This window comes from Eurosta solidaginis, chromosome 4, assembly GCF_040869045.1.
Source record: "Eurosta solidaginis isolate ZX-2024a chromosome 4, ASM4086904v1, whole genome shotgun sequence".
Classification (NCBI taxonomy): domain Eukaryota; kingdom Metazoa; phylum Arthropoda; class Insecta; order Diptera; family Tephritidae; genus Eurosta; species Eurosta solidaginis.
In genome coordinates, this window is record NC_090322.1 from 158,391,440 (window position 1) to 159,544,872 (window position 1,153,433).

At 37.7% G+C, this 1,153,433-nt stretch overlaps 2 protein-coding genes and 2 long non-coding RNA genes across 4 annotated transcripts; 2 read left to right on the forward strand and 2 right to left on the reverse strand.

Moving 5' to 3' along the window:
* Positions 1–24,681: 24,681 nt before the first annotated feature.
* Positions 24,682–25,655, reverse strand: LOC137250543 (uncharacterized). The gene is made up of 2 exons (XR_010953004.1): positions 25,216–25,655; positions 24,682–24,910 (listed from the first exon to the last, which is right to left on the reverse strand). It is a non-coding gene; the product is annotated as an uncharacterized lncRNA (long non-coding RNA).
* A 57,477-nt stretch (positions 25,656–83,132) lies between these two features.
* LOC137250545 (small G protein signaling modulator 1-like) lies at positions 83,133–233,785 on the forward strand. The gene is made up of 15 exons (XM_067783529.1): positions 83,133–83,180; positions 194,693–195,077; positions 198,267–198,486; positions 198,551–198,778; positions 198,855–199,353; positions 199,415–199,551; positions 204,825–204,984; positions 205,067–205,226; positions 205,288–205,947; positions 205,987–206,060; positions 206,115–206,350; positions 206,417–206,541; positions 206,601–206,780; positions 232,665–232,942; positions 233,004–233,785. Exons 1-15 carry the CDS (start codon positions 83,159–83,161, stop codon positions 233,090–233,092), a joined length of 3,453 nt encoding a protein of 1,150 aa, XP_067639630.1. The 5' UTR covers positions 83,133–83,158; the 3' UTR covers positions 233,093–233,785.
* LOC137248278 (uncharacterized) lies at positions 132,218–133,961 on the reverse strand. Its single transcript, XR_010952144.1, has 2 exons — positions 132,737–133,961; positions 132,218–132,347 (listed from the first exon to the last, which is right to left on the reverse strand). It is a non-coding gene; the product is annotated as an uncharacterized lncRNA (long non-coding RNA).
* Positions 233,786–323,794: 90,009 nt separating the features above from the next.
* On the forward strand, positions 323,795–877,522 carry LOC137250546 (cholecystokinin receptor type A-like). Its single transcript, XM_067783530.1, has 5 exons — positions 323,795–324,575; positions 711,338–711,538; positions 797,371–797,898; positions 855,528–855,897; positions 877,007–877,522. The coding sequence occupies exons 1-5, from the start codon at positions 323,999–324,001 to the stop codon at positions 877,404–877,406; spliced, it is 2,076 nt and encodes a 691-aa protein (XP_067639631.1). The 5' UTR covers positions 323,795–323,998; the 3' UTR covers positions 877,407–877,522.
* The last annotated feature ends 275,911 nt before the right edge of the window (positions 877,523–1,153,433 follow it).

Consider the following 1,153,433-nt stretch of genomic DNA (forward strand, 5'->3'; position numbering starts at 1 on the left):
ACCTATATCTATAACAGTATTACGGCAGGTAACTCTATCCATACAGTTATACAAATGTCTCGCAGCACGCTTTGTAATTTTTCTCTTTGCTTTGCTTTTTTATTGGTATTCATTTTTATACACACTTTGGTAAATATGTACTCTATGTTTTTTATCCAAATTGTGGGGAATACTTTTTTGCGCGTTAAATAGAACTTGATAAATGACATTGAATTTTTATAGCAGTGCAATTAGCAACGTTTCCGCTCTTCACCGTTCTTATATTGCTTTTCAAAATGTTTCTCTCTTTCACTCCTTATTAAGAAAATCAGCATTATCTAACTTTTAGACCAAATTTGGGTTAGTCATATATGCAAAAAGTTAAGATTTAGGCTAAAACTTTTAACCGTGTACTATATGAAAAATAGTGGCAGTTAGAAACGAACTTCAAAGGAGCTAAACAGAGTTAAAGAAAGAACGTAAGGCATCACAAGTTTTCACATCTCAAAACTGTTTAAGGATATCGATCAATAGATACACAGGCGCAACTCAAAACTAATTTTTACTGTCGTTCTCTAATTGACTTTTTAATTTTTTGAGGGTTTCGTGCGTTAGAAAAACGTCGTAAGACTGGAGCCAATTAAATTCAACAAGCGAAATTTTTGTAAACTATTGTGGAAAATATTAGCATTTCGGTTCATCACAATGCTGCTACTAAATAAAAACAATAAAGCAAGCAGCCACACATATGTGCATGTAAATACCCAAGCATGCAGCCACATATGCATGTAAACAGCGATGCCAACAGCAAAGAGAATATTTCACATATGTATATACATGTAGGCCGCAGTTAAGGGTGAAGTTATTATTCACACATACACACGCATATAACTGGAAGACAAAAGGTAAATACCAGATACATATAGGACAAATAAATAAGCAGCTGTTCGCGAAAAGTTTGGAGTAATATGCCAACGAGGCAACAGAGTACAAAAGTAGCGCAAGCTGAGGAATAAGGAATCGGCTTGATTTAAACACGCTATTAGTGAAGCACGCGATAATTGTAATTGTGAAGTACTAAATAAAGACCGTATTGCCATACTGAATATTTGCAGTTTTTATTCGACAGTTCGGCGATTCGAAAGTTAAGAAAAGGCGCATAAATATCAGTGTAGGTGTTTATTTCAGCTGGATTTTCTTGTTTTACAAATTATAAATGTTTATTTAATTGTATGAAAATTTATTAAATATTTATTAATTAAATTATGATTAAATTTGAATATAAAGAAAACCTATTAAATGATTTATTTCAAGATATTTAGCTTCTCGCGCACGTCGTCGATGATGAGTTAAAAACTTTCAATTTGTCGTCTCAATTGTCTCGTATCAACTAACTGCTGTCATTCGTGTGTGATGATATGAGTTTGTTTGTATACTCGCTTGATTGACGGATTGCCATCCCACAACTTGGTCATCCAGATAAGCATTCGGCTCGAATGTGTCGTTGATTATGCCATTCTTTGGCCATGGCTTCATATACTCTGCGCACGTTGTCGTTTGTCTAGACCCTTCACCTTCACTTCGAGAAACATCGTATGTGTTATTAGACTTTACTTTACTTACGCAATAAGCACCCACAAATTTTGGTTTTAGCTTGAGCCCTCCACCGAACTGTGTTCGCTTGATTGCCACGAGATCACCATCTTTGTATCGGGTTGCTGGCTTTCGACGAAGATTTTACTACTTTCGCTTTTCATCTTGTACTTTAAGTATTTGCTCTTTTGTTTGCTTGCGCATTATTTCGCGGTCGTTGTTGAAACTATTAATGATTTCTTTGCGAACTAGCTGGTTTATACCTAAATCATCTTTATCACGCATTTTCATGCCTACTAATAATTCAAACAGTGTGCGACCTGTGCTTCTTGTATATGCCGAATTTACTGCCTTTTGCACGCGATATACGTATTTGTACCATTTCGTCGGATATTTGATGCAAAGTTGATAATCGTCGAGTTGAGCCTCTCCACTTGACCATTGGCGCTTGGCAAACCTGTCGTTACTTTGCAATGCACGATATTTTCTGTCTCACAGTATGTCTTAAAGTCTTCAGAAGTGAACGCTGTCCCACCATCTGATATTATTTGGAATGGGTTACCAAATACAGTGCCTTGAAGTTCTAACTGTGTAATTAGTTCTCTCGAACATTCGATTTGGTCGGGTACAGCCAAAAAAATTTAGTGAAAGCGTCGATTATACTGTTTACTCGTAGATGCTAATGGACCTAGAAAGTCGACGTCATATGTTTGTAACGGCTGTTCTCCTTTGTACAAAGGATGGAGTTCACCTTCTCGTTTACCATGTTTGCGGTTGCTTACAACGCACTGTACACAATTTGTAATGATATTACGGATTTTCGTTTCTAATTCTGGTATAAAATATTCTCTGCTGATTAATTCTTTCATTTTAACTCCAAAGTGTCCTCTCCCATGCGCTTGCGTAATAATAGCTTTTCGCATTTCTTGAGGTACTACTAATAACATAACGTCCTTTAACAACCTGTACAAAATTTCGCCTTTGGTAAAATAGTTATCGTATGAAGATTTATGCTGTAGTACTTCTCTTTCATTTCATTTCATTTATTTGGGAATTATTAGTACAATAAGACCATCTTCTGTCAGTTTTATTGTATTCAGTCTTTTATAGTACAAAACACTACATGAAATTTTTTATAAACATTTAAGTAAACAGGAATAATAGAATTTAAATCTTAATATTAACAGCCTTCAAAGAAGAAGAAGCACATAATATGATTATATCAGCAAATATAGATAAATCAATATTGCTCGAATCGTTTCGTCTTGCATTTGCACACGATGAGTTTTAGTTAGTGTGTTTTCGCTGTTTATCTTAAGCACGGCATATATGCTCAAAGCGTCAGCATGTCTCATTTAAAAAGAGTACCCACCTAGCTACCCTAGTGCATAACTATTTTTTATCTAACGTCTTAGTAAATTTCTTTAACGCTTCGATGGCTTCTAACACTTCTAATTCGTAGCTTTCTCTGCGCATCAGACGCCTTCTTGCTCATATAGTTTTCGGCATACCACTGTTTATCTTCGGGCAATCTTTGTAAAAGTATGGCACCAAAACCATCTACGGATGCATCTGTATGCACTTCTCTTTCATAAAGTTGATTAAATATGTTTAAAACTGGTTTCTCTTTCAATGTCTCGAACGATTCAATTTGCTCTTTTTCCATTACACATTTTCTATTTTGTTTTCGCAAATCACTGAGTGGTTTTGCTATCGTCGAAAAGTTTCTTATAAATTTTCTGAAGTAACTAGCTAACCCTAGAAAGCTTCCTAACAGCTTAAGAAGGAGTAATTTGTTGATTTTCGGTGGTATGTCCAAGGAATTATACCTTTTTTTTAAAAACTGACACTTTTAAAGTTTATTTTCAGTCCATAATCTTTACATACGCTTAGCACTTCTTCCAAATTTTTCAGAGCTTCTTTTTCATCACTAGCTGGTATTATGAAGTCATCTATGTACGACAACGCAATACCTCTTCGCATTAAATCACGAAAAATTGCATTTATATGTCTCTGAAAAACACTTGGGGAATTCGCAAGCCCAGGTGCCGACCTTTAAAAAATAATATTATCCATTGTGCGTAACAAACGATGTATATTTGCGACAAACTTTTACCACAGGGACATGGAGAAAGCCATTTTTCAAATCTATTGTGCCATAAACCTTCCTGTTTTGTAGCCTATTTAATTGACTTTCTCTAAGCGGAAATCTGTCTCTCACGATTACTTTGTTTAGCAGTCGGTAATCTATACACAGTCTAGATGTACCATCACGTTTTTTGACTAGAACAACCGGACTACTATAATCTGATTCCGATGCTTCTATTATACCCTCTCTCTACCATTGTTCAATTTGATCGTCTACAACACATCGCTCACTAAACGGCAATCTTCGCGGAGTACAACACATTTGTGTACCTTCTTTCAATATTATGTTCGTTTGCACGTTAGTCGATTTAGATTTATTGGGTTCATAGTTTTTCACCATATGAAGAATTTTTTGTTTCGCATGCATACCTGCATTTTCGCATATATTTATCAAATCTTTACCTGACTTTATTTCAATGTTAAAAACGGAAAACGCATCACATTCATTTTCATTATGTATTTTTTGTATATTGAGACCTGAAGGGTTAATTTTTATTTCAGCTAGAAAACAGAAATCAGCCCCGATAATGATATCTACTTCCAAATATTCAGTTGGCACTACTTGGAACAATATAGTGTAAAAGTCGTTGTCAATTTTAATTGTTTTTGTTAATTCGCCCACATGCTTATAATTGCATTTCTTACCAAACCCGGTCAATAGAATTTTTGAACTATACGGCATTGGTTCATTTAATTTTTTGTACCCATCGAATGCCATTATATTAATTTTACTACCAGTATCGAATAAAGCTTCACACTTTAAATCATTAATGCTTATTTACATTCGCATAATATCGTTCTTAGCACTCACTATGTTTACATTTTTTGACACTATGGCTTTTTTAACTGAACAATCTTTAGCTATGTGCCCAAACCTTTTTCTTTCTTGTCACAAACTACTGATTTGTGCCTTTTCGCACTACAATTGTAGCATACAAATTCACGTTTATTATTTTTAATTTAATCTTTCTTGTCATTGTATTTTTTGTCAAATTCGTTTTTCTGAATTATCTTTAGTTGTTTGTTTCTCTCGCGTATATGTTCGTAATCTTTAAGTTTTTCCTTAAACTCTTAAATTTTTCGCGCCGTAAAAAAATGTTTTGTTCATGTTGACATCTACTATTCCGTCAATAACGTATTGCATAAGTGTACGTTCTTCGATATTACCACGCGCAGCAATTTCCTTCATGTTAAAAAAATATTCTTGCTCACTTTCAGTTTCTTTCATTGTCTTGCTCACAAGAAATTTATGTAATTGTGCACTATTGGTTCCTTTTTTAAATTCATCAAACAGACTAGACTTTAATTTTGCCCACGAAGTTATACCTCTTTCACTTGATACAAACAATTTTGCCAGTCCCTTAAGCGACTTTTGTAAATACGAATTTCTGAAATTCGTCCCAATATGTACATAATTGAAGCAGTTACTTCAAATTCCTCAACCCACACCTCTATTGGTAATGTTTCAATGCCATCAAATGTTCTTACTGAATCTTCAATGTCTCTAAAATTTATAGCAACCCGTTACATTTGTGTAGTAATGTTTTTGCCACGTCTGTATTTACATTTGTTTCATTCTCGTTAGCCAATGACATAAAGCAATCGCCGTTTTCATATCTTCTTTTCTTACTATCGTAGAATTTGCTCTTATACGCTGTATTCGTTGATTTTCAACTTCGTCATTACTTTTTAAACTTGCAACTCCGCTAGCTTCGTCTCTGCTTGCGTCGCCGCCGGCTTCGCGGCCTTCGTCGTGTGCGTCGTTATCAACATCGCCGTAGTCGTGGTCGTCAACACTTGCTCACAACAAGCACCCTTTTGAAGATTTTCAAATATATGCAGCATTAAATTTTATGCTTGTAATTTATGCACAGAATATGGCATATTGAAGCAAGATCATTTTCACTGGGATTTTTCTCTACATATTCGGCTCTTTGTACGTATGCTCCGTCATTGATATCAAACAAGAAACCTTCGAATTCACGTAATCCTTTGTGGTTGCTTCGGTCACTGTCATGCTCGAACACGAATTTATGCAACGCCGTACCTAATAGCATCTTTTCTCCTACGCTTTAAATTTTCGCGAACATTCTCATATGCACCAAGCGCTGCCATTATACCGAAATATACGTACACGCACAAACACTTTATTCTTTTTGTTAAGGACGAGCCCCTAAAATGTAGGTTTTGCTTTTATTTCAGCTGGATTTTCTTGTTTTACAAGCTATGAATGTTTATTTAATTGTATGAAAATTGATTAAATATTTATTAATTAAATTATGATTAAATTTGAATATAAAGACAACGCATTAAATGATTTATTTCAAGATATTTTGCTTCTCGCGCACGTCGTCGGTGATGAGTTAAAAACTTTCAACTTGTCGTCTCAATTGCCTCGTTTCAACTAACTGCTGTCATTCGTGTGTGATGATATGAGTTTGTGGGTATACTCGCTCGATTGAATTATTGCCATCCCACATCAGGAATTTCCCAAAACTTGTTAAATTATTTATATTTGGCGCTTTCAGCGAACACTATTTTTGTTAATACATTGTTAACAATTTTCCGTCAGTTGCGCGATGAAAAGTATGTATGTTCTCGGAACGGCAAGCTTAGCCAACTTCCAAATGAAATATTTATCCATACATTTTAAGGAAGTGGACTTATTGAATTATTTTCCACACTTCACTATCATATTAAGAGAAAAAACGCTAAACAAACCCCATCTTGAACAACTTGTCAGTTTGAGTACAGAACAAGTGTGATATTTATTCGATAAACTGACAGGATGTTCAACATGATTTTTTAGCGTTTTGTCAGTGTTTTGATAGGACGTTCAATTTGGCAGTGAAAACGGCCTGCTAGAGATTTAGTATGAGACCACCATAGAATCGGGCGAATGTTATTTATGAAACTAGCAAATATTTTTGAAAAACAGGCAAATATATTTGAGAAATAGAAAAATGTATTTCAGAACAAATCAAAAACATGAAACAAATATTTTTCTCAAATATATTTAACCTTTTCCCAATTTCATTTTCCCACTTCCCAAATATATTTTCCGAAAATATATTCGCCCATTTTTCAACAATTCTTTCCCCGTTTCGCAAACATTTTTGCATCTTTCTTAAATAAGTTTGTACGCTTCTCAAATAAATTTGGAAAAGGTGTAGCTTTAGACCAGAGGTCTGCATTCCATAGCATAATAGTGCTCTCATTGCGTATGCAAAAGGGCGATCACTTTCAATTTTTCAAGATTTTTGTTTATGACTGTTATACTTCTCTTAAACTTTGTATTAATCAATTTTTCTTACGCTCAACCTTTTTTGAGTTAGAGCACACAAAGCATGAACTTGCAACAAAATTCTGCCTAATCCTAGTTGTAGACCTATCCGCACTCTCTCTCATCGTCGTATACTTGAAATTTCTGACTTAACAAAAAATAGAGCAATAGCCAGTTCTAAAACAGGCAATTGTGCTATCACTACTCAAAAAGAGCTTTGACCTGCGTCGAAAATACCACGAAATTCCTGTTTCTGTTTGTTTTTTTTTTGAGACCTTGATTTGCAGATCAACCAACCTTGCGATACTAAGGCCTAACTTTGCGAATATTGAAGCATGCATAGTACGAAAAGAGCAGGAAAAATAGCACTGCGCTTATTGCTTTAGTTTTGCCGCACACATTTTTGAGTTAGCCTGGAACGGTGTTCTAAATTAACTATGAAAGTGAGTCTTTTGTTTTTAAACTAAATTAAGGATGTGTACTTTGAGTTTTATTTAAATAAAAATATAGCAGAAATATTTTGTGTGCTATAAGTTGTTTGGGCAGACACTATCAAATTGTCACACATAAAAATAAAGTCTCTTCAGAAACAAAGAGAAAAAAAACTCAAAATCATTACTCAACAAATAGAGCAACTACGTTTAGAATTCATTGTACCAATATAAAACTAATTTGTACATACAAACAGATATATAGTACAATAATATATTATTTGAGTGAGAAAGTTCAAATGAAGGAATATTAAATGGAAAAAGAAACAAAAAAGAAAAAATGTTAAAGCAAATTAGCGAATTAAGGTTGTTGAACTTAAACGTGACGCTTACAAAAATATTATATATGTATGTCAAACGGCTGGGATTGTAGTCTTGCAAAAGTGGTTATGTTATAAAACCAAATCAATTTCACATAGTGGATGATAATCTAGCGACCTGAGTTCATGACAACAAAAAAAAAAAATATTAGAATATACTCAAATTAGCAAAATTGTGTAATGTTTATAAAGCTAAAATTACTGATTTATTTTTACATATTTATTTAGTTACATACTTAGCAGCTAATATATTTAATATGACAGCAATTTAGTACACTGAAAGAAATGGTGCTAGTAAAATCAACATATCTGTTCTGTTGTTCTTGACTTAACGGAGATTGTTCAATTACGAATCAACGATTTGTGCGCAGTTGATTCAACACCTTGTTGCGATGGATAAAAATTGACAGACATTTCGGTTGAATCGGGTCCATTTAGTTTGATTTTACCAGTCTTTTTCTTTCAGTGTAAGCAAAAACTATGTATTACATTATAAATACTATGAAAGTATAGGGAATGGCATGATTTTTTTTACTCTCCCTATCAAAGAGAGCAGCTAAATAAAATACATACATACATATTACAAAAAAAAAAAAAAAATTAATACATATTTGTAAGTAGCAATTATACACAAAAAAAAACTTTGTTGTACACTGCAAAAACACATAATTGCATACCAGCCCTATGAACACAAAAATAATACAGTTATACAAAATTAATGAAAAAAGATGTATTGAGTAGATAATATAATCATAATTTGACTATAGTGAATTTTATAAATACTGTGTATAACCAACTATAAATTGACAGGCTTTAATTACTTATATAAATTGCTTTTTATTTCAACATTCTCTTCATAGAATTGTTGGTTCAACATACGTTTAAATTAACATTGCAACATTCATGAACAGGGCTGTTCAGAAAATTTTATATTGAAGTGCAAATTCCAATACATATACAAAATTATATGAACACTGAAACTTTTTTAACTTACACATAAAAAAAAATATTTTAAATGTTTAAAGAAATTTGATGGTCCCTTAATGAATAAATTTTGAATTAAAGTTTTTCTCAGTGCTATAATATTCTTGAAAAATTTTTTGTTGTCAATTTGTTAGTGTAAATTTGAATATCATACAGAAGTACCTTGGCTTCATATGGAAGTGCTTTTTCTTTGCACTTTCATATGAAATTCAGGCAATTTCGTATGAATCGAATTTATATGTGAGGGCATATGGGAGTGCGATGCAATTTTTGTTTTATATTCAAAGTATGAATTTGTAACTGTGCCTATTTTTCCGGGCAAAACAGAAACACAAGTAATATAAATATATAGGGGTTGACCAGCTCTGCTCATAAATGTTTTTCTACAAAAAATTTTTATAAATAAATAAAAAGAAGATAAAAAATTGTTAACTACGTCGTTTACATAAATGGCCCAGAAAAAACGAAAAATGTATCTCTAAACAAAGACATAATATAATTTTGCTTTTATATTCAAATTTTAACATAACCACGAAAAAAGTATAAAGATGGAGCGCATATTGCCGGACTCGGGTAAATATTATTTCGAAAGTATATTTATTGCACTCCATTATATTTGTGTTCTTCATACAAATTTTTGCAGTGGTTATGTTAAAATTTGAAAATGTCCCATCTAGAAAACTTTTTTATTCTAAATACTACAATCTAGGAGAGCTCAAAGTTTCTGGTATCTGGGTTATCGGGAAGTTCCTTAAAACTCCAAAGCAAAATTTCCATGTGCGAACGATTTTTTTAATTTTCACGATCCCTGTTCATTGTGCATTGTCATTTGGGTTCTGAATTACATTCCTAGTCCCAAAGATCTATGTAGCTCTGCAGATAGTTACTGAAATAGCGGTTGCAAGACTCCATATGTTGTAAATAGACTTTATAAATACATATATCTTAATCTGTCCAATACAGAAAATCGTTTATCCTAAATATTATAAACTAATAACTGGAGTCCAATTTCTTTCAAAAGTTTAAGGTCTCTTGGACATCGGGAAGCTCCTTAAAACCCGAAAGTTAAATTTCCAGGTTCGGAAATTTTTTTGAATTTTCACGGTCCCTGGACCGCCTAGCGAAAACTTTTTCCTTCTTATTGCATTCTCATCTGGTTCTCAGTTTCAAGAATATTGCTCTCCGGGAAAATACTCAAAAATGGATTGGAAGATTCTCCAACATTTTATGGAAATTTGCGAAAAAACATCAAACGAAACTAATATAAAAAAGTGGAAAAGAATCCAGCAATGAGCCATACATTCGATCAGGACGGGTGTGAGAGCTGAACCATAATGTGAATTTACTTGTAAAGCTATTTTTATTTAACACTAGCCTTTTCGCACAGCTCCGTCGCATTAAGCAACTACAGCTTTCCATTTGGTTGGCCACGTCCTGGTTCCAGTTAAAACGGCTGAGCACCTAATCGATCTATACATACGGAGTAGAACTCCTCGAGAGCGATTATCGGAATCCCAACATATCTGTTGTACTGAAAAAGCCTTTCTTTCGGTTGTTAAACTGATGGAAGCGTCACTCGAGAGAAACGAGTTCGTTCTGGTTGCCTTTATTGGCATTGAAAAAGCTTTAATGTCCTGCTATCGAGAGCTCGTCAACAGACTTTTGTTCTATCTATCATCCTCAGGGTATTGGTCGTAAACGACAGAATTTAGAAGATTCAGGGTAGTGGACTTTGCTGAAGACCCAACAATAACCGGACAATCTTAGGGATCATTTTACAGATATACCTGGGTACAATGAGTAGGTGGCCTAAATATTGCATATTAGATATGAATATTAATAAAACTTAGCTATATAATAGGATTAAAGAAAGATCCGTGAATCCAGACCACCAGCTATTGGCGAAGTACTGTACTGTTTGAAATCGGAGAACAAAAATACTAACGTCTGTCTCCTCCTCCAATATACATCAACTATCCACCCTGTCGGGTAATCAACAAAACAAAAAGAATTTGAAGGGTATCTTATAGCGTTTTCTTTTCTGGCTATAGTGTTACGCTTTTTGTACGCCGCGCAAGGGTTGTTGTTCTATTCTAAAAAACAGGCAACGTCTTTACGGGGTATTTCGTTCTTTTGCGAAAATTGTTGCCTGCTCGCAACGCAAAAGCGTTACAATTTTACCCTGTATAAAATGGCGGTGTGGCAGTGCAACTCTGTGAAACTCTCAATTCGCTCTCGAGTTCCACATATACTCTGTTAATATGAGTGCACAGATCACCTACCAGATTGCGCATTCACGAGCAGTGTTGCCAGGTGATGAAAAAAAGAGGCTAGATTGGCAAAAAAAAAAGGTTAGAAAAAGCTAAATTTAGAAAAAAAAGAAGCTAAAAAAAGGTCAGAAATTTTTTTGGTTAATTCATAAATTTTTTTTTTATATTTTAGTTTACACATTTGTAAATAAAAACTTATAAACATAACTTAACCATAACTTCTTGTTTCAAAACATATCAGGCACATTTTCCTTGACTAGCACATGGAATTACTTTAAATGATTGCATATTACAAAAAAATATTACAAACTAATTATTTACATAAAATATTCCCCGTCTGAAAAATCAGAAGAGCTTAAGTCTGCGTATAAAGTTTGGCTATTTACCATAGATATGAGATCATCGGTAATTTCAAAATCAATACAACATTTAGATACGCGTTTTAACGAGCATCTAATATTAAGCAGCGCATTAAGCATTTTAATTTTTAGTTTGTTCCTTAATTTAGTTTTCAGAATTTTCATGCCACTAAAAATTCTTTTAACCTCCGCGTTACGGAGTGGTAATACTAAAAACCTAAATATGAATTCGACAAGTTCTAAAAAAGGTAGTTCGTTTAATTCATTTTTATGTTCTCGGACTTCCGACCAAAATTCCATGGTGGAGTGTACATTTTTCCATTGTATAGTTACAAGTTTTCGCCACTGCAGCTCCATTAATGCTATTTGACTTGAAGAATAACTATGCTTCTCTTTTTCAAAGTAGGAAAATACATCTGGCTTTGAAACTTTCAACGAATTTTCAGCACAAAAAGAATTAATCTTTTGTAGAGAACTCATATTATTAGATATTAGGTGTTCACAGGAACTATTGAAATTATTTTATTTTGAAAATTATTAAAAATACATTCGGATTAAAAAAGGCTAGAAAAAAGTCACGAAGCTAAACCCAAAATTTCGAGGCTAGAGGCAAAAACAAAAGGCTAAAACTAGCCTCGAAAAGGCTAACGTGGCAACACTGTTCACGAGTTCATAATTGCTTCGTTCTCCGCGTCTACGTCACAGTTGACTGTTTGAGCGAATGAAAGCAGGCATGCTTAACCAACGAACCGATATCATTTCGTTACGATAATTAACGTTAATAAACGAAACAAAGTCATTTCGTTTCGTTTATTAACGTTAAGAACGTCAAATTAACGAAATGATTTTGTTTCGTATTCTGCCCTATCAAAACGAAATCAAATCGTTTATGTTGATTATTAATTTCAAACTATGCTGGCAAATCTGATTGATGGCGGAGTCATTAAAGGTGAAAGCATTAGCCAAGCTGATTGCAACTTTTCTCATGAATTTTGACAGTACGAACATTTCTCAGAGTATTTTTGACATTACCACCAACGAATTACACAAACAAATTACATGGAGTTTGTGTGTGTATGTCCGCTCCCTGTTACCACCTCACGGCTTTACCATGGCTATAGCATTGCCAGCACAATTCAAACATAAAGTATCACGTTTTTGTTAACGTTTTTAACGTTAACGAAAGCTTTTCGTTTCGGTTAAAAACGAGATACAATTTATCTTGATAATTTCTTTATCGATAATATTTCGAAGTGTTTAAACAGAAACGGTGGAAATTTTTTGATAAACGATTAGCTTAACGTTAAGGTGCATCCCTGAATGAAAGAAAGAAAAAAAGAGCTAAAGGAAAATGACGTAAGAATTTCCCATAAAAAATAGATGATCTAATGTTTACATGCGCATAGCGCAATCTTCTTGTGTGATTTGTGTATGCACTATAAATGTTGACAATTTTCTGGGGTGGAGTAACACTATTAAGGCTTTATCATTTACTTAGGCAACAATTTATTTCAGAAAAGAAAACGCTATTAAAAGTAGCTTAGCTTTGTACTTGACTGCAGACAGAACAGACCTCGAAACGCCTCAGACATTTTATACTGTTATCGCAGAGCCATTGGCAAACGCTGGAGCTTATGGTACAATGGCTATATGGCTTTGTCATCAAGCCAATCCTCTTCTATGGGATGTGAGTCTCTACAGACTGCAACCAATTTTAAACGACTAGAAACTATGCAACAGATGGCCTAGATTGGCTGATAGGAATCAGTGGGCCCTTCGCAAAATACCAACTCTTCGCTGGACGCAATGTTAAATATACACCTGGTGAACATTCATTTTAAGGTGGTGGGGGTGGTGGGGGCAGCCGCCCCCGAAGGCCTTGGGGAGAGTTATCGCTGTTGATGGTCCTTTACCGGATGCAATTCCGGTACGTTCCAGTTATAAACAGCATTAAGGTACTAGCCCGACCATCTCGGCAACGATTTAGTATGACCATATGAAACCTTCAAGGCGATAACGCCCTCCCAGCCCCTACATCCATGAAGAACTTGCGATCGCCAGAGCCTTGGCTGTTAAAGAAACAGGATTCGTTGACAATTGACTTGGAGAAGCTATATAATGCGCTGGCAACCCCTTGAAAGGGTTGCGCTATACAAACCTTCGAATCCATTTGGTATTTTAGTCGCCTTTTACAACAGGCATACATACCGCGGGTATATTCTAAGCCCTTACCTGCTGGAGGTTCGATTTCATCCCTACCAGGACATATTACCCTGTGCCAGGTTTTTCTCTGGCTGTAAATATTATTACTTATATACCCTAAAGGGAACAGTAGGGTGGAAAACACATTTAGGGCCGATGTGTGGGGTGTTTTTTTACGGAAAAGTTGAAGTTCGATGGAAATTTAAGAGGGGCGTATAGTGTCAGGATGTTGGAGTCTAACGAAAGTTTAGGCTACCTTATCACTGAATCGTCTCATCACATCGTTATTTCTATAAGCATCTTTATCATAGATGCATTACATAATCGAGTATTATGTTCCACTTTTATCTTACCATTCCTTTGTATTTAATAGTTTTATTAAAGCCAAATTAGAACCGTTTTGTGTTCCCTTTCCCTTTATTATAATTTTTTTTCTAATTCATATCTGCGGATGTTAAAACGACTATTCCATTCGAATAGTTACATATAAACTTTTTCTAAGTCGTTCCATGTAGATTTATATAACACCGAAATTAAATACAAATATATAATAAACAGATTGAAAATAAAATGAAACTATATAAGTGATTAAAAATGTGAACGCATGTGGGTTATATACATACATACCTATATATGTAATGAACTATATCGAATAATGAAAATTAATATATTAAGGAGTAGTTGTTTTTTATGTTGTTTGTTGCAAAGCTTACGATAACAAAATATGTCAATTGTCATATATTAATATATAAACTTTGTTACATTTTATATGTATTTTTAAATACAAACATACGCAATGTTCAGTTGCTGAGTTAATTGTTTATGGGCGAATCCATATCAAATCGGACCAATCAATTTTTTTTAGGTTGACTCGTAAAAGATGACCGTGTGGTGTTGAAATTTGAAATCATTCATTGGATGTTGAATTTCAAACCTTTCCATGTATGTGTTTTTTAATTTTATTTTTAAAATTAACTCAACAAGAAAGCTGAGACCATGAAATTGTTGTAAAACAAACCAAACAGCTAAGGAAAGATCTGTTCGGCTGTGTCGAAGACGTCATACCTTTCATGAACGAAGCTGAGAAATAATCTTATCCCCATCGTATTATTCGAATAATCGGCTATATGTGATCATATCATGATGTGTAATATATAGAGTACTGATGTAGATAAGCGAAATTTTCGATAAATACATATTAAAAAATAGATCGGTAAATGACGAAAAGTTTCTTATCTCAACAATCAGTTGTATGGGATACATGCTATATATATTAGACGGGGTCACAACAAAAAGTTGCAAAATTCCGCCTCTAACTATGAAGCTTAAATTGTGCTGGCTTCACAAAAATTTAAAAACATAGTTTTGATGCTTTGAAATACAGTAAACACTGCTTTTTTTATTCGAATTTGGTTATTGATATTCGATTTTTGGAATTGATACGTCATAATTTTGGTCTTGAAGCTCTGCATATTTGCTTTTAATACTCTTTGTAGCTACATATGAAGTCGTTTTCTCATAATCGGTCAGCATTCCATCTAATTCAACATGTATGTGGTGCCTCTTATTTTAATGAATAAGAAACACTTATTTTAATTTGGGATGTTCAGCATTTATATTCGTTTCCAAAAATAATTAATACTAATTACAAAATTAACTGTTATTAAATTATTTGAATATTTAAGTCTGTATATGTCGATATTCGTTTTATAACTACACTTTTTCATATTTTTTCAAGAGTATGTTTCTGTGTTCAATCTGGAAACAGTAAAATACAGTAGAACGGATTAAAGTATTTAGTACCTTAACCCATTCCCACATTCGGCTATCCTGACAAAGCATTCGACCCGAATGCTGCGCTCCATTTTTTAATATTCTCAGCCACAACATAAGTCCTACGTGGGCCTTCAGTGTCCCCAACTTTCTCTACCGAATACATACCATGATTACACCTTTCAATTATTTTATAGTGTCACCGACAGTTTGCGTGTGAGAGCATTGAGGGGCATTCGCTGGTTGACTGTGAAGCAGAACGGTAGTCAGTTCGTGGTACAATCAATTTCCTTAACATTTGAATTATAATTTAACCTAAACCTTTTGTTAATTAAATAAACAAATACATGTATTACTCTTATAAACGTGGTGAGACTATTCATTTTAATCCTTTTGGACATTCCTGACATCTCAGAAGTGATATGAACATATTTTACATCCATTCCTACATACGAATTGAATTTTCAATCAACGATACAAGCGAGGGGAAATACCACAAGTAAGCGAATCAACGAATAAGTTTAAAAAGAAAAAGAGCAAACAAAATTGCTTCAAACGTCTCTTAACATATTTAAGAGATCATTTGCAACAGTTACATACGAAAAGTTACAACGGCAAGTGACTTTGCATACGTACAAAACAAAAGGTAAACGCAAACGAATCAACAATCGAAGTAGCGAATGTAAGAACACAAGCAGAAGGGCAGTTTGTGTGTTTGCAACGACTTCGATACAAATAAAACGACGAGAACGCAACAACAACAAAAAAAAAAAAAAAATAAAAAAAATAAGACAACAGCAAGAGTAGATTTGTTTTGTTTTGTGTTTTTGGCAACGGCTTAAGAGCAACGTAAAAGGGGCAGTGGTGTTTATAGCTGCAATATTAAAGAACGTTCTGGAATTCTATTGAGGAGAATTATTGTGAGCCATACGGGCTGAACAACGGCGAGACGTTCAAGAAAAACCAACGTGATTACAAGTGAATTTCTGCAGAACTGGAAAAAAAAAAAGATGCAAGACAATTTTTTTCATATTTGTGGATGACAATTGCATGCAGAAAAGTTAATTGCACTATAATATGGGAAAAATGATCAAATTAAACACTTTAAAGGTTGATCAAATCAACAAATTGCTACAAAACCAAGGTGCGACGGTAATGGGCAATAAAGCAACAAAAATTATTAAATTGACAGAAATGTACGGCGTTGATGAAGTTGATGCTGAAGAGTTGGAGGTAAGCAGCGAAGTTACAGCTATGCAGAAGCAAATGGAAGAAATGCGTGGCATTATTGCGGGGCTAGCTAAGTCTGTAAACGATTTGGTGACAGTACAGACAAGACAAACGTTAACACCGTCGAACGCCACAACGATTCCAGCAGAAGCAAGTTGCCACGACAACCATTCAACTGCCACAACAGAGGTTCACGCTGAAATACCAAGGAGTTCATCGGAACATGATTTTAATGGTACACCAATAGCAGTTCGTCCATTGTTAGTCCCAATGACGCAACGTGAATGGAAAATAAGCGCAGTACACGACATCATCGCAATATTACCGGATTTTGATCCATTAAAAGGGAGTTTAACATCGAAACAGTTTGTTGATAAAGTTATACAGCTACGAGAAGCATACGGATGGTCTGAGCAAGAAATTTTGTTAGCCGCTCAATCAAAGTTGAAAGGGGTGGCAAAAGAATGGCTCAATGCACAAACCGTATTTCAACGATGGTCAGCTTTTGTATCAGCATTTCAAACAGATTTTCCTTTCACAATTTGTACGGCAGAAGTGCACACGGAATTATCACGAAGAAAGAGGCGAACAAATGAAACTTATAGTCAATACTATTACGCTATGTTAAATATTGGTAGGCGAGGTAAGGTTGATGAAGAATCAATCAATACATATATTATTGGGGGGTTAAATGACAGTAATTTAACACGAACCCTTATGGCAATGAAATTATCAACATGTAACGATTTATTGCGATCTCTTCATAGTTTAGCAAATGTATATTGTGCGTTCAAAGGTACAGATAGTGGTAATAGAAATGTAAACGAGGTAACACGAAATGTTACTACAGAAAAAAAATATACAAAATGATTTAATTGCAACGAGTATGGACACATTGCAGCAAAATGTCCAAAGCCTGCAAGAAAGGAAAGATGCGCAAAATGTAACAAGGTGGGACACGATTCTAAGTCTTGCCGCTATGAAAAATCAACGGTTGCGAAGGTAGTTAGTGAAAATTTATATCCACCGTTAATGTCAAGGGTCTTGCTGAATGGTGACCAGTATTCGGCGTTTATCGATACTGGCAGCGACACATCAATCATATCCGAATCCAAAGTACCAACCAATGTGGAAAAGAAAGTATGTGTTAGAAAGTTAGAGGGTTTTGGGGGTGCAAGCGTTGAAAGCAAAGAAGAGATTGAAGTAGAATTAGTTATAGAAGGCAGCGCACTTAATACGAAATTGCATGTAGTACCCGACGAGTTTATGCCTTACGATCTGTTCATTGGACGAGATGTTTTGTGTCGAAAAGATTGTTCACTGGTTATACAGTCGGGAAATATGCAAATATAGAAAAATACGGCATGGGGTTTTAATTTTAATGTATCATTAAGCAAAGATGAAATGCATGAAGTACTTCATTTACTAGAAAAATACGATGATTGTTTTGCAGAAGATTTAGGAAAGCTTGGACGTTGTAAAACAACAACTATGGAAATCGTTGTCAGCACCGAGAAACCAATTACAGGTAGGCAGTACCAGGTACCTTTTATCCAAAGACCTGTACTTTCCACGATAATTGACGAATTGCTTAAGCACAATATAATTCGTCAGAGTTCATCACCTTACGCAGCTCCAGTTGTAATAGTGAAGAAGTCAAACGGGGAAGATAGAATGTGCGTTGACTTTAGGGCACTTAATGCGGTCACCATAAAAAAACAATTCCCAATGCCTATAGTAGAAGAGCAGTTGTCAAAGCTTGGGGGTAATACGTTTTTTACCACCCTTGATATGACTGCAGCATATTATCAAATTCCATTACATGAGGAGAGCAAGAAGTTCACAGCGTTTTGGACACCTGAGGGATTATATGAGTATAATGTAATGCCATTTGGACTGCGAAATGCACCAATGGCCTTTCAGGAGATGATTATTCAACTTGTACGTGGTTTGAGAAACCGAGATAAAATTATAAGCTACGTTGATGAGGTTATAATTGCAACAAAGAATGTTAGTGAAGGTATTGATGTCCTAGCCGAGTTTTTGGATGCAGTACGAAATGCTGGTCTCACGCTAAAGCCAAGTAAATGTACTTTTATGTCAAGAAATGTTAAATTCTTAGGCCATGTCGTCAGCCAAGATGGTATTAAGCCTGGTGAGGAGAAAACAAAATCAATTAAAGCTTTTCCTCAACCCACTAATGTAAGTGAAGTCCGTCGATTCCTTGGCTTAACAGGGTTTTCCAGGAAGTTTATACCAGATTATGGTAGTACCGCTATGCCGCTAACAACGTTACTAAAGAAAGCACAAACATTCGTGTGGACAGACGAACATGCCATAGCTTTTGAAAAATTAAAACATGCACTTTGCACTCAGCCGGTGTTAGTTTTGTTTGACATAACAAAGAGCCACGAAGTACACACCGACGCTAGTTCCATAGGGCTATCTGGAGTGTTGTTGCAGCTAGAAGGCGAGGATTGGAAGCCGGTACACTATTACAGCAGACGATGTAATGCAGCTGAGTCTACGTATCCATCACATGAATTAGAAGTATTGGCGATCGTAGAGACGCTTGAACGATTACGAGTTTATTTAGTCGGTACTCCATTTGTTGTACGAACGGACTGCAATGCAATTGCAACAACTAAGTCCACTACAGCATTGAAGCCGCGCATTGCCAGATGGTGGCTAAAACTACAAGAATTTGATTTTACATGTACATATCGACCTGGGTCTAAAATGCAGCACGCAGACTCACTTAGTCGAGCGCCTGTTGAAATATCGAAAGGTACAAACACTGTTGCAGAAAAGGTATTGAAACTTAACCGATGCAATACGATGGATGATTGGATTTACTCAATGCAACTCCAAGATGAAAATTTAAAACGAATAAGCGATATAATTACAGGGAAAGAAACGGCAGATGAAGCTACAATTAAGCAAATGAAAACCGATTATACGATGCATAACAGTCGATTATTTAGAAAAGCTAAGGGCGAAATGAAATTAGCAGTACCAAAGGCAGTAAGATGGCGAGTTGTTAAGTCATGTCATGATGACTCTGGACATTTTTCTTTAGAAAAAACATTACAGCGACTATGCAAATATTTTTGGTTTCCACGCATGAGGAGGTATGTCAAATCACACATAGCAGCTTGTGAAGAGTGTTGCTTAAATAAAATGACGGGAGGTAAACCGCAAAGCCAATTGCACGTAAGCGATGTGTTGCCGATCCCATTTAGGCACATTTTTATTGATCATGTGGGTCCATTCCAACGCAGCAAATCAGGGTTTTCGTACATATTAGTAGTTGTATGCGGATTCAGTAAGTACGTAATCCTAAAGGCAGTCAGAACTACGAAAACTGAACCAGTCGTAAAAGCACTAGAAGAAATCATGGCCATTTTTGGTCAACCACTTAAAATAACATCAGATCGAGGTACGGCGTTCACTTCGAGGCAATTTGAAGAATTCATTTCCAATCATGATATTCAACACAACAAAACTGCAGTACGAACACTGAGAGCTAACGGACAGGCCGAACGCGTAAATAAAACAGTTATCAACGCTTTGAAATGTATGAGCGAAACGGCCAAAACATGGGATAAAATGCTTCCAAACATTCAATGGACGATTAATTCCCAACGTAATGAGGTAACAAAATACATGCCTAATGAACTTGTGTTTTATTTCAATCCCAGAGATGTAACATACAACCGAATGATACAAGCTATAAACGATGATGATAAGGGTAATCCAGATATCGAGGTGAAACGTGATGAAGCAGCAAACAATATAATGGCAGAGAGACATAAGTGGAAAGAGCGTTATGACAAAAGACACCAAACTCCAAAAAAATATGATGTTGGCGACTTAGTGGTCATTGATCATGTTCCAAATGCAACAGGTCTCTCCCATAAGCTGGATACCGTATTTAAAGGACCATATATTGTTACGAAAGTACTTAACTACGACAGATATATTATCGAAGATCTACCAGACTCAACACATACACAAAGACGTTATTGCAACATATGTAGTGTGGATCACATAAAACCGTGGTGTGCATTGATTCCTGAACTTGATGGTATCGACGACGACGATGATTCGTCCATGCAGGACGAAATGTCAGGAAAGGCCGAGCTGTCACCGACAGTTTGCGTGTGAGAGCATTGAGGGGCATTCGCTGGTTGACTGTGAAGCAGAACGGTAGTCAGTTCGTGGTACAATCAATTTCCTTAACATTTGAATTATAATTTAACCTAAACCTTTTGTTAATTAAATAAACAAATACATGTATTACTTTTATAAACGTGGTGAGACTATTCATTTTAATCCTTTTGGACATTCCTGACAATAGGGACCTACAAATTTTGGCTTTAGTTTAAACCCCGTTCCAAACTGAATCCTTTTAATTGCTACCAACTCCCCTGGAAAGTAATTTGTTTCAGCAACTCTTCTTTTGTTGAAGAATTTCCTATTTTCTATTTGAATTTTCTCTATGTTATCCCTAGCTTCGTCTCTTATTTCATCGCGGTCTTTTGCTAATTCCTGCACCTTTTCTTCCCCAATTATTTTCCTTATGACCGGACTTTCGCTTATCCTCATTTCGATGCCTGTCAACAACTTAAAAGGAGAAAATTTTGTACTACGCTGAGGTGTGTTATTCATTGTTTGTTGAACTCGCTCAATATACTTATACCAACTTTTTGGGTTCTCAGAACACAGTTTTGCTAGCATTGGAACAATTATTTTATGTATCTGCTCTACCTGACCGTTTGCACGTGGAACTCCTGTTGCAATAAACATATGTTGGATCATTTTTCTCTTGCAATAATCCTCAAATACTTTTGCTGTAAATGCAGTGCTTCTGTCTCTTATTATTCTTTCAGGGTTGCCAAAAATACTAGCCTGCTTTTGCAATTCGTCTATAACCTCTACTGCCCCTACAATCTTCGTTGGATAAAGCCATACAAATTTCGAAAAACCATCTACTATTACCAAAGTATAATTATAATGTTTTGGGGTTTTATCTAAGGGTCCCACATGATCAATATGATATGTATGAAGTGATCTGTTCATTTTATCTATAGGATTAAGGAAACCTCCTTTCCTACCTGCTTTTGATTCAATGACAATACACTCAACACAAGCCTTTACTATTACTGCCACTTTTATATTTATATTTGGAATACAAAAGTACTTTTCAATTATTTCTTGCGTTTTCTTTATACCAAAGTGGCCCTGACGATGTGCAATTTTTATAATCTCCTCTTCCATAACTGCTGGTACTACCAAAAGTTCCTTGGCAGTATCTTTGTATAAAATATCATACTTAAAAAAAATCTTCATAACTATTGCTTTCTAATACTTTTCTGACAGCGCGTGTCCACTTATCTGCCAATTGAGCTTCCTTGATACGATATCGCAACGTATCCCCAACTACTAAACAAACTACCCAACTTAGCGCATCCACATGTTTCATCTTGGATCCCATCGATGCTCTATAGTATATGTGAATTCTTGCAGAAAAAGAGCCTAGCAACTCGCAACGGCACATCCTCTTTTCGCATTGTCATCGCAAAGGCATTGAAGTCTGTAATAATTTTAAAAGTAGTTCCTAAAAGGTAGACTCTCCACTTCTTCAAAGCTTCGATTATTGCAAGCACTTCTAATTCATAGGAATGGTAGTTCTGCTCTGCCATTGTCGTTTTCCTACTCATATATTGAATTGGATGAAGCTGCCCATCATCTTCGTCTTTTTGTAAAAGAACTGCTCCATAACCAAATTTACATGCATCTGTATGCACTTCAGTTGCTGCTGAAGGACTATATATATTTAACACAGGTGCACTGGTTAAAACATCCCTAACTGGTGTGTTGCTGCTACCTCTTCATCACCTATTACAAAAGTTGCATTTTCCTTCAACATATCTGGTAACGGTCTTGAAATTGTAGAATATTGCGGAATAAAACGCCGAAAATTAGAAGTAAGGACCCAGCCAACGCTGGAGTGACTTCTTATCTTTAGGTAACGGAAAATTCTTAAATGCCTTAGTCTTCTCACTGGAAATCCTAATCGTCGAATTTTCAATTATATATCCTAAAAAGTTCACTGTCTTTTTCAAAAAATTGACATTTTTTCCATTTAATCTAAATCCCATTAAGTTCTGCTACTCTTAACACTTTTTGAGCTTAAAGATTCCCTCGTTTTCGTCGTTTGATGGAATAATAATATCATCCATATATATTACTACTGTCCCGTCTTGCAAGAGTTCCCGAAATATTGCAAAAATGAATCTACAGAACACTGCAGGAGAATTTGAAATTCCGAACGGTATATAATTAGATTCATATTGCCCATTGTGCGTAATAAATGCAGTGTATTGCTTTGACCCTGGTTCTACCGGTACATGGAAAAATCAATCCTTCAAATCTAAAGTAGAAAAAATAGAGTGTTTCTCTAACAATTGTAAAACGTCATCTATTAGAACCATGGGAAAATTATCTCTCACAATCTTCTCATTTAACCTCCTATAATCGCAGCAAAGTCTTTTAGAACCATATTTTTTGCCCACAAGGACTACTGGTGAAGCATATTGAGATGAAATGTGTTGAATAATGCCTTGATCTAACCATTCTTCTACTTGTTTTTCAATTATTTTCTGATTTGTTATCGGTAATCTTCTTGGTCTACTATAAACTGGAATTTCATCCTTTAAAACTATTTTCATTTTAAAAGAACTCATAGTTATTGTTGCCCGGTAATTGTCAATCATATTTTCTAACTTCATTCTTAAATCCTCACTTAAATGCTCTAATTCAAACTCCTGCTTCTGAATAGATTCTTCTGCTACAGTGGACATACAGATTTGTTCAAACTCTTGTGTTAGCTCACGAATGCCCTCGTACATTCTATTTCTCGATTTATTTTCGTAAACCTCATCTTGATTACTATTTGTCTTATGCAATATTCTTTCTCGTTCGCATTGCTTTAGATTCGTCTTCTCTTCTTCCCTAATAAATATGTCAACTAATTTGAGAACATCATTTCCGATTACCGCATTGTATATAATATCATTTTCCTTACTTCATGGAAAGTTAATTGTAACTTTAATCCATCAACCTCTACTTCTTCTGTAAATTGACCTATTGTTACTATTTTCCCTTCACCAATACCAGTAAATTTCCTATTCTCCTTACACAAATCAATATCACCTAACATCATAAAAGTATCATATCGAATCATATTGATATCACTTCCAGTATCGATTATAGCCGAAAATATTAATTTATTTATTCGCACTTCTTTAAATATACGTGTATTTGTTTTAATGCAGGTCAAAATTTCATTCTCAGACGTCATATACAAAGCGTCCTTACTATTTTACGCCACTTCGTTTTTTGTCTCTTCCTTACTATTTCCAGTTAACTTGCACTCAAACGCTCGATGTCCTATCGCATTGCATTTAAAACATTTAAAACTTGTCGAAGTACAATTATTAGCAATGTGTCCTTTTAATCCACATTTATAACAGGAAAAATTATCCACACGCAGAAAACTTTTCATGTTGAATCAACACTTTTTTAACACTTTTTCAGGTTATTATTTTTCAACACTATCGCTCAGGTTGTTTTAACATGAATCTACTTTTTCACTGTTCCTACATGTCAGATCAACATGGAGGAACAGTGTGAATTTAACATGATCACAAACGTTTGAATCAACATGACTTCCTGTTAATACAACATTATTTGTCTCGTTAAATTAATACTATTTCATGTTACTCTAACATGATCTGACATGTTAAATTAGCACTATACTATGTTGAAATAACACGATATGTCATGTTAAACTAACATTTTAACAGTTTTTTATTGTTAAATTAACACGATCAATCATGTTATTTTAACAGGTTTTTACTGTTAAATTAACACCATCTATCATGTTATTTTAACAGTTTTTTATTGTTAAATTAACACGATTTGTCATGTTATTTTAACATGGTTTTTATTGTTAAATTAACATGCTAAAAATAAAACACCTCGTTTTTGGCTTTTTAAATTAATTTTATTTATTTATGACATTTTCAATTAAGGATTGTTTTTTTTTTATAGAAATATGGACAACTCGGTGTACGCGCTCTCGCATAGCAAAAAAATAAGGCGCCAGTGTGAAAGCCGCTCCCTGAATTTTATTCTTAGCGCAATCTCTGTCTTTGGGAAAATGTCTGCCAAGTCAGCATCGTTTAGAAGCATGTGTCTTCTAAGCCACAATCTGAAAATTAAACAAAAATCGTTTCATTAAAAACTTTCTAAATTGCCCAAGCAATTGTAAAACTGCTAAAATATGCCTAAAAATGTCGGAATAGGTATCAAACGACGCCATGCCCAGTATTTCTGCGCAGAACACTTTTTTGCCTAATGTGATTACAACAACCACATGAAAACTTGCAATTTTGATTGCAAATATCTCTTCACGGAGGAAACAAATACCAAACTCTGTTCTGCACATAAATACCATGGAAGCGCCTTCGGATTATTGATACCGAGATAACACGAAAAATTACACGAATTACTTACCCAAAACCCTTTGTAAAACTCGTTCATCAAATTGCATCCTACCTCAAATAATTCCTCTAAAGCTCCCACTGCTTTATTCGGAGAATAATGAACTAATATTTCTTCTGGGGTCTCAACAAATAACACATCCGACTCTTGGTCGAAATGAGGTATAAGAAAATCTATTTGTTCGCACATTTGGTTGGCACAATTTCACAAAATAAAGTTTTAGATAATTAAAAATTCACACAATTTTTCGCCACGTATGCACTTGCACATTAAAATCGGAATAATGCAAGAGGCAGCGCAACCACGGCGGAACAGTACAACGTGGCCGCGGCTCGACATACATACAAACGCTCCATGTGTTTTGTTTTTGTAATTCTCTGGTGTAATGTCAAAATCGTACTGCGCTAAAAATGTTATGTCAAATCTTATGAAAAAAACTAGCAATCAGATGCTTATCGACGCCACCTAGTTTTGATCCGCCATGTAGCGCAGCATAGAAAACGAACGAACAGTGTTGCCACAGAGAGATTTTTTATCCAAAATGTAAACTAAATGATAAAATGGCGTGTTTAACTAGTAAGTCAAGTAGTTCTAATGTCAAGCTAGTTTTTTCTATTTTTGCATATATGGCCAAATCGCACAGAAAAAATTAGATTTTTTCAAATTTTGTGTACTTTTGATTATTTTGCCAAAGAAACCTATGCTTGAAGACAACGCGCAACCTCTTGTTTTCCTCGAATAGTTTCTGTGGTGTTTCTTAAAGAACACAATTTTTAAAAATTGCATTATCTAACGAAAAGGTACGTCGCATTTCAGGAATATTATTTCTAACGCCCTAGTTCCCTTTTTCAGGCAGATTTAGGTTAATTGAAAGTAATTAGATAAAATATTTCGAGGTGACAAACGTTTTGGGTACTTTTGATCACAACGAATTCGATCGCATTTTTTCATGTAACGTAACAGTCCAAAATTCAAAATAGTTTTTTCGCGCAAAATCTAGCATGTCAACAAACCAGAAAAAATCAATTTCCTTCGAGCATTCCAAATCTATTTTTCATATAAACTATTATAGTAGAGTTTGTAGGTAAGACCTTAGAGCCCAAAGTTGTTTGAAACGTAACAGTCTTTACTTCAAACTTTTGTACGCCTATTTTTCAGTGTAATTTATTTTTCATTTATTACATATTTATTAAGCCTTTAATATTATATAATACATGTTTTTTTTTGGGGTTTGCACATTTTTTTGCGCATTACTTTTGATCGAATTGATATATATGATAATGTTTCTCTTTTTCGATAAGAGAACTTTGGTACTTTGGAACTTTTGGCCATTTTACTTTACCAATACTGGCAACACTGACCACGAATTAACTTCTGTTCTTTTGAGAACAAAATTCTGTTCACAACCTTTGATGGGGGACAGATGGCGGTCGAAAACAACACTTGTTCATGTTACATCAAACCGAATTTATGGTGAGGGACACACACTAATGTAATTCTAATGCAGAAATAGTTCATGTTATTTTAACCATACGATTCATGTTAAAATATTCGTGTTGATTTTTCGAAATTGTTTTTGCTTTACGTACTAGAACTGTTCATGTTAATTCAACATGATTCATGTTAACTGAAAATGTAAGAAATTTTTCTGTGTGCAAGTGCCTACTTGCCGAAACCTTTCCCCCCGCAGCAATACCTTGTTGATTTTCTTTCGAATAATTTAGCTGCGTTTTAGAAAATTAAATTTTTTTATATACCCTAAGTTCAGTTTTTAACTCTATCGTTTTTGCACGATATAAAATGGATTTATTTCGGCATGAATCAGGGATACCTTCAACAAAGTAATTTATAATACTTTCCTCATCAACGTTAACTTCATTTCCTATCTCTATAATACAATATAAATATTCACGCAAGCTTTCCATTGGCCTCTTTCGACGACTTTTTAACATTCTATGAATTTCAATAGAAGATAATTTCTTCCCAAACTCTTTGAACAACGCTGCCCTCAAGGAATACCAGTCGAAAATATTGGATTGACTTTTTATAAAGGCCTTTGCATCCCCTTTAATCAATTGTTTTGCGTATTTTTGCAGGTTATTCCAACTAAGCGTTAATGCGTTTTCCTCAAAATCTCTAACCCATTGTTTTACGTTAGGATATCCTACCCCTGCAAAATGTCCCAACAAATCCTCTATATCCCGCCAAGTAAAATATGAAGGCTGAGAATTTGGTAGATGGCGAGTTACACTGGCACCCACATCTTCATAAACAGAAGCGTTTTTTTCGGTATCGGATTCCCCGTTAGCATATAGACCCAAATGCTGAAGTAATCTATTTTGTAACTCATGTTTCCTTCCAGTTACATCTAACCCTAACTCTGATAATCTTGTTTTCAGTCCTTCGACTGTTAAAGTCAAAATATTCTGTGCATCCATAGAGGATATATAACTAAATAATTAAATATAAATATAATGTAATACAAGTATAAACAAATATTTTAAATAATTAGCGAAAATAATGAATTACAATAAATTCAACTTAATAAAGGCGTCAACATCTATTTCAAGAATGCATAGAGTTATTGTTATTAAAAATCTATTTTATATTAAACTCCTTTTATATTGCATTTAATTCAAATTATAGGCGTAAAACCCTGTCAGTATACAATTTATTAAACAATTTTATGTATTCCCCTTTTCTTCTGAAATAACGTGCTAAATTTCGCCTTTTTTCAATTTTTTCCCTCAATTGTTAAAATATTTTCTTTTCTTTCACACAACATACATACAACTTGTTTCTCTGAAGTCAACTTAATCCCTCTAATGGTATAAATACTGCAACTGTTTCATTCAACTCTCAAATCCGCGTTTACCTCGATTTTTGCTTCCTCTTTCCACTGCCATTTTCAAACTACTTTCACTCAATTCTTAAATCTGTATTTACTTTGATTCTTGCTTCCTCTTTCATTTGAATTCCCATTCCTTTTTCTTACATAAATTGTACCATGAACATATCCAACAATTTCATTCGTCTTCCACCAGATTCCTTTAAAGGTTTGATTCAAAATATATTTCTATTATTTTCAGCGCGTCTTCTCGCATATAAAATTGTTGCAATATGTTGATTGCAGGATTTTTTAAAATTGAAACAATCTCCACCAATTGTTTCTAAATTAAATTTTGGCTCATATGTGCAATTATTTAAAAAAAAAATCGCCGCGTAGCTGAACTATCCCGGTTGAGCCCCAATTGCTGTGCCTCTTATTTTAATGAATAAGAAACACTTATTTTAATTTGGGATGTTCAGCATTTATATTCGTTTCAAAGAATAATTAATACTAATTATAAAATTAACAATTATTAAATTATTTGAATATGTAAGTCTGTATATGTCGATACTCGATTTACAACTAAACTTTTTTCATATTTTTTATTACTTCAACATTTTATTACAAAAGAATATGTTTCTGTGTTCAATCTGGATACAGTAAAATACAGTAGAACGGATTAAAGTATTTAGTACCTTAACCAATTCCCATATGTATATATGTGACGCATAATTCAATGTGGTGAAAGTCCCATTCAAAGCAAACTTGCTTGTGCAGTTAATAGCGAACATACAAACGAAATGCATCTTCAATCCGTTAGAAAGAAAAAAGTAAAGTAAGTTAAAACTATAACTTCAAAATTTAATTTGGACCGATTCAAACTAGATTCGCCCTCACGAAATTGTTATTTGTTAAATAAAAGGAAAAAACAATAAAAATATAATACACTTAACAATCAGGTAGTTGTAAAGTTTTAACTCTTAAAATATTTTAATTACTTTCGAATGTGACACATTTCGTTTTGGTCTATTCTCCTGAGCCCGTATCGTGTTTTACGATCACGCATCGAAAGCTAACTTCACTCAAACGATAGATATTAATCTGTCAAATTATTTGTAAAAATGATAATGAAATCTGGATCTAATAAGCACTCGTAGCCACTATTTTACGTATTTTCTTTATTTGCTCTACTGTTTCAGTGCTATTGCGATTAAAAAAAAATTGAATTCGATCACGGATCGTAAAACATGACACTGCCTCTGCAAGTTTATGCTGAGCGCAAAAAATGCATTGCAAAATTTCAATTTTTTTTTTGCTGTTATACAAAATGCGAGATCCCTATAGATTAGACAAGGTTTCAAAGCTTATTTATATATGAAAAAAGCGTATTCATAAAAATTGTTGACTAAAGAATGGACTTTGTATACCATACAAGAAACTGATATTCATTTCGAATATCTTCTTGAATATTTCTGAGTAAGAGAATTGTAGAGTCAGAAGTTTCATAATTAAGACACCATGAATTAAATTCAGTCAGGCTATGTTTGATTCAAAACTTATTTTATTTGAATATGTTGTACGTTTTCTATTAACGACAGACTGAAATCGAAACTCAAATTCTTGTATGGTTTCCATTTTACTTAATTTACTATTTTACAGTCAATTTTATTAGAGTTTGGCTAGTTTTATGTGGAATAAGAATTAATAATAGCATTGTCCAAATCCCAGTGATCAATTTTAGTTTCGCTGTTTGCGCATCATGTTAAAAGTGAAATAAATAATTATAATTAATTACGTACAAATAAACCTTGTTGTTGACATTAAAACAATGCTTAAGTAAATAGGTAATATATTCACTCATATGTATATAACCATATTGTTATACAAATAGCAAATCTGTTATACTGTTATATATCCAATAAGTTTCATACATACATCTAAGAGCGCAAAAGTGGTGAAATTCCATAATAAAAATAGAGCGTATTTCGCTTCGGACAATCTTGGTCTACTTATTGTGCTATTTTATGCCCTGTATGTGAACAGCGAGAAATGGACTGCTTCATTATTGCATCGAAAAATTATAATAACGGTGTTTTTTTTAAATGCATATAGATCTGCACTTAAACTTTTTATGGACTGCTAAGTGCACAACTTTGTCCACAGTTATGAAATAAAATAGGTGTTTATAAAAGCAGTACTTCCAAGTTTCATTGTGTAGTTTTATCAACTTTTGAAATATTTTACCATCCCTAATTAAAAAACTAAATGTCAAGAGAGTCAATGTAAGTAATTTACTTCAACTGTTTTGATATTTGGGTGGCAGTGCTGCCAAATGTTTTATTGAGCTATATGCAGTTGTACATAAGCTTGTTTTTTAGTCGCAAATGTAGATATATATACATGCAAAAAAAAAACACGGCCAATATAAAGAAGTATTTGGCAACAAAACCATTATCAACATAAATTGTGGTTTACACTTCTTTTGTGTTGTTGACTTTATACAGAAGCAAGCACGAAAATAGCAGAGGCAATTTTTTTTGAAAATTGTTCATTCCCTTTTTTTAACTGAAATGTCTCAAGCAAATTTTAAAAGAGTTTTCGAAAAAAAATCGAAGTTTTCATTTAGAGTTTTCCAAATTTATTTGAGTATACATTTTTGTAATCAACTTTAGTCTAACAAAGTAAAATTCTCGCAAAATTGGCATTGATTTTTGAAAGTTTTTATTCCGATGACTGTTTCAGATTTTCTTTCTCATAAGAAATAAAGCTATGCGGAATTGTCGATGGCTTTTTTTCGTAAATGTAGGTTGACAACAGAACTATTATGAACATAAATTGTGGTTTACACTACTTTTGTGCCGTTGAATTTATAAAGCAGCGAACACGAAAATAGCATTCGTCAATTCTTCTTTTTTATATTCGACAATTTTGAAATTGCTATGAATTTTGTAACTCAAACGACTCAAGCAAATTTAAAAGCGTTTTCGAAAAACAATTGAAAATTCGAAAATTTCGAACCCTTCATTTAAAGTTTTCAATATTGTTTTGAGTACGCAGTTTTGTAATCAATTTTAGTCTAACAAAGGAAAGGTTTCTCAAATTCGCATCAATTTTCGAAATTTTTTATCCCGAAGACTTCGCAACTGTCGATTAATGTTTTTTTTCCTCGCAAATTTAGATGTATAAAAATGTAAAAAAAAAGCACGGCTAATATAAATAAGTATTTTGCAAGAGAAATTGTGTGTTACACTACTTTTGTGCCGCTAACCTTATACAGAAGCGAACACGAAAATAGCAGTGGCAATTCTTATTCATTCAAATATTTCGGAATTTATATGAATTTTGTAACTAAAACGAATAAAGCCAATTTCAAAAGCGTTTTCGAAAAAAACTGAAAATCCGAAAATTTCAAACCTTTCATTTAGTGTTTTCAAAATTTTTTTTGAGTATGCAGATTTGCAATCAATTTGAGACTAACCAAGTAAAAGGCTCTTAAAATTCGCATTGATTTTTTAATGTCTTTCTTCCAAAGACTTATACTGATCTTACTTTATAAAAAAAAAAAACTATTGGTCCTTCGTACGTAAGAAAATATTTAATACTTTTCGGAAAAAAGAATGCCAAAATCAATGCGAACGCGAAGAGATCCATAACATGTATTTAGTTACGCTAAAACTGATCGGCTTACAAGTTTTAGATTTTTTTTAAATGTTTTTGTGATTACCTTGCACAATTTTTCATTACAAAATTCATGACAGTTTTACCCAAATCGAAAAAAAAAAATTAATTGGCGACATTTGATAAAAGCCACCAGTGCTATTTTTGTGTTTGCTGCTATATATTGACGTACCACAATAAAAGAAACACTTTCAAATTTTTTACTTAGCATTTCTTCTGAAAAAATTTGAAGATTTTACTCTTCATGTGGTATATTGATATAAGATCATAAATTATTGACATTTTCAAGACATCCCAGCAGGAAAAAAATAGTTACGAGCTAAGTAGAAGCTTGTTGAAAAATAGTCAGACCTGGTTATTTCTGCCTTACTTGTCAACTAAATATTAATCAACAAATTACAGTATTAAAACAAACAAGCCTACTGCTAACTGTATACTTTTCAACCAGCTTGTAGCTAACTATTTGTAGCTAGCTAGTGGTAAACTACTCGCTGCAGCTCCGTAAAATAGTCAAACATCAGTTAGCTTTTTTTAACAATAAATAATTTTTCCCTGCAGGGATTTTATTGATTTTTGATTAAATTATTGTAAAGTCACTGTGAACTTAATATGTAATCAAAACATGTCAATAATTTTTTATCTTTTAAATATATATAAACTAGATAATATGAAAAGGAGTACATACATGTGAACTAAATGATACAAAACATAAATATATAGCATAAAAATATGAAAATATTAAAAAAAATGAAATATATACAACTACATAAAAAAACAACTTACAAAAATAAGTTAAAATATTTATACAAAATATGCATAAAAAAAAAAATAATAGTGAAATTATATACATACACCATATTATATTATTACAAAGTAGAAATTGAGATTATATGTATACATTAAATGTTTATATTGAAAGAAAATTAAAAGTTTTTTTACTTATAATAAGTACGAAAGTTAAGGTAAGTAAAATAAGTGGTTTGCTTGATATCATTTCAAAACAAGATATACTTACAGTGCCCATGGCTTCGCGCAAGTTGTACTGAAGAGGGTGAGAGGATTCCACCTTAGACGGCAATCCTCATGTTTTCTTTACTTCTTACTTTTCACACTTTATCCTCCCCCAATGTCAACCAGTTCTAAACATTGGCGCGCCTCGCAGGGTTTTTCTCCAATTATAAACGCATTAGCTGGCAATCAGATTTTTTAAAAACTTCTACATCCATTGTCTCATCCATTTCAATTTCTACTATCGCATTTTGAAACATCCATATATTGTGAACCACTTGACAGAAGCAAGAATGTGCATTTCCTTATACATATGTTAAGTAATATGTGTATCGAAGTCACCATTTATTATTCGATATTATATTTAAACCCCGAATACCATCCATAAAGGAAAACCATAAGAATTGATGTTATAAGAGCGCGAAAATTTTGGAATTTTTCGAATGTAAAAAACTTTAAAAGTTGATTTGTCAACATTTTGATTTTACGCAATCATTTTTCCTTCATTAACTTTTTGTCAGCCCACCATTAAATTATTGCATCGGTCTTTTGATACATGTGCAAGAGTTTCAATTTACCTTATGACATTTTTAAGTGTCGTAAGGTCAATTGATCTTAAGTCCGTTGGCCTTATGTCACTCCGACATTCAGTTATTGCATATCTTTGGTATTTGATAAATTTGTAAAGTTTCGATTAAACTTAATGTCATTTGAAGTGTTCATGATGTCCGTTGAATTTAAGTAACATCACCATCAAATTATTTGATTGGCATCGGTCCTTGATAGGTGTGCAATGTCAAAATTGACCTTATAGACATTTGAAGTGGTCATAAGGTTAATTGATCTTATATCCGTTGACATTATGTCACCCCACCATCAAATTATTGCACTGTCACCTGTCGTTGATAAGTTTACAAAGTTTGAATTAAATGAGTTCGTTTAAAGTGGACCAAAATCGAGTAAAAAGGAGTCGGTTACGTACAAATATTCCAGTGAAGCTAATATAAGGGTGTTAAAAACCGGTTTGGATACCAACTACTCTTGAAGTTCGGTGCGTAAAGATAAAGGTGAATATCTACAAAATTTATATTTTTAAGTTAATTAGAGCTAACCCATGAGGTGAAGTAAACCTAGCAGCTCTGCAACTGTATCAAAACAAATAATCTCTGGCTTTCTTAGAAGAGCTTCTCCAGTTTTTTTTTTATCGGTACCAGCCGATATTTATTTATTTATTTATTTATTATTTAAAGTCGAGGACAAACTTGAAATGGTCGACTGCATAATATAAAAGATATATAAATGTACAACTCAAAGCTTAGAATTTAATTGTTCCTTCTTAATGATACATGTTGATAAATGTCCCTCTATCCTTATACGAGATCGTGCCTGTTTTTTACGGAAGACATAAATCCCGGCATATTAAATTAGTTTGTATCTCTCAGATTAGATAGGCAAGTGTTGCATTACGCATAGTGGCAAAAGTACATTCAAGACTGATACAGCTATACAAGTCATTGTAGTGCGCGCACCAGAGAAGAAGAGGATTATTTTTAGCAAAGTTTCGACGACAAGGGGGTAAATAAAAAGGAACGTAGTGTCTGGATACTTGATGAGCTTATGCATGAACAATACCCCAAGTAATATTCTCCGATTTTCCAGAGTGGGTAAGTTAATAAGAGGAAGTCTATTTCTGTATGGAGGAAGGTGGAGACTTGAGTCCAATTAACGCTGCGCAATGCGAGAATCAAAAATTGCTTTTGAACTGACTCAAGACGCTTTATATGCTTTCGAGAAACAGGGCACCAAACGCATGAGCAATACTCGAGTATTGCACGAACCAGCGATGTGTAAATAACCTTAGTGAGGTACGGATCATCGAACGCCCATCTTTTAACAAATCCAAGTACACCCAACGCTTTGTTGGCAATAGATGGAATATCCATGATAAAATCTAGTTCCGATCATTTGCAATAGATATATGCTCCAAAGGCGTACCATCTATTACGTAAGGTTTCAATACTGGCTTCACTCGGTGAAATGTCATATGCCTACATTTAGAGCAATTTAAAGCTAGTAAATTTGTTGTGCACCAACATTGGAACGAGTCAAAGTCGGCCTGAAGAATATCCAAGAAACTCAAATCGGTAGGACAGTAAGTGTAGCAAAGCATACCTTATAGTATGGGGATATAATATTGTCTGTGGCAAGCAGTAATGAAAAAGGTAAAGAGCAAAGGGCCTAGATGACTTCCCTGGGGTATATCGGAGAAAACTGCGAACAGTTCCGACAGATTGCACTTGAACAGGACTTTTTGTGTCCGGTTAGAAAGATAGCTTTTCAGCCACATTAACAGGTGAAACGGAAAGCCCAGTAAATCAAGCCTATGAATAAGTAACTCATGGTTGACGGTACCAAATGCTTTGCTGAAGTCCGTGTAGATGACATCCGTTTGCTTGTTCGCTAAAAATCCTTCCATAACTATAGAGGTGAATACAAGTAGATTTGTAGTGATTGACCTTTGACGAATGAAACATTGTTGGCATGGAAATAAATGACTAGAACACTGATATTGGATTTGACTGATAACAATCTGTTCAAAGACTTTAGGAATGGCTAAAAGTTTAGCAATACCCTTGTTGTTTTCAACTTTTGACCTACTACCTTTTTTATGCAGGGGTATAATAAAAGACTGTTTCCAAAGTGGCAGGAATGACGCAGATCCCAGAGATAGCTCAAATATTTTAAAATAGGCTCATACATGTTTTCAGCGCAGTACTTAAGCACGCAACTAGGAACACCGTCTAATCCCGGAGAAAAGGTGGGCTTCAAAGATTGAAGACTCTGAAGAACAATATCACTATCAATAGCAGGATTCATAATGGAATTCGAGTTATCTAAGCGATACGGGTATTGACCGGAATGAAAACCGCTGGAGGAATAGGTGGACCTAAAGAGCCCTGAAAATAGTTCTGCAACATCGTCATCACTGTAAGCTTTTTTACATCCAAAGGTAAATGAGGAAGGATACCCAGAAGTTTTCCGCTTTGAATTTACGAAACTATAAAACTTTTTTGGATTTTTAAAAAATTGGGCTTTACAACAACTTAAGTAATTTTTACAACAAAGCTGATTAAGACGGTGAAAGTTAGAATGAGCTATTAGATATTTAAAGAGGTCTGCAGATGCTCAAGATTTCTTGAATCTCTTACTAAGCCTAGATTTAATGTTATTTAGTCTGGCAAGTTGCCTTGAAAAGCAAGGGGGCTTATTCGAACATAGGTTATAGCGACTAGGAATGCAGGTATCAAAGAAGCCATCAAGCGTATTGTAAAATATAGAGATTGTCGAATCGACATCAGTGCAAGCAAAGAGATCCGACCAATCATGGGAAGCCAACAGATCATTGAGCGTAATGAAATTCGCTTTGTAGAAGCATCTAGATCGTGGACGAGACTGTACTTGAATCCTACGGGGTAGGCTGAGATTAAATGATATCTCTAGCGTAGGGTGAAGAGGGTCTACTGGAAGCGATAAAGGTGGGATTTGCGAAGGGCAGTACCCACCGAGCCATCCACAAATACTAAATCCAGCATTTTAATTCCACTATTTGGAACACTGTTAATCTGTAAAAGAGATGAGTCTAACAGGCAATTGAGAAACTCATGTTGAGCAGTGGGAGTTAAAAAGTTTGAATCACTTATAACCCAACTAACTGTTGGCAAGTTAAAGTCCCCAACAACAACAAGTCGATCGTTATCTCCTAACTGCGAATGCAAATCGCAGATGGCCGGGCTATGACTAGCATAAACATCCATATCCGAACGAGGTGGTATGTACGAACAGCAAACAATTACGCTATAGCTACCGAATGAATTCGATATGAGAGATATTATCCAGCGAAATCAAGTCAGATGATATGTTAGAATCAACAGCAATAAGGACACCTTCCGCTCTAGAGATGCGGTCACGCCGATAAACAGCATATTTATTTGAAAAAACCTCACAATTGTAATTATCAGGCTTTAGCCAGGTCTCCGTAAAAGCTACAACTTGTGCAGAAAAGTTGAAAGAATTAAGGAAGAATGGAACAAGTTTTGATCGTAAACCACGAACATTTTGATATTTAATGAGAAGACGAGACAGATCAGCAATTACCTTTGTGTTGTTATTACTGTGTTCGTCATGCCGTTTTTTGAATGCAATAAAACAGGTTCGGCCGTCGACTTTCTTGTGAACAAGTGAACCACAGTATGCTTAGGCCAAAAAGAAGAATCAAGCACCTTATCGATATATGCATCTGAAAGAGATATTTTAAATGCGGAGATGTTTCTGTCATATTTAAAGTTAAATTTATACTCATTGATGTTACTAGTTGGTGTAACACCAAGTTTAGAGTAAACGTAATGAGCAATATCATTTTCGGTAAGCGAGGAGTGTAATCGTCAAGTTATTGTTTTTTTATTGGCTAATAATTGACAGCGAATTATAACCGCAGAATTATCGGTTTTTTTACGGCTCCTCACTTAGTTTATATTTTTTTATCGGCTTATTGCCGGTTTATAGACTTTATATTGAAGTTTTAACGATATCTGTTTCATAGCGATACTTAATCGATAACACGGCACTAACAAATTGAAAACACTCCGATAAATATCAATAGCCCATGTCGAACACTAAATCAATAACTTTTTGATAAAAATCAATAATATCTTAACGATAATAAATCGATAGGTTTTCAATAACATACAGATTTGTTTTTAATAACAAACCGGTAACTTGTTAACAATTTTTTGGTCACATATCGTTAAATAATCGATAACTTTTACATAACAAATCGCCAAATTTTCGATAACAAACAGATAACTCGCCTATAAAAAATCCGTAACTCATTGTTAGCTTTTGTTACCGATAGCCTCGAATGCCTCATCGACAATATATTGATTACTAACCGATAACTCGTCGATAAGAAACGGAAATGATTGAAGGTGTGCTATCAACGAAGTATAGGCGTGTTATTCATTTGTTGTCCAAGCGTTCTTTAAGAAACCGCTAGCACTTCGATAACAAATTGATAGCACGCCGCACAGTGTTTCGTGTAGAACAAGCTAGCTGGACAAAATTATTTTATGAGATTTTCCGTTTCATATGCAGTCATTTACTACAACTACGTCATTTTTTTCAGCCATATGTTCTTTTTTTTATTTTTTTCCAAAATTTTACTTCTGTAATAGACCGCATAGACAAACTCCGACTCGTGCGTACTGAGTTGGCCAACAATATACAAAACGCTTTTGAGAAATCAGCTCAACGCTACAACCTCCGAAGCAGAGTAAAACCATTTAGGTGAAAATGTATATCGGCGCAATTTCGTTCTGAGCGACAAAGCGAATAAGTTTAACGCCAAGCTAGCACCCGTTTTTGTTAAAGCTACAGTTCTCGCTACAAAAGGAAATTCCATGTATCAATTGCAAGACATACATGGTAAGATAGGGTGGTACCACGGAAAAGATATTAAGGAATGCAAGGGTTAAAATACAATTTACAGATAATGTCCTATAAAACAACTAAAAAAGGACAAATGTATATAAATATCGATCTCCATCCCTATTTAATTATCTCTGTTTCGCATCACGCCACCTTTTTGACTTGTTTTTCCGTGCCTATAAAAGCTTCGGATTTAGACATAGCGGTGTCTTTTGCTGGATAAAGTTTGCCTAAAATGTATATTCGCGCGATGAAGCTAATACCGGTCAAAAAGGTAAAAATCGTGCCGAATTAAATTCCGCAAGTAAAGCGGAAAGTTAAATGTGCGCTAACCCTCTCTAGAGGAACAATAATTCATTTTTTTCGGGAACTTAAACGCGCAAAACCGTCATTTAAATAAAACCATAAAAGTTTAAAAGGGAATCAATGTCCGGATTGGGAATCGCAATGACAAGGACTGGGGCTACATCATCATCAACTTCAGCATGGAAAACTCGTAGGCTCTGTTTCAGTGACGAAATGTGGAGTGTTAAAATAGTTTCATAAGTGCATTTTACTTAAAACCTTTTCAAGAACAAAAAAAAAAAAACATATACATAAGTAAATGCAGTCAAGAGTTAGGAGAAATAGAGGAATTCCAAGTTCCTCTTGACTTCCAGTATGCAACTAGTTTTGTCACGGTATAGTCGTAATAGTCTGACTAAAAATATATTCGAGGTGAAAAATCGAGGAAAAAAAAAACATATACAATAGAAAAATTTAAGTTAAACAAATTGCAGAATATAGGATGTTCAAAAACAGAAAAAACACGAAAAAAATGTTCAACATAAAAAAATTGTAAAAATTAAATCTTCCAATTAAAGTTGTAAATATGTGAATATGTATACTTCATTGAAATACATAACTTAAAGAAGCAAAGCATATACATACTAAATATGAAAGAGAGAGAAAAATATAGTGTAGGTGACATAATTTTATTAAATTAAATGTGTGCGAAAGTTTTCAATGATTTTCCTTTAAATTTAACAAAGAAAATTATAATATTTTTGGAATTTCATGGTTCATGATAATTAAAGTAAAATCAGAATAATAATATAGGTTATTATAATTAAATGTTCAAGTTAGAAAAGGAGAGAGTGATATTTTTTTAAGTGATTGGAGAGAGAGTTCCAGTGTCTTATTGTCGTTCCAATAAGAATAGGAAAACAAAAATATGATTGCAACTCGAAGCAATCGCAATATCAAATTCTAATTAGAAAATTTATATATGTGCTAAAGTACCATTTTACAGCAAAGCAGAAGCATCGTAGAAGGCCTTCGTCGAATTCCTGCAACATCAATGCACGTAAGTTTATAATAAAATTTTTATATTTTCATACTATTTGGTTTTTTTGTTTTGCATATGTACATATAACTTTTTTTTAACTACCGTGTTAATGATCATTAAGCATGACCAGTGAATCGTGAGAGAACGAGAAAATCGACGAAACGAGTTGGTATTAGAAATATCTTTAAATTGTTTTAGATTAATATTTACTAATACTGAATTCGTAACATACTTCAAAACCGCGGAAATTTCAATCAAATAACTTATATTTGATTTAATATGATTCGTTTCTCTGTGTTAATAATATTTCACCTGTTTAAATATCACACACTCTTTAGTAAGTTTGTAAGATTCCTTTTTGCTTATAGTGTCGATTCCATGCCGTTCCTATAGGTGTTCGGACTTAAGCCTAATAGTAAATACTTTTGCTTTAGTACTAAATTTAGTATGAAATCAAATTCTGATCTTTTTCTTTTTAGTTGATTAGTCTTATTATTAAATAAAACATGAATTGTTAAGTTTGTAATAATGGTCTGAAATTCGTTGTTGTTGTTGCTTTACTTTGGGACATCTCATTAACATCTGAGAAGTCATGGTTGGGTGGGTTAAGAGCGGTAAGTAATTGGTAGAAGAACCGCTAGGCAAAAGACAAAGTGTTGTGTCGCTTTCTAAAAAGGATAATCAACGATCATATTGAGTGATGAGGTAAGAAATTCCTTAACCCTTACGTGTTTTTCTTGTTAGGCCTTGGGTTTGTCGTAACTGGTGGTTTGGTCGGTCGTTTTGTCAACGAACCCACATAAGTGGCTGAAGCTCCGGTACAGCTAGACGCACACGGGCAGACGCCGATCATCTTCTTCGTGCCACCAGGTAAACTTGGTACAACTGCGAAACAATTGTCAACCCAGAGTAAGTATGCTTGTCAAAGGTCCCATAACAGAAAATGGCGCCCAACAGTGTGGGGCCCCAGCGTAGAAGAAAGCCAAAATAATTTTTAACTTTAATTAGGGGTTTCACAAACCATTGTCCTATACGAATTTTGTTTCTCTTCATTAATTTTTATTTTTGTAGTACCGGTTTCATGGCCATTGGTATTTGGAATTTAGTTTGAAACGATGAGATAAATTCACGTCGTACTAACCATACCAGTAGATTTCACCACATAATTGCAAATAAAACTGACGTATTTTACGTTATTTCTTTTTTCATCTTGGATTTATTTTGAATTTGGCTATATGCATATTCTAAATACCACTTGAATGTAGAATCTTGTTTTTGTATGTTTAAAGGATCAAGATTTAGTTCCATTAAACTTTTGTTGCAAGTTGGAATGCGTGTGTTGCACGTACTGCAACAACAAAAGTTCTCACACCACATGAAAGTGAAAAAGCACACAAATGTCTTAGGCCATATAACAACAAAACAAACAGCAACAATTGAAGAGTAAGACCATATTTGATTTGAGTTTGCTTTAACAAAAATTTTTTTTTGAATTTTTTTTCTGTATTTTGAATAAATACACAATCATATATATTTTTAATATCTTTTTTACATATATATATATATATATATATCTATATACCTTTTTGCAATTTTTTTAATATACGCACAATGCCGTTACGCCGCAGTGATGAGTATGCACCCCCGCCACTAACCCCAAGCCATTTGTGCACAATTTGCCGCGAAAACTTTACCTTGACTTCTGATGCTGTGTGTACTGCAATCACAAATTCCATCGGTCTTGTCTTTTGAATTGGCTAAGGAACAATACAACTTGTCCTCAGTGTAGAGCACAATGCAATCCCAATAACTTTCGAACAAATCCATACCCTCTTCGTTCACAAGCTAGATCGGTAACTAGTCCCACTGTTCAAGAGAGACAGTCTACCTCACAGGCCGCACAACAGCAGCAGCAACCGGCAGAAACTAGTGTTGAAACACAAGCTTCAGTTCAAGCAGCCGCAGGAAATTCGGGTCTCCAACAATCACAACAGTCACAACAATCACCAGCAAGAACCATGGAACAAAACAACAGTAACAACATATCCGTTACGCCACCGGAAGACACTAGAATCCGAAATATTGTCAGCGCCGTTATCTCCGCGCGACAAGCTAATTTATTACAAGATTTCGAAACACGATTTGCTCAATTGGAGCAGCGGTTAGATCAATCCGTTAATAATATTGTCTCTAGATTGCAAAACGTAAACTTGCAACCTCCACAAAATAATGATTTACCACCATTGGTTGATTGGCCACACGATCCACCGGATTGGCCACGTCAACATGGCGGCGCACCTTTAAATATGCATGTACAAGGAAATCCTTACAGGCCTTCTAATGTAGGTTTTCCGCGCAGTAGTGACATATCACACGTCACTAATTCTGGTAAAATTGCCAACCTTATTTCAAACTGGGACATCAAATTTGATGGCTCCAATCGTCTATCGGTAGAAAATTTTATTTATAGAGTCGAGTCACAGGTGATCGATACCCTCGGAGGAAATTTCACTTTGTTCTGCGAACATGTCCAAAGCGTGTTTACTAAGGAGGCCAAAGATTGGTACTGGCGTTACAGACGCTCAGTAGATCGTGTTGTTTGGCCTAATCTTTGTCAAGCTCTCCGTACCCATTTTACCGCACACCGTACTGATACGGATATTAAAGAGGCAATACGTATGCGCAAGCAAAATATGTCCGAAACCTTTGATGAATACCGCAATGCTATTTTTCAAATCGCAGAAAACTTGAGCATTCCTATCCCAGAGGCAGAACTTGTAGAAATACTACAGAGAGGGTTAAGACCTCGCTTGAGGCAACAACTTCTATACGTTTCCATTCCTTCGGTAGCTAAATTGCGCGAGTTATGCATTAAACACGAAAGCTTACTTCAAGAAATCGCTAGACAGTCGTCGTCAAGTAATACTGCTTTGTCCACCCCTTATCGAAATACGTCTGGTCGTAAGCAAATTAACGAAGTTGACGTTGTAAACGAAATAGAAGAAGATAGCGTCGAAGACGCTATCGAAGTTGACGAGGTGACACGGCGTAGGAGCAACAATCAGCTGATGTGCTGGAATTGCCGCAAAGAAGGGCATCGTTACTTCGACTGCTTGGCAGAGCGAACGATATTTTGCTATGGTTGTGGTAGTGTAGGCATGTACAAACCTACGTGTGTAAAGTGTAAGTCGGGAAACTTGCAAGCGAGCGAGGACTCGAAAACGGTTCCTCGCCAGAAGTAATTAATCCCAATCTTGAAACTAAGAATTTTTATAAACCAGAATTAAGACATTTAGTACGGTACCAAGATCGTTTGAAATTTTACCAAGAAAAACGAAAAGAAATTTTTTATAATATCGAAAAGGGCACACCACCTAAATCACGTTCGGCAATACGGGCAAGTAAATTTTGGAGAAAAGTTAAAGCAGGTAGAAAAGGGCTAACCAATTTAATATGTTCTTTGCAAAAGCATTCGTCAGACCTTCGACCATATGCCGAAATAGAGATTATTAACGAAACTCATCTAGCTTTGCTCGATAGTGGAGCGCAAATTTCTTGTGTAGGCAGCAACTTGGCTGAAAAGATCTGCGCGGATAAAAATATTAAAACCAACCATTGTTCATCGATATGAACTGCTGATGGCAATGACCAATTTGTATTTGGTACCTCTTTATTTGAAATTACCTATAAAGGCAAAACATCAAAACTACTTTTTTATATTGTCCCTAGCTTGAAGCAAAATTTGATTTTGGGCGTATATTTCTGGATCGCATTCCAAATAGCTCCCCATCTGATAAGCCAAATCGATTTTGTAAGCACCGATAATAATACTGATGTTTTAAATAATATGCACACCCTGACACCTGAGCAACAAAAACGTTTGCAAATTACAAAAGACTTATTTCCGTCATATGCTAAGGAAGGTCTGGGCAAAACCAACCTTATTGAGCACGTAATTGAGTTAGAGCCAAATGTCCGTCCGTTGAAACAACGATATTTTCCTATTTCACCTGCCATAGAAAAGTTAGTTCACAGGGAAATAGATGAAATGCTGAAGTTGGAAATAATTGAGGAGTCACCCAACAGTCCGTGGTCTAGTCCGGTTGTTTTAGTCCGTAAAGGTGAAAAAGTTCGTCTATGTTTAGATTCACGCAAAGTAAACAGCGTAACTATTAAAGATAAACACCCCTTACCCCACATAGATGGGATAATCAGTCGCTTGCCAAAAGCTGAGTTTATATCTTCGCTCGATTTAAGGCGAGCATTTTGGTAAATTCCATTATCGGAAAAATGCAGAGATTTGACTTGTTTTACGGTAACAAACCGTCCCTTGTATAGATACCGCGTAATGCCTTTTGGCCTATGCAATGTCCCTCAGGCAGTATGTAGATTAATGGATCGCGTGATTCCATCGAATTTAAGAGAGAGCGTATTCGTATATCTTGACGATTTACTCATCGTATCAGAAAGTTTTGATGCTCACATGAAGACGATGTCGGAAGTTGCATATCATTTAAGAAACGCGGGCTTAACAATCAATATTGAGAAAAGCAAATTTTGTCTGCGAGAAGTGAAATACCTAGGGTGTATTGTAGGAAATGGTACACTCCGTACTGACCCGGATAAGATATCTGCGGTTACACAATATCCCCAACCAATCACTATCAAGCAATTACGCCGATTTCTTGGCATGGCTGGTTGGTATAGACGATTTGTACCGAACTTCGCTGCAGTTACTGCACCAATGACAAATTTGCTGAAAAAGGCCAAAGTTTTTAAATGGACTGAAGATGCCCAAACCGCATTTGAGTTGCTTAAAACCCTGTTATCGTCAGCACCAATACTGGCTAATGCTAACTATAGTAAACCTTTTCTTATTCAATGTGACGCTAGCAAACTAGGTGTAGGAGCAGTTTTGGCCCAAGTTAATGACGATGGTATAGAAGTTCCCGTCGCGTATTTTTCGCAAAAACTAAATCGGGCACAAAGCAATTACAGCGTAACCGAGCTTGAGTGCCTAGCAGCTATTCTTAGCTTGAAAAAATTCCGTGCTTACGTCGAAGGCCAAGATTTCACGATAGTTACTGACCATGCCTGTTTGCAGTGGCTAATGAAGCAAAACGATTTAAGTGGTAGATTAGCACGCTGGTCACTCAAACTACAGGGTTATCAGTTTAAAATTGAGCACCGACGTGGTTCTCAGAATATCGTTCACGATGCGTTGTCGAGACAAAACTTTGATGAGCTTGGAGGAATTTCTGTCTGTCCAGCAGTCAATTTAGATTCGGAAGCTTTCAACTCAGACGAGTACAATAAATTAAAACAGAAAATTCAAGAAGCTCAGAGAAGTTTACCAGACCTGCTGGTCAAAGCCGATAAAGTGTATAAGCGAACAGAATACGCGAATGGAAATGAAGAAAGAGAAGTTTTATGTTGGATACTGTGGATTCCAAAGGAACTAGTCCAGGATACTATCGAAAAGGCCCATTGTCCTCAAACAAATGCCATGGTGGTATGGCAAAAACGTTACAACGCCTTCGTTTAAATTTCTACTAGCCATCGATGGTAAATGATGTTAAAAGTTTCATTTCTGGCTGTGATATCTGCCAGCAGAGTAAATCTACAAATATGATTCTTCGCCCAACTATGAAAGCAAACTTAAATTCTGTACGTCCATGCCAAAGGTTATACGTAGATCTTTTAGGTCCTTATCCGCACTCTAAGCAGGGTAATATTGGCATTTTTATAGTTCTCGACCATTTGACGAAATTTCCATTTATCGAAGCTGTCAAAAAGTTTACTGCCACTCCAATTTGCGACTTTTTTAAAAAACAAATTTTCCCAATTTTTTGTGCACCTGAATGCATTGTATCTGACAACGGCAGTCAGTTCAAGTCCGTCCAATTTAAAAATTGTTTATCTTCCAGGGGTATTAAATATTCGTTTACGGCCCTATATAGTCCCCAAGCTAACGCGAGCGAGAGGGTCAATCGCTCCGTTATCGCCGGTATCAGGTCATATCTCCAATCTGATCAAACCAATTGGGACAAAAATCTTCAAATGATGCTGAAGCACTTCGGTCTTCATTTCACCAAACTATTGGCTGCACGCCATACTATGCTATGTTCGGTCAACAGATGGTAAGTCATGCAGATGATTATAGTCTGCTGCGTACGCTCGAGTCTTTGGGAGGGGATGTTGTAATAGACCGCATAGACAAACTCCGACTCGTGCGTACTGAGTTAGCCAACAATATACAAAACGCTTTTGAGAAATCAGCTCAACGCTACAACCTCCGAAGCAGAGTAAAACCATTTAGTGTTGGTGAAAATGTATATCGGCGCAATTTCGTTCTGAGCGACAAAGCGAATAAGTTTAACGCCAAGCTAGCACCCGTTTTTGTTAAAGCTACAGTTCTCGCTACAAAAGGAAACTCCATGTATCAATTGGAAGACATACATGGTAAGATAGGGTGGTACCACGGAAAAGATATTAAGGAATGCAAGGGTTAAAATACAATTTACAGATAATGTCCTATAAAACAACTAAAAAAGGACAAATGTATATAAATATCGATCTCCATCCCTATTTAATTATATCTGTTTCGCATCACGCCACCTTTTTGACTTGTTTTTCCGTGCCTATAAAAGCTTCGGATTGAGACATAGCGGGGTCTTTTGCTGGATAAAGTTTGCCTTAAACGTATACTCGCGCGATGATCCTAGTATCGGCGAAAAGTTAAAAATCGTTCGGATCTAAGTTCCACAAGTAAAGCGGAAATTTAAATATTCGCTAATCCTTCTTAGAGAAAAATAATTCGGGTTTTCGAAAATCTAAACGCGTAACCCGCAAATTAAAGCTATAATATTTAAAAGATCCATCAATGTTCGGATTGGTACTCACAACGACACGGATTGGGGCTACATCATCATCAACTTCACCATGGAAAACTCGCAGGCTTGGTTGCAGTGACAAAATTTGGAGTGATAAAATAGTTGTATAAGTGTATTATATTTAAACCTTTGAAAAAAAAAATAATTCTTTTTGTTTAAAGAAAAAAAGGTATATACATACATAAGTATTTGCAGTCAAGAGTCGTGAAAAATCGAGAAATTTCAAGTTCCTGTTGACATCCAGTGAAAATCGAGAAAAAAAAACATATATAATAGAAAAATTTAAGTTAAACAAATTTCGGAGTATGGGATGTTCAAAAAAAGAAAGGGAAAAACCCGGAAACAATTTTTAACATAAAAAAATTTAAAAATTAAATCTTTCGAATAAAAGAAAAAATATACGAATATGTATACTTGCTTCTGGAATATAACTTAAAGACACAAGTATATACATACTTAGTATGAAAGAGAGAGAAAAATATAGAGTAGGTGACATAATTTTATTAAATTAAATGTGTGCGAAAGTTATCAATGAACTTCCTTTGAATTTAACAAAGAAAATTATAATCTCTTTTGAGTTTCATGGTTCATGAAAATTAAAGTAAAATTAGAAAAATAATATAGTTTATTATAATTAAATGTTCAAGTTAGAAAAGGAGAGAGTGATATTTTTTTAAGTGATTGGAGAGAGAGAGTTTCCAATGTCTTATTGGCGTTCCAATAAGAATAAGAAAACAAAAATCTGATTGCAACTCGAAGCAGTCGCAATATCAAATTCTAATTAGAAAATTTACATATGTGCTAAAGTACCATTTTGCAGCAAAGCAGAAGCATCGTAGAAGGCCTTCATCGAGTTCCTGCAACATCAGTGCACGTAAGTTTATAATAAAATTGTTTTATTTTCATACCATTTGGTTTTTTTGTTTAGCATATGTACATATAACTTTTTTTTAACTACCGTGTTAATGATCATTAAGCATGATCAGTGAATCGTGAGAGAACGAGAAAATCAACGAAACGAGTTGGTATTAGAAATATCTTTAAATTGTTTTAGATTAATATTTACTAATACTGAATTCGTAACATACTTCAAAACCGCGGAAATTTCAATGAAATAACTTATATTTGATTTAATATGATTCGTTTCTCTGTGTTAATAATATTTCACCTGTTTAAATATCACACACTCTTTAGTAAGTTTGTAAGATTCCTTTTTGCTTATAGTTTCGATTCAATGCCGTTCCTATAGGTGTTCGGTCTTAAGCCTAATAGTAAAAATTGGTACTTTTTTTTTGTTTTAGTACTAAATTTAGTATGAAATCAAATTCTGATCTTTTTTCTTTTTAGTTGATTAGTCTTATTATTAAATAAAACATGAATTGTTAAGTTTGTAATAATGGTCTGAAATTGTTGTTGTTGTTGCTCTACTTTGGGACATCTTATTAACATCTGAGAAGTCATGGTTGGGTGGGTTAAGAGCGGTAAGTAATTGGTAGAAGAACCGCTAGGCAAAAGACAAAGTGTTGTGTCGCTTTCTAAAAAGGATAATCAACGATCATATCGAGTGATGAGGTAAGAAATTCCTTAACCCTTACGTGTGCGTAAATTTTTTCTTGTTAGGCCTTGGGTTTGTCATAACTGGTGGTTTGGTCGGTCGTTTGGTCAACGAACCCACATAAGTGGCTGAAGCTCCGAGACAGCTAGACGCACACGGGCAGACGCCGATCATCTTCTTCGTGCCACCAGGTAAACTTGGTACAACTGCGAAACAATTGTCAACCCAGAGTAAGTATGCTTGTCAAAGGTTCCATAACACTTCATATGCATACATTTGCTTATTTCATATACAGTAACTCATGTGAATAAGTGACACAGATCCAAAAAAATTTAAAGGACTTAAGAATATTACTTTATTGTACTTAAATTGAATGGAATACAAATCTCAATACTCTAAAAAATTCTAAAAATTCGGAAAAAAAATTTTAATTTTTTATGAAAATTCGTCGAATTTTTTAAATATAATTTAGTTTTTGTTATAGATCGTGACAAATTTTCTTATGGGAAATTAGTTAAAATAAATTTGCGAAAGCGAAAATTGTAAGAATTATCCAAAAAGGGGTGTCTACTTATTTATGTGAGTGACTGTACATATGTACATACATATTTTGTATTTATTTGAGTATTTATCCTGGCACTACAATTTTTATATAATTATTTTATAGTACCAGTCAGGGATGTAAAAGTGAATTGCAATAATAATAATAACAATGTAAATAATTAAATACAGTAAATTTAAGACTTCTGAAGTCAGACTTTTAAATTTTTTCTTAGGTATCTCCCTAAAACTGTTAACTAAAGGATCCGATGTTATAAGCAACGTATTCATAAGATCTCTATTCGTGGCTTCACGCGACTGCTTTTGTGTGTTATCAGCCCTGAATCGTCTCAAATCTTTGTTACGGGCTTCCTGTGCTTCCTCGGAAAGTTGACCAATAGGTAAAATTGCTGATTTTATAATATCAGTACTATGCACTAAGAATTTATGAACTGTAACAGGCATATTAAACCATGGGTAGATATCTATGTATAGTTTTTTAGTCTCGACCGCAAATTTTTCAAATTTTTGGATATTTATATTGTACCCAGATGCTAATGCGTGAAGGAGAGTGTCGAATCTTTTGATGAGCGTTACATCCAATCCCGTAATCTCAGCACTAGCCTCAGCATTTTCGAAAAACCTACGAGCAGTGTTGCCGTCATTGGTATTGCCGAAACCTGGTTTTGGTTTATCTTCATCAATCCATTGTATGTACCTGTTTTTATGCCTTGGTGACTGGTGCGGTAGGTTGTGGCAGGTTGAAGTCAATGATCTTCGCCTTTTTGCTTTTGGTGTGATCTTGTTGATCTTGCGCGTTTATTTTTGTATTTTTTATGGCTACGTGTTTGTTCCCTGTACCAGGGAATTGGTTTTGCCGTTTGTAGATCAGCTTTAAAGGTTCAAATATCTCGTCGGAGCTGGTACGTACATACATCCTATTTGATATGTAGAGATAACTAAATCTACAAAAAAAAAAAACAATTTAAAATAGATGTGCAAAGAATTCGCAATGGTTTTTTCTTTCGACTATTAGAGAATACTTGCGACTATAACATATGTAAAATTTAGCCCGGATGTCGGCGGACGTATGTAACTTTTTTGTTCCTAAAGTTAAAAATATAGAGAAAAAATACCATTTCTTCTAAATAACGGAATGTTAAATATATTGAAAATACTCTAATTGCGAAAGAATTACTTTAAAAAATTTTACTTACCTTCGAGCTAAGAATCCATCAAAAAAATTATATAAAAGTGTTCACTTAAAAGAAATATGAAGCTTAATATTCAACAAGAATTTTGCAAATTAATCAATGCGTTTTCGGCCACTCCTGCTTTCTTACTTCAATTACTCAATATATATGAGAAAAAATATCAAAAAAAAGCAAAAATCCTGTTATTTTGTTTGTTTTCTTTTATTTCTCATTACACTTTTCTTGGAATAAGAACTTTGTTTTTGTCCAGCTAGCTTGTTCTACACGAAACACTGTGCGCCGTCCGATTTCGTTTGCGGCTTATGGTTTGATTTCTAATCTTCCCTTTCCTCCCCTATTCGCTTTCTTTTCTTTCCTTTCCTATCTTTTCATTTCCCTTTTTTGTTACCTTACTATTTTAGCTTCCTTACTTTTCCTTTTCTCTCCTTTTCTTACATTTTAAATTCCTTTCCATTCCCTTTCCTTTTCTTTCTCTTCCCTTGCTTCCTTTGGTTTGATTTTCTTTTCTTTCCTTTGTTTTCGTTTCTCTTCGTTTTCTTTGTTTATTTTTCTGAGTTCGTTAATTACTATTTTCCAAACATTATTCCCATATTAAGCTACCGTGCAGTGATTACCCCGAAACTTACATTCATAATCCCGTATATAGCATACAAGTTGTAGAGACTACACGTAATGTACGCAAAGATATTTACACATCAGAAACTCTGCCTTCTTAACAAAAAGGACACGTTTCTTAGCACCAAACCTACTTGCTCTTTCTAGATCAGAAAACTGTGTGAAAAACCTGCTGCGAACAATTTACAAAGTAAGGGGCTACCATGACGTATGAGGAACATATTAGAGTGCAATTCACAAAATTCATTGGCAGATGAGTTTTAAAGGTTACGTACAGAATAGGCAAACGAAATCTCCTAAAGAAATTCGTAGGAACTTGGCGGCTTCTATAGGGTTGGACCAAAGGATATCGATGTTGGAAACGTTGATTCCGCATTATAAATAAAAGATGACTAATTTTATGTGGAGACTTGTTGTATATGAGGCATACATTTCATATGTCGGAGTTGACTATGGATAGGTAGGATTTAACATGGTACAACGTCCACATTGGAGTTTTACCAGAGAGGCGATTGTGTATCCTTAGCAGATAAAGCATTACGTTGGTTCGGGAAGCTGCAATTGTGCAGGGGGCTGCGTCATTGCATATCTCTAGATATATCAACGAGCTCGTGCTGGTGGGAGTGAGGAACAGAAAGTTATATAAAAAAGGTAATTCTTCACTTTTTTAGCTCACAACTGCAAAACCCCTCAAAAAATATCGGGAGAAGTGTCAAAAGGCGCACTTTGGGCCCAGGACCACGAACCCGAAAGCGGAAACTGAAAACTCGGTCAAGAGATATTTGCAAAAGAAATTAATAATTTTCATGTAGTTGTTGTAATTTCGAAGATTTGTACCCACCAAAAAATTTGTGAAGAAACTTTTCTCTTTTGCGCGGATAAAGCGGTCCGGGGGCATTTGTCGGTTTTTTGGATATATCTTTCAAAACACAAATACAATTTCTCATTTCCGTTTTCGAATTGGTGGTCATGGGTCCGAATCGCGTCTTGACACCTCTTCCGATATTTTTGACTGGTTTTGGCAGTTGTGAGTTAACTAAGAAAAAAGTGTTTTTGATTACAAAAAAGTTTTTCTAAGCGGTGTCGCCCATCGGCAGTGATTTACAAACACTCCGAGTGTATTTTTGCCATGAAAAGCTTCACAGAGAAAACTTATTTGCCTTGCAGATGTCGTTCGGAGTCAGCATAAAAAGGAGCACAACGGTTTTTTTTTTATTAAGGACGTCTTCTTTCCGCTGGGTCCAAAATAACATTGAGTAAACAAAGTTTTAGGAAAAAAATTTAGTTGAAATTAAAATTTTTTGTTTAATTTTCATTAATTAATTTAAAATTTGTCAAAAGTTGTTTTTGAACATGACGCAATAAATCCAGAGAGGAGAAGTCAGTAGTTCATAGATAAAAATTTGACGGCCCTGATAATCCAGTCATGAACTGAAGGTAAAAAGAACAAGAGGAAGATGGAGAAGGAGAGCAAAAGTAAGAATAAGGGTAATAGCTTGAGACAAAGTAGTAAAAGAAGGGTGACAGGGAGATTAAAATAAGTATAAGATAAAGAGTAATGTTGAGAGTTAGACTTGAATAAGATCAAAAGCGGGAAGAGTGAGAGAAAAGCGGAAAGACTTACGGGAGAGTGAATGGGATTGGGAAATTGATAGAGCAGATTATGGTACACTAGATAATGCAAAAGGGAGAGGACGAGGGTTAGACAGAATAGAAGTAGGTGGGTAGATAAAGAAAGTCAGAAGTTGTGATAAGTAAAAGGTTCTTTTTGTCATTCAAAAGCTCTGATTTTTCAAGCATCGCTGCTGTTATGCCCCATATATTTTTACACCAGCCACCTCTTTCTGCTCAATGAGCCTACCTCAACGCTTGGTTAACATAGATAAATGTTAGGTCTTTGGCTGTAGAGCGAAAATTCCCTAGTTGTAGACAATTTGATATTCAGAAGGCCCAGCCATGCAGTTCCGTTGACAAAAACTTTGAATTTTCTCTCAAGAAAAGGAAATAAACCTTTCCACAAAGGGAAATACAAACCGCAGGCGCTATTGCCATATTTCAGAAAGGCATTGGTGTAATATTCTTTTACGATACTGAAAAAATCAATGCTGCTTATAAGTCAAGAAGCGAGTATTGTCAAATGCGACTCCATTTTGTAATATAGACTTCACCTATCTGGTTTATTGCATCATAAATTTAACAATATCTCATTTTCACAATAGCAAGGATTTATCAATTCTGATTGCCTTGGAATATTGATAATAGTTAAGTTTAGGTTAGGTAGTAGTGGCTGCCCCATGGGTACACATTGGCCAGTATCAGTTGGCCCGCTGTTGTACCACAGAAAGACACCATTAGCCCTCCTCTTCTAACCATTTCGAGGACTTGATAAAAGCTACCAAGTCCCTTGTATCATGCTCCCAGACCTGGCGGATCTCGCTCAGGAAGGGAGCTCCCAGACAGCGTTGTCTGGGGTCACTTAACGCCGGCCAGTTGAAGATGAGGTGCGTCACCGTTTCCTCTACCTCGTTTTCTTTACAACTTCTGTAGCATCGTCGGAAAGGCGCTCCTAGCCTTTCCGCATGTCTTCCGAATAGGCAGGGCCCAGTCAGAACTCCTACAAGTGAGGAGATGTTGTCCCTGCTTAGGGTATAGACGTGACGGGAACTCTTAGTATCCCATTTAAGGCAGGATTGCTTTGATATTCTACATCCCGGGGTTAGTAGCCATATTTCGTTGGCTTGTCTGAAGGTATATCTTTTAGCATTAGCTTGCAAGTGGCAAAAGGCATACCTAGGCGATCTTTGTCAGGAAGAATCTGTCTGGTCGTGCCCTGCCTAGCAAGTTCATCTGAAGCGCAGTTTTCCTCTATGTACCTGTGTCCCGGGACCCATGCGAGGTGTACACGGTTCTGTTGGCCCATCTACTGAAGAGATCGGCGACAGTTTAGTGTTAATTCGGAGTTGAATGAATTGGAACCAAGAGAGTTTATTGCCGCTTGGCTATCACTAAAAATAAAGATTTCCTTGCCGGTATTCTGTGTGCCTATTTGAGTCGCGGCTTCCATGAAAGCTGCTACTTCTGCTTGGAAGACGCTGAAATGATCAGGTAGTCTGAAAGAAAGTTGGAGATCTGGGTCCTCTGAAAAGACGCCCGCTCCAACCCTACCATCCAACTTAGAACCGTCGGTAAATATGGAAATGCTGCCTGTGTAATCCAGGAACCTTCCCGGCTCCACCCAATCTTCCTTGCTGGGAATTTTTAGCATGAAGTTGCTGTCTGCAACTGTTGTGTTCGCACACCAGTCTGAACTTCGAGGAAGGAAGTCGTAGTTACACAGTATGCTGCCGTGACCTGTAGGCTTAGTGTCCCAGCTGGACGATTCTCCCAACCGCAGTGCTGACGTTGCAGCTGCGCGGTATCCTGCTAGATCCAGAGGTAGGTTGTTAAGAATGATTTCAAGCGCAGCACTTGGCGTTGTTCTCAGAGCACCACTTATGCAGATCACACTAGATCCGTACACTTTTTCTAGTAAGTCTCGGTTTGACGCCTTATCCAAGGCTGTCCATCATACAACTACCCCGTATAGCAGTATGGGTCGGATAATCGATCGATGTAGATCCATCTGCAAATGTTGGGGGTAAGACCCCATTTGTTGCCTATGGCTCTTTTACACGTGTAAAAAGCGATACATGATTTTTTCTGGCGCTGGATAATATTATCTTTCCAGTTCAACATTTTTTCCAGAACGACGCCTAGGAATTTAGCCCTATCGGCCATATTAAGGCGCACTACATTTAGTTCCGGTAGGGTTAACGGTAGTATTTTGTACCGTTTAGTGTATAGTACAAGTTCGACCTTGTCTGAATTGACGCTGAGTCCGCATCGAAAGGGCCACGAAGAAACCTCCCGCAGTGCTACCTGCCTCAACTCACACAAAGTTTGGGGGAATTTGCCCCTATAAGCAATAGCTAGATCGTTCGCATATACCACAACCTTGCCGCAACCCCAACGTGTGTCTCGTAATAGCGAGTTCACCGTTAAGTTCCATAAAAGCGGGGAAAGAACCCCGCGCTGAGGCGTGCCTCTTGTGACATTGTGTATTATATCAGACTTCCCCATGGATGAACGTATTTTTATATTTAAGAATTCATGAGCTTAACACCGGCTTGAGTGTTGATCGATTAGTCCCACGAGGGACGTTGTTACGCCCAGATCCGTCAAGGCGTTATTGACGGCGTCTGGGCTTATATAGTTAAAGGCTCCTTCAATATCTAGGAAGGCTCCTATGCAGAAATACTTTTCGATCAAGGATGTTTCTATAGTAGAGACTAGGCTAGGCGCAGTATCAGTGGATTTGCCCTTGATGTAAGCATGTTGATAGCCAGATATGAGCTTGCTATCAATAGTGGTCGTGATGAAATCACTTATGATCCTCTCTAGGGCCTTTAGCACAAAGCAAGAGAGACTAATCGGTCTGTAGTCCTTTGGCTCGTAATGAGAGGCTTTACCAGCCTTAGAAATGAAGATGACCGTAGCGTTTCTCCACGCATGCGGAATATAATTTAAAGCCAAACAGGCAGAATAGATATGACATAGCCATCTGCCTGTTAACTCCAAGAAGTTAATAAGTTGTGCGGGAATGATCCCATCCGGTCCGGCAGCCTTGAACTGCCCACTTAACCCTATCCTCCCTTATGGGTATATTTACTGCCAGATTTGTTACAGGTACTTCTGGTGGTAGTTCTGGTTTCCAGGAAAATGTGTGTCCAGGAGCAGCTCTAGTGTCTCCCCTCCTGAGCTAGTCCAGGTACGGTCATGCCTCCGCAAAAAGCTCATTGGTGTTTGGGATTTTGAAAGTAAGCATCACAGCCTTGCTGCATCGTTAACGCTTTCTACTCCTGTGCAGAAATTTATCCACGAAGTTCTCTTCGCCTGTCTTAGGGCTTTTTTGTATGCCCTTAAATTTCCTTTGCATAATAGCCATTGTGGTTCATTGTCTAGGCTTTTTGTTTTTTGCCCTGTTATACTGTCTCCTGGATTTGCGAAGTAAGTCCAAGTCATGGGACCACCAGTGGGGTTTGCGCTTTCCGCGTGGTTTTGACTCTGGGCAAGCCTGTTCGAGGGCATTAGAGTGTGACGTTGTAAAGGTCGCTATCAGATCCTCCAGCCCCTCCGTTGAAGAGGGGCTTTGTGAGGGCAATTCCTGTAGGTCCCTAGATAGCAGATAATTGTGGCTTTCCCAGTTCGTATTGCGCGGATTGCGTTTTACGATGGGTTGTTCCACCAAAAAGTCTATCACCACATCGATGTAGCGGTGGTCTGAGAACGAGGGTTCCTCTAGAACACGCCATTTGTTTTACATATCCATACATACTTTCACTACAAATGGTATTTCTAGAAATAAAAGTTGGTTCGTTACCAATGTTGCAAACTACCAGGTTAGTTGTTAAAAGGTAATCAAAAAGTGACTCACCACGAGTGTTGATATCGGAACTCCCCCATTGGACGTGATGCACATTTGCGTCTGCTCCGATAATTAAGTAGCCTTTGCTGAAGTCGGCCACCAGTTCTTTCACCATCCTATGGGGAGGAGGTTCCTCAGCATCATACGGCATGTACACAGATGCCATCGTTATGTCAGTGTTTCCAACTGCCACGCTGACCGTAGTCATCTCGCCACTGCTATATTTAGGTAAAAGCAAAATGTTTAGCTCAGACTTTACCAGGATACAGATTCTCACATTACCTTCTGCTGAAGCTCGGATGAGCCTGAACCCACTGGCCCCCAAACCACAGATCCTCGAGTTATTTACCCAGGGTTCTTGGGTGAGGACCACGTCGAAGTCGCCTTTAGAACGGCGACTAATGAGAGCAACCGAGGCTGCTTTAGATTTGTGGGGGTTTATCTGAAAATAGTTAATAGTTAGAAATTTTCGTTTATTAGAACTGGCATTTAGAAGGGACTAACTCAAGGCCGATAGTTCAAACTGAGTATCTAATTTGTCTACCAAATAAAACTGGGGATATGGTGCTTGCTAAAGGCTGTGTGAGGCGTTTGGTTTCATATTGTGACAAATATTAATATCACTAAGCGATACTACCATCACTAAGCCGATACTAAGCAGTATGTACAAAAACAAATCAATCATCATCTACACACATGCATACAAGGCAACAGAGAGATACTCATAAATGCATGCCATCATCAGCCAAAGTAGTACTCACATATACACACGCATATGGATACAAATTACAAATATACATGTATGTATATAACTGGTAAACAAACATCAAGCTCGCGAAATTCTAAACCTTAGGAGAAATGGGTGAATGAGGAAACCGAAGAGTATAAAAACAGCACAAGCTGAGGCATGGCCAAGCAGTTTGATTTAAACACGCAATTAGTTGTGAATTAAGAGTTATTGTGAAGTACACTCAAAGTAGTCTAATAAATACCATTTTGCATTACTGAATATTGGAGTTATTTATTCGAAAATTTAGCGATTCGAACGTTAGTAGTAGGTTGCAAATAAGCAGAATTTCCTTAGATTCGTTACAATTGGTGTCAGAAGAGGAATTGTTGAATGAATTCCAGAGTTGCAGAGTACAAGAAGGATATGACAAAGTGGAGTGAATTGAAGATCCAGCAACTGAAGAAAGAGTTGGAGACCGGTGGATTGAATACAACCGGCAAAAAACTCGAACTTCAGGCACGACTACGAGAGGCAATGGAACCAGAAGGATTTAACGTGGAAGAGTATGTCTTTCATCTTGATGGCGATGAGACAACAAAAAAAAAAACTAAACATCGCAGACAGTTACCATCAGAGACTTGAACATGATATCGGCTGCAATATCTGCACAAACATCGGCAGTGTCATCTCAACTGCCAGAACAGAATACAAATGTATACCCCAACTGGAATCGCAGGAGACATGCATAACATCCAAGATTGAAGCCCAGTAAAGACAGATGTCATCTCAACTGGAAGAGCAGAAAACATATATGGCATCCCAAATTGAATCACAGGAGACATGCATAACATCTCAGATGGCTGATCAGTTTAAAGCACAAGAAGCCCACATAGCTTCGCAGCTGGAGGCACAGGAAGCAAGGGTTATATCAAATCTGGAAGTACAGGATGCAAAAATCGCTCAATTTCAGGCATAAGTCGATGATTTTAAAGGTGGTATGGAGCAGTTACAACTAAATCGCCCAGCTGTTCCAGCGAGTAATCCAAAGGTAAAAACACTTTCCTTTGACAATTCTGTGTCCGTTCCAGGGGTTTAAGACTCAGTTTGAGAAAACCGCGGCAGTGAATAACTGGAGTGCTGAAGGTATAGTTCCTGCACTATATGTGGCATTGAAAGGGCCTGCAGTTGAAATTTACAGACTATTCCAGAGTACGAACGGAACAGTTATGAAGCATTGATGGCCGCACTAGAGAGGCGATACGGAATCGAACATAGGAGACAGATATACAAAATGGAGTTACTGAAACGCTTCCAGAGGCCTGGTGAAACATTGTAAGAGTATGCGTCGGATGTTGGAAGGCTGGCACAAAAAAGGTAACATTTACTGAAAGGGTATCCCATGCACTGACCCAGGAAACGGTGTTACTTTTGAGTAAACCCGCATACAAAGCTCATCGCGTGGAAGTGGAAAGGCCAGATTGGGTAGACACAATTTCGGGAGCATTAAAAGGAACGCAGCAGAAAAACGAAGATGCCGTCAAATGCTTTAAAGCCAGGGCACATTGCACGTCATTGCAGCACCGGTCCTGGTAGTTCAAACTTGGCTGGCCGTAAACGCAAATCTGGAGGAGATACGCAAGAGCGAGTCAGATGTAAAGATCGAGAACATGCCCCAGTTATTGTATGTCCTGTGATATCTATCTCGCAAATTGGAAGAAAATCGAGCAGCCTTACCGTCAGAGGAAGCGTGGATGGCAAAGAACGTGTACTGACTGTAGATACGGGCGCATCTCATTCTTTAATCCCATCTGATTTGGTCAACAGGAGAGTAAAGCCATTACCTGGAGCAAGTTTGCGTACGGTTACTGGTGAGTAAAACCAAGTCCAAGGAGAGGTGGTATGTGAGGTTTTAATTGGAAAGGTCACGGTTCTACACAAATTCGTTGTGGCGGAGATCGTTGATGAAGTCTTATTGGGAGTGGACTTCTTAGTTGACCATGACTTTAGGATCGACATGCAAAGCAATAAAATGCGCTATAAGAACCAGGATATACCACTTAACTTCAGTTTGGAGAAAGGGTTCAGCAGTAGGCGAGTGCTGGGGGAAGAGATTCAACAGATACTACAAAGGTCAAAGAAAGTAAATCGGGAAAAGGTTGATGGAATGAATGGACCAAATAAATCAAACTCGAAGGTACCCGCGAGAAAAACACCGGCATTGAAAAACCCTAGTGGATGCACTAAAACGAACGAAAGAATTTCCCAGAAAGAATGCATGGGGTGGTTTCAAGCCAGAGCGCACTACTGTTGTGAAACGTCGGAACGATACTGATTATGCGAAGCCAATCCATCAAGCGCAAGCTCTACGAAATAGTTCATTGACCAAACAACAGATTGTCAGGGAACGGTCCAGGATAATGAGTAGTAGGATGAAACACGGGTACGACGAGAGCAATAATTTGAAAGGTTTCTCGGAGGGAGATTGGGTACTGCTATACAATCTTCACCGGCGGAAGGTGATCCATCCAAATTTTGGTACATTTGGGAAAGCCCATACAAAGTTGTAAAGAGGATAAGTGTTACCATCTACCGCATACAAACCATTGGGAAAGCAGGATATAGAAGGGTGGTTCATTTGGAGAGGCTAGCAGCATTTAGATCAAGAAATATCACTAAGCGATACTATCATAACTAAGCCGATACTAAGCAGTATGTACATAAACAAATCAATCATCTACACACATACATACAAGCCAACAGAGAGATACTCACAAATGCATGTCATCATCAGCCGAAGTAGTACTCACATATACACACGCATATGGATACAAATTACATATATACATGTATGTATATAGCTGGTAAACGAGCATCAAGCTCACGAAATTACTAGACCTTAGGATAAATGGGTGAACGAGGAAATCTAAGAGTATAAAAGCAGCGCAAGCTGCAGCATGACTAAGCAGTTTAACTTAAACACGCAATTAGTTGTGAAATAAGAGTTATTGTGAAGTACACTCAAAGTAGTCTAATAAGGATCATTTTGCACTACTGAATATTGGAGTTATTTATTCGACAATTTGGCGATTCGAACGTAAGTAAAAGGTTGCAAATATGCAGAAATTCCTTAAATTCGTTACAATATATATTCTTTGCAAGTTTTTGGAACGCTGATAAATTTTAAAAAGTCTCATTAAAAAATTATGTTAACAGCTTCGTTATTTATAGGGAACCAACTAATTAGATCTGAAAGGCAAAAAAAAAAAAAAAATGGCCTATACAACGAACTATACCTTTCTACCGCTTTACATTTCAGGGTGCTTGTTCCGAATTTTTAGGCAGATTTTCCAACGCTCACTCTAAGTTGCAGATAGTTGGAAAAAAGCATTAAGTGCAAAAATTGCGACCAAAATTTTTCTCTTAGCTCTTTTTCTATTTGCTACAGATCGTTGCTGTTCCATTTCGAATTGATCAAACGCTGCTCCAAGAAAAGGAAATGTGATGTTTATACATTTACAGATACATCTTCATTTACAATTTTCGGGATTACGTTTTCTTTTATCGAATAGCTACCGAACTACGCTTATGACAATGAAATGAGAAGCTAAGGTGTATAGAGAGTTATTTGAGTGAAATAGAAAATTCTTTACATTAAAAAATGTGAAAATTGCGGCTAGGTTATGAGTAATTATGCAAACGGAAAAATTGGAGTGATTTACATACATACATATACATAGAAGAAGAGAATAAATTGAGTTATATGCATAGATAAGTATTATGTTATTATGCATACTATTATGTACATATATTATTAAACCATCGAATAGAAGGGAGTAGAATTGTGTGTTGTAGCCCCTGATTACAACTCATAATAAAAGTGATAGGGACAGCAAATTGTCGTTTGTTTTGTAATATTTGCAGTGAAAGTGAATTGGGTGCTCTCTGTTGTCTGACCTATGAAAAAACTAAACTTTTGTACAAACCCTGGTGGAAAAAATATAGCTTATAAACTGGTTCATAATTATATAGTGCTTATTGTTTTGTTTAGGTTTATTTTTAGTTAACTGGTTACATTGAAAAAGCTGTAACTAATCCGAAAAGACTGTCTGTACTTACTTACGTATTGGCGCTTAACTGTTTAAACGGTTATGGCTATAGTGTTAACTACTTTGTACTCTTTACTTTAATTTTTAAAATAATTTTAATTGAGTTTTCGTGTTAACTTAAAATTTTGAATAACTTCAAAAAAAGAAAATTCTAATTAGTTAGAAAATATCTAAACTCAAAAATAAACAAAATATAAATATTTAAAAACAAAATCAAAATAAAAGATTTTTTTAAATATCAACTTGAATGTTGATATATTTATTATAGTATAAATTAAACTATATATTTTTTAAATTTTATTTATTATTTAAATTTTTATATTAATATTGATATTTAAAATTTATAAATATTCTAATTACTTTTCAACGAGATACTATATCTAAAATTTTAGATGTTATTAACCCACCTCCTCTTTTTAATAAATATGATACAATCAAAAAAGTTCTATGTGAAAGATTTTCTCTTAGCGAAGAAAAACGATTAGAACAATTATTTTCAAAAACTGAACTTGATGATCGTTCACCATCTGAATTATTCAGATTTATGAAATCACTTATAGGTTCTGCCTCCATAGTTAGCCAAGAATTACTCTTTAAATTGTGGATTCGTAAATTACCACAAGAAATACAAATTCATTTGACTTCCAATAATAATCAAAACAGAGATGAAATTATTATTTTAGCTGACAAACTTTTTGATTTAATCAATAAACCTCATTCTTCCAAATCTCCTGTAGTCTCAAGTATAAATAATAATATTTTAGAACAATGCGTTAAAAATTTAACTGAATTAACCACGGCTATTTTTCAAAATTTAAATAAAATTTCTAATGATATTAATCAATTACAAATCCGTTCAAGATCTAAAGATAGAAATAGATTTAAATCTCGAAATTTTTCAAAATCAAGAAATTTTTCAAACAATCGTAATTTTACTTCACAAACAAATATTTGTTGGTATCACAAAAAATTTAAGAATAACGCTCTTAAATGTATACCCCCATGCAATTTTAATCAAAATCACAATTCAAATTCCGAACAAAATTTAAACTGAAACGATCCATTATGACGGTGACGGATAATGGAACTATTATTAAACCTACTCGTCGCCTATTCATATTTGATAAATTCAATAAACTTAATTTTCTTATCGATACAGGTGCAGTTGTATCAGTTATTCCTTTTTCTAAATTTAAAATTTATAAAAGAAATTCGGATCTTACTTTGACCGCAGCAAACGGTTCTTCAATTGAAACTTTCGGTACAAAACTACTTAAAATTGATTTAGGTTTAAGAAGAGATTTTGAATTTCCATTCATTATTGCGAATATTGATACACCAATTTTAGGAGCAAACTTTTTAGAAAAATTCGGAATTATTGTCAATATTAAAAATAAAGAAATAATGGATTCTACTACAAAAATTAAAGTTACTGGATCTTCTGGATTTTCTGATATTTTCTCACTCAAAATTCCTATTGTCGAAAATAAGTTTTCAAAATTACTTAATGAATTTCCATCTATTACCTGTGAACCAGATTATACTAAAAAAGTTAAACACCATACAGTTCACAGGATAGAAACAAAAGGTATTTTTCCATTTTCGAAACCCAGACGTCTTGATCCAATCAAACTTAAAATTGCTAAAGCTGAATTTGAATTTTTAGTTAAAACTGGTATATGCAGACCCTCAAATTCTCCTATTGCATCTCCACTTCATCTCGTTCCTAAAAAAGAACCAAATGATTGGAGACCTTGCGGAGACTATCGAAGACTTAATTTTATTACTACACCAGATCGGTATCCTTTACCACATATTCACGATTTAACAATTGATTTAAAAAACAAACAATTTTTTTCCAAAATTGATCTTGTGCGTGCTTACCACCAAATTCCAATGGCAGAAGAAGACATTCATAAAACTGCAATAACTACCCCTTTTGGAATGTTTGAATTCGTAAGAATGCCTTTCGGTTTACGAAACAGTGCTCAAACTTTCCAACGCTTTATTAATGAAGTATTTTCTGATTTCGATTTTGTATTTACATACATTGATGACATTCTTATTGACAGTGATAATGAAGATCAACATATAAATCATTTAAAATCAGTTTTCAAAAGACTTGAAGAATATAATTTAAATATCAAACCTTCAAAATGTACTCTCGGTGTAAATAAATTAAATTTTTTAAGTTACGAAATTTCAGGCGAAGGTATTAAACCATCTTTCGATAGAATTGAAATCATAACAAATTTTGAAAAACCAATTTCTATAAATAAATTACAAAAATTTTTAGGTATGATAAATTACTATCACAGATATATTAAAATGTTAGCAACAGAACTTAGTGTTCTGCATGAAATGTTAACACATGCAATTAAGAACAAACTCAAACAATTAAATTGGACAAATGAAACCACAACAGCTTTCGAAAATGTTAAAAAACTTTTTGCTAAAAATACTTTACTTACACATTTCGACAAAAATGGTACTTTATCATTAGCAGTAGATGCATCAACTGTTGCTATTGGAGGAGTTCTTCAACAAACTAGCAACAATATACTAGAACCCTTAGCTTATTTTTCAAGAAAATTAACTACAACAGAAACTAAATATTCAACATTTGATCGTGAACTTTTGGCAATTTATAATTCAATTAAACATTTTAAACATTTTCTTGAAGGTAGAACTTTTACAATTTATACTGATCATAAACCTTTAATTCATGTTCTAAATTCTAAAGTAGATAGATCTCCTCGTCAACTACGTCATCTTGAATATATTGCTCAATTTACAAATGATATTCAATATACACGTGGAAAAGACAACATAGTTGCCGACACACTTTCCCGTATTCCAGAAATAAATGCAATTTCAACTCAAGATATAAATTTAGAAACTTTATATAAAGAACAGCAAACTGATACATTTTTACAAAAAACCATTTCTGATCCAAATTCTATAAATAATTTAAAAGAAATTCATATTCCAGTTATTAATTTAAACATATGGTGTGATGTTTCTCTACAACCTTTTCGACCTTATGTTCCACATTCTATGAGAAGAATTATATTTGACAAAATTCACTCATTATCTCATCCAAGTATAAGAACAACTAGAAAATTAATTCAAAATAAATATTATTGGCCTAACATGCGTACAGAGATTAACGATTGGACTTCATCTTGCATCAATTGTCAAAAATCCAAAATTTCAAGACATACTAAATCTCCTATCCAAAAAATTCAAATACCATCAGGCCGTTTTGAACATATTCATATGGATATTGTTGGACCTCTTCCAGTTTCAAATGGAAATTGTTATATTTTAACAATTATTGACAGATTTTCACGTTGGCCTGAAGCTTATCCGCTTAAAGATATTTCAACAAATACTATAGTAAAAACTTTTATTCAAAATTATATACCACGATTTGGTATACCATTAAATATTACAGTAGATCAAGGTTCACAATTCACCTCAAAATTTTTTACAGAATTAACTAAACTTTTAGGTTCTCATAAAATTCATACATCTCCTTACCATCCCCAAGCAAATGGCATGATAGAGAGATTTCATCGAACTTTAAAAGCAGCAATTATAGCATCAAACGACTCGGTTCATTGGTCTGACATTTTACCATTCATTCTACTTGGTTTACGAACTTCTATTAAAGAAGATTTAAAATGTTCATCTGCTGAACTTGTTTATGGCCAAACACTTAGAATACCTGGTGAATTAATTATTTCAAATAGTAATAAAGAACATGATTTTTCTAATGACGCTCTTCATAAAATAAGAGAATATTTTTCACTTGTTCGTTCTAAAGTTTTTCATCATAACAAAGAAAATGTTTTCGTTCCTAAACAATTAGAAAATTGTGAGTATGTTTTTGTTAAAGTTCTTCGTAAATCTAATTTAGAATCACCTTATGAAGGACCTTTTAAAGTTATATCTAAGAAACATAAAACATTTACAATTCAATACAATAATACTATTAAAAATATTTCAATTGATTTACTTAAACCAGCAAACATATTTATTAACACTAAGTTAAATACAAATACATTAAGCAACAAAAAACAAAAAAGGTTACATTTAATATTAATTAATAATTTGTTTGTTTCAAATTTTCTTGGAGGGGGAGTAAATATAGTGTTAACTACTTTGTACTCTTTACTTTAATTTTTAAAATAATTTTAATTGAGTTTTCGTGTTAACTTAAAATTTTGAATAACTTCAAAAAAAGAAAATTCTAATTAGTTAGAAAATATCTAAACTCAAAAATAAACAAAATATAAATTTTTAAAAACAAAATCAAAATAAAAGATTTTTTTAAATATCAACTTGAATGTTGATATAATGGCCTTCCAACAAGGCTCCGTCAACTGGCGCCAATTGGTAAAAGCAAGCGAGCGAGAGGACTTTACTTTTCAATTGCGTAGCTAATCCAAAGTAGCATTGATTGGCAAAAGTGGTTCTTCGCTGGATTTCAGAGCTGATGTTGTTGCTTGTGTTTATGCTGGTTCCCTAATAAACGAAGTATTTTATGTTTCGAAATTATGACTGTCAATAGTGCAGTGGCATAGTGAGGGGGGCGCCAAATGGTCCGAAAAGCAGAACTTCCTGGATAATTTGTCTTTTTATTATAACTGATTTCTGGAAAAAAATTTCTATACTAAACAAGTAGGGATGTTTAAGTTCGGGTGTAACCGAACATTACATACTCAGTTGAGAGCTATGGTGACAACATAAGGGAAAATAACCATGTAGGAAAATGAACCGAGGGAAACCGTGGAATGTGTATCAAATGAAAGGCATTAAAGAGTATTTTATGAGGGAGTGGGTCATAGTTCTATAGGTGGACGCCATTTAGGGATATAGCCATAAAGGTGGATCAGGGTTGACTCTAGAATGCGTTTGTACGATATGCGTATCAAATTAAAGGTATTAATGAGGGTTTTAAAAGGGCGTGGTGGTTGTGGTATAGGTGGTCGCATTTTCGAGATATCGCCATAAAGGTGGACCTGGGGTGACCCTAGAATTTGTTTGTATAATATGGGTATCAAAAGAAAGGTGTTAATGAGTATTTTAAGAGGGAGTGGGCCATAGTTCTACAGGTGGATGCCGTTTCGAAATATCGCCATAATGGTGGACCAGGGGTGACTCTAGAATGTGTTTGTACGATATGGGTATCAAATTAAAGGTATTAATGAGGGTTTTAAAAGGGAGTGGTGGTTGTTATATAGGTGGTCGCCTTTTCGAGATATCGCCATAAAGGTGGACCTGGGGTGACTCTAGAATTTGTTTGTAAAATATGGGCATCAAATGAAAGGTGTAAATGAGTATTTTAAAAGGGGGTAATCCTTAGTTCCATAGGTGGACGCCGTTTCGAGATATCGCCATAAAGGTGGACCAGGGGTGACCCTAGAATTTGTTTGTATAATATGGGTATCAAAAGAAAGGTGTTAATGAGTATTTTAAAAGGGAGTAATCCTTAGTTCCATAGGTGGACGCCGTTTCGAGATATCGCTATAAATGTGGACCTGGGGTGACCTTAGAATTTGTTTGTACAATATGGGTATCAAAAGAAAGGTGTTAATGAGTATTTTAAAAGGGAGTAATCCTTAGTTCCATAGGTGGACGCCGTTTCGAGATATCGCCATAAAGGTGGGCCAGGGGTGATTCTAGAATTTGTTTGTGCAATATGGGTATCAAAAGAAAGGTGCTAATGAGTATTTTAAAAGGGGGTAATCCTTAGATCCATAGGTGGACCCCGTTTCGAGATATCGCCATAAAGGTGGAGCAGGGGTGACCCTACAATTTGTTTGTACAATATGGGTACCAAAAGAAAGGTGTTAATGAGTATTTTAAAAGGGAGTAATCCTTAGTTCCATAGGTGGTCGCATTTTCGGGATACCGCCATAAAGGTGGACCAGGGGTGACCCTACAATTTGTTTGTACAATATGGGTATCAAAAGAAAGGTGTTAATGAGTATTTTAAAAGGGTGTGGGGCTTAGTCCTATAGGTGGACGCCTTTTCGAGATATAGCCTTAAAGGCGGCCCGGGGGTGACTCTAGACTTTGTTTGTACGATATGGGTATCAAATGAAAGGTGTTAATGAGTATTTTTAAAAGGGAGTGGGCCTTCGTTCTATAGGTGTTTGCCTTTTCGAGATATCGCCATAAAGGTGGACCAGGGGTGACTTTAGAATATGTTTGTACGATATGGGTATCAAATGAAAGGTGTTAATGAGTATTTTAAAAGGGCGTGGGGCTTAGTTCTATAGGTGGACGCCTTTTCGAGATATCGCCTTAAAGGCGGCCCGGGGGTGACTCTAGAATGAGTTTGTACGATATGGGTATCAAATTAAAGGTATTAATGAGATTTTTAAAAGGGAGTGGTGTGAAGGCGTTTTCCAGATATCGACCAAAATGTGGACCAGGGTGACCCAGAACATCATCTGTTGGATACCGCTAATTTATTTATATATGTAATACCTGCCAAGATTTTAAGGGTTTTTTATTTCGCCCTGCAGAACTTTTTCATTTTCTTCTACTTAATATGGTAGGGTTCACAACCATTTTATTAAGTTTTTTCTAAAGTTATATTTCGCGTCAATAAAACAATCCAATTGCCTTACCATGTTTCATTCCTTTTTTCGTATTTGGTATAGAATTATGTCATTTTTTCATTTTTCATAATTTTCGATATCGAAAAAGTGGGCGTGGTCATAGTCGGATTTCGTTCATTTTTCATACCAAGATAAAGTGAGTTCAAGTTAGCACGTGAACCAAGTTCATTAAAGATATGTCGATTTTTGCTCAAGTTATCGTGTTAACGGCCATGCGGAAGGACAGACGGACGACTGTGTATAAAAACTGGGCGTGGCATCAACCGATTTCGCCCATTTTCACAGAAAACAGTTAACGTCATAAAATTTATGCCCCTACCAAACTTCAAAAGATTGGTTAATTTTTGTTGGACTTATGGCGTTAAAAGTATCCTAGACAAATTAAATGAAAAAGGGCGGAGCCACGCCCATTTTGAAATTTTCTTTTATTTTTGCATTTTGTTGCACCATATCATTACTGGAGTTGAATGTGGACATAATTTACTTATATACTGTAAAGATATTAAATTTTTTGTTAAAATTTTACTTTAAAAAACATTTTCTTTTAAAAGTGGGCGTGGTCCTTCTCCGATTTCGCTAATTTTTATTAAGCGCACATATAGTAATAGGAGTAACGTTCCTGCCAAATTTCATCATGATATCTTCAACGACTGCCAAATGACAGCTTGAAAAATTGTTAAATTACCTTCTTTTAAAAGTGGGCGGTGCCACGCCCATTGTCCAAAATTTTACTAATTTTGTATTTTGCGTTATAAGTTCAACTCATCTACCAAGTTTCGTCGCTTTAGCTGTCTTTTGTAATGAATTATCGCACTTTTTCGGTTTTTCGAAATTTTCGATATCGAAAAAGTGGGCGTGGTTATAGTCCGATATCGTTCATTTTAAATAGCGATCTGAGATGAGTACTCAGGAACCTACATACCAAATTTCATCAAGATACCTCAAAATTTACTCAAGTTATCGTGTTAACGGACGGACGGACGGACATGGCTCAATCAAATTTTTTTCGATCCTGATTATTTTGATATATGGAAGTCTATATCTATCTCGATTCCTTTATATATGTACAACCAACCGTTATCCAATCAAACTTAATATAATCTGTGAGCTCTGCTCAACTGAGTATAAAAATGCATGCATATATCCGAAACATTTGCGACAGGTTGCGGAATAATTGAAAGCATATATCTTTTCTTTTCATGTTCAACGTTACACTGGGAATTATTAAAAAAAGCTTTAAAAAAACTGTGAAACGTGAATCGGAAACACGATGCAGCTCCAGATTACAAACGGTTAGCGTTATAGTCGATGGTCCAGAGAATTTAGTAGAATAGTTAGAACAATTAGCAGAGTACACCAGAAGCGAAACTACAGTTCTGTTGCAAAATATACTACAATTTATGGTATGAAATCTTAAGGAGGATTGACCTTGTGCAGCTCAGATTACAAGACCCGGGGATGAATTTTAGAGGAGTGTCATGATCTCAAATCATTAGGAACTGAATTATCCGAAATTCGAGACACTATCTTTGGAGAAGCGATAGAAAAACCGAAGTCTCTTTCTAAAAAATGGGATCTTGTAAGAAAGCGCCGCAAAATGCTCGGAGAATCGGCTAGAGATGTTGCTCTTTCCTTAGAATTTGAAATTTCTCACGTTATGAAATGTGTTTTAGATCATATCCAACAAGAAAAACGTACAAGATTTACACGACTAAATTACCCAAACTTTAGATTTGGATTTCTCTTAGACGTTGGAAATTTGTTAAACAAAATAAAGAAATTGTAGGAACTTGGGTGAATTTTATAATACAGATTTTGACGGAATAGAACTTTTTATCGAAACATGTGACTGCAAAATATTACTTCGCAGTAGAAAAGAAATTGAACCTAAAACTCCGTTAGAATTACTAACTTTATAATCTCGTATGGAGAAGATGGTTTTCCAAACTTTACGAGTAGCACTTACTACTCTTGACTTTCTCAGTATCTAATTGCCAGCTGCGAACATTCATTCAGCAAAATAAAACTGATTTTGACATATTTACGATCAAGGATAGGGCAAGGTCGCCTAACGAACCTAACATTATTAAGTACGAAAAAAAAAATAAAATTTGAAATGATAAGGAAAGGAAAATTTGCACATAAATATTAGTGTTACTAATATATTATAATCATATTATTATTAAATATGTATTTGAGTCTAGTTATAGATGATATATTCAGCTTATTGATTTATTAATTTATGAATATATAAAATTATATTAATTGGTAATATAAAGGGGGGGGGGGGAGGGGTTAGGCGGTAGTTGCCCTAATAAGGAGAGCTCACTTGGACAACATGAAAGTCCGTTGTGATAACACATACACAAAAATAACGGTGACGTAGATAAAGCTACCTAGAAAATCGTTAATTAGCAACGATAAAGCTCCGAATGATACCGATCTCAACTTTGGATAAATCCAAAAAGTGAGTTGCGACCGAAGTACTTTCACCTAGTTCTGGCAAAAGCTGGGCAATCAAGCATAAAGTGATTTGGTGATTCCGCTTCATCAATGCCCCGGTCAAAACCCCAAAGACCATTGATAGCTGAGCCTTAGTGAACCTAATTATTTCAGCATACCTCGTGCCATCCACTTTCGGCCAGAAAGATCTTGCTACCCTGCAAGACGTGGTGTCCGCCCAACATTTGCTGAGCTGACTCGAGGCCCAGCTATGGAGGAGCAATCCACAGGTGGCCAGCGGAATCCCGAAATCCCTACAGCCATCTTCATCCGATTAAGTTCTACCGATGAGGGCTAAGAGATCCGCTTGACAGTTACCCGGGATATCACTATGGCCCGGGACCCAGATAAGCTTAATTGCAAAATAATTCGATGCAATCGCAAGCGAGGTCAGGCACTCCCAGGCCACCCTCGATCGCGCTGTAGTTGAGCTCAAGGCCTTGATAGCCACTTGGCTATCAGAGTAGATGTTAAATTCCCTGACCGTTGTAGTACTGGATAGCATTTCATATACCGCATCCGTAATCGCAGCAAATTCCGCTTGGAATACACCGCAGTGATCCGCCAACTTAAACTTGCGGCTTACATTTGGCTCTTGAAAAAAGATCGCCGCCAACCTTTCCGTACAATTTCGACCCATCCCTGAACAAGTTAACCGGTCCCATGCCCCAGATAATTCCTCTTCCCCATTCTTCTCTCGGTGGAATGTTTGGGGTGAAGGTTGTATAGGGAGCAGTTAACGGCATACAATAGTCCGTCCTGCCCTGGATAAAGTCGAAACTGGTAAGAAGGCTAGAGTGTCCGAAGTCAAAAAGCCCATAGCCCATATCACGAAGCCTGACCAATGACCTTGCCGCCGCCGCCTTGCCCGCAATATCTACTGGATATATGTTCAGCATGACGGTCAGTGCCAAGGTAGGTGCTGTTCTGAGAGCGCCACTGATACCGATCAGGCCGTCCGTTACACTGGCACTAACAGTTTGGAGGTGCTCGCCGTGTCCAGTCTGGTGGAAAGCACCAGCACCCCATTAGAGCAGAATCGGTTTGACCATCATCTCATAAAGCCAGTGTACTACTCCTGGTGAGAATCCCCATCTCTTCCCGATAGCCCCTCTGCAGCAGTACAAGGCAACCGCGGCCTTCCTGGCCTTATCTTCCAAATTGGGCCTCCAGGACAGTTTCTTGTCGAAAACAATCCCCAAATAATTAACCCTATCAGAAAGTACCATCGGTACCCCTCCAATCGAGGGAGTTCTGAAATCGGGCCACTTCTATCTACTTGTAAAATAACCAATTCCGTATTTGCCAGGTTGACCGCCAGTACACATGATTCAGCCCACCTAGCCACAGTATCCAGGTAGCCGGGAAGAATATCGCGCAGAGTGCCCAGAAATTTTCCCATGACTAGGAAAAAATATTTGGCCTCGGGCCACTCCTCACTACGCCACTGAAATAATGGCGTAGTTGCCAAGGCGCATATGCGCTGACTCTTTGCTCGATGCCAGCAAGTACTTCGCTTTGTACTTATTCACCATCAATCCCATCTCTAAAGCTTCTTTTTCTAGTTTGGAGTAAGCAGATGATATCAGTGTCATCAGCTAGTATTATTTTCTCCAGCATTAAGTTAAAGAAATTGCACGATAGGGTGTCACCATGTCTGAAACCTCGTTTAGTTTTGAACGGCTCGGAGAGGTCCTTCCCTATTTTGGCTGAGCTGATATTGTTGCTCAACGTCGTTTTGCAATGCCATATAAGTTTTGCAGCGAAACCAAATTCAGACATAGCGGCACATAGACAACTCCTTTTCATGCTGTCGGATGCGGCTTTAAAATCGACAAAGAGGTCACGTGTGTCCATTCTTTTTTCGCGGGTTTTTCGATGACTTGGCTCACTGTGGAAATCTGGTCCATGGTAGATTTACTAGGTATGAAGCCAGACTGAAAAGGTTCAATCAGCCCATTCACGGTGGACTTCAATCTTTCACACAATATACTTGACAGGATCTTATATGCAATATCAAGAGTTAAGGTTGATTCCGCGATAGCTGGCGCAGCTTGCAGTATACCCTTCCTTGTGGACTGGGCAAAGAACACTTAGATACCAATCGTCGGGCATGTACTCAAACAAAAGTGCAATGTGCCAAGTGCAAAGAGCTGTTTCATCTCTGCTGAGCCTGTCTCCAAATGATATAGAATTGTTGTTTGATTCCAAAAAGCTATTCAAATAAAAATTTTGCTCTGCTGAGGTTCGTCCGTTTTCTATACTTTTGCTGTTTGAATAACTAACAAAAAATATTAATATTTTACGAAGCAAAGTTTGTGTTTTGCATAATGACAAAGAACAGCCACAGATAAATGTGTATTAATGTCAAGGCTTAGAAAGAAAATCGGTAACATTCGTCAATATAATGCTGAATTAAGACATTTTCGTTCCATCAAGACAGCTTCACACAATTTCGTAGGTAAGATTATACAACATCTTTCGAAAAAAAAAATTTTCAAAAATCAGTAAGAGTTTTGAGGGATCTACAACTTGTACTCTGTTACACTAAGGGCTTCATTCTGTATTGGAAGCGATAGCTCTGATGAACAATTCGCCTCCAAACGATTTCGTCTAGCAATGATATTCTCGATCATTTTCGTTCGGTCCTTACGTTTCTTATTTTATGTCAAACAGGAAGGCGAAAGCAATTGTCAAATGATATGTCTCCATCCTTAAACCTAGTGTAAATACATTAGCGATTAGTCTCTGAGGCGAAACGAACGTTCGTTTCATAATAGAAAACGAGGTCCTCAACTTGATTACAACAAATGATGAACAAATTTTTCAAAATTTTTCAAATTTTTTTGGAAAACGTTTTTGAGAATTGGAAAAATTTAAACAACGTGACATCAGGACGGACAAGGCGACAGCTGTTTCGATTATACCTTGTAAATCTCTTCAAAGCCTTTTCTCCCGGGAGTGGGAGTCGAACCCGCACTCCTACGATAGTTGAAATGGTTATAAACGCATTCAGCTACGTCATGCCTTAGTTGTTGTAAAGTTTTCCCCAATTGCCTTTTTTTCGCATATATTATCTTCCACACATCACATAATTCGTATGTAGTTATGTGTTGAAGGCAATTGGGAAAAACTTTACAACAACTAAGGCATGACGTAGCTGAATGCGTTTACAACCATTTCAACTACCGTAGGAGTGCGGGTTCGACCCCCACTCCCGGGGGAAAAGGCTTTGAAGAGATTTACAAGCTATACTCGAAACGGCTTGCGCCTTGTCCGTCCTGATGTCACGTTGTTTAAATTTTTCCCAAATTATTAAATAAATTATAAAATTAAAAATTGGTATTCTATATTATATTAAAGTCCAGAAAACTAAGAACAAAAGCAAGCCAGACGTTTTAACGGACTTTTCATAAACAGTAAGCCTTAAAACTGGATTTACAACATTTTATCTCTACACGACGATATGTAAATCAAAAACTGTACAGGATTTATGTGTTGTAATATATTTAGTGGCAGCTGCTTTATAGTAAAGCAAAGCGATTTATTAATATTCGATAAGAAATTTAGGGCTGTACTACTAATTCATACAAGCAGTGATTAAGACTCGGGTTTTCAGTAGCTGGTTAAGCTAAGCTTAAACTAAGTTTGCTTAAAGTCTAGTCAAATTTAAACTCCAGTTAAACTAATCAGCAGTTTTCAGTCACAGTTTAAGGCCACCTTTGGGGTGGTTTGCTTTTTTGTGCGGCAACATTGGTTTTTATTATCTAGATAATTTGTAGATATGGCAACAGTTGGATTTTGATTACCCAACAAACATGGAAAAAAAATTCTCCAGCCAAATATAATCACTACCAACCTTTGAGAAATTTTGTAAAATAAAGAGTTTTCGGGTTGATATCCAACGTCATTAATACTTTCCAATTATTATCCAACTCTGGAGAGATTTTAAGAAATGTACAGTTTTTAAATGAATGTTCAACACATTTCTACAGTTAATATCCTACATTGGATATCAAGTTGAGGTAGAGTTAAAAAAAATCTCAAAGGTGGTACCACAGCAAAGCAACAGCTGTTTATTGTGAGAAATAAACACCTGGTTGATAGCAGTCATAAAGCAGAATGAACCAAAAACAAAATATATATATTTTATTTTATTTTCGTGAAAATACGACAGTATGGAATTTTACATACATATGAGTCCAGTTAAAAACCACAAGTTTGGTAATTAAATTTTGTCAAGTTAAGTAATAGCATTTTTTGCTTTATAAAAAATTCCCCCTTTTTCCGAGTACGCTATGATTCTCGAGTTGAGACACTGTTTCGAAACAACTCTTGAGATTTTAGTAGTATGCCTAGTTATCAACATGAACTCTTAACTTTTTTTTTTAATTTTCTTGAAAATGTTCTGCGCGGTTTAACTTTGAGAAGTATATAAGTATTTCGAGAAGAAATAGAAGTGTAGGGAAAAGGAGACTAGAAAATTCTTTGTTACTCCACACAGCATGTCAATACCTCACACTACTCCTACATTCTTACGTTCTCTAGTTCTCCATACAGTATATGTGGGAATCGATAACCGCACAACCCGTAGTGGACAGACGTACTAGTACAGGATCGCACCTAACATACTTGCCAATACAACCCTGACGAATGACAACGAAAAAGACTAAGTGGAACGGACAATATAATTCGGCCGCTAAGCTAAGAATCGGACGTTTGACCAATTTTGACCGCGACTAAATAATTTATTGCTAATTAAAACTATTATATTACATGTTAACCGGTGTTGTTTTATTTACCAAATGGAGTAGAACCCACAAATTGGTGTCAGAAGCGGTGTGACTTCGCAGTGATTTATTTTTGCAGTAGTTATTTCATTAAAAAGAACACTTTGCAAAAGAAAAGTGCGTGCATATCCATACACATGCGAAGACGTGCATTTGAAAAAATTTAAAAGGCAATCGGCCAAACGAAAAAACATCAAAGTAAAAAATTTGAACTGCTCGAACATTAAATAGCAGAAATAAGTTATCGAAATAACAAAGTGCATAATTGGCGTAGAAATTAAAAAAGGTGCATTTCGCCATAAATCTACAAAAAACCGTAATCGAAAAAAAACGGTATTTTGAGGCCGAGGTATCAACAGTTCATTGGCAGAAGTACGACATTTGGGCGATCAAACAGCGCAAGTCATAGGAGCGCCAACATTTTAGAAACAGAGCAGCATAAAACGATCGCATATCGTACCAGCACGACATTACAGCCAAGCAAGTGGCGCGAGCAGAGGACACAGCACAACCGACGCAGGCGACAACGACACGCATGAAAAGCAAGCTTTCAGTATATTATTTTATTTTATTTATCGTGACAGCAGCGAAGTTCGGAAACGGCTGAGCAGTAGCAAGCAGCGGAGTTGAAGACATCACAGCTAAGTTTTTATGTCTTGTATGTATTCATTTTGTTCAGCTTTTTTTTTTTTTGCAATATTAAAACAGTTTGATAATTGCACACAGTAGTGGCGGCGAAAAAAGGACACTTAAAAAAAAAAAAACCAATTTCATACACTAATAGCTAATCAAAAATTTGCTTGAATATATATTGCTAGACATTGTCAAAGTACAATAATAAAATTTTGAATTGTTATTTAATTTCGTTTGATAATCAAATAGTGTCCGCCACTGAGTTTAGATATAAGCGTATATAATAATATTAATTCATATTTCATATACCATAATATTTTAAATAACCTTTTGTATCAAATCGTAAGACAATGAACCGCGAACAGATACTAGGCTTGACCGTAGACGGACTAAAAGAAACATTAGAAGAACTTGGGTTGGCGACTACTGGACGGAAGGCTACACTACAGGATAGGTTGTTGGAACACTTCGGCCTGAATGCTAACGAATATTATGATGTCGAATCCGATGACGCAGGTAGTAGACGCAGTGCCCATTTTCCTATTGCCGAGCGTTCAATATTTACTCTACGCGACGTTGAAGACTCTATGACGCAATTCAGCGGATCAGGGCACCCTAGTTTTGAGCAGTGGGTCCAGGATTTTGAAGAGAACGCAATAGCCGTACAATGGAGTGAGCTGCAAAAATACATCTATGCCAAGCAGTTACTAAAGGGAGCTGCGAAAATGTTCGTACGAAGCCAGACAGGTGTTAGCAATTGGGGCTCACTCAAGGCAGCGCTGAAAGAAGAGTTCGGAACTGCAGTGTCATCTATAGAGGTACACCGGGCCCTGAGAAATCGTCGTAAGCGTCATGGAGAAGACCTACGCGAATATTTGTATAGCTTGATGGAAATCGGGAAATGTATAAGATTGGATGACCACAGCCTAATACAGTATTTTATCGACGGCATACCGGATGCGAAATCAAACAAAATCAACTTGTATCAAGCGAAGTCCATAGATGATCTCAAGTATCAAATTAAAGTTTACGAAAAAGTTCAGCAAGGAAAACCTCAACCCTTTGCTCCCAGCTCGGTGCAGCCATCGTCATCAAACAAGGCAGTACCGAGTTACAGCTCCGGTGAGAGGAAATGTTTTCGATGCGGCGACAATTCGCATATCGCCAGAAATTGTAAGCGTAGCAAAGTAAAATGTTTTAAATGCGGTGAAGAGGGCCACCGTGCAGCGGAATGCAAACCAGATGTAAAAGTGAAGTCGGACAAGGATAGTGTTAACACGATGACAGGTATCAGGGGTGGTCTGATTTTTAAAGATTTGGTTTTCACGGCGCTGAATATGATGCCCCAAACTATGTCAGCGTTAATAGATACTGGTTCGGATTTGTGTCTAATGCGACATGATACGTTGGTGATGCTACGGTTGGACGTCGATCTAACTAAAGAAAAGCGGCGATTAGTAGGCATAGGCAACAGCGAGCTAGTAACCATAGGTAGTTTCACGCAACATATGATCATTGACGATATTCCCTTGCACATAACATTCCACGTAGCCAATGAGCGAGATCTGAGTTATGCTATTGTGGTTGGCAACGATGTTCTTAAACAAGTTGACTTGACCGTTACAGAAGAAGGCGTTGAGTTTCACAGGAAGGGGTCTAAGCAGGAGAAGTTAACGACGGAATTGGTTGCGCAGCCACAGGTATGCGCACATACATCGGGCGACTCACGCGAAGAGCAGACCGAAGGGGCAGTAGGAAGGCAGCAGCCGACCATATTGAAGCTCGCGAATGCAGTTGGTGAACTGCGTGGACACAACCAGATGCCGGCATGTGTTGCGAAGAAAGGCAACGTGGGCGCTAGGGTGCGCGCGAATGCAGTTAGTGAACTGCGTGGGCACAGTCGTGTGTCAGTAACTGCTGCAGAGAAGGGCAGCGTAAGCGCTATGGCGCGTATGAATGAAGTTGGTGAACTGCTTGGGCAGAAGCAGGTATCAGCATATGATTTGAAGAAGGGCGGCGTGAGCGCCGCGGAGCGCAGGTTTATTAAGTCAACAGTGACAGAGCGTCCTAGCGACGAGAAGGCCGAACCGATATCATCGTCATCAAACAAAGATATCGGGGCAGGCGAAGCAGTTGCGGAGGAAAATGGTAATACACGCGATCAGGGAGAAGATAAAAACAGGATTCCTGAGCTGATAAGGGAGTCTGGCGACATGTGCCTGACGGTAGATGCGAGCAAATTATCCGTAGCAGAATTATCTCACCTTAGTAGCAACCAAGCAAGCAAGGTCAGACAACTAATAGATGCATACAAGCCAATGCGCGGCGCTAAGGCGCCAGTTGACATGAAAATAATCATGAAGGACGATGAGCCGGTGTATGAGCGACCAAGGCGAATGTCTTATGCGGATCAGTGTTTGGTGCAGGAGAAGGTAACTCAGTGGTTAAAGGAGGGGGTCATTAAACCCAGTACCTCAGAATATGCCTCACCAATTGTCCTCGTACCCAAGAAAAATGGCGAAAAAAGACTCTGTTGCGATTACAGAAGATTGAATGCCAAAATCGTGCGAGATAATTTTCCGATGCCAGTTATGGATGACGTCCTCGAACGCTTGCAGGGAGCCAAGGTTTTCACGACGCTTGACCTGAAAAACGGTTTCTTCCATGTCCCTTTAAATACAGAGTCCCGCAAATACACCGCATTCGTCACTTGGAGTGGTCAATTTGAGTTTTTATACGCGCCGTTCGGCATCTGTAATTCGCCGGCTGCATTTTCAAGATTTATATTTGCCGTCCTGAGAGGTTTAATTACAGATGGAGTAGTCATAGCCTACATGGATGACTTAGTAATTCCCTCCAAGGATGAAACTGAAGGTATTCAAAAGTTGGAGTTGGTGTTGAAGACGGCTGCAGCAAATGGGTTGAAAATTCAGTGGAACAAGTGTCAATTTCTTTTACGTAGAGTTGAATTTCTGGGATACGTCATCGAGAACAATACGATTAAACCATCCGAGGTAAAAACGAACGCCATTAAGCATTTCCCTCTGCCTCGAGATCGCAAGTCTATGCAACGTTTTCTCGGCTTGACGTCCTATTTCAGAAGATTCATCGAAGGTTACGCAAACATAGCAAGGCCACTTTCAGATACGCTGAAGCAAGATGTAAGGTTCGCGTTGGGCGACGAACAGCTAGCTGCATTCCAGCAGCTCAAAGCCGCTCTAGTTAACGCACCAGTGCTAACATTGTACGACCCGAAAGCTGTGACTGAGGTGCACACAGACGCTTCCAAGCATGGATATGGTGCCGTGCTTTTGCAGAGAAACCCGGACGATCAACAGTTTCACCCTGTCCAATTTATGAGCAGGAAGACGAAACCGAGCGAGGAAACTTATCACTCTTACGAGCTAGAAGCGCTAGCCATCGTAGAAGCCCTAAAGAAATGGCGAGTGTACTTGATGGGCATCAAGTTCAAAATCATTACGGACTGCAATGCCTTTGCAATGACGATGAGAAAACGAGACGTACCAGTGAGAGTTTCTCGTTGGGCAATGTACTTACAAGATTTCGACTACGAAATCGAACACAGAAGTGGCACCAAGATGAGGCATGTAGACGCCTTGAGCAGAGTTTCCTGTTTGCTTATGGAAGACGCATTGCACCATCGGTTAAAGCAAGCCCAAGAAAAAGACGATTGGGTAAGAGCTGTGCGTAAGATCCTTGAAAAGGGCGAGTACGAAGATTTTTATATGAAGCATGGCGTGGTACACAAGGATCCCGTCAAGGAGTTGATTGTTGTCCCATCGCTCATGGAACAGGAGATAATCCGAACAGCACACAAGCAAGGTCATTTTTCCAGTAAAAGGACTCAAGAATTAGTTGAGAAATCGTTTTTTATTCCACAGCTAAAGTCAAAAGCAGCACGCGTTGTCGAAAGTTGTATTGAGTGCATCGTAACGGATAGTAAGATGGGGAAAAAGGAAGGGTTTCTTAAACCTATTAAAAAGGAAGACCGCCCTTTAAGTACATACCACATAGACCACGTCGGGCCCATGGAGCTGACAAACAAAGCGTACAACTACATATTGGTAGTCGTGGACGCTTTTTCTAAATTCGTTTGGCTCTACGCGACTAAAAATACAGGTGCAGATGCGGTCGTCGACAGGCTTAGAAAACAATCAGCAGTATTTGGGAACCCTAAGCGTATCATCACCGACAGAGGCGCAGCTTTCACATCGAATCTCTTCAAAGAATATTGTGAAGGCGAAAGTATCTAGCATCTAATGATTGCTACAGGCGTACCGAGAGGGAATGGCCAGGTGGAGCGCATGCACAAAATCGTAGTTCCTATGGTATCTAAACTCTGTAGTGAGAGTCCTGGTAGTTGGTATAAGCATTTAGATCGAGTACAACAAACGATTAACAACACTCCACCCCGCAGTACAAAAATATCACCATTCAAAATTCTTACTGGGTTAGATATGCGCGCAAACGGTATTCCAGAACTTCAAGAACTCTTAGAAGATGTTGCCATAGAAGAAATCAATTCGGATCGCGAGCAAAGCCGCCATCAAGCGAGAGAAAATATTGCTACGATCCAGGACGAAAACCGAAGAACATATAACGCCCGTCGCAAAGCTGAAGTAGAGTACAACGTAAACGAGCTGGTAGCGATTAAACGTACACAGTATGGTTCTGGTCTAAAATTGAAGCCGAAGTACCTCGGACCTTATAAAATATTGGAAAAACTTGAACATGGCAGATATGAGGTTGCGAAAGTCGGAGATCACGAGGGGCCTGGACGAACTACTACAGTCGCGGAATTCATGAAGAAATGGGACCCTTCATTCGGGTCGAATGAACGCGCAGGATGGCCGAATGTGGGAATCGATAACCGCACAACCCGTAGTGGACAGACGTACTAGTACAGGATCGCACCTAACATACTTGCCAATACAACCCTGACGAATGACAACGAAAAAGACTAAGTGGAACGGACAATATAATTCGGCCGCTAAGCTAAGAATCGGACGTTTGACCAATTTTGACCGCGACTAAATAATTTATTGCTAATTAAAACTATTATATTACATGTTAACCGGTGTTGTTTTATTTACCAAATGGAGTAGAACCCACATATATATACCATTTTTGCGGCCACCGTGGTGTGATGGTAGCATGCGCCGCCTACCACACCGTATGCCCTGGGTTAGCACCCCGGGCAAAGCAACATCACCATTTTTGAAATAAGGTTTTTCAATTAGAAGAAAATTTTTCTAAACGGGGTCGCCCCTCTGCAGTGTCTGGCAGGCGCTCCGGCTGTATTTCTGCCATGAAAAGCTCTCAGTGAAAATTCATCTGCCTTGCAAATGCCATTCGGTGTCGGCATAAAACATGTAGGTCCCGTCCGGCCAATTTGTAGGGAAAATCGAGGGGAACACGACGCAAGTTGGAAGAGAAGCTCGGCCTTAGATCTTTTCGGAGGTTATCGCGCCTTACATTTATACATTTTTTTTTTATTTATATATACCATTCTACATGTATCCCCATATAGTATAGCTCTTCAAAAAACTACGCGTTTGCTTACGCTTACACTTACGATTTACGTTTACATTCAGAATTACTCTACAGGGTGAGCAAAGATGTTTGCACATGAAAAACAGATAAGAGAAAGATGAGCCATAGGAACTTCTTGAATTTCTTTAGAAATAATGCAGGTTAACCAAAGTTCGTAAGGGATATCGTCTTCCGGGTGCTAGAATTTGTATACTACTCGTGGGATTGTGAAGCAGTAATTGCTAAGTTTCAGTCATATGTGAAAGCGCCGTTATGGTAACACTGCCTAGCCCCGATACATGCCGAAATAAAGCCAGTCAGGTTAAGTCAGTAGTACAGCAACAAAAATTTGACGGCCCTCATAATGCGGTCATAAACTTTATAGTACTAGAGAGGGACTATTTTGCTACTATTTTACTACCTTAGTAATGTAATGTGAGGAAAAAAGCCAAAGTCCATAAATCTTCACATTAGAAAACGGGGACATGAAGGAAAATAGAAGAGAGGCAAATCGGAAGAAAGAGGAAATCGGAAGAAAAATTAGAGGAAGCTGAAGGGAAGTCGGAAAAGTAAAGAGAACAAGAGAAATATTGAGAGTAAAAGCATAAGTAAGAATAAGGATAATGGCTTGAGACAAAGTAGTAAAAAAGGTTAACAGGAAGATTGCGAGTAAGGAGAGTAAAAGTGAGAGTTAGACTTGGATCAGAGCAAGATAGGGAAGAGTAAGAGGAAAAGCGAAAAGATTTACGGAATAATGAAAGGGATAGGGAAATGAAATGAATCTATTAAGTTAAACTTGAAAACACAAAGGGGGGGGGGGGGTTAATAAGAGAGGAAGAAAGTTAGATAGAGCAGCGGCAGGTTGATAGATAGAAAAAGTCAAACAAATTTCTGTCGGGTTTGATCTTACGACTGTGAGTATTTCAGGTTTGTATAAACATTTCCACCGTTAATCGGAGTTGTTTAAACTGACGTTCTGATAAGACAACATTGTTTTTCGCTAAAAGGGACATCTATAAGTACTGATTTGTTTAAGCATCGTTGTTGTTAAACCACTGTCGGGCTATATTTAAACAACACCTACATCTTACTGCACAATGAGTTTATTTTTAAACACTTGATTTACACAGGTAAATGTTGGATCTTGGAAGCATATACCGTTAGTGCCGAGTTTACGTATAATAATTCATGATATTTCTGCATATCGCCAATCACCTCAATGATGTCAGCAGTATGATTCAGTATTTCTTAGTTGTGGACAGTGTGATACTCCGAAGATCCAGTCATTCAGTTTCGGTGATTAAAACTTTTCCATTTGCTTACAGAAAAAGGAAATAAACATTCCTTCATATTTCAGAAATGCATTAATCTAGTATTTTTTACGATGCTGCAATTAGTCAAGAAGCAACACTTAAATCAATGGAGGCGAGTTATGTCAAATGTGACTCCATTTTGTAATATTGACTTTACCTGTCTGGTTTGTTGATTCATGCCCTGATCAAAAGAAATATCTTTGAAAATTGATGCATGGCAGAAGGAGTTTCTGTCAGCAAATCGGGTTTAGTGTCGTGCCGGTGAATGCTTGATATCACTCAACACAACTTAAGTACTTCGATTGACATTTGAAAATTGATTTTAGCAACATTTGAAAACCAAGAACGGAATAATCCAAAAATTTTGAGTTTAGTAGTTGTCCCAAAGCCAAATTTTTTAATATGTGAAAAATAAAAAGGTAAATAAAATCTTAAAAGAACGCTAAATTTGACCAGCTTTCTGCTTTTTCCTACAGGGTACCCTCATACATATCTCCATAGAAATTCCATCACAAGAGCAACAGTTTTTCACCACCACACTTGAACTTGTTTAACCATATTTTTATTGGAGGGTTGATAGCCGAGTCGAATATGGCTTGAGTGCATTCGAGCTCACTCGGTTGGGTGTATGCTTCAGGGATGTGTTTCGTTTGCTTGTAAAGAAATTTGAAGTTAGTTTTTCTTTTGAGTTTTCCTTGCTTGGACGTGCTTGCTCTGAATAAAATTGTATAAAAACAAAAAAATTTGACAAACCTCAACATATGTATTTATATCAATGTATATGTTTGCATCTGTATCATATGTACATTCATACATATGTGCGATTAAATATTCAATTTGTTGAATGATAAAAGTTGTGTTAAGTGCAGAATGTCTAATCAATAGAGCAATTTTATTAGTATTAGCAAAAGATTTTTTGAGAAGTGAATAACAATACGCTTTTGGTGAATTTATTTAATTTGAAGTTGATAGTGGAACAAATTTTGAACTCTGCTTCATAATTCTGCTGCTTTTGGTAAATGTAACTAGTTTGTGAATTTTTTTCTTGCATTGAAGATATTGAAATAAAAGTGACATTTGTGAAGATGGCACAAAGCAACAGTGTGGGTGAGTTTTTCAAAGTTGTATTATTTTAGTAGACTACTACGCTTTCGATTGCTATGAATTGAATTTAAATTATTTTTTCGAAACATATTGTCTATCCAGATTTAACAAAAAAAAAAAAACCAAAAACAATTTGTTTTCTAATTTTAAGAAAATCATTCAACCAATTTATTCAATTCGGGAAGTTATGCTCAATTAAACTGTTGAGAATTATTCAAACATTGTTGCTTATCAGCTATTAAATGCATGTATTTGTATTTATTCTTTGGTGGCTTACAATGTTATGTATACCATACGCCCACGTAAGCAAATTCCATTTTAAGCACCTAACTTCCCTTGTATAAAATATGTATGAGCCATTTCATCTCAAATCGGCCAATGATGAAATTCGACAAGTTCCGGATCCATTGAAATTTTATCAGAAAAAAGGAGTGTGAGTACCGAGTAACCATGAAATTCAATGCATAACCACCATTAATTAACCAGATCTCGCCATGGGGTTGAAGATAAACCACAGCCTTTCCCGCGCCCAACGCTTTTATTTGTTTGTCTGATCAACGCCCTAGATTGATGAGGAGTGTGATGACTACTACCTAGGACCTACCTAATTATTTTCTAGCTTTTAGTATTATTATTACTTTATGTAAATATTGTTTTCAATAAAAACGTTTATCTTAAAATTATTTAAAAATTGTTTTGTTTTCAAGTTTTTAGTTTTTATTTAATTGTCTATTATTTCTGATTCTGCTTAGTTCATTTAGTGCTTCATTATTGCAAGGACTCTTCCCTGACAATTTGTTACAATCTAACTTCTCAACTTAGCGCCACCTAGGCTTGTCCCTCCTCGAAAATTTTTGAGCTTAAATACACAGCTGCGGGGTTAACTGCGATGCCTTGCATTTTGTGGACAGTGTAAGCCCATGACGCCCATGAAGGCTAACATTCTCCTTTCCATGCCATCTCTTTCAAATCTGAGCTGACGGCACATCTGTTTGATAGATTTGTGTTAGACGAAGCGAGTACCGAAGAAGATTTGTTGATGAGCTGTACGAGCTATACGCAGACATCAACATAGTCCAGGGAATTAAAATGTACCGGCTGCGCTGGCTAGGCCATGTTTTGCGAATGAAAGATGATGCTCCGGCCAAGAAAGTGTTTCTATCGGAACCCGCCTATGGAAGCAGAGGTAGAGGGCGGCCCCCACTCTGTTGGAAGGACCAGGTGGAAAACGATTTAAACTCCCTTGGTGTGACCAATTGGCGCCGGTTGGCGGAGCGAAGGAGCGACTGGCGCACCTTGTTGGATGGCCATAACCGTTTGGACGGTTAAGCGCCAATTAAGTAAGTAAGTAAGTTAGACGAAGCTCAGATCAAACAATTTCAGTAATGCATCCGATTGCGTCGTTCACCAATTCTTTCGATACATCAATATTGGACTGCAACATAACTTTTGCTCCTACAAATATTTCAAGTTCAGCTGGTAAGCCTTCAATTGGACCATACATACGATTTTTTTGAATATCTCGATCTTTCCGCCACCTAGCGTTCACTTCATCGCTTTCTATTTCTGTATGGAATATGTGTTCCTAATATAAGCCAAATAGGACCAAAAATACGATTTTTTGAAATATATTGATCCATGCGCCACCTAGTGGAGTTTTTTTTACTTTTATTTGTACTTTCATCGGGTTTTGAACTATATTTCAAGTTTCAAGCTTGTAGCTTATTGGGAAGTTACTTAAATTTCAATTGCAAAATTCGTTCAAAACGGCCGGCCGGCCGGCCGCTCGCTACACAGAGTAAAGATAAATAAAACAAGTAAGGAAGGTTAAGTTCGGGTGTAACCGAACATTACATACTCAGCTGAGAGCTATGGTGACAACATAAGGAAAAATAACCATGTAGGAAAATGAATCGAGGGAAACCCTGGAATGTGTTTGTATGAAATGTGTATCAAATGAAAGGCATTAAAGAGTATTTTATGAGGGAGTGGGCCATAGTTCTATAGGTGGACGCCATTTATGGATATAGCCATAAAGGTGGATCAGGGTTGACTCTAGAATGCGTTTGTACGATATGGGTATTAAATGAAAGGTGTTAATGAGTATTTTCAAAGGGATTAATCCTTAGTTCCATACGTGGACGCCGTTTCGAGATATCGCCATAAAGGTGGACCAGGGGTGACCCTAGAATTTGTTTGTACAATATGGGTATCAAAAGAAAGTTGTTAATGAGTATTTTAAAAGGGAGTAATCCTTAGTTCCATAGGTGGACGCCGTTTCGAGATATTGCCATAAAGGTGGGCCAGGGGTGACTCTAGAATTCGTTTGTACAATATGGGTATCAAATTAAAGGTATTAATGAGGGTTTTAAAAGGGAGTGGTGGTTGTTGTATAGGTGGTCGCATTTTCGAGATATCGCCATAAAGGCGGACCAGGGGTGACCCTAGAATTTGTTTGTAGAATATGGGTATCAAAAGAAAGGTGTTAATGAGTATTTTAAAAGGGAGTAATCCTTAGTTCCATAGGTGGACGGCGTTTCGAGATATCGCCATAAAGGTGGACCAGGGGTGACTCTAGAATGTGTTTGTATGATATGGGTATCAAATTAGAGGTATTAATGAGGGCTTTAAAAGGGAGTGGTGGTTGTTGTATAGGTGGTCGCATTTTCGAGATATCGCCATAAAGGCGGACCAGGGGTGACCCTAGAATTTGTTTGTACAATATGGGTATCAAAAGAAAGGTGTTAATGAGTATTTTAAAAGGGAGTAATCCTTAGTTCCATAGGTGGACGCCGTTTCGAGATATCGCCATAAAGGTGGAGCAGGGGTGACCCTAGAATTTGTTTGTACAATATGGGTATCAAAAGAAAGGTGTTAATGAGTATTTTAAAAGGGAGTAATCCTTAGTTCCATAGGTGGACGCCGTTTCGAGATATCGCCATAAAGGTGGAGCAGGGGTGACCCTAGAATTTGTTTGTACAATATGGGTATCAAAAGAAAGGAGTTAATGAGTATTTTAAAAGGGAGTGGGCCTTAGTTCTATAGGTGGACGCCTTTTCGAGGTATCGCAATAAAGGTGGACCAGGGGTGACCCTAGAATTTGTTTGTACAATATGGGTATCAAAAGAAAGGTGTTAATGAGTATTTTAAAAGGGAGTAATCCTTAGTTCCATAGGTGGACGCCGTTTCGAGATATCGCCATAAAGGTGGAGCAGGGGTGACCCTAGAATTTGTTTGTACAATATGGGTATCAAAAGAAAGGTGTTAATGAGTATTTTAAAAGGGAGTAATCCTTAGTTCCATAGGTGGACGCCGTTTCGAGATATCGCCTTAAAGGTGGACCAGGGGTGACTCTAGAATGCGTTTGTACAATATGGGTATCAAACGAAAAGTGTTAATGAGTATTTTAAAAGGGAGTGGGCCTTAGTTCTATAGGTGGACGCCTTTTCGAGGTATCGCAATAAAGGTGGACCAGGGGTGACTCTAGACTTTGTTTGTACGATATGGATATCAAATGAAAGGTGTTAATGAGTATTTTAAAAGGGAGTGGGGCTTAGTTCTATAGGTGGACGCCTTTTCGAGATATCGCCATAAAGGTGGGCCAGGGGTGACTCTAGAATGAGTTTATACGATATGGGTATGAAAATAAAGGTACTAATGAGAGTTTTAAAAGCGAGTGGTGGTAGTTTTATATGTGAAGGCGTTTTCCAGATATGAGGACCAGGGTGACCCAGAACATCATCTGTTGGCCACCGCTAATTTATTTATATATGTAATACCTGCCAAGATTTTAAGGGCTTTTTATTTCGCCCTGCAGAACTTTTTCATTTTCTTCTACTTAATATGGTAGGTGTCACAACCATTTTATAAAGTTTTTTCTAAAGTTATATTTCGCGTCAATAAAACAATCCAATTACCTTACCATGTTTCATCCCTTTTTTCGTATTTGGTAGAGAATTATGGCATTTTTTTCATTTTTCGTAATTTTCGATATCGAAAAAGTGGGCGTCGTCATAGCCGCATTTCGTTCATTTTTCATACCAAGATAAAGTGAGTTCAAGTAAGCACGTGATCTAAGTTCATTAAAGATATGTCGATTTTTGCTCAAGTTATCGTGTTAACGGCCATGCGGAAGGACAGACGGACGACTGTGTATAAAACTGGGCGTGGCATCAGCCGATTTAGCCCATTTTCACAGAAAACAGTTAGCGTCACAAAATCTATGCCCCTACCAAATTTCAAAACGATTGGTTAATTTTTGTTCGACTTATGGCGTTAAAAGTATCCTAGACAAATTAAATGAAAGAGGGCGGAGCCACGCCCATTTTGAAATTTTCTTTTATTTTTGTATTTTGTTGCACCATATCATTACTGGAGTTGAATGTTGACATAATTTACTTATATACTGTAAAGATATTAAATTTTTTGTTAAAATTTTACTTTAAAAAAATTTTTTTTTAAAAGTGGGCGTGGTCCTTCTTCGATTTTGCAAATTTTTATTAAGCGTACATATAGTAATAGGAGTAACGTTCATGCCAAATTTCGTCATGATATCTTCAACGACTGCCAAATTACAGCTTGCAAAACTTTTAAATTACCTTCTTTTAAAAGTGGGCGGTGCCACGCTCGTTGTCCAAAATTTTACGAATTTTCTATTCTTCGTCATAAGTTCAACTCATCTACCAAGTTTCGTCGCTTTAACTGTCTTTTGTAATGAATTATCGCACTTTTTCTGTTTTTCGAAATTTTCGATATCGAAAAAGTGGGCGTGGTTATAGTCCGATATCGTTAATTTTAAATAGCGATCTGAGATGAGTGCTCATGAACCTACATACCAAATTTCATCAAGATACCTCAAAATTTACTCAAGTTATCGTGTTAACGGACGGACGGACGGACATGGCTCAACCAAATTTTTTTTCGATCCTGATTATTTTGATATATGGAAGTCTATATCTATCTCGATTCCTTTATATATGTACAACCAACCGTTATCCAATCAAACTTAATATACTCTGTGAGCTCTGCTCAACTGAGTATAAAAAGGGTCACGACGCAAATTGAAAGAGAAGTTCGGCCTTAATCTTCGTGAAGGTTAATAGCGCCAAGTATTTATTTGTATATTTTATCGCAGATTAATCGGCTTCTTATTGGTTTCTTTTCGTCTTGTTAACGAAAGGTTATAAATGTGCCTTCGATTTTATTTTAAAGTTTTATCGGTATCTGTTTCACAACAAATCGATGACTCCACGAAAAAAATCGATAGCAAGTCGAGAAGAAATGTCAATCACTTCGATAACAGTTCTAAAAATTTTCAATAACAAATCCATAACTTTGTGAATGCAATCCCCACGGAAGCAAAATGATAACTCGAAAAATCATAAATCGAAATCCTTTCCGTAGCAAAATGACAACTTTTTGATAACATTTTCACAGTAAGGCGAGAACTTTTCGGCTAATAACCGACAATTTTTCAATAAAAGACAGATAACTCATCATCATCTTTTTCTTTTATCGTTTTAATGTTTATAACACTTCGATAATAAGTCGATAAATTGCCTATACCTCGTCGACAACACACCGACAACAAATCGATGACTTGTCGATAATCTTTGTTATTGATATCAAGTTTATTACAAGGCTTCGATAACAAGTCTATTCAAGTCTAACTAGTCTAACTTGTCTATACCTCGTCGATAACACACCCATATTAAACCGATGACTCGTCGAAATGGTTAACAATTTCATATCCCTTTTATAATAAATCATTAATACTTAGTTTTAACCAATTCACTACCAAACCCCGTGGAAATAGAAATTAACAACAAATGTACAAAATGCAATTTACGCTCTGTTTGAAGAAGCAAGCGTCTCATTGGTTCTAATGAGTATTTTCCTTTCACGATAAGTTGTTTAGGCTAGTTCAATAAGCATAAACAATTTTAAGATTTTTTCTGACAACTAATGATATGCAATGTGATCTTTTACTTGAAAAGTGCGCCCATTACCAGGTGGAAGTAAACTTTTCTAAACCTAATTTGGCATAACATATCCCATCGATATGATAATGGACACAAAAATGGGACAAATTAACACATTAGTGTAAAAAAATAAGACAACAGTAATTACAAATATTTGAATATATGATGCCGATGGGCTAATGAGTGCCAGTCAACAGCAAAGAAAACCAGAGGGTCACATTATCACAGGACACAATTTGTTTGTGAAGGTTTTTTCAAAGTATTTTTTGGGTATTATAGCTATCTGGAAAAATGTGCCTAACATATGTCAGCCCGCTGTTGTATGGTAGTGCAAGGGTTAAATCTTGAATAGGGATGCCCTTCATCAGCAGTTAGCGGAAAGTGAGACTTACCTACGAAAGCGTAAGGCAGAATTTTATACTCTTTTGAATTGCATAATTTTTTTTTTTGACTACGAGATTGGGAAGACGCTTCCCTACTCAAAACTTCGTTTATCTAAATAATTTAAAGGAACTTCAGAGTGTTTGTATAACTTCCTTCTATTTCTTCATCTTTTCCCTCATTTCTGTACTCTCCATTATCATTCCATTTTATTTTATTACAATTTCTCTTTTCTCCTTTATCTCAGTCTATCTTAACTATTTTCTCGCCCTTTAATATTTTGCCCTCTCCTACTTTCCTCTCGGACTAAGAATAAGAATTATTTAACTGGTGGGCTACTACATGGCTTCCAGGTTATTCAAGACTTTATAAATGCTCATGTGACTTATTTTTGCCAATACTCATCCCAAGCCTTCCACTCAAGACCTTCAGTATAGTAGGCGAGTCCATTATCTCTACATCATCTCGGCTAAAAGCACTGTTTTACCCAAAATAAATCAAATCTAAAATGAAGCAAACTCATTGTTCGTTAATTAGTTATGGAACTACCCGTATATGTACATTTATTTGTAGTTTGTATGTATGTACGTTTGTTAACCGGAGTTAGGGAAGGTTGTCTTCATACCCTTTTAAACTGAAGCTGTTTACAAATTTTTCGTTTTCACTCTCATTTTGTACGCACTTCTTTTCCACTGCTAGCCGAAGTTAACCCTCGTAAAGTAACAGTTCAACTTCGTTTATTGAAATAAAGCAGTTATGTGTTAGCAGGTAATTTTATGTTACACTCACATAGAAATATATATATACATAATTACGGACAGTTTACGGTTTGATAGCTACAACAACAATCTGCTTTTCGAAAAATATAATACAGGGATTGCAAATATTTATTATTTGGTTAAAATTTAGACAAATAAAATGAATCAAGGCTTAGCCCTTATGTACTCGGATTGGTAAAATCATACCTATGTTTATTTTTCAAACACGTCTGTACTATTAAGGGACTAGCCAACATCTTCAGCATTTATGTTTTCCTTCTTTGTTGCTGATGCCAAAAGGAAATAATATGAGTGACTTGGTTTACATCTACCATAGTACAGTTAGTACGAATGTAGTCGTCACAGGTACCGTTAGGTGATTGCAAACGTTAAGTTAAATAGAGTTTCGTATCAAAACTTTTATTGTCAAAAATTTAATGAAGCAGAATTGATTTAAGCTTTGTGTTAATTTTTTGCAAGCAAATTGGAAATATGGTGGATGATATGGAAAAGCTTATTGCAGAATACCAGTCATGAGTCTACATTCCTCTCTTTTGATTGATAGCACAACTTTCCTGCTTGGTCGCGCTTGATCGATCATGTGCACCTGTCACATTCTCTTAATCTCGCCCAATCCAATTGGGCCGTCTACGAAGCACACTTCAAGGAATGCGCCCTTTTTAGTTAGTTCATCTGCTTTTTCATTCCCATCAATTCCCATATGACCAGACACCCAATATAGATGTATGCTTTTCCCGTCCCGATTCTTTCCAGGGATTGTTTACACTCTAACGCACATTTCAGGTTCAAAATCAGGTAGTCTGTTAGTCCTGTAATTGATGACGCTAAACTACTATGGCCGTATGATCGGAGGTCAAGCTGCCCCGAGGCCCTGAGGCTGGTTGCAGTTGCTAACGCTATGTTCTTTGCTACCAGGTCCACATTGAGGAGCTAAATCCATAAACAAATTTTGTCCGCAGAATTGTATAATCAACACCAAATAATCCTAAAGACATACTTCATTAGAAATGTTGATCAACATCGAAAGCAGTAGTTCGCTGGTCTGGGTATCGTGTGTTGCGATTCGTATCGAAATTAAGTTTCCACTCAAATATTAAATCAAAATAGCTTTGAAATCGGGAGTCCGAATAACGATATATATGAATCAGAGTCTTCGACTTTATAAGTTATCACAATTTGTATAAATAGTTTGACAGCATAATATTTATAAATTGGGTGAAGAATGGATTCCGATACGAATCGTAATACACGACACGAACCCTGTTTCTTTTATTATAATTTGATTGCCCTTGTGGGAAGACTTTGTTAGAACAAAATTATAAAGTTTCTAGTGAATAATTTTTTTAATTTTCTTAAAAAGATAAATAAATTTTAATTGCTATGGTCAAGGAAGTACTTGTGTAAAAAGCCTTAATTTCTACAATTCAAAAGTTTCTATGGTCTGGGTTGTGTTTTTCTGCTAGCAATGTTTAAACAAGTTGCTGTACCCAGAGATTGGTAGTAAAGTGTTTTTCATATCCGAAACATATTTCTATGAACACCTTTCTTTATTGGAAGTCGTATGTTGTTGAAGCGATGGAGACAAAATGGATTGTGAAGATCTGAGGAACCGAAGCCCTTTATAAAGATATTCTGGTTCCTTTGTGTTTTCAAGTAATCAATTACGCTATTGCCCAGCTGAACTAGAGAGACTTAGGTCGTAAACCATTTTATGTACTACAAAACTTTTTGACTTGCTGGGATTTAAGCATAGGCCATTCAAGGAAGCCCACTCTACAACACGATGAAGAGTTAAGGCTAGAAACGCATCAACTCACGCACTCGACTGAGCAACAAATATACAGATCGTCAGTATATACATGTACACTACTTTATGTCAAAACGTCTTGGAAATAGTTTATAAAGGTTCAAAGAGCTCAAGTTGCTTTTGAGAGCGTGGTGTGAGAAGTTAAACATTAATTTAAGGGGTATAGCGGAAGTGTGCCCCCAGATAGTAACCTATATCGAAGGGTATGTTTCAAAAACTAATCGACGAACAAACTCTATCCATACACTTCTCAGAGCCGGCTTGCCCTTTGACCTGGAGATATTACGCAATATATGCGTATAAGTAACTTTTTTTCAAAAAATTATATCTCGGAAACTAAAATTGCTAGAGGCGTAAAATCAACGCGAGGCTTCAGGTCATTTAACGAGGCATATTACGCATTTTTATACTCAGTTGAGCAGAGCTCACAGAGTATATTAAGTTTGATTGGACAACGGTTGGTTGTACATATATAAAGGAATCGAGATAGATATAGACTTCCATATATCAAAATAATCAGGATCGAAAAAAAATTTGATTGAGCCATGTCCGTCCGTCCGTCCGTCCGTCCGTTAACACGATAACTTGAGTAAATTTTGAGGTATCTTGATGAAATTTGGTATGCAGGTTCCTGAGTACACATCTCAGATCGCTATTTAAAATGAACGATATCGGACTATAACCACGCCTACTTTTTCGATATCGAAAATTTCGAAAAACCGAAAAAGTGCGATAATTCATTACAAAAGACAGCTAAAGCGACGAAACTAGGTAGATGAGTTGAGCTTATGACGCAGAATAGAAAATTAGTAAAATTTTGGACAATGGGTGTGGCACCGCCCACTTTTAAAAGAAGGTAATTTAAAAGTTTTGCAAGCTGTAATTTGGCAGTCGTTGAAGATATCTTGATGAAATTTGGCAGGAACGTTACTTCTATTACTATATGTACGCCTAATAAAAATTAGCAAAATCGGAGAAGGACCACGCCCACTTTAAAAAAAAAATTTTTTTAAAGTAAAATTTTAACAAAAAATTTAATATCTTTACAGTATATAAGTAAATTATGTCAACATTCAACTCCAGTAATGATATGGTGCAACAAAATACAAAAATAAAAGAAAATTTCAAAATGGGAGTGGCTCCGCCCTTTTTCATTTAATTTGTCTAGGATACTTTTAACGCCATAAGTCGAACAAAAATTAACCAATCCTTTTGAAATTTGGTAGGGGCATAGATTTTATGACACTAACTGTTTTCTGTTAAAATGGGCGAAATCGGTTGATGCCACGCCCAGTTTTTATACACAGGCGTCCGTCTGTCCTTCCGCATGGCCGTTAACACGATAACTTGGGCAAAAATCGACATATCTTTAATGAACTTAGTTCACGTGCTTACTTGAACTCACTTTATCTTGGTATGAAAAATGAACGAAATCCGACTATGACCACGCCCACTTTTTCGATATCGAAAATTACGAAAAATGAAAAAATGCCATAATTCTATACCAAATACGAAAAAAAGCATGAAACATGGTAAGGTAATTGGATTGTTTTATTGACGCGAAATATAACTTTAGAAAAAACTTTATAAAATGGTTGTGACACCTACCATATTAAGTAGAAGAAAATGAAAAAGTTCTACAGGGCGAAATAAAAAACCCTTAAAATCTTGGCAGGTATTACATATATAAATAAATTAGCTGTATCCAACAGATGATGTTCTGGGTCACCCTGGTCCACATTTTGGTCGATATCTGGAAAACGCCTTCACACCACTCCCTTTTAAAACTCTCATTAATACCTTTAATTTGATACCCATATCGTACAAACTCATTCTAGAGTCACCCCTGGTCCACCTTTATGGCGATATCTCGAAAAGGCGAACACCTATAGAACGAAGGCCCACTCCCTTTTAAAATACTCATTAACACCTTTCTTTTGATACCCATATTGTACAAACAAATTCTAGGGTCACCCCTGCTCCACCTTTATGGCGATATCTCGAAACGGCGTCCACATATGGAACTAAGGATTACTCCCTTTTAAAATACTCATAAACACCTTTCTTTTGATACCCATATTGTACAAACAAATTCTAGGGTTACCCCTGGTCCACCTTTATGGCGATATATCGAAACCGCGTCCACCTATGGAACTAAGGATTACTCCCTTTTAAAATACTCATTAGCACCTTTCATTTGATACCCATATCGTGCAAACGCGTTCTATAATCACCCTGGTCCACCTTTATGGCGATATCTCGAAAAGGCGACCACCTATGCAACAACCACCACTCCCTTTTAAAACCCTTATTAATACCTTTAATTTGATACCCATATCGTACAAACATATTCTAGAGTCACCCCTGGTCCACCTTTAGGGCGATATTTCGAAACGGCGTCCACCTATAGAACTAAGGCCCACTCCCTTTTAAAATACTCATTAACACCTTTCGTTTGATGCCCATATTGTACAAACAAATTCTAGGGTCACCCCTGGTCCACCTTATGGCGATATCTCGAAACGGCGCCCACCTATGGAACTAAGGACTACTCCCTTTTAAAATACTCATTAACACCTTTTTTTTGATACCCATATTGTACAAACAAATTCTAGGGTCACCCCTGGTCCACCTTTGTGGCGATATCTCGAAATGGCGTCCACCTATGGAACTAAGGATTACTCCCTTTTAAAATACTCATTAACACCTTTTATTTGAAACCCATATCGTACAAACACATTCTAGAGTCAACCCTGATCCACCTTTATGGCTATATCCCTAAATGGCATCCACCTATAGAACTATGGCCCACTCCCTCATAAAATACTCTTTAACGCCTTTCATTTGATACACATGCCAGGGTTTCCCTCGGTTCATTTTCCTACATGGTTATTTTCCCTTATGTTGTCACCATAGCTCTCAACTGAGTATGTAATGTTCGGTTACACCCGAACTTAACCTTCCTTACTTGTTTTATACTCAGTTGAGCAGAGCTCACAGAGTATATTAACTTTGATTGGATAACGGTTGGTTGTACAGGTATAAAGGAATCGAGATGGATATAGACTTCCATATATCAAAATCATCAGGATCGAAAAAAAAATTGATTGAGACATGTCCGTCCGTCTGTCCGTTAACACGATAACTTGAGTAACTTTTGAGGTATCTTGATGAAATTTGGAATGTAGATTCCTGAGCACTCATCTCAGATCGCTATTTAAAATGAACGATTTCGGACTATAACCACGCCCACTTTTTCGATATCGAAAATTTCGAAAAACCGAAAAACTGCGATAATTCATTACCAAAGACGGATAAAGCGATGAAACTTGGTAGGTGAGTTGAACTTATAACGCAAAATAGAATATTAGTAAAATTTTGGACAATGGGCGTGGCACCGCCCACTTTTAAAAGAAGGTAATTTAAAAGTTTTGCAAGCTGTAATTTGGCAGTCGTTGAAGATATCATGATGAAATTTGGCAGGAACGTTACTCTTATTACTATATGTGCGCTTAATAAAAATTAGCAAAATCGGAGAACGACTACGCCCACTTAAAAAAAAAAACATTTTTTTAAAGTAAAATTTTAACAAAAAATTTAATATCTTTACAATATATAAGTAAATTATGTCAACATTCAACTCCAGTAATGATATGGTGCAACAAAATACAAAAATAAAAGAAAATTTCAAAATGGGCATGGCTCCGCCCTTTTTCATTTAATTTGTCTAGGATACTTTTAATACCATAAGTCGAACAAAAATTTACCAATCCTTGTGAAATTTGGTAGGGGCTTAGTTTCTGGGACGATAACTTATTCCTGTGAAAAAGGGCGAAATCGGTTGAAGTCACGCCCAGTTTTTATACACAGTCGACCGTCTGTCCCTCCGCTCGGCCGTTAACAAGATAACTTGAGCAAAATTCGATATATCTTTACTAAAATCAGTTCACGTACTTATCCGAACTCACTTTGAATTGGTATAAGAAATGGCCGAAATCAGACTATGACCACGCATACTTTTTCGATATCGAAAATTACGAATAATGAAAAAATTGCCATAATTCTATACCAAATACGAAAAAAGGAATGAAATATGGTAATTGGATTGGTTTATTGACGCAAAATATAACCTTAGAAAAAAACTTTGTAAAATGTGTGTGACACCTACCATATTAAGTAGAAGAAAATGAAAAAGTTCTGCAGGGCGAAATAAAAAACCCTTGAAATCGTGGCAGGAATACTGTTCGTGGTATTACATATATAAATAAATTAGCGGTATCCAACAGATGAAGTTCTGGGTCATCCTGGTCCACATTTTGGTCGATATCTGGAAAACGCCTTCACATATACAACTACCAGAACTCCCTGTTAAAACCCTCATTAATACCTTTAATTTGATACCATATCATACAAACAAATTCTAGAGTCAACCCTGATCCACCTTTATGGCGATATCCCTAAATGGCGCCCACCCATAGAACTAAGGATCACTCCCTTTTAAAATACTCTTTAATACCTTCCATTTGATACCCATGTCATACAAACACATTCCAGGGTTACCCTAGGTTCATTTTCCTACATGGTGGTTTTCCCTCATTTTGTCTCCAAAGCTCTCAGCTGAGTATGTAATGTTCTGTTACACCCGAACTTAGCCTTCCTTACTTGTTTAATTTTAGGAATATATTTTTCATTAAAAATTTTTAAGGAAAAAATATAAAACTATTTTTTTCAGAATCCCTTTGAGTTACAATGACGAAAAAAATTTATGATAGTCGCCTTAATGTCCGCTCTTGCTCAAAGAAAGCACGCGAGGAAAAAATTGGTGTAACAGTTTGGAAAAAAAAAATTTAATTTTCCCGCAATAATTTTCCATTCTATTAAAGTAATTCTTTTCAAAACATTGGAAAATATTGTGGAGAGTGGAAATATGTATATTCATGGCGCGCCTAGTCTTTTGTAAGTAAAAATTGAGACTTCGTATTTTCGCTCACGTGCGTAATATAAAAACGCCAGTTAGTTTCTAATTTAACATATATTAGCTAGTAATGTCGGACAAATGCAAATATTGTAATAGGTCCACTCGTAAGATTTTTGTTATGTTGCAAATGTCGACTTCTGCCATGTTTGAATAAAACAGTATCTAATGCGAATTGTACATCACCTGTTGAATATTGTTCAAGCACGAAAGAAAACAATGTAAGTATGAGGATTTTGATTGATACCAGTGGTGAATATAAACACCAAAGTAATGATAACTATATTGAAATTCCCATTCAACGGGTTGCATCTACTCAAAAATGTTGCATAATATGTCAAAAACCACTGGTATTACGTTAATACTACGAACACTATATGTCCAAGGAGCAAGTAAAAGCTTTGACTGGGTCTTCTTGGGAAAGTGTATCAAACACAAGCTTGTGGCTTACGTCTGTGCGAAATGCAAGTACACATTCTGTAACCCAAGCTTTATTTATTTTTTTGTTAAAATTAAAGACCGTGAACTCTAACCAAACAATATCTAGTATTTATCCTGAATTTTCTTTGCTATAAACCTCACGGAGCCCGAGACTTTTCCAACGAATGCAAAACCGTGGAAATCGGTTCGTGCGTTCTGGAGTTATAGCGTCAGGAAGGAACACCCGACTTATTTTTATATTATAGATATAAAAAAAAATAATAAGTTTTATTCATTCTGGGAAGCCTTCTAGCTCAACAAATCTAACAATAAAAAAAAAAAAAAAACATCGGAATTCTTTGCTTATCTTACTAGGCTTATTTGTCTTATTTGTCGCTAGTAACTTTTTAGCACCATTGCCATACAACGCATAACGCTATAGTTTTAACCAATCTACTTATTGAATATTTCCACGAGCAGCTTTCATGTTGGGCAATTCTTCCAGATACTGACCAACTTCATGACATACGTCAGAAGTGTCAGTTGCCTCCTTGTTGTGAGTGTTACGGATATCGGCAGTTTTTTAATGCATTGAATCCGGTACGCTCCTGAATTGGCATCATCTCGTACTATCCAAAATTCTGTAACGGCGCGCTGCTATTATTTTCCTGTAGGTTATTCTTCATGGCCTCAAGGCATACGTCGATTAGAGGTGATTTGTGCCAAATATGTTTTTTGTATTTTTTCCAAGATTTGTCGAATAGTGAAAAGCTGGTCGATGGTAGATTTACCAGGTATGAAACCGCACTGATAAATCTCAAACCGCCGATTCATACTGGGGTTCAATCTTTCGCACAATACGATTGACAGCATATTATATGCGATACCAAGAACGCTGATTCCACGATATTTGACGCAGTTTGTAGAGTCCCTCTTCTTGAAGACTGAGATTTTAACCATCAGACATGCACTTCTGCGAACATATTTTGCACAAAAGTTGATGCATGTGGTTACCAGCTCCCCGCCGCGGTTTTTGAATAGCGCAGCAGCCAATCTGATTATTGCTGTTCTTGTTTCGTTACAGTCGGATTAAAGAATATCGATAAGAAGATTAATACCATAATAATCGATTCAGGACTCGAATTAATGGTCGTTCATGGGGTTTTCATAGCTGTCTCCATTCTGAACATCGGTTACCAGGTCGCTGTTTCTTTTCACACAGGTGTTAGCCCCGGACTGAAAAAAGTTTGCTAAATTTTTTTGTGAAATTTGCTATCGTTATTCCTAGTAGTTAGTTAGCTGCTCTCGCCCGCATGCCTTTCTGCCTCTGCTGCCTTCATCCTGTAAAGGACATTTGCTTCCCTTTTCAACTCGCGGTAGCGTTTAAACACTATATTTGTATTTATTTCACTGAAAAATGCGCATAAAACGCGCGTTCAGTTAGAGGCCAACATAGCCAATCTGCTATGTATGTATGTACATCGTTACAAAGTAAATTCTATCATTTATCAAAGCAAACCAACGTGTCTGGCATGTGACCGCATTGCGTGTGTAGGCGTTTGCTTATACTTTCATAAAGCTTTTGAAATATTTGTGTGAGTGTGTGATTGACAGGAATTTAGCAGTTTTAAAATACGTAGATATAAATGTATATAAGTGTGTATTTTCAATTTAGCAACGCTAAGCTTTCTTCCTGCTCGTATAACTTTGTAGGCGTGCGAAGAATTTAAGCGATTTTCTGGATTTTCCATTGCTTATTTCGCTAAGATTTAAAACAAATTTCCAGGTATTATTATAACCAGCTGTACTTGTACACAGGGTATTATAACTTTGATTGGATAGCGGTTGGTTGTACAGGTATAAAGGAATCGAGATATATATATGCCGTCTTCCAGTGAGTTTTACAGCTCCGGCTCACGCTAAATTCTAACGGGAATGCTCTGGATCATTGAGAGACTTGAGAAACAGATGTGAAATTTTCGCACACGTGAAATGTGATAGGCAGATGCCGCCGCTGTTTTTCATTTAACTCATATGGCGAAAGGCTAAGCAGCGACATCTATTTTTGAAAAAGTAGGTTTATTAAAGGCAGCGTTGCCAAACAAAAAGAAGTAATTAACAAGTTATCTGGCTCACAAATTGAACCAGACTTCTATCTGGATTTATCTAGCTCAAATCGTTATTGCTGCATTTACATGCAAAATTATTTATCTGGCTCAATAGACTTCCATATATCAAAATCATCAGTATCGAAAAAAATTTGATTGAGCCATGTTCATGTCCGATAACTTGAGTAAATATTGGTATTGAAAATGAGCGAAATTGAAACATTTTGGAAAACATAAAAAACCTAATTATTTAGTAAATAATACACCTATAATGTTGAAATTTGATGTGTGATATTTTGATCTCTTGATAAAAATTTGAAACATTTTTTTTTAATGGGCGTGGCACCACCCTCTTGCGATAAAATTAATTTTACAAATATTATTAATCATAAATCAAAAATCGTTAAACCTATCGTAACAAAATTCGGCAGAGAGGTTGCCTCTACTACCAGAAATAAATTAACGAAATCGGTTAAAGATCACGCCCACTTTTATATAAAAGATTTTTAAAAGGGCCGTGGGAGAATAAACTAAGCTACATCTTTGCAAAAAAGAGCTCTATATATCAGTGGTATTTCATTTCCCAAGTGGATTTATAACAACAAATACGAAAAACTTCAAATTAAAAAAAAAAAAAAAAAAAATGGGCGTAGCACCGCCCCTTTTATGACCAAGCAATTTTCTATGTTTCGGGAGCCATAACTCCAAGAAAAATTAACGGATCGTAATAAAATTGAGTACACAAATTTTCCCTATAGTAGAAAATATTTCTAGTAAAAATGGACGGGATCGATTAAATACCACGGCAACTTAGATATAAAACAAGTTTAAGAGGGTCGTAGACTAGAATAATAAGCTATAACTTAGCAAAAAATAGTTTGAATCAATGATATTTCACTTATGAAGTTTTATTGTAAGAGGAAATGGGGAGACATTTTTTTTGTAAACGGGCGGTGCCACGTGTTATGTAGAAAAGTAATTTATCTGAAATGAAATGTATAATTGTAGTTCACGCTGAGTATATAATGTTCGGTTACAACCGAACTTAGACACCATTACTTGTTTTTCTACTGAATTCTGCGCGCTGTTGTTTAAAGAATATTGTATTCTATTAAGCTTTTTATTTAACTTTAAGAGTGCTTTTATTTATGGGAAACATTTTTTAGTGTTAATAAAAATTTAAATTTTTGCTAATTTGATAATTCTTGGGATGGCATTTTCTTTCTTTCTTTTATTACTTGGATTTTCAAATTGTTATTGTAATTATTATTATTATTAGACCTGGAAGCACTGCGACCTTTGCGCATATCTATTGTGTATGTTCTTTCAGCCTAATTTTGTATGTGGAGGCTTTTAATGTATCTAAGTATCTCTTCAGGCTTTTTACTACATATCACATATGTAGGTATTAAGAGTAACACTATCTAGATGGGAAAGTCTCTGCCTTTCCAGAGCGATGCAGAGCCGACCATCTGAAGATGCTAAGAAAAGCGCAAAGTCACGAACAATTCTTAGGTGGCAAGAACGGTGGGAAGAATCGAGAAAAGGGCGCTGGAGCTTCATGTTAGTTCGGAATATAGCGGAATGGTATGAGCGAGCACACGGCGAACTAAATTACCACCTATCCTTTATCTCGTCAGGTGTTTCCGAAAGTCATTTAAAAGTCTATTTAAATACTTTCCTATGATCTTTGTATTTGGCTGGAAAAGTGCCTGTCAATGAAATGGTATATTAAGTTTGGTACAAATCACAAATTGTAAGTTCTCAAAGAAGAGAAAGGCCCTCCAATAAGCATACCGAAATGATCATGATGACGAGCTGAGTGCGTCTATCTGTGGGTTGCTGAAAATTTCGAAAGAGGAAACGGTAGAAAGAGAAATCGGGGAAAGGGTTGAAGATTGAGGGACAGAGTGGGCTTAAGAGGGAGCAATAGGAGAGATGGAGACAGAAAGCAGAAGGGAGAGATATACGAAGAGGGGGAAAGAGACTCTGGAAGAGAGGAAGGAGTGAAGAAAAAAGAGTGGTAAGAAGAGAAGAGGTGGTGTGAGAGGGAGCTTAAGAGGGACTAGAGATGAAGGGCAGTAATAGAAAAAAAACTGGTGTATATTGGAACGATTTACCATCAGCCCTTGTCAAATTTGATTTGAAGACCAACCGATTTCAGGGTTGCGCCATCATCAGTGTCATTTGTCTTCAAACCAAATTTGTCGAGGGATGACGGAAAATCGTTCCAATATATGTACATCAATTACCCACTCTGCCGGAAAAACAACACAACAAAACTAATCAGAAAAAAACCTCTTAGGCCCACTTGCAGAACGGCCAGTTACAGTTTTAGTTAAGAGTTAATTTGAAAAACTTGTCAAAAATGTATGTTTTTAACTCCTGATGCTAAGCTAACTCTGAGTTAAAAGTTGTGGAGCGAACACTTCTCATAATTGCCAGCCAACGAGGGAACTGTACTCGATACGCCATTCGTCGATGAAGGAAAGCACATTCTGTCACCCAATTGTGACGAAGTGAGAAGCGCAATATCCTAGCTAAAAATTCACAAGGCGCCCGGTAAAGACAAAATATCCACCGAGCTGTTCAAACATGGCGGCGAAGAGTTGGTAAAAGGCATGAATCAACTCCTATGCAAAATATGGTCGGATGAGTGCATGCCTCCAGATGTGAACTTAAGTCTATTCTCTCACAATAAGCATGATACAGAAAACCGCGCCGATCACCGCGGAATCAGCCTGCTTAATTTCGCGTATATGGTTCTATCTAGCGTACTATGCGAAAGACGCCAATAGTCAAGAGTGATTTCGCCTTATCAATGAGGCCTCAGACCTGGTAAATCTACTATTGACCAGATCCTTACGATACGCCAGACCCTGGAGAAGACTCGCGAGAAGGAAATCTACTCTCACTACCTTTTTTCGACTTCAAAGCAGAATTTTACAGCGCGATAAGGAACTGCCTACAAAGTTAATAAAGCTCTGCCAAACGACGTTCAGCAATACCATCATCTCCGTGAGGATTGGGAAGAACCTCTACGAGATATTTGAAACCACACAAGGCTTCACAAATCACATTTCCATTTCGTACGAGATCCTTAACATAATGCTCAAGAAGAAAGTTCTAGTAGCAGAAAAAAACCGTGATGGTAAAATTTATTGTAATAGCATACAATAACTGGCGTATGCTGCTGGCATTGATATTATTTGCCTTAACAAGCGCGTTGCCTTCTCTGTATAAAGACAAAGAAGCAAAACAAGAAGGTTTTGGGGTGAATGAGGACAAAAAGAAGTACCTGCTGTCACTCAAGAAAGAATGGCTACACTCGCGTTTTGGCAGCCACGTAAAGTCTTCTCTCGAAGAAAAAAAAAATCACGCTCTACAAGTCACTCATAATACCTGTTCTGATGTATGGCTCGGTATTATGGGCGGTGTCGAGAAAAGATGTCATGGCTCTTGGAGTGTTCGAGAAAAAAGTGATGCCGACGGCGAGTATCGAAAGAGGTACAAAGAGGGACTATATGAGCTCTACGCAGATAAGACGATAGTGCAACGAGTAAAAACCGAAGGGCTTCGCTAGCTAGGTCATGTTGTGGTAATGGATGAAGATGCTCCGGCCAAGAAAGCATTTCAGTGGCACGCAGCTTAGAAGCAGAGGAAGGGGAAGATCTAAACTGAGTTGGGAAAGGCAGGTGAAGGAAGACTTGACCTCACTTGGTAGTCTTAATTGGCTTCAGCTATGTCGAAACAGGGAGGGTGGAGCCGTGTGTAGAAGTCCACGAAAGTGGGGAAAGCTTCTGACCGCCATTCATTTTGCATGCGGTTCAAGCAGCTCACTACTGCCGGTCGCTTGCTGCCAAGTATCCTCTGGGTAGCCGCTAAACGGATGTTTAGCGGTGAGCTAATGTGAGAAGGCGACAACCTGGCTAGGCCACTCTGACATAATCGGTTTAAGGGCTAGCCGGCGGAGATCTCATCGGCAGCGTCTGTACACTTCTAGGTGCGGCTGCAAGCGGGCGTCTGTCTTGGAGCAAGCGGCTCGCTATATAAACGTGCAAGTAATAGTTTCACCCCACTAAACGGGTTGTACGCTGCGCTTGGGGCCCGCCACGTAAAACCATACTCCAATGAAATATAACAACAAGAATCCGATAAATACACTCTCTATTGATGACGACCGACCATGGCAAACGTTTGAAGGACAATGAATTGAGGGCATGCACCTGGAAGGTCCGCTCTCTGAATGGATTGGTGCAGATGCCCGGCTGGTTGATGTCGTCGTCAAAGCAAAATCTGACATCACCGCTATCCAAGAAATGCGTTGGACGAAGCAAGGAAGAAAGAAGATCAAAAATTGTGACATCTATTGGAGTGTCCATACGAATAAGCGTAGTTTCGGCGTCGGGTTCGTGGTGGGAGAGAGATTTTGTCGCGAAGTGCTGGCGTTCACGCTTGTGGACGAGCGTCTCGCCGCTATCCGAATAAAAGCAAAATTTTTTAATATATCATTCATCTGCGCCCATGCGCCAACAGAGGAGAAAGACGAATAAGTGAAAGACACTTTTTATGAACAATTAGAATGCACATACGAGCGCTGCCCCCGTCATGATATAAAAGTCGTGCTTGGCGACTTTAACGCCAGGGTTGGCAAAGAAGGTGTTTTTGGCCCTACAGTCGGAGAGTTCAGCCTACACAATGAAACTTCTCCTAACGGACTGAGGCTGATTGACTTTGCCGATGCTCGAAACATGGTCATATCCAGCACGAGGTTCATGCATAAAAAGATACATCAAGCTACTTGGCTGTCTCCTGATCGAAATACTCGCAATCAGATCGATCACGTTGTGATAGACGGACGGAATGCATCCAGTGTTTTAGATGTGCGCACGATCCGAGGACCTAACATCGACTCGGACCATTATCTCGTTGCAGCCAAAATACGCACCCGCCTCAACGCGGCTAAAACCAAGGAACAAAAAACACAAGGAAAGCTAGACGTCGGACAGCTTCAATCACAACAGACTGCTCTCTGAGAGCACAGCTCATCCTGAAGTAATACAGGAGCAGTGGGAGCATATCTCCAAAGCACTTCGTACTGCCACCGAGGAAAAAATTGGTTACCGGCGGCCACGAAAAAACAACTGGTACGATGAAGAATGCCGCGTTGCAACCGAAAGAAAAGACGCTGCCTACATGGCTACGTTAAAAGCGAGCGCGACAAGAGGAGTGTGTGAGCGCTATCGTGAGTTAAAAAGGGAAGCGAGACGCCTTTTCAGGAAGAAAAAAGTATAAGCAGAAAGGCGTGATTGCGAGGAGCTAGAGCTGCTAGCCACCAGGAATAACGCCCGAAAATTTTACCAAAATATACAGCGACAGACGGAAGGTCCCCCAGCGGGTAAGGGGGTCAGAATATACCCGCGGTAGGTATGCCTGTCGTAAGAGGCGACTAAAATACCAGATTCAAGGGGTGTGTAGCGCAACCCTTCAGGTTGCCAGCGCAATATATAGCTTCTCCAAACCCAATTGTCAACCTCACCTATCCGCGGCGAATCCTGTTTCACTAACAGACGAGGCTCTGGCGACCCCAAGCTCCTCATGGAACGTACCGGAGCGTACCGGATCTGTATCCGGCAAAGGACCATCACATCGATAACACTCCCCAAAGCCTTCGGGGAGCAACCTTATCGCTACAACAACAACAACAACAACAACAGACGGAAGGTTATAAGACCGGGGCAAACTCCTGTAGGAACGAAAACGGCGACCTTGTCAGCCTTCTTAATATCGCATATAAGGTCCTTTCAAGTGTATTGTGCGAAAGATTGAAGCCCACCGTGAACCGGCTGATTGGACCTTATCAGTGCGGCTTCAGACCTGGTAAATCTACCATCGACCAGATTTTCACAATGCGCCAAATCTTGGGAAAATCCCGTGAAAAGAGAATCGACACACATCACCTCTTCGTCGACTTTAAAGCCGCCTTCGACAGCACGAAAAGGAGCTGCCTATATGCCGCTATGTCTGAATTTGGTTTCCCCGCAAAACTGATACGGCTGTGCAAAATGACGTTGAGCAACACCATCAGCTCAGTCAGAATTGGGAAGGACCTCTCCGAGCCGTTCGAAACTAAACGAGGTTTCAGACAGGGTGACCACCTATCGTCCGATTTCTTTAATTTGATGCTGGAGAAAATTATACTAGCTGCAGAACTTAACCGCACTGGAACAATATACTATAAAAACGGGCAATTACTGGCATATGCTTATGACATTGATATCATCGGCCTAAACCCCCGCGCTGTTAGTTCTGCTTACTCCAAACTGGAAAAAGAAGCGGTAAAGATGGGTTTGATGGTGACTGAGGACAAAACGAAGTACCTGCTGTCATCGAGCAAAGAGTAAGCGCATACGCGCCTTGGCAACTACGCTACTGTTGGTAGCCATAATTTCGAAATAGTAAAATACTTCGTTTATTTGGGAACCAGCATCAACACTAGCAACAACATCAGCACTTAAATCCAGCGGAGAATCAATCTTGCCAATAAATGCTACTTTGGACTAGGTAGGCAAATGAAAAGTAAAGTCCTCTCTCGGCGAACGAAAATCATACTCTACAAGTCACTTATCGTACCCGTCCTGCTATATGGGGCAGAAGCATGAACCATGACAACAGCAGATGAAGCGGCTTTGGGAGTGTTCGAGAGAAAAGTTTTTCGAAAGATTTATGGACCTCTACGCGTTGGCGATGGCGAGTACCGAAGAAGATTTAATGATGAGCTGTACGAGCTATACGCAGAAATCAACATGGTCCAGCGAATTAAAACGCAGGGGCTGCGCTAGCTAGGCCATGTTACGCGAATGAAAGATGATGCTCCGGCCAAGAAAGTGTTTCTATCGGAACCCGCCTATGGAAGCAGAGGTAGAGGGCGGCCCCCACTCCGTTGGAAGGACCAGGTAGAAAACGATTTAAACTCCCTTGGTGTGACCAATTGGAGCCGGTTGACGGAGCGCGCCTTGTTGGACGGCCATAACCGTTTAGACGGTTAAGCGCCAATTAAGTAAGTAAGTAAGTAAGTATCGCGAAACAGGGATAGCTAGCATAAATTATTACGAAAGCAAAATCGCTGCCTAAGCGCCAATTAATGATGATGATGATGATGCTACATGATATTGACAAAAAGCCAGTTATAATACATATGTAAATTAAAAAATGAGATTTAATTTTAATTATAAAAAATTTTTCAATGCCCAAAATCCGGCTAGATGTAAGCAAGTAAATGCACAATGTATCCAAAACGGGCCATATAAGTAAAAAAAAATGACGATACTTTAAACTAAATATCCTTGTTAACTCATTTTTTGAAAAAAATTAAAAAAGCTTGCTATTTTTTTCATTATTTGTGCCATTCGTTTGTCATTGCAGCAAGTTTAAGGTCAAAGAATGTTAACACATTTAAGAAAATAATTTACATCAAATTGAAGCTGAGCATAAATAGTAAATATCTGTAGGTGTCGTGAATGAAATGCCATGTTATGCTTCAATTTTAGAAAGTTTAACGCAATTGCTATTTGTTTATAAAGGGCACCTTAAAATACAAATTTTTCACATTTTCACTTCGATAACGAGTTTGAAAACAACACAGATTTAGCAACTTTACTAAAATCACACTGATGAGTTTCAAAAGTTTTACAGTTAACTGTTATGTAGGGATGTTAGGTGAACAATTCTAAGCTTAAAGAAATAAAGCGGACATGAGTCCAAGGTACCATCAACCACAACTTTTTTGCACACATAAGGACAAACATTTAGATCGTGATGCGCGCTCGATGGTGTACGAAACCATGAAACGTTCACAGTTTTCGAGCTTTTTGATCCGTTCGGAACCCGTTGAGCCGATTCATCAGACAGTTTTTTGCTGACAAGCGTTTTATACATATGATAACTGCAACGTCGTCTGCGTAGGCCGTGAGTCTGACGTATCCTTCACCTCTTGTTTACTGATTTCACTCAATCATATAGCCCCCTTCAAAATTATCTTTCAAAAACATAACATGCAGCTCATACGTCTCGTCAAATCTGTATGGAATTCAATGAAATTTAGAGCATCATTAGATAATTGCACGCACTCAAATCATATCACATTTATACCTTTTTTCTGTCATAATATTCTATATTCTCTTTAATTAACAAGGTATGCGTTTCTTGTACTATCCTGCCACTTCCGATTTCGGTTATTATCCCGATTCCGATAAAATAGATATGTAATTTCCGATTCTGGTTCCCCTTCCAGTAAACTCATTTCCGTAACATCCTTAATGCACGTATATATTAATTGAGTTGTTTACTCACAAATAATGGAAAATACAATACATTTAACGTATCTATTATTAAATAATTAATGAAGCATGCTAAGCGTGTTGATTACTTTATTTACTTCGTCAAAAGAATCGTATGTATATGATTGAAAGGAATAACTTAGATAGATATACATATGTATATTCATGCAGAAAAATAATTAAATACCAAAACAAGTAAGGAAGGCTAAGTTCGGGTGTAACCGAACATTACATACTTAGCTGAGAGCTTTGGAGACAAAATAAGGGAAAATAACCATTTAGAAAAATGTACCTAGGGTAACCCTGGAATGTGTTTGTATGACACGGGTTTCAAATGGAAGGTATTAAAGAGTATTTTAAAATGGAGTGGGCCTTAGTTCTAAAGGTGGACGCCATTTCGGGATATCGCCATAAAGGTGAACCAGGGGTGACTGTAGAATGTGTGTTTGTACGATATGGGTATCAAATGAAAGGTTTTAATAAGTATTTTAAAAGGGAGTGGGCCTTAGTTCTATAGGTGGACGCCTTTTCGAGATATCGCCATAAAGGTGGACCAAGGGTGACAATAATGCGTTTGTACGATATGGGTATCACATTAAAGGTATTGATTAGGGTTTTAAAAAGGAGTGGCACTTAGTTGTATATGTGAAGGTGTTTTCGAGATATCGCACAAAATGTTGACCAGGGTTACCCAGAACATCACCTGTCGGGTACCGCTAATTTATTTATATATGTAATACCACGAACAGTATTCCTGCCAAGATTCCAAGGGCTTTTGATTTCGCCCTGCAGAACTTTTTCATTTCCTTCTACTTAATATGGTAGGTGTCACACCCATTTTACACAGTTTTTTCTAAAGTTATATTTTGCGTCAATAAACCAATCAAATTACCATGTTTCATCCCTTTTTTCGTATTTGGTATAGAATTATGGTGGTGGTTATAGTCGGATTTCGGCCATTTTTTATACCAAGATAAAGTGAGTTCAGATAAGTACGTGGACTAAGTTTAGTAAAGATATATCGAATTTTGCGCAAGTTATCGTGTTAACGGCAGAGCGGAAGGACAGCCGGTTGACTGTGTATAAAAACTGGACGCGGCCTCAACCGATTTGGCCCGTTTTCACAGAAAACAGTTATCGTCATAGAGTCTATGTCCCTGCCAAGTTTCAAAATGATTGGTAAATTTTTGTTCGACTTATGGCATTAAAAGTATCCTAGACAAATTAAATGAAAAGGGGCGGAGCCACGCCCATTTCGAAATTTTCTTTTATCTCTGTATTTCGTTGCACCATATCATTACTGCAGTCGAATGTTGACATAATTTACTTTTATACTGTAAAGATATTAAATTTTTTGTTAAAATTTGACTTAAAATTTTTTTTTTTTTTAAAGTGGGTGTGTTCGTCATCCAATTTGGCAAATTATTATTTAGCACACATATAGTAATAGGAGTAACGCGCTTACCAAATTTTATCAGGATATCTTCAACGACTGCCAAATTACAGCTTGCAAAACTTTTAAATTACCTTCTTTTAAAAGTGGGCGGTGCCAGGCCCATTGTCCAAAATTGTACTAATTTTCTATTTTGCGTGATAGTGTCAACGCGCCTACCAAGTTTCATCGCTTTATCCGTCTTTGGTAATTAATTATCGCACTTTTTCCGTTCGTCGAAATTTTCGATATCGGAAAAGCGATCTGAGTTGAGCGCCCAGGAACCTACATTCCAAATTTCACCAAGATACCTCAAAATTTACTCAAGTTATCGTGTTTACGGATGGACAGACGGATGGACGGACGGACATGGCTAAATGAATTTCTTTTTTCGTCCAGATAATTTTGATATATAGAAGTCTATATATATCTCGATTAGTTTATGCCGTTACGGATATTTGGAGAAATTTATTTTCTATTTAACAGTGAGCGGCATGCAGACCTGCTATCAATCGAAGCTATTTCTCTAGTATTCTAACACTCTCATTATCTTATATATTATTTCTAATTGCTGTTTTTATGTTCTGATTAGATATTTATCCATTGGGTTTATTATCCTATTTCGCTCTTATTTGAAATCCAAATCTATAAATAAAGTTTTGGTTGTAAAGATGGAGATTTGTGCCATTAGCGAGCTTCGTAGTGCTTTTGTTTAGCTCTATTTTATTAAAATAATATGTTGAAAATAAACGATTTTGAGCACACAAGTAAATCTTATTGTACTATTACACTATTGTGAACATTTGATTAGAACTAACAATGCATTATCGGCAGTTGCTAACATTCGCCAGATGGCAGAGCAAGCGCATGTGAGTTTATAGATGTTTGATTGATAGAACAGATGATTGCTGTTGATATTTAATATGAGACTTTTATATTTGTCTTATAACTTTAAACGTGCAATTCTTGTATATTCGTATGTTTGTATAGCCGAATGATCTCGGGAACGGCTCAACCGATGTGGGTATGGGTGTGGGTAGTTAGACGAAATAGTACTCTATTGATGGCATGTAGAACAAAGTATGTTATGCGGCATACTCGAAGATTGCCGAGCAAAGCTCGGTCGCCCAGGTACTTATTATTTTATTTTACACGTGTATTATATGTTCTACCATTTTCGCTCACTTGAGTTCTTACTTCAATTTCCATTCCTTTTCTTTCGAAGCACAGGCACCAGACTACGTAGTATGCTGTATTTAATGACGTTATATTGCTGAGGTCATATGCCCTATACTCAATCAGCCTGAAGGCCTTAAACCTAGTGGCAGTTGCAGCTGGGTTGTGCAGAATTACATGAAAGCTGCAGCTGATGTAGTCTTTCAGGCTCGCGTTATGCTTGGCATTGATAATCTAAATGGCCCCTCTAGTTTTGAAAGAACACAAGGACCTCATAGTAACCCTGCAGTCAAACCAACTAGTTGTATACAAGAAGAATACTAGTTTGTCAAAAATCCCAACTAGTTAGAGTTCTGTTCTTTTTGCCATATTAGCAATTGGTATTTTTAACATGGCGATATCCTACGAAATATCAGTTGCCAGTCTCTACATCAGCATCATACCTGTTGACAAACTAGTCATTATATGCACCAGAATCGTACCAAATGATATACTAGTCAGTATACTTAATCCACTAGTCAGCCTCTAGTTAGTTTAAGCAAGCAAGAATATATTGATAACAGCGTTCTTCGGGCGCACCTCGCGATGCTACTTCCAAACTTAGTGCGGATATCTTTATGTTAATCTGGTTTTACCGCCTGAGTTTATACTGTCATATCAAGAATTGATATATGGCTTCCCTGACAAAGCTTCGATTGGTAAATTGCAGCTCTTAATTAATAACGCCGCACGATATGTATACTCAAAGAAAAACTTTGATCACATTTCACAATTTTCAAATAATATTTTTGGTTGCAGCTTAGCCTAATTTTCTGATCGTCGTTATATTTTGTTTATGTTTAAATTAATCCACAGCCGATGTCCGAATTACCTTTATTCTAAACTAAAATTTGCACAATCAATCCATACCTGCAACATAATTTTACCATATTTTAAGTATTCTACAACGTCAAGAATGTTTTTCGTTAGAGCTGTACAGTTTTGGAATTCTTTACCCAATACCTTAAAAATGGAATCTAATCTCAAACACTTCAAATTGGCTGTTTTCTCTATATCTTTTCACCTGTTACTACGACAATTATCTCTAATCTCCTATGTGAGCATCTATTTATTTTATTTGACAAGTGATTTAAAAATATTTTTAATGTTATCCATTCATTATTAAATCAAAATTAATTAATGTTATCACTTTATATGTATAACACTATAAAAGACATAGTGTTACTTGTGTATAAATAATAAATTGAAATTGAAATTGAAGATGTCGTATCTCATCGTTGTGCTTACGGAGATTTTTCTTTATTCCTCTTGGAATAGTGCGCGGTGGTTTACTGTGTCAAAAGCTTTTGATGGAGTTTTGGTTGGTTTAGTTCGCAATAAATCCGGCTGTTAATGACGTTTGACGCGGTGGTAGTGATATGCCTTTTACGGATATTTGTCTTTAAATGAATGATATCGGTAGATACGACTCAGAAAATTTCCCAGCTTTGGTATCGGGATTATTCTTGTCATTGTTTATTATTTTGAAATAAAATAGGCTTAAATAAAAAGTGGAAAACATGCGTTAGATAGCTGATGCTCTTATGCCCAAGTTGTTTTAGCATCAGCATAGCTATTCCGTCTGGGCCTATCGATTTTAAAGGCTTGGCTCTTTTAATGGCTTCTTTCATCTGCAGAAGAAACGGTGAGTTGGTATGTGCGTGTGTTTGTGTATATGTGCCAGTTGATTTGCACGAAGTCCAGCCTTGTTAACTGAAGTATGTATTGAAAATTGCTGGCAGAAAGCATTAGCACATTTCATCGAGTTCGACAGACAAAATCCAAATGAATTACTTCTAGTAAGAATAGCGCCACAAAATTGTAGTCAATAAACTACTTAAAAATGTAATAGTATTGTAACGAATTTTCTGCAAATCCTCTTATTTCAAATCTTCTACCAAGGTTCGAATCACTAAACTGTTGAATAAATAACTCCAATAGTGAATAATGGAAAAATGGCCTTTATTAAAGTACTTCACAATAACACTTATACTTTGCAACTAGCTTGCTTAATAACCAAACTGACTGATAGCTTAAATGAAACTGATCTATTGCCCGACAGATAGCGTGCTTAACTGAAACTGCTTATAGCTCATCTACCGCTGGTGCTTTTATACTCTGTGATTTCCTCGTGGCATCTTCTAGGCGCTTCCAGAATTTACTTAGTTAGTTATAATTTTCTCAGCTACAACTACAGATGTATAATTTTTATAGATTCTCTCATACCCCATGCCCTTGTATGTGTGAGCGACACTTCCATAATCACAATTGCATACCTTTAGGAGTATTTCTCCGCCGCGTGCACGCGTATGTGTAGAGATAATGATTAAATTATTGATGTGAATTCACGTCACTGCTTACCATCGGCCTAGAGATGGCAGTACCCCTTAGTCCCGCCAACATTCGTAACACTGCCATCCCACCACCTAAGTCTGCTCGTCCCGATCAGATAAATCTCTCGATCTAAACGCTGCTAGCTTCTCCAAATGAACCACCCTTCTTCTTCGTAGTTTCCCAATTGTTTGTATGCAGTAGATGACATCACTGATCCTCTTCACAACTCTGTACGGGCCTTCCCAGCTGCACCGATATATGGATGGAACACCTTTCCGCTGGTGAGGGTTGTATAGCAGTACCAAATCTCCCTCCAAGAAACCTTCCGAATTAAAGATCTTGTCTTACCTGTATTTCATCTTACTTCTTATTACCCTGGGCCGTTCCCTCCCTCTTTGTTGCTTGGCCAATGAAGAACTACTTCGCAGAGCCTGATCTTGACGGATTGACTTTGCGTCATCAGTATCGTCTTGACGTTTCACAGAGTAGTGCGCGCTGTCTTGAAACCACCCTTGCATTCTTTCTGGAAAATTCTTTCAGTCGTTTTAGTGCATCCATTGGGTTTGTCAATGCCAGTGTTTTTCTCGCAGGTACCTTTGATTTCGCTTTATTTGGCCTATTCGATCCATCAACCTTTGCTCGATCTACTTTCCTTGACTTTCGTGGTCTCTGTCGAATCTCCTCCACCAGCACTCGCTTACTGCTGAACCCTTTTTCCAAACTGAAGTTAAGTGGCACATCTTGGTTCTCATAACGCATCACCCTTCTCTGCATATCGATCTTGATGTCATGGTCAACCAAGAAATCCACTTTCAATATAACTTCATCAACAATATCCGCCACAACGAATTTGTGTAAAACCGTGACCTTCCCAATTAAGAAATCACAGATCACTTCTCCCCGGACTTGGTTATACTCGCCAGAGACCGTACCCAACCTTGCTCCAGGTAATGATTTTACTCTCCTGTATACCAAATCAGATCGAATCAAAGAATGAGATGCGCCCGTATCTACAATCAGTACACGTTCTTTACCATCCCCATTCCCTCTGACGGTAAGACTGCTCAATTTGCTACCAATTTGCGACACAGATATCACAGGGCATTCAATAGCTGGATCTAGCTCTCGATCTCTACATCTTACTCGCTCTTACTCATCTCCTCCAGCTTTGCGTTTACGACCACCCACATTGTTGGAACTGTTAGGATTGTTGTTGCAATAACGCGCAATGTGCCCTGGCTTTCCACACTTAAAGCAATTGACTGCATCATTATTCTTCTGCTGCGTACCCTTCAATGCTTCCAAAATTGTGTCTACCCACCCTGGTCTTTCTACTTCCACACGATGAGCCTTATATGCTCGTTTACTCAATAGGGAGGCAGTTTCCTGAGTCAATGCATGTGATACCGTTTCAGCAAATGTCAGATTGGGTTTGCGTATGTAGCTCGCTTCGTTTCCATGTCCCGTATGCCATTTATAAAATTCTGGATTTTTTCCCTCTCAGTGTATTCCACGGGTGCGTCCGCATTTGCGAGATGAGCCAATCTTTCAACATCCACCACGGTGGCAATGATTGAATTATTGATGTGAATTCACGTCACTGCTTAGCATCGGCCTAGAGATGGCAGTACCCCTTAGTGCCGCCAACATTTGTAACAGTATGAATAACCTCGAAAAATTCTAGTTAATGAACTGTAACATTTGCTGGCTACTTTAGCTTTTGACTCTCCACATAATTCAAACCACACAAAAGCAATTTTCAACATTGGGCTTTGTGGATAAACAAATAAGCTAACTATAATAAGCTTTGAAGTTTTTATTAAACAAATATCAAATTGCCAAAATTTCGAAGAAAAAGTATTTACGTTTTTTTTATTCACACAACCCTTTTAATTTTTCTACTCAAAGTCGGTGGCGAAGTAAATGTTTTGACCATTTAATAAATTCCTTTTAACAACAAAATTTGATTTTACTGATTTCTTAACATTAGTTCTCCATTTGGCGCATTCATTTTAAAAACATATGTTAAGGTTTAGCTAAGTGCATATACAGGGTGAGATGTAATATGCTGTTGTTATAAGATCCACGCGTAAGCAAAAATAATGCGTACACATTGTCACTTTCGGGCCAGAAAATATCTTATAAACAAAATTCTCATATGTGTGGTTCAATTTCTTCGAAACTGCTCGATCGATTCCCCCGAAATTTTGTGAGCATTATGAGTATGTTTGAGAATCGGATATAATCTATCTTTGATATCATCAGCGTGCTCCGCCTACCGCACCGAGGATCCTGCGATCACGCCCCGGGAAAAGCAACGTAAAGCGGTGGTTCGGCAAGCACTCCGAGTGTATTTCTGCCATGAAAAGCTTCTCAGTGAAAACTCATTTGCCTTGCAGATGCTGTTCGGAGTGGGCACAGAACATGTTGGTCCTGTTCCGCCAAAATGTTGTAGAAAAACTAAAAAGGGAGCACGACGTAAATAGAAAGAGAAGCTCAACCTTAAATCTCTTCGGAGAAATGCACTCTGCATTTTTTTTAAATGGTAAGGGTAGTCCACACCTGGGATTGGAAATAAGGAATTGAGAAGAATAAGAACAATTAGGTGAAGAAAAACGAGGGAAAGAGACTGAGAAAGGGATAGAGTTTGATGAAAATAGAAAGGTAGAGGTTGATATAGCTGGGGAAAGAGAAGAACAAGGAGCTAGAGAGAAAAGAAAGGTGGGAGAAGTCGGAGCGAAAGAAGGAGAGAGAGAAAGAGACGTAAAGAGGGCAGTGAATAAAAGAATAAGGACAAACGCAAGAGGGAGAGAAATAGGTAAAACACTTCTTAAAACTTATGCAGATAGACCAAAGTAAGGGGAAAACAGCGTCTGGCGGGTCTTCTATTAAATATATATAAAATTAAAATAAAGGGAAATCAGGTCTTAACGTTGATAGTTTTGAGTAACAAATTATTTTACATTCACTTTAGTTAGACCGTGAAAAGGTGTGGTTTCCTGGTGTCTTTGTATTCGAGAATTCAGCGAAGGATACCTGTAATATAAACTGGCAATTGGCTCGACTGGAGATAGTGAAAACGCTGCTTAATGGCTAATAATGTGAACCCACTTACTCAAAACATACACATTGATGCTTCTGAAAAGGGGGCAATGATATATATTTTTCGAAGATAAATCAAAAAAATTCATTTAATGTAAGTTGTATTCATATTTTTTGACGGGTTAGCAATATAAATTGCGCACATGAGCCAAATCGGATAGCTTCCTTGAGTTTTATTTAACATTTCTGGTATCGAACTATATCAATAGGAAGCGGCAATCTAGCATTTAATAAAATATAATACCATTCCAGGCTATGCACCCTGTACTATGTTTTCACCCAAGTATAAACATACTGTACTGTCTGCCATATACGAGTATGTGAAATGAACATAAGTTTGATAAAATAGTAATTAATGTATATCAAATAATACACATAATAGTATGTACCTAAAATAACAGGAGTATGTTTTCTAATCGAGGTTAATTGCTATTATATTAACATTTACATTTACGTTTTAGGGTGTTTAGTCCCTGCTCGATGCCAGAAGGTTACCCAAAAACTCAACTTTTTAATTTCTCATTCTAATAGCAATAATAAGGGTTGCTAACAGATCTTAACGTTAAGTCAAATCAATTGATACAAATGCTTATCCAATGTTCTGAACTGGCGCTAGTTAAACAAATGTCCAGGAGTTAAGATATTTGTTTCATGATGTACATATATTGAGATCCCAAACAACTGGGCTGATTTTGATAAAATTGTGTGGGTGTGTGTTCAAGGTGGTGTGAGGATGCTTTAGATTTATAATTCGGTCCCTGTTTCTTCTTTTCTTTCGGGAAGTGAACCGGGACCTATTCTAAAACAAATAACAATGGTACGATTTCCATGAAATTTGGTGGAGAGCTCATTCCTTGAAAAGCTTATCATTTGAAAAAAATTTCCCATAAATTGCATTCAGTAGAGAAAGAAGGACCAAAGAAAGATTAGTGAAGAGCTGGCGAGGGAGGGAAAGGAAATTGACAGTGGGAAAGGCAGATAAAACTGCAGAAAGTGCGAGGTAAAGATATGAAGGAGAGGAAGCCATAGAATGGATGGAGATGAAGAAAATAAAGAGAGATTGGGAGAGGCCAAAGAAAGTGGAAGTAGAAGACAAAAAATTGGTAAAGCGAAAGGGGAAAGGCGGAAGGGGGCGGGGCGGGTGGGAAGAATACTCAAAATTTTTTTTTCGCAGAACCCTCAATAAGACAAATACCTCTGTTTACTTGGAAGGTAGATACTTCGCAGGGAGGAACATTTTTCTGCAGGAGAGCGTCTCGACTATATATATGCATCTTCTATATATATTAAAATGACTACCCGTTTGTGTGAGGCTTATAGAATCAAAAACTATCCGGTTGATTTTGTTCAAACTTTCACATAACTTGCGTATGCCTCACGCGGTGGTTCGCACATAGGATTGGTTGCGATAGACGAACAGGGTCTCGAGATATAGGCCAAAACGTGGACCCGGGTACCCCTAGAATGTGTTTATAGAATATGGATAACAAATGAAAGCTGTTGATGAGTACTTTAGTATAGATAATTTTCATACCCCTGGGTGACTAGGGTCTCGAGATATAGGCCAAAACGTGGGCCCGTGAACGCCTAGATAGTATTTTTACATTATGGGTATCAAATTGAAGCTGTTGATGTGTGCTTTAGTGCAGGGTAGTTTTCATATCTATTGGTGACTAGGGTCTCGAGATATAGGCCAAAACGTGGATCAGGATAACACTAGGATGTCTTTTTACATTATTGAAGCTGTTGATGTGTGCTTTAGTAAAGAGTAAGTTTTACATCTCTGGTGACTAGGGTCTCGAGATATAGGCCAAAACATGGACCCGGATACACCTGCAATGTGTTTTTACATTATGGGTATCAAATTGAAGCTGTTGATGTGTGCTTTTGTACAGAGTAAGATTTACACCGCTGGGTGACTAGGGTCTCGAGATATAGGCCAAAATATGGACCCGGATACCCCTAGAATATGTGTGTATTATGGATATAAAATGAAAGCTGTTGCTGAGAGCTTTAGAGTAATTTTCATTGTGATATTCTATTTAGTCGCATCAACCTGGCAAAACTGATAAATATGCATGCGAAGCCGAAATAAAGGCATGAATTTATAATACCCACATACCTGTTTACATACGTTCTATTCGATTTAGTATAACAATGCTTTACGATGTTTTTTTCCGGGAAGTAGACCAGAGACAGACTGGGACTGGGATTAGGACTAGGACTGGACTGGAACAAAACACATACCACCCTCTGGGACTGGCAACAAGAGATGAAGAAGAATGATAAAAACTTGATAGAAGAGAAAAGAGAGAAAAAGAAGGAGACTGATAAAGAGATAGAATGAGACGAAGGTGGAGATAGATGAAGCGAAAAATACGGAGGGAGGAGTGAATACAAAGATTAGAAAAAAGTGTAGAAGGGGAGGGCAGAGTTAGACGGAAAAAGCGTATTAAAATGTATGCAGATATACCAAATTTATGGCAGAGCATCATCTGTCGGGTCTGCTAGTATCTTATATATACAAATTATTGCAAATTTAAAAAATTGTACCTGCTACCTGCGTTAGTTTCATATAGTTTTATAGACGTTTATAAAAACAAGGAAATTGCAGTTGGTCGGTCAGGTGAAGCAGGTATTAAATGTATTGCATAGAGATTCCATATATGAGAGAGGTAGAAAAAGTGGGTGTAGAAGAGGGAGAAGTAATGGTGCTGGGAGTTTGAGAGGGAGCGGCAAATATTATTGGAGTGAAAATGGGAATGTTAAAGGAATAGGAGTGCAGGTGGAAGTGGGATTGTGATTGGGATTGGGAATGAGAGTGGCAGCGGTGGATATATAAACGGAATAAGAGATGGACAAGAAGAAAAATCGAAGTTAAAGTAGAAGTGAGGTCCTCTTTTTAAATGTGGATAAACCAATTTTAGGGCAGAATAAAGTTTGCAGGGTAGTTTAGTACACATATAAGAAACTCTTACTCATTACATTGAAATTAGGAAATGTTTTCCTCATTTTAGGTAACTGTTTTTTCTGAGTGTACATAAGTGTAAGTATAATCACTACACCGTAGTAAACGCGCAATCAAGCTGAATTTAAACGCGCTTGCGTGGCAAACCAAGGAAAGGAAAAACATAGAAAGAAAAGGAGCGAAAATATCTGTTATTGATATGTTATCGGCGGAATATAGTGGAGCTATAGAAATGTTATAAATTTATAACAAAGTACGGTTATCGATGTGTAATTAGTTTGTTATCATCGATTCATTAGTAGCAGTCAATTATTTGTAAAAATGTACAGCTACTTTATCAAAAAGTTATCAATTTGTTACCGAAAACTTGCGGGAGTGTTATGGTCTTAGTATCGGCGTGTTGTCAATTTCTTATCGCAAGGCACCAGTTCTTTTGCCAATTTGCTATAGGCGTGCTATCGTTTTTTTAACGACTCATTGGCTTGCTATAATATAAAACAGATACCGACAAAACTTTAACAAAAAATCGATAGCATATTTGTAGATCGTCGATAAAAAGCCGATACGAAATCAATAAGAAGCCGACGATTCGGCGATTACAAACCAAAAACTCGAATTATATAATTTGCTATCAATAATAAAAGTATAACTTGTCGCCTATCGATTATCGGTTTTCAACTCTCCTCAAAAAGCGTGAAATAATTTGTTTCTGTGGGAGCTTCTGCCCCTGGGCGATCACTAGTTTATTTAAAAATAATAGTTTACATACATGCGCACGTTTACGTATAGAACTTCTCGGTTACTCGATACTCACGGCCTGTTTTTTAAAAACCGAACTATTTCACTTATGCATATTCAAAAAGTAGACTTTACAGCAAAGAAATTAAAAAAAAGGTGCTTATTTGGAGCTCCTTCAAAAAAAAAAAAAAAAAAAAAAAAAAACAAGTAAAGATGTCTAATTTCGGGTGTAACCGAACATTATATACTCAGCGTGAGCCTCAATTGCACATTTCATTTCACACAAATTACTTTTATAAATAACACGTGGCACCGCCCGTTTAAAAAAAATGTCACCCCATTTCCTCTTACAATAAAACTTGATAAGTGAAATATCATTGCTATCTTTGCTAAGTTATAGCTTATTATTCTAGTCTACGACCCTTTTAAACTTGTTTTATATCTAAGTTCCCGTGTTATTTACTCGATCCCGTCCATTTTTCTAGAAATATTTTCTACTATAGGGAAAATTTGTGTACTCAATTTTATTACGATCCGTTAATTTTTCTTGGAGTTATGGCTCCCGAAACAAAGAAAATTGCCTAGTCATAAAAGGGGCGGTGCCACACCCATTTCTTAAAATTTGAAGTTTTTCCTATTTGTTGTTATAAATCCACTTAGGAAATGAAAGATGCAAAGATATAGCTTATTTCATTCGTCCAGAACCCTTCTAAAAATCTTTTATTTAAAAGTAGACGTGGTCCTTAACCGATTTTGTTAATTTTTCTTCAAAGCATTCCATATAGCAAAGGCAACCTCTCTGCCGAATTTTTTTACGATAGGTTTAACTATTTTTGATTTATGACTAATAATATTTGTAAAATTGATTTTATCACAAGTGCGCAGTGCGACGCACTTTTTAATTTTTATCAAGAGTCTCAATATCAGTCGACACGTCAAATTTCAACATTCTAGGTGTATTATTTACTAAATAATCAAGTTTTTTGTGTTTTCCAAAATGTTATATATAAAAAGTGGGCGTGGTTAACATCTGATTTCGCTCATTTTCAATACTAATCTATTCTGGGTCCAGATAAGCTGTGTACCAAATTTGGTGAAGATATATCAATATTTACTCAAGTTATCGTGTTAACGAACAGACTGACGGGCGGGCGGACGGACACGGCTCAATCAAATTTTTTTCGACACTAATGATTTTGATATATGGAAGTCTTTCCTTTATACCTGTACAACCAACCGTTATCTTATCAAAGTTAATATACTCTATGTGCAAAGCACGCTGAGTATAAAAAATTGGGTTGAATTTTAAGATATCGCATATTTTACTAACTCTATGCCACCGCCCTTTGCATAAGTACTAATTAAGACCTAACCAAGTTAGTGCTGTATGAATATATTAAAAATATTACTAAATGGTACTAGCATAAGTATGCACATCATAAAACTGTTAGTTTATGTGAGTCATTAAAGAAATTGATGCAACCTTAAAAGCATAAGCTTGTGTTAAACTCATCTATATGAAAAAGTGCTTATGTATCGGAGCTATTTGTAATATCTTTTACATGAAAAACATACTCAGTATGCATTTACGAATGTATTCACATCAATTTACACGCATGTTGAGATATTTACTGAGGCTTAGCGTCAGACGCAATTTCATGTCACACGTGATGTGGCATTGAACTCGGCAGACAATTACTGAAACAATTGGAGCCTGACACATCGCTCGTTCATTGCTCTCATGTTGTTGTTATGTAAATTATTGTGACAAAAAAATTAAAACAACAAGTAAGGAAGGCTAAGTTCGGGTGTAGCCGAACATTACATACTCAGGTGAAAGCTATGGAGACAAAATAAGGGAAAATCACCATGTAGGAAAATGAACCTAGGGTAACCCTGGAATGTGTTTATATGACATGTTTATCAAATGGAAGGTATTAAAGAGTATTTTAAGAGGGAGTGGGCCATAGTTCTATAGGTGGACGCCATTTAGGGATATCGTCATAAAGGTGGACCAGGGCTGACTCTAAAATTTGTTTGTACGATATGGGTATCAAATGAAAGGTGTTAATGAGTATCTTAAAAGGGCGTGGGCCTTAGTCCTATAGGTGGAAGCCTTTTCGAGATATCGTCGTAAAGGTGGACCAGGGGTGACTCTAGAATTTGTTTGTACGATATGGGTATCAAATGAAAGGTGTTAATGAGTATTTTAAATGGGTGTACGCCTTAGTTCTATAGGTGGACGCCTTTTCGAGATATCGTCATAAAGGTGGACCAGGGGTGACCCTAGAATTTGTTTGTACAATATGGGTACCAAATGAAAGGTGTTAATGAGAATTTTAAAAGGACGTGTGCCTTAGTTCTATAGGTGTCACGTACACGTACATTTGTGGATCCGCCCCTTTGCGCAATCAAGGTGGAATTGCCCCAGCTAGCTCAGTACATGGAGTCGCGGTTCTGAACCCTTTTTCCACCTTGATGCGGGGCGGATGTCACAATCACATTAATCATTTCCTCTCCCACCTCACCCCACAAGAAGCCCACCCTTCCTTGGACCGCTCGCTTCGCATCGCTCTGCAGGTCCCCTTATCTTACCTTTGCTCCATTCCGTTCCAAACCTCCTACCCTTTGTTCATCTTCCCCCTCCCCACTTTATTAATTTAGAACGCCATCTTAAATTTCTTTTTCACTTCAATATAACATTTTTAATTAGATAAAATATAGCTAAATACATACATCTACTGCTTACTCAAAATTGCAATAAAAATTGGCTTACGACAGGCGATTTGAACAATAAAAAAAAATTTAACTTTATGATGGACTCAACCACACATGATTATTTCAAAAAAAATTTTTTAAATACATATATCAGTAAAATATGGAATTTCTGGGAAATTTTTACTTTGCCTTATTCGGCTTACACGAAATCATTTTTTAAATTTATTAATTATTATTAATTCCGCAAATTACTTCGGGACTTCCCGCCAACGCTACCAAAAACCAAACATTAGAACCGCTCAATATGAGCACAAGATTTTATATTCCCTACCAGGGTCCTATCCTACCTAAAAGAGCTCTCTTTGGTGGTCAAGGGACTCCTAGGGGCTGGGCTTTCTCGCCGCTATCTACAAAAAAAATGGTATATTTGAATAAACGTTTGGGTTGACGCGTGGACGTCCGCCACGAATTAATATTCAAAAATTTAATATTTTGACACTATAATCAAATACAAATCTTATAACTAAACGAAATATACCTAAAACATATAAATTTACATGTAATCAAATGAGGTTCCAAATGTAGTTTGTTCGCTGGGTTTCCGGCACGCAATAGTTTTCTGGCAATGTTTCCTGAACGAATTATGGGTGAAAATTATAGCATGGTTTGGTGAATACTAGTGTGTCGGCTTGAAGAATTTCCCTGTGCTCGCCAGAGCTTTCGTTATGGGAGAAGGTATCCCAGCTAGCGGAACAAAAAGGTACAATTTACCATAAGGTACAATGGTGTGCCTGAGCGCCAAGTTGGCATTCACGCCTCATAGATTAGGTAGATTACATTGCTATAAAAGCAAATATATGTATGAATGCGACATCGAAATTTAAACCGAGAAATAATAAAACAAAAAAAAAATAAGGAAAACATTTTATAAAAAAAAAACAGGAAGAGAATCGAAATTTACTTTGCCTAGAAATCTGCACCTGTACACGCAATGCGCTGGGTCAGAATTTTTAGCAAAATTTGTTGACACAAATTTGAAAATTGGGTTGGCGTGAATCACCAAAGAGGCGCGAAGCCAAAAACAAAAAGTTGCAAAGGGCCTAAACAATGGGTTTTGGATCTTGATCGACTTACCACTTTCGCTCCGATGACTTATCACCATTTAACTTTAGATTTTGGTCTCCCCTCGATTTGCTCGTTGTCCTGAGCTTAAATTTCCAAATGGTATTAATGATTTTAATTTCGACTTGTACGACCGATTATTGTAGATTTATGGGCATCCTGCCCCACAGCACATACAGATTTTGAACACTACGGATTTGGTCCTTACTGGACTTTGCGCGCACAGGGAAAACAGTTTTATTTACCGTTCACGGACTATCACCAAAAAAAAAATTCACCGCGCACTCACGACGTGCATATGCCCACAGTTAAAATCTTTCTTTTCTTCTGCCACAGTTATGCCCTATATATACCAGCAGAAACAAACCGCAACGCCGGTTCTACATACCGTTTCCTATTGTCCTCATTTCCAATCTTAATAGCACTTTCTTTACTCTATATCCATCCTTTTCCTGGATTGATCCTATTTTCCTTCATCATCCCTTTCGCTGCGGTCCGGCAACCCTCACTGAAAAGCTTTTACAAATTTCTCCATATTGGGAATTTTGCTATTATCTTTAATTTGACGTTTCTCGTTTGTTTACCTTTTTGTATCGTGAGTGCATGTTAAATTCCGCGACCAAAAAAATAAATAAATTTCGCGTTTACATTAAATAATTTCAGTGCGCGCGTGTTATTTTTAAGAAAGAAGAGCAACGCGGCTCTTCAGTGCCATATAACCGGTTTAGGTTGCGGTGCCTGAAGTGGCTGAGCAAAGAACACTTCTTGCTTATGGTCCCCAGGCGCCCGGGCCTGGAATATAAAACAAAATTACAAGTTTGGAGCATTGGTGGACTGCTAATAGAGTTCAACAATTACCGAAAGCCTCAGGAATGATGATAAGAGGTAATAAATGTGAAAATTTTAATTAAGAATATTTATAGTGACGGTGGGCAATTTGCATTTGGTTGTTGTACTTTTGAGTGCTTGATTACCCAACAGAAAAAATGTGCACTTATATAAGTGATTTCGCTTTTTATGCCTAAACTAATTTAAATTAATTTCTTGTTCTTTTTGCTTTTTTTTTCAGTGCGGAAACTAGGAGGCTTAGGAGGCGAGGTGTTGGGACCCTGGAATGTTGAGTTTACGGGAAGTATACATACATAAATTACACGCTGCTTATAAGAACTTTTTACTTTAGGGTACTTTTCTTTTGTCTTTTTCAGGTGAATTTCGGTGACACTCTTGAGAGCGGCCTCCGGCTTTATGCCCTTTTATACCATCTAATATCCCTCGAGCGGGACAAGGTACGCCCAACGCGGGGAACACCCACCCCTGACAACGTCTCCTGCCTCGAGAGCTGAGCCGGGCATATGGTAATGGGATTTATTCGCCCTGCTATTACGTAAAAAAAAAAAAATTTGAATATGTATATAGAAACTATTTTCTTTTGTATTCATTCAAGGTAAACTTCGGACCGAGCGCTTTTTGGCGATGCCCTTCCCCGCCGACTTGACCCTCATCGACGGGGTGGTATTCACGCAAGTAATGGAATATCTTTGTGTAAAGTTAATTACATTTTGTGTTATTTTCAGGTCACCAAGCGGCAATATAGTATTAAGTTATTGAGTACAAAATTATGTAATTTTAAGTTATTCAACACTAAGTTATGTAATATCAATTCCTTAAGTATTAAGTTATTTACCATCGGGTTATTTAGTATTAGGTTATTGTTTAATGTCCTTCGCGTGCCATGCCCCTAGACTCTTTCCTGCCAGGGTTTCGAGTAGGTACATGTTATTACCCAAAGCCTTAGTAACGCGACATTTCGTAAATTTTCGACAGAATTTCGCGTTTATATTCTGTTTGAAATCGCTTAGGATAAAATTGCGTTTGTAGACTTCTTGCCCGGGGGAAAATCGTGTTTCGCGGACTCTGGTATTGTATCATGCCGCGTTCGTTTCATACGACTCGTGTAGGTTTTCTTTTATTTTCTCGCGCATTAGTCTCATTTTATCGCTAGGATCTAAAATGAACAATTCGTTGTCCGATAGGCAATCCAATTTCTTCGCCAATGCGTAGTCTGCACCATTGGTAAACATGTTCTGTCCGAACAGGGCAAAATATGGTGAAACTCCCGTGGCCGAATGTACAGCGCTACGCAGGGAGCACTCTATTTCAGTAAGGTACAAATCCCAGTCCCTATGATCATTTTCGAGATATGATCTAATGGCGGCTAGTACCGATTGATTCGCGCGTTCAGCAGCATTGGACTGCGGCGCATAATAGGCTGTCTTTAGATGTATGACACCATATGATTCTAACAGTTCCGAGAATTGTTTCGATACGAATTGTTTTCCGTTATCTGAATGTATGGTTTCCGGAACGCCAAATTTATGAAAAATCTCTTCGGTTATGAACTTAACCACGTTACCTGCGGTTGCTTCACGCATCGCTTTCAAAAAAATAAATTTAGAAAAATGATCGACTACGATAAAAATGAAACAATTTCCGCGCTTTGATCTAGGATACTTCCCCAAAAAATCTATATATATCTTCTGAAAAGGGCGGACAGTAACCACTTCTTTCCCAATCCCTGGTTTTAAAATCGCGTTAGATGGTTTCGATTCTTTGCACGTTTGACATTCCCTCACGAAGTTCCGAACCTGCACCACCATATTAGGCCAGTAATACAGCCTCCGTATGCGGTGTAGTGTTTTTGTCATCCCCCCATGTGCAGCTATCTCTGGACAGTGGGCGTTCTCTATGAGAGTTGAGGTCAGTGCTTCAGGGACCCAAAGCTTCCATTCGTTTTCCTCAAGTTCACTATCCTTTGAAAAAAATTTCTTAAAAACCATCCCATCCTCTACCTTCAAATCGGGAAGCCGCTCCTTATTGCTTTCGATTGTCTTAATTAGTTCTAAATACCCTTCTGATTCAAACTCAGTGGTGTCTATGTTAGCTATTGGTGAGTTAGTTATTTCCTCTATACAGCGTGATAGAGTATCGGCGACAATATTCTCCGAGCCTTAACGGTGCTCGATCTCAAAATCAAACGCTTGCAATTGTAGAGACCACCTAGCTAATCTGCCATTTAGATCTTTTAAAGACATCAACCATTTTAAACTGGCGTGGTCTGTCACCACTGTAAATGGCATCAGATCGATATAAGGCCGAAATTTCTTGACTGCCATTACTGCCGCAAGGCATTCCTTTTCTGTGGTGCTGTACTTTCGCTGACATTCATTGAATTTTTGAGAAAAATACGCGATTGGTTTTTCACCACCATCACATTCTTTCTGATATAAAACAGCACCTAGACCATAATCAGATGCATCACACTGTACCCAAAATCGTTTGGAAAAATCCGGATGTTTCAGAACCGGAGCGCTTGTGAGGGCTCTCTTTAAAGCATTGAATGCTTCCATTGCTTCGTCTGACATCTCAAATTTTCTTCCCTTTTTCAAAGAGTCGGTTAGCGGCGCTGCCATGGTGGCGAAATCTTTTATAAACCGCCTATACCATCCGGCAGTGCCTAGAAAACTACGGACTTCTTTGACTGTTTTGGGAACAGGGATATTTTGTATGGCCTTTATCTTTTCCGGGTCTGTTTTCAACATCCCTCCTCCTACTATGAAGCCAAGATAAGGTAACTCCTTAAAACAAAACTTAGACTTGCTCAATCCAATTGTTAAATTTGCGTCTTTTAAGCAAGTGACGACTTCTTTTAAGATTCGCAAATGCGAGTCGAAATCTGGCGCGATGATTAATAAATTATCCAAATAAATGAAAACATTCGATTTCAACTTTTGTGGTATAACCCGGTCCATGAGTCGGCATAACCTTTGGGCAGCGTTACATAACCCGAATGGCATAGTGACGAATTGGTAGAGAGGACGACCGGGCACTGTAAAGGCGGTATATGGCTTGCTACTGTCGTCTAACTCAATTTGCCAGAAGGCAAATTTTAAGTCGACACTGCTTATAAAGTGGGTGTCGTCGATACGGCTAATGATGCCCTCGATATTTTGTAAGGGGTACGCATCCTTCACGGTTACGGCGTTTAGTTTACAGACAGAGGATAATGCCGCTCTTTTACGGGTACCGCTTCATCAACCAGCTTAATTGTATGTTTCTCTAAATTGGTACGTCCTAACCCGTGTTTCTCAAAAGTTCTGAAACCGCTAACAACTTCTTCTAATCGCTGTTTCTGTTCCACTGTTAGGCTATGTAAAACGCGCCGTTCATTTTTGTCTTCCTCTGAAACCATTTCCTGTTCTAATTTATTTAAATCAATTTCGTCTACAGCCACCACATCCGGCGCTAACTGAAAAGTACGCCAAAAATCTATTCCTAGGTAGATATTTTGCTCTAGGTACGGGCATAAAAAGAATGTAACTTTTTGTTCTAATTGGTTAAATTTTACAAAAGTAGTAATTTTTCCTAAAACGTTGTGCCTCCGGCCGCCAGCTGTTTTGACGGAGGACACATATCTTTCTATCGGCACACCTATTTTGTCAACGAATTCCCTACACCCTCTTCCCAAAATACTGACTGATGCGCCAGTGTCCAGCAAGCCTCGTGTTTGAACGCCCATGATTTCTATATCCGCGTAGACACGCGGATCTGACTTACTAATTTTTTTGATGGAGGCCAATACTTTTTGTCGTAGAAGTTTTCGTTGACGAAATCGTTGCCTTGCTTTTTGTATTCTCCGTGAAACTCCTCTGCGACCCATCACTATGCTTTCTGCGAAGATTCTTTCTCGCTTTTCGAAGTACTTTCTATATCTCTCCTCATATGATGGTGTGCTCTCCCTTGCGGCCTTTGGTGGACTTCTAGTTTTCGTGTTATTTTTAAAAATGCAAATTTCCTTGTTGTATGTATTTTCGTCGTCTGTTGATGTGTTGGTCGACGCATCTACTTTGACGAGGTTTGTGTGGCACGCGATTCCCCCGTCACAATCGCGCTCCGGGATCCGTTTCCCGCTTTGTTACATAAGGGGCATTTCGGGGTTATCACGTCCAACTTCCCGCATTTGTAGCAAAAGATTCGCCGTTGGAGCGACATACACTCTGTGAAAAAGTGGCCATCTGCCCCACAGTTCCAACATGATACGTTTCTTCGGCTTATTACCTGTTTTGGAAAAGACTGCTGACGTATCTCCTCCACGGCGACTTGACCCTCATCACCGGGAGTGCACGCCTCTTTATATTCGAATTCGCAGATCTCATCGATTTGTGGACGTGGCATATAGTTATCGGCATGCGGCCGTTCGCGACGCGGGAAACACCTTTCGGCTTCTTTACAATCCATTCTCAACTGGTCCAATGAATATGTTGACATAGGGTATACCAACTTGGCCAAAGATTCGCGCAAGTTACCTTTTACTAAGCGCACAATTTCATATTCCGGAATTGGATTCCGCAGTCGCGAACGAAGCGTGCCAACAACATGGAAGTAGGCATCTATGCTTTCACCCGCCCTTTGCTTTCTCTCGGTTAACTCCCTTAAAATTTCAAAGTCTGTTTGTTGAGAGGCGAACTGTCGTCGAAGAGCCATCTGCAAACTTGGCCAGTCGACTCTTCCATGAGAACGGATATATAGCCAATACCACTCGCGGGCTTCGCCACTCAACAATTTGTGAAAATCGCGTATTATATCTGCCCATGAGCACCCGTACTGTTCCCTCAGGTACTCCAAACGAAACAGGAAGTCTTCAACCGACATTGCATCGCGATGTCCTTGGTAGTTAATCCCCCACTTTTCGACTTTGAGGTCTGATCCGCCATATTCCCTACTCTCTCGCTCCGATTGTCCACGATGTCTTCCCGAGATAGCTGCGGGTATGCCTCTCTCTGCACTTGGGGTTTGACGAATTGGTGGCTGATCGTTACGCGGCGGAAATGCATATGTTGCTGTATGGGGTAGGTTCACATTATTGTGTCTACTCATGGCAAAGCAGTGGGAATTTTCGTTAATTGTTAAATCGTTTTTAGAGCGCCTGGATTCGAGAGATTCAAGGCTGGAGTTGTGCCTTCTTCTTTTATTACGGTTTCGCGACCTACTGTTATTATTGTTACCCCCCGAAAACTCTAACCCCTCGCGCACCCCTCGGCCCGTTGCGCCTACTTCCGGTAAGGTATCGCTGATTTCTTTTAAGATGACATTTTTGGCTTCGGCCATCATCTCCCTTACCATGGGCACTATGTCGTTGCGCAGATCGTATGGTTTGTCTTTAGCTTGCCGGTTGGCATCACTATTATTAGATGCAATGGGTTTTTGAAAGGCTAAGGTAGATGGTGGGGCTGTCAAAGGCTGTGTAGATTGGGATTCTTTCGGGGGCTTTGGAATGGCACCCGTGTTGCTAGCTGGTTCTGCTGGTATAGTACTGGAATTTTCTTTTCTCATTTCCCCGCCCGATGCGCCCGCAGCTGCTGGGTTACCCCCTCCTATCTGACCCGAAAGATCAATAAAAGCAGGGTCGTTTTCGCTTGGATGCTTCGAGTAGGACACATTCATCGGAACCATGGTTTCTTGCCTGTTTCTAAAACGCGTATTATATGGGCTCGATCTACGGTTCGCACACTTTGTTCCTTTTAGGGACCCAATTTTTGGTTTGTTTTCAAAATCTCGGAATGTAAAAAAAAAATTTTTTTTTTTTGTATAATTTAATTAAATTCAGTATATAATTGTGGGGAGGTTCAGATTACCTTTCAGGCAGGCAAAAAAAAATTTGTACTGGTTAGGAATCGTTGGAGCAACTGTAAACGTTCCTGTGGTGGGGTGAGAATATATATATGAAAAATAAAAAAAAATAAAAAAAAATCTGACTAATTATGTCTAACAACTTATGCTACACACGCATTGCATAGAGGCTTTCTTGTGGCCATAAGTGCTATATTTTCAATAAGAAGCGTCTTATACGAATGTACTATAAGGACTTCTATTCATTGTAAATCAAAAAAAAATTTTCTTTTGTGTTGAAAAAAAAATCGAAATAGGTTTTAAAAACAATATAAACATTTATGTATGATGCTTATAGCCTAGCATAACTTGTTTGGCTATGCCATCCTCATATTACTGATGGAGACTGTCCTTATGATTCCAAACTCTACCATCGGTGCAATTGATTTTGGATCTAACACCATGGACAAGTCACCGGATAGGGGAGATGGTTACATAAGGACAGCTCCGTAACTGGTATTAAAAAAAATTAAAAAAAAATTAAGTTAGTTGAAAATTAAAAATTATTCAGATGCTTATAGCTTCCCATAAATTGTTTAGCTATGTCATCTTATGGGCTATTGATGGGATCTGTCCTTATGATCCCAACCTCCACTATCGGTGCAATTAACTTTTTGGATCTAACACCATAGACAAGGCACCGAATAGGAAAGATGGTCACATAAAGGCAGAACCGTTTGGTTTAATGACTGCAACTATTGGGCATTAGCTTTGGGTTGAAATATAATTTGTACAAAAAAATGAGCTTTGAACACTATTTCGCTGACTAGATCTCGGTAATCAGATTTACATTTTAACTCATGCGTGGGCGCCAATTTCAACCCGCGCTAATGTCATCACTAAAAGAAAAACTTTTTGTTCGGGCGCCATATTAATAGAATATGGCGGCCCCTCTGTATGTTTTTGTTTGGGCGCCATTATTAATTATGATTGTCACGTACACGTACATTTGTGGATCCGCCCCTTTGCGCAATCAAGGTGGAATTGCCCCAGCTAGCTCAGTACATGGAGTCGCGGTTCTGAACCCTTTTTCCACCTTGATGCGGGGCGGATGTCACAATCACATTAATCATTTCCTCTCCCACCTCACCCCACAAGAAGCCCACCCTTCCTTGGACCGCTCGCTTCGCATCGCTCTGCAGGTCCCCTTATCTTACCTTTGCTCCATTCCGTTCCAAACCTCCTACCCTTTGTTCATCTTCCCCCTCCCCACCTTATTAATTTAGAACGCCATCTTAAATTTCTTTTTCACTTCAATATAACATTTTTAATTAGATAAAATATAGCTAAATACATACATCTACTGCTTACTCAAAATTGCAATAAAAATTGGCTTACGACAGGCGATTTGAACAATAAAAAAAAAATTTAACTTTATGATGGACTCAACCACACATGATTATTTCAAAAAAAATTTTTTAAATACATATATCAGTAAAATATGGAATTTCTGGGAAATTTTTACTTTGCCTTATTCGGCTTACACGAAATCATTTTTTAAATTTATTAATTATTATTAATTCCGCAAATTACTTCGGGACTTCCCGCCAACGCTACCAAAAACCAAACATTAGAACCGCTCAATATGAGCACAAGATTTTATATTCCCTACCAGGGTCCTATCCTACCTAAAAGAGCTCTCTTTGGTGGTCAAGGGACTCCTAGGGGCTGGGCTTTCTCGCCGCTATCTACAAAAAAAATGGTATATTTGAATAAACGTTTGGGTTGACGCGTGGACGTCCGCCACGAATTAATATTCAAAAATTTAATATTTTGACACTATAATCAAATACAAATCTTATAACTAAACGAAATATACCTAAAACATATAAATTTACATGTAATCAAATGAGGTTCCAAATGTAGTTTGTTCGCTGGGTTTCCGGCACGCAATAGTTTTCTGGCAATGTTTCCTGAACGAATTATGGGTGAAAATTATAGCATGGTTTGGTGAATACTAGTGTGTCGGCTTGAAGAATTTCCCTGTGCTCGCCAGAGCTTTCGTTATGGGAGAAGGTATCCCAGCTAGCGGAACAAAAAGGTACAATTTACCATAAGGTACAATGGTGTGCCTGAGCGCCAAGTTGGCATTCACGCCTCATAGATTAGGTAGATTACATTGCTATAAAAGCAAATATATGTATGAATGCGACATGGAAATTTAAACCGAGAAATAATAAAACAAAAAAAAATAAGGAAAACATTTTATAAAAAAAAAACAGGAAGAGAATCGAAATTTACTTTGCCTAGAAATCTGCACCTGTACACGCAATGCGCTGGGTCAGAATTTTTAGCAAAATTTGTTGACACAAATTTGAAAATTGGGTTGGCGTGAATCACCAAAGAGGCGCGAAGCCAAAAACAAAAAGTTGCAAAGGGCCTAAACAATGGGTTTTGGATCTTGATCGACTTACCACTTTCGCTCCGATGACTTATCACCATTTAACTTTAGATTTTGGTCTCCCCTCGATTTGCTCGTTGTCCTGAGCTTAAATTTCCAAATGGTATTAATGATTTTAATTTCGACTTGTACGACCGATTATTGTAGATTTATGGGCATCCTGCCCCACAGCACATACAGATTTTGAACACTACGGATTTGGTCCTTACTGGACTTTGCGCGCACAGGGAAAACAGTTTTATTTACCGTTCACGGACTATCACCAAAAAAAAAATTCACCGCGCACTCACGACGTGCATATGCCCACAGTTAAAATCTTTCTTTTCTTCTGCCACAGTTATGCCCTATATATATACCAGCAGAAACAAACCGCAACGCCGGTTCTACATACCGTTTCCTATTGTCCTCATTTCCAATCTTAATAGCACTTTCTTTACTCTATATCCATCCTTTTCCTGGATTGATCCTATTTTCCTTCATCATCCCTTTCGCTGCGGTCCGGCAACCCTCACTGAAAAGCTTTTACAAATTTCTCCATATTGGGAATTTTGCTATTATCTTTAATTTGACGTTTCTCGTTTGTTTACCTTTTTGTATCGTGAGTGCATGTTAAATTCCGCGACCAAAAAAAAAAATAAATTTCGCGTTTACATTAAATAATTTCAGTGCGCGCGTGTTATTTTTAAGAAAGAAGAGCAACGCGGCTCTTCAGTGCCATATAACCGGTTTAGGTTGCGGTGCCTGAAGTGGCTGAGCAAAGAACACTTCTTGCTTATGGTCCCCAGGCGCCCGGGCCTGGAATATAAAACAAAATTACAAGTTTGGAGCATTGGTGGACTGCTAATAGAGTTCAACAATTACCGAAAGCCTCAGGAATGATGATAAGAGGTAATAAATGTGAAAATTTTAATTAAGAATATTTATAGTGACGGTGGGCAATTTGCATTTGGTTGTTGTACTTTTGAGTGCTTGATTACCCAACAGAAAAAATGTGCACTTATATAAGTGATTTCGCTTTTTATGCCTAAACTAATTTAAATTAATTTCTTGTTCTTTTTGCTTTTTTTTTCAGTGCGGAAACTAGGAGGCTTAGGAGGCGAGGTGTTGGGACCCTGGAATGTTGAGTTTACGGGAAGTATACATACATAAATTACACGCTGCTTATAAGAACTTTTTACTTTAGGGTACTTTTCTTTTGTCTTTTTCAGGTGAATTTCGGTGACACTCTTGAGAGCGGCCTCCGGCTTTATGCCCTTTTATACCACCTAATATCCCTCGAGCGGGACAAGGTACGCCCAACGCGGGGAACACCCACCCCTGACATAGGTGGACGCCTTTTTGAGATATCGCCATAAAAGTGGACCAGGGGTCACTCTAGAATTTGTTTGTACGATATGGGTATCAAATGAAAGGTGTTAATGAGTATTTTAAAAGGGAATGGACCTTAGTTCTATAGGTGGACGCCTTTTCGAGATATCGCCATATAGGTGGACCAGGGGTGACTCTAGAATTTGTTTGAACGATATGGGTATCAAATGAAAGGTGCTAATGAGTAATTTAAAAGGGAGTGGCCCTTAGTTGTATATGTGAAGGCGTTTTAGAGATATCGACCAAAATTTGAACCAGGGTGACCCAGAACATTATCTGTCGGTTACCGGTAATCTATTTATATATGTAATACCACGACGAACAGTATTGTTGCCAAGACTCCAAGGGCTTTTGATTTCGCCCTGCAGAACTTTTTCATTTTCTTCTACTTAATATGGTAGGTGTCACCCCAATTTTACAAAGTTTTTAAGCTATTGCATAGATTTTATCGCGGGCTTGGCGACTAAATCAAAAAAACCGTAATGGATATTTGTCAAAAAAGATCCGAAAAGGCTCGAAAAGGTTCGTAAAGGTTCGGTGTTAGCAACAGGCCAAATACATAATATTGGATCTATATCATAATCAGCGGTGGGCAGGTTACCAAATTGAGAATGTGGTAGTAAACACGAACGCGTAGCGAGCACGAAAGCAAAATCAATTATTTATTTAGTTTGATTTCAATGCTTGAACAGTGAACACGTGTCACACGCACTCTTTGGTACTCTGTTTTAAGCGCGCGTGCGACACTTCCTCACCGTACGACCATCGAAATCAAACTAAAAGAGCTGTCGTTGATTTTCACGAAGTAGCCATTGTGCTGTCGCTTATCGTATACATATATGGTCGCTTACAAGCCAACCTATTAAAACCGCACTGCGTTTTTTTAGCGCACGGAAACAACCGGCGTTTTTTGCCCTAACCCAAATAAACATACGTTGCGACAATGTAAAGCATGTGTGCAACCGTCAAATCTAAATGTCACGCAGAACAAAAATTTGAAATCGAGTTAGGTTTTCACGCAGCAAATTCAATTTGAGTTGCTCTCATACAAGTTGTAGGTGAATGAGACATTTTTGACAGAAAATTACTTGCGTGCGTTTATATTAGGTTGGCTTGTTAGCAGGTGCTAAGCTCACGCCCACCCCGGATCATAAAGTTAAAGTTAGAGTTAAAGTTAAAGTGAATGTTAAAGTTAAAGCGAAAGTTAAAGTTAAAGTTAAAAATAAAGTTAAAGTTAAAGTTAAAGTGAAAGTTAAAGTCAAAGTTAAAGTTAAGGTTAAATTTAAAGTTAAAGTTAAATTCGAAGTTAAAGTAAAAGTAAAAGTTAAAGTTAAAGTTAAAGTTAAAGTCAAAGTTAAAGTTAAAGTTAAAGTTAAAGTTAAAGTTAAAGTTAAAGTTAAGGTTAAAGTTAAAGTTAAAGTTAAAGTTAAATTAAAGTTAAAGTTAAAGTTAAAGTTAAAGTTAAAGTCAAAGTTAAAGTTAAAGTTAAAAATAAAGTTAAAGTTAAAAATAAAGTTTATATGAACTTTTCATTTATTCAATAAAAGTAAAAAATTTGTTTTCTTATCGGTCACCACGCTTAAAAAGGTTAACTTGAATTATTATCAAAGACAAAACTTGAATTAATATCAAAGAAAACAAAATGTTGCATAAATATTATAATTGCATAAGTTGATAATATGCAATAGCTTTACCGCGGCAGTCCCCGAGTGCCACACGTCCTTTTTTCTAAAGTTATATTTTGCGTCAAAAAACCAATCCAATTACCATGTTTGATCTCTTTTTTCATATTTGGTACAGAATTGTGGCATTTTTTTCATTGTTCGTAATTTTCGATATCGGAAAAGTGGGCGTGGTCATAGTCGGATTTCGGACATATTTTATACCAAGATAAAGTGACTTCAGATAAGTACGTGAACTTAGTTTAGTTATGATATATCGTTTTTTGCTAACTGAAATCGTGTTAACGGCCGCGCGGAAGGACAAACGGTCGACTGTGTATAAAAACTGGGCGTGGCTTCAACCGATTTCGCCCATTTTCTCAGAAAACAGTTATCGTCATAGGGCCTATGTCCCTACCAAATTTCACAAGGATTGGGAAATTTTTGTTCGACTTATGACATTAAAAGTATTCTAGACGAATTAAATGAAAAAGGGCGGAGTTACGCCCATTTTGAAATTTTCTTTTATCTTTGTGTTTTGTTGCACCATATCATTACTGCAGTCGAATGTTGAAATAATTTACTTTTATACTGTAAAAATATTAAATTTTTTGTTAAAATTTGGCTTAAAAAATTTTTTTTTAAAAGTGGGCGTGTTCGTCATCCGATTTCGCTAATTTTTATTTAGCACATATATAGTAATAGGAGAAACGTGCCCACCAAATTTCATCACGATATCTTTAACGACTATCAAATTACAGCTTGCAAAACTTTTAAATTACCTTCTTTTAAAAGTGGGCGGTGCCACGCCCATTGTCCAAAATTTTTCTAGTTTTCTATTTTACGTCATAAGCTCAATGCACCTACCAAGTTTCATCGCTTTATCCGTCTTTGGTAATGAATTATCGCACTTTTTCTGCTTTTCGAAATTTTCGATATCGAAAAAGTGGGCGTGGTTGTAGTCTGATTTCGTTCGTTTTCAAAAGCGATGTGAGATGAGCGCCCAGGAACCTACGTACCAAATTTCATCAAGATACCTCAAAAATTTACTCAAGTTATCGTGTTTACAGACGGACGGACGGACGGACCTGGCTAAATGAGTTTCTTTTCTCACGCCGAACATTTTGATATATAGAAGTCTATATCTATCTCGATTAGTTTATGCCGTTACGGATTACCGTTATGCGAACAAAGTTAATATACTCTGTGAGCTCTGCTCAGCTGAGTATAAAAAACAGAAAATAGGGGCAATCGCCTCATAAAAACTGTTATATATACATGCTTGTAAATATTTACACTCGAAATTCATTTGAATTGTCACCTGTAGTGCATTATACTTAATCGAATTATATGTGACAAGTTGAGGAGAATTGGAATAAGAAATTTAGTGCTATACATTCTTCTGAAAGGTTTTATTAAGCTTTATTTGCCACAATACTGTAGAACTGAGGCGTACGCCAAAACTTGTGTCTCGGAGGGAAGGATCAAATTTTTTTGGTGACGTCCACAAACCAAGGGCAATGAAGTGTAAAAAGTGAAATGATGGATATAGAAAGCACAAATTTTATGATTGTTTTAAATAAACAATTAGTTTGATTTTCTACACAATAAAAATTTAAGAATATTGCATAATTCTTTTCGTAGCCTGAAATAAGATGGTAACTTCCTTTATATCTTGTAAATATTACAAACTTACATAATTGGCGCTTAACCGTTTACACGGGTATACCGTTGGACAAGGCGCGCCAGTCGCAGCTTCATTCTGCTAACTAGCGCCTTTCCGTCACACCAAAGGAATTTAAATCGTTTTCCACCTGATACTTCCAGCAGAGTGGGACAGCCCTCTTTCTTTGCTTCCATAAGCGGGTTCAGATAAAAATACGTCCTCAGCCGTAGCGTCATCTTTCAATCACACAACATGGCCTAGCCAGTGTAGCCGCTGCGTTTCAATTCAATGGACTATGTTGATGGATGCGTAAATCTCGTGCATCTTCCTCAGTACTCGCCGTTGCCAACACGTAGAGGTCCGTATATATTTCGGAGAACTTTTTTCTCGAACACTCTCAGAGCCGCTTCACCTGATGTTGTCAAGGTCCATGCTTCTGCACCATATAGCAGAAGGGCTTTACTTTACTGTTGCTTACCTAAACCAATGTAGAATTTATTGATAAGAGTGATCCTTCGCTGGATTTCAAAGCTGATGTTGTTGTTTAATGCTGGTTTCTAAATAAATGAAGTCTTATCCCATTTCATAATTAGGACTGCCAACAGTAGCGTGGTTGCCAAAGCGCATATGCGCTGACTCTTTAATCGATTAGAGCAAGTACTTCTCTTTTTTCCTCAATCACCATCAAAACCATCTTTTCCTCTTCTCTTTCCAGTTTGAAGCAAGCAGAACTTACGGCGCAGGTGCTCGGTCCAATGATATCAATGTAATTAGCATACGCTAGTAATTGCACCCTTTAATGGAATATTGTTCCGGTGCGGTTAAGCACTGAAGCTAGTATAATTTTCTCCAGCATCAAATTAAAATGGTGTTGCTGAACGTACAGACATAGCTGCACATAGCCAGCTGTCGATGGTATACATATTTAATAGCTCTGAAGGTGCACTAATAAGGCCCAATCAGCAAATTCACGGTTGGCTTCAATATTTCGCAAAATACACTTGACAGGCCCTTATATGCGACATTAAGAAAGCTGGTTCTGTGATAATTTGCGCAGTTTGCAGTATCACCTTTTTTGTGGACTGGGAAAAAAACTTAGTTACCAGTCGTCGGGCATGCGCTCGTGCGAGATACACAGAAACATACTAAAGTCCCTAATAGATTCGGAAAATCCATTGCAAGACAAAATCGCTTAAGAACGAGTTACGTTTTCTACGGGAGAGGTGGCAGTTGCGTGTCTGTTTTGATGCAAACCATCTTTACCTAAGACCTAGCTTACATGTAACGATATTATCTTCATTCGTATTTAACTCCTCATCGTTAATGAAATAACCAGATTCCCCATATACATGTTTTCCTACGATATCGGTAATTTTGAATAAATTTTAGAGATGATGATTTTTTTCATAGAAAAACTACCACCTCTAGAGTGTACTTTCTAATTGGAAGCACGAAATATAAAAGAAGCGTGGACATTTTAAAAATAATAATCTAATTCCTAGGGATGGAGAAAACAAATTTCTGGTAAACCTACGGACTCAATCAGTCTATGTGAGGTCCTCATGGACCGGCCAGTTCAACCTACCTAGGGATGGAGCATATGTAAAAGCGTATGTTATCTATTTAGGACAGAATGTGAACTGTGCATGTGTAAACGTCTAAGGTGAAAAAACAAAAAAAAAAAAAAAAAAAGGCTTGCATTTTTAATTTCTTAATGGACAAGAAGATTGTTTCATTGGTTTCCGGCTCCCGAACACCAGACGGCAAAGAACCTATCTGGAGGCTATTAGCTGAAATTACTGATGCCCATAATTAGAGCCGCGATGAAGACAATTAACCTCCTTGAACTGAGAGGTATTAAATCTTTTTTCAACCGGTGTGTTTTAAATTATGAATAACGCAGCAAATGAGGGCTCCACTGCCTTGGGAATTACAGAAAGAAAAAACAGCAACAACAACATTGTTTGACTTGCCTTAGTTTTGCTGATATCAATAAACAATTTCACTGAACAAAATGGTTGTGGGCCTCAAGACCCTAGTGACTTAGAAGTTTAAAATGTAAGAACTTGATAGAAATTTCAAAGTTGCATGATTTATATAGGTATATGGTTGAATGGGTTCAGTGCGTCAAAACTAGCCCCCTATCATTTTTCTTACATACATATATTCAATATACGACACCTTAATTCGATTTAAATTTTGTTATATAAAGAAATGTGGAATGCCATCACAACAAAGTCTTTAATGTTTAATTTCAATCGAAATCAAATATGCTTACTCATATTTGTTTATTGTTTTATTCTAGACAATAGTAGGTAGGTTGAACTGGCCGGTCCATGAGGACCTCACATAGACTGATTGAGTCCGTAGTGTTACCAGAATTTTGTTTTAACGACCAAACTGAAAAACCCTATAAAAACCAGGACCTATGTTATAAAATAACTCCGTCCTCTTGGCAAATACTAGAAGCTTCCTAGGACTTAAGCCACTTGCTGCTTCTAGATCTGACAGCTGTATCACTCCTAATAGCTGGAGTCTTAGCCTGGCAAGTCCAGGGCACAAGCACAGAACGTGCTCGATCGTTTCCTCCTCCAACCCGCACTTCCTACATCTGCTATCACTGACCAAGCCTAGTTTAAAGGCATATGACGCCAGAAGGCAGTGTCCCGTTAGAATACCCGTCATGAGTCTACAGTCCTCTCTTTTTAATGAGAGGACCAACTGTGTTAGTCTAAGGTTGTAAGACCTACACATAATCTTCGACACTTTACAGCCCGCGCTTGAACGCACGCCTTTCCCGCTTGGTCGATCATGTGCACCTCTCGCCTTCGCTTAATCTCGCCCAATCTAATTGGGACATCTACGGAGCAAGCTTCAAGGGATGCGCCCTTTTTAGCTAGTTCGTCCGCTTTTTCATTCCCATCTATTCCCATATGCCCTGGGACCCAATATAGATGTATGCTTCTCCCTGTCCCGATTCTCTCCAGAGACAGCTTACACTCTAACACGCATTTAGATGCTGTGCTATGCGAGATTATTGCCTTAATTGCTGCTTTACTGTCAATATAAAAGTTAACATGGTTGCAACTTAAGCTATTCTCTTCCAGGGTTTCTACTGCTTTGATTACGGCTAATATTTCCGCTTGGAAAACGCTACAGTAATCCGGCAGCCTGTAGGATCTGCTTATTTCTGGATCAGCGCAGTATACCGCAGATCCTACTCCTTCCACTACTTTGGACCAATCGGTGTACACATGTATCGCCTCGTCCGCCATTTGCGCACCCGTGCGCCAACTGTCCACCTCTATAGTGGCCTTAAGATCTCCCTCGAAGCGTAGATAGGGAATCATGTAGTCCAGACAATAGTAACGTTCTCTTAAAAAGTTCTTACTTCTCTTTACTCAATCGCTGTAAAGGGTAAAATTTAATTAAGTACGAGCCAAATGAATGTATGTGAGTCGCTCTCGCCCATGAAAATATGCGCTCCCTTTCACATGAAAAGTAAAAATCTCAGCAAGAAAAAGATAAAATGTTATAACCTTTGAAAAAATTCTTAAACCAGTATGTGGAAAAAAATATAATTTTCCATTTATAGTTGAAATTTTTTTCCTCACTTTTTTCTTGTTGAACGATATCGCTTTATTTTGAATCATGTTAGCTTGGCTATTAGTGACGCAATGTGAAATTACAAAAAAAAAAATTAACTACTGGCATTGATTTTCTGGCTTTTATGCAACACGCGGAAATATTGTGAACCCGACCCATGACGACCTCAAACATGGTTGATGTACGTACATAGCCTTTTACTTTTTTTACTTTTCAAATAGTCTACGGGTAAAAGGTGAAAAAGGTTTAGCTCAAATATAAAATTGAGTGAGTAGGTTAGCTTATAAATAGAATAGTCAAGTGATGATGGAGAAGTTGAAAGGTAGATAGTTAAATGGACCATCCTAAGGCAGAAAAGCAAGAGAAAGCAATGTAAAAAATTTAGTAAACGAGTTCAGAATTTTGGGTATTTATAGAGATGGTAAAGGGGTAAATACCCGGTAAAAATGGGTAAATACCCAGATATATACCCAAAAGGAAGGTAAAAATAATCTTTTGAAAAATATGGGAAACAAACACAGAAATTCAATCCAAAATTTGCACGATTTGTGATGTATTGGTGGGTAGTTGTCCATTGCGCTATGAGTGGAATTAGTTTTAATCTGTAATCTAGCGATTTTATTAAATCTTTACCCGATTATGCACACAGTTGCCCAAATTTTAGTTAACCCAGCAAACATTATAAGTCAAAAAAGAGTGAGAAAAAAACCTAAATTGGAGCGTTTACAGTCGCTATGAGCTGGAAGGAAGGCGGAAACCAATGTATTTCCCTTCTTGCAACGGACGTCGTATATGAGCCTATGAACGTATATAATTTTAGCCTAAATAAAAGTACGACATGAGTCTTAAAAGGCTTTTAACCCTCCTATATATTGTGGCGTCTGGCCAGACGAGAAGGCTTTTATTTCGTGAATAACTCTACTGCTACCCACCCGATCATGAAAAGCTTTAGTGACTTTTTAAGCTTAGAGGCGGTCTTTATAATAATTCCGAAATCGATATTTCTTTCTTTTTATTTTATCTGGTTTTTTGCACCAAAGTTGATTATGCCACATTTTAGCGTTGTCGTCTTGCTAGAGGAACATAGCCTATAAGACCTCATAGTTTGAATTCAGTTCAAAATTTATCAATAAAAATTCAAACTTATTCTGGATAGTCACAGTGTGCGACGAGTTTCTTCAAAATTTTTGTAAAAATTCAAATATTTGTGGATTTTGTTTTATCTTTTTTTTGTACCAAATTTGATCATGCCACTTTTTAGCGTTGATTTCTGGCTAGACGAACATATTTTTAAGCCTATAAAACCACATAGACCGAATTCATTTAAAAATTTATAAATAATTATCCAAACTTATCACAGTGTGCGACGACTTTTCTTCAAAATTTAAATAAAAATTCAAATATTTCTGGATAAAGTTCAAAGTGTAAAATTTCGTCTGGCCAGACGACAACGCTAAGATGTATTGAATTTATTTACCGCTAATTGGAGGGTTAAACAGCTCATATTATACTCTACTGGAACTCTTTCCCGTGTCATTTTTAACTCTAATAAACTCTGATTATGTGACACCTATTTGGTCTTCTTATTAGGCATCATCAGCGCTCAATGGGGGACACACCAGGGTAGAGCGTGGCAGCTTTGCGGTCGCATGAGCAGAAAAACGTCGATGCTTATACAAAAAAAAAAAAAAAAAAAAAAGAAATAGCAAGGGTAACAATAACGTACAAGTGTAATTAATTTTGTATTAAAATGAAAAATTGTCAATATTTGTTCCAAACTCAATTTGACGAAAATAAATATTTGAAAAATGATAATTTTTGCATGCTAGGTTAGGAGCTTTTAGGTCGTTAAATAAAAGGCAAAAATCAAATTTTCTTTTACCCTTCTACTCGTTTCGACGCTTTTTTGATTCCTACATTGCCCACTTATTTTAGACTCGTTCCGGATTCTTAAATTATGAGCATGGTAAGCATGTTTGAGGGATAGCTTTATTTGTGTAAATATGTGTACCCTTTCTCGCGCTTACATCAAGAATTCAATATGGGTCCGAAATATGTGAAAAATATCAGCCTCAAATATCCTATCACCTAAGAGTCTTTTATGACTCCAATTTGATGATATTATTAACAAACTAAAAATATTAAAATTTGTAAATTAGGCAGCTCCGGAATAAAAACTCAAACATTTTTCTGCAATAATTTATTCTAAACAAGTAAGGAAGGTTAAGTTCGGGTGTAACCGAACATTACATACTCAGTTGAGAGCTATGGTGACAACATAAGGGAAATAACCATGTATGAAAATGAACCGAGGGAAACCCTGGAATGTGTTTGTATGACATGTGTATCAAATGAAAGGCATTAAAGAGTATTTTATGAGGGAGTAGGCCATATTTCTATAGGTGGACGCCATTTAGGGATATAGCCATAAAGGTGGATCAGGGTTGACTCTAGAATGCGTTTGTACGATATGGGTATCAAATGAAAGGTGTTAATGAGTATTTTAAAAGGGAGTAATCCTTAGTTCCATAGGTGGACGCCGTTTCGAGATATCGCCATAAAGGTGGACCAGGGGTGACCCTAGAATTTGTTTGTACAATATGGGCATCAAACGAAAGGTGTTAATGAGTATTTTAAAAGGGGGTGGGCCTTAGTTCTATAGGTGGACGCCGTTTCGAAATATCGCCACAAAGGTGGACGAGGGGTGACTCTAGAATGTGTTTGTATGATATGGGTATCAAATTAAAGGTATTAATGAGGGTTTTAAAAGGGAGTGGTGGTTGTTGTATAGGTGGTCGCATTTTCGAGATATCGCCATAAAGGTGGACCAGGGGTGACTCTAGAATGCGTTTGTACGATATGGGTATCAAATGAAAGGTGTTAATGAGTATTTTAAAAGGGAGTAATCCTTAGTTCCATAGGTGGACGCCGTTTCGAGATATCGCCATAAAGGTGGACCAGGGGTGACCCTAGAATTTGTTTGTACAATATGGGCATCAAACGAAAGGTGTTAATGAGTATTTTAAAAGGGGGTGGGCCTTAGTTCTATAGGTGGACGCCGTTTCGAAATATCGCCACAAAGGTGGACCAGGGGTGACTCTAGAATGTGTTTGTATGATATGGGTATCAAATTAAAGGTATTAATGAGGGTTTTAAAAGGGAGTGGTGGTTGTTGTATAGGTGGTCGCATTTTCGAGATATCGCCATAAAGGTGGACCAGGGGTGACTCTAGAATGCGTTTGTACGATATGGGTATCAAATGAAAGGTGTTAATGAGTATTTTAAAAGGGAGTAATCCTTAGTTCCATAGGTGGACGCCGTTTCGAGATATCGCCATAAAGGTGGACCAGGGGTGACCCTAGAATTTGTTTGTACAATATGGGCATCAAACGAAAGGTGTTAATGAGTATTTTAAAAGGGGGTGGGCCTTAGTTCTATAGGTGGAAGCCGTTTCGAAATATCGCCACAAAGGTGGACCAGGGGTGACTCTAGAATGTGTTTGTATGATATGGGTATCAAATTAAAGGTATTAATGAGGGTTTTAAAAGCGAGCGGTGGTTGTTGTATAGGTGGTCGCCTTTTCGAGATATCGCCATAAAGGTGGACCAGGGGTGACTCTAGAATGCGTTTGTACGATATGGGTATCAAATGAAAGGTGTTAATGAGTATTTTAAAAGGGAATAATCCTTAGTTCCATAGGTGGACGCCGTTTCGAGATATCGCCATAAAGGTGGACCAGGGGTGACCCTAGAATTTGTTTGTACAATATGGGCATCAAACGAATGGTGTTAATGAGTATTTTAAAAGGGAGTGGGCCTTAGTTCTATAGGTGGATGCCGTTTCGAAATATCGCCATAAAAGTGGACCAGGGGTGACTCTAGAATGTGATTGTACGATATGGGTATCAAATTAAAGGTATTAATGAGGGTTTTAAAAGGGAGTGGTGGTTGTTGTATAGGTGGTCACCTTTTCGAGATATAGCCATAAAGGTGGACCAGGGGTGACTCTAGAATGCGTTTGTACGATATGGGTATCAAATGAAAGGTGTTAATGAGTATTTTAAAAGGGAGTAATCCTTAGTTCCATAGGTGGACGCCGTTTCGAGATATCGCCATAAAGGTGGACCAGGGGTGACCCTAGAATTTATTTGTACAATATGGGTATCAAAAGAAAAGTGTTAATGAGTATTTTAAAAGGGAGTAATCCTTAGTTCCATAGGTGGACGCCGTTTCGAGATAGCGCCATAAAGGTGGACCAGGGGTGACCCAAGAATTTGTTTGTACAATATGGGCATCAAACGAAAGGTGTTAATGATTCTTTTAAAAGGGAGTGGGCCTTAGTTCTATAGGTGGACGCCGTTTCGAAATATCGGCATAAAGGTGGACCAGGGGTGACTCTAGAATGTGTTTGTACGATATGAGTATCAAATTAAAGGTATTAATGAGGGTTTTAAAAGGGCGCGGTGGTTGTTGTATAGGTGGTCGCATTTTCGAGATAGCGCCATAAAGGTGGACCAGGGGTGACCCTAGAATTTGTTTGTACAATATGCGTATCAAAAGAAAGGTGTTAATGGGTATTTTATAAGGGCGTGGGGCTTAGTTCTATAGGTGGACAACTTTTCGAGATATCGCCATAAAGGTGGACCAGGGGTGACTCTAGAATGAGTTTGTATGATATGGGTATCAAATTAAAGGTATTAATGAGAGTTTTAAAAGGGAGTGGTGGTAGTTGTATATGTGAAGGCGTTTTCCAGATATCGACCAAAATGTGGACCAGGGTGACCCCGAACATTATCTGTTGGATACCGCTAATTTATTTATATATGTAATACCTGCCAAGATTTTAAGGGTTTTTTATTTCGCCCTGCAGAACTTTTTCATTTTCTTCTACTTAATATGGTAGGTGTCACAACCATTTTATAAAGTTTTTTCTAAAGTTATATTTCGCGTCAATAAAACAATCCAATTACCTTACCATGTTTCATCCCTTTTTTCGTATTTGGTATAGAATCATGGTATATTTTTCATTTTTCGTAATTTTCGATATCGAAAAAGTGGGCGTGATCATAGTCGAATTTCGTTCATTTTTTATACCAAGATAAAGTGAGTTCAAGTAAGCACGTGAACTAAGTTCATTATGTCGATTTTTGCTCAAGTTATCGTGTTAATGGCCATGCGGAAGGACAGACGGACGACTGTGTATAAAAACTGGGCGTGGCATCAACCGATTCCGCCCATTTTCACAGAAAACAGTTAACGTCATAAAATCTATGCCCCTACTAAATTTCAAAAGGATTCGTTAATTTTTGTTCGACTTATGGCGTTAAAAGTATCCTAGACAAATTAAATGAAAAATGGCGGAGCCACGCCCATTTTGAAATTTTCTTTTATTTTTGTATTTTGTTGCACCACATCATTACTGGAGTTGAATGTTGAAATAATTTACTTATATACTGTAAAGATATTAAATTTTTTGTTAAAATTTTACTTTAAAAAATTTTTTTGGAAGTCTATATCTATCTCGATTCCTTTATATATGTACAACCAACCGTTATCCAATCAAACTTAATATACTCTGTGAGCTCTGCTCATGAGGGATTTATCACAACAATTTTCTCCCCTACGCTTACCGCTTTGGATATGTGACAAAACTTCTTCCTGAAAGCCCTGAAGTAGTGTCGTCAAATAACTCAAAATTAGCAGTATAAGGGGACAATAAGGGTCATATGTATATGTATGTATGTATGATATCGGAAGGAGGTCTTATAAGACTTATGTTAGAGGCAAAATTTGAGCGTGCTAGAAGTCATATAGCATTCACTTCAGGCTCCCAAATGAGTTCATAACGAGTGCAAACGATCCAAAGTTTGGACTCCTTTCAGATTAATTGTGGACTCCAAGTGTTTGCAGGGTTGTTTGTTTAAAATCAAAACGAAATTTTTTTAATTTCAAATGACGTAAATTTAACTGTTAAATTTAATTCCAAGCAGCTTCGATTCAAAGGATTTTTAAATATCCAAAAAAAAGATACAAAAACGGAATATTCCAGGTATTTCCCTGGTATTTATCCATACAAATGGTAAATACTCGGTACAATCCCATCTCTATGTATTTGATGTTGGAAACGTTGCTATAGCAAATAAAAGCTTTGAAAGCTTCGGATCGTGAACATTTTTTTCAATTTTAAGTTTTTTCTCTGCATGTTTTGACAGTTATTGATTTGTTATTCAAAATTTCAGAAAAAGTCTGTTTTTGATGTTGCGTATTTGCCATGACATAAAAAATGCATAGCTGTGTATTTATTTGGAGTATTTCATTTACCAAATATTTGTCGTCAATGTAATTCCACGATATTTCTCTCTCAAATACCTCAAGTGCCAGTGCCTTGTAGAGCTTGATTTTTGTTTGCGAAAAAGCGACTTAACTTACAGCGTTTTAAAATCAAACTGTTTTATTATTCCTCAGTTTGAGCTTCTTTTATACTGTCAGCTGCCTCGTTTGCCTATTTCTACTAAGGTCTAGACTTTTCGCGAACAGCCGCCTCGAAAACTTGCTTATTTATTTCTCATTTCTGTATCTCATAGCTGATTATTTTTTCTCGTTCCTGTCTTCTATGTGTTTGCGTGTATATGTGTGAGTAATAACTTATGCGCTTTCAGCTGCTCTTTACGCATATGTGTAATAACATCTGAGCTCTTATGCGCTCTCACTGTTGACTCCTATGCATATGTGTGTACATAGCTGAGTTTTATGCGCTGTTTATTGCTGTGTACATGTATGTGTCGCCGTTTTCTCTTTTAGCGGTATAGTGAAGTATCAACACTGCTATTATTCGCCCAATGCGAATTCAGTAGAGGTGTTGTTATCCCAACAGCTGATTGCTTCTTCTTGATAATTTTCCATACAACGCCTTGTACTGCAACATGTCAGTTAATCGAAATCAATGAAACTTTTCTTTTGACTTGACATTCTTCTGTACGGCGAATTGGTTGAACTTGCTTTGCCACCACCTGGTATGGATTCGCCTTGTTATTCGCCATAGTATTAAAAATTTGAGAAAATGACAGAAAGGCACGTAAAACAACAGATTCTCACTTCAAGTTTAATGACTATCTCCGAAATGATGTTAATCGGATTCAGATTGTTTTTCGTAGGAAAGTTGTAAGCAATGCGAGAGCCAGAGTTTGAATTAGTACCGTCTCTTAATGAGATAGTTCTGCGATAGTTCGGAACTAGTGCGATTTGTTGCCGGGCAGTTGACAGCGTCATGACGTGCTTTGCACACAGAGTATATTAACTTTGATTGGATAACGGTTGGTTGTACATGTATAAAGGAATCGAGATAGATATAGACTTCCATATAGCAAAATCATCAGTATCGAAAAAAAATTTGATGTCCGTCCGTCCGTCGGACCGTCTGTCCGTTAACGATAACTTGAGTAAATTTTTTAGGTATCTTGATGAAATTTGGTATATAGGTTCCTGGGCACTCATCTCAGATCGGTATTAAAAATGGACAATATCGGACTATAACCACGCCCACTTTTTCGATATCGAAAATTTTGTAAAACAGAAAAAATGCGATAATTCATTACCGAAGACAGATAAAGCGATGAGACTTGGTAGGTGGGTTGACTTTATGACGCAAAACAGAAAAGTAGTAAAATTTTGGACAATGGGCGGGGCACAGCCCACTTTTAAAAGAAGGTAATTTAAAAGTTTTGCAAGCTATAATTTGGCAGTCGTTTAAGTGATCATGATGAAATTTGGCGGGAACGTTACTACTATTACTATGTATGTGCTAAATAAAAATTATTATTTTATTAGAAATTGTTTAAAGTCAAATTTTAACAAAAAATGTAATATCTTTACAGTATTTAAGTAAATTATGTCAACATTCAACTCCAGTAATGATATGGTGCAACAAAATACAAATATACAATAAAATTTCAAAATGGGCGTGGCTCCGCCCTTTTTCATTTAATTTGTCTACGATACAAAAAATGCCATAAGTCGAACAAAAATTTACCAATCCTTGTGAAATTTGGTAGGGGCATAAATTCTATGACGGTAACTGTTTTCTGTGAAAATGGACGAAAAAGGTTAAAGCCACGCCCAGTTGTTATACACAGTCGACAGTCTGTCCTTCCGCTCGGCCGTTAACACGATAACTTGAGCAAAAATCGATATGTCTTTACTAAACTTAGTTAACGTACTTATCTGGACTCACTTTATCTTGGTATAAAAGTGAACGAAATCCGACCATGACTACGCCCACTTTTTCGATATCGAAAATTACGAAAAATTAAAAAAATACCATAATTCTACATCGAATACGAAAAAAGGTATGAAACATGGTAATTAGATTGGTTTATTGACGCAAAATATGACTTTAGAAAAAACTCTATAAAATGGGTGTGACAACTACCATATTAAGTAGAAGAAAATGAACAAGTAAAGAAGGCTAAGTTCGGGTGTAACCGAACATTACATACTCAGCTCAGAGCTTTGGAGACAAAATAAGGGAAAATCACAATGTAGGAAAATGAACCTAGGGTAAACCTGGAATGTGTTTGTATAACTTTGGTATCAAATAGAAGGTATTAAAGAGTATTTTAAAAGGGAGTGGGCCATAGTTCTATAGATGGAAACTATTTCGAGATATTGTCATAAAGGTGGACCAGGGGTGAATCTAGAATTTGTTTGTACGATATGGGTATCAAATGAGAGGTGTTAATGAGTATTTTAAAAGGGAGTGGGCCTTAGTTCTATAGGTGGAAGCCTTTTCGAGATATTGCCATAAAGGTGGATCAGGGGTGACTCTAGAATATGTTTGTACGATATGGGTATCAAATTAAAGGTATTAATGATGGTTTTAAAAGGGAGTGGTGGTAGTTGTATATGTGAAGGCGTTTTCCAGATATCGACCAAAATGTGGACCAGGGTGGCCCAGAACAAGAAATGCCACGAACAGTATTCCTGCCAAGAACTTCTTATACTCAGTTGAGCAGAGCTCACAGAGTATATTAACTTTGATTGTATAGCGGTTGGTTGTACAGGTATAAAGGAATCGAGGTAGATATAGACTTCCATATACCAAAATCATCAGGATTGAAAAAAAATTTGATTGAGCCATGTCCGTCCGTCCGTCCGTTAACACGATAACTTGAGTAAATTTTGAGGTATCTGGATGAAATTTCGTACGTAGGTTTCTGAGCACGCACCGCAGATCGCTGTTTAAAATGGACGATATCGGACTATAACCACGCCCACTTTTTCGATATCGAAAATTTCCAAAAACCGAAAAAGTGCGATAATTCATTACCAAAGCCGGATAGAGCCATGAAACTTAGTATGTGAGTTGAGCTCATGACGCAGAAAAATAATAGTAAAATTTTGGATAATGGGCGTGGCGCCGCCCACTTTTAAAAGAAGGTAATTTAAAAGTTTTGCAAGCTGTAATTTGGCAGTCGTTAAAGATATCATAATGAAATTTGGTAGGCGGGTTACTCCTATTACTGTATGTGTTCTGGATACAAATTAGCGAAATCCGATGACGAACACGCTCACTTTTAAAAAATTTTTTTTTTTTAAGTAAAATTTTAACAAAAAATTTAATATCTTTACAGTATAAAAGTAAATTATGTCAACATTCGACTGCATTTTTCATTTAATTTGTGTAGGATACTTTTAATGCCATAAGTCGAACAAAAATTTACCAATCCTTGTGAAATTTGGTAGGGGCTTAGATGCTAGGACGATAACTTATTTCTGTGAAAAAGGGCGAAATCGGTTGAAGCGACGCCCAGTTTTTATACACTGTCGGCCGTCTGTCCTTCCGCTCGGCAGTTTACACGATAACTTGAGCAAAAATCGATATATCATTACTAAAGTTAGTTCACGTACTTATCTGAACTCACTTAGTGTTGGTGTAAAAAAAGGCCGAAATCCGACTATGACCACGCCCACTTTTTCGAAAATGCTATAATTCTATACCAAATACGAAAAAGGGACGAAACATGGTATTTGTATTGGTTTATTGTAGAAAAATATAACTTTAGAAAAAAACTTTGTAAAATGGGTGTGACACCTACCATATTAAGTAGAAGAACATGAAAAAGTTCCGCAGGGCGAAATAAAAACCTTTGTAATCTTGGCAGGAATAATGTTCGTGGTATTACATATATAAATAAATTAGCGGTATCCAACAGATGATGTTCGCTTCCCAAGGCAGTCGGTTCTATGTACCGGAGTGACTCGGGATTTTTCCCGACCAAGGACTGTCATTTCAGTGTAACCCAATTTAATTTGTTGCGTTCCTCCCACAAATTGTCATCCTCCCAGCAGCTCCTTGCATCGGGACTGCTCCATATTCTCTTGCTTCGTGAAGGTATCGAATCCAATCCGGGTCCGTCTCCTGACCCTGGTCCTGAGAAATGGTTTTGCTGCATCTGCCGGAAAAGAATCTTTTTAGGACGGTCATATTCTGTTCAGTGTGTCTCGTGTAAGGGATGGTTGCATCGGACAGGTTGTTCTGGGCTTGACCCCAAAACCCGACGTCCACGTAACTTTTATGAATCTTTTGTGGCTCCTTGCTGTTCACGCGAGCGCTTTCTGCCGACAATGTATAATGCATTCTACGGTCGACAAAGATAGACGGAGGGCCAACAGACACGCACATAAACGCAAATTCAGCGCGTCACCAATCACCATCACCGCTAAAGAGGTTGAGAACACCATTGGTCAAGCTAAACCATCCAAAGCAGTGGGCCCAGACGGCATAGCCATGCCGATGCTTAAAAGCTTAGGGAAAGAGGGTTTCAAATATTTAGCGCATGTGTTCAACCTGTCTCTTTCCACTTTTGTCATACCCGAAAAATGGAAAATGGCCAAGGTGGTCCCGCTACTAAAGCCTGGGAAACCAGCTAACATAGGAGAGTCGTATCGTCCGATATCTCTCCTATCGCCAGTAGCAAATACGCTTGAAGCCATTTTGCTCCCCTATTTCCAAGCAAATTTGCAGCTAGCCTGTCACCAGCATGGCTTCAGAAAACTCCATAGCACTACCACCGCGCTAAATGCCATTATAACCCAGATAAATTGCGGTTTAAATCAAAACCCCACCATAGAAGAGTACTCGTAGCGCTAGACATATCAAAAGCTTTTGATACGGTCAACCATGGCCCGTTACTGCAAGACCTGGAAGGGTCTACCCTTCCCCCATGTCTTAAAAGGTGGACGCAAATTTTTTGGGTGGTCGTCAGGCATCGGTGCAATTTAGAAACGAAACCTCAAAACCAAGAAGAATTAAACAAGGCGTGCCACAGGGTGGTGTCCTGTCCCCCCTTTTGTTTAATTTCTACATATCTAAGCTACCTTCACCACCGGAAGAAGTCACAATCGTTTCCTACGCCGATGACTGCACAATAATGGCCACAGGCCCAGGCCCACAGATCGATGAGCTATGCAATAGAATAAACGGCCACCTCCCTGATCTCTCCAGTTTTTCCGCCTCGCGAAACCTGGCATTATCACTGACTAAATCTTCCGCGACCTTATTAACAACATGGACGTCCCAAATGTCGACCATTTTGAACATCCATGTCGATGGCACTACGATACCGACTGTCCTACACCCCAAAATCTTGGGTGTGACGTTTGATCGCGATCTACATTTTGGTGATCACGCACCGCAATTGTTCCGAGAATTCAGAGCCGTAACAAAATCCTCAAATCCCTTGCTGGCAGTACTTGGGAAAAAGATAAAGAAACGCTCATGACTACATACAAAGCAATTAGCCAACCGATTACGTGCTACGCGTCACACATATGGTCGCCAAGCCTAAAAATTACCCACTAGAAGAAGCTACAGCCCTGCCAAAATACTGCTCTCAGAATCGCCACGGGATGTATTCTTATGTCCCCAGAACACCATCTGCATAATGAGGCGAGAATATTCCCCATCAGGGAGAGAAATGAGATGCTGACCAAACAGTTCCTGTTGAATACCCAGAAACCTGAGCATCCCAACAGACATCTGATTGATGAGCAAGCACCGCCTAGGGGCTTAAGGAGTTATCTCCGTAAGCATTTTGAGGAAATACGGCACCTGACAACCCAGCCGTATGAAGCGAAAGAACACAAGCAGGTCCTTGGTGAACTCCACAAACAGGCGTCGGACCTTTATGCCGGGAGTTGCCCGGTGAATCCAGTACGCAAAGAAATGTATCCAAAACTCGCGGAAGAGGAACGCATACTCCCCAGAGAAACGCGTGTCACTCTTGCTCAACTTCGTTCTGGATACTGTAACAGGTTAAACACTTACCTATCCAAAATCAACCCCGACATACCAAATGTATGCCCCGCTTGCAATGTGTCCCCACATAACACCAACCATCTCTTTAATTTTAATGTGGAACCAACGCCTCTAACACCCCTTTCCTTATGGTCCACCCCTGTTGAAACAGCAAGTTTCCTTGGACTCCCATTAGAGGATATTGATGACAATTTGTGATCGGTCGTGGCTGTTAGGTGGGGCGAAGCACTGCTACAACAACAACAACAACAGATGATGTTCTGGGTCACCCTGGTCCACATTTCGGTCGATATATGGAAAACGCCATCACATATACAACTACCACCACTCCCTTTTAAAACCCTCATTAATACCTTTAATTTAATACCCATATCGTACAAACATATCCTAGAGTCACCCCAGGTCCACCTTTATGGCGATATCTCTAAAAGGCGTCCACCTACAGAACTAAGCCCCATGCCCTTTTAAAATACTCATTAACACTTTTCGTTTGATACCCATATTGTACAAACGCATTCTAGAGTCACCCCTGGTCCACCTTTAAGGCGATATCTCGAAAAGGCGTCCACCTATAGAACTAAGGCCCACTCCCTTTTAAAATACTCATTAATACCTTTAATTTAATACCCATATCGTAAAAAAAAATTCTAGAGTCATCCCTGGCCACCTTTATGGCGATATCCCTAAATGGCGTCCACCTATAGAACTATTGCCCACTCCCTCATAAAATACTCTCTAATACCTTTCATTTGATACACATGTCATAGAAACACATTCCAGGGTGCACTCGGTTCATTTTCCTACATGTTTATTTTCCCTTATGTTGTCACCATAGCTCTCAACTTAGTATGTAATGTTCGGTTACAGCCGAATTTAACCTTCCTTACTTTTTCATTTTCTTCTACTTAATATGGTAGGTGTCACACCCATTTTGCAAACTTTTTCTAAAGTTATATTTTGCGTCAATAAACCAATCCAATTACCATGTTTCATATCTTTTTTCATATTTGGTACAGAATTATGGCATTTTTTTCATTTTTCGTAATTTTCGATATCGCAAAAGTGGCCGTGGTCATAGTCGGATTTCAGTCATTTTTTACACCAATACAATGTAAGTTCAGATAAGTACGTGAACTAAGTTTAGTAAAGATATATCGATTTTTGCTTCAACCGATTTCATCCTTTTTCACAGAAAACAGTTATCGTCCTAGAATCTAAGCCCTTACCAAATGTCACAAGGATTGGTCAATTTTGGTTCGACTTATGGCATTAAAAGTATCCTAAACAAATTAAATGAAAAAGCGCGGAGCCACGCCCATTTTGAAATTTTCTTTTATTTTTGTAATTTGTTGCACCATATCATTACTGGAGTCGAATGTTGACATAATTTACTTATATACTGTAAAGATATTAAATTTTTTGTTAAAATTTAACTTAAAAAATTTTGTTTTTAAGTGGACGTTGTCGTTCTCCGATTTTGCAAATTTTTATTAAGCATACATATATAATAGGAGTAACGTGCCTGCAAAATTTCATTATGATATCTTCAACGACTGCCACGCCCATTGTCCAAAATTTTACTAATTTTCTATTCTGTGTCATAAGTTAAACTCACCTACCATCGCGTTTTCCGTCTTTGGTAATGAAATATCGCACTTTTTCTGTTTTTCGAAATTTTCGATATCGAAACAGTGGGCGTGGTTATAGTCCGATATCGTTCATTTTAAATAGCGATCTGAGATGAGTACCCAGGAACCTACATACCAAATTTCATCAAGATACCTAAAAATTCACTCAAGTTATCGTGTTAACGGGCAGACGGACGGACGGACATGGCTCAATCAAATTTTTTTTCGATCCTGATGATTTTGATATATGGAAGTCTATATCTATCTCGATTCCTTTATACCTGTAGAACCAACCGTTATCCAATCAAAGTTTATATACTCTGTGCGCTCTGCTCAACTGAGTATAAAAAGTTCTGCAGGGCGAAATCAAAAGCCCTTGGAATCTTGGCAGGAATAATGTTGGTGGTATTGCGTATATAAATAAATTAGCGGTACCCGACCCTGGTCCACATTTTGGTCGATATTCCGAAAACGTCTTCACATATACGACTAAGGGCCACTCCCTTTTAAAATGCTTATTAATACCTTTCATTTGATACCCAAATCGTACAAACAAATTCTAGAGCCACCCCTGGTCCACCTATATGGCGATATCTCGAAAAGGCGTCCACCTATAGAACTAAGGCCTACTCCCTTTTAAAATATTCACTAACACCTTTCATTTGATAACAATATCGTACAAACAAATTCTAGAGTCAGCCCTGGTCCACCTTTATGGCGATATCCCTAAATGGCGTCCACCAATAGAACTATGGGCCACTCCCTCACAAAATACTCTCTAATACCTTTCGTTTGATACATATGTCATACAAACACATTCCAGGGTTACCCTAGGTTCATTTTCCTACATGATGATTTTTCCTTATTTTGTCTATGAGTATGTAATGTTCGGTTACATCCGAACTTAGCCTTCCTTACTTGCTGTAAATGCAATTGCTCAAATATTCTAACCAAAAATAGCATAGCACTAATTGGTGGTAGTAAAATTCTATGAATTTTTACATGAGCGAACAGCATCAGAAAGACTGCATGGAAAATTTATGAATTCAAAATGTTGGGCTAATTACTCATCTAGAGCACTTTGATTTTATTAGTTAGTTTAGAAATGCTATTTAGACGTGTGTAATTAAGCGATTCTTCGCCGTTTGAATAATTGACTTTGGCTCGTTGGTTTCTCAACCAAGTCGCTCATTTGTGTTAAGGATACACGTGTCAAAGTTGAACATTTTTATTTATTTATTAAATTGTTATTTTATATGGAATCGCTGAATTGGCGGTAGATGTACCAATCCGTTTGGAAAAAATTAAAAGAAGACGGTAGTTGCATACGATCCATCAAGGATTAAAGTTGTGGACAGAAGTGTGGGACTGCAAATTGTGTAAGAACATGTGCCAATCCTACGATATAAGACACAAAAACGGCTCATATCTGAGAAGAGAGAAGACTTTAGCCTTACGATGGACATACTAACGGTACTCTGCCTTCTAGCCTGAAATTAGGCCCTCCTTAGTAACAGCAGATGTATAAAATGCGAACTGCGCAGGAACAAATGCTTGAGTATATTCTTTGTTCGTGTCATGCGCTTGCCAGTTCAAGGCCCCAGCTTTTAGGGGACAGAACTCGAGGAAATAACGAAGCTAGGGAAGAATACAGCGTTATTCCATAACACAAATCCTGGCGTCTAAGTGGGGTTTTTATGTTTGGTTCAAAAAAACTCTGGGCACATTCAGTCAATGTGAGGTCCTCATTGAGCAGCTAGTTCAACCTAACCTACAACTTCAAATTTTGTATAATAATTATATAAAAATTTTTTAATAAGTTCCAACTCAAAGACCTTTTGTATTTGTTATATTTTACACCCCAATGATACAAACTAGTCACATTTTTGTATCAGAAATCTATGTCGAATGCTTATTAGAACACATCCTTGTCAAGGTTAGACAGAAATGATAAGAATCAGCTGAAAGAAAAACCGAAATTTTATCGAAATTGTACCGATATTGTCTACAGCAAAATCAATTCAAAACAGTTCCGAAATAGTCCCGAAACAGCATCAGCATGGTCCCAATAGCAGTCCAAAAATTTTGCCAAAATTGTACAAAAATCGAAAGAAATCACAAAGCAATACAAAATATTACGAATATACATAGTAGTGAATGCTCCTAAAATATTAACGACCTGGTCACGAGACATACCCAAAGTAGGTCTGAAATGATTCCGTAGTAATCGCGTTTTTTGTTTGTTTGTTTATTCATTATTTTCTTATAATAATTAACAATTTTCATAAATATTACTGAAAATAATAACAATAAGAAAATAGTTAATGGCATTAAATGTTCATTTTAAGAACAGTGGAAATGTCATATCCTACATTTTGTATTACAGATGCTTGTGGGGCGCATAATGATATGTGATATATGAACATATGTATCTTAATATATAAAAAACACGTGCGACAACATTTTTGCCCGCTATGGACTCCTAAACTACTGAACCGACTTTGAATTTGTTTTGCACCCTGTGTGTAGTTTGATATAACTTGAGAGATAGGATAGGTTATATCTCAGTTTATAGTCGCAATATTATTTTATTAAACATTTTTTTATTTGTTTATACGTAATAATAAAATGTTACGTATACGCAGTGGCACATATATTTTCAGTTGGTGCGGATATACTTCCGTGTAATTGATTGGTGTTTAATTAAACAACCTGCTTATCAATAAAAAATATTATAGCGAATGATATCAAGTATAGCACATCACCAGGCCCGCCGAGAGGGTGGGGGGTTTCTGAGTAGGCCCGCGATTTAGAGGTATTATGACATTTTTTTTAATTCAGAGGGTAATTTTCATACCCCTGGGTGAATAGGGTCTCGAGATATAGGTCAAAACGTGGGCCAGTGAATGCCTAGACAGTGTTTATACAATATGGATATCAAATGAAAGCTGTTGATGAGTGCTTTAGTACAGAGTAATATATTATCCAGAGACGGACTGGGACTGGGATTAGGACTAGGACTGGGACTGAGACTCGGAGTGGGACTGGGACTGGAATAAAATACATACCACCCTCTGGGACAGGCAATAAGGGATGCAGAACAATGAGAAGAAATTGAGAGAAGAGAAAAGAGAGAAAGAGATTGAGAAAGAGATAGAATGAGAATGGAGATAGATGAAGCGAAAAAGGTGGAGGGAAGAGTGAATAAAAGGATTAGGAAAAAGTGAAGAGGGCGGAGGGCAGAATCAGACTAAAAAAGTGTATTAAAATGTATGCAGATAGGCCAAATTTAGGGCAGGACAACGTCTGCCGGGTCTTCTAGTATGTATAAAAAAAGAACAAAATCTTAAAAAGGGAAATATATTTAAGTGAACTTAATATATCTATTGAATATAAAAAAAAACTGGATAAGCAAAGTAAATACTTTCATATAATTAGTTATTACTATATTTTAAAGACAGCCAGAAATTACATTATCGGTCGCAGCAGAATTTCAATATCCTCATGATTGAAACCAAGAAGCCACAGCTTCACTTCCTTCAGGAAGACAGTTTGCCTTCTAATTGTTTGTAACTCTGCAGGTAGTTTATTAAATAATTTACATGATATTGTAGTGTAGAAGTTACGAAAAAGAGTCGTGCGAAAGCTAGGTACGATTATATGACGATTTGCTTCTTAGACCGTAGCGATTGTACATAGGGTTTTGGGTATACCCGCCTCTATTAAAGAAAATTTTTAAAAATTTAAAATAATATAAGTGATGCAAGGGAAGGATATTAGGTTTTCTGAAATGATCCATTGAGTGCGTTAGACGACCAGTGTTGCAAATTCTTCGAATAAGACACTTCTGAAGGACTAAGGATCTAGTATTAATGCTGTAGGCACCACCCCAACAACTGACCCCGTATTGCAATTTTGAGCGGATTAATCCATGATGCACCAATGTCAGTATTCTATTAGAGCATACCTTTTTTGAAAATATAGAAAGAACGTACGGCTGATAGCATATATTGTTTGACAGCAGAGATATGCGATGACAAACCTAGATTTTGATCTATTATAATACCCAGATATTTAAAATAAGAAACCAATTTCGATCTCGAAGCATTTCTTGTCGCATCTTGCTATCTGGTCAAAAATGACAGGAGAGTTCCTCTGAGAACAATTATTTGAGCACAACCTGTGACGCACGCAATCTGACGGATGAAAGATTATTTCGTATCTTGGTATTTCCTTACCGCAAAGACTAAAATACATTAACTTAATTTTGGTGCTTACCAAGAGTTTATGGCTTGCAAACCAAGATCTTAACAAATAAGCATCATAATTTATATCAGCAAAAAGGTTAAAAGAGTTATTAGACCCGTATGCGATGGCAAGGTCATCAGCAAAGGCTGTAACTTTACAAATAAATGGTAAAGAAAATATAGTGTTAATGTAGATTAAAAACAAAACTGGTCCAAGAACCGAGCCCTGGGATACTCCTAGTGTTATAGGCCTTGATTCACTTATATTTTTACCAACTCTTACTTTTTGAACTCTATTTGTAAGGTAGGATCAAACCAACTTAGGATGTTACCTCGAAAACCAGCGGAATTAAGTTTATAGATAAGAATATTGTGGTCCACCATATCAAATGCCTTTGTGATGGCCACAAAAAGCCTTGCACAACTTTTCTTATCATCAATTTCCTTAAAAATAAATGAACAAAACTCTAAGAGAGCATTTTCTGTAGAATGACCGGATCTAAAACCAAATTGTATTGAGCTGAAGTAATTTATTTGCTCTAGATATGCTAATATTCTGCTATTGACTGTCTTGACATATTTCTGAAATAGTCCCAAGAACAATCCTGAAATAATATCTAAGGCGATTAAGATATCCGAACTTGGTTGGCTGGTTGCTGTACTACCCGGTCAGCGGAAGCGGTTTCAAGTAGCGCTCTAGGCGCCATTTTGATGCAATTTCTCCTGGAATCAAGTAGTTGTCATGCATATTGACCCGTTATTCAGCGAGCTCTTTTTTACTCGAACCATTTTTTTAGTTCAATAAACCTGTTTACTTAAATCAGACAGTAAGAAATCGCCCAGAGTTCGGTGTCTGATGTTAGTCAGGGCTGGACACTCGCAGAAATGGGTGACGGTTTTCTTCCACTTATTTGAAGGTTAATACCATTCTTTCTGCGAATGGGCCAAATGACCAGCGCGTCAACCCCATGATTGTGGCTGTTATCCTAAATATATCTTTCCTAGACAATTTTAGTAAATCTGCGCTGAGCAGCTTTTTGTGATTGTAACTCGGCTGAATTCTTTACATTAGTCCGTAGAGTACCAATTTTGAATAGCGGTTTTCTTGAAATGTGTAAGAATATCAATTTTTATGAATATAAGCGGTCAATGTACCACGATGCTTCAGTGATGTCAACGCTTTTTCATTGCAGTCTATACGCCTATGACCCATGTGAAAGTAATGGTCGCTGAGTTTGCTGCTTTGCGTAGCGCCTCTTTTTTTCAAACTAATTTCGAAATGGTACACCATCATTATGAACAGTTGCCGAATTCGTAACATTATGGTGCCCGAATCCTTTCAGAATAATCACGTATTAATCTTTAAATAATGCGAAGTTATTTTAAAAAAGAGTCAACTTATCTCTAAAGGTTCTCGCGGCACTCTTAAAAGATCTTTATCGAATGCCGAACAATACCGGCAAATAATGCCGAAAACCTCTTGAAAATAGCCACATAATATTCCAATGAACTTTCTAATCTAACCACGCTAGAATTTTATAATGTTTTCTAAATGAAACTAAAACCATTGGCAGATATAAAGATTTTTACGATTTTGTTACTTACTATCCGCTGTAAACATTGCTCTGAGTGCTGAGTTACCCAGGTCTACTGCACGTGCAGAACATAAAAGCAATGTAAGTAGACTCTACTTAGTAGAGCACGCGAAGTGCGAAGATGTTAAATGTGGAAAGAGTAATGTTGAAATTATTTCAATGTATGTATGTTTTTGTGTAATGTACACAATATATTTGATATTTACTATTACGTATATTGCATAGCGAAAAACAAAGTTTCCAATGAATGCTGTTAGTTCTAGGAATAATTTGGAAATTCTCTCTATAAAGGGTGATTTATAAAAGTGAATACAAAAAGTAAACGTAATGAAGCTATCCTGAAATTGGTTCCGTCTTTGGTTTATGGAAATTCTTCGGCAGGTAATCTTATCTTTTATGTTATAAGCATATTCTTCCTAGGTATGCCAACATTTTATATCCAATATTTCATGAGTATGTTCTAGTGGTAAATAGAAACAAGCAAGGATGGTACTGTCCTCGGCTGTGACAAAGAATATATACGTCTCACGAATGGGGCTGAATAATAATCTTATCCCATATGTAATATCCGAATAATCGGCTGTATACGATATCTAATATATAGTGAGTAGACTTGCATACTTAAGCGACTTCTTAGATACATCTAAAAAAAAAACAATAGGGATATACTTTGTGCGAGGTTACAAAGTTTCACGTTTCTTGTGGTCTGCTTGAGCTAGCTATAGACATGAATCACTTATCTGAACAATATATGACTTATATGTAAGTGTTTGAGGAAATTTGAAGCTTATAACTTTTAAAACGGGACAGAAATTACGAAAGCACTTTATCTGAACAATCGGTTTGTATGGGGTATATCTATATATATCCAAATCAAATTATGTTTGTATGTATCTATGTAGGTACAGACCGAGTTGCGCCCTAAACGGATCGAACGATCACAACCAAATTTGCATAACCAACTAGAATCATTCCAAGGATGTTGATATGCTAAAAATAATATCGATATATAAAAGGGGCGTGGCACCTACCATACAAATGGAATGTTTGATACAGCAAATGGAATAGTTAATGAAGATTGGTAAGGAGCTATATGACGTTAAGTCCTAATAGCAACAGTAATATATGGAATTGAAAAATAAAAAAAAACAAGACAAATGGAACTTTCAGAACTCTGGCTGCCTGAAAACCTTAGGTTATTTCAACACGTAAAGTTTGATTGCAGAGTTGGGTTTGGCTGTTATTCCCTTAGTACTCTTTTATGTTATCTTTAGGGTTGGTCTTTTTGGATACACCGGAAAAAAACATTTCTGTTTAATTTGATATTAATTGATGTAAGAGCAAAAAGAGAAATCACTATGGCAGTTGCTTTCTCAGATACCGCGGATACCCTTTGTGTGGTGGACGTACAACTCCGCACTTAAATGACCACTGTCTGCAAACATCTGATCCACCGATGTACAACATAAGCAAGCGGTCAAATCAAAGTGAAGGGTGTGCGATGTGTGCATCATGACTCATAAACAGTCGCTGCAAATTTTAGACCGAACCCATAAGAATTTAAGATGTAGTTATCATGCCAAAGGTGGTGCTTTCCTGTTATTTGCTGGAACAGCCGCAGTTGAAGTAAGTGCGTGCTTTTTCGTCTATAGATGGCTTTATGTACAAAAATTTCCTCTCTTTAGAAATATGAGAGGGCATTTTGGCGGAAACACTTCAGCAGCAGCTTTTGCTAAACAACTTCTTGAAATTAATTATGGCAAAATTCCTATTTCCTTACTAACATATTTGATTTCTTTTCCTACAAGTTTTTGAGAAATTATGACATCACCTGAAGCTTTAATATTTAATGTTTCTTCCAAATATTGAACCTATTATTACTTACTTACTTACTTAATTGGCGCTTAACCGTCTAAACGTTTATGGCCGTCCAACAAGGCGCGCCAGTCGCTCCTTCGCTCCGCCAACCGGCGCCAATTGGTCACACCAAGGGAGTTTAAATCGTTTTCCACCTGGTCCTTCCAACGGAGTGGGGGCCGCCCTCTACCTCTGCTTCCATAGGCGGGTTCCGATAGAAACACTTTCTTGGCCGGAGCATCATCTTTCATTCGCATAATATGGCCTAGCCAGCGCAGCCGCTGCGTTTTAATTCGCTGGACTATGTTCATGTCTGCGTATAGCTCGTACAGCTCATCATTAAATCTTCTTCGGTACTCGCCATCGCCAACGCGTAGAGGTCCATAAATCTTTCGAAGAACTTTTCTCTCGAACACTCCCAAAGCCGCTTCATCTGCTGTTGTCATGGTCCATGCTTCTGCCCCATATAGCAGGACGGGTACGATAAGTGACTTCTAGAGTACGATTTTCGTTCGCCGAGAGAGGACTTTACTTTTCAATTGCCTACCTAGTCCAAAGTAGCATTTATTGGCAAGATTGATTCTTCGCTGGATTTCAGTGCTGATGTTGTTGCTAATGTTGATGCTGGTTCCCAAATAAACGAAGTCTTTTACTATTTCGAAATTATGGCTGCCAACAGTAGCGTGGTTGCCAAGGCGCATATGCGCTGACTCTTTGCTCGATGACAGCAGGTACTTCGTTTTGTCCTCATTCACCATCAAACCCATCTTTACCGCTTCTTTTTCCAGCTTGGAGTAAGCAGAACTAACAGCGCGGGTGTTTAGGCCGATGATATCAATGTCATCAGCATATGCCAGTAATTGCACGCTTTTATAGTATATTGTTCCAGTGCGGTTAAGTTCTGCAGCTGGTATAATTTTCTCCAGCATCAAATTAAAGAAATCGCACGATAGGGGGTCACCCTGTCTGAAACCTCGTTTAGTTTCGAACGGCTCGGAGAGGTCCTTCCCAATTCTGACTGAGCTGATGGTGTTGCTTAACGTCATTTTGCACAGCCGTATAAGTTTTGCGGGGAAACCAAATTCAGACATAGCGGCATATAGGCAGCTCCTTTTCGTGCTGTCGAAGACGGCTTTAAAGTCGACGAAGAGGTGATGTGTGTCGATTCTCTTTTCACGGGTTTTTTCCAAGATTTGGCGCATTGTGAAAATCTGGTCGATGGTAGATTTACCAGGTCTGAAGCCGCACTGATAAGGTCCAATCAGCCGGTTCACGGTGGGCTTCAATCTTTCGCACAATACACTTGAAAGGACCTTATATGCGATATTAAGAAGGCTGATTCCACGATAGTTGGTGCATTTTGCAGTATCCCCCTTCTTGTGGACTGGGCAAAGAACACTTAGATTCCAACCGTCTGGCATGCTTTCGTCCGCCCATATTTTGCTAAGAAGCTGCTGCATGCGCCTTACCAACCCCTCGCCGCCGAACTTGAATAGCTCCGCAGGCAATCCATCAGCGCCCACGGCCTTGTTGTTTTTCAATCTGGTTATTGCTATTCTAACTTCGTCATAATCGGGCGGGGGGACATATATTCCATCATCATCGATTGCGGGATCGGGTTCTTCATCTCTGCGCGGTGAATTGCTGCCTCCATTTAGGAGAGCAGAGAAGTGTTCCCTCCATAATCTAAGCACTCTCTGGACATCAGTTACAAGGTCGCCGTTTTCATTCCTACAGGAGTTTGCCCCGGTCTTAAAACCTTCCGTCTGTCGCCGTATTTTTTGGTAGAATTTTCGGGCGTTATTCCTGGTGGCTAGCAGCTCAAGCTCCTCGCACTCACGCCTTTCTGCTTCTGCTTTTTTCTTCCTGAAAAGGCGTCTCGCTTTCCTTTTCAACTCACGATAGCGTTCACACACTCCTCTTGTCGCGCTCGCTTTTAACGTAGCCCTGTAGGCAGCGTCTTTTCTTTCGGTTGCAACGCGGCATTCTTCATCATACCAGTTGTTTTTTCGTGGCCGCCGGTAACCAATTTTTTCCTCGGCGACAGTATGAAGTGCTTTGGAGATATTCTCCCACTGCTCCTGTGTTCCTTCAGGATGAGTTGTGCCCTCAGAGAGCAGGTGTGAGAGTCGAGTTGCGAAATCATTGGCAGTCTGTTGTAATTGAAGCTTTTCGACGTCTAGCTTTCCTTGTGTTTGTTGTTCCTTGTTTTTAGCCGCGTTAAGGCGGGTGCGTATTTTGGCTGCAACGAGATAATGGTCCGAATCGATGTTAGGTCCTCGGATCGTTCGCACATCTAAAACACTGGAGGCATGCCGTCCGTCTATCACAACGTGATCGATCTGATTGCGAGTATTTCGATCAGGAGACAGCCATGTAGCTTGATGTATCTTTTTATGCATGAACCTCGTGCTTGATATGACCATGTTTCGAGCACCGGCAAAGTCAATCAGCCTCAGTCCGTTAGGAGAAGTTTCATTGTGTAGGCTGAACTTTCCGACTGTAGGGCCAAAAACACCTTCTTTGCCCACCCTGGCGTTAAAGTCGCCAAGCACGACTTTTATATCATGACGGGGGCAGCGCTCGTATGTGCATTCTAATTGTTCATAAAAAGTGTCTTTCACCTCATCGTCTTTCTCCTCTGTCGGCGCATGGGCGCAGATGAATGATATATTAAAAAATTTTGCTTTTATTCGAATAGCGGCGAGACGCTCGTCCACAGGCGTGAACGCCAGCACTTGGCGACAAAGTCTCTCTCCCACCACGAATCCGACGCCGAAACTGCGCTTATTCGCATGGCCACTCCAATATATGTCACAATTTTTTGATCTTCTTTCTTCCTTGCTTCGTCCAACGCATTTATTGGATGGCGGTGATGTCAGATTTTGCTTTGACGAGGACATCAACCAGCCGGGCATCTGCACCAATCCCATTCAGGGAGCGGACGTTCCAGGTGCATGCCCTCAATTCATTGTCCTTCAAACGTTTGCCATGGTCGTCATCAATAGAGAGTGTATTTATCCGAGGCTTGTTGTTATATTTCATTGGAGTATGGTTTTACGTGGCGGGTCCCAAGCCCAGCGCACAACCCGCTCAGCGGGGTTGAAAATATTACTTGGCACGTTTATATAGCGAGCCGCTTGCTCCAAGACAGACGCCCGCTTGCAGCCGCACCTAGAGGTGTACAGACGCTGCCGATGAAATCTCCCCCGGCTAGCCCTTAAACCGATTATGTCAGAGTGGCCTAGCCAGGTTGTCGCCTTCTCACATTAGCTCACCGCTAAACGGGTGTTTAGCGGCTACCCAGAGGATACTCCTATTATTAGAAACTATAAATTGCTTTGAGAAAAAGCATTTTAGGCACCTTAAAATGAAGATGTTAATATCACTAGAACCAAGACAACTTATCACTCTATTAACAAAGTCGTGGAAGAGTCCCAAGCTGTGCATATCCGATTGAGTTTATTATCTTTTGAGCCATTAGAAATTTCTCCTCATTGATTGATCCTTAAAAAGGGCCTACAATATCATAATATTTATGCTTCGTTATTTCGATTCTCCACGCTTATGTAGTGGGATAAGGCTTTTCATCACATATCTTTAACGGATGTCATTGAAGCAAGTCATTTTATCGGAAAATTTCGAAAACAAAAAAGTTTAAAACCAAGGATTCCATTGATAGCGATAGATTTGTCCTTTAAATTTTAAATGCCTCAAATTTCCATATCGGATAAATGCTATGTATACGACTGATCTCTACCATTTTTTCAGACATCAATATGTGCCATATACGAAAGCATTTGGTGAAATTTGAAGCTTCTAACTGATCAATTGAGGAAGATTTTACAAAAAGCATCTTTTATAAAACATCGATTGTATGGGGTAAATGTGCTATAGTGTTCCGATCCGTTCGATTCCTACAAATTTCAAATTCAACACCAAAATATACCCACTGATAAAATTTAATCAAACATGGAGACCGATAGACGAACGGAAGGACAAACGGACATGGCTGAATCAACTCAGACCGTCATCCTGATAAATTCGGTTTACATGTTGGTGGGTCTATCTCTTAACTTTTAAATACTTACAATTTGGAGAATCGTGACAAACTTAATATACCATTTCATTTTTATGAAAGGTATAAACATTTTTTTTGTGGCATATTTAAGAATTTAAACACAAACAAATTTTTGTGTCAAAACCGCATTTTGTGTTATGGCTCTAAATATAAACTAAAATAGTGTGTCAGCTTAGAAGTCCAACGTAGAATGACTTTTGCCAATAAGTGAAGATGATATCGAGTATTTGAGAGAAAATTTCTCCCAAAGATTTATGGTCTTGTCCATGATGCCGAGTTCCAGTATCGAAGGTGGTACAATGGGGAGTTGTATGAGGTTAGCGCAGCCATGACGATATTGCGGCGAAAAAAAAAACGCAGAGGCTACGCTCTATAGGTCATGTTATGCGAATAGACATTTCGTCCAAGAAAGTGTTTCTGTCGATACCGCACTTTGGAAGCAGAAGAAGGATGCGACCTCCACTGAGTTGGGACAGTCAGGTAGAGGTATGCATGACCTCACTTGCTGCTCCCAATCGACGTCAGTTATCACATAACAGATAGCTGGTCAGACTTGTCGCGAAACGACCAACATTTTTTAGGCGGTTAAGCGAAAATTAATGGCCCAGTTAGGGATATACAGCATTCAGATCTAGAAGCAGCAAGCGGCATAGGTCCTAGAAAGTTTCTTGTACTTGCTAAGAGGACGAATTTATTTTTGATTTGTGGTAAAGATTTTCAGTTTGGTTGTTAAAAAGCTTCTCATAACACTATAGAACTCATTCAGTTTATGTGAGGTGCTTACGGGCCGGCCAGTCTAGCCGAACCCTAAAGGTAATGTAAATCTTAGAGTTTCCCTGCGAAATATCGTACGATTCATCACTAAGGAGAGCGGTTTGCGATTGATCTCTTTTGTCCATATTAGAGTTTAATTGATATCCATTTAATACTTAAGTACCCTACTGGTTCATATGTGTTAGTACTCGCTTTACTTGAATGCTTATAACTTTTGTATTAGTCCATCGATTTTGTTGAGTGAAAGCTTCATTTTTTTTGTAATAAATCAGATCTTAGAGAAAAAAAAAATCTGCAAAAAAATAAAATGTTTTCGAGGTCCTCTCTCGCAAAGTGCAAAAATTTAACAAAAACAAGTAAGGAAGGCTAAGTTCGGGTGTAACCGAACATTGTATACTCAGCTGAGAGCTTTGGATACAAAATAAGGGAAAATCACCATGTAGGAAAATAAACCTAGGGAAACCCTGGAATGTGTTGGTATGACATGGCTATCAAATGGAAGGTATTAAAGAATATTTTAAAAGGGAGTAGGCCATATTTATGTAGGTGGACGCCATTTCGGGATATCGCCAAAAAGGTGGACCAGGAGTGACTCTACAATGTGTTTGTACGATATGGGAATCAAATTAAAGCCCTTAGTTCTATAGGTGGATGCCTTTTCGAGATATCGCCATAAAGGTGGGCCAGGGTGACTCTAGAATATGCTTGTACGATATGGGTATCAAATGAAAGGTGTTAATGAGTATTTTAAAAAGGAGTGATCCTTAGTTCAATAGGTCGACGCCTTTTTGAGATATCGCCATAAAGGCGGACCAGGGGTGACTCTATAATATGTTTGTATGATATGGGTATCAAGTTAAAAGCAATAATTGGGGTTTTAAAAGGGAGTGGTCCTTAGTTGTATATGTGAAGACGTTTTCGAGATATCGACCAAAATGTGGACCATAGTGACCCAGAACATCATTTGTCGGGTACCACTAATTTATTTATATATGTAATACCACGAACAGTATTCCTGCAAAGATTCCAAGGGCTTTTGATTTCGCCCTGCAGAACTTTTTCATTTTCTTCTACTTAATATGGTAGGTGTCACACCCATTTTACAAAGTTTTTTCTAAAGTTATATTTTGCGTCAATAAACTAATCAAGTTACCATGTTCCATCCCTTTTTTCGTATTCGATATAGAATTATGCCATTTTTTTAATTTTTCGTAATTTTCGAAATCGAAAAAGTGGGCGTGGTTATAGTCAGATTTCGGCCATTTTTTATACCAAGATAAATTGAGTTTAGATAAGTACGTGGACTAAGTTTAGTAAAAATATATCGGTTTTTGTTCAAGTTATCGTGTTAACGGCCGAGCGGAAGGACAGACGGTCGACTGTGTGTAAAAACTGGGCGTGGCTTCAACCGATTTCACCCATTTTCACGTAAAACAGTTACCGTCATAGAGTCTATGCCCCTACCATATTTCAGAAGGATTGGTAAATCTTTGTTCGACTTATGACATTAAAAGTATTCTAGACAAACTAAATTAAAAAGGGGGAGCCACGCCCATTTTGAAATTTTCTTTTATTTTTGTATTTTGCTGTTGGAGTCGAATTTTGACATAATTTACTTTAATACTGTAAAGATTTTAAATTTTTTTTTTAAATTTGACTTAAAAAAAATTTTTTTTTAAAAGTGGGCGTGTTCGTCATCCGATTATGCTAATTTTTATTTGGCATACATATAGTGATAGCAGTAACGCGCCTGCCAAATTTCATCATGATATCTTCAACGACTGCCAAATTACAGATTGCAAAACTTGTAAATTACCTTCTTTTAAAAGTGGGCGGTGTCGCGCCCTTTGTCCAAAATTTTACTAATTTTCCATTTTGCGTCATAAGGTCAACCCCTATCAAGTTTCATCGCTTTATCCGTCTTTGGCAATGAATTATCGAATTTTTTCTGTTTTTCGAAATTTTCGATATCGAAAAAGTGGGCGTGGTTATAGTCCAATATCGTTCATTTTAAATAGCGATCTGAGATGAGTGCCCAGGAACCTACGTACCAAATTTCATCAAGATACCTCAAAATTTGCTAAAGTTATCGTGTTAACGGACAGACAGACGGACGGACAGGGCTCAATCAAATTTTTTTTCGATACTGATGATTTTGATATATGGAAGTCTATACCTACCTCGATTCCTTTATACCTGTACAACCAACCGTTATCCAATCAAAGTTAATATGCTCTGTGAGCTCTGCTCAACTGAGTATAAAAATTGAAAAAATCCGTAATAATTGTTCGTTATCTAGGCCTAGCAAAAAGTGTTGTAAGCAGAGTGTAAAGCAAATTTTATTCTATTTTATCGGCAAAAATAAAAAGTTTTCGAAATCCTTCCTCGCAAAGTACGCATTTTTTTATATTTTTACCTTTTAAAAGCTTTAAACCGTTTTGGCATTTCTCAATTCTCAATTCTCAGTTCTTGAGGTATATATGATTAAGTGTACCCAATTTATTTATTTTTTTTTGAAAAAACGAAAATTCGCAAATATCTCAAAAACATTACCATAGAATTAAAAATGCCCTAGATTTTCGGAATCAGGTGTTGATTTTCATAGGAATTTCATAATGGCGTCTCTGGTGCAGAAAAAAGTTGGAATTTATAATCCAGTGATTTTGATGGGACGGCAGCAAAATTTTAATTTATTTTTTCCCTGTAGAGCTATTGATACATATGTAACCCTGAGTGATAATAGGAAAATGGTTTGTTATTTGTAGGGCAATATTTACAGAAAATTGAAACATGTATGAAATTTTAGTTTAATTGGGGGCTTTAAAATATATTTGAGTACAGCTAATTAATTTACTAAATTCATTAACATCTACATGGTTTTAACAATGCATTCATCATCGTCATTATCAGCATCATAATCTCTGCCATTTTGGTTGTTGTGCAGAAAGTTATGCCAGGGATTACTCCTTACAATAACCGACACTACTACTACTAATAATGCTTTACCAAAGACCGATAAAGTGATGAGACTGCATGTGTGGGTTGCCTTTATGACCAAACATATTGGTAAATGTGTGTGGCACCGTTCGCACTAAGAAATAAAAAGGAGCATACAAATTTTAAGTACTTCTTTTACATAAATGTACCAAAAGAAAGGAAAAAAGACAGAACCTTGTTGAACTTTGATACTCAAATTTTAATGTAGGCAGGTAGGTTGACTGGCCGGTCCATGAGGACCTCACATAGACTGATTGAGTCCGTAGTGTTACCAGAAGTTTGTTTTAACGACCAAACTGAAAAACCCTATCAAAAGCCAGGACCTATGTTATAAAATAACTCCGTCCTCTTGGCAAATACTAGAAGCTTCCTAGGACTTAAGCCACTTGCTGCTTGTAGATCTGACAGCTGTATCACTTTTAATAGCTGGAGTCTTAGCCTGGCAAGTGCAGGGCACGAGCACAGAACATGCTCGATCGTTTCCTCCTCCAACCCGCACTTCCTACATCTGCTATCACTGACCAAGCATAATTTAAAGGCATGTGACGCCAGAAGGCAGTGTCCAGTCAGAATACCCATCGTGAGTCTACAGTCCTCTGTTTTTAATGATAGAAGCAACTGTGTTAGTCTAAGGTTGTAAGACCTACACATAATCTTCGACACTTTACAGCCCCGCGCTTGAACCCACGCCTTTCCCGCTTGGTCGATCATGTGCACCTCTCGCATTCGCTTAATCTCGCCCAATCTAATCGGGACATCTACGGAGCACGCTTTAAGGGGTGCGCCCTTTTTAGCTAGTTCGTCCGCTTTTTCATTCCCATCTATTCCCATATGCCCTGTGATCCAATATAGATGTATGCTTCTCCCTGTCCCGATTCTCTCCAGAGACTGCTTACACTCTAACACACATTTAGATGCTGTTCTATGCGAGATTATTGCCTTAATTGCTGCTTGACTGTCAATATAAAAGTTAACACGGTTGCAGCTTACGCTATTCTTTTCCAGGCTTCCTACTGCTTTGGTTACGGCTAATATTTCCGCTTGGAAAACGCTATAGTAATCCGGCAGCCTGTAGGATCTGCTTATTTCCGGATCAGCGCAGTATACCGCAGACCCTACTCCTTCCACTACCTTGGAACCATCGGTATACACATGTATCGCCTCGTCCGCCATTTGCGCACCCTTGCGCCAACCGTCCACCTCTATTGTGGCCTTAAGATCTCCCTCGAAGCGCAGATAGGGAATCATGTAGTCTGTTCGTCTTGTGATTGATGACGCAATGCTACTATGGCCATATGGTCGGCGCTTAAGCTGCCCCGAAGCACCGAGCCTGGTTGCGGTCGTTAACGCTTTGTTCTTTGCTACAAGGTCTACAGGTGGGATGTGCAGAATGTGCATCCGTCGGGGTTGTATTCAGGGCTCCCGTAATGCTAAGCGTCAAAAGTCTGCATACCCCCCCTAATTTTTTGAGGTATTTTTTTTTTTTGTGTGACTTTCCATCTAACAAGAACCCCATAGTATAGAATAGGGCTTACAATCGCTGTAAAAACCCAATGAGAAAGAGAGGGCGATAAGCCCCACATACACCCTAGCATTCTTTTACATGCATAAAGTGCCGTTGAGACCTTCCTCACCCTCTCCTCCACGTTGAGCTTCCATGAGAGCTTACTGTCTAGGATGATTCCTAGATATTTCGTACAAGGTTTCTCCTGTAAGGTCACCCTTCCTAACTTAGGCCTGGTCCAATTTGGGACCTTGTACCTCTTTGTAAACAAGACCAAATCCATCTTCTCCGCATTGACTTTCAACCCGACATTAATTGCCCAAGTATGAATATCCATAAGCGCCCGATCCATTAAAGAACTAATCGTTGGAAGGCACTTTCCACTTATGACAATTGCAACGTCATCTGCGTAAGCCGTAAGTTTTACGGGTCCCTCATCTAATTGCCTGAGCAGTTGGTTGGTGACCAGCGTCCTCAGCAGAGGTGATAGCACTCCACCCTGCGGCGTGCCCCTGTCCACTGATTTCGTGGCCTCGTACAATCCCCATTGTGATGTAACCTTTCTGCAATTTAACATGCAGCGGATCCATCTGATTAAGGCAAGATGTACTTTAATATAATTAAGGCCATCCATAATCGCCCATTTTGCAACATTATTGAAAGCCCTGGCAATGTTCAAGAATACTCCTAGAGCATACTCCTTATATTCCAGGGATTTCTCTATGCTAATTACCACCCTATGCAATGCGGTGTCTACCGACTTGCCTTTGGTGTACGCATGCTGTGTTGTAGAGAGCAGCTTTTCATCCACGTTGGACTTTATGTACACATCTATCAGCCTTTCGAAGGTTTTGAGAAGAAATGATGTTAAGCTAATGGGTCTATAGTCTTTGGGATACACGTGACCGATCTTCCCCGCCTTTGGTAGAAAAGCTACACGAGCAGTTCTCCAAGAGTGCGGTACATGATTCAGTCTTATGCACCCATCGAATATTATTTTAAGCCATTCCACGACCGCCCTATTTGAGACTTGTAGCATGGGCGGGAATATACCATCTGGGTCCGGCGATTTAAACATAGAAAACGTCTTCACCGCCCACTCGACCTTGGTATCGGTCACCAAGCCCGGCGCTACTAACTCCGTGATCGAGGTGTGAGTGATGTCTGCTGGCTCTTCTAAACCGTCTCCCGATGGGAAATGTGTATCGAGAAGCACCTCAAGGGATTCCTCACTATTACGTGACCATTCCCCGCTCTCTTTCTTTATTAGTCCCTGGACTATGTTTCCCTTTGCTAGGACTTTTTTCAACCGTGCTATTTCGCTGGAGCATTCTATGTCCGTAAAGAAACTTTTCCATGAGTTTCTCTTCGCCCTGGTAATTTCACGCTTGTAGATCCTCAGTAGATCCCTGTACTCGTCCCGTCACGCTTCGCTTTCCGTGGACTTTGCGAGCTTAAACATTTCTTTTACCTGTCTTCTTAGAAGACTCAGCTCATTGCTCCACTATGGCGGCTTTGCTTTTCCTCTGAATCTTCTTAGAGGGCAAGCTTTGTTATACGCAGTCATAAGCGTCCTTGTTAGAAATTCATTCGACTCCTCCAGTTCCTCTACATTAGCAACCTCTTTGGGTTGTCCCAGTTTTGTTTCTACATTTTTCTGGAATTTAGTCCAGTTCGTTGACCTAGGGTTTCTAAAGGTTCTTCCCTTCTCTACCCTCTTTAGGGGGATGCTGAAGCTGATATACGAATGGTCGGATAAGGATGGTCTATCAAGAACTATCCTATCATACCTTGATATATCACGCTCGGAGCTCAATGTAATATCCAGAACATTACTGGATGTTGGACCAATGTACATATGTAGGGACATTTCCCCTGTTGGCTATCTTCAAATTGGTTTGCAGGATGTAACAAAACAGAGATTCGCCTCTCTCTTCGTATCTGCTCCACCCCACGCATTGTGGTGCGCATTTGCGTCTGCGCCTATGACCAACCGCCCTTTGCGCCCTTCCTCTTGTACTAGCCTTTTGCACTCCATCGGTGGAACCTCCGCAGCATGGGCCATGTAGCAGGACGCCAGGATAAATGCCTGCTTATTCTTTTGCTCAACAGCCACCGCTACGAGATCCTCAGTGGTGTAATTAGGCAGCATATATGAATGCAGCTGTTTCCTTACATTATTACAGCTCGCAACCGTCCTTCTGTTTGCGCGTAGTAAACGCCAAACCCGCGCGCGCTAAGTCCAGAAACCTTTCCTCCCGACGAAAGCCACGGCTCCTGGATAAGCGCCACGTCAAACGAACCCTCCTCAAGGGTTAGGAGGAGTTCGCTCGACGCCACTTTACTGTGTTGGAGGTTTATCTGTAGGACTCGCAGCACCATTGGGCTGTCTGTCCCCCTCCAGCACCTTCGTCTTGACGTCGTCGTTCTCCCCTTGCCCTTTTGGTTTAGAGTATTCGAGGTCCCCTTCAGCCTCGCGTGACTGTTGTGCCGGGTGTTCCCCTGTGCGAGTCACAGCACCATTTAGCGGTTGGTCCTCTTCAAGCACGTTCGTGGTGACGTCGGGGACCTCCACCTGTCTTTTTCCCCTTAGGATTTTGAGGTCCTTTTCGACTTGGCCCACCTCTAGCGTGTTAGGGTTTTTATCCTCGGGACTTCTTTTCCTGAGTCGCATGTAAATTTTGCCAGTGCCAAAGGACATTTTGCCAAGCTGCGTGTACAAAATATCCTCGGCCTGCTTGTTTACTTGGAAGATGTATAACTGACCATCCTCGGTAGGCCGAGATACAGTAAGTACCTTCCAATCCTGTGTCGGTATGTTCGGATTCTGATTCTGCAGAAGTCGCAGTGTATCCTCCGATTTCATCACGCATGGTATCCATAACTTAACTTTTGGTACCGTGGGATTTGCGCTTTATCCACCACCTCAAACCGCTCGTTCGTGCCTTGCCTTTGGAGGTTTGGAACCACTTCCTCCAGCCACCGCAAGCTGGCGATGTTGTCGCACGCTATCATCTTCACACCATTATACCATACCCCCGAATCAAAGGTTGGAAGGGGCTTACTTGGTTGTTCCCGCATCATCTTAAGAATTAAGCTAATAAGCTCCCTTTCCACAGATCTCCACCTTTCAGTAGTAATTTGTCCGAAAGGACTGCTACGATCAACCAGCGCCACAGTCAGTGACTGCTTTGCCACATCACTCATCTTCTCGGGAAAAGCAGGAGCCTTAGTGTTATCTCCCTCTGGCACCTCCGAGAAAGCCGGAGCCTTAGCGTTATCTCCCTTCGGCTTACCTCCTACTTCCGTAATTGGAACTTCCCTCTGACTTGCAGCTTTCGAGGTAGTTGCTACCTCGCTATTAGAGCCCATCTGTCTTATAGCTTTGGGCCTACTTGTCTTGTCTATGCGACTGCCCTGCCTCACGGCTCTAGGACTGGGTCCTTTCTGCCTCTTGAAAGCAGGCTTCTCGCCTTTCGGCGAACATTGCCTCTTCATTCTGTCATTCGATGCTTCTTCCTCCTCGTACCGGTTGCGGAAACGAGGGTTTCTCGCAGAAAACCTTTTCAACTGCCTTTGACCTACTTCTACGGTTTCATTGGCCCATTCCAAGCGCTCGATCTCCACTTCTGTTGGGTCGACCACTGCTCCCAAGCATTGTACAATTCTTAGTGCTGCACGGTACTGCGAGAGAGCTCTTTTACTTCCTCTGTTCCGTACCCTTCTCCACTCTTCTACTCCGTTTTCATTTGTGTGCTTCTCCAACGCGGAATTCATTGAATCTGCACTACTCTCGCTCCTTGAGTCCGACGCATCGCTTAATTCGTATTTTTCATCCTTGAATTGCGACTCAGTCCTCCTCTTTACATCGTCCTAATTACAGTCAGGTAATGAGTCGTTCATCTTGGTCGTACGACCACCTGCCCGACAAGGTGGGTTGAGCGGTTCAGTATTATATACGGGGAAAGAACCGTCCGCCACAGCAGCGCCCCTTACTGTGGTAAGGCCATTAATACTTCCCGAGGTGGCCCGGTATCGGGAAGGCTCCGTTCGAATACAGCCGAATTTATCCCCTGGCTGCAAAATGTCCAACAGGCACGGTCCGCATAACTCCCTGGATTAGGGGGTTGGCAGTTCTTGGTCACCGACATCCCGCCGCCCTCCTATGAGGCGAAACGGCGTAGATGTCAGTCCTATTCAGCTCCGCCTCATAGTAGGGCGCTATGGAGTTCAGCTAAGCACTCACACCAACGACAAGGTTAATGTAGCCACTGTAAAAATTTTTATGAGGAACAAAAATTTGAAGGTGGAGTGCAATAAATAGACTTTGGATGAAATCTTTATCTAAGTAAGTAATTAATTTCTTCTTTTGGTGCATTGTCAAGCTGACCTGAACTATGTGTAAGGTGTAAAGTTTTAGATAAGTAACGTGAAATCGAGCGTAAGATTCAAGAATTCTAAATGAACTTTTTTAATACCTCTAAATATATCGATCCCTGCCTTAACTAAGAATCAAGCTTTTCTTTCCATAATATTGCAGCCTAATAGAGCCCATAGTTTCGTTCAAGATTTAAGGCTCTGGATTATCAGGAAGTTCCTTAAAACTTGAAGGCAAATTTTGACGATTTTTCTAATTTTAACGTTCCCTGTATCACCTAGCAAAAATTGTTTTCCCTGATGTTTTATTGGCACGGGGTTCTGAAGTATGCTCTTATCTTCAAGCATACAGGTCTACGGCAAGTGACTCAAATAGCGGTCGCCAAAATTCGCATGTTGTAAATCAAAAAAAAAAAAAAAAATAATAATAAATGTAAGGCGCGATAGCCTCCCAAGAGCGTCTCTCCCAATTTGCATGGTACAATTTGGCTGGACGGGACCTACTTGTTTTATGACTGAGAGCTTTTCATGGAATGAGTACACGAAACAACGTGTTTCTAATGGTGTTTTATTTTCTACACGAAAATGTCGCCACTTTCAGGAGCGAACATTTTTAAGATTCTCACTTCGCCCTGTGAAATTGTAGCTCAGTTAATATGTTCAGTGCCACCCTGCATGATTAGAAAAGAACAACAATTTTGCATGTTTTATCGGAGCTGCTTTGTCGTAGGTGATTTATGTTTGCTAGAAAGTGGCAGATAGTATACTGTGTTTATTTGTCAATGTAATTCATCAGCTGATTGACAGGGCTGTTCTCTGCACCATCAATGGCAGCGAGTGCAAGTAATGTTGCATTTTTGGCCATTTTTAGGGGCAGATTGTTGAGAAAAGATAATGATGCCCTCTATTGAGGCTTCTCTGATCTTACAACAGAACACAACTTTTTGAAGAGTTGGCGTGTAGGCGCCATTTTCGTGTAGAAAAGAAAACACCATACAATTTTGATGTTGTTTGCCCGGGGCGTCAACCCAGGATCTTCGGCATGGTAGGCGGAGTACTCTAGCATCACACCATGGCGGCCGCCAACATGTTGTAAATGGACTTTCTTAACATCTCCGAATTTCACAATCCCTGTCCCATCTAGAAAACTCTTTTATCACAAATATTATAAATTTCATAAAGCCATAAGCCTGGTTTGAAGTTTCGGTTATCAGGGTTATCGGGAAGTTCCTTGAAACTCAAAATCAAAATTCCAAGCCCGGATGATTTTTTTTGAATTTTCACGATCTCTGGACCAACTAGGGAACATTTTTTCCCTCATGTTGCATTGTCTACGAGAAATTACTCAAATAGCGGCCGCACAATTCTACATGTTGTAAGTGTACTTTTAAAATATCTCTTAATATCTCGATCTCTGTCTCATCGGGAAAACCTTTATATCCTAAATGTTAAAACATTTGGGTAGTCGGAAAGTTCCTTAAGATTCTAAAGCTAAAATACCATGTTCATTCTCTAAAGCAAAATTTCCATGTTTTTAGAATCTAGCAAATTTTTTTCTCTTTTTTTAAAATCATGAAAATTAACAAAACGGTTTACGTCCACGCCCACTTTAAAAACAATTTTTTCAAAGACAAATGATAACAAAAATTGCAATAACCTTGCTCAGTAATGATATGATGTAGAAAGGTAAGGAAAAAAAAATTATGAAAATGGGCATAGCCCGGCCGTTTTATAGGCAAATCATCAATAATCTGTTTACTTTAAACGAGTGAAAATTATTATTATTATTATATTCGGAACGATCTCGGAAACCGCTTAACTGATTTGAACGGAATTTGGCACATGCATAGCGTATCACATTCTAAGACTTTATACCTAGGCGTTACCACTGAGGGTGCTTTCACAAGGTAGCCGCTTATATAAAAAAAAAATCCAACGAGATATGCCAATATGGGTATCAAACGAAATGCATTTCACTCCGCATTCCAATAGAGATATTTTTAAGTTTGATTGCCACTTAGGGTTGCCTTCTCACCTAATTATATATATATATACTAGAAGACCCGGCAGACTTTGTCCTGCCTTAAATTGGGCCTATCTGCATACATTTTAATAAGCTTTTTCCGTTTGAATCTGCCCTCCCCCCTCTTCACTTTTTCCTAATCCTTTTATTCACTCCTTCCTCAGTCTTTTTCACTTCATCCATCTCCATCTTCGTCTAATTCTATCTCTTTCTCAATCACCTTCTCCTTATCTCTTTTCTCTTCTCTCAATTACTTCTTATTCTTCTGCATCCCTTATTGCCTGTCCCAGAGGGTGGTATTTATTTTATTCCAGTCCCAGTCCCAGTCCCACTCCGAGTCTAATTCCCAGTCCTATTCCTAATCCCAGTCCCAGTCCGTCTCGGGATAATATATTAATATATTACTCTGTACTAAAGCACTCATCAACAGCTTTCATTTGATATCCATATTTATACACACATTCCAGGGGTATCCAGGTCCACGTTTTGGCCTATATCTCGTCACCCAGCGGTATGAAAATTACCCTCTACTAAAGCACTCATCGACAGCTTTCATTTCATGTCCACATTCTATAAACACACTCTAGGGGTACACGGGTCCACGTTTTGGCCTATAGCTCGAGACCCTACTTACCCAGGGGTATGAAAATTACCCTCTACTAAAGCACTCATCAACAACTTTCATTTGATATCCAATATTCTATAAACACATTCTAGGGGTACCCGGGTCCACGTTTTTGCCTATATCTCGAGACCGTAGTCACCCAGGGGTATGAAAATTATCCTCTACTAAAGCACTCATCAACAGCTTTCATTTGATATCAATATTCTATAAACACATCCTAGGGGTACCCAGGTCCACGTTTTGGCCTATAGCTCGAGACCCTACTTACCCAGGGGTATGAAAATTACCCTCTACTAAAGCACACATCAACAGCTTTCATTTGATATCCATATTCTATAAACACACTCTAGGGGTACCCGGTTCCACGTTTTGGCCTATATTTCGAGACCCTATTCACCCAGTCATCTATCTTATATTTCAAGTTAGATCAAAATACACACGGGGTGCAAAACAAATTCAAAATCTGTTCAGTAGTTTAGGAGTCCATTGGCCTCAATTGTGTGACACGTGTTTTTTATATATTAAGATTATTCTTTACATCCACTGCTATTTCGGAAACGGATCAACCGATTCGGGTGAAATTTGGTACATCGATAGCGTGTTAGATTCTAACTCTTTTCAAGTAGGTGTTGTTACAGAGGATTGCGGCTTGATTCATTTGTGTAAAATTTCCCGGAAGAGTATGAGTTTCAGATGCGAAAAGTAATAGGCAAAGGTTTGGGTTTGTTTTGAGCTATTCAAAAATGAATGTTTGTGTTGCTGTTGGAGCGAGAGGGATACTCCCCGAATAATGCGATTATGCGACTAAGTTATTAAGGCATCAGGTACTACTATTAATGCAATAAATGGAATAGAAATCGAAGAATATAACATTATTTGGTAAAATGATCGTTTTTATGAAAAAATTTCATATTACGTTAATTTTTAAAGGTGTTTCAACGATAATTTGCTTTAAAATACTTCACTTCTATAGATGTATTCCTACATTCGTATGTGTTGTATGCATATTTCTTTGCATCGTGCTAAAGGCGCCTATCATTCCTTTTACTGAGATTGTCTACGTTTACCGTATCCTCATTAATGGCACATCAGCCCAATGCCGGCAAGGTACATTGTGCTACATTTATAATGGCGTCAACAATTGCATGTAAATGGCGGCAGACGAGCGTCTCCAGACACCAACAGCGTGATAAGTGGTATCATGGTGCTGAGAAGAGGCTCAAGTGAAATCACAGCAAATACAAGTGAAACGAATGTATCCCTTCAAGTAAAATATCGATTAATAGAAAGGTTGTTTCTTCTTTAGATGGCTTTAATAAATCCTAGCATGGGGACATCGGTATATATCTCTGTATGTAGTTTACTACATGCTACCGTTAACATAGGTTAATGTAGAGAATGTTATTCTCTTTTATGTGAATGTAAATATAAATGCTAGATGATGATGGCAGAACCATATTCTGAGATCTTCTTCTACTTATAGTAGTGCTTCTTCTAATATAATAGGTGCGATCACATACAAATTGTCATCGAAATCCTCATAACTCAGCTTATTGCATTATATAAATAGAAGTTGTCTGCTTTCCAGAACTGCGTGTTTTGGACATTGGACTCTGAGAAAGGGGCTTATAAGGCATTCATCATGTTTATGGTCATCTGGTTGATTTCTTGTGTGCAGGTTCTTTTCGTAGTGCTTGCGTAGTGTATTTCTTGCGTTGCTGGAAAGCGGAGCCTCTTCAATAAGGAGTCTGTAAGGATGGCTATGTTTATGAGTGTTTAACACAAACTGTTTGCTCATGTTTTGTTGATTATGCTCTGGCATCTCATGGCAGCACGGTGGTTTGACAGGTCTGCAGCTACCTCAGGTATAATACCTTTAAGTTTGGCGACCATATTGGAGACGCGTAGTACAAAAGCAGCTGGTCGATAGCTTAAAGGTAGTTATGAGCGTTTCTTTGTCTTTGCCGCAAGTGCCGCCAACGAGGGAATTTAGAATTGATATATATTGGAACGATTTTCCGTCATCCCTTGTCAAATTTGGTTTTGAGACAAACCGGTTTCGGCGTTGTGCCATCATCAGTGTCGATTTTCGTTCTCTAATTTAGAATTTTGTTACGACTTTGCACAATTGCGGCTGCGTGCTCGTCAAAATGTAGGTCTTAATGGACTGTCACAACCAATGTGTTATGGTGTCGGAAGTGGTAGCGTAATACCATCGACGTTGATATCCAATATTGCTGACATTTGGCATGTCCTTGTCGTAAATAAGGTCGCCGTATGTTACGCAAGGCGAAAAAACGGGAAGGACTTGGGAGGAAGTTGTTAATTTTACACAAATGGAAGGGTCAGGACCTTTTGCCATTATCGTGCAGCCATCGGCGTAAGAAACAAAGGCAAATTCTAATGGTGGTGAAGGCAGCTTCAATATAAAAAGTTAGACAAAAGTGGGGATAAGGCACTAACCTACGTCACGCCTTGTTGACTTCTTTTTAGCTTTCAGGTTACGTTCCTGATTTGGACCGATGCCTATTGACCACACAGATAATTTTCAATCCCTCCTTAGAGGCAAAGGTGGAATGGTAGATCCTTTCAAGTCTAGCAGTAACTTCAAAATCTCTTGATAAGCCTAGCGCTATGAGTACTGTTCTATGGGGGAGTTCTTGGTTCAATCAGCAATTTATTTTTGTGTATTTGTGGTGGTAGCGTGGTGACGGTGCTATATAATTGTCGGGAGCTATGGTTGTATTTGGCAAGTGCCAGGTTTTGCGGTGAAATAAGCGATCAGGTTGGCTTAAAGCATCCTGGCTACTGGCGATGAAAGAGATATTATACGATTCCGGGATATAAGGCGGCGCAATTTATTTTTACTTTCTAGAATATTTTTCTTTGATTCTCAAGCTTAGAAAATGTCTGGAAAGAAAAAGGGAAACTAGTATTTTGCCGAGTTATTTCCCAAATAGTAGATTGTGCTACCATTAGTTTGCTTCTTGCTCCTTTGACAACCCTTTCAAGTGCGATATCTCAGCGAAAAAAAAATTATACTTGAGCAAGCTCAACGCCATTTGAAAGAAGAAGGCTTATGTTTAAAGATTCCATCCTTTAATTTTGGTGAAAGAAAACATCTGCAAGGCTACATAACCTCAAGTATGGGCAAAAACCGTGTTTTTTGCACTTTTAGGTTAGGATATCTCGAAAACCAGAGCTGATATGATTCATCGCATCAAAATCCTTCGAATATAAGTTAAGTTATGATGCCTATTGCACATCTCTGCTAAGTCAACAATATGCCTAGCTTCTCTACGTAGCCTCAAACAACTAGTTAGCAACCAAGTCAAATGGCAAGGTCAATTGATGCAGAGCAAAACAAACCAACAAATGATCATCGCTTGCCTAACAACAATCCAACTCAAATGCCCATCGCTTGCCTAACAGAGCTTGCCCAACAACAGCGCAACTAATCGCACAAAAGCACTACGTGACGCTACCATAGTAACATCATGTGCAAGCCAACAGCATAACAACCCACTGCATACGATCACAGCATAGCAACATCATATGCACGGGCTTGGTATGCAACCCAACGGTAGAACAAGTAATCGCGCGTGGTTCTATCATAGCAACGGCAGGTTTAATATCCAGCCCAGCAACGCACTGCACAATGTCACTGCTTGCGCTTGCTTACCATAGGAACGTGATGGTCGTAGGCAGGCATAAAGAGAAGCGTTAAAACTGATCGCGCGACGTCGCTGCTTGCACTTACCTAGCAACTTGCACTTATCATAGCATCACATGCGCTAGCAACAACAACTGAATGTGCGACCGTTTTACATATGATAACAGCAGCAGCAGAATGGCATTAGGAAAGGTATTTAAGGAGGCATCATTGCCTTTCGAGGGCAATTCAGTTTAATCAGAGAAGTTGCACGGTCAACTAATTAGTCGCTAAATATTTAAAGTTGTTTTAAATAAAGTGTTAAAGTGTATTAAAATAAAGTGTTGTGTTGTGTTATTTATTTAAGAAAAGCAAGGACCATAAGGACCTGCATAACTGGCGCCCAACTATAGTGCAAACCCAAGAGTATAAAAAATACACATATCCTTTAAAGAAGGATTACAATAAAAAAAAAATTAAAATCAAATAAAATAAAAAACAGTGCGAGTGCTTTAAAAAAAAAAATTGATATATCCTTTAAATAAGGGTTATAATTAAAAACAAGACAGTGCAAGACATAAGTGTTTTTAAAAAAGCTATATCTTGTAAACAGGGATAAAAACTAAAGGAAAATACTTGTTTTATTCAAAAAAATTTCTTAAATATTTATCCTTATCAAAAAAGCAAGTGCTAAAAATAAGGACATAAAAACAGTGACCATTAAAATAAACCAGTGTTCGGAAAAACTTTAAATGAAGTAAATATCCTTGAAGGAAGTAAAAAAGTAAAGTCAAAGAAAAATTACTGAATAGTTAAAATATATTAATTTAAAAGCTATTTAAAAAAAATGTGTACAGAAAAAGGAAAATAAAATCATCCTTGTAAAATAAACCAATGTTTAAAAAACGTTATCTAAAATAAAAATCCTTGAAAAAGTATAAGTGAAAAAAAACAGTAAATTCAAATAAAATTTAGTGAAACAACTTTGAAATAAATACTTATCCTTAAAAATATAAGAAAAGAACAAGCATATTAATTTAAAGGCTATTTGGAAAGTAGACGGTGTAAAAAAAGCATATAAAAAGTGACAGAAAAGTAACCAAAAATATTCTAGAGAAGAGGAATATTAAATAGTTTTGAAAAAATGTCGTTTTGTCGGTAGATTTTGAATTATTTAAATAAAAGAAAGGTAAAAAAAACTGAATACAAATACAATACGCTAAAACAATAATTATCAAATGGTGCTAAACGTCTTCAAACAGACAAAAGATGTTGATTTAAAAACTAAAGGCACCCTCTAAATTTAAAAAAAAATTTGGAAGTGTCATCTGTAAATCGCAGGACGAAATACTTCATCAATCAACAGGATCTTCATTACCTACTTCGATATATTTGTACGTATGAAAAATTATTAGTTTTAAAAAATTGCATTAATAAATATCTATATTCTAATTAAATTATAAAAAAAATTTATAGTGTTACAACAAAAAATTTTTTAATTAAAAAATGGATAGAAATGCAGTGGCTAGTTTACTGGCGTCGACAGTAGAAGTGGTTGAAGAGAACTTTAGGGAACAATTAGCAGAGTTAAGACGAGATTTTCAGAGTATTTTACCTAGAAAAGTAGAAGTTTTCAGTCCCGTAACTATTGTTGCAGGCACGCAAAGTAGGCATACGGATCTTAATTTGATTAAGTCTCTACCAGAATTTAGGGGTAAAATATCTGAATATCCAGCATGGAGAGAAGCAGCTAGGTTCGCGATAAACTATTATACCGAGGGCTCGGAGCCATATTATATTGCCATGGGTATTTTGCGTAACAAAATAACGTCGGCAGCTAATGAAAATCTTAGCGCTTTTAACACTACGCTAAACTTTAAAGCCATTATTTCTAAGTTAGACCAATTATATGCAGATAAACGACCACTCCACATATTAGAAAATCAGCTCAATATATTGAGGCAGGGACAAATGTCTATTAGTGAATATTATGATGTAGTTGATAGGCAACTTACTTTGATTCTAAACAAAAATATTATGACATATAGCAGTAATGAGGAACTTTGCAATGCGTTTAATGTAAAGGCTAGGGAAAACGCTTTAAGGGTATTCATTTCCGGTCTCAGGCGGCCACTTTGCGATACCCTTTTCTCTGCGAACCCACCAGACTTACCCAGTGCACTAGCTGCAGCGCAAGAGTTGCAACATAATCGAGACAGATATAACTTCGCGCATACATATGCCTCGGGAAGATTGCCACAAGTACATAAAAGTACCCCATTTTCTAATACTCCTCCTCATCCAAATCGATCAAATCCAAGCAGTTCAGCACAATACCCCGTTCCAATGGAAATAGATCAGGGAACCTCTTGTTTCAGAAGGAATCCTCAAATCAGAAACAATCCTTTCGAACAGCGAAATCGCCAACAAACATTTCAACAGGGAAATAGTTCAAATCGACTAAATTCTCATCAACAGCGGACGCGGCAACAAGCCAAGAACTTTGCCCAACCTCAACAACAATTCAAGAGACCTTACAATAACACTACCTCCACTCAAGCACCCTTTAACAAACTGCAACGTATTAACGCTATGGAAAATAATTCATTTTCCACGGCAGTGGACGAGTACGAAGACCCTTTGTCGAATGAACCATACTACTCCGAAATGGAAGATAATCAGCCTCTAGATGAGATAAATTTTTTAGGCTAAGGTCGAACTTGCCCTTCATTACTCGAACTTTACCTAATGGGCAAGTTCTTAAAATTCTGATAGACACGGGAACCGCGAAAAATTACATAAAAAAATATGGTTTTTTGAAAGGAATAACCGCCACACAATATCCCTTTCAACTAAGATCTATAAATGGTGTAAATAAAATTTCTGAGAAATGTAAAGTCAATATTCTAGGAACGACTGCTACTTTTTATATATTACCCCAATTAGATACTTTTGATGGAATCATTGGATATGATTTGTTGAAAGATATCGAGGCAAATATTGACACAAAAGCTGGACTGATTTTCCATAAAAACGGAAAAGAGAATCCCAACTTTTTTCAATGTCAGGAAGTTAACATGGCTCATACTAAAAAAATTGAAACACCTTGTAGTATTGAAACACTTAAACAAAATAATTTTAACGCATTTGCGAACCCCAATAGAGCTCTTCCGTATAACACAAATGTAATAGCAAGTATAGACATGGTAACTGATAAGCCAATTTATTCAAGAAGCTATCCTTACCCAATATCAGTATCGAATTTTATTAACAACGAAATTGAGTCCCTACTTAAAGACGGCATAATAAGGAAATCATATTCACCCTACAACTCGCCTGTTCATGTAGTTTCAAAGAAAGGGTTAGATGATGACGGAAACCAAAAGTTGAGAATGGTCATCGACTTTCGGAAGCTAAATGAACATACTACATCTGACAAATATCCAATCCCAGATACTACAGTAATACTCTCAAATTTAGGTAAGTCCAAGTTATTTACGACACTCGATCTTAAGTCAGGGTTCCACCAGATTTGCCTTCGAGAGAAAGATAGGTGCAAAACAGCATTCAGCGTAAACAATGGCAAGTATGAGTTTTGCCGTTTGCCATTTGGCTTGAAAAATGCGCCAAGCATATTTCAAAGGGCAATAGATGACATTCTGCGTGAAGACATTGGGAAAATATGTCACGTTTACGTTGATGACATCATCATTTTCTCACCAGACGAAAGTTCCCATTATAGGCATGTCGATTCCATTCTAAAGAAAATCGAGCGAGCAGGAATGCGAGTGTCCTTAGAAAAATCTAAATTTTTTAGGAACGAAGTCGAATTTTTAGGTTTCACAGTCTCGCATAAAGGAATTCAAACATGTCCTAGTAAAGTAGATGCCATCCTAAATTACCAACAGCCGAAATCTTTAAGATCTCTACGGTCCGTTTTGGGTCTTTCGGGCTATTACCGTAGGTTTATAAAGGACTATGCGCATATTTCAAAACCACTTACGAAATACTTAAGAGGTGACAATGGCCACGTTACTAGCAGACAGTCCAAAAAGATTAATATCTCTTTAGATGAAGAAGCAATAAATGCCTTCAATAAACTTAAAACTATTTTGGCCTCAGAAGACGTCCTTCTCCAACACCCAGATTACTCTAAGCCGTTCGAGATAACAACCGATGCCTCATCCGTAGCACTAGGAGCTGTGCTTTCGCAATACGGCAAACCTATAACGATGATATCTCGTACACTGTCTAAGGCTGAGGAAAACTATGCCACGAATGAACGTGAACTGTTGGCAATAGTTTGGGCATTCCAAAAGTTAAGGCATTATCTGTATGGCATTAAAAACATACATATTTTCACAGACTATCAGCCGCTTACACTCGCCATGTCAGATAAAAACCCCAATTCGAAAATTAAAAGATGGACCGCATTTATAAATTCATTTGCTCCGAAATATTTTTATAAGCCCGGTAAAGACAACAAAGTAGCGGATGCACTTTCGCGTCAATATATTCACAATCTGGATGACTCAAGCGCTACAGCTCATAGTGAATTATCTCTTTCAGATACAATAAAAACCATAAAAAATTCCGTAAACCAATTTAGATCCCAGTTAGTGCTGACACCATCCGAGGTGAACAGCAAATCCACCAAAATTCTATTCCAAAAACTTGTTAGACATTCCATACACTTTAAAACTGCAGAATATCTTTTACAAACAATCCGGGAAAAGGTTAACCCAAATGTAGTAAACGGAGTTTGTTGTGATCTCGAAACCTTAGCCAGAGTTCAGTCGTTACTCTTGTCCAATTTCCCAGGAGTAAAGTTTATACATACGGAAAGGATTGTAATTGACTTAATAAAAAGAGAAGACCAAATCGAGGCTGCTACCACGGAGCACAACAGAGCCCATCGCTCAATTCAGGAGAACTACAAGCAGTTGATATCAGAATACTTTTTCCCAGATATAAAGAAATCCCTTACAACAATTACTAAAAATTGTAAAACTTGTTCGGAGAATAAATATAATAGACACCCATCAAAATTAGAAGTAGGAAAAACACCAATTCCAGAATATCCTGGCCAAATCCTCCATGTAGACATATTTTCGGTAGATAAATTTCATTTTTTTACCTGCATAGATAAATTTTCCAAATTTACAATTACGATTCCTATCGAATCCAGATCAACAACCGATGTTAAAACTGCTCTACTTTTAGTACTGAACAAGTTCAGAAAAACCAAAATAGTTGTTTCCGATAACGAGAAATCCCTTCATTCCAATACGATATCCAATTTATTGAAATATCATTTCGAAATTGAGCAGTTTTTCATACCAGCCTTACACAGTAAAAGTAACGGCCAAATAGAAAGAGTACATTCAACGCTAACAGAAATCGCAAAATGTATAAAAGCCGAACAAAATATAACAGATACCAATGAATTGATTTTACTTGCAACATATAAGTATAATAATTCAATACATTCTACTGTAAATGCGAAACCCATAGATGTAATTAATAATTTTCCCAAAGATCACCTAGACTCAATTAAAGTAGCGCTTACTGTTGCACAAGAAAATGTCGTTAAAAAATCTGTTAACAATCATAGAAAATTTAATGAAGGAGAAAAGGTATATGTTCGCCGCAATAAACGCCTAGGGAATAAATTAAGCAAGGTGTACGTGGAAAACATTGTACAAAAAGATTTAGGAACAACTGTGTTGATAAATGGCAAAAAAGTCCATAAGGATAACTTAAGATAAGGATTCAGCATATCAAGTATAAACGCAACTGGTTTGTCAAAAAAAAAAAAAAAACAAAAAATCTTTTAAATCAAAGGTATTAAGTCATCAATTCAACGACTTCTACTGATCACCCAATAAAAAACAACTAGCTTTAAATTTCATTCAAAACCATGAAACATAGTTTTTACGAAATATTGGATTCCTTAAATTTTGATGTAAAAAAAAAAAATTTTTTTTTCTATTTTTTGATATTGAATTTTGAAAATTATTATACAAAAAATCGTACATATGTATACGACAACTGTAGTTTTCTTATAATAATTTTCTTAAGATTCTCTACCAAACCAAAATCACATGATTATATAAAAAAAAAAAAAAATCTAACTACAAACATACCGAATGGAAGTAAAATTATTTAATAAAGTAAGTAATTTAGAAGAAAACGAAAAGCTAATAATTTTCATTTAAGGTTTTCCTAGCTTAACTCGAAATAAAATGTAAATAATACGGAAACAATAATTTTTCGATTAAATTGAGAATACTAACTTAGAAAATATGTATACAATTACCTTAAAACGCAAATTATAAAAGTCCGCATAAAATTGTTCTGAAATGTACATATATATATCTAATTTAGTGAAACAAAAAATTATGAATTTTTGCTATATTTTTCAAGAACTTATAAATAAAATGGAAGTAATATTTGAATTAAAAATGTACATATGTATACAGAAAAAAAATATTTTCAAAACCAAATAAATAAATAAACTATTATTATATTTAAAAATATTATAATTTTTTTCAAAACACTTCCTATAAAAGCTTACTTATTATTTTTCTGAATTGTAAATAGAGAATTGACATGGTTTAGTAAAAAATATCCAAACATTATAAATATATTTTAAGAGCTACAATAACTCAAGATTAAAATGGAAATAATAAGTATGAAAACAACGTACATATGTATACGAAACACACTATTTCAAAAATTAAATAAATAAATTATTATTATATTAAAAAAAATCTATAATTTTCTTTAAAACGGTTTTTATAAAAGCCAAATTCTAATTTTTTTTATGGTAAATATAGAAATATTTTTTATGGAAGCCCAACTTTACGAAGCTACAATAATTCAAAAATAAAATGAAAATAATAATTATATAAAAAAACGTACATATGTATACGGAAAACATTATTTACAACATTATAAATCATTGATTACCACTTAAAAAAAAAAAAAAAAAAACAAACATGTTATATCTTTTACAAAAAAGCTTATTGTAAAAGCCAATTTAAAATTTGTAAGAGAAGTAAATATGGAATTCCCGTAATTTAGTAAGAAATTAAAGAATTAAATATTTGCAGCTAATTAAAATTTCAAAAGATGTCAAATTATAACTCTTTAAAAAAAAGTCACACAAGATCATCGAAATCATTATTTCTTTACGAAGTCCGCAAAAGAAAAGGATATTTAGATTATAGAAAATATATCTTTTTATTTTTTAAAAATATGTATAGTTATAAGTTCGTCGGATCAGGGACGCTCCGAATTAAAGAGGGGGAGGAGTTAAGTTATGATGCCTATTGCACATCTCTGCTAAGTCAACAATATGCCTAGCTTCTCTACGTAGCCTCAAACAACTAGTTAGCAACCAAGTCAAATGGCAAGGTCAATTGATGCAGAGCAAAACAAACCAACAAATGATCATCGCTTGCCTAACAACAATCCAACTCAAATGCCCATCGCTTGCCTAACAGAGCTTGCCCAACAACAGCGCAACTAATCGCACAAAAGCACTACGTGACGCTACCATAGTAACATCATGTGCAAGCCAACAGCATAACAACCCACTGCATACGATCACAGCATAGCAACATCATATGCACGGGCTTGGTATGCAACCCAACGGTAGAACAAGTAATCGCGCGTCGTTCTATCATAGCAACGGCAGGTTTAATATCCAGCCCAGCAACGCACTGCACAATGTCACTGCTTGCGCTTGCTTACCATAGCAACGTGATGGTCGTAGGCAGGCATAAAGAGAAGCGTTAAAACTGATCGCGCGACGTCGCTGCTTGCACTTACCTAGCAACTTGCACTTATCATAGCATCACATGCGCTAGCAACAACAACTGAATGTGCGACCGTTTTACATATGATAACAGCAGCAGCAGAATGGCATTAGGAAAGGTATTTAAGGAGGCATCATTGCCTTTCGAGGGCAATTCAGTTTAATCAGAGAAGTTGCACGGTCAACTAATTAGTCGCTAAATATTTAAAGTTGTTTTAAATAAAGTGTTAAAGTGTATTAAAATAAAGTGTTGTGTTGTGTTATTTATTTAAGAAAAGCAAGGACCATAAGGACCTGCATAACTTATATATAGTCCGGTTTCTGGGTCTGCGATGCTGTCGGCCTATGTTATTTTAGCTAAAGCAAACTTCTTGGTAGCTTTGCTTTCTCTGGCCTACATGCTTATGTATTGCTGTTCACAAAAAAAAAACATGTTAGCGCATTTCCTTGCAAATAAAATGCTAATGTTTATTAGGGTCATGAACTTTTTGGCTGGGCACTTGTTGCTTGTACTATTGTTGTTAAAGTAAACATAAAAATTCTTACAAATGGGCATACTTATGAACATATATATGTATAAACAAAAATGCCTTGCAGTTAAGGCTTGCGGGGGGCTCGTCACGCTAAGCGAGTACTTGTTGCTTTTTGAATGTGTATGTGTGGCTTTTTGATAATTTACTATTTTCCTTAGCACTTAGTGACTTTGTTAATGGGAAAAAATTTCCAAATTGATATTTCTGCTTTACATCCTGATGCTCATAACGTTAATATTGTTAATGGTAAAGTTTAATATAATTCACTTAATTTATTATGTCTGCCCCAATTACTAAGGACACACATTATTAGGTCTCACTTATGCCTAGATTTCATTAGGTCAAAATACATGACATTAAAAATGGCCTCGAACTGACACGACGCGTTTCCATTAGGTCATAACTATAACTGACTTCAAATCGATAAAGAAGTGTGTGGCAAAACCTTACCTCAAATTTTGTGTTCATTTATTTATCAACCAGTTTCATTTTTACGAGTGGTTTCAACAGCTGTGGCATCTTATATTGAAAGGGCGCCAATTGAAAAACGATTAAAAAGATCCAGTATGGGGGAAAATGAATTTTTGATATCAAACTGTTCGTACCGTTGGGCAAATACCGTTTTAACATACTTGCCATTTTAACTGTCACTAGGCAAAACAACAACAAAAACGTCGAATGATAATATTTTTTATTGAAATGCCGTGAAATTTGGCATAGTGAAAACCAACATAATGCCGTTAATCCTAACAGCAGCGTTCGTTTGAGAGTGGGATCCATTGAGTCAGCGCTAAAATATCTGCCCTAAAGTAGCGACAGTACGCAAAGCAGAAGAGATTTGATATTCCCACTTGCCATCAGCGACCAAACCGAACAAGCGATTAAGGTGATCACAAGAGTTCAAGCGCATAAGAGCACATACAGTTACTTAGCGAATTGGTGCTCTGCCGTGGGACCGCCGTTAGGCATAACGCCAAGGGGGAGGAGGGGGGCGATTAGTCGCCACTACTTCGTCTGCGCACTTCTCTGCGCTCCCTTTCAGCATGCATTAATTTCGTTATAACTATCCATCTTGCTCACAGCAGTCCAACAATCTATTTGTCCGCACATTCGGAGAACTAAATTCTTAATGGAAGGCTCCTCTCCAAAAACAGAGAGTCTTTCGTAGTGAAAACGAGGACAGTGAAACATAATATGTTTTGAGCTTTCCAATTCGGAGGGACAGTGTGGGCAAAAAAGGATCCTCCCCTATCCCACGCTTATTTAGATATTCCTTGAAGCCGCCTGGCCCGCTCAAAATCTGTTTAGTTTGCCGTGTTTTCGTTCGCAATGTTCCGAACTAGCATGCAGGTCCAGCGCCCTTTTCACGATTCTTCCCACCGTTCTTGCCACTTTGTTATTGTTCGTGACCTTGCGCTATGCTTAGCATCTGCAGAAGGTCTGCTGATTCCAATGTCATACAGTTCGGCCATTTCACCTGAGCGTAGATCTACGGGGATTTCCCTGGATAAAACATCGATCGCGTTGTCGGACACCGTCCGATACGCACATGCTATTCGTATAGCAGTAAAACGTTAGTTTGCTAGTATACATTTTTCGAGGACCATTTTAGATCCGTGCCATACTGGTGCTGCATATAATATTATAGGGCTGATTACGTTGGATAATAGCTGACGGGTAGCTTCGTTTGGGCCGCCGATGTTGGGCATTATTCGCGTTAGGGCTCCACTAACTCTAGAAACTTTCTCCCCCACCAGCCTGAAGTGCTCCGTAAAAGTTAGTTCTGAGTCAATGTTTACTCCTAGATATTTCAAGAAAGGCTTCAAATTTATGTAATAATCTCCTATTGTTAGGACTAACCCTATCACAGTCTGCCTTGAGCTCACCAAACCCACTTCTGCCGTATTGCTAGCCATCTCCAGCCTCATGATCGTCAGTCATTCCATAATAAATTACATAATGCTTGGAGATTCTTGGCCACTGCTACTACGACAATAACATCTGCACAGCCGACAATTTCCATGCCTCCAGGAAAGTCGATTTGTTGCACACCATCATACATCGCATTGCATGGCGTTGACTATTAAGCTCTACGACTAACCTTCATATCGGTTGAGGGTTGCCAATTTATCATAAATCAGAAAAATATTTCTTTCGAATTATCATTAAAAAGATTGAATAGCCGAAAACCCTCAGTGCATTAGAAACTAACTATTATTCGGCTCCCACACTTTGTAAGAAAAGCTCTGGTACAGCTCCCTGGAATAGTAGTGTGGCCAAATAATGCGATTTTAATAGGATGTCTATTTGTTAGCAGCTAGCACAGCGAAGAAGCGACAGCCGAGCGTTCTTGGACGACCATAGCCATTTAAACGGTTAAGCTCCAATAAGGTAGTAAGTAAGCCTATCGGGGCTTCTTCTTCTTAGTGCGGTTGCAAAATTGTGGATTGCTCGCTGCAAAGTTTTCCTTAGTGAACCGTGTTCGATATTCTTCCTATATGAAACTAAATTCAGTCAATACCTTGCTCGCAAATTTGCTTATGCTGCGGGTGTTAGACCATCGTTTACTTACATGCGTCTGATAAGAAACTCGTACTCTTCACGCGGTTATGGGATAATTTCTTTGATTCAGGATACGCAGCTAATACTCCACATTCTGCTTTTCGGTTTCTATAGCTCCAGTCTCTGTGCGGGATTGCTGGTGGGCGAAGCCAGTTGTAATCTCAGACTGTGAAAGATACTTTTAATTGACCAGCAATAGGACTACAAATGAGAGAGTATGGCTTCGGATGGCAAGAAAATACTTTGTATGTGGTGTAGTGGATTATTGATAACGGATATGATTCGAATGAGTAGCGCTGTTCTTCTTTTTTTGTAGCAGTACTTCGCCCCATCCAATAGGTGCGAGTATTTGTACATTGTATTCAATGTCCTCTAAGGGAAGTCTAAGAAAAATCACAATCTCAATAGAGTTGGACCAAAGAGACATGGGTGTTAAAGGCGTTAGTTCCACATTGCAATTGAAGAGACTGGTGGTGTATTATGGATACCTAAAAAATGTTGAATATACATTGGGAAAGTCGGGGCTTCGTGGATGAGGCTGACAGCATGTTTATATTCATCGGGTTCAAATAGCTGAGTTGTTGTGTGCCGGATTTCTTAATAGTGCTTGAGAATATGACTCCTTATGTCCCTTGGAGAAGGGCCCTCTTCATACAGATGTCTGTAAGAACTCTCTCATTACTGAGAATTTGACAGAAACTGTTCGCACAGCATTGCGTTTCTCTCCTTTATAGCAAGTTTCCCCGCCTTACCGTGTAGATGATGTTCTAGCACTGTTCTAGCCCGACCTTCTCGCTGTAGCGTAGTGCAGCAGGAGTGTGTGAAAATGAAATTGATTCTTGATTCAATAGTTTATAATCAGGCCAAATAAAATGTACCTCCTGCTTTGGCATATTGCTAGTCCCCACATTTTTACACCACCATGACACCGCCCGGCTAAGACACCCCTTAAAGCAAAAACGTCTATAGAATTATCGAAACAAACAGAGCCTAGAAATCCACCTCCCTCCATGATACTATCTATCCTTTTTGTAAAGTACTAAATTAATTTCATTAAATGTTTCCTTTTTTTGCAGAACTCGATTCAAAAGCACGTCTCATTGCCACCGTGAAGAAGGAAGTGAAACAGCTTATGGAAGAAGCTGTTACCAAAAAATATATACATGAAGAAAGTAGTTCTGTGACACAGCTGTGTGCTGCCGTTGAAGCTTGCCTAAGTCAGGGGTTACGCAGACGCGCTTTGGGTTTATTTAAGACATCATCTACAACTGCATTGCTACATAAAATTGCTAAATCATGTGAAGACGCTGAGCTTATAAGTAAACGAGTATTAGAAATTGAAACAGTGGATCCAAACAAACGTTCATCATCAAGTAGTGACAGTGTTAATCGGCCGATCCTGAAGAAGGGCAATAGTACGACATCGGTGACAAGCACAATGAGTTTGGGTGGAACCATCAAGTGAGTATTACGCAATACAAGAAAATTGTTTCAATAAAAAGCATTAAATGGTAAAAAAATGCTACGACACATTAATGCCTTTGAAAAAAAGGCTCCAATAAAGAATTAAGTGCACATTATTTCCGTATTACGGATTACCGAGTTTTATTTTTTTCGACTGATTTGTTCGACATTCTGGCTGAGTAATCATATCAATCGCACTAGTGTTTAGCGGCAAAGGAAGGGGGAGAGGTCCAGTTGATTTTCAGGCAGAGGTGGAGGCCAAAAAACCTCGCCCAGGCGGTAGGTTATGTAAGAACCGTCTTACATGCAAATATTTTTTAATTCTCTCCCTAATTCTCGTTATGTAAGCACTCTGTATTAGGGTGACGTCCGGCGCTATAATTACTATATTTCAGAATAAGCGACATAGCTCCCATTGCTCTTGAGTCTTCTTACTAGGATAAGTTGGATCATATACAGTCCCAGCAAATATTATGCGAAGGCATGAAGTTGCTGTGAAAAATTTGGCATTGGAAGAGGCATTTTTTTCAAATCGCGTTATTCATGGCTATGAAAAAGCGAATAACCACTACATAAATTTAAGCAAAATTATAATTTGACTAGAAAGCAGGTTCGTAGTCAAATGAGACCATTCTGAAAGGCTGGTTAGAGACTTATGGAAACTTTCATCGCGCTTTAAAGTGAGATTCTACGAGTATAGGACACCTATTTCTACTACCTACTAAAGCCACGGACAATGCAGTTTTTTTTGCTTTTGGAAGCGCGTTTAGGATCACCTCCCTGGGGCTTCTACACTCACACTAGGAAGCCTCCTTCTAACATTCGATATTGAGTGAATTTAAGTCGGCCATCGCTCGCTGCGACCACCATTTTACATCTACTTGAAGTTTTGGGTTCGATCAACCACCCATCGTTTCAATATACACCGCCAGACCATTTACTCTCCACATTCGTGATCAACAAAACACTGGGTTATCATTCACCAGCTCCGCCGCTGTACATCCACTGGTAACTTTAATGCCGATAAACCACTTAACGCTTAACCACCGACCGACCAGCCCAAAATTCATTATTTCTATCTGTAATTTGGTACCTTTTACTGGTCTCTACCTCCTCAAAAGCAACATGTGACTTGTTTATCTACTTCTAATTTTCATAGAATTCTGCGCCATGTGCATTTATTGGTGAGGGAAGTGGATTGGTTAAGTGGTGCTTCGGCCTTCGAGAAAAAACATAGAGATTCGGTGGGTTGTGGGGCGCAACACTTTAAAGAGGTTGCCAGCACAATTCTCAACGCAGTTGTCCATCTTTTTAGAAGGGTAGGCTCCAGTGATCCCAAGCTCCTCACGGAAGAAGGAGTTGAAGACTCAGAAGGCTCAAAGCAACCATATTAAATCGGTCTCGAGATGGTTGACTAGTACCTTACTGGTACTATTTTCTGGAACATACATATGTACGTCATTTAGACTCCACATAGCTTTTGTGGTTTCTCCTTATCACCACAGAAAGAAGAAGAACGAAACTGACCGATCAAAAGTGCAGTTTGGTATTAAATGAACCAAATAGTACATTTTGTAATACTTTTCAATAAACCGCACCTTCATCGTCTCTTCATGAACGGAAATGGGTTAGGTCCCCTATGATAGTGCATTGAATATACACGGCCATAGTTAGGCGAATATTGCTAAATGGGGTGGCGATATGGTGGCCGGCCCTGAATTAATCCTCGACGGTTCTTGCTCTTTAAAAGGTGCAAAGATCTGCACTATTGTGCATAAGCGGGCCATCCGCACAACTCCAACGGAGGCTATGAATGTAATACTGAACCTACTACCCAGATATAGTAGGCATAAAATATGCAGCATGTGAAGTTATTAGGCTAAGGAAACTGACCACATGGTCTCATTGCAACCATATTGAGATTATCGACAGATTCTGCTTACCAAAATGAAAAGATCTGTGCAAACAAAATACCAACTTAACTACGAGATATTAACCCCAAAGAGGGAACAGTGGGTGAATAACCCAAATTGGCCCACTGACAACATTCAGATCTACACAGATGGATCTAAGCTTTACACCAGGATCACTTACAACATGGCGGGTGTCTATTCGGAACCAATGGACATGCAAAGATCGTTTCGCCTTCCGGATCACTGTAGCGTATTTCAGGCCGAGCTTGTGACCACACAAGACGTTGTGGATTGCCTAAGGCAGAGGGAAGTATCTCAGAGGCACATTTATATTTTATTAGACAGTCAAACAGCACTGAAAGCCCTTCGCCTCTGTGACAACTAATTTTGAAACTGTAGTAGGCTGTCGCAGATCACTTAACGGAATGGCTGAACAGTACTCTGCATATGTTATGGGCTCCGGGGCATAGGGGCATACTAGGTAATGCGATGGCGGATGAGCTTGAAAGAAAGGGTACCTCCTTTCCACTTTCGCTATCCTGGAAAAGGTTGGGCGTGCCGCTCTCCACCTACAAGCTCAAGATAAAGGAGGCTCTACTGATGAAAGTGGGAGCTAGGTGGAAGCATCATGATGGGTGCTACACGGCAAAACTCACATATAATGGAATGAGAACAGACCGCGTGAGCTTCTCACCCTCGGTAAGAGGGATCTTTCCTTAGTTATGGGTCTTCTGACTGGTCACATTTGTATTGGACCGCATGCGGAAAGAAGTGGCGTTCCATTTAATGATTTGTGTAGAAGCTGCGACAACGAAGAAGAGCTTGAAACTCTTAGGCATCTACTTTGCGAATGTCCAGCGCTCGGTAGAAGAAGGAGGCAAGATGTTTCTCGTAAATCTGACTGGTCAATACACGACGCTTAGTTAACTTCACAAACTCAACGAAGTGGTTTGATTAGGAGAGTAGGAATAAATCCGTGTGGTTTCACAATGAGCCTATAATGGCCTAGGTGTCCGCTCCAAGGCGGGCGGTAGCCACTTGAACCTAACCTAACCTATCGTCTCTTCATTCAAGCTGTAGAAGAAACAACTGCAAAGATTAAGAAAATACTGGTAAGGTTAAGAACATGTGAGGAGACGACTTCGGGCTGCGGCTTTCATCGAGCACACCTTCAATATTTTTGGTAAAACACAGAAAAACTGATTTATTGCTTCGCCTTATAGGTAATCTACTTCCAATGTTTCTAAATGAATTTATTTTGTGTTCTTTTAAGATATTTGTGGATCCGCTTGGCTTTATACGAGAAGAAATTAGCAAAGATAATTGAATATTTGGTAGCCAATGCCACAACATATTATGACAGAGATTCACTTGTGGCAGATGCGGATTACGGATCTATACTGAGCTCGCTTTTGGTAGGGCCTTGTGCATTGGAGTTTACGCGGGTCAAAACTGCAGATCATTATTGGACCGATCCGCATGCTGACGAATTGGTAAGCCAAGCATGGAGCATTAAATCGATAACTAAGTATTTTTTTTATGTTTTCTCCGTCTCAGGTTAAGCGTCATCGCATAAGTTCGGGTCGCCGTTCTTCCTCAACCTGCTCAAGAGCGCCAATATTAAATTTTAAACGTAGTCTTAATACCACTACAGATGAGGGCGCAACTGGTGCTGGTTTCAAATCAATAGCGTCAACAACTGTAGCTAAAGACTATGTAGAATCATTGCATCAGAATTCACGCGCCACTTTATTGTATGGTAAAAATAATGTGCTTGTTGTGCCGGTATGTGGTAATATTTTCCCATATATGATAAGACGAACATTCGATCTTTTATCGTTTCTTTTCTTAATACCAATAGAAAGACGTCAATGAAAAAATGCCTGGCTATTTAAGTTTACATCAGCATTTGCAAAGTTTAATTATAAAATGGACACCAAATCAACTCATGAATGGTTACAATGAGGAAGAAGAAGATGGTGCGGAAGACAAAGAATCATATTGGGCATATGCGCTCAATATAAATGTTGAAGATATTGTTTATGTGCATTGTCATCAGAATCGTGGTGAGGATAGTGGCGGGATTATTGTTTTAGTCGGACAAGATGGCGTACAGCGTCCTCCCATTCATTTCCCTGAAGGTGGACATATGCAACAATTCTTGAGTTGCTTAGAGACTGGCTTACTGCCACATGGGCAATTGGATCCACCACTCTGGTCACAGCGTGGTATTGGTAAAATATTTCCTTGGCCGAAAAGTGTACGCAGGCGTATTTTACCTTCGGTTATGGAATCGTTCGATGAAACTCCAATCGACTATGTGTTTCGTATTGTAAGCAAAAGTAAACATGAAGAGTTCGGTGAGTAATTGTAGTTTGATGACTAAACTATTTCCATTATTAACCGTATTTAAAATTTTAGCGGCAGCTCATTCTATTCTAGATTTTGTACGTAGTACACCCCGGCGCGCACAGCTTAGCAGCTGTTCGACAACCGGATCAAGCGATTGCTCAAGCAAAAGTATTTCTATTGATCAGCTTCCATTGGAATCTCCACTGGTAAGAAACTTTGCTACCCATTTTTTTATACTCCGGGAAAAACTCTAACTCATAATATAAAATTCAGGGTAATAAAAAATCATCATTTTTATGAGTGACCAATGCGGATCATATTTAAATTTAGAAGTATAGGCTTCGCCAAATAGCTGTGATATTTTTTTTAAATATATCAGTGATAAGGTCGAATAGAGTTCTGCACTGACATCAGCAACAATCAAGGATGAGGCAGTGGACTCCGGAGGGACTACTGGAGCCGTTGATGAAAAGTGCAAGTATAAGTTACGCAATCAACAGCAGATGCTCCAGAAAATAGGCGATCTAATGAGCCTGTGGTTGACGGGAGCCTACGAAGCAAATATCGCTCTTAGCCAAATGCTACAGAGCTAGTAGATGTCCGCCCCTCAGCAGTTTAGGGGGCTGCGGTTGGTATTTCTGTCGTAAGATAAGATTAAAATACCCAAATTATTTTATCCAACCCAATTTTCAACCTCACCTGCCCGTGGCGAGTCCTGTTTCTTTAGCTGCGACCCTATGTTGCTCATGGAACTAGGAGGTTGAGAGCGGAATGGTCTACAGGTTCAAAGTATTCGTATGAAATCATTCCCGAGATGGTCGGACTTGTACCTTAATGATGCTTGTTACCAGAATGTAGCGAATCCATATATGGCAAAGGACCATAGACATCGATAACAATCCTCAAAACCATTGGGAAGGGCCTTTATCGCTACAATAACAACCAAAAAAAAATTTCGATGTGTAAATAGGGTTGTTTCCGGGGAACATTGAGTAAAGTCGCTTTGTCTCCAAAGTCATCTGGAATAATTTAAGCGAAAAAAATTGGTATATAAATTGACGGTGCGTTGCTTAATTAGCCGATTAGATTCTCTAAGGTTGTCAGCGGCTGCAAGAAATGCTACACATTAAAAAGAGACTAGATCCTTCCAAGTATATGTAAAAGTTTTAATTTCAGAATTACTGCCACTATAACAAGGCCTTGGCATTGAATTAACACGCGGAGCGAATGGATATCCCTGCAAAGAGTGGTTCAGGAGTAGCCACCTTAAAAATAAATAAAATAAACGCTGGAGCAAGATCTGTTTTAGATAATCTAGGACGAATATTCGAAACATGGATTTCAAATAGTTTTTGCCACTTCGCTAAAAGCTCTGGTTCTAGTAAATCACTTTCATATTAGAAATTTTAAGAATTGCAGTGGGTATGTATAAGTCAGATCCAAGCAGCGGTTGTTAGCCCAAGATTGTAGGTAAGAACCAGAGGTCAATACTTACAGGGACTTTGGAACACCAATCGCTACTTGCAGTATACTGCCGGTAAGACATACCTGGGGATGGGTCGAAGAAGCAGTGGGCTGATGCACCTTCTTGCCCGTGGACGAGATGCTTCCGACGATTGTTGATGCCAAATTTTCAGCAGTGCTTCTGGGGTTCTCCAATGCACAGCTCTCAATATCCGATAGGAATCCAAGCGGTGGGGCTCAGTATTCTATACAACTCTAACTTGATAGCTGCATGGAGAATGGCGTGATGGAAAAGGCGTAAATATCTAGGGTATACGAGTTCTCGGAGAATATTTTGAGAATCGATATTTGAGCATCAGATTTACAGCAACCGAGATATATCGTTCCCATTGATGTAGAGGTAGAACCAGCTGCATACATGTATATATGACGAAGTACGGTTACTTGGCACATTTGTCTATGTAAAGAAATTTTTATCAATTTTGTAGAATGTAGGTCAGAGTATCTTAAATTCACAGAGAGTGATATACCCACGCTCACTCTCAGCACTCATACTAGCCCAAACCACTATTAATTCGTACAATTATTAATAGCTGCCATGACAGTATATTTGAAAAAATTGATAAACAAATAAAATAATTTAAAAAAAATTGTTTAAGTTAAACGGTTTTATTGAAAACAATACTTACATGAAGTAATAATAATACTAAAAGCTAGAAAATAATTAGGTACGTCCCAGGTACTAGTCATCACACTCCTCATCAATATAGGGCGTTGATCAGAAAATCAAATAAAAGCGTTGGGCACGCGAAATTTCCAAAAGTGTGAGGCCTAGAATAACCTTACTAAGGTTCAGTTGGTCTTATATATTACTATCAATACAAATTTGACGCGTGGGACGCTTTTATTTTATTGTCTGATCAACGCCCTATATTGATGAGAAGTGTGATGACTAGTACCTGGAACGTACCTAATTATTTTCTAGCTTTTAGTATCATTATTACTTCATTTAAATATTGTTTTCAATAAAACCGTTTAACTTAAAATTTTTTTTAATTATTTTATTTTAAAGTTGTTAGTCTTTATTTAATTGGCTATTATTTCTCATTCTATTTAGTTTAGGTCGCTGGTTCATATCCGGCTCGAAGGACCATGTACAATTGTGGTGTGTCGCAAACTCGGCAAAGGAGTGGAGGCACCACAATTGTGTTAGGATTAAAAATTAAAAGAAAAGAAAAGAAAAGAAAAGAAGGCGAGAGATATTTCTCGTTATAAATAATGCTTTATTTTAAAGTGGCAATAATTGCATGGAACAAAATAATTTACCTTGTATAATAAAAATGTGGCGGGGCTCCTCGGACGGTGTTAGCTCTGGTTCGCTCAACGATCGCTGGAAAAGTAGACGGTCGCCTTGTCGAGGACAACCGTTGAACCGCGGAAAAAGTCCCCGGTTTTATGGGGAAGCTTCCCCACACAGTTGTACCGGCATGCAAGTAAATGTGTACGGACAACATAACCCTACCTATGTACATATATACAGGCATGTGGGCGAACTAGTGGTCGATAAAGTGGTGCTATTAGGGTGGCGCGGGTTGATATGAATTTAGGCTTCGGGCCTAAACATAGTGACTCATTATTGCAAGGACTCTTTCCTGACTATTTGTTACAATCTAAGTCCTGAATACATAATCCTTCCAAAGACTACTCGACTCTGCACCACGTATGCTTTCTATTCTTGTATGTATTATGTGTTCCAAACATGAGCCAAATCGGATCACAAATGCGACTTTTGTGAATATCTCGTTCCTTGCTCCACCTAGCGGCGATTTTTTTGATAGGTCTCTTTTTATTCTTGTATGTATTATGTGTTCCAAACTTGAGCCAAATCGGACCACAAATATGATTTTTGTGAATATCTTGACCCTTGCGCCACCTAGCGGCGATTTTTTCATAGTTCGCTTCTTATTCTTGCATGTAATATGTGTTCCAAAGATGAGCCAAATCGGACCACAAATACGATTTTTGTGAATATCTCGATCCTTGCGCCACCTAGTGGCGATTGTTTTTCATAGGTCGCTTTCTATTCTTGTATGTATTATGTGTTCCAAACATGAGCCACATCGGATCACAAATACGATTTTTGTGTATATCGTGATCCTTGCGCCACCTAGCGGCGATTGTTTTTCATAGGTCGCTTTCTATTCTAGTATGTATTATGTGTTCCAAACATGAGCCAAATCGGACCACAAATACGATTTTTGTGAATATCTTGATTCTTGCGCCACCTAGCGGCGATTGTTTTTCATAGGTCGCTTTCTCTTCTAGTATGTATAATGTGTTCCAAACATCTGCCAAATCGGACTACAAATACGATTTTTGTGAATATCTTGATCCGTGCGCCACCTAGCGGCGATTGTTTTTCATAGGTCGCTTTCTATTCTTGTATGTATTATGTGTTCCAAACATGAGCCAAATCGGATTACAAATACGATTTTTGTGAATATCTTCATCCTTGCGTCACCTAGCGGCGATTGTTTTTCATAGGTCGCTTTCTATTCTTGTATATATTAAGTGTTCCAAATATGAGCCAAATCGGACCCCAAATACGATTTTTGTGAATATCTCGATCCTTGTGCCACCTAGCGGCACTTTTTTTTCTTATTATTGCATTGTCATCGGGTTCTGAACAATATTCCAAGTTTCAAACTTGTAGCTCATCGGGATGTTACTTAAATTTCAATTACAAAATTCGTTCACAACGGCCGTGCATGCGGCCGTACGGCCTGCCTGTCAAGTCAAGCTAAATAAAACCGTCTAAAAACCGTTGATCTTAAGTAAAGACTTGGTTCAAAAGGCAAAGCACGTGTTTTTTTTAATAAACTGTGTTAGTATACAGTATCCAACAATGGCTCGTGGTAAGCCGATATGTGCTGAAATTCGTAATTTAATAATAGAAAAGGTAAAATCTGAACAAAAGTTCTGCCAAAATATCATCAGATCTAAAGTTATCGAGATCTACTATACAAAGTATAGTACAAAATTACAAAAAAAGAGGGAGCTGTAACACTGCTCGCGATACTCGTGTGTTAGACAATATAATACAGCAAAAAAGTCGGAGTTCTTTAAAAAACATTGCGAAAGAATGGTCAGATCGGATTGGAAAAACTGTGGGACGGGAATGCGATGCAAGAAAAAGAGTTATTCGGAGGAAAACCGAGCATATCACCGGGACTGTTTAAGACGTACCACAAAGTTTCCGGCGAGCTTGATGGTTTAGGGATGCATATCAGCAAAAGGTGTAGGGCAACTTAAATTCATAAATGGAACAATTACCACAAATACATTGATATCCTGGAGGAAAATCTTATTCTTCTGTATCAAAAATTGTTAACTGTGGGGAATATATATTTCAAAATGATGGTGCTACTCCCCATTCTGCAAAAAAAACTAAAAAATGGTTTCAGCAAAATAATATTCAAACTGACTGACCATCATCCATCCCGGACTTTAATCCCATTGAAAGCTTGTGGACATTCATGAAAAGAAAGCTGCGAAACAACCCTTAAAGAACTATTGACGGATTAAGGTCCAAAATTCAGGAAATTTGGGACTCTATTATAACTTCCGAAGAATGCAAAAGCTTGGTTGGCACAATGCCCCAGCGGCTGCAAACCGTGTTAAAAAATGAAGGCGACGTTTCTCAATTCTAAAATATATAAAGATCACTGTACGAATTACTAATGGTCAAATTGTTTTCTCTTTTTTAAAGGTTTATTAAATTTGTTTTTGCTTTTGTTTTATCATGTTGTAATAAGCGCAATATTTTAATTTGGCATTAAAGAAAAATGCATAAGCTTTAATACGAGCATATTTTCTGGGTGTGGTATTTACCCTTTTAAGTGATATGCTGCTGTGAGAAAAGTTTCTTGATAAAAATGCTGGGTATACGAGTTAATAGTGGTTTGGGCTAGTACATATCTCAAACAGCTTCTCTTTCCTAACCTCTTTTACCCAGGTACAGTCCAAACAGAACACAAGTATTGAGATGGTTTGTTCGACAATGAGAAGACAAATAATATCGCGAGCATTCTATGGTTGGCTTGCCTATTGTAGACATTTATCGACAGTTCGCACACATCTCTCGGGGCTTGTGAATGGGCGTATAACACCGGAACGTAAGTTTAAGAATGAGAATAATTTAATAATGTCTTTTTTGTTCGCGCCTAAAGTTTTCAATAACTTTTTTTTAACCTTTAGTTAAGGCCGACGAAGAGGGTTTAACTAAAGAACGCTGGGAAGCATTAAATATGGATGGTGTGGTGGCAAATGATATAGATGTTTATCGGCTTGTATACTTTGGAGGTGTCTGCCCAGAATTACGAAAGCAGGTGTGGCCATATTTGCTCGGCCATTATAGGTGATTTTTGTTTTGCTGAAATTGTTGGAAGCAAATCAGAAATACTAAATTCTCTTTCTAGGTTTGGTTCTACAACTGAAGATCGCCAAAAGCAGGATGAGGCGTGCAAACATTATTATGAGACAACAATGAGCGAATGGCTGGCGGTTGATGCAATCGTACAACAGCGGGAAAAAGAGAAAACAGCATGCGCAGTAGCCAAACTCAGTTCGGGTAGTAATAGCGGTAACGATAAGACAGTGCGAGCAGTGGAAATCGATAATGCTGAATTGGAAAATGAAGTATTTGAGGAAATATCTGATATATCTGATCCGGGTGATCTAGAGTATGATGAAAATCAACAGCGGCAGGTGCAAGCCGAGGAAATAGATGGAAATACCAAAAATTATTTGACAGTTAAACCAACACCACGAGCTGCCAAGACTAGCACAGATTCTGGTAACGTGGATGAACTAATGGAAGAGGAAGAATGCCGCAGTGAAAGACAAGTTGAAATGAAGCAAAAAGAAAATGAATTAAAAACCGACCAACAGCAAATCATTGAGGCTGGCGTCAATGAAACAGCTTCGAACTCAAGCGCGAGTGAACAACTACCTGTGGAAAAGAATGAAGAAGGCACAACAGCAGCGCAAAGTGAAATGACGTCACTTTCATCTTCTAGTACCTACGAAACCGTAGGCGCCGGTATTGGTTATACGGATTTGAATTTGCATACCTCCGAGTCAGCTAATTTGAATTCAACTGAAGAGCGGGAGAAAAGTATTATGAGTCCAGAGTTCTTAAGTGCTGACGATTTACGCTCTGAAGCAGTTGATGAAGATACGCCTTCGGCGAGTGCGCAAGCGGATGTAGATGAACATAAAAAGTCACCAGAAGAATATAACTTAGCCAGTCGCCCTTCGGCAGTTATAATTACAAATGCTTCCATTGAGGTGGCGAATTGGTTTCCTGCTGATGAGAAGTCAGAAAGTGAGCGAATGTCAACGCTGATGGAACAATCATCAATTGAAGCAAATACTGAAGCATCTTTGGCGGGCGCTAGCGGTATGACCACAATGGACGCACTGCATGAACCTAAGTCGGCGTGTGTATCGCCTGCTAGCTCGAATGGTGGTGTTTATAGTGTAAGTTTTTAGAAAAGGAATTCAAGATTTGGATCTCGTAATGTAAAACAATTTTTTACTTTACAGAGCGAATTGCTGGAGCAATTTGGTTTGAACCTGCATCGCATCGAAAAGGATGTGCAGCGTTGTGATCGTAATTATTGGTATTTCGCTAATGAAAATTTGTATAAGCTCAGAAATGTAATATCGACGTAAGTCAAAAAATTTAACTTTTTTTTGGTTGCTGAATTTAACTGACCCATATTTCCAGATATGTTTGGGAGCATTTGGAAATAGGTTACATGCAGGGCATGTGCGACTTAGTTGCTCCATTGCTCGTCATATTTGATGACGAATCGCTTTGTTATAGTTGCTTTTGCAAGCTGATGGACCGCATGATTGAGAACTTTCCGAATGGTGGTGCTATGGATATGCATTTCGCAAATATGCGGTAAGTAAATAAAAAAGACATGTCAACTCGTAAGCCGCATACTAGGTCTAGGAAACGCACATAATTCAGGACTGTTTAGTTGTCTATTTAGACACCAAGTAATTTTACCCTCGTTGAGAGCGAGATATCTTTACCATTTAGTGAAGACAGTCGAAATATAGGCATCTTAGTTTTGGTTCGTATTGATACCAAGGCAGTTCGATGCAGCCCACTTATAACCTGCTAAGTGCAGTCAGCTGGTTTCACCTAACGCTGGAGGAAAACATCCCGAAACTGCCATAAAAACATTATCTGCATGATCCACTGCCCCTCAATCCCTTATTATCGAAGTCGAGTAGTACCTCGTTCAGTAGTGGGGAGAGACTGTAACCCCGGGGGTGTTTCTCTTCCCACGTTACGGGCCATTATTACGCAATCCATATTCATTTGTATAGTTTTGTTTTCATACACTGATTTAGTCTATCCGCAAATGTAGTTGTGAACTACATGTCCTTTGAAGGGATTTGGGAATAGCGATGGTTTCGTTGCGCCTCCTGTGTCTAGGAAAGCAGCTAGGGTAAAGTGTTTGTAGAGGAGTGATCTTTGTACAGTGAGCCCATGAAGGGCAGATTCCATTGATCATGATTATAAATTGAGGTCGCAATGTTAAATATACATTTATTTCAACACTTCTTAACCGATTATATCGAAATTTTAACAAAATATGGAGATATATGCAGTTGTTAGCTATGTAAAATTTCTTTGATATACGAGACCCGATTTTGTAGATATCGGTAAAAATATAAAACCGAATAACCGCCAAATATTTTTTACTGCAAAGTTTGCAACACATTTATTTTAACACCTTTATCCCGATTCTTTTGAAACTTTAAAAACATATAGATATGTGAACGAAGTACGTTTTTTACGTTTCGAAGTTCTGCAAAAACTTACTATCAACTTTCTTCATTTTTAAAATCATCAAATCGGATAGTAAAAAGGTCAAACTTAATGTTCTTGTACCTTTTTCTGGCCTTAAGTTTTTTGCCCGTACGTAAAACCCGAGTATCCAAAAAAGTAAAAGTTTTTGGGATTTGCCCATATGAGTAGCATATAATCCATCAAGCAGGAAAGGCGTGGACAGAAGCGCAAAATTCCTAATATCATGTGCAAATCCTACGATATTAGACTCAACAAGTAAGGAAGGTTAAGTTCGGGTGTAACCGAACATTACATACTCAGTTGAGAGCTATGGTAACAACCTAATGGAAAATAACCATGTAGGAAAATGAACGGAGGGTAACCCTGGAATATGTTTGTATGACATGTGTAAGTTTTACTGTTTCATGGTAATCCATTAAAAGTCATTTGCAGTTTAGAGTTTATTACAATAATACGTTTTATTCATTGTCATGCCAAAAACTAAATGAACTTACATTCTGAAGTGCCTACTTAAAAACCCTGCACCTTAGTCTTGAAGGCAGCCAAAGAGACACAGTCCTGGCTGAGCTCAGGCCAAGGGGGTCACTGCTGGCGGACAGTGAACGGCCTATTAATTAGGTTAGCTGCGAATATCAAATAAGCAGCCCTCGACCAAGAGCGGCTGGTGAGGAGGGTTTGGCTTAAAAGGCCTAACGCACCCTGAGAACCTCCAGTGACAGGGCGAGTAGATGCCGCCCTGAATTAAGCATCCACAGCCTAGTGCGGGGTTGCTTCGAGGGAATACCTACCCAAGATAGGGAGGCAACTATACGACGTGGGATACACACTCAGGAAGGTAAAGAGGTAAATTATTTGTAAATTTAAGGTGATTGTCACATTAAGACTGAGCCCAGTAAGGTCTTAATTAAGGTATACTGGAATCAACGACTCGGATATGTTTGTTAAGGGCTGGCGAATGTGGCATTCGGAAATCTCAGTACACGGCTTGACACACCGTCGAAATGACTTTCCGGTTAATGTCCCATTCGTCTCCGTCCCGTTAAAACCTTGGCAGGCCTTGGGGTACGTTCAAAGTCCGTCATCATTAAGTTGGTGGTGCAGGTTCGGTTGAGATCCTCCCGATTAATACTGATCTGGCTCTGAACGCAGTCTTCATGAGGGACTGCGTCAACCTTCACGTGGCCTCCCTGCCTTCGCATAGACAACCACGGGATCTATATAGGTAACTGCACACTCGGACCAAGATAGCGGCCTCAAGTGGGGACCCAATTAAATAAATGATGAGCAACAACAATACTAAAATAAAAAACCAAACACAGGAGAATGAAATGGCGTTCAATCCATTTGTAGGAAGGAAGCTAGCTCGCTCTCCAGAAGGGCGTGGCCCATCGGCTGGGGGCCTTAACATTTCGTCGCAAGTGGTAACGAAACCCAAAGGAGCGGAGGCCGAAAGCAAGCAAGGAGCGTTGTCGCCGGGTGCTACACCGAAGCTTTGCCAAAAGAACTCCGACAGCAAGGCTCAAACGGGCACACCATTATTAAGTGAGCTAATTAAGCAGGCGTCAGCTGCGTTAAATCAGCAAAACCCCCCTGGAGAGAAAAAGATTACCAAGCTAGGCAAGGCGATTGAGGACTTGATGCAGTTCTTCATAGGGCGTAATAATATACACGCGGAAATCAAGCGCTTGGCCTCCGTAATAAAAGTGCTGTACATCGAGTCGGCCCTAGAGGCAAAGAATTTAGAACATAAATTGCGTGCAAGCGAATGCGCAAAGGATAGAAGTCCATCACCCCCCGGAAAGCGACCGAGGAATAATTCGTACTCGACCAAGGAGAACAACGTGGTAAAACCCACTACTACTCTAAAAGATGTCTTACCAGGGCACGTGGGTGGACACAAACGACGGCAAGAAACGCAAGAGAAGACGGAGCGGAAAGAGGAAACTGCAGCCCAAAAGACGGGAGAGTGGCAGTTAGCCAAAAAGAAGAGCAAGAAAAAATCACTTAAGGCTAGACCGGATGCAATCATCATTTCCAAGGCGGGGGATGCGACGTACGCCGACATATTGCGTAAAGTGAGAAGATGCGACGAATTAAAATCCCTGGGTGATGACGTCAAAACGATTAGAAGAACGGCGAAAGGAGAGCTGTTACTAGAGCTGAAAAAATCGCAAGATGGGAAAACAAGCGCGTACCAAGCAGAAATTGAAGCGGTACTAAAGGACTCGGCTAAAGTTATAACAAAATCCCAAATGGTCACGCTACAGTGCAGAGATCTCGATGAGATTACTACGCCCGAGGAGATTTGCAACGCCCTCCACCAGCAATGCAACATCAAACTTCCAGATGTGGCTGCCATAAAAAGCATACGCACAGGGTACAGTGGCACGAAGTCGGCACTTATAAGCCTTACAGCGGATGATGCCAAGGCGGTTCTTAATACGCAAAGAATCCGGGTAGGATGGGTTTCCTGCCGAATTAGAGAGCTCAAGCAAGAAAAACGCTGTTATAGGTGCTGGGGCTACGGGCATATAGCTCAGAAATGTAAGGAGACTGTAGATAGGTCTAGCCTATGCAGGAAATGCGGCCAGGAAGGTCATAAGGCTGCAAATTGCGAAAATGCACCGAAATGCGCGCTATGTGGGGGACAACATTCAGCAGGCAGTTTTAAATGCCCACAACGAGAGGGCAGCAAAATGACTGTCTCATGAGGGTATTGCAGCTCAATTTAAACCATTGCGAGGCAACCCAAGAGCTATTATCCCAAACAGTCTATGAAGGAGGATATGACATAGTGGTACTCTCTGAACAATACAAAAATCGCCAGGAGCAGGGTTGGCTCTCAGTTTCAGCAGGGAAAGCCTCAATTTGGGCACCAGGGAAATTTCTCCCACAGGAAATTATGACGCCAACGGTAGCAGGATTCACGTGGGCAAAAATCAACGGTATATACGTCTTCAGTTGCTATGCCCCTCCGAGCATGACCATCGCCGAGTTCGAAGACATGATATACGGGATCACCATTGAAGCACGAGGTAAACACCCGCTTTTAGTGTGTGGAGACTTCAATGCATGGTCATCTGTGTGGGGAAGTAGACGAACCAACGAAAGAGGGAGAGTTCTCCTCGAAAGTCTTACTTCTTTGAGGCTAGAACTCCTAAATGAACCAGGGATATATACCTTCGATACAGGTACCAGACGATCCATTATAGATCTCACCTTCGCTAGCAGCGAAATAGCAAGATGAGCAAAATGGTCCATAAGCAACGTCTGCACACACAGCGACCATAAAGCTATTAGCGTAGAGCTGCTCGAAACTCCACGAACGGTAGCAGCAAGACATCGACAAAGTAGGAAATGGAAACAGCACCTTTTCGACCCATAAATATTTGACATTATCTGGAAGGACGCCATAGTACGAGAATCGCATGCGGAAGACCAGTCGGTTCAAATCACTAAGTTGCTATGTATGGCATGTGATGCTGCCATGCCCAGAAGTCGCGGAAAAGCACAGCGCACTCCGGTATATTGGTGGAATGACGAAATTGCGGAAGAGCGTAGAAAATGCCACAAAGCACGAAGAATAGCGCAGAGGGCACGCTCATCACCACAATATGCAGAGCTACACAGCACCTATGTCGCATAAAGAAAGGCACTTAAAAATGCCATAAAAAAGAGCAAGAAGTTATGCTTTAGGGAACTGCTGGATAATGTCGACCTAGATCCTTGGGGATCAGCCTACAGAACTGTGATGGCCAAAGTTAAAGGACCGATATCACAGCAACCTACGTGCCCGATACTGATGAATATTATTGTTGAAACACTTTTCCCGGCGCAAGATCGCTGGACTTATCCAAGCGAGGATCTAGAAAGTACGGAAATTCCGCAAATTACAGAGCAAGAGGTGCTGGACGCTGCAAAAAGAGTTGCTGATAACAAATCCCCAGGACCCGACGAAGTACCAAACATAGCCCTTAAAGCCGCGATTACAACTAGGGCTACATTATTTACTGATCTTTTTAATGCCTGTATGCAAGAAGGCGTGTTCCCTCGCCCGTGGAAACGACAAAGACTTGTCCTATTGCTGAAACGTGGTAAACGGCCGGACCAACAATCCTCATATAGGCCACTTTGTATGCTGGATTCCCTAGGGAAGATTTTCGAGCGTATAATTAGTGAGCGCCTACAGCTGACTCTAGAAAGACCAGGTGGCTTATCGAATAGTCAATATGGATTTCGCAAATCAAGATCCACCGTAGATGCAATACAAACAGTCGTCAATATAGCTAGAGAAGCTATCTCTGGAGGCCAAAATAAAAGGAAGTTCTGTGCACTGATTATGTTGGACATCAAGAATGCTTTTAACACTGCGAACTGGATGCAGATAATGGCAGCGCTGCAAAGCTTCGGCACTCCAGCTTACTTACGCAGAATTATAGGTAGCTATCTTAAAGACAGAGTACTTCTTTTTGACACGGATCAAGGAGCTAAAGAGTACAAAATCACAGGAGGCGTCCCACAGGGATCTGTTCTCGGTCCAACGCTTTGGAATGTAATGTATGACGGGGTGCTAAAGATTGATCTACCAGAAAACACGCAAATTGTGGGATATGCTGATGATATTGCAGTGGTAGTAGTGGCCAAGAAACTGGACCTGCTTCAAGCATTATGTAATGACGCCGTAGCAAGAATAAAGGAATGGCTGACCAATACAGGACTGGAGTTGGCTAGCCAAAAGACGGAAGTGTTATTAGTAAGCTCCAAACGGTCGGCGAACGAGTTAGTCTTAACTGTCGGGGATCATCAAATCACCTCAAAGGATTCCTTAAAATACTTAGGAGTGCACATTGACTCTAAGTTAACTTTCAAAGAGCACTTCAGAGCGGTGGGGGAGAAAATTACCAAAGTTAATGGATCACTTATGCGAATAAAGCCTAACATTGGTGGTCCGAGCGAAGCTATACGTCAGCTATTGTCCACAGTAACCAGCTCAATAATACTATACGCAGCACCAGTGTGGTATGGATCTAAACAGACCCATCAAAAATATATATTAGCAGCGTACCGACTTGCTTCTTTAAGAATAGCAAGTGCTTATCGGACGGTGTCCGACGACGCGATCCTGGTTCTAACCCGGAAAATCCCAGTGGACTTACTGGCAAGCGAAATGGCCGATCTGTATAACACTAATATCGAGCGACCATCTGAAGAAGACAAGAAAAGAGCAAGGACACAAACAATAGCTAAGTGGCAAGAACGGTGGGAGGCCTCGAGTAAAGGGCGTTGGACTTTCACACTAGTTTGGAACGTAGCTCAATGGAATGAGCGGAAGCACGGCGAACTGAACTACCATCTCACGCAAGTAATGAGTGGACATGGCGGTTTCAAAGAGTATTTATGGAAGCGTAGGATAGAGGAAGATCCTCATTGCCCAATGTGTACCACAGAGTTAGAAAACGCAGAACACGTCATGTTCTACTGCCCCCGTTTCCACGAAGAAAGACTCACCTTGCATGGAGTCTTTGGGGAGGAACCTACCACGAGAAATTTAGTTTCACATATGTGCAGCAGGAAAGAATGCTGGACTGCAGTGAGCAAAATGGCATTTATAGTAATGACACGCCTGATGGATGTTGAGAGGGAGCGCAGAGAAATGCGCATGCGAAGCAGTGGTGATTAAATGGACACTCAGAGCAAATAGCGGGAACCTGGACGCAGGGACAACAGTAGGCTCTTAAAAAATGAGAAATATGGAACGCCACCCTGAGGTAATGCGAAAGTGGTGCCGGGGTGGGCGACGGTTCCAGAACGGGGCTGTTTTTTAGTCTACGGACACACGGTTGCTGCGACGGCAGCAATTATGGTGCATTAGGCATTTTTCAGCCTCCCCGCAAAAAAAAAAAAAAAAAAAAAAAAGACACAGACGCTTGCGTTCTTAATCGCTGCCAGCGTTGAGCTGCACCTGCTAGCGTGAGAATGGATATTCGCTGACACAGGCCATGCGCGGACAGATTTATTGAGAAGCATTAGCTTGTGTTAACTCCTCCCCTTCTAAGTGAAGGCCGTCCACGGACTTCTTAAAGTTATCAATGACATGCTGAAGGTCTTGGCATTGGCGTATTTTTTCTTCTCCTCTGCCATATTTTAACTAGAGTGTTACAAACGATAATCAATATAATGCTAGCGAAGCCTGATATTGTTGGCCCCGTCATAGTTCTTGATTCAATTTTTGCGATAAAGCGCAGATTTTCCATACTTATCCTGTGAAGGTATGGAAGACTCAATACTTCTTGATGGTTGGTGATATTAAGGAGAACGGTCGCCGCTGGCCCTGATAATTTCTTTAACATGCCGTTTCGGTTTACAAAGTTAGATCCGTTAACGTAAACTTCATCGTCGAAGGAAAGTAAATAAGTTCCCCTTATTGTTTTTTTCGGAGTCTTCGCCAGTTTTGATCAAAGCGGTGTTATCGTTTATAATGATAATGCCATCGTTAACCACAGTAATAGGTTCAAGGTTGCTAGGGCAAATACTGCAGTGAGCAACATTATTCGAATACAGCTGTTGTGCGCATGTGGGATGCTGCAATCTTTTGCAAAAAGTTGTTGTGAGTGTTGTGTTGCAGTTCCCAATCGCCAAATTTTGATTCCCACAGTCGGCAACGTTCTTGTTGTTCCCAAGGTGCAGGATAGTTCCATTGTGTTGAACAGGGAAAATAATAATTTTCTTACAAACTAATGTAGGTTTAGGATACTTTATTATGAAATGCAGAAGGCTCCCATCTAAAAGGGCTTTGATATATGATACCTCCATTAGGTCAGTAATTGTTGTATTTGTAGAGCGAGCATCAAAAATATTTTTTACATCTTCCGAGTTTAGCATCAGGGGATTTATGATTCCTATCTTTACAAGGGTTATGGTTGAAATTAAAGTCTCGATTTCGGTTATAAGGATTCTATTTCGCACAAGCAGCGTTTCGTACAAATGATGAGTATCGATCTGTACAGCCTTTGCGTGTTTAATAATTTTGTTAACTGTTTCCGTTAGCTGGTTTAATTTTTCCTGTATCCTTGTGTTTATTTCTATCTGATGCCCTCTGATTCTATTAGCTCTTGCTGCCGAAATTTTAAGTTTTCAAAGTCTTCGAAGTCGGGTGTTCCTGCGATCACCTTTAGAGCAGTACCTAAAATGTTAATACTCCTAGCCTGTCTATGGTGAATGTCCAGTGTTGTTAAAAGAACTTTTATGTGTGAAATGTCTGAGTCGAGTAGCATTATCATATGGGATAAAGGGAAATGCGTTGTTAGTCCTTTCGTTTCTTCTGCTATTTCTTTATATACCGTAAGATTGGTAAGATAGCCGAAGTGTGTCCAAACTGTTACGTCGCCATCCTGGATCGGTATATAATCGGAAGTCGAGTAGTCCGTCAATTTTGCTATTGCCGTTTGGATGGAGAGCATCATAATGGGGATCCTGAAAGATGGGGGAAAATAACGTTATTTTAATTTACCTTATAATATTGAAAGATATTCCACGGTTTTCATCTCAGGTTGTCCTTATGGAGCACCCTCCCTTTTATGAGAACTGTGGTCCCTAGATCTGCCTCAACCCTTTCTTCGACATATAAAGGGGACAGTTTATTTCCCAGTCATCTATTCGTCTTTACTAATACGCGTTCCCCTACGTCGAACACCCTATTCTGTCTGGAAGGGTTATTTCTTTCCAATTGTGCCTGTTGTGCTTTCGTTATTTTCATGGTTATCTCATTTCTCATGTCGGTTGGTGTAGCGTGAACTATATCAATCGGTTTTTAATTGGTCACCGAATGAATCGTTCGGTTGTATTCAATTGTTGTCAGTAATATAAGGTCTGTCGTCTCGCAGATTTTTCTGTCCAATTTCAGACATCTGGCTATCTCCAAAAGTGTACTATGGAGGCGTTCAACCTGCCCATTCGAGATGCTATGAAGAGGTGGCGCGTTGACGATGTCAACATTGAAGCTATTTTTTAGTAACGAGGTTATCGTTTCAGAATTTAAAGAGGCCTCGTTATCACAATAAACAGTCTTTGTTCCTGGGAATATATTCATTAGTTGAATATTGGGTATTTTATATCTGAGATAGTTCGAGATGGTATAGGCTGTACCACAGCAAATTTCGAAAACTTGTCGAGACAGGTCAAAAAGTATTTTTTATCTGTTGAGAATATGTCAATGTGCAAAATTTCTCCGGTATATGATGGGACCGGTGTTACACCATACTCCTGCTTTCGTAGGTGCCTATCGTATTTGGCCTTACTGCAGATCTTACAATTCGCGACCACTTCGTTTGCCAGTTTGGTCATTTTTGGGAAGTAATAATCACGAAGAATTTGCTTGACATTCTCCTGGGCAGCTCTGTGAGCTCGATTATGTTCGGCAACAACAATCTCCCTCTGTTCGTCTTTATTTACAATGTCGGTCACCATATTTTTACAGTGCCAGAACTTTGTTGCCGGAAAGCACCTTATAAGTTCATGTTGTATGCTGGCCAGTATTGGCAAAGCGCAATGTATGGCGTTTACCACATTTGGGTTCACAGCTATTTTAATTTCTTCAATGAGATTATCTTTATTTATGAATTGAATAAAATGACGAGTTTTCTCGCCGAAATATATAAAATTCCGTTTTAGGTTCAAGTTGGCTTCCTCCAAAACAATTTGGTTTCGGAAACAATTTAGCGGTTTTTCGGATGCTTCCACCGTATAAGATTGCGATATTTCGCTATGAACTGTAGCTAAATCTGATTGACCTTCCTCTTCTAGAGTGTGGATGTTCTGTCGTGACAGCGCATCGGCAACATGGTTTTCTCTACCGGGTTTGTAAAAGATTTGAGCGTTGTGCTCGTCGGTAAACGCTTTCCATCGTTTTATTTTCGCATTTGGGTTTCGGTCTGAAACCGCAAATGTCAGTAGCTGACGATCTGTAAAAATATTTAAATTCTTTACGCCATAGAGATAATTTCTAAGACTTTTTAAGGCCCAGACTATCGCGAGTAGCTCGCGCTTGTATGTTGCGAAGTTTTGTTCACGATCTTTCAGAGTTCGCGAAATAAAGGTAATTGGCTTACCGTCCTGTGAGAGCACTGCCCCCAAACCCAAAGACGAGGCATCCGTCGTTAGATCCAATGGCCTCCTAAAATCTGGGTAGAGTAACATGACGTTCTCTGATGTAAGGACCTCTTTTAATTTATTAAAAGCTTGTGATTGTTTTTCGTCTAATTCCACTTTTATTTTTTTTGATTGGGGGGCACAAACCTTGCCATTGTCTCCTTTCAGCATATCCGTTAGTGGTTCCCTATTGAAGCAAAATCCTTTATAAAGCAACGGTAATAGCTTGCCACACCCAGAAATGGTCTAACGTTAAAGAGAGTGGAGGGTTTATCATATTTGTGAATATCATCTATCTTGCTAGGGCTTGTTTTAATGCTTCCTCTAGATACCACGAAGCCAAAGTATTCAACGTCCCCTTTAAAAAATTGCGATTTTTCGCGAGAAACCCTCATATTAGCCTCATGTAACCTTTTTAAGACCCACTCAATATGTTCGACATGCTCCTCTTCGGTTTCTGAAAATATAATAACGTCACTGACGTAAACGTAGCCGTATTTCCCTATTTGTTCCCTTAGTACGTCGTCGATCGCCATTTGAAAAATGCTGGGTGCATTCTTCAGACCGAAGGGAAGCCTGCAGAACACATATTTCCCATTACTTAATGAGAAAGCGGTCTTTTCCCTATCGGATTCCGCCAACGTTATTTGATGAAATCCTGATTTTAGGTCAAGCGTTGTAAAATACCTGGCCTTTCCTAGATTTGATAGTATAACCGTTACGTTCGGGAAGGGATATTTGTCGTCGATAGTTTTTTTGTTCAGTTTTCTTAAGTCTATGACAAGTCGTTTTTTTACATTTCCTTGTGCGTCCGTTCCTTTTTTATCAACAACCCAGATTGGGTTGTTATATGGTGACCGAGACGGTCTGATGATACCGTTCTTCAGTAAATCGCGAAATTCAGTATTCACGAATTCTGCTACGCCCATAGGATAGGGGTATAGCTTGGAATAAACCGGATCGTCACTCTCGGTGCGAATAGTGGCGACTATGTTTGTGTTAAATGGGAGTGCCTCGTTGGGGTCAGAGAAAACTTTCAATAGATTTTTTACCATTCTTTGAAATTTCACCCTCACAATTTCAGGAACCTCTATGTCCTCTACTCGTGTGAAATTTACATTAGCACACTTTAAAAATTTTATACCCTCTGAACCAACATTGGTTATTATTTTTTTTGACTTTAAATCTATAGTCGTGTCTGCCTGCGTAAGCAAATCCAGACCTATTATTCCGTCGAACGTTGAAAGAGAAGGAAGATTAAAGAAGGTACTATTTATGTAAAAAAGGTTGATCGCGCATTTTTCTTTAATGTTAGTAAAACCATGAATTGACTTTACCAAGAAAGACTTTTCGACCGGTGTAATGTGCCTAAGGAATTTTAAGGGTTTTATATAATTTTTAGGTGCACCCGTATCTATTAGTAATTTTATTTTCTTCCCTGCAACTATTCTTTCAATGAACGGTAGCAGGGAGTTCTGTCTAAAAAATTTATCTGGTCGGGATCGTTAAGGTCGCCCTCGATTGCTGATGTATCCGCGTTTGCCACATCACTATAGGTGGAATCTTCTTGATTCGAAGTGGAATTTCCGCTTGAAGGGCAGTTTATTCGTTGTTGCTTTGGTCCTGTAAATTTTCCAGAGCCATTGTTTGGCCTTTTCACTGCCTGCGGATATTTTTGATTTGGATTACTTTGGTATCGATAAGAGCCAGTGTTTTCCTGCCTTGCAGTAGGTTGACGGAAGCGTTGTGACGTGTCGACGTCCATCGGTTCTACCTTATCCAGTTTCTGGGGACTCTTGTTGTTGAAGTCCCGAGTTCTGTTAAAGTAAGGGTTTTTTGAGTGATACATATCGTTTGTTTGCTATCTTCCCTCTGTAACTTTCTCCCCAGAGTGTGGTTTTGAGTCTACCCTTTGTGTCTTATCTTCTAGGCTCCTGGCATAGGTGGTTGCGAATCGGTATCTCTCATGGTTCGATTCAACCTCCTGTGCCAGTGCTAAGGCCGAAAGCAGATCTTTAGGCCGGGCTGAGAATAGTACATCGCTAAGCGGTTTCTGGGTCCCTGATATAAATACGCGCAATGCGTCTAATCTGTATTTCTCATTAAGTGAAGCAGCTATTGACTTTTCGTAAGTCATTATGGTTTTGTTGGTCAGAAGCGTCAATTTCTTCTCTACTTCGTCGTAGTATTGGAGAAGAGATAAATTTCCCTGGCGGAGGGTTGACATTTCTTGCTCGATCAAGTAAATTGGTCGTTTGTAGCTAAAGTGAAGGCGGTTAATTATCGCTTTGAAGTTCAAAACGGTGTTAAATGAGGCCAAAACCATGTCGGCTGGACCCTTTACTTTATTCCTAATGATGGCGACAGCTTGGAAATGTTTGCTGCTGCCTTCGTATTCCTGAAAAACTTTGTAGGCGGTGTGTGCTGCCTGTCTCCATTATACGTAGTTTTCTTGTTTACCATCGAAATCTGGTAGAGATTTAACGATGTCAAGGGGTTCCTCACATTTGATACCTGGGACAATTTGTGCTTCAGAATATGTTTCTATTGTGGGTGCACTAATGCTAATGTCGTTTAGACTCTGGTTTATGGTCGCCAGTCTCTATTCGAAACTTTCTCTTTGCACTGAAAGTGCATGAGCCACTGCAGTGTCGACAAGAGCTTTCAACTGATCTGCTTCTATAGCAATTTTTCGTTCCTCAGTCGTTACCCTATTATTTGTCCACCAATTTTCCTGACCACTGTTACGCTGTCTTCTGTTTACCACTATGTTCTCAAATAGCCGATCTAATTCTTGGTCACTCATAGGCTTAGAGCACAACTGAAATAGGTTACCTGATTTTATTCCAATAAATTTGGTCCACAACACATCTAATTATACTCAACCCGTGCAAAGAGTTACAGATAACTTGATGCTTTAAAAGAAAATTTCGTCATTTTTTTTTTTTTTTTTTAGAGTGTCGTATAAAAAAAATTTTAATAAACACAAGTTCTTTGTTTATAAACATTGATAACACTTAATTGACACAGATTTCTTTGTTTGGCAACACTCTACTTACATCTGTTTCACAACTATTGATAATACTCTCTTCATCTTATGCTTGGTTTTGTTTTCTGCTCCACTTAACTTTAAAAATGCTGAAAATGTTTGTTGTCACTGCTGCTTGTTGTTATCCGTTTTTTCTCCCGTTGTTGAGCGCCAGTTTTACTGTTTCATGGTAATCCATTAAAAGTCATTTGCAGTTTAGAGTTTATTACAATAATACGTTTTATTCATTGTCATGCCAAAAACTAACTGAACTTACATTCTGAAGTGCCTACTTAAAAACCCTGCACCTTAGTCTTGAAGGCAGCCAAAGCGACACAGACGCTTGCGTTCTTAATCGCTGCCAGCGTTGAGCTGCACCTGCTAGCGTGAGAATGGATATTCGCTGACACAGGCCATGCGCGGACAGAATTATTGAGAAACATTAGCTTGTGTTAACTTGTGTCAAATGAAAGGTTTTAGTTCTATAGGTGGACGCCATTTAGGGATATCGCCATAAAGGTGAATGAGGGTTGACTCTAGAATGCGTTTGTACAATATGGGTATCTTGTTTTTTTTTTTTTTTGGCGGGTGGCTGAAAAATGCCTAATGCATTGCTGCCGTCGCAGCAACTGTGTGTCCGTAGATTAAAAAACAGCCCCGTTCTGGAACCGTCGCCCACCCCGGCACCACTTTCGCATCACTTCAGGGTGGCGTTCGATATTTCTCATTTTTTAAGAGCCTACTGTTGTCCCTGCGTCCAGGTTCCCGCTATTTGCTCTGAGTGTCCATTTAATCACCACTGCTTCGCATGCGCATTTCTCTGCGCTCCCTCTCAGCATCCATCAGACGTGTCATTACTATAAATGCCAATTTGCTCACTACAATCCAGCACTCTTTCCTGTTGCACATATGTGATACTAAATTTCTCGTGGTAGGTTCCTCCCCAAAGACTCCATGCAAGGTGAGTCTTTCTTCGTGGAAACGGGGGCAGTGGTACATGACGTGTTCTGCGTTTTCTAACTCCGTGGTACACATTGGGCAATGAGGATCTTCCTCTATCCTACGCTTCCATAAATACTCTTTGAAACCGCCATGTCCACTCATTACTTGCGTGAGATGGTAGTTCAATTCGCCGTGCTTCCGCTCATTTCATTGAGCTACGTTCCAAAATAGTGTGAAAGTCCAACGACCTTTACCCGAGGCCTCCCACTGTTCTTTCCACTTAGCTATTGTTTGTGTCCTTGCTCTTTTCTTGTCTTCTTCAGATGGTCGCTCGATATTAGTGTTATACAGATCGGCCATTTCGCTTGCCAGTAAGTCCACTGGGATTTTCCGGGTTAGAACCAGGATCGCGTCGTCGGACACCGTCCGATAAGCACTTGCTATTCTTAAAGAAGCAAGTCGGTACGCTGCTAATATATATTTTTGATGGGTCTGTTTAGATCCATACCACACTGGTGCTGCGTATAGTATTATTGAGCTGGTTACTGTGGACAATAGCTGACGTATAGCTTCGCTCGGACCACCAATGTTAGGCTTTATTCGCATAAGTGATCCATTAACTTTGGTAATTTTCTCCCCCACCGCTCTGAAGTGCTCTTTGAAAGTTAACTTAGAGTCAATGTGCACTCCTAAGTATTTTAAGGAATCCTTTGAGGTGATATGATGATCCCCGACAGTTAAGACTAACTCGTTCGCCGACCGTTTGGAGCTTACTACTACCACTTCCGTCTTTTGGCTAGCCAACTCCAGTCCCGTATTGGTCAGCCATTCCTTTATTCTTGCTACGGCATCATTATATAATGCTTGAATCAGGTCCAGTTTCCTGGCCACTACTACCACTGCAATATCATCAGCATATCCCACAATTTGCGTGTTTTCTGGTAGATCAATCTTTAGCACCCCGTCATACATTACATTCCAGAGCGTTGGACCGAGAACAGATCCCTGTGGGACGCCTCCTGTGATTTTGTACTCTTTTGCTCCTTGATCCGTGTCAAAAAGAAGTACTCTGTCTTAAAGATAGCTACCTATAATTCTGCGTAAGTAAGCTGGAGTGCCGAAGCTTTGTAGCGTTGCCATTATCTGCATCCAGTTCGCAGTGTTAAAAGCATTCTTGATGTCCAACATAATCAGTGCACAGAACTTCCTTTTATTTTGGCCTCCAGAGATAGCTTCTCTAGCTATATTGACGACTTTTTGTATTGCATCTACGGTGGATCTTGATTTGCGAAATCCATATTGACTATTCGATAAGCCACCTGGTCTTTCTAGAGTCAGCTGTAGGCGCTCACTAATTATACGCTCGAAAATCTTCCCTAGGGAATCCAGCATACAAAGTGGCCTATATGAGGATGGTTGGTCCGGCTGTTTACCACGTTTCAGCAATAGGACAAGTCTTTGTCATTTCCACGGGCGCGGGAACACGCCTTCTTGCATACAGGCATTAAAAAGATCAGTAAATGATGTAGCCCTAGTTGTGATCGCGGCTTTAAGCGCTATGTTTTGTTCTTCGTCGGGTCCTGGGGATTTGTTATCAGCAACTCTTTTTGCAGCGTCCAGCACCTCTTGCTCTGTAATTTGCGGAACTTCCGTACTTTCTAGATCCTCGCTTGGATAAGTCCAGCGATCTTGCGCCGAGGAAAGTGTTTCAACAATAATATTCATCAGTATCGGGCACGTAGGTTGCTGTGATATCGGTCCTTTAACTTTGGCCATCACAGTTCTGTAGGCTGATCCCCAAGGATCTAGGTCGACATTATCCAGCAGTTCCCTAAAGCATAAATTCTTGCTCTTTTTTATGGCATTTTTAAGTGCCTTTCTTTGCGCGACATAGGTGCTGTGTAGCTCCGCATATCGTGGTGATGAGCGTGCCCTCTGCGCTATTCTTCGTGCTTTGTGACATTTTCTACGCTCTTCCGCAATTTCGTTATTCCACCAATATACCGGAGTACGCTGTGCTTTTCCGCGACTTCTGGGCATGGCAGCATCACATGCCATACATAGCAACTTAGTGATTTGAACCGACTGATCTTCCGCATGCGATTCTCGTACTATGGCGTCTGCTGTTTCAATTTCCTACTTTGTCGATGTCTTGCTGCTACCGTTCGTGGAGTTTCGAGCAGCTCTACGCTAATAGCTTTATGGTCGCTGTGTGTGTAGACGTTGCTTATGGACCATTTTGCTCATCTTGCTATTTCGCTGCTAGCGAAGGTGAGATCTATAATGGATGGTCTGGTACCTGTATCGAAGGTATATATCCCTGGTTCATTTAGGAGTTCTAGCCTCAAAGAAGTAAGGCTTTCGAGGAGAACTCTCCCCCTTTCGTTGGTTCGTCTACTTCCCAACACAGATGACCATGCATTGAAGTCTCCATAAAATAAAAGCGGCTGTTTACCTCGTGCTTCAATGGTGATCCCATATATCATGTCTTCGAACCCGGCGATGGTCATGCTCGGAGGGGCATAGCAACTGAAGACGTATATACCGTTGATTTTTGCCCACGTGAATTCTGCTACCGTTGGCGTCATAATTTCCTGTGGGAGAAATTTCCCTGGTGCCCAAATTGAGGCTTTCCCTGCTGAATCTGAGAGCCAACCCTGGTCCTGGCGATTTTTGTATTGTTCAGAGAGTACCACTATGTCATATCCTCCTTCATAGACTGTTTGGGATAATAGCTCTTGGGCTGCCTCGCAATGGTTTAAATTGAGCTGCAATACCCTCATGAGACAGTCATTTCGCTGCCCTCTCGTTGTGGGCATCTAAAACTGCCTGCTGAATGTTGTCCCCCACATAGCTCGCATTTCGGTGCGTTTTCGCAACTTGCAGCCTTATGACCTTCTTGGCCGCATTTCCTGCATAGGCTAGACCTATCTACGTCTCCTTACATTTCTGAGCTATAACACCGTTTCTCGTGCTTGAGCTCTCTAATTCGGCAGGAAACCCATCCTAACCGGATTCTTTGCATATTAAGAACCGCCTTGGCATCATCCGCTGTAAGGCTTATAAGTACCGACTTCGTGCCACTGTACCCTGTGCGTATGCTTTTTATGGCAGCCATATCTGGAAGTTTGATGTTGCATTGCTGGTGGAGGGCGTTGAAAATCTCCTCGGGCGTAGTAATCTCATCGAGATCTCTGCACTGTAGCGTGACCATTTGGGACTTTGTTATAACTTTAGCCGAGTCCTTTAGTACCGCTTCAATTTCTGCTTGGTACGCGCTTGTTTTCCCATCTTGCGATTTTTTCAGCTCTAGTAACAACGCTCCTTTCGCCGTTCTTCTAATCGTTTTGACATCATCACCCAGGGATTTTAATTCGTCGCATCTTCTCACTTTACGCAATATGTCGGCATACGTCGCATCCCCCGCCTTGGAAATGATGATTGCATCCGGCCTAGCCTTAAGTGCTTTTTTCTTGCTCTTCTTTTTAGCTAACTGCCACTCTCCCGTCTTTTGGGCTGCAGTTTCCTCTTTCCGCTCCGTCTTCTCTTGCGTTTCTTGCCGTCGTTTGTGACCACCCACGTGCCCTGGCAAGACGTCGTTTAGTGTAGTACACGTTGTTCTCTTTGGTCGAGTACGAATTATTCCTCGATCGCTTTCCTGGGGGTGATGGACTTCTATCCTTGGCACATTCGCTTGCACGCAATTTATGTCTTAAATTCTTTACCTCTAGGGCCGACTCGATGTACAGCACTTTTATTACGGAGGCCAAGCGCTTGATTTCCGCGTGTATATTATTACGCCCTATGAAGAACTGCATCAATCCCTCAATCGCCTTGCCTAGCTTGGTCATCTTTTTTTCTCCAGGGGGGTTTTGCTGATTTAACGCAGCTGACGCCTGCTTAATTAGCTCACTTAATAATGGTGTGCCCGTTCGAGCCTTGCTGCCGGAGGTCTTTTTGCAAAGCTTCGGTGTAGCACCCGACGACAACGCTCCTTGCTTGCTTTCGGCCTCCGCTCCTTTGGGTTTCGTTACCACTTGCGACGAAATGTTAAGGCCCCCAGCCGATGGGCCACGCCCTTCTGGAGAGCGAGCTAGCTTCCTTCCTACAAATGGATTGAACGCCATTTCATTCTCCTGTGTTTGGTTTTTATACTCAGTTGAGCAGAGCTCACATAGTATATTAACTTTGATTGGATAACGGTTGGTTGTACAGGTATAAAGGAATCGAGATAGATATAGACTTCCATATATCAAAATCATCAGTATCGAAAAAAAATTCGATTGAGCCATGTCCGTCCGTCCGTCCGTCTGTCCGTTAACACGATAACTTGAGCAAATTTTGAGGTATCTTGATGAAATTTGGTATGTTGGTTCCTGGGCACTCATCTCAGATTTAAAATGAACGATATCGGACAATAACCACGCCCACTTTTTCGATATCGAAAATTTCGAAAAATCGAAAAAGTGCGATAATTCATTACCAAATACGGATTAAGCGATGGAACTCGGTAGGTGAGTTGAACTTATGACGCAGAATAAAAAAATAGTAAAATTTTGGACAATGGGCGTGGCACCGCCCACTTTTAAAAGAAGGTAATTTAGAAGTTTTGCAAGCTGTAATTTGGCAGTCGTTGAAGATATCATGATGAAATTTGGCAGGAACGTTATTCTTATTACTATATGTCTGCTTAATAAAAATTAGCAAAATGGGAGAACGAGCACGCCCACTTTTTAAAAAAAATTGTTTTTTAAATCAAATTTTAAAAGAAAAGTTAATATCTTTACAGTATATAAGTAAATTATGTCAAGATTCAACTCCAGTAATGACATGGTGCAACAAAATACAAAAATAAAAGAAAATTTCAAAATGGGCGTGGCTCCGCCCTTTTTCATTTAATTTGTCTAGGATACTTTTAATGCCATAAGTCGAACAAAAATTTACCAATCCTTGTGAAATTTGGTGGAGGCTTAGAATCTAGGACGATAACTCTTTTCTGTGAAAAAGGGCGAAATCGGTTGAAGCCACGCCCAGTTTTTATACACAGTCCACCGTCTGTCCTTCCGCTCTGCCGTTAACACGATAACTTGAGCAAAAATCGATATATCTTTACTAAACTAAGTTCACGTACTTATCTGAACTCACTTTATCTTGGTATAAAAAATGGCCGAAATCCGACTATAACCACGCCCACTTTTTGGATATCGAAAATTACGAAAAATGAAAAAAATGCCATAATTGTATGCCAAATACGAAAAAAGGGATGAAACATATTAATTGTATTGGTTTATTGACGCAAAATATAACTTTAGAAAAAAACTTGGTAAAATCGGTGTGACACCTACCATATTAAGTAGAAGAAAATGAAAAAGTTTTGCAGGGCGAAATCAAAAGCCCTTGGAATCTTGGAAGGAATACTGTTCGTGGTATTACATATTAAAATAAATTAGCGGTACCCGACAGATGATGTTCTGGATCACCCTGGTCCACATTTTGGTCGATATCTCGAAAACGCCTTCACATATACAACTAAGGGCGCCTCCCTTTTAAAACCCTCATTAATACCTTTAATTTGATACCCATATCGTACAAACACATTCTAGAGGCACCCCTGGTGCACCTTTATGGCGATATCTCGAAAAGGCGTCCACCTATAGAACTAAGGCCAACGCCCTTTTAAAATACTCATTAACACCTTTCATTTGATACCCATACCGTACAAACAAATTCTATAGTCACCCCTGGTCCGCCTATATGGCGATATCTCGAAAAGGCGTCCACCTATAGAACTAAGGCCCACGCCCTTTTAAAACCCTCATTAATACCTTTAATTTGATACCCATATCGTACAAACACATTCTAGAGGCACCCCTGGTCCACCTTTATGGCGATATCTCGAAAAGGCGTCCACCTTTAGAACTAAGGCCCACGCCCTTTTAAAATACTCATTAACACCTTTCATTTGATACCCATATCGTACCAACAAATTCTAGAGTCTCCCCTGGTCCACCTTTATGGCCATATCTCGAAAAGGCGTCCACCTATAGAACTAAGGCCCACGCCCTTTTAAAATACTCATTAACACCTTTCATTTGATACCCATATCGTACAAACAAATTCTAGAGTCGCCCCTGGTCCACCTTTATGGCGATATCTCGAAAAGGCGTCCACCTATAGAACTAAGGCCCACGCCCTTTTAAAATACTCATTAACACCTTTCATTTGATACTCATATCGTACAAACAAATTCTAGAGTCACCCCTGGTCCATCTTTATGGCGATATCTCGAAAAGGCGTCCACATATAGAACTAAGGCCCACTCCTTTTTATAACACTCATTAACACCTTTCATATGATACCCATATCGTACAAAAAAATTCTAGAGTCACACCTGGACCACCTTTATGGCGATATCTCGAAAAGGCGTCCACATATAGAACTAAGGCCCACTCCTTTTTAAAACACTCATTAACACCTTTCATATGATACCCATATCGTACAAAAAAATTCTAGAGTCACCCCTGGACCACCTTTATGGCGATATCTCGAAAAGGCGTCCATGTATAGAACTAAGGCCCACTCCTTTTTAAAACACTCATTACCACCTTTCATTTGATATCCATATAGTACAAACAAATTCTAGAGTCACCCCTGGTCCACCTTTATGACGATATCTCGAAAAGACGTCCACCTATAGAACTCAGGCCCAATCCCTTTTAAAATACTCAGTAACACCTTTCATTTGATACCCATATCGCACAAACAAATTCTAGAGTCACCCCTGGTCCACATTTATGGCCATATCTCAAAAAGGCGTCCACCTATAGAACTAAGGCCCACGCCCTTTTAAAAACTCATTAACACCTTTTATTTGATACCCATATCGTACAAACAAATTCTAGAGTCAGGTCTGGTCCACCTTTATGGCGATATTCCTAAATGGCGTCCATCTATAGATCTATGGCCCGCTTCCTCTTAAAATACTCTTTAATACCTTCCATTTGATACCCATGTCATACAAACACATTCCAGGGTTAGCCTAGGTTCTTTTTACAACATGGTGATTTTCCTTTACTTTGTCTCCGCAGCTCTCAACTGAGTATGTTTCGGTTACACCCGAACTTAGCCTTCCTTACTTGCTTATTTTAGTATTGTTGTTGCTCATCATTTATTTAATTGGGTCCACACTTGAGGCCGCTATCTTGGTCCGAGTGTGCAGTTACCTATATAGATCCCGTGGTTGTCTATGCGAAGGCAGGGAGGCCACGTGAAGGTTGACGCAGTCCCTCATGAAGACTGCGTTCAGAGCCAGATCTGTATTAATAGGGAGGATCTCAACCGAACCTGCACCACCAACTTAATGATGACGGACTTTGAACGTACCCCAAGGCCTGCCAAGGTTTTTAACGGGACGGAGATGAATGGGACATTAACCGCAAAGTCATTTCGACGGTGAGTCAAGCCGTGTACTAAGATTTCCGAATGCCACATTCGCCAGCCCTTAACAAACATATCCGAGTCGTTGATTCCAGTATACCTTAATTAAGACCTTACTGGGCTCAGCCTTAATGTGACAATCACCTTAAATTTACAAATAATTTACCTCTTTACCTTCCTGAGTGTGTATCCCACGTCGTATAGTTGCCTCCCTATCTTGGGTAGGTATTCCCACGAAGCAACCCCGTACTAGGCTGTGGATGCTTAATTCAGGGCGGCATCTATTCGCCCTGCCACTGGAGGTTCTCAGGGTGCTTTAGGCCTTTTAAGCCAAACCCTCCTCACCAGCCGCTCTTGGTCGAGGGCTGCTTATTTGATATTCGCAGCTAACCTAATTAATAGGCCGTTCACTGTCCGCCAGCAGTGACCCCCTTGGCCTGAGCTCAGCCAAACAATATGGGTATCAAACGAAAGATGTTAATGAGTATTTCAAAAGGGCGAGTTCTATAGGTGGACGCCTTTTCGAGATATCGCCATAAAGGTGGACCAGGGTTGACTCTAGAATGTGTTTGTACGATATGGGTATCAAATTAAAGGTATTAATGAGGGGTTTAAAAGGGAGTGGTGGTTGTTGTATAGGTGGTCGCCTTTTCGAGATATCGCCATAAAGGTGGACCAGGGGTGACTCTAGAATGCGTTTGTATGATATGGGTATCAAATGAAAGGTGTTAATGAGTATTTTAAAAGGGAGTGGGCCTTAGTTCTATAGGTGGATGCCGTTTCGAAATATCGCCATAAAAGTGGACCAGGGGTGACTCTAGAATGTGTTTGTACGATATGGGTATCAAATTAAAGGTATTAATGAGGGTTTTAAAAGGGAGTGGTGGTTGTTGTATAGGTGGTCGCCTTTTCGAGATATCGCCATAAAGGTGGACCAGGGGTGACTCTAGAATGCGTTTGTACGATATGGGTATCAAGTGAAAGGTGTTAATGAGTATTTTAAAAGGGAGTAATCCTTAGTTCCATAGGTGGACGCCGTTTCGAGATATCGCCATAAAGGTGGACCAGGGGTGATCCTAGAATTTGTTTGTACAATATGGGCATCAAACGAATGGTGTTAATGAGTATTTTAAAAGGGAGTGGGCCTTCGTTCTATAGGTGTTCGCCTTTTCGAGATATCGCCATAAAGGTGGACCAGGGGTGACCCTAGAATTTGTTTGTACAATATGGGCATCAAACGAAAGATATTAATGTGTATTTTAAAAGGGAGTGGGCCTTAGTTCTATAGGTGGATGCCGTTTCGAAATATCGCCATAAAAGTGGACCAGGGGTGACTCTAGAATGTGTTTGTACGATATGGGTATCAAATTAAAGGTATTAATGAGGGGTTTAAAAGGAAGTGGTGGTTGTTGTATAGGTGGTCGCCTTTTCGAGATATCGCCATAAAGGTGGACCAGGGGTGACTCTAGAATGCGTTTGTATGATATGGGTATCAAATGAAAGGTGTTAATGAGTATTTTAAAAGGGAGTGGGCCTTAGTTCTATAGGTGGATGCCGTTTCGAAATATCGCCATAAAAGTGGACCAGGGGTGACTCTAGAATGTGTTTGTACGATATGGGTATCAAATTAAAGGTATTAATGAGGGTTTTAAAAGGGAGTGGTGGTTGTTGTATAGGTGGTCGCCTTTTCGAGATATCGCCATAAAGGTGGACCAGGGGTGACTCTAGAATGCGTTTGTACGATATGGGTATCAAGTGAAAGGTGTTAATGAGTATTTTAAAAGGGAGTAATCCTTAGTTCCATAGGTGGATGCCGTTTCGAAATATCGCCATAAAAGTGGACCAGGGGTGACTCTAGAATGTGTTTGTACGATATGGGTATCAAATTAAAGGTATTAATGAGGGTTTTAAAAGGGAGTGGTGGTTGTTGTATAGGTGGCCGCCTTTTCGAGATATCGCCATAAAGGTGGACCTGGGGTGACTCTAGAATGCGTTTGTACGATATGGGTATCAAATGAAAGGTGTTAATGAGTATTTTAAAAGGGAGTAATCCTTAGTTCCATAGGTGGACGCCGTTTCGAGATATCGCCATAAAGGTGGACCAGGGGTGACCCTAGAATTTGTTTGTACAATATGGGCATCAAACGAAAGGTGTTAATGAGTATTTTAAAAGGGAGTGGGCCTTAGTTTTATAGGTGGACGCCGTTTCGAGATATGGCCATAAAGGTGGACCAGGGGTGACCCTAGAATTTGTTTGTACAATATGGGCATCAAACGAAAGGTGTTAATGAGTATTTTAAAAGGGAGTGGGCCTTCGTTCTATAGGTGTTCGCCTTTTCGAGATATCGCCATAAAGGTGGACCAGGGGTGACCCTAGAATTTGTTTGTACAATATGGGCATCAAACGAAAGATATTAATGTGTATTTTAAAAGGGAGTGGGCCTTAGTTCTATAGGTGGACGCCTTTTCGAGATATCGCCATAAAGGTGGAACAGGGGTGACTCTAGAATGAGTTTGTACGATATGGGTATCAAATTAAAGGTATTAATGTGATTTTTAAAAGGGAGTGGTGGTAGTTGTATATGTGAAGGCGTTTTCCAGATATCGACCAAAATGTGGACCAGGGTGACCCAGAACATTATCTGTTGGATACCGCTAATTTATTTATATATGTAATACCTGCCAAGATTTTAAGGGTTTTTTATTTCGCCCTGCAGAACTTTTTCATTTTCTTCTGCTTAATATGGTAGGTGTCACAACCATTTTATTAAGTTTTTTCTAAAGTTATATTTCGCGTCAATAAAACAATTCAATTACCTTATCATGTTTCAACCATTTTTTCGTATTTGGTATAGAATTATAGCATTTTTTTCATTTTTCGTAATTTTCGATATCGAAAAAGTGGGCGTGGTTATAGTCGGATTTCGTTCATTTTTCATACCAAGATAAAGTGAGTTCAAGTAAGCACGTGAACTAAGTTTATTAAAGATATGTCGATTTTTGCTGAAGTTATCGTGTTAATGGCCATGCGGAAGGACAGACGGACGACTGTGTATAAAAACTGGGTGTGGCATACACCGATTCCGCCCATTTTCACAGAAAACAGTTAACGTCATAAAATCTATGCCCCTACCAAATTTCAAAAGGATTGTTTAATTTTTGTTCGACTTATGGCGTTAAAAGTATCCTAGACAAATTAAATGAAAAAGGGCGGAGCCACGCCCATTTTGAAATTTTCTTTTATTTTTGTATTTTGTTGCACCACATCATTACTGGAGTTGAATGTTGACATAATTTACTTATATACTGTAAAGATATTAAATTTTTTGTTAAAATTTTACTTTAAAAAAAACTTTTTTTTAAAAGTGGGCGTGGTCCTTCTCCGATTTTGCTAATTTTTATTAAGCGTACATATAGTAATAGGAGTAACGTTCCTGCCAAATTTCATCATGATATCTTCAACGACTGCCAAATTACAGCTTGCAAAATTTTAAATTACCTTCTTTTAAAAGTGGGCGGTGCCACGCCCATTGTCCAAAATTTTACAATTTTCTTTTCTTCGTCATAAGTTCAACTCATCTACCAAGTTTCGTCGCTTTATCTGTCTTTTGTAATGAATTATCGCACTTTTTCGGTTTTTCGAAATTTTCGATATCGAAAAAGTGGGCGTGGTTATAGTCCGATATCGTTCATTTTAAATAGCGATCTGAGATGAGTACTCAGGAACCTACGTACCAAATTTCATCAAGATACCTCAAAATTTACTCAAGTTATCGTGTTAACGGACGGACGGACATGGCTCAATCAAATTTTTTTTCGATCCTGATTATTTTGATATATGGAAGTCTATATCTATCTCGATTCCTTTATATATGTACAACCAACCGTTATCCAATCAAACTTAATATACTCTGTGAGCTCTGCTCAACTGAGTATAATAAAAAGATGATAAAAAAAATTTTAAAGACTACCTTTATATAAATGGACCAAAAAATGGAAGGTAATTTTTCCTTTAATCCAGACATAGTCATGTTGAATTTTGACTAAAAAACTTAAATAATAGCTCTTGTAAAAGGGTTTTGAGATTTAAAATTATAAAGGTAGAGCGCGTGTTTAAATTTTAAATAATCAATTAGTTAATCCCAAGTACATGGTTTGCCTTAAATTGAAAGATTGCGCTCCACCTTTATAGCTTTAAATCTCAAGGTTCTTTTACAAGAGCTATTGTTAAAGTTTTTTAGTCAAAATTCAACAAGACTATGTCTGTATTAAAGGGAAAATTGCCTTCTATTTTTTGGTCCATTTATATAAAGGTAGTTGTTAAGTAAGTAAGTAAGTTTTTAAAAATTTTTTATAATCTTTTTATTTAAAGTTGCCTCACAATTAATTTTTCATCTATTTCTCCACAGTTCTCTCATACAAATACTAGATTCCGAAATGTATGATTTGATGGATACGAATGGTGATTATACACATTTTTATTTTTGCTATCGTTGGTTTCTACTGGATTTTAAACGTGAGCTAATTTACGATGACGTGTTTTCGACATGGGAGGTGATTTGGGCAGCAAAACATGTGGCTTCCAGTCATTTTGTGCTCTTCCTCGCATTAGCCCTACTAGAAACGTATCGTGACATAATATTATCAAATAGCATGGATTTTACTGATGTTATAAAGTTCTTCAATGGTAATTTTGTTCATCACGTTGTAATTTAATCATTTTTAACTGTTATTTATGATTTTTACAGAAATGGCTGAGCGGCATAATGCACAAGCTGTGTTACAATTGGCACGCAGTTTCGTCCTACAACTACAAATGATAATAGAAAATAAATAAATGATTTCCTATATAAAAAAATTTATATATAAATATGTAAAAGTTTTATATACATATATGGACATTTGGAATAACAACAGCGCCAATTGAACGAGGCTTCCAAGTGAAAGATAATAAAATATTTTGAATTAGGAAAAAAAAAAACAAAAAAAAAAGTAGATAAGGATAAAAAAATTTGAAACTATCTGCAAAGTATGCAAGCAAATTTAATTAGGCTTTAAATAAATATGTTAAAGATATGGTGGAAGATAAAGGTACAATCGGTGGTCAAATAAACGTTCGAATAAAATTTCAAAAAAGAAATAAAAAAATTTCAAATGAACCTGACCTAAAAGAAACGAAACAATAAAGAAAGAAAACTTATGTATGATAATCTCTTTAGTATAATAAGCAGCAAACTATAAAAAGGAATTTGAACAAGATGAAATCCAAAAACCACAACTAAAAAAAAGATGCTATGAAATGCATGTTATTTGCCGCATAATCAGACCACTGGGAGCTATAAATAAATTATATTTTTCTTGTATTAACATATATTTGACCATAGGATTTTGCAACGACGTTGTAAAGCTGCCCATAAAATTGAGTGAAATCCACCAAAATCCAATAGCAACCATTACAAACTAATTAAACTTTTTTTTTTGTTTTATCGGCCTATTGATAAAGGATTATCGAAACTTGAATCGAGCTCAAGGCCAGAAGAATAATTTTTATGATAATTATTTTTAATTTATTATTATTATTTTTATTTTTCTATAATTGAAAAATTTTATTTTTGGAATAGTAGGTAGAAAATTTTTCAGACAACCTGCCATATCTGATAGATCCCTTTCGAAGTATGCCAAGCCCTCATCATCAGTACGCTTTAGGCACGTTTTGGCTATACAGCGGTGCTTTCTTTGACTGATAAATTGTTACTTCTATACCTCTTTACCAACTATGTATGTATATCTAATCAGCGTTGTACCATCTGTTTGCAAATCGCTGATAATGTTGGATTTTTTGTTTATTCTCAATTATTTTGTATGACATTCCCATGTGCTCTTGGTTTATTAACAATTGGTTTTGTTTTATCGGCCTATTGATTCAAGGTTCGATTTGAGCTCAAGGTCAGGGCAATAAATTTTCTTTGATTCTTTTTATACCTTTCATGAACATGAAATGGTATATCAACTTTGATCCGATGTTTGTAGCGTTGAGAAATATAGAAGATAGGATCACCATTAAGTACACCGAATTGATCAGGGCGACGAACTGAGTTGATATAACCTTGTCCGTCTGTCCGTCGGTCTGTCTGTTTGAACGCAAACTAGTCCCTCAAATTTTGAGATATCTCAATAAAATTGAGCACAAGGATGTATTTTTGTATTATATTAGACATTTGTCGGATCCGGTAGGATCGGACCACTATAACATATATCCCATACAACCGATCGTTCAGATAAGACGATTTTGGTATTCCTGCCGATATTTAGAAAGTATAAACATGAAAATCGGCGATATATATTCTAATATATCATAGAAGATATCCTGAAAAAATCACTTTGATCGGAGCTATATATAGTTATATCTCATACAACCGATCGTTCAGATAGAAAGATTTTTGGCCATTTCTCCCTTAATTTAGAAAGTATAAACCTGAAACTCGGTGATATATATTTTAATATATCATAGAAGATTTTCTGAAAAAATCACTTTGATCGGAGCTATATATAGTATATATCCCATACAACCGATCGTTCAGATAGAAAGATTTTTGGCAATGTCTCCCTTAATTTCCAATATAAAACGTTAAACTTAGTGATATTTATTCTAATATATCATAGAAGATTTCATGACAAAATCCTTTCGATCGGAGCTATATATAATATATCTCCCATACAACCGATCGTTCAGATAAGACGACTTTGGTAATTCCTGCCGCAATTTAGAAAGTATAAACATGAAAATCGGTGATATATATTCTAATATATCATAGAAGATATCCTGAAAAAATCACTTTGATCGGAGCTATATATAGTTATATCTCATACAACCGATCGTTCAGATAGAACGATTTTTGGCCATTTCTCCATTAATTTAGAAAGTATAAACGTGAAACTCGGTTATATATATTTTAATATATCATAGAAGATTTTCTGAAAAAATCGCTTTGATCGGAGCTATATATAGTATATATCACATACAACCGATCGTTCAGATAGAAAGATTTTTGGCAATTTCTCCCCTAATTTCCAATATAAAAACGTTAAACTTGGTGATATTTATTCTAATATATCATAGAAGATTTCCTGTAAAAATTATTTCGATCGGAGCTATATATAATATATATCCCACACAACCGATCGTTCAGATAAGGGGTTTTTTTGCCATTTTTTTATATTTATCTAAAATCGTTTAGGTATGTACATCTGTTCACTATATATTTCTCATCTTATACAGCGCATTATTTGGAGACGAATGCGATAAGATTATTGTTCAGTCCCATTCATGAAAGGTATAATTGAAAAATTGTATTTCGTTTTGGAAAAGTAGGTAGAAAATTTTTAGATCGCTAGATCCATTTTGAAAGTTGCTAAGCCTTCAACTTTTGTTGACCGTGCTATATATACATACATCAATCATATCATTTCAATATATCATTTCAATAATAATAATAATTTGATTCGATAAACACATGTCTATGCCTACAGACCGCTGCCGATGGGTGATCCCGTCTTGCAGTGAAGGGCTGATTGGGGCATTGTCATAGTCAAAAAGAGCGTGAGTGTAAGTCTAGAAAACTAATGTATATATTACATTTTACTAGAGCTCACCCAGGGGCTGAAGATAAACCATATCAGAGGTAACTTTTGCAGAAACTATTAGTTTCGTGCTTTTTTAAATGAGCAGCGTCGGCTTCTTATCGGATACCGACAAATTATTGTTGTTTTATAGGCTTATTATCGACTTGTTATCAACTTTTTATTGGTTGCCTACCGACTTTTTATCGACGGGTTACACATGTGCTATCGCTTTTGTATTGCTGTTTTTGCGGTGTCTGTTTTATAACAAGCCGACAAGTTGTTAAGAAATCGTTAACACGCCGAATAAATCTCACGGCACTCCTATTAGAAGTCGCTAATAAATCGATAATATTTTTATAAAAGTCGATAACTTCTGGATAAAATAGGTCAGTAACACGCAAATAACAAATTTCTAATAAATTGATAACAAATTTATAATTTTTCTAAATTAAATATACAACTTGAATCTAATAAACCGACAACTTTCCTAAAATTTTCCAATAACTTTCTGATAACAAATAGCTGAGTTTTTCAAAAAAATCGAAATATTTCCAACAAAGATAACAACAATGATAACTTCTCGTTAGCGAATCCATCAATTTTTGATAACACGTTGATAATATTTTATGTGTTATCAATAATTATTCGATAACATATATATATAAGCTTACGATAACACAACGATAATACTTTCGATAAGTAATCGACAACTTTTTGATAATAAATAGCATCTGTTATCGATGGCAAGATTCTGACACTTCAAGCTCACCGGAATAAAGCAGTAAAAATAGACGAACGCATTAAAGATGCGCATGGTTACTTAGCTTAAAATGAAATAACTAATTAATAATATTTTATAGAACTACAACTTTTGTGTAAAACTAAAACGGAAGCAGCAAATTACATACAACTACGGGTTGTTGTTGTTCTTGGTAAGGACACTCCCCGACGACTCTGGGGAGTGTTATGGATGTGATTGGCCTTTGCCGTATGCAGATCCAGTAAGTTCCGGTAAAAAGCACTATTAAGGTATTATCCCGATCATCTCGGGAACAATTTGGTATGACCACAAGAAGCCCTCTGGGCCATCCCGTCCTCCCAGCCCCTAGATACATAAGGGACTTGGGGTCGCCAGAGCCTCGACTGTTAAAGAAACAGGATTCGCCAGGGTTAGGTAAGTTTGACAAATGGGTTGAAGAAGCTATATATTGCGCTGGCAATCCCTTGAAAGGATTGCGCTACACAACCCCTTGAATCACAACCATGCCTTGGGTGTTTGATAAAATGCTTTGCGCTGAACATTATCTACTACAATTCAACACTGTCCTTAAAGATAAATACTCTGAACTCGCAGAAAAGGAAATCATATTCCATAGGAGAACACGCGTCACTCTAGCTCAACTTCTATCTGAATACTGTAACACGTAAAACTCTTACCTATTCAGAATTAATCCCGACATACATATATAAGGCATGTCCTGCTTGCAATGTGTCCCCACATGGACCAACCATTTCCTTAGTTGGAACGTGGAACAATCGCCTCATATACGCCTCTCACTCTGGTCCATCCTGTTGAAAAAGCAAGTTTCCTTTGACTCCCGTTAGACGATATTGATGACAATTTGGGAGTGGTTGCACCTATTGGATGAGGGAAAGCACTATTAAAACAACAAAAACTAAGGATAGAAACTGAAGCTAAGTAACAAATATTATGCCATTAATAAACATTATTGATAAATGCGGGAAATATTGAACTACTGACGCGTCAATAAGAAAAGAAACACGCACATATTTCATTGTTAAGAAAGCGATAGCCCTTCGATAACACATTTATTACACACGGTTTCGGTTCCGGCTCTGTTTTCAATTAGGTTTTTACTTCTAACCTTTACTTTTCTGTTCTCTTTCTTAGTTTCTTTCCTTTCGTTTCGTTTCTTTTCCTTACTTTTCTTACCTTTTCTTTCCCTTCCTTTCGATTTTTCTTTTCTATATCATTTATTTGTTTTTAATTTTTTCTATTAACTGATTTGCTGTCTGGTTTCGCTCATATCAACTCTATCACGTGCATTGTTTCCAATTATGTTACAGTGTGGTGTCGCACTTAAGTTTACATTCTGTATTATCCCAAACAGCATACCTCTTCCAAGCTTGGGCTTACACCTAAGGTTACAGTCTGGTTTCCCCCATATAAGCAAGCAAAGATGTTTACACAACACAAAAATGTAGGTGCTAAAGTTAGTATCTGATTTGTTGACAGACACGAAATTATATCAAAAAGCATACGCTACGACTATGGCTCAGCCTCAAGTTTCGAACTCAAAAAAGGTTACGGATTATGATATCGGTATGGTAATGACGGTTAACGTCATTATACTAAGATTAGTAGAAAATAGTAGGTGCTCGGAAAAATTTAAACGATCAACCAACTGAAAATTTTTAAAATATTCAATGCATATAGTAGACATACATAGCTAAACAAAAAGAAAATCATTTTAAAAGAGACTACTGAAAATGCAAAATATCAATAAGTAAATGAACTGTAAACAATCAAAATAGAATTTAGCAAAACTTTATAAATCATTATAAATATAAAATAAAAGTTTACTTACACAAAAAAAAAAAAGCAAAAAAGTTATGGAAGGAAAAGGAGCACGAAATGAAATGCAAACATTGTGAAAGTTTTAGTAAAGATAAAAGAGTAATATAAGAAAATAAAAGCAAATACAAGATTTAAAACAAAAGCATAAGGACTGTTAAAAAAATTTTAAAAAATTAAAAAAATGCATGTAAATGGTAACAGTTATTTTGTTTGTACTTTTGTTTGTTTTTAGTATGGAAATACATATTTATACCCAGAGCTGCTCAACTTCTTTACACTTAAAGCACTTTTATTTTTGTTTTGCACAGACACTTTAAATATAAAACAATTTTCAAAGCACTCCCGTATGCCCTCACATACATATAAATCAGACATCGGCAAATAGTGGCACAATTGTGCGCACTCAATTCACATTCTCTTTAGTTTAGTAGTCGCTGAGCATTTGGCGCAGCAACATCGATTGTGTGCGTCACTCGCAATGTTGACGAATGTTGTTAGCAAGCAACAAGCAAAGATCGTTTGTTAGTTTCTTTCAATGCGCACAAGGAAAGATATTTTATTTTAACCAACTCATTTGCGCAAATGCAATGTATTTAATTGTATAAACCTTTTGCTTGCCATTGTGTGCATTAAAAATATAATAACAAACGATCTTGTCTTGTTGCTTCCTAATAAACGAATGAACTACGCAAACCGATGCATCAAGTGATGTGCGCGATTATCGCGCTCTCACTAACATCTGCATTTGGATTTTGCCGATGCCTGATATAAATAAAATTCATATGGAAGTTTTTGATATTCATCAAGGCGAATCCATACAGGTGGTGGCAAAGCGAATTCAATCAATTCGCTATGCACAAGAATGTCAAGTCAAAAGAAAATTTTCTTTTAATTAGATTAACTAACATGTTGTAGTACAAGGCGTTGTATCGAAAATAATCACGAAAAAGCAATCAGCTGTTGGGATAACAACACCCTCTGAATTCGCCTTGGTAAGAGCAAAGCAAAAGCATATTCATATAATGAACGAGCACTTCGGTATAAAAAACAAATTTACCTTAACAAATTGACAACTAAAAATTATTCAAAAATATTATAGCTCTAAAAAAATTTTTATTCAAAATTGATTCACAAAGAAAATTAAAATTACTTTAGCCCTTTAAGGGATCGACCTCGGAATTTAAAATAACGGAATTGCATACGTCTTTATATTGATATTATGTTTCTGGTTCTAAAAATCATGATAAGTCACATGTGCGTGTCTTGAGATGTTCGAGACCTGTGTCGTAAAATTTAGTACTTAGGAAATATCTCGCTTCCTATGTCTTATTCGAGTTTCACGCTCAGTTTGAAGTTGAACAACATGAAATCCTCCACAGGTCCAGCCTGAAGTACTTTTTCGTGGTTTGAACCATTTTTTAGTTAAGGCTCGAGCACTTGCTGAAACTTTGTATCGACTTAGATTAGATATTAATGAAGCAAAGTCGTTCAAATATTATATTTGGGTCGCCAGCAAAATCGATTCAAAACTAAAAAAAGGGCTTGGTTCCGCCTTTTTTAGACCAAATTTTCCGCCACGAAGGTGTAACACCGGTAATAATTCACGTATCGTAAAAAAATTGGTGGAGATTATCTGAATGCCATATCAATGAAAATAACGCTTGAAATAAATATCAACCGGAGCTGAGTGAAGTTGTGCTGGATTTTGAGAATTAAGTTTAATTGCTCTTGATGATATAGCGATTTATATACTGTTTCAACAAATCGATGTATTAAAACTTTTGAGGTTTTTGCCATAAAAAAATTTAATGTTCATTTTTTAAATAAAAGAAAAGATATCAGTGTATATAGAAATTGGTTTATGTATTGTGATTTGCACTTCAATATTAAATATTTTGAGCAGCGCTGTTTATATCTATGACATGTAAAGAAATCTTATGAATTTATTCTTTACTGTCCGTATGACCGAACTTTTCTGGAGATATCCGACATCAAGTGTTGTTCAACGGGTTTGTACACTTTTTGGCCCAAACTTTCAGTGCACGTAAAAGTTAACTAGACTTTAAACTTACTCTTTTGGTCCCTTTAACTATAGCGGAAATGTAAGATTGAGATGAGCTTTTGCTAACTTCAACACATAATATAGTATATTGTTATCTTCGAAACAATTTTGTGTGACACAGTCCAGAAAAACTATAAATGGAGTATAATGCCGACTATGACGGTTGCATAAAACTGAATAACGTCCCGTATCCTTGAGAATACAGTGGACCGCCAGAAATATGCCTTAGGTGTATTTCTGGACATTGACGGGGTTTTTAAAAATGTCTCAAAACGAGCAATCATGGAGAGTCTTAACTCTATTGAAGTACATCCGGCTTTAAAAAACTGGTTTGACTCCGCTATAAACTGCAGAATGATCACTCGCAGTGGGATTTAAGCGAGGTCACAAAATTTGTAAATAGAGGAACAACGCAGGACGGGGTATTATCACCAACGCTGCGGACACTGGTCATCAACCAACTGCTCAGGCGGTTGACAGCGGACCAGTTTAACTTAAAATAAATAAATGTAAGGCGCGATAACCTCCGAAGAGATCTAAGGCCTAGCTTCTCTTCCAATTTGCGTCGTGCTCCTCTTGATTTTCCCTACAAATCGGCCGGACGGGACCTACATGTTTTATGCCGACTCCAAACGGCATCTGCAAGGCAGATGAGTTTTCACTGAGAAATTTTCATGGCAGAAATATACCCGGAGCGCTTGCCAAACACTGCCGAGGGGCGACCCCGCTTAGGAAAATTTTCTTCTAAATGAAATTATTAAACCCATACTTTACATTTGGGTCCTTGTTTGGTGGACTGCTACGCAGAGAAGTACGTATATCAAAAACTAGAGGGGGTATGCAGATTATCAATGATTAGCATAACGGGATGCCTAAAACTACCCCGAAAGCAGCATTGCATGCCATTATACACATATCGCCCAAACCTAATGGACAAAAATATGGCTAAGGAGATCGGATAGATTGTTTGCAGGTCATATAGCCATAGCAGGACAGCGCCATCTAATATAGAAACTACGGAATACATTATCCCGTACCTGAAGTTCGAAGGACATCTTGAGGCCACAATAGAGTTGTAGGGTTGGCAAATTAGTGCAAAGGTGGGGAAATGTCCGAACACACCATGCACGAGTATACTGACACTTCCAAACAGGTTCCCTGTCCCAAATAAAAATAAGATCATGTGGAAATCCTACGACGTTAGACTGACAAAGCAGCTTATATCTCTAAAGAGAGAATACTTAAGGCTGACGATGGGCATATTAACTGGACATTGCCTTTGTGGCGCCACATTGTACGATTGAACACGTTCTGTGTTCCAGTCCTCGCTTGCCGGGTAAATGGTCTCTTTTAGGAAAAGGGTGAAAATAATGAACCGCTTTTCGGTTATATGAAGCTGAGGCTTGCGCGGGGAAAGGGGATGGAGAAGAACAAGTACAACTAGAGAAAAGAGGGAAGAAGGAAGAGACAGAGATAGAGTTAGACGAAGATAAAGAGGTATGGATAGAAGGAGCGGAAAAGAAGTGATGCAAAAGATGGATAGGGAGTAGAAGAACCAGAAAAAGAGAGGGACAGAGGTAAGAGTAAATGAAAAGATAACGAAAAGGGGTAGGGAGGGGAAGGGAGAGTAGGAGGTAAAAACTGCTTCCATTATACCAAAGCTTAGGCAGAGCAACGACTGTGGGTCTGCCAGTTTTAAATAAATCCCCGAGATTCTACCCTAAAAATTTCGTGAAGAAGCATATCTTCTCAATCTTTTTAAAGAGCTCATACATATATATACAAAAATGCATAATCTTATCCCACTTAAAGGATGTTGCCAAATATTAAATATCTCATGTACCTACAAACGTATATAATTTTAAGCTAACTACTTCCAACGTATGAAAATATATTTCTTATATGTATTTTATATAAATAACTGTTTTTATAGATATATTTTATAATGTACTAGAAACCAATTTTTATATAATGCACTTGTCGTTATGTGTAAAAAAATTCAAAAAAGTACCTTAAGTAAGTGTTACTTATTTTTTTCGTTAAAGAATATTACTGAAAATATTTTCTAAAACCAAAATAAGTATGAGGCACAGAAAAAAAAAAAGAAAAAAAAAAATACTATCAAAAGAGTGCATTTCTTAGGTGCTCAATTAAGCTAAGTGAAACTATACTCTATGTATACTAAAGAAGAATGTGTTAAATATATTGAAGTTATGTACTTAAAAGATTAAAAATTTATTCGAAATAAAGATGAAAATATTTTTCTCTCTCACATTTGACGCTTTTTTAAAGTCGAAATTATATTGCATATTATGAAAGGTGTAAGTATTACCAGATATAAATGTGAAAAAATGAGAGGAAACATCGAAAACTTTAAAGTCAGCGTGAGATGCTAACCGCATCAAATCTCTCCTTCCAACAAAAAATTTATCTCATGGTTAATGTGAAGTCTTCTTTCGGGTAGTGGTTTGAGCACTAGAATCAATGTCTGCTAAGATCATGTTGCTTGGTTCAGAAGCACAAAAAAAAGTGTAGACGTAAGAAATTTAGAACTTGTATATTTGAACGATTTTCCGTCATCCGTCATTGCTTGTAAATATACGACAAATGACAACAACAGATCAGAACGAAACTTTACACTGATGATGGCGCAACGCCGAAACCGATTTGTTTCCAAATAAAATTTGACAGAGGGTACTGGAAATTGGTTCCAATAAACTACATAAACTATCCACCCTGTTGGAAAATCAACAAATTCAAACGAATCAAATTAAATATATCTTTGTACACTGAAAGAAATGGTGCTAGTAAAATCAACAAATCGGTTCTGTTGTTTTTGACTTAACGGATATTCGGTGAAATTGATGGAATTATGGTTAATTCGACCGAGTTCTTTGTCAAACGAACAAATTGGTTTAGTAATTTCAACAGAAGGGAAATTGTCGCTCTTATGATAACAAAATTCTGTAGAATTGACAGATTCCTGGTCAATCTAACTTATTTTTCTGTTAACACAACTGATCTTACAGGATATTTCAACGGCGATCCACTCTCAATACATGAGCAAATTTCAAAGAGAATTTTACGCTCACTGCGCACTCCAGTTTGTACTTATGATGATGGTGCCACTTGCTAAAAAGAAAACACCAAAATAAGAAAACCATCAAACCGAAAAAACACACAAAATGGGAAAACAACAAAAAGCTAGTTTTTCAAACACGTCACACATTTATACTACAAGTTTTGTTCGAAACAATCAAGTGTGGCAACTACATGCGAGAGAAGAAATTGAGAATCAGCTGAGCTGCAACTGAAAGAATTGAGATTGAGTTTTGTGACTACTTTTCATTTCTATTTGCAAAGCGAAGTTGAAAACTATAAATTAAATAAATTATAAAATATAAAATTTGGTGCAAGTGCGTTTAATAAAACAAAATAATAAAATGTATAATGTTTAATGTGTGCCAGCATATTTTATGACGTTCGGTTAGTAAGTGCCACCGTGGTGTGATGGTAGCGTGCTCCGCCTGCCACAACGTATACCCTGGGTTCGCACTCTTGGCAAAGCAAAATCAAAATTTTAGAAATAAGGTTTTTCAATTAGAAGAAAATCTTTCTGAGCGGGGTCGCCCCTCGGCAGAGTGTACTTCTGCCATGAAAAGCTGTCAGTGAAAACTCATCTGCCTTGCAGATGCCGTTCGGATTCGGCATAAAACATGTAGGTGGTCCCGTCCGGCCAATTTGTAGGGAAAATCGAGAGGAGCACGACGCAAATTGGAAGAGAAGCTCGGCCTTAGATCTCTTCGGAGGTTATCTCGCCTTACATTTATTTATTTATGTATATGGCAACATAGGTACTTTCGTACAAAGATGTCGCAACAACTTTTCTTGTTCATTTGACTACCAAAACGGTCAATTACGAATCAGCGATTTGTGCGCAGTTGATTCAACATCTTGTTGCCATGGATAAAAATTAACAGAAATTTCGGTTGAATTGACCCGTATTTCGGTTGATTTTACCAGTCTTTTTCTTTCAGTGTATAATCGATTAAAATTCAATCTGTTTCATTTAAAACTCTTCTGTAATTTTCAAATTATTTTTAACTAGGAGGTCTCAAAGGGTTTTTAAGCGCAATTCCTAGCTTGCGCATCCCAATTTTCAACCTAACTCACGCGTAGCGAAACCTTTTACAAATTTGCAGTATCATACACATATTCAGCAGGCAATACGAAGTTCCTCAGAGAAGTAGGGGGTGTGGGGTGTGATAGCGTAAATTGATCAACATGAAAAAATAAAAATCGTTACCAAGATGGTCGACCTAGTACTTTAATGGTGCTTGTTACAGAAATGTAGCGGATCTATTTCCTGCAAAGGATGATCAACATCGATAACACTCCTCAAAACCTTCGTGGAGTGCGCTTGTTTCTATAACAACAACAATAACATGTTAAACTTAAAACCTCTTGTATCATAGCTGATTTACAACTGTCATCGGCAGTGCAAGCAAGCAAAATAACGGCATGCTTCCATGAGCATTGGCATATAAACATGCAAATTTCCCAAATTTAAATCTGTATCCCTAGGTACGTAAACCGGTGATGCTATCTTCAAACATGGCTACTCTGCATGTTGGCCAAGTGGAAAGGATTGTTGTTTCGATATATATAATGCTAACCGCTTGAACCCGGCTTTGCCCTAAGGATGCCTTTATTGGTAAGGGGACAGACCTGCCTTGAGCATATCCACTTCTCCCCCGAACCCATCTTTCACGGTAAGTGTTGGCGCGTTATTGCCGGCGTTGTATGAAAAAGTTGGCACGGTCCAACGATAGGTCCGGCATATTGAGTTCTTAGTAGGTGTTATCTTCGAGTATATCTGCTTCGCGGACAGGCCGAGTGCGAAGTTTTGTTGCTTCGGCATAACCATACGATGTATGTAGTGTGTAAAAAGAATAAAATATGCAAAGAAGGCAATTGGGAAAAACGTTACAACAACTAAGGTATTACTTGGCTGAATGCGTTTTTAACACTTCAACCATAGTAGGAGTGTGGCTTCAAATCCCAATCTCGGGAGAAAAGGCTTCGAAGAGATTTACAAGGTATAATCGAAACAGCTGTCGCCTTGTCCGTCCTGATGTCACGTTGTTTAAATTTTCCCCAAATTATTAAATAAATTATAAAATTAAATATTGCTTCAAATAAATGTTTTCATACATTTAAAGCAATACGGGCAATACCCTCTTGACTGATACAAATAGACAACATTGGGTAATTCGTTGTAGTTCTATAAATAGATCAAAAACAGCAACAATACCAAGTTTCTTTGAACACCGCCTTACTAACAAGCATTTCTTTGGCTACAGTGAAAAAGATAATTCTCAGATTTTTGAGACAAGATGCTTTGAGAATATGTTCCAGCTTAATAATGAATGTTATGTTTATCTTTTTGGTAATGGTATATATTGGAAACTCCACAATTAATCTCTACTTTGATTTTATTCGAGGCAGGTGCCAATAATAGCCTCCTGTGCGTATTTTACCATCTTCATTTCCTCAAGAAGGGAGGATAGACGATGGAGTCAACAGGACAGTGGACCAACTTACTGTCTTACGTTTAAGAAAAAAATGGTTCTCAAATACTTCTAAAATTAGAGAATTTAACATGTACGAAAGCCAATCGGTAATTATGACCTAAGTTTGTCTGAACTGGCGGCGATTGTTTTAATTTTGTTTAAGATTTGAACTATTTGGTCTTCGAGCCATGATAATATTCCGCACTGCTTGTTGAGCGGATCTCTTGGCCTCAATGGACAAAATTGAGTAGGACGTTGTCGACTGCAGAGTGTTGAGAGTTCCGATTACCAAGTCTGCTTTCGTACAGATGGATTTCGAAGCATTCAAGCAAACAATGTCTCTTGCAAAGTAGCGAAATATTACGGGAAGGAAGAGGATGGCTTAAAGTATAAGTACTAATTTTCTTTGTCTTCTTCTTTGTACGTTGTGTTCTTCTTGTACGTCTCGGGTTTGTTCTTGCAGGTTTCTGTCTAAAGGATGTCAATGCGTAGGTATCAGACTGCTGAAAGTTCCTTTCTGCAGCAGCTGCAAGGTGAATTTGGTGAAATTACCTTATCTCATAACGCTTAATTGTACAGATTTTACCAGTGCGAATAATTACTCGAATAATCGGAGGAATTTTCAGGGATCGAGATCAGTAATATTTCAAACAAGAAAGTTTCTACCTTTCTCTAAGTCAACGTTATTCCATGTGGTATTACAACGGACTTGCATGAATTTTTAGCGACCTTTAAATCTCACCTAACTTTATCCTCCTCTTTAATCGTACTACGTTATCAATTTCCAAACTGCGGCGTTGACTTCACTAAAGAACCATTACTCTTACGGGAATTTTTTTCTTCCAGAACTTCAAGAACCATGCTAAGATGGCATTGTTCATCACTCCCTGCCAGACGTCGGGACAGGAGGGACTAGCGTTATAAGTTGTAACTCATTTTCACCATCGTAGGATTTTGACAGTTCAATGTAGCACTTGTTCGCAAAAAACATTCTAAGCTGGAGCCGTACGTAGGTTAGGTGAACTGGCCAGTTCATGAGGACCTCACATAGACTGAATGAGTCCGTAGTGTTACCAGAAGTTTGTTTTAACCACCAAACATAAAACCCTATCAGAAACCAGGACCAATGTTATAAAATAACTCCGCCCTATTGGCAAATACTAAAAGCTTCCTAGGAACTAAGCCACTTGCTGCTTCTAGATCTGCCACATATGCTATCACTGACCAAGCCTGATTTTAAGGCATGCGATGCCAGAAAGCAGTGTCCAGTCAGAGTTGCCGTCAAGAGTCTGAAGTCCTATCTTTTTAAGGATAAAAGCAATTTTGTTAGTCTAAGGTTGTGATACCTACACATAATATTCGACACTTTACAGCCCCGCGCTTGAACCCACGCGTTTCCCGTTTGGTCCTTCGCTTAATCTCGCCCAGGCTAATTGGGACGTCTGCGGAGCAAGCTTCAAGGGATGCGCCCTTTTTAGCTAGTTCATCAGCTTTTTCATTCCCATCTATCTATATTTCGGCCAATAAGTATTCTTCCCTGTTTATCAAAAGTTTTGGAAAGGCTCTTATCGAACCAGATTAGGAAATATCTGACTGAAGAAAATTTGCTTTCGGAAAATCAATCAGGTTATCGCATTGGACAGAGTTGCTCAACCGCTATGCTCAAAGTTTTAGAAGACATACGACCAAAATTTGACAATGGCGAACTCACAATTTTTACGTTATTGGACTTCTCTAAGGTATTCGACACGGTCTGCAACAGAATTCTCCTGCATAAGCTAAAAAAATATTTTGGATTCAGTAGCGATCCTGTGAAGCTGCTTGAGAGCTATTTGACAAACAGTTACCAACGGGTAATATGTGGGGATCGTGGATCCAGGTTATTACCAGTAAAATCTGGGGTTCCACAGGGTTCTATTCTTGGTTCAATTTTATTTAGTTTGTACATTAATGACATAGAAAAATGCTGTCGTAAAGTATCCATTCATCTCTACGCGGATGATGCTCAGATATACCTTTCTGCCCCTCTTGGCTTAATAGAGGATTTAGTTTGCCGATTAAATGAAGATTTAGAAGCTATATTTCAATGGTCTAAAAAGAACAAGCTACACCTTAATGCATCCAAAACACAGGCGATCGCTATTTCACATTTTTCCTACAATCTGAATGGCATTTCTCCGATAGTTATAAATGGAAGTGTTGTGAAATATGAGAAGAATGTCAAAACTCTTGGATTTATCTTAAATAAGCACCTAACTTGTGTAGATCATGTGAATTCCTCAATTAGTAGGTTATATTATATGTTAAGGCATTTATGGAAAACGGCTTATTTTATTCGAGAAGATATAAAACTTAAACTTGTCAAAAGTCTATTAATACCAATAATATCTTACCATGAATTGATATATGGTTGCCTGGATAAAGCTTCCATGAACAAATGTCAACTACTGATTAATAATTGTGCCAGATATATCTATTTTAAACGGAAATATGATCATATTTCGAACTTCTCAAAAACTGTTCTTGAATGCAGTTTATCAGCATTCTTTGACCGTCGTTTACTAATATTTATACATAAGATTATCTTTTCTCGTACGCCGGAATGCCTTTTTGTAAAACTTACTTTCGCGCAATCATCCCGTACTTGCAATCTAATTGTACCGCATTTTAAGTATTCAGTAACATCGAGAATGTTTTTCGTTAGGGCTGTGCAGTTGTGGAATGCTTTGCCTAATAAAGTAAAGTTAGAATCAAATCCAAGCCCTTCAAATTAGCTGTACATCGCACCCTTTGTTCTTGAACATTCTTATGTGTTTTACTTTTTATACTCAGTTGAGCAGAGCTCACAGAGTATATTAAGTTTGATTGGATAACGGTTGGTTGTACATATATAAAGGAATCGAGATAGATATAGACTTCCATATATCAAAATAATCAGGATCGAAAAAAAATTTGATTGAGCCATGTCCGTCCGTCCGTCCGTCCGTTAACACGATAACTTGAGTAAATTTTGAGGTATCTTGATGAAATTTGGTATGTAGGTTCCTGAGCACTCATCTCAGATCGCTATTTAAAATGAATGATATCGGACTATAACCACGCCCACTTTTTCGATATCGAAAATTTCGAAAAACCGAAAAAGTGCGATAACTCATTACAAAAGACAGATAAAGCGACGAAACTTGGTAGATGGGTTGATGTTATGACGCAGAATAGAAAATTAGTAAGATTTTGGACAATGGGCGTGGCCCCGCCCACTTTTACAAGAAGGTAATTTAAAAGTTTTGCAAGCTGTAATTTGGCAGTCGTTGAAGATATCATGATGAAATTTGGCAGGAACGTTACTACTATTACTCTATATGTGCTAAATAAAAATTAGCAAAATTGGATTAAGAACACGCCCACTTTTTAAAAAAAAAATTTTTTTAATTCAAATTTTAACAAAAAATTTAATATCTTTACTGTATATAAGTAAATTAAGTCAAAATTCAACTCCAGTAATGATATGATGCAACAAAATACAAAAATAAAAGAAAATTTGAAAATGGGCGTGGCTCCGCCCATTTTCATTTAGTTTGTCTAGACTACTTTTATTGCCATAAGTCGAACAAAAATTTACCAATCCTTCTCAAATTTGGTAGGAGCATAGATTCTATGACGGTAACTGTTCTCTGTGAAAATGGGCGAAATCGGTGGAAGCCACGCCCAGTTTTTATACACAGTCCACCGTCTGTCCTTCCGCTCGGCCATTAACACAATAACTTGAGCAAAATCCGATATATCTTTACTAAACTTAGCCCACGTACTTACCTGAGCTCACTTTTTCTTGGTATAAAAAATGGGCGAAATCTGACCATAACCACGCCCACTTTATCGATATCGAAAATTACGAAAAATGAAAAAAATGCCATAATTCTATACCAAATACGAAAAAAGGGATGAAACATGGTAACTGGATTGGTTTGTTGACGCAAAATATAACTTTGGAAAAATCTTTGTAAAATGGGTGTGACACCTACCATATTAAGTAGAAGAAAATGAAAAAGTTCTACAAGGCGAAATCAACAGCCCTTGGAATCTTGGCAGGAATACTGTTAGTGGTATTGCATATATAAATAAATTAGCAGTACCCGACAGATGATTTTCTGGATCACCTGGTCCACATTTTGGTGGATATCACGAGAACGCCTTCACATATACATCTAAGGGCCACTCGCTTTTAAAACCCTCATTAATACCTTTAATTTGATATCCATATCGTACAAAAACATACCAGAGTCACCCCTGTCCCACCCTAATGGCGATATCTCGAAAAGGCGTCCACCTATAGAACTAATGCCCCCTCTCTCTTAAAATGCTCAGTAACACCTTTCGTTTGATACCCATATCGTACAAACATTCTAGAGTAACCCCTGGCCCACCCTAATGGCGATATCTCGAAAAGGCGTCCACCTATAGACCTAGTGTCCACTCCCTCTTAAAATGCTCAGTAACACCTTTCGTTTGATACCCATATCGTACAAACATTCTAGAGTCACCCCTGGCCCACCCTAATGGCAATATCTCGAAAAGGCGTCCACCTATAGACCTAATGCCCACTCCCTCTTAAAATGCTCAGTAACAGCTTTCGTTTGATACCCATATCGTACAAACATTCTAGAGTCACACCTGGCCCACCCTAATGGCGATATTTCGAAAAGGCGTCCACCTATAGAACTAAGGATTACTCCCTTTTAAAATACTCATTACCACCTTTCATTTGATACCCATATCGTACAAACACATTCTAGAGTCACCCTGGCCCACCCTAATGGCGATATCTCGAAAAGGCGTCCACCTATAGACCTAATGTCCACTCCCTCTTAAAATGCTCAGTAACACCTTTCGTTTGATACCCATATCGTACAAACATTCTAGAGTCACCCCTGGCCCACCCTAATGGCGATATCTCGAAAAGGCGTCCACCTATAGACCTAATGTACACTCCCTCTTAAAATGCTCAGTAACACCTTTCGTTTGATACCCATATCATACAAACATTCTAGAGTCACCCCTGTCCCACCCTAATAGCGATATCTCGAAAAGGCGTCCACCTATAGACCTAATGCCCACTCCCTCTTAAAATGCTCAGTAACACCTTTCGTTTGATACCCATATCGTACAAACATTCTAGAGTCACACCTGGCCCACCCTAATGGCGATATCTCGAAAAGGCGTCCACCTATAGAACTAAGGATTACTCCCTTTTAAAATACTCATTACCACCTTTCATTTGATACCCATATCGTACAAACACATTCTAGAGTCACCCTGGCCCACCCTAATGGCGATATCTCGAAAAGGCGTCCACCTATAGACCTAATGCCCACTCCCTCTTAAAATGCTCAGTAACACCTTTCGTTTGATACCCATACCGTACAAACATTCTAGAGTCACCCTTGGTCCAGCTTTATGGCGATATCTCGAAAAGGCGTCCACCTATAGAACTAAGGATTACTCCCTTTTAAAATACTCATTACCACCTTTCATTTGATACCCATATCGTACAAACACATTCTAGAGTCACCCTGGCCCACCCTAATGGCGATATCTCGAAAAGGCGTCCACCTATAGACCTAATGCCCACTCCCTCTTAAAATGCTCAGTAACACCTTTCGTTTGATACCCATATCGTACAAACATTCTAGAGTCACCCATGGTCCACCTTTATGGCGATATCTCGAAAAGGCGTCCACCTATAGAACTAAGGATTACTCCCTTTTAAAATACTCCTTACCACCTTTCATTTGATACCCATATCGTACAAACACATTCTAGAGTCACCCCTGGCCCACCCTAATGGCGATATCTCGAAAAGGCGTCCACCTATAGACCTAATGCCCACTCCCTCTTAAAATGCTCAGTAACGCCTTTCGTTTGATACCCATATCGTACAAACATTCTAGAGTCACCCCTGGCCCACCCTAATGGCGATATCTCGAAAGGGCGTCCACCTATAGACCTAATGCCCACTCCCTCTTAAAATGCTCAGTAACACCTTTCGTTTGATGCACATATCGTACAAACACATTCTAGAGTCACCGCTGGCCCACCCTAATGGCGATATCTCGAAAAGGCGCCCACCTATAGACCTAATGCCCACTCCCTCTTAAAATGCTCAGTAACACCTTTCGTTTGATACCCATACCGTACAAACATTCTAGAGTCACCCCTGGCCCACCCTAATGGCGATATCTCGAAAAGGCGTCCACCTATAGACCTAATGCCCACTCCCTCTTAAAATGCTCAGTAACACCTTTCATTTGATTCCCATATCGTACAAACACATTCTAGAGACACCCCTGGTCCACCTTTATGGCGATATCTCGAAACGGCGTCCACCTATGGAACTAAGGATCACTCCTTTTCAAAATACTCATTAACAGCTTTCATTTGATACCCATATCGTACAAACACATTATAGAATCACCCCTGGTCCACCTTAATGGGGACATCTCGAAAAGGCGTCCACCGATAGACCTAAGGCCCACTGCCTCTTAAAATGCTCAGTAACACCTTTTATTTGATACCCATATCGTACAAACAAATTCTAGAGTCAGCCCTGGTCTACCTTTATGGCGATATCCCTAAATGGCGTTCATCCATAGAACTATGGCCTATTCTCTCTTAAAATACTCTTTAATACCTTTCATTTGATACACATGTTATACAACCACATTCCAGGGTTACCCCAGATTGATTTTCCTTATTTTGTCTCCATAGCTCTCAACTGAGTATGTTATGTTCGGTTACACCCGAACTTAGCCTTCCTTACTTGTTCTTTTTCTTTTTTACTTACCTCCATGGAACATATGCTGTATGGTTTGAATGTTACTTCTATTTTTGTTTCTAGCTTTTAAACTTACTTTGTACTAGTAATAAGAATAATAACAAATATGGCACTGTAAAAGACTATGTCTTATATGTGTATTTTAAATAAATAAATAAATAAATAAATCTATTCCCATATGCCCTGGGACCAATATAGATGTATGCTTCTCCCAGTGCCGATTATCTCCAGAGACTGCTTACACTCTAACACGCATTTAGATGCTGTGCTATGCGAGATTTTTGCTTTAACCCTCCGATTATAAAAAACAAAATAAATGTAAGGCGCGATAACCTCCGAAGAGATCTAAGGCCGAGCTTCTCTTCCAATTTGCGTCGTGCTCCTCTTGATTTTCCCTACAAATTGGCCGGACGGGACCTACATGTTTTATGCCGACCCCGAACAGCATCTGCAATGCAGATAAGTTTTCACTGAGAGCTTTTTCATGGCAGAAATACACCCTGAACGCTTGCCAAACACTGCCGAAGGGCGACCCCGCTAGAAAATTTTTCTTCTAATTTAAAAACCTTATTTCTACAATTTTGATGTTGCTTTGCCCGGGGTGCCAACCCAGGGCATACGGTGTGGTAGGCGGGGCACGCTACCATCACACCACGGTGGCCGCCATTAGCGGTGAATAAATTCAACGCATCTTAGCGTTGTCGTCTGGCCTGACGAAATTTTACACTTTGAACTTTATCGACAAATATTTGAATTTTTATTTAAATTTTGAAGAAAACTCGTCGCACACTGTGATAAGTTTGAATTTTTGTTGATACATTTTGAAATGAACTCGATCTGTGAGGTTTTATAGGCTTTACAAGTATGGTATCTGTGAGAAGGAAGCAATTCCTTTCTCGTTCTAACACACTGCCGTGTGATACTTCGGTCAGTGTCAAACTATTGTGGAACTCAGTGGAACTGCGTGAAACATGCGTTTGGCACTGAACGAAGTGTCAAAATTACCGGGGTTGCTGTCATGGAAAGCGACGCAGGGAATCAAAAAAGGAGAGGAATATCAGATATGGATTTGTTTGAACAAATTTAATATGAAAATGTAGTGCACCTATATGGGTCCTACAGAAAATTATACAAAAGTCTTGAATTGGGGTACCTGACATAATCAACTTTGGCACAAAAAAACGGATAAAATAAAAAGAGAGAAATATCGATTTTGGAACTCTTATAAAGACCGCCTCTAAACTTAAAAAGTCACTAAAGCTTTTAATGATCGGGTGGGTATCAGTAAAGTTATTCACGAAAATAAAGCCTTCTCGTCTGGTCAGACGCCACAATCTATCGGAGGTTTAATTGCAGCTTGACTGTCAATATAAAAATTAACACAGTTGCAGCTTAATATTCTCTTCCGGGGTTTCTACTGCTTTGGTTGAGCTAATATTTCCGCTTGGAAAACGCTACAGTAATCTGGTAAGATGTAGGATCTGGTTATTTTCGGATCAGCACAGTATACCGCAGACCGTACTGCTTCCACTACTTTGAAACCATCTGTGTACAATTGTAGACTTAAAATCTCCCTCGAAGCGCAGATAGGGAATCAGGTAGTTTGTTCGTCTTGTGAATGATGACGCTATACTACTATGGCTGTATTGTCGGCGCTCAAGCTGCCTCGAGGCACCGAACCTGGTTGCAGTTAGTAACGTTATGTTCTTTGCTACCAGGTCTACAGGTGGTGTTTAAGCGACTTAAACTATGACTTTTTTTCTTTCGTTTGTTTCATTAGCCATTGAGTGTGCTTGTAATTCTCAACTTGTTAGTGAAATATTCTAAAGATATAGTTTTAGTTTTTAATTTAAAATTGAGGTTCTTCGAGTAGAAGATGGGGTGCCAATACCTCAGAGCCCAGTGCTCGCCTCCATATCACATTTTTTAAGGGTTCTTCAAATAGAAGATGAGGTGGCTCATTAGAGCGAAACCTCAGAGCCCCCAATGCTCGCCCCCAATGAATAAATACAAGGGGTTTTTCAAAGCAAAACAAGGTGGCTCATCCCGCAGCCAATACCTTGGAGCCCCCAGTGCTCGCCCCCAATGAATAAATACAAGGTGTAACAGGTGACCTCTCTATAAATAAATTTTAAAATAACAAACAAATACATTAAAATAAAGATATCATAAATAAGGTGTACCGATGCTTTGCATCGTCCCGTATTTTAAATACACCATAAACAAAGTAAAATAACATACAGTCCATTAAAATAGTAGTTTATAAAATAAAAAAGATAATAAATTTAAAAAATGCTTGCTTGCAGTGGGCTTTGAACCCGCAACCCCAAACGTGTGAGTCGGGTATGTCATCCACTGTGCCATGACTCATACGCCTACAAGCGCATCAAATTACTCCCTTATAACTTATATTAAACTGCTCGCCCTCAACTGCCCCACGCTTAGCTAAGTGGAATGCACAGAATGGTATAGAGTGCAGCCGTCGGGGTTGCTTTCAAGGCTCCTGTAATGCTAAGAATTGACAGTCTGCATACCCCCTCTAATTTATTTGGGGTAGGTTGTTGTTTGTGTGGCTTTCCACCAAACAAGAATTCCATAGTATAGAATAGGGCTTACAATCGCTGTAAAACCCCAATGACAAAGAGAAGTCGATAAGCCCCACGTACACCGCAGCATTCTTTTACATGCAAAAAGTGCTATTAAGGCCTTCTTCACCCACTCCTCCACGTTGAGCTTCCATGACAGCTTATTATCTAGGATGATTCCTAGATATTTTGTGCAATGTTTCTCCTGTCACCCCTCCTAACTTAGGCCTGGTCCAATTGGGGACATTGTACCTCTTTGTAAACAAGACCATATCCGTCTTCTCCGCATTGACTTTCAACTCGACATAAGATGCCCAAGTATGAATATCCGGAAGCGCCCGATCCATCAAAGAACTAATCGTTGGAAGGCACTTTCCAATTACGGCAATTGCAACGCCATCTGCGTAAACCGTAAGTTTTACGGGTCCCTCTTCGGATCGCCTGAGCAGTTGGTTAATGACCAGCGTCCACAGCAGATGTGATAACACCCCTCCCTACGGCGTGCCCCTGTCCACTGATTTCGTGGCCTCGACCAATCCGCATTGTGATGTTATCTTCCTGCAATTTAACATGCAGCCGATCCATCTGGTTAAGGCCAGATGTACCTTAGTGTACTTAAGACCATCCCTAATCGCCCATTTAGAAATATTATTGAAAGCCCGGTAATTTCTAAGAAGACTCCTAGAGCATATTCCTTATATTCCAGGGCTTTCTATACATATATATCAGCCTCTCAAAGGTGTTGAGCAGAAATGATGCTAAACTAATTGGTCTATAGTCTTTGGGATACACGTGACCGATCTTCCCCGCCTTTGGTAGGAAAGCTATATGAGAAGTTCTCCAAGAGTGTGGTATATGATTCAGTCTTATGCACCCATCGAATATTATTTCCATTCCACGACCGCTCTACTTGAAAATTGTAGCATGACCGGGAATATACCATCTGGGCCCGGCGATTTAAACTTAAAAAACATCTTCACTGCTCACTCGATCTTGGTATCGTTCACCAAGCCCGGCACTACCCGCTCCGTGAGCGAAGTGTAAGTGCTATCTGCTGACTCTTCTAAGCCGTCGCCCGATAGGAAATGTATTTCGAAGGGCACCTCAAGGGATTCCTCACTATTACGTGACCATTCCCCGTTATCTTTCTTTATTAGTCCCCTGGACTATGTTTGCCCTTGTTAGGACCTTTTTCAACCGTGCTGTTTCGCTGGAGGCACTCTGTGTCCACACAAAAACTTTTCCATGAGATTCTCTTCGCCCTGGAAATTTCAAACTTGTAGATTCTCAGTAGATCCCTGTACTAGTCCCAACACGCTTCCCTTTCCGCGGTCTTTGCTAGCATAAACATTTCTTTTACCTGTTTTCTTAGAAGACTCACCTCATTGCTCCACTATGGCGGCTTTGCTTCCCTCTGAATCTTCTTAGAGGGCAAGCTTTGTTATACGCCATTACACGTCATTAAACTCCTCCATTTCCTCCACATTGGCAACCTCTTTGGGTTGTACCAGTTTTGTTTCTACCTGTTTCTGGAATTTAGTCTAGTTCGTTGAGCTAGGGTTTCTAAACATTCCCCCCTTCTCTAACCTCTTTAAGGGGATGCTGAAGCTGATATACGCATGGCCGGAGAAGAATGGTCTAGCAAGAACCATCCAATCATACCCTGATATATCACGTTCGGAGCTCAATGTAATATCCAGAACAGTTGTAGGTAGAAGTTCTTTGTTTTGTTGATGCTCGTTTCCAGAGGGATTAATCCAGTTTCAACATAGTTTGGAGCAAGTACTTCGTCTTGGCCTAGATTATCGTAAAGCCAACTATTTTTCATCTTTATTTAGTGTTTTTTTTTAAAGCAAATGAAACCTAATTATTAGCCACAATTTGCAGACTCTCGTAATAGATGGTACTATAGCGGATAAATTCTGCAAATATAGGTTCAACATCTAGTAAAATAAAACGCACGATAGACAGTCCTGTTGTTCAGCTTGTGAAAGACCTCCATGGGGTTTTGTCCAAGACTGGGGTAACGCTCAGTCAGTATCGGCAAGACGGTTGAATGGTGGTCGGGAACGGACGGATTGGTACGGCGGTATAGAAGTGGCGGCGGGATCAACACGGCGGCTGAACGGTGGTAGGATAACGGAGGGTCAACGGTCGGCGTAGCAGCGGCTTAACGGCGGTAGGATATCGGACGGCCAACGGGTGTCGTAACAGCAGCGGGACGGAAGCAGCGGCTTAACGGCGGTAGGATGGCGGACGGCAAGCGGTCGGCGTAACACCAGCGGCACCAGATGGCGATGATCGGCGGGATCGTATGATCGGTAGTCGTCGTCGGTATCGGTAGTCGGCGGCAGGATCGGTAATCGGCGGGGTCGGTGAACTACGGAAGAGACTGCGAGGACTCGGGTTAGTGCTGGTTTCACCGCTGAGGTCGCTTGGTCGTTCGGCGTCGCGCCACTCGACACCTGGGTGGGTGACGGAGGGAGAAAGTCCGAAGACACCACTCTTGCCATCCAGCCCAGGTGAAGGGTGACCCGCGCCATACCAGCGCCCCCTTCCGCTCAGCCCGAACTTTTCGCATTGCGTACAGACCATTTATATCTCAATTTTCCGGCATATCTTCCTTTGACCATATTTTGCATAATAATTGGAGCCTGCTTTTTAGTAACTATAAGCATACGTAATTGAACAGTTCGGCCGGAGGTCTGTAATATCCGCCGTTTTGTTATTTTTTTTTTCGAAAGATGACCGTTCTCACATTGTCTAGATCAGATGGTGGAAAATTTCCTCCGCAGCTAAGGATTGCGGTGTTGGGCTAATTTGTTTGTCTTTTTCAGACGCGGCATCTATTTCGCTACCTAGATAGCTCTGAAGCCACCATCCTCTTGGAAAATATCAGACGTTTTCTAAAGCCTACTTTAATTACTGCCTCAGAAGGTGGTAACCTCCCGCTGTTAGAACTGCAGCCTTGACCCTGCAAGCGCAGAATACAAAAAACAGAATTATCCTCTCCGTGGTTTCCTGCAATCTGCTGTTACTGGCGAGGTCTTGCTTATATGAGTGTGATGTCAGAAGGTAGTATCCACTTATCATGAGCCTTAGGTATTCTCTCTTAGGTACCCTGCAGTCAAACCAACTAGTTGTATACTAGAAGAATACTAGTTTGCCAAAAATCCCAACTAGTATGTGTTCTGTCTTTTTTCCATATTAGCAACTGGTATTTTTAACACGGCGATTTCCTACGAAATATCAATTGCCAGCCTATGCATCAGCATCATACCAATCGACAAACTGGTCATTATATACACCAACATCATACGAGATGATATACTAGTCAGCATACCCATCAGACTCATACCAATTGACATACTAGTCAGTGTATTCAAAATCAACATACCAGTTGGCATGCTACTCAATCTTTGCATCATTGTAATAACAGTTGACATACTAGTCGATATTTGCATCAGCATCCTACTATTTAATATACTAGTCTCAGTTGGGTTGAAAAATTACTTGAAAATTGATAAATTAGCTCAAATTTATGTTATTCATTATATTTCATATATATAAAAGGTATGTATATATATACATATGTATATAACTTTAAAATTTATCACTTCAATACATTATATTTTGGAATAAATTTTAATAAAAATACGTACATATATATGAAAACTAAAAAGTAACGGAATAGCACAGGAATGTGACGCAATCTCAAGACGCAGGGCTAAGTTTATGGGTTCACCATGGCCAGAACATTCCCACATTTAATCCCTCAAGCCAATGCTAGGGTTCATCATGGAAGTCGGATGGGATGAGGTGGTGGCCAATGGTCGCAGTGAAATCCCCAGTAATTATCTATCTATCTAACGGAGAAGGAATGAACCAGTAGTGTTTGCTGTGTCAAAACAGGCTAAGTTGCACTAGCGCCATCCTGTTATGAGTGTTAATGGAGTTCAGAATGGTGGTAGTGATATGCACTTTACGGAAGTCATGCTGATGGCTGGATAGTCGAACAATTTCATTTAATTGAGAGATTCATAACGGCTTTAAACGTTTTCGTTACTGACTAAAGGGATAATATCGGTAGATACCGGCTGGGTTTCCGGTCTTTCTCTGTTATTCTGGAAAGGCATAGGATTTTAACGACAAGTAGAAAAAATTTCCTAGGCTACTGATGCCCTCATGGTCAAGGTGTTTTGGCATCGGTATAGGTCTTCCTTCTGGGACTGTTTATATGGAAGGCTTGGCCTTTTCAATAATTTCTTTAACCTCTGTTGAGATAACGGTGAGGGTTGACTCGTCATGCTTGTGTTTATGTGCCCACTGATTTGGACGATATGTAGCATTGTCAACTGAAGTATGCATAACAAATTGGCTACAGAAAGCAATCGCGCATTTCCTCGAGCCGACAGACGAAATTCTAGTCAAATAAATTATTTAAATTCTAACTAGTATGAATAATACCACAAAGTTATAGTCAATGAGCTATTCTAGAACTGACCAGTATGATGAACGCCACAAAATTCTAGTCAAATAACTACTCATACACTAACTTTCATACTACTAAACCCACAAAATTCTAGTCAATGAACTAGAATGTTTGCTGAATACTTTGGCTTTTGACTGCAGGGTATTTTTGAGTCCAATATCGCGGAGTGAAGGCAACGAAAAGGCCGAGGACTTGACAAGGAGGGTGCAGTATGCGCTGAATCAAAAAATCATGTCTAAAATTCAATTCAACAGAAACTGTGGCCACCATTGTAGGAAGTAAAAAATCTTAATATTAATGTTATTTGCATTATAGTAAACCAACTATAAAAACCTTCATTTGTATGTTTATGACAGAAAAAAAGAAGATAACCAAGAGCAAGATATAAGACAAAAATAAATATTTTTCAGGACACATGCAGCTTTCAAAGAAATTCACCACAGTGTGGTAAAAAGCTTTGTACACTTTCACTACTTTCACTAAATTCAACTGTTTCATTCATAAGATATTTGTCAATTGAATGCCGGCTCTACCATGCCAAAAGAAACAAAATAAAAAATATTCTCCGATAGAAAGTGGCACATGCATAATGCTGCTACATACTTTTTGATATTGTGAAAGATTTAAACCTGCAGGCATAGGCAACCGTAGTTCAGTCTTTAATGGCACGTCGGCGCGATTGTTTGTATTCACGCGCAACACGAAAATCAAAGTAAAAAAAATTGTTTACTAAGTAACAAAAAATAGTTGTGTTGAGTGTAGTTGTGTGTGTGTGTTGAGATTCAATTACGTGTTTATTTCAACCCTTGAGATTGTTAACCACATAATTACTAATAATTTTGTATTAAGTGATTGAAAGAGCGTTTAGTGGTTCTGATAAAAAAGCGGAAAAGAGAAGTGCACAAATAAATAGAATATGAAGGAAGCCGCTAATTAATTAAAGTGTGTGTGAGATGGTTTAAGCGAAAGTGGTTATAATATGCAATAAATATTTAATTTAGCTCACGTTATATGGTACATATATGGGCAAATTCCAAAAACTTTTTCTTTTTTGCATACTCGGGTTTTACACACGGGCAAAAAACTTAAGGCCAGAAAAAAGTACAAGGACATTAAGTTTGACCTTTTTACTATCCGATCAGATGATTTTAAAAATCAAGAAAGTTGATAGTATGTTTTTGCAGAACTTCAAAGCGTAAAAAACGTCGATTTTATACTTTTTCCAGCGATAACCTTGATTTTTTTTTGTTAATTTTTTCGATAAAATTTTGAGGCATCGCTGAAACGCTATGGGCTCATTCCATTTCAGGACACCCGATCCGCGTAGGACATGATTTTTGATTTCGATGAAATTTTAATATGTTGTTCTTTGGTCCAAATAATGAAACACGTGTATTTTTTTTGCCTCAAAAAAATTTCTTTTCGGATTTATCGGCAATTGAATTCCATAAAATGCAGTCGGTATTTTATTCACATATTTTTTCAACTGTCAATAACTTTGTCAAAAATTAACCGATTCTCATGATTTTTGCTTTGAAATGTTCATTAATATATTTACTTTAATATAACTTTATAAACAATAGCATATAGTTTAAAAATTTTTGTTTAGTATTTAGTAAAAATTTATAACTTTTTTCAAAAATTTATTTCTCAAAAAAGGTAATTTTTTTTTTTGTTTAAACTTCCCTTTTTGTTGTTTAAACCCAAGTTGAAATATAAACTGCTCACTCAATATAGAAAAAGTTTAAACAAAAAACAATAACCGTTTTTTTTGAAATATTAATTTTTGAAAAAAAAAAAGTCTTAACTTTTTACTAAATACTAAAAAAATAATTTAACTATATACAATTGTTCATAAAGTCTTATAAAAGTAAATATAATAACGAACATTTCAAAGAAAAAATCATGAGAATCGGTTAATTTTTGACAAAGTTATTGACAGTTGAAAAAATATGTGAATAAAATACCGACTGTATTTTATGGAATTAAATTGCCGATAAATCCGAAAAAATACACGTATTTCATTGTTTGGACCAAAGAACAACATATTAAAATTTCATCGAAATCAAAAATCATGTCCTGCGCGAACCGGGTGTCTTAAAATGGAATGAGCCTATGGAATTTAAACTGAATGTTGTTTTTGAGACGGAGATTCTAAAAGTCTGAGCACAATTAATGTGCCCCTCCAATACTCAAAACTATCATCAATCAAGGTAGCGATACTTTTTTTTGTCATTTTCAATATTGACAGTTTTTTGCTTATAGCTTTTTGAGGTAACTGAGTATTGAAATTTGGCACGCTAAAAGCCGATCAAGGACTAAAAATACCTAGGGCTTAAAACTCGATGTGCCCCTTTCTGTTTTGAAGGTAGAGGCAGAAAACTGGAAGCGCTTGGTTGTGTAAATTTTTTTCAGGAGCATGGTTGTTTGTGGGCAGAGCTACAATTTTACTTTTATCACTTCATACCCGTTTGCTAATTTTTTCTCTACCCCACAGTAGTATACCATCAGTTGCCTCATCTTGGAATATTCAGGCAAGGAAAGTTATTGGGGCAAATATACGAAATTTTCGACAAAAATTGGCAATCGTCAAAAAGTGTAGGAATTTTTTTTTTAACCAGGTTTTATTTAAAAGTACATGAAAGGAAACACAAATATGGTACAAATAATTAAAAAAAAAAACAAATCAATTAACTTTGCTCTGTGTACAATATTAATATTTTAATGAAGTTCTATGCTTACATTACTTTTTTCATGTAATAGCCTTAAGATGCATGAATATCGATATGACAACTACGGTTTTTGTTTGATATCCATATTGCAGGTAAAAACATATTTGACGGTTATCCGGTTTCATATTTTTGCCGATATCTCTAAAACCGGGTTTCGGGTATCAACAAAATTTTACCTATATATACCCCATACAGATATGTACATCCTGATAAAATTTCAACACAATCGGTTAAGAAGTGTTTAAATAAGTAAAAAAGTTAAGGTTTTCTGGGTTTATATTTTCATCAATATCTCCAAAACCGGATCTCGGGTATTAAAACTCTTTTACCTAAACATACTTCGTTCACATATCTATATGTTTTTAAAGTTTCAAAAGAATCGTTAGAAAGATGTTAAAATATATGTGTTGCAAACTTTGCAGTAAAAAATATTTGGCTGTTATTCGATTTTATTATTATTATTATTATTATTATTTTATTGAAAAGATTAAATCAATTAACCTAGACAATGTAGTATTTAGCTTTAGCAACATTGGCCATCAAGCTTATTATATGCAAAGTGTAGAAATTGCTTAACAAAACTATTAGGTAGTAAGAAAAGTAAAAATAAAATAAAAATTTATAAAATTACAATAATGTTAATCACACTTGGAAATATAAGTTGAGTTTACAAAGGAACTTAACAAACTTTTTTACGTTATCGTAACTGACATTGATTAAGACCTCCCTGAAATTGTTGGCGTGTATTTGCTGACGTAAGTTGTTTAAGTATGGACATGTTTCTATTATATGAGTTATAGTGAGGATGCTAGTAGGGTTGTTGCAGAATAAACAGGTGGGCGGCTGAGTGTTTTCTATGAGATGTTTTTGTGTTATTTTTGAGTGTCCGAGACGAAATCGTGTGTATTTTATAATGTGCCTTCTTGGCAGTCCACTAGGAAAGATAGGTGCTAGTCCACTGGGGTTTATATTTTTATAGAAATGTGAATAGTCGGCGTAGTTTTGGTTGGCTGATAACGAACAAAATTTGAGCACGAAGCATTTTATATCGTTTTTACTTAGGGTGTTTACCAGTTTAAGTGGAGATTTTGTAGCTAGCTTTGCTGTGGAATCAGCAAGGCAATTGCCTTGTATTCCTAAGTGACTGGGTACCCATAGAAGTTTGATTTTACTAGTATTTGCAATTACTAGGTCTCTTATTTCGCAAACAGTTTTGTCGCAATAGTTGATATTCTTAATAGCGTTTAGTGTAGATAGCGAGTCCGAGCAAATAATGTATTTCTGATGGCTGTGGATTGCGTTTTTGATTGCGTAAAGTATAGCAATTGCTTCTGCGGTGAATATAGAAGCTGCTGTTGGAAGTAAGGCTGATGTTAATGTGTGTTTGTCAGTGGTAACGCTAAATGCAACGGTGTGTTGCGATTTGGACCCATCTGTGTAGAGTATGTTCCAGTTGGGATAATTATCGAGAATACTTAGAAATTCCTGGAGGAATATGTCTGGCGGTGTGTCTTCTTTTTTGTATTTGGATAGAGCCAGTATAACCGTATTGTCTTTTAAGTGCCATGGCGGAGCTCGGGGTTTGTAAGGTTGTGTGGTGTTGATTGGTATGTCCATATTCTTTGCGAGTTCTATAACTTTTTGCAACGCTGGTGTGTTTTTAGTTCTACGTTTCCTTTTTAGCCTGTTTTTAAGTACCGAAAGTAGTGGGGATTCGGCCTTGTCGGTTAGCTTGGTGGTTAAGCAGCCAGTGATGTATGTTATTCTGTCTTTTATTTGTGGTAATCCGGTTTCAGTTAGAATGTTGATAATTGGTGTTGTGCGGAACGCCCCAATCGCTAAACGTGCTGCGGAGTGATATATAGAAGATATTTTTGAGATGTTTCTTTGCGATGTTGATCCGAATATAGGGAGGCCGTAATCAATTTTACTCAAAATTGTTGCTTTGATTATTTTTATAAGTGTATTTGTATTACTTTCTAACTTAACATTGCTGAGGCATTTTATAACATTAAATCTATTTTGCAGGGACTCGCACAAGTGGTTTGTGTGGTCATTCCAATTATATTTATTATTAAATATTACGCCTAAGATCTTAAGAGTATTTACATTTTGTACATGTTGATTGTTTATACTTAAGTCTATGCTATTACAGTTTCGTTTTTTGCATATATGTAAATGCTTTGATTTAGCTATGGAAATTTTTGTGCCACTGATTTTGCACCAATCTACTAGTTTATATAATAGCATGTTAGTTTCGGTGGTAAATTTATTAACGTTTGAGACCTTTACAAAAATGCAAAGGTCATCGGCATAAAGGAAATGGTTGAAGTACTTATGTTCCTGTATTATACGACTAAGTTTATCGTATGCAATCAAGAAGAGGGTTACCGAAAGTGGCGAACCTTGAGGGATACCATTTTCAAGAGCCAATTGGGCAGTTGTGAAGTTATAGGCTCTGACCCGCATTTTCCGGTTTTGTAGGTAGTTGCGAATAAAGTTTATCATTTTTTGTCCGACTCCCCAAGATGTTAGTTGGTCAATGATAGAGTGGAGACCGACACGGTCAAAGGCTTTTTCTATGTCAATGGAAAGAATGGAGACATGATTTTTCGCGGAGATAGCATTGGATATTTGTTCGTCTAGGACAAGGAGAGCATCGATGGTGCTGCAGCCTGTTTTGAAGGCTGTTTGCTGACTGGAAATAAGGTTTTTGCTTTGTATATACCACATTAGACGGCGCGCTATCATTTTCTCCATGACTTTTGAAATGCAGGGAATTAGTGATATGGGACGGTATCCATCTGGTTTGTCTTTAGGCTTACCTTGCTTGGGAATAGGGATTACAAGTGCTGTTTTCCATTGTTGTGGTATGGTGCTAGATGCGAATATTATGTTGTAGAGCTGCAGTAGTTTCTGCTTACCTATGGCAGGAAGATTTTGAAGAAGGGGGTAGGATACGTTATCGAGTCCAGGGGTTTAGCCTTTAAGAGTGGAAAGGCAAGAATTGAGTTCTTCGAGGCAAAGGGGGAGTTCGAGTTGACTGGATTTGTTATCTAACGTGTACGTGAGGTTAATTGAATTAAGGCTTGAACGCTTTTTTCTTATAAACACAGGTGAAAAATTATTATCTTTGGAGTAGTCCGACCACTGTTTAGCTAATACATTGCTAATTGCCTCTGGTGTAGAAGCAATGCAGCCGTCATCAGCTTGGAGGACATGAATATGTGACGAGGGGTGGTGGCCATAAAGTGCGTTTACCTTCTGCCAAAGAGCTTTTGCTGGTGTATTGCAGTTGATGTCTTTAGTAAAGCTTACGAAGGCGGCCCTCTTTGCAATTCTAATTTCACGCTTGAACTTTGCATTTGCTCTTTTATAAGCAACTATGTTATTGGTTGTTGGGGATCTCTTAGCGGTTTTCCAAAGATTCACTTTTTCGTCTCTTACAGCAGACACGGTGTCGTTCCACCAGTATACGGGATAGTTATGTATTCTGTGCTTGGCAATTGGTATTGTGAGATTGGCGCTATGGCGGATTTTTCTAAGCATAATTGCTGCGGTTTGGTTTATATTAACGTTTGGGTTGAGAATAAAATCATTCATACCATCCGCAATTGAATTTTGGAAAGATGGCCAGTCAGCTCGTTCTAATTTGTATCTTTTGGTTGGGTTGGGGTTTGTGTGGTTATTTTGACTAAAAAGGGAGAGAGATATAGGAAAGTGATCACTTCCATGTGGGCTATCTGCCGTTTCCCATGTAGCGGCTATATTCAGTGGTGGACTGCAAATGCTGAGGTCAATATGTGTTAGTGTCGAGTGGGTAGAGAAGTGGGTAGGGGATTTGTCGTTTAGAATTAAGAGGTTATTGTTCTGGATAAAGTTAGTGAGTATTCTGCCTCTTTTGTTAAAGTTAGGGGAACCCCACATGGGACTCCATGCATTGAAATCCCCGACTAAACATATTGGGTCATGGAAGTTTATTAGTAGTTGGTGAAGGTCGTTCTCAGATATATGTTCTGATGGAGAGATGTAAGTGCTAATTACTACAAATGGGATACTGGATTTTATTTTTACTGCGACGGATAATATTCTCGTGTTCAAAGCGATTTCGGATTGTTCCAAAGAGTTGTGCACTAAGAGTGACACTCCTCTTTTTTTTTTGGTGAGCGTTGCTCGATATCATTTTTGTTGTAAATGCAAAAGTTTTTTGGTATTGTGTATGTATTACAATTTAGATCAAGGTGAGTTTCTTGAAGTGCTATTATTTGATATTTTTTCTCTTTTATTAGTCATAAGAGTTGATTATAGTTATTTTGGTAACCATTAAGATTCCACTGAAGAATCTTAACTACCATAATCAAATAAAAAAGTTGTGATGAAAACATTGGAAGCTCTACGATCGAAAAAATTAATTTTCAATCGTAAGAGATTCCTCTGTTTCCATTGAGGGCAAGTTGAGGGAGTGTATAATGTCAGTTGTTGGGGAGTGTGGTGTGGAAAGATGGGTGTCGTTTATATTGTATTGAAAAACCTGTTTGTTTAGTAATTCGCTAAATAGATTTGAGTTCCTGTTTGAGTTGAAATTGGAATTGCTTGGAAAATTGGGTTTTAGTGAGTGATTTGCTGTTGACTTGGCTTCTAGATTATTTGCGTAGTTTAAATGTAGGGAACTTTGAGAGGTTTGAGGGTTATCGTGACTCGTGGTATTTAATAGTGAGGAAGAATCACTTTTGGGTGTTGTGGGGGAAGGGGTGGTGAGAGGGATTGTAGTATTATTACCGATGATGGTTGGTATTGTTTTTTGTACATTGGGTTTGCTTTTCTTGTTTAATATAGCTTCTTCTAATTTTTTGTGTAATGCTTTGTATTGAATATTTTTATTGTTTACTTCTTCGGTTGCTTCTCTGAAAGAGCATTTCTTAAGCGTTTTCAAGGTGATTATATCTTTTCTTTTTAGAAATGCAGGGCAATTTTTGTTGTCGGACCTATGCTGTTGTTTACAATTGATACATTCCACTTTCGTGCAGGGTAACGGTTCGTGCATACCAGAAGAACAGACATTGCATTTGGCATCAGACTTGCAGTGTATTGCTGTATGTCACATGGTGAAGCAGTTTTTACATTGCATGGGAGATGGGATGTATGGCTCTACTTTGACTTTTAGCCATCCGACGTTTACGTCTGTAGGAAGTTCGTAGCTTTCAAAAGAGATGATATGCAGAGGTGTGTTAACAGGTTTTCCGTCCTTAATTTTTGTGATTTTTTTGCACTCAGTGGCGCCTTGATCACGGAGACCCTCGACAATTTCTTTTTCACTTAAGTATGTAAGGGAACCGGAGTAAATTACACCTTTCACAGTATTCAAAGTTGGGTGCGGGGTAACAGATATATCACATAAGTTTGACAACTTAGTGGCTTTTTGGAATTTGGCGGTTTGCTGGCTATTTTTAGTAAGGATCAAGAGGTCTCCCTCTCGAGTAAAGGATATTGATAGGGGTTGGTCGGTGGTTATGGATTCTAGTGCTTTATTGATAAGAAAAATATTGAAGTCTTTTATCGGTTTGTTGTTTTTGGCCTTTATTATTAAGAATTTTGGGTACGACACTGACTTTGGGTTGGAATGTTGGCTTGGTTTTTTTAAGATAGGATAATCACGTGTATTATTGAGGTTGAAACTCTTACGCTTATTAGGCGGACCCTCACTAAGTATCGCGTAATAGTTTGTATCACCACCCCCCGGATCGGAGGCCATGGTTAAATTTGTTAAACACTACACTGCACGTGGATTCTATTTGCTTTGTAAAGATGATTTATTTATCACAAAAAAAACAAAGAACAAAAAAAAAAAAAAAAACAAAAAAAAAAAAAAAAACTCGGCACGTGTTCGGTGTTAATATATAACAATACAGTAGTGTCACTGACAATAACGAAAAAGAGTCACAAAGAAGAGACAGCAAGTACGTCTGAACTAGTTGACAGTCAATTACTCACTGATGATTTTATATTTGTACCGATATCTAAAAAACCGTGTTTTGTGTATCAAAAAAATTTTACATAGCTAACAGCTGCATATATCTATTTTTGTTAAAAGTGCGATATAATCGGTACAGAAGTGTTGAAATAAATGTATATTTAACATTGCGACCTCAATTTATACATATTTTGCTCGATCTTTTGACTATATCTTTTTGAGGAATTATGTAAGACAATTAACAGCGATGCACTATAGCTCCAATTTACCCCTCAATGTTCCTAACAAAAAGATATTTGCGTGTTACCATGTCTCCAAAAAAATTTTTTTCTCAAAAAAACCTAAGTTTGGCGGATTTCCCCATATAAGTGAATAGAAAGTTAAGAATATATTTTTGTATAAAAGTATTGGTAACTTTTATCAAATTTGGTAAATAATTTATTTTTTTTTCAAAATCTTATTAAGAATAACTTTGTTTCCAAATTATACAAAGCATTCTCAATGCCGCTCTTGAAAAAACTCGAGAATTCATGAATATTTTATGGAAATTTTAAAATTTGTTTTGATGAGTTTTCTGATATTTTTCAGGGCTCATGTCATAAGTTCAGTGAGCGAATCGACAATGGTATGGAAAAAATTTAATATTGGTATTTCGACGTGCGTTTACATCGTGTCGTGATTTTTGTAATTCTTATAAATAAAGTTTTACTTTTTTAAATATAAAGAATATTAAAAATGTTTGGTTAAGCTCTAAATTACTTTGACTTATTGAAATGGCTTAATTCCGCAGAAGCTGTTTGTGGTCAATCTCATTAGTGATTCCTATGTCCATCTGAGATAGCGACCTGTTAACAGTACCAGCAGCTTGATCGATAGTCGTTCTTGAGTGATTGAGGCGTCCAGTTTTGTTGTCATTAACGCTTAGCCAGTGGCGTCGATTGACCGCTATCTAGACGTTAAGTGATCCTTCTAGCTACATTGTACGCGTAACTCAGAAACTCCTAGGTTCGTTCACTCACGACAGCGTTTCCTAGCCAAAAAGCGTTGCCAGTTACCTCCTGGAAGAAAACGAGTTTGCACGGACTAACAATAGTTTTAAGCCCTACAAATCCTCAGGGTCTGATGGAATAATTCCTGTGCTATATGCAGCTGAATAACTCATTGTTTTCCAGGTCTTGTAACATAGGCATACTGAAGGCGAGAAGAGCTCTCGTGTCTCTGCCGAGGATTTAGAACATTGGGTGGTTAAACTGGCATAAAGGTCACTCTAGCAAAAAATTCACGCTTGGAAACTTTCTTGACATGAAGGGGGCATATATTAGTGCATTGCAGACTTTCGTAGAGCAGATTTTAACAAGCTTGGAAGTCGAATTGCCTTTAATACTATCAATCTAGTCTTTTGTGCTGCAGCTTAGGTTAGGTTAGGTTGAACTGGCCGGTCCATGAGGACCTTGCTTAACCTGATTGAGTCAGTAATGTTACCAGAAATTTGTTTTAACGACTAAACTGAAAGACCCTATCAAAAACCAGGACATATGTTATAAAATAACTCCGTCCTCTTGGCAAATACTAAAAGATTCTTAGGACTTAAGCCACTTGCTGCTTCTAGGTCTGACAGATGTATCACATAGCTGGAGTCTTAGCCTGGCAAGCGCAGGGCACGAGCACAAAGCGTGCTGGATCGTTTCTTCCTCCAGACCGCACTTCCTACATCTGCTATCATTGACCAAGCCTAATTTAAAGGCATGTGATGCCAGAAGGCAGTGACCAGTCAGAATACCCGTCATGAGTCTACAGTCCTCTCTTTGTTGTCTAAGGTTGTAAGATCTACACATAATCTTCGCAATTTAACAGCCCCGCGCTTGAAACCACGCCTTTCCTGCTTGGTCGATCATGTGCACCACTAGCCTTCGTTTAGTCTCGCACAGTCAAACTGGGACCTCTACGGAGCAAGGAATGCGCTCTTTTTAGCTAGTTCATCCACTTTTTCATTCCCATATGCCCTGGGACCCAATATAGATGTATCCTCCTCTCTGTCCCGATTCTCTCCAGGGATTGCTTATACACTAACACGCATTTATATGCTGTGCTATAAGAGATTTTTGCCTTAATTGCTGCTTGACTCTCAATATAAAAGTTAGCACGGTTGCAGCTTCCAGGGTTCCCACTGCTTTGCTTACGGCTAATATTTCCGGTTAAAAAATGCTACAGTACTCCTGCAGCCTGTAGGATCTGTTTATTTCAGGGTCAGCACAGTATACCGCAGACCCTACTCCTTCCACTATTTTGGAACCATCTGTGTACACATGTATAGGCTCGTCCGCCATTTGAGCACACTTGCGCCAACCGTCCACCTCTATTGTGCCCTTAAGATCTCTCTCGAAGAGCAGATAGGGAAACAAGTAGTCTTTTCGTCTCGGGATTGACTACTATGGCTTTATGGTTGGCGCTCCAACTACCCCAAGACACCGATCCTGGTTGCAGGTGTTAACTCTATGTTCTTTGCTACCAGGTATACAGGTGGAATGTGCAGGATGGCACACAGTGGGGCCATCGGGGTTTTTTCAAGGCTCACGTAATGCTAGGCGTTGATTGTCTGCATACCCCCTCTAATTTTTTGAGGTAGGTTGCTTTTTGTGTGGCTCACCAAACAAGAACTTCGTAGTATAGAATAGGGCTTACAATCGCTGTAAAACCCAATGATAAAGAGAGGGCGATACGATACGAGCTTCACGTATACCCTAGCTCTCTTTTACATGCATAAAGTGCCGTTGTAGCCTTCTTCACCCTCTCCTCCACGTTGAGCCTCCTTGAGAGGTTACTGTCTAGGATGATTCTTAGATACTTTGTGCAAGGTTTCTCCTGCAGGGTCACCCCTCCCCATTAAGCGCCTGAAAAGTTGGTTGATGACCAGCGTCCACAGCAGAGGTGTTAGCACGCCTACCTGCGGCGTGTCTCTGTCCACTGATTTCGTGGCCTCGTACAATCCCTATTGTGGTGTAATCTTCCTGCAATTTAACATGCAGCCGATCTATCTCGTTAAGGCTGGATGTACTTTAATGTAATTAAGGCCGTCCATAATGGCCCAATGTCTAAGAAGACTTCTAGAGCATATTCCTTATATTCCAGGGCTTTCTCTGTGCTTATTACCGCCCTATGCAATGCGGTGTCTACCGACTTGCCTTTGGGGTACGGATGTTGTGTTGTGCACAGCAGCTTTTCATCCACGTATTATTTTGAGCCATTCCACGACCACTCTATTTGAAACCTGTAGTATGGCCGGGAATATACCATCTGGGCCCGGCGATTTATACTTAGAAAACATCTTCACTGCCCATTCGATCTTGGTATCGGTCAACAAGCCCGGCAATACCCGCCCCGTGTTCGAGGTGTGAGTGCTAATTACTGTCTCTTCTAAACCATCTACCGATGGGAAATGTGTATCTAGAAACACCTCAAGGGATTCCTCACTATTACGTGACCATACCCCGTTCTCCCTGTTAGTCCCTGGACTATGTTTTCCTTTGCTAGGACTTTCTAAACAGTGCTGTTTCGCTGGAGCACTCTGTCTCTGTACAGAAACCTTTCCATGAGACTCTCTTCGCTCTAGAAATTTCACGCTTGTAGATCCTCGGTAGATCCCTGTATTCGTCCCGACACGCTTCGCTTTCCGCGGTCTTTGCTAGCTCCAACATTACTTTTACCTGTCTTCTTAGAAGACCTAGCTCATTGCTCCACCATGGCGGATTTGCTTTTCCTCTGAATCTTCTTAGAGGGCAAGTTTTGATATACGCAGTCATAAGCGTCCTTGTTAGGAATTCATTAGACTCTTCCAGTTCCTCCACATTGGCAACCTCTTTGGGTTGTCCCAGTTGTGTTTCTACCTGTTTCTGGAATTTAGTTCAGTTCGTTGACCTAGGGTTTCTAAAGATTCCTCCCTTCTCTACCCTCTTTGGGAGGACAATAAAGCTGATATACGCATGGTCCGAGAAGGATGGCCTATCAAGAACCATCTAATCATACCTTGAAATATCATGTTCGGAGCTCAATGTAATATCCAAAACATTGCTAGATGTTGGAACAATGTTATAATTAGAGATTCGCCACTCACCTTCGTATCTGCTCCTCCCCACGCATTGTGGTGCGCATTTGAATCCGCGCCTATGACCAACCGCCCTTTGCGCTCTTCCTCCTGTACTAGCCTATTGCACTCCATTGGTGGAACCTCCGCAGCATGGGGCCTGTAGCAGGATGCCCGGATAAATGCCTGCTTATTCCATTTCTCAACGACCACCACTACGAGGTCCTCAGTAGTGTAATTTTTCAGCATACACGAATGCAGCTGTTTCCTTACCATTACTCCAAGTCGCATCCGCCCTTCCGTTTGCGCACAGTAAACGCCAAATCCGCGCGCGCTAAGTGCAGAAATATTTCTTCCTGATGAGAACCACGAGTTAGGAGGAGTTCGCTCGACACCACTTTACTGTGTTGGAGGTTTATCTGTAGGACTCGCAGCTCCATTGGGCTGTTTGTTCCCCTCCAGCACCTTCCTGGTGACGTCATCGTCCTCCCTTGCCCTTTCGGTTTAGAGTGTTCGAGGACCTCTTCGGCCTCTCGTAACTGTTGTGCCGGGTATACCTTTGTACGGCTCGCAGCACCATTTGGCTGTTCGTCCTCTTCGTGGGACGTCGGCTACCTCCACCTGTCTTTTTTCTCTTAAGCTTTTGAGGTCCTTTTCGACCTCGCCTACTTCTAGTGTGTTAGGATTTTTATCCTCGGGACTTCTTTTCCTGAGTCGCATATAAATTTTGTCTATACCAAAGGACATTTTTCAAAGCTGCGTGTACAATATATCCTCCGCCTGCTTGTTTATTTGGAAGATGTAGAACTGACCTTCCTCCGTAGGCCGAGATACAGTAAGTATCATCTAATCCTGTGTCGGTATGTTCGGATTCTGATTCTGCAGAAGTCGCAGTGTATTCTCCGACTTCATCACATATGGTATCCATACCTTAACTTTTGGTACCGTGGGGATTTGCGCTTTATCCACCACCTCAAACCGGGCGGACGTGCCTTGCCGTGCAGTACTGCCTTAGTAATATTTTTTGGTTGTCGTACAGCCGTCAGAACTCTACTAAATGTCTTAAGTTTGTTAAAAAATTACAACAGATATCATAAAAAAGCAGCATTCCTGCAAAATAACGTCAACCCTAACGTGACATTTGTGATCTAAATTTCCAGCAAATATCAATTAAAATGTTGCTCATACGAACCGTCAACTTCACACAATAGTGTACATTATGAGATTGCTAAAGCGAATACAAATGGAAAAAGTATCAAATTTCAGAACTTCAGAAGCTTTTGACATGTTTGTTTTTAACTTTGAGGCACACATTGATAATTTCTTTTGAATGGATATTTAAGTTCACTTTTTGGTTGTAGCTTAGCAAACAACTCAGCGGTTTGAAAGAGTGCTTCCCACCGCAGGCGGTTGTACATAGTATGTAGCAGAACGTCAAGGGATTTTTCGGAAAAGAGGTTGTCATTTAAGGGTAGGTTAGGTTGAACTGGACGGTCCGTGAGAACCTCACAAAGACTGAATGAGTCCTTAGTGCTACCAGAAGTTTGTTTAACGACCAAACTGAAAAGCCTTATCAAAAACCAGGAACTGTGTTATGAAACGACTCAGAAGCGTGCTGCTTCGAGATATAACAGTTGTATCGCTCCTTATAGCTAGAGTCTGAGTCTGGCAAGCGCAGAGCACTAGCATAAAACGTGCTCGATGGTTTCCTCGTCCAAAGCTCACTTCCTACATCTGCTATCACTGCTAAAACCTAATTTAAAAGCATGTGACACCAAAAGGCAGTGTTCAGTTAAAATATCCGTCATGAGTCTACGTGCTCTCTTTTTTTTAATATCAGTAATTTTGTTAGTCTAAGGTTATAAGATCTACACATTATCTTCGACACTTTACAGCTCCGCGCTTGGGTTCACGGCTTTCCCGCTTTGGTCGATCATGTGCACTTTTCTCCGGATTAACACAGTATACTACAGACCCTACTCCTTTCACTACTTTGAGAAATCGGTGTGCACGTGCATTACCTCTTCTGCCATTTGGCATACTTGCGCTAACCATCCACCGCTTTGTGGCGCGCAGGACCTGTTTGAAGCTCAGATATCCTATAATTTATGGCATTGAGCTTCGTTGCAGTTGTTACCGCTATGTCCCTTGCCACCAGCTCTACAGGTGAATGTGCAGAATGGCATACAGTGCAGCTATCGGGACTATTTTTAGGGCTCCCATAATGCGAAGCATTGATAACCTGCTTACCCACTCTAACTTTTTGAAGTAAGTTTCCTTTTTGTGTGGCTGTCCACCAAACAAAGACTCCATATCAAATATAGACTTTAAAATCGCTGTTCGTACCCAATGAGAGAGAGAGGGGAATACACCCCAAATACACTCCAGCAATATATTACATGCAAAAAGTGCAGTCGAGGCCTTTTTAACTCGCTCCCCCACGTTAAGCTCTCACGACACGCATCCCTCTTAAAAATTCTTATCCTCGGAGCAGATCCTTGCTCCTTCTAAGATGTTTAATCTTATCCCGGACTAGAGAAGTGGGTTTGCTGTATTTTCCGGAAACGCGTTTATTTGGGAAGACAACGATCTTGTCAGTATGCTACTTGCAAAGGATGGTTCCTTAGCACAGGGTGGTCTGGGTAAGATCCAAGCATTCCTAATTTTTCAAAAAACTTTTGTGACATGTGCTCGCCCCGTCTTAGTCTTTCCGTAGTTTGAGAAGCAGTTAAAATGTTACGCGTTAACTGGAAACATCAATGAGATAGTTGACTTGCTGAAGCGGGACATCATCCGCTTAGCTGTGATACAAGAGACGAAGCTTACGGCTTCGCAGACTTGTCCGAGCTGCCACCTTCTCGGCATTGCCAGCAGGGAGAGTATTCTGGAGTGGCAAAAAATATCTCTCTGGCCGGGCAATGAAAATTTAGAAATAACTAACATGTATAGTGTAGGGGGGACTTGTTGGTCTAGTGGATATCGATTTGATACCACTCTTCTTGTCAATAGCGAAGATAATATTATTCTAACAGAACTTTACGGCAAGACCCTATCCTTAGTAGGTGAATCGTGAACTATCTTTGTTTTCGGCAGGTATTGGCCTAGTTCAGGAGCGTAACAACAAAATCCAAAAGATCAAGGTGTGTCGCGTTTTATCTTCACTTTTGTTTAACATTTACAGCATCCTTCCTCACCCTTAGAATTTACCATTTCCACCTACGCCACTGTCTAAACGATAATGGCGGCAGGCCCTCCCATGCTTTGCTGAAAAATCGACAACTATATCCTAAGTCTATTTTTTGAAATCAGGCGCAATCACCAACGAAGTATTAAGCGGCCATAATAACGACTTGGACGGCACATATTTCAGAAATATTGGACATTCTTGTCAATGGCATTACGCCACCCACTGCCCGATTGTGACCTGCATTTTGACGAGTGTGTAGTTGTACTTGTCAGTGACGTAACAAAATAATCAAGTCCAACGCTAGCATCATTTGGGGCAGAGGAAAATAAATGCCTTCAGCTATCTATAAAGAAATTGGCCGGCCGTCTAACGCGCAACGCGTCTCCAGTATATACACAGAGCTTAATAGAAACACATTGGACTAACTGCAGGCCTGTCAAATACAGCGTTCAGAGCCGCCACAAGTCGTCTTCTTGTGTCACCGGATCGCTGTCTACACTGTGAGACAGGAAAATACTGCCTCATAAATGAGAGATAAGAAATGCTGTACACACAGTTTCTTTAAATACCCAAAATTCTGGACATCCTAACGATATCTGATTGGAGAGACCTTGCTTCCCAGAGACATAAGAAGTAAACTACATAAGCACTATCAACAAATCTGGCTGTAAAGAATTCAGCCGTTTGAACTAGTAGAGAATAAAAAAGCCCTCAGAGCCATCCGCGAAAATTTACTTTGATTTCAATAATCACCTTTGTGCCAAGTAGCTTATATTGGTGCAAAGCTGTGTAGTTTCTTTCAATTATATAAATATCACCAACATGCGCCAGAAATTTGTTGCAGAATTTATCTTTTCAAACATAAAGATAAATTAACAGCACATAGTAGAAGCGCAATATCTGATGAACCGTTGCTGAGCATGAAGGTAAGCTGTTGGTGAATGTCTTTAATGACACTTAATTCACGAATATTAAATTTTGACAAAGCGGCGTACAAGCAATTAATTTCCACCTTAAGGGGTCCAGCTTTGAAGGTGACAAACAAGTGGTTGCCTTTTGGTGCTCCTAGTGTAAAGCAGTATTGTGAAAATCTGGCGGGTGGAATATTTCAAAGTTCTGAAGTTGCATTTTTAAGATACAACATGTTCACCTAGGCTAAACGTGTCCATGGTCTTACCAGAACTTGTCTGACGACCTAACGTATGAACCCCAATCAGGTGCCAGGACTTATGTTATAGAACAACTCCATCCCCTTGGCAAATACTAAAGTTTTTCTAGGACTAGCTTAATTGCTGGCTCGAGATATGGCAAATCTGCCGCAAACTTATAGCTGTAGCTTTGACCTGACGAGGGCAGGACACGAACGCAGTACGTGCATAACCCTTTCTTACTGCAGCTCGCACTTCCTACATCTGCTGTTACTGACGTGGCCCAACTTATAAGCATGTGACACCAGAAGCATTGTCCAGTTGATATGCCATCGTGAGCCTTAAGTCTTCTCTCTTCAGAGATATGAGCCACTTTGAGAGTCTTATATCGTAGGATTTGCAAATGATCTAAGACAGTTTGCAGAAATCTTGCACTCTCCTTTGCTAATTCGTCGGACTTTTCGTTACCTTCTATCCATGTATGGTCTGTAACCCAGAATATATGTTCTGTCCAGCCTGGGCGAAGTTTTATCAATATTTCTTTGCATTCCAGGATACTTCCTTAAGAAATACTGTGTGAGATTATTGCGTTGGCGCAACTGTAGCTTTAGCACGCTTCCTCCAGAATTGCTGCTGCTTTTCTCACTGCTATAATTTCCGCCTGAGAGACGATGCGGCTATCTGGTAGCCCGTAGGATCTATTTATGCTATGCCATTTCTGCACCTTAATGCCAACCCTCTCTTTCAAAGTTCAGGCACTGGACCAGATATACCGCTTGCCCGATATTAAATGGTGCTATACGGTATGGCCATATGGCGTGAACTCAAGATGTCCCGAGGCCTTAAGCCTTCTGGCAGTGGCTAACACGATATTTTTGGCCATTAGGTCTGTAGGCGGGATGTGTAGGATGGCATGCAACGCTGATGTAGGGGTTTTGGGGCTACCGTTATGATAACCATTGACAATCTGCATACCCTATGGTTGTCCACCAAATTAGGACCCCATAGCAAAGTGTGGGTTTGAGTGATAGACTTTACATGCATCCCAGCATCCTATTGTATGTATACAATACCCACGGAGGCTATGTTCACTCTCTCTTACATATGTAGGTTCCACGACAACTTACTAAATGTTTATTGTGGGGTTACCCCTTCAAGCTTCGGCCTAGCCCAAATTGGGACCTAATATTTCCTAGTAAATAATACTAGATCGGGTTTCTCTACATTGTCGGTTAACCCAACTCCAGAAACATCCATATTGTTACTAGAATTGGTTTAACTACCGAGCGGAAAATCTCTAGTCAGGAACATAGACTTATAAAAAAAAAAATTATGTAAGGCGCGATAAACTCCGAAGAGATCTAAGGCCGAGCTTCTATTCCAATTTGCGTCGTGCTACTCTTGATTTTCCCTACAAATTGGCCGGACGGGACCTACATGTTTTATGCCGACTCCGAATGGCATCTGCAAGGCAGATGAGTTTTCACTGAGAGCTTTTCATGGCAGAAATACAGCCGGAGCGCTTGCCAGACACTGCCGAGGGGCGACCCAGTTTAGAAAAATTGTCTTCTAATTGAAAAACCTTTTTTCTAAAATTTTGATGTTGCTTTGCCCGGGGTGTGAACCCAGGGCATACGGTGTGGCAGGCGGAGCACGCTACCTTCAGACCACGGCGGCCGCCAACCTAGACTTATGTTAAATAAAATAATTTTAGAAAAATTTTAAGTTAAACGGTTTTATTGAAAACAATACTTGCATGAAGTAAAAACAACACTAATAGCTATAAAGTAATTAGATAGGTCCTAGGTAGTAGTCAACACACTCCTCATCAATCTAGGGCGTTGATCAGAAAATTAAATAAAAGCGTTGGGCGCGTGAAATTAAAAAAAAAACCTTATTTTGGTTGAGTTGGTCTTACTTAGAGCTACAAAAGCGTCCAACACGTTTATTTAATTGTCTGATTATTTAATTGTCTCTAGATTGATGAGGAGTTTGATCACTAGTACCTAGCTAATTACTTTGTAGCTTTTAGTATTATTATTATTTCATGCGAGTATTGTGTTCAATAAAACTGTTGAACTTAAAAAAATTTTTTTTATTATTTTATTTTCAAGTTTTTAGTCTTTATTTAATTGCTTATTATTTCTGATTCTACTAAGTTCGTTTAGTGACTCATTATTACAAGGACTCTTTCCTGACAATTTGTTACAATCTATTTCTTCAAAACATAATCATTTCAAAGACTTTACTCGACTACGTGCCACGTATGATTGTCCCTCCTCCAACTCAGAGATATTTTGATGTCACTTCTACCGGACAGTATGTAATATTTGTTCCAAATATGAGCCAAATCGGACATAGGTCGCTTTCTATTCATGTATGTATTATATGTTTCAAATATGAACCAAATCGGACCACAAATACGATTTTTTGAAATACTGCGATCCATGCGCCACCTATCGGAGTTTTTTTCTTATTGTTTCATAGTCAACGGGTTCTAAACTATATTCCAAATTTCACGCTTGTAGTTTGTCGGGAAGTTACTTACATTTTCATTACAACATTCGTGCCGGGCATCCAGCCACCCTGTCAAGTCAAGCTAAATAAAACCATTTAAAAATATCCTTTTGGCAAATTTTGGTGGCTGCAATGGTATTTTCTTTCAAGTTCCGCGAAAAGCAACATTATAGATGAAAGTCTCTATTAATAAGACCGCGAGTTCGGGCCAAGCCCCTAACAATAATTTTTATCATTAGTATTGTCCTTATATGTTTTTTCTTAGTTGAAAAATGTTTGAATTCGAATAAACGAAACAAAAATTTAAGAAAACTCCCACAGATTGTTGTAAGGATCCATTTCGGGAGCTGCCAAAGTCTCTTCGGCAATATTTTGGCGCCACTGTTTTTACCATTCACCTATCACAGCAGTAATTTGTTAGTCTTAATAATTTCCATTTCTGTTCTGTTTTTTGCCAATTGATTTTCACAAAGTTGCGACATCTGTCGAAGTAACTTTGTGAATATTGGGCTTATATTTATGGCAATGTTGTGTTACATTTTTTCTTTCTTCTATTCTAACTTTTAAGTTTTATTGTTAAGGCCTTGTACTCGATTCGAATTCACGATCTTGCAAATCAATAGCTGACGAAACAACAACAGCACAATTATTTTTAATTAGAACAAGTTAGGAAGCCTAAGTTCGGGTGTAACCGAACATTACCTACTCAGCTGCCAAATTAGCTTGTAAAAACAACTGCCACGCCCATTGTTCAAAATTTTACTAATTTTTTCTTCTGCGTCATAAGGTCAACTCACCTACCAAGTGTCATTGCTTTATCCTTCTTTGGTAATGATTTATCGCACTTTTTCGAGTTTTCGGAATTTTCGATATCGAAAAATTGTGCATGTTTTAGCCCGATAACATTCATTTTAAACAGCGATCTGTAATGAGTGCTCAGGAATCTACGCACCAAATTTCATTAATATACCTAAAAATTTACTCAAGTTTTCGTATCTACGGGCAGACGGACTGACATAGCTAAATCAATTTCTTTTTTCGCTCAGATCATTTTGATATATAGAAGTCTATATCTATCTCGATTAGTTTATGGCGTTACGGAGTACCTCGACAGTATTTGGCGAACACTCCAAGCTTCTCAGATGAAATTCATCTACCTTGCATCTGCCGCATAAAACATGCACGTCCCGCCAAAGCTTAATTGCTGCATCGAGATCTGGCAACTCTGAAGCCCATAGTAGCTGAAGCCTTCACCTTGCGTGGGAATGACATGAGCACAGGACATGCTGAGTAATTTCTTTATGCAGCGCTCTCTTCTACTGACGATATTCTTTACCGAACTTGATGTTGGAATCATGATTTTGATATCATGTGTTTTTTAGTAGAACAAATCCTTATCTACGTTGACCTAATCATACAAAGAAGCATCGATGCTGATAAATGATTTATTGAACAATTTTTGTTTCAAGCGTGATGCGGAGAGGCAATCGTTCTAACTTATTTGTGTGTGATGCTCAGTTTTTCTTGCAGAATTTTTTTATGCTAATCACGATATCTTAAAACTATAAAGATTACTTCAGGATTAAACAGGATAAAAGCTGCAGCTACTCAGTTCGCCGTTCTGGTCATGTTGGCAAACATTTTATACCTTACGGTTTTCGTTATCGAAAGGAATATATTATACCATAAGATACTTTCGTCGACGTCCCTTGGTGCTTAACCGCCTAAGTGATTTTGGCCGTTTCGTAACAAGTCGCACCAGCTTTCCTTATTTCTCTATAACCGACGCCAATTGGGAGCACAAAGGGAGGCCAAGTCTTCACCCACCTGCCTCTCCTAACTCGTACGATACTCGCTGTCGGCATCGCGGACAGTACCAAAAATCTTCCGGAGAACTTTTCTTTCGAAATCTGCAAGAGATACTGTTCAAAAGTCTGAGCCATACATCGGGACAGATATGATAAGCGACTTCAAGAGCTTAATTTTCGTTCGTCGGAAGAAGTCTTTAAGAAGTAGTCTCTTTTCCCTTATGTAAAGTGTAGAGTACCATATCGAAGGCCATGATGTTGATTTTCAAGGCAGGCACTATCAAAAAAGGTAACAGCGGTTGCACGGATAGACGTTCAAACGGACGTGGTCTAATAAAAATATGTTTGGGCACAGCTAATATTGACAAACAAAAGCTTCTATCTATTTCGACCCTTATACTCCATTGCACCCCAACGTAATCCGATTTAAGGTATAGTAACTTCGTATAAGCATAGTTGGGTGTACAAATGTAAGCTGATAGAGGAAATTGCTGACAAAAAAAGAAATGTCACAGCTAATAGAGGAATTTTGAAAATGAGGATTAATAAAAGGTGAGTCCGAGATTATTTTACCATCTCAAACTCATTTTCGTTAAAACAGCTAATAGAGGGTAATGGTTTAGAGCAGTATTGCTCAAAATTTTTATACGGAAGTGCAAATCACAATGCATGTACAAAATTGTATGTGCACTGAAACTTTTTTTATATTAAAAAAAAATATATTTAATAAATTTTAATTCCTTGAGGTCGGTAAAATTTGAATACTTGATTTCGAGTTACAAAATGTTTGCTTAAAATATTACGGAAATAGTTATATAATCAACATACAAGAGCCAATAAATTTAATTCTGAAAGTAGCGAAAAATTACATTGACCTCTAGCCTCAGTTTTTGTAGGAACATCTTAATATATAAAAACACATGTAACCACATTTTCGGCCGCGATGGACTCCTAAACTACTGGACCGATTTTGAATTTGTTTTGCACCCCGTGTGTAGTTTGATATAACTTGAGACATAGGATAGGTTATATCTCAGTTTATAGTCGCAATATTATTTTATTGCAAATTTTTTCATTTGTTTATACGTAATAATAAAATGTTACGTATACGCTATGGCACTCATATTTTCAGGTGGTGCGGATATACTTCCGTGTAATTGCTTGGTGTTTAATTAAATAACCTGGTTATCAATAAAAAATATTATAGCGAATGATATCAAGTATAGCACATCACCAGGCCCGCCGAGAGGGTGGGGCGGTTTCTGAGGGGGCCCGCGATTTAGAGGTACTATGACATTTTGCTTATTCAGGAGAGTCTTTAGTTGTGTAGAAGGTAATTTTCATACCCCTGGGTGACTAGGGTCTCGAGATGTAGGCCAAACCGTGGGCCAGTGAATGCCTAGACAGTGTTTATACAATATGGATATCAAATGACAGCTATTGATTAGTGCTTTAGTACAGAGTAATATATTATCCAGAGACGGACTGGGACTGGGATTAGGATTAGGACTGGGACTGACACTCGGAGTGAGACTCGGAGTGGCACTGGACTGAGACTCGGAGTGGGACTGGGACTGGAATAAAATACATACCACCCTCTGGGACAGGCAATGAGGGGTGCAGAAGAATGAGAAGGAATTGAGAGAAGAGAAAAGAGAGAAGGAGAATGAGAAAGAGATTGAATGAGACGAAGATCGAGATAGATGAAGCGAAAAAGACGGAGGGAGGAGTGAAAAAAAGGATTAGGAAAAAATGAAGAGGGGGGGGGGGGGGAGGGGGGGAGGCAGATTCAGACGGAAAAAGTTTATTAAAATGTATGCAGATAGGCCAAATTTTGGGCAGGACAACGTATGCCTGGTCTTCTAGTATTCTATATATATCGCCGGAATTTGGTGTTCAATAAATTTACTAAAAGTGAATGTGGAGATTTCCGCGAACGTTGCATTTAAAAAAAAGTTTGAAAAGTTTCGAAACGCCTAATTAGAGGGTTCCGCGTGGTTGGTTTTAAATTTTTGTTTAAATTTACATATATTACCAACAGAGATTACTGAGGTGCTGAAATACAATTTGATTTTAATAGAATGTTTAACAAGTAAATGATAGACATGGTTAGTTAACGGTTCCCCCCACTTTCAGTCAAAAAATATCTCCTAACCAAGGAAAATAATAAACCGAATTTAAATTCAAAGTCACAGAAACTACCCCGTAATGAGAATCTCTAGTTCAAAACAAGTGCATTTCTACTGAATTCTGAACCACTAATAGTTCGCCATCTATCTCTTGTACATGCTTTCAACTGGCAAATTTAACATGGCGATGTCCTAGGCAGTGGAAATTGTCCCGCTGCATTAACTTTCACTAGTTCCTAACTATATACAAATTTCTTTATTGGCACTATTTCGATAGTTACGAACTCGTGGAATAGTGTTGAGAAAAAGGCATAGTCATACGCGGTCCCAGTTCGTTAAAGTTGGTAGCAGTTTTTTTGTAGTTGGCATATTTCCCAAATATATGTTAAATATGAAATATAAAAATTAAACTGTCGATTATAACTGATAATCTAGCTACTGACGAACTAGTACTTATTTGACACTCTAAGTATAGTTCCCAAACAGAATTTTGTATTACTAGTTACTGGCTTCCCTTGAGGGTAATTAAATAATATCATATGTATGAAGTTAGAATAGGCTCCTCTTCTTTTGGCACAGTTTTGCTTATATTATTTGGTCAATAATCTATTTTTATACTCAGCTGAGCAGAACTCACAGAGTATATTAATTTTGTTCGCATAACGGTAATCCGTAACGGCATAAAATAATCGAGATAGGTATAGACTTCTATATATCAAAATGATCTGGGCGAAAAGAGAAATTCATTTAGCCATGTCCGTCCGTCCGGAAACACGATAACTTGAGTAAATTTTGAGGTATCTTAATGAAATTTGGTATGTAAGTTCCTGGGCACTCATCTCAGATCACTTTTTAAAACGAACGAAATCGGACTATAACCACGCCCACTTTTTCGATATCGAAATTTTCGAAAAACTGAAAAAGTGCGATAATTCATTACCGAAGACGGATAAAGCGATGAAACTTGGTAGATGGGTTGTCCTTATGACGCAGAAGAGAAAATTCGTAAAATTTTGGAGAATAGGCGTGGCATCACCCACTTTTATATGAAGGTAATTTAAAAGTTTTGCAAGCAGTAATTTGGCAGTCGTTGAAGATATCGTAATGCAATTTGGCAGGAACGTTACTCCTATTACAATATGTGCGCTAAATAAAAATTAGCAAAATCGGAGAACGGACAAAAAATTGAATATCTTTACAGTATATAAGTAAATTATATCAACATTCAACTCCAGTAATGCTATGGTGAAACAAAATACAAAAATAAAAGAAAATTTCAAAATGGACGTGGCACCGCCCTTTTTCATTTAATTCGTCCAGAATACTTCTAATGCCATAAGTCGAACGAAAATTTACCAATCTATGTGAAATTTGGTATAGGCATAGATTGTATGACGATAACTCTTTTCTGTGAAAATGGGCGAAATCGGTTTGAAGTTACCCCAGTTTTTATACTTGAGCAAAAATCGATATATCTTTACTAAACCCAGTTCACGTGCTTATCTGAGCACACTTTATGTTGGTATAAAAAATAGGCGAAAACCGACTATGACCACGCCCACTTTTTCGAGATTGAAAATTTCGAAAAATGAAAGAAATGCCATAATTGTATACCAAATACGAAAAATGGGATGAAACATGGTGATTGGATTGGGTTTTTGACGCAAAATATAACTTTGGAAAAAACTTTGTATAATGGGTGTGACACCTACCATATTAAGTAGAAGAAAATGAAAAAGTTCTGGAGGGCGAAATCGAAAGCCCTTGGAATCATGGCAGGAATACTGTTTGCAGTATTGCATATATAAATAAATTAGTGTTACCCGACTGATGATGTTCTGGGTCACCCTGGTCCACATTTTGGTCGATATCTCGAAAACGGCTTAACATATACAACTAAGGACTTCCTTTTAAAACCCTCATTAATACCTTTAATTTGATATCCATATCGTACAATATAGAGTCACCTCTGGTCCAACTTTATGGCGATATCACGAAAAGGCGTCCACATATAGAGCTAAGGCTCAATCCCTTCTAAAATAATTTTTAATACCTTCCATTTGATACCCATGTCATTCAAACACATTCCAGGGTTACCGTAGATTGATTTTCCTACCTGGTGATTTTCCCTTATTGTGTCTCCAAAGCTTTCGGCTCAGTATGTAATGTTCGGTTACACCCGCACTTAGCCTTCCTTACTTGTTCTATTTAAATTTTTTTATGAATCAATTTTGGTTGCAAATTTTTTGAGTGCTATAATATTTTATATAATTTTTAGTTGTCAAATTGTTTGCTTAAGTTTTTTTATCATACGCAGGCAAAGAGTTTTTATTTGTTAAGAGCCGTCACTCGATAATTTTGCAACAACAAAGCAACCAATTCTTGCCGAATGTTTTCTCTAGGAAGTTTTGGTTATTTTCTTTAACTGCATCCTATATATTTATGCGGTGTAGTTATTTTGCGTAATTACGATTTTTTAAAAAGAGAGTTAATTAATTAATTTAACACAATCAATAAAATAAACACAAATACGCCACGGAAATGTATAGAAGGCATTTTTACAAACATATCTGGCAAAAAAAAAAAAAAAAAAAAACAGCGACTACCTTGAAAAAACATCGAGTAATTTGCCAAAGTAACGAGTGACGGCTACTAACAACAAAAACTCTTTGACGCAAGTGCCAGAGCTTCATACGGGAGTGCTTCTTCTTGGCACTTTCATAAGAATTTCGAGCATTTTCATATGATTCGAAATTATATGTCAGGGCATATGGTAGTGCGACAAATTTTTATACTCAGTTGAGCAGAGCTCACAGAGTATATTAAGTTTGATTGGATAACGGTTGGTTGTACATATATAAAGGAATCGAGATAGATATAGACTTCCATATATCAAAATAATCAGGATCGACAAAAAATTTGATTGAGCCATGTCCGTCCGTCCGTCCGTCCGTCCGTTAACACGATAACTTGAGTAAATTTTGAGGTATCTTGATGAAATTTGGTATGTAGGTTCCTGGGTACTCATCTCAGATCGCTATTTAAAATGAACGATATCGGACTATAACCACGCCCACTTTTTCGATATCGAAAATTTCGAAAAACCGAAAAAATGCGATAATTCATTGTCAAAGGCTGTTAAAGCGATGAAACTTGGCAGATGGGTTGAAGTTATGACGCAGAATAGAAAATTAGTAAGATTTTGGACAACGGGCGTGGCACCGCCCACTTTTACAAGAAGGTAATTTAAAAGTTTTGCAAGCTGTAATTTGGCAGTCGTTGAAGATATCATGATGAAATTTGGCAGGAACGCTACTACTATCACTATGTATGTGCTAGATAAAAATTAGCAAAATTGGATGAAGAACACGCCCACTTTTTTAAAAAAAATTTTTTTAAATTCAAATTTTAACAAAAAATTTAATATCTTTACTGCATATAAGTAAATTAAGTCATAATTCAACTCCTGTAATGATATGATGCAACAAAATACAAAAATAAAAGAAAATTTCAAAATGGGCGTGGCTCCGCCCATTTTCATTTAGTTTGTCTAGACTACTTTTAATGCCATAAGTCGAACAAAAATTTACCAATCCTTCTCAAATTTGGTAGTGACATAGATCCTATGACGATAACTGTTCTCTGTGAAAATGGGCGAAATCGGTGGAAGCCACGCCCAGTTTTTATACACAGTCCACCGTCTGTCCTTCCGCTCGGCCATTAACACAATAACTTGAGCAAAAACCGATATATCTTTACTAAACTTAGCCCACCTACTTACCTGAACTCACTTTATCTTGGTGTAAAAAATGGCCGAAATCCGACCATAACCACGCCCACTTTATCGATATCGAAAATTACGAAAAATGAAAAAAATGCCATAATTCTATACCAAATACGAAAAAAGGGATGAAACATGGTAACTGGATTGGTTTGTTGACGCAAAAATAACTTTGGAAAAAACTTTGTAAAATGGGTGTGACACCTACCATATTAAGTAGAAGAAAATGAAAAAGTTCTACAAGGCGAAATCAACAGCCCTTGGAATCTTGGCAGGAATACTGTTAGTGGTATTGCATATATAAATAAATTAGCAGTACCCGACAGATGATTTTCTGGATCACCTGGTCCACATTTTGGTCGATATCGCGAGAACACCTTCACATATACATCTAAGGGCCACTCGCTTTTAAAACCCTCATTAATACCTTTAATTTGATATCCATATCGTACAAACACATTCTAGAGTCACCCCTGGCCCACCCTAATGGTGATATCTCGAAAAGGCGTCCACCTATAGACCTAATGCCCACTCCCTCTTAAAATGCTCAGTAACACCTTTCGTTTGATACCCATATCGTACAAACATTCTAGAGTCTCCTCTGGCCCACCCTAATGGCGATATCTCGAAAAGGCGTCCACATATAGAACTAAGGATTACTCCCTTTTAAAATACTCATTACCACCTTTCATTTGATACCCATATCGTACAAACACATTCTAGAGTCACCCCTGGCCCACCCTAATGGCGACATTTCGAAAAGGCGTCCACCTATAGACCTATTGCCCACTCCCTCTTAAAATGCTCAGTAACACTTTTCGTTTGATACCCATATCGTACAAACATTCTAGAGTCACCCCTGGCCCACACTAATGGCGATATCTCGAAAAGACTTCCACTTATAGACCTAATGCCCACTCCCTCTTAAAATGCTCAGTAACACCTTTCGTTTGATACCCATATCGTACAAACACATTCTAGAGTCACCCCTGGCCCACCCTAATGACGATATTTCGAAAAGGCGTCCAATTATAGACCTAATGCCCACTCCCTCTTAAAATGCTCAGTAACACCTTTCGTTTGATACCCATATCGTACAAACATTCTAGAGTCACCCTTGGTCCACCTTTATGGCGATATCTCGAAAAAGCGTCCACCTATAGAACTAAGGATTACTCCCTTTTAAAATACTCATTACCATCTTTCATTTGATACCCATATCATACAAACACATTCTAGGGTCACCCCTGGCCCACCCTAATGGCGACATTTCGAAAAGGCGTCCACCTATAGACCTATTGCCTACTCCCTCTTAAAATGCTCAGTAACACTTTTCGTTTGATACCCATATAGTACAAACATTCTAGAGTCACCCCTGGCCCACCCTAATGGCAATATCTCGAAAAGGCGTCCACCTATAGACCTATTGCCCACTCCCTCTTAAAATGCTCAGTAACACTTTTCGTTTGATACCCATATCGTACAAACATTCTAGAGTCACCCCTGGTCCACCTTTATGGCGATATCTCGAAACGGCGTCCACCTATGGAACTAAGGATCACTCCTTTTCAAAATACTCATTACCACCTTTCATTTGATACCCATATCGTACAAACACATTCTAGAGTCACCCCTGGTCCACCTTAATGGCGATATCTCGAAAAGGCGTCCACCGATAGACCTAAGGCCCACTCCCTCTTAAAATGCTCAGTAACACCTTTCATTTGATACCCATATCGTACAAACAAATTCTAGAGTCAGCCCTGGTCCACCTTTATGGCGATATCACTAAATGGCGTCCATCCATAGAACTATGGCCTACTCTCTCTTAAAATACTCTTTAATATCTTCCATTTGATACACATGTCATACAACCACATTCCAGGGTTACCCTAGGTTCATTTTCCTACATGGTGATTTTCCTTATTTTGTCTCCATAGCTCTCAACTGAGTATGTAATGTTCGGTTACACCCGAACTTAGCCTTCCTTACTTGTTTTGTTTATATTTGAAGTGTGAATTTGTATCTGTGCCTACGATTAAGGGTAAAACAAAAACAAAAGGGCAACAAGTGTATAGGGGTTGCGCAGCCCTGGTTTAGAGTATGAGCAGACAATATACTTTTATGATTTGAATATGCATGTAAAATCAAGTCGCCAAAGAGCTGCTCGTATTTTGTGATTTTCCGGTCAATTTATTTATAACATTTACTAATGCTTACTTAGGCTCTTTTGACCATTAGCGTTTGGTGCCAATAAAAACAAACTTATTTCACCATTCCAACCCGACGTTTCGCTAGTCTCTCTAGCTTTTTCAATGGCGATCTGTGCATTTTAATAAAAATAAGCAATACATTAATATAAAAACAGAAAAGGCATAAGTGCGTAACATTTCAATATTAGTAATCACAGTATTACATACAAACAAATATGCTCGTATATTGTATAGAAATGCAAATCGTTACTCATACGCCCCGTACGGGTATAGTACATTTGTAACTCTGAATAGTTGATTTTGAAAAGCATGCAATAAGCACGTTTGATTTCATAAACCATAAGTTGGCGTTGAGGGGGTTACTTAATTTTCTTGGGGAACTAATTGCTTTCGTTAAAATGATTCAACAAAAATTTATGTTATTTTCTAACGCTTGGTATTTAATACCGACTTTGCTCATATTTACACACATAAAGATGATGATTCATTGTGTTCATGTCAATATCGTATTTTGTTGCTTTTTGATGATTTCAATTTAAACGTAACTTGTTTTAGCCTTTATTATAGCACACACCATTTAAAGCAATATGCCGGAAAGAAAAATGGGCGAAAGATGATGAGATGTGGTTATTATTTTCCTCTTGACTGGCAATGAATTTTCTATAGCAAGTAATTGCCATATCGTATAATCATCATCCTCTTGGCGCAAGCATGATTATACATTTTTTGCACTTATGAGCTCATTTGATCAGAAAATTAGGTGGTAGAATGGCGCTGCCTAAACAAATCGCTTGCTATTAAGAAGCAGGTTTGTTGCTATTAAACTTATCAGAAGTTATTGATGCTGAAATATATACATACTTAAATCAGCCAGAGTGGCTGATGTTGGCTTGAACACTGGAAATATTTACTTTACACAGCGATCTCGAATCTTCCAAGAAACCAAAAATGTTTTTTATTTTTACTATTATTGTAGTTCATTCACTTCGAATGTTCACCTTATACGAAATGTAACTTATAAAAGAATATTTGTATGTGTGTGTATAGTTAACGGGCGTACAAAATTTTCAATTAATACTTGAGAATTTCGGGTTATTCTGGTCAATTTTAATAAATTTTAATATTTTGTTGTTAGGCTATTTGACCTATTGTGGGTTCCAGTAGCAAATAAAAAGGTGGTGATTATTCCACTGTTGCAGCCCATCCTAGCTTCTTCAGGGGCGAAGTCTGTTTATTTTCAACAATAAAACATTAGAGATAATTACCTTAGTTTTGTCACAATTTTGAAATAATTTGCATTAACAACAATAAGGTGTAAACAAAAACAACAATTGTAGCTAAGCTAAGGTACATAAAAGACGCACATACAGACGTTCACGTAAACAAAAATTAACATGACTCACATAATATTTTTCCTTACTTACTTACTTATTTAATTGGCGCTTAACCGTCTAAATGGTTATGGCCGTCCAACAAGGCGCGCCAGTCGCTCCTTCGCTCCGCCAACCGGTGCAAATTGGTCACACCAAGGGAGTATAAATCGTGTTCCACCTTGTCCTTCCAACGGAGTGGGGGCCGCCCTCTACCTCTGCTTCCATAAGCGGGTTCCGATAGAAACACTTTCTTGGCCGGAGCATCATCTTTCATTCGCATAACATCGCCTAGCCAGCGCAGCCGCTGCGGTTTAATTCGCTGGACTATGTTGATATCTGTGTACAGCTCATCATTAAATCTTCTTCGGTACTCGCCATCGCCAACGCGTAGAGGTCCATAAATCTTTCGGAGAACTTTTCTCTCGAACACTCCCAAAGCCGTTTAATCTGCTGTTGTCATGGTCCATGCTTCTGCCTCATATAGTAGAACGGGTACGATAAGTGACTTGTAGTGTATGATTTTCGTTCGCCGAGAGAGGACTTTACTTTTCAATTGGCTACCTAGTCCAAAGTAGCATTTATTGGCGAGATTAATTATTCGATGGATTTCAGAGCTGATGTTGTTGCTAGTGTTGATGCTGGTTCCAAAATAAATGAAGTCTTTTACTATTTCGAAATTATGGCTGCCAACAGTAGCGTGGTTGCCAAGGTGCGTATGCGCTGACTCTTTGCTCGATGACAGCAGGTACTTCGTTTTGTCCTCATTCACCATCAAACCCATCTTTACCGCTTCTTTTTCCAGTTTGGAGTAAGCAGAACTAACAGCGCTGGTGTTTAGGCCGATGATATCAATGTCATCAGCATATGCCAGTAATTGCACGCTTTTATAGTATATTGTTCCAGTGCGGTTAAGTTCTGCAACTAGTATAATTTTCTCCAGCATCAAATTAAAGAAATCGCACGATAGGGTGTCACCCTGTCTGAAACCTCGCTTAGTTTCGAATGGCTCGGAGAGGTCCTTCCCAATTCTGACTGAGCTGATGGTGTTGCTCAGCGTCATTTTGCACAGCCGTATAAGTTTTGCGGGGAAACCAAATTCAGACATAGCGGCATATAGGCAGCTCCTTTTCGTGCTGTCGAAGGCGGCTTTAAAGTCGACGAACAGGTTATGTGTGTCGATTCTCTTTTCACGGGTTTTTTCCAAGATTTGGCGCATTGTGAAAATCTGGTCGATGGTAGATTTACCTGGTCTCAAGCCGCATTGATAAGGTCCAATCAGCCGGTTCACGGTGGGCTTCAATCTTTCGCACAATACACTTGAAAGGACCTTATATGTGATATTAAGAAGGCTGATTCCACGATAGTTGGTGCATTTTGCAGTATCCCCCTTCTTGTGGACTGGGCAAAGAACACTTAGATTCCAACCGTCGGGCATGCATTCTTCCGCCCATATTTTGCTAAGAAGCTGCTGCATGCGCCTTACCAACTCCTCGCCGCCGTACTTGAATAGCTCCGCAGGCAATCCATCAGCACCCATGGCCTTGTTGTTTTTCAATCTGGTTATTGCTATTCTAACTTCGTCATAATCGGGCGAGGGGACATATATTCCATCATCATCGATTGCGGGATCGGGTTCTTCATCTCTGCGCGGTGAATTGCTGCCTCTATTTAGGAGAGCAGAGAAGTGTTCCCTCCATAATCTAAGCACTCTCTGAACATCAGTTACAAGGTCGCCGTTTTCGTTCCTACAGGAGTTTGCCCCTGTCTTAAAACCTTCCGTCTGTCGGCGTATTTTTTGGTAAAATTTTCGGGCGTTATTCCTGGTGGCTAGCAGCTCAAGCTCCTCGCACTCACACCTTTCTGCTTCTGCTTTTTTCTTCCTGAAAAGGCGTCTCGCTTCCTTTTTCAACTCACGATAGCGTTCACACACTCCTCTTGTCGCGCTCGCTTTTAACGTAGCCCTGTATGCAGCGTCCTTTCTTTTGGTTGCAACGCGGCATTCTTTATCGTGTATATATATATATATATTTTTTTTTTTTCCTTAATTCTAAAAAATGTGTACCGCTTGCAATGGGTATCATAGTCATACTAAATAAAAATCGCTTCTGTATCCTCCTTCTTGTTTATCGTGATTTCCCTTTTTTGCATTATTCGGAGGCTCTCTAATGTGTATCGGGGTTTTGCTCTTTTGTTTTTGTCTATTATTATGGTATTCGCGAGATCAGCTGTATGTCCAGTTGTTCTTATGTGTTGTGATAACGCAGTGTTGTTCTTTTTCTTCTGTATGTCAGCTTCGTGTTCTGTTATTCGTACGCTCAGATTTCGTCTTGTGGTCCCAATATATACCCGGTTGCAATTTTCGTTGACTTTTTTATTTCCCATGCTACTGATTCCATACACAACATTATTTTGTTGTAGGGTCTCGATGGGGCTCTTTGTGTTTGTAAATATGCTGGATAGGGTGCAGTTGGATTTATGTGCTCTTGTAATGTTCAGCTTAATATTAATGCTTTTGCGAACAATTTCCGTAAATTTGGGGATATATATTACGCTACAGTATTGCTTGGTTGAATTTGTTGTTTCCGATGTGGGTGCTTTCGTATGTTTTGTTTCAGTTCTTAGTTTTTTTGCTGTATTAGATTTTGTATCATGTTATGTGGGTAGTTTCTTAATATTTGATATATTTTTCCGATATTGGCATTGTGAAATTGTTCGTGGCTTATAGACAGAACTTTGTTTGCGAAATTTCTCGCTGTGTTTAATTATATTTAAAGGGCTGCGATGAAAGGAAATTGATCATCCGTCCCGATGGAGAAGGTTTGATATACCAATCGAATAAAAGAGATCCATTATTTTTGTGGATCATGACGTCAAGAAAGGGGATGCTGTTGTTTTGTTCTACTTCCAGGGTGAATTTTAACATATTGTGGTAGATATTGAGCGTATTTAAAATTACTTCCAAATCGTTGCGCGTGACGATTGCCAATATGTCGTCTACATATTTGATCAGAAATACTATTTTCATATTGTGCTGTTGCTTTAATGTTGCGAAAGTGTTCTCGAGTAAATCATCCATAATTATATTTGTTATTGTTAGGGGGAGGGGGTTGCCCATGGGCGTTCCAAACTTTTGGGTGTATATTTTGCTGTTACACATGAAATAATTGTTGTCCATGAGACAAAAGTTTAGTATGTCGCGGAATTTGTTTTGGGTATGTTCGTTGTATTTTGTATTTTCTCCCATTTTTTTCATAATAATGTTGATAGCGAGATAATTTGGAATGTTAGTAAAAAGGGATATGACTCCAAAAGACACTAACACTTCGTCTTCGGCGACACTAATGCCATGAAGCCTCTTTTTTAAGTCAAACGGGTTCTTTATATTGTATTATGTTGCCTATATACCTTGATAGCTGATAGCACGGAACGTTTATGTAGGGTGCAATTGGACGGAGGGGGAAGTTAGGCTTATGGATTTTTGGTAATCCATAGAGTCTCGGCGCATTGGCTGCTGAGCATGAAAGTTGCTCTTTTTCTTTCGCAGTGATGTATTTTTTTTGTATAGATCGTTGACGATGTTATTGTTTTTCTTTTGTAGTGCGTGTGTTGGATTAATTATGGTTGCTCTGTATGTGTTTTTGTCTTGCAGTAAGTCGTTCATTTTCGCGTTATAGTGTTTTTTTGTAAACAACGACTATCTTGTTCCCTTTGTCTGTTTCTGTTATCACTATTTCGTTTCTATATTGCTTCAGGAAAGTTTTGTTTTTGTTGTACACCTCTGTTATGAACTTTTCTGCTGAGTAAATGAAGTATTCGATTACTTAGTCTGTTTCTCGCTACTACCTTCGTTCCCTCGTCGTCTAGATTCTGTATGATTTGCTCCATTTCCGGAATTAAGTGTACTGGGGTAAAATTCTTTTCGCTGTAGGAATTGTAAATTTTGTTCCAAGAGAGGGCAACCACTTGGTTATTCGGGGAAATGTATGTTTGTTTTGTTCACAAACCAGTCATTGTTTGTGTTGGTATCAAGTTGTTGTCGTTTTAAGTTTTGTATCTTCGATGTATGAGTATCCCGTGCCTCTTTTGCTATTCGCTGTCCTAAGAAGTGTTGAGTGCTTATGAATGTTCTGAGCTCTGTTTCGCTAAGATTTCCTTTAAGTGTCGCGTGATGTATTTAATCTTTCGTTATTTTTATTTTTATATTTGTTTGTGTAATCTCTGTGCTTAATATTTCGCGGATAAAATATTAGCTTTGTTTTGTGTAGTTGTTTTCTTACAATCTGTGAAGTTGAGTGGATGGTTATGATTTGACTGCGTTTGTTAGGAGGCTCGGTGTTAAATCATACTTTTTGCATTCCAAAAGAAATTTTAGTTGTTCCGTTCGTTTCGCTAATTTTTGTTTCTGCTTGCTGTAGTGTTGCATAGGCATACAGGTGTGCTCACCATGTTTGTATTTGATTTCTTGGTAAAAACCTTTCATCTTTGTATTATGTGAACTAATGTAATTTTTCCTAGCGTTTTTGTAGTCGGTAATTTGGAATTCGGCTGGTCTTCCGATGTTATAAGTATTTTGGGTTATTCCGGTCAATTTTAATAAATTTTAATATGTTGTTGTTAGGCTTTTTGACCTATTGTGGGTTCCAGTAATCAATCATTCATGTCCATATAGGCTATATAAGGTTTGTAAAACTGGATGCGGCGAAGCAATTAATAAACAATTATATATTCTAAGGTCGAATAAACCTACTCGAACCAAATAATTCGAAACAGCTAATCCAGTGCGCGATCTGGCACTTTAATGCTTTGATAGGCGCTTTTGTATGTCAGAAGATATTCAATTCTTTCACCACAATTGCCCTCGACAATACCTTATGTATTTATGGAGTGGGAGGGCGGTATGGTGTAGAAGGTTTCATGTATTCATAATAAATTTTTCCCGAGATGGGCGGGCTAGTACCTCTTAATGGTGCTTGCTACCGGAACTACATCCGGCAAAGGACCATAAACATCGATAACACTCCCCAAGGCCTTCGTCGAGTGTCCTTATCGCTACAACAATAACAACAACAACTAGACAATACCCCATTTGACACATCCTCGATCACGCCAACTCATATTTGCTATAGGTGGAAATTATGCCGCATATTGAACTAGCCCTCCAATAGACGAGTTAGTTTCTAATAGAATTAGTTAACTCCATACTCTTCTCTGGTTTCTTCTCCTCGCAAAACCCGCTATTATCGCGGACAAAATCCACGGCCGCAGTGCTAATGACGTGTAGTGAACAAATGACGTATACATTGGACGTCCATTGCCATGAGGGATATGGATTTATGCAGAGATCAACATAGTCCAGCGAATTATAAAAAAATACCACACTGGTCATATCATGCAACTGAAATTAGATGTTCCGATGATGATGCTAAAGTGGGGTGCATGACTTTCAAGCTTGCAATAAAAAAAATATGATTAATAGATTTTGGCACATTGTTTGGTAGATTCAAACCAATGCCAATTTGGAGGCATAATCGTAAAGACAGAGAAGTGGTCATGATTGCGATCTCCGTGCGCAATCTGACCTTCCAAAATATGGCACTTGCTTTCTTAAGGCATCGCTGTGGAAAAAAAGATGCTTTGTGGAACGCATGGAGCCTAATTCGAATACATTCTTATTGCATTTCTATACATTATTTTTCACCCTTAGATAGTGGCAGCCGCCTATGAAAGTATAGAATGGTAAAGACCCCACTTCATTAGAGAAACCATGTAAAACGATGTGAGCTCGCTTAGTGTTTCCGACTGATGCCGGGAAGGGCGATGAAAAAGTGGGGTAAATAGAAAAGGATGCTGCATATAGGACTACCAAAAATAGTTTTTGTAAAGTTTTTATAGACGCAGTCAGCTCTACACAGAGAAGCGGTGTGCCAAACTTGAAGAAAATTCCTTTATTTTCTATTGCATTATCGAAGAACTAGCTTTATGTGAAATACGAGACATAAAAAGTGGCGGGGTGGTATTCTAATTATGTCCTATTTTAGTGGGAATATTACTTGTAGTCCGAATAAGTTGTAAGTTAAATTTCTCTACGATATCTTTGCTTTGTGAGGCATAACTCCAGAGACCGCATTCTAATGATTCTAGAAGGTCAAAATATCGACAGGAGCCATCATGTTGGGCTTAAAAAACTAAAAAAAAAAAAAAAAAAAAAACTGGCGCGCCTGAGCATTTTTTGGAGGCTGATCGAAACAAAAAAAGTAAAAAATCGACGAATGGCGGAAATTTTAAAACCGATGTGCAGCATGTACTTAAGCTATGGAGGTAATTAGAGATGGTGAAGCCGTTTCGCCAATTCCATAGGAGGAAACGTACCGTGGAGAATGTGGGTTAAAAGTGTTCATTAATGCTTTTGCACAATATGCCCACACGATAGCCTGCCTGCTTTTTACTCCTTTTTTTTACGAGCACGCAAACAATCTTGCCAAAGATTGAAAGCCACAACACCTTTATCTACCAATACGATGTGGTACAAAGGAAAAATTAAGATTAATTTTCTATTGCCAAGGAAAAAAATATATATCGTATATAATAATTACTGACCAACGTAAAACTTAACGTAGACGCATGATGCAATAAAACTAGACTGGTGAAGTCATTATTGCAAAATTTAGTCGTATTTGACAATACTCGCCCTCATACATCTATGTTTTGCTTCTTGACTTTTCTGCAAGATTGATTTTTTCATTATTACAAAAAATACTACATTAATGCCTTTTTGATATACGAAGTAACGCGCAGTAGCAAAGCCTGCTGTCTATATTTCCTTTCGTGGGAGCGTTTGTTTTCTTTTTCTGAGTGGAAATGGAAAAGTTTTAGTCAACGCAACTGAATATCTGTATCTTCAGAGTATCCAATTGGCCACAACTAAGGAATCTATACTGAAATTAAAAAACGTAAGTGGGGTTGGATCGGTCACACTCTCCGCAGAGAAGATGACAACGTTGCCAAAATAGCCTTCCAATGGAACCCACAGGGAAGCCGGCGAAGGGGGTGCCCTCGACAAACTTGGATGCGTACGATTCTCAATGAGAGCTCTTCCACCGCCACCTGGAATGAAATAAGACGTTTAGCGACAGATAGAAGTCGCTGGAGAGCATTCGTCTCCGCCCTATGCTCCGACTAGGAGCGATAAGTTGTGCTTCTGGATGGCTATGTATTAGTTTTAACTTTTGCGATTGTCAACTAGATGTTCAATTCTATCTAGGAATACAACTAAGCAATATGGAAAATGACTTTTAACGTCAATGAAATGATTGACGATCTGGTCCAATGTCATGAAACCGCGAATAATTATCTGGGAGGCTTATAGTACGAAACCTAGGGATGGGCGGTACGTGGTCCCGGTACCCCAAAATTTATCTATGTAAACGAAGCATTAAAATCGGAGTTTATAGAAATTTATTGATGACAAAAAGAAAATCTGTGGTCTATCAAAACTCTTTTTTAAGCAGCTCTTTCTGACTCTGGAAACATTTAGACAAACTTGAAATAGCCTTATGGTCAAACCCGACAGACTTGGTTCCGACCTGTCCTCTGGCTAACCCTTTTCATCATCTCTTAATTCCATTCCACTCTGCATTTTCTAATTTACCTTAATGGCCCATTCGGCTTCCGTAAATATCTATTTCTCTTACCGCTCTTGCTCTTATCCAAGTCTAACTATCACTATTACTCTTTATCCTATCCTTATATTATTGTTATTCTTCCTGTGAACCCCTTTTTTTTTACTAATTTCGCTCAAACCATTACCCTTTAGAAGTTACTCTCAGTCACTTCCTCTTCTTTTTCTTCTCAATTCCTTTGCTTTTTCTTATATTTTATGTCTTCGTTTCCAATGTGGAAATTCATCCAGTTCAGCTTTTTTCCGCCAATAACATTGCATAGTCAGTAAAAAGTAGGAAAATAGTACCACAAATTTTCCCTTCCTGGTACCATAAAACTCAAGACCGGATTATGAGCGCCGCCAATTTTTTATTTCTTATTTCCTTTATATCAGGTCGGTTGAATGTTTGTCCGCATTTTAAACAAAAATCTTGCAATCGATTTTTAAGTAACTTCTCATTGAGCTACACACGTGAAACTTCACAGGTCAATGCAACAAAAGGGGAACAAAATCCGTTAGGTGGAGCACGGATGGAAATAGCTAGATGAGAACCTAAACCGGTTTTTAGGTAACTTCTGCATGAGCTAGAGACTTGAAATTTCAAACTTAGCTTAGAGGCCGATGACAGTATAAAACGCAAAAAAAGTTTCTCTAGTGGTGCATGGATCGAGATATTTTGAAACATCTTACGGATCGGCGGGAACATTGCGATCGATTTTTCTTCTCACTGAGCTACACACTTGAAACTTCGCAGATACATAGGTTAAGACGCCATGACAAAGGAAGAAAGGTAGAAACAAATTCCGTTAAGTGGCGCACGCTTCGAAATAATAAGATAGGTATTTGGAATTTTGAGATCGATTTTTAAGTAACTTCACGGTGAGCTAGAGACTTGAAATTTCAAACAGGGCGATGATTGTATAAAACATATTACAAAAATTTCGCTAGGGGGCGCACGGAAATTAATTAAATTTAATTAATTTTTTCGAAAGCGAAATAGGCTTAAAAGTTTTTGATTGTACATATATATATGAAATTTAGAAGATGCAAAGGAATTACCTAATTTGTGTTCACAGCTAGTGTTTCTTGAATTAGGAAACACCACCGGCAATTTGCGGCATTTAAAGTATAACAATAAAGTATAGTTACTTAACTATAGTGAGAAAATATTAAGTAAGCGTAAAAGGAATAAAGTGAGGTGAGAAACAATAATAGCTGTATTCTAATTACGCTTTCGGTTTCTGGCTGTTTAGTCATACTGTGATACAGAATTCCTCTGAAATTCGATACTCAATTTTGTTACTTTATAAACCGTATTTTAGAATAATATCATCAAAAGCTTGAATTCGCACTATAAATTGATCAATAAACATATACAATCTTGTCATAAGTAAAATATGCATCCAGCCGATTCCGTAAAAGCGATTAAGACATAAACTTGCAAATGAAAATATGAACCTTGTAGAAAATAGATTTTTCAAAAAGTTCACTATATATATGAGGCATGAGTGAAGTTAAGTAATATACATTTAAGCAATTTAATAGGACTTCTTTCACATTTGCATGCCTGACCTCAAATATTTAGGCAATGTTTTAAATTTACGACACGATTTAACATTACTGAATTTCGGGTTAAAAAAAAGTTTGGGCATATTAAAACCGAGTTGTATTGTTTATAAAACAACAACTAGAAAAGCAAACATTTGACCAATTCAAATCACGCAAATTTTGGCCTAGCGCTCAATTTGCAAAAGCTAAATCAATGTGTATATTTAGAATTTTGTTCAAAAATTTGGGGTAAAATCTGTTGATACATTTTGGTAAACGATACTTAGTTTTAGTTTAAATGACATTTGAAATAGCTGAGCAAAAAAAGAAACGTTTGTGGAGAAGACGGCGGGAAAAGCAGGACGAATATAGTACCAAGGGGTGTAAAGTAGCCGAAAGTTTAGGTAAGCTTTGTTAAACTATTGCGAAGAAAGTATTAGTCTCAAAATCAATTTTAGTGAAAAATATCAACGGAACAACTGCAGCGAAAAAGCAGGCATGCTTAACGAACGAAACGATATCATTTCGTTACGATAATCAACGCTAATAAACGAAACGAAGTCACTTCGTTTCGTTTATTAACGTTAAGAACGTCAAATTAACGTTAATTTGACGATCTTAACGTTAATAAACGAAACGAAGTGACTTCGTTTCGTTTATTAGCGTTGATTATCGTAACGAAATGATATCGTTTCGTTCGTTAAGCATGCCTGCGAAAAAGGCGTTTGATGAAAAGACGGCGGGAAGAGCAGGAGAGGTAGGAAGATTGTAATGCTAAGAGAAGTAAAGTAGCAGAAAGTTTTAGGTAAGAAAAAGGCTGTGTTAAAAAATTTAAAAGTAAAATACTTGCCTCAATACTAATTTTAGATAAAATTAGAAACGAAACAGGTACGCACAAAGTAAAAAGAAAAGAAAACAAATTTAATAATTTTCTTTATATAAATGGACAAAAATGACCGAAAAATGTGTCCTTTTATAAAGACATATTCTTGCTGAAATTTTTTTAATAATAACATACAACGGCTTCATACCCTCCAAAGCCAGCCTAACCGACGCGAGGGGCGCATCCGCATGACGCACGGATTTGGTTTTGACGAGTTGTTGATAGGCGGAGGTTTGTTAAGCGTTGAGATCTAAAACTGCTCAGCTACAGAAAAAAAATCATCAACTGAGTATAATACATAACAGTTAGAAATTATACATATAATACATTGTTAAATAAGTGGACATTTTATATAAAGATTTTTTTTATATATTTTGTTACGAGTTAAGATAGGATAGGACAGTTTTCTTTATAGAAAAAGTGAATCTGTTATATCAAATGAGCTCGAATGAGAGTTAAAATCATGACACAAACACCAAAAAGATTCATTAAATTCGAAATTAATTCTAAACTACCTCAAAAGAAGAGTTTTGTAATGTCTTAACAGTCGTGATGGGGCGTTAAAGTTTACTTCGTTCATGAGAATTGGGCTAGAAATAAATCCATTCTGTACTTTAGCCATAAATATTACGCCTAGCATTTCTCTACGACTTGCAAAAGTTGGAAGATTGATAAGCTTCAACCGACTAGTATACGGTGGAAGATTATACCCAGAGTCTCACTGAAAATTTCTTAAAGAGAAAAGTAGAAATTGCTTTTGTATTGATTCAAGTCTGTCTGAATGAACTCGATATTTTGTATTCCAGACTATCGATCCGTATTCTAGTATCGGTCTAACTAAAGTCGCGAAAAGTGCTTTAGTTACATAAGGGTCACTAAATTCTTTGGACCACCGTTTAACGAATGAAAGAGCACCTCTAGCCTTATTGACAGTACCATTAATATGAAGGTTGAAACTAAGTTCAGTATCTATCGTGACTCCCAAATCTAAAAAATAGTTTACTGAAAGAAGACAAAAATCATTAATTACGTAAGAGGCTACTGGCAAAGATCTTCGAGAGAGGCACATGAATTTGCATTTATTGAGGTTCAGCGGCATTGAATTTACGTTGCACCAAGTAACTAGGTAGTTAAATCCTTTTGAAGCAAGTGACGTTCTTCAATAGACGCATAAGAGCTAAAAAGTTTTACATCATCGGCATACATTAAGATTTAGGAATATTTTATAGTGGGAAGACAAAACAAACATCGATAGAATTTGAAAGAGTATTTTTAGAGATAACTTTTTCCGTTCGACCGCAAAGATACGACGAGATCCACTGGGCTAGACCAGTTTGGAAGCCAAGCCGATCCAGCTTGTAGATAAGTAAGGAGTGAGATACTTTGTCAAATCCTTTACTGAAATCAATATAAATAATATCGGTGTGAAGATTTTCTCTAAATCCATTAGAAACATGAGTTGTGAATTCAAGTAAATTAGTAATAGTTGATTTGCCTTTGGATTGGTTCGGTAGACACACGTTTTAGCTTAGGTACGTGTTTTTCCAAAATACGGTAAATGATGGTATACAAGTCAGAAACGTTTTTGTCAATATCTACACCGTATTTGGGACAAGTCACTGTAGATAAAGTTTGATTAAGTTTGCTAAAATTACGCAAAGTCAAATCTGAAACTAGAGTTGTATTTAGAAACAGCGCTACTCAGAGAATTTGTCTCGAATTCGTATGTTATTTCCAGGGAAGGATCGTAAGGGTATTCAGGTATAGTTAGAGGTACACCCGGGCTAAGAGTCCATTTTGATATATCGTCAACAAATACTAAATCAAAGTTCCTCCCGAACATATTAGCAATCATATTTATATGGTTGAAACCAAGTTCAGCCATAAAAAAAGGATAAAAATTCGTTGTTGGACAATTTTGAAGAAATATGTACAATAACCTCGTCAGATATGGTCCATAATATATGCGGGATATATAAGTCACGCAGAACTATCATCGAATCCATGGGCTTCAACATTGAATTAACAATTTTCAGCAGGGAAATATGATCCATATACACCGACGACAATACAGACACAACCCACTCCGAGGTTGATTCTAATGCATTTGAATTCTGTAGAATCGATAACGGGTAAATTAACCTCAAAAAGAGGTACAGAAGAATGTACCGCAAGTAAAATTCCACCTCCAATTCTGTTCAAGCGGCCATTTCTGTATATTTGGTAATCATTACAAAGAAACTCTGAGTTAAATACATGAGGTTCTACCCAATTGCAATTAAACTATTTCAAATACAATTCTATTAGTTTAGTGTTTAAACCTCTAACATTTTAATAAGACAAATTAAGGGCCGATTTAGCATTAAGTTTTTTGATGCAATATTGTTATGAGGAAGTAAAGCGAGATTTAGGTTATTGGTGTTACGCCTACGCTCGAATTCTGTTACAAAGGCACCAGACGGACAAAAAGGATTATTTTATATAGTTTCAAAATGTTGTGCGGATACATCAATCCTAAAAGACGAAATATCTCTAGGATAGTTTAAATTGAATTTTCGAAATGTCACGTTTTCAAATTTAAACTTATCGATGATGTACGACTTTAGGTCCTCTTCTGTAGTGTCTTTATCAAATCTTGACACAAAAATAGATTTTTTAATAGGGAAAAAAAAAAGATTTCTAGTCGGCGGTTCGGATTCCTTAGAAGGGTTTTGATCCTGAATACTTTTTGTAGAAGCTTTTATAGGTTTTATTAAAGAAACTTTGGATGATGATATCTGAGTTATTAAGGGACTTGGGGATGCCAGATATATTAATACAATAGTTGGGGTGAAATAACTACGGGTGCAGAAACTTCAGCAACGGCATCAAGTGTCGGGGCACTAGAGGAAGCACTGGTTGGATTACAGTTGCTATGTGGAATGTTCACGTTTGTTACATCATCTGGGATTTGAAAGACTTAAACACGTTCTCATATTGTATAAATTTGTAGGACTTCAGCTATCTCTCTACTTATTTCAGAGAACCCATCGCGAGCCCGTTTGAAGACTTTGAAAAGACCAATCTCAGTTGGTCTACAATTCAAACAGGCTCAACGAACTACCTTATCACTATCGTTGAGTGTGTCAACCACTCTTGCTGACAAACCGGTACACTTCATATGGGCGAGCCCATCGCAAAGCCAGCATGACACGAAGGGATGGGATTCACTTTTTATGAAAGAGTTTGCATATAGGCAAGACATTTTAATATAAATAAAGAGGTGAAAAAAAAGAAATTAGTAAAATAGAGGGAGTAAGTTGATTCATTGAAAAACAGCACCGCGGGTTATAAGAAAAAATAAAAACAGTTTGAAAATAGCTGTTGTATTGGGATACGCTTTGAGCAGTTTGAGATACACTGTGATAAAACTGAACAAACCGCGCATGGAGCAGTGACAATGAAGGCAGAGAAATGAAGTGTGCAAGAAAAATCAAAAATAACAAGTAAGGAAGGCCAAGTTTGGGTGTAACCGAACTTTACATACTCAGCAGAGAGCTTTGGAGACAAAATAAGGGAAAATCACTATGCAGGAAAGTGAACCTAGGGTTTCGAGATATAGTCATAAAGGTGGAACAGGGGTGACTTTAGAATTTGTTTGTTCGATATGGGTATCACACGAAAGGTGCTAATGAGTATTTTAAAAGGGGGTGGGCCTTAGTTCTATAGGTGGACACCTTTTCGGGATATCGCCATAAACGTGGACCAGGGGTGACTCTAGAATGTGTTTGTTTGATATGGGAATCAAATGAAAGAAGTCAATGAGTATTTTAAAAGGGAGGGCCTTAGTTCTATTGGTGGACGCCTTTTCGAGATATCGCCATAAAGGTGAACCAAGTGTGACTATAGAATTGGTTTGTACGATATGGGTATCAAATCAAAGGTATTAATGAGGGTTTTAAAAGGGAGTGGCCCTTAGGTTTATATGTAAAGGCGTTTTAGGGATATCGAACAAAATGTTGACCAGTGTGACCCAGAAAATCATCTGTCGGATACCGCTAATTTATTTATGTATGTAATACCACGAACAGTATTCCTGCCAAGATTCCAAGGGCTTTTGATTTCGGCCTACAGGACTTTTTCATTTTCTTCTACACACCCATTTTACGAAGTTTTTTCTAAAGTTATATTTTGCGTCAATAAACCAACCTAATTACCATGGTGCATCCCTTTTTTCATATTTGGTATAGAATTATGGCATTTTTTTCATTTTTTGTAATTTTCGATATCGAAAAAGTGGGCGTGGTCATAGTAGAATTCGGCAATTTCTTTTACCAAGATAAAGTGAGTTCAGATAAATACGTGAACTAAGTTTTAGTAAAGATATATCTATTTTTGCTCAAGTTATCGTGCTAAAAGTCAACAGATTTCGCCCATTTGCGCAGAAAATAGTTATCGTCCTAGAATCCAAGCCCCTACCAAATTTCACAAGAATTGGTAAATTTTTGTTCGACTTATGGCATTAAAAGTATCTTAGACAAATTAAATGAAAAAGGGCGGAGCCACGCCCATTTTGAAATTTTTTTTATTTTTGTATTTGGTTGCACCATATCATTACTGGAGTTGAATGTTGTCATAATTTACTTATATACTGTAAATATATTAACTTTTTTTTTTTTTAATTTGACTTTAAGAAATTTTTTTTTAAAGTGGGCGTGGTCGTTCTCCGAGTTTGCTAATTTTTATTATGCATACATATAGTAATAGGAGTAACGTTTATGCCAAATTTCATCATGATATCTTCAACGACTGCCAAATTACAGATTGCAAAACTTTTAAATTACCTTCTTTTAAAAGTGGGCAGTGCTACCGCCATTGTCCAAAATTTGACAACATTTCTATTGCGTCGTTAGATCAACCCACCTACCAAGTTTCATCGCTTTATCGGTCTTTGGTAATGAATTATCGTACTTTTTCGGGTTTTCAAAATTTTCGATATCGAAAAAGTGGGCGTGGTTATAGTCCGATTTCGTTTATTTTAAATGGCGGTATGAGATGAGTGCCCAGGAGTCTACATACCTAATTTCATCAAGATCCCTGAAAATTTGCTCAAGTTATTGTGTTAACGGTCAGACGGACGGACGGACGGGCGGACATGGCTCAATCAAATTTTTATACTCAGTTGAGCAGAGCTCATAGAGTATATTAACTTTGATTGGATAACGGTTGGTTGTACAGGTATAAAGGAATCGAGATAGATATAGACTTCCATATATCAAAATCATCAGTATCAAAAAAAAATTCGATTGAGCCATGTCCGTCCGTCCGTCCGTCCGTCTGCCCGTTAACACAATAACTTGAGTAAATTTTGAGGGATCTTGATGAAATTTGGTATGTAGACTCCCGGGCATTCATCTCAGACCGCCGTTTAAAATGAACGATATCGGACAATAACCACGCCCACTTTTTCGATATCGAAAATTTCGAAAAATCGAAAAAGTTCGATAATTCATTACCAAATACGGATTAAGCGATGAAACTTGGTAAGTTAGTTGAACTTATGATGCAGAATAGAAAAATAGTAAAATTTTGGACAACGGGCGTGGCACCGCCCACTTTTAAAAGAAGGTAATTTAGAAATTTTGCAAGCTTTTATTTGGCAGTCGTTGAAGATATCATGACGAAATTTGGCAGGAACGTTACTCTTATTACTATATGTCTGCTTACTAAAAATTAGCAAAATCGGAGAACGAAAACGCCCAATTTTAAAAAAAAAAATTTTAAATTCAAATTTTAAAAGAAAAGTTATTATCTTTACAGTATATAAGTAAATTATGCCACCATTCAACTCCAGTAATGATATGGTGCAACAAAATAGAAAAATAAAAGAAAATTTCAAAATGGGCGTGGCTCCGCCCTTTTTCATTTAATTTTTCTAGGATACTTTTAATGCCATAAGTCGAACAAAAATTTACCAATCCTTGTGAAATTTGGTAGAGGCTTAGATTCTAGGACGATAACTGTTTTCTGTGAAAAAGGGCGAAATCGGTTTAAGCCGCGCCCAGTTTTTATACACAGTCGACCGTCTGTCCTTCCGCCTGGCCTTTAACACGATAACTTGAGCAAAAATCGATATATCTTTACTAAACTCAGTTCTCGTACTTATCTGAACTCATTTGTGTTGGTGTAAAAAATGGCTGAAATCCGACTATGACCACGCCCACTTTTTCGATATCGAAAATTACGAAAAATGAAAAAAATGCCATAATTATATACCAAATACGAAAAAAGGGATGAAACATGGTAATTGTATTGGTCTATTGACGCATAATATAACTTTAGAAAAAAACTTGTTAAAATGGGTGTGACACCTACCATTTTAAGTAGAAGAAAATGAAAAAGTTTTGCAGGGCGAAATCAAAAGCCCTTGGAATCTTGGAAGGAATACTGTACGTGGTATTACATATATAAATAAATTAGCGGAACCCGAGATATGAGGTTCTGGATCACCCTGGTCCACATTTTGGTCGATATCTCGAAAACGCCTTCACATATACAACATAGGGCCACTCCCTTTTAAAACCCTCATTAATACCTTTAATTTGATACCCATATAATGTACCAACGCATTCTAGAGTCACCCCTGGTCCACATTTATGGCGATATCCCGAAAAGGCGTCCACCTATAGAACTAAGGCCCACTCCCTTTTAAAATACTCATTAACACCTTTCATTTGATACCCATATCGTACAAACAAATTCTAAAGTCAACCCTGATCCACCTTTATGGCGATATCCCTAAATGGCGTCCACCTATAGAACTATGGCCCACTCCCTCTTAAAATACTTTTTAATACCTTTCATTTGATACACATGTCATACAAACACATTCCAGGGTTACCCTCGGTTCATTTTCCTACATGGTTATTTTCCTTTATGTTGCCACCATAGCTCTCAACTGAGTATGTAATGTTCGGTTACACCCGAACTTAACCTTCCTTACTTGTTTTTCGACACTGATGATTTTGATATATGGAAGTCTATATCTATCTCGATTCCTTTATACCTGTACAAGCAACCGTTATCCACACAAAGTTAATAATGTGCAAAGCACGCTGAGTATAAAAACAATTACACTAAATGTGACCCGGCCTATGAAAAGGTGGCTTATGACTCAAAAAGAAATTGCGGGAAACAGCTGCTAAATATAAACAATGCATTTCTTCAGTTTCTTAGTAGTAGTATTTTTTTTACTGATGCCTATAAACAGCAACAACACAATGCAAAAACACTCGGCAATTCAACTGTATATAAATAGTTGTGTGTGTATACAAAATTGACGAAAATATTTAATTTTGTTATTAAAAATGGAACGAAAATAACTGATATTTAATTAAATTTCTTGAAGTAGCACATTCAGTGATTTCACTTCATTACTTATGTCAACAACAAAACTAATTTTAACAATATTAAATAATTAATTTATTAAAAAGACAATAGCACATATATAAATGAACTCTACAGCTTGACATTTACTTTCTAATCAATTTGATTTACAACTTTTGACATAGAAATTGTAGACATATTTATGAGAAATCTTATATATAACAAGTAAGGAAGGCTAAGTTCGGGTGTAACCGAACATTACATACTCAGCTGAGAGCTTTGGAGACAAAATAAGGGAAAATCACAATGTAGGAAAATGAACCTAGGGTAAACCTGGAATGTGTTTGTGTGAAATGTGTATCAAATGGAAGGCATTAAAGAGTATTTTAAAAGGGAGTGATCCTTAGTTCTACAGGTGGAATCCTTTTCAAGATATCACCATAAAGGTGGACCAAGTTATCGTGTTTACGGACGGACGGACGAACGGACGGACGGACATGGCTAAATAAATTTCTTTTTTCGCCCAGATCATTTTGATTTATAGAAGTCTATATCTATCTCGATTAGTGTATGCCGTTACGGATTGCCGTTATGCGAACAAATTTAATATACTCTGTGATCTCTGCTCAGCTGAGTGTAAAAAGAAAGGCAAAAATGTGTGTTAGTTTGTAGCCGGTGTTTGAAGAGTTCCGCCAGCCGATTTTCTTCAAGCTTTCACATAAGTTGCGTATACCTCACAATGTGCAATGTTTGTTGTTAGAATATTTTATTAGAATAATAATTTGCAATAATGTGTATTTAAGTTTATATCAGATCAAGTTGTAGCTTATATTTAAGTAGAAATGGGTTACAATAAAATTATTTAAATGAATTTAAATTTGAAATATTTAATGAAATTGGATTAGGAAGTAAAATTTTAAAGATAAAAAATTTGACTTCAGCCCTAAAATATGCACATATCTCCCCTCGCTCTTATTTTAAAATAAGATCAGTCGTAACATAGTAGATATATCGGAAGGTGTATCTAGAATGACTATTTAAAGCTTTACTTAATATATTTCATTTACATTGAAAAGATCAAATCAATATAAATTGAATTTAATATTTATTTATTTATGATATATTTATTAGTATTAATATTATACTGGTTTAATTTATATGTGGTTGCGATCGTTGCACAGGATCTCGAGATATACGCCAAAACCTGGGCCTCTGGGTACACCTTGAATGTCTTCATAGAATATGGATATCAAATGAAAGCTGTTGATATGTGGTTTAGTAGAGGGTAATTTCCATACCCTTGTGCGACTAGGGTCTCGATATATAGGTCAAAACGTGGATCCGGGTACCCCTAGGATGTGTTTAAAAATATGGATAACAAACGAAAGCTGTTGATGAGTGCTTTAGTAGAGGGTAATTTTCATACACCTGGGTAACTAGGGTCCAGAGATATTGACTAAAACGTGGGCCCGTGAACGCCTGATATTGCACTGAGTGGTGTATGGTAAACGCGAGGCCGCCTCTATTTCCGCTCTCGCGACCTTTTCTGTTGATATTATACCCAGAAGAGATATGCCTTGAGTTTAGTCTCTTGAATCTCAGCAATGCGGTTGTTGTGCCTCACACCCCCACGGAAACGCGAGTCACTCTAGCTCAACTTCGATCACGTTAAACTCTTACCTATCCAGAATCAACCCCGATATAAAAAATGTATGCCCTGCTTGCAATGTGCCCCCACATGACACTAACCATCTATTTAATTGGAATGTGGAACCCATGCCTCTAACACCCCTTTCATTATGGTTCACCCTTGTTGAAACAGCAAGTTTCCTTGGATTCCCGTTAGAGGATATTGATGACACTCTGTGATCGTTCGCACCTATTGGATGGGGGGAAACACTACTACAACAAAAACAAAAACAGGGTAGTTTTCATACCTATGGATGATTACGGTCTCGAGATATAGGCGAAAATGTGGATCAGGGTAACAATAGGATGTGTTTTTATATTACATACTTACTTACTTAATTGGCGCTTAACCGTCTAAACGGTTATGGCCGTCCGAAAAGGCGCGCCAGTCGCTCCTTCGCTCCGACAAACGGGGTAAATTGGTCAAACCAAGGGAGTTTAAATCGTTTTCCACCTGGTCCTTCCAACGGAGTGGGGGCCGCCCTCTACCTCTGCTTCCATAGGCGGGTTCCGATAGAAACACTTTCTTGACCGGAGCATCATTTTCATTCACATAACATGGCCTAGCCAGCGCAGCCGCTGCGTTTTAATTCGCTGGATTATGTTGATGTCTGCATATAGCTCGTACAGCTCATCATTAAATCTTCTTCGGTACTCGCCATCGCCAATGCGTAGAGGTCCATAAATCTTTCGAAGAACTTTTCTCTCGAACACTCCCAAAGACGCTTCATCTGCTGTTGTCATGGTCCATGCTTCTGCCCCATATAGCAGGACGGGTACGATAAGTGACTTGTAGAGTATGATTTTCGTTCGCCGAGAGAGGACTTTACTTTTCAATTGCCTACCTAGTCCAAAGTAGCATTTATTGGCAAGATTGATTCTTCGCTGGATTTCAGTGCTGATGTTGTTGTTAGTGTTGATGCTGGTTCCCAAATAAACGAAGTCTTTTACTATTTCGAAATTATGGCTGCCAACAATAACGTGGTTGCCAAGGCGCTTATGCGCTGACTCTTTGCTCGATGACAACAGGTACTTCGTTTTGTCCTCATTCGCCATCAAACCCATCTTTACCGCTTCTTTTTCCAGTTTGGAGTAAGCAGAACTAACAGCGCGGGTTTTTATGCCGATGATATCAATGTCATCAGCATATGCCAGTAATTGCACGCTTTTATAGTATATTGCCCCAGAGCGGTTTCGCAACTCGACTCTCACACCTGCTCTCTGAGGGCACAACTCATCCTGAAGGAATACAGGAGCAGTGGGAGCATATCTCCAAAGCACTTCATACTGCCGCCGAGGAAAAAATTGGTTACCGGCGGCCACGAAAAAACAACTGGTATGATGAAGAATGCCGCGTTGCAACCGAAACAAAAGACGCTGCCTACAGGGCTACGTTAAAAGCGAGCGCGACAAGAGGATTGTGTGAACGCTATAGTGAGTTGAAAAGGGAAGCGAGACGCCTTTTCAGGAAAAAAAAGCAGAAGCAGAAAGGCGTGAGTGAGAGGAGCTTGAGCTGCTAGCCACTAGGAATAACGCCCGAAAATTCTACCAAAAAATACGGCGACAGACGGAAGGTTTTAAGACCGGGGCAAACTCCTGTAAGAATGAAAACGGCGACCTTGTAACTGATGTCCAGAGAGTGCTTAGATTATGGAGGGAACACTTCTCTGCTCACTTAAATGGAGGCAGCAATTCACCGCGCAGAGATGAAGAACACGATCCCGCAATCGATGATGATGGAATATATGTCCCCCCGCCCGATTATGACGAAATTAGAATAGCAATAACCAGATTGAAAAACAACAAGGCCGTGGGCGCTGATGGATTGCCTGCGGAGCTATTCAAGTTCGGTGGCGAGGAGTTGGTAAGGCGCATGCAGCAGCTTCCTAGCAAAATATGGGCGGACGAAAGCATGCCCGACGGTTGGAATCTAAGTGTTCTTTGCCCAGTCCACAAGAAGGGGGATACTGCAAAATGCACCAACTATCGTGGAATCAGCCTTCTTAATATCGCATATAAGGTCCTTTCAAGTGTATTGTGCGAAAGATTGAAGCCCACCGTGAACCGGCTGATTGGACCTTATCAGTGCGGCTTCAGACCTGGTAAATCTACCATCGACCAGATTTTCACAATGCGCCAAATTTTGGAAAAAACCCGGGACGGGTACGACACACATCACCTCTTCGTCGACTTTAAGGCCGCCTTCGACAGCACGAAAAGGAGCTGCCTATATGCCGCTATGTCTGAATTTGGTTTCCCCGCAAAACTTATACGGCTGTGCAAAATGACGTTGAGCAACACCATCAGCTCAGTCAGAATTGGGAAGGACCTCTCCGAGCCGTTCGAAACTAAACGAGGTTTCAGACAGGGTGACCCCCTATCGTGCGATTTCTTTAATTTGATGCTGGAGAAAATTATACTAGCTGCAGAACTTAACCGCACTGGAACAATATACTATAAAAGCGTGCAATTACTGGCATATGCTGATGACATTGATATCATCGGCCTAAACACCCGCGCTGTTAGTTCTGCTTACTCCAAGCTGGAAAAAGAAGCGGTAAAGATGGGTTTGATGGTGAACGAGGACAAAACGAAGTACCTGCTGTCATCGAGAAAAGAGTCAGCGCATATGCGCCTTGGAAACCACGCTACTGTTGGCAGCCATAATTTCGAAATAGTAAAAGACTTCGTTTATTTGGGAACCAGCATCAACACTAGCAAGAACATCAGCACTGAAATCCAGCGAAGAATCAATCTTGCCAATAAATGCTACTTTGGACTAGGTAGGCAATTGAAAAGTAAAGTCCTCTCTCGGCGAACGAAAATCATACTCTACAAGTCACTTATCGTACCCGTCCTGCTATATGGGGCAGAAGCATGGACCATGACAACAGCAGATGAAGCGGCTTTGGGAGTGTTCGAGAGAAAAGTTCTTCGAAAGATTTATGGACCTCTACGCGTTGGCCATGGCGAGTACCGAAGAAGATTTAATGATGAGCTGTACGAGCTATACGCAGACATCAACATAGTCCAGCGAATTAAAACGCAGCGGCTGCGCTGGCTAGGCCATGTTATACGAATGAAAGATGATGCTCCGGCCAAGAAAGTGTTTCTATCGGAACCCGCCTATGGAAGCAGAGGTAGAGGGTGGCCCCCACTCCGTTGGAAGGACCAGGTGGAAAACGATTTAAACTCCCTTGTTGTGACCAATTGGCGCCGGTTGGCGGAGCGAAGGAGCGACTGGCGCGCCTTGTTGGACGGCCGTAACCGTTTAGACGGTTAAGCGCCAATTAAGTAAGTAAGTAAGTTCCGCAGCTAGTATAATTTTCTCCAGCATCAAATTAAAGAAATTTCACGATAGGGGGTCACCCTGTCTGAAACCTCGTTTAGTTTCGAACGGCTCAGAGAGGTCCTTCGCAATTCTGACTGAGCTGATAGTGTTGCTCAACGTCATTTTGCACAGCCATATAAGTTTTGCGGGGAAACCAAATTCAGACATAGCGACATATAGGCAGCTCCTGTTTGTGCTGTCGAAGGCGGCTTTAAAGTCGACGAAGAGGTGATGTGTGTCGATTCTCTTTTCACGAGTTTTTTCCAGGATTTGGCGCATTGTGAAAATCTGGTCGATGGTAGATTTACCAGGTCTGAAGCCGCACTGATAAGGTCCAATCAGCCGGTTCACGGTGGGCTTCAATCTTTCGCCCAATACACTTGAAAGGACCTTATATGCGATATTAAGAAGGCTGATTCCACGATAGTTGGTGCATTTTGCAGTATCCCCCTTCTTGTGGACTGGGCAAAGAACACTTAGATTCCAACCGTCGGGCATGCACTCGTCCGCCCATATTTTGCTAAGCTAGTTGCCTTACCAACTCCTCGCCGCCGTACTTGAATAGCTCCGCAGGCAATCCATCAGCGCCCACGGCCTTGTTGTTTTTCAATCTGGTTATTGCTATTCTAACTTCATCATAATCGGGCGGGGGACATATATTCCATCATCATCGATTGCGGGATCGGGTTCTTCATCTCTGCGCGGTGAATTGCTGCCTCCATTTAGGAGAGCAGAGAAGTATTCCCTCCATAATCTAAGCACCCTCTGGACATCAGTTACAAGGTCGCCGTTTTCATTCCTACAGGAGCTTGCTCTGGTCTTAAAACCTTCCGTCTGTCGCCGTATTTTTTGGTAGAATTTTCGGGCGTTATTCCTGGTGGCTAGCAGCTCAAGCTCCTCGCACTCACGCCTTTCTGCTTCTGCTTTTTTCTTTCTGAACAGGCATCTCGCTTCCCTTTTCAACTCACGATAGCGTTCACACACTCCTCTTGTCGCGCTCGCTTTTAACGTAGCCCTGTAGGCAGCGTCTTTCCTTTCGGTTGCAACGCGGCATTCTTCATCGTACCAGTTGTTTTTTCGTGGCCGCCGGTAACCAATTTTTTCCTCGGCGGCAGAACGAAGTGCTTTGGAGATATGCTCCCCCTGCTCCTGTATTCCTTCAGGATGAGTTGTGCTCTCAGAGAGCAGGTGTGAGAGTCGAGTTGCGAAATTATTGGCAGTTTGTTGTGATTGAAGCTTTTCGACGTCTAGCTTTCCTTGTGTTTTTTGTTCCTTGGTCTTAGCCGCGTTGAGGAGGGTGCGTATTTTGGCTGCAACGAGATAATGGTCCGAGTCGATGTTAGGTCTTTGGATCGTGCGCACACCTAAAATACTGGAGGCATGCCGTCCGTCTATAACAACGTGGTCGATTTGATTTCGAGTATTTCGATCAGGAGACAGCCATGTTGCTTGATGTATCTTTTTATGCATGAATCTCTGCTGGATATGATCATGTTTCGAGCACCGGCAAAGTCAATCAGCCTCAGTCCATTAGGAGAAGTTTCATTGTGTAGGCTGAACTTTCCGACTGTAGGGCCCAAAACATCTTCTTTGCCCACCCTGGCGTTAAAGTCGCCAAGCACGACTTTTATATCATGACGGCGCAGCGCTTGTATGTGCGTTCTAAGTGTCTTTCACCTTATCGTCTTGTTTTAATATTATGGGTATCAAATTGAAGGTATTGATGTGTGCTTTAGTACACAGTAGGCTTTACACAGCGTCTCGAAATATATATAGGCCAAAGCACGGACCCGGATACCCCTAGAATGTGTGTATTATGGATATCAAATGAAAGCTGTTGCTGTGAGCCTGGCAAAACTGAAATAAATAAAAAAATAAAAAAAATAAAATAAATGTTAGGCGCGATAACCTCCGAAGAGATCTAAGGCCGAGCTTCTCTTCCAATTTGCGTCGTGCTCCTCTTGATTTTTCCCTACAAATTGGCCGGACGGGACCTACATGTTTTATGCCGACTCCGAACGGCATCTGCAAGGCAGATGAGTTTTCACTGAGAGCTTTTCATGGCAGAAATACAATCGGAGCGCTTGCCAGACACTGCCGAGGGGCGACCCCGCTTAGAAAAATTTTCTTCTAATTGAAAAATCTTATTTCTAAAATTTTGATGTTGCTTTGCCCGGGAGTTGAACCCAGGGCATACGGTGTGATAGGCGGAGCACGTCATATTCGATTTGCCTGAAATTTGGTATATAAATTTGCCTATATTAGTATTTAGGATGCTTTTTTCCTGGAACAAAATACATTACTCCCTCCGGGACTGGCAATAAGGGATGAAGAAGAATAAGAAGAACTTGAGAGAAGAGAAAAGAGAGAAGGAGGTAGATGAAGCGAAAAAGACGAGGGGAGGAGTCAATAAAAGGATTAGGAAAAAGTGTAGAGGGGGAGGGCAGCGTTAGATGGAAAAAGCTTACTAAAATATATGCAGATAGATCAAATTTAGGGCAGAACAAGATCTGACGGGTCTGCTAGTAAAAATATAAAGGTGGAGCGCAAATAATTGACTATATATTGATAGGTTGACTCCTTTTCTGCTAACTTTCCAATCTAAGTAATATGCGCTCCACTTTTATAGTTTTGTTTCTCATAAATAGTTTTAAAATTTCTAAGTAAACATTTAAAAAAATAATTCAACAAGTTTATGTCTTTATATGTACACATTTTTCCCTGATTTTTGTCCATTTATATAAAGGAAATTTAAAAATTTTTTTATTTCATTTTTATACTCAGTTGAGCAGAGCTCACAGAGTATATTAAGTTTGATTGCATAACGGTTGGTTGTACAGGTATAAAGGAATCGAGATAGATATAGACTTCCATATATCAAAATCATCAGGATCGAAAAAAAATTTGATTGAGCCATGTCCGTCCGTCCGTTAACACGATAACTTGAGTAAATTTTGAGGTATCTTGATGAAATTTGGTACGTTGGTTCCTGAGCACTCATCTCAGATCGCTATTTAAAATGAACAATATCGGACTATAACCACGCCCACTTTTTCGATATCGAAAATTTCGAAAAACCGAAAAAGTGCAATAATTCATTACCAAAGACAGATAAAGCTATGAAATTTGGTAGATGAGTTGAGCTTATAACGCAGAATAGAAAATTAGTAAAATTTTGGACAATGGGCGTGGTACCGCCCACTTTTAAAAGAAGGTAATTTAAACTTTTGCAAGCTGTAATTTGGCAGTCGTTGAAGATATCATGATGAAATTTGGCAGGAAGGTTACTCCTATTACTATATGTACGCTTAATAAAAATTAGCAAAATCGGAGAAGGACCACGCCCACTTTAAAAAAAAATTTTTTTAAAGTAAAATTTTAACAAAAAATTTAATATCTTTACAGTGTATAAGTAAATTATGTCAACATTCAACTCCAGTAATGATATGGTGCAACAAAATACAAAAATTAAAGAAAATTTTCAAAATGGGCGTGGCCCTTTTTCATTTAATTTGTCTAGGATACTTTTAATGCCATAAGTCGTACAAAAATTTACCAATCCTTTTGAAATTTGGTAGGGGCATAGATTTTATGATGCTAACTGTTTTCTGTGAAAATGGGCGAAATTGGTTGAAGCCACACCCAGTATTTATACACGGTTGTCCGTCTGTCCCTCCGCATGGCCGTCAACACGATAACTACAGCAAAAGTCGACATATCTTTACTGAACATAGTTCACGTACTTATCTAAACGCACTTTATCTTGGTATAAAAAATGAGCGAAATCCGACTATGACCACGCCCACTTTTTCGATATCGAAAATTACGAAAAATGAAAAAAATGCCATAATTCTATAACAAATACGAAAAAAGGGATGAAACATGGTAATTGGATTGGTTTATTGAAGCGAAATATAACTTTGGAAAAAACTTTGTAAAATGGTTGTGACGCCTACCATATTAAGTAGAAGAAAATGAAAAAGTTATGCAGGGCGAAATAAAAAACCCTTGAAATCTTGGCAGGTATTATATATATAAATAAATTAGCGATATTCAACAGATGATATTCTGGGTCACCCTGGTCCAAATTTTGGTCGATATCTGGAAAACGCCTGCACATACACAACTACCACCACTCCCTTTTAAAACTCTCATTAATACCTTTAATTTGATACCAATATCGTACAAACACATTCTAGAGTCACCCCTGGTCCACCTTTATGGCGATATCTAGAAAAGGCGACCACCTATAGAAATAAGCCCACGCCCTTTTAAAATACTCATTAACACCTTTCATTTGATACCCATATCGTACAAACGTAATCTAGAGTCACCCCTGGTCCACCTTTATGGCGATATCTCGAAAAGGCGACCACCTATACAACTACCACCACTCCCTTTTAAAACCCTCATTAGTACCTTTAATTTGATACCCATATCGTACAAACACATTCTAGAGTCACCCCTGGTCCACCTTTATGGCGATATTTCGAAACGGCGTCCACCTATAGAACTAAGGCCCACTCCCTTTTAAAACACTCATTAGCACCTTTCGTTTGAGACCCATATCGTACAAACAACGTCTAAGTTGCGATACCCCGAAAAGGCGCCCACCTATGGAACTAAGGCCCACTCCCTTTTAAAATTTTCACTAACACCTTTCATTTGATACCCATATCGTACAAACATAATCTAGAGTCACCCCTGATCCACCTTTATGGCGATATCTCGAAAAAGCAACCACCTATAGAATGAAGACCCACTCCCTTTTAAAAATACTCATTAATACCTTTCATTTGATACCCATATCGTACAAACAAAGTCTAAGTTGCGATACCCCGAAAAGGCGTCATCCACCTATACAACTAAGGCCCACTCCATTTTAAAATACTCATTAACTCCTTTCGTTTGATACCCATATTGTACAAACGCATTCTAGAGTCACCCCTGGTCCACCTTTATGGCTATATCTCGAAAAAGCGACCACCTATACAACTACCACCACTCCCTTTTAAAACCCTCATTAATACCTTTAATTTTATACCCATATCGTACAAACAAATTCTAGGATCACCCCTGGTCCACCTTTATAGAGATATCTCGAAACGGCGTCCCCCTATTGAACTAATGCCCACTCCATTTTAAAATACTCATTAACACTTTTCATTTGATACCCATATCGTACAAACAAATACTAGAGTCACCTCTGGTCCACCTTTATGGCGATATCCCAAAATGGCGTCCACCCATAGAACTATGGCCTACTACCTCTCAAAATACTCTTTTATACCTTCCATTTGATACACATGTCATACAAACACATTCCAGGGTTTCCCTCGGTTCTTTTCCTACATTGTTATTTTCTCTTATGTTGTCACCATAGCTCTCAACTGAGTAAGTAATGTTCGGTTACACCCGAACTTAACCTTCCTTACTTGTTATTTTTGTTTTACTGTGCCTGGGTTTATTGCTGCATGACGTTGGCTGATAATTATTATCAAAAAAGAAAAAAAAAGAAAAAAAAAAATACTTTTGCTTTCGTTTGAAAATTATTACAAAGCAAAATTTTTGAAAAAATTTTGAAATAGAGCAACGTTTTCAATTTGAAAATTTTAAATAATAATTACGTGTGGTCTACGATATAAAGTATAGCTCAAACTTAATTTTTTTTGTGTGAAATTAATGCGTTTTTGATTGGTTAAATAGTTACGATTGTTTTATTATTAATTTGGAGCAGGCTATTGGCATTGCATTGAAGCATAAATAAACTACTTAACTACTTATGCGCCAAATAAACTCATTAAAATTGTTTGAGTTTGAATAAAGTATTCGCAACATATAAGTTCGCTGTTCTATGCATTATTAAAATAAGCTGCTGAACTTAGATGTACTATTTCACCTAAGTAAGTGCTTGTGTTAATTTGCACATGGCAACAAAGTTATTGCGGAATTGGAAAAGCTGCATCTGAAAAGTGGAAAAAGTTAAGAAATTGCAAAGATGTGTAGGTAAGTTGTCAAAAAAGAAGCGAAGAGTAGTAACGATGCGAAACTTATGGCTTTCTTCTAAATGTTCGCTGAAGTAAAAACACCCATAGAAGTAGAACAAATTATTAAGTGTGATGTTAGTATATGGATTGTGCGACGTGTGCTTAAAGATGTGGGTTGTTTCGCGTGCAAAAGAAAATTGAAAAGCCAAAGCTGTGAGCAAAAACAAAAAGTTTGCCTTATGGTGCTGTTGAATTTAGTTAAAGATTATTTTGGGCCTCTTTCGAGGTGAATTTGTGGTAATTTTGTGATGATTTTGAGGACTGTTTCACGGTTTTTCCATGGTAATTTATTTTCCACATAACACAGAAGCTACTTTATTAAATGGTTTTAAAATTTTACCATCACTAGTTATTTATTCCAACTTTCAGCATTTAAGGCTTCTTTGATAACATAATATAAGAGGTTGAAATTGTGTTGTTGGTGCAATACTGCATATCTACTTAAGCGCCTATGTTTGTTATTATTTAATGGTAGGCCAGAACTATTGCTTGAAATATTTAGGCATTGACTAAACTGAAGTTTTTCGAAATAGTTTGACAATTATTTGAAATAATGTCTAAATAAAAATCATAAATAATACCGAACAAGCCTTGTATTTAAACGACCTTACTATGTGATACCGAAAAATTCCAAAAATGTTCAATAATATCCTTGAAACTACCAAGAATGACACGGAAAGTAATTACGAAGGTAGCAGTGACATATCTCTTTAAAAAATGCATTGAACAAAAGAGGTTGACGAGTGCGGACGTTCCAATTTTTCGTTCTGGTAGAAGTAATATTTTTGTGGTTTTTTGGCGAAATTAAGTTGCATAGCAATATTGTTGGTTTCGTCGTAACGCCGGTGCATCTGGTTTTATTGGTTAAATTGTTTTAAGCAGACATATCTGTGCAATAATCAAAAGCGCGTCATACGCTCGTAATAAATTATAATTTTTCTTCTTTCTACACAAACAACTTGCGAGAAATGGCTACGCCCGCTGCCCCTCCATCACTCAAACGGCGTTCTAGCAGAGGCTCGCCCATAGCTAAAGCAGTGAAGTTGGACGAGAATGCAATTTTAAAAACTGTGCTTGATGCTCTTCGTGACTTGGAGACAAAAATGCAACAACAATCAGACAATATGCAACTCTATTTGATGACTTGTCTGGCAAGATAACAGCACTTGAAAATGAGTTAATAAAGAGAATCGATGATGAAGTGGGTGCTCTTAAAACCAAAGCTGCCGAAGCAGAGGCGCGTATATATTGCCTCGAAGTTGTTGTTAGTGAACACAAGAGTCAATTGAGCAACATTCAGAATCAACTAAAGAGTATGCAATCCGAGGAAGCGACTCCAGGTTTTACTGCTGATGCTGTCATATTTGGCGTGCCTTATGTGCAGGGAGAAAATTTAAAAAGTAGGTACAACCAAGTGTGTATGTCGATCGACTTCTTATCCCCGCAAGTAAGAGATATTTTTCGAATTGCACGCCCACTGAACAAAGCTGTCAGCGTCATAATCATTAAATTTCAGAATCCCTGTGATCGGAATCGGACTTTGCGTGCTTTCAGCGAACATCGCAAAAAAACAAAGGCAGATGTTTCTCTTAATGATATTGGTTTTTAGGGCAGTTTCAGAATTTATGAGAGCGTATCTCAAGGTACAAGAAAACTTCTTCATGAAGCAATTAAGCTTAGGCGTGACATCAAAATATTTTGTAATTAGAGGAGGGGCAAGCATACGTGGCGCAGAATCGAGTAAAGTCATTGGAAGGATTATGTATTGAGGACTTAGATTGTAACAAATTGTCAGGAAAGAGTCCTTGTAATAATGAGTCACTAAACGAACTAAGGGGAATGAGAAATAACAGGCTATTAAAGAAAGACTAAAAACTTGAAAATAAAATAATAAAAAAATTGTTTTTTAAGTTAAACGGTTTTTTTGAAAACAATACTTACACGAAATAATATTAATACTAAAAGCTAGAAAATAATTAGGTGGATCCTAGGTACTAGTCATCACACTCCTCATCAATCTAGGGCGTTATGTTAGGTTAGGTTAGGTTGAACTGGCCCGTCCATGAGGACCTCACATAGACTGAATAAGTCCGTAGTGTTACCAGAAGTTTGTTTTAACAACCAAACTGAAAAACAATATCAAAAACCAGGTCCGATGTTATAAAATAACTCCGTCCTCTTGGCAAATACTAGAAGCTTCCTAGGATTTAAGCAACTTGCTGCTTCTAGATCTGACATTGTATCACTCCTAATGGCTGGAGTCTTAGCCTGGCAAGCGCAGGGCAAGAGCACAGAACGTGCTCGATCGTTTCCTCCTGCAGCCTGCATTTCCTACATCTGCTATCACTTACCAAGCCTAATTTAAAGGCATGTGACGCCAGAAGACAGTGTCCAGTCAGAATACCCGTCATGAGTCTACAGTCCTCTCTTTTTAATGATAGAAGCAACTTTGTTAGTCTAAGGTTGTAAGACCTGCACATAATCTTCGACACTTTACAGCCCCACGTTTGAAGCCACGCCTTTCCTGCTTGGTCGATCATGTGCACCTCTCGCCTTCGCTTAATCTCGCCCAGTCTAATTAGGACGTCTACGGAGCAAGCTTCAAGGGATGCGCCCTTTTTAGCTAATTCATCGCCTTTTTCATTCCCATCTATTCCCATATGCTCTGGGACCCAATATAGATGTATGCTTCTCCCTGTTTTGATTCTCTCCAGGGACTACTTACACTCAAACATGCATTTAGATGCTGTGTTATTGGAGATTATTGCCTTAATTGCTGCTTGACTGTCAATATAAAAGTAAACACGATTGCAGCTTGGGCTACTTTCTTCCAGGGTTTCTACTGCTTTGGTGACGGCTATTATTTCCGCCCGGTAAACGCTACAATAATCCGGGAGCCTGTAGGATCTATTTGTTTCCGGATCAGCACACAATACCACAGACCCTACTACTTCCACAATTTTGGAACCATCTGTGTACACATGTATCGCCTCGTCAGCCATTTGAGCACTCTTGCGCTAATCGTCCACCTCTATTGTGGCCTTAAGATCGCCTTCGAAGCGCTGGTAGGCAATCAGGTAGTCTGTTCGTCTTGTGGTTTTTGACGCTATACTACTATGGCAGTATGGTCGGCGCTCAAGCTGCCCCGAAGGAACCTAGTCTGGTTGTAGTTGTTACCGCTATGTTCTTTGCTACCAGGTCTACAGGTGGAATGTGCAGAATGGCAGACAGTGCAGCTGTTGGAGTTGTTTTCAGGGCTTTCGTAATGCTAAGCATTGATAGTCTGCATACTCCCTCTAATTTTTTGAGGTAGGTTGCTTTTTGTGTGGCTTTCCACCAAACAAGAACTCCATAGTATAGGAAAGGGCTTACAACCGCTGTAAAAACCCAATGAGAAAGTGTGGGCGATAAGCCCCACGTACACCCCAGCATTCTTTTGCATGCACAAAGTGCCGTTGAAGCCTTCTTCACCCTCTGCTCCACGTTGAGCTTCCATGACAGCTTACTGTCTAAGATGATTCCTAGATACTTTCTGCAAAGTTTCTCCTGTAGGGTCACCCCTCCTAACTTAGGCCTGACCCAACTTGGGATCAGACAATTAAATAAAAGTGTTGGACGCGTCAAATTTCTATTGATAGTCATAAGTAAGACCAACTGAACCTTAATCTGCTTATGCTAAGCCTCACATTTTTGGAAATTTAACGCGCCCAACGCTTTTATTTAATTGTCTGATCAACGACGTAGATTGATGAGGAGTGTGGTGACTAGTACCTAGGATCTACCTAATTATTTTCCAGCTTTTAATATTATTATTACTTGCAAGTATTGTTTTCAATAAAATCGTTCAACTTAAAACATTTTATTTTTTATTTTTGTTTATGGTATGAACGTTTCATACGAAATCTATGTCTGATTTTGAAAATAGAATAATCATTGAAATGCAGTGATTAGAATAGTCTAAATAAATGCACTATTGAAATAGCGAAAAACGATTAATAAACGTACAAAAATCATATATCCGGATAGTCTCCAAACACAGTTTTCACTGAGAAACTTTCATGGGAAAAAAATATTCGGAGTGTTTGCCAAATCACTGCCGTTTAAAAAACGTTTTCTTAATTGAAAATCTTGTGGCGGGGGGGGGGGGGGGGGTAAGTGGGGCAAGTTTCTAATACACCAAGGCAGCCGCTATAGCAATATAATTTTTACTACTAATTTTATTAAAATTACATTTTTTTCTATACTAATCCTCTACGCAGGTAAACCTTATTTAACAACCCAAATACATACATATTTATTTACAGCAAATAAGTGAATTAAAAAAAAAATACTAAAAAATATACAACAATAAAATCATTCTAACAAAAATAAAGGAATACAAATACAAATCATATAGAAAAATCCACCTTGATTAAAAAAAATTGTCTTGTGTCAAAAGTGCTCAAAAGTTAATCAAGCCGTGAAATCCTCTATTTCATTGTTTCTAAATTGCAAAGGCTTATTTATGTACTTACATAATGTCAGTTCAAACGAATGAATATAAAGACTTGCTTACATTTATTGCCAACAATACTTCTCTTACTAACAATGTCATATCACTTGCATTAACCCAAATCAATGAAACGTTCACGCCGACAAACAATAAAACAACAAATTCATTGATGAGACTGGCTATAAATATGTATGCAACTATACATGACAATGACACAATGTCGTCAATTGTCACTCCTACAGTGGAAAAAATAAAGGAAGCCGATTTCAATAATATAAACAGTACAATAAAACCAAATGAAAACCGCACCGCTGAAATTGTGACAGTCGCTATGAAACCAAGAATTTCCACCGAAATGCCTATCTGGCTAATACCATGTTACAGTGTTATATTACTTATTGGCATAATTGGCAATTTGTTGGTTATATCGACATTAGTACAAAATCGTCGTATGCGCACCATAACGAATCTGTTTTTATTCAACTTGGCTATATCCGATTTGTTGTTGGGTGTGCTCTGTATGCCGGTAACGCTTGTGGGTACGTTGTTGCGACATTTCATATTTGGACAATTCTTTTGCAAACTTATACAATTTTCACAGGGTAAGTAAAAGCACTTCTGTACATTTGAGATTAATTATGTGAGAATACATTTTTATTTATATTAATGTAAGCTTTAAGCAAAATAATAGCATTACAAATATCAAAATTAAGTGCTTTTAATTGTACACAATATAAAAAGGCAAGTGGCTCTTTCCTTTCCGCAGACATTTTTTTTTTTTTGGCCGAAATCTGGATTAACAAAGAATAATTGCAAAAAGGATTCAAAAATGAAAAAAAAAAGATGCTCCCGGAGTAATAGGGACAGTCACTCAATTGTAGTCAGCATACGTGGTCAGCATCTGCAAGAGAGATGAATTTTTATTGAGCAGCTTTTCATGGCAGAAATACACTCAAAGTGTTTGCTAAATTACTGCCTAGGGGCGAAACCGCTAATTGAAAAAAAATGTTTGATATTGCTTTGCCCTGGACTTAAACTCATTATCTAAGGTTTGGTAGGCCGAGCACGATACCAACAAACCATGACGGCCGCTTGTATGTAGATCTGCTGAAATTTGCGCATCACTTCTACCACAATATAAAACAAGTACGGAAGGCTAAGTTCGGGTGTAACCGAACATTACATACACAGTTTAGAGCTATGCAGGTAAAATAAGGGAAAATCACCATGTAGGAAAATGAACCTAGGGTAACCCTGGAATGTGTTTGTATGACATGTGTATCAAATGGAAGGTATAAAAGAGTATTTTGAGAGGTAGTAGGCCATAGTTCTATGGGTGGACGCCATTTTGCGATATCGCCATAAAGGTGGACCAGAGGTGACTCTAGTATTTGTTTGTACGATATGGGTATCAAATGAAAGGTGTTAATGAGTATTTTAAAAGGGAGTGGGCCTTAGTTCTATAGGTGGACGCCTTTTCGGGATATCGTTATAAAGGCGGACCAGGGGTGACTCTAGAATGCGTTTGTACAATATGGGCATCATACGAAAGGTGATAATGAGTAATTTAAAAGGGAGTGGGCCTTAGTTCTATAGGTGGACGTCTTTCCGAGATATCGCCATAAAGGTGGACCAAGGGTGACTCTATAATGTGTTTGTACGATATGGGTATCACATTAGAGGTAGTAATGAGGGTTTTAAAAGGGAGTGGTAGTAGTTGTATATGTGAAGGCGTTTTCGAGATATCGACCAAAATGTGGACCAGGGTGATCCAGCACATCATCTGTCGGGTACCGCTAATTTATTTATATATGTAATACCACGAACAGTATTCCTGCCAAGATTCCAAGGGCTTTTGATTTCGCCCTGCAGAACTTTTTCATTTTCTTCTACTTAATATGGTAGTTGTCACACACATTTTACAAAGTTTTTTTCTAAGGTTATTTTTTGCGTCAATAAACCAATCCAATTACCATGATTCATCCCTTTTTTCGTATTTGGAATAGAATTGTGGCATTTTTTCATTTTTCGTAATTTTCGATATCGAAAAAATGAGTTCAGGTAAGTACGTGGACTGAGTTTAGTAAACATATATCGATTTTTGCTCAAGTTATCGTGTTAACGGCCGAGCGGAAGGACAGACGGTCGACTGTGTATAAAACTGGGCGTGGCTTCAACCGATTTCGCCCTTTTTCACAGAAAACAGTTATCGTCCTAGAATCTAAGCCTCTTCCAAATTTCACAAAGATTGGTAAATTTTTGTTCGAGTTATGGCGTTAAAAGTATCCTAGACCAATTAAATGAAAAGGGGCGGAGCCACGCCCATTTTGAAATTTTCTTTTATTTTTGTATATTGTTGCAACATATCATTACTGGAGTTGAATGTTGACATAATTTACTTATATACTGTAAAGATATTAACTTTTCTTTTAAAATTTGAGTTAAAAATTTTTTTTTTTAAAAAGTGGGCGTTCTCCGATTTTGCTAATTTTTATTAAGCAGACATATAGTAATAAGAGTACGTTCCTGCAAAATTTCATCATGATATCTTCAACGACTGCCAAATTACAGCTTACAAAACTTCTAAATTACCTTCTTTTAAAAGTGGGCGGTGCCACGCCCATTGTCCAAAATTTTACTAGTTTTCTGTTCTGCGTAATAAATTCAACTCACCTACCAAGTTTCATGGCTTAATCCGTATTTGGTAATGAATTATCGAACTTTTTCGATTTTTCGAAATTTTCCATATCAAAAAGTGGGCGTGGTTATTGTCCGATATCGTTCATTTTAACCAGCGCTCTGAGATGAGTGCCCAGGAACCTACGTACCAAATTTCATCAAGATACCTCAAAATTTACTCAAGTTATCGGGTTAACGGACGGACGGACGGACGGGCATGGCTCAATCAATTTTTTTTTTGATACTGATGATTTTGATTAATGGAAGTCTATATCTATCTCGATTCCTTTATACCTGTACAACCACCCGTTATCCAATCAGAGTTAATATACTCTATGAGCTCTGCTCAACTGAGTATAAACAAGTAAGGAAGGCTAAGTTCGGGTGTAACCGAACATTACATACTCAGTTGAGAGCTGTGGAGACAATGTAAGGGAAAATCACCATGTTGTAAAAAGAACCTAGGGTAACCCTGGAATGTGTTTGTATGACATGTGTATCAAATGGAAGGTATTAAAGAGTATTTTAAGAGGAAGTGGGCCATATTTCTATAGATTGACGCCATTTAGGCATATCGCCATAAAGGTGGCCAGGCCTGACTCTAGAATGCGTTTGTACGATATGGCTATCAAATGAAAGGTGCTAAAAGGGAGTGGGCCTTAGTTCTACAGGTGGACGCCTTTTCGAGATATCGCCATAAAGGTGGACTAGGGGTGACCCTAGAATTTATTTTGTACGATATGGGCATCAATTGAAAGGTGTTAATGAGTATTTTATAAGGGCGTGGGCCTTAGTTCTATAGGTGGACACCTTTTCGAGATATCGCCATAAAGGTGGACCAGGGGTGACTCTAGATTTTGTTTGTAAGATATGAGTATCAAATGAAACGTGTTAATGATAATTTTAAAAGGGAGTGGGCCTAAGTTCTATAGGTGGACACCTTTTCGAGATATCGCCATAAAGGTGGACCAGGGGTGACTCTAGAATTTATTTTGTACGATATGGGTATCAAATGAAAGGTATTAATGAGTATTTTAAAAGGGAGTGGGCCTAAGTTCTATAGGTGGACACCTTTTCGAGATATCGCCATAAATGTGGACCAGGGGTGACTCTAGAATTTGTTTGTACGATATGGGTATCAAATGAAAGTTGCTAAAAGGGCGTGGGCCTTAGTTCTATAGGTGGACACCTTTTCGAGATATCGCCATAAAGGTGGACCAGGGGTGACTCTAGATTTTGTTTGTAAGATATGAGTATCAAATGAAACGTGTTAATGATAATTTTAAAAGGGAGTGGGCCTAAGTTCTATAGGTGGACACCTTTTCGAGATATCGCCATAAAGGTGGACCAGGGGTGACTCTAGAATTTATTTTGTACGATATGGGTATCAAATGAAAGGTATTAATGAGCATTTTAAAAGGGAGTGGGCCTAAGTTCTATAGGTGGACACCTTTTCGAGATATCGCCATAAAGGTGGACCAGGGGTGACTCTAGAATTTATTTTGTACGATATGGGCATCAAATGAAAGGTGTTAATGAGTATTTTAAGAGGGCGTGGGTCTTAGTTCTATATGTGGACGCCTTTTCGAGATATCGCCATAAAGGTGGACCAGGGGTGACTCTAGAATTTGTTTGTATGATATGAGTATCAAATGAAAGGTGTTAGTGAGTATTTTAAGAGGGCGTGGGCCTTAGTTCTATATGTGGACGCCTTTTCGAGATATCGCCATAAAGGTGGACCAGGGGTGACTCTAGAATTTGTTTGTACGATATGAGTATCAAATGAAAGGTGTTAGTGAGTATTTTAAGAGGGCGTGGGCCTTAGTTCTATATGTGGACGCCTTTTCGAGATATCGCCATAAAGGTGGACCAGGGGTGACTATAGAATTTGTTTGTACGATATGGGCATTAAATGAAAGGTGTTAATGAGTATTTTAAGAGGGCGTGGGCCTTAGTTCTATATGTGGACGCCTTTTCGAGATATCGCCATAAAGGTGGACTAGGGGTGACTCTAGAATTTGTTTGTACGATATTAGTATCAAATGAAAGGTGTTAATGAGTATTTTAAGAGGGCGTGGGTCTTAGTTCTATATGTGGACGCCTTTTCGAGATATCGCCATAAAGGTGGACCAGGGGTGACTATAGAATTTGTTTGTACGATATGAGTATCAAATGAAAGGTGTTAGTGAGTATTTTAAGAGGGCGTGGGCCTTAGTTCTATATGTGGACGCCTTTTCGAGATATCGCCATAAAGGTGGACCAGGGGTGACTCTAGAATTTGTTTGTACGATATGAGTATCAAATGAAAGGTGTTAGTGAGTATTTTAAGAGGGCGTGGGCCTTAGTTCTATATGTGGACGCCTTTTCGAGATATCGCCATAAAGGTGGACCAGGGGTGACTATAGAATTTGTTTGTACGATATGGGCATTAAATGAAAGGTGTTAATGAGTATTTTAAGAGGTCGTGGGCCTTAGTTCTATATGTGGACGCCTTTTCGAGATATCGCCATAAAGGTGGACTAGGGGTGACTCTAGAATTTGTTTGTACGATATTAGTATCAAATGAAAGGCGTTAATGAGTATTTTAAGAGGGCGTGGGCCTTAGTTCTATATGTGGACGCCTTTTCGAGATATCGTCATAAATGTGGAACAGGGGTGACTCTAGAATTAGTTTGTACTATATGGGTATCAAATGAAAGGTGTTAATGAGTGTTTTAAAAGGGAGTGGGCCTTAGTTCTATGGGTGGACGCCTTTTCGGGATATCGCCATAAACGTGGACCAGGGGTGACTCTAGAATTTGTTTCGATATGAGTATCAAATGAAAGGCGTTAATGAGTATATTAAAAGTTAGTTCTATAGTTCTATAGGTGGACGCCTTTTCGAGATATCGCCCGATCAGGGGTGACTCTAGAATTTGTTTGTACGATATGGGTATCAAATGAAAGGTGTTAATGAGTATTTTAAAAAGGCGTGGGCCTTAGTTCTATAGGTGGACGCCTTTTCAAGATATCTCCATAAAGGCAGACCAGGGGTGACTCTAGAATTTGTTTGTACGATATGGGTATCAAATGAAAGGTGTTAATGAGTATTTTAAAAAGGAGTGCACCTTAGTTCTATATGTGGACGCCTTTTCGAGATATCGCCATAAACGTGGACCAGGCGTGTCTCTAGAATGTGCTTGTACGATATGGGTATCAAATTAAAGGTATTAATGAGGGTTTTAAAAGGGAGGGCCCTTAGTTGTATATGTGAAGGCGTTTTCGAGATATCGACCAAAATGTGGACCAGGGTGATCCAGAACACCATCTGTCGGGTACCGCTAATTTATTTATATATGTAATACCACGAACAGTATTCCTTTCAAGATTCCAAGGGCTTTTGATTTCGCCCTGCAAAACTTTTTCATTTTCTTCTACTTAACCCATTAGTGCATAAAGTTTATCCATATACTTATAATAAATTTCAGTGAAAATTACGGGTTGTGGAGATCACATTTATCAAGTAGTGAGAGCAAAGTTACACATTTGTCTGTAGTTTGTTGTAAACGAACCGTCCGATTTATCGAACGCTATGCACACCGGCACCTTAAGCTACCTCATGAGAAATAAAAAAGTGTTAAGGCTTCTAGCAAAATTTATTTAAAATATTACTGAAAATAAGGAAATATAAATACAATACTGTTATATAAACATATATTTGTTTATTGGGCGCTACATGATACCTCATGAGACACTTCGGATGGAGACCTACTTCATATTTGAGGCACTTGTATTTCAACTTCCCTTCACACTTATTTGCACGCCGGCGTTCTGAATCTATTGGAACAATTCAATAGTTCAGGCAATCAAAACGTGTATTGGATAATGGTGTAGCTGGTTTTCGTCCTTGATGTAGTGGAGTTCCGCGCGTCACAAGCAGAGTTCGAGCTACATGCCTCCTAAATGCAAACAAGGAGTCCGTGTCTTTATTGCCTCGGTAGCCTCGGTCTTCTCCTTTAAGCATTTTTACATATTTCAGAGGACAATTTTCTGTGCGATTAGCTCGTAAAGTACCAGTTGCATAAAATGCTATTTCTCGGAGGTGCTTCATCAAACTTAGAGATGTAAAGAAATTGTCAAAGTATATTTTTATCCCATTATCAGATGGTAACTTTACTTCTCAACACTTCTTCCTGTGTACAAATTAAGGCAACCATATATCCAGTGCTTGCACACAAAGCCCAATTTTCAAATCCAAATCTAATGGGATTTCCCCTTATAAATTGTTTAGCGTAGTGGTTTCCGTAATACGGAATAATGCTTTCATCGAATCTGTAATGTTCCTCTATGACGTGGGGCTTTTGGAAAGAATTCCCTAGGCTATCTAGTAATGGACGCAATTTATACAGTCTGTCAGAAGATGAGCCTATTTGGCTATTGTCATTGATGTGCAAGTTTTGGAGTATTGATTCGAACCTGTTATATCTTATATTTTCGGAAAGCCGTTTTGGAACATCGTTGTCTCTGGAAAAATGAAGTCGTTTATTTGGTAACTAGGCGTATCCTGATAGTAGCATTCCTCCCAAAATGACACAAAATTTCATCTTCAGTAATCATTAGCTGTTTATTCCTCTGCCCGGCGTAAATATTGGTTTGCTCCACAATTTGTTTGATCAAATCCTCTTCTTATGACGTTTGTGGGCTGAATTCTGTACAAGTAAAATTTGGAATATCTTTGTTCCATAAGTCAACCCTCCTTTTCTTGGCTGGCTGTAGCCATTTCTTCAAGGTCGAGAGTGGTTCATCATCCTCGCATTCGCTATACGAGGAGGCCTCGTGCAAACGCTGATCTTGATTAGATCTTTTATTTGTACGAAAAGGACGGAGTTCGCAATAATTTATGTCCTAAGTGGTTCAAATTACCGTTGTGCTCTTCATCCGATTTGTCACTGTCTTCATCTGTGGCTTGACCTTCAAGTTCGATTGGTGGCTCTACATAAATAATGTTTCCATTTTCAGAATTTCATCACCGCTCCAAAAGGCTCAAAATTTCGTCTACTGTCAATCTAAAAAAAGCAACAGACCAATAAACTTAGAGCTTGCCATGCATAACGTTCGATATATCGGACGTCACAACTAAATACTTCAGAAAATGTTTCCTAATAACGCAAACTTCGTAATTTTTCATGCTTTGCTTAGCAACACACCCATACACTAATAAAAACTTGTAACTAAAAAATTTTTCTGAAAATATACCAAAAAAATGTAACAAAATATTTTACCCTTTGCGTGAAAATTTCTGCTTGCAATCCGCTATACTGTAAAATGTAAAATAACGGAAACTTTTTATGACGGATCGATAAACGAAGGTTTGCCATTGTTAAAGAAATAATTTCCTTTCGACTACACCATTTAAGCCTCCACACATCACGAACTTGATGCATACAAATTTAATTTTATTAACGTCCGATATATCGAAAGTTATGCTGTAATGGGTTAATATGGTAGGTGTCAGACCCATTTTACCAAGTTTTTTTCTAAAGTTATATTTTGCGTCAATAGACCAATACAATTACCATGTTTCATCCCTTTTTTCGTATTTGTTATATAATTATGGCATTTTCTTCATTTTTCGTAATTTTCGATATCGAAATAGTGGGCGTGGTCATAGTCGGATTTCGGCCATTTTTTACACCAACACAAAGTGAGTTCAGGTAAGTACGTGGACTGAGTTTAGTAAAGATATATCGATTTTTGCTCAAGTTATCGTGTTAACGGCCGAGCGGAAGGACAGACGGTCGACTGTGTATAAAAACTGGGCGTGGCTTCAACCGATTTCGCCCTTTTTCACAGAAAACAGTTATCGTCCTAGAATCTAAGCCTCTACCAAATTTCACAAGGATTGGTAAATTTTTGTTCGACTTATGGCATTAAAATTATCCTAGACAAATTAAATGAAAAAGGGCGGAGCCACGCCCATTTTGAAATTTTCTTTTATTTTTGTATATTGTTGCAACATATCATTACTGGAGTTGAATGTTGACATAATTTACTTATATACTGTAAAGATATTAACTTTTCTTTTAAAATTTGAATTAAAAAATTTTTTTTTTAAAAAGTGGGCGTTCTCCGATTTTGCTAATTTTTATTATGCAGACATATAGTAATAAGAGTAACGTTCCTGCAAAATTTCATCATGATATCTTCAACGACTGCCAATTACAGCTTACAAAACTTCTAAATTACCTTCTTTTAAAAGTGGGCGGTGCCACGCCCATTGTCCAAAATTTTACTAGTTTTCTATTCTGCGTAATAAATTCAACTCACCTACCAAGTTTCATGGCTTAATCCGTATTTGGTAATGAATTATCGAACTTTTTCGATTTTTCGAAATTTTCCATATCGAAAAAGTGGGCGTGGTTATTATCCGATATCGTTCATTTTAAACAGCGATCTGAGATGAGTGCCCAGGAACCTACGTACCAAATTTCATCAAGATACCTCAAAATTTACTCAAGTTATCGGGTTAACGGGCGGACGGACGGACGGACATGGCTCAATCAAATTTTTTTTCGATACTGATGATTTTGATTAATGGAAGTCTATATCTATCTCGATTCCTTTATACCTGTACAACCACCCGTTATCCAATCAAATTTCATATACTCTATGAGCTCTGCTCAACTGAGTATAAACAAGTAGGGAAGGCTAAGTTCGGGTGTAACCGAACATTACATACTCAGTTGAGAGCTGTGGAGACAAAGTAAGGGTATGTATCAAATGGAAGGTATTAAAGAGTATTTTAAGAGGAAGTGGGCCATAGTTCTATAGATTGACGTCATTTAGGCATATCGCCATAAAGGTGGCCAAGCCTGACTCTAGAATGCGTTTGTACGACATGGGTATCAAATGAAAGTTGCTAAAAGGGAGTGGACCTTAGTTCTATAGGTGGACACCTTTTCGAGATATCGCCATAAAGGTGGACCAGGGGTGAATCTAGGATTTATTTTGTACGATATGGATAACAAATGAAAGGTATTAATGAGTATTTTAAAAGGGCGTGGGCCTTAGTTCTACAGGTGGACGCCTTTTCGAGATATCGCCATAAAGGTGGACCAGGGGTGACTCTAGAATTTATTTTGTACGATATGGGTATCAAATGAAAGGTATTAATGAGTATTTTATAAGGGCGTGGGCCTAAGTTCTATAGATGGACGCCTTTTCGAGATATCGCCATAAAGATGGACCAGGGGTGACTCTAGAATTTATTTTGTACGATATGGGCATCAAATGAAACGTGTTAATGATAATTTTAAAAGGGAGTGGGCTTAAGTTCTATAGGTGGACGCCTTTTCGAGATATCGCCATAAAGATGGACCAGGGTTGACTCTAGAATTTGTTTCAATATGAGTATCAAATGAAAGGCGTTAATGAGTATATTAAAAGTTAGTTCTATAGTTCTATATGTGGACGCCTTTTCGAGATATCGCCATAAAGGTGGACCAGGGGTGACTCTAGAATTTGTTTGTACGATATGAGTATCAAATGAAAGGTGTTAATGAGTATTTTAAGAGGGCGTGGGTCTTAGTTCTATATGTGGACGCGTTTTCGAGATATCGCCATAAAGGTGGACCAGGGGTGACTCTAGAATTTGTTTGTAAGATATGAGTATCAAATGAAACGTGTTAATGATAATTTTAAAACGGAGTGAGCCTAAGTTCTATAGGTGAACGCCTTTTCGAGATATCGCCATAAATGTGGACCAGGGGTGACTCTAGAATTTGTTTGTACGATATGGGTATCAAATGAAAGTTGCTAAAAGGGAGTGGGCCTAAGTTCTATAGGTGGACGCCTTTTCGAGATATCGCCATAAAGATGGACCAGGGGTGACTCTAGAATTTGTTTCAATATGAGTATCAAATGAAAGGCGTTAATGAGTATATTAAAAGTTAGTTCTATAGTTCTATATGTGGACGCCTTTTCGAGATATCGCCATAAAGGTGGACCAGGGGTGACTCTAGAATTTATTTTGTACGATATGGGTATCAAATGAAAGTTATTAATGAGTATTTTAAAAGGGCGTGGGCCTAAGTTCTATAGATGGACGCCTTTTCGAGATATCGCCATAAAGATGGACCAGGGGTGACTCTAGGAATTGTTTGTACGATATGAGTATCAAATGAAAGGTGTTAATGAGTATTTTAAGAGGGCGTGGGCCTTAGTTCTATATGTGGACGCCTTTTCGAGATATCGCCATAAATGTGGACCAGGGGTGACTCTAGAATTAGTTTGAACTATATGGGTATCAAATGAAAGGTGTTAATGAGTATTTTAAAAGCGAGTGGGCCTTAGTTCTATAGGTGGAATCTTGAAAACCCTTTTCGGAATATCGTTACAAAAGTGGACCAGGGCTGACTCTAGAATGCGTTTGTACAATATGGGTATCAAACGAAAGGTGTTAATAAGTGTTTTAAAAGGGAGTGGGCCTTAGTTCTATGGGTGGACGCCTTTTCGGGATATCGCCATAAACGTGGACCAGGGGTGACTCTAGAATTTGTTTCGATATGAGTATCAAATGAAAGGCGTTAATGAGTATATTAAAAGTTAGTTCTATAGTTCTATAGGTGGACGCCTTTTCGAGATATCGCCCGACCAGTGGTGACTCTAGAATTTGTTTGTACGATATGGGTATCAAATGAAAGGTGTTAATGAGTATTTTAAAAAGGCGTGGGCCTTAGTTCTATAGGTGGGCGCCTTTTCAAGATATCGCCATAAAGGTGGACCAGGGGTGACTCTAGAATTTGTTTGTACGATATGGATATCAAATAAAAGATGTTAATGAGTATTTTAAAAGGGCGTGGGCCTTAGTTCTATAGGTGGGTGCCTTTTCGAGATATCGCCATAAAGGTGGACCAGTGGTGCCTCTAGAATGTGGTTGTACGGTATGGGTATCAAATTAAAGGTAATAATGAGGGTTTTAAAAGGGAGTCGCCCTTAGTTGTATATGTGAAGGCGTTTTCGAGATCTCGACCAAAATGTGGACCAGGGTGATCCAGAACATCATCTGTCGAGTAAAGCTAATTTATTTATATATAATACCACGAACAGTATTCCTTTCAAGATTCCAAGGGCTTTTGATTTCGCAAAAGTTTTTTTTTAAAGTTATATTTTGCGTCAATAGACCAATACAATTACCATGTTTCATCCCTTTTTTCGTATTTGGTATATAATTATGGCATTTTCTTCATTTTTCGTAATTTTCGATATCGAAAAAGTGGGCGTGGTCATAGTCGGATTTCGGCCATTTTTTACACCAATACAAAGTGAGTTCAGATAAGTACGTCAACTGAGTTTAGTACAGATATATCGATTTTTGCTCAAGTTATCGTGTTAACGGCCGAGCGGAAGGACAGACGGTCGACTGTGTATAAAAACTGGGCGTGGCTTCAACCGATTTCGCCCTTTTTCACAGAAAACAGTTATCGTCCTAGAATCTAAGCCTCTACCAAATTTCACAAGGATTGGTAAATTTTTGTTCGACTTATGGCATTAAAAGTATCCTAGACAAATTAAATGAAAAAGGGCGGAGCCACGCCCATTTTGAAATTTCCTTTTATTTTTGTATTTTGTTGCAACATATCATTACTGGAGTTGAATGTTGACATAATTTACTTATATACTGTAAAGATATTAACTTTTCTTTTAAAATTTGAATTAGAAAATTTTTTTTTTAAAAAGTGGGCGTTCTCCGATTTTGCTAATTTTTATTAAGCAGACATATAGTAATAAGAGTAACGTTCCTGCCAAATTTCATCATGATATCTTCAACGACTGCCAAATTACAGTTTACAAAACTTCTAAATTACCTTCTTTTAAAAGTGGGCGGTGACACGCCCATTGTCCAAAATTTAACTAGTTTTCTATTCTGCGTAATAAATTCAACTCACCTACCAAGTTTCATGGCTTAATCCGTATTTGGTAATGAATTATCGCACTTTTTCGATTTTTCGAAATTTTCGATATCGAAAAAGTGGGCGTGGTTATTGTCCGATATCGTTCATTTTAAATAGCGATCTGAGATGAGTGCCCAGAAACCTACATACCAAATTTCATCAAGATACCTCAAAATTTACTCAAGTTATCGTGTTAACGGACAGACGGACGGACGGACGGACGGACATGGCTCAATCGAATTTTTTTCGATACTGATGATTTTGATATATGGAAGTCTATATCTATCTGGATTCCTTTATACCTGTACAACCAACCGTTATCCGATCAAAGTTAATATACTCTGTGAGCTCTGCTCAACTGAGTATAAAAATGTTACGTATACGCACTGGTATCCGCCTTTTTAATTGGTTCGGATACGTTCAGTGTTGCCAGAATTTTTTCAGAAAAATCGCTGGATTTACAAAAATTAAAGCCAAACAAGGCTAAATAAAATTTTTTAGGGCTAAGAAAAAAACTAAAAGTTTGAGGCAACTTTCTATGCCTTTTATTAATTTTTTTCATAAAAACATAACAGAATAAAAGTTTAAATTAATTTTGACTCTTATTTCATAAAAAATAAAAAAACTATTTATGTTTGTTTAATGTTATGTTCAATTTATACGTAATATTTAAAAATTCATGAGCTTAACACCGGCTTATAATAATTGAATATTCAATTATTATGTTTCTTTAAGAGAAACTGAAAAGAAAGAAACATTTACTGGCATATTGCGATGGTACCATTTCGATTGATTCGTGGTTCGAATCTCTGTGAAACATTTGAAAATATTATGAAACTGCCTGATGATGATCAGGCATCTGATAAGGGTTCTCGCGCTAGGTCTCCGAATATATTCTGATAACATAAACAGCTCAGTTGGTCTATGTGTGACCTGTATTGACCGGCCAGTTCAACCTAATCTAACCTGACTCCATATACCTCTGAAGAGATTAAGGTCGAGCTTCACTTTAAATTTGCGTTGTACTTATTTTTAGTTTGTCTCACTCTCTCGAGTCTTCGGTCTTCTAGATATCCCTCTGTTTGTGATATTTATTGACGCTATTGTCTTCGATTTTTCTAGTGTACCCTTACAAGTTTTGCAAAGTTTTCAATGACAATAAATTTATAGCGCTGCTTCCGCTATTCACAAATATATAATAATTTTTTTGGATGTATTTGATTAGCGAGACAGGCTCATATTGTAGATTTGTTAATTTTTCTTTTGTATCAACGACAAAAGAAAAATTGTGTTAGGCAAAAACTCTTATCAGGCGTTGCTTATAACGCAGTGCTACAAATCCAACGTCATTGTTCAAGTTCTGTTGAACAAGCTGAAATTTGAGATAAAAAATATAAAGCATATATTCTAAAGTGTATATCAAAGGAATAGCAACAAAAAGGCAAAAGCTGGAATAAAATTACAAATCATACATTAAGGCATTCAAATGACTAAATGAATAAAGGCATTTCTTAACACCAGTAATACTGCAGAGAGATAAGGGTTTTAGAGGCGTTGGTTGCACATTGCCATTGGAAAGATGGTTGGATCATTTGGGAACACTTTAAAAGTGGGATAAGTAGGAGTTTAACCCATAAATGTATCTAGATTGAAGTTCAGATTGGGTGACGTGCTCCTCCCTGGAGAGATTGCTTTCAAATGCGAGTTTATGGTATTTGTCTTCAAGGACGGGGTTCAAAAGGCAACGGATGTTTCTGAAGACCTTGTCATGGTCCTTTTTTTCAAACGGCTGGATTCTTACGTGCCAGATTTCTTCATAGTGCTTACGAAGATGACTTCTTGAGCTCATGGATGTGAGTCCTCATCAATCACATGCCTGTTGGAATGCCAGGTTTCTGGGTATTCCACAGCAAATGTTTGTTGAGCATTTCATTTCACTCCTGTATGGGGAGTATTCCCGCCACACTGTGTACGTGATTTTCTGGGGACATAAAAAGATATCCCGTGACAGTCCTGAGCGCTTTGTTTTTACAGGCTTGATATTTTCTCCAGTGCGTTTGTTTTAGGCTCGGCGACCATATTGGGAAGGTTTGGCATATTGCTTTTTAGGAGGTCATGAGCGTTTCTCTATCTTTACCTCCAGTGCGGCCGGAAAGAAATTTGAGGATTTTGTTGCGACTCTGGAGTTAAGGTCCAATTGTGGCTGCATGTTTGCCAAAGTATAGAACCTGATCAAACATCAAACCCAGTATTTTTGGTTATAGGGCAGTCGATAGCGTAATGCTATCGACGTGGATGTCCAATATGGTCGACATTTGCTTTGCGTATGCAGTAAATAAGTTCGCCGTGGATTTGGTCCTTAACAATGTCAAATTTCGCGAGGAGATTGGAAAGATAAGCAAGACAATTTTTGATTTTGTAGCATAGCTCATTGATGTATGGGACCTGTTGGCATAACCATTATCCTGCAGTCATCGGCGTAGGAAACGATGGTAGCTCCTTCTGGCGCGTAAACGAGTTTCAATGTGTAATTCTTATACATAAGTGAAGACAGAAAACCACTATGCGGCTCCCCTTGTTAAATTATTCTCGGTTAAGTTGTTACTTGCCTGCCGATCACAAATATTATGTGCAGTCCGAATTTTAAGACTGGGACGAAGTGTTGATGTTTCCAAATCTTGCAGTAACGTGCCGTGTTTGAATGTGTCGAAGGTTTTTGAAACGTTTGGTACTATAGGTACTGTTTTATGGTAAGGATGTTTATTCAGTCCACAATTTAAGTGTGTATTGATGGCGTTAAGCGTGGTGGTGGTACTATGTAATTTTTGGAAAACAAGCTGATGATTGGAAAGCCGTGGATTTGCAGTGAAATAAGAAGCTTTGCTACTGGCGATAGGAGAGCTATTGGTCGATAGGAGTCTCCTATTTTTGATGGTTTGCCAGGCTTTAATAGCGGTACCTCCCTAGCCGTGTGACATTTTTAGGGATGGCGAAAGTGGACATAAGGCAGGTTGAAAACGAACGCTATGGATTTAAATCCTTCTTGGCCGATATTTTTAACCGTCGGCTTGGGAATTCCGCCTGCTTTGGGTGGTTAAGTATGTTCGATGGCTTCTTCGACCTCTTTGGTTGTGATGGAAATAATGAACACACTGCGTGTGTATGTTTGTGTGCGCGTCTGTTGGACATCCGTCGAGATTTTTCAATCGTGGAGTAATTGAAAAGCGATGAATATTCGCTATTTTAATGATCGAAATACAGTCGGTGGCTTGCCAAACCTTTGCCGAGAAGCCACTCTGGTATCGAAAAATTTTCTAGATTTTTTCGATGGTCAGTTGAGTCGCGCAGCTTTGACAAGGTAGCGCATTGCCCTTATCTTCTACAATGGCTACTGCCTATTTTTAACTGTGCATATGTAACAATTTTATCCAATATAAATGCGTATTTTTGTTGAGTCATGGAAGCATTTTTTTGGCTTTATATTCATATGTACATTGCAACTTCACAATAAAATGCAATATTCAGAATGAAAAAAAGTTTGTTTGTATTGAAAGCAAATATTCAACTAAGATCAATATTTTTAAGTTTTAAGCTGCCAAGCAAACAATGCGCCATTTGTATACATACATATATAAGTATGTATATATATGTATCTTTATTAGAGAGTTTCAAAAAAAGTGTTTAGGCATAAAGAAATCGAGATGGATATAACTGTCGGTGCTGACCATTTTAATATGAGGAAGATTAAAATGGTCTGCACCGAAAAAGATTTTGATTCGCCTGTCCACACCTTAACAAGATAACTTGAGTGAAGATTAAGATATTTTTGTGAACTTGAATAAACATTGAGATATAATTATGAAATTTTGTATACCGGCTTACCTGGAAGCAGAGTAGGATGGTTTTGAAAACGGGCGCCCGCTTAACTATATCGAAAATTTCGAAGTACGAAAAAAGTGATAATAAGGTAATACCGAAGACCCATAAGTTGATAATAATTGGTGAGTGAGTTGACTTTATGACGCAAAATTGAAATTTTATAATTTTTGAAAATGGGCATGACACGACCTATATTAAAATGAAGAAAATTTAAGAGTTTTGAGAGTCGCAAATAAAAATCCCTCAAAGAAAGAATTGAAATTTGGCAAGGATGTTTTCATTTCTAATGTTTATTGACTAATTAAAAATTTTGCAAAACCGGTTGACTACCACGCCAACTCAAAATGTGTGTTTTTAAGTCTAATGCCAACAAACCGTTGTTGTCTACCAAAAATCAACTCTCTGATGAATCAGGCGGCCCGTGATATACAGGCCTGGGCATCTAGAATCGCGTTAACCGCCAAATATATAATATCTCTAATTGGACTAAGCCTTCACTTGGAGGGGTAGCCCTACTAGAAAAATACAGCAAAAAATATCTAGGAATTATTCTAGACAGTAAGTTGTCAGGAAGTGAGAGCAACCTCCGCGGCAATATATGCATGCAAGATGCTGCTAGGATACACGCAGAGACTATCACCCAAATTATCTCATTGGGTATTTACGGGAATTGTCAAGCCGGAGTTCTTGTTTGGTGGACAGCCATATAGAAATACGTTTACCAAAAAACTAGGGCGTAGTCGTACGGGAAACGCTAAAGTCTATCACGACAGACCTAATGACCAAACATATTACGTTTGCCGTTTGAAATTGGCCATAGTAGCATAGCTCCATCTGACATAGAGAGAAGGGACTATATGGTGGCGTACTTGAGCTTAGGAGGACATATGGGGACCCAAATAGAGCCAAAGTTCTAAGGTAAGTGTGCGGAAATGGCGGAACATACTATGCACATGCATACCGTTAGTTCCAAAGTAACGGAATTGGTCGGTCCTGCTGTTTACTGAATCGATCCAGAAATAAGTAGATCATACAGGCCGTCAGATCCCTTCAACGTCTTTCTGGTGGAAATTGTAGCCGTGAGGAAAGCAGAAAAAAATCTGAAGGAAATGTGTTTTACCTGCAGTCGCGTTAATATGGATATTGATAGTCAGGTGGCGATCAAAGCAATAATGTCTAATGTCATACAGTACCTCATCAAGAAATTGTCTGAATTGCAAATAAAGCAGTGAGAATTTGTTCCGGCCGGACCTCTTAAATTCCCAGCCATATAGGTATAGATGGGAAAGAAAAAGCCGATGAGCTGGCAAAGAAGGGTATAGCACTCGATGAGTCGTCGGTAGATTTCACAATCCATTTTGCGAGACATCGAAATACGATCCATGAAGCAGGAAAGACGTGGATAGAAGCAAAAGGCTGCAAAAATGTCTAAGATCATGTGCAAAGCCTATGTCGTTAAACTGACAAAGTTGCTCATATCTATAATGAAAGTGTACTTAAGGCTCATGATGGGCATATTAGCTGGACACTGCATTCCTGCGTCACATGCTTATAACAAAACCTCCCCAGTAACATCAAATGTAGGAAGTGCGAGCAGCAGAAAGAAACGGTTGGCATGTTCATGTGTGTTCATGTCCTGCGCTCGAGCTACTGAGAGCGGCGGAGTTTCCAGATCTCGAGTCAGCTTTTAAGCTAGATCCATGAAAACTTCTAGCATTTACAAAGCGGACGGATTTTTTTTTATAATATACTATGGACCCGAAACTCGATTTTAGACTTCATATTGAAACTTGCGTGAATAGTACTTTGGCCTTTGTTAAACGTTGGTCTAAAGAATTTAATGACCCATACGTTACAAAAACTCTTTTTACATCATTGGTCAAACCTACTTTGGAATATGCTTCAATAACTTGGAATCCGCGTTATCTGGTTCATTCTGACAAGCTGGAATCGGTCCAGAAACAATTTTTGCTTTTCGCTTTAAAATATTTACCATGGGACCCTTTTAAAAATCTTCCCCCCTATTGCAGCTGGTTAAAATTAATACAGCTGCCCACATTGCAGAGCCGCAGGGAGATGCTTGGCGTCTTATTTATTGTTAAATTAATAAGAGGGTCAATAAATAGTCCATTTTTGTTTGGCGAAATTAAGTTTAACGTTCCTATTAGGCCATCTAGACATTTTCAATCAATTTTTGTAGCTACATGCAGGTCGAATTATGAAATGCACGAACCACTTCACTGTTTATGTCGTGATTTTAATAAACACTGTAAAAATTTAGATGTCAGCGACTCGTTTCTTGGTATTAAAAAATACCTTTTAACTATATTAAATTTGTAATTCGAAATGAAGCAAAGAACGCTAAACCGTGATATACTGTTCAACCCTCTGTTTCAAATTTGAAGTACCAGTTACTTGAAATTTGTTTGCAAAATTGCGTAGTGATCATTATTTTTATATGTAATGAAATTCTGTATAAATTCTATTCTGTATATATTTTATCTACTATTAATTTTATTTATTGTCAATTTCAAAAATTATTATTTACTAGCTCCTTCATGAGTACATTTTAACCCATTTACAACATTTTATCTTTTGCTTACTTCTAAGTCTTTAAGTCTTTAATTGGAATTAATTTAAAATTGATGACTGATTATGTTGTTTGTATCATGTATTATATCTGAGATTTAGTGCCGGTATATTTGGTCTGTGTTGTTTAATTTGTAGACTGATAAATAAATAAATAAATAAATAGGTGCTGGTCCATAATTGGAGTTTTTAACGTTTGGTCGTCAAACAAGTTCTAGCAACACTATGGACAAATTCAGGCTATGTAAGTGAGGTCTTTATTAAGCGGCCAGTTAAACCTAACCTAAAATAGAATGGCTTCAAAATGGGTATGTCATAATTTATTTTTAGTTAATCCTTTTATGATACTTTTAATGCTATAAAGGAACAAAAGTCGAACGATCCTAACGAAATTTGGTAGGAGCATTGTCTTTTCTAAAAAAAATTTTTCTTGTAAAAATTGGCGAAATCGGTTGAAAATCACGCATACTTTTTATACCGTTCGTCTGTTAACATGATAGCTTGAATAAAAATTAAACTATTGTAACGAATATTAGCAGCACTAACGGATCTTATCATCTCTAAGCCGATGCTAAGCAGTGACTTGTTTGCACATCAATAATTCAATCATTATGTCTACACATATGTACGTACACGCAGCGGAGAAGCAACGCACAAACACATGCAGATATCTTATCTGAGATGCTCGCAAAAATATGCAATTATAATTGTGGAAGTGTCGCTCACAAATGCACGCGCAAATGAGAGCTATACACGTGCATCTGTAGTTATAATTATATGGCAGTAACTAAGTAAATTCTGGAAGAGCCTAGAACTATGCAAACGAGAAATCATAGAGTAAAAGAGGCCGCAACAGTAGAGGCACGACAATCAGATTCATTTAAGCAAGCTATTGTTTGTGAAGTATCAGTGTTATTGTGAAGTACTTTAATAAAGACCATTTTGCATTATTAAATATTGGAGCTATTTATTCAACAATTTAGCGATACGAACATTAGTAGAAGATTTCGAAGAAGCGGAATTTCAGTAAATTCGTTACAATATCTTCAATTTAGTGCACGAACTTATTTGAACTGGAAATATATTGATTTTTAGAAGGAAGAAATGAAATTATAGCCACGCCCACTTTTTTGATATCGAAAACTTCGTTGAATGAAGAAACTAGGAAAACTCATTAACAAATACTCAAAAACTGAAAAGGCATAAGGTAGAAGCAAATTTAAAATTCTTGAAATCGAATATGAAAAGCTTTTGGTATTGTTGCAACTAAGCAGAAGTATGTTAGGGTTGATGACCACGCCCACTCTTCAAAGTAAATTTTAAATGCAAATTCATTATGATACGTTACTGGATTAACTGTGATATGTTCGGGAAAAGTAAGGAATTTCTTTTTGTTTTTGTTTTCCCGCACTTGCCAGGATAAGACTATAAGGGGTGATGCAGCTGTCATATTTAGAAGTAGCAAGTACATAAGTCCTAGAAAGCTTCTAGTATTTGCCCAGAAGGCGGAGTTATTTTAGAACATAGGTCCTGGTTTTTGATGGGCTTTTTCAGTGTGGACGTTAAATAAACTGTTGATAGCACTACGAACTCATTAAGTCTATATGAGGTCATTGACCGGCCAGTTCAACCTAACCAAATCTTTCGTTATATAAAGCATTAAGTTAGTCCCCAGCCCACCTTTAATTTACTTATGCAAACTGAAGGAAGATGTTTGGTTTTAAATATCCTTAAAGGCATAACTATCGAACGAGCAAATTTACCTTGAAAAACATTCTAGTAGGCACACCTGGCGAAAAAACTTTTTTGTAAAGCTTTCAGTTCTCTACCAAAATACGTACAATGATTTATATCACACTAACCAGTACTGTTGCTGTCTTCCACAAAAGAGTCGACGCATTCACGCTTTGTCAGCTAAATCACAACTGATGGATATAAATTAGAGACTGTGAAGGATTTCTTCCCCAGAACACCATCTACCAATAAGGCGAGAGTACTCCCTTAAAGAAAGAGAAAGGAAATGCTGAAGAAACAGTTTCTGCTGAATATACATAAACCTGGGCATCCCAATAGATATCCTCAATGGACTCAAGGGGTTATCTCTGCAAGCATTATGTGGAAATGAGGCACATGAGAACGCAGCTATATGTAGAATAATAACAAAAACAGTTCCTTAGTGATATTCATAAAAATGTGTCGGACCTCTATGCCAGGAATTTCCTGGCGAGCCCCGTTCTTGAAGATAAGTACTTTGAACCCACAGACGAGGAAAGCAATCTTCAACTTCAATCTGGATGCTAAAATAGGACACACATCCCCCGTTAGGGGATATTTATAACAATTTATGAGTGATCGCACCTATTGGACGGGCCGCAGCAATTCTAAAACAACAACAACAACAACATCACCAAGTATTTTGTTTATTTGTGAGCAAGCATTAACAGCAAAAATAATGTCAGTTTAGAAATCAAACGTAGACCAACTCTTCTCAACAAGTGATGATTTGTACTGAGTAGGCAATTGAAAAGTTAAGTCCCCTCTCAAAGAACGAAAACCACGCTCTAAAAGTCCCGCATCATATCTATATTGATGTATGGCTTGGAATCATGAACGGTCTAGAGAAAAGATGAGATGGCCCTTGAAGTGTTCTACTTACATAAAGAAAAGTTCACCGGAAGAATTATGGCTCTGCCCGTGATACTGACGGCGAGCATCGACGGCGGCATGATGATAAGCTTCATGGGCTTTGCGCAAATATGAGAATAGTGCAGCGAATAGAAACACAAACTTCGAGAGCTAGGTCATGCTATGCGAATGGGCAAAGACGCTCCGGTCAATTGACACCGCAGTTTGGAAGCAGAAGAATTTGCGACAGGCTGGTGGAGGAAAATTTGACGCCCCTTGGTGCTCCCAAAAGGCGTCAGTTATCGTGAAACAGGGATAGCTGGCGTGACTTTCTATGACGGTTAAGCGTAAACTAATGATAATGAACTTGTGCGATAGTTTCGCATATCAGAAATTGTTAAATCAAATTTCACAATACAATTTTTCAGGGAAAACTAAAAGAAAGATGCCAACCTATTTAAGGCCTCATATTTTTAGAGACATGGCTTCAAACCCAAAAAATCTCTTGATCATTGTTCCAAGGAAAAAAAGAAATGTTTTTTTTACGCTCTAATATAATGTTTTCAGATCAAGATATTTACAATTTGACTTATTTGCGCATGTATGTGGATTCAAAAGTCAAACTATCATTAATTTTGCGAATACAAAAATAAAGCATGCATTTGCTAGGTGACTACCAGCTTGAGCAAGTTACTAGCTTCGTCGATTTCGGTGTCACAATGGACCCTAAACTAGACTTCAAATATAATACTGAAACTTGTGTGACTCGATCTAGAGGTGTGTTAGCTTTCATTAAGCGATGGTCAAAAGAATTTATGGAGCTTTACGTCACAAAAGCACTCTTTACTGCCTTAGTTCGACCGATACCAGAATACGCGTCAATTGTTTGGAACACACCGTATCAGATTTATCGTGACAAGCTGGAATCGGTTCAAAAACAGTTCCTACTTTTTGCTTTAAGTCACTTATTGTGGGATCCTACAAGGAATCTTCCATCCTATAATAGCCGGTTGAAGCTTATTAAACTTCCTTCCCTTGAGAGCCGCAGGGAAATGTTGGGTGTATTGTTCAAGGTGAAATTATTGGGAGGTATTGTGAATAGCCCATTTTTACTTAGTGAGATAAAGATTAATGTCCCTATGAGGCCATCAAGATATTTTCAACCACTCTTCCTGAGTACATGCAGATCTAAGTTTGAAATGCACGAAGCTTTTCGTTGTTTGTGTCTGGATTTCAGCAAGCACTACGTTAATTTCAATATCTCAGACTCGCCTTTCTTAATAAAGAAAAGTATACTATTTAACCTAAATTATAAAATCCTTATCTAATGCAAGCACAGGCAAATCAAAATACATGAAAGTGTAACAAGAGCATACGCCTAAAAAATACATTACAAAAACGTACTGGTCACTGCGTCATCTACAACATACATTACATTTCACGAGAGCTCCCTACTGGGCAAACAGCTCCCTCATGAGCATTTCGCGTTGGCTCCTTTATGAGCGCTTCACGTCGGCTCCCTAATGGGCACACAGCTCCTTTCTGAGCAATTTTCGTCCTTCAGAGATCCTCACGACGGCTGCCTGCTACCCCAGCGGGTTAGGGGTTCAGAATATTCCCGCGGCAGGTATGCCTGTCGTAAGAGGTGACTAAAATACCAGATTCAAGGGGCTGCGTAGCGCAACCTTTCAGGTTGCCAGCGCAATATATAGCTTCTCCAAACCCAATTGTCAACCTCAGCTATCCGCGGCGAATCCTGTTTTACTAACAGACGAAGCTCTGGCGACCCCAAGCTCCTCATCGAACCTAGGGGTGGGGATGGAGGGATGGCCTGAAGGTTTAATGTGGCCACATAAATCGTTCCCGAGATGGTCGGGCTAGCACCTTAATGGTGCTGTGGTACCGGAGCGTACCGGATCTGTATCCGGGAAAGGACCATTAAATCGGTAATACTCCCCAAAGCTTTCGGGGAGCAACCTTATCGCTACAACAACAACAACAACAGCTGCCTGCTTGGGCATACGTATAAAAATTGATGCACAACAATCTATCCTTCTTATAAATTTGTAGAATAAATATGTTCTTTATATCGCATATACTACATATTTTAATTAAATTGAACATTTTAGTTTGTATACATTTTTAAATTGTAGACTACAAATTTATAAATAAATAAATAAAATAAATAAATATATTAAAATCGCGGGTTCGAATCGAGCTCAAGGCCTAACAATAATTTTTTATCATTATTATTGTTATGATAAATTTTTTCTTAATTGAAAAAATTTTTAAATTAGAATAGAAGAAAGAAAAAATTTAGACAACTGCCAAAGCTCGTTGTATAGATCCATTTCGGGAACTGCTAAATTCCTTCATCGGCAACGTTTAGGCGCCGCTGCTATAACCATTCAGCCATCACAGCGGTTTTTTGTTTGTCTTCATTAATCCTACTTCTATTCTGGTTCGTGCCAATTGATGTGATGGCTGAATGGTTATAGCAGCGGCGCCTAAACGTTGCCGATGAAGGAATTTAGCAGTTCCCGAAATGGATCTATACAACGAGCTTTGGCAGTTGTCTAAATTTTTTCTTTCTTCTATTCTAATTTAAAAATTTTTTCAATTAAGAAAAAATTTATCATAACAATAATAATGATAAAAAATTATTGTTAGGCCTTGAGCTCGATTCGAACCCGCGATCTTAAAATCAGTAGGTCGATATAACAACAAAAATTGTTAAATATATTAAAGGTAAATTAACGACTTTGGTTTGAACTTGTAAGCATTTCCGTTTTATTGTTTTTATCACTGAAGGCACTATAACAAATATTTGTGTTTTTATAGGTGCAAATATAATTTTGGTAGAATTTAACATCATAGTGCTCGATCTTATATTTATGTGCACAAGAATTCCGTTTGTGTACACGTGTATGTATATTTTACTCCCCTTGTGTACTTTTCTGTTGTTATCGTCCACACGCGTATTCTGAATGTCAACACACTGCCGGAAATAAAAGTTGGCACAGTAAATTTCCTATCCAAAAATCGCTTGTAACACAACAACAAACTAAGTAACATTTTTGTTGTAATAATTGATGTATTTAGAGTGCATACCTTAGGAAAAACTACAATAATTTGTTTAACGTTTAAGGAGAATAGTTTAAAGAATTTAAAATGTTCCTTTTTATGGAGAAAAAAGTATTAGCACATTTATATCTTTGAGCTGTAAAACTAACTAAATGCAAGCTTTTAATACATTCTTGGCAACCCATTTCGTTTAATAACAGCACTAAGTCAGTTTGGCGTGTTATGTTCTAGTTTGTTCGTAATTTTTCCCCCACTACTGTTCCATTCTTCCAATAAGGCCACCTTAAATTCCGATTAATTGATAGATATTTTTATAATTTTAAACTTCCTTACAACGAGTAAAGGTTGAATTGTTGCTGAAAAAAAAAATATATTTCAATCACGAGGACGTTGAACCATAACTAAACACCACATACAACAGATAGTAGCAATTAATAATCTTACAACAAGACACATATTGGATGCAGCTTGATGGTTGTATTGGTGTATAACGGTATTGCCAGGTGCCGCTTACGTGCTCCACATAGATGTCCCGAGACCGACGGATGGTATCGCTTATCATGAGAGTAATAGCGCGGTGTTCAGAAGGTTTATGACTCGTTCGTTTGACGGGTCCCATCCGCCCAGTGCTCCAACTATAAACGCCTCCACTCTGACTTCGTAGCCAAGTGTCGTCAGCTGGACAGCAAGAGGCTGGTATTTCTGTGGCTTTTGCTGCCGAGCTCCTTGAAAGCATCGCCTCTATTTTCGAACGGAATAGCTATTTCCATCAGGTTGATGCGTCGGCTTACTTCGTCCCGTATGACGATGTCCGGCCTTAGGGTGGCAGCAGTACCGTAGAAGTCCTCTACTATTGTATTCACTTACGAGTCTGTCTTGGACGTCATTCTGGCGCCGCTGTCGTGCCGATGAATGGGGGGGGGGGGGGGGGTGCAGTGGTTACGTACATGGTTGCGACAGCGCTTATCTGCGTCTATAAGACACCTTTCTGCAGCGTTCAGTTGTAGGACATTAAGGCATGACCGGTGTAGAAAACGCCAGTCGTAAAAGCGTGTGAATTTTCCCGAGCGGAGAAAGTGGTTAGAAGGTGGTGTCTTTCCCGACACTTCGAAGACCTTGCCTTTTACTTATCAGACCTTTTTACTTATCAGCTTGGCTTCATAGTGCTGCGTCGCACACCTTTGCAATGTCGAAATTATGCATTGGGCATCCTCCGGCTCGACAAATGTGAAACCCGGATCAGTTGGTATTCCACACTGGATCCAAAACTCGGACTCTGGTGAGGACCATGTCTAGCATACTTTCACCTTGCTGCTAATTCTGGCTGTTGCCGTCCGCACCTTCGGCCAATAGTTCGCGATGCTGTTTGAACGTGGGATGGTACGTCGTAGCCTGTCTTAGCAATGGCACCGCTATATTACCCACGACATGGTCTTTTGAGCTTAGCATCTGGAATGCATGGGTCGCTGTGAGGAGATCCGTCAGGTCGTTATGCACCTTTATCTTAGCCCTTGTTCCAGCACATCCCAATAGATATTAGATCGGATAAATGTTGGGCGACCTTGGTGTTTTTTAAGTGAAGAAAGCATCGAGAGCTTCAAAATCAACAGACTGAAAGCTTCCTATGAGTATGAGTACTATTTACCACCTTACTAACGTTTGGTATTCGGTCGGGAGGTAGGTTGAGTACTAAAGTCTTCGTCTGTCGTGGTCACGTTGGTATACTATATACAGTCGAATGGCATAGTTTAAGCTGGGGCTGAAACCGGCCTGTGTATAAAATGAAAATAAAAACAAATGTAAGGCGCGATGATATTTATTTGATACTTATTTATTTGAACTTATTTGTACAAGTAAGACAATATCTTTTAGATAGTACATCAATCAGATCTTACAACTATAAATCTAATATATAAAATTCTTCTGTCACGGTTTTAGAGGCTGAACTCCTCCGAAACGGCTGAACCGATTCTCATGAAATTTTGTGAGCATATTGGGTAGGTCTGAGAATCGGCCAACGTCTACCTTTTTTTCGCTACGTGTCTAGGTCTTGAGATCAAAACGTGGACCTGGGTACCCCTAGAATGTGTTTATACAGTATGGATATCAAATGAAAGCTGTTGATGAGTGCTATAGTACAGGATACTTTTCATACCCCAGGGTGACTAGGGCCTCGAGATATAGCCCAAAACGTGGACCCGGGTACCCCCAGAATGTGTTTATACAATATGGATATCAAATTAAAGCTGTTGATGAGTGCTATAGTACAGGATAATTTTCATACACCTGGGAGGCTAGGGTCTCGAGATATAGCCCAAAACGTGGACCCGGGTATCCCTAGAATGTGTTTGCACATTATGGATATAAAATGAAAGCTGTTGATGAGTGCTATAGTACAGGATAATTTTCATACAACCGGGAGGCTAGGGTCTCGAGATATAGCCCAAAACGTGGACTCGGGTACCCCTAGAATGTGTTACACAATATGGATATCAAATTAAACCTGTTGATGAGTGCTATAGTACAGGATAATTTTCATACAACTGGGAGGCTAGGGTCTCGAGATATAGCCCAAAACATGGACCCGGGTACCCCTAGAATGTGTTTATACAATATGGATATCAAATGAAAGAGGTTGATGAGTGCTATAGTACAGGATAATTTTCATACAACTGGGTCTCGAGATATAGCCCAAAACGTGGATCGGGTACCCCTAGAATGTGTTTATACAATATGGATATCAAATGAAAAATGTTAATGAGCGCTATAGTACAGGATAATTTTCATACAACTGGGAGGATAGGGTCTCGAGATATAGCCCAAAACGTGGACCCAGGTACCCCTAGAATGTGTTTATACAATATGTATATCAAATGAAAACTGTTGATGAGTGCTATAGTACAGGATAATTTTTATACAACTGGGAGGCTAAGGTCTCGAGATATAGCCCAAAACGTGGACCCGGATACACGTAGAATGTGTTTTTACATTATGGGTATCAAATTGAAGCTGTTGATGTATGCTTTAGTACAGAGTAAGTTTTACACCGCTGGGTGACTACGGTCTCGAGATATAGGCCAAAACATGGACCCGGATACACCTAGAATGTGTTTTTGTATTATGGATATCAAATTGAAACTGTTGATGTGTGCTATAATACAGAGGAAGTTTTACACCGCTGAGTGACTAGGGCCTCGAGATATAGGCCAAAACATGGACCCGGATACCCCTAAAATGTGTGTATATTATGGATATCAAATGAAAGCTGTTGATGAGAGCTCTAAAGTTCATTGTGATATTCGATTTAGTCGCATCAACCTGGCAAAACTGATAAATACTCATGCGAAGCCGAAATAAAGACAAGAATTAATAATGCCCACCTATTTACATACGTCCTATTCGATTTGCCTGAAATTTCGTATATAAATTTGCCTATATTAGTATTTACGATGCTTTTTTCCGGAAAGTATACCAGAGACGGACTGGGACTGGGATTAGGACTAGGACTGGGACTGAGACTGAGACTCGTAGTGGGACTGGGACTGAGACTCGGAATGAGACTGGAACAAAATACATACCACCCTCTGGGACTGGCAGTAAGAGATGAAGAAGAAGGACAAAAACTTGAGAGAAGAGAAAATAGAGAAGAAGACTGAGAAAGAGATAGAATGAGTCGAAGATGGAGATGAAGCGAAAAAGACGGAGGGAGGAGTGAATAAAAAGATTGGGAAAAAGTGTAGAGGGGTAGGGCATTGTTAGACGGAAAACGTTTATTAAAATGTATGCAGATAGGCCAAATTTAGGGCAGAACAACGTCTGCCGGGTCTGCTAGTTACATATAAAAACGAGTTTTCTTGAAGAATAAAATGAAAAGAAAATAAGAAAAATTAAAAAGAAAATATATTAATTTTTATTTTACATTGCATGAAAGGAACATCTTTGGCCTATTGGTTGAATAATCAATGATAGAATTATATAGTTTAAAGTAAGTTGATAGAATTATATAATTTAAGGTAAGCTATGAATCATCGAAGGATATTACAGCTAGTTTGAAACATCTGGCTTTTCTGATTGCTTTCCTCTTGAACTCCGAAAAGATTTTAGGTCGAGCTTCACTTCCATTTTTGCGTCGCGCTTCTTTTAAATAATTCCTGCAAATTGGTGGAACGGGACCTACATGTTTCATGTCGACTTCTAATATCATCTGCAAGCCAAATGAGTTTTCATTGAAAAGCTTTTCATTGCAGAAACACCCTCGTAGTGCTTGTCAAATCACTACCGAGGGGCGACTCCGCTTAGAAAAACTTTCTTCTAATAGAAATACTTGTTTTTAAAATGTTTGATGTTGTTTTGACCGGGGGCTTGAGCGCTTTAGGCGGAGCACGCTACCGCCACATTCGCCTGCATATGTGCCGCTTCAATTCCGACTCTGCTTACTACATCAATACGTTGACACATACTACGTCTACGAATATTTGCATACATATCTATAACAATATACATAGGGTGATTGTTGTATGTTTGATCCAAGGGTTGTACCTAGGAATTTTTGTATTGCAGTTTTTTTTAATATTTCATGTTTTTATTTTTGTTTTTTTTGTTTTTGTATTTTTTATTAAATAATTTATTATTATTTTTTTTTTGGTTCTGTTGGTTGTAGAGATTTTTAAACTTTTTTTTTGGTATTTTTGTGTTTTTTGAATTTTTTGTTTAAAATTTTTTATTTCTATTTTTTTATGCCCACAATACTTATCGAAGGTGTTTAACTCCGCTGTGGTTACTTCCACCGGTTGAAGAGGCCTTATCTCCAATTCGTGTGTAAACCCTGACTCCATACGGAGCTACCGCGTCTACACCCCAACGTCGTTATTTCTATGGTTCCAATCCGTGCTTTATTCCTTCGCCTGAGGCCGCTTTGGAGCAGTTGCTGAGGCTTTGTCTTCACTCCGTCACCTGGTTTGTTAATATCTTTTCTTTATTGCAACTTTTTCCTATTTTATCATTCTGACGACAATACGTACTTAGCTCAATCCCCTACACCCGCAAAACTGTACTGTTTAATATGAGCTGCTACTTCGGAGCCTTTTCAGATTTCGTAGTCACTTCATTGTTTCCGCTATTACATCGCATGCCACGGACCAGTTTAAGTTGCATGCATCGAACAAATGCTTCAAGCGCGTAATCCTCTCCAAAAATGCTGCGTAATTTACATCTTGAGCAATAAAATCTAGGATATTCGAAAAAATAAATGATGAACATCGTCTATTGCATCGCCGCCACAGTAATCACATATGTCAGAACTTATAGGGCTCATTATTGAATCGATGCATATACTTCTTGAAGCATCCGTGGTTGAAATCTACCTCGTCGTGCTTTCTCGATATCCATATATTAACATCTGGTATACATCGGTGTGTCCAGCATCACTTTGTTGAGGTATTCCACCTGGGCTGCCTGTATTGCACGCTTATCTCTTGTGGTCCCTTTTGTGAGTTTTGATCCTGATTGATTGTCGCTGCTTCTTTTGCTAATAAGTTTAAACGACACAGTCCTGCCATGACTAATGCTGCGTCGTCAGAGGCAATTTGAAAGCTGCTATAGACGCGTAGCGCGCCGAGGCAGTAAGCTGACTTTACACAACGGGAGTATGATTTTTAGTCCGCGGCCTGGTACCAAACAGAAGCCCCGTAAGGTATTTGGCTCTGGTCGTCTTGCATTTATCATAATCCTTGGCATATTCTAAGTGAGTTTTAAATGAAATCCTCTTGTCTATCACAATCTCTAAGTATTTTATTGCTTGTAGCATGCCGTTGACATGGCGGCCGATTCTATTAGTGACCTGCTCCACCCTCTTCCTACTTAATATAAGTACATCCTCTGTTTTTTGTTCCTTCAGCTGCAGTCCATTTTACCGTAAGCCCCAATTGAACGATCGCTATGCTTATATTAGATTTGGCGCATATTTCACATACATAGGTACTTGGCCGCGATTACCAATACGACTGGGCTGTATGTCCGGGGTTGTTGTAGCTGTTGTTGTATCAGTGCTTCACGCTATCCAACAGGTGCGACCACTCACAAATTGTCATTTATATCCTCTAACGGGCGTCCAAGGAAACTTGCAATTTACACAAAGGTGGACCAGAGTGAGAGGAATGTTAGAGGTGTTGGTTCCACTTTGCAATTAAAGAAATGATTGGTGTCATGTGAGGACAAATTGCAAACAGGCCATACAATATGTATTTCGGGGTTTAGTCCGGATAGGTAAATGTTTAACCTTATACAGTATCCAGATGGAAGTTGAGCTTGAGAGTTGCGCTTCTCCCTAGGGGAATGCTTTCCTCTTCTGTAAGTTCAGGGTATTTATGTTTAAGTACGTGGCTCAACAGACAATTCCAGGCATACACGTCCGACTCTTTTGTGCTGATATCACTGATGACTTGTTTATGTTTTTCTTCTCCATGCGGCTTTGTTCTCAGGTGCCGTATTTTCTCATAATGCTTGCGGAGATGACTTCTTGAACACTTGGGAGGTAGGCCCCTTTCCATCAGATGGCTTTTGGGATGTACAGATTTCTGGCTTTTCAACAGAAACTCTTAATTCAGCATTTAATTTCTCTTCCTTATGGCGAGTATTCTCGCCTCACTGTTTAGGTGGTGTTCGCGGTACATAAAAATAAAGCACATAGCGATTCTTAGAGCAGTGTTTTGGCAGCCCTCTGTTTTCTTCTCTAGTGAGTATCATTTAGGATAGGCGACCACATCGGTGATGCATAGCATACAAGCGGCCGGCCAATTGCATTGCAAGTGGTAATGAGAGTATTTTTGTCTTACCTAACCTAACCCCATTTGGGGTCATTGTCGAGTTGGAAAGATGTACTCAAGATTAGGTTTTCAGCACTTTCTTTTTAAATTTCTTTTAAAATATTATGGTATATGTGCTTGTCCATTATTCAATCAATGAAGACTTACACCCACATATGCAGCGACCATACACATCACGCTTTCACCGCCGCGATTTACGGTGGTAGTAAGATTTTAGGGATCTTCGGCACACACTTAATTGTGCACCTTCTTTTTAATTTGGTAAACGGGAGATATTAATGGCTTACGTCTAGCAAATCCGGCCTCGTGAAGCAATTTCCATATGACATTGGGCTTAGCTTCATTCCCTTATTGCTGATTCAACTTTGCCCCATTAGAGTTCGTGCAATTTTTAGATCTTTTTTCACCATCCATAAGACTATGGGATGCTGATGCCCATTTACCGTGCGTGGTCAATCAATACGTTCACTATGTAGTTTTCAAATTTTCTGAGCAATAAATGACGCTCGGAATAGTGAAACATGCATGATTTTTCCTATTTCTGCATACAATTTGGCATTATTATGTAAATTAAGTATAATTTTGTGCATTTCGAATGCCTTGGTTAAAATAACAAATATTAGAAAAAATATAATTTTTATTATACAAAACCGGTTTTTGATCGTAAACCTAACTTTGTGTTATGAGCCAAAACTTGTTTCCGTTAGTGTACAAAGAAAGCGATTCCACCAAACCGTCTAATCCGTGAATTAATTGGGGTCAACAGTTGTGTGCACAGCCGTTGTCGCCTTAAACTCAAACACAAACACATTCGCTCTCACATATTTACCTTAACCCAACAAATTGTTATACGTTATCAATCTTGTTTATTGTTTCCCTAATTTTGTACAATGAATCAATGACAATAGCAATATAATTAATCTTATCAGGTGAACACTTAGTTGTCGCAATTATGGCTGGGGTTTTAAACTCAGTTTGGCTTAAATTTATATCTGTCTGCGTAAGAAGTATAGCACAGGCATAAAATTGACTTGGCTCATACCAAAGATATTGCTTGAAATTTTTTTGATACAACATACTTAGAGCACTTAAATTTTAATATTTTATATGGAAGTGGATGCATACGGATACGTGAAAAATTTGATTTGAATACGCTAAGTGAAGTACGCTCATAGAATAAAGTTTGAGATTCTACTAGCGTTATTGTGGTGAATAGAGTTGTTCTACAAATTCATCGTATGTTTATTTGCCAGACATTCAAATGATTACCGAAGGCAAATAAAATTTGATACTTATCAAGATTCGTTACAATTGAACAATTCACAAGGTCTCCAATTCACCGTACGTACTATGCTTGAATCAGATTTTATATTGGAAACCATTGATATAATTCACTTCTAAAAATTTTACGTCAATGCGACACTCTTTTGAATTGTTCAATATATTACAGATGCTAGCTGACGAAGAAGTAAAATTCAGAAACATTTCCTAGTAACCATCACCGTTTGTAAACTTTGTAATTTTTCTCTAACAATAGTAGCAAAAACAATTGTATAAAGCAATAAGAGCATGCCTCGCTAATTAAGCACAGATAATAATATTGATAAAATAGTGAACAGCGGATGTTACTAAGCTCTTGGAGTCCGCCTATGATTATTCCACACAATAAATACTAAGCCAATGCAATGACTATGCACTATAATGGATCAGCCATGCCCGCCCGTGCGTCCGTTTGTCAGTTTGTTAACATGATACTTACTTACTTACTTAATTGGCGCTTAACCGTCCAAACGGTTATGCCCGTCCAACAAGGCGCGCCAGTCGCTCCTTCGCTCCGTAAACTGGCGCCAATTGGTCACACCAAGGGAGTTTAAATCGGATTCCACCTGGTCCTTCCAATGGAGTGGGGACCGCCCTATACCTCTGCTTCCATAGGTGGGTTCCGATAGAAACACTTTCTTGGCCGGAGCATCATCTTTCATTCGCATAACATGGCCTAGCCAGCGCAGCCGCTGCGTTTTAATTCGCTGGACTATGTTGATGTCTGCGGCCACCGTGGTGTGATGGTAGCGTGCTCCGTCTATCACACCGTATGCCCTGGGTTCAACTCCCGGGCAAAGCAACATCAAAATTTTAGAAATACATTTTTCAATTAGAAGAAAATTTTTCTAAGCGGGGTCGCCCCTCGGCAGTGTCTGGCAAGCGCTCCGATTGTATTTCTGCCATGACAAGCTCAGTGAAAACTCATCTGCCTTGCAGATGCCGTTCGGAGTCGGCATTAAACATGTAGGTCCCGTCCGGCCAATTTGTAGGGAAAAATTAAGAGGAGCACGACGCAAATTGGAAGAGAAGCTCGGCCTTAGATCTCTTCGGAGGTTATCGCGCCTTACATTTATTATTTATTTATGTTGATGTCTGCGTACAGCTCGTACAGCTCATCATTAAATCTTCTTCGGTACTCGCCATCGCCAACGCGTAGAGAGCCATAAATCTTTGGAAAAACTTTTCTCTCGAACACTCCCAAAGTCGCTTCATCTGCTGTTGTCATGGTCCATGCTTCTGCCCCATATAGCAGGTCGGGTACGATAAGTCTCTTGTAGAGTATGATTTTCGTTCGCCAAGAGAGGACTTTACTTTGCAATTGCCTACCTAGTCCAAAGTAGTATTTATTGGCAAGATTAATTTTTCGCTGGATTTCAGTGCTAATGTTGTTGCTAGCGTTGATGCTGGTTCCCAAATAAACGAAGTCTTTTATTGTTTCGAAATTATGGCTCCCAACAGTAGCGTGGTTGCCAAGATGCGCATGCGCTGACTCTTTGCTCGATGACAGCAGGTACTTCGTTTTGTCCTCATTCACCATCAAACCCATCTTTACCGCTTCTTTTTCCAGTTTGGAGTAAGCAGAACTGACTGCGCGCTTGTTTAGGCCGATGATATCAATGTCATCAGCATATGCCAGTAATTGCACGCTTTTATAGTACATTGTTGTGCGGTTAAGTTCTGCAACTAGTATAATTTTTTCTAGCATCAAATTAAAGAAATCGCACGATAGGGGGTCACTCTGTCTGACACCTCGTTTAGTTTCGAACGGCTCGGAGAGGTCCTTCCCAATTCTGACTGAGCTGATGGTGTTGCTCGGCGTCATTTTGCACAGCCGTATAAGTTTTGCGGGGAAACCAAATTCAGACATAGCGGCATATAGGCAGCTCCTTTTCGTGCTGTCGAAGGCGGCTTTAAAGTCGACGAACAGGTTATGTGTGTCGATTCTCTTTTTACGGGTTTTTTCCAAGATTTGGCGCATTGTGAAAATCTGGTCGATGGTAGATTTACCTGGTCTGAAGCCGCACTGATAAGGTCCAATCAGCCGGTTCACGGTGGGCTTCAATCTTTCGCACAATACACTTGAAAGGACCTTATATGTGATATTAAGAAGGCTGATTCCACGATTGTTGGTGCATTTTGCAGTATCCCCCTTCTTGTGGACTGGGCAAAGAACACTTAGATTCCAACCGTCGGGCATGCATTCTTCCGCCCATATTTTGCTAAGAAGCTGCTGCATGCGCCTTACCAACTCCTCACCGCCGTACTTGAATAGCTCCGCAGGCAATCCATCAGCACCCACGGCCTTGTTGTTTTTCAATCTGGTTATTGCTATTCTAACTTCGTCATAATCGGGCGAGGGGACATATATTCCAGCATCAGCGATTGCGGTATCGGGTTCTTCATCTCTGCGCGGTGAATTGCTGCCTCTATTTAGGAGAGCAGAGGAGTGTTCCCTCCATAATCTAAGCACTCTCAGAACATCAGTTACAAGGTCGCCGTTTTCGTTCCTACAGGAGTTTGCCCCTGTCTTAAAACCTTCCGTCTGTCGGCGTATTTTTTGGTAAAATTTTCGGGCGTTATTCCTGGTGGCTAGCAGCTCAAGCTCCTCGCACTCACACCTTTCTGCTTCTGCTTTTTTCTTCCTGAAAAGGCGTCTCGCTTCCTTTTTCAACTCATGATAGCGTTCACACACTCCTCTTGTCGCGCTCGCTTTTAACGTAGCCCTGTAGGCAGCGTCCTTTCTTTCGGTTGCAACGCGGCATTCTTTATCGTATATATATATATATATATATATATATATATATATATTTCCTTAATTCTAAAAAATTTGTACCGCTTGCAATGGGTATCATAGTCATACTAAATATAAAATCGCTTCTGTATCCTCCTTCTTGTTTATCGTGATTTCCCTTTTTTGCATTATTCGTAGGCTCTCTAATGTGTATCGGACTTTTGCTCTTTTGTTTTTGTCTATTATTGTGGTATTCGCGAGATCAGCTGTATGTCCAGTTGTTCTTATGTGTTGTGATAACGCAGTGTTGTTCTTTTTCTTCTGTATGTCAGCTTCGTGTTCTGTTATTCGTACGCTCAGATTTCGTCTTGTGGTCCCAATATATACCCGGTTGCAATTTTCGTTGACTTTTTTATTTCCCATGCTACTGATTCCATACACAACATTATTTTGTTGTAGGGTCTCGATGGGGCTCTTTGTGTTTGTAAATATGCTGGATAGGGTGCAGTTGGATTTATGTGCTCTTGTAATGTTCAGCTTAATATTAATGCTTTTGCGAACAATTTCCGTAAATTTGGGGATATATATTACGCTGCAGTATTGCTTGGTTGAATTTGTTGTTTCCGATGTGGGTGCTTTCGTATGTTTTGTTTCAGTTCTTAGTGTTTTTGCTGTATTAGATTTTGTATCATGTTATGTGGGTAGTTGTTGTTTCTTAATATTTCATATATTTCTCCGATATTGGCATTGTAAAATTGTTCGTGGCTTATAGACAGAACTTTGTTTACGAAATTTCTCGATGTGTTTAATTATATTTAAAGGGCTGCGATGAAAGGAAATTGATCATCCGTCCCGATGAAGAAGGTTTGATATACCAATCGAATAAAAGAGATCCATTATTTTTGTGGATCATGACGTCAAGAAAGGGGATGCTGTTGTTTTGTTCTACTTCCAGTGTGAATGTTAACGTATTGTGGTAGCTATTGAGCGTATTTAAAATTACTTCCAAATCGTTGCGCGTGACGATTGCCAATATGTCGTCTACATATTTGATCAGGAATTTTATTTTCGTATTGTGCTGTTGCCTTAATTTTGCGAAAGTGTTCTCGAGTAAATCATCCATAATTATATTTGCTACTGTTGGGGGGAGGGGGTTGCCCATGGGCATTCCAAACTTTTGGGTATATATTTTGCTGTTACACATGAAATAATTGTTGTCCATGAGACAAAAGTTTAGTATGTCGCGAAATTTGTTTTGGGTATGTTCGTTGTATTTTGTATTTTCTCCCATTTTTTTCATAATAATGTTGATAGCGAGATAAGTGGGAATGTTAGTAAAAAGGGATATGACACCAAAAGACACTAATACTTCATCTTCGGCGACACTAATGCCACGAAGCCTCTTTTTTAAGTCAAACGCGTTCTTTATATTGTATTTTTCACATATTATATTGCCTATATACCTTGATAGATCATAGCACGGAACGTTTATGGAGGATGTAATTGGACGGAGGGGGAAGTTAGGCTTATGGATTTTTGGTAATCCATAGAGTCTCGGCACATGGCTGCTGAGCATGAAAGTTGCTGTTTTTCTTCCGCAGTGATGTATTTGTTTTTGTATAGATCGTTGACGATGTTATTGTTTTTCCTTTGTAGTGCGTGTGTTGGATCAATTCTGGTTGCTCTTTACGTGTTTTTGTCTTGCAGTAAGTCGTTCATTTTCGCGTTGTAGTACTTTTTTGTAAAGAACGACTATCTTGTTCCCTTTGTCTGCTTCTGTTATCACTATTTCGTTTCTGTATTGCTTCAAGAAAGTTGTGCTTTTGTTGTACACTTCTGTCATGAACTTTTCTGCTGAGTAAATTGAAGTATTCGATTACTAAGTCTGTTTCTCGCTACTTCCTTCGTTCGCTCGTCGTCTAGAGTCTGTATGATTTGCTCCATTTCTGGAATTATGTGTACTGGGGTAAAATTCGTTTTCGCCGTAGGAATTGTAAATTTTGTTCCAAGAGAGGGCAACCACTTGGTTTTTCGGGGAAATGTATGTTTGTTTTGTTCACAAACCAGTCATTGTTTGTGTTGATATCGAGGTTGCGTAGTTGTTGCCGTTTTAAGTTTTGTATCTTCGATGTATGAGTATCCCGTGCCTCTTTTGCTATTCGCTGTCCTAAGAAGTGTTGACTGCTTATGAATGTTCTGAGACTGCCTTTAAGTGTCTTTTCCGCGTGATGTATTTAATCTTTCGTTATTTTTATACTCAGTTGAGCAAAGCTCACAGAGTATATTAACTTTGATTGGATAACGGTTTGTTGTACAGGTATAAAGGAATCGAGATAGATATAGACTTCCATATATCAAAATCATCAGTATCGAAAAAAAATTTGATTGAGCCATGTCCGTCCGTCCGTTCGTCCGTCTGTCCGTTAACACAATAACTTGAGTAAATTTTGAGGTATCTTGATGAAATTTGGTATGGAGATTCCTGGGTACTCATCTCAGATCGCTATTTAAAATGAATGATATCGGGCTATAACCACGCCCACTTTTTCGATATCGAAAATTTCGAAAAACCGAAAAAATGCGATAATTCATTGCCAAAGGCGGATAAAGCGATGAAACTTGGTAGATGGGTTCACGTTATGACGCAGAATAGAAAATTAGTAAGATTTTGGACAATAGGCGTGGCACCGCCCACTTTTACAAGAAGGTAATTTTAAAGTTTTGCAAGCCGTAATTTGGCAGTCGTTGAAGATATCATGATGAAATTTGGCAGGAACGTTACTACTATTACTGTATATGTGCTAAATGAAAAATAGCAAAATTGGATGAAGAACACGCCCACTTTAAAAAAAAAAAATTTTTTAAATTCAAATTTTAACAAAAAATTTAATATATTTCCTGTATATAAGTAAATTAAGTCAAAATTCAACTCCAGTAATGATATGATGCAACAAAATACAAAATAAAAGAAAATTTCAAAATGGGCGTGGCTCCGCCCGTAGTCATTTAGTTTGTCTAGAATACTTTTAATGCCATAAGTCGAACAAAAATTTACCAATCCTTCTCAAATTTGGTAGGGGCATAGATTCTGTGACGGTAACTTTCTCTGTGAAAATGGGCGAAATCGGTGAAAGCAACGCCCAGTTTTTATACACAGTCCACCGTCTGTCCTTCCGCTCGGCCGTTAACACAATAAATTGAGCAAAAACCGATATATCTTTACTAAACTTAGTGCACGTACTTATCTGAACTCACTTTATCTTGGTATAAAAAATGGCCGAAATCCGACCATAACCACGCCCACTTTATCGATATCGAAAATTACGAAAAATGAAAAAAAATGCCATAATTCTATACCAAATACGAAAAAAGGGATGAAACGTGGTAACTGGATTGGTTTATTGACGCACAATATGACTTTGGAAAAACTGTGTAAAATGGGTGTGACACCTACCATATTAAGTATAAGAAAATGAAAAAGTGCTACAAGGCGAAATCAACAGCCCTTGGAATCTTGGCAGGAATACTGTTAGTGGTATTGCATATATGTATAAATAAATTAGCAGTACCCGACAGATGATTTTCTGGGTCACCTGGTCCACATTTTGGTCGATATCGCGAGAACGCCTTCACATATACATCTAAGGGCCACTCGCTTTTAAAACCCTCATTAATACCTTTAATTTGATATCCATATCGTACAAACACATTCTAGAGTCACCCCTGGTCCACCCTAATGGCGATATCTCGAAAATGCGTCCACCTATAGACCTAATGCCCACTCCCACTTAAAATGCTCAGTAACACCTTTCGTTTGGTACCCATATCGTACAAACATTCTAGAGTTACCCCTGGCCCACCCTAATGGCGATATCTCGAAAAGGCGTCCACCTATAGACCTAATGTCCACTCCCTCTTAAAATTCTCAGTAACACCTTTCGTTTGATACCCATATCGTACAAACATTCTAGAGTCACCCCTGGCCCACCCTAATGGCGATATCTCGAAAAGGCGTCCGTCCACCTATAGACCTAATGTCCACTCCCTCTTAAAATGCTCATTACCACCTTTCATTTCATACCCATATCGTACAAACACATTCTAGAGTCACCCCTGGCCCACCCTAATGGCGATATTTCAAAAAGGCGTCCACCTATAGACCTAATGCCCACTCCCTCTTAAAATGCTCAGTAACACTTTTCGTTTGATACCCATATCGTACAAACATTCTAGAGTCACCCCTGGCCCACCCTAATGGCGATATCTCGAAAAGGCGTCCACCTATAGACCTAATGCCCACTCCCTCTTAAAATGCTCAGTAACACCTTTCATTTGATTCCCATATCGTACAAACACATTCTATAGTCACCCCTGGTCCACCTTTATGGCGATATCTCGAAACGGCGTCCACCTATGGAACTAAGGATCACTCTTTTTCAAAATACTCATTAACACCTTTCATTTGATACCCATATCGTACAAACACATTCTAGAGTCACCCCTGGCCCACCTTAATGGCGATATCTCGAAAAGGCGTCCACCGATAGACCTAAGGCCCACTCCCTCTTAAAATGCTCAGTAACACCTTTCATTTGATACCCATATCGTAAAAACAAATTCTAGAGTCAGACCTGGTCCACCTTAATGGCGATATCCCTAAATGGCGTCCATCCATAGAACTATGACCTACTCTCTCTTAAAATATCTTTAGTACCTTCCATTTGATACACATGTCATACAACCACATTCCAGGGTTACCATAGGTTCATTTTCCTACATGGTGATTTTCCTTATTTTGTCTCCATAGCTCTCAACTGAGTATGTAATGTTCGGTTACACCCGAACTTAGCCTTCCTTACTTGTTATTTTTATATTTGTTTGTGTAATATCTATGTTTAATATTTCGCGGATAAAATATTAGCTTTGTTTTGTGTAGTTGTTGTCTTACAATCTGTGAAGTTGAGTGGATGGTTATGATTTGACTGCGCTTGTTAGGAGGCTCGGCGTTAAATCATACTTTTTGCATTCCAAAAGAAACGAACGATGCTTTGTACTCAGGTCTCACCACCTGTCCTGGGATGGCCCCCTTGTGGGAGCATCGCGGTGGCTGTGGTTTCAAATAGAGTTCACTTATGGCACACGCTCTGAGTAGACTTGTTTTCCCTTAGGGAGCTAAGACCCAAGGGAATTCGGTCTAATGCTTACTACTAGAGTCCTAATTTCATTGAGAAACTGACCCTGAGGGGCAGATGAAAGGTCGGCCACATCCCTTAATTGTGGCAACCGGAGAGCCGGTTATATATGCTGTAAAAAGAATGACGAAAGATGGTGAAGGAACGCATGTCTATCGTCAGCCGAAAAACAATCGATAATTGTACGAGTGGGCCGGTGCTCATCTCGTCTTTTGAGATGTTTGAGGCTGCTTTAGACTGCGTAAGCGAATAGGAGGCGTTCGCTGTGTGGATGGCCACATCCAAATATGTGGCAAGATTTGACGTTGTCAAATCACTGCAGTGTGGCGGACTGCAATGCAAGGATGTTGCTGGGGCAGGTACTCGGTCACTTACAGGTCTGTGAGCGGAAAAGGTTGGACACATCCATTAATTGTTGTAGGAGTTTATTTGGAGGTATAATGGAGCATAATTGTTGCGTAATTGAGTGAAAATTGGAGCGAAATTAGTAGCAAAAATCGAAGCCAATAGTAGCACAATATGGCACACAATGTCTGTCAACGTAGTGTGGCCTCAAGCGATGTCGAGGGGCATTGTTGAGGCGGGCACTCGGCACTCACAGGTCTGTGTGTGGAAAAGGTTGGTCACACCTCTTGACTTTAATTGTTATGGAGTTTTAAGACGGGGCATAATTTGATGCCAAGCTCACTCTGTTTGTCAACGTAGTGCGGCTCTTTAAGCAATATCTAAGCAAAACCAAGCTCCGTCGTTAACAATGTATTTATACATTGTTGTAATACTGCAGGACAGAAAAGGTTGGTCACATTCCCAAATTGCGACAAAAACACAATATTTCAATCTGGTTAACTTGTTAATCAGATATCGAGATATCAAAATCAATGAAAGAGGGATTCTGAGGCAAGCACGGAATTCGCGGTGGAGTTGCCGTGCAACCGGGTGCCATTACCCGAAAATGGAAGAGGAGGATGGATAGTCCTCCTCGGCCAAACCAAGGCTGGTTGACTTGAACACCCCAGCTCACCGACTGGTACCAACTTGTTGGGCCGAAGATCAACGGACATTGATCTGTTTTTTACACCGGAGGTAGGTCTACGAAGACAGGGACTCCTGTAAGCACGCATTGTCTGTCCTCAAAGAAGAAGGCTCAAATTTCTGGGCTCACGCTTCTTCGAGAGCTTGGCAGAGGTTGGAAAGGTGGACGTCTCGCTTCTTCTTGGGTTCTTCAGGGAAATCAAGTGGTTCGTTGAGAACCACTAGGAGGTAATGGGCCTAAACGAATTTTCCGCCACCCTGTAATTACTAAGGGCACTCACACTTGATTGAATGACGATTAGTTGTACAGTTATAAAGGAAACGAAATAGATATAGACTTCCATATATCAAAATCAGCAGTGTCGAAAAGAAATTGATTGAGAAATGTCCGTTCGTCCGTCCGTCTGTCCGTTAACACGATAGCTTGAGTAAATATTGAGATATCTTCACCAAATTTGGTACACGAGCTTATATGGACCCAGAATAGGTTGGTATTGAAAATGAGCGACATCGGATGATAACTACGCCCACTTTTTATATACGTAAAATTTTGGAAAACACAAAAAACCTGATAATTTAGTAAATAATACATCTAGAATGTTGAAATTTGATGTGTGGACTGATATTGAGACTCTTGAAAAAAATGGGTGTGGCACCGCCCACTTGTGGTAAAATCAATGTTACAAATCGGCCGAGATGTTGCCTTTACTAAAAGGCATTCTTTGGAGAAAATTAACGAATTCGGTTAAAGACCACGCCCACTTTTATATAAAAGATTTTTAAAAGGGTCGTGGACGAAGAAAATAAGCTATATCTTTGCAATCAAGAGCTTTGTCTCAATTTTATTTCATTTCCAAAGTGGATTTATAACATAAATAGGAAAAACTTCAAATTTTAAAAAATGGGCGTGGCGACCCCTTTTATGACTAAGCAATTTTCTATGTCTCCGGAGCCATAACTCGAAGAAAAATTAACGGATCGTAATAGAATTGGGTACACAGATTTTCCCTGTAACAGAAAATATTTCTAGAAAATATTGACGAGATCGGTTAGAGACCACGCCCACTTTTATATAAAAGAATTAAAGATTTTTAAAAGGGTTGTAGACGAAAGTAATAAGCTATAACTTAGCAAAAAATAGTTTTGAATCAATGATATTTCACTTATGAAGTTTTATTGTAAGAGGAAATGGCGAGACATTTTTTTTAAACGGGCGGTGCCACATGTTATGTAGAAAAGTAATTTATCTGAAATGAAATGTGCAATTGAAGCTCACACTGAGTATATAATGTTCGGTTACACCCGAACTTAGACACCTTTACTTGTTTTCCTTACAATTTGGTATGTGGTGTCCGAAATGCGTTTGTAAGGCAGATGAGTGTTCACTGAGAAGCTTTTCATGGCCGAAATACACTCGGGTTTTTTTTGCCAATTTACTTCCAAGAGGCGACCCCGTTTTGAAAATTTGTTTTCTAATTGGAAAAATTTGTCTATGCTTTTGATATACCTTTACCCGGGAGTTGCACCAAGGACCCTCAAAGTGATAGGAGAAGCACGCTACCACCGCACTATGGCGGCCACTGGTACAGCTGGGTATAACATTCATACATATATAACTTATCCTGCATGAATATGTGAAAGCTTTTTTTCGTAGTTCGTCTCACGCTTACTATCATGGCACTCATATCAAGCATGTCATATCAAAAAATTACGGATAAAATTTGAATTTTTAGTCAGCGTTTTTTTTTTGAGAAAACTAAAATATGTGTTAACGTTGACATAATATTTAATAAATACATATATACATGTGTATATATGCATGCACATTTAATTATTTAAATAAGAAGAAAATACACTAAAATAATTTTTCCTGTGGCATACTTAATATCTCGTATTACCAGCTGTTACTCCTTTTTACCACAATCTTATTTTTGCTTCCCTTAAAAAAGTCACATTTCCGCCAGTTTCCATATAAAATTGGAGAATCTTTCAATCCATGTTTGAGTTACTTCCCGGCGAGCAAGGGTCTTGAAACGTGGAAAACACATTTCACGTTTCAAGAAAACACATCGATGGCGATTTAACGCCCCAGCGGGTTAGGGTGTCAGAATATACCCGCGGTAGGTATGTCTGTCGTAAGAGGCGACTAAAATACTAGATACGAGGGGCTCTGTAGCGCAACCCATTCAGGTTGCCAGCGAAATATATAGCTTCTCAAAACCCAACTGTCAACCGCACCTATCCGCGGCGAATCCTGTTTCACTAACAGACGAGGTTCTGGCGACCCCAAGCTCCTCATGAAACTTGAGGGTGTGGAGGGAGGGATGGCCTGAAGGTTTAATGTGGCCACATAAATCGTTCCCGAGATGGTCGGGCTAGCACCTTAATGGTGCTGTGTTACCGGAGCGTACCGGATCTGTATCCCGCAAAGGACCATCACATCGATAATACTCCCCAAAGCCTTCGGGGAGAAAACTTATCGCTACAACAACAACAGAAACATGGCGATTTGACAAGAGGGAAACAACTTGCCAGAATCTTGAAAATTCTAAAAAACGTTCAAACATGGAAATTTTGCTATATAATTTTAGGGAACTTTCCGATAATCCAGTAACCTGAAACTTTGAGTGAAGATTAAGACTTTGTTGGGTTTAAAAATTAAGTATAAACGAGTTTTCTAGATTGGGCAGGTATCGAGATATTTAGAAAGCCTCTTTACAACATGTGGAATTTTACGACCGCTATTTGAGTAAGTTCCCGAAGATTCTTGAAACAAAGAACATACCTTAGACCCCAATGACAATGCACAATTAGGGAAAAAAATTTTGCTAAGTGGTCAAGGGATCGTGAAAATTCAAAATATCTGCCAAACTTGTAAAATGTGCCTTCGAGTTTTAAGAAACTTTCTGACAACTCAGATAACTAATACTTTGCATGAAACTTTGCGTTTAATTTGGACATAGTCCTAAGGATAAAAAAGTTTTTTGTATTAGACTGGGATCGAGATATTTAAAAAATCCATTTAGAACTTGTGGAATCTGGCGAGCGCTATTTGAACGACTTCCCACAGAGCTAGATGTCAATGCAACATCAGGGAAATTAATTTACGCCGGGCGGTCCAATGATCTTCAAAATTCAAAAATCCTCCGAACTTGAAAATTTTGCTTTCGAATTTTAAGGAACTTCCGGATCACTCAAAGACCCGAAACTTTGAAGTAAACAGTGCATTAAACTTTCATATGTAAAATGTTACCAAAAAAAGTATCGATAAATTATTTATTCGTTATCATAAATAATCAAAAAGCTTTTAATTATTATCAAAAGTTATCGATTTCTTTTTCAAAAACTATAAATATGTTCATAAAAAATTTACGAAAAGTTATCGATTCGTGCAAACGACTTGTTACAGAAAAGGTATCGATTTTTATCTAAAAATTAATGATAAACTATCGAACATTTATCGATATCTTATAGGAGTATTGGCAATTTATTTTGGGAATGTTATGGATATGTGCACGACGAAATTCAATGTAAAATCGATAGCTAATCTGTAACAGATAATTCGAAAATAGCAATTCGAAAGGGTTGGATGAGAGGTTCTCTGTCACAAGTTCGATGTTAGCCGCTAATTTGAGTCGTCCGCGTCTTTCAAGTGGAGGTAGTCGCAATTAACGATGTGGTGGATACAATGCTGACTAGTGCTACTACACGTAGAGAACTTAACATCCATTCCGATATCCAGGTGGCTGTTAGAGGCCTTAGTTTAACTGTGGTGCGATCGAGGGTGTGATGTGAATGCCTGACCTCGCTAGTTTAACAACTTTTACACATACTTCAAAGGGCGCATGCGTAAAACTGAATCGAATATGGATGGCTGTAGGAAATTCGAAATAGCACTGGGCACTGTGAACTGATTTTCTTTAGATGCGCTTCGAGTTAACTAACAAACGCTGGTCGGACACTACTTCTTGCATAGCACACTGGTCTGTCTTATATGGAGTTGGTGACCAAAAATACTTGCAGTAGAGATATCAACGTGAAACTTTGGTCACCGCTTTACATATATGTGAGAATTATTTTTTCATAAAATTGGTGCGGGTCCTACCTTCACACCGACCCACAACCATCCACTTTCATGCATACAAAAAGTAAGTAGACGTGGGAGAAAAAGTGGTAAGATGTGTCTATCGCAAATACAATGTTTAATAGGATTAAATAAAGTAATAAAAGTTATTAAAAGTTATTGCATACATAACAATAACAAAACAACAAACACATACAAAAGTTTACAATTGCATATCGTCGACAGGATAAAATAATGTGTCGTATGTTACATGTGAGCACATATAACATACGACAATAATTTATCAGGGTGACGCTATCAGAAAACTGTCGCAAAACATAATTAGTGGCAGAAGGTGGCAGCTGATATTAATACTTTAGAATCTTATAACTTTGACTAATAACAGGATATAAGTCCCAACGTGAGGATCGGTGAGGAACCCAACTAAAACTTTAGCTGAAATTGAAATATTTGTGCAAATAAACACTAATAAATGCACTTGTAAAATTCTAAATGTCAAAAAAAAAAAAAAAAACACAACAAGCTTAAAACACTAAAATTATTTCAAGATGAAGTAAATACCTTTGACTTCAATACTCATTTCTAGTGATTTCAATACAGTGATATTTTATGTATTTTTAAATAGCTTAAGCTTGCACTTTATTTTTAACTTGCTGCTTTTAACACTGCAAAAACCAACTAATACCATAGCCTCATATATGAAGCCATTCTTAAAGAGTACAGTTCGAATACACCAAAAAAAAAATATATCTTTTAAAAGGCTGTTCTAATAAGGGATACTAACGATAAATTTGGTGACAAACTTTTCACTTTCATTTTTTATTTTTGGCCTATGGAACCGACCACGGTGCATAGCGGTGAGATACCTTTGGCTGGAAGTGGATAGCAATCTATTTGCTTAAATTATTGTGTTTACCAAGACTCATCCACTAATGGTGATTAGGGTTTTGACATCCCTAGCAAACTGTTAAATATATGGAAAATCGATGAAGCGTTCATGCTTGGCTCTCTAGCATTTGGCAGAGCTACGCGAAATTATTCGGTCTTGGCTCACTAGGATCTCCCCCGTGTCGTGATCGGCATTAACTACACCGTTGCCACGCAATGGTTATTATAAATTTAGAGCTATGGATTGCGTCACAGTTATCTACTATTTTCGTTCGAAAGTTGACTAAACACACCGCTTATAAAACATAATTTCCATTATCCACGCTTACTGAAATATGATCGTTGCAATAAATCACTAGTCGGTTTTCTGCTAAATGCAGCCATTTTATGCATTCTGGAAAATTTGGCGATTTGCCATAACTGCCGGATTTCCTCCAACTCTTTTTCACAAATGTTAAATTTTTCAATTGAGTACATACATTCATACATAAATTGCACGTTTGGTACGTGACAAATCCTACATATTATTGCAGCGCTCGTCCTTAACTAAAGACCAAAAAAGTATTTTTTGCATAAATAATGTAAGTTAGATGAGCTAACATAAAAAGACATCTGGTTTTCAAATCCCCGTGCACGTGTGTGAAAAATTTTCAGGTATGTATGCATATGTGTGGGACAGCATCAGTAAACCAAAGTCTTTTATACATATTTGAATTAACATACAATTTTCTTAAGGCCTTGCTTCTTAGACTTAAAGAGGGCGTTTGAAACAATCGATCAAAATGAATTGCTGAAGTTAATGGATAAAATTGGGATCAAGGGAAAAGCTTTGGAATGGTTTCATAGTTACCTGAGTAGCAGAAAGCAGAGGACGGTAATTGGAGACGCAGTTTCATCAGTTGTTGATTTTAAAATTGGGCTGCCACAAGGCTCAGTACTTGCTCCGATATTGTTTATAATTTACATCAATGATATAAAAACTTGTTTGATAAATTGTAAAATAAGTCTTTTTGCGGATGATGCATTAGTTAGCATTAGTGACAAAAATGTAGATTGCGCTGTCATGAAAATACAAGAAGGCTTAAATAATTTATATAAGTGGCTGTGCAGCAGAAAGCTAAAACTTAATATTGATAAAACTAAGTAAATCACATTTCACAAGAACCATAATAACTTAACCCAATCTCGTCTGAAAATAAAAACCAATGCAATTGAAAGAGTAGATCAAATGAAATACCTAGGTGTAATAATTGATGAGAAACTAAGCTTCACAGAACATATGAATCATTTAGAGAAGAAAATTGCACAGAAAATAGGATTTATGTATCGAACATGTAAGCATATTAGCCAACATCACAAAATATTAGTATATAGATCAATTGTAGAACCACATTTTATTTACTGCCCAACAATACTACTAGTAGCAAATGATACGTTAATTAATAAGATCCAAATATAGCAAAACAAAGCAATGCGTTTGATACTAAAATGCTCTTATAGAACATCAAAAAGTATTATGCTTCCTATGTTAAATTGGCTTAGTATTAAACAATTAATTTGTTATTACTCTTTGTAGTTTATACATTACATAACACAGGGAATGTTACCAAATTATCTGAGTGAAAGGATACAGTACAATCATGAGATCCATAGCTATGGAACTAGGTGTAGCAGAAATTTAAGACTACCCAAAGTAAGAACCGAGTTCGCAAAAAAAGACCTTAGAATACGTAGGTTATAAAATGTATAATGAACTACCAGCAGAGATAAAAGACTGTGAAAATGTTGCTAAGATTAAAGAAAAAATATTTCTATATTGTAAAAATTTAAATATGTAATACTAGTTAAACAATGAATTTACTCATTTCTTTTTAATGAAATATTTTTAAGAAACAATTATGAATTTATGAATTGTACTATACAATGAATTAGGCTTTTTTGGCTGTAATAAATAAAAATAATAATAAATTAATTATGTATGTAATTCGATTCGAAAGAAATTTCTTTAGGATTTGAAAAAAATTATATGAGATTTGACAGCTTTTGAAAAGAATTTCTGTTAGATTGTTGATTATCTTCACTCAGTCTTTATAATTTGGCAAGAATAGTGTCTCTGCCAAATTTCAATGTAACAAATTTAACGGAATATGATTTACGGCCTGTTAAACTTCCGGATTTGCTTCTGCTAAAAGTGGGCGTTGCCACGCCCATGTTCCAAAATTTCATAAAACCAATCCAACTATAAACTTTTATTAGCTTAGTGGTACTCGTTTTTGAATTATCTCATTTTTACTATTTTTCAAAATTTTCGATATCGAAAAAGTGGGCGTAGCTATCTTCCAATTTCGCAAATTTTTAATACCAATTCTTTGGGTCCAGATAAGTCCATATACCGAAGATATCTCTATATTTTCTCTAGTTATCGTGTTAACGGACGGACAGACGGATATGGATTAATCATATTTTTTCCGATACTAATGATTTTGATATATTGAAGTCTATATCTTGATTTATTTGTTGTACAGGTAACAAGCGTTATGCAATCAAAGTTATGATACCCTGTGTAAGTACAGCGTACAATAAAATTTTCTATATGGGACATGCACGAAATCCAGTGCTCGATCAATCTTAAGGAAAATTATTACATTTCTGATCGTATGAGAGGCAGTATTGGAATTGGGGCATGCGCTCACTATCGTATTGCAATGTATTGAAGATTTGAAGTAGATTCAACACGGTGTAATGTTTGAGCCCAATTTTAAACTTTTTTTAGGCTACATATATGAGCGAACCAAATTTGGTTTCATATTAAGACTAGCGATACCCAGAAGACTTTGTAGCTGCCCGATATAAAAATAAATAAATGCGACGTTTTTCTGCCGAATAACAGTCCTGCGATGTACGTAACTACTTTCCCAGTGAACAGAGGCGTTTCCTTGGGATTTTCTCCATTTGACTTTCGTCATGTTTCCCTACTGTATTTCCACTTTCTTTCCTCAATCTCCCTCTATTTTCTTTATCTTGCCCCCTTCACTTGCTTCCATTCACTTCTCCTTATTTATTTCCTCCCCCTCACCCTCACCTACCCTCTATTAACTTCTTCTTCCCTTTCTCTTTCTCCCCCTCTCCAACACCCACCTCTATCTCTTATTTTCCGTTTTATCTTTTTCTACCTAAGACTTTTTGTATAATTCTCTTTTCTAACTCCCACGCTTTCTTAACCACCGCCACCTTCACTTCCACATCCATTTTTTTTACCCATATTAAAAAAATATATATAACCTTGGTCCATATTTTTGTCAATATCTAAGAAATTGGTTAACATATGGAACTGGAATCCACTTACAAACAATCTAAGAACTTGAGCTATAAAGTTTCTTACTGATTTAACATCGAAAACAAATTGCTTGAAACTTGGTCGCCTTGCTAGAAAGAAAAGGTCACAGATATGAACCTTGTCGCAGAAAATCTCCTGTACAAACGTTTTACAAAATCGCTCCACTATTAATAGTCCAGTTTTTGGTATAATTCCCGGGAACAAACGTTTTCCTAATAATAAGCTAGTAAAGGAAGTACGCCTGTACCATATTTTAAGCAAATCGCACCATAAATTATTATTTTTGAATGAGTCGGCCCTGGTTCTCTTCCCGGGAAAATAAGAAAGTGAAAGGATAAAATGTAAGCCCACACAAAATTTCATCAAAATCGGTCCAGCAGCCTAGGCGGGTTTCAGTCACAAACACACATACAGAAAAAATATATATATTAAGTTAAGTCGGCCCTTGGCCCAATTACGGCATTGAAAAGTTTTTCAAATATTATATTTGTTAAAGAGAATCGCACCATAAATATGATTTTTGGAATAGGTCGTCCCTGGTGCACATCCATAAGAAAAATAATGAGATGGTCGTGGTTTTATGGGAGTGCCACGAAATCCAAAAAAAAAAAATACCCAAACACATAATCCCCAAATTCAAAATCCCCAAAATCAAAATCAAAAACACAAAATCCCAGTGCTATGATAAACATCATGACCGTGTAAAAAATAGCAATATCTCGTTCCTCTTTCATTCATATTTATGTATGTATAACTATATATTCACGTTTTGGCAATACGTATTTTTACTTATCCATATATAGGACTGCTAGTCGCTCTAATTCGAACAAGCTAACAGAAGCGTGTACTACGCAGAAGGACATCACACCACACACCCGGACTTGGCATGGCGTAGCCCAGGGTTATTTTTCATAAGCGCGGCCGAAGGCCGCCTATGCAGAAAGTTGGTGTGGATTATTAGCCTTTTTTGGTCGCGGCGATTTTAAACCTAATTTGAATTTATTTCACACATAAAATGGGGATTTTGTGTTGGGGATTATGAGTTTGGGGATTTTGATTTTGGGGTTTTTGATTTTGGGGATTTGGATTTGGGGATTTTGTTTTGGGGATTTTGATTTTGGGGATAACGTGGTAGAACCTGGTTTTATTCCTACACCAAACTTCTAGCATACACATTATATTGTTTAGAATATCTCGGCCCTTGGTACACTTTGCGAAATTTGTTAGAAAAAAACATGCCTTTTACCGTTATGAGGGCAAAATATAAAACTCTATACATGTTCGCTTTATTCGGTGGTATGGTTTAGACGTTATGCTCCGACCCCGTACAGCATTTCACATCTATATGAAAGGATTTCATCATCATCATTTATTTAAGAGTTCGTTATTAGTACAGTAAGATAACATAACCTTTTATCGTACAACACAAAATTATTACAAGTCAAGTGAATCGTATTCATTTATAAATATACATACATATAATTAATTTAACAAATTTTAAACAGAATAAATAGCTTAAGTATAAAAGCATAGAAAAAGAAAGGTAAGAAGTCAGTAGAGCATTATGCTGATGGTTGGTTTATGTTTTATTAGAAAAAAAACTATAAAGAACACGTCTATAGTTGTTTTGGTTTGAAGAGTTTCTCACAGTAGACGGTATTGAGTTCCAGCGACGTATGGTGTTGACGAAGAACAGCCTAGCCGATGCCACATAATTAAAACTGGGTATATTCAGAGTACATGACCTGGTGGACCTATTAAACGCAAGTTTGTCATACAAGTATGGGGGAGACTTCGTTAAGATTAGTCTGAATAAAAATATGCAACTCCTTGCCCTTTGATACTCAGTTATGTGGCAACCTAATAGACGAGATCTCCATGCAGATACATGGTCAAATTTTTGCAAGCCATACACATACCGAGTGACGTGGTTGAAAGTAACCTCCATTTTATGGGCAGAGCTCGAGTCTAATGCATTGTATATCAACTCTGAGTATGTTATGATTGGCATAATGAGCTGTATGGCTAGCTTTCTCCTAATTTGAAAGGGAGTGTAGGGCGCAGACTGCCTCAGATTACGCAAAGTGCCATAAACTTTACCCATCACGGGGTTAATATGGTCGCTGCCATTAAGACTGGAATTAATCACTATACCAAGATTCTTTACTTTATTGACGGTCTTCACGTTAGAGTTGCCAATAATTACTGCAGGTATTTGAAGGCTCGATGTGTATTTCTTAGCAATAGGTAACATGTATGATTTTGAAACATTGAGACATAGGCCATTGTCATTCGCCCAACATAATATGGATGACAAATCCCTATTTACTCGACAACATACGTCACATATATCAGTAAACTCACTAGACAAATACAACTGAATATCGTCAGCGTACGCATGCACATTAAACACATCGTTTATAAAGAGAATAAATAGCAAAGGACCAAGTATAGACCCTTGAGGAACACCAGCTGTTAACTCCTTTGGCTGCGATACATCAGCACCGTTGCTCACGAATTGTGACCGGCCGAATAGGTAACTTTTTATCAAGTTGTGAGCGTTGTTACCGAATCTAAAGTATCGTTGCGACTTGTAACATAACAATGAGTGGTTAACAGAGTCGAATGCCTTGGAAAAGTCGAGTAAGCATAGAAGCGTTAATTGGCCTTTGTCAAAGGGCACACGTATGTCATCCAAAATTTTTATTAGGGCAGTTGAGCAGCTATGTCCAGCTCTGAATCCGGACTGACACGGAGATAATAAGTTAGGTTTAAGTATGTGTGTGCAATTTGCTCCGCTAGTAAACCTTCGAATGCTTTAGACAAAATTGGTAAAATGCTTATAGTTCTAAAGTCTCCCGGAGAGTTTGCCTTCCTATTTTTAGGATGAGGTAGAATCTTGGCCACTTTCCATACATCCGGAAAGCATGAGGTTGTAATAGACTGATTGATGATATGAGTTATTTATTATACCGGTTTGCCCGAACAAGTTTTCAAATCAAACAAGTGTATATAAAACACGTAAGGACTGGACTATCCTAACCCCCAGCGGATTAGGGGGCTTAGAATATATATATATAGGTATGTCTGTCGAAGAGGCGACTAAATTACCAAATTAATTCAAGGGGTTATGTAGCCTAGAAGGTTTCATGTGGTCATACCAAATCGTCCCCGAAATGACCGGGCTAGTACTTTAATTCTGCTTGTTGCCGGAACATACCGGATTTGCATCCCGCAAAGGACCATCAACATCGTTAGCACTCTCCAAGTCCTTTGGGGATTATCCTTATCGCTACAAGAATAATAACAACTGGACTGTCGTCGGCTGTGCCAACGATTTCACAACTTTCATGGATGTTACTAAGCAATAATTTCATCCCATCCATAATCGGATGTATAACAGATGTACATACTTAAACAGCATTTTGGATAAATATCAAATAAACAAAATATCGGTAATCCTCACACAAACTTTCACGTTTCTTGTTTTCAACATCCGATAGCTATGACAATAAATTAGTTAAATTTGAATCCTTAAGCTGTTAAAATGGAACTAAAACAAGTAAGGAAGGCTAAGTTCGGGTGTAACCGAACATTACATACTCAGTTCAGAGCTGTGGAGACAAAGTAAGGGAAAATCACCATGTTGTAAAAGGAACCTAGGGTAACCCTGGAATGTGTTTGTATGACACGTGTATCAAATGGAAGGTATTAAAGAGTATTTTAATAGGAAGTGGACCATAGATCTACAGATGGACGCCATTTAGGATATCGCCATAAAGGTGGACCAGGCCTGACTCGAGAATTTGTTTGTACGATATTGGTATCAAACGAAATGTGTTAATGATAATTTTAAAAGGGAGTGGGCCTAAGTTCTATAGGTGGACGTCTTTTCGAGATATCGCCATAAAGGTGGACCAGAGGTGACTCTAGAATTTATTTTGTACGATATGGATATCAAATAAAAGGTATTAATGAGTATTTTAAAAGAGCGTGGGCCTAAGTTCTATAGATGTACGCCTTTTCGAGATATCGCCATAAAGATGGACCAGGGGTGACTCTAGAATTTGTCTGTACGATATGAGTATCAAATGAAAGGTGTTAATGAGTATTTTAAGAGGGCGTGGGCCTTAGTTCTATATGTGGACGCCTTTTCGAGATATCGCCATAAACGTGGACAAGGGGTGACTCTAGAATTTGTTTGTACGATATGGGTATCAAATGAAAGGTGTTAATTAGTATTTTAAAAGGGAGTGGGCCTAAGTTCTATAGGTGGACGCATTTCAGAATATCGTTATAAAAGTGGACCTGGGTTGACTCTAGAATGCGTTTGTACAATATGGCTATCAAATGAAAGATGTTAATGAGTATTTTAAAAGGGTGTGGGCCTTAGTTCTATAGGTGGACGCCTTTTCTGGATATCGCCATAAACGTGGACCAGGGGTGACACTAGAATGCGTTTGTACAATATGGGTATCAAATGAAAGGTGCTAATGAGTATTTTAAAAGGGTGTGGGCCTTAGTTCTATAGGTGGACGCCTTTTCGAGATATCGCCATAAAGGTGGAGCACGGGTGACACTAGAATTTGTTTGTACGATATGGGTATCAAATGAAAGGAGTTAATTAGTATTTTAAAAGGGAGTGGGCCTAAGTTCTATAGGTGGACGCCTTTTCGAGATATCGCCATAAAGGTGGACTAGGGGTGACACTAGAATGCGTTTGTACAATATGGGTATCAAATGAAAGGTGCTAATGAGTATTTTAAAAGGGTGTGGGCCTAAGTTCTATAGGTGGACGCCTTTTCGAGATATCGCCATAAAGGTGGACTAGGGGTGACACTAGAATGCGTTTGTACAATATGGCTATCAAATGAAAGGTGTTAATTAGTATTTTAAAAGGGAGTGGGCTTAGGTTCTATAGGTGGACGCATTTCGGAATATCGTTATAAAAGTGGACCTGGGTTGACTCTAGAATGCGTTTGTACAATATGGGTATCAAATGAAAGATGTTAATGAGTATTTTAAAAGGGTGTGGGCCTTAGTTCTATAGGTGGACGCCTTTTCGAGATATCATCATAAAGGTGGATCAGGGGTGACTCTAGAATTTGTTTGTACGATATGGGTATCAAATGAAGGGTGTTAATGAGTATTTTAAAAAGACGTGGGCCTTAATTCTATAGGTGGACGCCTTTTCGAGATATCGACATAAAGGTGGACCGGGGGTGACTCTAGAATTTGTTTATACGATATGGGTATCAAATAAAAGGTGTTAGTTAGTATTTTAAAAGGGAGTGGGCCTAAGTTCTATAGGTGGACGCATTTCAGAATATCGTTATAAAAGTGGACCTGGGTTGACTCTAGAATGCGTTTGTACAATATGGGTATCAAATGAAAGGTGCTAATGAGTATTTTAAAAGGGTGTGGGCCTTAGTTCTATAGGTGGACGCCTTTTCGAGATATCGCCATAAAGGTGGACCAGGGGTGACACTAGAATTTGTTTGTACGATATGGGTATTAAATGAAAGGTGTTAATTAGTATTTTAAAAGGGAGTGGGCTTAAGTTCTATAGGTGGACGCATTTCGGAATATCGTTATAAAAGTGGACCTGGGTTGACTCTAGAATGCGTTTGTACAATATGGGTATCAAATGAAAGATGTTAATGAGTATTTTAAAAGGGTGTGGGCCTTAGTTCTATAGGTGGACGCCTTTTCGAGATATCGTCATAAAGGTGGACCAGGGGTGACTCTAGAATTTGTTTGTACGATATGGGTATCAAATGAAAGGTGTTAATGAGTATTTTAAAAGGGAGTGGGCCTTAGTTCTATATGTGGATGCCTTTTCGAGATATCGACATAAAGGTGGACCAGGGGTGACTCTAGAATTTGTTTATACGATATGGGTATCAAATGAAAGGTGTTAATGAGTATTTTAAAAGGGAGTGGGCCTTAGTTCTATAGGTGGATGCCTTTTCGAGATATCGCCATAAAGGTGGGCCAGGGGTGACTATGGAATTTTTTTGTACGATATGGGTATCAAATGAAAGGTGTTAATGAGTATTTTAAAAGGGAGTGGGCCTTAGTTCTATAGGTGGATGCCTTTTCGAGATATCGCCATAAAGGTGGGCCAGGGGTGACTCTGGAATTTGTTTATACGATATGGGTATCAAATGAAAGGTGTTAATGAGTATTTTAAAAGGGAGTGGGCCTTAGTTCTATAGGTGGATGCCTTTTCGAGATATCGCCATAAAGGTGGGCCAGGGGTGACTATGGAATTTTTTTGTACGATATGGGTATCAAATGAAAGGTGTTAATGAGTATTTTAAAAGGGAGTGGGCCTTAGTTCTATAGGTGGATGCCTTTTCGAGATATCGCCATAAAGGTGGGCCAGGGGTGACTCTGGAATTTGTTTATACGATATGGGTATCAAATGAAAGGTGTTAATGAGTATTTTAAAAGGGAGTGGGCCTTAGTTCTATAGGTGGATGCCTTTTCGAGATATCGCCATAAAGGTGGGCCAGGGGTGACTATGGAATTTTTTTGTACGATATGGGTATCAAATGAAAGGTGTTAATGAGTATTTTAAAAGGGAGTGGGCCTTAGTTCTATAGGTGGATGCCTTTTCGAGATATCGCCATAAAGGTGGGCCAGGGGTGACTCTGGAATTTTTTTGTACGATATGGGTATCAAATGAAGGGTGTTAATGAGTATTTTAAAAGGGCGTGGGCCTTAATTCTATAGGTGGACGCCTTTTCGAGATATCGACATAAAGGTGAACCAGGGGTGACTCTAGAATTTGTTTGTACGATGTGGGTATCAAATGAAAGGTGTTAATGAGTATTTTAAAAGGGAGTTGGCCTTAGTTCTATAGGTGGATGCCTTTTCGAGATATCGCCATAAAGGTGGGTCAGGGGTGACTCTGGAATTTGTTTATACGATATGGGTATCAAATGAAAGGTGTTAATGATTATTTTAAAAGGGAGTGGGCCTTAGTTCTATAGGTGGATGCCTTTTCGAGATATCGCCATAAAGGTGGGCCAGGGGTGACTCTGGAATTTTTTTGTACGATATGGGTATCAAATGAAGGGTGTTAATGAGTATTTTAAAAGGGCGTGGGCCTTAATTCTATAGGTGGATGCCTTTTCGAGATATCGACATGAAGGTGGACCAGGGGTGACTCTAGAATTTGTTTGTACGATGTGGGTATCAAATGAAAGGTGTTAATGAGTATTTTAAAAAGGAGTGGGCTTAGTTCTATATGTGCACGCTTTTTCGAGATATCACCATAAACGTGGACCAGGGGTGACTCTAGAATGTGTTTGTACGATATGGATATCAAATTAAAGGTATTAATGATGGTTTTAAAAGGGAGTGGCCCTTAGTTGTATATGTGAGAGATATCTCCCAAAATGTGGACCAGGGTGATCCAGAACATCATCTGTCGGGTACCGCTAATTTATTTATATATGTAATACCACGTACAGTATTCCTTCCAAGATTCCAAAGGCTTTTGATTTCGCCTTGCAAAACATTTTCATTTTCTTCTACTTTTCTAAAGTTATATTTTGCGTTAATAGACCAATACAATTACCATGTGTCATTCCTTTTTTCGTATTTGGTATATAATTATGGCATTTTTTTCATTTTTCGTAATTTTCGATAACGAAAAAGTGGGCGTGGTCATAGCCGGATTTCGGCCATTTTTTACACCAATACAAAGTGAGTTTAGATAAGTACGTGAACTGAGTTTAGTAAAGATATATCGATTTTTGCTCAAGTTATCGTGTTAACGGCCGAGCGGAAGGACAGACGGTTGACTGTGTATAAAAACTGGGCGTGGCTTCAACCGATTGCGCCCTTTTTCACAGAAAACAGTTACCGTCCTAGGAGCTACACCTCTACCAAATTTCACAAGGATTGGTTAATTTTTGTTCGACTTATGGCATTAAAAGCATCCTAGACAAATTAAGTGAAAAAGGGCGGAGCCACGCCCATTTTGAAATTTTCTTTTATTTTTGTATTTTGTTGCTCCATATCATTACTGGAGTTGAATGTTGGCATAATTTACTTATATGCTGTAAAGATATTAACTTTTCTTTTAAAATTTGAATTTAAAAAAAAAAAAAATTTTAAAAGTGGGCGTGGTCGTTCTTTGATTTTGCTAATTTTTATTAAGCAGATATAAAGTAATAAGGGTAACGTTCCTGCCAAATTTCATCATGATATCTTCAACGACTGCCAAATTACAGCTTGCAAAACTTCTAAATTACCTTCATTTAAAAGTGGGCGGTGCCACGCCTATTGTCCAAAATTTTACTAGTTTTCTCTTCTGTGTCATAAGCTTAACTTACCTACCAAGTTTCATCGCTTAATGCGTATTTGGTAATGAATTATCGCACTTTTTTGATTTTTCGAAATTTTCGATATCGAAAAAGTGGGCGTGGTTATTGTCCGATATCGTTCATTTTAAATAGCGATCTGAGATGAGTGCCCAGGAACCTACATACCAAATTTCATCAAGATACCTCAAAATTTACTCAAGTTATCGTGTTAAGGGACAGACGGACGGACGGACGGACGGACATGGCTCAATCGAATTTTTTTTCGATACTGATGATTTGATATATGGAAGTCTATATCTATCTCGATTCCTTTATACCTGTACAACCAACCGTTATGCAATCAAAGTTAATATACTCTGTGAGCTCTGCTCAACTGAGTATAATTACGAAAAGCTTCTTGTTTAAACAATCGGTTGTATGGAATTATGCTATATATACGACCCATCCCAACGATTTTACTTCCTTTATATTAGGTCGATTGAATGTTTTAAGTAACTTCTGGTTGAGCTACAAACGTGAAACTTTACACATAGGTTAGAACACCGATACAACGCAACAAAAGGAAAAAAATTCGTTAGGTGTTGCACGGGTCGAAATAATTATATAAGAATTTGAAAGTATTCAAACCAGCTTTTAAGTAACTTTTCGATGAGCTAGAGGCTTGAAATTTCAAACCTAATTCAGTTCGATTACAGACGATGACACAATACAAAAAGTTTCGCTAGGGACCGCACGAAATGAGATATTTAGAAAAATCGTACGAAACGGAGGGAATTTTGGGATTGATTTTTATGTAAGTTCACATTAAGCTACAAGCGTAAAACTTAACAGATACGTTACAACAGCGAGAAAATGTATGAAAAGGAGAAAAAGAAAAAAAGAAAAAAAAGATTTTAAGCACTTCCTTTATAGAAATGGGTAAAAATGAGCGAAAAATGTCTTCTTATATAAAAACATATTTTTGCTAAACTTTGATTTTTAAATTTTGACATAGAAATTGCAAAAATATTTATGACTCAAAATAAGTGTTAAATGCTATAACTTTTTCAAAAATTGACCGTTTGAGATCATTTTTTTTTAAATATGTTTTTAAATGTAATTTTCGGAAAAATACAAAAAAAAATTTTAAGTTTTTTTTTCAATTAAACAAAAAAAAAAAAATTCTCGGTCCACTCCGGGATAGTGGAGATGATTGCAGAATTGTTTGAAGTTTTTTATGAGAAAAAAAAGAGCGAAATTCGAAAAATTTCGAAAAACTGAAAAATTACAAAAAAAACTAAAATTTTTTTTGAATTTTTTCCGAAAGGTACATTTAAAAACAAATTTAAAAAAAAAAAAGATCCCAAACGGTCAATTTTTGAAAAAGTTATAGCATTTTGAAAACAAAAACGGTGTTTTTTTTTAAATTCATAACTTTTTTTGAGTTGGATGAAAAAATTTGAAAAACTTCTGAAAAACGTCTTTCGTAAGCTAGAAAAAGAAGAAAAACTTTCAGCTAATTCTAAAGGGGTCGGGTTCAAAATTGGTCGAAATGGGATGGAATACCCCAAACATATCCCACATGTTTCAGTAGACAAATGTCTACTCGGTGACCAAAATATACCCGCCTACCGAATATCATCAAAGATATCTCAAAAATTGAGGTACTAGTTTGCGCTCAAACATACACACCAACAGACGAAAAAGGCCAAATCAACTCAGCTCGTCATCCTGATCATTTTGGTTCCCTTGTTGGTGGGTCTGTCTTTTCTTCAACTTTGAGATTCATGACAACCTTAATGCACCATTTCATGCTCATGAAAGCTATAAAAATAAAAACAGACAAAAAATTCTTATTATTAAGAATTTACGAGCTTAACACCGGTGATATTCAATTATTATGTTTTTCTAAAAGAAACTGAAAAGAAAGAAAGAAACATTTACTGGCATATTGCGATGGTATTATTTCGAAAACCGCCACGTAATCATCATCAGGTAATTTCGTGACGTTATCAAAGGTTTCCCCGAGATTCGAAACGCGAATCTCACGGTGAAACTTCAGTTGCCTTAACCACTAGGCTATTTTGCTTGTGTTTGTTTCCTTGCTTAATTCAGTTTATCTCATTTCTACACTAACAACACAATTGAGACATTCTGTCTCTATTAATTTACGTGTTATGTAGATTTGCTTTATGCTTATGCGAGCTGTATCGGTAGGTAACGTTCTCATGTTGGGTTTGCAGCTGCGACCGGCCGGAATAAAGCGTGCCGATGCTAAAGCGATGTTGGAGGGTGGGGTAGGTATTTTAACGCATATTCGTATAAACTTATCTAGTATGTAATTATTACATTTTCCACGTATGTACCAATCATAATATCTATTTGTGACTTTAACCAAATGACACAATTCCCAGTATAAGCGTAATCCAGGCAAGCATGAAATTGGTGATTATATCAACATTAGAGCATGATAATGAAATGTGATTTATAAAACGTGGCATTGTATTGAGTGACTTATTGCTGTAGGAGCATGCTGAGAGTCAAACATACATAAGCCCATATTCATCAACTTAATTTGAAGCTATGTTCTTGGCGACTAGATCTCCAGTCGATATGCAGAAAGGCAATTAATGAAATTAGTTTGTTAAAGTTGTAGCTGTGACAGGGGAAAGAAACCTTCAGGTAGGTTGTGCAATCCTTATATAAAGAAACCTTGCACAAGATATCACCATTTTACAAGCTAACACCCAGTGGATTATTTTCATTTCATTTCATTTATTTAACAAATTTGTACAACTAAGAACTTAAAGTCTTTTATATGTACACCAACTTTCATTAAAAACTTATGCTAATACATTTTATGTAAAATTATATAATTATATAAATTATTATATAAAATTTAAGGAAAATTTAAATTTACGTACTGACATAAAAGTATGCGTTTTATATATGCATTTCCTTAAACTAATCTTATAACTATCACAAATTAATCTAGATACATGAATAGTGAAGGAACAGAAAACAATGAAAGGAGAAACAAGGAAATTAGAAGACAGAAAGATTATTTTAGAAATAGTATTTTAGTCAAAATATAGAAGAGATATCAACATTAGTGAAGTATTTCAATATAATGCTTTTGAAGTTGCTATTATTCATCCCTACTTTAATTGATTCAGGAATTGAGTTCCAAAATCCAAAAGCGCTAATAAAAACCAATCTGCTAGGCGTTAAGTATTTCAACATTGGAACCACCAATCTACGGTTTCTTTGAGAGCTGTTAAAATGCAGTTTGTCATAAAGATATTTGGGGACCTTACGTTCTAACAGTTTAAATATGAACATGCAGTTTCTGGCAGCTAAATAATTAAGGATGTTGTATCCCAGATTTTATCCCTCGAGGGTGATATGTGATCGTATTGATCTACTCCAAACTCGTACCTAGTAACATTATTGAAGTATTACATTATTGATCTTGTGTCCGAGTCAAGTTTAGTATACACATGTTCAAAGTATGTAAAGTGGGGTACATTAGCTGCATTGCAAGCTTGCGACGAGTTTCCTGTGGTGTGAACGGTGCCGATATACATAAGGTCCGCAGTATTACATAAACATTACTGACTACTTTATTAACATGGTCGAAAGAAGTTAATTTGTTATTTAATACAAAAGCCTAAATTTAACTTTTATAATTTTTGGGCCAATTGTTGAAATTTAAATATTTTAATTTTCATAGCTTTAAGGCCGTTTGTGAAACCTCTGACCTCTGACCTTTTGTTCCCTACCTTGGAGGTAACTAGCCATGACTTCAATGGAACTATCAGAAAAAGTGACGGAGTTTCCAGCACAATAGCTCGTGGTTGACTAAATTGAATGCCAGTCATTTCAGAGATATTTAAACAAGTGATTTTGATCACGTATCGAATAGCACGATAGGGGTCCTGGCATTCTTCCATTTTATATGCTTTACGAAGAACTGGAGTATTCACTAAGTATTTTTTTGTAATAAACTCCAAGTATTTTCACAATAAATTTATTAATGTTTACTAAAATTTTCGAGAAAATATACAAAACCCAACAAGGCTTTATAGAAACGAATGAAATGATCTTTCAAAAGTTTGCAATGCTCGCATGTCAGCCCATTTATTTGGATAATGGTTCCGATAACCTAGAATTACTTCCTTTCAGAAAATCGTAAGGAAATTAGGTCATCCATGTATGATTTGCAGGGGCTCTATGGCTATGCATTTTATCAAGAACCGAAGCCCTCAGCTACCGGTGGTTGCCATATAATAGTAATAAATTTACTTTGTTTTCAAAATATTTTTAGATAAACACTTTTGTTAAGTTCAATTTAATTTAAATAAAAATTGTTTGCAAAAATACTCACAAAAATTAAAAAATTGGTTTTTCTTGGAATATCTAGGAAGTTACTGGAAAACTCGTTACTCGTTATAAACAAGTAAATTAACGGAATATAAAGTCACATTTTAGTACTAACTTTCTGGGAAAAACCAGTAATTTACACTTTAGTTTAAGGAAAATTTACAAAAAAGCTACAGAGTAATTCATTGAAAAATACTACCGGAATTTGTAGCCATACCTTTGTGTTTGTTACATTAGGGTGGTTACAAGGTATATGGTGAATTTAAATTTTTGTTCTATATTTCGAGGCACCCTCCTAAAATATGCTAATAGATCAGAAAATGATTATTGCATAGTTTCAGGCCAATCTGATAATGTTTAAAGGTGCCTCATTGAGGTCAAAGTTAGGAAAAACGGCGTTGTTTCAGAAAAAAAATTGTGTGTTCCGTCAGTAAAAGTGAAAAAATTTATGTCAGGAACTTGACTCGTATACCATTGAATATTGTAATATCCATAGACGTTTGCATGGAAATTCAAAATTAGGGATATCCACTATGACCTGATTTGATAAATGTTAAATACTGCTAAAAATAACCGTTTTATAAAAATATTATTAAGATCAAAATCAATACAAATAAAATTACCTATCGAATGGTATACGATTCAAGTTCCTAGCATAAAGGGTTTCACTGACGAAACACAAACATTTTTTTCTGAAAAATCGCTGTTTTTCCTAATTTTTACCTCTACGTGTTGACATTGTCTGATTGGTCTGAAACTTTGTACGTATCATTCTCTAATCTATAGGCATATTTTATGGGGTGGCCCAGCGCAAAATCTAAAACTGATTTCTTGTGGCCGCCCTAATGTTACATGTACCTAACACATTAAGTAGCGGTATCTTTTAATGTAGGCTAGCAAAACCCTAAACCATAAATAAATAAGCATTGTATATGGTATTATGTCTTCCAGTTTTACTATTAGATATTGAAATTAAAAATAAATAAGGACGGGACTTTATTCGGCTTTGCCGAAGACCTCATGACTTTCATGAATGGGGCTTAACAAAAATTTTATCCTGTTCGTAATATCCAAATAATCGGCTGTATAAGATATGGAATATATAGTGAACAGACGCACACACCTAAGCGATTTTTAAAATAAATATAAAATAAATAAAATAATTTAAAAAAAATTTAAGTTAAACGGTTTTATTGAAAACAATATTTACATGAAGTAATAATAATATTAAAAGCTAGAAAATAATTAGGTAGGTCCTAGGTCCTAGGGCGTTGATCAGACAATTAAATAAAAGCGTTGGGCGCATGAAATTTCCAAAAATGTGAGGCGTAACATAAACTAATTAAGGTTCAGTTGGTCATATATATGAATAGCAATAGAAATTATTCATCCTGATCATTTCCGTATACTTATTGCTGGGTCTATATCGTCTTCTTTAAGGACTTACAATTTTGAGATTCGTGACAAACTTGATATACCATTTGATTTTCATGAAATTTATAAAAATCATAAACACATGAAGTATATAGGGTAATTCTATTCCAAGGTTAGTTTTGTTTAAGTGAAGAACTACTGGTAAATTATTTGATAATTACTGAATAGCTACCAGTAGTATGCTTGTTTCTCTATGTTTATAATCACCTTATGTAGTGCAGTGTCTACCGACTTGCGTTTGTGCACGCACGTTGTGTTGGGAAGAGCAGTTTTTAATCCACTTTGCGCTTTATGTACAGCATACATGTCTATCAGCCTCTAAAAAGGGTTTCAGCAGAAATTATGTTAAGCTTATTGGCCTGTAATCATTGAGATACATATGAGACCTTCGGAGCCTTTAATAGGAAATCTATACGAGCAATTCCGTAAGAGTGCGGATCATGATTCAGTCTTATGCACCTATCGAATATTATTTTAAGCCATTCCAAGAACGCTCTACTTGAACATAGTCAGGTGCTATGGAGTTCAGCTAAACCCTTACACCAACGGAAACGTGCCTACACTGGTGAGGGAGGAATAACCCTAAAGATAAAATCAAAAATTTCAGAAGCACAGGTAATGATCGTAAGTAATTTCTACATACATGGAAGTGCACATTAGGCACTTGGCGAAGTCTCGTGCAAACAGGGCGAGCTAGCTCAGAATGAAAGCCAGTTGCGATTAGATTTTATTTTGATGTGAAGCATCAATATCGGGATTATGTTTTTATCCTAATAGCTACATACATATGTATAACATCTGAAACAAGGCTAACTTTTTTTTGAAATTGAAATTACTTGACTAGTAATTAATCGACAAGTAATGCAGAAATAATCACCACTGACTTTTTTTTGGCCATTTTCGTATAAAAAGGTTTGTAATTATGTTTTAACTGGCTTGAGGTCCTTACTTACTTAATTGGCGCCTAACCGTTTAAACGGTTATGACCGTTCAACAAATCGCGTTAGTCGCTCCTTATCTCTACCAAGCGGCGCCAATTGGTCACACCAAGGGAGTTTAAATCATCTTCCACCTGGTCCTTCCAACGGAGTGGGAGCCGCCCTCTATCTCTGCTTCCATAGGCGGGTTCCGATAGAAACACTTTCTTGGCCGGAGCGTCATCTTTCATTCGCATAACATGGCCTAGCTAACGTAGCCGCTGCGTTTTAATTCCCTGGACTATGTTGATGGCTGCGTAAAGTTTGTACAGCTCATCGTTAAATCCTCTTCGGTACTCGCCATCGCCAACGCGTAGAGGTCCATAAATGTTTCGAAGAACTTTTCTATCGAACACACCCAGAGCCGCTACACCTGCTTTTGCCATGGTGCATGCTTCTGCACCATATAGCAGGACGGGTACGATACGTGAATTTTAGAGTATGATTTTGGTTTGTCGAGAGAGGACTTTCCTTTTCAATTGCCTACCTACTCCAAAGTAGCATTTATTGGCAAGAGTGATTCTTCGTTGGATTTCAGAGCTGATGTTGTTGCTAGTGTTGATGCTGGTTCCCAAATAAACAAAGTCTTTTACTGTTTCGAAATTATGGCTACCAAAAGTAGCGTGGTTGCCAAGGCGCGTATGCGCTCACTCTTTGCTCGATGGGAGCAGGTACTTCGTTTTGTCCTCATTCACCATCAAACCCATCTTTACTGCTTGTTTTTCCAATTAGGAGTAAGCAGATCTAACGGCGCGGGTGTTTAGGCCGATGATAACAATGTTATCAGCATACGCCAGTAATTACACGCTGTGTGATGTGTGTCGATTCTTTTTTCGCGGGTTTTTTCCAAGATTTAGCGCATTGTGAAAATCTGGTCGATGGTAGATTTACCAGGTCTGAAGCCGCACTGATAAGGTCCAATATGTTGATTCACGGTGGGCTTCAATCTTTCGCACAATTCACTTGACAGGACCTTATATGCGATATTAAGAAAGCTGATTCTGCGATAGTTGGTGCTGTTTGCAGTATCAACCTTCTTGTGGACTGAGCAAAGAACACTTAGATTCCAATCGTCGGGCATGCACTCGTCCGCCCATAGTTTGTGAAGAAGCACATGTATCAGCCTTACCAACTCGTTGCCGCCGTATTTGAATAGCTCCGGAGGCAATCCATCAGCGCCCGCGGCTTGTTGTTTGTTGTCAATCAGGTTATTGGTATTCTGAATTCATCATAAACGGGTGGGGGGATATTTATTCCATCAGCATTGATTGGGGGATCGGGTTGGTCATCTCTGTGCGGTAAATCGTTGTCTCCATTTATGAGAGCAGAGCAGTGATCCCTCCATAATCTAAGTACTCTCTGGACATTAGTTACAAGGTCGCTGTTTTCGTTCTTACACGAGTTTGCCCCGGTCTTAAAACCTTCCTTCTGTCACCGAATTTTTTGGTAAAATTTTCGGGCGTTATTCCTGGTGGCTAGCAGCTCAAGCTCGTCGCACTCATGCCTTTCTGCACTCACACTTTTCCTTCCTGAAAAGGCATCTCGCTTTCCTTTTTAACTCGCTGTAGCGTTCACACACGCCTCTTGTTCCGCTCGCTGTTAACGTAGCTCTGTAGGCAGCGTCTTTTCTTTCGGTTGCAAAGCGGCATTCTTCATCGTACCAGTTGTTATTTTCGTGGCCGCCGGTAACAAATTTTTTCCTCGGCGGCAGTACGAAGTGCTTTGGAGATATGCTCCCACTGCTCTTGTATTCCTTCAGGCTGGGTTGTGCTCTCAAAGAGGTTTGAGAATCGAGTCGAGTCCGAGGCTTGAAGTCCGTGCATGATAATATAAAATGCAAGTTTTATTTATTTTATACCAAATATATATCGATTACACGTCTTCACTGCTGACGTGGAGGTTATCACAATGAAGACGTGATAACTATTTCCTTTGAAGACGATTACCGTGTGTAATCGAAATATATTGGGAATAAATTATATTAGGTGGGTTTTGTCTAAGGCTGGGGTAACGCTCAGTCAATTCAGAGTCGAGTAAAGGTCCAACAAACCCCTATTGAATAAGAACACAATATTTATATGTTACGAGCACACGCACACACGGCTGGAGATATTAGGCGGGCAGCAGCTTTCCGTCGCAAGATGGTGAGGGGGGCGGAGAGGCGGCTAACGGTCGTCGGAGCAGAGGAGGTTCGGCAGGACGGTTGAACGGACGAGTAATGGACCGATTGGTACGGAGGTATGGAAGCATCGGCGGGATAGATGCAGCGGCTTAACGGCGGTAGGATGGCGGACGGCCAACGGTCGTCGTAGCAGCGGCGGCGTAAAGGCGGTAGGATGGCGAACGGCCAGTGGTTGGTGTAGCAGCGGCGGCACCAGCACGGCGGGATCGGCACGGCGGTAGTATTACAGACGGCCAACGGTTGGCGTAGCACCGGCGTGGTGGAAGCAGCGGCGGCACCAGAGGAGAGACGATGCGACGGCAGCGGCGGTGGCCTAAGGAGCGCGTACCAGGGCCGTGGTGAGAGGGGAAGTAGGCTGGCGATGGAGTCCGATGGCGGTATCGGCGGGATCGGATTGATCGGTAGTCTTCGGCAGGATCGATAGTCGGCAGGGTCGGTCACCTAAGGAAGAGACTGCGAGGACTCGTTAGTGCTGGCTTCACCGCTGTACACCCCCGCCTCCCTACTTACACACTAGACAGAAGGTGCTTAAGGAGGGCGGGGCTGTACCAGCCGGGACACCGTGGATCGATCCGTGGGCGAAGGAGAAGTACACCTTAACGGCACAGCGGTAGCCCTTTGTGCACACGCATCGGTTCACGGCCGAAGCCAGAACTGAAGGGAAAGGGTCGAATGGTCATGAAGGCGACGGGCCACTCAACACTAGGAGGGCGCGGGGGAAAAGTAGGGTGACCCGCGCTATGACGGCGCCCCTTCCACTCAGCTGGTTAGCAGGAGGGAAAAGTATGTTTTTAAAAAGACATCCACTCCCGCTGTCTCACCTGCGAGGACTGAATTGCAAAATGCAAATTTGCATTTTTTATACGGGTTGTGCTGCAAGCTGCTTGAGAAATAAATACACCACTATTGTGATTGTCACGTGTGGTGATTTTGCTGACGAAACACACCATTGGCCTGCCATGAGCTGTTGGTCGCGTATGGCCGTTTACCATATATTGGTATTGTTGCCGCCCGCCATCTGTAGTTGGATTTTTGGCTATGCTATAAAAAGAAGTACAGGCTCAGGTGGGCTCAGGCGTAGGGTGAAAGAAGAAGTACAGGGGGGTTATGCTATTGCAACGCTACGCGCTACGTTACAAATAAATAAAAGTTCCGTTTTAATTTACCATCCACCTCAAGCCAGTTTAAAACATATTTACAAAGTAAAAGGTCGCAAAACAAGGTTTGTTAAAAAAAAAAAAAAAAAAGTAGTACACCCACTATAATTTGAAACTAACTTATAGTTAACATTTTTTCTGAACTGAAAAAAGAAAAATGCTAAGGAAAACCTTTCTAGCGCAATTAGCCCAAAGGAACCCACTTGTAACCGTCATTGGCATCCCTTAGTAATCGCATCCGCACATCACTGTATCAAAGTAAAGCAGTTTTCTTTGAAATGTTTTTTTAAATGCATACTTTAAATAAAATTGCCTTAAAAATATTTTCAATCAAAATCTCTTTTTGTTAAGCTATAGAAAACAATTTAATTTACATATTTAAAAATATCTATTTAAACTCAATATTTTAAAATAAACCTTAGCCATTCGACCCTTACTTATTGCCAATTACTTGATACATTTATATGCATATTCAATTAAAATTTATGTGTACCAAATTCAAAATGAACGACTCATATATCGTTGGTGAAATGGTTTAGGATGATTATTATTCTGCATTTTCAAGTCATATAATTTGTTTTTGATTTTTATATAAATTTAATGGATGCTACGTGATAAAATTAAGTGGGTAAATGTCGGATCCTCTAATATGTTTGTATGCAAATTGATTCACTTCATTCAGTTCAAACAGTGGAATTTAAAAATATGAAAATAATTCGATTAATCGAGTATTCGATTTTAGATGTTTGTACCATTAGACAACATAATGGAAACCTCATACGTATATCTTATGATAAAAGGAGCCTGAGGGCTACAAGTGAGAAGAATTAAGTAATTTAGATAAAATGTTTAAGCGCTTTGAGAAAGCAACTGCTGTACGATTTGGGGATAAATGACCACGGAAGTACCCTGAAATAGTCCTCAAATTGAGTCCGAAATGACCATGTAAGGTCCCCAATATAGTCTCCAAAACTGTGCCGAAATTTTGGCGAAAATTACTATGGAAGTACCCTGATATAGTCCTCTAGATCAACAAGAATTATCATAAATTGACCCCGCAGTTGCTTCGGAAGAACGACGAAATACTTCTCAAATGATTCCGACAGTCTTTACAACCATCCCTATATAACGCCGAATGGCTCGAAAACCATCCTCAAATTACAACGAAATAGTACTAAAACTTTCTGTGAGTAATCGAAATGAAGAGACGAATGAGAATATTGTTCGTAGTTATTGTTTTGCTCCTTACGCGCTCTGACACAAGATGTAGCTCATATAACTGCTAGACGATTACTATCACTTCTTATGCAATTGCCGTAGTCTATAATCTTTTCATATTCAGAGCCAAAACAGTAACAGAACATATTTTTCCTTGCTACTGCAGTTCTGGAGTAGCAAATAAAAATATTGGTTTAAAATTAAAAATATTGAGTATTTATACTTCAAGTTTACCTATGTACATTTCAAAATTCGAATAATCGTTCAGCAGCGATTATTCGAATAATCGACAACGAAAAGCTATTCATATAATGCACAATGTTCGATAATTCGATTTTAATCGAATTCGGAAAATCGAGTGTTAAAACATTCGAGTATTCGATTAATAGAAAATTACTAGCTCTACCTTTTATTAGAACACATCTATATACACTTACAAATACGACTTCTTGCAATTTGATTATTTTTTCAGAATGTTGTTTAAATGCAAGAGCATAAACATCAGCAAAAAAAAAACTTAAAAGCCAAATGAAACAACCGAATGAACAAACACTTTAATGCGCTGCCTTTGAGTATTACTTTCCCCTTCTGTATACAGAGCTCTCCTTCGAAAAAGGTTGAGTGGCTGAGGTTTATGCAATTCCTTAAACTCCTTTGTTCAGTTAATACAAACTACGAAAGACAATAAGCGTAACAGTGTACCTGAGTGCTTATAACATGCATACAATGCCCTGTCGGGAAAAGAGGCAGTCCGAAAAACATCTTTTGAAACAAGTGTCGTCAGATTTTCTCTAGACGCATGGCATATAGGACAATTTTGACATCGACGTATTAAGGAAGTTCAGAATTTTGTGCATTTGACGTTGGAAATGTTGCCATAGCAAATATATATTACCGATCGTGAGCAACTTTTTCATTAAAATTTTTTTTTTACACTTTTTATTTTGTTTTGACGGTTGATGATTTGCTATTCAATATTGGAAAAATAAATTACGGGTTTTGATGTGTTTTTTTTGCAATGACGTAGCAATTGTATAGACGTGTAGTTTGTTAGTGTACTGTAAAAATATGCTACGGAAGTTTGCAATGCAATTATGCTACACCATTTGCACAGAATCCTGAACTCCCTTATTGTAGTAATCTTCTAAGTTGATATGCTGACTTGTTTGTTGGCCACATTCCTTACGGCAAGTACATATTTGACTTTTGCATAGTTTTAGCGTTTACGTTGCGCCAACAGCTGAATTCGAATACATACGTCCTAGGCGTATGCAATACAACAACAAGGCCAAAGCAAAACAATAAGGATTTTAAAATTTAGTTTTAGTTTCATTCCTATTATCATCCCGTTTTTTCGTTAACCACACATCTAACATTGAGTAATTTTCGAAATAGCTAAGACAACTAACTGAAAAACTTGCGTACTGCATGCAAAAAATGTAGATATGTAATACATGAAACCATGAAGGTAATTAATTTATTCAAAGTGACTTCTACCCCGCTTTTAACGATTTCTTGTGAGAGAGTGACATAAAAATCGAGTTTCAGGAAAAGTATAGTTACGTGGTTAAAGAATGAATGGAACGATATTTGCTATACAATTTTAAAATTTCGTTTCTTTTCCAATGTGTGATTATGCTGTTGTTGTTGTAGCATTAAGGACACTTCCCGAAGGTTTTGACGAGTATTAGTGATGTTGATGAATCTTTGCCGGATATAGATTCGGCACGTTGTGGTAATAAGCACCATTTAAATACAAGCCCGACCATCTTCAAAATCGATATGACCACATTGAATGTGTAGGCAATCCCGCCCCCTACCGCCGCCGCGGCTATATCTTAAGCCCTCTAATCCGCTGGGGATGATTTATAAACAGCGTATGCATACCCTATGTGAATACAGGAAAAGCAGGGAAAGGCTATCGATAGCTAATGTTAACGACTCGATATAAATTTTTATCGATATCCTATTAAATTGTTATCGAAAAGCTATTCATTTATTAGCCATTATGTATCATAGAGTTACCGATCTGTTATGAAAAAAAAATATTACCAAATTGTTGTCGGCTTTTTGTTATCGAAAAGATAACGATTTCTTAATCGAAAAGTAATCAATTTTTTTCGAAAAATTATCGATTTTAATGATAAGTTATCGATTGTTTATCAAAATGTTATTAATTCATAATCAGAAAATGATCGGTATGTTATGTTAAATTATAATTTTTTTATAAAAAAGTAAACGGTATGTTAGCGTAAAGATAGGAAATATAAACACAAGGCGCGATATACCTCCGAGGAGTTTTGGGCCGACCTTATCTTCCAATTTGTTTAGTGTACTTCTTTTTTATTTGTCCTACAAATTGCAAAGACGGGACCTGCATGTTGTATGTCGATTCCGAATAGCATCTGCAAGCAGGTGAACTTTGCTGTGAAGCTTTTCATGGCAAAAAAAAAAACAGTTGAGGTGCTTGTAAACATAAAAAATGTGTTTCTAACTGAACAACTTTTTTCTAAATATTTTCATCTCGTGTAGATAACACAGTTCGGTTTAGCACCGCTTAAAGAAAGGACTGATTAAGTGAAAGTCTTTTCTTGTTGGAGCCTCTTTTCTAGCTCTAGGTGAAGCTGTTAAGTTTCAAATATTAAACCCTGATACTATGGCTTAAAGCTGGCTACTTTATATAGTCAGTCCTATGGAAGAATAGTACAGTCAGTTGCTCGAATGGAAAACTAACACGTTTCAGCTTCTCACGTGGAAGACTAACATATTTCAGCTTCTTACGTGGAAGACAATAATATGTGCAATATACGAAAGCATATGGTGAAGTTTGAAGCTTCACCCAGATAAATTGGGGAATATATGACAAAAATCATATTTCTTGAATAAACAGTTATATGGGGGATATATGCTATTGTGGTCCGATCCACCCGGTTCCGACAAATGTCTAATCGGACACCTAAATATACACTCTCACCAAATTTTATCAAGATATCTCAAAAATTAAGGGACTAGTTTGCATACAAACAGACAGACGGAAATGGCTAAACCAATTCAGCTCTTCATCCTATTAATTTGGGTATACTTAATGGTGGGTCTATCTATTTTCCTTTAAGGACTTCCAATTTTGAGAATCTGGACGAAGTTAATATACCATTTCATTTTCATGAAAAGTATAAAAAGACGATCTGCCTAATACTTCGTTTGGTTTGGAATGGCACGCAGAGGTCTGTTCTTATTCCTACAGGGCTGGTGGTGTTTCTCAATGTCAGTTGGAAAATCATTGTTAGCTTTGCAGAAAACTAAAATTTAGACAAAGTAGCATAGGTTTGAAATAGAAATAAAATAATTTAAAAACATTTTTAAGTTAAACGGTTATATTGAAAACAATATTTACATGAAATAATAATAACACTAGAATCTAGAAAATAATTTGGTAGGTCCTAGGTACTAATCATCACACTCGTCATCGATCTAGGGCGTTGATCATACAATTAAATAAAAGCGTTGGTCATAGGTCGCCTTCTATTCTTGTATGTATTATGTGTACCAAATACGAGCCAAATCGGACCACAAATACGATTTTTGTGAATATCTCCACCATTGCGCCACTTAGCGGCGATTTTTTTCTTAAGTCGCTTTCTATTCTTGTATGTATTATGTGTTCAAATACTTATGAGACAAATCGGGCCAAATATAGGTTTTTTGTTAATATCTCGATCCATGCGCCACCTAGCGGCGATTGTTATTCTTGTATGTATTATGTGTTCCAAATATGAGCCAAATCAGACCACAAATACGATTTTTGTGACTATCTCGATCCTTGCGTCACCTAGCGGCGATTTTTTTCATAGGTCGCTTTCTATTCTTGTATGTATTATAAGTTCCAAACATGAGCCAATTCGGACCACAAATACGATTTTTGTGAATATCTCTATCCTTGCGCCACCTAGTGACGATTTTTTTTTCGTATTATTGCATCGTCATCGGATTCTGAACTATATTTCAAGTTTCAAGCTTGTAGCTTATCGCGAAGTTACTTAAATTTTAATTACAAAATTCGTTCACAACGGCCATGCATGCGGCCTTGCGGCCTGCCTGTCAAGTCAACCTAAATAAAACCGTTTAAAAATGATGTAGAAGTGTCGTCGTACTCCATTGGTTGCCTCCAATTTATCTGCAAAGTTTTTATAGAAGTAGCGGATAACGCGCAAAACGCCATCTAAATAGTATCTAACTACTCATTTAAATAAAACGTATAAAATTACTTTTCAAGCAAACTTAATACTGAAAGTATAGGTTATTCATTTTTCTGAGCTTGGGACACCTTAATTGCACTATAAGTATATACAAATATATTGAGCAGACAAAGTGAAACACCTACACAAAATCAGTGGTATTTAAAGTTTATCGCAAATCTCAGCTGCTTAAGTTGTTACATAAATAAAATTTAATTGTATTTCCTACCTCAATACAGCAAAGAATTTATGGCCCCTTATTTGCTGTAGATGAGTTTAAAATTTTACGACACAAAACCGTCATTGAAGGAAAAAAGTAGACATCAAGAGGTCGAAATAAATGTTGGTTTCAACAATCTAATGAAAAAGTGTGCAATTTTTTTCAATAAAAAGAAAAATTGCAAATGAAAAGCCACGAAAGTGAAAAAAGCTATACCAGTATCTTTTTCAGTTTAAATTAAATCTTACAATTGAAAAAGGTAACGACATACATTTTCACCTAATCTCTGTAATCTTGACATGACTTGATTACCAATTGCTGAAAGGTAGAACTATGTATTTTGTCTTGAGATATTCGATTATTGGAATTATTCGGATGGTTTAATATTCGATTTTTAGGATTCGATTTGCTGAATTCGAATGGTCGTGAATCGTGTAATAATCAAATAGGTGCTCGTTGCCGACTATTCGAATAATCGCTGCCGAACAAAGGGTGGAATGTATAGAAGCATTAGACAAACTTTGCTCAGGCTGGACCATATATCTTTGCTGGGTTCCGGGTCATAAAGGGATAAAAGATAACGAAGAGGCCGACAAGTTGGCAAAGGAGGGTGCAGCATTTGCTGAATCGACGGTACACCTCCCTATCTGTTTCGAAGAAATCAAGGCGAGACAGGAGTTGCATATGATCTGTCAAGCCAGAAAGGTATGTACAAAACGGCGGCGTTTCAAATTTCTTAGATCATTTGCAAATCTTATGATAGTGGTTAGTTTTTCTATAGAGACAATACCTAAGACATACGATTGGCATAGTAACTGAACATTGGGGTCACATGCTTATAAGTTAGGCTTCGTCAATAACAGCAGATATGGGAAGTGCGAGCAGCAGGAAGAAACGGTTGCCTGCACTATTTGTGGTGCTATTTTAAGTTTTCGCAACCCCAGGTCCTCGCTTATTAACCACTTGCGACTAGTTCGATTACTCGAATATCACAAGCTTTAGTACAATGAGATCTAAAGTGACATTTAAATAATTTGTTCACGTGTTGCTGGAGCGAGGAAGAACAAAATTATAAGATATTTATTTTTAAGTTTTATACAACGTTCTCGATAAATCGGTGTTCAAAGATCTCATGTCCACCGTCACTGTTTATATATTGTGCCACTTTCAGGAGCACTTTTCATCGCAGAAAGTTCAGATATGATACAAGAAAAAAAAATTTACTTCTAAAACTAAAGATATTTACGATGACCACAAATAGATAACCGAAATTGTAAAAATTTTGATTTTTGACCAGTTTTTTACATTCCTTTCAAAAAAGTTACTTTTCTCGAAAGCTTTGTATGTTTACTTATGCTTTTCTCACCAGAATTGGAAAGTTCGGAAAATTTTACTTTGGATAGCATTTTTGAGACATACCATTCCAAGGTTTCAATATCTAGTAATCGATTAACCTAGCAAAGATGCAACGAACAGCACACATGTGGTACATACATGGCGTATACGTAATTTTTTGGTATGAACATTATGAAATTAAAAGTTCGATTTGGCGATTTTTCGAATAATCTAAATTAATCAACTATTCGAATAGCGAAATTTGCTTAATAAACGTCCAAAATTTTATAATAGAATATTCAATCAATCAATTTTTTCGAATACTTTTAAGAGCACTACTGTAAATGTAGAATATTCGCTTTTTGTGGCGGTATTTTATAACTTTAAATGAGTAATTTTTATACCCAGCTGTACTTGTACACAGGGTATTATAACGTTGATTGGATAACGGTTGGTAGTACAGATATAAAGGAATCGAGGTAGATATAGACTTGCATATATCAAAATCATTAGTATCGAAAAAAAATTCGATTCAGCCATGTCCGTCCGTTCGTTAACTTGAGTAAATATTGAGATATTTTCACCAAATTTGGTACACGAGCTTACCGGGACCCAGAATAGATTGGTGTTGAAAATGAGCAAAATCGGATAATAACCACGCCCACTTTTTATATATAACTACGCCCATTTTTTATAAATATAACATTTTGGAAAACACCAAAAACCTAATTTTTTAGTAAATAATACACCTAGAATGTTAAAATTTGACGTTTGAACAGATATTGAGACTCTTGATAAAGCTTGAAAAAATTGTTTATAATGGGCGGGCATCACCCACTTGTGATAAAATCAATTTTACACATATTATTAATCACAAATCAAAAATCGTTAAACCTATCGTAAGAAAATTTGGCAGAGAGGTTTCCTTTACTATAAGGAATGCTTTGAAGAAAAATTAACGAAATCGATTAAGGACCATGCCTACTTTTATATACAAGATTTTTAAAAGCGTCGTGGAAGAATAAAATAAGCTATATCTTTGCAAACAATAGCTTTATATCAATGGTATTTCGTTTCCCAAGTGGATTTATAACAAGAAATAGGAAAAATATCAAATTAAAAAAACGGGCGTATCACCGCCCATTTTATAACTAAGAATTCTATGTTTCGGGAGCCATAACTCGAAGAAGAATTAGCTCAGAATAGAACCATATATATATGTATTATTCCGCAGCCTTGTAATACTACTAGCACACAAAACAAACAACAACAGCATTTCAAGTATACAGCTGGGTATGTAATGTTCGGTTTCACTCGAACTTAGACTTCCTTAGTTGTTTATATTTGATGTATATTGGAACGATTTTCCGTCATCCCTTGTCAAATTTGGTTTTGAGACAAACCGGTTTCGGCGTTGTGCCATCATCAGTGTCGATTTTCGTTCGTTTTCGAGAACGAATGATGGCATAAATGATGGAGTTTTCGAAAACGAAAATCGACACTGATGATGGCACAACGCCGAAACCGGTTTGTCTCAAAACCAAATTTGACAAGGGATGACGGAAAATCGTTCCAATATACATCATTTATCCACCCTGTCGGAAAATCAACGAAACAAGATAAGTTGTTTATATTTGCTTATCTAGCACTGTCTCCGATTTGATGAAATCTGAAACATGAGCCATGGCTATTCCATGGCATATTGCTCACAGAAACCTTCTACATTAACGTGGACTTTCATACACGGCTTCATCTTTCTACTTGCAAGTCTGATAGAGTTATCTATCTTAGCGAAATTTGTGTTAAGGCTGACTAAAGAATAGAGCGAGAAGAGTTGCTAAAACATAAAGATAGAAAACTATACAAATTATTTCTAATGGAAAACTGTAAAACTTGTCAGATTGCTAGAAACATTATATGCTTTTAAAATGTAAGAAAATAAAAATTGCTTGGCACTTAGCTAATAGCAAGCACTCTGTCGCTGCAGTGTCAATGATAATGTTGAAAATATTATTCAATTTCTCATTGCACATAAGATCGAAACTAGCAGCAAAAAGTTTTTTCAAAACTTAATACAAATTTCTATGATTTTTGCACTTTGCTGCACTCGTTGATTAAAGTGGATTTGAATGGGTGAGAATAAAATCATGAGAACAAATGACAATAAAATTTGCGTTTCTCTTTCAAATCATATTCACCTTCCATCTAAGTTAATTTAAACAAGTAAGGAAGGTTAAGTTCGGGTGTAACCGAACATTACATACTCAGTTGAGAGCTATGGTGACAACATAAGGGAAAATAACCATGTAGGAAAATGAACCGAGGGTAACCCTGGAATGTGTTTGTATGACATGTGTATCAAATGAAAGGCATTAAAGAGTATTTTATGAGGGAGTGGGCCATAGTTTTATAGGTGGACGCCATTTAGGGATATATCCATTAAGGTGGATCAGGGTTGACTCTAGAATGCGTTTGTACGATATGGGTATCAAATGAAAGGTGTTAATGAGTATTTTAAAAGGGAGTGGACCTTAGTTCTATAGGTGGACGCCGTTTCGAAATATCGCCATAAAGGTGGACCAGGGGTGACTCTAGAATGTGTTTGTACGATATGGGTATCAAATTAATGGTATTAATGCGGGTTTTAAAAGGGAGTGGTGGTTGTTGTATAGGTGGTCGCATTTTCGAGATATCGCCATAAAGGTGGACCAGGGGTGACCTAGAATTTGTTTGTACAATATGGGTATCAAAAGAAAGGTGCTAATGAGTATTTTAAAAGGGAGTAATCCTTAGTTCCATAGGTGGACGCCGTTTCGAGATATCGCCATAACGGTGGAGCTGGGGTGACCCTAGAATGCTTTTGTGCAATATGGGTATCAAATGAAAGGTGTTAATGAGTATTTCTAAAATGCAGTGGGCCTTCGTTCTATAGGTGTTCGCCTTTTCGAGATATCGCCATAAAGGTGGACCAGGGGTGACTTTAGAATATGTTTGTACGATATGGGTATCAAATAAAAGGTGTTGATGAGTATTTTGAAAGGGCGTGGGGCTTAGTTCTATAGGTGGACGCCTTTTCGAGATATCGCCACAAAGGTGGACCAGGGGTGACTCTAGAATGAGTTTGTACGATATGGGTATCAAATTAAAGGTATTAATGAGAGTTTTAAAAGGGAGTGGTGGTAGTTGTATATGTGAAGGAGTTTTACAGATATCGACCAAAATGTGGACCAGGGTGGCCCAGAACATCATCTGTTGAATACCGCTAATTTATTTATATATGTAGTACCTGCCAAGATTTTAAGGGTTTTTTATTTCGCCCTGCAGAACTTTTTCATTTTCTTCTACTTAATATGGTAGGTGTCACAACCATTTTATAAAGTTTTTTCTAAAGTTATATTTCGCGTCAATAAAACAATCCAATTACCTTACCATGTTGCATCCCTTTTTTCGTATTTGGTATAGAATTATGGCATTTTTTTAATTTTTCGTAATTTTCGATATCGAAAAAGTGGGCGTGGTCATAGTCGGATTTCGTTCATTTTTCATACCGAGATAAAGTGAGTTCAAGTAAGCACGTGAACTAAGTTCATTAAAGATATGTCGATTTTTGCTCAAGTTATCGTGTTAACGGCCATGCAGAAGGACAGACGGACGACTGTGTATTAAAACTGGGCGTGGCATCAACCGATTTCGCCCATTTTCACAGAAAACAGTTAACGTCATAAAATCTATGCCCCTACCAAATTTCAAAAGGATTGGTTAATTTTTGTTCGACTTATGGCGTTAAAATTATCCTAGAGAAATTAAATGAAAAAGGGCGGAGCCACGCCCATTTTGAAATTTTCTTTTATTTTTGTATTTTGTTGCACCATATCATTACTAGCGTTGAATGTTGACATAATTTACTTATATACTGTAAAGATATTAAATTTTTTGTTAAAATTTTACTTTAAAAATTATTATTATTATTTTTATTAAGCGTACATATAGTAATAAGAGTAACGTTCCTGCCAAATTTCATCATGATATCTTCAACGACTGCCAAATTACAGCTTGCAAAAGTTTTAATTTACCTTCTTTTAAAAGTGGGCGGTGCCACGCCCATTGTCCAAAATTTTACTAATTTTCTATTCTGCGTCATAAGGTCAACTCACCTACCAAGTTTCGTCGCTTTATCTGTCTTTTGTAATGAATTATCGCACTTTTTCGATTTTTCGAAATTTTCGATATCGAAAAAGTGGGCGTGGTTATAGTCCGATATCGTTCATTACTCCTTCGAGTGCACGAAGCACTGCAAAAATGATTATTACATTCTCTATCAAGTCCTTTGAACAACACTTTGCTTAGTTCATGTATAGAGTATATTTTGAAATTTTGAGATTGAATTTACTTTTTTTTTGCCTAATATATAAATTTGAAAAAAAAAGAATGAATTTGAATGTTATTATTGTTTTGGTATGGTAAAGAATTGTTTATTTCAATATAAAAAGGAAAAATGCTATTACAAAATCCATCCACCTGTTCTCATTGGACCAAGGGCTATAATATATATATTTTCTCCGCCCCTGACGAATTATGGGTATGCAAATTGCTCAGGCCAAGTACATTTTCACGTTTTGCTGGTGCCACAAATTCTTTTCACGAATATAAACCCAATGCACTTCGTGTGCACTATGTCACATTCACGTTTAAAAACATTATGGCTGCGTGTGGATATGTGAATACGCGGCCCAAACGAGTACTCAGGTGGTGCGCACTGGTTCCACACATGCCGCTAAATGTGCTAAACACCATCTATCACTTTTATAGCGTTTTCTTTTCTCAAGTAAATTGTTGCCTAAGTAAATGGTAAAGCCTTAATAGAGTTACTCCTACCCCAGAAAATTTTGAACATTTATAGTGCATGCCAAGAACTAGAGCTGTGAACTGCATCCGGATTTTTCAACTATCCGAATAACCAGATAGCTAAGCAAAAAGTTTTGCTCTCAAGATATCCGGATTCACAAATGGGAAATCCGGATATCCGCTTTTCCGCTATCCGAATACGTAAACGGAAAATCCGGATATCCGTGTGTCCGGATACTGTAATATAAAAGTTGAATATCTGCATATCAGAATTGAATGAAGCAAACATCGAAAAATTATTCACAAAATATGTTTGTAGATTATTAAATTAACGTCAAAAATTAAAAGGCTACAATTTTACAAACAAGTGAAAATAAGAACAGTGCCATTTGTTTATATTGTGAAAAAACGATGTTAATTGATTTAAATGCCCATTTATTGTTATTAATGTTAAATAAACATATATGGTACATCAATTTATTTCTTTCACTGGATATCCAAAAATATGGTTATTAACCGGATCTTCATAAATCCGGATATCCGGATAGTTTCACAAACGAATATTAACCGGATATCCATCCCGTCCGGAATTTATCCGTGTCAACGGATATCCGTATGGATATCCGGATATTCGAATATGCGGATAGTCCCAGCCCTACAAAGAACATAAATGGCTACCCCGTGTATAAGCTGATTTTCACAAACGCGCTGTCAATGATAATAAAAATTCATTAGCAATTATTTCCTTCATTTCAATTTTGTTCGCCTAAAAATATGTGAAGTTACGAAAATAAATTGTCAACAATTTTCACAAAAGAACGAAATATCCCGTAAAGGCGTTACCTGCTTTTTAGAACAGAACAAAATATATTTACAACCCTTACGCGACGTACAAAAAGCGTAACACTTTTGCCAGAAAAGGAAACGCCATTAGTGTGCATTAGTCATTTACAAGCAGAGCATGAACAAGCATAGCGCGCATTTAGGCGCCAAAGCGAGAGCAGCCTTCCATCGTAACTTTGTGTTCTTGTAAAACAATTATATAAACATGTCGAACAAAATTAGGCAACATGAAAATTTTGTTAACAAAAGCCACATAACAAAATGGGATTATACAATTAGAGGACTAGTCAAAAGCCGGCATATAATTTGGCATAGACTCATGTTATTGAGTCTATTAAATTTTATCTGCAATCCATTAATTCTAGGCTCAATGATTGTGTTAGATAATATTAAAAATAACAAGTAAGGAAGGTTAAGTTCGGGTGTAACCGAACATTACATACTCAGTTGAGAGCTATGGTGACAACATAAGGGAAAATAACCATGTAGGAAAATGAACCGAGGGTAACCCTGGAATGTGTTTGTATGACATGTGTATCAAATGAAGGGCATTAAAGAGTATTTTATGAGGGAGTGGGCCATAGTTCTATAGGTGGACGCCATTTAGGGATATAGCCATAAAGGTGGATCAGGGTTGACTTTAGAATGCGTTTGTACGATATGGGTATCAAATGAAAGGTATTAATGCGTATTTTAAAAGGGCGTGGACCTAAGTTCTATAGAAGGACGCCTTTTCGAGATATCGCCGTAAAGATGGACCAGGGGTGACTCTAGAATGCGTTTGTACGATATGGGTATCAAATGAAAGGTGTTAATGAGTATTTTAAAAGGGAGTAATCCTTAGTTCCATAGGTGGACGCCGTTTCGAGATATCGCCATAAAGGTGGACCAGGGGTGACCCTAGAATTCGTTTGTGCAATATGGGTATCAAACGAAATGAGTTAATGAGTATTTTAAAAGGGACCAGGGGTGACTCTAGACTTTGTTTGTACGATATGGGTATCAAATGAAAGGTGTTAATGGCATGAAACGAAAGGTGTTAATGAGTATTTTAAGAGGGAGTGGGCCTTAGTTCTATAGGTGGACGCCGTTTCGAGATATCGCCATAAAGGTGGGCCAGGGGTGACTCTAGAATTCGTTTGTGCAATATGGGTATCAAACGAAAGGAATTAATGAGTATTTTAAGAGGGAGTGGGCCTTAGTTCTATCGGTGGACGCCTTTTCGAGATATCGCCATAAAGATGGACCAGGTGTGACTCTAGAATGCGTTTGTACGATATGGGTATCAAATGAAAGGTGTTAATGAGTATTTTAAAAGGGAGTAATCCTTAGTTCCATAGGTGGACGCCGTTTCGAGATATCGCCATAAAGGTGGACCAGGGGCGACCCTAGATTTCGTTTGTGCAATATGGGTATCAAACGAAAGGAGTTAATGAGTATTTTAAAAGGGAGTGGGCCTTTCTGGACCAGGGGTGACTCTAGACTTTGTTTGTACGATATGGGTATCAAATGAAAGGTGTTAATGAGTATTTTTAAAAGGGAGTGGGCCTTCGTTCTATAGGTGTTCGCCTTTTCGAAATATCGCCATAAAGGTGGACCAGGGGTGACTCTAGAATGAGTTTGTACGATATGGGTATCAAATTAAAGGTATTAATGAGAGTTTTAAAAGGGAGTGGTGGTAGTTGTATATGTGAAGGCGTTTTCCAGATATCGACCAAAATGTGGACCAGGGTGACCCAGAACATCATCTGTTGGATACCGCTAATTTATTTATATATCTAATACCTGCCAAGATTTTAAGGGTATTTTATTTCGCCCTGCAGAACTTTTTCATTTTCTTCTACTTAATATGGTAGGTGTCACAACCATTTTATAAAGTTTTTTCTAAAGTTATATTTCGCGTCAATAAAACAATCCAATTACCTTACCATATTTCATCCCTTTTTTCGTATTTGGTATAGAATTATGGCATTTTTTTCATTTTTCCTAATTTTCGATATGGAAAAAGTGGGCGTGGTCATAGTCGGATTTCGTTCATTTTTCATACCAAGATAAAGTGAGTTCAGATAAGTACGTGAACTGAGTTTAGTAAAGATATATCGATTTTTGCTCAAGTTATCGTGTTAACGGCCATGCGGAAGGACAGACGGACGACTGTGTATAAAAACTGGGCGTGGCATCAACCGATTTCGCCCATTTTCACAGAAAACAGTTAGCGACATAAAGTCTATGCCCCTACCAAATTTCAAAAGGATTGGTTAATTTTTGTTCGACTTATGGCGTTAAAAGTATCCTAGACAAATTAAATGAAAAAGGGCGGAGCCACGCCCATTTTTAAATTTTCTTTTATTTTTGTATTTTGTTCCACCATATCATTACTAGAGTTGAATCTTGACATAATTTACTTATATACTGTAAAGATATTAAATTTTTTGTTAAAATTTTACTTTTAAAAAATTTTTTTTTTAAAAGTGGGCGTGGTCCTTCTCCGATTTTGCTAATTTTTATTAAGCGTACATATAGTAATAAGAGTAACGTTCCTGCCAAATTTCATCATGATATCTTCAACGACTGCCAAATTACAGCTTGTAAAATTTTTAAATTACCTTCTTTTAAAAGTGGGCGGTGCCACGCCCATTGTCCAAAATTTTACTAATTTTCTATTTTGCGTCATAAGTTCAACTCATCTACCAAGCTTTGTCGCTTTATCTGTCTTTTGTAATGAATTATCGCACTTTTTCGGTTTTTCGAAATTTTCGATATCGAAAAAGTGGGCGTGGTTATAGTCCGATATCGTTCATTTTAAATAGCGATCTGAGATGAGTGCTCAGGAACCTACATACCAAATTTCACAAGATACCTCAAAATTTACTCAAGTTATCGTGTTAACGGACGGACGGACGGACGGACATGGCTCAATCAAATTTTTTTTCGATCCTGATTATTTTGATATATGGAAGTCTATATCTATCTCGATTCCTTTATATATGTACAACCAACCGTTATCCAATCAAACTTAATATACTCTGTGAGCTCTGCTCAACTGAGTATAAAACCCCATTAGAATAGTGGTTTGCAGCTAATTGAAATGGCAGACAGCAAGATTCACGTACTCCCAGGGTTCCAAGGTAATTGAAAACTAGAGATAGAGAGAAAACTACATAATAATGGGATGTATGGGGGTTGCATGAAACTGAACCAGGTTCCGCAATCATGGAGAACGGCTCGAATGGTCTTCATACGAATTGCGGGAAAAACCAGTCATCTGCAGACGGAAGACTACATTTCTAGTAGTTACAAAGTAGGTGTCTCAACTAATTTTGGCGAGTTAGAAAGAAAGCATTTTAAAATGATGATAGGAGCAGGAAAGGCATCGACAACTCGCTGGTTTTAAAGTCTTGCGATATTACATGAACAATGTAACTCATGCCACTAAAAATAGTTGACTGTACACCTATGTAAGATGTTCTCATAAGATACTGCGTTTTGGTACTATAATTTATGAATTGGGTCTCATAAGTGGTGGAAGATTTTAAAATCGCTGATATGTAATGTAAGGTTTCAAATCACAAAAACACACTCACATTTTAAATTGGCCCGTAGTATCTTATCTTGAAGCCTCTCTCAACTCAGTGGAGGTGTCCCCCTTCCTTTGCTTCCAATTTTCTGGGTCGATATAAATACTTCCTTGACCGGAGCGTCTTTGCCCATTCGTATAAAATGACCTAGCCAGCGAAGCCTTTGTGTTTTATTCACTACACTATTGTCATATCTGCGTAAAGCTGCGGTTGCTCATCATTATAACTCCTCGATATTTGCCGTCGGCATTACGGACAGTAGCATAAATCTTCCGGAAAACTTTTCTCTCGAACACTCCAAAAGCCATCTCTTGTTCTCTCGACACCATCCATAATTTTGAGCCATACATCTGTACAGGTATGATGAGCGACTTTTAGAGCATGATTTCTGTTTGTCGAGAAATTACTTTATTTTTGCTATTAATCCCGGTTTACAAATAGACGAAATCCTTCACAGCATCGAGCTTATATCCATCAGTAGTGATACAGCTGCTAAGGCGTGAAAGCGCCGATTCTTTGTTGAATGACTGCAAGTGCTGCACATTGTTATCATTTACCACAAGATCCAGTTTTGTTTGTTTCTTTATCAAGTGTAGAGAAGGCAAAATTCACAGCGCTTTTTTTGAGGTCAATAATAACAATATCTTATGACACATCAATAGATTGTGCCATCACAGTTTAGCTCTGCTGCTAGTATTATCTTCTCCAGCATTATGTTAGAGAAACTGTATGGAAGGGAGTCGCTTTGTCAGAAGTCTCGTTTGGTTCCGAATCGCTCGGGGAGGTCCTTTCCAATCTTTTCTTATTGTGAATGAAAGTCTGAAACCGCACTGATAATGACCAATCAGTTTGTTGACGAAAGGCTTCAGTCTTGCGCACATTACGCTAGATAGAACTTTACACCCGATATGATTCCAAGAGAACTTGTCCGGTTTGCGGGATCGCCTTTTTTGTGGATTGGGCGCAGAGCAGACTTAAGTTCCAATCTGAAGGCACTCGTTCATGCGATCCCATTTTTGAACAGTTCGCCGGGTATTCCGTTAAGACCTCTCGTTTTTTGCATTTTTTGGTGAAAGGAAGATCATACTTTAAGGGACTACAACTGACTTGGAAGAAAAACTATAAGAAAACGACTTCGGAGCTCAAAAGGTCATTAAAAGAAAAAAAAAAAGAGATTAACAAGGCAAAAATTATGACAAACCATATTTAATAGTCAGATATAAATAGCCCAGCTACAAAAAAATAAAATTTATTTGGGCTGTACTTACAAGGTTTAAAAATTTTTATTTTTATTTTTCTGACATCCTCTTAATATAAACTCCAAATTTAGGGGCGGACCATGGTGGAATCACCAGGCAAAGTAAACAAAAAACAAGTGAGGAAGGCTAAGTTGGGTTGTAACCGAATATTACATACTCATTTGAGAGATATGGAGACAAAATAAGGGAAAATCGCCATGAAGGAAAATGAATCTAGGGTAACCCTGGAATATGTTTGTATGACATGTGTATCAAATGGAAGGTATTAAAGAGTATTTAAGAGGCAGTGGGCCATAGTTCTATAGGTGGACGCCATTTAGGGATATCGCCATAAATGTGGACCAGGGCTGACTCTAGAATTTGTTTGTACAATATGGGTATCAAATTAAAGATTAATGATGATTTTAAAAGGGAGTGGTGGTGGTTGTATGTGTGAAGGCGTTTTCGAGATATCGAACAAAAATGAGACCAGGGTGACCCAGAACATTATCTGTTGGGTACCGCTAATTTATTTATATATGTAATACCACGAAAAGTATTCCTGCCAAGATTCCAAGGGCTTTTAATTTCGCCCTGTAGAACTTTTTCATTTTCTTCTACTTAATATTGTAGGTGTCACACCCATCTTACAACGTTTTTTTCTAAAGTTCAATTTTGCGTCAATAAACCAATCCAATTACCATGTTTCATCCCTTTTTTCGTATTTGGTATAGAATTATGGCATTTTTTCATTTTTGGTAACATTCGATATTGAAAAAGGGGGCGTGGTCATAGTCGGATTTAGGCCATTTTTATACCAATACAAAGTGAGTTCAGATAAGTACGTGAACTGAGTTTAGTAAAGATATATCGATTTTTGCTCAAGTTATCGTGTTAGCGGCCATGCGGAAGGACAGACGGACGACTGTGTATAAAAACTGGGCGTGGCATCAACCGATTTCGCCCATTTTCACAGAAAACAGTTAACGCCATAAAGTCTATGCCCATACCAAATTTCAAAAGGATTGGTTAATTTTTGTTCGAATTATGGCGTTAAAAGTGTCCTAGACAAATTAAATGAAAAAGGGCGGAGCCACGCCCATTTTTAAATTTTCTTTTATTTTTGTATTTTGTTGCACCATATCATTACTGGAGTTGAATCTTGACATAATTTACTTATATACTGTAAAGATATTAAATTTTTTGTTAAAATTTGACTTTAAAAAAATTTTTTTTAAAAGTGGGCGTGGTCCTTCTCCGCTTTTGCTAATTTTTACTAAGCGCACATACAGTAATAAGGGTAACGTTCCTGCCAAATTTCATCATGATATCTTCAACGACTGCCAAATTACAGCTTGCAAAAGTTTAGAATTACCTTCTTTTAAAAGTGGGCGGTGCCACTCCCATTCTCCAAAATTTTACTAATTTTCTATTTTGCGTCATAAGTTCAACTCAGCTACCAAGTTTCGTCGCTTTATCGGTCTTTTGTAATGAATTATCGCACTTTTTCGGTTTTTCGAAATTTTCGATATCGAAAAAGTGGGCGTGGTTATAGTCCGATATCGTTCATTTTAAATAGCGATCTGAGATGAGTGCTCAGGAACCTACATACCAAATTTCATCAAGATACCTCAAAATTTACTCAAGTTATCGTGTTAACGGACGAACGGACGGACATGGCTTAATCAAATTTTTTTTCGATACTGATGATTTTGATATATGGAAGTCTATATCTATCTCGATTCCTTTATACCTGTACAACCAACCGTTATCCAATCAAAGTTAATATACTCTGAGTATAAAAAACAGCAGATGTACACTATCTGACACGGTAGGAATGTATTTTAAACAGTCAGGAGAGGGTAAATTTTTCACCCGCTTTGAAAAAATAGGAGTATAAAAATAAATATCTTGCTATGAAACCCATTACAAAAACTGTTTTTTTTTTTTCAGAATATCAATGCCACCTAGCACTAACGCCAAAGGGGATACATATGACCACTACAAGCTTAAATTACTTTTAGCATCGAATAAAAATAAAAAATACAATTTGGCCACATAAACTATGTGTGAAAACCCGGACATAAAAGGGAGAGATGTTATCTATTATTTAGTTGAACTTTACAGACTTTGCGGCACTTACATGGGTTTCGAGGTCGGTGAAAAATTTTAGAGTCACGCAGAAGTGATCGTAATACTTTTAAAAGTGTCTCCATCCCTAAAAATCAATTGTTACTTCAATCAAACTTTATCAGAAAATCCTTCAAAAACTTGACAGTTGAGCTCTTGATGTATTACTAACGTTACCGAGGTATTATTTACTAAAATACGTCAGGGGATATACTAGTCCCTCTGCAGACAGCCTATAACCAGAAAATGCTGATTCGAAGCGAGCCTGATTCATCTATTCTAAATTACTATCCATAACTGTAAAATTTCCCTTATTTTAGTGGTCTGACCTTTTGGGCAAAACAACAACTGTGAACTACAATTTTTTGTAACTATATTTAGAATACCATTGTTTTAGCGAATTTTTTTACATAAGTAAGGTATAGTATGACAGTTTTGGTGTTCTTGTTATAGGAATGACAAGAACATTCCTCAAAGTCTTCAGTAGCGCTGCACAGGGGAAAATCCTTAATTGGATATGACGTGAATACAAATAGTTTGTTTTAGCAAAGACTTATTTCAATTTTTTTTGGGAACAAATGAAACTTACATATAAAATGGAAACATCAAAAATATGGACGTAATAGTTTAGTACGGCTTTAATTATGGAAGCCAACAACAAAGATACTCAAATGATGATAATTTGTAATTACATCCAGTAATGGTCTGTCGATATTCACATATTATATTATGTGAAAAAAGTTCTAAAAGTGGCATAATTATCCCAAAAACGCAAAAAACAACACTTTTTCGGAGACAACATTTTTCAAAATTTTTCAGATAGCGGAATGACAGAACAAAGAAGAATTTACAGCGAGATTATTGACGGCTTACTTCACCTGGATATTTCACCATGTCGACCCAGTTCGATAACAGAGTAAACACCTTACAAATTCTGGTGGTTACCTGATAGGCTGAAGCGCCAAACAAAGGACGTGGCAAAGACGCGCGTATTGTAGCATTGGCCCTGAAACCAATAATAAGTTGTTGTTCACTGGTTGTGGATTTGCTCAAGCCAATTGCTTGTGTAAATAAACCTTTGTATTTATATCATTCATTTCGGCATTGCATTTCAGGTCAGGCAATGCAAACCATGTTATTTACTCGTATAGGACATGCTCAGGTGAGCGCAGCCTTTAAAGTTTGCGTGAGCATCGTTGAAGGGCACCTCACTCGTTTTGCGTGTTGTCGAGTTTATTTCTGATATTTACATAGCGGGCTCACAGTTCTATTTGCTGCGCACTATTACAGCTATACGCATAGTACCAATGTCTGGTTTAAATCGATCCAATTTAAAGTAGTATTTAAAAACAGTATACATAATAACGTATGGTTTATTGTGTTTAAAATACTAAAAAATACGATTAAATGGAAAATTGGTGTAGTACACCACTCAGCAAGCAAAAGCGATGCTGAACTTATAAACCATATGGGTGAGGTGCCAAAAGATATTTTAGTGAAATGAAAATAATATTGTGATATGCGATTTTAACATAAATGTACATTCCATTTACACAAACCAGCCGAATCACACATTCGCGATAGCATCACTGCACCAACTAATTAAGTATAATACAAGGATAATAGAATGCTACAAACAAAAATAGACCTTCTTTATAGTAATAATGATAAAATAGAAATAAAAAATCTAGAAAACCATAGAATATCAGACCATGAAACGAACTGTTTCAAAATGCCAGTTCAAGAAAGACACAAAATGAGAATATATGAAAATCGCGTATAAAAAATAAAAAATGTAAGGTGCGATAACCTCCGAAGAGATTTAAGGCCGAGCTTCTCTTGCAATTTGCGTCGTGAACCTCTTGATTTTCCCTACAAATTGGCCGGACGGGACCTACATGTTTTATGCCGACTCCGAACGGTAGATGAGTTTTCACTAAGAGCTTTTCATGGCAGAAATCGCTTGATAAACACTGCCGAGGGGCGACCCCGCTTAAAAAATTTTCTTCTAATTGAAAAACCTTATTTCTAAAATTTTGATGTTGGTTTGCCCGGGGTGTGAACCCAGGGCAAACGGTGTGGTAGGAGGAGCACGCTACCAGCACACCACGGTGGCTAAAATCGCGTATGCTGGGAAAATTATACAAAAGGAAAGTCTGTTTGCTTTCCTTAGGAGTTACAATATATCGGAATTGAATAAATATGACATAGGAGTTAAAGTTCAAACTATTAATACTATTTTAGGGAATATAATGGCAACACTTACCTTCTCATACAAGTGCAAATTAATTTAGTAAATAAATGGTATGGCCGAGAGATTACGGAGTCAAACACATTAAAATATGATCTTTACAAGATAGCAATGAGTACAAATGAGTGGGATAGTTATAGTCATACAAAACGTAAATATAAAAAACTTATAAAAATAAAAATGAAGCCATACATTGAAAATAAAATAGCAGTTAAATGTAACAATCAAAGACTTATGTGGAAACGTCTTAAAGATGCCATTAATTTGAGTAACGACACAGCCCAAGTAAAGCGTATAGTAATTAATAGTACAGCCATTGAATGAGACCACGAAATCCCGGCCCAATTGAATAAGTTATTTTTCGAGAGCATCACAACAATATGTAATACCATCGAACAAACTACAATAGATGAAGCCACAGAGGATATTAGGAGAAGTGTTTTTGAACTGAAGCAAATAAATGTGGAAGAGCTCATGCGAATGTGGAACAGCTCATGCGGAAAGCTCATGTGGAAAACCCAAAAAGCTGATTATTTAGTAAATAATACACCTAGAATTTTGAAATTTGACGTGTGGACTGATATCGGGGCTATTGATATAAATTTGAAAAAATTGTTTAAATGGGCGTGGCACCGCCTAATTTTAATAAAATCAAATTTACAAATATTATTAATCATAAATCAAAAATCGTTAGACCTATCGTAACAAAATTCGGCAGAGAGTTTGCCCATACTAATATCAATAAGGAATGCTTTGAATTAACGAAATCTGTTAAGGACCACGCCCACTTTTAACGATTTTTAAAAGGGTCGTGGACTAATAAAATAAGAAATATATTTGCAAAAAAGAGCTTTATATCAATGGTATTTCATTTCCTAAGTGGATTTATAACAATAAAATGGGCGTGACACCGCCCCTTTTACGACTAAGCAATTTTATATGTTTCGGGAGCGATAACTCGAAGAAAAAATAATTGTTCAGAATAGATCAATATGTATATGTATTATTACGCAGCCTTGTAAAACTATTAAACACACAAAACAAACAACAGCATTTCAAGTGTACAACTGATTATGTAATGTTCCGTTTCACCCGAACTTAGACTACCTTACTTGCTTAAACTATATTTGTATTATTCTTGTATAGTGATAATGTTTATAACAATACTTTGCGAAATTTGTATGTGAATGGGCAAAGCGAAATAAACTTCAGTTGCCAAGTCTGCAGTTCCTTCATATTTAAAAACGCGCCATCTTGCGTGATTGTAGCGTGGTTACTGTCATACATAAGATTGTGTTGAACGCTTCTATATGAAAAAGCAAATTTTCTGATTGTGGTTCGGCCATTAGTGCACGTCTGGTGCATTTCACCGTTGCGATATTTGACTGACAATAAAATAAGCTTAGTTATTTTATGGTTGTCATGACGAACAAAATGTGAAAGGGAAAAAATTCAAACGATATCATGTTTTATGAGATGTAGTGAAAGGTGAAAAAAAAAAAATTGGTTTTCATTTTGAACGTTTTGACCGTTCTCCGTCAAACGGCAATTCTAAAATCAAACATATAACTCTTTTAAAAATTTAAGTTTAAATTTCTATTCATTTATCGAGTTAAACATTTTTTTAAAATTGATATTAAACAATGCAAGACGCGATAACCTCAAAAAAGGTTTATCTCAGCTTTGCAGAATGCCTATCGTAAAGGCAGATGAACAAGAGCGGCTCTCCATTCGATTGTGAAGCAAATCGAAGAGTCCCTGCAGAGAGCTTGCTCTGGGTGTTTTCTTAGACATCGATGGTGCACTTAACAACTTGGGCCATCGAAAGATCCTGATCCAAACAAGTTTCTACTGGTGTTGGAAGCTAATGGTTGTAGGGTGTTTGCATATGCAGATGTCCTGGCTATCCAAGTCAGGGTCAATTTTCTGGGCACTCTGCGCGATGTTCTGCAGGGATAGCTGGGCGCTATGGCTAGGTGGGCTTAATCAAGTGGACTGGCGATCAACCCGGGAAAAACGAAAATTGTTCTTTTTACAAGGAGAAATAAGATGCCCGCATTTACCCATTGGTACTTTCTTATAGGGACTATTTATTTATTTATTTACTCATCTTGAAATTGTTACATTTCTTACAGACTAATGACATATATAAAGACTTAACCACTAATTTAGTATTTGGTTAAGTAACAATTTAAAAGTATTTTCAGAGTAGGAAAAGTCCAAAATTGACGAATTTGAGGACAAGTTAAACTCTTTAAGAGCTCTGGAAAGAGGAGCATTTGCAGCATAATTAGTTCTTGCCAATCCCACAAAAAAATATGCATTATTTCTTAGGCATATATGTGGAATAGCAAGGAAAATGCGTTCTAACAGGTACGGACAATCAACAGCCCCACGGATTAAATTAAAAACAAATATTAAAGAGAGAAAAGTTCTCCTGCAGTTCAAGGTCTTAAGATTGATAAGCAAACATCTGGATTCATATGAAGGAAAAGGAGGATCAAAATGAAGGGGACGTAGAGCGTACTTAATAAATACTTTTTGAATTTTTTCAAGACGATAAATTTGACAAGCATAAAACGGCCGCCAAATGAATACGGCATATTCCAATTTCGAACGTACGAAAGTAGTATATAGTGATTTTAAAGTATATAAGTCAGTGAAATCAGAACTGAATCGTTGAATAAAAGCCAACATCGGGTAAGCCTTAGCTATTGTAAAGTTTAAATGACTATGAAAAGAAAACTTAGAATCAAAGACCACCTCAAGATCAGTGACCTCGGACACAGTGCTTAGTGCGCGCCCCCAATGTGGTAGGAAGTAGGAATAAGTAAACGGGATTTATAATAAGGGACATGAAAGCATTTTTTAATATTTAACGCAAGTTTATTATTTTTGCACCAAGTAACTACATTATCTAGGCCCTTCTGAAGTTTAAATGAATCGGAGAGGCAAGTAATCTTGTTGAAAATCTTCATACCATCTGCGTATAGCAGGAATTGCGAAGATTCAAAACAGCTGGCAATATCATTAATCAAAATCACGAAAAGAATAGGGCCCAGTATGCTTCCTTGAGGAACGCCTTAAGAAGCTATGAAGGGATATGAGGTCATACCATCAACTACCACGGTACAACTACGGTTGGAGAGATATGATTTAATCCATTTCAAAAAAACAGAATGAAAACCAAAAGAATGTAATTTCGATAGTAGAATACTATGATTAACTTTATAGAAGACTTTTGAAAAGTCGGTATACACGGTATCTACTTGGGTTCGATTAGTAAAAGCGTCGATGCAGTATTCCGAAAACACTGCCAAGTTAGACGTGGTTGATCTTCCCGACACGAAACCATGCTGATCTACAGAGATTAGACGACTTATTGAGAAAATAATTTTTTCTTTTACAATACATTCGAAAATTTTTGAGACAGTAGATAATTTAGAGATCGGTCTGTAATTAACAATATTGTTTTTATTGCCAGTTTTGAAAATGGGAGTGATAAACGTAATTTTCCATGCATCAATGAACTCCCCTTGCGCGAGGGATTTATTAAAAAGCAGCCATAGAGGGTAGGCGATAGCAGAACTGGTTTTGAAAAGGAGAGACGACAATCCATCAACATCAGTCTGTGATGACAATTTTACTTGTTGAATCCCCCTTTCAACATCGTCTAAAGTGAGCTCGAGACCACCAAAATTTAACATAGAATCAGCAGGAGGAAGCCAGTTATTACTCACGGCCGAGTCTGGGTCAAAATTTGAACTAAAGAAATCAGCGAAAAGATTCGCAGCATCAGGTGAAGAGTCTGCTTGATTATCAGTGAAGAACACAACGGAGGGAATAATTGAACAGGATTTTATAGACTTAACATAACGACAGAAAGCCTTGGGATTCAATTTTATATCTGCCTCAAAGTTACACACATATTTCTTCTTCAAATCCTTGCTCAATGACTTAAACTCTTTTGAGTACTGCAAATACTTTTCTTTATGAGAAGGAAAGTTTGATATTTTAAATTTTTTATAAAACTTGTTCCTTAAATTCTTAAGTTTTTTCAACTCCTTAGTAAACCAAGGAATTTTATAAGCCCTTTTATTGGCTCTCGGGATGTTGTAACTACAGATAGTGCTTAAATTATTCTTAAATATATCAAACCAACCTGAGACTTTAACCCCAGTAAATAGCATATCCCAGTCAATAGAATCAATTGCCGTATTGACAACATCGACATCGTAATTTTTAAAGCAAAATTTTGAAAAAGAGTCCTCAAAATAAGTATTAAATTCATAAAATTCCAAACGAAGAACAAGCGGTACATGATGCAAACCAGGAGTAGACAAAGGGTCGAGGAACTCTTGGATAGAAAAATTTATATCGCTTAAAAAGATAAGGTCCAAAGTTTTATGAAAAGTATTATAAAAACTGTTTACTTGACTAAGGTCACATTTTGAAAAATTATCAATCAAGTATGTTTCAGCAAAAGTATTAATAGATTTTGGGTAGAGCCCAAAGCCACCCTTTATATTAGACCATTCTAATTTGCTAAGGTTGCAATCTCCGATTACGCAAACGTTTTCGTGATCAGATGCTAAGGCTACAATATTATCAACATGATATTTGTAAAGCAAATCCCCACTAGTTGGCGGTATATAAGAAGCACAGATTAATAGTTTGGAAGATCCATGTACTGTAATGCACAGCTGATACAAGAGAGTATCTTGAGAGTATTTTGAACAAGAAACTCGCCTGGAGACCCAATGTGGAAGATAGGGACAGAAAGGCCACAGCTGATTTGTACTGCTACAGGGGGTCTATAGGCACGATATATAAGTTCTCGCCAAGAGGAGTACACTGGCTTTATGTGATGATAGACACACCGCTTCTGCTCTATGGGGTGCTGGTCTGGTGGAATGCCAAATATTAGTGTCAATAAAACGGACGGCACTGGTTGGTATCAGCGACGCTATTAGAACAACACTTAGCTTGACATTGAATGTCATACTGATCGTGTATCCTTTGCAGGCATTGTGGTATGAGCTATAGGCTTTTTAAAATCTGTTACTCTAACCTTTTTACCAGGCTCTACTTTATTCCTGACAAAATGGATATTGTGTTCCAAAACCTGCTACCTGTGCAACTTTCAACTCAGTCATTTCCCCGCGAGATTGGGATGGGGAAGGGCATTCATCTGGGACAGGGGATGAGTTAACTTGTTAACGGATGAGTCAAAGTTGGACGGAAAGTTCGGTGGATATTTTGTTAAGAAATGTAGCCTAAAAGTTTAAGTTGGCAGAAATTTCTAAAAAAAAAAAACAACATATTTTCTAACAAAATTAGAGAGGCTCGAAATTCGTTTCAGACCTATGGTCCCATGGGCAATATTACTCAGTATGAACCACAGATTCAGAAACTGGATGTGCCTTTTCAACAACAAATTTGATCCACCCTACTACACATGCAGTAATAGGATGAAATATCAAGCACACATATTTTCATAAAGGTGTATAGTACGAAATTTATGCAGTTCGTGTTCCATGGAGCCTGCAGTTTGCCATCCGAACACACAGATAAACCTGCTTGACTTTGAGAAGGATAAATAAAATTGTATGTATTACTTTAATTTAAGCTTTGTCCTAAACTGTCATTACCAAGTTAGGTTTGAACATGTCTGTGGTACGAAAAAGTTTAAACTTTAGGGACAAAGTTATTTCCGAAGCTCCTTGCTCTCACACCTTTCGGTGTTATGTTTCTTTCTTCTATTTAGGCCCTACCTTCCCTCTTTGCCCCTATTTGCTTCGTGATACCACGTCACCATAACGTCCACAGCAGTACGTAGTAAGTGAGACATGCCCTCCCACTGATAGGATATATCGTTGGGTTGTTAATTGTCCCTACTTAAAAGAAGTTGCAAGCGCAAAGTGGAAAGAAAGTCACTTTTTACAGCCAAATTTCCCTCAGGGGTGGCTTGGATGCTACAAGATAAGGGGTAAGCCTCTTTACACGAAAGTAGTGCTTTGACTTCTGTCTATTACGATATAACAGATTTAGTCTCGTTTTGTTTCGTAGGTATGGCTGCCGTAAGAAACGAATAAAGTCCAAAGATCCGAAAGTTTAAGAGGTAAAAATTATTCCAGATGGAATCGGGTGAGTACCAGAAGGAGGTAATGCAGGAGTACAATGAGAGCAACAATTTAAACCACTTCCCTGCTCATCCTGGCATTAAGTCATCAAGAAATATATTTATGTCAGAGAGGTGGAATCAATCTTATGCCTTTTGCTGGGTTTTTCAATAAAATGAGAATTTTTGCTCGCTTCGGTATGGGAAACATGTTGGAAATATTCCTTTTTCTTAAGCATCCCTCATACTGTCTAATCCCATCATCGTGCATCTTATGGAAGAAGACACCAATACCGTCGGACGTTGGTACCTTCCTTTGAAAATGTCACGGGTAACAAGGGCTGCTAACCTCGATGAGCTCTTAAGCAGAGTATACCGGAGTGCCCTCTTTCAATGTTTTCTCCCTTTTTGCACAAACATAAAATGTAGGAAGGGTTTTTTTTTAATGCATCTCACATCAACACTGATCAGGAAAGAGGCTGTAAGAGGCAGGAATGTGTTTGTATGGATTTATTCAATAATGAACTCCAATCCCAAAATTAATATAAAATACTTGGGAGATGAGATGTGTTCAATATTATGCATTTAAAGCTGTTTGTTACAGGAGTTGTCATATCTAAGCAGTTCCTGCATTTCATAAATTTTTGTTTAACGGTTGGACGAGCTTAAAAGTACTCAAATTGATATGAAGGAGCCTAAATAAACACAAAAATAATTATTTTTAACCAATGGCGAAAATTTGTTCTGCATTTAATAGCCAACGCAATAACAAAAAAAAAAAAAATAATAAAAATCTTTCATTAGCACTATTTCATGATGAGTCAGAAATGTTTTTGTTACACGCCATGACAAACAAAAACCATAACCTAGTCTTGTTTTGGTAGTTTTCTTGTTTTCCCAATCATCCTTTAAGTGTTGTTTCAAGGCTATGCATATATAACCCAATTAACAAAAAGTCTCTAGTAAAATTTTGTATTTTCTTCTGTTTATATACCCCTATTACGGTTTACAACTCAACTCTATTTCAATTGAAATTTTGCAATTTGGTATTACGAATTACAACTCAACTTGTCAAAAACAATATCGGATGAAGTTGCCTGGTCTAAAAACTTTTTGTGGCATTACCGTTTACAATTTTGTGTTGGCGTAGTTGTCGAAGACATCAAAATCTGGCAACTGATTGATAGCAGTTGTCTCAGAAAATTTTGCAGTTGTTTGGAAAAATGGGTAACGTTTTACAAGACGGTGTACTACTTAATTCTTATCAAATCTTATCAAAGGGTTATCAAAAGACGCGTTTCGACCTCCGTTTTTAGAGTCTGAAAGCGAAAATGAAAAATTTTACTTCTGTCAAAAGATATAAGCAAAAAATCGGTTAAAATTTGCATGTGGTTGTTGTATTTAACAGATGTGTTGGACACTCACACACTAATGCAGGATGGTGTTGGACCCACCAACGATATTTTTATAAATTGAGGCCGAAGGCCGCCACCGTCGAAAGGTGTTCTATGCAAATAAAACTATGGCCCCGGCCTCATATTTCGGACCCTCTCGGGGCCATTTTATGAGAAAAAAAAAAAAAGAAAAATTGTATTGCCCTCTAACCTTTTCTAAAAATTTTAACAAACTATAACAGCAATTTTGTAAATATTTATACATAGAAAAAACAAGGTTCAAGGAAGATGACATTGATAAACTGTTTGACCTTATGGGACGAAATCCCGCAGTTGGATGAGGCACGCCGTAGTTCGGATGCAGCCACAACAGGTGAAATTACGCGAACGTGAGTCCCATTAGTACTACCCATTATTTCTGGGAATCCTCTTTAGAGTAAAAATATTACTTGCTTATTGGTGCTTAGCCGTCCAAACGGTTATGACCGTTCAACAAGGCTACTTTAATAACTGCAGATGTTGTCCAGTCAAACACTAAAATCATTTCCACAGCATTTTTCATAGATGCCATCAGCAAGGAATCGAAGTGCAGCGCATAATTTTAAAAACCGTCCCTCGAACGGGTTTACGGAGGTGGTTCGTCATTTTATTTAGTAAGAAGCAAAATATTTCCTTACTTAACTGAAAATTACTTAAAAATCTGCAAAATAACTTCATTACAAGCTCATCATTTAGCTATTAATAAAAAAAAATCACTTTTTAAAATGGTTAAATTTCCGCTACAAATTGATCAGCCGTTCATTTATCTGTCAAATGATCACTCTTTTAGGTTGGCAACATCACTTCAACTTCAACTGAAATAAGTTGTAATTCGTAATAACAAACAGGAATTGATTTGTCTTAAAGTTGAGTTGTTTTAATTAGAATCCAACGAAGTTGAGTGGTGAACCGTAATAGGGGCAATATTTTTCGAGTTGTTCTTTATTTAACGAGCGTTTTAGATTTCAGGTTATTAAAGAGAAATCGATCGCGTCATGGCCGTCAATATATTATCTTTCAATGCGGCTCCTGCCGGAACTGGGTATTATTTAGTGTAAAACGCTTTACATCTTCAACTTTAAATAAGACATTGGTCAATTGTCAAGTAACTTCGGTTACATGAGAAAAATGTATTAAAACAATTTATTGACTAAAGATGCATATACGAAACTCTCTTTTATTCCAAAAAAATAAAATCAGTTACGTATACGCCACGGTATTTTCAAGTTATAAAATCAAAGAGGATAAATATTGTTACAAATATTAGCAACACTAAGGGGTACTGCCATCTCTGGGTACTGCCATCTCTAAGCCGATGCTAAACAGTGACATGAATGCACATCAATAATTCAATCATTATGTCTACACATATGTATATACGTACTGGCAGCAGAGAAGCAGCGCACAAACACATGCACATCTTATCTGAGATATGAGATTATAATTGTGGAAGTGTCGCTCACAAACACACGCGCATATGAGAGCTATACACGTATATATGTAGTTATAATTATAACAGATAACAAACTAGTAGATTCTGGAACAGAAGCGCCTAGAAGATGTAACGAGGAAATCAAAGAGTATAAAAGGCCTCAACCATAAAGGCGGTACAATCAGTTTCGATTAAGCACGCTATCTGTAGAGCAATAGCAGTCTTATTTTGAAAATCAGTTGTAGTGTTATTGTAAAGAACTTGAATAAAGGCCATATTGCATTATTAAATATTGGAGTTATTTATTCAACAGTTTAGTGATTCGAACTTAGCAGAAGGTTGCAAATAAGAGGATTTGCAGTAAATTCGTTACAATATAATAAGAGCCACCAGTCTGCTACGAGTGGCGACTAAATCGCTCGAAATCAAAAAACTGATGCCAAATGGTTTCTAAGACGAACATTTTATCTTTCATTTTTCGATGTGTTGCAGGTATCTTTTCTAGCTGTGAATTTTGGAAAGGGAATTAATTAATTTATTAAATACAGTCGGAGAAATAAACACAAATACGCTACGAAAATGTATAGATGACATTTTATGCCCATCTCGCCCACAAAAAAAAAAAAAACCAGAGACTACCTCTTAGAAAACATCGAGCAAATGGCAAAAGGAGATTGACGTTTGTTTTCATAACTTATCCTCTTTGATAAAACAACGTGCTTATCTGTATAATAATAATAATAATCTGTAAATCTTATAAAATAAAGTCGCAAAATGTCACTTCACACAGAATGTTACCTTTTAAAACGGTTTTCTATATTCAGCTGAGCAGAGCTCACAGAGTATATTAATTTTGTTCGCATAACGGTACCCCGTAAAGGCATAAACTAATCGAGATAGATATAGACTTCAATATATCGAAATGATTTGGGCGAAAAAAGAAATAAGTTTCAGATCTCTATTTAAAATGAACGAAATCGGACTATAACCACGCCCACTTTTTCGATATCGAAAATTTCGAAAAACCGAAAAATTGCGATAATTCATTACCAAAGGCGGATAACGCGATAAAACTTGATAGATGGGTTGACCTTATGACGCAGAATAGAAAATTGGTAAAAAATGGACAATAGGCGTGGCACCGCCCACTTTTAAAAGAAGGTAATTTAAAAGTTTTGCAAGTTGTAATTTGGCAGTCGGTGAAGATGTAGTGATGAAATTTGGCAGGAACGTTACTATATGTGTTCTGAATAAAAATTAGCAAAATCGAATGACGAATAGGCCCACTTAAAAAAAAAATTTTAAGTCAAATTTTAACTAAAAATTGAATATCTTTGCAGTTTATAAGTAAATTATGTCAACATTCAACTCCAGTTATTATACGGTGCAATAAAAAAAACCCAAAAACAGAATATTTTTAATGTCATAAGTCGAACAAAAGTCCTTGTGAAATTTGTTAAGGGTATAGCTTCTATGACGCTAACGGTTTTCTGTAAAAATGGGAGAATTCGGTTGAAGCCACTCCAAGATGTTATACACAGTCGACCGTCTGTCCTTCCGCTCGGCCGTTAACACTATAACTTAAATAAAATGGGCGAAATCCGACTATGACCACGCTCACTTTTTCGATATCGAAATTTTCGAAAAATGAAAAAATGCCACAATTCTATATCTAATACGAAAAAAGGATGAAATATGGTGATTGGATTGGTTTTTTGATGCAAAATATATCTTTAGAAAAAACTTTGTAAAATGGGTGTGACACCTACTATATTAAGTAGAAGCAAATGAAAAAGTTTTGTAGGGCGAAATGAAAAACCGGTGGAATCATGGCAGGATTACTATTCGGGGTATTATATATATAAACAAGTCAAGGTGTCTAAGTTCAGGTGCAACCGAACATTATATACTCAGCGTGAGCTTCAATTGTACATTTCATTTCAGATAAATTAATTTTCTACATAACACGTGGCACCGCTCGTTTAAAAGAAAAATGTCTCCCCATTTCCTCTTACAGTAAAACTCGATAAGTGAAATATCATTTATTCCAAACAATTTTTTGGTAAGTTATAGCTTATTATTCTAGTCTACGATTTTTTTAAACTTACTAGAAATATTTTCTGCTATAAGGAAAATATGTGTACGCAATTTTATTATATGTTAACTTTCCTTGCAGTTATGGCTCCCGAAACATAGAAAATTGCTTAGTCATAAAACGGGCGGTGCCACACCCATTTTCAAAAATTTTAGTGTTTTCCAATTTAATGTTATAATTCAATTTATAAAGTAAAATTCTATTGATACAAAGCTCTTTTTTGCTAAGATATAGCTTATTATTTATTTGGCGGCCACCGTGGTGTGATGGTAGCGTGCTCCGCCTACCACACCGTATGCCCCGGGTTCGCACCCCGGGCAAAGCAACATCAAAATTTTAGAAACAAGGTTTTTTAATTAGAAGGAAATTTTTCTAAGCGGGGTCGCAACTCGGCAGTGTTTGGCAAGCGCTCCGGGTGTATTTCTGCCATGAAAAGCTCTCAGTGAAAACTCATCTGCCTTGCAGATGCCGTTCGGAGTCGGCATAAAATATGTAGGTCCCGTCCGGCCAATTTGTAGAGAAAATCAAGAGGAGCACGACGCAAATTGGAAGAGAAGCTCGGCCTTAGATCTTTCGGAGGTTATCGCGCCTTACATTTATTTTTTATAGCTTATTATTTTCGTCCACGACCCTTTTAAAATTTTTTTATATAAAAGTGGGCGTGGTCTTTAACCGATTTCGTCCATTTTTCTAGAAATATTTCCTGCTGTAAGGAAAATATGTGTATTCATTTTGTTGCGATATGTAAATTTTTCTTCGAGTTATGGCTCCCGAAACATAGGTAATTGCTCAGTCTTAAAATGGGCGGTGCCACAAATATTTTTTAAAATTTGAATTTTTTCTTATTTATTGTTATAAATCCACTTGGGAAATGAAATACCATTGATATAAAGCTCTTTTTTGCAAAGCTATAGCTTATTTTATTTCTCCACGACCCTCTTAAAAATCTTTTATATAAAAGTGGGCATGGTCCTTAACCGATTTCATTAATTTTCCTTCAAAGCATTCCATATATAGTAGAGTCAACATCTCCGGGAATTTTGTTACGATAGGTATAACGATTTTTGATTTATGTTTAATAATATTTGTAAAAGTGATTTTATCACAAGTGGGCGGTGCCACGCCCATTTAAAAACATTTTTCCAAATTTTTATGAAGTCTCAATATCAGTACACACGTCAGATTTCAACATTCTAGGGGTACTGTTTTCAAAAATGTTATATATATAAAAAGTGGGCATGGTTGTCATCCGATTTCGCTCATTTTCAATACCAATCTATTCTGGGTCAAGTACCAAATCTGGTGAAGATATATCAATATTTACTCAAGTTATCGTGTTAACGGACAGACAGACAGACGGAAGGACGGACGGACATGGCTCAGTCAAATTTTTTTTCGATAGTGATGATTTTGATATATGGTTGTCTATATCTATATCGATTCCTTACCTGTACAACCAAGCGTTATCCAATCAAAGTAAATATACTCTGTGTGCAGAGAACGCTTAGTATAAAAAAATAGCGGTACTCGACAGATGATGTTCTGGGTCACCCTGGTCCACATTTTGGTCGGTATCCGAAAAACGCCTTCACATATGTAACTAAGGGCCACTCCCCTTTAAAACCCTCATTAATACCCTTAATTTGATGTCCACTATCGTACAAATACATTGTATAGTAAGGTCCACCTTTATGACGATATATCGAAAAGGCGTCCACCTATAGAACTAACACACACTCCCTTTTAAAATACTTATTAACACATATGTATATTTGCATTTTGCAAAAAATATTCGAATAAAACGAATTGGTAGCTGAAGAAAGATATTAAAGGCATGCTGCTCCAGTTTTTAGTATTACAATTTCTATTGTGACGAATTTTAGCATCACTAAGCTGTTAGTGGCGGCCACCGTGGTGTGATGGTAGCGTGCTCCGCCTGCCATGAAAAGCTCTCAGTGAAAACTCATATACCTTGCAGATGCCGTTCGGAGTCGGCATAAAACATGTAGGTCCCGTCCGGCCAATCTGTAGGGAAAATCAAGAGGAGCACGACACAAATCGGAAGAGAACCTCGGCCTTAGATCTCTTCGGAGGTTATCGCGCCTTACATTTATTTATTTATTTATAAGCTGTTAGTAATTAAAGGCACAACAACAAAAACATTAACTCTTACTCTATACTCCAAAAAAATATCGTACTTTTAAACGTACCAATCGTATGTATGAACGTCATTGGTTAATTTTCCCTAATGTAAAAAAACGCCTGTTGATTATAATTCAAGTTTGAAAACAATTATAATTTTTAATAAACATACAATTTATTGCTGAAAGAATATAATAAATAGTGTCAGTATTTATAGAACAATTATTGCATTTGATCGACAATTCCGAGTGATCCTTACAAATAAATATTTCACAACTGAGACATTTATTGCTGTATTTTGTGCTGGTTGATCGATTTGGGCACATGTGGCAATGCCTTCGTTAAAGATTTATCGATTGCAGATTTTTTTTGTAGTTTCGGCTCTATTTTGTAGATTGCGTACAACAGCTTTAGCTGTACTGCTACGAGGAGGTGTAGTCCTGAGCGATATTTCCTTAGAAACAAGTTCATTTCCTCACTCTTCTAGTAATATGCGACGTCTAAATTTCTTATTTATATTCCATTCAAGCTCTATTTCTCTGAAAATGATGTACCCTTGAGGCGTTTATATTCAGCATGTTGTAAAATAGAGCCTGAGGCCAAACAAACCGGTTATACGCTTGTAAGTGTATGTCCTGATTACTTAATCAAGTGTATCATCACCAGGCTTGGTTTTGTTGTAAAAATCTTTGATCTCAGGCTTTTTAGTGTTGTCATTGATTTCAGTATGTGCAATGCATTGAGCAAATATACTTCCCAATTTTTAGGCACATATCTTACGATTGAGGTTTTTTGTTGTTGTCAAAGAAGAAATATGCATAATTTTCTGGCTTCTTAATTTCTGTGATTCCTACAGGCAAGAATGCTTTGCTGTTTCGCACTGCTAGGTTAGCCTACACCTCAACTATTCAGTACCCAACTCGTGAAAACGTTGTCACACGTAACAATCCGGCATTGTATATTATTTACAATAACATTTTCTTTAGAATATTTGCCAGATCCTCTTACAACTGAACTATTTGACCACATATATTTACCATTCCTTGATGGAAAAAGTCCTGCTCTTGCTAATTGCCAGATATGTCGCCTTCTCTGGCTGTTACCTCAGATAAATTAGGGCCATAAAAGGATCCCACGTCCAACATTTCATCTTTCATCCTCTTTGTCATACAAATCAGAGTTTTCAGTTTCTTCCCTGTTCATGCTACCGTACTATAAAAAATCGTTTGACAAATTCGCAAATACTTGTATTATAAATCTATGTTATCGAGAACTTCTATTTATTATCTTTTACGCTACTACAAAAACCACAACCGCACAGCTCAAAATAATTTTACGAGTTAGTGAAAGGTTGACAGTTCCAGATAATTAAATACAAAAAATGTTACGGTATTCTACCGCAAACAAAAAAAAAAAAAAAAAACATGACGTAATCTATCCCGAAATTCGAACACATGCTCATTATCGTATTGGGCAATTTTGACCCACAAATACAGTATATGTAAGTTTTTTTGTCTAGGGTATCCCATGAAGTAGAAAATAACAAAATCAATGTTTTTGAACTTGAGTTTTATTATTACTTAAAATAAAAAAAATTTCCTAAGACAAATCGAAAGCTATGCAAAACTATTTAATGTTAAATATTATTTGGGCAATTATGACCAATGAATACAGGATAAGTGATAAAGCAGGTTATATATCCTCCTTCAAAACTCCAGCAAGAAAGTCGTCTTTCCATCAAGATGATGAAAATATAAGTTATTTTTTACGCCAACAGCTAACACTAATCTTATTGTAGATAACTTTGCTACAGGAGCAAATGTCTCATAAAAATCAACTCCTTCTTGTTGCATATATCCTTTTACTACAAGTCTCGCTTTATATCTCACTGGTACACGTTCATCGTGATAACTCTACTAATTTTCAAACTTTATTAATATTCGTAGAATTCAATTCATCCTCGACTGCTTTGACCCAAGGTTCTGTATCATCTCTGCCGAATATTTTAGAGTATTTCAATGGAATATTGCTGGAAGATGCACTTAAATTTGCATAGCCAAACATATTTAGGAAACTCTTTTGACGTAGACGTTCGCTTCTTCTTGGTTGAACTCTATTGTAAGATCCCGAAATTGGTTCTTCCACCACTTGTACATCGTCCTCCAGAACTTCACTTGAATCTTGAAAAATATCATCAGTCAATTCTTCTTCATGAGATTCCACAACTTTCTCGATTGATTCAATGCATGGTTTGACATCTTCATTTAGTTCCCCCTCTTGCTTGATACATCTTATTACATTTGTGTTTTGCTTATATTTGATATTTTCTATAAATGGACAATTATTTTCATCAAAAATCACATCTCGAGCTACTATTAATTTATAATTCTACAAGTCCCACTGATGATAACCATTCGGTGTATACCCAACAAATACACATTTAGTACTTCTATTGCTCAATTTACTTCCCTTTTTATACGGTACACAAGCAAACGCTACCCATACACAATATCCGCAGGTATAGTATCCTTCTTAAGTGATTTAGTTGGCAATCGATTGATGATATACAGTCCAGTCAACGCAGTAAAGAAGACTGTAAAAGCATACCCCTTATCTTTTCTGTAAGTTTTCGGTTAAACCTTTCAGCAACCCCATTTTGCTGAGGCGTATACGCTATGGCGGTTTCTACCTGAATTCCTTTCGAAACATAGAAATCTTTCTGATCTCTTGAAAAATAGTCTGTGCATTGTCAACAGTTAATCTTGATATTTTCGTTGAAAACATTGCTGACGTCATTGCTTCATACTCCTTAAATTTACCAAATACTTCCGACTTCTTTTTCAAAAGATACATAAATGCAAAATGACTAAAATCATTAATAAACGATAATGTGTGGCCTTTCTAAAACTTGTGTCTCTATGTCTTGTTGCACTAAAAGGAAATCTATTTTGCTCACTTTTCAAGCAAATTTCACATTTATCGATGCTATTAATATTCTTATCAAATTTCTGCTTATTAAATTCTTCAAATTTTATTTTCCTGTATGACCCAATCTTTTGTGCCAATTCACTAAATTACTTTCATAGCGAGTCATTACTAAATATTTCTCCTTTACTACAATCCACTTGGATATGAATTTGCAATAATCTTACCATCATTCTGAAAAAATGCTCCATTTGATTCAAATACGACATTTAATCCAGCTTTCGTCATTTTACTAACAGAAATCAGATTATCTCGCAACTACGGTACATATAACACATTTTTCATACTCACTGCAACTCCAAAAGACGTAAGTCCATTCAATTCTCCAACAAAGTTTTCCTCTAAGCATTGTGAATCTTTTGCCACATGAATCACGACAGGGGCATCCAGTTCAATTCAGAATCTTCCTCTACTCTGCTTCCCAGTTTGATCTCTTCCAAGAACAAACTATCTTTTACAACGTTGAAAAAAGAAAAGTAAGAAAAAACTGCGCCAGGATATCTTCTTCCTTCAAATCAGCTCCACTTCTTTCAGCTGCCCCACAAACTCAGCAAATGAGAAGCATCAGACTCATTTTCACCCACATTCAACGTAGGTAGCTTTTTGCGCACCGTTAGTTGATTAATCACCGATTTTCTTGCAAATACTGCCACATTCCCTGTGCAGTATCTTGGTCCCTTACATACGACAAGCAATCATTATGAATAAAGGTCACAAGGCGCTCCTTAGCCGTTTTATGCGTTTTCTTGTAGTCCTCATACTTTTCTTCATCTTCACAATCCAATTGTAATAAAATGGATCTTCATCCTAAATTCCCAATCGTCATATTCACAGCCGTTAAACTGTTTTATACCGTAAGAATTATCCTTGATATCGCCCATAACCTCTTGAATTCCTCTCAATGTATCTTATTAAAGTAAAAAGTTTTTTAAATTATAATTTTTGGCGACCTTTTTCTTTAACTAATAGCCTGTTCTGCTGGCTCGAGGTCCGTGTAGAAAAACAAGAATTATTCCTAAGTTTATAAGTAATTCCACAAAATGTAAGAAATTATTTGTATCTGACTCGGGCAGACACATGGACATAGATAAAATATTACACAGACATACGCAGCTTTACCTCATGAAAATCTTGAGCCTACTGATAAAACACAAACACAACATATTACAAAGATTAAATCAGCGAATGGATCAAACAACAAAAAAAAACTTAGAGAACAAAGGGGTGAGAACGACTTCAAAGAGCTAATGGAAAGGGAAAATAATCTCGCAAACAAAACAAAAACAAAACTCAAAAAGCGCCAATAGTTAAAATACAAGAAAATCCGAGCGAAACGCAAAGAAATACTTACTAGTAACAACAAGCACGATGAGTGGTTTATAAACAAAACGAAATTAGAATTTCCGAAAGAGGTGAAGGCGTTATTGGTAAAGGGAGCGAAGTTTGGTTTACCTGTGTATAACAAGAGTTTCCCGCTCTTTTAGTATATTGCGGATAGCGAAGAGTTAGTACAAACCATAAAAAATAAAGATCAGCAAGAAGAAGCTCGCACAAAACTTTCGTTGTTAATAACAAACCACACAACAACAAACAAGCTAAGTGCAATTGCAGATACGGTGGGGCACACCAAGAAATTTCTTAGGGAAAAAATAATATACGAATTTAAACGTCTGATAAAGGGAATAAAACGGTAGCAATGGAAGTCGATGATTACAATAAGAAAATTGAAGATATTTTAATGGATTTAACAACATGTAGGGTGCAAAAGCAAGATCCAACATCCCGAATACAGAACAAAAACAACTGCCTAGTAGAGAAACTATTAAAAATGGAATTAGTAACAAAAACGGATAGAAATAAACTTACAACAACCACAGAATTGCCACCCAGAATCTATGGCCTCCCGAAGATCCATAAAGAAGGAACTCCATTAGGCCCAAACTGTTCAGCCATTGGATCGCCCTCGTACGGACTTTGCAAATATATCGCGGAAATATTAAAAAACGTAACGGCAAGTTCGACATATAACGTAAAAAATACACTGCAGTTTAAGGAAAGGGTGGACAACACTTACGTATTTGACGACGAGAAACTTATTTCCTTCGACGTCGTATCACTCTTTCCGAGCATACCTATACAGCTGGCTCTTGACACAATACAAGAAAAATGGGAAATAATTAAAGAATATACCAAGATACCGAAACAGCTGTTCATGGAAATATTAAAATTTTGCATTCAAGAGAGCAGATATTTCAAGTCTAAGTATACCATATACATACAATTGAAAGGTATGCCTATGGGAGCACCAACATCTCCAATTATAGCGGATATTATTATGGAAAAACTTTTAGATAATAGTATTGAAAAATTACGCTACAAAGCAAGGATACTTACAAAATATGTCGACGACCTCTACGCCATAGTACGTGAGAATGAGGTACAAAATATACTGGACACACTTAACAATTTTTATAAGAGTATACAATTTACTTTAGAAATAGGAAATGATGGAACATTAACTTATCTGGACTCCGAAATAAATAGACGTGGAAATCAACTTAAATTAAAGTGGTATAACAAACCCACAGCTTCATGACGAATAATAAGTCTTAATTCAAAACATCCTAAATCTATTATTATTAATACAGCAGTGGGCTGTATACGTAGAACGCTGCACACCTCGGACGAAGTATACCACGATGAAAAAAAAAAAAACCATGAAATAAAGAAAGAAATATTCACAATATTAAGAAATAACGATTTTCCGAAATACACAATTTAAAAATTAATAAAAAAAGCTAAACTTCCAAAAAACATTCAAAACGCCGAGAAACCATTTATTTTTAAGTCGCTGGCTTATGTACCACAACTGTCAAAGCGTCTGGCTAAGTCTGACTGTTATAACAAAGAAAGGGTACGAATAGCACATAAGCCCTCTAACACATTAAAAAGTATTTTCAATAACACCAAATCGAATATATCAAATATGGACAAAAGCCACGTTGTATACAAAATTCCCTGTAAAGGCAATGTTGAGGAAACGCGCAATAACATTTATGTTGGTACAACCAAGTCAAAATTAAAAACAATATTATCACAACACAAATCTGATTTAAAACAATGCCATCAACTAAATAATCACAAAACTGCACTCATGGCCCACTGTGCAACTAGCGGCCACATACCTAACTTTGACGAGACCAAAATACTGCAACAAGAACAACACTATAATAAACGATTTACTCTTGAAATGTTATATATTATAAACGTACCGACAAACATACGACTCAACTATAAGGGTAATGTGGACCATTCCGCTCATATTTACAAACACCTGCTAACGAAATGCCAGTACCATACACACAGAGCAAACGTGTTAAGAAAAGTATGTAAATATATTAAATGTTTGATTTGTATATTTGTTAATTGTTGTTATTATGTTTTTATTAGCTCTGTAACCTTGAAGACGATTGCCGTAGAGCAATCGAAATATATCGGTTTTTTGAAAAAAGAAACAATTGTGTTTAATTTATAAAACACGGACCTCGAGCCAGCAAAACAGGATAATTAGTAAAGAGTTTATACAAAGATGAATAATTTAATATTTATTTCAAAACGTTTTTCTGACTGACTTACAATATTCTCCCTGATTGTCTTTTTTTATATGCTTTTATAAAAATAAAAGCATATTTGATTGATTACAAAACAGTATATAACAAGTTATATTTTCTTATCCAACAAAGGTTCTATTTTTTTGGTATGTTTGTGTGTATATTAACCTGGGTCGATTTGGATGGAAGAAGGTTAACCGATACCGCCATCGACTTTTTGATAGGATTTGGGCTCAGAAAAAAAAGTTCCACTACGCACCGATATCGCGCCATCGATTATTTGATAGGATTTGGGCTCAGGAAAAAAGTTCCATTACGCATACCCAAAAAAATATTTTTCGACCCTGCGAAAAAAAAATGGCGAAAGGGTAAACTTTTCGACCCAAAAACAATTTTTTTGTTATAAAAACGTTGTCGATAACAGCTTTTTGAAAAAAAAAAATATTTTTTGGGTTTTGGGGAGTGTTTTAGTCGAAAAGTTTACCCTTTCACCATTTTTTTTCGCAGGGTCGAAAATTATTTTTTTTTGGGTATGCATAGTGGAAATATTTTCCTGAGCCCAAATCCTATCAAAAAATCGATGGCGCCATATCGGTTAATAAATCGACCCAGTCTAATGTACATGCTTATGTTTGTGCACTATGGAGATCTAATCTATCTCTATACATAGAAGGAAGGATGTATGTTTGTATGCAGCTTATGGACTCCGAAAATTCTTCCCGATTTAGTTCATATTTGCAGGGCAGCTTCATCACAAACCGTGTTCCTGTGAAGTTGTTTCCCATAAAGTGGACCAGGACCGATCAATTTGAACAAATTCTATACACGGTTCGATTTGTTTGAAATTTAGCATATACATCGGTAGTCCTTTGCCTCAGATTATTTATATACGATAACCGAAGCCATTCTACACCCCTATTTCACAGAAAACCTGCGAATTGCGTGGCTTTTGAAAACTCCATAGATCAGCACACAGATAAATTGCGGATTGTGTCAAGAACCCCACCACAGAACAGTGCTCGAAACGCTAGATTTATCAAGAGCTTTTGAGACAATAAACGTCGATGGCATAATACTACCGGCTGGCTAGCATCCAAAAATACTGGGTGTGATAGTCGATCAGGATCTACATTTAGCGGAGCATGCATCCGAAATTGCACCTTAATTCCAGAGTCGTAACAAAATCGTCAAATCTCCAGCCGGCAGCACTTGAAGGTAAAGATTAAGAAACACTCATTTCTACATACAAAGCAAATGTCGGGCCCCTTGCCCTCACACACTGGAAGAAAGTACAGGTCTATCAAAACACCGCTCTCAGAACTGCTATGTGTTGTCTTCTTATTTTGCCAGAACACCATATACTCAGTGAGGCGAGTGTACCACCCATAAGTGATAGAAACTAAATACTGAAATACAGTTTCTAATGGATATTGCATACCAGAAAACTGGGCATCCCAATAGACATATAATAGAAGAATTCACATAGGTTGCCTGTCTTTCTCTACTCCTACAATAATCTATTTTTACCAACTAACAAAAAACGTTCGCTGCACCAGTTTCTTAACGTTTTTCCACCAGTTACCATAGTTAAACATATTCCATAGTTCTACGTACTTTATTTTCAACTATAGAACGGAAAAAAGTAAACATTCCTCGTACACGAGCAAGCCGTAGCCACCGCAAAGTCGAAAAGTGACAGCCCTACGAACAGGAGAGATTACCACACTTCTTTACTCGAGTGGGAGGGTGGGAGGCCAGCACATTGCATTTGAGTATGCTGAAGGCTTACGTGTTTCAAACTTGCTAGCTTTCGACGAAATTCGTTATAAATCGACGCCAATTACGAACTGTGGTAGTTTTCATGCGAATAAGGAAACGCTACGACCGTACGCTACGATTTATGCAAAAGAAACTTTTTGAGCTCAAAAAACACTCACAAAATAGTCACAAACTCGTCTTATTCACAATATATACTGCCAGGAATACGAGTTTTGATACTAACATGTAATTGTGCTTTGCACACAGAGTATATTAACTTTGATTGGATAACGGTTGATTGAACAGGTATTAAAAAAAATCGAAATAGATATAGACTTCCATATATCAAAATCATCAATATCGAAAAAAAATTTGATTGAGCCATGTCCGTCCATCCGTCTGTCCGTTAGCATGATAACTTGAGTAAATATTGAGATATCTTCACCAAATTTGGTACACGAGCTTAGATGGACCCAGAATATATTGGTATTGAAAATGAGTGAAATAGGATGTTAACCACGCCCACTGTTTATATATAAAACATTTTGGAAAACACAAAAAACCTGATTATTTAGTAAATAATACACCTAGAATGTTGAAATTTTACGTGTCGACTGATATTGAGACTCTTGATAAAAATTTGAAAAATTGTTTTGAAAAATCGTTAAACCTATCGTAACAAAATTCGGTAGAGAGGTTGCCTTTACTATAAGGAATAATTCAAGAAAAATTGACGAAATCGGATAAGGACCACCCCCACTTTTATATAAAAGATTTTTAAAAGGATCGCGGACGAATAAAATAAGCTATATCTTTGCAAAAAAGAGCTTTATATCAATGGTATTTCATTTCCCAAGTGGATTTATAACAATAAATAGGAAAAACTTCAAATTTTAAAAAATGGCCGTGGCACCGCGTCTTTTATGACTAAGCAATTTTCTATTTCTCGGGAGCCATAAAACGAACAAAAATTACCAGATCGTGTTAAAATTGGGTACATATATTTTCATTATAGCAGAAAATATTTTTAGTAAAAATGGACGGGATCGGTTAAAGACCACGCGAACTTAGATATAAAACAAGTTTTAAATGATCGTAGACTAGAATAATAAGCTATAACTTAGCAAAAAATTGTTTTGAATCAATGATATTTCACTTATCAAGTTTTACTGTAAGAGGAAATGGGGAGACATTTTTCTTTTAAATGGGCGGTGCCACGTGTTATGTAGAAAAGTAATTTATGTGAAATGAAATGTATAATTAAATTTCACGCTGAGTATATAATGCTCGGTTACACCCGGTTACTAATTCAGTAAGTATTATTTAATAGTAAGCCTCCCTCTAATCATAAATTCAGCATAAGATTGAAATCGGGTAGAAAGTGTCCTAAAGACACAAAAAAATATATAAATATTTTGCGCTATGAGCAAAAGTGTCCCTTTTTCTGTATCTAAACAAAATTTAATCTTAAAAGTTTAATTGCATTTGCTGTTTATTTTTGTTCGCCCTAATGCCTTACTTAGTATTAAAATAGGTTAACGCTCAAAATGTTCTATACAATAGCGTTACAAATGGTCGCGCTAAGATGACAGCCATTATGGGTAATATTTCATAAGTACTTTGGGCTTACAGCTTTCAACGGCGAGTTTTGTACAGCCCACCCCTAATCAAATATTACACTTGAAACAAATTTAAAATGGTAAAGCTAGGAGGGTGGATTGTGAACATAAATTTAAATTGCTAAATATGTCTTGGGAAAGGTCAGCTGTGATGATATTTGTTAAACCAGAAAACAATTTTTATGTTAATTATATTATTTTTGAGAAGAAAACCGGGTCAAAAAATGTTTCTAGGTTAAAGCTTATGGGAGGCCGGATATAGCCAAAGCATTTTCATGACGAATACTGCATTAATTCAATTCAATTCAATTCATTTCTTTAATGCATATATAAGCCATGGTTACAGTGTCATATTTTAAATATTTATTTAATACTAGTATAAATTTATTACTTATTTATATATTTAATATTAGTTACTAACAAAGCGAGATTCAAAAATTGAGATCAATTCAAAAAGTGAGATGAAGTAAGACAAAAAAAAAGCATAGATATTTTTCATAAGTTCATTAACAAAGGATATGGTGTATAGCTAACTTGAAGCCTTTAGGATTTAGTTCTGACTTTACTTTATAAGGCAACGCATTCCACAATTGCACAGCTCTAACGAAAAACATTCTGGATGTCACCTAGTACTTAAAGTGCGGTATAATAAGGTTGCAAGTACGAGTTGACCGCGCAAATGAAAGCTTTGAAAACAGATATTCTGGGGAACGCGAGTAAATAATTTTATGTATAAACAAGTAAGGAAAGCTAAGTTCGGGTGTAACCGAAAATTACATAATCAGCTGAGAGCTTTGGAGACAAAATAAGGGAATATCACCATTTAGCAAAATGAACCTAGGGTATCCCTGGAATGTGCTTGTATGACATGGGTTTCAAATGGAAGGTATTAAAGAGTTTTTTGAAAGGGAGTGGGTCATAGTTCTATATGTGGACGCCATTTCGGGATATCGCCATAAAGGTGGACCAGGGGTGACTCTAGAATATGTTTGTAAAATATGGGTATCAAATGAAAGGTGTTAATGGGTATTTTAAAAGGGAGTGGACCTTAGTTCTAGAGGTGGACGCCTTTTCGAGATATCGCCATAAAGGTGGACCAGGGGTGACTAGAATGCGTTTGTACAATATGGGTATCAAATGAAAGGTGTTAATGATTATTTAAAACGTAGTGGGCCTTAGTTCTATAGTTGGACGCCTTTTCGAGATATCGCAATAAGGGTGGACCAGGGATGACCCTAGAATGCATTTGTACGATATGGGTATCAAATTAAAGGTATTAATGAGGGCTTTAAAAGGGAGTAGCCCTTAGTTGTATATGTGAAGGCGTTTTCGAGATATCGACCAAAATGTGGACTACGGTGACCCAGAACATCATCTGTCGGGTACCGCTAATTTATTTATATATGTCATACCACGAACAGTATTCCTGCCAAGATTCCAAGGGCTTTTGATATCGCCCTGCAGAACTTTTTCATTTTCTTCTACATAATATGGTAGGTGTCACACCCATTTTAGAAAGTTTTTTATATTTTGCGTCAATAAACCAATCCAATTACCATGTTTCATCTCTTTTTTCATATTTGGTACAGAATTATGGCATTTTTATCATTTTTCATAATTTTCGATATCGGAAAAGTGGGCGTGGTCATAGTCGGATTTCGGCCATATTTTATACCAAGATAAACTGAGTTAAGATAAGTACGTGAACTAAGTTTAGTTAAGATATATCGATTTTTGTTCAAGTTATCGTGCTAACGGCCGTGCGGAAGGACAGATGGTCGACTGTGTATAAAAAATGGGCGTGGCTTCAACCGATTTCGCCCATTTTCACAGAAAACAGTTATCGTCATAGAGTCTATGTCCCTACTAAATTTCACAAGAATTGGTAAATTTTTGGTCGACTTATGGCTTTAAAAGTATTCTAGACAAATTAAATGAAAAAGGGCGTATTTTGTTGCACGATATCATTACTGGAGTTGAATGTTGGCATAATTTACTTATATACACTAAAGATATTAAATTTTTTGTTAAAATTTGACTTAGAAAAAATTTTTTTTAAATTGGGCGTGTTCGTCATCCGATTTTGCTAATTTTTATAGTAATAGGGGTAACGTGCCTGCCAAATTTCATCATGATATCTTCTACGACTGCCAAATTACAGCTTGCAAAACTTCTAAATTACCTTCTTTTAAATGTGGGCGGTGCCACGCCAATTGTCCAAAACTTTACTAATTTTATATTTTGCGGCATAATGTTAACGCACCTACCAAGTTTCATCGCTTTATCCGTCTTTGGTAATGAATTATCGCACTTTTTTCTTTTCGAAATTTTCGATATCGAAAAAGTGGGCGTGGTTGTAGTCCGACTTCGTTCATTTTAAATAGTGAACTGAGATGAGCGCCCACGAACCTACATACCAAATTTCACCAAGATACCTCAAAATTTACTCAAGTTATCGTGTTTACGGACAGACGGACATTCGGACGGACGGACGGACATGGCTAAATGAATTTCTTTCTTCACCCAGATCATTTTGAAATATAGAAGTCTATATCTATCTCGATTAGTTTATGCCGTTACGGATTACCGTTATGCAAACAAAGTTAATATACTCTGTGAGCTCTGCTCAGCTGAGTATAAAAATAGTATACGACGATCAAAGAACGAAGAAAAACTACATTCAAGAATCGTTTTTGAGAAGCGTATTTCCTTTTAAGAAAATTATATCTGGCGCAATTATTCATTATAATTTGATACTTCCTCATGGAAACTTTATCAGGGCAACCATATATCAGCTCATGGTACGATATTATTGGCAGTAATAGAGTTTTAACAAGTTTAAGTTTGGTATCTTAACTAATAAAATTGGCCTTTTTCCATAAATGTCTCAATATATAATATAACCTACTAATTGATGAATTCACATGATCAGCGCATGTAGGATGCTTATTTAGTATGAATCCAAGCGTTTTAACAGTCTTCTCAAATTTCACAACATTCCCATTAAGTATTATTGGAGAAACGTCATCCAAATTATAAGAATAATAAGAAATGGCAATCGCCAAGGCATCGTTTTATTTTTCGAGCTATTTTGAAAAAAATCCACCGTTTATTTTATGAGGCGAGAAATAAAAGTTAAGGCCGGTTTTTTATTTATGAATAAATACAAAATATGGCTCTATAACTATGGATCGGCTCATCCAAATGAAATGGATTTTTCATCAGTCGATTATCCTATATGTCTAGATTTGTAGCTTTTAATACAGTTCTTGAAAGTTTTTGTTACTAATACCTGAATTTTGTCGTCATAAAAAAACTTAAACCAAATTTCATAGTACTATACTCTTCCATAGTAAGCTTGCACCGGTTTTTTCACCATAGAGTTTGATCCAATTTAGATAAAGATTTGCAATTTTTTTGAGCACGGTTTGCTACTTAGCCAAGAAGGATTTTGTATGAAAAAATATCCTAACTATTCGGTGAGCTTTTCCATAGTTATAGGGTCGGACTTTTACTATGTCCTTATAAGTTAAAAGTACGGATTTCATAATATCTTTCATACTCAAAAAAAAAAAAGACCGAAAATATGTTGTTTTTAACGGAATTTCATTACAAAAGGAATAAAAATTTGGATCCCTGAGTTAAAACAGTATGGAGTGTGACTGTTAATGATAGGTTAGGTTAGGTTAGGTTCAAGTGGCTGCCGTCCACATTGGAGCGGCACACTTAGGCCTTTATAGGCCCATTGTGAAACCACACGGATTTGTTCCCACCATCCTAATCAAACCACTTCGTTGAGTTTATGAAGCTAACTAAGCATCGTGTATTGACCTCAGCTATATCAGTCAGATCTACGAGAAACATCTTGCTCATAAAACGTTTTTCTTCGTTGCCGCAGCTTTTACAATAATCATTAAATGGAGCGCAAATCCTTTCCGCATCCGGTCCAATACAAATATGACCCGTAAGAAGACCTACAACTAAGGAAACATACCTCATACGGAGGGTGAGAAGCTCTCGCGATCTCTTCTCATTCCATTCCGGCCGTGTGGCATCTGTCATGATGCCTACACCTGGCTCCTGCTTCCATTAGTAGAGCCTCCTTTATCTTGAGCTTGCAGGTGGAGAGTGGCATGCCCAACCTCTTCCAGGATGGCGAAAGTGGAAGGGAGGTACCCTTTCTTGCAAGCTCATCTGCCCTCTCATTACCTGGTATGCCCTTATGTCCCGGAACCCATACTATATGCAGAGTAAACTGTTCAGCCATCACGTTAAGTGATCTGCGACAGCCTACTACAGTTTCAGAATTAGTTGTGACAGAGTCAAGGGCTTTCAGTGCTGCTTGACTGTCTGAGAAAATGTAAGTATGTTTCTGAGAGACTGCCTTCTCCCTTCTGCAGTCCACAGCGTCTTGTATGGCCGCAAGCTCGGCCTGAAATACGCTACAGTGATCTGAAAGGCGAAACGATCTTGGTATCTCCAATCGTTCCGAATATACACCCCCTCCGACCCTGTTATCCAGTTTATATCCATCTGTGTAGATATGAATGCTGTTAGTGGGCCAATCAGGGTCATTCACCCACTGTTCCTTCTCAGGGAGTAATATCTCGTATCCCTTGTTAAAGTTGGTATGTGGTTTGCACAAATCTGTCCATTCTGGTATGCAGAATCTGTCGGCTGCATATTTAATGCCTAATATATCTATGGCAAGTAGGTTCAGTATTACATTCATAGCCTCCGTTGGCGTTGTGCGGATGGCTCCGCTTATGCATAGTAGTGTAGATCTTTGCACCTTTTGCAGAGCAAGAACCGTCGAGGATTTATTCAGGGCGGGCCACCATACCGCCACCCCGCATAGCAATATTGGCCTAACTATGGCCGTGTATATCCAATGTACTATCATAGGGGACATACCCCATTTCCGTCCAATTGTCCCTTTACATGTGTAGAGGACAAACATGGCCTTACGGACACGTTCCGTGGTGTTTTTTGTCCAGTTCAAATTCTTATCAAGTGTCAGCCCTAGATACTTGCCGGACTCACTTATCTTAAGCAATGTGTTTGCCAGCACTGGAGTTGAGAGACGTGGTATCTTATACCTCTTCGTAAAGAGCACCAGCTCCGTTTTATGTGGGTTCACGCCCAGACCATTATCAACGGCCCATGCTTCGACCCTTCTTAATTCTACCTGCATCATATCGCAGAGAGTTTGTGGAAACTTCCCACTTATCACCAAGGCAAGGTCGTCAGCATATGCTATAGCTTTACAGCCCCTCCCCTCCTCCATATCCCTTAGCAGCTGGTTCACCGCCAAGGCCCACAGCAGAGGGGAGAGGACTCCACCTTGGGGAGTTCCCCTACTGACGAACCTGCTCACCGATACCCCTGCAAGTTCTGCCTGTACTACCCTGCATAGCAGCAATTGGTGCACAAGACTCACCAGCTGAGATTCGATGCCCAGATCAGTCAGTACCTTAATGATTGAGTCGGGTTTAATGCTATTGAACGCTCCTTCTATGTCTAGGAAGACTGCCAAGCATGACCATACTGAAACTAACGAAAAACTAAAAAGTGTAAAATAAGAAAGGGCGGATCTGTATTCCCCTCGGCCGATGGTAGGAATCAATGGCAGTCGTACAAGGCATTGTTTTTCATAAATGTTTAATGAAATAATTTGAGACCTATGCAAAAGGAGTTGGAGATGAATTTTCATTAAATATTTGGTGCTTAACTTCCCCAGGGGATTCGTTGCCTCCAAAATTAGTCCAGTCATGCCTGCTACATAAGATCAACTTATCATAACCTCTCTTTGCCAAAGGAGTAGAGGTATCCACTGCTACCAAATACGGGCCTGGGTGGCGCCGAGCGGGTTAGGAGGTTTAGATACCCGCGGCAGGTATGCCTGTCGTAAGAGGGACTAAAATATCAAATTCAAATACCCCTTAAAGGGGTTCCCAACGCAATATGTAGCTTGTCAACCTCACCTACTCGTTGCGGATTCTGTTTTTTTTAACAGCCGAGGCTCTGGCGACCAGAAGATTTTCATAGATCAAGGCGGTGGGAAGGCGAGATAGCCTAGAAAATTTCATGTGGTCATACAAAATCTTTCCCGCGATGGTCGGGCTAGTGTCTTAATGGTGTTTGTTATCTGCATCCGGCAAGGACCATCAACATCGATAACGCTCTCCAAGGCTTTCGGGTGTTGTCCTTATAGATACAACAACAACAACAACAACAACGGGTCCGGATGTGTTTCAAGGGGCTCATTAGCGCAATGCAAAGCCTTATATCTCCAGAGCTTCCAAAACCCAATTTTCAACCTATCCTACGCGGGGAGAATCCTGTTACAAATATAAAAGTATCATACACATATTTAGCACGCGAGGATCTGGCCACCCAAAGTTCTCATGGAACTAGGAGTGCGAAGGCTGGATGGGCTCGAAAATTTAATGTGTTTATATTTATCGTTCCTTAGATGGTCGGGCTAGTATCTCAGTGGTTATTGTTACCGAAATATATCGGACCTATATCTGGCAAAGCACCAGCAACATCGGTAACACTTCCCAAAACCTTCGGGGAGTGTCCTTATTGTTAATATAAAAACGAACAAAACAGGTCCGGAGAGACTGATGAAAATTGCATTTTATCCTTACTCTGCAGACAAACCAACTTCTTGTATACTAGAAAAATAAAAGTTTGCGAAAAATCTTATTTAGTTAAAGTTCTGTAATTTCCCTTATAAGCAATTTACTGACTCCGTGTGGATTCGACTAAGGGCCTCCTTATGTTCATCCGGTCTAGTTGGTAGGCACTAGACCCCTGAATGAATGCACAAAAATATGCCAAAGAATGCATTCACACAAATTTTGTACAAGCGCTCATTCAATTCACTGGCACGAGAACTGATGTGTATGCGTACGAAAGGCTGTGAGTAGCAAAATATACAAGTACTTGCATGGTCTCGTCTCATACTACAACCAATGGCGTCAACGCATGTGTGTAGTACAACTTGTATATTCAGTAGTACAACTTGAATCGCAGGTATACTTGTGTATACAACTACAGTTTGGTGAATTTTAAGGAATTATAAAAATGTACACTGGTTGCCCGTTTGCCATTTTAGTATTTTATTTATTTTTCATATTAATGCGTTTTCTTATGTTAGATCTTAATATCTATTTAACTAAGTATATTTAACTTATACTATTTAAGCAAACAAGTTTTTTTTATATGATATGTTCTAAATATTTTGCATACTGATATATAAAAACATAATTTTTTCAACACATGTCGGGTTTAACCCTAGGAAACTATGCTTATCTTAAAGTAATTGCTTGGCCATTGAAAATACTCTTTCTGAAGTGGCACTACTAGCAGGAGTAGCAAATATTTTCGGCTTAGCTTGAATAACAGAGGATATTTAAGTTTAATAAACTCCCACCACTTTAGAACATCAAAATTGTTGTGCATGACCTTGGACATATTTTCATATAGCATCAATTCTTGTTGTACTCGGTCAATATTACTAGGGATGTTTTGAGGCTGGTGAAATCCGAAAAATAGGCATTCTTTTTCGTTTGAAAGAGAATTCTGCTGACAGTTTTCATTACTTATCAAAATGTCTTCATTTATTAGCTTTCCAAGCAAAGTTTTACAATGTTGTTTGACTTCATTTTCCTCAACAGCAGTAAACTGGGACAGATTGTTAGTCGGTGGGAACAGAAATAGGGCTATTTTATGAATCATTGTTAATTACTAAGTACAGTATCCTTAAGCCGTAGCTTTAAATCCTGTGTGCATTGTAACTCATCGTTGGTTGATTCACAATGCCGCATTAATTAGTAAACATGTACTATTACTAAATATAAGGTTGGATAAGGTTGGTTGTCGCCTTCTAGCTCTTTTGATGTTTCCTCAAATTTAGTCAGCACTTTAAGGGTATCTTTTAAAGTATTTAAGCTTATTCCACTAATACGGCTCAGTTGACGATTTTCCTCCAAAATATTTCACACAGCAACCCAGCTATTTTCGGGAGACTATAGCATGTAGCAAACCGTGTTCCATCTTGTCGGAGAAATACTTTTAAGGGTTGTTGTCAATTGTGCATTGGCTCCAGATTTTTTGAAATATTTGACGACATGTGAGCATTTTTATTTCATTTCGCTAATATTGGCTGACTCGTTAAGAGATTTTTCCACGACGTTGTGCAATAAATGGGTAATACAAAATATGTGGTTGTGATGGTGGAAAGCGGCTGTCATGTTGGTTCCTCTATTCGTAACAATAATGGCTTTATCCAAGGAGCAATCACATTCGTCCAGGGCTTCCGTCACTTTTTCCAGAATCCTTTGATCTATTGTGAAAAAGTTCGTGAAAAAACAATCAGGATATAAATCAGGGTATTGATATCGGCAATTCTTACTGGTACAAGGCTCGGAGTCCATGGCCTTAAAAGCAGCCAATTTTGTGACTAATTTTGCATTTGTAATAAAGTGCACCGTTAATGATAAGTAGGAATTCTTTGAAACAGTGTCTGTCCATAAATTCGAAGTAAGTTCCAGAAATCCGCCACTTAGTTCCTTTAGTTCTGTTCTTTTTTCATCGTACGAAATTTTGTAGAGCTTGTCTATGTTTCTGGAAACAGTGGTAGGGTGTGGTAATAATTTTTCGACGTCCACATTTGGCCCATATTTGGCTCCCATTGACAATATTAGCTCTGTGTATTCTTGCAGACCTTCAACATCAACAATTTGAACCAATTTACAACCAATCCTGTAACAGATCGGACAACGTCCTTTCTTGTTTCGTCATCAATATCTATTCGGGGCCTATTGTCAACCCAATCTGTAAAAGTTTTGTAACACTTGCAAACTTTGCTATTTCCGGCAAATAAAATGATTTTATAGTCTCCCTTGACTATTTTTTCTTTTATTTCGGCAAATTGGAGATTTTTTACGGATATCGGTGAATTGGCTCATGTTAATTGGTCCATGATATGTGTATACATTTGTGCACTAAACATTAAAAGGTTTCAGAAAATGTATTGTTGTTTAATTGGTGATACTTCAATGTCGTTATCCCTTGGTATGATATTTCTTCAGTTAGCTTCTCTATTTATACAGTTCTATTCCGCGCTTTATTCCAAAGCGTATGTATATGTATTCTATATACACTGAAGTGTGTTTAATTATATAAATAGTTAAAGAAATAAATAATGAAATTTTTCTACAATACAATATGTATATACATAAATATATCCTAACCCATTTGTTAAGGCCATATTCGATGGCCTTCAGGCAGGCAAGTGTTTATCATCATACAAGTGTGTGTATGGTGATTAGCTATGCACAACATACATGTTTCAGGATCGTTAATTATGGGAAATCTCCACATAAATTGAGAACGCCTACCATTGTTTTGTATCGCGGATTTTCATTGTCTAATGAAAATAGTTTAATGTATGTATGCATGTGAATTCATTTTAGGGAAATAACGTTTTACCAAATCAATGACTTTCAGCCTAGAATAATTCTATATATACATCATACAAGTTGATGGTGATTAGGGATAACGAAGCAATATATATTTCCAGGTCTTTTTAATTTTTGAAATTTTTGTATGAAAGGCGGGAAACATTGCAAATTTCTCCACCATGGCTGATTTGTAAACGTTTATTAGCTCTTAAGAAAAGATATTTAGTATTTTTATTTCTTACTATAAGACCCGGCAGACGTTGTCCTGCCCCTAAATTTGGCCTATCTACATAAATTTTAATAAGCTTTTTCCGTCTGTCCTAGTCCTAATCCCAGTCCCAGTCTGTCTCTGGATAATATATTACTCTGTAACAGAGCACTCATTAACAGCTTTCATTTGATATCCATATTGTATAAACACTGTCTAGGCATTCACTGGCCTACGTTTTGGCCTATATCTCGAGACCCTGTACCTGTAGTAACCACCGCGTGAGGCTTACGCAACTTGTGTGAAAGTTTGAACAAAATCGACCGACGCATCTCTTCAAACACTGGCGACCAACTAACACACATTTTAGCCTTTCTTTTTATACTCAGTTGAGCAGAGCTCACAGAGTATATTAAGTTTGATTGGATAACGGTTGGTTGTACATATATAAAGGAATCGAGATAGATATAGACTTCCATATATCAAAATAATCAGGATCGAAAAAAAATTTTATTGAGCCATGTCCGTCCGCCCGTTAACACGATAACTTGAGTAAATTTTAAGGTATCTTGATGAAATTTGGTATGTAGATTCCTGAGTACTCATCTCAGATCGCTATTTAAAATGAACGATATCGGACAATAACCACGCCCACTTTTTCGATATCGAAAATTTCGAAAAACCGAAAAAGTGCGATAATTCATTACAAAAGACAGATAAAGCGACGAAACTTGGTAGAGGAGTTGAACTTATGACGCAGAATATAAAATTAGTAAAATTTTGGACAATGGGCGTGGCACCGCCCAATTTTAAAAGAAGGTAATTTAGAAGTTTTGCAAGCTGAAATTTGGCAGCCGTTGAAGATATCTTGATGAACTTTGGCAGGAACGTTACTGCTATTACTATATGTACGCTCAATAAAAATTAGCAAAATCGGAGAAGGACCACGCCTACTTTTAAAAAAAAATTTTTTTTACAAAAAAAATTTTAACAATAAATTTAATATCTTTTCAGTATATAAGTAAATTATGTCAACATTCAACTCCAGTAATGATATGGTGCAACAAAATACAAAAATAAAAGAAAATTTCAAAATGTGCGTGGCTCCGCCCTTTTTCATTAAATTTGTCTAGGATACTTTTAACGCCATAAGTCGAACAAAAACTAACCAATCCTTTTGAAATTTGGTAGTGGCATAGATTTTATAACGTTAACTGTTTCCTGTGAAAATAGGCGAAATCGGTTGATGCCACGCCCAGTTTTTATACACAGTCGTCCGTCTGTCCTTCCGCATGGCGGTTAACACGATAACTTGAGCAAAAATCGGCATATCTTTAATGAACTTAGTTCACGTGCTTACTTGAACTCACTTTATCTTGGTATGAAAAATGAACGAAATCCGACTATGACCACGCCCACTTTTTCGATATCGAAAATTACGAAAAATGAAAAAAATGCCATAATTCTATACCAAATACGAAAAAAGGGATGAAACATGGTAAGGTAATTGGATTGTTTTATTGACGCGAAATATAACTTTAGAAAAAACTTTATAAAATGGTTGTGACACCTACCATATGAAGTAGAAGAAAATTAAAAAAGTTCTGCAGGGCGAAATAAAAAACCCTTAAAATCTTGGCAGGTACTACATATATAAATAAATTAGCGGTATCCAACAGATGATGTTCTGGGTCACCCTGGTCCACATTTTGGTCGATATCTGGAAAATGCCTTCACATATACAACTACCACCACTCACTTTTAAAACTCTCATTAATACCTTTAATTTGATACCCATATCGTACAAACTTATTCTAGTGTCACCCCTGGTCCACCTTTATGGCGATATCTCGAAAAGGCGAACACCTATAGAACGAAGGCCCACACCCTTTTAAAAATACTCATTAACACCTTTCATTTGATACCCATATCGTACAAACGCATTCTAGAGTCACCCCTGGTCCACCTTTATGGCGATATCTCGAAAAGGCGACCACCTATACAACAACCACCACTCCCTTTTAAAACCCTCATTAATACCTTTAATTTGATACCCATATGGTACAAACACATTCTAGAGTCACCCCTGGTCCACCTTTATGGCGATATTGAACAAAAAATTCTAGGGTCACCCCTGGTCCACCTTTATGGCGATATCTCGAAACGGCGTCCACCTATGGAACTAAGGATTACTCCCTTTTAAAATACTCATTAACACCTTTCATTTGATACCCATATCGTACAAACGCATTCTAGAGTCACCCCTGGTCCACCTTTATGGCGATATCTCGAAAAGGCGACCACCTATACAACAACCACCACTCCCTTTTAAAGCCCTCATTAATACCTATAATTTGATACCCATATCGTACAAACACATTCTAGAGTCACCCCTGGTCCACCTTTATGGCGATATTGAACAAACAAATTCTAGGGTCACCCCTGGTCCACCTTTATGGCGATATCTCGAAACGGCGTCCACCTATGGAACTAAGGATTACTCCCTTTTAAAATACTCATTAACACCTTTCATTTGATACCCATATCGTACAAACGCATTCTAGAGTCACCCCTGGTCCACCTTTGTGGCGATATCTCGAAACGGCATCCACCTATGGAACTAAGGATTACTCCCTTTTAAAATACTCATTAACACATTTCATTTGATACCCATATCGTACAAACGCATTCTAGAGTCAACCCTGATCCACCTTTATGGGTATATCCCTAAATGGCGTCCACCTATAGAACTATGGCCCACTCCCTCATAAAATACTCTTTAATGCCATTCATTTGATACACATGTCATACAAACATATTCCAGGTTTTCCCTCGGTTCATTTTCCTACACGGTTATTTCTCCTTATGTTGTCACCATAGCTCTCAACTGAGTATGTAATGTTCGGTTACACCCGAACTTAACCTTCCTTACTTGTTATATATATAGATTTTTATTTTTCACACTTCACTATGATATTAAAACGAAATGCAGATATTCGTTGCTTTTGAAATTGGGCTTAAAAATTGCACATGGAACAACAAAAGACTCTTCTGTATTAAAAAAAATGTCATAGTACCTCTAAATCGCTGGCCCCTTCAGAAACCCGCCTCTCGGCGGGCCTAGTGATGTGCTATACTTGATATCATTCGCTATAATATTTTTTATTGATAAACAGTTTGTTTAATTAAACACCAAGCAATTACACGGAAGTATATCCGCACCACCTGAAAATATGAGTGCCACTGTTCGGGGAGTAACTAATCGCTACAACAACAACAACAACAACAACATGAGTGCCACTGCGTATACGTAACATTTTAATATTACGTATAAACAAATAAGAAAAATTGCAATAAACTAATATAACTAACTGGGATATAACCTATCGCTATATTTCAAGTTGTATCAAACTACACACGGGGTGCAAAACAAATTCAAAATCGGTTCAGTAGTTTAGGAGTCCATTGGCCTCAAACCTGTGACACGTATTTTTTATATATTAAGATAAACAATTTTGCATTCGTCGCTTAAAAATACCCATATTTTTTGTTACGCTTTTCATAGTTTGAACGCAGACATTTAACTTTTAATAAATGTACACATCATTTAAGAGCGAAAGCAAGTAGGTACTTAGTACTCATAGTATATTCATTGATACAACTTGAACAACGTTTATCTCATTGTGCTTCTCGATGAGACATGTGTGTGTATGAATTTCTTTGGTAACGAATGCGGGTACATACAACTTCTCTTTGCATACCATTACTCATACAATACAAACTCATTGGCGTGTAGTACAATGGATACTGAGACAGTATCAGTATGTCTCATTGTACATTCACGTGTAATGCATTCATGCAGGACTCTAGTAGGCACCGTTTCTCATTGTATAGATAGGAATAGATCAAGCAGCTGTTTGCTGGGATGCACCGCTTTCTGATATATTGATAACAACTCAGTGTGTATGAGGCTTAGGGTCTCCTTATATTTATCTAGATCAGCCAGCTGAGTTGGTCGGTTCTGTGTCTCTTCGTAGTTTTTACAGAGATATTTCCTTATCCATCTGAGAAGCGTTGCTAGATCAAGCAGTTGTTTGATGGTATTAAGGCTTTGCACCTTAGATACAATTTCGGAGGCATGTGCATAAAGGTAAAATGCTGTGAATTATACCTAAGATATCTGGGTGACTGGCAATTGATAGCGTAGCTCCATCGACGTGAATGTCCAATATCCGCGTAATCTGTTCCTTGCACGTGCTAAACAAAATGAGGGAAGCAGAACAGTTAAATGGCTTTCCACTGGCTAAAGGAATGATATCGATAGATACAAGCCACTATCATAGGCTGGGTTTTCAGTATTTGGCAGTGTTACTATCCTTGCCGTTCTTCATTGTTCTGGAATGTCAAAGCCTAAAACGACATGTGAAAAATATGCGTTAGATAGCTGATGCTGTTGTTCTCTAGTTATTTTAGCATCGACATAGCTATTTCGCCTAGGCCTGTTGTTTAGAGGGCTTAATCTTTTTAACAAGGCTAGGTATGCTACACGTCAGCACTGACTCGGCTAAATCGGATTTAAAGGAATTTCAAGCGCAACGTATAGCTTTTCTAACCCGATTGTCAACTTTAACTACCCGTAGTGAATCCTGTTTATTTAGCAGGCTAGTCTCTGGCGATCCCAAGTTCCGCCCGAAAAAAGGGGTTTGAAGGACCTATGTAAAGTAGTCACCTTGAGTCTGCAAATGGTTCAGAGAATTCCTTTACTGCTTACCTCCTGCCTCAGTAGCTTTTCAGGAAATTTCAATTCAGACATAGTAGTTTATTAGCAACACCATTACGCAATGTCAAAATTGCTTGAGTTTTCTATATGATTTCGGGTATTAAGAAGATCTGGTCTACATTAGATTAGCTAGGTTTGAAGCCGCACAGTTAAGGTCCAAGCTGTTCGTTTATAAAATGTAATGACTTCGTGCGATATGCCTCCAAGAAGATTTAAACCTAGTTTCTCTTGAATGTGCTTTCAAATGTTTGGACTAGAAGCCAATTTTTTTGTTATCTTATCTGAATCTCCCTGCACTTACCCTATTCTACCTCACGTTTTTATAAACTTTTTCTTCCTTACTCGCGTTATAATACAACTCCAATATAAATTGCGTTGATGCACCCATATTCGAGTGGTGCTTCAAGAATCATCCTTTTTTCCTAAGCAGCTTAACATGACTCATTCCAACATTTGTTTTTGCTCGGTTACTTGTGACCTGGGGTGTCCGCTCCCATTGCTCCGGTACATCGTCAGGTCAGAGATAACTTTCAGTGAGCAGGTGTGACATTCCAGTGGAGTAATAATCTGTAGTCTGTTTCGGGAGCAGCTTCTCGATGGCAAGCTATGTATCACTGCGTGCAGTTTTCTGCCTACACAGAGGCGCTAAAAGTCTGAGACGATATTTGGAATTCGTGGAGCGCGAACATCCACGGCTCTATTGCTGTGCCTGCCGCCTATTACTATGTGGTCGATTTGGTTTCATATTCTTCGACAAGCCAACAGCCAAGTAGCTTGATTTATCTTTTTATGTTGGATCCTGAAAGTGCATGTCATCAAATTTCAAACCGCGATTAAATCAATTAGCCTCAAACCACTGGGAGATTCTTTATCGTGGTACTAAATTTTTCCACTGTAAGACAAAATGCACTTCCTTACCTTGGTGTTGAAGTCATTGAAGACTTTGATACTGTGGTGAGACAATTATCATGGGGCTTTTCAATGTTATTAAAGTACGAGTTCGTATCTTTTTCGTCAACATTGTCTATTGGAGCGTACGCGAAAATGAAGCCCTGTAGAACAAAGAGGAGACACTCAGTAAACGCCACAGTTTTGGAATATGGGTTTATGGAACAATTCTTAACTAGTTCGTATCAGACGCAGAGCGAGACAGTTGGTAGCCACATTTGTACCAACAGCGTTGAAGTCTGGCTGCATTTATTTCACAACCAACTAAAACTGAGCCAGTTAAGATATAGTAGGAAATAAAATGAGTAAAAAGAACTTACAAAAGTTTTTGCTCAGTTTCTGGAGAGCCTAATGTTTGGATGCTATCGTAAATTACTTTGCAGCTAGCCTGGCATCAGCATGGCTTTAGAAAACTCCATGGCACCACCACCGCGATAAATGCCATTAGCATCCAGATAAATTGTGGCTTAATCAGAAGCCACACCATAGAACAGTACTCGTTGCGCTAGACCTATCAAAAGCTTTTGATACGGTCAACCATGGCACGTTACTTCAAGACCTGGAAGGGTTTAACCTTCCCCCATGTCTTAAAAGGTGGACCGCAAATTATCAGGGTGGTCGGCAACATCTGTGCAAGTCAGAAACGAAACAGCAAAGCCAAGAAGAATTAAACAAGGAGTGCCACAGGGTGGTGTCCTATCCCCACATTTGTTTAATTTCTACATATCAAAACTACCTTCGTCACCGAAAGGAGTTGCTATCGTTTCTTACGCCGATGACTGCACATTAATGGCCAGCCCACAGATCGATGAGCTTTGCAACAGAATAAAGGGCTACCTCCCTGATCTCTCCAGTTTTTTCGCCTCGCGAAATCTGGCATTATCACCGACTAAATCATACGCGACCTTATTTACAACTTGGACGTCCCAAATGTCGACCATTTTGAACATCCACGTCGATGGCACTACGCTACTGACTGTCCTACACCCCAAAATCTTGGATGTGACGTTTGATGAGGACCTACATTTTGGCGCGCATGCAGCCGCAATTTTAGCGAAAATCCAGCGCCGTAATAAAATCCTCAAATCTCTTGCTGGCAGTACTTGGGGAAAAGATAAAGAAACGCTCATTACTACTTACAAAGCAACTGGCCAGCCGATTGAATGCTACGCGTTCCCTGTATGGTCGCCAAGCCTTAAAACTACTCACTGGAAGAAGCTATAGGCCTGCCAAAATACTGCTCTCAGAATCGCAACGGGCTGACTTCTTATGTCCCTTGAGCACCATCTACATAATGAGGCGCGAATACTCCCCATCAGGGAGAGAAATGAGATACTAACCAAACAGTTCCTGCTGCATACCCAGAACCCTGGGCATCCCAACAGGTGTCTGATTGATGAACCAACACCGCCTAGGGGCTTAAGCAGTCATCCCCGTAAGCATTATGAGGAAATACGTCACCTGAGAACTCAGCCGTATGAAGCCAAAAAACACAAGCAGGTCCTCAGTGAACTCCACAAACAGGCGTCGAACCTTTATGCCGGGAATTGCCCGGTGAATCCAGTACTCAAAGAACAGTACTCAAAATTGCGGAAGAGGAACGCACACTCCCCAGGGAAACACGAGTCACTCTAGCTCAACTTCGATCTGAATACTGTAACAGGTTAAACTCTTACCTGTCCAGAATCAACCCCGACATACAAAATGCATGCCCCGCTTGCAATGTGTCCCCACATGACACCAACCATATCTTTAATTGTAATGTGGAACCAACGCCTCTAACACCCCTCTCATTATGGTCCACCCCTGTTGAAACAGCAAGTTTCCTTGGACTCCCTTTAGAGGATATTGATAACAATTTGTGATCGGCCGCACCTATTGGATGGGGCGAAGCACTGCTACAACAACAACATCGTAGATTACTTTTTATATAAAATTGGGCAAATTGGAAAGACTTGCCATCTTGCTTCCGCGGAAAAGCTTATGCAACTGGTTCGCTCGCTTTCAAATGAAAGTGCATAGGGAATACTGTGAGAGGAGCGCTACTCAGATGTGCATTGTTCTTATATGGTAGCTGTTTTGTAAAATCTTTTATGTGGGTGGGATATGCAAGCCTGACAATCACACTCACGAAAGCTCACAGTTATAATAAATGTGAAAAGTTATACGAAAGTTGTAAATTATTTTAAAGTACATTTATGTTTTTCTTTTTGTTTAATAACTCATGTCAAACTAAGTTGAAAAGTTTGAAGAAGTAATTGTTTAAATAAAACATGAAATATAAATGTTTATTCAAACTGATTGGTAGAGCATAAAAGTTATATGAAATAAAAAATATGAGTTGCGATAAAAAGTTGTAATCCTGTAGGGAAATCAATTTTTAGTGATCGAAACTTTTGTTCGAAACTGACTATAGAGTCAATCAAATTAGAGGTAGCTCGATTGTGACTAGATCTCAACTGGTTGAGACAATGGAAGCTGTGTTATTGTTTTGAATTTTAGGAAGAGATGCTTAGAAACTAAGAAATTAAGAAAAAAATCATGGTTGCCAAACGTACTGCTAGGAAGAAGCGGAATTCATCGCTGTTTTCTGATGCTTGCAATAATAGTAATAATAATATTTATATTAATAACAGCTTTACTGGCTATTACAGATCTTTGTTCTTAGCGGCCAGTAAAGTTAAAAAAGAAAAGCAATATAAATATTTATGGTTTAGCAACTCCAGGATATCAATGAAAAAAAAAAAATGAAAATGGTAGTGCTGTGAAAATAAGAATGTTTAGTGATCTATCTGAAACTTAAATTTAATATTAGTAATAAAAGTTTTGTAAAAATACATAAAGTATGAATTCAAGATCCGTCTTACAAACAACAGCCCTACTATAAACATTATTAATAATTCTCATATTCTAGCATCAGAGGCCAGCACTTTTACTGTTGTGCACCAGAATGTAAGAAGTCTAAGGCGGAATTTTGACTCCCTAGTTTGCCATATAGCCTATTTCTATATACACTTACGAGTTACATAACCTTTTGCAGTCTTTCTTTTTTGCCGAAAAAATCCAGTCTATCTCGTAAGCATTGGGTTACTAATTCATTAATTAAAAGGATACAACTAAAGAATAAATTACGCAGAAAATGCTACAAACACTGAACTTCGGAATCGTAAACGTCGCTTATCTAATAAAATTAATAAAAGCATCCGTTCAAGGCGCGACAAATATTTCCAGGATTTAGTATTGTCAGCACAAGGTGACACTAGAAAAGAATGGGACGCTATTAATAGACTTATGAACAGGAAGTTGAAGTTGAGCTTGAATGGTGTGGACGCCTCGAAACCTCTGGAAGTTGCTGAAGTTTTCAATAACTTTTTTGTAAGTATTGGAACATCCTCTGCTACAACGAGTAACTTAATGCCTTGCATGTGTCATTCTGACCCAATGCTCTTAGGTTTCCCACCTCTCAGCAATAGCTTTTTTTTTGATCCGATTTCAGTTTCAGAAATATTTAGTATAATCAATTCATTGAAAAATTCCGGCTCAAGTGGTTGCGATAATATACCAAATTGAACGTTGAAAAGCATATTCCTTTACATTGTCGACATTTTAAAATATTTATTTAATTCAAGTATAGACTTTGGGGTTTTCCAGAAGACTTAAAATGTGCCACTGTAATACCGCACTTAAAAAAAGGAAATAAAAAAGACCAAAATAATTACAGGCCTATATCTCTACTATCTTCTATTTCAAAAGTGTTCGAGAAGGCAGTCAAAAGCAGAATATTAGCCTATCTAGAGAAAATAAATTAATTTAGCTCAATGCATTTTGGTTTTAGATCCGGTTTTTCTACAGAAAATGCTCTCTTAGAGTTTTGTTCATTTATTTATGAGGCAATTGATGATAGGAAAAGTTGTGCAAGTCTTTTTGTGGACATCAGAAAGGCACTTGATATGGTGGACCACAATATTCTAATCAAGAAGCTTAATAACGAGGACCCCAGAGCTCGGTTCTTGGACCAGTTTTGTTTTTAATCTACATTAACTCTATATTTTCGTTACCATTTATTGGTAAAGTTACAGCCTTTGCTGATGACCTTGCCATCGCATACGAGTCCAATAACTCTTTTAACCTTTTTGCTGATATAAATAATGATATTTATTTGTTAATATCTTGGTTTGCAAGCCATAAACTCGTGGTAAGCAGCAAAACTAAGTTAATGTGTTTTAGTCTTTGCGGTAAAGAAATACCAAGATCCGAAATAATCTTTCATGCGTCAGATTGCATGCGTCACAGGTTGTGCTCAACAAATTGTACTCAGCCGAACTCTTCTGTAATTTTTGAACAGATAACAAGATGCGACAAGAAATGCTTCGAGATCGAAATTGTTCCTAATTTTAAATATCTGGGTATTATAATAGATTAAAATCTAAGTTGGTCATCGCATATCTCTGCTGTCAAACAATATATGCTATCAGCCGTACGTTCTTTCTATACTTTAAGAAAAGTATGCTCTAATAAGTAGATTACTGACATTGGTGTATCATGGATTAATCCACTCAAAATTGCAATACGGGGCAGTTGATGGGCTGGTGCCTACCGCACTAAGATTAGATCTCTGTTAGTCCTTCAGAAGTGCCTTACTCGAAGAACTTGCCACACTGGTCGTCTAACGAACTCTATGGATCATTTCAGAAAACTTAATATTCTTACCTTACGTCACTTATTATACTCAGTTGAGCAGAGCTCACAGAGTATATTAAGTTTGATTGGATAACGGTTGGTTGAACATATATAAAGGAATCGAGATAGATATAGACTTCCATATATCAAAATAATCAGGATCGAAAAAAAAATTTGATTGAGCCATGTCCGTCCGTCCGTTAACACGATAACTTGAGTAAATTTTGAGGTATCTTGATGAAATTTGGTATGTAGGTTCCTGAGCACTCATCTCACATCGCTGTTTAAAATGAACGATATCGGACTATAACCACGCCCACTTTTTCGATATCGAAAATTTCGAAAAACCGAAAAAGTGCGATAATTCATTACAAATGACAGCTAAAGTGACGAAGCTTGGTAGGTGAGTTGAACTTATGGCGAAGAATAGAAAACTAGCAAAATTTTGGACAATGGGTGTGGCACCGCCCACTTTTAAAACAAGGTAATTTAAAACTTTGCAAGCTGTAATTTGGCAGTCGTTAAAGATATCATGATGAAATTTGGCAGAAACGTTACTCCTATTACTATATGTATGCTTAATAAAAATTAGCAAAATCGGAGAAGGACCACGCGCACTTTAAAAAAAAAAATTTTTTTTATGTAAAATTTTAACAAAAAATTTAATATTTTTACAGTATATAAGTAAATTATGTCAACATTCAACTCCAGTAATGATATGGTGCAACAAAATCCAAAAATAACAGAAATTTTCAAAATGGGCGTGGCTCCGCCCTTTTTCATTTAATTTGTCTAGGATACTTTTAACGCCATAAGTCGAACAAAAATTAACCAATCCTTTTGAAATTTGGTAGGGGCATAGATTTTATGACGCTAACTGTTTTCTGTGAAAACGGGCGAAATCGGTTGATGCCACGCCCAATTTTTATACACAGTCGTCCGTCTGTCCTTCCGCATGGCCTTTAACACGATAACTTGAGCAAAAATCGACATATCTTTAATGAACTTAGTTCACGTGCTTACTTGAACTCACTTTATCTTGGTATGAAAAATAAACGAAATCCGACTATGACCACGCCCACTTTTTCGATATCGAAAATTACGAAAAATGAAAAAATGCCATAATTCTATACCAAATATGAAAAAAGGGATGAAACATGGTAAGGTAATTGGATTGTTTTATTGACGCGAAATATAACTTTAGAAAAAACTTTATAAAATGGTTGTGACACCTACCATATTAAGTAGAAGAAAATGAAAAAGTTCTGCGGGGCGAAATAAAAAACCCTTCAAATCTTGGCAGGTATTACATATATAAATAAATTAGCGGTATCCAACAGATGATGTTCTGGGTCACCCTGGTCCACATTTTGGTCGATATCTGGAAAACGCCTTCACACCACTCCCTTTTAAAACTCTCATTAATACCTCTAATTTGATACCCATATCGTACAAACATATTCTAAAGTCACCCCTGGTCCACCTTTATGGCGATATCTCGAAAAGGCGAACACTTATAGAACAAAGGCCCACTCCCTTTTAAAAATACTCTTTAACACCTTTCATTTGATACCCATATCGTACAAACAAAGTCTAGAGTCACCCCTGGTCCACCTTTATTGCGATACCTCGAAAAGGCGTCCACCTATAGAACTGAGGCCCACTCCCTTTTAAAATACTCATTAACTCCTTTCGTTTGATACCCATATTGTACAAACAAATTCTAGGGTCACCCCTACTCCACCTTTATGGCGATATCTCGAAACGGCGTCCACCTATGGAACTAAGGATTACTCCCTTTTAAATACTCATTAACACCTTTCATTTGATACCCATATTGTACAAACAAATTCTAGGGTCACCCCTACTCCACCTTTATGGCGATATCTCGAAACGGCGTCCACCTATGGAACTAAGGATTACTTCCTTTTAAAATACTCATTAACACCTTTCATTTGATACCCATATCGTACAAACGCATTCTAGAGTCACCCCTGGTCCACCTTTATGGCGATATCTCGAAAAGGCGACCACCTATACAACAACCACCACTCCCTTTTAAAACCCTCATTAATACCTTTAATTTGATACCCATATCGTACAAACACATTCTAGAGTCACCTCTGGTCCACCTTTATGGCGATATTTCGAAACGGCATCCACCTATAGAACTAAGGCCCAATCCCTTTTAAAATACTCATTAACACCATTCGTTTGATGCCCATATTGCACAAACGAATTCTAGAGTCACCCGTGGCCCACCTTTATGGCGATATCTCGAAACGGCGTCCACCTATGGAAATAAGGAATACTCTCTTTTAAAATACTCATTAACACCTTTCTTTTGATACCCATATTGTACAAACAAATTCTAGGGTCACCCCTACTCCACCTTTATGGCGATATCTCGAAACGGCGTCCACCTATGGAACTAAGGATTACTTCCTTTTAAAATACTCATTAACACCTTTCATTTGATACCCATATCGTACAAACGCATTCTAGAGTCAACCCTGATCCACCTTTAAGGCTATATCCCTAAATGGCGTCCACCTATAGAACTATGGCCCACTCCCTCATAAAATACTTTTTAATTCCTTTCATTTGATACACATTCCAGGGTTTCTCTCGGTTCATTTTCCTACATGGTTATTTTCACTTATGTTGTCACCATAGCTCTCAACTGAGTATGTAATGTTCGGTTACACCCGAACTTAACCTTCCTTACTTGTTATTTTAAAGTTTTAAAAATTTTCTTTAATAGAGGCGGGTATACACAAAGCCCTATGTACAATCGCTACGGTCTAAGAAGCAAATCGTCTTCTCACATAACGATGCCTAGTTTTCGGACCACTCATTTTCGTAACTTCTACACCAAAATATCATGTAAATTATTTAATAAACTACCTACAGAGTTACAAACGACTAGAAGGCAAACTGTGTTCCTAATGGAAGTGAAGCAGTGGCTTCTTGGTTTCAAACATGAGGATATTGAAATTCTGCTGCGACCTATAATGTAATTTCTCGATGTCTTTAAAATATAGTAATAACTAATTATATGAAAGTATTTACTTTGCACCTCCAGTTTTTTTATATTCAGTAGTTATATTAAGCTCACTTAAAGATATTTCCCGTTTCTTTGCTTTTGTTCTTTTTTTGTATTATCAGTATGCGCCCCACAAGCATCTATAATAAAAAATGAAGGATATGACATTTCCACTGTTCTTAAAATGAACATTTAATGGTATTAACTATTTTCTTATTGGTATTATTTTAATAAGATTTTTATGAAAATTGTTAACTATTATAAGGAAATAACGAATAAACAAACAAACAAGATATTCTCGAACACCACTAAACGGATTGAGATACTACTTTCAAAAAAGCTTACATTTAGCTCTATAAGGATATGTACTTAAAATGATAATCAGTTCATTTATTTTTGATACATTTGATATTTAAGTATTCTAACTTTTTAAACTACGCACAGCATTGCTACTATAAAATGTTATGTTTATTATTCCATATTTATTAACTCAAAATAAACTTAAACTAAAACTAAAACTAAACAAGTAAGGAAGGTTAAGTTCGGGTGTAACCGAATATTACATATTCAGTTGAGAGCTATGGTGACAACATAAGGGAAAATAACCGTGTAGGAAAATGAACCGAGGGAAAACCTGGAATATGTTTGTATGACATGTGTATCAAATGAAAGGCATTAAAGAGTATTTTATGACGGAGTGGGCCATAGTTCTATAGGTGGACGCCATTTAGGGATATAGCCATAAAGGTGGACCAGTGGTGACTCTAGAATGGTATCAAACGAAAGGAGTTAATGAGTATTTTAAAAGGGAATGGGCGTTCGTTCTATTGGTGTTCGCATTTTCGATATATCGCCATAAAGGTGGACCAGAGGTGACTCTAGAATGAGTTTGTACGATATGGGTATCAAATTAAAGGTATTAATGAGAGTTTTAAAAGGGAGTGGTGGTAGTTGTATATGTGAAGGCGTTTTCCAGATATCGACCAAAATGTGGACCAGGGTGACCCAGAACATCATATGTTGGATACCGCTAATTTATTTATATATGTAATACCTGCCAAGATTTTAAGGGTTTTTTATTTCGCCCTGCAGAACTTTTTCATTTTCTTCTACTTAATATGGTAGGTGTCACAACCATTTTATAAAGTTTTTTCTAAAGTTATATTTCGCGTCAATAAAACAATCCAATTACCTTACCATGTTTCATCCCCTTTTTCGTATTTGGTATAGAATTATGGCATTTTTTCATTTTTCGTAATTTTCGATATTGAAAAAGTGGGCGTGGTCATAGTCGGATTTCGTTCATTTTTCATACCCAGATAAAGTGAGTTCAAGTAAGCACGGGAACTAAGTTCATTAAAGATATGTCGATTTTTGCTCAAATTATCGTGTTAACGGCCATGCGGAAGGACAGACGGACGACTGTGTATAAAAATTGGGCGTGGAATTAACCGATTTCGCCCATTTTCACAGAAAACAGTTAACGTCATAAAATCTATGCCCCTACCAAATATCAAAAGGATTGGTTAATTTTTGTGCGACTTATGGCGTTAAAAGTATCCTAGACAAATTGAATGAAAAAGGGCGGAGCCACGCCCATTTTGAAATTTTCTTTTATTTTTGTATTTTGTTGCACCATATCATTACTGGAGTTGAATGTTCACATAATTTACTTATATACAGTAAAGATAATAAATTTTTTGTTAAAATTTTACTTTAAAAAAAAATTTTTTAAAAGTGGGCGTGGTCCTTCTCCGATTTTGCTAATTTTTATTAAGCGTACATATAGTAATAGGAGTAACGTTCCTGCCAAATTTCATCATGATATCTTAAACGAATGCCAAATTACAGCTTGCAAAACTTTTAAATTACCTTCTTTTAAAAGTAGGCGGTGCCACGCCCATTGTCCAAAATTTTACTAATTTTCTATTCTGCGTCATAAGCCCAACATATCTACCAAGTTTCGTCGCTTTATCTGTCTTTTGTAATTAATTATCGCACTTTTTCGGTTTTTCGAAATTTTCGATATCGAAAAAGTGGGCGTGGTTATAGTCCGATATCGTTCATTTTAAATAGCGATCTGAGATGAGTGCTCAGGAACCTACATACCAAATTGCATCAAGATACCTAAAAATTTACTCAAGTTATCGTGTTAACGGGCGGACGGACGGACGGACGGACGGACGGACATGGCTCAATCAAATTTTTTTTCGATCCTGATTATTTTGATATATGGAAGTAGATATCTATCTCGATTCCTTTATATATGTACAACCAACCGTTATCCAATCAAACTTAATATACTCTGTGAGCTCTGCTCAACTGAGTATAAAAAGAACAATGTCGTATCTTAAAATGGAAAGTCCCAAATTATATTATGCGTTGAAATTCAAAGTATTACTAGACGTTGGCTGTAGTTGCTAAAACTCAGCTGTTCTATGATGTTGCCACATATTGCGGCAGGGTTCGATTTGGGTAGTCACTACACTACAAACGAGCGTCGTAGAGACAAGAAGTGTGATTGTGTGAATCATAAATATACTATGCTTAATATATTCGTGTAGTGAATTCTTTCATCGTGTATGTTGCTGAGTTCACTATATATTTTGCGCCTATTAGCTATTCGAGTAGATTTCTTTAGAAATACTACTTTCCTCAACTCCGAACTGGGTTCGACGGGCAATAGTTGTTTGATTATTCTCTATGTCTAATAAGTACAAATTTGAGCGTTATATCAATAGCGTTCCCACGAATATTCACGGAGCGCTGTTAATATAATCCGATAAAGCTAGAATATTTGAATAATTTAAGCCTCAGGAACCTGATCGTTTATGACTCTGATATGAAAAAAATTATGAGCCGCATGCCGAAAGTTTATATTCACCAAAGCAACCTTTTAACAAATATTCATATTTTATTATAAAATAGTTTAACCCTTCGATTAGCGGTGAATAATTTAAACACATCTTAGCGTTGTCGTCTGGCCAGACGAAATTTGTCACTTGGATTTTATCCACAAATATTTGAATTTTTATTTAAATTTCGAAGAAAACTCGTTGCACATTGTGATATAGGTTTGAATTTTTATTGATAAATTTTGAAATGAACACGCATTATGAGGTTTTATAAGCTTAAAAATATGTTCGCCTGGCCAGACGACAACACTAAAATGTGACATAATCAACTTTGGTGCAAAAAAAAAAAATAAATAAAATGAAGAAAAAATATCGATTTTCGAATTATTATAAAGTTCGCCTCTAAGCTTAAAAAGTCACTACAGCTTTTCATGATCAGGTGGGTAGGTGGGTAGGTGTAGTAAAGTTATTCACAAAATTAAAGCCTTCTCGTCTGGCCACAGGCTACAATCTATCGGCGGGTTAATTTAAAGCAATGCAACTTCAATTACAACAAGTAAGGAAGGCTAAGTTCGGGTGTAACCGAACATTACATACTCAGCTAAGAGCTTTGGAGACAAAATAAAGGAAAATCACCATTTAGCAAAATGAACCTAGGGTAACCCTGGAATGTGTTTGTATGACAAGGGTTTCAAATGGAAGGTATTAAAGAGTGATAGTTCTATAGGTGGACGCCATTTCGGGATATCGCCATAAAGGTGGACCAGGGGTGACCCTAGAATGTGTTTGTATGATATGGGTATCAAATTAAAAGTATTAATGAGGGTTCTAAAAGGGAGTGGTGGTGGTTGTATATGTGAAGGCGTTTTCGAGATATCGACCAAAATGTGTCATAGTCGGATTTCGGCCATATTTTATACCAAGATAAAGTGACTTCAGGTAAGTACGTGAACTAAGTTTAGTAAAAATATATCGATTTTTAGTTACCATGTTAACAGCCGAGCCGAAGGACAGAAGGCCGACTGTGTATAAAAACTGGGCGTGGCTTCAACCGATTTCGCCCATTTTCACAGAAAACAGTTATCGTCATAGAATCTATGCACCTTTTTGTTCGACTTATGGCATTAAAAGTATTCTAGATGAATTAAATGAAAAAGGGCGGAGCCACGCCCATTTTGAAAGTTTCTTTTATTTTTGTATTTTGTTGCACCATATCATTACTGGAGTTGAATGTTGACATAATTTACTTATATACTGTAAAGATATTAAATCTTTTGTTAAAATTTGACTTAAAAAAAATTTTTTTTTAAAATTGGGCGTGTTCGTCATCCCATTTTGCTAGTTTTTATTTAGCACACATATAGTAATAGGAGTAACGTGCCTGTCAAATTTCATCAAGATATCTTCAATGACAGCCAAATTACAACTTGCAAAACTTTTAAATTAACTTATTTTAAAAGTGGACGGTGCCACGCCCATTGTTCAAAATTTTACTAATTTTCTATTCTGCGTCATAAGGTCAACGCACCTACCAAGTTTCATCGCTTTATCCGTCTTTGGTAATGAATTATCGCACTTTTTCGGTTTTTCGAAATTTTCGATATCGAAAAAGTGGGCGTGGTTGTAGTCCGATTTCGTTCATTTTAACAGCACCCAGGAACCTACATATCAAATTTCATCAAGATACCTCAAAATTTACTGAAGTTATCGTGTTCACGGACAGGCGGACGGACGGACATGGCTAAATGAATTTCTTTTTTCGCCCAGATCATTTTGATATATGGAAGTCTATATCTATCTCGATTAGTTTATGCCGTTACGGATTACCCTTATGCGAACCAAGTTAATATACTCTGTGAGCTCTGCTCAGCTGAGTATAAAAAGCATTGCTTATGACTTTATTTGTGGTCGTGGTTAACATGGCATGGATGTTATTCTTTTTTTGTTGCTTAGTAAGGAGAATAAGTATTACCTACCTCCATAGCTTAAGTATATCGTGCACATTAGTCTTAAAATTTCCGTGATTCGCCGAATTATTTTTTTGCATTTTCGTTCATTGTCCCTATCAGCTTCCAAATAATGCTCAGGCGAGACATTTTTTTGAGTTCTTTATGTCCAAAATGTTGGTCCCTGTCGATATCTTGGATTTTTAGTATTAGTAAAATGCGGCCTCTGGAGTTATGCCTGAACAAGTAAATATATCGTAATGGATTTAGCATACAACTTATTCCGACTGCAAGTAATGTGCCCAGTAAAATGAGGCATAATTGGGATGTAACCCCGCTCATTTTTATGTCTCTAATATTTCGCATATAGGTTTTTCTTCGATATTTCAATAGCAAATAGAGGGATTCCCATTAAGTTTGGCACACAATTTCTGTGTGTAGAATTGACTGAATATATAAAAAATATCCCAATTATTATTTTTAAGTGGCAGGATTCTATTCTACTTTCGCCACTCTTTCATCGCCCTTACTGATACGAATGGGTAACACTAAGGGAGCTCACATTATTTTATATGACTCCTCCAACGAAATGCGGTCTCTATCATTCTATACTTTAACAGGCAGGTACCACTAAGTGGAAAAAATAATGTACAGAAATGCATGAATTTCAGGCTCCATGCATTCCACAATCTACCTTTTTTCTACAGCGATGCCTTAAGAAAGCAAAACATCGGTGTATAAATGCTAAAGATAGGAGATCATGTATCCATGATCTCATACTTTGGAAGGTCAGACTGTGAACGGAAATCGCTAGCCTAATATAAGCATAAAATCTGAAAAATGTAAGTATTTCGTTCATGGCCAAATCGATGTTCACCGCAGAATCGCCCCAATCGGAGGTCCTCCATTTGCAAATTGCTCGTTTAGTTACAAGGACTCCCTTTGAAATGCCTGTGGTGACCTCAACAGTAAAAATCGTTTCCAAAATTTTCTCCGACATGTTTCCCCTATTTTATTTCCCTCATTCCAATGCCTAAAAGGTGTCATATGGGAACAAAAAGCATTAAATGAGTTTTGTGAGAGTCATGAATAACACCAAAAACCTTGGCAAAGGAGTCATTTCGGAGCCCAAGAAGTGCTGAAAATAAGCTGTTTATGAATAAAATTGGTGTCATATATGACCCTTTTTTAAGCTTATATGACACATGAAAAAAAAGCCGACCATCGCAAGAAGTGAAATGCATTTATTTTAGACTCATAAAAGAGCTAATAAAGAGTGCGATTTTGGACTACTGCAAGTAAATTGGAACCTTGTCTTTTCGCGCAAGCGGTCGTTCGGGTCATCCTCTACTCAACGTTAATTTTCGGGCTTTTTGCGTTGAGTGAAAAATGAAATAGGCCACAAGGTTGGCTTCTGTGCTTCCCTCGGGCGTTTTGGCGGAGTTAGGAAATGCAGTGCCTCCCTGACCTGGAGTTAGGGCAGTTTTATGCACTCCTAATAGGAATCAGTGACATTGAAAAAATGGCGTGGTGCCAGGAAAAAACCTAACTTTAATATTATACATTTATGAACTATCAAGTAATATTTATAAAAGACAACGAGAACGAGAATCATTAACTTGCTACAACACTGTGGATGCAGTCAGCACACGACAGCGTATCCAGCTGTCATTCGTCGTCCACATTTTGTAAATGACAGCATCTAAAAACACAAGAATAACCTGGCGTTTGGAGTATCATATCTACTCTGCCATAATCAGCTGTTCTGACAGCTTTAGAGCCCAAAAAAAAAAAAAGTAAATTTAAATGGGCGCTTTTTCATTAATGGACGCTTCGCTTAATCATTTGTTTGTTATCCGCTTATTACCAATCTATGTAAGTATTTTGTACTGTTTTGATGGCAACAACTAATCGCCTCCCCGTTTGGAGTATCGAGCTTTCGTTTGCCTTCGACTAGCGCTGACGTCGGTATGCCCCACCTTTTATGGCTCCTATTAAGGCTCACAAACTGATTGAAATAATGCTCATAATGGACGACCATTGCAAGAAGGGAAATACACTCATTTCGGCCTCTTAAATGAGCTCATAATGAGTGTAAACTTTTTTGGAACTCCTAATTTTTGCTCGGTATAAGCAATTATGCGTTTGTATTCGATACTTTGCTGGCATCGTACACCACTGGCTAAAACAAATATTTTATTGGAAAAAATATACTGTCATTACTCCTTATCAAAAGAATTCATTGCATACTTTTTATAAGTACAAATTTTGCAAAACTCTTCAACTTCAAAGAAAAATATTTGGAGTACATAACAATATTACGGCGAATAGTGAAATGAAATGAATTATTGGGTCGCTGTTGAGATGCAGCCTTGGTGCTCCGCATTCGTAGGAAGATTTTAGTGTATAACCAACTGTTATTAAGATTGTTTTTGTGGTAAGAACAGCAAAATAGCTAGGATTGTTCGATATGAAAGACTGCTATTTTACTTAGTTCTTTTTTAATAATTGCTAGTAGAATGTGCCTGTAATGTGTGTTGAACTTATTATGAAAGGGATACAGCCTACATAAGTTTGAGTGATTATAGAAGTGTGCGTGCAACAAAGAAACATTCATTACATACTTACTTAATAGACGCTTCACCGTTTAAACGGTTATGGCCGTCCAAAAAGACGCTCCAGTCGTTCCTCTTCTTCGCTATCCGAAGACAATTGGTCACACCAAGGGAGTTTAATTTGTTTTCCACCTGGTCCTTCCAGCGGAGTGGGGGCCGCCCTCTACCTCTGCTTCCATAGGCGGGTTCCGATAGAGACACCTTCTTGGCCGGAGCGTCATCTTTCATTCGCATAACATGGCCTAGACAGCGCAGCCGCAGCGTTTTCATTCGCTGGATTATGTTGATGCCTGCGTAAAGCTCGTACAGCTCATCGTTAAATCTTATTCAGTACTCGCCATCGCCAACGCATAGAGGTCCATATATTTTTCGAAGAACTTGTCTCTCGAACACACCCAGAGCCGCTTCACCTGCTGTGGTCATGTTCCATGCTTCTGCACCATATAGCAGGATGGATACGATAAGTGACTTGTAGAGTATGATTTTCGTTTGCCTAGAGAGGACTTTACTTTTCAATTGTCTACGTAGTCCAAAGTAGCATTTACTGGCAAAAGTGATTCTTTACTCGATTTCAGAGTGATGTTTTTGCTAGTTTTGTTGATGGTTCCAAAATAAACGAAGTCTTTTACTATTTCGAAATTATGGCTGCCAACAGCAGAGTGGTTGCGAAGGCGCATATGCGCCGACTGTTTGCTCCATGACAGCAGGCACCTCGTTTTGTTCTCATTTACCATTTTGTTGTTGTTGTTGTAGCGACAAGGTTGCTCCTCGAAAGTTTAGGGAGTGTTGTGATGGTCCTTTGCCGGATACAGATCCGGTACGCTCCGGTACCACAGCACCATTAAGGTGCTAGCCCGACCACCTCGGGAACGATTTATGTGCCCACATTAAACCTTCAGGCTATCCCCTCCCTCCCCACCCCAAGTTCCGTGAGGAGTGGTGCGGGCGTTCATGGTGCGGGCGTTCATGGCGATAATATCAACGTCATCAGAATATGTCAATAATTGTACGATTGTATAGAATATTGTTCCAGAGTGGTTAAGTTCTGCAGCTAGTATAATTTTCTCCAGCATCAAATTAAAGAAATCGCACGATAGGGTGTCACCCTGTCTGAAACCTCGCTTAGTTTCGAACGGCTTGGAGGGGTCCTTCCCAATTCTGACTGAGCTGTTGGTGTTGCTCAGTGTCATTTTGCACAGCCGTATAAGTTTTGCGGGGAAACCAAATTCAGACATAGCGGAATATAGGCAGCTCCTTTTCGTGCTGTCGAAGGCGGCTTTGAAGTCGACGAAGAGGTGATGTGTGTCGATTCTCTTTTCACGGTTTTTTTCCAAGATTTGGCGCATTGTGAAGATCTGGTCGATGGTAGATTTACCAGGTCTGAAGTCATACAGATAAGGTCCAATCAGCCGGTTCACGGTGGGCTTCAATCTTTCACACAATACACTTGAAAGGACCTTATATGTGATATTAAGAAGGCTGATTCCACGATAGTTGGTGTATTTTGCAGTATCCTCCTTCTTGTGGACTGGGCAAAGAACACTTAGATTCCAAACGTCGGGCATGCACTCATCCGCCCATAGTTTGCGAAGAAGCGCATGTATCAGCCTTACCAACTTGTTGCAGCCGTACTTGAATAGCTCCGGGGGCAATCCGTCAGCGCCCGCAGCTTGTTGTTTGTTGTCAATCAAGTTATCGCTATTCTGACTTCGTCATAATTGGGTGGGGGACATTTATTCCATCAGCATCGATTGTGTGATCGGGTTCATCATCCCTATGCGGTAAATCGCCGTCTCCATTTCGGAGAGCAGAGAATTGTTCCCTCCTTAATATAAGCACTTTTTGGACATCAGTTACAAAGTCGCCGTTTTCGTTCATACAGGAATTTGCCCCGGTTTTAAAACGTTCCTTCTGTCGCCTTATTTTTTGCTAAAATTTTCGGGCGTTATTCCTGGTGGCTAGCAGCTGAAGCTCCTCGCACTCACGCCTTTCTGCTTCTGCTTTTTTCTTCCTGAAAAGGCATCTCGGTTCCCTTTTTAACTCGCGGTAGCGTTCACAGACTCCTCTTGTTGCACTCGATTTCAACGTAGCCCTGTAGGCAGCGGCTTTTCTTTCGGTTGCAACGCGGCGTTCTTCATCATACCAGTTGTTTTTCCGTTTTTTTCAGTTAAAGTAAAAAAGATTTTCTAAGCGAGATCGCCCTCGTCAGTGATTTGGCAAACACTATGAGTGTAAATGAAAAGCTTCTCAATGAAAGCTCATCCGCCTTGCAGATGCCGTTTTGAGTCAGCATTTAACATGTGGAACCTAATATTGTATGAAAAACTAAAAGGAGCACGACGCAAATTTGTTGTCTTAACTTTTCGCAAGAAACGCAGTTGCAATAAATAATCTACAAAATGACTGTACATAAATTGCTCTTTTTTGTATGTGTGGTTTTGTGGATTTATCCACAATGACAAATGGGAGTCATGACAATTTTAATTGCGTAAATGGTAAACGTTTTGCAAACTATTTTCATGAAAACAAAAGCTGTGTACGCTTGAGCTATGTACGCATTGTAGAAATGTGGGTGTATATACATATGTATGTGGTTACAATGCTTAGTGTTTCGAAATCCGTCACATAAACTGGTAATAAACATTCCACAAACAAAAGCGTTGTTTAATTGTAAATTACATATATTTTTCGTATGCGTTTTAAGGTGTGGCTGCCGTTTTAAATTGGGTACTTCTTTCAATTCCTTAATGAAATATGCCTCAGTATATTTCTCTTAAAAAATATCGTCGCTTTTTATAGCATATTTTATTATCACTATATAGAGCCCATATTTCTGCATATGCCGCTTTTTATATCTATTTTGGTTTAGAAGTGATCGGAAACAGCTATGTGCTCGAAGTACTAGAAGTACTCTGAAAAACGGTTATGTACTTACTTGCTTATAATTTTTTTTTAATCGCTAGCGAAAGTGCTTTGATTTCAATGTAAAAATAATTGCAAACCATCTCGTTTCCCAAGGTAGCCGGTTCTATAAACCGGAGCGACTCGGGATTTTTCCCGACCAAGGGCTACCATTTCAGTGTAACCCCATTTAATTTGATGCGTCATTCCCACAAATTTTCATCCTCCCAGCAGATCCTTGCAGCGGGACTGCGCCATATTCTCCTGCTCCAAGAAGGTATCGAATTCAATCCGGGACCTGTACCTGATCCCGGTCCAGAGAAATGGTTTTGCTGCGTTTGCCGGAAAATATTATTTTTAGGACGGTCACTTAATTGGTGATTTAATGAAACGGCAAAATATCCGCATTACAGCGATCCAAGAGACCAAACACACAGCGAGATCCATTCTACAGACCTGCTCTGGACATATAGTCCACAGAAAAGATCCCGACAGCGGAAATAGGGGCGGTCTCGCGTTTGTCACCCACCACTCAGTGCAATATAATCTATTTGTTCCATACGTTCACGTTATCGACTGCCTTACACCCTAAAATCTTGGGTGTGACGTTCAATGAGGCTCTACATTTTGGAGAGTTTGCAACCGCAATTGTATCGAAAATCCATAGCCGTAATAAAATCCTCAAATCTCTTGCCGGCAGCACTTGGGGTAAAGAGAAACAAATGCTCATAGCTACTTACAAAGCAATTGGCCGGCCGATTGCATGCTACGCGTCCCCGATATGGTTGCCAAGCCTAAAGGTTATACTATCTGGAAGAAAATACAGGCCTGCCAAATTCTGCCCTCAGAACCGCTACGGGCTGTCTTCTTATGTCCCCAGAACACCACGTACCCAATGAGGCGAGAGTAATCCCTATTAGGGAGAGAAATGAAATACTAAACAAACAGTTTCTGTTGAATACCCAGAAACCTGGGCACCCCAAAAGACATCTGACTGATGAAGCTACACCTCCCAGTGGCTTAAGGGGTCATCTCCGTAAGCATTATGAGGAAATACGGTAAAAATTTCATACATTTCCCTACCGCCAGAAGAAAATTTGAATCGTGTTTGAAAGCAGCTATGTGCTACAAAACGGCGCAAATATTTATCACGTCGTAATGGGTTAAAAAACACGTTTTTTTCCTTCACACATCAATAACATACTTTTCATAAAATATTTCAAAAATACGACATTTGCAAAATTTTGCAAATGGACACCAGAAATAAGTTTTTTTGATCTCCTGAAAAGTTACTGAAAAACACATAACTGTTTTTGTGAGCGCAGCGATGATATGATGTCGCTACTTGGAAGTTTCTGATCTGTAGGTTTCTATAATTTGTGGGAAAAATTAAAAACGGTAACACACCACAGATTTAAGGAGTAGATCTTTATAAGCCTTCTCGAAGTTACGGCAAACTTCGATGAGCATAGTCTTTTGAGTTTTGTCACCTCTCGAAATTTGGCACTCTTACCGACCATATCCTCGGAAAACTTATGTACATCGTGGACGCGGCAAATGTCGGCAATATCGGGCATCTACATCGATTATATTAGGCTACCAACCAAATCCGTAGCCAGGGGGGATTACGGGGGTTTGATGGAAAAAGCTTTACAATTTAAGTAAAATCTAGGGAAAACAATTTGATTGTTTTATTTATTCACTTGGTTCTATATTATCAATTATTAATCATTTTAAAATTTTCTTACTGGGGCGTTATTTTCAAGTTTTATTTTTATTTTAAATGCATGGCTACATGTATACCTATGAATTTTTGTTACCTTAATTGTAATAAATACTAACGAAAAACTAAGCAAAGCAGCGTGTTATTTTAATATTGTGTAACAATTTTTGCAGGAATAGAAATTGTGAGATAGGCAGCCTTCAACAAAAATCTCAGGTAACCGCTTTTAAACAAAAATTCTGAGATCCGACGTTTTTGAAAAGATAACCCAGATATAGTTATCTTCCACTTAGCCGGCGCAATAGTAACTTGAGCAAAGTTGTTCAATATGTAGTTTGAGGACATACCCCTCTTTTTGAACCAGAGCAACAAAAAGTACTATTTTGTAAAAAAAAAAATGTATGCTACCAACTGTCGTTCACCCAAAGTTACTTAAAGTGAAGTTAGATCAGAAACTTGATTCTGCCGAGCATGTAGCAATGTATCCAAAACTCCGATCCGTAACAAAAACCTCAAGTCCCTTGCCAGTAATACTCTTTGTAAAAGAAAAACTCATAGCCACATCAACTTCTTTAAAAAAAGGGGCAAAATTGCAAATTAATACTAACGAATTTCGATTTACGGCTTGCAGAACTTTAAAATTTTCTTGTTCAAAATTTGTGCAGTGCCATGCTTATTTTCCAAAAATAATACAACATTTAAATTTTTCTTCATTAAGCAAACTCACATAAGTATCAAGTTTCATCACTTATTATTGGTGAATTTTTCCGTGTACTTTTTTATATGTATATACATCTAAATGTGCGACTAAAAAAACGCTCTTCGACATATACGCATAATCAAATAAAACATTTGGCGGCACTTGCCTCGCTTGTCAAACCAATTTATATTACTTACATTTCCACACTGGAAATTTCGCTTTTGAATCAGCGAAGGTAAAATATTAAAAAAGTCGATAAAAACTACACAATAAAACTTGAATGTACTGATTTTATAAACACCTATTTCATAGTTCTGCATAACTTAAGAGTTGATACAAAGTTTAAGTGCAGATGTATATGCACGCAATAAAATCCACCTTTTTTATACTATAACGCTTTTTACTTTTTTAAAATTTCGATCATTTTCAAAGTGGTTGTGGTCGCCAATCGATTTTGTTAATTTAGCAAGGTGTATAACAGCAATTACAACCTCCATGCCAATTGAGGATTTGGCAAGGAGGCTTTTGAATTACGCCTTGTAAAATTTAAAATTTCCTTCCAATAAATCTTTGAAGTGCCACGCCCATTTTCCAAAATTTCATCAGGCTCCCATTTGATACTCCCAAATTTAAAAATTAGGGCTTGTTGCTTTTACGAAGGACAAAAACCCCCCTTCAGCCAAAATTGTGTTAGAAAACTACCTTTAGCAGTTTATTAGAAGTGATGCTAAATTTGTAAATAATGAAAGGTTTTGGGAAATTTAATTATAAAATATAAATATTTTGCGGAATTTTAAAGAGTTATATTCAATAGATCATTCTTTTAGAGTTTGTTTTCCACCCCGTATTTCAGAGTTTTATCTAAAAATACACTATCTCAAATTTGTTTCAAAAATCTGTATCTGGGAATTCATTCAATATTGTTACGAATATTAGCAAAACTAAGGGGTGCTGCTATCTCTAAGCCGATGGTAAACAGTGATATCATGCACATCCATAGATCAATCATTATGTATCTACATAAACGAAACAATAATTGCGTCTACACATATGTACGAGCAGCGGAGAGTCAATGCACAAACACATGCATATATCTGAGATACTCCTGAAAGTATGCAATGAGAGAAGCTATAAAATCGTGCAATTGTAGTTACAGCTGAGGAGTTTGAGAGCTGATGGCAAGCAGTAGATTCTGGAAGCGCCGCAAATGCAGAGGCGCTGGAATTCAGTTTGATTTGAGCTATCAAGCAGTTTCGATTAAGACGCTATCTAGCGAGCCATAGCAGCATTATTTTGAAAGTCAGTTTCGTTTAAGCTATCAGTTTGGTTATTAAGCCTGCTAGCTGCAAAGTATAAGTGTTATTGTGAAGTACTTTAATAAAGGCCATTTTTCCATTATTCAATATTGGAGTTATTTATTCAACAGTTTAGTGATACGAACTTAGCAAAAGGGCAAATAAGAGGATTTGCAAGTAAATTCGTTACAATTGGTGTCAGAAGAGGAATTGTTGAATAAATTCCAGAGGACAACAAGAACATGGCAAAGTTCAGTGAATTGAAGATCCAGCAACTGAAGAAGGAGTTGGAGAGCCGTGGATTGAATACAAGCGGCGTTAAACTTGAACTTCAGACACAGCTACGAGAGGCAATGGAAGCAGAAGGAATTTATTAGGAAGAGTACGACTTTCATCTTGATGGCGAGGAAATAACAAACATGGAAGAAACACCGCAGACAATGGCGAACACAGACCTAAACATGATATTGGCTGCAATATCGGCACAAATGTCCGAAATGTCATTACAAATATCTACCAACATGTCATCACAATAGGAATCGCAGGAGACACGCATAACATCCAAGATTGAAACACAACTGAAAGAATAAGAGGCACGCATAACAGTACAACTCGAAGAGCAAGAGGAGCGTATATCATCGAGACTCGAAGCGCGTATGGACGAGAAGATAACGCAGTTTGAGGAATTAATCGAAGCCGCGGTGGATGCTTTGAGAGGTCGTATACAAGAGTTGCAATTAAATCGCCCAGCTGTTTCAGCAAGCAATCCAAAGGTAAAAACACCATCCATCCACGGTTCTGTTCCTTTCCAGGTCTGTAAGCTACTGTTTGAGAAGACCGCAGCAGTGAACAACTGGAATGCTGAAGATAAAGTTGCTGCAATCTTCGTAGCATTGAAAGGAACAGCTGCCGAAATCTTACAGACTATTCCAGAGTACGAACGGAACAGCTATGAAGCACTGAAGGCCGCTGTAGAACGACGTTATGGAATAGAGCATAGAAAACAGATATTCCAAATTGAGTTGCAAAACCGTCACCAAAGAGCGAATGAGACTTTGCAGGAGTTTGCCTCGGATCTTGAAAGGTTGGCACTTTTGGCAAATGCAGACGCACCCGTGGAGTACACCGAGAGGGTAAAAATCCAGATTTTTATGAATGGCATACGGGACGTAGAAACGAAGCGAGCGACATATGCAAACCCAAAACCCACATTCGCAGAAATGGTATCCCATGCACTGACTCAAGAAACAGCATTGCTTCTGTGTAAACCAGTTTTCAAAGCACGCCGTGTGGAGGTGGAAAGGCCAGAGTGGGTAGATGCAATATTGGAGGCGCTGAAAGGATCGCAAAAGCGGAGTAAAAAGTTATAAAATGTTTCAAATGCGGGAAGACCGGTCACATTGCACGTCATTGCGATCTTGGTCCTGGTAGTTACAACTTGGGTGGCCGTAAACGCAAAGCTGGAGGAGATGAGCAAGAGCGTGCCAGATCGAAAAATCGAGAGCTAGCTCCAACTATTGAATGTCCTGTGATATCTGTGTCGCAAATTGGAAGAAAATCAAGCAGTCTTACCGTCAGAGGGAATGTGGATGGTAAGGAGCGTGTACTGACTGTAGATACGGGCGCATCTCATTCCTTGATTCGATCTGATTTAGTCAACAGGAGAGTAAAACCGTTACCTGGAGCAATTTTGCGTACGATCACAGGCGAGTATAACAAAGTCCAGGGAGAAGTGATATGTGAAGTCTTAATTGGGAAGGTCATGGTTCTACACAAATTTTTTGTGGTAGATATTGTTAATGAAGTCATATTGGGAATGAACTTCTTGGTTGACCATGACATCAAGATCGATATGCAGAGAAGGGTGATGCGTAATGAGAACCAGGCTGTGCCGCTTAACTTCAGTTTGGAAAAAGGGTTCAGCAGTAAGCGAGTGCTGGTGAAGGAGATTCGACAGAGATCACGAAAGTCAAGGAAAGTAGATCGAACAAATGGGCCAAACAAATCAAAACCGATGGTACCTGTGAGAGAAGCAATGGAATTGAAAAGCCCTAACGGACGCACTAAAACGAGAGAAAGAATTTCGCAGAAAGAATGCAAGGGTGGTTTCAAACGTCAAGACGATACTGATTATACAAAGTCAATCCGTCAAGATCAAGCTCTGCGAAGTAGTTCTCCATTGGCCAAACAACAGAGTGCGAGGGAACCATCAAGAATAATGAGTAGTAAAATGAAACGCGGGTGCAATAAGAACAAAAATTCGGAAGGTTTCTTGGAGGAAGATTAAACAGCCCTCACCGGCGGAAATGTGTTCCAGCCAAATTTCGGTGCAGTTGGGAAAGGCCGTACAAGGTTGTGAAGAAGATCAGTGATACCATCTACCGCATACAAAGCATTGAGAAACCACGAAGTATAAGAGTGGTACATTTGGAGATGCTAGCGACGTTTAGATCGCGAGATTTTTCGGGACGATCAGACTTAGGTGGAGGGCAGTGTTACGAATATTAGCAAAACTAAGGGGTGCTGCTATCTCTAAGCCGATGCTAAACAGTGATATCATGCACATCCATAGATAAATCATTATGTATCTAAATAAACGAAACAATAATTGCGTTTACACATATGTACGAGCAGCGGTGAGTCAATGCACAAACACATACATATATCTGAGATACTCCTGAAAGTATGCAATGAGAGAAGCTATAAAATCGTGCAATTGTAGTTACAGCTGAGAAGTTTGAGAGATGATGGCAACTAGTAGATTCTGGAAGCGCCTAGAAGATGCGAATGTTGAAATCAGAGAGTATAAAAGGCAGTAAATGTAGAGGCGCTGGAATTCAGTTTGATTTGAGCTATCAAGCAGTTTCGATTAAGACGCTATCTAGCGAGCCATAACAGTATTATTTGGAAAGTCAGTTTCATTTAAGCTATCAGTTTGGTTATTAAGCCAGCTAGCTGCAAAGTATAAGTGTTATTGTGAAGTACTTTAATAAAGGCCATTTTTCCATTATTCAATATTGGAGTTACTTATTCAACAGTTTAGTGATACCAACTTAGCAAAAGGTCAAATAAGAGGATTTGCAAGTAAATTCGTTGCAATATATTTTCACATAAAATAGATCGCTTTCGAGACAAGTCCTGAAATGAGGAATTTTTGAAATAAATGTTGGGATAGGGCGATTTCGAAACGGCAGCCCATTCAGCAGTCGAAATGAACTCACAAAAAAAAAAAATGGCTAGTTGTCTTTGAACTCTATATTCCGGCCATGTCTTGGACAGAAGGGTTTGTTTGTCCTGAAACTTCGAAAAGCACATTTCCTTTTTTAGCACTCACGATATCGTTAATTTGGAATATTCAGAAAACGTTCGTTTGATGTTACTTCACGAGGTCCAAAGATAAAAAAAGATTCCATAATAACTTATAAAAAGACAAATGTTCCGAACATCCGGAATGAATAAATTTATACGCTTAATGAGTTAAACATGTCGTTATGGAATTTCTAATATTTCTTATACTATTTTTAAAGTAGTCAATTTTCTAGTCGAGTTTGGTCGTTAAACAAGCTTCTGCAGACTCATTCAGTCTATGTGAGGACCGGCCAGTTCAACCTACCTTGACAAATTTTTGACATTTAAGAATGCATTTAAATTTCGATTTAGGTTTCGTATGCTTCTAGGTGTAGGGTTTTCATAAAAGTTTTCGTTATTCAGCTCCACGAATCCAGTAAATGTAATAAATTTTCTATAGAATCGAAAAAAGTAATGCTAAAGAATTATGCAGTGTAGTGCATACCAGGCAATTGTAAATTGTTTGCGTCCTATTTCTACTACTAAAATGTTTCTTACATTTGCTAAGAAACAACATCCATTCCTTTGCTGCAATTGTCCAAAAACGTGTCAACCGCGCATACCTCTTCTGATTGAATCATGGTTTGAAAATTTTGCAGTCTTTTTATTATAAAAATAAATTAATGAATAATACAATTTTGGAAATAAAAATAACTTGTCAAACTCACTCATTTTGGGGAAATATTGGTCTCGCTTTCTTCTGTGCGAAATTGTTTTTGAAATTTGAGGTTCCGATAACGTTTCGTCGATTTTTCAAGCTTGAAATTGTGTCATGTATGTTTACTATTTTTTTTTCTTTTTTTGGGTGGAAAAAGTTCGGGTCAGAAAATTGTCCTATATAAAATTTGATGAGTTCCCGGGAATTCCCATAGCATTTTAATGAAGAATCAAGCGTCCTTTTTTTTGGAAGTTTTTCAAAAAAATCCACCCATAAAATTAAATCCGAACATTTATTTTAATAGACCAAAAATAAAAATTAACTATGGAACGCCTTATCCCAATGAAACGAAGATTTGAAACTTATATGGTCATTTGAAAGTTTTTTTAGTACTACCGGAAATTTGTCACAGAAAAACTAAAACCAACCCTCAAAGAGTACTATACTAGTACTTTTCAATAGTAAACTTGCATCTGTTTTCTCGACGTAAAATTTGATACAGTTAAGATATTATTGAATGTTTTGTTTTGAGTGGTAAGTGACAACGTTCAATTATTTTATACTAAAAAAATATAAAAAACACACACCTTAATGTCACTTAAATAATTTAAGTGACATTAAGGTGTGTGTTTTTTATATTTTTTTAGTATAAAATAGTTAAGATATTGCTTTACAATTTTTTACACCGCTTTCAGTTGAAACAAGAACGATTCTGTATGGAAAAAATATCGTCTCATTTGGATAAGCCATCGCATAGTTATGGCACTGTATTTTTTTTCTGTCCTTAAAAAATAAATGTCCGGTTTTAATCATTTATTTCGGCCTAGAAAATTAAAAGTCCAAAAATAATTTTTTCTGAGGGACTTTTATTATGAAAGTAATTAAATTTTGGGTCCCTGGCTTAAATTAGGATCACAATTTCAACAAGGAATTTCCTCGCAATACAATCGTACGAAACCAATGTAGCAAATTTTTTTTAATAAGTTTTATTTGAAAAAGGTATGTACCATGCACCCATACGAGATTAAGATTTTCCTAGGAATATTTCAGAATTGCTTTCAGGTTGGATTGAGTGCTGTTACAAGATGGCTTCACATATGTTTTTCGGTTCAACTTGTAACTATTTAAAAATTATTTCGAGATGGTTTTAAGCATCAATTCGGCACTTTTTCTAATTACTTAAGGATTGTTTTCTTGACCGATTGGTGACAATTTCGTTAGCATTTTTAGAAACACTTTAATACTATTTCGTTATTGTATTCCTAACCCATTTGAGACTTTAGCTGTTTCGCATAAGGGTGGTTTTATTAGCGGCAAAATATCTAATAATTTCGGGACTGCCATAAATTTGTGTGGACATCACTCCACATATTTACTTCCCTCTAAGCGGTATCGTGCTGACTTGTCTAAAGCGACACAAAAATTTTGTTTTTACTATAATATGGAATATATCCTTCTATTAAAATACATTTTTGAAAACGATACCGAAATACTCCTGAAATGATTACGAAATTATTTTAAAATAGTGTCGAATATATGCCTATATATTGTCGAAGCCATCCCAAAATTGTCCTACAATGATCAAGAATCACACATATTTTTTTAATACCACTGGGTGCGTTTTCTAAATTTAGCGCATTTCTATCACTGAGTAATCATTAACTAAGAAACAAATTATTACTAATTTTGAATTTTATTTTTAAGTCTCTAAAATTTTTCCACTGTAAATTAGAAGTATACATTTATATTGGGATGGGAATGAAAAAGCGGACGAACTAGCTAAAAAGGGCGCATCCCTTGAAGCTTGCTCCGCAGACGTCCCAATTAGACTGGGTGAGATTAAGCGAAGGCGAGAGGTGCACTTGATCGACGGAGCGAGAAAGGCTTGTGTTCAACCGATGGGCTGTAAAATGTTGAAGATTATGTGTAGGTCTTACAACTTTAGACTAACAAAGTTGCTTCTATCATTACAAAGAGAGGACTGTAGACTCATGACGGGTATTCTGACTGGACATTACCTTCTGGCGTCACATGCATTTAAATTAGGTTTGGTCAGTGACAGCAGATGTAGCAACTGCGGGTTGGAGGAGGAAGTGATCGAGTACGTACTGTGCTAGCGCCCTGCGCTTGCCAGTCTAAGATTACAGCTGTCAGATCTAGAATCTGCAAGTAGCTTAAGTCCTAGGAAGCTTCTAGTATTTGCCAAGAGGACGGAGTAATTTTCTAATATAGGACATGGTTTTTGATAAAGGTTTTCAGTTTGTTCGTTAAAAAAAATTACTGGTAATACTACGAACTCATTCAGTCTATGTGAGGTCCTCATGGATCGGTCAGTTCAACCTAACCTAACCTAAATTAGAAAGCGGCAAATGTAAATGCGAAAGCGTCAAACGTAAATGAAAACAAGTAAGAAAGTCTAAGTTCTTTTGAAACCGAATATTATATACCCAGCTCTGTTGTGTTGTTGGTTGCGCAATAATACATATATATATGTTTTAAGTTTAAAACTGAATTCATTACTGAATTAGTAAATTTAAAATTTGCTATATGCGGTGCAACTCAACCCAACATTGTGGATAATAAAAGTGTCTTTCTAAACGTCAAAATTACAAATAGAACCGATCACTTGATATTTATTTTACTATCGTGGTCTCATTCTGTATCTCTTTCTTTCACCCGATGAAGATAGCCGGTCCTATGCGCCGCCATGTTGAAAATCCTTACCAAACGCTGTCAAAACGCTAAAAAGTAGCCATCTTGAACATCCTTTCAGACAGTTGACGAATAAGATATCACACTTGTTATATCCACAATGCCACCCAACTTTTTGATTTTCGTTGACTTTGATATGTTGTCACACTTTGCTTACAACTCAACTGAGCTGACTTAGCTTTCAAAATTCAACAACTGCTTTTCATCTCTTGTACTCATGTTGGCAAAGCAAAACTTCATTACTTAGAGAAAGTGCAAGGCAGTGTTGACAGACAACATTTTCATTGTTGACAGTGATCCATGCTTCTGCACCATATAGCAGAACGGAGACGAAAATTGACTTATAGAGCATAATTTTCGTTTGCCGTGAGAGAAAATTTACTTTTCAATTGCCTACCTAGTCCAAAGTATCATTTATTGGCATGAGTGATTCTTCGCTGGATTTCAGAGCTGATGTTTTTTGTTAGTGTTTATGCTGGTTCCCAAATAAACGTAGTCTTTTATTGTTTCGAAATTATGGCTGCCAACAGTAGCGTGGTTGCCAAGGCACTGAATGTGTATGTGTGGGTATATGCACTGAGTCTTTGCTCGATGACAGCAGGTACTTCGTTTTGTCCTCATTCGCCATCAGACCCCTATATTTCTCTTTTTTTCCAGTTTGGAATAACCAGAACTTACGGCGCTCGTGTTCAGGCCGATGATATCAATGTGATGAGCATACGCCAGTGATTCCACGGTTTCGCTTTGTCGCAGTTTGCAGTATCCCCTTTCTTGTGGACTGGGCAAAGAACACTTAGATTCCAATTCTCAGTCATGCTCTAATCCGACCATATTTTGGAAAGAAACTGATGCATGCGCCTTACCAAATCCTCCCTACCGTATTTGAATAGCTCCGCAAGCAATCGAAGCCTTTTTGTTTTTTAATCTGGTTATTTCTCTTCTGATTTGGTAATAATCGGATGGCGGGACATTAATTCCACCATCATCGATTGTGGAATCGAGTTCGTCAGCCCTGTGCGGTACATCGCGGTCTCAACTTAGGAGAGCAGAGAAGTGTTCCCTCTATAATCTAAGTACTCTCTCGTCGTAGGTTACAAAGTCACTGTTTTCGTTCTTGCAGGAGTTTGCCCCGGACTTGAAACCTTCCGTCTGTCGCGTAATTTTTTGGTACAATTTGAGGGTGTTATATTTGACGGCTAGTAGATCAAGCGCCTAGCACTAGCGCCTTTCTGCCTCTGTTTTTTTCTTCCTGAAAAGGCGTCTTGTTTCCATTTTCAACTCGCGGTAGCGTTCACATGCTGTTCTTGCTGCGTTCGCTTTTAACGTAACCCTGTAGGCAGCATCTTTTCTTTCGGTTGCAATGTGGCATTCTTCATCGTACCAGTTATTTTTACGTGGTCCGCCGTTAATCAATTTTTTCGCTACGGTGGTACGAAGTGCTTTAGATATATGCTCTCACTGCTCCAGCATTCCGTCGGGTTGACTTGTTCTCAAAAAGCAAGTGTGAGAGTCGAGTCGCGAAAGCATTGGCAGTCTGTTGCTGTTGCAGCTTTCCTTGACTCCTTTTTTTTCTTAGTTTAAGCCGCGCAGAGGCGATGCGTATTTAGACTGCGACGAGATAGTGGTCCGACTCATGCCGTCCGTCTATCACAACGTGGTCGATATGGTTGCGTGTATTTCGATCGGGGGACACCATGTGGCTTGATGTATATTTTTGTACATGAAGCTCATCCTGGATATGATCATGTTTCGAGCACCGGCAAAGTCAAGTTCATTACGAGAAGTTTCATTGTTTGAGCTGCACTTACCGCCTGTGGGACCAAAAAACCCTCTTTGCCCACTCTGGCATTAAAGTAGCCAAGCAGGACTTTTATATCATAGCGGGAGCAGCGTTCGAATGTGAGTTCTAAACGCTAATAGAAAGCGTCTCTCACCTCATCGTCTTTCTCCTCTGTCAGTGCACGGGCTTAATGAATGATGTATTGAAAATGTTTGCTTTTATTCGGTAGCATCGAGACGTTCGTCCACAGGCGAGAGCGCCGGTACTTTCTTGTATCAATAAATTGTTGTTGACTTGGGAGTCACAATGGATGCTAAACTTAGTTTCAACCTTCATATTATAACAACTGTCAATAAAGCTAGAGTTATTCTATCATACGTGAGGCGATGGTCTAAAAATTTAGTGACCCTTATGTAAGCGAAGCCCTTTTTACCACATTGGCTAGACCGATACTAGAATACGGATCAATAGTCTGGAATCCGCGACATCAATACAGAAGCTTCGTCGATTAGTTTAAGTCTAATCTTTACTACCGTTAACGTAATTTTTGGAATAATGTTCATATAAAATAAAAATGATGACTTCAATTCCACTAAAATATGTGCATATACATTTATTCAAGTACGTACATTTGTATTGCTCCTTCTACTTACTTTATTTAGAACTAAAGTCATCCGATAACCGTGCATTGCATATGCTTTTATCTTGACATTCTTGAAGCAGGTGCCCTCAAGTTTTGTATCTTGTGTGTATCGATGTGTAAGATGGAATGCGCACCGCTGCAGCTTTTGTGTTTGTACAAACTTTTCATCCCTAACCGAACAACATTTACGACACAACTAATATTTATAAGAATACTTATATACATTATACGGGTTAGAAAAAACTTTTTTATTTGTTCAAGTTTATTTCTTATGCAAAAATATCTACCGACGTAGAAAGTAACCTCGACATGCAGCGAAGTCTAAGTTATGGTTAAGACCATGACGCTATTAAACCAGACCGGTGAAGTCATTATTACAAAATGGTGTCGCATTTGAAAAAACTCGCCCTCATGAGTTTAAGTGTTGCTTCTTGACTAATCAGCAGCACTGATTTTTTCAATATCATAACAAAATACTACATTATTGCCTTTCTGAAGTACAGGGTGGATTAATTTCCTTTTCCTGGGAGGAAATGGAAAAGTTTTGGTCAAAGCAATTGAACGGCTGAATCTTTAGCGTATTACATTGTCCAAAAGTAACGAAAGATATGACTGACGTCAATACGATAACTGACGACCTGGCACAATATCATGAAGTTGGGGATGAGTACATGGGTGGTTTGTAATACGAAAACTTGGGACCGAAGGTATACTCCCGAACTTATCTATGTAAACCAGGCGTTGAAGTAGGCTCATTGAGCAGAAAAAGGTGGCTGGTGTAAATTATTTATAGCGGCAGACCAATTGCTTCATAGGTAGTTCTGCCGGCAAGCGACTTGGAGATTTTCTTGCGGCTTTGCTTTTTAGATACAATTTTGGAGGCAAATGTCTTAAAGGTAAAATTCCTGTCGAGCGTTTAATATATGATCTTTGGTTAACAACAACTAACAGTTAATGCCGTAACGCCATCGACGTGAGTGTGCAATATTTGCATCATCTCTTCCTTAGATACATGTCTTAAAAAGAATGGCCGTAAACTTGGTAGGATCACACGAGGTGAAAAAAATAGAAAGACTTGGTTGACTACGTCAAAAGCTTTTGACAGGTCAAGTGCCACGTGCACCGTGCTGTGATCAGAATGTCGGTAGATATCATTTCGGTAGATACGATTCACTATCGTTAGCTGGGTTGCCAGGTTTCGGTATCGAGATTATACTTGCCAATCTTCATTATTCTAGAATGTCATAGGCTAAAACAACGAGTGGAAATCATGCTTTAGATAGCAGATGCCCATATGCCCAAGGTGGTTTAGCATCAGCAGAGCTATTTTTTTTGGGCCCATTGATTAGAAGGCTTGGCATTTTCAATGGCTTCTTTATTCTGCAGAAGTAACAGTGAGCTGTTATGTGCTTGTATTTGTCTTTGTGCCTGTTGATTTGTATATGATATAATGCTAGATTGTATAACTTTACTCAATAAACCAGAATGTTTCCTAACTACTTTGGATTTTGACTGCAGGGTTGGAACAAAGAAAACTATTTTATTTCCTTTATATAAAGTCGGTTGAATGTTTTTCCGCATATTCAATACAAATCTTGCAATCTATTTTTACGTATGTTCTCATTGAGCTAACAAACGTAACACTTCACACATGGTTGTAGACACCGAGGCAATACAACAAGAGGGAAACAAATTTCGTTATGTGGCGCATGTATCGAAATGATCCATTGGCAATTGGACAATTTTGAATACTGATCCAATCCATTTTGAAATAACTTCACATTGAGCTACAAATGTGAAACTTCACAAATAGGTTAAGATACTGCGACAAAGGAACAAAAGGAAACAAAAAATCCGTTAGATGGATCAAAATAATTAGATGAGGATTTGGAAGTTTGAAACCGGCTTTTAAGTAACTTCTCGATGAGCTAGAGACTTGAAATTTCTAACGGAATTCAGAGGCCGATGACAGTATAAAACATAATACGTTAAGAATAATCGTACGGAACGGTGGAAATCTCGCGATAAATTTTTAAGAGAGCTACTATCTTCATACGTAATTGAGAAGTCGGTGACAATGCATAAAAGGGGGAAAAACTTCAATATATGGTGCGCCGGTCGCGATATTTAAAACCCGTTCGAATTTGGAAAATTTTGCCGTGGAGTTTTAAAAAGCTTCGATATGAGCTAGAGACCTGAAACTTTGAACAGAGCTTAGAACCCAATGAAGATTTAATATTTGCATTCAAATAGAGATAATTGGAGTGTTTAAAAAATACATACAGAACAAGGGGAAACTTCCAATCGATTTTCAAATTAACTTTAGTTTATGATAGACTGGCAATTATGAACCTAAACAAATTTGTGTTGAGTTACTGAGTTGATCCCGAGCCGACATATGTAATACAGTAATCGAAAGTTTCTTCTAGTACAGGTATTTTATGCATTCTGAACTAATACAAGTAAGTTTTCCACCTAGAAATAAGCAGTAGAAAATAAAAAGAAAAGAAAAGAAATTGTAAGCACTTCCTTTATATAAATGCACAAAAATTAGCGAAAAATATGTCCTTAACCAAAAAATATTCTTGCTGAACTTTGATTTTAAAATTGCGTCACAGAAATTGTTAAAATATTTATGAGAGATAAAAATACAAAGGCAGTTGACTATATATTGATAAGTTGACTCCTTTCCTGCCGACTTCCCAATCCACGTAATGTGCGCTCCACTTTTTCATTTTTATCTCTCATAAATATTTTAACAATTTATATGTCAAAATTTGTAAATCAAAGTTCAGCAGAAATACGTTTTTGTACAAGCATACATTTTTCGCAAATTTTCGTCCATTTATATAAAGGAAGTTGTTAAATTTTTTAAATTTTATTTTATGAAATGTTTTAATCTATATATATAAAAAGAAGTGTACATTTTGATTGTCACTCCATAACTCGAGAACGGCTCGACAGATTGCCATGAAATTTTTATGAAATATACAGGAAGGAGAGATGATGGTTAGTTGATTTTGAAATCCCAAATCGGTTTAGTCATTCTTGAGTTATGATTTTTTTTTTTAGAAAAATTTAATATATATTTTGGAAGCTCTTTTTTCTGGACCGCAAAGCTCGAGAACGGCTGAACCGATTGAGATGAAATTTTGAGCATAGATTTGGTGGTGGCTAGACATGGGTAAAGGGTAAAAAGATTGCAAAGATTAGAAACGTTTTAGATATATCGACCAAAATGTGGACCAGGGTAACCCTAAAATGCGGTCATGCGATATAGTTATCAAACGATAGGTATGGACGAGGGTTTTAATGTAGAGTTGATTTCATTTCAATATCCATCATAGTTTGCGAGATATTGACCAAAATGTGGACCAGGATAATTCTATAACATGCATATAAAAGAAAGTGGTATTACTTACATTATTTATAACACAAGGACGGTTGAACCGATTTAGATGAAAATATGTGGAAAGGTAGCTTAAAACCAGGAGACGGATATAGGATACTTCTTATCCCGTTCTGTGGACCTAGGTAATCCTGGGATGTGTTTGTACAATATGAGTATCAAATGGAAGCTATTTATGAGCACTTTAATATGGGGTATTTTTCGTACCCCTGTGTGACTAGGGTCTCGAGATATAGGCCAAAACGTGGGCCCTATCTGTGTGTGTGTGTGTGTATGTGTGTATTCGGTATGGAAACATATTTCCGACACTTCAATTTCGATCAACTATAATTTTTTAGGCTGAAAGTAATTTCGATATATATAAAAGGGGCGTGGCACCTCCCATACAAATGAAATCGTTGGTACTCATAACTCTGAATGTATACATGCCAGAACATAGAAATTCAGTAAGGAGTTATATGAAGTGAATCCCTAACACCACCAAGAGAATGTGGAATTAGGAAAAAGGGGGCGTGGCACCTCCCATACAAATGGAATATATTATACTGCATATCTCTGAATGTAGTAATGGTAGGATAATGAAAATTGGTAAGGAGCTCTATGAGGTTAAGTCCTAACACCTGAAGTAAAATATGGAATTGGGAAAAGAGGGGCGTGGCACCTTCCCTACAAATGAGGTTTTTCAGAACTATGGCTACCGTACAAACTTAGATTATTTTAACGCCTAAAGTTTGACTGCATTGTTGATTTTGGCTGTTATTCCTTTTGGAGCTTTAGTAATCTGCCGCCGTTAAAAAAATGTGTTAGCTTCAGTCTATCTACATCTATATATATCGAAATAAAATTCTGTGTATCTGTGTGTTACCTATGGAAACGTATTTCCCACTCTTCAATCATCACCAAATTTTGGCTGTAGGTTTCTTCGATCAAGACGAAGGTTTTTCATATTTCAGAATTAAGAATTTTAAATTGAAATTTTTTTTTGGCTATGCGAACGAGCAATCTTAGGTCCCAAAAATGATCATGTTAACAAAATCAATGATCGCATTTAAAACCAAATTCCTGGTGAAGTGACGAAATATAAATCTATCGACACAGTTACAGATGAAAATCAAATTGTGAATTATCCAATTGAATTTCTAAACTCTTTAGAACCACCAATCATGCTTCTTCGAAATTTAGACTCAACAAAATTGTGCAATGGCACCAGACTTTTCGCTAAGAAATTAATGCCGAATGTAATCGAAGCAACGAAGGACAATCGCTTACTGTTGCAGGATTACATTTACAGAGTCCGTGCTTTTCCCATGGCCACCAATCATGCTTAGGTTGCTTGCTCTAGAGTTGGAATGCCAAAAAATTTGTTTATCTTTGCACCGAACGAAAAAACCAAAAATATTGTGTACCCACTTACATTACAATAAGATGCAATAATAAAATGGTTTAAATGAAAATTTCACCAAATATGCGTACATAATTCGATTCAATTTACAGAACAATAAACTAAATTACCAACAAACAAAACAGAAAAAATTAAACAATATTCATTCGATCTCAGGCGTTAAAACGTACGCCGGATAAAGCTAGTTATTTAGTATGTTGAGATGTAATATTAACAAAAATATTATAGCAAGAGGGCGGGAGATTTTTTCCATAAAAATTAAACAATTCTTGTTTTGTCCGTCCTCCCTTTTACTGAAAAGCTTTAATTACATTTTTCGAAACGGTGTAATGCATTAATGTATGCAAACCGTTTAAAATTTCTGCGGCCAGTTTATTTAGGTTGTTAAAGTAATCGCACTTTGTTAGTATAACCTACAAGGATACAAATGTGTATGCTAAAACTTTTTAATGAGGAAAGTTTCATCGAAGGGGCTGAAATTTTGTTATTAAAGCTAATTAAATGATATACAACACGTACACAGCTGAGGTTAAGGTATTAATGCCAGTACTGCTTAAATAGTTAAGATTACGTATTATTAAAAAACAACTGGTGTATGTGCTTTTATAAAAAAACTAATCCTAATCCAGCGTGTTTGCTGGCGTACAAAAACGTATTCAATAAATTTATATTTATTTGAAAAATCCATTTGGTTAAGCTCTAACTTTTGACGAGGGTTTTCATTACTCACTCTTGCACACTCATTGCTCACCCTGCTCTCGTGGTTGTCTCTCTTCTACAAGAGAAAGGTTATTTTGCTTACTTTACTCCTGAACCTTCCTTTCTTCCATATTTTTCCTATTTTACTTTCTCCTCCCTTTCCTACGTTTTCCTTTATCTCTCTCCCATCCTTATAATTATTCCACTCCCTCTTCCCTTTTGCTCCCTGCCTCTGTTACTCTCACGACGCAAATTGGAAGATAAGTTCCATCTTAATCACCTCATAGGTATATCGAACATTTTAATTATTTTATTTACTGCATAAAAATGTTCATGAGTAGTGATAAGACTTCCCTTGACAGTTCGGAGTGCAGTGTTTTGGCGTGTGCTTAGCAGAAAACATTCCGACAATCTTCGCGCTATCGCAACTAAAAATTAGTCAGCTAAAAGCAAGCCAAGTTGCCTACAGAGATAAATGATAGACTGTGTTCACAAGTACAATCAACCTTCTCATGAAATATAAAAAAAAAATCTGGAAGCAAAAAAGCTAAACAGACTTTCAAATATACATTCTTGCTAAAACTTTGGTTTTTAAATTTTGACAACGCAATTGCAAAAATATTTATGAGAAGTAAAAATATAAAAGTGGAGCGCACATTACTTGGATTGGAAAGTTGTTAGGAAAGTGGACATTATCAGTCAGTCAATCGCGCTCCACCGTTCATAAATATTTTTGCAATTTCTATGTCAAAATTTAAAAATCAAAGTTTAGCAAGAATATGTCTTTATATAAGGAGACATTTTTCGTTGAGTTTTGTCCATTTTGTTGTATTGTCACGGTGTTCTAACCTATGTGTTAAGTTTGACGTTAGTAGCTTGATCAGAAGTTACTTAAAAATCGATTGCAAGGTTTGAATGAAAAGCAGACAAACATTAAACCGACCTTATGTAGAGGAAGTAAAAAGAGAAAGCCCGAATTTAGGCCAGCATGCATGCATACACAGTACAGTTTTTTATGGGTGGGGGGTTAAAAAAATGAATAATGAGCAATCATTTCTACCATTGCACAGTGTTTCGAAATTCAGGTGCTTTATCCAATTTGAATGAAATGAAAGCTTTTAAGGTTAAAAAGATTTGATATTAAATTTTTATTGCAAAGTGTAGGAAGTAAATTTATGAGGAGTGGAATATGGATTGGGAAACGAAGGAAGGTGGAATAAGAATATATGGAGAATGAGAGTACGTGAGTAGTGATTGATAGGAATTCAAGGAAAGCAAGGAGTGGGGAATAATAAGAAAATGCATGTTGCTATTTCTAAAATAATATATGCAATTAATGAGGTCTCATTTATAACTTTAATAAATAAATCCCGTACCGGCTTTCATGATTCAACATTCCTATTTTACATGAATATTTCCTTGTTCACGACTTGGGCCAAATAAATACAGCATTTTTCATATACAATAGAGGAAGTAACTGGCGATCGCAGTGATGTAGTGGTGGCGTGCTACGCCCACTACACCGAAGTTGATGCGTTCAAGTTCTAGGCAAAGCAATACTAAAAATATAAGTGTCTAAGATTTAATGATTCGGAGGGCGAATGGTTTTTTATAATTATATAATTTGTTACTGTTATTTTTGATGTTTATTTTATTTGCTTATTCTTGTAGAAGAAGAGAGGTCACTATACACCTGTTACACCTTTGTATGTATTCATTGGGGGCGAGCACTAATTTTACTTTGAAAAATCCGGCCTTGAGATAAAAAATTTTAGCTATGTATGTCTTTAGAATATTTCACTAAATAGTTGAGAATTACAAGCGAACTCAATGGTTAATGAAACAAACGAAAGAGAAATGTCCATATTTTAAGTCACTTAAACAACAAGACACATTTTTTTTTAATTTGAAAAACAAATTTCTCTCAGCAGTGGTGTTGCAACCACTCCGAGTGTATATTTCCAATGAGAAGCTTCTCAGTTAAAATTCATCTGTCTTGCAGTACAGAGCAGGTATAGAACCAGATCTGTTAAATAATGATAACTAATGTTAATGATTAGCAGTTCCATTTATTATTTTCTTTAAACGCCATATAATTATTACTTGCCATTATTTTTTATTTTTAATGATTACTTTTCAACTGATAAAAAAAAAATAAAAAAAGGAAAAAATTTTGATTTTTACCGATTATTGAAAAAAAAAAATCAAAAAAAAAAAAAAATTTATATAATAAAAGTACTTGATTATTTTTGATTTTTAAAAATTTTTTTTTTGATTATTTCCGCTTTGTTGAATGAAAAATTCTCGTTCTGCATAGAAGTACATTTTAGGATGCAATAGTAAATCGTAAGTGCATATCGAGGCGAATATGTATATACATGCAACATATAGGGCGAATAGTATATGAGCGTTGATTCAAACATATTCTCAGGTAAGTACAAACACAATTGTATTTGTTGCTACACTCATTATATAAGATAACTAGAAGACCCGGCAGACATTGTCCTACCCTAAATTTGGCCTATCTGCATACATTTTAATAAGCCGTTTCCGTCTGACTCTGCCCTCCCCCCCCCCCCCCCCCCCCTCTTCACTTTTTCCTAATCCTTTTATTCACTCCTCCCTCCGTCTTTTTCGCTTCATCTATCTCCATATTCGTCTCATTCTATCTCTTTCTCAATCTCCTTCTCTCTTTTCTCTTCTCTCAATCCCTTCTCATTCTTCTGCATCCCTTATTGCCTGTCCCAGAGAGTGGTATGTATTTTATTCCAGTCCCAGTCCCAGTCCCACTCCGAGTCTCAGTCCCAGTACCACTCCGAGTCTCAGTCCCATTCCTAGTCCTAATACCGTCTCTGGATAATATACTGCCCTCTACTAAAGCACTCATCAATAGCTTTCATTTGTTATCCATATTCTATAAACACATTCTAGGGGTACTCGGGTCCACGTTTCAGCCTATATCTCGAGATCCTGTACGTCGATCGCAACCAAACCTATGTAGTAAATACCGCGTGGGGTTTACGCAACTTGTGTGAAAGTTTGAACAAACACCGGCGACCAACTAACACACATTTTAGCCTTTCTTTTAATATATACAGATTTTTATTTTTCACAATTCACTATAATATTAAAACGAAATGCAGATTTTCGTTGCTTTTGAAATTCGGCTTAAAAATTGCACATTGAACAAGTAAAGACTCTCCTGAATTAAAAAAAATGTCATAGTACCTCTAAATCGCAGGCCTCCAAAAAAAAAAACGCGGGCCCCCTCTCGACGGCCCTGGTGATGTGATATATATATATATATATATATATATATATATATATCTAATATATAAAATTCTTCCGATTCTCATGAAATTTTGTGAGCATAATCGGTAAGTCTGAGAATCGGCCAACGTCTACCTTTTTTTCGCTACGTGCATAGGGTCTTGAGATCAAAACGTGGACCCGGGTACCCCTAGAATGTGTTTATACAATATGGATATCAAATGCAAACTGTTGATGAGTGTTATACTACAGGATAATTTTCATATCCCTGGGTGACTAGGGTCTCGAGATCTAGGCCAAAACGTGGATCCGGTTACCCCTAGAATGTGTTTATACCATATGGATAACAAATGAAAGCTATTGATGTGTGATTTAGTAGAGGATAATCTTCATACGCCTGGGTGACTAGGGTCTGGAGATATAGGCCAAACGTGGGCCCGTAAACACCTAGACAATGTTTTTACATTGTGGGTATCAAATTGAAGCTGTTATTGAGTGCTTTGGTACAGGGTAGTTTTCATACCTATTGGTGACTAGGGTCTCAAGATATAGGCCAAAACGTGGATCAGGGTAACACTAGGATCTGTTTTTACATTATGGGTATCAAATTGAAGCTGTTGATGTATGCTTTAGTACAGAGTAAGTTTTATACCGCTGGGTGACTAGGGTCTCGAGACGTAGGCCAAAACGTGGACCCGGATACACATAGAATGTATTTTTACATTATGGGTATCAAATTGAAGCTGTTGATGTATGCTTTAGTACAGAGTAAATTTTACACCGCTGGGTGACTACGGTCTCGAGATATAGGCCAAAAAATGGACCCGGATACACCTTGAATGTGTTTTTATATTATGGGTATCAAATTGAAACTGTTGATGTGTGCTATAATACAGAGTAAGTTTTACACCGCTGAGTGACTAGGATCTTGAGATATAGGCCAAAACATGGACCCGGATACCCCTAGAATGTGTGTGTATCATGGATATCAAATGAAAGCTGTTGCTGAGAGCTCTAAAGTTCATTGTGATATTCGATTTAGTCGCATCAACCTGGCAAAACTGATAAATATGAATGCGAAGCCGAAATAAAACAAGAATTAATAATACCCACATTCCTATTTACATAGGTCCTATTCGATTTGCCTGAAATTTCGAATATAAATTTGCCTATATTAGTATTTACGATGCTTTTTTCCGGGAAGTATACCAGAGATGGACTGGGACTGGGATTAGGACTAGGAGTGGGACTGAGACTGAGACTCGGAATGGGACTGGAACAAAATACATACCACCCTCTGGGACTGGCAATAAGAGATGAAGAAGAAGGAGAAAACTTGAGAGAAGAGAAAAGAGAGAACGAGACTGAGAAACAAATAGAATGAGATGAAGATGGAGATGAAGCTAAAAAGACGGAGGGAGGAGTGAATAAAAAGATCAGGAAAAAGTGTAGAGGGGTAGGGCAGAGTTAGACGGAAAAAGCTTATTAAAATATATGCAAATAGGCCAAATTTAGGGCAGAGCAACGTCTGCCAGGTCTGCTATATATATATATATATATATATATATAGTTATATAAAGTTAAATAAGCACGTGAACAAACATATCCTTACCAACTAAAAAGAGGTACACCAAAGCGTATACGTAACATTTTATTATTACGTATAAAGAAATAAAAAAATTTTCAATAAAATAATATTGCGACTATAAACTGAGACATAACCTATCCTATGTCTCAAGTTAGATCAAACTACACACGGGTTGCAAAACAAATTCAAAATCGGTTCAGTAGTTTGGGAGTTTATGGCGGCCGAAAATGTTGTGACACGTGTTTTTTATTATTTAGATTAAGATAATGGTTTCATCCTTAAGTCAAGCCAATTTTGTGTTGTATCCAAAATTAATATATCCGCTATTTTGGATTAAGTTATGGCTATGTACAGATGTTTTGTAATCAAAGTTTATCATATTGTTCGCTTTATTTTAGTAAAATTGTTTTCATATCATAGCCACTATGTGAGTGTTCTTCGTCCCATTTAGAGAGCTTGATCATAAATAAGCATTTTTTTCGTTAGTATATTTTGAAAGACACGTATTAGCAGTCGACAGTTGTTATATACCTTTACAATTGTATATATATATATATAAGTTAACACGCTGCGGCAGCCAATACATTCCCCCACTCTACCTGTACGCGTGCCGCTGTATCAGCATAATTGCAGTCATACCATTTTGCAACCCAACACCCTAATTCAAAGCCAATGATATTTTACCATATACACCTGTGGGAAACCAAGTTCATGATTAGTACCACGTACTAATGTTTACGCAATAAGAACCATTGCAACAGGGCCAGACAGTAGCGTCAGCAAATTATGTTTCACACGATTGTGAAATACTTGCACATCAACAAGAATCATACCAACAAGGCCAGACAGCAGCGTCAGCAAATTATGTTTCACACGATCAACAAGAATCATACCAACAGGGCCAGACAGTAGCGTCAGCAAATAATGTTTCACACGATTGTGAAATACTTGCACATGCCCTCAGTGCATGTCAACCGTGAAAACCAAGGTCTAAGCCAGCGTACCAAATACTGCGCACTCCAAGGCAGCAGAGCAACAATTCTATATAAGGAAGCAGCGCGCATCAAAGTGGCAGTTGCATCGTGGACTACTAACCCGCTTGTTCTATTTCAATAAATTACTGTAAATCTAACTTTTGTGTGTTTCATTTCAGGGCAAGTTGGCCGTTTAATTTTTTTATTGTTCAAAGACCCTCAGTCCTTTACTGGCGCCCGAGCAGGGACCAGTAGTGAAGCAAATTGGAGTGAAGTGAAAAAATTAGCTAAATTAAAGCTATATTATAAAAAAAGAATTAAAAGCCAATAGGTGAAAGAAAAAATTAGCTAAATTAAAGCTATATTTAAAAAAAAGGGAATTAAGTGAACAATTAAATGCTAATCCTGGTTACGTGAGTAATACTTATTTCTTCTCTTTCGTCTTCCAGGATGGATTCACTCCAGGTTACAGTTACAAATTTGACAGGTGCCGTGAATGCACGTATGGACCAAATAAATGGTTTGGAGAGGCGTGTATCGTGCTTGGACACTCTGCAAAGCAGAATCGCTTCGATAGAAGCTTCTACCCCGGTGCGAGAAACGGTAGAAGCTCCTGTTCAACCCCTAGCCCCAGCAACTGAGGCGGAATTAAAGGATATCTCGAGGCTTCCGGACTCCGTAAAAGAGTTACAAATTTTTAATGGTAATCCAGCGATGTTTGCGTCGTGGGTGCACGCTGTCGAAAGCATCCTTAAGGACTTCGAGCCAGTGAAGAATAAGCCCATCTATCGGGCAATTTTACAACACGTTCGCCAAAAGATACGAGGGCCCGCCGATACCGCCCTCGTTTCCTATAGTATTTTTGATACTGACTGGGCCGACATGAAAGAATGTCTATCACTCAATTATGCGGACAAACGTGACATCTGAACCTTGGAGTACCAACTACACCAACTCTCTCAAAAGGATTCACGGCTTGATGACTTCTTCGGAGCCGTGAATCACCAATTTGCTCTAATAATTAATAAACTTAAAACTGAGAAATATTATCCGGAGACAGCTCGGGTACTTATAGACACGTACAGGAACCGCGCGCTGGATGTGTTCATCCGCGGATTGAATGGCGATCTCTCAAAGATGCTCCTGATTCAGCGTCCAAAGACTCTACCCGAAGCATATTCCAGGTGCCTCGAATTACAAAATCAAACTTAAGAAATTACACGGTGCATACTACGCGATTCAATAATAGCATCATCGCACCAATGAACACCATGTCAGAACGCATGCATGGCCTAGAGCGCAACAAGGCACCTCCGATACCACATAGGATGAACTACCGTCCCCAGGAGCGTCGATATCCCTTCGAAAAATGAGGTGGATACACCGTACCAAAACGAGATCCTCCAACAACCTCTCAGCCACCCATCGAGAAAATGGACGTAGACGAATCCACCCAGTCCCGTAAGGTAAATTATATGAATATACCGAATCCTTTTAAACGAGGTGCAAAGTCAGACAATCTTCCGCGGAAACAGCAAAGGCTGTTCAATATAGAAACAGAAAGCACCAACGACGAACAGAATAACTACCTACAGAAGGCACAAGATGCACACAAGGGGAGAATTTTTTATCCGACGGCCATCTAGCGTACCTTACATAGAGTACGTACTCCCTGACGGCCGTATCCTAGATATTCTCATCGACACCGGTGCCAATAAAAATTTCATCAGCCGAACGGTCGTAAAGCAAGGTAATCCGGTCGAAAACCCTTTCTCCGTAAAATTAGCTGGCGGGAATATTCTTATAAAAGAAAAAATTAATTTAAAACTATTTAAAGACATAAGTAATGACTCTGAGACAACATTCTTTGTGCTCCCAGGATTGACGTCATTTGACGGGATAATAGGAGACGACACACTTAGGGATATAGGCGCTATAGTTGATAGGAAATCGAACATCCTGAAAGTAAACAAAATCAAAATTCCATTGAAAGCTCGCACATCTACGCAAGTGAATTATACGTTGTCTAAAGATCTCCCTCCTGAGACAGAAGGAAAATTGTGTAACCTTATTGATAAATTTAGCGATCTTTTCTTACCCCTTAACGGGACGGAATTAGTAGATACTTGCGTACGAGCCGAAATTAAGACAACAACCCCCGAACCCATTTACAGCAAAAGCTATCCCTATCCTTCTTGTATGAGGGAAGAGGTCGACCGACAAGTGTACGAGTTGTTAGAAGAAGGAGTTATCCGACCATCCAAGAGCCCATATAACTCTCCTATTTGGGTGGTTCCTAAGAAACCTAAGCCCGATGGGGAGAAACAGTACCGAATGGTGATAGATTACAAAAGGCTTAACGCTGTAACGATCCCTGACACCTACCCTATTCCGGATATAAACGCCACCTTGTGTAGTCTTGGCAACTCTCGCTACTTCACAACTATTTATTTGACTTCTGGGTTCCATCAAATCCCCATGAAGGAATCCGACATACCAAAAACTGCTTTCTCAACGATGAATGGAAAGTATGAGTTTTTGAGATTACCTTTCGGCCTTAAAAACGCACCGGCCATTTTTCAACGCATGATCGACGACGTATTGAAAGAATATATCGGGAAAATCTGCTATGTTTACATAGACGATATTATTGTGTTTGGTAAAGATGTTGATGATCATTTGCAGAATGTGGAAATGGTATTTTCCCAATTGCTACGATCCAATCTTAAAGTGAATTTGGAAAAAACACATTTCCTGCAGACTGAGGTTGAATTTTTAGGGTACCTCATCACTCCCGAAGGAGTTCGTCCCGATCCAAAAAAGGTGGAGGCCATGAACTCAATTTTGCCACCATGCAATTTGAAGGATCTAAAAAGTTTTTGGGAATGACCTCCTACTATCGGAAGTTCATTCGGGACTATGTCAAAATAGCTAAGCCATTAACAAACCTAACGCGTGGGCAAAATGCACAAATAAAGGTCAGTGCATCGAGGAATGTAGCAATACAACTTGACAGCGCTGCTTTGTAAGCTTTTACTGACCTGAAGCGTGTGCTGACCTCCGCCGATGTTCTGTCATTTCCTGATTTCGTCAAGCCTTTTAGCCTAACAACTGACGCAGCGAACTACGCGATTGGGGCAGTTCTATCACAGGGGGATATGGGTACGGATAAACCAATTGCATATATCTCTCGTTCCCTAAACCAAACTGAAGAAAACTACGCCACCAACGAAAACGAGATGTTGGCTATTGTATGGACATTTGACAATTTGCAATCGTATGTGTACGGTGCCAAAAAGATAAGGATATATACTGATCATCAACCTTTAACCTTCTCCTTAAGCTACCGTAATTATAATGCGAAATTAAAAAGGTGGAAGGCACGAATCGAGGAGTATAATTGCGAAATAATTTATAAGCCAGGGAAGGCTAATGTGGTTGCAGATGCTCTTTCACGTCTGAAGACCGAAGTAAACGCTTTAACGGATTCTGTGGTGGCTCAACCGTCAGGAAGCGAAATTGGAAATAATGATGAAGGTGCTGCATCGGAAGCAACGATGCACTCCGCTGAACAAGATAATTCCGATCTGGTACCGCATGTAGAGGTACCAATAAAAGTCTTTAGGAATCAGTTAATATTTAGGGTAGGTCAAGAATCTCGATGCCATGAGCAACCGCATCACGGTTACCGCAGATATTTTATTTCTTTACCAAACATCGATAGATCGAACCTCATTCCAATTCTTAAGGAATGCCTTAATCCTAATGTCATAAATATCATAAAAATCTATGAGGAATTCATCCTACTGTTGCAAAACGTGTATACGGATAATTTCCACAGGTACAAAATCAGGATAACTCAGCGCCTAGTGGAAGATGTAACTATCCCTGACAGAATTTTCAATATAATCCAGGAAGAGCATCGCAGAGCACACAGGAACCCGAAAGAAAATCGGGAACAGGTTTTAGAAAAATACTACTTCCCAGGTATGTCAAAACAAATTAGGGATTACGTTAAGCAGTGCGAAGTCTGTAGGCTTAACAAATATGACAGGCACCCGGCTAAGCCTCATCTCCAACCGACACCGATTCCCAGCCAACCATGTGAGATCATCCACATGGATATTTTTGAAATCGAAAAACAAAAGTTCCTTAGTTGTATAGACAAATTTTCGAAATTTGCCAAACTGTTCCCTATCAAGAATAAGTCGTCCATTTATATCCGAAAGAAACTTACCGATGTTTTGCATTATTTTTCCGTGCCAAAAACCTTGGTCATGGACAACGAGAGGGGATTCCTAACACCACTCGTTCTCAATTACATTAGGTCTCTCGGGATTGAAATCTACCAGACGCCTACACAACGGAGCGAGACCAATGGCCAGGTGGAAAGGCTACATTCAACCCTGATAGAAATTTATCGCTGTCTGTCTAAGGATCTTCCCAGAATGACTCCCAAGGAGAGGGTGGCGATTGTTGTAGATAGATACAATAATACTATCCACTCTATAACAAAAAGAGAACCGGTGGATGTATTCTTTAACAGAACGGCTAGAATAAACTATCAAGGCCTAAGGGACTTTAGGGACCAAACGCACGCAAATATCAAGGCTCTCTTATTCCACGAACAAGAGAGTAGAAATGCAAGGAAAAATATAACCCGCTCGCCCCCTCGGAACTTTAATAGTGGTGATGAATTATTAAACGCCAACAAACAAATAAAAGGGAAACAAAAGGCACTATATAAAAAAGAAGCCGTTGCCGAAAACAGAAATGTTACCATTACCACGGAAAGTGGAAAAAAATTCCACAAAGTGGATTTAAAGAACGTATAAGATAATATTGGTCAAGAGGTTAATGAGAAGCTTAAGATCATTAGAATCCGGAGGTCCGGACGCGAGCGTTAATGCGCCTGTAGCCGTTGAAGTTATAGTGGTTCAATTATTCCCTTTTTCTCACTGGTGTGGGATAACTGATGCGGAGGGGTTCAATTCCCCCAAAATGATCTTCTGCTTACTTGCGTGAAGTCATCCGTGCCATGAGTAGGTCGTTTGCAATTATAAACGCTTACGAATAAAAGGGATCAATGCGGATCTTCGATAGTCAAGTTAACACCTATGTTCCAATGCAAATGAAAAAATATGCGTCACAAAATACAAATTGCAAAACAAATGCAAGTATAAGCTACGAAAAAGGCGGCAAACATGCGTAAAAAGAAACGCCAAAATAAAAAAAAAAAAAATTTATGAAAAAAAATAATAAAATAAAAAGGAAAAAAATAAAGAAAAAATATAATAAAAAAATGAGAATGGAGATTCTCTCTCAAAAAAAGAAAAAAAGGAAAAGAAAAAATTCTTTTGCATGAAATTTACTAACAAATTAACAATTCTAAACTTTTCCATAACCAATAACACTAGTCGAATTAGAAACTTGCAACTAATATAACCAACTACTTCACTACTGGGTTCCCAACTAATAGAAATAGAAAAACCTTCCTAACATAATAGACTTCACCAACTTTTACTAATTCACCTTCCACTATGCAACTCGAATTAGGATAAGTTCCTAGAATATTCTTAAAAAATTTATTGTATGAAATTTCATAGACTAGCTTAGCAAAATAGACACTAAGATGATACAATTTTTACTAACATTACTATAATTCATAGTATCTGCCTCTGCGCAACGGCGCACTCTTATGAGATATTTAAAATAGACTCACCATTGGCTTCTATACGAGATGGGTACGGTTGGATCATCGATGGACACTTTAAGCTCATTCACATAATAGATCTGGAGCGCTATGACTTGGAAACGGCTCAACTGGAGCGTTTATTAATCAACCTCAATGAAACAACAACAACAACGGAGGTACTACTGTTCCAACTAAATGGAATTCACATGCACTTAAACGAGCTAAGAGGGCATAACCTTGCGAGATCGAAGCGATCCATTAATTGGATAGGGTCTGCCTGGAAATGGGTAGCTGGATCACGAGATGCCACCGACTGGGATAAGGTCCTCAGCAACCAGAACTCCCTTAATCAAAATAATAACAGACAATACAAGGTAAATAACGCAATCTTCAAGAAAACTAACGAATTATTGCAGAAGCTAAACACCATTGTGACGTCCTTGAGCGGAGAATCAGGGAAAGGCTCGAACAAGATGTTCAAAGTAAAATAACCATCCTGAAGGAAGATATAAACGAGCTGATACGCGCCTGCCAATTGGCCAAGGCTGGCATCGTCAACAGTAATCTTTTAAACAAGGAAGAAGTTAACCAGCTTGTTTGAAAGATCGACATCCTTCCCTACAGTAATGCCATCGAAGCCATCGAGTATAGTAAACCCTCGATCTACACTAACAACACGCTATTGCTGTATGTTTTATCTCTGCCTAAAGTCACAGAAGAAAGATTCAACCATCTTATCACACGAGCTAATATTCGGAGGGGCCACCGGATAGAATTGGCCTACAAAACTATTCTTACAAGCAAACGCGAGACGTATGGCATAAAGGGATTTTGCTTGCACCTATCCTCTGCAATGGTATGCGAAAGGAAATCCTTGGAATTATTACCGGAGGCCGGTTGTTTGGCGCGCCTTCTCAAGGGCGGAGAAACAACTTGCCCTTACCTAACAAGCAACGCATCCACCATCGAAATAATCAAAGAGGATACAATTTTCCTGGACAATTTCGTTGGAACCATAAGTTCAGGTAAAACCACTGCTAATCTTAACGGATCATATATTCTACAGGTAGACAATGAGACGGTAGTGATCAACAACCAGACATATTCAAGCATTACAACCTCAGGAGCTTAGGTGCTCCCACCAATCCTAACTAGTGTCACGAATCACACCATGGCTTTAAACCTCGATCTGGTACATGGAATGGCAATAGACAACTTGAAAATATTGAAACTCCTTAAGTCTGAGACGAATTGGTTCATGCTATCCGAGGGATCAGGACTACTACTACTTATGTCACTAATTTGGTTTATCTGGAGGAAACTCACAGCAAGGATCCACTTACCCGAAATGAAAATCGAGAACCGACTTAGTCCAAGGATCGAGAAACCTCCTTCGCCATCTAATCTGCGGGACGCAGATATTTAAAGGGGGAGGAGTTAACACGCTGCGGCACCCAACACATTCCATTCCCAAATTCTACCTGTACGCGTGCCGCTGTATCAGCATAATTGCAGTCATACCATTTTGCAACCCAACACCCTAATTCAAGGCCAATGATATTTCACCATATACACCTGTGGGAAACCAAGTTCATGATTAGTACCACGTACTAATGTTTACGCAATAAGAACCATTGCAACAGGGCCAGACAGTAGCGTCAGCAAATTATGTTTCACAAGATTGTGAAATACGTGCACATCAACAATAATCATACCAACAGGGCCAGACAGTAGCGTCAGCAAATAATGTTTCACACGATTGTGAAATACTTGCACATGCCCTCAGTGAATGTCAACCGTGAGAAGCTAGGGCCTAAGCCAGCGTACCAAATACTGCGCACCCCAAGGCAGCAGAGCAACAATTCTATATAAGGAAGCAGCGCGCATCAAAGTGGCAGTTGCATCGTGGACTACTAACCCGCTTGTTCTATTTCAATAAATTACTGTAAATCTAACTTTTATGTGTTTCATTTCAGGGCAAGTTGGCCCTTTAATTTTTTATTGTTCAAGGATATATATATATATATATAAATTGAATAGATGTAAATTGAAATTCCGGGACTATTAGATTGAAACTTCTTTTTATTTCCTTATGATTACGTCTAGGATATTTCCCATAAAATGTTAAGTTTTGCATAGTGTGCCATATATTTGTTACTAACAATGGAAATTCCAAACACATTTGTTTGCCTATCATACATTATTTTTTGGACATGGCAAACAAATGTGTTTGGAATTTCCATTGTTAGTAATAAAAATATGGCACTCTATGCAGAATTTAAAATTTTATAGGAAATATCCTAGACGTGATCATAAGGAAATAAAAAGAAGTTTCAATCTAATGTACATGGACATATGTTAATAAATTTATCTGGGATATAACAAACTTTGGTTAGACAAGTGATCATGATGATGAATGATAAGTTAGAGGATCGCTCCAGTTGGAAGTGAAGCTATCAACCTAAGTAGTATTACTCATACATATTGTTGGATCATATTGTTTTGTCGAAAAACAATACGCACTCCCCCTCAAAGTATTCGTCGGATACATCTATAGACACGATAATTTGTAGGTGGGTATGTATGTACCCATATGCCTAGATAAGCACTCACGATATACCGTTACATCCACCAATGTACTTGTATGTACAAAATGGTCAGGGCATAGCGATAGAGTAATCCAAAATAGTGAATATATTTATTTTGGATATAAAAAAATTGGCTAGATTTAAGGATGAAACCATAAAGGATCGTTGCTAAATGAAAGCTTTTGGACGCCAAACTTTGAATCCAACAGTTTTTTACATATTGTCTGCCCAAATAGAAAAACCGCCGTTTTCGATACCACATTATTTTATATAATGAGTTCAGTAAAATATGCACATGTGAGTATACTTACCGGTGAATATATTGAGATCAACGCTCATATACCATCCGCCCTATATGTTGCATGTATATATTTGCCTCGATATGCGCTTAAGATTTAATATTGCATCCTAAAATGTACTTGTATGTAGAAATTGTCCCATGCATGCAACAAATTTTTCTTTCAACAAAGCAGAAAAAAAATAATAAAAAAATTAAAAATAATCGAAAAAATCAAAAATAATTAAAAGTAATCATTTTTACTTTTGACTACTTTTGATTATTTTTGATTTTTTTTAATAATCGGAAAAAATCATAATTTTTTTTTTTGATTTTTTTCAATAATCGCAAAAAATCATGATTTTTTTTGATTTTTTTCTAATGGTAATCAATTAGTAATTGAAAACAATTGAAATAGTCATTGGAAATTAAAATAGGCATCTAATTAATTGATTACTAAAGCTAATTCAAATTTGTCTGGTCTGAATAGAACATACCTCGTCGTCAAATTTCATCAATATATCTTACGGCGGCCCCCGTGGTGTGGTGGTGACATGCTTATTCTACCAAACCGAAGATCCTGCGTTCGATAATCAGGCAAACCAATATCAAAGATTAACAAACGGATTTTTTCAACTAGGAATAAGTTTTTTTAAGCGGGGTTGGTTTCTCAGGAAAACATATCTGCCTTGCAAATGCTGTTCGGATTCGGTGTAAAAACATATAGGTCATGTCCCGCCAATTTGTAGGAAAAACTAAAAAAAAGCACGGCGTAAATTAAAAGTGAAGCTGGCCCTAAAATCTCTTCGAAGGTTATCGCGCCTTGTATTTTTTTTTATTAAGTTGCTAATATTAAGGTTACATAATTTGTGCAAAAATTTTATTTTCCTTTTTGTATGGAGATTCATGCAAAAACGATGCATTTGCTTACTGGTCACACCAAAATATTATATTTACATTGTGCATTTGATTATAATGGCTAAAGCGAGATTTTAATTTAAAATACAACTAACCACTTCGATTTTGCTTCTTAAGCAAAACATTTACATTATAAATAATCTAGGAAAAATTGGTGAAGTTTATTTCACCATTGATACTAAAAAAAGTTTGTTTAATGGAGTAATAAACAAAAAAATTTGTTTAGTGTCAATGGTTAAATAAACTATATAAATTTTTCCTAGAATACTTGAAACGTCTTAGAAAACTTAAAACTTCTCTGAAACCGCCTTACCAACGCATAACTTTACCATATGATGCCATACGGAGTATGGACTATGAACAAAGAAAATATGTAAAGAAGACAATTGGGATAAGGTTTACAACAACTAAGGCATGACCTGGCTGAATGCGTTTATAACACTTCAACCATCGTAGCAGTGCGGGTTCGAATCCCACTCCCGGGAGAAAAAGCTTTGAAGAGATTTAAAAAAGATATAATCGAAACAGCTGTTCCATCCTGATGTCACATTGTTTAAATTTTTCCCAAATTATTAAATAAAAAAAAAAAAACAACAGTTTATTCCACTTCGGCGACTTTTACAAAAAAAAAAAAAAAAACAATAAACATTTATTCACTTTAATTTTCATACATCTTTGCACTTGAAAAAATATGTTTTACTTAATTTTTTTTTTTTTTCAAATTCTTTTTAAAATTTTATCTTTTATTTCCTTTTAAATGTCACTTTAATCTAAAATATTTAATTAACGCTTAATGTGTACCATTCACCTTCGGAATATAGAGTTACAAAGTACACTACCCACCACGGTTGCCACATTGGTCCATTTGGACCAAAAATGGTCCCTTCCACGCCATTTGGTCCGCTGGTCCCTTTTTTTTAAATTCTGATCCTTTTCCGGTAGTACCCACAATTTTGTTACTTTACTTTTTTTATCACTGAAACAAAAATTCAAAATACTGCTCATAAAATTTGGCACAAATTCATATAATTTTCAATTTACTTCAATATAATTTTACCACGAAAAGTGCTCAGTCAATAAAATTTAGCAGAACAATGACATTTTACCTGGGAGATAATTTAGACGAAGCATTTAAAAGAGAAGTGTTGAATCTTTGGACAAACACATTATCATTAATTTTTGATGAAGCCATCGTATTTTAGTGGTTAGATATTTCGATTGGTTATCAAAAACTTTTCGTGATAGATTTTTGAGACTAGTCGAGGAAAAAAAAATTACCTCAAATCCACGTGAGTGTCTAAGAAATATGACAATGAACTGAAAACTAAGTAAAAGAATGAAACTAATTTGTGCCAAAAGAAAGTAATACCTTTACAATGTTTACTAAAAATGCTATGCAAAAATTTTCAAAGCGTTACTCTTCGTTTGGAATACCGATATTTAAGTTTTTCTCGCCCTGCTCAAAGCAGCTCAATGATTTAAAGGAATTCTAGGACTATTAGGGTGTAAAACCACGAAAGATACTTGAAAACTTAGCATATTTCCACAATAAATATTTTAACTAGAATAGATATACTTTTTGAAAGTGATAGCTTTATAAATGTGGAGCGAATTGCGGTTAAAAAATTTATTTTTATATTCAGCTTTTGAAGCAAATGCAAAAGAGATTTGATTCGGAAAGAAGTGTTTTGTGTAAAATTATTTCCTTAGGTGTTTACAGAACCCCATAAATTTCAACCTCTAAATTGTTAACTAGTTTCTCGTAACTAATTCGTGTTATCCGGTTCAGTTATTACACAGTTGAAACATTTAAGACGCTTGATTTTGAGTCTGAGTTCAAAACTCACATTTACTGAATCTAGGCACTGTTAAACTGTTAGGGAAAAAGTAGGCATCTATAAAAAAAGCATTAACACAATTGCTTAGTTCCTTTTACGATTTAATGATTTTGCAACAACGCTAATTTTTGAACCGTTCCTTACTAATACCTGAAGCGCTATAAGTTTTTCATTGCCATCAAGCAAAACTAGGTTCACAACTTTTGGTTGGTGAAAGACATAGACTAATCCCAGAAATGTGAAAATGTAATAACTAAAGGTGCACCTTAGTTTTGTTTGTGCAGTTTAAATGAAAGCCAAGTGTCTCCACGGAAACACCCTAAAGTTTTTACATTTTATAATGAATACGACAGTGAAGTAATTTGCCAAATTGTTTGTATACCAATAAAATAAAACTAAAATTTGGTCCTTTTTTCGATGAATTTTGGTCCCAAACGAAAACATGGTGTGGCATTTACTTACCTTTTGTTAAAATATGTAAAAACTTGCACAATTGTTACTTTTAAAAGCGCTTAGTATACGGAATTTATTTATTTTTGGCATTCATTTTGTGCTTTTCGCATTTTATAGGTTTCGTTAAGTTGTGCTGCCTTCTTTCTACTATTAAAAGGAAATATAAGTGTCATTTATTTCGAGTCGTTAAAACTAAGTTAGCGAATAGTACAATCGATAAGGCAAGCGACAAAATCGTTAATTAAAATCCCGACAAATCGCATCGTTATAAGTTAGTGAATTCCACTACTGGTCCACCCTTATTGCGATATCTCGAAAAGGCGTCCACCTATAAAACTAAGGCCCACTACGTTTTAAATAATCATTAACACCTTTCATTTGATACGCATGTCATACAAACACATTCCAGGGTTACCCTAGGTTCATTTTGCTAAATGGTGATTTTCCCACATTTTGTCTCCAAAGCTCTCAGCTGAGTATGTAATGTTCGGTTACACCCGAACTTGTGCTTCGTTACTTGTTTATATGAACTATTTCCTATTAATTGATCTATTCGATATTTCGATGGCTAATTGAGCTATTTTTTTCAAACTTGGCATGTAGGTGGGCTACATTAACATAAAAATTGAAAAAATGGGCATGGCAGCCCACTTATTAAAGAAGATTTTTATTTGCTTTAGCTGGCGATATCTTCAAGACAGTTAAAGTTAAAATTGCGAGATCCGGTGAGCAGATTCTCTATTTAAAGTTTATCTGTTCCAGCAAAAACTATAAAAATCCGACGATAATCACGCTTGTAAGCACACATGTAAAATAAAATGCAATAAAATTGTTCTATAAACCTAAGATTATTGAATACAATTTATAAATTTTGAAAACTACATCTGTAATTATAAAACTTTTAGCCGAAATACATAGAAAACACAGGGATGGGCATTTCGTGACCTTAATAGCACATGTGTAAGTTTTTCTTAAGGTAACAGAAGGGTTAGAAAGAATAAAAACCACTAAGCTTTCCATGATTGTGCTCAACTGAACGGTACTGAAGTAATGACATGCACAACATGTCCATATCAGTTTGAGTAGTTCATGCTGCCACAGAACTTGAAAAAAAAAATAATAATGTACGAAAGCAAAAAGTGCTTTTCTTGAAAAAGGTGAACAAAAGTTAATCAAATCTGATAAACAAAAATTCTACGAAAGTTTAAAATTAAATTTTTTTGCTTACTTTCTTTAATATTTAACGAGTTTAAATATGCTTGTTTCATCTGCAGGAAAATTGCAAGAAAAAACGTACACACAAGAAAAATTCAAGTGTGCACTTCTTTTTCGAAACAGTCCTTACTAATGCATGCACTCAAAAATATTTGATTTTGTTTGAATGCTTTTATGTAGGAAACCATTTAGCTTCCGGCTTTTTGTTGCAGTTGAAAAGAAGTATTTTCACTCATATATGTACACCAAACTGCGTCGATTTGTATGGACTAAAGTTAACCGATATCGTGCCATCGATTTTTCGATAGGATTTGGGCCCAGGAAAAAAAAATTTCACTACGCATACCCAAAAAAATAATTTTCGAGCCTGCGAAATTTCATTTTTTTTACTTTTTTTCGACTTTGATTTTTAAGGTTTTTCTCACGACCTACTAGAAAAATTTTCATTTCCGACCCACAAATGTCCGCTGAAAACGTTGGCGATAACAGTTTTTTGAAAAAGGTTTTTTCGTTGTAACTTGGTTATTTGACGTCCGATTTTTAAAATTGATATGTCATTATTTTGCCCTTGAGAAGCTTCACATTTCCGTTTAATGTCCTTTTAAGCTATGAAGTCGTTTTCACATGATTAGGCCAGCTAACAAAATTTTACCCTCCCCCCTAATGTATGTTTGTTTCCTTACCAAACGAAAGTACTTAAAAATTCAAGAAAATGTTGCTTTGAAACCATATTACTAAAATAATAAACAAAGAAGTTATAGCACTTTCAATATTTATTGCAACTCTTATTTTACTGTTTATTATACTTAGACCTGAAACTCATGATATTTTTGGAGGAAAAATTGCAGGGTTTGCATTGAAAAGTTAATAAAGATATGCCAAATATCATTTTGTTAGCTGACCTAATGTGAAAACGACTTCATAGCTTAAAAGACATTAAACGGGAATGTGAAGCTTCTCAAGGCCAAAATAATGACATATCAATTTTAAAAATCGGACGTCAAATAATCAAGTTACAACGAAAAAACCTTTTAGGTTGTATTTCGAAGGATCAAAAAAATTTTAAAAAAATTTACCGAAACCCTCTCAACATCATCTTCAAATTTAGGGCGGACATTAGCAATTTTTTTTTTTTGTATGGGGACCAACCCAGTCTATATACATGAAAAATTTACTATCAAATGAAAATCTTTTTAATAGGTCATGAAAAAAACCTTAAAAATCAAAGTCGAAAAAAATTCAAAAAAATTTAATTTCGCCGTCTCGACAATTATTTTTTTGGGTATGAGCCCAAATCCTATCGAAAAACCGACGGTGTGATATCGGTTATAAATCGACCCAGTTAATTTACACACTAGATTTTAACCGCGGCTTCGCACAATTTGCAGATATAAGCACAAAAGTTAACGAGAAATAAGTTATAATTTTTCATTTGGTACAAAAATAATTTTTTTGACTTTAATTTTCTCGAGCGTCTTCGTGTTTCCAAGATGACCTCCACTTGGGCCGTTATGTAGTTCACTAAGAACGTCGGGAATCCTTTTCCTTGGAACAATTATCAGTTTCCTCCTACTTTGACCATCCTCACTCTCACATAATCGATGCAGGCAACCAGATATCAATACTAAACTATTCCACTGTGCCCAATATGACTTCGCAATGGGACTCTCTGCTGACATCTCTTCTCTGTTAGGTCTTTCGTTTCGTTCGAGCCCTTGCATAGCACGTGACAGATCTGTATCTTCTAGCTGACACTTTCTTAACTGTTCCTTGTCCCATTCATCTGTACATGTTATAGTCATTAGCCGGACATCTATATTGTCTTCTTTAGCCTCGGCCTTTGAACAGTGCTTGCATTCCAAATTATATGGTCTTCGTGACATTGCATCAGCATTTCCATGGGTACTACCTTTTCGATGCTCAATGGAAAAGTCATAGCTTTGTAGTCGCTCGATCCACAGTGCCAATTGTCCTTCTGGATTACGGATTACGGTCAGGAATGCCAATGGGCTCACCAGTCTCTCCAGTCATAGCGGACATAGTTCTGGAAGAACTGCTAACGGAATTCGAGGAAGAGTCAACAGCCAAGCCACGCCTGTTGACCAAATATGTAGATGACCTATTTGCCATCGTCAAAACAGATGAAATAGAAACCATGCTTGCACGACTCAATAGGTATTACAAAAACATACAGTTTACTATGGAGGTGGAAAAAGACAACGAACTCCCCTATATGGACATATTCATCATTAGGAAAAATAATAAAATATATATTGATTGGTACAAAAAACCTACGGCTTCAGGGAGACTAATCAATTATAATTCAAAGCATGAACGTAAAACCATTATAAATACTGCGAAAAACTTTATTAAAAGGGTACTCACGATAAGTGATAAAATGTTTCATAGCAAAAATATTGCGATAATCACGAAAACTTTAGAAGAAAATGATTTTCCCATAAACTTAATTGACAAGCTGCTCCGGAATTATCATGCCAATAATAAAAAAGAACATTTGAAAAAGGAGAAAGATTGTAAAATATACAAGTCAATCACCTATGTTCCCGGAACCTCAGAGAGGATCAAGATGTCAAATATATATGACAAAGAAAAATATGAAATAGCCTTTACATACAATAACACACTGCAACAAGTTTTCAGCAAAACTAAGGACAAAATTTCAAAACTGGAGAAATCTAACGTTATTTACAGAATTCCTTGCAACGGCGACGGGTCCCATGTATGCGAGAAAGTATATGTGGGGACAACAAAATTAAACCTCAAGACAAGGATTTCCGCTCATAGATCTAACATTAAATTAAGGAATAATGCTTCAGACAACAAGACGGCTTTAACATCCCACTGCAAGGACACAGGGCACCTCCCCGACTTCGATAATGTAACTATACTGGACAATGGAAAACATTACAGCAAACGATACACTTTAGAAATGCTACATATTTTGAACACCCCCAATGAAACAAGTAAGGAAGGTTAAGTTCGGGTGTAACCGAACATTACATACTCAGTTGAGAGCTATGGTGACAACATAAGGGAAAATAACCATGTAGGAAAATGAACCGAGGGAAACCCTGGAATGTGTTTGTATGACATGTGTATCAAATGAAAGGCATTAAAGAGTATTTTATGAGGGAGTGGGCCATAGTTCTATAGGTGGACGCCATTTAGGGATATAGCCACAGAGGTGGATCAGGGTTGACTCTAGAATGCGTTTGTACGGTATGGGTATCAAATGAAAGGTGTTAATGAGTATTTTAAAAGGGAGTAATCCTTAGTTCCATAGGTGGACGCCGTTTCGAGATATCGCCACAAAGGTGGAACAGGGGTGACCCTAGAATTTGTTTGCACAATATGGGCATCAAACGAAAGGTGTTAATGAGTATTTTAAAAGGGAGTGGGCCTTAGTTCTATAGGTGGACGCCGTTTCGAGATATCGCCATAAAGGTGGGCCAGGGGTGACTCTAGAATTCGTTTGTGCAATATGGGTATCAAACGAAAGGAGTTAATGAGTATTTTAAGAGGGAGTGGGCCTTAGTTCTATAGGTGGACGCCTTTTCGAGATATCGCCATAAAGATGGGCCAGGTGTGACTCTAGAATGCGTTTGTACGATATGGGTATCAAATGAAAGGTGTTAATGAGTATTTTAAAAGGGAGTAATCCTTAGTTCCATAGGTGGACGCCGTTTCGAGATATCGCCATAAAGGTGGGCCAGGGGTGACTCTAGAATTCGTTTGTGCAATATGGGTATCAAAGGAAAGGAGTTAATGAGTATTTTAAGAGGGAGTAGGCCTTTCTGGACCTGGGGTGACTCTAGACTTTGTTTGTACGATATGGGTATCAAATGAAAGGTGTTAATGAGTATTTTTAAAAGGGAGTGGGCCTTCGTTCTATAGGTGTTCGCCTTTTCGAAATATCGCCATAAAGGTGGACCAGGTGTGACTCTAGAATGAGTTTGTACAATATGGGTATCAATTTAAAGGTATTAATGAGAGTTTTAAAAGGGAGTGGTGGTAGTTGTATATGTGAAGGCGTTTTCCAGATATCGACCAAAATGTGGACCAGGGTGACCCAGAACATCATCTGTTGGATACCGCTAATTTATTTATATATGTAATACCTGCCAGGATTTTAAGGGTTTTTTATTTCGCCCTGCAGAACTTTTTCATTTTCTTCTACTTAATATGGTAGGTGTCACAACCACTTTATAAAGTTTTTCTAAAGTTATATTTCGCGTCAATAAAACAATCAAATTACCTTACCATGTTTCATCCCTTTTTTCGTATTTGGTATAGAATTACCAAGATAAAGTGAGTTCAAGTAAGCACGTGAACTAAGTTCATTAAAGATATGCCGATTTTTGCTCAAGTTATCGTGTTAACGGCCATGCGGAAGTACAGACGGAGGACTGTGTATAAAAACTGGGCGTGGCATCAACCGATTTCGCCCATTTTCACAGAAAACAGTTAGTGTCATAAAATCTATGCCCCTACCAAATTTCAAAAGGATTGGTTAATTTTTGTTCGACTTATGGCGTTAAAAGTATCCTAGACAAATTAAATGAAAAAGGACGGAGCCACGCCCATTTTGAAATTTTCTTTTATTTTTGTATTTTGTTGCACCATATTATTGCTGGAGTTGAATGTTGACATAATTTACTTATATACTGTAAAGATATTAAATTTTTTGTTAAAACTTTACTTAAAAAAATATTTTTTCTTTAAAAGTGGGCGTGGTCCTTCTCCGATTTTGCTAATTTTTATTAAGCGGACATATAGTAATAGGAGTAACGTTCCTGCCAAATTTCATCATGATATCTTCAACGACTGCCAAATTACAGCTTGCAAAAGTTTTAAATTACCTTCTTTTAAAAGTGGGCGGTGCCACGCCCATTCTCCAAAATTTTACTAATTTTCTATTTTGCGTCATAAGTTCAACTTAGCTACCAAGTTTCGTCGCTTTATCGGTCTTTTGTAATGAATTATCGCACTTTTTCGGTTTTTCGAAATTTTCGATATCGAAATGTGGGCGTGGTTATAGTCCGATATCGTTCATTTTAAATAGCGATCTGAGATGAGTGCTCAGGAACCTACATACCAAATTTCATCAAGATACCTAAAATTTTATATCTATCTCGATTCCTTTATATATGTACAACCAACCGTTATCCAATCAAACTTAATATACTCTGTGAGCTCTGCTCAACTGAGTATAAAAAGAATGAACTTCAAAATGGACACAGACAATTGTGCGCAGTCTTACAGGAATTTAATTTTGAAGCAACAACACCACAAGGCGGTCATTTGAAATATTGTCAAATAGTTAAATGGGATGAAATATGTACATACATACGTACATATGTGTTAAGCTAAGTCTAGTTGTCATATCAATGTTGTTATTGTATACATGATTTTTGTTTACCCTTACTGTTTATGAAAATTGTTTATTTTTACGTGACTTTTCCAAATTGTTTATATTTTGGTTTCTTCTTTTGTTTTCCTCGACCTCTTTTTAATTTTTTGGTCATATTCCCAATCAGTCGACCATACATGTCCATATGTATAAGTCATATTTTGTTATTCATGTGTTCATATGTATGTTCTGTGTAATTAACTATTGTTATTGTTTTGTCTTCAGCCCTGATGATGACTTCAGATTGAAGTCAAAATATCGACCAAAATTAAAATTTATGAATATAAATCAAACCAAAAGGAAGTTTTATTCATTAACCGAGGCCTTTCAGCTCAACTAATCTAATAGCGTGCTTAAATCAAACTGATTGGTCATGCGTGTGTATATGTGAGTATTAATCTGCTGATGATTGCATACTTTTGTGAGTATTTCAGATATATACATATGTTTGTGCGTATCTCTCCGCTGCTTGTATGTACATATGAGTAGACATAATGATTGACTTGTTTATGTACATACACGTAACTGCTTAGTATCGGCTTACAGATGATAGTATCCCTTAGTGTTGCTAATATTCGTCACAATATATACCATTTTGGAAAACGCAAAAAACCTGATTATTTAGTAAATAATACACCTAGAATGTTGAAATTTGACGTGTGGACTGATATTGAGACTCTTGATAAAAATTTAAAAAAAAATGTTAAAACAGGCGTGGAGCCGGCCACTTGTGATAAAACCAATTTTACAAATATTATTAATCAAAAATCGGTAAACCTATCGTAAGAAAATTTGGCAGAGATTTATTATAAGGAATGCTCTGAAGAAAAATTAACGAAATCGGTTAGGGGGCACGCCCACTTTTATATAAAAGATTTTGAAAAGGGTCGTGGACGAATAAAATAAGATATTTCTTTGCAAAAAAGAACTTTATATCAATGGTATTACATTTGCCAAGTGGATTTATAACAATAAATAGGAAAAACTTCAAATTAAAAAAAAAATGGGCGTAGAACCGCCCCTTTTATGACTAAGCAATTTTCTATGTTTCGGGAGCCATAACTCGAAGAAAAATTAACATATCGGAACGAAATTGTGTACATATATTTTCCTTATAGCAGAAAATATTTCTAGTAAAAATGGGATCGGTTAAAGACCACAGCAACTTAGATATAAAACAAGTTTAAAATGGTCATAGACTAGAGTAATAACCTATAACTTGGCAAAAAATAGTATTGAATCAATGATATTTCACTTATCAAGTTTTATTGTAAGAGGAAATGGGGAGACGTTAAACGGGCGGTGCCACGTGTTATGTAGAAAAGTAATTTATCTGAAATGAAATGTACAATTGAAGCTCACGCTGAGTATATAATGCTCGGTTACACCCGAACTTAGACACCTTTACTTGTTTATTTGTTATGTTGATTAGAAACAACAAAACTAACCATGATATGATGCAAAAAATGTGTAAAAGCATTCAATCTGTGATCTTAAAAAATGCTTTGTCCGCTGTTCTGGACAAAAATAAAATTTTCTAAAATATTGATGTACGCTGATGAAATTATATGATTTTTTTGATCCTGTGTCAAGCGAAGAAAGGTCTTGTTTACAATCAGATCAGGATACATTGCTCAATTGGTGCACCATCAACTATGTGCCACTTAATCTTAAAAAATGGAAATTAATGTGCTTTTCTCGTAGTTTACTTCAGCCAGCTTTCTACACTCTTAAAAATTATAATCTTGAATAGGTATATAGTTTTATACACTTAATGGTTAATATGGACCGTAGACTTATCTGAAACCTTCATATTGCTGCAACCATTAATAGGGCTAGAGGTGTTCTGGCGTTTGTAAGGCGATGGTCTAAAAAATTTAGCGACCCTGCGTTACTGAATATGGTGCAATAATTTGGAACCCGAGCTACCAGGTTCATATTGATCGGCTAAGATCAGTTCAAAAATAATTCTTAGTTTTCTCCTTAAGAGATTTTCATTGGAACCCTACGTATAATCTGCGACTTTATACTATTCGCCTGAAACTTATTAATCTTCCCACCCTTGATAGTAGTATGGAAATATTTGGAATTGTATTTATGATTAAATTAATAAATGATTCATTCCCTAGCTCATTTCTGTTGAGCGAAGTTAACTTTATTGTCCCTTCGAGGCCTTCAAAGCATTTTAAAACTCTCTACCCAAAACATTGTAGAAAAAATATTGAATTGAATGAGTCCCTGCGGTGCTTGCGTCAGGAATACAACTCCCACTCCAGCACATTTGATGTTTCGGACTCGATTTTTTGCATAAAGGAGTCTGTTCTTTCCTCTCTTAATAGTACCTAAAATAAATAAATAAATGCAAGTCGCGATAACCTCCGAAGAGATTTTAGGCCGAGCTTCTCTTCCAATTTTCGTCGTGCTCCTTTTAATTTTTCACACAATTTGGCGGTACGGGACCTACATGTTTTATGCCGACTCCGAACGGCATATGCAAGGCAGATGAATTTTCACTGCAAAGATTTTCATGGCAGAAATACACTCGGAGTGTTTTTGCCAAATCACTGCCAAGAGACAACCCCGCTTAGAAAAACAATTATTCCCAATTTAAAGATTTTTGTTTCTAAATTGTCGATGTTGCTTTGACCAGGAGTTGAGCCCAAGATCTACGGCATGGTAGGCAGAGCACGCTACCACCACATCACATATTGAATTCAATTTCCACCCATTCTAGCCATTATATGTTTGTATATTAATTACTAATACGGCATTTATTTTACTTAGTTGATGAGGTTTCCTCTGTAGCTGAACAGTTTTAGATTTCGATGGTTGACAAACCCTAGCCTGGTTTCAATGGACTACTTGAGGACAGTGCGCTGTCACAACGTCCATTTAAAAAAAAGCAAATGGGAAATCCCCGCTTTGCAATCACAACCAACTATAATAGTTAGATGTTGTTGCTTTACACTAGTATAAGGTATGAATGTTGGAGATTTCGAGTTCAATACTCAACTCCCGAGAAACTAGCTGATGAAGAAGTGAAATTCAGACGCATGTCCTAGTAACCATCGCCGTTTGTATAATTCGTAATTTTTTTCTAATATCAATGGTTAAATTTTTCCTTTATTTCTAAACTTTTTTTGGCAAATGAATTTCTGAGATATGTAGAAATAGATCGATTTGAATCTTTCATTTTCTTAGTTACAATGGTTACCATGGAAACGCTGCATGACTGTATAACCAGTTTATAGCTGACTTTTTGTAATCAACTCAAAGTCGGGCATGCACTCGTTCGACCATATTTTACACAGAAGCTGATGCATTTATCTTACCCAATCCTCGCCATTGTATTTAATTAGGTCCGCAGGCAATCCATCAGTGACCTTTTTGTTTTTTAACCTTAATACCGCTATCCTTACTTCGTCGTAGGTGGCTTGTTCCATCATCATCGACTGCGGTTTCGGATTCATCATCTTTCTGGCTTTTTTATCATTATCACCATTTAGAGGCACAGAAAAGTTTCTACCCCCTTATAATTTAAGTACTCTATGGATGTTGTTTACCCTATCGCCATTTTCGCTTTTACACGAGTTTGACATGGGCTTAAATCCTTCTGTATGTCGGACTAATTTTTTTGTTAAATTTACGGGCGTTATTTCTGGTGTAGACCAGCCGTAAGGACCAACCTATGGCTATGCGCATGCCTTTTTCTCCATACATACCTATTTTGCTCACACTTTCCCACCAGAAGCAACATGTAAAGTTTCGGTTCGGTTCGAAGCGAACGAAATAGTACCGAGAAAAGAGCTAGATCTTAGTTGTAAGTTTTTGCACCAGTTCCTAGCTATCGAAAAAGTGCAAATAAGGAACTAGAAGCGCACTAGGTTTGAGCTAGGGATTTTCCATACTTCAAATTTCCATGTGATATCTTCAACGACTGCGACCGTCGTGGTATGGTGAAAGCGGGCTTCGCCTTCCACACCAAGGATCCTGGGTTCAACTCCCGGGCAAAGTAACATCAAAACTTAGAAAAAAATGTTTTCGATTACAAAAAAAAACAATTTTCAAATCGAGGACGTGCTTTGGCATACACTCCGAGTGGATTTCTGCCATGAGAAGCTTCTCAGTGAACACATACCTGCCTTACAGATGCCGTTTGAAGTCGGCGTAAAACATTTAGGTAACGTCCACCAATTTGTGGGAAAAATTTTAAAAGAGCACGGCGCCAATTGGAAGAGAAGTTCGGCCTAAAAGCTTCCCTGAGATTATCGCGCCTGGCATTTTTAATCTTTTTATCTTCAACGGATATTAATTTATGGCTTAAAGCTTTTAAAATTTCTTTCAAATGTGGGCGGTACCACGCCCATTTTATTACATTTTAAAAGATTTAATTTTTCGTCAAAAAGTCAACCTGTATGTCAAGTTTCGTTACTTTATCCAACTTCGATATTCATTTTTTTAGTGTTCGTAGTGTCTAACGGATTTAGTTATTTTTCTTTAAGTCAAATTTTAACATGATATCTGCAACTGTTTTTGACTTACGGCTTGAAAAGTATTCAACTTTCTCAATGTGGGCAGTGGCACGTACATTTAAAATTTTTTTATTTTTAATTTCCCTTTCTTGTTATAAAGTCAACTCACATATCAAGCTTAAGTTACTTTATCCGTCTTTGGTAAAGAATTATCGAATTTTTTGTAGTGTTCGAAATTTCCGATATCGAAAAATTGGGCATAGTTGTCGTTCGATTTCGCCCATTTACCCTTATTTTTTTTTTTTTTTCAACAATATATTTAGGTGATTCATGTCCCATCTAAAGGCTTGCAGTTCTGATTTGATGTCAGTAAGACGCGTGTCCGGAAAGTTTGTGCGAAGTTAAAGGTAAGGGATTCAAAATAGCCTATTGCTGTATACATTAGACTTGGGCTCAGGAAAAAAGGTTCCACTAAGCATACCCAAAAAAATAATTTTCGGGCCTGCAAAATTTGAGTTTTTTGGCTTTTTTCTTTGATTTTTAACGTTTTTTTCATGACTTATTTAAAAAAATTTCATTTGATTTTAAAATTTTCATGTATACCCTGCCCGATTCAAAATTGTCCGCTAAAAACTTTGGCGATAACAGTTTTTTGAAAAAAAAAAAATATTTTTTGGGTTTTGAGGAGTGTTTTGGTGAAAAAATTAATTTTTTCGCCATTTTCTTTAAGGGTTTTTTCAGAAACGTGCAAAAGTGTTGCCGATGAAAACGAATTTGTCTCATAGTTCCTATCCCACTTAAAATTATGCGATAAAAACGTTGGCATTAACAGTTTAAAAAAAATTTTTTTTTTGGTTTTTGAGACTTGTTTTGGTCGAAATCGAGTTTCTTCATTTTCAAGGCTCCAAATTATTTTGTATGTATATGTTTCCATTGGACCCACCAATAAGTATACCAAAATGATCAGGGGACGAGCTGAGTTGATTTAGCTATGTCCGTCTGTCCGTCCGTCCGTCCGTCTGGTATACTTATTGATGGGTCTAACGTAAACATATACATACAAAATGATTTGGTGCCTTGAAAATGAAAAAAAATTGATTTCGACAAAAACAAGTCCCAAAAACCAAAAAAAATTTTTTTTTTTTAAAACTGTTAACGTTTTTACCGCATAACTTTAAGTGGGATAGGAACTATGAGACAAATTCGTTTTCATCGGCAACACTTTTGCACGTTTCTGAAGAAACCCTTAAAAAAAATGGCGAAAAAATAAATCACCAAAACACTCCTCAAAACCCAAAAAATATTTTTTTTTTTTTCAAAAAACTATTATCGCCAAAGTTTTTAGCGGACAATTCTGAGTCGGGAACGGTATATATGAAATCTTAAAATCAAATGAAAATTTTTTAAGTAGCTAATGAAAAAACCTTAAAAATCAAAGAAAAAAAGGCAAAAAACTCAAATTTTGCAGGCCCGAAAATTATTTTTTTGGGTATGCTTAGTGGAACTTTTTTTCCTGAGCCCAAAACCTATCGGAAAATTGATGGCGCGATATGGGTTAACTTTTGTCCATGCAAATCAACCCAGCTTAATATACATACATTCCAACGTGTATGTTTGAATGTTATATGCCTTGAATCTCGAATTTGTAAATTTTTGTTTAGTTTTATTTCCAACGTAAAGACTACGCTAAACTTAATAAAATGAAAACTATAATCAGACTAACACAAGAAGATCTTCCTACAGATAATCCGCATGTGGCCATAACACCGACAGTGTGAATGAACCGCATAACCAGTGGAAAAGAAAACCACTAACCACGCTCCTTAGGAGAGTTTGTGTTGGAAAAATTTTAATTTATGTATATGCTCATCCAGCTGCCAAAAAATAGGAATTTAAGCAGACTTAACAAGCATATTGTGCTTTGGCTATTGCGATTCCCCTTTGAATAGTAGGAAAATAAAATGTAGACGTGCATATATTAGGGCCATCCTTATACATAAAATAAACGATTTTCTACGGTCTCACTCAACCCTTCGAAATGTAATGTGTAGGTCGAAAATATCGCATATACATTTTGGGCCAAACTGGGTGAAGTGTAGGAGGCAAAGTTGAGATTTCTCTATGTAGACACAAAAAATTTAAATCTTTATTTTTTTTGATTTTTAATACCCAATTTCGATATCACTATAGCTCACATTGCTCTGTATTAAAATTTGAACTTGAACTTCTTACTCTTAATCAGTTTTTATCGAGATCAAAATTTATATGATTTGGAAAATTATAATATTATCGACTTCGGGTATTGAAAATCAAAAAAAAAAAAAATATATAAATTTTTTGAATCTCCGTAAAGAAAAAAGTTGGCGGCCGCGGTAGTGTGGTGGTAGCGTCTCTTCGAAGATTATCCCTGCCTTATATAAATTTTGTTTTTTAAGAGAAAGCTGGCCCTGACCACTATCGGAAACCTCTAAACCGTCCTTATTCAGCACCAACATTTTTATGCCAGTTTTAGAAATTACCATCTGAAATGGCGATACTGGATAAAATTGTTTTTTCGATGTATAAGGATCTTCTTAATGTACATGCTATTTTTGGTAAAATTTGGATGTAGGAAAAATATTAGAAGGAAGAGGGAGGTGTACTTTATAATTTTTAAAATATGGTTATACTTAAACTGACTCTAACTCAATCCATATGAAGCTCGCTTGAAGACGTAAACCCAAACTACTAATACTATTCTTGTGCATATCCCAACAGCCGTTTGGTATCATCTGGTATGGGAAAACTGTTTATTTCCTATTCCCAAAGGCACTGGTGGTGCTATTAATCATCGGCAGTTGGGGTAAAGTATAATAGTGAATGAAATACGATACCGGGGAAGGGAAGAGGATGTGGATTGGAGGGCTTAGTCGAGGTAATGGGGGATAGTTTGAGGGGAGAGAGTTTGAAAAAAAAAATGTAGGTTGAGACAAAGAAGGGAAACGAGTTGTGAGAAAAGCGGTATAATTCTTGGCAGAATGCAGTTAAAAAGGAGAAAGGGGGAGGAGTAGGTAGTGAGATAGAGGCATAGAATTAGAATAGAAACTAAATGGGAAAGAAAAGAGCGAAAGCGGAATCGGTCAACAATTTTCAAATCTTCTGGTTTAATAGAATTATGTCGAACATTAGGCGTCTTAAACTCTGTCTGTACTATCTCTATCGTTAGTGCCAAATACTCGAAAAACAAACACAAAGTGTAAATATATGTCAAGAAAACTAATGTTTTTAAATAAACAAAAGCACGCCTAGGGGATGAAACCAAACCACAATGAAAGTTACTTTACAAGAAACAAATATACTTGGACTTTCTGAGCAATGCTTCGTCAGCTGAGAAATGCTTCGTCGGCTTTTTATACCGAGAAGTTGTTTTTTACTTACTGGATTTTTGCCGAAAACGAAATTATTATCAATTTTTTGATTTCCTATAGACTTATTCTTTTCGAGACATCGGCTTCTTAAATTGTTCCTTATCGGCTTGATATAGCCGAATTACAGATCAAGCCATTGATTAACAAATCGGTGAGTTGTCAGCAATAAATCGATAACACGCCATAACATATTTGAAATACTTTGATAACAAACAAATAACTTTTCAACAAAAAAAGATCGATAGCTTTTTGATCAAAATCAAATACTTTTCGGTAACATATCGATAGTTTTTGGACAGATATTCGACAACTTTACTATAATAAATCGGAAGATATTCTATCAAAAGTAGATAACTTTTCAAAACCAAATCTATAATTTTTTCTTAAGCAAGTCGATACAGTTTGAAAACCAGTAGATAGGAATTGATTACACCGCGCAAATACCATTGATAACATAGCGATGACTCGTCCAAAATACAGGGTTAGCAGTTCTTTTACAAATTGCTAACACGGTGGCCGCTTTGGTGCCGGCTTCGGTTTCGACTTCTAATTTTTCCTTCCCTCTTCCTCCCTTTTTTCATTTTATCACCCATCTTCCTTCCCTTTACTTATAACAGAAAGGCGATAACATTTGAAAGCAAATAGATAAGGTTTCGATGACACATTAATATATTTTTTTTAATATTCAAAAAGTATTAAATCGATTCAGCTGGCAATATGTCGTTAAAAAACGCTAAATTATTGATTGCCTTTATTGCCGATAGCGACTTTATAAAACCTCGCAAAAAATTGATAATTTGTCTTAACGTCTTCGATAACACACCGATAAGAACTTGAAAAATAGTCGAAAAGAGTTGAATAAATCCCTCATATCACATAGAAAACAAACCGATAACTCATCGATAACAAAGCGTTATAGCTTCTATAAAAAATTGATAACACGATGAACGGATTGATGCCAGCATCGATTTTAAATGTTTCTCTTATTCTTCCATACTTTTTTTTTCGTTTTACTACCCTTATGCTCCATTCCTTTGCCTTCTCTTCTTTTGCTTTCCTTGCCTTTCCTTACCTTATCTTCGTTATCGTGACGACAAACATAAGTATTGTTACGAATATTAGCAAAACTAAGGGGTGCTGCTATCTCTAAGCCGATGCTAAACAGTGATATCATGCACATCCATAGATCAATCATTATGTATCTACATAAACGAAACAATAATTGCGTCTACACATATGTACAATGTACGTATACGAGCAGCGGAGAATCAATGCACAAACACATGCATATATCTGAGATACTCCTGGAAGTATGCAATGAGAGATGCTATAAAATCGTGCAATTGTAGTTACAGCCGAGAAGTTTGAGAGCTGATGGCAACTAGTAGATTCTGGAAATGGAAGCGCCTAGAAGATGCGAACGTTGAAATCAGAGAGTATAAAAGGCAGCAAATGTAGAGGCGCTGGAACTCAGTTTGATTTGGGCTATCAAGCAGTTTCGATTAAGACGCTATCTAGCGAGCCATAGCAGTATTATTTTGAGAGTGAGTTTTATTTAAGCTATCAATCAGTTTGTTCATTAAGCAAGCTATTCGTTGCAAAGTATAAGTGTTATTGTGAAGTACTTTAATAAAGGCCATTTTTCCATTATTCAATATAGGAGTTATTTATTCAACAATTTAACTATACGAACGTTAGCAGAAGATTGCAAATAAGGGGAATTGCAGTAAATTCGTTACAGTATATTTATTATTATTCTCATGATAATCAAATCTTTATTTTCTTTCATTTCATATAATTAATTTTCTTTACATATATTACTTTTGCCTTGTCGTTTCACTTAAATTGTGGCTTTCACAATTCTACCAGTCATATATTCCCAAAATCAGGAAATCACGTCTACTTAATAATAACATAAAAGTTTGTGGCCGCCGTAGTGTGATGGTAGCGTGCCTCGCCATCCACACGGAATATCCTGGTTGCACGCCCCGGACAAAGCGACATCAAAATTTTAGGAACAAGTTTTTTCAATTTAAAGAAAATTTGTCTAAGCAAGGTCGGCCCTCAGCAATGTTTGGCAAGCACTCCGAGTGTATTTCTGTCATGTAAATATCTAAATGAAAACTCATCTGCCTTACATAGGTTGTTCGGAGTCGGACACAAATTAAAATGAGCATGACGCAAATTGGAAGAGAAGCTCGGCCTTAATTCCCTTCGGAGGTTGTCACGCCTTATATAATTTTTTTTCTACGTGTCCTTAACAAAATTTGGAAATTTTATTTATAGATAATATTACCAAAGAAGATAAATATAATAAGAGACGTCACCCGTTATTTTGCGTGATGTTTTTGGTTAGGGAAATCGCAGGATGTTTTTTTGGCGAGATGTGCATAAATGTCTTTATACCTTTTCGTGGGGTATTTGTGTTTATTTTTCCGACTGTATTTAATTAATTCTCTTTCCAAGAATTAGTTTGCATCAGGTGCCTACACGACATGGATAAATGCGAGACAATTGAAAATGTGCCTCATGGAAAACATTAGGCATCAATTTTTTTTTAATTTACAGCGAGTTACTCCCCACTCATAGCAGACTGGTGGCTCTTATTATATTTATCCTCTTTGATAATATATGTACAAACTCTTGCTATGAAAACGATGAGGATTCCAGCAACTTTAATCGACTTATTGCTTTGCCTTCCACATTCCACTAACGAGTGTAACTACTTAAGAGCAAAAACGATTCACACAAACCACTTGGGCGTTTTTACAGTTACTTCTCTGTCGTAATTTATAAGGACGATGAAAATATGTACATATATACTCAAGCTTTAGAAGAAACTTGTTTGCCCTTAAACAAGTGCCTATACGAAATCCTTACTACAGAAACAATGAATAATATAAAGTAATTTTTGCGCCAGCTGACTATTCCCAAATGAAATGTAGAACTTTATCGGAAAGTAAGCTGCCGCTTTGTTAATTGAACATCGGAAAGCTTTCGCACTATATTTACCACATATATGTGGTTACAGTTCAAATGAAATATTAAGGCAATAAAAAAAATATTTTTGGAAATTTACATCTCTTGTGTGTGAAAATAAAAGGTTTTTTTAGTTCTTATAATTGAGAAAAGTAACTTTGGCAACGCATACAAAGTCTAATGGGAGCGTGATACCAAGAGGAGAACTTGTGACAATTTCAGTGAAAATTTGTTTCCAATGCTCAAAACTTAGATTGGTTATTTTAAAAAAGTTTCTGACGTCCAAATAACTCGTTATAGTGGAAATGCTCTTCGCCTTCCGAATTTTGAACGAGGAAAAAATAATTAAACTTCCATCGTGCTAGGAGTGCTGAGATGAATATGAAAATCTGTTGAGGATCTAAAACTTTAAGTCAGCAGCTCTAAAGGTTTTAATAGGAAATTTCTGTGCCGCAATAGAATGGTCCAGCAAAACGGTGAGAATGAGAAAAACGCTTCCTAAGGAAAATGCAGTCCTGGGACTGTTTAAAAACCACTACAGGAAGCAGTCACACGTCAGGGAACTCTTCGTTATTCCTTAAGGGGCTACTTAAACACTTTTTATGAGGAAAAGATGCAGAAGATACAGAGCTCTTCAACACTAATCTTGCAGACGTAATGACCAAATACATATATATCGTTAACAACTGGAAAAAGGTTTAAGGGCTCGGAGCAGCTTGTGTGCATAGCAGTAAAGCACCATCCAACTAAGGGCGAACGCACTAAATGATACCTTTCCTGAGCTTCGAAAGACTTCTTGGGGTAACATTAGAGTCAGAGGAATAGGGCAATGATGTGGAAACGACAGCACAAGTGTATACCGATAGTTCCAAATTAACGATCCATAAATAAGTATATCATACAGGCAGCCAGATCACTGCAGTGTTTTTCAGGGGGACATTGTAGCCGGGCAAAAAGCTGCATAAATACTGGAATAGGCGTGATTAAGCTGCAGCCGCGTTAATATATATCTTTGTATATAAAAATCACGTGTCACAATGTTTGTCCGCGATGGACTCCTAAACCGCTGAACCGATTTTGAATTTGTTTTACACCCCGTATATAGTTTGATCTAACTTGAAATATATGAGAGGATATATCTCAGTTTATAGTCGCAATATTATTTTACTGTCATTTTTTTTAATGTTTATATGTATTAATAAAATGTTACGTATATGCACCGGCACTCATATTTTCAGGTGGTACTGCCGTGTAATTGGTTGGTGTTTAATTAAACAACGTGCTTATCAATAAAAAATATTATAGCGAATGATATCAAGTATAGCACATCACCAGGGGGGGGGGGAATTGGGAGATTACCCCGGGCCCGGGGTTTCTGAGGGGGCCCGCGGCTTAGAGGTCCAAGCCATTTTTTTTAATTCAGGAGAGTCTTTAGTTGTCCCATGTGCAATTTTTAAGCCCAATTTCAAAAGCAACGAATATCTGCATTTCGTTTTAATATTATAGTGAAGTGTGAAAAATAAAAATCTATATATATAAAAAGAAGGGCTAAAATGTGTGTTAGTTGGTCGCCGGTGTTTGCAGAGATGCATCGGTCGATTTTTTTCAAGCTTTCACACAAATTGCGTATACCTCAGCCGGTGGTTATTACATAGGTTTGGTTGCGATCGACATGCAGGGTCTCGAGATATAGGCCGAATAATGGACCCGGGTACCCCTAGAATGTGTGGGTAATATGGATATCAAATGAAAGCCGTTGCTGAGAGCTCTAAATTAATTTTCATTGTGATATTCGATTTAGTCGCATCAACCTGGCAAAACTGATAAATATGCATGCGAATCTGAAATAAGGACATGAATTAATAATACCCAAATACCTATTTACATATGTCCTATGCGATTTGCCTGAAATTTGGTATATAAATTTGACTATATTAATACTTATGACCCTTTTTTCCGGGAACTAGACCGGAAACGGACTGGGACTGAGACTCGGAGTGGGACTGGGACTGGGAATCGGAGGGGGACTGGAACTGGGCCTAGAACAAAATACATACCACCCTCTGGGACAGGCAATAAGGGATAAAGAAGAATGAGAAGAACTTGAGAGAAGAGAAAAGAGAGAAGGAGGAGACTGAGAAAGAGATAGAAGGGAGGAGTGAATAAAAGGATAAGGAAAAAGTGAAGAGGGGGGAGGGTAGAGTTAGACGGAAAAAGATTATTAAAATGTACGCATATAAGCCAAATTTAGAACAGAACAACGTCTGTCGGGTCTGCTAGTATATATATATATATATATATATATATATATATATATATATATATAAAAAAAAATTGATAGTGAGGCGGAGATCAAAGCAATGATCTCACACAGTAATCCATAAAGAAGTGTTGTGGAATACAAAGATGAAATGGAAAGTTTTTGCTCAGGCCGGACCATACGCGGTTATTGGGTTCCCGGTAAAAAAATGTTCAAGGGTAAAAAAGAGCAGATGAATTGGCAACAGAAGGCCCAGCACACAACGAATCGATGGTAGTCGTCCCCATCTTTCTGGAAGAAAGCAGATGGGAACAGCAGTTGCATATGATCCATCAAGCAAGAAATGCTTGGACAGAAGTGCGAGTCGGCTAAATTTCTAATATCATGTACAAATCTTATGGCGTTAAGCTCATAAAATTGATCATACCTAAAAAAAAAAAAAAACTTAAGGCGCACGATGGGCATACTAGCTCGACACTGCCTTCTGGCGACACATGCCCACATGGGGAGAGAGCACCAGAAAGAATCGGTTGAGTGTATTATATGTTGGTGTCATGCACTCGCGACGTCAAGGCCCAAGCTTCTAAGGACGGCAGAGTTGTCAAATCTCGAGGAAACTTACTAGCTAGGTCCTAGATGACTTCGAGTACTTGCCAAGAAAACGGAGTTGTACCGTAAGCTCTGGTTCCTAAAGGGGGCTATTCTGTTTGCTCGTCAAACAAATGTTGGTAACAATTTGGACTCATCAGTCTATGCAAGGTCTTTATTGATCGGGTGGTTTCAACCCCAGCGGGTTAGGGGGTCAGAATATACCAGCGGTAGGTATGCCTGTCGTAAGAGGCAACTAAAATAATAAATTCAAGGGGCTGTGTATCGCAACCCTTCAGGTTGCCAGCGCAATATATAGCTTCTCCGAACCCAATTGTCAACCTGACCTATCCGCGGCGAATCTTGTTTCACTAACAGATGAGGCTCTGGCGACCCTAAGCTCCTCATGGAACTTGGGGTTGGGAAGGGAGGGGATGGCCTGAAGGTTTAATGTGGCCACATAAATCGTTCCCGAGATGGTCGCGCTAGCACCTTAATGGTGCTGTGGTACCGGAGTGTGCCGGATCTGTAACTGGCAAAGGACAATCACATCGATAACACTCCCCAAAGCCCACGGGGAGCAACCTTATCGCTACAAAAACAACAACAACAACAATATCGGGTGGTTCAACCTTACTCCGCAAAGGTTCTCATAAGTGGTGCATATTTTGCATAGTTGAATCTTACAGGATCAATATCAAAAAAGGTCCGGAATTGCAGTATATTTTTTCCAAGAGATTAGGAAAATCGACGGAATGAACTACAAACACCGACATGTGTGGATGCAGGAAAATATAATTTTTATCTAATCCAGAAAATAATAATAACAAAACCCAACTGATTAACACCATCCAAAACTCGCCCAACCGACACGAGGGGCGTGAACGGACGAACGGATTTTGCTTTTGCCGAGTTGTTGATAGGCGGAGGTTTGTTAAACGTCGAGATCTAAAAATACTTGGCTACAGAATAAAAATCATCAGCCGAGTATTATACATAACAGCTGGAAATTATACATATACTGCATTTTTAAATAAGTGAACACTTTTATTATATACATTTTTTTTATTTTTTTACTAGTTAAGACAGTTTTGTTTATAGTAAAAAGTGAATTCGTTATATCAAATGAATTCGAATTAGAGCTAAAATCATGACACATACAGCGAAAGGTTTCACTTAATTCGAAATTAATTCTGCACTGCCTCAAAAGAAGAGATTTTTGGTGTCCTGACGCTCGTGGTGGGACATTGAAGTTTACATCGTTCAAAAGAAAGGAGCTAGAAATTAATCCATTCAGTAGTTTAGCCATAAATAATACGCCTAGCATTTCTCTACGACTTGATAGAGTTGGAAGATTGATAAACTTGAACCGACTAGTATAAAGTGGCAGATTATGCGCAGAGTCCCAAAGAAAATTCCTTAAAGAGAAAGGTAAAAATTGCTTCTGTATCGACTCTAGTCTATCAGCATGAAATTGATATCGTGGATTCCAGACTATTGATCCGTATTCAAATATCAGTCTAACGATGTCATAAAAAGGGCTTTAGTTACATGATAGATAGCGTCTAACCTTATTGACAGCAGTGTAGTATGATACAGTATGCCTTGTACGCCAATGCATTTTTACTGACTCAAATAGAGGCAATCAACAATTGCAACAATGCGATCCTACGATACTCATCAGCGTTCGGCTCTTAATCATTTTTGTTCAACTTTATTCTACATGGCGATCGTGCCAGTTTAGATTAGTATCGCAAAACTGCCAAAATAATGTAACTGACTAGAAATTCCGCCAAGCCTAAAAGTGAAAAAGTAAAATTCAGGATTACTTACCAGGATTCCTTACCAGGCAAAAAGGAAAAATTCTATTTACATAAACGCTCAAATTTAAGCGAGTATTCATACTGGTGGGCAAAGTCAGCCTTCGCAACAATCCAGGACATTTAAACAATATAAATGGTACTAATATTTGGCAACAGCAGAAATTGTAATTTCAACAAATGGAGCCTTTTCGTGCGAATTTTAAACAAATCTCAAGGTGAAGAAGATCAGCATTACCCACTGGCAACCAGCGGGCATAATTCAAGTGGAATAAAAAGGGGATATGTTACCAAATAAAGATCATCAGTAGAGGAACAACAAATAAAGAAACCTTTTATATAGCACAAGGACCAGCAGCAAGCGGAAAAAATTAATCTTTTATAAGTATATTTTTAAATTTCTAGAATAAATTGAGCGGCCTTGCGACGCTTAACCATTAACAAAAATTCCATTTTTGCTTAGGATTTTTTTTTAAATAGTAGGAGATTTTAGAATGAACAGAATTAATTAAATGTAAAAGAAAAATAAATTTAAATCCAAAATTTCAATTATAGAGTGATTGTTGAATTAAATAAGTAAATTGGAATGTCGGAAAAACCATTGTGGGGGAATAAAAAGTAATTTTAGACGCAGGAACAGTAGATTACGAAAAGGAATTAAAACGGTTAAAACCATTTTGGAAAAAGATAGGCATGAATAGGGAACCCACAATTGAGGATGTAAAAAATCCCATAACCAGGGAAGAAGAAACCGTGAGAATGATTCGAATGGTATTCACCGAGAGAGCTTAAAATTAAATTTTAATAGCGTTGAAACTTTTTTTTGACTATGAAAGAAAATAAACTATACTAAGCTTGTAGATTATAAAATTTTTTTTTGAAATGTTAAAATCCTTTTAACCTAAATAAAAATATTTTTAATTAAAAAATTTTAGACAACACTTTGTAAAGTAAAATCCAAAAAAATTTATTTCAATTTTAATAAAATGTCAAAACTATTAAAATTGAAAATATTTTTTTTTAAATTAAAATGCCCTATTGAAAAAAAAATTTTTAATGTTAAAATCTAAAAGAATTTTTTTGAAAAAAAGATATTAACGTTATCGACGAAAATGGCATAAAAATTAAAAATATTTTGTAAATCAAAGAAAAACTAAATTATATTAAAATGCCCAAAATTTTTTTAAAACAAATTTTTCCGTTATGATCAAACATTTTCTTAGACTTTAATAATGTTAACTAAACAAACAAGTAAAATTAGATAAAAGAAAATAAAAGTGTACTTAGCTATTAATTTGAAAAAAAAAAAAAAATAAAAATAAAATTAGAAATTTTTTTTAAGAAAAAATTTTAAATATCTAAATTAGAAATGAAAATACTAAAGTAAAACAAAAATTACAATTTTAGAAATAAATTGTTAAAATACCTATTAATTAAATAAGATTAATTTATTAAAAATTAATGAAGGTCAAGAGTAAAATGGAATGTTTGAATAAAGATTAAAATTAAAGCTTAAATTAGCAAATTTTTTTTCCCCCAAGGAATCAGCAATAAATTTTTATTTTCACTTGAATTTTCTCTTTCAATCGAAATGTCTTGGTGGACAAAAATAGCCCAAGGCATAATAATAGCGATAGCTGGCTATGAATTGTGTAAAGAAACCTCTGAAGAGGAAAAAGTTGACAACAAATTGATAAAATATGAGCCACAAGCCCAAGTGGACACAAAAACGACAGATATTTGGCTAGGTGCTTTAATATGCACGATAGGGCTATTAATCATAGCGATAACCGCTATAATTAAAAACTATATGAAATTTAAATATAGGCAATTGAATAACGTGCAACAGCGCGTCTAAAATTTTTTTTTCTCTCTGTCCAAATTTCCAAACTCAAAGTTGAGGAAGAGCAATAAACAAGTCAAGTAAAAGTAACCTTCAAATGTCGCAATTGACAGTAAAGTCAGCTTTATAAGCCACCCCTAAATTCAACGGAATTTGCATAATTCCTATGAATGCTCCTGATATCTTAAAAAACAAAGATAATCAGAAAGCAATAGCAAAAACTCACAGTAGTTCACATGGAAATACCAACCACGAAGGCAAGCACGGTAGAAAATTTATACCAAAAAGAATAATTCTTTCAAATTATACTTCAAAAAACAAAACTCCGTTCCAGTGGAGATATGCAAAAAAAAAAAAAATAAAAACTAAAACAACAAGCAAGAAGAAAAAGTCACAAAGAGAACATATATATATATATATATATATATAAGAGCTATATAAATTTGCAATAAAAGACTAGTAGCGCTCGTTTTCATCTTAGGATTGAAAAATGGTAGCGTAGAAAATTTTCAAGCAACCAGATTGTTGAGGAAGTTATTGACTTAGGTCAATATTCGACCAGGCTGAAATAAGCCGGAAATCCAGGACTTGAAATTTATAAGGAAAAACACAGTTGTCCTGAGGGACAAATTGGTGGTTAAGAATTGAATATTTACTGCAGTAGGCGAATTTATAAAATAATAATTGGTACCCAAGTTCTCAAAGATCAAATAATTGCACTAACCAAAGAGGTTGTGCATGTGACAATCCCGGTATAGAAATAAAAATAATTCTTCATAAAAGTCATGACGATTCTGTCTTGGTGGCCGCCGCAGAAATCGCATGACAAATAAGATCAAAGAAATTGCTGGAAAATAGGGAAATTATCGAAAATATAAAAAGAACATTTAAAGATACGAAACATTTTTGCACCCACTGTACCTTCCACTTATCCATTAATAGAACTACTACCAATACATAGCTACCCCGCTCTTCCGTCAGCAACCCATCTATTGGCTATGCAATTTATTACAGATTTACCTTACCTTATTATGAATGAAAAAATGTCAAAAAAAAAAATGTTTTTTTTTTTTAATAATATGCGGAATTAGTTTAAAAAAAAAAATAAGTACAAATATTTATTGCCTGTGTCTCAATAAAGAAAACCTCACAATCCAAGAGGTCATAATTTTACATATTAGGAAAAAATACTTTAATTAAACCCACACATATAATTCATAAGAATAGGTTTAAAACAGTATAGAACATTTGCTAGTAAACCCAAATAATTTGAAAAAAAAATCCAAAACAATCACACTGTAAATATTCCAATTTACTCATCAATAAAAATGTATAATATTATAATAATATAATAAATACAAACCCATATTGGCGTCAAGTGACTATTACCTCATAATAAATTTGTCGACACACTTAAAATTCTGATATGTTACAGCAAATGTCAATAACACTTGATGCAAAACATTATTCATATTCAGCACATTTAAAAACACAAAAAAAAACTATAAAAAAAAAATTGTTGGGTACAAATAATAACGAAAAGCAAAAAAAGGGATAATCAGCATAATGTGTACTTCGAAAAGCAATGTGAAGAAATAAAAACAAAGAACACATAAGCAAACAATTCATTACTTATAGCATCAAGGTACCACTATGGCATAAATTACAATTGAATGTAAAAAAAAAAAAAAAAAAAAACAGAATATGAAATTTGGTAACACCAAGCAAGTTGACTGAATCTTTAAAAGTAAAATGAAATAGCATGGCACACTTCTATGACAAGAGGATGGCCGTATGTAGTTAAGGGCTCAAATTATATACATACGTTCCTCACTTAAAAGCATATAAAAAGTGTGCACATGAGCAAAAGAAAAAAATACAACATGTTAGATAGAAAAATGTCAGCAAAAAATCACACATGTTAAGCAAATGCAAATAGAGGTAAGACTAGGTAAACAAACTCTTCAATCGCAATAAAATTACAATAGAGAAAAAAGGGAAATAAAATTTTATAAACTCAAACAAAGAGTCTTACGCAATTGTCCACACAATTATACAAGCCTCTTTTTCTAAGGCGGATGGTGTAGTATGATACAGTATGCCTTGTACGCCAATGCATTTTTACTGACTCAACTAACCACTTGAGTTCATTCGCATTGACCAAACCATTCAATATACCGATCAACCAACGTATGCATGAATCATATTAACGGTATGTAGGTCACTACACATTATGCTGAATAACCATTATTTATTATGAAACTATGTACACTGTAGTATGTAAGCATTAATGTAATTATGTATGTATAGGTTAAGAAATTGTGTATAAAAGAAAGAATTTCTTTAATAAAGATTCAATCGTCAATGACCAATCAAACTATCATCAAATTTATCGACTGGTGAACTAAGTCACATTTCGTTTTCATTTAACGTTTAATATTACAGCAGTCATAATATGAAGATTGAAACTAAGTTTAGCAGCCATCGTGACTTCCAAGTAAACAAAATAATTTACTGATACAGGACAAACATTATTAATTACGAAAGAGGCTGCTAGCTAAGATCTCCAAGAGAGGCTCGAGAATTTACGTTTATTGACATTCAGCGGCATTGAATTCGCGTTGCACCAAGCAACTAAGCAGTTTAAATCCAACTGAATTAAGGAAAGTTCTTCAATAGACGCATAGGAACTAAAAATTTTTACATCATCAGCATAAAATAAAATTTTGGAATATTTATTGTGGTACAAATATCATTAATAAATAGCAAGGACAGAACTGGACCGAGATGACTGCCCTTTGGGGTACCAGAGGAAACACTAACGACATTTGAAAGAGTATTTTTCAAAATTACTTGCTGTGTTCTAGAGATACGAAGATATCCCCTGGGTGAGACCAGGTTGGAAGCCAAGTCGGTCAAGCTTGTGGATAAGCAAGGAGTGGGAAACTTTATCAAATGCTTTACTGAAATCAGTATGTATAACATCGGTGTGAAGATTTTGTCTAAATCCATTAGAAACATGAGTTGTGAATTTAAGTAATGGTAGATTTGCTTTTAGTTATAGAACCCGAGCTGTGAATCTGTAATCAAGGTGGAAAATGTTAGCTGATTAGTAACAATGGCTTCAAATACCTTTGGAATGGCAGACAATTTTTCAATTCCTCGATAATTTTCTACACATGACTTATTGCCGTTTTTGTGGAGGGATATTAGAAGAGATTCCTTCCAAGCAGCAGGAAAACATCATGTTTTAGGGACATGTTGAATAAATCATTTAGGGGCTGATAAATGTGTTCAGCGAATTTTTAAGAAAACATGTGGAAATTAGGTCAGGACCGTATTTATAAGATTCCTTCAAAGACGTTAATTGCGTTAAATGGGTTAAGTTGAAACGGGTATTCATTAGACGAATGGCTCGGAGAAGTCCTTTCCAGTATTTACAAAACTGGTTGTGCTGCTCAACGTCATTCGGCGGAACCTTATTAATTTAGCAGGAAACAGTCACAGCAGCCTACAAACAACTTCTTTTCATGCTGTTAAAGGCTGCTTGAAGCCGAGAAAATTTGGTGAGTCTTCTTCAGGATCTGGCGCATCGTGAAGATATGATCAGTAATAGATTTATCAGGTTTTCCAGGGCTTGATTTTATATTTATTTTATATTTTCCGGTCTTAAGGCCTTAACAATTCCGTAGTTCGACCGTATTTGGCGGCATTCCGAGCTGTAAGCTTACAGCAGGAGTGAGATGAAATAAATAGCACGAATTTGTGCAAAACTTACATACACATACTCCATTCATTGCAGTGATCAGCTGAATTCGTGAATTCAACTTCAAAAAAGGAAAGTATCACAAATATACAGGAAGCACTGCCAGCCTTTCTGCTGCACTCTCAGTCCCGAATGATGTCCGTCAAGGGGAAGGTGATTTTGCAAAGTAATTGAAACTACGTGGAATGTTTTACTCATGCTGCTGCGAGGCAGCAAAACTCTGCGAACACAAAGTCAGGGCCTTTTGCCTGCGGATCAGAGAGTTTATGGATAGACAAAAGCGGGTGAAATATGCGGCACTTCTAAGGAACTGTTATCTCTCACCGATGTTGGTATGCTATGGTGAACCATATGTCCACTGAAATCTCAACTAAATACAACGACAAAACATCGATCTTCTTGACAATAAAGTGCTATCTAATGCAAATAAATACGCGAACGCTTTCTACTGGCCACACATTATGAATTCTTTGGTTGAAAAATCCAGATGGCAAGCCAATAGACGCGCATAAAAGCATAAATACAATGCTTCTCCTTACCACTGAAGTGGTGGAAAAAGGCATAAAACTTGCTAATCTATCTAAAGCAGAATACCCGACGGGATTGCTGATGGTTGGAAATCATGGCGATGAGGTTTCCAGTTACCTGGCGCGTGTCTTTGATCTTTCTTTCTTCATCTCTAGAAGATGCCAAAAAAGCCATAAACACGCAAATGAATTGCGGATTGAACCGAAAACTCGACCACAAAACTATCCTCACAGCTTTAGGCTTGTAAAAAGCTTTTGGCACATTCAATCACAGCAGATACTGAAATACTTGGAAATTTTACCCCTATGGCTAGCCTCAAAAGGTTGACCACAAAATCTCTGTGTAGTTGTCAGGCATCGGCACAGTTCAGGAAAGTATCATCAAAACAGGGCGAATAACACAATGAATGTCTCATTGTGGCCTATCTCAATTTTTGCTTTACTTTTATATGTCGAAACAAGCTATACTACTCAGTGGAAACTCATCTGCGCTCTTCCATTTAAGTATGCTAACTGATAAGCTGTTTACAAAAGCTATTATTAACATTAAAAAAAAAAAACAAAAACGTATCAGTATCAGTGGCTGATCGTGTGTTTGGGTGTGAGGGGGGGACGGGAGGGGGGGGAGGGGTGGCGGGGGGGAATGGTATCAAAAAGTTTCATAAATCTTGTTTTATTTCTATAAAAGCGGTATTCATGTATAAATTGCCATGCATCGTGAAATGCCAAAATTTTGTGCCTACTGCTATTTTGATGCTCAAGAAAATTCTTGCATTTCACGATGCATGGTAATTTGTACATGAATACCGCAGTTTCCATGAGTATAGCTTGTTTCGACATATAAAAGTAAAACAAAACTTGAGATAGCCCACAATGCGACATTCGTTGTGTTATTCACGCTGTTTTGATGATACTTTCTTGAACTGTGCCGATGCCTGACAACGACACAGACATTTTGCGGTCAACTTTTTGAGGCTAGCCATAAGCGTGAAAAATTCCGAGTATTTCAGTGTCTGCTGTGATTAAATGTGCCAAAAGCTTTTTACAAGCCTAACGCTACGAGGATAATTTTGTGGTCGAGTTTTCAGTTCAATCCATAATTCATTTGCGTGTTTATGGCTTTTTTGGCATCTCCTAGAGATGAAGAAAGAAAGGTCGAAGACACGCGCCAGGTAACTGGAAACCTCATCGCCATGATTTCCAACCATCAGCAATCCCGTCGGGTATTCTGCTTTAGATAGATTAGCAAGTTTTATGCTTTTTTCCACCACTTCAGTGGTGATGGTAAGGAGAAGCACTGTATTTATGCTTTTATGCGCGTCTATTGGCTTGCCATCTGGATTTGTCAACGAAAGAATTCATAATGTATGGCCGGTAGAAAGCGTTCGCATCAGATAGCACTTTACTGCCAAGAAGCTCGATATTTTGTCGTTGTATTTGGTTGAGATTTCAGTGGACTTACGGTTCACCATAGCATACCAACATCGGTGAGAGATAACAGTTCCTTAGAAGTGCCGCATATTTCACCCGTTTTTTTCTATCCATAAACTCTCTGATCCGCAGGCAAAAGGCCCTGACTTTATGTTCGCAGAGTTTTGCTGCCTCGCTGCAGCGTGAGTAAAACATTCGACTTAGTTTCAATTACCTTGCAAAAGCACTTTCCCCTTGACGGACATCATTCGGGACTGAAAGTGCAGCAAAAAGGCTGGCAGTGCTTCTTGTATATTCACGAATTCAGCTGATCGCTGCAATGAATAGAGTATGTGTATGTAGGTTTTGCGCAAATTCGTGCTATTTATTTCATTCACCATCATCTCATTCCTGCTGTAAGGTTACATCTCGGAATGCCGTCGAACACGGTGCGAACTACGGAATTGTTAAGTCCTTAAGACCGGAAAATATAAAATAAATATAAAATCAAGCCCTGGAAAACCTGATAAATCTATTATTGATCATATCTTCACGATGCGTCAGATCCTGAAGAAGACCCACCAAATTTTCTTGGCTTCAAACAGCCTTTAACAGCACGAAGAAAAGTTGATTGTATGCTGCTGTGACTGTTTCCAGATAAATTAATAAGGTTCCGCCAAATGACGTTGAGCAGCACAACCAGTTTTGTTAGTACTGGAAAGGACCTCTTCGAGCCCTTAGTCTAATGAATACCCGTTTAAACCTAACTCACTTAACGCAATTAATATTACATCAATATCTCCGTAGGAGGTGTTTACATATTTAATGTCTTTGAGGGAATCTTATAAATACGGTCCTGACCTAATTTCCACATGTTTTCTTAAAAAATGCGCTGAAAACATTTATCAGCCCCTAAATGATTTATTCAACATGTCCCTAAAACATGGTGTTTTCCTGCTGTTTGGAAGGGATCTTTTCTAATATCCCTCCACAAAAACAGCAGTAGGTCATGTGTAGAAAATTATCGAGGAATTGAAAAATTGTCTGCCATTCCATAGATATTTGAAGCCATTGTTACTAATCAGCTAACATTTTCCACGTTGGATTCACAGAACGGGTTCTATAACAAAAGACAAATCTACCATTACTTGAATTCACAACTCATGTTTCTAATGGATTTAGATAAAATCTTCACACCGTGAAATGCCAAAATTTTGTGCCTACTGCTATTTTGATGCAAAATTTTTCTTTAATGTTTGCTTTTCATCTTCGTACAGCGCTTAATAATACAAAATATAAGGTTTCCATTTCAAAGTATTTTCGAAAGTATGTATGTATTCTGTTTTTAAATACTTTTTGTATTCTTTATTTCGTACTTTTATCATCACTGGGTGTGTACTTTTCATACTTATATAATTTTAATAAAACAATGTAATAATAAAAATGTAAATAAATGTTATGTTTAATGACAAAGAGTGAAAATTTCTGAAATTGATCACCGAAAAACGTCATAATTTATTTTTGAGCAACAAAGATATATATCCAAAAAATACTGTATCCTTAATTATCACCACCAAAGAAAAATTTTAACTCGTTCAAAACATATTATACAAAAACAGAAAATGGCCCGCGGTCCCTCCGAAACCGGTGGTGGTGTCCATAGTATTTTTGCGCAGAACACCTTTCGGCATTGGCGACCTAGGGCCGCACTTATAAATAATTACCCTGGGTGGGTCCAACACCGGTTTTGAGACCAAAACTATATCCGCGCAAAACACTTATGTTTACAATTTTTTTGTGGGTACACGACATTACAACAGCCACATGAAAATAGCCAACTTAAACTGCAAATATCTCCCGTCAAAGATACAGATTTCCTTTTCCGCCTTCGGATTATTGTTGTCGAGGTCAATACGCGTCTTTTGACACCTCTCCCTCTCGATATTTTTGGTAGCGTATTAGCAGTCGACCCCTCAACAAGACTTTTACCGACAATTCAAACACCAATTTGCTTGTAATTAAATTAAAAAAATAAAATAAATTATTTCTGTGAAATAAATTTCTATGTTTAAAATTGTTGGAAAAGCCTGCAAAAAAATTGTTTTGCAGCACGCAAGGAAAACCACATATGCAAAATTTTACTCTCTGTGATATTCGTTGAGAACAAAAAAAAACGGCCCGCAGTATTGATGCTAGGTATTTTCATTTCCACACCTTGGACTTGAAGATTTTCAATTGAACATTTGAATATTTGTTTTCTTTGGATATTTAATTTTCTGTAAAGTATTTGAAAAATAAAATGTCTCGACCTTTAGGGGGGGGGGGGGGTGTGTGCCCTATTTCCCCCGTAGATCCACGCCTGATCAGTATTATGTCTCGTTTAAGGACAGTTCATGTGGGAGTATTTTGAAACTTCACCCACGGACCAGAAAAAGAATATCTTTGTTTGGGTTTGTCAATCGGACACTCTCCGACCGCAGTGGACTGAAGTGTTGGTGAAAGCTACATGCCGAGCGTGTTGATAAGTCACCACAATTTTGATGTTTATGTTTTATGTTGCGCTTGTAAATATGAAGGAACTTTAGACTTGGCAATTGAAGTTTATTATGCCTTGCCCATTCACATACAAAATTTCGCGAAGCACTGTTGTAAACATTCTCCGTATACAACAAAAATACTTGCTAACTTATTTTGTGTCGTGTTCGATTGTTATATTGCAGTTTTTAATTGTGAAAAATGTTAGAAAATTTACCAACCAGTGGGAAAAATAATTTCACTTGCAAAGTGTGCCAACACCCTTAGCCAAAGCAAATGTCAAATTCTTCTTCTTATGATTTGCTTGGAACAAAATTGGGGAGTTGGCTACTTTTCAATATCAGATGGCGCCAGCGTCGCTCATTCTACCATTCTCCATAAAAATACGTGCAATCTACTCATAATGCATAAGCTTGTGTTAAACTCATCTATATGAAAAACTGCTTATGTGTCGGAGCTGTCAATAACATCTTTATTGTATCGATTCACACTAGCCTATGGATTTTATTGCTTAAGTACGCTGCTTATCAGCAGAAATGAAATCAAGCCAACTTCCTCTACAAAATTGAGATTCTTAGAATTTTATATTTCAGTTTACTATTCTTGGCCAACTGTCGTCGACACACTTCAACGAAAATAGATGTGAGCAAGTAAGGAAGTCTAAGTTCGGTGAAGCCGAATATTATATACTCAAATGTGAACTTTTATCGTAGAGCCCAATTCGTTTATTTTTTAAAGCCAAGTATTATAAAAATATGGATTGTTTTTTGATTGATTTTTCTCACATTTGTTATAAATATTTTTCGCTATAAAAAAAAAAACAAGTTACCAAATTTTTCACGATAGTTTAAGTCTCATTCGAATCTTGACTCCTGAAGATTACAAATCTTTGACAAAAACTTATTCCTGTCATAAATACTGGCTATCATGTGCTTTTGGAATTATTTTTAAACTATTTTATAATAAAGTGGGCATGATCTCAACCAATTTTGATCATATTTTTGAAGTACATAACATTTCAAGAATAAATTGGTTGACGCGTTTTGTGATGATAACTTAAACGGTTATTGATTTATCACTAGTTTTAGTAGACATTCATCAACTAGATAAGTTCCTTGTGGTCCTCAAGGAACCATCTTCCTTCTATGGTGGACCTAAGTAGGAGTGAAAGATCCACGTTCCCAACGTCTGCTAGACTGTCGAAAACCACGATCCCAGAAATCTGAGTTATCTTGTTCGCAGTCCTGCATATAGGCGGAGAATATGATGCAGCCACGTTTCTTCCTCTAAATCCTGACGGGTTCTGCAGAGGGATCTTGTTGATATGCCCACCGTCGGAGCATTGGCGCAATAGCGCAATAACTTTAGATGACAGCCGTAAATAGTTCCTCTGCCAATTTTTTAGGTTGAGAAGGAAGAGGCTGCATTTCTGTCCAAACACGGCCCTAAGGATCAAGAGATATCCCAATCATGCAGATTGTTCCACAGCAAGTCCGTTGTTCTTATCTCATATTCTTCGATCATCGTCAGTAGTTAGCCCAGCATTGGTTGTATTGAACTATCCGCCTTGGCCATCATATCTGCAATTTAACATCGCTGTGCTCTGGAATCCAGCAAAAGGGAAACATTTAGGTGCACCAGGGATGCCAGCGATGCTCTACACCGCCGCCGGGAAGTTGGATTTGTATGCCTTTAAAATAAATTAAACAGATAAATATGAGGTTCAATATAGCTCCGAAAAAAATTTGTTCACTGAGAAGATTTTCATGGCAGAAATACATTCGGAGTGCTTGCCAAATCACTGCCGAGGGGCCACCCCACCTAGGAAAATTTTTCTAATTAAAAAAACTTACTCCTTCATTTTTGATGATGATTTGCCCGGGAGTCTGATGGGTGAATTATTCTATCACTACACCACGGTGGCCGATAATGCTTTTATTTGGCCTAACTGTCAACAAAGATAGTGACATTAATATCTGGGATCGTAAGGTCCCCGAAAAATCTGTATGCTATATCTATGGCTAAGATCTCCGTCTGGAGGACAAGGCATGTGTCACAGAAACAGTAAAATATATTTGCCTGCTTGTGTTTTGAGTACATTCAAGTTCCAGCACCCTTTACCCATTTAAGTCATCTGTGTAGTTTGTAATGTCCCTAGCACCATCTAGACTTGTCTCCTATTCCTGCCTTGAATGATGTCTTATGTTCCGCAAATGGAAGTGAAAAACCGCTTTTGTGGTCGGTGTTGAACGTAAAAATAGTTGTGATACACTTTAATCATCCTCATCTAATATCGTAGCATGGCGGTATTCGGTTGAAACCAACATGTTAGATTCCCATAATCGTAGAGCCCCTTTCTTGACATACCCAGGAATTCTAGCCTTTGCGTTTTCCCAACTCTATGTTAATTGCTATTTTTGTCGAGCGCCTTCTACCAGACAAGTGCTTCATTCATTCATTAGTATCGGTCGACTGTGTTGTACATGCCGTGGATGATATGCGGTGACGATCCCCAGTTCCCCCTGAAAGCCCTATTGCAGGTGTAATAAAATGTCAGAGATCTCTTTGAACTCACATCATACTTTCTCTTCCAGTTGAATTCGAGGAGAGTATCATGCCATGACATTTGGCTTTATATAGCAAAATTTTTATACACACAAGTCTACTTCGCACACAGAGTATATTAGGTTAGGTTAGGCTAGAGTGGCCACCGGTGCGAGCACTAGTGCACTTAGGCCAAAAAGGTTCCATTGTGATACCACGTGGATCTCTCCCCTACTCAAACCAACAGGTCAATTCAGCAAATGTCAGGAATTTCTTAGGTTTCAACTTAGCCAGATCGTCAAAGAAGGGAGATCCCAGAGATTCCTTCCTCCTGCGCCAGAGGCAGGACATTCGCAGAAAATGCTTGACTGTTTCTACCTCCTCTTCGTCTTTGCAGCTCCTGCAGTAATCATTATAAGAATCACCCAGCCGTTGCGCTTGCTTCCTGATTGCTATGTGGCCGGTTCTCAGTCCAACCACCAGAGATATGTCCCCCCCTTCTAAGAGAAGGAGACTTCTTGTACGTCTGGCATCCCACTCAGGCCACACGAGCTTAGTGTGGTAGCAGGATACGAGGTTGCTCCATCTTACACCCGCTTCCCTAAGGAAAATTCCTTTCAAAGTGAACTTACAGGTAGCGAGCGGCATGCTCAATCCCTTCCAGGACGACGAAAGCGGATCGGAGTTGAGGTGCAAATACCCCCTGCCCACCTTTTTATCCAGTTTGGAGCCGGTAGTATATATCTGCAGCCTATCGCTCAGTTCCGGCTGCTCCTTCGACCAATAATCCCTATCCGGGGTAACAACCTCTTACTTCATATCGAAAAATGCAGTCCGAGCGCAATAGTCCAACGAAGGTGAATCCAGATTCTAAAGGACGGCTGCATGGCCAGCCACATTATCGCTCCAGCCGGATTACTCCCGCGGCCGTAGAGCAGAAAAGGCCGCACATTGCTTGGCCATTAAATCTATTGGCAACACATTAAAAAGAGTATCCAACCCCTCCCTCAGGGGTGGTGTGTAGAGCGCCAGCCACGCAAACTAGAGCACTTCTTTGTACCATCTAGAATACCCGTAGGTTCGATTTTGTATCTAAGCTCTTCCACCAGACCAAAGCCCCGTATAGAAGAATTGGTCTAACCACAGCAGTGTAGAGCCACAGGGTAATATCCGGCGATAGTCCCCATCATCGTACAACAGCTCCCTTACAGGTGTACAGTGCCACCGTTGCTTTCCTCACACGCTCCTAAGCGTTCTCCCTCCAGGATAGTTTCCTATTCAAAATTACTCCTAGGTATTAGGCAGAGTACCTAAGCATCAGGGTACGACCCGCTAGCACCGACAGCTGCAACACAGGAATCTTATATTTCCTAGTAAACAAAACCAGTTCAGTTTTGGCTGAATTGACCGATAGACCTTTACTCCTGGTCCATTCCTCCACCAGTCTCAGCTCAGTTTGTATTAGATCGCATAGCGTCTGCGGAAACTTCCCCCTAACTAACAGCGCGAGGTCATCTGCATATGCGATTACCTTGCTGCATCCGTCCTTCTCAAGAAGAACCAAGAGCTCATTAATTGTGGCAACCCATAAAAGTGGCGCCCGGAAAGTACGCACTCAGGATCAGGCGTAGGATTCCCTCTGCCGAATCTGTCCATGTCCCATCAGATCCTTTCAGGCATCCAGGGACACTTTTTGGAGTACCAGAGAGCAACTTCCTGAGCCTGGATCCCTCAGACACCGTTTCCATTTCGCTACAAAACTTCCGCCAGGAGGTCCCCTTCGACGACCTTAGCAGCTCCTTATAATACTTACCACTACTTACAATACCACCATAGTGGTTTGGTTTTGCCCCTAGATTTCTTCCTAGGGTAGGCCCTATTAAGAGCCTCCCCGCAAGCCTTCATATACAAGTGAACCATATTATCCAGCTCTGCAGAGTTCTGGGGAATATGAACACTAGATCCTGAGAGCTTGTTTTGAAGCTCCTCACTACAGATACGCCAATTGGCGTTTTTTAGGTTTCCGTGCCAGCCAGTTCTGAGCGCCACTCCGCCAAGGTAGAAGCGAACAAGGTAGCGCTACCCGAGATCAGGCTGACTTCCAGAACTTCCTGTCTGCTCCTGGTAACAAACGTGGGTACCGATCCCCTATTGCAAATCTTAAAGTTATGATAAATAACAAAAGCTCGTTCGTGTCTCTGCTGCCCCACGCTTCGTGGTGCGCATTGACATCTCCCGTAGTAATAGTGGATCCTTCACCTACCGAGATATCTTGCAGACTAGCTCCGTCGGAGCCGACACCTCATGGGGGAAGTTAAAAGACATCAGTGTACCATCCGTACCACCGACCGTCAACATCAAAGTTCTAGCATCCTCGTTGCTAAACTGGGGAAGAAAAAGAAAATTTATATTAGATCTTACCAAGATGCAAGCTCTTGGGGTCCCACGTGTGGTACCACTTACCAACGTTAATCCTGCTGCTTTCAGACCGCATATCTTTCGCCCTACTACCCAAGGCTCCTGGATAAGGGCTATGTCAGCCACCCCACTGGAAAACTGGAGCAGCAGCCCAGCAGATGCTGCTTTATAGTGGTGGAGGTTTATTTGTAGTACTCGCACTAAGCCGAGCACCGATCACCTCCACCACTGTCGAATCGCTGTATTCATCATATATTGGCTCCTCTCCAGTGTAAACACTGAGTGTGTCCACATTTTGCTAGGAGAGCGAAGATGCGTCCCCGCCTAGCGTCCGTCGGACTGACCCTGTTAGGTTTTGCATCCTCTTCCTCTTCGCTCTCCGCTTTTTCGGGATCTATATCCAGCTCCGGATCATAGGCCGCCTTTAAATCATTGGAGAACACCTTGACCTTCACCGTGTCAAAACCAAATTTAATAGCGCCATCCCCGCGCTCCAAAAAAGGGAGTGACTCCTTGTTGAGCAGGAGTACTGCCTGAGGCGTCGCCTATGCTCCAGCTTAAGGACTCTCCAACCACACCAAGTAAGCTCTCGGTTGAAGGTCCTTATGACCTCAAACACTCTCTCTGGATCATACGGCTTCGATGGAATACAGACCCTAGCTCTCGGCATAGATGGGATGTCCATAAAGTCTACAGCCCTGAGCATCACACCAGGGTAGAACTCACTCAACCTAGCCACCGCCTTTTTGTATAAATCGGCTGACCTCTGGTCATCGCAGGCCACCAACTTAACTTGTCCCTGGTACCAACCCAACTCATTGCAAGTAGGTGGATGTCCAGGATTCTCCCTTAGCAAGGCGACTGCAAACCTGACCATTTCGGTCTTTATCCCGTCCCATTTGTCTTTAAAGACCTGCTCCTTCTCAGGATTAGATTAAAACAGCCCCACAAAGATGCTACTTTTAGCAAAATTCGCGAATGAGGGGCCTTTGATTCTAAACCTCTTGGGAGCGTTCTGCGCAGCCTCCATCGAACGATTGCTCTTACCGGAGGCTTGGTCCTTCACCGGAGCATGCTTCTTAAAATTGGGCAGAATATATTAACTTTGGTAACATTACGGCTGATCGTAACCGCATAAATTAATAGGGATAAATATAAACTTCTATATATAACAAGTGAGGAAGTCGAAGTTCAGGTGAAACCGAATATTGCATACCCAGCTGTACACTTGAAAAGCTGTTGTTGTTTATTTTATGTGCTTAATAGTGTTACAAGGCTGCGCAATAATACATCTATTCTGAACTAATTTTCGTTTAAAAGAAGCAAAAAGGATACAAATGCCAACACCAATGGCCTTGGGCGGATAATAATGCAGTTTTCCTTCAGATATGGGGATTTCCCTACTGTTTACTTTAAAATAAAGATATAACAGAACAATAAACATAAACACACATTTGCCATTGTACTAAAAATCGTTATTACAAAAAAAAGGGGCTGGGTTATTCACGAAATTTTCCAACTTTTACTAGAAATATTTTATATAAAAAAGGCGATTTAACCGACTTAATCCATTTTTACTGAAAATATTTCCTTTTAAAAACATACATGTGCACCAAATTTTTCGTCGAGTTATGGCTCCAGAAACATTGGAAAATGCATTGTAAGAAAGGAGCAGTGCCAGGCCCATTTTTCAAGATTTTAATTTTTTCCCATTGCTTCTTACAATGGCACAAAATACGATTGGTACAAAACTATTTTTCGCTAAAATTTAACCTATTGTTTTTGCCTACGACCCTTTTTAAAGTCATTTATATAAAAGTGGGCGTGGTCCTTAACCAATCTTATCCATTTTTAACAGAAATATTTGCTGCTATAAGGAAAATTTTGTTACGATATGCAAATTTTTCTTCCAGTTATGGCTCCCGAAATATTGAATATTGCTTAGGCAAATAAGGGGCGGTGCCACACTCATTTTCAAAAATTTTAGTGTTTACCAATTTAATGTTATAACTCAATTTAGAAAGTAAAATTCTATTGATACAAAGCTCTTTTTCGTTAAGATATAACTTAATATTTTCGTCTACGACCCTTTTAAAAATCTTTTATATAAAACTGGGCGTGGTCTTTAACCGATCTCATCCATTTTTTCTAGAAATATTTCTTGCTACAGGAAAATTTTTGGTCCCAATTTTATTATGATCCGTTAATTTTTCTTCGAGTTATGGCTCCCGAAACATAGAAAATTGCTTAGTCACAAAAGGGGTGGTGCCACTCCCATTTTTTTAAGTTTGAAGTTTTTCCTATTTATTGTTATAAATCCACTTGAAAAATGAAATACCATTGACATAAAGTTCTATTTTGCAAATAAATTGCTTATTTTATTTGTCCACGACCCTTTTAAAAATCTTTTATTTAAAAGTGGGCGTGGTCCTTAACCAATTTCGTTAATTTTTCTTCAAAGCATTTCTTATAGTAAAGGCAACTCTCTGCCGAATTTTGTTACGATAGGTTTAACGATTTTTCATTTATGATTAATAATATTTGTAAAATTGATTTTATCACAAGTGGGCGGTGCCACGCCAATTTTAAAATGTTTTTTTCAAGAGTCTTAATATCAGTAGACACGTCAAATTTCAACATTCTAGGTGTGCTATTTACTAGATAATCAGGTTTTTTGTGTTTTCCAAAATGTTATCTTAATATATAAAAAACACGTGTCACAACATTTTTTGCCGCCATGGACTCCTAAACTACTGAACCGATTTTGAATTTGTTTTGCACCCCGTGTGTAGTTTGATCTAACTTGAGAGATAGGATAGGTTATATCTCAGTTTATAGTCGCAATATTATTTTATTGCAAATTTTTGTATTTGTTTATACATAATCATAAAATGTTATGTATACGCAGTGGCACTTATATTTTCAGGTGGTGCGGATATACTTCCGTGTAATTGCTTGGTGTCTAATTAAACAACCTGCTTATCAATAAAAAATATTATAGTGAATGATATCAAGTATAGCACATCACCAGTCCCGCCGAGAGAGGGGGCGAGGGGTTTCTGAGGAGGTCCGCGATTTAGAGGTACTATGACATTTTTTTTAACTCAGGAGTGTCCTTAGTTGTGTAGAGGGTCATTTTCATACCCTTGGGTGACTAGGGTCTCGAGATACAGGCCAAACCGTGGACCAGTGAATGCCTAGACAGTGTTTATACAATATGGATATCAAAGGAAAGCTGTTGATGAGTGCTTTAGTACAGAGTAATATATTATCCAGAGACGGACTGGGACTGGGATTAGGACTAAGACTGGGAATGAGACTCGGAGTGGGACTGGGACTGAGAATCGGAGTGGGACTGGGAATGGGACTGGAATAGAATACACACCACCCTCTGGGGCAGGCAATAAGGGACGCAGAAGAATTAGAAGAAATAGAGAGAAGAGAAAAGAGAGAAGGAGATTGAGAAAGAGATATAATGAGACGAAGATGGAGATAGATGAACCGAAAAAGACGGTGGGAGGAGTGAATAAAAGGATTAGGAAAAAGTGAAGAGTGTGGGGGGGGGGGCAGAGTCAGACGGGAAAAGTTTATTAAAATGTATGCATATAGGCCAAATTTAAGGCAGGGCAACGTATGCCGGGTCTTCTAGTATAATATATATATTATATAAAAAGTGGGCGTGGTTATCATCCGATTTCGCTCATTTTCAATACCAAACTATTCTGGGTCCAGAATTCAAATTTGGCAGGAACGTTACTCTTATTCCTATATGTGTGCTAAATAAAAATTAGCAAAGTCGGATTAAGAACGCGCCCACTTAAAAAAAAAAAAGTTTTGAGTCAAATTTTAACATAAAATTGAATATATTTACAGTATATAAGTAAATTATGTCAACATTCAACTCCAGCGTGGCTCCACCCTTATTCATTTAATTCGTCTAGAATACTTTTAATGCCATAAGTCGAACAAAAATTTACCAATCCTTGTGAAATTTGGTAGGGGCATAAATTCTATGACGATAACTGTTTTCTGAGAAAATGGGCTGAAGCCACGCCTAGTTTTTATACACAGTCGACGGTCTGTCCTTCCGCTCAGTCTTTAACACGATAACTTGAGCAAGAATTGATATATCTTTACTAAACTTAGTTCACGTACATATCTGAGCTCACTTTATCTTGGTATAAAAAATGACCGAAATCCGACTAGGACCACACCCACTTTTTCGATATCAAAAATTACGAAAAATGAAAAAAATGCCATAATTTTACACCAAATATTAAAAAAGGGATAAAACATGGTTATTGCATTGGTTTATTGACGCAAAATATAACTTTAGGAAGAACTTTATAAAACGGGTGTGACAACTACCATATTAAGTAGAAGAAAATGAAAAAGTTCTGCTGGGCGAAATCAAAAGACCTTGGAATCTTGGCAGGAGTTATGTTCTTGGCAACAGATGATGTTCTGGGTCACCCTGTTCCACTCCCTTTTAAGATACTCTTTAATACCTTTGATTTGATACCCATATCGTACAAACACATTCTAGAGCCAGCCCTGGTCCACCTTTATGGCGATATCCCGAAATGGCGTCCACCCATAGAACTTTGGCCCCCTCCCTTTAAAAATATTCTTTAATACATTCCATTTGATACCCATGTCATACAAATGCATTCCAGGGTTACCGTAGGTTAATTTTCCCACATGGTGATTTTCCCTTATTTCGTCTCCAAAGCTCTCAGCTGAGTATGTAATGTTCGGTTTCACCCGAACTTAAACTACCCTGCTTGTTTCACGTAGATATATAGCATTTTGGAAAACACAAAAAACCGGATTATTTAGTAAGTAATACACCTAGAATGTTGAAATTTTATATGCGGACTGACATTGAGACTTCTGATAAAAATTCGAAAAAAAAGATAAAAGATTTTTAAAAGGGTCGTGGACGAATAGAGTAAGCTATATCCTTGCAAATAAGAGGTTTATATCAATGGTATTTCATTTTCCAAGTAGATTTATAACAAGAAGTAGGAAAACTTAAAATAAAATAAAAAACGGGCGCGACACCGCCCCTTTTATGACTATGCAATTTTCTATGTTTCGGGAGCCATAACTCGAAGAAAAATTAATGGATCGTAATAAAATTGTGGACAAAAATTTTTCCTATAGCAGGAAACATTTCTGGAAAAAATGGACGAGATCGGTTAAAGACTACGCCCACTTTTATATAAAAGATTTTTAAAAGGGTCGTACATGAAAGTAATAAGCTATATCTTAGCGAAAAAAGCTTTTTATCAATAGAGTTTTACTTTCTAAATTGAATTATAACATTAAAGTGGAAAACACTAAATTTTTTGAAAATGGGTGTAGAACCGCCCCTTTTATGACTAAGCAATTTTCTATGTTTCGGGAGCCATAGCTCGAAGAAAAATTAAAATATCGTAATGAAATTATGTGCACATAAAATACTTCTAGTAAGAATGGACGGGATCGTTTAAAGACCACGGCAACTTAGATTTAAAAACAAGTTCAAAAGGGTCTTAGACTAGAATAATAAGCTATAACTTAGCAAAAAATAGTTTTGAATCAATGAAATTTCACTTATCAAGTTTTATTGTAAGAGGAAATGGGGAGAAATTTTTTTTTTGAACGGGCGGTGCCACGTGTTATGTAGAAAAGTAGTTTATCTGAAATGAAGTGTACAATTGAAGCTCACGCTGAGTATATATTTTTCGGTTACACTCGAACTGAAACACCTTTACTTGGTCTCATTTTAAGTAGCAATGGGAGATGAGTTGCAAATAAGCTACAACTTAGATAACTTGAAATATTCCCAAGAAGAATGGGCTAATGAATTTTTCAACCTGATCATTTTGATTTATGAAAGTCCATATATATCTCGATTAGTTAGTGCGGTTAGAGATTACCGTTATGGGAACAAAATAAATATGCTTTGGGAGTTTTGCTCAATTTGCCAGCCTGTATCTGTGATTGTGTTTCAATAAGAAATTTTCTGTTATTGCGTTGGTATTGTAAGGAATTTAGTGCAGGTCTGCTTATTTGCAACCTTCTACTAACGTTCGAGTCACTAAACCCTTGAATAAATAACTCCAATATTCAATAATGCAAAATGGCCTTTATTAAAGTACTTTCAAAATAACTCTTCTATTGCTCGACAGATAGCGTGCTTAATTCAAACAGACTTGTCGTGCCTCAACCGTTGTCGCTTTTATACTGTCCGGTTTCCTCACCGATATATTTCTAGGCGCTTCTATTTCCAAAATTTACTAGTTAGTTATCAGCTATAAATTTCTCAGCTATAACTACAGATGTACGATTTTATAGCTTCTCTCATACCTCATGCGCATGTATATGTGATTGATACTTACACAAATGAATGCATACTTTTGGGAGTATCTCAGGTATATGCATGTGTTTGTGCGTTGCTCACCGCTGCTTGTATGGACACATGTGTAGACATGATTAACTTGGTTATGTGCATACAAGTCACTGCTCAGTATGGGCTTAGAGATGATAGCACCCCTTAGTGTTGCTAATATTCGTCACAGTATCTTTACGTTTTTTTAAAGTGAGAAACTAACAAATAAATGTGCTTGTCTGCTAATGCATTAAGAATAGGATCTGTTTATGTGCTTGAAATATTTTCTTGAGGAATAGGTTTTCATATAACTGATAGCCTAACTTGCATTTATTGTATTTTGCTGGTTTTTGTGGTTTGAATAGAGCATTGGTCGTGTTTGCCTTTATGGCTGCGGAAGACTATCTATCTCATATGTGGTTTTTATTGTATTCTTTTAGTTGATAACACTTAAGTGGCTTTCTCTTTAAAGCCTTACTCTAATAATAATTTCCGTGATTTCTTAATGTTCTTGTTTGCGTTATTCCCAAACAACAAAATTAAAATAACCAATTTATGACTGTGGTGTTCAAATAAAAGTTTTTGTGTTCTTTGGGATTGCCTTAGGCGCTTTGATGATGCTTTTTGTTTTCACGTTGAACTACTGATATATTTGTAGCTACATATACAACTTCCATTTTTTGAGCCTTAAAATGTTTTGAATTATATAAGTTCAATGGCACAAAATGGTTTCTGGCTGTAGCAAAGGCCATTTTGTGCAGCGTGGGGAGACTCGTTCCAGTACCACAACAATACACCATTACCACGACTCGGCGCAGATTAGATCTTTGTTTTACAACTCCAACAACAAAATAGAGCACTCCTAGCTTTTCTGAATGCCTTCTACTAAGGCAGTGTCAAGGTAGTATCTACTCCAAAAAGTCTGGAAATTTTATGCTTAACCTTATGCCTTTTTAGGGTGTTAACGTGATGGCATTTTAAATATCTCATTTGGTAAGAACTGCTTAGATGTTCGCCACTCTCCAGTTGTTAGTTCACTCGCTACTAGATTTAGCATTAAAATTCATACGAAAAAGGGTATACATGAGCGTCTTTTGTTTGTCTGCAATACAGTTTCCTTTAATATACTTGGGTCGGGTCTCGGAACATTTGTTAAGTGTGCGCTGTTCTGTTGGGCCATCCCCTGTCCCATGCTATCGGCGCCGGTTAAGTGTTGGTTCAGTATTTAAAGGATAAATGCCAAGACATTAGGGGGCTTACAATATACCGGCGGCAGGTTTGCCTGTCGAAAGAGGCGACTAAAATACCCAAATGATTCAAGGGGTTATGTAACGCAACCCTTGGAAAAGGTTGTGTATTATATCTTCCCCAATCCAATTTTCAGTCTCAACTATACGCGGTGAATGCTGCTTCTTAAGCAGCCGGGGCTCTGGCTACCCCAAGCTCGTCATGGAAGTAAGGAGTATTTTTATCCCTACAACAACAACAACAACTGCGGATTGTCGCCAAAAATAATAATCTCCATGCGGAAAGTGGCTTTTCGTAACGAAACCATGGCTTTCATGATAGCCGATACTTCTGCCAGAAAAACAAGACTATAAGTAAGTAGTCTGAAAGAGAGATGGTGCTCTTGGAACTTTGAGTAGATCCTTCATCCAACCCAATCATTGGTGTATATGGTCAGCAGCGCTTAATTGATCCGAATCCACTCAACCATTCCTGATGAAGTTACTTTCCGAAACTGTTGAAGGCGCTCACTAGCCTATGTTTCGAGAAAGAAAACTATGCGTGCTAGTTTGCTAAAGTTCATATGGACTTAGTTGGAGTACACTTAACGATTTTCTTAAACAAAATGTTGACCTTAAACTGGTCGGTATCGTGGATCTAGGGTTTTTACACATTTTTATAGCAATACGTGATTTCTTCTGACGCTGAATGACGCTACCTTTCCAGTTCATCTTTTTATGTAATACTTCTTCTGGGAATTGATGTACCTTACTAAGCTGAAGCAAGTCTAGAAATATTTTGTCACTTGAAAGTACCAAGAAGTTTTTTTTGCACAAGCATGATATATAAAAACGTCAGCAAAAGTGAAACGGGTGTATTACGGGCTTTGGGTTACAGGCATCTTTCTATTCTGTAAACAATTGTGAGCTGGATTTGTTTGGTCTTCACGGCCGGGCCTATAAAAACCTTACATGAGCTAAATGTGCCTAGAAGGTACCAATATTCTAAGCCTGAGAAACTTTGTCTTTAAAGCCATTCATTAAATTCACAAACGGTTTCCAAAACTTTATAATTTTCTCCTTCTTAAGGTGGGCGGTACCACGCCCACTTTACAAAATGTTTCAGTATTTCATCATCAAGGCAAGCCACATAATAAGTTTGATAAATCTATCAGTCTTTGGCAATTAATTGTCGCTTTTTTTATTTATTATACTAAAGGACACCACATAGAATGAATGTATCAATAGAATGCAATAGCAATCAGGTGCCAGGTATTATGTTTTAGAATATTTCCTTCTTCTTGGCAAATACTAGAAGATTTCTAGGATCTATCTGAATAGCTGCTTCGAGACTTTGCAACTCTGCTGCCCCTTATAGCTGGAACCTTGACCTGGCGAGCGCAGGACATGAACACAGAACGTGCTCAACCTTTTCTTCCTGCAGGTCGCACTTCCGACATTTTTTGTTAATGACGAGGGCTAACATATAAGCAAGTGACGCAAGAAGGCAGTGTGCAGTCAGTATGAATATTGTGAGCCTTAAGTTTGCTCTCTTCAGAGACATATGCCACTTTGTGAGTATAATATCGTAGGATTTGCGCATGATTTAGGCAGATCTGTTGTCCACGCCCATCTTGCTTGATTAATCATATTCAACTCCTATCTCCCTTTAATTTATCTCTAGAGGATTGGAACGTTTGCCGTTGATTCAGCAAGCGCTGCACCTATCTTTGCCAACTCATCGGAATTTTTGTTACCATATATCCCCTTATGACCACGAGCCCAGTTAAGATGTTTGCTTCGGTCTGAGCTAAAGTTTTTCTAATGCTTTTTGGCACTACAAGATAGTTCTTGATGAAGCACTGTGTGAGATTATTGCCTTAATAACAGTCTGTCTATATATACAGATTGACGCGAATGCAGCTTAAGCACGCATTTTCTAAAATTTCTGCTGCTTTCTTCACGGATATAATTTGCGTCTGGAAGACGCTACAATAATCTGTAAGCCTATAAGTTCTTTTCATTTGCGGAGCAACACAAAAAAGAGCAGACTCGTCCCCTTCAATTAATTTGGAACCATCCGTATGGGTTGTGTTTAGGGCTCCCGTTATGCTTATCATTGATAAAACTGCATCATAAATTCCAACTTTTGTTTTTCTGCACCAGAGACGCCATTACGAAATTCCTATGTAAAATCACCCCCTGATTCCGAAAATCAAGGTTATTTTTAATTCTATGATAACGGTTTTGAGATATCTACGTTTTAATGTTTTTCAAAAAAAAAATATATATATATATACTTGGGTCCACTTAATCATATATATCTCAAGAACGAATAGAGGAATTCCAAAGCTTTTAAAAGGTAATAAACTTTGCATACAACACTTTTTGCTAGACCCTGCAGATTCAAAGATAACGAACAATCATTACGGATTTTTTTTCAATTTTTTTTTAAATTATAAAAAAATGTGTACTTTGCGAGGAAGGATCTCGAAAACTTTTTATTTTTTTGCAGATTTTTTTCTTTCCCTCTAAGCACTGTTTTATTACAAAAAAATAAGCTTTCATTCAACAAAATCGATGTACTAATACAAAAGTTATAAGCATTCAAGTAAATATATCCATTTAATACTTAAGTACCCTACTGGCACATATTTGTTAGTATTCGTATATCAGTTATTTAGTTTTTGCAGATTTTTTTTCACTCTAATCCCGGTTTTATTACAAAAAAAAATAAGCTTTCGCTCAACAAAATCGATGGACTAATACAAAAGTTATAAGCATTCGAGTAAATGTATCCATTCAATACTTAAGTACCCTACTGGTACATATGTGTTAGCAACTCCCCTGTCCACATACAAAGCGCTTTGAGAATGCCCAATGCCCCCATGTTACGTATACGCAGCGGAATTCACATTTTCAGGTGGTGCGGATATACTTCCGTGTAATCGGTTGGTGTTTAATTAAACAACGTGCTTATCAATAAAAAATATTATAGCGAATGATATCAAGTATAGCACATCACCAGGCCCGCCGAGAAGGTGGGAGGAGGGGACTAGCCCCGGGCCCGGGGTTTCTGAAAGATTTTGATGAGAGTAGAGCGTAATTTTCTAGGATCTCGAGATATAGACCAAAACGTGGGCCAGTGAATGCCCAGACAGTGCTTATACAATATGGATATCAAATGAAAGCTGTTGATGAGTGCTTTAGTACAGAGTAATATATTATCCAGAAATGGACTTGGACTGGGATTAGGATTAGGACTGGGACTGAGATTCGGAGTGGGACTGGGACTGGGACTGGAATAAAATACATACCACCCTCTGGGACAGGAAATAAGGGATGCAGAAGAATGAGAAGAAATTGAGAGAAGAGAAAAGAGAGAAGGATTTTGAGAAAGAGATAGGATGAGACGAAGATGGAAATAGATGAAGCAAAAAGAAGAAAGGAGGAGTGAATAAAAGGATTAGGAAAAAGTGAAGAGGGGGCAGGGCAGAGTCAGACGGAAAAATTTTTATTAAAATGTATGCAGATAGGTCAAATTTAAGGCAGAACAACGTCTGCCTGGTCTTCTGGTATGAATATATATAATAAAATATTATTTTTATAAATGATTTGACATATATTTACCTTATTTTGGCTATTATATTTTGTTAGTCAAATGTGACTCCTGAACTTAGCAAAAACAATTTTGTTTACCACGTTCAATGAGTCACATGTGAACATATAGGACCATAAGAAATATTTTAAGTTTTCGAATCACAATAACGGTAAATTGATATATAAATGTCAAAGGCGTGTATTAGTGTGAAGAAAATGAGAAAAAGGTATCCGAAAAAAAATTTCGAAATTTTCTTTCATTTTCCTAAAGTTTAGGTCTTTTCATATACGCTCACATAGAATTTACAAATATATAACGACACGTTCATACCAAGAAAGCGTCGTAAGTTGTATAAAGAAATGAGTCACATGTGACTCATGAACTTATTTCAATACGCTCTTGTGAGTCACATATGACTGATTGGACAGGGAAGTTGTTAGTATTCGCTAACTAATTGATATACGTTCTTGAAATATATAAGTTAAGGAGCCCAAGGACTAGGGCTCCAAAAAGCTAAAGTTGGGGGCTGCCCCGCGGCCCCATTGCAACCTGAAAAGATCCACATAAAAATAGGTTTTTCCGCTTAACAATACTTACCATTTATTTCCGTTCAATGTGAAAAACAGACTGACTTTATCATTAACTTAAACTAAGCTCTAAGCTTCTAAATTAATCTAAGTGATTTCATAATTGCTGACACTGAACTTCCCACGGTTGGCCAAAATAATATTTTATCGCTTGCGTGGCGAATCACACGGCTTGCATTTTGTCCGCATATCATATCGCTTACGCTGCAGTTCCCATGGATTGCATTTTGTCTGCTTACGCAATATGATATCGGATCGTTGGCTTTGCTTGTGCTTGTTGAAGTGTGGTGTCAGCACATTCTTACAAGTAAGTGTGTCTGCCCCCTTGTTAAGTACCCCCCCTTTAAACATCTGCGTCCCGCAGATGAGCTCCTTTTTCAGAAGGATCCTTTGCATGGCTTGGCTGGTCCTGATCTGTGGTCTGATTTAGTCTAGGAAAGTTGATTGTAGTAGTAAGTAATCTCCAGATAATGTAGCATACGGCTGCTAGAACGGCCAAGGCAAGTGCGTCAAAAATTAGCGAAAAGTGAAATTTTGTTGCCAAGTTGTTTAAGCTGATTAATATTTTCCATGCTCAGGCCGTGAATGTAGTTAAGGTTCAATTTTAGTCCTTCGCTCGTGATGTTTACCAAGGGCGGTGGCAGGGCCTGCGCTGTTCGTACTGATCTGCTGGTGAATGTTTGATTTCCCACCGTGACTGCTTCGTTGTTCAAAATAATGACGTACGTTCCATTTATGGTTGTGGAGTAGTTCTTCCCTTGTAATAGGCCTTCAAAGTTTGTAACAAATATTGTTGAGTCTGTGATCATCTCGACGGTTTTGGTGTTGTCTGGTTCAAAGCGGTATTTGGCATCGCCACCTTTAACTAGCCTAGCTAGGCACCCGTTTTCCCGTAGTTTAGTCAGGGATTTGGGAGAGCAAATTGTTGTGTTGCTGATCGAAGGGCAATCCTCGGTCACCCCGAACGTTTCAACTTCGTTTATTAGCATTTTTTTATAGCTGAGGTCAACGTGTTGTCCATTTATAACAGCGGCCCATGTTATTAGGAGTCGGTAGCCATCTGGTTTTACCTTTGGCATTGAGAGTACGTACAAAAGTGTGCTACCGTTTGAATACACGGAGGCCGACCCGTACTCTATGGCTTCAATGGTGTTCTGATATGGTAGGGAATCTTCCTCCATTATGAGCCTTCCAATCTCGTCTCGATCAAGAAGATTTGTGTTGATTACGCCAGATTTCGCCATTTGGCACGCTTGGACGACTTCTGACACCTGTTCCTTCAAGATAAGGACTTTGCTTAGGTCAAGAAGTTCGATATTCTCCTCGCTAATGTTTTTGCTTATAGCGTTAATGTGGAGCATTGCTTCGTTTGCTTTCTCGATTGCCTCGCGGGTACCGTTGAATAGTTTTTCGTTGACCCGGTACTGGTGATTATTGTTTATTATCACGTCATTCATGCTTCGAAGAATATATTCCAATCCGCTGCATCTGGAGACCCAGCTATCCACTTCCATGCTGAACCAATCCAGTCAATGGAACGTACCCTTCGTGATTTGCTTATCTGTAGTTCGTTAAGACGCAGCTTAGTTTGATTTAGGTGGAATTGTAGCACAGTCCGCACAGCCCTGCTTGTAATATCGTGCTCTGTTGACTCCATCAATTTGACCAAAGCCGTGTTGAAGTAGTTTAGGTCGACCACATGGACTAAACTGAAGTGTCCGTTCAGGATCCAACCACGCCCGTGCTCAATAGTTACTAGTGGGGAGCCATAATTGTAGATATTGAGGCCGTACACGCCAGATATTAAAAATAAACTGTGTTCCATTATGGAGAGAAAAAAAAACTCATTAGTGTTGGTAAGATTAGTATTGACCATTTTTTGTTTTTAGGCACTTTTATTATTTATCCCAGGGACGGTGAACTAATAATAAATGGTTACATAATGTAAATCTTGTTTTCTTTTGTATTTTTCCTTTTATTATTATTATTTAAAGAATATTCTATTGTATAATAAAAAAATCTTTCCACACTAAGGGAAGAGTTAAAAAAATTAAATTTTTTGTGTGCTTTTTTGAATTTTATTATTTTATTTATGTGTTTTTTTTTGCGTTTAAATGTATTCCTATATCCTACCACCGTCCCCGGCTAACCATCGTGGTACTTGGAAGGTCCACAGGATCCGAGAGCATGGATATGAAAGGGAGGTAGTTTGTAATTCTTTACTTTAGTTTGAAAGGTAGCGTTAAAGGCTACTACCCTTGGATCCTGCCGCCTTACAAAAACTCGTGGTAAAGAAGCTGAGGAAAGAGGATAATATTTCTAAGAATTACTGAAATGTTTCCTCTTTACCCCCTTCTTTAAAGTTTTTTATGTTTTTTTTTTTTTATTTTTTTTTTATTTTTTCTTTTTTTCTATTTGTCTAATTTGCCTTTTTTAGTAAGCGCATAATTAGTTTTTTGTTGTGGGCAGATTTCTTCTTAAGAAAAAAATTTATTTTTTATTTTGCCTCTTTTATTAAGCGTGTAATTAATATTCTTGTGGGCAGATATTGCTTCATTAAAAATTTTTTAAACGAAAAATCGTTTCCTCTGTTTTTTTGTATTTTTTTGTTGTTTTTTTTTCCCTTTTGTTTTTTGCAATATTTTATGTTGCCTCTTTAATCGCTTATGTGGTTTGTTATAGAAAAGATCTTTGATCTTGAAATTGACGCCTTCTTGGCGTCGTCTGTGCTATAGAATTTCAAATCTTTGGGTCCCTTATTGGGACATCTTTTTGTTGTTGACTTCCCGTGGTGACCTTATTATCTTTTTTTTTTTTTTTTTCTTTTTTTTTTCCTTATGTTGGCGTATTTTTTATCTGCGCTTTATGAATCCTTTTGCCAGTGTCTGTGAGCAATGTCACTGTATTGTCTTTACCAACCGTTTCCTTTTTGTAAAGTGCCTTTTGTTTTGATTTTATCTGTTTATCCCTGACGTAAATCTCATCTCCTGGCCTAAATTCCTTAGCTCTTTTCCTTTTTTTATTCAATCGGAGATTTCTTAACTCCTGGTTTCTCTTGATTTGTTCCCTAATCTCCTTGTGGACCCTACTTTTGAAGCTGGTCAGGTCTTGGTAGTTAATTCTTTCGGTTCTGTTGAAAAATATGTCGCTAGGCTTCCTCTTCGTTACAGAGTGTATTGTTGTGTTGTAACGATCGACAGCAATATACACCAATTCCTTTGGTCTAGCGTTATTTATTTCTTTCCGGAGGCACCGATTAATCCCAATAATGGTAGAGTGGAATTTCTCGATCTGGCCGTTTACTTCACTTCTTTGAATTGGAGTCTGATATAGTTCGATTCCCAAACCTCTTATGTAGTTACATGCCAATGGAGTCATAAATCCCCTCTCATTGTCGGTGACTATCATTTTAGGAGTTGTGAAATAGTGTATTGCTTTGGCTAGCTTAGCGCGGAGAGTGACGGATGCTTTATTTTTAATGTGAAAAAGCTTGGCAAATTTTGAAAATTTGTCTATGCAAGATAAAAATTTCTCCCCTTGCATTTCAAAAATGTCCACATGCACTATTTCGCATGGATATTTCGGCACTGGAGTCTCTTTTATCGGTGGTACTGCCGGATGCCTATCGTACTTGTTAGCAAGGCAGGTTTCACAGTTAGAAGTGAAATTTTTTATCTTACTAGCCATTTTGGGAAAATAATACTTTTCCAAGATTTGTTCCCTATTTTCTTTTGAGTTTCTATGGGCCCTCCTATGTTCTGTCTCTATTATACCGCAAATCCTATCCTCGTTGGCCACATCCTCGACCACCCTCTGAGTTATCCTAATTTTGTATAAAAGGAAATGTTCTATATATACTTCTTGTAGGAGTTGCAAGTAACTTTCTGGAATCTTTATTCCATTTATGAATGCTGGGTTTAGGCGTTCCTTCAAGGCTTCGGTTAAGCTGGCCTTTTAAATTATATCTAGTCTCACATAATGACGAGTGAATCCTGGATGTGGGTTTTCAACACAAGTCATTGCATTTCCCTCCGTAAAAATTATTTGGTTTCGGAAAACGTTCTAAGGGGCTTCAACGTGTGGAATAAGGTCCGAAGAATCCTGTTCAGCACAGTGAGCTGTCCCCTCGTCACTTCTAGCTTCTGTTGGTGCATCATTGGGTTCCGACGGTGCTGTCAAATGGTTTGCCTGGCATGGAATTCTGGAGAGAGCATCCGCCACGACATTCGATTTACAAGGAGTGTAAATCAATTAGTGGTTATACTCTTCTATTCTAGCCTTCCACCTCTTCAACTTGGCGTTATAGTTTCGACTTCCTAACGCAAAAGTGAGAGGCTGGTGGTCAGTGAAAATTCTAACTTTTTTCGCCCCATAGAGGTAGGATCTGAAGTTGTCTAGAGCCCAAACTATAGCCAACATTTCCTTCTCGTTTGTGGCATAGTTTTCCTCTGTTCTGCTTAAAGATCTTGAGATGTAGGCGATAGGTCGATCTTTCCCTGTTTCTCCTTGGGATAGCACCCCACCAATGGCATAGTTTGAGGCGTCGGTGGTAAGGTTGAACGGTTTTTCGAAATCTGGAAATGCGAGAATATCTGAGGAAACGAGTAGTTTTTTTAGAGTATCGAAGGCCTGAAGGGCCTCGGAATTCATTTTGATACGCACTCTTCTAGATTGGTTTGCCTTGACCTGCGAATTCTCACCGCGTGTGAGATTGGTCAAGGGTTTAGCAACCTTAGCGTAATCTCGAATGAACTTTCGGTAATACGACGTCATTCCCAAAAAGCTTTTTAGTTCCTTAAGCGTTTCTGGGGGTGAGAGGTTCTCTATAGCTTGGACCTTTGAAGGATCTGCCTTCATCCCGTCGGATGTTATTACATATCCCAGAAATTCTACTTCCGTTCTCATAACCTTAGTTTTTTCCAAATTCACTCTCAAATTAGCATCCGCAAGGCGTTTAAACACTATCTCTAAATTTACTAAATGTTCGTCGGTACTTTTTCCAAAGACATTAAATGTCGTCGATATACACGTAGCATATCCTCCCTATATACTCTTTAAGAACGTCATCAATCATTCGCTGGAATATAGCCGGAGCGTTTTTTAACCCAAAAGGTAATCTCAGAAATTCGTACTTTCCATTCATTGTTGAAAACGCTGTTTTGGGTATATCTGTTTCTTTCATTGTGATTTGGTGAAAGCCTGAGGTCAGATCTATAGTTGTGAAATATTTTGCGTTCCCTAAACTGGCCAGCGTTGCATTAATATCTGGGATAGGATAGGCGTCTGGCACGGTGACTGCATTCAGACGTTTGAAGTCCACTACCATTCTATACTGCTTTTCACCAGAGGGTTTGGGTTTTTTCGGAACTACCCAAATAGGAGAATTGTACGGGCTTTTGGATGGTCGTATAATTCCTTCTTCAAGCAACTCAGTAATTTGTTTGCAGGATATGGGTAACTTTTCGTGTATATGGGCTCATTCGTGGTAGTCTTTGTCTCAGCTCGAACTGTGGTTTTAATATTTGATTTGATGTTAAGTGGACCGAACAAATGAGAATACTTTTCTATCATGGCTTTTAGGCTTGGGAGAATTGCGTCGGGTATATCGTCAGTTTCGAAAAAATTTAGGCTTCCTACGACTTTGTTTTTGAGCGGAATTCTTATATTGGGATCTATTGTAAGGACATGTTTTTTCCTGTCTATGACGTCACCCAGTTCTTTGAGGGTGTCATCGCCTATTATCCCATCAAACGAGCCTAAACCAGGAAGTGCGTAAAAGGTCACCATAGCTTCGTTACCAGCATTTTGGAAAAATCTCCCACTGATTTTTTTGTTTATTACTACAGGTCCTGCTACGGTGGTTACTGAGAAAGGTGGATTGACTGGGACTGTATTAGTTGCCAATTCAGGTCTTATAAAATTTTTATTTGCCCCTGTGTCAACTAAGAACTTTAGGGCTACTTTTTTTGGTGTCAAACAAGTGAGATAGGGTATACTGTATTGCGCGGGAGTCCTCATATGAAATAGGCTGGTGGACCGTCCGCCATAAAATTTACCTGCTGGAAGTTGTCTTCTGTCGATTCAGCATACGTCGAAGGTCCACTTTCTACATCTGCGCTGTTGGCTTCCATGTTGTAGAGCCTCTGCTGTTTGGGCATCTTTTCAATCGATGATGCAGGTCCCCTTTTGAAGGCGTTGTTATTCGTCGGTCGGTTCATGTAGTTCACCTGTCTGGTATGAATACTGTCGTCGACATCCATTCTTTCCGCAGGTTTTGGGCTGCGGGTCTAGCAGGAGGTGCGGTGTTCGTCCCTTGATTGCCTTGGAATCTGTTGTAGGATGACCGGCCATTCCCTTGAGTATTGTTCCGATTCGTCCAGTTGTATGTAGACCGTGATCGAGGAGGTAACGGTGGTCTCTGAGTAACTTGCGACAGGGTATTGGTGGGGACAACTACTCTATTTGGAGTGTTTGCATGGACTATTGTGTTCCTTAACGTTAGGTTCTGGATGTCAAGACAGGCCGTGTACCCTTCTGGCAGTGTTTTTGGCTTCTGCACTATAAGCATACGTGACAATTCTGGACTGAGGCCCCGTATGAAAACATCGAGTGCCCTGTTACGGTACGTTTCCACAAGGACCGACACGGTTTCCTGGCTATAGTCATCGCACTTGATTTTGTTCACTATTAGAGACAACTGATGATTGACCGTTGCGTAGAAATCATCTAGTTTTGAACCTCTCTGAGCTAGCTGATTCAGTTGGTGCTCTAAAGTCCTAATGTCCCTTTTGTCTGCATAATGCAGCGATAATACCCTTTTTTATTTCTACCCAATCGCTATCGAAAACATTATACGCTACCAGTGCTGCATCGGCAAAGCCACGGATTTTCTGCCTAATATGTTGCAGGATGGCACGATACAGGGGCCTTTCCTTGACGATATCGTAGTCCGACAGAATTCCTTCAACGCTGTGAACCCAAGAGATGTATTGAGAAGGGCTGCCTTCAAAAACTTGCAGCTCCTTCACGCAGTCGGGGAGTCTGCCAATATCCTTTAGGTCTTGCTCCGACAGTGGTGTTCGCACCGCTGCCAATACCCCCTGTGGCTGCGTTCTTACGCCACCCTGTTCTACTCTTCCCAATCGCTCATCAATTCTGGCAAGATTTTGTTCTAAACTCGCGTTATTGCATTCAATTTCCCCTAGCCTAGAGTTCAGAGCAACACCGTTGCTTTCTATACCCCCAAGGCGTGTCTCAAGCCGCCTAATCTGCTCGAGGAGAGCATTAATGCCCCCATTAAGTTCATTAACTTTCGTGGCTAAAGCGTCCATTTCAGATTAAAAAAAATTTAGTTTGAGATTAAAAAATATATTTTTAAATTTTAATTTGGCACACGGTGGCTCTTTAAAAATTGTTTTTTATTATTTTTTGTGTTACTTACTGGCGTTCGCGATCACCTGACGGGATAGTCCTTATAGCACAGACGATTTATTTGTTTTTTGTTTTAGTTTTAAGGTTGTCCTTACACTTTGACAGTTTCCTGCAAAGAAAAAAAGGACTTTAGTTACATTTGTGAAACTTTTACCGTGTTCTTATGGCAACGGCGACATGTACCAAGTTGGCGTTTCACAGTACATTAGTCTTTAAATAATTATGGTTTTGGTCAGGGGAGGCTGTGTCACTCCTTTTTAGTCGTCGACAATCAGATTGAAGGCAACCTACTAAGGCACAGTTGCTCCACAACGCCCTGGACATATTGCGAATCTTTAGCGTGTTCTTATGGGTACGCTGAAAGTATCGCAAGTAACGAGTGACCGTTTCCAGTGTGTGCTGATGTGTATCCTGGAAACTCCACAAAAGGATAAGCCGGCCCAAGTGTGTTCTTATGTGTACGCTCGGGTTAACTTTTAAAGCCGGCCCAAGTGTGTTCTTATGTGTACGCTCGGGTTAACTTTTTCAGAAGGAAATTTTTGCCGTATCCTGAAGGGAGCGGCAAGTTGCATATTGCAAAAAAAAAAAAAATTTTGTGTACATGACACGGTCACAGGAGTCGTTACCCATTTATCGGCCTTTGGTGTGGTGAGGTCCGTCCTAGAAGTATAGGTATACGGACTCACCCAGCCAGTGTGATTATACGTGCACTTGGAATAGCAATAGTGGGGCCGTAGGATAATTCACTTATAAAATGTTTCAATTTTCGTGTTGAATTTTATTCGCGCGCCAGAGGATCTTAGGGGTCACAGGCTCGCTTCTTTTAATATTATTCCTGTATAGCCCTCTGAGGGCTTTTAGGATTGGACGTAGTAATTTATTGCGTGTAGCATCACTTTTCACTCAACTTTTTGTTATTCACTTGTTTTTTTATTATTCGTTTTACCCCTCCTGGGGAGAGGAGCTTTTATACCCTGGAGGGTTCCGAAGGGAATAGCAGAGTTAAGCTATCGTTATAACCGGAGGGTCCTCTCGAAGGTGAATCTCGGTTTTGGTATTTTCGTTATTGGCTGTACAAGCCTTAAATTATCTAAGCTGAGGTCTTGCCTCTCTATATATTTTTTTATTCCTTTATCGGTAAAATTGCTATTATTATTTTTTTCTTAGCACTCCACTATCACTATCACTTTGTCACTAATCACTATGGACCTCACATTTAAGGAGGTCCTTTTTGAAGGACCCACTTGCCAGTGGGTCCCTGCTCGGGCGCCAGTTAAGGAGCCCAAGGACTAGGGCTCCAAAAAGTTAAAGTTGGGGGCTGCCCCGCGGCCCCATTGCAACCTGAAAAGATCCACATAAAAATAGGTTTTTCCGCTTTACAATACTTACCATTTATTTCCGTTCAATGTCAAAAACAGACTGACTTTATCATTAACTTAAACTAAGCTCTAAGCTTCTACATTAATCTAAGTGATTTCATAATTGCTGACACTGAACTTCCCACGGTTGGCCAAAATAATATTTTATCGCTTGCGTGGCGAATCACACGGCTTGCATTTTGTCCGCATATCATATCGCTTACGCTGCAGTTCCCATGGATTGCATTTTGTCTGCTTACGCAATATGATATCGGATCGTTGGCTTTGATTGTGTTTGTTGAAGTGTGGTGTCAGCACATTCTTACAAGTAAGTGTGTCTGCCCCCTTGTTAAGTTATATGATTAAGTGGACCCAATTTTTTTTATTTTTGAAAAACGGTAATTCGTAAATATCTCAAAAACGTTTCCATAGAATTAAAAATAACCTTAATTTTCGGAATCAGGGAGTGATTTTACGTAGGAATTTCGTAACGGCGTCCCTGGTGCATTTTGGCTGTAAACCAGTGTAATCAGCATACCCCCATATTGTTTGTTGGTTTATGCATTTTTTTGTGTGGTCATGGTTCAATTAAAACTTTTTTGATGCTGATAATTTTGTTATACGGAAGTCGATATCTGTTTGGACTCATTAGCGCAATTACCTTCATACAATCGTTATACAATCAAAATTAAGATACATTTGTTTGAAAGTACAAGTTGGGTATAAAATGGTGGCAGCAGCATATCTGCTCCATGTAAAAAAATGCCAACAAAAACACAACAACAATTAAATGCAGGCTTGTTGTACTACCACAAACATGTTAACATATATTAAGTTACTCTATATAATTAAGAACATTTACGTGTGAAAAGCTCATGATTCATAATTTTTTTCCGGTAATTCTTTTTTAAACGGTTTTATTTAAGTGGACTTGACAGGCTGCACGGCCGTTGTGAACGATTTTTGTAATTAACATCTAAGTTACTCCCCGTTAAGCTACAAGCTTGAAACTTGGAATATAGTTCAGAACCCGATGACAATGCAATAATAAGAAAGAAAACAAGTAAGGAAGGCTAAGTTCGGGTGTAACCGAACATTACATACTCAGTTGAGAGCTATGGAGACAAAATAAGGAAAATCACCATGTAGGAAAATGAACCTAGGGTAACCCTGGAATGTGGTTGTATGACATGTGTATCAAATGGAAGGTATTAAACAGTATTTTAAGAGTGGGCCATAGTTCTATAGGTGAACACCTTTTCAAGATATCGCCATAAAGGTGGACCAGGGGTGACTCTAGAATATGTTTGTACGATATGGGAATCAAATGAAAGGTGTTACTGAGCATTTTAAAAGGGAGCGGGCATTAGGTCTATAGGTGGACGCCTTTTCGAGATATCGCCATTAGGGTGGACCAGGGGTGACTCTAGAATGTTTGTACGATATGGGTATCAAACGAAAAGTGTTACTGAGCATTTTAAGAGGGAGTGGGCATGAGGTCTATAGGTGGACGCCTTTTCGAAAGGTCGCCATTAGGGTGGGCCAGGGGTGACTCTAGAATGTGTTTGTATGATATGGGTATCAAATGAAAGATGGTAATGAGTATTTTAAAAGGGAGTAATCCTTAGTTCTAAAGGTGGACGCCTTTTCGAGATATCGCCATAAAGGTGGACCAAGGGTGACTCTAGAATGTTTGTACGATATGGGTATCAAACGAAAGGTGTTATTGAGCATTTTAAGAGGGAGTGGGCATGAGGTCTATAGGTGGACGCCTTTTCGAGATATCGTCATTAAGGTGGGCCAGGGGTGACTCTAGAATGTGTTTGTACGATATGGGTATCAAACGAAAAGTGTTACTGAGCATTTTAAGAGGGAGTGGGCATTAGGGGTATAGGTGGACGCCTTTTCGAGATATCGCCACTAGGGTGGGCCAGGGGTGACTCTAGAATGTGTTTGTACGATATGGGTATCAAATGAAAGGTGGTAATGAGTATTTTAAAAGGGAGTAATCCTTAGTCCTATAGGTGGACGCCTTTTCGAGATATCGCCATAAAGGTGGACCAAGGGTTACTCTAGAATGTTTGTACGATATGGGTATCAAACGAAAGGTGTTACTGAGCATTTTAAGAGGGAGCGGGCATTAGATCTATGGGTGGACGCCTTTTCGAGATATCGCCATTAGGGTGGGCCAAGGGTGACTCTAGAATGTTTGTACGATATGGGTATCAAACGAAAGGTGTTACTGAGCATTTTAAGAGGGAGTGGGTATTAGGTCTATAGGTAGACGCCTTTTCGAGATATCGCCATTAGGGTGGGCCAGGGGTGACTCTAGAATGTGTTTGTACGATATGGGTATCAAATGAAAGGTGGTAATGAGTATTTTAAAAGGGAGTAATCCTTAGTTCCATAGGTGGATGCCTTTTCGAGATATCGCCATAAAGGTGGACCAAGGGTGACTCTAGAATGTTTGTACGATATGGGTATCAAACGAAAGGTGTTACTGAGCATTTTAAGAGGGAGCGGGCATTAGGTCTATGGGTGGACGCCTTTTCGAGATATCGCCATTAGGGTGGGCCAAGGGTGACTCTAGAATGTTTGTACGATATGGGTATCAAACGAAAGGTGTTACTGAGCATTTTAAGAGGGAGTGGGCATTAGGTCTATGGGTGGACGCCTTTTCGAGATATCGCCATTAGGGTGGGCCAAGTGTGACTCTAGAATGTTTGTACGATATGGGTATCAAACGAAAGGTGTTACTGAGCATTTTAAGAGGGAGTGGGCATTAGGTCTATAGGTAGACGCCTTTTCGAGATATCGCCATTAGGGTGGGCCAGGGGTGACTCTAGAATGTGTTTGTACGATATGGGTATCAAATGAAAGGTGGTAATGAGTATTTTAAAAGGGAGTAATCCTTAGTTCTATAGGTGGACGCCTTTTCGAGATATCGCCATAAAGGTGGACCAAGGGTGACTCTAGAATGTTTGTACGATATGGGTATCACACGAAAGGTGTTACTGAGCATTTTAAGAGGGAGTGGGCATTAGGTCTATAAGTGGACGCCTTTTCGAGATATCGCCATTAGGGTGGGCCAGGGTGACTCTAGAATGTGTTTGTACGATATGGGTATCAAATGAAAGGTAGTAATGATTATTTTAAAAGGGAGTAATCCTTAGTTCTATAGGTGGACGCCTTTTCGAGATATCGCCATAGAGGTGGACCAAGGGTGACTCTAGAATGTTTGTACGATATGGGTATCAAACGAAAGGTGTTACTGAACATTTTAAGAGGGAGTGGGCATTAGGTCTATAGGTGGACGCCTTTTCGAGATATCGCCATTAGGGTGGGCCAGGGGTGACTCTAGAATATTTGTACGATATGGGTATCAAACGAAAGGGGTTACTGAGCATTTTAAGAGGGAGTGGGCATTAGGTCTATAGGGGGACGCCTTTTCGAGATATCGCCATTAGGGTGGGCCAGGGGTGACTCTAGAATGTTTGTACGATATGGGTATCAAACGAAAGGTGTTACTGAGCATTTTAAGAGGGAGTGGACATTAGGTCTATAGGTGGACGCCTTTTCGAGATATCGCCATTAGGGTGGGCCAGGGGTGACTCTAGAATGTTTGTACGATATGGGTATCAAACGAAAGGTGTTACTGAGCATTTTAAGAGGGAGTGGGCATTAGGTCTATAGGTGGACGCCTTTTCGAGATATCGCCATTAGGGTGGGCTAGGGGTGACTCTAGAATGTGTTTGTACGATACGGATATCAAATTAAAGGTATTAATGAGGGTTTTAAAAGCGAGTGGCCATTAGATGTATATGTGAAGGCGTTCTCGCGATATCGACCAAAATGTGGCCCAGGTGATCCAGAAAATCATCTGTCGGGTACTGCTAATTTATTTATATATGCAATACCACTAACAGTATTCCTGCCAAGATTCCAAGGGCTGTTGATTTCGCCTTGTAGAACTTTTTCATTTTCTTCTACTTAATATGGTAGGTGTCACACCCATTTTACAAAGTTTTTTCCAAAGTTATATTTTGCGTCAATAAACCAATCCAGTTACCATGTTTTATCCCTTTTTTCGTATTTGGTATAGAATTATGGCATTTTTTTCATTTTTCGTAATTTTCTATTTCGATAAAGTGGGCGTGGTTATGGTCGGATTTCGGCCATTTTTTATACCAAGATAAAGTGAATTCAGATAAGTACGTGGGCTAAGTTTAGTAAAGACATATTTTTTTTTCTCAAGTTATTATGTTAACGGCCGAGCGGAAGGACAGACGGTGGACTGTGTATAAAAACTGGGCGTGACTTCCACCGATTTCGCCCATTTTCACAGAGAACAGTTACCGTCATATAATCTATGCCCCTACAAAATTTGAGAAGGATTGGTAAATTTTTGTTCGACTAATAGCATTAAAAGTATTCTAGACAAACTAAATGAAAATTGGCGGAGCCACGCCCATTTTGAAATTTTCTTTTATTTTTGTTTTTTTGTTACATCATATCATTACTGGAGTTGAATTTTGACTTAATTTACTTATATACAGTAAAGATATTAAATTTTTTGTTAAAATTTGAATTAAAAAAATTTTTTTTTTAAAAAGTGGGCGTGTTCTTCATCCAATTTTGTTAATTTTTATTTAGCACATATATAGTAATAGTAGTAACGTTCCTGCCAAATTTCATGATGATATCTTCAACGACTGCCAAATTACAGCTTGCAAAACTTTTAAATTACCTTCTTGTAAAAGTGGGCGGTGCCACGCCCATTGTCCAATATCTTACTAATTTTCTATTCTGCCTCATAACGTCAACCCATCTACCAAGCTTCATCGCTTTAACCGCCTTTGACAATGAATTATCGCATTTTTCGGTTTTTCGAAATTTTCGATATCGAAAAAGTGGGCGTGGTTATAGTCCGATATCGTTCATTTTAAATAGCGATCTGAGATGTGTGCCCAGGAATCTACATACCAAATTTCATCAAGATACCTAAAAATTTACTCAAGTTATCGTGTTAACGGACAGACGGACGGACGGACGGACATGGCTCAATCAAATTTTTTTTCGATACTGATGATTTTGATATATGGAAGTCTATATCTATCTCGATTCCTTTATACCTGTACAACCAACCGTTATCCAATCAAAGTTAATATACTCTGTGAGCTCTGCTCAACTGAGTATAAAAATCGACGCTAGGTGACGCAAGAATCGAGGTATTCACAAAAATCGTATTTTTGACCCGATTTGGCTCATATTTGGAACACATAATAATATATACATGAATTGAAAGCGACCTATGATGTCCGATTTGGCTCATATTTCGAACAAATATTACATACAGTCCTGTAGAAGTGACATCAAAATATTTTTGAGTTGGAGTAGGGACACATACGTGTTAAACATTTTTTTAATTATTTTATTTTCTTGAATAGTGCAGGTCATTAACAAAACTTCAAAAGAATTAAAGAAAGAAAGGAAGAAAGTTATCAATTTAAAAATCACACCATTTCAAATGCCAAGCACGTATTTGAACTTTGGCACACTGTTTACACGCACACTACGTGTGTTTGTTTTGCTTAATTTCATGTTATTGTGCTAAAAAGACCAACACAAAGAAATTGTGTTGTTACTCAGACTTAATAGTGCAAGCAAATGAGCGAAGAGTTTGTATTTAATTATTACGTTGAAGGTATAGTGCGATAATCAGTAAATACGACCAACTGTGCAATTCTCTTGCTAATATTCAAAGTGTTTACAAAAAAACGAGATTTTTCAAGTTGCATTTGCGTCGTGATAGAAATCGACAATGACAAGCCTATTGAAACACCTCTCCGTACCTCTAAATGGAGAGAGCGATGAAACGCCCAGGGAAGAGGCACATGCATCAATTTTTTGCAAAACATGATCGAACAAGTGCATGTCTGAGCATTGGGATATACGTGTTCTTTGCCCAGCCAACAAGAAGGGGGATTCTGCAAACTGCGCCAGCTACCGCGGAATCAGCCATCTTAGTATCGCATAAAAGGTCGTGTCAATCATATTGTGCGACGGATCTAAGCTCATCGTGGATCGGCTCATGGGATCCTTTCAGTGCGGATTCGGAACTGGTAATCATCGAGCAGATTTTCACTATGCGACAAATCTTAGAAAAAATCCGCAAAATAAGAATTTACACACATCACCACTTCGTCGATTTTAAAATCGCCCTTGAGAGCTCGAAACGGAGCTGTCTATATGCCGCTATGTCTGAAATGTCAACAAAACTTATATGGCTATGCAAAAAGACGTTGAGCAACACTATTAGCTCAGTCATGATCAACCCTCTCCGAAGCGTTCGAAACTAAACGAGGTATAAGAAAGGGTGACGCCTTATCATGCGATTTATTTGATTTGATGGGACCTTGGGCGATTATTGTTTACGACCACAGATATCACCTGCTGTTTGGAAACTAGAAAAAGAAACAGGCTTGATGGTGGATTAGAAAAATGCGAAGTACTTGCTGTCACTGAGCAGAGATTCAGAGCATGTGTGCCTTGGAAATCGTGTTACTGTTGGCAGCCATAACCTCGAAATTGTAAAGTACTTCGTTTATTTGGAAACCAGGTTTAACACAAACCACAGCAACAGCTCTGAAATCAAGCGCAAAATCACTCTTGCCAATAAGTGATACTTTGGGCTAGACGGGAAGTTGAAAATTAAAGTCCTCTCTCAGCAAACGAAAATCATGTTCTAAAAGTCATTTATCGTTCCCACCCTATGTAAAAGCATGGACCATTACAACATCAGATCAGGCGACTTTGAGAGTGTTCGAGAGAAATTTGTTTCGAAAGACTTATGGGCCTCTGCGCACCGGCGAAGTCAAGTATAAAAAGAGATTTAATGATGAGATGAACGAGCCTAATGAATACACCAACATAACTAAGTTATGCGAATGAAAGATGATGCTCCGGCCAAAAATGTTTTCTTATCTCCCTACGGAGGAAGAGGATGGCCCCCACTCCGCTGGAGGAATCAGGTGGAAAACGATTTAGATGTTCTTGTTATGACCAATTGGCGCCAGTTAACTCAAAGAAGAAGCGACTGGGGCACCTTGTTGAGTAACCATAACTTTTCAAATGGCTGGGTGCCAATTAAGTAAGTCAGTAAGGCTAGCCCATGTTTTTTCAATGTAAAGAAATGCAAAGAGGTAGGTAGGCCACCTCAATTTGCGGGATCAGATTAAACGGAATATGAGTTCTTTTGGAGTTTCAATTTGGCGATAGCTAGCGGAGGAAAAAGCGCATGGCGCACTTTGTTATTCAGAATTAATCGCGTTCTCCTTTCAATTTTTTCCTATCAAATTAGCGAGACTTGATCTACATGTTATACGCTTACTCCTAACGGCATTTGCAAGGCAGATGAGCTCTCTTTAAGAAGCTTTTCATGGCAGAAAATACTCGGATTGCTTGCCAAATCACTGCCGAGAGCGACCCCGCTTGGAAAAACTTTCTTTTAATTGAAGGAACTTGTACTTAAATGTTTGATGTTGCTTTGCCCGGGGCGTAAACCCACCACGGTAGTCACCGTATATAATAAAGTGTATGAGCTATTTAAAAGGAGGCCGCTAACCAGATTTGGCAATATTTAAAGAAGACGACGGCTGCATATGACCGACCAGAAAATATGGAGCCATCTGCACCTTGGATAAAAAAGTTTACCCTCTTCATTAAATATAGAGAACTGCGGTTTCCGATGGGTATTGTGGGTGGTCACTACCTTTCGCCGTCGCATGCTTTTAAATAAGGTTTCGTCAGTGATATCAGGTATGTATAGGACATGCAGATTGGAGGAGGAAATGATCAAGTACGTGTTGTGCTCATGCCCTGCTATCAGAAATCTAAGATTCCTGCTATAAAGAGTAGAACAGTTATCTTCTCTAATAGCAGGAAGGACTTAAATCTAAGAAAACTTCTGGTATTTGCCAAAAGGACGGTGTTGTTTTAGAACATATGACCTGAAGTTTGATAGATGTTTTCTGTGTGATCGCCGTGCAATGAATTCACGCAGTCCACGTTAAGTCTCTATCGGATCGACAAGGTGTTTTCCACTTTTGTATTATACTTTTTATGCAACAGAAGACTCGCATCAACTTTACATATGCATAATACATTTAAAAGCAGCTCCTCTTCACTGTTTCAAGTTTTTTGTTTGCAATCTTTTGTATCGTATCTTCCTAGCGTGAAATTGCTCATTCAAGAGTAGTGAGATTCACATAAATTTTGAAGAATCGCCTCTTCACTGCTTCTGTCATTTTGTATGGAAATTTTTATATTCTTAATTCCTTTGCGTAAAATTGCAGCCTTATTTTGTATAAACATTTATGAATGAAGCAAACAAATTAATTGACTTACTTAAAAGCTGTTTCTGAGTTGTAGGCATTTTTGTATGGCTATAAAGCCAATGTTTTTTTAACAATAATGGTTTTTAATAGAAACCCGTGCATATAAATGGGAGAGTCCCGAATAAGGTCCACCAATAGCCGATTATCTAAAATGGTTCAACTGTATTTCTATCACTTGAGATAAAAGTTCACATATGTGTATGATGTGGAAACTAAATAGTTTATTGTTCCCATTATCCTGGACAGTACACCATTTTTTCAAACATAGGCTTCATCGGGTTTGCGAATTTGTCTGTTTTATTAACAAAATATTTAATCCTTTCTTTTTATAGTTGCGCGGTTCAAAATATATCCTCATATTTGTTTCTTTTATTTATATTATTTTACGCTTTTATTTAGCACTAAATAAAAGTTTCAAAAACTTTCGAAAACGGAATTTTTTTGAATTGCGTCCATTCACCAAAGGAATACAATAAATTTTTCTTCTTCAGGAAACGAAATAGTAGAACATTTTAAAATGCATAATAAATAATAGATATGGACCATTTTCTTGCCTGGATATTTCAAAATATGTTGGCTTCTTTTCTCTTACTATACTCAGCTGAGCAGAGCTCACAGAGTATATTAATTTTGTTCGCATAACGGTACCCTGTACGGCATAAACTAATCGAGATAGATATAAAGTTGTATATATCAAAATTATCTGGGCGAAAAAAGAAATTCATTTAGCCATGTCCGTCCGTCTGTCCGCCCGTCGGTCCGTAAGCACGATAACTTGAGTAAATTTTTTAGGTATCTTGATGAAATTTGATATGTACGTTCTTGGGCACTCATCTCAGATAGCTATTTAAAATGAACGAAATCGGTCTATAACCACGCCCACTTTTCGATATCGAAAATATCGAAAAACCGAAAAACTGCGATAATTAATTACCAAGGACAGATAAGGCGATGAAACTTGTTAGGTGGATTGACCTTATCACGCAGAATAGGAAATTTGTAAAATTTTGGACAATGGGCGTGGCATCACCCACTTTTAAAAGAAGGTAATTTAAAATTTTTGCAAGCTGTAATTTGGCAGTTGTTGAAGATATCATGATGAAATTTGGCAGGAACGTTACTCCTATTACTATAGGTGTGTCAAATAAAAATTAGCAGAATCGGATAACGAACACGCCCACTTTTTAAAAAAAATAATTTTAAAAGTCAAATTTAAAAAAAAAATTGAATATCTTTATAGTATATAAGCAAATTATGTCAAGATTCAACTCCAGTAATGATATGGTGCAACAAAATACAAAAATAAAAGAAAATTTCAAAACAAATTTGTCCAGAATAACTTTAATGCCATAAGTCGAATAGAAATTCACCAATCCTTGTGGAATTTGGTATGGTCATAGCTTCTTTAACGATAACTGTTTTCTGTGAAAATGAGCGAAATCGGTTGAAGCTACGCCCAGTTTTTATACACATTCGACCGTCTTAGTTTACGTACTTATCTGAACTCACTTTATCTTGGTATTAAAAATGGACGAATGACCACGGCCACTTTTTGGATACCGAAAAATACGAAAATTGAAAAATATGCCATAAGTATATACCAAATATAAAAAAGGGATGAAACATGGTGATTGGATTGGTTTTTTGACGCAAAATATAACTTTAGAAAAAACTTTGTAAAACAGGTGTGACATATACCATATTAAGTAGAAGAAAATGAAAAAGTTCTGCATGGCGAAATCCAAAGCCCTTGGAATCATGACAGTAATTCTGTTCGTGGTATTACATATATAAATAAATTAGCGGTACCCGACAGATGATGTTTTGGGTCACCCTGGTCCGATATCTAGAAAACGTCTTCACCTATACAACTAAGGTTCACTCCCTTTTAAAACCCCCATTTATACCTTTAATTCGATACCCATATCGTACAAACATATTCTAGAGTCACCCTGGTCCAACTTTATGGCGATATCTCAAAAGTTCGTCCACCTATAGAAATAAGGCCCACTCTCTCTTAAAATACTCTTTAGCACCTTTCATTTGATACGCATATCGTACAAACATATTCTAGAGTCACCCTGGTCCAACTTTATGGCGATATCTCGAAAGTTCGTCCACCTATAGAAATAAGGCCCACTCTCTCTTAAAATACTCTTTAGCACCTTTCATTTGATACCCATATCGTACAAACATATTCTAGAATCACTCTGGTCCAACTTTATGGCGGTATCTCGAAAAGGAGTGGACCTATAGAACTAAGGCCCACTCCCTTTTAAAAACTAATTAACACCTTTCATTTGATACCCGTGTCGTACAAACACATTCTATAATCACCCCTGGTCCAACTCTATGGCGGTATCTCGAAAAGGCGTCCACCTATAGTACTTTGGCCCTTTCCCTTTTAAAATATTCTTTATTACCTTCCATTTGATACCAATGTCATACAAACACATTCCAGAGTTAACCTAGGTACATTTTACATTGTGATTTTCTCTTATTTTGCTCCAAAGCTCTCAGATGAGTATGTAATGTTCGGTTACACCCGAACTTAGCCTTCCTTACTTGTTTTATTTTTATTTATTTTTTTTTCAATTTAAAAAAAATAGTTCTTTTGAAAAATATTTTTCGTTTTTTTTTTACATAAATTAATTTTCTTACTTCAGACTATCACAACAAATTCTTCTTTTCCTTTTATTTTTTTTCACACATACAGTGAGATTGAAGCCGAACCTTTCTTGCAATTTGCGTCATGCTCCTTTTAATCTTGACTACAAACTGGCCGGACGGAACCTCCATGTTTAACGCCGACTCCAAACGGCATCTGCAAGGCAGATGCGTTTTCACTGATAAGCTTTTCATGGCATAAATACATTCGAAGTGTTTGCCAAATCACTGCAGAAGGGAGCCACGCATATAAAATTTAATTTTTTTTCTAATTGAAATAACTTGTTTCTAAATTTTTAATATTTCTGTGCCCGGGAATCGAATACGGATTCTTCAGTATGATAGTCAGAGTGCGCTACCACCACACCACAGAGATCGCATGGGCACCAATAGTTCTAGTAAAGGTACTACTGTGATTTTTCTGGTACCTCTTCGGTCTTTTCTCATAATTTTTTTTTGAAATTCTCAACCAAATATTAACTGATTTTATGGTTTAAGGCCATTTAATACAAACTTTTTTTTTTACCCACCCTAATGATGTACATACATAACCAACTATTGAAACTAAGTGCCACACTCACTGCCCTTGAACGAACGTTGGATTAGTCGCTTCAAAATATGTATGCGAATTTTTTTATATTTTTTATTTTTATACATTCCCACTGCACATATACGGGGTAATTTTTAGAAATTATCTTTCATTCAGTTGCAGTGTGTGTTGCATTAAAAACAAGATTTGATGAAGAATTTTTTCTTTTATTTTGTTGTACACCCAAACTATTTGCTCAGTCGCAGAATGTGAATAAAAAGCATAATTCAACATTTCCCTCATCTACTTTGTTTTGCGTTCATAAAAAAAATCTATGCCATGGCGTATGAGTAATTTTTTTTAGGTTGTTTGAAAGCAGTAAAGAAAGAAGAAAACAGTAAAATATTGCCTGTTTGTCATGGTTTAATTAAAGCAATTGTATAGACCGTTCACCAGGACCGTAAATTTTATTTTTATGACTTAGAGTAGTCTGAATTTTATCCAGGCCGTCATTAAATGGTGTAATCACGGCATACAGAACAATAGATGTTTTCAATGAGTAAAGTATGAATGGAAATCGCTCATCGGTATTGGAGTTAGATTGGGTTTTCCAGTACGAAAATGGCTTTATTCACAAAACGCGAGTAGCAAGATTTTGAATTAGGTCACACTTTTAATTATTAGCTTGGCTGCCATATTATTTTGACGTAAATATTTTTGAATGTGTATGATGAATGAAAGGAATGTGTAATGAATAGACCCTATAGCTCCAGCCTTTTACAACCAATATAAGATGTCTCTACTGCTCAGCTACATTACAAGAAAGAGGTTAGGTAGATAGATAATTAATTAAGGATCGAATTGGTCTATTGTGCACTCAGCTATTTCACGGCACCTCATCCAAGCTGGCATCTCTGATGAACCGTAGCAGTTAACCTGGCTTAAGGGATTTGATGTGAGAATGCTCTGGCCATGTTGAGCCCATAAACTTAGCCCTGCGTCTTGAGATTGCGTCACACTCCAGGATAATATGGTCCGCCGTCTTTGCTGATCGATCGCAAAATCGGCATGTGTTGTTCGATATTATACCCAGATTTTGCATGTGACTGTTCAGTAGGGTGGCCAAAAGAAATTAATTTTAGGTTTTCCGCTGGGGCACTCCCATAAAATATGCCAATAGATTAGAAAATGATACATACAAAGCTCCATGCCAATCCGATAATGTTAACACGTGCCTCGTTCAGGTCAAAGTTAGGAAAAACGGCGATTTTTCAGAAAAAATTGTTTGTGTTTCGTCAGTAAAAGTGAAACCCTTTATGCCAGGAACTTGACTCGTACACCATTCGATAGGTAATTTTATTTGTATTGATTTTGGTCTGAATAATATTTTTATAAAACGTTATTTTTAGCAGTATTTAGCATTTATCAGATCAGGTCATAGTGGATATCGCTAATTTTGAGTTTCCATGCAAACATTTGTGGACATTACAATATTCAATGGTATACGAGTCAAGTTCCTGGCATAAATTGTTTCACTTTTACTGACGAAACACTAAAATGTTTTCTGAAAAATCGTTGTTTTTCCTAATTTTGACCTCAATGAGGCACGTGTTAACAATACCGGATTGGCCTGAACCTTTGTATGTATCATTTTCTAATCTATTGGCATATTTTGCGACGGTGCCCCGAAAGATAGAACAAAAATTAAAATTCAACATATACCTTGTAACCACCCTACTGTTCAGTCTACAGTGTCCTGTAAGAATAGCTGTCGGGATTCTTAGGTTACCTTTCGAGAGGCCTATTAATGCCCTATATCGAGTTGTTCTGTAACCCCCTAACAGTAACTTACATTATCTCAGGTCTGGCATATTGCGCCAGTGTTCTTCCCTCTTTTACCTCTCTTCTACTAATATATGCCCCCTAATTTCCTATGGGCCTACTGGCAGGAACTGCTCGGGATCAATGGGTCGTGTTGTTGTTGCCTCTCTAGCCACGCTGTCCGCCTGCTCATTATCCTCAACTTCCCTGTGGCCAGGAACCAAAGCCAAGAGTAGTTCGTTGTGTGCTCCTACTTGATTTAGCTTTTCAACGCACCTAAGCAAGAAATAGGTTAAGGTATGGAAAATCATGGAAGCTCTAGCTACGATAGTTATGTCGACCAATTGGGTTGAGTTCGTTTCTCCTAAAGAATATGGAAGTCAACCTTTTTAGACTCTCTTTGTATAGTAATCAGTCGGGAAAGTATATGGAGTCGGTTGTTCATAGCCTCACGGATAAATTTGAAAATATAGCACTCTGCGCTTTAATTGATTTCTGACGGGCTTTCGATAACGTAATACATCAAACTATCGAACAAACAATGATTGTCGAACATATAAGCTCAACGAGTGATATCCATGCTAAAGAGAAGAAAAGCAGACTAGAGATGGAAAGGAAAACTGAGTCAAGTGTGGCCATTAGTGGATGTCCTCAAGTCATAAATGACCTCCTTCAGTTACTGATGTCCAGTAATTTTGCATCACAAGGATGCACGAGCAAACAATATCCGATCGCATGTGGATTGTTACTGCGTACCATGAAAAGGTATTGTCATACCAATGACTCTATTAATTCTAACAAAGATGGCTTCATGATTTTACCCCGAGAAGACACTATCCATGGCAGAACCATATCTGCATGCCAACAATATCCGATTTTCAAAAGAAGAAAAATACCTTATCTTAGACTAGACAAAAACCTTACTTGTAATATTCATCTTGACGCTACCTTAAACAAAGTAACAACAGTTTTTTCCTGTGCTCTCGAATCTGTAACAGATGGGCGCTATCTCCAAATATGGTATACTGGACATTTGATACTGCTGTGATGGTACTAGTCACTCATGTTTCCTTTGTTTGGTGGCCAAAGACAACGCGAAGAACACCAATAACAAAATTAAGCAAACTGCATCGAAAGTTTGTATTAGCGCAACGTTTGCAATGAAAATGTCTCTTCTGATATACTTAGCAACGTAGTGAGAATATATCCCTTTTCTTTTCTAATAGATAAAGAGCCAGCATTTGTTGCACTTGTCGGAAACCTTACAGTACATACAGGACATGTTTGCCATTTTGTTTTTCAGAGAGAAATCAATGTTTGTGATAGTGGCGACGGCCCAAAATGCATAAATATGATAGCGTATAACCAAGTATGCATATTCCCATCTGAAAGCATCATATATTCTATGTGCCTTATGCGCTGATATAAACCTCACACTCGAGCTCTTGCCAAAGCTTAACGTAGCCGAAAGGCGCACTTTTGTCATGTACACTTCGTGGAAACTGGATAGCATATCGCTATCACCATATCATCATCAATTCTTGCTAAACTTTGTGCATTTTTTTATCCTTTTGGTAAGCCTATGGCTATTAAAAGTACATATTTATGTGAAGGCGTAGTACTAGCTGGTTAAGGCTTACACTTTGCTCGTTTCTCTTAAACAACCTAAGTTCATTACATTTGCTTAGTTTTTTAAACGGGTTTATTTAGCTTGACTTGAATTTTCTAATTGAATTTAAGTAACTTCCCGACATTCTACAAGCTTGAAATATAGTTCAGAATCCGATGACAATTCAACTATAAGAAAAAAAAAACTCCGATAGGTGGAGCAATGATCGATATGTTCAAAAAAGATCGCATTTGTGGTCCGATTTGGCTCATATTTGGAACGTATAATACATACATGAATGGAAAGAGACCTATGAAAAAATCGCAGCTATGTGGCGCAGGTATCGAGATATTAAAAAAAATCGTATTTCTACTCCGATTAGGTTCATATTTGGAACACATATTACATACATGAATAGAAAGCGACATACGAAAAAAATCCCGCTAGGTGGCACTATGATCGAGATATTAAAAGTACTCGTATTTGTGGTCCGATTTGGCTCATATTTGGAACGGTAGATGTGACATCAAAATACTTTGGAGTTCGAGGAGGGACAAGCATACGTGGCGCTGATTCGACTAAAGTCTTTGGAATGATTATGTATTGAGCACATAGATTGTAACAAATTGTGACGTAAAATTTCTTGTAATAATGAGTTACTAAATGAACTAAATATAATGAGAACAAATAGGGAGCTAAATAAAGACTAAAAACTTGAAAATAAAATATATTTTACAAATTTTTATTGGCCTTTAATATTTAAATTTATTAAACTATTTTATAAGCTCGAGGCCTTATCCAAATAAAACAATTGAGTATGTTATACAGAGTGTGTTTAAGTTAAACGGTTTTATTGAAAACAATATTTACATTAAGTAATAATAATACCAAAAGCTAAAAATAATTAGGTAAGTACTAGTCATCGCACTCCTCATCAATTTAGGGAGTTGATCAGACAATTAAATAAAAGTGTTGAACGCGTTTCTATTGATAGTCATAAGTAAAACCAACTGAACCTTAATAAGGTTATGCTACGCCTCACAATTTTAGTAGTACCTAGTACCTACCTAATTATATTCTAGCTTTTAGTATTATTATTACTTAATGTAAGTATTATTTTCAATAAAATCGTTTAACTTAAAATTTTTTTAAATTTTTTTTTTCATTGTATGCATCTGTGAAGTCACGCAGTTTCAGATGTGGAATAAATACATTTCCTTCTATTAGCACATACATATTTGCATTTTATAAAATGGTTAGAAAAGTGCTAATAGAAATATGTTCTCACTCCTTTGAGTACAAAGGCTGTAAAATCCTTTCATCATTATTCACTCAGAAACTTGATTATTGCAATTAAAAACGGACATACAGTTTTGTTCACAAAAATATCAGTGGAGCTTCTACTTTGACCGAATTATTCATAGTGGCGCTTCAAATTGTTATTTTTCCGCACACTTTTTGTTTACCGTTCCTAAACCTTGTTTTAATCGTATGTAAAAAAAATCCAAGAAATTTCAAATCGTACCAAGAATTAGAAAAAGTTGAGTGATGCATATCAATAATAGTTGCGTAGGCTCCAAAATAAATTAAAAATCAGAAACGGTGGGCATAAATGAGTGCGAAAACTTTAAGTATTGACCGGAACATTTTTTAACTACCAAAACAAACCACTATCCTTAATTCCAGAGAAATTTGATTTTGATTTGAGCAGTCAACTATAAGAGGATTATTAGAAAGAAAATTGCCTGCCGGCACCATATATCACACTGCCTTTAAGATGGAGTTTGCCATAGCGTACACCGATTAATAGATACGAAAATAGCGCAATACTCTATCAATCGACGGAGGGAAAATTGTACTTTTCGGTTCTAGAAGACACCGCAAACTTGTCAGAAGGGCGATCAATACAGAATATGTTCCCAAGAACACTGTAAGCGTGCCTAAGCTGCAGTCGCGTCAGTATTTACATATATGTATATATATTGATAGTCAGGTGGCGTATAAGGCAATAACTTCACACAGTACTTCGCAAAATAGTGTCCTGGGATTCAAAAAAATATTGGAAAATCCTCGATTAGGCCGGACCATATATATAAACTGGGTTCCCGGTCATAAAGGTATAGAAGGTAACAAAAGGGCCGATGAGCTGACAAAAGAGGGTGTAGCACTCGTTTAAGCAACTTTAAATGCTCCAATCCATTTGCGAAAAATCAAAAAGAGGCAGGAGCTGCATACGACTCATCAAGAAAGGCGTAAACAGAAGCACGGGGCTTCGAAATTTCTATGATCATGTGCAAATCCAACGATATTAGACTCAAAAAGTGGCTCATATCTCTGAAGAGAGAAGATTTAAGGCTCAAGATGGACACACTAACTGGGCACTGCCTTCTGGCGTCACATGCTTATAAATTAGGCCTCATCAATAACAGATTGTGTGGGACATGAGGGATAAACGGTTGAGCACGTTCTATGTTCGTTTTCTACGTTCGACAAGTCAAAGTTCCAGTTAATAGGGGCGGCAGAGTTGGTAGCTCTCGAGGCAGCAATTAAGCTAGATATTAGAAAACTTCTAGTATTTGCCACGTGGATGGTTTTTTTCTAACTTAAGTATTGACATCTGATTGGATTTCTTACGTTTGATCGTTAAATGAATTCTTGTAAAACTATTAGCACGTTCAGTATATAAGAGGTCTTTATTAACCGTACTGTTCAACAAAACCCAACAATATTAAGACGGTGAAACATGGTGGGGATTTTTCATTATGGCCTCTATATAAATATCTTTAAGTGAACTGCGCTTCTAAAGGTTGAAGCCAACAAGCAGTTCAGATGAATACATCTGTAGGATAATATGGAAAAACAGACCAGAAAACGAGTGAAAACTCGATTCAGTGAAAAGAAAGTCCAAGTGATGGAGTGACCAGCACAATAACTTGACTTAAATTCAATGGAATATCTGTGAGGAATTGTAAGGAATGTGGTAAGAGCTGCTAGCCGTTGAAGAGATGAAGAACTTAGAAGAAAAAAATATGGCAAACTTAGTAACGCAGTAACCAAAAACGATAGCCATGCTACAAAGTGTTAACCCAATTACTTAAAAAATGGCCAAAATCTTTAATTGGTCACTTTTTTATTTATTTAGGCAGAGTGCTGCTATATTTTGCGGATATATTAAATTTCTTATTTAGCATGAAAGTTATGTTCAAAAGATAGAGTAAACAACCAGTATTGTGTAGTACTTACCATTTTCTAGCTGTATTATAATTATCAAAAAACTGTATTTAATTCATTTGAATTGCAAAAATTATTTAAGTTTAATTTCAAAGGAAATGAAGCGCTGCTATTTTTGTGAACATAATTGTATATACATTCGTAGAGTAATTGCGAGTATTGTGGTGTAGGCGGGTATGTGTGTGACACACCAGCATTTCGCAATAAATATAAATTTGAAAGAACCGAGATTAACTTAAATAGCTTGGCGCTCTCAGAATAATAATAATGTGTGATGCCATGTGCTTTGTGGGCGATGTTATTAGTTAGTTCTACTAAAAGTGCGTGGTGCTGTGATTGACTTTTTTGTCGAGCATACAAAACGATTTTTTTAAAGCAAAATCAAGAATTCAAAACTACATTTGTTAATCGGGAAGTAATCAGAAGGTATTACGAAAGTGATCTGTACATGCAATGTTTTGTATTAATTTGTGTATAATAAATTATTTTTAATTAAAATGTGTTAAAACTCTATGGCAGCTATTGTTATATAGGTTAAGGGAAGTAGAGTGGTATAGTAGACTGGGTCGAAAAAAAAGTAGCTAATGTCCGCCCCTACATTTAAAGATTATGTTGAGAGGGTTTCGGAAAAATTTTTTTTATGTTTTTTTTGATCCTTCGAAATACAACCGAAAATGTTTTTTCGTTGTAACTTGGTTATTTGACGACCGATATGTCATTACTTTGGCCTTGAGAAGAGCTATGATGTCGTTTTGACATGATTAGGTCAGCTAAGAAAGTTATACCCCCCTAAAGTATCATTTTTCCCTTACCAAACGAAAGTACCTAAAAATTCAAGAAAATGTTGCTTTGAAACCATATTACTAAAACAATAAACAAAGAAGTACGAAGGTGGCAATGTGTAAAAGATTAAAATATGCAAAAGAAGGCAATTGGGAAAAACTTTACAACAACTAAGGCATGACGTAGCTGAATGCGTTTGTATCCATTTCAACTATCGTAGGAGTGCGGGTTCGACTCCCACTCCCGGGAGAAAAGGCTTTGAAGAGATTTACAAGGTATAATCGAAACAGCTCTCGCCTTGTCCGTCCTGATGTCACGTTGTTTAAATTTTTTCCAAATTATTAAATAAACAAAGAAGTTATAGCATTTTCAACATTTATTGCAACTATTATTTTACCTGATTCTTATTATACTTAGACCTGAAACTCATGGTATTTTTGGGGGAAAAATTATTAGTAGGGTTTGCATTGGAAAGTTAATAAAGATATGACAAATATTATGAATAGGGGAAGTCAAAGTAAATAAGTGAGTCAAACCTGTTGTTTCGTATTTATAATAATAACACTATGCGACAAAATCAACTTTTTTTCTGGGTATTGGACAAACCCCACTTTTTTGTAGAGAATGAGGCTTAAGTAAACAAATTACTATACCCGTTTTTCGAAATTAGCGTCCAAAAATAGATATCGGCTTCCGAAGTTCGAAGTTCGAAATTCTACATTTCGAAATTAAATTTTTTTTGTTAACGCGTTCAGCAAATTGGAAAAGTAGAAAATTGGGCGTGGTCCGCTCTTCTTCCCTTATTTGAAGGGCTGAATTATTTTTTTGAGAAATTTAGTATAACAGCTGGGGTGAAAAGTCAGAAGTCAGAGTCTGACTGTAGTATAACAGTTGTTATACCAAGTTTCTCAAAAAAAGAGTTCAGTCCTGCAAATAAGGGAAAAGAGCGGATTACGACCACATTTTTACTTTTTCAATTTGCTGAACGCGTTAAAAAAAACAAAAAAAAAAATTTCGAAATGTAGAACTCCGTAAGCCGATATCTATTTTTTGGAGGCTAACTTCGAAAAACGGAGATAGTACTTTGCTTACTTAAACCTCAGTCTCTACAAAAAAGTGGGTTTTGTCCAATACCCAGAAAAAAAGTTGATTTTGTCGCATAGTGTTATTATTATAAATACGAAACAACAGGTTTGACTCACTTATTTACTTTGACTTCCCCTATTAATGATATTTGGCATATCTTTATTAACTTTTCAAGGCAAACCCTAATAATAATTTTTCCTCCAAAAATATAATGAATTTGAGGTCTTAGTATAATAAAAATCAGGTAAAATAACAGTTGTAATAGATATTGAAAGTGCTAAAACTTCTTTGTTTTTTATTTTAGTAATATGGTTTCAAAGCAACATTTTCTTGAATTTTTAAATACTTTCGTTTGGTAAGGAAAAAAGGATATTTGGGGGGGCAAATTTGTTACCTGATCTAATCATATGAAAATGACTTCTAGCTTAAAGGGACCTTAAAAGGAAATGTGAAGCTTCTCAAGGCCAAACTAATGATATATAAATATAAAAAATCGGACGTCAAATAACTAAGTTAAAACGAAAAAACCTTTTCGGCTGTATTTTAAAGGATCAAAAAAAAAAAAAATAAAAAAATAAAAAAAATTTCCGAAACCCTCTAAACATAATCTTTAAATTTAGGGGCGGACATTAGCAACTTTTTTTTGTATGGGGACCAATTAAGTCTATGGTATAGTATACCAAATAGCCTGACCGATCGAAAATATGTCGAAAAGAGTGAAATTAAAAAAAGGGGAGGAAGAAATATGAAATAAAATAATTTAAAAAAAAATTTAGTTAAACGGTTTTATTGAAAACAATGCTTACATTAAGCAATATTAATACGAAAAGCTAGGGAATAATTAAGTAGGTCCTAGATACTAGTCATTGCGTTAATCAGACAATTAAATAAAAGCATTGGACGCGTCAAATTTCTTTTATTAATCATAAGTAAGACCAACTGAACCTTAATCTGGTTGTACTATGCGTAACATTTTTAGAAACTTCACGCGCCAGATGCTTTTATTTAATTTTCTGATCAACGCCCCAGATTGAACAGGAATGTGATGACTAGTACCTTGGACCTACCTAATTATTATCTAGCTTTTAGTATTATTATTACTTAATGTACTTATTTTTTTCAATAAAACCGTTTAACTAAAAATTTTTTTATTATTTCATTTTCAAGTTTTTAATCTTTATTTAATTACCTATCATTTCTCATTCTATTTAGTTCTTTTAGTGAGTCATTATTACAAGGACTCTTTCATGACAATTTGTTACAATCTAAATCCTCAATACATAATCCTTCCAAAGATTTTATTCGAATCGGCGCCACATATTCTTGTCCCTCCTTGAACTTCAAAGTATTTTGATGTCACTTCTATCGGACTGTATGTAATATTTTTTCTAAATATAAGCCAAATCTGACCACAAATACGATTGTTTTAAATATTTCGACCCATGCGCCACCTATCGCATTTTTTATCTTATTATTGATTTTCATCGGATTCTGAACTATATTCCAAGTTTCAAGCTTGTAGCTTATCAGGAAGTTACTTAAATTTTAATTACAAAATTCGTTCACAACGGCCTGCCAAGTTAAGCTAAATAAAAGCGTTTAAAAAGATATACAATCAATAAGGAAAGGAGAAGTGGGTATTTTCTCGACTTTAAAAACATTCAAAATTCCTCATATTACCCTGCATCACATGTCAAGAAGAGAGAAACTCATATCGATGAAGTATTAGAAACTAAACCAGGACAATCTCCAATTTTAACTGTAGCGCTTAAAGAAACCTCATTGAAATATTTATTAGAAACAAGTTGAGATATTTGGGGCCAACATGTGCAGATGCTCGATCTTTGGGCGATAAAGAATAATTTACCCAATAAAAATTTTAAAATTTAAGTCAAATAGGACGCTAGTATTTAAAATGATATGTCTCTTCAGTCATGCAATAGGCTACAAAAGCTTTAAAGCTTGCGCATGACTTATTTTTTTTGGCGTCTTTAAATAGCTCAGCAAGTTAAAAATTGTTGCGTCCGTAATTTCAGCACACTCTTGACATCACTGTGATATACGTTTGCCACGAGAATGAAGCTTGTCGTGGCTATCTGAATTTTTTTTGCAATTTCCTACCCGTCTGTTTAGTAGCATCTTTCAACTGGCTGCTATTTGAGCGGTTAAAAAAATGTTCCTGTATTTCTCAAGTTAAGGAATATGACCGAATTCAAGTGCTCTTTTGAAATGATACTGCCTCGCACTTTATTGATAATATAATATGAGAGTATACAAAACGTTTGGTCGTATTTTCAAATTAAACTAATTTTTAAGCCTCTCCAAATTTTTGTTTGTATTATTATGGAAATTATTAAATGACGTCTAAAACAGTGAGATTTGTGATTCCACAAAACCTAATAAACTTCAGGTTTGGTATACCGCCAATTAATTTTCATCTGTAAACAACTTAGCTTATGGTTTGCTTTACAATCACTGTAGATAAAAATAAGACAGAGAGGGAGGCAAACCCCATGTAAACCACAGCATTCTTTTGCATGCATAAAGTTACGTCGAACCCTTTTTTACTATCTCCTTCCACGACAACTTATTGCCGAGAATGATTCCTAGATATTTTACGTAAGGTTTCTCTGGCAGAGTCACCTCTCCTATCTATAGTTAAGAAAATATAAATAGTTCCTGACTTTATTCAACTCTACTTAGGCCCCAGGTAAATATTTAAATTGCAGAAATGCGTATATAATCCCATGTCACCATGCATAAAGGGATACATGCAATTTTTTAATGCCGAAATAAGTTATCTGCCGTATATTTGCAGCGTTATGTCCGTAGATTATGAAAATGTTATATGTTTACATTCTTTCTTGTGTTTATTGTTTCAGAAAAATATGTTGCTCATACGCCGTGGCATCCGTAACAATAGCAATTTACATTGCAAACAAGAGTGGGGCGAATAAAAATTTTGCAATCACCTCATATAAATTAAAAACTAACTAAATGGTCATTTTAGGGTCATAAGTTAAAAACGGCTTTTTGATCTTAATTTGCATTGATCGTCAATATTATGTTTTACTTTTTATTTTCCATGGGATTACTTATACGGGAATCTGCAATAAAAAACAAGTAAGGAAGGTTAAGTTCGGGTGTAACCGAACATTACATACTCAGTTGAGAGCTATGGTGACAACATAAGCGAAAATAACCATGTAGGAAAATGAACCGAGGGAAACCCTGGAATGTGTTTGTATGACATGTGTATCAAATGAAAGGCATTAAAGAGTATTTTATGAAGGAGTGGGCCATAGTTCTATAGGTGGACGCAATTTAGGGATATCGCCATAAAGGTGGATCAGGGTTGACTCTAGAATTTGTTTGTACAATGTGGGTATCAAATGAAAGGTGTTAAAAAGTATTTCATGAGGGAGTGGGCCATAGTTCTATAGGTGGACGCCATTTAGGGATATAGCCATACAAGTGGATCAGGGTTGACCCTAGAATGCGTTTGTACGATATGGGTATCAAATGAAAGGTGTAAATGAGTATTTTAAAAGGGAGTAATCTTTAGTTCCATAGGTGGACGCCGTTTCGAGATATCGCCATAAAGGTGGACCAGGGGTGACCCTAGAATTTGTTTGTACAATATGGGTATCAAAAGAAAGGTGTCCATAGGTGGATGCCGTTTCGAGATATCGCCATAAAGGTGGACCAGGGGTGACCCTAGAATTTGTTTGTACAATATGGGTATCAAAAGAAAGGTGTTAATGAGTATTGTAAAAGGGAGTGATGCTTAGTTCCACAGGTGGACGCCGTTTCGAGATATCGCCATAAAGGTGGACCAGGTGTGACCCTAGAGTTTTTTTGTACGATATGGGTATCAAATTAAAGGTATTAAGGAGGGTTTTAAAAGGAAGTGGTGGTAGTTGTATAGGTGGTCGCCTTTTCGAGATATCGCCATAAAGGTGGACCAGGGGTGACTCTAGAATGCGTTTGTACGATATGGGTATCAAATGAAAGGTGTTAATGAGTATTTTAAAACGGAGTAATCGTTAGTTCCATAGGTGGACGCCGTTTCGAGATATCGCCATAAAGGTGGACCAGGGGTGACTCTACAATTTGTTTGTACAATATGGGTATCAAAAGAAAGGTGTTAATAGGTATTTTAAAAGGGAGTACTCCTTAGTTCCATAGGTGGACGCCGTTTCGAGATATCGCCACAAAGGTGGACCAGGGGTGACCCTGGAATTTGTTTGTACAATATGGGTATCAAACGAAAGATATTAATGAGTATTTTAAAAGGGAGTAATCCTTAGTTCCATAGGTGGACGCCGTTTCGAGATATCGCCATAAAGGTGGACCAGGTGTGACCCTAGAATTTGTTTGTACGATATGGGTATCAAATTAAAGGTATTAATGAGGGTTTTAAAAGGGAGTGGTGGTGGTTGTATAGATGGTCGCCTTTTCGAGATATCGCCATAAGCGTGGACCAAGGGTGACCCTAGAATTTGTTTGTACAATATGGGAATCAAACGCAAGGTGTTAATGAGCATTTAAAAGGGAGTAATCCTTAGTTCCATAGGTGGACGCTGTTTCGAGATATCGCCATAAAGGTGGACCAGGGGTGACCCTAGAATTTGTTTGTACAATATGGGCATCAAATGAAAGGTGTTAATGAGTATTTTAAAAGGGAGTGGGCCTTAGTCCTATAGGTGGACGCCGTTTCGAAATATCGCCATAAAGGTGGACCAGGGGTGACTATAGAATGTGTTTGTACGATATGGGTATCAAATTAAAGGTATTAATGAGAGTTTTAAAAGGGAGTGGTGGTAGTTGTATATGTGAAGGCGTTTTCCAGATATCGACCAAAATGTGGACCAGGGTGACTCAGAACATCATCTGTTGGATACCGCTAATTTATTTATATATATAATACCTGCCAAGACTTTAAGGGTTTTTTATTTCGCCCTGCAGAACTTTTTCATTTTCTTCTACTTAATATGGTAGGTATCACAACCATTTTATAAAGTTTTTTCTAAAGTTATATTTCGCGTCAATAAACCAATCCAATTACCTCACAATATTTCATCCCTTTTTTCGTATTTGGTATAGAATTATGGCATTTTTTTCATTTTTCGTAATTTTCGATATCGAAAAAGTGGGCGTGGTCATTGTCGGATTTCGTTCATTTTTCATGCCAAGATAAAGTGAGTCCAAGTAACTACGTGAACTAAGTTCATGAAAGATATGTCGATTTTCGCTCAAGTTATCGTGTTAACGGCCATGCGGAAGGACAGGCGAACGACTGTGTATAAAAGCTGGGCGTGGCATTAACCGATTTCGCCCGTTTTCACAGAAAACAGTTAGCATCATAAATTCTATGCCCCTACCAAATTTCAAAAGGATTGGTTAATTTTTGTTCGACTTATGGCGTTAAAAGTATCCTAGACAAATTAAATGAAAAAGGGCGGAGCCACGCCCATTTTGAAATTTTCTTTTATTTTTGTATTTTGTTGCACCATATCATTACTGGAGTTGAATGTTGACATAATTTACTTATATACTATAAAGATATTAAATTTTTTGTTAAAATTTTCTTTAAAAAAATTTTTTTTTTAAAGTGGGCGTGGTCCTTCTCCGATTTTGCTAATTTTTATTAGGCGTACATATAGTAATAGGAGTAACGTCCCTGCCAAATTTCATCATGATATCTTCAACGACTGACAAATTACAGCTTGCAAAATTTTAAATTACCTTCTTTTAAAAGTGGGCGGTGCCACGCCCATTGTCCAAAATTTTACTAGTTTTCTATTCTGCGTCATAAATTCAACTCATCTACCAAGTTTCGTCGCTTTATCTGTCTTTGGTAATGAATTATCGCACTTTTTCGGTTTTTCGAAATTTTAGATATCGAAAAAGTGCTCGAGATGAGTGCTCAGGAACCTACATGCCAAATTTCATCAAGATACCTCAAAATTTACTCAAGTTATCGTGTTAACGGACGGACGGACGGACATGGCTCAATCTTTTCGATCCTGATTATTTTGATATATGGAAGTTTATATCTATCTCGATTCCTTTATATATGTACAACCAACCGTTATCCAATCAAACTTAATATACTCTGTGAGCTCTGCTCAACTGAGTATAACAAAGTAAAGTTTATGAACTTCCTCAAAAAATAGTTTTTTCAACCACCCTAATAAGATTTACACATAAATGCATTCAACATTTTCTGCGTGCCATGGGGATCAACGAGCATGGTATAATTGTGTGAGCACGTTTCATATAAATTCATATGTGCTTTCGAATAAGTTATCTTTAATCCAATCTAATCAAATGAGAACTGTTCTAGCGACTTTGTGAAAATATTTACATTTCACACACTCATCGTGTGTAAGCTGCTTTCATGTATATAAATCTGACAATTTTGTAAGAATATATGAAAAGAGGAAGAACGTATAACAAAAAACCACTCATAGAGGTTAAAGTGACACATTATGCCTTCTACTAACAAGTTGCATGGAAAAAAGTGAATGAGATTTTGAGCTTAAAGGAGGTTATGACGAAGTGACTTTTATTTAAGCAGATATATTGGTTAGGTTATGTTCAACTGCCAGATCAATAAAGACCTCACATAGACTGAAGGTGTCCAGAGTATTACCGGAGTTTGTCTATATATGAAAATTAATTGCTATGCGCTAGTCTCGATAAAACTCAAAAACGGCTTGACTTGATTCGATAATTATTTTTTTTGTTTAATTCGTTATGGTCCAAGGATGGTTGAAGAAAATTTCTGTTGAAAAAGTAGGCGCTGCGTGGACGTATCTTTTAAGAAAATTTTAAATTCGCCGTATCTAAGGAATTACTGAATAAAGGCATCCCAAATTTATTACAGGGATATATGAGTGTGGATAGAACGAAAGTGGGAGCGAGACTGGGAGAGGAAGATTGAGTTGGAGTGTTAGTGGCAGTAGGACTTAGATTGGGAAAGAGAGTGAAATTTGGAGCGGAAGTGGCTATGGAAGTGGGAGAGAGAGTGGTAATGGAAGTGCAAGTGAAAATGGGAGTGGGTATGAAATTGGAGTGGCAGAGGTATTAGAAGAGGTAGTGGGAGTGAAAGTTGTAGTGAGAGTTAGAGTTGGAGAGAGGGTGGTAGTGCGAGTGGGAGTTGGAACAGGAGTGGGAGTGCAAATTCGAGAGGAAGTGGGATTGAGAATTGGAGTGGAAGCGGGAGTGAAAGTAGAAGAGAGGGTGGGTGGTAGAGTTGGAGGGGAGTTAGAGAGGGAGAAGGAGTGACAGTGCGAAAGGCAGTTAGAAAAGGAGTGGTAGTGAAAATATAACAGGAAGTGGGAGTCCGGCGCGGGAATTGGAATAAGAGTGAAGTATTTACATGAAATAAGAAGAACAAGTAAGAACGGGGCTGTCTTCGGCTCTGCCGAAAACTTTCTATCTTCCATGAATAGAGCTAAGCAATAATCTTAAGCCATTCGTAATGTCGGAATAATAATATAGAGGACATAAATACATAAGCGAAATTTCCGATATACATACATACATTATCAAATAACTAACAGACCGGTAGTCCTTACACAAGGTTTTGCGTTTCTTATTCTTTGCATGATTTTTTTTTCTGAACAAACGATTGTTTAATTCAACAGTAAATGCGTAATTAATAATATGATGGCATTTGAAGCTTATCAACCCAATTCTTAAAAAAATTCCTTGCCATTCCGCGTATTCTAAATAAAAATTCCTTGTGAGTTTTTTCACTTCTCCCTCCCCTCTTATTCGGAACAATGTTGGAAAAAGGAGAAACGGGTTATGGGGAAAAGTAGGTATTATGAATGCGAGTGAGAGGGAGATTGCTCTACCATTTCGTAGGAGTATTTTTAACTTGTTAAATTAAAGAGAATGCGTCAAAATAGTTAAACTAAATTGGTTCTTTTTTGTACAAATTTTTGTTAAAATATGTACATTCTTATGCTCATCACTTGATTTTGCTGTGGCACCAATTCATTGCTCATTTCAGTGAATACCATATGAAATGCAATACTGTGCATTGTTTATATTTTGTTTCTTAATTTCAAACAAATTCGCAACAATAATTAAACTTTGCAATTTTCTAAACAAAATAAGAAAGTCGCAACGACATTTCAATTAACAAAACGGCTGACTTCGAAAATTCAAAATTTCTATTCCCCAATTTTTGTTCTCCCTAGGAGAAAAGAATTGGAGGAATTTTTCCGCGGGAATAAAAAAATCCGCGAGAACAAAATTCCGAGGGAATATTTAGAATTGGGCTGTACACCTTTTAAAATGCAGCATAAGTTCCGAAAACTTTCTGACCTGAACAATATGTTGTGTGGGATATATTGTTAGCACAACATACATTCAAAAATATTGAAAGTTTATAGATTCCTTTGTTCATATTGCACAAACAGGAAAACGAAATTCCACAACGGAACACAATATCTTTGAAAATAATTTAAAATGCAACAAGCTGTGGCAAGCGCAAGGAATATAAATATGGTCACAAAATCTATGAACATAATTTAATAATTTTTTTTTACGCTACAGAAGAAGAGATAGATGCAGCATATCTCTGCCTGCCTATTCATCTGTATGTTTGAACGCAAACGATTTCCTAAATTTCTGAGAATCGTGATTAAGTTTTGGTCATCGGGTATATTTTATCGGAATCAACTGAATCGCACTACTACAGCATATATCCCCTATACAACCGATTTTTCAGCAAAGAGGTTTTTATATTGTAAAGACTTTTGGGGGATTCCTATTATATTGCACCTTCTGCTAACGTTCGAGTCTCTGAATTCTCGAATAAATAACTCCAATATTCAGTATTGAAAAATGGTCTTTATTTAGACTACTTTGGGAGTAGTACGATTATACTTCACTTCACAACTAAACGCGTGTTTAAATCAAACTGAGTAGTCATTCCCCAGCTTGCGCTGCTTTTATACTCTCCGTTGCCTCGTTCGCATATTTCTCCTTAAGTATAGACGTTTCACCTTCTAGAACAGTTCTATCTCCTGCTTGGTAATTTAGCTATATGCGTGTGTATCTCTGAGTTTCAACTCCTGCTCTTAGCTGATGGCTCCATATATGTATGTGAGATAATTTCTTTGGTTTAAGCAGCTGACTATATGTGTGATATATTCTTCTTCGCGTTCTATGTATCTGCGTAAATGGCTTAATTTGATGTGTTCATGTACATAAGTGTGGCTACTTGCTTTATTCTTGTTGTGCATTTATTTAGCAGCTTTAGTAATAGTTATCTATAGAACTGCTAATATTCGCCACAATATCATATATTCCTCGATTTATCATATAGAAGCCTAAAATTTCACCACATGTTTGCGCATATGATACATATTATTGCTCGTAATTTCCGCCCCATTTTAAAATCGAAAAATTTCATAAAATTTTACCAAATACTTACTTATTCGTAAATGATCCATACATATCTCATGCAGGCAACAAGGCACGTGAAACTTGCAGTGAGGATTACCGATCTATTTTTTATTTTATACTAGCAGACCCAGAGGACATTATTCTGCCCTAAATTCGGTCTATCTGCATACATTTTAATAAGCTGTTTCGTCTAGCTCTGCCCTCCCCTCTCTTCTAATCCTTTTATTCACTCCTCCCTCCGTCTTTTTCGCTTCATCTATCTCCATCTTCGTCTCATTCTATCTCTTTCTCAATCTCCTTCTCCTTCTCTCTTTTCTCTTCTCTCAAGTTCTTCTCATTCTTCTTCATCCCTTATTGCCATTCTCATAGGGTGGAATGTATTTTGTTGCAGTCCCATTCTGAGTCTCAGTCCCACTCCGACTCTCAGTCCCAGTACTAAATCACTCATCAACAGCTTCATTTCCTTGGAGTGTTTGCCAAACTTCTACTAAGAGGCGACTACAATTAGAAAAAAGAACGTTTCTACTGTATTCTGAATTGGATTTTTGTGGCACTTGAGTCCAGGATGTTTGGTGCGGTAGGCGAGCACACTACCATCATAACAAGGCAGCAGCTAAAATAGTATTCTTGAAACTAGTTATCAAGCCTAAGATAGTATACTTTAAATGCAGGATATCTTTTAGTCTACATCAGTGATTCCCATAGTGGTCTATATCGACCCCTAGGGGTCTATGACAACCTGCAAGGGGTCTACGTCAGCGAAAAAAAAAACTTGGGGGTCCATGAAATGAAAATGGCGGTCCACGATAGTGGATCTCAACACATACGCTGATAGTACCTATTTACTTACATCATACTATCTTACAATATCAAAACACATACATTATTTATAAAAGTACAATATACACCACAAACCCATTCGTTAGCCAAATAAACGACGGGCAGTTGATCTACTAACACCATTACACATCTTTCCGCTACAGCACTGAATTTGCGTTCGTTTCTAGCAATGCTGTTGTAGGATGTTGGTATTCGCTTTGTGGTCGCAATACATTTTGAACTTGTAAAAACCTCAGAGTCGCAGTCGTAATCGCAGTATCAGAGCTTCGCTAACTTGCACTGACTTGTTCAATTTGTCACTCTATAAATACGAATGTGGGACAAATACGTTTATTCGTTTCCTGAATCTTGAAAAGGAAAGTGCTAAGAATATACTTTAAAAAATATAAGCAGATAGTATATCACCCAAATTATAGTGAGACAGTGTTATTTTGTTTGGTAGTGCTGGAGAAAAGTAAGTACATTATTTTTTATTAAATTTTAGTTTGTACTCGTAGTTAGCAAAGATAGATAAATTACGCCAATCATGACTTTAGTTAGTTAATATTCAATCCATAGCAAAATTACACCAGTAGTCCTCAATAGTTTCTTTTTGAAAGTTTTAGCAATCGGTATTATAATTACTGTACAATCTCCGTAATTCGAGCTAATTGTTGCAAGAAGTTGTTCGAATTATGGAATGTTTTCGGAAAAATAAAAAAATATTTTTAATATACAGCTACTGGATTTTCTGCCTTATTTAAATAATGTAATTTTGCCCACAGATGACTGATGCCATGTCCGAATCTAAAAAGAAATATAGACAGTACAGTGTTGATTATTTGAAATTTGGCTTCATTCCATCATTGTCGAACAAACAATTGCCTATGTGCCTTTTATGCAACAAAGTCTTGGGCAATGACGCTATGAAACCATCTAAACTGCAAGATCATCTAAGAAGATGACACCCTGATAAAACAGAGAAAGAGTTGTAATACATTCAAACACTCAAAGATGCACTTCAGAAGAGACCTACACTGGACGGAATGTTCGCTTCGACGTCACAAAGAAATGATGATGGTTTGCGGGCGTCTTACAATATCTCGTTACTTATAGGAAAATCCGGAAAACCGCATACTATTGGAGAGAAGTTAATATTGCCAGCCGTTGAAGAGGTTTTAAAAACTGTTCTACACAAACCTACATCTGATATCATTAAAAGAATTCCCTTAAGCAACAATACTGTTGAAAGACGTATTGATGAAATGAGTTCTGATGTTGAAAGCTTCTTATGCAATTATTTGCAAATGACCCATTTCTCTATACAACTGGACGAGTCAACTTTACCTGGTAATGCAGCATTATTATTGGCATATGTTCGTTTTATTATGAACGAAGAAATCTACGAAGAACTGCTCTTTGCAAAAACTTTGACAACCGACACTAAAGGTGAATCAATATTTCATGTTTTGAAGGATTACTTCATTGAAAAAGCAATTCCTTTATCAAATATAATATCAGTAGCTACAGATGGAGCACCTACCATGGTTGGACGTTATCGTGGATTTATAAGCTATTTAAAACAAAATGTGTCAGGGGTGTTAACAATACATTGCGTCATCCATCGACAACATTTAGTTGCTAAAAATTTGAGTGTTAGATTGCATGAATCACTTCATTTAGTCATTGATACAGTAAACCGAATCCGAAGCAACGCGTTGAATACAGGGTTATTTGCGCAGTTGTGTGAAGAAAATGACGAACACTTTCATCAATTACTCCTTCACACTGAAGTACGCTGGCTATCGAAAGGCTTATGTTTGACAAGATTTTTTGCGCTTTTTGAGACTATTTTAGAATTTCTGGATACTAAAGATAAAATTTTAAAAGAAAATTTAATGAAGAGGAAAACAGACATCGCCTATTTAACAGATTTGTTTACAAAATTTAATATGGTTAATTTGCAATTACAAGGCGACAGTTTAAATTTGATTAAAACAAAGTCCATCTTATCAGCGTTTCTTGCCAGAGTTAAACTAATGAAGCAAAATATTGGTCGGGGCGAATTTTCTCAGTTCCCCAATTTGTCACAGACAAGCTGCCAGGAAGACGACGTTTCAACTTACGTTCAACATTTAAATGCCCTCTATTCAGATTTTGAATATAGGTTTTAGGATATTTTGACTATGGTAATACCACCGTGGATAATTAATCCATATAGTGACATAGAAGAAACGAATGTCATAATACAAGAGGAACTGGCTGAACTAAGTACAAACGAAGAACTTAAGGTTCAGTTTAAAAACGGATATCAGCAATTCTGGATGCAAAACAAGATACCCGTTACTTATCCCGTATTATGGAATATAGTGAGGAAATTTTTAAATTCCTTTCCGTCGTCTTACCTAGTGGAAAGGGGGTTCAGCGCTGTTACCAATCTCCTAACGAAAAAAAGAAGCAGACTGGACATCATTAGCCGAGGAGATTTAAGATTAACCCTTACAAAATTGACGCCAAATGTTGATAATTTATTACTAAAGAATCAGGTTCATCCTTCTCACTAAAAATATTGACTTATTGCTTATGTTATTTTATTTATAGTTTACTTTATGTTTATTTAATGTTACGTATATTTTACATAACAGATACAAAATTTTATTTTGAGTAGTTTTAATTTAAATTCAATTAATAAATGTATAAATTAACATGTGTTCTTACTTTAAGTTTTTAACACTAAACTTCACTACAGTTAGAAATTTCCAGGAAATCAATATCAGGTAAGGAGGGGGTCTACCCAACACGGAATAACATGGCAAGGGGTCTACGACACAAACAAGTTTGGGAAACTCTGGTCTACATGATTAATGAAACTTTTTAGACTGAGCCATAAGAACTTTGAAAATCTCGTAAATTTTGTATCACGAATTGTCAGATACCTCTAAGCGTTATTCAACAAAAAATAAATTTTTTTATGAAATTTTTGATTTTAGTTGAATTATGAGCTTTCAGTATGACTTACAGCACAATAATTCTTAACCACTTAGTGTAAGAAAAAAGTGTTATTTTGTGGTTTGAAAATACAATTCTTAATTATCTCATTATTGCTTTATTAGATTCCTAATAGAGTAAAAAATCTAGCACGTTTTTGTTGAAGGGTCTGATTTTATTTTCAATATAACAAATCACTATCAGAAATAAATTTTTTTCAATAATTTACGAAAAATAGGAAAACACCAAAAAATTCAAAATTTTATTTCGCTATATTTGCAGCAAAAGATAATATGGCCTTTTCAAAAGTAGGCACATATTTGGATAACTGCAATATTTATGAGTAGTTGCGCACGCATTGATTGATTGATTGCCTTAATAGTTGAGCAGGAAAGGGCTGCTATTCATTTTAACTTTTTTGTGGATGTGTAATATTTTTTTGGGGCTGCTGACAGTCGTTCCCTTCATTGTGGATAAGACAAGTGTGATAACTTCTGCATAGACTTCAAAATTACAAATAGAATGGATCAGCTGATTTGTAATTGACTATCCCTGTCTCGTTCTCTATCTCTTTCTATCACCCGCTGAAGATAGCCGGGTCTATAGGCCGCCATATTGAGGCCTCAGTACAAATCTATATTTTTAATCGGAATTATAAGTGAGAACAATTATTCTTTCAATTTTTGTGAATTGTCTGCTGGATATTGTAAATTAGAATATGGTTATATTAAAATCCAAAAAAATATATATATATGTGCACTTATTACATTTTGGTATGGAACTTCTCAGATATAAATTTATTTATTTTTAGATCTCATAAGTTTACCTTAATATATTTCCAAAAGCTTAAATAAATTCAAAATCAAATGGCGCTTGTAAAAAATTCTATATAAAACTGGCGCATGTAATATATATGTAACAAGTAAGGAAGGTTAAGTTCGGGTGTAACCGAACATTACATACTCAGTTGAGAGCTATGGTGACAACATAAGGGAAAATAACCATGTAGGAAAATGAACCGAGGGAAACCCTCGAATGTGTTTGTATGACATGTTTATCAAATGGAAGGTATTAAAGAGTATTTTAAGAGGGAGTGGGCCATATTTCTATAGGTGGACGCCATTTAGGGATATCGTCATAAAGGTGGACCAGCGGTGACTCTAGAATTTGTTTGTACGATATGGGTATCAAATGAAAGGTGTTAATGACTATTTTAAAAGGGAGTAATCCTTAGTGGAGGGTGGGGCCGTGTGTAGAAGTCCACGAAAGTGGGGAAAGCTTCTGACCGCCATTCACCTGGGAATGGCCAGAGCGATTCTTTTGCATGCGGTTCAAGCAGCTCACTACTGCCGGTCGCTTGCGGCCAAGTATCCTCTGGGTAGCCGCTAAACACCCGTTTAGCGGTGAGCTAATGTGAGAAGGTGACAACCTGGCTAGGCCACTCTGACATAATCGGTTTAAGGGCTAGCCGGGGGAGATTTCATCGGCAGCGTCTGTACACCTCTAGGTGCGGCTGCAAGCGGGCGTCTGTCTTGGAGCAAGCGGCTCGCTATATAAACGTGCCAAGTAATATTTTCACCCCCGCTGAGCGGGTTGTGCGCTGGGCTTGGGACCCGCCACGTAAAACCATACTCCAATGAAATATAACAACAAGCCTCGGATAAATACACTCTCTATTGATGACGACCATGGCAAACGTTTGAAGGACAATGAATTGAGGGCATGCACCTGGAACGTCCGCTCCCTGAATGGGATTGGTGCAGATGCCCGGCTGGTTGATGTCCTCGTCAAAGCAAAATCTGACATCACCGCCATCCAAGAAATGCGTTGGACGAAGCAAGGAAGAAAGAAGATCAAAAATTGTGACATATATTGGAGTGGCCATGCGAATAAGCGCAGTTTCGGCGTCGGATTCGTGGTGGGAGAGAGACTTTGTCGCCAAGTGCTGGCGTTCACGCCTGTGGACGAGCGTCTCGCCGCTATTCGAATAAAAGCAAAATTTTTTAATATATCATTCATCTGCGCCCATGCGCCGACAGAGGAGAAAGACGATGAGGTGAAAGACACTTTTTATGAACAATTAGAACGCACATACGAGCGCTGCCCCCGTCATGATATAAAAGTCGTGCTTGGCGACTTTAACGCCAGGGTGGGCAAAGAAGGTGTTTTTGGCCCTACAGTCGGAAAGTTCAGCCTACACAATGAAACTTCTCCTAACGGACTGAGGCTGATTGACTTTGCCGGTGCTCGAAACATGGTCATATCAAGCACAAGGTTCATGCATAAAAAGATACATCAAGCTACATGGCTGTCTCCTGATCGAAATACTCGCAATCAGATCGATCACGTTGTGATAGACGGACGGCATGCCTCCAGTGTTTTAGATGTGCGAACGATCCGAGGACCTAACATCGATTCGGACCATTATCTCGTTGCAGCCAAAATACGCACCCGCCTCAACGCGGCTAAAAACAAGGAACAAAAAACACAAGGAAAGCTAGACGTCGAAAAGCTTCAATCACAACAGACTGCCAATGATTTCGCAACTCGACTATCACACCTGCTCTCTGAGGGCACAACTCATCCTGAAGGAATACAGGAGCAGTGGGAGCATATCTCCAAAGCACTTCATACTGCCGCCGAGGAAAAAATTGGTTACCGGCGGCCACGAAAAAACAACTGGTATGATGAAGAATGCCGCGTTGCAACCGAAAGAAAAGACGCTGCCTACAGGGCTACGTTAAAAGCGAGCGCGACAAGAGGAGTGTGTGAACGCTATCGTGAGTTGAAAAGGGAAGCGAGACGCCTTTTCAGGAAGAAAAAAGCAGAAGCAGAAAGGCGTGAGTGCGAGGAGCTTGAGCTGCTAGCCACCAGGAATAACGCCCGAAAATTCTAAAAAAAAATACGGCGACAGATGGAAGGTTTTAAGACCGGGGCAAACTCCTGTAGGAATGAAAACGGCGACCTTGTAACTGATGTCCAGAGAGTGCTTAGATTATGGAGGGAACACTTCTCTGCTCTCCTAAATGGAGGCAGCAATTCACCGCGCAGAGATGAAGAACCCGATCCGGCAATCGATGATGATGGAATATATGTCCCCCGCCCGATTATGACAAAGTTAGAATAGCAATAACCAGATTGAAAAACAACAAGGCCGTGGGCGCTGATGGATTGCCTGCGGAGCTATTCAAGTTCGGCGGCGAGGAGTTGGTAAGGCGCATGCAGCAGCTTCTTAGCAAAATATGGGCGGACGAAAGCATGCCCGACGGTTGGAATCTAAGTGTTCTTTGCCCAGTCCACAAGAAGGGGGATACTGCAAAATGCACCAACTATCGTGGAATCAGCCTTCTTAATATCGCATATAAGGTCCTTTCAAGTGTATTGTGCGAAAGATTGAAGCCCACCGTGAACCGGCTGATTGGACCTTATCAGTGCGGCTTCAGACCTGGTAAATCTACCATCGACCAGATTTTCACAATGCGCCAAATCTTGGAAAAAACCCGTGAAAAGAGAATCGACACACATCACCTCTTCGTCGACTTTAAAGCCGCCTTAGACAGCACGAAAAGGAGCTGCCTATATGCCGCTATGTCTGAATTTGGTTTCCCCGCAAAACTTATACGGCTGTGCAAAATGACATTGAGCAACACCATCAGCTCAGTCAGAATTGGGAAGGACCTCTCCGAGCCGTTCGAAACTAAACGAGGTTTCAGACAGGGTGACCCCCTATCGTGCGATTTCTTTAATTTGATGCTGGAGAAAATTATACTAGCTGCAGAACTTAACCGCACTGGAACAATATACTATAAAAGCGTGCAATTACTCACATATGCTGATGACATTGATATCATCGGCCTAAACACCCGCGCTGTTAGTTCTGCTTACTCCAAGCTGGAAAAAGAAGCGGTAAAGATGGGTTTGATGGTGAATGAGGACAAAACGAAGTACCTGCTGTCATCGAGCAAAGAGTCAGCGCATATGCGCCTTGGCAACCACGCTACTGTTGGCAGCCATAATTTCGAAATAGTAAAAGACTTCGTTTATTTGGGAACCAGCATCAACATTAGCAACAACATCAGCACTGAAATCCAGCGAAGAATCAATCTTGCCAATAAATGCTACTTTGGACTAGGTAGGCAATTGAAAAGTAAAGTCCTCTCTCGGCGAACGAAAATCATACTCTACAAGTCACTTATCGTACCCGTCCTGCTATATGGGGCAGAAGCATGGACCATGACAACAGCAGATGAAGCGGCTTTGGGAGTGTTCGAGAGAAAAGTTCTTCGAAAGATTTATGGACCTCTACGCGTTGGCGATGGCGAGTACCGAAGAAGATTTAATGATGAGCTGTACGAGCTATACGCAGACATCAACATAGTCCAGCGAATTAAAACGCAGCGGCTGCGCTGGCTAGGCCATGTTATGCGAATGAAAGATGATGCTCCGGCCAAGAAAGTGTTTCTATCGGAACCCGCCTATGGAAGCAGAGGTAGAGGACGGCCCCCACTCCGTTGGAAGGACCAGGTGGAAAACGATTTAAACTCCCTTGGTGTGACCAATTGGCGCCGGTTGGCGGAGGGAAGGAGCGACTGGCGCGCCTTGTTGGACGGCCATAACCGTTTAGACGGTTAAGCGCCAATTAAATAAGTAAGTAAGTAATCCTTAGTTCCATAGGTGGACGCCGTTTCGAAATATCGCCATAAAGGTGGACCAAGGGTGACTCTAGAATGTGTTTACATGATATGGGTATCAAATTAAAGATATTAATGAGGGTTTTAAAAGGGAGTGGTGGTTGTTGTATAGGTGGTCGCATTTTCGAGATATTGCCATAAAGGTGGACCAGGGGTGACCCTAGAATTTGTTTGTACAATATGGGTATCAAAACAAAGGTGAAGAATTCGTTTGTGCAATATGGGTATCAAACGAAAGGAGTTAATGAGTATTTTAAAAGGGAGTGGGCCTTAGTTCTATAGGTGGACGCCTTTTCGAGGTATCGCAATAAAGGTGGACCAGGGGTGACTCTAGACTTTGTTTGTACGATATGGGTATCAAATGAAAGGTTTTAGTGAGTATTTTTAAAAGGGAGTGGGCCTTCGTTCTATAGGTGTTCGCCTTTTCGAGATATCGCCATAAAGGTGGACCAGGGGTGACTTTAGAATATGTTTGTACGATATGGGTATCAAATGAAAGGTGCAAATGAGTATTATAAAAGGGCGTGGGGCTTAGTTCTATAGGTGGACGCCTTTTCGAGATATCGCCATAAAGGTGGACCAGGGGTGACTCTAGAATGAGTTTGTACGATATGGGTATCAAATTAAAGGTATTAATGAGAGTTTTAAAAGGGAGTGGTGGTAGTTGTATATGTGAAGGCGTTTTCCAGATATCGACCAAAATGTGGACCAGGGTGATCCAGAACATCATCTGTTGGATACCGCTAATTTAGTTATATATGTAATACCTGCCAAGATTTTAAGGGTTTTTTATTTCGCCCTGCAGAACTTTTTCATTTTCTTCTACCTAATATGGTAGGTGTCACAACCATTTTATAAAGTTTTTTCTAAAGTTATATTTCGCGTCAATAAAACAATCCAATTATCTTACCATGTTTCATCCCTTTTTTCGTATTTGGTATAGAATTATGGCATTTTTTTCATTTTTCGTAATTTTCGATATCGAAAAATTGGGCGTGGTCATAGTCGGATTTCGTTCATTTTTCATACCAAGATAAAGTGAGTTCAAGTAAGCACGTGAACTAAGTTCATTAAAGATATGTCGATTTTTGCTCAAGTTATCGTGTTAACGGCCATGCGGAAAGACAGACGGACGACTGTGTATAAAAACTGGGCGTGGCATCAACCGATTTCGCCCATTTTCACAGAAACAGTTATCGTCATAAAATCTATGCCCCTACCAAATTTTAAAAGGATTGGTAAATTTTTGTTCGACTTATGGCGTTAAAAGTATCGTAGACAAATTAAATGAAAAAGGGCGGAGCCACGCCGATTTTGAAATTTTCTTTTATTTTTGTATTTTGTTGCACCATATCATTACTGGAGTTGAATGTTGACATAATTTACTTATATACTGTAGAGATATTAACTTTTCTTTTAAAATTTGAATTAAAAAAAATGTTTTTAAAAAGTGGGCGTGGTCGTTCTCCGATTTTGCTAATTTTTTTTAGGCAGACATATAGTAATAAGAGTAATGTTCCTGCCAAATTTCATCATGATATCTTCAACGACTGCCAAATTACAGCTTGCAAAATTTTAAATTACCTTCTTTTAAAAGTGGGCGGTTCCACGCCCATTGTCCAAAATTTTACTAGTTTTCTATTCTGCGGCATAAGTTAAAGTCATCTACCAAGTTTCGTCGCTTTACCTGTCTTTTGTAATGAATTATCGCACTTTTTCGGTTTTTCGAAATTTTCGATATCGAAAAAGTGGGCATGGTTATAGTCCGATATCGTTCATTTTAAATAGCGATCTGAGATGAGTGTTCAGGAACCTACATACCAAATTTCATCAAGATACCTCAAAATTTACTCAAGTTATCGTGTTAACCGACGGACGGACGGACATGGCTCAATCAATTTTTTTTCGATCCTGATTATTTTGATATATGGAAGTCTATATCTATCTCGATTCCTTTATATATGTACAACCAACCGTTATCCAATCAAACTTAATATACTCTGTGAGCTCTGCTCAACTGAGTATAAAAATACAAAATACCCTAAACAAAAAATCCTTTTTTAAAAATTTATTTATGCAATGCAATATTCACGCATGAGTGAACAGTAATCATTTTAGTTTGAAAAGTGGAAAGTGGTGTCTACGTATCATTGATTATCGAAGCATGCTAACACATGCTATTCAATTCAATCTAAATACATTTATGTTGAAGTATTTCTGATAACAAGTAAGGAGTTGACTGTGTGCAGCTATGCCAAAGACTTTACTTTATGAACATAAATGTGGAATAGCAACCTATGGCGACTGCCAGTTCGAGAACCTCCTGTCTGGAAGTTTTTTTAAAGAAACCCCAATCTAAGAAAAACGCCTAATAATGAAATGCGAATGAAGACCACCATAGAACTCTACAGAAGTATGCTTATTTTCATAACTTTTTTCAAAAAAGCGCTATCTCAAGAAAAATTCATCTAATTTATGTTTATATGTAAGCATCTTTACTCAGTTTGTGGGAATCTGTTGCGTGATGTGGGAGCAATGTACGTGGTAGAGTTGATATGTGCGAAATCAGACACAAAATCAATTAATAGAGATTGTGGAAGCCAGAAAAACGAAATCGATAATATTTAAAGGAGAAAGTGAAACGCGAAAATAAACAAAGTTAATATAAAGATGAAACAGATGAAGAGAAGGAAGAAAAAGGGAAAAATAATAAAAATGTCGATAATGTTAGGGAAGCAAAGTAAGAAAAGCAAGCCATACAGAAAAAAGACTGGTTATAGCTTAAAACAATACAACTAGACGTTAACTAGTTAACGGGAATATAAGAAAAAGTTCACTTTCAGTTTAATGAAAAAGCACAGCTATTAAACGAGGTGTAAATTCATGAAACCTTTACACAAAAAGCAGCCATCGCTCATTAGTTTTTTGGTGCTATGTTATGCTGGTATACCCAACTCTGAAGTTTTAGGGCCATTGCAATAAATAAACAGTCGGCATTTATTGAGTAAATTGACCATATATTAACGCATACTAGTTTTCTTTTTTGGCAGGAAAGGCCAAAAGATAATGGAAGTAAAAAAATGAAAAGTAGAGAAGATGAAAGGAAAGGTTAAGAGTCGAAACCAAGGCCGAAAGCGAAACTGGACGCATCAATTTGTCATCAAAGTGTGAACGGTTCATGATCGATTTTTGTCCACGAGATATAGGCGTGATATTCATTTCTTATCGTCGAGTTATCGGTGTGCTATCCGCTTATTGTGAACGAAGTATAGAAGAGTTATCGATTTGCTATCGTGCTATAAAATTGCTGTCAATAACAAAGATTTTTCGATGAGTTACTCACCTAATATCTAAAACTTGTCAATTATTTTCCGATAAGTTAAATACATGTTATCAGAGAGTTATTAATTTGGTATCGACGTGTTATCGATAAGTTATCAAAAATTTGACGAAAAATTATTGATTTGTTATGTTGAAATGATTGATTTGTAAACTAAAAGTTATCGGTGTGTAGCCAATTTGTGATCGGTGTTATCGACTTTTTATCGTCTACTCACAAGTTTGTTATGAAATGGATACCGATAAAATTTCAATATAAAATCGATTACCCATTTGTAACCGGTCGGTATAAGCCGATAAGAAACGAGTAAGATCCCGATGACTCGGAAAAGTTTGAATTGAGTCCGGTGGTGCTGGATTTTAGAACGGCGTTTTTCTCTGAGTGTACATCAGTTACTACGCCTATCAAATTTATATGTGAACTGAGAAGTGTTTTTGCATGATACTCGTATTTCAAAAACTTGACCTGCTAGAAGAAATTTGAGGGACAATTTGAAATCAACGAATGCAAATTAGGGGAAACAAAAGAGAAACATCACACAACAGGCAATCAGTGCTATTTTGTACAACAGTGTTACATATCTAAACAATTGGTTTCAAGCCCGATCCAATATACTTCGATAAATGATTAATGGGATATAAAAATGCAATCACTTATAAAATTTCATAGAGGTATTTTGAAAAGTGTGATACGACCTATATTTAAATAAGGCGACTTGACTAAATTTACACAGCTTATCAACTGAATCATATTGGTTAAGTTATTAGTGACTCTATTTATATTTCTTCTCTCGTTTTCTGGAGCCTACTAACATTATGTTACAATTTTATGTTTATGAAAGGCGTAAAAACATTACGCTTATACAAACATACATATGTAAATATTTAAATATATATAGTTAAATGTATGTTTTGTGTTCTTTGATGATACTTAATGGATAGGTGAAGCTCGTATTAGAAAGAGACAAAAAAAAAAAAACAAGTAAGCGTGTCTAAGTTCGGGTGTGACTGAACATCATATACTCGTGTGAGCTTATACTATGTTCAAACAGAAAAATAAATTGAGGAAATTTCGATTTGAATTGAGTGCTGTTCATACAACTCGATTTAGCTTACACAATAGTAATTTGATAGCTGGTTGGCTCATCTCTACAGCAAGAACATACCTTTGTTCAGACTGTCAAAATGAACACGCACATTATTAGGCGAATGAAATGGAATGAAAACATAAAACTTTGAAATTTTTGTGTGTTGTAAGAAAATGTGTTCAATGTTTTGGTTTCATTTTGATTTTGCCATCTTCTTTTGAAATCCGTACTCCAGTGAAATGAAAGACATAAAATCAGCTGATTAGATGAGCCAACCATATAGTTCAGCCATGCGTAACTGACGTTTAAGTATACTCAATAAACACACTTTACAATGTTGCATTTGCAGTTTGAAACAATTTATTATGCAATTTTTTTTAAATTGGCAATTTATTATTACAATTTATTATATGACAAATTGCGTAATAAATTGCCCAAATAGTATAAATTGCCAATTTGGTGTGTGTTTGAACCTAGTATTAAAGTGTACCGTTCATTTTCAGTGTTGTCATTTTGACTTTTTTATACTCAGCTGAGCAGAGCTCACAGAGTATATTAATTTTGTTCACATAACGTAACTGCATAAACTAATCGAGATAGATATAGACTTCTATATATCAAAACGATCTGGGCAAAAAAAGAAATTCATTTAGCCATGTCCGTCGGTCCGTCCGTAAACACGATAATTAAATAAAAATTAAATAAATTTGGTATGTAAGTTCCTGAGCACTCATCTCAGATCGCTATTTAAAATGAACGAAATCGGACTATAACCACACCCACTTTTTCGATATCGAAAGTTTTGAAAAACCGAAAAAGTGCGATAATTCATTACCAAAGACGTCTAAAGCGATGAAATTTGATAGGCGGGTTTACCTTATGATGTAGAATGGAAAGATGGTAAATTTTTGGATAATGGGCGTAGTTCCGCCCACTTTTAAAAGAAGGTAATTTAAAAGTTTTGCATGCTGCAATTTGGCAGTCGTTGAAGATATCATCATGAAATTTGGCAGAAACGTTACTGCTATTACTATATGTGTGCTAAATAAAAATTAGCAAGATCGGATGACGAATACGCCCAGTTAAAAAAAAATTTTCAAAAGTCAAATTTTAACAAAAAATTGAATATCTTCACAGTATATAAGTAAATTATGCCAACATTGAACTCCATTAATGATATGGTGCAACAAAAAACAAAAATAAAAGACAATTTCAAAATGGGCGTGGCTCCGCCCTCTTTAATTAAATTTGTTTAGAATACTTTTAATGCCATAACCCGAACAAAAAATTACCATTCCTTTGAAATTTGGTAAGGACATAGGTTCTGTGACGATAACTGTTTTCTGTGAAAATAGGTGAAATCTGTTGAAGCCAGGTCCAGTTTTTATACACAGTCGACCGTCTGTCCTTCGGGTCGGCCGTTAACACGACAACTTGAGAAAAAATCGATATATCTTTACTAAACTTAGTTCTCGTACTAATCTGAACTCACTTTATCTTGGGATTAAAAATGGGCGAAATCGATATCGAAAATTTCGAAAAATTTTAAAAATGCTATATTTCTAAGCCAAACACGAAAAAAGCGATGAAACATGGTGATTGGATTGGTTTTTGATGCAAAGTATAACTTTAGAAAAAACTTTGTAAAATGGGTGTGACACCTACCATATTAAGTAGAAGAAAATGAAAAAGTTCTGCAAGGCGAAATCAAAAGGCATTGGAATCAAAATTAATTTAAACTTTTTATTCTGTTACGCGTTTTATGAAAAAAAAAAATTTATAAAATGCATGGAAAGTTGTTTTAAACTTTTAGATGCTTTTCTTAGCCTTCAAAAATTTAACTTAGCCCTTTTTAGGTTTTTATTTTAGCCAATCTAACCTTTCTAAAATGCTGGCAGGTTAGATTAGGTTGAACTGGCCGTTCCGTGAGGACCTCGCATAGACTGATTGAGTTCGTAGTGTTACCACAAGTTTATTTTAAAGACCAAACTGAAAAACCCTATCAAAAACCTGGACCTATGTTATAAAATAACTCCGTCCTCTTGGCAAATACTAGAAGCTTTCTAGGACATAAGCCATTTGCTGCTTCTAGATCTGACAGCTGTATCACTCCTAATAGCTGGAGTCTTAGCCTGGCAAGTGCAGGGCACGAGCACAGAACGTGCTCGATAGTTTCCTCCTCCAACTCGCACTTCCTACATCTGCTATCACTGACCAAGCCTAATTTAAAGGCATGTGACGCCAGAAGGCAGTGTACTGTCAGAATACCCGTCATGAGTCTACAGTCCTCTCTTTTTAATGATAGAAGCAAATTTATTAGTCTAAGGTTGTAAGACTTACACATCATTTTCGACACTTTACTGCACCGCGCTTGAACCTACGCCTTTCCCGCTTGGTTGATCATGTGCACCTCTCGCCTTCGCTAAATCTCGCCCAGTCTAATTGGGACGTCTACGGAGCAAGCTTCAAGGGATGCGCCCTTTTTTAGCTAGTTCATCCGTTTTTTCATTCCCATCTATTCCCATATGCCCTGGGACCCAATATATATGTATGTTTCTCCCTGTCCAGATTCTCTCCAGAGACTGCTTACACTCTAACACGTATTTAGATGCTGTGCTATGCGAAATTATTGCCTTGATTGCTGCTTGACTGTCAATATAAAACTTAACACGATTGAAGCTGGGCTATTTTCTTCCAGGGTTTCTACTGCTTTGGTTATGGCTACTATTTACGCTTGGAAAACGGTACAGTAATCCGGCAGCCTTTAGGATCTGTTTATTTCCGGATCAGCACAGTATACCGCAGCCCCTACTCCTTCCACTACTTTGGAACCATCTGTGTACACATTTATCGCCTCGTTCGCCATTTGAACACCCTTGCGCCAACCGTCCACCTCTATTGTGGCCTTAAAATTGCCCTCGAAGCGCAGATATTCTGGCAACATTGTTAATTTTAGATAAATTACCTTTCTACATAATAGGCGGCACCGCACATTTAAAAAAAAAAATTCTCCCAATTACCTCTTACAATAAAACTTGGTAAGTGAAATATCATTGAAACAAAACTATTTTTCGCTAAGATATGGCTTATTATTCTAGTCTACGAACCTTTTAAACATGTTTTATAAAAAAGTGGCCGTTGTCTTTAACCGACGGCAGCGTGCTCCGTCTACCAAACCGAAGATCCTGGGTTCACGGCCCGGGCAAACTAACATCAAAATTAAAGAAACAAGTTTTTTCAATTATAATACAATTTTTCTTAGCGAGGTGGCCCCTCGGCAATGTTTTGCAAGCACTCCGAGTGTATTTCTCCATTGAAAAGCTCTCAGTGAAAACTCATCTTGCTTACAGATGCCATTCAAAGTCGGCATAAAACAAGTATATCTCGTCCCGTCAATTCGTAAGAAAAATTTAAAGGAGCACGACGCAAATTGGAAGCGAAAATCTCTTTTTCTTATAGCTTATTTTATTCGTCCACGACCGCTTTACCTCTTATATAAAACTTGGCGTGGCTCTTAACCGATTTCGTTAATTTTTTTTCGAAGCATTTTTATAGTAAAGGCAAACTCTCTGCTGAATTTTGTTGTGATATGTTTAAAGGTTTTTGAATTATGATTAATAATCCATTTTCAAAAATGTTGTCAAATTTGTATCAAAAGTCTCAATATAAGTACACATCAAGAATCAACATTCTAGATGTATTATTTACTAAATAATTTGGTTTTTTGTGTTCTCCAAAATGTTATATATTTAAAAAGTGGGTTATCATTCGATTTCATTCATTTCCAATACCTATCTATTCTTACAATGCACGCTGAATATAAAAACGAATTGAGAAATACGTACCCAGTTATGCATACAATATGCATATACATACAAACATACACCAAATGCGTGTAAATTTTTCAAAAAAGTTCAAAAGAAAGTGAAATATGTTTTCATTTGAAATTGTAGTCGATGCAAACAGACTTTGAATAGTTCCAATTGTTTTGATAGCTGGGGGTATTGTGAAAGTATTACAAACAGCATATGATCAACGCGCAAACAGAAAAAGGATATTTAAATACATATGACAGTTTATTTACTGTGAATAATCATCGAGTAGCAAGGATGAAATGAAAAAAAAAATCAATCACACAGCAAATGGAGGAAGCTGTTTTATAATTGATTAAAAAAAAAAAAAAGAAAACACTAAACTGATGTTTCCTTCTATTCAAATTTGCTTTGATCAGAGCATATCATTGATTTCAATATGGGAATATCGACAATGATGTACTGAATAAACTGAGTCAGAATTCTAATAAGCAATCTTATCAATTAACGTAAAGGGAGATATGAAACGCAATTTCTTAAAATTAGCAGTAATAATATTTTCAGTATTTACAAAACTAATATGTATGATAAAATTTTCGGAATAAAGAGCTTATATCAAAATATTCATTCATTCTTTGATTTACAATGATAAACATGGATTTAAAGGAAATTAGAAACTAATATAATTCTAAGAGAAACATAACTGGAACATTTGAAAATGTTTTGAGTTGAGTAGATGTCAAAGATTATTACTATTAGCTGTGTTTTTTTTCACTTCTATATACGTTTAGCCTTAAACTTTATATGGACTGCTAAGCGACAAACTTTAAATACACCTCTGAGATGCTACGCATAAAATTAGTACTACTAACGCCCCGATTCTGAACGTTACCGGTAAAATAGTACCCAGAACATTATGTAACCGAATATTGTTACCAGTTCTTTTATCTGCGATTCTGGCCCAAGTGGTAACGCTGTCATCACCGAAAAACTCACCAGTGTCTGTGGAGAAATTTTAAAGGTAGTTTTCTTCGCTTTCACGGTTGCCACTTTGGTCCATTTGGACAAAAATGGTCCCTTCCAACCCCATTTGGTCCGCTGGTCCTTTTTCTTCAATTTTGGTCCTTTTTAGGCAGTAGCCACGATTGGTACTTTTATTTCTTTTTAAATCAGGTAAAAATTCACAATATTGCCAAAAATTTCATCACACATTCGTTAGCCCCATATAATTTTGAATTTACTTCAATGGAACTCTCACCATAAAAAATTGCTCAGTCAATAAAATGTACCAGAACAATAAAATTTCATCTAGGATATAATTTATGCCAGGTATTAAAAAGAAAAGTGTTGGAAAACACATTGCCGTTAATTGATGATGAAATAACCGACTAATCAAAAAAAACTCTTGTTTTATAATAATATTAATAACGACTAGATATTTCGATCGGTTATACAACACTATGTAAAATATCTGAAAACAAGTAAGGAAGGCTAAGTTCAGGTGTAACCGAACATTACATACTCAGCTGAGAGCTATGGAGACAAAAAAGGGCAAATCACTATGTCAGAAAATGAACCTAGGGTAACCCTGGAATGTGTTTGTATGACATGCGTATCAAATGGAAGGTATTAAATAGTATTTTAAGAGGGAGTGGGCCATAGTTCTATAGGTGGACACCATTTAGTGATATCGGCATAAAGGTGGATCAGGACTGGCTCCAGAATATGTTTGTACGATATGGGTATCAAATAAAAGGCGTTAATGAGTATTATAAAAGGGCGTGGGCTTAGTTCTATAGGTGGACGCCTTTTCGAGATATCGGCATAAAGGTGGACCAGAGGTGACTCTAGAATTTTTTGTACGATATGGGTATCACATTAAAGGAGTTAATGAGTATTTTAATAGGGCGTTGGCCTTAGTTCTATAGGTGGACGCCTTTTCGAGATATCGCCATAAAGGTGGACCAGGGTTGACTCTATAATGCGTTTGTACAATATGGGTATCAAACGAAAGGTGATAATGAGTGTTTTAAAAGGGAGTGCGATTTAGTTCTATAGGTGGACGCCTCTTCGAGATATCGCCATAAAGGTGGACCGGGGGTGACTCTATAATGTGTTTGGGTATCAAATAAATTTATTAATGAGGGTTTTAAAAGGTTTTTAAGTGGTGGTATTTGTATATGTGAAGGCATTTTCGAGATATTGACCAAAATGTGGACCTGTTTGACCCAGAACATCACCTGTCGGGTACCGCTAATTTATTTATATATATAATACCACGAACAGTATTCCTGCCAAGATTCCAAGGCGTTTTGATTTCGCCTTGCAGAACTTTTTCATTTTCTTCTACTTAATATGGTAGATGTCACAGACATTTTACAAAGTTTTTTTCTAAAGCTATATTTTGCGTCAACAAATCAATCCAATTACCACGTTTCATCCCTTTTTTCGTATTTGGTATAGAAATATGGCATTTTTTTCATTTTTCGAAATTTTCGATATCAAAAAAATGGGCGTGGTCATAGTCGGATTTCGGCCATTTTTTTTACCAATAAAAAGTGAGTTCAGATAAGTACGTGAACTAAGTTTAGTAAAGATATATCGATTTTCGCTCAAGTTTTCGTGTTAAGGGCCGAGCGGAAAGACAGACGGCCGACTGTGTATAAAAATTGGTCGTGGCTTCAACCAATTTCGCCCTTTTTCACAGAAAACAGTTATCGTCCTAGAGTCTAAGCCTCCACCAAATTTCACAAGGATTGGTAAATTTTTCTCCGACTTATGGCATTAAAAGTATCCTAGACAAATTAAATGAAAAAGGGCGGAGCCACGCCCATTTTGAAAATTTCTTTTATTTTTGTATTTTGTTGCACCATATCATTACTGGAGTTGAATGTTGACATAATTGACTTATATACTGTAAAGATATTAAATTTTTGTTTAAAATTTGATTTAAAAAAAATTTTTTTTTTTAAAGTGGACGTTGTCGTTCTCAGATTTTGCTTATTTTTATTAAGCATACGTATAGTAATAGGAGTAACGTCCCTTCCAAATTTCATCATGATATCTTCAAAGAATGCCAAATTACATCTTCCAAAACTTTTAAATTACCTTCTTTTAAAAGTGGACGGTGCCAGGCCCATTGTCCAAAATTTTAGTAATTTTCTATTTTGCGTCATAAGTTCAACTCGCCTACCAAGTTTCATCGCTTTATCCGTCTTTGGTAATGAATCATCGCACTTTTTCGATTTTTCGAAATTTTCGATATCGAAAAAGTGGGCGTGGTTATAGTCTGATATCGTTCATTTTAAATAGCGATTTGAGATGAGTGCCCGTAAACCTACATACCAAATTTCATCAAGATACCTCAAAATTTAATCAATTTATTGTGTTAACGGACAGACGGACGGACGGACGGGTGGACGGACATGGTTCAATCAAATTTTTTTTCGATGCCGATGATTTTGATATATGGAAGTCTATATCTATCGCGATTTCTTTATACCTGTACAACCAACCTGTCACCCTGGTCCACCTTTATAACAATATCCCGAAAAAGCGTCCACCTATAGAACTAAGGCCTACTCCCTTTTAAAATACTCATTAACACCTTTTATTTGATACCCATATCGTACAAACAAGTTCCAGAGTCACCCCTGGTCCACCTTTATGGCGATATCTCGAAAAGGCGTCCACCTATAGAACTAAGCCCCACTCCCTTTTAAAATACTCATTAACACCTTTCATTTGACGTCCATATCGTACAAACAAATTCTAGAGTCACCCATGGTCCACCGTTATGGCGATATCTCGAAAAGTCGTCCACCTATAGAACTAAGGCCCACTCCCTTTTAAAATACTCATTAACACCTTTCATTTGATATCCATATCGTACAAACAAATTCTAGAGTCAGCCATGGTCCACCTTTATGGCGATATCTCGAAAAGGTGTCCACCTATAGCACTATGGCCCACTCCCTCTTAAAATACTCTTTAATACCTGCCATTTGATACGCATGTCATACAAACACATTCCAGGGTTACCCTAGGTTCATTTTCCTACATTGTGATTTTCCCTTATTTTGTCTCCATAGCTCTCAACTGAGTATGTAATGTTCGGTTACACCCGAACTTAGCCTTCCTTACTTGTTTACTATTATCTTTACTTATTTGCGGTTACAATTCTTAATTTTTCCGTTTTGCCTTTTTCTAAACAACAGCTTTTGTGTGGTTATTTCGATGTAACTACCTACTTTTGTGGGTAAAAAATTATCCGGCTACTTTAGCGGGTAGAATACCAAAAGGGTGTAAAAGCTGCCACATGATTTCGTTACCGTGGTGAAGAATGTTGTTACGACACTAGAATCGGGGCGTAAATTTCAATACGCATTATACTCAGATGTAACTGAAATATGTGTCCATGTTTCACCCTCTGCACTAATTCCATGTATTCTATGCGCGTCCACTATCCATCCCAACTGATTGAGCTATATGTTATACACAGAAATACAACAGAGGGTTGTGTCTCCACTTTTCAGTACACCCTGAAGCTGGATCGGCGTTTTTTTCACGCGCAAACGAAACGTATACGCGTGTACAAAAAAACCCGGCTAATATTAGCTCGGAGGCACTGTGACTGTTGTGTAGATCTATTGTGCATGACCTTTGAGCCTTATTTTGTAGGTGGAAGCTTTTAATGTATCTAGTTACATCTTTAGGCTTTTTACTCCATATTCATGTGGATTAAGAGTCACACCTAGATGGGAGAGTCTCTGCCTTGGCATGTGAACCGGTGTTTCATCCTCCAGCTCACAGAAACGACCAATTTGTGTATTGGATAGATTTAACTTAGGTTAGGTTAAAGTGGCTGCCCCAGAAATGTGAGGGACACACTTAGGTCGGCTGGCCCATTGTAACACCACTGTGTGGGCTATAGCCCTTCCTCCTTATGATATGTAGGAATTTTAACAAATTTGACATTGTGATGTAGCGTAGATAATTTTCGATTTCCGCAGAACCAAGTTCTCCTAAGCACTCGATAAAATACTTATTCAGACATTCCATACGTATACTGACCAGAGCAGGGCATCTGCAGAGGAAGTGCTCGACGCGTTCTATATCTTCTTCATCCCTGTAGGTCGGACAAAAATCGTTGGTTGGAATTTCCATGCGCTCGCCGTGTATTCTCATCAGGTAACGGCCCGTTAGTATCCCGATCAATAGACGTAAGGAGAGACGGTTGAGGTTAATGAGAGACGGTTGAGGTTAATGAGGAACCCAGTTTGATTCTCATTTATGCGAGGCCACGTTTGTCTGGACACCATCTTGGTGAAAAATGATGTGAGCCAATATTTGCACACAGCAAGAGGGGGAGCAATGTCCTTCAGCTGGCTTAGCTCTGTATGTTCAGTAGCCTTCCTCGCTAGTTCATAGGCACCACAGTTCCCGGGTACACCGCTATGACCTGGGACCCATGCAACCGCTGTCTCGCACCGCGATGTAAGTTCGCTTAGGGTCCGTATACATTCTAAGTATTTGCTATTTCGATGAAGTGTTGTTGGCTTGGAGGGTTTTTATTGCCGATTGACTGATGTGGGGTTTTTAGATAGCAGCCAATAGGCAGCCTCCATTATTGCATTTAATTCCACCTGGAAAAGTCTACAGTGGCTTGGCAGCCCTATGCTTAGGGAAAGTGAAATATCGTCTGAGTAGATTCCACTGTCCACGTTACCATTGAGCCCAGAGCCATCCGTGAAAATGGTCGTGCACTTTGGGTCTAGGTTAGTGGCGTTATCCCATACGTGCCTCTCTGGCATTCTGATTGAGAACTTGTTGTCCACGGAGAGGATCGATGTGGTGTAATCTAGTTGACGTAGGTTTTCGTGGATGGTGACCAAAATGCTGGCATGGCCGCATCTGATATCCCTACAGGGTAGAATAGCGTTAAACTTTTTCAGTTTTTCGAAAATTTCGATATCGAAAAAGTGGGCGTGGTTACGTCCGATTCCGTTCATTTTTAGTAGCGATCTGATATGAGTGCCCAGGAACTTACATACCAAATTTATTTAATTTTTATTTAATTATCGTGTTTACGGACAGACGGACGGACGGACGGACATGGCTAAAGGAATATCTTTTTTGGCCAGATTGTTTTGATATATAGAAATATATATCTCTTCCGATTTGTTTATGCCGTTACGGATTACCGTTATGCGCACAAAATTAATATACTCTGTGAGCTCTGCTCAGCTGAGTATAAAAATGGATATTTTTTGATTAAATTTTGTAAAAAATGCCCAAGTATTGTTCGATTAAGATTGATCCAAATTTAAGTTAATCAAGCACTCTATTAGTTGAACAATAGATTTACCAAATAATTCGAATAATGGCACAGTCATACTTTATACTGTAATGTAAGTATAAGAGTTTGAAATAAAAATGTGTTGAATGTCACCATTTTTTTGCACAAGAAGATTTTTTTATTTGTATAAATTAGCTACATAGGTTAGGTTAAGAGGGCGTGCGTGGGTATTACCGATACTTCCACTCGGAGACATTTTTGTCCATTGTGAGTGCCCTCAGTAAATGCAGGGTGTGGGCACATTCGTTTAACGCCATTATCTCCTTGTGCTCCTCAACGAACCACTTGCATTTTCCCTGATGAACCCAAGAACAAGCTAGACGTTCACCTTTCCAGCCTCTGCCAGGCTGTCGAAGAACCATGAGCTCAGAAATCTGAGCCTTCTTCCTTGAAGTCCCGGACATCGGCAGAGAAAGTGGTAGATCGACTCCTCTTCCTCCTCAGACTGATAGCTTCTGCAGATGGTGATTGTTGGTATTCGCCACCGTGGGAACATTGGTGCGATAACACAATAATGACCTGTGATGGCACACGTAAGTACCCTCAGCTCGGATTTGTTCAGTTTGAGAAGGAAGCTGGTGCCGTTCCTATCTAAGCATGTCCATAAGGACTTTGAGACTTCGCAGTCACCCCTTTCGGCCCATAGCAAGTCTGTTGCCCTGTTCTCATATTAGTCTATTCGCCCCAGAAGATAACTCAGCGGTGGGCGGACGGAGCTTTCCACCTCACTTTTGTCCAAAGAGGAACCTTTCCTTGAAATCTCATCTGAGAGTTCATTCCCTTCAATACCGCTGTGCCCAGCGAGCCAGCAAAGGGGGACGTTGAGATGGCTTATATAAGCCAGCGAGGCTCTACACCTCCGCATCATATCCGATTTTACCATGTTGGACTCTAATGCCCTTAAGACGGCTTGGCTGTCAACAAAGATTGTTACGTCGGTGTTGGAGATTACACTATCTTGAAGCATCTTAGCTGCTCTGTCTATGGCACATACCTCGGCTTGGAATACTCTGCATGCGTCAGAAAGTCGGAATGATCAGCCTAACTGTACATGTATTGAATACATCCCAGCTCCAGTTCTCTTTTACATTTTCGAGCCGTCGGTGTTGATTGTAATGTCCCTGCCATTGTATAGGCCATCTTCCCATTCCTCCCTTGAAGGATATCGTATGTTCTGAACCGGGAAGTCCAGTTCTGCTGTAATGTGATCTTGTTTGGATGTTAGGTCGGTTATTATCGTCATATCGTCCAGAATCATCGCGTGTCTGTGCTTAGCTGATTTCAACATGTTGGATTCTCTTAGTCGTAGAGTTAGTTTTGCTGCTAATCCCTGCACGAAGACTTGTAAAAGCCTCAAGGGAAAGATTACATTAAGCTACTTACTTAATAAAATTTAATGTGCGTCTCTAGTGAGAAGTAAACAAAGTTAAGCTACCATTGTCATTGTACATACATATTTATTTATTTATATAAGTTAATGTGCAAAAATAAAATAAGCATTTAACAGCCGCTGGCTAGACATGAATCGTAGGCGTTTCTATAGTATATTGAAGCTTCCATAATGGAACTTAAGCAATTTACTTAAGTTCACGTAAGCGAACCCTTTTCACAATGTATTTATGCTGTCTAATATTTCTATGCTAATAGTCATAGGCAATTTATTTCCAAAAAGGGGGAAGTTCAAGTCAGCAGGCTTAAGTTTTATTTATTTTTTTAATGACCGCTTAGTGTGCAACAAGAGCACACATCAACAAAACTTGTGGTTTTGTTTTTATATGTGCTTTACCGTCAAGTCAGTGGATTTTTACTAACTTCAATAGAGGATGATAACAATGTGATGTGTCATCGGAATAGGAAATAAGAATGTGCAGATCTCATTTTAAAAAAAAAAGAAAAAAATATTACAAAAGCTTTGTTTTGTTAACTTTCTGGTTGACCTTTGGCGTTAATGATTATACAAAAATACGAGCATTCCATGGAAAATGGTAAATTTTTATTATTAAACAAGTAAGGAAGGTTAAGTTCGGGTGTAACCGAACATTACATACTCAGTTGAGAGCTATGGTGACAACATAAGGGAAAATAACCATGTAGGAAAATGAACCGAGGGAAAACCTGGAATATGTTTGTATGACATGTGTATCAAATGAAAGGCATTAAAGAGTATTTTATGAGGGAGTGGGCCATAGTTCTATAGGTGGACGCCATTTAGGGATATAGCCATAAAGGTGGATCAGGGTTGACTCTAGAATGCGTTTGTACGATATGGGTATCAAATGAAAGGTGTTAATGAGTATTTTAAAAGGGAGTAATCCTTAGTTCCATAGGGGGACGCCGTTTCCAGATATCGCCACAAAGGTGGACCAGGGGTGACTTTAGAATGTGTTTGTACGATATGGGTATCAAATTATAGGTATTAATGAGGGTTTTAAAAGGGAGTGGTGGTTGTTTTATAGGTGGTCGCCTTTTCGAGATATCGCCATAAAGGTGGACCAGGGGTGACTCTAGGATGCGTTTGTACGATATGGGTATCAAATGAAAGGTGTTAATGAGTGTCTTAAAAGGGAGTAATCCTTAGTTCCATAGGTGGACGCCGTTTCGAGATATCGCCATAAAGGTGGACCAGGGGTGACCCTAGAATTTGTTTGTTCAATATGGGCATCAAACGAATGGTGTTAATGACTATTTTAAAAGGGAGTGGGCCTTAGTTCTATAGGTGGATGCCGTTTCGAAATATCGTCATAAAGGTGGACCAGGGGTGACTCTAGAATGTGTTTGTACGATATGGGTATCAAATGAAAGGTGTTAATGAGTATTTTAAAAGGGAGTAATCCTTAGTTCCATAGGTGGACGCCGTTTGGAGATATCGCCATAAAGGTGGACCAGGGGTGACCCTAGAATTTGTTTGTTCAATATGGGCATCAAACGAATGGTGTTAATGAGTATTTTAAAAGGGAGTGGGCCTTAGTTCTATAGGTGTACGCCTTTTCGAGGTATCGCAATAAAGGTGGACCAGGGGTGACTCTAGAATGCGTTTGTACGATATGGGTATCAAATGAAAGGTGTTAATGAGTATTTTAAAAGGGAGTAATCCTTAGTTCCATAGGTGGACGCCGTTCCGAGATATCGCCATAAACGTGGACCAGGGGTGACCCTAGAATTTGTTTGTTCAATATGGGCATCAAACGAATGGTGTTAATGAGTATTTTAAAAGGGAGTGGGCCTTAGTTCTATAGGTGGATGCCGTTTCGAAATATCGTCATAAAGGTGGACCAGGGGTGACTCTAGAATGTGTTTGTACGATATGGGTATCAAATTAAAGGTATTAATGAGAGTTTTAAAAGGGAGTGGTGGTTGTTGTATAGGTGGTCGCCTTTTCGAGATATCGCCATAAAGGTGGACCAGGGGTGACTCTAGAATGCGTTTGTACGACATGGGTATCAAATGAAAGGTGTTAATGAGTATTTTAAAAGGGAGTAATCCTTAGTTCCATAGGTGGACGCCGTTTCGAGATATCGCCATAAAGGTGGACCAGGGGTGACCCTAGAATTTGTTTGTACAATATGGGTATCAAAAGAAAGGTGTTAATGAGTATTTTAAAAGGGAGTGGGCATTAGTTCTATAGGCGTACGCCTTTTCGAGGTATCGCAATAAAGGTGGACCAGGGGTGACTCTAGACTTTGTTTGTACGATATGGGTATCAAATGAAAGGTGTTAATGAGTATTTTTAAAAGGGAGTGGGCCTTCGTTCTATAGGTGTTCGCCTTTTCGAGATATCGCCATAAAGGTGGACCAGGGGTGACTTTAGAATATGTTTGTACGATATGGGTATCAAATGAAAGGTTTTAATGAGTATTTTAAAAGGGCGTGGGACTTAGTCCTATAGGTGGACGCCTTTTCGAGATATCGCCATAAAGGTGAACCAGGGGTGACTCTAGAATAAGTTTGTACGATATGGGTATCAAATTAAAGGTATTAATGAGAGTTTTAAAAGTGAGTGGTGGTAGTTGTATATGTGAAGGCATTTTCCAGATATCGACCAAAATGTGGATCAGGGTGACCCAGAACATCATCTGTTGGATACCGCTAATTTATTTATATATGTAGTACCTGCCAAGATTTTAAGGGTTTTTTATTTCGCCCTGCAGAACTTTTTTAATTTTCTTCTACTTAATATGGTAGGTGTCACAACCATTTTATAAAATTTTTTCTAAAGTTATATTTCGCGTCAATAAAACAATCCAATTACCTTACCATGTTTCATCCCTTTTTTCGTATTTGGTATAGAATTATGGCATTTTTTCATTTTTCGTAATTTTCGATATCGAAAAAGTGGGCGTGGTCATAGTCGGATTTCGTTCATTTTTCATACCAAGATAAAGTGAGTTCAAGTAAGCACGTGAACTAAGTTCATTAAAGATATGCCGACTTTTGCTCAAGTTATCGTGTTAATGACCATGCGGAAGGACAGACGGACGACTGTGTATAAAAACTGGGCGTGGCATCATCCGATTTCGCCCATTTTCACAGAAAACAGTTAACGTTACAAAATCTATGCCCCTACCGAATTTCAAAAGGATTGGTTAGTTTTTGTTCGAATTATGGCGTTAAAAGTATCCTAGACAAATTAAATTAAAAAGGGCGGAGCCACGCCCATTTTGAAATTTTCTTTTATTTTTGTATTTTGTTGCACCATATCATTACTGGAGTTGAATGTTGACATAATTTACTTATATACTGTAAAGATATTAAATTTTTTGTTAAAATTTTACTTTAAAAAAAAATTTTTTTTTAAAGTAGGCGTGGTCCTTCTCCGATTTTGCTAATTTTTATTGAGCGTACATATAGTAAATGCAGTAACATTCCTGCCAAAGTTCATCATGATATCTTCAACGACTGCGAAATTACAGCTTGCAAAACTTCTAAATTACCTTCTTTTAAAAGTGGGCGGTGCCACGCCCATTGTCCAAAATTTTACTAATTTTCTATTCTGCGTCATAAGTTCAACTCATCTACCAAGTTTCGTCGCTTTATCTGTCTTTTGTAATGAATTATCGCACTTTTTCTGTTTTTCGAAATTTTCGATATCGAAAAAGTGGGCGTGGTTATAGTCCGATATCGTTCATTTTAAATAGCGATCTGAGATGAGTGCTCAGGAATCTACATACCAAATTTCATCAAGATACCTCAAAATTTACTTAAGTTATCGTGTTAACGGACGGACGGACGGACATGGCTCAATCAAGTTTTTTTTTCGATCCTGATTATTTTGATATATGGAAGTCTATATCTATCTCGATTCCTTTATATATGTACAACCAACCGTTATCCAATCAAACTTAATATACTCTGTGAGCTCTGCTCAACTGAGTATAAAAAAAAGCACACCTTACATTTAATGAAGATTATAAAGACAAGGTGAGGACGGTATTTTGGATGTCCCTAAAATATACTTACATCTATTTTTACTTCCTTTATGAAGTAACCCCAAAAACAATTTCAACAAATCACACTATAAATGGTGGAACGCCACACAGAAAAGGCTATCAATGCTTAGAATTACGGTAGCCCTAAAAGCAACTTCGACGGCTACACTGTATGCCATTCTGCACATTTCACCTATGAACCTGGTAGCAAAGAACATAGCGTTAACAACTGTAACAAGACTCAGTGCCTCGGGTTAGCTTAAGCGCAGACCGTACGGCTATAGTTGTGTAGCGTCATCAATTACAGGACAAACAGACTACTTGATTAATATATTTATTTTGGGCCAATTTTTTGTTACAATTGTAATTATTTGGAGCTTTTCGGCCGATAAAATAAAGACAAAAAACAAAGGTTTCTCTTTTCCTCCTACGCGTTTCGATGAAATTTTTTCATCTTCATCAGGGAGACTGTATATTTATCATAAAATATGATATAAAACAAAACAAACATTAACACATTAGTTAGAATTACACAATTTACATCACTCTGTTGGTAACATAATACTTACGTTCAATTTATAACATTGAAACTTTCAACATCTAATGCGGCAGTTACCCACCGACGTGTGCCGAACGTACGGACGTTTGTCGTACGAGGCACGTTTGACCGAACTCCCAAGCCCGTAGGAATCAATGTGTGCGGCTGTGTACATGTACATAACATATTTGTGTGTGTATTGTTTACAACAAAGCACTGTTGCCATTGGCCAGTTTGCATGCATGCTTATGGAAACATCAACTTTTTCCAATTTAATTTTTGATATTGGAAAAGGCCGGAATACATATTAAATAAGTATAAATAGATTAAATATTTATAATCAGCACTTTTACATAATTATTTCGAATTATTTCCACAATTTTTCAAACTTTAATTAGGCGTTTTTGCATAAAATTGCAAACGGTCAAAAATTAGCGCACAAAAGTTTACTAGGCAACTCTGTCTAGTGAGAGAGCGATCAGCTGACACGTTCTTACGGAAAAAATCAAAATTGTTTTGATTTCTACGTTCCGGGCTACGTACGTACGGGCGTTGCACTTCGGTGAATTTTCGTTTACATTGCACACTCATAAGATAGGTCGTGTCAGCTGACACGTTTTTTCTACGTACGTTCGTGAGTAACCACGGCTTAACACATAAATAAACAAAACTTTACATTTAATTTACTGCTTCCATTCATGTTTCCTCTTTCGTCCATTGGCTGATAATGCCGTCATATAAGCGCAGTTTATATTGTTGACGTCTTCTTTGAAATTGCAGTATTGATTATTTGTTGTATTCCTAGAGCTTCCAGCGTCACTCGTGTTCGTTCTTTCCCCTCAACGTCTAATATTTTCGCGTTTTCGAAGTCCGCTGTGTGTCCTTTGTTGGTAAAATCTTCGCATAGTGCTGTTGTTGTTTTTCTATTTTTGGCATCTAGTCTATGTTCGCTTATTCGTACACTTAGCGATCGCTTCGTCGTTCCAATGTATATTTGATTGCAAGTTTCTCCTGCGCTCCATTAAATTTTATTTCGTATACCACATTATGTTGTTGTTCTTTGTCGATTTTGTTTTTGTTTGTATAAAGATTGTGTTCAAATTTCGATTTGGTTTATGCGCAAATTTTATATTGTTGTTGCATGTGATGCTATAAAATGTTTTGTATGTAATTGACGCCTGCATTTATTTGCTTTTCTTTTACATTCTTTTGTTCAGTGATGCTTTGCGCGCAATTTGTTTGACTAATTGTTGTTGTTATCCATGCGTCTATTAATGTATTAGGGTAGCCATTCTTATATAAAATATTTTAAATTTTTTTTTTAAATTTGTGGTCATGAACTGCTGTTCACTTAAATTGTAGATTTTCTTTATAAAGCTTATGGCCGTGTTCTTTTTTTGCATCCATGGGTGATTTGAATGGTAGTTTATTATTCTAGATGATGATACGGCTTTAGCATACCAATTAGTTTTTAGGGTTTGGTTCGATTTTATAACTTCGATATATAGGAAGGGCGACTTGTTGTTTTTTTCTTTCTCTACTGTAAATTTTATTTTGTGTGTTGGTTATTTAATGTTTTAAGTATTTCTACCATGTCCTTAGTTTTAATTATAGCGAATATATTATCTACATATTTGTTTATGTATTTGATATATATGTCCTTTAATTTAAGCTCAGCAATGCTGTCGTCAATTATTTTGTCTAAGACTATATCAGCTACAGTGGGCGATAGAGGATTCCCCATAGGCATGCCGTACACCTTTGGTAGAACGTACCATCATAGGTTAAATAATTGTTATCCCTCAAGCAAAATTCGAGACAGGCTTGAAATTGTTTCTTCAATAATGTTGTGTGCATTTCTAGGTTACCCCACTGTTTCATGATCGTATTTATCGCTAAATGAATTGGTATATTAGCAAAGAGGGATACCACGTCGAAAGATACTAGGATTTCATCTTCGGCAATTGTGATATCATTTAAGTTGCGCTTCAGTTGAAAAGAGTTTTTTATATTGAGACTATCCGAGATAATATGTTTCAGTGTTTTCCCTATGTATTTTGATAATTTGAAACATGTCACACTTACTGATGATGATATAGGTCTAAGTGGGATGTTATCTTTGTGTATTTTTGGTAAGCCATATAGTCTTGGGGCTGTGGCTGCAGTACAAGTTAATTGCTTTTTTAAATACAGAGTGATATTCTTTTGTTTGTATATCTCGTTTATAATATTATTGTTTTTCCTTAACAATTGTTGCGTTGGATCCGTCCGCATTATTTTGTATGTTTGTCTGTCTTGTAGTAATTGTTCCATTTTATTTTTGTAATCCACCTCGTACATCATGACCGTTTTATTACCTTTATCCGCGTTTGTAATGATAGCTATGTCTTTGTACTTCTTTATGAACTGTCTAGTGTCATCAAAAATTTTAAGTACCATTTTTTCTTTCGCGTTATTGCGTATCTTGTTTTTAAATGTATTAATTTTTTTGCCACATTGCATCAAGTGCATCTTTTTCTGCCATCTCCTATTGCTTGAATACCTTGTTCCAGGTCTGCAATCGAGTGAATAGGAGAAAATATTTTCTTTGATATTGGCAGTGCAAACTTTTTCCCCATTGATAACAACCAACGGCTCTCTGGGGGTACAATTATATCCGTTTCGTTCACAAACCAGTACTCATTACATCTTAATCCAAAGGTGTCAAAACCTTTTTCCACGTGCGCTCGTATTTTTGAATTTAAATGTTGTTCTGTAGCAGTGTTTATTTTTTAGTAAATTGTATTTGGTTTTCCAAAACTAAGTTTAAGTCCTGTCCTTCTAATCTCTTTTTAAGATCCTCCCTAATATGGTTCATACTGTTGCTAGCAATTTTGATTTGAATGTTCGCTTCCTTTATTTCGAGGTTGATGACTTTTTGTAAAAATTGTTGCTGTATTTTTTCCATTTCTTTTCTTGTTTTGTCCAATTTGAATCCATATATAATATTGTTTGTCTTACCCTTTAGATGTGATGGCGTTATCCCGTAGTCTTTACATTGTAGAAGAAATTTAAGCCGTTGTTGTTGCTTTGCTAGTTTCTTGTTGTTCTTGCTGTACTGCTTGATGATGTAGGTGGTGTCGTCGTCATATTTGTACCTCATGTGTTGAAAGAAGTGTTTAATTTTGATTGCTTTGTTTTAAGGGTGTTTCGGTTTAGCTCTCCGATAAATTTGTAATATATTTATTTTGGCCAATTTTTTGTTACAATTGTAATTATTTGGAGCTTTTCGGCCGATAAACTAAAGACAAAACACAAGGTTTCTCTTTTCCTCCTACTCGTTTCGATGAAATTGTTTCACCTTCATTAGGGAGACTGTATATTTATCATAAAATATGATATAAAACAAAACAAACATTAACACGTTAGTTAGAATTACACAATTTACATCTCTCTGTTGGTAACATAATACTTACATTCAATTTATAACATTGAAACTTTCAACATCTAACACATAAATAAAACAAAACTTTACATTTAATTTACTGCCTCCATTCATGTTTCTTGCTTCGTCCCTTGGCTGATAATGCCGTCATATAAGCGCAGTTTATATTGTTTACGTCTTCTTTGAAATTCAATGCAGTATTTATTTTTTGTTGTATTCGTAGAGCTTCCAGCGTCATTCGTGTTCGTTCTATCCCCTCAACATCTAATATTTTCACGTCTTCGACCTGATTACCTATCTGCGCTGCGAGGGGGCTCCTAAAGTCAAAATGGAGGTGGATGGTTTGCGCAAGGGTACTAAAATAGCGGACGAAGCCATATATATGTACACAGATGGTTCCAAAGTAGTGGAAGGAGTAGTATCTACGGTATACTGTGTTGATCCGGAAATAAACAGATCCTACAAGCTACCAGATCACTACAGTATTTTCCAGCGGAGTTATTAGCCGTAACCGAAGCAGTAGAAACACTGATAGAGAAAAGCTTAAACTCCAGCCGTGTTAAATTTTATATTTACAGCCAAGCAGCAATTAAGGCAATAATCTCGCATAACACAGCATCTAAAAGTGTGTTAAGTGTAAGCAATCTTAGAAAGGATCGTGGCGGGGAGAAGCATATATCTATATTGGGTCCCAGGACTTATGGGAATATATGGAAATGAAAAAGCAAATGAACTAGCTCAAAAAGGCGCAGCCCTTGAAGCTTGCTCCGTAGACGTCCCAACTAGACTGGGCGAGATTAAGCGAAGGCGAGAGGTGCACAAGATCGACCAAGCGGGAAAGGCGTGGGTTCAAGCGCGGGGCTGTAAAGTGTGAAAGATTATATGTAGGTTATACAACCCAGACTAAAAAAGTTGCTCTATATTTATAAAGACTGGACTGTAGAATTATGACGGGTATTCTGACTGGACACTGCCTTTTGTCGTCACATGCCTTTAAATTACGCTTGGTCAGTGATAGCAGATATAGGAAGTGCGGGTTGGAGGAGGAAACGATCGATCACGTTTTGTGCTCGCGCCCGCGCTTGCCAGGCCAAAACTCCAACTATTACGAGTGATACAGCTTTCAGGTTAGCAGCAAGTGACATAAATCATGGAAAGCTTCTATTATTTTCCAAGAGGACGGATTTATTTTATAACACAGGTCCTTGTTTTTGATCGAGTTTTTCAATTTGGTCGTTAAATAAACTTCTGGTAACCCTATAGACTCATTCAGTTTATGTGAGGTATCATGGACCGGCCAGTTCAACCTATCCTAACCTACAATATAAACGGATGAACGTAAAAAAGGTCAGTCTCTTGTCCACTCTCCGGAATGAAAAGCTCCTCAAATATTACATTTGTCAAAAAGGTATGCCTGCACCGAACTTTCAAGCGAATTGCGCCATAAATAACAGTTTTTGAAATAAATCGGTCTTGATCCAATTCCAGGACCAAATGGTGAATCTAAATCATCTTCAGACACCCTTGAACATACACAGAAAACTTTATTATAATCGGTTAAGTCGTTTAGGCGAAGTTCAGTGACAAACACGCGTACAGATTACATATATATTACATATTAGGGCGGTTCGATTTAAAAATTGCTCATTGCTCTGTGAAAATCGTATTCTACGGATCAAAATAAGAAACTTTGCCGAGGAAACCATATCTCTAAAACGAATTCTGATGTCCCCCCTTTGGGTCGAACTTTTGGGTAGGGGCAATTTCAATTCTACCTGCTGTGTCTTGTGGTGGCTTAAAAAAACAACACAAGCCATTTTACGATCTGCAATTGTGTTACAGTGATACCTTCATTTTTTTAAAACGGTTGAATAAAAAACCCACACAACTATGTTTATGACATGCAAATGCATCACAGTGATGCCTTGGTTTTAAAAGGGGGTTGTAAAAACGCTAATTTCTATAAATTTTTTTTTAATTTCTTTTCTATTACTAAGTTAAATTCATTTTTTCATTTACATATGTTCTGACTAAATGAATTTCTAAAGAGAAAAATAAACTCGAAAAAGAAAAAACATAGGCATTTCAAAGTGGGATTTTTCAAAATTTGCAAGTTCGACCCAAAGGGGGGGACATCAGAATTCGGTTAAGAGGTATGGCTCCTTCGGCAAAGTTTCTTATTTTGATCCCTAGAATATGTTTTTCACAGAGCAATGGGCGATTTTTTGCCTCCCCACAAATCGACCCGGCCTATTACATATATAGGATAAAATCTTCTAATTTTACAAATTTATCATACCATACCAAATATAAAGGCGCACTTCTAGTTTTGTTGATAGCTGATTTTTGAATACATATATATATCTACATACATATATACATCGCACTCAAAGCAAGTTAGATCGTATAATTCATACAAACGAACTGCATATTTAACTTGTGACTTTTTTGTCACATTCCTTTAAATTTCATCAATTTCAGAGGTGTAACTGCAAAAAAAAAAAAAATTCCTATGTCGTCCAGGGACCGTGAAAATTCTAAAGAAAAATTCAGAACTTGAAAATTTTGCTTTCAAGCTTTAAGGAGCTCTCCAACAAACCAGTTACCTAAAACTTTGAACATTCCTTGGGCTCTATTAGGCTTTAATATTTAAGATAAACAAGTTTTCTAGATAGGATAGGGATCAAGATATTTAGAAAATCCATTTACAACATGTGGAATCTTGTGAACGCTATTTGAGTAACTTCCCGTAGAGCTAAGTTTTTGAAACTTAGAATATGCTTAAGAACCCTGTGGCAATGCAACAGAAGGGAACACTTCCGATAGGTGGTGCAAGGATCGTGAAAATTTAAAAAATAATCCGAGCATAGAAATTTTGTTTTCGAGTTTTAGGGAACTTCCCGATAACCCAGGAACCGAAAACTTTGAACGAAATTTGGGGTTCTGACAAGCTAATGTGATGTTAAAAATTAAAGGGCTTTGAAGATGGTATAGGAATTGACATATATTAGAAAGGCCATTAAGAATTCTAGAATCTAGCGATCGATTTTTAAGCGGTTTTATTTAGCTTGACTTGACAGGCTGGATGCTGGCTGGCTGGCCGGCATGAATTTTGTAATTGAAATTTAAGTAACTTCCCGATAAGCTACAAGCTTGAAACTTGGAATATAGTTTAGGAGCCGATGACAGTGCAATAAAAAAACTCCGATAGGTGGCGCATGTATCGAAATATTTCAAAAAATCGCATTTGTGGCCCGATTTGCTCGTACTTGGAACACATTTTACATACAAGAGAAAGAGACTTAGGAAAATATCACCGCTAGGTGGCGCAAGGATCGAGATATTCAAAAAATCTTATTTCTGGTCCGATTTGGCCCGTATTTGGTACACATAATACATAAAAGAATAGAAAGAGACCTAAAAAAAATCGCCGCTAGGTGGCGCAATGAGCGATATATTCAATAAAATCGCATTTGTGGTCCGATTTGGCTCATATTTGGAACACATGTGTGTATTATACACATGAACAGAAAGCGATTTATGAAAAAATCTCCGCTATGTCGCGCAAGGATCAAGATAATCAAAAAAATCGTATTTATGGTCCGATTTGGCTCATGTTTGGAACACATAATACATATAAGAATAGAAAAAGGCCTAAAAAAAGTTAGCCGCTAGATGGCGCAAGGATCGAGATATTAAAATAAATCGTATTTGTGGTCTGATTAGGCTGATATTTGAAACACATAATACATACATGAACAGAAAGCGACCTGTAAAAAAGCGCCACTAGGTGGCGCAAGGATCGACATATTTAAAAAATTGTATTTGTGGTCCGATTTGGTCCATGTTTGGAACACGTAATACATCAATGAATAGAAAGCGACCTATGATATCATATTTGAAACAAATATTACATACAGTCCGGTAGAAGCGATATCAAAATATTTTGGAGTTCGAGGAGCATACGCGGCGCAGAGTCGAGTAAAGCCTTTGGAAAGATTATGGATTGAGGACTTAGATTGTAACAAATTGTTAGGAAAGAGTCCGTATAATAATGAGTCACTAAATTAACTAAATAGAATGATAAAAAATAGGCAGTTAAATAAAGACTAAAAACTTGAAAATAAAATAATAAAAACAAAATTTTAAGTTAAACGATTTTATTGAAAACAATACTTACATGAAGTAACTAGCTATACCCGGCGTACGTTGTAACGCCCGAGATCGAATGAGTGTTGTGTTATTTTTTCTGTTTTGTTTGTTGATAATCTAGTTTACTGTTCTGTAAACTGAATTGAATTTTTTACGCATATTTGGTGAAATTTTCGTTTAAAATATTTTATTATTGCATCTTATTGTAATTCATATGGGTACACAATATTTTTGGTGTTTTCGTTCGGTGCAAAGATAAACACATTTTTTGGCGTTTCAAGCGACATATAGCTGGCCATTGGAAAATCATTGACCCTCTAAATTTAATCCTGCAACAGTAAGCGATTGTCCTTGTGTTTTGTTGATTGTAAATGCAAATGCAAGAGCTTAAAATTGAATGGCAAATCTGTAGGAATCATTGGGATCCGTGGTATGAGCCCGTCTTCCCCTTTGCTTTTACCGCTGATGATTGTTGCTTCGATTACATTCGGCATTAATTTCTTAACGAAAAATCTGGTTCCATTGCACAATTTTGGTGGGTCTAAATTCCGAAAAACCTTCGGCTTGAACGAAGGAACCTATACCCAAAATTTGGTGATGATTGAAGTGTGGGAAATACGTTTCCGTAGGGAACACACACGCAGAACTTGATTTTTGTAGAAGATGTAGATAGACTGAAGCAAATAAATTTTTTTAACGGGGGCAGATTACTAAACGCCCAAAAGGAATAACAGCCAAACTCAACAATGTAGTCAAACTTTAGGTGTTAAAATAACCTAGGTTTGTACGGCAGCCATAGTTCTGAAAAATCCCATTTGTAGGGAAGGTGCCACGCCCCTTTTTTCCAAATTTCACATTTTACTGGAGGTGTTAGGACTTAACGTCATATAGCTCCTTACCAATTTTCATTATCCTACCATTACTACATCGAGAGATACATATGTACTATGATATATTCCATTTGTATGGACGTGCCACACCCCCTTTTAGATTTGGGTTATATTTTTAATATCTTGATATAATGAATAATAACCACTTTTTTCCATATATATAGGTAGGTGTACGTTGCAGTTTTGTACTAAAAACCTGAAGGAAAAGAGGTAATATGGTGATCAGAGCTAAGCTAGACGTTATTTTGAGTTTTATAAAACCGTTCCACTGCATTGATTTTCTTCCGAATAATTGTGGAAAAAATAAGGTTTCTTCAGAAAACTTCTATAAAAATCTACCACCTATTTTTAAGTTTGCATGGTAGAAGTGGTAGAACTTATATTTCAGGAAAAAGGTGGTAGATCTACCACTTTAGTGGTATAAGTCCGAACACTGCTCACAGTTGAACTGCATACAAATTAACGGAACATAAGCGTCGTTTGTATAACAAATACAAAGCAGTAGAAACCCTGCAGTCAAACCAACTAGTTGTATCCTTGCAGTCAAACCAACTAGTTGTATAGTAGAAGAATACTAGTTTGCCAAAAATCTATACTAGAATGAGTTCTGTCTTTTTTCCATATTACCAACTGGTATTTTTAACACGGCTATGTCCTACGAAATTTCAATTGCCAGCCTCTGCATCAGCATCATACCAATTGACAAACTAGTCATTATAAACACCAACATCATACCAGATGACATACTAGTCAGCATACACATCAGACTCATACCAATTAACATACTAGTCAGCCTTTGCGCCAGCATTATACCAGATGGCATACTAGTTATTATATACATCAAAATCATACCAATTGACATACTAGTCAGTAGACTGGGTTGGTCCCCATACAAAAAAAAAGTTGCTAATGTCCGCCCATAAATTTGAAGATTATGTTAAGAGGGTTCCGGAAAAATTTTTTTTAATTTTTTTTGATCCTTCGAAATACAGCCAAAAAGGTTTTTTCGTTGTAACTTGGTTATTTGATGACCGATTTTTAAAATTGATATGTCATTATTTTGGCTTTGAGAAGCTCCACATTTCCGTTTAATGCCCTTTTAAGCTATGAAGTCGTTTTCACATGATTAGGTCAGCTAATAAAATTTTACCCCCCCTAATGTATGTTTTTTTCCTTACCAAACGAAAGTACTTAAAAATTCAAGAAAATGTTGTTTTGAAACCATATTACTAAAATAGACCTGAAACTCATGATATTTTTGTAGGAAAAATTGCAGGGTTTGGATTGAAAAGTTAATAAAGATATGCCAAATATCAGAAATAGGGGAAGTCAAAGTAAATAAGTGAGTCAAACCTGTAGTTTCGTATTTACAATAATAACGTTATGCGACAAAATAAACTTTTTTTTTGGGTATTGGACAAAACCCCCTTTTTATTAGAGATTGAGGCTTAAGTAAACAAAGTATTATTTCCGTTTTTCCCACATTTAATCCCTCAAGCCAAGAGAGCTGCTAGGGTTCATCATGGAAGTCGGATGGGATGAGGTGCTGACCAAAGGTCGCAGTGTAATCCTCAATAAATTATCTATCTATCTAACGGAGAAGGGATGAACCAGTAGTGGTTGACTGTGTAAAAACAGGCAAAGCTGCACTAGCGCTGTCCTGTTATGAGTGTAAATGGAGTTCAGAATGGTGGGAATGATATGCACTTTACGGAAGTCATGCTTATGGCTGGATAACCGAACAATTTCATTTAATTGAGGGAATCATAACGGCTTTAAACGTTTTCGTTACTGACTAAAGGGATAATATCGGTAGATACTGGCTGGGTTTCCGGTCTTTCTCTGTTACTCTGGAAAGGCATAGGCTTGTAACGACAAGTAGAAAAAATGTCCTAGGCTACTGATGCCCTCATGGCACAGGTGTTTTGGCATCAATATAGGTCTTCCGTCTGGGACTATTGATATCGATGGCTTGGCCTTTTCAATAACTTCTTTAACCTCTGTTGAGGTAACGATGAGGGTTGACTCGTCATGCTTGTGTTTATGTGCCCGTTGATTTGGACGATATATAGCATTGTCAACTGAAGTATGCATTGCAAATTGGCTACAGAAAGCACTCGCGCATTTCCTTGAGCCGACAGACGAAATTCTAGTGAAATGAATTATTTAAATACTAACTAGTATTAATAACACCACAAAATTATAGCCAATTAACCATTCTAAATCTGACCAGTATGATAAACGCCACACAATTCTAGTCAATTAACTACTCATACACTAACTAGTATGAATAACACCACAAAATTATAGTCAATGTACTATTCGAAAGCTGACTAGTATGAACAAACCCACAAAATTCTACTCAATGAACTAGAATGTTTGCTAACTACTTTGGCTTTTGACTGCAGGGATACTAGAAGAATACTAGTTTTATCAAAAATCTCAACTAGTATGAGTTCTGTCTTTTTTCCATATTACCAACTGGTATTTTTAACACGGCGATGTCCTACGAAATATCAATTGCCAGCCTCTGCATCAGCATCATACCAATTGACAAACTAGTCATTATATACACCAACATCATACCAGATGACATACTAGTCAGCATACCCATCAGACTCATACCAATTAACATACTAGTCAGCCTTTGCGCCAGCATTATACCAGATGGCATACTAGTTATTATATACACCAATATCATACCAATTGACATACTAGTCAGTGTATTCAACATCAACATACCAGTTGGCATACTCAGTCTATGCAACAATGTAATAACGGTTGACATACTAGTCGATATTTGCATCAGCATCCTACTATTTAATATACTAGTCTCAGTTGGGTTGAAAAATTACTTGAAAATTGATAAATTAGCTTAAATTTATGTTATTTTATTTATTATTTATTTTTTATTAAGCATTTTTCTTATACCTATCTATTTACATATGTAGCAAAGTTACAATAGCAAAATAAAAATAAAAAAGTTTAACATTATGAAGTATAAATTAACGAATGCATAATATGTGTATGAGACCGTGTAGATATTAGAAAAAGGTAAGACATTTTTTATGTTAAGCTTAGCATAGTGACAGATGTCATATCTATCAAAAATATTGAAACATTAGTGCAGTGGGGTGACTGCTAAATATAGAAATTAAGTTATAATTTTTTAAAACCTACATATGATTTTTAGCCTAATTACAAGATCCTACTATTGGAAAAGCTAAAAGTAAGTAAAAGAAAAAATAATGGTGTAGGTATATAAAATAAAGTAAAGAAAGTTACTACTATTATTTGCTTTTAGTCTCTGTTAATAAGCTGCTTATTGAATAAGTCGTAGCAAAACTTCGATTTCAATATGTGAGAAACTCAGAAGAAAGGATTTCACACATTTTGTAAATTGTCGAATATTCCTCATGGCCCGAATTTCGGAGGGTAGTATGTTGAAGAGTTTCCTGGATACAATTGTATAAAACTTTGTTGAGCGTGTGGTTCTGGAAGGAGGAACAATAACTGTAGGATTAAAGTTTATCCTAAGGTTATAAGTTTCCGACCTCATACTCTGCAGATAACCACACCTAATGAAACAGATTTTTAAAACTTTAAAATAATAAAGGTCTCTTATTGGAAGAATCCTTAGACCTCTAAAAAGCTCTCTTGAGGGATGCAGTCGATTTACACTAGCTGATACCATATAACAGTTTAGAATGAACAAGCGCATAATAAACTGTTTTAAGGGTGTAGTTAGAGCAGCAACCTCTGAGATGATAGAAACAACGTAAAGAATATTGGAGATAATGCCTTAGGCGGGATATGTTGATGCCCCAGTTCATATTTTGATATACAGTTACACCTAATTACCGAAAGTATTCAACAACGTTAATTATAAAGCACTCGTTATTACAAACAGCGAGCGGATTAAAAATACCATACTGAGCCATTTGGCACGAATTATCGTGGAGAGCGAGACGCTCACAACTGGAGGAGTGGAAAACAATGTCTACGGCTGGTCTTATTATTGCATTCAAGCTAAAAAACATTAGCTTGGTTTTATTGCTAACAACGAGCTTGTATTTAGCGAACCACGTTCCTAAAACATGTACATCATGATTTATGCTACTTATCAAGTCGAACGTATTTGATGAGCCGTAAGCTATCGCTAGATCATCTGCAAATGCAGTGACCTTCCCTAAGAATGGCATGTCGAAAATTGAATTTACGTAGACCAGAAATAAAATAGGACCGAGGACGGAACCTTGTGGAACGCCAACTTTAATTAGATTAGAGCTACTGAGGGTTCCGCAGACTTTAAAGCGTTGTACTCTTCCAGTAAGATACGATTTGAACCACTCATGTATAAATCCTCGAAAGCCAGTATGATATAATTTATCAAGTATAATTACATGATCCACAGTATCAAAAGCTTTTGTGATGTCAACGAAAAGACTCGCGCAATGTTTTTTACTATCCAATTCTTGGTGAATAAATATACAAAAATCTAATAGAGCATCATCGGTTGACCGGTTGGCTCTAAATCCGAACTGCCTTGGGCTGAAAAAGCTCTTGCTTTCAAGAAAAAGTAAAATACGGCTTTTAAGGGCTTTCTCGAAAACCTTAGAAATGGAAGGTACTAATGAAATTGGCCTATAATTGTTTTTATCTTCCCTGTTACCCTTCTTGAACAGAGGAATAATAATCGCACATTTCAAGTCTTCTGGAAAATTCCTGAGTATACACTAGCATTGAAGAGATGTTTCAGAATGTCTAGTAGGTTAAGGGCTATATTTTTAAGCAATTGGTTGGAAATAGCATCATGACCACAAGAACCGGAGTTGTTAAGTTGTTTTATTATTGTTAGGATCTCAGAGCCAGAGAAAGGTTCAAACAAAAAACTATTGCCTGAACTAGTTCCTTCCCTACCTGACATCACACAATTGCAGGAAGAGGCATTAGATTGACCGACTGAAACAAAAAAATCATTAAATATATTAGATACAGCAGAGGAGTCGTCAATGATGTTGCCATGATCACTTAGAGCAATAGACTTCTCATTACCGATGCCGTTTGGGTTGATAATACTATTAAAAATTTCCCATTCCTTCTTTGTGTTGCCGCTACATTCTAGTAACCTATTACGAAAATAAGTATCTCTCTGCCACTTAATATTCTTTTGTAATTGCTTACACGGCTGGCGGCCACCGTGGTGTGATGGTAGCGTGCTCCGTCTATCACACCGTATGCCCTGGGTTCAACTCCCGGGCAAAGCAACATCAAAATTTTAGAAATAAGATTTTTCAATTAGAAGAAAATTTTTCTAAGCGGGGTCGCCCCTCGGCAGTGTCTGGCAAGCGCTCCGATTGTATTTCTGCCATGAAAAGCTCTCAGTGAAAACTCATCTGCCTTGCAGATGCCGTTCGGAGTCGGCATAAAACATGTAGGTCCCGTCCGGCCAATTTGTAGGGAAAAATCAAGAGGAGCACGACGCAAATTGGAAGAGAAGCTCGGCCTTAGATCTCTTCGGAGGTTATCGCGCCTTACATTTTTTTATTTTTTTTAATTGCTTACACAACTTTTTATACCTGGAATGGAGCTCTTGATTATTTGGGTTTTTCTTACACTTTGCACCCAGTCTATTCTTAAGCTTTGTCTTCTTGATAAGGTCAAAGCTTATCCAAGGTTTAAGTTTAATTTTATTTTTTCGTGGAGCGCGGGTAAAGCTAGCAAACTGGATATAATTTTGAAGCAAATTTAAAAATGTAGATTACGCCTTGGATATGTCAGTCTCTGAATAAACATCAACCCAATCCTCTTGACGTAATTTTTCATTTAGTAGTGAATAGTTAATTTTTGTTATTTTTGGTTTCTCCTTTTTTTTCTTGAAAGGGAAATCCTATCTTGACACCAGTCATGGAGTGATCTGTAATATCCAGATCCAGATTAATACCAGTGAAGGTGCACAAACTGTTGGAACGGCAAAAAATATGATCCAAGCAGGTGCCAGAAGAAATCCTTGTTGGTTCGTTTAAATAGGAAATAAATCCGTTACTCACCATTAATGCTAGATAGTTCTCAGAACTTGCATTAAATTGTAAAATATCTAAATTCAAATCACCTAGTACAACTGCAACACTCGATTTTTCATTAATTAAAAGGTTTGAGAATTTCTCCAGAAAGGATTGACTAGATTCAGAGTGAAACCTGTAAACGCAAATCAGGGCTAAAACGTTATTACCATATTTTAATGAAACTTTCAAGATATCTGCGCTCGCTAAACTATATTTAAAAAATTTGCAATCCAGTGAATTGCGTACAAAAACTCCTACTCCACCTGCAGAATATTCATCATTATAGTTAGCAAAAATATCGTAATTAGGAATATTGTAAAAATTCATCTCATGAGAATATATCCATATTTCGGATACAAATATTACATCTGGGTAGACTGCAAAATGCTTCTAAGTTACACAGTAATGAGTCGAAGTTCTGCCGTAGACTACGAATATTTTGATGAATAATATAAAGAGCATTTCTATCAGAAATAACCTGATCTACAGAATTTAAAGGGCTGTTATTGATGAGGTTGTTGGTGCTGATATCATTAATTTCCATTGGTTTAAAGATAATAATTTAATAATAATAATAATATTTAGAAATAAAACTAGTCTGGAATCCCAGACAAGTCATCAAAAGAACGCACAAAAACAACCTTATCATTATCAGCTTTCCTTAGCAGTATACTTGAATTGCTAAACCATACATATATATAACCCTTTTCCTTTTTAATTTTGCTAACAGCAGCATACAAAGCTCTATTGTAATTAGTTAAGCTATTATTTATGTAAATTTTTTGTTTATTATTGGTCCCTGAAAACAATCCGGAAGTTAGTTTATTCTTGGCCTTAGATTTTGCACTCGTTACTTTGCGCTTTACTTCCATTGAAGAGAACCGAACACAGAGCACTTTACGTGGTGAAGACGAAGAGCCATTGACCATTGTTATGTATCGCCTCTCGATTTGGCCAGGCGACACAGAAACACCTACCGCTCTCACAACTATTTGTTCAAGACATTCGTCAATTTTATCATTAGTTAAGTTAGGCAAACCAACAATTTCAATGTCCCTCTCCATGTGTTTCTGCTCACTTCAATTCAGCTTATGCTCCAGCTTAGCGACTCTCTTTTGTAACGCATCATTCTCCCCTTTTAGACTATTTATTGTTGCCAAAAAGTCAGTGTTAATTCCTTTGAGGTTAATGATATCTTTGTACAAGAGTTCAAGATTTATTACATTATCACTCTCCACGCTATTTACTGCATTTTCGTTTTCCGAGTTTTTGCTGCTAGACATGTTATCAGCATTGCTCTGCACGGTGTTATGTTGTTGTTGTTGCAGATCATTTGGAAAACCGTTTGTGCTTGGTGTCTTTGTCTTACTATTTTTCTGCAGGTTGACATTTGTGGGTTGAAATAGTTGTTGTAAAAGCTGAGTTGGCGGCAAAGCATCTCGGTGTAGAGAGCTTCGGCGCGCAGATGAGCACGAATCGCACCGATACTTAGCATTCGAGGCTTTCATATATTCTATCTCCGCTGTAGTTATTTTGACACATAAGCCGTGAAAAATGCGATTGCATTCTACACAACCAACTTTAGTTGGATCAAAGCGATCAACTTTATCCTTGCATAGTACACAGTTCATGATTTTGTATTTTAAGTTATTCATTATACTTCATATATATGAAAGGTATGTATATATATACATATGTATATAACTTTAAAATTTATCACTTCAAAACATTATACTTTGGAATAAATTTTAATAAAAATACGTGCATATATATGAAAACTAAAAAGTAACGGAAAAACATACGAATGTGACGCAATCTCAAGACGCATGGCTAAGTTTATGGGTACACCATGACCAGAACATTCCCACATTAATCCCTCAAGCCAAGAGATTCATCTTGGAAGTCGGATGGGATGAGGTGCTGACCAAAGGTCGCAGTGCAATCTTCAATAAATTATTTATCTATCTAACGGAGAAGGGACGAACCAGTAGTGGTTGATTGTGTAAAAACAGGCCAAGCTGCACTAGCGCCTTCCTGTTATGAGTGTTAATGGAGTTTAGAATGGTGGTAGTGATATGCACTTTACGGAAGTCATGCTTATGGCTGGATAATCGAACAATTTCATTTAATTGAGGAAATCATAGCGGCTTTAAACGTTTTCGTTACTGACTAGAGGGATAATATCGGTAGATACTGGCTGGGTTTCCGGGCTTTCTCTGTTATTCTGGAGAGGCATAGGTTTTTAACGACAAGTAGAAAAAATGTCCTAGGCTACTGATGCCCTCATGGCACAGTTGTTTTGGTATCGGTATAGGTCTTCCGTCTGGGACTATTGATATGGATGGCTTGGCCTTTTAAATAACTTCTTTAACCTCTGTAATACGGTGAGGGTTGACTCGTCATGCTTGTGTTTATGTGCCCGTTGATTTGGACGATATATAGCATTGTCAACTGAAGTATGCATTGCAAATTGGCTACAGAAAGCACTCGCCCATTTCCTCGAGCCGACAGACGAAATTCTAGTCAAATGAATTATTTAAATACTAACTAGTATTAATAACACCACAAAATTATAGCCAATGAACCTTTCTAAAACTGATCAGTATGATGAACGCCACACAATTCTAGTCAATTAACTACTCATACACTAACTAGTATGAATAACACCACAAAATTATAGTCAATGAACTATTCAAAAGCTGACTAGTATGAATAAACCCACAAAATTCTAGTCAATGAACTGCTGACTACTTTGGCTTTTGACTGCAGGGAATGTTCAGCCAGCAACGAAATGTGAAATACGTTTGTGTATGTGTGATGAAGCATCCCTCATAAACAGTGTACAAACCTCGGTTTATGTTTACTGTCCTTCGAAAAAAATTTGCAACTTAGCAGCACGACACAAATTAAAAAATTCCTATATTGATTCAAAAAATGTTGTACACATGAAATAATCTCGAGACGCTCGTCACCCAGAGAAAAATTACCACTCATCAGCAGAGCTTCCTTTTTATACCCATATTGAAGTACTCATTAACAGCTTCCATTTGATACTCATAATGTAAGAACACATCCCAAGGTTATTCTGATCCACGTTTTGGACAATATCTCGAGGCCCTAGTCACCCAGATGTATGAAAATTACCCTCTGCTAAAGAACCATCAACAGCTTTCATTTGATATCCATATTGTATAAACACATTCTAGGGGTTTCTGGGTACACGTTTTGTCCTATATCTCGAGACTCTAGTCACCCAGGGGTACGAAAAATTATCATGTACAAAAGCACTCATCAACAGCTTTCATTTGATATCCGTATTGTATAAATACATTCTTGGGTACCCTGGTCCACACTTTGGCCTATATCTCGAGACCCTAGTCACCTAGGGGTACGAAAAGTACCTCATATTAAAGTACTCATCAGAAGCTTCCAGTTGATACCCATATTTTACAAACACATCGTATGGTTATCCGGGTCCACGTTTTGACCTATATCTCAAGACCCTAGAAATTAAATTTTTTTTTTGCTAAAAACCTTCCCCTATTTGATCCCTATTATATGAAAAAAGAACGAATAAAATTGGCCTCGTATCGGCTCCAACACATGGACAGGAACGAACATCATTTCATTTTTATATATATAGATAATAATATTAAAAGCTAGAAAATAATTAGGTAGGTCCTAGGTATTAGCTATCACACTCCGTTAATTTGCAATTAAATAAAAGCGTTGAACGCGTCAAATTTCTATCGATAGTCATATATAAGACCAACTGAACCTTAATAAGCCAAGCCTCAAATTTTTAGAAATTTCCAGATGAACCACTTTCATTTTGGTTCGTGGTTTACCAATGGTTTGTATGCGGTAAACTACATCGTTGATCCGGTTTACAACTTTGTATGGGCCTTCCCAGTTACACTGCAATTTCGGGGACAAACCTTTTTTTCCGTTGTGGGTTGTATAACAGCACCAAACCTCCTTCCTGAAAACCTTCCGAATTAATTGCTTTATCCTATGTGGCTTTCATCTTGTCACTCATAACCTTTGTTCGTTGCCTTATCAGATCGTGTATTTCTCTCAGCTCTTCTTCCAAAACACCGGTGGATTTCTTGATATTTCTCTCCGCATCGGCATCTATCCCAACCTTTAAATCAGCTGGCAGTCGAAAATCAATGCGAAAAATTACTTTTGCAGGGGTTTGTCTCGTTGTCTCATGCACTGCTGATCGGTAAGCCATCAATAATAATGGTATGCGGGTATCCCACTCCTTATGGAACTTGTCCACTACTTTCCTTAAGTGCTCCTCCAATGTTCTATTCAAACGTTCCACCATACCATCGGACTGAGGATGCAATGCAGTTGTCCGTGTTTTTCGAATGCCCAAAGAGTTACACATTTCCTGGAACACAGCTGATTCGAAATTCCTGCCTTGGTCAGAATGTAACTCCATTGGTACACCATACCTTGCAACCCAATTGTTTATAAACACTTCTTGCTACTGTTTCCGCTTTTTGATTTGGGATTGGCTACACCTCTGGCCATTTGCTGAAATAATCCATAACCATCAGTACATATTTGTTTCCGCAGTTCCTAGTAGGAAATGGACCTGCGACATCCATAGCGATCCTTTCAAATGGTGCACCTGAGTTATATTGCTTCATCTGGCGTTGACTTCGGGTTTTGGGCCCTTTCGCTCTGCTGCAACCGTCGCAGTTCGCAATCCACTCAGTGACCGACTGAAGGGCAACCAACCCAACAGAATATCTGCTTAATCTTCTCGAGCGTCTTCGTGATTCCAAGATGACCTCCGCTTGGACCATTATGCAGTTCGATGAGCACGTCAGGAATCCTCTTTCTGGGAACAACTATCAGTTTCTTCTTGCATTGACCATCCTCACTGTCCCATACTCGATGCAAGCAACCGGATATCAATTCTAAACTGTTCCACTGTGCCCAATATGACTTCGCAATGGGACTCTCTGCTGAAATCTCCTCTCTGCTTGGTCTTTCGTTTCGTTCAAACTCTTGCATAACATGTGACAGATCTGTATCTTCTAGCTGACACTTCGTTAATTGTTTCTTGTCCCATTCATCCGTACACGTTATAGTCATTAGCCGGATATAATGTCTTCTTTAGCCTCGGCCTTTGAACAGTGCTTGCATCCCAAACTACATGGTCTACGTGACATTGCATCAGCATTTCCATGGGTACTGCCTTTTCGATGCTCAATGGAAAAGTCAAAGCTTTGTAGTAGCTCGATCCATCGTGCCAATTGTCCTTCTGGATTACGGACCTGCAAGAGCCATTTTAACGCTGCGTGGTCTTTCCTGACGCGGAATCGCTGGCCGTAGAGGTATTTGTGAAAATATTTAATGCACTCTACCAATGCCAACAGCTCTTTCCGTGTAACGCAGTAGTTCCTCTCTGGTTTTCCAATTTATCGGCTGTAATATGCAACTGCCTTCTCCTGTCCATCAACCAGTTGGGACAAAACGCCTCCTATAGCATATCCGCTCCCATCTCTATCTAGAATAAACGTTGCTCCTGGAATCGGATATGCCAACATTGGGGCAGTGCACAAACGCTCTTTCAATGTTTGCAAAGCTACTTCTTGCTCCTTCTTCTATTCAAAAGCATTATTTTTTCTTGTTAGGTCGTGGAGGCTATGGGCTACGCTGGCAAAATTTGGTACGAATCGCCGGTAATATGTGCACAGCCCAAGAAAACTTCTCAATTCATGCAGATTCTGTGGTCTTGGCCAATCCTTAACTGCTTCTATCTTTTCATTCGCGGTGCAGATGCCCTCGGTCGTTACCTTATGACCCAAGCAACTATCTTACTTCTTGAACAGAGAACACTTTTTTGGACTAAGCTTCAGACCAGCACCAGCTATTCTTTGGAAAACCTCCTCCAAGTTCTTCAGATGTTCTTCGAAGTTCTTTCCCAATTCGATGATGTCGTCTAGGTACACTAAGCATGTTTTCAAATGTAGTCCTTTCAGTACCTGATCCATTAATCTTTCAAAAGTAGCTGGTACATTAAATAGTCCAAAGGGCATTACTGTAAACTGCCAAAGACCATCTCCGACACTGAAGGCTGTTTTCTCCTTGTCTTGCTCCTTCACCTCCACTTGCCAGAAGCCGCTTTTCAAGTCCAGTGTGGAAAACCATTTCATAACAAATAGCGAGTCCAGAGTATCGTCAATTCTTGTCAATGGGTAGCTATCCTTTTTAGTAACGTCGTTCAACTTTCGATAGTCCACGAAAGACCTCATTTTCCCATCCTTCTACTTCACAAAATACCACAGTTGAGCTCCATGGACTAGCTGATAGTTCGATGGCGCCGCTGTCGCTCATTTCTTGTATGATTTGACTCACAACTTCCCGCTTCGCCAGTGGAACACTACGTGGAGCTTGGCGGATCGGCCTCGCATCTCCAGTGTTAATTTGATGTTTCACAATGTTGGTGTGGCCTGGTTTGGAACCATTTTGATCAATTATGTTCGTGTACTTTAGGAGCAGTTGTTTTGCCTTAATCTGATAGTCTTCCTCTAGCCCCTCCGTCCATACCGTGATGTCATTTGAAAGATCAGTGTTGCTGGTTGAAACGTGTTCCTGGATCTGCTCACAGTTAATAACTACATCAGCCTCTTGTCGTCTTCCCAATATAGCACCTATGGTCAGTTTGATTGGTGAATTGAACTCATTGAGTACTCTTACCGGAATAAGTCCATATTGTTTTGTCATAGCCATAGTGTGTTCGGTGTTGGTTTGTTTGCTGCCTCGACTACCCACAATTTGTTTATCCCACCATCTCCATCAACCTTTGCCCAGATGACTGTTTCGGATTTTGGTGGTATTTGCTGACTCCCTTCCACCAGGACTCGTTTACTGCTGTAACCTCTCTCGTAGCCGAAATTAAGTGGCATATGCATGTTCTTATATCGCATCGTCTTGCTTTGCATATCGAGGTTTATGCCTTGGTTAATTAAGAAGTCCACTCAAATTATGATTTCATCAACAATCTCTGCCACTATAAAATTGTGTAGTACCGTGACGTTCCCAATTGCTACTTCATATGCGACTTCTCCAATTACCTGGGTGTCCTCTCCCGTGGCTGTACGTAATCTTGCTCCAAGCAATGGTCTTATCTTCTTGTTGACTAAATCTGATCGAATGATGGAATGAGATGCACCATTTCTACAGTCAGTAAACGTTCCTTTCCATCCACATGTCCTCCGACAGTAAGATTGCTTGACCTTCTTCCAATTGGCGAGATAGAGATTATGGGGCATTCAGTTGAGGGAGATAGCTGTCGCCCCCTGCGGTTTAACGATTGAGGGGATTTGGAGATTTGCTCATCTCCTTCAGCTCTACGTTTACGGCCACCCACATTGCTGGAACTGTTAGGATTGGTACTGCAATAACGTGCAATGTGCCCTGGCTTTCCACATTTAAAGCATTTGACGGCACCATCGCTGCGTCCCTTTTAATGCTTCTAAAATTGTGTCTACCTAGTCTGGCCTCTCCACTTCCACACGATGAGCTTTGTATGCGGGCTTACTCAAAAGTGACGCTGTTTCCTGGGTCAGTGCATGGGCTGCCGTTTCTGTGAATGTGGGTTTTGGGTTTGCATATGTCGCTCGCTTCGTTTCTACGTCCCGTATGCCATTTATAAAACTCTGGGTTTTTACCCTCTCGGTGTACGGGTGCGTCCGCATTTGCCAAATGAGCCAACCTTTCAACATCCCAAGCAAACTCTTGCAAAGTCTTTTTAGCTGTTTGGTAACGGTTTTGCATTTCTATTTCTATGGAATAGTATGTAAGATTTTCGCTGCAGGCCCTTTCAATGACACGAACAGTGCAGCAACTTCATCTTCCGCATTCCAGTTGTTCACTGCTGACGTCTACACAAGTTGCAGATTAAATACCTGGAAAGGAACAGAGCCATCAAAAGATGGAGTTTTTGCCTTCGCATTGCTTGCTGAAACAGCTGAGCGATTTAGTTGCAGCTCCTGTATACGGCCTCCCAATGTTTCAATCTCGGCATCGATTTTGTCCTCGAGTTGTAAAATTTTTGTAACTTGTGCCTCCAGCTTTGATGATACCCTTATCTTGTGCACCTCCAGCTGCGAGGATATGCGAGCCTCTTGTGCTTTCAATTGCTAAGCCAACTAAGATGTCATATATGTCTTCTGTTCTTCCAGTTGAGTTTCCATCTTGGATGTAATCTGTGTCGACATTTGTGCAGATATTGCAGCCAAAATCGTGTTCAAGTTTCGTTTTTTTCTTCAATTTTTGTTGTTGTCTCGTCGCCATCAAGATGAAAGACATACTCTTCCACGTTAATTCCTTCTGCTTGCATTGCTTATCGTCGGTTGTATTCAATCCACGGCTCTCCAACTCCTTCTTCAGTTGCTGGATCTTCAATTCACTCCACTTTCCCATGTCCTTGATATACTCGAAATCTTCGGAATTTATTCAACAATTCCTCTTCTGACACCAATTGTATGGAACTCCGCTTATTTGCAACCTTCTGCTAATGTTCGTATCACTAAATTGTTGAATAAAACACTCCAATATTCTGTATTACAAAATGGTCTTTATTAGACTGCTTTGAAAGTACTTCATAATTAAACTTCACTTCGCAATTGATAGCGTGTTTAAAACAAACTGAATTGCTCATGCCCCAGCTGGTGCTGCGTTAATACTCTTCGGTTTCCTCGTTCGCAAATTTCTAGGCGTTTCTTCTTCTAGAATTTACTTGTTCGCTTAAGAATGCATACTTTTGTGAGTACCTAAGAAATATGCATGTGTTTGTGTGAGAACTACTTTGCTTATGATTGCATACTTTTGTGAGTATTTCTCCGCTGCCGTATGTACATATGTGTATACATAATTATTGATTGGTGTGATTGCATACTTTTGTAAATATCTCAGATATATGCCTGTGTTTGTGCGAATCTCTCCGCTGCTTAGTATCGGCTTAGAGATGATAGTAGTCCTTAGTGTTGCCAATATTCGTCACAATACTATATGTTGGATAATTTCAGTCGCAGGCGAAAAACGGTTACAGTGGTGGACGTACTATTGTAATGCTACGTTACATAAGCAAGTAACAATTTAGCTATTCTTATTTCATGGTTTGTGTGCTTCGAATTTAAGACTGTTTCCCATAATGCATGTTCGTCGTACTGTGGAACGTGAAACTGAATAAAAACTGAAACAAACTCACGTACCTACATAACTATTAAAACAACGAAACAGAAGTAATAAGCAGAGTTCAGGTAAACCAAAAACGATTATGTACATGGCATTGTGTAATTGCAATACGCTCTATTTCACTTTCTCTAATACTTATTTATAATCAATTTCCTTTCCTTAATTAAATTGTGCATGTAGCCATAAATTGCAGATATGACCACGATGAGATGTTGAAAAAGCTTGTGAGCCTAAGATAGTATTAAATTGTTTGAAGAAAGCTAATCGGTTCCACAAGTAAATCTACGCAAATATATGCCGCATAGCAATATCCACACATTCGTTAACAAACTTCATACATGGTTAAAATTTTGGCTCCAAATGTGAAAATAATTATCAGTTGATCTACCATTAGCATTTTTGAAAGGCAATATCAGCAAATAAGCGCGAAAAAACATATGCTTAGGGAAAATTGTTGCTATTGAAAATTTTAGTCGCTTAATACTGATATGTTGTATTCATAAAAGATGTAAGTGATCCTAAAATCAAATCCATAATGCCTAAAGGTCGCAGAAGGTATCCCTAGACAAAAGAGTAAGAAAGGCTAAGTTCGGGTGTAACCGAACATTACATACTCAGCTGAGAGCTTTGGATACAAAATAAAGGAAAATCACCATGTAGGAAAATTAACCTAGGGTAACCCTGGAATGTGTTGTTTGTATGGCATTGGTTTCTTTGTATGACATGGGTATCAAATGGAAGGTATTAAAGAGTATTTTAAAAGGGAGTGGGCCATAGTTCTACAGGTGGACGCTATTTCGGGATATCGCCATAAAGGTGGACCAGGGGTGACTCTAGAATGTGTTTGTACGAGATGGGTATCAAATGAAAGGTGTTAATGATTATTTAAAAGGGAGTGGGCCTTAGTTCTAAAGGTGGACCAGGGGTGACTCTAGCATGTGTTTGTACGATATGGGTATCAAATGAGAGGTGTTAATGAGTATTTAAAAGGGAGTGAGCCTTAGTTCTATTGGTGGACGCCTTTTCGAGATATCGCCACAAAGGTGGACCAGGTGTGACTCCAGAATGTGTTTGTACGATATGGGTATCAAATTAAAGGTATTAATGAGGGCTTTAAAAGGGAGTGGCCCTTAGTTGTATATGTGAAGGCATTTTCGAGATATCGACCAAAACGTGGACCAGTGTGACCAAAAACATCATCCGTCGGGTACCGGAACAGTATTTCTGCCAAGATTCCAGGGGATTTTGAATTCGCCCTGCAGAACTTTTTCATTTTCTTCTACTTAATATAATACAAAGTTTTTTTTTAAGTTATATTTGGCGTCAATAAACCAATCCAATTACCATGTTTCATCCTTTTTTTATATTTGGTATAGAATTATGCATTTTTTTCAATTTTTGTAGCTTTCGATATCGAACAAGTGAGTGTGGTCATAGTCGGATTTCGGCCATTTTTTATACCACGATAAAGTGAGTGATAAAGATATATCGATATTTGCTCAAGTTACCGTGTTAACGGCCGAGCGGAAGGACAGACAGTCGACTGTGTATAGAAACTGGGCGTGCCTTCAACCGATTTCGCCCATTTTCACAGAAAACGGTTATCGTCCTAGAATCTAAGCCCCTACCAAATTTCACAAGGATTGGTAAATTTTTGTTTGACTTATGGCATTAGAAGTATTCTAGACAAATTAAATGAAAAAGGTCGGAGCCACGCCCATTTTGACATTTTCTTTTATTTTTGTATTTTGTTGCACCATATCATTAATGGAGTTGATTGTTGACATAATTTACTTATATACTCTAAAGATATTTTATTTTTTGTTAAAATTTGACTTAAAAAAAAAATTTTTTTTAAAAAGTGGGCGTGTTCTCATCAGATTTCGCAAATTTTTATTCATAACACATACATTAATAGGAGTAACGTTCCTGCCAAATTTCATTATGATATCTGCAACCATTGCCAAATTACAGCTTGCAAAACTTTTAATTTACCTTCTTTTAAAAGTGGGCGGTGCAATGCCTATTGTCCAAAATTTTACTAATTTTCCATTCTGCGTCATAGGGTCAACCCACCTACCAAGTCATCGGACATTTACATTTACACACAACTATTTGTTATTATTTTTTAATTTCAAATTTTTTTTAAGCTATATGCTATTGTTTATTAAGTTATATAAAAGTAAATATAATAATGAACATTTCAAAGGAAAAATCATGAGAATCGGCTAATTTTTGACGAAGTTATTGACAGTTGGAAAAATATGTGAATAAAATACCGATTGCATTTTATGGAACTCAATTGCCGATAAATCCGAAAAAAATTTGTTTGAGGCAAAAATAAAAACACATGTTTCATTATTTTGACCAAAAAAACAACATATTAAAATTTCATCGAAATCAAAAATCATGTCCTGCGCGGACCGGGTGTCTTGAAATGGAATGAGCCTATGGAAAAATAATGTGCATTTTAAAACAAGTAAATTTAAAGAAAAATTTCTACAATTTCCAGTTGTGGATATAGCTCAGACTCTGCCAATGTAGTAGGTATACACTTGTACTTCGAAGTCAAAGTGTATTGATTACGATAGACCGAAAGGTTGTTTTCCACATTGGAAGTAGAAATATCCGTCGTGATATTAAGGCAGCATGCCGCCTATCACTTCCTAGGCTTTCGACAAAAGCAATATCAGAATACTTTAGAAAGCACTTTCCAGCGGTCATTTTTCTCGCCAGTGGTTTAGTCAATACTCTGTCTGTATTTATGTCAAACAAGTAATGAAGGCTAAGTTCGGGTGTATCCGAACATTACATACTCAGCTGAGCGCTTTGAAGACAAAATTGTCTTTTTCATGAATACATACAAATGGTAATACTAAAAAGTGCAGCAACTTGCCTTTGCTATCTTTATTCAGCTATGAATTCGTTTTATTTGCATATTTTTTTTAAATATGAAAACTTGGTTAAATTTAAATGCATTTCCTTATCATTTCTTTTTAAATCACCCTTGAAATATTTTCAAAGCGCTCCTAATTATGAGTCCGATAAAAGTCCGAAATTGTACACCAAGGGTGACATTTTTTGGAACGATTTTCCTTCGTCAAATAAGCGAAAATCATCATGTAGGAAAATTAACCTAAGCTTAGTAAAGATATGTCGATTTTTGCTCCAGTTATCGTTTTGACGGCCGAGCGGGAGGACAGATGGCCGACCAGTATTGTGAAGTAACGCTGAGTAAAATTTGACGGTACTAAAACCTTCGGGGAGTGTCTTTATCGTCAACAAAACAAAAACAACATCGCACTCAAAGCACAATTAGTTATTCGAATTTACGGAAATCGTTGCATTGTTATAAATCAAAAATTCTGAAGAACAAGTAATATGTTTTTTGTAAATTGTTTTTAAATTCCATTAAAATTTTTTAATGGAACCATTGAAAATAAAAGCGAATACCTTCATCTCGTTTGAAAGATCGAATTGAGTCTTAAATAAAATTATAAGGGGAAATCTCGTAAAAAAGTCCAACTTGGCAATTAACGGGACAACCTAATTTACAGCCAGTTCACACTATCTTACCCACTAGCATCGTATATTCAAGATTTGCCAAATTGTGTGCCCAATCAAGGATATCAGATATTAATTTCAGTTTATGTAAGTCAGGTAATAAAATCCACAGAAGGCTAAGCTGGTACTCCAAAACATCGGGTAGGATATTTTGACCTGACTTGACCCAGATTTTAGCTAATTTATCTTGGCAATCGAAAAGTAAATATTTGATATGAATATAACGATATACTGTGATGATTTATGAAATAACGCTCGCACTAAAACTATGTAAATGAAAAAATTGCAGGACCCTGTTGGAATAGATAAGAAAGATAGTTTTTTGAAACAATATATTAAAATCAAAAACATAAACCATGACTTCAAAATTTCTAAATTTGATTGAAAATTAAGCTAGAAGGAATGTGTTTTCTTAAGTCATGGAGTGACTGTAAGTAAAGTTAATAAGAGAGACTGCTATGGCTCTGACTAAGGGACGCCTTTGGACGTGAGTAGCAAAGAGTGACAAAAGTTTTGAACAAATGATGGCGTCGACGCGCGGTGGGATATTTGAACAATCTAGCTGGCGAAAACTAAAACAGCAGTTATTTCTATTTAAAAAGTGGTTGTCTCACTTCATTGTTATGAAAGGAAATATTTGACAGTAAATTCGCGGTCTTCCGCTCAGAATTACTATGGATCGAGCCCCGGTTTCGGGGGGACCCGAGGCCATTTTTTGGCATATGTATATCAATATGGGTATCAAACGAAAGGTATTTCTATTGACACTTTTAAGTAGCGTTGCCACTTAGGGTTGCCCCTCACCTCCTTTTATATATTTCTTTGTCTATCCACTACCATCTCGGAAACGGCTTAACCAATTTGAATTAAATTTGGTACATCGATATAGTATTACATTTTAAAACTTTTCACCTAGGTGTTGCTACTGAGGATGTTTTCACAAGGTTACCACCTTTTGCCAATAGGGGTATCAGTCTCTTATAGAATTGATCACCACTCAAAAAAGCGCAGGTGTGCGCAGCCGTTTTTATTATTAGACTTTAAAATAAACACAAGCTTATGTATTGCCAAATAATTACTGTCATGATATGAAACGAAAAAAAGATATATCTTTCTGTTTGCAAGGCTTTAAAAAAATTTAATATTGAAAAGGAGTAGTATTACAAGTAGAACAACCCAGTTAAAACATGCTGTATAAAAAATCTAACATATGAATTAAAAACTCATTTACCTGCCCTAAACGAAAATGTAACTAGATTTCAGTAAGGCTAAACAAGTGAACAAGTATTTAGATTAGAAAGTTATATAGCTTTTTAATCCAAAAATACATCGAACTGCATACATTTTTTACACAATTTTAAACGTGCGCGGTTAGCTCCGTTGATGTTGCAGATGGGTTTTGGAGTATGTATACTATTCAGTGGGCATCTAGGAACGCCAGGGAGTACATTTTAAAAAAATTGGAACATTTTGAAAAATCGACTTTTGGCCAGCTAGATTGATCAAATAGCCCACCGTGCGACGTATGTTGGAATCCAGAACAGCCCGTTCAATGCACCCATCATTTAAACGTGACCCACTGGCACGAGTGTGAACGTCCTATAAAATGTCGTTTCTGGCTCATGCGGCAGAACAATTTCTCTGGACCAGTGTTGGATTCAACACCTTCGCGGGGCAGGATAGTGTCTATGGAGCATTACCGCTGCAAAGAACTGCTGGCAGGCTGAAAACTTAAGGGAGGGACTTAGAAAATTTAGTACCAGATTACGTATGATGCTGTCAAAATTTCATAAAAGCATTCAGGTCCATTGCCACTTACTGAAGTGAATGAATGCTCTTTTATGATAGAATGTTTGGTTTACTCTATAAAAAATGACTCGTTGCATTAAACATATAAATGCCGTTACACATTATGTTACTACCATCAGCCCAATATTCCGATCCACAAATCCATGTGTTTTGTAAATTTATGTGGTTTCTTAAAAATGGTCAAAAGACCCCCAGGAACCAGGGTGGTTACAAACCACGTAAAAACTTCTGGTGTTTGTCAAGAGGTTGATGTTGTTCTATAACATAGGTCTTAATACCTTTTTGGGGGTTTTCAGTTTAGTCGTCAAACAAATTCTTGTAGGTATTGTTTTCAATAAAATTGTCTAACTTTAAAGTTTTGCTTATAATTATTTTATTAAGTGTTAAGCTAAGTGAATGAAACCTTGCACGTAGTTCATGCAACAAAATGAGAAATTTAAGCTAGTGAATTTTTGCTTCTACCTAAATTACCGCAAGTATCGAAACTTGTTGGAAAAACTAGAGAAGTCCAGTTTGTAAACTTCTGTGAACTATCAATTTATTCATACAGGAGTTGTGTTTTAAATAATGACATCGCGAGTATGAGTCAAGCAAATAACCCCCATTGTTATGACAGCAAATATAACAACAAGCCTCGGATAAATACACTCTCTATTGATGACGACCATGGCAAACGTTTGAAGGACAATGAATTGAGGGCATGCACCTGGAACGTCCGCTCCCTGAATGGGATTGGTGCAGATGCCCGGCTGGTTGATGTCCTCGTCAAAGCAAAATCTGACATCACCGCCATCCAAGAAATGCGTTGGACGAAGCAAGGAAGAAAGAAGATCAAAAATTGTGACATATATTGGAGTGGCCATACGAATAAGCGCAGTTTCGGCGTCGGATTCGTGGTGGGAGAGAGACTTTGTCGCCAAGTGCTGGCGTTCACGCCTGTGGACGAGCGTCTCGCCACTATCCGAATAAAAGCAAAATATTTTAATATATCATTCATCTGCGCCCATGCGCCGACAGAGGAGAAAGACGACGAGGTGAAAGACACTTTTTATGAACAATTAGAACGCACTTACGAGCGCTGCCCCCGTCATGATATAAAAGTCGTGCTTGGCGACTTTAACGCCAGGGTGGGCAAAGAAGGTGTTTTTGGCCCTACAGTCGGAAAGTTCAGCCTACACAATGAAACTTTTCCTAACGGACTGAGGCTGATTGACTTTGCCGGTGCTCGAAACATGGTCATATCCAGCACGAGGTTCATGCATAAAAAGATACATCAAACTACATGGCTGTCTCCTGATCGAAATACTCGCAATCAGATCGATCACGTTGTGATAGACGGACGGCATGCCTCCAGTGTTTTAGATGTGCGCACGATCCGAGGACCTAACATCGACTCGGACCATTATCTCGTTGCATCCAAAATACGCACCCGCCTCAGCGCGTCTAAAACTAAGGAACAAAAAACACAAGGAAAGCTAGACGTCGAAAAGCTTCAATCGCAACAGACTGCCAATGATTTCGCAACTCGACTCTCACACCTGTTCTCTGAGAGCACAACTCATCCTGAAGGAATACAGGAGCAGTGGGAGCATATCTCCAAAGCACTTCGTACTGCCGCCGAGGAAAAAATTGGTTACCGGCGGCCACGAAAGTGTAAGTGTTCTTTGCCCAGTCCACAAGAAGGGTGATACTGCAAAAGACACCAACTATCGTGGAATCAGCCTTCTTAATATCGCATATAAGGTCCTTTCAAGTGTATTGTGCGAAAGATTGAAGCCCACCGTGGACCGGCTGATTGGACCTTATCAGTGCGGCTCAGACCTAGTAAATCTACCATCGACCAGATTTTCACAATGCGCCAAATCTTGGAAAAAACCCGTGAAAAGAGAATCGACTGTTGGCAGCCATAATTTCGAAATAGTAAAATACTTCGTTTATTTGGGAACCAACATCAACACTAGCAACAACATCAGCACTGAAATCCAGCGAAGAATCAATCTTGCCAATAAATGCTCCTAGGACTAGGTAGGCAATTGAAAAGTAAGGTCCTCTCTCGGCGAACGAAAATCATACTCTACAAGTCATTTATCGTACCCGTTCTGCTATATGGGTCAGAAGCATGGACCATGACAGCAGCAGATGAAGCGGCTTTGGGAGTGTTCGAGATAAAAGTTCTTCGAAAGATTTATGGACCTCAACGCGTTGGCGATGGCGAGTACCGAAGAAGATTTAATGATGACCTGTACGAGCTTTACGCAGACATCAACATAGTCCAGCGAATTAAAACGCAGCGGCTGCGCTGGCTAGGCCATGTTATGCGAATGAAAGATGATGCTCCGGCCAAGAAAGTGTTTCTATCGGAACCCGCCTGTGGAAAGAAAGGTAGAGGGCCGCCCCCAGTCCGTTGGAAGGACCAGGTGGAAAACGATTTAAACTCCCTTGGTGTGACCAATTGGCGCCCGTTGGCGGAGCGAAGGAGCGACTGGCGCGCCTTGTAGGACGGCCATAACCGTTTAGACGGTTAAGCGCCAATTAAGTAAGTAAGTAAGTAAGTTATGACAGGAGGCCTTGCAATACAACCAACTTACATCCATTTTTACTTAATTGATATTCCTTTTTGCAGTTTATTGCCTTGGAATTCCCAACCAAAAAAAAAAATAAAAACTGATAAGTATCAGTTGAAATTTTCTTCATATTTTAAAAGCTGTTAATAAATTGCTGGAAATGTAAAACTGAATTACTACGTTAATATCTGTGAGGGAATAGCGGTTTCAGCTACACTTTAACTTTACCTTAGCAATGAAAACTTTGTAAGATAATTTTAATTTCAAGCAATGCCTGCAGCGCTAATGAGCGTTAACCGTCTAACTTATGCCATTTCAATTATATAACACGTGTATTTGAAATAACTGCCATTTAATGATAATTTAGTATATTTATGTATACCGCGTATAGCGGCATGACGTGCCTACATTGATGATACTACCTCTCATGCCTGCACACAGATGCAAAATAGTAAAAGAGGTAAATAAGAACAAGACGAAGTATCGATTTCCTGTCATCTATGTCTCTGTTGACGAATATAAATTCTAGACCTGAAAGAATTTCGTTTATCCGGAAACCAGCAGCGAAAACAATATCGGCTAAAAAATTAAAGGAGGAATAACTCTTGCCAGCAAAAGCTACTTAGAGTTGAGTAGGCAATTGAAAACTAAGGCTCACTCTCGACGAACAAATATTACGCTCTAACAGTTGCTTGTCATATCTGTCCTGATTTATAGCTCAAATTTATGAACGGTGTAGAAAATATATGAGATGGCCCTTGGAGCGTGTGTTCAAGAGACAAGTTCTTCCTAAAATGTATGGTCCTGTACGTGTTGCCGATGGCGAGTATCGGAGGAGCTTTGATGACTAGCTGTATACGCTTTACGCAGATATGAAGATATTGCAATTAATAAAAGCCCTAACGATTCGCTGGATAAGGCATGTTATGTAAACGGAGGAAGACGTAAGACGCTGCGACCAAGAAAGTATTGCTAGCGATATTTTTGTTAAGGAGCAGCGTAAAGAACACGCCTCTACTGAGCTGGGGGAGTCAGGTAAAGGAAGACTTAATATCCTTTAGTTATTACGATCGGCGCCAGTTTTTGCGGAGCAGTGGTAACCGGCCTAAACTTTTACCCAACGACCAAAATCATATAGGGCCTAGGTGGTTAAGCGAAAATTAATGATCCTATATTTCAAGTTAGACCAAACTAAACATGGGGTGCAAAACAAATTCAAAATCGGTTCAACAGTTTAGGAGTCCATTGGCCTCAATTGTGTGACACGTATTTTTTATATATTAGGATATATATAAATAGCCAAGATGAAAAAATGTGGAACCGATTTCTGCTAAACTATAATTCTAAGGTATACAAATTATATACGTATTGATAGGAAATTTTGAGGTGCAGTGTTATCCATAAATAAAAAAAATTTGAAAAATCATTTTAATACAAAAAATTTAACATAAAAGTCACACCACTGCATATGCACTTATTCATACTATAGACACGCTGTGTGTGTGTGTACTTGCTTTTTGTGTACTATGCTGAATCGTGAGCATGGCCGAGGAGGTGCTTTGTTGGGAAAAATTAAACAAAAATAAAGATGAAACAAAAATACATAGCTGATCATGCATCAAGTGTTAATAAAAACAAAACAAAGAAAGCATGCTAATTTATTGTTGGTAATGTTTGGACACACATAGCACACAGCATCTGGCAACACCACTCTATGTGGCAGTTCTTCTTCGTTTCTGCTTCCTCTTGTCATTCGCTGGCGGTTGCAAGTTCGAATTGCAACCGGAGACACATTCATTGAATCGCTACCAACTGAACTAAAGGCGGTGACACAATGACATTTTTCATATAGATGCGTTTAACACAAGCTTATGCATTCCAATAACATCGCCACAATCAACCAAGATGTTGCGTTTGTAAATATGAAGGAACTTCAGACTTGGCAATTGAAGTTTATTACGCCTTGCCCATTCACAAACAAAATTTCGCGAAGCACTGCTGCAAACATTCTCCCTATACAACAAAAATACTTGCTAACATATTTTGTGTCGTATTCGATTGTTATATTGTAGTTTTTAATTGTGAAAAATGTTAGAAAATTAACCAAACAGGGGGAAAAATTATTCCACTTGCAAAGTGTGCCAACACCCTTAGCCAAAGCAAATGTCAAATTCTTCTTCTTATGATTTGCTTAGAACAAAATTGGGGAGTTGGCTACTTTTCAATATCAGATGGCGCTAGTGTCGCTCATTCTACCATTCTCCATAAAAATACATGCAATCTACTCATAACGCATAAGCATGTGTTAAACTCATCTATATGAAAAACTGCTTATATGTCGGAGCTGTAAGCTAACGCTTCTTTACAACATTATTAAGATTTCAATATTTAATAATTTCACACTTTGTAACTTAATATATAATTTATTCGCATAATAAATATACGTTCATTTGATACAAAAGTAAATTTGCTAAGTGGTTAACAACCACAATTGGTGACCCCGATATATTTGTACATGCGGAACTACATCGCAAAAAGACAAAGCCATGGCAAAAGCAGGAGATTCTGCTTCGGTGATAGCGCTGAACCGGTGAATGCAAACCAACAAGATGAATTTTTCGAAGCAAAGGGTGTTCAAATCTTGCATCAACATGGCGCACACATCGATAAATATGAATGACTGGAACTTCCACCTTTTTGGAGCCAAAAAGTCGAACTATAGTTTATTACGGTGGAGGCTCACTTCCAGCTGAGGAGGATTACGTCTGGCGCAACCAAAAATTATGCTGTTATCGCCCGTCTCGATCAAGACGCACTTATTGTCATCGAGGGTATTATTATAGGCCCTCCAACAACTGGTAAGTATTTAACACTCAAAAAAATTCTGATAAGCCATTACGGTATTTCACAGTAACGACGGTTCAAAATGTTATTGTCTGGGTTGGCACTAGGTGATCGGCGTCCTTCCGAACTCCTGGCCGAAATACATAGATTAGGCGGAAACAAACTCAACCCCATTTTCGTACGCACTATTTGGCTTGAGCGACTCCCCACACAGGTATAATTTGCACTTGCTGGAATACACGAGACAGATAACGCCAAATTAGCTCAACTAGCAAATCAAATGATGGAAGAACAACGCGACGCTGCTAGTCGATGTGTTATGCCTATTTCCCAAGCTGCTGCGTAAAACAATAGCAATTTAACGGAACAAATCGACAAGCTGATGAAACAAGTTAAAGACCTGACAACAAAGGTTACACAATTAGTACCGGTGAATTGTTTTCGGCGTCGGCAAAACCTAAACAATACCACAAGTACACGGCTCAGCTCAGAACCAAGCAGGCAACCAACATTATGCTTCTATTATCGTAGGCTCGGAGTGCGCGCAAACAGGTGCACGCAACCATGTACATATGAAAAGGAACAGGGAAACGCAAGCAGCCACCAGTAGATTCGGCGACATCTGGTGGTAAAAATATACCCCGCCGTTTATTTATATACGACCGCAACTCGGGAACGAAGTACCTCGTCGATAGTGGCACAGGTATTTCTGTAACTCCACCCACTAACAAAGACAACCTTTCACCAAAAGCCCTTCGACCTAAAGCTGCGAACGGCACTCAAATCGAAAAGTTTGGCGAAAAACAAATTTTGCTCGACTTTGGCTTTCAACATCCGATCCGGTGGGTATTTTGCATTGCCAATGGCCCATACCCAATCATCGGTGCAGATTTGATCCATGAACATGGGCTAATGGTGGATCTGAAGCGCGCGCGCCGTTCAGCACCTATCACAGACATTACGGCGCTCAGCGGTACGAGCAGATTTACAAGCATCCTCAAAAGCTTTGCTGAACTGTTAGGTAACCCGTCCAACCTCACAGCAACCAAACATTTAGTCAAACACTAAATTACAACCACCGGCCCTCCATGCGTACAACGCGTGCGGCAATTATGCCCTGAAAGACTTAAAGTTGCTAAGGACGAATTCCGGTTACTGGTCGAACTCGGTCATGCCAGACCTTCTAACAGCCCATGGGCCAGCCCTTTACACATGGCTAGGAAGAAATCAGGGGATTGGAGACCCTGCGGGGACTACCGCAGACTGAATGAGCGAACGGTTCCTGATCGGCATCCGAGATCATTACTTCATGACTGCTCCACAATTTTAACAATGAAAAATATTTTTTCCACAATCGACCTCAAGCGCGCAATCCACCACATACCGGTAGCAGAGGAAGATATCCCAAAAACAGCCATAATCACCCCGTTTGGACTGTACGAGTTCGTAAGCATGCCGTTCGGACCCCGCAACGCAGCCCAAACCTTCCAACGCTTCATTAATGAGGCACTAGCAGGTCTCGACTTCTTATACGTATACATAGACGATCTGCTAGTGGCATCAACAGGACAGCAGCAACACGAAAGACATCTTCGAGCAGTATTCCACTATCTGAGCAAATACGTCCTATGTGTCAACGCCGACAAATGCGTATTGGGTGCAGCCACGGTGAATTTTTTGGGGTATCGTTTATCAGCGGCCGGGTCAACACCACTACCGGATAGAGTTAAGGACCTGCTTAATTTCCCGAAGCCAAATACCATTTTGGAGTTACGAAGGTTTATTGGAGCTGTGAATTTTTATAGACGCCACACGAAAAATGCCGCCACGGTTCAAGCTCCACTCAATGAATTTTTAAACGATTCAAAGAAGAACGATCGAAGGTCAGTGCCATGGTCAGCAGAAGCAGAGTCTGCTTTCGTTTCCATAAAGGGCCATCTCGCGAAGGCCACTTTACTTGCACACCCATGTCCGTCAGCCGACATTCGGATCACATGTGATGCCTCCAGCACAACGCTCGGAGCAGTACTCGAGCAAAACAGCAACAGCACTTGGCAACCTTTAGGATTCTTTTCAAATAAACTGTCACCGGCACAAAAGAATTATAGTACATACGACAGGGAATTGACTGTGTTATACCGAGCAATAAAGAATTTTCACCATTGGGTAGAAGGTCGCGAATTTGTTGTCAGGACCGACCACAAGCCCCTTATTTACGCTTTTAAACAACAATCTGACAAATCATCGCCTCGACAAATCAGGCAGCTCAGTTTTATCAGCCAATTCACCACCAATTTTCAATACACTTCTGGTATTAACAATAATGCAGCGGATACGTTCTCACGGATTGACACTATGCACCTCCCATTGGCAATTGAACATGATGAACTGTCTCGAGCCCAAATAACAGATGATGAGCTACAAAGACTGTTGGTTCACATCGACACATCGCTCAAGTTTCATTCATTGACATTCGGCCCTAGTCAACAAGTAGTACATTGCGATATTTCCACCAATAACGTGAGACCATTCGTGCCATCAGAACTTCGCCGTAAGGTTTTCGACGCACTGCATAATCTAGCACACCCCAGTGGGAGAGCCACAGTCAAAGTAGTCGCGCAGCGATTCGTATGGCCGCCCATGAACAAAGACATCACCCGATGGGCTCGCCTCTGCCTCCCTTGCCAACGTTCAAAAGTCAATCGCCACGTACACACTTCACTAACCTTTTTCGACAGTCCCGATGAAAGATTTGAGCATGTAAATTTGGATTTAGTCGGGTCTTTGCCAGAGTCAGAAGGATATAGGTACTGTCTCACGATGATTGACCGATTTACTAAATGGCCGGAAGCCGTCCCCATTAAGGACATCACAGCAGATACAGTCGCAAGTGCCTTCTGTTCTAATTGGATTGCACGCTTTGAATGTCCTAAGCTTATGACAACCGACCAGAGTATGCAGTTCGAAAGTGCATTATTCACGATCCTGTCGAGGTTAGTTGGAGGCAAAAGAATTCGAACCACGGCGTATCATCCAGCCTCTAATGGATTGGTTGAAAGATGGCATCGTACCCTCTAGGCGTCCATTATGTGCCACCAAATTTCCCAGTGGACCCGAGCGTTGCCAACAGTCTTGCTGGGATTGAGAACGTGCTACAAAAACGATCTAAAAGCATCACCAGCCTTATATATATATGGAACGACACTAAAGGTTCCTGGTGAATTCTTCACGAACGTAGAAGGCCCAGTAGACTCACAGAATTTCATCAACGATTTTCGTAAATATATGAGAACTATTCGGTCAGCTCCCACCACACACCATTGCCGACAGAAAACGTTCTGCTTTGAGGACTTATCTACATGCACCCACGTTTTTATAAGAGTCGATGCAACCAAGCGTCCCCGGGATCAACCCTATACAGGACCACATAAAATAATCAAAAGAATAGATGAGCGAGTCTACACCAGGCATCCTTAACCAACGAACCGATATCATTTCGTTACGATAATTAACGTTAATAAACGAAACAAAGTCATTTCGTTTCGTTTATTAACGTTAAGAACGTCAAATTAACGAAATGATTTTGTTTCGTTTTCTGCCATATCAAAACGAAATCAAATCATTTATGTTGATTATTAATTTCAAACTATGCTGGCAAAGGTGATTGATGGCGGAGTCAATAAGGTGAAAGCATAAGCCAAGCTGATTGCAACTTTTCTCATGAATTTTGACAGTACGAACATTTCTCAGAGTATTTTTGACATTACCACCAACGAATTACGCAAACAAATTACATGGAGTTTGTGTGTATGTCCGCTCGCTGTTACCACCTTACGGCTTCGCCATTGCTATAGCATTGCCAGCACAATTCAAACATAAAGTTTTTAACGTTAACGAAAGCTTTTCGTTTCGGCTAAAAACGAGGTACAATTTATCTTGATAATTTCTTTATCGATAATATTTCGAAGTGTTTCAACGGAAACGGTGGAAATTTTTTGATGAACGATTAGCTTAACGTTGAAGTGCATCCCTGGTCTACACTGTCGACGTGAATGGCAAGCACTCCAAATTAGCATCGAACGTCTCAAGACAGCTCATGTAGCAAGTGACTGATTTTTTGGAGAACTACCTCACCGACGTGCTCTCATCAATTCAAGCATGCCTCAACAACCCTCGCTTTCAACAAGTTTGCCACTACAACAGTAATACCATCACTTAGGGGGAAGTAATGTGGGGACACACATAGCACACAGCATCTAACAACACCATTCTATGTGGCAGTTCTTCTTCGCTTCTGCTTCCTCTTGTCATTCGCTGGCGGTTGCAAGTTCCGGAGACACATTCATTGAATCGCTACCAACTGAACTAAAGGCGGTGACACAATGACATTTTTCATATAGATGCGTTTAACACAAGCTTATGCATTCCAATAACATCGCCACAATCAACCAAGATGTTGCGTTTGTAAATATGAAGGAACTTCAGACTTGGCAATTGACAAACAAAATTTCGCGCAGCACTGCTGTAAACATTCTCCCTATACAACAAAAATACTTGCTAACATACTTTGTGTCGTATTCGATTGTTATATTGTAGTTTTTAATTGTGAAAAATGTTAGAAAATTAACCAACCAGTGCGAAAAATAATTCCACTTGCAAAGTGTGCCAACACCCTTAGCCAAAGCAAATGTCAAATTCTTCTTCTTATGATTTGCTTAGTGTCGCCCATTCTACCATTCTACATAAAAATACATGCAATCTACTCATAATGCATAAGCATGTGTTAAACTCATCTATATGAAAAACTGCTTATGTGTCGGAGCTGTAAGCTGACGCTTCTTTACAACATTATTAAGATTTCAATATTTAATAATTTCACACTTTGTAAATTAATATATAATTTATTCGCATAATAAATATACGTTCATTTGATACAAAAGTAAATTTGCTAAGTGGTTAACAACCACAGTAAAAATCATTGTAAATTTTACCAAGTAGCGCAACTAACAGCTGATCGGTGAAAATTCGCACATTCACACGCACAGTTCTCGACTCAGTTTCAAAAAAAAACTTTAGATTATTTAATTCAAATTTTAAAGTGAGATAATCCTTACAAATTTATGTATACAGAATATATATGGCGTTTTTGTTGTTATTGAAACAATAGTTTTATTTATATTAAAGCTTTTATCATTTTTTTTTTAACTTGGAAAAATCTCCGAACACCATTCCTTCATTATATGACATTCGACTGCCTAGTCCACTGCCTTCCACTCTATTCGCAACATAACCTCTACTTAAGCTGCCAAACTATATAGTAAACAATGGTAAAAATACTCAAAATAGGGGTTAGTATTGTTTTTGTATAATCTATATTGAGAATGAGTTAAGCGAAATCATTTCCAAGAGAATAACGGCGTACGACTGTAGTCTTTGTTTTTGGTTTTTTATGTTTTCTGGACATTCGAAAAAATACTGTGTTTTTGTTGCTATTTTTTCACAACTTTATACTGTTAGCACCAAAAGTGTGTTTTGGCGTTCTTTCACTTTAGATTAACTTATTTAATTAGTTTGCCGATACGCCTGCCAAAGTGAAAACCTCTTTTATCTCTCTGTAAATAGTACATTAAATAAAACGTGGATTTACATAAGTCGTATTAGTAAAATTTATTTAAAAAAAAACTATCATAATTTTGCTTACAGAAAGTAAGTAAAATATTTCTTAATTAATATGTTAAAATTTGTGATTTTAATTATTGTATTTGCATTAAGTACAAATATCCTACGCTATCCTCTCCTTCGCTTTCCTTTCCTTTCCTTCCCTTTTCTTTCTTTTCCTTTCCTTTCCTTTCCTTTCCTTTCCTTTCCTTTCCTTTCCTTTCCTTTCCTTTCCTTCCCTTCTTTTCCTTTCCTTTCCTTTCCTTTCCTTTCCTTTCCTTTCCTTTCCTTACCTTTTCTTTTCCTACCTTTTGTTTACGAGAATCAGATTGATTAAGTCATAACCTTCCTGCCAGAGCAATATAAAATTTCCCTATTTTGAACTTACTTATTCATTATATTACCCATCGAATGTTCCTATTATTATACTAAAATGGCAAATTTTATATTAAAACAAGTAAGGAAGGTTAAGTTCGGGTGTAACCGAACATTACATACTCAGTTGAGAGCTATGGTGACAACATAAGGGAAAATAACCATGTAGGAAAATGAACCGAGGGAAACCCTGGAATGTGTATCAAATGAAAGGCGTTAAAGAGTATTTTATGAGGGAGTGGGCCATAGTTCTTTAGGTGGATGCCATTTAGGGATATAGCCATAAAGGTGGATCAGGGTTGACTCTAGAATGCGTTTGTACGATATGGGTTTCAAATGGTGTTAATGAGTATTTAAAAAGGGAGTAATCCTTAGTTCCATAGGTGGACGCCATTTCGAGATATCGCCACAAAGGTGGAACAGGGGTGACCCTAGAATTTGTTTGTACAATATGAGTATCAAAAAAAAGGTGTTAATGAGTATTTTAAAAGGGAGTAATCCTTAGTTCCATAGGTGGACGCCGTTTCGAGATATCGCCATAAGGTGGACCAGGGGTGACCCTAGAATTTGTTTGTACAATATGGGCATCAAACGAAAGGCGTTAATGAGAATTTTAAAAGGGAGTGGGCCTTAGTTCTATAGGTGGACGCCGTTTCGAAATATCGCCCTAAAGGTGGACCAGGGGTGACTCTAGAATATGTTTGTACGATATGGGTATCAAATTAAAGGTATTAATAAGGGTTTTAAAAGGGAGTGGTGGTTGTTGTATAGGTGGTCGCCTTTTCGAGATATCGCCATAAAGGTGGACCAGGGGTGACTATAGAACGCGTTTGCACGATATGGGTATCAAATGAAAGGTGCTAATGAGTATTTTAAAAGGGAGTAATCCTTAGTTCCATAGGTGGACGCGGTTTCGATATATCGCCATAAAGGTGGACCAAGGGTAACCCTAGAATTTGTTTGTACAATATGGGTATCAAAAGAAAGGTGTTTATGAGTATTTTAAAAGGGAGTAATCCTTAGTTCCATATGTGGACGCCGTTTCGAGATATCGCCATAAAGGTGGAGCAGGGGTGACCCTAGAATCTGTTTGTACAATATGGGTATCAAAAGAAAGGTGTTAATGAGTATTTTAAAAGGCAGTGGGCCTTCGTTCTATAGGTGTTCGCCTTTTCGAGATATCGCCATAAAGGTGGACCAGGGGTGACTTTAGAATATGTTTTTACGATATGGGTATCAAATGAAAGGTGTTAATGAGTATTTTAAAAGGGCGTGGGGCTTAGTTCTATAGGTGGACGCCTTTTCTAGATATCGCCATAAAGGTGGAACAGGGGTGACTCTAGAATGAGTTTGTACGATATGGGTATCAAATTAAAGGTATTAATGAGAGTTTTAAAAGGGAATGGTGTGAAGGCGTTTTCCAGATATCGACCAAAATGTGGACCAGGGTGACCCAGAACATCATCTGTTGGATACAGCTAATTTATATATATATGTAATACCTGCCAAGATTTTAAGGGTTTTTTATTTCGCCCTGTAGAACTTTTTCATTTTCTTCTACCTAATATGGTAGGTGTCACTACCATTTTATAAAGTTTTTTCTAAAGTTATATTTCGCGTCAATAAAACAATCCAATTACCTTACCATGTTTCATGCTTTTTTTCGTATTTGGTATAGAATTATGGCATTTTTTCATTTTTCGTAATTTTCGATATCGAAAAAGTGGGCGTGGTTATAGTCGGATTTCGTTCATTTTTCATACCAAGATAAAGTGAGTTCAAGTAAGCACGTGAACTAAGTTCATTAAAGACATGTCGATTTTTGCCCAAGTTATCGTGTTAACGGCCATGCGGAAGGACAGACGGACGCCTGTGTATAAAAACTGGGCGTTGCATCAACCGATTTCGCCCATTTTAACAGAAAACAGTTAATGTCATAAAATCTATGCCCCTACCAAATTTCAAAAGGATTGGTTAATTTTTGTTCGACTTATGGCGTTAAAAGTATCCTAGACAAATTAAATGAAAAAGGGCGGAGCCACGCCCATTTTTAAATTTTCTTTCATTTTTGTATTTTGTTGCACCATATCATTACTGGACTTGAATGTTGACATAATTTACTTATATACTGTAAAGATATTAAATTTTTTGTTAAAATTTTACTTTAAAAAAAATTTTTTTTTTAAAAGTGGGCGTGGTCCTTCTCCGATTTTGCTAATTTTTATTAGGCGTACATATAGTAATAGAAGTAACGTTCCTGCCAAATTTCATGAAGATATCTTCAACGACTGCCAAATTACAGCTTGCAAAACTTTTAAATTACCTTCTTTTAAAAGTGGGCGGTGCCACGCCCATTGTCCAAAATTTTACTAATTTTCTATTCTGCGTCATAAGTTCAACTCATCTACCAAGTTTCGTCGCTTTAGCTGTCTTTTGTAATGAATTATCGCACTTTTTCGGTTTTTAGAAATTTTCGATATCGAAAAAGTGGGCGTGGTTATAGTCCGATATCGTTCATTTTAAATAGCGATCTGAGATGTGTACTCAGGAACCTGCATACCAAATTTCATCAAGATACCTCAAAATTTACTCAAGTTATCGTGTTAACGGACGGACGGACGGGCATGGCTCAATCAAATTTTTTTTCGATCCTGATTATTTTGATATATGGAAGTCTATATCTATCTCGATTCCTTTATATATGTACAACCAACCGTTATCCAATCAAACTTAATATACTCTGTGAGCTCTGCTCAACTGAGTATAATGACAAATCAAATTCATAACAGGAAAACTATTTAACCTCACACATATTATCACAACGCTCCACTTCCTCTCCCCTATTTCCTTTCCTTCTATTTCTTTTCTTTCTTTCCTTATTTAAATTTAGCAATATATTAATATTAATAAAAATTTTAACGTTTTTAAATAACTCTTTTTCTTAGTAAGGTAAATATCGTTAAGTATGAACAATAAAATTTGTATATATTATTTTAACTGCTTATGTGGTTGAATTTCAACCACTGGGCGAACTCTAGTATTATTTATTATTCGAGAATTTACACCATTAAAATTGATTATAATTCACAGAAAAATTATATGTAGTAAAATATAGGAAACAAGTAAGCAAAGTTAAGTTCGGGTGTAACCGAACATTACATACTCAGTTGAGAGCTATGGTGACAACATAAGGGAAAAAACCATGTAGGAAAATGAACCGAGGGAAACACTGGAATGTGTTTGTATGACATGTTTATCAAATGAAAGGCATTAAAGAGTATTTTATGAGGGAGTGGGCCATAGTTCTATAGGTGGACGCCATTTAGGGATATAGCCATAAAGGTGGATCAGGGTTGACTCTAGAATGCGTTTGTACGATATGGGTATCAAATTAAAGGTGTTAATGAGTATTTTAAAACGGAGTAATCCTTAGTTCCATAGGTAGACGCCGTTTCGAGATATCGCCTCAAAGGTGGGACAGGGGTGACCCTAGAATTTGTTTGTACAATATGGGCATCAAACGAATGGTGTTAATGAGTATTTTAAAAGGGAGTGGGCCTTAGTTCTATAGGTGGATGCCGTTTCGAAATATCGCCATAAAGGTGGACCAGGGTTGACTCTAGAATGTGTTTGTACGATATGGGTATCAAACTAAAGGTATTAATGAGGGTTTTAAAAGGGAGTGGTGGTTGTTGTATACGTGGTCGCCTTTTCGAGATATCGCCATAAAGGTGGACCAGGGGTGACTCTAGAATGCGTTTGTACGATATGGATATCAAATGAAAGGTGTTAATGAGTATTTTAAAAGGGAGTAATCCTTAGTTCCATAGGTGGACGCCGTTTCGAGATATCGCCATAAAGGTAGACCAGGGTGACCCTGGAATTTGTTTGTTCAATATGGGTATCAAAAGAAAGGTGTTAATAAGTATTTTAAAAGGGAGTAATCCTTAGTCACATAGGTGGATGCCGTTTCGAGGTATCGCCATAAAAGTGGACCAGGGGTGACCCTAGAATTTGTTTGTACAATATGGGCATCAAACGAAAGGTGTTAATGAGTATCTTAAAGGGAGTGGACCTTAGTTCTATAGGTGGACGCCGTTTCGAAATATCGCCATAAAGGTGGACCAGGGGTGACTCTAGAATGTGTTTGTACGATATGGGTATCAAATTAAAGGTATTAATGAGGGTTTTAAAAGGGAGAGGTGGTTGTTGTATATGTGAAGACGTTTCCAGATATCGACCAAAATGTGGACCAGGGTGACCCAGAACATCATCTGTTGGATACAGCTAATTTATATATATATGTAATACCTGCCAAGATTTTAAGGGTTTTTTATTTCGCCCTGTAGAACTTTTTCATTTTCTTCTACCTAATATGGTGGGTGTCACTACCATTTTATAAAGTTTTTTCTAAAGTTATATTTCGCTTCAATAAAACAGTCCAATTACCTTACCATGTTTCATCCCTTTTTTCGTATTTGATATAGAATTAAGGCATTTTTTTCATTTTTCGTAATTTTCGATATCGAAAAATTGGGCGTGGTCATAGTCGGATTTCGTTCATTTTTCATACCAAGATAAAGTGAGTTCAAGTAAGCAAGTGAACTAAGTTCATTAAAGATATGTCGATTTTTGCTCAAGTTATCGTGTTAACGGCCATGCGGAAGGACAGACCAACGACTGTGTACAAAAACTGGGCGTGGCATCAACCGATTTCGCCCATTTTCACAGAACAGAGTTATCGTCATAAAATCTATGCCCCTACCAAATTTCAAAAGGATTGGTTAATTTTTGTTCGACTTATGGCGTTAAAAGTATCCTAGACAAATTAAATGAAAAAGGGTGGAGCCACGCCCATTTTGAAATTTTCTTTTATTTTTGTATTTTGTTGCACCATATCATTACTGGAGTTGAATGTTGACATAATTTACTTATATACTGTAAAGATATTAAATTTTTTGTTAAAATTTTACTTTAAAAAAATTTTTTTTTAAAAGTGGGCGTGGTCCTTCTCCGATTTTGCTAATTTTTATTAAGCGTACATATATTAATAGGAGTTACGCTCCTGCCAAATTTCATCATGATATCTTCAACGTCTGCCAAATTACGGCTTGCAAAAATTTTAAATTACCTTCTTTTAAAAGTGGGCGGTGCCACGCCCATTGTCCAAAATTTTATTAATTTTCTATTCTGCGTCATAAGTTCAACTAATCTACCAAGTTTCGTCGCTTTATCTCTCTTTTGTAATGAATTATCGCAATTTTTCGGTTTTTCGAAATTTTCGATATCGAAAAAGTGGGCGTGGTTATAGTCCGATAACGTTCATTTTAAATAGCGATCTGAGATGAGTGCTCAGGAACCTACATACCAAATTTCATCAAGATACCTCAAAATTTACTCAAGTTATCGTGTTAACGGACGGACGGACGGACGGACGGACGGACGGACATGGCTCAATCAAATTTTTTTTCGATCCTGCTTATTTTGATATATGGAAGTCTATATCTATCTGGATTCCTTTATATATGTACAACCAACCGTTATCCAATCAAACTTAATATACTCTGTGAGCTCTTCTCAACTGAGTATAAAAATGGAATTGAACTTAAATATTAAAACGTCACTTATCGGGCGATAAAAAAAGAGCGGGCGATGCGATGCGGGCACGGTCGATGCGCGTGGGCCGGTAGTTTAATGTTAACTAAAAGAATATTATAGCTCCGACACATAAGCAGTTTTTCATATAGATGAGTTTAACACAAGCTTATGCATTATGAGTAGATTGCACGTGTTTTTATGTAGAACGGTAGAATGAGCGACACTGGCGCCATCTGATATTGAAAAGTAGCCATCTCCCAAATTATATTCCAACAAATCATAAGAAGAGAATTTGAAATTTGCTTTGGATAAGGGTGTTGGCACACTTTGCAAGTGAAATTATTTTTCCCACTGGTTGGTAAATTTTCTAACATTTTTCCCAGTTAAAAAGTGCAATATAACAATCGATTATGACACTAGATATATTAGCAAGTATTTGTGTTGTATTGGGAGAATGTTTATAACAGTGCTTCGCGAAATTTTGTATGCTAATGGGCAAGGCGTAATAAACTTAAATTGCCAAGTCTGAAGTTCCTTCATATTTACAAAAGCAACATCTTGGTTGAATGTGGCGATGTTATTGGAATGCATAAGCTTGTGTTAAACGCATTTATAACAAGTAAGGAAGGCTAAGTTCGGGTGTAACCCAACATTACATACTCAGTTGAGAGCTATGGAGACAAAATAAGGAAAATCACCATGTAGGAAAATGAACCTAGGGTGACCCTGGAATGTGTTCGTATGATATTTGTATCAAATGGAAGGTATTAGATAGTTTTTTAAGAGGGAGTGGGCCATAGTTCTATAGGTGGACGCCATTTAGGGATATCGCCATAAAGGTGGATCAGGGTTGACTCTAGAATTTGTTTGTACGATATGGGTATCAAATGAAAGGGGTGAATGAACATTTTAAAAGGAAGTCGGCCTTAGTTCTATAGGTGGACGCCTTTTCGAGATATCGCCATAAAGGTGGACCAGGGGCGACTCTAGAATGCGTTTGTACAATATGGGTATCAAACGAAAGGTGTTAATGAGTATTTCAAAAGGGCGTGGGGCTTAGTTCTACAGGTGGACGCCTTTTCGAGATATCGCCATAAAGGTGGACCAGGGGTGACTCTAGAACGTGTTTGTACGATATGGTTATCAAATTAAAGGTATTAATGAAGGTTTTAAAAGGGAGTGGTGATAGTTGTATAGGTGGTCGCCTTTTCGAGATATCGCCATAAAGGTGGACCAGGGGTGACTCTAGAATGCGGTTGTAAAATATGGGCATCAAGCGAAAGGTGTTAATGAGTATTTTAAAAGGGAGTGGTGATAGTTGTATAGGTGGTCGCCTTTTCGAGATATCGCCATAAAGGTGGACCAGGGGTGACTCTCGAATGTGTTTGTACGATATGGGTATCAAACGAAAGGTGTAAATTTGTATTTCAAAAGGGCGTGGGGTTTAGTTCTACAGGTGGACGCCTTTTCGAGATATCGCCATAAAGGTGGACCAGGGGTGACTCTAGAACGTGTTTGTACGATATGGTTATCAAATTAAAGGTATTAATGAAGGTTTTAAAAGGGAGTGGTGATAGTTGTATAGGTGGTCGCCTTTTCGAGATATCGCCATAAAGGTGGACCAGGGTGACTCTATAATTCGTTTGTACAATATGGGTATCAAACGAAAGGTATTAATGAGTATTTTAAAAGGGAGTGGGCCTTAGTTCTCTAGATGGACGCCTTCTGGAGATATAGCTATAAAGGTGGACCAGGGGTGACTCTAGAATATGTTTGTACAATATGGGTATCAAATGAAAGGTGTTAATGAGTATAATTTTAAAAGGGCGTGGTGGTAGTTGTGTATGTGAAGGCGTTTTCCAGATATCGACCAAAATGTGGTCCAGGGTGACCCAGAACATCATCTGTTGGATACCGCTAATTTATTTATATATATAATACCACGAACATTATTCTTGCCAAGATTTTAAGAGTTTTTTATTTCGCCCTGCAGAACTTTTTCATTTCATTCTACTTAATATGGTAGGTGTCACACCCATTTTACAAAGTTTTTTCTAAAGTTATATTTTGCGTCAATAAACTAATCCAAATACCATGTTTCATCCCTTTTTTCGTATTTGTTATAGAATTATGGCATTTTTTTCGTTTTTCGTAATTTTAGATATCGAAAAAGTGGGGTGGTCATAGTCTGATTTCGGATTTTTTATACCAATACAAAGTGAGTTCAGATAAGTACGTGAACTGAGTTTAGTAAAGATATATCGATTTTTGCTCAAGTTATCGTGTTAACGGCCGAGCGGAAGGACAGACGATCGACTGTGTATAAAAACTGGGCGTGGCTTCAACCGATTTCGGTCTTTTTCACAGAAATAAGTTATCATCCCAGAATCTATGCCCCTACCAAATTTCACAAGGATTGGTAAATTTTTGTTCGACTTATGGCATTAAAAGTATCCTAGAGAAATTAAATGAAAAAGGGCGGAGCCACGCCCGTTTTGAAATTTTCTTTTATTTTTGCATTTTGTTGCATTATATCATTACTGGAGTTGAATACTGACATAATTTACTTATATACTGTAAAGATATTAAATTTTTTGTTAAAATTTGACTTCAAAAAAAAAATTTGTTTAAAGTGGGCGTGGTCGTTCTCCGATGTTGCTAATTTTTTTTAAGCATACATGTAGCGCTGAATATGGTTTGACCTATTACTGACATAGACGTACTCACCTTAAGTAATGACGTAGGATGCGTACTCACCTTATGAAAAACACTTAACGAACGAAAAGAACGAAATACAAAAGTTGAGAGATATGAAAATATTAAAAACGGACAGTACAGATCGGACGGTGAAAGGAAAAGGTTGCAACATAAAAAGGCTCTAAAGAGTGTAATGAAATAATAAAACTGAATTGATAAAATTAAACTGAATATTAATTAACTTAAAAATAGTTTACAAAACTAGTGATAAGTATTTTACTTATAATAAAACTTAAAAATCAAAAGTCTTTTATTTGAACTGAATATCCTACAAATTTGGGGGCTCGCCCGTGATTGTTACCAACAATTGAGCTTAAGTGACATAAAAGTAGCGAAACTTTTAATTCATTAATCGCAATAAGCTTAATTTTGCGAACAAAAACTTTTCTAAAAGTTATAATAAAGAATAAGTTGGAAAATAAAAAAAAAAAAAACGCAATTAAAACGCTTGTGAAGCCAAATACAGTTGTACCATCTCATAAAAAACAGCACGCCTTAATCCACTTGTATGTATGAATATGCGCGAGTGGAAAATTCTAGAAACGAAGCTAATCAATCGGGAAGAGTTTGTCCATGCACAGCAGTACCAGTGACGCCAAAAGCAGTACAGCAACGTAGTAGTCGACGCAAAGCCATTGCAACCGACGATAGACGACATCAAACAGCAAAAGTGTATATTCGGCAAAACCGAACATGAAAATATCTACTCAACGACAAAATTTTCAAATTTTGGACGACGCTAGTCGGTGTAATATGAAGGAAGGAGACAAAGCGTAATTAACACGAAAGAGATATACAGACAGCAGAAATCAGTAGCAACGAGAGCAAGGGTGAGAAACTACAACAATACGAAAAGTCAAGCAGTTAATGTGATTACAGAATCTATTAAAATTGTTTATAACTCAGTACAATAAGTTTGAAAATTTTAATTTTTGCACACATTAAATTCCTTGTGTGTATGCTGTTACTAATCTGAAATGCGAAAAGTGATGTATAATGAAGCAAGAAGAAAATATTGTAAAGAAGCACGAAGTGAACATTGTAAAGAAGTTAAAAGAAGCACGAAGTGAATAATATAAAGAAGTTAAAAGAAACACAAAGTAAATTTTGTCAAGAAGTAATTAGAGAAAAAGCAAGAAGAAAATATTTTAAAGAAGTCAAAAGAAGCAAGAAGAAAAAGTTGTAAAAAAGGTAAAAGAAATACGAAGTGAATTTTGTAAAGAAGTTGAGAAAAGGTAAGAAGAAGATATTGCAAAGAAGAAGAATATATCGTAGAGAAGTTAAAAGAAGTAAAATGTGAATAGTAAAGGGAGTAGAGCAAAACAAAAAGGAATAAAAATAATAAGAAATAAGTTGTAAGAAGAAGCAATGTGTAAAGATGTAAGAAGCTATTAGCGAGAAAAGAGTGAAAAGAACGTGATTGAAAAAAAAAGAAGCAAAGTACGAAAAGAGTAACGAAAATTTATGAAATTAAACACAGAAAATGAAGCAATGTGAAGAAATAAATGGTAAGAAGTAGAAGCTAAAAGCAAAATTTGCATTCGTTGTAAAAATCAAATCAATAATGTATACATCCATATATGTATGCATTGTCATTGGTAAGAGAAAGAAAGCTATTCAAAGAAAAAGTGAAAAGCCTGAAGAAGTAAATAGAAAAACAAAATCAAAATTGAATTGAAAACATATGTAAAAATAAACGAAAGGGTTTTGTATGTTCACACACTTAGAGAAAAAAAAAGACGAGCAGTAATTTAAACGTAAAGAAAATTATTATAAGAACAAATGTACGAATTTTGAATTTAATACATATGCTTGTTTGCTTCACAAAATTGAATTGAGCTATACGTATTTTTTTTTCTCACATATTAATTAGCACAAGAAGATTTGCTTGGTATTATTTTTAACACAAAATTAAACTATATTTTATTACAAATAAATTTCGAAATATTTTAAAATGGAAGTAAACGATATATTAGCTTTGACTGTTAGTGGTATTAAAGACAAATTACGTGAATTAAATCTATCGACCTCGGGACAAAAATGCGAATTGCAGGACAGACTACTTCAGCACTACGGCTTGTCACGAAATGAGCTTAGTCGCAATGGGTCGGCCCAGTCCGTGTACGACGATACTCAAGGCATCGGTATCGTAAGTTCTCCTCAGTTCCTCATGCAGCCACAGCATTTTACCCTTAAAGATATGGGCGATAGCGTTAGTACTTTTTCAGGCGAAGGGTCACTAGATATATGGTTTTGGATAACGGAATTTGAAAATAATGCAGCTATAGTAGGTTGGAATGATTTGAAAAAATTTGTTTATGGTAAACAGCTTCTACGCGGAGCAGCTAAGCTTTTTATAAGAAGCCAAACGTCGGTGAGTGACTGGTTATCGCTGAAAAATGAGCTGATTAAAGAATTTGGTTCAAAATTGTCTACGTCTGAAGTTCACAAAATTCTACGAAATCGACGTAAACATGCCAACGAGTCCTTACGCGAGTATCTGTATAGTTTAATGGAAATAGGAAAACAAATAACAATAGATGAGGCCAGCTTAATCGATTATTTTATTGAGGGAATACCTGACTCACGGTTTAACAAATCGACGTTGTATCAGGCTAAGAGCATTGAAGAGTTAAAGGAGCAAATTAAGGTTTATGAAAAGGTGCGCAAACCGGCAATAGGGTCAGGTAGAGCAGCATCTACCGAAACAGTTAAAGAAAGCAATGTGGTATCCGTGAAACCAAAAGATGAACAAACGAAAAGATGTTTTAAGTGCGGCGATAAGTCGCATATTGCACCAAATTGCCCAAAGAAGCAATATAAATGTTTTTAATTGAATGAAATGGGACACCGATCATTCGAATGCAAGGGTAAAGCCCAAAAAGGAGTCAAGAAAGAGGCAACCACAATTAACACCTTAGGCAATGAGAGCTTTCAGCCGGTTATTGAGAGAGTCAGAGAAGAATTGCATTTTAAAACTATTAGAATCAATGACTTCAAATTCGAAGCATTAATAGACTCAGGATGTTCATTAAATCTAATACGCTATGACACCCTATTACTAAGTGGGTATGAAGGAAAATTAAGTAATGATAAGCGCAGGCTTCACAGCGCCTGCGCGAATATCATTGAGACGATAGGTAGTTATGAAGCTTTGATCCATGTAGATGAGTTATCACTAAATATTACATTTCATGTTGTCAAAGAACAGGATATACAATTCGCTGCGATGATTGGAAAAGCAATTTTAAAAAACGTAGACATTATCCTAACCGATAAAGAGGTAATTTTCAAAAGCAGGGAATCAGAAAATGGAAAACTGACAGAATCAAGTTCAGTAGTAGACAAAACCACAGGTTGGATAAGAGAGTTTGACATTTTGAATTTAGGGGAAGTTGAAGAAAGAAGCAGTCTCAGCGTGGAGCATTTACATAAGAATTTGGCTAAAGAAGTAGAAAGTCTAGTAGATAGATATAAACCTATAGGAAATTTAGTAGCACCCGTTAAAATGGAAATCGTTCTATCCGACGATGTCCCAGTTTATCAGCGACCAAGACGTATTCCCTTTAACGATCGTTGTTTTGTTGATAAGCAAGTAGAAGAATGGTTAAAAGAGGAAATAATACAAGTTAGTAATTCCACTTACGCTGCCCCAGTGGTAGTTGTACCAAAAAAGGATGGAAGCAAACGCTTATGCTGCGCTTATAGGCAACTAAATAAAAAAATCATAAGAGACAATTTCCCTATGATATTAATGGATGATGTATTGGATAGACTTCAAGGTAGCCGTGTTTTCACCACGTTAGATTTGTCCAACGGTTTCTTTCATGTACCGGTGGATCCTTTATCTCGAAAGTACACTTCCTTTGTTACTACGACCGGCCAGTATGAATTTCGGGTAGTTCCGTTCGGTATTTCAAACTCTCCTGCGGTTTTTTGTAGGTATGTGAATGCAGTTTTCAGAGATTTAATCGCAAAAGGGAAAGTGATCACGTACATGGATTATCTGATAATTCCCTCAATAGACGAAGCTGAAGGAATGGACAAATTAAAAGAGGTTCTGCAGGTTAGTGCGTCATACGGATTACAAATAAAGTGGAAAAAGTGTCAGTTCTTAAAACGAAGAGTCGAGTTTTTGGGCTACATCATTGAGAATGGCACGGTAAAGATATCAGACGAGAAGACTGCTGCGGTACGAAACTTTCCTCTGCCCAGAGACAGAAAGAGTTTACAGAGGTTTCTAGGATTAACGTCCTATTTCCGTCGTTTTGTAGAGGGTTTTGCAACAATAGCAAGGCCTTTATCAAACCTTTTGAGGAAAGATGCAGAATTTAAGCTAGGAAATGAAGAAGTTGCCGCTTTCGAGCAATTAAAAACCCAATTACAGAGAGCAAATGTATTACGACTCTTCTCACAAAACGCAGTAACCGAAGTTCATACGGATGCAAGCAAATTCGGGTATGGAGCCATATTGCTTCAAAAAGATCCCGACGATCAGCAGCTGCAACCGGTGCAATACATGAGCCGTAAAACTAAACCTGTGGAAGAAAATTACCCATCGTATGAGCTAGAGGTACTAGCGATTATTGAGGCGCTAAAGAAGTGGAGAATTTACTTGTTAGGAATTAAATTTAAAATCGTTACTGACTGTAACGCATTTACAATGACCCTTAAAAGAAATGACGTACCACCGAAGGTTGCAAGGTGGGCATTGTTTCTTCAGGATTTCAATTATGAAATTGAGCACAGGGCAGGATCTAAAATGTTACATGTGGATGCATTAAGTAGGGTGTATTGCTTAATGTTAGAAGACTCACTAAAGTTTCGACTGAAGCAAGCACAACTCAAAGACGAGTGGACGAAAGCCATCCGGAAAATTTTGGAAAAGGATAGTTATGAAGATTATTACATACAATATGATATCCTTTTTAAGAACCCAGATAAGGAACTAATAGTTATACCAAAGACTATGGAAGATGAGATTATTAAGCTAGCACATAGACAGGGACATTTCTCAATAAAGAAAACCCAACTCATGCTAGAGAAATCATATTATATTCCCCAAGTCAATACTAAAGTTGAACAGATAGTTCGAAGCTGTGTTGAATGCATAGTCAGTGAAGGAAAGTTAGGGAGGAAAGAAGGGTTTTTAAATGCCATTGATAAGGAAGATACACCTTTAAATACATACCATTTAGATCACGTAGGACCATTGGAAGCGACCAGTAAGTCGTATAACTACATTTTAGTGGTAGTCGATGCTTTTAGCAAATTCGTATGGCTATACCCAACAAAGAATACGGGAGCAGAAGCTGTAGTAGAAAGGTTGAAGAAACAGGCAGCGGTGTTTGGCAATCCCAGACGCATAATTACGGATAGGGGTGCAGCCTTTACATCAAACTTATTTAAGGAATATTGCGAGGGTGAACATATCCAGCATTTGCTGATAACGACTGGTGTTCCTCGTGGAAACGGACAGGTCGAGAGGATGCATAAGGTCGTCATACCTATGCCATCAAAACTGTGCCTATCAACCCCGTGTAGTTGGTACAAACACATAGAACGAATCCAACAATTTATCAATAATACGCCACCACGTAGCACAAAGCAGTCCCCGTTTAAAATATTAACAGGACTCGATATGCGTACGGCCGACATGCCACAGTTGAAAGAATTTCTAGAAGACGCAGCCGTAGATGAATTGAATGAAAATCGCGATGAAGTACGTGGACAAGCCAAAGAAAATATTAAAAAAATTCAGGAAGAAAACCGCCGATGTTACAACCTTCGCCGTAAAAAGGAAACAGTTTACAAATTAAACGATTTGGTAGCGATTAAAAGAACCCAATTTGGTTCGGGATTAAAATTGAAACCAAAGTTTTTAGGTCCCTATAGGATAACTAAGCTACTTAGTCACGGTCGCTATGAGGTAGTAAAGGTAGGCGCTCATGAGGGACCGGGAAAGACTTCGACAGTTGCGGAGTACATGAAAAAATGGGCCGATTCATTCGAGGCCGAATGAAAGCAGGATGGCCGAATGTAGCGCTGAATGTGGTTTGACCTATTACTGACATAGACGTACTCACCTTAAGTAATGACGTAGGATGCGTACTCACCTTATGAAAAACACTTAACGAACGAAAAGAACGAAATACAAAAGTTGAGAGATATGAAAATATTAAAAACGGACAGTACAGATCGGACGGTGAAAGGAAAAGGTTGCAACATAAAAAGGCTCTAAAGAGTGTAATGAAATAATAAAACTGAATTGATAAAATTAAACTGAATATTAATTAACTTAAAAATAGTTTACAAAACTAGTGATAAGTATTTTACTTATAATAAAACTTAAAAATCAAAAGTCTTTTATTTGAACTGAATATCCTACATACATATAGTAAGAGGAGTAACGTTCCTGCCAAAGTTCATCATACTATCTTCAACGACTGCCAAATTACAGTTTCCAAATTTTTTAATTACCTTCTTTTAAAAGTGGGCGGTGCCACGCCCATTGTCCAAAATTTTAATAATTTTCTATTCTGCGTCATAAGTTCAACTCACCTACCAAGTTTCATCACTTCATTTGTCTTTGGCAATGAATTATCGCACTTTTTCGGTTTTTCGAAATTTTCGATATCGAAAAAGTGGGCGTGGTTATACTCCGATATTGTTCATTTTAAATAGAGATCTGAGATGAGTGCTCAGGAAACTACATACCAAATTTCATCAAGATACCTCAAAATTTACTCAAGTTATCGTGTTAACGGACGGACGGACAAGGCTTAATCAAATTTTTTTTCGATCCTGATGATTTTGATATATGGAAGTCTATATCTATCGAAAATTTCGAAAAACCGAAAAAGTGCGACAATTCATTACCAAAGACGGATTAAGCTATGAATCTTGGTAGGTGGGTTGGGCTTATGACGCAGAATAGAAAATTAGTAAAATTTTGGACAGTGGGCATAGTACCGCCTACTTTAAAAATAAGGTAATTTAAAAGTATTGCAAGCTGTAATTTGGCAGCTGAGTATGTAGTGTTTGGTTACACCCGAACTTAGCCTTCCTTACTTGCTTCCACTTTAATTTGTTAACGTGCGCGGGGTATGCTTTCTTATAGCCTTTTCATTTCTGGCTATAGTGTTACGCTTTTTGTACGCCGCGCAAGGGTTGTTGTTCTATTCTAAAAAACAGGCAACGCCTTTACGGGATATTTCGTTCTTTTGTGAAAATTGTTGCCTGCTCGCAACGCAAAAGCGTTACACTTTTACCCTGTATAAAATGGCGGTGTGGCAGTGCAACTCTGTGAAACTCTCAATTCGCTCTTGAGTTCCACATATACTCTGTTAATATGAGTGCACAGTTCACCTGAGTGAATATGGTGAGATGAAATCTGTGGACATTTCACAAAACAACTTCTCTCGAAATAAGACAATACTCCAAGATTTTTATCATGTATATGAAATTTCAAGGCGCATATTTCTGTCTTACAGCCATATTCCTAGGACCGTTAGTTCAAAAGTTATAACGGTCATCAAAATAACTTCTTTTGTAGTTTTTCACAATTACGTGTGACAAAAGAGCTTGTCTCGATTAAGTTGGAATTTCCAACGTAAAAATCATAACGGAAATTTTTCAAAATTACTCGTCTCTGTTTATCGTTTGAGTAACTTCAACAATTTTAATTTGACAAAACAACTTGTTTCGATTGAAGTTCTTTTGTCAAAGGCATGCTTAAAAAAACTACTTTCTTAATTTGAACAAGCTGATTTTTCAATCATTCAGTTGCCAAATGAAATTGTGACAGAACATCTTGCATCAATACAGGTTATTTATTGCGAAAAACAGTGTAAAAAGTGAAATCTTATTTGCAGAGAAGTGCTTTAGCTAAACTTATAGAAGTAAAATAAGCAAATTTAAGTTGCTTTTCGAAAATAAAACAAGTTTTATTGAAAAAAATGGGTAGAGGTAAACAATTAGTGGCTTTAGCCCAAAAAATAAAAGTGACTTCCAATATATGCCCTAGTAAAAGTGTGCAAAATAAAAAAATAGTTCATCCGTTTAGCTTCGTGGATGGTGAAGTATTGGATGAACTCCCAAATGAAACAGCTTCATCCTATAATGTGCTATTCGACACTAATAACATTTCTATGTTGCGACAACATCTAAATACTTCCCAATTTAGGAGCATTGAAAGCGACCACTCAGAAGAAGATATATTTCATGAAGCTGATTACAGCTATTCAGATTATGTACCTTCGAGCATTTCTAGACATAATACTACATCGGAAAGTATCAGAATGATGGAAGGTGTAATTGAGTCAAACCTTAGTGATACAGTTTCACCACAATTTAATGAGGAACTACTTCTGAATAACTCGAAGCCAACAAATTTTAAGAGAACTAATAAACTAAACAAAAATTTGGGAAAGGAATATGTTACATGGAAGAATAAAACAATTCCAGCAAAGAAAACTGAAAAATTAGTCGATTGCTTTAAAATGTGTAATACAAAAATCACCGTGGACCAACAGGAAAAAATATTCAAAGTCTACTGGAAACTCGGGGATTATAACAAGCGACGCTATTATCTTGCTCGTATGATACACATAGAGTCCAAAAAAACTGAAACGCTTAAAAAAGCCTCAAATCCAAGAAATCAACAGTTTGTTTATTTTTATCACTTTGAAATTAATGGACAGAAAACTCGAGTATGCAAAAAGTGTTTTTTAAAAATATTTGGTGAAACTGATCAAAGTATTAAAACTGTATGTCGTCAAGAGATCAAAGGCCATTTTGGTGGAGATATCGCAAATGACCAACGAGGCAAGCATTCTCCTCATCATAAGTTGTCAATCGAAAAATATAATGAAGTACTTGCACATATACACAGTATACCTAAGTACCAAAGCCATTACAGTCGTCGTCACACTAGTCAGCTATACTTCCAGCGTGGCGTAAACCTTGTTCACTTATATAGATTGTATAAAGAGAAGTATTCTGAACCGGTTTCAGAAACAAAATATCAAGAAATATTTCGACAATTAAATATAAAGTTTAAGAAGCCTCAAGTTGATTTTTGCAATAAATGCGAAATCCTAAAATCCCGTGTAGAAAACACGACGGAGGAAAATGAAAAGAAACAACTATTAATGGAACAAAAAGGACATCAAGATGAAGCAGATTTTGCATATACCTGCAAAAAAGCCGACAAAGAGATAGCCATTAACCATGGGAATGTAAAAATGTTTTCGTTTGACTTACAACAATGTTTGCCAACTCCGTACCTACATTCTTCAATGTTTTTTTATAAACGTCCATTATGGACTTTCAATTTAACAGTGCACGACGGAGAAACGAAAAAAGCAAACTGTTACATATGGCACGAAGTAATTGCAAAACGTGAGGCAATTGATATTGGCTCCTGAATTTTTAAATGTTTGATGAGCCTGCCAGAATCTATTAGTAATGTTATTATGTACAGCGACTCATGTCCGGGGCAGAATCGTAACTCTTATATTTCAGCCATGTTTGAACAAGTTATCGAAAAACATCCTAGTATAGCGGTTATAGACCATAAATTCCTAGTTGTGGGACACACGCATCTTGAATGTAATTCCGTTCATGCACAGATTGAAAGGAAAAGGAAAAATATGTCAGGATCCATTCAGCATCCGCACGACTGGGCCAACCTTATAGCTGCTACAAGTAGTAAATACGTCGTACATGAAATGAAGCAGGAAGAGTTTTTTGACTTCAGTGCCCTCCTTAAAATGAACTACACTTGGAGAACGACAAACGCAAAAGGTAGTTTTCAAATCGTAACTTATAAATTTCAACTTTTTCATTATTAAACATATAACGATACTTATTTATATGTATATATTTAGCCTATTTATTTAATCTCGTCAATTTCAGGTGACAAGTTTGATGGGAAAAACGTTCGCTGAATGCGCTATGAGAAACAAAAGCCTGAAGTTTTACAATATAAGACGTCTTTGAAACCAGAAGTGGAATTTAATGAGTTAAACATCAACCCACGTCGTCCAGGAAAGTCGATTCCTATATTTCCGACGAGCTATACATCTTTGTTGACTATAACAAAAAACAAAAGGAAAGATTTATTGGATATGCTGCCCCTGATCAACACCGATTTTCATAATTTTTATAGACATTTACCAGCAGAAGGTGAATGCGAAGTCGAAGCTGATTCGGACCTAGATGATATAAAGTATACTTAATAATAATTATTACAATTATTTTCTATACTTACATATGCATATGCAAATAGTAACTTAATATTATACGCGATGTTTTTGAATTTTTTAATTAAAAATAAATGGAATATTTTCTTTATTTTAAAATAAATTCATTAATAAAATTAATTCAAAGATAAATGCCGCTAGAAAAAAATCTTAATTTGGCTTTTTTTTTTTTAATTGGCCTTCGTCAAAAAAACTTGTGTCGACATAAGACAAAAAAACCATGTCCTATTTTACAAAAATGAAATTTGAAAAAACAGCTTGTATGAGGTAGGATGATTTTCTGTAAGGAAAGGGATTTGATAAAACAACTTACTTATTTGTTTTGTATTTATTTAAAAAAGTAAAAGGTTTAAAATAAATGAACTGATTGAAGAACGCTTCGTTAATTACCAGTATCCAGGTTTAAGCGATTTTTTGCTCTCCTGAAAAGTTTGCATTTTTGAAACAGGTTATTTTGTCAAATGTCCACAGAAATGTATTTGTGTGCACTATAAATGTGGATAATTTTCTGGGGTAGGAGTAACACTATTAAGGCTTTACCATTTACTTAGGCAATAATTTATTTCAGAAAAGAAAACGCTATTACTTAGTTGGTGCTGAGCCGTTTTAAATGGTTGTGAACGTTCAAGAAGGTGCCCCGGCCGCTTCATCGTTGGGTTATCTGACGCCGATTGGTTGCACTGAAGGAATTACCACCTGGTTCTTTTAGTGAAGTGGAGGCCGCCCTTTTGATCTGCGTGCAAAAGAGGGTTCCAGTAATAAGACTTCCTTAGCCAGAGCATTATCTTTCGTTCGCATAACATGGCCTAGCTAAAGTATAAAAAATAAATAAATATAAGGTGCGATAACCTCCGAAGAGATCTAAGGCCGAGCTTCTCTTCCAATTTGCGTCGTGCTCCTCTTAATTTTTCCTACAAATTGGCCGGACGGGACCTACATGTTTTACGCCGACTCCGAACGGCATCTGCAAGGCAGATGAGTTTTCAGTGAGAGCTTTTCATGGCAGACGTACACTCGGAGTGCTTGCCAAACACTGCCGAGGGGCGACCCCGCTTAGAAAAATTTTCTTTTAATTGAAAAATCTTATTTCTAAAATTTTGATGTTGCGTTGCCCGGAGTGTGAACCCAGGGCATACGGTGTGGTAAGCGGACAGCTTATCCCTGTCTCTATCTCTTTCAGTACTTGCCTTTGCCGATATTTAGAGGCTCATACATTTTGCGAAGAACTATTCTCTCGAACATTCACATAGCCGCCTCATCTGAGGCCTTCATTTTTCAAATGCCTACCTGTTTCAAAGTATCACTTATGTACGGGATATGCTAGTTTAGCATGAAATTGCTTTGCAGATAACCTCGAAATATATTTTACGGGACATTTTGTTTTTGGTTTGTGCCAACATGAGGAAATTAGTTGCGACGGCATGTTATGAGTTGCAGAATCGTCCAAACTGACATATCGTCGGTACAATGCCAAGGTCAGAATGTGCCATTTTTGTTTTAACGAAATACTATATATGTCAAATTTTGCAAAGCCAAAACAACAAATGTGCATATTTTTGAAAAAAAAAAAATTAATAAATCATTTTTCAATTAACATTAGATAGTGGTTTGCAAAAGTAAACCTTCCAATAGTGGTTGAAAAATACAAAATTAAATCTCTATTAATTAAATATCTATTTTTAACAATGTCTTACGCGTTTTCCTCAACACATCAAATATGCGCATTCGTGACTTTGGCATTGGACCGACGATATATTTTACTACGAATTTTTTCATGCTGACAAACATTGTGTCACATCTCCGTTGCGTTCGAGAATTTATTTTTCTAAGATTTGAAGGCGCATAGGTGCGAGAAAAGTTATAGGGCTTTTGTACATTAAGCAACTTCATAACATTCGTAACTTTTCATTTAAGTTGAAAACAACTTATTGTTCAAATTCTGAAAAATGTATTTCAGAGAGCAAACTCCTTGGGAAAATTTCTTTATTCCAAGTTCATAATGGCATTGATAGCACTTTTATTTTAAATTCAATTTATCCACTCAGAAAAAGGAGATAAAATATTTTTTATTACTTCCTTTATATAAATAATATAATAAATACCTCTTTCCGTGCGCCTCCTAACTTTTTGTCATAGTTTTTGCACCGCCCAAGAAATACGTTTAAATTTGTGAGAAATCTTTGTGAAAGGCGATCAAAAGACTTTAGATCCCATAAGGATTTTCTAAGCATCTCGAGCAGTGCAGTACCAAACTGAGTATTTTCCTTCTCGGCTTTTTGCACAATATGTGAGACTGCAAGCTTTTAGCTCAAAGTAAACATTTTTAAAATAGGGGACATTTTGGGAATAGGGGACATCCCCCTCCCCTCAAAGGTCGAGAAATTTTATTTTTCAAATACTTTACAGAACAAAAATGAAATATCCAAAGAAAACAAATATTCAAATGTTCAATACTTTAAGTATTTGAAAAATAAAATATTGTATGGAAAATCTTCAAGTCCAAGGTGTGGAAATGAAAATATCTAGCATCAATACTGCAGGCCATTTTTTCTCAACGGAATATCATAGAGAGTAAAATTTTGCATATGTGGTTTTCCATGCGTGCAAAAATGTGCTCCAGAACAATTTTGTTTGCACGCTTTTTGCATCAGTTTTAAAAATAGAAATTTATTTCACAAAGCAACATCAAATTAGAAGAAAATTTTTCTAAGCGGGGTCGCCCCTCGGCAAAGTTTGGCAAGCGCTCCGAGTGTATTTCTGCCATGAAAAGCTCTCAGTGAAAACTCATCTGTCCCTCAGATACCGTTCGGAGTCGGTCTAAAACATATAGTTCCCGTCCCTCCAGTTTGTGGGAAAAATTAAAAAAGGAGCACGACGCAAATTGGAAGAGCAGCTCGGCCTAAAATATCTTCGGAGGTTATCGCGCCTTACATTTATTTATTTATTTTTTATAAAAGATGTGCTCTTAAAAAGTTTTTAATTACAAGCAAATTGGTGTTTGAATTGTCGGTAAAAGTATAGTTGAGGGATCGACTGCTAATACGGTACCAAAAATATCGAGAGAGCTGTCAAAAGACGCGTATTGACCTCGACAACAATAATCCGAAGGCGGAAAAGAAAAATTGTATCTCTGCCGGGATATATTTGCAGTTGAAGTAGGCTATTTTTATGTGGTCGTTGTAATGTTGTTGTACCCACAAAAAAAATTGTAAACATAAGTGTTTTGCGCGGATATAGGTTTGGTCTCCAAACCGGTGTTGGACGCACCCAGGGCAATTTTTTATAAGCGCGGCCGAAGGCCACCAATGCATAAAGGTGTTCTGCGCAAAAATACTATGGGTACCACCCCCGGTTTCGGGGGGACCCGCGGTCATTTTTCGGCTTTGGTTTAATATCTTTTGAACGAGCTAAAATTTTTCCTTTCCGCCATCGGATTATTAATACTGAGGGTCAATGTGCGTCGTTTGACACCTCTCTGGATATTTTTGGTAGCGTATTAGCAATCGACCCCTCACCTACACCTTTTCCAGTTTAAGTTCAGAAATTTACAATTCAAGTTCAGAAAATTACATTTCAAATTCAGAAAATTACATTTCAAGTTTACTAGCAAATTACAGTTCGAATTCAGAAATTTATAAGTAGGGTGTTAATTTTCAAAAGTTATTTTAATTAATTAATTTTATACTTATATGTTACTTGCGGAAGTGTTGATGCTTCGTTGACCATGTTATCAAATTGGTGGCTTGGGTATAGTGTACCCCAAGTTTTCTTCAAGGTGTGTACATCCCGGATCTTGAAATCAAATGGAGGATAATTCTTTTCAACAAGTGCATGATGACGCTACGGCCAAGAAAGTACTTCAGTCGAAACAGCAGTTTGGAAGCAGTGGAAGAGAGAGACTTCGACAGAGTTGCGAAGTTGGAGGAAGACTTGACCTCTTATTGTGCTACCAATCGCCGTCAGTTACCGCGAAACAGGGAAAGCTGGCATGATTTGTTACAAAACTCGCAAAATCGCGATTTAGTGCCAATTCATGATGAATGATGATGATGGCGGATAAGTTGATATATTTTGACATATGGTGCCAAGATCTATGCAGACAGTACCTATACGTTACTTCCGGGAATGTGGACGCTTCATTGACTGTTTAAGTGCTGTCATACTCAGTGCAGATCAATGGTTGTGACGCTAAGAATATAGCTGGATGGCATTGCAATTGCTTTTTATGAGCGAGAGTTTTTTCTTCGGTATCTCGCAAAATTGATTAAAACGAGTTAAGATGTCCAATGCTTCCTTAACACATAGATACCATCTTACATACCTTTATTTCCATTGGACGAAAAAAAAGTACCCGACAAATTTTCTGAACTTGAATTGAAAATTCTGAACTTGAATTGTAATTTTCTGAACTTCAATTGCAATTTTCTGAATTTAAATTGCATTTTCTGAACTTTAGTTGGAAATTTCTAAATTTAAATAGGAATTTCTTGAACTTGAGTTGTAATTTGCTGAATTTGAATTGTAAATTTCTGAATTTAAATTGGAATTTCTGAAGTTGAATTGTTACTTTCTGAACTTGAATTGAAAATTCTGAACACGAATTGTAAATTTCTGAACGTGAATTGTAAATTTCTGAATTTAAATTGGAAATTCTGAACTTGAATTTTAATTTTCTGAACTTAAATTGGAAAAGGTGTAAACGTTTACCGAATTGTCAAAATCGGTGGAGCCTATCGGCTGCTATTCAACTTTAAAAGAAAAAGGACAATGTTTGTATGTTTAATTGTGTGTTCAATTTTACTTAAGATTTTTTAAGAATTAATGGGCTTAACAACGATAAATAATAATTGTTATTCAATTATTATTTTGGTTTTATTGCCAGTAAATATTTCCTTCTTTTCAGTTTTTCCCAATAAAACCAAAATAATAATTGAATAACAATTATCATTTGTCTGTGTTAAGCTCACTAATTCTTAAAAAATCTTAAGAAAAGACAAAGAAAATTCAAATGGCGATAATTAAGCTTACAGTATTTTTTGGAAAAATCGAAGACGAGCATTTGTTTGTATTATCGATAGCTATCAAATAATATCAAGAATTATTTATGACGTTTTTCGGTGATCACTTTCAGAAATTTTCTCTCTGTGTCTTTAAACATAACATTTATTTACATTGTTATTATTACATTGCTTTAATAAAATTATATAAGTATGCAATATACACACCCAGTGATGATAAAAGTACGAAGTAAAAAATACACAAAGTATTTAAAAACAGAATACATGCCTACTTTCGAAAATACTTTGAAATCGAAAGCTTACATTTTGGTATCATTAAGCGCTGTACGCAGATCAAAGGCAAATATTCAGGAAAAATTTGCATTTTTCTTGAGCATGAAAATAGCAGTAGGCACAAAATTTTGGTATTTCTCGATGGATGGCAATTTATACATGAATATCGCTTTTATAAAAATAAAGCAAAATTTATGAAACTTTTTGATACCATTTCATTTAATTTTATTTTCTGTTCCTCAATCGTGAGATACGTCTAAATTTCTAAACCCGGAATATAAATTTTTGTAAATATAGCAATCTCTGCGACACCTAACGGAAAAGCTTGCTCCTTATTCTTCTTCTACTTCTTTTCTCCATATGATTGTAACGATAAGAAGACTCCACGAAGCTTGTAGGTAGTTTTATCGATGTTAATGGTTCTTTGCCGTTTATTGACCCGGCACACTCCGGCTTTTGCATTGTCATGTGTTTCTTAGAACTTCAAGATTCAAGCTCCACTTCAAGTAAATCCAAAATCGAATGAAAGATTTTCCAATTTTGTTTTGAAATTTGCAGGTGGACATGCAGCCGACCTTATGTAAAGGTAGTAGTTTAACTGTCACTTTAATTTCGTGTTTTCTTATAATTTTACAAAAATATAAACCAACATACTAAAGAACCTAAACACCAAAAAAAAAATATCAATCAACATCAAAAGCCATTTAAAGTTAAAAGCTTTTGTTAGCCTTACATGCGTGCTTAAAGTTGTACATATGCATACGACATCAAATGATGCGATTCATAAGCCTATGGAGAATGTTGATGTTTGCAGGGCCGGCGAAACATAAAAAATCCGGGTGGGTAATTTTTCGAACAGGAAAAGCTTCCCCTTATTTTGACATTTTCTGTTATTGTTAAAAAATGATAAGATTTTACTGTTTTCAACGAACTTTATTCATCTCTTTAAGTTACAAAAAATAATTTTCGTAAAACTAAAATTTAAACTGATCTCATTGTTGAAGCGCGAATTTTTAGAAATAAATTTATTCATGAGGATTTTAAGATCAAGTCCGTCAGTTTCCTTTAAGTACGAATGTACAATCGCGACGTAGTTCAGTCGATCTTGCGCCATAGTCGATCTGAAATAATTATTTACTCTACGTAAAACAGAGAAACTTTTCTCGTTAGAGCAAGTTGACCCCGGAATAGTAATGAGCAATTGTATAAAACTTAAATATTCAGGAATATGTCCTCTACACCAATTATTTTCTTTCATAAATTACACAATATCTTTCAATGCTTTTGGAAATACTTTTGTGCGTTTCATTAAATTCATTGCCACATCTGCCTCACTAACTAACCTGAACTCGTCAAAATCACCTTTATAAAACAGGATTATTTTTTTCAAGGTAACTATTTCACAGACTGCAAATTGTTCTAATGTCAGAAAAAATTTGTCCGAACTCTCGGTCATAAATTTCACAATAAATTTTACGATAAAATTCGGTTCCCTAATTTCAAATTTCTTTGATAACTCTATGCATTTTAGCTAAATTGATTCAAATTTTGAATCGTGCGAAATTTCCAAAGTGTATGTTACAGCTTATCTTTTACGAGACGAATCTAGGGCACAAAGTTCTACCTTTTGATTTTCTTTGTTTAGTACTTCAATTCGATAAAATATCTCTATTAAAGCATTCAAAAGGAACAAGAATGGGAAAGGGTCCATACGTCCTAAAAACCTGCAGCTTTGTCGACGATTGTTCTATCTACTTTCCGATCTTCGATCAGCCCTTCAAAGAATGCCATCAGAGGTTCGTAATTGGCCAATACGGTTTTTAGAGACTTAATTCGCAATGTAAATCTGAGAGAAAATAATATTCCCACAAAACAAAGTTTTACAACTTTCTTCATTACCTCGTTGATTAAAGTGTATGATTTTACCTTGTTGGGCAGTACGCTGCAAGAGCAGAAATCATTTTTTCATTATCTTCCTGTTCTGCCTGCAGTTCTTGGAATTTAGCGAGAAGTTTCGGCGAATCTCTCACAAAACTGATTAACTCCTTCACTTCACCGAAGAATTTTCTGGCAGTGAGAACTTGTTCGATTGCATCTTTTACTACAACATTAAAATTTTGAGCGTTACAATATACGAAAATTGCTCTGGTCCCTTCTTCTTGAATCCTTTGTTGTAACCCTGAAATTTTCCCAGACACATTTTTTTGATCTGACAATAGAACAAAACAAATGAATGGGAATGCATATGATATGTTCAGTCTATTCTCGTACTCCAAGAAACAGTCAGAAACTGTTCAGCACCGGGGAATACAAAATTCTATTTAATACAGGAGTAATACAATACTCTAACGCTATGAACACAATCAAAGCTGCATACAAAAATACGAAATTTTTTGTATCTTTGTATCCATTCCAAGTTGATACCAACGCCTTCCGCCGGCCCTGGATGTTTGTATTTACTCACACATGTGTACGCGCTTCATAAGTGGTATAACGTGTTGTCGATTGCAAGAGATAGATAAATATTCAGTAAAATTGATGGTCTGTAAATAAATCAATATGATGTTTGAGCGCAAAGGCTTCGCACGGCGGTATCAGCAATTTAGCACTTTTGCTTTGAATGAAGTATTAGTACTGGTTATATGATATGCAAATATTTGTTACTTTTGTAGATGAAAGATTGTGAAAACGTGGTCATTGGAAAAATTTAAATGCAAAATTATGGGTGGCAAAAGAATGATTGTGGAACATTATGTTCTGCATTCGCTGAATAGTGCAATACCTTCTTACTTACTTAAGGCCGTCCATTAAAGAACGCCAGTCGCTTCTTTGTTGCGTTAAGTGGTCACAACAAGGCAACTTAAATCGTTTTCCCCTGGTCCTTCCGGCGGAGTGGGATCGCCATCTTCCTCTGCTTCCATAGGTGGTTTCCCATAAAAATACTTTCTTATCATCTTTCATTCGCATTAAAATTTCCTAGATAGCGAAGAGGCTGTCTTACAATTCGCTCGACTATGCTTCATATAGTTTGTAAAACTAATCACTAAATCATCTTCGGTGCTCTCCGTCGTCGACCTTTAGGTTTGGTTGTAGCTACCCTGATAGGGGAAGCTCACTTTGACAACATGAAAATCCGTTGCGATACCACATACAAGAAAATAAAATAACGGTGACGTAGATATAGCTACTTGGAGAATCGTTGGGTAGCAACGACAAAGTTCCGAATGATACCGATTTAAACCTTGTATAAATCCTCGGGAGATCCAAGTGAGTCGCGACCGAAGTACTTTCGCCTAGTTCTGGCAACAGCTGGGCAATAAAGCATATAGTGATGTGACGATTCCACCTCATCATCCTCCATACAGCTGCAGCAGGATGGAGTTTCCAGTATATTGAGACGTACCGCAAAGATACCAATGGGACAGTGCCCTATCAAAACCCCAATGGCCATTGATAGGTGAGCCTTTGTGAACCCAAGTACTTCGGCAGACCTCCTGCCATCCACTTTCGGTTAGAAAGATCATGCTACTCTGCAAGAGCTGGTGTCCGCCCAAAGGCCCAACGTTTGCTGACCTGACTCGATGCCCAGCTATGGAGGAGAAATCCACAGGTGACCAGCGGAATCCCGAAATCCCTACAGCCATCTTCATCTGCTTCAGTTATACCAAAACGGGTTAAGAGATCCGCTTGTCAGTTACCCGACATATCACTATGGCCCGGGTTCCAGATAAACTTAATTGTAAAATAGTTCGATTCAATCGCAAGCATCGTCGAGCACACCCAATCCACCGTCGATCGCACTGTAGTTGAGCATAAAGCCTTTATAGCTGCTTGGCTATCAGAGTAGATGTTAAATTCCCTAACGGTAGCAGCACTGGATAGCATTTCATCCCCGACATTCTTAATCACAACTTCCGCTTCGAATACACTGCTGTGATCTGCCAACTTAAACTTCCGGCTTACATTTAGCTCTTGACAAAAGACCCCACCACCAACCTTTCCGTCAAACTTGGACCCATCCGTGAACAAGTTAACCGGTCCCCTGCCACACATCTCTCTCGATGGAATGACTAGGGTGAAGGTTGTATAGGGACCACGTATCGGAACTGGTAAGAAGGCTAGAGTGTCCCAAACCAGAAAGGAGAAATCACGAAGCATGGCTAAACATAAAACATATAAAAATTAATTGCAAAATAAACATTTGCGCCTATGTAAACTAGGGTGACCCTGGTTTTCCGAAGTGTTCTAATTAATGATAATTAATTACACCCCCCCCCCCCCCCCCAATTTAAACAGAAAAATGGCACACTGTAATGTAGTGTAACACACCTCGCTCATAGAACGTGGCCGGCTGTGCATGCGCACATTATCCGGACCAAAGCTCGCCCGATTGGGTGGGTCCTTTCCGCCACTAGCCGCCTATGAACTCGTTATACATATAAGGAAAATCATGCCCTTCTTTATTAACAACAACGACAAAAAAAATTACTACCCCAATCAAGCCACATAAACACTTAAAAACGGAAAGACTGCTCGGATGAAAGGTCCTCTAACTAATCCCAGGAATGCCGTTACTAAACAGCATCCTTCTCTTCCCTACCCATCCATAAAGAGATACACTATGCATCACCAACCCAACCATACTTACGAACCTAAGGTTTAAGCCATCTCACAAAATAAGTTTGAATTTACGAAAACATATTTCAAATTCAAATACAAATATATTTATTTAACAATTTTATGATAACCGACTTCACGTCTAACTTTAAATTTTAAAGTTTAACTAGTCTAATTTTATTGGTTGGTCACCCTAATGTATATTATATAGGAATTAAATAGAAAAAGTTAACATAACTATATGTGGAGTGGTCTACATAGTATGTACATATATTATTAAAATAATTAGAGCATCAAAAGTTAGAGCGCAAGAGTAGCATGAGACAAAATTTATAGCGACTTTACTTTAACAACATGTTGCAAGCCATACAAAAATGTGTCACAAGGTATGTATATGATTATTAAGATGGATCGATTTATTAACCTATATCTTACTTACTCACTTAATTGGCGCTTAACCGTCTAAACGGTTATGGCCATCCAACAAGGCGCGCCAGTCGCTCCTTCGCTCCGCCAACCGGCGCCAATTGGTCACACCAAGGGAGTTTAAATCGTTTTCCACCTGGTCCTCCAACGGAGTGGGGGCCACCCTCTACCTCTGCTTCCACAGGCGTGTTCCGATAAAAACACCTTCTTGGCCGGAGCAACATCTTTCATTCGCATAACATGGCCTAGCCAGCGCAGCCGCTGGGTTCTAATTCGCTGGACTATGTTGATGTCTGCGTATAGCTCGTACAGCTCATCATTAAATCTTCTTCGGTACTCGCCATCGAATTCGGTACTCGCTTTCGAAGAACTTTATTGGCAAGATTGATTCTTCGCTGGATTTCAGTGCTGATGTTGTTGCTAGTGTTGATGCTGGTTCCCAAATAAACGAAGTCTTTTACTATTTCGAAATTATGGCTGCCAACAGTAGCGTGGTTGTCAAGGCGCATATGTGCTGACTCTTTGGTCGATGACTGCAGGTACTTCGTTTTGTCGTCATTCACCATCAAACCCATCTTTACCGCTTCTTTTTCCAGTTTGGAGTAAGCAGAACTAACAGCGCGGGTGTTTAGGCCGATGATATCAATGTCATCAGCATCGGTTAAGTTCTGCAGCTAGTATAATTTTCTCCAGCATCAAATTAAAGAAATCGCACTATAGGGGGTCAACCTTTCTGAAACCTCGTTTAGTTTCGAACGGCTCGGATAGGTCCTTCCCAATTCTGACTGAGCTGATGGTGTTGCTCAACGTCATTTTGCACAGCCGTATAAGTTTTGCGGGGAAACCAAATTCAGACATAGCGGCATATAGGCAGCTCCTTTTCGTGCTGTCGAAGGCGGCTTTAAAGTGGACGAAGAGGTAATGTGTGTCGATTCTCTTTTCACGGGTTTTTTTCCAAGATTGGCGCATTGCGAAAATCTGGTCGATGGTAGATTTACCAGGTCTGAAGCCGCACTGAAAAGGTCCAATCAGCCGGTTCACGGTCGGCTTCAATCTTTCGCACAATACACTTGAATGGACCTTATATGCGATATTAAGAAGCCTGATTCCTCGATATTTGGTGCATTTTGCAGTATCCCCTTTCTTGTTGACTGGGCAAAGAACACTTAGATTCCAACCGTCGGCATGCACTCTTCCGCCCATATTTTGCTAAGGAGCTGCTGCATGCGCCTTACCAACTCTTCGCCGCCTTACCTGAATAGCTCCGCAGGCAATCCATCAGAGCCCACGGCCTTGTTGTTTTTCAATCTGGTTATTGCTATTCTAACTTCGTCATAATCGGGCGGGGGACATATATTCCATCATAATCGATTGCGGGATCGGGTTTTGCATCTCTGCGCGGTGAATTGCTACCTCCATTTAGGAGAGCAGAGAAGTGTTTCCTCCATAATCTAAGCACTCTCTAGACATCAGTTACAAGGTCCCCGTTTTCGTTCCTACAGTCGGTCGCCGCACCTAGAGGTGTACAGACGCTGCCGATGAGATCTCCCCCGGCTAGACCTTAAACCGATTATGTCATAGTGGCCTAGCCAGGTTGTCGCCTTCTCACATTAGCTCACCGCTAAACGGATTTTTAGCGGCTACCCAGAGGATACTTGGCCGCAAGCGACCGGCAGTAGTGAGCTACTTGAACCGCATGCAAAAGAATCGCTCTGGTCATTCCCAGGTGAATGGTGGTCAGAAGCTTTCCAAACTTTCGTGAACTTCTACACACGGCTCCACCCTCCAACCTATATCGCGCCATCGATTTTTCGATAGGTTTTGTGGGTCAGAAAAAAAGTTCCACTAAGCATACCCAAAAATATAATTTTCGAGCCTGCAAAATTTGAGTTTTTTGACTTTTTCTTTGGTTTTTTAGGTTTCTTTCATGACCTACTTAAAAAATTTTCATTTGATTTTAATATTTTCATGTAAACCCTGTCCGACTCAAAATTGTCCGGTAAAAACTTTGGCGATAACAGTTTTTTGAAAAAAAAATATTTTTTGGGTTTTGAGGAGTGTTTTATTGAACAAATTTATATTTTCGCCATTTTTTAAGGGTTTCTTCAGAAACGTCCAAAAGTGTTGCCGATGAAAACGAATTTGTCTCATAGTTCCTATCCCACTTCAAATAATGCGATAAAAACGTTGGCATTAACAGTTTTTTAAAAAAAATTTTTTTTTGGTTTTTGGGACTTGTTTTGGTCGAAATCGATTTTTTTAATTTTCAAGGCTCCAAATCATTTTTTGTGTACATGTTTCCGTTAGACCCACCAATAGGTATACCAAAATGATCAGGGGACGAGCTAAGTTGATTTAGCTATGTCCGTCTGTCCGTCCGTCCGTACGTCTGTCCATCTCCCGTTTGTTTGAACGCAAACTAGTCCCTCATGAAAAAAACCTTAAAAATCAAAGAAAAAAGTCAAAAAACTCAAATTTTGCAGGCACGAAAATTATTTTTTTGGGTATGCTTAGTGGAACTTTTTTTCCTGATCCCAAAACCTATCGAAAAATCGATGGCGCGATATGGGTTAACTTTCGTCCACGCAAATCAACCCAGCTTAATGATTATATTATGAAAACTATCATGAAACTCTCTTGCTCAGAAATCGCCGCAAGTGGGATTTATTATACGTATATATGCACGTAGAAATATGCAGCGAGAGTATATATGCTACAAAAAGAATGTTATGCAAAATATTAAAGAACTTACATGGTTTTGGTCTCGATCGATGACATCAAGCGCCTGGTGAGATGATCGTGGACGAAGAGATTGTTTATCTCTCTTAAGCTGTTGAAATTAAATATCACATTCTTTTTGTGTTTTGATTTTCTCACTAAAACAAGTACACTCTTACGATGTACATTTGTTAATAATATTTTACGTTATTCCAGTTAGATTTATCTCTGAATGCCGGTTTCACTTTACGCCGACAGTGGCGTAGTGAAATTTAAATATAAGGGGGAAGCATTGGATATTTGTTAAAACAAAAGATGTAACAATATCTAAAAAAAAAACTTTTATGGTTTAGGCTACATTTATAGCGAAATTGCGAATTAAATATTTGCTCCTCCTTTTATATGCTACCTTTTACGGCCACCGTGGTGTGATGGTAGCGTGCTCCGCCTATCACACCGTATGCCCTGCGTTCAACTCCCCGGGCAAAGCAACATCAAAATTTTAGAAATAAGATTTTTCAATTAGAAGAAAATTTTTCTAAGCGGGGTCGCCCCTCGGCAGTGTCTGGCAAGCGCTCCGATTGTATTTCTGCCATGAAAAGCTCTCAGTGAAAACTCATCTGCCTTGCAGAAGCCGTTCGGAGTCGGCATAAAGCATGTAGGTCCCGTCCGGCCAATTTGTAGGGAAAAATCAAGAGGAGCACGACGCAAATTGGAAGAGAAGTTCGGCCTTAGATCTCTTCGGAGGTTATCGCGCCTTACATTTATTTTTTATTTTTTTTTTTTTATATGCTAATTAAACAAATTTGATTTTTCATAAATTAATTTAGCTTTGCCTTATTCTTTTTCTCAAACGCATATTCTCTTGTACCATTTTAAGAAAAATTATAAAAATACCATTACAACTACATGTTTAATACGAAATAGCAATTATAAGTTTAATCATACGCTATATAGCTAAGCATAAAAATAAAGCAAATATTCAACCTAATCTAACGCATAATATTTAAATGCATCGGGTCGAATTGCCCATTACTATTGAATCGAAAGAAGATAATTATTGGGCCAATATTATATCGTTTCATATATAAATAGTATTTATCCTTTCTACAAAAATATATGTGTAGTGACTACCCAAATCGAACGCTTCCGCAATATGTGGCAACATCATAGAACAGCTAAGTTTTAGCAACTACATCCAACGCCTAGTAAAACTTTGAATTCCAACTCATATATAATTTGGGACTTTGCCTTTTAAGATAAGACATTGTTCTTTTTAGTTTTGGTTTTATTTGAGTTAATAAATATAGAATAATAACCATAATATTCTATATATGTATATGAACATTGCGAATTCTATTATAAATTTTTTTTTTTTTGTGGCATTTTAAATAGAGCCAAACTTTATTTCGCTTTTTTGTTTATACAATATAATTAATCTGAATCTATATTGGCCTTGCAGAAAACTATGGTAATTATAATGTGCTTATAATATATAAAATACATAAATACTAAGTCAGTTTATTTGAATAAAAATTGATGCAAATGGAATAACCAATGGCTTATGCACGTTATAGTATTAATATAAATCATGATTTATACCAATTTGATTACATTGAGCACATCTGAAGATATGTTCCATCTATATCTATTTTGTACCTAGTAAATTTCCATCCAATTCACTTTTGTTGCCTATTTAGAATGAAATATTTAATTATCAAAACTTATCTGTTGTCCAACTTTTGTGCTAAGATGTAGCAAACTCGTAGATTCCACGTTTTTTTATTGCATTTGTGTTATTCCGGCGGAATTTGTGCATCCCAACGCAGCACTTTGTACGACTTTAATAATTCGTTATGTGGTTAATTGTAAAATTTTTGATTGTTTATGGAGACATAACAAAACAAATATATGCGGTTTATATCATTGTTTTTAAAGTGTCCCGCTTTACAAAATAAAATTTGAGTTCTTTGCTCTATTGCTCACGACTACTCGCCAACGTAGAAAATTTTCAAGCTATCTGTCAAATTCCAACTTAAAGAAGAAGAACCTCTCCCCAGCGGAAGTTTGAGGTTGCTCTTTCTCGTGTAGGTGGTTTGACATCTCTCCACTGTCAAGTTGACAAACTTCACAACTAATGCAGTATCGTTATTAGGGTTGCCATCAAAAGTGGACTTTTACGGTGTCATACGTCGCGCTCACAACCCCACCTTTTTATACACAGCTTTCTTTGCACACAGAGTATATTAACTTTGATTAGATAACAATTGGTTGTACAGGTATAAAGGAATCGAGATAGATATAGACTTCCATATATCAAAATCATCAGTATCAAAAAAAAATTTCTGGCCGTTAACACGATAACTTGACTAAATATTGAGATATCTTCATCAAATTTGGTGCACGAGCTTATCTGGACCCAGAATGGGTTGGTAATGAAAATTATCGAAATCGGATGATAACCACGCCTACTTTTTATTTATATAACATTTTGGAAAACAAAAAAAAACCTGAATTATTTAGTAAATAATACACCTAGAATGATGACGTGTAGACTGATATTGAGACTTTTGATAAAAATTAAAAAAAATTTTTAAACGGCCGTGGCACCGCCCACTTGTGATAACATCAATTTTACAAATATTATTAATCATAAATCAAAAACCGTTAAACCTATCGTAACAAAATTCGGCAGAGAAGTTGGTATAAGGAATGATTTGAAGAAAAATTAACGAAATCGGTTAAGGACCACGCCCACTTTTATATAAAAGATTTTTAAAAGGGTCGTGGAAGAATAAAATAAGCCATATCTTTGCAAAAAAAGAGCTTTATATCAATGGTATATCATTTGCCAAGTGGATTTTAACAATAACCAGGAAAAACTTAAAATTTTAACAAATGGACGTGGCACCGCCACTTTTATGACTAAGCAATTTTCTACGTTACGGAAGCCATAACTCGAAGAAAAATTTACATATCGTAACAAAATTTGGTAAACATGTTTTCCTTATAGCAGGAAATATTTCTTGAAAAAATGGACGAGATCGGTTAAAGACCACGCCCACTTTTATGTAAAAGATTTCTGAAAGGTTCGTAGACGAAAATAATAAGCTATATCTTAGGGAAAAACAGCTTTGTACCAATAGAATTTTACTTTCTAAATTGAGTTATTACATTAAATTGGAAAACACTAAAAGTTTTGAAAATGGGTGTGGAACCGCCCCTTTTATGACTAAGCAATTTTCTATGTTTCGGGAGCCATAACTCCAAGAAAAATTAACATATCGTAATGAAATTGTGTACACACATTTTCCTTATAGCAGAAAATATTTCTAGTAAGAATGGACGGGATCAGTTAAATACCACGGCAACTTAGATATAAAACAAGTTTAAAAGGGTCGTAGACTAGAATAATAAGCTATAACTTAACAAAAAATAGTTTTGAATCAATGATATTTCACTTATCAAGTTTTACTCTAAAAAGGAATGGGAGACATTTTTCTTTTAAAAGGGTGGTGCCACGTGTTGTGTAGAAAAGTAATTTATCTGAAATGAAATGTACAATTGAGGCTCACGCTGAGTATATAATGTTCGGTTACACCCGAACTTAAGCACCTTTACTTGTATTATAAAATTTGACCATCTTTTATAATTTTGCCTCAGAAAAAAATCATAAATTTCTTACTTTTCTAATACGCTTATCTTAATTTCAGTTGTACGTTAGTGTGCTGTAATTCTTTGATACCAAGAACAAAAAAATGTTACGTATACGCATCGGTACACATCTTTTCAGGTGGTATCGATATGTGAAAACGCTTTATTTTGGAAATCGTTACAAAATCAACACTTTAAAATTATGCTTGCTTTTTAAAGTTCTTAAACTTTTAGCATAATGGGTTTGAAAAGTGTAAGCTAGGTAAATTAATGTTTTTCGCTTATCCTCACTTGAAAAAGTCTCGCGGATGCAATAAGAACAATTGCTCTGCAAACCATCATCACTATTAATACGAACAACAAACATAACAACAAATGAAATTACAATAATAAGCACCCTTCACACCGTCTGTTAGTACAAATATTTTAATTGCAAAAGGAAATTATTTGCCAGCAGATGACTACTTATTTTTAATTTAATTTAATTAATTTACTAAACATTTGGTTTTTAATTAAATCTCTCAATCGGCAATTTCACAAATAATGATGTACTTAACGCTGCTAAAGTTTCATTTAAGCAAACAAATATTTTCTTTTTTTTATACCGAGCGGTACTTGTACACAGAGTATTATAACTTTGATTGGATAATGGTTGGTTGTACAGGTATAAACGAATAGAGATAGATAAAATTAACGAAATCGGTTAAGGACCACGCCCACTAGTATATAAAAGATTTTTAAAAGTCGCGGACGGATAAAATAAGCTATATCTTTGCAAAAAAGAGCTTTATATCAATGGTTTTTCATTACCCAAGTGGATTTATAACAATAAATAGGAAAAACTACAAATTTTAAAAAATGGGCGTGGCACCTGTAGTATGATACAGTATGCCTTATACGCCAATGCATTTTTACTGACTCAAATAAACACTTGAGTTCATTCGCATTGACCAAACCATTCAATATGTATGAATCATACATTGAGTTCATTTGCATTGAACAAATCATTCAATATACCGATCAACCAACTTATGCATGAATCATATTGACAATATGTAGGTCAATAATTTGCTGACAAGCATTCCTCACTATTGAGTCATGCACCTTTAGAATGTAAATATTAATGCAAGTATGTATATATGCATAGGTTAATTACTTCTGTATAAATAGTAATGAATTTCTTTAATAAAATGAATAATTATCAGACCTCCAAAGTCAAAACATTCTTTTATTCATTTGTTATATTACACACCGCCCCTTTTGTGACTAAGCAATTTTCTATGTTGTGGGAGCCATAACTCGGAGAAAAATTAGTTCAAAATAGAACCATATATATATATGTACTATTACGCAGTCTTTTATCACAAAAAATGTCTCTTATCAAGTTGATCTGTGTAAGCAAATGCCATTAGCAGTAGGCTTAAAAGATGAAGACAAAATTAAAAAGCAGCACAACACAAATTGCAAAACTTTTCGGGGTTGTTACGCCTAGTTTTTCACTATTATTACATTTAGGTTCAATCTATCATAGCCAAGATTCAACGTCGATTGTAACTTATCTGCAGAGATCCCTCATCGGATGAATCGCAAGCACAGTTACCTTGTAGACATCGTAATAGCTTTCGACAGGGCGGAAAGTAATTTTCTGTATTCTGCAATGTTTAAATCCAGCGATGAACAACACCATCAGGCTTCCGACAAAGCAAGCTTTCAACTTACAAATTCTTTGACCTGATACTGGAGAAAATTATTCTAGCACCAGATCTTAACCAGATTATACAGGCAATTACTTTATATCTATAGCCAGATGAATGGGTTAGGTTAGGTTCAAGTGACTGCCGTCCGCATCGGAGCAGGACACCTAGGCCTTTATAGGCCCATTGTGAAACCACAAGAATTCTTTCCTTCTCTTAATCAAACCACTTTATTGAGTTTGTGAAGCTAACTAAGCGTCGTGCATTGACCTCAGCTATATCAGTTAGATCTAAGGGAAACATCTTGCCCATAAAACGTTGCCTTCTTCTGCAGAGCGCTGGACATTCGCAGAGTAAATACCTAACAGTCTCAGGCTCTTCTTTGTTGCCGCTGCTTCTTCTATAATCATTAAATGGAGCGCTAACCCTTTCCGTATGCGGTCCAATACAAACGTGCTCAGTGAGAAGACCCACAACTAAGGAAAGATCCCACTTACGGAGGTCGAGAAAATCACGCGATCTCTTCTCATTCCATTCCGGCCACGGGAGTTTTACCGTGGCTCATCTATCATAACGCGTCCATCTGTAGATCCTCCTTTATCTTGAGTTTGGAGGTGGAGAGCGGCATACCCAACCTCTTCCAGGATGGCGAAACTGGAAGGGGGTACCCTATTTTATGAATTGGCAGTGAGCGGACATTGTACTTCTGGCACAGTTCCTTAGACAGTGGTGCTGACATCAGGCGGCCGCGAATGTGGGATGGTGCTTGGAAATGTCGCTTGCGATTCTTCCTGCGCGAGGACGTTTCACATTTGTTTTGTTTCATGGTTGTTGTTTACCACCAAACTATTCGCGTTAAAACAACAAAAAACAGGCATTCAAGAGGCTGTGTAGCACAATATATAGCTTCTCCAACCCAATTGTCAACCTCACCTTCGAGCGGGGAATTCCGTTTCACTAACAGACAAGGCTCTTGCGACCCCAAGCTCCTCATGGAACTTGGGAGTGGGGAGGGAGGGATGGCCTGAAGGTTTAATGTTGCCATATAAATTGTTCCCGAGATGGTCGGGCTAGCATCTTATGGCGCTGTGTTACGAGAGCGTACCGGATCTGTATCAGGCAAAGGAACTTCACATCGATAATACTTCCCAAAGCATCCGGGGAGTAACCTCCTCGCTACAACAACAACAAAAACAGGTACCATTTTTTGCAAGCTCATCTGCCATTTCATTACCTGGTATGCCCCTATGCCCCGGAACCCATACCAGATGCAGAATAAACTCTTCAGCCATTACTTTAAGTGATCTGTGACAGCCTACTACAGTTTCAGAATAAGTTCTGACATATTCAAGGGCTTTCAGCGCTGCTTCATTGTCTGAGAAAATATAAATGTGCTTCTGAGAGACTGCCTTCTGCCTTTTTGTATGGTCACAAGCTCCGCCTGAAATACGCTACAGTGATCTGGGAGGCCAAACGATCTTTATATGTCCAATTGTTCCGAATAGACACCCCCTCTATCCATGTTAACCAGTTTATATTCATCTTTGTAGATCTGAATGCTGTCAGTGGGCCAATCTGGGTAATTCACCCACTGTTCCCTGGTTAAAGTTGGTATGTGGTTTGCAGAACTGGATTAAGAGAATATGATCCCCCTGAATGATTTTTTGACTTTCTTTCTTAATTTGCGCTTAACCGTTTAAGCAGTTATTGCCATCAAACTAAGCATCCCAGTCGCTTCTCCGTTGGGCCAGCTGGCACTGAATTGTAACACCAAAGCAACTTAAATTGTTTTTCACCTGGTCTTTCTCTACTACGATATAAACATAAATTGAATAATCACTTTATTTTATTAAAAACCAAACAATAACACGCAAACTTATCCGTACCATCTGAAGAGACGGGCACCGGTGTGTATACGTAATTTTTTGTACTATTTAGTATATGTACGAATACCTAAGCTAGTATATGTATATGAATTGCACACATACAAACATACGAGTGTACCTAATATAAACGTGTTATAAAAAGACTACTAAAATTTGAGCGGACTAAAGATTTTAAAGTGCTTAATATGACCTTGGAAGAATTTTATGTATATTTCTGGCGTTGAACGAATTGCATTAAGTTTCAAATTTGATGACCGTGGGCGAGGCAGCATAGATACGCAGCTTAGTAACAGTTTTCATTGAATCTTGGCTATTACCCGCTATCAAGTTCCAATTACACTTATTCTCGCTGCTTCATTTCTTTACTGCTTTGTGCCAATAAACTAGCCTGGAGGGTGGAAGCATGCAATAGCTTTTCAACCTTTCATGAAAAAGAAATGGACTTTAAGTTTGTCACGAATCTCGCTGAGTTGATTAAGACATGCCCATCTGTATGTCGGTCCATCTGTTTGTTTATCCATTTGTCTGTTTGAACGCAAATTTGTTCATAAATTTTTTAAATGTCATGATAAAATTTGGTGAGATGGTATATTTAGATGTCCTACTAGATATTTTCCGGAAGTGGCTCGATCAGAACACCTTAGCATATATCCCCCATATAACCGATTTTTCCGAAAAAAGGTTTTTTGTTCTATTTTCCTCAATTTATTAGATTGAGGCTTCCAATTTCACCAAATTGTTTCGTGTATAGCACATATTGATGCCTGAATAAATCGTAGAGATCGGTCGTATATATAGCATGAATCCGGTGCAACACATTATTCTGGTAAGAAGCTATTCGAAAGGAATAGATTGGTCGTATAGATAGTATACAGCCCATTCTAACCGATTGTTCAGATAAGAAGTTTGTCGCCATTTCTGACTAATTGTAACAGAATCTTAAAATTTCATATAATACTTACGTATACATCATATATATTTCAGGTAAGATACTCATAGTGGCAACAATCACATGCAGACCACAAAAAACGTGAGATTTTGTGTGAGGATTACCGATCTATTTTTATACCCAGCTCTACTTGTACACATGGTATTATTAGATTGATTGGAACCCGTTTGGTTGTACAGGTATAAAGGAATCGAGATAGATATAGACTTCCATATATCAAAATCATCAGTATCGTAAAAAAATTTGATTGAGCCATGTCCGTCCGTTCGTCCGCCCATCGGTCTGTCCGTTAACACGATAGCTTGAGTAAATATTGAGATATCTTCACCAAATTTGGTACACGAGCTTTTCTGGACCCAGAATGGGTTGGTATTCAAAATGAGCGCAACCGGATGATAACCACGCCCACATTTATATATATAACATTTTGGAAAACAAAAAAAACCTGATTATTTAGTAAATAATACAGCTAGAATGAAATTTTACGTGTGGACTGATATTGAGACTCTTGATAAAAATTAAAAAAATTTTTTTAAATGGGCGTGGCACCGCCCACTTGTGATAAATAAATTTTACAAATATTATTAATCATTAATCAAAAATCGTTAAACCTATCGTAACAAAATTCGGCAGGGAGGTTGCCTTGACTCTAGGGAATGCTTTGAAGAAAATTTAACGAAATCGGTTAAGGACCACGCCCACTTTTATGTAAACGATTTTTAAAAGGGTCGTGGACGAATCAGATAAGCTGTATTTTTGCAAAAACGAGCTTTATATCAATGGTGGATTTATTACAATAAATAGGAAACAATTCAAATTTAAAAAAATGGGCGTGGCCCGCCCTTTTCTGACTACGCAATTTTCTATGTTTCGGGAGCAATAACTCGCAGAAAGATTTACATATCGTAACCAAATTTGGTACACATATTTTTCTTATGGCAGGAAATATTTCTAGTAAAAATTGATAACATTGCTTAGGGACCACGCCCACTTTTATATAAATGACTTAAAAAGAGTCGTAGGCAAAAATTATAAGTTAAATCTTAGCGAAAAATATGATTGTACCAATCGTATTTTGTGCCATTATAACAAGAAATGGGAAAAAATTCAAATCTTGAAAAATGGGCGTGGCACTGCCCCTTTCTTACAATGCATTTCCCAATGTTTCTGGAGCCATAACTTGACGAAAAATTTGGTGTTTAACCGGAAATATTTTCAGCAAAAATGGACTAAATCGGTTAAATCGCCTTCTTTTTATAAAAGATTTTGCAAAATTACGTAGATTCAGGTAATAAGCTATTTCTAGTAAAAGTTGTAAAATTTCGTTAATAGCCCTGCCCTTTTTTTGTAATAACGATTTTTAGTACAATGGTACTTGCGTGTTTATGTTTATTGTTCTGTTATATCTTTAGTTTAAAATAAACATTAGGAAAATCCCCATATCTGAAGGAAAACTGCATTATTACCCGCTCAAGGTCATTGGTATTAGCCTCTGTGTCCTGTATGCGTCTTTTAAATGAAAATTAGTTCAGACTAGAACCATATGTATATGTATTATTGCGCAGCCTTGTAACACTATTAAGCGCACTAAACAAACAACAACAGTATTTCAAATATACAGCTGGGTATGTAGTGTTCCGTTTCATCCGAGCTTAGACTTCCTGACTTGTTTAATTCAAATTTATCGAAAACGTCGCTTATGTATGTACATCTTGTCTCTATATATTACACATCTTATTATTTGTCTGTTTGAACGCAAACTAGTCCCTCAATTTTTGAGATACTTTGATAAAATTTGGTGAGCTAGTATATTTGTCTGTCCGATTGATCATTTGTCTGAACCGACCAGATCGGACCACTATAACAAATATCCCCCGCTATATATATGTACAACCGATTTTTTGAAAATAGGGTTTTATGTAATTTATTTATTATTTCAACAGCTAAAAGATTGAAATTTCACAGAGAGACAACAGATTGTTCAGATAAGAGTTTTGACGTAATTCCTTCCTCTTTTATACGGATAGAAGCTTAAATTTCACAAGATGCTTATACACGCAACATACGTTATTGTCTGAAAAAATTGTCGTATACAACCGATTTTTCAGATAATAAATTTAACAATATCTAAAAAGTCGGTAAGATCGGTCGTATATAAAATATGTCTTCCACACAACTGATTCTTCAGATTTGATTTTGAAATTTCAACACATAAATGTTCAACACCATTCATAAAAGGCTGTCCCGAAAACAGTCCCGCCCTTACTTGTCTTTTTCTATTAAAGTCTTAAGCTAATGTAAATTCAATGGAAAATTTCAATGCAATAGAGACAGAGTCATAGGAAATGAAGCAATATGGCTTTATTTCGCTTCCCATAATAAAATAGTTTTACATGCTAATTTTGGTCTGATTTAGTATCCTTATTTGATATTGGATAAAGTCATTAGGGGACTGTTAATGCTAACAATAAAAATTGTCTTAATCTGTATTGCATCTACTCGGGAATAAGTTTTTTTAAATCCTGCTGAAGAAAAGTAGAGCTCTGAGTAGATACGCTTTTGATGTAGTTGCCTTTGTTGGATTAACCCAGCGTTATTTTCTTAAATCCCTGTCGTGGGCTGCCTTGAATATTTTTTTAGGTTTTAATTGTAAGATGTGACTTTTGGGTTTAGTCTTATGGGGAACTCCTCCAAAGAAGCAAAGGTCACATGCTAAGTGAAATCAAATTTCCTTTTACTTGATTTAAGGAACTTAAATTGTTCATGTTTGCGTAAGCTAATAAAGCTCATCTGATAAAAGAGTGTAGAGCAGGGTAACTTTGTGGGTAATCACAACTGAACTGAGAGAGGCACGTAAGGCTTACGGGAGAGTGGAAACGAGTAGCGTTACTATAATATAAATAATAAAATCTATGACAAGATTTCTTAAGGAAAGTTGTAAATGTTTTCAGAGTGCCAGAAACGTTTGAAGCTTGTAAAACTTATAAGAATAAAAATTGCTTCCCGCTTAGCATAGCTTATAGCGAGCACTCTGCCGTCAACCTAAAGACCTTTTCTGTTTTAGTTAGCAAAAGGATAATGGGTAACCATGTAAACCCAGTCCAACACTAAGACACGCAATGAAAAAATTGTTCTTACTTTCATTCCGGGAATAAGTACTTCAGAGCACTATACCTACTTACTATTTGATGTACCTGTGGCCACACACGTACTCGCTACGGCCTCATAAATTGCAGGCCATAACCAACGTCATGAACGTAAAACGGTCTGAGATGTGAAACATAACTAGCCCAATCTGCTTGAAGAAAAGTAGGGATTTTCACGGCACTTCAGCCATTTAAGTCTTTAAACACAGTCATGCCAAACATTTTCGAACAAACAGAACGCCAAAAAAATGCGAAAATTGCCGAGAGCAGTGTACTATAGTATCGGTTTTATTTAAAAATATTAAGGTTTCATTTTTATATGTATAGATTTCCCCTTCTATCGCATCCCTCAAATGGCGATGAGGTGAGCTTTTGCTAGTTTTCACTGAAATGTAGTTTCATATTACAGTCGCATCCCTTCATGTAAATATCTGGCATTGTGAAAGCTGCAGAACACTTTATGTATGATGGTACCTTATCCTACGTTTTTATACGGTGCCGGTTAGTTTAAGATGGATGACGCTCAGAATCTTTCAGAAAGACCATCGCATATTGTACTGTCATAAGTCTCTCGGAAGCCAATACAACATTACAGCAAGATACCGATGGAGCCTATTGCGACAGCACGAACAAAACATAGCACAATTGTTTGTATGTTCCTAAGAAACTCAGAAATAGCTGCTGAAAAATAGTAAAAAAAATTTACTTTTACTGTTTTTCAGTAAGTTATTCGAAACCTTATATGGGCTGTTAATAAACTAAAAAAAAATTTATTTATATATAATTGATTATGAAATACTTACCATGATAAAATTATAAGAAGGTAACTCCATTCTCCATTCTCTTCCCGGCGCCATAATGATTTTTCGATTTTTAAACAAATTTTAAAATCAATCTCCCAAACTCTGTGGAAATGCAAAACCAAAGGAAACAAACAAAAATTTTCTTTATTTGACTTTCTAAATGCCAGATAAAAAATTTCTGTAGGATTGACACAGGAACGGACAACAAGAAGTGGACAGACCTATTAGTTACGAGATAATACAACTCTACTAACATTAGATACATACGAACGAATACTTGACGAAAAATACATGACGCTGATTTCAAACTAACGAAAACGGACAGTTGCCTACGGACGTTCAACAGCTACATACCGGTCAATTCTCGTATCCTTCTACAATTTAATATTTAAGCTAAACTCAACAAAGCTAAATTCAATAAAGCAGTGTTGTGAGTTCAAAATACATCCAGGTGTTTTATTCAACCCTACATTTCTAAAAAACAAGAGAATATGTTTTGAAGCGTTTACTGTTGTGTGAATTTTTTTTTTTTGAGATATACTGGTTCAGTACATTCCTCGAGATATGGAAAATGGATCAAAGGAAAGCCACGGCACATGCATTTATCTAGAAAGTGGGGGTTCTTTTTCTGCTGATTGTCATACAAATTTCCTTTGTGCGCGGTCAGCAGAATTTCTTTGTCTACTACCCAAGTGCTTCATACAAGCGGCTTGAGGATTTCCTTACGGGTTAGGGGACTTGGAATGTTATCACGATAAGTATAACGACAGCCAAAGGCGACAGAAAAGACAAAGTCACCTCAAATCGTTCCTGATATAGAAACATAATGATTCCGATTTTAGAAATGTACCGAAATTCGGGGTTTTCAACGATAAAGAATTCTTTTCTGCAAGAAAAAACAAATTCGTATGAAAAAACATTTATTTGAATAACATCTAAAAAAGTATTTCTATAGGTACTTCTTATTTTTTGTTGTGAAAACAAAATCAGAATAAAAGAAGTAAGTAAGTCTAAGTCCGGGTGAAACTGAACATTACATACCCAGCTGTACACTTGAAATGCTATTGTTGTTTGGTTTGTGTGCTTAATAGCGCAGCCTTGTAGCGCAATAATACATTGTACATATGGTTCTAATCTGAACTAATTTTTCTTTTATGGCTCCCGAAACACAGAAAATTGCTTAGTCATAAAAGGGGCGGTGCCACGCCCATTTTTTAAAATTTGAAGTTTCTCCTCTTTTTGGAAACACAGGTGGACGGACGGATGGACGGGGGATGGACATGGATCTATCAAATTTTTTTTCGATACTGATGATTTTGATGTATGGAAGTCTATATCTATCTCGATTCCTTTATACGTGTACAACCAACCGTTATCCAGTCAAAGTTATAATATCCTGTGTACAAGTACAGCTGGGAATAAAAATAAAAATGTGAGAGCGGTGAGAATTTTAAAATTCTATCAAACGTCACTTGGCTCTCACCGGTTTGCCTTGTAATATTTTTATCATGATATCAAGGTAAAATATTTTTTTTGCGTTGCTCATTCTTGCTGCCGAATTATTTACAAAGATAAGTGTGAGCTGTAAAAAAATGTCCATGCTGAAAAAAAATTAAGTGTTGGTAAACAAAAAAATTTATAAATTTTACTATTTTTAAGAAGAAGAAATGCGTTGTTTATCTTTAACAGCTATTTCTCCCAATTTCTTTTTGGAGTCATAAGCCACCTTTTCATAGGTCGGGCCACTTATATATTTATAAAGATGTGATATTTCTCTAAGACAAAAAATCATTCTAAGAATATTCACGAGAGTATCCATATATATTGTGGCGAATATGAGCAGCACTATGCAGTTACTTGAATATTCACAACAAAAAAAAAAAAAAAAAACAGCAAACAGCCACTGTTTTTGTTGTTGTTGTTGCAGCAATTAGGTTGCTCCCCGAAGGCTTTGAGGAGTGTTATCGATCTGATGGGCCTTTGCCGGATACAGATCCGGCACGCTCCGGTACCACAGCATCACTAAGTTGCTAGTCCGACCATCTCGGTAACGATTTATGTGGCCACATTAACCCTTCAGGCCATCCCCACCCTCCTCACCCCCAAGTTCCATAAGGAGCTTGGGGTCACCAGAGTTTCGTCTGTAAGTGAAGCAGGATTCGCCGCGGATAGGTGAGGTTGACAATTGGATTTGGAGAAGCTATATATTGCGCTGGCAACCTGAAGGGTTGCGCTACACAGCCCCTTGAATCTGGTAGTTTAGTCGCCTCTTATGACCGGCATACCTACCGCGGGTATATTCTGACCCCCTAACCTGCTGAGGGAAACAGCCACACTTACGTACATGTACACATTAAGGCAAGCAACACTTACGTACATAGAAGGGACGAAGAATATCTCACATACACATATGTAGTCATAAGCTAAGAGAAGAAATAGATACTCACACATACAAACGCATATGGCTAGTAGAAAAGCATAAACTACAAATATACATGTATGTAGCTGAGAAACCAAGCACGATGTGCAGCTATTCTAGAACACATGATCGCGAAACGACTAGTCTTTAGGAGAATTAGCGAACGAGACAACCGAGAGTATAAAAGCAGCGCAAGCTGAGGAATCAGTAATCAGTTTGATTTATGCACGCTTTTGTAAAGTGCGTGATATTGAAATATAATTGTACCACCCCAAAGTAGTCTAAATAAAGACTATTTTGCAACAGTGATTATTGGAGTTATTTATTTGACAATTCAGCGATACGAACGTTAGCAGAAGGTGCAAAATTATCAGAAATCACCAGAGTCCGTTACAATATTATATTTCATTTGTCAGACTTGTGCGTATTCACGTCCCACCTTTACTTAATCAACTCAATATGCAAATGCACTAAATAGCTTTTACCTTGAGACATTTACGTCCCTTGATTTCGAAATGCCAGCTTTCGCGTGTAGTTACCATCACCTCAGTAATTTTTCTCTACTAAAAGTTTTTGATGTTTATATTCTTGCGTTCGAAAATACAATACTACACCATCAACAAAAATTTCTTTGTTAGTTTCATTCAACTGGTAAATACTAATTAGCACTTAGATCCAAAAGATATTCTTATAGAAGCTAAGTGTGCAATAAATTTGTATCTACTTAATAAGATATGCTTCTTTGCTACAGCTAGCGGCAATTAAGTTTTATTTATTTTTGACAAAGCTAACTAATCTAATTTGTTGTGGCTACCAAATATTTTGCATAGTTATTTTAAGAGCATATAAGCAACATACAATTTTGTGGGTTTCTTATTTCCTTTTCGTAATTATGTATTACCGATAAGAATAACAAGTTGAATAAAACTTTGCATTAGTTTCCTTTATCATACAATATAAACTTTAATTTACTACATTATTTGAATAATTTTAACAAAATTTATTACAGCAACATCTGTGGCCGTTTCCTCATGGACTCTAGTAGCAATATCCTGTGAACGTTATTATGCCATCTGCCATCCGTTGAGGTCTCGTACGTGGCAAACATTAAATCACGCTTATCGTATTATCGGTTTCATTTGGTTTGGAAGCGTTTTATGTATGTTGCCTATAGCAATTTTTAGCCAACTAATGCCAACCAGTCGTCAGGGTATGTAAATTATTTACACGTATGTAATACTTCGAAATGAAAGCCACTGTTTTTAAAGAAATGGAAAATATTTTGAAAAATGTTTGGTTTTGGCCAAGTTAAATTTTTGTTTAGTAATTATTAAGAGCTCTATTGGCCATTGAGTTTAAAGCAAGAAACTAAATTTTTCTTGTTTTACTCCGACGCGTTTCGACACGATATTGTGTCCTCTTTAGGGACTAATTATCTTTATTTCAATCAAGAAAACACAGTTATTTAATATTTAAAATAATTACAATTTTTCACGTACATATATTAAATATAGTTACACGAAATTTTTAATGGGTGACATTTATTTACATTTATACAAACATTTAAACACTTAACATTAAAATCAAACATCCAAACTCTATCCCAGCTGTTCATCATTTGTTTTGTATCACAGATTTGTAAGCGCAATTTATTCCATCAACATCTTCTTTGAAGTTCATTGCACATTTTATTTGTTGTTGTAAGTAAGGAAGGGCAACTCTCTTGGATCTCCCGAGGATATATCCAAAGTTGAGATCGGTATCATTCAAAGCTTTATCGTTGCTACCCAACAATTCTCTAAGTAGCTAGATTTAAGTCACCGTTATTTTTGGTGTATGTGGTATCACAACGGAACTTCGTGTTGTCCAAGTGAGCTATCCTTATCAGGGCAGCTACCACCTAACCTATCCTATCCTAAGGAAGGGCAAGTTCGGGTGTAACCGAACATTACATACTCAGTTAAGAGCTTTAGATATAAAATAACAGAAACTAACCATGTAGGAAAATGAACCTAGGGCAACCCTGGAATGTGTTTGTATGACATGTGTATCAAATAAATGGTGGTAATAAGTATTTTAAAAGGGAGTGCTCCTTAGTTCTAAAGGTGGACGTCTTTTCGAGATATCGCCATAAGGGTGGACCAGGGGTGACTCTTGAATGTGTTTGTACGATATGGGTATCAAATTAAAGGTATTAATGAGGATTTTAAAAGCGAGTGGCCATTAGTTGTATATGTGCAGGCGTTTTCGAGATATCGACCAAAATGTGGACCAGGGTGACCTAGAACATCATTTGTCGGGTACCGCTAATTTATTTATATATGCAATACCACGAACAGTATTCCTGCCAATATTCCAAACGCTTTTGATTTCGTCCTGCAGAACTTTTTCATTTACTTCTATTTAATATGGTAGGTGTCACACCCATTTTACAAAGTTTTTTCTAAAGTTATATTTTGCGTCTAGTTTGTTGATACTACCGACTGTTTTGTTCTTATGTATAATTTTCTGTAATCGGTTTTCCAGTCAAAATAATTGGAAAAACGCCTTTATTATTTTATTGGCGACGTTTCGACCGCTTATTGGGGTCTTCTTCAGAGCCTAGTTACAATTTTAAAGAAATTAAAATAACTCAGTTTAGTTTCGCAGTTCTATAGAATTAAAATATATATATGGACATTCGATTGACAAAACATTTCTTACTTAAAAATCTCTGCGTTCTTCTTCGTTTCTTTATGTATACGTGTTTTTAAATAAAACAGTTTGAAATATAAATTGTTGGTTGTCTATTGAAAATAGTAATTTTAAATTGTAAAATAATTTCCGTTTCCTTAATTGAGCAGTAAGGTGACTATGTTTTATTTAAAAAAACGTATATATAAAGAAAAACCTGACAAAGAAGAACGCAGAGAACGCGCAGAATGTCCATATATATAAATAATATATATGTCCCCACTCCGTTGGAAGGACCAGGTGGAAAACGATTTAAACTCCCTTGGTGTGACCAATTCGCGCCGGTTGGCGGAGCGAAGGAGCGACTGGCGCGCCTTGTTGGACGGCCATAACCGTTTAGACGGTTAAGCGCCAATTAAGTAAGTAATATGTAACTTTAATCCTATAGAACTGCGAAAATAAACTGAGTTATTTTGATTTCTTTAAAATTGTAACTAGGCCCTGAAGAAGACCACAATAAACGGTCGAAACGTCGGAAATAAAATAATAAAGGCGTTTTTCCAATTATTTTCACTGGAAACCCGATTATAGAAAATTATAATCCAATTGCCATGTTTTATCACTTTTTCGTATTTGGTATAGATTTATGGAATTTTTTAAAATTTTTCGTAATTTTCGATACCGAAAAAGTGGGACTGGTCACACATGGATTTCTGCCATTTTTTATACCAAGAAAAAGACAGTTCAGATAAGTACGTGAACTAAGTTTAGTAAAGATATATCGATTTTTCCTGAAGTTATCGCGTTAACGGCCGAGCGGAAGGACAGATGGCCGACTGTGTATAAAAATTGGGCGCGGCTTCAAACCAATTTCGCCCATTTTCACAGAAAGCAGTTATCGTCATAGAATATATGCCCCTACAAAATTTCAGAAGGATTGGTAAATTTTTGCTCGACTTATGGCATTAAAAGTATTCTAGACAAATTAAATGAAGGAGTGCAGATAGAGAGAAATTTTCTTTTATTTTTGTATTTTGTTGCACCATATCATTATAGGAGTTGGATGTTGACATAATTTACTTATATACTGTAAAGATATTCAATTTTTTGTTTAAACTTGTCTTTTAAATTTTTTTTTTTTAAAGTGGGCGTCTTCGTCATCCGATTTTGCTAATTTTTATATAGCACATATATAGTAACAGTAGTAATGTTCCTACCAAATTTCATCATGATATCTTCAACAACTGCCAAATTACAGCTTGCAAAACTTTTAAATTATCTTCTTTTAAAAGTAGGCGATGCCGCACCCATTGTCAAAATTTTACTAATTTTCTATTCTGCGTCATTAGGTCAACCCACCTACCAAGTTTCATCGCTTTATCCGGCTTTGGTAATGAATTATCGCATTTTTTATGTTTTTCGAAATTTTCGATATCGTAAAAGTGGGCGTGGTTATATTCCGATATTGTTCATTTTAAAAAGCGATCTGAGATGAGCGCCCAAGAACCTACGTACCAAATTTCATCAATGTACCTCAAAATTTACTCAAGTTATCGTGCTAAAGGACAAACGGGCAGACGGACGAACGGAGGGACGGACATGGCTCAATCAAATTTTTTTTCGATACTAATGCTTTTGATATATTGAAGTCTATATCTATCTCGATTCCTTTATACCTGTACAACCAACAGTTATCCAATCAAGGTTAATATACTCTGTGTGCAAAACACGCTGAGTATAAATACGGATACCATAACGTAGTTATAGAAAAATGGATAACAACAAATATTAATAGAAATGAAAGAAGCAGTAATAATGGAACAACAAACATACATACCAAAAGATTTACTGGCAGGTTTAACAGATAACAAAATATTAAGCACATTCATACCCAAAAACAAAATAAACTTTGCCTCTCGACCACATCTCACACCCAGATCAGTATCTACAAAAATCAAAGACAAAGTAAAGAAAGACCAACAACACAGCGTAATCTAATCTAATCTAATATATATTATAAATGGGAAAGTTTGGATGTTAAGATGTTTGGATGTTTGGATGTTTAGATGTTTGGATGTTTGGATGTTTGGATGTTTGGATGTTTGGATGTTTGTCCAGACGTTTGTCTTTGTGACTCAATAACGCAAGAACGGCTGGACCGATTTGGATGAAATTTTGCACACATATAGCCAATAGTCTAGAAGGATCTACTAGCTATATATTTTTCAAAAGGGGCGTGGTCCCCGCCCCCTAGGAACAGTTATAATTTAATTATTATATTTTTTCGTCTTTGCGACTGAATCACGCCAGAATGGCTACACGGATTTTGATGAAATTTGGGACACAGACAGTAGTCTACTATCGAAATTTTTTTCGAACATGGAAAGAGGGGTGGGGGTCCCACGACCCTTCGAGAAATTATTTTTCATAATTTTTACACATTATAACTTTACGTATACTGCCCTTCACCAATATCACAGACTCAAGGGGTCAAATAAGTCGAGGGCTTACAAAGTAAGCAGTGACACCCTCCGCCCGCCCCCCTTTATCTCCCCCTCTGGTGTAAAATCCATAAATTGTTATAACTCAATCTAAATTTTCTCCTAAATCAATAGTTTTTCGTATCTGGTACATACAGAACGAGATCTAGACAATTTTGGAGGAACGATCAGTGGTCCTCTCCTCTACTCCCGCCATCCGCCCTCCATCAATTGTTTTTATTAGCACGCTTTTATTAGCTTTACCTGTATGTTTCTATCTAACTTTTTATTCGCTCCAATGCGCCTGCTGCCTTATTAACATGGTTTTATAATTACCTTCACCTTATTTGTAATCCCGTAAGGGTCATATCGAGACCTTTCCGGGATCATTTCTGGATGGTTTTCGGGATCGGTCCGGGATTACGCCGGGGTAATTTCGGGACTTTTTCGGGACTATTTCGGGATCATTTTGGGACCCTTCCGGGATCATTTCTGTATAGTTTACGGGATCCGTCCGGGATCCCGTCGGGGTTATTTTGGAACATTTTCGGGACTATTCCGGAATCATTTCGGGACTATTTCGCGATCATTTGGGGACCCTTCCGGCATCATTTCTGGATGGTTTTCGGGATCCGTGCGGTATTTCGTCGGGGTCATATGGGGACTTTTTCGGAATCATTTGAGGGCTCTTCCGGCATCATTTCTGGATGGTTTTCGGGATCCGTCCGGGATATCGTCGGGGTCATTTGGGGACTTTTTCGGGATCATTTGGGGGCTCTTCCGGCATCATTTCTGGATGGTTTTCGGGATCCGTCCGGGATCTCGTCGGGGTCATTTGGGGACTTTTTCGGGATCATTTTGGGGCTCATCCGGCATCATTTCTGGATGGTTTTCGGGATCCGTCCGGGATCCTGTCGGGGTCATTTCGGGACTTTTTCGCGACTAATACGGGATCATTTGGGAACCCTTTCGGCATCATTTCTGGATGGTTTTCGGGATCCGTCCGGGATCCCGTCGGGGTCATTTCGGGACTTTTTCGCCGCTAATACGGGATCATTTGGGAACCCTTTCGGCATCATTTCTGGATGGTTTTCGGGATCCGTCCGGGATCCCATTAGGGTAATTTCGGAACTATTAGGGGATCATTTGGGAACCTTTCCGGCATCATTTCTGGATAATTTTCGGGATCCGTCCGGGATGCCGACGAGGTCATTTCGGGACTATTTCGGGATCATTTGGGATACCTACCGGCATCATTTCTGGATGGTTTTTGGGATTCGTCCGGGATCCCGTAGTGGTCCTTTCGGGACTTTTTTTCGACTAATACGGGATCATTTGCGGACCCTTTCGGCATCATTTCTGGATAGTTGTCGGGATCCCGTCACGGTCATTTCGGGACTATTAGGGGATCATTTGAGGACCTTTCCGGCATCATTTCTGTATTGTTTTCGGAATCCTTTCGGGATCCCGTCGGGGTTATTGCGGGACCTTTTCGGGGCTAATACGGGATCATTTGGGAATCCTCTAGGGGTCGTTTCGTGACTTTTTCTGTTTTATTTCGGGATCATTTGGGGACCCTTCCGGCATAATTTCTTGATGGTTTGCCGGATCCATCAGGGTCATTTCGGGACCATTTTGGGATCATTTGGGGACCCTTCCGAGATCATTTCTGGATCCGTCCGGGATGCCGTAGGAGCCATTTCGGGATTTTTTGTTACTTTTCCGGGATAGTTTTTGGACCCTTCCGGGATCATTTCTGGATCTGTGCGGGATCCCATCTGGGTCATTTCCGGACTATTTCGGGATCATTTGGGGCTCTTCCGGCATCATTTCTGGATAATTTTCGGGATCCGTCCGGGATGCCGACGAGGTCATTTCGGGACTATTTCGGGATCATTTGGGATACCTACCGGCATCATTTCTGGATGGTTTTCGGGATCCGTCCGGGATATCGTCGGGGTCGTTTGGGGACTTTTTCGGGATCATTTGGGGGCTCTTCCGGCATCATTTCTGGATGGTTTTCGGGATCCATCCGGGATCCCATCAGGGTAATTTCGGGACTATTAGGGGATCATTTGTGGACCTTTCCGGCATCATTTCTGGATAATTTTCGGTATCCGTCCGGGATGCCGACGAGGTCATTTCGGGATTATTTCGGGATCATTTGGGATACCTACCGGCATCATTTCTGGATGGTTTTTGGGATTCGTTCGGGATCCCGTCGGGGTCATTTCGGGACTTTTTCTCGACTAATACGGGATCATTTGCGGACCCTTTCGGCATAGTTTCTGGATAGTTGTCGGGATCCGTTCGGGATCCCGTCACGGTCATTTCGGAACTATTAGGGGATCATTTGAGGACCTTTCCGGCATCATTTCTGGATAGTTTTTGGAATCCTTTCGGGATCCCGTCAGGGTCATTTCGGGGCTTTTTCGGGATCATTTAAGGATGGCTTTCAGGATTCGTCCGGGAACCCGTCAGGGTAATTTCTGGACTTTTCCGAGACTATTTCGGGATCATTTTGGGACCTTTCCAAGATCATTTCTGGATGGATTTCGGGATTTGTCCGGGATGCCCTCAGGGTCATTTTGGGACTATTAGGTGAGCATTTGAGGACCGTTCCGGCATCACTTCTGGATGGTTTTCGGTATCCGTTCAGATTCCCGTCGGAATAATTGCGGAACTTTTTCGGGATCATTGGGGTCCCTTCCAAAATCATTTCTGGATGGTTTTTGGGATTCGTCCGGCATCCCGTCAGGGTCATTTCGGGACTTTTTCTCGACTAATACGAGATCATTTGCGGGCCCTTTCGGTATCATTTCTGGACAGTTGTCGGGATCCGTTCGGGATCCCGTCAGGGTCTTTTCGGAACTATTGGGAGATCATTTGAGGACCTTTCCGGTATCATTTCTGGTTAGTTTTCGGGATCCTTTCCGGGTCCCATGGTTTTTATCATTTTGGGACCCTTTCGGCATAATTTCTTGATGGTTTGCCGGATCCATCAGGGTCATTTCGGGACGATTTTGGGATCATTTGGGGACCCTTCCGAAATCATTTCTGGATCCGTCCGGGATGCCGTAGGAGCCATTTCGGGATTTTTTGTTACTTTTCCGGGATAGTTTTTGCACCCTTCCGGGATCATTTCTGGATCTGTGCGGGATCCCATCTGGGTCAATTCCGGACTATTTCGGGATCATTTTGGAATCCTTCCGGAATCATTTCTGTATGGTTTTCGCGATCCATCGTGGATCCCCTCGGAGCCATTTCGGAACTTTTTCTGGAGTTAGTCGGGATAATTTAGGGACCCTTCCTGGATATTTTCTGGATGGTTTCTGAGATCCGTCCGGGAGCCCGTCAGGGTAATTTCGTAACTTTTTCGGGACTATTTCGGGATCAATTTGGTACCCTTCAGGCATCATTTCTGTGTGGTTATCTGGATAAGTCTAGAATCGTGTCGCTGTCATTTCGGGTTTTTTTGGGACTACTTCGGGAACTTTTGGAAACACTTCCGGGCGTTTCTGGATGGTTTTCGGGATCCGTCCGCGATAGCGTCGGGGTCATTTCGTGGCTTTTTCTGGATAATTTCGTTATCATTTTGGGATCCTATCAGGTTATCAGCTCATAAAGTTCTTTTTTTTACTCAATTACAAAAATAAAATGCATTAGACAGAAAAAAAATTTTAAACAGATAACTTTATAAGCAGGCTAACGTGAATAGCCCACATATTTCATTTTCTCCTTGCGGACGGGGCCGCGGGTAAAGGCTAGTATATATTATAAATGGCAAAGTTTGGATGTGAAGATGTTTGGATGTTTGGATGTTTGGATGTTTGTCCAGACGTTTGTCTTTGTGACTCAATCACGCAAGAACGGCTAGACCGATTTGGATGAAATTTTGCACACATATAGCCAATAGTCTAGAAGGATCTACTAACTATATATTTTTGAAAACGGGCGTGGTACCCGCCCCCTAGGAACAGTTATAATTTAATTATTATATTTTTTCGTCTTTGCGACTGAATCACGCCAGAATGGCTGCACGGATTTTGATGAAATTTGGGACACAGACAGTAGTCTACTAGCGAAATTTTTTTCGGAAATGGAAAGAGGGGTGGGGGTCCCTCGACCCCTTCGAGAAATTATTTTTCAATAATTTTTACACATTATAACTTTACGTATACTGGCCTTCACCAATATCACAGACTCAAGGGGTCAAATAAGTCGAGGGCTTACAAAGTAAGCAGTGACACCCTCCGCCCGCCCCCCCCCCCCCTTTATCTCCTGCTCTGGTGTAAAATCTATAAATTGTTATAACTCAATATAAATTTTCTCCTAAATCAATAGTTTTTGGTATCTGGTACATACAGAACGAGATCTAGACAATTTTGGAGGAACGATCAGTGGTCCTCTCCTCTACTCCCGCCATCCGCCCTCCATCAATTGTTTTTATTAGCACGCTTTTATTAGCTAAATAATGTTTCTATGTAACTTTTTATTCGCTCCAATGCGCCTGCTGCCTTATTAACATGGTTTTATAATTAGCTTCACCTTATTTGTAATCCCGTAAGGGTCATATCGAGACCCTCCGGGATCATTTCTTGATGGTTTTCGGGATCGGTCCGGGATTATGCCGAGGTAATTTCGGGAATTTTTCGGGACTATTTCGGGATCATTTTGGGACCCTTCCGGGATCATTTTGGGACCCTTCCGGGATCATTTCTGTACAGTTTTCGGGATCCGTCCGGGATCCCGTCGGGGTTATTTTGGGACATTTTCGGGACTATTCCGGAATCATTTCGGGACTATTTCGCGATCATTTGGAGACCCTTCCGGCATCATTTCTGGATGGTTTTCGGGATCCGTCCGGGATCCCGTCGGGGTACTTTCGGGATCATTTGCGTACCTTCGAGAGATAAATTCTTGATGGTTTCCGGGATCATTACAGGACTTTTTCGGGGTCAGTTTGGGTCCTTTCCGTAATCATTCCTGGATGGTGTTAGGGATCCGTCCGGGATCCCGTCGGGACCATTTCGGGGCTATTTCGGGATCATTAGGGGTATCTTCCGGCGTCATTTCTGCATGGTTTTCGAGATCCGTCCGCGATCCCGTCAGGGTCATTTCGGGACTATTTCGGGATAATTTGGGGTACCTGCCTGCATCATTTCTGGATGGTTTTCGGTATACGTCCGGGATCCCGTCGGTGTCATTTCGGGATCATTTGGGGTCCATTCCGGCATCATTTCTGTATAGTTTTCGGGATCCGTCCGGGATCCTGTCGGGGTCATTTTGGGACTTTTGCGGGATCATTTGGGGTCTCTTCCGGCATCATTTCTGGATGGTTTTCGGGATCAGTCCGGGATCCCGTCGATGTCATTTCGGGACTATTACGGCATCATTTGGAGTACCTTCCGGCATCATTTCTAGATCGTTTTCGGGATCCATCCGGGATCCCGTCGGGGTCATTTCGGAACTTTTTCTCGACTAATACAGGATCATTTGGGGAACCTTTCGGCATCATTTCTGGATGGTTTACGGGATCCGTCCGGGATCCCGTCGGCGTCATTTTGGGACTTTTGCGGGATCATTTGGGGTCTCTTCCGGCATCATTTCTGGATGGTTTACGGGATCCGTCCGGGATCCTGTCGGGGTCATTTTGGGACTTTTGCGGGATCATTTGGGGTCTCTTCCAGCATCATTTCTGGATGGTTTTCGGGATCCGTCCGGGATCCTGTCGGGGATCATTTGGGGTCTCTTCCGGCATCATTTCTGGATGGTTTACGGGATCCGTCCGGGACCCTGTCGGGGTCATTTTGGGACTTTAGCGGGATCATTTAGGGCAGGCATGCTTAACGAACGAAACGATATCATTTCGTTACGATAATCAACGTTAATAAACGAAACGAAGTCATTTCGTTTCGTTTATTAACGTTAAGAACGCCAAATTAACGTTAATTTGACGATCTTAACGTTAATAAACGAAACGAAGTGACTTCGTGTCGTTTACTAACGTTGATTATCGTAACGAAATGATATCGTTTCGTTCGTTAAGCATGCCTGATTTGGGGTATCCTCCGGCATCATTTCTGGATGGTTTACGGGATCCGTCCGGGATCCTGTCGGGGTCATTTTGGGACTTTTGCGGGATCATTTGGGGTCTCTTCCGGCATCATTTCTGGATGGTTTTCGGGATCCGTCCGGGATCCTGTCGGGGTCATTTTGGGACTTTTGCGGGATCATTTGGGGTCTCTTCCGGTATCATTTCTGGATGGTTTACGGGATCCGACCGGGATCCTGTCGGGGTCATTTTGGGACTTTTGCGGGATCATTTGGGGTCTCTTCCGGTATCATTTCTGGATGGTTTACTGGATCCGACCGGGATCCTGTCGGGGTCATTTTGGGACTTTTGCGGGATCATTTGGGGTCTCTTCCGGCATCTTTTCTGGATGGTTTACGGGATCCGTCCGGGACCCTGTCGGGGTCATTTTGGGACTTTAGCGGGATCATTTGGGGTCTCCTCCGGCATCATTTCTGGATGGTTTACGGGATCCGTCCGGGATCCTGTCGGCGTCATTTTGGGACTTTTGCGGGATCATTTGGGGTCTCTCCCGGCATCATTTCTGGATGGTTTACGGGATCCGTCCGGGATCCTGTCGGCGTCATTTTGGGACTTTTGCGGGATCATTTGGGGTCTCTTCCGGCATCATTTCTGGATGGTTTACGGGATCCGTCCGGGATGCTGTCGGGGTCATTTTGGGCCTTTTGCGGGAACATTTGGGTTCTCTTCCGGCATCATTTCTGGATGGTTTACGGGATCCGTCCGGGATCCCGTCGATGTCATTTCGGGACTATTTCGGCATCATTTGGGGTACCTTCCGGTATCAATTCTAGACGGTTTTCGGGATCCGTCCGGGATCCCGTCGGAGTCATTTCGGAATTTTTTCTCGACTAATACAGGATCATTTGGGGACCCTATCGGCATCATTTCTGGATGGTTTTCGGGATCCGTCCGCGATCCCGTCAGGGTAATTTCGGGACTATTTCGGGATAATTTGGGGTACCTGCCGGCATCATTTCTGGATGGTTTTCGGTATCCGTCCGGGATCCCATCGGTGTCATTTCGGGATCATTTGGGGACCCTATCGGCATCATTTCTGGATGGTTTCCGGGATCCGTCCGGGATCCTGTCGGGGTCATTTTGGGACTTTTGCGGGATCATTTGGGGTCTCTTCCGGCATCATTTCTGGATGATTTTCGGGATCCGTCCGGGATCCTGTCGGGGTCATTTTGGGACTTTTGCGGGATCATTTGGGGTCTCTTCCGGCATAATTTCTGGATGGTTTACGGGATCCGTCCGGGACCCTGTCGGGGTCATTTTGGGACTTTTGCGGGATCATTTGGGGTCTCTTCCGGCATCATTTCTGGATGGTTTACGGGATCCGTCCGGGATGCTGTCGGGGTCATTTTGGGCCTTTTGCGGGAACATTTGGGTTCTCTTCCGGCATCATTTCTGGATGGTTTACGGGATCCGTCCGGGATCCTGTCGGGGTCATATCAGGATCATTTGGGGAACCTTTCGGCATCATTTCTGGATGATTTTCGGGATCCGTACGGGATCCCGTCGGGGTCATTTCAGGACTTTTTCGGGATCCGCCCGTGATCCCGGCGGGGTCATTTCGGGACTATTTCGGGATCATTTGGGGTACCCAGATGGATAGTTTTCGGGATTCGTCCGGGATCCCGTCTGGATCATTTCAGGACTTTTTCGGGATCATTTGGGGTATCTTCCGGCCACTTTTCTAGATGGTTTTCGGTATCCGTCCGGGATACCGTCAGGGTAATTTCGGGACTATTTGGGGATAACTTGGGAACCTTTCCGGCATCATTTCTGGATAGTTTCCGGGATCCGTCGGGAATCCCGTCAGGATCATTTCGGAACTATAAGGGGATCATTTCATTTTTCATCTTTCTTTAAGGGGATCATTTCACCTTCCAGCATCATTTCTGTATACTTTTGGGGATCCGTCTGGGATCCCGACGGGGTAATTTCTGGCATATTTCGGGATCATTTTGGGGTACCACCCGGCATCATTTCTGCATGATCCGGGATCCGTCCGGGATCCCATCGGGGGAATTTCGGGAATTTTTTGGGATCATTTGCGGTCCCTTCCGGCATCATTTATGGATCGTTTTCGGGATCCGTCCGAGATCCCGTCGGGTTTATTTTTTTACTTTTTCGGGAAAATATCAGGGAATTTCGAGACTGTTCTTGGATCATTTGGGGATCCTTCAGGGATAATTTCTGGATGGTTTTCGGGATCCCGTCGGGGTAATTTCGGGACTTTTTCACGACTATTTCGGGGTCAGTTGCCCTTAAAGATCATTTCTGGGTGGTTTTCGGGATCCGTCCGGGATCCCGTCAGGGTTATTTCGCGCCTTTTCGGGACTATTTCGGGATCATTTTGGGACCCTTCCGGAATAATTTCTCTATCATTTTCGGGATCTGTTCGGGATCCCTTCGTAGTTTTTTCGCGCCTTTATCTGGGATAAATTGCGGACCATTTAGAGATCAATTCTGGATGGTTTTCGGTATCGGTCTGGGATCCCCTCAAGGTCATTTCGGGACTTTTTCGGGACTATTTCGGAATCATTTTGGGACCCCTCCGGCATAATTTCTGGGTGATTTTCGGGATCTGTCCGGGATCCCGACAGAGTTTTTTCGGGACTTTTTCCGGACTATTTCTGGATTATTTGCGGACGTTTCAGAGCTCAGTTCTGGGTGATTTTCGGGATCTGTCCGGGATCCCGTCGGAGTTATTTCGGGGTAATTTTGGGACCCTTACAGGATAATTTCTTCATGGTTTTCGGGATGGGTCTGAGTTTTTCGTGACTTTCGGGACTATTTCGGGATCATTTGCGGAACCTTCAGAGATCAATTCTGGATGGTTTGTGGACTTTTCCGGGATCATTTGGGGATCCCTCCAGAGTCATTTCTGGATGGTTTTCGGGATCCCGTCAGGGTCATTTCGGGCCTTTTTCGTGACTACTATTTCGGAATCATTTTGGGACTCCTCCGGGATAATTTCTGGGCGATTTTCGGGATTTGTCCGGGATCCCGTCAGAGTTTTTTCGGGACTTTTTCGGACTATATCGGGATCATTTGCGGACCGTTCAGGAATCAAATCTGGATGGTTTTCGGGATCCGTCCAGGATCCCGTCAGGGTCATTTCGGGACTTTTCGTGACTACTTCGGGATTATTTTGGGACCCTTCCGGCATCATTTCTGGATAGTTTTCGAGATTTGTCCAGGATCCCGTCGGCATCATTTCGTGACTATTTGGTGTCATTTAGGGACACTTCCGGGATCATTTTAGGTCTCTTCGAAACCGGTAATTCAGCACACATGGCCGTGGATTTACGGCAAATTATTCGTAATTAAAATTCGGTATGTTTTATCTTTAATATATCACAGCTTTTTCCTTCTATTTTTAAATGAATCCTGTAACGAACTATTACAACTATAATTAAAATTTTTGTAATATTTTAACCAACTAAATACCCGAAAAAGCAACACTGCTTTCATTTAAAAACTTCTTTTTGGTTTTAGCTAATTGTAGTTTCACTCCTTTGTTCTATGAGTAGTAATTCTTTCACCCCTGTCATATCAATTAATTTAACTTAGAAACAAAATGTATTTTTTTTAATTCGAAAAAAGTGTATTGCACTATTCATGTAAGCGTGCCCATCAGCTCAGTTAGTTCTTTTTTTTACTGTATTAAAAAATAAAATACATTGACAGAAAAAATTTTTAAACAGACAACTTGATAAGCAGGCTAACGTGAATAGCACATATATTTTATTTTCTCCTTGCGGACGGGGCCGCGGGTAAAGGCTAGTGGCAAAATAAATCTAATATCTAATATATATTATAAATGGGAAAGTTTGGATGTTAAGATGTTTGGATGTTTGGATGTTTAGATGTTTGGATGTTTGGATGTTTGGATGTTTGGATGTTTGTCCAGACGTTTGTCTTTGTGACTCAATAACGCAAGAACGGCTGGACCGATTTGGATGAAATTTTGCACACATATAGCCAATAGTCTAGAAGGATCTACTAGCTATATATTTTTCAAAAGGGGCGTGGTCCCCGCCCCCTAGGAACAGTTATAATTTAATTATTATATTTTTTCGTATTTGCGACTGAATCACGCCAGAATGGCTACACGGATTTTGATGAAATTTGGGACACAGACAGTAGTCTACTAGCGAAATTTTTTTCGAACATGGAAAGAGGGGTGGGGGTCGCACGACCCCTCGAGAAATTATTTTTCATAGTTTTTACACATTATAACTTTACGTAGACTGGCCTTCACCAATATCACAGACTCAAGGGGTCAAATAAGTCGAGGGCTTACAAAGTAAGCAGTGACACCCTCCGCCCGCCCCCCTTTATCTCCCCCTCTGGTGTAAAATCCATAAATTGTTATAACTCAATCTAAATTTTCTCCTAAATCAATAATTTTTGGTATCTGGTACATACAGAACGAGATCTAGACAATTTTGGAGGAACGATCAGTGGTCCTCTCCTCTACTCCCGCCATCCGCCCTCCATCAATTGTTTTTATTAGCACGCTTTTATTAGCTTTACCTGTATGGTTCTATGTAACTTTTTATTCGCTCCAATGCGCCTGCTGCCTTATTAACATGGTTTTATAATTAGCTTCACCTTATTTGTAATCCCGTAAGGGTCATATCGAGACCCTCCGGCATCATTTCTGGATGGTTTACGGGATCCGTCCGGGATCCTGTCGGGGTAATTTTGGGACTTTTGCGGGATCATTTGGGGTCTCTTCCGGCATCATTTCTGGATGGTTTACGGGATCCGTCCGGGATCCTGTCGCGGTCATTTTGGGACTTTTGCGGGATCATTTGGGGTCTCCTCCGGCATCATTTCTGGATGGTTTACGGGATCCGTCCGGGACCCTGTCGGGGTCATTTTGGGACTTTAGCGGGATCATTTGGGGTCTCCTCCGGCATCATTTCTGGATGGTTTACGAAATCCGTCCGGGATCCTGTCGGGGTCATTTTGGGACTTTTGCGGGATCATTTGGGGTCTCTCCCGGCATCATTTCTGGATGGTTTTCGGGATCCGTCCGGGATCCTGTCGGGGTCATTTTGGGACTTTTACGGGATCATTTGGGGTACCCTCCGGTATCAATTCTAGATGGTTTTCGGGATCCGTCCGGGATCCCGTCGGAGTCATTTCGGAATTTTTTCTCGACTAATACAGGATCATTTGGGGACCTTATCGGCATCATTTCTGGATGGTTTTCGGAATCCGTCCGCGATCCCGTCAGGGTCATTTCGGGACTATTTCGAGATAATTTGGGGTACCTGCCGGCATCATTTCTGGATGGTTTTCGGTATCCGTCCGGGATCCCGTCGGTGTCATTTCGGGACCATTTGGGGTCCATTCCGGCATCATTTCTGGATGGTTTTCGGGATACGTCCGGGATCCTGTCGAGGTCATTTTGGGACTTTTGCGGGATCATTTGGGGTCTCTTCCGGCATCATTTCTGGATGGTTTTCGGGATCCGTCCGGGATCCTGTCGGGGTCATTTTGGGACTTTTGCGGGATCATTTGGGGTCTCTTCCGGCATCATTTCTGGATGGTTTACAGTATCCGTCCGGGATCCTGTCGGGGTCATTTTGAGACTTGCGGGATCATTTGGGGTCTCTTCCGGCATCATTTCTGTATGGTTTTCGGGATCCGTCCGGGATCCTGTCGGGGTCATTTTGGGACTTTTGCGGGATCATTTGGGGTCTCTTCCGGCATCATTTCTGGATGGTTTACGGGATCCGTCCGGGATCCTGTCGGGGTCATTTTGGGCCTTTTGCGGGATCATTTGGGTTCTCTTCCGGCATCATTTCTGGATGGTTTACGGGATCCGTCCGGGATCCTGTCGGGGTCATTTTGGGACTTTTGCGGGATCATTTGGGGTCTCTCCCGGCATCATTTCTGAATGGTTTTCGGGATCCGTCCGGGATCCTGTCGGGGTCATTTTGGGACTTTTGCGGGATCATTTGGGGTCTCTTCCGGCATCATTTCTGGATGGTTTACGAGATCCGTCCGGGATCCTGTCGGAGCCATTTTGGGACTTTTGCGAGATCATTTGGGGTCTCTTCCGGCATCATTTCTGGATGGTTTACGGGATCCGTCCGGGACCCTGTCGGGGTCATTTTGGGACTTTAGCGGGATCATTTGGGGTTTCCTCCGGCATCATTTCTGGATGGTTTTCGGGATCCGTCCGGGATCCTGTCGGGGTCATTTTGGGACCTTTTCGGGATCATTTGGGGTCTCTTCCGGCATCATTTCTAGATGGTTTTCGGGATCCATCCGGGATCCCGTCGGAGTCATTTCGGATCTTTTTATCGACTAATACAGGATCATTTGGGGACCCTTTCGGCATCATTTCTGGATAGTTTTAGGGATCCGTTCGGGATCCCGACGGGGTCATATCGGGACCATTTGGGGTACCTACCGGCATCATTTCTGGATGGTTTACGGGATCCGTCCGGGACCCTGTCGGGGTCATTTTGGGACTTTAGCGGGATCATTTGGGGTCTCCTCCGGCATCATTTCTGGATGGTTTCCGGATCCGTCCGGGATTCCGTCGGCGTAATTTCGGGACTATTAGGGGGTTATTTGGGGACCTTTCCGGCATCATTTCTGGATAGTTTTAGGGATCCGTGCGGGATCCCGACGGGGTCATATCGGGACCATTTGGGGTACCTACCGCCATCATTTCTGGTTGGTTTTCGGGATCCGTCCGGGATCCCGCCGGGATCATTTCGGGACTATTTCGGAATTATTTGGGTACCTACCTTCATCATTTCTGGATGAAGGGTCATTTCGGGACTATTTCGGGATCATTTGGGGTACCTAGATGGATAGTTTTCGGGATTCGTCCGGGATCCCGTCTGGATAATTTCGGGACTATTTTTCAGGACTATTTCATTTCGGGACTATTTCGGGATCATTTGGGTACCTACCTTCATCATTTCTGGATGAAGGGTCATTTCGGGACTATTTCGGGATCATTTGGGGTACCTAGATGGATAGTTTTCGGGATTCATCCGGGATCCCGTCTGGATCATTTCAGGACTTTTTCGGGATCATTTGGGGTATCTTCCGGCCACTTTTCTAGATGGTTTTCGGTATTCGTCCGGGATACCGTCAGGGTAATTTCGGGACTATTTGGGGATAACTTGGGAACCTTTCCGGCATCATTTCTGGATAGTTTCCGGGATCCTTCGGGGATCCCGTCAGGGTCATTTCGGAACCCGCGACTAATGCGGGATCATTTGGGGACCCTTTCGCCATCATTTCCGGATGGTTTTCGTGATCCGTCCGGGATACCGTCAGGGTAATTTCGGGACTATTTGGGGATAACTTGGGAACCTTTCCGGCATCATTTCTGGATAGTTTCCGGGATCCGTCTGGAATCCTGTCAGGATCATTTCGGAACTATAAGGGGATCATTTCATTTTTCATCTTTCTTTAAGGGGATCATTTCACCTTCCAGCATCATTTCTGTATACTTTTGGGGATCCGTCCGGGATCCCGACGGGGTCATTTCTGGCCTATTTCGGGATCATTGTGGGGTACCAACCGGCATCATTTCTGGATAGTCCGGGTTCCGTCCGGGATCCCATCGGGGGAATTTCGGGAATTTTTCGGGATCATTTGGGGTCCCTTCCGGCATCATTTCTGGATCGTTTTCGGGATCCGTCCGAGATACCGTCGGGTTTATTTTTTTACTTTTTCGGGAAAATGTCAGGGAGTTTCGAGACTGTTCTTGGATCATTTGGGGATCCTTCAGGGATAATTTCAGGATGGTTTTCGTGATCCCGTCGGGGTAATTTCGGGACTTTTTCACGACTATTTTGGGGTCAGTTGCCCTTAAAGATCATTTCTGGGTGGTTTTCGGGATGCGTCCGGGATCCCGTCAGGGTTATTTCGCGCCTTTTCGGGACTATTTCGGGATCATTTTGGGACCCTTCCGGGATAATTTCTCTATGATTTTCGGGATCTGTTCGGGGTCCCTTCGTAGTTTTTTCGCGACTTTATCTGGGATAAATTGCGGACCCTTTAGAGATCAATTCTGGATGGTTTTCGGTATCGGTCTGGGATCCCCTCAAGGTCATTTCGGGACTTTTTCGGGACTATTTCGGAATCATTTTGGGACCCCTCCGGCATAATTTCTGGGTGATTTTCGGGATCTGTCCGGGATCCCGACGGAGTTTTTTCGGGACTTTCTCCGGACTATTTCTGGATTATTTGGGGACGTTTCAGAGCTCAGTTCTGGATGATTTTCGGGATCTGTCCGGGATCCCGTCAGAGTTATTTCGGGGTAATTTTGGGACCCTTCCAGGATAATTTCTTCATGATTTTCGGGATGGGTCTGAGTTTTTCGTGACTTTCGGGACTATTTCGGGATCATTTGCGGAACCTTCAGAGATCAATTCTGGATGGTTTTTGGACTTTTCCGGGATCATTTGGGGATCCCTCCAGAGTCATTTCTGGATGGTTTTCGGGATCCCGTCAGGATCATTTCGGTCCTTTTTCGTGACTACTATTTCGGAATCATTTTGGGACTCCTCCGGGATAATTTCTGGGTGGTTTTCGGGATTTGTCCGGGATCCCGTCAGAGTTTTTTCGGGACTTTTTCGGACTATATCGGGATCATTTGCGGACCGTTCAGGAATCAAATCTGGATGGTTTTCGGGATCCGTCCGGGATCCCGTCAGGGTCATTTCGGGACTTTTCGTGACTACTTCGGGATTATTTTGGGACCGTTCCGGCATCATTTCTGGATAGTTTTCGAGATTTGTCCAGGATCCCGTCGGCATCATTTCGTGACTATTTGGTGTCATTTAGGGACACTTCCGGGATCATTTTAGGTCTCTTCGAAACCGGTAATTCAGCACACATGGCCGTGGATTTACCGCAAATTATTCGTAATTAAAATTCGGTATGTTTTATCTTTAATATATCACAGCTTTTTCGTTATATTTTTAAATGAATCCTGTAACGAACTATTACAACTATAATTAAAATTTTTGTAATATTTTAACCAACTAAATACCCGAAAAAGCAACACTGCTTTCATTTAAAAACTTCTTTTTGGTTTTAGCTAATTGTAGTTTCACTCCTTTGTTCTATGAGTAGTAATTCTTTCACCCCTGTCATATCAATTAATTTAACTTAGAAACAAAATGTATTTTTTTTAATTCGAAAAAAGTGTATTGTACTATTCATGTAAGCGTGCCCATCAGCTCAGTTAGTTCTTTTTTTTACTGTATTAAAAAATAAAATACATTGACAGAAAAAATTTTTAAACAGACAACTTGATAAGCAGGCTAACGTGAATAGCACATATATTTTATTTTCTCCTTGCGGACGGGGCCGCGGGTAAAGGCTAGTATATCAAATAAACTGCAATGGTAAAGATGACGAACATTGCAATAAAGTATTCATAGGCACAACGAAGAAAGAATTAACGAACACAAAGCAGACTCGAAAAACAAAAAGATGTCCACTGCGTTGGCTCAAAACCTGAAGAAAAGCGAACATACCGCTGATTTGGATAACGCTCAAATATTAGACATAGAAGGAAATACGAAGAAAAGACTAACAATAGAAGGGCTTCGTATCCAACAACAAATAAAATAGGCAATGAACTTCAAAGAAGATGTTGATGGAATAAATTGCGCTTACAAATCTGTGATACAAAACAAATGACGAACAGCTGGGATAGAGTGTGGATGTTTGATTTTAACGTTAAGTGTTTAAATGTTTGTATAATTGTAAAAAAATATCACCCATTAAAATTGTGTAACTATATATTAAGGTATGTACGTGAAAAATTGTAATTGTTTTAAATATTAAATAATTGTGTTTTCTTGTTTGAAATAAAGATAATTAGTCCCTGAAAAGGGCACAATATATTGTCGAAACGCGTCGGAGTTAAAAAAGAAAAATTTAGTTTTTTGCTTTAAGCTCCACGGCCAATACAGCTCTTAATAATTACTAAACAGAAAATATTTTGTATTTTTTTGCCCTAGTTAGCACAGTATACTTACATACATATATATCTGTGCTATTTTGTAATAAACATTTGAATATAATTACTTACTTACTTAATTGGCGCTTAACCGTCTAAACGGTTATGGCCGTCGAACAAGGCGCGCCAGTCGCTCCTTCGCTCCGCCAATCGGTGCCAATTGGTCACACCAAGGGAGTTTAAATCGTCTTCCACCTGGTCCTTCCACGGAGTGGGGGCCGCCCTCTACCGCTGCTTCCATAGGTGGGTTCCGATAGAAACACTTTCTTGGCCGGAGCATCATCTTTCATTCGCATAACATGGCCTAGCCAGCGCAGCCGCTGCGTTTTAATTCGCTGGACTATGTTGATGTCTGCGTATAGGTCGTACAGCTCATCATTAAATCTTCTTCGGTACTCGCCATCGCCAACGCGTAGAGGTCCATAAATCTTTCGAAGAACTTTTCTCTCGAACACTCCCAAAGCCGCTTCATCTGCTGTTGTCATGGTCCATGCTTCTGTCCCATATAGCAGGACGGGTACGATAAGTGACTTGTAGAGTATGATTTTCGTTCGCCGAGAGAGGACTTTACTTTTCAATTGCCTACCTAGTCCAAAGTAGCATTTGTTGGCAAGATTGATTCTTCGCTGGATTTCAGTGCTGATGTTGTTGCTAGTGTTGATGCTGGTTCCCAAATAAACGAAGTCTTTTACTATTTCGAAATTATGGCTGCCAACAGTAGCGTGGTTGCCAAGGCGCGTATGCGCTGACTCTTTGCTCGATGACAGCAGGTACTTCGTTTTATCCTCTCATTCACCATCAAACCCATATTTACCGCTTCTTTTTCCAGTTTGGAGTAAGCAGAACTAACAAGGCGGATGTTTAGGCCGATGATATTAATGTCATCAGCATATGCCAGTAATTGCACGCTTTTATAGTAAACTGTTCCAGTGCGGTTAAGTTCTGCAGCTAGTATAATTTTCTCCAGCATCAAATTAAAGAAATCGCACGATAGGGGGTCACCCTCTCTGAAACCTTGTTTAGTTTCGAAAGTTTCGGAGAGGTCCTTCCCAATTCTGACTGAGCTGATGGTGTTGCTCAACGTCATTTTGCACAGCCGTATAAGTTTTGCGGGAAAACCAAATTCAGACATAGCGGCATATAGGCAGCTCCTTTTCGTGCTCTAGAAGGCGGCTTTAAAGTCGACGAAGAGGTGATGTGTGTCGATTCTCTTTTCACGGCTTTTTTCCAAGATTTGGCGCATTGTGAAAATCTGGTCGATGGTAGATTTACCAGGTCTGAAGCCGCACTGATAAGTGCAATCAGCCGGTTCACGGTGGGCTTCAATCTTTCGCACAATACACTTGAAAGGACCTTATATGCGATATTAAGAAGGCTGATTCCACGATAGTTGGTGCATTTTGCAGTATCCCCTTCTTGTGGACTGGGCAAAGAGCACTTAGATTCCAACCGTCTGGCATGCTCTCGTCCGCCCATATTTTGCTAAGAAGTTGCTGCATGCGCCTTACCAACTCCTCACTGCCGTACTTGAATAGCTCCGCAGGCAATCCATCAGCGCCCACGGCCTTGTTGTTTTTCAATCTGGTTATTGCTATTCTAACTTCGTAATAGTCGGGCGGAGGGACATATATTCCATCATCATCGATTGCGGAATCGGGTTCTTCATCTCTGCGCGGTGAATTGCTGGCTCCATTTAGGAGAACAGAGAAGTATTCCCTCCATAATCTAAGCACTCTCTGGACATCAGTTACAAGGTCGCCGTTTTCGTTCCTACAGGTGTTTGCCCCGGTCTTAAAACCTTCCGTATGTCGCCGTATTTTTTGGTACAATTTTCGGGCGTTATTCCTGGTGGCTAGCAGCTCAAGCTCCTCGCACTCACGCCTTTCTGCTTCTGCTTTTTTCTTCCTGAAAAGGCATCTCGCTTCCCTTTTCAACTCACGATAGCGTTCACACACTCCTCTTGTCGCGCCTAGACTAGCCCTGTAGGCAGCGTCTTTTCTTTCGGTTGCAACGCGGCATTCTTCATCATACCAGTTGTTTTTTTGTGGCCGCCGGTAACCAATTTTTTCCTCAGCGGCAGTACGAAGTGCTTTGGAGATATGCTTCCCACTGGATGAGTTGTGGTCTCAGAGAGCAGGTGTGAGAGTCGAGTTGCGAAATCATTGGCAGTCTGTTGTGATTGAAGCTTTCCAACGTCTAGCTTTCCTTGTGTTTTTTGTTCCTTGCTTTTAGCCCCCCGGATCGTGCGCACATCTAAAACACTGAATGCATGCCGTCCGTCTATCACAACGTGATCGATCTGATAACGAGTATTTCGATCAGGAGACAGCCATGTAGCTTGATGCATCTTTTTATGCATGAACCTCGTGCTGGATATGACAATGTTTCGAGCACCGGCAAAGTCAATCAGCCTCAGTCCGTTAGGATTATAAGTATATTTAAATTAAATTGAAACAGGGACTGTGAGTTCAAGTAAAAAACAGTATTTTCAGCAATCGCCTTAGCGACAGTAGGCTAAAATCTGGAATTTATTGAAATTTATTCAGATTTGTATAACATGTAAAATTTAGGCTATCTTACACTTGTGTTCTTATCTACAAACGATATGCTTGCTCACAAAGACTTAATTGCTGTATTTATCAACGTGCAGTTAAACTATTAAATATATAAACTTCAATTATACAAATTCAATGTAATTTAACAAATAATTTACCCTGCAACTCTTAAGTATCCACGTTTCGAAAGAAAATTTATAAAAGAAAAGAAAACTAGTAGACTTTAGCAATAGTGGTGAAACAGCGATGACAGCGGAGGGCAACACAAAGAAGAAGATGAAACCCCTTGGTGAAGATAAGCGACGGCGCTGCATTTCGTTTTGCGCAGCGGCGTAACATCCCTCCCTCCGTAAACTTCGTGCGTACACGGACGGGGTTTACTTCCTTACATCAAGTTTCGCCAGCTTTACGTATGGCCTTGTAAATAATCCGTCGGCTGTTCGGAAAACTGCGCTGCGCGCTATTCCATCCTTTCCACAATTGATATAAATAACAACTCCTTTCCTCCAGGTATTTCGCTTTGTGTTATCATCTACGATAATTACAACATCGTTTTTCTCTATTGGATCGGGAGGATTCTAAAACCATTTCGACCGTCGTGTAAGGCAAGGTGCATACTCACGTACCCATCGTTTCCAGAATTGATCAGCAAGTTGGCATGTGATTCGAAAATTGCGGCTCAAGGTACTACCGTCTGCAGTTTCTGTCTCATGTTCACGTATTCCGCTAGAGCTGCCTACGAGAAGGTGATTTGGTGTCAGCGCTTCCATTTCTGGTGAATCGAGGGGAACGTATGTTAGGGGACGTGAGTTAAGAATATGCTCTACATCAGCCATAGCTGCTCTTAGCACTTCTTCGCGTAAACCAGTAGTCGGTAAGATGTCCATTAGCACAAATTTCACAGAACAGATCATTCTCTCCCGACAGCCTCCCATATGGGGCGCGGCTGGAGGTATAAAATGCCACTTGATTTCAGAATAACGTTGCGTAAGCTCATCAGTTGAGAAGAGCTCAATTTCCTTCTGTAGTATGCGACTCACTCCACTAAAACTTGTACCGTTGTCCGACCAAATGCATCGGGGTGCACCGCGGCGGGCAATGAACTGTTTCATAACCAGCAAAAATGAATCCGTAGAAAGAGAAGGAGCTATTTCCAATTGCACGGCGCGAACAGTAAGGCATGTGAATAGCACTCCCCATCGTTTTTCTCGACGTCGACCGACGATTATTTCAAAGGGACCAAAGTAGTCAATACCAGTGTTTGTGAATGGCTGAGAAAATGTAGCAAGCCTTTCAAATGGCAAGGCGGCCATTTCTGGTGGTTGCGGGAGCGCACGACGGTTACGACACGTTTGGCATTGCTTAGCGATTTCCCGGACCAGTGCTCTCAAGCCGGGAATACTATAGCGCTGACGCATTTCCTTCACCACAATTTCGTTGTGATGATGACGAAATTTCCTGTGATAAAAATCTGCAATAAGGTAGGTTACTTGATGACGACTTGGTAGGATTATCGGGCGCCGAGTATCATAGTCCGCAAATCTCATTTCGTCAATCCTGCCTTTCACTCTAAGCACTTCAAATTCGTCTAAGTAGGGCGAATATGTATATATTGCACTTTTACGAGATATTGGCTCACCGAGATGCAATTGCTTTATCTCTTGTCCATATACTTCTTCTTGGCAACTTCGTATGATAACATGCTCCATGCTCTTCTTGTCGCTATCTTTTGTCAAAAATAGAACGTTAGCGGATCGCCTACCTTTCTGCCATAATATGCGTAGAAATTTCAAAACATACCCTTGAGCGCCTCGAAGTTTTTCCCACTTGCTAAATCTCATCGGATCGGGAATGATAACTGCTAATTAGGAAAAGGTGTGTTGCTTCACTTCCACGTGACAAATCATATCGTTCTCGTTGTCCTTAGTGACATTTAGGTCTGTTTTTGGCCACAGCTCCTCGGGCAAGCTCAGAAAGTCGGGTCCAATGAACCACCTGGTCGCGTTATTAAACTCGGGTTGAGGGGACCATTTTGTGGCTTCATCTGCGACGTTGTCTGCGGAAGGGACCCACCCCCATTCTTGAACGGAAGAGTCCTCGAGTATTTCACCGATGCGAACTGCTACGAACTGGTGAAATTTTCTTGCATCCGACCTTATCCAATATAGTACATTTTTTGAATCCGACCAAAATACGCGCCGAACCAAATGTACCGATAATTCGTGGGCCACCAATTTTGCTAAACGCAGACCTAAAATGGCAGCCATTAATTCCAAACGTGGGATGGATATAGGCCTAAGCGGGGCAACGCGCGTTATTGAGGCAATTAAACTACAGGAAACTTTATTGTTTTGTATGGCGCGCGAATAAACTGCAGCGGCGTAAGCATCCTTACTTACATCTACAAAAATATGAAGCTCAATTTTTTCTGCTGAACTTAACCCACTATAACAGCGTGGAATGCGTATTTCCTCAATAGAATGCAAACATCGAATCCATCGTCACCACTTATCCAGTTCTTCTTGCCTAATAGGCTCGTCCCACGTTATACCAGAACGCCATATTTCTTGCATCAACATTTTTGCGTAGATAATGAAAAAACATAAAAGACCCAATGGATCAAATATTGTCATTACGACCCTCAAAATTTGTCGTTTTGTTGGTATAACGCTCGTTTCGAAGACCTTCTTTGGGAGTTTCACAAAATATCGCAGCACATCAGGCCCCGGCGACCACCACATCCCCAAAACCTTTTCATGATACTGATCGGGTTGTTCAATGTATTTATCAGCCTGCTCACATTTGCCAGTCAGAGCGATCAAAACATTTTTTGAGTTTGATACCCAGTTCCGCATCTCAAACCCACCTTCAGAGTGGATTTGTCGTACAGCAGTAGCTAGCTCAATCATATCGCATTCTCGCTGGGTACTTTGTAGCCAATCGTCTACGAACGTGCTTTCTAGAATTGCATTTACGGCTGCAGAGTTATCTTGTTGAAAACGAAGTGCGTTTTTATTTTTTATATAATTAGCAAGAGAGGGAGAGCACGTTGCACCAAATGTCATGACCTGCATAACGTACACTCACGGTGACTTTGAGTAATCGCCATTGCGCCACAGAAACTGTTGCGCAGTTTGATCTTCCTTTCTGATACGAACTTGGTGAAACATTTCACGTATGTCGCCTGACAATGCTATAGGCTGCTCGCGGAAACGTATCAGTACACCTACTAGGGATCTAAGCAAGTCAGGATCTTTCATAAGAGCCGTGTTAAGAGCAACGTTATTTACTGAAGCAGCTGCATCCAACACCAATCATTTTTTGTTTTTATTAGGATTGGTAACAGTAAACATCGGGATATACCAGGCCTTACCCCGAAGGAAATTTCACTTTCCTTCAATTTTCTTATGTACCCCTTCTGTTCATATTCGTGAATGGTGTTCATCATAAATTTGTTTAAATCGGGATCGCGAGTCATTTTAGCTTCAAGGCATTGTAAACGCCGGCGTGCTATTGGTAGAGAATCAGGTAACTCCACTTTATTATGCTTCCATAGAAGCCCGGTTTCCCATCGTTTTTCCAGAGGGAGATACTTTGTCGTAGCCGTCATTATGTGCAGCGAGCGCTCGTCTTCCTTTGAAACCAAAGAAGCAGATTCGCGGATACCGGCAGACTCTAATGAATAGTGTGGTTTTACAAGTTCTTCCAAACGCTTGCCACCATTACAAATACACGAGGTGCAATATTCGTTGGTATGGCTCTTTATTTGGATTGCCCCGTCCATAGACAGACCAGCCGATTTTGCATCGAGCCGCAACGAGTTCATCATCTTCGCTTTGCCGAATTTCTTGTGGAATAACGAGCTTAAAATTATCCAAGCCGATAAGCAGGCGTGCTCGCTGCGAATTATATGTAGCAATTGGTAGATTTTTTAGATGACTTCGCGTCGAAATAGTATCGATGTCTAATGATTGTGAAGGAAGCTTCAGTGTAGTTATGGTAAGTACATTTTTCATATAAAATTTCTTTGCCTGAGGTATCTAGGATGAAATGTGCAAAGACATAGATTGAGAGTGTATTTCATTTTGTTTAATATCACCTGTCCATTGCAAGCACAGTTCCTCCGATGGACCAGCAATACCTAACTCCGTGGCTAAGTCTTGCCCATAAGTGTACAAGCCGAACCTTCATCAATAAAGGCCCACGTGTTGAGAAACTTACCATTTGCATGAAGAGTTACCCCAATATAGCGAAATATTGTCCGCTTATTTTCTCTGTTATGAAATAAAATTGGGTTCTGTACGGACTCAACATTACCTTCTTTAGATGTAAGCGTAGCAGAGCGCTCATATGGTGGCGTGTGTAAAAGTGGATTATGTGCTCGCTGACAGCCATCCACACCACATTTCTGTTTAGAGCTGCAACGACGAATCAAATGTTTTTTGAAACAGCGTATGCACAAATTTGCATCTCTAACAAACTTCCAACGCATGTCTTTTTTCATTGCAAGAAATTCTTCACATTCCGTTAAGCAATGCCTTTTAACACATTTTGGGCAACTATGCTTCTCTCGCTCGCTGACAGCGAGGTCGTGTACCATTATTCTGGTATGATGCTTTTTTCGGCCGCTCTTCTTCTCTTCGCTTGTGTTGGCTGGTATAGCTGTACAGCTCAGTGGCATGACTTGACTCGCGCAAGTAGCTAAATTGAAAAGCCACTCATCAAAAACCGTTATGTCAACGCGAGGCCTTGTTATTCTATAACGACCCCAATCCAGTCCTAAATCATTGGGTAATTTCGTCAAAAGCTCGTTCAGGAGCATGGGATCATTTAAATAATAGCCCAGCTCAATTGCCTGCATAGTCGCGCGATAATTTTGTACTGCCAGTGAAAAACTTATTATGGTTTCCAGTTTTTCCATCTTCACGTTTGGCTGCTGTCTCAACTTACACTGAAGAGATTGATGGATGATATCGGGCCGACCATACAGCATTCGTAGGGTTTCAATCGCATACGACACCGTGCTAGGCATCATAAGCTTTCCCCGCACTGCTTCTAACGCGGCTCCTTTAAGGTACTTCTGCAAACGTATCAAATTCTCTTGTTCGGAAAATCCGCACCTTTCAGTAGACTGGACATAATTTGTTATAAATATAGGCCAATCTTCTGGATTTCCCGAGAAAATAGGTAAATCTTTACTCATCACATGACGTGCAGCGATATTGGAGGTAGAAAGCGTAATGTCTGCCATCGAACTTTGTTCGGGAAATTATACGATGTAAATGGCGCAGCGAAATTAAAGGTGCTGTTGCCTTGTAGATTAGGCGCGCAACCTGTAGTGTTAAATACATATGCGGGCTGCGCATGCTGCATGCTACTAATAGGCGTAACCGTTGGTGCCGCATTATGTGAAAATGTCGAAGTATTTGGTATGCTAGCTACACTGTGCATACTACCGGAGAAAATGCCATTAGAATGTGGCGCATTAGAATGCGGGGCCGCGAGGGAAAAAATCGAAGTGTTTGACACGCTAGTCCCATTGGCCAAACTACCAGAAAAAATATAATTAGGATGTGAGGCTGGCAGTGAAAAGACCGAAGTGGTTGGCACGCTAGCTGGGATTTGTATACTCCTAGAGAAAACGCTGGTACCATATGGCTCACCTTGGGAAACGATATTATTATGTGCCACACTTTGACTAGCCGAAGCATAAGGAGCTATATATAAATTCGGATTGTGCTGGTGTACTCGTGTAGAAGTAGTATTAGTTGGTAGTCCAAGACTAGCAAATCCAGTACTTAAACTAGTACCAGAAATATTAAAGTTACAAGCACTATTGGCACTAGGTGCTACTGTAGAATTTTCTGCAGTAGGGTACATAGTAGCCCGTGATGCGTTTTCATCCGCCTCGTTAATTGCGCTGATATTGCGCGTTACACGTGTACGCTTTTTCTGTCCAACTACACGGCGAATTCCAGAACGATTACGTGGAGGGGACATATCAGGGTTTGAAGTGTTACCTTTTATATTAAAGGAAATCTGCTGTCCGGTTTCCTGGCGTGGAGTTGACGCTATAACAGGTGCATGTACTGCCGTCGAAGATTCAGCTGCTGGCGCGTGTGCCTCAGTTGCCGCAGGCTCACCGGAAAGTGACATGTAAAATTTAGGCTATCTTACACTTGTGTTCTTATCTACAAACGATATGCTTGCTCACAAAGACTTAATTGCTGTATTTATCAACGTGCAGTTAAATTATTAAATATATAAACTCTAATTATACAAATTTAATGTAATTTAACAAATAATTTAACCTGCAGCTCTTAAGTATCCACGTTTCGAAAGAAAATTTATAAAAGGAAAGAAAACTAGTAGACTTTAGCAATAATGATGAAACAGCGATGACAGCGGAAGGCAGCACAAAGAAGAAGATGAAACCCTTTGGTGCAGATAAGCGACGGCGCTGCATTTCGTTTTGCACAGCGGCGTAACAGGGACATTAACCGGCTTTAATGAGACTAATAGGCTTACAGCTATTATGACCCTGCAGGCAAATGGTGTGAATTGTCCTAAAAGGGAAATTGAACTGGTGAAGTGGGACTGCTATTAGAACGCCCCCTTGTGATGCAGAAGGTGTGAACTGACACTTCCTACATCACCAAGAGTCGTCCTAGTAGTGGGTCCGTATTCATCAGTTCAATTGCACCGAAGGGGGCAATCGTCATAATTTTCGTGAATTCTCGGCTGTCGTTGGGTCTGTTCTAGCATTTTCCTGAATGGTGAGAATTCAAAAGCAAACTTACACCGAAATTACAGGAAATTTCGACAAGTGAGCCGTCGTTTGAACCACCGATTATTCAGCCGGTAGCTGAAGCAAGCAACCAGCAATCTTTAAATTATGGTGATAGTAAATAATCACAACAACAAAAACACGTACATGTACACATTATACCAAGCAGCCACAGTTATGTGCAAGGCAACGAAGAATATTATTGTAGAAGTTGTTACTTACACATACATACGCATATGGCTAGAAAAAAGCATAAACTAGAGATATAGATGTAGATAGCTAAATAACCAAACATGGGATACAACTGTTCTAGAACACATGTTCGTGAAAATACTGAACCTTAGAAGAAATGATTTAAGCACGCTATTGGTGGCTAAGTATAAGTGTTATTGTACTCTCAATGTAGTCTAATGTAGACCATTTTGTATTATTGAATATTAGAATTATTTATTCAACAGTTTAGCGATACGAACGTTAGTAGGTGTGAAATAAGCGGAGTTTCTCAAGATTCGTTGCAATATATATACATATATTGAAATATAATAAAATCGGTTTAGTGACCACGCCCATTTTTTTCAAAATCGATATCGTAGTTTCGCAAAATTAAAAAATGATTTATATAAATACCAAAGAAATAAAGTGAAAAACTTGATATGGCTAGCTTGCGGGCAATAAATAGAAATGTTGTAAAATGGGCGTGGCACGCAAATCAAAAGCCATGTAATGCATGCAGTTTATGCAAATTTGCAAATCCGATTTCGACCGCGCCTACATTTTTATTTGGTTTGTTTTTTTAAGTCCACAAAAAAGTTTACACCTTTGTGATATATTACTAAATTTGACTGATATTTCAATTTGGTAATGGAATGGTGGAGCAAAGTGCGAAGATAAAAAATTGTTTGACAATAAACCACAGCTAAGCAATCGCGATTCTCTCACTAGAAATCCGAGTCCAAGGACAAAGGATGGCTGCTGTATATAAGTATGCAATAAAACGATATAAAGATCTCACAATTGACTTTTTCTGCTCCCTGAGGCACAGTTTATAACTAGTGCGATAGAGTTGCCAAAGAGGTACCTTTGAGTAAAATTTCTATAATACGGATTGGGTAGCCATGCCGCCTCTTACGCCCCGTATGGCTGCGGCGAATAAACAATAACCGGCAACATGGCTAAAATGAAACATATTACGAACACATTAAGGCTGAGTTGACCTAATTTTCTACCTAAATAGCATGGCGGAACGATACAAGGTGGCAGCATGGGACAGCTGATTATACACCTTTTTTATTTGATTTGATACATCAACTTCCGGCGAAGAACGATTTCGTCATTTGTCCATCGAATTTACAAAAACAAAGTACATAGAATTTTTATATGTTTGTATGTATGTAACCATGCAGCCACCTTTTATCGTTCCGCCATGCTAAATAAAGAAAAAATCTAAATCACTGGAAACTGTCGGTAAGGCAGTACAAAATAATAATTTACAATTTTTATGAGCATACTTTTCAACCTAAATTCAAATCTCAAATTTCAAAAACAACAAGCAAGGAAGGCTAAGTTCGGGTGTGACCGAACATTACATACTCAGTTGAGAGCTATGGAGACAAAATAAGGGAAATCACCATGTAGGAAAATGAACCTAGGGTAACCCTGGAATGTGGTTGTATGACATGTGTGTCAAATGGAAGGTATTAAAGAGTATTTTAAGAGAGAGTAGGCCATAGATCTTTGGATGGACGCCATTTAGGGATGTCGCCATAAAGGTGGACCAGGGCTGACTCAAGAATTTGTTTGTACGATATGGGTATCAAATGAAAGGTGTTACTGAGCATTTTAAGAGGGAGCGGGCCTTAGGTCTATCGGTGGACGCCTTTTCGAGATATCGCCATTAAGGTGAGCCAGGGGTGACTCTAGAATGTGTTTGTACGATATGGGTATCAAATGAAAGGTGTTAATGAGTATTTTCAAAGGGAGTGATCCTTAGTTCCATAGGTGGACACCGTTTCGAGATATCGCCATAAAGGTGAACCAGGGGCGACTCTAGAATGTGTTTGTACGATAAGGGAATCAAATGAAGGGTGTTACTGAGCATTTTAAGAGGGAGTGGGCATTAGGTCTATAAGTGGACCCCTTTTCGAGATATCGCCATTAGGGTGGGCCAGGGTGACTCTAGAATGTGTTTGTACGATATGGGTATCAAATGAAAGGTGGTAATGAGTATTTTAAAAGGGAATAATCCTTAGTTCTATAGGTGGACGCCTTTTCGAGATATCGCCATAAAGGTTGACCAAGGGTGACTCTAGAATCTTTGTACGATATGGGTATCAAACGAAAGGTGTTACTGAGCATTTTAAGAGGGAGTGGGCATTAGGTCTATAGGTGGACGCCTTTTCGAGATATCGCCATCAGGGTGGGCCAGGGGTGACTCTATAATGTGTTTGTACGATATGGGTATCAAACGAAAGGTGTTACTGAGCACTTTAAGAGGGAGTGGGCATTAGGTCTATAGGTGGACGCCTTTTCGAGATATCGCCATTAGGGTGGGCCAGGGGTGACTCTAGAATGTTTGTACGATATGGGTATCGAACGAAGGGTGTTACTGAGCATTTTAAGAGGGAGTGGGCATTAGGCCTATAAGTGGACGCCTTTTCGAGATATCGCCATTAGGGTGGGCCAGGGTGACTCTAGAATGTGTTTGTACGATATGGGTATCAAATGAAAGGTGGTAATGAGTATTTTAAAAGGGAGTAATCCTTAGTTCTATAGGTGGACGCCTTTTCGAGATATCGGCATAAAGGTGGACCAAGGGTGACTCTAGAATCTTTGTACGATATGGGTATCAAACGAAAGGTGTTACTGAGCATTTTAAGAGGGAGTGGGCATTAGGTCTATATGTGGACAACTTTTCGATATATCGCCATTAGGGTGGGCCAGGGGTGACTCTAGAATGTTTGTACGATATGGGTATCAAACGAAAGGTGTTATTGAGCATTTTAGGAGGGAGAGGGCATTAGGTCTATAGGTGGACGCCTTTTCGAGATATCGCCATTAGGGTGGACCAGGGGTGACTCTAGAATGTGTTTGTACGATATGGATATCAAACTAAAGGTATTAATGAGGGTTTTAAAAGCGAGTAGCCCTTAGATGTATATGTGAAGGCGTTTTCGCGATATCGACCAAAATGTGGACCAGGTGATCCAGAAAATCATCTGTCGGGTACTGCTAATTTATTTATATATGCAATACCACTAACAGTATTCCTGCCAAGATTCCAAACGCTGTTGATTTCGCCTTGTAGAACTTTTTCATTTTCTTCTACTTAATATGGTAGGTGTCACACCCATTTTACAAAGTTTTTTCCAAAGTTATATTTTGCGTCAATAAACCAATCCAATTACCATGTTTCATCCTTTTTTTCGTATTTGGTATAGAATTATGGCATTTTTTCATTTTTCGTAATTTTCGATATCGATAAAGTGGGCGTGGTTATGGTCGGATTTCGGCCATTTTTTATACCAATATAAAGTGAGTTCAGATAAGTGCGTGGACTAAGTTTAGTAAAGATATATCGGTTTTTGCTCAAGTTATTGTGTTAACGGCCGAGAGAAAGGCCAGACGGTGGACTGTGTATAAAAACTGGGCGTGTCTTCCACCGATTTCGCCCATTTTCACAGAAAACAGTTACCGTCATAGAGTCTATGCCACTACCAAATTTAAGAAGGATTGGTAAATTTTTGTTCGACTTATGGCATTAAAAGTATTCAAGACAAACTAAATGAAAATGGGCGGATCCACGCCCATTTTGAAATTTTCTTTTATTTTTGTATTTTGTTGCATCATATCATTACTGGAGTTGAATTCTGACTTAATATACTTATATATAGTAAAGATATTAAATTTTTTGTTAAAATTTGAATTTAAAAAAAATTTTTTTTAAAAAGTGGGCGTGCTCTTCATCCAATTTTGCTAATTTTTATTTAGCACATATATAGTAATAGTAGTAACGTTCCTGCCAAATTTCATCATGATATCTTCAACGACTGCCAAATTACAGCTTGCAAAACTTTTAAATTACCTTCTTGTAAAAGTGGGCGGTGCCACGCCCATTGTCCAAAATCTTACTAATTTTCTATTCGACGTCATAACATCAACCCACCTACCAAGTTTCATCGCTTTATCCGCCTTTGGCAATGAATTATCGCATTTTTTCAGTTTTTCGAAATTTTCGATATCGAAAAAATGGGCGTGGTTATAGTCCGATATCGTTCATTTTAAATAGCGATCTGAGATGAGTGTCCAGGAATCTACATACCAAATTTCATCAAGATACCTCAAAATTTACTCAAGTTATCGTGTTAACGGACGGACGGACGGACGGACGGACGGACGGACGGACATGGCTCAATCAAATTTTTTTTCGATCCTGATTATTTTGATATATGGAAGTCTATATCTATCTCGATTCCTTTATATATGTACAACCAACCGTTATCCAATCAAACTTAATATACTCTGTGAGCTCTGCTCAACTGAGTATAAAAATATTGATTTTTCAATATTGTATATACAAATAAATGGCTCTTGTCCATTCAATTTAAGTAAATCATATATCATAGATCGATGATCCCTGTTGCGATTAAGGTCCGATCCATTGTAGTGATCGTGAGCTCATTCAAGCTGATTTTGGAGTCACAAGAATTGGATCGTTCTCAAATATGGACCACAATCTGAACATGTTTGGCAACTAAGTGCACTAATTGGCCTGAAGAAGTTATTGGAGGCCCATCAACATCACAGTATTGAATTCTAGATTGTGGAAAAGGTCGTTGTGCATGTGCATGTGCGTACTCGCACCCAGACTAAGTAAACTTAGTGCCACTCAGCGCAATGCGTAGTACGCAGGAACGAAATTCGTAATAAAAACCGTGAGTTTGATAAATTTATGTGTAGCAGTTTTGCGCATCTGTTTGAACCATTGAAAACACAGATTTATGTACATCTGTTTATTATCACATTTTTGCGCTACGCGTGTAAACATTTTTTGGCAACAAAGAAATAATTCAGCAGCCACACTGATACATAGTTGCATTTACGAATAAATTTTGCACACGTGAATTCATTTAAAAATTATTGCTTATTCATACACGAATTTAATATTTTGTATTTTTTCACAGCAACACCTTCATAAATGTGGCTTTCTTTGTAGACAATTTGTGAATTTTTCTTAAAGATAGTAAATCAAAATGAATGTGGCATGAAGCTTTAAGTATTTGTATTTGCCATATTTATAAATACATAGAAATCCGCATAATCTTTGATTGTAACTTTTATTGCAGGGAAACTAAATTGATGTTAATAAATTCAATACACTTACATTTGTATAAGTGAAACAATTGTAAAAACTTTTGTTCATACATAAATGAAGATACGGCTGCCAACCACTCTGACAACCAAGCCTACCAGCTTTTCACTATTTTCACCTCAAATTCCAAAACAATCTAATTTTTTTTATTAGTAATACCAGCGCACATTTAAGGGATATTTTTAATTTTCACTGGGGCCTTAAAGTATGCGAAGGCAAATCAAAAAAAAAAAAAGACCTAAAATATGGAAACGAAGCAGTTGTCATCAGCAAACAAATATTTTAGACATGATAGAATTATTATATTATGATTTTACTTATTTTTACAAAATGTGAAATTAAAGAGAACGAAAATAAAATATGTACATACAAATTCAATGTCAAAGCAATGCATTTAAATATTTTTTTATAGACTAAATATGTTGAACTTCAGTTTTTATAGACTATTTACTCAATAGTGGTAAGGACCGTGGTGACCTTGTTATATATAGTTAGGTGTGACGAAAACAGCCGTCAAGGGATGTGTTTTTCTAAGTATAGCAGTGCGGTTGTTTATGTCACTAATGATAATAGCTGCTTTTTTTGCAAGCGAGATTAAAAAACGCTTCAAAGAGATTGAAAAAAAAGCTTCAACTAATTTTTTTATCATGGAACCAACCAGAGAATTACAAACACAACAGGGGTCGACTACTAATACGCATCCATTTTTCGGTTTTTTGTTAATATCTTTTGGAAGAGTTAAAATTTTTATTTTCCGCCTTGGGATTATTAATATAGATATCAAGATGCGTCGTTTGACACCTCTCCCGACATTTTTGTATGCGTGTAGCAGTCGAGCCCTGTTCTAGACTATTACCAAAACAAAATATGTGACCCGGCCTATGAAATGGTGGCTTATGACGCAAAAAAGGAATTGCGAGAAACAGCTGTTAAAGATAAACAATGCCTTTCTTGAGCTACTTAGAAGTTTTCTTTTTTTCGAGTCATAAGCCACCTTTTCATAGGCCTGGTAACATATAAGGATTGCGTGTGTTTGTTTGTATATATGTATGTATGTCACCCTAACGCCACGCTGTTATTTTGTTACTTTCGCTTATCTGCAAATTTATATATATGTACATTTTATTTGCTCGTTCACATTTTTTATTTCATTTCACTTTATTATATTTAATTTTTTTTTTGCTTTATTTTATTTTTATTTTACTTTATTATATTTCATTTTTTTTTTTTGCTTTATTTTATTTTTATTTTACTTTATTTATTTTATTTTTTTGTTTTTGTTTTATTTTTTTATTTTTTTCATTTTACTTTATATTTTTTATGATTCAAAGTTCGATTCGAGCTCAAGGCCAGAACAATAATTTTTTTGAAATGATAATTATTGTTATTTTTTAAATTTTAATTTTTCTATAATTGAAAAATTGTATTTTGTTTTTGGAATAGCAAGTTGAAAATTTTTCAGACAACCTGCTAAGCCTTAATCATCAGTTCGCTTTAGGCACACTGCGCTAACCATTTAGCTATACAGCGGTGGTTTGTTTGACGAATAAATTGCTACTTATATTCCTTGTTGCCAACTATATTTATTCACTGTTGGATTTGTTTATTGTCAATTACTTTGTTTGACATTCCCAAGTGATCTCGGCTCATTAATAATCGTTTTTGATTTTATCGGCCTATTGATAAATGATTCAAGGTTCGATTAGAGCTCACGGCCATAACAATAATTTTTTTCAAATAATAACACGGGGCTACAAAAAAAAATGCAAAACACTTTTGCAGTGACGTAGTGTACGTTGTAGGTCTTGACGAGTACATCATGATAATGTGTTTCAAAATTGCCTAACACCCCCAAAATTTCAAGTTTTTGTCCAAAAACCGTTTTTCGTCTACTGCGCGCACTCTAGCAATAATAACGTCGTCAGGTTTTAACCGATTTGCGATTGCTTTTGTTTGTTGTTTTGGAAGGAAGAAGATTCAAGCTTCAAGGTGATATATATTTATTTATACTTTATACAAAATATTTGGACATCGTTACTCACAATTCGATGTCCTTTTTATGTAACATGTCATAAAAAAAATTTATTTTTTACATTTATTCTGAAAGAACTATTTATCCCGAGTAAGAAAAGTCATGGGTTATCAAAATTGGTTGATAAATGTTTAAATTCTGACGCTTATTGTAAACAAGAAAATTAATAAAAAAATTCTATCAATGGTCAGTACTCTGTTATGCTGTGAATCAGTTGTATACTCTTAGTTTTGGAAACACGACTGAAGTGCAAAAAAGGCTCGCTGTTTTTGTCAAGTCGTTTGACAAACTTCTTCATGTAGCCCAACTTGAGGTGTAGCGGTGGCAAAATAACTGTATCGTTCTGAACGAGTGGAATGTTAACGACCTTATTTTCTTATTTCGAGTGTTTTTCTGCACGACCATTCACTGAGTTTGAAATTATCTTTTCCTCCACTGTCCCATTCGCACAGATAACAAGGATATTTTGCGTATCCTCCTTGCATTCCGAAAAGAATTGTGAGAACTTTCCAATCACAAACAATTGGCCATTGATGCTTATCATAATCAATGGAGTGTAAAATTTTCTTCATCGCCGCATACGTTTCTTTCATATAAACAGCGTATGCTATTGGAATTGATGGAAACTGGTTCTCGTTATGCAGTAGGATAGCTTTCAAACCTAATAAATTGACAGATCAAAAAAAAAATTACGTATGTAAACTTTTTTTCAGTTGTAAAGACATTTGCACGAACCGTCCAAAAATAAACGACATCCTTCTGGTTGGTGTTCGTGGTCAAGACAAACAAAGAGCTCAACTATATCTGGCCAATAAATAAGTTGATTATTGATGTCGTGAGCTCGGAATATTTTTTCTAAGGACGATAGGTTGTCATCCCTCGGTAATGTACCTTTAAAGGTCTTTTCCACAATATTCCACTGTTTCAGCCTCTAGCCCAAAATTTCTGTCTGCCTCAAAGAAACTCCTAAATCATGCACAAGGTCACGGAAATCTTCATTTTAGACTACATGACGCTCCGTTGTTAAAATACGCAGTTGGAAGAAATTCCTTGTCAATTTCTGAACCGTCAGAATATTCTTCTTCATATTCCAATGCATTTTTTGATTCAAGAATTACAACATGAGTATTGGTTTCTTCTTCCTTTATTGGGCGAGATACGGTTACTACAACAGCAACAGCTACTTTATGCGGTCGCGGGTTTAATAGTGATGACCAAAGGTGTTTGTTTGGCAGAAATAGCAATTTTCTTCCTTATGGAAAATTTGACGATGAGAAGCCATTGGGGTTAAAAATGGTAAAGGTCGCTTGTTGTAGAGCTGTGTTCGATTCTATTTTTTAAGAATCGATTTTTTCGATTCGATTCTAGAAAAAATCGATTTAATCGATTAAATTGAACCAAACAAAGTTTATTTATAAAGTATATTTCTATAACAGTGTACTTAACCATTTACACAATTTTTCCCGACAAATAAAGCTGGACAGTTTTTCTCTCGTTTCGTTGCCTGTCGACAAAATTGGAAGCATCAAGGAATGCAATATGGGTATTCACTTGATCTCTTCATCGGAGTGAGATAATTAGAATAATCTTTACCGAAATGTCATACTTTTTCCGTTTTTTGAATCTTTTATTTCAAAATGTAGGCAAACCAAACTTGGAAACATTAAGCTATACACTTTCTTCTTTAATACTTATTATTACAATATGTATAATGTTCTCGTTTCGTTTACGGCATTAGTATCGATCTATATTCAGCGTCATATCAAAAGGAAATATTTATTACATACGAAAGGTAACATGTTCTCAGTATACGTTTTGCAGCTTTTTAATGAATGAGGTATACGGAACTTACAATTGACAACATACGGCAATTTGTGTCATGGTTTGCGTAGTTTCAGTTAAAAACGTTATGGAAGTATTTTCTTAGCTTTTTGAAAATAAAAGGGAATAAGGAATTTAATTGACGAAATTACATAAAAATTGTCACTTCTGTTTTAGTGTTTGCCGCTGTCTATGTCATTAAAAGTATTAATTTTATATATTTGTTAAAAGTGTGTTTCTTAATGTTACTCGCGAAGGCAAAAAGTACCGCGGATCCAAGCATTGTGTAAAAGATCTGAATCCGTTATCTTCGACAATCCCAAAGGGTTTGCATGTCTGTGGCAATCATTCTAATCAAAGCACAATCCAGTTGTCTTTTTCGCTCCTCTACAGACTGAGATTCCTTATGTTGGTGTTATTAGGTTCAAAAAAGGATTATATAGGAGCTGTTGATGAAGACATTTCCATCAACGTTGGATATGACCGCTTCAAGTGATTTAACAAATGGTTGTATTTCCACTTGTTTTGCATTTTTTCCGCACGATTTGCATTTCGCAGAATCTCCCTGCACTTAACTAAATTACTTCCAGACAACAGATCTCCGCGTCTTTGGATTACTTATAAGATTGAATTCCCCTTCAGAGTCACTTTCAATTGGCTTACTAGAATCTAAAAATGTGGTATTAATTAGTTTTCATTTCGTACTGAACACAATATCATACCACAAATTCGATAAACACATGTTCAATATATTGCTTGAAAAAAGTGCGAAGAAATTTCTTCATCTTTATCCTTTCTCTCGAAGCCACCAACACATTAAAGCTATATTTATAAAAACAAAAATTACAGAATATGTATTTCCTCAAGCGTCCGTAAAGTAGAGAGTGATGAAAACTTCGATGCCTAAAGAATCGAACGATTTAAAAAAAAATCGATTCTACATCTCTAAAAAAAAAGTTCGATTAAGAATCGAATCGAAATCCAGCTCTAACTTGTTGCATTTTTTCAGTGCAGTGTTTTCAGGAGCATGTTGGACAGGCATATTCTATTTCATACCAAGCACTTTTATCATACGCGAGTTACATGTCATTACTCCCATCCCTTTTCCACCTTCAATTTACATGATAATTTCTCTTAAGTTTTCTCTTAGTTTTACGTACTCGTAGTTTTAAGCTTAGTTAATAAGAATATAAATATATGTACTTGTTGGAAACTTCCTCCTTCTTGAATAAACCTCCAGAGTAATAAGTTCGTGTTTTATTTAAATGGCTTAAGCTCACAAATGTTATTGGCGCAGTCTCGTGAAAGGAACCAACAAAGAAATTAAATTTCTTCAATTCCCAGAAAATTCAAATATAAATTGAAAGAAAGTGTTTTTTATTTAAAAGGCTAAATAATAATCAGTAATGTGAAGGAATAAGTTTGTGCGAAAATAAAAGTTTTAATAAAAACGTGAAACATAAAAAACCTTTGTAGTGAACACTTCAAAAATTATTAAATTGAAAAATTTTAAATAAAAGTGCTGCATTAATAAGAGATTGAGGACAACATTTTGTTAAACTTTTGTATAACTAATATTTAATTTTTGTTATATATATATACATATATAAATAAATGTGTACATAGTTATATGTGGATATACACGTTTGGCGAAAATTGTTCGTAAACAAGAAACAGTTATCGTAAAGGGCTGGCAGTTTTTGTCACATTTTAAGTAAACAAGTTACCGCTACACGACGCTTATAATAAGAACCCGAACACTTTTTGCCAACTTTGGTAAACAAGTTCCAGTTACATGACAACGTGAAGAAAAGTTTTAGTTTTGAAAAATTGTGAATACATAAATAAAACAATACCAACAAAATACAAAGAAGTTATAAAGAAAAAAAAAAAAAGAACAATATAAGCACGTTTTTTATTTTGAGTACGTGTGCACCTTTTTTAACTTAACAACAACAACCAATCCAAGCGAAAGGGAGGTGTCAAACAAATAACGAATGCAGTGTGAAAATAAAACAACAAATATATATACGTAATAAACCGGTTCGAATTACCCAGTATAAGCAAATAAAGCCAAAAACAAAAACAATACATGTATGGTTAAAATAGCACACAGAAAAGCAGCACGAAGTAAAATAACTAAATAACTAAATAAGAAACATTTAATGAACAAACGACAAAGTGTCTTTGATCGCAATAGAAACTTGTTTAATATGGAAGATCTTGAGCAAAAAATTGCCCAGCTAACTGAGGTAGTTAATGAACAAGCTTTGGTTTTCCAACAACAACGAATAGCAATGCAGCAACTACAACAGGACGCAGTAATTCAACAACAACAGCAAAAAACAATGCAGCAACTACAACAAGATACAGCAATACAACAACAACAACTGGCAAGTCACTGTTTTCAGCTGAGTGCAAAGGATGTTATACAGCAATTTCGGCAATTACGTCCCTTAGATGAGACACAATTTGTAGGCTCATTCATAAGGTCAGTAGAAACAACTTTTGAGCTTTGTGCAAATAATGTTCAACTTAGGGAATACGGCCTTCATATAATTAGGAATGAAAAAATTATGGGGGATGCTGGGAGAAGTATTCGTGAATTGAGCGAAACTTCCAATTGGGAGCAAATAAAAAGTAACTTAAAACAGCATTTTAGACCTCGTCAAACTTATGGCGAGATATTTAATTATTGTAGAATGGTCAAAGTATCAAATTTAAGAGAATTATTTAATGTTTTTGAAAAAGCAAAATTCGACTTAAGCGAATTGTACGAGTTTGATGGCAGACAATCGTCACTATATTCTCCAGTATGCGTTAATAGAGATTTAGTGGACATTTTATTAGAAAAAATAGATGGCCCAATTCGGGCTCACATAAATCCAAACAGTAGTTTAAGTGAAGTAGTTCGTAGATATTCTGAATTAAAACTTCTTGATGATTCAAGATGCATTGATTTTAACCACAAAAAAGAAGTAAATAGGTTTAAATAAATAACAATACTAACTACCGAATAAATACACAGCTATCAAATAGCAATAGGCCTAAGACAAAATTTTCAAGTAATAACCAAAAAGATATGCAAAATAGCTATCTTGATCAAAAATATTTATATGGACAATCGAATAGATACCAAAATACGTATCAACATAGTGATAGACATATACAACCACCTACTAGAAATAATTATTCAGCGCAATCGCGAAATACTTATAATAATACAAATAAACAACATTTCTCAGATAATACAATTGAACCTATGGATGTAACTAATATTGAACAATCGGTAAATTTTCTCGAGGAGAGTACTACCAACTGCTACCGGTGATAACTATCACTATTGAAAATGAAAGGATAAATTGCTTAATAGACACTGGTTCTACAACCAGTTTAATAGGGCCAAATGTTTTAAATAACTTTTCCGTTGAATGTTTGGAAAAAACATTGTATTTTAAGACTATAAATGGTATAAATAAAGTAAATAGTAAAATTATTACACATTTCCTAAAGAATTTAAGTCATATGGAACAATATCTTTGAAAGTTGTAGATTTAAAAAACGAAAACTACAATGCCATTATCGGTCAAAATATTTTAAGGCCTTTTAAAGCGAGAATCGATTTTGAAAACGAATGTCTTGAAATTAATAAAAACAAAATATTTTTCCATATATATCCTTTCGATATCCACCATATATATGCATTGAAACCAGTTCCTGATAATATTATTGAAAAATTGAGTTTAAATCATCTTAATGCAGAAGAACGCAAAAACCTCGAAAATCTATTATTTGCATATGAAGATTTGTTTTATAAGGAGGGTGAAAACCTTACAGCTACACATAATATTCAACACGAAATTATAACAACCACTAATAATCCAATCTATTCAAAAAATTATCGCTATCCTAAAGTCCATGAGCAGGAAATAAGCAAACAAATCAATGAAATGCTACAGCAAAATATAATAACCCCGTCCTGTTCTCCATATAATAGTCCTTTATGGATTGTCCCGAAGAAAAATGATAAAAATGGCTTAAAGCAATGGAGAGTCGTGATAGATTATAGGAAATTAAACGAAAATACAATTTCTGACAAATTCCCAATTCCCAATATTGATGCGATATTAGACAAATTGGGCAGAGCCATGTACTTTACCACGCTGGACCTTGCCAAAGGTTTTCATCAGATTGTGGTAAAGCCGGAGGATCGTAAAAAGACCGCCTTTTCCACTCCTGATGGGCATTTTGAATTTGTGCGAATGCCTTTTGGGCTAAAAAATGCTCCATCGACTTTTCAAAGGCTTATGAACTCCGTGCTCCAAAAATACAAAAATCGGGTATGTGTCGTCTATTTAGATGACATCTTAGTTTTTAGCTCTTCTTTAGAAGAACACTTTACAAATCTTAAACTTATTTTTGAAGCTTTGCGTAAGGCGGGTCTTAAGATCCAAGTTAATAAATGCAATTTTTTATGTAGGGAGACTGAGTATTTGGGTCATGTATTAACCTCGGAAGGAGTTAGGCCCAACATAAACAAAGTCGATGTTATTCAAAAATTGAAACTACCAAAAACCGACAAACAAATACGATCTTTCTTAGGTATAACGGGATACTACCGTAAATTTATCAAGGATTATGCAAAGGTGGCCTATCCTATGATATATTACCTAAAAAAGGGTATTAAAATAAATGTTAATGATCCAAATTACATATCCGCTTTTGAAAAGCTTAAATCATTAATAACTGATCACCCTATTTTAAGATACCCGAATTTTAGTAAAAGATTTAAGCTAACTACGGATGCCAGTAATTTTGCGCTAGGGGCTGTACTCTCTCAAGATTGTCACCCTATATGCTACGCTTCAAGGACATTAAATGACAACGAAAAAAATTACGCTACCGTAGAAAAGGAACTTTTGGCTGTTGTGTGGGCCGTTAATTATTTTAGACCGTATTTGTATGGTGTCGAGTTCGACTTACACACGGACCATCAACCACTTAAGTGGCTACAAGCTAAATATAATGGAAAAAGTATTAATCCTCGTCTCCAACGATGGCTTATAAAGCTTGGAGAATATGAAGCGAAAATAGATTACATACAGGGGAAGGATAATACAATCGCTGATTTCTTAAGCAGGATAAATTCATATACAAATGAAATCAATTTATTTGAAAACGATGATGGTAACTTTTCAACCATGGCCACAATTCACTCTCAACAGGAAGATTTTAACGATCATTTTCCTATCCTCGACACGGTCGTAAACCGATTTAAATCGCAAATATTTATTGTCAAAAGAAAAGCTGTTGAAAAGGAAATGGTATTGGGAAATCAAAGAGTATTTATTGAGGAAAACGATATTCCTGATAAAATTTCTGATATAGTGAGGAGACATATAAAATCCGGTAAAACAGCAATCTATTCAGAATTATCTGAATCGCTTTATAATATAGTTCAAAATACTTTAATACAACTTTTTCAAAATAGTAGCAATATTAAATTTATTAAATGCTCATATTATGCTAGGGATTTGCGAAACGAAGATGAAGCAACAAAACAAGTGGCATTATTTCACACGAAAGAGTCAGGACATTCAGGGATAATACCTAATTATCAAGACCTCAAGCGAAAAATTTATTATCCTAAACTTAAGTACATCATTCATAAAGTAGTTAATAATTGCGATATTTGTAGTTCCTCAAAATATGATAGAAACCCCATTAAAAAGAAATTTTTAATAACCGAAACACCATGTGATACGAGAGAAATAATCCATATAGATACATATGTAAATTCAAAACACTCTTTTATAGTTTTTGTTGATAAATTTTCCAAACATGCGGCGGCATTTTATTTGGAGGATCGAAATAACAAAACATTAATCGAGAAAATTAGATTGTATATCTCAATATTCGGTAAAATGCACAAAATAGTATGTGATAATGAATTCAACTCTGTCAAAATTAAACAGTTTTGCCAGGAGGAGGATATAAATATACATTTTACAAAACCTAATAGCCATACTGGCAACTCTGATGCTGAAAGATTTAATAATACTTTGACAGAAAAAATACGAGCTTTAAATATTGAAAATAAATTACCAATCAAAGATCAAATAAGTAAGGCTGTTGAAATATACAATAACACATACCATTCATCAATAGAGACAACTCCGAACAATGTCCATATGAATATTATTGATAAGAACGTAATAAAAAAAAGAATCGAAACAAAAAAACATAAAAATATATCTAAAGCGAATTTATGTAGAGAAGATTTTGTCGAAAAAAGGTCTGAAGGTTATATAAAAAATTATTTGAATTTGAGGCATAAAGAACAACCAAAATTCAGAAAGGCAAAATTAAAAAATGTCCACGAGTCTAACATTAAACGTCCTTTGAAATTTACGAATACTGTGTAAATAAATTCCTTATATGAAAAATTTGAATATTTTGTAGCTATGAAACAATGAAATTAAAATGTATATTTAAGTGTAAATTAAAAATTTAAAAACATTGTATAAATATTCATATATGTATGCACTTGAATTAAAAATCAAACTAATAACAATTTCCGTTAATTTTTCACTTTGATTTTAAAATTAATTAATGAAAAAGTATAAATACATTTAAATTTAATTTATATTTTTATTAAAATTATCCGCCTTACAATCCAGGAGTATTTTAAAAACAAGGGGTAGAGGAGTTACATGTCATTACTCCCATCCCTTTTCCACCTTCAATTTACATGATAATTTCTCTTAAGTTTTCTCTTAGTTTTACGTACTCGTAGTTTTAAACTTAGTTAATAAGAATATAAATATATGTACTTGTTGGAAACTTCCTCCTTCTTGAATAAACCTCCAGAGTAGTAAGTTCGTGTTTTATTTAAATGGCTTAAGCTCACAAATGTTATTCGCGCGGTCGAAGAAATTGTTAAAAGCATCTTTCACGGCTTTACTGGTCTGTAATTTTGCAATGTTGCTTTTCAAGATAGAACAAAACTTGTTACGATTATCATACATTGTATTAGAAATAAAACAGCGATAGACCTTTACACGAGTTTAATTTTTTAATTTTCCAAAACTAAGTGAAAATATTTTCAATTTATACATGTGATTCACAGCAACTAACAGAGTACAGATCATTGAAATAATTTTTTTATTAATTTTCTTGTTTACAATAAGCGTTGTAACTTAACCATTTATCAACCGATTTTGATAAACCATGACTTTTCTCGGGATAAATAGTTCTTTGAGAATGCTAGTCAAAAAGTAATTTTATGTTTGATATGGTACATAAAAAAGACGTCGAAAAATGGGGAAAAATGGGTAAATCTTAGATAACTTTTGGAAAACGTCCCAGTATTTTTGTACAAAGTATAAATATATATATTTGCTTGAACCTTTAATCTTCTCCTTTCCAAAACCGTAAGTCGAAAATCGGTTAAAACGTGATAATGTTATGATTTTTAGAGTTCAAGCAGTAGACGAAAGACAGTTTTTGGACAATAACTTGACAATTTGGGGGTGTTAGACAATTTTTAAACACATTATCATGATGTACTCGTCAAGGCCTGCAACGTAAACTAGGTCACTTGGAAAGTGCAAAATCACTGTCGCACTGTGTAATTATTGTTATTTTTTTATTTTTCTATAATTGGTAAATTGTATTTTGTTTTTGGAGTAGTAAGTAGAAAACCTTTGAGACAACCTGCCATAGCTACGCAGTAGAGATATACGCCGCCGATTAACGCTGCCGCCACCGCCGCCGAGTATGGTCGTTTTTCGCACGCCGCTGCCGAAAGTCAAAAATATCGGCGCGGCGGCGGCGGCGGCGGCGGCGTCCGGCGCGTTACTATATTTTCTACTCGTTTAAGACTGTTTATGCCATTTATTGTTCATGTCGAAAATTGTTCGGATATGGTCGAAGGTGGTATCAACGGATGCGCATAACTACCGGTTATAAGAAACTAATTGCGAAATTTAACTCGTTCTAAATGTTCAAAAGTTATTTACAAAAACAGGCGTTTTCGATGTCTGCTTAACACGGACTTTCCATCACCCAATTCACCAAGTTATTAAAACCAAACACCCAAATAAAAGTTATATAATAAATTTATATGCTCACTTTGCATATTTTTTTTTTTTTTCAAAAAATTAATAATGAACAATAAATTCAAATAAAATGACCCAAGGCGTTTCAAATTGTTTTCAAATTGTCCTCAAGTTGTAAAAAAACCAAAACACCCAAAAAATTTTCCGATTTTTTTTTTTAAATATTATATTGCGATTGGCTGAAAGAATAATCGAAATTAGTGATGAAAAATCCTTTAGCAGGTTCTAGGGGCATAAACAGTCCATTGAAATGAGTCTTACCTCATACTTAAGTTGAGGATATATGTATGTATGAGAAGGGTTCGAAAAATCGCTTGGGCTTACATTCAAACATCTGTTGTTTATTTGCGAAATTATACAATAGCGTCTGAAATTTTAATTTTGATTTTCACACTTCATCCTTCCACACCCAAGTCTCCCGGTTTGACATTTCCTAAAGTTGGCGGTCCTATCGAAAACTAGTCCTTTGGAGTGAATTACATTGATTATAGCCTATCAACCAAGTTTAAATATCAACTACATGTTACGGCTCCTTTTACAAATGTGAATAGGTAGGCACATATATTTACCAGGTGAGGCTTTGTCCTTCGCAAGAACACTGAAAGTGGTGAAGCAAAATCTTTCCGAAGACAGTCGAACTAATGACCGTGTGTGCTACTACCCTAACATAGTGGACATTCGAACTAGTCTGAAAACTGAAGCTACGCGGTCATCCATAACGAGCTGTTGTATCGTAAGGCCGGAAAACAGCAGTAAACATTTTCAACTTAAAATCGGTCGACTCTCATTCTAAAATATCGTTTTGATTTAAGGAAGACTATTGAAATCAATGTTGTGAACACAAACGTCTGCAAACTTTGGTGCACATTTTAAAAATTTTATCCAGGGTCCTTGTAAATTTTTAATCATGCAGATGCGCCGAGAATTATACGATTTTTACCCATTACGCAATGACTTCCACTTAGATTACTTATCAAGGCGGCATCCTTGGCCGAATAGTCACTCCCTAACGTTTCATGGCGTTTCTGTGGTGTAGCTCGGCAGCATAGCGCGACAAAAGCAACCGTTGGAAAGTCTTCGGGGCTACACCTAGAGCTTCTAGGAAAATGAAGTCGACGAAGGTATGAGTTCGAAGTCGCAGTCCTTTAGCTTCTGTACTGGCATATGGTGTGAGGGTCAGGAGGCGTGGTAGCGACTGGTTGTAGGGATTGCTACTGTTCGCACGCCGGGAATTGTAGCTCTTAAAAACAGCCGAAAACACTGCAGGTGCCCTGTGATACGAGAGTCATGAGTATTAATAGACCATTAATAGCAACCGTAAGTCGCCTTTGTGCGTGACCGCCAAGGATCCACAATGATTGTGTTCGCGACGATTATTAGGAGTTTACCCTAGGTGAAACTACGCTTTGCACGAGATATGCAGACAAAAGTGTGGCTATTTTATGTATCTCTATTTCTTTTCAGCAAAAGAAGCAGTACCAATTCCAAATACCGGGGTTAGGTTCGAAGCCTCTCTGGAGTAAGTGAATGAGGGACAATACCTCCGCAAGGAGCTACTCCTGAAAATTTTTGAACGGTCTGCGAGATCTTGAGGCAAAAACCCCGGATCTTTTCGAAATGTCCTTAAATACATACAAACAAAACCTTTCCTAAATATTATTTTTTTAAATAGAAAAATCAAGCTTTTGAAAGTAAGAACACCAGCGTACGCCGGCGCGCCGCCTACGCCGCCGCCGCCGATAAAGCGATCAGCGTAAACCTCTACTACGCAGATGGACCCATTTCGAAGGGTGCTAAGCCTTCATCATCAGTACGCTTTAGGCATGCTGCGCTAACTATTTAGCTATACAGCGGTGGTTTGTTTGACGGATAAATTGCTACTTCTAATCCTTCTTGCCAACTATATTTATTCAGTGTTGCGCCATCTGTTTCAAATCTCTGATAATGCGGGATTTGTTTATTGTCAATTACTTTTTTTGACATTCCCAAGTGCTTTTGGTTTTTTAACAATTGTTTTTGTTTTTATCGGCCTATTGAAACATGATTCAAGGTTCGATTCGGAAAAAAAATAATAAAAAAATAATAAAAATAATTGAAACAGTTGTCTCCTTGTCAGTCCTGATGTCACGTTGTTTAAATTTTTCCCAAACCACTAAATAATTTGTAAATTAAAAATTACTTCAAATAAATGTTTTCATACATTTAAAGCTTAAAAAACTCATACAAATAGACACAATTGGTTAATTCGTTGTAGTTCTATAAATAGAACGAAACAACAATACCAATCCTTAAAACCGCCTTACCAACGCATAACTTTAACACATGAGTACATACGAAGTATGTACTGTGCATAAAGAAAATATGCAAAGAAGGCAATTGGGATAAGGTTTACAACAACTAAGGCATGACGTGGCTGAATTCGTTTGTAACACTTCAACTAAAGAGTATTATAGGAATCGTACATTCGACACGGCATTACAACATGGGGAACCCTTTTCAGCCTTAAAAAGCCAAAACTACTGCTTGAAAATATTAGCTAGAGAGCTGAATGTATACACAGTTAATACACCGCTGAATAGGGAACTAGGGATTCTAGACATCAAGTCTATTTTATAAGCTTTTATTTAGTTTCACTTGGCTGTTGTTTGTAATCAAATCTTGCAGGTTAAATTTGATACACTTCCCGGGGTCCGATTGAGCTGGAATTTTGCACGCATGTATAACTCCGATGACAATGCAATACTGCATTGCGATAATTCGATAAATTAATCGATAACAGCGTGATGGGTAAAGATTTGTGCTCACCTTGGCATAAAAGCCTAAGTCCTCAAGAAAGCAAGTAACTTCGCTTTGTTTGTGTATACAACGAACGTAGAAGTTAGGCTGTTATCGCTAAATGTTGCATAATTTTCTGCGCACTTGATTTTGTTTTACAGATTTTTGGCGATGGAATTTTAGCTGAGCGAAAGTTGAAATTTTATTTTAAAACAGAGCAGAGATCTGCAATGAGTAGTTGTAAACTGAACGCGACATAGGCAAACTCACAATAAAATAAAATTAAAAGAAAAACAACTTTTTTAAAAATAAGCTTTTATTATTGGTTAATAAAATTAACTAAAAAGTAAAAAATAAAATAATAAAAAAAATTTTTTTTAATTAAACGGTTTTATTGAAAACAATACTTACATGAAGTAATAATAATATTAAAAGCTAGAAAATAATTAGGTAGGTCCTAGGTACTAGCCATCACCCTCCTCACCAATCTAGGGTGTTAATCAGACAATTAAATAAAAGCGTTGGACGCATCAAATTTCTATTGATAGTCATATATAAGACAAACGGACCCTTAATCAGGTTATGCTACGCCTCACACTTTTACAAATTTCACGTGCCCAGCGCTTTTATTTAATAGTCTGATCAACACCCTAGATTGGTGAGGAGTGTGATGGCTAGTACCTAGGACCTACCTAATTATTTTCCAGCTTTTAGTATTATTATTACTTCATGTAAGTATTGTTTTCAATAAAACCGTTTAACATAAAAATTTTTTTAATTATTTTATTTTTTAGTTAATTTTATTAACCAATAATAAAAGCTTATTTTAAAAAAAGTTTTTTTTCCTAAATTTTATTTTCTTAAATAACGATAATCAGAGTAGCAAGGTTTTTGAATAATTACTCAAAAAATACACTATACGTTCTAGTACGCACCTTTTTAAATGAACCGGCCAAAAGTACCTAATAGAAAAAACCTTATTTATAAATAGATAAAAAGCTTATTGTAGAAATTTCATGCCCTAGTTTTAAGATTTATTTTTTCGTTTAAAATTGTTATTTCTTAAAAAACCTTTAATTAATACCTAATTCTTATACTACAAGTATTTCGTCCAAATTTAATGCAAGTCGCTAGCCGCTAACTGTGTTGAAAAAATTTTACTTTTTATCTAATAGCGCTAATCATAAACTGTGTTAATATCAAATTTGACTATTTTAGGCTACTAGGATATAATTTTTATTAAATAATTAGCTATAATCTTAAGCTAATAATTATGTTAAATGTTTTGTAAATCATGTTGTAGGAATGTTTTGCCCGCAGACAAGCTCAAAAGCTTAAACCTAATGTATGACTTGAGATAATCAAATAAATACAATACCATACAATACAATATAATAAAATACCATCGTAGGCATTCGGGTTCAAATCCCACTTCCGCGAGAAAAGGCTTTGAAGAGATTTACAAGGTATAATCGAAACAGATGTCGCCTTGTCCGGTCTGATGTCACGTTGTTTATATTTTCCCCAACTATTAAATAAATTATAAATTAAAAATTGCTTCAACTAAATGTTTTCATATATTTAAAGCAATAAGGGCAATCCCCGCTTAACTCATACAAATTATTTTATTTTATTTTATATTTCTTTGTTTATATCTTTTTAATTTTATTTTCTTTTATTTTGTTTTATTAAATTTCTTATTTCATTTTTTTTTTAATTTATTTTAGTTTGTTTTATTTAATTTTATTTTGTTTTATTTTCTTTGGTTTTATTTTAGTTTTTTTAGTTTATTTCAATTTACTTTGTTTTATTTTATTTTTATGAATTAAGTGGGGATTGCCCTCATTTCTTTTTAAATTTATGAAAACATTTATGTACATGTTTAACAACATGTTTAAACAACGTGACATCAGAACGGACAGAGCAACAGCTGTTTCGATTATACCTTGTAAATATCTTCAAAGCCTTTTCTCACAGGAGTGGGATTCGGATCCGCATTCCTATGATGGCTGCACTCTTACCAACGCATTCAGCCACATCATGCCTTAGTTGTTGTAAACTTATCCCAATTGCCTTCCTTGCATATTTTATTCTTTGCAAAGTATATACTTTCGTATATTATCATGTGTCGAACTTATGCTTTTTGTTTTTTGTGGTTCCAAAGAAACTGGTATTTGCTTTGCGTTTGGTGCGGATCCCACTTCCGTGTGAAAAGGCTTTGAAGAGATTTACAAGGTATGATCGAAACAGTTGTCGTCTTGTTCATTCTGATACCACCTTGTTTAAAATTGTCCCAAATTATTTTATTTTATTTTATTTGTTTTATTTTACCTCACACTAGTTTGTTTAAATTAATTTAATTTTTTAATTGTTTTCAATTATATTTCATTTTATTCTATTTTGATTAATTATTATACCAAATATATATGAAGCTTTTAAATTTGGAGCATTTTCCTTTGAAATCTTTGAAGCATTTTGAACCTTTGGGTATTTTAAAAACATTTTTTGGATGTTTTAAAGAACGATATTACAACACTGCGCATTGACCTTCAAAGCTGTCGTTGCAGACTGACAGCTCACAAGTACACGAAAAATAACATTTCACCCTGTGTCAAATCGGCGTCTCGCCGAACCAAAATACCCAATTTTTTATCTTAGTTTAGCAGGTTGTAGAAAATAATATTTAGGCTGAGCGCGAGTTCGCTTAAATTTTAAGTACTTAAACCAATATTCCACTGGAACTTTCCGTCACTGCAATAATTTAGGAAAAAGCTGTCAAAACTGTGCGAGTTCATTTGACGACCTAAAAAAAATATGAGTGGTACCTTTTTCACATTTGCTCTCTTTTTTTCCCTATATTTCTTCATTAATGCCGCTTGTTTTTTTTTTTGTAGTCCCTATATTGAGGCGAGTACTTCAGGTTTTCTTTATATTTTTTATTTTGCTGAGCTTTCCTCTCCTGTGTAAGGGAACGGAAAGGGACAATTTTATTTTAAATAAAAAATCACTGCTAACGTTACATATTATTTAAGCTAACAATTTCTTCAAATCTTTGGAAATTTAACTTTTTTTAATTAGAACGCTCACTAGGGTAGGCACCTTGTCGTTGGTGTGAGGGCTTAGCCGAACTCCATAGCGCCCGACTATGAGGCGGAGCTGTTTAGGACTGACATCTACGCCGTTTCGCCTCATAGGAGGGCGGCGGGATGTCGGTGACCAAGAACTGCCAACCCCCTAATCCAGGGTGTTATGCGGACCGTGCCTATTGGACGATTTGCAGCCAGGGGATAAATTCGAACGGAGCCTTCCCGATACCGGGCCATCTCGGGAAGTATTTATGGCCTTACCGCAGTAAGGGGCGCTGCTGTGGCGGACGGTTCTTTCCCCGTATATAATACTGGACCGCTGAGCCCGCCTTGTCGGGCAGGTCGTCGTACGACCAAGATGAACAACTCATTACCTGAATGTAATAAGGAGGATGTAAAGAGGAGGACTGAGTCGCAATCCAAGGACGACAAATACGAATTAAGCGATGCGTCGGACTCGGGGAGCGAGAGTAGTGCTGATTCAATGAACTCCGTGTTGGAGAAGCACACAAATGAAAACGGAGTAGAAGAGTGGAGAAGGGTACGGAGCAGAGGAAGTAAAAGAGCTCTCTCGCAGTACCGTGCAGCACTAAGAATTATACAACGCTTGGGAGCAGTGGTCGACCCAACAGAAGTGGAGATCGAGCGCTTGGAATGGGCCCATGAAGCGGTAGAAGTAGGTCGAAGGCAGTTCAAAAGGTTTGCTGCGAGAAACCCTCGGTTCTGCAACCGGTACGAGGAGGAAGAAGCGTCGAATGGCAGAATGAAGAGGCAACGTTCGGCAGAAGGCGACAAGCCTGCTTTCAAGAGGCAGAAAGGACCCAGTCCTAGAGCCGCGAGGCAGGGCAGTCGCATAGACAAGACAAGTAGGCCCAAAGCTGTAAGACAGATGGGTTCCAATAGCGAGGTAGCAACTACCTCGAAAGCTGCCAGTCAGAGGGAAGTTCCAACTACGAAAGTAGGAGATAAGCCAAAGGGAGATAACGCTAAGACTCCGGCTTTCTCGGAGGCGCTAAAGGGAGTTAACGCGAAGACTCCGGTGTTCTCGGAGGTTCTAAAGGGAGATAACACTAAGACTCCTGCTTTTCCCGAGAAGATGAGTGATGTGGCAAAGCAGTCACTGACTGTGGCGCTGGTTGATCGTAGCAGTCCGTTCGGACAAATGACTACTGAAAGGTGGAGATCTGTGGAAAGGGAGCTTATTAGCTTAATGCTTAAGATGATGCGGGAACAACCAAGTAAGCCCCTTCCAACCTTTGATTCGGGGGGATGGTATAATGGTGTGAAGATGATAGCGTGCGACAACATCGCGAGCTTGCGGTGGCTGGAGGAAGTCGTTCCAAACCTCCAAAGGCAAGGCACGAACGCGCGGTTTGAGGTGGTGGATAAAGCGCAAATCCCCACGGTACCAAAAGTTAAGGTATGGATACCATGCGTGATGAAGTCGGAGGATACACTGCGACTTCTGCAGAATCAGAATCCGAACATACCGACACAGGATTGGAAGGTACTTACTGTATCTCGGCCTACCGAGGATGGTCAGTTCTACATCTTCCAAATAAACAAGCAGGCGGAGGATATTTTGTACACGCAGCTTGGCAAAATGTCCTTTGGCACTGGCAAAATTTACATGCGACTCAGGAAAAGAAGTCCCGAGGATAAAAATCCTAATACGCTGGAAGTGGGCGAAGTCGAAAAGGACCTCAGAAGCCTAAGGGAAAAAAGACAGGTGGAGGTCCCCGACGTCACCACGAACGTGCTAGAAGAGGACCAACCGCTAAATGGTGCTGTGACTCGCACAGAGGAACACACGGCACAACATTCACGAGGGGCTGAAGGGGGCCTCGAATACTCTAAACCAAAAGGGCAAGAGGAGGACGACGACGTCAAGACGAAGGTGCTGGAGGGGGACAAACAGCCCAATGGTGCTGCGAGTCCTACAGATAAACCTCCAACACAGTAAAGTGGCGTCGAGCGAACTCCTCCTAACCCTTGAGGAGGGTTCGTTTGACGTGGCGCTGATCCAGGAGCCGTGGCTCTCATCGGGAAGAAAGGTTTCTGGACTTAGCGCGCGCGGGTTTGGCGTTTACTACGCACAAACGGAAGGACGGGTGCGAGCTGTAGTAATGGTAAGGAAACAGCTGCATTCATATATGCAGCCTAATTACACCACCGAGGATCTCGTAGCGGTGGCCGTTGAGCAAAAGAATAAGCAGGCATTTATCCTGGCGTCCTGCTACATGGCCCATGCTGCGGAGGTTCCACCGATGGAGTGCAAAAGGCTAGTACAGGTGGAAGGGCGCAAAGGGCGGTTGGTCATAGGCGCAGATGCAAATGCGCACCACAATGCGTGGGGAGGAGCAGATACGAACGAGAGAGGCGAATCTCTATTTTGTTACATCCTGCAAACCAATTTGCAGATAGCCAACAGGGGAAATGTTCCTACATACATTGGTCCAACATCCAGCAATGTTCTGGATATTACATTGAGCTCCGAGCGTGATATATCAAGGTATGATTGGATGGGTCTCGATAGACCATCCTTCTCCGACCATGCGTATATAAGCTTCAGCATCCCACTAAAGAGGGTAGAGAAGGGAGGAACCTTTAGAAACTCTAGGGCAACGAATTGGACTAAATTCCAGAAACATGTAGAAACGAAACTGGGACAACCCAAAGAGGTTGCTAATGTAGAGGAACTGGAGGAGTCGAATGAATTCCTAACAAGGACGCTTATGACTGCGTATAACAAAGCTTGCCCTCTAAGAAGATTCAGAGGAAAAGCAAAGCCGCCATGGTGGAGCAATGAGCTGAGTCTTCTAAGAAGACAGGTAAAAGAAATGTTTAAACTCGCAAAGACCGCGGAAAGCGAAGCGTGTCGGGACGAGTACAGGGATCTACTGAGGATCTACAAGCGTGAAATTACCAGGGCGAAGAGAAACTCATGGAAAAGTTTCTGTACGGACATAGAGTGCTCCAGTGAAAGGGAAACATAGTCCAGGGACTAATAAAGAAAGAGAACGGGGAATGGTCACGTGATAGTGAGGAATCCCTTGAGGTGCTTCTCGATACACATTTCCCATCGGGAGACGGTTTAGAAGAACCAGCAGACATCACTCACACTTCGATCACGGAGCTAGTGGTGCCGGGCTTGGTGACCGATACCAAGATCGAGTGGGCAGTGAAGACGTTTTCTAAGTTTAAATCGCCGGGCCCAGATGGTATATTCCCGGCCATGCTACAATTCTCAAGCAGGGCGGTCGTGGAATGGCTTAAAATAATATTAGATGGGTGCATAAGACTGAATCATGTTCCGCACTCTTGGAGAACTGCTCGTGTAGCTTTTCTACCAAAGGCGGGGAAGATCGGTCACGTGTATCCCAAAGACTATAGACCCATTAGCTTAACATCATTTCTGCTCAAAACCTTTGAGAGGCTGATAGATGTGTACATAAAGTCCAACGTGGATGGAAAGCTGCTCTCCACAACACAGCATGCGTACACCAAAGGCAAGTCGGTAGACACCGCATTTCATAGGGTGGTAATAAGCATAGAGAAATCCCTGGAATATAAGGAGTATGCTCTAGGAGTCTTCTTGGACATTGCCGGGGCTTTCAATAATGTTGCAAAATGGGCGATTATGGATGGTCTTAATTACATTAAAGTACATCCTGCCTTAATCAGATGGATCGGCTGCATGTTAAATTGCAGAAAGATTACATCACAATGGGGATTGTACGAGGCCACGAAATCAGTGGACAGGGGCACGCCGCAGGGAGGGGTGCTATCACCTCTGCTGTGGACACTGGTCATCAACCAACTGCTCAGGCAATTCGATGAGGGACCCGTAAAACTTACGGCTTACGCAGATGACGTTGCAATTGTCATAAGTGGAAAATGCCTTCCAACGATTAGTTCTTTGATGGATCGGGCGCTTCGGGATATTCATACCTGGGCATCTAATGTCGGGCTGAAAGTCAATGCGGAGAAGACGGATATGGTCTTGTTTACAAAGAGGTACAAGGTCCCAAATTGGACCAGGCCTAAGTTAGGAGCGGTGACCTTACAGGAGAAACCTTGCACAAAATATCTAGGAATCATCCTAGACAGTAAGCTGTCATGGAAGCTCAACGTGGAGGAGAGGGTCAAGAAGGCCTCAACGGCACTCTATGCATGTAAAAGAATGCTGGGTTGTACGTGGGGCCTATCGCCCTCTCTTTCTCATTGGGTTTTTACAGCGATTGTAAGCCCTATTCTATACTATGGAGTTCTTGTTTGGTGGAAAGCCACACAAAAAACAACATACCTCAAAAAATTAGAGGGGGTATGCAGACTATCGATGCTTTGCATTACGGGAGCCCTGAAAACAACCCCGACGGCTACACTGTATGCCATTCTGCACATTCCACCTGTAGACCTGGTAGCAAAGAACAAAGCATTAACGACCGCAACCAGGCTCGGTGCTTCGGGGCAGCTTGAGCGCCGACCATATGGCCATAGTAGTATAGCGTCCTCAGTCACAAGACGAACAGACTACATGATTCCCTACCTGCACTTTGAGGGAGATCTTAAGGCCACAATAGAGGTGGACGGTTGGCGCAAGGGTGCGCAAATGGCGGACGAGGCGATACATGTGTACACCGATGGTTCCAAAATAGTGGAAGGAGTAGGGTCTGCGGTATACTGCGCTGATCCGGAATTAAGCAGATCCTACAGGCTGCCGGATTACTGTAGCGTTTTCCAAGCGGAAATATTAGCCGTAACCAAAGCAGTAGAAACCCTGGAAGAGAATAGCTTAAGCTGCAACCGTGTTAACTTTTATATTGACAGTCAAGCAGCAATTAAGGCAATAATCTCGCATAGCACAGCATCTAAATGCGTGTTAGAGTGTAAGCAGTCTCTGGAGAGAATCGGGACAGGGAGAAGCATACATCTATATTGGGTCCCAGGGCATATGGGAATAGATGGGAATGAAAAAGCGGACGAATTAGCTAAAAAGGGCGCATCCCTTGAAGCTTGCTCCGTAGACGTCCCAATTAGATTGGGCGAGATTAAGCGAAGGCGAGAGGTGGACATGATCGACCAAGCAGAAAAGGCGGGGGTTCAAGCGCGGGGCTGTAAAGTGTCGAAGATTATGTGTAGGTCTTACAACCTTAGACTAACACAGTTGCTTCTATCATTAAAAAGAGAGGACTGTAGGCTCATGACGGGTATTCTGACTGGACACTGCCTTCTGGCGTCACATGCCTTTAAATTAGGCTTGGTCAGTGATAGCAGGTGTAGGAAGTGCGGGTTGGAGGAGGAAACGATCGATCACGTTCTGTGCTCGTGCCCTGCACTTGCCAGGCTAAGACTCCAGCTATTAGGAGTGATACAGCTGTCAGATCTAGAAGCAGCAAGTGGCTTAAGTCCTAGGAAGCTTCTAGTATTTGCCAAGAGGACGGAGTTATTTTATAACATAGGTCCTGGTTTTTGATAGGGTTTTTCAGTTTGGTCGTTAAAACAAACTTCTGGTAACACTACGGACTCAATCAGTCTATGTGAGGTCCTCATGGACCGGCCAGTTCAACCTACCTAATTGGAACGCGAGATATACATACGTATACTATTAAGAAAATATATAAACAAATTAAATGAAAACGTATTTTAACATGTTTTAAAAAAACTTTTTTGGTTTTGCACTGCTAACGTTACATACGATTTTTGCGGCACATTTATTTTTCACATAACTGCTAGTTGGAACATAACTTTTTTAAAAACTTTACGTGTTATGATATTATAGCAAATTTTGTAATAGATAAAACTTGAACGACTAATTTTATTTGCAACAAACACGTTATATTTACCTTTTCGTTTGCTGAACTACTTCCGACCATATTTTTTTTATTCACAACGTTTTATAAAAAGAGCGAAATGTTTAATTTAAAACGACTAAAATTGAATGACACTATTTCCAGCAGCTACTGTAATATGTCATGAACCCCGCAAAACCCCAACTACTTGGTTTACTTTCCCAGAAAATCGGTCATATGTATGTAGAAATAAAAAAAAAATTTATGAAATAAAATAAAAAAAATCTATTTTATTTTGTTCTTCAAATTTGACATTTCAATTTTGGTTGAAAAGTATGCTAAAAAATTCTAAATTTTTCTTTTGCACTGCCTTGCCGACAGTTTCCAGTTATTTAGGTTTTTTCTCTATTTAGGTAGCAATTTAGGCAAACTCACACACAGCCTTAGTTTACAGAAACAAAAAATCCTAAATAAAAAAATTCTAAAATTGGCATAAACAAATAAGGGTATATGCTACTGTATGTGGAGCCTTTTCATGGTATTATGTGCAGTTTTCATTAATAACTTGCTAGTGGCTACAAACTTTAATCCATATTACTGTTAGGAATTTAAGAAATACTCGATAACGAAATGTTGAATTAATAGAGTTGGTGTTGAAATTCCGTTCGACCAATATTTGGGACAAAAAATTCTGCTTCATGAAATTCGGCTTACAAAATTTCTGCTTTTTAAAAATTCTCATTTTTGAAAATTCCACTATCAAAAATTTTGAATAGGAAAATTCTGTTATTAATGACAAACAGACATGATTTTTAAAAAGTGCGCACTGACATGCCCTCTTCAACATTGTTTATATTTTGTTTCAAACTTTAAGGGAGTTCAGAATTTTGTGGTTTCGACGTTGTAAAACGCAAATATAACGCAAATATAAGCCAAGAATCGTGAGCAATTTTCTTTTATTTTAAATTTTGTCTTTATTAGAACAATTAGGACTGTCATATAAACTGTAAGATTTAATAATTTAGGTATAAAGTTTTAACGTTAAAAATATATAATTATGTACAATATGGAATTTTTTTGTCGCAGACGAAAAGCCTAATTATCGTTAAAGGTTACAATGAACTTATAAAGTGTTATATTTCCTTACAGCCAATTTATTTTTTATTTTTTAGTTAATTTTATTAACCAATAATAAAAGCTTATTTTTAAAAAAGTTTTTTTCTTAAATTTTGTGCCTAATGCTATTTTCATGCTCAAGAAAAATGCAAAATGTTTCTTGAATGTTTGCTTTTGTTTGCGTACAGCGCTTAATAATACCAAAATGTTTAACTTTGATTGGATAACGGTTGGTTGTACAGGTATAAAGCAATCGAGATAGATATAGAATTCCATATATCAAAAAGATCAGTATCGAAAAAAACTTTATTGAGCCATGTCCGTCCGTCCGTCTGTCTGTTAACACGATAACTTGAGCAAACTTTGAGGTATCTCGATGAAATTTGGTATGTAGGTTCCTGGATATTCATCTCAGATCCCTGTTTAAAATGAATGATATCGAAATATAACCGCGCCCACTTTGTCGATATCGAAAATTTCGAAAAACCGAAAAATGCGATAATTCATTAACAAAGACGGATAAAGCGATGAAACTTGGTAGGTGGGTTGACTTTTTGACGCAGAATAGAAAATTAGTAAAATTTTGGACAATGAGCGTGGCACCGCCCACTTTTAAGAGAAGGTAATTTGAAAGTTTTGCAAGCTGTAATTTGGCAGTCGTTGAAGATATCACGATGAAATTTGGCAGAAACGTTACTACTATAACTATATATATGCTAAATAAAAATTAGCAAAACGAGATGAGGAACACGCCCACTTAAAAAAAAAAACCAAAAATTTAAAATGTGTGTTACACCTACCATGTTAAGTAGAAGAAAATGAAAAAGTTCTGCAGGGCGAAATCAAAAGCCCTTTGAATCTTGGCAAGATGATGTTCTGGGTCACCCTGGTGCACATTTTGGTCGATATCTCGAAAACGCCTTCACATATACCACTAAGGGCCACTCCCTTTTAAAACCCTCATTAATACCTTTAATTTGATACCCATATCGTACAAACACATTACAGAGTCACCCCGGGTCACCTTTATGGCGTCATCTCGAAAAGGCGTCCACCTATAGAACTAAGGCCCACTGCCTTTTATATACTCATTACCACCTTTCATTTGATACCCGTATCGCACAAACACATTCTAGAGTCACCCTGATCCACCGTTATGGCGATATCTCGAAAAGGCGTCCACCTATAGAACTAAGGATCACTCCCTTTTAAATACTCATTACCGCCTTTCATTTGATACCCATATCGCACAAACACATTCTAGAGTCACCCCTGGTCCACCCGAAATGTCGTCCACCTATAGAACTATGGCCGACTCCATAATAATAACAATGTAAATAAATGTTATGTTTAAAGACACAGAGTGAAAATTCCTGAAAGTGATCACCGAAAAACGCCATAATTTATATTTGAGCAACAAACGTATTATTCGAGAGTTATCGATAATACAAACAAATGCTCCTCTTCGATTTTTCCCAAAAAAACTGTATCCTTAATTATCGCCATTTGATTTATCTTTGTCCTTTTTCTTTTAAAGTTGAATAGGAACCGATAGGCTCCACCGATTTTGATAATTCAAACACCTATTTACTTGTAATTAAAAACTATTTAAGGCATGTAATGCAAATGTGAAAGCGCTTACTTACTTACTTAATTGGCGCTTAACAGTCTAAACGGTTATGGCCCTCGAACAAGGCACGCCAGTCGCTCGTTCGCTCCGCCAACCGGCGTCAATTGGCCACACCAAGGGAGTTTAAATCGTTTTCCACCTGGTCCTTACAACGGAGTGGTGGCCGCCCTCTACCTCTGCTTCCATTGGCGGGTTCCGAAAGAAACACTTTCTTGGCCGGAGTAACATCTTTAAATCGCATAACATGGCCTAGCCAGCGCAGCCGCTGCATTTTAATTCGCTGGACTGTGTCGATGTCTGCGTATAGCTCGTCAGCTCATCACTAAATCTTCTTCGGTACTCGCCATAGCCAACGCGTAGAGGTCCATAAATCTTTCGTAGAACTTTTCTCTCGAACACTCCCAATGCCGCTTTATCTGCTGTTGGCATGGTCCATGCTTCTGCCCCATATAGCAGGACGGGTACGATAAGTGACTTATAGAGTATGATTTTCGTTCGCCGAGAGAGGACATTATTTTCAATTGCCTACCTAGTCCAAAGTAGCATTTATTGGCAAGATTCATTCTTCGCTGGTGCTGATGTTGTTGCTAGTGTTGATGCTGATTGCCAAATAAACGAAGTCTTTTACTATTTCGAAATTATGGCGGTCAACAGTAACGTGGTTGCCAAGGTGCGTATGCGCTGACTCTTTGCTCGATGACAGCAAGTACTTCGTTTGTCCTCATGCACCATCAAACCCATCTTGCCCGCTTCTTTTTCCAGTTTGGAGTAAGCAGAACTAACAGCGCGGGTGTTTGGGCCGATGATATCAATGTCATCAGCATATGCCAGTAATTGCACGCTTTTACAGAATATTGTTCCAGTGCTGTTAAATTCTGCAGCTAGTATAATTTTCTCCGGCATCAAATTAAAGAAATCGAACGATAGGCGGTCACCCTGTCTGAAACCTCGTTTAATTTCGAACGGCTCCCAATTCTGACTGAGATGATGGTGTTGCTCAACGTCATTTGCACAGCCGGAAATCAAATTCAGACATACCGGCAATTAGGCAGCTTCTTTTCGTGCTGTCGAAAGCGGCTTTAAAATCGACGAAGAAGTGATGTGTGCCGATTATTTTTTCGCGGCTTTTTTCCAGCATTTAGCGCATTGTGAAAATCTGGTCGATTATTCCATCGTCAGCGATTGCGGAGTCGGGTTCGTCATCCCTTTGCGGTAAATCGCTGTCTCCATTAAGGGGGAAAAGAAGTGTTCCCTCCATATTCTAAGTACTCTCTGGACATCGGTTACAAGGTCTATGTTTCGTGCCTACAAGAGTTTGCCCCAGACTTAAAATATTCCGTTTGTTGTTTTGGTAAAATTTTCGGGAATTATTCCTGGTGGCTCGCAGCTCAAGCTCTTCGCACTCTCGCCTTTCTGCCCCTGTTTTTTTTCCTGAGAGGTCGTCTCGATTCTTTTCTCAACTCGTGATTGCGTTCACACACTCCTCTTATTGCGCTCGCTTTTAACGTAGCCCTACAGGTGTCGTCTTTTCTTTCAGGTGCAGGCGTTTTTCCGTGGTCCGCCGGTAACCAATTTTTTCCTCTACTGTGGTACGAAGTGCTTTGGAGATATACTCCCACTGCTCCTCCATTCTGTCGGGTTGATTTGTTCTCAGAGAGCAAGTATGAGAGTCGAGTTGCGAAATCATTGGCAGTATGTTTCGATTGCAGCTTTTTGACGTCAAGCTTTCCTTGTTTTTTTTTTTTGTTCCTTGGTTTAAGCCGCGCAGAGGTGGGCGCATATTTTGACTGTGAATAGATAAAGGTCCGAGTCGATCAGCGCTCGTATGTGCGTTCTCATGGCCTTTCTCCTCTGTCGGAGCATGGGCGCAGATAAATGATCAATTCAAAAATGTTGCCTTTATTCGGATAGTAGCGAGATGTTCGTCTACAGGCTTGAACGCCAATAGTTAGCGACAAAGCCCCTTTCCAACCACGAATCCAACGACGAAATTGCGCACATTTTTAATCTTATTTCCTCTTTGCTTCGTCCAACGCATTTCTTGGATGGCCGTGATGTTAGATTTTGCTTTGACGAGGACATGAACCAGCCGGGCATCTGCACTAATCCCATTCAGGGAACGGACGTCCCAGGTGCATGCCCTCAAATCAATACCCCTTGAACGTTTGCCACGGTCGTCATCTGTAAATGGTTGTCTTCTTATCCGAGGCTTGTTGTTGCTTTTAATTTGTGTATGGTTTGACGTGACGGGTTCCAAGCCCAGCGCGCAACGCGCTTAGCGGGGATGAAAAAGGATTCCAATCCGTTTGGGAGATATCGGAAGTATACGGGTGCTGCATATGATTCATCAAACACGAAAGGCGTGGACAGAAGCGCGGGACTGCAAAATGTTTACGATCATGCGCAAATTCTACAATATAAGACACACAACGTGGTTCATATCTCTGAAGAGAGAAGGCTTGAGGCTTCTGATGATCATATGAAATGGACACTGCCTTTTGGTTTCACGTGCTTACAAGTTAGGAATCATCAATTGCAGAAAATGTAGGAAGAGATAGATACAGGAAGCAATGGTTGGCACATTCTGTGCTCGCGTCCTGCCCTCGCCAGTTCAAGGCTCCAGCTTTGAGGGGCGGCAAAAGTTTCGAGGCAGCTCAGAGGCAACAACACACGAACCGGGTAACGAACAGATACAAGTTTCGGCTAAGTAGTAAGAATCGCCGAACCGAGCTACTTACGCTTTCGAGGCGATGTGAGACCACGCCTCGTAGGTGCATGTCTTCAGAGAGGGACTAAGGGTGCACAATCCCAATGACAAAAAAACGCACAAATAAAAATAAATAAATCAGACTCCACCCCTTTAATATCTAATTTAGGTTTCTATCAAACATATTATGCAAAAAAAGGTGTTTGTCGCCCCTACTACTGCGATTAGGCAAACACTCCGTTCTGGTGACAAGTTGTTGTAATTTTTTCCCTTAACCCTTAAAAATACAGGGGCATTACGGCATTTTCCGTCATGAACTATTTTAGGATATGTGACTAACCTGTAACTCCCGCAGTCAATTCGATGTTAATTCACAGATTCGCAAAATAAGTGTCCCTATAAATTCTATTCATTTGAAATATATGTAACAGAATCGAAGTAAGAGTTACTTTATGCAAACTTGAACTTGCGCTTTTACATAGATTAATGCGGCATATCACGTTAGTTTTTCATGCATTCAGTGAGTTGCGTCCTACCAGAACGGTTTAGTTCTTCCGTGGGAAAAAAGAAAATTTGTAACGCAAGTAAAGTGAAAATTATATGAAGAAGTGTGAATATCTACAAATAAAAATAAAATTATAACCGACTAGTTGAGTTATAGAATAAGTCCGAGAACTGCGCGTTCTGTTTTAATAGAAAACAAGTAAGGAAGGCTAAGTTCGGGTGTAACTGAACATTACATACTCAGCTGAGAGCTTTGGAGACAAAATAAGGGAAAATCACCATATAGGAAAATTAACCTAGGGTAACCCTGGAATGTGTTTGTATGACATAAACGATATCAAATGGAAGGTATTAAAGAGTAAAAAAGGTATTAAAGAGTATTTTAAAAGGGAGTGGGCCATAGATATATAAGTGGATTTCGGGATATCGCCATAAAGGTGGACCAGGTGTGACTCTAGAATGTGTTTGTACAATATGGGTATCAAATGAAAGGTGTTAATGAGTATTTTAAAAAGGAATGACCATTAGTTCTATAGGTGGACGCCTTTTCGAGATATCGCCACAAAGGGGGACCAGGGTGACTAGAATGTGTTAATTAGTATTTTAAAAGGGAGTGGGCCTTAGTTCTATAGGTGGACACCTTTTCGAGGTATAGCCATAAGGGTGGACCAGGGGTGACTCCAGAATGCGTTTGACCGATATGGGTATCAAATTAAAGGTATTAGTGAAGGTTTTGAAAGGGAGTGGCCATTAGTTGTATATGTGATGGCGTCAATAAGCCAATCCAATCACCATGTTTCATCCATTTTTTCGTATTTGGTATAGAATTATGGCATTTCATTTTTCAAAATTTTCGATATCGACAAAGTGGGCGTGGTCATAGTCGGATTTGGCCGATTTTTAACGCCAAGATAAAGTGAGTTCAGATAAGTACGTGAACTAAGTTTAGTAAAGATATATCGATTTTTGCTCAAGTTATGGTGTTAACGGCCGAACAGAAGGACAGGCGGTCGACTGTGTATAAAAACTGGGTGTGGCTTCATCCGATTTCCTCCATTTTCACAGAAAACTGTTACCGTCATAGAAGCTTTGTCTTTCATAGGGATTGGAAAATTTTTGTTCGACTTATGACATTAAAAATATTCTAGACAAATTAAATGAAAAAAGCCGGAGGCACGTCCATTTTGAAATTTTCTTTTCTTTTTGTATTTTGTTGCACCATATAATTACTGGAGTTGAATGTTGACATAGCTTACTTATATACTGTAAAGATATTCAACTTTTTGTTAAAATTTGTGTTAAAATTTTTTTTTTTAAAGGGCGTGTTCGTCATCCGATTTCGCAAATTTTTATTTATACCACATAGAGTAATAGGAGTAATATTCCTGCCAAATTTCATCATGATATCTTCAAAGACTGCCAAATTACAGTTTGCAAAATTACCTACTTTTAAAAGTAGGCGGTGCCACGCCCGTTGTCCGTTCTATTCTGCGTCTTAAGATCAACTCACCTACCAAATTTCATCGCTTTATCCGTCTTTGGTAATGTATTATCGCACTTTTTCGATTTTTCGAAAATTTCGATATCGAAAAAGTGGGCGTGGTTATAGTCCGATATCGTTTATTTTAAAATTTACTCAAGTTATCGTGTTAACGGACAGGCGGACGGACGGCCGGACGGACGGACATGGCTCAATCAAATTTTTTTTCGATACTGATGATTTTGATATATGAAATCTATATCTATCTCAATTCCTTTATACCTGTACAACCAACCGTTATCCAATCAAAGTTAATATACTCTGTGGATATGGATGGATATAACAAACAACGAGATCGAGTTCTTAAGCTTTTTGAAGATTTCGATTCTGATGCTGAATTTGAAGTCTATCCCCTCAGCGAAGACGGAGAGTACGGCAAGGGCACGGAATATGTGCCAAATAAGGAACACGAAAGATTTCGAGGATTAGATGACGAGTCCGATGAGGAAAATGGACCACAATGTAGCACATCGAGAGTTGCAAGTACAGAAGATTGTGAAAATGAAATCGGGCAGGACGATGTTGTTTTGTATGTCCTCGATGACGCAGATATAGATTCCGATGAGGTTTCAGATGTTACCTCTGAAGAGTAGCCGAATCTTTCTGAGGCACAGCCTAGCGCAGAGTAAACCGTCAAGACGGGATTTACAGGTTTGTCCTTTGTTATAAAGTTTGTTCTATAAGTAGAACATGACAGAAATATCTGTAAAATTTAAATATATCTTTTATCAAAGAATTTCAATCTTTTAGTGATTTAAATATTTTACTGAAATACTGAAGCGTTTATCTCTATTGGATCCAAAGATATGCAAGTGACCCACGGAAACGTAACTCCAAAGACCATTGTCCTGCTAAAGGGTTAAATCTAATAAAGCTGCGAGTGGACTTCGGCCATGAAAGGCTTCTTCGTGAAAACTCCTCTGCTTTGTAGATGCCGTTCGGAAGCGACATTAGACGTGTGGTCCCACCAATTTGTAGTAAAAACTGAAAGGAGCACGATTACATTTGGAACAGAAGCTCGGCCTAAATTTTCTTCGGAGATATATCGGGCCTTGTATTAGTTTTTTAGTCAATTAACGTGTTCTATTTCCTGGAGACAGCTAAGCTATTTGACGTATATTTCTATGCTGGAACCTACAATTACAGATGACCATACTTCGAACCATGAAGTAGACGATGGACGTCTATCAGTTGGGAGATGTTACGCCGTAATGATTGAGTTTTCGTATTGTAAATCTTTCCGTTGCTATTATAAAAAGCGGAGTCATCATTTTGGGCTCATCGGCCCTACGCACTCATAAATGTTATGTTGAAGAACCTTGCCTTGATGGCGAAAAACTTTATGTTCTGCTTATCAGAGGGCTGCATTATCCTACACTCTTCTGTGTATCGTTAGTATTCTTATACAGGCATAGAGACCTTCCTCTTGAAAGGGTACGGACATTTCCATAAAATTTGCATTTGCATTTCCTATCATAGTAAAAGGGAGTACCTATCTTGAAAGTAGTAGTTGGTCTCACGTTTCCTTCCAATCAACAACAAGAACCCATATAAGTAATTCAATTAAAAAGCTTTAAACAATGAGCACATTTGTACTTAAATCTTTTAGTATTTGAACCAAAAATCTGGTTTAGTTAATTTATAAACTAGGGCCAGTATATTTGCAAAACCAAAATCAGACATATTCTTAAATACCCATAGTTCGTGAGCGAGAGTGTAGTTAATATATTGCTGCTCGACATGCACCGCTTGCCCAGTGGTACAACTACACTCCATTACACTTAATTGCGCATGAATACCTAATTTGTTTGCATGTGCGTGAGTGTCAAATATGTCCCACTCAGCATTTAGATGATTAAATTTTCAATTTCCCTACATATCAATACAATTTGATTACTCTTTCTGACTAAAAAATGAGTTATCATAAAATTGAACAAAAGAAATAATCAAATATGAATACTTTTGATGATCAAAAACTGAAAAGCATTTTTCGATCACTTTTTGGAAACATTTTTGAAGTCCTTTTATGATTAATTTTTAATATTTCATAAAAACCAACAAAAAATAATCAAATATGCTTACCTTTGATGATCAAAAACTCAATATAGTTTCTCAATCACATTTTGGAATCAAATTTGAATCAAATGTATTAACTTTAGGTGATCAAAAATTTATAATAATTTTTCAATAGCTTTCTGAATGTTTTCTGACTACATTTGTTGACTGAATAATGAGTTTTATACTTGTTAAAACTTTACTTTTCATTGAAAATCTTATTTTTTCACATACACACATTTTTTCAATCATGAAGTTCAGAAAAATATGTATGTATATAAAATTTTTATTATTAAAATATTCTTCAAGACAATGTAATGCAAATGCTGCTCGTGCCCGAAGATTTCCCCATTTCTCCACCTTCGGCTTCCCAGCAAATACATAATAGTTGGACAATACAAAAGTTGTGAACTATTTGACCAGGTAAGTGAAACTCTCTTGACATATGTACCTGGATATCCTTTCAACATCCCGTGCCGTATCGTATTTTAAGATATTGACGACCATACCTTATGTTGGATGTTGTAGTCGCAGGTGTAGGTATATAGGTCAAGTTTGTTTGCGAGTGACCTGTGGTTCAAATAGCTCACTTCCGCAAATTAAAGTTTATGTTGAGTTAATTGAGTTTTTAAAAAACTCTTGCATTTTATTTCAATGCTGCTATAAAACTGACTAAGCTTTACATTTTACTCTTATTTATAACTTACAAATAGTTTACAATAGGAATATTGAATAGGATGTTTATCTTAATACGATACCTTAGTAATTTTACTCCTGGCATTGCATCAGCTGGCTAATGCAATGTCAGTATGTGGGAATGGAATGTTACAACAGATTCCGTAAATAAATCAAATAGCAATGTTTAAACAATTTGTTTATATTTGCCACCTGATTTGAGTGGAGTCATGTTCCTTAACTCCCCCCTTTCTTCAGATGAAACGTCCCTGTTTCATTCAGTGAATTAGTTAATATTTCAATTTGAGAACTCAAGTTTTTAAATATCTTTTCATTAATTTCAGTTTGTTTTCTTTGCTTAAATATTTTGTATTGATTAGCAGCTTTGGCTAATACTATTATCATAAATATAACTGTTACTATTATTAAACCTATCCAAAATATGGGTTTTGATTTTATTTCACCTTTTATGACATCAATAAAGCTTATATTTTCAAATTTTAAATTTAAGTCTTCAGATTCTATATATTTAACAATTTCAAAGCTACTGAACTTATTATTTTTTACATATTTCCATATTTTTGCATCTGTGTTCTCATGTTACATTATCAATTTTTGACTGATTTTTAAAAGTTACGAGATAAACTCCATTTACATTATGATTGTCAACAGTATGATTTCCTGAAACAAAAATAACACCATCTTTTATTACATCAATTCCTTTATTCCTTTCTATAATTTTTATACATCTAGTCGATTTTCCTAACAAAATATCCACTAAACAAGAATTTGAAGATTTTATTTCACAATATACATTCACTATTTCTTTCTTACAATTTTTAACATTAACATATTGATTCTCACATTTTGCAATCTCTTTTTCGATAAATAACTTACCATCTTGCTTAGCTATTGCTCTTACTTCGTAAAATTTACAATTTAAAAAAATAATATAAATAACTATTAAACATTTATTCCGTAATATTTTAAAATTAGAAATATCTGTTAAATCTGTCACACTCAATCATCCATGTTCGTTTGCAATAATGTCTCTAATTTCATCTAAATTTAAAATTGCTGGATTCAAAATTCCTAATTTTCCTAAAGTTATTGTATGAATAATATTCTGTAATTCATTTATTAAAAATTTATTCCTACGTTTCCTTAGTTGTGTAGCATGTTCATTTTTATTTGCTTTTTTTATTGTCTCTGATAATTGAGAAATAACTTTAAATACTTCCGAATTTGTCATAAATTGTTTGTTGTTATTTAAAATTAACTCGTATAATTTATTATTTACCAAAACTAAATCGTCGTGATCCGGGGTACCGGCTATCCAATCGACTTCCATAAAGTCCTTAATTCATTAATTCCTCTTTTTAAACGTCTCTCCGTTTTTTTTAATTGCCCTAACAACGTCTGCATTAGCTCTATTCCTGGGTCCATATTGATATGAAACTCGTCACGTATGTCCATTTCCCTAACATTATCATAACCTAAATTTTTGTTGTAATCCTCCTCATCTAGTAGTAATATTTCGGAAAAATAAGTTAAATTTGTAACATGGAAAAGGTCACCAAAGTCGTTGTATAACGCTACGTCTCCATCTTCTATTAATACATAATCTTCTCTTGTATAATCGATTATATCCGTCCCTACTATACTAATTAATGCCAAAAATATGATTAACTCCATTCCGTGTAATTAAAGTTAAGATTTAATGTTATCTTTATGTACTATTCTATTCCTATAATTGATTCTAACTTTATTTCCTAAATCTTCCTTTACCACTTGCTTTTTAAATCTAGGTTTTAGCTTATTTCTATCCCCTATAATCTTTTCATATATAACATCGCCACGTTGGTATGTTTTACTAACCCTATTTCTATTTTCCCTATCTAACATTTTATTTTGCGCAGTCAAAAGCTTTGACCGAACTGCATCAAGTGCCACTTTATTAAAAAGTATTTGAAATGGTTTTTCTTCTATTAATGAGTGAATCGTTTTATTGTATTGATGCACAGCACGATATATCGACTCAGCAAAACTTATTAAATTATATTCGTGTTTAATGCAACGCGCGATTTCTATTACGGTCGAATGCACTCTTTCAACTTGTCCATTAGTTGTGCTATGACCTGGACTACAAAAAATAATTCTTATTCCTAATCTTTGCATTAAAGATTTAAACTGCATTGTAATAAACCCAGGTTCATTATCAACCGTTATTTCCTTTAACTCAGGAAAACTTTGGATAACTTCCATTACTTTTTCCTCCAAATTAATTTTATCTTCAATTGGATTTACTACCAAATATTTAGAATATGCATCTATGCAAGTAATAAATTTAAAATTTTGAGCATAAAAAATATCAATATGCACTTGTTCTCCCTCTCTTTCTGGTATTGGAACTTCCCCAATTGGAATCTTTTTCGGATGCCTGTCGTGTTTATTCCTGTTACATACTTCGCAATTTCTTGAATATTGTTTAAATTGCTTATACAATTCGGGCCAATAGTACTGATCTTTGATTTGTTTTAAGTTTTCTCTATAATTGCGGTGTGCGCGATTATGAGTTTGTTCTATAATAGCCGCTTTGTCCTCCCTATTAATAATATCATTAGGGAAAGATCTAGAATGCATAAATTTTGTCGATGGGTAAGTTTCTCTTAAGACATGTTTAATTCCATAAAGCACCTCTGGTGTGCAGTAAATTGCGGTAACCAATTTTGGATTCAAATATTCTGTCAAAACCGAAGGAATATTTTCAGGTTGATCATATTCGATCAAAAAGCGTTTGTTATTAAATGGAAATATGGCTTCTAAGGCTGTAATTCTAGCACCCTTATCAATAAGGATTTGCTGTTTGAAATGATTTAATGGTTTTTTTGTTGCAGCAATTTGACATTCATCACTACTTTCCGCAGAATGTTGTGTAATACTTAAAGAGTCGCTTGAGTTACTTTCATCATTTTCCGACTCTGTTACATTATCTAAAATTTGCCGGGATAAAGCATCTGCTACCACATTTATTGCACCTGGTTTATAAATAATTTTTGGGGAAAACTCCTCAATAAATGCCCTCCATCTTTTCATTTTGATATTTGGATTTCTTTCAGAAATTGTAAATGATAATGGTTGCTGGTCGGTGTGAATCTCCAAATCTCTCACCGAATAAAGGTAATTTCGTAAATTCTTCAATGCCCACACAATGGCAAATAATTCCTTTTCATTTGTCGCATAGTTTTTTTCAGTCGTGGTTAATGTTTTTGAAATAAAAGTCACTGGTCTCCCCTCTTGAGATAACACAGCTCTTACGGCTACATTTGATGCATCTGTTGTTAGAACAAATTTTTTTGTAAAATCTGGTTGTATCAATTCTATCTGCCGACACAACAATCCCTTTAGTTTTTCGCAAGCAGCTATTGCCTCTTGGTCTAGATTGACAATAGTTTTTTTTGATTTAAATTGGGAGATTTTACCATTTTCCCCTTGTAAATATTTTGTAATTGGTTTTGCTATTTTAGCGTAACCTTCTATAAATTTCCTATAATATCCCGTTAAACCTAAAAATCCTCTAACCTGACGTAGAGTTCTTGGTATTGGATAATTTTTTATTGCTTCTACTTTCTTTTGATCGGTTTTAATGACCTTATGAGATACAATGTATCCCAGAAACTCAACTTCTTGCTCAATAAACCCAGACTTTTCTAGAGATATTTTCATATGGGCCTTTTTTAGTACTTCTATTACCAATTCTAAATGTTTCAAATGATCCTCCAAATTACGTGAATATACTATAATGTCATCAATATAGACATGACAAAACTTCCCGATATATTCATGCAAAATATTATTCATAGTCCGCTGGAATATGCTGGGCGCGTTGCGAAGGCCAAAGGGCATCCGCACATACTCATACTTCCCGTTATTAACAGAGAAAGCCGTTTTTTCAATATCCTCTTCTCTCATTAATATTTGATGAAATCCAGATTCGAGATCTATCGTTGAAAAATATTTTGATTCCCCCAAATTTGAAAGTATGATCTCTGGATTCGGCATCGGATATCTATCCGGAATGGTTTTTTCGTTTATTTTTTTAAAATCAATCACTAAGCGTAGCTTAGAACTTCCATCCTTATTAATTCCCTTTTTTGGAACTACCCAACATGGAGAGTTATATGGACTCTTACTTTCCCTTATAATCCCCTTCCGCAACAGACTTTGGACTTCTTCATTAACAAAACCATTAACAGATATTGGATATGGATATTGTTTGGACCAAATGGGTCTTTCCTCATCCATGCGAATTTCTGCTCTGACATCTGTGTTGAATGGTAAATCCAAATCAACATCTTCATGTTCTTTTTTTATAACATCAATTATCTTCTGACGAAGATTTTTTATATTGCCCTCTTTTGGGCTTATTTTATTATTTGGAATTTTGCTGGTACATTCTTCAGCTGGCGCTGTGGAACGTTCTTGTTCCACATTTGTTCTATTTTTTATATTATCTATACTATTGCCGGTATTACCGTCGGCTGGCGCTGTGGAACATTTTTGTTCCACAAAGTTCACTTCATCAACCTCACTTTCTTTTTCACAACTGTACTTCATAGCACTCCTTTCCCAAATTCATAAATTTTCCCAATTCTATTAACAATTAACTTCTGGTTTTCCAGATCCACTAAAGCGTTGACTTTCCGCAATAAATTATAACCTATAAGGAGATCTGACTCCAAGCTATCAATTTCGTAAAAAATCTCCTTAACACCAAACAGATGAATTTCATGGTAAAATCTTATTATTGTATAACCATTAATGGTTTTTATCCTCTTATAAATATCCAATTCTTTTGGATTCCTATAAATTCCCTTCCTGATGTAACAGGATGTTGCACCTGTATCCACTAAAATTTCAAAATCTTTTTTTATAGCTTGGTCATACAGATATATATATGGCAAGCTTACTCTTGGCCTAAAAAATGGCCTTCATTAATATTATTTACTCGTTGTACTTTTTCTTGTGGTTGCGCACTGACTTGCGCACCTCCAACTCTTTTATTAAAATTGTTGTTTTGCAAATTGTTTCTAACTCCCTGTGGCATATATCTGTTACTAGGCCTATTCTCAATTTGCAGGGATGGATCTACATCCATTGGCTCTGGACGGGTTTTTTTATCGTCACCGAATATTGGACTATTTTTCTGCGGGTACCTCAAATTATTCTGAAACTCCTGACTTCTCCGATTATTATAAGGAAGTCTGTGGGGAGATGAATTAAAACTTTTCTGCGGGTTGCTTTGCGAATATTGCAAAGCAAATTGTGACCTCATTTGATTGGCATTTAACTCTTGAGCCTTGGCAAGCGCATTTGGCAAATCCTTCGGTGCCAAGGTAAACAATATTTGATCTAATGTGTGATTAAGCCCAGTTATAAAGGTCCGCAGAGCAGTGGCTCTGTTTTTAGAGTTTAGCTCTTTAGTTATGGGTGAGCTTGTCCCATGAGTCATTATGGTCTTATTTATGAGAAGCGTCAACTTCTCGTTAACCTCATTATAGAAACCTATCAGGGATTTCGATCCCTGTCTCAGGACACTCATCTCCTGTTCGATTATATGGCTTGGCCTTTTGTCAGCAAAGGCAAAATCCAGACGACTTAAAATTGCGTCGAAATTCAAAACTGTTCCGTGATTGGTCAGTATATCATTGGCCTCACGGGTAATTTTATTCCTTAAAATTGTTAACGCCGCGAAATATTTCCTACTTCCCCTTGTGTACAAGGACATGGAATTATTGGCTGCTTCGCGCCAACTTACATAATTATTTATCTTACCCCCAAACTCAGGCAAAGATTTGATAACGTCTAAAGGTTCGTCACAATTTATATTTGAATCTATTTGTTCGGGTACAAACTCGGTCACAGCATCACTGGTGTTGATGGCCTGTATCTGTCGCCTCATTTGCTCTACTTCCGTTCGTAATGATGCCGTACTGGCGGCAATCAATCTAGATATTACATCAATATCAGTGGTACTATTATTACTATTTAGTGACATTTTTGTCAAATCTTCTATCAAAGAATCCAGATCTATATATCCTTTTCAAATCTTCTTTCACAATCTTTCAGCACTTCATATAACTTTTATTTTTTAATTTTGCTTTATCTCTTCTTGTTTTGTTTTCACTTTTATAATCTTCTAACTTATATGTACATATATATAATTATTTATACATACTTGGTATTAACATATACCTTAACTATTTTATTCATTAGCTTACGCTTCTTCGCCTTCGGTTTCTCCTCCTTCTATTAGATCCTTGTTCGCTTTGTGGATGAATGCTGCTGTTCATATGTTGGTGGTCCTTTCACTTTCTGTAGTTACGTACTTCGCGTTTTTAGGTTTCTTGTAAGCTGACAAATATTTTTGTTTGCTTTAATTTTATAGTGTTTTTTTCCTTTTCTCTCTTTTTTAGAGATACTTGTTTTATTTTAATTTTCACAGTGTTTTTTTTCTTTTCTCTCCTTTTTAGAGATACTTGTTTTATTTTAATTTTCACAGTGTTTTTTTCTTTTCTCTCCTTTTTAGAGATACTTGTTTTATTTTAATTTTTACAGTGTTTTTTTCTTTTCTCTCCTTTTTAGAGATACTTGTTTTCTTTTATTTTTACAGTGTTTTTTTTCTTTTCTCTCCTTTTTAGAGATACTTGTTTTATTTTAATTTTTACAGTGTTTTTTTCACTCCGGAGGACACGCAACCTTTTTACAGGCTATCACTGCGTGGCTCCTGGCAGGATCGCCAATTAAAGTTTATGTTGAGTTAATTGAGTTTTTAAAAAACTCTTGCATTTTATTTCAATGCTGCTATAAAACTGACTAAGCTTTACATTTTACTCTTATTTATAACTTACAAATAGTTTACAATAGGAATATTAAATAGGATGTTTATCTTAATACGATACCTTAGTAATTTTACTCCTGGCATTGCATCAGCTGGCTAACGCAATGTCAGTATGTGGGAATGGAATGTTACAACAGATTCCGTAAATAAATCAAATAGCAATGTTTAAACAATTTGTTTATATTTGCCACCTGATTTGAGTAGAGTCATGTTCCTTAACTCGCATGCTTTCTTCCCTGATGAAATAAGATTATTATGTAGTATCTATTTAGAATGAGATATGAAGAATAAATGTATCATAATCGCTTTCAAAAATGATTCAAAAATCTCAACCAAAACGATTGAAATATGTTCACGAATATGATCAGAAAATGACTCTTAAAAGTAGTCAAATATTACTCTAAAACAATTAAAGCTCAATTTTACAATGATATCAAATATGAACAAAAAGCGTTTCGAAATATGAATCATAAATGATTATTCAAGAATAATCACATTTATGGTACATTTTTCTCCCGACGATACGTTAATTTTCGAACAGAAAATGCTTTTAAATTTGAACGTTTTTAATCATCTTGGGGTATGATATTTGAATATTTTTTGATCAAAATTTTCAAAAAATGCTGGCTGGGGTATGTATGGGTCTTCAACATTAGTTGGCACTTAACCGTTTAAGCGATTTGGCCAGTTTCACTATAACTGAAGCCGATTGGAGGCACCAAAGTAGGTCAAGTCAACGTCCATCTGCCTCTTCCATTACAGTGAAGTTCTCTTCCTTATTCTGCTTCCAAACTGCGGTATCGATTTAAATACTTTCTTGGCCGAGCGTCTTCGTTCATTCGCATAACACGACCTAGCGAGCGTAGCCTATGGGTTTCTATTCGCTGTAGTATCGTCATATCTACGTAACACTCATACAGCTCATCTTTATATCTCCTTTAATATATGCCATAAATATACCGGAGAACTTTTATCTCGAACACTCCAAGAGCCTTCTTCTTCTCTCGACACCGTCCAAGATTCCGAGCCACACATCAAGATAGGAACGATGGGTGATTTCCAGAGCATGGTTTTGTTCGTCGAGAGAGGATTTCACTTATCAATTCTCTACTCAATCCAATGTAGCACTTGTTGGTAAGGGTTATTCACCGTTTGATTTCTAAGTTTGCATTGCTTTTGCTGACTTCATCCCAGATGGATGAAATTCTCCACATGCTCGAATTTATATTCGTCAACGTTGACTTGGCTACCAAAATGCGTATGCGCTGATTATTTCGATGACAGCAGGTACTTTTTATTATTCTCAGCTACTGAAAGACCCTCTTTTTTTGCTTCTGGTAGGGCTCAATATGATCAGCATTTGTGAGTAACTGTACTCTCTTGTAAATGATTGTACCACCACTGTTTAGTTATCTTGTCCCGCATTATGTTAAAGTTAACGCACGAAAGGGAGTCGCCTTATCTGAAGCCTCGATTGGTTTCGAATGGCTATGGGAGATCATTCCCAACTGTTACAGAGGTAGTGGTGTTGATCAACGTCATTTGGTCGAGCATTACTAGCTTTACGGGGAACTTAAATTCAGAGAGAGCAGCATAAAAGCAACTTTTTTACGCGCTGCCGAAGGCCGCTCTAAAGTCGACAAAAAATGGTAAGTGTAGATTCTCCTATCGTGAGTCCTCTCCAGAATCTGGTGGTTCTTGAAGAAGTGGTCGATAATATATAATGTCCAATCAGTCTGTTGATAATGGACTTTAATCTTTCGCACCATTCGCTGGACAGAACCTCATACGCGGTCTTAAGCAGACAGGTTACGCGGTAATTTCCGCGGTTTACGGGATCTTGTGGATTAGGTAGAGCTAACTCCGACCATATTTTGCGTCGATGCATGCTTTTAAACAACTTTTCGCGTCCTTTTTTGAATAGCTAGATGGGTAACTGGCGCCTTGTGTTTTTTTGGCTGGAATATTGGCATTCTCACTGCGATTGGGGTATCGGGTTCGTCTTCTTTCTCGCTAGCTAGCAATGACGAGGAAGCATTCGCTCCACTTCTTAATCATACTCTGTACGTCAGTTACAAGGTCGTCCATATCTTTTCCGCAGGAATCTAGCCCGGTCTTGAAACCTTCCGTTTTCCGCCAGATTTTTGTTAAAATTTCACGCATTATTCCTATCAGTCAGTATCTAAAGCTCTTCGCAATCACGCCGTTCTGACTCACTTGTTTTCTTTTTATGTATCTGTATTAATGGAATAATGTAAATCAAAATAAGTTAACCAAATTTGTAAACCAAAGTGGTTTCATGTGAACACATTTGTGACAACATTTGTATATATACATAAGTATGTAGGTAAGTATGCAATTAGCGTATAAATATGCCAGTTTTGCGATAACATTCTCAGAATTCAAATTACAGCTTAGGATATTGTGCTAAAATCTTTTTAAATGGCACGCAAAATTCCATTTCCTATATGGACTCGAGTGTCGGTGGCACCGTGAACATTGAAGGCGTTGTAATGTGATTTTAATAAACACTTGCAAATGACGCATATTTTAAATTCCTACACAAGCTGTGCAATGTCGCATACTTCTATAAATATAAACACTAGGGTGGTTCTTATGAATTTAGTAAACTAGGTTTTTCAGTCACAACCCTTCTAATAGTTCGAAAATTATCACATATAAACTTTGGTTCTTATTGGAAATAATTAATGCCAATTTCACACAGAGGCTTAATGAAAAATAATTAGTCAAGTTTTCTATATTAACATTAATTCCATTATCATCGCTACTGGGCTCGAGTTGATCTGTCCTTGTCGATATTTTTTTTATTTATTTATTTATTTATTTATTTATTATTTAAAGTCGACGATAAACTATGGTCGACTGCATAATATAAAAGATATTTAAATATACAACTCAAAAGTTAACAAGTAAGGAAGGTTAAGTTCGGGTGTAACCGAACATTACATACTCAGTTGAGAGCTATGGTGACAACATAAGGGAAAATAACCATGTAGGAAAATGAACCGAGGGAAACCCTGGAATGTGTTTGTATGACATGGGTATCAAATGGAAGGTATTAAAGAGTATTTTAAGAGGGAGTGGGCCATAGTTCTACAGGTGGACGCCATTTAGGGATATAGCCATAAAGGTGGATCAGGGTTAACTCTAGAATGCGTTTGTACGATATGGGTATCAAATGAAAGGTATTAATGAGTATTTTAAAAGGGCGTGGACCTAAGTTCTATAGATGGACCTTTCGGGATGGCCTTTTCGAGAAATCGCCGTAAAGATGGTCCAGGGGTGACTCTAGAATGCGTTTGTACGATATGGGTATCAAATGAAAGGTGTTCATGAGCATTTTAAAAGGGAGTGGGCCTTCGTTTTATAGGTGTTCGCCTTTTCGAGATATCGCCATAAAGGTGGACCAGGGGTGACTTTAGAATTTGTTTGTATGATATGGGTATCAAATGAAAGGTGTTAATGATTATTTTAAAAGGGCGTGGGGCTTAGTTCTATAGGTGGAGCCCTTTTCGAGATATCGACATAAAGGTGGACCAGGGGTGACTCTAGAATTCATTTGTGCAATATGGGTATCAAACGAAAGGAGTTAATGAGTATTTTAAGAGGGAGTGGGCCTTAGTTCTATAGGTGGACGCATTTTCGAGGTATCGCAATAAAGGTGGACCAGGGGTGACTCTAGACTTTGTTTGTACAATATGGGTATCAAATGAAAGGTGTTAATGAGTATTTTTAAAAGGGAGTGCGCCTTCGTTTTATAGGTGTTCGCCTTTTCGAGTTATCGCCATAAAGGTGGGCCAGGGGTGACTTTAGAATTTGTTTGTATGATATGGGTATCAAATGAAAGCTGTTAATGATTATTTTAAAAGGGCGTGGGGCTTAGTTCTATAGGTGGACCCCTTTTCGAGATATCGCCATAAAGGTGGACCAGGGTGACTCTAGAATTCGTTTGTGCAATATGGGTATCAAACGAAAGGAGTTAATGAGTATTTTAAGAGGGAGTGGGCCTTAGTTCTATAGGTGGACGCCTTTTCGAGATATCGCCATAAAGATGGACCAGGTGTGACTCTAGAATGCGTTTGTACGATATGGGTATCAAATGAAAGGTGTTAATGAGTATTTTAAAAGGGAGTAATCCTTAGTTCCATAGGTGGACGCCGTTTCGAGATATCGCCATAAAGGTGGGCCAGGGGTGACTCTAGAATTCGTTTGTGCAATATGGGTATCAAACGAAAGGAGTTAATGAGTATTTTAAGAGGGAGTGGGCCTTTCTGGACCAGGGGTGACTCTAGACTTTGTTTGTACGATATGGGTATCAAATGAAAGGTGTTAATAAGTATTTTTAAAAGGGAGTGGGCCTTCGTTCTATAGGTGTTCGCCTTTTCGAAATATCGCCATAAAGGTGGACCAGGGGTGACTCTAGAATGAGTTTGTACGATATGGGTATCAAATTAAAGGTATTAATGAGAGTTTTAAAAGGGAGTGGTGGTAGTTGTATATGTGAAGGCGTTTTCCAGATATCGACCAAAATGTGGACCAGGGTGACCCAGAACATCATCTGTTGGATACCGCTAATTTATTTATATATGTAATACCTGCCAAGATTTTAAGGGTTTTTTATTTCGCCCTGCAGAACGTTTTCATTTTCTTCTACTTACTATGGTAGGTGTCACAACCATTTGATAAAGTTTTTTCTAAAGTTATATTTCGCGTCAATAAAGCAATCCAATTACCTTACCATATTTCATCCCTTTTTTCGTATTTGGTATAGAATTATGGCATTTTTTTCATTTTTCGTAATTTTCGATATCGAAAAAGTGGGCGTGGTCATAGTCGGATTTCGTTCATTTTTCATGCCAAGATAAAGTGAGTTCAGATAAGTACGTGAACTGAGTTTAGTAAAGATATATCGATTTTTGCTCAAGTTATCGTGTTAACGGCCATGCGGAAGGACAGACGGACGACTGTGTATAAAAACTGGGCGTGACATCAACCGATTTCGCCCATTTTCACAGAAAACAGTTAACGCCATAAAATCTATGCCCCTACCAAATTTCAAAAGGATTGGTTAATTTTTGTTCGACTTATGGCGTTAAAAGTATCCTAGACAAATTAAATGAAAAAGGGCGGAGCCACGCCCATTTTTAAATTTCCTTTTATTTTTGTATTTTGTTGCACCATATCATTACTGGAGTTGAATCTTGACATAATTTACTTATATACTGTAAAGATATTAAATTTTTTGTTAAAATTTTACTTTAAAAAAAATTTTTTTTTTAAAAGTTGGCGTGGTCCTTCTCCGATTTTGCTAATTTTTATTAAGCGTACATATAGTAATAAGAGTAACGTTCCTGCCAAATTTCATCATGATATCTTCAACGACTGCCAAATTACAGCTTGCAAAAATTTTAAATTGCCTTCTTTTAAAAGTGGGCGGTGCCACCCCCATTGTCCAAGATTTTACTAATTTTCTATTTTGTGTCATAAGTTCAACTCATCTACCAAGTTTCGTCGCTTTATCGGTCTTTTGTAATGAATTATCGCACTTTTTCGGTTTTTCGAAATTTTCGATATCGAAAAAGTGGGCGTGGTTATAGTCCGATATCGTTCATTTTAAATAGCGATCTGAGATGAGTGCTCAGGAACCTACATACCAAATTTCTTCAAGATACCTCAAAATTTACTCAAAGTTATCGTGTTAACGGACGGACGGACGGACGGACGGACGGACGGACATGGCTCAATCAAATTTTTTTTCGATCCTGATTATTTTGATATATGGAAGTCTATATCTATCTCGATTCCTTTATATATGTACAACCAACCGTTATCCAATCAAACTTAATATACTCTGTGAGCTCTGCTCAACTGAGTATAAAAATTTAAGATATATCGAGATTTCAACAATGCTGTATTACAAACAAAGATATATTATTGAACATTACACTTTAATTTCAGAATATAATAATAATAAGAAATATGAGCAGAAATAAGATCTTATACCGAGATCTTATACTGGCGGAATGCATCAGATTCCGCTCAGCATGATTTCGGAATGCAGTGTATTCCAATCTTCCTGTTGGAATGCAACAAGATTCCAATCAGCATGTCATAGGAATCCGGCAGTGCTAAGAGTAGTGTAATGAGGATACGCCATCACAAGGCATAAAAAAGTAACATGACCTGTGTTGTTGGAATGCACCGGATTCCAATCAGCTCGATGCCTGACCCAAAAGATTATACTGCCGGAATGCATACGATTCCGGTCAGTGACTCATAAAAATGCAGGTTTTTAACGTTGTTGGAATGCACCAGATTCAAATCAACACAGTACTGTCTTGTTCCTTCTTAATGATACATGTTGATAAATGTTCCTCCATCCTTATACGAGATAGTGCCTGTTTTTTACGGAAGAAATAAATGCCGGCAAATTAAATTAAATTAGCTTGTATCTCTTAAATTAGACAGGCAAGTATTGCATTACGTATAGTGGCACAAGTACATTCAAGACTTATACAGCTATAAAAGTCATTGTAGTGCGCGCACCAGATAAGAAGAGGATTATTTTTAGCAAAGTTTCGTCGACAAAGGGGTAAATAAATGGAACTTAGTATCTGTATACTCTAGGGGGAACTGCAAAAAACAAGCGGCTGAGAAGGTCCGTAGAATCAATTTCTCCAATAATGAGCTTATGGATGAACAATACCCCCAGTAATATTCTCCGATTTTTCAGAGAGGGTAAGTTAATAAGAAGAAGTCTACTTCTGTATGTAGGAGGGTGGAATCTTGAGTCCCAATTAAGGCCGCGCAATGTGAATATCAAAAATTGCTTTTGAACTGACACAAGACGCTTTATATACTTTTGAGAAACAGGGGACCAAACGCATGAGCAATACTCGAGTATTGGACGAACCAGCGATGTGTAAAGAACCTTAGTGAAGTACTGATCATCGAACTCTTTAGCCCATCTTTTAACATATCCAGGTAAACCCAACGCTTTGTTGGCAATAGATGAAATATGCATGTTAAAATTCAAATTAAGATCAAAAAGGACACCTAGATCATTTGCAATAAATATACGCTCCAAAGGCGTAACATCTATTACATAAGGTTTCAATGCTGGATTCACTCGGTGAAATGTCATACGCATACATTTAGAGCAATCTAAAGCTAGTAAATTTGTTGTTCACCAACATTGGAACGAGTCCAATTCGGCCTGAAGAAAATCCAAGGAACTCAATACGGTAGGACAGTAAGTGTAGCAAAGTTTTACATCATCCGCACACATTATAGTATGGGAATATAATATTGCCTGTGGCAAGTCATTAATGAAAAGGGTAAAGAACAAAGGACCTAGATGACTTCCCTGGGGTACACCGGAGGAAACTCCGAACGATTCCGACAGATTGCACTTGAACAGGATTTTTTGGGCCCGGTTAGAAAGATAGCTTTTCAACCAAATTAATAGGTGAAACGGAAATCCCAGTAAATCAAGCTTATGAATAAGTAACTCATGGTTGACGGTATCAAATGCTTTGCTGAAGTTCGTGTAGATGACATCCGTTTGCTTGTTCGCTAAAAATCCTTCCATAACTATAGAGGTGTGTAAAAGCAAATTTGTAGTGGTTGACCTTTGACGAATGAAACCGTATTGGCATGGAGATAAAAGACTAGAACACTGATATTGGGGTTGACTGGTAACAATCTGTTCAAAGACTTTAGGAATTACTGAAAGTTTGGCAATAGCTGTCTTCTTCGTGGAGGGCAGAGAGTGTTCACTCCATAATTTAAGTACTCCTAGGAATTGGTTACAAGCTCCCTTCGGACTTAAGGACTTCCACATCGGACGGGGCGTTATTCTTGGTGGCCAGCAAACTTTATCTCCTCGCACTTACGCCATTCTGACTATGCTTTTTTTTCACTCTGTAAAGGCGCCTCGTCTCCCTTCTCAACTCAATGCCACTTTCATACATTCTTCTTGTTGCATTTGCTTTTAACGTAGCCCTGTGATCGTCGTATTTTCGTTCGGTCGTTAAAACAAACTTCTTGTAACACTACGGACTCATTAAGTCTATGTGACGTCCTCATGGACCAACCAGTTCAACCTAACCGAAGCAGCATTCTCCATCGCATCAGTTGTGTTTACGTGGTCACCGGCAACCATGTTTTCATCGGAAATGGTGCGAAGTGATTTTGGAATATGCCCTAATTGCTTCTGCATTCCGTAAAGTTGACGTATGCTCTCGGAGAGCAGATGTAAGTGTTGAGTTGCGAAATCATTGGCACTCTTTTGCGTTTGCAGTCTTTAGACGTTTAGCGCTTTGAATGGGGGATATAGTGTTAACTACTTTGTACTCTTTACTTTAATTTTTAAAATCATTTTTAATTGATTTTTCGTGTTAACTTAAAAGTTTTTGAATAACTTCGAACCATAGCGCAATGATACAAGGTGGCAGCATGGTGACATACCTACAAACATAAATAAAAATTCCGTGTACTTTGTTTTTGTAAATTCGATGGACAAATGTCAAAATCGTACTGCACCGGAAGTTGATGTATCAAATCATATAAAAAAGTTTATAATCAGCCGTTCCATGCTGCCACCTTGTATCGTTGCGCCATGCTTCGAACAAGAAAATTCTAATTAGTATTAAAATATCTAAATTCAAAAATAAACAAAAATAAAACAAATATTTGGTTTATTAACAAGCATAGGGGGACATACACGTAGCTTGGTGAATATTTCTATGCACGTTCCCCGAACTGGATATGACCATGTTTGGAGCACCGGCGAAGACGATCAATCTCATTCCTTTAGGAGAAGTGACGGGTGAACTTTCCGACAGTGGAGCCATAAATAAATTCATTGCCAATCCTGGCGTTAAAGTCACACGAGTTTTATATCATGGCGAGGGCAGCGCTCATATGTGCGTTCATGGAATGTATTTTTCATCGCACTGTTCTTCTCTTAGGTCGGTGGATGGCCGCAGATGAATAATTGGCTAAAAAGTTTCGCTTTTATTTGAATATCTGAGGAACGTCTGTCCAGTACTTGGCCACGAAGTATCTCTCCCATAACGAATTCAACACCGAAACTGCGCTTATTTTCATGATAACTTCAGTAAATGTCACATTTAATTTAAAGAAATGCCATTTATTGCGCATCACATTTCATGGATAGCGGTGATATCAGCTTTTGCCTTAACGCTAACATCAACCAGCCGGGAATCTCCACCAATCCGATTAAGGCAACAGACATTTCATGCCCTCAATTGCATTGTTCGTCATAAAAAAAGGTTTGTCTTTTTATCCGTGTCTTTTTGTTGTTTTTCATTAGAGTGTGATTTAACGTGGCGTGTTTCAAGCCCAGCCACAACCCGCTCAGCCGGAGATGCACCTTATTGTGGCCAGACACTGCGATGGAATCACCCATCTAGTCCTTAAACTGATTTTATTGAAGCAACGTAGCCAGTTTTTCGGCTTCCCACTTTAACTCACCAATTAACGGATGCTCAGAGGTTTTTCTTGCAGATCGCCTGTAATGTGTTGCTTGATGCGCATGCAATAGAATTTCTCTGAGCATTTTCTGGCAAATGACAGCCAATATTTTTTCCTACTTTAATGGAATTCTACTAGCGGCCCTTCCCTTGGAGATACTCGCGCCCAGATTTTTTTTTCTTATGTATTTGCTGCGTTTATCGTTTCCTATCGGGACCAAAATTTGTATATACGTATGTTAGGTTGAACTAGCCGCTCAATTAAGACCCCACGTTAACTGAATACGATCATGTGTTACCAGCATTTGTTTGACAGCCAAACGAAAAAACCCCATTGATATACCAAGATTTATGTTGTAGAAAAACTGGGTGCTCTTTAAAAATACTAGGACCTAGCTTAACTGATAACTCGAATCTGGCAACTTTGAGGCCCCTTGTAAGTAGTGCATATTTTGTTTATTTGAAAACGAAATAATGTACTTAAAATTTTGTGTCTCCAGAGAGATTATTGACTATTATGCGTCAATCTAAAACCTTTCCCAACCGTGACCAAAATTTCTATGTGATAGCTTTAACCTCCTTTGAAGGAGTGATCAGGTAAGAGATCGTTTATATAATTTGCAACGACCACCCTAATAAACACATAACAATGTCTGTCATTTTCACAGCACTTTCTTTTCATTTCATTTTCACGCCATATTTGTGGAAATTTATTTACATTTCATGAATTTTCGATTGTGTATTTTGCGTTTTTGTAGCAATTTCCTCTCTTTCTTTTTTCAGGCCTTCGTAAATGTCGTGAACAATGGCCTGCCGACAGTCTCGTCTATGAGCGTTCATACAATATTTTTTTGGATTTGGTATTATTAGTATTACCATTATTAATACTCTCTTTTGCTTATATATTGATTACGCGCACCCTCTATGTGGGTATGCAAAACGAACGTGCCATGATTTTTGGCAGCGTTCCTACAGCTCCGGCTGGGGGTAGCATTGGCAGTAAATTTAGTAATGAATTAGAAACTTTAACCACTGCTTTAGTACCCACTACACAATCAATCAAAATTACAGCAACAAAACAAAAAAGCAGATTTCAATTCAATGTCTCGTTTCGTATTCGTGGTTGTAATGCTGATGTTGCTGGTGGCGGTGGTGGCGATAATATTGATGATTTCACTGTACAACCAACACGAAAGCGTAGTAAGAAAGCATCGAAATCACAAAGTCATCATCTACAACAACAGCAACAAAATCTGCAAAATCAGCAAGTTATACTTTCGTCAGTGCAACAACATAATTTGCAAGGCTTTGGTAAGTGAATAAATTGTGATGTTTCAAATTCGCAACATTTTTTTGAAAGCAAAAATTTAGTAAATTAAAGGCTAGAAAGCCCAATATTTTTTTGTAGCATGGAAAAATGATACACCGAAGTAATCCCTTATTTAATAAATTTAGCGCCATGTGCGGCACCGATGCGCACGAGCTGAGTACTCGTTCTGGGAGACATTACAATGCAAGTGGAAAAAAAACCGCTAGGTGGCGCACGGATCGAGATATACAGAAAATTAATTTTAAAATGGAAATTTTGCGATCGACTTTTAACTAACTTTTCAGTGATCCAGAGACTTGAAACTTAGCACATAGTTTGCAAGTCGATGGCACTACAATTCGTGGAAAACAAAATGCTGTCAGGTGGCAGACGAATCGAGATAAACGAAAATCCCTGAAACACGCAGGGAATTTTGCGATCGATTTTTGAGTAACTTGCCGGTGAGCTAGAGACTTGAAGTTTGAGCCGTGAGTCAAAATCCGGCGACAATGCAATATCTAATCAAAAAAATTTCGCTAGATGGGGCATGGATCGAGATATTAAGAAAATTAGTTTTGATATGGGAATATTTCAATCTATTTTTGACTAACTTTCCGGAGACCTAGAGACTTGTAACTTAGCACATAGTTCGAGACCCGTGACAATATAATTTATAAGAATCAAAGTTCCGCTAGGGGGAATTTGTGATCGATTTTTGAGTAACTTGCCGGTGAGCTAGAGACTTGAAACTTGGGACGTGGATCAGAACCCGGTGAAAATGCGATATTTTATCAAAAAAAAAAAATACGCTAGGTGGCGCATGGATCGAGATATGAGGAAAATTAATTTTATTTTGGGTATCTTTCAATCCTTTTTTAACTAACTTCTCGGTTACCTAGAGACTTGTAACTAGCACATAATTCGAGACCCGGTGACAATATAATTTAGAGGAAACAAATTCCGCTAGGTGGCGCGCTAAGTGAGATAACTAGAAAATCCTTGAAAAACGAGGGAAATCTTGCCATCGATTTTTTAGTAACTTTCCGGTCAGCTAGAGAATTGAAACTTGGGCCGTGGGTTAGAACCCGGTGACAATGCAACATTTGATCAAAAAAGTTCCGCTAGGTGGTGCATGGATCGAGAACGTTCCGATAGGCCAAGATAACTGCAAATCCTTTAAAAACGGTGGGAATCTTGCGATCGATTTTCCAGTAACTTCACGATGAGCTGGAGATAAGAAACTTGGGCCGTAAGTCAGAACCTGGTGACAATGCAATATTTTATCAAAAAAAAATCCGCTAGGTGGCGCATGGATCGAGATATTGAGAAAACTGGTTCTAAACTGGGAATCTTGCAATCGATTTTTAACTAACTTCCTGGATATCTAGAGACTTGAAACATGAAATATAGTTTAAAACTCGGTGACAGTGCAATGTTTGATCAAAAAATTTGAGCTACGTAACGCACAAGTCGAACTATTTAGAAGATTAGGCCATCACTTCATGGCTAGCCTCCTGACTGTTGCAGGCGTTGTAGAATTCCACCTCGTTGAAGCCCAACTCAATGTAAGTCCTTGCATACTTTTAGGCGTACGCGACTTTCACCACGATTCTTTTACACTTTCAGGTGTATGCGAATTTCACCACGATTTTCAGCTGTGCAATTTAAGTAGCTGACAAACGAGGTGGAATTCTCTTGTTATGATGCGAGGTGGAATTCTGCTCTTTTCGCCAGTCTTGTCAGCGAAAATTCCACTAATTTTCTTAAATCTTGCTATTTTGAAGAAATAAATAAAGATAAGAATTTTCACTTAGGAATTACTTAAATTACTAATCAAAGTTGCAATTGCCTTTTTGTAGGCAGTAATAAAAAATTGAAAATAAAAAGATGATAAAAAAATTTTAAGGACTAGCTTTATATAAATGGACCAAAAAATATAAGGCATTTCTCTTGTAAAAAATTTTGGGATTTAAAATTATAAAGGTAGAGCGCGTGTTTAAATTTTAAATAATCAATTAGTTAATCCCAAGTATATGGTTTGCCTTAAATTAAAAGATTGCGCTAAACCTTTATAATTTTAAGTCCCAAAATTATTTTGCAAGCGTTATTGTTAAAGGTTTTAAGTCAAAATTCAACAAGACTATGTCTGTAATAAAGTAAAAATTCCCTTCTATTTTTTGGTCCATTTATATACAGGTAGTCCTTAAAATTTTTTATCATCCTTTTATTTTTCAAATTTACATACATATGAGTATGCAAAAAAAAAAAAAAAAAAAAAATTTTATCTTAAAATTTTGAAATGTAATCTATACATGACCTAAGCAGAGTGCTGTTCAAAGCACGATACAAACGGGTATATTGCACTTGATACAGAAGATATCTTTTTTGCAGTTTTTCGAGCATAAGGACTTCCCCGTTCTTCAGCCATCTTTTTGTAGCACAACGAACATCCTTTTCTAGTGTTCCTCTTGGGTCCTTCAGCTACCTTCAAAATATGCTTGATTGTAACAGGGGGTATCTGCGTTGTCTGTAGTTGTTCAGAGACCACACGGACATATCTGCTGGTTCCTCTTCTTCCTCAGATGCTGGTTTGGCAGATTGTCCTAGAATCAGCTTTGTCACTAGTTCTTCTTTGAATTTTTTGATGGGAATTGTTTACACCCAGCTGTACTTGAACACAGGATATTATAACTTTGTTTGGATAACGGTTGGTTGTACAGGTATAAAGGAATCGAGATAGATATAGACTTCCATATATCAAAATCATCAGTATCGAAAAAAAATTTGATTGCGCCAAGTACGTCCGTCCGTCTGTCCGTCCGTATGCCCGTTAACACGATAACTTGAGTAAATATTGAGATATCTTCACCAAATTTGGTACTCGAGCTTATCTGTACCCAGAATAGATTGGTATTCAAAACGAGCGAAATGGGATGATAACCACGCCCACTTTTTATATATATAACATTTTGGGAAAAACAAAAAACCTTATTATTTAGTAAATAATACACCTAGAATGTTGAAATTTGACGTGTGGACTGATATTGAGGCTCTTGATAAAAATTTAAGAAAAAAATTTTTAAATGGGCGTGGCACCACCAATTGTGATAAAAAAATTTTACAATTATTATTAACCATAAATCAAAAATCGCTAAACCCATCGTAACAAAATTCGGCAGAGAGTTTGCCTTTGCTATAAGGAATGCTTTGAGGAAAAATTGACGAAATCGGTTAAGGACCACGCCCACTTTTATATAAAAGATTTTTAAAAGGGTCGTTGACCAATAAAATAAGCTATATCTTTGCAAAGAAGAGCTTTATATCAATGGTATTTCATTTCCCATCATTGGCGGCCGCCGTGGTGTGATGGTAGCGTGCTCCGCCTATCACACCGAAGATCCCGGGTTCAAGTCCCGGGCAAAGCAACATCAAAATTTAGGAAACATGGTTTTTCAATTAGAACAAAATTTTTCTAAGCGGAGTCGCCCCACGGCAGTGTTTGGCAAGCACTCCGAATTTTTTTGTGCCATGAAAAGCTCTCAGTGAAAACTCATCTGCCTTGCAGATGCCGTTCGGGGTCAGCGTAAAACAAGTAGGTTCAGTCCCGCCAATTTGTAGGAACAATTAAAAGGAGCACGACGCAAATTGGAAGAGAAGCTCGGCCTAAGATCTCTTCGGAGGTTATCGCGCCTTACATTTATTTTATTTATTTATTTCATTTCCCAAGTGGATTTATAACAATAAATAGGAAAAACTTCAAATTTAAACAAGTAAAGGTGTCTAAGTTCGGGAGTAACCGAACACTATATACTCAGCGTGAGCTTCAATTGTATGTTTCATTTCAGATAAATTTTAAATCTAACTGATTACTGATTCTCAGCTTTACCTCCTTTTATACTCTGTAATGTCTCGTTCGCATACTTCTAGGCGTTTCTATTTCTAAAATTTACTCGTTTACCAGCTATAAATTTCTCAGCTACGACTACAGATGCACGATGATTATGGCTTCTCGCATAGCCTACGGCGTGTATATGTGAGTGATACTTCCACAGACCATTGCCTACTTTTGGTAGTATCTCAGATAAGATATATGCATGAATTTATGCGTCTCTCTCCGCTGCGTGTACGTACATATGTGTAGGCATAATCATTGATTTGTTTATGTAGATACAAGTGACTGCCTGCATTATTGTTGTTGTGGCTTTATTTACTTAGCATCAGGATAGCGATGTGAGTATCACTTGGTGTCAATAATATTCGTCACAATATGTATATGTATTTTTGTGCAGCCTTGTCACACTACTAAGCACACAAAACAAACAACAACGACATTTCGAGTGTACATATGGGTATGTAATGTTCGGTTTCACCCGAACTTAGACTTCCTTACTTGTTATTGTTGTACAGATGCAGAGCATTAGTTGTTGCAGTGATTAGGTGGAAAGCTAATCCTTTGGTCCATTTTACAGTTGTGCCCAAGTATGGCGAATATGCTGAGATCTTGTCAGAGATATCAACGTACGATTTTCCTATGATATAGTCAAACACCATATCCGGCTTTTTGACCCCTTTACCGCGGCTTACCTTTGTCAACATTGTACCGCCATGTTTCGTGCTCAGCATTAACACATCACCCTTTCTTGCCATTTGTGAACAACAGTTATTCATTGATTTTGCTGAGCTTTCTGTTCTATCCGTTTCAGTTTTGCTTGTACAACATAGGGGAGGATTACTTCTTCGATTCTTGCGCAAAGTTCCAACCAACTGAGTTTTTCTTTCTATCATTCTTTGACCTAATTTCACACTGGTACACCAGTTATCGGTATATATTGTTTCCGTGATCTAGAAGCTCTCCAAACAATTCCATAACAATTTTCCCAGAAACTGCTGTCTTCGTCAACTTTCTCTTTTCCACTATATACTTTCAAATTCCAGGTATATCCACAACCGACACACAGTTTGAATAACTTTATGCCATACTTGTGACTCTTATTGGGTATGTATTGTCTAAAGAGAAGTCGTCCTATAAAGGGTACATTACTTTCATCGATACAGGATTCCTCTTCTGGAATGTATGATGTCTGATACTTTTCTGGCAAGAAGAGTGGGAAACTCTGAAGCTTGAATATACGCTCAGACATCGGAATTTGTTCTTCGTTGTTGCAAAGATGGAACATAGATAACAGTAACTCAAATAGATTTCTTTTCATTACTTCTGAAATAGCATTTTTATACTCAGCGTGCTTTGTAACGGTTGGTTACCAGATAGATATAGACTTCCATATATCAATATCATCAGTATCGAAAAAAAATTTATTGAGCAATTTCCGTCCGTCCGTCTGTCCATTAACACGATAACTTGAGTAAATTTTGAGGTATTTTGATGAAATTCCTCGGCACTCATCTCAGATCGCTATTTAAAATGAACGATATTGGACTACCACGCCCACTTTTTCGATATCGAAAAATTCGAAAAACCGAAAAAATGTGATAATTCATTACCAAAGATGGATAAAGCGATGATACTTGGTAGGTGAGTTTAACTTATGACGCAAAATAGAAAATTAGTAAAATTTTGGACAATCGGCGTGGCACCGCCTACTTTTAAAAAAGGTAATTTAGAAGTTTTGCAAGCTGTGATTTTTCGTTGAAGGTATAATGATGAAATTTGGTGTTACTAGTATTACTATATATGTGTTAAATAAAAATTAGCAAAATCGTATGAAGAACACGCCCACTTTTAAAAACAAATTTTTTTAAAGTCAAATATTAACAAAAAATTTAATATCTTTACAATATATAAGTAAATTATGTCAACATTCAACTCCAGTAATGGTTCCGCCCTTTTTTAATTAAATTGTCTAGAATACTTTTAATGCCAAAAGTAGAACAAAAATTTACCACTCCTTGCGAAATTTGGTAGGGGCATAGACTCTATGATGAAACTAGGCGAAATCGGTTGAAGCCACACCCAGTTTTATACACAGTAACTTGAGCAAAAATCGATATATCTTTACTAAACTTAATTCAGTTACTTATCTGAACTCATTTTATCTTGGTATAAAAAAGGCCGAAATTCGACTATGACCACGCCCACTTTTTCGATATCGAAAATTACGAAACATTTAAAAAATGCCATAATTCTATACCAAATACGAAAAAAGGTATGAAACGTGGTACTTGGATTAGTTTATTGACTCAAACTATAACTTTAGAGAAAATTTTGTAAAATAGCTGTGACACCTATCATATTAAGTAGAAGAAAATGAAAAAGTTCTGCATGGCGAAATCAAAAGCCCTTGGCGGGAAAATCTTGGCAGGAATACTGTTCGTGGTATTACATATATAAATAAATTAACGGTACCCGAGAGATGATGTTCTGGGTCACCCTGGTCCACATTTTGGTCGATATCTCGAAAATGCCTTCACATATACAACTAAGGGCCACTCGCTTTTAAAACCCTCATTAACACCTTTAATTTGATACCCATATCGTACGAACACATTATAGAGTCACCCCTGGTCCACATTTATGGCTATATCTCGAAAAGGCGTCCACCTATAGAACTAAGGCGCACTTCCTTTTAAAATACTCATTAACACCTTTCATTTGGTACCCATATCATACAAACACATTCCAGAAGCACCCCGGGTCCACCTTTATGGCGATATCTTGAAAAGGCTTCCACCTGTAGAACTAAGGCCCCCTCTCTTTCAAATAATCATTAACACCTTTCATTTAATACCCATATCGTACAAACATACTCTAGAGTCAACCTGGTCCACCTTTATGGCGATATCCCGAAATGGCGTCCACCTATAGAACTATGGCCCACTCCCTTTTAAAATACTCTTTAATACCTCCCATTTGATACCCATATCATACAAACACATTCCATGGTTTCCATAGGTTCATTTTCCTACATGGTGATTTCCCCTTATTTTGTCTCCAAAGCCCCCAGCTGAGTATGTAATGTTCGGTTACACCCGAACCTAGCTTTCCTTACTTGTTGACTCTAGCGTTAGGCAGTGAGATTTCTGACAGAGTTTGCGCCGCAATTCTATTGGTTTCAGTAACCTATAAACCAATTATTTCATCATCCAATAAAAGATTGAAACATTCAGTACTATGTCTGGAAATGTTGTCTTTTCCCTTCTACTGACAGCCATATTGACTTAAAAACTGTTTCTGATACAAGCGGATTTATATTATTTTCCTCAGAAATATTGTCCGGCTCATCCACTTGCTCCTCAAGGACACGAGATGTTGAAGGCATTGAACTAAAATGGTGTAGAATGACGTTGAATGAACGAGATGTTGATTGTTGAGCTGAAATCTGGTGAAGGTATTCTGGGTGAGCGATATGTTGACGGTTTATCAGAACGTCAGATTTTCTATCTGTTAAGAGATTCTCTAGCATTTCTTTAGAATCGTCACACGCAGCCGGAAGTGCTACTATGATGCATATTATTTGGTCCACACTAGTCTTCATCACAACTGCTAGAAGGAATGTAATCCTTCCCACTATCAACATCATCATCGTCTTCTAAGTCACAAATATCTGACAGATCAGAGAGATTAGCATTCAAAGCTTCATTTATCCTTTTACCACTAAATTTTTACTTTGATATCTTTTACTTTTTCTTTTTTTTTCAAATTAGCTTAACACCGGCTTATAATAATTTAATATTCAATTATTACAAGCCGGTGTAAAGTTCACGAATTCTTAATAATAAGTATAAATTGAACACACCATTAAAAGAAACAAACATAAGTAAGAAACAAGTAAAAACGGGACTGTCTTCGGCTGTGCCGAAGACTTCATACCTTTCATGAATGGGGCTGAACAATAATCTTATCCCGCTCGTAATCTCCGAATAATCGGATGTATAAGATAAGAAATATATAGTGAACAAATCTACATACCTTAACGATTTTTAAGATAAATATAAAATAAAAAACAGGTAGGTACTTTGTGTGAGGATGCAAAGTTTCAGGTTTTTTGTGGTCTGCGTGTAAAAACTGTGACTACGAATCACGTATTTCAACAATATATGACGTAAACGTAACTATTTGATAAAATTTGAAGAATTTTGAAGCTTCTAGCCGTAAAAACGGGGCAAAAATTAGAGTTTATATAGGGTATATAATATATATACCACCGATCTCTATGATTTTTTAGACAACAATATATGCTATATACGAAAGCATTTTGTGAAATTTGAAGCTTCTAACTGTTAAAACGGGGCAGAAATTGCGCAAAGTTTCTTATCTGAACAATCGGTTGTATGAGATATATACTATGTATACCACCGATCTCAATGATTTTTTCAGACATCAATATATGCTATACACGTAAGCATATGGTAAAATTTGAAGCGACTAGCTGTTACAAAGGGGCAGAAATTGCGCACAGTTTCTTATCTGAACAATCGGTTGTATGAGATATATACTATGTATACCACCGATCTCAATGATTTTTTCAGACATCAATATATGCTATACACGTAAGCATTTGGTGAAATTTGAAGCTTATAGCTGTTAAAATGAGGCCGAAATCGCAAAAAAAAAATATACATACTATATATATATATTATATATACCATCATATATATATTATATATATCACCGATCTCTATGATTTTTTGACACAACAATACATACTATATACGTAAGCAATCGGTGAAATTTGAAGCTTATAGCTGTTAAAATGGGGTAGAAATTGCGAAAAGTTTCTTATCTGAACAATCGGTTGTATGAGATATATACTATATATACCACCGGTATCTGTGATTTTCTCAGACAACAATATATGCTATACACGTAAGCATTTGGTGAAATTTGAACATATCTAAACGATTTTTAAGATAAATATAAAATAAAAAATAGGTAGGTAATCTGTGTGAGGATGCAAAGCTTCACGTTTTTTGTGGTCTGCATGTAAAAACTATGGCTACGAATCACGTATTTCAAAAATATATGACGTAAACGTAACTATTTGATGAAATTTGATGAATCTTGAAGCTTCTAGCCGTAAAAAAGGGGTCAATATGACAGTTTATATGAAGTATATAATATATATACCACCGAACTCTATGATTTTTTCAGACAACAATATATGCTATATACGAAAGCATTTTGTGAAATTTGAAGCTTCTAACTGTTAAAACGGGGCAGAAATTGCGCAAAGTTTCTTATCTGAACAATCGGTTGTATGAGATATATACTATGTATACCACCGATCTCAATGATTTTTTCAGACATCAATATATGCTATACACGTAAGCAGTTGGTGAAATTTGAAGCTTCTAGCTGTTAAAATGGGGTAGAAATTGCGAAAAGTTTCTTATCTGAACAATCGGTTGTATGAGATATATATTATATATACAACCGATCTCTATGATTTTTTCAGACAACAATATATGCTATATACGTAAGCAATCAGTGAAATTTGAAGCTTATAGCTGTTAAAATGGGGTAGAAATTGCGAAAAGTTTCTTATCTGAACAATCGGTTGTATGAGATATATACTATATATACAACCGATCTCTATGATTTTTTCAGACAACAATATATGCTATATACGTAAGCAATCGGTGAAATTTGAAGCTTATAGCTGTTAAAATGGGGTAGAAATTGCGAAAAGTTTCTTATCTGAACAATCGGTTGTATGAGATATATACTATATATACAACCGATCTCTATGATTTTTTCAGACAACAATATATGCTATATAGGTAAATATTCGGTGAAATTTGAAGCTTCTAGCTGTTAAAATGGGGCTAAAATTTGCGAAGAAATATATATATATACTATATATATATACTATATATACCACCATATATATACTATATATACCACCGATCTTTATGATTTTTTCAGACAACAATATATGCTATATACGTAAGCATTCGCTGAAATTTGAAGCCTCTAGCTCTTAAAATAGGGCAGTAATTACGAAAAGTTCCTTATCTGAACAATCGGTTGTGGGGGATATATACTATATATACGACCGATCTCATACATTTTTTCAGGCAACAATATGTGCAATATACGAAAGTATATGGTGAAGTTTGAAGCTTCAATCTGTTAAATTGGGTAAGATATTACAAAAATCCTCTTTTTCTGAAAAATCGGTTGTATGGAGGATATATGCTATAGTGGTCCGATCCGGTCGGTTCCGACAAATGTCTAATCGGACACCCAAATACACCTGCTCACCAAATTTTATCAAGATATCTCAAAAATTGAGGGACTAGTTTGCATACAAACAGACAGATGGACAGACGGACAGACGGACAGACGGACATGGCTAAATCAACTCAGCTCTTCAACCTGATTATTTCGGTATACTTAATGGTGGGTCTATCTATTTTCCTTTAAGGACTTACAATTTTCGGTTTCGTGACGAAATTAATATACCATTTCATTTTCATGAAAGGTATAAAAACTGTTAAAATGTTACTTCCTTGGGCCGCGTGCACAAACCGAGAATTGATGAATAATCATGGAAAACGACAAAATTTTCACTTTCTGTTTTCAAATATACAATAAATGGACATAAACAAAATATTTTAAGAAAAAATGAGTAGGTCGCGACTTTGGGGTTTGGCAAGAGATGTGTAAAATGAAAGAAACATAGAAAATCTGGCACAACAAAATACATTTTTTGTGCTTATGTATATATGTACGTACATGCACAAAGCACTCTAGAGTATTAGTGCTGGAGCTTTGCTTAAATATGAATGAAGCTTTCGACCTTAGAAGATAGCACAGTATTTAAGTAATTTGTTGTAGATACGTGCCGTTAACCACCGTTGCATTAATTAAGGAGTGAAAAGGGCAACAGGCTATAACTAGCAAATTAATTAAATGTAGAAGAAGAAAAATTGTCGAAACAAATTTTCATGGTTACAGCTTGCAGTCTGCTGCAACCTGTGTTTAGTTACTCGAAGGTATAATATTTCTTTCATATGTACTGCTAAGACTAATTGCATTCTTCTACACGAACTCGCAAAGTATGAAATGGACCTAAGTTATTCTGTTCTTAGTAGGGATTTAAAAAAAAACAGTCAAAATATTTGGGAAGGAATTTTGAAATTTGAAATAAAGTAAGTGGGGACGGGGCTGGGTTTGGCTGCGCTGAAAACTTTATACATTTCATGAATCCTCCTGTGGTATCAATGATATTGCGATCTCCGCATCTACAATCACCTGCTCCTTTTTTCTTATTTTATTTTGTTCCACAGCAATAACTAACACAACAGAACTATTAGGAAAACTTGAGAGCGTAGAGCTGGCAAAGAACAGCAAATTGGTATTTTTTCACATAAAAGAGACATTGGACATAGTTGGCTCAACAATAGTTAATAACACAAAAAACAAAGTGAAAAGTATGTAAATTACAAAAACACGGTAAAAACCACCTTTTGTCAGAAACAATACAAAAGTATTTCGGTTTCGGCTACCTTCGATCTATTGAAGACTAATCGGCCTTACTTTATATCACAAGTCGGCAAGTAGTGCCTTCAAACTCTTTCCGGACACTCTAGCCTCCTTACCAGTTTCGACTTTGTCCCAGACAGAACGGACTATTGTATCCCAATAACTGCTCCCCATACAACCTTCACCACAGTAGTTGCACTGAGAGAGGAGTGGGGAAGAGGAATTATCTGGGGCATGGCATGGGACCGGTTAACTTGTTCACGGATGGGTCGAATTTGGCCGGAAAGGTTGGTGGGGGGTCTTTTGTCAAGATCTAAATGTAAGCCGCAAGTTTAAGTTGGCTGATCATTGCAGTGTATTCCAAGCGGAAGTTGTTGCGATCAAGGATGCGGTGGATGAAATGCTATCCAGTGCTACTACGGTTAGGAAATTTAACATCTACTCTGATAGCCAAGCGGCTATCAAGGCCTTGAGCTCAACTAAAGTGCGGTCGAGGGTGGTCTGGGAGTGCCTGACCTCGCTTGCGATTGCATCGAATTATTTTACAATTCTCTTAGCCCGCATCGGTACAACTGAACCGGGTGAAGATGGCTGTAGGGATTTCGGAATTCCGCTGGCCACCAATGGATTGCTCCTCCATAGCTGGGCCTCGAGTCAGCTCAGCAATCGTTGGGCGGACACCACGTCTTGCAGGGTATCAAGATCTTTCTGGCCGAAAGTGGATGGCAGGAGGTCTGCTGAAATATTTGAGTTCAATAAGGCTCACCTATCAATGGTCATTGTGGTTTTGACAGGGCACTGTCCAATGAGTATCCATGCGGTTCGTCTCAATATACTGGAAACTCCATTCTGCTGTTTCTGTATGGAGGATGATGAGGTAGAATCACCAAATCACTCTATGATTGAGTGCGCAGCTTTTGCTAGAACTAGGCGAAAGTACTTCGGCCGTGACTCACTTGGATCTTCCGAGGATTTATCCAAAGTTGAGATGGGTATCATTCGGATCTTTACCGTTGTTACCCAATGATTCTCTAAGTAGCTAGATCTAAGCCACCGTTATTTTTGGTATATATGGTATCACAACGGACCTTCGTGTTGTCCAAGTAAGCTTTCCTTATCAGGGCAGCTACCACCTAACCTAACCTAACCTAAGCAGTGCAACAATTGTTCGCACTCAATTCACACGTATCCTTGTTCTCTTTCGGCTAGTAGTCGCTGAGCATTTGGCGCAGTAACATCGATTGGTTGTGTCGCTAGCAATGTTGACGAATATTGTCCATATGTATATTAGGAGTACATATTTTGTAAAGAAAAATATATATTTGGGGGTGTTTAGTATGGAACAAACTGTATCTTAGGATAAACCATTATTGAATAGATTTATCAAAATTGAAAAAAAATAAATAATAACAAAAGATTTTGTCTTATTGCTTGCTAGTAAGCAAATGAATAACCCAAAACGATGCATGAAGTGATGTGCGCGATCATCGCGCTCTCGTACGAATCACTTGATGCGCGATTCATTCGACTATTAGCAACCAACGAGGCAACATCTTATGCAAGATTTTTGTTTATTTATGCGCCAGATTAGGAAACTTCGCTCATAAATAGCATAGTCGTACGCAAACAAGCGACACCAACAACCGATGTTGTTACTCTGCTTGTTGAGCGACAACTAAGACGAAAGAGCATAGCAAATACGTGCACAGTGGCGCCAATAATTATTCAACTATATGGTTAATCTTAATCAAAATCTTAGTAGAAATATGCGAACGACGCAACAGAGAGTATAAAAGCAACGCAAGCTGTGGAATAACTAATCAGTTTGATTAAAATACGCTTTTGTGAAGTACGTGATATTGAAGTATAATTGTAGTAGTCTGAAAAAGATCGTCTGAATAAAGATCGTTTTGCAATACTGAATATTTATCGTCACCCGCTAGACAGAAGCATGAATGTGCAGTTTTTCCGATTTTGTGTTAAAGGCCTCTTTGGATTACCCTTTAGATTCTCTAAGTTCTACTTAAATCTAGAGCTTCCTACATATATGGAAACCCCAAAATTTTCAACGCCATTTTCACGAATGAATAATTCAATCACACAACGCTGAGCCAGAAAGAGGCTCACATTGTTTTTATGCAATTTGTTTGTTCTTGATATTAGAAAAAAATTTTAAAACTTGTACACGGCAATGGCTACTAATTTACTTCTTCCTCAGCTGTCTTTTCGGAAGCTGAGTATTGAACTTAATATCTCTAAATTTCATACCTCATACTGGTGCAAGGGCAGGTGTCACTGTTCACTCAGCCATATGAATGCCCAGCTGCACGCACGGTCTCTAAGTATGGCATCTATGTTGCTATTCATTGTTGCTACACCTTGATACATAAATACTGAATGTTTTTATACAAATTGTGGGGAATACTTTTTGGCGCGCTCAAAAGAACCTGATTAGTGATATTCGATTTGTAAGTAGTGCTTTATTATCATAGTATTTATAAAATAGGGAGTAGGACTAAGAGCGGAAGTCGGAATAGGTTTGGAAGTGGAAGGGATATATACAGAATAAGTGATGAACAATAATGAGAAGTAAAATGGAAGATAAAGTTTAAGAGAACGGGATAGAAAGTGAGGAGAAAATGCGAGACCCAATTTATAAATATAGATTAACGAACTTTCGGGTAGAGGAAAGCTTGCGGGTATTCTAGTATTTAGCATCCATATTTTTCCGATGCAGGGCGTGGATAGAGATATTAAGAGATTTTTAGAGAATCCATAGGCATCGTGTGGAATCTGGCGATCGGGTTTTAAGTTCGGTGGTCGCCTGCTCGATATGCGAGTGGGGCGACAGAAAACAGCAGAGCAGAGCAAACACTGAATCAGTTTTTGCTTGTACTTAAAGCAATAAAACTGGCAAGTGAAAGCTCTGTTCCCAAAATTTTTTAACCGTTTTAAATTACTTATTTAATTAGCGCTTAACCGATTAAACGGTTATAACCGTCTTACAAGCCAAGCTAGTCGCTTTGTTCTATTAGCAAAAAATAACTAACTTAAGATGTCAATTTTTATTTTTTGCAATCATTTATTATTTGCAATGTATGAAAACATTTTTTAAGGCAATTAAATTTTTTTTTTTTAAATAATTAAATAATTTATGGAAAATTTAAACATTGTTACATCAATATGGAAAAGGTGACAGCTGTTTCCATAATAAATTTTAAATCTCTTTTCTCACCGTTCATATACAGCCGATTTAATTATATTAATTAAACAACCACACATAACAAATGTAAGTCATATTTAAATTCATTATTATTTATTAATATAAATTTTACAATTATTTGTAAAAAAATGCACTCAATTCTATGTTCAACTTTTTTGTGGTTATGTTGCAAAATTTTATCCATAAAAATTATTTTAACCACTTAAGTTTTAAATGGAATATTGTGCTGACATGGATAATGTCTCTACACGTTGACTGCGTTCTACATATGTATTTGTTTTTTAAGAGAAATTTATAAATATAGGGTGAGCAATATGTGAAGAAACCAAATAAAACTACAAAAAGTATTTATATTTACGCTATTCGCCAATTAGAGCAAATAAGCTTTAGACAAGAGCATTCTAAAATAAAAAAATAGCAAAGTACATTTGAGGTGGTACATTACGTTTTCGTATTCTTAACAATTGTTTTAAGGATTGGTTTTTTTTTCTCGAAACTTTTCTGATTAAGCACATGCTTTTCGTGAACAAAAAAAAAACTGATTTGAACGGCAAAACAAAGTCAACAGAGCGATAATTCACAATTTTATAAGTTTAACATCATATTCTAACAAATAGATGAATGGCCATACAAACAAGCTCAAACCGTTTCAGCCATTTGGATTTATATGTAGTTTAGGTATACATACATACGGATTGGTATACCTCTTCTTATTCTTCTACTTATAAACATGGTACTATTGCTATAATATAAGACCGAATAGTCATCCATAGCTCGTAGGTAGTCGAGACCAAAATACCTTCATATGGTCCTGACAAAAGCTGAATAGTTAAACATGGAGTGGCTCAATGATTTCTCATTATAATTTTCGCATGCACTCTCGAGATTATAACTGTGTTGGATCTTATACAGAGCCCATATGTTGACACAATAGTCTGTCTTGTCTGGTACAAAATCAAAGTAGGTTGGATGCTAGAATGCCCAAGGTGAGAAGGCCCATAGCCTGTGTCGTGAAACCTCATAAGCAACCTTGTGTTCAGCATGACATTCAATGCGAATGATGGTTTTGTTCGAATTGTGCTCCTGATATCAATCAGGGCTGTTTATTGTACTAACCCAAACATCTTGATGGTCGCCGCATTCAGGAACGTCCACCAAAATAAGCGCGATGCCGCTAAATTTTCAAGAAAATCGCGTTCTCTGTTCGTATGCTGCGTTTCCCAGGTCAAGGTACCAGCTGCTAAGAGTGGCAGAGTTGCCAAATCTCGATTCAGCTATTAAACTTGGTCCTAGAAAACTTTTAGTATTCATCAAGGGGACGGAGTCACTATAAAAACAAAGGTCCTTGTACCAAGTTGAAGTGTTTCCGTTTGGTCGTACAAAAAAATTCTGGTCTATATGAGGTCTTTATTGAATGACCAGTTTAGCCATACCTAACCTTCCCTTAAATTATTGCCGTTTTACACAAAAATTTGATATTTTTAATAATTAAATTGAAACTTTCCTCCTTTTGAGAAATTGTCTTTTTAGGAAATTTCTTCCTTATTTTTGATAAGTGCTTTTTTCCGAGTGCAACAACGAAAAAATTAAACCACGTCAAACGTTTCAAACACGAAAATCGTAATTTTTGTAGGGATTTCTTTATTTCACGCAACATCCACTTATTTACTAAATAAATGCACGGCGCAATAACCTCCAAAGGGATTTAAGGCCGAGCTTCTCTTCATTTTTGCGTCGTGCTCCCTTTAATTTTTCCTACAAATTGGCAGAACAGGACCTACAATGTTTTATACCGAATGCGAACGGTAACTGCAAAGTTTTCTCTGAGAAGCTTTACATGGCAGAAATACAATCGAACGACGACTTTTTTTATAATTTTTGATGTTGCTTTTCCCGGGTCTTTAACCCAGGATCTTCAGTATGGTAGGCGGGGTACGCTACCACTCTCTACTCTTCTCAATTTTATGCAAAGAATTTCACGATGTTCAGAGTCGAATTCGCCAGACTTCCCAAAAGTAATATGTCACAAACTACATCCATTTACTGAGGTAGATGAATTAAAAACCTTCCATCCATTACAAACACCCTTTATGTTTCATCAAAACACAAATGACACAAAAATGGAACGAAAAATTAATTTTCATATGAATGTATGATATTAAATGTTTGTGCGCTCTTTAACCTCATGGTTTATTTACTTTTTGTAAAACTTTCGACTTCAATTTAAGTATCGATTCCGTAAATTTTTTATCAGCGAGTTTTAAATTTGTTGTTTTACAAAATGGCAAATTTACAGGAAAACTGTTTCGTATGCTTAATATTAAAACATTGTAAAGGTTTACATTTACATACACATGATTCAATTACAAGAGGTTCCGGATGTAGCTTTTTTTAAAATTTGACACTCCGCACTCATGGTTGTTTTGAAGAAGGAGAGGAAAAAGGGGAAGAATTTAATCCCGTTTTCAAAAAGGTACTAAAATTTTACAAAACTGTATGGAAAGACGTTGGTAGTATTGTTTTAAAATAGCATATAACATAAATAAGGTAATGAATTTATTGCCCGATTTTGCATTGCGACTTTAAACTCCAGTTATAGTTGACTAGAGTTTAACCCTGCCACTTCGGCCGCTTAAGCAGAGATGAGACTAAAAATTTTATGTTATTGAACAAAGTGGCAAGGTTAAACTCTAGTCAACTTCAACTGGAGTTTAAACTCGCAATGAAAAACCCGGCATAGGCATGTTATTTGCAAAACTAGCCCGGAGGTACAGTGTTGAATTTCCTATAAGCGGTTTGCTACGTTCCACTCGCCTTTGTCGTTGCGTCTTCTCTATGCGCTTAATATTAGCAATACCAAGTAAAATAAAACTCAGAGTTTAAGTTAACGTTTCTAGAGAAAAACCACCTTTAATACCTTCTCTCAGTTTTTTGGACATTTAATAACAATTGCTTAAATTTTTAATCCGAAAATACATTCGACATTTGAAAAAAAGCTTTTTGACATCTAAATTTATGTTCAGATATTCGGCGCTTGATAATAACTTTTGCATATAAGATGGCACACTCGAAATGCCGTTTCCGTTAAATTTAATAAACACTGATCCCAGCAGCTTTATTTGTTTTAAAAAACAGTCGTTTGGCTTAAGAAGCCCACCTTTGGACAAGCAATCAACATAACTATTCGGGGACTCATTTTCAACGTACTCCGTAAGGCCTAGTTTTCGAATAATATATCCACCGACATATTCCAATGCATCTTCTTTTAAAATATAGATATTACATTCCTAATTTGACGGTGGGGAGAATGTGTAGTCTTGAAAAGCAATCTCCTCTCCAGGAAGGGGAGTAGTTATATCTTCAACGGACAATTCATCCATTGAGATCCACTCGGTTTCATAAAGTTCCACGTTTCCGCGAGCTGCGAGAATTTCCGTGCTACGAGCTAAGGAAGGAAATTATAATTGGTTATATAGATATTATGTGTTTGTGTGCTTGTCAACATTCAATTTACCCAATAAATATTTTCGCAGTCTATACTTGAACTGCATTGGGGTTTGTCATGAAAACCACCTTTGGCACGCATCGCGCCGAAAAAAATTTTCAATGATATCCTGATTAAGTCGGTAAGTTAGAATATATTCAAGGCCGTATTTATCCTGAACAAACTGATGCAACTGTCTGAGGGAATTTTTGTTTATAAGTATGGCGTTCTGAAAAGGCAATAATGCTTTATGTCTATAGGCTAGAGTTTGCTGCATGCACACATCCATTCACTCTAATGTTTGCACTTGCTCATTTAACGCCATTCCGAAAGGCTTTTTATTTGCAATTAATTGAAAGGTGGAGAATTTCGTGTTGAAGAGATCATACCAGTCGTTGACGATCTCGATGAATTCCGCTGTTTCCAAAGCATAATAAATCTCCAAATCTTATGAATGACATCTTCGGATGGCACTAGCTACGCTATGCGAAAATAGTTGTGCAGCGAATTTAACCTTTTGCCTGTCTGCCTGATGTACCGTTAAATGTTTTTCTTTTAATTTGTGTACGATGGACAAATCTGATGCACTTGTATACGTCATGAGCTGCGCAATTGCTTTAGGCGCCACTGTTGCATCTTTGTATTTATACGTGTCATCTAAGAAGTGATTTCGCACCAATTTTAACAAATGTGGAGCATGTACGAACACATACATTTTTCCATCCATCGCAGGGTTTTGAAACCAACAACGTTCCTTAAATAAGAAATATTACATTAAATAACAAAATTTAATTCATTTGACTAGCATACCGTGTGATATACCTAACTCCTTCCTTAGAGGTTGGTTACTGGGAATCAAGCCTGACACAATTGCTACAACAGGGTATCCTACTTCATGCAATTTTATAATGATAAGGTCTAGGATTTCTTTAGTCATCGGACAATCGTATGCAAAAAATATAGGCTGTTTCCACGAAGCTTTAAGACCGCGCACAATCGCCATTTGGACATATCGGCATGGCTCACGTACAGAGTCTGCGAAGTTGTCATACTCGTATACCGATTCTACTTTCATTTCGTCAAAGCTAAGCACACATAGCCTATCCGAAATTGGAACATCGATTGCACTTTTTAACATGCTTAATGAATGTTTAATTATACCATCCTCAAACTTAAGCTCTTGTAGCCATCTGCTTATTGTCGAATCGCATGGAAGAGGGAATCCCATTTTATACAAATGCGTGTAGGCAATCCAATGCTATTGCGGGCGATATATCTTGCCATGTCCAATGTACATTTTTTGATGGATTCTCAATTTTACGAATTTGATTATTGGTAAAAATTGACGCCAAATTTTCTTGTAGAATTTCTAGCTTCACGAGCCTCTTATTACAATCCAGTAGTTCCTCTTCCAAGTTTGAGACCCGACTGTCAAGATACGACCTAACCCCCAAAAATAAGAGCAATAGGAAAAACTTAGTACAACTAATAATGGAAGTAGTCTGTTTGTGCTGAGGCATCGATGAAATCTTGCTCGGAATTTTCCCAAGATTCAAGATTTAAAATTTATAAAGTCATCGGCTGAAAAATGTAATATACACAATTTCGAACAAGCTCTTAAATTAAAACCGCAAGATTTGCTCCAGATTTTTCTTCTCATTTCATTTCTTGGGACATGGAATAGTTCGAAGCCTTCATTTGCCCATGTTTTGTGGCATAATACGCAACTTGCTTTAGGCAATTTAACTCCCTAAAACAAGTCAAGTCCATAAGTTATTGCATGTAAATTTATGTTTTGTGCAAAAGCTAGACTCTAGGAAAAAAAGTCGTAAATAACAAGTACTCATGAAATTTGGTGTGTTAGTATGTGTACAACTAGAAAAATAATTGGTCCATTGGCTAGTTCTGGCTTGTGTATATTGTGTTTGTAGTAGTGTAATAAATATAACCCCATAAGCAGATAACCTGATAAGCACGTGAATAGCCCAAATGTTTTTAAGGCGTGTCGAAACGACCTCCAATCCCTCCCGCCACCCGTAGAGAAGCCTTATGAAACAATAGAGGTGGGCTGCCAGGGTTTGGCGAAATCAACGAATCGCCCAGAAGTCTGAATCAGCTCTAGAGAAGGGGATAACACAGTTGCAAATATAATGCCTCAGCAGCATCGATGTTGGAATGCTCCTAAAAAACACACCCGAACGCTGGAGTGAACCACGAATGTCCTAAACAGTGCCGATCATATATCTGTTCCGTATAGCGGGAGCGAGACTCGTTGGCGGGTTGTCGATGTAAATATTAAGAGGGAGAGATATTAGAAAGAGCTGCGTCCCTGAGCAGGAAAGCCCGGAGTTGGCCAAAACACGTTTGTCGAATTGCTAGAAAGGTCAACTACATCACTTTTGGAGTCCTCATATTCTAGAGTCCTAGCCTTTTGCGGGATATGCGGAGTATACCGGAAATTCGCATAATTTAGGCACCAGCCCGATTATCTCGGAAAGGATATTGTATGACTACGTCATACGTCGAACCTTCCACCTCTCTGGATTTTAGTGGCATCATACAACAGGCGTGTATACCGCGAGAGTAACCTAAGTCCCTTTACCTTAACCTTTTGCTTCATCCGCGGTTTACGTTACTGCCGCTATGGAGTAGATTCACGGTTTCTGGAAAGGATGCCCTTACGAGCGATCAGTCAACTTTTTCATGAGGTTCTATAGTAGAGAAATCAGGGTAGGGACTATTATTGAGTCTTTGTATGGTGGAAGTCTCCCTCTCCGCCTAAGGACTCACTTGCTGAACAAGCGCGACTCGTCAACACCTTAGAGATGTTGCAGTACTGCAAACTGAACCTTCTAGTTTACAACTGGAAGGTCCTTAGAGTGAAAGAACACGGATGTCAAGATCCTTCAAAAAGTTGATGACAAACGCCTAAATGATATAACTAGGGGTTTCTAAAGGTGATTGGAGAATTGAAATCTCTAACTGTTTTGGTTGTATTGGGAACACAAAGGTGGATTTATCCAATCAATTTATTCATATCTGCCCAGCTTTTGCAAAGACAAGGCATTATTTTCTCGGATGGGAGGTACACGAATTCCCGAAGGTAATTTCTAGGACCGATGGTTGCCTTTTCCGGAAGTATAACGTTGTAATTTAGTGTTCACTTAACGAACAGAAAACAGTGGCACCGTTACTTTATGTGTTTAAGTGAGCTGCTTCCATCTAGTCTGAGCAACGGCAACGAAAGTTTACAATACCGCATTAGATTATCCACCATTTTTACTGAACTCGGTAATTCCTCAAAACTCACCAAGGGGAGCTGCCAACAGGTGATATCTATGGCTCATCCTTAAAGCACTTTCTTTTGAAACGTATGAAAAGTGAGGTGTTAGGTTGGCTTGGTCACTAATACAAATATGTTTATTGGTATTGTATAAAATCTTACTTTTACAAAAAAAGCCTGGTATATGAAAAGCAACTAGTTGATACAAAGTCCTGAAAATAAGAATAGCAATACAGAAGAAATAATTACTTTATTTTTACATCACTTTCGATTCTACTTACTTTTTTCTGATTAATTTCTTGCAGGAAAAGCCAATAGTTCCTACAAAGTCCTGTAAAGTCCTACCAAGTCCTGTAAAATATGCTCGTGTATTGTAAATCCTACCTGCAAAAGAAATTCAGAGTTAAACCAATTAAAACTATTAAAAAATTTAATTTTAGTTTGTGACTTACCTCAGATTTGCAGAAAAATATTTTATTTTTTAACGGATGAGAACAAAATAAACTATCAAAAGTATGTAAGTGTACCCAACTTGTACTTTTTTCTTAAAAGTTAAACTTTAAATACATTTTTAAAATTGTTGTTCAATGTTCTGAAAGGAGTTTAAAAAGAAGTAACACCTTAAGTTTTAGGAGCATGGTGGGAGTTTGGAAAGTGAAAAGTACAGGGTGCCATTTTGCTACATGGTTAACCTCGTATAATTAAACCATGTACATACATATGTTTACTTATTCCGCTTTCTAACACTACGCCGCACATAAGGTATTTGAGCAATCTGGGCGGCCAAATAATTTTTTGGCTTTAAATAGTTTAATTATGTTACTCATGGTGATTTAACCTATATTTAACTATTTATTTAATTTTATTATATATACAGTGGTTCAAAAAAGTCTACTGACAGCAAAGTTTCTTAAAAAATCATTGTTTTTTCCTTTAAATTTTTAAATTATGTTATTCATGGTGATTTTAGTTATATTTAACTTTTTATTACATTTTATTATATATACAGTGGTCCAGAAAAGTCTACGCACATTCTAGTATAATAAATCGTTCTAGTATAGTAATGTACAACTTACAAGCATGTTTTGGGCATTTATTTGTATATGCCTGGCATCGAGAATTCTAACACAATTTATTAAGTAATATCAAAAGAATTTAAGCCTGCGGAAAAAGAGTGAATTTCTATGCATGCCTTACGTGTGCGGTATTAGCAGACTAGTAAATAAGCAATACTAAAGCTGAAACTCGTATCCCAATCCGATACACTCTTATTTGTAACAGAAGTCCAGTCGCATAGTTAGTTATAATTATTTAGGGATCATCAGAGTGTATGTCAGGCAGGTCATCATCTTGGAGTTCAAACGATGTAAGTCTCTTTCGAGTTTCAATGGTATATTTTTTTGAATAAGGTCCGAAGCTTAGAAGGTATTTGTCTAAACTGTTTAATTTCTCGTTAATACTTTCCAAATCTGATTCTTTCATGTGATTGAACATTTCGTTACGGGTGATTACTAGACCAGAGAAACCATAATTAAAAAAAATCTTAATACAGCTATATACAGAACATACAAAAAAAATGTTAGTCATCGATTGCAGTTTTTGGGTGCATTGGCCAAATAGATCTAGGATTCGGTATCTGCACATTGATTCACCAAACAAGATCGAATTCTATAATTCCATTTCTAAATGTGAGATTAACGTCCAAACTTAGTCTCATGAAACTCAGACATCTTTTAATATAACCCCCCACAATAATAGGGGGCGTGGCACGGTACCACTCATCACCACATTGCTTATATATCCTTTCTTTGCTACAACAAGATCACGCGCCGGATTTGAGCAAAATTGGAGTACGTTTGCTATTTTTTATTGCTCACCCTATGGAGATGGCACCACTGTGCAACGCTCAAAATTACAAATTTTTTTCAAAAATCGGGAATAAGCGGGACCAATCTTTACACTATTAAAATTAACAAAACATAGGCTGTATAAAAAAAATTGGAATCAATGTGAGGCAAAGCGGGGCACTAAAACAAAAACCATTTGGTAAAAAAATTGGGAAACCAAATTTTGCCCCAATACATCACTTTTTAAAAATTGTATTACGAAGCCGTTAAGAACTATATAAATCTTAAAATACATAAATATCATACACACTTACCTGTTTCATAAGAATCCATGGCTTCTTTTTTATAAACTTCACTGAAACCCGTAAAAATATCAATTGAAAATGTATATACTCTAAGAACGTGAAAAACTGCCGCAAGATACGCACGAATGGTCAAACTTTGAGTGGATGTCCACACTAGGCATTTGAATTATGAAAATAAATAATTATTGATTCTAATACGCTAAGGTATTGGCCTACTAAAAATATTTTTTTTTATTTGCTACGCTTTGAAAAATTGATTTTTGGCCGCCAAGATTGCTCAGATACCTTTATGTGCGCCGATTAACACTGACCGAAGTGTCAATACATTGTGGAACGCGGTGAAACGTGCATTTGACACTGCACAAAGTGTCATAATTGCCAGGGTTGCTGCCATCGGTATCGACGCAGGGATGCAATAGTTAACGAAAAACGGCGCGGAATTTCAGATATGGGTTGCTGTGATGGTAACTTTTGTCAGATATATATAGTATGAAATATATAGTGTATTATATGGGATCTGTCGAAAATTTTACAGAAGTCATAGAATGGGGTATCCAAAGACACGTAGTTATATCAATCTTAAGAGTCCAAACACGGAAGTCAAGTTTTTCGACCCATTCAAAAGTTATCCGCAAAAAACAGTACTACAGCTATTAATCCACAGTTTCTACATTATTTTGTACCAGAGTAGTACAACGCTGCCGAATAGCCTCCACAAAATATGGGATAGAACAAGCATTACGGTCAGGTGAGCACAGCTGTGAACGAACAGCTGATACACATCTTACTTGTAAATCTTTACAAAGATATTAAAGTGTAGTAAATTTTCAAAAGTATCTAGATAGCTAAAAAATTTTTGAATATGTACACCAGCGAAAAGTCAATAAACAATGACAATTTCAAAATTCCGCCATTTATTTTCATCTGTTTTATTTTCGAAATTTTGAGGTAAAACTTTCAGAAATTTTTCAACTGAAACTATGCAAAACATTCCCAAAAATGAATTTTTTTGAGTATACAATTTTAGTCTTACAAAGCACAAGATATTAACAATATCTAAAAATTTACACCAATTTTTGATAATTTTTTATTTTTTTGAAGGGTGTCATACAAAGTGTGAAATTCGTTTTATTTGGAATAAAATTCAAACACCATGTGGAAAAAAAGTTTTCGAAAATTAATACGAGTTTTGTATTTTCTTAGACTAAAATTGATTCGGCACACTCAAAAAAAAACTAAGAAAGCTGCAAGTAAAAATTTTCGAACTTTTTCGAAAATGTTTTAGAAACCCGTTTGCATTTTTTTAAGTGACAAACTTTATTGAAGTTTTTTCTTAAAATATCAAAAACAAAAAATAAAAAAAATTTATAAATTTTATAAAACTTGCAACTGCTAATTTTCTGTTCAATGATGTAGGTATTTGGGTGGGCCGAAAGAAATAAATAAAAAGGTCATGCTTTCCTTTGTTGAAAAATAATCCAGACTGCAGGCCCACAAATGCACACATAAGCATAAAGGCAAAGCATCTCTCGAGAAAGCTGGTTCCTCCTTTATCAAAAGCCAAACTTTATTAATTTCAGGAGGTTAATATGAACGAAGTCTTTGAAGCTACTAAGAGACTAGAAGAGCACAAGACTCCTAGGCTCAATAAAGTTCTTAAATTGGCTTTAGCTTGTGAACGCGCTGTTGGTAAAGTGCTCAAGCGAGTCATTTAAATAAATAAAATAAATGTAAGGCGCAATAACCTCCGAAGAGATCTAAGGCCGAGCTTCTCTTCCAATTTGCGTCGTGCTCCTCTTGATTTTTTCCCTACAAATTGGCCGGACGGGACCTATATGTTTTATACCGACTCCGAACGGCATCTGCAAGGCAGATGAGTTTTCACTGAGAGCTTTTCATGGCAGAAATACAATCGGAGCGCTTGCCAGACACTGCCGAGGGGCGACACCGCTTAGAAAAATTTTCTTCTAATTCAAAAATCTTATTTCTAAAATTTTGATGTTGCTTTGCCCGGGAGTTCAACCCTGGGCATACGGTGGAATAGGCGGAGCACACTACCATCACACCACGGTGGCCGCCACCGCGTGTGTCATTTATAGTCGCCTTAAAAAGAAGATTGGAGGAATGGTAGGTTTATTTGAAAACCAGTTCGGGTTCATGAAAAGGAAATCCGCAATGAATGCTCTAAACATGGTTAACATCGCAGCTTAGCCAGCCATAAGCAATACTTAATGGCTAGTGGAACTTAAAATAGATTGGCTCAACATGACCTGAGGCGTAAAGGCTACCTTTAACACAGCTAATTGGGTGCAAATTCTGGAACGTATTAGTGTATGCTATTACCTGAGGAAAACGATACGTAGTACACGAAATATTAGCTGGCATAAAAAGCATACTTCTACACAGCCAAACCCCCATTCCCCACCAGTAAGATTTATCATTGTATCCTACGATTAGAAACCTATCATTAATTGGCCGGCCGCTAGTATGCTACGCGTCTGCAATACGGTCGCCGAGATTAAAATAAATAAACTGGAGGAAACTGCATACCTGACACAACATCGCGGTCAGAACTTCCACAGGATGTCTTTTTAGGTCTAAAAACAGCATCTATACAGTAAGGCGATGACACTACCTATAAGGCAGAGAGATGAAATGCTGAACAAACATTTTTTGCTGAATACCCAGAAACCTGGGCAGCCCAACAGACATCTGATTGAAGAGGCTTCGACTTAAGAAGTCATCTCCGTAAGCACAATGGAGAAATCCGGCACGCAAGGCAAGAATAGGAGCATAAAAAGGCCTTCATAGATATGCACATAAAGTCGTCCTACTAATATGCCAGCGTTTGCCCGGTGAACGCCTTTGTTAAAGCCAAAGACCTCCAGCGGGTTAGGGAGCTTAGAATATATCCACACAGGTAAGTCTGTCTTAAAAGGCGACTAAAATTCCCAAATTATTCAAGGAGCTTTGTAGCGCACCTTTCTCAAGAGATCTCTAGCGCTATTTAAAGGTTCTCCAACCCAATTGTCAGCCTAACCTACCTTCGCCCCCTGTTTCTTTATTGTTTCTTTATCAGATGAGGTACCGGCGACCCCAAGTTCCTCATATATCTGTGGTGTGGGAGGGTGGTATGGTTTAGAAGGTCCCAAGTAATCCTATTAAGTCGTTCTGGAGATGGTCCGGATCTATAACCGTCAAAGGACCATCAACGTCGATAATACTCCTCAAAACCGTAGGGAAGTGTCCCTTTATCTATAACAAAAACAACAAATGTCCGGAACTTGTTGAAACAGAAAATATGCGTGAACTCCCGTTAAAGAATATTGATGAAAATTTGTGAGTGGTGGCACCCAGCGAAGCACTGTTGCAACAGCAAAAAGCTGCATGTTACAGTTGGTGTCCATCACGGTTCCGTACCCCGCCAACTGCTGTGGATTATTTTGTATAATGGAGTATTACGCCTCAGAATGCATAGAAAAGTAAAATTATCCGGCTTTCGCTGACGAGGATAGTGGTAGCATCCAAACACATTAGTGAAATAACCAGCAAATCTAACAGGAGTATGGCCAGCGTCCAGCTATGGCCCATGCAACACGGATTACAGCAAAGGAGTTTGCCCTAGGGGGCTAACATTTTTTTTTTTCTAAAACAATGACTACACGATATTGAAAAATGCGTTCTGATCCTCCCATAATTGAGACGTGCTTTGAAATTATCAACTTCCTCCGTACTCTTCTGCTTTTTGTACCATAAGTAGACTCCTCGAATATTTTTGGGAGTTTTAACGGTTTTGATGGGCTTTAGCTGGACTTGGTTGAAAACGCTCCCGTTACTAGCCCATCCATCTCGGAAAAGATTTTATATGACCATGGTGCTAAATATGGGTCTGATACATTACGCACCGATAAGATGAGTTGGACAAGCTTTGTAGGACGCTTAGTCATCCCTTGAGCTCCAAGGTTTTTTCTTAGTGGTTGGCATTCCTCCCACAATGGCTCTAGAGTTAGATTCGCATGTATCCTTAATATCATTAAGCTTTAGCTGAGTTCGTCTACACTCAGACAAAAAATCGTTCTAAAACAAACAAAATAATGTCAAAATTAAGAACATTCGATGACAAGTCTGTTAAATGCGTTTTTTTTTCTTAACTGGTGATAAATGAGCTTCTTTAAAGAACAGCTTTTCCAAAAACCTTGTTCGTATTTTATGACCAATTTGGTATTGATGTGTGAACCTCTTGTGCTCATTTCAAGCACTATTTGGGCTTGATTTAAGATGTTTCTTTCTCGCGCTTCGAGAACGTTTTGTGTTTTTGTTCGCAATTCAATAACAGTTTGTGCTTGATTGGTGGGAGTGGGAAGGTAATTTTATGAATAGGTATCCATTCATTTTCATTAATAATAATTTTTTTGTCATTAATAAAAAATATTAATAATAACCAAATTATCATTAAAATACAAAAGTTTAAGAAAAAACGCATAATACATATTTTTTCATATTGTTACGAATATTAGCAACACTAAGGGGTACCGCCATCTCTAAGCCGATGCTAAGCAGCGACTTGATGCACTTCAATAATTCAATCATTACACATATGTACGTACACGCAGCGGAGAAGCAACGCACAACCATATGTAGATATCTTATCTGAGATGCTCCCAAAAGTATGGAATTGTAATTGTGGAAGTGTAGCTCACAAATACACGCGCATATGAGAAGCTATACACGTGCATCTGTAGTTATAATTATATCGCAGTAACTAAGTAAATTCTGGAAGCGCCTAGAAGATGCAACGAGGTAATCACAGAGTATAAAAGCACCAACAGTAGAGGCGCGAGAATCAGTTTTGATTAAGCACGCAATCTGTCGAGCAATAGAAGTGTTATTTTGAAAGCAGTTTAATAAAGACCAATTTGCATTATCGAATATTGGAGTTATTTATTCAACAGTTTAGTAATTCGAACCTTAGTGGAAGATTTGAAATAAGCGGAATTGCAGTAAATTCATTACAATTGGTGTCAGAAGAGGAATTTTTGAATAAATTCCGAAGACTTCGAATACAACTTGGACATGGAAAAGTTGAGTGAATTGACGATCCAGCAACTGAAGGAGGAGTTGGAAGTCCGTGGATTGGTTAATTTTGGCGATAAATCCAAGCTACAAAGACGACTAAGTGTATATATGGTATTTGAAGGAATCAATGCTGAGGAGTATGTCTTTCATTATGATAGTGACAAAACAACAACAAAAATGGAAGAAAAAACGAAACACCGCAGACAGTGACGAGCACATTATCTGCACACGCATCGACAATGGCATCTCAGCTGGAGTCACAGGAGGCACACATTTCAGAAATGGCGCCGCAAATGTCATCTCAGTTGGAAGAACAGAAGACATATGTGTCATCTCAAATGGAAGCGCAAGAGGCACGAATATCTGGAATGTTGACAAAAGTTTCGGAACAGGTATCATCCCAGCTCTTTGCGAAACTGGAAGAGCAGGATGCAAAAATTTTACAACTAGATGACAAAATTCATGCCGAGATAGAAGCGTTGAAAGGTCTTATGCAACAGTTACAACTAAATCGCCCAGCTGTTCCAGCGAGCAATCCGAAGGTAAAAACTCCATCTTTTGACGGCTCTGTTCCTTTCGAGGTATTCAAGCTTCAATATGAGAAGACGTTAGCAGTGAACAACTGGAATGCTGAAGATAAAGTTGCTGCACTGTTCGTGGCATTGAAAGGGCCTGCAGCTGAAATCTTACAGACAATTCCAGAGTACGAACGGAACAACTATGGGGTATTGATGAGCGCTCTAGAGAGACGTTACGGAAGCGAGCATAGGAAACAGATACATCAAATTGAGTTGCAAAATCGTTACCAAAAGGCGAATGAGACTTTGCAGGAATTTGCGTCGGATGTTGAAAGATTGGCTCATCTCGCAAATGCAGACGCACCCGTGGAATACACCGAGAGGGTTAAAATTTAGAGCTCTATAGATGGAATACGGGATGCTGAAACGAAACGAGCAACATATCCGAACCCAAACCAAGATTTGCTGAAACGGTATCCCATGCACTGACTCAGGAAACAGCGTCACATTTGAGTAAGCCCGCATACAAAGCTCATCGCGTGGAAGTGGAAAGGCCAGATTGGTAGACACAATTTTGGAAGCACTGAAGGGATTACAACAAAAATATGCCGGAGTTATGAAGTGTTTCAAGTGCGGTAACCCAAGTCACATTGCACGTAATTGCAGCAACGGTCATGGTAGCTCCAACTTGGCTGGTCGTAAACGCAAAACTGGAGGAGATAAGCAAGAGCGAGTCAAATGTAAAGCTCGAGAACTTGCCCCAGCTATTGAATGTCGGGTGATATTTATCTCGCAATCTGGAAGGAAATCGAGCAGTATTACCGTCAAAGGAAATGTGGATGGCAAGGAGCGTGTACTGACTGTAGATACAGGCGCATCTCATTCTTTAATCCCATCCGATTTGGTCAACAGGAGAGTAAAGCCATTATCTGGATCAAAATTGCGTACGATTACTGGTGAGTATAACCAAGTCCAGGGAGAAGTGATCTGCGAAGTCTTAATTGGGAATGTCATGGTTCTACACAAATTCGTTGTGGCGGAGATCGTTGATGAAGTCATATTGGGAGTGGACTTTTAGTTGACCATGACTTCAGGATCGAAATGCCAAGAAAGATTATGCGCTATGAGAACCATGATCTGCCACTTAACTTCAGTTTGGAAGAAGGGTTCAGCAGTAGTCGAGTGCTGGTGAGAGAGATTAGATAAAAACCGCAAAAGTCAAAGGCAGCAGATCGGGCAAGTTGATGGAATGAATGGGCCAAAAAAATGAAAACCAAAGGTACCTGCGAGAAAAACACTGGCATTGACAAAACCTAATCGACGCACTAAAACGACGAAAGAATTTTTCAGAAAGAATGCAATGGAGGTTTCAAGCCAGCGCGCACTTCTGTTGAGAAACTTCGGAACGATACTGATTATGTGAAGCCAATCCGTCAAGAGCAAGCTCTACAAAGTGGTTCATTGGCCAAACAACAGAGTGCGAGGGAACGATCAAGGGTAATGAGTAGTACGACGAGAACAAGAATTCAGAAGGTTTCTTGAAGGGATATTGTGTACTGCTATACAACTCTCACCGGCGGAAAGGTGTTCCATCCAAATTTCGGTGCAGTTGGGAAGGCCCGTACAAAGTTGTGAAGAAGACCAGTGATACCATCTACCGCATACAAACAATTGGGAAACCACGAGGTAGAAGAGTGATATGATTGGAGATGCTAGCAGTGGTTAGATCGAGAGATTTGTCTGATTAGGACGATCAGACTTAGGTGGAGGTCAGTGTTACGAATATTAGCAACACTAAGGGGTACTGCCATCTCTAAGCCGATGCTAAGCAGCGACTCGATGCACAATAATAATTCAATCATTATGTCTACACCTATGAACGTACACGCAGCGGAGAAGCAATGCACAAACATATGCAGATATCTTATCTGAGATGCTCCCAAAAGTATGCAATTGTAATTGTGGAAGTGTCGCTCACAAATACACGCGCATACGAGAAGCTATACACGGTCATCTGTAGTTATAATTATATGGCAGTAATTAAGTAAATTCTGGAAGCGCCTAGAAGATGCAACGAGGAAATCACAGAGTATAAAAGCACCAAGGGTAGAGGCGCGAGAATCAGTTTTGATTAAGCACGCTATCTGTCGAGCAATAGAAGTGTTATTTTGAAAGTAGTCTAATAAAGACCATTTTGCATTATCGAATATTGGAGTTATTTATTCAATTGTTTAGTGATTCGAACCTTAGTAGAAGGTTTGAAATAAGCGGAATTGCAGTGAATTCGTTACAATATATTTCTCTAATTGAGAAATTCTTCTTATTTGATGATGTAATCTGCATATATACTTAAAACATTTTATAAGAAATTTGAGAATTACCTGTGCATATATGAATGGAGTGGAACGAAAAATAAGTGCTAAAAGGAAATAGAAGGTAAAAATTTCAGAGTTTGATGGTGATCAAACTCTTGCCAACCGATCGCAACCGCAACATTATCGCTGGGCCACTACGACTGATTGATAGCTTGGGCCAAATGTTGTATTTAACATTGTAGTGCACACGAACTTTGTCGCTTCTTTTTTCTTTAACTTAATTTAAGAACATTGTACTTAATTTAAGAACACTGTTCTCATTATTAGAACATTTGTTCATATTTTAAGACCAGCCCTTCTCTTTTCAAGAAATGGTGTCAGTTCATGAACAAGGTTGTCGTTTTAGGAACTGGTTGTTCGTTTTTCAAGAACAAAAAAATAAAACATGAAAAACTTGAACTGAGTCCAGTGGTTCTGGATTTTAGAACGTCGTTTTTCTCTGAGTGTACTTGTGCTAATGTCAGCTTTTAAGATATGTTTGGAGTTGCGCTTGGACGCTGCCGGTTTTGCTAGCATCCCTTATTGTAAGTTCGTTGCTTATAGGTGGGAACTAAACTGATATAGGTCCGAGTCAGATTTTCAGCAAGCATCTAGCGTCTTTTTGGTTATATTACTTGCTTATTACTGCAACATTTTAGTTAATATTAAGAGCCCATTTACATCTAAGGAAAATAAATTAGAACTTTTTTTGCCTACTTTAGTATACCTACAACTGTAACAAATGGCTGCACCCTCCGAATTTCGTTTTAATTGAGCGATTAGCCGTGCCAATTAATAAAATCGATCTTGTTGTTCCAGCTCTACACACTGCATTAAATAGGATTACAATGACATTTGAATATGTATTTAGATTTCATGAATGTTTTAATCAGGGACCAAATCTCAAAATTATTTTCGAATTTGCAAAAGCAAAAGTCTGATTTAAATAGTTATTCCGTTTGATATTTGAACTCAATAAAGTAAAACGCAAGTTTGCATTTATTGGAGTTCTTTAGATGAATACAGATGAACATTGATTAGCCATGTCCGCTTAGACGGACGGACTGCCTGCATGTGTATAAGGTTTAATGGGCCTCACATAGACTGAATAACTCCAAAGTTTTCAAGTGCATTAAATAACTTCAATTAAAATTGATTTGAATGACAGATGGTTGGAATATTTTTTATTTTACCCAGAAAAGTTACTTAAAGTTTTTGTAACGAATATTGGGAATTCTTGATTATTCTGCACCTTCTGTTACAGTTCGAATTGCCGAAAATAAATAACTCATATAATCAGCATAGCAAAATATTCTTTATTGACAAGAATACTTTGGTAGTAGTACTTCCCAATTAAATTACTTGCGTACTTACACTTATAACATGTTAAAATCAAACTAATTCATTATTCGACTTTTATTGCTTTTGTACTCTCAGGTGCGTCTTTCGCCTATTTTTCCTATGGTCTAGGCTTTTCACGAACAGCTTGATATTCACATTTGTGTTATAGTTATATGCGTGTGAGTAATAACTTCTGCACTTTTAGCTGTTGATTACATAATCTGTGACTGTTTCTCTTTTGTGGTTGTTGTGCAATTTTACTAGCAGCATAGTGATGTATCGAAACTGCTAGTATTTGCCGCATTATGCTGGCTGAAGTTTTTTCGACGACCAACTCTTATACCCCTTTCAAGAAAGGAGTCATCTATAACAAATTACAAAAATTTGCTTAATTTTTTAACATTTTAAAGTCTAAATCTGTACGACGTCGACTAATGTTTTTCTTATTGGCAACAAAACTTTGAAATATTTACTTTTGTACTGCAACAAAAATAATAGTTGATTCCTTTCTTATACTACTGAAAATGTTCGAACAAAAATCAGATTTTTTCAAAAAAATCGTTTGTGTGTTTGTTTGCTGTAAACAAAACATTCAAATATGCATTAAGCGAGCGCATTCCACCTCATCTGAATGTGGTGCATTCGCAAGCATGCCCACCTATGTACATATGTACATATATGTATGTAGTATGACCTGACACCCAGAGAGTATTCCTCCGAAAATCTTTTTGGAACTGGATCAGAGAACGATCAAATCTTAAAAATTTTGTGTATGTTATGTGACAGCGTAAATTAATAATCTCATGTCTAGGTTACTCGGTACTTATGACACCCTTTTTCCAAATGGTGAACTAGGGATGCGGTTTCATTTTTTTTGTTTTTAAGACTTGGGTTGCTGGAAATTTGTATACAGTAAAGAAAAGAAACAAAAGGAGAGCAAGAACTAATAAAGATAAATAAGAAGAAATACAATAAGATGAAGATATAAAAATAGAGGTCTGGAGAGAGAGATAGAAAAGAGATAGAGAGAAATGTAGAATAAAAGACGGAGATAGGGAGAAAAATAAAAAAAAGGAGCGTGGAAGGGAGAAATGAAACTTGAATGGAATAGAGAGTTGGGGAGTAGGTAAAAATCTTCTGATAGTCATCGACACACCAAAACTAAAGTGCAGTTTTAACACTTTTCGGAGTAAGGACCATCATTACCGCTCATTCTTCTCCAAACCTTCGAAGAAGATCAAAATATATGTCGGGTTACCCCATCTATTACAAGCCAGTTTACGTTCTTGTGCTGGCAAGTAGTACAATAACTGTAACGGTCCCTGCTGTGACTACCTTGAGAATATAATCCAACTGGCTTAGAATGGTGTGTGAGAAAATTGGCAATTTAGATTACCCATATAATAAAACATATCTATTAATTATCTCATTTTACTAACTCGATTATTCATTGTTGCTATGTCGCAATCTCAGCCTTTAAAGCCAGTCTTTCAAATGTTGTAAATACGTGCAGACCAACTGGCTGTTCATTTCTTTGAAGCATTACAATGATGACTAATGATAAAAAACTATAGTGGGGTGCTGTTGCTATTTTCGAAAATAATCATAGTCATTAGTTACTGACTTCCCTACAGGGTACTTATTTCGTCATCGTGCTGCGTTTTTCGACAAAATAATCCACATTTAACTGAGTTACAAACATACACACGTAAGTCCATTGAATAACGAAAACAGGTTGGCAACGTTTTGATCTGTGCTCGAATTTGCTCAACTAATATTAAAAGCCATGACATAGAAAAAAGTTTGCACAGTTCACAATATTACATTCCAAGTTTACATTTTAAATACATATGCTTAAGTTATAGTAGCATCCTCACTAAGAAGCAAATGAAGTGTTCACCTTAGGCCACAGATACCTAATGGCTTCCCTAAAAATTAATATCATGTGCGCATCTCAAGTCATTACTTTCCGAAGCGTAGAAGAACTGTAATATACAACTGAACGGTGTAGTACTGTGATAAGGCAAAAACCTGGCAACACCACTCTACCCCAGTGGGTTCAAGGACTAGTTACATATCTCTATATGAAGCGTATTTTTATCATAAATATCGGTAAGAAGCGCTAAACTTTGCTGTATCAAGCTACTTGTTCATAAACTCAACATCATTCTGGAGGAGGGTAAATGTGGTTACATTACATCGTTCCCGAGATAGTCGGGCTAGTACCGTAATGGTGCTTGAAACCGGAAAGTACCGGATCTATATCCGTCAAAGGACCATCAACATCGCTAGCACTCCCAAAACCTTCGGTATCTTTATGAATACAACAACAATGCGACTGCAGCTTAAGCAGGCTTCCTCCACAATCACTGCAGTAATTGCAGTTTGTAGGATGTACTTATTTCTGAACTGATATGGCTCTATTGTCGTTCAAATATGTCTTTTGAAGCTTTAGCACGGGAATATGTAGTCCACTTTCCCTTTGTTATGATATGGCCTTACGGCCTGCACTCAAGCTGTCCTAAGCTGTCCGAAGCCTTGTTGCAGTTGCTATTTCTTTATTTTTGGCGATTCGGGCTACAGATGAGATGCACAGAATGGCATGCAATGTAGATGACGGGGTAGGTTTCTGGACTCCCGTTGTGCTTATCACTGATAATCTGGTTACGCCCTCAAGTATTTTCGCATACGTACTGTTTGTGTGACTGTCTACCTAACTAGGGCCCCATAATAATGTATGGACTTAACAGTTGCCGTAAATACCTAATGAAACATTGATAGATAGGTATCCTAAAATCCTCTTGCACTTGTAAATTGCTACGGAGGCTTTCTTCGTTCTCTTTTCATTTCTTTGATGACCATCGACTTCAGCATTTGTAATAATACCCGCATCAGGCGGCGTTTTTCTGTTTACAGATGTTGGTGCCTCGCATAAGCACCTTTGCAATGTGATCAATCTGCAGCTTAACATGAAGCCGGTCCAATTTTTTATTGCCGCATGTACGTCAATCGAATTTCGACTGTCGATGTCTGCGCATTTCGAGACATTTAAGTAAGGTCCGGAAATGTTGAGAAAAATACTTAGTGCAAATTCCTGGGGTTCCAGGGCTTTCATAACCCTATGCAATGCAATATCTTCTGAATTGCCTTTGGTGTAAGGATGTAAACATGTCGAAAGTTCTTCGATAACGTACGGTCTTCGCACCGACAACAAAATTGTAACTCATAGATAACATTCCCGAACCGAAAAACTTTCGATGAAAAATCGATAACACGTCAATTAAAAGTTGCTTACACTCCGATAATAAATCGATACTTTTTTCATTACATAGTAGGTAAATTTCGATAATAAATCGATAGATTTCGTTCTTTTTCTTTCCTTTCCTTTTCTCTCGTTTCCTCTCCTTTCCTTTCCTTTACTTTCCTTTCTTTTCTTTTCTTTTCTTTTCTTTTCTTTTCTTTTCTTTTCTTTTCTTTTCTTTTCTCTTCTGTTCCTTTCCTTTCCTTTCCTTTCCTTTCCTTTTCTTTCCTTTGCTTTCCTTTCCTTTCCTTCCTTTTCCTTTCCTTTTTATTCATTTCCTAACCCTTCCTTTCCTTTCCTTTCTTTTCCTTTCCTTCCAATTCCTCCATTCTAGACAATAAGTTCTTGTGGAGGAGGGATTGAAGAAGGCCTCGACGGTACTTTATGCATGTAAAATAATTCTGGGGTGTATGCGGTGTTTATTGCCCTCTCTTTCTCATTGCGTACTTACTGTGATTATGAACCCTATCCTACACTATGGAGTTCTTGTTTTGTGGACAGCCACACATAACAGAACCTACCTCAAAAAATTAAAGGGGGTATGCAGGCTATCAATGCTTAGCATTACGGGAAGCCTGAAAACAACCCCGATGCTTGCACTGTATGCCATTCTCCACATTCCACCTGTAAACCTGGTAGCAAAGAACATAGCGCTAAAAACTGCAGCAAGGCTCAGTGCCTCGTGGCAGCTTGAGCGCAGGCCATACGGCCATACGACCATAGTAGTACAGCATCATTAATTACAGAACGATCATACTACCTGATTCCGTATTTATGCTTCGAGGGGGCTATTAAAGCCACAATAGTGGTGGATGGCTGGCGTAAGGGTGCTCAAATAGCGACCGACGCGATAAATGTGTACACAGATATTTCCAAAGTAGTGGAAGGAGTAGAGTCTGCGAAATACTGTGCTGATTCCGAAATAAACAGATTCTACAAACTGTCAGACCACTATAGCGATTTCCCAGTGGAAATGTTGCACGTAACCATAGCAGTAGAAACACCGTAAGAGAATAGCTTAAGCTGCAATCGTGTTAACTTTTATATTGACAGTCAAGCAGCAATTAAGGCAGTAACCTCGCATAGCACAGGATCTAAATGCATGTTAGAGTGTAAGCAGTATCTGAAGAGAATCGGGACAGGGAGAAGCATACATCGATATTGGGTCCCAGGGCATATGTGAATAGATGGGAATGAAAAACCGGATGAACTAGCTGAAAAGAACGCACCCCCTGAGGCTTATGTGAGATTAAGAGAAGGCGTGGGGTGCACATGCTCGACGAAGCGGGAAAGGCGTGGATCCAAGCGCGGGCTGTTAAGTGTCGAAGATTATGTGTACGCCATACAACCTTAGATTAAAAAGGTTACTTCTATCAATCAAAAGATGGACATTAAACTTATGACGGGTATTCTGACTGGACACTACCTTCTGGTGCCACATGCATTTAAATTAGCCTTGGTCAGTGATAGCTGATGTAGGAAGTGCGGAGTGGAGGAGGAAACTATTGAGCACGTTTTGTGTTCACGTCCCTCGTTTGCCCGCCAATTTTGAGTGATACAGCTGTCGGATCTTGAAGCAGCAAATAGCATAGGTTCTAGAACGCTTCTAGTATTTTCCAAGAGGATGGACTCATTTTATAATGAGTTTTTGACAGGTTTTTTTCATTTTGGTCGTTAAATAAACTTTTGGTAACATTGCGGACTCATTCAGTCTATGTGAAGTCCTCATGAACCGGCTAGTTCAACCTAACCTAACCTAACTTTACCTAACCTTTCCTTTCTTTTCTTTTATTTATTTCTTATTTTCTTCTCTTTCCTCTCCTTTTCTTTTATTTATTTTTATTTTATTCTTTTTCCTTTCCTTTCCGTCCCTTTCTTTTCCTTTCCTATCCTTTCCCTTCTTCCTTTACTTTCCTTTCCTTTCATTCCCTTTCCTTTCATCTCCTTACCATTCCTTTCCTTTGCTTTGATTTCGTAACCTTTGCTTCCCTTTCCGTTCCTCTCCTCTCCTTCCTTTCCTTTCCTTCCCTTTCCTTTCCTTACCTTTCCTTTCCTTTGCTTTGCTTTCCTTACCTTTGCTTTCCTTTCCGTTCCTTTCCTCTCCTTCCTTTCCTTTCGTTTCCTTTTCTCTTCTTGCCGTCCCTGCTTTGTCTTGATATGCTATCTGATTTCGCTCATATCAACTCTGCCAAGTAAATTATTCCCACATTATGCTACAGCGTAATTACTACCTCTGGCTCCCCCCATACCATGAGAAAAGATGTCCCTTAATTATTTTAACTGATGAGCAAACTTTTCAACACGCAATATTTGTGAAGGTAATGATAACTTATTGTTGTTAGCCGAATTTCCATGCTATTGTATGCGCAACTTCTTCCTTAATCAGAGTTTTTTTTTTTATCAGCGTCATCTCTGAATGCCATTATTTGCATTTGCTTTTTGCTCCGTGTAAATTTGCAAGTAAAACTTTCAACAAAGTCTTGCCTACATATGAAATATCAAGGAAAAGAAAGGCGCTTACGAGGCAACAGCTGACTCAGCAAGCGCGGTGTACAACTGAATTCGCCAATTTTGATAAGTTCAGAACTCTCCACTTGTGAATTATGGCAATGCAATTGGTTTATTAAGATGTCTGCGAGTAAATGGTTTGGAACGTCTGAAGTGAGACTGCAACAAACAAAAGCACTCCATTCACGCTGTGGTGGATGAATGTATGAATAGTAGACTGGGTCGATTTATTAACCGATATCGCGCCATCGAATTTTCGATAGGAATTGGGCTCAGGAAAAAAATTTCCACTACGCATACCAAAAAAAAAATAATTTTCGAGCCTGCGAAATTTAGTTTTTTTATTTTTTTTCGACTTTGATTTTTAAGGTTTTTTTCATGACCTACTAAAAAAATTTTCATTTGATTGTATACTTACATGTATACCCTGTCCGACCCAAATGTATTTTTTTTTATACTCAGTTGAGCAGAGCTCACAGAGTATATTAAGTTTGATTGGATAACGGTTGGTTGTACAGGTATAAAGGAATCGAGATAGATATAGACCTCCATATATCAAAATCATCAGGATCGAAAAAAAAATTGATTGAGCCAGGTCCGTCCGACTGTCCGTCCGTCCGTTAACCCGATAACTTGAGTAAATTTTGAGGTATCTTGATGAAATTTGGTATGTAGGTTCCTGAGCACTCATCTCAGATTGCTATTTAAAATGAACGATATCGGACTATAACCACGCCCACTTTTTCGATACCGAAAATTTCGAAAAACCGAAAAATTGCGATAATTCATTACCAAAGACAGATAAAGCGATGAAACTTGGTAGGTGGGTTGAACTTATGACGCAGAATAGAAAATTAGTAAAATTTTGGACAATGGACGTGGCACCGCCCACTTTTAAAGGAAGGTAATTTAAAATTTTGCAAGCTGTAATTTGGCAGTCGTTGAAGATATCATGATGAAATTTGGCAGGAACGTTACTCCTATTACTATATGTATGCTTAGTAAAAATTAGCAAAATCGGAGAAGGACGACGCCCATTTTTAAAAAAAAAAAATTTTTTAAGTAAACTTTTAACAAAAAATTTAATATCTTTACAGTATATAAGTAAATTATGTCAACATTCAAATCCAGTAATGATATGGTGCAACAAAATACAAAAATAAAAGAAAATTTCAAAATGGGCGTGGCTCCGCACTTTTTCATTTAATTTGTCTAGGATACTTTTAATGCCATAAGTCGAACAAAAATTTACCAATCCTTTTGAAATTTGGTAGGGGCATATATTTTACAACGCTAACTGTTTTCTGTGAAAATGGGCGAAATCGGTTGAAGCCACGCCCAGTTTTTATACACAGTCGTCCGTCTGTCCTTCCGCATGGCCCTTAACATGATAACTTGAGCAAAAATCGACATATCTTTACTGAACTTAGTTCACGTACTTATATGAACTCACTTTATCTTGGTATAAAAAATTAACGAAATCCGACTATGACCACGCCCACTTTTTCGATATCGAAAATTACGAAAAATGCCATAATTCTATACTAAATACGAAAAAAGGGATGAAATATAGTAATTGGATTGGATTATTGACGCGAAATATAACTTTAGAAAAAACTTTGTAAAATGGTTGTGACACCTACCATATTAAGTAGAAGAAAATGAAAAAGTTCTGCAGTGCGAAATAAAAAACCCTTGAAATCTTGGCAGGTATTACATATGTATATAAATAAATTAGCGGTATCCAACAGATGATGTTCTGGGCCACCCTGGTCCACATTTTGGTCGATAACGCCTTCACATATACAACTACCACCACTCTCTTTTAAAACTCTCATTAACACCTTTAATTTAATACCAATATTCTACAAACACATTCTAGAGTCACCCCTGGTCCACCTTTATGGCGATATCTCGAAAAGGCATCCACCTATAGAACTAAGCCCCACGCCCTTTTAAATACTCATTAACACCTTTCATTTGATACCCATATCGTACAAACATATTCTAGAGTCACCCCTGGTCCACCTTTATGACGATATCTCGAAAAAGCGACCACCTATAGAACGAAGACCCACTCGCTTTTAAAATACTCATTAACACCTTTCTTTTGATACCCATATTGTTCAAACGCATTCTAGAATCACCCCTGGTCCACCTTTATGGCGATATCTCGACCACCACTCCCTTTTAAAACCCTCATTAATACATTTAATTTGATACCCATATCGTACAAACAAATTCTAGGGTCACCCCTGGTCCACCTTTATGGCGATATCTCGAAACGGCGTCCACCTATAGAACTAAGGATCACTCCCTTTAAAATACTCATTAACAACTTTCTTTTGATACCCATATTGTACAAACAAATTCTAGGGTCACCCCTGGTCCACCTTTATGGAGATATCTCGAAACGGCGTCCACCTATGGTACTAAGGATTACTCCCTTTTAAAATACTCATTAACACCTTTCATTTGATGCCCATATCGTGCAAACAAATTCTAGAGTCAACCCTGATCCACATTTATGGCGATATCCCTAAATGGCGTCCACCTATAGAACTATGGCCCACTCCCTCATAAAATACTCTTTAGTGCCTTTCATTTGATAGACATGCCATACAAACACATTCCAGTGTTTCCCTCGGTTCATTTTCCTACATGGTTATTTCCCCTTATGTTGTCACCATAGCTCTCAACTGAGTATGTAATGTGCGGTTACGCCCGAACTTAACCTTCTTTACTTGTTTAAACTGCTATCGACAACGTTTTTGGCGGACATTTTTGGGTCGGACAGGGTATAGATATGAAAATTTTTTAAGTAGGTCCTGAAAAAAACCTTAAAAATCACAGTCGAAAAAAAGTAAAAAAAATTAAAATTCGCAGGCTCGAAAATTATTTTTTTGGGTATGCGTTGTGGAACTTTTTTCCTGAGCCCAAATACTATCGAAAAATCGATGGCGCGATATCGTTTAACTTTCGTCCATACAAATCGACCCACCCTAATGACCAGGCATGCAGGTATAGTACTTTTCTGCTTGTGCTTCAGAGGTAAGGCAAATCTTAAAGGTTACGTGTAAAATGTTGAAAGTGTAACGTTTACAGTGAATGAGACTAAGGTTTGGTGTTCGCGGATACGGCGGCTGAAATGCAGTGTAGCAGGTTGCACATACATACGAGACTGAGCACATATTGATTGAATATGTAATGCAGCCTTCACCTTCGTGTATGAAAAGAACAACCTGATTTGCTGGAACAAAAGAGGCCAGATTGACATTAATAGGCAGTACAACAGCACTGGCTTTTTTGGTAAACAGTAAATTGCCTACTTGACCGTATAGGTATTAAAAAACTCTTGGGTGGGCCTATATATATAAAGTTAAAATTATGAATGTTTGTATGTAGGTATAAACGGATCCTAAACGGATCGGCCGATCACAACTAAATTTGCACAAACCAATAGAAACCTTCCAAGGATGCTGATAGGCTAAAAATAATATCGATATATAAAAGGGGCGTGGCAGCTCCCATGCAAAATGTATATTTTGTACTACATATCTCTGAATGTATTCATGCTAGAACATAGAAATTCAGTAAGGAGTTATATGAGGTCAATCCCTAACACGCCCAAGAAAATGTGGTGGCGTAGCACCTCCCATATAAATGGAATAATGAAAATTGGTATGGAGCGATATGACGTTAAGACCTAACAGCACCAGTAATATATGGAATTGAAAAAAAAAACAAGACAAATGGGACTTTCAGAACTATGGCTACCTTAAAAACTTAGGTTATTTCAACATGTAAAGATTGATTGCAGAGTTGGGTTTTGGCTGTTATTCCTTTAGTGTTCTTTTATATTATCTATAGGGATGGTATTTTTGGATACGCATGGAGGAACCGGAAAAAAAACATTTATGTTTAATTTGATATTAATTGATGTAATTTTAATGTGTAATGATCATCCCAAAAGTGGTGCTTTCAAGTTACTTGCTGGAACAGCCGCAGTTGAAGTAAATGCGTGCTTTTTCTACAAAAATTTACTCTCTTTAGAAATATGAAAGGGCATTTTGGTGGAAACACTTCAGCAGCAGCTTTTGCTAAACAACTTCTTGAAATTAATTATGGCAAAATTCCTATTTTTTTACTAACAGATTTTATCCCTTTTCCTGCAAGTTTTGAGAAATTATGACATCACCTGAAGCTTTAGTATCTAATGTTTCTTCCAAATATTGAATCTATCTTTACAAACTATAAATTGCTTTGAGAAAAGGTATTTTAGGCACCTTAAAATGAGGATGTTAATATCACTAGAACCAATCCAACTTATGACTATATTAACACAGTCGTGGAAGAATCCCAAGCTGTGCATATCCGATTGAGTTTATTAGCTCTTTTGAGCCATCAGAAATTTCTCCTCATCGATTGATCCTTAAAAAAGGGCCCATTATATCATAATATATATGATTCGTTATTTCCATTCTCCACGCTTATGTAATGGGACAAGGCTTTTCATCACATAACTTTTACGGATGTTATTGGAGCAATTCATTTTATCGGAAAATTTCGAAAACAATAAAGTTTAAATCAAGGATTCCATTGATACCGATATATTTGTCTTTTCAATTTTAAATGCCTCAAATTTCCTATCCCTATCAATGAAGCTCAGCGACAATCATTAGATGCGAACCAAGGGATTGATGAGCGCAATACAAACCTTTATAGCTTCAGAGCTTCTGGAACTCAATTGTCAACCTCACCTCCGCGACGGGAATCCTGTAACAAATATGATTATATCATACAACAACAATCATTAGCTATAGCAGAAGTCAATCTTACCAACTCATGTTTTACCCATGGCCAGTTACACGTAGCTTGCATACTTTTATAGAAACATGGGGTAAAATCCAAGCTAGTGATAAAATAAAACACAAAGATTGTTTTTCCGAAGCGATCTCAAATGAACCCGGAGGGCTTCCGAGAGAGCATATGACATGACCTCCTAACGACCCCGAAGTTATTCCCGCATGACCCCGAGAGGGTACTAAGTGTTATCCTAGGAATAACCTCAAATGACCCAGAAATGAAACCTGAAATTACCTCTAAATGAGCCCGAAGGAGTCTCCGAAGACCCTGAAGTCATTCCGAAATTACCCCCAAAATTACCCAACTAGGAGTCCAAAAATCATTCAGAAATGTATATATGAAAACTCTCACTTACTGAATACTGCAAAATCGTCCTGAAATTACCACCAAATGACCTCGAAGTGATACCCAAATAACTGTCAAATAACCTCGGGAGAAGCCTGGCTTAGCACAAGATCGTGTGGGAAGAAAATCAACGCAAAAAATTAAAAATAAATACCTTTAATTAGAAAAAAAATTATTCTAAATGTTTGGATGTCGCTTTTTCCTATTTGTGAGCCTATAATTTTCGGTGAGCTGGGCGTAGTATGCTACCATACCAACAAATCAATCGCCTCAATACAAAAAATCTCCAGATCACAGTCCCTGCTCGGTCCTCTTCTCTGGAACATAATGTATGACGGAGTGTTGTGGCTCAAAGCGCCCAATGGAGTTAAAATTATTGGATGCGCGGATGACAAAGTTTTGGATGTTACTGCAAACACTTAAGCGAAATATCTGAAAAATTGAATACAAACATAGCCAGCGTTCAATCGTTGCACTGGCAGCAAAGGTTACAGCTCGCGGAAATACAAAAGTAGATCGAGTGGATATAAAAATGGGAAGCCATGACATCGTAACGGATATTATGGGAGACGGGAGGCTATCATTCAAAACCCACTTAGAGTATCCAAAGCCCACATAGTACTCGTCATAAATTTTCGGAGTTAGCGTCGACGGACAGCATATGAGCACTTAGAGTATGCAGAGCGTTTAGTACCATCTCAGACAAGGCAGTGCTGGTAATAGTAGAAATTTATCCAGTGGACATATTGGCAAATGAAGAAGCGAAGATTTCTTCTCTGTATCCGGAGAACGAGAAATCAGGACACAAAACTGCCAGCTGAGATGAAGTAACTCTACAAAAGCACGCTGTACATATCGGTGCATGCCAGACTTGAATTGGTGGCTGACACGAACCCACGTTAAAATGGATTTCTACCTTACTTATTTCCTAACCTGGTACGAGGGATTAACATATGCCAGCACTGCTGGGCCGAAACAAAAGAGGATGTGTACCATGTATTTTTTAAATACCTGAGGTCCTTTAACGTTAGATATAGACTACGCAGCATATTTGGGAAAGATTACACCCACAGAAGATGGTGGGCAATATGCTCCAAAATATTGAAAAATGGACCGAAGCGTGTGATATCGTCGCAAACAAAATGAGGTGGCTAAGAAGCCTGGAAAGCTGCATCGCTGAAGTAGCGACCAGGAAACAATGCTAAACGTAAAATCATAGCAACATATTGGAGACAAGGCCCAAATAACAACCCGGAACAAATGGATATCACCTACAGAGATAGTCACGGCTTCAAGAAAAAAGCGTAGAGGTAAACCATTATTATTACTTCCATAAAAAGTCTTAGATAAAACACAGTTTAGAGACAAGACCTATACAACTGTCCAAATTGCAGATAACGGGCTTTAAAAAGGTACCGAAAGAAAAATAAAATGCACTCAAAAGAAATTAAAAAAGATTTCCGTCAACATTAGAATAACAGTAGCAGTTAATATGATCGCGATTTCTGTGGCACGATAGCCATAAGAACAAATTAGTAAGCGCCGTGGGCGTAATTTTTTCTTTAAAATTAGCTTATGGATTTTCATAATAATCAGAGTTTTTCTGTGCTGCAATAACCAGCGAAATCTATTTTTTTACAGAAAAATAATTATATTGATTGAGAGTCTCTCATTTTTACAGAATATTGTTAGCTTGAGCCAAAGAGATTTTCTTCTGTTTAAATAATAAACAAATTTGTTTTTTTTTTTTTTTTACAAGAAACCCCGTTGAATTAACCATAATGCGATCAATTGTATGAATGTCTATTCAAGAACAGCAAACATGATTTTCAATTTGCATTTTTCCTACAAATTGTTTCTACATACGATGCTGTATAGGGTGACGTACACCTTAAATAGTCTTATCGATCGGTTGAGGGGGTTACGATGGTTGGAAAGGCGTTTGGTGGAATCGGGAGCCGGGGAATCGTAAATGACGAATCAGTAAATTGTCAGTGAGTACGATTGGTGAATCGGTGGATCAATTTCCAAGCAACCGGTGGTTGGTGGAATCTGCAACTGGTGAATAGTGTATGACAAGTGAGTGGATTAGTGCATGCTGGTGGATAATTGATGACGAATCGGTAGATCAGTCCCAAGCAACTGGTTGTTTGTGGAATTGGTGGATGCCAATGGGTGGGTTTGGCGAAACGGCGATACGCAGATGACACATCGGCTGATCGATTTCCAAGAAACCGACGGTTGGTGAAATAGATGTCCAGCTAGTGGAAGCTGACTAATCCGTGAGCGGGTGGATGAATACCCAGGTTATTTATTATTATTATTTATATGGTGACCAGGCTTGCTGGTATGGTGCGGTGGACGTACATATGTCTAGGAAAAGTAGGATGTAGGAACTAAGTTCCTCCACACCCTATCTCTGGAAAAACAAACGTCACATATTGATCAAAAGGGGAGGGCCTGTGCTATATAAGCGAATTAGGTACATACTTTCCTTATCGTTGGTCTCACTTACGGTGATCTATCAAATGGAAAATCTTTCTACTTAAGTATAAAATAAAAAATACAAGGAACGATTACCTCCGAAGATATTTTTGGCAGAGCTCCTCTACCAGTCTGTGATGTGCTCCTTTTAATTTTTCCTACAAATTGGTGACCCCGAACGGCCTCTGCATGAGAGGTGTGTCTTTTCAGATAAGCTTTTTATGGCAGAAATATACTCGGATTCTTTACTAAATCACTGCCGAGGCGCGACCCCGCTTAGTAAAACTTTATTCTAATTAAAAAACTTGTTCCCAAATTTTTGATGTCAATGGAATGAGTGAATCTGCGGTATATTGTGCTCATTCAGAATTAAACATATCTTTTAAGTTGCTAGATCGATGTAACGTTTTTCAGCGGAAGTAGTGGCCGTTACCAAAAAATTGGAAAGCCTGTGGGAGAATAGACTAAACGGTCAATTACGAAGTTGGCAGTGAAGCATCAAAGCCAATTTTACTGCCTTGAAGATCAAAAATCAACGAATTTAGATATTAAATACTGTAACGAATTTACTGCAATTCCCCTTATTTGCAATCCTCTTCTAACGTTAGAATCACTAAACTGTTGAGTAAATAACACCACTATTCGATAATGCAAACCGGCCTTTATTACAGTTTTTCACAATAATACTACTATAGCTCGCCAGATGCGTCTTAAATGAGCGACACTTCCACAATTATAATTGCATACTGTTGGGAGCATCTCAGATAAGATATCCGCATGTGTTTGTGTGTTGCTTCTCCGCTGCGTGTACGAAAATATGTGTAGACATATTGATTGGTCTATTGATGTGCATACAAGTTATTGCTTAGCATCGGTTTAGAGATGATTGTATCCCCTAGTGCTGCTAATATTCGTTCACTGCCCTCCACCTAAGCGTGATCGTCCCGATCAGACAAATCTCTCTATCTAAACGCCGCTAGCACCTCCAAATGAACCACCCTTCTACTTCGTGGTTTCCCAATGGTTTGTATGCGGTAGATGACATCACCGATCCTCTTCACAACTCTGTACGGGCCTTCCCAACTGCACCAAAATTCGGATGAAAACCTTTCTGCCGGTGAGGGTTGTATAGCAGTACCAAATCTCCCTCCCGGAAACCTTCCGAATTATTTTTCTTGTCGTACCTGTGTTTCATATTACTTCTCATTGCCCTGGGCCGTTCTCTCACACTCTGCTGTTTGGCCAATGAAGAACTACTTCGCAGAGCTTGATCTTGACGGATTGACTTTGCATCATCAGTATCGTCTTGACGTTTCACAACAGTAGTGCGCGCTGGCTTGAAACCACCCTTGCATTCTTTCTGGAAAATTCTTTCAGTCGTTTTAGTGCGTCCATTAGGGTTTGTCAATGCCAGTGTTTTACTCGCAGGTACCTTTGGTTTTGATTTATTTGGCTCATTCGATCCATCTACCTTTACGTTTGACTTTCGTGGGGTTTGTCGAGTCTTCTCCACCAGAACTCGATTGCTGCTGAACCCTTTCTCCAAACTAAAGTTAAGTGGTACATCCTGGTTCTCATAACGGACAATCCTTCTCTGCATATCGATCTTGATGTCATGGTTCCACTCCCAATATGACTCCGCCAACAATCTCCGCGACAATGAATTTGTGTAGAACCATAACCTTCCCAATTAGGACTTCACGTATCACTTCTCCTTGGACTTGGTTATACTCGCCTGTGACCGTACGCCATCCACATTCCCTCTGATGGTGAGACTGCTTGATTTCCTTCGAATTTGCAGATATCACAGAACATTCAATAGCTGGAGCTAGCTCTCGATTTTTACATCTGGCACGCTTTTGCTAATCTCCTCCAGCTTTGCGTTTACGGCCACCCAAGTTGGAACTACCAGGACCAACATCGCAATGACATGCAATGTGACCGGGCTTCCCGTATTTGAAGCATTTGGTAACTCTTTCACTCCGCTTTTGCGATCCTTTCAGCGCCTACAATATTGCGTCTACCCACTCTGGCCTTTCTACTTCCAGCCGATGGGCCTTATATGCAGGTTTACTCAATAGGGAGGCAGTTTCCTGAGTCAATGCATGTGATATCGTTTCAGCAAATGTCAGCTTTGGGTTTGCGTATGTAGCTCGCTTCGTTTCCACGTCCCGTATGCCTTTTATAAAACTCTGAATTTTTACCGTCCCGGTATATTCCAGGGGTGCGTTCGCATTTACGAGATGAGCCAATCTTTCAACATCCGAGGCAAACTCCTGCAAAGTCGCATTCGCTCTTCGGTGACGGTTTTGCAACTCAATTTGGTATATCTGTTTTCTATGCTCGCTTCCATAACGTCTCTCTAGAGCGCTCATCGATATTTGATAGTTGTTCCGTTCGTATTCTAGAATTGTCTGTAGATTTCAGCTGCAGGCCCTTTCAATGCCACGAACAGTGCAGCAACTTTATCTTCAGCATTCCAGTTTTTCACTGCTGACGTCTTCTCAAACCGAAGCTTGAATACCTGGAAAGGAACAGAACCATTTTTACCTTTGGATTACCCGTTGAAACTGCTGGGCGATTTAGCTGCAACTTCTGTATACGATCTTTCAAAGCATCCAACTCGGCCTCCATTTTATCTTATCGTTCACTAAAAGCCTCCAGCTGCGATGAGACTTTTGTTTCCTGTGCCTCCAGCTTCGTTGAGATACGCTCTTCCTGTGCTTCGAGTTGTAATGTTATGCGCGCCTCTTTCTCTTTTAATTGTTCTGAAATTTGTGACGCCATGTGTGTTTTCTCTTCATCCAATTGTGCTTCAATCTTCGATGTGATGCGTGTCTCCTGCGATTCCAGTTGGGATGACATTTGTGACGACATTTCTAAAATACGCATTTCTTGTGCTTTGATCTTTGATGTTATTCGTGTCTCTTGGGATCCCATCTTGGATGTTGTGCGGTTCTCCTGCGATTCCAGTTGGGATGCCACTGTTGAAGTTTGTGCAGCCAAAATCGTGTTCAAGTCTGTGCTCGTAACTGTCTGCGATGTTCCGTTTTTCTCTTCAATTTTTGTTGTTGTCTCGTCGGCATCAAGATGAAAGATATACTCTTCCACGTTAATTCCTTCTGCTTCCAGTGCCTCTCGTAGTCGTGCCTGAAGTTCGAGTTTAATGCCGGTTTTATTCAATCCACGGCTCTCCAACTCCTTCTTCAGTTGCTGGATCTTCAGTTCACTCACCTTTGTCATGCCCAAGTTGTATTCGATGTCTTCGAAATTTATTCAACAATTCCTCTTCTGACACCAATTGTAACGAATTTACTGCAATTCCCCTTATTTGCAATCTTCTGCTAACGTTCGAATCTCTAAACTGTTGAATAAATAACACCATTATTCGATAATGCAAAATGGCATTTATTACAGTTCTTCACAATAATACTACTATTGCTAGCCAGATGCGTCTTAAATCAAAACTGATTGTCGCGCCTCTACTGTTGCTACTTTTATACTGTGCGGTTTCCTCGTTCACATATTTCTAGGCGCTTCCATTTCCAGAACTTACTAGTTAGTGCTATATAATTATAACTACAGATGTACGTGTATAGCTCTCATATGCGCGTGTATTTGTAAGCGACACTTCCACAATTATAACTGCATACTTTTGGGAGCATCTCAGATAAGATATCTGCATGTGTTTGTGCGTTGCTTCTCCGCTGCGTGTACGTCATATGTGTAGACATAATGTTTGATCTATTGATGTGCATACAAGTCACTGCTTACCATCGGCTTAGAGATGATAATATCCCTTAATGCTGCTAATATTCGTTACAATACTGTAACGAATTTGCTTGCAAATCCTCTTATTTGCAATCCTCTGCTAATTTCGAATCACTAAACTGTTGAATAAATAACTCCAATATTGATTAATGGAAAAATGGCCTTTATTAAAGTACTTCACAATAACACTTATACTTTGCTACTCGCTGGCTTAATAAACAAACTGATTGATAACTCAAATGAAACTCTACTATTGGCCGCCAGATCGCGTGCTTAATCAAACTGATTGATAGCTCAACTCAAACTGAATTACTTCTTACTCGCTTGCCCCGCTTTTATAGTTTACGCTGCATATTTCTAGGCTCTTCGATTTCCAGAACTTACTAGTTGTTTCGGCTACAAAATCGCCAGCCACAACTACGTGCACAAATTATTGCTCTCTCTTGTGACAACTCAGATAAGATATATGCATGTGTTTGTGCATTGCCGCTCCGCTGCTCGTATACGTACATATGTGTAGACGCAATTATTTATTCGTTTATGTAGATACATAAAGATTGAATTATTGATGTGAATGTTTGTAGTTTACAGTCTCTCGCGCGCACATAGGCATATAAGTAAATGCATCTGTGTGTGACATCTCTCTGGGCTGCCTTAAATATGTGTATACTTGATTTAATTATTAACGTAAATACTGCTTGGCATGGCCTTAGTATCGCCTTAGTGATGGGATAATTTAGTGATGCTAATATCCGTGACACTGCCCTCCACCTAAGTCTGATCGTCCCGATCAGACAAATCTCTCGATCTAAACGTTGCTAGCCTTTCCAAATGGACCACCTTCATTTTGGTTCGTGGTTTACCGATGGTTTGTATGCGGTACACTACATCGTTGATCCGTTTTACAACTTTGTATGGGCCTTCCCAATTACACTGCAATTTCGGGGACAAACCTTTTTTACGTTGTGGGTTGTATAACAGCACCAAATCTCCTTCCTGAAAACCTTCTGAATTAATTGCTTTATCATATCTGGCTTTCATCTTTTCACTCATAATCTTTGTTCGTTGCCTTATCAGATCATGTATTTCTCTTAGCTCTTCTTCCAAATCACTAGTGGATTTCCTGACATTTCTCTCCGCATTGGCATCTATCCCAAACTTCAAATCAGCTGGCAGTCTAAGGTCATTGCCAAAAATTACTTTTGCAGGGGTTTGGCCCGTTGTCTCATGCACTGCTGATCGGTAAGCCATCAAGAATAATGGTATGCGGGTATCCCATTCTTTATGGTACTTGTCCACTACTTTCCTTAAGTGCTCCTCCAATGTTCTATTGAATCGTTCTACCATACCATCGGATTGAGGATGCAATGCAGTTGTCCGTGTTTTTCGAATGCCCAATGACTTACACATTTCCTGGAACACAGCTGATTCGAAATTCCTGCCTTGGACAGAATGTAACTCCATTGGTACACCATACCTTGCAACCCAATTGTTTATAAACACTTCTGCTACCGTTTCCGCTTCTTGATTTGGGATTGGGTATACCTCTGGCCATTTGCTGAAATAATCCATAACTACCAGTACATATTTGTTTCCGCCGTTGCTAGTAGGAAATGGACCGGCGACATCCATAGCGATCCTTTCAAATGGCGCACCTGAGTTATATTGCTTCATCTGGCCATAACTTCGTGTTCTGGGCCCTTTCGCTCTGCTGCAAACCTCGCAGTTCGCAATCCACTCAGTGACCGACTGACGGCAACCAACCCAATAGAATCTCTGTTTAATCTTCTCGAGCGTCTTCGTGATTCCCAGATGACCTCCGCTTGGACCATTATGCAGCTCGCTGAGCACATCAGGAATCCTCTTTCTGGGAACAACTATCAGTTTATTCTTGTATTTACCATCCTCACTCTCCCATACTCGATGAAGGCAACCGGATATCAATTCCAAACTGTTCCACTGTGCCCAATATGACTTCGCAATGGGACTCTCTGCTGACATGTCTTCTCTGTTTGGTCTTTCGTTTCTTTCGAGCCCTTGCATAACACGTGACAGATCTGTATCTTCTAGCTGACACTTTCTTAGCTGTTCTTTGTCCCATTCATCTGTACATGTTATAGTCATTAGACGGACATCTATAATGTCTTCTTTAGCCTCGGCTTTTGAACAGTGCTTGCATTCCAAACTACATGGTTTCGTGACATTGCATCGGCATTTCTATGGGTACTACCTTTTCGATGCTTAATGGAAAAGTCATAGCTTTGTAGTAGCTCGATCCACCGTGCCAATTGTCCTTCCGGATTACGGAACTGCAGGAGCCATTTTAAAGCTGCGTGATCTGTCCTGACACGGAATCGCTGGCCGTAGAGGTATTTGTGAAAATTTTTAATGCTTTCTACCAATGCCAACAGCTCTCTCCGCGTAACGCAGTAGTTCCTCTCTGGTTTTCCAATCGAACGGCTGTAATATGCAACTACCTTCTTCTGTCCATCGACCAGTTGTGATAAAACGCCTCGCATCTGTATCTAGAATAAATGTTGCTCCTGGAATCGGATATGCTAACATTGGGGCAGTGCACAAACGCTCCTTCAATGTTTGGAAAGCCACTTTTTGCTCCTTCTTCCATTCAAAAGCTTTATTTTTTCTTGTAAGCTCTTGGAGACTATGGGCTACGCTGGCAAGATTTGGTACAAATCGGCGGTAATATGTGCACAGCCCAAGGAAACTTCTCAATTCATGCAGATTCTGTGGTCTTGGCCAATCCTTTACTGCCTCTATCTTTTCATTCGCTCTACGGATACCTTCTGTCGTTACCTTGTGACCCAAATAATTTACTTCCTTTTTAAACAGCGCACACTTTTTGGGACTTAACTTCAGACCAGCGCCAGCTATTCTTTGGAAAACTTCCTCCAAGTTCTTAAGATGTTCATCGAAATTCTTGCCCAATACGATGATGTCGTCCAGGTACACCAAGCATGTTTTCCAATGTAGTCCTTTCAATACCTGATCCATGAGTCTCTCGAAAGTAGCTGGTGCATTACGTAGTCCAAAGGGCATTACTGTAAATTGCCAAAGACCATCTCCGACGCTGAAGGCTGTTTTCTCTTTGTCTTCCTCCTTTACCTCCACTTGCCAGTAGCCGCTTTTCAAGTCCAGTGTGGAAAACCATTTCGTACCAGAGAGCGAGTCCAGAGTGTCGTCAATTCTTGGCAATGGGTAGCTATCCCTTCTCATAACGTCATTCAACTTTCGGTAGTCCACGCAAAACCTCATTTTTCCATCCTTCTTCTTTACAAGTACTACCGGTGAGCTCCAGGGACTAGCTGATGGTTCGATGACGCCGCTGTCGCTCATTTCTTGTACAATTTCACTCACAACTTGCCGCTTCGCCAGTGGAACACTACGTGGAGCTTGACGGATCGGCCTCGCATCTCCAGTGTCAATTTGATGTTTCACAACGTTGGTGCGGCCTGGTTTAGAACCATCCTGGTCAAATATGTTCGCGTACTTTAGGAGCAGTTGTTTTGCCTTACTCTGATATGCTTCCTCTAGCCCCTGCGTCCATGCCGTGATGTCATTTGAAAGATTAGTATTACTAGCTGAAACGTGTTCCTGGAGCTGTTCACAGTTAATAACTACTTCAGCCTCTTGGCATCTTCCCAAAATAGCTCCTTTAGTCAGTTTGAGTAGTGAATTGAACTCATTGAGTACTCTTACCGGAACACGTCCATCTTGTTTTGTCATAGCCAGGGTTTTTCCTACAAGTATGTTCAGTGCTGATTTGTTTGCTGCTTCGACAACCCACAATTTGTTTGTCCCACAATCTCCATCAACCTTTGCCCAGATGACTGCTTCGGATTTTGGTGTTATTCGCTGACTCTCTTCAACCAGCACTCGTTTACTGCTGTAGCCTCTCTCGTAGCCGAAATTAAGTGGTACATCCATGTTCTTATATCGCATCGTCTTGCTTTGCATGTCGATCTTGATGCCCTGGTCGATTAAGAAGTCCACTCCAATTATGATTTCATCAACAATCTCTGCCACTATAAAATTGTGTACTACCGTGACGTTCCCAATTGCGACTTCACATGATACTTCTCCTAGAACCGTGCTGTCTTCTCCAGTGGCTGTAAGCAATCTTGCTCCATGCAATGGTGTTATCTTCTTGTTGACTAAATCCGCTCGAATGATGGAATGAGATGCACCCGTATCTACAGTCAGTAAACGTTCCTTTCCATCCACATGTCCTCCGACAGTAAGATTGTTTGACCTTCTTCCAATTTGTGAGTTAGAGATTATGGGGCATTCAATTGAGGGAGCCAGCTGTCGCCCCTTGCGGCTGACTCGCTTTAGTTTAACGATTGAGTGGACTTGGAGATTTGCTCATCTCCTTCAACTCTGCGTTTACGGCCACCCACATCGTTGGAGCTATTGGGACCGGTGCTGCAATGTCGTGCAATATGACCTGGGTTGCCGCACTTGAAACATTTAATAACTCCGGTATTTTTCTGTTGTGATCCCTTCAGTGCTTCCAAAATTGTGTCTACCCATTCTGGCCTTTCTACTTCTACACGATGAGCCTTATATGCTGGTTTACTTAATAGGGAGGCAGTTTCCTGAGTCAATGCATGTGATACCGTTTCAGCAAATGTCAGTTTTGGGTTCGCGTATGTAGCTCGCTTCGTTTCCACGTCTCGTATGCTATTTATAAAACTCTGGATTTTCACCCTCTCGGTGTATTCCACGGGTGCGTCCGCATTTGCGAGATGAGCTAACCTTTCAACATCTGAAGCAAACTCCTGCAATGTCTCATTTGCTTTTTGGTAGCGGTTTTGCAACTCAATTTGGAATATCTGTTTTCTATGCTCGCTTCTATAACGTGTATCTAAAGCGCTCATCAATGTTTCGTAGTGGTTCCGCTCGTACTCTGGGATGGTCTGTAAGATTTCCGCGGCAGGCCCTTTCAGTGCCACGAACAGAGCTGCAACTTTATCTTCAGCATTCCATTGGTTCACTGCTGCGGTCTTCTCAAACTGTAGCTTAAAGACCTGAAAAGGAACAGAACCGTCAAATAATGGTGTCTTTACCTTTGGATTACTCGCTGAAACAGCTGGGCGGTTTAGTTGTAACTGCTCCATACGACCTTTTAACGCTTCTATTTCGGCATCAATTTTGTCCTCGAGTTGTAAAATTTTTGCATCCTGCTCTTCCAGTTTCACAAAGAGCTGCGATGATACCTGTTCCGAAATTTGTGCCGACATTTCAGATATACGTGCCTCTTGCGCTTCCAGTTGAGATGCCAAATATGTCTTCTGTTCTTCCAATTGTGATGTTATACGGGTTTCCTGCGATTCCAGTTGGGATACCATATACGTCTTCTGTTCTTCAAGTTGTGAAGAAATTTGTGTTTCCTGTGCTTCAATTTTCGATGTTATTCGTGTCTCCTGCGCTTCCAGTTGGGATGCCAATTGCGACGACATTGATGCTACTGTCGATGTTTGTGCAGATATTGCAGCCAATATCATGTTCAAGTCTGTGCTGGTAACTGTCTGCGATGTTTCGTTTTTCTCTTCAATTTTTGTTGTCTCCTCGCCATCAAGGTGAAAGACATACTCTTCCACGTTAATTCCCTCTAATTCCATTGCCTCTCGTAGTCGTGCCTGAAGTTCGAGTTTATTGCCGGTTGTATTCAATCCACGGCTGTCCAACTCCTTCTTCAGTTGCTGGATCTTCAATTCACTGAATTTTGCCATGTCCTTGTTGTCCTCTGGAATTTATTCAACAATTCCTCTTCTGACACCAATTGTAACGAATTTGCTTGCAAATCCTCTTATTTGCAATCCTCTGCTAAGTTCGAATCACTAAACTGTTGAATAAATAACTCCAATATTGATTAATGGAAAAATGGCCTTTATTAAAGTACTTCACAATAACACTTATACTTTGCTACTCGCTGGCTTAATAAACAAACTGATTGATAACTCAAATGAAACCCTACTATTGGCCGCCAGATCGCGTGCTTAATCAAACTGATTGATAGCTCAACTCAAAATGAATTACTTCTTACTCGCTTGCCCCGCTTTTATAGTTTACGCTGCATACTTCTAGGCTCTTCGATTTCCAGAACTTACTAGTTGTTTCGGCTACAAAATCGCCAGCCACAACTACGTGCACAAATTATTGCTCTCTCTTGTGACAACTCAGATAAGATATATGCATGTGTTTGTGCATGGCCGCTCCGCTGCTCGTATACGTACATATGTGTAGACGCAATTATTTATTCGTTTTTGTAGATACATAAAGATTGAATTATTGATGTGAATGTTTGTAGTTTACAGTCTCTCGCGCGCACATAGGCATATAAGTAAATGCATCTGTGTGTGACATCTCTCTGGGCTGCCTTAAATATGTGTATACTTGATTTAATTATTAACGTAAATACTGCTTGGCATGGCCTTAGTATCGCCTTAGTGATGGGATAATTTAGTGATGCTAATATCCGTGACAATACCATAAAGTGGCAGCATCGTGGTAATCTCAAGAACCATCGATTACCTGAACACCTGGAAGTTTTGTCGTTCTTTACATTGTCATCTTTTTCCAGCCATCGGGCTAGAAAAGTAAATTTATAGTCCAAACATTTCATACACAGATGGCGCTCGTGCCATTTTTATGTGTTACGACATGTTGCAATGCTTTTGCAGAGTAATAACAGAATTCTTGTGTTTTCAGAGGAAAAAGGTGTGAGATATAATTTTTTACTAAAAAAACACACCCGATTATCGGGGGTTACATACTAGTATATTATTATTTTGCAACTAAACTTTTCAAAAAATTTACTTTTTTCAACGTTAATGGCTATGGAGTCATAATTGATTGCAAAATTGTACAAGAACGGAACAAATTAAACTGATAACACTCAAAATTGTTAAAAGGCGGCCATTGTGATAAACAATCAGCGAATCGAACTAGTTCCACTTCCTCAGAACTATCGCATTAGTTCAAAATCTGTGTCCTTGCAGAACTTTCTACTGACATTTTTAATATTGTTATATACTAAAAAATAGCGTTTGCCCCCTTTGTGGACCTTTCTAACGCATTCTTAACACTTTAGTCGAACGTGTCCCAAAATACTCATATCTCAGACAAGAGTTGGTACAAGTTTCGGCCACATTGGACATCCACGTCGAGAGCATTACGCTACCGACGGTGCAACCCCCAAAAAAATACTGGATGTGAAGCCTCATCATGACCGTCGTTTCAAAAATTACGAGTAAAGTGTCTCCTAATTCGGTTGGTTTTACCAGCTTTTTTCCTTTTTTGCATATTTTCAATATATCTCAACATTAATCGGTATACCACTCCATGCTATAAATAAGCATAATCTTGATTCAAATTTCATTTTCATTATATTAAATTGAGTTAAGTACCAAAATACACACCTTTCGATTCTTTTACATTCATCCGTTTGCATTACAGATGATTCCGGTGCAACACAAAATCTCGCATCCAAGACTGCAGCGCAAAAACGAAAATTACTCACAGCGACAGATGGACGCCGACATTTATATTGCGCGAGTTCCGCTGGTTCAATAAAATCATTAAATCACAACAACAATGATCGCTGTGGTGGACTTAACGGTACTGGTAGCAGCAGCAGTACATCACCCTCACCATCGATGACTGTGATTAATGTGCCACAACAGCAACGTTTCAGATTATATCAACAACGTCATCAAAGCCAACAGCAACAACAACAACTCGAAATATATATGCAACAACCAGATATGGAACGATGTAAATCAACGTCGACACCAAGTCTGCGGTTACACGATACCGCGCTGAGGAGGTAAGCACATAAATAAGTAAATGGAAGTGTATGAAACGCATTCTACTCATAGTGAGTATGTGACTTATGTACCCCGCAAAAAATGTCAATAATTTTAGGTTAAAACAAATCATTCCCGAAATTTTGCGAGTTGCCAAAGGATGATGAGGCATTAATTGCGATAGTATTGGCAGGCACCCCTCCCCCCCAATCCATTCAAATCGAAAAAAGCCTCAGCCAAAGCATTTTTTCTAACCCAACGCTGGAGAACATAATTCTTAAAGCATAAAAATATAACGCGTGATAAAGAGAGAAGAAAAGTGGAACTTGCGATTAGCAATGATAAGACGAAGTACTATTGTACAAAGTATGACACGGAGAGTGACATATGCTACTTTGTACTAAATATACAATTGAAAGGAAGAGTCCTCTCTCGACGAACAAAATCACGCCCCATAAATTTATCATCTGACTTGTCCTAGTGTATGGCTCATAATCATGGATGATGTTAAGAGAAGATGGAACGGTTCTTTAAGTATACGAAGGAACATCTTTATCGTAAACTAATTGTCACTCGTGTGATTTCAATGGCGTATACCTTCTTCCTGCAAAGAGATTACTTACCAAATTTTAAGTAAATCGCACGATTAATAGGATTTTTTAGTTTATTCCTTCCTGGGGTGAAATGTTTCTCAAATATTAGCTTGACCACTTCCCGGTAAGAAATTTTCACAAATAATAAGCTACGAAAGGAGGTACCAAATTCCAAGCAAATTGCAACTTTTGTACAATTTTTACAATAGTTTGGTCGTCTTACCTGAGTGAAAATATCCTCAAATAATAACTGTAGTAAATTTCAACCAAGTAAAAGGACGAAGGTTTGAGCAGCCTACATAGGTCTGATATGCTCTCAATGACTTTGGCCATGGTGCTGTTGTTGTTTTTGTTGTAGCAGTGCTTTGACCCATCCAAAAGGTGGGAACATTCACAAATTGTTACCAATATTCTCTAACGGGAGTTCCAGGAAACTTGTAGATTCAACAGTGGCAGACCAGAGAGAACAGGGCGTTAGAGGCGTTGATTACACATTGGAATTGGAAACATGATTGTTGTCATGTGAGGACTCGTTACAAGTAGGACATACATTATATATGACTCTTGATAGGTAAGAGTTTAACCTATTACATTATCCAGATCGAAGTTAGGCTCGAGTGCCGCGGGTATTCCTGGCGCGGTTTGCTTTTCTCTACTGCGAGTTCCGTGTATTTGAATTTAAGAACGGCGACCGGCGATTCCTGGCACAGAAGTCCGACGCCTTTATGCGAATAACACCGAGGATCCCCTTTCTGCTTTTCTTCTATGTACTACTGAGTTCTCAGGTGCCATATATACTCATAATGCTTGCGGAGATGACTTCTTAAGTCGAGACCTTTTCCATCTCCATGTCTGTTTGAGATGCCCAGGTTTCTGGGTATTCGACAGAAACTGTTTATTCAGCGTTTAATTTCTGGCATTGTGCTCGCAATTGGCGCTAGTTATGGCAAGGCATCGGAGATCAGGCAGAAAATACTCGCGTACCTTGTTGAGCGCAATCACGTTCTTAAGATCATGAAATAAAAAAAAATTGCAGAAGATTGTCTAATTCATTGCCGACTCATCGCATAAAAATTTGTAGGCTAGGGGTACATATAAAATGCCAATAGTAGTTACTTCCGGATCAGTCTATTTTTTTTTTTTTTTCTTTTTTGTCGCATAATTTTTTATGGGGTATATATATATAAAAAAATTGCATCCAAGAAGCTGCATTTATATGTATTTGAGTCTATGATGCATTGCCAACTAACAATTTTTCAACAATTGACTTCAGATTGAACGTTAATGCTCCAAGCTTAGAATGAAATAAATATCCATAACCAAGTTATTAATGCGATCTTGTAACGCACAGTGGGACGAATGAAGATTCTGACTGGAAAAAAATTATTTTTTATTCAAATTTCCGATTACTCATATGAAATATTTTGCTAAGTAGTTTTGCATTCTATTGTGATTAATTACATTTAAGCTGAAATATATAAAGACCACTGAAGGAATAACAGCTCCTAAAGTGGTTTGACCTCAGTCACAGTTATTATCGCCAGTGTTATTTGAATATAGTAATTGGTCATGGTATGAAAAGATAATATTGACAAGTATATATTTAGTGTAAACGTCTTTATAGGCATAGCCAGCATTAACAAAAAACAAAAACATCAGCTCTGAAATCCACGAAGAATCACTCTTGCTCATAAACGCTACTTCGGACTAGGTAGGCAATTGAAAAGTAAAACCGTCTATCGACAAACACAAATCATGCTCTGCAAGTTGCTTACCGTGCCAGTCCTACTATATGGTGCAGAATCATGGATACTGACAACATTATACGAAGCGGCGCTGGAAGTGTTCGAGAGAAAATTTCTTCTAAATATTTACGGCCTTTTACGGTTGGCGACGGCGAGTATCGAAGAAGATTTAAAGATGAGCTGTACGCGCTTTACGCTGACATGAAAGTGTGTGTAGCAGTGTAGCGATTTAAAACGCTGTGGCTACGCTGCCTAGGCCATGTTATGTGAATGCAAGATGCTACCCGGACTAAAAAAAAAGTATTTTTATCGGAACCCGCCCATCGAAAGAGAGGAAGAGGGCGGACCCCACTTCACTGTAAGGACCAGGTGGAACATGATTACCAGCACGCCTTGTTGGGCGGCCATAACGGTTTAAACGGCTAAGCGCCAATTAAGTAAGTAAGTAAGAGTCAGGGTATTGCAATGATTGCTTTGTCTGTTCAAATTCTGACACAAAGCTAAAAGTTTGGCGTACTTTAAAATTTGATCAACACCTACTTAAAAAACGTGATATTGTGGCTAATGTTGACATCACTATGCTGTTAGTAAATAATCACAACAACAAAAAACAGCAAGCAGCGACTTTTGTGTACAAAGCAACGAAGAATATTCGACACATATAACCGGTAGCTCGAAGTGAAGAGATATCTCACATACGCATATGTAGTCATCAGTTAAGAAAAGAAATAGTTACTCACTAATGCACATGCATAAGGCTAGTAGAAAAGCATAAACTACAAATATACATGTATATAGCTGGTAACCAAGCATGAGATACAACTGTTGGCGAAATTACTAGACATTAGGAGAGATGGCTGAACGAGAAAACCGAGAGTATAAAAGCAGCGCAAGTTGAGGAATCAATACCCATTTTGATTCAAACACGCTATTACTTGTTAAGTGAAGTATAATTGTGAAGTACCCCAAAGTAATCTAAATAAAGACCAGTTTGCAATACTGAATATCCGTCCTGTTCATGAATAATTTTTCTTCTTTGTTCGCATGGCTGGGTACCCGGGTACCTCAAGGCAGTTCATACGTGAGAACTACTAGTTGTACCTGGGTATCCCAGCCATGAGAACTAGTAATAAAAAACTAATTTTATTAATAAAAAACTAGTTTATTGAAAACCCATCTTTATGAAAGTATATTTGAAAACATTTTCTCTCCTTTTTGTAGAAAGCTTATTCCCATAGGATGCCACAAAATTTTAACATGTTTCTATTTGTAGATTACGTAAAAGCGTGAGAACTACGAGTGGTACCTGGGTATCCCAGCCAGTGACAAGTATATATTTAGTGTAAACGTCTTTATAGGCATAGGTTTTTTTCTGGAAAAGCGTAGCGCTACTTACGTCTATAATCCAGCTTGCAAGAAAGGATATATTTGAAACGACATATATGCTGCATGGGTTCATATAAAATATTGGGAATTGAATGGCCACTTTCATAAAGTATTTTGGAATTATTGTAAGTAGGACCAAGACTGGTTTTCAAACAGCGAATTTTTTTTCATCTACAAATTACAATTATCTTAGAGACTAGATGTAATTTGATTTTAACAGAAATTTCAATAAGTTCAATAAGTTTCAAGATACTATGCATTTCACATAGCTTCAGAATTGTATAATTGATGATGTCGCAATAGGCGGGGTTCCGAGCACCATAGTAGAAATTGGCTGACAACTTCAATATCATTACTGTTCAGTCTATCATCCCGTTTTATTTCTTGAATCTTCTCAACACGCAAGAAAATGCATACAATTTTACACTCGTTGATATAATAATGAATATTATTATTACTGAATATATTGTCGGAATAGACGCGATGCCGAGCAATACTAAATTGAATTAAATTTATTAATAATGGTGTAGGAATGGACGTTATTTTGAACAGTATATGCAAAGATATCGCACAACAATTAGAGATGCACGGTTGATTGGAAAGGGTGCGTGTAAGAACAAAAACTGTGATCCGGAGAGCACCTAGGTTATGGAGAGAACAATTCCCTGCTCTGAGACAGAGACGTACCGCACAGGGATGATTATCCCGATACGACGAAATCATAATAGCAATAACGGGCCCTGATGGACTGCCTGCGGAGCTATTCAAATACGCCGGCGACGAGTTGGTGAGGCGGGTGCATCAACTTCTTTGCAAATTATGAACGGAATGCCCCAAAGCCTGTAAAAATCCGCGAAAAATGTATTGATCACTTCTTTCAACAGCACGAAAGGAGCTGCTTAAATGCCGCTTTGTCTGAACTTGATTTCCGCTCAAAACTTGCAGAACTTGACCGCTCTGAAATAATAATCAATAAAAGCGTGCGATTACTGGCCTATGCTGATGACATTGATCAGCATGAACACCCGCGCCGTAAGTTCTGATTACTCCAAACTGGAAAAAGAAAGGAAGGGTTTGGTGGTGAATGAGGAAAAAACGAATTACCTCCTCTCACCGAGCAAAAAATCACCTCATTTGGTGCTTGGCAGCTACGCCAATATTTGCAGTCATAATTTCGAAAAAGTAAAAGACTTCGTTTATTTGGGAGCCAGCATTAACAAAAAACAACAACATCAGCTCTGAAATCCACGAAGAAATCACTCTTGCTAATAAACGCTACTTCGGACTAGGTAATCAATTGAAAAGTAAAACCGTCTATCGACATAAACACAAATCATGCTCTGCAAGTTGCTTACCGTGCCCGTCCTCCTATATGGTGCAGAGTCATGGATAATGACAACATTAGACGAGGCGGCGCTGGAAGTGTTCGAGAGAAAATTTCTTCTAAATATTTACGGCCTTTTACGGTTGGCGACGGCGAGTATCGAAGAAGATTTAAAGATGAGCTATACGTGCTTTACGCTGACATGAAAGTGTGTGTAGCAGTGTAGCGATTTAAAACGCTGTGTCTACGCTGCCTAGGCCATGTTATGCGAATGAAAGATGCCGCCCCGACTAAAAAAAAGTATTTTTATCGGAATCCGCCCATGGAAACAGAGGAAGAGGGCGGATCCCACTTCAATGTAGGGAACAGGTGGAACATGATTTCTAGCACGCCTTGTTGGACGGCCATAACGGTTTAAACGGCTAAAAGCCAATTAAGTAAGTAAGTAAGAGTAAGGGTATTGCAATGATTGCTTTGTCTGTTCAAAAAAACAGCAAGCAGCCACTTTTGCGTACAAAGCAACGAAGAACATTCGACACACATAACCAGTAGCTCGAAGTGAAGAGATATCTCACATACGCTTATGTAGTCATGGCGGCCGCCGTGGTGTGATGTTAGCGTGCTCCGCCTACAACACCGAAGACCCTGGGTTCACGCCCCGGGCAAAGCAACATCAAAATTTTAGAAACAAGTTTTTTCAATTAGAAGAAAATTTTTCGAAGCGGAGTCGCCCCTCGGCAGTGTTTGGCAATCACTCCGAGTGTATTTCTGCCATTAAAACCTCTCAGTGAAAAGTCATCTGCTTTATGCCGTTCGGGGTGGGCATAAAAGAAGTAGGTCCCGTCCCGTAGGAAAACTTAAAAGAAGCACGACGCAAATTGGAAGAGAAGCTCGGCCTTAAATCTCTTCGGAGGTTATCGCGCCTTTCATTTATTTTTTTTATTTATTTATATGTAGTCATCAGCTAAGTGAAGAAATAGTTACCCACTAATACTCACGCATATGGCTAGTAGAAAAGCATAAACTACAAATATATATGTATATACCTGGTAACCAAGCATGAGATACAACTGCTCGCGAAATGACTAGACATTAGGAGAGATGGCTGAACGAGAGTACAAAAGCAGCGCAAGTTGAGGAATCAATACTTAAGTTTGATTTAAACACGCTATTAGTTGTAGTATAATTGTGAAGTACTGCCAAAGTAATCCAAATAAAGACAAGTTTGCAATACTTAATATTGGAGTTATTTATTCGACAGTTCAGCGATTCGAACGTTAGCAGAAGAAGCACTTGCAGAGCACCAGACAAACAGATTATTTAGGTCGGCGTAATCTATCCTCTGACATTAGTGATTAAGAATTCAAGAACTCAAGTTACAAACAGATCGTTTTTATACAGCAAATATATAATATATCCAAGGTGACTTCCTTGGGGTACCCCAGATGGAACATAATAATAATAATAATAATAATAATAATAATAATAATAATAATAATAATAATAATAATAATAATAATAATAATAATAATAATAATAATGATAATAATAATGGTGGAGGCTGAGCTCAAGGCTCCACCGGGGTCACAAGGTGGCGGATCGTGAACGGCCTCTAGTAGGTTAGCTGCGAATAACCAATAAGCAGTCCCCGACCAAGAGCGACCATAGAGGAGGGCGTGGCGTAAAAGGCCACACATACCCAATTAATCTTGGTGGCAGGGCGAGTGGGTGCCGTCCTAAAACTTCAATAAGCATCCTCAGGATCGAGCCCAGTAAGATCCTGACGGAGACAACTGGAAAATTTTAAGGAAAAGATTGCTATGGGCTGGCGTGAAAGGTATTCTACAATCTTAGTAGCCGAGGGTGACACCTCGTCGAAACGGCTGGTGGGCTAGTATCGTCTCCGTCTCGTTAAAACCTTGGCAGGTCTCCAAGTACGTTCGAAGCCACGTCACCATTTAGTTGGCGGTGCAGGCTCAGTTGAGATGATTCCTGACTTACGCCGGATTCTGGCTCTGAACACGGACCCTCATAAGGACCTGTGTCAACCCTTGCGTGGCCTCCCTGCACATGCATAGATAACCACGGGAATCTAAAAGGGCGACTGCACATCGGGCGGAGATAGCGGCTTGGAGAGGAGACGCAACTGAAAAGAAATGAGCCAAACAATTGAAATGCGTAAAAGTGACTAGGTTAATAATAGCGGCGTAACCGCTTTTCAAAGGAGCAGCAAGGTGTTGCAATCGCCGGTGTTAAAAGCCGCTAGCAATGCGACAATAGCACCTGCAGAGAAACAAGGTGGCGGTTCAGCAATGGCCAGGGATACCCCACGACGAAGGCAAGGGGCGGAGGGGGGGGGGGGAGGGGAACCTAGGGAAAACAGTAGGAAAGTAGATGCTACCCCATCTACCCCTGGACAGCAAGGTAACGGCAATGACGAGCGGGAAACATCCGTATGCGGCGCAACACCGGGGAGGACAAGTCAAGTTGACCTCCTCGAGTATGCAAGAGTTGTGCTGCGCAGCATGAAGGCTGCTGCGGTCAAACAGAAAAATGTGTCGCTGGACATAAAGAACGGCATGGCACAACTTGAAGAGACACTGAGTTGCATGCGCTCTTTATTAGAGGGTAAAAGCGCAGACTACACCGAACCGAAAGCGACTCGTGGGAACAAAAGAGCACGAACGAACTCTGGCTCGCAACCGGGAGCCTCGGAGGCCAAGAAAAAGTGCGATGAGGGTTCTGCGAAGACAATCTCGGGCGAGGTCTAGACGACCGTAAGGAACCGGAAAGCCAAACCACGCCCTGAGCAAGAAAAAAGGACACCACCTGGGCAAGCCAATAAGGCAAAAAGAAAAGGCAAGCCCAGAAACAGACGGGCCGCAACTTTCGTAGTTAGACCAGCCCAGGGAAAGAACTACACCAAAGTCGTAGGAGCCATCCGGGGCGAGCTTCGGCCCGAAGATACAGGGACTGTCATACGCTCCGTCCGAAAAACCAAATCCGGGAGTGTACTTATCAAAACCGCACGTTGCGCCGATAAATCAGCGTTCATCCAAGCGATAGGAAGCGCTGTTGGAGAAGCGGGCGAAACCAAGCAGCTTATACGGCGAATGCGGATAGAGGTGCTGGGCATGGACTGTCTGGCAACCGCCGAAGAGGTTGCAGAGGCTGTTAAGAAAGCTGCTGGCGGGGAAATGACGGGACAGGTCCGTGTGTCTATTTTCTCGGCAAACCAGCGTGAACAGAAGATGGCAGCCATTGAAGTGGACGAAGCTGTTGGCGTCCTTTTACTAGCCAAGTGCAAGATCTGTATCGGCTGGCTGCAATGCAGGCTTATACAGAGGGTAGACGTGCAGCGATGTTTCAGGTGTCTAGGCTACGGACAGCAAAAAGCAGACTGCAAAGGCCCTGATAGAAGCAGTGCTTGCTGGAAGTGCGGACAGAATGGCAACCAGGCCTCGGCCTGCACGGAAACTCCAAAGTGCTCTTTATGCCAGTCAGAGAAGGTCGACCACCTTCCCGGGTCTGGAGCATGCAGCACCTTGAGGGAGGCACTCGCTGCCGTAAAGGCCAAACAGGCGCGCAAGTGACCAGGTTCATCCAAGGCAACCTGAACCGAAGCAGGTTAGCCGATAGTTTGCTGGACCAACTTGTTCTTGAAAACAGAGCCAGCTATGCCATCATCAGCGAACCTTATAGAGTCAGGAGTGACTGGCACGTGGTGACCACTTCGCCCACGAAGGCCACGACGTGCAGCCGTTCAGTGAAGGTGAGCTAAAAGCGGCCCTACACAGAATGAAGCCCGGTAAAGCGCCAGGACCGGATGGGATAGCAGCTGAAGCAATAAGACTAGCTGCTAAGAGCAGTCCTGAGTTGCTGTTGCACATGTATAACAAATGCCTGGAAGCCAGGATCTTTCCTACAAGGTGGAAGACAGCGCACCTCTTGCTAATCCCGAAAGGCAAGGGAGACCCGAACTCCCCGTCGTCTTTTCGACCACTTTGCATGCTCGACACGGCCGGAAAAATTATGGAAAGCCTCCTTAAACAACGGCTGATAGCAGCCATTGAAGATGGAGGTGGTCTGTCCCGTCGGCAGCATGTGTTCCGGAAAGGTCACTCCACAATAGATTCGATAGCCGAGGTTATAAATGCGGTAAGGAAAGCCGAAACCGCATACCACCTAGCTAGGCCGGTTGTCTTACTGGTCACGCTGGACGTGAAAAATGCCTTCAATTCCGTCAGGTGGGACGACATGCTCGATGCGCTGAAACACTCTTTCAAGGTACCTCCTTACCTACTAGCAATATTAAGGGACTACCTAAAAGATCGCTAGCTCACGTACGAAACAAATCAAGGTCAGAGAAATGTGAGGATAACAGGCGGAGCAGCACAGGGATCGCTGTTAGGTCCCGACCTCTGGAATGCTTCGTATGACAGCCTCCTTCGTTTGCACATGCCAGAAAGTGATTTTTTTGTCGCTTTCGCAGACGACGTGGCTGCCGTAATTACAGCACGGAAATGCGAGCTGGCGCAGCTTAAATTAAACCAAGTAATGCGCATTGTAAATAGATGGATGAGTGACCATGAAATTCAGCTAGCGACAGCGAAAACTGAGATCGTAATCCTCACGAAGAGACGAATTCCCACCATTATGAATATGATGGTTGGAGAACAACAAGTACAAAAACGCAGCTCCACGAAATACCTTGGGGTGAGGCTGGATAGCAAACTCACCTTCTCGGAACACTTTCAAGGAGCCTGTGAGAAAACTGCACAGACCATAGGATACTTAAGTCGGTTAATGGCAAACACAAGCGGGCCAAGGCCATGTATAAGAAAGCTGCTTGCTTCCGCTTCGGATTCTATACTCTTGTACGGTGCAGAAATTTGGGCGGCTGCAATGTATTTCCGAAAGTATCGAGCATCTATTACTTTTGTCCAACGCAGAGGGCGCTACGAATTGCTTCAGATTACCGCACGGTATCCGCAGACGCATTTCTTGTGCGGGAACCATACCCATACATCTTCTCGCTGAGGAGAGGAAATCAATTTACCACCTCCGAGGAGAAGTATGCAGAGATGTTGCTGCCGCGCAGGCGCGAAAAGATTTTATCCGACGCTGTCAACAGCAATGGAGCTGCAGTGCTGCAAGCAAGTGGACCAGGGAACTGATTCCCGAGCTGGTGCCATGGTTAGAACGGCCACATGGAGAGGTCGACTTCTACCTGACAACGTTTTTAAGTGGCCACGGATACTTCCGGGAATACCTCCACAGGTTGGGCAAGGTTGAAAATCCGAATTGCTTATAATGTGGGCTCATAGACGAAGTACGCCACATCTTTTTCGAATGCGATCACTTCGCACAGCAACGAAGAAGAGTGGAAGTAACACTAGGCGACCTATCCCCGGGCAGTGCCATCCATAAAATGACCTGCGGAAATGACAGATGGGACATGGTCAACAGATATGCAAGGAATATTCTCCTCGCTAAACGGCAAAATGGTTGCTTAGCCCAATAACGTGAGAGTAGCCAAAGAGCTCACGTAACCTGCTTCCGTACCCGAAGTTATGCTAAACGCGGTTCCAGGTGCGGAAAATGCGCGGGCCGTGAGAGGTTAGGTTTTAGTGGGTAGCCCATGAAGAAACAGAAAGGAAGTCCTACACTCGAAGAGGCTCGCTGCTACAGAGAGTAGCACTGAGGCTTAACAACCCGGTTAGTGCGTAAGGCATTTCCTTCTTCCATGTAACAAAAAAAAAAAAAATAATAATAATAATTGCACGTTGTGGCAGCGCGCTACCCTCAAGTGGCCCAACGACATGCGTTTTTCATTTATTAATTTTATTATTTATAAACTTTTTTTGTTTAACTATTCATAAAGATTGCGTTTTCCTTTCTGATGTAGGAAGACATTCAATTAAAAAAGATGGGTGGAAATGCCAAAAATTCCAAGCCTTCAATCCAGGTGGAGTGTTTGTCTGTCCCACTGTGCAACGCAAAATTGTTAAGTCACTGAAGCATTGCGATTCGTTGTGTAGCACATTTTGTACGATTTTGCAAGCAATTTTATATTACATGTAAAAATAAAATTCCAAGTTCACGTAGATTCAACAGGTTGTTTGTTAAGATTTATTTCACCATTTATCAAACCGTTAAAATCATTTTATTTTTTCCCAATAATATTGCCATTTTAAAGTGTGAGAGTTTTTGAGGTAGCACTTCGTTCTGAAAAATAAAATGGTTTAACAACACGCCACTGTGTATTTTTTATAGTTTCTTGTTGTTGTAATTTATAAGGGGATTAAAATTACAAGTTAAGTCACAGGGAGGGATAGGCTTAAGCTAGTTTTTATACCATAGTAAATATTCTCACAATGCCCCATCCACAAGAGAGACGATCGCGCCAACGGCGCCAAATACCACCGAATCAGCGTTCTTAATAACGCATATAAGGTTCTATCTACCGTATTGTAAAAAATCCTAATGCCCACAGACAACTGACCTGATAAATCTACTATCGATCTTCACGTTGCATCAGATTCTAGAGATTCTTATCTCACGATAAGAGAATCGACGCTCGCCTTATCTTCGTTAATTTCAAAGTAGCCTTTGACAGCGCGAAAAGAACTTTTTTCCATGCTGCTATGTCTGAGTTTAAACTCCATGCAAAATTAATAAGGCTCTGCCAAACGACGTTAAGCAGCACTACCAGCTCCATTAGAATTGGGAAGGACCTCACCGAGCCATGCGCAACTAAACGAGGCTTCAGGAGAGGCGACCCCCTTTTAAGCGATTTCTTTATAATAATGCTGGAGAATATAATTATAGCAGCAAAACTTACCCATAATGGTAAAATTTATATAAGAGAGTACAATTCCTAGCTTATGCTGTTGGTATTGAGTTCTTGCTTCTCTGGATTAGAAGAAGCTGTAAAAGTGGGTATTGTGGTAAGTATGTACAAGATGAAGGAATTGCTGTTATTCAAGAAAGAATAGGCGCATTCGCGACTTGAAAGCCACATCACTGTTCACGGATATAAACGCGAGGATTTTGCCATTCCTGTCTCAATGTAGGGTTCGGAATCATAGACGGTGTCGAGAGAAGATTATAAGTTCTCCGAGATAAAAGTTCTCCGGAAGATTAATGGCCTTCTACTGGATACCAACGTTGAGTATCGAAAGAGGTATAATGATCAGTCGACATCGCAGTTTGGTAGCAGAAGCAACAAAAGGCCTCCATTGAGTTGAGTGAGGCAGATGGAGGACGACATGACCTCTCTTGGTGGTTACAATTGGCGTCAGCTATCGCGAAACAGGGATAGCTGGAGTGACTTATTACGATATGGCCAAAATTGCTTAGGTGGCTAAGCGAAAATTAATGATGATGATACATACATATATATAGGACAATCACAGATGCAAACAAATTTGATATTCATGCACATTTGAGTGTAATGGAGTGTGGTTGTATCGCTGGGAAAGCAGTCCCAGTTGAGCAGTACTACTTTATCATGACAAACTATTGCACTCTCATTCGCAAATTATTGTTAGGTTGGGTTTAGTGGTAGCTACCCTGATAGGGGATGCTCACTTGGACAACATAAAGGTCCGTTGTGATACCACATACAATAAAATAAATTAACGGTGACGTAGATATAGGTACTTAGAGAATCGCTGGGTAGCAACGATAAACTTCCGAATGATACCGATCTCAACCTTGAATAAATCCTCGGAAAATCCAAGTGAGTTGCGACTGAAGTACTTTCGGCTTTTTCTTGCTACTCTGCAAGACATGGTGTCCGCCCAACGTTTGCTGAGCTGACCCGAGGCTCAACTATGGAGGAGCAAACCACAGGTGGCCAGCGGAATCTCGAGATCCCTACAGCCACCTTCATCCGGTTCAGTTGTACCGATGCGGGCTAAGAGATCCGCTTCGCAGGTGGCCGGGATATCACTAAGGGCCGGGACCCAGATAATCTTAATTATAAAATAGTTCGATGCAATCGCAAGCGAGATCAGGCAGTCCCAGACCACCCTCCATCTCAATGTAGTTGAACTCAAGGCCTTGATAGCCGCTTGGCTATCAGAGTAGATGCTGAATTCCCTGACCGCAGCAACACTGGATAGCATTTTATCCACCGCCTACTTAATCGCAGCAACTTCCGCTTGGAATACACTGCAGTGATCAGCCAACTTAAACTTGCGGCTTACATTTAGCTCTTGACAAAGGACCCCCCATCAACAAGTTATGGGCATTTAAGAATATGTTTTATTTTGTTTTTGCAAATACACTTCTTCTGTATTATATTTGGTAAAGGATTAAAATAAAATTTTCGGTAAAATATTGAAAGCTTTAAGTCAAAATATTCTCAGTCTTTGAAGCTTTTTAATTGAATGATTTATACGGGTACTTGTTGTTGATTGACGTATACAGTGTGATTCACTGCTAGTTCTCTGACAGGAACTCCCTTTTTTATGATGGCTAAAGCATAGCTCTTGAACTGAACATTTAATGATTATTTATAATTATAACGAATTGAACATGATGATTACGTTTTTTATAATTGAAAACAAAAGATTTACAATCGAAAAACTAAGCCACTACGGCGTAAAATCACACGAAAAATGGACGACCATTGTCTTCTTTGCGGAACTCGCTAGTTGACTAAAAAAATAAATTCAAGACGCGACATACCTTCACAGGGAATACATGCCGACTTTTTTTTCAGTTTGAGGGTGCCCCATTTTATTTTTCCTACAGATTTGCGAGACGGGACCTTAATGTTTTATGCCGACTTCGAACAGCATATGCAAGGCAGATGAGTTTTCACTGAGAAGCATTTCATGGCAGAAATACACTCGGAGTGTTTGCTCATCACTGGTGAGGGGCGATCCTACTTAGGTAAACTTTTTTCTAATTAGAAAATCTTTTTTATAAATTTTTGATGTTGCTTTGTTCGAGAATTGGCTATGGACAAAGAAAGTATTTCAGTCGTCACTTTAAAAGCAGAGGAAGGCAGAGACGTCCAAGCCTTACTTCAGAAAACGGGCGATATCACATCCAAGTTTATGGAATTGATAAATAAAGCATTTTTGAGTCAAATTAAAAAGTAAGCCGTTTTTCAAACCAATTTTTAAATAGGTCGATGTTCAAAAGTTTTTGAGATTGGGGGTTTTCGAAAAAATTGCTGCAAGTGTGATAGTCCGTAAGCGTAAGAATCAATTTCCCTATAAAAATACAATATATTTTGGCACAAGTTTATTATATGCGTACGTTTTTGAAGTGCAATACGAGTGCTGACTGAGGATGTCTCAGACTGTGATACTATCTACGTACAAAATTTTATCTCAATCGGCTTAGTCGTTGGCAACCATAATACACTACCCTGCTGCAAATAAAAAGCCACAGGAAATAGAGAATTTTAACTGTTTCATTTTGCTACTGAAGACCAGTTTGCATCATGACGTAAATAATAAAAAAAATAATAAATGTAAGGCGCGATAACCTGCGAAGAGATTTTAGGCCGAGATTCTCCTCCAATTTGCGTCGTGCTCCTTTTAATTTATCCTACAAATTGGCGGGACGGGACCTACTTCTTTTATGCAGACTCCGAACGGCATCTGCAAGGCAGATGAGTTTTCACTGAGAGCTTTTCATGGCAGAAATACACTCGGAGTGCATGCCAAACACTGCCGAGGGGCGACCCCGCTTAGTAAAGTTTACTTCTAATTGAAAAATCTTTCTAAAATTTTTGATGTTGCTTTGCCCGGGGCGTGAACCCAGGATCCTCAGTGTGGTAGGCGGAGCACGCACGGCGCACAGTGGTCTGGATTTGGCTTTCAGTGGACTTAGGGAAATGAAAAAAATATTAGTTAATAACACAAAAACTTTGATGGGGGTCGATTTTAAGTCTCACTACAAGACGTTTTTATATATGAGTATTTTTCATAAAGTCTTAAACAAAAAAGTTATAGCAAATAAAAAAACTTTATATATTTTAAAAAACTATATACATTTTTACCGTTGACTCATTTTCCTCACACTTCCTCAAAACTTGATTAATTTTTTTTATATAGTTAGGGTTATATACTATGCAATGTACTCGGTTCCATGGTTCGAAAATGTTCGCGTTGTTTTTTTTTTTTTTTTTTTTTAATTGCGAATCACTTTAATTCTGGGTAATATTTAAAAACAAAAATATTTGATAATTCATATTATACATTTAATTTTTTTATATTGAATTTACATTTAACAGTCCAAAAAAAGTTGAAATCAAAAATCTAGCTAATCCAGCTTGTTCGTAAATTTTTTGTTTGTTTATATGATGCTTACTATTCCAGCTTGTTCGTTAGTACCAAAAGAGTAATTAAAAGCAAAAATTATTCGATCGGTCAATAGTCCATGAAAATTCCAAATATAAATATAGGTACATATATGGCAAAAAAAAAAAACTAAATAAAAAAAACAATTTTTATTATTTTAAGTAAGGCCCGGTTTTTGAGTATTTGGTTAAGCTAAGCTTAAACTAAGTTTGCTTAAACTCTAGTCAACTTTATATTCCAGTTAAACTACTGAGCAGTTTTTCAGTCACAGTTTAAGGCCGCCTTTGAGGTATGCTTTTTTGGTTTTTTTATTATCTAGATAATTTGTAGATACGGCAAAAGGTGGAGTTTGTTTACCCAACAAACATGGAAAAAAATTCCCGTGCTGCCAGTTTGTAGGAAAAATTAAAAGGAGCACTACGCAAATTTGAAGAGAAGCTAAATTCTCTTCGGGGCTTAGTGTGTCACATTTATTTATTTTTTAAATTATATATATTTCATTTTATTTTCGTGAAAAAACTGTAGCATGGAATCTTACATTTGAGTCCAATTAAAGAACCACAAGTTGTTAATTAAATTTGTTCAACTTAAGTAATAGCATTTTTTTCTTTATAAAAAACTAGCAGACCCGTCAGACGTTGTTCTGCCCTAAATTTGATCTATCTACATAAATTTTAATAAGCTTTTTCCGTCTGACTGTGCCCCCCCTCACTTTTTCTTAATCCTTTTATTCACTCCTCCCTGCGTCTTTTCGCTTCATCTATCTCTATCTTCATCTCCCTCTATCTCTTTCTCAGTCTCCTTCTCCTTCCATCTTTTCTCTCAAGTATTTCCCATTCTTCTTCATCCCTTATTGCCAGGCAAATCGAATAGGACGTATGTAAATAGTTATGTGGGTATTATTAATTCATGTCTTTATTTCGGCGTCGCATGCATATTTATCAGTTTTGCCTGGTTGATGCGACTAAATCGAATATCACAATGAAAATTACTTTAAAGGTCTCAGCAACAGCTTCCATTTGATATTCCTATTACACACACATTCTAGGCGTATCCGGGTCCAGGTATTGGCCTATATCTTGAGATCCTAGTCACCCCGTGGTATAAAAATTACTCTGTACTAAAGCACTCATAAATAGCTTCAATTTGATAACAATAATCTAAAAACACAACCTAGTGTTACCGTGATCCACGTTTTCGCTTATATCGCGAGACTCTAGTGAACCCACGCCTTTCCCGCTTGGTCGATCAGGTGCACCTCTCGCCTTCGCTTAATCTCACTCAGTCTAATTGGGACGTCTATGGAGCAAGCTTCAAGGGATGCGCCCTTTTTAGCTATTTCATCCATTTTTTCATTCCCATCTATTTCCATATGCCCTGGGACCCAATATATATGTATGCTTCTCCCTGTCCCGATTCTCTCCAGAGACTGGTTACACTCTAACACGCATTTAGGTGACGTGCTGTGCGAGATTATTGCCTTAATTACTGCTTGACTGTCAATATAAAAGTTAGCACGGGTTTCTACTGCTTTGGTTTCGGCTAATATTTCCGCTTGGAAAAGCTACAGTAATCCGGCAGCCTGTGGGATCTGCTCATTTTGGATCAGCATAGTATGCCGCAGACCCTACTCCTTCCACTACTTTGGAACCATCTGTGTACACATGTATAGCCTCGTCCGCCATTTGCGCACCCTTGCGCCAACCGTCCACCTCTATTGTGACCTTAAGATCTCCCTCGAAGCGCAGATAGGGAATCATGTAGTCTGTTCGTCTTGTGATTGATGACGCTATACTACTATGGCCATATGTTCGGCGCTCAAGCTACCCCGAGGAACCGAGCCTGGTTGCAGTTGTTAATACTATGTTCTTTGCTACCAGGTCTACAGGTGGAATGTGCAGAATGGCATACGGTGTAGCCGTCGGGGTTGTTTTCAGGGCTCCCGTAATGCTAAGCATCGATAGTCTGCATACCCCCTGTAATTTTTTGAGGTATGTTGTTTTTTGTGTGGCTTTCCACTAAACAAGAACTCCACAGTATAGAATAGGGCTTACAATCGATGTAAAAACTTAATGCGATAAGCGCCGCGTACACCCCAGCATTCTTTTACATGCATAAAGTGCCATTGAGGCCTTCTTCACCCTCTCCTTCACATTGAGCTTGCATGACAGCTTACTGTCTGGGATGATTCCTAGATATTTTGTGCAAGGTTTCTCCTGTAAAGTCACCCCTCCTAGCTTAGGCCCGGTCTCTTTGTAAACAAGTCCATATCCGTCTTCTTCGAATTGACTTTCAACCCGACATTAGATGCCCAGGTATGAATATCCCAAAGCGCCCGATCCATCAAAGAACTAATCGTTGGAAGGCACTTTCCACTTACGACAATTGCAACGTCCTCTGCGTAAGCCGTAAGTTTTACGGGCCCTCATCGAATCGCTTGAGCAGTTGCTTAATGACCAGCGTTCACAGCAGAGGTGAACAGAAATGATGTTACGCTAATGAGTCTATAATCTTTGGGATACTCGTGAGCGATCTTCCTCGCCTTTGGTAGGAAAGCTACACGAGCAGTTCTCCAATAGTGCGGTACATAATTCAGCCTTATCCACCCATCGAATATTATTTTAAGCCATTCCACGAGAGCCAAACTTGAAACTTGTAGCAAGGCTGGGAATATACCATCTGGGCCCGTCGATTTAAACTTAGAGAACGTCTTCACTGTCCATTCGTTCTTGGTATCGGTCACCAAGGCCGGCACAACCCGCTTCGTGATCGAAGTGTGAGTAATTACTGCTGGCTCTTCTAAGCCCTCTCCCGATAGGAAGTGTGTGTCTAAAAGCACCTCAAGGGTTTCCTCACTATTACGTGACCATTCCTCGTTCTCTTTCTTTATTAGTCCCTGGACTATGTTTCCCCTTTCTAGGACTTTTTTGAACTGTGCTGTTTCGCTGGAGCACTCTATGTCCCTACAGAAAGTTTTCCGTGAGATTCTCTTCACCCTAGAAATTTCACGCTTGTAGATCCTCAGTAGATCCCTGTAATCGTCCCGACACCCTTCGCTTTCGGCGGTCTTTGCGAGCTTAACCATTTATTTTACCTGTCTTGTTAGAAGACTCGGCTCATTGCTCCACCATGGCGGCTTTGCTTTTCCTCTGAATCTTCTAAGAGGGCAAGGTTAAACGCAGTCATAAGCGTCTTTGTTAGTTCCACTCCTCCAGTTCCTCCACATTGGCAACCTCTTTCGGTTGTCCCAGTTTTGTTTCTACCTGTTTCTGAAATTTAGTCCAATTCGTTGCCCTAGACTTTTCTACCCTCTTTAGGGTGATGCCGAAGCTAATATACGCATGGTCGGAGAAGTATGGTCTATCAAGAACCATTCAATCATACCTTGATATATCACGCTCGGAGCTCAATGTAATATCCAGAATATTGCTGGATGTTGGACCAATGTACGTAGGGACATTTCCCCTGTTGGCTATCTGCAAATTGGTTTACAGGATGTAACAAAATAGGGATTCGCCGCTCTCGTTCGTATCTGCTCCTCTCCACGCATTGTGGTGCGCATTTGCATCTGCGCTTATGGCCAACCGCCCTTTGCGCCCTTCCTTCTGTACTAGCCTTTTGCAATCCGTCGGTGGAACCTCCGCAGCATGGGCCATGTAACAGGATGTCAGGATAAATGCCTGCTTATTATGTTGCTCAACGGCCACCACTATGAGGTCCTAAGTATTGTAATTAGGCAGCATATATGAATGCAGCTGTTTCCTTACCATTGATACAGCTCGCACTAGTCCTTCCGTTTGCGCGTCGTAAACGCTGAACCCGAGCGCGCTAAGTCCAGAAACCTTTCCTTCCAATGAGAGCCAAGGCTCATGGATCAGCGCCACGTCAAACGAACCCTCCTGAAGGTTTAGAAGGAGTTCCCTCGACGCCACTTTACTGTGTTGGAGGTTTATCAGTAGGACTCGCAGCACCATTGGGCTATTTGTCCCTTGACCTTCCTCCGTAGGCGGAGATACAGTGAGTACCTTCCAATCCTGTGTCGGTATGTTCGGATACTGATTCTGCAGAAGTCGCAGTTTATCCTCCGACTTCATCACGCATGGTATCCATACCTTAACTTTTGGTACCGTGGGGATTTGCTCTTTATCCACCACCTCAAACCGCGCGTTCGTGCCTTGCCTATGAAGGTTTGAAGTACTTCCTCCAGCCACCGCAAGCTCGCAATGTTGTCGCACGCTATCATCTTCACACCAGTATACCATCCTCCCGAATCAAAGATTGGAAGGGGCTTACTTGGTTGTTCCCGCATCATCTGAAGTATTAAGATAATAAGCTGCTTTTCTACAGATCTCCACCTTTCAGTAGTTATCTGACCGAAGGGACTGCTACGATCAAGTAGCGCCACAGTCAGTGACGGCATTGACACATCACTCATCTTCTCGGGAAATCCGGAGTATTAATGTTATCTCCCTTTGGCACCTCCGAGAAAGCCGGAGTCTTAGCGTTAACTCCCTTTAGCACCTCCGAGAAAGCCGGGGTCTTAGCGTTATCTCCCTTTGGGGCTACTTGTTTTGTCTATGCGACTGCCCTGCCTCGCGGCTCTGGGACTGGGGCCTTTCTGCCTCTTGAAAGCAGGTTTGTCGCCTTCTTCCGAACGTTACCTCTTCATTCTGCCATTCGACGCTTCTTCCTCCTCGTACCGGTTGCAGAACCAAGGGTTTCTCGCAGCATACCTTTTGAACTGCCTTCGACCTATTTCTACCGCCTCATGGGCCCATTCCAAGTGCTCGATCTCCACTTCTGTTGATTCGACCACTACTCCCAGGCGTTGGATAATTATCTGCTCCGTACCCTTCTCCACTCGTCTACTCCATTTTCATTAGGGTGCTTCTCCAATACGGAGTTCATTGAATCAGCACTACTCTCGCTCTCCAAGTCCGACGCATCGCTTAATGCGTATTTGTCGTCCTTGGCTTGCGACACGGTACTCCTCTTATCATCGTCCTTATTAAAATTAGGTAATGAGTCGTTCATCTTGGTCGTACGCAGCGGTCCAGTATTATATACGGGGAAAGAACCGCCCTCCACAGCAGCGCCCATTACTGTGGTAAGGCCATCAATACTTCCCGAGGTGGCCCGGTATCGGGAGGGCTCCGTTCGAATACAGCCGAATTTATCTCCTGGCTGCAAATCGTCCAATAGGCACGGTCCGCATAACACCCTGGATTAGGGGGTTGGCAGTTCTTGGTCACCGACACCCGCCGCCCTTCTGTGAGGCGAAACGGCGTAATGGCCTGAAGAAAAGGAAAGAAAAGAAAATAAAAGAAAGAAAAGAAAAGGAAAGGAACGTATAATATAAAAATAATTTATTTCGTTTTCTTTTCTTCTCTTTTCTTTGCTTTCCTTTTCTTTTTTCTCTCCTCTTTGGTTTTCTTTATATATATTTCTTTCCTCTCGTTTCTTATCCTTTTCTTACTTGACTTTACTTTTCATTTCTTTTCTTCCTTTCCTTTCCTTTCCTTTCCTTTCCTTTCCTTTCCTTTCCCTATCCAAATGCTTAAATTTATGGTCTGGCCTTAAAATGGGCGCAAAAGTTTCATTTTGCCAATTTCTATATAAGATTTCACGCGTACGCTATGAGTTATCGAAATATTCCTCCAATTATGTATGTTTATGTAGCCAAACACCTCAATAGTTTTACTTACACAATAATAACGAATAATTTCTTTTTCTTTGTTTATTCCTTCAATCTTTAGATCAAATAAAACGAAGAGTCTGGAAAGTAAGAAACGCGTAATTAAAATGTTATTTGTACTCGTGCTCGAATTCTTCATATGTTGGACACCGTTATATATCATCAATACGGTCGCTATGTTTATTGGTCCTGCCATCTATGAGTACGTGCCATATACTTCGATATCATTTTTTCAATTACTTGCCTACTCAAGTAGTTGTTGTAATCCAATTACATATTGTTTTATGAATGCTGGCTTTCGTCGCGCCTTTCTTGATACATTCAAAGGCTTACAATTTCGTCGTGGTTTATTTCGACACAGAAGCACTTCGAATCAATCGATTGCTGGAAACTCGATTATAATGGCCAACAGTGGCACCATGCTGACCACAAATACCATGTTGGACAGTCCACGACTTTGAGGACAACAAAAAAAACGATACCGACATCATCGTGTGCCAAAGTTTCAGAGGCAAATGTCTGATTCGGTGTAGAGTATGGTAACCAACAAATTATTGAATTGACGTGTGGACTTGCAGTATTTAATGGTTGATGTGATTTTGTAAGAATACGTAGTTAGAATTAATATATATATATATATATATATATATATATGTATGTATGTATGAATGTAATATGTGTGTATGTATGTATGTATGTGATTATGAGTGTAATTAATGTTTAAATATATTCATGTATTTTAAGCGCTTTATTGCATATTTGTTTTAATTTATAAATTTAAGAGTTTAAATAAGCAGTTTACATTTAATCGAAGTTCAACGATTTTAATAATAAAATAATAAAGATTATAGTGTGATGTAACAAAATTTAATACAGAAAACTCAAGTTCATTAGTGGTATCATCGGTATACCTTTTGTATTGTTCCTTTGAATATTATAGCGCATTCTTATAACAAAGCACTTCTTAGGCTCTGATGTGAGCTATATCAAGCTATAGAGCAGCGAAGTTATTTGTAGAGAAGCGACAGCATAAAAAAATGAATCATATTTATTCTGCTGCGCTTTCCCGGGTAATGGTGAGCTCAATTTAACCTTGCCAAATTGGCTACTTGGCCTCTATTTCACTTAAGCTCTTAGCTACAGTGTCCAAAGTCCATGTTAAACTCGAAATAACTCAAACAGTTCACAATGTGGACAACGTACAGGATGCGTTAGTTGTTTTTCGTTGGAAACGCTATAAGTCGCAGATAGAGATGGATCTAACGCCATTACGATACTGTTTTCTGTACCGAGGATACCTCGCAGCAAATCTCTGAATTGCGTTCGGCGTACTTTTACCGATTCAATGGCCGTTCCAAGCGCTTGCTCTCTAGCTCTGTTCGGTCGACCACTACGTTTAAATGCTTCACAATTTTTGAAGCTGTATGGTTTTGTGGACTCTCCTACTTCCTCTGATCCGTACCCAACTTCTTTTCTGATTGGGTTCTCTCCAAGTCCGACGTATGGCTTGAAGCGCTTTTGACGTATTTCGCTTTTGAATCTTTTCTTACTCCCCCCTCATTGTTATCAATACAAGATATCGTGTATGTTGTGGGATATATCCTCTAGCTGCAAATCATTCAGTAGGCACCGAAGTCCCGTCAACCCCCTAAGAAGCAGCATAGCCCGAATGCATTAAGGTTGTCAAGCAAATAGTCCGGAGCAATGAAGCCTACGCTAGTGAAAGCTGAAAAATGAAAAAATTATGTTTCTACAAGTTCAAGTCAACAATATGATAAACTTGTCCATAAATTTTACGTGATGTCTACAAATGTAGACTACCAGCTGAGAGATGGTATTATTTTTCATGTAGGGACTGGGGGTTGAGGTGACAAACAACTTCTACGTGATCATATTTATACTCCATCTCTTGACTTATTAGGAGATTTGATATATGCGAAATACTTTACAATACTGTGTCGATATATTACGGTTTTTATTATACAACAGGTTGGAATATCTTCAGACTTCACCGCAAATGGGATTCATGGCCTGCCTTTGGAAGTTTGGAAGAAGAACCTGAAACTATTTGAAGGTATTAATATTGTTATAAATTTAATACATTTTAGCTAATGTATCGAGTACTGGACGTTTATTTGGCTCCTCGCGCATTATTGTCGTGGAACCGGGTGTAGAAATCTACGCAAGCTGGGAAATCTTCTGACTACCATTTACCTAGTAATGGCCAGATCGACTCTTTTGCATGCTGTTTGAGCAGCTTACTACCTCCGGTCTCTCGCGGCCAAGTAACTTCTAGATAGCTAATGAACATCCGTTTCATGCACAAATATATTCATCAAACTACATGGCTATCGTTCGATAGAAAAACACGCAATCAGATTGTCCACGTTGTGATAGGCTGACGGCATGCCTACAGTGGTTAAGACGTGCGCACGATCCGAAGACCTAACATTGAGTCGGACCATTATCTCCCACAACCCAAATACGCATCTGCCTTTTCGCATCTAAAACCAAGGACCAAAAATTCGTGAAAGGCTAGAAGTCGAAAGGCTGCAATCGCACCAGACTGCAAATTATTTCGCAACTCGACTCTCACACCTGCTCTCTGAGAGCAGAAGTCAACACTCGAAAGAATGCAGTAGCAGTAAAAGCATATCTCTAAAGCCCTTCGAAAAAGAAGCAGACAAGTTTGGTTTGATGGCGAATGAGGACAAAACGAATTATACCTTTCCAAAAAGATTTCTGTGATACTTTTAACTTGTTATTCTAGACTATCTATAGGGAAATAAGAAATTTTGAAAAAATCGGTACATTTTTGGATAAGGCGTTTTTTTTTGTTTTTGTTTTGTAATAGTTGGTGTAAAATGTTTCGAGTACGGCCATCTATGGGGCAAAACAAAATATTGCCGGGACTCAATTTTATCTATCTAGTTTGAGGACTACCTACGAATATTAACCTCAATATTAAAAATCATAAATGCGAAAATTATACCATGTGATTCTAACAATAGATGTTGACAACAAACTCAAAATCGCGGGCGGGATCCGTAGTATTGCCGCGTTTAACAAAAAAAAAAAAAAAAAAAAAAATAGCTGCGTAGGGCTTGAAAAAGATGTTAACTTTTGATTACTGATTGTTGATATCGAGGTAAAAACGCGTCTTTTGAAAACACCATCTTGTGCATCATCTTGACAAATACTACCCGTCATTATTTTATAACATTTAATGATTCCAATTAAAAATATCACGTCTCTTACCTTACTTCGTATAATTGGCGAAACTGGATATAGAAGTTTCAAAGCGAGCAAGTGTATGTAATCTGTCTCACAGTTTATTTGAAAAATTCAAAGTTTTAAGATCTTGTCATTAAAATGGGCTCTTTTCAAAGCGTCTTTATTTGCTCGTATTCAAATAATGCAATTGTAACGAATTTATGGTATTCCTGCTTATTTGCAACCTTCTGCTAACGTTTGAATCACTAAAATGATGAATAAATAACTCCAATATTCAATAATGCAAAATGGTCTTTATTAGACTACTTTCACAACTTCTACTTCTCAACAGATAGCGTGCTTAAATCAAACTGATTCTATGATTGCTCAGCTTGTGCTCTTTTATACTCTTCGATTTCCTCGTTCGCACACTTCCAGGCGTTTCTAGAATTTAACTTATGTACCAGCTATAAAATTACCTGCTATAACTACAGATGCACATTATAGCTTCTCATATGTGCGTGTATATGTGAGTGATACTTGCACAAATGATTGCCTACTTTGAGCATCTCAGATTAGATATATGCATGTGTTTGTGCATTTCTCTCCGCTGCGTGTACGTACATATATGTAGACGTAATAATTGATTCGTTTATGTAGATACAAGTGACTGTTTTTTTATGTTAAGGCACCAATAACTGATACCAATTGATATGGATAAGTAAAAATATGGTTATGACTATGTCATCTTTGCCAGACCCTATAGCTCAACCTCAGAGCGATGGCGTGAATTGTAGCCAGCCAGCTACATGCAATCACCAAAAATCTCTGAAGTTGGGCAGGTATTATTCCGTTTGATCCCGGAAACATACAAGTCTTAAAAAGTTAATGTTATGTTCTAATTGGCTACCTTCAAAGGGGATAGATGGCATGCTTCTTAGGCTGACAATCACCTATGGTGAAGCAGATTTCTGCGCAACTAAGACAAAGAGAGTTTATCATCATCATTAACTGGTGCTAAACCACACAAGGAATTTTGGCTCATTCGTAACAAGTCACCCCAGCTATCCACCTGTCTCTCCCAACTTAGTCTAGGTCTTTCTATTCTATGTTTCTAAGCTGTGTTGTCGACTGAAGTACTTACATTCGCATAACATTGACTTGGTAAGAAATAGAACATACAGCTCACCATACCTCCTTCGATAGGCGCTGCCGGCATCACAGACAGATCATAAATATTCCGGAAAACTTTTCTCTCGAACACTCCAAGAGCCATCCTATCTTCTTTCGACACCGTCTGTGATTCCAAACCATTCATCACTACAGGAATGATGAGCGACATATAGAGCCTGATTTTTATTCGTCGAGTGGGCTTTGCTTTTCAATTGCCTACTCAGTCCAAAGTAGTAATTTTTTTCAATAGATATTCTCTTTATTTCTTAGACTCCCCAAATTAGAATTATTCAGCGAAAACCAGGGATGTAGATTTCAAGGTAATGGATATATAAAAAACGTGCACTTTTTTAAACTACACAACCTTCTCGATTGTATTTTTATTTTTGAACTTAATTAGAGAAATTAAGTTAATGTGAGAAAAAAATACTTTCCTTAACTATGCAAGTAGGTAATAGACATCATGATCGTTCCTTACGGTTTTCGCCTTAGTCTCCGACTCGGCATGAAACTAAATCCAAGTATAATGCTTGAAATATTTGAATAAATCACTATGCTGCTAGTAAACAAATGGGCAAAAATAGCAAAGCCAACAGCCACACATACATGTTAACATTAAATCAGCGGTCCTCAGCTTGTGAAATAATTATTGGAGCCAGTTCACACATATTATTATTCTATTTCGTTTATATTCGTCTTTAGTTGTCGCTGAATAAGCAGAGTAATAACATCGGATGAGGTTTATGCTTTATTTGCCCGTATATTTACGAATTTTACAAACATGCGTGCATACGTTCTACCTCATTGATTTTTCATCAACAATTAAACCACTACAAATAAGATGATTTTAGTTTTACTCACACAGCCACAGTTTTCATTTTGGGGACGACTGAATTAAAGCAAGCAACCATACATACATGTAGTCAGAAGCAAAGAGCGAAAAAGAAACAGTCAAACATCGTGTAATCATCACTTAAGAGCAGAAGTTATTTGGCACACACATAACCAGCAACTAAAGGCCGCCTTACAATGACATTTTTCATATAGATACGTTTAACAGAAGCTTATGCATTCCAATAACATCGCCACAATCAACCAAGATGTTGCGTTTGTAAATATGAAGGAACTTCAGACTTGGCAATTGAAGTTTATTACGCCTTGCCCATTCACATACAAAATTTCGCGAAGCACTGTTGTAAACATTAACCCTATACAACAAAAATACTTCCTAACATATTTTGTGTCGTATTCGATTGTTATATTGCAGTTTTTAATTGTGAAAAATGTTAGAAAATTTACCAACCAGTGGGAAAAATAATTTCACTTGCAAAGTGTGCCAACACCCTTAGCCAAAGCAAATGTCAAATTCTTCTTCTTATGATTTGCTTGGAACAAAATTGAGGAGTTGGCTACTTTTCAATATAGATGGCGCTAGTGTCGCTCATTCTACCATTCTCCATAAAAATACGTGCAATCTACTCATAATGCATAAGCATGTGTTAAACTCATCTATATAAAAGGCTGCTTATGTGTCGGAGCTATAACTAAGAAGAGCAAATTTCATACACTTGTACACGGCAATTAAATGCGCATATGGAATATATACATGTCTGTAGCCAAAGCCAATAAGAGTTACATAAACGAAAAAAATAAGCATTTAATGGAGACGGCTATTGGCAAAAAGGCTAGATGGTGGGATAAATAGGTGAACGAGGCGAACTAAGCATAAAAGCAGCGTTATCCAAGGGATGGGCGATTAGTTTTATTTTTAACGCTATAATTAAAGTACACCAGTAATCTAATTCTGAAGTACTGCCAAAGAGAAGTAAATAAATAAAATTTTGCTATACTAAATATTTGAGATATTTATTCAAGTAACAGAAGCTGCAAAATAATCAGAAATTACCCAAAACTTGTTGCAATACTCTAAAAAGCTATAGCTCAGAGTAAACTTCATTCGTGTCCTGAGTGAAGTGCTCGTAAAATTAATCTCACACTCCTTAAGAATATTATATTGTTTGGTGGGCAAGTTTATCAACCCAACCATACCGCTGACTTGGTTTACTCCGCTAATGTATTAAAAAAAAAACTATAGTTGTATAAAGCTGGTCCGGTCATGCAAACATAAGTTTTTCGTCATTTTTTGCAGTAATTAAATGAACATCTATATATGTAAACGATGTGCTTGCATTTAATGACAATTTTAAAATGCTCAATTACAAAGTTAAGCTGGCTCAACCAGCTATAGAACTTTGAGAAGTGTGCATTCAGTTGAAGTCATAAAAGTTCTGCTAGTGTCGTAGCAATAAAAAGTTGTCTTTGTAAGAGCTAAATAAAACATAACATTACAAGTTCTTGGAATAGCGGTTTTAAGGGCACATCATCAATATGCTGTCAAACCAATTGTAGCATATGTAAGGGGTGTGAGCTAACACATTATGTACCCACACTCAAAAAAGTATCACTATCATTTTAATACACGATGTGCAAACATGAAACTATAAACGGCATCATTTTCGTGGTATCAATGCAACGATAAATATTATAAAAAGTATAATTAAAAGTATCAATTTTGTATCTTGAGTATTGATTTGCCCATGGAAAATATTTGTTTCGCCCTTAAAATGTATCAAAATGATAACTGTATAAATTTCCTAGTTTCATTATGATAACGCTTAATACTAGATAGATTATAAAACGCATTACATGTGTATGTAGTCTATTAACTTGAAAAATACAAGTATCAAACTAATATTTCGAAAATGTCAATAACATAAGATCATTGACGAAAAGAAAAAGATGAGCAAAAATTGCACATTGATGCCTAGATGGCATCGCCTTGATGATAACTTTTTTTAAGTGCATCTACGTAATCTAATTTATGCATATATAAAGCATACATATAAAGATAAATGTAACGATTTTTAAATAATATGAAAACTGACCAACTGTTTATACAATCGAGGTTTCGTTAGTAAACCCATCACCAGTCGATATAACATGCCGATAACAGCCCGATATTTTTTCGTATTCATAAAACCATTTTCTCTATTAGTACCGATATGATACCGAAATCATTGCTAATATAACAAGTAAGGAAGGTTAAGTTCGGGTGTAACCGAACATTACATACTCAGTTGAGAGCTATGGTGACAACATAAGGGAAAATAACCATGTAGGAAAATGAACCGAGGGTAACCCTGGAATGTGTTTGTATGACATGTGTATCAAATGAAAGGTATTAGAGAGTATTTTAAGAGGGAGTGGGCCATAGTTCTATAGGTGGACGCCATTTAGGGATATCGCCATAAAGGTGGATGAGGGTTGACTCTAGAATTTCTTTGTACGATATGGGTATCAAATGAAAGGTGTGTAAGCTTTGGTGATTCGACGGGCGAATAGTTTTTTGTTATTATATTATTTTGTTAATTTTAGTGGCCTGTATATTATTTTATTTCGAGAGAAGTCGCTATGCGCCTATTACACCTTGTATGTATTCATTGGGGGCGAGCACTGGGGGCTCCAAGGTATCGGCTGCGGGTTGAGCCAACTTGTTTTGCTTTGAAAAATCCCGCTTTGGGATAAAAAATTTAAACTATGTCTTTAGAATATTTCACTAACCAGTTGAGAAGTACAAGGACACTCAATGGCTAATGAAACAAACGAACGAAAAATGTTCATAGTTTAACTCACTTAAACGAAAGGTGTTAATAAGTATTTTAGAAGGGAGTGATCCTTAGTTCCATAGGTGGACGCCGTTTCGAGATATCGCCATAAAGGTGGAACAGGGGTGACTCTAGACTTTGTTTGTACGAAAGGAGTATCAAATGAAAGGTGTTAATGAGTATTTTAAAAGGGATCGGGCCTTAGTTCTATAGCTGGACGCCTTTTCGATATATCGCTATAAAGGTGGACCAGGGGTGACTCTAGAATGTGTTTGTACGATATGGGTATCCAATTAAAGGTTTAGTAAGGCTTTTAAAAGGGAGTGGTGGTAGTTTTATATGTGAAGGCGTTTCCAGATATCGACCAAAATGTGGACCAGGGTGACCCAGAACATCATCTGTTGGATACCGCTAATTTATTTATAGTATTCCTGCCAAGATTTCAAGGGTTTTTTATTTCGCCCTGCAGCACTTTTTCATTTTGTTCTGCTTAATATCGTAGGTGTCACACTCATTTAACACAGTTTTTTTTCTAAAGTTATATTTTGCGTCAATAAACCAATCTAATTACCATGTTTCATCCCTTTTTTCGTATTTGGTATAGAATTATGCCATTTTTTCATTTTTCGTAATTTTCGATATCGATAAAGTGGGCGTGGTTATCGGTCGGATTTCGGCCATTTTTTATACCAAGATAAAGTGAGTTTAGATAAGTACGTGAACTGAGTTTAGTAAAGATATATCGATTTTTGCTCAAGTTATCATGTTAACGGCCGAGCGGAAGGACAGACGGTCGACTGTGTATAAAAACTGGGCGTGGGTTCAACCGATTTCGCCCTTTTTCACAGAAATAAGTTACAGTCCCAGAATCTAAGCCCCTACCAAATTTCACAAGGATTGGTAAATGTTTGTTCGACTTATGGCATTAAAAGTATCCTAGACAACTTAAATGAAAAAGAGCGGAGCCACGCCCATTTTGAAATTTTCTTTTATTTTTGCATTTCTTTGCACCATATCATTACTGAAGTTGAATGTTGACAATATTTATTTATATACTGTAAAGATATTAATTTTTTTGTTAAAATTTGACTTTAAAAATTTGTTTTTATAGAAGTGGGCCTGGTCGTTCTCCGATTTTGCCAATTTTTATTTAGCATACATATAGTAATAAGAGTAACGTTCCTGCCAAATTTCATAATGATATCTTCAACGACTGCCAAATTACAGCTTGCAAAACTTTTAAATTACATTATTTTAAAAGTGGGCGGTGCCACGCCCATTGTCCAAAATTTTGCTAATTTTCTATTCTGTATCATAAGTTCAACTCACCTACCAATTTTCATTGCTTTATCCGTCTTTGGTAATGAATTATCGCACTTTTTCGGTTTTTGAAATTTTCGATATCTAAAAAGTGGGCGTGGTTATAGTCCGATATTGTTCATTTTAAATAGCGATCTGAGATGAGTGCTCAGGAACCTACGTTCCTGCTCATCAAGATACCTCAAAATTTACTCAAGTTATCGTGTTAACGGACGGACGGACATGGCTCAATCAAATTTTTTTTCGATCCTGATGATTTTGATATATGGAAGTCTATATCTATCTCGATTCCTTCATACCTGTACAACCAACCGTTATCGAATCAAAGTTAATATACTCTGTGAGCTCTGCTCACCTGAGTATCAAAAATAAATTAAATACTTTGCACGATTTCCCTTCGAAGAGATTTAAGCCAATTTTCCAATTTGTGGTGTGCCCTTTTTTTAATTTTCCCTACGAATTGTTGGGTAGAGATATATGTACATATTTCATGCCTACTCCGAACAGCAGCTGCGAGGTAGATTATTTTTCACTTTGAAGTTTTTCATGGCAGGAGTACACTCGGTGTGTTCGCCACATCACTGCCGAGGGCGACCCAACATAGAAAAACTTAATGCGAATTGAACATTTTTTTTTAATTTTCACCGGGAATTGAACCCATGACTTTCGGTGTTGTAGGTCGCATCCCTTAAAGCTTGCTCCGTAGACGTCGCAATTAGATTGGGCGAGATCAAGGGAAGGCACGAGGTGCACATTATCGACCAAGCGGGAAAGGCGTGGGTTAAATCTTGGGGTTGTAAGGTATCGAAGATTATTCTTACAACCTTAGACTAACAAAGTTGCTTCTATCATTAAAAATGGAGTACTGTAGACCCATGACGGGTATTCTGACTAGACACCGCCCTCTGGCGTCACATGCCTTTAAATTAGGCTTGGTCAATGATAGCAGATGTAGGAAGTGCTGGTTGGAGGAGGAAACGATCGAGCAATTTCTGTACTCGTGCCCTGCGCTTGCCAAGCTTAGACTTCAGCTATTAGGAGTGATACAGCTGTCAGATCTAGAAGCAGCAAGTGGCTTAAGTTCTAGAAAGCTTTTGGTATTCGCCAAAAGGTCGGAAATATTTTATAACAAAGGTCCTGGTTTTTAATTGGTGTTTCAGTGCGCTAAAGTTTCTTCGATTTAATAAATATCGTACATGAAATCCGACCATCCTTTTGACATGGCCAAGAAGCTCTTAAAACTACCGCACCCAAGGTACGAAAGATGCGTTTCATTTCGCTTCAATTATAGACTAAGACAATGACGGCGATACTCTAACCTAAGGTGATGGAGTCTCCAATTATGCATAGCGGGGATAGTAACATATCGGGTTTGAACAAACTGCACAGACGTGTGCCGAATCAATCACCAACTAAATTTAATCTACAAAAAGTCTTCAATTAACAATAGATTTCGACAGCCAAGCAGCAATGGAGGTACTAAAATTCTCCATCGTTTTTTCGAAAGCCGTCAGTAAGTGAATAAATATGATTGACGCAGTAGCCGTCTTTTCAAATAATATTCATTTGACTTACTAGCCGCAGGCAGATGCTAAATAGAAATAAAATAAACTATGAAAGGCAATTTCAGCTTTGGCGCTGTTCATTGACATCAACCAGGAAGAATAGGCAAAGCAGATAGAAGTTAATATTCCAAATGGTATTCCACGGATACATAAAAGATACCCAAGCAAGCATGACCGGATTGCATAAATAAAATTCCATAAGCAGCTCTAAAAAGGTCAATTGTGAGACATTGTAGTTTAAGGACTTGGTAAATAAATTATAAGGAGATTTTTAAATGCCTAAGAGAACAAAGAAGAGAAGCGAAGCCGAGTTGACGTTTGGATAGAAAAAGCTGTATCCCAGAGTGGGACGGATAAATATCTTAGATGGACAAAAAGTCTAATATTCGAAGTTCGCAAAATTCCATCTTATTTCTGACCACAATTAGTCCAAAATATCTTATAAGACTACAAATCCAGCTGCCTTGCTTTTGTTTAATACTATGGACACAATCAGGCTATGGTATAGGTCATAATTGAGCGGCCAGTAGAACTTAGCGTGTAATTCAAATTTATATAAATTTAGGTTTCACTCGAAAAATTTAGTCTATTCACGTCACCACGATTATCAATTTATATTTTTTTATTATTATTATTATTACCTTTATATTAAGTTGCTTTCATGTTTGTCCCCTCATTTCCATACGAATTTTTGACCCACGGAAAAGACTTTTTCGGTAACTTCCCGTTGAGCTAGACTCTTGATACTTAGAACTTATTTCAGATCTGAGAGACATTACAATGCAAGGGAAAAAATCCACTATGTGGCGCACTGATCGAGATATACAGAAAATTAATTTTAAAATGCAAATTTTGCAATCGAATTTTAACTAACTTCTCGGTGATCCAGAGACTGGAAGCTTAGCACATAGTTTGCCAGTCGATGGCACTACAATTCGTGGAAAACAAGATTGCGCCAGGGTGGCAGACGAATCGAGATAAACGAAAATCCCTGAAAATCGCTGAAAGAATGCAGGGAATCTTGCATTCGATTTTTGAGTATCTTCACAGTGAGCTGGAGATATGGAACTTGAGCCGTAAATCAGAACCCGGTGACAATGCAATATTTTATCAAAAAAATTCCGCTAGGTTGCGCATGGATCGAGATATTAGGAAAATTAATTTTAATTTGGGAATCTTTCAATCCATTTTTAACTAACTTCCCGGTTACCTAGAGACTTGTAACTCAGCACATAGTTCGAGACCTGGTGATAATACATTTTATGGAAAACAAAGTTCCGCTAGGTGGCGTGCTAATTGAGATAACTACAAATCCCCGAAAAACGAAATGAATCTTGCGATCTATTTTTGAGTAACTTGCCAGAGAGTTAGAGACTTGAAACTTCGGCCGAGGGTCAGAACCCGGGGACAATGCAACACTTGATCTAAAAAAATTCGCTAGGTGCCACGCGGATCGAGATAGTAAGAAAACAAATTTTAATTTGGGAATCTTTCAAACCATTTTTAACTAACTTCCCGGTTACCTCGAGACTTGAAACTTGGCACATAGTTAGTTTTAAATCTCAAGATTCTTTTACAAGAGCTATTGTTAAAGTTTTTTAGTCAAAATTTAACAAGACTATGTCTGTATTAAAGGAAAAATTGCTTTCTATTTTTCGGTCCATTTTTTTAAAGGTAATCCTTAAAATTTGTTTAACCTCTTTTTATGTTAAAATCCTTTCTGTTAGGTGGGTTTTGTTTTTATAATAGAATAAAAGTTATAAGCTTATAAACATATAAACTGGTAAGCACTCTCACATGAATAGCGCAATTGTCTTATACATATATACTAAAAATTTTAATTTTCTAACAGTGAGGCCATGATTACATTCACTGTATTAAAATTAGCTAAATAATAAACTAGCGTACCCGGCAGCCCTTATCCTGCCCAGTATTTGAAAAGTGTACTTAATTTCATTCTCAAACTTTACTACTCCTTCTTCCATATCTCCTTTTTATTCTTGCTTTTTCTTAATTGCCTTTAGCTCCACTCCCTTCTCCTCCAATGCTCCGCACTCCCATCTCATTTCCACTTTCTCTCTCATTTTAATTCCCACTCTCACTTGCCCTTCCACTCTCTATCTCTCCCATCTAAATTACTTCATATATTCCCACTCTCACTTGCCCTTCCACTCTCTATCTCTCTCAACTAAATTACTTCATATATGGAATAAATATTGTGAGGAATTTTGGGAAATTGCCGATAATTATACACCTTCTGCTAACGTTCGAATCGCTTAACTGTCGATTAAATAACTCAAATATTCAGTGTTACAAAATGGTATTTATTAGACTACTTTGTGAATAGTACCTCACAATTATACTTCACTTCATAACTAAAACCGTCTTTAAATCAAACTGATTACTGATTCCTCAGCTTGCGCTGATTTTATACTCTCGGTTACCTCGTTCGCACATTTCTCCTGCGGTCCAGACGTTTCACGCACATGCCTTCTCGAACAGTTGTATCTCATGCTTTGTTATTTAGCTATATAAATTATATCTGTAATTAATGCTTTTCTTCTAGCCATATGCGTGCGTATGTGTGAGTAACTACTTCTTAGCTGCCGGCTACATATACGTGTGTGCTGGCGGGGCCGCCGGGAGAAAATCCGGGCCCCCATACTAAAATGAACAAATTCTCAAAATCAAAATTACCATCTTTTACATATTTATTTGCATTTGTATATACATGTATATTTAAGCGTATACATGCATACATGTATATTATATTCAATGCATATATAGTTACGAACTTTAATTTATCTACGCATTCATACAGATCAACATATCATGAAGTATTAATATATTTGTAGAAAATAAATTATTATATTGATGTATTGATTGCGAGAAATATTACACTTTGAAAATCGGTGAATAGATGTGTGAAAACTAATGAAACAATAAGTTCCATTTATTACTTACAGAGTTTTATTTAAATATTGCATAAATAGATTTCTTTAAATTGCAATACAAATATTTTTTGGTAGTAATTTGGTATATTAAAAGAGTTTAGTTAACACAAGTGCGCTTTCCTGGCCTTAACAGCTGCGAAATTATCTTTGATAGTGTCAAAATCCAACTGTCGGGTTGTTGGTGCTTCAAAACAGAGCATACCAAGTCCTGCCAGGCGTTCTTGAGTTGAACACGATCGATGGAAGTTCTTTATCCAAGAACACTGAAGGAATGTTCAGCACTACCCACTGTAACAGGTATGGTGCAAAAAATACGCAGAGCAACACAAATGCTAGGAAAAATTTTAGCTAGACTTAGAGCACAGATAGCATTCAACAATTCAAATGGGGACAGATGATTCCTGTATTGAAAAATTGTGTGTGTCAATTTCGAGTGGTGATGATTTGCTTTTCATTTGTGTTTGTTATATTCCTCCCAATAGCTCTGATAATTTGTATTTTGATCATATTGATAATATCTTAAATTTATATCTCCCGAATAATAATGCGCCACTTTGTGTTTTACTTACTTACTTAATTGGCGCTTAACCGCCTAAACGGTTATGGCCGTCCAACAAGGCGCGCTAGTCGCTCCTTCGCTCCGCCAACCGGCGCCAATTGGCCACAACAAGGTAGTTTAAATCGTTTTCCAACGGAGTGGGGGCCGCCCTCTACCTCTGTTTCCATAGGCGGGTTCCGATAGAAACACTTTCTTGGCCGGAGCATCATCTTTCATTCGCATAACAGGGCCTAGTTAGCGCAGCCGCTGCGTTTTAATTCGCTGGACTATGTCGATGTCTGCGTATAGCTCGTACTGCTCATCGTTAAATCTTCTTCGGTACTCGCCGTCACCAACGCGTAGAGGTCCATAAATCTTGTGAAGAACTTTTCTCTCGAACACTCCCAAAGCCGCTTCATCTGCTGTTGTCATGGTCCATGCTTCTGTTCCATATAGCAGGACGGGTACGATAAGTGACTTGTAGAGTATGATTTTCGTTCCCCGAGGGAGGACTTTACTTTTAAATTGCCTACCTAGTCCAAAGTAACTATTATTGGCAAGATTGATTCTTCGCTGGATTTCAGTGCTGATGTTGTTGCTAGTGTTGATGCTGGTTCCCAAATAAACGAAGTATTTAACTGTTTCGAAATTATGGCTGCCAACAGTAGCGTGGTTGCCAAGGCACGTACGCGCTGACTCTTTGCTCGATGACAGCAGGTACTTCGTTTTGTCCTCATTTACCATCAAACCCATCTTTACCGCTTCTTTTTCCAGTTTGGAGTAAGCAGAACTAACAGCGCGGGTGTTTAGGTCGATGATATCAATGTCATCAGCAAATGCCAGTAATTGCACGCTTTTATAGTATATTGTTCCAGTGCGGTTAAGTTCTGCAGCTAGTATAATTTTCTCCAGCATCAAATTGAAGAAATCGCACGATAGGGGGTCACCCTGTCTGACACCTCGTTTAGATTCGAGCGACTCGGAGAGGTCCTTCCCAATTCTGACTGAGCTGATGGTGTTGCTCAACGTCATTTTTCACAGCCGTATAAGTTTTGCATGGAAACCAAATTCAGACATAGCGGCATATAGGCAGTTCCTTTTCGTGCTGTCAAAGGCGGCTTTAAAGTCGACGAAGAGGTGATGTGTGTCGATTCTCTTTTCACAGGTTTTTTCCAAGATTTGGCGCATTGTGAAAATCTGGTCGATAGTAGATTTACCAGCTATGAAGCCGCACTGATAAGGTCCAATCAGCCGGTTCACGGTGGGCTTCAATCTTTCGCACAATACACTTGAAAGGACCTTATATGCGATATTAAGAAGGCTGATTCCACTATAGTTGGTGCATTTTGCAGTATCCCCCTACCTGTGAACTGGGCAAAGAACACTTAGATTCCAACCGTCGGGCATGCACTCGTCCGCCCATATTTTGATAAGAAGCTGCTGCATGCGCCTTACCAACTCCTCGCCGCCGTACTTGAATAGCTCCGCAGGCAATCCATCAGCGCCCGCGGCCTTGTTGTTTCTCAATCTGGTTATTGCTATTCTAACTTTGTCATAATCGGGCGGGGGGACATATATTCCATCATCATCGATTGCGGGATCGGGTTCTTCATCTCTGCGCGGTGAATTGCTCCCTCCATTTAGGAGAGCAGAGAAGTGTTCCCTTCATAATCTAAGCACTCTCTGGACATCAGTTACAAGGTCGCCGTTTTCGTTCCTACAGGAGCTTGCCGCGGTCTTAAAACTTTCCGTCTGTCGCTTTATTTTTTGGTAAAATTTTCGGGCGTTATTCCTGGTAGCTAGCAGCTCAAGCTCCTCGCACTCACACCTTTCTGCTTCTGCTTTTTCCTTCCTGAAAAGGCGTCTCGCTTCCCTTTTCAACTCACGATAGTGTTCACACACTCCTCTTGTCGCGCTCGCTTTTAACGTAGCCCCGTAGGCAGCGTCTTTTCCTTCGGTTGTAACGCGGCATTCTTCATCGTACCAGTTGTTTTTTCGTGGCCGCCGGTAACCAATTTTTTCCTCGGCGGCAGTACGAAGTTCTTTGGACATATGCTCCCACTGCTCCTGTCTTCCTTCAGGATGAGTTGTGCTCTCAGAGAGCAGGTGTTAGAGTCGTGTTGCGAAATCATTGGCAGTCTGTTGTGATTCAAGCTTTTCGACGTCTAGCTTTCCTTGTGTTTTTTGTTCCTTGGTTTTAGCCGCGCTGAGGTGGGTGCGTATTTTGGCTGCAACGAGATAATGATCCGAGTCGATGTTAGGTCCTCGGATCGTGCGCACATCTATCACAACGTGATCGATCTGATTGCGAATATTTCGATCAGGAGATAGCCTGTAGCTTGATGTATCTTTTTATGCATAAACCTAATGCTGGATATGACCATGTTTCGAGCGCCGGCAAAGTCAATCAGCCTCAGTCCGTTAGGAGAAGTTTCATTGTGTAGGCTAAATTTTCCGATTGTAGGGCCAAAAACACCTTCTTTGCCCATCCTGGCGTTAAAGTCGCCAAGCAAGACTTTTATATCATGACGGGGGCAGCGCTCGTATGTGCGTTCTAATTGTTCATAAAAAGTGTCCTTCACCTCATCGTCTTTCACCTCTGTCAGCGCATGGGCGCAGATGAATGATATATTAAAAAATCTAGCTTTTATTCGGATAATGGCGAGACGCTCGTCCACAGGCGTGAACGGCAAAACTTGGCGACAAAGTCTCTCTCCCACCACGAATCCGACGCCGAAACTGCGCTTATTCGTATAGCCACTCCAAAAGATGTCACAATTTTTTATCTTCTTTCTTCCTTGTTTCGTCCAACGCATTTCTTGGATGGCGGTGATGTCAGATTTTGCTTTGACGAGGACATCAACCAGCCGGGCATCTGCACCAATCCCATTCAGGGAGCGGACGTTCCAGGTGCATGCCCTCAATTCATTGTCTTTTATACGTTTGCCATGGTCGTCATCAATAGAGAGTGTATTTATCCGAGGCTTGTTGTTATATTTCATTGGAGTATGGTTTTACGTGGCGGGTCCCAAGCCCAGCGCACAGCCCGCTCAGCGAGGGTGAAAATATTGCTTGCACGTTTATATAGCGAGCCGCTTGCTCCAAGACAGACGCCCGCTTGCAGCCCCACCTAGAGGTGTACAGACGCTGCCGATGAGATCTCCTCCGGTTAGCCCTTAAACCGATTATGTCAGAGTGCCAGGTTGTCGCCTTCTCACTCCCAGAGGATACTTGTCCGCAAGCGACTGGCAGTAGTCAGCTGCTTGAATCGCATGCAAAAGAATCGCTCTGGCCATTCCCAGGAAAATTACTTTGTGTTTTGGGTGATTTTAATTTAAGTAAAATTTCGTGGTCTGATATGCTTATTCCAAGTAAAGTGAATAGATGTAGGGAAATATGTGTAATTGATGGGTTATTTGGTTTACAGTTAATGCAAATGAATGGCTTTCTAAATAAGTTGAGCATGATTTTGGATCTTATTTTTATTAGTCCTGATTTAAAATTTCAATTGCATAAGTCCGTGGTTCCTTTATCTGTAACTGATTAACACCACATTCCACTTGAGTTTTATAAGTATTCAAATCTTCGCACTGACTCGATGCTAAAATTCGATTACTTGCGGCGTAATCTTGGTCTTGCTAATATTAAATGAGAATTGGCCAACCTTATTTGCAGGTCGGTCTCTAACTGATTGTTTTTTCATTTTTAAGTGTAAAATAAGTAGTATATCTTTCAGAAATATTCCACGCTTATCGCCAAGGGTCCATAAACTACCCTGGCATAATCGTAGCTTAAAAAATTAAAGAATCTTGGTAATAAATTTCATAAGCTTTATAAATGTTCTGGTAATTCGCAGCACAAAGTAATGTATAAGAAATTTCTTTATAAAAATGATTTACTCGGGTTTGAAATGAATGTTAAATCTAATCCCAAAGCTTTCTGGAATTTTGTAAATTCAAAACGTTCTTCGTCAGTTATTCCGTCCATAATGTCTTACAATGGCATGAGTGCAAGCACCGCTAATGATAGGGCAAACCTGTTTGCTGAATTTTTTAAATCTAATTGTGTTGATAATTGTGTTCAGAGTGATACTTCTAGTTTTGGGCAATTAGCTTCTTCGCTTGATTTTGTCTCCCTAGTTTTAACTGAGGAAGACATTGCCGCAGCTATAAAAGATCTAAAATGCTCTAAGCAATTAGATGCTCATAATATCTCCGCTTTTTTTCTCAAACAATGTACGTCATCTATAGTGTATCCGCTACTTTTGTTGTTTAATTTGTCTCTAAGGTCAGGTAGTTTTTTTGATGAATGGAAAGCGACTTTTATTACTCCAGTCTTTAAGAGTGGGAGTAAGAATCTGGTTTCTAACTATTGTCCTATCTCTAAAATAACTAATATTGCTAAATTATTTGAAAAAATCATTAAATGTAAAATATCATTTGGTTGGTTGATGGTTTTATACCTGGCATATCTACGGTCACTAATCTAACGGTTTTCTCTAAGTTTTGTATTTCAGCTTTTGTGGATGACTTTCAGGTAGATACATCCTCTACTGATTTGTAAAAAGCTTTTGATAGAGTGTCTCATGACTTATTAATTAAAAAACTTGAAAATTTTGGCTTGCATTCTACTTTCTTGTCATGGGTAAAATCATATCTAATAGATAGAATTAACTATGCTGTTGTTGATGGCATAAAATCATTTTCATATAGAGCTACCTCTGGGGTTCCCCAAGGTAGTATCCTTGGTCCTCTATTTTTTGTTATTTTCATCAATGGTTGCTCAGAATGTTTTTCCTTGTGTGAACATCTACTTTATGCCGATGATTCGAAAATTAAAAAAAAAAAAAAAATAACAAGCTGCTCTGATATTGAAATTATGCAAAATGAGGTTAACAAATTCCAAGAATGGTATGATCGAAATATGCTAATGATAAATATCGATAAATGCTGCTTGGTCACCTTCAACAAAATTAGATTGCCACTCATATATTCGTACTATATTTCTGGCTCTGTCCTTAGTTCTAGTTTTTGACTCGAATTTCACGTTTATTGATCACTTGAATTACATCATACCTAAAACATATTCCTCTCGAGCTTTCACTAGACGAAATACTTTGGAATTTAATGATCCTTATACTAAAAAATTACTGTTTAGTACATTTGTAAGGTCCAAATTGGAGTATGCTTCTATAATCTGGAATCCTTTTTATAAAGTGCATTCTAATAGAATTGACCGTATACAAAAAAGTTTCTAAAATTTGCATTATCCAGTGTTAGGTTTAATGTGTCTATTCCGTCTTATGTTCCGCGGTGCAGCCTGATCAGTCTGCATACTCTTGCCAGTAGGTGATTGATATCTGGCTTAGTTTTTTTCGACATGCTCTCAATGAGACTGTTGATTGTCCGTTCTTATTGCTTTGTATTAAACTCACTGTTCCAGCTAGAAACTTGCGACATCATGATTTATTTGCTATTGACCTCTGCAAAACCAGGTATGCTTAAAATGAACCAATAATCAGAATACTAGCGGAACATAATTTGTTATGTAGAAAAATAAATTTAGATATATTTGTAAATCGCAATATATTAAAAGAAACACTTTGTATGTACTTATTTTAATATACATAATTAAAACCTATGTACGTTTTAGTCTGTAAGGACCATAGACTTACTAAATAAATAAATAAATAAATAAATAGCCTCAAAAAATATGGACTTTTTACAAATATTTAAAATTGTTAATAAATCAATAGCTTACGACTCAAAAAGAAATTGCGAAAACAGCACACTTTTCCAAATTCTATAGAGTAAAATATAGGGTACATATACTCAATTATCAACAGTTTGAGGTAATAGACTCTGATTTTCTACAAAATGTAAATTCTATTGGTTGAGGGGTTGGTATCGCCCTTTTTTCCAAAACTTTATATAGCCAGAAAAAACGGATGCTCACGTGAACCTAGCCTGAAAATTTTGTCAAGATCAGTTGCGACACTTTGGACACCTATAAAACACACACACACGCACATCCACTTTAATTTATAAGACAAAATAAATAAATACTCCACGCAATTTACTTACGAGGAGGTTTCGGAAGGGCTTCTTTTCCAGTTTGCGTGTTGCTGATTTTTTAATTTTTCCTACAAATTGGCAGGACGCGACCTACATGCTTTATGCCGCCTCCGAAACTTTTATTCGTTTTTATACTAGGTTCAAACACACACCAAATTGGCAATTTATACTATTTGGGCAATTTATTACGCAATTTGTCATATTATAAATTGTAATAATAAATTGCCAATTTAAATAAAATTGCGTAATAAATTGTTTCAAACTGCAAATGCAGCATTGTAAAGTGTGTTTATTGAGTATATTTAAAAGTCAGTTACGCATGGCTGAACTATATGGTTGGCTCATCTCTTCAGCTGATTTTATGTCTTTTATTTCCCTGGAGTAGGGATTATCAAAAGAAGATTGGCAAAATCAAAATGAAACCAAGACATTGAACACATTTTCTTACAACACACAAAAATTTCAAAATTTTATGTTTTCATTCCATTCCATTCACCTAATACCAACACGCACATTTTGACAGTCTCAACAAAGACATGTTCTTACTGCAGAGATGAGCCAACCAGCTATCAAATTACTATTGTGTAAGCTGAATAGAGTTGTATGAACACCATTCAATTTAAATCGAAATAGCCTCAATTTATTTTTCTGTTTGAACATAGCATTAGTATTTTTAAATTCTCAAAAATTTGTATTGAAAGTTCTTTGAAGGTTTTTTGAGTGTGCAGATTTATAGCCCAATAAGTTTAGGTCTAGCAAAGTTTTAGTTATAGGTCTTTCGAAATAAGCATTACGTTGGGCTGGGTTGAACTAGCCGTTTCGTGAGGTCCTCAAATAGACTGTATGAGTCCGCAGTGTAACCAATATGAAAAACCTTTCAAAACCAGGACCTATGTTATAAAATAACTACATCCTCTTGGCACATAAAATGTATATCAAAATAAAAGTTTTCGTAAGCTCTAAATTTTAAACTATCTTAATTAATTTTGATTTTAAAAATTTCAACAAAAAAAAACAATAAAAAAAATAATTGAAAAAACATTTATAACAAAACTTTTGCTAGTTAAATGTGATCATAAATTTTAAATTTTATTAACATTAAATTGTACTATAAACACACAGACGGCTACATATGTATGCAGCTTGTATTTGCTCGCCTCAACTTAACTCTTTGACTTGTGTGTCTACTTGTTTCCATGAACATATGTAAGTTTGTAGGTACATATGCGGTCCTTCATGTGGGTAGTGAATTCGATAAATAGTGTTGTTTACACGTATGTGATATACTGTATATTTTGCACACAAGCAGGATAATATATCACACCGTTTATGCGGGTGTTGTATATACATACGCACGTACGTAGAATGTCTATTATTTATCAACTTTTCTCATGCGCTAGCCCATATTTTTTTTTTTTCTCAGCTGTATTTCGCACGTTAAATGCGTAACTGTGTGTTATAAAGGTATGAAGATACGGACTTTCATATGGACAGCAAATCGACTCTTTTCGAATGGGAAATTAATATTGTAACGAATTCTGTGAATCTCTGATATTTATCCACGTTCTACTAACGTACGATTCGATGAACTGTCGAATAAATAACTCCAATATTCAATGTTGCAAAATGGTCTTTATTAGACTACTTTGGGAGGAGTACAATTATACATCAATAGCACGTACTTCAGAAAAGCGTGTTTTAATCAAACTGATTAGTTATTCTTCAACTTGTGCTGCTTTTATACTCTCTGTTGCCTCGTCCGCATATTTCTCCTAAGGTCTAGACGTTTCACCTTCTAGAACTGTTGTATCGCCTGCTCGGTAATTTAGCTACATGCATGTGAATGTGTGAGTAACAACTTTTGCACTTATCTGATAACTGCATATGTATATGTATGTGAGATATTCTTCGTCGCCTTTTATGTGTGCATGGACATAAGTTTGGCTGCATGCTGTTTCTGTTATTGTGATAATTTACTAACAGCATAGTGATGCTAATATTTGCCAAAATATTTTATGCTTTGCGTGAGTATCTACCATTGTATGACTCAGCTTTACGGTATAAAATACCCAACCGCCCCAGCGAGGGCCCCATGGTCCATTCCAAACACTTAAGTGCACGCTCGTTGCTACGAAACTAGCTTGTAATTTGGTGTACAACCACAAGGTCTCTATCCTTCGTAAGATACAAGGTCTATCTAAACCCTTTTCTTTGGATGCGCGGTATCTCCACCGTGAGTTCCAATAGCCATTAAAGTCTAAGCGTAAATAATTCGCTGCATCATGTTCTGATCACAATCTGACGATTCCACAATTTATAGCTGTGAGCAACCTTCTCTGAGCACCAGGAATAACCTGCTCCACAATAAAGGGATGTGATTACAACCTCTTCGTTACATCAAATCGAAGTGTTCCTGCACGCCTAATACACATACGGTCTCAGCTACTAATCACATTTATACAAAATCCGATGCCACTGTCTAGCAAAGCTTAACGCAGTTTGATATATTTCAAAAGGAAGAGAAGAGGTACATATGTGCTCACCTCACACGATAGAAGTGAAAGTTGGCGCAAGGCCGCACAACTCGCAGTCGATCCCACACACGTATATGCCAATGGTTCCAAAGTAATGAAAGAAGAAGTAGAGTCCGCTGTATACTGCGCAGATCCGAAAATAAACTGATCCAAACTGCAAGATCACGGTAGTCCTTTTCAATTTTAAGAAGTATCCGTGACCAAAGCAGTAGAAACACTGAAGGAAAATAGCTTAAACTTCAGCTGCGCCAATTCTTACATGGACAGCCAAACAGAAATTAAGGCAATAATTTCCCATATTACTACATCTGAAAGTGTTTGAGAGTGGTAGAAATCCCGGTAAAGAATCGGGAGAAGCGTACATCATTACTGTATCCCAAGACATATGTCAATAGATGTGAATGAAATGTGAGAGCTGCGCTTGATCGGCCAAGCAGGAAAGATGCTGAAGTTTTAGGGATGGCCTTTCCCGTTTGCATGAGTGCTCGCTAGACTTGCATTTAACAAATACTGCATACGAATAGATGATGAACGAGAACAGAACGAAATAACGGCTGCCATCTAGAAAACAGTCAGCACATTTGCATCTTGCCAACCACGTTCCACGTCAGAGTAGCCAACCATAATTTCGAAATTGTAAAATACTTCGTTTGCGGCCGCCGTGGTGTTGTGGTAGCGTGCTCCGCCTACCGAGGATCCTTGATTCACGTCCCTGACAAAGCAACATCAAAATTTTAGAAATAAGTTTTTTTAATTCCAAGAAAGTTTTTCTAAGTGAGAACCTATCTGTCTTGCAAATGCCGGTCGGAGCCGGCATAAAACATGTAGTTCCAGTCCCGCCAGTTTGTAAGAAAAATTAAAAAGAGCACGACGCGAGTTGGAAGAAAAGCTCGCTCTAAAATTTCTTTGGAGGTTATTCGCGCCTTGTCGGCAAATTCGGAAATTCAGCGAATTCTTGCCATTGAATGTGACTTTTGAGTAAGCAGGCAATTGGAAATTATATAATATTTCGGAAAACAAAAATCATGTTCTTACAGTTACTAATCCTACCCTTCGTAATATATCGCGCAGAAGCTTTGACTCCGGCAACATCTTATGAGGCTGCTCTGAGAGTGTTCGCGAGAAAAGTTCTTCGATAGATTTATGGGCCCCTACGCGTTGATGACAGTGAGTACCGAAGAAGATTCAATGATGAAGCGTACTAGCTCTAATGCAGACAAGAACATGGTTCAGCTATGCTTGTTGGGCTATGTTATGCGAATGAGAGATGATGCTCCGGATAAGTAAGAATTTTTATCAGAATCTGCCTATGTAAGCTAAGTAATATGGCAGCCCAAACTACGATGTCTGTCACAACTTGTTGGTCGGCCAAACCTGCTTAAACGGTTAAACGCCAGTTAAGTAAGTAGTTACCTACGACTTTAAGAGACTTTGACAATTTTACAATTTTCATTTGAAAAGTGCCGCAAAAAATAACGAATTAATGCATTTTAGAAATTTAGTTCATTCGTTCAAAGGGGATATTGCAACTTACTTAGTACTAACAATCCTAAGTGACGTGCCAAATAAATTTATTTATTTGTATGTATGCTTACATCATGTAACATATGTGCTGTAAATTTTCGTACTTTTTTTTTAATCTAAGCCATTTTAAGCTGATTGTGGTAGGTAAACTAAAGTCATGGAAAAAAAATTTCCTGTCATACCTAAAAGAAATTTATCAAAGTCTCGAGGTCACAATAAAACAAAATGTCGTATTAGCAATGTTGCCTCTATGCAATAAAAATAACAACCACTTAACGCTGTATATCTCCTACGAGATTAAGGCCGAGCTTCGATGTACCAATATATTTAAGGTGACTTCAAAAGGCATCACCAAGATACATGAGTTTTGTTAAGAGCCTTAAGATGACTTAAAGCTTATATGATTGTTTGCAAACTACTGGCATGGGATGACCCAGTCTATAGCGTATCGATGTTTTTCGTCGCTTAAACCTAGTACCTTCAGAGTGGTAGGCGAAAAAACTAACTCCATGCACAACCCGTATTTGGTTTATTTTATATTGCGTAAACTACGTTAGATATTTAAGTGTTTACTCTCATAAACGAATTGTGTAGTATGTCGAGTGCCACTAGAAAAACTCAATTATACTTAACTGTTGTTAGGCATTTTTGTGTTTGTACAATTAGGGCATATATATATGTAAGTCACCTCACCATACTACCTGAAAAGCTTGATTTCATTTTGTCTTTCCATTTATTTCGTATCTTCACATCTTTAGTAATAAGTTGTTGGCTTAGCGTATTTTGCAGTACAGCATTCGTGAAAATTTTGGTGTGAATACAAAATGTCAACGGCCATAAAACAATTGATCTTATGTTCATTTCAAATTGACATAGTATATTGGTCCAGTAATCACCTCAATTGGCCATAAAGCCAATTTACTTTTATGGTCTTTTTAAACTTGACTTTATTGCCATTGAGGAAAATTCCGTTTAACTTTATGAGCATTTGCTGGTTGTGGTTGAACCCATGAACCAATAACTAAGGATCCCGCAATGCCACAACCGTGTATTTGTAATTTAGTTTAGGAAAAAGGTTACTCTGAAATGACGTAATGCTTTTGAAGTTTTTAGCTTTCTATGTTTCTTTGTTTAATGGTGTGTTTAGATTATACTTATATTTAAGAATTCATGAGCTTAACACCGGCTTATAATAATTGAATTTCAATTATTATGTTTTCTAAGAGAAACTGAAAAGAAAGAAACATTTACTGGCATATTGCGATGGAACCATTTCGAAAACCACCAACGTAATCATCATCAGGCAATTTTTTAATGTTATCAAAGGTTTCACCGGGATTCGAACCGTGAATCACACGGTGAAACTACAGTTGCCTTAACTACAAGGCCATCCTGCTGGTATTTGTTTTCATGCTTATTTCAGTTTTTCTCATTTCTACACTAATAACACAATTGAGACATTTTGTCTCAATATTAATTTGTGTGCCATGTAAATTTGTTTTTGGCAAGTTCTTCCTCGTTGCGAATGAGAAGCTTTGTAAACTCGGGCTCAGTTTTACATATTTATGTTTCTTTGTTTAATGGTGTGTTCAGATTATACTTATATTTAAGAATTCATGAGCTTAACACCGGCTTATAATAACTGAATTTCAATTATTAAGTTTTCTAAGAGAAACTGAAAAGAAAGAAACCGTTACTGACATATTGCGATGGAACCATTTCGAAAACCACCAACGTAATCATCATCAGGCAATTTTGTAATGTTATCAAAGGTTTCACCGAGATTGGAACCGCGAATCATACGGTGAAACTGCAGTGGCCTTAACCACTAGGCCATCCTGCTGGTATTTGTTTTCATGCTTATTTAATTTTTTCTCATTTCTAAACTAACAACACAATTGAGACATTTTGTCTCTATATTAATTTGTGTGCTATGTAGATTTGTTTTTGTAAAGTTCTTCTTCGTTGCGAATGAGAAGCTTTGTAAACTCGGGCTCAGTTTTACATATTTATGTTTCTTGGTTTAGTGGTGTGTTCAGATTATTATATATCTCAATTGTGTTGCTAGTGTAGAATTGAGAAAAACTGAAATAAGCACGAAAACAAATACCAGCAGGATGGCCTATTGGTTAAGGCAACTGCAGTTTCACCGTGTGATACGCGGTTCGAATCTCGGTGAAACTTTTGATAGCATTATAAAATTGCCTGATGATGATTACGGTGGCGGTTTTCGAAATGGTTCCATCGCAATATGCCAGTAAATGTTTCTTTCTTTTCAGTTTCTCTTAGAAAACATAATAATTGAAATTCAATTATTATAAGCTGGTATTAAGCTCATGAATTCTTAAATATAAGTTTTTAGGTTTCCTTAATTATTATTTTTCTTTAAATTTTCATTGATGATTTTTCTTACCGAACAAAAACTTAAATTTTGTAAAAATTGATTTTTTCCTTGCAATTGTTTATTATTTTCAGTCAAAGTTTTATCCAATGGACTTTTAATCGTTTGTGGTGGTGCATAGTATTCGGTCCAGTTGAGAAACCTAACATCAAACCCAAGAAGAATTAATTAATGCCGCAGGGCATGTTCCATCCCCACTATTGTGTAATTTTTACATATCGAAGCTCTCTTTCCCACCCGAAGCACTTACCATTGTTTTCTACGGCAATGATTACATGATACTTGGAACAGGTCCAACCCTTTCATCTATGAACTTTTCTGTAAAATTAACAACTATCTTCCTGGTCTTTCGTCCTTTTTATCCTAATGAAATATCCTGAAGATGCTAAGAAAATCTTAGCGAAACGTTGAGCTGTAAGGTGGAAAAAGCTTTGTCTTATTCGCACCCCACATAAATAGATCAGACCAGCTTATTATATACAAAATTAGAAATTTGGTATTATCACCGGCCAATTCTTCAGCGACCATATTCACCACGGGAACCAAAAAAGCAAAGGGAATATCCTATGCCGATGAATGCTAGGCGAACCCCGTTCTAAGAGTCCAATATCTGAAGCTCGAAGTTGAAGAAAGCCAAATCCAGAGACTTGTTCTGGCCAAACTTCGAGCTGAATACCATATAGGTTAACCTCTTATCTATCAAGAATCAACCCCGACATACATAATGTATGTCCTGTATGTACGACACCAACCACCTTTCAGTTGGAATATGTTACCAACGCCTTTAACTTTCCTTGGTACAACATTGTTGAAACACCAAGTTTCCGTGGACTTCCGTGAGAGGATATTGATGACTACTCTGAGTGATCGCACCCTTTAAGCTGTAACCAGCAGCTCTAAGCAGCTTGAATTACGGAGCTCACACTTGGTGACTAACAAAGGACACTGTGTGGATTAGGCTCCTCGTGGTTTTTCTGTCAGATGAATGTAGAACTGCGTAATTCATTGTGTATTGCCTGCTGGGATGTCTTACTTTATCGCAATTTAATACACTCTTTGGCATTTAGCACTTTTAGCGCCTGCAACCTTGTCCGTTCAGTTTCACTTATGTAAGTCAAGCGGCTGGATAATTGCCTTGAAAAAAATGCTTTTTTATCATTCCCCGAAGCGTTGGCAGCAAACAACTTACAATTTTATTGCTCCTTAGACCACGAAGGAAAGAAAACTAACCTCTGACACTTTTTCGCCGGGATTTAATAAAGTCATGACTAATGCTTTAAAATAAATTTTTGTGTAGTTTTTATTTAAGTTTTCTCATAAATTAATAATTGGATTTTAGTTTTTCCTATAGAAATTTCAAAAAATGCCAATAAATGTCCAATTCATAAAATGTTTCTTGTTTTTTATACCCAGCTGTATTTGTACACAGGGTATTATAACTTTGATTGGATAGCGGTTGGTTGTACATGTATAAACGAATCGAGATAGATATAGAATTCCACATATCAAAATCATCAGTATCGAAAAAATATTGATTGAGTCATGTCCGTCCGTCCGCCCGTTAACACGATAACTTGAGTAAATATTGAGATATATTTGGTACACGAGCTTACCTAGACCCGGAATAGATTGGTATTGAAAATGTGCGAAATCGGATGATAATCACGCCCAATTTTATATATATAACGTTTTGGAAAACACAAAAAATTGATTGTATTTAATACACCTAGAATGTTGAAATTTGACGTGTGGACTGATATTGAGACTTTTGATAAAAATTTGCAAACATTTTTAAAATGGGCGTTGCACCGCCCACTTGTGATAAAATCAATTTTACAAATATTATTAATCATAAATCAAAAATCGTTAAACCTATCGTAACAACATTGGGCAGAGAGGTTGCTTTTACTGTAAGGAATGCTTTGAAGAAGAATTAACGAAATCGGTTAAAGACCACGCCCACTTGTATATAAAAGATTTTTAAAAGGGTCCTGGACGAATAAAATAAGCTATATATTTGCAAAAAGATCTTTATATCAATGGTATATCATTTCCCAAGTGGACTTATAACAATAAAAAGAAAAAACTTCAAATTAAAAAAAAAATGGGCGTGGCACCGCCCCTTTTATGACTAAGCAATTTTCTATGGCGGCCACCGTGATGTGATTGTAGCGTGCTCCGCCTACCACACAGTTTGCCCGGGGTTCACGCCCCAGAGAAAGCAACATCAAAATTTTAAAAATAAGGTTTTTCAATTGGGAGAAGATTTTTCTAAGCGGTGTCGCCCCTCGGCAGTGTTTGGCAAGCGCTCCGGGTGTATTTCTGCCATGAAAAGCTCTCAGTGAAAACTCATCTGCCTTGCAGATGCCGTTCGGAGTTTGTAGGGTAAATAAAGAGGAGCACGTCACAAATTGGAAGAGAATTTCGGCCTTAGATCTCTCCGGAGTTTATCGCGCCTTAAATTTATTTTTTATTTTTTATTTAATTTTCTATGTTTCGGGAGCCATAACTCTAAGAAAAATTAACGGATCGTAATAAAATTGGGTAACAGAAAAAATTTAACCAAAAAAAAAATGGACGAGATCGGTTAAACACCACGCCCACTTTTATATAAAATATTTTTAAAAGGGTCATAGACGAAAATAATAAGCTATATCGTAGCGAAAAAGAGCTTTGTATCAATAGAATTTTACTTTCTAAATTGAATTATAACACTTAATTGGAAAACACTAAAATTTTTGAAAATGGGTGTGGCACCGACCCTTTTTTGTCTAAACAATTTTCAATGTTTCGGGAGCCATAACTCGAAGAAAAATTTACATATCGCAACAAAATTGGGTATAAATATTTGCCTTATAGCAGAAAATATTTCTAGTTAAAATTTATAATATTGGTTAAGGACCACGCCCACTTTTATATAAATGACTTTAAAAAGGGCCGTAGGCAAAAATAATAAGATAAATTTTAGCGAATAATAATTTTGTACCAATCGTATTTTGCGCCATTATAACAAGAAATGGGAAAAAATTCAAATCTCGAAAAATGGCCGTGGCACTGTCCCTTTCATAAAATGCATTTCCCATTTCTGGAGCCATAACTCTACGAAAAATTTGGTGCACATGTATGCCTTTTAACAGGAAATATTTTCGGTAAAAATGGAGTAAATCGGTTAAATCGCCTTCTTTTATATAAAAGACTTTGCAAAAGTTCGTAGACTCAGGTAATAAGCTATTTCTAGTAAAAGTTGGAAAATTTCGTTAATAACCCTGTCCTTTTTTTGCAATAACGCTTTTTAGTACAATGGCACTTGTGTGTTTATGTTTATTGTTCTGCTATGTCTTTATTTTAAAATAAACAGTAGGGAAATCCCCAAATCTGAAGGAAAACTGCATTATTACCCGCTCAAGGTCATTCGTGGTAGCCTCTGTATCCTTTATTAAAAACAGTTATATAAAATTTTTTGAAGAACTTCATTTTTGAATCAGAAAAAATTTTAAAATGTTCCCAAGTCCTTTTAAGCAGCAATTCGTACTCGCTTCGAAAGGCAACCTATATTTTTGCATGTAAATTCACATATAACATGAGTGGTCAAAGAGATTTCACATGGCAAATAGCGCAAAAAAGGTGCCGCGACCAGAGAAGTTTAAAATGTTTTGAGAAATATATGGCTGACCTAAGAAAACAAAAAAAATTCATTAAGGTACATTTTTTAACAATTCCACCAATTTTTTGCAGATAAGTAGTTTAGGTATTTGCGCTTGTTTTTTGAGTCCAGAATGAAATTGATACTACTTTGTTAAAATAATTTTAAAAAACTTACATTGATTTGAAATATTATTACCTATAAAAGATAAAAACTCAATCTTAACATGATTAGGTGGTGAATTAGTTATGGGAAGGCCACCTAACCAGTTACGTTTCCCGGTCAAATTATTTTTTACAGGGCCTTTTAATATTTGTTGTATTTATTCGTTGCTCTCATGCTAACGACTGAAGGATGGAGAGCTAAAGGGAATGGAGAGCTATACAAAAATTCAGTCGCATTTAAAGAGAAAAATGAACAGAAGTCGGAAAGAAGCAAGGTGGTTTTGAGGGGGGAGGGGGAAGAAAAGAGACAAAGAAAAATAATAGAGAAAGGAGAAGGGGGAGTGGGGATTAGAGATAAAAATGAAGAGTTTGCGAGGGGAACATAGGAAAAAATAAAATCCAGAGAGGGAAAGAGATGGAGAAAAATAAATAAAGGAGAGGACAGAAAGTATGGATGGTGAAGAGATTCCATATAAGAGGCAACTGTGCTGAGAGTGGGAGTGGGAGTGGGAGTGGGAGTGGAAGTTGGAGTGGGGGTGGAGGGATATAAATGTAATAAGGGATGGACAAGAATTAGAACAGAATGTGATAGATAGTGAAGAAGGGAAGAGAAGCTCACTTTCTAAATGTAGGCAAACCAATTTTCGGGCAGAACACAGTTACTCCACTCCCTCATCAATACACTAAGTGACCGCAGCTCCCAAGAATATTATTTACTAAAGCAGAGCTTATCTTTTATTTTCCTTATTTTATTTGTTTATACTTTTGTTTGTCACGTGGGCAACTCTTTACTTATTAATGTTTTTTGCTCCGAGTTGAACAAAGTTCTTCTTTAAAAGTGCTTTTAGGAGTTTGCCTATGTTGTGACATAAAGGATAATAATCACAAAAGTTTATGTAGGTGTGGTATATTGATATGTATGAGCTTTGCAGTTGATATTCGCTACCTACTATATTTATTAGTTTAAATATATGTCTTGGTGCTAGTATGTATGTATTTAAAAGTTTATTGGCTCGCCTTAGATAATTTATTTGTAAACATTTATTCTCTTATCCTAAATCCTGTCAACCAATACTGTTTGGTTGTATTTGTAGCTGTGGTTTTAGATGGAAATAAATACCTGGTTGGAAAATTTTCAATGTGTAAACATTTTGCTCAAGATATGGCTAAAGTCAAAAAGTTGTAAACATTTCGAACTTTGTGAACATTGCAAAAGTATTTGCAAGAACCCTATGAATACGAACGAAATCAGAAAAACAAGTAAGGAATTCTAAGTTCGGGTGAAACCGAACATTACATAGCCAGCTGTACACGTGAAATACTGTTGTTTGTTTTGTGTACTTAATAGCGTTACAAGGCTGCGCAATAATACTGTGACGAGTATGAGTGACACTAAGTGATACTCACATCCCTAGTCTGATGCTAAGTAAATGAAGTCACAACAACAATAAAGCAGACAGTCACTTGTATCTACATAAATGAATAAAACATTATGTCTTCACATGTGTACGTATACGCAGCTGAGAAGCAACGCACAACTACACGCACATATCTGAGGTACTCCCGAAAGTATGCATTGAGAGAAGCTATAAAATCGTGCAATTGTAGTTACACGGTAGAGGCACAATAAGCAGTTTCGATTAAGCACGCAATCTGTCGGGCAATAGTAGAGTTATTTATTGTGAAGTACTTGAATAAAGGCCATTTTGCATTATTAAATATTGGAGTTATTTATTCAACAGTTTAGTGATTCGAACTTAGCAGAAGGTTGCAAATTAGAGGATTTGCAGTAAATTCGTTACAATATATATACACATGGTTCTATTCTGAACTAATTTTTCTTCGATTTATGGCTCCCGAAACATAGAAAATTGCTTAGTCATAAAAGGGGCGGTGCCAAGCCCATTTTTTTAAATTTGAAGTTTATCATATTTATTGTTATAAATCCACTTGGGAAATGAAATACCATTGATATAAAGCTCTTTTTTGCAAGGATAAAGCTTATTTTATTCGTCCACGACCCTTTTAAAAATCTTTTATATAAAAGTGGGCGTGGTCCTTAGCCGACTTCGTTAACTTTTCTTCAAAGCATTCCTTATAATAACGGCAAACTCTCTGCCGAATTTTGTTACGATAGGTTTAACGATTTTTGATTTATGATTAATAATATTTGTAAAATTGATTTTATCACAAGTGGGTGGTGCCACGCCCATTTTAAAACAATTTTTAAAATTTTTATTAAGAGTCTCAATATCACTCCACACGTCAAATTTCAACCTTCTATGTGTATTATTTACTAAAGGAAGAGGATGATGAACAATGAACAAGAAGATGAAATATGAACTAAATAAAGATTATAGTTACCGCCACCATAACGGAAAGAAATCTGAGGCAAGATAATGGAGACCCAAAGATTAGAAACAAATAAAAAGAAAATGAAAAAAGGCGTGAGTATCCAGTTCTTGTTGATGCTGTAGCGATAAGGACACTTTGGGAAGTATTATCGATATTGATGGTGCTTTGCCGGGTGCAGATCCGGTATGATTCTGTAATAAACACCATTAACGTACTAGACCGACCATCACAGGAACGATAAGTATGACCGCATGAAACATTCTAGGACATCCCGCCCTCCCACCCCTACATCCATTCGGGAATTGGGTTCGCCAGAGCCCGGGCTGTTAAAGCAAAAGGACTCTCCATGGGTAGCTGAGGTTGGAAATTGGGTTGGAGAAGCTAATGTATAGCTAATGACAGCTGACAACCCCTTGAAAGGGTTGCGCTACATAACCTCTTGATAACTTTTTGAAAATAAATAGATAGCTTTTCGATAACAAATCAAAAAGTTTTAAAAATCTGCTCGATGAAAATCGATTATCTTTCGATGGCAAATTAATTACACGCCGATAAAAAATTGGCAATATTCCCATAACTAATCGTTAATTTTTCAATAAATAATTGATAAGTTATTGATAACATATCGATAATCAATCGACACATTTTCGTTGAAATTACTAATCAATAACTTTTTTATTGTTGGAAAATCGATAACCTATAATTCGTCGGAAGAAAGTAATAACACGCCCATAACCCGTCGATAACAAACCGATAACTCATCGATTAAAAATCGTTGGCACTTCGATAATAAATTGACAGCACTACTTACAGTTTTGATTCCGGATTCGGTTTTCATTTTAAATCTTACCTTGCTTTCCCACCTTTGTTTTTTAAACGGTTTTATTTAGCTTGACTTGACAGGCTGGCTGGCACGAATCTTGTAATTGAAATTTAAGTAACTTCCCGATAAGCTACAACCTTGACAATGCAATGATCAGACAATTAAATAAAAGCATTGGACGCGTCAAGTTTCTATTGATAGTCATATATAAGATCAACTGAACCTTAATAAGGTTATGCTACGCCTCACATTTTTACAAATTTCACACGCCCAACGCTTTATTTAATTGTCTGATCAACGCCCTAGATTAATGAGGAGTGTGGTAACTAGTACCTAGGACCTACCTAATTACACTGGTTTACAGCCAAAATGCACCAGAGACGCCATTATGAAATTCCTATGTAAAATCACCCCTGATTCCGAAAAAAAAGGTTATTTTTAATTCTATGGTAAATTTTGAGATATTTACGAATATCCGTTCAAAAAAAAAAAAAATTGGGTTCACTTAATCATATATATTTCAAGCAGGAATTGGCGCAATTCCCAAAACGGTTTGGAGCCTTTAAAAGCTAATAAAATTTTCTATAAACTGTGCATACAACACTTTTTGCTAGGCCCTGCAGATTCAAAGATAACGAATAATCATTACGAATTTTATCAAATTTTTTTTTTTTTTTAATATAAAAAAAAATTGTAGTTTGCGAGGAAGGATCTCGAAAAATTTTTATTTTTTTGCAGATTTCTTTTTGTCTCTACACTCTGTTTTAACACAAAAGAAATAAGCTTTCATTCAACAAACTATACCCATATAGCATTCAAATAACTATATCCATATAGCAAAACTTAAGTACCCTACAAATAATATCATATGTACATATGATTCTGTCTTAACTCTATGATCTTATTTTATAATTGAAAAAGTTATTTGTCTTGTTTTGATGCTTATTTAGATTAGGATCGGTTTCTCTTATGAGAAGCAAACAGTAGTTACCCATCACAGCCATACTCGTCACTTTCATCGTCAAGATTTTGCGGGAAAAAATTTAAATAGGAGTGTAGAAAATGAATTTTTAGAGACATATTTAGTCCTGAAAGAAAATAAAACAGTATATTAGATAAAAACATAAGTGACACATTAGTATACAATTTTCTTAGGCTGGATTTATCTTTCAATTCAGAACAAATTTTTTGTTTACATTTTTCTCGTTCTTGTTTGTTCGGAACTGGACGAAGAATTCAGATATAGGGCTATATATTCTCATGTAAATTTAAAAATTTTTATACATATTTTTGTTTATCTGGCAGATAGGTTTTAAAGTTAACTGAGAAAATGGTCTTAAATAAGTTTTTTATTTACCTATTTCCGCATAGTTTTTGACTAAGTCGTTCACTATCATCTCGTAGTTAGGACTTTTGTGTTTGCCTAAAAAAGAAGTTTCAAAAGAATCCCACGCTACTGCCTCCACTGGTGACAATAGTTCTTTGAAATGGTTATTGGCCATCATTTTCCTTATTTGCGGTCCCAAAAAAATCCCTTCCTATATTTTTGCTTCTGAAATCTCTGAAAATATTGTCTTCAAATGATGAAAAGCTTCGCGTTCTTTGTCCAAAGCCTTGACAAAGTTTTTGATAAGGCAGAGCTTGATGTGGAGCGGAGGTAGAATTATTTTTCCTTTATTGTTAGTGGGGAGTATTTTATGCTATCCACCCCAACTTGAAACTCGATTCGTTCTGACCAATCCTTTATAATGTAATGGTCTTGGCGAGTTCGGCTTTACCATTTGCATAGAAAGCAACAGTATTTTGTGTATCCACTTTGTAGACTACTTTGTAGCATTCCAACGACTTTAAGATCGGCACATATTTTCCAATCATTATCTTCGCATTTGATTAATTTGAGCAATTTTTTCATTATCTCATACGCTTCCTTCGTATTTACTGCATGTGCGATCGGGATTGATGGCTTTTGACTGCCAATAGGCAATAATGCGGCCTTTAAACTTAACTAGAGTTCGCCCAGTCGTTGAAATTCAACCACAGGAAAGGAAAGGACAGGAAAGGAAAGGAAGGAAAATCAATGGCAGGAAATGAAAACAAAAGAAATATAATTTATCATTTTAATATAATAATAGGAACATTCAATGGGTAATATAATGAATAAGTAAGCTCAAAATAGGGAAATTTTATATTGCTCTGGCAGGAAGGGTATGATTTAATCAATCTGCTTCTCGTAAACAAAAGGTAGGAAAAGGAAAGGTAAGGAATGGAAAAGAAAAGAAAGGAAGGAAAATCAATGGAAGGGAAATGAAAATAAAAGAAATGAAAGAAAAGAAAAGTAGAGGAATGGAAAGGAATGGAAAGGAAAGGAAAGGAAATGAAAAGAAAGGAAGGAAAGGAAGGAAGGAATATGAATGGAAGAGAAACGAAAGTAGAAGAAAGGAAATAAAAAGAAAATTAAAAGAAAGGAAAGGAAATAAAAATAAAGAAAAGATAAGGAAAGGAAAGAAAAGGTAAGGAAAGGAAAGGAAACGAAAGGAAAGGAAATGAAAGAAAAGGAAAGGAAAGGAAATGAGGGGAAAGGAAAGGAAAGCAAAGAAAAGAAAACAAAGGAAAGGAAAATAAAAGAATAAAATAGAATGGAAAAGAAAGTAGAGCAGAGGAAAGAAAAGAATTAGACTTGACGCATGATCAGCTATGTATTTTTGTTTAATTTTTAATGTGTACAAAGCAACTCCTCAGCCATGCTCACGATTCAGCATAGTACACAAAAAGCAAGTACACACACACAGCGTGTCTATAGTATGAATAAGTGCATGTGTAGTGGTGTGACTTTTATGTTAAATTTATTATATTAAAATGATTTTTCAAATTTTTTTTATTTATGGATAACAGTGCAGCTCAAAATTTCCTATCAATACATATATAATTTGTGTACCTTAGAATTATAGTTTAGCAGAAAACGGTTCCAAATTTTTTCATCTTGTCTATTTATATATAAGATTTATGGCCGTCTATGAACAATCGCCACTATTTGAATCATATAGTTCACCAAATTGTTTGAATTGACCAGCAATGTCTTTGCAGTAACAAACACTGTCCTCCTTCGTACAGTACTTGGAAAATTGTGAAGAGTTCTATAATACTTTACCTTAACATCGGATGAAACAAATTTAAATTGTTGCATACAACAGGCGTGTAGTTCGGCCTTTTCCTTTGACAATTCCAAATCCCATATCCAATCATTGATTTGTGCTTGTGACAAAGAGTTTCTCTAATTTTCCATTTGAAATCCAGTACAACATGATGCCGCGTAATTAGATACTGCTGTTAACAATGAAACTGGAGCCGGAACTAAAGTTAAATTTGATTCTGGCAATGTAGCTTCCGTTGAATTTAGTTCTGGTAATGATACTGTAGATATGCTCGCATAGGTTACTGTTCTTGACTTTCCAAGGACATATGTATAATTTTGAAATTCGTCACAAAGTTAATATACCATTTGATTTTCATGGAAGGTAAAAAATAAAACCACCATTTTATAGAAGTTATGTCAAAATTTTACTTAAAATTTTTTACGCTACTAAGTTTTTGACCGCGCGGAATTCGCTGTGATTTTTATACTCAGTTGAGCAGAGCTCACAGAGTATATTAACTTTGATTGGATAACGGTTGGTTTTACAGGTATAAAGGAATCGAGATAGATATAGACTTCCATATATCAAAATCATCAGTATCGAAAAAAAATTTGATTGAGCCACTTTTTTTGAGTACTTGGAAAATTTTGAAGAGTTCTATAATACTTTACCTTAACATCGGATGAAACAAATTTAAATTGTTGCATACAACAGGCGTGTAGTTCGGCCTTTTCCTTTGACAATTCCAAATCCCTTATCCAATCATTGATTTGTGCTTGTGACAAAGAGTTTCTCTAATTTTCCATTTGAAATCCAGTACAACATGATACCGCGTAATTAGATACTGCTGTTAACAATGAAACTGGAGCCGGAACTAAAGTTAAATTTGATTCTGGCAATGTAGCTTCCGTTGAATTTAGTCCTGGTAATGATACTGTATATATGCTCGCATAGGTTACTGTTCTTGACTTTCCAACCCCAAGTACTTTTGAAGTACAAATATAGCAGCCCGTTGAATGGCAAGTTGGTTCCCTTCACTTCATTGGTATAATAAATTGCATATTTCGCCTAAATAGATAGTTTCAGAAACTAGCCAGCTATGCATTAAAAGGGAGCAAATTCCTAATTTTTCAACGCACCTTTTTGTTCCGGTTTCCGATAAAATCAATTCGACTCGACATGTGGTATACACAGTTTTCGGTGTCCATGGCTTTTCATTGTTTTTATGCTCAATTCCAAAATAATTATAGTATGTAACTTTCAAAGAATTTGAAAACACACGTCGCATCCTTTTAACGATAAATTGACCGCAGATGAAACAGAACATATCTGGATCATTTGTACACTCAAACTCTCGCGCCCTTTTATTCAGTGCAGAACTAATTTCGAATTAAATGAAACTTTTCGGTGTTTGTGTCATGATTTAAACTCTCATTCGAACTCGTTTGATATAACAGATTCACTTTTTACTATAAAGAAAACTGTCCTATCCTATCTTGACTCGTAACAATATAAAAAAAAATAAATAAAAATATAATCTTTATATAAAATGTTCACTGTTATGTATAATACTCAGCTGATGATATTTATTCTGTAGCTGAGCAGTTCTAGACAACAGCGCTTAACGAACCTCCGCCTATCAAACACTCGGCAAAAACAACATCGGTGCGTCGTGCGGATGCGCCCCCCGTGTAGGTTGGGCGGGCTTTGGAGGGTATTTATCCGCTGGGCTTATTATTATTAAACAGTGCGCGCAGTAACGCAAGGAAAACTTAACTTCGGAAATCTCCTCACGAAATGTACAGCTCATGATTTATCCACTTGGCTCTGACACCTGCTCACTGAGACCATATTTCTTTGCGATTACGCACCGCCGCTACTGACACCATTGATTTTCAGTGACGCCGCAAAAACATTTATTAAGATGAGGAATGTCGCGCTGCCTCGGAAAAGAAGAACGCTGCCTATAGGGTCAAGCAGCGTATGAGCGCATAAATGCGAGGTATATTGAAGAGTTTTCGTGAGACGAAGAATTAAGAGATACATCTATTTAGAAAGAAAAACGGGAGGCAGAACTGCGTGAGCGCGAAGAGCTTCACATGTTGGCTAAAAGTAATGAGGGTCTAAAGTTCTAACCCAAAGGATTACGGAGAGTTTCAAGACAGCAGCAGATTTCTACAAGAATGATAACGGCGAACTGGTAACTGATGTACAGAGTGCGCTTAGGCGGACTATGACGAAATGAGATTGGCAATATCCCGGTTAAAAAACTCACAAGACAACCATTTAAGATTTGGTAGAGAGCGTGCACCAACTCCTATGCATAGGAGCCATGTATGTGTTATGTGTTCCAAATATCAGCCAAATCGGAGCACAAATACAATGTTTTTGAATATCTCGATCCTTGCGCCACCTAGCGGCGATTTTTTCATAGGTCGCTTTCTATTCATGTATGTATTATACAAATACCATTTTTTTGAAATATTTCGATCCATGCGCCACCTATCGGAGTTTTTTTCTTATTATCGCTTTTTCATCGGGTTTTGAATTATATTCCAAGTTTCAAGCATATAGCTTATCGGGAAGTTACTTAAATTTCAATTTCAAAATTCCGTTCCCCGCTCAAGTCAAGCTAAATAAAACCGTTTAAAAAATAGGTAGGTACTTTGTGTGAGGATGTAAAGTTTCACGTTTTTGTGGTCTGCATCTATAAACTATAACCAGGAATCACTTATTTCAACAATATATGACGTAAGCGTAAGTACTTGGTGAAATGTGAAACTTCTAGCTGTTAAAATGGGGCAGTACTTACGAAAAGCTTATCTGAACAATCGGTTGTGGAGGATATATGCTATATGTACAATATACGAAAGCATATGGTGAAGTTTGAGGCTTCAATCTGATAAATTGTGGAAGACATCACAAAAATTCTCTTTTCTGAAAAATCGGTTGTATGGGGATATATGCTATAGTGGTCCGATCCGGGCGGTTCCGAAAAATTTCCAATCGTACAATTAAATGTACTCGCTCACCAAATTTTATCAAGATATCTGAAAAATTGAGGGACTAGTTTTCATGCAAACACACAGACGAACATGGCTAAATCAACTAGTTTCATCCTGACCATTTTGGTATACATATTTGTGGGTCATTCTCTTTTCCTTTAAGGACATATGTATAATTTTGAAATTCGTCACAAAGTTAATATACCATTTGATTTTCATGGAAGGTAAAAAATAAAACCACCATTTTATAGAAGTTATGTCAAAATTTTACTTAAAATTTTTTACGCTACTAAGTTTTTGACCGCGCGGAATTCGCTGTGATTTTTATACTCAGTTGAGCAGAGCTCACAGAGTATATTAACTTTGATTGGATAACGGTTGGTTTTACAGGTATAAAGGAATCGAGATAGATATAGACTCCCATATATCAAAATCATCAGTATCGAAAAAAAATTTGATTGAGCCACGTCCGTCCGTCCGTCCGTCCGTCCGTTAACACGATAACTTAAGTAAATTTTGAGGTATCTTGACGAAATTTGGTATGTAGGTTCCTGGGCAATCATCTCAGATCGCTATTTAAAATGAACGATATCGGACTATAACCACGCCCACTTTTTCGATATCGAAAATTCGAAAAATCGAAAAAGTGCGATAATTCATTACCAAAGACGGATGAAGCGATGAAACTTGTTAGGTGGGGTGAACTTATGACGCAGAATAGAAAATAAGTAAAATTTTGGCCAATGGGCGTGGCACCGCCCACTTTTAAAAGAAGGTAATTTAGAAGTTTTGCAAGCTGCAATTTGGCAGTCGTTGAAGATATCATGATGAAATTTGGCATGAACGTTACTTGCATTACTATACGTATGCTTTATAAAAATTAGCAAAATCGGAGAACGACAACGCCCACTTAAAAAAAAAATTGTAAAGTGAAATTTTACAAAAAATTTTATATCTTTACAGTATATAAGTACATTATGTCAACATTCAACTGCAGTAATGATATGGTGCAACAAAATACAAAAAGAAAAAAAAATTTAAAATGGGCGTGGCTCCGCCCTTTTTCATTTGATTTGTCTAGGATACATTTAATGCCATAAGTCGAACAAATATTTACCAATCCTTGTGAAATTTGGTAGGCTCTTATATTCTAGGACGATAACTGTTTTCTGTGAAAAAGGGCGAAATCGGTTAAAGCCACGCCCAGTTTTTATACACAGTAGATCGTCTGTCCTTCCGCTCGGCCGTTAACACGATAACTTGAGCAAAAATCGATATATCTTTACTAAACTCAGTTCACGTAATTATCTCAACACACTTTGTATTGGTATAAAAAATGGCCGAAATCCGACTATGACCACGCCCACATTTTCGATTTCGAAAATTACGAAAAATGAAAAAAATGCCATAACTCTATACCAAATACGAAAAAAGGGATGAAACATGGTAATTTCATTGGTTTATTGACGCAAAATATAACTTTAGAAAAAAACTTTGTAAAATAAGTGTGACACCTACCATTATTAACTGGAAGAAAATGAAAAAGGTCTGCAGGGCGAAATCGAAAGCCCTTGGAATCATGGCAGGAATACTGTTCGTGGTATTACATATATAAATAAATTAGCGGTACCCGACAAATGATGGTCTGGGTCACCCTGGTCCACATTTTGGTCGATATCACGAAAACGCCTTCACATATACAACTACCACCACTCCCTTTAAAAGCCCATTAATACCTTTAATTTGATACCCATATCGTACAAACACATTATAGAGTCACCCCTGGTACACCTTTATGGCGATATATCGAAAAGGCGTCCACCTATAGAACTAAGGCCCACTCCCTTTTAAAACACTCATTAATACCTTTCATTTGATACCCATATCGTACAAACAAATTCTACAGTCACCCCTGGTCCACCTTTATATCGATATTTCGAAAAGGCGTCCACCCATAGAGCTAAGGCCCACTCCCTTTTAAAATACTCATTAACACCTTTCATTTGATACCCATATCGTAAACAAATTATAGAGTCATCCCTGGTCCATCTTCACCTGGTCCACCTTTAAATGGAAATGTTGTTTCATTACTTATTTTCAGCTCCCTTGAGATTACAGGGCAGGGCGAAATCGAAAGCCCTTGGAATCATGGCAGGAATACTGTTCGTGGTATTACATATATAAATAAATTAGCGGTACCCGAGAAATGATGGTCTGGGTCACCCTGGTCCACATTTTGGTCGATATCACGAAAACGCCTTCACATATACAACTACCACCACTCCCTTTAAAAACCCATTAATACCTTTAATTTGATACCCATATCGTACAAACACATTATAGAGTCACCCCTGGTACACCTTTATGGCGATATATCGAAAAGGCGTCCACCTATAGAACTAAGGCCCACTCCCTTTTAAAACACTTTTTAATACCTTTCATTTGATACCCATATCGTACAAACAAATTCTACAGTCACCCCTGGTCCACCTTTATATCGATATTTCGAAAAGGCGTCCACCCATAGAACTAAGGCCCACTCCCTTTTAAAATACTCATTAACACCTTTCATTTGATACCCATATCGTAAACAAATTATAGAGTCATCCCTGGTCCACCTTTATGGCGATATCTCGAAAAGGCGTCCACGTATAGAACTAAGGCCCACTCCCTTTTAAAATACTCATTAACACCTTTCATTTGATACCCATATAATACAAACAAATTCTAGAGTCTCCCCTGGTCCACCTTTATGGCGATATCCCGAAAAGCCGTCCACCTGTAGAACTAAGGCCCACTCCCTTTTAAAATACTCATTAACACCTTTCATTTGATACCCATATCTTACAAACACATTCTAGTGTGACCCCTGGTCCACCTTTATGGCGATATCTCGAAAAGGCGTCCACCTATAGAACTAAGGCCCACTCCCTTTTAAAACCCTCATTAACACCTTTCATTTGATACCCATATCGAACAAACAAATTCTAGAGTCACTCTGGTCCACCTTTATGGCCATATCTCGAAAAGCCGTCCACCTGTAGAACTAAGGCCCACCCCTTTTAAAATTCTTATTAACACCTTTCATTTGATACCCATATCTTACAAACAAATTCTAGTGTGACCCCTGGTCCACCTTTATGGCGATATCTCGAAAAGGCGTCCACCTATAGAACTAAGGCCCACTCCCTTTTAAAACCCTCATTAACACCTTTCATTTGATACCCATATCGAACAAACAAATACTAGAGTCACCCCTGGTCCACTTTTATGGCGATATCTCGAAAAGGCGTCCACCTATAAAACTAAGGCCCACGCCCTTTTAAAATATTCATTAACACCTTTCATTTGATACCCATATCGTACAAACAACACATTCCAGGGTTACCCTAGGTTCATTTTCCTTCATGGTGATTTTCCCTTATTTTGTCTCCATAGCTCTCAACTGAGTATGTAATGTTCGGTTACACCCGAACTTAGCCTTCCTTACTTTTTTAAATATTTGTTTATCTTTTAAATAAAATAAAGGTTGAAATTTGTAAGATATTTGGCTATAAGATAATTTTTTTTTTCTATAGAAGAGACTATAGGTCCAATCGGGTTTAATACGTTCTTTCTAAAGTATGCACTCTACTAAAATTTTGATCGCAGCTGTACCTATATAAGAAATAATTTTGTACTTGTGCTAGAACAGCAAGATATTAGAATTTAGCCTATAGGCTTCACAGAGTTGTCGCTGTTGCAACGCTACCAATATGATTAAATTATCAATAATCAGTCTTAATTATTGATAGTTATAAATGGAAATGTTGTTTCATTACTTATTTTCAGCTCCCTTGAGATTACATTTCATTTACTCTGCTTGATTATAATTATTTTCATTTTTATACACATACGTTAGAGCAAAAAATATTGTGACATTTCTGGAAATATAGTTTTGAACTCTAATTTCAATATGTCAATAAGTTATGCCTTTATTTAAGGTACCGCTGTGAGTAATACACAAATAAATATATATACACAAATATGAACAACAAATACTTTGAGCATACACCTAACAAGTAAGCTAAATCGTAAAATGAATGAAATAAAAAATTTTAACCATGTACAAATTCAACTAGTCTACGAAATTTAATGACATTCTATTTGGGGTAAATATATATGTACAAACCTTCATAAATATCTTTACCGCAGAAAAGCCATCTTTTAAATAAACCATGTCGGGTTAGTGTTAGAACCCCAAGTCGTAACAGCAAGCGGTGTATATAAGGGGAAGTGTGTGTCTTTAATCTAGATTTTATTTAAAATATTTGTGGGGAGTAATAAAGCTTGTAAGGGAATCTCCATTCAGCTGTTACCGTTTATTATATATTCAGCTGTGAACTTGATATAGCTTTCAAGTTCATTTTACAATTTTTTTTTTGAAGTTATACTTCTTTAGGCGCGTTATGAAAAATTGGTGAGAGTGAAACTTTTAAAAACGTGACACAAAAGTGGCATGGTTTTTACAGCATATTAAATGAGGAAACCACAAATTTTTGACTCAAATTTTGCAATCAGAAAACTATCTAAAAACAGACAATCTATAAAGAACTAATTCAATGATTAGTTGTTCACTGATACATTAATTTTGAATAATTATCTAAATATACATTTTTATTCGAATAATGCCCAATTCTGATCCTAACAAGTTCTATTTATGATTCGATTTGCTTGAAATTTGGTATATAGGTAGCCTTTTTTTATCGTAAGACACTGATAACTGAAGTCGCGATTCAATCGTTACCGGAAAATGCTATGGCAGTGGACTTCGAATAATTTGCAAACTTATTTATTTATTTTTTGCAATTTGAACTTAACTTTATTGACTTCGATCTTTTTCCATAATTTTTGTCATTTTATTGTAACTAATTATTTGCATAAGCAATCCAAGTCGCACGGATCATAAAAGGTCTTCTGTTAGTAAGATATACTATACCCTAAGATATCTGCGGATGTCCGCCGCATATACACCGGCTAGCATAAGACGAAAACTTGCCACTCAACTTATAATGCCTAAAATTTCTTACTCTGATCTCGTATACAGAAGGCTAGACTCTCAGTCTGCACACAAATTGGATGTGGCTTTCAACCATGTTACGCGCTATGTCTTCGGGCTTACGAGATTTGCGCATATTTCTGGCTGTAGAACAAGTTTTTTGGAGTGTGATCTCTCTGAGTACCTAAAACTTAGAAATTGCATGTTTCTCTTTCACCTCATAAAGGAGAAGTTGCCTAGTTATCTCTATGAAAAGCTAATATTTCCTAGGTCTGTTCGTTCTTATGATTTGACTGTGCCGCAATATAACTTTCTCTCATCGGCTAGACTATTTTTCATCAATGCTACGTGTGTTATGGAACTCAGTTCCTTCAACTATACGCAGTAGTCTGAACAAGACCAACATTGAGACTATTTTAACCTCAGATTTCAATAATCTTGTACTTTAATCGATTTTGGTTTGATTGCTTCTTTGTTCTTTTTACCCTAAGATGTGCTTTCTAAAACCTTATTTATTTTCTTGTCATATTGTTCTACTTAAATTTTTTATTTATATTTTTCCTTAATTAATTTTCCTCTACAAGTGTTCCTTGATATGTGCTAAAATATTTAAATTACTATTGTTGTACTAAAAAATAATTATTTTCTGATTATAGTAATGCAATTATTAACAAGTAAGGAAGGCTAAGTTCGTGTGTAACCGAACATACATACTCAGTTGAGAGCTATGGAGACAAAGTAAGGGAAAAGCACCATGTAGGCAAATGAACCTAGGGTAACCCTGGAATGTGTTTGTATGACATGTGTATCAAATTAATGGTATTAAAGAGTATTTTAAGAGGGCCATAGTTCTATAGGTGGACGCCATTTAGGGATATCGCTATAAAGGTGGACCAGGGCTGACTCTAGAATTTGTTTGTACGATATGGGTATCAAATTAAAGGTATTAATGAGGGTTTTAAAAGGGAGTGGTGGTAGTTGTATATGTGAAGGCGTTTTCGAGATATGGACCAAAATATGGACTAGGGTGACCCAGAACATCATCTGTCGGTTCCGCTAATTTATTTATATATGTAATACCACGAACAGTATTCCTGCCAAGATTCCAAGGGCTTTTGATTTCGCCCTGCAGAACTTTTTCATTTTCTTCAACTTAATATGGTAGGTGTCATACCCATTTTACAAAGTTTTTTTCTAAAGTTAAATTTTGCGTCAATAAACCAATCCAATTACTATATTTCATCCCTTTTTTCGTATTTGGTATAGAATTATGGCATTTTTTTTCATTTTTCGTAATTTTCGATATCGAAAAAGTAGGCGTGGTTATAGTCGGATTGCAGCCATTTTTTATACCAATACAAAGTGAGTTCAGATAATTACGTGAACTGACTTTAGTAAAGATATATCTATTTTTGCTCAAGTTATCATGTTAACGGCCGGGCGGAAGGACAGACGGTCGACTGTGTATAAAAACTGGGCGTGGCTTCAACCGATTTCGCCCTTTTTCACAGAAAACAGTTATCGTCCTAGAGTCTAAGCCCCTACCAAATTTCACAAGGATTGGTAAATATTTGTTCGACTTATGGCATTAAAAGTATCCTAGACAAATTAAATGAAAAAGGGAGGAGCCACCCCCCTTTTGAAATTTTATTTTATTTTTGTATTTTGTTGCACCATATTATTAACGGAGTTGAATGTTGACATAATTTACTTATATACTGTAAAGATATTAACTTTTTTTTAAATTTGAATTAAAAAAATTTTTTTTTTAAAGTGGGCGTGGTCGTTCTCCAATTTTGCTAATTTTTATTAAGCATACATATAGTAATAGGAGTAACGTTCCTGCAAAATTTCATTATGATATCTTCAACGACTGCCATATTACAGCTTGCAGAACTTCTAAATTACATTATTTTAAAAGTGGGCGGTGCCACGCCCATTGTCCAATATGTTACTAATTTTCTATTCTGCGTCATAAGTTCAACCCACCTACCAAGCTCCATCGCTTTATCCGTCTTTGGTAATGAATTATCGCAATTTTTTGGTTTTTCGAAATTTTCGATATCGAAAAGTGGGCATGGTTATAGTCCGATATAGTTCATTTTAAACAGCGATCAGAGATGAGTTACCAGGAACCTACATATCAAATTTAATCAAGATACCTCAAAATTTATCCAAGGACATAGCTCAATCAAATTTTTTTCGATACTGATGATTTTGATATATGGAAGTCTATATCTATCTCGATTCCTTTATACCTGTACAACCAACCGTTATCCAATCAAAGTTAATATACTCTGTGAGGTCTGCTCAACTGAGTATAAAAAATGAAATGAAATGAAATGTTCCTTTGCCCAGTCCACAAGAAAGGGGATACTGCAAACTGCGGAAACTATTGCGGAATTAGCTTTCTTAATATCGCATATAAGGTCATGTCAAGTATATTGTGCGAAAGATTGAACCCCACATTAAATCGGCTGATTGGACCTTATCAATGCGGTTTCAGACCTGGTAAATCTAATATCGACCAGATTTTCACAAAGCGCCAAATCTTGGAAAAAAAGCCGCAAAAAAAATCGACACACATCACCTCTTCGTCGATTTTAAAGCCGCATTCGACAGCACGAAAAGGAGCTGCCTATGTGCCGCTATGACTGACTTTCCCCGCAAAAGTTGTATGGCTGTGCCAAATGACGTTGAGCAACACAGTCAGTTCAGTTAGAATTGGGAAGGACCTCTCCGAGCCGTTCGACACTAACCAAGGTTTCAGACAGTATGACCCCATATCGTGCGATTTTTTTTTATTTGATGCTGGAGAAAATATAACTGCAGAACTTAACCGCTCTGGAACAATATCCTATACCTACCCAGTTGGCAGTGCGAACTTGCTGGACGGCCATTTCGGCCTCTACAAGAACCCGCTGTAAATTTCAATTTCCCTTTAAGGCAGGTGTAATATGACAATAATCAAGAAAAATTAACAGCGAAAAAAAAAATCCAGATAACCGTTTTTATACTCAGTTGAGCAGAGCTCACAGAGTATATTAACTTTGATTGGATAACGGTTGGTTTTACAGGTATTAACCCTAGGACTTATACCCAACTTTTATTACGACTTCTTATACCCGGGTACAGGTGTGGCCAGTAGCCTGTTTTACCCGTTTTTTCTCATTTTTTCTGAGAAACAAGTTATTTTGTTTAATGCAATGGTCTAGCTGACTGTCTTACGAACATTTTAAGTAGTTATAAACATATATTTGTAGCCTGCTTCTAAGAATTGCGCGCATTCTAAGTTATTTCTAAGAAGTCAATAATTTCTATTGTTGTTAGAATTTTTAGAATACAAACTTTTTCGCGCACTCTTAATTATTTAGAAGAAGACATTATATTGTACCCTTGCTAGAATTTGCTGACAAACAACATTTGTTATAATCCAACTACCTGGCAGGTAAGAAATGCTTCCAGAAACTTAAGGGTTGCAGCTATATAAACGGCAGTTTTGCGAGTTTATATTCATTGTAAAGCGTTCTTTTGAAGTGTGAAGTTTATTTATATTTGTGAAAATAACAAGTCAGAAAAAAATAAAATACTACAACATGGATAGCAGAAGGAACATGGAATATTTGTCTTCGAATCAATATATGAGGTAAATACAAATAACTCAAATATAATTTCATAAATGGAATCAAAATTAATTATTTTTATATAGATTATCTGACTCTGAAAAGGAGCAGTACCTACAAAACCTGTTTGACGAAATCTCAGATGATGAATTATTTTCCGACCCTGAAGGGGATGACAGCGAACAAGTAGCAGTAGCAGATGGCGTGGTTGAATCGGATGTAGAAGACCCTGATTACACAATTGACAATGCCCAGGTAGATGAGGCTGATTACGAAGAATCTGACAATGAATCCGATGCTGCAGATGATTCTGAGGAGATTAATTTGCGTGCAGTTGAATTCGTAGCACGTGATAATACCTTATGGAGCTCACAGCCACGACTTCCACGCCAAACTAGGCAACAAAATATTTTGCGACAGCGAAGTGGGCCCACAAGATCAACTACTATGATGTCAATAGTCAATACATATAAATGTTTTATGACTCCGGAAATGGTGGATATTATAGCACGCTACACCAACAAAAAAGCAGAAGCTACATATGCGGAATTAAACGCAAAACATCCAGAGGCGGAACCAAAACATGGAAGAAGGTTACTTTGAGCGAAATGTATGCGTTCATTGGAGTGCTTAATATGACTGGCGCTAACCGCAGCAATGCCTAATGTGCGCCGGACTTGTGGTCGGTGGAAAATTTTTCATTATATCGTGCGTCAATGGGCATTAACCGTTTTCAGGCCATACTGCGGTTTATAAGGTTTGACGATGGCAACACACGGGCACAACGTTTGGTAACTGACAAAGCTGCAACAATATCCGAGCTGTGGACCATGATGAACTACAACTTTGAGCAGTCATATAAGCCAAGTGAATATCTAACGGTAGACGAGTAGCTCTTTCCATATCGTGGCCGCAACCGTTTCACGCAATACATCCCATCGAAAACGGCAAAATATGGCATCAAAGTGTGGTGGGTATGTGATGATAAAAACGCATATCCATTGCATGGACAAATATATACTGGCGAAGCACCTACGGGGCGGGAAACTAACCAGGGTGAACGCGCGGTCAAGGATTTAGTAAGCCGCTTTCATGGAACCGGCCGAAATATAACGATGGACAATTTTTTTACATCCCTAAATCTACTGGAAAGCTTGTCATCCATGAATTTGACGGCAGTTGGAACTCTGCGGAAAAATAACCCCTACATACCAAAGGAGATGTTGGCACACAAGGATCGTGCAGAGAGGTCAAGTACATTCAGTTTTAGACCCAACATATCCATTTGCTCCTATGTGCCGAAAAAAAACAAGGCAGTTATATTACTATCATCAATGCATGACGATGATCACATTGGCGAAAGCGGCAAACCAGAAATGATCGAGTTGTATAACAAGGAAAAAGGAGGAGTGGACGTTATGGACCAATTACTTGGAGAATATACTTGCCAAAGGATGACAAAGCGTTGGCCGTTGTCCCTATTCTTTAATATTATTGATTTAACGGCATTGGCAGCGTACATCATATATTATGAGATTAATCCAGCTCGTCAAGAAACTGTCTATGCCCATAACTGAAGAGCGGTCGGTGAATCAGCAAGTGATGCGGAACTTCAACACAAAAATTGCAGTCGAGAGTTTCATAAGTACGGCCTTGCAAGGAAGTGCTGACAATAGGCCATCAACGTCTGCAGCTGCTGGTGCAAAACCAAAGAAACAGCTGGTTGGAAGATGTTTTCTCTGCTACATCCATGATCAACACAAAAGACGAACGCGTAACATGTGCAGAATATGTCAGCGCCCAATATGCATACAGCATTCTTCAAATACATTTACATGTAATATTTGTGAAAATAATGAAGACAATTGAATAATTTAAATTTGTTTGCATATTTAGTTATAAGAAATAATCAATAAAATAATATTTTATAAAGAAAATAATAAATAAAAATTTTTTCCTTCAAAAAATGAGAAAAAACGAGAAAAAAAAGCTACAGGCCACACCTATACTTGGGTATAAGTCCTAGGGTTAAGGAATCGAGATAGATATAGACTTCCATATATCAAAATCATCAGTATCGACAAAAAAATTTGATTGAGCCATGTCCGTCCGTCCATTAACAAGATAACTTGCGTAAATTTTGAGCTATCTTTATGAAATTTGGTGTGCAGATTCCTGGGTACTCATCTCAGATCCCTATTTAAAATTAACGGTATCGGACTATAACCACGCCCACTTTTTCGATATCGAAAATTTCGAAAAATCGAAAAAGTGCGATAATTCATTACCAAAGATGGATAAAGCGTTGAAACTTGGTACGTGAGTTGAAATTATGATGAAAAATAGAAAATTGGTAAAACTTTGGACAATGGGCGTGGCACCGCCCACTTTTAAAGGAGGTAATTTAGAAGTTTTGCAAGCTGTAATTGGGCAGTCGTTGAAGATATCATGATGAAATTTGGCAGGAACGTTACTCCTATTACTATATGTATGCTTAATAAAAATTTGCAAAATTGGAGAACGACCACGCCCACTTTAAACAAAAATTTTTCAAGCCAAATATAAAAGTTAATATCTTTACAGTATATAAATAAATTATGTCAACATTCAACTCCAGTAATTATATGGTGCAACAAAATACAAAAATAAAAGAAAATTTCAAAATGGTCGTGGCTCCGCCCTTTTTCATTTAATTTGTCTAGGATACTTTTAATGCCATAAGTCGAACAAAAATTTACCAATCCTTGTTAAATTTGGTAGGGGCTTAGATTTTAGGACGATAACTATTTTCTGTGAAAAAGGGCGAAATCGGTTGAAGCCACGCACAGTTTTTATACACGGTCGCCCGCATGTCCTTCCGCTCGGGCGTTAACACGATAACTTGAGCAAAAATCGATATATCTTTACTAAACTCAGTTCACGTAATAACCTGAACACACTTTGTATTGGTGTAAAAAATGGCCGAAATCCGACTATGACCATGCCCACTTTTTCGATATCGAAATTACGAAAAATGAAACAATGCCATAATTCTATACCAAATACGAAAAAAGGGATGAAACATGGTAATTGGATTGGTTTATTGACGCAAAATATAACTTTAGAAACAAACTTTGTAAAATGGGTGTGACACCTACCATATTAAGTAGAAGAAAATGAAAAATTTCTGCAGGGCGAAATCAAAAGCCCTTGGAATCTTGGCAGGAATACTGTTAGTGGTATTGCATATATAAATAAAGTAGCGGATACCCGACAAATGATGGTCTGGGTCACCCTGGTCCACATTTTGTTCGATATCTCGAAAACGCCTTCACATATACAACAACCACCGCTCCCTTTTAAACCCCTCATTAATACCTTTAATTTGATACCCATATCGTACAAACACATTATAGAGTCACCCCTGGTCCACCTTTGTGGCGATATCTCGAAAAGGCGTCCATCTATAGAACTAAGGCCCACTACGTTTTAAATAATCATTAACACCTTTCATTTGATACACATGTCATACAAACACATTCCAGGGTTACCCTAGGTTCATTTTCCTACATGGTGATTTTCCCTTATATTGGCTCCATAGCTCTCAACTGAGTATGAAATGTTCGGTTACACCCGAATTTAGCCTTCCTTACTTGTTTATTTATGTTTTGGTCGAAAAATCGGCCGCTGGCCGAAAACGGTCTGATATGCAAAAAAAAAATTCCTTTTTTGAAAAAAATTTAGCACACGAAGTCAATTTATCTCATTCTGTTTCAACTAAAAGAATTTTTGATGTGATATTAATAAATACACGGCCACCGTGGTGTGATGGTAGTGTGCTCCGCCAACCACACCGTATGCCTCGGGTTCAACCCCCGGGCAAAGCAACATCAAAATTTTAGAAGTAAGGGTTTTCAATTAGAAGAAAATTTTTCTATGCGGGGTCGCCCCTCGGCAGTGTCTGGCAAGCGCTCCGAGTGCATTTCTGCCATGAAAAGCTCTCAGTGAAAACTCATCTGCCTCGCAGATGCCGTTCGGAGTCGGCATAAAACATGTAGGTCCCTTCCGGCCAATTTGTAGGGAGCACGACGCAAATTGGAAGAGAAGCTCGGCCTTAGACCTCTTCGGAGGTTATCGCGCCTTACATTTATTTATTTTTTATTTTTTAATAGATACATCAGATTAAAATTTTTTATGATAATCATCACAACATTTATGTAGTATGTAAATAAATATTGCATTTTTGCAAGTAAAAATATGGTGTTTTTAGCATAACTTACAGCGCCGATATTTGTTTTCAACGCTTTCCATGACAACGAATGACGTATATCTTCATCTCCATCCTCATTCTCATTCTCATCCTCATCCTCATCCTCATCCTCATTCTCATCCTCATCCTCATCCTCATCCTCATCCTCATCCTCATTTTCATCCTCATCTTCATCCTCACCCTTATCCTCGTCGTTATTGTCGTAAGTCAATAATACGGTTGCGACTTAGGAACGAAAATCAATTTGTGAAAGTGGTTTCGTCTTTTCTTTCCATGCATTGACCATTAAGTTACTAAGACTGTTTGCCCATATTGGCCACCACCATTTCTTTCCTCGTAAAGAAAATCTGTAATTTGCCACCGCGTTATCATGAAGGTCCACACCACCCATGGCGTGATTATACTGTTGAATAACTTCTGGCTGGGGGATAGTGATAGTCTTTTTTTGCTTCCGACAATACCTTATAGCGGAAAGAATTGGTTCGACTGTGGATTTATTATTTAAACATTGACAACGGCATTATCGTTCCAATGAACAGTCAATATTTCTTGGTTACGATCCAGTTGCTGGTCAAATGTTCCGCGCATTTCTTTTTTTAAATTCCTCAACGGAGATTTGCCCATTCGATTTTCGTGAATAGTACCAGTTGAAGAGTATGAGGAGAAAAAATTATAAAAGTAAATAATGTGGCACTCAGGGTCAGATACATTTGAAAGCAAGTCTAAACCAGTTTGTGCGCCTGATTGTGAGGGGTTGCTGCACCAACGTACAATGAACTAGAAAATAAGTATCCACTTTCAGAGTATAAGCACCATCACTTGAACCCAAAACGACTCGATTTGCCTTTGATGAACATTTTGCATGGGTGACGGCCAAAGTACGGAATCACCTGTTCGTCTTTAGAGAGAATATGGCTAAAGACTCCGAATTGCATAAACTTTTTGTTGACAGCGTCAGTAAGAGGGCGAACCTTGGCAAATCGGTCTGTCGCATTTAAATTGTTGTTATCAGCGAGAAGAAAGAACTGTTTAATTTTTTTAAACTGATTGCTACTCATCGCCTGTTTCACAATTGGAACCCCCATGTCTGGTCGAATAGACCAATAGTGGTCAATATGTGGTAAGGTATGATCATATATGTAATACTCCTATATTGCTGATAGAAAATGCTCGCAACGTGTTTTGAATTCGAAATCAAAACAAGGCAGGCTATAAAATTTTTGCGATTGTAGCAGCATAAGTGTGACAAGAAAAAATTTAAATTTAGGTACATCCAATTCTTGAATACAAAAACAAAAACGTTTAAATAGCAATATATCAGACGTTTGGGAATGTACCTGGTCTTTTGTAAGAATATAGGAGTATTGCATATATGAGTATGGTACCCCGAGAGGTACAAAATTCCAATAAATCTACGTATTTCCAAAAACTTCAAACAAAAAAGTAGAGAACTAGAAATTTCGAAAGCAAAAGTAAGCACATTTTCAATATCAGTAAGATCCTCACTTGCATCTCTTTTAACAATAAAAAGAATATTGCTAAATTTTGTTCTACCCTACTTGAAGGTTTCCGGTCGATTTTTCGACCACTAAAGCTTACGCACATGAAAGGGTTAGAATTATTGCAATATTCTTGTGGGACTTTTTTGAATCTTTTAACTTCATCTTTTTTCTTCACAATAAATTAGTAATAATTTTTCGCTTTTTTGTTTTTCCTTATTTTTTATCTTCACAAAGAACACTTAAAAATAGTGATAATTTCATTCTTTTACGAAAATCCACATTTTAATATTTTTCCTAATAAATCTATATTTTAGGAACTAACTAAACTCTATGTTTTCTAGTCCTGTAAACGGATCAATAAACTAACACTTAGTTTCAGAGATACGAGATTCAAAGTTGGTCGTCGAAAAATAGCCCAACGGCCGAAAATGGGTTAAGTAAGAAAGTAATAAACGGCCGCCGTGGTTTAATGGTAGCGTGCTCCGACTACCACCCGGGTTCACGCCACGAGAAAATCACCATAAAAAGTTAAGAAATACATTTTATCAATTAGAAGGTTTTTCTAAGCGGGATCGCCACTTCTCAGTGTTTGGATAGCACTGGGAGTGTATTTCTGCCATGAAAAGCTCTCAATGTAAATTCATCTGCCTTGGAGATGGCGTTTAGAGTCGCCGTAAAACAAATACGTCGCGTCCCGATAATTTGTAGGAAAAACTGAAAAAGGCGCACGACGTAAGCTCGTAGAGAAGCTCGACATAAAATCCATTCGGAGGTTGTCGCGCCTATATTTATTTTATACTCAGCTGAGCAGTGCTCACAGAGTATATTTTAAATTTCTTCGCATAACGGAAATACGTAACGGCATAAACTAATCGAAATAGATATAGACTTCTATATATCAAAATGTTCTGGGTGAAAAAAGAAATTCATTTAGCCATGTCCGTCCGTCCGTCTGTAAACACGATAACTTGAGTAAATTTTAAGGTGTCTTGATGAAATTTGGTATGTTGGTTCCTGGGCACTTATCTCAGATCGCTATTTAAAATGAACGAAATCGGACCATAACCACGCCCACTTTTTCGATATCGAATATTTCGAAAAACCAAAAAAGTGCGATAATTCATAACCAAAGACGGCTAAAGCAGTGGGTTATCCTTATGACGCAGAATAGAAAATTAGTAAACTTATTGACAATGGGAGTGGCACCGCTCACTTTTAAAAGAAGGTAATAAAAGTTTTGCAAGCTGTAGTTCGGCAGCCGTTGAAGATATTATGATGAAATTTGGCAAGAACGTTAGTGCTCACATCCACTTTAAAAAAAAAAAAAACTTATAAGTCAAATTTGAAAAAAAATTTAATATCTTTACGGTATATAAATAAATTATGTCAACATTCCACTTCAGTAATGATATATTACAACAAAATACAACAATAAAAGAAACTTTCAAAATGAGCGTGGCTCCGTCCTTTTTCATTTAATTTGTTTAGATTAATTTTAATGCCATAAGTCCAACACAAATTTACCAATCCTTGTGAAATTTAGTAAGGGCATAGCTTCTATTCCGGTAACTGTTTTCTGGGATTGTGGGCGAAATCTGTTGAAGCTACGCCCATTTTTTATACACAGTCGACGGTCTGTCCATCCTCTTGGGCGTTAATACGATAACTTGAGCAAAAATCGATATATCTCTACTAAACGTTGTTCACGTGCTTATCTGAACTCATTTGATCTTGGTATTATAAATGGGCGCAATCCTACTATACTTTTTCGATACCGAAAACTTGGAAAAATGAAAAAGTGTCATAATTCTATACCAAATACGAAAAAAGGGATGAAACATGGTGATTCGATTGTTTTTTTGACGCAAAATATAACTTTGGAAAAACTTTGTAAAATGGGTGTGACACCTACCATATTAAGTAGAAGAAATTGAAAATGTTCTGCAGGGCGAAATAAAAGGCCCTTGGAATCATGGCCGGAATACTGTTCTTGGAAAAACATACTATATAAATAAATTAGTGGTACCCGAAATATGATGTTCTGGGTCACGCTAGTCCACATTTTGGTCGATATCTCGAAACCCCTCATTAACACCTTTCATTTGATACCCATATAGTACAAGCACATTCTAGAGTCACCCCTGGTCCAACACTTTGCCGATATCCTGAAATGGCCTCTACCTATAGAACTATGGCTCACTCCCTTTTCAAATACTCTTTAATACCTTCCATTTGATACCCATGTCATACAAACACATTACAGGTTTACCCTAAGTTCATTTTCCTACATGGTGATTTTCCCTTATTTTCTCTCCAAAGCTCTCAGCTGAGTATGTAATTTTCGGTTTCACCCGAACTTAGCCTTCTTTACTTGTTAAATTTTTAATTATTTGCATGCGTTTAAATACCATTTTTAATGCCAAAGAAGTATAACTTCTCACCCTCGTACATAAGTGCACGCACCCATTTTTTTTTTTTTTGCAATTTTCTTCTATAGTGAGTTAAGCATGCAAAAGCACAATATTTAATTCGATACCAAGTATTTCCAGCAGCGTGAAATTGCGGCAACTGATAATCAGTATAGGTAACAATGATTAAGATAACGTCTTCTTATTCTAAGATACAAACGGATGTATTCGTATTATTATTCAAGAACATGCCTTCCGAGCATTACACTTTAATCAAAGCACGTTCAATTCAATGCGCCCAAGGATTTTGTTTGCATCTTAAATGCTATTTGATTGCGGTTTATTTGCTTTTTTCTGAATTATGTACGAACAAATGTCAACCTTGAAAATGGAGTTATATGTATATACTTACAGTGAGTTTCTAAACTTTTCTGAGTACGCAATTTTGTAGCTCAATAGATTCTAGTTAAACAAAGTACGAGTCACAGGTCTCTCAAATTAATCACTGATTTTTAACAATTTATTTTCCGAAGGGTGTTTAAGATTTGAGGCCATATCAAGAACTAGCTGTTGCCTTTGGGATTTACCTCACGTTTCTATAAAAATATACAAAAAAAAAAACAAATTTAAACTGCTTTTAAGGGTGTGTATTTGCAAATTTGGAAATTGCTGCAAATCATAGGATATACGATATTTTTTGTAATATTATTTGTAGTACTAATAAAAAGATTTATCGATTATCCAATTCTGGAGCAGGCTACTTATAATTGGCCAGGGGTAAAACGTGGTGCATAAGATTGACTCCTGCTACAACATATGACTGTCCTTGAACTTTATTGGTGGACATTGTGAAAGCCTACCTAATAGGAAATTGGAGGCGTTAAAAATGGAAGTCGGTATCAATGGAACATTTGGTATTTAACTTATGTAGCTGTTTTCGAAATTTCCCGATAAAAGTTTTATAATAATAAGCCTTGTCTCATTAAATTAGCGCGAGGATCCAAATTACGAAGCATAATAATCATAAAATCTTTTTTTAGGATCAATCGATGAGGAGGAATTCCTGATGACGCCAAGGAGTTAAGAAAGATAACTGGATAAAACGCATCTTGGAATTCTTCCACGGCTGTGTCAATAGAATGATAAGCTGTCTCAAACCCTAGTGATTTTTTTTATACTCAGTTGAGGAGAGCTCACAGAGTATATAAACTTTTATTGGATAACGGTTGGTTGTACAGGTATAAAGGAATCGAAATAAATATAGACTTCCATATATCAAAATCATCCGAATAGAAAAAAGTTTGATTGAGCCCTGTCCGTCCGACCGTCCGTCCGTCTGTCCGTTAACACGATAACTTGAGTAAATTTTGAGGTATCTTGATGAAATTTGGTATGTAGGTTCCTGGGCACATATCTCAGATCGCCATTTAAAATGAACGATATCGGACTGTAACCACGCCAACTTTTTCGATAACGAAAAGTGCGATAATTCATTACCAAAGACGGATAAAGCAATGCAACTTGGTAGGTGCGTTGAACTTATGACGTAGAATCGAAAATTAGTAAAATTTTGGACAATGGGCGTGGCACCGCCCACTTTTAAAAGAAGTTAATATAAAAGTTTTTCAAGCTGTAATTTGGCAGTCATTGAAGATATCATGATGAAATTTGGCGGGAACGTCACTCCTATTAATGTATGTATGCTTAATAAAAATTAGCAAAATCGATTTTAAAGTCAAATTTTAACAAAAAATTTAATATCTTTACAGTATAAAAAGAAATTGTGTCAACATTCGACTCCAGTAATGATATGGTGCAACAAAATACAAAAATAAAAGATAATTTCAAACTGGGCGTAACTCCGCCCTTTTTCATTTAATTCATCTAGAATACTTTTAATGCTATAAGTCGAAAAAAAATTTACCAATCCTTGTTAAATTTGGTAGGGTCTTAGATTCTAGGACGATAACTGTTTTCTGTGAAAAAGGGCGAAATCGATTGAAGCCACGCCCAGTTTTTATACACAGTCGACCGTCTGTCCTTCCGCTCGGCCGTTAACACGATAACTTGAGCAAAAATCGATATATCTTTACTAAACTCAGTTCGCGTACTTATCTGAACTCACTTTGTATTGGTGTAAAAAATGGCCGAAATCCGACTATGACCACGCCCACTTTTTCGATATCGAAAGTTACGAAAAATGAAAAAAATGCATTATTCTATAGCAAATACGAAAAAATGGATGAAATGTGGTAATTGGATTGGTTTATTGACGCAAAATATAACTTTAGAAAGAAACTTTGCAAAAGGAGTGTGACACCTACTATATTAAGTAGAAGAAAATAAAAAAGTTCTGCAGAGCGAAATCAAAAGCCCTTGGAATCTTGGCAGGAAAACTGTTCGTGGTATGACATATATAACACCTATCGTTTGATACCCATATCCTACAAACACATTATAGAGTCACCCCTGGTCCATCTTTATGGCTATATCTCGAAAAGGCGTCTAAGGCCCACTCCCTTTTAAAATACTCATTAACACTTTTCATTTGATACCCATATCGTACAAAAAAATTCTAGAGTCACCCCTGGTCCACCTTTATGGCGATATCTTGAAAAGGCATCAACCTATAGAACTAAGGCCCACTCCCTTTTAAAATACTCATTAACACTTTTCATTTGAAACCCATATCGTGCAAACAAATTCTAGAGTCACCCCTGTTCCACCTTTATGGCCATATCTCGAAAAGGCGTCCACCTATAGAACTAAGGCCCACGCCCTTTTAAAACAATCATTAACACCTTTCATTTGATACCCATATCGTACAAACAAATTCTAGAGTAACCCCTGGTCCACCTTTATGGCGATATCTCGAAAAAGCGTCCACCCATAGAACTAAAGCCCACGCCTTTTTAAAATACTCTCTAATAGCTTCCATTTGATACCCATGTCATACAAACACATTCCAGGGTTTCCCTAGATTCATTTTGCTAAATGGTGGTTTTCCCTTATTTTGTCTCCAAAGCTCTTAGCTGAGTATGTAATGTTCGGTTACACCCGAACTTAACCTTCCTTACTTGTTTTAATTTAACATTAATGATAACAACATCCTCATTTTTAGGTGCCAAAGCTACCTTTCATGAAGCCATTTATAGATTGTATAATAAGATCCAATAATAAGAAATGGCGGCCACCGTGGTATGATGCTACCACACCGAATGCCCTGGGTCACACCCGGGGAAAGCAACATCAAAATTTTATAAATAAGGTTTTTCAATTAAAAGAAAATTTTTCTAAGCGGGGTCGCCCCTCGGCAGTGTTTGGCAAGCACTCCGATTGTATTTCTGCCGTGAAAAGCTCTCAGTGCAAACTCATATGCCTCGCAGATGCCGTTCGGAGTCGGCACAAAGCAAGTAGGTCCCGTCCCGCCAATTTGTAGGAAAAATTAAAAAGAAGCACGACGCAAATTGGAAGAGAAGCTCGGCCTAAAATCTCGTCTGAGGTTATCGCGCCTTACATTTATTTTATTTTTTTTTTTAATAAGAAACACATTTACTATTAAAACTTTTAGTGATGTCATAAGTCCGCAAAAATTTGAATTAAAAGAATTGAAATCTGGTGGTAAAGAAACGGGAATATGCCAACCGAATCAAGAAGTTGTTTCGCAAAAGCCCTGGCTGAGGGTCTCCGCCAAAATGCACTCCCATGTTTGTAGAGAGATTTGTCAACAGTGCCATAGATATGACGATTTTAAGCACGGATTCATATCATCTGCGGATGTTCGTTTTGAAATAACTTGCAGAATTTGTCGAAAATTTGCAGCAAGTTAAAGGAAAGCAGCATCCATGGGATAATCATTATCTTTCAAGTCCTTTAAGGGTTCGGTCTTAAGCTTACAGCAACTAATGATGAGTCATTGGGCACTCATCCCACAGTATAAGCTTACATGTCTTTAAAACCTCACTTCGGGCTGAGCTTTTGCTTACATTGCACATCGGCTTATCAAATGTTTGCAGAGACAGTCGTAAGTTAAATGCGAAGTTTGCTGTATGTCCACCACACAAAATGGTATATGCGATTCTTAACCCTCCGATTAGCGGTGACTAAATTCAACACATCTTAGCGTTGTCGTCTGGCCAGACGAAACTTTACACTTTGAACTTTATCCACAAATATTTGAATTTTTATTTAAATTTTGAAGAAAACCCGTCGCACACTGTAATAAGTTTGAATTTTTATTGATAAATTTTTAAATGAATTCGATCTATGAGGTTTTATAGGCTTAAAAATATGTTCGTCTAGCCAGACGACAGCGCTAAAAAGTGATAAAACAAAATCCAAAAATATTTGATTTTTTACTAAAATTTTGAAGAAACTCGTCGCACACTGTGACCACCCACAAATAAGTTTGAATTTTTATTGATAAATTTTGAAATGAATACGAAGTATGAAGTCTTATAGACTATGTTCGTCTAGCCAGACGACAAATCTAAAATATGACAAAATCAATTTTGGTACAAAAAAACAGAAAAAATAAAAATAAACAAAATATCGATTTCGGTATTATTATAAAAACCGCCTCTAAATATAAAAAGTCACTAAAGCTTTTCATGATCGGGTGGGTAGCAGTAAAGTTATTCACGAAAATAAAGCCTTCTCGTCTGGCCAGGCGCCACAATCTATCGGAGGGTTAAGGAAGCAACTGCTACAGTGATTTCCTTCTTCGCTCTTACATCAGCTTATAGTATATTTAGTATAAAATATTTTTTCGGTTGTTACAGGAGCATCCAAAAATACCAACTCCAAATTATACAAACGGCAAAATATTACTAAACGTTCGAAAGGAATAACAGCCAAATCCAATTTTGCAGTAAAACTTTGAGTGTTAAAATAATCAAAGTGGGTACGGCAGCCATAGTTCTGAAAAATCGCGTATAGCAGGAAGACGCCACGCCTCCCTTTCCACAACTCATATTTTACTGGTGCTGTTCGGGCTTAACGTCATAGAACTCCTTACACAATTTTCATTATTATACCATTACTATATTCAGAGATATGCAGTATGAAAGATTCCATTTGTATGGGAGGTGACATGCCCCCTTCTACTTCCCCACATTTTCTTGGCGGATAGAAGCAATGTGATATATAAAATACCATGTAATGGAAATTACATGGAATCGTGCAATAATACATAAGTTAGGATTTTGCTACATTAAATCCTTAAAAAAATATATTTTTTGTGGACACGAAGTCCGACTTTATTTGTTCACTTTCAAATTAGAACTGACTTTACAATTATTCTTAATTCTACTTTACGGCTAATTCTATATTTGTATGTTTGTCAGGTCACGTTGCACTTGCATGTGCTGGGAATATTTGCCGGGTTTGTTGTAGCAGCGTCATCATATTTTGGTAGCGCGTGTGGTGTCGTTTGCCCATGGGAAACAATCAGGTTAAATGTTCGCATTGTCACTTGATATTGCTGTGATGCAATAATTTTGTTATTGCAACGTTTGTTGTGTTAACTATCCCCCACTCAAGAATGAACGTCCTCGGTCATTAGAAGAAGGGAAGATCATTGAACTTGATGTAGGTCGGGATTTTATTTGTCTGGCTGGGTAAAACCCCTGTAGGAATTTCGGCTTGAGCTGCTTGGCTTTTTTCAATGTATTCAATACTAATTGATTTACGTGTACGGGTGATAATTAATATACCCACCAGCGCTATGATGGTTACGATTGTCAGTGTCCCAATAGAAAATGTTGTCTTTCTCAAAAAATCAATTCGCTTTGTGTTGTTGATGTATAGCTCTTGCAGAACTTCTAATGATAAAATGTCCATATGACCTTTTTCAGCTGGGGTTAGCTGCAGCACTGAAGGTATGGCTTCAAATGGTTGGGATGCAATATTTCTGTATAACTGATTATTTATTTTTACTGTTGAATTATAAAATTGGATAAGGTGTGTCCCATTAAGTTCTTGTGGTGCCTCGTTAACTTCTATCTGACCATTGAAGTTGTTTAGCAGGATAATGACTGGTTGTACTTCTTCTACCCCAGATATGTGCTGACCTGACATCGTAGAGCAACTCGAATTCAAACTATTTATTAATCTAGGTATACATTGATCTTCACTTAAGTCTACTAAATTATTTCTATTACATATTGATATTTCATTGTATATTTCGCATGGCTTACGAATGCCGTATGTATTATTTTTACATTTCAAAATTTCATCGTATTGAATATTTATTGCAATATTATTTTGTTTTTTTACTGGCCTTAATATTATTTTCCTAAAAGTTTCATTACTTGTAAGTGGAATTTTTACCATATAGATAATTATCATTTCTTTACATAAAACATTTATTTTTGAAAATTCTAACGCTTCTTCTGCGTTGTTAAATGGCATTTCTTCTGCCTTTAATTTTTCTAATGCTACTTTTACTTCCTGTTTGTTAAGTATTACAGTATTAAGGATATTTCCTTTAGCCCATTGTATGGCGTATTTTATATTTATTAATTCATCTTGTATTAACCTTATTTTACTTTGCAAATCTACTACAATTTCATCGATTATACTATTATCCTTACTTATTGCATTTAAAATTGAATTTGTCATTATGGTAATATTGCTTAACCTTTTACTAAAAAGTTCATTTATTATCGTTTGTTTATTGTTATTTTCATTTAGGTTCATCAGGTTGTTGTTAATGATTTTTAGGTCATCGTGGTCCGGTGATCCAGCCAGATATTTCCACGCAGTGCCTAGGATATTAATAGCTCTTTCTTTACGTAGTTTCTTTATTGGTTTAAGGGATTCAAGGATTTCGAGGGTTTGGTTTGTTTCATGTTTAAGGATTGGATAAAGAAAACTGTCCTTAGGTAGTCGCTCTGTTAGGTTAGTGTGAATGTCCGTCAAAAGTGCTTCGTACTTATTAAGGTCAATTACGTGAATAAGTCTAAAGGTACCGTCCTGAATTTTGGCGAGTCCATTATTGATGGTCACTAAACAGGAGTGCGTGTAGTCCAAGATTTCTACGTCTCCGTTAATCGGTAGGAGGAGATGAAGTCTGTAAATGTAGGAATTATTAACTTTTAATATTACTTTTATGTACCGTTCTTCCTGACTCAGTTATAATTGTCGTGCTTTTATCTTCTTTTACTATTTCTTTTCTGTATTTTGGGGATATCTTGGATCCTAGTCGTTTGTCAATTTTTACGAATACAATATCTCCTGGCATGTATGTTTTTGTGGGTGTGCGTTTTTTGTTGTGTTGGGTAAGGTCCTTATTCTGTTTTTCCCTGAGTTTTTCTGTAATTTCTCTCCTAGCTTGTTCAAATTGGCTTGGGTCTGTACTAACGTTTCGTCCGAAAAATACTTCAATTGGTCTTCGTCCTGTTGTGGAATGTACTGTATATTTGTACTCGTAAACTGCTCTGTCCAAAAGTTCGGGGAATGATGAGAAATTTCGTTCAGCTTTTAGGCAACGTATTAATTCTGTAAGGGTGGAATGAAAGCGTTCTATTTGTCCGTTAACCGAACTTTTATATGGAGGAGTTTTGTATATTCGGATGCCGAGGGTGTCCTCGAGCATAAAGGTAATGGATGCGGAATTGAGGCTTGTCTCATTGTCTATGAATATGAGTTCTGGGACGCCAAATTGGAATAAAAGTTCACGCAAGGGCTCTTTCACGTGTTCTATTGCTCTGGATTTTATAATTTTCGTCTGAACATATTTCGAGAATTTATCGATTGCCGTTAGTACTAGGTTCTTTTCTGTTGCGTATATATCGATGTGAAGGATGTGTCCTGGGTACTGTGGTAATGGCGTCTTTTTCAATTCGGGGTTATTGGGATGGCGATCGTATTTATTCTCGCTGCATACCAAACAGTTCTTAATTGTATTTTTTATTTTCCTGGACATGGCTGGGAAAAAGTAGTTTTCTAAAATTTGGGTTTTGTTTTCACAATGGTTTCGGTGTGCTCTTCGATGAGTCTTTATGATCATTTCCTCTTGCTCCTGTTCACTTATGATGTCCTGTACTTGTTTTTGGGTGAACCTTATTTTGTAAGATCTAAAATGAATGGGGTAGATTTCTTGGATTTTCCCCATTACTGATTCTTCTGCTTTTATACAGTTTATAACGGATGGATTCAAATATCTTTTAAGGATATTAATGAGTCGGGTAGTATCGTAGTCTGGTTCCTCTACAATGTGTCTATGATAAGTCGGGAAAACTATTTTGAATTGATATGTTGATATCGGGCCTGATTTTAAGAGGATTTGGTTTTTGAATACGTTAATGGGTGTTTCCAAACTGGGTATTAGGTCGTGTGAGGAACTATCGCTGCTGTGACAAGTGGCAGTTGAAAGGCTATTGTTTTCTGTTCTAGGAGGCCTAGAGAGTGCATCGGCAACTACATTGGTTCTTCCTGGTTTATATTGTAGTTCATAGTTATACTCTTCCAGGATGCACTTCCACCTCTTCATCTTGCCATTGTAGTTTTTGTTGCTTAAAGCGAAAGTCAAGGGTTGGTGGTCCGTAAAGATTACCACTTTAGGTGAACCGTATAAATAATTCCTGAAACTATTGACTGCCCAAATTATCGCTAGCATCTCTTTTTCCTTTGCAGCGTATGCTTCTTCGGTTTTTGTTAACGAACGGGATATGTAGGCTATTGGTTTGCCTGATTGTTCGAGAACGGCGCCGATCGCGTAGTTGGAGGCGTCGGTGGTGAGATGAAAGTCCTGAGTAAAGTCAGGATATGCTAAAACTACTTCCTTTGACACAAGTGAATATTTTAATTTGTTGAAGGCGTCTAATGCTGTGCTGTCGAGAGTTATTTGTTTTTTACTGGATGCATTCTTCGAAATGCGTCCCTCCTCCCCTCTTAAAAGCGTGGTCAGGGGTTTCGCTAACTTAGCGAAATCCCTGATAAAGCGGCGGTAGTATCCGGATAGTCCAAGGAAAGATCTTAAATCCTTCAAAGTTTTTGGACATGGAAATTTTTGAATTGCTTCGACCTTTGAAGGGTTGGTTCTGATGCCGTCAGGTGAGATAATGAATCCTAAGAATTCTACTTCTTTTCGAAAGAATTCACATTTATCTAATTGTACCTTCATATTCGCTTCTTGTAGAGTGCGAAATATTTGTTCGATATTTCGGAGGTGGCTTTCTTCATTGTCGCCGAAAACTATAATGTCGTCGATATAGACATAACAGGTTTTACCTATGTAATTCCTTAGAATGTCATCTAAGGCCCTTTGAAATATGGATGGCGCGTTTTTCAGCCCAAAAGGGAGTCGTGTAAACTCATACTTGCCATTGTTGACAGAAAAGGCTGTTTTTTCGATGTCAGATTCCTTTAAATGAATCTGATGGAATCCGCTTTTTAAGTCCAGTACGGAAAAGTATTTATTATTTCCTAGTTGCGCAATTATTTCGTTAATCTCGGGAATTGGATACCTATCGGCCACAGTTACCTTGTTGAATTTCCTGTAGTCGATTACGAGTCTGTACTTTTTTTTCCCAGAGGCATCTAGTTTTTTTGGGACTACCCATACAGGTGAGTTGTATGGGGAACGCGATGGCCTTATTATGCCATCATTAAGTAAGCTTTGAATTTCATTGGTGACAAATTCTCTCATTCCAACAGGGTATGGGTAATACCTAGTGTATACGGGCGTTTCGGAAGACCTCCTTATTTCGCCTACTACGGTAGTTGTGTAGGTTAGCTTTTCGTTTGGCTCAGTAAATAATTGATCATATTTTTTTACAAGTTGTTGCATATAAAATTTTTGAGAGGGTCCTAACTTCGATTTTGTTTACGGCAGGGGAAAGCATTTGTTTAATTTTAACTTCTTTACCATTACCGGACTTGATTATATCATCACGAACGTTAATGGTTGCATGGAGATCTTTGAGACTATCGTTGCCGATGATCCCATCAAAGGATTTTAATTCTGGCAAAATAAAAAATTTTAAATTTGCATTATCTTTTCCGAAAAGATTTATTATTGTGTGGTGGGTGATCTTAATTTGACCCGCTATTGAATTTGCGAAAAAGGGTTTCTCGTTGGGGATGGGCTTCGAAACAAATTGAGGTTGTATATAGTTTTTACTTGAACCGGTGTCAATTAATATTTTAAGGATTTTCCCGTTCCTCGTTCTAAACTCAACGTAGGGTAACGAGGAACTCTTCATCCTAAAAAATTAACATCAATATAATCTGCTTGGTTATCGTCAGGGTGTTCTTGCAGTAAATCTTCGTGCTCTGCATTGGCTACGTATCTCTCGTATTCCTCTTCGGTTGGTGTCCAGTTTTGGTGATAGTGCTGGTCTTCCTGGTAATATTGTTCGTCTTGTGTGGATGTGTCTATGTGAAAATTCCGTTGCTGTTTAAATGGAATTTGTTGGGAAAGGTTTGACGTCCTTTTTTCGGCTGGTTTATTGAAGTTTGGCCTATTCATGTAGTTTAGTGCTCTCGACTGGGTGGAGCGATCGATGTCCATAGGCTCTGGACGAGGATGCGGCTTCGGTGCCGTTGGTCTAGGTGGTTGGGTTTGGCGATAGTTTTGCCAAGGTTGTTGAGTTTGATGGTTTGGTTGGGTGACTTGTTGGTAATATTGGGGCAACTGTTGGTGTCGAGGTTGCATGTGCGGTCCTGGGATATACGCGAGTTGCGGATAGAATGGTTGAGGTTTGTACTGCGGGTTCCTTGGTGGCAGTAAAGGTGTGAAAATGGGATTGGCTTTTCGAGTCGTGCTTGGTTGTGTAAAGGAATAGCTGCTACGGGCAACTTGGTTTTCGAGTTTGAGAGATAAGTGTAGGGCTTGTGGGAGATCCTCGGGCTCTTTCATCCCTAGGAGTCGGGGAAGATCGCCTTTTAAGCCTCTAATAAATGTGTCAAGGGCTTTATGCCTATAAGTCTGTGTAAGGAGCGAGAGTGACTCCTGGCTTATTTCCAGACTTGTTAATTTGTTTAGTATTAATGACAGGTGAGTGTATACGTTTTGATAGAATTCTTGAATCGTACAATTTCCTTGCACCAAGGATGTGAATTGGTATTCGAGAGTGGTAATATCTCTCTTATCCGCATAGTGTAGTGATAAACATCTGGAAATTGCTTTCCAGTCAAGGGGCGTACTATATGATTCTAAGGCAATGTCTGCACTGCCGACAATTTTATTTCTAATAACGGATAGAATGCCAAAATATTTAGGGGTTCCTCTTAGTGAATCGTAAATTTTTAAGACCCTATCGACACTTTTCTTCCAGGAGCTGTATTCGCCTGGGTTTCCGTTGAAATCTCGGATACTGCGTACTATGTCCGGGACTTTGTCAAGATCTGAGAGTTGTCCTTGGAGCTCTGGTCTAATAGTTTCGTCAGTAGCGTTGGTTAAGTCGGCGTTGGGGTTGAGTAGGGCTTGGAATTGTTGTCGTCCTTCGTTCCTAAGTATTCTAATGACAACTGAAGTAATTAGGGCTTCTAATTCGGTAGTGGAGTTGCTTTGGCTACTTGATGTTTGAGGTAAGGGTTGGGCGGGTTGGGGAGCTTGATTAGCTTGGGGGTTCAGCACACTTGGTCGGATCATTTTATGAACGTTTATACTTTTTTTAATGGCTATTTCTTGCTATAGTTTATTTCTTAGCTTTTCCTGAATTTTATATTATGGGTGGTGAACCGCAGATTTTTTTTTTTTTTTTGTTTTTTTTTTTTTTTTTTTTGCACAACCTAGTATTGTAGTTTAGAATTTGATTGTTATTTCCTATCCTATGTCCTACCGTTAGTTTTGTTTCCCTATTTTGAATGTTCTTATACTATTAAATTTTCTTAAAATTTGTTTCTTTTCTAAATTCACTTTTCTTTAAAAATTATCTCACATAAAATTTTTTCCTATTAAATTTCCTTTAAATTAATTTTCTTTTCTTACTTTCACTTTTCTTTAAAAAAATTTCCGCTTAATTCATAGATTTCCCTACAAAATTACTTGTTTTAACTATTTTTATGATATTAAATTTTCTTTAAACAAATTTCCTTTTCTTATATTCACTTTTCTCTAAAAAAGTGTCCACTTAGTTCGTGGATTTTCCTATAAAATTACTTGTTTTAAATATTTTTATACTATTAAATTTCTTTAAATAAATTTTCTTTTCTTTAAAAAATTTTCCACTTAATTCGTGGCTTTTCTAATAAAATTACTTGTTTTAGATATTTTATACTATTCAATTTTCTTTAAATAAATTTTCTTTTCTTATTTTCACTTTTCTTTAAAAATTTTCACTTGATTCACAGGTTTTTCTTAAAATTCTAATTTCCTTACGCTATAATCAGGAACATCCTCATCTCCTGGGCAGGCGGCTAATCTCTGTGTATTTCCTTTTTGCTTTCGATACTGGGGGGCCTCTTTTCCTGCACTTGGTCCTTTATCGGGTTGGCGCGATCGTTCCGGGTTGGCGCTTGTTTTTTTATCGGCCGATTAAGTACTTTAACTGATTTCCGATCAAACTCACGGTGGCTTGCAGCTGCTTGAGGTGTCTTTGCCACAACGATTTTATTGCGCGTTTTCACCCGATTATTACCGCTCGGGCGCCAGTTAGGATTTTGCTACATTAAATCCTTAAAAAAATATATTTTTTGTGGACACGAAGTCCGACTTTATTTGTTCACTTTCAAATTAGAACTGACTTTACAATTATTCTTAATTCTACTTTACGGCTAATTCTATATTTGTATGTTTGTCAGGTCACGTTGCACTTGCATGTGCTGGGAATATTTGCCGGGTTTGTTGTAGCAGCGTCATCATATTTTGGTAGCGCGTGTGGTGTCGTGTGCCCATGGGAAACAATCAGGTTAAATGTTCGCATTGTCACTTGATATTGCTGTGATGCAATAATTTTGTTATTGCAACGTTTGTTGTGTTAACTCATATGTGGACACAACCAAAGCCAAATTAAAAACTCCACTAGCCCAACATAAATCACGCACTGATGACCTGATATGAAACTTCTCGCTCTCTGAGAGCGCGTGAAATTTTTTGATATTGGCCATAGATGACATCTCGCTCAAAATCAAATTTGGGCAATTCAGAATAAATTTGGGTTATTTTACATGGTAAAGGTTTAATTTATGATTTTCACCAAAAAATTACTCAGGATTGTCAAATGGGATATCTAAAAACTCGAATTTTTGTCAGTATTACAAATCCGAAAAAAAATAACTCTTTTTCACCCGTGGAAAATTTATCAGTGACAACACCTTTCATTTGTGAAAAAGTCAGCTTCTTGGTCTTCGCAGTGATGTAAGTGGATGCATAAAAGCCATGTTTTTGTGGTATCAAAAGACACGTTTTGACTTCCGATTTAAGAATCCGAAAAGAAAAATTAAAAATTTAATTTCTGTCATATCATTTCGGTTCAAATTTTTATGTGGTTGTTGTATTTTGCCAGGATTTTTGTACACACTAATGCAGAAAGGCGTTGGACCCACCCAGAGTTATTTTTACAAGTCGCGGGCAAAGGCCGCCAACGCAAAAAGATGTTCTGTGCAAAAAAAAATGTGGATCGGGCCTCATATTTCGGACCCTCTCGGGCCATTTTGTGAGTTTTTGTAAATATTTTTTGACAGAAATAAAACTTTTAATTTCCGCTTTCGATTTCTAAAAACGGAGATCGGAGCGCGGCTTCTGATACCACCTTTGATAAAACTTAGATGGGGCACTGGCTCATAAAACGTTACCAAAAAAAAAAACAAATATTTAAAGCCGGTAGTTAAACCTTTTATAATCAAACAATAATCAACAATTTTGTACACATTTATAGAAAAAAAAACGTTTATACGAAGGATTACATTGAATAACTTTTTGAATTTATGGAGCAACATTCCGAAGTTGAACGAGGCTGGCCGCAGTTCGGATGCAGCCAAAATATGTGAAATTATGCGAACGTGCGTCCCATTGATATTAATCATTACTCCTGGGAATCCTGTTTTAGAGTAAAATACAATTTTTGCTGTTTGGTTTTAATCCAACTCGCACAAATATGCTCCTCAATAATATCTAAAACCAGTCCAACACCAAAATCATTTCCACAGCATTTTTGATAGCTGCCATCAGCGAGGAATCTGAGTGTGGAGCATAATTTTAAAATAGGGTAAAGCTTTCCCTCGAACGCGTTTGCGGAAATGGTCCTTAATTGTGTTTAGTAATGAGCAAAATGCTTCCTTTCAAATCTGCAAAATAACATCATTTCATTTCTTCAACTAAAATAAGTTGTAATTCGTAATACCAAACAGGAGTTGAGTTGTCTAAAAGTTGAGTTGTTTTAATTACAACCCAACTAAGTTTAGTTGTTAACCATAATAGGTGCGCTAATTTCGTAATTTCTTATACATTTTTTGCGTTTTTATTGTATGTGGATATATGTACATATGTATGTACATAAACGTTTTGGTCGCATCAAAGTGAAAAAAGGGGCTAGCAGTTCATTGTTATCTTATGGCGGTGCCAGAGCAACAAAGCAAAGCAATGCAATCGAAATATATTGTTTCATATTTTTCCACTTATCTACCACAAAATATTTCTACAAAACTTTGCCTTTTTTATAAATTTTAATAAGGTTTTATCAGCTTACTTGCTGATTTAGTTGAAAATAATTAAACCTAACGGATTTTTTGGAGTTTTTTTTTGCGTATTTTAGGCAACTCTATAGCCATCTGATGTTCAAGATCCATTCTTGGAAACGAATTAACTTTTGTTTACAATCGAATGAAATTCAAGACCCATTCCTGGAAACGAATTGAGAGAGAATGGATGTTTCGTATCAGGTCATCAGTGACTCGTGTAAAATAATGTATGTAAAGAAATCCTCATGTTTGTTTAATTTTTATGTAAATTGTATTTTTATTTTATGTGTCGGTAATTTGTTTATAGTTCAAATCCCTGAAGACGGTTACCGTGTGTAACCCAAATATATTGGTAAACTGAAGGAGAAACAATTTTTGATGTTTTAATAATAAAAAAAATTGGACCTAAAGCCGGTTAAACAAATAACATACTCCTTTAATATAACTATTGGGAAACAGTTTTAGTAAAACAATTTGTGGTTTATTCCACTGATCTTGAGCGGGCAAACGCAGATAAACGTGAAATTTTATTGTTATCTCTTTTATAGCGCACCGATGATCTGTCGATAAGAAATCTATAATAAGCCTATACAAAATTGGAAAAAAGTCAATAAAAATCGATAACATAACAAATCAATATCTTGTCGATAACTACTTGGTAAGATATAACAAGTTTTGATAAATAATCGAAAACTTTTCGAAATTATGTCGATGACCTTTTAATAACCAAACCGGTTGCTCGTCAATCAAAAATCAGAAATTTATTCAAAAACTTTGTTATCTAAAGCAAGTTTATAACACATCCATATCAAATCGATAACTCCTCTATACCTTTCTTTCTCTTTTTTTAACCATCTACACGCAAAATAAAAAAACAAATTCTTGAAAATAAAGAAATAATGCGATTGTTCTTGTGACCGCTTTAATCAATATTTTTAATCTTTTCAAAAAATGTTTCAGTGCCACAGTGTTTGTGGTTGAACTCCGATTCTACGGCTTGACTGATTCTCATGCATCTTTGTAGGCATATTGAGTAGGTTTAAGATCCGGACCTTATCAATTTTTCATACCCCAAAATGTTAAGGGTGGTGCACCCCATAATATTTCCGTTTTTAAGAAACAACATTCAAAAACAAGTACACCCCTGGGGCTGGGAATAAGGGATGGAGAAACATGAACAGACAGAAGAAAAATGACGAAGAGACTGAGAAAGAGATAGAGTAAGACGAAGATAGATGGAGCAGGAGAGAGAAAAGAAGAGAGAGGTTGAGGGAGAAGAAGGGATCGAAAGACGGAGAGGGAAAAAGGATAAATAAAATGTGGAGATAGATGGGGCGGAAGAGTGAGAAATAAAAACTTCTTAAAAGATATGCAGCTAAACCTAAGTTAGGCAGAACAACGTGTGCCAAATCCACTAGTTGTATAAAAAAAAATTGTTTTATATCAATTGTTAAACTGTCATGGCAGCGGATTTCTTGTAGAGGTCCTCAATTTTACAGTCGAGTACTCTTATTCATTGACCTCCATGTAAATATTGTGAAAAATGTCCAATCAAATATTCTTAATGAAAAAACTAAAAAAAAATCCCTTCAAATTGATGAAAACTTAAAAATTATAATTTCTTACTCATAACATTCACATTTTCCTCAATTAAAAAATTTGTTTGCGAAATATTTTACTCATTTTAGGTAAGTGTATAACAAACCGATTTCTCGTCAGTAACAAACCGTTAAAACTTCAATAATAAATTCATAACACGTTATACGATATCGATTTTCGGCTCGGTTCTGGTTTACGTTCAGTTACTGTTAAGCGTCCGGGTTCTGTTTTCGGTTCTGTAGCGGGTTTGGCCCTCTCTAGTCTTTCCTTTCCATTCCCTTCCTTTTTTTCCATTTCGTTGCTTTCCTTTCGTTTGCGAATCAATTTTTTAGGTATGTTGCTAAGTTTCCAGTTTTTTTTTTTCACACAATAAAACAAATTTACACACTTTGCGGCACATAATTGCTTTAAATGAATTTTAATATTGAAAACTATTAAGTCTTCATAATTAATTTCATATTGCTAGTGCAATTATTTTTGCCTACTTTGTATCAAACCATCAAGTTCTTAATTGCAAATAACTGCCTTCCCAACAACCAGCAAAATAAATGTCAACGAAATGCTAAATTAAAATTGATTTAACTTTCAGCCGAATATCTTTGCTCTTCCCAACTATTCTGTATACATGGCTGTGAATGAAGGCTTCCTCAAAGTGAACAAATATTTATGTAAGAGTAACTCGCAAATTGTAACAGCTTGATTAGCTGTAAAAAGTTTGTTGAGTAATTGGATTTCGTTTTTTTACTTTCTTGTTTCTAATTGCATTGTACTTTAGTTTTTTTGCCAGCCCAGTAGGACCACCTTTTGATAAATATATTAAAGCAGCTTCCAAAATTTTTATCGATGATAGAGCTGAAACTTCAAACGGCAACATAACAATCACCATTACTTGAGGCGGCGAATGGTTGTCAGTCGGAGAAAAAGGGGTCCGTTATATAAATGTGTAACTATCTATCAACAGTGTTGCCATTTTGGTGCATTTGGGGCAAGATCTAGCCCTTTTTTTTGGCGTTTAGCTCCAAAAATTCCCGTTTAGCTCTAGGTCTTTTTAGCTCTTTTTAAAATCTTTGCCCCTTTTTGGCTCCAAACATATTTCGGCAATACGTATTGTGAAATTTGTAATGTGTTTTATATATGTCGAAGTTTTATTTTATTTGTTTCGTTATATATCTATGATGTTGCAACTCGGTACTCAACTGATAACAAAAACTTTAATCGATAAACTGTGTCATGATGTGGTATATTTGCTTCTCCAGCTTGTGTAACAGCATAGTGTCACCTTCTAAGAGTTTGGACCATTTAACTTCAGATTATAATAAATTTTTGTCTCCCGTACCTTATTATACTGAGAGTGCTTTGCACACAGAGTATATTAATATTGATTGGATAGCGGTTGGTTGTATAGGTATAAAGGAATCGAGATAGATATAGACTTTCATATATCAAAATCATCAGTATCGAAAAAAAATTGATTGAGCCATGTCCGTCCGTCCGTCCGTCTGTCCGTCTGTCCGTTAACACGATAACTTGGGTAAATATTGAGATATCTTCACCAAATTTGGCACACGAGCTTCTCTGGACCCAGAATAGGTTGGTATTGAAAATGAGCGAAATCGGATGATAACGACCCCCACTTTTTATATATATAAGATTTTGGAAAACACAAAAAACCTGATTATTTAGTAAATAATACACCTGCAATGGTGAAATTTGACGTATAGACTGATATTAAGACTCTTGGCAAAAATTTGGAATTTTTTTTTTTAAATGGGCGTGGCACCGCCCGCTAGTGATAAAATCAATTTTAAAAATATTATTAATCATAAATCAAAAATCGTTAGACCTATCGTAACAAAATTCGGCAGAGAGGTTGCCTTTACTATTAGGAATGCCTTGAAGAAAAATTTACGAAATTGGTTTAGGACCACGCCCACTTTTATATAAAATATTTTTAAAATGGTGGTGGACGAATAAAAAAAGCTTTATCTTTTCAAAAAAACAGGGGCTGAAACTGTTATTCCTTTTATAATATAAGTACTTGCAAAACTATTAATTTTGGACTTTAAATATATTTGGATCAAGATAAAAATTATTTTCGGGTTTTTATTTTTTAAGTCCGATAGAACTAGTTAAATTCGGACTTTTAAAAATATAAGTCCCGAAATAAAAGTTAAATCAAGACTTTTATTTTTTAAGGCCGAAATAAAAGTCCCGCTTGATAACAAAGGAACGGCTCATCCGAATTAAAAAAAATTCGACAAACAATCGATTCTCCTGGATTTCTAAAATTTAAAACCTTATAGACTTTTGAAAACTTTTTTAATAATAATAAAAATTTATCATAAACAAACTAGATCGAAAATCTCGTAGTATAAATGGTGAACTTGCAGTGGCTTTTTGCAATAAATTTCGTTCCAATACAACTACTAGAGTGAAAATTGGTAAACCGCATTCTGCTATGATAGGAAAGCTTTCCACAAAAATAAATGGTCGTAATCGGTTAGTAGCCACGCCTCTTTCTGTATATAGAAATTTCCGCACAGAGCATACAATATTTGAGTATCTAAAGAAGCCACGTTATTTAAATTTGGCACGTAAATTACTGACATTGCATGTATTTGATCCACATAATTTTTTTGGAAAATGGGATTTTTTGGACTTTCAAGTGCGATAACCGTTTAGACGGTTAAGTGCCAATTAAGTAAGTAAGTAAGTGCAATAACTCGTACATACTTTGAGCAATATTTTTCCAAATTGGTAAGCGAACTTCATATTTGTATTTGTACATTCCGACGGAAAAAGTTTTAAAATCGAATTAAAGTCACACCCACTTGTATATAAAAATATCAAAACTGGCTACTTGAATTCATTGCTAAGTACGTGAATATGTCGCAGTTATTTCGGGACTATTGCGTGATCATTTTGGGATCCTTCGGGTATCATTCCTGGATAGTTTTCGGGATTTGTCCGGGATCCCGTCGGGATCATTTCGGGACTATTTTGATTTCATTTTGGGACTCTTCCGGAATCATTTAAGGACTCTTCCAAACCGGTAGTTCAGCACACACGAAAAAGTCCCGAAATGACCCTGACCGGATCCCGAAAACCATCCAGGCATGATACCGGAAGGATCCCCAAATGATCACGCAATAGTCCCGAAATAACTCCGACATATTCACGTACTTAGCAATGAATTCAAGTAGCCAGTTTTGATATTTTTATATACAAATGGGTGTGACTTTAATTCGATTTTAAAACTTTTTCTGTCGGCATGTACAAATACATGTGTGAAGTTCGCTTACCAATTTGCAAAAATATTGCTCAAAGAATGTACGAGTTATCGCACTTGAAAGTCCAAAAAATCTTATTTGGAAAGTAGTTGGTGCCACGCCCATTGTCCAAAAAAATGTTGTGGATCAACTACAGTTTACCAAATTTCAACGAAATTTATTGCAAAAATCCACTGCACGTTCACCATTTATACTACGAGATTTTCGATCTAGTTTGTTAATGATAAATTTCTAGTATTATTAACAGAAATTTTAAAAAGTTCGTAAGGTTTTAAATTTTAGGAATCCAGGAGAATCGATTGTTACCAAATTTTTTAAATTCGGATAAGCCGTTTCTATGTTATCAAGCGGGACTTTTATTTCGACCTTAAAAAATAAAAGTCTTGATTTAACTTTTATTTCGGGACTTATATTTTTAAAAGTCCGAGTTTAACTAGTTCTATCGGACTTAAAAAATAAAAATACAGATTTTACATTTATATGTGGACTTTTATGGAAAAATTCGAAAAATATAAAAAGGATGCATGATTCGACATGATATTGCTATAGGGATACCTGGGAAAACAAACATTTTCACCTAGGACAATTTTTTGACCAGGACTTTATCGACTCCGAAAAAAAAAATTATTATTTTCCGTCCCTGCAAAAAAGAGCTGTATATCAATGGTATTTCATTTCTCAAGTATATTTATAACAATAAATAGGAAAAACTTCAAATTTTAAAAAATGGGCGTGGCACCGCCTCTCTCCTATGTTTCGGGAGCCATAGCTCGGAGAAAAATTAACGGATCGTAATAAAATTTGGTACAAAAATTTTCCCTATAGCAGGAAATATTTCTAGAAAAAATGGACGAGATCGGTTAAAGACCGCACACACTTTTATATAAAAGATTTTTAAAAGGGTCGTAGACGATAATAATAACTATTATCTAAGCCAAAAATAGCTTTGTATCAATTGAATTTTACTTTGTAAATTGAATTATAACACTAAATTGGAAAACACTAAAATTTTTGTAAATGGGTGTGGCACCGCCCCTGTTATGACTAAGCAATTTTCTATGTTTCGGGAGCCATAACTCGAAGAAAAATTAACGGATCGTAATAAAATTTGGTACACATATTTTCCTTATAGCAGAAAATATTTCTAGTAAAAATGGACGGGATCGGATAAAGACCACAGCCACTTAGATATAAAACAAATTTAAAAGGGTCGTAGACTCGAATAGTAAGCTATAACTTAGCAAAAAATTGTTTTCAATCAATGATATTTCACTTACCAAGTTTTATTGTAAGAGGAAATGGGGAGACATTTTTTTTAAACGGGCGGTGCCACGTGTTATGTAGAAAAGTAATTTATCTGAAATGAAATGAACAATTGAAGCTCACGCTGAGGTTGTAATGCTCGGTTACAGCCGAACTTAGACACCTTTACTTGTTTTCATTATACCTTTGAAGAATATATACGAAATAAAAAAGACATATGTATAGGCGAATTTATTGAAAGAAAGATACGTAATATATGTCGCGACTTCATTATTAAATTAATAGAGCATTTAAGGCAACGCTTGCCGCAAAATCGCTTAGCAAAATAGATTTCTTTAAGAATTGTAAGACCTCAATTCTTTTTATTTTTCTCATATGGAAAAAACAACTACAGCACTGGTGAAATAACTAGGTTAGAAACGCAGTGGAAGAATATCTATCTCCAAATTTTGAAAAATGTGACTTCAACTTTAAGTTTTTGGTTTAAGGTTAGAGAGTTTAAGAACACGTTAAATGAAAACCCTTTCCAAGAGCTCTTCGATTTTGTGCTTACGTTTCTTTAAGTAATGCTGCAGTTGAAAGAGCGTTTTCAAACATCAGTTTAATTAAAAGCAAACACAGAAATAAAATGAATTTATTTATGTTGAATTCGCTTCTGACAATAAGCAGTGGTCTTAAACGGCTGAATAAATGCTGTCGTGAATTTGAAATAAACAACGATCTCGTATAATGAATGAACACAAAAAATATATATGAATGTAGCAATAATACTAACTCATCTTCTGAGGACGAATTAACTTTACCGCCAAATGGCAAAAGAAAAGTTAAAAAATAAAACGTATTTTTGTTATTAAAAAATATAAAATGAACTATTAAATCAGTGTTATTTATGTACCTCTATTGTATCGTTTTATTTTTTTTTTTGCGACTTTACTGTACTTTTTTTATAACTTTGTTATAAATGTGAAATCTTACATTGAAAAATATACAAATAATTTTAGCTCCTTTTGCAACGGGTTTTGGACTTCCTTGAAGAAATTTAGGTCTTTCTACCCCTTTTTTTCTAGATTCTAGCCCCAAAGAAATTTTTTTCCTGGCAACACTGACTATCAATCCAGTAACCAGGCTGTGCGTTAGGTTAAGGATGGCTACGCAAATTTTTCCAAACATATGTTTTGTTGTTTATAGTAAGGTGGAAAACCCTTTATATGTTCTATACCAAATTCAGATATAACAATTTTATGTACAAACATGCCACGTTTGAAACGAAATGTATTTTAAAGTTTACAGTGTATATAATCGGTTTAGTGATTGACTGGCTTTAATTTTTACATTCGACTTAATCAGGAAAATAAATTAATTAAAACAAGCCATTCAACTGTGCCAATGGATTTTCATTTATTACAGACTGGCAGACCCGTCAGGCGTTGTTCTGCCCTAAATAAGCTTTTTCCGTCTAACACTGCCCTCTTCACTTTTTCTTAATCCTTTTATTCACTCCTCCCTTCGTCTTTTTCGCTTCATCCATCTCTATCTTCGTCTCACTCTATCTCTTTCTCAGTCTCCTTCTCCTTCCTACTTTTCTCTTCTCTCAAGTTTTCCCATTCTTCTTCATCCCTTATTTCCAGTCCCAGAGGGTGGTATGTATTTTGTTCCAGTCCCAGTCCCACTCCGAGTCTCAGCCCCAGTCCTAATCCTAATCCCATTCCCAGCCCGTCTTTGGTCTACTTCCCGGAAAAAGGATCGTAAATATTAATATAAGCAAATTTATATACCAAATTTCAGGCAAATCGAATAGGACGTGTGTAAATAGGTATGTGAGTATTATTAACTCATGTCTTTATTTTAGCTTCGCATGCATATTTATCAGTTTTGCCAGGTTGATGCAACTAAATCGAATATCACAATGAAAATTACTTTAAAGCTCTCAGCAACATTTGACATCCATATTACACACACATTTTAGGGGTATCCGGGTCCACATTTTGGCCTATATCTCGGGACCCTACTCACCCAGCGGTATAAATTATTCTGTACTAATGCACACATCAACAGCTTCAATTTGATACCCAAAATGTAAAAACACACTCCAGTGTTACCCTGATCCACGGTTTGGCCTATATCTCGAGACCCTAGTCACCAATAGGTATGAAAACTACCCTGTACTAAAACACTCATCAACAGCTTCAATTTGATACCCATAATGTAAAAACACATCCTAGTGTTACCCTGATCCACGTTTTGACCTATATCTCGAGACCCTAGTCACAAATAGGTATGAAAATTACCCTGTACTCAAGCACTCATCAACAGCTTTCATTTGTTATCCATAATCTATAAACACATTCTAGGGGTACCCTCCACGTTTTTGCCTATATCTCGAGACCCCAGTCACAAATAGGTATGAAAATTACCCTGTACTCAAGCACTCATCAACAGCTTTCATTTGTTATACATATTCTATAAACACATTCTAGGGATACCCCCCACGTTTTCGCCTATATCGCGAGACCCTAGGCACCCACGGGTACGAAAAATACCCCGCATCAAAGTACTCATAAACACCTTCCATTCGATATCCATTTTGTGCAAACATATCCCAGGATTACCCACGTCCACGTTTTGATTTCAAGACCGTATCCAGAACGGGATAAAAATTATCCTATGTCTGTCTCCTGGTTCCAAGCTACTCCTCCACCAATTCTCAGCCGAATTTATTCATCCGTTCTTGAGTTATAAAAAGTGTAACTAACACCACTTTCTTAATACATAACATTAGAAAATTCAAAAATAACAGTATTTCTCCACTATTTAATGGATGTTATTATACAATCTACAATCTTCAATCCCTCTATCTATTAAAAAGAGCGCATCAAAATCCGTCGCGTAGTTTTAAAGGTTTAAGCATTCAAAGGGACATAGGGACAGAAAAAACGACTTTGTTTTATACTATGTAGTGATATTGATACATGAAAATATACCAAGAAATAAAACTTTTGTTTAAGAATTTTAAAGAAATATTCAATATTTTTCAAGAGATGAATGCATTCTTAACCATTTATGTTGCATTAACCATTAACTATTTACGTTGCATAAAAATGTATGTACATACATACATATGTCATGCTGATATGATATGAAAATACATACATATGTACATCCATATATGCCTATAAACCTACGCCCGAAGTTAAATAACGCAGCGAATGCTATGTATGTACGTATGTGTCGCATCATGCCTCACTAATCAAAAGCAATTTGCGCGCACAATTAACATTGAACAACCACACGCACGTATTTTTTTGTTAAAAATGTTACTTTTGTTTAAATAATTTGGCTGATATGAGAAAGGAATGAAGTATTTTTTTTATGTAGAACGAAGGTAAATATTTCAACGTTTTACTGAAAAGCAGAATTTTTCATATCAATCAACTCGTTTTTGAGTTATAGCTATGCAAACAAAAATTTTATGATTTTTTACTAAATTTTGGCAATTTGCCACGGCCCTATAATATATATCTTCAAATTATATTGACAATATCTATCTCACGTAGATAAGCTTTCAAATCCAAAAAAACGTTTTAAAATCTGAGCATTCTGTGTGAAGTGATGTGCGTACATAGCATTTAGCAACTTTATTTTATAAGATTTATAGATATAGATAATGATAAAGCGAAGAATACACTTTGATTGATTTCAAAAATTCCGCAAAAGGTATATGAGCCCCTTGCATGAATGGAACTGAACAACATTGTGGATAAGACATGTGTGATAACTTCTGCATAGACGTCAAAATCACAAATAGAACCGATCACCTGTTTTTTAATTGACTATCGTGGTCTCATTTTGTATCTCTTTCTATCACCGGCTAAAGATAGGCGACCCTATGCGCCGCCATATTGAACTTCCTCTCAAAACACTGCCAAAACGCTAAACAGTAACCATTTTAAACATACTGTAAGGCAGTTGACGGATAAGATATCACACTTGTTCTATCCAAAATGCTGAACAAAAATCTAAAGGTATTTTAAAACTTCATAAAACCCAAACAATCAGCGGTATGGGCATATCTTAATATACATTCAATTTCGTGTCACGTTGTTTACCAGCGATGGACTCCTAAACTATTTTACCGATTTTAATCAAATTTGTACAACGTGTGCAGTGTGATCCAACCTCAAAGATTGGTTAGCGTTCCTGTGAAGTTTCTTTCCGGGAAGGGGACCAGTGAATATATTCGAAAAAATTCTATTCACCGTTTGATTTTTCTGAAATTGGTTTATACATAGGTATCCCTTTGCCTAGATTAGTATTTACGATACTTTTTTTTCCGGTAATCAATTTGAACAAATTCTATTCGGGGAATGGAGCAAGTATCGTCTGGGACTGGACTGTGACTGAGACTGGGACTGGGACTGGGACTGGGACTGGGACTGGGGCTGGGGCTGGGGCTGGGACTGGGACTGGGACTGGGCCTGAGACTGGGACTGGGACTGGGACTTGGACTGGGATTGGGACTGGGACTGGGACTGTACTGGGACTGGGACTGGGACTGGGACTGGGACTGGGACTGGGACTGGGACTGGGACTGGGACTGGGACTGGGACTGGGACTGGGACTGCGACTGGGACTGGGACTGGGACTGGGATTGGGACTGGGACTGGGACTGGGACTGGGACTGGGACTGGGACTGGGACTGATACTGGGACTGATACTGGGACTGGGACTAAGACTGGTACTGGTACTGGGGCTTGGGCTGGGATTGGGACTGGGACTTATACTGGAACCGGGACTGAGGCTGACGCTTGGACTAGGGCTCCGGATGTAACTAGAAATTGGACTGGAACTAGGAATAAGGAATAGAGAAGAATAAGAAGAACTATAAAGAAAGAAAAGACGAAAAGACACTGGAAAAAGATGGAGTTAGACTAACGAAGGGGGAGAGAGACACAGAGAAATAGAAAGGCAGAGGAAAAAGTGCATAAAAAGATAAGGAAGAGGGGTAGAGAGGAAGACGAAAAGTAAGAAGTGAAAGTTCCAAAAACGTATCCAAATAGACCAAAGTTAGGGCAGAGGGACGTGTGCGGCACTGCTAGTATCTTATACAACTGCTTGCTAAGATCGTGTGAATTTTTTAAATTTGATTACATAGTTGCTCAGCTCCATTCATGAAAGGTAACAATCGGATTTTATGTTGTTTCCTTTTAACATATCTGTTTGTTCATTGATTTCAATGATCGATGGTCTAACGGTATTAACTCAGGGCACGATTCGTCCGAAGGAGTCATTTACCAATTCGGCTTCTAACAATGTTTCCTAAAACCGAGGATTCTGAAATGATCGATAGCACTTCCCATAACCTTCGGGAATTGTCTTTATCGATACAACAACAAAACTAAAACCAACAACGAACAAATAGATTAAGATGTCATTCGTTTGTCATTATGTGTGAAAATAAATAACTAAATTTTTTAGTATTTACCACAATCCAAAAGTGAAAGTCAAAAACTATATTTGGAAATCTACAGGAAAGTCCTAATGGGCTGCTTTCACAGAGTGCCGCATATTCCTTTTTTGTTTTTTTGAACTTCAAGGTGAGTGTTCAAAACAGGGGAATATTTTAAACTTCATCACAAACGACATCACTCTTGGGAGTCATTTCAAATATAAATGAACATTTTTCTAATTTCTAATTTATATTTACTTTTGTATTGTTATTGCATTTATTTATGCCTACTTTGCACCAAAGCATCAACTTCTTCATAACAGATTATTGCCTTCCCAACAACAACAAATTAATTGTCAACGAAACGTTAAATTAAAATTAATTTCGCTTTCAGCTAAACTTCTTTGCTGTTCCCAAATCATCTGTCTTCCCAAATCATGGGTCCAGTTGAGTTGTATTTAAATATGATGAAGGCTTTTAAAAAGTGAACAAGTTATGTAGGGGTAACTCGCCAAATGCAACAGCTTGATAAATTATTAAAGTTTGTCGAGTCAATGAATTTTCTTTTTTCCTGAAATTGTTTATACTCAGTTGAGCAGAGCTCACAGAGTATATTGCTTTGTTCGCATAACGGTAATCCGTAACGACATAAACTAATCGAGATAGATATAGACTTCTATATATCAAAATGATCTGGGCGAATAAAGAAATTCATTTAGCCATGTCCGCCCGTCCGTCAGTCCGTAAACACGATAACGTCAGTAAATTTTGAGGTATCTTAATGAAATTTGGTACGTGAGTTCCTGGGCACTCATCTCATACCGCTATTTAAAATGAACGAAATCGGACTATAACCACGCCCACTTTTTCGATATCGAAAATTTTGGAAAATGGGCTTGGCACCGTCCACTTTTAAAAGAAGGTAATTTAAAAGTTTTGCAAGCTGTAATTTGGCAGTCATTGACGATATCACGATGAAATTTGGCAGAAACGTTACTCCTATTGCCATTTGTGTGCTAAATAAAAATTTGCAAAATCGGATAACGAACACGCCCACTTAAAAAAAAAATTTAAAAGTCAAATTTTAACAAAAAATTCAATACCTTTACAGTATATAAGTAAATTATGTCAGCATTCAACTCCAGTAATGATATGGTGCAACAAAATACAAAAATAAAAGAAATTTTCAAAATGGGCGTGGCTCCGCCCTTTTTCATTTAATTTGTCTAGAATACTTTTAATGCCATAATTCGAACAAAAATTTACCAATCCTTGTGAAAGTTGGTAATGGCATAGCTCCTATGCCGGTAACTGTTTTCTGTGAAAACGGACGAAATCGGTTGAAGCCATGTCCAGTTTTTATACACAGTCGACCGTCTGTCCTTCCTCTTGGCCGTTAACACGATAAAGTGAGCAAAAATCGATATATCGTTACTAAACTTAGTTCACGTACTTACCTGAAATTACTATATCTTGGTATTAAAAATGGACGAAATGCGACTATAACCACGCCCACTTTTTCGATATCGAAATTTCGAAAAATGAAAAAAATGGCATAATTCTATACCAAGTATGAAAAAGAAGGATGAAACAAGGTGATTGGATTGGTTTTTTGACGCAAAATATAACTTTGGAAAAATATTTTGCAAAATGGGTGTGACACCTACCATTTTGAGTAGAAGAAAATGAAAAAGTTGTGCAGGGCGAAATAAAAACCTTTGGAATCATGGCAGGAATACTGTTCGTGGTATTACATATAAAAATAAATTATCGGTAACCGACAGCTGATGTTCTGGGTCACCCTGGTCCACATTTTGGTCGATGACATTTAACTCAAAACATATTTATTATACATGAACCAAGTAACAGATCACGCATTAAATACAACAACAAAAAGTGAAGCTTCTTTCTGTTTAAAATGTTATGTTATAATGTTATGTTTAAAATGAAGTGAAATGTAATAAAAGAGAATGACAAATTGGACTTTTATTGATATTTTTTAGAAATTTCTATAGGAAAAACTAAATTAAAATTACCAATTTCTGATAAAACTTAAATAAAAACTACATAAAACTTTATTTTAAGATATTAGCCATGGATTTTAGAAACCCGGGCGAGAAATTTTCAGAAGCTAGTGTTCTTTCCTGCACAGTTCAAAGGTGCAATAAAATCCTTAAGTTGCTTGCTGTCAGCGCTGGGGAATGATAAAGAAGGATTGTTTTCAAGACAATTGGCCAGCCGCCTGACTTAAGTGAAACTTAACGGAGAAGGTGCAGGCCTGTTAGAATACTGCGCTTATACCTGCGAGGAATGTCTCCCTATGACTTCGTAACATCACTCACATAGTCACGCTAAAAGTGCTCAATGCCAATGAGTGTATTGAATTACGAGAAACCAAGACATCCCAGCAGATAACACACAATGATTTACGCAGTTCTAGATTAGTCTGATAGAAAAGCCACGAGGAGCCCAATCCACACAGTGTCCTTTGTTATTCACCCACTGTGAGCTCCATAATTCAAACTGCTTCAAAATATATTTTGGAGATAGTGGTTGCAGGGGGTTTGTGTGAATGACACATTTCCATATTTCCAGAGACAAAAGAGGGGCGGATGCGGAGATATCCCGATGTCTGATATCAAGATAGAACCCCTTAAATGTAGTGTATTTCCGTTTGGTTGCTGTTGTAGCAGTGCTTTGCCTCATCCAATAATTGCGTTCACTCAGAAATTGCTATCAATATCCTCTAACGGAAGTCCACGGAAACTTGGCGTTTCGACAATGTTGTAAGAAAGTTACAGGCGTTGGTTCCATATTGCAACTCAAAAGGTAGTTGCTGTCGTACATACAGTATATACATTATGTATGTCAGGGTTGATTCTTGATAGATAAGAGGTTAGCCTATACGGTATTCAGCTCGAAGTTGTGCCAGAGTGTCTCCCTGGATTTGTCTTTCTTCAACTTCGAGCTTCGGATATTGGACTCTGAGAACGGGGTTCGCCTAGCATTTATCGGTATAGGATATTTCCGAAACTTTTTTGGTTCACGTTATAAATATGGTCGCTGAAGAATAGGCCGATGATAATGCCAATTTTCATAAGGCGAAAAACCAGGAAAGACTAGGAAGATAGTTGTTAATTTTACAGCAAAGTTCATAGATGAAAGGCTTGGACCTGTTCCAAGTATCGTGTAGTCATTGCAGTAGAAAACAATGGTAAGTGCCCTGCACTCCCTGCGGCATCCCTTAATTAATTCTTCTTGGTTTTGATGTTAGTTTCTGAACTGGACTGAATACTATGCATCACCGCAAACGATTAAAGGTCCCTTGGCTTAGAATTTGATTGAAAATAATAAACAATCGCAAGGAAATATCAACTTTTAGGAAATTTAAATTTTTGTTCGTTAAGAAAAATCGTCAATGAAAATTTAAAGAAAAATAATAGTTAAAGAAACCTAAAAACTTCAAAAACGTTACGTCATTTGACAGTAACTTTTTTCCTAAATTAAATTACAAATACACGGTTGTGGCATTGCGGGATCTTTAGTCATTGGTTCATGTTTATTATACATATAATTTTATTCGCAATATTTTATTTTTCAACGAGACATCAAGAACGCGGCTTCTCGCGAGATTCTCGAATCTCCAATTGCGATCTTCTCGTCTTTCAATTCAGTCGCTGCATTGGCAATATTCTGTACATTTCAAGGTTTTTTACTTGTGGTTTTGGGGACATTTTGGCTTGTGCTCCAGAAGAAATCGTAATCTATATATAAAATAGCCAATGAATCGATTAAGTTGAATGTCGAGAAGCTCGCGAGCCTTACGAGTAATTCGAGATTCGAGAATCTTGCGAGAAGGCGAGATTCGCGAGAAATTTCTTCGCGAACATGTTCGAGGAATCGTAAGCTCTACCATAAAGTGCACACCAAATGGTTAGATGTCGCGAAAACGGCCACTAAAAATGTGTAACTATCTATTAATCCCGTAACCGGTACGTGCGCAAGGTTAAGAAGCGCCACATTAAAAAGCCCGATTTAACTTTTCTGAAGTGAGAGCATGTACCTGGTGTGTCCGTACCATTTCAAACTATATAACCGATGTCACCAGAAAGCAATAAACGCCGAAGAGAAGGGCAGTAGAATCATACGACCTCGCGACGTATACCTAGTGTTTTTGCGGTATTAGTAACTACGAATATATACTCGAGTACTTTGCTCCCTAACGAGTATTTTTCGAAGTCGTTTACCTCGTACAAGTAGGTTCTCAGGTATCTATCATTCAAGTCAAATAGCGCATATTTTGTATTGAAAATTCTCGCCTAATTATACCTTTCCTGAAAATGAAATGGTATATTAACTTCGTCAAGAATCTCAAAATTATAAGTCTCTAAAGGAAAACAGATATACCCACCAATAAGAATACCGAAATGATCAGGATGAAGAGCGAGTTGATTTGGCCATGTCCGTCGGGCATTATGTTTGTATGCAAATTAGTCCCCAAGTTTTCAAATATCTTGATAAAATTTGGTGAGTGGGTATATTTAGGTGTCCGATTAGACATTTGTCGGAACCGACCGGAGCGGACCAGTATAGCATATATCCCGCATATAACCGATTTTTCAGAAAAGAAGATATTTGTCATATCTTCCGCAATTTATCAGATTGGCACTTCAAACTTCACCACATGCTTTCGCATATTGCGCATATTATTTTATGAAAAAATCATAGAGATCGGTTGTATATATTTCGTATATCCCCCACAAACGATTGTTCAGATAAGAAGCTTTTCGTAATCACTGCCCCATTTTAACAGCTACAAATTTTAAATTTCACCAAATGCTTATGTATAGAGCATTCATTGTTGTCTGAAAAAATCATAGACATCTGTGGTATAGGTATACCCCATATAAACTGTAATTTCTGCCCCTTTTTTACGGCTAGAAGCTTCAAATATCATCAAATACTTACGCTTACGCCATATATCGTTGAAATAAATGGTCATACTTTTTACATGCAGACCACAAAAATGTGATACTTTGCATCCTCACACAAACTAACTAACTTAATTTTTGTTTTATATTTATCTTAAAAATCGCTTAGGTTTTACATCTGTCACTATATATTTCTTTTCTTATACAGTTTATTGTTCAGCCCCATTCATGAAAGGTATGAAGTCTTTGGCATACCCACTCGAATAACCCACTTGGTTGCGTCTAGGGATATGTCTTCTTAAGCGCTAGGTATTCCCTCATTTCTTTCCGCTGAGCTCCTGCGTGGTAGCTCATCAGCAATATTGTTATTTTTATACTCAGTTGAACAGCGCTCACAGAGTATATTAACTTTGATTGGATAACGGTTGGTTGTACAGGTATAAAGGAATCGAGATAGATATAGACTTCCATATATCAAAATCATCAGTATCTAAAAAAATTCGATTTAGCCATGTCCGTCCGTCCGTCTGTCCGTTAACACGATAACTTGAGTAAATTTTGAGGTATCTTGATGAAATTCGGTATGTAGATTCCTGGGCACTCATCTCAGACCGCTATTTAAAATGAACGATATCGGACAATAACCACGCCCACTTTTCGATATCGAAAATTTAGAAAAATCGAAAATGTGCGATAATTCATTACCAAATACGGATTAAGCGATGAAACTTGGTAGGTGAGTTTAACTTGTGACGCAGAATAGAAAAATGGTAAAATTTTGGACAATGGGCGTGGCACTGCCCACTTTTAAAAGAAGGTAATTTAGAAGTTTTGCAAGCTGTTATTTGGCAGTCGTTGAAGATATCATGATGAAATTTGGCAGGAACGTTACTCTTATTACTATATGTCTGCTTACTAAAAATTAGCAAAATCGGAGAACTACCACGCCCACTTTTTAAAAAAATTTTTTTTTAAATTCAAATTTTAAAAGAAAAGTTAATATCTTTACAGTATATAAGTAAATTATGGCAACATTCAACTCCAGTAATGATATGGTGCAACAAAATACAAAAATAAAAGAAAATTTCAAAATGGGCGTGGTTCCGCCCTTTTTCATTTAATTTGTCTAGGATACTTTTAATGCCATAAGTCGAACAAAAATTTACCAATCCTTGTGAAATTTGGTAGAGACTTAGATTCTAGGACGGTAACTGTTTTCTGTGAAAAAGGGCGAAATCGGTTGAAGCCGCGCCCAGTTTTTATACACAGTCGACCGTCTGTCCTTCCGCTCGGCCTTTAACACGATAACTTGAGCAAAAATTGATATATCTTTACTAAACTCAGTTCACGTACTTATCTGAACTCACTTCGTATTGGTGTAAAAAATGGCCGAAATCCGACTATGACCACGCCCAATTTTTCGATATCGAAAATTACGAAAAATGAAAAAAATGCCATAATTATATACCAAATACGAAAAAAGGGATGAAACATGGAAATTGTATTGGTCTGTTGACGCAAAATATAACTTTAGAAAAAAACTTGGTAAAATGGGTGTGATACCTACCATATTAAGTAAAAGAAAATGAAAAAGTTTTGCAGGGCGAAATCAAAAGCCCTTGGAATCTTGGAAGGAATACTGTTCGTGGTATTACATATATAAATAAATTAGCGGTACCCGACAGATGAAGTTCTGGATCACCCTGGTCCACATTTTGGTCGATATCTCGAAAACGCCTTCACATATACTACTAAGGGCCACTCCCTTTTAAAATCCTCATTAATACCTTTAATTTGATACCCATATCGTACAAACACATTCTATAGTCAACCCTGGTCCACGTTTATGGCGATATCTCGAAAAGGCGTCCACATATAGAACTAAGGCCCACTCCTTTTTAAAATACTCATTAACACCTTTCATTTGATACGCATATCGTACAAAAAAATTCTAGAGTCACCCCTGGCCCACCTTTATGGCGATATCTCGAAAAGGCATCCACTTATGGAACTAAGGCCCAGTCCCTTTTAAAATACACATTGATACCCATATCGTACAAACGAGTTCTAGAGTCACCCCTGACCCACCTTTATGGCGATATCTCGAAAAGGCATCCACCTATAGAACTAAGGCCACTCCCTTTTAAAATACTCATTAACACCTTTCGTTTGATACCCATATCGTACAAAAAAATTCTAGAGTCACCCCTGGCCCACCTTTATGGCGATATCTCGAAAAGGCATCCACCTATAGAACTAAGGCCCACCCCCTTTTAAAATACTCATTAACACCTTTCATTTGATACCCATATAGTACAAACAAATTCTAGAGTCACCCCTGGTCCACGTTTATGGCGATATCACGAAAAGGCGTCCACCTATGGAAATAAGGATCACTCCCTTTTAAAATACTTATTAACACCTTTCGTTTGATACCCATATTGTACAAACGCATTCTAGAGTCAACCCTGGTCCACTTTTATAACGATATTCCGAAAAGGCGTCCACCTATAGAACTAAGGCCCACTCCCTTTTAAAATACTCATTAACACCTTTCATTTGATACCCATATAGTACAAACAAATTCTAGAGTCTTCCCTGGTCCACCTTTAAGGCGATATCTCGAAAAGGCGTCCACATATAGACATTAACACCTTTCATTTGATACCCATATTGTACAAACGCATTCTAGAGTCACCCCTGGTCCACGTTTATGGCGATATCACGAAAAGGCGTCCACCTATGGAAATAAGGATCACTCCCTTTTAAAATACTTATTAACACCTTTCGTTTGATACCCATATTGTACAAACGCATTCTAGAGTCAACCCTGGTCCACTTTTATAACGATATTCCGAAAAGGCGTCCACTTATAGAGCTAAGGCCCACTCCCTTTTAAAATACTCATTAACACCTTTCATTTGATACCCATATCGTACAAACAAATTCTAGAGTCAACCCTGATCCACCTTTATTGCGATATCTCCAAACGGCGTCCACCTATGGAACTAAGGATCACTCCCTTTTAAAATACTCTTTAATACCTTTCATTTGATACACATATCATACAAACACATTCCAGGATTACCCTCGGTTCATTTTCCTACATGGTTATTTTCCCTTATGTTGTCACCATAGCTCTCAACTGAGTATGTAATGTTCGGTTACACCCGAACTTAACCTTCCTTACTTGTTTTTATTCGTTTACAAAATTGAGGTAAGCTAAATGGCAAAGAAAGGCAATTGAAACTGGGTCTAGTTTCCGGCACATAATTTTGTGCAGCTTCGCCGAAATAAAGAGTTATCGTATTTAAACCGTTATGTATATTTGTATATGAACTATATATACATACATTTGAATACAACAACATTTGACCCTAAATTTTTTGCTTTCCTTGCAAATGTGCTTTAAACTGTAAACTTTTACTCATAAAAAAGTAATAAAGAACAATCATAACTTGAGTTATGAGCAAAATCGTACCCATATAAAAAACGAGTATAGTAAAACTTAATTTTATGATGTGATGTTTGGAGAGGAGGGTAAATCGCTTATTGTATAATATACTTGCCAAAATAATTTTGCTAATTACCATACAATAATAATAATAAAATGTGGAGGAAGTAAATAAATAAGTTTTTTCCTTATAAGAAATAGAGTGCATATTTGTCCATTTATTTAATTATGAGTTATTAATTGCTATTTTTGTCGGTACGCAAATTTTTTGTGAGAGCATAGGCTTAGCAAAATAACAATGGTATACATTTAATAGAAACGTATGTGATTATAATGGTGTAAATGTATATAATGGTGTAAATAGAGTAGTAATTTTTTCTACAATAATTATAGATATTAGAGAAAAATTAAAAAAGTTTACAAACACGGATGGTTACTAGGACATGCTTCTGAATTTCATCTCTTCGTCAGCTAGCTTCTCGGGAGCTGAGTATTGAACTCGAAATCTCCAACATTCATACTTCATACTAGTGTAAGGGTAGGTGCCTTTATCCACTCAGTCATTTGAATGCCCCTTGCGCGCTTTGCAATTGGTCCCTAAGTGTTGCCTTTTTGTTGCTATTCCTTTATTTACCATTTAGAAACATACTAACTCTATATGCTTTTTAATCCTAATTGTGTGGAATAATTGTAGACGCGCTCCAAGAGCTTAGTAACATTCGGTTTATAGCAGTGCTTATGTAAGCAGTAAATCCACTGTTCACTATTATATCAATATTACTAGAAGACCCGGCAGACGTTGTCCTGCCCTAAATTTGGCCTATCTGCATACATTTTAATAAGCTTTTTCCGTCTGTTTCTGCCCTCCCCCGTCTTCACTTTTTCCTAATCCTTTTATTCACTCCTCTCTCCGTCTATTTCGCTTCATCTATCTCCATCTTCGTCTCATTCTATCTCTTTCTCAATCTCCTCCACATTCTCTCTTTTCTTTTCTCTCAAATCCTTCTCATTCTTCTGCATCCCTTATTGCCTGTTCCAGAAGGTGGTATGTATTTTATTCCAGTCCCATTCCAACTCCTAGTCTCAGTCCCAGTCCTAGTACAAATCCCAGTCCCAGCCGATAATATATTACTCTGTACTAAAGCACTCATCAACAGCTTCCATTTGATATCCATATTGTATAAACACTGTCTAGGCATTCACTGGCCCACGTTTTGGCCTATATCTCGAGAGACCCTAGTCACCCAGTGATATGAAAATTACACTCTACTAAAACACTCATCAACAGCTTTCATTTGTTATCCATATTCTATAAACACATTCTAGGGATACTCGGGTCCACGTTTCGGCCTATATCTCGAGAACCTGTGCGTCGATCGCAACCAAGCCTATGTAGTAACCACCGCGTGAGGTTTACGCGACTTGTGTGAAAGCTTGAACAAAAGCGACCGATGCATTTCTTCAAACACCGGCGACCAACTAACATATTTTTAGCCTTTCTTTTAATATATATATATAGATTTTTATTTTTCACACTTCACTATAATGTTAAAACGAAATGCAGGTTTTTGGTGCTTTTGAAATTCGGCTTAAAAATTGCACATGGAACAACTAAAGACTCTCCTGAATAAAAAAAAATGTCATAGTACCTCTAAATCGAGGGCCCTGGGAAACCCCCCACCTTTTGCCCTTTTGGCGGGCCTGGTGATGTGCTATACTTGATATCATTCGCTATAATATTTTTATTGATAAGCACGTTGTTTAATTAAACACCAACCAATTACAAGGAAGTATATGGGTGGACGCCTTTTCGGATATCGTCATAAACGTGACGGGGTGACCCTAGAATGCGTTTGTACAAGATGGGTATCAACTGAAAGGTGTTAATGAGTATTTTAAAAGGGCGTGGGCCTTAGTTCTATAGGTGGACGCCTTTTCGAGATATCGCCATAAAGGTGGGTCAGGGGTGACTCTAGAATTCGTTTGTACGATATGGGTATCAAATGAAAGGTGTTAATGAGTATTTTAAAAGGGAGTGGGCCTTAGTTCCATAGGTGGATGCCTTTTCGAGATATAGCCATAAAGGTGGGCCAGGGGTGACTCTAGAATTTTTTTGTACGATATGGGTATCAAATGAAAGGTGTTAATGAGTATTTTAAAAAGGAGTGGGCCTTAGTTGTATATGTGAAGGCGTTTTCCAGATATCGACCCAAATGTGGACCAGGGTGATCCAGAACTTCATCTGTCGGGTACCGCTAATTTATTTATATATGTAATACCACGAACAATATTCCTTCCAAGATTCCAAGGGCTTCTGATTTCGCCCTGCAAAACTTTTTCATTTTCTTCTACTTAATATGGTAGGTGTCACACCCATTTTACCAAGTTTTTTCTAAAGTTATATTTTGCGTCAACAGCCCAATACAATTACCATGTTTCATCACTTTTTTCGTATTTGGTATACATTTATGGCATTTTTTTCATTTTTCGTAATTTTCGATATCGAAAAATTGGGCGTGGTCATAGTCGGATTTCGGCCATTTTTTACACCAATACGAAGTGAGTTCAGATAAGTACGTGAACTGAGTTTAGTAAAGATATATCGATTTTTGCTCAAATTATCGTGTTAAAGGCCGAGCGGAAGGACAGACGGTCGACTGTGTATAAAAACTGGGCGCGGCTTCAAACAAGTTCGCCCTTTTTCACAGAAAACAGTTACCGTCCTAGAATCTAAGCCTCTACCAAATTTCACAAGGATTGGTAAATTTTTGTTCGACTTATGGCATTAAAAGTATCCTAGACAAATTAAATGAAAAAGGGCGGAGCCACGCCCATTTTGAAATTTTCTTTTATTTTTGTATTTTGTTGCACCATATCATTACTGGAGTTGAATGTTGGCATAATTTACTTATATACTGTAAAGATATTAACTTTTTTTTTTTAATTTGAATTTAAAAAAAAATTTTTTTAAAAAGTGGGCGTGGTCGTTCTCCGATTTTGCTAATTTTTAGTAAGCAGACATATAGTAATAAGAGTAACGTTCCTGCCAAATTTCATCATGATATCTTCAATGACTGCCAAATAACAGGTTGCAATACTTCTAAATTACCTTCTTTTAAAAGTGGGCGGTGCCACGCCCGTTGCCCAAAATTTTACCATTTTTCTATTCTGCGTCACAAGCTAAACTCACCTGCCAAGTTTCATCGCTTAACCTGTATTTGGTAATGAATTATCGCACTTTTTGATTTTTCGAAATTTTCGATATCGAAAAAGTGGGCGTGGTTATTGTCCGACATCGTTCATTTTAAATAGCGATCTGAGACGAGGGCCCAGGAACCTACATACCAAATTTCATCAAGATACCTCAAAATTTACTCAAGTTATCGTGTTAACGGACAGACGGACGGACGGACATGGCTAAATCGAATTTTTTTTCGATACTGATGATTTTGATATATGGAAGTCTATATCTATCTCGATTCCTTTAAACCTGTACAACCAACCGTTTTCCAATCAAAGTTAATATACTCTGTGAGCTCTGCTCAACTGAGTATAAAAATTATATTCCTCGTACAAGGTCTTTATATGGGACTTTTCACGCCAAGTGTTCCCACTCGAAAAACTTGATATCTCCGAAATGTGAACGGATTGCGATGATACAGTGTGTCAATGATTGGCTTTTTTCCTTGCGAAATTTTTCAATAAATATTTAGACCACTAAATTTCTACGTACAAAAAAAGGTTTGGATGATTCTTATAGTACTTTTTTTGTACCTTTGAAAAAATATTTGACCAATTTTTGTAATGTTTTTTTTTTCAACTTTGCATAATGAGCCTGCTTCGTTTTCTTTTTTTGTGTTGCTTAAACTAAAGCCCAATTATTCCCTTACAAGAATATTAAGATTATTTTGTGGGGCAATGTCAATTTTCGATGTGAACCTTATGGGAACCATCGCGCTATAGTTTCAAAGCAGAGAATATATAAATATATGACTTTTGAAGCATGGCTGGGAATATACCACCTGGACCCGGCGATCTACACTTAGAGAAAGTCTTGACCGCATATTCGATATTGATGTCGGTTACCATGGCTGGCACTACTCGGTCCGTCATCGAAGTGTACGTGCTATCTGTTGGCTCTTCCGAATCATCTTCCAATGAGAAATGTGCGTCGAAAAGCACCTTAAGGATTCCTTACCTTTCCGTGACCATTCCCCGTTCTTTTTCTTTATTAAACACTGGACTATGTTTCTCCTTGCGAGCGCTGTTTCGCTGGAGATTTCTATTTCAACACAGAAATTTTTTCCGTAAGACCCTCCTCGCCCTGAAAATCTCCAATAGATCCCTAAACTCTTCCCGGCATGCCTAGATTTCCGCAACTGTTAAACATTTATTTTACATGTCTTTTAAGAAAAAATAAAACATTGCTCTACCATGACGGGTTAGCTTTTCCTCTTATTCTTCTAAGAGGGCAAGCTCTGTTATACGCAGTCATAATAGTCTTTGTTAGAAAATCATTGGACTTCTCTAGTTCTTTCATTGGACTTCTCTAGTTCTTTCACATTGGCAACCTCTTTGGGTTGTCCCGGTTTTGTTTCTACATGTTTCTGGAACTTCGCCCAGTTCGTCGACCTAGGGCTTCTTAAGGGTTTTCACTTCTCTTCGCTCTTTAATATTGAACCTGATGTACGAATGGTCGTTGCAGAATGGTCTCGCAGTACAGATGGTTTTTCGCAGTAAACCTCATGAACTACCTTTGATCTAATTCTACCACCTCAATGACACATTCGAAGTGCTCGCTCTCCCGTACGGTTGGAGAAATGATAAAAAACCAATAATAAAATAAATAATAAAGTATTCCATATCAAAAGACGTGTCATCAATATACCAGATACCATCAAACTTAACTGAAGATGGTTAAAACGCCCTTAATCTAAAAAATGCATAAATTGCATTTGAAAATGCCATATATTTAAATTTCCGTACTACGCCACAAATGATAAATATTATTATGCAGTAACCACAGTAGTAAAATATGTGATGGAAACTAATGGTTATGCAATTACTTCTATTAATTGACCTGAAATGAATTAATTTTTATTAATAAACACAAATAATAATACTTGAAATATCCTATGTATTAAGTTGAGTTAGAATTAAATAGAAATTAATTACAAATATAAGTTGAATATTGAGGTCGTTTCACAATCAATCATCAATTAAATAACTTGGTGCACGTGTATCCATACACATAAGGGTGGGTAAAATTTTTTTATAACCAGATGCTTTGCAGGCAGAATATATTAACTTTAGTAACATAACGGATGATCGTAAGAGCATAAACAAGTCGAGTTAAATATAGAAATCCATATATCGAAATGCTCAGTATGAAAAATGGAATTGATTTAGCCATGTCCATCCGTCTGACTGTGCTCACGATACCTTGAGTAAATATTGAGACATCTTACTGAAATTTGTGACATATGTTCCTTGGTACTCATCTCCCATCGCTATTAAAAATGATCCAAATCAGATGATAATCACGCCCACTTTTTATATATAAAAAATTTTTGAAAACGGAAAAACCTGATTATTTAGTGAATAATATACCTTGAATGTTGAAAGTTGATGTGATAACTCTTGAAACTCTTGTTACAAAACTAAAAAAAATTTGTTTATAGGCGTCGCACCGCCCGCTTGTGATAAAATCTATATTACAAATATTATCATATTGTGACGAATATTAGCATCACTAATTGAATCACATCACTAATCTGATACTAAGTAAATAAGGCACAAAAACAATAAAGTAAGCTGCCACTGTACATCAAATCAATCATCATTTACTCACGTACATGCAAGGCAGCAGAGAGATACTCACAAACGCATGTCATCATCAGCCGAAGTAGTACTCACATATACGTGTATACACACGCATATGGATACAAACTACAAATATACATTACATATATGGATGGTAACCAAGCATGAATTTCGAGAAGTTACTAGACCTTAGGAAAAATGGGTGGACGAGACAACAGAGATTATAAAAGCAGCGAAAGCTGAGTAATCAATAATCAGTATGATTTAAGCACGCTATTGGTTGTGAGCTTAAGTGTGATTGTGAAGTACTTTTGTGATTTTGCTTAGCTATATTTTATTAAAATAATTTGTTAAAAATAAACGATTGTGAGCACACAAAGAAATCTATTTTTACTATGACACTATTGTGAATATTTGCGCAATTATTTTAATTGATTTATAGAACAGCTGATTTCTGTTGATATTTTTAAGATACTTTTATATTGCATACGTCCCTTTAATTATACATCAAAAATCGTTAAACCTATCATAACAAAATTCGACAGAGAAGTTGCCTTTACTATAAAAAATATTTCAAAGAAAAATTTTGCGAAATCGGTTATAGACCACGCCCGCTTTTTATTTAAATGCTTTTAAAAAGGGTCGTGGACGAATAAAATAAGCTTTATGTTTGCGAAAAACAGTTTCCTATCAATTGTATTGTACTTTCTAAATGAAATTATAACAAAAAGTTAGAAAATATTAAAAAATTTTAAAATGGGCGTGGCAACGCCCTTTTTTGACGAAGCAATATTCTATGTTTCGGGAGCCATAACTCGAAGAAAAATTAACACATCGTAAGAAAATTGGGAATACATTAGGGTGTGGCGATTTGTATGGACGAAAGTTAAAAAAAGTTCGAGCCTGCGAAATTTAATTTTTTTGACTTTTTTCGATTTTGATTTTTAAGGTTTTTTTTCATGACCTACTAAAAAAATATTCATATGTATACCCTGTCCGACTCAAAAATGTCCTCCAAAAACGTTTTCGATAACAGTTTTTTGAAAAAAAATATTGGTCGGACAGGGTATACATCAGAATTTATAAAAAAAAAAACAGAATTTATGGAGCCTCAAAAAAACATAAATCCCTCGTAACAAAATTCGAAAAAATCAAGTAAGAGAGGCTAAGTTCGGGCGTAACCGAAGATTACATACTCAGCTGATATGGGACAAAATAAGGGAAAATAACCATGTAGGCAAATGAACCTAGGGTAACCCTGGAATGTCTTTGTATGACATGTGTATCAAATGAAAGGCATTAAAGAGTATTTTATGAAGGAGTGGGCCATAGTTCTATAGGTGGACGCCATTTAGGGATATCGTCATAAGGGTGGACCAGGGCTGACTCTAGAATTTGTTTGTACGATATGGGTATCAAATGAAAGGTACTAATGAGTATTTCAAAAGCGCGTGGGCCTTAGTTCTATAGGTGGTCGCCTTTTCGGGATATCGCCATAAAGGTGGACCAGGGCACAACGTGGTAGGTTGTCAGCAATGCTTTAAAAGAATAAGGACTTTCGCAAGCATTCAGCCGAAAATGTAGTTGAAGTTCAGAGTCGTAACAAAATCCTCCCCTCTCTCTCTGTGGAAGCACTAGGGGCAAAGGCAAATAAACGCTCATAGCTACTTACAAAGCAATTGGTCAGCTGCTTATATGATACGCGACTCCTATGCTATCTCCCAAGGCGAACGCGCATTGAAACTGCAAGTTTCTTAGAAATCCCAGTATAGAATATTTATGACAATTTATTAGCGATAATGTGTACGAAACAAGGTTGCTTGCACAGCAAATTCATTCTTTGAGTGACACAAGTAATATATGATTGTTCATTTATTTATTTCTGTAAATATAGTAATCTTTTAAATACAAGGTTTCTTACAGACTACATAACGAATGACATATATTTACAAAATAATTGTTTAAGTTAAAAATTCATTTAATTGTAATTTAAATTTAGATTTTTCAATTGAGAAATCTATATTCAAAGAATTTGTGAACAAATTAAACTCTAGTAAGATTCCTCTATGGAACCAAGAAGTGAATTCGTTGTGAATGAATCGGAGCGATGATGTCAAACACAAAGCTAAGATTATTCTGTTGTCCAACGTCTTCAAGTTAATAAGGAGGCATCTAGCATTATATGACGGAATAGGCTCTTCAAAGGCCTGAGGAGGCAATGAATGGGTCGGACGCACAATCATCAACAGCGACTACACACTTGGGAAGAGAAAGATAAGATTTAATCCATGATAGAAAGGTTGAATGAAAACCAACATTGGCTAAATTATCTATTAAAATTGTGTGACTAACCTTGTCGAAGGCTTTTGAGAAATCTGTATAAACAGTGTCCATTTGCAACCGATAATTGAAAGCTGACACACAGTAATAAGAGAAAAGCACCTGGTTGGAAACCGTGGATCTGCCAGACACGAAGCCAGGTTGATTGCTGGAAATTAAGTGACTTAGAGAGAAATACATCTTCTGTTTAACGATGTATTCAAACAGCTTCGGCGTTTGTTGATAATTTTGCAATAGAGCGTAGTTAGCTACATTAGTTGTATTACCGAATTTATGAATAGGAATAATTCAGGCAAACTTCCATCAATAAATATTCCACTTCCAAGGGATTTGTTAAAAATGAGAAGAAGAGGAAGAGCCAAAGCCGTCCATATCAGGTTTCATAGAAGGTATAATGTTATTGACTCCTTGCACTATATATTTTTAAGTAAGCACCAGACAGCCAAAATTTATTGGGCTATTTAAATTAAAGACTATGTTAGGTGATGATTGAGAATCATTATCAAAGTTCGATTTGAAGAATTCCCCAAAGAGATTAGCGGCTGCGTAAATCAAACCGGCCCTAGTCTCATTGTAGAACATGACCGATGGAATATTTGGGCAAGCCTTCTTCGAGTTAATGTATAACCAAAAAGACTTAGGGCTACTCTTGGTTTCGAGCTCAAACTTGCGCACATAATTCCTATAGAGAGATTTATTAAGAGATGTTGACTTCTTCGCATATCTCAATTAAAAATTCTTATAAGAAGAGCCATTTCAAGGCTTAAACATTTTATAAAATTTGTTTCTCCAATCCTTGAATTTCTTCAGCTCTTTGGTGTACCATGAAATCCTGTGGCAAGATTTTTTCTTAGGTGGTACACAGGTCGACATGTTTCTAGTACGATGTTTTTGAAGGTCTCAAAACATTCAACTACCCTGAACCCTTCGAAGGCACAGCCCAGTCAATAGAGCATATTTCATTATTCAAAAGCTTTAAGTTATAAGTATTAAAATTATGGGAAGGCATAAAAGTTAAAGTTATTTGTTGAAGTAACCAACCCTTTCGAGTGCGTGCTCAACGATTGGAATATAAGAGTTTTTTGCCCAGTTTACAAGAGAGGTATCTCAGCTCTTGTGATTCGGAGAGCCAATAGTTTTTTTTGTAATTATTTTATTTGTTTTTATTTTTTTGTTGTTGTAGAACAACAGATGCTAAGCACCTGTTACACCGTTATATATATTTAATTGGGGCGAGTACTTGGGCTCTGAGAGAAAAGCTTATTTTGCTATGAAAATGGGGGGTATTTGGGATACAAATTTTAAATATGTCCTAAAAATATTTCACCAATAAATTGAGAATTGTAGGCGCACTCAATACTAATGAAAAAAAATGAAAGAAAAATGTTCAAGTGATTTAAACAAAAGCGCATCCTGCAAACTGCATCAACTATCGAGGAGGCAGCCATCTTAATATCGCACATAAAGTCGTGACAAGTGAATTGTGCGAATGATTGAATCCCACCGTTAATGGGATATTTGGGCCTTACCAGTGCGGCTTCGGGCGGGTAAATTTACCATCGACCAGATTTTAACAAAAGCGTCAAATCTTTGGAAAAAAACCGCGAACAAAAAAATGGTAAAATATGAACTCTTAATATATTTTTCGCCTTCGACATCACGGAATGGATCTGCCTATATGCCGCGATGTCTGAAATTGGTTTCCCCGCAAAACTTATATGGCTGTGAAAATTACAGTGAGCAATACCACCAGCTAAGTCAGAGGTTTCAGACAGGGTGACTAACTGTCGAGCGATTTCTTTAATTTGATGCTGGAGAAAATTATACTAGCTGCAGATGTTAACCGCTATGGAACAATATTCTATAAAAGTGTGCAATTATTGGCTTAACCTGGCGATATTGATATCATCGGCCTAACCATCCACGCCGTAAGTTCTGTCAACTCCAAAATAGAAAAAGAAGCGGAAAAGATGGGTTTGACGGTTATTGAGGACAAAACGAAGTACCTTCTGTCATCGAGCAAACCTCTCTTCGGGCTAGGGGTCAAGAATATACCCGCGGTAGGTATACCGATCGTTAAAGGCGATCACAATAATACAGGTCCCTCTACTGTTACTTAAATTTGTTTATGTTGATCAATTAGATTTTCATACTCCAAACTAACAGTGCACACTAACCGTAGCAAATTGACGTCATAGCATTAGTGACGAAATAAAAGGCTAACCAATCCCGGAGTGATGTTTACTAGAAAAAGAGAGCAGAGCGGACGCTGTGTACCGCCTGCGAGACCTTATTACGGTAGTGGTGGTTGTGATTGCATGTCGTATTTTGGATTCATTTGGTTTGTTCTTAATACGACGGATTCACTTTCATGGAAGTTGACAATAAAGCATACTTAGTGAAGCTAAGCAGTATAAAGTATTATCTTCGGAGTAACGCGGTCGCTTCAGCCTTCGAATCAGACAGTAAAGCATTATTTTCGGAGTAATGCAGCATTCTTGGATGGAAGGTTGGCATATAGTTTACTCGTGGTCTTTCCACTTGGGTAAACTGCCTCACTACTAATTCATTGTTAGAGTGGGTCTGTGCCCACCTTTCCTTTTGAAATGTTTGAAACTGCGATAGGCTGTGCTGAACTGTTTTTTGATCTTAAGTAAATGGACTGGCACCTGTGATTAATGAAGATGTATCTTGCGAGTGGGTGTGTTAAGTACTTTTGAGCAATAAATGCCTGTTGAAAACAAACACCAGATAGTGTTATTCGCAGCAAACAGACATTGTGGATCATAATGAGATTTGGGATTGATCACACACCCTTAATTGTGAAGCAGCTTTTGTTTTATTATTATTCCTGGTGCTCGGAAAAGCTTGATCACATCCCCTAATACTTGTATAAAAATTGTGGAATTGTAGCATGAATCTGATGCATTGTGCCAAAGGTCAGAATATGTTGCAGCAAAATACTTGAGCATAGAAGAGAATCAAAGGTGAAGTTGTCTTACAACCGAATTCCATTGTCCATAAATTGGCGGGAACTTCATAGACCCCAATTCATCCCAAGGTAAGTACTTTTGATTGAAATATCCGATTACAAGCTAAATGGCACGAACGATTCGAGCACTGAAGTGTTGAGATACGTGTCTGACATCTTGGAGTTAAGTCATTTTTGATCGGACAGGGTATACATTTGAAATTTTTTTTAGTAGGTCATGAAAAAAAATCTTAAAAATCAAAGTCGAAAAAAAGTAAAAAAAATTAAATTTCACAGGCTCCAAAATTATTTTTTTTGGGTATGCGTAGTGGAACTTTGTTTCTTGAGCCCAAATCCTATCGAAAAATCGAAGGCGCGATATAGGTTAACTTTCGTCCATACAAATCGACCCACCCTAATGTATATAATCAAGCCATTTTCCTTCAACTTCTATAACTTCTGTGCTCAGGTCAATCGAACCGAGCAAAATTCACTTCTACATTGAATGTTAGCAATCGTGAGTGCTTTAACACAGTTATTATAATAGTTGAAGATTTTTCTCTTTATTTTGTTAGCCAATTTATTTTCTTATATACCATTGTGCTAATTTATTAGACTTCATTATTGCGAGGCTTTATTTAAAGATATACTAATTAAGAGCTTGTAAAAATGCCAAGAAGAGGAAAGTGGAGGGCTAAAAGCAGGTATACTGTTGGAACAGCGAAATCGCGGAACTACAGAAAATATGCCACAGGATGCAAAGCTAGCAACCTGCGCGCGCGGCTCTAGAAAAGTTGGAAGCATACAAAAGGCGAAGAAAGCTCTCACTGCTGCCATTAAGCAAAGCAAGCTGACATGCTGGAAAGCGCTTTACGAGGAAGTGGATCGAGACCCCTGGGCGCAAGGATGTAAGATAGTAATGCACAAGGTACGTCCGATAAACCAGCTGATGAACGAGAACCAAACAAAAAACATTGTGGATGCGTGTTTCCCACCCAACTACCCAAGGAGGACGGCCACGTTACACATGAAGACCGCAGCATGGAACCATTTAAAGAAGAAGAGCTTAATACTATGCAACCTGGAAAATCACCTGGGCCCGATTGAATGCATGCGGAGGCAATTAGGCTAGCTGCAAATAATTGTCCAGAACTTATGTAGCACATGTACAACAAAAGTCTCTAAGAAACAGCTTTCCCCATCATATGGAAGACAACACGACTGGTTCTCATTCCAATAGGGAAAGGAGATCCCAACTCTCCTTCATCTTAATATCCACTGTGCATGTTGGACACAGCAGGGAAATTGGTGGAGAGCCTCTTGAAGCAATGTCTCACCAGAGTGTTAGAGGACGACGGAGGACGGCCTCCAAGATAGCATGGTTTCCGGAGGGGGAACTCCACAATCGATGCCATATCAGAAATTATAGACGAAGGCAAGAAAACCGAGGCAGCGTGCCACAGAGCAAGATCTATAGTGCAGTTAGTCACATTGGACATTATTGGACATTGGACCGTTGCCCTCCCCCCCCCCCCCCCTTCGCGAACTAAGAACACAAAACCAAAAGTTAAACATCAACAACATAAAAGGTTTTTAGTTCCTCACCTTTATCTAGACTCCCTAATTTGTTCACTAAGTGAAAGGTTTTCGTAGCAAAATAATCCTGCTTTTTGTTTGACTACATTGCATCCAAATATTTGTCAAAAAAATGAGTCTTAAAGACATTGAAAGCAAACTTGCCGATGCCAAGGTTTTTTATAATTTATATGGTATTGATAATGAACTGAAATTGTGGTACAGGAATTGCCAATATCAGGGACCAACTGATCTTGTATGTGCTTTCGAGAAGACAGCATTCCATTCAAAGATAAGAGAAGCACTTGAACTTCTGCTTGCAATGCCCTACACAACCGCAATTGTGGAACGCTCCTTCAGCACTCTAAGGAGGGTTTTTACACTAAAGACGGGGTTGAGAACAACAATGGCAGAATTTCGCCTTAATGGTAAATAAAGTTTTTTTTTGTTTTTTTTAATATATTTTTTTTTTCAAAGGTTTATGTATGCTGAGTGCTCACAGGAAATTGGTAGCGGAAAATGATACGGAGTTAAAAGATCTAATTTTAGATGAATCTACAATAAATCCTCAAAAAATTATACTTACTTAGCAGGTCTTCTAATATTCAGAGAATGAGTAATGCAATTTAAAACACATCTCTGTAATTAAATAAAGTATGTGGAAAAATACAATGTTGTTGAATCTGAAACTCACTTGGGGGATCACATTTGTAAAGTAATTACACCTTGTACTGACTATTAAATTAATCTACCTAATTCAACAACATTTTGAATTACCAAGTCCTAGACATGGTAGATATCTTAGGAAGCTCTTTATAAATAAAATAAAAAATTTAACGGACTGCTAGGGCCCACAACTGGGTCTATAAAGCAGGCTTCGCTTTTACCTAGACGTCATTACCCTTTATACTTTTAAATACATCATGAATCTAAAATAAATAAAAAATTCTATAGGTGGGTTGCGTTTTAATTCGCTGGACTATGTTGATGTCTGAGTATAGCTCGTACAGCTCATTCTTAAATCTTCTTCGGTACTCGTAATCGCCAACGCATAGAGGTCCATAAATCTTTCGAAGAACTTTTCTCTCAAACACTCCCAGAGCCATTTCATCTCATGTTGTCATGGTCCATGCTCCTGCACCATATATCAGGACGGGCACGATAAGTGACTTGTAGAGTATGATTTTGTTTTTCCGAGAGAGGACTTTACTTTTCAATTGCCTACCTAGTCCAAAGTAGCATTTATTGGCAAGAGTGATTCTTCGCTAGAAATGTATATGCGAAGTAATGATAACTAAATCGCTTTCGTGCTTTTGTAAGTCCACAAAAGGTCTCTGGGCCATAGAATGCTGCTATGGCATCCTGCTTTGCTAGGTAATCTGCATGTTCATAGCCTTCATGTCCCTGATTTCCGGGAACCTATCTTAACAAAACCTTGATTTTGGCTCCCATGTCATTAAGAATTTCAGTGCAGTCATCCACTAATTTAGTTGTAACTGTGTAGGATTGCAAAACAAGCAGGCCCGCCTGGCTGTCCGAAATAATGTAGATGCACCTTGAGGTTGAGCCTCTCTGCAGATATTCTTTACCGCAGACTTCTATTGCATAGATTTCTGCCTGAAATATGGTGGAGTAGCATCCCATTGGTATCGATTTCTTGAAGTTCGACCCATAGATGCAAGCGCCCGTTCTTCCGTCATCTAATTTCGATCTATCGGTGAACCAAACCTCTGAGTCAGGGTCAGTATATGTATTCCCAATTGACACTTCAAAGAGAGAGATTCTGAACTTGGGGGGCATTACGTCACGCAATTTTAATGTCGGATTTCCTATGAATTTTCTTATTACTTTCATATCCCCTATCATGTTTCCTCGAAATCTTAGTGCCTATTGTAAAAGACGAGTTAAATCCACAAACCTATAGGGTTTGATGTGGACATATCAAATCATCCCTGATATGATTGGGCTTGTACCTTAACGGTTCTAATTTCAAATAAATATCCAGCAAAGAAAAGATGCTCTGTTTAAAATCGAACCCCACTCCAGACGGCGGAATAAGGCATCCGAAAGGTAAATTTAAAAGCACGCCCATATAGTTATGTCTGCGTAGCTTTATTAAAATTTATGTCTTCGAAAATAATTGAAATGACAAAATGTCAGCTAGGCGTAAAGCAATTAGTCAAGCTGGTGCGTGTATATTGACAAAGAGTTTGAGTTAAAGGAGTATATTTTTGGTGAAAAGGTAAAACGGAAGTGAAACTTTTGGCGTCTGTCAAGAGTAAACGCATGGTTTAAAAAAAGATATTTTATACTTTCAAATATTTATACTTTTGTTAAACGAAATAAAAAACTTATCATTCGAAAACTCAAATTGTAAAAATCGCAAATGGGGCAGAAACAAATGCAGTCGCATACGCCGACGACTTAGTGATTTTGATCAAAGGTAAACTCCTGCCAAAGATTGCCGACACAGCACTTTGCGGCATTTTGCATTAAGCAGGGCAAAGCAGGCTGGGATAAATCCAACAAAAATGGAATTTACTCTGTTCACAAATAAAAAACAAAAAACCTCTTCTTCAACTTACTGAGGCTAATCGGTAACGATAAAGTCCTCTTCTGAAGCCAAATATCTTGACATGAAGGAAAGCTCTGACAGCATACTTCACCTGCAAAAGGGATTTCAAGAGGAGCTGGAGACTTTCTCCGCATATCATCCACGGCACACCAGTCATCCTGTCTTATGGTAGGCGCTAGACAAGAGAAGCAAACCACCCTGGGTATGGCAGGCGTATTGAGTAGCACACCTCAGGAAGGGTTAAACGTAAGTTTTCTTTTAATGCCTCTAAAAGTGTTCGTTTAAGCGAATATGGGTACGCGACAGTATTAGGTGACATAACAAGGGGATGACTAAAAAGAATCACAACTGACCTTCTTTCGGACATTGATCACATCATGGTGGTATTTGATTTCCAGGTGCTGAAAATAACATATCCTTCAAGGGAGGAGGCGGCCGCCGTGATGTAATGGTAGCGCGCTTCGCTTACCACGCCGAAGGTACTGGGTTCACGCCCCGGGCAAAACTATATCAAAATTTTCGAAAACAATTTTCAATTAGAAGAAGGGTCGCTCCTCGGTAATGTTTGGCAAGCACTCCGAGTGTATTTGTGTCATTAAAATCTCTCAGTGAAAACCCATCTGCCTTGCAGATGCCGTTCGGAGTCGGAATAAAACAAGTAGGAGACCCCGACAACTTTTAGGAAAAACTAAAAGGAGCACGACGCGTATTGGAAGCGAAGCTCGGCTTAAGATCTTTTTGGAGGCTATCGAGCCTTACATTTATTTATTTAATTTATTAAAAGGAGGAATGGAGGAAGGCCTAGACAGTGGTACGTGCATTACAAGCTACAACAGACGGCTCAAAAATTAAAAAGTAACCACAAAACCCTGTAGGCAAATCAATCATATCGACACCCTGATTTATGCAGTCTCTTTTAGGCGAATTTCTATGCCGCAGTGAGAGTAGCCAAACTGCTTAAGGATAGTGCGGTGCCAGACATCAATGTAACAATCTTTGTCGACAGCAAGACCGTCCTAATTGTATTTTGAATCTCATGTAATAAAACCGGATATCGAACGGAATTATTCAGCTTCGCTGGCGTCTGTAAGAGACCTAAAGGTAACAGGGCATATTGAAATTGAATGAAGTGAATTTGCAGATGCTATGGTCAAAAAAAGTTGTCGAAATAGACAATAGAGGCTTCGTACAACCAGCGCTGGGTGTTCCTTTGAGGAAAATCGAGGAGTATGAGATTAGGGCAACGTACTTTGCTTTGGACTAACCAAGATAACTGCGAGGTCTCAAGGTCCTTTTGACCATGTTTTGACAGGAAAGCAACTATCTTCCGTTGTCAAGCTAAATAAATATGCAATGCGGATACTAACATGAGTCATCTCAGGGTATGGCGCTATTGTACCACTGACCCGACGGTGGTGCATACCAGCAAGCTCCCATGTCAGGACGAAAAGCAACAGAAGTCGATTAATCACTTTCTCTGCCGATGTCCAGTACTACAAAGAAGACGACTTAGATTTCTAGCGCATGGTGTTTCGACAGAGGTTGGGATCTCGCAATCCTACCCTTGGTTCATCAGAGAAAGTACATTGTGAGTTAGGAACCAATAGGAAGTAATTTGATTGGAATAATGTGCTGCCACCCGGTACTCAATGAGGGCACGCACAATTAATTAAGTAAAACAAAAATGTTTAAAAAATTGCTTAAATCGATGAATGATTTAAAACTAAGGCTCAGATGGCTTAGATGATTGTCCGTACATGCGACTTTGTTAAAAACCAGCCAAACCGCCCTAAGATGTACAGTTATTTGTGATATCCTTCATTCATATGCTTTTTTTTATTGCTTTTTAGTACATTAACTAAACAGACGAAGCACTTACAGTGGCGTAGTGAGATGTTCTTGCGCCGGGGAAAATATTTTTTATCCTTTAAAATTTTTCTTTTTACATACTTAATAATGTTAGGTCACTTAGGCGACCTTGCCCCATCGTTGATCGTAAATATGTCAAAATCAGTTTTAATTTGCTGAATGAACGTTCGCTGCTCGATTCTAAGATAGTTAAGATGTATTTGGAGTGACATTCGCAATTTTGGAAAAACATCTTCTCCATACGAGATTATAAAAGTATGTAATTCCAAAGGAGTTTTAGGTTCAATTTCTTTTCTACTACGAAGTAATATTTTACAGTCATAAAAGTTCACAAAAGTCGATAAAAGTTCAGTTCCATCGAAATCTGTATTATAAAATTTGCCCACGTTCTTACAATTTCTTCCGTTATTATCTTTGTTTAACAAATTTCCAACGTCTAAGAGAAATCCAAATCTAAAATTAAGGTCATTTAATCGTGTAAATCTTGTACGTATTTCTTGTTGGTGACGAGCGAGAACACTTTTGGTAACGCGAGAAATTTCACATTCTTCGGAAAGAGCAACATCTCCAGCTTATTCTTCGGATATTTTGCGGCGCCTTCTTACATGTTTTACTATATCAATATCACAAGAAACTTTTTCTTTTACTTCCTCACAGAGAGTGTCTCCAATTTCGAATCTTGTGTCTGAGCTATACACAATTATGCAGGAAGCTCTGCTTTGCGGACCGTTTGGCTCCCCCCCTATGAGTAGCGCCCGGGGAAAGATGCCTCTCGGCCCCCCTCACTACGCCACTGAGAACTTAAGTCCCTACCTGCATATAAATAACTGATTTTCGTCACTCAACATTTCACACTCGTGTTAGTAATTTACTTCTTGTTATGAAGAATGGGACATGCTTAGCAAATGCTCACATAAACATAATATCACGTAAATAAAATTACATATGTATATATATACTAAAATTTAATGATGCAAGTAAAGCCGTTCTGCTATATAAATTCAAAAGCTCAAAAAGGGCAAAAACAGATTCCGACATTCACATTTTCCTTCCTATTAAATTTAATGCAAAAATATTTTATATAAAATTGTCCAAACCTAAAGATTTTCAAATAAGGAGACACAATATAATGTCGTAGCTTAATAGCTGATTAAATTTGAGGCAAAAGATTTGTGTATGTTAGAACGATTTTCCATCTTATCTTGACAAATTTGGTTTGGATACAAAGCGGCGTTGTGCCAACTTCGGTATCATTTCCCAAATGAAAACTAAATTTTTTTCCCCGCAAGCGGATTATATTGGAGGTATAAAGTAGAGCGGCCGCCGCACTGTGGCATTTTTGCATGATTTAGATGCAAAAAATTAATAACTCACTGAAAAATAGATTTCTTTCAAACCAAGTGTATATGTGTAAGCCTCCCCCCCCCTTTATTGAGTATAGGCGAAGGGGGATGGGGGTTTGGGGTTGGACCCCCTCCAAAAATTTTGAATTTACCCCAAACAAAAACTTTCTTATAGTGTTCTCTTGTTCTTTTGTTCACAATTGATCATACCTATATTTAAATTTCTTATCTCCTTCAAACCATGAAGCAAATGTGTAGATTGTAAATAACCAAAGAATATTTTGTTTCACCACAATGTTTTATATAATTTTATACCACGCGTTATTTCACTTCTCTAAATTGTACTACTTAGCGCGTCATCAACAACTCACAGTTTGACAGCAGATTATTCAATGAAGAACAATAATTAAAAGAAACGATAATTACCGTTATATACTGTGGACATTTTAAAAACAAACTGCATTCAAATTTCAAAAAAAAAAACTGACTTAAAAATGTTTACTTTTTCGCGTCTAAACCAAGCAAAAATGCCACTGTGCGCCGTAGTGTGATGGTATATAAAGAAATATGTGTAAGTCATATGCCTAGATATAATATTAAACCATACTAATATTCATGGTTGAGTACTGCATATAAGACATGTAAATAGGAAGTATGTAAATAGGTATGTGGGTATTATTAACTCATGTCTTTATTTCGGCTTCGCATGCATATTTATCAGTTTTGCCAGGTTGATGCGGCTAAATCGAATATCACAATGAAAATTACTTAAAAGCTCTCAGCAGCAGCTTTCATTCGATATCCGTAATATACACACATTCTATGGGTGTCTGGGTCCATGTTTTGGCCTATATCTCGAGACCCTAGTCACCCAGGGGTACGAAAAATACCCAGAGTCAAAGTACTCATAAACAGCTTCCATTTGATACCCATATTGTACAAACACTTCCTGGAGTTACCCGGGACAATGTTTTGGCCTACATCTCAAGACCCTAGTCAGCCGGTATCAAATTACTCAATATAAAATCCTTCCCAGTGGAAAAATACATATACGTACCAATTTTCATAATAAGCGGTCCAGTAGTTTTTGAGTTAATCGATGACATACATACAAACATTAATTTTCATATATATAGACTAGAAGACACGGCAGACGTTGTTCTGCCCTAAATTTGGCCTATCTGCATATATTTTAATAAGCTTTTTCCGTCTGGCTCTGTCCTACCCCCTCTTCACTTTTTCCTAATCCTTTTATTCACTCCTCCCTCCGTCTTTTTCGCTTCATCTATCTCCATCTCCGTCTCATTCTATCTCTTTCTCAAACTCCTTCTCTCTTTTCTCTTCTCTCAATTTCTTCGCATTCTTCTGCATCCCTTATTGCCTGTCCCAGAGGGTGGTATGTATTTTATTCCAGTCCCAGTCCCACTCCGAGTTTCAGTCCCAGTCCTAGTCCTAGTCCGTCTCTGGATAATATATTACTCTGTACTAAAGCACTCATCAACAGCTTTCATTTGATGGATATACAAACACTATCTAGGCATTCACTGGCCCACGTGTCGGCCTATATCTCGAGACCCTGTACGTCGATCGCAAACAAACCTATGTAGTAACCACCGCGTGAGGTTTACGCAACATGTGTGAAAGTTTGAACAAAATCGACCAACGCATCTCTTCAAACACCGGCGACCAACTAACACACATTTTAGCCTTTCTTTTTATATATATAGATTTTTATTTTTCACACTTCACTATAATATTAAAACGAAATGCAGATTTTCGTTGCTTTTGAAATTCGGCTTAAAAATTGCACATGGAACAACTAAAGACTCTCTTGAATTAAAAAAAAATGTCATAGTACCTCTAAATCGCGGGCCCCCTCAGAAACCCCGGGTCCGGGGCTAATCCCCCCGCACCACCTTCTCGGAGGGCCTGGTGATGTGCTATACTTGATATCATTCGCTATAATATTTTTTATTGATAAGCACGTTGTTTAATTAAACACCAACCCATTACATGGAAGTATATCCGCACCACCTGAAAATGTGAGTGCCGGTGCGTATACGTAACATTTTATTATTACGTATAAACAAATAAAAAAATTTGCAATAAAATAATATTGCGACTATAAACTGAGATATAGTCTACCCTATATTTCAAGCTAGATCGAACTACACACGGTGTGTAAAACAAATTCAAAATCGGTTCAGTAGTTTAGGAGTCCATCGGGAACAAACATGGTGACACGTGATTTTTATATATTAAGATTGATGCGTTATAAAGCATAATATTTTGCAAATTTCCTTTGCAAGTGATGTTATGGAAGTCAGCCACAGAAATGCTTATTCAAATGTCAACTTTTCGTACCAGTTTAGGGATTTATCAATCGAAGACTAAATTCATATCCATCTTCTCCACAACAAAACAATATTGGCTATTGCAACGCATCATAAGAAAGATAAGAAAGATGTGTTTCACAAACACGTTGCAGCTGATTGTTTCGGCAATGCAACACAATGTCGCGTGATGGAAATTCCTCTCCAATCATTACGATGGAAACATCATCAATCGCAGGTGCGTAAAATCTACCTAGATGTTGTCCATGTGGTACTTTATCTGCATGAATGACAACTTTATGGTTATCCGATGGCATTCGATCGAGTGCTGTTTCAAATACTCGAACCAATTCATTTTCTTCATCCAACAATATCTGCAGCTGTTCCACAATTTCTCGTCTGACGTTCGATTGAATTGCACATCTACGATGCAACTCGACATTCGAATTGCCGATAAAATAGATTTGCAAAAATTGTTGGTTAATATTGGGTAATGGCAATAATGATCTTATTCGATGATGAATTTGCCTTTGAATTTATTTGAAAGAAAGTTGCATTTTATAACCATTTATTGAATTAAACTATGAATAAAAGTGCATACATATATGTACACATCTGTGTGGACAATGAAAGGAGCGAAATCTAAGAGAATTTCACTTACATGTATTTCTCTCATTAACTATATATAGTTCTGTTAATTTTCGAAAAAATCTCAAATTTTTGATATCACATTACATAGGATTCTTAAGCCCACTTGCTAAACAAAAATTTATATTTTTAACTCTGATTTGACGTCAAATGAGGGATTAAATTCATACATTTTTGAGAAATTTTCAAATTAACTCTGAGCTATAAATTTAACTTGCCGTTGAGCAAGTGGGCCTATTTATTCATTGAATATTTACTCTAAAATTACCGATATTTAGTTTATCGAGGAAAAAGTTTAAAGTTTGCTGCTATTTTTTCACACATTCACCGAAAATAATGTAGCTGACATCACGCGACTAAATTACCTTGAAAGTCGGCGTAAAGTCGTTATGTATTATATTAGTTGCGCCAAACGACGTCCCTTATACTAGGTTCAAACACACACCAAATTGGCAATTTATACTATTGTGGCTATTTATTACGCAATTTGTCATATAATAAATTGTAACAATAAATTGCCAATTTAAAAAAATTGCGTAATAAATTGTTTCACACTGCAAATGCAACATTGCAAAGTGTGTTTATTGAGTATATTTAAACGTCATTTACGCATGGCTGAACTATATGGTTGGCTCATCTCATCAGCTGATATTATGTCTTTCATTTCACTGGAGTAGGGATTGTCAAAAGAAGATGGCAAACTCAAAATGAAACAAAAACATTGAACACATTTTCTTACAACACACAAAAATTTCAAAGTTTTATGTTTTCATTCCATTTCATTCGCCTAATAATGTGCGTGTTCAGTTTGAGAGTCTGAACAAAGGTATGTTCTTACTGTAGAGATAAGCCAACCAACTATCAAATTACTATTGTGTAAGCTAAATCGAGTTGTACGAACATCACTCAATTCAAATCGAAATTTCCTCAATTTATTTTTCTGTTTGAACATAGTATTATAATCATAATTCACTTTTTATTTATAAAATTTTTTAATAGCTGTCAATCACTGAATTCAATGTTTACGAATCCAATGTTTACGATTTTTTTAAATATTTTTCAATCGCTAAATGTGTTTTCTAAATTTTCCAATGTGTACTATGTTTTAAACATATCTCAATCATTGCATTTTCTCTTTAAGTTTCTGCTGGTTCACATGTATATACGTACTTATTTTTTTATTAATATGCGAGCTAATTGCAATGACAATTACTATTACTTGTGGTGGGGTGAAGTGTGATGAGGTGAGGTGGAGTGTGGTGAGGTGAGATGAGTTATCTATAATGAGGAACGTTTCCTTTCAAAGCGCTGACGCATGTTCCAAACGCTCCGGTTAGGTGGGGTGAGGTGAGGCGGGGTGTGGTGAGGTGAGATGAGGTATCTATCATTAGGAATGTCTCCTTTCAAAGCATGTTCCAAACGCAAACCAAATCGGCCCAATATTTTAGTAGTTTGGTGACATACAAAGTACTGAAAACGCAATCAAATTGCGAAATCGTGTGGTCAGCCCTGGTCCACAGTTTGGTCGATATCTCTTTAATATGATTAATACTTTTAGTGTAATACCCATATCGTATAAAAGCATCCTGGGGTCACCCCTAGTCCACATTTTGGTCTATATCCCGGGAATGGGTTCTCGTATGAACCCGGTTTCACCTCCTTGTTAAAACCTCATCAATACCTATCATTTGATAGCCATATCGTACAAAGATATTCTATGACCTATATCTCCAAAAGCCGGGGTCGGGACTGCAGCGCCACCCCGGGAGTCAATTTATGGTAGGAACGTTTTCTTTTAAAGCGCTGACGCATGTTCAAAACACAAACCAATTCGGTTCAGCGGTTTGGTAGTTTGGTGGCATACAATGCACTGAAAACGCAAGAAAAATGCGAAATCGTGAGATCTCAGCTTTACGCATTTTTCGGCCGCAAAATTAAATATTTAAATTTTTTTTTTATCTAAAAGCCTTCCAGAAAGAAGGTCCAAGAAACTACTTTTTACAGAATTGAGATCGGCTTAGCCGTTTGGGCAGGCATCGCGGTCGTACGAAAGAAATTTTATTTTTATATATATATAATAGATAAATAATATAAAAGTCGTCTCTATACTAATTACTTCTGCTTGAAACCGGGTCAGGAGGGCTCAAAAATTAACCAGTCCATAATCAGCCTCTTAAGGTAAAGCGAGATTGCGTCCTCTCTGCATACCCGTGTCATCACTAGCCTTTTGTTGAGAGTAACTTCAACTTCAGAATCTGATGTCGAAGAAGCACCGGGAGTCTGTCAAGCGGTCAGAACTACGAAGTCTTATTGGCGACAAGTTGCAATTTTACGTTTGTTAATTTCCAGGAGTTATTTGTTATGGATTAGTGTTTTAATACAATATTGCTTGTCCTGCTTACTGTCGACTGGTTGATGTCGTAAAACTTAGTAATATATGGCCCCGGGGCTGAGCTTCGAAAGAGATCTTGGGGCAACAATTGAGCCGAAAAGTTGGTACCAGCGTGCATATTTCATTACATACCATACACGTGTATACCGATGGTTCGAAAGTAACGGAAAGGGTGGAATCTGCTGTTTACTGTGTTGATCCAGAAATATGGTAGAATACTGCAGAGCTTTGCATTCATCGCCAGTAGGAGCAGATCTAGCAAGTGCGAGCTGCAGGAAGAAAGGATTGGGAACGTTCTGTGTTCATATCCTGCGCTTACCAGGACATTTAAGGGGCGGCAGAGTTTCCAAATCTCGAAGCATCTGCTTGAAGTTCTTTGTTTGGTCGTCAAAGCTGGCCGGCGCCCTGAGAATTAGTTGCGGCTTGTTCTTTACATACAGTTTTGGAAGATGCGCCTTGAAGGTGATAGTATTATCGTACGTTACCCCTAAGATCTTTGGGTGACTAACAGTCGATGGCGTAATGCTCTATACATGAAGGCCCAATATTTGGATCATATGTTACTTCCACGTCGTAAAATGAATGGTCGTGGATTTGGGATGGTGTTAGTACCAGGTCGCGCATGGTGAAGAGATAGCCATTATCGTGCAGTCGTCGGAATAGGAAATGATAACAACTTCTTCTGGTGGGAAAGGCAGCTTTCATATTAAATATGCAGAAGTGGTTATAAGATACCCCCCTATGAAAACGCCTGTTTAATTCTTCTACATTTTTAGATTTCGTTCATGAATTGAAAGGAAAGGAAATGAAGTACATTCACTGTCTTGGAGTACCGTTGTTGACAGTGCCAACAGCTTTTGACAGGCGAAGTTCCACAAGCATTGGGTTTTTGTTGGTTTAGTCCGTAATTTATCTCGGTATATATGGCGCTTTAGCGCGTTGAAAGTGCTTTGCATTTTTCGGAAGCCATGCCGATTCGTGGCTAAGCAAAGAAACGCAGTGAAATGAAGGAGCATAATGGTTTCCAAATTCTTCACTATCAGTGAAAGGAGTGATATCGGTCGATAGGACTCACTTCCGTAAGCTGGTTTTCCAGCCAAATTATCCTTACTACTTTCCATTGTTCCACAATGACAAAGGACTTCGACGAAAGGTTAAAAGCGTACGTGAGGTAGATCACGTCAACGTGTTTTAGCATTGACATAACCGTCTTTGTTATCTCTTAGATCTCTTTGGTGTAGCAAAATCTTTCACGGAAAACTAAAAAAAACCAAGTTGTTGGGTTGTGTATAAAAACCGCCATGTTCATTGGAACAATTAATAATACAAATTAAATGATAACAGCGTGCAAAATTGGATTTCGAAAACCAACCCAATCACCCAACCCTATTATATATACCTCTAATGTAACAAGTAAGGACGGGACTGTCTTCGGCCGCGCTGAAGATTTGATATCTTTCACGAAAGGGGCTGAACAATAATCTTATCCCATCGGATGTATAAGACAAGAAATATATAGTGAACAGATTTACATAGCTAAGCCATTTTTAAAATAAACAAGTAAGGAAGGTTAAGTTCGGGTGTAAGCCAACCTTACATACTCAGTTGAGAGCTATGGTGACAACATAAGGGAAAATAACCATGTAGGAAAAGGTACCGAGGGTAATCCTGGAATGTGTTTGTATGACATTTGTATGAAATGAAAGGTATTAAAGAGTATTTTATGCGGGAGTGGGCCATAGTTCTATAGATGGACGCCATTTAGGGATATCGCCATAAAGGTGGATCAGGCTTGACTCTAGAATTTGTTTGTATGATATGGGTATCCAATTAAAGGTATTAATGAGGCCATTGAAAGGGAGTGGTGGTAGTTGTATATGTGAAGACGTTTTCCAGATATCGACCAAAATGTGGACCAGGGTGGCCCAGAACATCAGCTGTTGGATACCGCTAATTTATCTAAATATGTAATACCACGAACAGTATTCCTTCCAAGATTCCAAGGGCTTTCGATTTCGCTCTGCAAAACTTTTTCATTTTCTTCTACTTAATATGGTAGGTGTCACACCCATTTTACAAAGGTTTTTTCTAAAGTTATATTTTGCGTCAATAAACCAATCCAAATACCATGTTTCATCCCTTTTTTCGTATTTGGTATAGAATTATGGCATTTTTTTCGTATTTGGTAATTTTTGATATCGAAAAAAGTGGGCGTGGTCATAGTCGGAAAGAAATACTAATTAATGTGGAAGAGTTTCGAAGAAATCAGAAGAACATAAGACGAGTTTGATGTAAATTTGAACAAGAGGGACATTGAAGATTTAGAGAGTTGATGTGGTGTGAAGGCCAAGCAGAAGGAAGAAAAGAAGACGAGAGCAAATCCAAGGTTGGTCGACATTATAAGAAGTTAATGGTGCTGGATATTTAAGAAGAAAACATTCAAATGTGAAGATGACAGGAAGTGAAAACAAGGGATATAAAAGATGAACCGAAATTGGGTATACGTAAAATACAAAAACAAATATATATAGGTAAGAAGATAATATAATACAGTAGCAAGCAAATAATAGTTGAGAACGGATTAAAATAAATAGAATATGTGTGGATGACTATGCATGAATGCAGGTACAGTTAAACACGAAGAATTTTGACATAAACATTAATTTATTAGTTTAAATACTAAAAGGGTGTAAAATTATTCATATATAGATTTACGTTGCTTAACATACATAGAATACATACAAATTTTTTTTTTAAAGATGGATTTAAATCAAATAATGACTCTGGCAGTAAATTTGCTTAGGGAAAAGTTGAGAGAAATTAATCTTTCTACATCAGGCCAAAAACGAGAATTACAGGACAGACTACTCCAGCATTACGGATTATTAAGAAATGATCCAATAGATGATGAGTCGAATCAATCAGTATATGATGACGTGCAAGGAAATAACGTCATGCAGTCTTCTCCGATCCTGGTAAGACAACAGCAGTTTACATTGAAAGATATGAGTGATTGTATTAGTCCGTTTAATGGCGAAGAATCTTTAGATGTTAGGTTTTGGGTAAATGAGTTCGAGCTAAATGCCGATATTGTAAATTGGGATGATTTACAAAGATTTGTTTATGGAAAGCAGCTTTTGCGTCGAGCAGCCAAGCTTTTCGTCAGAAGTCAAAATAGAATTTTTAACTGGGATAGTTTGAAAGAGGCATTAGTATCGGAATTTGGTTCGAAAATTTGCTCGTCAGATGTTCATAAATTGTTAAAGAATAGGCGTAAACATGCTAATGAAAGCTTTCGCGAATATTTATATAGTCTTAAGGAGATAAGTAAACAGATAAATTTAGATGAGGCAAGTATCATAGATTACTTTATTGAGGGTATTCCTGACTCTAGATTTAATAAGTCTATGTTGTACCAAGCAAAGAATATCGAAGATTTAAAAGAGCAATTGAAAGTGTATGAGAAGATACGCAAAGCATATTCAGCGCCGGTAAAGGTAGCGTCAAATGTACCAATGGGAGAGACTAAATTAGGTATGGGAAGATCGAAAGAGGACACGACAAAGAGGTGTTTTAAGTGTGGAGATAAATCTCACATGGCAGCACAGTGTCCACAAAAGCAATTTAAATGTTTCAAATGCAACGAAATGGGTCATCGTTCATTTGAGTGTAAGGATAAATCCAAGGGATCTAAAGAAACAAAGAGGGAACCGAGCACAGTTAACATTTTGGGTAATAAGATTTTTCAACCCTTTTGTAATAGCGTTAGGGATGAGTTACACTTTAAAACAATTAAAGTGGCTGATTTTAAATTCGAAGCACTTATCGATTCGGGATGTTCTTTGAACATAATGCGTTACGATACGTTATTACTGTGTGGCTGTGAGGTTATATTGAGAAATGACAAAAGAAAATTATACAGTGCTTGTGCAAACGTGATTGAGACGATAGGCAGTTTTGAAACACGCATATGTGTAGATGAGATATCGTTAAATATCACATTTCATGTAGTCAGGGAACATGATATTCAATTCGCAGGAATAATAATATAATAGGAAAAGCAATTTTGAGGGATGTCGTTTTTATTTTAACTGAAGAGGAAGTTGTTTTCAAAAGTAAGGATTCGCTAGATAAATATAGAATTGGGGTGCTAAGTGAATCTGATGTTGATCTAAAGCCTAAAAGTTGGATGAAAGAGTTCGATGTAATGAACTTGAATGAATTAAAAGAAGTTAAGACACTAGATGTGGATCATTTAAACAAGAGTTTGGCCAGAGACGTAACTAATTTAGTTAATGAATATGCACCAATGGGTAATTGCGAATCACCTATAAAAATGGAAATTGTTTTATCAAATGAAGTACCAGTTTATCAACGTCCGAGGAGGATGTCATATGAAGATCGTCGCTTCGTTGATAATCAAATAAAAGAGTGGTTAAGGGATGGAATAATTGTTCCTAGCAAATCCAACTTCGCCTCCCCAATTGTGGTTGTTTCAAAGAAGGATGGGGGAAAGCGCTTATGTTGTGATTACAGGCAATTAAATAAAAAAATAGTAAGGGATAATTTTCCGATGGTTATTATGGATGAAGTTTTAGATAAATTGCAAGGTGGTCTAGTTTTCACAACGCTAGATTTGACAAATGGGTTTTTCCATGTTTCAGTACAACCAGAATCGAGGAAGTATACTGCATTTGTAACTAGCGATGGCCAATATGAGTTTTGTGTGGTACCATTTGGTATTTCGAATTCCCCAGCTGTTTTCTGTAGATATATAAATGCGGTGTTTCGGACGCTAATCCAAGAAGGCACACTGATTACGTATATGGATGACTTGATAATCCCGGCAAAAGACGAAAATGAAGGTATTGATAAGTTAAAGAAGGTTTTGAAGGTTAGTTCTGAGCATGGATTGAAGATTAAGTGGAAGAAATGTCAATTCCTAAAACGCAAAGTTGAATTTTTGGGATATATTATAGAAAATGGTACCGTAAAAATTTCAGAAGAAAAAACCAAAGCTGTCCAGAATTTTCCAATTCCAATGGACAAGAAGTGTTTACAGAGATTTTTAGGGCTAACTTCCTACTTCAGACGGTTTATAGAAAATTTTGCTATAATTGCCAGACCTTTATCAGACTTGTTAAGGAAAGATGTTGTTTTCAAATTAGGAGATAAAGAAATATTAGCATTTCAGGAACTGAACGCTCATTTACAAAAGTCGCCAGTGTTACGATTATTTTCACAAAGTGCGGCAACTGAAGTCCATACTGATGCCAGTAAGTACGGATATGGAGCTATTCTGCTGCAGAAGGATCCGGATGATCAACATTTACATCCGGTACAATATATGAGTCGGAAAACAAAACCGGTAGAGGAAAATTACCCGTCATATGAGCTTGAAGTATTGGCTATAATTGAAGCTTTAAAGAAGTGGAGAATATATCTATTAGGTTTAAAATTTAAAATTATAACGGACTGTAATGCATTTACAATGACCATTAAGAGAAAGGAAGTTCCCCCAAAGGTTGCGAGATGGGCTTTGTTTTTGTAAGATTTTAATTATGAAATTGCACACAGACCGGGAACTCGAATGAAGCATGTTGACGCGTTAAGTAGGGTATATTGTTTAATGTTGGAGGACTCGCTAAAGCACCGACTTAAGCAAGCACAATTAAAAGACGAATGGACAAAAGCAGTTCGCAAAATTTTAGAAAAAGACGTGTATGAGGACTTTTATGTGAAATATGATATCCTCTTTAGGAATCCCCAAAAAGAGTTAATAGTAGTACCAGCAGATATGGAAGAAGAGGTCATAAAAATGGCACATAGGCAAGGGCATTTCTCGACAAAGAAAACCCAACACTTGTTAGAGAAGACGTTTTTCATACCTCAAGTTAGTGCTAAAGTAGGGCAGGTGGTGCGAAGCTGCATTGAATGTATAGTAAATGAAGCAAAGTTAGGAAGGAAAGAAGGATTTTTGAATACTATTAATAAGGAAGATAAACCTTTAGGGACGTATCACGTTGACCATGTAGGACCACTAGAAACGACTAGCAAATTGTATAATTATATATTTGTGGTCGTAGACGCATTCAGCAAGTTTGTGTGGCTGTACCCCACAAAGAATACTGGAGTGGACGCAGTAGTTGACAGACTTCAGAAACAAGCAGCGATATTTGGTAACCCAAAACGTATTATTTCTGACAGAGGAGCTGCTTTTACTTCAAATTTGTTTAAAGAGTATTGTGAGGGTGAAAACATTCAGCATTTAATAATTACCACCGGAGTACCACGTGGAAATGGACAATTGGAGATAATGCATAGGGTAGTAGTTCCTATGTTATCGAAGCTGTGCACAGAGACACCAAGCAATTGGTACAAGCACATAGATAGGGTACAACAATTTATAAATAATTCACCTCCACGAAGTACAAAGCATGCTCCATTTAAGATTCTAACGGGACTAGATATGCGTATAGCCAATATGCCAGAGCTTCAAGAACTTTTGGAAGATGCAGCTTTAGATGAGTTAAATGAAGATCGACAATTAGTTCGTAATCAAGCTATAGAAAATATTTCTCGTATTCAGCAGGAAAACCGTAGATCATACAATTTACGTAGAAAACAAGAAACGAGTTATGAAATTAATGATTTGGTAGCTATAAAAAGAACCCAGTTTGGTAGTGGACTAAAATTAAAGCCGAAATTCCTAGGGCCGTATAAAATAATTAAAAATCTTAACCATGGTAGATATGAAGTCGAAAAGGTAGGAAATCACGAGGGACCGGGGAAGACATGTACTGTGGCGGAATATATGAAAAAGTGGACTAATTCATTCGGGGTCGAATGAAATCAGGATGGCCGAATGTAGTGCTGGATGTAGAGTGACGGACTTTTCACTTATACTATTAACAACTTTAGTGATCAGGTATAGAATATAGCAATCTTAGATTTTGAATTTACGTTTTTTTTAATAGAAAAAAAAAGAGTACGATTCAGGCAGCTTAAAAAATAAGATCGTTTTACATATTCATACAGATCGTCAAATTTTGAAAACCGAATTATAATCGAAATACCTAAATGAATAAATGTTAATTTAATATTGTTAAATAAAGCGAATTAAAATAATTTAAAACTTTATATTTGGACAAATATTCCTACATACATATAGTAATAGGAGTAACGTTCCTGCCAAATTCCATCATAATATCTTCAACGACTGCCAAATTACAGCTTGCAAAAATTTTAAATTACCTTCTTTTAAAAGTGGGCGATGCCACGCCCATTGTCTAAAATTTTACTAATTTTCTATTCTGCGTCATCAGTTCAACTCACCTACCAAGTTTCATCGCTTTATTCGTCTTTGGTAATGAATTATCGCACTTTCTCGGTTTTTCGAAATTTTCGATTTCGAAAAAGTGGGCGTGGTTATAGTCCGATATTGTTCATTTTAAATAGCGATCTGAGATGAATGTTCGTGAACCTACATACCAAATTTCATCAAGATACTTCAAAATTTACTCAAGTTATCGTGTTAACGGACAGACGGACGGACGGACATGGCTCAATCAAATTTTTTTTCGATCCTCATGATTTTGATATATGGAAGTCTATATCTATCTCGATTACTTTATACCTGTACAACCACCCGTTATCCAATCAAAGTTACTATACTCTGTGAGCTCTGCTCAACATTAGGGCGGTACGATATGGGTATCAAACGAAAGGTGTTAATGAGTATTTTAAGAGGGCGTGGGCCTTAGTTCTATATGTGGACGCCTTTTCGAGATATCGCCATAAAGGTGGACCAGGGGTGACTCTAGAATTTGTTTGTACTATATGGGTATCAAATGAAAGGTGTTAATGAGTATTTTGAAAGGGAGTGGGCCTTAGTTCTATAGGTGGACGCCTTTTCGGAATATCGTTATAAAAGTGGACCAGGGTTGACTCTAGAATGCGTTTGTACAATATGGGTATCAAACGAAAGGTGTTACTAAGTGTTTTAAAAGGGGGTGGGCCTTAGTTCTATAGCTGGACGCCTTTTCGGAATATCGTTATAAAAGTGAACCAGGGGTGACTCTAGAATGCGTGTGTACAATATGGGTATCAAATGAAAGTTGTTAATGAGTATTTTAAAAGGGCGTGGGCTTTAGTTTTTAGGTGGACGCCTTTTCGAGATATCGCCATAAAGGTGGACCAGGGGTGACTCTAGAATTTGTTTGTACTATATGGGTATCAAATGAAAGGTGTTAATGAGTATTTTGAAAGGGAGTGGGCCTTAGTTCTATAGGTGGACGCCTTTTCGGAATATCGTTATAAAAGTGGACCAGGGTTGACTCTAGAATGCGTTTGTACAATATGGGTATCAAACGAAAGGTGTTACTAAGTGTTTTAAAAGGGGGTGGGCCTTAGTTCTATAGCTGGACGCCTTTTCGGAATATCGTTATAAAAGTGGACCAGGGGAGACTCTAGAATGCGTGTGTACAATATGGGTATCAAATGAAAGTTGTTAATGAGTATTTTAAAAGGGCGTGGGCTTTAGTTTTTAGGTGGACGCCTTTTCGAGATATCGCCATAAAGTTGGACTAGGGGTGACTCGAGAATTTGTTTGTACGATATGGGTATCAAATGAAAGGTGTTAATGAGTATTTTAAAAGGGCGCGGGCCTTAGTTCAATAGGTGGACGCCTTTTCGAAATATCGCCATAAAGGTGGACCAGGGGTGACTCTAGAATTTGTTTGTACGATATGGGTATCAAATGAAAGGTGTTAATGAGTATTTTAAAAAGGAGTGGGCCTTAGTTGTATATGTGAAGGCGTTTTCAAGATATCGACCAAAATGTGGACCAGGGTAACCCAGAACATCATCTGTCGGGTACCGCTTGTTTATTTACATATGTAATACCACGAACAGTATTCCTTTCAAGATTCCAAGGGCTTTTGATTTCGCCCTGCAAAACTTTTTCATTTTCATCTACTTAATATGGTTATATTTTGCGTCAATAGACCAATACAATTACCATGTTTCATTCCTTTTTTCGTATTTGGTATATAATTATGGCATTTTTTTTCAATTTTCGTAATTTTCGATATCGAAAAAGTGGGCGTGGTCATAGTCGGATTTCGGCCATTTTTTACACCAATATACAGTGAGTTCAGATAAGTACGTGAACTGAGTTTAATAAAGATATATCGATTTTTGCTCAAGTTATCGTGTTAACGGCCGAGCGGAAGGACAGACGGTCGACTGTGTATAAAAACTGGGCGTGGCTTCAACCGATTTCGCCCTTTTTCACAGAAAACAGTTATCGTCCTAGAATATAAGCCTCTACCAAATTTCACAAGGATTGGTAAATTTTTGTTCGACTTATGGCATTAAAAGTATCCTAGACAAATTAAATGAAAAAGGGCGGAGCCACGCCCATTTAGAAATTTTCTTTTATTTTTGTATTTTGTTGCACCATATCATTACTGGATTTGAATGTTGACATAATTTACTTATATACTGTTAAGATATTAACTTTTCTTTTAAAATTTGAATTTAAAAAAAAAAATTTTTTTTAAGTGGGCGTGTTCGTTCTCTAATTTTGCTAATTTTTATTAAGCAGACATATAGTAATAAGAGTAACGTTCCTGCCAAATTTCGTCATGATATCTCCAACGACTGCCAAATTACAGCTTGCAAAACTTCTAAATTACCTTCTTTTAAAAGTGGGCGGTGCCACGCCCATTGTCCAAAATTTTACCTGTTTTCTATTCTGCGTCATAAGTTCAACGCACGTAACAAGTTTCATCGCTTAATCCGTATTTGGTAATGAATTATCGCACTTTTTCGATTTTTCGCAATTTTCGATATCGAAAATGTGGGCGTGGTTATTGTCCGATATCGTTCATTTTAAACAGTGATCTGAGATGAGTGCCCAGGAACCTACTTACGAAATTTCATCAAGATACCTCAAAATTTACTCAAGTTATCGTGTTAACGGGCAGACGGACGGACCGACGGACGGACGGACGGACGGACATGGCTTAATCGAATTTTTTTCGATACTGATGATTTTGATATATGGAAGTCTATATCTATCTCGATTCCTTTATACCTGTACAACCAACCGTTATCCAATTAAAGTTAATATACTCTGTGAGCTCTGCTCAACTGAGTATAAAACAAGTAAGGAAGGTTAAGTTCGGGTGTAACCGAACATTACATACTCAGTTGAGAGCTATGGTGACAACATAAGGGAAAATAACCATGTAGGAAAATGAACCGAGGGAAACCCTGGAATGTGTTTGTATGACATGTGTATCAAATGAAAGGCATTAAAGAGTATTTTATGAGGGGGTGGGCCATAGTTCTATAGGTGGACGCCATTTAGGGATATAGCCATAAAGGTGGATCAGGTTGACTCTAGAATGCGTTTGTACGATATGGGTATCAAATGAAAGGTGTTAATGAGTATTTTAAAAGGGAGTAATCCTTAGTTCCATAGGTCGACGCCGTTTCGAGATACCGCCATAAAGGTGGACCAGGGGTGACCCTAGAATTTGTTTGTACAATATGGGTATCAAAAGAAAGGTGTTAATGAGTATTTTAAAAGGGAGTAATCCTTAGTTCCATAGGTGGACGCCGTTTCGAGATATAGCCATAAAGGTGGACCAGGGGTGACCCTAGAATTTGTTTGTACGATATGGGTATCAAATTAAAGGTATTAAGGAGGGTTTTAAAAGGGAGTGGTGGTAGTTGTATAGGTGGTCGCCTTTTCGAGATATCGCCATAAAGGTGGACCAGGGGTGACTCTAGAATGCGTTTGTATGATATGGGCATCAAATGAAAGGTGTTAATGAGTATTTTAAAAGGGAGTAATCCTTAGTTCCATAGGTGGACGCCGTTTCGAGATACCGCCATAAAGGTGGACCAGGGGTGACCCTAGAATTTGTTTGTACAATATGGGTATCAAAAGAAAGGTGTTAATGAGTATTTTAAAAGGGAGTAATCCTTAGTTCCATAGGTGGACGCCGTTTCGAGATATCGCCATAAAGGTGGACCAGGGGTGACCCTAGAATGCGTTTGTAAAATATGGGTATCAAACGAAAGATGTTAATGAGTATTTTAAAAGGGAGTAATCCTTAGTTCCATAGGTGGACGCCGTTTCGTGATATCGCCATAAAGGTGGACCAGGGGTGACCCTAGAATTTGTTTGTACAATATGGGTATCAAATGAAAGGTGTTGATGAGTATTTGAAAAGGGAGTGATGCTTAGTTCCACAGGTGGACGCCGTTTTGAGATATCGCTATAAAGGTGGACCAGGTGTGACCCTAGAATGCGTTTGTAAAATATGGGTATCAAACGAAAGATATTAATGAGTATTTTAAAAGGGAGTAATCCTTAGTTCCATAGGTGGACGCCGTTTCGTGATATCGCCATAAAGGTGGACCAGGGGTGACCCTAGAATTTGTTTGTACAATATGGGTATCAAATGAAAGGTGTTGATGAGTATTTGAAAAGGGAGTGATGCTTAGTTCCAGAGGTGGACACCGTTTCGAGATATCGCCATAAAAGTGGACCAGGTGTGACCCTAGAATTTGTTTGTACGATATGGGTATCAAAAGAAAGGTGTTAATGAGTATTTTAAAAGGGAGTAATCTTTAGTTCCATATGTGGACGACGTTTCGAGATATCGCCACATAGGTGGACCAGGGGTGACCCTAGAATTTGTTTGTACAATATGGGCATCAAACGAATGGTGTTAATGAGTATTTTAAAAGGGAGTGGGCCTTAGTTCTATAGGTGGACGCCGTTTCGAAATATCGCCATAAAGGTGGACCATGGGTGACTCTAGAATGTGTTTATACGATATGGGTATCAAATTAAAGGTATTAATGAGGGTTTTAAAAGGGAGTGGTGGTTGTTGTATAGGTGGTCGCCTTTTCGATAAATCGCCATAAAGGTGGACCAGGGTGACTCTAGAATGCGTTTGTACGATATGGGCATCAAATGAAAGGTGTTAATGAGTATTTTATGAGGGAGTGGACCATAGTTCTATAGGTGGACGCCATTTAGGGATATAGCCATAAAGGTGGATCAGGGTTGACTCTAGAATGCGTTTGTATGATATGGGCATCAAATGAAAGGTGTTAATGAGTATTTTAAAAGGGAGTAATCCTTAGTTCCATAGGTGGACGCCGTTTCGAGATACCGCCATAAAGGTGGACCAGGGGTGACCCTAGAATTTGTTTGTACAATATGGGTATCAAAAGAAAGGTGTTAATGAGTATTTTAAAAGGGAGTAATCCTTAGTTCCATAGGTGGACGCCGTTTCGAGATATCGCCATAAAGGTGGACCAGGGGTGACCCTAGGATTTGTTTGTACAATATGGGTCAAAAGAAAGGTGTTAATGAGTATTTTAAAAGGGAGTGGGCCTTAGTTCTATAGGTGGACGCCGTTTCGAAATATCATCATAAAGGTGGACCAGGGTGACTCTAGAATGTGTTTGTACGATATGGGGATCAAATTAAAGGTATTAATGAGAGTTTTAAAAGGGAGTGGTGGTAGTTGTATATGGGAAGCGTTTTCCAGATCGCGACCAAAATGTGGACCAGGGTGACACAGAACATCATCTGTTGGATACCGCTAATTTATTTATATATGTAATACCTGCCAAGATTTTAAGGGTTTTTTATTTCTCCCTGCGGAACTTTTTCATTTTCTTCTACTTAAGATGGTAGGTGTCACAACCATTTTATAAAGTTTTTTCTAAAGTTATATTTCGTGTCAATAAACCAATCCAATTTTTTTTTTTTTTAAATTATCTTCTTTTCAAAGTGGGCGGTGCCACGCCCATTGTCCAAAATTTTACTAATTTTCTATTCTGCGTTATAAATTCAACTCACCTACCAAGTTTCGTCGCTTTATCTGTCTTTGGTAATGAATTATCGCACTTTTTCGGTTTTACGAAATTTTCGATATTGAAAAAGTGGGCGTGGTTATAGTCCGATATTGTTCATTTTAAACAGTGATCTGAGATGAGTGCTCAGGAACCTACATACCAAATTTCATCAAGTTACCTCAAAATTTACTCAAGTTATCGTGTTAACGGACGGACGGACGGACGGACGGACGGACGGACATGGCTCAATCAAATTTTTTTTCGATCCTGATTATTTTGATATATGGAAGTCTATATCTATCTCGATTCCTTTATATATGTACAACCAACCGTTATCCAATCAAACTTAATATACTTTGTGAGCTCTGCTCAACTGAGTATAAACATAGGCATTTCAAAGTGGTATTTTTCAAAATTTGCCCATACAACCCAAAAGGGGGGGGGGCATCAGAATTCGTTTTAGAGGAATGGTTCCTTCGGCAAAGTTTCTTATTTTGATCCCTAGAATATGATTTTCATAGAGCAATGGGCGATTTTTTTCCTCCCCACAAATTGACCCGGCCTAATGCTATATATATGACCGATCTCATCCATTTTTTCAGACAACAATGTGTGCAATATACAAAAGCATATGGTGAAGCTTGAAGCTTCAATGTGATAAATTGAGGAAGATATGATAAAAACCTCTTTTTCTGAAAAACCGGTTGTATGTAGGATATATGCTCTAGTGGTCCGATCCGGCCGGTTCCGACAAATGTCTAATCGGATACCTAAATACACGCGCTCACCAAATTGTATCAAAATATCTGAAAAATTGAGGGACTAGTTTGCATACAAACAGACAGATGGACAGACAGACAGACGGACATGGCTAAATCAACTTTGCTCTTCATCCTGATTATTTCAGTATACTTAATGGTGGGTCTATCTATTTTCCTTTAAGGAATTACAATTTTGGGATTCGTGACGAAATTAATATACCATGTCATTTTCATGAATGGTATAAAAAGATTATTATCCAAGCATAAAATTTAGGACACGTTTCATGTCATCATTTTTCGCTTCTGATTTGAATTCGTGAATTCCTATCTTTGCGTCTATTTTCTATTCTCCTTCTTCTTCTGTATTGTGATAATTAACTTATTTGCAAACACTCAACAAGCTCTAATTTTTTCAGGCTGTCATTTTGATGACAGCAGTCATTCCTGCTTTGAGTATTGAGGATTTGCTCGGGCCATAAAAGGTAATCCTTTTTTTTCAAAAATCAAGCATGCCATTTACAATTCTTCCTTGCATTCCTTTAACATGAACTTGATGACTAATACCTTCTCTCAATGGCTATTGAAAACCTTTCAACACTTCACTGCCTATTTTTGTATACAGAGAATTGATAGCATTTCACTGGAATTTGTGGTTATAAAAAGCACGCGTCACCTACACAAAACATAACTGTCGTTCAACACTGTGGTTGTCCCAAATGTGAAAAATTGTACTACATACCTATGTACGGTTTTACTAGGGTGTTTGTTTGTTAGTCTATTTCTTAAACTACATGACAAAGGTATTAGTTCCACGTGTTTTACAAGGTACGAAGGTTATGGCAATTTGAAAAATTAAGGTTAAGAATAAATAAAAAAGGCAACATTTAATACTTTCTTGGTTGTTAATTTTTGGGTGGGTGTAGTCAGCAATAGAAGCTAGATATCTTCACGAACTTTGTTAGCAACAGTAGGCAAGTTTTCTGCAGTCAAAGGCGAAACTATTCAGCAAACATTCTAGTTCATTTATTTGAATTTTGTGTGCGGAAAAAATGCAGTGCGTGAGCGCTGAGAGAGAGAGAGAGAGAGAGAGAGAGAGGGGCCAGCTCAATGGCGCTGCAAATCTTACAGATAAACCTGCAACACACGAAAGTGACATCGAGCGAGCTCCTCTGGACTCTTGAGCAGGGTTCGTTTGATGTGGCGCTGATCCCGGGGCAATACCTTTCATCAATAGGAAAGGTTTATGGACTCAGCGTTCGCGGACTCAGCGTTTAGCGGAAAGCACGGTTAGAGCTGCAGTCAAAATAAGGATAAACCTATGCTCGTGTATGCATTCTAACCTCAGCATTTTACGCACTACAGAGTAGTCTAAGGTTGACCAACAGGGCTAGCGTTCCTACATAAGTATGTTCAGCTAACTTCAAACAGTATGCTAGAGATGTGAGCATGATATATCGGGGTACAAAGGGAGGGTCCTTAATAGGCCATCCTTCTAGGTGAGGCCATTATGGTGAAGTGAGCAGTTGACACTTCTTACCTTCCTCAGACACTTCGCGATATACATGCCTGGGCATATGGAGTTGGGGTAGCCACCAACGCTGGAAAAACCCATCTAATACTATTAACTAGGTAATATAAGGTCTTTATTGGGCCAAAATTTAAGCTTGGAGGGGTAACAAGAAAAACGTACAACTAAATATCCAGGAGTCAACGTAAATAGCAGCAATTTGTGGAAGAGCCGGGGAGGAAAGCCTTGGTGGTATTGTATTCATGCAAGAGGATACTGGGGTGCATGTAGGGCCATCAACCAAACTCTCTCATTGAGTATTTACGGCACTTGGGAAACCCATGTTTTACAAAAGTTTGGTGGAAAGCGACATAAAGGGTACGTATTAGACTGGGTCGATTTAAACGAAATTTTTTTCTGGACAAACGTGGACAAACGATGGACAACGATGGCATTTTGTATTTTTAATTACTCGGAAATGGAGGTGCCAACTTCACACACGATTTTTTTTTTCTGAAATAACTTTTTAACAAAAGGCGGACAAACGAAAATTTTTCCTGGACAAACATGGACAAACGGTGGCAAAACGAATGATATATGCTTTTTTTAATTACTTGCACATGTAGGGTCCAACTTCACAGAGCTGCGATATTTGCAGTCGCCACACCCTCCGTTGCTACATTTCGGGTTCTTCATCTTCGCGGGTCGTTTGATCATTTTCCCCATTTTAGAGCAGAGATAAGTGTGCCTTCCATAGTCAAAGAACATCGGTTATCACGTCACCCTTTTTAATTTTTGTAGGAGGTTTCCCCGATTTTTTTAGCAAAATTTGCGGGCACAGAAAAAGGTGCTTTATGTTTTCTTAATTCGCACGCTTGAATTTGAACTTGTCATTTTTAGACGATAATCGTTAAAATTTGTAACCCAAAAAACTTCAAATTTAACAGACAAATACAGCAGTATATATAAGAAAAATTCAACTTTTCACCTATCACAAGAAAGTCTTATTTGTGCAAAACGTTTGATCCATCTCTTTTATTTTAATTTTATTTCCTATATATGAAGTCGGTTGAATTTTTGTCCGAGTATTCAATACATATCTTGCAACCGATTTTTAAGTAACTTCTTCTATTCAGCTACAAACATCAAACTTCACATATCGTTTAAGACATCGAGACAATGCAAAAAGAGGGAAACAAATTTCTATTATGTGGCGCACGGATCGAAATCATTCGATGATAATTGGAAAATTTTGAATATTGGTTCAATCCATTTTTAAGTAACTTCTCATTGAGCTACAAATGTGAAACTTCACAGATGAGTTAAGACACTGCGTCAAAGGAGCAAAATGAATTCAATTTGGAAACAAATTCTGCTAGGTGGCGCACGGATCGCAATAATGATATAAGAATTTGGAAAATTTGAAACCGGAATAAGTTTTTAAGAGACTTCCCGTTGAGCTACAATCTTAGAAATTAATACGTAGTTGAGAAGTCGGTGACAATACCTAAAAGGGGTGAAAAATCCGGTAGGTGGTGCAGTGAGCGAGATATTAAAAAATCTCGTCCGAATTTGGAACATCTTGCTGTTGAGTTTTAAATAGCTTCCATACGAGCTAGAGACCTGATACTTTGAATAAGGCTTAGAGCCCAATGAAGATTCAACACATAGCATTCAAAATTCTACGTAATGTGCCAGGGATATAGTCACTTAGAAACTTACAATCGATTTTTAATAAATTCTTGTTTGTGCTAGACTGACAATTATGGGACGCTTCAAAGCAAACGAAGAAGGTAGCGGCTTGGAACGAGCAAGGTGTTGCTGCGACCACAACAACATCAATGTATGATTGCCTATCAGTCCTATATGTCATAGAAGTTTTGAAGCGGGGTGACAAAATACAAGCTCAAGCATGATTCACATCTCATTAAACAAGCAAGTCTAAGTCCATAATTTGAAGCGAGACAAAAAGGCTGTGACGAGGAAACCCACAAGTGTAAATGATCCTTGATATTGCTGCACCCACACATCAACAGCGAATAATAGCTTACCATATTTATATCTTACTGCTATGAAATTTTTCAACCTACTAAATGCATTCGTAAGGATGTATGTGTAGGATCTCAAATATGTGCGTTTACTTATGTTTAAACTAATGAAAGTATAAGTAGGAGTATGAGTTGAAAGCAATCATTTTTCGAGTAAGCAAGCCACATATTCTTTGTAGCAATCAAAGCTTGTCATATGTGAAGACTTTTCAAGTAGCTTAAAAATTAGTATATCTTGACGTATTTCTCTGCTATTTACTACAGTGTATACATACAATTATTGTATGCATTCTGAATTAGTATTAGTAAATTTTTGACCTCGTCATAAATAGGGCACTACTCTTTTTCACCTAAAACTAAAAAGTAGGAAATAAAAAGAAAATATAAAAATCGAAAGCACTTTCTTTATATGAATGGACAAAAATCAGCGAAAAATGTGTCCTTATACAAAGAAATATTCTTGCTGAACTTTGATTTTAAAATTTTAACATAAACATTGTAAAATTATTTATGAGAAATAAAAAAAGGTAAAGCGCAATTAGTTGACTATATATTGATAAGTTGGCTCCTTTCCTGCCAAATTCTCAATCCGAGTAATGTGCGCTGCATTTTTATATTTTTATACTCAGTTGAGCAGAGCTCACAGAGTATATTAAGTTTGATTGGATAACGGTTGGTTGTACATATATAAAGGAATCGATATAGATATAGACTTCCATATATCAAAATAATCAGGATCGAAACAAAATTTGATTGAGCCATGTCCGTCCGTCCGTCCGTCCGGCCGTCCGTTAACACGATAACTTGAGTAAATTTTGAGGTATCTTGATGAAATTTGGTATGTAGATTCCTGAGCACTCATCTCAGATTGCTGTTTAAAATGAACGATATCGGACTATAACCACGCCCACTTTTTCGATATCGAAAATTTCGAAAAACGGAAAAAGTGCGATAATTCATTACAAAAGACAGCTAAAGTGACGAAACTTGGTAGATGAGTTGAGCTTATGACGCAGAATAGAAAATTAGTAAAACTTTGGACAATGGGCGTGGCACCGCCCACTTTTAAAATAAGGTAATTTAAAAGTTTTGCAAGCTGTAATTTGGCAGTCGTTGAAGATATCATGATGAAATTTGGCAGGAACGTTGCTCCTATTACTATATGTCTGCCCAATAAAAATTAGCAAAATCGGAGAAGGACCACGCCCACTTTTAAAAAAAAAATTTTTTTAAAGTAAAATTTTAACAAAAAATTTAATATCTTTACAGTATATAAGTAAATTATGTCAACATTCAACTCCAGTAATGATATGGTGCAACAAAATACAAAAATAAAAGAAAATTTCAAAATGGGCGTGGCTCCGCCCTTTTTCATTTAATTTGTCTAGGATACTTTTAACGCCATAAGTCGAACAAAAATTAACCAATCCTTTTGAAATTTGGTAGGGGCATAGATTTTATGACGTTAACTTTTTTCTGTGAAAATGGGCGAAATCGGTTGATGCCACGCCCAGTTTTTATACACAGTCGTCCGTCTGTCTTTCCGCATGGCCGTTAACTCGATAACTTGAGCAAAAATCGACATATCTTTAATTAACTTAGTTCACGTGCTTACTTGAACTCACTTTATCCGACTATGACCACGCCCACTTTTTCGATATCGAAAATTACGAAAAATGAAAAAATGCCATAATTCTATACCAAATACGAAAAAAGGGATGAAACATGGTATTTGGATTGGTTTATTGACGCAAAATATAACTTTAGAAAAAACCTTTGTAAAATGGGTGTGACACCTACCATATTAAGTAGAAGAAAATGAAAAAGTTCTGCAGGGCGAAATAAAAAACCCTTAAAATCTTGGCAGGCAGTACATATATAAATAAATTAGCGGTATCCAACAGATGATGTTCTGGGTTACCCTGGTCCACCTTTATGGCGATATCTAGAAAAGGCGTTCACCTATAGAACTAAGCCCCAACGCCCTTTTAAAATACTCACTAGCTCCTTTTATTTAATACCCATATCGTACAAACAAAGTAAAGAGTCACCCTTGGTCCACCTTTATTGCGATACCTCGAAAATGCGTCCACCTATAGAACTAAGGCCCACTCCCTTTTAAAATACTCATTAACTCCTTTCGTTTGATATCCATATTGCACAAACGAATTCTAGAGTCACCCCTGGCCCACCTTTATGGCGATATCTCGAAACGGCGAACACCTGTAGAACGAAGGCCCACTCCCTTTTAAAAATACCCACTAACACCTTTCATTTGATACCCATATCGTACAAACAAAGTCTAGAGTCACCCCTGGTCCACCTTTATTGCGATACCTCGAAAAGGCGTCCACCTATAGAATTAAGGCCCACTCCCTTTTAAAATACCAATTAACTCCTTTCGTTTGATATCCATATTGCACAAACGAATTCAAGAGCCACCCCTGGCCCACCTTTATGGCGATATCTCGAAACGGCGTCCACATATGGAACTAAGGATTACTCCCTTTTAAAATACTCATTAACACCTTTCTTTTGATACCCATATTGTACAAACAAATTCTAGGGTCACCCCTACTCCACCTTTATGGCGATATCTCGAAACGGCGTCCACCTATGGAACTAAGGATTACTCCCTTTTAAAATACTCATTAACACCTTTCTTTTGATACCCATATTGTACAAACAAATTCTGGGGTCACCCCTGGTCCACCGTTATGGCGATATCTCGAAAATGCGACCACCACTCCCTTTTAAAACCCTCACTAATACCTTTAATTTGATACCCATATCGTTCAAACACATTCTGGAGTCACCCCTGGTCCACCCTTATGGCGATATTTCGAAATGGCGTCCACCTACAGAACTAAGGCCCACCCTTTTAAAATACTCATTAACACCTTTCGTTTGATGCCCATATTGTACAAACAAATTCTAGGGTCACTCCTGGTCCACCTCTATGGCGATATCTCGAAACGGCGTCCACCTATGGAACTAAGGATTACTCCCTTTTAAAATACTCATTAACACCTTTCTTTTGATATCCATATTGTACAAACAAATTCTAGGGTCACCCCTGGTCCACCTTTATGGCGATATCTCGAAACGTCGTCCACCTATGGAACTAAGGATTACTCCCTTTTAAAATACTCATTAACACCTTTCGTTTGATGCCCATATTGTACAAACAAATTCTAGGATCCCTCCTGGTCCACCTTTATGGCGATATCTCGAAACGGCGTCCACCTATGGAACTAAGGATTACTCCCTTTTAAAATACTCATTAACACCTTTTTTTGATACCCATATTGTACAAACAAATTCTAGGGTCACCCCTGGTCCACCTTTGTGGCCATATCTCGAAACGGCGTCCACCTATGGAACTAAGGATTACTCACTTTTAAAATACTCATTAACACCTTTCATTTGATACCCATATCGTACAAACGCATTCTAGAGTCAACCCTGATCCACCTTTATGGCTATATCCCTAAATGGCGTCCACCTATAGAACTATGGCCCACTCCCTCATAAAATACTCTTTAATGCCTTTCATTTGATACACATTCCAGGATCTCCCTCGGTTCATTTTCCTACATGGTTATTTTCCCTTATGTTGTCACCATAGCTCTCAACTGAGTATGTATTGTTCGGTTACACCCGAACTTAACCTTCCTTACTTGTTATTTATCATAAATATTTTTACAATTTCTATGTCAAAATTTTAAATCAAATTTCAGCAATAATATGTCTTTATATATGGACTCGTTTTTCGCTGATTTTTGTCCATTTATACATAAAAGTGCTTAACGTTTATTTATTTTCTTTTTATTTATTTTAATTTGATGTATTAAAGTTTTGCTTTTATTCTATTTTATTTTATTTGGTTCTGTTTTTTTGTATTTAATTATACTTTTTTATTTTTATTTTTTTCATACAAAACACCACAAAATTTGCTTAATATTTCATCGCGTGGTATGTTGTTTATCAGTAATGAAAGTTTGGCATTTGATCATGTGTCCTCTCTCTGACTGCGTTTGTGTTTACTACAAAAGCAAAACACTAATTTATTTCTTACTGAGAAAATATTCTTATTCTATGCACACAAAAACGTATTGCTTTTGAGCTTACACAGCGTTACGATATTTTCACACGGATGTCACCTGTGTCAGCTTATGTGCTGGTAATATGTTTAAATTGATATTTTAGAGCTATATTTTTTTTATACCCTGCATCGGTCCTTGAAAAATATTATCGAAACATACCTAATTGTTTATACCTTACAATTATAGTTTAGCCAAAAAGGAGCTCGAAAATTTCAACTAGCCTATTTATATAACAATACAGGGGCGACCGAGCTTTGCTCGGCAAGGTTTCGTTGTGCTGAGAAATATTTCTAATAGTAATCTGTGAGAAATTGCAATTATTCATTTAAAAGAAAATTATTTAAAATTAAGTCGAATCATGTGAAAGATTTTTTACGAAGATTTTTAAATTTAATGTTCTCGTTTAAAGCTTTAATAGAATATGAGTAAGTAGAGTACTATTTCGTCTAACTACCCCAACCCGAAATGGCAACCCTGCTCAAAAATGTCCCTATTGTAATGCGGAGTGAAATACCTTTCGTTTGATACCCATATCGGTACATGTCTTGCAACTTTTTTTAATTTCGAATAGCTGGCAACCCTAAATGGCAACCCTGCTAAAAAAAAATGTCCCCATTGCAATGCGGAGTGAAATACCTTTCGCTTGATACCCATATCGGCATATCTCACGCAATTTTTATTTTTAATTTCGAATAGGTGGCAACCTTAAATGGCAACCCTAACCAAAAATGTCCCTAGTGTAATGCGGAGTGAAATAACTTTCGTTTGATACCTATATCGGTATATCTCATCTAATAAATAACTCCAATATATAGTATGGCAAAATGGTATTTATTTACAACTTTTGTGGAAATAGTATTTCACAATTACATATATCGCGTACTTCATTAATAGCGTGTTTAAATCAAACTGATTCATTATTTCTCAGCTTGCGCTGCTTTTACACCCTCTAATGCCTCGTTCGCATATTTCTCCTAAGGTCTAGAATTTTCGCGAAAACTATTTATTTATTTATGCTGCATGTTTCTGATATCACTGGCCGACGGCCAAAATTTACCAGAGACGCCGTTATGAAATTCATATGTAGAACCACCCCCTGATTTCGAAAATCGAGTTAATTTTTGATTCTATGGTACCGTTTTTGAGATATTTGCAATTTACCGTTATTCGAAAGCCCAAAAAGATGGCTTCTTTTAATTACGTATATCGCACGAACGGGTGAAGCAATTGCAAACAAGTTTACAGAATCGGAAAGAAGATAAAATTTGCTATCAACGCATTGCACATTTTTTTTTGCCCAAGCAGACAGTTTTCGAGATATTAGCTTATAATTTCAGATCTTTGTTTTTTTGTATGAAAAAATATGAAAAAAATTACTTCTTGCGAGGGCAGCATTCCAAAACTACAACTTTTTTCCAGATATTTTTTATTTACGTAAAGCTCTGTTTAATTGAAAAAGACATAAGCTATCATCGACGAAAAAGATGCAAAACTACGCAAGTTATAAGCGATCAAATAAAAATACCCAGGTTCCGCAATTTCAACGTATACCTCAAAACGTATGTATGAAGAGTGAAATATCTAGCTTTGCTCTGTTTCAATTTAGTTAAAAGTTCAATTTATGAATGAAATTACTCATAGATTTAACTTTTTTTAAATTTGTTTATGTTTATACTATATTCTAACAATCTTTATCTTAATTTGATTTTGCTATGTAGTCGAAATAATTATTTGTTCTACTTTGACGCTTATTCAGTTTAGGATCGGTTTCTCTTATAAGAAACCAGCAGTAATCATCATTGCGACGCCCCAGAATCCTTGATATCGATTCTCAATTAATTTCATTGCTGATGAAACCTTTCGCCATGTTCGTCGCCAAGATTTACCGGAAAAAAACTCAAATGTGAGTGCAGAAAGTGAATTTTTAGGACATATTTACGCCTGGAAAGAAAATATTAGTTAGGTGATCAAGTTATAGAATTTTGGGAAATTAATTTTAATAAGCCTTTAATATTTACCCATTTTCTCATAATTATTGATTAAGTCGTTCACTATCTGCTCGTAGTTAGGGCTTTTGTGTCTACCGAGAAAAGAAGCAACGACCTTTTCCAAGGATTCCCACGCTGCTGCCTCAGCTGATGAGAGTAATCCTTTGAATTGATTATTGATGATCAACTTTTTTATTTGTGGTCCAACAAAAATACCTTCCTTTATCTTGGCTTGAGAAATATCTGGAAAAATTGTTTTCAAATAGTCGAATGATTCGCCTTCTTTGTCCAAAGCCGTAACAAAGTTTTAATGAGACCGAGCTTGATGTGTAAGGGTGGAAGTATGATTTTCTCTTTCTTGGCAAGAGGGGTGTATTTGATGTTATCCACACCAACGGTAAACTCGACTCTTGCCGGCCAATCCTTTCTGACGTAGTGGTCCTTACGAGCTCGGCTATCCCACTTGCAGAGGAAGCAGCAGTGCTTGGTGTAGCCACGTTGTAGACCGCATAGCATTGCAACGACTTTTAAATCAGAACATATTTTCCAATCATGCTCTTCATATTTGATAAATTTAAGTAGTTTTTGCATTTCATCGTAGTTTTCCTTTGTATTTACTGCATGTGCGATCGGGATAGAAAACTTTTTGTTACCAATAAGCAATAATACAGCCTTCAAACTGATTTTATTGCTGTCTATGAACAATCGCCACTCTTTTGAATCATATGTTTGACCAAACTCTTTGAATAAACCAGGAATGTCGTTGCAGTAGCACATACTGTCTTTCTTGGTATAATGTTTGGAAAATGGTTCGTGACGAATTCTACAATATATCACCTTAACATCGGATGACACAAATTTAAATTGTTGCATACGACAAGTGTGGATCTCGGCCTTTTCCTGGGATAGTTCCAAATCTCTTATCCAATCATTAAGTTGTGCTTGTGACAGAACGTTTCTCTCGTTTCCCATGCGAAATTCAGTACAACTTGATTACCTGCACTCAGATATTACTGTTGACAATGGAACTGGATCCGCAACTGCCGTTGAATGTAGTACTGGTAATGTCACTGCAGGTACGGTGGCATAGGTTACTCTTCTTGATCTTCCAATGCCAAGTACTTTTGTTTGACAAATATAACACTCTATTGAATGGCAAGTAGGTTCTCTCCATATCATTGGTGTATCAAATTTTATTTGTTGTCCTGATTCCGACTGAATCAATTCTACTCGACACGATGTACACAAAGTGTGCGGTGTCCATGGTTTTTCAGCATTTTTAGGCTCAATGCCAAAATACTTGGAGTATAAAGTTTCCACATGATCTGAGAACACATTCGCGTCGCCTTATGATAGTATATTGGCCACGCATGAAACAGAACATATCTGGATCGTTATTACACTCAAATTCTCGCGTCCTTTTACTCATTTTATTTTTTTTTAATAAATCACGGTTTTGAAATATGACTTATGAACTGAACTATCTCCGGCGAGCCTTGCAGATGTTATGAAGTTTCAATGCGCATTAACTCATATTTATACTCGGAACAAGAAGAGAGAAAGGTTCCTTTTTATACGAAGCCGGGAAAAGAAAATACTACCTGCTTTAGATGTAGGCTTTAAAAATTTTCTGTGTCTTATAATTTTGAAAATCTACCATCATACTTACCCATAAGTGATGGAAATACATGTTTGTAACTATGTACATGCCTACAGCAGGTGTCGAACTCAACCACTCTTCCGTTCGATGCAAACACTCTACCTACTATAAAACAATTCGAGTATTAAAAGAACTATTGAATTTATTTAAAGAAAAATTATTATCATTGTTATGGTGTTATTCGTTTATCCGGATAATATCCCATTTGCACTTTATACATTTAATATATGTATGTATACCTACATTGAATTTGCGCCGCCTTGTCCGTCCTGATGTCACGTTGTTTAATTTTTCCCAAATTATTAAATAAATTATAAAATTAAAAATTGCTTGAAATAAATACTTTCATACATTTAAAGCGATACGGGCAATCCCCGGCAAACTCATATACTGAGTATTTATATTTGATCCCTTATAACTTACGTAGTTTTGCATCGATTTTCTTCCATATTAGCTTATCTTTTTTCCAATTAAACAGGGCTTTATGCGTAGAAAAAAATCTGGAAAAAAGTTGTGGTTTTGGAATGCTGCCCTAACAAATAGTAATTTTTTTCATAAAAAAAACAAAAATCTGAAATGATAAGCTAATATCTCGAAAACTATCTGGTTGGAAAAAACCAATGTATGAAGCATTTATAGAAAATTGTATCGTCTTTCCAATTATGTAAACTTATTTGCAATTGCTTGACCCTTTCGTGAGATATGGGTAATTAAATGGAGCCATCTTTTTGGTTTTCTCGAATAACGGTAAATTGCAAATATCTCAAAAACCGTACCATAGAATCAAAAACGAACTCAATTTTCGAAATCAGGGTGTGATTTTACATACGAATTTCATAACGGCGTTTCTGGTAAAGAGAAAAAAAGTTGAAATTCGTGGTCCAGTGTTTTCACGTTTTGTTTTCTAGTTCTATTCGTGTATATGTGTGAGTAACAAATTCTGCTCTTAGCTTTTGCCTACACGTATGTATGTGGAATATTATATTTGCTTTTAGCTTCGCTGTTTACATGTATGTGTGGCTGCTTGCTCTATTGTTGTTATGGATTTATTTAGTAGCAGCATAGTGAATAACCGAAATGCTAATATACGCCACAATATTTTATTTACAAAATTATGTTAGTAGCAGTCCTACAAGTTAGAGGGAAGAGCTAGTATCGAAATCTAAGTCAAAATTAATGCTGAACATTTCTGGTATTTAATTTATTTATTTATTTATTTATTATTTAAAGTCGACGACAAACTATGGTCGACTGCATAATATAAAAGATATATAAATATACAACTCAAAAAATAAAATTTAAGATATATCGAGCTTTCAACAATGTTATATTACAAACAAAGAAATATTAATGAACATTACTGTTTAATTTGAGAATATAATAATAATAAGAAATATGAGCAGAAATAAGATCTTATACCGAAATCTTATACTGGCGGAATGCATCAGTGGATTCCAATCTCCCTGTTGGAATGCAACAAGATTCCAATCAGCATGTCATAGGAATACGGCAGTGCTAAGAGTAGTGTAATGAGGATAGGCCATCACAAGGCATAAAAAAGTAACATGACCTGTGTTGTTGGAATGCACCGGATTCCAATCAGCTCGATGCCTGACCCATAAGATTATACTACCGGAATGCATACGATTCCGGTCAGTGACTCATGAAAAAGCATGTTTTTTACGTTGTTGGAATGCACCAGATTCCAATCAACACAGTACTGTCTTGTTCCTTCTTAGTGATACATGTTGATAAATGTTCTTCCATCCTTAAGCGAGATAGTTCCTTTTTTTATCGAAGGAATAAAGTGCCGGCAAATTAAATTAGCTTGTATCTCTTAAATTAGATAGGCAAGTATTGTATTACGTATAGTGGCAAAAGTACATTCAAGACTGATGCAGCTATACAAGCCATTGTAGTGCTCGCACCAGATAAGATGAGGATTATTTTTAGCAAAGTTTCGTCGACAAAGGGGTAAATAGAAAGGAACGAAGTGTCTGGATACTCTAGGGGGAACCGCAAAAAACAAGCGGCTGAGGAGGTCCGCGGAGTCAATTTCTCCAATAATGAGCTTATGGATGAACAATACCCCCAGTAATATTCTCCGATTTTCCAGAGTGGGTAAGTTAATAAGAAGAAGTCTACTTCTGTATGGAGGAAGGTGGAGACTTGAGTCCCAATTAAGGCCGCGCAATGCAAATATCAAAAATTGCTTTTGAACTGACTCAAGACGCTTTATATGCTTTTGAGAAACAGGGGACCAAACGCATGAGCAATACTCGAGTATTGGACGAACCAGCGATGTGTAAAGAACCTTAGTGATGTACGGATCATCGAACTCTTTAGCCCATCTTTTAACAAATCCAAGTAAACCCAACGCTTTGTTGGCTATAGATGAAATATGCATGTTAAAATTCAATTTCAATTTAGAGCAATTTAAAGCTAATAAATTTGTTGTGCACCAACATTGGAACGAGTCCAAGTCGGCCTGAAGAAAATCCAAGGAACTCAAATCGGTAGGACAGTAAGTGTAGCAAAGTTTTACATCATCCGCATACATTATAGTATGGGAATATAATATTGTCTGTGGCAAGTCATTAATGAAAAGGGCAAAGAGCAAAGGGCCTAGATGACTTCCCTGGGGTACGCCGGAGGAAACTCCGAACTATTCCGACAAATTGCACTTGAACAGGTCTTTTTGGGTCCGGTTAGAAAGATAGCTTTTCAGCCACATTAATAGGTGAAACGGAAAGCCTAGTAGATCAAGCTTATGAATAAGCAACTCGTGGTTAACGGTATCAAATGCTTTGCTGAAGTCGGTGTAAATGACATCCGTTTGCTTGTTCGCTAAAAATCCTTCCATAACTATAGAGATGAATACAAGCAAATTTGTAGTGGTTGACCTTTGACGAATAAAACCGTGTTGGTATGGAGATAAAAGACTAGAACAGACTAGAACAACAACAACAACAACAACTAGAACACTGATATTGCAGTTGATTGGTGACAATCTGTTCAAAGACTTTAGGAATGACTGAAAGTTTAGCAATACCCCTGTAGTTTTCAATTCTTGACCTACTACCTTTTTTATGCAGGGGTATAATAAAAGACTGTTTCCAAAGTGCCGGGAATGACGCAGATCCCAGAGATAGCTCAAATAATTTTAAAATAGGCTCATACATGTTTTCGGCGCAGTACCTAAGCACGCAACTAGGAACACCGTCCGGTCCCGGAGAAAAGGTGGGCTTCAAAGACTGAAGACTCTGAAGAACAATATTACCATCAATAGCAAGATTCCTAATGTAATTCGAGCTATCTAAGCGATAGGGATATTGACCAGAATGAAAACCACTGGATGAATACGTGGACTCAAAGAACTCAGAAAATAGTTCAGCAACGTCGTCATCAGTGCAATCTTTTTTACCTCCAAAGGTTAATGAGGAAGGATACCCAGAAGTTTTCCGCTTTGAATTTACGAAACTGTAAAACTTTTTTGGATTTTTAAAAAATTGGGCTTTACAACAACTCAAGTAATTTTTATAACAAAGCTGATTAAGAAATTTAGAACGAGCTATTAGATATTTAGAGAGGTCTGCAGATGCTCCAGATTTCTAGAACCTCTTATAAAGCCTAAATTTAATGTTATTAAGTCTGATAAGTTGCCTTGAAAACCAAGGGGGCTTATTCGAACACAGGGTATAGCGAGTAGGAATGCAGGTATCAAAAAAGCCATCAAGCGTACTGTAAAATATAGAGATAGCCGAATCGCATAGAGATCCGACCAATCATGGGAAGCCAACAGATCATTGAGCGTAATGAAATTCGCTTTGTAGAAGCATCTAGATCGGGGACGAGACTGTACTTGAATCCTACGAGGTAGGCTGATATCAAGTGATATCTCTAGCGTAGGATGAAGAGGGTCTTCTGGAAGGGATAAAGGTGGTATTCGTGTATGGGCAGTACCCACCGAGCCATCCACAAATACTAAATCCAGCATTTTATTTCCACTATTTGGAACATTGTTAATCTTTAAAAGAGATGAGTCTAACAAGCAATTGAGAAGTGGGAGTTAAAAAGTTTGAATCACTTATAACCCAACTAACTGTTGGCAAGTTAAAGTCCCCAAAAACAACAAGTCGATCTTTATCTCCTAACTGCGAATGCAAATCGTAGAAGGCCGAGCTATGACTAGCATAAACATTTATATCCGAAAGAGGTGGTATGTATGAACAGCAAACAATTACGCTATAGCTACCGAATGAAAGCCCAACTGCTATGAATTCAATAAGAGATGTTGTCCAGCGAAATCAACTCAGACGATAGGTTAGATTCAACAGCAATAAGGACACCTCCCGCTCTAGAGATGCGATCACGCCGTTATAGCGTTGGTTATCGAGCCCGTACTATTTTTTTCAGGTACACTTGTATCGCTAGCAACAACCCCAGTATCGGTAACTGTTATTGTTGGAGCTAAAGATACCGGTGGCCACCGTGGTGTGATGGTAGCGTGCTCCGCCTATCACACCGTATGCCCTGGGTTCAACTCCCGCGCAAAGCAACATCAAAATTTTAGAAATAAGATTTTTCAATTAGAAGAAAATTTTTCTAAGCGGGGTGGCCCTCGGCAGTGTCTGGCAAGCGCTCCGATTGTATTTCTGCCATGAAAAGCTCTCAGTGAAAACTCATCTGCCTTGCAGATGCCGTTCGGAGTCGGCATAAAACATGTAGGTCTCGTCCGGCCAATTTGTAGGGAAAAATCAAGAGGAGCTCGACGCAAATTGGAAGAGAAGCTCGGCCTTAGATCTCTTCGGAGGTTATCGCGCCTTACATTTATTTATTTTAAAGATACCGGTGGAGGTGTAGGATGAATTAGGTAGTCCAGCGAAATCAACATTGGTGAGGTAGAACAAACAGCCGCAAAGGTACCACTATTAGTTCGTGCATCGTTTAATTTGCCAGATATCGTCTCACTGGAAGTCTCCACACAACCTTGTGGAGATTCTTGTGGAGATTCCTGAGCTGCATTGTTCATAACGTCTTTGGTTAGCCTGTTCGTATTAGTCAACGCGGTTGAAGGGACATTCGTAGGAGGACAGCTTTGCCCCTGACTCGAAGACAAGTTGGAGTCATTGTTGGGCATACATTTCTTTCGTTTTGGGGATTCAGATATCACTTTCAATTTTTTAAAGTGAGCCTCCCTCGTTTTGAATCTTTCGTTAAGGTCACGAAACCCAATAAAAATGTTGTTGAACTCTTTCTGAGTTTGCCTCATAAAAGCTCGCATGTCATTTTCTACGGAACGACAATCATGACATGTCCAGTTCAGTCCAATTTTGCTGCATATTAGGTCAACCACCCGACCACCTATGTGAGAGAAACCGGCATAGATAACATGAGCCATATTATCACAGAGCCAACAACAAACATAAGTATCACCACGGGAAATTTTCTTTTGATTGGTCCACTTCTTGACACAGCAATCCAACATAATTTCAAAGTTAAACAAACCCAAAAGAAAAATAGGCAAAAGAAACTATAAGTATAAGATAAATTGAACAGCTGTTCAGAAATTATGGGCAAGAGTTATTTTGGAGCACTGGATGCAAATCGCAAGACAGCTTATAGCTAGCAGCGAACACAACACAAAGCAAAAAGGGCACACAATGACTTGCTAATAGCAGCTACCAACAAAAAGGTATGCAGTTATCACAAATTAATGTGAAAATCTATGATATATGAACACACAGACTGAATGTTTAAATTGCACAAAAAGCCACTATGTATATTGCACTGTGTAAAGATTTAATACGAAATTAAACTTATAAACTGTTTTCTATTATATGAATAAATATTTATAAAAGATAAAACTTGTTTACAAAGTAAAAAGAATAAGAATTCGAAGAGCGATCAAAAACACGTCCGCGCACGGCAAGGTTACCAGATATATATATGGTATATAATGGTCATTATATAACTCCCCTTAGAATGTAATATACAAAAATACCAAAAAATTGCTGGAATATCTCCAAAATTATTGAAAAATACTGCAAAAGTATATGGCTACTTATGTTTTTCTCACTAGAATCGGAAAGTTCGCAAAATTTTGCTTGCGAGCACTATTTTTAAGACCCCAAAATTTCAATATCTATGTAGTAATCGATCAAATTAACAAAACAAAGATATTTGTATGTGGTACATACATGGCGTATACGTATTTTTTTTTTTTTTTTTTATGGACCCTTCATACAAAGTCGTTGTTCGATTTGGAAAATCGAATAATCGTTGAGTTGCGATTATTCAAATATGCATGGTGAATTTCGATAAATAAGCGTACAAAAACCTTAAATCGGATAATCGAATACTAGAAAAATCGAATTATACGAATATTTTTAAGAGCCCTACTATGTTCGTGCTCGCAACTCTACCTTCGTTCGTGTCCTCGCGCACACAGCCGTTAAGTAATTGTGCATATATGTACGTTGGATAAAAAAATCGATTACAAAACGTTTCCTTTTCGTCATCCGTTTACATGTATAGTTTTAACCTTTGGGTATTTGCACAACATTGAGGATGGGTTAACAATGAACACTACAACCGAGATCAGCAGTTGCCAGTACTCAAGACATGCCAAGTAAAATTCGATTTCCACTTAAACTAATAGTTGTATACTAGAAGAATATCGAGTTTACAAAAAATGTAAACTAATTCGAGTTCTGTAATTTTTCCATATTAGAAACCAGTATTTTTGACACGGCCTAGAACATGGAATTTCGCTGTGTTGCAATAGGAACTGACCGCATCGGATGATATTATTAACGCTAAACATTAATGATATTGTGATATTGTTAACGCCAAAACTTTAATTTTAATGAAGTGATGGCTGAATGGTTATAGCAGCGGCACCTAAGCGTTGCCGATGAAGGAATTTAGCAGTTCCCGAAATGGATCTATACAACGAGCTTTGGCAGTTGTCTAAATTTTTTCTTTCTTCTATTCTAATTTAAAAATTTTTTCAATTAAGAAAAAATGTATCATAACAATAATAATGATAAAAAATTATTGTTAGGCCTTGAGCTCGATTCGAACCCGCGATCTTACAAATAAGTACGCCGATATAACAACAAAAATTGTTATTATTGAAAAAACTAAAACATTTGTTTAATTTATGTAATGACTAGTCTGCCAACAGATATGCTGCTCATGCAAATTATGGCAATTGATACTTTTAGAACATGGCCGTTTTAAAAGTACTTGTTTCTAATATGGATAAATTACAGAACTCGAATTAGTTGACATTTTTTGTAAACTCGATATTCTTCTAGTATACAACTATTAGTTTAAGTGGAAATCGAATTTTACTTGGCATGTCTTGAGTACTGGCAACTGCTGATCTCGGTTGTAGTGTATCATTGTTAACCCATCCTCAATGTTGTCCAAATACCCAAAGGTTAAAACTATACATGTTAACAGATGACGAAAAGGAAACGTTTTGTAATCGATTTTTTTATCCAACGTATATATATGCACAATTACTTAATGGCTGTGTGCGTGAGGACACGAACGAAGGTAGAGTTCCGAGCACGAACATAGTAGGGCTTTTAAAAATATTCGTATAATTCGATTTGTCTAGTATTCGATTATTCGATTTAAGATTTTTATACGCTTATTTATCGAAATTCACCATGCATATTTGAATAATCGCAACTCAACGATTATTCGATTTTCCAAATCGAACAACGATTTTGTATGACAGGTCCATAAAAAACAAGTAAGGAAGGCTAAGTTCGGGTGTAACCGAACATTACATACTCAGTTGAGAGCTATGGAGACAAAATAAGGAAAATCACCATGTAGGAAAATGAACCTAGGGTAACCCTGGAATGTGGTTGTATGACATGTGTATCAAATGGAAGGTATTAAAGAGTATTTTAAGAGAGAGTAGGCCATAGTTCTATGGATGGACGCCATTTAGGGATATCGCAATAAAGGTGGACCAGGGCTGACTCTAGAATGTGTTTGTACGATATGGGTATCAAATGAAAGGTGATAATGAGTATTTTAAAAGGGAATGGGCTTTAGTTCTATAGGTGAACGCCTTTTCGAGAAATCCCCATAAAGGTGGACCAGGGGTGACTCTAGAATATGTTTGTACGATATGGGTATCAAATGAAAGCTGTTAATGAGTATTTTGAAAAGAAGTGATCCTTAGTTCCCTAGGTGGACGCCGTTTCGAGATATCGCGATAAAGGTGGACCAGGGGTGTCTCTAGTTGTACGATATGGGAATCACATGAAAGGTGTTACTGAGCGTTTTAAGAGGGAGTGGGCATTAGGTCTATAGGTGGACGCCTTTTCGAAATGTCGCCATTAGGGTGGGCCAGGGGTGACTCTAGAATGTGTTTGTACGATATGGGTATCAAACGAAAGGTGTTACTGAGCATTTTAAGAGGGAGTGGGCATTAGGTCTATAGGTGGACCCCTTTTCGAGATATCGCCATTAGGGTGGGTCAGGGGTGACTCTAGAATGTTTGTACGATATGGGTATCAAAAGAAAGGTGTTACTGAGCATTTTAAGAGGGAGTGGACATTAGGTCTATAGGTGGACGCCTTTTCGAGATATGGCCATTAGGGTGGGCCAGGGGTGACTCTAGAATGTTTTTACGATATGGGTATCAAACGAAAGGTGTTACTGAGCATTTTAAGAGGGAGTGGGCATTAGGTCTATAGGTGCACGCCTTTTCGAGATATCGCCATTAGGGTGGGCCAGGGTTGACTCTAGAATGTGTTTGTACGATATGGACATCAAATTAAAGATATTAATGAGGGTTTTAAAAGCGAGTGGCCCTTAGATGTATATGTGAAGGCGTTCTCGGGATATCGACCAAATGTGGATCAGGTGATCCAGAAAATCATCTGTCGGGTACTGCTAATTTATTTATATATTCAATAACACTAACAGTATTTCTGCCAAGGTTCCAAGGGCTGTTGATTTCGCCTTGTAGAACTTTTTCATTTTCTTCTACTTAATATGGTAGGTGTCACACCCATTTTACAAAGTTTTTTCCAAAGTTATATTTTGCGTCAATAAAACAATCCAGTTACCATGTTTCATCCCTTTTTTATACTCAGTTGAGCAGAGCTCACAGAGTATATTAAGTTTGATTGGATAACGGTTGGTTGTACATATATAAAGGAATCGAGATAGATATAGACTTCCATATATCAAAATAATCAGGATCGAAAAAAAATTTGATTGAGCCATGTCCGTCCGTCCGTCCGTCCGTCCGTCCGTCCGTCCGTCCGTCCGTCCGTTAACACGATAACTTGAGTAAATTTTGAGCTATCTTGATGAAATTTGGTATGTAGGTTCCTGAGCACTCATCTCAGATCGCTATTTAAAATGAACGATATCGGACTATAACCACGCCCACTTTTTCGATATCGAAAATTTCGAAAAACCGAAAAAGTGCGATAATTCATTACAAAAGACCGATAAAGCGACGAAACTTGGTAGATGAGTTGAACTTATGACGCAAAATAGAAAATTTGTAAAATTTTGGACAATGGGCGTGGCACCGCCCACTTTTTAAAGAAGGTAATTTAAAACTTTTGCAAGCTGTAATTTGGCAGTCGTTTAAGATATCATGATGAAATTTGGCAGGAACGTTACTCTTATTACTGTATGTACGCTTAATAAAAATTAGCAAAATCGGAGAAGGACCACGCCCACTTTTAAAAAAAAAAATTTTTTAAAGTAAAATTTTAACAAAAAATTTAATATCTTTACAGTATATAAGTAAATTATGTCAAGATTCAACTCCAGTAATGATATGGTGCAACAAAATACAAAACTAAAAGAAAATTTAAAAATGGGCGTGGCTCCACCCTTTTTCATTTAATTTGTCTAGGATACTTTTAATGCCATAAATCGAACAAAAATTAACCAATCCTTTTGAAATTTGGTAGGGGTATAGATTTTATGGCGTTAACTGTTTTCTGTGAAAATGGGCGAAATCGGTTGATGCCACGCCCAGTTTTTATACACAGTCGTCCGTCTGTCCTTCCGCATAGCCGTTAACACGATAACTTGAGCAAAAATCGATATATCTTTACTAAACTCAGTTCACGTACTTATCTGAACCCACTTTACCTTGGTATGAAAAATGAACGAAATCCGACTATGACCACGCCCACTTTTTCGATATCGAAAATTGCGAAAAATGAAAAATATGCCATAATTCTATACCAAATACGAAAAAAGGGATGAAACATGGTAAGGTAATTGGATTGTTTTATTGACGCGAAATATAACTTTAGAAAAAACTTTATAAAATGGTTGTGACGCCTACCATATTAAGTAGAAGAAAATGAAAAAGTTCTGCAGGGCGAAATAAAACACCCTTAAAATCTTGCCAGGTATTACATATATAAATAAATTAGCGATATCCAACCGATAATGTTCTGGGTCACCCTAGTCCACATTTTGGTCGATATCTGGAAAACGCCTTCACATATACAACTACCACCACTCGATTTTAAAACTCTCATTAATACCTTTAATTTGATACCCATATCGTACCAACTCATTCTAGAGTCACCCCTGGTCCACCTTTATGGCGATATCTCGAAAAGGCGTCCACCTATAGAACTAAGCCCCACACCCTTTTAAAATACTCATTAACACCTTTCTTTTGATACCCATATTGTACAAACAAATTCTAGGGTCACCCCTGCTCCACCTTTATGGCGATATCTCGAAACGGCGTCCACCTATGGAACTAAGGATTACTCCCTTTTAAAATACTCATTAATACCTTTAATTTGATATCCATATCGTACAAACGCATTCTAGAGTCACCCCTGGTCCACATTTATGGCGATATTTCGAAAAGGCGACCACCTATAGAACTAAGGCCCACTCTGTTTTAAAATACTCATTAATACCTTTCATTTGATACCCATATCGTACAAACGCATTCTAGAGTCAACCCTGATCCACCTTTATGGCTATATCCCTAAATGGCGTCCACCTATAGAACTATGGCGCACTCCCTCATAAAATATTCTTTAATGCCTTTCATTTGATACACATGTCATACAAACACATTCCAGGGTTTCCCTCGGTTCATTTTCCTACATGGTTATTTTTCCTTATGTTGTCACCATAGCTCTCAACTGAGTATGTAATGTTCGGTTACACCCGAACTTAACCTTCCTTACTTGTTCGTATTTGGTATAGAATTATGGCATTTTTTTAATTTTTCGTAATTTTCGATATCGATAAAGTGGGCGTGGTTATGGTCGGATTTCGGCCATTTTTTATACCAAGATAAAGTGAGTTCAGATAAGTACGTGGGCTAAGTTTAGTAAAGATATATCGGTTTTTGCTCAAGTTATTGTGTTAACGGCCGAGCGGAAGGACAGACGGTGGACTGTGTATAAAAACTGGGCGTGGCTTCCACCGATTTCGCCCATTTTCACAGAGAACAGTTAGCGTCATAGAATCTATGCTCCTACCAAATTTCAAAAGGATTGGTAAATTTTTGTTCGACTTATGGCATTAAAAGTATTCTAGACACACTAAATGAAAATGGGCGGAGCCACGCCCATTTTGAAATTTTCTTTTATTTTTGTATTTTGTTGCATCATATCATTACTGGAGTTGAATTTTGACTTAATTTACTTATATACAGTAAAGATATTAAATTTTTTGTTAAAATTTGGATTTAAAAAAAATTTTTTTTAAAAAGTGGGCGTGTTCTTCATCCAATTTTGCTAATTTTTATTTAGCACATATATAGTAATAGTAGTAACGTTCCTGCCAAATTTCATCATGATATCTTCAACGACTGCCAAATTACAGCTTGCAAAACTTTTAAATTACCTTCTTGTAAAAGTGGGCGGTGCCACGCCCATTGTCCAAAATCTTACTAATTTTCTATTCTGCGTCATAACGTCAACCCATCTACCAAGTTTCATCGCTTTAACCGCCTTTGGCAATGAATTATCGCATTTTTTCGGTTTTTCAAAATTTTCGATAACGAAAACGTGGGCGTGGTTATAGTCCGATATCGTTCATTTTAAATAGCGATCTGAGATGAGTGCTCAGGAACCTACATACCAAATTTCATCAAGATACCTCTAAATTTACTCAAGTTATCGTGTTAACGGACGGACGGACGGACGGACGGACGGACGGACGGACGGACATGGCTCAATAAAATTTTTTTTGGATCCTGATTATTTTGATATATGGAAGTCTATATCTATCTCGATTCCTTTATATATGTACAACCAACCGTTATCCAATCAAACTTAATATACTCTGTGAGCTCTGCTCAACTGAGTATAAAAATTACGTATACGCCATGTATGTACCACATACAAACATCTTTGTTTTGTTAATTTGATCGATTACTACATAGATATTGAAATTTTGGGGTCTTAAAAATGGTGCTCGCAAGCAAAATTTTGCGAACTTTCCGATTCCGGTGGGAAAAACATAAGTAGGCATACAAAACTTTCGGAAAAAATAAAAACCTTGGTAAAAATCGGGTGAAACCTAGTTTCGTGACTAGTTTTGCAGTATTTTTCAATAATTTTGGAGATATTCCAGCAATTTTTTGGTATATTTGTATATTACATTCTAAGGGGAGTTATATAGTGACCATTAAATAGCACACATGTTCGGCATTAATTTTGACTTAGATTTCAATACTAGCTCTTCTCTCTACCTTGTAGGACTGTTACTAACTTAATTTTGTAAATAAAGTATTGTGGCGTACATTAGCATTTCGGTTCATCACTATGCTGCTACTAAATAAATGCATAACAACAATAGAGCAAGCAGCCACACATACATGTAAACAGCGAAGCTAAAACCAAATATAATATTTCACATACATACATGTAGGCAACAGCTAAGAGCAGAATTTGTTACTCACACATATACACGAATAGAACTAGAAGACAAAGCGTGAATATCAGATACGTGAAGCATGAATAAATAAACAGCTTTTCGCGAAAATTCTAGACCTTAGGAGAAATATGCGAACGAGGCAATAGAGGGTGTAAAAGCAGCGCAAGCAGATGAATAATGAATCAGTTTGATTTAAACACGCTATTAATGAAGTACGCGATATATGTAATTGTGAAATACTATTTTCACAGTAAAGTTGAAAATAAATATCATTTTACCATACTATATATTGGAGTTATTTATTATATAGTTCAGCTATTCGAAAGTGGCTTGATTGTGGCTAGCGAACCAAGATATCTTACAACTTTAAACGAGCTATTCTTGTTAGTTTGTATAGCCGAACGATCTCGGGAACGGCTCAACCGATTTACATGAAATTTGGCACAGAGATAATGTATGATATTCTAAGACTTTCTACCTAGGTGCTGCCACTTAGAATGTTTCACAAGGTTGCCACCTATTCGAAATAAATAAAAAATGTATGAGCTATGCCGATATGAGTATCAACCGAAAGATATTTCACATCCGCATTACAATAGGGGAATTATTGGTTAGTGTTGCCATTTAGGGTTGCCACCTATTCGAAATAAAAAAAAATTGCATGACATATGCCGATATGAGTATCAAACGAAAGGTATTTCACTCCGCATTACAATAGGGACATTTTTGAGTAAAGTTGCCATTTAGGGTTGGGGTAGTTAGACGAAATAGTACTCTACTTATTCATATTCTATTAAAGCTTTAAAGGAGAACATTACATTTAAAAATCTTCGTAAAAAATCTTACACATGATTCGACTTAATTTTAAATAATTTTCTTTTAAATGAATAATTGCAATTTCTCACAGATTACTATTAGAAATATTTCTCAACACAACGAAACGTTGCCGAGCAAAGCTCGGTCGCCCAGGTACTATTATATAAATAGGCAAGTGGAAATTTTCGCGCTCCTTTTTTGGCCAAACTATAATTGTAAGGTATAAACAATTAGATATGTTTCGATAGTATTTTTCAAGGACCAATGCAGGATATAAAAAAAATATAGCACTAAAATATCAATTTAAACATATTACCAGCACATAAGCTGACACAGGTGCCATCCGTGTGAAAATATCGTAACGCTGTGTAAGCTCAAAAGCAATACCTTTTTTGTATGCATAAAATAAGAATATTTTCTCAGTAAGAAATAGATTAGTGTTTTGCTTTTGTAGTAAACACAAACACCCCACATATTACTTAAAGTGTCTGGGCACAGGCAAAAGCATTTCATTTGCTGGAAATACACAGTCAGGGACAGGAAATATGATCAAATGTCTAACTTTCATTACTGATAAACAACATACCACGCGATGAAATATTAAGGCATGATTTGTAAGGTTTTTCTTGGTTTTAACATTATTGTGGTGTTTTGTTTGAAAAAACAAGTAAGGAAGGTTAAGCTCGGGTGTAACCGAACGTTACATACTCAGCTGAGAGCTATGGTGACAACATAAAGGAAAATAACCATGTAGGAAAATGAACCGAGGGAAACCCTGGAATATGTTTGTATGACATGCGTAGCAAACGAAAGGCATTAAAGAGTATTTTATGAGGGAGTGGGCCATAGTTCTATAGGTGGACGCCATTTAGGTATATAGCCATAAAGGTGGATCAGGGTTGACTCTAGAATGCGTTTGTACGATATGGGTATCAGTGTTAGTGAGTATTTTAAAAGGGAGTAATCCTTAGTTCCATAGGTGGACGCCGTTTCGAAATATCGCCATAAAAGTGTACCAGGGATGACTCTAGAATTTGTTTGTACGATATGGGTATCAAATTAAAGGTATTAATGAGGGTTTTAAAAGGGAGTGGTGGTCGCTGTATAGGTGGTCGCCTTTTCGAGATATCGCCATAAAGGTGGACCAGGGGTGACTCTAGAATGCGTTTGTACGATATGGGTATCAAATGAAAGGTGTTAATGAGTATTTTAAAAGGGAGTAATCCTTAGTTCCATAGGTGGACGCCGTTTCGAGATATCGCCATAAAGGTGGACCAGGGGTGACCCTAGAATTTGTTTGTACGATATGGGTATCAAATGAAAGGTGCTAATGAGTATTATAAAAGGGAATAATCCTTAGTTCCATAGGACGACGCCGTTTCGAGATAACGCCATAGAGGTGGACCAGGGGTGACCCTAGAATTTGTTTGTACAATATGGGCATCAAACGAAAGGTGTTAATGAGTATTTTAAAAGGGAGTGGGCCTTAGTTCTATAGGTGGACGCCGTTTCGAAATATCGCCACAAAAGTGGACCAGGGGTGACTCTAGAATGTGTTTGTACGATATGGGTATCAAATTAAAGGTATTAATGAGTATTTTTAAAAGGGAGTGGGCCTTCGTTCTATAGGTGTTCGACTTTTCGAGATATCGCAATAAAGGTGGACCAGGGGTGACTCTAGACTTTGTTTGTACGATATGGGTATCAAATGAAAGGTGTTAATGAATATTTTTAAAAGGGAGGGGGCCATCGTTCTATAGGTGTTCGACTTTTCGAGATATCGCCATAAAGGTGGACCAGGGGTGACTTTAGAATATGTGTGTACGATATGGGTATCAAATGAAAGATGTTAATGAGTATTTTTAAAAGGGAGTGGGCCTTCGTTCTATAGGTGTTCGACTTTTCGAGATATCGCCATAAAGGTGGACCAGGGGTGACTTTAGAATATGTTTGTACGATATGGGTATCAAATGAAAGGTGCTAATGAGTATTTTAAAACAGCGTGGGGCTTAGTTCTATATGTCGACGCCTTTTCGAGATATCGCCATAAAGGTGGACCAGGGGTAACTCTAGAATGAGTTTGTACGATATGGGTATCAAATTAAAGGTATTAGTTAGGGTTTTAAAAGGGAGTGGTGGTTGTTGTATAGGTGGTCGCATTTTCGAGATATCGCCATAAAGGTGTACCAGGGGTGACTCTAGAATGTGTTTGTACGATACGGGTATCAAATTAAAGGTATTAATGAGGGTTTTAAAAGGGAGTGGTGGTTGTTGTATAGGTGGTCGCATTTTCGAGATATCGCCATAAAGGTGGACCAGGGGTGACACTAGAATTTGTTTGTACAATACGGGTATCAAATTAAAGGTATTAATGAGGGTTTTAAAAGGGAGTGGTGGTTGTTGTATAGGTGGTCGCATTTCCGAGATATCGCCATAAAGGTGGACCAGGGGTGACTCTAAATGTGTTTGTACGATATGGGTATCAAATTAAAGATATTAATGAGCGTTTTAAAAGGGAGTGGTGGTTGTTGTATAGGTGGTCGCATTTTCGAGATATCGCCATAAAGGTGGACCAGGGGTGACACTAGAATTTGTTTGTACAATATGGGTATCAAAAGAGAGGTGCTAATGAGTTTTTTAAAAGGGAGTAATCCTTAGTTCCATAGGTGGACGCCGTTTCGAGATATCGCCATAAAGGTGGAACAGGGGTGACCCCAGAATTTGTTTGTACAATATGGGTATCAAATTAAAGGTATTAGTGAGGGTTTTTAAAGGGAGTGGTGGTTGTTGTATAGGTGGTCGCATTTTCGAGATATCGCCATAAAGGTGGACCAGGGGTGACACTAGAATTTGTTTGTACAATATGGGTATCAAAAGAGAGGTGTTAATGAGTTTTTTAAAAGGGAGTAATCCTTAGTTCCATAGGTGGACGCCGTTTCGAGATATCGCCATAAAGGTGGAGCAGGGGTGACCCTAGAATTTGTTTGTACAATATGGGTATCAAATTAAAGGTATTAATGAGAGTTTTAAAAGGGAGTGGTGGTTGTTGTATAGGTGGTCGCATTTTCGAGATATCGCCATAAAGGTGGACCAGGGGTGACACTAGAATTTGTTTGTACAATATGGGTATCAAAAGAGAGGTGTTAATGAGTTTTTTAAAAGGGAGTAATTCTTAGTTCCATAGGTGGACGCCGTTTCGAGATATCGCCATAAAGGTGGAGCAGGGGTGACCCTAGAATTTGTTTGTACAATATGGGTATCAAATTAAAGGTATTAATGAGGGTTTTAAAAGGGAGTGGTGGTTGCTGTATAGGTGGTCGCATTTTCGAGATATCGCCATAAAGGTGGACCACGGGTGACACTAAAATTTGTTTGTACAATATGGGTATCAAAAGAGAGGTGTTAAAGAGTATTTTAAAATGGAGTAATCCTTAGTTCCATAGGTGGACGCAGTTTCGAGATATCGCCATAAAGGTGGACCAGGGGTGACCCTAGAATTTGTTTGTACGATATGGGTATCAAATGAAAGGTGTTAATGAGTATTTTAAAAGGGAGTAATCCTTAGTTCCATAGGACGACGCCGTTTCGAGATATCGCCATAAAGGTGGACCAGGGGTGACCCTAGAATGTGTTTGTATGATATGGGTATCAAATTAAAGGTATTAATTAGTATTTTTAAAAGGGAGTGGGCCCTCGTTCTATAGGTGTTCGACTTTTCGAGATATCGCCATAAAGATGGACCAGGGGTGACTTTAGAATATGTGTGTACGATATGGGTATCAAATGAAAGGTGTTAATGAATATTTTTAAAAGGGAGGGGGCCATCGTTCTATAGGTGTTCGACTTTTCGAGATATCGCCATAAAGGTGGACCACGGGTGACTTTAGAATATGTGTGTACGATATGGGTATCAAATGAAAGGTGTTAATGAGTATTTTTAAAAGGGAGTGGGCCTTCGTTCTATAGGTGTTCGACTTTTCGAGATATCGCCATTAAGGTGGACCAGGGGTAACTCTAGAATGAGTTTGTACGATATGGGTATCAAATTAAAGGTATTAATGAGGGTTTTAAAAGGGAGTGGTGGTTGTTGTATAGGTGGTCGCATTTTCGAGATATCGCCATAAAGGTGGACCAGGGGTAACTCTAGAATGAGTTTGTACGATATGGGTATCAAATTAAAGGTATTAATGAGAGTTTTAAAAGGGAGTGGTGGTAGTTGTATATGTGAAGGCGTTTTCCAGATATCGACCAAAATGTGGACCAGGGTGACCCAGAACATTATCTGTTGGATACCGCTAATTTATTTATATATGTAATACCTGCCAAGGTTTTAAGGGTTTTTTATTTCGCCCTACAGAAATTTTCATTTTCTTCTACTTAATATGGTAGGAGTCACAACCATTTTATGAAGTTTTTTCTAAAGTTTTGATCAAGTTATCACGTTAACGTTTTCGCGTTAACGGCCATGCGGAAGGACAGACGGACGACTGTGTATAAAAACTGGGCGTGGCATCAACCGATTTCGCCCATTTTCACAGAAAACAGTTATCGTCAGGAAATCTATGTCCCTACCAAATTTCAAAAGGATTGGTTAATTTTTGTTCGACTTATGGCGTTAAAAGTATCCTAGACAAATTAAATGAATAAGGGCGGAGCCACGCCCATTTTTAAATTTTCTTTTATTTTTTATTTTGTTGCACCATATCATTACTGGAGTTGAATATTGACATAATTTACTTATATACTGTAAAGATATTAAATTTTTTGTTAAAATTTTACTTAATTTTTTTTTTTAAAAGTGTGCGTGGTCCTTATCCGATTTTGCTAATTTTTATTAAGCGTACATATAGTAATAGGAGTAACGTTCCTGCCAAATTTCATCATGATATCTTCAACGACTGCCAAATTACAGCTTGCAAAATTTTAAATTATCTTCTTTTAAAAGTGGGCGGTACCACGCCCGTTGTCCAAAATTTTACTAATTTTCTATTCTGCGTCACAAGTTCAACTCATCTACCAAGTTTCGTCGCTTTATCTGTCTTTTGTAATGAATTATCGCACTTTTTCGGTTTTTCGAAATTTTCGATATCGAAAAAGTTGGCGTGGTTATAGCCCGATATCGTTCATTTTAAATAGCGATCTGAGATGAGTGCTCAGGAACCTACGTACCAAATTTCATTAAGATACCTCAAAATTTACTCAAGTTAACGGACGGACGGACCGACGGACGGACGGACGGACATGGCTCAATCAATTTTTTTTTTCGATCCTGATTATTTTGATATATGGAAGTCTATATCTATCTCGATTCCTTTATATATGTACATCCAACCGTTATCCAATCAAACTTAATATACTCTGTGAGCTCTGCTCAACTGAGTATAAAAATAATAATAAAAAAAAAATATAATTAAATACAAAAAAACAGAACCAAATAAAATAAAATAGAATAAAAGCAAAATTTTAATACATCAAATTAAAGTAAATAAAAAGAAAATAAACAAACGTTAAGCACTTTTATGTATAAATGGACAAAAATCAGCGAAAAACGAGCCCTTATATAAAGACATCTTTTTGCTGAAATTTGATTTAAAATTTTGACATAGAAATTGTAAAAATATTTATGATAAATAAAAATATAAAAATGCTGCGCACATTACTCGGATTGAGAATTTGGCAGGAAAGGAGCCAACTTATCAATATATAGTCAACTAATTGCGCTTTACCTTTTTTTTATTTCTCATAAATAATTTTACAATGTTTATGTTATAATTTTAAAATCAAAGTTCAGCAAGAATATTTCTTTGTATAAGGACACATTTTTCGCTGATTTTTGTCCATTTATATAAAGAAAGTGCTTTCGATTTTTATATTTTCTTTTTATTTCCTACCTTTTAGTTTTAGGTGAAAAAGAGTAGTGCCCTATTTATGACGAATTCAAAAATTTACTAATATTAATTCAGAATGCATACAATAATTGTATGTATACACTGTAGTAAATAGCAGAGAAATACGTCAAGATATACTAATTTTTAAGTTACTTGAGAATTCTTCACATATGACAAGCTTTGATTTGCTACAAATGTCGTATACTTACGAACGTTTTCCAATTAATTTAATTCAACAACGATTTAAGGTTTTAATGAATCTGAATAAGAATACTTTTATTCAGCGAAATTACAAAAGTATATATATTTGGTTTTAAATATCAATTTTATCCAAGCGCGACTTCTTGTTCTCGGTCGTTCACTATATACGGGTTGCCGTCTCAATCAGCAGGGCTGTATTTTTTAAGATGATGGGAGCGTTGCCATCTGAGGTGACAGCTCGGCGACTCCTGCAGGTAAATCGACCTCGATTTCATCCACGAGACCATTGTCGTCAAATTCAGGTGCGCTACTGCACCAACGTTTCATTTTATCTAATCTAATCTAATATATATTATAAATGGGAAAGTTTGGATGTTTGGATGTTTAGATGTTTGGATGTTTGGATGTTTGGATGTTTAGATGTTTGGATGTTTAGATGTTTGGATGTTTGGATGTTTGTCCAGACGTTTGTCTTTGTGACTCAATCACGCAAGAACGGCTGGACCGATTTGGATGAAATTTTGCACACATATAGCCAATAGTCTAGAAGGATTTACTAGCTATATATTTTTAAAAAGGGGCGTGGTCGCCGCCCCCTAGGAACAGTTATAATTTAATTATTATATTTTTTCGTCTTTGTGACTGAATCACGCCAGAACGGCTACACGGATTTTGATGAAATTTGGGACACAGACATTAGTCTACTAGCGAAATTTTTTTCGAGCATGGAAAGAGGGGTGGGGGGTCCCACGACCCCTTCGAGCAATTGCTTTTTTATAATTTTTACACAATATAACTTTACGTATATAATATCACCAATATCACATACTCAAGGGGTCTAATAAGTCGAGGGCTTACAAAGTAAGCAGTGACAACCTCCCCCCCCCCCCCCTTTATCACCCCCTCTGGTGTAAAATCTATAAGTTGTTATAACTCAATATAAATTTTCTCCTAAATCAATAGTTTTTGGTATCTGGCACATACCGTTTATAATTAGCTTCACATTATTTGTAATCCCGTAAGGGTCATATCGAGACCCTTCCGGGATCATTTCTGGATGGTTTTCGGGATCGGTCCGGGATCCCGCCAGGGTAATTTCGGGACTTTTTCGGGACTATTTCGGGATCATTTTGGGCCCTTCCGGGATCATTTCTGTATAGTTTTCGGGATCCGTCCGGGATCCCGTCGGGGTTATTTTGGGACATTTTCGGGACTATTCCGAAATCATTTCGGGACTATTTCGCGATCATTTGAGGACCCTTCCGGCATCATTTCTGGATGGTTTTCGGGATCCGTCCGGGATCCCGTCGGGGTACTTTCGGGATCATTTGCGTACCTTCGAGAGATAAATTCTTAATGGTTTCCGGGATCATTACGGGACTTTTCGGGGTTATTTTGGGACCCTTTAGGCATCATTTCTGGATGGTCTTCGGGATTCGTCCGGCATCCCGTCGGGGTCATTTCGGGACTTTTTCGCGACTAATACGGGATCATTTGGCGACCCTTTCGGCATCATTTCTGGATGGTTTTCGGGATACGTCCGGGATCTCGTCGGGGTAATTTGGGGTCTTTTTCGGGATCATTTGGGGCTCTTCCGGCATCATTTCTGGATGGTTTTCGGGATCCGTCCGGGATCTCGTCGGGGTCATTTGGGGACTTTTTCGGGATCATTTGGGGGCTCTTCCGGCATCATTTCTGGATGGTTTTCGGGATCCGTCCGGGATCCCGTCGGGGTCATTTCGGGACTTTTTCGCGACTAATACAGGATCATTTGGGAACCCTTTCGGCATCATTTCTGGATGGTTTTCGGGATCCGTACGGGATCTCGTCGGGTTCATTTGGGGACTTTTTCGGGATCATTTTGGGGCTCATCCGGCTTCATTTCTGAATGGTTTTCGGGATCCGTCCGGGATCTCGTCGGGTTCATTTGGCGACTTTTTCGGGATAATTTGGGGGGCTCTTCCGGCATCATTTCTGGATGGTTTTCTTGATCCGTCCGGGATCCCGTCGGGGTCATTTCGGGACTTTTTCGTGACTAATACGGTATAATTTGGGAACCCTTTCGGCATCATTTCTGGATGGTTTTCGGGATCCGTCCGGGATCCCGTCGGGGTCAATTCGGGAATTTTTCGTGGCTAATACGGGATCATTTGGGAACCATTTCATCATCATTTCTGGATGGTTTTCGGGATCCGTCCGGGATCCCATCAGGGTAATTTCGGGGCTATTAGGGGATAATTTGGGACCTTTCCGGCGTCATTTCTGGATAATTTTCGGGATCCGTCCGGGATGCCGACGAGGTCATTTCGGGACTATTTCGGGATTATTTGGGATATCTACCGGCATCATTTCTGGATGGTTTTTGAATTCGTCCGGGATCCGTCGGGGTCATTTCGGGACTATTTCGGGATCATTTGGGGTACCTACCGGCATCATTTCGGGATGGTTTTCGGTATCCGTCCGGGATCTTGTCGGGGTCTTTTGGGGACCTTTTCGGATCATTTAAGGGCTCTTCCGGCATCATTTCTGGATGGTTTTCGGAATCCGTCCGGCATGCCGATGAGGTCATTTCGGGACTATTTCGGGATCAATTGGGGTACCTACCGGCATCATTTCTGGATGGTTTTTGGAATTCGTCCGGGATCCCGTCGGGGTCATTTCGGGACTTTTTTCGACTAATACGGGATCATTTGCGGACCCTTTCGACATCATTTCTGGATAGTTTACGGGATCCGTCCGGGATCCGGACGGAGTTATTTCGGGACTATTTCGGGATCATTTGGGGTACCTACCGGCATCATTTCTGGATGGTTTTCGGTATCCGTTCGGGAACCCATCAGGGTAATTTCGGGACTATTAGGGCATCATTTCTGGATGGTTTTTGGGATTCGTCCGGGATCCCGTCGGGGTCATTTCGGGACTTTTTCTCGACTAATACGGAATCATTTGCGGACCCTTTCGGCATAATTTCTGGATAGTTGTTGGGATCCGTTCGGCATCCCGTCACGGTCATTTCGGGATCATTTGAAGAACTTTCCGGCATCATTTCTGGATAGTTTTCGAAATCCTTTCTGGATCACGTCAGATTCATTTCGGGACTTTTTCGGGATCATTTAAGGATGGCTTTCAGGATTCGTCCGGGAACCCGTCAGGGTAATTTCTGGACTTTTCCGAGACTATTTCGGGATCATTTTGGGACCTTCCCAAGATCATTTCTGGATGGATTTCGGGATTTGTCCGGGATGCCGTCAGGGTCATTTTGGGACTATTAGGTGATCATTTGAGGACCTTTCCGGCATCACTTCTGGATGGTTTTCGGTATCCGTTCAGGATCCCGTCGGAATAATTGCGGGACTTTTTCGGGATCATTTGGGGTCGTTTCCGGCATCATTTCTGGATGATTTTTGGGATTCGTCCGGCATTCCGTCGTGGTCATTTCGGAACTTTTTCTCGACTAATACTGGATCATTTGCGGGCCCTTTCGGCATCATTTCTAGATAGTTGTCGGGATCCGTTCGGGATCCCGTCAGGGTCTTTTCGGAACTATTAGGAGATCAATTGAGGACCTTATCGGCATCATTTCTGGATAGTTTTCGGGATCCTTTCGGGGTCCCGTCAGGGTCATTTCGGGACTTTTTCGGGATCATTTAAGGATGGCTTTCAGGATTCGTCCGGGAACCCATCAGGGTAATTTCGTGACTTTTCTGATACTATTTCGGGATCATTTTGGGACCTTCCCAAGATCATTTCTGGATGGATTCCGGGATCAGGCCGGGATGCCGTCAGGGTCATATTGGTATTAGGTGATCATTTGAGGACCTTTCCGGCATCACTTCTGGATGGTTTTCGGTATCCGTTCAGGATCCCGTCGGAATCATTGCGGGACTTTTTCGGGATCATTTGGGGTCCCTCCCGAGATCATTTCTGGATGGATTTCGGGATCTGTCCGGGATCCCGTCAGGGTTATTTTGGTATTAGGTGATCATTTGACGACCTTTTGGCATCACTTCTGGATGGTTTACGGTATCCGTTCAGGATCCCGTCGGAATTATTGCGGGACTTTTTCGGAATCATTTGGTATCCCTTCCGGCATCATTTCTGGATGGTTTTCGGAATTTGTCCGGGATCCCGTCGTGGTTATTTCGGGACCTTTTCGGGGCTAATACGGCATCATTTGGGGATCCTCTAGGGGTCGTTTCGTGACATTTTCTGTATTATTTCTGGATAATTTGGGGACACTTCCGGCATAATTTCTTGATGGTTTGCCTGATCCATCAGGGTCATTTCGGGACCATTTTGGGATCATTTGGGGACCCTTCCGAGATCATTTCTGGATCCGTCTGGAATGCCGTAGGAGCCATTTCGGGGTTTTTTGTTTCTTTTCCGGGATAGTTTTTGGACCCTTCCGGGATCATTTGTGGATCTGTGCAGGATCCCATCTGGGTCATTTCCGGACTTTTTCGAGATCATTTTGAGATCATTCCGGAATCATTTCTGTATGGTTTTCGCGATCCGTCGTGGATCCCCTCGGAGCCATTTCGGAACTTTTTCTGGAGTATGTCGGGATAATTTAGGGACCCTTCCTGGATATTTTCTGAATGGTTTTTGAGATCCGCCCGGGGGCCCGTCAAGGTCATTTCGGAACCTTTTCGGGATCATTTTGGAACACCTTCAGGGATCATTTCTGTGTGGTTCTCTGGATACGTCTAGAATCGTGTCGTTTTCATTTCGGGTTTTTTTGGGACTATTCCGGGAACTTTTGGAGACACTTCCGGTGCATTTCTGGATAGTTTTCGGGATCCATCCGCGATAGCGTGCGGGTCATTTCGTAGCTTTTTCTGTATAATTTCGGGATCATTTGGGATCCTATCAGGTTATCAGCTCATTTAGTACTTTTTTTTACTCAATTAGAAAAATAAAATGCATTAGACAGAAAACAAAATTTTAAACAGATAACTTGATAAGCAGGCTAACGCGAATAGCCCATATATTTAAATTTCTCCTTGCGGACGTGGCCGCGGGTAAAGGCTAGTCTGAACTAAATACTGAACAAAATTTCTTTTTCGTGATCTGCATTCCTGTATAGCGTGTCGTTGATCAAATCGCAATTTCCATTTGGCTCATTCATCGTTAATATTAATTGCAGCTTGTTCGCGTTTCTGCTCTATCGGTATGGAAATGCTGAAGTCAGTTACGTCGCTGTGAATGGCGGCAAGTAATCGATTTTGCACAGTATCACGTAGATAAAAATCGAAAACTAATTCAATCGGACAGAATCCTGTAGTTGAGTTTCGTTGCGAATTAATTGTCCATTGAAGGTCTTTCAATTTGAGATCCCAGTCTTTCGGATTTTCGGTGGTTGTACGGAGAAAATTTAGGATAATCTGGTTGGCGCGCTCAACTTGGCCATTAGCGCGTGGAGTACGGACGGCGGTTTTGGTGTGACCTATTCCGTTTTCGTCGCAATAGCTCTCAAACACTTTGGACGTGAACGCGCTTCCTCTATCGCTTACAATTTGGTTGGGCAAACCAAAATAACTTGATATTTCATTGAGTGCGTTAATAACCGGCAAAGTTTTAGTATCGCGCACGGCTTTTACGATTAAAAATTTTGAGAACGCATCAGATACTGCAAAAATGGAACAGTTACCACGTTTACTGCGAACGAATGGACCCATATGATCGATATGGATGACGCGGAACGGGATTGGCTCGATTGGACTGAAAAGCATACTACCTTCAGTTTTTCCAGGCCGATGCTTTTGATATCAACACGGTACGCACGCGCTGATATAACTTTTTACATAGCGTCGCAAGTTCGGGAACCAATAAAGTTTTTTAATTCATTCATTCATTGTCTTTTCAAGCGCGGGATGCCCGGCATCATCGTGGCATGATCTAACAACACGCCAGCGCACAGCTTTTGGAACAGCAAATGCTAACCCATCCACTTGTTTTCGATATAATCGTTGATTTTTAATTTGATATTCGATACGGATTTGTTTTTCGCGTTCAGACTTTAATTCACCATTTAGAATTTTAATGATCTCACGAAGACCATCGTCTTGTAGTTGCATCGTTAAGAGCCAGTCGCGCTGATCGGCGGTCACATTTAGTACGAACCCAGCAGGTTCTATTTATTTCGGCGGTTCTACAGGCATACGACTAAGCGCATCCACGTGCGACATAGAGCTACCCTGGCGATGGATTCATTCAAAATCAAATTCGAGTAGCCTTAGCCACCAACGAGCAATATTCGGTTTGAGTTCTTTATTTTCTTTTACTTTTGCGATCGCGGAACAATCGGTTACGAGGCGGAACGGTTTACCGAGTAGGTATATGCGGAAGCGGTCGAACGTTTCAACAGCGGCGAGCGCTTCCAACGCGTAGCTATGATAGCGGCTCTCCGCGTCAGTACAATGTCGGCTGTAGTAAAATACTGGTTGCCACTTCTTGCCATCTGCTGATTTCAATATAACTCCTGCAAGTCCAACACTTGAGGCATCGGTGTGTACTTCATGCTGAGCGGACGAATCGTAGAGCGCAAGAAGCGGTTCGTTGCATAACTTTCGTATTATATTTTGGTATCTGGCACATACAGATCGAGATCTAGACAATTTTGGAGGAACGATCAGTGGTCCTCTCCTTCTACTCCCGCCATCCGCCCTCCTTCAATTGTTTTTATTAGCACGCTTTTATTAGCTTTACCTGTATGTTTCTATGTAACTTTTCATTCGCTCCAATGCGCCTGCTGCCTTATTAACATGGTTTTATAATTAGCTTCACCTTATTTGTAATCCCGTAAGGGTCATATCGAGACCCTTCCGGGATCATTTTGGATGGTTTTCGGGATCGGTCCGGGATCCCGCCGAGGTAATTTCGGGACTTTTTCGGGACTATTTCGGGATCATTTTGGGACCCTTCCGGGATCATTTCTGTAAAGTTTTCGGGATCCGTCCGGGATCCCGTCGGGGTTATTTTGGGACATTTTCGGGACTATTCCGGAATAATTTCGGGACTATTTCGCGATCATTTGGGGACCCTTCCGGCATCATTTCTGGATGGTTTTCGGGATCCGTCTGGGATCCCGTCGGGGTACTTTCGGGATCATTTGCGTACCTTCAAGAGATAAATTCTTGATGGTTTCCGGGATCATTACGGGACTTTCTCGGGGTTATTTGGGGTCACTTTAGGCATCATTTCTAGATGGTCTTCGGGATTCGTCCGGCATCCCGTCGGGGTCATTTCGGGACTTTTCGCGACTAATACGTGATCATTTGGGGATCCTTTCAGCATCATTTCTGGGTGGTTTTCGGGATCCGTCCGGGATTCCGTCGTGGTCATTTCGGGACTTTTTAGCGACTAATACGGGATCATTTGAGAACCCTTTCGGCATCATTTCTGGATGGTTTTCGGGATTCGTCCGGCATCCCGTCGGGGTCATTTCGGGACTTTTTCGCGACTAATACGGGATCATTTGGGGATCCTTTCATCATCATTTCTGGATTGTTGTCGGGATCCGTCCGGGATCCCGTCGGGGTCATTTCGGGACTTTTTCGCGACAAATGCGGGATCATTTGAGAACCCTTTCGGCATCATTTCTGGATGGTTTTCGGGATTCGTCCAGCATCCCGTCGGGGTCATTTCGGGACTTTTTCGCGACTAATACGGGATCATTTGGGGATCCTTTCATCATCATTTCTGGATTGTTTTCGGGATCCGTCCGGGATCCCGTCGGGGTCATTTCGGGACTTTTTCGCGACAAATGCGGGATCATTTGAGAACCCTTTCGGCATCATTTCTGGATGGTTTTCGGGATCCGTCCGGGATCTCGTCGGGGTCAGTTGGGGACTTTTTCGCGACTAATACGGGATCATTTGGGAACCCTTTCGGCATCATTTCTGGATGGTTTTCGGGATTCGTCCGGCATCCCGTCGGGGTCATTTCGGGACTTTTTCGCGACTAATACGGGATCATTTGGGGATCCTTTCATCATCATTTCTGGATTGTTTTCGGGATCCGTCCGGGATCCCGTCGGGGTCATTTCGGGACTTTTTCGCGGCAAATGCGGGATCATTTGAGAACCCTTTCGGCATCATTTCTGGATGGTTTTCGGGATCCGTCCGGGATCTCGTCGGGGTCATTTGGGGACTTTTTCGGGATCATTTGGGGTCTCTTCCGGCATCATTTCTGGATGGTTTTCGGGATCCGTCTGGGATCCCGTCGGGGTCATTTCGGGACTTTTTCGCGACTAATACGGGATCATTTGGGAACCCTTTCGGCATCATTTCTGGATGGTCTTCGGGATTCGTCCGGCATCCCGTCGGGGTCATTTCGGGACTTTTTCGCGACTAATACGGGATCATTTGGGGATCCTTTCAGCATCATTTCTGGATGGTTTTCGGGATCCGTCCGGGATCCCGTCGGGGTCATTTCGGGACTTTTTCGCGGCTAATACGGGATCATTTGGGAACCCTTTCGGCATCATTTCTGGATGGTTTTCGGGACTTCCGGGATCTCGTCGGGGTCATTTGGGGACTTTTTCGGGATCATTTGGGGTCTGTTCCGGCATCATTTCTGGATGGTTTTCGGGATCCGTCCGGAATCCCGTCGGGGTCATTTCGGGACTTTTTCGCGACTAATACGGGATCATTTGGGGATCCTTTCAGCATCATTTCTGGATGGTTTTCGGGATCCGTCCGGGATCCCGTCGGGGTCATTTCGGGACTTTTTCGCGACTAATACGGGATCATTTGGGGATCCTTTCAGCATCATTTCTGGATGGTTTTCGGGATCCGTCCGGGATCCCGTCGGGGTCATTTCGGGACTTTTTCGCGGCTAATACGGGATCATTTGGGAACCCTTTCGGCATCATTTCTGGATGGTTTTCGGGATCCGTCCGGGATCTCGTCGGGGTCATTTGGGGACTTTTTCGCGGCTAATACGGGATCATTTGGGAACCCTTTCGGCATCATTTCTGGATGGTTTTCGGGATCCGTCCGGGATCTCGTCGGGGTCATTTGGGGACTTTTTCGGGATCATTTGGGGTCTATTCCGGCATCATTTCTGGATGGTTTTCGGGATCCATCCGGGATCTCGTCGGGGTCATTTGGGGACTTTTTCGAGATCATTTGGGGGCTCTTCCGGCATCATTTCTGGATGGTTTTCGGGATCCGTCTGGGATCCCGTCGGGGTTATTTCGGGACTTTTTCTCGACTAATACGGGATCATTTTCGGACCCTTTCGGCATCATTTCTGGATAGTTGTCGGGATCCGTTCGGGATCCCATCACGGTCATTTCGGGACTATTAGGGGATCATTTGAGGACTTTTCAGGCATCATTTCTGGATAGTTTTCGGGATCCTTTCGGGGTCCCGTCAAGTTCATTTCGGGACTTTTTCGGGATCATTTAAGTGGCTTTCAGGATACGTCCGGGAACCCGTCAGGGTAATTTCTGGACTTTTCCGATACTATTTCGGGATCATTTTGGAACCTTCCCAAGATCATTTCTGGATGGATTTCGGGATCAGTCCGGGATGCCGTCAGTGTTATTTTGGTATTAGGTGATCATTTGAGGACCTTTTGGCATCACTTCTGGATGGTTTTCGGGATCCGTCCGGGATCTCGTCGGGGTCATTTGGGGACTTTTTCGCGGCTAATACGGGATCATTTGGGAACCCTTTCGGCATCATTTCTGGATGGTTTTCGGGATCCGTCCGGGATCTCGTCGGGGTCATTTGGGGACTTTTTCGGGATCATTTGGGGTCTGTTCCGGCATCATTTCTGGATGGTTTTCGGGATCCGTCCGGAATCCCGTCGGGGTCATTTCGGGACTTTTTCGCGACTAATACGGGATCATTTGGGGATCCTTTCAGCATCATTTCTGGATGGTTTACGAGGTCCGTCCCGGATCCCTTAAGGGTCATTTCGGGACTATTAGGTGATCATTTGAGGACCTTTCCGGCATCACTTCTGGATGATTTTCGGTATCCGGGATCCCGTCGGAATCATTGCGGGACTCTTTCGGAATCATTTGGGATCCCTTCCGGCATCATTTCTAGATGGTTTTCGGGATTTGTCCGGGATCCAGTCGTGGTTATTTCGGGACCTTTTCGGGGCTAATACGGGATCATTTGGGGATCCTTTAGGGGTCGTTCCGTGACTTTTTCTGTATTATTTGCCATCTGCTGATTGCAACATAACTCCTGCAAGTCCAACACTTGAGGCATCGGTGTGTACTTCATGCTGAGCGGACGAATCGTAGAGCGCAAGAAGCGGTTCGTTGCATAAATTTCGTATTAATTCCGTAAATGATCGTTGCTGTGCTTCACCCCATACAAAAGTGGTATGTTCATCTTTACGTAAAAGGTGTGTTATTGGTTTCGCGATAAGCGAATAATTAGGTACAAATTTTCGGAAAAACTCGGTAAGTCCTAAAAATCGTCGGACTTCGGTAACGTTCTTAGGCGGCGGAAAATCGGCGATCGCGTCTACTTTTCCTTTACCCGGCGTTATCCCGTTTCTGTTAATTATATGGCCCAAATGTTCAATTTCAGTTTTAAGGAATTTACATTTGTCCATGCGCAGTGTAAGTCCATTGCGTTTTAATATTTTTAAAAACTTTTCGAGTCGTTTTAGCCCTTCATCGACAGTTTTACTTGGGATGATAACATCATCCAAGTAGGCTAACACTTCCCCACGCGGCATTTGTGCAACTATTTTGTCCATCATACATTGGAAAACAGCAGGCGCGTTTACAAGACCAAACGTCATGCGATTGTATTCGAAATGTCCGTCGGTAGTTACGAACGCGGTATATTTTTTTGAGGATTCGTCGATTTCAATTTGGTGATAACCGGTACGAAGGTCAAGTGTTGTAAAAAAATGTTTCCCGCAAGTTGCGCAAATTGTTCTTCCATGATCGGCATGGGATAGGATCTTTTTACGGTAACCTAATTAAGGCTGCGATAATCAACACATAAGCGATGTTCGCCATTCTTTTTCTCGACAAGAACTACTGGCGCGGCGTATGAGGACTCACTTGGTCGAATTTTATTATTACTCAATAACTCTGATATGATTTCCGACACGATAGCGCGTTTCGCAAACGGAATGCGGTATGGTTAAAGACAAATTGGTACATCAGTAGATAGTTCGATATTCATTTTAGAAATGTCACACTTACCAATTTCGGATAATTTGCTTGCAAAAATGTCAGAATATTGTTTTAATAACTCTGGCAGATTCTGGCGATCGTTGGACTTAACTCATTGGCAACGTCAATTTTATTTATTTCTTCTATACGACCCTTATCTTGTTCAATAACTAAGCGATTACCTGCGCGGCACAGTACATCTCTTCCTAACAGCATGGATTCACACAAGAAATCATCTTCAATGACAGGCATATCAGTTGAATTATTATTCCCGTCAATCTCGATAATCACACTTACAACTTCGGTGCTAGTATATTGTCCACCCGCCAAGCCTCTTAATGTGGTAAGCTGTTCACGCACTTCCACGATTTTCTGCGCGAATGTTTTTCGAATGAGAGTACGACTGCTACCGGAGTCAACAAAAGCTACGGTTTCTATTCCATTTACTTTAATGGCTTTTAGAATCTTGTCGTCACCTGCGCGTTGATCGATTTTATTAACGCGGTTATCAATTTTCACCTTACAGTCTGCGGTTTTATGTGTCGTACGTTGACACTTTTCACATCGCGGCTTTCGTTGAGGTTCGGTACAATTTATGGAATAATGTCCAATTTTAAAACAATTATAACACTTATCTTTTTCGAGTGGTAACGATTTCGACGAATTTTTATTTTCCACGACCGGGGATTTTCGATTAGGCTGTTTTCTATCGGCGCGTTTACTTTGGTTAGCGGCTTAGGCGGTGCGATTTTCACATCGTTATAAATGCTGAAATTTATAATGTCACTCAGTAAATCTTGACATCGCATATAGTTATTAGATATTTTTTTACGTAAATCCGAATCATTTATGCCGTTTATAATATGGCGCGCAATACTTGAGTCAGATAACCCCCTTTTGCACCCAGCGCGAGCATACGGTAGTAGAATTCTTGTGCGGATTCGTTATTTAGACGTTTCGTTTGTGCCATCTTAAGATGTACATCGGCTTCGTTTTCTATACATGGAAAATCTATCAAAAATGTGTTAACGAATTCTGGCTACGAAATAAATACACTTTGCAAAGAGTCAACCCAGTATTTAGCTGATCCCCGCATCTTTTGTTTTACGGCAAACAAAAGTGTGCTTTCTCTCCATCCATTACATTTTTAAGGTTTTCGACGCGTTTTACGAATTGCTGCGAATTTAGCGGGCGATCGGATGATGGATCGAAAAACGGCAATAGTTCAACAATATCGCTCACATTCTCGTATGTATTATAGTAATTAGGTACTACCAGCGGCGAGCGAATGTGATCGAATGTATATGGTGTGGACGGATTAGGGTACGTTGTATACGGTGCGGACGTCGATGGTGGTACGAATGTCGGCGGCACGAAAGACGGTGGTGCTTGCGTGTAAGCTTGCGAAACATATGCGTTTGATTGCGGCACAAACGCGACATATCTTTGTCGAGATAATTAAAAAAAAATGATTTACGTTGCTGTGCTCTTGAGCAGTTGTTCATAGCGAATTATACGCGGTCGGTACCATTTGCGGATGTACTACTCTATACGTACTGGTTACAGTTGGAACCGAATTTTCTATTGTCCCTACATTAACCGGCGAAGACGATATTGGCGGTTTAAAATTAATTGATGTGGGTAATTTCTGGTTTTGCAGTGACACTAAATCAGAAATATTTTTTTCTAGTAACGCTAAATGCTCTAGCTCGACAGTTTGACTATCACTTTCGGAATCGGACAATTCATTTTTTGTCAACCGTTCAATTAATTGATTTTATTTCCTGTTACTGGTAAACCAGCATCCCGACACTTTTTCTTTAAGTCACATACTTTTAGGCTGCGTAATGGCATTTTGTTTCGTTCTAATTTTCGACTTCGAATTTTGGTGAGACTTTAAATTAAACGTATCCTTTATTCACCTCACTCTTCGTTTGTGTTGTTTTTCTTTTCGGTGATTCACGAGCCGACGTGTTCGGCAATCACTTTGATTTTTTCGAATTGTGCAACAGCAAAGACATACGGAGTCTCAAATTTGTGCAACAACAAAAACATACGAAGTCTCAAATTTGTGCAAAAACAAAACACACGCACGAATAGCAACTTACGATTTCGCCGGCGGAGTTCTAGGCGTTTGTTCACATTCCGAAAATTGTCGTATACTTACGAACGTTTTCCAATTAATTTAATTCAATAACGATTTAAGGTTTTAATGAATCTGAATAAGAATACTTTTATTCAGCGAAATTACAAAAGTATATATATTTGGTTTTATATATCAATTTTATCCAAGTGCGTCTTCTTGTTCTCGGTCGTTCACTAACTATATACGGGTTGCCGTCTCAATCAGTAGGGCTGTATTTTTTAAGATGATGGGAGCGTTGCCATCTGAGGTGACACAAAGAATATGTGGCTTGCTTACTCGAAAAATGATTGCTTTCAACTCATACTCCTACTTATACTTTCATTTGTTTAAACATAAGTAAAAGCACATGTTTGAGATCCTACACATACACCCTTACGAATGCATTTAGTAGGTTGAAAAATTTCATAGCAGTAAGATATAAATATGGTAAGCTATTATTCGCTGTTGTTGTGTGCGTGCAGCAATATCAAGGTTCATTTACACTTTTGCGTTTCCTCGCCACGGCCTTTTTGGCTCGCTTCAAATTAGGGGCTTAGATTTGCTTGTTTAATGAGATGTGAATCATACTTGAGCTTTTATTTTGTCACCCGGCTTCAAAACTTCAATGGCATATAGGACTGATAGGCAATCATACATTGGTGTTGTTGTGGTCGCAGCAACAACTTGCTCGTTCCAAGCCGCTGCCTTCTTCGTTTGCTTTAAAGCGTTCTATAATTGTCAGTCTAGCACAAACAAGAATTTATTTAAAAAGAGATTATAAGTTTCTAAGTGATTATATCCCTGGCACATTAAGTAGAATTTTGAATGCTATATTTTGAGTCTTCATTGGGCTCTAAGCTTTGTTCAAAATATCAGATCTCTAGCTCATATGGAAGCTATATAACAATCAACAGCAAGATTTTAAAAAATTCGGACGAGATTTTTTAATATCTCGCTATCTGCAGCACCTACCGGGTTTTTCTCAACTTTTGGGTATTGTCACCGACATCTTAACTACGTATTAATTTCTGAGATTGTAGCTCAACGGGAGGTCTCTTAAAAATATACTCCTGTTTCAGATTTTCCAAATTCTTAATCCAAATATTGCGGTCCGTGCGCCTCCTAACGGAATTTGCCAATTGAGTTCATTTTGCTCCTTTGACGCAGTGTCTTAACTCATCTGTGAAGTTTCACATTTGTAGCTCAATGAGAAGTTACTTAAAAATGGATTGAATCAATATTCAAAATTTTCCAATTATCATCGAATGATTTCGATCCGTGCGCCACATAAAGGACATTTTTTCCTCTCTTTTTGCATTGTCTCGGTGTCTTAAACGATATGTGAAGTTTGATGTTTGTAGCTAAATAGAAGAAGTTACTTAAAAATCGGTTGCAAGATTTGTATTGAATACTCGGACAAAAATTCAACCGACTTAAATATAGGAAATAAAATTAAAAAAAAACAGATGGATCCAACGTTTTGCACAAATAAATCTTTCTTGTGAGAGGTGAAAAGTTGAATTTTTCGTATATATACTGCTGCATTTGTCTGTTAAATTTGAAGTTTTTTGGGTTACAAATTTTAACGATTATCGTCTAAAAATGACATGTTCAAATTCAAGCGTGAGAATTAAGAAAACATAAAGCACCTTTTTCTGTGCCCGCAAATTTTGCTAAAAAAATCGGGGAAACCTCCTACAAAAATTAAAAAGGGTGACGTGATAACCGATGTTCTTTGACTATGGAAGGCACACTTATCTCTGCTCTAAAATGGGGAAAATGATCAAACGACCCGCGCAGATGAAGAAATGTAGCAACGGAGGGTGTGGCGACTGCAAATATCGCAGCTCTGTGAAGTTGGACCCTACATGTGCAAGTAATTAAAAAAAGCATATCTCATTCGTTTTGCCACCGTTTGTCCATGTTTGTCCAGGAAAAATTTTCAAAAACAAGTAATCCGTGTGTAAATTTGGCAACTCCATTTGCGAGTAATTAAAAAACCAAATGCCATTCGTCTGTCCACATTTTGTTAAAAAGTTATTTAAAAAATAAAATTTAAAAAAAAATCATATGTGAAGTTCGCACCTCCATTTGCGAGAAATTAAAAAACCAAATGCCATTCGTTTGTCCACATTTGTCCAGGAAAAATTTTCGGTGTCCACCTTTAGTTAAAAACTTATAACAAAAATATTTATTTTTTTTTTTTCGAAAAACCCCAAAAATGTTTTTCACGCATTATTGTGCTAAATCGTATGTCCGCCTTTTGTCCATCAATTGTCCACGTTTGTCCAGGAAAAATTTTCGTTTGTCCACCTTTTGTTAAAAAGATATTTCCAAAAAAAAAAATCGTGTGTGAAGTTGGCACCTCCATTTGCGAGTAATTACAAAAACCTTATGCCATTCCTTTGCCCATCTTTTGTCCACGTTTGTCCAGGAAAATTTTTCATTTGTCCACCTTTTGTTAAAAAGTTATAACAAAAATATTTTTTTAGGGAAAAACCCCAAAAAATTTTTTTTAGCTTTATTATGCTAAAAAGTTTGCCCATCGTTTGTCCATTTTTGTCGAGGAAAATTTTTCTTTTGTCCGCCTTTTGTTAAAAATTTATTACAAAAAAAATCGTGTGGGTAGTTGGCACTTCCATTTGCAAGTGGTTAAAAAGCCAAGCGCCATTCGTTTGACCACGTTTGTTCAGGAAAAATTTTCCTTTGTCCACCTTTTGTTAAAGTCGTTTGCCCACTGTTTCTCCATGTTTGTCCAAGAAAAATTTTCGTTTCAAACGAAATTTTTCGTGCACAACCGAAAATTTTTCCTGGACAAACGTGGACAAACGAATGGAAATTGATTTTTTTTAATTACTCGCAAATGGAGGTGCCAACTTCACACACGATTTATTTTTTTTTTTTTAGTAACTTTTTAACAAAGGCGGATAAACGAAAAATTTTCCTGGACAAACATGGACAAACGATGGGCAATTAACGACATAAGATTTAGCACTTCAGTGGATTGCCATTTACTGTGGGTCGGCTTATTATATATGCCTTGTTGTTTTTGTCAAATGCCACTGTTGTTGTTGTTATTGTAGCGATAAGGTTATTCCCCGAAGGCTTTGGGGAGTTTTATCCTTTGCCGGATACAGGTCCGGTACGCTCCGGTAATCAGCACCATAAAGGTTTCAGGTTCAATAATTTTGGCAGGAATTATATTAAAATTAGGGGGTTATGGTTTATTACGAATTTTTCCATTTTTACAATTTAGTGGACTTAAGTATAATTATATTTTTATTATAATTAGATTATTTGGAGGATTTTTGATTAGTTTAGTTTGTTTTCGTCAAACTGAACGGTTGTATGGCCACATTATACCTTCAGGCCATCCCTCCCTCCCCACCCCCAAGTTACATGAGGAGGGTTACAGTGGTGGTCGCACTATTGTAACGCTACGTTACATAAGCAAGTAACAAGTTAGCTACACTTATTTCGTGGTTTTCGTGCTTCGAATTTAAGACTTTTTCGCAGAATGCTTGTTCGTCACACTGCGGAACGTGAAATTGAATAAAAATTTAAATAAACTCATATACATAACTACTAAAACAACGAAAACCAAAGTAATAAGCACAGTTCAGGTAAACCAAAAACGATTATGTATATGGCATTGTGTAACTGCAATACGCTCTATTTCACTTTCTCTAATATTTATTTATAATCAATTTCCTTTCCTTAATCAAATTGTGCATGTAGCCATATATTGCAGATATGACCACGATGAGACGTTGAAAAAGCTTGTGCGCATAAGAGAGTACTAAATTGTTTGAAGAAAACTAATCGGTCCCACAAGTGAATCTAAGCAAATATATACCGCATATAAATGTTCACAGATCCATTAACAAACTTCATACACGGCTAAAATGTTGGGCCTAAATGTTAAAATAATTATCAGTTGATCTGTCGTAAGTAAATTCCTCCTGTAGACCTGGTAGCAGAGAACATAGCGTTAACAACTGTAGGCAGGCTCGGTGCCATAATAGTATAGCGTCATCAGTCGCAAGACGAACAGATTTCCTGATTCCCTATCTACGCTTCGAGGGAGATGTTAAGTCCAAAATAGAGGTGCATGTTTGGCATAAGGGTGCTCAATTGATGGACAAGGGCTCCAAATTAGTGGAAGCAGTAGGGTCTGCGGTATGCTGTGCTAATCCAGAACAGACTGATCCTACAGGCTGCTAGATTACTGTAGCGTTTTCCAAGCGGAAACATTAGCCGTTAGCAAAGCAATAGAACCACTGGAAAACAATAGCTTAAACTTCAACATTGTTACCATTTATTTTGAAAGTTAAGCAGCAAAAAAATAAGGCAATAATCTCGCATAGTACAGCATCTAAATACGTGTAAGAGTGTAAGCAGTCTCTGGAGAGAATCGGGACATGGAGAAGCATACATCTATATTGGGTCCCAGGGCATATAGGAATTGATGGGAATGCAAAAGGGGATGAACTATCTTAAAAGGGCGCATCACTCGAAGCTTGCTCCGTAGACGTCCCAATTAGACTGTGCGAGATTAAGAAAAGGCGAGAGGTATAACTCACCAAGTTATCACCTAAAAATGAATATTACGTCCGGTTTCTGAGGTCTTATATTAAAAGTTTGAACATTTGGCATAGGTAAGCCGATATGTTGCCAAGCTTTTATGCCCAAAGAGTACAGCTGCTGCTTTGCTTTTGAGCCTTTTGCCCAATTAAAATGCACAGTTCCATTGTATTTGGCAGCTCTAAATCAATCGATCTTCTTTTATCTCCAACAGAACATATGGGTTCGAAATTGCATTGTTTGCACTTCTTGGGCAATGAAAAATGCTGTAAGGCACGTTCAGTTTCTTTTGAATTTCATTATGCTACCGTTATTATTGAAAGGTGGCGTACGTTATTTTTTAAGTCAGAACTATTTATAGAATGATCAGATGATTATTGGAACTAAATTTTTTCAAAATAACTTCAAAATGATCTAAAATAATACTGAAATAAAGCTGAACAAGTCCAGAAATGGCTACCAAATCTTAAAATAGTATCACATATACTATCGGAAATCTCTGGTTATGAATGGTCCTAAATATGGGTAAGGTATATAAGTATGTAATAATAGGAAATCCCGAAAAATTCCGTAATGTCTCTGAAATTATTGAGAAAAGTTCTTACTGTGATTATAAATACACAATGCTTTGAGTTGCATACAAATATTTCGAGAAACAGGTATTCTTTTCTCTCATATAATCCGATTGTCAGAACGAACACATCTCGGTCCATTGCGAGCAAATTTTTTATCATAGAAGAATCCAATGTGAGGCGTTGGAAAAATATGGACTTTTGCTTTATTTCTGTAGCTGTGTGCTCCTGAAAATTGAGAAAAAAATTACCATTTCATAACACTCTTACCAAACCATTTCTTTTTCTTAAATTTTCGTATCGTTACTTAAATATTTCTCAGCGGAATCGGAAAACTCAGAAAACTGAATTGAGCTGCATCAATTTCAAAAACGTTTTCATCTGATTAGCGATCAAATTTACAACGGTTTAACAAAGAAGACCTAAGTAAGTATGTGGGTCATACATACATGGCGTATACGTATTAAATAAAAGTTGAAAGTTTCGATATTAATACGGTATTCGAATAATCATTGACTAGCGATTTTCGAATAATTAATCTAAACAAATCAACGGTTTGATTAAACAAATTTGATTAAAAATGTACAAAAATCGATAACCGAATAATCAAATATGGGATTGGTCCTCGAAGGCTTTGGGAATACTATAGATGCTAACTGTCCTTTGACTGACCCGGTATTCTTCTGTAACAAGTAATATTAAGGTATTAGATCGACCATCTCGGCAGAGATTTGATATGACACCTTGATGCCTCGATGCCGCACATAGTAACAGAATGTATCTCGAGTCGGCAAGGTTCACAATTGACCTGAAATACCTGTGAAACTCTAAAGTTGTGTACTGCATTTTAAAACGACTTTAGCTTCGCCAAATAATTTTCACCAACACTACAAAATAAGCAAAGTATTTGTATCCCTCCCCTGCTCATAAAACTTTCATGACAGCTTTCTTCGAAGAATGATTACAAAGTTATTAACGCCAAAAAACCGCAAAAGCGCTATCTCTCAATTTCAGGAATTTTGTACCTCGCCGTAACCCGATAAACCACTCCTATTTCCTCAATAAAAAAATTGGGTTTGGAAGAAATATGGCTTTACATACAATGTATTTTTTATGCATATACAAATGCATATACAAGCGACCCAAATAAATTATTTCCAATCCAGCTTGGATTCAACATCATACAAACATTCCGGCACACAAGCCACATATCTGTTTACATTTGTCAACCGTAATTGTTAACGTATCACATTGGCTAACACACTTATCGATCAACGCGACTGATCGAAATTGTCGGTTCGCCAATGTGACTGCCAAAATATTTACATTACACTATATCTATAATTAGGTCAAAGTAATAATATGCTGATTTGGCATACAGGCATTAGGAGTGTAGATACTTTTAGTTTGTAAGTGTTAGTGTAACTATGTATATGTAAATTAAGAAATTTTGTATAAAAGGAAATGCATTTCTCCAATAAAGTCAATAATGTTCAAACGCTAAACATCGGCGATTCATTTTAATTTATATTGAACTTTACATGACGATCCTGCCAGTTCTATCTTTAATGCATAAAAGTTGCTGAACAAGCAACGCTAAAAAGATCTAAGCTGACCAGAGATCGTGCCAAGTTTTTTTAGTCAAAACTTAATGGCCACAAACCTGTGCCAAAAGCAAGATATACTGGTGGCAAAAATTAAAATTGCATTTAATGGATGTTTGCGGGTAATTGATTACGATCATTAGATCATATAGAATCGGATTTGCTAAAACTAAATCCTTTATTTGACAAGCACATCGAAACTAACTAATAAAGAATTTGAACGATAGGAAGTTCTATAGGTGGACGCCTTTTCGAGATATCGCCATAAAGGTAGACCAGGGGGACTCTAGAATTTGTTTGTACGATATGGGTATCAAATGAAAGGTGTTAATGAGTATTTTAAAAGGGTGTGGGCTTTAGTTCTATAGGTGGACGCCTTTTCGAGATATCGCCATAAAGGTGGACCAAGGGTGACTCTAGAATTTGTTTGTACGATATGGGTATCAAATGAAAGGTGCTAATGAGTATTTTAAAAGGGTGTGGGCTTTAGTTCTATAGGTGGACGCCTTTTCGAGATATCGCCATAAAGGTGGACCAAGGGTGACTCTAGAATTTGTTTATACGATATGGGTATCAAACGAAAGGTGTTAATGAATAGTTTAAACGGGAGTGGTGGTAATTCTATATGTGAAGGCGTTTTCGAGATATCGAACAAAATGTGGACCAGGGTGACCCAGAACATCATCTGTCGGATACCGCTAATTTATTTATATATGTAATACCATGAACAGTATTCCTGCCAAGATTCCAATGGCTTTTGATTTCGCCCTGCATAACTTTTTTCATTTTTTCCACATAATATGGTAGGTTTCACACCCATTTTGCAAAGTTTTTTTTTAAAGTTATATTTTGCGTCAATAAACCAATCCAATTACCATGTTTCATTCCTTTTTTCGTATTTGGTATAGAAATATGGCATTTTTTTCATTTTTCGTAGCTTTCGACATCGAAAAAGTGGGCGTGGTCATAGTCGGATTTCGGCCATTTTTTACACCAATACAAAGTGAGTTCAGATAAGTACGTGAACTGAGTTTAATAAAGATGTATCGATTTTTGCTCAAGTTATCGTTTTAACGGCCGAGTGGAAGGACAGAGGGTCGACTGTGTATAAAAACTGGGCGTGGCTTCAAACGATTTCGCCCTTTTTCACAGAAAACAGTTATGGTTCTAGACTCTAAACCCCTACCAAATTTCACAAGGATTGGTAAATTTTTGTTCGACTTATGGCATTTAAAGTATCCTAGCCAAATTAAATGAAAAAGGGCGGAGCCACGCCTATTTTGAAATTTCCTTTTATTTTTGTATTTTATTGCACAATATCATTACTGGAGTCGAATGTTGACATAATTTACTTATATACTGTAAAGATATAGAATTTTTTGTTAAAATTTGACTTCGATTAAGCATATATACAGTAATAGGAGAAACATTTCTGCCAAATTTCATCATGATATCTTCAACGACTGCCAAATTACAGCTTGCAAAACTTTTAAATTACCTTCTTTAAAAAGTGGGCGGTGCCACGCCTATTGTCCAAAGATTTACTAATTTTCTATTCTGCGTCATAAAGTCAACCCACATACCAAGTTTAATCGCCTTATCTGTCTTTTCCAATGAATTATCGCATTTTTTCTGTTTTTCGAAATTTTCGATATCGAAAAAGTGGGCGTGGTTATAGTCCTCAAAATTTACTCAAGTTATCGTTTTAACGGACAAACGGACGGACGGACGGACATCGCTCCTTCAAATTTTTTTTGAATCAATGGAAAGAAATTTATGGAGACATGAAAGATGTTTGGTTAGATGCATTGATTTGCATAATAGGGCTATTAATCATTGCAATAGCCACTATATTAAGAAACTATATAAAAAGCAAATATACTTACTTACTTAATTGGCGCTTAACCGTCTAAATGGTTATTGCTGTCCAACAAGGCGCGCCAGACGCTCCTTCCATCCGCCAACCGGCGCCAATTGGGCACACCAAGGGAGATTAAATCGTTTTCCACCTGGTCCTTCCAACGGAGTGGGGGCCGCTCTATACTTCTGCTTCCATAGGCGGGTTCCGATAGAAACACTTTCTTGGCCGGAGCATCATCTTTCATTCGCATAACATGGCCTAGCCAGCGCAGCCGCTGCGTTTTAATTCGCTGGACTATGTTGATGTCTACGTATAGCTCGTACAGCTCATCAAAAAAAAATGAAAATATAGGCAATTGAAAAACATGCAGGGGCGCGTCTAAAGATTTTTTTTTTTTTCAATTTACAAAAATCCAAACCCAAAGCTGGGGAAGAGCAATAAATAGTTCAAATAAACCCCAAATAATTAACTTCAAAATGTCGCAATCGACATCAAACGCAGCTTCACTAGCCCCGCCCAAATTAGATTGCAAATCAATAGTTTGCATAATTTCTTTGAATGCTCCTGATATCTTTAAAGACAAAGATAATCAGGAAGCAATAGCAAAAATTCACAGTAGTTCACATAGAGATGCCAACCACGAAGGCTATCACGGTAGAAAATTTATACCAGAAATAATAATTCTTTCAAATTATATTTGAAAAGAAATTCCGTGTTGGTGGAAGTATGCAAAATAAAATAATAATATTACCAACAACAGCAAAAATGAAGAAAAGTGACAAGAGAACCTATAAATATAAATAAAGGGCTATATAAATTTGTAACAAGAAGTCTAGTCGCGCTCGTTTTCGACCCAAAAGGATAGAAGAATTGTAGCGTAGAAAAATTTTCAAGCAACCAGATTATTGAGGAAGTTACTGACTTAGGACAATATTCGACCAGGCTTGAATAAGCCGGCAATCTAGGACTCGAAAAATAAGGAAAAACGCAGTTTTCCTGTGGGACAAATTGGTGAAAAATAATGAAATATTTATTGCAGTAGGCAAATTTAAAAATAAAAATAAAAACTTACCCAAGTTCTCTATGATCTAATAATTGCACTAACCCTAGAGGTAGTGAAAGTGACAAATCCCGGTAAAAATTAAATAATTCTTCACTAACATCATGACGACTCTGTCTTCATGGTCGCCGCAGAAATCGCATAACATATAAGATCAAAGATATTGCTGGAAAATACGAAAAATATGAAAAGAACATTCATAGATATGAAAATTTTTTGCACCAATTGTACCTTCCATTTAACCATTAACTGAACTACTATTATTATGAATTACCTTGCCCTTCTACGAACTACAGCTACACAATTTTCCGTATAATTAACAAAGAGATTTTTCTTCTAAGTTTAATATGACACTAATGAAATGAAATAACCTCGAAAAGCATTGTTTAATAGAAATAGTTAATGTTAGAATCTTTAACCCCAGGCAGTACAAAAAATATTAATAGGAAAATATTTCTACTTTAACTTATCTACACAGTAAGGAAATAAATATAAGTTTGTGAGGCCTCAGTTAGGAAAGCCTCGTCTTTTAGGAGGTCATAATTTTAGACAATAGGACCCCTTCCTAACATAAGTTCACGCCCCGTATAAATCACCATTAAAATTTAGAAATAAGGTTTTTCAATTAAAAGAAAATTTTTCTAAGCGTGGTCGCCCCTCGGCAGTGTTTGGCAAGCGCTTTCTACTTAAACTTATCTACACAGTAAGGAAATAAATATAAGTTTGTGAGGCCTCAGTTAGGAAAACCTCGCCTTTTAGTTTAAAAAACCAAACTCAGCACAACAAACACACATGTGAAACAAATGTAAATAGATAAATAACTACATAAACAAACTCACTACTTTCAATATCAAGTTACCGCTATGCAACAAATTACAATATAATACGAAAATTAATTAAAATTTTGTAAACTCAAGCAAATTTTAAGTGGGTCATTAAGCCTCTTTAATAGTCGTATACAAAAAAAAAAAAAAAATAAATGTAAGGCGCGATAACCTCCGAAGAGATCTAAGGCTAGCTTCTCTTCCAATTTGCGTCGTGCTCCTCTTGATTTTCCCTACAAATTGGCCGGACGGGACCTACATGTTTTATACCGTCTCCGAACGGCATCTGCAAGGCAGATGAGTTTTCACTGAGAGCTTTTCATGGCAGAAATACACCCGGAGCGCTTGCCAAACACTGCCGAGGGGCGACCCCGCTTAGAAAAATTTTCTTCTAATTGAAAAAGCTTATTTCTAAAATTTTGATGTTTCTTTGCCTGGGTGCGAACTCAGGGCATACGATGTGATAGGCGGTCATATAGAATTGTCTTCATTTATATATGACTATTTCTAAGCGGATGGTGTAGCATTATCAGAATACGCTTTACATGCAATGTATTTTTTATGCATATACCAATGCATACAAAAGTATTGATCACACACATAGCGAGTCAAATAAATAAATAATAAAATAAATAAATAATTTTGAACCCAGCTTGAATTCAACATCATACAAACATGCCGACACACAAGGCACATATCTGTTTTCATTTGCCAACCCTAACTGTTAACGTGTCACATTGACTAACACACTTATCGATCAGCGCGACTGGTCGACATTGTCGGCTCGTCAATGTGACTGCCGAAATATTTATATTACACTATATCTATAATTAGGTCAAAGTAATAATATGCTGATTTGGCATACAGGCATTAGGAGTGTAGATACGTTTAGTTTGTAAGTGTTAGTATAACTATGTATATGTAAATTAAGGAATTTTGTATAAATGAAATGCATTTCTCCAACAAAGTCAATAATGTTCAAATGCTAAACATCGGCGATTCTTTTTAATTTATTTTGAAATTTACAGCGTCTTCTAGCCGAAAGTTACACATAAAGAATAAATGTAAGGCGATTTAAACTCCGAAGAGATTTGAGGCCGAACTTTTCTTCCAATTTGCGTCGTGCTTCTTTTTGGTTTTTCCTGCAACTTAGCGGGATGTAACCTACTTGTTTAATACCCACTTCGAACGGCATCTGCAAGTCAGATGAGTTTTCACTGAGAAGCTTTTCATGTCAGAAATACACTCGGAACGTATGCCAAACACTACTGAGGGGCGACGCCGCCTAGAAAAAATTTCTTCGAATTGAAAACCCTTGTTTCTACAATTTTGATGTTGCTTTGCCCGGGGCGTGAATCCAAGATCATCGGTGTGGTAGGCGGAGCACGCTACCATCACACCACGGCTGCTATTAAAAGAGCTGTTAATTTAATTCAACGCTTAAGATGTGAATTCATAATATACTCGGATAGTTAGGCTACTTTCATAGTGTTAAGCCTGACACCGTGAACACATAAGCAGTCAACTACAGTTTGACCTTAACCGCGTTGCATCCAAATATGACTATTTCTCTCTTACATACTCTCCTTCATACTGATTGGTATTATAAGGAAGTTTTGAATTGGACGTCGCTGCCAGTAGATGTCTTGGTTTTCAGGGGTTAATGCTCAATGGGTGCGCTTTAAAATCCTGTTCAGTCTTAGCTACATTATCTGTATGAAGGATAGTGAGATGGCCTCATTGAGTACCATTATTTTCCACTGTCTAGGCGTGGCTACGACAAGGCGAAAATATATCGGTCGGAAATATTGGAGGAAATGCTCAAGAAATTGTCTGCCCTATTCGTAACATTTTATCAGCACTTCGCTATATAGTCGATGGATAATATATTAGGGAATATAATGACAAGACCTATGAAAACCAAAATTTCAAGAGAGCTGCTCTTTAACTGGACAGCTGCCACATTAGCTAAACTAATCTAACCTTATTAGGCCCCAGTTTTTCAATACAAGTTCAACTCAATTTGTCAGTTAAACTAAACTTATTCTGCAGTTTTTCAGTCTAATTTAACTGAAGTTTAAACAGATCTTAAGCTGTCGATCTGGCAGAGTTAAACTCTAGTTAACCTATCAGTTATTTGCATTCGTTCGAAATGGCGTCGAGTATACCCAACGATCATTTGGGCTTGAGTACCATTAGAGCTCATGTTGATAACTAGACATACTACTAAAATCTCTAGTGTTGTTTCGAAACGGTGGCTCAACTCGAAAATCTTAGCGTACTCAGTAAAACAAGGAATTTTATATAAAGCAAAAAATGCTATTCAATTTAAAAAATTTAACTAACAACTTGTGGTTCTCTAACTGGACTCAAATTTAAAATTCTATGCTACAGTATTTTAACGAAAATAAAATAAAATATATAATTTATTATTCATTAATTACGCTTCATTACTGCTATCAACCAGGTGTTTAATTATCACAATAAAAAGCTGTGGTTTTGGTGGTACCACCTTTGAGATTTTTTTCAACTCCAGTGTAGGATATCAACTGGAGAAATGTGTTGAATATTCATTTCAGACCCGTACATTTCTCAAAATCTCTCGAAAGTTGGATAATAATTGGAAAACGTTGGAGAACAACTCAAAAAATCGTAATTTTACAAAATTTCTCAAAGGTTGGTAGTGATTGGAGGGTGAAGTTTCATATCAACTCGAGAACTATCTTGTTAGAAAAGATTAAATTATGATGCTGATCACCCCCAGGAACTAGATATATTTCATTGAAGAAATTTTTTTCCATGTTTGTTGGGTAAACAAAATCAAGCTGTTGCCGTAACTACAAATTGATCATATGTATTTAATTAGCGAGCTTTGCTCATATTGCTTTATACAATGATTTTTGTAATTGATATCAGAGAAAAATTGTAAGTTTACAAACGGCGATGGTTACTAGAACATGTTTTTTCTCTAATATCAATTACAAAAACCGTTGTATAAAGCAATATGAGCAAAGCTCGCTAATTAAATACATATGATCATATTGATATAATAGTAACAGCGGAAGTATTAAAAACAAATACTATAAAAATCTGAACAAATGTTACTAAGATTTCAAAAGCGCGCCTAAAAATCATATCCACACCATTAGGAATAAACTACATACAGAGTGTATGTGCCTACATGGTGATCAAAACGAATATAAACAAAAAGGCAACTCTTAGCGGCCAATTGTACAGTGAACAACGGGACATTCATATGGCTTAGCTGCTAAAGGCTTGCACTGATATAAATGTTGGAGATTCGAGTTCAACGCTCAGCTCCCGAAAAGCTAGCTGATGAAGAAGTGAAATTCAGGAACATGTCCTAGTAGCCATCGTCGTTTGTAAACTTACAATTTTTCTCTAATATCAATTACAGTAACTACAAATTATCTAGATAATAAAAAAAAAAATGTTGCCGCACAAAAAAGGCCAAAGGCGGCCTTTAACTGTGACTGAAAAAGTGCTGAGTAGGTTAACTGGAGTTTAATTTTGACTAGAGTTATTAACCAAACTTAGTTGAAGCTTTGCTTAACCAACTACTGAAAATCCGGGCCTAAGTCACGATCACACTTTAATGATAAAACTCAACAATTCAATAAAGTTGTGCATAAAGGCTTTAAACCTACTAATTTCATTTCCCATTAGTCGTTATTGATCACGGTCTACGTACATAAACGTTTAACGAGAATTTTGTAAGTACATTTCATTTAACTCAAACTCTGATGCATAACACAATGTAATAAGTAATCACATAAGAAGTAAAGTAAGTCACTGACAATGTATTCAAAGTGTGACAAATATCTAGTCGTTCAAATTGTTGTTAAACACTTTTGCCAAAGCATTTGCTTAGTGCGAAACTTATAGCATAAGGAAAATTGTTAAAACTAATTAAATTCTTGGCATCCAGAGAAGACATTCGAAGAAAAGATGTCTAGTATGTCACGTCCGAAATTATTGTTAGTTGCTTAAACGCTCCCTTCACTTAAGTGTTGGCGTAGAAAGTTTTTGTGCACATTTCAAGTTATTACTATACTTTATCTGCTTGCACATCTTGATTTGATTTATTTTCCCTTGGAGGGGTTTTTCAAAAGCATATGGCTTTTGCTTTGTTAATGTTTAGACATGATGTGTCTCTAATACGTTGCCGAAGTGAAATATATGATACCAATATAGTGAGGTAGTTGCACATTCTTTTGTTGTTGTTGTTGTTGTTGTTGTTGTTGTTGTTGTTGTTGTAGTAGTGCTACGCCCCATCCAATAGGTGCGATCGATCACAATGTCCTCTAACGGGAGCGTTGATTCTACAATACAGTTGAAGAGATGGTTGGTGTCATGTGGGGACACGTTACAAGCACGTTAAATGTTTTGTATGTCGGGGTTGATTCTGGATAGGTAAGAGTTTAGTTACAGTATCCAGATCTAAGTTGAGCTAGAGTGGCTCGCGTTTCCATAGGGAGTGTGCGTTCCTCTTATGCAAGTTCCGGGTATTGTTCTTTGAGTACAGGATTCACCGGGCAATTCCTGGCGTAGAGGTCCGACGCCTGTTTGTGGAGTTCACTGAGGACCTGCTTGTGTTGTTTGGCTTCATACGGCTGTGTTCTCAAGTGCCGTATTTCCTCATAATGCTTACGGAGATGACCCCTTAAGCCCCTGGTCCGTGTAGTCTCATCAATTAAATGTCTGTTGGGATGCCTAGGTTTCTGGGTATTCAAAAGAAAGTGTTTGGTTATCATTTAGTTTCTCTCCCTAATGGGGAGTATTCTAGCCCCGTTATGTAGATGGTGTTCTGGGGACATAAGAAGATAGCCCGTATCGGTTCTGAGGGCGTTATTTTGGTAGGCCTGTAACTTCTTCCTGTCGGTAGCCTTTAGGTTTGACGACCATATCGGGGACGCGTAGCATGCAATTGGCTGACCAATTGCTTTGTAAGTGGTAATGAGCGTTTCTTTATCTTTACCCAAAGTACAGCCAGCAAGAGATTTGAGGATTTTATTACGGCTCTGGATTTTCGGTACAATTGCAGCTGCATGTTCTCCAAACGTAGATCCTGATCGAACGTCAAACTCAAGATTTTGGGGTGAAGGCAGTCGGTAGCGTGGTGCCATCGACGTGGATGTTCAATATGGTCAACATTTGGACCGTCCATATTGTAAATAAGGTCGCCGATGATTTAGTCTTCGCTGATTTAGGTTTCGCGAGGCGAAGAAACTGGAGAGTTCAGGGAGATAGCTGTTTAATTTGTTACAAAACACATCGATCTGTCGTCCTAGGCCTGTGGCCGTTATTGTACAGTTATCGGCGTAGGAAACAATAGTGACACCTTCTGGTGGTGAAGGTAGCTTTGATATGTAGAAGTTAAACAAAAGTGGGGGTAGGTAACCACCCTGTGGCACTGCTTGTTTATTTCTTCTTTCGTTTCGTGGCCATTTCCTCCATTTGACACAAACTATGTTTTGGTATTAACCTCTTTGAAACAGCGCTACCGTAGCCTTAAAATATAAGCGTCCAAAAACGATATTTTGGTTTGTAGATTTACTTGTCTACTTATTTTTTAACGGTCTTTTTTTGACGTTCAGGAAGCTGTTCGAGGTAGGTGTGGGAGAGCGAGGTAGCCTATAAGGTCGCATGTGGTCATAACAAATCCTTCTCGAGATGGTCGGATGCTATTAAATGCAAACATTTCTATGGGCAGATGTCTATCTAAACATGTAAGTTAAGTTTACCCCTGAAACATTTTATGGAAGTTTTTTTCAAAAGCCAGGGCACGAACCATATGCGAGCTGAGATCTGAGGATGCACCGAACCTGTCGCATAATCAAAACCGAAATTTAGTACATGGATTTCTCATAGATTTCTCATATTTGAAACCTTTCATCTCCGGAAAGTTGTTCAGGATGGTGCGATTTGCTTGAAATGTATTATTTGACAGCCTCTCAAATTCGTTTATCTCAGATATAAAACAGAAAGCAAAATCTGTTGGTAAGTTAATAACTCAAGAAAGAAAGAACTAATTAAAAAAAAAGTTGTGTTAGACACGCAAATGCTTATTTTAATTCTATATATGGGTCCGTTGCTGAGATATAGGCAAAAAGTGTTGACCAGGGTGACCCTAAAATGTGTTTTCACAAAAAGAGCATCAAATAAGGTGTGATGGTCTGGGTTTCAAAAAGGGCCGGTGGTTAAAAATTAGAGCAGGATAGGAAGGTAGAAAGCTAAAAGCCAGAGGTAGAAAAAAGGAAAAGGAAAAATAGCAGAAAGAATGTGGAGAGGGGAGAAAGAGAAAATAGTGAGGAAGAAAAATAGAAAGGGGGTGAAGAGCAGAAAATAAAAAGGTAGTAGAAAATGGAGAAAAAAATGGAGAGTTTGCAAGGAGAAAAAAGGGAGAAGAGGAAGCAAGATATGGAAGGAGATTACGAAAAATATAGGTAGGTTGAAGGTAGCGGGATATGATGCTAGCATGCACAGCCTATTATGCCTAAAGTCTTGGGTTCAACTCCTATGCAAGGTAAGATCAAACATTTAGAAAAAATTTTTTCAATTAGAAAAAGTCTTTTCTAGCGAGTCACCCCTCGGCAATTTATGCCACGAAAAGCTTTGCAGTTAATATTCATCTGCCTTACAGAAGCCGGTAGGAGGCAGCATGAAGCATATTAATTTAATTATTTCGGATGTCGTTAGTTATCGAAAAGTTATGGATTTATCATCGAAAACTATCGATAACTTATCAATATGTTATCGATTTGTTACTAAAGTTTTACCGATTCCTTAAAAGAATTTTATCAAAATGTTATCGGTTTAACATCAAAAAGTTAGCGACAATTTACAGGAATTTTATCGATATGTTATCAGAGGGATGTCAATCTTTTTTCGGAGATCTGTTATCAGAGTGTTACAAATTTGTAATCGCCTTGTCATCGAAAACTATCGATTTTGTTATCAAATATGTATCAATTTGCAAAAAAAAATTATCGATATCTCATCGGAGTGTTCCCAAATTGTTATCAATATGTTATCAATTTATATAACGATGATTTATCGGTTTGATTCTGATAAAGTTTCCTCTGTTTTTGTGTTACTTCAATCGCTAGGCGAGCTCTAGTTAACTAAAAAACATAAGTTTGCTTGTCGAACCTCACAAGTACTTGATATTCATGCCTCCTTTTTCTGAGTTTGAACTCCTGAGTTGTTGTTGTTATAGGAACAAAGACACCTTCGGAAGCTTTTGGGGAGTTTTATCGATGTAGGTCCAGTACGTTCCGGTAACAAGCACCATTAAGGTACAAGTGCGATAATCACGGAAACGAAGTAATATGACCACATTGGAACTTGGCATCGCCAGATCCAGTAGAGAACAGTATTCGCTATAGATAGGTGAGGTTTAAAGTTGGGTTGGAGAAGCTATAAATTGCACTGTCAACGCCTTGAAAGGGTTGCGCTACACAACCCCTTGAATCATTTGAATATCTTAGTCGCCTTTTTCGACAGGCATAACTAGCGGGTGTATTCAAAGCCCCCTTACCCGCTGGTGTGAACTTCTGTTAAGTATTACCATTAGGATTAGTAGGATCGTATCGTAAGACCAAATTTGCTCGGAATTAAAAGCACTGCTAATCTGGATTAGTCATGCTGCCTGTTCAAGATTTTAATTTTGCTTTTGCTTGTTCGAGTTTTTTCGCTCCGCATTGTAACTGTAACCAAAAACTTACAATGTTGTAGCCAAATTGTTGCAATTCAGCACGGGTAGGTATTTACATAATTATTTTGAACATTTGTGCAGCATCAACAAGAACCTTCCTGCAACAAAGTACAAAAAAGTAGAATGTAATGAAAAATCCTAGTTTTACATACAAGTGAGTTTTACATAGAAGTGAAGTTTTGAATACAAGTGACAATGTTGGAAAGAAACCGCTAAATTTTATACAGTCGATAAAAGAAACAAACATGCACTGTATGTTGTAAAATTAACCAGCTGCATTTTAAAAGTGTGTGTTACACTCGTTAAATTTACAAAATCTTCAAAACGAAACGTAGGCGCACCACATGAAGGCAAAACAAAAGGAACTGGTTACATTATGTGTTTAATAGTCACAAACAATGCATATGAAAAATGTGTGGAAAGAGAATTTAATGAAAAGCAAGTAAGGAAATCTAAGCTCGGGTGAAACCGAACATTACATACCCAGCTGTGCACTTGAAATGCTCTTGTTGTTTGTTTTATGTGCTTAATAGTGTTACAAGGCTGCGCAATAATACTTATATATATGTTTCTATTCTGAGCTAATTTTTCATGGACTTATGGCTCCCGAAACATAGAAAATTGCTTAGTCATAAAAATGGCGGTGCCACGCCATTTTTTTAAATTTGAAGTTTTCCTATTTATTGTTATAAATTCACTTGGGAAATAAAATACCATTGATATAAAACTCATTTTTGCGAAGATATAGCTTATTTTATTTGTCCACCACCCTTATAAAAATCTTTTATATTAAATTGGGCGTGGTTCTTAACAGATTTCGTTAATTTTTCTTCAAAGTATTCCTTATAGTAAAGGCAACCTCTCTGCCGAATTTTGTTACGATAGGTTTAAGAATTTTTGATTTATGATTAATGATATTTTTAAAATTGATTTTATCACAAGTGGGCGGTGCCACGCCCATTTAAATTTTTTTTTTTCAAATTTCTCAATATAAAGTCTCAATATCAGTCCACATGTCAAATTTCAACATTCTAGGCGTATTATTTACTAAATAATCGGTTGTTTTGTCTTTTCCAAAATGATATACATATAAAAAGTGGGCGTGATTATCATCCGATTTCGGTCGTTTTCAATATCCTGGGCCCAGATAGGCTCGTGTACCAAATTTGATGAAGACATCTCTATATTTACTCAAGTTATCGTGTTAACGGACAGACGGAGGGGCGGACATGGCTCAGCGAAATTTTTTTTTCGATACTTTTTTCGATATTTTTTTGGATTTTTTTCGATTATTTTGATGTATGGAAGTCCATATCTATCTCGATTGCTTTATACCTGTACAACCAACCGTTAACCAATCAAAGTTATAACACCCTGTGTACAATTACAGCTGGGTATAAAAACGGTAATAATAATAACAATAGCAAGCAGAACAAAGGAGAGAAAGCGTAAATAATGTTGATATTAGGTGGGAATTGGACATCCTTTAATGGCATTACAAATAACTTGCAGTTTCAATAAAGTTGTACCAAAGATACATGAGCATTAGAGGCTTTGCGTCCAAATTGTAATTGAAAAGATGGTTGACGTAATGAGGAGATAACTTACAGGCAGGAAAACATTTATAATGTCGGGTTTTATTTTGGATAAGTAAGAATTTAACCTAATGCAGCATGCAGATAGAAGTTGTATCAGAGAGGCGTGGCCTCTTTAATGGTGTGTTTTAGAGCATGTCCAGACTTCTGAGCATTAAACCTAAACCGTTTGTTCAGCATTTAATTTTCCGAAAAGTTTTACCTTGCCAATCTAACTATAAACTTACTTACTTACTTAATGGGCACTTAACCGTTTAAACGCTTATGATTGTCCAACATGGCGCTGGTCCTTTCTTCGCTCTGCCAGCTGATGCCAATTGGTCACATCAATTGGGTATGTTTCCATAGGAGGGTTCCGATGAAAAGACTTCTTATCCGGAGCGTCATATTTCATTCGCATCACAAGGCATAGCGAGCGTAGCCGCTGCGTTTTCATTCATTGATATCTGGAGGGTGGAGCCGTGTGTAGATGTCCACGAAAGTGGGGGAAAGCTTCACCTGGGAATGGCCTGAGCAATTTGTTTGCATGCTATTCAAGTAGCTCACTACTTGCGGTATCTTCTGGGTAGCCATTGAGCATCCGATTAGTGGTGAGCTAATGTGAGAAAGTGACAACCTGGCTAGGCCACTCTGACATACTCGGTTTAAGGGCTAGTTGGGGGATCTTTCATCGGCAGCGTCTGTCCACCACGACGTGCGGCTGCAAGGGAGCGTCTGTCTTGGATCAAGCGAACCGCTATATAAACGTGCAAATAATATTTTCGTCCCCGCTGAGCGGGGTTTTCGCTGGGCTTGGGTCCCGCCATGCCAAACCACACTACAATGAAAGAAAAAAGGCAAACCTTTACTGATGACGACCATGGCAAACGTTTGAAGGAAAATGATTTACAGGCTTGCGCCTGGAACGACCGCTCTCTGAATGGGATTAGTGTAGATGCCCGGCTGGTTGATGTCCTCGTCAAAGCAAAATCTAACATCACAGCCATCCAAGAAATGCATTAGACGAAGCAAGGAGAAAGGAAGATTAAAAATTGTGACATCTATTGGAGTGGCCATACAAATAAGCGCAGTTTCGGCGTCGGATTCGTGGTGGGAGATAGACTTTGTTACCAAGTATTGGCGTTCACGTATGAGGACAAACGTCTCGCCGCTATCCAAATAAAAGCAAACTCTTTAATATATCATTCATCTGCGCCCATGGACCGACACAACGAAAAGACGATGAGGTGCAAGACGCTTTTTTATGAACGATTAGAATGCACATACGAGCCCTGCCCCTGCCATGATATAAAAGTTGGACTTGGCGACTTTGAATGTAAAAATCAAATTCTAACTACTATTTTCCTCGTTTATAAAAAAAGTCAATTATGAGCTATTATTTGTGAGTTTTATAATAAAGGTAAGATTTTAATTTCTTTTACTCTTATAAAAAAGTCATTCACTAAATATTATTTGTGGGTTTTATAATAAAGGTCGAAAAAATAGTGTGAAAAGAACTTTTAAATTTTATTTTTGACATTTAAAATAAAATAAAATTTTTTACTATTATTTCCATGATACAAAAAATGGAGGTAGTTCCATTTAGTATGACGTTAGCCACTTGACTTTTGCGGGGCCAATGACAATTTCATCAAAAACAAGCTACCAGATTGAAAAATGTTACGAATTTTTCTAATTTTGATGGATTTCATATTAACGAATACGACTAAATTGCTTTGATAGTTATTTTAAATAGAAAAGAAAAAAAATGAGGCCCATGCCTTCGAAATATTTTAATATGAAATACCAGCATAGAAAAGAAGGTTTTAATAAGATTTTCGAGCTCCCGAAAATTGTTTCGGTGGAAGAAACATGGATCGAAGTATGCAAAGCAAGGGCATATAGCCTTCTTAAGTGTCCATACGTTTGCTCAGAATATTTGGACAAAACATACACGTTTGTCAATTGCTTGCTCAAAGGAGGTCCTTATAAACCGACACCGCAATTTCTTGATAATTTGGCTACAATTCCAAATTTTTTGTTTTTTTTTTTATACTATTTTTTTGGGGGAACATTACCCTGTAGCTCTGAAGGTTATCCACTAGTTATGAGAGTGTTTCTGCCCGTTGTACCAGGGATCACCTTGCGGCAGCCCCGCCTATACACATTCTGTGCCCTTTTAGCATTGACATAGATGTGCAGACTTTGGAGGTACACTTTTTCCAAACATGCCTTTAGAAATATCCACTGTAGGGGCATGATAATAGGGTCATGCTAGAACAACAGGATTTTTCGTGTATTTCTTTTCTTTCTAGGGGTCAAGCTGCCATAAAGATATGAGTCATTATCCACTATTTTTCAATAAAATTGCATTTTTACTTTATTCTCAATCGAGATATATACAAATATGTCGTGCTAAAGCATATTATTATTTTCTCAGATGACCATTGCGTTTTCATCCTAAAGGAAATTTCCTCATCGAAAAACTTCAATTTCGCCTTAAACAGTAATTGTATCGCAACGCTTCTGACAAAACAACAAACATAATGAAACTTCAAAAATCCCCAAATACGTCAAAAAATTTTGAGTGGAACTACCTTCTTTTTGGTATCATGATTATTTCTGTCTTTAGTAATAAAAGTCAAATTTTAAATGTTATCTTTCGACTTTTTCAAAAATGTCAAAAAACAAAAAGTATTTCAGATATGCCTATGTTCTTTATCTCCTCCTTATATCTAACTTTTTGATTTGAAAATAACTGTTAGAAACGTTCCCTGTAAAAATTTTTCAAAATTGAGAAAATTGGGGAAATTCGAAGGTTGGTTAAAAGTTTTGCCAACACAGTCCAAATAATGAATTTTATATTTGCTATTGTCAGTTCTCAATAAGAGAAATACTGCAAAACAAGTTTATTAATGCCACGCGGGCTGTGTTTTATTCCAAATAAAGTTTTATCTAGCCCTCACCAGAGTCAGCAAACGATTGTATGATGTTGCGTATGATGGTGAAATTGGTATCATAACTTGAGTGATTTTGGCCGTCCAACAAAAAACTCCAGTCGTTTGATCGAGTTCTGTTAAGCGACTTAGGTCCTTGTTGCAATGAAAATTACAGTCTGCCAACTTGTAAAAATTACTGCAGAATCTCGAAGCATACTCCTCTGTTCAACAGTAGCTAAAAAGATCTAAAAAAATTGCCTTTCAAATGAAAGTTTGAATAATTTCTATTATGTTTGCTGCTTACGGAAAATGTATGGAACCGTAAAAGAAATGTAGCCGATAATCAGATATACTATTTTATTTCAATATACAGAGGTCTACTGAACAAATCAGTGGCCGCACCAAACAAGCTTGAAAATAAATAAGTTGCTGACCTTTGCATTGGATATACTGAAACAATGCTTTACCAACATATGCGCAATAGCTGACGTTTATCTTAAACAACTCTGCATATTTCCTGTGAAAAACATGAGCTTCGAAGGCTCCTTTTCCATTCTTCACCATTTGAATAAGACTACTATACTAACAAAAAGCTTTATAGGATTATATTTAAACGAATCACGACAAGTGTCGACAACAATTTAAGCCCAATTTGAAACAATGCTTTTCAGAAGTAATTACTTACGAACAATTTTCCAGTGATGAAGATACAAGTTTCCCCCACGCCACTTACAACAACTCACCTTATACATATACACCTATACATACATACAAGGGATGAGAATTTTTTGGAATATGTTATTTTCGGGATTACGTTGGGTCCAAGGGATTGTCAAAGTTATTTTCCTACTAATATTTTACAGACATTTTTTTGAGAAATATAATATACTATACCCGGCGTAACTTGTAACGCCCGAAATCGAATGATCGCTGCATTATTACTTCTCCTTTATATTAGGTCGGTTGAATGTTAGTCCGCTTTTCATACAAATCCTGCAATCGATTCTTAAGTAACTTCTCATTGAGCTATAAACTTGAAACTTTACACATAGGTTAGAACACCGTGACAATGCAACAAAATGAAAAAAATCAATTGGGTGGCGAACGGGTCGAAATAATTAGATACGAATTTGAAAATTTTCAAACCAGCTTTTAAGTAACTTCTCGATGCGCTAGGGACTTGAAATTTCAAACTTAATTCACAGGTCGATGACATCCGATGACACGATACAAAAAGATTCGCTAGGTGCGCACGGGATGAGATATTTAGAAAAATCGTACGAAACAGAGGGAATTTTGGGATTGATTTTTAACTTACATAAAACAACAACATTGAGATACAACTGAAAAACTTCACAGATTCTTTTAAGAAAGGAAGAAACAAATTCTGTTAAGTAGCGCACGGATCGAAAGATTTAGATAAGAATTTGGAAATTTGGTGTTTTGAGATCGACTTTAAAGTAACTTCTCATTGAGCTACAAATAATAATTCAGAGGTCGATGACAGCGAAGACAGGGTACAAAAAGTTTCGCTATGGGGCGCACGGACTGAGATATTTAGACAAATCAAACGGAACGGAGGGAACTTTGGGATCGATTTTTATGTAAGTTACCATTGAGCTACAACAGTAAAACTTCACAGATAGGCTAAGATGTCGGGAAAATTTAGGAAATGGAGAAAAAAAGTTCCGTTAGGTGGCGCACGGATCGAAAAAATTAGATAATAATTTGAAAATTTGAAAGCGGATTTTAAGTAACTTCTCGATGAGCTAGAGGCTAAAAATTTAGAGCTTAATTCAGAGGTCGATGACATCCGATGACACAATACAGAAAGTTTCGCAGGGGGCGCACGGATTGAGATATTTCAAATGGAACGGAGGGAATTTTGGGATTGATGTTTATGTAAGTTCTCATTGAGCTACAAGCGTAAAACTTAACAGATTGGTTAAGACACCGAGAAAATGTAAGAAAAGGAGAAAATAAAAATAAAATGAAAAAATTGTAAACACTTCCTTTAAATAAATGGCCAAAAATCAACGAAAAATGTTTCCTTATATAAAGACACAATCTTGCTAAACTTTGACTTTAAAATTTTGACAACTGAAAAATATTTATGAGAAGTAAAAATATAAAAGTGGAGCGCACATAACATGGATTGGAAAGTTGGTAGGAAAGGAGATATTATTAGTCAATCAATTGCGCTCCACTTTTAAATCTCTACTTCTCATAAATATTTTTCAATTTCTATGTCAAAATTTAAAAATCAAAGTTTGGCAAGAATATGTGTTTACATAAGGAAACATTTCTCGCTGATTTTTGCCCATTTATATAAAGGAAGTGCTTAAATTTTTTTTATTTTATTTTTATACTCAGTTGAGCAGAGCTCACAGAGTATATTAAGTTTGATTGGATAACGGTTGGTTGTACATATATAAAGGAATCGAGATAGATATAGACTTCCATATATCAAAATAATCAGGATCCAAAAAAAATTTGATTGAGCCATGTCCGTCCGTCCGTCCGTCCGTCCGTCCGTTAACACGATAACTTGAGTAAATTTTGAGGTATCTTGATGAAATTTGGTATGTAGGTTCCTGAGCACTCATCTCAGATCGCTATTTAAAATGAACGATATCGGACTATAACCACGCCCACTTTTTCGATATCGAAAATTTCGAAAAACCGAAAAAGTGCGATAATTCATTACAAAAGACCGATAAAGCGACGAAACTTGGTAGATGAGTTGAACTTATGACGCAAAATAGAAAATTAGTAAAATTTTGGACAATGGGCGTGGCACCGCCCACTTTTAAAAGAAGGTAATTTAAAAGTTTTGCAAGCTGTAATTTGGCAGTCGTTGAAGATATCATGATGAAATTTGGCAGGAACGTTACTCTTATTACTATATGTACGCTTAATAAAAATTAGCAAAATCGGAGAAGGACCACGCCCACTTTTAAAAAAAAATTTTTTTAAAAGTAAAATTTTAACAAAAAATTTAATATCTTTACAGTATATAAGTAAATTATGTCAAGATTCAACTCCAGTAATGATATGGTGCAACAAAATACAAAAATAAAAGAAAATTTAAAAATGGGCGTGGCTCCGCCCTTTTTCATTTAATTTGTCTAGGATACTTTTAACGCCATAAGTCGAACAAAAATTAACCAATCCTTTTGAAATTTGGTAGGGGCATAGATTTTATGGCGTTAACTGTTTTCTGTGAAAATGGGCGAAATCGGTTGTTGCCACGCCCAGTTTTTATACACAGTCGTCCGCCTGTCCTTCCGCATGGCCGTTAACACGATAACTTGAGCAAAAATCGATATATCTTTACTAAACTCAGTTCACGTACTTATCTGAACTCACTTTATCTTGGTATGAAAAATGAACGAAATCCGACTATGACCACGCCCACTTTTTCCATATCGAAAATTACGAAAAATGAAAAAAATGCCATAATTCTATACCAAATACGAAAAAAGGGATGAAATATGGTAAGGTAATTGGATTGTTTTATTGACGCGAAATATAACTTTAGAAAAAACTTTATAAAATGGTTGTGACACCTACCATATTAAGTAGAAGAAAATGAAAAAGTTCTGCATGGCGAAATAAAAAACCCTTAAAATCTTGGCAGGTATTACATATATAAATAAATTAGCGGTATCCAACAGATGATGTTCTGGGTCACCCTGGTCCACATTTTGGTCGATATCTGGAAAACGCCTTCACATATACAACTACCACCACTCCCTTTTAAAACTCTCATTAATACCTTTAATTCGATACCCATATCGTACAAACTCATTCTAGAGTCACCCCTGGTCCACCTTTATGGCGATATTTGGAAAAGGCTAACACCTATAGAACGAAGGCCCACTCCCTTTTAAAAATACTCATTAACACCTTTCATTTGATACACATATCGTACAAACAAAGTCTAGAGTCACCCCTGGTCCAGAAAGGCCCACTCCCTCTTAAAATACTCATTAACTCCTTTCGTTTGATACCCATATTGTACAAACGAATTCTAGGGTCACCCCTGGTCCACCTTTATGGCGATATCTCGAAACGGCGTCCATCTATGGAACTAAGGATTACTCCCTTTTAAAATGCTCATAAACACCTTTCATTTGATACCCATATCGTACAAACGCATTCTAGAGTCACACCTGGTCCATCTTTATGGCGATATCTCGAAAAGGCGTCCACCTATAGAACTAAGGCCCACTCCCTCTTAAAATACTCATTAACTACTTTCGTTTGATACCCATATTGTACAAACGAATTCTAGGGTCACCCCTGGTCCACCTTTATGGCGATATCTCGAAACGGCGTCCATCTATGGAACTAAGGATTACTCCCTTTTAAAATGCTCATTAACACCTTTCATTTGATACCCATATCGTACAAACGCATTCTAGAGTCACACCTGGTCCATCTTTATGGCGATACCTCGAAAAGGGGTCCACCTATAGAACTAAGCCCCACGCCCTTTTAAATTAATCATTAACACCTTTCATTTGGTACCCATATCATACAAACAAATTCTAAAGTCACCCCTGGTCCACCTTTATGGCGATATCTCGAAAAGGCGAACACCTATAAAACGAAGGCCCACTCCCTTTTAAAAATACTCATTAACACCTTTCATTTGATACCCATATCGTACAAACAAAGTCTAGTCACCCCTGGTCCACCTTTATTGCGATACCTCGAAAATGCGTCCACCTATAGAACTAAGGCCTACTCCCTCTTAAAATACTCATTAACTCCTTTCGTTTGATACCCATATTGCACAAACGAATTCTAGAGTCACCCCTGGCCCACCTTTATGGCGATACCTCGAAACGACGTCCACCTATAGAACTAGGGCCCACTCCCTTTTAAAATACTCATTAACACCTTTCGTTTGATGCCCATATTGTGCAAACAAATTCTAGGGTCACCCCTGGTCCACCTTTATGGCGATATCTCGAAACGGCGTCCACCTATGGAACTAAGGATTACTCCCTTTTAAAATGCTCATTAACACCTTTGATTTGATACCCATATCGTACAAACGCATTCTAGAGTCACCCCTGGTCCATCTTTACGGCGATATCTCGAAAAAGCGTCCATCTATAGTACTTGGGTCCACGCCCTTTTAAAATACTCATTAATACCTTTCATTTGATACCCATATCGTACAAACGCATTCTAGAGTCAACCCTGATCCACCTTTATGGCTATATCCCTAAATGGCGTCCACCTATAGAGCTATGGCCCACTCCCTCATAAAATACTCTTTAATGCCTTTCATTTGATACACATTTCATACAAACACATTCCAGGGTTTCCCTCGGTTCATTTTCTTACATGGTTATTTTCCCTTATGTTGTCACCATAGCTCTCAACTGAGTATGTAATGTTCGGTTACACCCGAACTTAACCTTCCTTACTTGTTATTTTTTCTGTTTTGTTTGTTGATAATTTAGTTTATTTGTTCTGTAAATTGAATTGAATTTTGTTTGCATATTTGGTGAAATTTTCGTTTAAAACATTTTATTATTATATCTTATATATTCAAGTGGGTAGACAAATTTTTTGGATTTTACGTTCGGTGCAAAGATAAACAAATTTTTTGGCGTTCCAACTCAGAGCAAGCAACATGTAGCTGGCCACGGGAAAAACAAGGACTCTCTTAATTTGATCCTGCAACAGTAAGCGATTCTCCTTGTGCTTTGTTTATTGTAAAAGCAAATGCAAGGCGTACAGGAAACTGTAAAAGCTTAAAATGTAATGGCAAATCTGTAGAAATCATTGGGATCCGTGGTATAAACACATCTTCACCATTGCTTTTACCGCTGATGATTGTTGCTTTGATTACATTCATCATTAATTTCTTAACGTAAATTCTGGTTCCATCGCATATCTTTGGTGGATCTAAATTCCGAATAAGCATGATTGGTGAGCCAATTTTCAAAGCTAATATAAGCGCAGGCATTCCAGGTGGTTCTAAATAGTTTAGAAATTCAATTGGATAATTCAAAAATTGATCTTCATCTGTAACTGTGTCGATCGATTTATATTTCGTCACTTCACCAGGAATTGGGTTTTCAATGCGTTGACTGATTCTGTTAGCATGATCATTTTTGGGAGCTAAGATTGCTCGTTCGCATAGCCAAAAAAAATATTTAATTTAAAATTCTTCATTCTGAAATATGAAATACCTTCGTCTTGATCGAAGGAACCTGCAGCCAAAATATGGTGATGATTGAAGTGTAGGAAACATGTTTCCATAGCGAATACATACATAGGATTTGATATATATATATATATATAGATGTAGATATACTGAAGCTAACACATTTTTTAACGGCGGCAGGTTACTAAAAATCCAAAAGGAATAATAGCCAAACTCAACAATGCAGTCAAATTTTAGGTGTTAAAATAAACAAAGTTTGTACGACAGCCATAGTTCTGAAAAATCCCATCTGTAGGGAAGATGCCACGCCCCTTTTTTCCTAATTCCACATTTTACTGGAGGTGTTAAGACTTAACGTCATATAGCTCCTTACCAATTTTCATTATCCTACCATTACTTCATCCAGAGATATGCAGTATGATATATTCCATTTTTATGGGATGTGCCACGCCCCCTTTTTCCTAATTCCACATTTTCATGGTGGTGTTAGGGATTGACCTCATATAACTCTTTACTGAATTTCAATGTTCTGGCGTGTACACCTTCAGAGTTATGCAGTACCAAAAATTCCATTTGTATGGGAGGTTCCACGCCCTTTTATATATCGAAATTATTTTTAGCCTAAAACCTTCGTGTTGATCGAAAGAGCATGTTTCCGCTGGGTATACTTGCTTATGATACTGCGGGGTATAGTTGTTTTCATGTTCTTTTTTTTTTTTTTTTTGCTCAGCATGTATCATAAAAACATACATACATACTTTGTGCAGTTAACTTGTCATATCCAATATGTATCAAAATCCAACCAAATAACTCATATACATACATGCCATAATTGTACTACTATATGTAACATCGTCAGTCATATTTAGAGCCCTTTTTGAATTCAAACATACGTTGCGTAGTAATCAAAAAAAATATTTTTAAAGCAACGCGTAAAGAAGCATTTGAAAAGTGCTAATAAACTTTATTAAAGCAAGCTAAAAAATTCGTTTGATTACTTAAATCGCCATAAAGGCAACAAAAACTTTAAAAATATTTTTCGTAAGTGTAAAAAGTTATGAAATATGACTAACGAGTACAATTGCGGAAATTGTCGGAAAAAATACACCGACGATATGGTGCAGTATGACTCATGTGACAAATGGTTCCACTAACGTAGCCAACATAAGTTGGAACTGCAAGTTTAGCGAAACCGCGTCAAATAGTGAAACCTCTACGGCAACGACAGGACAGCCACAATCTTCATCGTCGCCCAATATCGGCGCAGAAATCGGCCAGCAACCAACGGGGATGCTTACTACTGCCAGCAGCACCACCACATCGATCGCACCTGTGGTAACTTTCGTCACCATCACTTCATTCAACACGCATCGAGCGACCTCAGCAATAAAGTACCCATTAGGTCAACAATCATTAGCAGCTAACACCAACACAGTTATCGCTCCGCAAAATTACAAAAGTGTATCCCAACACGCCTTGCGGCTGGAACTCTTAGAAGTGGAGCGAAAATTAGAGCAGAAATATTCGCAATAGAAATATGAAATTCTGGGTCAAAGTTCCCCCATTGGAACTAGCCGCGCAACAACAGCTCCAACTTCGTCACAGCTTGCAGCTAGGCAAGTAATCCCAAAGGATCTACCTAATTTCAGCGGAAACCCAGATGACCGCTGTTCTTGAGTAATTATGAAAACAGCACAGAAATCGCAGGGTGCACTAATGCAGAAAATCTGATGCGATTGCAGAAGTTCCTCAAAGGGAAGGCATATGAAAGAGTACGTTGCAAATTACTGCTGCCCTCGATGGTACCTGAAATAATTCAGACACTTAAAATGTGTTTTGGACGTCCAGAGCATATACTAGCATCATTAGTAGAGAAGGCCGGGGCGATTCCACCGCTGAAAGAAAAACTAGAAAGTCTCATCGATTTCGCTTTATGCGTACTAAACATCTGCTCCACTATGGAAGCCTGCCATATGGAGGCAGGCACATTTAAATAATCCAATGTTGGTAAAGGAGTTCGTCGACAAGCTCTCAAATCAACATGAGTTAAATTGGACAATGTTACAGCGTGACGAACCAGTACCAATTATTAAAGCATTTAGCAGTTGGATTTTCCAAATAGCCGACAGTGCAAGCAGGGTGGTCACCCCACGAGTATCAAAAAGAAGTGGTGTAATGAATACACATACGCCATCAGCGAACAGTGAAAACCAAAATAAGGTTGGATGTGTTGTATGCGGGTGCAGTGATCACAAGATTCAAGCGTGTACAGAATTTAGTAAACTCAATTTGAAATGTAAGTGGGATGTTGCGAAGCCAAATAAATTGTGCCCCCAGTGTCTAAACATGCATCGCCGAAAGTGTTATTCGAGTAAAGAATGTGGGGTCTATGGCTGTAAATCGAAACACCACAAGGTTCTTCATAAAAGCAGCTTACCAACGAGTAGCACATATCCGTGTTCCGAACATAATCAAAATACGGTACCACCCATGCAAACAAATCAACTAGTAAATACTCATGTAGGCACTGAGGAAGAAACTCCACGTTTTCATATAATACCCGTGCGTATACACTCAAAAGGTAAATCACTTAAAACCTTCGCCTTTTTAGATGAGGGATCATTCGTGACGTTGACGGAGAAACATATATACGATTCTTTGGCCTTAAATGGCATGAATCATTGTATCTTCGCTGGACTGGCGAGAATACGCGTATCGAAAACGAATTCTGTCACTGAAGAAAATATTCTGAACTACCTTGCCGAACATATTTCTATCGATAAAAGCCAACTGCTTTGCTATAAATTAATAGAGAAAGGTGTGGACCCGCATACTTTAAAATGGGTAAATTTTAAACTTGGCGTGCCTGAAGAGATATCTGGCACTATTTTAAACTCAGAAACCTGGCCTGCGAATGTCAAAGTGCAGCCTTTTCGTTCCGTTCGTGCAAAACGGGATTCCTGATGATGTTGCAGATATTCCCAATGTTAAGTCTAATTTTAATTGCCTAAAAATATACTTTCAAAATGTATCTGGTCTTCGTACTAAATGTTCGGAAGTTTTTATGTATAGTTCTGCATTAGATTATGATATTTTCGTTTTTGTTGAATCTTGGCTGAACGAGAAATTTTTTAGTAGTGAAATCTTTGATCCTCATCTATATGATGTTTTCCGTAAGGACCGTGATCTTGTTAAAACAGGTTGCTCGAGAGGAGGGGGTGTTCTTATTGCTGTTCGGAGGAAATTCCGGGCGGCCGTGGTAACACTCGCTAACTCTGATACACTCATTGATCAGCTCTGCGTACGTTTTCATGGTTCTTCTGGAATCTTGTATTTGTGCGCTTCGTATATTCCACCGAACAGTGCAGATGCCTTATATGTTGCACACGCTGACAACGTTCTCTCACTGGTATCAAATGTGGGTGACAATCATCTTTGTGTACTTGGAGATTTTAATTTATGTAATTTGAATTGGTCTCATATTGAGGACACGGCTTCTTTTACGGCCTCTAACGTTAACTCTTCAGCCGAAATTCATCTTATTGATAGTTTCTTAAGTATTGATTTGGTACAAGTTAATGGGCTCTATAATAGGCTGAATAGAATTTTAGATTTAGTGTTCATCTCAAACAATGTTAACTACACATTGTCTGAATGCTTCACACCAATCCTGCAGACCGACAAACATCACGTTTCTATTTCCCAAGAATTTGAGTTTTATGAATTTGCTGAAATTACCTATAAGCCTGAAATTAATTTCAACTTTAGTGCTTGCGATATGTCGTATCTTAATGAAATATTATTAAGCATTGATTGGTGTGATTCATTCCGCGATAATGATGTCACATCCTGTTTTCATATTTTCAAAAATAAGGTTCATGAGTTATGCTTGAAGCATATCCCAATATATAGGAAAAAAACATATAAGACGCCCTGGCATACTAAGAGGCTAAAACATCTGAGGAATGTTAAGTGCAAATCTTTAAAACAGTATAAAAGAACTGGAGATTCGGCGCACTACTCAAAACTTCAAAACGATTTAAAGGCATTCAAGTGCTTGAATAGGTTTTTGTACAGAAATTATGTTCTGAGCTTTGAGAGTAATATAATGTCGAACTCAAAATCGTTTTGGCGTTTCATAAAGTCAAAAAAGTCCTGCTCATCTGTCCCTAGTAATGTGTTTTTCAACGACAAATCTGCAATCAATGTAGTTTATGCTGCGAATCTATTTGCCAATTTTTTTTGTTCTAATTTTGAACCAGACACTCGCGTCCACTCGAGTTTGCCTTCCATGAGCAACTCAGCGCTCAATTTTGGATCTTTGCGTGTTTCCGTTACGGATGTGGTTAATGGTATTGGGAAGCTTAAGCTGTCTACTAAGACGGACTCAGATGGTCTTTCTGTCATATTGTTGAAAAACTGCTTGTGTTTGGCTGATCCTCTTTCAATTATCTTCAACAACTCTCTGGCCACTGGGACATTTGTGGATGACTGGAAGCTAACTTCAATGTCTCCAATATTCAAGAGTGGTAACAAAAATGATGTTCGTAATTACAGACCTATTTCGAAGCTCTCATGTGTTTCCAAACTTTTTGAGATTATAGTAAATGATAAAATATACTTTGCAGTAAAGGGCCTAATTTCGAATAATCATCACGGATTTGTTTCAAAACGGTCCACTGTTACTAACTTATCTATTTTTTCTGAATACTGCTTGTCCGCTTTTCATAATAGATTGCAAGGTGATACAATATACACTGACTTTTCAAAGGCTTTCGACAAGGTTTCGCACCAGATACTCTTGGCTAAGCTTATGGCTTTGGTTTTTCATTCCACATTTTTGAAGTGGATTGCGTCGTATCTTTCAAATAGACAATGCGTTGTTGAAATAGACAACGCCACGTCCCAGCCCTTCATCGCTTCCTCAGGGGTCCCGCAAGGAAGTATTCTAGGGCCTCTATTTTTTATATTATTTATAAATGATATCGGCTCATGCTTCGCTTTTGCGGAATACTTGTTGTATGCAGACGATTTGAAAGTTTTCGCCACCATAAAGAGTTCTCGTGACTCTGAAAGGCTGCAATCGGACCTCCTCAATGTTGAAAACTGGTGTTGTTTAAATCGTCTTACTCTTAACATCAAAAAGTGTTTTCACATGACTTTTTCTAAATCGGCTAATGTTCTACGGACTTCATATAGTATTGCGGGCTGTGCCCTGGAATCCGTTGAGGAAATTAAAGACTTGGGTGTATTTTTTGACGCGAAATTTGGTTTCGCTAACCAAGTTAACTACGTTATTACTCGGTCTTATGCCATGCTAGCGTTCATTCGTAGAAATTGTTCAGCTTTCACTAACCCTCACACCCTCAAGTCTCTTTATTGCTCTTTTGTCAAATCGAGACTGGAGTATGCTGCTATAATTTGGAGACCATACCATACTAGTCCCTCTAATCGTATCGAGAGAGTTCAAAAAGTTTTTTTACGTTTTGCTCTCCGTTCTTTGAATTTTTCTGATCCTTTGCCGTCATATGAATCGAGATGTCTTTTAATTGAACTGAGTACGCTTGTAAATAGACGAGCCATCTTATCGTGCTCGTTTATCATTGGCTTAATTTCTGGAGCTGTTGATTGTCCATCGCTCCTGGAAAAAATTCAGTTCAATGTTCCCTGCAGAAACTTGCGGCACTTTGAGACCTTTAAAATTAGTTTTGCAAGGACCAACTATGCGGTAAACGCGCCTTTTGCAAGGGCTTGTGCGGATCTCAGTTTGTTTTTCAGTTCTTCAGGTATTGACTGCACTTCTTCGTATGTAACCCTAATTAGTCATTTAAGATCTTTCTACTCTTAATATTATGCTAGTCTGTAAAAATTTGTTAATTTAAAGACTCATATAAATAAATAAAATAAATAAAAATAAAAATCAATGCGGACATCGATACATATCTCAAACATACATGATCGTACGAAATACGAAATAGGTGAGGTGCATGCTGTCTCACGACTTGGCTTACCTAGTCAATCTCTAAATATGGAGAAAATTACGCGGAAGTATCCATACTTACGTGGACTTCCGATCGATTCGTATGAAAACGCCGAGCTGACTATTCTAATAGGAGCTAATTCCTGGAAGCTAGACGTGCCTATCAAAACTCGTGAAGGAGGGTGGCTCGAGCCAATCGCCACCAAGTGCTGCTTAGGGTGCACTCTACAAGGAGGCAGGGCTCCGAATAAAGACAACTTTAAGTTTATTTGCAGATACTCCAAAATGAGGCTTCAGGTGTTGATGTCCATCTTCGACCCTTTCAGGTTTCTGGGATGACCCACTTCCAGGGCAACTTTACAACAAGTGGTACCAGTGGAAGATTTTGCTGTCAGCAATAACCTCTACCACGATCCCGCGATGCTATTCATCACTACTGAAAGACTCCGAGTGCAACCAACTGCATACCGTTGTAGATGCCGGCGAGTACGCGTATGCGGCGATTTGCTATTTACGAGTATTGTATAAAAATGAAGTTGATACCATCATCGTGGCCACTAAATCTAAAGTAGCACCATTAAAGCCTGTATCTATACCGCGGCTCGAACTACAAGCTACTGTGATTGGCGTAAGATTGGCAACCAACGTGATGAGCGCATTACGAGTACCCATTCATGCTCGATTCTGTTGGTCAGACTCAAAAACAGTGCTAAAGTGGCTGCGCGTGGACCCGAGGAACTTTAAACAGTACGTAATGCATATAATAGGTGAAGTGTTGGAGGCGACAAACGCCGCCAGTTGGCGTTGGGTTCTATCAAAAATTAACCCTGCTGAAAATTTAGGGGAAGACAATGTTCCGACCTCTGGGTGCGTGTGCCAGAATTCTTATCTTTCGATCAGACCGAGTGGCCAAAATGCAACGACCTTGGACCAGTTGAACATACTGAACTACGGCATTGTATCCTGCATATAACCAAACAGGAAGAAATACAACCCTTAATTAACGCTGAGAAGTTTTCAAGCTGGCGTCGACTATATTTAACGACGGAAATGGTAATTTTGTTCTTGGAAAAGCTAAAATCGAAAATGAAGAAGGTAAAAGTACCCACCAACGTTTCTGGCGAAATTTTCCATAATGCCAAGATCCTTCTAATTAAAGAGGCACAACATAATGAATATCGCCAAGAGACTGCCAACCTCAGATCTGGTAAGAGCATTGAAAACGATAGTAAACCAACTTATTTAAATGCCTATTTAAGCGATGACGATATACTCAAATCACGGGGAAGAGCGGAAAGCGTAAGAACTGGTGACTCCATAATATTGCCAACAAACCAGCTAATCGCACTTTTAATAGCTCGGCATTACCACGAACGAAATCAACATCAATTTTATGAAGCAGCCTTGAACTCAATTCGCGAACATTATTATATCCCTCGTCTACGTGTGTTATTGCAAGAATGAGAGCTGGAAACCAACTATTCAGCAAATGGCTCCACTAGCAGTAGCACGCTTGGCAAGCTTTGAGAGTTCTTTTACCTACGTGGGTATAGACTTATTCGGACCGATATACGTTGTAATTGGGAGGCACAGAGAAAACAGGTGGGGCGTAATTTTCACGTGCCTGACCGTCCGCGCAATTCATGTCGACATCGCGCATAGTTTAGATGTAAGTTTTCATTTCATTTCATTTCATTTATTTTTTAGTCTATGATTTCATAATCTTACAGACTAGATGTACATTCATTCAACTTAAATGGTAATAAATTTATTTTATACATAATACGAGTAAAGCTTAGCGCTAAAGGACGCTCTCGGGAGTGCGAAGTCAAGCTCAAGGCTAAAAAAGATCCTGTTATATTCACTGAGGGCCCTAGAGATTGGATCAAAATTGTGATAGTTAGCTCCGATAACTTTCACGTGGAACGGATATTGGGCACGAAGGGTTCTGCTCGGGACGTTGAAGCCAATTTGCGCTAGTAGTTCCGGGCAGGCAACCCAACCACATATAAGATCATACACAAACAGCAGAGATTGAATATAACGTCTGGCCGCAAGCGACTTCATGTTTATGAGGGCACAGCGGGCGCGGTAAGAAGGTATTGGTTCTAAAAAATTAAGCGGTTGGAGTGCGAATCGAGTGAAACTTTTCTGTACTCTTTCCAGTCTTTGAGAATGAGAGGAATAAATTGGGTTCCAAATTATGGAAGCATATTCCAGCTTTGAGAGAACTAAAGAATTATATAAAATTTTTCTGGTGTATGGATCTTTGAAAGCTCGCCCATATCGCCGCAGGAAAGCCAAATTGGAATAGGCTTTAGGAAGAATGGAGCTAATATGATTCGCGAAGGTAAAACCAGAGTCAAACATTACTCCAAGATCAACGAATTCCCTGACGCTAGAGAGATTATCATCAGCAATTGAATACGTGGTATTAATCGTATTGAGGTTTCTCGAAAGCGTCATAAAGAAACATTTCTTTATATTAAGGCGTAGATTATTTATAATGCTCCAATTAGCTAATCTATTTAGATCATCTTGTAAAAGACACACATCTGACATGCTCGAAATTGTTCTAAAAACTTTTAGATCATCTGCGTAGAGCAGGTATTTTGAACTCCTAAAACAGGTTCCTATATCATTTATAAAAAAAAGAAATAAAATTGGCCCGAGAATACTACCCTGAGGTACCCCAGATGTGGCAATGAATGAATAAGACTTGGTATTCTCAATTTCGACGAACGAGGTTCTATTAGTGAGATAGGACCCAATCCAACGTAAAAAGGTAGAATGGAAACCCAATAGTTCAAGCTTGCCTAATAGTATGCTGTGGGTGACAGTATCAAATGCCTTCGCGAAGTCAGTATATACAACATCAACTTGATGTCCATTTTTGAAAGACGAAATGCAAAAATGAGAAAATGAGGCTAGGTTCGTAACTGTGGAGCGACCACTGACAAACACGTGTTGACACTCATCTATGGAACCTTTTATTACAAAGGATAGCTTCTCTTTTACCACTTTTTCAAAGAGCTTAGAGCAAGTGGGCAGTTTAGAGATGGGTCTGTAGTTAGTTACTATGTTTTTGTTGCCAGATTTAAAGATAGGAGAAATCGAGGCTATTTTCCACCTATCAACAAACTCACCTCTTGCTAGGGAAAAATTGAAAATGTAACTTAATGGGACGCAAAACGACGTGCTACATTTCTTTAGAATAAACGACGAAAGACCGTCAGTATCGCTTTTTATCGACGTTTCCAGAGCTAGGATGGCTTTCATAACGTCTTCCTCTGAGACTAACATGGATCCGAGGTCAACCATTTGTTCGACATCGGCGGAAAAATTATTAGCAGGGTTGCTAGTAACGAAGTTTGATTTAAAGAAATCTGCGAAAAGATTAACAGTATCCAATAAGCTCTCAGAAGCTATACCGCCGTAGGACATACAATTTGGGATATTAGAGCAACCTTTTTTAGATCGTATATATCTCCAGAACGCCTTAGGGTTTTCCTTCATCTCTACTTCATACCGGGAAATATATTGCTTGTATAAAAATTTGTCAAGTACATTAAAGCTTTTACTATAATAAATATATTTTTCTTTATGGGAGACATCCTTCGAAGCTTTATAGAGTTTAAGATGTTTATTTCTAAGATTCTTAAGCTTTTTTAGATTTTTCGTATACCACGGAAGTTTATGCGTTCTCGCGGGAAGTAAGGGTAGATTATCAGAGAAAATTTCGAGTATATTAAGAAGAAAGGCATCGTAACATTCCGCTACGCTTTTAGAGGCGAAAATTGAATTCCAATTTAAATCCAAAATTTTTTCATTTAAAGCATTAAAATCGGCGGCACGAAAATCAAACTTTGCAGTGGAGATTATACTCGGGCCTGATACAAAATTAAAAAATTCCAGAGTTAAGGAGAGTGGGACATGGTGCATATCGCACCTGCATATAGGGAAAGTGGCCTCCGAAACACTAAAAATCAAGTTTTCATCTACAAAGATAAGATCTAAAATATTATTAAGCTCATTGTAAAATGAATTAATTTGGGTTAAGTTAATGCTGAAAAGACTATCTATAAAATTTATTTCGTGCGAGCTATTCACCCTTGTTGGTGTTAAGATACCATTATCAAGTAAATTTGACCATACAATTTTATTGAGGTTAAAATCACCCAAAATACAAAAATGACACTCTTCATTATTCTCATAAAGATTCACAATATTGTTTATATGAGCAGCATATAAAGAATCGGGGCTGGAAGGTGGAATGTAAGAAGTACAAATGAATAATTTACCGAGACTTCCAAAGATGCATACACACAACTGGTCGAGGAGAGAATCATCATTTTCTAAATGGACTGAAAAAGAACGGAACATCCGATTCACCGCAATTAAAACGCCTCCACCTCTCAAGCAATTTGTTTTATTTGCGTCTCTATCTTTTCGATATATATTATAGATATTAGGATCGAAGAATTCAGCATCCGCGAAGTTGCTGTTCAACCATGTTTCCACAATAACATAAACATCAAACTCACAGCGAGACGAAGTTAAAAATACGTCACTAGCTTTTGTACGCATTCCCGAGATGTTTTGAAAATAAATACTTAACAACTTATTATTTATAGCACTAGTACTATTATCATTATTAATGAGCGTGTGGTTGGTACTAGCTACGTCCGCGATAGTTTTCGCAGAGACTTGCGAAAATTCTGAAAAGGCTTCACTGTAACATTTGTTGGCCAGATTTCCGGGCGTAATAATTTTTCAAAGGAGGACTCAGGGGCTCCCAACTTGAAATTAACCTTATGCAACGATGAGAGTACGGCATCTTTTTTTACCAGCTTAGTGCATGATAATGACGTTTTATCCAAACCAATTTGTTTAGCCACATAATCTTTGATATCATCTTCAGAGACGGATGGCGAGAAGGAGGACAGATGAAGCCATTTGTAGCGGTCAGCAACAATCAGGTCCGTGCTTGCATTAGTGCCTCTAATCCGAACGTGCGCATTATTGTTATTATTATTATTATTTGTGGGCTTATCATCCACGGTAATTATTTCAGAACCAGCAACATCCGATAATGTAGCCGCAGTCACTGTAGTCGTAACAGCGCGAGTTTTATTATTGTTGCTAGTCCGTTTGTACGTCACCTTCTCCCACTGCGCATTATCAACGAAATTATTTGTCTCAGCGGAGCGCAAATGAGAAGAAACAGAAGCAGCTGATGCTGGTACTGCAGTCACTGCAGCCGTAGAGGTAGCGCAAGCATTGGCATTTTCTATCAGCGTACATGCATTAACACCACTATTATTAGGAACAGGAGATGAAGCAAACGACGAAATAACATCTGTTAATGTCGACGTCACAGCGCATGACACCGTTGACTGCATTAAACTATCCGTTGTTTTTGCATGAGTAACATCATTATATTTTGTAATGGTAGATGACAGGGTAGGTGTGGGGAAACTCTTATTCGGATTGACAATATGTGCGTATGAATGTGTACCAACGACAGATATTGTAGTAGGAGCATAAGTTGACGAATTATTAGCGGGCAACAAAGAGTAGTCAGCTTTCTTGTTAGCTCTATGCTTGAAACTATCAAGAGCAGCATTCAAAGAGTCTCGCAGTATCTTTACTTCAGCAGTGAGAGAAGTAATCATATTATCTTTTTCAAGTAGGTTGCTATGTATGTTTTGAAGAGCCGAATTCATATTTGCAGATTCCAACACCAATTTGTTATTAACTGCTTTAAGATCAGCTACCAAATTATACACACGAATATTGTCGGCTTGAAGAGATGCCATCAACTTAAACAAAGATTTTAAAGACACTTGTTGGTTATCTACATTTCTAAGAGAAATATCATTGTCACTCTTAGCATTGGATACAGAAGAATTACCGATATCAGCACTATTGGCAGTAGATGATTTCTCCTTTGCGATAGGTGGAGGAGGTGAACGGAGGGAATTCCGACGCTGAGCAGCACAAGTTTTGCAAAAAAAACATTTCTCAGAGCTTTGCAAAAATTCGACATCAGTCGGACGAATACCAACACAACTCACGTGAAAGAGCTCACTGCACTTTGCACACTGCACTTTCTGCACTTTCGGTTGATTTCTATCAACTCTATGGCCGCAAACACAAGGCATTTTTGTTGTTAACAATAGAAATGATTTATTCTTTCATATCATAGAATAGAATTAATTAATTGTTTTATGACGATATAAAGAGTCTCTATCTCATAATGCTGGGTAGCATCAAACTGTTGCAAAATGCAATTTTAAGAAGTCACTTTCTTATTAGAATTATACAGTTTATAAAAAAGAAATTAGGAGCGAAGACAAAACACGTCCGAACGAGTCAACTAACAATGCATTATATGCATTCAGAACTTTGTGGTAAGGCGAGGAAAACCACGCGAGATATATGCGGACAACGGAAAAAATTTCAAAGCTGCATAGAAGGCCTTGCGGAAAAACCCGAATGAAATCGAAGGATTGAATATAAGTTGTGAAGACGTCGTTTGGCGGTTCAACCTCCCAATAGCGCCACATATGGGCGGAGCATGAGAAAGGCTGGTACGCTCGGTTAAAACCGTTCTAAATACAATCTGCCCCTCGTATTAATTCACATAAGAAATGCCCATAAGCGCATTATATGAAGTCGAACTCGTAACAAGTACTCGCTGCTGCTCGCGCCCCACGGCGCCACCAACTCATGCGGCTGCTCCCACTCATACCTACAAGCTCCGTAGTAGAGTCGGGAACAATGCCGAGCATCAGCCCCTGCCCCCATCTTCACTCCCACCCCCCCTCTTTTCCGGCAGAAATTGTGTAGGTCAGGGAAACATATTCTTAGTCCCTTCATCCCTTTGCACCGTATGCCAGCACAGAATATATATGTTTGCGACATCCGCCCAATGCAGCTCCTGCCATGGACGGTGCCACTTTCCTAGATGTTCTGGTCTCCACGACGGCAACCCCTCGATGGGTTTCATTGCGCCATGTTGCCAGGCCGCATACCCAAATACACCGGGTACCCCAATGCTTACCCAAAGACGTCCAGTCCCGGGGCCACAATAGCAGTTGCGTCCTAGCCTTCCACAACCCAGGCGTAGTCACCCGTCACTTACCCCCAAAGTGGCGACGTCTCCCCCTATGCACTTCAGAATTCTGCTGTTAAACTGTAATGCATTAACTGTGAAGATCACGGATATAGTCGATTTCATGAAGCGGCACAACATCCGCATTTCTGCTATTCAAGAGACTAAACTCACAGCAAGATCTGCACTGCAGACCTGTTCTGGGTATAATGTCCACAGAAAAGATCGCGAGAGCGGAAATGGGGTCGGCCGCGCGTTTATCATACACCACTCTGTGCAATATCATATATTTGATCCCGACGTCGACCGCAGGGACAGTGTCTGAGAACGTCAAGGCTTATCCGTCCGGTCAGGCGATGGAAACCTAGATATCATCAAGATCTACATCCCTCCTGCCACCTGTTGCCCCAGTGGATACCACCCTAATATCAGCGCCAATGCCCATTATGATCTATGGCATATAGAAGAAACGACATTCTGCACAATAAACGGAGATGCCCTCATACGTATGGTAGGAATCTGTCACAGTTCGCCGGATATTTCAATCGTGAGCGCAGAACTCGTGAACTGCGTCAACTGGCAGCCAATGGTAACATTGTCATCCGAACACCTGCCTATACTTATTTCGCTCGAGCGTACCGCCGACTTCATCGCCACAGAAAAACGCACTTTCATAAACTTTAAAAAAGGAAAGTGGGACGAATACAAATTCTTTATAAACAACCGCTTTGCTGCCCTCCCTATCCCGACTGATGCCCGCCAGGGGAGCGTGCTTTCCGCAAGGTGATTGAAGCCGCCTCGGCACATTTCATTCCCGATAGAATTCCCGAAATTTGGCGACCCCCAAATAAGGGATATAAACCAACGCATCAGATTGCTTGTGGATGAACAGCGGGCGAAATGGGAGGAGTACCTAAGCGGTTGTAACCGCTCTGCCGGTGTAGGTAAACTTTGCTCCAGCGTAAAGTCCCTATCCAATCCGTCTAGGCACAATGACAAAGTTTCCATCACCTTTGGCGAAAAAGTGCTGTCGGATGTGAAAAAATGCGAGAACGCTTTCTGCCGACAATATGTAATGCATTCTACTGTCGACAAAGATACACGGAGGGCCAACTGACACGCACATAAACATAAATTCAGCGCGTCACCAATTAACATCACCGCCAAAGAGGTTGAGGATGCCACCGGTCATGCTAAACCATCCAAAGCAATGGGCGCAGACGGCATAACCATGCCGATGCTTAAAAGCCTAGGGAAATAAGGTTTCAAATATTTAGCACATGTCTTCAACCTGTCTGTTTCCACCTTTATCATACCCGAATCATGGAAAATGGCCAAGGTGGTGTCGCTACCAAAGCCTGGGAAACCAGCTAACATAGGAGAGTCGTATCGCCCGATGTCTCTCTTATCACCAGTAGCAAAGACGCTTGAAGCCATTTTGCTCCCCTACTTCAAAGCAAATTTGCAGCTAGCCTGTCATCAGCATGGCTTCAGAAACCTCCATAGCACCACCACCGCGCTAAATGCCATCAGCACCCAGATAAATTCCGGTTTAAATCAAAACTCCCACCATAGAACAGTACTCGTTGCGCTGGATCTATCAAAAGCTTTTGATATGGTCAACCATGGCACGCTACTGCAAGACATGGAAGGGTTTACCCTTCCCCCATGTCTTAAAAGGTGGGCCGCAAATTATCTGGGTGGTCGGCAGGCATCGGTGCAATTTAGAAATGAAACATCAAAACCAAGAAAAATTAAACAAGGGATGCCACAGGGTGATGTCCTATCCCCACTTTTGTTTAGTTTCTACATATCTAAGCTACCTTCGCCACCAGATGGAGTTACTATCGTTTCCAACGCCGATGACTGCACAATAATGGCCACAGGCTCATGCCCGCAGATCGATGAGCTTTGCAAAAGAATAAACGGCTGCCTCCCTGATCTCTCCAGTTTTTTCCCCTCGCGAAACTTGGAATTATCACCGACTAAATCCTTCCCGACCTTATCTGCAACATGGACATCCCAAATGTCAACCATTTTGAGCATCCACGTCGATGGCAGCGCGCTACCGACTGCCCTACACCCCAAAATCTTGGGTGTGACGTTTGATCAGGATCTACACTTTGGTAAGCACGCAGCCGCAATTGTTCCGAAAATCCAGAGCCGTAATTAAATCCTCAAATCCCTTGCTTTCTCAGAGTTTTTTTGATAATGTCGATATTTTTCTTCTGAAAAATCTTGTCACTTATTGAGAGAACTCTTCTTATGAAGTTACTCGCCGTATTTATAATAGTTCTATTTTCGTGTTTTGGGTTAAAGTTGGTGAGTCTCCGCATCAGGGAAAATAGCATCTCTTTTTCAACTGCGCTCTGTTTGTTTCTTTCTCTCTGCTATTATCCCTCAAAGGGTAGCTGAACTCAAATTTGGTGCTTCCAGTGAACATGTTTTTATACTCAGCGTGCTTTGCAAACAGAGTATATTAACTTTGATTGGATAACGGTTGGTTGTACAGGTATAAAGGTATCGCGATAGATATCGAATTCCAAATATCAAAATCATCAGTATCGAGAAAAAATTTGTTTGAGCTATGTCCGTCCGTCCGTCTGTCGTTAACACAATAACTTGAGTAAATTTTGAGATAGCTTCCCCCAATTTGGTACACGAGCTTGCCTGGATCCAAAATAGATTGGTATTGAAAATGAGCGAAATCGGATTATAACCACGCCTACTTTTTATATATATATCATTTTGGAATACACAAAAAACTGATTATTTAGTAAATAATACACATCAAATTTTGAAATTTGACGTGTGGACTGATATTGATAAAATTTAAAAAAAAAAATTTAAAATGGGCATAGCACCGCCCACTTGTGATAAAATCAATTTTACAAATATTATTATTCATAAATCAAAAATCTTAAAACCTGTCGTAACAAAATTCGTTCAGAGGTTGCCTTTACTCTAAGAAGTGATTCGAAGAAAAATTAACGGAATCAGCTAAGGACCACGCCCACTTTTATATAAAGATCTTTAAAAGGGTCGTGGACGAATAAAATAAGCTATATCTTTGCAAAAAAAAGCTTTATATCAATGGTATTTAATTTCCCAAGTGGATTTATAACAAAAAATAGGAAAACGTTCAAATTAAAAAAACGGTTGTGGCACCGCCCCTTTTATGACTACGCATTTTTCTATGTTTCGGGAGTCATAACTCGAAGAAAAATTAACATATCGTAATGAAAATGTGTACACATATTTTCCTTAAACAGAAAATATGTCTAGTAAAAATGGACGGGATCGGTTAAAGACCACGGCAACTTAGATATAAAACAAATTTAACCGTCCTGTTCATTAATAATTTTTATACTCAGTTGAGCAGAGCTCACAGAGTATATTAAGTTTGATTGGACAACGGTTGGTTGTACATATATAAAGGAATCGAGATAGATATAGACTTCCATATATCAAAATAATCAGGATCCAAAAAAAATTTGATTGAGCCATGTCCGTCCGTCCGTCCGTCCGTCCGTCCGTCCGTTAACACGATAACTTGAGTAAATTTTGAGGTACCTTGATGAAATTTGGTATGTAGGTTCCTGAGCACTCATCTCAGATCGCTATTTAAAATGAACGATATCGGACTATAACCACGCCCACTTTTTCGATATCGAAAATTTCGAAAAACCGAAAAAATGCGATGATTCATTGCCAAAGGCGGTTAAAGCGATGAAGCTTGGTAGATGGGTTGACGTTATGACGCAGAATAGAAAATTAGTAAGATTTTGGACAATGGGCGTGGCACCGCCCACTTTTACAAGAAGGTAATTTAAAAGTTTTGCAAGCTGTAATTTGGCAGTCGTTGAAGATATCATGATGAAATTTGGCAGGAACGTTACTACTATTACTATATATGTGCTAAATAAAAATTAGCAAAATTGGATGAAGAACACGCCCACTTTTTAAAAAAAAATTTTTTTAAATTCAAATTTTAACAAAAAATGTAATATCTTTACTGTATATAAGTAAATTAAGTCAAAATTCAACTCCAGTAATGATATGATGCAACAAAATACAAAAATAAAAGAAAATTTCAAAATGGGCGTGGCTCCGCCCATTTTCATTTAGTGTGTCTAGAATACTTTTAATGCCATAAGTCGAACAAAAATTTACCAATCCTTTTGAAATTTGGTAGGAGCATAGATTCTATGACGTTAACTGTTCTCTGTGAAAATGGGCGAAATCGGAGGAAGCCACGCCCAGTTTTTATACACAGTCCACCGTCTGTCCTTCCGCTCGGCCGTTAACACAATCATTTGAGCAAAAACCGATATATCTTTACTAAACTTAGCCCACGTACTTATGTGAACTCACTTTATCTTGGTATAAAAAATGGCCGAAATCTGACCATAACCACGCCCACTTTATCGATATCGAAAATTACGAAAAATTAAAAAAATGCCATAATTCTATACCAAATACGAAAAAAGGGATGAAACATGGTAACTGGATTGGTTTATTGACGCAAAATATAACTTTGGAAAAAACTTTGTAAAATGGGTGTGACACCTACCATATTAAGTAGAAGAAAATGAAAAAGTTCTACAAGGCGAAATCAACAGCCCTTGGAATCTTGGCAGGAATACTGTTAGTGTTATTGAATATATAATTAAATTAGCAGTACCCGACAGATGATTTTCGGGATCACCTGATCCACATTTGGTCGATATCGCGAGAACGCCTTCACATATACATCTAAGGGCCACTCGCTTTTAAAACCCTCACTAACACCTTTAATTTGATATCCATATCGTACAAACACATTCTAGAGTCAACCCTGGCCCACCCTAATGGCGATATCTCGAAAAGGCGTGCACCTATAGACCTAATGCCCACTCCATCTTAAAATGCTCAGTAACACCTTTCGTTTGATACCCATATCGTAAAAACATTCTAGAGTCACCCCTGGCCCACCCTAATGGCGATATCTCGAAAAGGCGTCCACCTATAGACCTAATGTCAACTCCCTCTTAAAATGCTCAGTAACACCTTTCCTTTGATACACATATCGTACAAACATTCTAGAGTCACCCCTGGCCCACCCTAATGGCGATATCTCGAAAAGGCGTCCACCTATAGACCTAATGCCCACTCCCTCTTAAAATGCTCAGTAACACCTTTCGTTTGATACCCATATCGTACAAACATTCTAGAGTCACCCCTGGCCCACCCTAATGGCGATATCTCGAAAAGGCGTCCACCTATAGACCTAATGCCCACTCTCTCTTAAAATGCTCAGTAACACCTTTCGTTTGATACCCATATCGTACAAACATTCTAGAGTCACCCTTGGTCAACCTTTATGGCGATATCTCGAAAAGGCGTCCACCTATAGAACTGAGGATTACTCCCTTTTAAAATACTCATTACCACCTTTCATTTGGTACCCATATCGTACAAACACATTCTAGAGTCACCCTGGCCCACCCTAATGGCGATATCTCGAAAAGGCGCCCACCTATAGACCTAATGCCCACTTTCTCTTAAAATGCTCAGTAACACCTTTCGTTTCATACCCATATCGTACAAACATTCTAGAGTCACCCCTGGCCCACCCTAATGGCGATATCTCGAAAAGGCGTCCACCTATAGACCTAGTGCCCACTCCCTCTTAAAATGCTCAGTAACACCTTTCGTTTGATACCCATATCGTACAAACCCATTCTAGAGTCACCCCTGGCCCACCCTAATGGCGACATTTCGAAAAGGCGTCCAGCTATAGACCTAATGCCCACTCCCTCTTAAAACGCTCAGTAACACCTTTCATTTGATTCCCATATCGTAAAAACATTCTAGAGTCACCCCTGGCCCACCCTAATGGCGATATCTCGAAAAGGCGTCCACCTATAGACCGAGTGCCCACTTTCTCTTAAAATGCTCAGTAACACCTTTCGTTTGATACCCATATCGTACAAACATTCTAGAGTCACCCCTGGCCCACCCTAATGGCGATATCTCGAAAAGGCGTCCACCTATAGACCTAGTGCCCACTCCCTCTTAAAATGCTCAGTAACACCTTTCGTTTGATACCCATATCGTAAAAACATTCTAGAGTCACCCCTGGCCCACCCTAATGGCGATATCTCGAAAAGGCGTCCACCTATAGACCTAATGTCAACTCCCTCTTAAAATGCTCAGTAACACCTTTCCTTTGATACCCATATCGTACAAACCCATTCTAGAGTCACCCCTGGCCCACCCTAATGGCGACATTTCGAAAAGGCGTCCAGCTATAGACCTAATGCCCACTACCTCTTAAAACGCTCAGTAACACCTTTCATTTGATTCCCATATCGTACAACTAGAGACACCCCTGGTCCACCTTTATGGCGATATCTCGAAACGGCTTCCACCTAGGGAACTAAGGATCATTCCTTTTCAAAATACTCATTAACAGCTTTCATTTGATACCCATATCGTACAAACATATTCTAGTGTCACCCCTGGTCCACCTTTATGGGCATTTCTCGAAAAGGCGTTCACCTATAGAACTAAAGCCCATTCCCTTTTAAAATACTCATTATCACCTTTCATTTGATACCCATATCGTACAAACACTTTCTAGAGTCAGCCTTGGTCCACCTTTATGGCGATATCCCTAAATGGCGTCCATCCATAGAACTATGGCCTACTCTCTCTTAAAATACTCTTTAATACCTTCCATTTGATACACATGTCATACAACCACATTCCAGGGTTACCCTAGGTTCATTTTCCTACATGGTGATTTTCCTTATTTTGTCTCCATAGCTCTCAACTGAGTATGTAATGTTCGGTTACACCCGAACTTAGCCTTCCTTACTTGTTCTTCTTAGTTCGCATGGCTGGGTACACGGGTACCACAAGGCAGTTCATACGTGAGAACTACTAGTGGTAACTGGGTATCCCAGCCATGAGAACCAGTAATAAAAAACTAATTTTAGTAATAAAAAACTAGTTTATTAAAAAACCATCTTTATGAAAGTACATTTGAATAAATTTCCTCTCTTTTTTGTAGAAAACTTATTCCCATATGATGCCACAAAATTTTATCTTGTTTCTGTTCGAAGATTATTTAGAAATAGCTTTTGAATATGCAAAAGGTACCCGGGTACCCATCTATGCACAGGACGGTTAAAAGGGTCTTAGACTAGAATAATAAGTCATAACTTAGCAAAAAATAGTTTTGAATCATCATATTTCACTTATCAAGTTTTATTGTAAGAGGAAATGGGGAGACATTTTTTTAAACGGGTATTGCCACTTGTTATGTAGAAATGTAATTTATCTGAAATGAAATGTACAATTAAAGTTCACGCTAAGCATATAATATTCGGTTACACCCGAATTTAGACACCTTTACTTATTTTTTAATACATTCCAAACATGTTGCCGTCAGTTGAGTATTAGAAAATTTGTTCTATGAACGACGGTTTGAACCAACTTTCAATTGAAATTATTAAACATAAATTTCACATTAAACTATTTTTCACACTTTACTTTAATATTAAGAAAAACAATTTTTTTTATAAACAACACTTTCAAATGACAGACAACTGCCAGAGAGCTGAATAAACATGTTGGGCCAATGTAGCGAAAAAAATGTATGCTCAGTAGTTTGACGTAAGATCCCATCCTTAGATTGGATCGAAAATACTCAAGTGTGCGTTCAGAAAATTATCACTTTAACGATTAATCGCTGAAAACGCCCATTGAATGTCGTTGTTTTTTTTTTAAAACAAGAAATTAAACGCGGGGTCCTACAAGCTAGAAGTTTACGCCGATCACTTTATCGGCGGCAGGCTCTATTATATACCTGCGGTGGGGGCGTGGTCGGCGCGCCGGCATACGCCGGTGCTCTTACTTTAAAAAGCTTAATTTTTCTATTTAAAAAAAATAATTTTTAGGAAAGGTTTTGTTTGTATGTATTTAAAGAAATCAACGTTTTGGCAATTTCGGAAAGATGTGGGGTTTTTGCACCAAAATCCTTCAGATCATTCAAAAATTTTCAGGAGTATCTCCTTGCGGAGGGATTGTCCCTCGTTCACTTACTCCAGAGAAGCTTCGAACCTAACCCCGGAATAGGTACTGCTGCGTCTGCTGAAAAAAATGGAGATATATAAAATGGTCACACTTTTGTCTCTATATCTCGTGCAAAGCGTAGTTTCACCTGAGCTTAACTCCTATTAATCGTCGCGAACACAATTTCTTTAAATTATTTGTGGCTCCTTGTCGGTCACGCACAAAGGCGGCTTGCGGTTGCTATTAATGGTCTATTAATTCTCACGACTCTTGTGGCACAGGGCGCCTCCAGTTTTTTCGGATGTAAGAGCTACAATTCCCGATGTGCGAACAGGAGCAATCGCGACCGCCAGTCGCTACCACGCCGCCTGACCCGCACACCATATGCAGCACAGAAGCCAAAGGACTGCGACTTCAAACTCATACCTTCCTCGACGTCACTTTCCTAGAAGTTCTAGGTGTAGCTCCGAAGACTAAAGCGCTAGAAGCGCTAAATTTATTATATAATTTTTCTTTCAGTGTTTTGTTTTAATAACTTGATAAATTGGGCGATGCAAAGTCCGTGTTAAGCTGACATCGAAAACGCCCGTTTTTTTTAATAACTTTTGACCAGTTAGAAAGAGTTAAATTTCGCAATTAGTTTCTTATAACTGGCAGTGATTCGCATCCGCTGATATCACTTTCGACCATATCCGACCAATTTTCGACATGAACAATAAATGGCCTAAACAGTCTTAAACGAGAAAATATAGTAACGCGCCGGACGCCGCCGCCGCCGCCGCCGCCGCTCCGATATTTTTGACTTTCGGCGGCGGCGTGCAAAAAATAACCAAATCCCCACCGGGATATAGTCATATCCCAACCAATTGTCATTAATGGTTTCTGAAGTACAGTTTACGCTTTCTGAATCGAAATTTATTATTCTGAAATACATATCACGTTTTCTGAAGTGCAACTGACTGCTACTGCTCTTAAGTGCGGCTTACGATTCCTGAAGTACATTTGACTATTCTGAAGTCCAATTTAAACGTTGCCTAAAGTTTACCCCTTGAACCCTTTCCACACGAATAAGCCGTCACGACGCGTTTCCAAAGAAAGTACACTTATTTGATGTGCTAATATCATCATTATCTTTATAGAGGCAAGAGTTCCAGACAGCTAGCATCCCTTAAATTTTAATAAAACAATGTTACTTTTCCACAGCTCGACTCATAGTCAAAAATAAATTTTTGCTTGAATTTACTGAATTTTGCGTTTTCTACACGAATTTTTCTTACCTAAAATATTTATTTAAGAACCGGACCCGTGCGCATCTTGCGTAACAAACATAAAAGTCTCATATCAAATATCAACAGAAATCAGCTGTTCTATCAATCAATCATCTATAAAATTACATGCGCTTACGCTGCCATCTGGCGAATGTTATCAACTGCCGGATATCAATCAAACATCTATAAACTTAGATGCGCTTGCGCTGCCATCTGGCGAATGATACCAACTGCTGGTAATGCAGTGTTAGTTCTAATCAAATATTCACAATAGTGCCATAGTACAAAAAGATTTCTTTGTGTGCTCACAATCGTTATTTTTTAACAATTTATTTTAATAAAATATAACTAAACAAAAGTACTACGACTAATAATGCCCAAAGCTCGGTAATAGTACGAATCCCCACCTTTACAACCAAAACTATATTTATAGATTCGGATTCCAAATAAGAGCGAAAAAGGCACCTCTACATAAATAGAGTAATTAAAAATAATATATAAGATTTTCTGAAATAAATTATGAGATTTTCGGAAATACACTTCAGATTCTCTGAAATAAATTTTGTATTTATATTTGATGTTTTTTGATATACGATTGTAAAATCTGAAATATCATTGCTATTATCTGAAATATTTTTGACATTTTCTAAAATAAAATTGAGATTCTATGAACACTAATTGTAATATCTGAAATACGTCTGAACTTTTGTGAAATTAATTTGAGCTCTTCTGAAATACAATTAATTTTTTCTAAAAAAGGAGCTGGAAAAGTGTAGTTGTTGATTCTGTCTTTTAAATGCATTTAAACATGCTCAATAAGAAATTCACAAAAAATAGCAACACTATACATACTATTGAACAATACAAAGTTTTTGTTCTGAGCATTCTTTTAAGTTATTGGATTAATATATAGTAGCATACCTATCGATTTTGATTTCTTGGACGTTTCAGAATCTCAAGCTTGCCTTATTTTTCCCCAAACATCTTTGCCTCTTTAATGATTAGCAGCTCATACCACATTTTTTTTAAATTATTATTATTTTGATTTTGAGTTGAATTCAAGTCCGGTTATTGTGCTGATAATTTCATGACTTGGGACTTTCTTTATACGGTGCCATGATTTCTCTCGCTTGATGGTATGTTTTCCAATATTACCTAGCTGATATATCCATCTGAGTTGCATGGGGTCTTCGCTGTTTGCGTCATAACTCCCGGAAGGATATCTATATAAAAAAATGGATCCATGACTCTACAAACATTTTATATTGCCTTGCTGTCTGCACATTTACTTGAAATCAATTAACATAAACCATATTTATTAAGATGAGAATTTAAATCACATGTCAAATTATTAATACATGTGCGTGTATATTCCTTTTATATTTACACACTTCCCTATCTTCATTGCATATTTCTCAAGGCATATAGTTTGAAATGTGGGGGACGTTGAGAAAATATATACACCAGATCTCTATGATTTTTTCAGACAACAATATATGCTATATACGTAAGTATTCGGTGAAATTTGAAGCTTCTAGCCGTTAAAATGGGGTTAAAATTTGGGAAAATATATATATATACTATATATATATACTATATATATATACTATATATACCACCATATATATACTATATATACCACCGATCTTTATGATTTTTTTAGACAACAATATATGCTATATACGTAAGCATTCGCTGAAATTTGAAGCCTCTAGCTGTTAAAAAGGGGCAGAAATTGCGCAAAGTTTCTTAACTGAACAATCGGTTGTATGAGATATATACTATATATACCACCGATCTCAATGATTTTTTCAGACAATAATATATGCTATACACGTAAGCATTTGGTGAAATTTGAAGCCTGTAGCTGTTAAAATGGGGAAGAAATTGCGCAAAGTTTCTTATCTGAACAATCGGTTGTATGGGATATATACTATATATACCACCGGTATCTATGATTTTCTCAGAAAACAATATATGATATACACGTAAGCATTTGGTGAAATTTGAACATATCTAAACGATTTTTAAGATAAATATAAAATTAAAAATAGGTAGGTAATCTGTGTGAGGATGCAAAGCTTCACGTTTTTTGTGGTCTGCATGTAAAAACTATGACTACGAATCACGTATTTCAACAATATATGACGTAAACGTAACTATTTGATGAAATTTGATGAATTTTGAAGCTTCTAGCCGTAAAAAATGGGTCAAAATGACAGTTTATATGAAGTATATAATATATATACCACCGATCTCTATGATTTTTTCAGACAACAATATATGCTATATACGAAAGAATTTTGTGAAATTTGAAGCTTCTAGCTGTTAAAATGGGGCCGAAATCGTAAAAAAAATATATATATACCATCATATATATATTATATATATCACCGACCTCTATGATTTTTTGACACAACAATACATACTATATACGTAAGAAATCGGTGAAATTTGAAGCTTATAGCTGTTAAAACGGGGCAGAAATTGCGCAAAGTTTCTTATCTGAACAATCGGTTGTATGAGATATATACTATGTATACCACCGATCTCAATGATGTTTTCAGACATCAATATATGCTATACACGTAAGCATTTGGTGAAATTTAAAGCTTCTAGCTGTTAAAATGGGGCCGAAATCGTAAAAAAAATATATATATACCATCATATATATATTATATATATCACCGATCTCTATGATTTTTTGACACAACAATACATACTATATACGTAAGAAATCGGTGAAATTTGAAGCTTATAGCTGTTAAAATGGGGTAGAAATTGCGAAAAGTTTCTTATCTGAACAATCGGTTGTATGAGATATATATATATATACAACCGATCTCTATGATTTTTTCAGACAACAATATATGCTATATACGTAAGCAATCAGTGAAATTTGAAGCTTATAGCTGTTAAAATGGGGTAGAAATTACGAAAAATTTCTTATCTGAACAATCGGTTGTATGAGATATATACTATATATACAACCGATCTCTATGATTTTTTCAGACAACAATATATGCAATATACGTAAGCAATCGGTGAAATTTGAAGCTTATAGCTGTTAAAATGGGGTAGAAATTGCGAAAAGTTTCTTATCTGAACAATCGGTTGTATGAGATATATACTATATATACAACCGATCTCTATGATTTTTTCAGACAACAATATATGCTATATACGTAAGTATTTGGTGAAATTTGAAGCTTCTAGCTGTTAAAATGGGGCTAAAATTTGCGAAAATATATATATATATATATATATACTATATATATATACTATATATACCACCATATATATACTATATATACCACCGATCTTTATAATTTTTTTAGACAACAATATATGCTATATACGTAAGCATTCGTTGAATATAAAAATTAAAATAGGGCAGTAATTACGAAAAGTTCCTTATCTGAACAATCGGTTGTGGGGGATATATACTATATACGACCGATCTCATAAATTTTTTCAGGCAACAATATGTGCAATATACGAAAGTATATGGTGAAGTTTGAAGCTTCAATCTGTTAAATTGGGTAAGATATTACAAAAATCCTCTTTTTCTGAAAAATCGGTTGTATGGAGGATATATGCTATAGTGGTCCGATCCGGTCGGTTCCGACAAATGTCTAATCGGACACCCAAATACACCCGCTTACCAAATTTTATCAAGATATCTCAAAAATTGAGGGACTAGTTTGCATACAAACAGACATACGGACATGGCTAAATCAACTCAGCTCTTCAAACTGATTATTTCGGTATACTTAATGGTGGGTCTATCTATTTTCCTTTAAGGACTTACAATTTTCGGTTTCGTGACGAAATTAATATACCATTTCATTTTCATGAAAAGTATAAAAATAGGTAGGTAATCTGTGTGAGGATGCAAAGCTTCGCGTTTTTTGTGGTCTGCATGTAAAAACTATGACTACGAATCACGTATTTTAAAAATATATGACGTAAACGTAACTATTTGATGACATTTGACGAATTTTGAAGCTTCTAGCCGTAAAAAAGGGGCAAAAATGAGAGTTTATATGAATTATATAATATATATACCACCAATCTCTACGATTTTTTCAGACAACAATATATGCTATATACGTAACATTTTGTGAAATTTGAAGCTTCTAGCTCTTAAAACGGGGCAGAAATTGCGCAAAGTTTCTTATCTGAACAATCGGTTGTATGAGATATATACTATGTATACCACCGATCTCAATGATTTTCTCAGACAACAATATATGCTATACACGTAAGCATTTGGTGAAATTTGAAGCTTCTAGCTGTTAAAAAGGGGCCGAAATCGCAAAAAAAATATATATATAATATATATATATACTATATATACCATCATATATATATTATATATATCACCGATCTCTATGATTTTTTGACACAACAATACACACTATATACGTAAGCAATCGGTGAAATTTGAAGCTTCTAGCTGTTAAAATGGGGTAGAAATTGCAAAAGTTTCTTATCTGAATGCACTGCGTGGCGTGTTAAGAAAAAATTTACCCTAAAGTGTGCAGTCTGTGAGCGTCCTGCCACTGTAAGGGCAAGAGCGGAACATTTCTCAAAGACTATTATTTGTTACGTGTGCCAGGACGCAATCTCCTATGCCATGAAAATGTTAAATGGACAAATTGTGTGTATAGACGGGGGTTGCCGCTGATACAACAATTATGAGTGTGCTTATACCTAGCGGGCAGACCTGCATAATTAGAGGGGCCCTATTTCCACTCAAACACAATAACAATTTCATCCATATGGCGGTTGATTTTAAAAGTAATATATCTTCAGCTTATATTCAATACGCTCTATCAGAAAACCCCAGTTTTAAAGGAGAAAAAAAACTGATTGACAGCTTTACTGTAAGTATGTGATAGAAGCTTTTGCATAGCAAAAAAAAAAAAAAAATTTTTTCGATGTATAATCGTCTTATAATAATAGGTAAAGTGATAGCATTTCATATCAAAGAGCATGGTGTTGGGTTTCAAGACATATATTACCAGGAACTTTTTTGGCGGACGTATAGGCATACCAACCTGACCAAATACAATTTTTTTTTTTTACTGATATTATTGAGTTAAAATCTCTATCGACCCCTTTACATCGCAGAATGTCACGGTCTGAGGAGCGTGCTTAGCATACAGAGGTGCATGGTACTGCCATGCTTGCTCTTGTGTCGTACCGTGTCAACGGATGTGATCCAGGTGCTTCTTGGTGTATCCCTTTCGGCTTAGTAGTGATACAGCTTGCTGTTTTTTCAGGAGGGAAGTGGCAGGGGCGCTGGGATAATAGTACCAACAGCAGAGTAACGCACGAGTTGAACTGGCCGGTCCATGAGGACCTCACATAGACTGATTGAGTCCGTAGTGTTCCTAACGCACGAGTACATCCGGGACTTTTCGTTTGTGACATAAAGTCCGGATTTCAGATTTAAGCTGATCTGGGCTTTCCGCTAACGGGTCATGTTCCTCTTAATGCATTCTTGCATAAGAGGAGCTTGAGCGAAACGGAGGGGTGTGTATGTGGTGCCTTGCATGAGGACTGGGCGAATGTGTTGTGTGCGTGTCCGGAGTAAGCGGACATCAGGGATATCAGCGGTTGGGGAATAACTTTTGAAGCGGAAAGGGTGGATGTAAGTGGGGCGCTCCCCACTATTTGGACTATTCATTTGCTCAAAAGGTATGTCTTGGAGGTGTTTAGCCGCAGGAGACGGCGGATCACTATTGGTGATCGTGGAGGGTAATTGTGTGTGTGTCCGCAAATGTGTGGAGGGTTCTACCCCACCTCTTCCCTAGTCGGCCGGTCCGGAGTAGGTGGATACTCAAACGGTACTAGCTTCGGTTGCGAAAGTGAGATCAGAGAGATTCTAAAGCTTGCTCCGTTTCTGCTCATTTGAGGTAGGCCCCTTTTGGGAGCATCGTGGTGGATGTGGTTGATATCCTAATGCGGTAAAAGTTGGTTAGCTCGAATGTGGAGTTGCGTTGCAAAAGGGTGCCATGACCCTTAGAACGGAAGAGATGTTAGATGGGCCTCCAACCCCACCAAGGCGATGGTGTGTCCACTCTAATTATCTATCGACACCAAGGTAAGCGAGCCTTGGGGGCTGGTCAAACCTGCTTTGACTCGTGTACTATGGTGCATCCGTGAGCTTAGGCCGACTTCGGCAGGTACTCACGTAAAACATACACTCGCTGACCCCTTAACATAATTACGCCCCAACTTTATACGATTAAAGCTATAATAACAATAAAATATAAAATAAAAAAAAAATTTTTAATCTTAATAACTACGAAAATTGTCTATAGTTTTTAAGTGCAATCTAAGATAGAGTATCGATCTATCATTTGGAATGCCATTCTTTCCGCACGCTCGGCACGCATTGAAAGGGTTCAACGCAAATCCATTCCATTTGCTCTTAAACCTCTTTTTTTATACCTTTCATGAACATAAAATGGTAAATTAACTTTGGTCCGATGTTTGTAACGTTGAGAAATATAGAGGATAGACTCACCATTAAGTATACCGAATTGATCAGGGCGACGAACTGAGTTGATATAGCCATGTCCGTCTGTCCGTCCGTGTTTGAACGCAAACTAGTCCCTCAAATTTTGAGATATCTCAATGAAATTTGGCACAAGGATATATTTTTTTATTATATTTGAAATTTGTCGGATCCGGTAGGATCGGACCACTATAACATATATCTCCCATACAACCGATCGTTCAGATAAGATGATTTTGGTCATTCTTGCCGCAATTTAGAAAGTATAAACGTGAAACTCGGTGATATATATTCTAATATATCATAGAAGATATCCCGAAAAAATCACTTTGATCGGAGCTATATATAGTATATATCCCATACAACCGATCGTTCAGATAGAAAGATTTTTGGCAATTTCTCCCTTAATTTTCAATATAAAAACGTGAACCTTGGTGATATGTATTCTAATATATCATAGAAGATTACCTGTAAAAATCTTTTCGATCGGAGCTATATATAATATATATCCCATGCAACCGATCGTTCAGATAAGGGGGTTTTTGCCATTTTAAATTTTATAATAATCTTAAAAATCGTTTAGGTATATACATCTGTTCACTATATATTTCCTACCTTATACATCCGATTATTTGTAGATTACGAACGGGATCAGATTATTGTTCAGCCCCATTCATGAAAAGTATGAATTCTTCGGCACAGCCGAAGACAGTCCCATCCTTACTTGTTTTTTTTTTTTTTTTTGATAATCATTTGCTTCTCTTACTGCTTGGTGCCTACTAATCAACATTTTGCCCCTCGAAGTCCATGGCTCTGTTCAAAACTTAATGTTTATCTTCTTAATTTATCTATATTTTATTAACCAGACTTACAGAATCCGCGATGTAACATATCTTAATCAGTTGAGGTAGATTGAATTTGCTGTGGCTCGCAATTTTGATTAGTATCAATACCTGGTTCCAGCTTAAAATATACATCAAGCTATTCAGCCTTAAGGCATAGTTGCAGTATTCTGGATCTCCACACCTTACGAGATTCAAATATCATCGCGTATCATTACCTTGCGGCGAAGATAGTACAAACATTGAATTTATGAAAGTTTGCCGTTGAGAAGCTTCTCACGAAACATAATAGGTTCTGCTTACTATACTCGGCTTTCACACGTCTTCACTAATAGAAGTCTATAAACTATGCTGTTGCCTGCGTAAATCTTGTGTAGCTGATCACCAAATCTTCTTCGTTGCTCTCTTACCAAGAGCCCTTCAACTGGCAATCTCATAGTACATGTTTTTGCATCATGACTTGTAGAACTCGATTTTCGTTTGCCGAGAAAGGACTTTACTTTTCAATTGCCTACTCGTTCCAAATGCTACAATTGGCAAGAGTAATTCTTCGCTGGATTTCAAAGCTGATGTTGTTGTTTGCTTTAATGCTGGCTCTTAAATTAGCCTTTTATTATTTCCAAATTATGGCTGCATACAGAGTGTGCTTGACAAGGCACAAATGCGCTGGCTCTTTGCTCGATGATATCAGGTACTTTGTTTCGTCCTCAGGTGGTTGGACAGTAATTCTGTCATCTTTAATTTCGGACTTGGGCCTATCATCTCAGTGTGTCATATCACTGTCTCCAATATGGGGGCAGAGAAAGGGTCCCTCCATAATGCAAGTATTCTCTAGACATCGGTGAAAAGTTCGCCAATTTCCTTCTAACAGGAGTTTACCCCTTTTTGCCACTGCTATAATTTCTTCCAACTCGCACTAGTTTTCACACACACCCTTTTTGTTGCGATCGCTTTAAACATAACTCTGTAAGGCAGCGAATTTTCTTTGCAAGTAGTCATGTTTTTCCTCGGCAGCGGTACGAAGGGCTTTAGAGATATGCTACCACTGCTCCTACAATCCGTTGGATTGACTCGTTCTCCCAAAGAGGAGTTGTGAGGGTCGAATTCGCGAAATCATTGGCAGTTTGTTGCAATTGCGGTCTTCTGAAGCAGTGCAGTTTCAGGCCTGGTAAATGTACCATTTATCAAATTTTCACGATACGCCAGAACCTTTAACAAAATGAAGAGGAATTGCTCGTTTCTCTTTAAGTTTGCTTAAAAGCTAATAAATCCGTGGCATATGTATGACAATGGTAAACACCACCAGCACCTCTTCTATTCATTCGCAACCAAGTAAGGTGTTTGAGAGAGAGACCCCTTATCCTGTCCCGATAAATGGCGCTTAATAATGGATGGTGTCTACATCGCCTGGATGGCCCTCGGAATTCTCAAGAAAAAAGTTCTCCTGGAGATGTATGGTCCTAGAAGTGTTGCCTAAGTTGAGTGTAAAAGTAGGTATAACGATTATATCTGTGTGGAATCAGAGTAAGGGAAAGGCCTACCCTCAGTTGAGAGAGGTAGGTTGAAGAAGACTTGATCTCCCTTTGCTCTTCCAATTATTGTTCGTTATTGGGAAACATACTGTTACGAATATTAGCAAAACTAAGGAGTGCTGCCGTCTCTAAGCCGATGCTAAGCAGTGACGTGAATGCACATCAATAATTCAATCATTATGTATCTACATAAACGAAACAATAACTGCGTCAACATATATGTACCATGTACGTATACGAGCAGCGGAGAGTCAATGCACTAACACATGCATATATCTGAGATACTCCTATAAGTATGCAATGAGAAAAACTATAAAATTGTGCAATTGCATTTACAGCTGAGTGTGGTATTTAATATATAAATCACTATTTAATAATAAGCACTATTTATTTTTATAAAATATTTTTATTTAACCGCTCCTAAAAGTATGTTACAAAACGTTTTTAAATATTTCAACCGAATGAAAATTTTTGAAAGACAATATTTTACAATTGAAAAATAAAAATTAACAAGAACAAAAAAATTCAATTTATTTAAAGTAGGTACATTTAAAGTTGAATATAAATATAACCCTACAAGGAAACCAGAGAGCATAAAAGGCCGCAGATGTAGAGGCGCTGGAATTCAGTTTGATTTGAGTTGTCAAGCTGTTACGACTAAGACGATATCTAGCGAGCAATAGCAGTATTATTTTGATAGTCAGTTTCATTTAAGCTATCAGTTTGGTTATTAAGCTATTCGTTGCACAGTTTGAGTGTTATTGTGAAGTATTTTAATAAAGGCCATTTTTCCATTATTCAATATTGGAGTTATTTATTCAATAGTTTAGCGATACCAACCTAGCAAAAGGGTAAATAAGAGGATTTGCAGAAAATTCGTTACAATTGGTGTCAAAAGAGGAATTGTTGAATAAATTCGAAAGATTGGGAATACAACTTGGACATGGCAAAGTTCAGTGAATTGAAGATCCAGCAACTGAAAAAGGAGTTGGAGAACCGTGGACTAAATACAATTGGCAATAAGATCGAACTTCAAACACGGCTACGAGAGGTAATGGAGTCGCAAGGAATTGATGTGGACGAGTTTGTCTTTTATCCTGATGGGAACGAAACAACAACAAAAATTTAAGAGAAAAACGAAACATCGCAGACAGTTTCGAGCACAGATTTGAACATGATATTGGCTGCAATAACTGCTCAAACGTCGACAGTGGCATCTCAGCTGGAATCGCAGGAGACACGTTTAACATCCAAGATGGAAGAACAGAAAACGTATATGTCATCACAACTAGAAGAACAGAAAACGTATATGTCATCACAGATGGAATCCCAAGAGACACGTATAACATCAAAGATTGAAGCACAAGAAACGCGTATTTCGGAAATGTCAGCACAAATTTCAGCACAGATATCATCTCAGATCTCCACACAACTAGAAGAGCAGGAAATCCGTATATCATCTAAACTGGAAGCGCATATGGAAGAAAAACTAACCCAGTTTCAAGAAGGCTTCAGTGGTCGACAGGATAAAATCGAGGCCGAGGTGGATGCTTTGAGAGGACGTATCGAGCAGTTACAACTAAATCGTCCAGCAGTTTCAGCGAGTAATCCAAAGGTAAAAACACCATCCTTTGACGGTTCTGTTCCTTTCCAGGTCTTTAAGTTACAGTTTGAGAAGACCGCAGCAGTGAACAACTGGAATGTGGAAGATAAAGTTGCCGCACTCTTCGTAGCATTGAAAGGACCAGCTGCCGAAATCTTACAGACCATTCCAGAGTACGAACGGAACAGTTATGATGCATTGATGGCTGCTGCAGAACGGCGATACGGAAGCGAACACAGGAAACAGATATTTCAAATAGAATTGCAAAACCGCTACCAAAAAGCTAACGAGACTTTGCAGGAGTTTGCTTGGGACATTGAAAGTTTGGCTCATCTTGCAAATGCGGATGCACCCGTGGAATACACGGAAAGAGTGAAGATTCAGAGCTTTATAAATGGCATACGGGACGTCGAAACGAAGCGAGCCACATACGCGAACCCAAAGCAAACATTTTCTGAAACGGTATCCCATACATTGACTCAGGAAACGGCGTCATTATTGAGTAAACCAGCATACAAAGCTCATCGTGTGGAAGTAGAAAGGCCAGAGTGAGTAGATACAATTTTGGAAGCTCTGAAGGGATCACAACAGAAAAATGTCGGAGTTATGAAATGTTTCAAGTGCGGTAACCCAGGTCACATTGCATGTCATTGCAGTAGCAATTCCAATAGTTCCAACAATGTGGGTGGCCGTAAACGCAGAGCTGAAAGAGACGAGCAAATCTCCAAATCCCCTCAATCGTTAAACTAAGGCCAGTCAGCCGCAAGGGGTGACAGCTGGCTCCCTCAATTGAATGCCCCATAATCTCTATCTCGCAAATTGGAAGAAGGTCAAGAAATCTTACTGTCGGAGGACATGTGGATGGAAAGGAACGTTTACTTACTGTAGATACAGGTGCATCCCATTCCATCATTCGATCAGATTTAGTCAACAAGAAGATAAGACCATTGCTTGGAGCAAGATTACGTACAGCCACGGGAGAGGACAGCCAGGTAATTGGAGAAGTAGAATGTGAAGTAGCAATTGGGAACGTCACGGTACTTCACAATTTTATAGTGGCAGGTATTGTTGATGAAATCATAATTGGAGTGGACTTCTTAATCAACCAAGGCATCAAGATCGATATGCAAAGTAAGACGATGCGATATAAGAACATGGATGTGCCACTTAATTTCGGCTACGAGAGAGGCTACAGCAGTAAACGAGTGCTGGTGGAAGAGAGTCAGCAAATACCACCAAAATCAGAAGCAGTCATCTGGGCAAAGGTTGATGGAGATTGTGGGACAAACAAATTGTGGGTTGTCGGAGCAGCACATAAATCAGCACTGAACATACTTGCAGGAAAAACCCTGGCTATGACAAAACAAGATGGAAGTATTCCAGTAAGAGTACTAAATGAGTTCAAGTCACCATTCAATTTGACCAAAGGAGCTATTTTGGGAAGATGCCAAGAGGCTGAAGTAGTTATTAACTGTGAACAGCTCCAGGAACACGTTTCAGCTAGTACTACTGATCTTTCAAATGACATCACGGCATGGACGCAGGGGCTAGAGGAAGCATATCAGAGTAAGGCAAAACCACTGCTCCTAAAGTTCGCGAACATATTTGACCAGGATGATTCTAAACCAGGCCACACCAACGTTGTGAAACATCAAGTTGACACTGGAGATGCGAGGCCGATCCGTCAAGCTCCACGTAGTGTTCCACTGGCGAAACGGGAAGTTGTGAGTCAAATCATTCAAGAAATGAGCGACAGCGGCGTCATCGAACAATCAGCTAGTCCATGGAGCTCACCGGTAGTACTTGTAAAGAAGAAGGATGGAAAAATGAGGTTTTGCGTGGACTACCGGAAGTTGACTGACGTAACGAAAAAGGATAGCTACCCATTGCCAAGAATTGACGACACTCTGGACTCGCTACCTGATACGAAATGGTTTTCCACGCTGGGCTTGAAAAGCGGCTACTGGCAAGTGGAGGTGAAGGAGGAAGATAAAGAGAAAACAGCCTTCAGTGTCGGTGATGGTCTTTGGCAATTTACAGTGATGGCTTTTGGACTTTGTAATGCACCAGCTACTTTTGAGAGACTCATGGACCAGGTACTGAAAGGACTACATTGGAAAACATGCTTGGTGTACCTGGACGACATCGTCGTATTGGGCAAGAATTTTGATGAGCATCTTAAGAACTTGGAGGAAGTTTTCCAGAGAATAGCTGGCGCTGGTCTGAAGTTAAGTCCCAAAAAGTGTACGCTGTTTAAAAGGAAGTAAATTATTTGGGCCACAAGGTAACGACAGAAGGTGTCTGTACAGCGAATGAAAAGATAGAGGCAGTAAAGGATTGGCCAAGACCACAGAATCTGCATGAATTGAAAAGTTTTCTTGGGCTGTGCACATAATACCGCCGATTTGTACCAAATTTTGCCAGCGTAGCCCATAGTCTCCACGAGCTAACAAAAAAAAATAAAGCTTTTGAATGGAAGAAGGAGCAAGATGTAGCTTTCCAAATATTGAAAGAGCGGTTGTGCACTGCCCCAATGTTGGCATACCCGATTCCAGGAGCAACGTTTATTCTAGATACATATGCGGGTGGATATGCTATAGGAGGCGTTTTATCACAACTGGTCGATGGACAAGAGAAGGTAGTTGCATATTACAGCCGTTCAATTGGGAAACTAGAGAGGAACAATTACGTTACACGGAGAGAGCTGTTGGCATTGGTAGAGTGCATTAAACATTTTCACAAATACCTCTACGGACAGCGATTCCGTGTCAGGACAGATGATGTCACGAAGGCCATGTAGTTTTGAATGCAAGCACTGTTCAAAGGCCGAGGCTAAAGAAGACATTATAGATGTCCGGCTAATGACTATAACGTGTACGGATGAATGGGACAAGGAACAACTAAGAAAGTGTCAGCTAGAAGATACAGATCTGTCACATGTTATGCAAGGGCTCGAACGAAACCAAAGACCAAGTAGAGAGGAGATGTCAGCAGAGAGACCCATTGCGAAGTCATATTGGGCACATTGGAACAGTTTAGAATTGATATCCGGTTGCTTTCATCGAGTATGGGAGAGTGGGATGGTCAATGCAAGAAGAAACTGATAGTTGTTCCCAGAAAGAGGATTCCTGTCGTGCTCAGCGAGCTGCACAATGGTCCAAGTGGAGGTCATCTTGGAATCACGAAGACACTCGAGAAAATTAAGCAGAGATTCTATTGGGTTGGTTGCCGTCAGTCGGTCACCGAGTGGATTGCCAAATGCGAGGTATGCAACAGAGCGAAAGGGCCCAAAACCCGAAGTCATGGCCAGATGAAGCAGTATATTTCAGGTGCACCATTTGAAAGGATCGCCATGGATGTCGCAGGTCCATTTCCTTCTAGCAACAGCGGAAACAAATGCGTACTGGTGGTTATGGATTATTTCAGTAAATGGCCAGAGGTATACCCAATCCCAAATCAAGAAGCAGAAACAGTAGCAGAAGTGGTTAAAAACGAATGGGTTGCAAGGTATGGTGTACCAATGGAGTTACATTCTGACCAAGGCAGGAATTTTGAATCATTATTCTTGATGGCCTACCGATCGGCAGTACATGACACAACGGGCCAAACTCCCGCAAAGGTAATTTTTGGCAATGACCTTCGACTGCTAGCTGATTTGAAGTATGGGATAGATGCCGATGCGGAGAGGAATGCCAAGAAATCCACTGGTGTCTTGGAAGAAGAGCTGAGAGAGATACACGATCTGGATAGGCAACGAGCAAAGATTATGAGTGACAAGATGAATGAGGTACGATAAATCAATTAATTTGGAAGGGTTTCAGGAAGGAGATTTGGTGCTGCTATACAACCCACAGCGAAAAAAAGGTTTGTCCCCGAAATTGCAGCGTAACTGGGAAGGCCCATACAAAGTTGTAAAACGGATCAACGATGTAGTGTACCGCATACAAACCATTGGCAAACCACGGACCAAAATGAAAGCGGTTCATTTGGAGAGGCTAGCAGCGGTTAAATCTAGAGATTTGTCTAATCGGGACGATCAGACTTAGGTGGAGGGCAGTGTTACGAATATTAGCAAAACTAAGGAGTGCTGCCGTCTCTAAGCCGATGCTAAGCAGTGACGTGAATGCACATCAATAATTCAATCATTATGTATCTACATAAACGAAACAATAACTGCGTCTACATATATGTACCATGTACGTATACGAGCAGCGGAGAGTCAATGCACTAACACATACATATATCTTAGATACTCCTATAAGTATGTAATGAGAAAAACTACAAAATTGTGCAATTGTAGTTACAGCTGAGAAGTTTGAGAGCTACTGGACTAGTAGATTCTGGAAGCGCCTAGAAGATATATAAAATTGTGCAATTTTAGTTATAGCTGAGGAGTTTGAGAGCTCATGGACAATGCTAATAGATTCTAGAAGATGCGAACGAGGAAACCAGAGAGTATAAAAGGCCGCAGATGTAGAGGCGCTGGAATTCAGTTTGATTTGAGTTGTCAAGCAATTACGACTAAGACGATATCTAGCGAGCAATAGCAGTATTATTTTGAAAGTCAGTTTCATTTAAGCTATCAGTTTGGTTATTAAGCTATTCGTTGCACAGTTTGAGTGTTATTGTGAAGTATTTTAATAAAGGCCATTTTCCCATTATTCAATATTGGAGTTATTTATTCAATAGTTTAGCGATACGAACCTAGCAAAAGGGCAAATAAGAGGATTTGCAGCAAATTCGTTACAATACATATCTGGCAGGGTTTGCTATGTAACTGCCAAATTTGTCTAGGTGGTCAAGCGCCAATTAGTGATTAAATTAATGGAAAGACATGAAGAAATCTTTAAAATAAAAATTAAAATCTGCTCAATTATATCTAGATTCCTATTCCAACTTCTTCGTATTATTTTCCGATGCGATTGCTTTCAAATTTAAACTCGCATAAATCTCTACAGCAAAATATCTGATGTTAAAATAACTTAGTTTTAGTTTGTGAAATTGGAAAAAGAAGCTCAAAAAGAAAAGCAATCATTCCAGTGTCTCTTTTGTTTACTGACGCGTGCCATTTCTTATGTACCACGTTTTTATTTTGTGAAATTCGCAAAGTGGCTTTCTAGTTACAGACAAAATTTCTGTACATAAATAACCTGCATTGATATTAACTAGTTTCGCACTATCATTGCAACCAGTAGCTATGTATATTTTTTTCGCTATAGAGGTCGCCAACTTTTATTCCATATAAAGATATGTATGTATATACGGTTTTTTTTTAGCGTTTGGAGTAATGTTGGTGAACGTGCGGAAAATAATTTGAATATGATTTATGTGGTCGCAAAAGAAAGGGAAGGGAACCTCGAAGTGGCATTCTAGCTTTATGTGCTTTGACACTTCCGCGGAATGAAACGCCTATTATCATTAGGTGCTGTTAAAAGCAGGCATCTGAATCAAAGCACACAGCTTACTGAATATCCGCTATGACTAGATATGATAGGATCTATGACTAGATACCTGCTTTGCAGCTGACGGTGATAGCGGATACGACCCTGACACTGAGGGACTATGCCAAATACCTAGGAGTAATTTCAGATAGGAAACAATCTTGGAGTGAAAACGCTCAGGAGCGTAAGAGAAAAGCTCACCACAACGCTTCGATAGCGACGGATAATCTTATTAATGTGTTGCCAATAGATTTAATGGCCAAGCAATGTGCGGCATTTTCTGCTCTAGCACTGCGAGAGTTATGCGGATGGAGAGACAATGTGGATTGCCATGCATCCATTCTTAAGAATCTGGATACGCTTTCGTCAGACTTGCTCCATGTCTATATTTTTCGATATGAAGTACGAGGTTGTTATCCCAGATAGGGATTATTGGTTGAAGAAGCCACCGGACCTGAGCGATAGGCTGGAGATATATACTGACGACTCCATACTGGATAAAAAGGCGGACAGCGTGGCCTTTGCACCTCAACTAAGGTGGAATCTATTCTTTAGCCTACCCGATCATTGCAGCTTCTCTTAGGCGGAAGTGGCTGCTATAAATGAAGCCGTTGATAATGGCTTTAATTAAATTTGTATTTACTCTGACAGCCAGGCTGAACTAAAAGTGCTTGGATCGGTTACATTGGACAGTGGAGAAGTGCCGTAAATCTCTTAACGAGATCACTGAGCAAACTTCCTTCAATCTGGTATGGGTACCTGGACACTCCGATATACCGGGCAATGAGATTGCTGACGAACTTTGCATGAGGGGGCACATTCGCTACGCTTTCGTCGTCCTCGTATGGATTGAGCATGTCGCTCGCTACTTTAAGCTCACTTTGAAAAGGGTTTTCCTTAGGGAAGCGGGTGTGAGATGGAGCAATCTCGAATCCTGCTGCCATACTGGCCTGAACTGGTACGCGAGACGCACAGGAAGTCTCCTTCTTCTTGGAAGGGATTTCTGGTGGTTGGCCGGTTAACATAGCAATCGAGAAGTATGCACCACGGCTGAGTGATACCTATAATCATTACTGCAGGAGCTGTAAAGACAAAGAGGAGATAGAAACAGTCAAGCATTTTCTGTGCGATTGTCCTGCGTTTTGGCACAAGAGGAAGAAATCTCTGGGATCTCCCTTCTTTGACAATCTTTGTGATCTGGCTAAGTTGGAACCTAAGAAATTCCTGAGATTTGCTGAATCGACCTGTTGGTTTGAGTAGGGGAGAGATCCACATGTTATCACAATGGGACCTTTTTTGGGCCTAATTGTACTGGTGCTCGCACCGGCGGCCACTCTAATACAACCTAACCTATCCGCTATACCTTCAAAGTGATGAAGGCCGAGCTTATTCTCCACTTTGCGGCGTACTCTTTTTAATTTTTGCATCAAATATACGAAATGAACCTATATGTTGTACGCGGACTCTGAACGGCATGTACAACGCAGAAATACATTCGAAGTGATAGAAAAATCACTGCCCAGTGGCAAAGTGGATTTCATTTTTGATGCTGCTTTGTCCGCGACTTGATCTTAGGATCTTTGGTGTAGTAGGGTGGCCGCACCCTTCACAGTTTCGAATTTTTACCAATCAAGAGTGATGTGACTGAAATGGTGCGATTACGCAGTTCTTTCTTCTTTGACAGCAAGTAATTCGTATTTACCTCATTCAATCATTCTATATTTTGAAATGAAAAAAAAAAAAACAAAATAAATCTGCCAACAACAAAGCGTAACTTTGGTTCAAGCAAAGATACAAAGTATATACTGCAAAGAAAACAATTTGGAGAATTTGCACAACAACAAAGACGTGGCTTTAGCTGAATGCGTTTGTACACAGTTCAATCATCGGCCTAAATCTCCGTGCCTGGATTTTTTTATTTTTTATTTTTTTTTTTTTTATCACCTTTCCGGTAGGAACGGTATGTCGTGCCTGGAATTTTTTTTTGTTTATCACCTTGGCGGTAGGAACGGTATGTCGTGCCTGGATTTTTTTATACTCAGTTGAGCAGAGCTCACAGAGTATATTAAGTTTGATTGGATAACGGTTGGTTGTACATATATAAAGGAATCGAGATAGATATAGACTTCCATATATCAAAATAATCAGGATCGAAAAAAAATTTGATTGAGCCATGTCCGTCCGTCCGTCCGTCCGTCCGTCCGTTAACACGATAACTTGAGTAAATTTTGAGGTATCTTGATGAAATTTGGTATGTAGATTCCTGAGCACTCATCTCAGATCGCTATTTAAAATGAACGATATCGGACTATAACCACGCCCACTTTTTCGATATCGAAAATTTCGAAAAACCGAAAAAGTGCGATAATTCATTACAAAAGACCGACAAAGCGACGAAACTTGGTAGATGAGTTGAACTTATGACGCAAAATAGAAAATTAGTAAAATTTTGGACAATGGGCGTGGCACCGCCCACTTTTAAAAGAAGGTAATTTAAAATTTTGCAAGCTGTAATTTGGCAGTCGTTGAAGATATCATGATGAAATTTGGCAGGAACGTTACTCTTATTACTATATGTACGCTTAATAAAAATTAGCAAAATCGGAGAAGGACCACGCCCACTTTTAAAAAAAATTTTTTTAAAAGTAAAATTTTAACAAAAAATTTAATATCTTTACAGTATATAAGTAAATTATGTCAAGATTCAACTCCAGTAATGATATGGTGCAACAAAATACAAAAATAAAAGAAAATTTAAAAATGGGCGTGGCTCCGCCCTTTTTCATTTAATTTGTCTAGGATACTTTTAACGCCATAAGTCGAACAAAAATTAACCAATCCTTTTGAAATTTGGTAGAGGCATAGATTTTATGGCGTTAACTGTTTCCCGGAAAATGGGCGAAATCGATTGATGCCACGCCCAGTTTTTATACACAGTCGTCCGCCTGTCCTTCCGCATGGCCGTTAACACGATAACTTGAGCAAAAATCGATATATCTTTACTAAACTCAGTTCACGTACTTATCTGAACTCACTTTATCTTGGTATGAAAAATGAACGAAATCCGACTATGACCACGCCCACTTTTTCCATATCGAAAATTACGAAAAATGAAAAAAATGCCATAATTCAAACGGATGAAACATGGTAAGGTAATTGGATTGTTTTATTGATGCGAAATATAACTTTAGAAAAAACTTTATAAAATGGTTGTGACACCTACCATATTAAGTAGAAGAAAATGAAAAAGTTCTGCAGGGCGAAATAAAAAACCCTTAAAATCTTGGCAGGTATTACATATATAAATAAATTAGCGGTATCCAACAGATGATGTTCTGGGTCACCCTGGTCCACATTTTGGTCGATATCTGGAAAACGCCTTCACATATACAACTACCACCACTCCCTTTTAAAACTCTCATTAATACCTTTAATTTGATACCCATATCGTACAAACTCATTCTAGAGTCACCCCTGGTCCACCTTTATGGCGATATTTCGAAAAGGCTAACACCTATAGAACGAGGGCCCACTCCCTTTTAAAAATACTCATTAGCACCTTTCATTTGATACACATATCGTACAAACAAAGTCTAGAGTCACCCCTGGTCCAGAAAGGCCCACTCCCTCTTAAAATACTCATTAACTCCTTTCGTTTGATACCCATATTGTACAAACGAATTCTAAGGTCGCCCCTGGTCCACCTTTATGGCGATATCTCGAAACGGCGTCCATCTATGGAACTAAGGATTACTCCCTTTTAAAATACTCATTAACACCTTTCATTTGATACCCATATCGTACAAACGCATTCTAGAGTCACACCTGGTCCATCTTTATGGCGATATCTCGAAAAGGCGTCCACCTATAGAACTAAGGCCCACTCCCTCTTAAAATACTCATTAACTCCTTTCGTTTGATACCCATATTGCACAAACGAATTCTAGAGTCACCCCTGGTCCACCTTTATGGCGATATCTCGAAAAGGGGTCCACCTATAGAACTAAGCCCCACGCCCTTTTAAAATAATCATTAACACCTTTCATTTGATACCCATATCATACAAACAAATTCTAAAGTCACCCCTGGTCCACCTTTATGGCGATATCTCGAAAAGGCGAACAGCTATAAAACGAAGGCCCACTCCCTTTTAAAAATACTCATTAACACCTTTCATTTGATACCCATATCGTACAAACAAAGTCTAGTCACCCCTGGTCCACCTTTATTGCGATACCTCGAAAATGCGTCCACCTATAGAACTAAGGCCTACTCCCTCTTAAAATACTCATTAACTCCTTTCGTTTGATACCCATATTGCACAAACGAATTCTAGAGTCACCCCTGGCCCACCTATATGGCGATATCTCGAAACGACGTCCACCTATAGAACTAGGGCCCACTCCCTTTTAAAATACTCATTAACACCTTTCGTTTGATGCCCATATTGTGCAAACAAATTCTAGGGTCACCCCTGGTCCACCTTTATGGCGATATCTCGAAACGGCGTCCACCTATGGAACTAAGGATTACTCCCTTTTAAAATGCTCATTAACACCTTTGATTTGATACCCATATCGTACAAACGCATTCTAGAGTCACCCCTGGTCCATCTTTACGGCGATATCTCGAAAAAGCGTCCATCTATAGTACTTAGGTCCACGCCCTTTTAAAATACTCATTAATACCTTTCATTTGATACCCATATCGTACAAACGCATTCTAGAGTCAACCCTGATCCACCTTTATGGCTATATCCCTAAATGGCGTCCACCTATAGAGCTATGGCCCACTCCCTCATAAAATACTCTTTAATGCCTTTCATTTGATACACGTTTCATACAAACACATTCCAGGGTTTCCCTCGGTTCATTTTCTTACATGGTTATTTTCCCTTATGTTGTCACCATAGCTCTCAACTGAGTATGTAATGTTCGGTTACACCCGAACTTAACCTTCCTTACTTGTTTTTTATCACCTTGGCGGTAGGAACACTCCTTGAGATGCGATTTTCTTGTAAAAGGTACATTGTAAATTACGCTTAGAGTATTTCTAAAAAAACATGATCTGGTTGTCTCTAGAGGCAGATCGTTGAACTTTATCTACCATTATTCATGCCTGTAGCTTACCCCGACCGCCTTCCAAAAAACCTGTACTCCTGTGCTAGAATCGGTCGAATAACAAGCTTGCACATCAATGCTTTGAATTTTGGTCTCAGAGTTCACTTGTTGCCTATTATTAAATAGTTTTCACGCACACATAGCCCCGTTAGCTTGTTTGAACCTATGTTCCCTGTTTAGACTCCAATTTAGCACTTTCAGAAATTTGGCACATTTTAAAAGATTTAGCTCTTGATCGTTCTGAGAAGGTATATTAAAAATTGTAATTTTTATAAAGAGCGCTAATTCTGTTGAGTGGCTTACACCAAGCTCCCGCACTCCTCCTAGCTACAAAGCTTACAAAGTGATTATTGCATGTTCCCGCTTATAACGTTTACGCGCAGGCCCGATACCAGAGAGCCACCACTTTAACCGTATTTCTGTTCAAACTTCACTCAGACAAAAACACTAACTTAAAAAAGGATAACATTTCCTAAAACTATTTTCTTTTAATTGAGAAAAATTTCAATTTAACGAGTAGGAATTTCTAATTTTTTTATAAAACATTTAGTAATTTCAGGGAAAATCATTCCTTTCTCGAAGGAAAAAAACAAGTTTTGATTTTTAAGAAAACTCCTTGTCCAGACTTAGGGAAGAATTTCTATGGCGAAATATCATATACCTATTTTTATACTCAGTTGAGCAGAGCTCACAGAGTATATTAACTTTGATTGGAAGGAATCGAGATAGATATAGACTTCCATATATCAAAATCATCAGTATCGAAAAAAAAAATTGATTGAGCCATGTCCGTCCGTCCATCCGTTAACACGATAACTTGATTAAACTTTGAGGTATCTTGATGAAATTTGGTATGTAGATTCCTGGTCACTCATCTCAGATCGCTATTTAAAACGAACGATATCGGACTATAACCACGCCCACTTTTTCGATATCGAAAATTTCGAAAAATCGATAAAGTGCGATAATTCGTTAAAGCAGAATAGAAAATTAGTAAAATTTTGGACAATGGGCGTGGCACCGCCCACTTTTAAAAGAAGGTAATTTAGAAGTTTTCAAGCTGTAATTTGGGAGTCGTTGAAGATATCATGATGAAATTTGGCAGGAACGTTACTCCTATTACTATATGTATGCCTAATAAAAAGTTGAAAAATCGGAGAAGGACCACGCCCACTTTAAAACAAAAATTTTTTTAAAGTCAAATTTAAAAAAAGAAAGTTAATATCTTTACTATTGTGGTTAAAAAAGTTAATATCTTTACTATTGTGGTTATTGAAACAACGTATTACTTTTTAACAAAACTTTAAATTATATTTTTAAAACGCCTAAAAGTATACGTCAATATTTTTTTTTTATTTTTCACAATGAAAGTTTTTGAAAATTGAAAATCAATATTGAAACTTAAAATATTGATAATACATTTAAAAATTAAAAAGTTCAAACTAACTAAAATACAACGTTAAATAAAGATAATAAGGACCCCACAACTATATATAAGTAAATTATGTCAACATTGATCTCCAGTAATGACATGGTGCAAAACAATACAAAAATAAAAGAATATTTCAAAATGGGCGTGGCTCCACCCTTTTTCATTTAATTTGTCTAGGATACGTTTAATGCCATAAGTCGAACAAAAATTTACCAGTCCTTGTTATGGGCTTAGATTCTGGGACGATAACTGTTTTCTGTGAAAAGGGCGAAATCGGTTGAAGCCACGCCCAGTTTTTATACACAGTCGACCGTCTGTCCTCCCGCTCGGCCGTTAACACGATAACTTAAGCAAAAATCGATATATCTTTACTAAACTCAGTTCACGTACTTATCTGAACCCACTTTGTATTGGTATAAAAAAATGGCCGAAATCCGCCTATAACCACGCCCACTTTTTCGACATAGAAAATTACGAAAAATAAAAAAATGCCATAATTCTATACCAAATACGAAAAAAGAAATGAAACATTGTAATTGGATTGGTTTATTGACGCAAAACATTACTTTAGAAAAAAACTTTGTAAAATGAGTGTAACACCTACCATATTAAGAAGAAGAAAAAATTCTAGAGTCACCCCTGATCCACCTTTATGGCGATATCTCTAATAGGCGTCCACCGATAGAACTATGGCCCACTCCCTTTTAAAATACTCATTAACACATTTCATTTGATACCCATATCGTACAAGCAAATACTAGAGTCACCCCTGATCCACCTTTATGGCGATATCTCTAAAAGGCGTCCACCCATAGAACTAAGGCCCACTCTCTTTTAAAATACTCATTAACACCTTTCATTTGATACCCATATCGTACAAACAAATTCTAGAGTCACCCCTGGTCCACCTTTATGGCGATATCTCGAAAAGGCTTCCACCTACAGAACTAACGCCCACTTCCTTTTAAAATACTCATTAACACCTTTCATTTGATACCCATATCGTACAAACAAATTCTAGAGTCACGCCTTGTCCACATTTATGGCGATATCTCGAAAAGGCATCCACCTATAGAACTACGGCCCACTCCCTTTTAAAATACTCATTAACACCTTTCATTTGATACCCATATCGTACAATCAAATTTTAGAGTCACCCCTGGTCCACCTTTGTGGCGATATCTCGAAAAGGCGTCCACCTATAGAATTAAGGCCTACGCCCTTTTAAAATACTCATTAACACCTTTCATTTGATACCCATATCGCACAAACGAATTCTAGAGTCACCCCTGGTCCACCTTTATGGCGATATCTCGAAAAGGCTTCCACCTACAGAACTAAGGCCCACTTCCTTTTAAAATACTAATTAACACCTTTAATTTGATACCCATATCGTACAAACAAATTCTAGAGTCACCACTGATCCACCTTTATGGCGATATCTCTAAAAGGCGTCCACCCATAGAACTAAGGCCCACTCCCTTTTAAAATACTCATTAACATCTTGCATTTGATACCCATATCGTACAAACAAATTCTAGAGTCACCCCTGGTCCACATTTATGGCGATATCTCGAAAAGGCTTCCACCTACAGAACTAAGGCCCACTTCCTTTTAAAATACTCATTAACACCTTTCGTTTGATACCCATATCATACAAACAAATTCTAGAGTCACCCCTGGTCCACATTTATGGCGATATCTCGAAAAGGCATCCACCTATAGAACTACGGCCCACTTCCTTTTAAAATACTAATTAACACCTTTAATTTGATACCCATATCGTACAAACAAATTCTAGAGTCACCCCTGATCCACCTTTATGGCGATATCTCTAAAAGGCGTCCACCCATAGAACTAAGGCCCACTCCCCTTTAAAATATTCATTAACACCTTGCATTTGATACCCATATCGTACAAACAAATTCTAGAGTCACCCCTGGTCCACCTTTATGGCGATATCTCGAAAAGGCGTCCACCTATAGAATTAAGGCCTACGCCCTTTTAAAATACTCATTAACACCTTTCTTTTGATACCCACATCGTACAAACGAATTCTAGAGTCACCCCTGGTCCACCTTTATGGCGATATCTCGAAAAGGCTTCCACCTACAGAACTAAGGCCCACTTCCTTTTAAAATACTAATCAACACCTTTAATTTGATACCCATATCGTACAAACAAATTCTAAAGTCACCCCTGATCCACCTTTATGGCGATATCTCTAAAAGACGTCCACCCATAGAACTAAGGTCCACTCCCTTTTAAAATACTCATTAATACCTTGCATTTGATACCCATATCGTACAAACAAATTCTAGAGTCACCCCTGGTCCGCCTTTATGGCGATATCTCGAAAAGGCTTCCACCTACAGAACTAAGGCCCACTTCCTTTTAAAATACTCATTAACACCTTTCATTTGATACCCATATCATACAAACAAATTCTAGAGTCACCCCTGGTCCACATTTATAGCGATATCTCGAAAATGCATCCACCTATAGAACTACGGCCCACTCCCTTTTAAAATACTCATTAACACCTTTCATTTGATACCCATTTCGTACAAACAAATTATAGAGTCACCCCTGGTCCACCTTTATGGCGATATCTCGAAAAGGCATCCAACCTATAGAACTACGGCTCTCCCTTTTAAAATACTCATTAACACCTTTCATTTGATACCCACATCGTACAAACAAATTCTAGAGTCAGCCCTGGCCCACCTTTATGGCGATATCCCTATATGGCGTCCACCTATAGAACTATGAACTATGGCCCACTCTCTCTTAAAATACCCTTTAATACCTTCCATTTGATACACATGTCATACAAACACATTCCAGGGTTACCCAAGGTTCATTTTCCTACATGGTGATTTTCCCTTATTTTATCTCCATAGCTCTCAACTGAGTATGTAATATTCGGTTACACCCGAACTTAGCCTTCCTTACTTGTTTTTATTTTTTTTATATTAGTAAGTTTTTGCTCTTGGGTTTAAAATTATTTTTCTGCGTAGAAGAATGGCAAAAGGCACCACCCTGGGGTGCATTAAAACGGAATTGGAAAAAGGCTTCAGAACAACAAGACCTGGCTCTGGCCATGTCTGCTTTTCAAAAGATCGATAATCGCATGAGTGTGGGATCGAATTCCACTTCCTGTTGAATAAGCTTTGAAGAGATGTACAAGGCATAGTCGAAACAGCTTCCATCATCTTGTACCTACATAAACTGCATACACACTTTGTCCGGAATACGCGATCCTCAATATATTTTGAATAATGCCACCACAACTGCTGCAATCGAAATAAGACAAAAATGTAATTCCAAATCTGGGCACCCCAGTTTTCTTCAAAGCTCTGGATACATAATTTTTAAAAGTCTTTGATTTAAGTTAAAATTTCCAGTCTTAAACCAATATTTTTTCCTTGTGTTTTACCGAAGGGTAGCCACATTCATCTGCATATATAAGTTTATGTCAGCGTAAAACATACTCACATACAAGAAAGCATTTTTGTAGAAATTTTCATACCTTCCCTTTTGCAAATTCGCTTCAACCTTGCATACACAGCGAGTTCTTCATCGACTCACAAGTTAAAGCATTTATTTCTTTGTTTTGAGATCTGTCCGCATTCTTTTTGACTTCAATGTTGGTAAACAAAAATGCACGTACGAATTTCCACTAAATTTGGGGTAAACAGAAAAATAGGAAGGGAATAGAAAAAAAATGCTGTTTGCACACAGTTTGTACTAAGTTAGTAAACTTTAGGAGTTTAAATAATTATCGAAACCATCTTAATATATAAAAAACACGTGTCACGACATTTTAGGCCGCGATGGACTCCTAAACTACTGAACCGATTTTGAATTTGTTTTGCACCCCGTGTGTAGTTTGATCTAACTTGAGACATAGGATAGCTTATAACTCAGTTTATAGTCGCAATATTATTTTATTGCAATTTTTTTTATTTGTTTATACGTAATAATAAAATGTAACGTATACGCAGTGGCACTCATATTTTCAGGTGGTGCGGATATACTTCCGTTTAATTGCTTGGTGTTTAATTAAACAACCTGCTTATCAATAAAAAATATTATAGCGATAGATGTCAAGTATGGCACATCACCAGGCCCACCGAGAGGGTGGGTGGAGGTTCTGAGGGGGCCCGCGATTTAGAGGTACTATGACATTTTCTTTTTAATTCAGGAGTCTTTAGTTGTGTAGAGGGTAATTTTCATACCCCTGAGTGACTAGGGTCTCGAGATATAGGCCAAAACGAGGGCCAGTGAAAGCCTAGACAGTGTTTATACAATATGGATATCAAATGAAAGCTGTTGATGAGTGCTTTAGTACAGAGTAATATATTATCCAAAGACGGACTGGGACTGGGACTGGGACTGTAATAAAATATATACCACCCTCTGGGACAGGCAATAACGGATGCAGAAGAATGAGAAGGAATTGAGAGTAGAGAAAAGAGAGAAGGTGAAGGAGATTGAGAAAGAGATAGAATGAGACGTGGATGGGGATAGATGAAGCGAAAAAGACGGAGGGAGGAGTGAATAAATGGATTAGGAAAAAGTGTAGAGGGGGGAGGGCAGAGTCAGACGAAAAAAGCTTATTAAAATGTACGCAGATAGGCCAATTTTAGGGCAGGACAACGTCTGCCGATTCTTCTAATATGTATATATAATGATGAAAAAAGTATATGAGAGAGGACTTTTCACAGCTTTCTCCTCGTTTTGCTTAAGGACAACAATTTTTGCTACTTTTTTAAATCAGTGATTTGACAGTGTATTTCTGCCATGAAAAGCTTCTCAGTGAAAATTCATACTTCATTAGTTCAGTTAACAAAGAGTACTCGACTGTGAAGGTTGTGGCTTCCCAAGGCAGCCGGTTCTATGTACCGGAGCGACTCTGGATTTTCCCGGACCAACGGCTGTCTTTGCATTATCTTGAACTTCCAAAGCTTCCTCGATTAGTTTAATTCTAACCTTTTTTTAATTTATTACAGATAACTTAATTTTTGGAATAATGTTCATATAAAATAAAAATGATGACTTCAATTCCACTAAAATATGTGCATGTACATTTATTCAAGTACGTACATTTGTATTGCTCCTTCTACTTACTTTATTTACGATTAAAGTGATCCGATTACCGTGCATTGGATATTCCTTTATCTTGACATTCTTGAAGCAGGTGCCTCCAAGTTTTGTATCTTGTGTGCATCGATGTGTAAGATGGAATACGCACCGCTACAGCTTTTGTGTTTGTGCAAACTTTTCAGCCCTAACCGAACAACATTTATGACACAGCTCATATTTATAAGAATACGTATATACATTAGAGGGGTTAATTTGTTGCATCCTTCTCACAAATTGTCATCGTCCCAGTAGATCCATGCAGCGGGACTGCGCTATATTATCCTGCTACGGGAAAGTATCGTGCCAAATCCGGAGTCAGTACCTGATTCGGGTCAGAGAAATGGTTTTGCTGCGTGTGTTGGAAATGAATCCTTTTAAGACGGCCACACTTTTGTCAGTGTGACACGTGTAAGGGATAGTTACACTGCATGGGATGTTCTGGGCTGTACCCGAAAACCCGCCGTAAGAGTATTTTAAAAAGGAATGGGCCATAATTCTATAGGTGGCCGCTTTTTCGAGAAATCGCCATAAAGGTGGACCAGATGTAACTTTAGAATGCCTTTGTATGATATGGGTATCAAATGAAAGATGTTAATAAGTATTTTAAAAGGGAGTGGGCCTTAGTTCTATAGGTGCGCGCCTTTTCGAGATATCGCCATATAGGTGGACCAGGGGTGGCTCTATAATGTATTTGTACGATATGGGTATCAAATGAAAGGTGTTAATTAGTATTTTAAAAGGGAGTGGGCCTAAGATGTATATCTGAAGGCATTTTCGAGATATCGACCAAAATGTGGACCATGTTGATCCAGAACAACAGCTGGCGGCTACCGCTAATTTTTTGTGTATGTAATACAACGAACAGTATTCCTACAATGATTCCAGGGGCTTTTGATATCGCCCTGCAGAACTTTTTCACTTTCTTCTACTTAATATCGTAGGTGTCACACCCATTTTACAAAGTTTTTTCTAAAGTTATATTTTGCGTAAAAAAACCAACCCAATCATCATTTTTCATCCCTTTTTTTGTATTTGATATAGAATTATGTCATTTTTTCATTTTTCAAAACCTTCAATATCGAAAAAGTGGGCGTGGTCATAGGTGGATTTCGCCCATTTTATTCAAGATAAAGTGAGTTGAGATAAGTACGTGAACTAAGTTTAGTAAAGATATATCGATTTTTATACTTAGCTGAGCAGAGCTCACAGAGTATATTAGCTTTGTTCGCATAACGGTAATGCGTAACGGCATGAACTAATCGATATAGATATAGACTTCTATATATCAAAATGATCTCGGTGAAAAAAGAAATTTATTTAGACATGTCCGTCCGCCTGTCCGTCCGCCTGTAAACACGATAACTTGAGTCAATTTTGAGGTAACTTGATGAAATTTGGTATGTAGGTTTCTGGGCACTCATCTCAGATCGCTAATTAAAATGAACGATATCGGACAATAACCACGCCCACTTTTTCGATATCGAAAATTTCAAAAAACCGAAAAAGTGCGGTAATTCATTACCAAAGACGGATAACGCGTTGAAGCTTGGTGGTTGCATTGACCATATGACGCAAAATAGAAAATTAGAACAATTTTGGACAATGGGCGTGGCACCGCCCACTTTTAAAAGAATGTAATTTAAAAGTTTTGCAAGCTGTAATTTGACAGCCGTTGAAGATATCATGATGAAATTTGGTAGGCGTAAAAATTAGTGAAATCGGATAACGAACACGCCCACTTTAAAAAAAAAAATTTTTTTTAAGTCAAATTTTAACAAAAAATTTATTATATTTACAGTATAAAAGTAGATTATGTCAACTTTCGACTCCAGCTTAGTTAAGATATATCGTTTTTTGCGCAAGTTATAGTGTTAACGGCCGAGCGGAAGGACAGACGGTCGACTGTGTATAAAAACTGGGCGAGGCTTCCACCAATTTCGCCCATTTGCAAAAAAAGCAGGTATCGTCACAGATTCTATGTCTCTACCAAATTTCACAAGGATTGGTAAATTTTTGTTCGACTTATGGCATTAAAAGTATTCTAGACAAATTAAATGAAAAAGGGCGGAGTCACGCCGATTTTGAAATTTTCTTTTATTTTTGTTTTTTGTTTCTCCATATCATTACTGGAGATGAATGTTGACATAATTTACTTATATACTGTAAAGATATGTAATTTTTTGTTAAAATTTGACTTAAACAATTTTTTTTTAAAGATCGTGTTCGACATCAGATTTAGCAAAATTTTTTTAGCACACATATGGTAATAGGAGTAACTTTCCTGCCAAATTTCATCATGATATCCTCAATGACTGCCAAATTACAACTTGCAAAATTTTAAATTACCTTCTTTTAAGAGTCGGCGGTGCCAGGCCCATTGTCCAAAATTTTACTAATTTTCTATTCCGCGTAATAAAGTCAACCCACCTACCAAATTTCTTTGCTTTATCCGTCTTTGGTAATGAATTATCGTACTTTTTCTGTTTTTCTAAATTTTCGATATCGAAAAAGTAGGCGTGGTTGCAGTCCGATTTCGTTCAATTTAAATATCGATCTGAGATGAGCGCCCAGGAACCCACATACCAAATTTCATCAAGATACCTCAAAATTTATTCAAGTTATCGTGTTTAAGGACGGACGGACGGACGGACATGGCTAAATGAAATTCTTTTTTCGCTCAGATCATTTTGATATATAGAGATCTATATCTATCTCGATTAGTTTATGCCGTTACGGATTGCCGTTATGCGAACAAAGTTAATATACTCTGTGAGCTCTGCTCAGCTGAGTATAAAAATCGTAAAGCTTTACAACGCTAAACTATACTATAGAATACATATGAGTCTATATTCTGGTTTTGCAATTTAGTCCTTTGCGTAATATGTGAAGTAAATTAATTAAGTTAAATCTAGAGCTTTTGGGACAAAAATATTTTTTTTTCAGTAACAATATTTTTAACCGTTCTCCCGAGTTTTGACTTTGTTAATGACTTCGCTGAGATACAGCCTTGTTAACAGGATGACTGAGATACATATGTCATCGTTAACAAAACCTTTAAATTACGAATTTCATTCAGGACAGATAAATATATTAAGACTTTTGCTATTAAACAAAAAGAAATGATTAAATCAACCTAATTATGCATAAAGCATACAAATGAACCACATATAATTACCTACATCAATACTCATATACATACGCACGTATGTATATCTATTTACACCCACATATCTAGAAGAAAAAAGGTATTAGTAGAGTAACAAAGTTTTGTGGTAAAATATTTAAGCACATGTTCAAACGTCAAATGATTGTTTAACCAAATTAAAAATCCTTTCTTGTTCCACTTGACTTCTTTGTGCTACAAACTATTAACGATTTGTATAGGTTTGACCGCAGCATTAATACCAAATGTCACCCAAGTATATACAAAAAAGCTACAATCACCGAAAAAATATTGGCAATAGGTCTTTTGCAAATTTCACTTAGTTTCGCTTTAAAAGTTAGTCTTATAGTTTTTTATAAAGATCTTTAGAAATATGTAATAAAGTCAATGTGAACTAAAGTTCAAGAAATTCGAATTCAAAACACAAATTTTTTGTTAAGTTTTAAAATTTTTAGTAAGAATTTTTTGGATTTTTTGGGTACACAGTTTTGTAGCCATAAATCACACACATCAGAGTGCCGGTATATTGCTGTTTAAATGATTTTGTTTTTGTATTCAATAATCGAATAAGTGGCGTAAGAGTAGGGTGGCAGGGCTGGCCAAATGACACGGGCCGGACCCAAGAAGGCCCCGGGCCAAGAGGCCGCGAACTCAAAATTATTACCTTATACCTGAAAATTTTATTTTATTTGAAAAGTATATCTATGTATGTTTGTTTAATGGTGTGTTCAGTTTATACTTATATTTAAGAACTCATGAGCTTAACAACGGCTTATAATAATTGAATTTCATCCATCCATCGCAATATGCCAGTAAATGTTTCTTTCTTTTCAGTTTCTCTTAGAAAAAAAATAATAATTGAAATTCAATTATTATAAGCCGGTGTTAAGCTCATATATTCTTAAATATAAGTATAAACTGAACACACCATTAAACAAACATACATAAATATGTACAACTGAGCCCGAGTTGACAAAGCTTCTCATTCGCAACGAAGAAGAACTTTACAAAAACAAATCTACATGGCACACAAATCAATATAGAGACAAAATGTCTCAATTGTGTTGTTAGTGTAGAAATGAGAAAACCTGAATTAAGCATGAAAACAAATACCAGCAGGATGGCCTAGTGGTTAAATGCTACTGCAGTTTCACCATGTGATTCACGGTTCGAATCCCGGTGAAACCTTTGATAACATTACAAAATTGCCTGATGATGATTACGTTGGCGGTTTTCGAAATGGTCCATCGCAATATGCCAGTAAATGTTTCTTTCTTTTCAGTTTCTCTTAGAAAAAACATAATAATTGAAATTCAATTATTATAAGCCGGTGTTAAGCTCATGAATTCTTAAACATAAGTATAAACTGAACACACCATTAAACAAACATACATAAATATGTACAACTGGGCCCGAGTTGACAAAGCTTCTCATTCGCAACGAAGAAGAACTTTACAAAAAAAAATCTACATGGCACACAAATCAATATAGAGACAAAATGTCTCAATTGTGTTGTTAGTGTAGAAATGAGAAAACCTGAATTAAGCATGAAAACAAATACCAGCAGGATGGCCTAGTGGTTAAAGGCTACTGCAGTTTCACCATGTGATACACGGTTCGAATCCCGGTGAAACCTTTAATACCATTACAAAATTGTCTGATGATGATTACGTTGGCGGTTTTCGAAATGGTCCATCGCAATATGCCAGTAAATGTTTCTTTCTTTTCAGTTTCTCTTAGAAAAAACACAATAATTGAAATTCAATTATTATAAGCCGGTGTTAAGCTCATGAATTCTTAAATATAAGTATAAACTGAACACACCATTAAACAAACATACATAAATATGTACAACTGAGCCCGAGTTGACAAAGCTTCTCATTCGCAACGAAGAAGAACTTTACAAAAACAAATCTACATGGCACACAAATCAATATAGAGACAAAATGTCTCAATTGTGTTGTTGGTGTAGAAATGAGAAAACCTGAATTAAGCATGAAAACAAATACCAGCAGGATGGCCTAGTGGTTAAAGGCTACTGCAGTTTCACCATGTGATTCACGGTTCGAATCCCGGTGAAACCTTTGATAACATTACAAAATTGTCTGATGATGATTACGTTGGCGGTTTTCGAAATGGTCCATCGCAATATGCCAGTAAATGTTTATTTCTTTTCAGTTTCTCTTAGAAAAAACATAATAATTGAAATTCAATTATTATAAGCCGGTGTTAAGCTCATGAATTCTTAAATATAAGTATAAACTGAACACACCATTAAACAAACATACATAAATATGTACAACTGAGCCCGAGTTGACAAAGCTTCTCATTCGCAACGAATAAGAACTTTACAATAACAAATCTACATGGCACACAAATCAATATAGAGACAAAATGTCTCAATTGTGTTGTTAGTGTAGAAATGAGAAAACCTGAATTAAGCATGAAAACAAATACCAGCAGGATGGCCTAGTGGTTAAAGGCTACTGCAGTTTCACCATGTGATTCACGGTTCGAATCCCGGTGAAACCTTTGATAACATTACAAAATTGCCTGATGATGATTACGTTGGCGGTTTTCGAAATGGTCCATCGCAATATGCCAGTAAATGTTTCTTTCTTTTCAGTTTCTCTTAGAAAAAACATAATAATTGAAATTCAATTATTATAAGCCGGTGTTAAACTCATGAATTCTTAAATATAAGTATAAACTGAACACACCATTAAACAAACATACATAAATATGTACAACTGAGCCCGAGTTGACAAAGCTTCTCATTCGCAACGAAGAAGAACTTTACAAAAACAAATCTACATGGCACACAAATCAATATAGAGACAAAATGTCTCAATTGTGTTGTTGGTGTAGAAATGAGAAAACCTGAATTAAGCATGAAAACAAATACCAGCAGGATGGCCTAGTGGTTAAAGGCTACTGCAGTTTCACCATGTGATTCACGGTTCGAATCCCGGTGAAACCTTTGATAACATTACAAAATTGTCTGATGAGGATTACGTTGGCGGTTTTCGTAATGGTCCATCGCAATATGCCAGTAAATGTTTCTTTCTTTTCAGTTTCTCTTAGAAAAAACATAATAATTGAAATTCAATTATTATAAGCCGGTGTTAAGCTCATGAATTCTTAAATATAAGTATAAACTGAACACACCATTAAACAAACATACATAAATATGTACAACTGAGCCCGAGTTGACAAAGCTTCTCATTCGCAACGAATAAGAACTTTACAATAACAAATCTACATGGCACACAAATCAATATAGAGACAAAATGTCTCAATTGTGTTGTTAGTGTAGAAATGAGAAAACCTGAATTAAGCATGAAAACAAATACCAGCAGGATGGCCTAGTGGTTATAAAGGCTACTGCAGTTTCACCATGTGATTCACGGTTCGAATCCCGGTGAAACCTTTGATAACATTACAAAATTGCCTGATGATGATTACGTTGGCGGTTTTCGAAATGGTTCATCGCAATATGCCAGTAAATGTTTCTTTCTATTCAGTTTCTCTTAGAAAAAAACATAATAATTGAAATTCAATTATTATAAGCCGGTGTTAAGCTCATGAATTCTTAAATATAAGTATAAACTGAACACACCATTAAACAAACATACATAAATATGTACAACTGAGCCCGAGTTCACAAAGCTTCTCATTCGCAACGAAGAAGAACTTTACAAAAACAAATCTACATGGCACACAAATCAATATAGAGACAAAATGTCTCAATTGTGTTGTTGGTGTAGAAATGAGAAAACCTGAATTAAGCATGAAAACAAACACCAGCAGGATGGCCTAGTGGTTAAAGGCTACTGCAGTTTCACCATGTGATTCACGGTTCGAATCCCGGTGAAACCTTTGATAACATTACAAAATTGTCTGATGATGATTACGTTGGCGGTTTTCGAAATGGTCCATCGCAATATGCCAGTAAATGTTTCTTTCTTTTCAGTTTCTCTTAGAAAAAACATAATAATTGAAATTCAATTATTATAAGCCGGTGTTAAGCTCATGAATTCTTAAATATAAGTATAAACTGAACACACCATTAAACAAACATACATAAATATGTACAACTGAGCCCGAGTTGAGAAAGCTTCTCATTCGCAACGAATAAGAACTTTACAATAACAAATCTACATGGCACACAAATCAATATAGAGACAAAATGTCTCAATTGTGTTGTTGGTGTAGAAATGAGAAAACCTGAATTAAGCATGAAGACAAATACCAGCAGGATGGCCTAGTGGTTAAAGGCTACTGCAGTTTCACCATGTGATTCACGGTTCGAATCCCGGTGAAACCTTTGATAACATTACAAAATTGCCTGATGATGATTACTTGGCGGTTTTCGAAATGGTCCATCGCAATATGCCAGTAAATGTTTCTTTCTTTTCAGTTTCTCTTAGAAAAAACATAATAATTGAAATTCAATTATTATAAGCCGGTGTTAAGCTCATGAATTCTTAAATATAAGTATAAACTGAACACACCATTAAACAAACGTTCATAAATATGTACAACTGAGCCCGAGTTGACAAAGCTTCTCATTCGCAACGAATAAGAACTTTACAATAACAAATCTACATGGCACACAAATCAATATAGAGACAAAATGTCTCAATTGTGTTGTTAGTGTAGAAATGAGAAAACCTTAATTAAGCATGAAAACAAATACCAGCAGGATGGCCTAGTGGTTAAAGGCTACTGCAGTTTCACCATGTGATTCACGGTTCGAATCCCGAAAATTGCCTGATGATGATTACGTTGGCGGTTTTCGAAATGGTCCATCGCAATATGCCAGTAAATGTTTCTTTCTTTTCAGTTTCTCTTAGAAAAAACATAATAATTGAAATTCAATTATTATAAGCCGGTGTTAAGCTCATGAATTCTTAAATATAAGTGAAAAATATATCTATAAGTTCTGCTAAAAATTCAAATTGCGACAACTAAAGACCATAATACGATTTCAAGTTAATCATTAGGCATTTCAACCAAACTAAACAAAACGATTTTGAACCAATTCAAAAAATTAATAATTTTTTTGGGCATAGTAATTTTATATCTAATAAAGAAAGTGAGTCTTCAACTTCAATAACATTAAAAACATTACACCTCGCTATATGGACAGGACGTTATGATGTCGCTTGTGCTTTAAAAGTTCGCGGTTTGTTGAAGATCAAAAAACGCTAACGAAAAAACTCCGTTGAATTGCAAATCAGATGAAAGAAATGACGCTCTTTTATTCAAAAAGAAGGTGACCAAAAACTACAATTTTGTTATGTTATAGGTTTTCCATTGCAAGATCCTCGATGCAGCCTCTAAATTACTTCAGTCTAAAGCCACCGATCTCTTTTGATAAAAAATATTTAAATACCATACCCCAAGATGATTAAAAACGTTCAAATATAAAAGTATTTTCTATTCGAAAATTAATGTATCGTCGGGAGAAAAATGTACCTTAAATGTGATTATTCTTGAATAATCATTTATGATTCACATTTCGAAATTATTTTTATTCATTTTTGATATCATTGTAAAATTGAACTTTAATTGTTTTTGAGTAATATTTGACTGCTTTTCACAGTCATTTTCTGATCATATGTGTGAACATATTTCGATCGTTTTGGTTGAGATTTTTGAGTGATTTTCGAATACGATTATCATGCATTTATTCTTCATATCTCATACAAAATATGATACTACATGATAATCATATTTCATCGGGGGAAGAAAGCATGCGAAAGTGAGCTATTTGAACCAAAGGTAATTCGCAAACAAACTTGAGCGATATACACCTGAGACTACAACATCCAACATCAGCTATGATCGTCAACGTCTTAAAATACGATATGGTACGGGGTGTTGGGTCCATATCCAGGTACATATGTCAAGAGAGTTTCACTTACCTGCGGTTAAAATTGTTCACAACCTTTGTATTGTCTAATGTTTGGATTTGTATTTTCTGGGAAGCCGAAGGTGAACAAATGGTAGGGGACGTCTTCGGCTACATGTAGTATTTAAATTATTTCTTGTCCTTGTATAAATAATAAAATTTTAATATATTGTGACGAATATTAGCAACGCTAAGGGATACTATCCTCTCCAAGCCAATACTAAGCAGTGCACATCAACAAATCAATCATTATGGAACTTAACAAGGGGGCAGACACACTTACTTGTAAGAATGTGCTGACACCACACTTCAACAAACACAAGCAAAGCCAACGATCCGATATCATATTGTGTAAGCAGACAAAATGGAATCCATGGGAACTGCAGCGTAAGCGATATAATATGCGGACAAAATGCAAGCCGTGTGATTCGCCACACAAGCGAAAAATATTATTTTGGCCAACCGTGTGAAGTGCAGTGTCAGCAATTATGAAATCACTTAGATTAATGTAGAAGCTTAGAGCTTAGGTTAAGTGAATGATAGAGTCAGTCTGTTCTTGACATGGAGGAAGAATAAATGGTAAATATCGTTAAGCGGAAAAAGCAATTTTTATTTGGATCTTTTCAGGTTGCAATGGGGCCGCGGGGCGGCCCCCAACTTTAACTTTTTGGAGCCCTAGTCCTTGGGCTCCTTAACTGGCGCCCGAGCAGGGACCCACTGGCAAGTGGGTCCTTCAAAAAGGACCTCCTTAAATGTGAGGTCCATAGTGATTAGTGACAAAGTGATAGTGATAGTGGAGTGCTAAGAAAAAAATAATAATAGAAATTTTACCGATAAAGGAATAAAAAAATATAGAGAGGCAAGACCTCAGCTTAGATAATTTAAGGCTTGTACAGCCAATAACGAAAATACCAAAACCGAGATTCACCTTCGAGGGGACCCTCCGGTTATAACGATAGCTTAACTCTGCGATTCCCTTCGGGACCCTCCATGGTATAAAAGCTCCTCTCCCCAGGAGAGGTAAAACGAATACTAAAAACAAGTGAATAACAAAAAGTTGAGTGAAAAGTGATGCTACACGCAGTAAATTACTACGTCCAATCCTAAAAGCCCTCAGAGGGCTATACAGGAATAATATTAAAAGAAGCGAGCCTGTGACCCCTAAGATCCTCTGGCGCGCGAATAAAATTCAACACGAAAATTGAAACATTTTATAAGTGAATTATCCTACGGCCCCACTATTGCTATTCCAAGTGCACGTATAATCACACTGGCTGGGTGAGTCCGTATACCTATACTTCTAGGACGGACCTCACCATACCAAAGGCCGAAAAATGGTTAACGACTCCTGTGACCGTGTCATGTACACAAAATTTTTTTTTGCAATATGCAACTTGCCGCTCCCTTCAGGATACGGCAAAAATTTCCTTCTGAAAAAGTTAACCCGAGCGTACACATAAGAACACACTTGGGCCGGCTTTAAAAGTTAACCTGAGCGTACACATAAGAACACACTTGGGCCGGCTTATCCTTTTGTGAAGTTTCCAGGGTACACATCAGCGCACACTGGAAACGGTCACTCGTTACTTGCGATACTTTCAGCGTACCCATAAGAACACGCTAAAGATTCGCAATATGTCCAGGGCGTTGTGGAGCAACTGTGCCTTAGTAGGTTGCCTTCAATCTGATTGTCGACGACTAAAAAGGAGTGACACAGCCTCCCCTGACCAAAACCATAATTATTTAAAGACTAATGTACTGTGAAACGCCAACTTGGTACATGTCGCCGTTGCCATAAGAACACGGTAAAAGTTTCACAAATGTAACTAAAGTCCTCTTTTTTTTTGCAGGAAACTGTCAAAGTGTAAGGACAACCTTAAAACTAAAACAAAAAACAAATAAATCGTCTGTGCTATAAGGACTATCCCGTCAGGTGATCGCGAACGCCAGTAAGTAACAAAAAAAAAATAATAAAAAACAATTTTTAAAGAGCCACCGTGTGCCAAATTAAAATTTAAAAATACATTTTTTAATCTCAAACTAAAATTTTTTTTTATCTGAAATGGACGCTTTAGCCACGAAAGTTAATGAACTTAATGGGGGCATTAATGCTCTGCTCGAGCAGATTAGGCGGCTTGAGACACGCCTTGGGGGTATAGAAAGCAACGGTGTTGCTCTGAACTCTAGGCTAGGGGAAATTGAATGGAATAACGCGAGTTTAGAACAAAATCTTGCCAGAATCGATGAGCGATTGGGAAGAGTAGAACAGGGTGGCGTAAGAACGCAGCCACAGGGGGTATTGGCAGCGGTGCGAACACCACTGTCGGAGCAAGACCTAAAGGATATTGGCAGACTCCCCGACTGCGTGAAGGAGCTGCAAGTTTTTGAAGGCAGCCCTTCTCAATACATCTCTTGGGTTCACAGCGTTGAAGGAATTCTGTCGGACTACGATATCGGCAAGGAAAGGCCCCTGTATCGTGCCATCCTGCAACATATTAGGCAGAAAATCCGTGGCTTTGCCGATGCAGCACTGGTAGCGTATAATGTTTTCGATAGCGATTGGGTAGAAATAAAAAGGGTATTATCACTGCATTACGCAGACAAAAGGGACATTAGGACTTTAGAGCACCAACTGAATCAGCTAGCTCAGAGAGGTTCAAAACTAGATGATTTCTACGCAACGGTCAATCATCAGTTGTCTCTAATAGTGAACAAAATCAAGTGCGATGACTATAGCCAGGAAACCGTGTCGGTCCTTGTGGAAACGTACCGTAACAGGGCACTCGATGTTTTCATACGGGGCCTCAGTCTAGAATTGTCACGTATGCTTATAGTGCAGAAGCCAAAAACACTGCCAGAAGCGTACACGGCCTGCCTTGACATCCAGAACCTAACGTTAAGGAACACAATAGTCCATGCAAACACTCCAAATAGAGTAGTTGTCCCCACCAATACCCTGTCGCATGTTACTCAGAGACCACCGTTACCTCCTCGATCACGGTCTACCTACAACTGGACGAATCGGAACAATACTCAAGGGAATGGCCGGTCATCCTACAACAGATTCCAAGGCAATCAAGGGACGAACACCGCACCTCCTGCTAGACCCGCAGCCCCAAGACCTGCGGAAAGAATGGATGTCGACAACAGTGTTCAAATCAGACAGGTGAACTACATGAACCGACCGACGAATTACAACGCCTTCAAAAGGGGACCTGCATCATCGATTGAAAAGATGCCCAAACAGCAGAGGCTCTACAACATGGAAGCCAACAGCGCAGATGTAGAAAGCGGACCTTCGACGTATGCTGAATCGACAGAAGACAACCTCCAGCAGGTAAATTTTATGGCGGACGGGCCACCAGCCTATTTCATATGAGCACTACCGCGCAATCCAGTATACCCTATCTCACTTGTTTGACACCAAACAAAGTAGCCCTAAAGTTCTTAGTTGACACAGGGGCAAATAAAAATTTTATAAAACCTGAATTGGCAACTAATACAGTCCCAGTCAATCCACCTTTCTCAGTAACCACCGTAGCAGGACCTGTAGTAATAAACAAAAAAATCAGCGGGAGATTTTTCCAAAATGCTGGTAACGAAGCTATGGTGACCTTTTACGCACTTCCTGGTTTAAGCTCGTTTGATGGGATAATAGGCGATGACACCCTCAAAGAACTGGGTGCCGTCATAGACAGGAAAAAACATGTCCTTACAATAGATCCCAATATAAGAATTCCGCTCAAAAACAAAGTCTCCCAAGCCTAAAAGCCATGATAAAAAAGTATTCTCATTTGTTCGGTCCACTTAACATCAAATCAAATATTAAAACCACAGTTCGAGCTGAGATAAAGACTACCACGAATGAGCCCATATACACGAAAAGTTACCCATATCCTGCAAACATGAGGGAAGAGGTAGAAAAACAAATTACTGAGTTGCTTGAAGAAGGAATTATACGACCATCCAAAAGCCCGTACAATTCTCCTATTTGGGTAGTTCCGAAAAAACCCAAACCCTCTGGTGAAAAGCAGTATAGAATGGTAGTGGACTTCAAACGTCTGAATGCAGTCACCGTGCCAGACGCCTATCCTATCCCAGATATTAATACAACGCTGGCCAGTTTAGGGAACGCAAAATATTTCACAACTATAGATCTGACCTCAGGCTTTCACCAAATCACAATGAAAGAAACAGATATACCCAAAACAGCGTTTTCAACAATGAATGGAAAGTACGAATTTCTGAGATTACCTTTTGGGTTAAAAAACGCTCCGGCTATATTCCAGCGAATGATTGATGACGTTCTTAAAGAGTATATAGGGAGGATATGCTACGTGTATATCGACGACATTATTGTCTTTGGAAAAAGTACCGACGAACATTTAGTAAATTTAGAGATAGTGTTTAAACGGCTTGCGGATGCTAATTTGAGAGTGAATTTGGAAAAAACTAAGGTTATGAGAACGGAAGTAGAATTTCTGGGATATGTAATAACATCCGACGGGATGAAGGCAGATCCTTCAAAGGTCCAAGCTATAGAGAACCTCTCACCCCCAGAAACGCTTAAGGAACTAAAAAGCTTTTTGGGAATAACGTCGTATTACCGAAAGTTCATTCGAGATTACGCTAAGGTTGCTAAACCCTTGACCAATCTCACACGCGGTGAGAATTCGCAGGTCAAGGCAAACCAATCTAGAAGAGTGCGTATAAAAATGAATTCCGAGGCCCTTCAGGCCTTCGATACTCTAAAAAAACTACTCGTTTCCTCAGATATTCTCGCATTTCCAGATTTCGAAAAACCGTTCAACCTTACCACCGACGCCTCAAACTATGCCATTGGTGGGGTGCTATCCCAAGGAGAAACAGGGAAAGATCGACCCATCGCCTACATCTCAAGATCTTTAAGCAGAACAGAGGAAAACTATGCCACAAACGAGAAGGAAATGTTGGCTATAGTTTGGGCTCTAGACAACTTCAGATCCTACCGGGGCGAAAAAAGTTAGAATTTTCACTTTTGCGTTAGGAAGTCGAAACTATAACGCCAAGTTGAAGAGGTGGAAGGCTAGAATAGAAGAGTATAACCACGAATTGATTTACACTCCTGGTAAATCGAATGTCGTGGCGGATGCTCTGTCCAGAATTCCATGCCAGGCAAACCATTTGACAGCACCGTCGGAACCCAACGATGCACCAACAGAAGCTAGAAGTGACGAGGGGACAGCTCACAGTGCTGAACAGGATTCTTCGGACCTTATTCCACACGTTGAAGCCCCTTTGAACGTTTTCCGAAACCAAATAATTTTTACGGAGGGGAATGCAATGACTTATGTTGAAAACCCACATCCAGGATTCACTCGTCATTATGTGAGACTAGATATAATTGAAAAGTCCAGCTTAACCGAAGCCTTGAAGGAACGCCTAAACCCGACACTCATAAATGGAATAAAGATTCCAGAAAGTTACTTACAACTCCTACAAGAAGTATATATAGAAAATTTCCTTTTATACAAAATTAGGATAACTCAGAGGGTGGTCGAGGATGTGGCCAACGAGGATAGGATTTGCGGTATAATAGAGACAGAACATAGGAGGGCCCATAGAAACTCAAAAGTAGGGTCCACAAGGAGATTAGGGAACAAATCAAGAGAAACCAGGAGTTAAGAAATCTCCGATTGAATAAAAAAAGGAAAAGAGCTAAGGAATTTAGGCCAGGAGATGAGATTTACGTCAGGGATAAACAGATAAAATCAAAACAAAAGGCACTTTACAAAAAAGAAACGGTTGGTAAAGACAATACAGTGACATTGCTCACAGACACTGGCAAAAGGATTCATAAAGCGCAGATAAAAAATACGCCAACATAAAAAAAAAAAAAGATAAAAAGGTCACCACGGGAAGTCAACAACAAAAAGATGTCCCAATAAGGGACCCAAAGATTTGAAATTCTATAGCACAGACGACGCGAAAAAGGCGTCAATTTCAAGATCAAAGATCTTTTCTATAACAAACCACATAAGCGATTAAAGAGGCAACATAAAATATTGCAAAAAACAAAAAAAAAAACAACAACAAAAAAATACAAAAAAACAGAGGAAACGATTTTTCGTTTAAAAAATTTTTTTAATGAAGCAATATCTGCCCACAAGAATATTAATTACACGCTTAATAAAAGAGGCAAAATAAAAAATAAAATTTTTTCTTAAGAAATCTGCCCACAACAAAAAACTAATTATGCGCTTACTAAAAAAGGCAAATTAGACAAATAGAAAAAAAAAAAAAAAAAAAAAAAAACAAGAAAAAAAAAACATAAAAAACTTTAAAGAAGGGGGTAAAAAGGAAACATTTCAGTAATTCTTAGAAATATTATCCTCTCTCCTCAGCTTCTTTACCACGAGTTTTTGTAAGGCGGCAGGATCCAAGGGTAGTAGCCTTTAACGCTACCTTTCAAACAAAAGTAAAGAATTACAAACTACCTCCCTTTCATATCCATGCTCTCGGATCCTGTGGACCTTCCAAGTACCACGATGGGTAGCCGGGGACGGTGGTAGGATATAGGAATACATTTAAACGCAACAAAAAACACATAAATAAAATAATAAAATTCAAAAAAGCACACAAAAATTAAAATTTTTTTTTTAACTCTTCCCTTAGTGTGGAAAGATTTTTTTATTATACAATAGAATGTTCTTTAAATAATAATAATAAAAGGAAAAAATACAAAAGAAAACAAGATTTACATTATGTAACCATTTATTATTAGTTCACCGTCCCTGGGATAAATAACAAAAGTGCCTAAAAACAAAAAATGGTCAATACTAATCTTACCAACACTAATGAGTTTTTTTTCTCTCCATAATGGAACACAGTTTATTTTTAATATCTGGCGTGTACGGCCTCAACATCTACAATTATGGCTCCCCACTAGTAACTATTGAGCACGGGCGTGGTTGGATCCTGAACGGACACTTCAGTTTAGTCCATGTGGTCGACCTAAACTACTTCAACACGGCTTTGGTCAAATTGATGGAGTCAACAGAGCTCGATATTACAAGCAGGGCTGTGCGGACTGTGCTAATATTCCACCTAAATCAAACTAAGCTGCGTCTCGACGAACTACAAATAAGCAAATCACGAAGGGTACGTTCCATTGACTGGATTGGTTCAGCATGGAAGTGGATAGCTGGGTCTCCAGATGCAGCGGATTGGGACTATATTCTTCGAAGCATGAATGACGTGATAATAAACAACAATCACCAGTACCGGGTCAACGAAAAACTATTCAACGGTACCCGCGAGGCAATCGAGAAAGCAAACGAAGCGATGCTCCACATTAACGCTATAAGCAAAAACATTAGCGAGGAGAATATCGAACTACTTGACCTAAGCAAAGTCCTTGTCTTGAAGGAACAGGTGTCAGAAGTCGTCCAAGCGTGCCAAATGGCGAAATATGGCGTAATCAACACAAATCTTCTTGATCAAGACGAGATTGGAAGGCTCATAATGGAGGAAGATTCCCTACCATATCAGAAGACCATTGAAGCCATAGAGTACGGGTCGGCCTCCGTGTATTCAAACGGTAGCACACTTTTGTACGTACTCTCAATGCCAAAGGTAAAACCAGATGGCTACCGACTGCTAATAACACGGGCCGCTGTTATAAAAGGACAACACGTTGACCTCAGCTATAAAAAAATGCTAATAAACGAAGTTGAAACGTTTGGGGTGACCGAGGATTGCCCTTCGATCAGCAACACAAGAAGTTGCTCTCCCAAATCCCTGACTAAACTACGGGAAAACGGGTGCCTAGCTAGGCTAGTTAAAGGTGGCGATGCCAAATGCCGCTTTGAACCAGACAACACCAAAACCGTCGAGATGATCACAGACTCAACAATATTTGTTACAAACTTTGAAGGCCTATTACAAGGGAAGAACTACTCCACAACCCTAAATGGAACGTACGTCATTATTTTGAACAACGAAACAGTCACGGTGGGAAATTAAACATTCACCAGCAGATCAGTACGCACAGCGCAGGCCCTGCCACCGCCCTTGGTAAACATCACGAGCGAAGGACTAAAATTGAACCTTAACTACATTCACGGCCTGAGCATGGAAAATATTAATCAGCTTAAACAACTTGGCAACAATTTTCACTTTTCGCTAATTTTTGACGCACTTGCCTTGGCCGTTCTAGCAGCCGTATGCTACATTATCTGGAGAAAACTCACTACTACAATCAACTTTCCTAGACTAAATCAGACCACAGATCAGGACCAGCCAAGCCATGCAAAGGATCCTTCTGAAAAAGGAGCTCATCTGCGGGACGCAGATGTTTAAAGGGGGGGTACTTAACAAGGGGGCAGACACAATTACTTGTAAGAATGTGCTGACACCACACTTCAACAAACACAAGCAAAGCCAACGATCCGATATCATATTGTGTAAGCAGACAAAATGCAATCCATGGGAACTGCAGCGTAAGCGATATGATATGCGGACAAAATGCAAGCCGTGTGATTCGCCACACAAGCGAAAAATATTATTTTGGCCAACCGTGGGAAGTGCAGTGTCAGCAATTATGAAATCACTTAGATTAATGTAGAAGCTTAGAGCTTAGGTTAAGTGAATGATAGAGTCAGTCTGTTCTTGACATGGAGGAAGAATAAATGGTAAATATCGTTAAGCGGAAAAAGCTATTTTTATTTGGATCTTTTCAGGTTGCAATGGGGCCGCGGGGCGGCCCCCAACTTTAACTTTTTGGAGCCCTAGTCCTTGGGCTCCTTAACTTGGATATATATATGTCCATACAAACAGCGGAGAGCAACGCACAAACACGTGCATATATCTGAGATACTCCCAAAAGTAGGCAATCATCTGTGGAAGTATCAATCACATATACACGCGCATGGGCTATGCCAGAAGCTATAATAATCGTGCACCTGTAGTTATAGCTGAGAAATTTATAGCTGGTAAACGAGTAGTAAATTCTAGAAATAGAAACGCCTAGAAGTATGCGAACGAGACATTACAGAGAATAAAAGGAGTAAAAGCTGAGCAATCAGTAATCAGTTTGATTTAAGCACGCTATCTGTTGAGGATTAGAAGTGTTATTGTGAAAGTAGTCTAGTAAAGACCATTTTGCATTACTGAATGTTGGAGTTCTTTATTCAACAGTTTAGTGATTCGAACGTTAGCAGAAGGCTGCAAATAAGAGGAATTGCACTAAATTCGTTACACTATTTTTTCTGAACTTCATGATTGAAAAAATGTGTGTATATGAAAAAAATAAAATCTTCAATGAAAAGTAAAATTGTAAGAAGTATAAAATGTATTATTCAGTCAACGAAGATAGTCAGAAAAGGCTCAGAAAGCTGAATGAAAAATGATTAAAAATGTTTGATCACCTAAAGTAAACACGTTTGATTCAAATATGATTCCAAAATAAGATTGAAAAACTATATTTAGTTTTTGATCATCAAAAGTATTCATATTTGATTAGTTCTTTTGTTCAATTGTATGATAACTCATTATTTGGTCAGAAAGAGCAATCAAATTGTATTGATATGCAGGGAAATTCAAAATTTAATCACCTAATGCTGAGTTGGGAAAATGCCTGAAAATTTAAAATTTAAATATCGTTTTTAGTGTAGCAGAAAAATGGTTCATAATCCCTAAATTCTCTAAAACTCGCCAGACGATGCTAAACATATTTTGATAAACTTTGCGAAGATAAGCGTCTCCAAGATCCGGAAAATTTGTTCAAAGTTAACGTATTTTATCGAGTATTGTACATCATTATAAACCAACTGAAATCGCGTTTTATTCCAATGAATTAAATTATTTCAAATTCCAGTGTTTTGAAGCCTTCCACTTTAAAAATTTTAAATGACACTGATATATTAAAAAAACATCTAGAATTTAATGACATATATAAAAACAAGTAAGTAAGGTTAAGTTCGGGTGTAACCGAACATTACATACTCAGTAGAGAGCTATGGTGACAACATAAGGGAAAATAATGTAGGAAAATGGACCGAGGGTAACCCTGGAATGTGTTTGTATGACATGTGTCTCAAATGAAAGGTATTAAAGAGTATTTTATGAGGGAGTGGGCTATAATTCTATAGGTGGACGCCATTTAGGGATATCGCCATAAAGGTGGACCAGGGCTGACTCTAGAATTTGTTTGTACGATATGGGTATCAAATGAAAGATGTTAATGAGAATTTTAAAAGGGGTGGGCTTAGTTCTATAGGTGGATGCTTTGCGAGATATCGCCATAAAGGTGGACCAGGTTGACTCTAGAATTTGTTTGTACGATATGGGTATCAAATGAAAGGGGTTAATGAGTATTTTAAAAGGGCGTGGGGCTTAGCTCTATAAGTGAACGCCTTTTCGAGATATCTCCATTAAGGTGGACCAGGGGTGACTCTAGAATGCGTTTGTACAATATGGGTATCAAACGAAAGGTGTTAATGAGTATTTTAAAAGGACTTTGGGCTTAGTTCTATAGGTGGACGCCTTTTCGAGATATCGCCATAAAGGTGGACCAGGGGTGACTCTAGAATATGTTTGTACGATATGGGTATCAAATGAAAGGGGTTAATGAGTATTTTAAAAGGGCGTGGGGCTTAGTTCTATAGGTGGACGCCTTTTCGAGATATCTCCATAAAGATCGACCAGGGGTGACTTTAGAATGCGTTTGTACGATATGGGTATCAAATGAAAGATGTTAATGAGAATTTTAAAAGGGGAGGGTTTAGTTCTATAGGTGGATGCTTTTCGAGATATCGCCTAAAGGTGGATCAGGGTTGACTCTAGAATTTGTTTGTACGATATGGGTATCAAATGAAAGGGGTTAATGATTATTTTAAAAGGGCGTGGGGCTTAGTTCTATAGGTGGATGCCTTTTCGAGATATCGCCATAAAGGTGGACCAGGGGTGACTCTAGAATTTGTTTGTACGATATGGGTATCAAATTAAAGGTATTAGTGTGGGGCGTTTTCCAGATATCGACCAAAATGTGGACCAGGGTGACCCAGAACATCATATTTTGGATACCGCTAATTTATTTATATATGTAACACCACGAACAGTATTCCTGCCAACATTTCAAGGGTTTTCTATTTCGCCCTGCAGAAATTTTTCATTTTCTTCTACTTAATATGGTAGGTGTCACAACCATTTTACCAAGTTTTTTTCTAAAGTTATATTTTGCGTCAATAGACCAATCCAATTACATTGTTTCATCCCTTTTTTCATATTTGGTATTGAATTATGCCATTTTTTCATTTTCCGTAGTTTTCGATATCGAAAAAGTGGGCGTTGTGATAGTCGGATTTCAGCCATTTTTTACACCAATACAAAGTGAGTTCAGATAAGTACGAGAACTGAGTTTAGTAAAGATATATCGATTTTTGCTCAAGTTATCGTGTTAACGGCCGAGCGGAAGGACAGAAGGTCGACTGTGTATAAAAACTGGGCGTGCCTTCAACCGATTTCGCCCTTTTCCACAGAAAACAGTTATCGTCCTAGAATCTAAGCCTCTACCAAATTTCACAAGGATTGGTGAATTTTTGTTCGACTTATGGCATTAAAAGTATCCTAGACAAATTAAAGAAAAAGGGCGGAGCCACGCCCATTTTGAAATTTTCTTTTATTTTTGTTTTTTGTTGCACCATATCATTACTGGCGTTGAATGTTGACATAATTTACTTATATACTGTAAAGATATTAACTTTTCTTTTAAAATTTGAATTTGAAAAATTTTTTTTAAAAAGTGGTCGTTCTCCGATTTTGCTTATTTTTATTAAGCAAACATATAGTAATAAGAGTAACGTTCCTGCCAAATTTCATCATGATATCTTCAACGACTGCCAAATTACAGCTTGCAAAACTTCTTAATTACCTTCTTTTAAAAGTGGGCGGTGCCACGCCCATTTTCCAAATTTTACCAGTTTTCTATTCTGCGTCATAAGTTCAACTCACCTACCAAGTTTGATCGCTTAATCCATATTTAGTAATGAATTATCGCACTTTTTCGATTTTTCGAAATTTTCGATATCGAAAAAGTGGGCGTGGTTATTGTCCGATATCGTTCATTTTAATTAGCGATCTGAGATGAGTGCCCAGAAACCTACATACCAAATTTCATCAAGATACCTCAAAATTTACTCAAGTTATCGTGTTAACGGACAGACGGACGGACGGACATGGCTCAATCGAGTTTTTTTTCGATACTGATGATTTTGATATATGGAAGTCTATATCTATCTCGATTCCTTTATACCTGTACAACCAACCGTTATCCAATCAAAGTTAATATACTCTGTGAGCTCTGCTCAACTGAGTATAAAAATTATTTGCGAATGTTCTGCCGTAACTGTTCGTAGTTTCCAACAAAGCGGTGAGTATACCGACCGTTTTTTAGGGGTCGTAACATAATGGCACGGCTTTTGGAGGAAACCAAGCTTTTAGAGTAACAATGCTTTGTACTAAGTATCCGAAAATTAGCGCATCAGAAAAATTTTAAAAATTCTTAGTAAAATTTTTACTGAAGACTAGCTTTGTTCGCTTCCTTGAACGCGTGCATGATGCTATAAACCAGACGGAACTGTATGGCTTGTTCTTCAGAGTATCACTTCGTCCACAACTTATGAATATGGAAACATACTGCTGGCGTCAATGAGATGACTGACGATCTGAAACAGTCTCATGAAGTTCCGGATGACTATCTAAAAAAAAAACATGTAAGGCGCGATAACCTCCGAAGAGATCTAAGGCCGAGCTTCTCTTCCAATTTGCGTCGTGCTCCTCTTAATTTTTTCCTACAAATTGACCGGACGGGACCTATTTGCTTTATGCCGACCCCGAACGGAATCTGCAAAGCAGATGAGTTTTCTCTGAGAGCTTTTCACGGCAGAAATACACCCGGAGCGCTAGCCAAACGCTGCCGAGGGGCGACATTATAAAAAACGCTTTTGAAAATGAGCAAAAGTAAAAAATAAATTTTCAAGTTCCAGCCTATGTTTTCATTAAATTATCTTATCAAATCTCTAAAAGCTACAATTAAAATTAAAATTTTATCATTTTCCTTATCTATGTTTAAGAAATTGTAAACTTATTAAACTCTTAGTTTTCTGTTCTAGTTTACCATTTTTGGAAATTCCCATATATTGTCCTGTCCTAATAGAAAGGTCGTAACTTCAAGGTTTTGTTAACAAGGACGTATCTCACATACTGTTAACAGGGCCGCATTTCAGAGAAGTCACAACGCCTTGGTGTGATGGTGACGTGCTCCACCATCCACACCGAAGATCCTCGGGAAAAGCAACATCAAAACTTTAGAAAAAATTTTTTCAATTAGAAACCAATTTTTCTAAGCCGGGTCGTCCCTCGGCAGTATTTGGTAAGCAATTCGAGTGTATTTTTGCCACTAAAAGCTCTCAGTGAAAATCATGCCGTTCGCAGTCGGCATAAAACAAGTATGTCCTGACCAGCAAATTTGTAGGAAAAAATTAAGAGGACCACGACGCAAATTGGAAGAGAAGCTCGGCCTTAAATCTCTTCGGAGGTTATCGCGTCTTACATTTATTTTTTACTCGTTAATAAAGCCATATCTCAGGTTAAAAGGGTTGTAACTGAAAAAAAAATTTTTTTGGCTACAGAGATATGAATTAAATTTGGTTAAATTTATTTTCAAAAATCGTAAAAGTTTTACAACGCTAAACTATACTACAGAATACATATGAGACCATATTATGGTTTTGCAATTTAGTCCTTTGCGTAATATGTCAAGTAAATAAATTAAGTTAAATCTAGAGCTTTTGGGATAAAAATTAGTTTTTCTGTAACAATCTTTTTAACCGTTCTCCCATTTTATTTTTTATATTTTTTAATGACTTCGCTGAGATACAGCCTTGTTAGCAGGATGACTGAGATACATATGTCCTCGTTAACAAAACCTTTAAATTACGACCGTTCGTTCAGGACAAATAAATATATTAAGAATTTTGCTATTAACGCCCCGATTCTAGTGTGGTAACAACATTCTTCACCACGGTAACGAAATCATGTGGTAACTTTTACCCCCTTTTGGCATTCTACCCGCGAAAGTAACCGGATAATTTTTTACCCACAAAAGTAGGTGGTTACATCGAAATAACCTCATAACAGCTGTTGTTTAGAAAAAGGCAAACCTAAAAAATAAAGAATTGTAAGCGAAAATAAGTAAAGATAATAGTAAAAAAGTGTTGCCTCTTGCTATATATTATATATTTGTTTACATTATGTACTTTCACAGAATAAATTACAATATACCTATGTATAAACTTATCATGCATAATATGCATATACACATCGTTCCGTTCATTCGTTAACCTCGTATCTACAAGTGAGAAATTTTCGGTAAAGCGCACACGGTTGCCACACCATGTTTTCATTTGGACCAAAATTCATCGAAAAAATTACCAAATTTTTGTTTTACTTTATTAGTATAAAACAAAAAATTTTAGGATGTTTCCATATAAAATTTTACTAAACATAGTGAAAACTTTCCTTTAATTCAAGCTGAACAAACAAATATATGTGCATGCAACCAAATTTGATACTATATTTTGTCATAGGATAAGTTTATGTCTTCCACCAACCAAACGTTGTGAACCTAGTTTTGGTCACAAAGCTCTTGGTTCTGGCATTAGGTTGTTGATTGGTATGAAATAAAATATATAGTGCAGTTAGGTTTTAGTAAGAAACGGTTCAAAATTTGCGTTCTGATGTTGCCGAACTATGTATGTGGAAAACACAGTAAATCATAAACGAAACTAGGCAATTTTGTTAGTGCTATTTTTATTGATACTTACTTTTTCCCTTAACGTTTAAACTTCATATCAAAGCCTAGATTCAGTAAGTGTGAGTTTTGATGCCAGGTCGCAGGGGTTC

What these genes read in the sequence shown, in the direction of transcription:
- LOC137250545 (XM_067783529.1), top strand. Translation starts at nt 83,159, where the DNA reads ATGGCACAAAGCAACAGTGTGG. An exon ending in GGCACAAAGCAACAGTGTGG is followed by an intron (nt 83,181 to 194,692) that starts GTGAGTTTTTCA and finishes CTTTTTTTGCAG; the next exon opens with AACTCGATTCAAAAGCACGT. An exon ending in TGTTATAAAGTTCTTCAATG is followed by an intron (nt 232,943 to 233,003) that starts GTAATTTTGTTC and finishes TGATTTTTACAG; the next exon opens with AAATGGCTGAGCGGCATAAT.
- LOC137250546 (XM_067783530.1), top strand. Translation starts at nt 323,999, where the DNA reads ATGTCAGTTCAAACGAATGAATATAAAGACTTGCTTACATTTATTGCC. An exon ending in AATGCCAACCAGTCGTCAGG is followed by an intron (nt 711,539 to 797,370) that starts GTATGTAAATTA and finishes TTCTTTTTTCAG; the next exon opens with GCCTTCGTAAATGTCGTGAA. An exon ending in ACATAATTTGCAAGGCTTTG is followed by an intron (nt 797,899 to 855,527) that starts GTAAGTGAATAA and finishes TTTGCATTACAG; the next exon opens with ATGATTCCGGTGCAACACAA.